Genomic DNA, 1,153,433 nt, shown 5'->3' with positions numbered 1-1,153,433 from the left:
AGAAGGTTCCAGAGCATGTCCAGCCCGTCTCGCCCAGTGCTGATCAGCTGGACCCCAGCAGCAAGCTAACCTATCGGTTGGAGTGTCTGCCCTCTGGTGGTCAGTGCGTGTCATAGTGACTGGTCAAAGGAATGGTTAGACACTTAGCATATTAGGCTTTTATTATATAGGATTAGAGGTAAGAAATAGGATCCTAGTTTTATCTTGATAATCAGATGCACTCTGGGACATCTATTAGAATTAGTTTTCAATGGCTGATTATGATAATATTGAGGCAGGAAATTTTAATATGCTATAATTAGAATTGGGTCCTGAGAAAGAAGGAAGTATATTTCTCCATTGAGGGAAACAAAAGAACCTTAATTAAGAGTTGTTTTCCTTGCTCCTCCCTAAATAGAAACTTGAGAACTCCAACAGCAATTAACTCTACTTGATACTTAAAAAAAGAAATTTTGTATATACATTGCAAACTTAACTCTGAAAATCTATGTGAAAACTACTGTTATGGAAAAACAATTTAACTAAATCATATAAATAGTGATAGGGGAGACCAAGCACAAAAACAGAAAGTTGGTATATTATCTAGAATCTTCCTTTTCCACTGTCTGCCTGGGAAGATAGTTGGTAGCAACTGTTAAAGCAGTGCTGAGACATTATTTGTTTCCTTTATCCCTGCTAGTTCTGTTCCTCATTGTTACAGATATAGTAGTGAAAGGGCAGAGCAGGACAGCACAAAATGTACTGTACCCTCCATCCTGTGTAACTATGTATATGACTCCTTTTTCTGAGAAAACCGCGAGAATGTAACAGTTGCATAAACCTGCCAATAGGAATGTAGAGAGGTGGACTCAGTCCAAATTAGGCAAGCTGCACAGTACCCCCGTGTAACCAGACCCCTGACCCTGCCCCCTGACCAATCAACGGGGCCACGAACGTTCCCCCCGCCCACTGCTTTGGACCCCCTTTAAGGCCTTTGTTCTCCCAAAGCACGCTCTCTCTTCCCCGGTGATTGCTGGAGACCGGAGCTCGTGCTAGCACGAATAAAGGTTCTTATGCTTTTACATCGGGCTTGGCTCCTTCCTGGTGGGTTTTTGGGGATCCTGAACACTGGGCATAACAGTAGATCCTTTGATTAGTCTTATTAAAACATTTGGGTACTCCAGATGCATGATGCACTTCTATGATATGTAATAGTTTGTGAAAGTCATGAGAAACTTCATCTCATCCACTGTGGGCTGGCTTGTGAGAATGAATGGGTGTGAGTAATCTTAGCTCATGGTCTCACATCTCTTGCTCAGCATGGTTTCATTTTACTTGATCTGCATACAGTCATATATGTAGTAATAACATCTTGTGGTTTTAAGAGAAAATGAACACCCAAACAAAACCAATCACTTTTTCTGTGTTTAAAAGTGAAGAAATCTGAGGAAAACAAGGTTAGTTTTAATTTAGATAAGTTTAAAAAATAAAAAATAGAATAATGAATTTGTTGTTGTTCTGATGTGGAAATGAAAAATACTTCATAAATTTTATATGCAAGTGGAAGGGGGGAGAGAAAAAAGAATAAGGAAAACTACTATTTACTTCCAAACACATTTATTTCTCAGTCTGGTGAAAGTAACTGTATTAAATTTTGAAAAGAAGGAAGAAAAGTTGCATAAGATTTATGCTTAATTTTAGTTCTACCCTATTCAATAGTTGCCTATTAGAAGCAACTTAAGATGAGCCAGTAGAACATGATTTTAAACCAAATATTTTAGGTTATCCAGGCTATCAACAAGTTTCATACATATTTATAAAGGAAGATATTGACAGACAATGACTACATTTTTGTTCCTTTGACTCATTGCTCCAGCTAGACATAAAAGTTAACATCAGAATTTAAAGAGCATGCTAGTCCTCTGTGAATTAGTCCCTAACATTTCTAGATCTTTCTCTCCAACGCAGCTCCTATTTCAAGACTTTACCATTCACCACCTTCACTCTTGAAAATTTTCATTCTTTAGGATTTTTATTTTGAGAAAACACTCTATTTAGCAATATACAAAAATCCCAACAACCTTACACAAGAATAGTCCTCTGTGAATAAGTTCCAGAAATGCCTTTACTCTCATCTTTCTCCTTGTTACTTTTGTCCCATCCACTTACCTAGCTAGCTCTCACTTCCACAATGCAGTTGATAATGAAATTGTGAGCACTTCTAGTCACACAATTAGTGCCGTCACTAAGACATCACTAAGAAGTCCTGGCCACGAATTAGGAAGCAAGCCTGTAATGAGCATGCATTATCAATGCCTGTGTGCTCCTGACCTTCACTATGGAGTTCAAGTCACTACACAGTAGAAAAGCTCAGTTCTGGGCTTCACATCACATAAAGAGGCCCTGGATCATATCCCACTACAAGCTCTTTCCTGGCTCAATAAATACTGTTCCGGTACATGTATTAGCAAAGGCATTACCAGACTTTTCGTTTGGAGCAATCATCTATACAACCAGTCAAAAGGCCCAGGGTAAATCAGTATGATCAAACACACACACACACACACACACACACACACACACACACACACACACACGTTTCTACCCTGATTTTGTTGACATTCAATTTCCTTAGCCTAAGGTTAAACTAGCCACAGGACTGAGGAGATTTAGCTTAGAAGAGTAGACCTATAGGTCTAGAGTCAAAAATGTTCAAAATTAATCCTATATAATAAAAGGGTAATATGCAAATAGTCCCCTTGACAGGGAGTTCCACCAGAGTTTGACCAGGGGACGGGGCCAGCCCGCAGCCTGGGGCCCCTCCCCCTGGCCTGCCCAGCCAGATCTGCCCCTATCAGGGCTGGCCAGCCAGACCCCACCCGTGCACAAATTTGTGCACTGGGCCTCTAGTCTAACAATAATAAATAATTAACCATAAATGTCTTGTTTTTGTCAGGATGTGAAAATCATGTTGGATATGATGTAGATTGCCCTCTTCAATTGTATTTAATTTTCATGTTGACTCTCAGGGCTTCTTCTTCACAATGGAGCTTTGAAACAAAAAGGCCAGCATATTTGCCCAGCTGTGCTGCAATTGTCTTAAATATGAGCTGATGGAAGAAAAACAAACAATAAGACTTTGCCTCAACCTAGGCATTAGAACTGAGACCAACCAAAACAAAAAATGACATTGAGAGTAAAACATGACCCATTCTAAACTGAACGAGTGGGCCGTTTGTGTTTGAAATGAGATATGCCATCACAAAGGTCCCAATGCTGACTCTGCTGGCTCCAGGTTAAGGCCTAAAATAAAATTTAGGCAGAATTTAAAATTATCACAACTTTCATTCCTTGTATGGTCTAAGTTATATTCATGCTTACTAGATTTTTATTATTTAAATGGAAAAATAGGGTTATTCTTTATCTTTAGATGTAAAAATGATTACAAAGTTTGTATCAAATATGGTGAGAACACTCTCTCATGACATGGGAGTTCATACCTTCAGTTTCAAAGGACCTTATAAAATGCGGCTAACATGCTATTGAAATGGCTCTTGGGAGCTTGAAAAAATGGAAGGGGCTAAATTAAGTGAAATAGAAATGCCAGTATTATTGTGGCAGATAAAGATGAGGCCAGAAGGCTCAGAATAGCGGGCAGAGTGGATATACTGCTAAAAAAAGGAAAATTCATCATTTGTGTCTGGTCTCTGGGAGGATCCAGAGGACACTTCATTTACCAATGTGATAAGGAAACCAGCATTGTTAAGATGCTCATGAGCAACTCTTCTCTATAAGCCAGGTTTGACTGTAGGAGATATTGTCACCAAATTGGGCTTTCTAACAGCAATGGAGGTGATCAGATTTAGAATTAATAGAGACCATATTGTGCTACTTAACCATCAGAAGCAAGGTAGTCAAAATTATAGTAATGGGTAACAGAGTGGCACTGAGTAGAGGAATGGTGATTTTTCAGAAAGCTATAGATATAGATATAATTAATAGGGCATGGTGCTCTTAAGAACAAAAAGATGGGCAGCCAATAAGGATATTAAAAGATCAGAATTCTGAGGACAGCCACTCCAATAGAAATTTATAAGAACTTTTCTAGTTTCTCAGACTAATATGGTTCTGTGGCCTAGAAACTGCTGTCTGAAGAAGAGGCAGAGTCCTAATGAGTAAGGAATTTATAATACCACAACAGGGTGTTTAGTAATAATACCCCTAGGCCTTTTGCCAAGGGATCTATGACCATTTACACAGGTAACAGTGCAATAGGAGTCAAGAACAGGTTTGTAAAGGGTCTAAGTGACATTAATACCTTAACTTGAGGCATCAGTATGATCTCCTACCCCTATTAGAGTGTAGGTGAATGGGGTTCAGGTAATAATCAGAGTCCTGACCCTGACCTAGTTCTCAGTGAATTCACATTGTAGACTTTTTTCCTGGTCTTCAAATGTACTGTTCAGTGGATATAAATGTATAGTTCAGTGGTAGTTGACAGAACTCCCACGATGGTTTTCTAGCCTTTAAGAGCTGTTTTAGTATAATGAGCCAAGAAAAAGGATCTGAAACTGTTCATCCCCCTGGCCAAGATTGTACAAAGCACTGTCAACTTCCAGGGAAAATAGCAGAGATTTGTTCCATTCTTAAATATCTAAAGGTTGCAAGGGGCTAGTTCCCATGATATCCCCATTTAATTCATAATAGAGAACCTACAAAAAAAGATGGTTCCTGGCAAATGACAGTTGACTTTCACAAACTCAACCAGACAGTAGCCCCTATTGTAGCTGCTATGCCAACTAGAACTTCTTTATGAGAGCAGATTAACTCAGCCTCAGGCATGAAGCCATGATCAGGTGAAAACCTTATTTTTATGTTCATTCCTTTATTTGGTTTATTTTTTATTTATCTTTATGGTTGAGAGAATTATTGATGCCCTCCTTCATTGTCCTCTCCACTCAGTTCCTGCCCTGCGCCAGGTGTTCACCATACACAAGAATAAACTCAAAATGGATAAAAAACTTAAATGTAAGTTGTGAAACCATAAAAATCCTAGAAGAGAATATAGACAGGAAAATCTCACACATCTCAAGTAGCAGAATTTTCACCGATACATTGCCTAGGGCAAGAGAAACAAAGGAAGAAATAAACAAATGGGACTATACCAAACTGAAAAGCTTCTGCACAGAAAAAGAAACCAGCATCAAAATGAAAAGGGAACCCATTGTATGGGAGAACATATTTGCCAGTGATACATATGAAAGGGGGTTAATTTTATCTCTTTCAAGATAATTGATAGAAAGCATTTCACATTTATGTGGGACAAATAAGAGAATGCATTTAACATTATGCTCCAAGACATCTTAATTGTTCCCCTTAATAAACTCAGAAGGGGCCTGGACCATCTGGACATTTCATAAAAGATAAAATTGGTCCACTATAATGACATTAAGTTAATTAAACCAGATGAGCAAGGCATGGCAAGTACATTGGAAGTCTCTATAAGACACATATGCTCCAGAAGTTAGAGATAAACCCTATAATGTTTCAGGGGCCTGCAGTGTTCAGAGGTCTAGTGATCAGAGGCATGCCAGGGAAACCTCTCCAAAATAAAAAACAACATTATGGCACCTCACACTTTTCACACCTAAGAAGGAAGCAAAACATTTGGGAGGCCTCTTCAGGTTCTGGAAGCAGAACTCTCAATATTTCAGACTAGATAATTATTTATTGTGGGACTGTTCTCTGCATTGTAGAATGTTTAGCAGTATCATTGATCTTCATCTGCCATATGTCAGTAGCTCCTAGCTCCCCCCTCCCATCCCTAGTCATAACAATCAAGCATGTGTCCAGACATGGCCAAATGTCTCCCAAGGGACAACATTTTCTGTGATTGAAAACCATAGCTTTAGAGTTATCTATAGTGGGGAAAAATACTATGTAGGTTTAGGGCAAACAACACAACCAAATTGCAACATAGATTTATGGAGTCCTGGGACAAAGATATGTCATCTGCAGAAAAGATATACACCATTAAAAAATGTTCCAGTATGGTATTGACCCTGCTAAAGATTAAGAATCTAACCATAAAACCACCATGTAGCCACCATGTAGCCAAAGCTTCCTTTTATGTTCTGGGGCCACCAGATACACAAAATCATAAGATACATCTGTGATCAGGTGCATGCAGGGTCAAAGGGCATAAATACACTGCATGAACTTATATTCCAAACCATATATCATTCACCACTGTTCTTTTGAACTTCTCTCTCAGTTCATCCTTATGGTCACAAGGGAAATTTCTTATGACCAGCTAAAGGAGAAGGAAAAAGCTGAACTTGACTCATGGACTAACTAGTTTAGTAAGTGAATATAAGCTGAAAGTGAACTACAGCCCTACTTAGGGGTATAGCTAAATAGGGCTATGATGGTCAATTCATAATTGACATAGTTGCTAAGGCAATTTAATTAGAAAAAAAGTTGTTTTTTCAATAGATACTTTGGTAAAAATAGCTATTGGGATAAAAAGGAATCTAAACCATTTGTTCACATCATACTCAAAACTTGTATCAAAATTTATCATAAACATAAAAGCTAAAATTATGAAATGTCTAAACAAAAATGTCTGGAGATAAGCATAGATTTTTATATAACACATAAAAAGCACAATCATAAAATATTGATTACTTGAACATAAAAATTAAGAACACATGCTTCTTAAATACTTTATTAATACAATGGAAAAACAAGCTACAGATTGACTCATATATTTGTAATAGTTATATTTAACAAAGAATCTGGTATCTGAATATATAAAGAACATTTGCAATTTGATAATAAACAACAATGCAATAAAAATGGGTAAAACAATTAAATCTTTCAGTAAATAAAATGTCCAATAAACATATCAAATATATTCAGTATCATTTTTGTAAAAAATGCAAATTAAAATAGTTACCACAACCTCTATGAGAATAGCTCAAATTAAAAGTCTGAGGAAATCAAGTGTTAATAAGAATATGGAGCATTTGGAGCTATGCTATATTGTTGAGGGGTGTAAAATGGTAAAAGTGCTTTGAAGAACACTGGAATTGAGTTATATATACTTACAATAGACTCACTAATTCTCTTCTACTTAAACAAGAGAAGTAAAAACATGTATCACACAAATACTTGTGTATCAATGTCCATGGCATCTTTAATCCCAACATTTAAAAACGAGAAAATTTAAATGTTAATCAGAAACTGTATGTATGAAGAAATTGTACCGTATTACATTAATAAATATATTTATAAATTTCACAAATATTTGGAAATTATGGAACCTATAAATAGCTGATCAAAGAGTAAATCTCAAGGGGGAATTTTAAAAAATACATAGACATTTTTAACATATTAAAATTTGTAGGATTCAACTAAAGAGGTGCTTAGAGAAAATGTATAAATATAAATCCTATATTTAAAAAAATGAAAAAAAAAAACATGGAAGTAGGAATCTAAGCTTCAAAATTAAGAAACAAAAAGTAACTAAAATCAAAACAAGTAGTAAGTATAGAACAATATTAGCAAAAGAATAAATCAATAAAATTTTTAAAAAATAGAGAGATAAAATCAATCCAATCAAAAGCTATTTTTAAAAATTAACAAAAATTGATAAATATTTCACCAGATTGATATGAAAAGAGAGATCTATACTTGATCTATACTTGATTGATATGAAAAGAGAGATTTATAGAGATCTATAAAAGGGTAATATGCTAATTAGACTAAACATCCTCCAGAAGTCCTTCCTGACAAAGCTGGGCCTGGGAGAAACTGCCTGCCTGCAGTCCCAGGCACCTGTGGCTGCAGCTTGGGTGAAGCTGGCCTGGGTCCTGGGTGCCTGCAGTCGGCCATGGGAGGGAAGCCTGGGTCCCAGGTGCAGGGCCAAGGCAGAGGCAGTTAGGGGTGATCAGGCAGGCAGGGGTGGTTAGGGAAGATTAGGCAGGCCAGCTGGGGAGTTAAGGGTGATTAGGCAGGCAGGCAGGCGAGTGGTTAGGAGCCAGCGGTCCCAGATTGAAAGAGGCATGTCTGACTGCTGGTTTAAACCAGCAGTTGGACATCCCCCGAGTTTTCCCGTTTTGTAGAGACGGTGCAGGCTGGGCTGAGGGACCCCCCCACCCCTGTGCACGATTTTCATGCACCAGGCCTCTAGTATAATTTATAAATACCAGAAACAAAAGGAGGGACATCACTGAAGACTCCACAGACATTTAGAAAGATCCTAAGATAATACTATGAAAAACACCATGGCCCCAAATTCAGCATCTTTGAAGAAATGGACCAATTCCTTGAAAGACACAAATTAACAAAACATACTTATTAACAGATACCATGAATAATACACATTTAAAAAAAATTGAATTCATAGTAAATTATCTTAAAACAAAACAAAACAAAACAAAACACTTCAGGCCCAGATTGTCTCAATAGTGATTTCTACCAAACATTTAAGGAAGAAATACTACTAATTCTACACTAATTCTTAAGAAAATAGAACAGAATAAAGCGCTTCTTAATGCATATTCTGAAGCTGGCATTACTTTCATATCCAAACCAGGCAAATACATTATAAATAACAAAACTACAAACCATACATAAGAATAGACAAAGTAAATAAAATCTATAATAAAATATTAGTAAATAGAATCTTTAAAAAAGATAATATATTATGCTTACTTGTTGCTTATACCAGTAATGTAAGACAGATTCAACATTTGAAGACCAATAAATGTAATTCACCATAATAATAGAGTTAAAAAGGAAAACCACTAAAAATTGAAGAAAAATTATCTAACCTTACAAATTTCATCTACCAAAAAGTCTACATCTAATATCATATTTAATGGTAAATGACTGAATACTTTTTAACTAAAATTAGGAACAAAGCAAGGATTTCCTTTCAACACTTCTATGCAAAATCATATTGGAAGTCCTAGCGAGTGCAATCTATATAACAGTCAAGTGATGGCAATCCTATCTAATAAAGACAGAATATGCAAATTTACCATCACTTTGCGACAAAGATGGTGGTGCCCACAGCCAATAAGGAGGGAATATGCAAATTAATGCAACAAAGATTGTGGCGGCTGGGCCAGGCTGCTTGCGTCGTTGCCATGACGATGATGCAAGTGTTCTGTAACACCCTGCCCTGGCCGCTCTAGGCCGAAGGTGGAAGGTGGCTCCGGGATGGAGCGAAGGCAGAAAGGCGGCTCCGGCCGGAGCGAAGGCGGTGCTGGCAGCCAGGAGAAGGAAAGCCTATTCTTGCATGAATCTTCATGCATCGGGCCTCTAGTTTATATATATAAAAGCCAAGCTACCAGAATGATGGAACGACCAGAATGACCAGTTGCTATGATGTGCATTGAAGTGGCCAACCGGCCGATCTGGGCCTCTATTGCCCCCTCCCCAACTTCCCATGGGCCCTCCTTGGCCAGCCCTGCCCCCAATTTGCATGCCCTCCATCAGGGAGGGGCCGGCGGCCAACCTCCCATGCCCCCTCTCTCCCCACTGGCCCAGTCCCAATTGGCCCCCATTGGGGTGGGCTGGCCAAACCCCACCCATGCATGAATTTGTGCACCAGGCCTCTAATAAAACAAGAAAAAGAAATAAAGGGTATTCAGATTGGAAAGAAAAACAAATCTGTCTTTAGTTAGAGAAAACATAATTGTCTCTATAGATAATAAAATCTCCTAGTATCAGTAGATGAATTTTGCAAAGTCAAAATTTTATAAAGGTAATGTTCAATTGTTTAATATAAACTAGTAATAAAATATTTAACCTTAAAATCTTATAAAGAACCACTTCTGAGTACTAAAAAAATTAAATATGTATGAGAACTATGAAACATTGATGAAAAATTAAATTAAATAGAATAGGCTTTGTTTATTTTTTAGTTTTAATGGAGAGATAAATTCATTCATAATATGAAAGAATCAATATTGTGATGATATCAATTTTTCCAAGATTGATCTATAGATTAAACACAATCCCACTGAAATTCCAGCAGACATGTCTTTTGAGACCTCAGGAAACTGATTCTAAAGAAAATGGGTAGGCCAAGGAGTTAGGATAACTAAAACTGTTTTGAAAAAGATGAACCAGGTTGTAGTTATACTACCTGATTTCAAAATGTCTCACAATTATGGAAATAAGATACATTGTCATTGGTGAAAGGATTGGATAGGCGCATAGATCAATGGAGAATAGAGTTCAGACATATCACCTTTACCATGGTCAACTGACTTTGACAAAATTGCAAAGGTAAAGGAGAAAAAATGGCCTTTTAAGCAAAGATTAGTAAAACAATGAATGGTCTAAATGCAAAACAAAACAAAAACAACAAAAAAAATCACTTCACATTCTCACTTACTTTACACCTAGTACAAAAATTAACTCAAAATGGATAATCCATCTAAAGGTAAAAATAAAAATATAAAATTTCAACAACAAAATATACATGCAATAGTTACACAAATCTTATTTCCTTACTTTTCCTTCCATGAGTGTTACAATATATGTTTTTAACATCAGTTTTATAAATTGTCAGTTTCTTATGAATACAAAAACAATGTATATTTTGCTCATCTTCCACTGGCCTGCCTCAATAATCCCATACTGATATTAATGATCAATAAATACTTGTCAGTTGACATAGTAATTTGCCTTACATACTATTCTTCTCCCCCAAGTATCTCATACTTCTTTTTACAAATGTTTTTTTTTAAAAAAATTTAGAAACATTATTAAGTTCAAAGAATAAGAATTTAGCTGTTACATTAGCGACCATTTAGCAAGAGAACAGAAGGTAGAAGTTAGGTGTTAGTGAAGTATAATTTTAGCTGACAGTATGAGAGTTAATTGAATGTTAGTGCTAGTACTGCAACTATAACAGTATACTCACTTGTTAAGTATAGAAACAAAGTGATTATAAAAGTCAAAACAGCAAATTAAAACAGGCAAATAGTAGAGGTTCTTATTATCACACCATCATATTTTCAAAGAAATAGAATTGAAAGCAGTGAGCCCAAAACAGTGAGGCAAAAAAATTACTGGTGTTCAAGTTAACTATTTTGAACATTATATTCAGAGAGAATTTTGGAATCAAAGAGAAAATATAAGATTCAATACTGGACACATTTGCCTCTTGAAGGCAATTTACCACTCATGTCTGTTTATTGAAGTATTCTAGTACTTAATTAATTTTGATATTTTGGATCCATCTTTTTAATGTTTCTGCTGATGGAACATCTTTTAATAGAATAAGTTGCATGTTTAGAATGTAGTTTTAATTTTATTAATCTCATGCTATTGAGATAAATTTAAAAGATAATGCACAATTTGAAATAATAATTTCCTCCCTAAAATAGAAAGTGAGATAGATGAGAATCATGGAATAATATTCAGAATCATGTATTATTTGTGTTAGCAGGTACATTTGAAACCATGATTATTAGGTATGTTATTCATGATTTCCATTTTGTTCACCTTGTTGCTGTCTACATACAATGTTTCCAGTGTCTTCATATATCAGATAGAAGTTAGAATTAGCCATGTTTTGGGACATGTGGGAGCCAGATGTATGATCAAGCTTGCAAAATTTGCCTGTCCCGGTCCATTAAAAATCTAGTAGCCGCTCTTAAAAGTACAAGTGTGCCAGTATGTAAAGCTCATTTTTACTTAATACCAAAAGTGAGGGTCTCTGTACTTAAAAGTCAGAATCAAAATACCACTAGTGAAGAGCAAGTCTCTTAGTGGATGTGGAGGGGATTAAAACTAATCTCTTTTATGCTCAATCACTTTCTCTCTTTTGTTCATTCTTGCTTTTTCTTCATCTTGCTTTTTCTTGCATTATTAGAACATGAATTTGAGATGGCTATAAAAATGATTAGAATACAAAATTAATAAAATAAATTGTTGATAAACTACAATGAAGGAAAAATAATAATATATCTTTTATATAGATGGTAGAGGACTAACAAACTTTAATGGGTGTCACAGTAACCAGAAATACTAATAAGATTCCTTTACACTTAGGACATGTATATTTTCCACAAATTAACCCAAAGTGATGCTGGCTGACAGTTGTGTTGGAATGCTGCATTTACATAACACAATTCACTCTGTGAAGAGGGAAGGCATATGTGAAAGTAGAATCAAATATGTGGAAATTTATAATTTTTTACATTTCAGACCCTTATTTTCCACAAAACAAAATTGGTATATTATTTTTGCGGCAGTAATATGAAATCCTGTTAGAGCTATAACCACCTATTTACATTTTGAAAGCTTTATTAAAAACCTTCCTTAAGATAATAAATAAAACTAAATTCAGAAATCACTATTTTATAAATTAGAATTCTATAAAGATGACAAATGGAACAAATGCTTTGAGCCTGATCCCATCTCTAATTTATGAGCCACTAAGGGGCATGAATCTGAATACCTTAATTCCTAATGAACACTAGCATGTTGTTTTACCTGTAATAATGCCAAATGCTGGTTTGATGAAAATGAAACAGATTTTTTGTTTAGTTTAATTTATTCTCTCATTAATGCAAACTGAGTACTATATACAGATATTTAAATGTTAGATTATTCTTGGGAGTGAAGTACTTTTTTATGACTCTAAGGGTGGGTCTATCATGAGAAGAAAAAGAAAAAATAAGAAATTAAATAGTTACATATGTGTGTAGTTGTTATGTGTGTGTGTGTGTGTGTGTGTGTGTGTGTGTGTATCTGTACATATGCAAATGCATTTGTTTGATATACCTATTATAGCAGACTTGATTAGCTGTCATCCAATATCCATTCTTTCCATCTCTTACAACTAACTAAGTAATAAAATCTCACTCACCTCCCAAGCAACAGATTATAGGCTCAGGTGGTTTATATAAAGCTACCTCTAAATGAAATAATTAAACACAGTTATATATTGTGGTGAGGATACAACTTCACCTGGGATAGTATTGCCCCTCTATACATATGACTTTGATAGTACCAAGTATTTCTTTGAGTCCTAAATAATTTTTAAACTTTTGAAGAATAATAAACCCACAAAATTGATCTAGCTGGTAGTGAAGAACAGTGGGAGTCTTTGAGGTAATGCTTATCCTATTTTAGGAAAATTTAATAACAGTGACTTGATAAAAATCAGGTCAGAAACTTATGAGTAGATGGGAATGTTTGTTGTTGTTCTGGAATCCTTCTACCCTTGAAGCAAACAGCAGGGCAGATCTGGTTCTAGTGAAACTGAATATACTCTGTGGCCTAGGATTAGGGTGTGACTTATAGTTTATGTACGTGAAGGAGTGAAGGGAAAAACACATATGGTTCTCAACTTTACCTTATCAGTCCTTGAATAGTGGACAGATGTATCAATGAGAAAAGGACATGCTTTTGTAGGAGTCCCTGAATGATAGTAAGAATAGATAGAAAGAATCCTTTGGTACATTAGATTTGAGTATTAGCTGTTGCTATTCCTCTAATATTTTTCTTAGGAAGTCCTAGTTTTAGAGCCCTATACAATTGCTTTAAGACTTTGAAATATTTATATTTTTCTCGCCTTTTGATCATGTTCCTATATGCAGAAGTTATTATTCTAAGTGGGCCATGGTTCCCTTCCCTTCCCTTTTCTCCCTCTTTTTCTTTTCATCTATTCCATTTTCTTCCCTTTCATTTATTTTCATTTCCTTCTCTTTTATTTATATATCCCCCATTTATTTCTAGATAGTGCCTGAAAATTCCCTAGATTGTGTAAATAGTGATGGTTTCTTAATCAAGTTCTCCTGTACCCATTAATATCTCATGGTTATGAGTAAGTGGTCCATCCCTCTTAACCATTTTGTTGATCAGAGAGCTATTGTTGTCAAAAGATTTGTTGGCAGGAAATGATATGAGACAGGAAAACACATTTGAAAGAAAAGTTGGGTGGCTCCTTTACCGGCAATTTCACATATAGATAGATTTCCAGGTTACTGGAGAAAAGTCAAAGATTCCCATTGTTCTTGCATTTCAGTGTAGGGCTTTATAGATAGACTTACTTGTATGATTAAATTAAGAAAAATACTTTTTATTCATTCCCTACCCCTATCCCACAGTTTTTCTCCTTTTTACAATTTATCATGATGCATTGAACTAATTAAACTCACCTCAGGTCTGGTAGCTTGTCAAGATGAAACCTGTATGAAAATATTTGTAAAGCTATTTACATTAGATATAGCTTTTCTTGCTTCTGAATTCACAGTATTTGAATAATAATTAAGACAAGCTACTTCCTTTTTTCTCTCTGCCTTAATGAGTGCTCTACACTATATGTAGTACACAGGATTATACTGTTATCCAATTAGGAAAGTATACAGGCTTATCTTTATTTTGCACAAAATTGAGCCATGCATCTTCTACCATCATCATTGTTTTATCTCCCTCAGAGATGCTCATTAGCATGCATAGCTTTTGCTTTTTGGCAGAATTGAGACTGTCCTTTGGGGGGATGAAACTCAAAGTAACTTGACACCCTCATTAACTTTTATGGCAATTACCGTATTGAGCACCCTCATGATGAAGAGTTGTCTCAAATTCTTATCATTTCCTTCTCCCTTCATTTCTTACTGCAATCTTATACTATTATTAGGGGCTCAGTGCACGAATTCATGCACCTCGAAAGGAACTGTGGGCCGCGAGGCTGCAGTGGGCATAGGGGCGGGTCTTGGCCCATCCTGCCACAGTCCTCAGTCCCCTGTTTGCCAGCAGCCCCACTCCCACTGCTGCCACTCCCACACGCTGACAGTGCCGCCCTGCTCACACCCGCTGATGGCACAGAGTGATTGGGGCCAGTGCCAGCAGCAGATGTGAATAGGGCCGGTGCTGTCAGCGGGTGTGAGCAATGGCTGCTGCCCCAATTGCCCCTCAGGAGCAGGGGGAGGTGGAGAAGCCCTCAGGGGCGATCAGGGCTGGCAGCTGCCACTCACACCCACTGACAGCACTGAGAGATCGGACCGGCGCTGGGTGCCAGCAGCGGTTGCAAGTGGCAGCTCTGGTGACGACAGCAGGTGCAAGCACCAGGTGGGGCTGAGGTAAACGAGAGCAAAGAATTTTCAGTAACCATCAGAGGCTTGCCCCGATGACAACAACCAGTGCCCTGCCTTGGTCTGGCGCCCCTGCTCACCTGCTCCACCATCCCGCCACCATGTTCCATGCGCGCCCCCTGGTGGTCAGCATACATCATAGTGACTGGTTGTTCAGTTGTTCCATCGTTTGGCCAATTTGCATATTAGCCTTTTATTATATAGGATAGATCAGAAAAATGGGAAGAAAACCAAAATAAATCATCTGGATTTCTGAATATATTTTTAGTGTATGTCTAAGTATAAATGGCAAGTTTTTTCTCATAAACCAAGAGGCAGATGTCCTATGAAAACAAACCTTTAATAGTTCACGTTAACCATTTAGTGCTGTTATCTCAGTGAATTTGAAATTTAAAAGGGATATTAGAGATTACTGAGATTATCCACCTTATTCTGTAGATGATATCACAAAGACCAAAAGAGAGGAAAAGACTCACCAAATTTGGCAGGAGAAAAATTACAATCACAGAGTATTTTCCTAGGCCAACTGTGTTTAATGCATTTTAAAGTATGTTTACGTATTTTAAAATGAGAATATAACAAGGTTGGGGAGAGAGATTTGTCCAAATTTTTCCTTTCTGCACTATCCTCCAGATTACCATAATATGCATATTTGAACATGACATTCTTCTGTTCAAAATTTTTTGCTAGTTCTTCATCATCATCTACCATCTTCACAAACTTGATCATCAGAATCCCACAGTACCTACCATATGATGCCTGCTGTTCAGTAATTAAGCACATATTGTCCTATAATTACTTACTAAAGATGTAGTTTCATGGGAAGATCATTGTGGATGGACACTTTTTTCTTCACCCTGGATGTGTATTGAACAATCTATTATTATTCTTTTCCTACCAAAGTATATCACCCTTCCTTTGGACTAGAAGCGCATTCTTATAAGCCTTTCACACTTGGAATGTGGGGTGGTGCATTAAGAAATGTCTGTAGCTTTCAGACATGCCAGAGGTGATATTGAAATGCAGCAGTTGCTAGACTGCTTGACTTCATCAATGTCTTTATAAGATATATTCCCTAACCACACAGTTACAAATACTTTTTATAATTGTGGAATAGAATGATACACAAGTAAGTATCTATGTCCGTATCTTCAATATGTCTATGAACCTTGGAGATCCATGTGTACCAGTTCAGAGCAGGCTACATGTATAAAATCATAGGTCAGTCTCTAAAAGTAATATTAAAATAACTCAAGTCCTTTGCTTTCATCTTTGAAGCACATTAAAAGAGGATCAACAGACATAATCCACATAATTAAATTTTTTTCATTTCTATTATCCTTCATTCTTTAGTTCTAAAACCCTCTGAAGATTCTCACTCCACAAACCACAACATTGCTTCATGTTTATGCCTTTGCTTGTTTTTCTTGGATAATTTTATTTTCTTGACAACTGTTGTCCCCACCAGAATCCCTAATCATACCCATAACACATCTTCATAGTCCCCGTAATGATAATCCATGAAGTTCTTGGCTGCTCATTTCTGGGATGAGTGGACTCTATCATGCTTGCTGCCTCTCTTACTAGAATTATCCCTATCTAATTAAGTAGGAATCAGGAGCATATGATTGTAGATACTCATGTGTTAATAATTTTATAAATTATTAAATTCTTAGTATTTCTAATTTTAAATGTCAAGTGTATAAAATACACAAAGATGAAACAGATAAATAAAATCCACCTGCATTTATACCACCCAATGATAAACACAATTAATAGATCATGTGTATTTTTCCACTTATATAGAGGCATATTTTTTTAACATATACCACCCAATACCAGGATTTAGATTATATTGTATATATAATTTTCTATTCATGCTGATATTTTCTAAGGAAATATTAGGTAGTTCTATAAAAATGTAATTTTAAACATAATTGTATTTTGTGATATGAATATACCATAATTTCTTTAACCATCCTCAGATATGTGGACATATATGTGAAGAATCCATATTGAAATGAACTTTAGAAGTTTCCATTTTATAGAAAATAAGCTGACTTCAATAACTGAAGGATTCACAACTACTTTTAAAACTCTTCAGAATTTTCAAAGACCCACAGATACTTTCAACCATAAAAGAAAATATTTGGTATAAAATGAAACTGGCTTAGATCCAGTTAAACATTCTTTTTAAGTTACCTAGAAAGTAAGTCAAGGTGTCACCCTCTCTATTCCAGTAGAGAAAATAAATATTTTTATTTCTATTTTTTAAATTAGATTTTAAATTTAGCTTGCAAAGTTCTTTTTCAAGTTTTGTTTTTATAATGACCATTACTATACACTCATCAGAACATATTTTAAGTTCACTGCAATCATTCAATTACTTCATCAATCTAATGCAGAGAGTACTTATTTTTCATGGTAATTTTATTCAGTATTTTTGTAACCCAGCACACTAAAAAAAATGCATTTTTTAAGTAAATGAAATTGGAACCATCAGTGAAAAGAGGCTGAATCTGATTTAATTTTTAAGTAAATGCCAACTACAGTATTCAATTTATTTGTTAAATAAAAGGACAATTGATGGGTAAAGAAAAAAATGACATGTTTTAATAAGATGCTAATTTCAGGCAGGGGAATGGTTAGGGGTGATTAGGCAGGCAGGCGAGTAGTTAGGGGCAATGAGGCAGGCAGGCAGGCAGAGTGGTTAGGGGCAATCAGGCAGGTGAGTGTTTAGGAGTCAGCAGTCCCGGATTGCTAGAGGGATGTCCGACTGCTGATTTTGGCCCGATCCCATGGCCTAAACCAGCAGTTGGACATCCCCTGAGGGGTCCCGGATTGTGAGAAGGTGCTGGCCAGGCTGTGGGACCCCTCCCATGCACGAATTTCATGCACCGGGCCTCTAGTAAATAAATAACCATGAGTCCTTCTTGATATAAATAAATGATTGAATAACTAAATAAATGAGGAAAAAGAGTCAAATAATTGATGTAGATACTTCAGCCTCAAAGAGGTAGAGCAATACTTCCATTTAATTATGGGCTTTGCATAATGACCTCCTTCCAAGGAATATAGCACAAAAAGGAAAAGGTCTAGCTTTACAATGGAGAAACCTGTCAGACAACAGCCAGGTGGTGGAGGTCAACATTGATAAATCATGTTGATAGAATGTACCCTTGTTACAATGCTATGAAAATTGCACTTTACTCTCAAAAACACTCAAACCCAGTTAAACCATAAGAGAAACACCAGACAAATTGCAATAGGAGAACTTCCTACAAAATGTCTGACATGTGCTTCTCAAAATTGTCAAGGTCATTAAAACAAGGAAAGTCTGAGCAATGGTGAAAGCAAGGAGTAGCCTAAGAATATATGACAACATGTAATGCTATGTCCCGGATAGAATCCTGGAACAGAAGAAAAACATTGCAGATTAGTGTTTGTGTAGAGGTGGGCAGTGGGGAGAATGGTGATTGCCTGCTAATGGGTACCCAGTTTGTTTGGGGGTGACTTAAATGCTCTAATGTTAGATTGCTGTGATCATTGCACAGCTCTGTGAATATACAAAAAGCCACTTAGTTATATACTTTGAATGGATGAAACGTGTAGTGAATTATATCTCAGTAAAGCTATTTTTAAAAAAATATTGATTTAAGGTAAAAGTAGATTTTAATGACTTTTCTCCTTTTCTATTAAGAGAAAGCAAGCCTTGAAAAATAGCTAACACTCTCATGGGTGTCAGGGAGCCAGTAATCATTTGGAGGAACAGCCACATAGAGAAAGGATGGATTCTATAAACACCTAAGTCCTATAAGGTTCCCAGCTTGAAAAAATAGTGATTACTTTTAGTAATTCATTCCACACCAGCTTCATGTTATATGACAGAACAGCAAAGCCAGATCCCTGAATTCCTTCAACTCTTCAGGATCCATTTCTGGCCATGGCTACACTCCAATGTACATGGCTGGTTTAATAAATTCCACTCTGCCGTAGTTATGTCAATTAGGCTGTACTGTACTCCTGACTCAAGCTTCTAGGCCCTACTCTTTATTTTTCTGTCTTTGCATGACATTACAAATGTCAGAGAGCCTCAGATTTGCCTCTCTGCTTGCTTTATTATATTAACATGATTTGCTAAGCCTTTTTGCTGCTTAAGTCCATAGAGATGGAAATAATAATCCTTTTTCCATTTTATGGTTTTGTTAAGTCTGTAACTAAGTAAGTTTAGAAATGCATCAATTCAGTTTAAAATGTAGTCAAACCAGCTGTTTCATCCATCAAAACGGCTCGTTTTAGTGATTATATAAACAGAGCCTAAGTGTGTTGAAACACTACATGTAAATGTTACAAGTCAGAATCATATTCCTTCCCCAAATGGTATGTTAGCCTTTTCTAACTCATAATTTTGCTGGCCACTAAATTTATTCTTTGTATAATGTTGTTTAATGTTTATGTAGTTGTGCTATTTGGATCTGCAGTGAGCTCCACAGCCTTTAAATGTGGCAGATTTCTAAGCTATCGTTACAAAGTACTAATGTTTGCAAATGATTGCACATAATGTGGCTTTTTCACAAATAATCATTTGTTTCTATTTCTATGCATCTTTAGGAATTGCATGCTGATTTTGGTCACTAAAATTTAGTTGAGACCATTGCAATTTTAAGCAATTTAATTATAATTACAAAAATATTTATTTAAGGAAGCTTAATTTCAAATGCATCTTCTCTCATTAGGTTTTTCTGTTGTGACTCTTTTTGAACTGTAGAAAATCTTGAATTTCATAGACCTTGCTGTCTATTGTTTTCAATTGTAATAATTACTGTTATTTATACTAATTATTGTTATTCATTAAATACTTGGGAAATGAACGAAAAGAGAGAGACCAAGATAAACAATTTGATTACAATACAGTTCTTGCCATCCTAATATATATAAAGAGCTAGGTGGCGTCACGACTGAATGGGCAACCGGTCACCATGAAGTGCATGGAGCACCTCTCAGTCCCCCTGACCCCAGCCCCCGAGCTGCTCACCATGAGGGGGTGCTGGAGGCAGGGCGGGACTGGGGACTGTTGAGTGGTGGTGGCCGGCTGCTTCGCGGGGTGGCCGTGAGCTTAGCGGAGCAGTCACCCAGGGGCAGCAAGTTTCGCAAAGCAGTTGCAGGGCAGGGGAGCCTCACGGAGCAGTGGCAGGGCAGGGGGAGTTTCGCGGAGTGTCCAGTGGTGAGCTTCGTGGGGTGGCAGCAAGCTTTGTGGAGCAGTCGAGGGGCCACAAGCATCGTGGAGCGTTCTGGGGTGGGGAGCTTCACGCAGCGTTGCACGGCGGCAGAGGCCATGCAACAGAGGCCAGGCTAGGCCTAGGGACCCTAACTGCACACGATTTCGTGTGCGCTGGGCCTCTAGTCAGTCTATGATTGTAAGTCCTTTTTATTGTGATCATCTACAAAACCCCCCATTACTGCTTCTAATTTCTTGAATAATTTAGCACCTTTTTTTTTTCTTTTTACTGTTATTTTCTCCAATACCACTGTTTTTATAATTCTTGGTAATTTCAATATTCATGTAAATCATCTCTCAGAAGCTTTTGACTTGATTTCTTCTTGATCTCTTCTTCACCTGATTTTATATGCCACATTTCATCAATCCTCCATGCTGTGGACAGACCACAGATACTATCAATCAAAGCTTGATTTTCTCCAACATGCTTGAGTTCCAATGCAAGCTTTGCACTTTACATAATGTAACTCATGCAGATTAACCTCTTGTGTCTTTGATTTCCTCATCTGAATTTCATCATTCCACCATCATTTCACCCTTTTCTTGTACCTCTAACATTCCTCCTTTCTCCTCACTATGACCTTGCTATCTAGTTCACTAAGAAAGTAAAATCCCACATGATGATCAAATGGAATTTATTCCAGGGATTCAAGGACAGTTCAACATCCAAAAACCAACAAATATAATACATTGTATCACCACAATCAAAGGTTAAAAATCATGTGATCATCTCAAAAATGCATAAAAAGCATTTGACAAAATTCATTGTCCTTTCAAGATGAACTATTTTTTACAAACTATGTATAGAGGGCATGTACCTAAATATAATAAAGGCCATATATGACACCAAAAGCAAAGGTGACATCAATATTTGCCTTCTTATTGGGTCAGTACAATCAACATACAAATATGATATAAATTCTCTGATTTCTCTTCAGATCGCATAAAACTTTCGCCTTTTACAAATATGATATAACATCACCTAACTTTAAAAATTGCATTTGGCTTCCCACACTCATTCCTGTTTCACTGATGTCCTTTTTCTACGCTCAGTGTAAGGTGCAGTGAAAGTATGGAATCAGAAAGACCTGGTTTCAGTGTTTGTTTGCTACATATTAGCTATGTGATCTTAAATAAGGCTCTTAAATCTTTAATCCTCTGTTTCTTAATCTATTTAATGGAAATTCACAATACCTAAAAGGATATAAAAGTGATTTTGAGGCATTGTCTCAAAATATTCAAAGTGCTTCAAATGTGGTAATGTTTAATGTTTACCAGAAACCTATGAGGTGGGTTGTGCTATTTTCCCTAGTTTATGGATGAGGAAATCAAAGACACAAGAGGTTAATTTGCATGTGTTACATTATGTAAAGTGCAAAGCTTGCATTGGAACTCAGGCATGTTGGAGAAAATCAAGCTTTCATCAGGTGGCAGAGGCTAACAGATCTCCAGCAAATTTCCTTCTACACTTTTTTTATATTGATAGTGTTAGAGCAGTCACAAATCTGCCCAACATGACATCATTTTCTAGCTTTCATTACAGGAAGATTTGACTAATTTTCACCTGCAGTGATGTGTGCCACTTCTAGTATGGTCCCTAAGACAGTAGACATTATCCCCTTTCTCATATCCTATCCCTCTTTCATTGGCCATACCCAAAAGTGGCAGCAAGCCAGCTTCAGCTCTGTGACCATTATGCCCTAGGACACAGGTTGGTAATATGGCTTTTGGACCAAATATGTTCCATCTCCTGTTTTTGTAAATAAAGTTTTATTGGAACACAGGTACATACATTTGTTTACATATTGTCTATGTTTGCTTTTACACAAAGAGAGCAGAACTGTCAAGTGCCACAATATTATTATTTTTATTATTTTTTCTTAAAGTGCTAAAGTTAGATTTTTTTTACAGCTACTTCTTTATAAAATTTAATATTGTCCTTAATTATTTAGGTCAGTGTAGACTATAAGAAAATGATTAAATCTTACCTACCACTGTGAGTTATACTTCCTAACATAGTCATTTATTTCTTTATTAAAAACTTCTTTCCTTTACATATTCTTACATTACACATGGATTTTCAGGAATTTATTCATGTCATATTGCAAGTGCTTGTAAAAACACTGCTTACATTGCTTAATTATGAGCAAAAATAAATAGCTATACAACTTTTCAATACTTTATTTTAAAAACCAAGTTATATAAAATGATAAACATTGCAAGAAGCAACAGAACTAAATAATATTCTAGTTGTCGTGTGTGTGTGGCGGGGGGGAGAAGGGGGGTCCAAAGTCTATGACAAAATAATTTATATTGTGGTTAAGTAGGCAAATAAGTAAAATAAATTAATATATTCTTATTTATATGGTTTTTCCTTATCATCTATGGACTTGAAGTAGCCAAAATTTACTGATAAAGAACATTTTCTTTTGATATTGTGGTCCAATAAAATAAACACTGTCCTTTTATTCCCTTAGTTCTTTAAACTATCTGCTCCTTGACTTCATTTGCATATACTTATCCTTCCACATGAACTTTAATTTGTGTATATTAAGGTATCTCTAATGTATGTATTTTATGCTATCATATTTTGAGCACATAATAGTGTGGCAAGCACTCTAAACTAACCATCCTTACATCATCTCTATTCCTTAGCAAGGTTTTCTCAGGCAGATATTATTATCCCTATTTCATTAATGTCTAAATGGTTCCTTGCTTAAAATGATACAGCTAATAAGATTTGGAATTAGGATTCCTTCCTAGGAATGTTTAAGTCTCAGGCTATGACCTTCCGTGAAGTTATTGTACCTCTTTATTGCCTATCAAACTAAAGACAAGTCAAAAGAAGATTGTTTCTTCACAAGAGTTGGTTTGCCTTCATCATTATGAGTAATCCAATATTTTTAACATCTCCCCTAAATAAATGTTTTTACTATTTCCCCTGAAATACCATTTTGCTATTTAATTGTTGTTGCAGAAAATATTTGCTTTTTTCCATTTTATTTTATTCTATATTAATGTTTTCGTGATGTATAAATTGCATGCAGAGAAGTATATAAATCATAAGCTCAATAACTTTTCACAAAGTGAGCACATTAATGCAACCAGCCCCAAATCAAGAAATAGAATTTTATCAGCACACATAGAATACATTCTCTTTTGCGCCTAGCTTCTTTTACTAAATGCTGTTTGTAAAATTGATCCATGTTTCCTGTATAGCAATAGCGTTGTTCATGCTTATAACTGTATAATATGTCATTGATGGAATGAAGTCCAATTTATTTATCTATTTTAATCTTGATTGAGATTTGTTTTGAGTTGCTAGTGTGAGTGGAAATTGACACAATAGATTCATTTATGTTAAGGTTTGCCTTATGTTCATGCCACCTATGAACTTAGGGCTGCATAAGACCATACCTTAATCTTTACTTTCTCCTCACTATGGCAAGCAGACCATCCGTACTCTCCATCTTGAAAGGAGCCAATCCACTTCACCAGCCAGTACGCTACACTGGGACAAAGGACCTATAAGTTTTGAACTCTTGGACTTTCATGCTTGCTACAAAAGCACATCCTGGAACTTGCTTACTTCAGAGTCTCACCACCTGGAACTAACTAATCCTTTTTGAACTAGTCATCAACTCATGTTAGATATCCAATAGGAAAAAAAAGTGTTGTAATTTGTGGTTTTGCTTCTGTAAGCACTGGCTTTCTTTGTCTTCCTTGGAGCACATTTCAGGTATTCCTCTGACTCTGTGTCACTCAGATTCGGATCTTTTGGGACCCAAATAATCTTTTGATTTGATTTATAGCTTCAACCTTAGTCATTTTGAACTATCATGAACTGTACACATTCTTGAACACAATTTGTACACATGTAAATGGATTTCTTTTAGTTATTTGAGTGGAACTCCTGAATCATTTAGTATGACTTAGTAGAAAGTGACAATCACTTCTCTAAAGTGTTGTACTAATATATACTCCCACCAGCAGTGTATGTCTTCCAATTACTCACAACATGGAATTGTCTCTTCCTGCTGAATATGTATTATTCTGTGGTTTTAATTATAATTTCCCTGATAGCTTATAAGCATCATTTTTATGGTTATTGACCATTTGGATATCCTCTTTTATGAAGTGCCTGTTCACATCTCCTGTCTTTTTTTAAAATTTTTATTGTATCATCTATCTTTTTTCTTCTTGACTTGAAGGAACACTTTCCATGTTCATGGATAAGTTCTTTGCATGGTATTCACATTACACACATCTTACCATACAACTCTCATAAATCTTCTGCTCTGTGGCTTCATTTTTCACATATTACTAGTATGGTGTCCTTTGATAAGCAGATATCTTTAATTTTAATGTAGTCTAATTAATTTTATCCTTTTTGTACTATTTAAGAAATCTTTCTTTCGTTTTCCTTGATTTTTATTTTTTGCTGAGTATTAAAAATGGTGCTTTCTTTTAAAATATCTAGAAGACAACATATCATACATTTTAATTTTATTACTATATGCAGTTTTGAAAGAACCCCTGCAAATATCTAATTAAATATTTATTCATAAAAGCTTTATCTATAAAAAGGTTTAAAAATCAAAGTATATTCTACCATAAACTTATTATTAATAATTAACACTTTCAAGATCTTTAGTTAATTGTAAAGTATTGCTTCTCATTATTGAAATTAAGAACAAAGAAAATTTGAATATTGGTCTACTTTATGGAAAGGGTATGCTTTTTACTTGAGAACACAGCACTATTTAAACTTCTAATTAGCAAAGCTGGCTACATTTTCTTGATTTAACACTTACTTACTTTGGGGCTAATTATTAAGCCTCATAATAAGTGATGCAGCAGAAATTATAGTATATGCTCTCTGAAAATGCAAATAAACAATAAACATTTTTCTTTTCATTTACTTCAAATTTTAATATTCAAATGATAGTTTGATTATCTGATCTTTGTCCAATATGCTTATTTATATAACTAAACTTAAAGTAAAAATGAAATCTCTCTGATGTTCTGATTAACTGTAGAGCTGCTTTAAAATAAAAAGGGTAATTATCATAAACTTCCTAGAGACTGCTTGACTTGGATCCAACCATAATGAAAAGGCACAGCTCTGCTTCCAGAGTGTTCAGTTGTTGTTGTTTTTCCAAAATGTAAATTGGTTTTACTTATGCATGGAAAATTTGAAATTATTTCTAAAATACACATTCAGAGATAGTAGTGGCTACTGTGAGTGAAAATCAGTATCTCATCAAACCCTTTAAGCTTAAGAAATGTATAATATATCAAAAACTATTTTGCTAGAGTAAGTAAGGTTGAATACAATCCCCTTTTTAAAATGGCTACATACTTTTGTATTCCTCTTTTGGGCTCATAAACTGTGCTGTTATCCTCTCAAATAATTTATGTTATTCCAATGTGGCTTTAGTGTGAATATAGTTGTCAAAATCATTTTCCCCAAGGCAATAAGGTTAATATATATTTTAAGTGTCATCAAAAGCATAATATAGTATTAACATAATTTAAAAATAAGTTTTTAATTTAAATTTGCCATTTAATAATAAATATGTTTGTAAGGTAAGATAGATAAATTTGTTGTAGAATTCAGAAAGAGAACTACATATAAAAAGAAAGATCTTCTAGGATTTACCTTTGTTAAAAATTTCTTTGCAAATAAAACTCTTGAAAGGTGAAAACCATCGAGTCTAATTTTTTTACTTTCTTTGATATTGTTGCTTAGCTGGTACTATTGCTATTGTTCTAACACTGGTATCCCTGTTAATTCCAAGTATCAGAATTGAAAGAAAATGGGATGTTGGGTCTACAGACATTATTGACTCAGTAAATAGTCAAATCCCTTTTCATGCTCAGTGCCAATGAGGAGGACCATGTCCTGCTAGCAGTGAGGATGAGAAACAAATGAGTCAAGAAATTCAGAACAAAGTTTTACAGTGAAAATGTAAGCAGGCATGAGAGGACCAAAGGAGACCAAAGCCAAGAGACCTGTAAGAGATCAATAGAAACAAATGATGGAGACCTTCTTAGGACCGCATTAGGAGATATAATAGAACTAGAGGCCCAGTGTATGAAATTCGTGCATGGGTGGGGTCCCTAGGCCTGGCCAGCGATCAGGGCCTTTCCGTCTTGCCCAGTCCCAATCGGGGCTGGCTGACTGGGGCCTGCCAGCTGCTGGCCGGGGCCTGCTGGGCAGGGGCAGAGGGACCGCGGAAGGTTGGCTGGCCGTGGGAGGTTGGCTGTGGGAGCACACTGACCACCAGAAGGCAGCTCCTGCATTGAGCATCTGCCCCTTGGTGGTCAGTGCGTGTCATAGTGACTGGTCAACTGGTTGTTCTGGTCGTTTGGTCGTAATGCTCTCTTAGCTTTTTATATATATACTGGAAGCCCGGTGCATGAAAATTCATGCACTGGAGGGGGGGGGTCCCTCAGCTCGGGTTGCCCCCTCTTACAGTCCGGGAGCCCTCAGGGGTGGGAGGTGACCCGGCAATCAGGGGAAGGTGATGCCCCCATCACACCTCTGCTGCTGTCACTGCCAGCAGCACAAGCCTCGGCCGGCCCTGGTTACCTGAGCTTCGGGCAGCCCTGAGCAGCTGAGCAGCTGTCATCTGAGGCTTGCCTACACCTCGGGCCAGCCCTGGGCAGCTGGGCAGCCACCATGGGTGGCTTGTCTGTGCCTTGGGCATTGACTTGGCAGCTGTCATCCAAGGCTTGCCTGCACCTCGGGCCAGCCTGGGCGACTGGGTAGCCACCATCCAAGGCTTGCCTATGCCTCAGGCCGGCCCTGGGTGGCCGGGGGGCTGAGGGTACTAAGAGACTCTGGAGGCAGGCACGCAGAGTGGCTGGACCCACCTGGGGGTGGGCTCAGCCGTGCTGTGCACCTGCCACCCCAGCGTGGCTGAGGGGACTGGGTGCTGCCATCTTGTGGCTGTGGGCACCACCATCTTTGAGGGCATGGCAATCAATTAGCATATTCCCTCCTTATTGGCTGTGGGCACTGCCATCTTTGTGAGGGTGTGATGGTCAATTAGCATATTCCCTATTTATTAGATAGGATAGATTGCAAAAAAAAAATGTGTCTGTGAATTACAGCCATCTTAGGTTTAAATCCTGATCTTGTCATTTCCTCCATTTGCGATTTTATGCACAAATTAACATGTTCTATGTATAGTACAGCTATTGCTGCTTCAGGAGTTTGTTATAAGCTTTAATAATTCATGGCTAGTACTTAAGAACAGTGCCTTCACATGATGAGTAGTCAATAATATTTACTCATGTTAATATATAATTTAATATCTGTAACAACTTCTAATTTTTATTATAGTTTATTACTATTGAGAAGTGGTTCTCATAATTCTCAAGTCAAATAGTGCCAACATCAATGTTTTCAATCATGAAATTTTTCCTTTCTTCTTTTCTTTACTCTCGTATCCCTCTCCTGCTTATTTTACTTCCATTCTTTACTCTCATATCTCCTCTAATTTTTCTTTCAACATGTATAGATTGGCTTTGGATATATGCAGAGTAGTGTAATTTCTATCAAGGAGATAGTATAGTTTTTTTTTTTTCTTTTTCCATATGATTTTTTTTTAAATTTCTTTATTGATTAAGGTGTCACATATTTCTCCTCATCCCCCCATTCCCATCCCACACCCCTCCCCACGGATGCCCCAACCCCCTGTTGAACTTAACCGTTGGATAGGCTCATATGCATGCACACAAGTCCTTTGGTTGATCTCTCCCCCCTCCCCCCAAACTCCCCTATCCTCCCTTTGAGGCCCGATAGTCCGATTGATGCCTCCTTGTTTCTGGTTCTGTTCTTGTTCCTCAGTCTATGTTGTTCATCATTTCCCCTAGATGAGCGAGATCATATGTCACTAGATATATACTTATAAGAACTGAATGTGAGACGAGCAATAATAGTTATGCTGACAGGCAAATGAATCAGTCTGTAGTGAGTTTCTTTCTGGAACAACAGTTCTTTAGAGACCCAATTTCAATGTCCACCAGTTCCTTATGTGTACATGTCAGCACTGACCCCTCAGCTCTGGATGGTGGACAAATGGTGGTAACGGAGGTCCAACTCCCTCTGGTTTGGTCTCGGCCAGACCCAGGGGCACAGCTTCACCCAGACTCAGGGGCACGTGGCCTCACCCAGACCCAGGGGCGTGTGGCCTCACCCGGACCTAGGTGCGCGAGACCTCACCCGGATCCAGGGACACATGGCCTCACCTGGACCCGGGGGCGCGTGGCCTCTCCCAGACCCAGGGGCACGTGGCCTCACCCGGACCTAGGTGCGTGAGGCCTCACCCGGATCCAGGGACACATGGCCTCACCCAGACCCAGGGGCGCGTGGCCTCACCCGGACCCGGGACCCAGCCTCACCCGGATCCAGGGACACATGGCCTCACCTGGACCCGGGGGCGCGTGGCCTCTCCCAGACCCAGGGGCGCGTGGCCTCACCCAGACCTAGGTGCGTGAGGCCTCACCCGGATCCAGGGACACATGGCCTCACCCGGACCCGGGGGCGCGTGGCCTCTCCCAGACCCAGGGGCGCTTGGCCTCACCCGGAGCTAGGTGTGCGAGGCCTCACCCGGACCCGGGACCCAGCCTCACCCGGATCCAGGGACACATGGCCTCACCTGGACCCAGGGGCGCGTGGCCTCTCCCAGACCCAGGGGCGCGTGGCCTCACCCGGACCTAGGTGCGTGAGGCCTCACCCGGATCCAGGGACACATGGCCTCACCTGGACCCGGGGGCGCGTGGCCTCTCCCAGACCCAGGGGCGCGTGGCCTCACCCGGAGCCAGGTGCACGAGGCCTCACCTGGACCCGGGACCCAGCCTCACCCGGATCCAGGGACACATGGCCTCACCTAGATCCGGGGGCGCGTGGCCTCTCCCAGACCCAGGGAAGCGTGGCCTCACCCGGAGCTAGGTGCGCGAGGCCTCACCCGGACCCGGGGACACATGGCCTCACCTGGACCTGGGGGCGCATGGCCTCTCCCAGACCCAGGGCGCGTGGCCTCACCCGGAGCTAGGTGCGCGAGGCCTCACCCGGATCCAGGGACACATGGCCTCACCCGGACCTGGGGGCGCATGGCCTCTCCCCGACCCAGGGGCGCATGGCCTCACCCGGAGCTAGGTGCGCGAGGCCTTACCCGGACCCGGGACCCAGCATCAAGGAGATAGTATAGTTTAATTGGCAGAAACAATTTGAAAAAATATTTATAGCACTGGAAATTTTTGAACAGCTTAAACTTACACATTACATGTTATTTATATCTCAATAAAGCTAGAAATAAAAGGGAGCCAGATATACAAGAGAGATAGTAAGATGGAGAAATAGAGAAAGAACTCTTTTTCCCTGAAACATCCACAGTAACTTCTTCCCTACTCAATAAAACCTGACCATCTAACTACACTTCTCTTACAAACCTCAGTATCCTAGAGAATATAGATGCTGATAGGATAGCTAGTTTCAACACTTCGGATAAATGGGACGACTGGATTTTGCCCAAGCTATTTGTTTAATAGCAGCTTCTGTTTCTCTAAGAACCTCTTTACTGCATGCTGAGTATCTCTAGGTCAGTTCTGAAGAGTTGGTTCCGGACAGCTGAAATTTATTCTGCCATAGTTGCATTTGCCTCTGCTGTTTTTCGCAAAGAAAAGTAAGAAATTCCAAGTAAAACATTTGGAAAATTCCCCTCGACATGAATTGGAATTTCAGACGGTGTATTTTCCTACCTCTTTGGGTAAGTAAGAATGATGTTTTACAATCAGTAACATGTATGCTCTTCTTTACCAACATGAAGAATCATACTGTGGTATTAATTACTTAAATCATCATCATTTAGTGAAATATTGCAATACTTATTGACCCTTACTTAATGGCAGATATTTCAAATATACCACTTCTTCTTTCAACCTGAAAATGACATATAACAGCACACATACTAGAAAAATGAATGCACCATCTGCATTCATGCTTCTCTGGTTTAACAAGGAATTATAGAATTCAATAGGATATTTCATAGATCTTAAGGGAGAGGTATAAAACAATACTGTCTGTTTCACTAAAAATTAATGTAATCTTTAGAGCAAGATATTTTAGTACCACCTCTGCATTGCAAAATAGGGCATTTACACACAGATGCAGACTCTCAAAACAATTGACCTCAAGGTTAAACAATATGCTGATGTTAAAGAAATAGCAGAAATAGTTATGGACTACTGCTTGAAAAAAACAGGTTTTACTTCACAGGGAGTAAACTGTTGACCCATGTTCTCATTAATTGCCAACTGCTAATTATACTTCTCTGGATATTTTCCCAAGAAAGGATAAGTGATCATTAAGTGAGTTAAGTTCAGAAGAACAAAATACCTTTGGTATTGGCAACTCACACATTAAAAAATATTTGGAATTAGAGTATATGTTAGAGCTTGGAAGTTTGAATGCTTGTGTAAATGTTACTATATCCATATGTTTACAATATCTTAGATGCCACCCCCTCACTGCTACATAATGTCAAAGTAGTAATGAAGGTTTTCCAATGTACTAATGTAGTATTGCTATATATTAGTCACTAAAGTCTAAGGAAACACCTTTGTGATAAATCAACTGTATTTCATTTTGACATCAAATCCTATAATTAATAATACATATAGATTATAAAGGACTGCTGAGCTGGACATTATCAATTTCTTTAGTGTCCTCTATCAGTCCTCCCTGGCCTTGTGTTCTCTGACCCAGCACTTTGAGCTATACTGACCCTGTAGCTAGGTTAGGAGGTGAGGTGGTTCTGCTATTTGTTTCCTTAGCATGTAGATTTCCAATAGCAGGACATTTATTTCATTTTACAACCATTGTTTCTTTATTTTCTTCTCTAAATAAGCACAGTCTCTAGTAGCCAAAGGTTAGTCTTGGTACTACTTTAATTCTAAGTCAAGGACAGTGTCTTTACATAGTAACTGGCTAATAAATGTATACTAGATGATTAAATATACTAGTAAATAAGAGTATTACCAAAGAGTCTCTAACATTGTGCATTGAGCCATTTTTCTTCACAGATCTAATTATTTAAAACTGTTACCCAGCCCTGACCGGTTTGGTTCAGTGGATAGACCATTGGCCTGCAGACTGAAAGGTCCCAGGTTCGATTCCGGTCAAGGGCATGTACCTTGGTTGGGGGCACATCCCCATTAGGGGGTGTGCAGGAGGCAGCTGATTGATGTTTCTCTCTCATCGATGTTTCTAACTCTCTATCCTTCTCCTTTCCTCTCTCTGTAAAAAAAAAAAATCAATAAAATATATTTTAAAAAATAAAATTGTTACCCAGATTTGCCTCAAGTCATATTTTACTTATTTTTTAAATGCTTTTTGAAAAAACACCACTATAAAGTTCTTGCAATATCATTAACAGAAGACATATAAATTGATAATGTATATTATCAATAATGGGTTCTTAGATAAACAATAAAATTGCCTTGGGTTTTTATCACCATATTGTCTCATTAAAATTTAAGGGCTTTCAAGAAGAGAGCTGGTAACTCTTGAGTAGTAACATAAGATTTTCTTTTCTAGCACAACATTTTGGTATTTGAATGCAATATGATGTCAGATTTTCTATACCAGATAAAATAACTAAGATGAATTTCTAATTTAAACACTTCCTTGTAAAGCAAAACTCTTTGAAGAAGTCTATTCCTCTGTTGTAAGTGCTCTGATTCATTTGTTCTTGAAGCCAGTTCAATCTGGCAAAGTTTTTCTTGTCAATGTTGCCCATCTTTTCTCCCTAACCCCTGCTTCTTTCTCAGATCAATTGATAACAACTGTATTTTTCTTGATGTGTACACCAAAGTACTTAAAACCATTCTTGACAGCTTTATTTTGTACACATTCATGTCCAATCCATCAGTAGATCACATTGTCTATCTCTAAAATATATCCAAATTTCAATAATTTTGACATTGCTTCCCAAGTTGCTACTTCAGTCCAATTATCTTTATCTATTGCTTGATTTCCCAATTGGTATTCTTGACTGCAGTGTCTCCTACTATTTTCAATTCAGCTGCCAGATTAACCTTGTTGAAAAGTAAATCAGTTCCATGTTATATCTCTGCTCAAAAACCCTCAATGTCTTCTTATAGTATTCACAGTGAAGCTCTAAGTCCACAGTGGTCTGTAACACTCTATTTAGTAGACACTTTTGCACCTACCTTATTTTATCTTCTGCTTCTCTCTCTCTTTCTTTTTTCTATTTTAACTATACTGACCTCATCTCTGTATCTCTGTTCCAAAAACACACCAGGGACCTCCTGCCTCAGGGCCCCTGTATTTTTTATTCTCTCTTTTTTATAATGTTCTTTCCTAATAGCTACATGATTTATTCCTTCACTAATTTTACTTCTTTATGTAAATAAGTTCTTTTCAGTGAAACATGCTTTTCTACATTATCTAAAGTTGAATCTCCATTCCTACATCAATAATTTCTATTCCTCTTCTCAACTTTGTTCTTCTCCTTAGCACTTATTATCTAAATTCTTAAATAGATTTTTTTACTTATTTTATTCAATATCTGTCTCCAAAAGTAGAATGTAGGCCCACAAGTGCAGAGATCTTATATGTTTTTATTGTTATATTTTAATCTCCTATAAAATTGCTTATTTATTACATTATTTAATGAAGGACTTGGCTTTTAACTTCAAGTTATGGACAAGTTACATATTTACAGGGATGATGATGCATGCTTCTCTCAGGAAGTTATTGTTTTGCTTGGTTTTGCCCCATTTCCCTTGAAAAATAATGGAGATAGCTTTCTAAAGCATCTGTTAATGAACTTAAAGAAAATAATTAGCATTTAGTGCCCAATCAAGGATCAATCCTATTCTTCTATTCCTATCATTGGTTACTTGTAATTCAAAGAGCCCATGACAAATAAAAACAGACGCTCAATATAAAGTCTTATCATTATAAAACTGAAACTCAAGTTTTCAAATTAATAAATTACAATAGTTTGGATTCAAATCTGTGATAATTAATGATTACATTCATTTAATTTTCAAAATGTAATTACCAATATTGAAATGGTCAATATATTAAGCAGAGCCTTCAGTTTCTCTCCTATGTTTCCTTTTCCTTCTATTCAAGAAACCAATAGGAAGCACTAGAACTGAAGAGATGTAATTTGGCCCAATTGAAACTCTGCCATCAATTTAATATTAAAGTATGAATGAAAAGTCAATGACAGGAAAGGAAAACTATGTGGGACAACTTTGATCAATTTTGGTTAATTTCAACCCAAGGTCTTTTTCTGAGTCTCTTTATATTATAATATGCAGCCTGAATCTCTTAAAACACAATTATGTGTTTATTATCTTTTCAAAGTTTCTTCTAATTTTATAACCAATGAAAGCAATCTAGTTACTGTGCCACTCTTTCCCTATTTCCTTAGTTATGCCTTATCAGTTTTCTTCTCATAACTTGCTATCAACTGGCCTGTCATAAACTGTAAATTTTAAAGCAATAATAATGTTATTATTACCAAAAATATAATGTTGGAACTTACCAAGGTGCTATTTGATAAATTATGATGCCTTTTCATTTACATTCTCTCTTTCCCTTATTAGATTCATTACACTGAGTTTTATACGGACTCCAAGCAAACAATCAAATAACTATTCTCCAATGACTTCCAACTTAGTTTTTCTTTTACTCTTAATAATGTTTATTGAATGGCTTATGTTTCTCTTCTCCATAAACCTATAGCACAATAAATTTGTTATCAGTAAACTAAATCAGGCATTAGTGGTAAAATCTTTTTGATGCAGATTATAATTCTCACCTCTGTTTTGCTATCATAAAATGCATTTATGGGGGTTATAAAAGTGGCTCTCATCATGAGTTATGTATACTCTACTCATTAGTCAAGAAAAAACATGCTATTTATGTTCATTTTATTTGTTCTCTTCAACTGAAATTATTTTTCTTTACATTGTTATTGAATCTCATAAAATGCTTGCTAAAACCCATATTTGGCATATAAAACATGTATATTTTATAATTCTCATTATGTTGTTCAGCATCTCATGATTCGACCTTAGCTGCATATCTTCTAAAAGTTCCCTTCTTTCCTTTATTTTTATTTTGCCCCAAATTAAAAACTTTTAAAAGATATCCACAATCTCTCTCACAATCCACTATTGCTGTGTTTTTTTCACTGCTATTTTATGTCCCCACTTCTGCTAGGAAGAGTGAATGCATGACATGGAGACATTCTGGGTGGCTGCACTAATAACTCAGTGGGAATATCCCCTGAGCATCCTCTATGTGGAGTTATTTTATTGAGTAAATTTTACTGGAGTCTTGCTAAGACACCTCAAATGGTTTCAACATGAAATTTCTGTTTTCTCAGCCAGAATTGCAGACTGGTTTCATATCAACCTATCCTTAGCAAGATTAAACCAATTTGAACCCTCCTGGATAGAAAGAAGCCTCTCAATAGGTGACAAAATAAGCTGAACGTATGGATCTGTGTCTGTCGATGCACAGAAACAGTATCTGATGTAGAGGTTTTAGCAGAAGACTATGGGAAACTGTTTTGGCAGTTGTGTGGCAATTAATATAAGGTCAAAAAAACCATCACGATTCTTCTTCCACATATTGAGGAGTGTTTGTTTCTGGAGAGTAGAAATGAAAAACAAAATAATTTCATGAAAAGAAAACTATTGCTAATATAGACTATGAGTTTAGATCATTTTGAAGAATCAGCTAAACAATGATTAACATTAATATCCTTAATAAATTGTAGTGATTCGGGATTAAATAAACAATTCTGATTTATTTGTGATGACTTGGTAAATATATATATATTACCAAGAATAGAACTTAAAAGGAGGAGAATAATCACGAAATTGATTGAGAATTGACACAGATATTAGAATTAGCCAAGGACAGCATAGCTGGTGTTACTCTGTGTTTGAGTATATATATATATATATATATATATATATATATATATATATATATATCACTTAACACACATCCTGTATCATATTAAGTTCTAAGATCTATGTTAAACAAACAAAAAGAAAAATCAGGGGAGATGGAGGTGTCTAGATTTTGCAGGACAAAGTACCAAAGAGGCAATCTGCAGAGGGGCTCCTTCAAGTATTCAGTATAGTAATAACTACTAAGTATGTGTGAAGAAATTGCCCAAGGCTAGAAAGACCAATTTGAACATATTAGAAAAATAGTGCCTAGGCTCTTGCATTGCCAAGAACAGTGCCAGTTCCAACTAGCCAGACTGGAAAAACACATACTGTAATATGGAGCATTGAGTAGAGTACTTAGGATGCCTTGCCTCAGTAGTGAAATACAATTAGCTCTACGTAGACTGAACACTACTTCTAATCAACCAAGGGAAAAATAAAAGCAAGATCCAAAATTATCAGACCTTATCCAAGTAACTTAACCACATGCCAGAACAAAGCTAAAGAATAATAGAAATACAGAAAGCTCCAGAACCCAACAGGGTAAAATTCACAATGTTGTGCATTCAATTAAATATTACCAGGCATTCAAAGAAGCAATAATAAAATAGAACTTAAAAGGAGGAGAATAATCACAAAATTGATTGAGAATTGACACAGATATTAGAATTAGCCAAGGACAGCATAGCTGGTGTTACTCTGTGTTTGAGTATCAACCTATGAACTAGGAGATGCGATTCGATTCCAGGTCAGGGCACATGCCTGGGTTGTGGGCTTGATCCCCAGTTGGGGTCATGCAGGAGGCAACTGATCAATGATTCTCTCTCATCAGTAATGTTTCTATCTCTTTCTCCCTCTTCCTTCCTCTCTGAAATCAATAAAAATATATTTAAAAAATAATTAGCCAAGAACATTAAAAATTATTATAACTGCATCTCATATGTGAAAAAAGTTAAGTAAATAAATGGAAGTAAATGACATGATTATCTATGTAAAAATATGATAAAATCTACAAAGGTGCAACCTGAATTAAAGTGAGTTAAGCAACTTGGTAGAACACAAGATCAATATATAAAAATAAATTGTATTTCTGAGTAGTAGCAATGAATAATAGAAAATTGAAATTTTTAAAAATACATTTTTAATAATATGCAAAATAAAAAATATTTAAGTATAAATCTGAACAAAGACTTGTAAGACCTATTCATTGAATACTACCAAAATATTTTTGAATTGAAGAAGACCAAAAGAAATGGAAACTATAGTGTGTTTTTAGGATCCAAAAATTCAATTTTATTAATAAGTATGTTGTCTATAAATTTATATATAAATTCAATACAATATTATTAAAATCCCAAGCATAGATTTTTTTGGTTAAATTCACAAGATAACTCTAAAATTAATATGAATCTTTAAAAAATATTTTAAAAAATAAAGTCAAAGGACCACCACTACTAAACATAAATCTTATTATAGAGGTACAGTAATGAATTCAGTATACTAATGGTATAGAGATAGATAAAAAATCCAATAGAACAGAACAGAAAATGTACAACTAGATCCCCACTAATGTGGTCAATTAATTTTTGTGAAAAAGTAATTTAGTGGAGAAAGAACTGTTGAAACAATTAGATACACATATGCAAAAATAATTACTTTTATATTACTCACAATATACACAAAAATTAACTCAAAATGAATAATTGATCTGAACAGAAAGCCTAAAATTATAAAAGTTCTAGAAAAAAATATGGAAGAAAAATTGCTGCGACCTTGACTTAGGCAAATAATTCTTAGATAACAATACAAAAACACAATCTATAAAAGAAAAAAATAAACAGATTACTTGAACTCCATCAATAGTAAGAATTTCTATTTAGTCTTCATTTTACTCAACATCTTTGATTGTAAAAGTTTTGGCAAACAAAAGTGTTCAGTTTTCCTTTTCTCTTCTCTGAGTTCCTCTCAAACATTTGTTGTCTGTATTTGATGACAGTGTCTGACAGTAAGGAAATTGCTGACAAAAGCTCCTGTTTGCATTGTGCTCTGGAATCTGCCTGTGTCTGGACCACTCTCATGTACTTGACGGGCTGGCATTTTTGCCCTGAGCACAGCACTAACACAGCAGATTAGTTTCTATGCCTGAAATATTGCCCATGTTAAGTATCTCTTCAGTCTTCCTGCAACTCTGGTACCAAGGAAAGGAGAATTTAATGTTTTCATGTGTTTTATTTTAATAAAATCAGCCTTAAGAAGAAAGTATTTTTTTTTTTTCCTTTTTAGATTAAGGGAGAATCCGTGCCTTGATTTCAAGGCACTGCTTAGTAACCAAGTAACTCTTCTTGGCCCAGAGGTATTAATATTTCTACCTCCATGTAGAAAAAAAATTGTTGTCAGTGTTGTTTGGGACATTAGCTGCTAATCTCTTTCACTGACACTTTCCTCATTAGGCCACTGAGAAAATTAAATAGATTCTATTAGTCTCTTTCCTAACCGACTGGTGAGACTTTATGTGCTATAGGCTGAGAGCAGGCAAATGTAACTGTGATTTCTACGAACTAACTTCCCACTAGGGTAACGGCATATTTTATGTTTCCTGTCAGGGTGAATGTGGTGGAATGACTGAAAAGCATATCTTGTCATTTTCTCACCACCTATGAGCCAGATTAAGTAACTAAACGTGCCCCTAGAGATGTTGCTAGCACAATATCCACCACTTTCTAAAACAAATATAAAAGAGCCAAATATTTCCTAATCAGTGTTTTTATGTGCCTGGGGCTTTAGTCAGCAGTCATTTTGAGACCAGCCTTTACAATTACATTTAAAACTTTGTGCACTTGGGTCAGAGTTTCCCTGGGTAGGAATAAAGTGTATATTGCACAGGCTTTGGAGTTAGAAATACCACTCTTTCCACATCACTTGGCCAATTTCTATCTGTGTGATCATGGACAATGTCCTTAATTTCTCTGAGTATCAATGTACTCTTCTGTGATACATAGTGTTAATTATTTTAGTTAGAAAACAAGTTAAACTTAGCCTGCTCCCACAAAGCACTGCAAAAATACAATGACTTAAAGAAGCAAGAAGTTTATTTCTTTCTCATGAAAACAGTGTGGAGTCGAGCAGCCCAGGACTGGCAAGTTGGCTTTGTAATCCTCAACACATGGCTTCTGTTTCTGTGGTCAAAGCTGGTGATCACTTTCAGCCAGAGGAAGATGGAAGAAGGACAATGAGGGCAAGCAGTTTCCATGTTAAGGATGATGTACAGAATATATAGTTAGCATCCCTACTTCCTCCCTGTTGGCCAGGCCTTGGTCTCAAGGCCAACATGGCTGCATGGGAGTCTGAGAGAATATGCCTCCAGCTGGTGGGCCATGTGCCCAGCAAAAACGTGGAGGGACCATTTTCTAAATGGAAGAAGTAGACTGCCCTGGAGGTGTGGCGCAGTTGATTGGAGCATACACCAAAAGGTTGTGGGTTTGATTCCTGATCCCCAGTTGGGGCACATGTGGGAGGCAGCTTGTCAATGTTTCTCTCTCATATTGATGTCTCTCTTTTTGCCTCTCTCTAATGTCAATTAAAAGCGTATCCTTCGGTAAAGATTAAAAAAATAAAAAGAAAAGAAAAAAGTAGAGAATGTATATTGGGAAGCAATGAACAAACTCCACTAAAAAAAAAAAAGTAAACTTTTTAAAAAAAATGTCCAAGTGCCCATTTATATATATAAAAGCCTAAGTGACCATTTGACCGGTAGCTATGATGCACACTGACCACCAGGGGACAGATGCTCTGACTGGTAGGTTAGCTTGCTGCTGGGGTCTGGCCGATCGGGACTGGGTGAGATGGGCTGGACATGCCCTGGATGAATCCGTGCATGGGGCGGTTTCAGCCCGATCCCTGCAGGCCAGGGACTGAGAGAGGACTCCAGGGTGTGTCTGGCCTGTCTTGCCCAGTCCCAATAAGGGCCGGCCAGCCTGGGAGGGACCCCACCGGTGCATGAATCCATGCACCGGGCCTCCAGTTAGTAGATAAAAAAGCTGTGATACATTTACTCAATGGAATACTATGTGGCCATAAAAAAGAAGGAAATGTTACCTTTTGTGACAGCATGGATGGACCTGGAGATTATGCTAAGTGAAATAAACCAGTAAGAGAAAGACAAATACCATATAATCTCACTTATATGTGAAATCTAATAAACAAAATCAACTGGCGAACAAAATAGAAAGAGTCACAGGGAGTGGAAACGGGGACTAGATGAAAGAAGGTGAAGGGATTAGTCAAAAAACATATATGCATAACCCATAGACACAGACAACAGTGTAGTGATGGCCAGAGGGAAGGGGGGACAGGGGCTGGGTGGAGGTGGGAAAAGGAGGGGGAAATGAGAACATCTGTAATAGTGTCAACAATAAAAAATAAAGTTAAAAAAAAAGAAAAGAAAAATATACTAAGATCAAGAATTGAAAACTTTTAGTAATTCATTAAAATCACATGAGAAAAAGAAATCAGTTACTGAGATTGCAGGAAGCAGTGTTCAAAACCAAAGCACACTGACATGACTCCACAAATGCCCAGGCATTTTAATTAATTCAATAATTATTTAATATATTTCTTATAAATGAAAGCTCTTGGAATTGGCCTCAGCTTCTTTATAGAAGTTTTCCAAAAGTATGTGTTTGTTTCTGTCTGCTAAAACAGATGCACAAATTGAAGCATTAAGACAATGTCAACTTTCACAGTTCATAAAGAGAGAGGTAAACATAAAATAGCAAAGGAATCAGAGATACTTGCATGAACATGTTAAAGTAGTTTAGGTTGCAAAGTGTCAAATAATCTATTTTGAGACAGAACTGTATTACTGAAACCCGGAGTGTGGGGAGCAGATTTCCCCTTGTGGGTTCTTGCCTCACAAAGTTTGAAGAATAAAATTTGCAGAGTAAAAGGACTTGTTAGTAAAAGGGTGGAAATTTATTGTAAGCAAATACAGACTCCCACGTGGGGAGGGGTCCCCAAAGGGGTAACCAAACAAGCCCCTTTTATTAAAGTTTATAAATGCTGCAGTTCTTTGTCTCTTCACGCTCCCTTCTAATTGGACCCCTTCCCCATTTTATGATCCTGTGTTTTTCTAATTGGTCAGTCTTTTGAAGTATATCAGCTTCAAAGTCTAAAACCCATGTGATGCCTCCCTCTTTCTCCCCCTTATCTTGTAACATGCCTCTATCACCTGTGAACACATTGTTCTCCTTCCAGCTTCTGTCGACATTTCTCTATCCTCTGTGAAAGTATGATTCCTTTTTCCCTTACTCTGGGACTTGTCTTTATCCTCTGAGAATGTATGCCTTTCCTCTCCTCTTATCCTGTGCCACTTTTCTGTTCTCTGTGAATGTATGCCTTCTGGTGGCTCCAAGCCTTCACCTATACATTCCTCCCCCATGGACTCTTTTAATTCCCAAGACTCCCTAAACCTGCCTATTTTGTCCCTAGAATTCTTTCATTACCATCATGAGTTTCAAAATCAGAAAAATCTTGAGATTCCAGCTTAACCATTTTTACTGGCCGTGTAGTCTTGGGACAAGTATGTTTTCTTTTCAAGACAGCCTTAGTTTTTTTTTTTTTTTTTTTAATATGTTGGTAGACCTACACAGTGAGTGAAATTTCCGTTTTCTCAGCCAGAATTGCAGACTGGTTTCACATCAACCTGTCCTTAGCAAGATTAAACCAATTTGAACCCTCCTGGATAGAAAGAAGCCTCTCAGTGGGTGACAAAATAGGCTGAACATATGGCTCTGTTTCTGTTGATGCACAGAAACAGTATCGGATGCAGTGCTTTTAGCAGAAGACCATGGGAAACTGTTTTGGCAATTAATATCCTACATAATAAAAGGCTAATATGCAAATTGACCGAAGAGTGGAACCACAGGTTGCTATGACACACACTGACTGCCGGGGGGCAGATGTTCAATGCAGGAGCTTCCCCCTGATGGTTAGTGCACTCCCACAGGGGGAGCGCTGCTCAGCCAGAAGCCAGGCTCATTACTGGTGAGTGCAGCGGTGGTGGGGGGAGCCTCTCCCACCTCCACGGCAGCGCTAGGGATGTCCTAAGCTGTGGGGAGTGGGCCTAAACCATCAGTCGGACATCCTCTGGGGGCTCCCAGACTGTGATAGGGTGCAGGCCAGGCTGAGGAACCTCCCACTCCCACCCTCGAGTGCATGAATTTTGTGCACCGGGCCTCTAGTTTTTCATAAGGTCAAAAAAAAAATCATCACATTTTTTCTTCCATATATTAAGGAGTATTTGTTTCTGGAGAGTAGGAATGAAAAAAAAATTACATGAAAAGAAAACTATTGCTAACATAGACTATGAGTTCAAGTAATATTGAAGAATCAGCTAAACAATTATTGAGATTAATATCCTTAATAAAGATTGATGGGCAAAAATAAAAATAAGTTTTAATCAAGTTTCCTCATTCATACGACTGACATTTTAAGCAAATATGAACAAAATCAACCAATCATCATTATCAAAACCTGATAGAATTTTGTACAATAGAATTACTATTGCAAAAGATATAATTTGGATGTTATTGGTCTAGAGATTCATGGTTTGCAATGGTATTAGTATTATCGCAAGAAGGTATTTGTAAAATGTGTATATTTTTATTTATCAAAATAGTTAGAAGCATATTATTGGCCTTCTGTGGGTGGTAGTCAGAGCTACTGGACAACCTACTGAGTTTACCGTAAATCCATCTACACAACAGAGAATTATCTCTCAGAGGCATACCATTTTAATGCTTATCAGATTTTCATGCAAATAAAAAGCCTCTTTAAAACCATTTTGCCAAGAATTGTACTCCACATTAAAAATAAATATAACTTATTTTTATATCATTTAATGTCTATGGAATTTCCAGGAATGCTGCTAACTTGCAAATAGAGAGAGGGTTGTATTTTCTTGGTTCAAAAATGTACAAGAATAATTGACCACTTTGTAAAATTACATCAATAAACACAGCACTGTCTAAGATTTGGAAACTGCCTATATAACCTAGCTGTGTCAGTCTGCAGTTGTAGCTATTGTTTTCTCAGTAATCCTATGTATATTTCAGTATATAGCTCATTTGCTATATCTTCTGGAAGTGTTATATCCTAAATTTACATGATAAAATATATACTATTTAATTATAAATTATTTTAATGTAGTCTTTATAACTATAGTTTGGTGACTAAAGTGTTAGTTTTAAAAATTATGTATTTAGGTAAGTTATTTGCTTCAGGAATTTCATTAAGGCTAGCAAAGACTTTAGAAAATGTTTGAAAATTAGAACTTACCATAGGCTAAGTGTAATAATGTGTGTGAAGCTTTAAAATTATTAGTCTCTTTCACCCATATTTTATCATTCAATCTACATACTACTGTGTAAGGTAGATAGAGCAACAGTTATTTTTAATTTCCATTATCAAGATGTGGAAACTGAGGCTGAAAGAGATCTCACAACTTGTTAATCATACATGCTTAATAGGTTCCAAATCCAGAATTAGAATCCACGTCCCTTGCTTCAACTTTGAACATTTACCAGAACATCATGTGTTGCCGTATAATGTAGTAAACACAACTCTTTTGTACTATTTTTCTTTTTCTTTAATATCAGAGTGTTTTTACATAGAGAATGTTGTTCACTGTTTTGTCATTTAAAGCTTTTTATTTCTTATTGTATTCTACAAATGTACATATTCATTAATAAATTGGACTTGTATATTGAGGCAATACTCTGAATATTTCAGAGCAAAAGCAAAACAAACAAAAACCCACCTACAATTTTAGCCTTGATTGTTAAAATATTTCATTTCAAGACTATGTTTTTCTTTTCAGTCTGTCACTATTGTTTTGTAATTCTGCCTTGTTATAATAATTGCAACCAACACTTCATTTCATTTGCTCGCTTTCTATTTTTTAAAATTTATTTCAGAGAGGGAGGGAGAGGGAAAGAGAGATAGAAACATCAATAATGAGAGAGAATCATTGATCGCCTGCCTCCTGCACACCCCCTACTGGGGACTGAGCCCTCAAACAGAGCATGTGCCCTGACCGAGAATCGGACCTTGACCTCTTGGTTCATAGGTCAATGCTCAACCACTAAGCCACTGCAGCTGGGCTCTCCCTCTCTATTTAAGTCTGGGTAGCTTTCTATCTACCACACTCAGCCAATTTTTTGACTGAACAGAAGATGCATAGTGGCAGCAAAGGGCACAATAATTGCCTGTAATAAATGGACTTTGTGATTGTGGGTTTCCAACTGAACCTTTAAGAGTAAGCCTGTTCAGGACCTGCCTCAATAACAACAGAGTAGTGGTGAGAATTTTCCTGCTGTTTACTAAAAGCTTGATAGATAAATTAAATACTCATTGAAAAAAAAAAAGTAAGTTTTTTAGGGGGCTAATAGAAGAAAGCATGTTATAAAACTCAAAATCTCAACCAGAGCTACAAATTTAGTTCATTGACTTGTGCACTTAGATTCATAAAGTTTATTATTGAAAAATGCCAAGCAATTCAAATACATAGTTACACATTGTAGAAATGCATTCAATCCAATTATTGGATGTTGGCAAGAATTGGATTGGTCTTGGGTATATTAAAAAAATAGCATTAAAAAACATAGTTGGGTAGTTTGTCTTTGAGTAGCAGAATAAGAAATATAGTTAGTATACTTCATATCAATATTTCAGAAAAAAAGTCATAATAATAAACACTATTCTTACCAAAACTAAACATCAAAATTCAAATTTCTTTTCAAATTTTCTTCTCTTCTCTTAGTCCCCTCTTTTTGTCCCTCTATCCCTTTCTTCTTTCCTCCTTTTTTAGATTTATACTCCACCATTTTCAATAAAATTTGGAGTCATGAATTAATAAGTGCCATGTTTTAAAAGGGATGAATAAGAAAAATTCCCATGTTTCACTACTATCATGGTCAAAGAACTTGAAATAAAGACATAGTGGAAGAGCCTTGTTAATCTCTAAGTATCATTGGTGCTGGAATATATTCTCATCATTAAAACTAATGAAGTACTTTCAGAAAACAAGAGTGACATATTAGTGTATCTCATATGTATCTATATATATAAAGAGCCAGGGTCCGTAACATCCAAAACGACCGAATGGGATGACCGAACACCAGAAGTCAGTCCTGTAGTCAGTGTTGGGTTGCCACAGCAACCCAGCACTGATTATTGTGCTGCAGGCGCTGCAGCAATCCAGCACTGACTGCCCAGGGGGTTGCAGATCAGGCCCAGAGAGAGAGGCAGGGTCTGATCTGCAGCCTCTATGGCAGCTGTTGATCAGCCCTGCCTCTCTGATCAGGCCTGGAGATAGGCCCAGAGATGCTGACTGGCATAGAAACTGACCAATCAGAACCTAATGTGGGTGAACTGCAAAGGCAGAACCTAAGGTGGGGGCTGAGGAGGGTTTTTAAGGGCAACAGCTGTTTGGTGTAAGGTGTAAGAAAGTGGTTCAAATTTTTAATGACCGGTTTGGCAGTATAGTGCATATGGCTGGCTATCAGTCCAGATATAGGGATTATGTATTTTTTGTCTGCCAAGAGCATCTCTTCCTGCTGAAAAAGGCTTTCCTCCCCATTTAAGCAATCCTATCCTATATAATCTATCTATACTAATAAAAGGGTAATATGCTAATTAGACTGGGTCGACCGGCCATCTTCCAGACGTCCGACTTCATTCCGGACAAAGCTATGGTGGTGGGGGCCTAGGCAGAGGCAATTAGGGGTTATTGGGCTGGCAGGGGAAGGCAGTTGGGGGCGAGATCAGGCTGGCAGGGGAGGGCAGTTGGGGGCGAGATCAGGCTGGCAGGGGAGGGCAGTTAGGAGTGATCAGGCAGGCAGGCAGAGGGGTTAGGGACAATCAGGCAGGCAGACAGAGGCATTTAGGGGCAATCAGGCAGGCAGGCAGGTGAGCAGTTAGGAGCCAGAGGGATCAGGCCTAAACCAGCAGTCAGACATCCCCCGAGGGGTCCCGGATTGGAGACAGTGCAGGCCAGACTGAGGGGACTCCCTGCCCCGTGCATGAATTCCATGCACTGGGCCACCAGTATATATGTAAATGCCAAGCGACCGAATGGTAGAACGACCAGAATAACCAGAGAAACCAGTGGCTATGACACACACTGCAACGGCCAACCAGCCCAATGGGGGGTGGGGCTGGCCAGCCAACCACCCATGGCCCCTCCCACCCACCAGCCTCACTCCGGATTAGCTCCCCAATTGGGAGCAGGCCAGCTAGACCTCACCTGTGCACAAATTTGTGCACCAGGCCTCTAGTAAGCTGATAAGTTTATAAACTAATATAAAACTACCACATGTTTTTCTTCCTTCCTTCCTTCCTTTCCTTCCTTCCTTCCTTCCTTCCTTCCTTCCTTCCTTCCTTCCTTCTCTCCTTCTTCCCAGCCTCCCTCTTATTTCTCCATTTCTTCCTTCCCAATTAGTTAAAAAAAGTAATTGACTGTACAATTCTTTTAGCTTTACAGTTAACACACACACATCCTTGTCACTTATGTTCTACTATTGTTAACAGTTTTGCTATATTGATTTTAGCACATATCTATCCATCTGTCCATCTTAATTTTTATGCATTTCAAAGTAAGTTGTGGAACCAGTTCATATTATCCCTAAATGCTTTAGCATGCTTAACATTAACTAGAGTTCAATATTTAGTTTGTGGATTATCCCCATTTTACAGATGAGGAAATTATAGCTTACAAGGTTAAGAACAATGACTCAGACCTGGGTCAATGCTGGACAAACCTTGAGCCTCAGTTTCTGTATCTAAAGGTGGGAATTAAAAATAACTACATTTAGGGAGATTACAAATAAAAGAAAAAAGTCATTGAACAGGCTTGATGCAGACAGTAATCGCTTTAGAACAGAGCTAAGGGGTATCCCTGTGACAGCAGTGCTATCAGTTATGTGAGGATGGCTTCAGAGGGCAAGCATGGTGTTACAGTGGAAGCCAGCAATGGCAGCCTCCTGAGAATGGCTTCATAGCAGTATGCAAGGGCAGCTTGATGTTTATGGGAGATTGGCTGAATGCAGATGATTTAGCAATAATTATATATATTGAGGATAAGAGATTCAGATTTTTTATTAATGGAGGAGGGAGGACAGATATAAAAAGGGGAGAAGCCAGAATGTACTTTGGAATGAATATTGGGTTAGATTTGGAAATAACAACATGAACTTATGATTCACACATATAGATATAGGGATAAATATAGATACAAATAAGGATGCATATAATATATGCACACTATACGCAGAGCTCAAATAGTATAATTCTGTATTCTGTTCCCTTTATAAAATCATACTCTTCATCCTGGCTGATATGGCTCAGTTGGTTGGGCATCGTCCTATGCACTGAAGGGTTGCTGGTTCAATTCCAGGTCAGGGCACATGCCTGGGTTTCAGGCTTAATCCCTGGAAGGGGGCATGTAAGAGGCTGCCCATCTATGTTTTGCTTTCACATCGAAGTTTCTCTCCCTCTCCCTCTCCCTACTTCTCCCTCTAAAAAATCAATTTTAAAAACAATCTTTAAAATCATGCTTTTTAAATTTTATCTTTTGCACAATATATTCTCACACCAGCTGCTAGAGTTTTTCTTTTTAAAATGGAGATATATAACAGTCCTCTCTGGCATGCACTCTCCAGTGGCGTCCCAGATCACAGAGAAGCCAACTCATTTTTAGCCTGGAGGCCCTGAAAGATCTCGTTCTCATTTCCTCCCTAAACTCAACTTGAACTCACCTCCTTCTGCTCTTGGTCTTGTTCATGTTGGCCCCCCAAGCAGACCCCATTGCTAGGCTGGCCTTTGCTTACCCTGCCCCATTTGCCTCTTCTCCTGTGTGCAGCATGGCTAACCCCTTCCTGACCAACTTTCTTATCCTCATCAAAAATATTCAGGCGTCCTAACATTTATCTTAACTAGAATATATCACATTGCTCTGCTTTCTAGGAATACAGGGCCTATTCTATCTTTTAACCCCCTTTTTTGTATGACCTCCTGTTTGATATCCTTTATTCCAAGCTGAGAGTAAGCTCCACCTCCATTATTAGCCATGTTCTTTTATTTTACTTCATTTTATTATATACATAATTGATTTCAAAGAGGAAAGGAGAGAGAGTTAGAAACATCAATGATGAGAGCTAATCATTGATCTCCTACTGGGGATGGAGCCAACCACCCAGGCATGTGCCCTGACCTGGAATAGAACCATGACCTCCTGGTTCATAGGTTAATGCTTAACCACTGAGCCACTCTGGTCGGGCCATGTTCATTATATTTACTCCTCTTATTCAAGGAAGCTTGAAGATGTGCAAACAAATAAAGCCTTATGAAATCCAGAGCAAAGAGACTGGGAACTGATAACAGATTAGAGATTCCATTAGGTTATTAAGATCCTGGAGTATTCAGAGTTCATCCATACCAGGCTGTACCATCATGTTTTTCCAGTTAATTAAAAGCTGAGATAATATATTTTAAACTTTTATCTTATTTATTGATGGTTTATAATATAATTCCCATTCAATGTAAACTGTATTCTTTTTAAAGAATTTTTAAAACAAAATTTATTGGGGTGACATTGCTTAATAAGGTCATAAAGGTTTCAAATGTATATTTCTATGAAACATGAGGAATGTTTCAAAGGGTATATGTGAGAGAGTCAACGAAAGAATATCAGGGGTATATATTTAGATAAGAGGGTAAAAGCATATGTGAAACCTTAAAATGAGAAAGAGCTTGACACATTTCAGAAAACAGAAGAATGAGTTTTTTGTTTTTGTTTTGATTCTTCCTTATTCCAGATTCCCAATGCTTTCTTCATACTCTGCCCTGTGTATAACCTCAGACTTAAGTTTCAATAATTAGGTTTCTATATGACTTAGTATGTTTGTCTAATAAACAAAAACTCCAGATTCTCTATCATTGGGTCTCTTATTTTTACCATGCTGTCTTCAAAGGGCTACAGTATTTCCCTGACCTTGAGCTTGCTATCTGCTTTTATTTTGTCAGCAGGACCCTGCTATCTGCTGATAAACTTTCCTGTTGCCCACTTTTTTGTCCTCACTTTGAGAATTCCATTTCTAGATTCCCTGCTTTACTGTTTTTTATACCACACATTGCAGAAGCTTGCATGGGAAGGGCAAATGTGAAAATGGTCACACGGATAGGTAAATATATAAATAGATGATAGATAGATAGATGATAGATAGATAGATGATAGATAGATACATACATACATAGGTAAATAGGTTGTAGTTAGTTATGGGATATTAAATGGGGAAAAAGCAAGTTAGAGTGCACCATCCTATATAATAAAGAGCTAATATGCTAATTGGACCAAACAGCAGAACAACTGTCCAGAAGACCTGGATGATCTTCTGGATGAAGCTGGGATTGCGAGGGCCAGCAAAGGCAGGTGGGGCTGCACGGGCAGAGCCCCTTGCACGAATTTCGTGCATTGGGCCTCTAGTCTATAATATAATCCCATTAAATATATATTTTTATTGATTTCAGAGAGAAAAGGAGAGGGAGAAAGAGATAGAAACATTAATGATGAGAGAGAATCATTGATTGGTTGTCTCCTGCACACCCCCTACTGGGGATCGACCCCATAACCCTGACATGTGTCCTGACCAGGAATTGAACAGTGACCTCCTGGTTCATAGGACAATGCTCAACCACTGAGAAACACTGACGGGTCTACAATCCCATTTTTATAATGTATTATTATTATCTTTATTATATATGTCATCCACATACACACATATGCACACCTATACACATCAAACTCTAGAGAATTTTCTTCCTATACAGTCCCAGGATTATAATTATCTTTATTTTATACACTCCTATATTGTTTTAATACATTGATTTAAGTGATCTAAACAAGACTCACTTAAGAAATATATGTTAGTTAAATTGATGCTGATATATATGTAACAAAAAGTTACATTTACTTTGGTCAGTTAATAAAAATCCATGCCTGGTACTTTTATTTATGGCTAAAGGTAGCAGAGTTGACAGGGCTTGAAGATGCCAATTTATATGAATAAATCTCAAGAGCAATGAACTAGTTAAAATCTGAATATACTACATACACAGTTTGCCTCATACCACCAATGATACCATAATAATCTCTGGGTTATAAAATATATTTATTATATAAATCCATGTCTACAAATGAACTATTTTTTTTTCTAAAACTACACTAAATTAAGGCTAATTCATATTGTGTTTCTTTATTAAATGTTGCTTTCATTGAATTTTCACCTCTGCAAACAGGGAGAAAGCAAGGGAGGTATATGGCTGGACATTTTGCTTGTCCTAAAACAATCAAAGTCAAAACATTTCAAAAAGTGAGAATCATAGTGTTTAAGGATTCTTCCTTACATGTAAACATGCAGGAAATATGTTCAATAAATTCTCACATATCTAACACAATACAGTTACTTTGTGAGACAGGTGTTATTGTCCTTGCTTTTATAATTGTAGAAGCTGAGACTCAGAGTTAAAGAACTTGTGTAGGGTCACACACTGGGTCAATGACTGAGCATTTTCAAAAATCAATAAAATAATTCTCTACAGAAGTTTAAATTATTCTCCTAGGGACAATATTTCAACTGATACTTATATTTCTTTTCATGAGTAGTTTCTTCAGAGGAGAATTTAGTTTATGAGACAGTTTTATTACAAAGTATTTGGCCCAATTGAATTTGATTTTCTAAATGACTAAGTAGCCATTTATCGTAGGCAAAGATTTTAGAGAATGAGAAAAGGTCAGGTAAGAGCTGAAATATGTAAATTTCATGTCACCATTCATTTTATGTCAACTATTTCTTCATTATGTATGAAGAATTTGGATTTTATTTCTTTCTCATAACACTCAAGTAATATGAGTTTCATTTCATACTGATGAAATGAATAGAAATTCAGACTTTCTTTACAGAAGATAGCCATCTTCAAGTATTTATGTAGCACTTTATATTTCTAAACTGCTTTACAATTTTATGTTATTCATACCTTTCAACAACCTTGTGAATATGTCAATAGTATTAACGTTAAAAGTAAATAGGAAAAGAAATCTTAGGCATGACAAGTTAAATGACTTCCCAGATATATATGATTTTATATTACTCACAGTCTCATGAATTAGTAGATAAATATGATGCTGCTAACCTTCTTCTATATCCTCTGTTTATTATTAAATTTTATATGAATTTAATAATAATTACATTTCTGGAAAAAATTGAAGTGTAAAAATTTTATATCAGATTATAGCATGAATTACCTACATCAGGTATTTCAATCCTATCTAATAAAATAGTAATATGCAAATTGACTGTACCTCCGTTACACCCACCAGCCATGACCACCAGCCAATCAGGAGCGAGTATGCAAATTAACCCAACCAAGATGGCTGCAGCCACAGAGAGAGCAAGAGGGAGGCTTGGGTTTCCTTGGCGATGGAGGAAGCCAAGCTTCCTGCACACCCTGGCCGGCCCAGGCCTCCACTCCAGGCTACAAAGTTTCAATCATAGAAGATAAATAAATCCCAACAAAAATGGCGGCAGCCACAAAGCTGGAGAGAGCAGGAGGCTCAGGTTGCCCCCGGCGATGGAGGAAGCCAAGCTTTCCACACACCCTGGCCTGGCTTAGCCTCCAATTAAGGCTACAAAGCTTCAATTATAGAAGATAAATAAATTCCAACAGAAATGGCTGCTGCCATGGAGGGAGCAGAATTCTTGGCTCTGCTCCAGGCTACAAAGTTTCAATTGTAGAAGATAAATAAATCCCAGATACCAGGGCCTCTGCTTGGGTCACCAGGGGGTGTGGCTGGCCTGCAAACCACCACAGGCCCCTGGCCCAGGCCACCCCATGCCCCAAGGGAACCCCCACCCTGATCCAGGACACCCTTCAGGGCAAACCAGCTGGCCCCCACCTGTGCACCAGGCCTCTATCCTATCTAATAAAAGAGTAATATGCAGATTGACCATCATTCCAACACCCAAAATGGCTGCCCCCATATGGTCAAAGATCCTGCCCCCATATGGACACAAGATGGCCACCACAAGATGGCCAGCAGGGGAGGGCAGCTGGGAAGGACCAGGCCTGCAAGGGAGGGAAGTTGGGGGCGATCAAGCCTGCAGAGGAGGGAAGTTAGGGGTGACCGGGCCTGCAGGGAAGGGCAGTTGCGGGAGACCCAGGCCTGCAGGGGAGAGCAGTTGGGGGGGGGTACAAGGCCTGCAGGGGAGGACAGTTAGGGGTGACCAGGCCTTCAGGGGAGGGCAGTTCAGGGTTACCAGGCCCTCAGGGGAGGGCAGTTAGGGGCAAACAGGCTGGCAGGGGAACAGTTAGGCATCAATCAGGCTGGCAGGGGAGTGGTTAGGGGGTGATCAGGCTGGTAGGCAGAAGTGGTTAGGGGCAATCAGGAAGGCAGGCAGGTGAGCAGTTGGGAGCCAGCAGTCCTGGACTGTGAGAGGGCACATGGACATCCCTCGAGGGGTCACAGATTGGAGAGGGTGCAGGCTGGGCTGAGGGACACCCCCTCCTACCGTGCATGAATTTCATGCACCGGGCCTCTAGTTTTTTAATAAAAGTCTACATGTGTAATATAATAAAAATATTTTATTGATACCTGAGGATTAGTCTTTGTCAGATACTATTTTATTTAATTGAAAAATGATGTTCATTTATGTGACTTGTTACATACATATCTTACTTGTATGAATTACTTAGTAATTGAAATAAATTACTAAAGAGTTAAAAATTTCCACCACATCAGAGCTATCTAGATCTGGGTATTAAGAAATATATTTGTTTTCTTTGGGCCCATTTACTAATCCTTTTTTCTCATCAACCCCTATTAGTCGGCATCCCTATAAGAATTGCAAAATATGGTAACTTTGGGGAACATAGTTGATATATTCCAAATCATAATAAAACTTTTGCTATGTAGTTGGCTAAGGAATAATATATAAAAATACGCTCTTTTAGGCTAACATTGTGTACAATAAATTAGGAGAAAGATTAGACAAATAGATTTTTAAGGCAACTTGATCAAATAAGTCTCTTGGTAAGTTTTATTGACTCAGAAAAGAGATGTGTTGGGAAAGTGACTTCCAAATATATATATTTGCATGATTTGATATTTAAGGTAAGGATGCTACTAGAGAGAGAGGTTGCTGAGAGTGAGAGCAGGCAAGAAAGAGAGATGGAAGAGAGTGAGAAAAATGGCTAAGCATATAGTGTCCATATGTCTCTCGATAATCAGGTGGTGTATAGAAAAACGTTACAACATTCAGGTTGATGAATGACCTTGAGAAACCAAGGGAAGTACGACCCTCCTAGGCAGGAGACTTAAAGAGAAAGTCATTCTCTCCATTCCTTCATAGAACTCAGGGACAGGGCTGCAGAGCCAAATCAGTGATGGTGGCAGCCTGGTCAACAGGGTGGCCCCTGGGCAGTGTTGGCAGAGGGCATCAGAAGCAGAGCTGGGCAAAATGCCTCCCTCAAATGGTTTAGAGTTGGCCAATTTCAAGTAGAGGGCTGAAGGAGAAGAGCGCATATAAATGTCACTCCTTCAACAAATATTTAGAACATTACTCTCTGCCAATATTGTACTAGTAACTGAACCTACATGACACTTTGCTGGAGCATCCTAGACATTATTGCTAGGCCTTATGGACAAGAAAAGGGGTTTGATGGAAAGTAACCTCAGAGGGTGATGTGATCATAAATTCCTTACTGCACTGGTCATGACAGGCATATAACTTCTTTACTAAAAGGCTTATCTTTGCCTTAAGCAAGTCCTGTCCTCTGTTTCTGTGCAACTAGGTTAACACACCTTTGTAATGCCTCTTTCACACTCCTCCTAATTTGTGAAAAATCCTTTCAGACACCTCTTTGTAAAGCTTGACAGCCCTCAAGAGAGCACATACATTTAAGTATCTTGTAATCCAATCCCTGCCTTGCTTTCTCCCACCTTCATGTACTCTTCATGTTCCCTCCTTAATCTCAAATGCATAAAGGAAACCGAAGACTGTTATTTTCCAAAACATTTTTTCTCCGTCTGTGAGATCTTGCTTCCAGGCATATCCTCTGTTTGGCTCAAATCAACTCTTATAAAAATTCTCTACAGGTTTGGATGTCTCTTACGTTGACAGTCTATTGAATATTCTGTCTGGGACAGCACACACACAAAAAAAAGCCAGCAAAATGAGTTTCTGATGTTCAGGTTAGCTCATTTATTCTCAAGAGTTTGGTGTAAATTGTCTGTGACCCCTTACTTTCAACTTAAATTGGTGACTCAGCTTTCCCCAAGAGACTGTCAGGATTAATCCCTCATGCCTTACATTCCTGATTACTTCACTTAGCGCCAATGACCTAGGGTGAAGACTCCTCCTCCCAGTGTCATACCGCTTTGTGCATCTTTCCTGACTCATTTTCTGCCCCCTGCTCCTCCTGGGCTTTCCTTTTGATGGCTGATGATCATTGCATACAGCAAAGACCTCCATATCCTAAACCTTATCTCAGAAGCGTCCCTGCTTCACCCCCTATGAAATCTGCTCAGCCCCCATGAAGCCATCTGCAAAACAAGGCTGTTTCTTTGTTTTCTCTCACAGTCTACATACGTTAGGTCTGGGACACACATTTCCCTTGCTCTCTATTGCTTCTTTCAAATAATTTCTCCCCTTTTCTTTTCCAAAGCCCAGGGCTTTTGACAGCCATTTATTTTCTTTTAATTTTTAAAAATATGTTTTTATTGATTTTTTTTAGAGAGAGAGGAAGTGAGAGGGATAGAAGATAGAAACATCGATGATGAGAAACACTGATTGGCTGCCTTCTGACGTCCCCTACTGGGGTTCAAGCCTGCAACCTGGACATATGCCCTAACCAGGATCAAACTAGCAACCTCTTGGTGCATGGAACAATGCTCAATCCACTGAGCCACATTGGCCAGGCATGACAGCTATTTCTTTTAATTTCCTCATCCCCTGCCTCCCCTGCTCCCCACTGGCCTTTCTACCACCATATTATTGGCAACTGCATCATCACAGGGATGCTCCTTTCAGGACTTGGTGTCTCAGCTTTTTCTTTTCTCCATGCCACTTCAGCCACACTATCATTGATACCTTTATTAACTATCCTCTCTTCTTGCTGCCTCCTACTCTTTTCTAGCCCACTTACTTTAATAAACCCTTCGTTACACTCCCCCCTTATAGAGAGCTCTAGTGTATTGCCATCACTTTCTTATGCTCAGTAACCAAGTTTATGTCTTCACATCCCTCTGTATAAGCTTAGAATCTATGGTTTATTTAATTCTCTCTACAAAACTATTTACTTTCATTGCTCCTCCCATTGTTGAACGTGAATTGTAAAGACCCAGCTAAGAATAAACATCACTTTCTATTGTCCTTGTGCCTGAGTTTACAACGATGAATGTTTCTTAGAGAGGAACACACGAACTTGCTTGAAATGTGCCTGTGTAATTGGGCTTGCTTTCTTGTTCTAGCATTGCCAATATAGGAGCATATCCTGGGTAGAAATATATGCACATAGTTTTACACCCTGTTTTTTTCTGACTGATACTTACATAGCTGATTAATAGATCAGGATTTCCAAATATAGAGGAGGCCTCTATCCTTTTAGTTCTCTGAGTTATTCTGTGTTCATCAATTTCTAAACAGAAAGTACACCCCAAAACGGTGAATCAGGATAATATCAGGTGACCAATACTCAGGGGTCCAGAGCGTAAAGCTTTTAGGATTAAAATCTGGATGCAGTTCTTGAGTCCTTTCTCTTTCAATCCATATTTAAAGAGTCATGAATTCCTGCTTATTTGTCTTTTGCACTACTTAAAATCACCATAAAAGTTTAAAAGATCTGTTAAGAGCTCTAGATGGTTTGGCACAATGGATAGAGCATCGGCCTACAGACTGAAGGGTCCCAGGTTTGATTTCGGTCAAGAGCACATGCCCAGGTTGTGGGCTAGATCCCCAAAAGGAGGTGTGTAGGAGGTAGCTGATCAATGATCTCTCTCCCTCTCCCTTCCTCTCTGAAATCAATAAAAATATATTTTAAAAAAATATAATATTTTTAAAGAGTTTTCCTTGTATCCTGTGACTTGGTTTTTTTTAAACTATATGCCCAGGTTTTGTTTTCTCAAAGCAATCTGAATGCATGCCTGGTACACTAGATTGTAGCTCTTACTTCTAATTTTCTTTCCATTCCTCAACCATTTAAACATTTTCTTCACCTTCTTTTATCATTAAAGCTCAGTTCTTTCAAAAAAACATCCATATTGCTTTAATTATTTCTGTATCTCAGGCAATAAATTAATAACCACTTAGTCTATGCCTGCTATGTGTAGTGAATGGTTTATGCTAGTTTTAGGAGTACCGAGATATATGAGTCATAATCCTTGACCTCATACATTTACACTTACATAGACAGTCACAGTTAAAAACTATAGAACAAGATAGTATAAGTTAGGTGCCTCATGAATGGAATTGCTAAGTGATCCTATTTTTATGACATGTGGTGGTCTTTATGGATTATGTTCCATCCAATTTTCAAGATTATCTCTCTAGTAATGTTGATGTTTAGTGTTTACTAGAGAACAAGAAATAATTGAAATTTAGAATGCTGTACTCCTAAGAAGTTTTGACAAAAAGGAAGTTAGAAAATGCTGAAATATAAAGGCATATTTGTTTATGTAGCTCTAATCTATTAAACACAAATTGACTAAAAAAAATAAAGGAATCTGTCTTTCAACCACATATGAGTAACTGGTATTGTAGGAACTTGAAAATTTTAATATGTAGTCTCTATTAAATAAAATGGAGATAACAGAATTTACTATCGGCATAGACTGGGTTTTAAAATCAATGTAATATTTGTAAAGTAATTTAATAAAAATATTAGTCCACTAGTGCTATAAAAATTACTAGTTAAGCTTCATATATATATATATTGATTTCTGAGAGAGAGGGAGAGAGAAACATCAATGATGAGAGAGAATCATTGATCATCTGCCTCCTGCATGCCCTCTATTGGGGATTGAGCCCTCAACCCTGGCATGTGCCCTGACCCAAAAATCAAACCACAATCTCCTGGTTCATAGGTAGACACTTAGCCACTGAGCCACACCGGGCAGGCACTAGTTCAATGTTTCGATCATGGATTTTTATTAAACCATTTTTTAAAACCAAAGTAATCACTCTTTTAGTGAGCCTTGTAATGAAAGAATGGCTCTTTCACTTAGGAATACTATACTCTCTGCTGAGAGGGCAGACTTTTATATTATATCCTATCACTCATTTTTTCTCTTGTTGTTTTACACAGTCATTTAACTTACTCCAACATTTGTGTGTCTAACTAAGAAGTCCAATGAGCCAGAACAGATTTTAAGATTTTGCTGACCTTTCATCTGAGAAGTCAATGTTTGACAACATCTCCTTAAGGAAATAATCAACAGATTTGCAAAACAACAGAAGGCATTAAGTTTTACTGCTGGTCCCTGAATTACAATATTAAATTATGTGTTAAAAAGGTATTAGGCACACAGTCTTCTGGAATAACTATCATTGTTACATCATATTGCTTTCCATTTGAATTAGCATATAAATGAGCAAAGATGGCCAACCCCATAGCTGAGGTGACATGTGCCTTCTTAGGCATTTAGTTGCCTTGGAAGCAAATTGTGTAAAATGCAAACTGGTATGCTTAGAAGCTGATAACTTGCTTGTTTGAGAATTTAGAATTTTGGAGTTATTCTTATAATAATATCAGGGAAATACAGAACAATTACATATTTTTCCCAATAGGTTTTTGAAATGTTAAAAAGATGCCAGAGAACTAAGCAAGTAGAAAGTGTGGGTATTCTTAGTTCGGTGGAGAAATACACAAAGGTATAAAACAACATGGTACATTAAATAGCTGTAATTAGCTAGGCTAACCACTAGTTGTTAGCTCATGAAGAGAAAGGCATGACAAAATATAGAGCAGGAGTTGTGGGATTGTCTATGGACAATGAGAACCATTGTAGGTATTTAATCCTGGCAGCCAAGGGATCTGTTCTGCATTATCAGGAAGATAAGACCTACTGGAAGCTGTGTGGTATGGAGGGTAAAGGTGATTTGGGAAGTCAGAGCAATGGGCTCAGTGAGAAATGATACAAATTCCAACCAACATAGCAATAGTGGAGATGCAGAGGGAAAATCCTTGCACACATCATGATTAGAATCTGTAGGACTTGCCAATGGATAAAGTGTGAGGGTAGAATGAGTAAGAGAATAAATTCAAGACAAGTACCTATTTTCCTAGCTTAGAAATATGATGAACCTGTGGTAGTAACTGAGTTGAGGTGTAGAGAGAAGCAGACTAACCCAAGAAATGTGCTTTCTTACCTCCTTAGGGGACATCCAGAGGGCAACATAAGTGACTAGTTCTTCACAGATGCCCTGCATTCCAGGCCTAAACTCATTGACTTGGGTACCATCAGCATATAGTAATCCTAATATATAAAAAGCCAGGGGCCATCACGACAGAAACAACCAGAAGGATGATTGAACAGCAGGCTGTGTGGGGCGACCAGGCCGGCAGGGGGGTTAGTAAGGGATGACCAAACAACCGAACAGCAGGCTGCGTGGGGCAACCAGGCCAGCAGGGGGATTAGTGAGTGATGACCAAACAACTGAACAGCAGGCTGCATGGGGTGACCAGGCTGACAGGGGGGCAATCAGGCTGGCAGGCAGGTGAGCAGTTAGGATCCAGTGGTCCTGGATTGTGAAAGGGATGTCCGACTGCCGGCAGTTGGACATCCCCCGAGGGGTCCTGGATTGGAGAGGGTGCAGGCTGGGCTGAGGGGACCCCCACCCATGCACAAATTTCATGCACCAGGCCTCTAGTTGAATTTACAAGTGTTGTTTCCATTGTCTAAGATTATACAAAGTGAGATTAAAATAAACCATGAACAGGATCCTTAGATTCACCAACATGTAAGATGGGGCTGGAACAAGAGAGTCCACAGATGTGACTTAGAATAAATCATTTGAGAAATAGGAGAATGATGAGGGGAGACTGCTAACTCAAAAGCTGAGGGAGAGGTTGCAGAGTAAGAAAGAGATATTAATGCCAAAGGTCACCAAATACATATACATGAAGATAGATTAATTAATTAAGAAATCATTGATGAACTTTGTCAGAAATGTTTTGATGAATAGTCAGAAACAGGAGCCTGATTTCAGTGGGTTAAAGAATAAGAAGAAAGAGAGGATGGAGAGTATTATTTGTTTTAACCTGATTATAAAAAAAAAATTTAAAAAGATGCTAGATGTTTTGTTAAAAGGTGATTTGGAAGTGATGCATTTTTTTTTTTCTTTCTTCCATTTGGGAGAAAACTTAAATGCATTTTTTAAACTGAGGAAAATAAGTAAGGAGGAAACAAAAGTAAAAATTTGAGGGTAGCAGGATAGATTATTTAAAAAATACCTCTTTAAAAGAGTAAGAGATTATCCCTTTCTCCCCCCTCCCCACTCTCCCACCCCTGGTAACCACTCTTCTACCTCTATTGCTAATGAATTCGATTTTTTTTTTTTTTTAGGTTCTATGTCTAAATGATAATGCAGTATTTGTCTTTCTGTATCTGGTTTATTTCACTTAGCATAATGTCCTCCAGGTTCATCCATGTTGTCACAAATGGCAAATTTTCTTCTTATTTTTTTAAGTCTAAATAATATCCAGATATCTTTTTGCATATGAAATTGAGACTGTGTTGAGGAAAAAGATAGTTTACTGGTCTGAGAGAGGGTTAATTTCAAATAAAATACCTATTAACTGAGGTAAGTTATGGAGACACACTTTTTTCTTTGCCAGCACACTGTGGCTTTTAAAAGAATGTTTTATTGATATACACCATGTATACATGAGAATGAAAAAATTGATTAATTTTATAAAATTGAATATGCCTTGTAACCAGCCTCCAGAGCAAGAGGTTGCATATTAGCAGAACCCCAGAATCACCCATGTATTCCTTTCCAGCTTCACTTACTCTAAAGGTAACTGCTATTCTCATTTCTATCACTGTAGATGATTTCATCTGTTCTTGAATTCATATACATAAAATAGAGGCATACAGGATGTAGTGTTTGGTGTCTGGTTTCTGCTCAGCATTTTGATGGTGATATTCATTCATATTGTTGTGTAGAGGTATGGTTCATGCATGCCTATCTATATATATAAAAGCCTAAGTGACCGAACAACCAAACGACTAGTCAACTGGTAGCTATGATGCACACTGACCACCAGGGGTCAGACACTCTATGCAGGAGTTACCCACTGGTGGTCAGTGCACTACTAAGTGGCAGTGGCAGTGGCAGGTGCAGCAGGGCCTGGATGAGCAAGAGCAGCACCCAGCCCTGGCTCGGGGTCCCCCCCAGCTGCCTGCCGCTTCCCACACTGCTACATCTCCCGAGGGGTCCCAGATTACAAGAGGGCACAGGCCAGGCTGAGGGACCCCACCAGTGCACGAATCTGTGCACCAGGCCTCTAGTCATCGTATAACATTTCATTGTGTAAATACACCACGACTTTCTGGTCCATTGTATAGCTGATGAAAATTTGAGTAATTTTCTACTTTTTGTTGGAACAGTACTGCTGTGAACATGCTCATACATATTTTTGGTGCACTTAAGTTTGCATTTCTCTTTAGTAGGTACATAGGAATGACATTGCTGTGTTCATTGTGTTTTTAAGTCATTTTTGTGTTAGTGTACAAATCATTTAGGCTGAGAAGATCTGTGATGGCTGGTGTGCATAAATCAAGTGCTTTATGCAAGAGACAATACAGAGCTTGAAGAGAGGTGACATGGTAGGCCAATTAAACTCTTAAACTCTGAAGTCAGATTGTTTAGTTTCAAGCTCTCTCTCTGATAGTTTGCAATTGTATATAGAGACTAGAGGCCCAATGCACGAAATTTGTACAAGGGGCTCGGCCCTCACAGCTGCGGAAGTTTGCCTCAGCCCTTGCAGCCCTGGCTTCGTCCAGAAGGTCATCTGGAAGAATGTCCAGAAGGACGTATGGAAGGTCGTTCAGCTGTCCAGTCTAATTAGCATATTATGCTTTTATTATTATAGATTAGTTAGAACCACCCCTCATCCTAAGATTTATCATCTATAGAATGGAGATAACAAATGCATTGCTTATTTATAAGAAATGTCTGATATCTGCAAAGTACCTTATTTATGTAAACTATATATCATATATATATATATATATATATATATATATATATATATACATATATATATATATGCAAAGTGCCTGAAAGTTAATGATAAATAAATGCTAGTTATTATAATTACAGTTATTTTTACTAATGTAATTCTAATCTGGTTTCAATATTTCTTTGCTATCTAATTATTCCTCTATTTTTCTGCAGGCCATCTTTGTTTTAACAATTAATACGTCACATAAAGGTCAGGTATTAAAAAGATTTGAGAAATATAGTCCTGTGCTACTTGATACCCAAAGACCAAATTGTCAAGAAAATTAGAGAATTCAAAGTGTAGGCAACAACATCAATGTGCAATCTTCCTTCAGACTCAGTTGATTTGAGCTGCCTGTATCTTCTCAGTGCTGAGAAGGACCAATTTATTTTACCAGTTATTTCCTTCTAATTCCATTGTTTCTTTTTCCTTTTTCAGTTCTGTTCAACTTCCCCTTTTTGTTCAGCATGCAACTCGAATAGTTGATCTTAAAACATTACCAAAAGCCACATTTAATGCTATCCATGGAGAATTTCTTCCACATGGCTTAAAAAAAGAAATTCTAAATGAAGGTTTTTACTTTTGTAAATAATAAACACAAATTTTAATTGCATGTTACAATCGCAGTTCTCCTATGTTGTTCTGGATTATAGGGTAGCAGAGCATCTTCTTTTGCCTCTGGAATTCTCCCTATTGAGTTCAGGTGCAAGGATAATACACACATCACATCAGTGCAGAGACTCTGTGCACCTTGCAAGAGGCCACAGCAGCGACTGCATCCTGCAGACTTCTTCCTGAGTCTCTTTCTCCTATTCCCAAGGCCTTTGTGAGCCAGGGTGCAACCTGTCTCTCTGCTCAAGTGTAGGCACTGGAGGATATTTCTTTTTTGTTGTTGTTGTTTTCTTTGCCTTGGCTTTGCCCACATGCATTTATTCAAGCTCACCTACTCCTTTTCTTCCAAGGGAGAATTTTCAGTAATTTGCATTTTCAAGACACAATTTCTTATGCAGCATTTACAAAGTGTTCTCTCTAGTGACGTGGTATTTGGAGAGCCCCTATAGAAAGAATCAAACTGTTTCTACTGCTTTTGTTTTCCATTTACTTAATCTTATGTTTAAGCAATCGGCCAAATTCTCTTAGGCAACTGTGTTACCGAGTTCCAGTGAGTAAGATGATGATAGAATTCCAAGTACAGTAATTTTTAAAATATTTTATTTAATGAGAACTTTTTATATAGAAAATTATTACCTAGGAAGAAAATGACACAGTTTAATGATTTCAAAGGTATCAAAAGAAAGCATAAATCTCTAAGTATAATGTTTAAGTATTATATATTATCAGCAAAATCTTTTCAGATATCAATATAATTAATAAAAATCTTAATGCTAAAAAGAAAGATAATTTTATTCTTCCACTAATGGCTGAATATTAATACTAATAATATACATCTTCATGATATTTTCCTACCTAACGATATTAATCTTTAAACCCTGTATACAGTGTTGATTGCTTTGTGAATTTTTTTTTTTAGAAATTAACAATGTCCTTGGTCCCCTTCCCATGGCTCAGACATTTCAATTTCAGGAAATAATGAAATAATTACAAGAAATATATTGTGAAGTAAAGGAATGAACATTTAACTGAGTCAAAGCATTTGAATTACTTTCTCTTCTCCAAAAATTAAGACATAGGCCATTGATAAATGAAAAATAGAGACAAAGAAATTATTGAGAATTAAATTGGGAGGAAGGTTCTTTTTACTCACTTTCAATTTTAGGCAGTGCTTTACTTTCATTTTGATTTATTTTTAATTATGTAAAACATTAAAATAAAGGTAAATTCATAGAAGTCTCACCTGTTTTCTCACTCCTCATATTGCTATACATTTATTAACTTTTTGCTTATTCTACCATCATTTTTAAAGAAAATATAAGCAAAACAAAATATATACACACATACCAAATACATATACATATAAACACAAACACATATTTCTCTTTCAAACAAAAAAAGATCTTTTATATGTTATGAACAATGTTTTACATTTTGTTTTTTCTTTCAACTTAAAAAAAGTATTCTAGCAATTATTCTATGGCAGTATATAAAGACCTTCCTCAATCCTTTTTATATATTCAAAATTTTCATTTACAGATAAGCCATATTTTATTTTCCCCATCCATATTGATAAAATGTGAATAGTTTTATTCATTGGTTATTATAAGTAAAGCCACAATTCATATTCTGTGCATGTGTCATTATGCATTTTTTGCCAGTATATCTCAGATAGATTGCTAGAGCTAGATATGGAATGAGTTAAAGATACATGCTTAAACAATTTTGATAAATGTTGCCAAACTCATCTCCATGAGGGTTTAACATTTACATTCCAATTAGGAATAGTCACTTAGAGTGGTTTTGTGTTGTTGTGTGTCTGGCATTTTTCAGAATTATGAGCTTTATTTTGTGGTAATCCAGAGGATCTTAATCTTGCCTTCTTCCAGCAAGGATTTTGTTTTTTCCCTGAACTGCTATTGGCTACTTTCCATCTTCTAAGTTCAAGCATAAAGGAATCTAGGATTAGACCCCAACTTCTTCCCAAGATCACAAAGCATAGAATTCCATTTTAGTTCAAATATAGACATGTGTGTAATAAACAAATACATCTTTCAAGTTGTTTTAGCCTTTGGTACTTCTTGCTTCATTTACAGCTTTATATCCTTTTTTATTTTGGTGGGGAGGGGCGGCTCATTACTTTCTAGCAAGTCTAAAAGAATGTTGAAAGGTATATTTGCTGTAATTTATCCAGAATCTAGATGTATTTTGCAGAAGAACATTTGTGGGGAGGGGTAACTGCTCTTCCATATTACCCAAAGGAGAAATTAAATGTTTAAAATATTTTGATTGCTTCTCTATTGGAAGTTTGAAGCTTTCTCTTTCTCAATGTTTTGCTCCCCCCACACCCGATTTATTGATTAATCTTGACAGAGATTTGTGTGTGTATGTTTTATATTGCCCACTTAAATGTTTCTAGATATATTTATTAAGTCTTTATAGTTCATCATATTCCTGATTTATTCATTAATTCAATCCTTTATAATCTAGTCATATTTATAATATTTGTAAACTTTTAATTCAATACTTATTTCTTTCATGTTTGATAAGTAGACTTTTTAGAACTGATTATTTATTCTATTTTTAGGTTTGGCTGTCTGCCATACATAGTTATATGTAATACTTTCATCGAATTAAATTACCTAAATAAGTTATTATTTATAAAAAAGTTTTAAGGTGAATTTTTTATATGTGTGGGTTGCAATGTTTCATATCTTTATGTTATTAATATCCCTTATTTTTATATTTTGGCCCAAATATGTAACTTTTAGGGCTGATTATTCAAAGGTATAGTGTTTGGTTATGTGAAAGTAATGTAACAAAAATTTGGTAGTGTTCTAGGGGTAATAAAAAATAATTGTTTTTTGTACTTGTTTATATAACTCAGAATTCACTGTGGATATATTAGACCAAACTTTCTCAGTGTATCGGTGACCTTCATCCCTTGTTTTTTGTGGCCTTTTGTCCTAGACCTGAATGTATAACTGGTTGATTAGTTACTGTCATAGCCATTTCCCGGCCCAGGATCCAGGCACCAGTGAGGCTTAGAACACGGACTGCACCATCCCAGGAGTGGGATTTTTCTACTTAATCTCTTTTTGAGGTGCTGCTCTAAGGAAAGTGGCCTTTATCTTTCACCTGTCTTTAGGATCAGCATCCAAGCACAGCCTCCCAAAAAGAAAATGCTAGTCATGGAGCACGTTAGCGAGATTGTGCTCTGTGATATCCGCTGGCTAAAGCAGCATCTGCTCAGGGAGTTGAGAATAGATGCCTGCTGTTTGTTTCAATATGGTCCTATCTGTACTATATACGGAAGAAATTCCCAAGGTCTGCCTTTTCTAGATAATATTCTCCCTTATATAAGTTTTCCTCTACACTCATAGTTTGTTGATCATTTAGGTCAGGATTTCAAAATCATTAGTTGTCACTGCTGTTTTGTTTTTGTCTTTTTTTTTTTAATCATTGAAAATTAGCTTTTTATTTGTAAGACTAGTTGATATTTTAAAATATGCCTCTTACATATCACAAATAATAATTTATCTATCAGCCTAGAAGTATGATTTGTTTAACTTTAAAAAGATTACAGTAGTAAGAGTAAGTGTTGAGGACTGGGAGGTATGGACAATAGAAATAATGAGATCTGCCTTATGATGATTTAGAATGAGAAGATAAAGATATTTGTCCCTAGTTTGTCTTTAATTACCCATACCTGCAGAGATAAATTGGGAATCTTCAAATAAATCACTGTCAAATACCTACTACCCCACAGCTACTGTAGGTTTTTGTGTGTTTTTTCTTTGTTGGGATGTTTAGTTTTTTGCTAGTTGAGATTTTTAATAGATTCTCTAAACCAATTAGCATTTTTAAATCAATGTCTTCTACTTTATTCCTGTTTCATAATCTCAGAAACAATTGCTAATGAGAAAGCAGGGCTATAGTGCAGTGATTTTCCTGTTTTAGAAATCAGAGGACACAAAGGGACATGCCAAAGGTCATAAGGTATTTACGACATAGAGAGTTATAAAGATGCACAAATGTTTTATGATTATTTTAATCACCAATTATGTACAAAATTTGTATGCCATATCACACTGGTATGACAAAAGAATTTTTAAAAGATGCAATCCCTGACTACTTAGTCAGGGGCACTGACCTCTTTTCCCCTGAGTTGTCAAATGAAAAAATAACAACAACCAATATAACAATAGCTGTCTAGTGTGAATGAATCAAAACGATATCTATATGTTTGGTCAGATTGGCAAAAATATAATATTTTTGATGTGCTGCAGAATTTTAGTGGTTAGATTATGTGTGCTATGATATGAAAAAGGTTGAAAATTGCTGAGGTAGATGATAGACAAATAGATGATGCAAGATAGATGATAGATAGATAGATAGATAAACAAACTTAACCAGGACTAAGATCAATGTGTAAAATATAAGCTGTAATAAATGTCTTCAATTCTTTAATACATTGATTAATTTCAAAGCACTAATCTGAGGTAACATGTTTCCTTGTATAATTTTCTGTCATATATATGTATATATTGTATAACAATATAAAGATATATATTGTCTTTCCATCTCCATAAAATATAATTGTTTGGTGCAATAATCATATACTCAACTTGTTCACCTACAGGTGTGGTTGTAGTATTTTGACTAAAGAACATTGGCAAATGCTCTACCTTAATTGTTCTTTTGCTTAAAATCATTCTCATAATGTTATAGTTAGTTCTGATATCCTTTTTGTTTCCCCTTAGGGGAAACAAAACCTTTCTTATAAGTTAATAACCATTTAAGCAGAAGGTGAATGATTATAGGGTCTTAAGCTAAAGGAGCCAAATTTCAGAATCCCCCCTAGCTTCCACGTGCCAAAAGGGAAACCCAATGCATTATAACTGGGGAAAAGAGAATGCTTTTGCTAGATGACATGGATTGGAGTGAATCACAGTTCCATTGTTTCCTTGCTGTAAGCCCATGGGCATGCAGTGAATCTCCCATTCACTGTCCTCATATGGACATTACAGGGATAACAAGATCTCCTTCCAATATCTGTTAGAATAGTATTACTGAGATTGGCAGGTAAGTACCAATTTCCAGAAATGTTCTTTATTCTTAACAGCATGGTCTCTCTGTTTAATCAATCTCATCCTGAGAATCGACTTTATGCAAAGCCTTAGTGTTAGAAAGGCATAGGCAAGTACTCAAAATCATCAATTTTACGTGTATTTCAGAGATTCAAACATGAAATATTTGATAGGCATTCTATTGGAGAACAATGATCTTTATATCATATAAGTCAAAGGACACAATTCATATAGATAGGATATACTTGACATAAGACTATGAGGAAACTGTTGCAAAATACAACTGCCAGAAAATATGTAGTTATTGAAGACATCGATAAGGTTGGGAGAATATTAGATTCTGGGCCATAGCTGATAAAAGTTAAAAGGCTTTTGACAAAGCAAAGATGCCATGTGGGTAACATAAGTACAGGGCAATGTCTGCAGCATCCCTCCCTAAGGATGCCTGCGATCTCAATATGGTAATAACAGAATTGATTACATTTACAATTGATTTTTTTTAAAGTATATATATTTTTCATTCTGAAATGTTTTATTTTATTTTTAAAATTTAATTTAGTGGGTGACATTGGTTCACAAAAGCATACCAGTTTTAAGTGTACAACTCAATAAAACATCACCTGCATACTATATCGTGTGCCCATTGCCCCCCAAAAGTCTCTATTTGTTCTCATTCCCCACCCCTTTTGTTCACCTCCACATACTCCCCAACCCCCCTTTCCCTCTGGCTAATGTCACACTGTTGTCTGTATTATTTTGTTCATTAGATTCCACATATAAGTGAGATCATATTGCATTTGTCTTTCTCTGGCTTATTTCACTTCGCATAATAATTTTCAAGTTCATTCAGGCTGTTGCAAAAGTTAAGATTTCCTTTTTTTTTCAGCAGAGTAGTACTCCATTGTTCTGATTGCTTTAAACTCTGCTTAATTATTGTGACAAACTGTCTGTATCTATCACATTTTATTTGGCTGTTGGAAGAATATATGAAACAATATTTTTCCTTTCTTTAAAATATATAATTATTGATTTCAGAGAAAGGAAGGGAGAGGGAGAGATAGAAACATTAATAATGAGAGAGAATCATTGGTTGGCTGCCTCCTGCATGCCCCCTACTGTGGATAGAGCCCACAACCTCTGGCATGTGCCCTGACTGGGTATCAAACTGTGACCTCCTGGTTCACCTGGTTCATAGGTCAACACTCATTCACTGAGCTACACCAGCCAGGCTGGAATAATATTTTTTCAATGTTTCCCAAGCATACTTAGTAATTAATTAAATAGATTTTAAGAATATCACACTAATAAATGAAAATAATTTGGTCAATAAGATAGAAAAAAAAAACTATGCAAGAGGCAATTAAAAACATTTTTAAAAAGTTCCTACATCAAATAGGCTCATGAATTTTATCTACATAAAAATGTATACTCTAAAGAAAACATATTAAGATGTTACTAACTTTTAAAAATTTCTTGAATTTGTCTCAGGAAAATCAGAGGTGGGATCACCAAAATACAGTGTATTCTTTGGAGTAACAGATGCATCTCGGCATTTCTAAATTATGCATATCATTAATTTTAATACTGAAGAGATGGTATAGATAATAAATTATGATGCTCTCATAAATTTAAAATACAGTTGACCCTTGAACCATGTAGGCGTTGAGAGTGCCTACCCCCCTGCTCAGTTGAATCTCCATATATAACAGTAGATTCCTTCAAAACTTAGCTATCCTTGGTACCTACAGTGGATTGGTTCCAGGACGCTGCCAGATATAGAAATCCATGGATGCTCAAGTCCAGTATATAATATGGTGTGAATCATTGCATGCAGTTGATCCTCTGCATCTGCGGATTCTAAACTGTGGATAAAAAGAAGTACAGTTATTTATTGAAAAATATCCCTGTATAAATCAACACATGCAGTTCAAACCTATGTTGTTCAAGGGTCAACTGTACTATATTATTTCATTAATTTCCTTCCTGCCCTCCACCAATGATGTGTCAAGAATCAATGGTAGAAAAACTATTGTAATGTCTGGGTCATACATGTTTGTTTCTTCTCTAAGCCACTTGATAGATTGACAGATGGATATACATCAAAATGCTGTGTCTCTCACATTTTGGCAATGTAATGTGGGCAGGAATGTGAACATTTCTTCATGTTACCATGACAATAAATATGCCAGACTCAAACCTCATTCACTGTAACACTATGAAGAATTTCCTTCTGTGTACATAGGCTGATGTTCAGGTCTGCTATTTTTTATCACATCGGTTACAGTGGTCAGCAAGAAGAAACACACACAATAACCCCATATTCTCTGAATGCTAAACAAGTGAATAAACCCATTTATGTAATGTTGCAAGAGCTCCTTGTTTCATGGCTATAGACATAATGACTATATAAGTCCTTGGAAGCTTAAAAATCTGGTCTAATTCTCAAAAACATTTTAAATTAAGAATAAAAAGTAATCTGTTTAACATGTAAATTCATCTATTCTTTACTGATATAGCCAATATATTTGGAAGTACAGCTTCCTCGTTATAAAAGAGAAACTCAGCATGACTCCAACATTTGCAAGGTATAAGTGCCAGAAATGTAATACAAGAGTGGTTTTAAAAAAATGAATTTTATAAGTTGAAACAAGTCTAGTTTTTTTTTTTCAAAGTTAAAGATGATTTAAATAATAAGTTTGCAAGTTCTCAGAGTTAGATATTTAGTCATTTTCCAGACCATTGTCTGGATACAAATATAAAGATAAAAATATATGCAGAATATAAACATAATATGGCAATCACCTTTCACCAATATGGAAAGTAAAAAAAAAAATGAAATTATACAAAAATTAAACCTGCAAAAATATATTTTACAGTATTTGTGTACTTCTTTCTACTTTTAAATTTATGATTAAACTAAACTGATATAGTTCCTATTTTGGTAGAGTTGTCAACTTAAAATTGACATTCTGAGATCAGAAGAAGAAAACTCTAATATGTGTGAAAATAAACCAAGGAAAGTTAAAAATACCCTAAAACCTTGTACAATCAAATTAACAAGGTAAGGGTGCAGTTGCCATAACCTGAGCAACAGGATGAGCTAATCTACCAAGAAAGTTTTTGCCACTTGCTAATACTCAACTCTGGACAACTATGTGCAGACCTCAGGCAATGATGATACAGATGTCTGTAAGCTTTGAAAAGTAAGTTTAGATGACTTGAAAGTTCTCTTATAACTTTTACGTTCCATGGCAGACTTTAAAATGTCAAAAAGATTTAGGCTTGTTTACATAGAATATGTATTAAAATACTGAATGCTTAATCAGCCTTCTCATATTTTATATTTCATTTCTAATTGCACAATACCCAATGCATTCACCAATAGGACCAAACTGACATGTAGTACAGACTCAGGTATTGTTGTTCAAATGATTAATTTTATTTCCAATTTTGACCATTCTGTTATACAAAATGAAAATATGTTTTTAACATCAAGATGATTTCCAAATTATACTAACCCACTGAGCATAGGGAAAATATACTTAGAATATTTGGGTGATGTGGCAATCCCATTAATGTAGACAAATAAAGACATATCTTGTACTTCCACTCACAAATGATTTAAAAACTATACCAATGGAGAATACTCTGTAAGTTCCAAATATATTTTAATTAAAAATTAATAGGACAACCGTAGCGGTTTGGCTCAGTGGATAGAGCATCAGCCTGTGTTATGAAGGGCCCCAGCTTCAATTCTGGTCAAGGGCACATGCCTGGGTTGCAGGCTCCATCCCCAGTAGGGGGCGTGCAGGAGGCAGCCAATCAATGATTCTCTGTCATCACTGATATTTCTATCTCTCTCCCCCTCTCCCTTCCTCTCTGAAATCAATAAAAATATATTAACAAATTAATAGGTTAGGTAAAATTAATATTTTATTTAATTTTCTCCTACCCAGACAATTTGAACATATAAGTGACTGAAAAAAACAACAACACATCAACGTAAATTTTAAAATACACTTACTAGACCAAATCTATTTGGTATGTCTAAATTAGATAATTCTCTAAACAATTCACCTAAACAATTGGATATGCTATCTTATCTTCCTCTATATCATCTCAAATAACAATTTTCTCAATCAATAAAAAATTTAAAATTAAATTAGAATATATTACTGACATTTATTTTACTTATTTTGCCTTACATCAAAATAAATGAATCAATCAGCAATGAATGGACTTTCAAATTTCTGCAAATGCTTTTTGCTTCAGAAATAATGTTTTCTAGGAAAGGATTTAAAATATAAAATAATATAAAATAAAAACTTGGAATTCTTAATATCCTGCTTCAAAATGTGCAAAACCCCACTGCCCAATTAAAAGCCAATGATACTGTGAATTTTTGTAAAATCACATATATGGCAAGATTACTGTCTCAAATTTTCACATAAACAATCACTAAGTAAGTTAAAGAACACTATTACAGTTTTATTTTATATTTTTATTTCTTATTTAAAAATTACTGAGTGGGAAATAAACAAATAACCAATGTTATCAAATGTTTTCTCCACTTTGTGGTTATAATCAATTTCTCAGCTTTCTCTAAAGCCTTTTTTTTTTCTCAGTGACTTTTTGTTTTATTGTCTAAAGTTTTACATATGTCTTCTTTTTCCCCGATTGACACTCCTCACCCCACCCCAGCCATTCCCACTCCGGGCAAGCCCCCACTGCCCCAGTGTCTGTGTCCATTGGTTATGCTAATATGCATGCATACAAATCCTTTGGTTGCTCTCTAACTCCCCACCTCTCCTGCCATTTGTCTCTGGATCTATTCTTTTTTTTTTTTTTTTTTCCAAGAATATTTATTTATTTATTTTTCTTTTTTTTTTGGATCTATTCTTGTTCATCAAATTATATTGATCATTATATCCCACATATGAGTGAGATTATGTGATATTTATCTTTTTCCGATTGGCTTATTTCACTTAGCATAATGCTCTCCAGTTCCATCCATGCTGTTGCAAATGGTAAAAGTTCCTTCTTTTTTATAGCAGCATAGTATTCCATTGCGTAGATGTACCACAGCTTTTTAATCCACTCAACTGCTGATGGGCACGTAGGTTGTTTCCAAATATTAGCTATTGTAAATTGTGCTGCTATGAACATAGGGGTGCATATATCCTTTCTGATTGGTGTTTCTGGTTTCTTGGGATACAGTCCTAGGAGTGGGATTAGTGGGTCAAATGGCAGTTCCATTTTTAACTTTTTGAGGAAACACCATACTGTCTTCCACAGTGGGTGCACCAGTCTGCATTCCCACCAGCAAGACTCCATAGGCAGCAAAATAGCAGACATATGTCCTAGCAATGTCCTTACTGACACAGCTCCTAGGGCAATGGAGACTAAGGAGAAAATAAATAAATAGGACTACATGAAAATAAAAAAAACTTCTGCACAGCAAAAGAAACCATCAACAAAACAACAAGAAAGCCCACTACATGGGAGAACATATTTGCCAATGCTATTTCAGATAAGGGTTTAAATTCCAAATTTTACAAAGAACTCATACAACTTAACAAAAGGAAGATAAACAATCCGATCAAAAAATGGGCAAAGGACCTAAATAAATACTTTTCGAAAGAGGACATACAGAAGGCCTAGAGACATATGAAAACATGCTCAAAGTCACTAATCATCCGAGATATGCAAATCAAAACAACAATGAGGTACCATCTCACACCTGTCAGAATGGCTATCATCAACAAATCAACAAAGGACAAGTGCTGGGGAGGATGTGGAGAAAAAGGAACTCTCAGTGACTTTTTCATTTATCCTTCTGCTTTTCAGGTTAAATCCTGGGACTCATGGTTAAACACTTATGCACTGATGATTCAACTGTCTATTTTTCCAACCTTGAAATTTTTAAAAAAATAAATTTTACTGACTTCTTTAGAGAGAGGAAGGGAGAGAGAGGGAGAAACATCTATGTGAGGGAGAAACATAGATTGGTTGGCTCCCACATGTGCCCTGGGATTGAACCAGAAACCAGGTCATATGCCTTGATCAGGAATTGAACCCACCACCTTTTGGTGCATGGGACAATGCTCCAACTAACTGAACCACACCGGCCAGGGCTCCAATATTGAATTCTTGAAGAGCTCCATACTCACTGATATAATCTATCTTACCTTATAATAGACAAATATGCAAATTGACCATACCTCCAACACACCCACAAGCCATGCCCACCATCCAATCAGAGCGAGTATGCAAATTAACCCAAACCAAGATGGCTACAGCCACAGAGAGCAAGGTTTCCTAGGTAACAGAGGAGGCCAAGCTTTCCGCCTGCCATTTCCAGGCCTAAGCCTCCACTCAAGCTACAAAGTTTCAATTATAGAAGGTAAACAAATTCAAACAAATGGCGGCAGAATGGAGCTTGAGAGAGCAGGCCAGGGTTGCCGCCGGCAACAGGGGAAGCAAAGCTTTCCACACACCCTGGCCGGGCCCACCTGCTTAAGGCAACATAGTTTCAATTATAATCCCAACACAATGGCTGCGGCCTCGGAGGGAGCCCCAGGCTTGGCTTGGCTCCGCTCCAGGCTACAAAGTTTCAATTGAAGAAGGAAAATAAATTACAGATACCAGGGCCTCCGCTTGGGTTACCAGGGGGCATGGCCAGCCTGCAAACCACCACAGGCCCCTCTCTCAGGCCGCCCCACACCCCAAGGGAAACCCCACCTGATCTGGGACGCCCTTCAGGGCAAACCTGCTGGCCCCCACCCCTATACCAGGCCTCTATCCTATCTAATAAAAGAATAATATGCAGATTGATCATCACTGCAACACACAATATAGCTGCCCCCATGTGGTCAAAGATCCTGCCCCCATGTGAACACAAGATGGCCACCACAAGATGGCCAGCAGGAGAGGGCAGTTGTGAGGGATCAGGCCTGCAAGGGAGGGCAGTTGTGAGGGATCAGCCCTGCAAGGGAGGGCAGTTGAGAGGGACCAGGCCTGCAAGGGAGGGCAGTTGGAGGTGATCAACCCTCCAGGAGAGGGCAGTTAGGAGTGACCAGGCCGGCAGAGGAGGGAAGTTGGGGGCAAACAGGCTGGCAGGGGAGCTGTTAGGCATCAATCAGGCTGGCAGCGGAGTGGTTAGGGGGTGATCAGGCTGGCAGGCAGAAGCGGTTAGGGCCAATCAGGAAGGCAGGTAGGCAAGCAGTTGGGAGCCAGCAGTCCTGGATTGTTAGAGGGATGTCCGACTGCCCATTTAGGCCCGATCCCAGTGGGATCGGGCCTAAATGGGCAGTCGGACATCCCTCAAGGGGTCTCATATTGGAGAGGGTACAGGCTGGGCTGAGGGAGAACCCCCCTCCGTGCATGAATTTCGTGCACCGGGCCTCTAGTATATATATAAAAGGCTAAGGGACCATCTGACCATCCGACTGTCCGACTGGTAGCTATGATGCGCACTGACCACCAGGGTGCAGGTGCTCAATACAGGAGCTGCCGAGCTGTGGTGACTTGGCAGCTGTGGTTCTCAGGTGATGCACCCCAGAACCAGAGAGGAGGGAGCCCGATTCCGTAGTGCGTCACCCGAGAACAACCCTCTCGCAATCTGGGACCCCTCGGGGGATGTCAGAGACCTGGTTCTGGCCTGATCCCTGCAGGCCAGGTGGAGGGACCCCCACCTGCCAGAGGGACCCTGCTCACTCCACAGATGCCCTTTGAGCCACAGCGCCACCCCAGGTGCGGCTGGCCAGGAAGGGAATGCAGGAGGTTGGCTCCAGGGTGTGTCTGGCCCCTCTTGTCCAGTCCCACCTGCCAGTCACCTTCTAATTAATTTCCTTTCAATGTGCATGAATACATGCACTGGGGCATATTTCATATTACTCTTTTATATATATATATAATCCTATATAATAAAAGAGTAATATGAAAATTGACCCTAACAGTGGAATGACCAGGAATGACTGGTCACTATGATGCACACTGACCACCAGGAAGCAGATGCTCAATGCAGGAGCTCCCCCCTGGTGGTTAGTGCACTTCCATAGGGGTGGGCACTGCTCAGCCAGAAGCTGGCTCATGGCTGGCCAGTGCAGCAGCAGTGGCGGGAGCCTGTCCCGCCTCCATGGCAGTGCTACGGATGTCCAACTAATAGTCAGACACCCCCTGAGGGCTCCCAGGCTTCCAGAGGGATGTCTGACTGCCAGTTTAGGCCATTCCCCTGGGGAGTGGGCCTAAGCCGGCAGTCAGACATCCCCCTGGGCTGAGGGACCTCCCCACCCCATTCATGAATTTTGTGCACCAGGCCTCTAGTTTTATATAATTCATTTTCTTAAATTCCTCCAGTTGCTTGATGAACATCACCCCACCAATCTCCTTTCTTAAAAAGTCCCCAAATATCTGAATCTGGCCATCCTCTCTGCCCTTTAATAAATTATCCCTCTGACTTCTAGCTACATTTGCCTACTTTCTGCTCAGTGTGGTAATGACACATATCAAACACACTGTAACTTTATGGCTTTTTCACTAACTTTTCTTTGCCTGTTATGATATTCTCCCAATTATTGGCAGGCTCTTTTCTCCCAATCATTCTGATTCCAGCTTAAATATCACCACCTCAAACATATCAACCTATTCTGTAAGACATGATCTTGGTTTAATGTTTTGCTTAGCTTTTATGCCTTTCTGATATCATCTCATGCATTTCTATCTTTTTATTTTTTTATTGGGGAGGGCACATTTTCTGTTTTAATATGTCCTTTTCAAAGTATCTCCAAGAATAATGGAACAATAATCTTGGTATTCATTGATTGATTAGTAACTGTTATTAACAATTGTATTTCAAGTTCTAACTCTAAAAAACCCCACTAGACATTGTTTTGTTCAGTTGGTTTAGTGCATACTTAGCTTTTAGCATATTCATTCTTGAGCCATTCAATTGTTCAACAGATGCTTGTTTAGGCAGGTTACTCTACATTTTCAAGTTGCTAGTTGAACCTGAGGTTTGTAAATTAAAACCCAAATACTAAGAAATGAAATTACTTTTGCTACTAGTGTGTTCATCTCTTTAAATTCTATCTAATTTTTTTCTTTTAATCTCGCTAATCACTCACACTTTAGCTAAGGTCCTAAAAGTTAAAATTGCCCTCAAGGACAATTCATTTTAAGGTCATGCCCAACCAGCTCCATTCACATAGGAGATATCGATTATGTTCTTTACAACTTTCTTTTAAAGATTTGACTAGCACCACTAATATGCAAGTTATGTGTTTAGTTGTAGAATCAAAATGATATTAGTGAGAATGTTTGCTTTTTGAGCAATTATGCATTTTTTTTCAACTAGTATTGCTATATTTTATGACCAGCAACTTTTTCAATGTGTACATTTCTGTTAAAGCTCCTATTTACTTAATTTGGTTCTATTTTAGTTCATTTCTTCATTTTATTGATATTTAGATGTTTAAAATATTTCAGAATGTATTGCCACTATCTGACAAATAGTTTCAGTAGGTTTGTTCTAGAATCTCTGTACTTAAGACAAATAAATACTACACCAAGTGCCAATCAGTGTGTTGAAGGATTTGTCCTACCATTTGTAATATCATAAAAGAGCTTAGACATACAAAATTGAAAATATATTCTTGGGTAAAATTAAATGTGGAAACAGTTAACATTAACATTATATATACCACAAAAAATAAAAGTTATGCTGAGATAGATATTTATTTACCATAGCAACTAACTCATAGGAGCCTACCTAGTTAGAATTACAGACTATATCTCAAATAGCATTTACCTCTTTGTGGAAATTTACTCACTTCTCAGATGTAATACTTTGAAGAAAGCAATAAACTTATGATAGTGAACATTGCATAAAACACAATGGAACACAAGTAGTAATATACTCGTGATTGCAGCTAAAGCAAATTCTAAATGAAAAAAAACAACAACAACATTGTTACTAGGCATTCGGGCTGTGCCTACACTACACTCAAACAAATCAACCAATGTATTATAAAATAATAAGACAATTTGATTTCCATTTGTCTATGTTGTTATTTTATTAACTGAATTGACTGCTTTTGGTCTGAATCAATTTATTCTTTTGCTGTTGGGTAGAAACATTCCTAATGTTGGGTATGGGCATTAAATGGCAAAACAAACAACAAAACTGAGAAGAAAAATTACTGCCGCACAGATTTTAAGAAACATATTTTCCTGTTCACTGATCTCCTTTTATCTTCTGCCCATATGTTTCTGTGTTGCAGTTTTATCTCTTCCACACTTATGGAATACTTTGGCAGGGGAAATGAATTCTGATGAGACAGTCTTGGTGATATTCCAGAAAGTTTTTAAGAAGTTCAGATACCAAACATGGAACCTGTATTGCTATGTGTTGCAAGGATTTAACCTCCACCTGTCAACAGACTCTGGCTTGTTTGTTTGATAGATAAGTGTGATTTTATGGTGCATGTTTGTAATGCTTAGTGATTCAATTGTCTTATTACTTTCTGACAGACTTGACCAAACCATAAGCTCATTTTTCAAAATTCACTGTGTTTGGCTAAGTGAAGTATTTTTCATGTATGAGGAAGATAAGAAAGCTACGAATCATAGTAATATGAGCAAAGAGTACATTTCAAGTACCTATAGGGCCATGCAGAGCAGCCAAGCAAGTCCAGTCATGTAATACCAGCAGCAGTGATAATACCATTAGCACATTCACCCCTGGATGGCCACAACAAAGAATCCTGTTCTTTTATTCTCCCAGCAAAATGCCTTATGCAAATGATTTGTATATATTACTGTGTCAGGGAGCTGAAACTTTTCATACAGAATACAAAATTTGTTACCTCCCATGTCAGAAAGCATATATGATTCTGTGTATATAAAATTCTAAAATATGAAACTAACCTGTGATGACAAAAACCAAATCATCGGATGCCAAAAAGGCAGGAAATAGGAGATAGTGAAAAGGAGAGATTTCAAAGGGAAAGAAGAAACATTTGGCATGATTATAGTGATTGCTTTGTGGGTGTCTACATATGTTAAAACATCATATTGTGTACTTTAAATATGTGAAGTTTATTATTGACTATTATACATCAAAATAATTCATTTTCTATTTCTTTTTATTTTTTAAATATTTAAAAAAATTAAATTATAGTTGACATACAATATTCCATTAGTTTAGGTATATAACATTATGGTTATAACTTTATATAACATATGAAGTGACCACCCTGAGAAATCTAGTACACATCTGACACCATAAATAATTATTACATTACTAGAGGCCCGGTGCACGAAATTCATGCACGGAGGGGGGTTGTCCCTCAGCCCAGCCTGTACCCTCTCCAATATGGGACCCCTCAAGGGATGTCCGACTGCCTGTTTAGGCCCGATCCTGGTGGGATCGAGCCTAAACGGGCAGTCGGACATCCCTCTCACAATCCAGGACTGCTGGCTCCCAACTGCTTGCCTGCCTGCCTTCCTGATTGCCCCTAACCACTTCTGCCTGCCAGCCTGATCACCCCCTAACCACTCTGCTGCCAGCCTGTTTGCCCCCAACTTCCCTCTGCTGCCGGCCTGGTCACCCCTAACTGCCCTCTCCTGCAGGGTTGATCACCTCCAACTGCCCTCCCTTGCAGGCCTGGTCCTTCTCAACTTCCCTCCCTTGCAGGCTGGGTGCCTCCCAACTGCCCTCTCCTACTGGCCATCTTGTGGTGGCCATCTTGTGTCCACATGGGGGCAGGATCTTTGACCACATGGGGGCATCTATATTGTGTGTTGCAGTGATGATCAATCTATATACTACTCTTTTATTAGATAGGATAGAGGCCTGGTACAGGGGTTGGGGCCAGCTGGTTTGCTCTGAAGGGTGTCCCGGATCAGGTGGGGGTTCCCTTGGGGTGTGGGGCGGCCTGAGCGAGGGGCCTGTGGTGGTTTGCATGCCGGCCACGCCCCCTGGCAACCCAAGCAGAGGCCTGATATCTGGAATTTATTTTCCTTCTACAATTGAAACTTTGTAGCCTGGAGCGGAGCCAAGCCTGGGGCTCCCTCTGTGGCCGGCAGCCATTTCTGTTGGGGATATAATTGAAACTTTGTTGCCTTAAGTGGGTGGGCCCGGCCAGGGTATGCGGAAAGCTTTGCTTCCCCTGTTGCTGGTGGCAACCCTGGCCTGCTCTCTCAAGCTCTATTCTGCCACCATTTGTTTGAATTTGTTTACCTTCTATAATTGAAACTTGTAGCTTGAGTGGAGGCTTAGGCCTGGCAAGGGCAGGCGGAAAGCTTGGCTTCCTCTGTTACCTAGGAAACCTTGCTCTCTGTGGCTGTAGCCATCTTGGTTTGGGTTAATTTGCATGCTCGCTCTGATTGAATGTGGGCGTGGCTTGTGGGCATGGCTTGTGGGTGTGTCGGAGGTATGGTCAATTTGCATATTTGTCTATTATTAGGTAGGATTTCTCTGTCTGACTTATTTAACTCAGTACAATACCTTCTACATTTACCTACATTGTTGTAGATGGCAAGATTTCATTCTTTTTCATAGCTTAGTAAAATTCCATTATATACTGCCTCTTCTTTATCCTTTTGTCTATTGCTGGACATGTAAGTTGCTTCCATATCTTGGCTATCCTATCTAATAAAGAGGGAATATGCTAATTGACCACCACACCCTCACAAAGATGGCGGCACCCACAGCCACAAGATGGCAGCGCCCAGGCCCTTAAGCCCTGCCAGGGCAGCAGGCACACAGCACGGACGGGCCCACCCCCAGGTGGGTTCAGCCCTCCATGCGCCTGCCTCCGGAGTCCCACAGTCCCCTCAGCCCCCCAGCTGCCCAGGGCCAGCCCAAGGTGCAGGCAAGCCTCGGACGTCAGGTGCCCAGCTGCCCAGGGCTGCCCGAGGCTCAAGTAACCAGGGCTGGCCGAGGCTTGTGCCGCTGGCAGTGGCAGTAACAGAGGTGTGATAGGGGCGTCGCCTTCCTCTGATTGCCAAGTCGCCTCCCACTCCTAAGGGCTCCCAGACAGTGAGTAAAGGCAGGCTGGGCTGAGGGACACCCCCTCTCCAGTGCATGAATTTTAATGCACCGGGCCTCTAGTTGTAAATAATGTTGCAATTAATTTGGGGATGCATATATCTTTTTGAGTTAGTGTTTTGAATTTCTTTGGATAAATACTCAGAAGTTGAATTGCTGGGTCCTTCTGTGTCTCTTTTAAAAGCTCTGTTTTAAAGTTTATTTTGTTTGATATAAGTATTGATACCTGAGGGTTTTTTGTTTGTTTGTTTCCACTTTTAGGAAATATATTTTTCCATCCCTTTACTTTTAGTCTGTGTGAGAAGGAGTAAGAGAGAGACAGGGATAAAGAGAGAGAGAGAGAGAGAGAGAATCAATCAAACCCACAACCTAGGTATGTGCCCTGACCAGGAATCAGACCTGTGACCTTCTGGTGCACACAACAACACTCCAGTTGGCCAGGGCTGTGTATGTTTTTGATTTGAAGCGGGTCTCTTGTAGGCAGTATATGTGTCAGTGTTGTTTTCTTATCCATTGAGCCATCATATGTTTTCTGATTGAAGCATTTAATCCATTTACATTTAAAGTAATTAGTGGTAGGTATGTAGTTATTGCTATTTTATTATTCATATTTTTATTTTTTAGTTTTAAAGAAATTTCTTTAATAACATTCCTTGTAATACAGGTTTGTTGATGATTATTGCCTTTAGCTTTTTCTTGTCTGAGAGAAAATTCTTAAAATTATTTAAAAATGGTGATTTTTTTTTCATTTTCTGATCAATGATGGCAACAGCCACAAATGTGTTTTATTTTTTTCTGTTTTCACTTGTGTTTTATTTGTATGTCAGGTGTATTCTTTTTGTATTGGCTTAATGTGGTCAAAGGCTATTTAAAAATAATTTTTAACATGAAAAAGAAGACAGGAGGAGTATTCTAAAAGCATACTCTGCTTTTCCAGTGTTTTTTTTTTTTTTTTTTTTTAATGCTTGAGTTTACTGCTATCCATCTTGAAATTTCCTGATAAAGGGCAAGCCCATAAAAAGAGTCACCCATGATTTATGGGCGCAACACAGACCAAGCCTAAGACCTCTGCTGAAAATTGAGCTTGTCCATGTGTGGTGACCCAATAAATGGTTGTCAAAGAGGAGGAGTAAGGATGAGAGAATTATTGGCTAACTCCCTTACAGAATATTTTAAAGTTCTGACATTTTATTTATAATTGTTTCCTTATGATAGTTTAACAAGGCCAATAGAAAAATTATAGCCTTAGAAAATTAAATGCTATCCACCATGGCTACTTTAGGCACTGTAAAATGTTATCTGTCACTCAATTTATTAAATATGCTTATTGGTTAAGATTATACAATATAGAAACAGAAAAACAGAGGTTGTCCTTATTGACTATAATTATCTGTCAGATATTAATAAAAATCATGATAGCTTTATGGGTGTCAAATTTGAACAAAACACAATTGATATATTTGAACATCAGAAGTTATGTTCATGACCCCAAAATGATCACATAAGTCCTAAGATCAAATTTCTCAGATGTTGTTACCAAACATTCACATACTAATTCTTATCCACATATTGAATTTTTAGTTCCTTATCACAAATAAATCACACTATACTAATAGACTTGACCATATTGCCTTATTTACATAGATAGTGATACACCTACTGGTGCCAATGAGCTTGTGGTGGAAAATGTCAAAGTAGTGATTTTTAAATTTCAATCAGTAAGTAGTAAGAAGACCATACAGATTAATAAAAAGATTATTAGAGAAATATAAATAAATGGATAACTTCAAAAAATACAAAGCTCAAAAAAGCACAGGGACGCTATGTGAGCACACTGGAAGAGCATGCAATCTATACTTAGGAAATCAATAAATAGCACTCCTAAGATGATAAGAGAGAGATAAACAGGATTTAGTGAGAAGAAAAATAATAACACATAAGATAAGAGGAAACAACCTGTGCATTCAGAGAAGAAAGAATGTCATACTCAACATTTAAATTAAAAAACAAATTCAGTCTCACTGGAGTATACTGAGAATTGGCCAAAGATGAAGTTGGCAAAATAAGTAAGAACAGGTCATAAAGGACATTTTAAGCTATTTGATGATTTTCAAATTTAGGTAAAAATATTGGGAGTCTTTGAAATATTTTCAGAAGCAGTGAAATTTAACAGATAACTGAAATTACTTAATTACTTAATTGTCTACTTCACTAGTTTATCAAAAAGGAATTATTTAAATATGAGTATCATGAAGTTCCAAACTTTTATGAGAAAAACTAAGGGGCACATAATGAGACAGGTTTAATACCACCTGTCTTTACTGTGCTTTTGGTAATATTCTTGAAAAGGTCTAAGCTATACTTTTCAAAATAAATATATATTTTTTCTATGCATATTTATGTTTGCATTTATGAATATGTATATTCATATAATAAATCACAAGACCTGGCACACTAGCAAAATATCAAAGAGAAGGAAAGCAGAAAGTCAACATGCCTACCTTGATTTCCCTTTCAAGAAACACCTTGAAATACAATTGACAATAATTATTTTTGATTTTATTAATCTATCTCCAAATCAAAATTTAGCTCTGACCTCATTTTATTCTCCATTCCTTAAAGAAGTCATCTCATGTCCTTTGATCTTGGGATACTTATTAAACTATGTGTATATTTCTTAAACATTTATCACAGATATGAAAGTGCTCTAAATATGATCATATGAAATTAAAATCACACTTCACAAGAAAGTTATACAAATGCAGAGACACAAATATTCTGTTTTTGTATTGTTTCATATTTCTTGTTTTTCTCTTTCCAGAATAGATCTCTAAGAAATATATAAATACTAGAGGAAGAGCCCTGTCAGCCACTTTATGTCGTTATATGAGCTTTCTGTTTTCCACCATGTGGCTTGGGGTATATCACTTAGTATGCTAATGTGAGCGAAAAATAAGGCTATGGGTTGCCATAAGGTGAAATTAGGCATTATGTTGGATTGAGCTGGTCTCCACTGGTTTAAAGTCATATGGGGGCTGATCTTTCTATATCCTTGATAGTTCCTATAGCCCTCATCGGTTACAGCCATTTCATTACATACTCTAGTTCAAAATGGTCACTTAAAAACTACTGGTCCTGCCTACAGCTGACACCAGTCATGGAGCTGCACTGCCGTGGCACCTAAAATCCTGAGGAAAATACATCATTCTGGATAGAAGAGTTAAAATAAAGAGACCCGGTGATCTCTATGTATGAAACTCCCATTATTTTTTTCTTGGTGCTAACCCAGATGGTGCCCCCAGTCATATGTGACATTTTAGAACACATTTTTAGTTTAGAATTTTCTTTTGACCTAAAATTTTGGGAAAATTTATTTTATAGAATAAATTTTGTAAAGCAATCCTATCTAATAAGAGTAATATGCAAATTGATCATCACACCAAGACACAAGATAGCTGCCCCCATGTGGTCAAAGATGACTGCCCTCATGTGGACACAAGATGGCCACCACAAGATGGCCTGCAGAGGAGGGCAGTTGTGGGAAGTTAGGGGTGACCAGGCCAGCAGAGGAGGGCCATTGGGGGAGACCAGGCCAGCAAGGGAGGGCAGTTGGGGGGGACCCAGGCCTGCAGGGGAGGGCAGTTGGGGGGGACCAGGCATTCAGGGAAGGGCAGTCGTGGGGGACCAGACCTGCAAGGGAGGACAGTTGTGGGGGACCAGGCCTGCAGGGGAGAGCAGTTGTAGAAGGACAAGCCTGCAGGGGAGGGCAGTTGTGGGCAATCAGGCCTGCAGGGGAGGGCAGTTGTGGGGCGATCAGGCCTGCAGTGGAGGACAGTTGGGGGGCCAGGCCTTCAGGGGAGTGCAGTTAGGGGGGACCAGGCCTGCAGAGGAGAACAGTTGCAGGGGACTCAGGCCTGCAGGGGAGGACAGTTGGGGTGGACCAGGCCTTCAGAGGAAGGCAGTTGGGGGAGACCAGGCCAGCAGGGGAGGGCAGTTGGGGAGAACCAGGCCTACAGGGGAGGGCAGTTGGGGGGGACCAAGCCTACAGGGGAGGGCAGTTGGAGGGGACCAGGCCAGCAGAGGAGGGCAGTTGTGGGGGACCAGGCCTGCAGGGGAGGGCAGTTGTGAGGCAGCAGTCCTGGATTGTGAGAGGGATGTCCGACCGCCCAGTGGGATCGGGCCTAAACGGGCGGTCGGACATCCCTCAAGGGGTCCCATGTTGGAGAGGGTGCAGGCTGGGCTGAGGGACACCCCCCACCCCGTGCATGAATTTTATGCACTGGGCCTCTAGTATATAATATAAGAACATAAGAAACTTATTTTTACCTATGACATTTTAAAAAATCTTTATTTTGAAAGTATTACATATGTCCCCTTTTTATGACTTTTGTTCTTTTTTAAAAATATATTTTATTGATTTTTTACAGAGAGGAAGGGAGAGAGATAGAAAGTTAGAAACATCGCTGAGAGAGAAACATCAATCAGCTGCCTCCTGCACACCTCCTACTGGGGATGTGCCTGCAACCCAGGTACATGCCCTTGACAGGAATCGAACCTGGGACCTTTCAGTCCACAGACCAACGCTCTATCCACTAAGCCAAACTGGTTAGGGCTTACTTTTGTTCTTAAAATACACATTAACTATTATACGTCTACTATTTCCTACAGTGTTGAACACTTAAAAATATGAGATAAAAGTATCAATGTTTTCAAGTAAAATATGAGGTCATTAAAAACTTCATTCAAAACTTTAATATCCTACAAGTTAAATATTCTCTTGCTATCTTACATAGTTTCTTTGCTTCACTAGTTTAGCTTTTCTTTTTAAGCAAAGTTGTCATATGGACAATTTCTAATAGACCTTCCAGATACACAGCATCTTGTTAAAAATTCATGCCAACCAGCATACAAGAAGGTCAGAAAATGCCTTTGAATTTATGCCATAGTCTTTTCGATAATTCATTCAGGTTTTAAAAGGGAAATTCCTCATTAAGTAAAGGACCCAATGCTTATTAATTTATATGCTTAAGCAAGGGACACCACTAATTCATTTATTAAATATCAAAGATCATATGTTTTCACCCCTTGTCCTGGCTTATTGGTTAACTAGAGGCCCAGTGCACAAAATTCGTGCACAGGGAGGGGGCCTTCAGCTCAGCCTGCACCCTCTCCAATCTGAGACCCCTCAGGGGATGTCCGACTGCCAGTTTAGGCCCCATCCTGGGGATTTGGCCTAAACCGGCAGTAGGGCATCCCTCTCACAATCCGGGATGGCTAGCTCCTAACTGCTCACCTGCCTGCCAGCCTGATCACCCCTAACTTGCCTCTGCCTGCTGGCCTGGTCACCCCCAAATGCCCCCCTGCCAGCCAGGTCACCCCTAACTTCCCCCCCCCCGACCTGCCTGGTCACCCCTTACTGACCCCCTGCTGGCCTGGTCACCCCTAACTGCCCCCCTGCCATCCTGGTTGCCCCCAGCTGCCCCCCCCACTGGCCTGGTCGCCCCTCACTGTTCCCACCCACTGCCCTGGTTGCCCCCAACTGCCTCCTCTGCTGGCCTGATCTTGCCCCTAACTGCCCTCCCCTGCCAGCCTGGTCCCCCCCAACTGCTCCCCTTGCCAGCCTGGTTGCCTCCCAACTGCCCCCCCTGCCAGCCTGGCCAACCCTCAACTGCCCCCCTGCCAGGTTGGTCGCCCAATTCAGCCTGCTGTTCAGTCATTTGGTTGCCCCTCACTAACCCCCCTACCAGCCTGGTCGCCCCACACAGCCTGCTGTTCAGTCATTTGGTCGTTTCTCACTAACCCCCTGCTGGCCTGGCCACCCCCCAACTGCCTCCCTGCCAGCCTGCTTGCCCCCAACTTTGCCCCCTCCCCCTTGTTGGCCTACTTGCCCCTAACCACCTCTGCCTTGGCCCTGCCACCATGGCTTTGTCCAGAGGACATCCAGTCTCCTGGTCTAATTAGCATATTACCCTTTTATTAGTATAGATGGCCTCAAGCAAATATAGGTGAAAGTGAGGTATAGGGGTGGAGTGGGAGGGAGTCCAATGACTGAGGTAGGTTTCTCATCTCATTTTTTAGCTTAATGAACTATGGCACTTCTTTACATTCCTAAGCAAAAGTACAGATGACACATTTTAAAGTGACTTTTTTGTATAACTGTGGATTTGTCAATACTTGACAAATGTGTGGTCATCACTTAGCTGTGATGATTTACACAAGTGGAGAAAATGAATCTAAGAGAAGCAGTAATGGACTATGGAATTCCACACGCAGTGCTCCAGATTTAATACGTGGATACAGATGGTACATCACAATTTTTTGCTCAAAACGTAGTAACTGGAGCTAATAGGTGTACAGGGGACAAGAACATAAGGCAGAGGAGGAAGAGGTTTTTGGTCAAATCAGGTTGAAAAATACTCAGTAAAACATAAAGAGATAGATAGATGATAGATGATAGATAGATGATAGATCGATAGACAGATAGATAGATATGAACAGGTATATACATATGCATACACATATTTCCTTTCTCGCTAGTTGGCAGGTTGTGTGTGTATTTGTTGTGTGTTTGTTTATTTTGTCTGTGCTTATCAGTTAGGCTACTTTCATTGCAAACAAGAGAGAGAAATTGCCTAAATTAAGCGGAGCTGGAATATAATTGAAGTATATCCTATAGCCCAGAGAATTGACAAGACTTGGAAAATATAGAAGTCAGGATCTGGTAATAAGAATTTATCAAAAATTCTGTCAGAGAACCACCATGAAATTCATGAACTCCGACTGCCTTTTGCTTAATTGTTTCAGCCTGTGGTTTATTCAGGTTAAAATTTAAACCTATTGGATATAAATTTTATTTGGCTAATTTGAGCTACATATCCACCCCTTTTATATATTAGAGCTCCTTTTATTTGCAATTCCACTAGGACTTCATATTATAGAGAAATAACTGCAGAAAACAGATTAATGTACTAATAATGTAGAAAACCACAAAAGGATTTTATATTTGTGAATATATAAAAAATATTTTATTTCAGTGTTTATGCTTTCTCATTCATTTACTTAAGTCATATATAGTGAAAATCTACTGAAAGGTACAAATAAATGTTAAATATTACTATTCTGTTTAGGGTGTTTGCATAAGTATAGAGTTTCACTGGCAAAAACTTTGGCTAAATGAGTATATATTAAAGTAACAGGAAAAAACATCTCATATAACTGAATATAAAAATTGTTATGGCTTTTCCATATATTTCTGTTCACCTGATTTATTAGCCTTTTAAAATATGCAGAATTAAATATGTGCAACTGACATCTCTGTAAAGATTATGGTTAATTCTTTTTATAATCACATCTCAGACATTTTATGAGCACCGGATGACTTAAAGTCTGATGTGGGATATAGATCTTTCACTCATGCAATTTGATTATGGTCAGGAGGTCCTGAGCCATGGAAAGAACATCTATTTCCTGCTTAGTTTACTAAGGCAATATTTATATATAGTTATCTACAATTCAAAAGATTTTAAAAGGGAAATGCCAAAGCTTATTTCTCTTTCACAGCATGTTTACAGACTTCAAAGATAAATGGAAGTCATTAAGAAGTTATATTCAACAATCTTATATTTCATTCATTCAAAGAAAGAAGAATTTGCGTAAGGTCATAATTTCTAAAGCTAGTCATGTGACAGACTAATATATTCTGATAGAATTTAAAGCACTCTCTCATCTGTTAAATACAAACTTATAAGATTGCATAAGGTGTACTTCTTACCTTTTATATACACATATACATTACTCCTAGTTGAAGTTCAGTAGTTCAGACTTAATTGCTTATAATTTTAAATTTGAAAATATATATTAAATTTTTATTGCAACCCAGAAAATACACTTCTACAATTTTAAACTCTCTATGATCATTTGAAATAAAATATAGAAGGAGAATGGTGATAAACATATAAGTTGGCTACTGTTTTCTTAAAGAATAAAACACAAAACAACTGCCATATTAGAAGATTAGAAGTCCTTACTTATAATTTCATTTATCATATTGAAAAGTTTCATAATCCTGAACAAATTGCTTACTCCTTGGAATAGTGTGTTAAATAAATGTTAGAGTCATAAGAAAGCTAGAAGGAAAGATCGTCCAAATGGTCAGCACACTGCCAGCAACCAACCTGAACTATTTCTCAAAGGAAGTCATTCTATATTTTTGGTTGAAAACTTCCAGCTATAAGAGAGGTCCTGCCTTAAGGATGGGATACTCATTGCATGTGAAATGTGAAACTTGATTTGAGGTTAGATATTAGCCTCACACATTTTTTCTTCTAGTTGTGTTCATTGCATTCACATAAAAAGCCTTCAAACATGCTCTGGCATGACAGCCCTTTAAATATTTGAGGATGATTGTCATTGGTGACTGTCATGGAATTCTCACACTATTTTCCAAGTTAAAAATTTCTGGCTCATTGAATTATTGTTTTTTATATCACCACACTTCAAAATCTTTCCTTGTCCTCTTCATTCTTTGATAAGCTCTTTTTTAACAATACCTTAAGAAATTGACATCCAGAATACCAAGTCCAATATGATTTGAGCAGAGTGAGAGCAACACATATCCTGATATAGTGATTACTCTTTTAATGCAGCTAAACTTACTTTAGGGAAGGTTGTTTTGTTTTAATAGCCACAACATTCCAATGTTCACATTGAACATTCAAACTGCTAAATTCCCGCATCTTTTAACACATAAATTGCTAAACCACAAGACCATTATTCTATACATTCATAGACAATTTTTTAACTTAAAATCCAGGACTTTGTTATTTTCCTCTACTACATGTCATCATCATAATTCTAGTATAAGGTTATTTTAAAAGTAGACTTTTTGCAAACTAAATATTACACATTGTTCCTAATATCATGTCACCATCATTTTATGTCAGCCTCCTAGTAACATCATTAAGAATCTTCAACTGTCAAAATAGGGGGTTAGACAGAATAGAACACCTCTCTCTCTCTCTCTCTCTCTCTCTCTCTCTCTCTCTCTCTCTCTCTCACACACACACACACACACACACACACACACACACACTTTAGATATACTTTGGTTATTAGTTATTAGTTTAACCAGGTAGAAATCAAACTGCTCTTATTATCATGTAGTACTCTTCTTTTTCACTTTTTAAAATCTTCCTGCAATATAATCAAGACTTGTTAAATGCCTTGTTAAAATCAGCATTCAACCTTTCTTGTCTTGATTATTAGTCTGCAAATTGTATTAGAAAATAAAGTAAAATAGAATCTTAGTATTAAATAACTAGAGGCCTGGTGCTTGAGATTCGTGCACTCAGGGGGGGGGGTCCCTCAGCCTGGTCTGTGCCCTCTCCCAGTCCAGGAGCCCTCGGGGGATGTACAACTGCCTTAGTGCTGCCACGGAGGCGGGGGAGGCTCCCGCCACCGCCACTGTACTTGCCAGCCATCAGCCTGGCTTCTGGCTGAGCAGCGCTCCCCCTGTGGGAGCACACTGACCACCAGGGGGCAGCTCCTGCATTGAACGTCTGCCCCCTGGTGGTCAGTGTGCGTCATAGTAGCTGGTCATTCTGTGGTTCAGTGGATTTGCATATTAGCCTTTTATTATATAGGATTATGCCCTCAGAAAATATGTTAAATAATCTTCTCTATTAAGTGTGTTCTTCCTGGAGCAGGTTCTCACCTAGGAGTTTGGAAAATATACTTATGCCCAGGCCCCACCCAGATAAACTGAATCTGAGACTATGCCAGGGGGCCCTGAGCATAGTATATATTAAAAACTCCCCAAGTGATTCTAGTGATTTCTAGGACCTATTTGCTCAAAGGAAGGCATAATACTTTGGTTGTACAAGTTGATTTTAGCTGAATTTCAAATTATGTGGTACACTGACTTTAATAATTATTAATTGAATAATTAAATGTTATTAATTAAATGATATTGAATCATTATCTTTTCAATTATAAAATTATATTCCACTAAATATAATTTATAAATAGGGTGTCTCAGTTTGGCATTAGCATTTATTTAACACTTTTTAGTAACACTAATAGCCCTATTTAAAAACAAAATAAATTCAAATACAGAGTTCTGGCAGACAGAAGAATGTAAAAATAATTTTTTTGACTTTTTTTGTTTGTTTAAAGTTTTACATATGTCTCCTTTTTCCCCTATTGACCCCCTTGCCACAACTCCCACCCCTGAGGCCAAGCCCCCACCAGCCCAGTGTCTGTGTCCATTGGTTATGCTAACATGCATGCATGCAAGTCCTTTGGTTGATCTCTAATCCCCTCTCCCCTGCCATTTGTATATCACATGATCTCACTCATATGTGGGATATAATGGTCAACATAAACTGATGTAGAAAGAATTTTAAAACACAGTTTTGTGTTTATTATATTCATAATAATATTTCTACCAGCAGTATGTGATGCTTGGTTTCTATTTATAGAAAATCAACACTTTATTTTTAAAATACAATCTTTATTGATTTCAGAGAGGAAGGGAGAGGGAGAGAGAGATAGAAACATCAATAATGAGAGAATCACTGATGGGCTGTCCCCTGCACTCCCCACACCTGGGATAGTACCCCCAACCCAGGCATGTGTCCTTATGGGGAACAGAACCATGACCTCCTGGTTCATAGATTGATGTTCAACCACTGAGTCATGCGCCAGGGCAACACTTCCTTTTTAAAACAAATACTGACAACTGCAGAAATAGCTGAAGTCCTGATAGTTATGCAATGGACTGACATTTGGGAAATAGTCTTTGTTTCTAAAACTCTATCTCTTCTTTTAGAGATATCAGGAGGATATTTTTCAGGTCTTCTATTTTAGGTTTCTTCAAAATTGCACTGTGAGTATTTCTGGAGTAGTACTTAGTGAACTTGAAAGTCATTTATCATCTAGGCTGGACACAAGGCTTTTGAAAAGAGCCTAGTTCTTGCTTAGTGTCTCATCTCCTGTGTTGGGTTCCAATAACCATGGTCATCAGATTTTAGCTCAACAAATCAAACATTGATTCTAGTCTTGTCCCATTTTAATTAATTTCTTAGTTGTTTCATTTCTTTAAAAGAGTTAATTCAGGGTGGAAATTGCATAATTCGACTGTCCCTTCATTATCTTTCCCAAATTGCAGGTTTGTGTCTTCTTATATTCACACCCAGCATTTTATGTGAAAGCTCTTTTGGTCTTTTTTGTATTATTTTAAAATTTTACTGTATTTTAGAATTTAGTGTATTATAGTTTTATGTCGCTATTTTAAATAGGATCTTTTAAATAAATCACTTCTGTATATATTTTCTTTTTCTTCAGTCTTAATTATTAATTTTTGATAGCATTTAAGAGCTGGAAAAAAGTTTCAGATCTTAACTCTTATCTTGGAGATCATCTTATCAATATTCTTAATTTACAGGTAAAGCACATGAGAGCTAAGAAAATAGTTGTAAATAAAAGCTATTTGTCCCACACTTAATATTAAGGAAATATTAAGCATTTCCTTAAGTGCTTTAATTTTATTATCACACCATGAAAATAATACAAAGTAGCTATTATTTTTATCCCTGTTTTACGAATAAAAACACAAAATGCGGCTCAGGTCAACCGCTAGTAGTTGCCAGGTTTAGGATTTGAATCCTACTCTGTTATTCTGTAACTTCAACTCAAAACTACTGGAGTTGCTTCCACCTTGTGGGAACCACACCAGAGTCCCTGGATAGTCAAGGCTAATTAGAGTGTGGAGGCCTTGTTGATAGTAAGCCGGATGGCCAAGGCCATTCTGAACTTGGGAATCTCAATCAGAAATGTCCAAGGACTACACAGCTGCAAGGCCACAGCAATCTCATGGTACGCTGTGCCCTTCTATAGCCCAATGATTGATGTCATTGTTGGCAACTAGCCTCCTTTGTCTAAGTAAGTATATAATACATGTAATTAACCAGCCAGGGTGCTGGGCAGAAGAGGGTGCTGGAGAGGAGAGGGTGCTGCTATGATGTAAGACTAAGAGTTCCTGGAGATCTCAGAGATAGCTACCAGGTGAAGGCAGAATGGGCAGGCGAGACAGGAGAAGCTGCTGAGGCAGAGAGCTCAGGTGCCGCTACTATGTGAGGCGGTGAGTCTAGGGGGCAGCGTGTGGCTGCACAGAGACTGCTTCTACTGTGTGGGAAAGATATGTATTTACCAGCCAGTGTGCAGCTATCTATATGGGATTGCTGTGAAGGACTGTTTTGTCTAATGGCTCCTACAATAAAGACTCATTCTTATATATTCACAACTTCTCATGGCTTCTCTAAGACCCAGCGTCCAAGTAAGTCCAGCCCTGGCATAGAAGCTTGGACCCAATAGTTAGTCTAATGGGCAGGGTTTGAGAAGGAATCTGACCTGGTATTTGGCATAGTCAAGGAGAATTCAGAAGAATATATGGACTCAGAATAACTCAAAGCAACTCAGAGCAGCAGAGCTCTGGCAGAGCTTTTGCTCTTTCTGACACACCTCAATAGTATAAAACAAACAAACAAACAAAATACAGGAGGTAGCTGAAATAGAACTAGCTAGCACACCTGCTGTATCCAAGTACGGCATTATTTATACTATAAACATTACTTTCATATACAGTGTGTGTGTGTGTGTGTGTGTATATGTGTGTATATATATCTATATATATATATATATATCTATATATATCTATATATATCTATATATATCTATATATATCTATATATATCTATATATATCTATATATATCTATATATATCTATATATATCTATATATATCTATATATATATATATATGGCAGTATGTTATGCATTAATAGTAGCAACAGGTTTTCCAGGTTTTGCAGTCATCTGAACAAAATTATAGACATCCAGCACACTCCATTAAAAATTAAATCCCCCAAAACAGTCAAGTTCTGTTATTGTTGTGATGCCTGGCACCATACTTCTTATATTAGCTTCTCTATCATCACCTATAAAGAAAGCATTCTAGAATAACATCATTAAAACCAGCTATAATAAAGCACAGTCACTACTGCGTATCATAAAACAGGTACAAGACATTTCATAGTCACAGATGTATGATACAGATGTATAAACATTACTTCCTAAATTCAACAGGGAGCTTTACCTACAGCCATGATCTTTTTTCTCATTGTAGTAATTTCTGATTGTGTGTGTGTGTGTGTGTGTGTGTGTGTGTGTGTGATCTCACATGGTCATGAAGCTGTTGTTACCTAAAGCAGAATTTCTCAACTTCAATTCTATAGACATTTTGTGCTGGATAATTGTTTGTTGAGACTGTCCTGTGCTTTGCAGGATGTTTAGCAATATTCCAGGCCTCTACTCACTAGAAGCCACTAGTGTCCCAAAGTTGTGACAACCATAAGTGTCTTCAGACATTGCAAAATGTCATGAGGGAAGGTGGAGGGGCACAATAGCTCTTGGATGAGTACTACTGCTCTAAAGTACCACAGCTTTTTCTGTTTCCCTAAAGCTATTTTCTCTGCTTCTAAATCCTTGATTATAGTGTCAACAGCATTCTGTTCTTTGGAGATCACAAAGTTTAAGAAGGCATAGAAAACCTTTTTTAATGTTATCATTTATCATATCATTTCCTCTAAATTTTCCCCCATACAAGAAAACTAGATCCTCCAGTTTCTTTCTAATATATTTAAAAGAGAATTACTATCAAGTCAAAATAATTCAAGAATTTATCATATATTGAGCTTTCTTAAAATGGAATTCCTAGATAAACACTATTACTAAGACACCTTGTCACTTTGCTTATTTGTAATCTTTGCTTAAGAAATCATTGTGGTTGGTCAGGCAGATGTAGTATATTTCCCAAGTAGAATGCCTTTGATATCTTTTTCTCCCCCTAACCAAGTGTTTTTTCCCTTTAAGTGAATTTAAAAATTATTATACATTATCTTCATGTAAAAATCTACTTTTCTCTTCTTAGTAGGATTGCTATTCCTAAGCATTGTCTAGCTATCATTATAACAATTTAGATCAATATCCCACACTATGTTTGTCTTCTTCACTTTAAGATTTAATATTTATCTCATTATAGAAATATAAAAGCATTTAGAAATATAAAGGCATTAAGTTGCATTCTAAATACACAGTGCTTTTTTTTCCTTAAAAAAGTAGGTATCCACACTACTGTTTTTCTTCTCCTTATTTTACTTGATATACATCATGTTATTTATTATTGAGATTTCTTCATGATGTTCACTTTTCCTCCTGAGATTTAAAAATCTTCTTGATTATGTCAGTAATGTCCTGAAAAATATGTTCTCTCCAGACCCATGAGATAGACTTTGTTGTTCAAGAGCTGGTGATTTTGTTAGAATAATCATGGTCCAAAAAAACCAAATCTTGTTCTTTGATGCCATTTATGCAACCAGCTGTTCATTTCTCGTGTCTTCTTTTCTCGTCCAAAGATATGACCTTCAAATGGATAAAAGATGAAAACACCACCTGGATTCCATGCCTTTCAGTTTCCTACATAATACTTGAAAACCAGTAGTGACAGACTCTAGGTTTTTTAAGCGCCAATATTAGCCTCAGGTGTTTTAAATCAGCTGGGTAAAAGGTTAATGACTCTAATCCTGGAGGAAATCTCTTGCATATATCTTAATTGTACTTTCCATCCCCTGATCAACATATTAGCCAAGAGTCCCTTGCCCCTGAAGAGAAAATACCAATCTCTATATTTGATCTCTTCTCACAAGTATTTCTCAAACCTGGATAAAATTTTATATTGTCATGTGAAATATGGAATGTTATGTATTCAGAAAAGCCAAATTTACTTTTGGTAGAAATATCTTCAGGCACTATAGAGTTTCATTCATATATATTTTTACTTTACCAATATTCTGACACTCTTTGGTCTCCTTCCACCTACTGAGTAGCCTTTTTATCAAAGTGTGACTTCTTGGATTACTTCCCTGTCCTCTCAGAATAAACTGACCCTAAATTTAACACTGTTAACTTTTATAGTTTCCAGCTTACATTTATAATACTTTATATTGGAGAGTTTCTCACATAGTAAGAAAAAGTTAACATATAGCTAACAGGTGTTTGGAGATTATTTTGTTACCAAATTAAGGGGTTTGTTTGCCTGCATGCATCAAAGCCCAATCAAATGCAAACAGGAAGTAAAGGTTTATTAATAAAGATAATGGCATCATGCCCAGAGTCACAGGTGAGCTTGTGCTCAAAGTCCTGGCTCTCCGATGGCCCCCATAGAGACAGGTTATATATGGGGGGAAAAATTACTCATGGTGATTAAGGGACTTCCAGTCTTGGGCTCTGCTGATTGTTTGGACCCGGGTGGGAATTAGTTAATCATTGTATCAGGTCCAGATGTCCACTAGCATCAGTCTGTCTAGTTTCCTGAGGGTGTGGTAATAGGATTCTTCCCCTTTGATGAGCCTGGGGCTGAAATACAACTGAAGTCAAGATGTTATCTTTAGTTTGATGACACTGTTTCCGTAGTCAATAGTCTTGAAGCTTTGTTCTTAAGACAGATGCTGACCAGAATCTGATATCCTAAGTGGCTTAATGTTTAAGGAAGGAAGTGGAAGGATGGAAAGGAGAAAGGGTCATGTTAATGAAATGGAGTTTTTACATAGTTACAAATTCCTTACTGCTCTTTACTTCCATTCTTCTTCTTCTTAAAAAAAAATGTTTTTATTGGTTTTTAGAGAGAAAGGAAGGGAGAGGGATAGAGTGAGAGAAACATCATTGATGTGCTGCCTCCTGCACTCCCCCTCCTGGGGATCAATCCAGAAACCCAGGCATGTGCCCTGACTTGGAGTTGAACCAGTGATCTCTTAGTTCATGGGTCAACACTCAACCACTGAGCAACACTAGCTGGGCTCACTTCCATTCTTTACAGCTCCTCCAAGAAGTATCTCTTACTTTCACTCATTCTTTCCTTTATTCATTCTTTCCACAGATAATTGTGGAGTGGTTACTATGTTTCCATCACTGTTCTAAATTCTGAGGATTTTGCTGAGAACTGTATGACAAGGAATCTGTTCTCTGGATGCTAAGTGTAAGAGGAGGTAGACAGAGGGTAAGATAAAATTAAATACAGTCAATAGTTTTACACCCTGATGAATGCCATGTAGGAAATGAAATAGGGTGATGTAAGGTAGAAAGTGGGAGGGTCCCTGGATGCTTGGGAATGCTGCCTTGAAAAAAACTTAGCCAGTTCTGTCTTTCTGATGACCACTACACATGTACTAACATGTTAGCCAATAGTGTGCCTTATTCAGGAATAGCCACATCTCCTTAAATAGCAGCAAATAACTTCAGAACTTCAAATTGGAGCTGAATCTTATATATGTTTATTTGCTTACTATTCCTGAAAGCTATTTTAGATTTTGGAATAGATATAAAATTCATACAAATCTAGATATACAGGTAAATATCCCAAAACAAACTTAGGCATCAGAAAAAAACACAAAACGTTATGCTCTCAAGTGGCTACATGCTAATTGTGGGTTTAGGCCAATTTCCCTAATTCTTGAAGCCTTAATTTCCTCAGTGATAAATTACAGCAATTCTCAGTATGTCATACATTTAGAATGAGGATAAAATGTACATCTAACCTACAACACATAGCTTAGTACTTAGCATATGACAGATAAAATATAATAATGAATACTAATATAAGAATAAACTCTGTTTCATGTACTCACTACTGTAAGCCTATTTTACCAACTCCTGTATGGGTTATTTCTTATTTTTATAAGTTTGTATTGTTACTACTTTGGTCTAGAAAATTTTTAGAGCTTGATTTTTCTAGCACATTCCCAGATTCTGGTAACAATAGGATCTTGATTTTTCTAGCACAGTCCCAGATTCATAAATTTAATTTCATTTTTAAACTATCAAGTCTGGCTTAGATTCTCTTGTTTGTTTTTCGTTTTTAAAAAATATGACTAAATTATAGATACCTCAGACATATTGTACTCTGTATATTGATAAATAGGCCTTGCTTTTGCTGCTTTTTTGGCTGGCAGTACCATCTTCTGTACAGATGATTTAGAGGCCAGATGCATAGCAATTTGAGATGTAGATGCCCCCTACTGTGAAGCAATTATTGCCCTAGAGGCTCTTATCCTGCCTGGTTATAATTTTGTTATAAAGCAAACAAACTTTTTACTGTGGAATATAAATCAACCTGGAGCAACAGAATCATTAAGGATGCAAATTTACATAACCATATTGGTAGACATGTTGTAATGGTCTGCATCATAGCATTAATGGCAACAAATAAAGTCTAGGATTTTCTCCAACCACATTCATTATTGATGGAAGCTTATTTGCCAATCCCCATTCTATGTTCTTGTTATTCAAAATGCAGAAAATATTCCAGGAAAATATTTTAAGAAATGAACCTAGATAAATCAAGTAAAATATTTTAAATGCTAATAAGAAGTCTTAGAAATTATGTGCTAATAAAAAAAGAAGACATATGTAGAGTTTTAGGTAAAAAAAAAATTGTATTGAAAGAAGAAGATGGGTTTGAGGTAAAATTGAGTTTGTGGTTTGGCCATCTAATATCTGTTCAAGTCCTATCTCTGAAATTAGAAATATGGGCTAAGGAGATTTTGATTATCTTTTCCCCTAATGATCACCTAAAAACAAGAAAGCGTGTACAAAATTGGTAGCACCTTTAAATATGTAATCAACTTTAATTACTGTTTTAGGAAAATATTGCATATTTTAAAGGGGGTGAGGAAGTCTGGATTTCCCTTTAACATATGGATAAACAGAGAGACCACTAAAGAAAAAATGCAATTAAATTTTAATTTTTAAAAAAGTCCATATTTGTAGAACTTCAAGTCAGAGTAAAGGTGAAAGAGGACTTTGGAAATATAGGTTAGACTGGTTAACACAGAAATTTATTTTGTAACACAGCATATAATTATGTTTTTATTTCCTGTTTCTTATGAGAGAATCAAAGCTTTTAGTGAAAGAAGAGGTTTTCTTCCAAAAGATTCATTTTGTAATAGATGCTATAAATTCAGATTTCTAAACTTATTTTATCTAAAGGGCAAGGCATTATTTTCATGAGTGATATATACTAGTACAAAACTCCTAAAATAAAAAGTTTATAGTTTTGGATAAAAATATTAGAATAATTATGAAATAAAAGAGCCAACATCAGCAAAGTCACTTTTTTTTTTTTAATATCAGCAAGACATCTGATTTTTTTAATATCAGCAAGTAGTATTCTTAAGCATAAGTTAACAACTTGTTTCTCTGGTAATCATTCATCATGAGGAAAAGCAAAGGGGGTGGGATCAGTAAGGAAATAATGAAGAAAATATTTCTAAGCATTTTCATTTGTCAGCTACATTTCCTGCTGATCAAGCTGGCTGTTATGAATGGCTAATGAGAAAAAAATGAAGCTTGAAGTGCAAGAAAACATTTTTTAAAGGTTTTTCTTCTTTTCATTAGACTGTACCATGGGAGTATAAAAATAGAGGAGAAAAAAGACTGAACATCCTTTTAGCTTCAAATGGCTTGTTTACTTCAAAAAGAAATAGTACGGGGTCTGGCATGTCATCAGCTTAGAAGCTGCCACTATTTTCTAACCAATACAAGCTGTGTAAACTAAAACATCAACAACTTTTGTTAGATCTGTAAGAAAGTTGGGTCTGAGGGCAAACTGTTGCCACCAAAACTGGAGAGACAGACAGGCAAGTATCAAGAATCACCATTTTGAGGAGAAGAAACGCTTGAGCTGAAATCTCTATGGGAACCAGTGCTGGGGTAAGGAAAACTGAGCTGTAGTTGACTGACAATTGCTGGAGGGTCTTTGTGGATAAACTGAAGCATTAAAAGCTTCAAAGAGACCTAGCCATTGGGGACACCACACACTTTTGTGAGTTTTACCTCCAGGAGATTATCAGGCCCTCATAGTAAATATAAAATAAAGATCCCCTTGTAATTCCAGCATGGGGATGAACTATTTTTAAATACTCCAGAACCTCCTTTTTCTTAGCAAGGTCTGCTCTTAGGGAAAACAAGTATAACCTGCTGGTGTTTTACCAGAGCCTCAATGTCCTAGGACCGTGGTCGGCAAACTGCGGCTCGCGAGCCACATGCGGCTCTTTGGCCTCTTGAGTGTGGCTCTTCCACAAAATACCACGGCCTGGGCGAGTCTATTTTGAAGAAATTTAAGTTTAAAAAATTTGGCTCTCAAAAGAAATTTCAATCGTTGTACTGTTGATATTTGCCTCTGTTGACTAATGAGTTTGCCGACCACTGGGCTAGGAAAACTGAAATAACCAAACCCAGCCAGCTGTAGCTTTTCACATGGAGGAAGGACAAGACACAATTCCAGCTCACTCTAACCATCCTGTCCCGACTAGGAGGGGAGGAGGAAGAAGAGGGTGAGAAGTACTTCTGAAGTTCACAGTCTAGAGATATAGGCTCACCAACAGACTGAGACCTGATCATAGGACCACAGAACGCCTCCCCTTCCTCACATATTACCGAAACATTACAAAAAGCCTATTTACATTTCCTTTTACTCAGTAAATCATGGCTAGTTATCGAGAAAAACAATTCCAAGGCATACTAAAAGATTTAAAGAGAAAACATCAGCACCAGACTCAAATAACAAGGACTTGGAATCTTAAAAAAAAAAAATAAAAAAAATTAATGAGCTAACGACCTTTAGAGAGAGTAGACAGCTAACGACCTTTAGAGAGAGTAGACAGCATGTAAGACCAAATGGACAACATAAGCATAAAGATGGAAATTCTAAGAAAGAACCAAAAAGTAAATGCTAGAGATCAAAAGCACTTTAATTGATATGAAGGATAACTTTAATAATGACCTCAGAGGGAAGGTAGGGGAGGGTGCGGGTAAGGGAGAGAGATCAACCAAAGAACTTGTATGCATGAATATAAGCCTAATCAATGGACACAGCCACCAGGGGTTGAGAGCATGAGTGGGAGTGGGGGCAATGGGGAGATAAGGACACATATGTAATGCCTTAATCAGTAAAGAAAAAAAAATTAAAAGAAATAAAAACAAACAAATAAAAATAACGACCTTATTAGCAAGTAGACTGACACAACTGAGAAAAAAAAAATTTCTGAGCTTGAGAATATATCAATAGAAACCTCCAAAAGAGAGAAGCAAACAGAAAAGAAAAAAAAAAAAAGATTAAAAACACAGAAGAGAATATCCAATAAATGTGGGACAACTACAAAAAGTACAACATTCATGTAATGGAAATACTAGAAAGACATAAAAGAGAGAAAGGTACAGAAAATGCATTTAAAATAAAAATGACTAAGAATTTTCCCAAATTAATGACACTATTCCACAGACTAAGGAAACTCCGAGAATGCAAAGCATGATAAATGCCAAACACATTTATGACTAAAAATATAATTTTCATGCTACAGAAAATCAAAGATTAAAAAAAAATTCTATTGTATGGGGGAAGGAGAAACCCCTTAATTATAGAAGGACATAGATAAGAATTATATTCAACTTCTCAGAAACTATGCAAGCAAGAAGAGAGTGGAGTAAAGTATAGTGCTGAGAGAGAAAAACCCAACAACCTAGAATTCTGTATCCTGCAAAATTATCCTGGAAAAGTCAAGAAAAAATACTTTCTCAGACAAACAAAAATTGAAGAATTTTGTTGTTCATAGGCCTGCCTTCAAGAAAGGCTAAAAGGAGTTATTTAGAGAAATAGAAAATGATAAAGGTTGAAACCTTGGTTCTATATAAAGAAAGAAAGAATACTGGAAAATAAATAAGTGAAGTTGAAATAAAAAATACTTTTTAAAATTCTTAATTGATTTAACAGATAACTGTTCAAAATAATATCAACTATATATAAGTATGTGTGCATATATATATGTGTGTATATATATGTACATATATATATGTGTGTGTGTGTGTGTGTGTGTATATATATATATAGTATGTATATATTATGTACATACCAGTACATATATGCTCAGGCATCCTAATACATAAAAACCCTGGGTTGTAACGACCAGTAACAACTGAAGCTGACCAACTGGAAGTCAGTCCTGCAGTCAGCGCTGGATTGCCAGGGTAACCCAGCGCTGACTGCTTCCGCTGCAGGCTCAGTGCCCCAGCACTGACTGCTGAGGGGGCTGTGAATCAGGGCCAGAGAGACGCCTGAAGAGAGAAGCAGGACTGTACGATAGCCTCTGAGGCAGCTCTTGGTCAGCACTTGCCTTTGTCTTTCTCTCCCAGTCTGGCCAGCAGCCATACCTCCATTTCTCTCCAGGCCTCCACCAGGGCTGCTGATCAGCAGTGCCTTTCTGATCAGGGCCCATTCATAGGCCCAGAGATGCTGACTGGCATAGCAACCGACCAATCAGAACCAAATGTGGGTGCTGTGAAGAACCAATGGCTGCCTAGGAGGTGGAGCTTCTGATGCTGACTGGCATAGACACCAACCAATCAGAGCCAAATCTGGGTGCTGTGGGGCACCAATGGCTGCCTAGGAGGCAGAGCTTTTGACTCTGACTGGCATAGAAACGACCAATCAGAACCAAATTGGCCATCAGAGGAGGGCAGTTGGGGACAAGATTAGGCCAGCAGGGGAGGGCCATTGGGAGCAAGATCAGGCCAGCAGGGGAGGGCAGTTAGGGGGATCAGGCAGGCAGACAGGTGAGCAGTTAGGAGCCAGTGGTTCCAGATTCTGAGAGGGATGTCCAACTGCTGGTTTAGGACCGATCCCACAGGGCCTAAACCAGCAGTCGGGCATCCTCCAAGGGGTCCCCAATTTGAGAGTGTGCAGGCTGGGCTGAGGGAACCCCCCCTCCATGCACGAATTTCATGCACTGGGCCTCTAGTATTTATATATAAGTGAAATAAATGATCACAAAAACACAAAGGATGGAAGAAAGAAATTAGGACTATTTTGTTATTATAAGGTATTTATACTGCCTGTGAAGTGGTATAGTGTTACAAATTATGAAGAAAAAAATTTGCAGAGGACATGATGGTCTAAATAAAAAAATCTGAAAGAATTAACAAAAACCCTCCTGGAACAACTAAGTTATTATTGCAATTTTACAGAATACATAGTTAATATACAGAAATCAATTGCTTTCTTATATAACAAGAATGAATAAGTGAATTTTGAAATTAAAAGTAAAATTTGCATTAGCAGCCCCCAAATGAAATACTTAGTTATAAATCTATCAATAGTAGATCTACATGAGGGAACCTACAAAACTATGAGAAACAAAATCAAAGAAGAAATACATAAGTGGAAAGATAGTCCACACTCATAGATAAGATGTCAATTGTCAATTGTCAAAATATCAGTTCTTCCCAACTTGATTGCTAGTTTCAGTGCAATCACAATCTAAATCACAGCCAATTACATTGTGGGTATTGACTTACCTATTCTAAAGTTTATATGGAGAGACAAAATAGGCAGGATAGCCAACAAGATATTAAAACTAAGTTCAAGGACTGGCACTAGTTGACATCAAGACTAACTATAGAGCTATAGCAACCAAGACAGTGTGGTATTGACAAAACAAAGACAAATAGATCAATGGAACAGAATAGACCAAAAATAGATCCCTATGAGTATAATTGATTAATCTTTGAAAAAAGAAGAAATGCGATGCAATGGAGCAAAAACAGTTTTTTTCTAACAATAGTACTGGAAGAACTGGACAGTCACAGGCAAAAGAAGTTAGTCACAGACCTTAAATCCTGCACAAAAATAAACTCAAAATGGATTACAAACTTGCATGTAAAACTATAACATTCTTAGAACATCCTATATAATAAAAGCCTAATATGCAAATTGTCCCCTTGACTGGAGTTCCCCTGGGAGTTCAACTGCTCAACCAGTCGCTATGATGCGCACTAACCACCAGGGGGCAGACACTCCAACCGATAGGTTAGCTTGCTGTGGGCACTGGTAGGCTGGACTGGAAGGTGAGGTGTGAGGTGAAAGCAATCAGATAGCTCCCAGGGTTTGGCCTGAGCCCCAGGCAGAGGCAGGTAGGGGTGGGAGCCAGGGGAGTCTGGGTGGTGCAGGAGGCTGCTACACATGATCCAACAGCCATGGACTGCATAGCCCTCCCCAGCCTGTGGCATTCTCAGTGCACAATTTACAATCTTCAGAGCTGCTGCTTTTTATTTAAGTTTCACTAACTACTCCAGAGAGTGGGTAGCACCATTACAGGGGATGGGCTAGTTGTGCCTGCCTGAGGCCAAGGGTTGGTCTTGGGCTCCTGGGGGACACAGCAGAGAGAGGGGTGGAGCTGAGTCAGAGAAATCAAGTCCAAAACTTGATAGGAAGTGAGAGGCAGTGAGGGACAGAGGGTGACAGCTGCACAGGGGCCTAGAAAAGCTGCTGAGTGGGAGCAGCCAAGGAGCCTAGAGCCTCTCCCATGGGACATGGAGCCTGCCCTCCTCCCCATGACCCGTCACCCTAGCTCTCCTCCAAGGCCCTGCCTGGGCTCAACCTGAAAAGCTCAGCACTGCTGCATGGCCTACACAGCCTTGCCTGCACTGCCTCATACACACCACCTTCCCTGCCCTGCACAGCCCTGCTCTGTCCTGCAGACACAATCTTTGGGGAGCTCTACCCCTGAGAAGAAAGGGGAAGACTGCAGACAGGAGGTTGCAGGAGGAGGGGGCAGAGCAGGGCCCACCAAGTTAGATGGAGGAGAGGGAGGGAGAGACCCCACAGGACTGGGGACAGAGATGGGTGGAGAAGGTGGGCCTTGCAGAAGAGTTGCCCTTGGTTGAAGTAGAAATCCCGACCCCCCATTTTACAGACCCCAGCAGAATGTGTGTGTGTGGATGAGAAGACAAAAGAGGGTGTGAGGGGACTGGATGGATGGAGAGTAGCAACATTTGATTCATGGCCTTTTTATTTTTATTTTTGTTAGTATATTTTTATTGATTTCAGAGAGGAAAGCAGAGGGAGAGAGAGATAGAAACATCAATGATGAGAGAGAATCTATCTGCTGCCTCTCACATGCCCCCTATTAGGAATTGAGCCCACAACCCAGGAATGTGCCCTTGACTGGAACTGAACCCAGGACCCTTTAGTCTGCAGGCCGTGGCTCTATCCACTGAGCCAAACATCTAGAGTGACCCATGGCATACTCAAAACTGAGCATGGGTCTTACCACGATGGTGTTACCTGATAATGAGGGTGTCTCTCCTTATGTTGGGGTAATTGGAACTGCAGAGAAGTAAAGGCACACCCATGGAGCCTGCCAAGGGTTTCCATGCACACGTTGCAATTTACTTCGTGTAGTAGCTGAAGAGGGTGAGCAGAGCCTTGGAAGGACATGAGGTCTCCAATACCAGGTGCTGGAGGGAAAGTGCGTGGCGAGCATTCCACATCCTGAGTTACAATTTATCTCTCTATATAAAAAGGCAGTGACCGTGACGACCGAAATGACTGTTCGACCAGTCACCATGCGGTGCTAGCATAGATGCATAGACACAGGTAGAGTCTATGAGTGAACTAAGAATGAACAAGAACAAGGTCTTATGGAGCTCACACTGTAAGAAGGTTAGGTCAGGGATGAGAATTCAAAATTGCCACCAGCACAGACCTGAGGTGTCGCTTCTCAGAGCGGCCAGAGATATACCTGATAGTGGACTGGGGGTGTGACTGAAGGGCTGGCGCCAATGTGAAGGTGGTGCCATTCTGGATTTCCCAGAGGAGCCAATGGCTGCCTAGGAGGCAGAGCTTTTTATGCTGACTGGCATAGAAACCGACCAATTAGAACCAAATCTGGGTGAACTGTGAAGGCAGAACCTAAGGTGGGGGCTGAGGAGGGGTTTTAAGGGCAACAGCTGTTTGGTGTAAGGTGTAAAAAAGAGGTTCAATCCTATCTAATAAAGAGGTAATATGCAAATTGACCATCATTCCAACACACAAGATGGTCACCACAAGATGACTGGCAGGGGAGGGCAGTTGTGGGCAATCAGACCAGCAGGGGAGGGCAGTTGGTGGTGACCAGGCCTGCAGGGGAGGGCAGTTGCGGGGGACCCAGGCTTGCAGGGGAGGACAGTTGTGGGGGACCCAGGCTGGCAGGGGAGGGCAGTTTGGGGTGACCAGGCCTGCAAGGGAGGACAGTTGGGGGGGGGAATCAGGCCTGCAGGGTAGGGCCATTGGGGGGGAACAGACCAGCAGGGAGGGCAGTTGTGGGTGACCAGGCCTTCAGGGGAGGAAGTTGGGGGTCACCAGGCCTCCAGGGGAGGGCAGTATGGGGGGAACAGGCCTGTAGGGGAGGGCAGTTGAGGATGATCAGGCCAGCAGGGGAGGGCAGTTAGGGGCAATTGGGCTGGCAGGGGAACAGTTAGGCGTCGATCTGGCTGGCAGGGGAGTGGTTAGGGGCAATCAGGCAGGCAGGCAGGCGAGAGGTTGGGAGCCAGCAGTCCTGAATTGTGAGAGGGATGTCCAACTGCCCGTTTAGGCCCGAACCCACTGGGATTGGGCCTAAACGGGCATTCGGACATCCCTCAAGGGGTCCCAGATTGGAGAGGGTGCAGGCTGGGCTGAGGGACACACACCCCTCATGCACAAATTTCGTGCACCGGGCCTCTAGTTTTTTAATAACCGTTTTGGCAGTATAGTGCATATGGCTGGCTATCAGTCGAGATATAGGGGTTATGTATTTTTGTCTGCCAAGAGCATCTCCTCCTGCTGAAAAATCCTCCACCCCATTTTAGCAATCCTATCCTATATAATCTATCTATACTAATAAAAGGGTAATATGCTAATTAGACCAGGTTGACCAGGCATCTTCTGGATGTCTGACTTCCTTCTGGACAAAGCCATTGTGGTGGGGGCCAAGGCAGAGGCAGTTAGGGGCAATCAGTCTGGCAGGGGAGAGCAGGTAGAGACGAGATCATGCTGGCAGGGGGTTAGGGGTGACCAGGCTGGCAGAGGAGGGCAGTTGGGGGCAACCAGGCTGGCAGGGGAGGGCAGCTGGGGCAACCAGGCCAGCAGGTGAGGGCAGTTGGGAGTGAGATCAGGCCGGCTGGGGAGGGCAGTTGTGGGCAAGATCAGGCCAGCAGGCGAGGGTATTTGGGGATGAAGATCAGGCTGGCAAGGGAGGGCAGTTGGGGGTGACCAGGCCAGCAGGGGAGGGCAGTTGGAAGCATTAGGCAGGCAGGCAGATGAGTGGTTAGGAGCCAGTGGTTCTGGATTGCAAGAGGGATGTCTGAGGGATCAGACCTTAACTGGCAGTTGGACATCCCCTGAGGGGTCCCGGATTGTAGAGGGTGCAGGCCGGGCTGAGGGATACCCCCCCCCCCCCGTACACAAATTTCATGCACTGGGCCTCTAGTATATATATAAAAGCCTAATATGCTAATGTCCGACCAAGCAGTCAACCAACTGGTCGCTATGACTTGCACTAACCACCAGGGTGCAGATGCTCCAACTGATAGATTAGCTTGCTGCTGGGGTCCTGCTGATCGGGACTGGGTGAGACAGGGCTGGACATGTCTTGGAGCCCTCCTGCGGTCCCTCCCACAGTCCCTTCCTGGTCACTGCCCCGGACCCAATCAGTACTGGGAAAGATGGCCCTAATTGGCATGGATTTTGGGCACCAGTCCTCTAGTAATGATATAAGAGAAAATCTACATCATTATGAATTTTTCAAAACCTATAGAACACACAACAGCAAGAGTAAGACCAAATGTACATTATGGTCTCTGGGTAATAGTGATATATTCATGTAGGTTTATCAGTTGTAACAAATATATTACTCTGGTGGGGAGCTATCATGTGTAGGAGCAGGGAGTATATCTGTACCCTTAGTTCAATACTGCAGTGAACTTTAGGTTGTTCAAAAAAATGAAGTCTATTAAAATTTGGCGGGCTTGTAGTAATCATTTCACAATATATGTAAGACATATTATTATGCTGTACATCTTAAACTTATAAAGTGATATATGTCAATTATATCTGAATAAAACTGGAAAAAATTACACCAGACCTCCTCTACATAATAATAGATACTAATCCACACATTTTAGGTTGAGTTTATCACAAAGGTCAGCCACAAATTCTCCAGAGATGCCGGTGAGATTGCTTAAACTATTTTAGTGGTTTTATTGTTGCTATTTATAGAATCAGATTTGAAATGAATGAATGACTAGCCTCTAAGAAAAGTCATACATGGTCCATTTTCTGGTTCAATTAGAACCACATACATACATTTTTTTCTCTCCTTTCTTTCTTTCTTTCTTTCTTTCTTTCTTCCTTTCTTTCTTTCTTTCTTTCTTTCTTTCTTCTTTCTTTCTTTCCTTTCTTTCTTTCTTTCTTTCTTTCTTTCTTTCTTCTCTCTTCTCTCTCTCTCTTCTTTCTCTCTCTCTCTCTCTCTCTCTCTCTCTCTCTCTCTCTCTCTCTCTCTTCTTTCTTTTATTTCTTTCTAAAATGAATTATAACCTCTAAGAATCCCACTTAAACTGAAGAAAAGTAACTATTCAGGACTTCCATCTACAAATAGATCTTTTCAAAGTCAATGTTACAACATGCCAGGAAAACTGCCATTCACTACACTGTAAAGAAGTTGTGAAATTGTTGTTATATTTTTATATGTGCTGTTGAAAGAATTGTGACTGATCAGAAATTTTATCCTACTTGCAGATTCTCAATTGAGTGAATACTGGCAGAAGACATTAAATCCCTGGGTCAGAAATAAAAGATAGCATTCGTCACAACAAAGCAGGGACAAGGTTGTCACGTGAGGTTCTTGCCACTTCAATTTCCACAGGATAATATGATGAGGGCCAAGTGATACCAGCACATCAGGCAGGTGGGATCTGTTAGACCTGTGTGAAAGTCTTTGGATAAGCTACAAAGATTTCTAAAAGAAGGTTGACATTTGAGTTTGAGCAGCAGTTCTTAAAGTGTGGTCCCTGAAAGGCAGTAAGTTCCCAGGTGTCCCCTAGGAAACTTTGGGGTTGGAACCAAGCAATCTGTGTTTTAACAAACCTCCGAATAATTCTGATATGCAGTAAACATTGAGAATCATCAAAATAAAGGAAGAACATAAAAAGCAAAATAAACATCTCATGAAGCAATGGTTCTATTAATGGTTTTATGAAATGTCATTTACTAGAATAATTACTATAGCTATAGCTTGAGTATACTGTGATTCATTCATTCATCCTTTGTTTCTTTGTTTGTTCATTCAGTTATTCATATACTTTAAAACTCAATAACTATTAATTAAGCACTTGTAGTTTATGAGATACGTGCTTTGGAGATAGCAATGAACAAAAGCACTAATTGTTAGAAAATGCCACAATGTTTAAATTCAAAGTTTTTCATAAAATATCAAATAATTTTAAGTTATGCAGAATAACAAAAATTTGAATATTTTTGTCCACCCTTAGCTGTACATTAAAATTACCTGGGAAATTTACTAAGTTTCACTGGAAACCAATTATATCAGAAACAGAGTTGTGACTCTAAGTTCTGCCGGGTGGTTCTAATTCAAGCCAAAGTGAAAAACCACTGACTGATATTGTTTGTGCTATTTTAATTGCATAAAAACCATAATTATTGAATTTTATTATTGACATCATCTGTAGTGCAACATTAGCCAATGTTCAGCCTTAGTCATAATATTATCATGTTGCTAAACATTAGTGCCTATGGCTTACCCATTGATTTCTTTTTTAATTTTTAATTCTCACATGAGGATATGTTTTTATTGATTTTAGAGAGAGAGGAAGGGAGTACCTCATACTCCTTAACCTACCATATTTTTACACAACTGCCCAGTCTTCATCACAATAGCATAAAAATACACAGATCTAAGTGGTCTTCGTTTCTTTAGTAAGTATCCCATTACCATGTAAACCTTATATTAAATAAATTCACATGTTTTTCTACTATTAATTTGTTTTTGTCAGTTAAATTTTCAGACCCAGACAGGTACCTTACACATGGAAGAAACATGTATTATGGGGAAGAATAGGATATGTGCAAAATAATTCAAAATTAACCAAGTGGTTTTGAAAGTAATATTACATTTAATTCTATTAATAAGTTATGACTGCATCCTATAAATGTACTTCTTTATGGTAGAATATTTAATTACCTGATAAACTGTAATGGCTACTCTGCTTCAATAATCAAGTCAATAATCTGCAATTTTTAAATTCCCTAAATGTACATTAAAAGGATACAGTATAACAGCTCCAAGACTTTTTGGTCTATTGCACCATTGACCTGAAATTTACAAAGTTGTTAAATATGTATTTACTTGATAGGCTGGAAAAGCTTTTGCACTAAGTCACTGATCTGTTTCTTCAAAATGCTTGAGCATATTCACATGAAAGATCATGTTTTTTCTTTATCACTATATATTTTTTTTTAGAGCAGAAGGATCATGTCCTATTTTTTTCAGTGATGTGTGCAACAAATATTAATATGTTTTAATGGGCCCAGTGGAAATACTATCATACTAGTAGGGAAATATTCCCATCTATATATATATAAAAGGATAATATGCAAAGTGTCCCCATGGGAGTTCAACCGGAATACCAGGAGTTCTATCACTCACTATGACGTGTGCTGATCACCAGGGGACGGCGCAGAATAAAGGGAGGCCCCAGCCGGCAGCCGGTAGCCAGGGAAGGGAGGCCCTGATCAGCCCTGAAAACCGGCCAGGCCTATGCATCCTACCCATGCACGAATTTCGTGCACTGGGCCTCTACTGTTTAAATAAACAAATGTATATTTATGCTATTTGACAAACCATAAATCTTATATTTGGGTCCACCTTTTTGTCTCATAGTATATTTCTTAAAATATACTATTCCTTCACCCATGTGTTAAAACTATTCTGCTAATCAATAGTCACAAAACTGCTTAAACAATTGTATACACCCCTGTTCAGGTCCATGAAATTATTTCTGAAATCCTTTTTAGGACATTATTTGTATCTTTATTTATCTCCTATTTAATCATGACTTGTATTACATAGATTTTTGATCTGTCACCTTTGTACTGTTTCTTCACCCAGAACCTTTCTTATTTACTGGCCAGGCCTCATCTTCATATACAAAGTGCTAAATAACTATTTGCTATATAGTATTTTGCTATATTAAAAACTTTTGATAAATTAGTTATTGACAGACTTTGCAGCATTTTTGTTCCTATAAAATCAATTTAATTTTCTTGTGTTAAATTATTCAAAATGCCATATCCACATGACACTTAAAATATTATTAATGATATTATTAAAATAATTATCAATTAATTTAATGATTTAATAATTATGACCATATTCATCTCATCCTTTTATACATTTGTAAAATAAAATATGTAGAACTACTTAAAATTTTTATTGCAGGTACAAATAGGTGTGCAAAGGTAAATTATACTAGTTTTACTTTCTTTAATTTTTTTAAAGAGAATGTTCAATTAGTTAAACTGGATAAAAATTTTGAACTATTCCTAACTTCAATTCGAACTCTGGTGTCTCCATTTTCCCCATACTCTAAAACACTTTAGAAAATGACCAAATGATAAAAATAATCCATAACACCATGTATTTTGTTGATTTATTTTTCTTGTTAAAATCACAGTTCACCAATATTTGTTTTGTTTTTAACATTTGTTGAATATTTTTTAAATATGTCTGTAGTTCTTTTTATTGCTTTATTAATTGAATCCATAGTGAGACATAAAAAAAAGAGAAGTGAGAAAAAAGATTTTAAAGCTATTTTATTAAATATTTGCATTTGAGCCCTAACTGGTTTGGCTCAGTGGATAGAGCGTCGACCTTCGGACTGAAAGGTCCTGGGTTTGATTTCGGTCAAGGGCATTTACCTTGGTTGCGGGCACATCCCCAGTAGGAGGTGTGCAGGAGGCAGCTGATCTATGTTTCTTTCTCATTGATGTTTCTAACTCTCTATCCTTCTCCCTTCTTCTCTGTAAAAATCAATGAAATATATTTTTTAAAAATTTGCATTTGAATGTCTATTATCATTATGCTGTGTATGTAGGAGATTTTGTTTATACTATTTTACACTAAAACTTTGTTCTTGTATTATTATTCAATACCAGTTAATGGAATTATTATTATTATTATTATTATTATTATTTTGGTTAATCCTTACCCAAGGATATTTTTTCCATTTATTTTTAGAGTGAGTGGAAGGGAGGGATGGAGGGAGAGAAAGAGACAGGGAGAACATAGATATGAGAGAGAGAGACATCGTTTGGTTGCCTTCCTCACACACCAGGGATAGAATCTGTAACTCAGGTACTTGCCCTTGACCGGAATCGAACACGTGACCCTTCAGTGCCCAGGCTGACACTCTAACCACTGAGATACACTGGCCAGGGCACTAATGGAATTATTTCGACATGCAAACATTTAATGGAGAAAATAATCCAGGTCAATTGAAGATTTTATGGTCCCCCCCACCCCTCGGGTTATGGCAGTTTAACATCTGTCACAATTAGGAAGACTTAGGAATCAAATGCATGAGCCAGTTTTTAATAGTGCTTTAAAAATAACAGTGATTTTCAGAATATATAAATAAGTTTAATTAGGCCTCTAGATTTCTAGAGGCAGAATTGCTGATCTTTTGAACCCTCTGTTGATAAGCATCTTGAAGCAGGTCAAAATTTGCCACATAATTATTTGGCAGTATTCCAGTACATGCATTTTGGAAAAGTGTAATATTGACTTTTATTTCTCCTCCTCTGGGTAGTAATAGAACTTGGAATACTTGAGAAACGTGTTACATTTTTGTCAACCAGGACCTTTGTGTCTTCTATTTTATTTAAACTCTACTAAGGAAAGTAAAAATGGGCATTCTGTTTCCAGTTGCAAAAATATTTCTACCGGGCATCACATTTATGCAGATTATTTTTCCATTCTTACTGCATACTTCCATTTTGATTTTTCAGTTTTTTTCTTTCTTATTCTAGTAGTCATGCTAGAACCCCAGTAATAGAATAAAACAAGGCAGCGTCATCCAAATGATAATCTTAAAAATCAAAATTGCATTTCTATCTATTTGTTTTGTGGTGAATTTAATGGGGATTAAATTCAATAGGTGGTAGGTCTATCCTCAGATCTGCCCAATATCAGTAGCTGGCCTGCCATACATAAGCAGTTCCCAAAGCTTTAGTGGATTCAGCATAAAAGTAAACTCTTAACTCCAGCCAGAAAAGGATTTTTTTTAAGTACTTTGCTATATGCTGATAAAGGAATTCTAAGACTTTAAATCTTGCATTATTTATGTACTACACAGCCCATAAAGAAAATGATCTGCCATAGTAATAAAGATGAGATAATAAATTCTTTAACTTTAAGGTAACAAAATAAAAAGGCAATGACCTTTAGCTAATAATCTCTTGCAAGAAAGGTCAATAACTGACAGGGAAAAAAGAAAGGTAAGTTTTAAGTCTATTACAAAAAAAAATCTAACTTTGAAAAGGTTTTTATTTTGTCAAATAGAAAATGGGTCTAAATTTATAGCATTAATAATGTATGTAGTGTTGCTTGCTTAAGTGATCAGATATAAAAATTAATATAGTAAACTAGGATATTGGGTATTAAAGACAATTAGGAGCAATAAAAAGTTAACAAATTACAAGATAAAAGGAAAGAATCTTAAATATCATCTAAAACCATCTGATTTTTCAGAAAAGAAAAAAACTATTCAGAACACAACAAAATTAGGTAACAATTTAGGAACTTATGGACCTATGTTGAGAAATAAAAGCACTCATGTTAAATTAGATTTTTTTCCATATCTCTAGAAACTTTCTGTTTCTAAAATAGTGTAAATATCACAATAAATATGAGCCAACTTGTTTTTGTTTTAAATAGTTAAAGCCACTTAGAATTTTTGATTGTTTTAAAATCTATGCCCTTAATTAAAGAAAAACTAAACAAAAACACTTTATATGGTCATTTAAATGGCAAGCCATAGCACATGAGTTCCTAAATGACCTTTAAAAAAAGACAAACTTAGCTTTCAGTGGCCATATACATTTTTTTCCTGCAAGAAGAATCAACGTTTTTAGTCAGATTCATACATCTTACTTTGTAATTTACATTAAGGTCATGTGTATTCACAAAAAAAGGCAGTTCTTTTGGCTTGTAATTTCAGTCAAAATTACAATCAGCTAGTAATAAACAAAAAAGTATATTTATATCCTTATTTAAGCTGTATTTAAAAGCCTTATTTAGAAATACACTTATAAGAACAGAAAATGAGACAAGCAATAGTGGTTATGGTGACAGGCAAATGAATCAGTCTGTAGTGAGTTTCTTTCTGGGCCAACAGTTCTTTTGAGACCCAATTTCAATGTCCAACAGTTCCTTATGTATACATGTCAGCACTGACATTACAGGTCTGGATGGTGGAGAAATGGTGGTAATGCAGGTCCGACTCTCTCTGGGTTGGTCCTGGGCAACCTGCAGTGATGCAGAGCTGCTAACTGCTAGTATGGGAAGGCCACATCAGCATCTTCCATCTCTGGACTGCTTCTCTTCTGTCTTCATGATCTCACTCATCTAGGGGAAATAATGAACAACATAGATGGATGAACAAGAACAGACCCAGAAACAAGGAGGCATGGATCAGACTGTCGGGCCTCAGAGGGAGGGGAGGGGATGGTGGGAGTAAAGGGGAGAGATCAACCAAAGGACTTGTGTGCAAGCATATAAGCCTAACCAGCGGTTAAGGACAACAAGGGGGTAGGGGCATGTGTGGGGAGGGGTGTGGGATGGGAATGGGGGGATGAGGACAAATATGTGATACCTTAATCAATAAAGAAATTAAAAAAAATAAAAGCCTTATTTAAGTTCTTTCTACTCCACATTATAATATATACTAGAGGAAAATTCGTGAAATTCGTGCATGGCAGGGGGGTGGTCCCTCAGCCAGGCTTGCACCCTCTCGCAATCTGGGATACCTCAGGGATATCCGGCAGTTGGACATCCCTCTCATAATCCAGGACTGCTGGCTCCTAACCGCTCACTTGCCTGCCTGCCTGATAGCCCCTAACCACTCTGCCTGCCTACTTCATCACCCCTAACCACTTACCTTCCTGCCTGATCACCCCTGACCACTCTGCATGCCTGCCTGATCACCCTGAACCCCTCTGCCTGTCTGCCTGATCATCCCTAACCACTCTCCTGCCTGCCTGATTACCCCTAACTACTCAATTGTCTGCCTAATCACCCCTAACCACTTGCCTGATTACCCCTAACTGCCTCTACCTCGGCCCCTGCTGCCACAGCTTCATCCAGAAGGTTGTTCGGCTGTCTGGTCTAATTAGCATATTACACTTTTATTATTATAGACTAGAGGCCCAATGCACAAAATTCATGCAAGAGTAGGCCTTCCTTCCCCCGGCTACCAGCACTGGCTTCCCTCTAGCACATGGGACCTGGGCTTGCCTCCAGCCCTGGCTTTATCCAGAAGGACGTCTGGAATGATGTCTGGTCTAATTAGCATATTACCCCTTTATTATTATAGATATTATACAAATGTAAGTTATAAGGTAATCCCATATATTAAATACATTACCAACAACAATATGTATAATAACACAATATGCAAATACTTAAAAAAACATAGAGAAATAAATATTACCAAGCACCCAAAAGGATTTTTTGAGGATAGATGAACAATAAATTTAGCACAGACTATCATGACAGCTGCCATGGAAAGGGAAAATATTTAAGGTTAATATATTTCTCATTGTTTGGTACAGGAAAGCAATATGTCTGCTCAGGAACTGAATTTAAGTGGGAAATTACTAAATGAGTACAAGCTTTAGAATCATTGAAGGACATAATATATGATATCGTTAACATGTTTTTGAGAAGATAGCAATATTTTCAAAATGCTGGGTTGCATGTCTCTTTGAACCTCTGCCTCATAGCATATCGGGATCCCTACCAGTTGTCAGCATTGATTCAGGTATCAGTGTTTAAAGTGAAAGAAGAAAAGATCACATTAAGTCAGTGACTCCTGAGTTTATTTGCCAGGTATGGAAATGTATACCAGTGAAAAAGTTCACTCAGCAATTCTTTGAGGGGGAAAAACATCAAGATTTTTACTTGATAAGAAAGAAGAAATTTGTTGTGCTTTGCTAGGTTATGCAACGTATACCTTGCACCTTGGATTGGGAAGAATGAATATTTGTGAGCCAGTGGGAAAGGGGGTGGGGAGAGATAAAGAAGGACGCATGGGGATAAATGGGGATAGAAGGAGACTTTAGGCAATGAGCGCTGGATGTTATTGACTAAATAGTACCCCTCCGAAATGTATATGTTGAAGCCTTAACCTCACAATGTGACTTTAGTTGGAGATAGAACCTTTAGGGAAGTAATAAGGTTAAATGAGGTCATAGGGTAATGGCCTAACCCCGTGGTCGGCAAACTGCAGCTCGCTAGCCACATGCGGCTCTTTGGCCCCTTGAGTGTGGCTCTTCCACAAAATACCACGGCCTGGGCGAGTCTATTTTGAAGAAGTGGCTTTAGAAGAAGTTTAAGCTTAAAAAATTAGGCTCTCAAAAGAAATTTCAATCATTGTACTGTTGATATTTGGCTCTGTTGACTAATGAGTTTGCCGACCACTGGTCTAACCCAATAGAACTAGTGTACTGGTATTTATAAGAAGAGGAAGGTATACCAGGTTCTCTCTCTCTCTCTCTCCTCACATGCATAAAGGAAAAGCCGTGAGAGGATACAACAAAAAGGTGGCTGTTTGCAGGCCAAGAAAAGAGTTTTCACCAGAAACCCACCCTGTTGGCAACTTGATCTTGTACTTCAGCCTCTAGACTGTGAGAAGTAAGTTTCTGTTGTGTAAGCTATCCAGATTATGTATTTTGTTATAACAGACTGAGCAGATTAATACAAAGGCATGGATTCTATTTATTGCTTTAACATATATATGGTGTGTTACCTAGTTACTTCAGAAGGGTTAGGAAAAGTTATGTTACAGCAGCATAAGATCCCACAATTTCAGTGGCATATACGTAGCCACAACGGTTTGTTTCTTGATCACATTTCAAAACCACTGTGTCTTGGCTGTAGCTTTACTGCACACTGTCTTTATCCCAGAATCCAGAATGACAAAGCAAAGCCTATTAAGTACCTTGCTCATCGTGTAGCAAAAAATATAAAAGATTATGGTGAGTTATGAGCTGGCTCCCAAAACTTCTATCTAGAAATTACACATTTTAATTCTGTATATATGTCATTGGCCAAAGTAAGCCACAAGATCACTCCTTATATCAAAAGGCCAGGGAAGTATAGTTCTCTTATTAGAAAAGGGAAAAAAAAGGTAACCTGCCCCAGTGCAGTGAGTCAATAACCATCTCGCCAAGCAAAATTATAATGCTTCTCTGAGTGTCCAAACATAGGAGATGGTCAATAAACTACCATGCCTCCACAAAATGGAGTAGGATAGAGCTGCAAACAAATCTGAGGAGTATGCTTATAAACTGATAGGAAATGATTTCAGATACGTTATTGTGAAGCAAAAAAACAAAAAAAAACCCACAAAAAAAAACAACCCTGCATGCTGTGAAAACAAAGTGCAAAAGTGTATCTACTGTACAATATCCTTCATATAAGAGAAGAGGAATATAAGAAAGTGTTCATGCTTCACTTGTTTGTGCAAAAAAAAAAATACATGATGGATAAACCAGAAACTAATGAGGTTGCTTCTGTATCTATACTTAGATACCTATCATAAAGTATAATTTATGAATTAGGCAATTTTGTTGATAGAAAATTTGTTCTTACTTTGATCTTAGCAATGTCAACATACAATTTATCTTCTTTCATCATTCAGTGGAAAACTTTCCCTTTGTCAAGAAAGGAAGCACTTTATAGTTACTCTTTGGCATATCTGAATTGCCAGCCTCACTACTCTTGCTCTATGGTGACTATTACGAAGTGAAACGAGGGTTACCTGAACACAAGCCCTGTGATACTGTGACCGTCTATCTGGTGACTGAGGTGGTTGCTAAGTGACTAATGGGCAGGGAGCTTCTACAGCATGGACTAAGGAATGATTCATGTCCCAGGCAGCTTAGAGGGGGACATTACAAGATTTCATTATGCTACTTAAAATAGCATGCAATTTAAGGTACTGCTTATTTCTGAAAATTTCCACTTAATATCCTCAGACCTAAGTTGACTGTATGTAACTGCAGATAAGGAGGGACTGCTATACAACTTTCCAATTTTATTTCTATATCATCAAGTGTTGTCTCTCTGCTGCATCATTTCTATGAGAAATTATCCTGCTAATTTGCCAATCTTAAAAAAAAATCATTTTGACAGAATGACTTCCATTTTTCTGCTTCCCTTTATAGCTAAATCCTGTGAAAGAGTTGTCAATATTTTCTCTGAGATTCTTCTCTGTCCATTGAATTCAATCCAACGTTAATTTTACTTCTATCACTCCATCGAACTCATTTTTGTTAAGTCTGCAATAACCTTTACATTGTTACATCCAATACTCAATTGATAGCTATTATAATATTTGACCCATTAGCAGTCAAGTTGATCTCTTTTCTTCCTTAGGAAACTTTTTATTTTTAATCTTCAATTGGTTTCCTGGGATCAAATTTATGGTGTGTTTTTTCCTATATCACCCAGACCAAACTTGTAGTGCCTCATACTCAGCCCTTGGACTTCTTATTTTCTCTGCTTTCTTAACTTCATTGGAGATCTCATTCAATTGCATGCCTTTAAGTATCACCTGTATGCTAATGGTCACTAAATATACAACTCAGGCCTGGAACTCTCCCTTGAATTTCATTCAGTTCTGTATATCTCTGACTACCTACTCAATGTTTCAGATATAAAATAGATATCTGAAGCTAGCATGTTTATCATCTTACCCCTCAAAATCCACTTTATCTGTTGTCTTCCTGATTTCAGTTCATGACAGCTTCATCTCTTCAGTTAGGTTAAAAATCTTTGAATCCTCCCTTTTTGAAATCATCTTTGAATCCTCTCCTTTTCCTACACCCAAATCCAATCCAGCAGCAAATCATGTTTAGTTTAACCACCTCTCACCACCTATATTGCTCCTGTTGGTACAAATAACACGGACCTACATTATGCCAAAAGCCTTCTAATTTTCCTGATCCTAACGTTTCATATGTACCATCTATTTCTGCACAGTGTAGAGAATATTCCTTTTAAATCCTTTTACTTTTATTTTAACCTTCCAATATTTATGCATTTCAATCAGAAAAAAAAGCTAAAATCCTCAAATAGCATAAAGACCTCATGTATCTTCCCCTTGTTATCTCTTTGACTTCATCTGCTACTAGCTTCCACATTGCTAAACGCATGTTAGTTTTGCTAGCAATAGCTTCAGTTATTTTCCTGCTGTTTCTTACACACACCAGGAATAGGTCTTAGGACTGACTGTTCACTATGTTTGGAAATTATTTCCTGAATGTATTTTTATGACTCATTTTCTCACCTTCCTCAAGTATTTATCAGAGATTTGACCCTTAAATTTGCAACCCTTCCAACACAACACTTTTTTCCTTTTTACCTGACCATATATATTATAACGTAATATATAATTTATTATTTTTCATGCTTATTGAATGTTCCTCCTCTTCCTGCAATAGAATATAAGATTCATGAGGATAGCGATGCTTGTTTATGTATTTCTGGTTGTACCTCTACCATATAGAATGATACAGAGTAGGTGCTCAATAAATATTTATTTGATCAATGAATGAATGAAAATGTCTCAGCTGCATGATCAATAATTAGAGACAATTTATGCTTCAGCTTTCTTTCCAGATTAAATAAATGCCCTTTTTAAAAGATACAGTGTTGTACAAATGAAATGATAGTAGTGCCCTAGCCAGTTTTGCTCAGTGGATATAGCATCAGCCTGTGGACTGAAGGGTCCCAGGTTTGATTCCAACCAAGGGCACATGCCTGGGTCATGGGCTGGATCCCCAGTAGCGGGCATGCAGGAGACAGCTGATCAATGATTCTCTCTCATCATTGATGTTTCTATCTCTCTCTATTCCTCTCTCTTCCTCTCTAAAATCAATAAAAAATAATTAAAAAAAGAAATAGAGTAGTATATTTCTCCATAACTATTAATTTAATCTTCTAGAATAACTTATTGCTTTTCATTAGAGCAAAAATATATCGTGAATGTGGATGATAAAGTGCAAAAGACTAAATTAGTAACTTATTCTTCAAAGATTTTTTTCCAAACACTCTATTTTCAAATGTTGAAAATCATATTTTTAATGAGCTTACACAGAATAAAAAAAAAGTTATCCCCCAAGAGAGAAATATACCCAGGAATAATACCATTCCAAACAAGGTCCCATTCACAGTTCTGGGGGTTACATGCGGACATACTATTTGGGAGCTACAATTCAACCCTTCTAATAATAATTAAATTATAAATTCTTTTCTCAAAATCATTTTATTTACTTGTACTTTCTCCTTCAACTTCTCCTTTTATATATATGTCAAGACCAAACAGATTTTCTCACTATGATATCTGCCTCCAAAATTACCTGAGAATAGATAAATATCCTAAGCCATGTAGTTTTCTGAGGGAAAAAAAAAGAGAGAAAGCTTTTAAGCCTGGAAGCAAAGATTTATATTTTCAATAGTGTTAAAATGCACTTTAGTATTTCTAGTAATTGCTTCAATTATTTTCTTAAATCTTTAAAGATTTCTCAAAGCACTTAGGTTTAAAACACATCTAAAAATATAAAAGAGACAGTTGAAGAATACAGGCAAACCTCAATTTAGTATGTGAAGATGAGCATTTGGCCAAAAAAAGGGTTGTGACAATGTATGCACTGAAGAAGATGAAAGAGTAGTCACTGAGTAGCACAGTTTTAATGAACTGACCCAGAGTATAAAAACATAATTAGAGTCATAATTAGAGAACAGTAACTCATACCTGAAATTATATATGAATACCCTACAGTAAAATGCTGGAGTTATTGGTAGAATTAATGCAGTACTTCAAATGTAATCTAATGTTCACTGTTTTTCTGAGCAAGTCAAGTACTTATGCACCTTATCTCCTCTCAAAGGCAGCATTGAGTATGAAATGCCCTGTGTCAGGGCACATTTTTAAAAACAAAGAATTTTAGCTCCTACATATGAGCAATTGAGCTACAGTAGAAAAAAAAATGGTCTCTTCCTTCCACCCTTTAAATACAACACTTTCTACTGCAGAATATCTTAAACATGCAATGAGACAGCTTTATAATTAGTCACAGTTTAAAAATATTCATCTTCATAGGGCAAACTCATTTAGGAGATATCATAAATAGTATCATGAATTAGAGAAATCCTGATATCCCTTAAGTCTAACATAAAGTTTACTACAACAACAACTCATTCCTAGGAACTCAGAGAAGAATCCCAAGAAACAGGCAGCTTGTGAGGTGCAGCAACATCTACTACAAGCAATTAATGGATAAACTATCTCACTTTCCTATCTGCCATAAAAAATATTGAAGAAATAGATTTAGCTTTTAATTTGTCTTTCACAACCAGGTAGTTTTTTGTTTCTTCTGTTCTATGTGTACTCTCTAATCCAATCTGCTAAATACATTCTTTATTGCACTAACATTCACTGCATGCCTACTATATGCCAGGCAAACAGACAAGTAAGTTGGATCACATCTGATCTCAAAGGTATTCTTCATTAACTCCATATAGCTACTGCTTATTGAGCACTTCACACCATATCAGTGGATTTATGATGGTGAACACAGTTAATGCTCATAACCTGTGGGTATGGCTGTTGGCATGACCCTAATTTTATCAATGAGAAAACCAAAGCTTGTGGAAGTGGAATAACATATCCAACGTCACAAAGTGAGAAACTGCAGAGCTGGCGTTAAGCCCAGGCTTGCCTGATTCCAAAGGCAAGCCTTCAAAGACTGCACTTTAATACTCTTTCAACACGTTGCTCACACTGACTCTTCTACACTTTCCCCACCTTTGTATTTCCCCTGTGTATCTACTCTGTAGAACTTAGCCTTTTTTTATTCTTGGTGAGCTGGTGGTGATCATCCAACCAAGAGCTTACCTCTTCTCTACAATATTTTCAATTTGCTTCAACTATCCCATTCTCTTTCAACTGCTTGAGGAATCTTCAGTCAGTGAATACAATAATCACTAGTAGGGCAGCTGGTTAGAATTTGCTCAGGGAGGCAGGAAGAGCAAGGGGGAAGAATGGTGTTTCAGTCAGAAGGGAACTAATTGGATAAGGGTCAAGAAATACAATTCAAAGTTCGTGGCAGGATCTAAAAAGATAAGTAATTCAAGGCTTTAATATTAGTCATGATTTTAAAGTATTCCATCGGATCTTAAACATATTTGCCTTATAAAGGTGAAGGAGATGAAGTGGCTTTCATTTCTTTAAGACAATTGCAACATTGTGTTTGTATTAGGGTCTTCAAAGTGTACCTCAGAGTGCACACGGAATGATAATATATCCAAGAAATAGACCAGATATCAGTTATCCATTTCAGGGGTTGCTGTTGGAGAACCCAATTTCCCAAAGCAGTGTCCTTGAGAGGACACTGACACAGTCTCTGAAAGCAGTACTGAGATACGTGTGCCTGATGGTCTCGGTCTTCTCTGAACACCTCTGTGAGGCAGGGACCATGTGGACTGCTTAGATTACGCAGGTGTTTCTGCCAGGCAAAGAGAATCAGAAGAGGAAAGAGTTCCCCTTTATGTCTTAATGAAGTATAATTTGGTATACAATGAGAATAACAGTATGTAGTAGGTGTTAGAGTTTAAGGGCCATGCACTTTTTGAGCAGAACTAAGTGTTCTGAATTTATATTTTAAGAATAAGGTGAAAATCTGATTAAGGATACATACTTCAGAGACAGACACTTGGGTGCTCCTTGCTAGCTGAATGATCTCAAGTGCATTGCTTGACCTCCAAAAGCCTCTCCTTACACCATTCATAAAATGAGCATAACAATATGTCCTCCTGGAATAAACAGAATAATGTATACAAAGCATCAAAAAAGAGTCCCAAACTCAAAGCAGACACTTCATCAATAGCAGTTCAATGACAGGTGTTAAAATCACCTTTTTAAAAGCTCTAAATAAAAGAAGAGAAACATAAAATATCTCAATTTAGAATTCCAAAGCTTTTCAAATTTCTTTTTCTTTTAGCTGAAGACTGGATTTATTTTCCTGGAAGTCTGGGTAGCTATGTGAGACCAGCAGTGAAGTAGAACCTAGAAACACATTGTCAGGATGGATTAAGTCCATGACACCCATCGGATCAATGCTGGCTCTCTCAGGGAAGGCCTTCACCTCAGGCATATTCATAAGGCTTCTGAAATTTTTGATGTCACCAAGCTGAACTAGACACACACACACACACACACACACACACACACACACACACACACACACAAACATACAGCACTCTATGGAGAAAAAAAAAGTAAAAGTTTGCTTCTGGACAAGAAAAGAGGAATGATGTTGAATCTTCACTAGTTTCACTTAAATGAAGACACAGCCTTTGCAGTCCCAAGTTCTCTCAGCTATAAAACCCACAGGCCTCTGCCAGGAATGCTTGTAAATCGTGACTCATCTTGCAGCACCCAGTAACAATCTTCAGGGCTAAATTGGTACTTTTCAATATGATTAGTGCCTTTCCAGCCCATGAAAGAGCACCTACTTTCCCTTCCACTTAGAAGTGAGCTGGAGGAATTTTTTTGTTGTTGAGTTTTGCTGTTGCTTGAGCTACTGAAGAATCCTCCGCAGAGACTCTACCAAAGACTGCTGAGCATCGTACGGTGAAACAAAGTGTTAACACTTTAATCTTCATCTCTGGAGTCGGTGCAAATTATAATTATTTCAATTCATATTTCAGCTTCATCCAAAGAATATAAAGCTTGACAGGCTTCCATTTACTATATATATTGCACCTGATAGACTATCATTTTCGAATTGAGAAATAGGGCTATAGGGGACTAAAAAATTCTTGGCACTGATTCACACAATAAAATAGAGTAGCCTTTTTGGTGAGCATAGACATTTTCTGTTAGTACTTCCAGTATAATATCAGAACTCTTCCATAACGAAATTATAGGGTATTTTTGGTTATTTTTTTAAAGGACCTATACTATCATTGTGCATGCTTTTGATGATAATTTCCTGAAACTTTTTATAGTACAAGTGCAGTGGCAGCTAAGATTTTAAGGGACACTTTTTTTTTTTTTATTATCAGTATTGAAATAAGAGATAAAGAACGTGATGTGCAAGAGGTTTAGTAAAACAGATACATGTGAAAGTTGTATGCTTCCAGGAATGCGGCCAATAGAGACAGGAAGTCATTTGTATGCTTAAGAGTGTCATTAAATCTATAAAGGAAAGAATATGCAGTTTATGAAAAATAAATAAAAAAGAAGTAATTTGTGAAAGAAAATAAGAATAGATAGCAAATATACTTCATAACCATAATTGGCCAAGAAAAATTATGGTCTCACACAGTGATTTTTAGCCAGTGTGCCACAAAACACTTTGAAACATGCAATACTTGACTATTTAGTCAGGGGTACTGACCTCTTTTCCCTTAGATTGTCAAATTTAAAAAAAATACAACATCCAACACAACCATAGCCATAAGTATGAATGATCAAAATTATACCTATATTTTTTGTCAGATTGGCAAAAACATAATCTACTTTTTTTTGGTGTGCCACAGAATTTCAGTAATTACTTTATGTGCACCATGAATTAAAAAGGGTTGACAGTTGCTAATCTAGCATATACACAGTCAAAAATAAATAAAAGAGAAATGAGGACTAAAAATGAGACATTAAAAATGCGATTATTGCCAGTGGACATCGTGTTCTTCCATGAGATTATGAGGAAAGCATTCCAAGGACCCATGCATGGGAAACTATGGTGTGGCAAGATTTATTTGAGTTCTAAATGCAAACATTAAAAGAATGCCCTCTTGGGTCCTCAATGTCCCATTACTATCTATCCTGCAATGGAAAAAGGTCAACTGTATCTTCAACAAGGCCAGTGTCCACAGTTTCTGCTTCATATTAATATTAAAGCTTAATCCTTTTGAGCTCACACAGTCTGACCCAGGCATCAGTTGCAGCTAGACAGTGCATTGAGGAGGAGTGTGGGTGGGGAATGCTTCTTTGTTCTCCTGGCTCCTGGATTTTTATCATCTTGGCTTTGGAATAAACTAGGAGCTTTTTCAAAATAACCAATCAATTTACCAAGCTTTCTGGGGCTTATGTTGGGTCTACCCCTGACCAATGATTCCCTTTCCCAGGTTAGACTGACAGGCCTCTATGTCAAACAGCTTTCCCTGTACCATATTGACTTCTATTGCACATGTGTTTACCTCCCCTCGCCCCCACTCCCTCCCCGCTACAATCCTGTACCAGGAGAGAATAGAGGGGTGTTCATCTTTTTTAAAGTGGATCAATAATGCTGTGATTCCTTATGGCATATGTGAAGCTGTAGCTTCCTACTGAAGCAAATAGGCTCATATTACTCAGACCACTAGGCTCAACAGTGTCAGATTCCCTTTGCTTCCTTCTTATTTAGCTAACTACAGTAACAGGATGAAGAAAATTAATAAGAAAAAAGTAATCCATCTATGAGAATTTAAGTTACTATTGAAGGTGAATAAAGTCCATAAATAAGTGTACTGGTATTATTTTCAGAACATTTTTATTTTTAATCTTACGAATCAAATACAAGTAAAAAAAACCCTGAAAATCTGTTAATGAGAAAGCAATTTGGTATTACTTTTTGAATATACTATCAAAATCAGATACTATAGAATATTCTCAATAATGTTCTGACTGCTCACTGATACACTTTTTTTTTAATACTCAAGATCCAAAATTAACAAATATAAATACATTTTCCTTGCTGAAATTACTGTATAAATATCAGTGGTTGTTTATTGAACACATATTACTTACTTTAGCACCTTCATCTATTTATTTTATTCCTTAAAACAACCACACAGTATGGCCAGTGTGGCTAAGTGGTTGAGCCTCAACCTATGAAAGAGGAGGTCAAGGTTCAATTCCAAGTCAGAGCACATGCCTGGGTGGCAGACTCAATTCCCAGTAAGGGGGGATGCAGGAGGCAGCCAATCAATGATTTTCTCTCATCACTGATGTTTCTATCTCTCTCTCCCTTCCTCTCTGAAATCAATAATATATAATATATATATATACACTGATAAAAGAGAAAAATGCAAATTGATCGTACCTCCACTATGCCCACAAGCCACACCCACCAGCTAATCAGGAGTGAGTATGCAAATTAACCCAACCAAGATGGCTGCGGCCACGGAGCGAGCAGGAGGCTTGGGTTTCCCTGGCAATGGAGGAAGCCAAGCTTCCCGCCCACCTGGCCGGCCCTGGTCTCTGTTCAAGGTTACAAAGTTTCAATTATAGAAGATAAATAAATCCCAACAAAAATGGCAGCAGCCATGGAGCTGGAAAGAACAGGAGGCTTGGGTTGCCCCTGGCGATGGAGGAAGCCAAGCTTCCTGCATGCCATGGCCTGCCCTGGCCTCCGATCAAGAATACAAAGTTTCAATTATAGAAGATAAATTAATCCCAGATACCAGGGCCTCCGCTTGAGTGGCCTGGGGGCATGGCCAGCCTGCAAACCACCACAGGCCCCTCGCGCAGGCCACCCTACGCCCCAAGGGAACCCCCACCCTGATCTGGGACACCCTTCAGGGCAAACCAGCCGGTCCCCACCCATGCACCAGGCCTCTATCCTATCTAATAAAAGAGTAATATGCAAATTGACCATCACTACAACACACAAGATGGCTACCCCCATGTGGTCAAAGATGGCTGCCCCCATGTGGACACAAGATGGCCACCACAAGATGGCCATCAGGGGAGGGTAGTTGGGAGGGACCAGGCCTGCAAGGGAGGGTGGTTGTGGGTGATCAAGTCTGCAGGGGAGGGCAGTTAGGGGTGACCAGGCCAGCAGAGGAGGGAAGTTGGGGGCGACTGGGCCTGCAGGGAAAGGCAGTTGGGAGGGACCCAGGCCTGCAGGAGAGAGCAGTTAGGGGTGACCAGGCCTTCAGGGGAGGGCAGTTAGGGGCAATCAGGCTGGCATGGGAGCAGGTAGGCATCAATCAGGCTGGCAGGGGAGTGGTTAAGGGATGATCAGGCTGGCAGGCAGAAGTGGTTAGGGGCAATCAGGAAGGCAAGCAGTTGGGAGCCAACAGTCCTGGATTGTGAGAGGGATGTCCGACTGCCCATTTAGGCCTGATACTATTGGGCCTAAACGGACAGTCGGATGTCCTTTGAAGGGTCCCAGATTGGAGAGGGTGCAGGCTGGGCTGAAGGACACACACCCCCGTGCATGAATTTCGTGCACCCAGCCTCTAGTATATATATATATATATATATATATATATATATATATATATATATACACACACACACACACACACATACATACAAATCTACCACACATTTATCTTTATCTATAGCTAAGATACACAGAAACAGAGAAGTTAAGAAAACTGCTAAAAGCACACAGCTTACATGGGTTAGAAATTATATCTATATCTGCATCCCGTCAAATCACTCAGTCATTAAACATGATTGACTGGAAGTATTACTGATGAAAGTGTAATATTCCCTTCCCCATTAAGTGCTGGAGGTCAGTTCCTTAGGACATCTCCAGAGAAAGAACTTTCTGAGACTTGCACAGGAGGATGAGTGATTTTTATTTGCATGGAATTGCATCCTTGGGTAGACAAAGTCCCTTCATCCAGTCTTAGAAGATGTGCAGCTGGGGATTCAGTAGAACCAGAAGCAAAGCCAGCATCCACAGTTTCCTTTCCATGTTGGAATTGCCCCGTGAGACAGGTGCCTTCTCTGGGGTGTGTTAAACTTCAGCTTCCTGGCAAAGCTGCACAAATGAATGCCTATACTATTTGGCCTTTCTTTTGTTCCTTTCCAGTTATTCATAACTAGGTTAAATTACAAAGGTATCAGAGGGAGCTGGTATGTGTAATTGGGAGAGTTATTTACATGATAGATGCCTCATTATTACTTTCCTATCTTTCTATTTATTAGCTACTTAACTCATATATTAATTACCTTAGCTCCATTTTGGAGGAGGACGGAGTAACAACAAAATGTTTATAATAGTATGGATGAAAAGGGGACACATACTAAACCTGACAAGCTCAAGGGAGGCCTGCCTGGAGGCCTTACACACTTAGAGACCTCCAGCAAACACATAGGATGGTCTGAAATTAAAACTTTTTAACTAAAAGTGGTTCATGGCAGGGAGTCAGGGCCTAGGGAAGTATTTTTCCCTAACAAAGATCAATCTTCACCTTAAAGGAGCCTGTCATCTTTTTGCATCTGGGATAACAAACCTGATAACATGCCTTTGGAATAACAAAGTAATTTCCCTTTTTTTCAGACCCCTCAAAGCATAAGCATTGTACCAGAGCAGAGACCAAAATCCCCTCATTGTTATTGTTATTATGTAAATTATTGACTGTTAACTATCTTTTAACCACCTATGCAAAAAAGATATGTGTCCATCATTTTACTTTTTATCCAATCCCAGAGGATCTCCCCTTACCCTGCTTTACTTTCTCCTGCCTCCCTAATCTATCACCAATACATTTCATGTAACCCACTTATGCCTCTTCTTTTGACTGTAATGTATAAAATAAGGTGCAAAACTGCCATTTTCCAGAACATTTTCTCAATCTGTTGCAGTTTTGCTTTCTGGCAATTGTCATCAGTTTGGCTCATATAAACTCTATAGGTTTGAACATTTCTTAGGGTGACAGTAGATAATAGCAAGATAATGGATAAATACACACAAAAAATAAATCTCTCTAGATAAGCTTTAAGTTCCTTGAAAACATTTTTTATTCCTTTGTGTATTCTTTTTCTATAATAGACAGATTAGTATAAACACAGAAAATATCCTCCATAAGTATTTATTGAATAAATCATTCTGGTCATTCTTGTTAAATGTCCAAAGCCTGCCAAAGAAGGACTAATAAAATTTATCTTCAGAATTACAAAAATAAATAAGACTCAGGTGGAGACAAGGGAATTGGAGAATAGTGAAAATCTGATAAAATAAACATATATGACTAGAGGCCTGGTGCACAAATTCATACACTGGTGGGGTCCCTTGGCCTGGCCTGTGGGGATTGGGCCAAAACTGGCTCTCCAACATCCCCCAAGGGGTCACTGATTGTGAGAGGGCACAGGCCAGGCCAAGGGACCCCACTGGTGCATGATCATGGCCAGGGAGGGACCATAGGAGGGCTCCAGGGCATGCCTGGCCCCTCTCATCCAGTCCCGATCAGCCAGACCCCAGCAGCAAGCTAACCTACCTGTCAGAGCATCAGCCCCCTGGTGGTCAGTGTGCATCATAGCAACTGGTCGAATGGTCAAATGAACGGCCGGACACGTAGCATATTAGGCTTTTATTATGTAGCATTTATTGACATTTATATGTAGCATTTATTGACATTTATTTTGTGCTAGGCATTGTTCTAAGAACTTTACACAGATTAACATCTTTTAATCTGCATTACAATCCTGTGAAGAATTAAACCAACCATTATAAAATTACCAATATTAAAACATTTTTTAAAAGTTTATTTTAGAATAGTCTTAGCTTTATAGGAAAATAGCAAAAATAGGATAAACTTCTCATATTCTACACCAAGTTTGTCTTATTATTTATATCTTAGGGTTCTGCAGATCAGAGCAATAGACCAACAGAAGATGGAGACAGAAATATCTATATAAAAAGGTTAATTATAAATAATTGGTTTCTGTGATTATGGAGGCTAAGCAGGTCCATTGTCTGCCTTCTGCAAGCTGATGGTGTAAATTCCAGTTTGAGTGCAGGAGAAGAGCCAGTTTCATTTCAAAAACAGTCATACAGAGAAAGTAAATTCTCTCTTACCCTGCCTTTTGGATTGGATGGGGCCTTCTGGGCCTTGGGAAGGGCCTTTTGCTTAATTCAGTCTGCTGATTGATGTGTTAACCTCATCCAGAAATACCGTCACAGACACACCTAGAATAATGTTTAAACAGATATTTGGGCACCCAGTGTTCAATCAAGTTGACATATAAAAATAACCATAACAGCCTGACTGGTGTTGCTCAGTGGTTAAACATTGACCTATGAACCAGGAAGTCATGGTTCAATTCCCAGTCAGGGCACATGCCCAGGTTGGGTTGAAGGCTCAGTCCCTAATAGGGGACATGCAGGTGGCAGCCAATCAATGATTCTCTCTTATCTTTGGTGTTTCTATCTCTCTCTCCCTCTCTCTTCCTCTCTGAAATCAATAAAAATATATTTAAAATAAGCATCAAAGAATGGCACATTTTTCACTTTCTTCAAAAATACCATCTTCTGCATGGGAGATTAGTCTATTCTCTAACATTTATTTATTTATTCAATCACTTAATTATATTATTTATGGACTCAGTGTATTTATTCTATACTTGGGGTTATAATACAATACTGCTTTATATTATTGCTAACCTTGCTTCAGCTCTGGGGATTTGCAGCTCTTAAAGTTGACTTCTTTGTTCTTTACCTGGGGGTAAAGCCTATAAAAAATGGGTTTCCCCCTATGATTGGTGACCTTAAGGAGTTTCTCATTCTCATAGTAGTCCACACTCAGCCTCTCACAATTTACCCAAAGGACCGTTTTAAGTGCTCCCAACAGTTTATTGCTTATGTGACTTCTGATCTGGCCCAGGTAAAGGGCTCTGGTTTCTAACTGTGGATGGGGCTGTCTCTCCAGATTTTAGGATAGCAGTTTGCCCAGCAACTTCAGTTCTCTGATGGTTCCAAGAAAATAATCAACTTCCAATTTGTTTAACTTGTTCTTGTTGGGAGGACAGGAATGTAGCCTTCTAGTTCTTTACATGTCAAAGCTGAAATAGGAAATATTCAACCACTTTTGACATACTGTTATTACCCTTTTTTAAAAAAAAATATTTTATTGATTTTTTTTTACAGAGAAGAAGGGAGAGGGATAGAGAGTTAGAAACATCGATGAGAGAGAAACATCGATTAGCTGCCTCCTGCATGTCCCCCACTGGGGATGTGCCCACAACCAAGGTACATGCCCTTGACCGGAATCCAACCCGGGACCCCTCAGTCCACAGGCCAATGCTCTATCCACTGAGCCAACCTGGTCAGGGCTATTACCCCTTCTTTTTACAGATGGTGAAATTGAAAGCCAAAGAGGTCACATAAATTGCATGATGTTATGCTCTGTGAATTGCTGATTCAGTCTGATTCTGGTAGTCACTGTCTTAATCACTATGGTATACTTCCTTAATATTGTATAACATAACACAAATATATGATAGAGTTATGATGGACTAACAAAAGGGAGAGGTTAACTTCAGTAACTACCTAAGGGAAAGCCTAATGAAAGGGGTCACAAGTGAACTGGTGCAGAGAATGAGGGGTTTACCAGGCAATGGAGGGTGAGTACTTGTGGACAAAGAAACACTAGGCATAAAGGCATAGAGCCATTAAAAAGAAGGTCATCTGTTGAGATTTAGTTGTTGAAGTAGAGCTGATGAGTCTGAAGACAGGCCCTGTGCCTTGTGAAGGGCTGTCCTAAGAACTGTGCCTGGAATTTATAATTGACAAAAATGAATATATCTTTTAAAGTGAGGAAAGATGCATTAGAAAGATGGCCCATAGTAGGTGAGTAATTGGTAACAATACTTTTTTAAGAGACTTTAACTGTTATTTACATGTAACAAGTCCTGTTCCTAAAACTACACTTTTAATTAAAAAAATAACAAGTACCATAACCTCACATTAATTTTATGAAAAATTATTGAACATAGTCATAATTTCAGGAAAAGCAATTTAAGCAAACAATAGGCAATACACTTATAACACAAATTCTCTCACCCAGCACACCTGTTTTCAATGTGACTTAGGATAATCACTGTGATGATGTATGTACAGTGAAATCTATTCTTACCTTTTTCTCTAAATCCTTTAAGTTTTGGCACTGTTTATGCACACCTCAGCAATGTTCTTTCAGACTACATTTCTGCAGAACAATATATGGCAAATGAAATTTTATGTTCAATTCTTTATCAGCTTACTTCTATACTGACACTCATTTTTCTCCACGATTTTCATACTTTCATTGCTATTGGCGCTATAGAATTTATCTACATATCCATGCTGACCTCATCTAAACATTGAAACTCAGAAGGCAGACAAAGACAATTGCTTGTCATTTCTGGGTCTTATATCTTTTTTCTTTCACCCTTCAATAGGAAGCTAAATATTTAAAAATACAGTCAAGCATTGCTTAAGGACAGAATGCTACATTCTGAAAAATGAGTCATTAGGTGATTTCATCATTGTGCATACATAATGAAGTGTACTTAGACAAACCTAAATGGTATAGCCTACTACAACTTAGGTTATATTGTATAGGCTAATGTTCCTAGGCTATATTGTACAGCATGTTACTGCAGGTAATTGTAACCCATGGTATTTGTGTATCTACCATATCTAAACATAGAAAAGGTACAGAAAAAATACAATATAAAAGATTAAAAAATGGTATACCTCTATTGGGCACTTACTATGAATGGAGCTTGCAGGACTGGAAGTTTCTCTGAGTGAGTGATTGGTGAGTGAATGTGAAGGCCTAGGACAATACTTGACACTATTGTAGACTTTATAAACACGGTCCCACAAGCCCTCCCCCTGGTTCCTTCTGTCAGCGTCAGAAATAGGACATTTAAGCTGTCAATGCTGCTCCATAAGGGATGTGGGCTGCATACATTGTTGGAAATAATGAGTAGAATCTGGGTGAGTAAGGCATGGATCACCAAAACAATAACTGTCAGGAGGGAGGGAGAGGTGGCCCAGGAATGTAGGAATAAGAAATCAAGATGGAGAGTTCAAAGAACATAACAGATTGTCATTGCAATGTGGTTTTAACTATTGGATGTTGGTGCAGAAGTCAGCAGTGGAATTCTGTGGCATCCTTTAGAAAAAAGGTATTTCACATGAAGAAGGTGTAGGACTGAAACCTTAATATTTTGACTTTGAAATTTTGTTTTTGGTTCCATTGACCCCATCTGGGACAAAAGGCTCTCTCTGGCATTGAATTGATGGGAGAAATAAAATTTATCTATGGTTTACATCATTACAATCTGAAAATATTTCCAAGTACAGGACAGGCTGGCTCCAGACTACCACAAAAAGTATTTACTAAAGTAGCAGTGGCACTTAATTCTTGTTATCTCCTGTGAATCTATGTTCATGATCTTAAGTCCTCAACAAATAATTTACAGTATTGTTCTCTGAAGATTATTAAGCAAGATTTGGGGGGCTGTAGCACCCTCTGAATAGGTAGGCTGGGGAGCCAGGCTCCTCGTGCTAAACAGGTCAGTGGCTGGCTGACTAGGATGTAATCTGTGCACTCAATTCCTCCTGAACCACATATTGTTTCATTGCTTATGGGAAATCAGCTTCATTACAATTTTTTTGGGAGCACCATTATGCATGCAGTCTGTCATTGGTCAAAATATTATGTGGCACATGACTATACTAAAAGGAAGTTTAATACTGAAATAATTAAATAGGAGACTTCGGTGTTCCTATTTTCTAGTGTTCAAAATCTAGGTTAGTGTAAGGGATGCTCGCTAACTCATTTACTCTCAGTAGTCACTAATTTAAAGTAGGAAAAAATTCCATACAGTGATTTCAAGCAGGTTTTATTACATGATTCTTTAAATTGTAACAGGAGGATTTTTGAGAGAAAAAGTTATCCTGGACTGGAAATAAACTACCTGCTCATTATTCTGCAGGACTACAACTGAGGAAAGGACTCTGACCCCAGGTATTGAGAGACAATGAAACTAAGGAAAGGTGAAAAAAAAAAAGTAAGTAAAAAGACAAAATCACTAATTCACAAAATGAAGCCAAAATGAATAATCAAACAAAATTAGGGTAAAGAAGGTGAGAAGAAATAGATATAAAAATACAAGCATAGGAATGATAAGCCTGGGAAAGGGTGTAAAATAAGACAATGGAGTATCTATTAAGTGACTACCTTAAAAAAACTGAACATCGAATACAAAATATAAAAAGTTAAGAAAATTTGCTCCATTCTCTGTGTGTCTCTGTCTTTGTCTCTGTCTCGGCGCTTCTAAATGTAGGAAAATACTTATTTTAAGAAAAGGAAGGTCATAATGGCCTACCCAAAGCTCATAGAAAAGTAAGATTTTAGGCTCCATGGGACTAGCAAGAGTAGATACACAATCATCATTAACAAACAATAATAATGACAGTTCTAGCAATCTAAAATGTAATTAATTTAAGGTTTTATAAATACATTAATTTTAGTGAAATGAAAATAAACAAAAATTATCATGAAGCAGATAAATCTCAAATGACCATGGACAGTATTAGTGATATATGAATAGTTTTAAACAAATGAAAACCCTGAAATTATTATATTATCCAGTGTGAAATAACTTGTTTGACTGTTAAATTGTAAATTTTCCTCAATGCCTACTATATAAAATCTACAACATATATAATATATTCATTGCATTAATAAGTATTTAGTATGTCAAATATTAAACAGGTTACTAAGGCAATTCAAAGAAAGAATCTAAATTAAGAAAGAAGTAGAGAGAAAAAAAGTTGTAAAAAATTTAAAGAGATGTGAATGTAATGGGTCAAGCAGCCTTTATCTGCTCAGAGAATTTTGCAAGAATAAACCTATTAAAAGAATCAATTTCCTGCAAATCTTGCTCAGTTGATCCTATACTTATAATGAAACTCATTTAAATCAATATTTGATAAATGCCTAAATGAATAAAAATGAAATGAATAAATGAATGGAAAGGGAACATAAATACTAAGTGGTGGAAATTAAATGAATAATTCTCTTGAAATCAGCTTCACTCAAGTTTGCCAGCATTTTATACAGAGTAATGCCATCTAAAATGGTAATTTTGAAGGATCTTGTTAACAAATTTATCTACACAAGAAGTATATAAATTTGTGGCTGTAATCAGTATACGCTAAATATACTTTGTTAAGTACTCCGTCCTTTAAGTTGAATGATTTTTTCCCTACTGAGTTAGATTATCCCACATTTCTATCAGTAATTTTCTAACATTGATACCACTTATATTCCTGGGAACAGGAGAAATCCTTCTCCATGTGTTTTCTTCTCAGAACATTAAACATATTAGCCTAATTACTCTCTTCTTTACTATCCCTCTTATTCTTCTGGAACATTTCCAATGTCTTTTCTGTGGCTATTTTTGGATTAGATCAATACACACCATATCGAATACCAGTCATGCTGGTTTGTAGAATTTTAGATAAGGGAATGTTTCATGCTTGTCTTCTGAGTAACCAAGATTTTTTTAAATTCCTAAGTTAATATTTTAAAAGAGAAATGGCACATAAAGTGCACCCATTTTCCAACGATGAAGAAAGGTAACTAGAATTATTAAAAATAAGGTTTGTGATTATTTTATAACAATTAGGGTTTCACACATTTAAATTTCTTGAAGAACAAGTTCTCAGGTACAGCTCAAACAAATAGATATACCTCATGTGTGCTTAGAAGAGTGATTATTTAGTTAAGTCAGTATTTTTTTATATCCATGAAAAATTTGAACAATTAAAAAGATACTTTTTTTAAACTTTCAATCTTAACACAATTAATTTGCTTAAAGTACAGATTCATTTTAAACAGTGCAAAGGTAAACGTTAGCTTAATTCTCTCTGAATTACTGCCAAATCCAAATTTGTGGGCTCTAAATTCTTAAAGTACTTAATTCTAGTTCAAAAAATAATAAATCTACAAAGTTCTAATTATTAATCTAGCAAATTGGAAGGTATATACTTTTTGAAAATGTATCAAATTAGCTAGTGGGAAACTTTGCCACTGAGCCAGATCTATATTTGGCTGGTTATAAAATTTCAAACACATGTTATAGGTTTTAGCTAAATGTTCCAAGTGCAGAATTATCTAAATACTAGAGGCCTGGTGCACAAAATTCGTGCATGAAGGGGGGGGGGGCTCTCTCAGCCTGGCCTGCATCCGCTTGCAATACGGGACCCCTCAGGGGATGCTGGGCCTAAACCAGCAGTCGGACATCCTCTCACAATCTGGGATGCTGCATGCACCAGTGACCATACTTTTCATACAGGTGAAAGGCATCTTGCTGTTGTATGGGCAGCTACATTTTTTTGCCCTGATTATAAAAAGTAGTACATAACATGATCCTTCTGAGGCGGTAGTACTATTTTCCCCATCTTATGGGTGGAAAAAACTGAAGCAGAGACAAGTTAAATAATTGGCTTGGTCACACAGTTATAAGTGCCAGAATCAGAGCTGACCACAAAATGTGCAAGCCAGAGTCCATGAATGACACCGCTGCATCATCCTGTTTTTTCAGTGTTAAAGTAGCCTTGCCAGGTTTTAATTTTTAAATCTAAGAGACTGTTCCCAATATATAGGGTAGGGTCCCTAGGCCTAGCCAGTGATTAGGGCCATCTGTGGGGTGACCGGCTGGCGGGGCGATCAGGGTACCCCCGCTGGCACCCACCTTGGCTGGTGGCCTGGCGCCATCCGCTAGCCAGCCCCGCCCCCGATTGCCACCGCTGGTCACCTCCCTGTCGGGGGGGGGGGAGGAAGGGGGGCAGATGCTCAATGCAGGAGCTGGAGCATCTGCCCCCTGGTGGTCAGTGAGCATAATAGTGACCGGTCGTTCCGCTGGTCATTCCACAATTTGGTTGATTTGCATATTAAGATTGTATTATATAGGATTTTAAAGTGTTTTTTTAATTTGCTTTTTACAATTGTATTGATAGTTATAATGTTATAATTAATATGTACAGAGGAATATGTAACATGTAAAAATAAAAATGCATAAAAATAATATTAATTACTTTGAATACCCCCAACTTAATAACTAGACCTATTCTAGAGCTTGTGCAGTTGCTTATGTATTCCTCTTCATTGCTTTGCCCTGCCTCCTTCATGTTTATCATTCCGGTGAGGTTTTAAAATAGTTTTATTATATACTAGAGGCCCGGCGCACAAAATTCATGTGTAGGTATGGTCCCTAGGCCTGGCCTGCAATCAGGGCCATCTTCCCCAGCTGCCTACAGCCAGCCCTGCCCCTTGCTGCCCCCCACCCCCAGTTCCCTGTTTGCCATTAGGTGATTGGTGCCTGACGGCCGAGGGAAGGGACCGAGAGGTTGGCTGTTCCCGCCTGCTCACTGGTCTCACCTCTGCAGGGGGTGGCCATCAGGCAATCAGAGTCTGCTGGCCAGGAAAAGGGACCAAGAGGTGGTCAGTGCACCTTATAGTGACTGGTCCGGCGGTCATTCTGGTCATTCTGCCATTAGGGTCAATTTGCATATTACCCTTTTATTATATAGGATGTTTATATCCGTAGAAGATAAGTTATTACTTCTTGTTTTTTTATTCCACAAAAGTAACATACTATTTGTAATTTTCTGGAACCTATTTTCACTCAAAATATTTTTTTGAACACAACACTGTCTAGCTATAATTTATTAATTTTTATTTTGATAATTATTCCAATTTTGAACACATGGCATTTTATTCTGAGAAGTTATACTACGGTGTTTTCTCTCATTCTTTCATTTGCTAGATGTTTATTATTTTATATTGTACATGTTATTATATCATTTAATATTATAACATTAAACACCTACTAACTCCTCATCACTATTTTAATAGAAAGAAAACACATACACACAATTTTTCAGTCTTCATGGAGCTTGGGTGAGCATTCTAGTGAGAGTGAACATTCTTATATGTCATACATATGGAACCATTTCTCATACAATATCCAGATATACCAATTTATAGGATAATATAAGATGTTAGCACTTTATTAATATTAAGTATTTTCTACATGTGGTTAAATGAGTTTTCACTCTAGTCACTAGTAGATAAGTGTCAATCAACATTCTCTTCAAATGTTTGTATTGTCATTCTGTAAACATCTGTCAATTGAGTAGGTGAAAATGATGTCTTATTTCATTTCAATTTTTATTTTGTGAGGTTGAACATTATTTTTATATTTACCTGCCTGTTTTCTTTTGTCAAAAATGTATGTTTGTGTCTTATCCCTCTTTTCATATTGTCTTATTCATGTTAATTTGTAAAAATCCTCTCTCCATACTGGATAATAATTCTTTATTAAATATATAACCCCATTTTCTTTATGTAGTGTTTCAGTAGTAAATAAATAGAAGTTCCTAATTTTTAGGCCCTGCCAAAAAAACAACAAAAGCACATAAAAAACAAACAAACACTGAGCGTAAGGATAAATCTTGTCTCTCCTATAGCAATAGGAGATATAAGCAGAAATAAAAATTATAAGGGGTCCTGAGAGCCTTAAGAAAACCAACAAACTAGTCTGAACACTGTGTGTGCCTGTATATGTGTCACTGCAGATGTGATCAGGGCTCATATTACTGAACCTCCTCTGTTCACCCAGGAAAATCTACTAGTATATGTATTCAGCCGTCTTAGTTGACAATTCTGCATTTGTATTATTTCCAATTGCCTAATATAAACTTTTAAAAATAAAACCTGGCTTTCTTTGAGATGCAGACTCTTCACTGAAGCCCATGTACTGGCCTGACGCTCCTCTCCAGGAGTGGTTCTGATATGCTTGAAATTAACTTAGTCTTTTTTGACTGTACTTGTTACAGAAATGGGCATGTGAGGCAACTCAAATAGAGGTTTCCTGAAGCTTCTAGAAAGGCCTTTTCTGTTCTGGAGGTACCTAAGGTGGGGGTGGCAGAGAGCTTTGTTCTTCTGGGTACTGTTTTAACCAGATGTAAGATCTAGCACTACTACAGCTATCATAACTGTAACTGTCTCAGGACAAAAGGGCATGAAGAGAAGCAGAGAGGAGAGAATTATATACAGAATGGAACAGGATTCAAGCCAACTCCATCCCTGGACCTTCACTCATGGGTGTTTAGGAATTTATAATTTTTAAAGTCAATTTGAGTTCTACTTTCTGTCGAGTGACTATTCATCACAATTTGTCTAAGATTAGGATGGTTTGTGCCTCTTGTCTCAGTGAGGTTACAATTGTGCCCCTTTATTATCAAAATTGCCCTGGTTTGGATGATAAATTATGTAGTCACCAGGGCCTGTTTTATGGGTGTTCAGTGTGAGAGCACAGGTCCTTGCACTCAGAAGGGTTCTCCTCTTGAGGTTTAATGCTTGGAGTTTGTATCTTAACATTCTTCATAATTTTATCTTTCAATTTGTGGGTTTCAAGTGAAGCCGGGTTGATATAATGGAGCATGACTCAGAGACTCGGAGCTCACATGCACTTACATCTCTCACCACCTCCCCAGGGTGGGCTCTTGGGTGCTTCTCTTTGCCAGCACCCGGCAGCCTCTGCCATTTTCCACTCCTGCCAGGAGATTGGATGCAGAGACAGGGTAAGTTCATGGCTGGTGCAACAAGTGTCCTGGTTGGGCCCTACGGACCTATGTGTATCTGCACTCCTGTGAGTTTCTCTGTGCCTGAGGGGAGAGTGACATTCAATAGAGAATTTTAAAAACATCATGACAGGTAAATAGAGAAACCATGAAACTACGAAAAAACTTTTTTTCTTATTCTTTGAACAAGAAGCACTACATTTTCATTTTTCAGTGGGCTTTAAAAATTATGTAGCTCCTCCTGGCTGTCATTCTAATAAACACAAAAGATCATCCTATGTGACACAGCAGATTCTCTGTCCATTAACTTCACAATAAGCAGACCAGGACCAGGCATACACAACAGGGCCTCCATGATGTTCAACTACAAGATTATAATTCACATAATACTTTGTGTGAATGGTACATGAATGGTAACCCCTGGGATCATATAATGAACAGTACTAAGATCTATTTACAGAACAGTATCCTTACCAAGAGAAACAACTGAGGAATAATAATTCTAAATCTAAAAAAAAAAATTTTGTCCTCATATATGTCCTGTTTAAGACTCTTTTAATGATTTAGTAATGCCTTTGGTTTTATTTGATTAACCAAGTTCTTTGGGGTAATTAAGTTTTAAGTTATAAATAGAAATTCTCTTGGATTTTTTGCAACTTGAAATGAGTATGATTTATTAAAACATACATGACTAATACAAGTATGCCTCATTTTATTACACCTTGCTTTATTGTGCTTCGTAGATACTGTGTTTTTTTTAAAAAAATTGAAGGTTTGTGGCAGCTATGCATTAAGCAAGTCTGTTAGTGCCATTTTTTCCAACATTTGCTTACTTTACATCTCTGTATCCCATTATAGTAATTCTTGTAATATTACAAACTCTTTTATTATTATGTTTGTTATGGTGATCTGTAATTAGTGAACCTTGATGTTTGGGTCATCACAAACAATTCCTGTGAGTCAGCAAACTTAATCCATAGATGTTGTGTGTGTTCTTACTGTTCCACCAGTGATTCCCCCAACTTCCTCACTTTCTTTGTATCTTCCTATTTTTTGAGACACAACAATACTGAAATTATACCAATTAATAACCCCACAATGACCTCTAAGTACTCAAATAAAAGGAAGAGTCTCATGTCTCTCACTTTAAATCAAAAGCTAAAAATGAATATACTTAGTAAAAAAGACATGTTCAAAAGCTAGGCCTGTTGTGTCAGTTAGCCAAGTTGTGAAAACAAAGGAAAAGTTCTTGAGAAAAATTAAAAGTACTACTCCAGTAAACACACAAAGAATAATAAAGTTAAACAGCCTTATTATTGATATAGAGGAAGTCTTTATAATCTAGGTAGGAAATCAAACCAATTTCCTTAAGCCAAAGCCTAATCCAGAGCAAAGCCCTAACTCTCTTCAATTCTATGAAGGCTGAGAGAGGTGAGAAAGCTGAAGAAGTAACTTTTGAAGCCAGCAGAGTTGAATTTATGAGTTTCAAGGAAAGAAGCTGTCTCTAGAACATAAAAAGTACTACTTGCAGCAGCAAGTGCTGATGTAGAAGCTGCAGCAAGTTATCCAAAGATCTAGCTGAGATCATTAATGGAGGTGGCTACACTGACCAACCAACTTGTCAATGTAGATGAAATGGCCTTATATTGGAAGATGCCATTTATCACTCTCATAACTAGAAAGGAAAAGTCAATGCCTGCCTTCAAATTTTAAAAGACAGGCTGACTCTCTTGTGAGTGACTAATGCAGCTACTGACTTTAAATTGAAGCCAGTGCTCATTTATTTACCATTTCAAAAATGTCAGTACTCTTAAGCATTATGCTAACTCTACTCTGCCTGTTCTCTATAAATGAAACAGCAAAGCCTGGATGAGAGCACATCTGTACATCTGTTAACAACATGAGCCTGGCCAGCGTAGCTCAGTAGTTGAGTGTCGACCTATGAACCAGAAGGTCATGGTTGGATTCCCAATCAGAGCACATGCAAGTGTTGTGGGCTCAATTCCCAGTGTGGGTTGTGCAGGAGGCAGCTGATCAATGAGACTCTCAACATTGATGTTTCTATCTCTCTCCCTCTCCCTTCCACTCTGAAATCAATAAAAATATATTTAAAAAACATAATTTACTGAATATATTTTAAGCCCATTATTGAGACCTACTATTCAAAAAAAAAAGATTACTTTCAAAATATTGCTGCTTATTGACAATACACCTGGCCATCCCGGAGATTTGATAAAGTTGTACAAAAAGATTAATGTTATTTTTATGCCTACTAACACAACACTCATTCTATAGACCATTAGCCAAGCAGTAATTTTAGATTCAAAGTCTTATTATTTAATAAATACATTTTGTAAGGCTATAGCTGCTACAGATTTGATTCCTCTGGTGCCGTGGTCAGCAAACTGTGGCTCGCGAGCCACATGTGGCTCTTTGGCCCCTTGAATGTGGCTCTTCCACAAAGTACCACGGCCTGGGTGAGTCTATTTTGAAGAAGTGGCGTTAGAAGAAATTTAAGTTTAAAAAATTTGGCTTTCAAAAGAAATTTCAATTGTTGTACTGTTGATATTTGGTTCTGTTGACTAATGAGTTTGCCGACCACTGTGGTGGATCTGGGAAAAGTGCATTGAAAATTTTCTGGAAAGGATTAACCATTCTATATGAGATTAAGAATATTCTTGATTCATGGAACAATGTCAAGATATTGACGTAAACAGGATTTTGGAAGAAGTTGATTTCAAACCTCATGGGTGACTTTGAGCGGTTCAATACTTCAGTGGAGGAAGTAATTGCAGATGTGGTGTAAATGACAAGAGAATTAGAATTAAAAGTGGAACCTGGAGATGTGAATGAATTCTGCAATCCTATATAATAAAGAGAAAATATGCTAATTAGACAGAACAGCAGAATGACCATCCGGATGACATTCCGGACGACCATCTGGATGACCTTCCACACTAAGCCTGGGCTGCGAGGGCTGAGCCCCTTGCACGAATTTCGTGCATCGGGCCTCTAGTAATATGATAAAAGTCTTATGGATGTGGAGTTGCTTCTTATGGATGAACAAAACACCTGGTGTCTTGAGATGAAATTGACTCCTGGTGAAGATGCTGTAAAGATTGTTGAAATGCCAACAAAAGATTTAGAACATTACATAAACTATGTGATAAGGCAGCATCAGAGTTTGAGAAGATTGACTCCAATTTTGAAAGAAGTTATGCTGTGGGTAAACTGCTATTAAACAGCATCACATTCTATAAAGAAATCATTCATGAAAGAGTCAATGGATGTGCAGAACTTCCATGTTGTCTTTTTTTGAAATATCTTCTCCAACCTTCAGCAACCACCATCCTGGTCAGTCAACAGTCATCACACTGAGGCAAGACTCTCCATCAGCAAAAAAACTACAAATTGCTGAAGTTTCAGAGGATGGTTAGCATCTTTAGCAGTAAAGTATAATTTAATTATGTATTTGCATTGTTTCTTAGACATAATGTTATTGAGCACTTGGTAGACTACAGTATAGTGTAAACATGACTTTTATATGCACATGGAAGCCAAAACACTTGTGTGATTCACCTGATTGTGACAATCACTTTATTGTGGTGGCCTGAATTTAAACCCAAAATATCTCTGAGGTGTACCTGTCCTGTAGTACATTTAATTTTTTTGTATGAGATTACAGAACATAAACCTTTTGACAAGGATGACTTGCCATCATGATTATCTAATGACTGAGGAATCCAATGTTACTGGAATTTGGTTTTTGTTTCTATTTTTAAAATTTATTTTATTTTTTTAATTTTAATTTTAATTTTTTCTTTATTGATTAAGGTATTACATATGTGTCCTTATCTCCCCATTGTCCACCCCCCACACTCATGCCCTCACCCCCCTGGTGTCTGTGTCCATTGGTTAGGCTTATATGAACGCATACAAGTCCTTTGGTTGATCTCTCCCCCTTACCCTCCCCCCCCCCAACGGCCCACACACACACCTTCCCTCTGAGGTTTGACGGTCTGATCGATGCTTCTCTGTCTCTGGATCTGTTTTTGTTTATCAGTTTATGTTGTTCATTATATTCCACAAATGAATGAAATCATGTGATATTTATCTTTCTTAAGATTTGGAAACAGCCTAAGTGCCTATCAACAGAGGAGTGGATTAAAAAACTGTGGTACATCTACACAATGAAATACTATGCTGCAGTAAAAAAGAAGAAATTCTTACCATTTGCAACAGCATGGATGGAACTGGAGAGCATTATGCTATATTTTTATCTGTTTTATTAAGTGGTATGCTTAGTATTTATTTTGTTTTAGTTTTACTTTATAACTCACTTGAGGATATTTAAAATTCAATATTTTGACTTACATGTTTACTTGTTTTAGTAATTGAAAATAATTATGACCAGGTGAAGGGGAAATTTTATTAAATTCTTGAAAAATCTACACATCTTACCCAAATTCAGAAAGACTAAATAATAACCAATAAACCCCTGTTACAACATGCTAGTTTTATAGTTTTGAGTAGGTGAGTGAAAAAAAAAAAGTAGCATTTTTGATAAAAAGAGAGAAAAAGGTAGATCTCAGGAGAATAGTTTTTATGACTGGCTGACTGCTCTGCTATGAATCAACTTGGAACAGAAGAGTGTTAGAAGTGTTTGAGATACATGAAGTGCTCTCCACATGATATATGTTAATTGAGTTAGAGTCTCACCTCACATAACTTAATTGGAGAATGATAAAGGTCATTAAATTTCAGGATGGCTATATGATAACAGAGTGCTAGAAAGACAGGGCAACAAGAAAATGTGAGACAGTAATTTGCTTGAGACAAGGACAGCAGGATGAATCTTGTTTGGTGCTCTTGCCAGTACTGTATAAGCAATCAAGGGGGCCCAAGGCATGTATTTTCTGTCCCCACTTTAGAAGCCTTCTCTGCACTTGGTGTGTATGTCTTGATAAGCATCAACTATCTTCTCTTTTCTGCAGATAACAAACAAATCAATCATTTTTTCTTCTATGAATAAAGTAAATCCTCTGAAACAGTAACTGGAAAAGAAAATAGAATATTTTTTGAAATACCAAACATCTGGATTAAATTTAAATTTTAAAAGTGGTTATTTTAAAGAAAGGCACATAGAGTTCAGAATAGAACTTAGAATTATTGAAATTTACCCACAGCTAAAGTGTAGTTTTCTATGTTTCTCCATTTTTTGGATAATGTAAATAAAAGCATATCTCTAAGCAGTAAAGCACATGATTGACATCTTTTGTGTGTGCTAAAGACTTTTTTGAGCTCTTACCCATGGTTATGAGAATTCAGCATTCATATGTACATTTCATAAATTTCAATAAGACTAAATTACTTTGGAGTAAATGCAAATATAGTCTCCTTTAAACATATCTATCTTTCTAGGCACATTTGTATTCAGGTATTTTATATAAAAGGAAATCACAGGAGGAGATTAAAAACCCAAATTCTCTGACCCAATAACTAAAAAATAATTAAGTATAAGAAAATAGAAATCCTAATCATAGTTTCCTATTAAACCTTATAAAGTGTAGATATAGAAAATGTAGATATAAAACTAACTTAGGAAAATTTCTGTTAAGGTCTTTTAAAATACATCATTCTGGAATATTCAGTTTTTTAATTACTGATTTTTAAAATTACTATTGTTAAAAGAAGCCTTCACAGTAGATTGGAAGCTTCATTTCAGGGAGGAAAATCATAGCTATCTAGTTCAGTTCTATGGCCTAGAGCCTAACCAATTCCTGAATGAACATATCCCTTTCTATTGAAAATACAAGTGTATTTTGTTAGACTGTTATAAATCTTTTTTAAAAAATATATTTTATTGATTTTTTACAGAGAGGAAAGGAGAGGGACAGGAGCTATAAACATCGATGAGAGAGAAACATCAACCAGCTGCCTCTTGCACACCCCCTACCGGGGATGTGCCCGCAACCAATGTACATGCCCTTGACCGGAATCGAACCTGGGACCTTTCAGTCCGCAGACCGACGCTCTATCCACTGAGCCAAACTGGTTTCGGCAGACTGTTATAAATCTTTATTGTTGCAAGTATTACATATGTCCCTTCCCCCCCCCCCATTTCCTTCTCCCACTCCCCCCAAGCCTTCACCATCCTCTGTCTGTACCTGTGGGTTATGCATATATGCACATGAGTTCATTGGTTGATCTCTCCACCCCTCCTACTCTCCCCTGCACTCCAATGTTCACAGCAGTACAATTTACAATAGCAAAGATTTGAAAACAGCCTAAGAGCTCATTAGCAGATGAATGGATTAAAAAACCGTGGTACATCTACACAGTGAATACTATGCAATTGTAAAAAAGAAGGAACTTTTACTATTTGCAACAGCATGGATGGCCCTAGAGAGCATTATACTAAGCAAAATAAGCCAGTCAGAGAAAGATATGTATAGCAAATGTGGAAGCTAATGAACAACATAAACTGATGAACAAAAATACAGGTGTATTTTAAATAATATAATGACACAAGACTTGCATGATGATTTAAATGCAATACCAAGAGTAAGGGTAAACTAAAGATATTTCGTTCATTTAAATCATGAGAAACTGAGGAATGTTGATGTCTCAGCTTGAGAGTGATGAAAACCAAGTCAGAAAGAATATGAACAACTGGCCAGGTGGCTCAGTTGGTTGGAGCATCATCAAAAGATTGCAGGTTTGATTCCTGGTCAGGGTACATACCTGGGTTGCAGGTTTGATTCCCAGCTGGGGTGTGCAGGGGAGGCAATGGATTGATGTTTCTCTCTCACATTGATGTTTTGCCCTCTCTCTTGATCTCACCCTTCCTCTCTCTTTAAAAATCAATAATAAAATACATATCTTCAGGTGAGTATTAAAAAAAAGAATATGAACATTGTTAGTTTAGACATTTTCAATATTTTGTTATTTTGACAGAGGTTTGCTAACACATATGTTCTTCTCTTAAAGTATGATTGAGTAATCTGGTTTGTGTTTCTAAAATAAAGGAAGACTTTCATCATACAATATAACTCAAATTATTTTTTAAATGACTATATTTTAATCTAGTTACCAAGCACCTTTTTACATTTTTCCACTAAAGAGACTCAATTTTGAGAAAACTTTTAAACAAGATAAAATTTTTTAATTATTAATGTAGCATATAAAAGACCTAAAGAGACATAAACCCCTTTCAGTTGGTGTTATTTCTTTTTTAAAAAAACCCTTATTGTTGAAAGTATTACATATGTCCTCTTAGAATTGCCACAGCTCAACTGTCATTTGGTCAGCTTTTTAAAGAACAGTGTTGATGTTTAAATGTTTTTATGGGTGCCAAGAATCACTCTTTAAATATTCAGCTGTAAAACTATTGCCAAAAAAAAAAAAAAATGATACAGTTGCTATTTTCCTTCTCTTGGGGGTGTGCTTGATTTATAAAATTAACTTGAGTTAAAAGTAAGGCGTTTTTTTTGGCCTGGATTTCACTGTACAAGCAGCTATCAAACTTGTGTAATATATTTTGTGCTTATCAATTCTTCAAATAAAATTCTTGCATTATCCAGTTTATGATATTCATGAAAAAAAATTCTTTAAAAATATGTTTTATTGATTTCAGAGAGGAAAGGAGAAGGAGAGAGAGATAGAAGCATCAATAATGAGAGAGAATCATTGATTGGCTGCCTCCTGCATGCCCCACACTGGGGATTGAGCCCATAACCCGGATATGTGCCCTAACTGGGAATCAATGGTGACCTAGTTCATAGGCCGACGATCAACCACTGAGCCATGCCAGGCAAGCATGAAGAAATCTTCTTTTAATATGAGCTGAAAAGAGGGAAATATCTTAATTAATGTAATTTTCAGTAAAAGTGTGGAAAGTTTCCTTATCAGTTTTGTGGCCTGATACTTTACATATTCAGAAAGTCTCAGAACTCTGAAGAGAGTACTGCATTTTCCTTAATATCAGGTTCACCAAAGATTAGACTTAAATTAATGATCACATAAACTAATTAACAACACTGGTTTGATTACAATAAAAATTTAAGGCTGCTCTAAAACTACATTTCTTTACATTGAAATACCATTTTCTGTTTTTAAATTCACAAAATTTAATAAGTAGATACCTGTAATTATTTCAGCCACTACTTCAATAAGATTTATTTCCTCTCCGATTAAGACATAAGTCATACTCAAATTCTTCTTTCTTGACTTTATTTTTCTTCCTACTTGAAATGACATGGCCTTTTCATTCATTAATGTATGCTTTCTAAGAACTCAGTGTCAAGTGGTGCTTTGGTGATCTGACCCTGGTTTCAGTTTGCCAATTACAATATAGCTTCCATCATGTTCTACCTGTAACTTTGGGCAAGTTACTTGAGTTCTTATCTCTCAATTTACTAATCTACAAAATAGTAGTAAAAAAGTATGTATTCTTAAGATTATTGTGAGGATTAAGTAATTCAAGTGGCTAAAGCACTTAGAATAATATTCAACACATAGTAAGCATCAAGCCTTTAGTTTCTCTAGCATGGGCTTTCAATTTGTTTTGTTTTGTTTGTTTTGTTTTGTTTTCTTCACGAATTTTATACTATTTCACTCTGTCCCCACATTCTTTAGAATACTTACTGGATTTCTATGAAGCAGCACATAATCTATTACTTAATCATCAACTAATTTTCTGTATTTAAGTCTTGTTTTATCAAGGCATTGGCAAACTCCTTGAAGATAGCTTGCTTTACCTGGTATTTGAATTCTGCAATATTTGGGTACAAAATGTACTTGAAATTTTATAATATTTCTATTATGGAAAATAATAATCTTTATTATCATAAATAAAAATACTTAGCATTTATTAAGCTCTTACTATTGCCAGGCACATTAATGCTTTACATATACTGTGCCTTACAATATACTCTGAGGTGAATTCTATTTTCACACCCATTTTACCAATGAGAGAATGGAGAATTGGAAATGTGGAGTAATTTGCTCAAAGTCACAGAATTACCAGTAAGTGTCATCATTGGTGTACTACTACTTGTATGGGTTGTTTCGCCTGAAAGTATAAGTCACATCACTTCTGATCCACTTATATCTTCGTAACTGTCTCAAGGTATCTTAAATTACTGCATAAACTCTTCCCTCTTAGTACTGTACCTCTCTCCAATCAGTCCTTACAGAACCACATGCTCCATTTCTTACAGCACTAAGGAGAAGTTTGGTTATTAGTACTAATTTGAAGCTTATCTCTATGCGGAATCACCATAGGATTGTTTGTGTTCCAGTAAAGAAATGTAAATGGACTAGAAACTGTCAACAACATATAAAGGTTTATCTACATTGGCTTTGTAAAATGTGTAATTGCTTCCCATTGTAGTATATAGTAATTGCTTCATTAATATGAATATTTTCCATGTTTTATTTTCTAACTTAACACTTTATCCTAGACTAGTCAATTTCATAGAACATTAGATTTAGATGAAACTTGAGAGACATCTGGTCTAGTCCACTTATTTTGTCAATGAGGAAATCAGGGCTTAAAGAGGGATCTTTTCCAGGTATCTTAGTTAGGGTGACAGATAAGCTGCTGCCATAGAGACCCAAAAGGTTGGAAACTATTAAAAAGCTACGTTCCCCGTCTTTTCTGTGGAAGCCCTATATCAGTGGTCGGCAAACAGCGGCTCGCGAACCACATGCAGCTCTTTGGCCCCTTGAGTGTGGCTCTTCCAAAAAATACCATGGCCTGGGCGAGTCTATTTTGAAGAAGTGGCATTAGAAGAAGTTTAAGTTTAAAGAATTTGGCTCTCAAAAGAAATTTCAATCGTTGTACTGTTGATATTTGGCTCTGTTGACTAATGAGTTTGCCGACCACTGCCCTATATGAATAGCCTAGGTCGTCAGAAATTGCTCTACTTTTTCAGAGAGCCAGGTTCCTGTCCTTGTTGCCCCAATTTCTCCTACAGTATTTTCATTTTCTGCATGGGTGGAGGCTGATACTGCCTCAGATACTTCTACCAACTCGCATGTGACTGAATGCATATGACTAAAATGCCCTGTATCTAAAGGCCCAGAACCAGTGAGGCACGTGGCATATCTACTCATATTCTGTAAGTGCAGTTTATTTACACAGTCACACCTATCATCAAGTGAGAATAGAGGATGTCTTCCAGGTGAACAGCTATGTATTTAGAGATGATTTGTGCAATCTGCACCCAGGGAGGGTAGGCTTTGATGAGCACCTTTAAGTCCCTCTGGGCACTTAAAGGGGAAAGACCTATACAGCCCAAATCATAATTTATACTATTATATGTTAAATAACCATGTAATGCTAATGTTTTATAGTGTATTGGTTCAGTATTATTATTTTCTTACTTATATTACATATAGTTGTTGTGTTGGTACCTATTGTTTCCTACTGAAGTATTTGGGAATAAAAACATTGTCAGTCAAAGCTGCTCTACTTCTCAGGACAGTTGCTTTTGTAGGGGATCATTTTGTGGTTGATACATGTTTAATGTAATAAAGATGCACGTATGGAAACAATGAACATGTGCTTCACACAAACTCAAAACTTTTGGAGATGAAGAAGGTAATAGAGTGATTGAAGGGATTATATCTATCAGTGTTTGAGATATCTAAGTCTTTGAGTCATTGATTACAAGTAGAGTCATTCTTTTATGTGTGTATTGCATGAATAATTTTATTGGTAACTATGGTAAATTATCCATACTTGGAGTAAGACCATTATGAATCAAAATTAGAAGGCTTGCCTTATGTATGCTGTCATTCATTTATAGCAGTGATTCTTTCTAATGCCTTAATTTTATGATTCAATCTAATCAGAATTAAACTTAACATGCTCAAAGTCAGATTGTTGTTTGCATTTGGCTTCTATAACTGTAATTAATTGATCTAAAACTGCTAGCATAACAGCTGTAGACAGTTACGCGTGGCAGAGGATAAGATGTGGCTAGATCCATTTGGACTACTCCTTCATATGTATTCATTAGTTAGGCAAAACATTTTTGTACATAACTCAGATGGGAGTTTCCAGAATTTGTCATTTGGCACATTTAGTAAATTCTCTAGAATTTATTTAACTGAAAAAACAGATTTCATTTGTACAGGGTTTAGTGTCCATATGGCATGTAAATGAAATGGGAATGCAGACAAAATGTGTACCATGGTCAGGGAATTACATGTAACTCTGGGATTGTACTTTACTTGTATAAGAAATGTATTATTGAAATATAAATAACAATATGATCATAAAATAATTGTATACTACCCACATTGTTTATAAGTTTTATAATTTGGAGAGCTGGCATGATGAATTCTATTTGAAATCTATCCAATGGTTGTTCACTCTTAAAGAAGCATCCACATTCAATTCAACTTGTCCACCAACGCATATTAACTCTCCAATGCCAGTTCTGGAATCTGGGTGATGTGAATTTTAATTTAAGCTTAGTCAGTTATAAGATATGGAAGTTTCTTAGCTCAGTTACATAGATTCTCTGGTTCTCAGATTTATTCACTAAATAATAGGAAAAATAATACTAAAAGACTTTTAGGATGTGATAAAATTTGGTTTAAGATGATAAAAAGGTAGCTGATGCAGTTAAAGATATATAGTATGTGCCCCCAAAATTTCCACTCCATCCTTGTTCCAATATTTTCCTGGGCAAGGGTAGAATCTCATTTATCTCCACATCTCAAAAATATTTAGTTAACTGCTGTGTTTACAAGACAGATATTTGTTAAATTGATCTGAACTTGAAATAGAGGATGGAAGACAATACCAGGATAATTCCAGAGAAAATATTTCCCTTGGTTTATAGTATTTAAATATCTCAGGTGAAAAATCTATTTTATTTTGTCTCTGGTCTGAAAGATCAGGTAATGATCTAAATCTTCTAATTTAGTTTGTATGCAAAGACTCAACTCTAGGATGAATATTTATGTTTTTTTCCTTAGGAACTAAAGTGTTCTCACAGCAGTTAAATTTGCTAGATGTACTATTAAACAGTATAACTGATTCAGCAATATCACTCTAGTATAGGTTAGCCTAATGCTGCAGACCTCCTGCAATAGCCTGAAAAACTGAATAGGAAATTCAGAGGTTGCACCAGTTATATAGTCATTAGGAATAGGCTCCATGGTGACTTGAAGTGGTTTTCTTAATTGTAAGTTCTCCCTTTCTCATTATGCTTGAATATTACATTAAAACTGACTACCCTCGAGTTCTTCATGACAGGCCTCATGCAGTCCTTTAAATATAAAGAAGGAAACAAATGTAAAATCTCTTCCTCATCTAGAACACAGATAAGGACAATACACAATTAACACAAGAAAACAGTCCCTTGTGTCCACAAAAAACAAACAAACATTTCCCTTACACTTTTTTTGTAGATTTTAATTTCCTGACATGCCATATTACCTGACAAGCTAGTAAAATGTAATACTATATATAACTATACACTTTATCAATTTATTTATAAATATGCTCACATTTCTTATATTTTTGATGTTTGAGAATCCACTGGCATTAGTTATAGATGGCCAGCATCTCTCTTCAGCCATTTGTCCCACATCATTGTTTAAGAATCTGGGGTTTAAGCATTCAAAGGTGAAGGCAGAATCCTGCTTCTAAAAGCCAGCCAGAGAGTCCACTACTTATATTGTCTCTTGTGATCACATGGTGAGACGATGAAAACTTTAAACTGCCTGGTTCCATGAGCATTTTTATAATCTACAATGAGCCCTTGATCAGTGTCAATGCCTAAATTCAAGGGTTCCCCAAATTTTAGATTAAATTCTCAATTATTTTAGTTTGCTTTTCTCTGTTCCCAGTGTGGCACACAAAACTTAGTAGCTTGAGCTCTAGAAAACTAAGCCTCTTCCATCAATCTGTTAGGGTAATGCATTAGCCTGAATGGCTAGTTTAGAGTCTTTGTCATGGGATTAATTTTAAGGGTACTGGTAAAGCTAGGCTAGTTATCTAAAAGAATTTCCTACCTTTGAAACTCAGGAATTGGGGATTGGAAATGTTAGGTAAATTAATAAAATTCTTCTTTAGATAGGCCCTCCAGAGGTTTCACTGAGTAAACAGCATCTTTTGCCTCAAAATAGTTGTTATACATTTTATTCTGATAATGGGTACATTTCATCACATTTTATGTGACTTTAATTTAGGGAATATTAAAATAATATTACTATCTTTGAAGAAATACACACTTCTCAAATTTTAAAGTAATCAAGAATTGGATGATTTAAAAACTTGTAGACAATTGTAGGCTACATTTCTGCTATTGAAGTATGGTAGTATCATGGGAGCTGCAAATAGATATAGACCATCTTTTATCAATAGTAGTAAGAAATATCTCCACCCCTCCTTTGAAAATGAGTTAGACTTAGTAACTCAATTCTAATAAATCTAATATGGCAGAAATGACTATGTGTAACTTCTGAGACTAAGTCATAAACAACATTATGGCTTCCTCTTGGCTCTCTCTCAGATTGAGTTTTCTATGAGAATCTAAGTGCCATGTCATAAGGATACTCAATCAGGCCATGTAAAGAACTAACACCTGCTGTTTCAGCCTGCAAGGCCATGAGGCCTCTTGATAACAAACATGAGTAGGCTATTCTGGAAGTGGATGGATGGTCCAGCCCCAGTCAAGCCTGCAGATGACGATAGCCCATCTGACATCTTGACTGCAACTTCATGAGAGAACTCTCACTAAGAACCAACTAAGCTATGTACAAAATCTTTAACCACACAAACTGTGAGATAATAAATATTAATTGCCTTAAAATGCTAAATTCATTAGTACTGTATTTTCCGGCATATAAGATGACTTTTTAACCCAGGAAAATCTTCTATACACTCAGTTGTCTTATACGCTGGAAAATACAGTAACTTTTTTATGTAGCGATAGGTTACTAGTGTCATCTTCACTAAATCATCCCTTTCACTAATTTCTATCACTCTTAAACTACTTAACCTGAATTTCGATAAATACATCAGCTGACCAATTGCTTCTTCAAAATAATTTTGTTTTTCAGAATTATTTTTCTATAATCTGAATTGTAAGAAAAATCTCTCACAGGAGATTTAGCTTGTATATACATACAGCATCAGGAACTTTGCTTGTCCTGCCCTCAAACTCATCTGCCCTGTTGATAAACTGGAGAATTCAATAAGTTGTCATAATTTTTTTGTATCAGAATAACCTTTAAAAGCAATCTACTCCACACTACCATTAACCAGCCAATGTATAAACTAGAGCATCCATTGCAACACCAATCTGTGTTGAACTCACTCACAATATCTAAGGAACTTGGGTATATGCCCTAACTGATTCGGTGCTCAACCACTGAGCCATGCTGGTTGGGCAAGTTTTTTGTTGTTGTTGACAGTATTACAGATGTCTCCCATCATCCCTTCCATTTCCAGTCCCTAACCCCCACATCTTTACCACCCTGTTGTCCACCTCATATTTTAAGCAAAAAACTTCCCCCCAAAACCAAAAAGTTCACACCCATCTAAGTTCCTTTGATTAGAAGACAATAATCAAGCATTCTCAAGCAAAGGGGGATTGGAGGTTGGCAATAACTTGGCCAGAATGGTGGCAAAACTGAGGAGAAAGACCTGTGATCAAGACCTTGGTTATACAGGGGATGGAACACAGAAGATACACTATGGAAAGGGAAATACTAGAATGAATCCAGTAGTGTTGGATTGGAATTGGGGGTATAGATGTGAGGTTTTTTGTGTTTTTTTTTTCATTTACTTCATTTTTAGAATTGTATATATTAAATTACATATTATATAAATTATATTGTATATATAATATATATTAGATATTATTCCTATCTAATAAAAAAGTAATATGAAAATTGACCATCACTCTAACACACAAGATGGCTGCCCCCATGTGGTCAAAGGTGGCTGCCCCCATGTGGACACAAGATGGCTGCCACAAGATGGCCAGCAGGGGAGGGCAGTTGGGAGGGACCAGGCCTGCAAGGGAGGGCAGTTGTGGGCAATCAGGCCAGCAGGGGAGGGCAGTTGGGAGGGACCAGACCTGCAAGGGAGGGTAGATGGGGGCGATCAAGCCTGCAGGGGAGGGCAGTAAGGGGTGACCAGGCTGGCAGAGGAGGGAAGTTGGGGGGGACCCAGGCCTGCAGGGGAGAGCAGTTGGGGGGGACCAGGCCTGCTGGGGAGGGCAGTTGGTGGGGACCAGGCCTGCTGGGGAGGGCAGTTAGGGGTAACCAGGCCTGCAGGGGAGGGCAGTTAGGGGCAATTAGGCTGGCAGAGGAGTGTTTAGGGGGTGATCAGGCTGGCAGGCAGAAGCGGTTAGGGGCAATCAGGAAGGCAGGCAGGCGAGCAGTTGGGAGCCAACAGTCCTGGATTGTGAGAGGGATCCCAGTTTGGAGAGTGTGCAGGCTGGGCTGAGGGACACACACCCCCATGCACAATTTCATGCACCAGGACTCTAGTATATATATATATAAAACTCCAAATGGAACAATAAAATTATCTCTATGCTTGGCTTCATTAATTCTTTTTCAATATTTATCTACTATTTTTCAACATACAGTTTATTTTTTATAACAGACAAGAAAAAGCAAAAAGGGCTACGAATAATTCTTTTTTTGATGCCCACATTTTGTGAGTATAAATTCATCAAGCAATGAGAGTACCCTCATTACTCCTTAAATGGGATGGTTTTAGGAAAATATACAGAGAATGTAGCAACATTATCCAACAGAAAAGCCTTTTCAAGTCAAATCCAAATAGGAACTCATCTTTTCCAATCAAATAAGTGAAATATGACTTTCTTCTTCTTTTCTTTTTTTCTTATTTTTTCTTTATTGATTAAAGTAATACATATGTGTCCTTATCCCCCATTGTCCCCCGCCAGCCCCCAACTCATGCGCTCACCCCCCTGGTGTCTGTGTCCATTGGTTAGGCTTATATGCATGCATGCAAGTCCTTTGGTTGATCTCTCCCCCTTACTCCCACCCTCCCCTACATTTCTTCTGAGGTTTGATGGTCTGATCCATGCTTCTCTGTCTCTGGGTCTGTTTTTGTTCATCAGTTTATGTTGTTCATTATATTCCATAAATGAGATCATGTGATATTTATTTTTCTCTGACTGACTTATTTTGCTTAGCATAATGCTCTCCAGTTCTATCCATGCTGTTGCAAATGGTAAGAATTTCTTCTTTTTTACAGCAGCATAGTATTCCATTGTGTAGATGTACCACAGTTTTTTAATCCACTCATCTGCTGATGGGCATTTAGGTTGTTTCCAAATCTTAGCTATTGTAAACTGTGCTGCTATGAACATAGGGGTTCATATATCCTTTCTGATTGGTGTTTCTAGTTTCTTGGGATATATTCCTAGAAGTGGGATCACTGGGTCAAATGGGAGTTTAATTTTTAGTTTTTGAGGAAACTCTATAATATTCTCCACAGTGGCTGCACTAGTCTGCATTCCCACCAGCAGTGCATGAGGGTTACTTTTTCTCAGCATCCTTGCCAGCACTTGTCATTTGTTGATTTGTTGATGATAGTCATTCTGAGGGGTGTGAGATAGTTAGTACCATATTGTCATTTTGATTTGCATCTCTGGGGTGATTAGTGACTTTGAGCATGTTTTCAAATGTCTCTTGACCTTCTGTAAGTCCTCTTTCAAAAAGTATCTATTTAGGTCCATTGCCCATTTTTTGATTGGGTTGATTATCTTCCTTTTGTTAAGTTGTATGAGTTTCCTGTAAATGTTGGAGATTAAACACTTATCAGTGATAAAATTGGCAAATATGTTCTCCCATGCAGTGGGCTTTGTTGTTGTTTTGTTGATGGTTTCTTTTGCTCTACAGAAGCTTTTTATTTTGATGTAGTTCCATTTGTTTATTTTCTTTTTAGTTTCCATTGCCCTAGGAGCTGTATCAGTGAAGAAATTGCTTCGGCATATGTCTGAGATTCTGCTGCCTGTGGATTCCTCTAATATTTTTATGGTTTCCTGTCTCATGTTTAAGTCCTTTATCCATTTTGAGTTTATTTTTGCGTATGGTGTAAGTTGGTGGTCTAGTTTCATAGCTTTGGATAAAAAGCACAAATATAGGACTGTACCTGCTCAATTCCTAAAATTTTCTGGTAGCTTAAAAAATAAAGAAATAACAAAACAAAAATATAAAATGCATGAACTATGTTAAGTGTTTACATTTAATGTCACCACGCAAGACAAAGAGTAATGGAATTTTGTTATCCACTGGATAATTAGGTTTGTATTAAAGATAAAACTGAATGTTTAATTTGGAGGCCTAGTGAATGTGAGACCTGGGCCAAATGGCTCACCTGTCCTGGAAACACAGAGATGCAAATTGCTGCAATTAAGCCTAGATTCTCAGTTAGAAATTTGCATTATTGGAAGATGCTAACCTTTGTAGAAATCAATTAATTTTAGGCAAGTAATTAAAGCAAACTTCAAGCAATTAGGTTGTTAAAGGGGGAGAGTAGTATGCATAAAAATAAGAGCCTGGAAACTACCACTGCTGATCTTATGGAACAGAAAAATGCACTTCACATAGTAAAGGATCAATCAAACATGAAAGAAGGAGAATCCAAATCAAACAGAACAGAACACCAACTAAGTGTCCTCAATAATTCCAGGTTGTAGCAAACCAGAATGTTCGTATCAGAACCCAAAGAAGAGTATCTGTTACTTGTCTTACACTTTTATGTTAAAGTTATGTCATGTGGGCTCAATAACTATTTTTATTTTTTTTCCTTTTTTAAAAATATCTTCCCACCCCAGTTTAAAACTCCTTTTAAGCATTGTAGAATATGAAGAAATATGAACTGGATACAAACTAGACTCAAGAATTTGATGTGCCCTAGTTGGTTTGTATCAGTGGATAGAGAATTAAAGGAGGACTGAAGGGTCTCAGGTTCAAATTCCGTTCAAAGGCACATACCTTGATTGAAGGCTGGATCCCTGGCCTCTGAAGGCAAGAGCAAGAGGCAAGCAATCAATGTGTCTCTCACATTGTTGTTTGTTTCTGTCTCTCCCTCTACCTTCAACTCTGTCTAAAAATCAATGGAAAAATATCATCCGGTGAGGATTAACAAAACAAACAAAAAAAGAATCCATCACTACCAAATACTAGTCCAGCCCTTTCCTTATGCATTTACTCACTAAGCCCTTATTTAGAACCTTCTAAATCCAATGAATTTGCTAATTAACATAATTGCAGAAATGTAGAAGGCACATAGTGCCCTCAGATGACCGAAAACAGTTTCCTGCCCTTGGATATAAATATATATGATATCAGGGGCTATGGAAGTAGGGGAAGAACATCTAACTTAAACCAGCATGATTACAGAAGCCTTCTCAGGGTAGATGAGATTTTAAATGAATGTTAAACTATGAGAAGTAGTCAAAGGGCAGAGGAGATGGAGGAGTGAGAGTGGGTGACACTTTGGAAACTGAATATTGTATTAAAAACATAACAGTTTGGAATTATAAACAGAGGTCAAATCATGGCAGACTCAGCATATTTGCTAAATATTCTTTTTGCTTCTCATATATTGAAGAAAGACTTTCATAGGTTTTTGAAGTCTTGATTGTTAGCCCCTTTTGAAGGAAAGCACAGTGAGAACATTCATGCACTTAGCTCAGACAAAGCTCCTACACAACCTGGAAGAATTCACCAAATCAGTGTGACAAAGGTTTGGCTTCTATCTATTTCAGTTGTATTCCCAGATATGAAACATGAGCTCTTACTGTCAGCTACGACTTCTGGCATCTCTGTCTCCGGACTCCCAGCTCTCCTTGTGACCTCAGAACTCTAAAATCTTCACTGCTTTATTTTTTTCTGACACCCACTGTGCTGATGAGGATTCTTATGCCACTATGGATGCTTGTATCTTTGTAGATAGATGCCTACTTTTCCCCACCAGACCTTTTAACAAGCTCTTTTTCCTTGTTGTCTGAAATTTCAGAAGGACTTTCCTTAGGTTAGGGTCTATTTTGTGTTTGGATAATATCCTCAGATCCTATAAAAACTTGACATAGTTGACATAATATAAATTTTGTTGAATAAGTGCATAAATAAATCTTGCTTAGAATTTGAGGGCCCACGTAATTTGAATACTAGTCTTAAGGCATAGCTGTCAGAAATTTTTCTTATGGTAAATCTTTGATTTTTGCCAAACCTCTATTATCTCTATGGTCTTTGTTTTATATTCTTTTCAAAGATGTTAGACCTTCTGAACTTATCTTCTATGCCTCTAAACTTACACTTCTCATATTTTCAATTTCTTTTCTTATTAATTTATAATCTGGAAACTGTCAATTTTATTTTCAGAACTTATTTTTGATTTTTAATTAATCAATGTTTTCATTTTTTAAAAGGATTATCTTGCTGACAGCATGCATTTAAATATCTTATTTTAAATTTTCTTCTATCTTTTTTGTTGTTGTTCTTTCCTGTGTCTGTTTCTTTGGTCATTACAGTAACTCTCATTTGCGCTGTGTTTTTTTTTTCAAACAGCAAATCTTTCTTTGCACATTTATTTTAAAAAAAAGAAAGGTCTGAACTAATTGTTGTTGAGGGCTGCAGTGTATTTTCTCTCCTGAGTTGTGGGTAAATGTTTTTGTTGGTTTGCTTTTTCTAGCACCACCTCTTCCTTTTGGAAGGTCTGACTGAAAACTCTGCTTCAAGAGGGAACTTTCTGCATTACCTTTGGAATTTATTCTGAGTAAAGAAACAGACCAGATGACTTGGTCATACTTCCTGAGTGAGACACCAAATACCCATGTCTCCTCAAAATCTTAGAAAATGGTCTTTCAGCTTTTGCTTGATGCTAAATATAGGCTAACAGTTAAATTGGAACTGGAAGCTATTCCAGAACTTTTCAAAATTAAGCCTTGCAAGACTAGTTTTGATCTTTCCATACTCTTCAACATTTTGAATATAACAGCAGCCTTGAAATCTTTGCTATCTTTCTGTTATACTTTCTGATGTCCACCTTCTTAAAATTTAAGAAAATGCTTGGTTTATTTTCTCACTAGCTGTTTTTTAAAAACAGAGTCAAATAGCAACAACATGTGATTTCAGTGCATATGAGTAGAAATCATTTCTCCCATCTTCCTCAAGGACAGAAGAAAAATTAGTCTCTCTTTTCTATCTCTGCACACATTTGGCATTTATGTTTATTCATATTTATGCATAAATTGCATTTTTGGAATTTATATATTTTTTAAATAGCACAATTTTACTTTTAAAAGTACCCTAACTTAGAATACTGTCTTAGATTTAACAATTCTGTTTAAGTAAATATATCCAATAAATTTTGCAAAAGTTTAGTAGATGCATTAAAAGATGAAATATTGGTAATTGGTTCATTTAGCAAGCTTTTTTGAAACTCTCATAATCTACACTAATAAAAGAGTAAGATACAAATTGACTGTACCTTCACAACACCCACCAGCCAATCAGGAGTGAGTATGCAAATTAACCCAACAAAGATGGTGGGTTAACTTGCATACGCAGTCGCTGAGCTGCTGGGGGCGGGGTGGGATGCTTGCACCGTCACCATGGCGACGACACAGTTGTTCTGCACTGCACCAGCTGCTCCGGGCCTCTGGGCAGCGTGGGAAGGCAGAAAGGCAGCACTGGCAGGAGCGAAGGTGGTGCTGGCAGCCAGAGTAAGGAAGGCCCATTCTTGCACAAATCTTTGTGCATCGGGCCTCTAATTTATTATAGTAGTATGCATTTGATATTGGTATTATAGATTTGAACCAAACTACATTAATTCCTTAGTCATACCAGTTTTATATCTGATGCCAATAACCATAAAGCATTAAAAATATCAATTTTTCTCTCAAAAAATTGTTATTAGTTCAACTTATTTCTTTTATCCTTAGATTTTCCTATTGTTCTCCTTAAGAATTTATGGATTCCTGCTTTCACATAGAAGCCATTTGATGGGCCTATTTTCAACTCATCTTTTGTTTTCTTTTCATCAGCAATAGAATTATTATTATTCACATCACTAAGATCTAGTTCATTATCTGGTAAAAACAAATATTCCTCTCACATGCAATTTTTGTGTGTGATTTTTCTTATTTATGTTCTCAGTAGGCATATTCTCCTCACTTGCTGGAAATGAAAATTCATTCTTTTCCATAAGATAATTTTCATTCATCCCATTAATCTATCTTGATTACCATTTTCCCTCTTCATCACTGCAACCTAAGATATGTATTTGTCTGTTACTTTTACTATTTTAGTTAGTTACATGCATCCTCAGTTTTACTGGCATTTTTCTAATGTTTTATATGCATGTAGCAAAGAAAACATATTACCAATGAACTGATGTGTAAATAAATGTCAGCCCTAAGAGCTCCTGAACTTTAAAAAGATAACAACTTGATTGGATTTATCCTCTACTATTTAAATTGTTTCAAGGATGCCAAAGCTAAAACATTTAAAGCTTTATTTACTCACAACAGTATAATATAACAATTTGTTCAACACATGATATTTTATGAACAATGCACTTTTAAAGACTGAAACCAAAATTGTATTAAGATCTAAAATGGGGGTGGGGATGGGAGGACAGTAATTTTATGGATGTCTAAAATATCAACTTTGAAAACAGACCATTCAAATAGGCAAAGAGATTCAATCCGTATCTTCCCCTCTGGCATAGGCTATGGGCTTGCAGATTGGTTTGTTGGTTTTGTAACCAAATGAAAGATGTAATTAACTACCCTAGAAAATATATTTGATAATATAATAAAGATTAATTGAACTTGCTAAATTTCATAATAGAATGCTTCTTCCAGAGATCCTCTGGAAAAAGTCAGCCATTTGCTCTTGACTATAGAAAGAGAGGCATAAAAAACACACACCATGATTCCAAGCATAAGGTTGCAGAAGAGTATGAGGTCAATGGGTTGGAAAACTTAAAAAAAAAAAAAAGAGGAAAGTAGAAGAAGAAGCAGCAATTTTGACTACACTACACAAAGGAAAAAGAAGAGGGAAAAATTAGAGAATTAGAGAGAGATCAAATATACACACATTTCAGTTGTTGGAGCTCTCAAATGGAGAAATAAATTTTTATATGACAAGATCACAAGGATTATTCAGACCACACTTTTTAAATGTGTAAAAAAAGTATAGTTCTGTGCATTGATCAAAGACAGGTTCTTTTTATTTAAAATATTTTATTCAATAATATAGATGGGGATTAATGAGAAAAAAATGATTGTTTAATAAAATATGTACAGGAGGTGCTCTGCAGATATAAGAAGAAAATATTTATTATACTATGGAGATTTTAGGTTGAAGGTGATTAATGCTTTAAATAAACACTATTCTATACACAGTTACTGATTTGATGTGATTATACAGATGATGCTCTTCAAACCATCATCATCAGTCGTTTTTCTAGTTATTTGTCTAAAATTTTAACAATCTAATCAGGCTGGATTCTCCTACTTAAATTTGGTAACTAGTCTTTAAACTTCTGAATCTGAAATCTACATTTATAGTTAAATCACCTCCTGAAATGCTCATGAATAATAAGAATAAATATGAAATGCTCATGAATAATAAGAATAAATATGAAATGCTCATGAATAATAAGAATAAATATGCCTGTAGGTAAATTTGTAATTGCCTAATGGCTATATTCAAGTAGTACTAAATAATGGAAAGATGGCCAACTGGAAAAACATTTACTGCACAGCATGGAAACTTCTCTCAATTCTATATTGTTCAACACTTATTTTCAACTGGGATAATAACTTGATAGTCGGTATTTCAGATATAACACAGCTGTGAAAGATAGTTTATATTTTTGATAATGTTATAAAATTGTGAATCAGCAAAATTTTATAACATTAAATATATAATGACTACTATTATTATTATTTGTTTGAAAAGTACATTGGGATCTAAACAGAAAATATGACAACAGTTTATAAGAAGGAAAAAATTAATTTTGATTTTCTGCAAGTTCAAGTTACCATTATCATTGTATTATAAAAATATCTGTACTATTGTATTAAACACTTGGAATTAACAAATTCAAGGAATATTGACAGTAGAAGGCATTACTACATAATACTAAGTAATTAATGTACTCATTCAACAAAGATTTTGTAAGTCCCTATTATGTACTATATCAATAAGATTATAAATAAGATAGTTTTCAATTATTTAAACTTACTATACAACTGTCAAAACAACGGCAGTCTATCATATCAGTATATTATAGAAAGTTGTAAATTAATTTACCTGAAAAGATTATCTGTTGTTTCCTTCAGTCTGTAAAAAGATTCATGTAGAAAATACTGTTTCATACTAAGTCTATCTTTATATGTTGTAAACTTTCCACTATTTTGGAAACCTTCTAATATTACCATTTTCAGTGATAGGCAATGTTGTTGGTTCAGATCATGGAAGTGTTGACATGCACAGAAGCCAGTAGTTTGACACACTGCATATAACAAAGGCTGTCATCCAAGGTGGAACCTCACTTTAGGAAAACTGTGATGGAAGTGGAAGGAAATGTGGAATAGTGAGTGAGATCAAAGCATGAAAACACAGAGAGCTTTTTCATCAAGCATCCAAGGTATTTGTAGAACATTTTGGGTGAGGGGTTAATGAGGTAGGTATTCGTTGGCACCTTATAGTAGTCTTCCAGCAAGCTGGCATATTATTTACTCATTAAGTCTGATAAATAATCCTATCTAATAAAGAGGGAATGTGCTAATTGACCCTCAGGCTGTCTCAAAGATAGCGGCGCCCACATTCAATAAGGAGGGAATATGCTAATTGACTGCCACGCCCTCAAAGATGGCGGCGCCCACAGCCACAAGATGGTGATGCCCAGTCCCCTCAGCCCCGCCAGGGCGCCTGCCTCCGGATTCCCCCAGTCCCCTCACCCCCGCCCCCCCAGCTGCCCAGGGCTGGTGCGAGGTGCAAGCAAGCCTCAGATGGTAGCTGCCCAGCTGCCCAGGGCAGGCCGAGGCTCAGGTAATCAGGGCCGGCCAAGGCTTGTGCTGCGGCAGTGGCAGCAGCAGAGGTGTGATGGGGCATAGCCTTCCCCTGATCCCCGGGTCACCTCCTGCCCCTAAGGGCTCCCAGACTGTGAGAGGGGGCAGGCCAGGCTGAGGGACCCCCCCCTCCAGTGCATGAATTTTCATGCACCAGGCCTCTAGTGATACATATTTTATGAAAATAGGGGTTTTACAATCTAAATGTAAATATTTAATATTTTCCCCCAGATTAGTAAGATACGTTCCATAATCATTTGTAATGTTCAAGATGGGTGCAATCTAAAAGGCAGTGAGATTTAATCTAGACATTTAAGTTATAGTTATATAATATAATCTATAAGTTTATGTAAACAGCCATCACACCTGTAAAGATGTGCCATTTCATTGTTTGGTGAAAGTGGCTAATGTTTAAATGCACTATGTCAGCTCTGTCAAAGTAGGGACCATATACAATTCCCTCAGAATATCATCATATGTGACCATATGGAATATGCTAACCTGAGGATGTTGCTGATAATTCTTATCCTATATATTAATAAAAGTTAACATTTATCTAAATTTAGATTATTTAATTCTCTATATAAAAATAATATTCTCCTGTGTTTAATTACCCAGTGTATAACCAATGCCCTACACAATGCCCAGAGAAAGTAAACCACCCCCTGTTTCTGTATCACAACCATAGGCACTGAAATCTGTCTGTTAGGAATATTCATGAACCTGAGAATCACCCTTATGCCCTTTCCTCTATAGAAAAGCACAAAATATTTGATTATCTATCACATTAGTGTTCTGACTATAATATGTTCTGAGCATATTATTTTTTCTCTATTTAAAAAATTGGAACAAGTTATGCTTCCCCAGAATAAGGTTGTTTCTATTTTATGAATATTGGTTGCATTTCCCTGTTGGCCTTTGCAACATGTAAGCCAAAGTACAAACTTATGGTCAAATTCCAGAAAATGTATTAAACATCATGCAAACATTTCTGCACATTCAGTTTTCCATTGGCTTTCCTATGCTCCATCCCTTACTCAGATCCCTTTTTATTTAGCTTACCCATCAGTTTTGTACATAATATTATAAGCAATCACAAATATTTTATGAAAGGTAAAGGACAAAGAATGAGAGAGGTGATAATCATAAGTTGATAACCACTTTAATAATTGAGGTGAGATACCAGCTCATTGGATTTGTGTACATACCTTATTTATGTCATATTACAGTTCTTTTATCTACTTTTTAAATCCTTACCCAAGTGTATGTTTCTCATGGATTTTTTTTTTAGAGAGAAAGGAAGGGAGAGAGAGAGAGAAATAGAGTGAGAGACATTGATGTGAGAAACATCAATTGGTTGCATCCATTATGCCCCCCAACCAGAGACCTAACTTACAAAGTAAGTATGTGCCCTGACCAGGAATTGAAACTGCAACTTTTAGATGCACTGGACCAATCTCCAACCAACTGTACCACCATGGCATGGCATGAAAGCTCTTATTAAAACCTTATTTATCTAAAAAATGTCTAGAAAAAATATATAACATATGATACATAATAAATATACACAATATAGAACACAGAACATGCAACATATAAATACTTATATGCACATATACCTATATATGTATGTATTTAATATATTATGTGTTATGTGTATATATACATATGTAAAATATTATGTGTTATGTAATTTGTAATATATAATCATATAATATCTCTATATTTAAAAGCCTAAGTGACCGAATGACCAATTGACCGATTGCTATGATACGCACTGACCACCAGGGGCCAGACGCTCAATGCAGGAGCTGCTCCAGTGGTCAGTGCACTCCCACAGCCAACCTCCTGTGGCCAGCCAACCTCCCATGGTCCCTCCCCCCGGCCAGCCAACTGGGCCGAGGGTCCCCACCCACGCACAAATTCGTGCACCAGGCTTCTAGTTCATCTATAAGAATGCATGCATGCATTTTTTTTATGGCTACTTAAAGTATGTTGAGAAAATGCTAGAGAAGACAGAGGGTACAGAGCACTGCAGCCTGGAAGAATTGGCTATTGTAGAAAATGAATCTGGAAGAAACAATGGCTAAAATGACAAATCAGGACCTTTCAGTGTAACAATTTCCTTATGATCTTTACAACCTTGCTTATCCACTGAAACTGAGTTTCAAGGTCATCCAATTTTAGAGGCCAATAAACACAAAGCCATATATGGTTCCATCTTGTTTCTTTTTCATTTTATAGCTCCAGAGGACTCATTTTTGAGGATTTAGAATTGTTTTGTTGTTTTAAAAAAAATCAGCTTTGGTGGTTATTTTTAATAAGATAGTTGTTAAAGATATCAAGTTTTCATATTTGTAGAAAGGAAGTCAGTAAGGGGTCTTTGAGAAATAAAAGAATAATTGCCAGTACAAACTGCAAAGGATAGCATTACAATAATACATGTAAAACATTCATTTCTTTGTGCTCCATTTCTAGAGTTCCAGGGGTGAATATTTTTACTTTGAAAGCTTTTAGTATTACTTTGATAAGATTTGTATACATTCTAATTAACTGTGTTTTGAAGTATTTTTCTTACTTCCTTTAAAATAGTATGTATCCTTTATATCTCTAAGGTTTTTATTACTGTGTCTCATCCTGATTCCGTTTCTAGCTCAAACATTACCTAGTAATATGATTTAAAAAACACCTGAGCTGAGTCTTCCAAGTGGTTTTTAAAAATTCAATTAGTTTTCTTTAATCTATTTCATGCATTTATAGCATCAAAGAGCCATATTACTTGCAGAAATGAAATGAATCATATGAAAAACTGGGTTAAACTCAGAGGAAAGAGGAGTAGAAATTTGTGAAAAATGTCAATAATTAAGATTTGCAGATGACATCATCTTACTAACAGAAATAACAATGCTTTGAAATCACTTCTGATGAAAGTGAAGGAAGTGCCAAAGCAGGACTACATCGGAACATAAAAAAAAAAAGAAAAAGATGCTTACAGAATAAATACACAACTTTAACATAGACACTAAACTCATTAACATTGTTAAAGATTTTGCACACCTTGGTTCATTTATAAATTCAAAATGGTACTGAAACCAAGATATCAAGAGAAGGCTGGGGTTTGTAATAGCAGCAATTAAAGACTTAGGAAAGATCACCAAAAGCAGAGATGTTTCATTTGAGGCCAAGGCTAATACATCCACATTTTTGTAATCAAAATTACTATGTACTGAAGCAAAAGTTGGACAGTGAAAAGGGTTGATAAGAACCTAATTCATTCATTTGAGATACGGTATTGGAGGAGATCTCTACAGGTACCCTGAATCACCAGAAAGAAAATCAAGTGGGTCTTATAGCAAATAGAGCCTGAAACATTGCTGGAGGCACAAATGACAAAATTGGAGCTGTGTCTACAATAACGCTTAGAAAAGTAGAAGACTGCAGAGCATGACATAAATTTACTCCATTAAAGAAGCCATAGGCACAAATCTACAGGAGATGAGCAGGGATATTGAGGACAGGACATTGTGGATACCATTCATTCACCAGGTCTACAGGAGTTAAAGCCAAGTCAATATTACATAGCACACATGTGAGGACAGATGTTATTTTTAGGAAAGAATAAAAAGTCAATTTCTACAGGAGTTAAAGCCAAGTCAATATCACATAGCACACATGTGAGGACAGATGTTATTTTTAGGAAAGAATAAAAAGTCAATTTCAATTAAATTTAATTTTTGTGTGTTTCAGAGAATGCTATTTACAAATCTAAAAAATAAATATTGCATATTGTGTTCATACTAAGTAAAGTTATACAAGTAAAATGGGTTTAGGACTGTGTACAAATGTTTTGCTATGATTTAACAATGCAAACATAATACTTCCATTTCATTTAGCATTAAACAATAGAGAATGATATAAAATTTGTGAATGATAATAACATACATTGTCAATATTTTATAAACAAGTGATCATAAATATTTACATTATAGTTGAAAATGGATGTAGAGCTTCAATCTTTAATAACAATACTATGCTACAATAATCAAAATAGGAAAGACCCAGGTCTTTGTGGTCCCATGTCCTGGATTTCAAGAAATGCATATGTCCAGTACTGATTGTCAAAGTCCACTGGATTTGGAGCAGGCATCTCTCACTCAGATATTGCTGGTGCTAGAACAGAAATAAATGTTTGCCTTGGAGGAATTCAAGGGAATATGGCAGAATGGGCAGAATAAAATTTGGGGAGAGTTATGAAATACACAGTTGGTTTGTTATTCCAATTACCTAGCACACATCATTTTGGGATAGTTAGTCCTGAAGGAATGGTGGGCTTACTCGCTGGAGAGCCAAGGCTGCCTGCAGTCTTGAGGGCAATGAGCTAGCAGCTAGTACAAGACATTGTGGATTTTTTCTAATTTTCTTCAAAAAACAGAAATAAAAGCAATCAAACTATTATAATAGAGAGGAATTTTCATGACTTTCATAAATCTAAACAAATATAAAACATTATTTTACACTTTTAGTAGACATTCATAGAATGACGTTAATAAAATCCAATCTATAGACCACTTGACTTGTTTTGTTTTCACTGTACCAGGTAAATTGGAATTAATTTATGCCCTTCTTCTCCACTTATTCTCTGCCCAATCATCCTGCTTAAAACAGAGTTGGTTTCAGTCAGTTACTATCCCTTAAAATACATGAATAGATGTTTGTATGGTATATCTGCACGCATCTCACATCAACAAAGCTTTCCATGGTCTCTCAACTCCTGCTCAATAAGGAGTGGTAAATAAATGTGCAAAACTAGAGAAGAAGGAAGGCTAGGCAGTGGGATATAAATAAGGTAGACGAATGAGTGAGAAAAAGAAACCATAACCAGTTTGATTTCATAACTAAATGAAAGTAAAGATCCCTGAAAAAAGGAATGACCTCCATCTAAAAGCAAACATAAAATGATTTTTAAAATATCAGGCTGCTTTTTTTTTTACATATATATATATTTTTATTGAGTTCAGAGAGGAAGGGGGAGAGAGAGAGAAATAGAAACACCAATGATGAGAGAGAATCACTGATCGGCTGCCTCCTGCACACCCCACACTGGGGATGGAGCCCGCAACCCAGGATGTGCCCTCGACCGGAATCAAACCAGACTGGGACGCTTCAGTCGGCAGGCTGATGCTCTATCCACTGAGCCAAATTGGCTGAGGCCAGGCTGCTTTTAAATTACCTGCATCTTTTACCTTCTTGCAAAGAGTAATTAAAGACTACTATATAATTAAATACATTTGTATTTCAGAATCTCTTTTTTTTGTAGATAAAAAATATGTGATATCATTAGTATTAGCTTACCTGGCTGAACCTGTCTTAATATAATTAGGTAGAATATATTTATTTATTCTAAAATACTTTATACTTAAGGCTCTGTATGGCATTCTCTAGGACCTTGATTAAAAAACAGCACGTCTGCATTTTAAAGAAATGCTTAGCAATGGAGCACATTCCAATGGAACATACTGCCAGCAGTTAAAACAAGGAACTAGGTTTTCAACCACACTGTGCTGCTGCTGCCAGGAACATGCCCACTGTTGGATAACCTCCTCCAATTCTGCCTCCTGGCACATGGGCAGACATTATTGAAATTAGCATTTCTCATTAGAGAAAAGGATGGATATAGAAGACATCTAGTTAATTATTAATTTTATTTTTTTTCTTTTCACTCTTTCTTTTTAACTCTGTTCAATTAGTCCTTAATGAGGTGAAAAAACACAACAGGAAGAAAGATAAGAAGTAAAGCTCCATTTTTCTCATAGCGGCTGCACCCCTGCCAGGCTTATTTTTTATGTGTCGAGGTACGTGATAAAAAATCTTGCTATGGATTAGAAAAAAACAATACTTCTGCTGAACATTAAATATTTGAGAAAAATTAGTAAATAAGTAAATTAAAATTTTCTATTGAAATGCAAATGCTAGGTGGGAAGGACGAAATGTCCTATTAAGCACCACTTATGAACTCTTAATAGAAAGCATTTGAGCATATTGGATACCATCAGCTATTAAAGGCCTGTACTAGACTGTCAATTTTTATGTCATGGAAAGAAATTAAAAGCTTTTGACTCACTCTGTTTTTAAAAGGGTGGGTATTGCCTAGGATTTATAAGCAACCAGGAAATAAAATAGAGAAAAGAAGCAAGCAAGCAAACAAACAAAAAAAAAGATAAAAATTTCAGTCCAGCAGCATTATACACAAGACCAGGTATATTCATTTCCTAGCACTGCCAGAACAAAGTCCCATAAATGGGGTTGCTAGACACAACAGACATTTATTTTCTTACAATTTTGGAGGCTAGAAGTCTGAATCAAGATGTCAGCAAGGCCATGCTCCCTCTGACAACTCTAGAGGAATCTTTTCTTGACTTTTCCTACCTTTGGGTGGTTTCCTAGCAATCTCAGGCATTTCTTGGTTTTCAACTGTACAACTTCAAACGCTGCCTTTATCATTACTTGGTGTTCTCTCATGTCTCTCTGTACATGGCTGTCTTCTGGTAAGAACACCAGTCTTATTGAATTAGGAACCCACCCTATTCCAGTATGATCTCATTTTAACTAATTGCACCTGTAACTACTCTATGTCCAAAAAGGTCATATTCTGAGTTACCAAATGGGGTTGGTAGGACTTCATGGAAAGGAATACAATGAATGCTTTCATACTACAAAAGTAGAGATGAAGTCACAAAGAATTTCAGTCTCTTTCAAATATGAAATATTTTCTATCTAAACATTTTTATAAAAAAGTTGGCTAACCCCTGCATTAGACTAAATTCTGCATTCTTTATGTATTAATATGCAAATGGAAGTAAAAAAAAAAGAGATTGACAAAAAGAGATAGAGTGACTGTGGATTGGATTAAAACACATTGCCACAATATTGTGTAACTTCTTTCATAAAAAAGATAGAATCTACTTATCCACCCCTTGAATCTGGCTCAACTTGCAACTTGTTTGGACTAATAGGATGTGGCAGGTGGTATTGTATGTAAACTAAATTCTATGCCTCAAGAGATTCTCCAGCTCCCTCCTTTGCCCTACTAGCATGCTTCCTTCACAGTGGGTAGACCAGATGTCTAAATGATGAGAGACCGTGTGGAAAGAATAAAAGGCCAACTAATCGCCAGCAGCAATGTTCTGGATATTGAATAGGGCTGTCTGAGATCTTGCAGGCCCTGCCAAGCCTACAGATGTCTACAGGTGAAGAGCTACCTCAGGAGAGATCATCAGAGGAACCACCTAGCTAGCAGCCATTCAACACACAGACTTCTGAGAAGTAATAAATCATCCTGGCTTTAAGCCATTATTTTGGGTTGAATGGTTGCACAGCAATAGATAACAACACTCTATGAATACCTTATTTGGGGGGAGGGGACTTTTCTGAATTTGAAAAACATTCGCTAGCTGTTTTGTGGTTATGAGATAAAAAAAAAAGTGTATTTCTAGGTCTCCACCAGAGGAAGATGGATGTTTCAGTTTTCATGTATTTATATATATATATATATACTAGGGGCCCAGTGCACAAATACATGCACCTTGAAAGGAACTGTGGGCCACAAGGCTGAGGTTGGGCACAGGGGTGGGTCTTGGCCCATCCTCTGCACCCCTGCCCGGCTCCTCACGCCACAGCCCCCAGTCCCCTGTCTGCTGGCAGCCCCACTCCCGCCACCACTCTTATACACTGATGATGCCAGCCTCACTCACACCTGCTGATGGCATGGAGTGATTGGGGCCAGCACCAGCAGCGGGTGCGAGCGAGACCATCACATCAGCAGGTGCGAGCAGCAGCTGCTGTCCTGATCACCCTTTAGGAGCAGGGGGAGGTGGAGAAGCCCTCAGGGGTGATCGAGGCTGGCAGCCACTGCCGGAAGCCAATTCTAGCATGTCATAATTACAAGAGTTTCATCAAAAGGTTGATGGAACTTGGGGACTCAACAAGGGCTGAGTCACATTCCCTGTTGGGAATGGCTAAAGGCATTTCCCCAAACCTGAAAAGAATGCATTAAATGATTGTTTACTGCCAGACAGCTCAGGGCATCTCAATCTACATGTTATTGCCTCCTGTTGGCCAAACACCTGAACAGCCGAAGGCAATTCCCCATTCTGACATGGATTCTGTATGAAACCCTACCCTTTGAAGTGTATATCTCCAGGACAATTTGTGTTAATAAAAAGCAAGGGGTCCTGAGATAAAGAGAATTTAGCTCCTTTAGCTAGGCTCCTCTGACCCCCAATGCCTTTTAAAATTATCTTTCATCTCTGGACTTTTACTTAAGTTACACACAGACTTTCTCCAGATTGCTGAACCCTTCTTAATGCTGGAACAAGAACCCCAGCAAGCCACCACTCGCACCTGCTGACGATGCCACGCAATCGGGGCCAGCACCAGGCATGCACAGTGGGTATAAGTTGAGCTGGCGCTGGCAGCAAGTGCAAGCGCCCAGCGGGACCACGGTGTGTGGGAGCAAAGGATTTTCAGTAACCACCAGAGGCCCACCCTGATGACAGCGATCGGTGCCCCGCCTTGGTCTGGCACCCCAGCTCACCTACTCTACCATTCCGCCATGACCGATGCCCGCCATGTTCCGTACACACCCCCTGGTGGTCAGTGCACATCATAGCAACTGGTTGTTCGGTTGTTCTGCCATTCAGTCTATTTGCATATTAGTCTTTTATTATATAAGATATGTTTGTTTATTTATGTATGTATTTATTTTTAAGAGGCCAGTCCCGTAATCACCAAGTATTTCTGGGAGCCCACATCACACTAAGGCTATGTGCAGTCTCGCAGTCATGTAGACTTGCAAAGGATGCTCACCACCCCACCGGCCTCATCTTTTCTGCTTGGATGAAGGATATGCTTTTCTCCTTTATTTTAGACATTTCCTTTAGTTGAGGAGCTCACCAAATCCTTTAATATGGCATTACATAACCCCAATGTTGCCAATTTACTACATAAGAACTATGGTTTATTAAAATTAATTTATGGATAGTGTGATCAGTATAAAAGAATAAAGCTATTTATTATTATGCTAAGTGACTTGTGCTATAACCCAATGATTATTGTGGTTTTAATAATCTCAGAAAAACAGTGTGGGGACCATGGCACTGCATACCTTTCTGTATCCAGAATTGAAAAAGTCCACTTACATGCTCTCACAATACAGTAAAGAACAGATGAAATATGCTTTACTCCATGTGGAGTGAATCAGCTATGGAAAATGTCACATTTAAAAGAATATTTAATTGGAAAGAGTTGAAGCTGCAGTAATTTTCCAATATAATAAATCACATCACCTAATATTATCCCCCAAGATACATATTCAACTTTAATAATTACAAAGATTCCAGCTTTTTAATTGTTATTATTATTTTTGCCTCCATGTGAAAAAAATTTATAGAAGGAACTTGTACAAATAAATGGTCTTTTGTCTGTATGTGTTTTCTCTTCTTTTCTTTTTCTTTTTTAAGTAGATAGTTGCTTGGCTTGTTTTATTGAATAAACTATAGGGAACACTAACTACAAACGTAAAATACTTATTCTTAAATTAGACCTAGAAGACTTTTCCTGCTTTTATTGAAGCTATATCATGGCAAAAAAAAAAAAAATCCTTGTTTGAGACAACTGGAAAGTTATAGTCACCTAAGGAAGGCAAAAAATATGGGAAACTTTCTAATACAGAAATAAGTCAGAGCTATCTATTTTAGATGCATGAAAGTATCTTAAGTATTCACAGAGGGCAGGGTGGGAGTGAAATGAATAATATCTATTCTATCCAAGTCCTCATAGCACTTTTAAAGTCAATGCTTGTTAAGACTCACAAATCATGACTGTTAATATTGAGAATAAAAGGAGAGTTGTAATTCCAATTTGCAAGTGCCCATCTCTGTAACATGTTTGGTAGCATCCTCTTAACAATTTTTATGCCTGGCTTTGTATTTTTATGTCTCATTTTATGTATACATTGCATAATTTTTTACTTGATTCGAAACGTATTCTATTAGATAATAGTAAAGAGAAATGGGGGGAGGCCAATCTTTTATGGGAATAAAACTATCCAAGTTAATTCCACTCTAAATCTTAGCAACACTCAGCAATAGAATATTGAAAAGAATATTCACTATCTAATAAAATGCTAATGAATTACTAATGAATTAAGGAGGAATATAGTACTAATAATAAACTATAGAGCTCCCTTGTGTATATATCCACTCTACAGCTTATCAATTAGCATAATCTTTTAACTAGTCAAATGGGTAAGCACTGCATGGCACAGTTAGATTAAGGGATTTCATATTACCCACTGTTTTGTCAGGGAAAATTGATGAATCTGTAGAAGTTGTAGTTGGAATATAGTCAATGCCTACGCGACATATGATGTTTTTGCTATTCCATTTTATCATTTTATCAAATACCATTGAAAGTAGCACATCTACTTTGGATCAAGTAGCTAACCCCAACAATCCAGCTGTTGTCTGAATGTAATCTAACACAAATTCTGAGATTTTTGGTCTAAGTTATTATTAATTTTTTTTGCATTTTGTATCAATAATTACTTATTTTAACTATTTTCTTTCCTTGGAACTATTTCAGTTATCTTATATTCATTTCATTGTGCAGAAGAGCATCCTGGTATAATTATTTCTGAGCAGAATAATAAGGTGGTGTTTTTCTCAGTCCTTGCATATCCAAGGACATCTTTATATTGCACACTTGAATTTTAGTTTGGTTGTGTGTTTAAAATTCTGAGAACTTTAAAGATTGTCTTCCATTGGGTTCTAACATTCAATATAGTTGTTTGCATTTCTGATGACAGCTTAATTATTATCGCCATGTAGGCACTTTGTTTTCCCTCTGTAGAAAATTTAAATGTTTTATTTCTATTCTTGGAGCCACAACTTTCATCAAGATGTATACATATATGCTTTGTTTGCTTTGCATTGATCTTGCATGGTTCTAAATTAATCCTTTGAATATGAAGACTATGTCTCATTGGCACTAAAAACTTTTCTTTAGTTAGTGTAATAAGCTCAGTATCACTTCTCCCACGCTCTCAGCAAATTGGAACAAGCACAATTCACATGGGCAAATAGAACTGTCTGAAAAAGCATACTAGTAGTCCTTAAGCTTGGATAAGATGGACTTCATCAACAGCTTCAGCAGCAGGTCTGATTGCCCTAAGCCAAACATAATATATTATCCCACTAGACACAGTGACTCATTCAGACATAGACTTGCAAACCAATCACACAGTTTTCTTGTGTTTTTTTTGAGGGAAATCAGCGCTCTCTTTTTTCACAGAAGTGTAAGAGATGAGCTTAAAGTTGTTAAAATATACAAAAGGAGTCAACAAAAGCCCAGCTAGAGGAAATGAAGAAAAGCATCATAAATGCTTTGTTTGAGCCCTGAACCAAGTATGCTGGATTGTGCTATGTTGATGTCATTTGGCAAGGCAGTTCATTTCCCAGAACGTTATTCTTTTACAGCTCTGGTTTGGAGTTGGTCAAAGAGTAACTTTCATGACATTTTGAAGGCAAAGATGAAGCAGGAATATTTTCTCAGAAGTTGGTTAAGTATGCTGCTGCATAGAGGTGCCTGATCAGTCCCAGTTTGTACTCCATCTTCACTTTGTGTTCAGCTTCTCTGCCTGACTTGTAGCCCTGATGACTGACAGCAGCCCCAAACATACTACAGATGCTTGGACATAGACCCACAGCCAGTGATGGTGGTTATCCAGGGACAGCAGGATCTCATAGCCCTCTTCAGCGCTCCTCTTTCATGATTCCATGCTGGTTGCTTACCATGCTTGCCTAATCAACATTTCTGTCATTGCAAGACATTTGGGTTGAATGAATATTAAATATGATAATTGCAGAATGAAACTTGATGTAATTCTATTAACTTGCTTAAATAATTGGCAGACCATATTCAAGAATTCATTTGAAGTAAGAGTTTTAAAATTATTTTTTAAAAAGCAGTAAAAAGCAAGATATCTCTTTTATGAATGTGCTATGTACCTTGCTTAGATAATTCTGATTGTTTTATGGAAAGCCTACTCCAGTGGAGCCTACAGTTTGAAAGTTTATGTTGGATCTTCACTAGCTACTAGTACAACCCTTCTAAAATTTTGGGTTAAATTAAGAGTCTTCCCTGGACATCTTTATTATGAAAGGTGCATGCATATAAGACTATTTTACAAGCTCTCCAGGAACAATGAAGAAACACTAATTGCTGTGGTATGGAAGCATAAATGCTTTCAGTGGGCTGTAGATCCCAAAGTGAAGTTTGGGTCTATGAATACATTTCCTAATGCCCGATTTTAGACAGTATAGGGGCTGCAGAAAACATTTTGAGTCTTTCATGGGCACTCTTGAACACATCACACTTCTATTAAGACCATACTTTTTTACAACTTCAGGATTTATTGTCATTTTTCAAGACTTGAAGCCAGAAGATTGATATCAGCTTTTCAAAATGCCTAGAAGCACTGACCTAAACAGAAAGATCGATCACTGGTTAAGAAACATTCTGCATTGAATTGTTTTGTTCTACTTAGCCAACTTCCCATTTCTGTGGGTTTTAATCTTTGTTAGCTTCAGTTTTCTAAACTCTATAAAGGGATTTTAAATAGGACTTATCTCCTGTAATTGTTGTATTTTTGACATAATGCATGTAAGCTAATTAATTAGATAGTGCATATAAAGCCAAGAACACATTATCTAGCTCATGATAAATGCTTAATCAATATTGTTTTTTAGTTATTGGCAGCTTTTAACGATACTTTGTGCCAAGCATTGGTTGAATAGCTCTGTAGTTTATCCATACTATCTCATTATCTCATGCTTTTAACATCTGTGTTTTTTAAAGTGAATTTGGCCCTAGCCAGTTTGTCTCAGTGGATAGAGCATCAGCCTGTGGACTGAAGGGTTCCGGTTTGATTCCAGTCAAAGGCACATACCAGAGTTGTGGACTCAATTCCCAGTAGGGGGCATGCAGGAGGCAACCATTCAATGATTCTCTCTAATCATTCATGTTTCTATCTCTCCCTCTCCCTTCCTCTCAGAAATCAATAAAAAATATATTTTAAAAAATAAAGGACCTTTATTTAAAAAAATAAAATAAAAGTGAATTTGGTGCCTGAAATATGGTGGGATGAAAAGCATGTGTTGCAGACACAATGGTGAAAGTGACATCTAATTTTCCTTAATACCTCATGATTCTGTAAAAATTTAATTTATAATTCATTATTGTCAACTGCTATTTTTAATTTGCCAAATAAGAAAGGACAGGGTTAGAAATGTAGATATTAGCTGTATGTAAAGTACACGAAATAAATGGGACATTCTCAAGTATAGGTTGTCTAATCCTATATAATAAAAGCCCAGGGACCATAAGCATAATGACCTGAATGACCACTCATCCAGTCACTATGAGGTGCATTGACCACCTCTTGGTCCCTCCCCACCCCCAGCCCACAGGCTCTGATTGCAGCATGGTGAACGGGGAACCATGGTGAACCGGGGTGGGTGGTGGCAGAGTGGGACTGGGGACTGGTGAGAGGGCAGAAGATGGCCCTGATTGCAGACTAGGCCTCGGGATCCTACCTGCATGTGATTTCATGCGCTAGGCCTCTAGTCTACAATATTTGGAGGCTGTGTCCATATATACAAAATGGTAAGATTTTAAAAAGATAAGAAAATTAAAAAAGGAAAGATTTGGTCAGCTTTATTCTATTATTCAAACAGTGTTTTAAATTATATACATTCAATTTGGTGTGTATGAGAAAGAATGAGTAAGAAAAGAAGTTAGAGATAAAAAGAAAGAAAACACATGTAGTTATAGCCCTGGCCATATTTCTTATTACAAGTATGTAGCATCCCAACAAAGTGTCTTCTGTCCATAAAAATAGGCTCCTGTTGTTAAATTGGTGGAAACAAGGCATCCAAACTCATCTTTGAAAACTATCAACCCTGCAAATTATGATTTCCATCTTACTGCAAAGTACATTAAGGCTCAATAAGGAAACTTTCTAATGATGCATAGGTTATATAAGGAGTAACTAGGATTCAAACAAATCTATTTGATTCCAAATTGAAGTTCTTTCCATAGCATTATGCCACCTTTCATGAAAAGTGAGCACCAACTGGGCAAATATCACTCCTCTATTTGTGTTTTTTCTTTGTTTTCTGTCTAGCATCTAAGACAGAATTTTAACAAATTACAGATACTCATTTAGAATTTCTTTAAGATAACAAAATGAATAAAACCATGAAGAATTTCAGTGGCAAAAAGCTCATTGCTTGCCCTAACCAGTTTGGGTTAGTGAATAGAATGTCAGCCTGTGGACTGAAGGGTCCTGGGTTTGATTCCTGTCAAAGGCACGTGCCCTGGTTGCAGGCCCAGTCTCCACTGTGGGGCATGTAAGAGGCAGCTGATCAATGATTCTCTCTCATCATTGATGTTTCTATCTCTCTCTCCCTTTCTCTTCCTCTCTAAAATCAGTGAAAATATGCTAAAAAAATCAATAAGAACACAAATAAACAAAAATAAAACTCACTGCCTAAAAGGCATTTAAACAGTTTTAGAAGTTCAAAATTTTCTGTCATTGGACAATGCACTAAAGTAAATCCGCATTGTGAAATTTCTTTTTAACTCCCTGAGGATGGGAATCATGACTATTTTGCTTTATTTCTACAACTATAGTGACCAGAATTTCAATGAATGTTTCCTGAGTTGATGAATAGGTTTATATGTGGGTCAAACAAAGAGCCAAGTTTGCATGGTGATATATTTTCCACTGGGGACCTTGTATAAATATTTTTAGATGCAAATGTGCTGAATATGTTTCTACTTATAATGCAGAAAGTCTTTAACATAATTGTATATTAACAACCACTAATAAACACAGACAAAAGTTATGGACTGCTTAATGTCCATTTGTAAAAATAAAATGTATCAATTATTTATTCAGATAACATGAGTCTCACCTAAGGTAGTTGCCACATGAAAGAAGCTTTTAAATTATTAAAAAATATAAACTAAATAAGAAATATAGAAATACAGGAAACATTTATCTCTTTATCAAGATCATTAAAATCATTATTTTCATGGGATACATGGCCTAAATAAGGCTAGTAGCCAGCAGTTAAATAATGATGCAATTAGGTTACAAGCAAAAATACAAGTACAGGGAAAATCCATAAATGTATGTGTTGCTGATAGTATCACTTTATAATTGAAGTTGAACCAGATGAGATTTTTATATTTGGTCATTTTTTTACCTACAAAAACAGCAAGTTTATATGAATTTGTATGAGAAGAATGAAGGGCATTTTGTTATTGTTCTGTTGTTACTCTAAGCATGATGTTACTTGGGTTCAGAGCTGTAAAAATAGGATCTCAATGTTGTTGTGGGGATTAAACACTGTTGAAGAATAATGAAACTTCAATAGGTGGTAGCTATAATTTTTTATTATTTAATTTTCTTTATTGATTAAGGTATTGCATATGTGTCCTTATCCCCCTTTCCCTCCTCACCCCACCCCCAACTCATGCCCTAACCCTCCTGTTGTCTGTGTCCATAGGCTAGGCTTATATGTATGCATACAAGTCCTTTGGTTGATCTCTCCCCCTTACCCTCTCCCTCCCCTACCTTCCCTCTGAGGTTTGATGGTCTGATCAATGCTTCTCTGTCTCTGGATCTGTTTTTGTTTATCATTTATGTTGTTCATTATATTCCAAAAATGAGTGAGAATGAGTGAGATATTATGATATTTATCTTTCTCCAAATGACTTATTTCACTTAGCATAATGCTCTCCAGGCTATTATTTTTATTAATAATAAATTTGAATTTCAGCTACCACGTTGTCAAAAGAATACTTTCATTATGTTAAGGAACTAGCCTCCCAGTATTGATCTTTTTCTAAAATGTACATTATGACCATATTGTTCTTCAGATGCTCTGAATGTCTCTCTCTCTCTCTCTCTCTCTCTCTCTCTCTCTCACTCTCTCTCTCTCTCTCTCTCTCTCTCTCTCTCTTTCACACACACACACACACACACACACACACACACACACACACACACACACACAAAGGTTTCCTTCAGGAAATTCCTGAGAAGAAGCCCAAGAAACTTCTTTCTCAATTCTTTGGCAAACTAAACCTCCAGACCTTTCAAAATTCATTTCAGATGTACTCCCAAGGAGTACAATTGTCTGATCTGCACCATGAGTGGGTTATAAGCCAGGCTGACCTATATTGTGTATGCTGAGTGTGGATCTTTTGGGGATGTCAACAGAAGTTTTGTGCATAACACAGGTTCAGAATGTACCAGAGAAATCTGCATAATAGAGAAGTGAAATATATTTTTAATTTAAAGTGATGCCAGAGCCTCTAATTTTTCAAGTGTCAGGAAAATAAAATAATGAAGGCAGTATGAAGTACATTTTTTTGCAAATTCATTAAATTGAAAATCAGTTATGAAGTCCAATCATAAAAGAAAAATTTTCAAGACTGAAATAAGCAAAAATGCCCTTGACCTAATTAAACCATCATTGGTATAATCATTTAGAGTTAGTTTGCTACTTGTTCCTCTGTTTTTCTCTCTGTGTTTGCCAAGAATATCACTCAGGAACATATTCTGGGTTTATTTTCCAAGCAGTGATTTACATATGTCGTGTTTCATGCCTTTTTTTTCCCTTTTCCTTTTAAGACATCTGTTTTTTCCTCAGTACTGGGTCCTGTGAGGCATGTGGAAGAATACCAAACCCCAAATCCTCTCTTGGCCTCTGGCTCTATTCTGCCAAAGAAAGTTGTGCTGGGAATTATTTTTAAGTTCTTTCTTTCATGGCTCTTCACTTGGTTACTTCCAAAATGTCAGCCTTTCCTTCTGAACCATTTCCTTAACAGCTGTCAGCTTCTGGAAGGAATGTGGGAAGGGGCACTTAATACCACAGTTACCTGCACGATCCCCGAGGAGAGACAGGATCAGGCTTCGATTCCTCAAGCTTTCAGTACAGAATGGCAGCTCTGTTGCCTGTGTCAATTGCTAAGGACAGAAAAGAAAAAAGTACTTGAATTGTTCCACGGCACAAGGAAGCTAAGCTGTCAAGTACAAACAGAACTGAAGACAGCATTTTGCAGAACTAGAAATCACTGCTTGAAAATAAGACATGTGGCTGTAGGCAGGTGACACAACTCTGTGGTGAGCTGTCTTCACCCACAGACTGGAATTAGCTGCACATCAGATAAGCCAAGACTGTGCCATGCTTGGTCAAGGGATCCATGGCATGGCCAGGCCTGGATGGAGCACACGGGTGGCATCTTAGATTTGTTAAGAGTCATAAAATGCCTTAAGCATAAAAGCAATTATAATTTTTCCAGAGAAATCTACATTTTAACCATGTTTGTATGTATTATCTAATCCTTACTGAAGGAATTTTATTGGGTTAATCCATTATCACACATCATCGCTAAGTAAGAATCTGAACAAGGATTCTTAGGACTCTTATGTTAACTGAAAACCAGATGTCAGTTCTGTGAAGTACAAGCTTCATTTACTTGATGTATGAGAATGATTAAATGTTTGAACATTTAATCCTGAGGGACTCTGGACTCCAGCTCTAGCCTCCTTTTTTTTTAATGAAGAAATTGAGAACTGGACTTTCAGTGACAGGGCAGGAAACAAGGAAACAAACTGAAATTCTTCACCCTAAGAATAGTGCCCACTACACTTTTGATGCCTGCAGTTAAATTCTAAACTTCAGCATTTCAAAACAGTTCATGTTTGCTGTTCTATTTATTATTTTAAAAACCACATGTCTCATCCTATATAATAAAGAGGTAATAGGCAAATTGACCATCACTCCAACACACAAGATGGCTGCCCCCATGTGGACACAAGGTGGCCACTACAAGATGGCCAACAGTTGGGAGGGACCAGGCCTGCAAGGGAGGGCAGTTGGGGAGGATCAGGCCTGCAGGGGAAGACAGTTGGGGGTGACCGGGCCAGCAGGGGAGGGCAGTTGGTGACGACCAGGCTTGCAGGGGAGCAGTTAGGCATCGATCAGGCTGGCAGGGAGTGGTTAGGGGGTGATCAGGCTGGCAGGCAGAAGCGGATAGGGGCAATCAGGCAGGAAGGCAGGCTAATGGTTGCGATCCAGCAGTCCTGGATTGTGAGAGGGATGTCCAACTGCCCGTTTAGGCCTGATTGCTAAACGGGCAGTCGGACATCCCTCGAGGGGTCCCAGATTGGAGAGGGTGCAGGCTGGGCTGAGGGACACACACCTCCAAGCACAAATTTCATGAACCGAGCCTCTAGTGTCTTATAATCACTGTAAACAGCAAAAAATCATCACAGTGAAGTGGTTGAAAAGTAAAGCTTCAGTTACATGTGGTAACCAGACCAACTACTAGATTTATTTTTCCTTTCTTTCTTTCTTTCTTTCTTTCTTTCTTTCTTTCTTTCTTTCTTTCTTTCTTCTTCTTTCTTTCTTTCCTCATCTACCACTAGATTTAAAGTTAAATCTTCTTCTCAATCACCTGCTTCCCAATTTGAGACCTTCTTGGGACCAGTTTCTGGCAATAGAAGAAGCACGTGGTCTCTCTCTTTATTGGCCTTGCCTAGCTTCTTCTTACCTAGCATGGAAATGCTTATTTCTTATCTCTCCATTCTTGCACGGTTACCAATGCCAAGGGATTTTTATTTTCTATGGACCTGGCAGAATTTAAAGCTGACTCACAAGGGGGCATTTTTGTGGATTTGCTGGAGATTGTCTGGCTGCATTTGTCTGACTGTGACTCTATCCATGTAGATAAAGACATTTCCTTAAGTGGGCCATGCCCATTACCTTCTGCCACCACTGCTCCCAGGGCTCCACTCCATAGCCACTGGGTCCCTTTAGGATTTGTAAACACCACTCCAGACTGAAATTTCTCCCAAGGTTTCATGTTTATTCTCCTGGATGATTTATTTTGGACCTGTCTTCAAAGAGCAGGAATACCCTGGTATTACAAAGGCTTCAGATATATTATGTGCCTGTGTGTGGGCTGGGGAGGCTGAAATGCCAATAGCTCTTCCCAAAGAAATTGTCTCTACTCTTTGACCTGTATGTACTGCTGCTAATAGTGACAGGCTTCAAAGCCAAATGACTAGTTTTTTGTTATCTAATCCAAAACTTTGGTTTTGATGAGCACCTCCTCTGGAATGAAGCATGATGCCTTCGTGGAAACTTTCTAATTTAAGGCCCTGTTGCACATCCCGATAATGAGCTTTCTTTAATTGAAGAAATCTGCTTTCCCTTGCAACATGAAAGAGCCTTCTAACATTAAATGTCTTATGGCATTAAATATAAGAAATAATACTGAACATTATGACCCAGTACCCAAATATACATAATTATGTATGGATGTATACATGCACACACCAAAAGTTTCTCAAAATCTTCTACTTCTCTCAAAGTTTATTCATAGCACAACTTTTCTGAACCCTCGATTGCGATTATCCATTTTCCCAATTTTTTCTCTCAAAATAAATCTTCTTCTTTTAGTTCCTTCTCTACTGAGCCATTGTTTTTGGCTTCAAGCCACAGGAAAAAAATTAAATGAGGAAAAATGTCCCCATCTTAGACCAAATCATAGTTACCAATATAATAGAGGATATATTTGGGGGAATTAATCTTCCCTTTTAGAGTTATGAGAGACTTGTAGCCAGGAGCCAGGCTGAAAGAGCATCTTAAAAAGTGGTTACTGGAAGGCATTGTTTTTAAGCCTGTAAGAACCGTTAAAATGATAAAAATCTCCATGTCTTTTTCAGAGTAGGTAGTGGAATTTAAGTCATTAAACTTTGTTAGCTAGCCTTAAACAACAGCTGTTGTTTACTTAAACATATAACTTTGAAATAATTATTCTGTCTCCTATATAAACCATCTTAATTCTGCTTAAGTATTTTAATAATATGTGATGATATGCTTTCTCGGGAGAAGGTGTGTGTGTGTGTGTGTGTGTGTGTGTGTGTGTGTGTGTGTATCCTATATAAGAAAAGCCTAATATGCAAATCGACCCAATGGCTGAACAAATGGTGGAATTACCGGTCTCTATGATGTGCACTGACCACAAGGGGGCAGATGCTCAATGCAGGAGCTGCCCCCAGCCTGCAGGCCCCAGGTCAGCCAAGGCAGGTGCCAGCTGTATAAAGACAAAGTTCGCCTGTAAAGGAAAAATTAATAAGGGAGTAAAGTGGAATCACCAAAGCTGATATTCTTACTTTGTGATTGTCCCTATAACTTATTCTGTTTATGTGCAAGTGTGGACAAACAAAAATTGATATATTTACCCAGGGCCTACTCAAGGTCAAAGGTTGTAGTATAATATTTTGCCCCATCAATGGGTATCTCTTATGTCATGTATTAATTTTCAAAGACCACCATTATTCCTACCACAGGTTTGGTGGTTTAAACCACAGAACACCCCCCCCCTCTCGACACACACAATTCTGGAGACTGTAAGTCCCCGATTAAAGAACTGGCAGGTTGGTTTCTTTGAAGTCCTTCTCCTTGGTTTGTAGATGGCTGTGTCTTTCCCTTGTGTCTTCACATGGACTTACCATGTGTTTTAATCTCTTTTAATAAGGACACTAGTTATATTGGATTAAGACCACCCTAAACATCTCATTTTAGCATAATTACCTCAATAAAAACCTTATCTCCAAATACAATCATATTCAGAAGTACTGGGCATTAGAATTTTAATATATGAATTGAGAAGGGGGCTCTAATTCAGCCCATAACACTCTCAGTTCATCTATAGACTTCTTCAAACCTTTTGCTCATACGGCCAAAAGATGTTGGTACCTGGATCATAATCTTTATTTCTTCCTCATCATGAATGACTTCAAAACTCATGAAACAATGGATCTATCCCAATGATCATCATATGTATCTCACTTTAGCAGTTGACTTCTATTGTCAACCCCCAGTGGTAGCATTTATATCCAGTCACCACTGCACTCATGCATTCCAGAACCTACTGTCCAACTAGAGCTTCCCACTCTTCTAATTTTCCTAAACAGTTTATACTTATTACACCCTTTCTTCACTTTCATTTTATTATACCTTTCTTAACTCTTTATTTTACTTTCAATATAAATTCCTTGCTTTTAATTTCTTCTCTCCTGAGCTATTATTTTGTCTTCAAACCACAAGTAAAAGTAAATTAGACTAAAATTTCCCATCTCTTCTCCCACATACTGGCTGTTAGGTAGGTGTATTTGTATTCAGTTGCTGTATAACAAGTTATCACAAATTCAATGCTAAAAAACAAAAATTATGAGTTCACAACATCCATGGTTCAAAAGTCCAGGGGAGTGTTAGCTGTAATCTTTTTAGGATCTCAGATCTCACTGGACTGAGATTAAAATGTTGACCAGGACTGCAATCTCATCTGAGGCTGAGGATTCTCTTCCAACCGTATCATTGGCAGATTTTATTTCCTTGTTGTTTTCTAATGGAAATCCCTCTTCTCTTCATAGGTACCAGCTAGGGACTGCTCTCTGAACTGAAGGCCATCCTCAAGTCCCTGCTATGCGGCCCTGTCCTCTCAAAACAGGAAATTTACTTCATCTTTGATACCATGATAAGTTTTTTGTTGTTGTTTAAATCAAACCCAAGTGATTAGTACCTTAATGATGGGGATAACATTTCATTATATTCACTCTTCTGCTCACAATAAAGGAATTTTATAACATGTGTATATGAGAGAAGAAGAATCTCAGGGGCTATTTTAGAATGCTGCCTACCCCAATATTGCTTGAGAACATCACAGAACTATATGACTAGAGGCATTTCAAATGCATATCTAGAAATTTATTATATTCTACCTTATTCAAGATAAATTTGGTGTGGCTAGAGACTGAATAAATATTTGTTTAATGAACTAATGAAGAGATGAATATTATATTATGATTCAGAAAAATGAGGCCTCACCCCTTTGGGCTTTGGTTTTTCTTCAAATCCACTCCAATTCTAATATTAAATGATGATATAATTGTACATATTTAATTAAAAGAAAAAAATATTGCCTATTGAAATAATAACCCTATATAATAAAGAGCTAATATGCAAATGGTCATCATGCCCTCATGCTGTCATGCAGTAATGGCTCAGACACTCAACACTGGGGAGAGAGGAATGGAGACCAGCCAGGCAAAAATGAGCTCATGAGAGAGAAATGGGGACCAGCCAGGCTGCAGCCTGGGAGAGGGACAAGCCGCCCACCACGTGGTCCCAGGCACCAGTGGCTGCTCCTGTGCCTGCAGCCCTGGAGAGGGACAAGCCACCCACCCTGTGGTCCCAGGCACCAGTGGCTGCGCCTGCAGCCCAGGAGAGGGACAAGCCGCACGCCCTATGGTCCCAGGTGCCAGCGGCTGCGGCTGAGACTGTGGCCTGGGAGAGGGACAAGCACCCGCTCCGAGGTCCTGGGTGCCTGCGACTGCGGCCTAGGTGAAGCCGCCCGCCCATGGTCCCCTGCAGCTGTGGCTGGCCGGGCGAAGCCAACCTGGGTCCTGGGTGCCTGAGGCTGGCCAGAGGGAGGGAAGTCTGGGTCCCGGGTGCCTGCGACTGGCCAGAGGAGGAAATCCTGGGTTCCGAGTGCGGGGTGATGAAGAGGTGGTTAGGGGTGATCATGCCTGTAGGGGAGCAGTTAGGGGCAATCAGGCAGGCAGGCAGAGGTGGTTAGGGGTGATCAGGCAGGCAGAGGTGGTTAGGTGCGATCAGGCAGGCAGGCGAGCAGTTAGGAGCCAGTGGTCCTGGATTGCAAGAAGCAGTCGGACATCCCCCGAAGGGTCCCAGATTGGATCGGGTGCAGGCTGGGCTGAGGGACCTCCCCCATGCACAAATTTCGTGCACTGGGCCTCTAGTATATAAATAATACCTTTAAAATTAGTTTCTAGCTTATATAAGTTTGTATTTATAGCAAATAGTATAAATATGAAAAACTTACATCTCATTGTAAAATTATCATTGGAGAACAAAAGTTAGTATTTATAATTTATTTATGAGCTTGTTATGTTACAGTAAGAGAGAAGCAGTATAAAGATTTCATCCAATCTAAGAATTAACCCCTTCACACTATTTTATAATTTATATTTTGATTAACTTTCTCAGACTGTTTTTAACTTATATTTTGGTATCTGCATATGTATATATACATATTCCTTGATAGTATTATTATTGAAGGCAAGATCTATGTTATATTAATTTTTGTCTTTTTAGCACTGAAAATAATCTAGGACATAGAAATTACTAGTTTTTTAAAAAAGATAAAATAATGAATTAACTAATGAGTGAGTAATTTATGTACAGAACATTAAAATAATTGCAAAGGTAATATACATTCTTAAGTCACAATTTTTAACAGAATTTTGAAATGTAAAAAAGAGTTACAGAAAGAGGTTATGGCTAAAGTTACAGAATTGAGATGCATCCACAAAAATAGTTTTGTTTTAGTTTTATAAATGAATTCTAGTATTATGATAGGTGTTGACCCAAGACCTCTGCAGGGATTACAAAGCATCCTATATGTTTCTGTGTTGAAAGTTTCTGCATTATCTTAGCTCCCTGTATTAATCTTTTACCCTTCTAATATATAATACACATCCATCTAGAGATGAAACATCATAAGTCATTAGGATACTGCCATATACTGTAAAAGTTATAAAATATTGGCTTAGCTGGTTTGGCTGAGTGGATAGTGCATAGACCTGAAGACTGAAGGGTTCCAGGTTCGATTCCAGTCAAGGGCACATGCCTGGGTTGCAGGCTTGATCCCCAGTAGGGGGTGCCCAGGAGTCAGCAGATCAATGATTCTCTCTAATCATTGATGTTTCTATCTCTCTCTCCTTCCCCCTTCCTCCTTGAAATCAATAAAAATATATTTTAAAATAAATAAATAAAAGTTATAAAATGTTTCTCCTGACTATCAAATAAAGGGTACAATTACCTTTTTTTTTTTTTTTAATCCTCACTGAGGGATATATTTTTACTAATTTTAGAGAGAGGGGAAATGGGGAAGAGGTGAAGAGGGTGAAGAGAGAGAGAAAGACATCCATATATGAGAGAAACATCAATCAGTTGCCTTTAGAGGGACCAAACCAGCAAGGTATGTGCCCTAAACTGGGAATCAAACTGACAACCTTTTGGCAAGGGGATGAAGCTCCAACCAACTGAGCTACATTGGCCAGGGTGTTTTTCACCTTTATAGGTAAGCATGCCAATCCACGTTTCTTCTGTTCTAATTAAGTCAATGCAACCACTGTTTGCTGAACAAACCCTAAAAAATATTTGTGCACATAACTTCTTATTTGGTTTCATCAAATAAAAACAGCTTTGCTCACCACTGTATTTTGAAATTTTAACATTTTTAAGACCTTGCTCATATGTCACCTCTTTTCTGAAGTCTGTTTAAACATAAAAATAAGTGTTTTCTCTTTTCTTATTTTTTAATGCATATTTTTTTCAACTTTTTTATTGTACTTATTATTTGCAGTCATGTGCCATAGTCCTTTACACATTTTATAACTTTCTTATTGAATAGAAAACTTTTTTTTTTCTTTTTTAGAATCAGGGATTCTGTGTTTTGGAACCCACATTTCCATGAGGTGTCACAAAATAGATTCAATAAATACCCCAGCATCCTCACTGAGATGGTTCCAGAGAAGGTAGAGTAGGGAATTGGTAATTAATCTGGTGGTAATGATCCTTCCTTCACTTAAAGTGTCTGAAGAGACCACATGGAGAGCCTGGGCTTTTATCCCAACCTGTTAGTAATGAGGAATCCTTGGAGTTCTCCACTTGGGTGATGTGAGAAGAAACCTAGAAAATTAGAACTTTTATCACTGTCTAATAGTGATAAAGCCACTCTACCTCCACTCACAGAAGCACCACTAGAGGCTCCAGAGGGAACAGTGACAAGGAAATTCTATTCCTCTCAGTCAGGGAAATATCAGTGGAGACTGAGAAGTAGGAAGGCAGAACTTTCACTGCTGCTCAGCTGAAATAAGGAGCCTCCTTTATCAAGTGTAAATGGAGGTCTAGTGGGGAACGTGGACTTTTCCCTCCACTGGTGGTTGTAAGGCTCTACTCCATTGTCCCTTGCAGAGCAATGTCAGAGAAAGCCAATTAAAACAGAAGGTTTAATTAACATTCAGCTTTGTAACAAAAAATGCACAGATTTCAATGAAAAACACCCATTATACCAAGAATTAAGATCCTTAACTGAATTAAAAATAGTCAATAAACACCAGTGTGCTGACAAAATGTTGGAATTATAATGATAAAGCAGCCATCATAAAAATATTTCCATAAGCAATTATGAACACAATAAAAACAAATAAGAATATAGAATATCTCAGGAAAGAAATAGAACATATTAGCCAATAAATAAAATATGTAGAAGGCCAAATGCAAATTTAAAAACTGTTAAATATAATAATGGCTATTCAAGAATAATGCAAGAAATAGCCAAAAACGGTTTGGCTCAGTGGATAGAGCATCGGTCTGCGGACTGAAAGGTCCCAGGTTCGATTCCGGTCAAGGGCATGTACATTGGTACATTGGTTGCGGGCGCATCCCCGGTAGGGTGTGTGCAAGAGGCAGCTGGTCGATGTTTCTCTCTCATCAATGTTTCTAGCTCTCTGTCCCTCTCCTTTCCTCTCTGTAAAAAGTCAATAAAATATACTTAAAAAAAAGAATAATGCAAGGAATAAACATATTAATAAATACAATAACTTTTTCTCCTTGTCTTGAGTTCTTAAATCATGTTTAATGAAAAATTCTAATTTATAATAGTCTAATATGATTCTAAATGCTTATTTTAAGATTATTGTGTTATAAATGGAGGATAAAGGTATATAAACAGAGGTTAGGGTTCTACTCTTCCCTTGAACTGGCACCATCAGCAAGGTGCAATAATTTTGTATATATAATGAATAACACTACCAGCATTAAGAAAATTATATAAAAAATACAGTAGAAATGACTGTGGATTTACTGTAAATATATTAAAGTTGGATTATGAAAACATTCAGATAACCCAAGAAAGTTAGAAAAAATACAGAAAAATTAAAAACAGAAAAATATAAAACAGATTAAGCACTAATCTATTCTAATAAAAGAGTAATATGCTAATTAGACTAGGAGACCTTCTGGACGTCCTTCTTGACAAAGCCGTGGTGGTGGGGCTGAGGCAGAGGCGGTTAGGGGCAATCAGGCAGGTGTAGCGGGGGGGGGGGGGCAGTTGGGGACAAGCAGGCTGGCAGGGGGGGCAGTTGGGGTTGATCAGGCCAGAAGCGGGGGAGTTGGGGGTGATCAAGCCGGCAGGCAGAGTGGTTAGGGGTGATCAGGCAGGAAGGCAGTTGAGCAGTTAGGAGTCAGCGGTCCTGGATTGCAAGAGGGATGTCCGACTGCCAGTTTAGGCCCGATCTCACACACAAGGATCTGGCCTAAACTGGCAGTTGGACATCCCCAAAGGGGTCCCAGATTGGAGAGGGTACAGGCTGGGCTGAGGAACACCCCCCCCCCACATCCCATGCACGAATTTCATGCACTGGGCCACTAGTATATCAATAACTACATTAAATATAAATGGTCTATATATACCAAGAGATGGGTAAAGTAGATTAAAAAGCATAACCCAATTCTATGCTATCCACTCACTTCAAATATGAAAGAGATAAGTTGAAATTAAAAGAATGGGAAAATATATAATGCAAACATCAAACAAAAGAAAGCAAACATTAATATTAAAGTAGGCATCTCTCACCAATGGTAGAACAACTAGACTGAAAAAACTAAGCAAAAAGGATTTAGAAGAATTTAGCAATAGTATCAATCACTAGAGTTTAATTTATATTTTAAGAACAACCAACAGGAGCAGAATGCACCCTTTTCTCAAGTGCCTATGGAACATATACTAAAATAGCCCATATGATGGGCCTCAAACAAACCTCAACAAATTGAAAAGAAGTAAAATCATACAGACTGTGTCTCTAACTATCCTGGGATCAAACCAGAAATCAATAATAGAATGATAACAGAAAAATCTTTATAAACATTTGGAAACTAAACAACACATTTCCATATAAACAAAACCAAACTAAGTAAAAACAAAATAAAACATAAATACGTGTGGAAATACAGATAAAGCAGTGCAGGCATATATTAAATAAGACAAAAGGGCCTCAAATCAATAATCTAAGTTCCCCTCCCCTCAACTACTAAAAGAAAGAGGCAAAATAAGCTCAAAGCAAGAATATGGAGAAACTCTAACATTCATACAATTCTGTTGGGAATATAAAAATGTTACAGCCACTCCGGAAAACAATTTGGTAGTTTCTTAATAAATTAAGCATTCATCTATTGTACAACCCAGAAATTTCACTCCTCTGCATTTACTCCAGATACATGAACACTTCTGTTCACACAAAAATCTGTACATGAAAATTTATAGCAGCTTTATTTCTACTAGACCAAAATTAGAAAAACACAACTGTGCTTCAATTGGTTAAACAAACTGTAGTGTAATACTGCTCAGCAATAAAAAGCAGTGAACTATCAATACATTTAACAACTTGGATAAAACTGCACAAAAATACACTGGGTAAAAAAATGAAAACTCAGCCCTGGCCCGTGTTACTCAGTGGTTAGTGTGTCAGCCCTGTGCACCAAAGGGTCACGGGTTTGATTCCTGGTCAAGGGAACTTACCTTGGCTGCAGGCTGATCCCAGCCTGGTAGGGGCATAGGTGGGAGGCAACCAATCAATGTGTCTCTCTCCATCTCTCTCTCCCCCCATCTCCCTTCTGCTCTGTCTAAAAGCAATTGAAAATTATCCTCAGGTGAGGATTAAAAAAAATCAATCCCTATAAGTTAAATACTACATAATTCAATATATATAATACTTTTTAAATGGCAAAGTTATAGAAATGAACATACTTCTGGTCGACAAAGTTTAAGATTAGAAGAGAAGCTATAAGAGAGGAAGCGAGAGGGAGAGAGATAGGAACATCAATGATGAGAGAGAATCATTGATAGGCTGCCTCCTGCATGCCCCAGATGAGGGATCTGGCCTACAACCCAGGCATGTGCCCTAACCATGAATTCAACAGTGACCTTTCTAGTTCATGGGTTGATGTTCAACCATTGACCCACACTGGGCCAGGCCAGAAGAGTTCTTATGGTGATGGAAATTCTTCATCAGTTCAATTTCTTGGTTGTGATATTGTTTTATAGATTTAAAATGTTACTATTTGGAGAAACAAAATAAATGGTACATGAAATCTCTTTGTATCATTTCTTACAACTGCATGTGAATCTATAATTATCTAAAAATATCATTTTTTCTTCATGAAAAGCCATACTAAGTTAGGTCTTTTAGACACTGACAGACAATAAAGGGGTCAAAAGAGTAATTCATCCAAGTAGGGGAAGGCTTTCTCTTCATTATGCCAGAATTCCAGAAGAAAGTCCTTGGTTAATTTAGTAAAGCAGGTTTTCATTGCTGTGAGTGATGTTTTGATGATATTGATTTTGGTTAGAGGAACAAGGAATACTCAAATTGTGTTTAAACTCCTTTTTCTGACATAGTTCCTAAAGAAACTACCCACACATAGGTAAAAAGGAATAAAGTTACCATTTTACCCAGAAGCAAAATGCTTGATACTCCCAATTCAGAGTTTAGGTAATTGTGGGAGAGTTAGCAAGTGGTAGTCATGCCAGAGGCATAATCTCTGTTGTGCTTGTCTCCTTTTGTCCCTGACCTTTCTGAAATGTGGTTCTCCATTTATATTTTCACCAGTTCATAGTTGCTAAATGGATTTACTCTGTGTGTAGATTAATCAGAGACATTTCTCTTGTTCATAATCAAGAACTTTGTCGCAGTAAATATCAGTCAGGCAATGGACACTCAAAAAATCTGGAATTATTTGGGTCTTGTTGTGGGGTAGAACCCTGGAGTCAAAAATAAGACCACCAGAGGCTGCTGATTGATTTAAAAAGCAGGCAAGGATTTATTGAACTGGCCAGGATGGCCGTGAGGGCACCACACGCAGGTGGCCACACTCACGACCACCCTGTCCCAGGTGTAGGCAGCCCTTTTAAAGGTCCAAACCACAAAAATTTTCCTTTGTTCTAAATTCTAAATTCTAAAGTCTGGGAACAGCCTGCAGGGGGGTTCCCAGCCCCTGCTGGACATTATTAGAATGTGGCCCTATCTTGGGAAAGCAGGTTTTTACAGAAGCAGAACCAAGTGGACTCAGTAATCTCTAAAGGTTATCTACAGTTTCTACTCCTGGAGCTACTGAGTCAATGGGAATCAATCTCCTGTGATTCTGGTCCACAGGCACAGGGAAATTACCTCTGTGTCTCCAGGTCTCAGTCTGGAAGCTGAGGTAACCACCCTATTGTCCAAGCAAGCAAGTGCGTGCAGAAGCCAGAATAGCAGGGTTAAAATTCAAACAGCAGTTTTTACCTAAGTATGGTTGCTACCATACTTCAGGTCTGAAACTAAACAAAATTCTACTCATTTTTATGAATATGATTATGGCAGAAAAGGACTTACAAAGATGACTTTTCTAGTTAAATGATTAACTGTGTACTCCTGGAATAAAGTGTCCTTTGAAAGCAAGTTTTTATAAAACTTAGTGTCCTGTGCTTTAGAGCAGTAATAAAGGAAAGAGTAATTACAGAACAATGGAGTCAGTTCACTAATTTTTTAAGACAACAGACAGCTGAAGAAAGAAAGGAAGAAAGGAAGAAAGAAAGGAAGGAAGGAAGGAAGGAAGGAAGGAAGGAAGGAAGGAAGGAAGGAAGGAAGGAAGAGACTGTCAAACCCAAAAACCTAAATTCTCAATTCACAACCTAAAATCCCCAAATTTTCTATGATCATGTTACATCTATAGATGTAGGCCTGCAGGAGCCAAGAATCAAATGCAAAATTTGAACCTACAATCTGCCAGATTAAAACACCAGTTGAATTCAACTGACTCACCAGATCTCATCTGGGAAAGTTAGATCTTTGATTAAAGTAAAGCATGAATCCAAGAGCTGGTGTTGGCCTATGTGGAAAAATTTAGAGAACATTGTATATTCTGAATCCTAAACAGCACAGACTTCCCTTGTTATTTGAAACATTCCTTCTTCCCTCAGTTGTGACTGTAAATGCTGCACCCCCTAAGCTGAAGAAATGATTTCTTAAAAACCAAACAACAGCCCTAGCTGGTTTGGTTCAGTGGAATAGAGTGTTGTCCTGCAGACTGAAGGGTCCTGGGTTTGATTCCGGTCAAGGGCATGTACCTTGGTTGCGGGCAGGCACATCACTAGTAGGGGTGTGTGCAGGAGGCAGCTGATCGATGTTTCTCTCATCGATGTTTCTAACTCTCTATCCCTCTCCCTTCCTCTCTGTAAAAAAAATAAATAAATAAAATACATTAAAAAAAAAACACACAACAAAAACATCATCTTGATTCCCTAGCTCTTACATTTCATTATCTTTATATTTTTCAATTTCATCTACTGAATTCATAGACATGATAGGACATAACATATCCAGGAGTAATTGTGCTAGTTCTAACAGTTAGAAATATACTATATAATAAACAGGTAATATGCAAATTGACCATCACGCTACTGCACAAGATGGCCACCCCCATGTGGTCACAAGATGGCCACCCTTTGTGGTCACAAGATGGCCACCACAAGATGGCCAGCAGGGAAAGGCAGTTGTGGGTGATAAGGCCAGCAAGAGAGGGCAGTTAGGGGTGATCAGACCAGCAGGGGAAGGCAGTTGGGGACAACCAGGCCTGCAGGGGAGGATAGTTTGGGGGGACCAGGCCTACAGGGGAGGGCAGTTGGGAGAAACCAGACCAGCAGGGGAGGGCAGTTGAGGGCAATCAGGCAAGCAAGAAAGCAGTTAGGCGTCGATCAGGCTGGCAGGGGAGTGGTTAGTGGGCAATCAGGCAGGCAGGCAGGCAGGCGAGCGGTTGGGAGCCAGCAGTCCCGGATTATGAGAGGGATGTCCGACTGCCCTTTTAGGCCCGATCCCTGTGGCAGTCGGATATCCCCTGAGGGGTCCCAGATTGGAGAGAGTGCAGGTGGGGCTAAAGGCATCTCCCAGTGCATGAATTTTGTGCACCAGGTCTCTAGTTTTAATTATAAGAGCTGACCAAAACCTTTACTTGATGATAATGCACACTAAATGAAGTTAAAATAAGGTATTTTTCTTGGTATAATGGAAAGAAATGATTTAGTAGTTAGAATAGCTAGAGAACATTTTAGTAGTTAGAATAGCTAGAGAACATTTTGTGACCTACTTTTTACTCTGTTCCTTAAGATGGCACACAAAAGATAATGATGTACATGAAAAAATATTTGCAAAGTGCTTTCATAGCTTTTTAAAAAATATGTTTTTATTAATTTTAGAAAGAGTGGAAAGAGAGGAAGAGGGAGAAACAAAATGGGAGAAATATTGATTGGCTGCCTCCTGTATGCCCCGTACTGGGATTAAGCCAGAAACCTGGGTATGTTTCCTGACCAGGAATCAAACCTGCAACCTTTTGGTACATGAGATGATGCTCAACCAAATAAGCCACACAGCCAGGGCTTCATAGCCTTTTTTCCTTCTCTTTCATTATTTTGTTTTGTTTTAAAGCACTATACATTAGTGGGAGAAGATGCCATTGAAATAGACTTCCTGATAGAAATCAGAGATGAAGAAAGTAATTGTGATCATTAGAATGATCTTAGAGCTTTGATAGTAGCTATTTGGTCATGAAGTTTCATAGGACGATAGCACATGGACAGTACACTGAAGCTTGCATTACTTAGAGTAGATCAAACTGTGAAAAAATTATCAAATGCATTTATACACCTCAAATATATACACTCTATATAATAAAAGCCTAAAATGCTAAGTGCCTAACCATTTGTTCAACCTTTGGACCAGTTGCTATGGTGCACACTAACCCCCAGGGAGCAGATGCTCCGACTGGTAGGTTAGCTTGCTGCTGGGGTCTGGCCGATTGGGATTGGATGAGAGGGGCCAGACACACCCTGGAGCCCTCACATGGTCCCTCCCCAGCCCCTATAATGCACTATTTGGATTCTGTACCGAAGTCTGTGTTCTGCTGGTTATTGGCTAAGGATGATTGGTATTCAGCTGCTAAGATGGCCCCTATGACCAATGCCTCTGGATCTTAATCCATTCCCTTGAGTATTTTCTAGACCTAATGCCTTGCTTATAATAGACTACAGAAAAACAAATGATGGGATGTCACTCTCCAGCTTAAATTATAAAAAAAGACTCTGGCTTAAATGTTGCTAACTTTTCTTGCTGCCTCCCTTGTATCTGATAAAAGGTGGACATCAAGTTGTGAGGAACTGAGGCCCTCAGTCTAGCAGCCCATGACAAATTGAATTCTGCCAACAACCACATGAATTAACTTAAAAGTGGATCTTCCTCCACTAAAGATTTCAGACTACCCACAACCCAACCCAAACCTTGATTGTAGCCTTCTGAGCTACGCCGAGACAAAGGACCTAACTCAGTTGTACCTGAATTTTTATGAAAGATGAGATAATGAATGTTACTGTTTTAAGTTGCTGAATTCTGGTATAAATTTTTATGTAACAACAATTAACTAATGTAGTATCTTAAAGAGAAAAGCTTTCACTAAGACATATAAAAGTGGATATTAAACACCAGTTTGAGTTTAGAAAACAGACAAAAAGGTTAGTTAGATTTTGCTGGAATTATATGAATATGAAATTGGTAATGGAGAAACAAAACCATAAATACTAATTATGATTTGCAATCAATTGTATTATGATTTATAGTCAATTCTTTAGAATAAAACTATAGCATCTAATATTTTTTCTTCCTAAAATATGCATATGTACATATTTTATATAATTTTACTTTTCTTCCTCTCTACCAACATAGAAAGTTGGCAATGGTGACCTTTACAGTTTTTTCCTCCCCAGGTTTTGGAATATTCAATGGAATCATGACAGACATAGGGAAAAAGAAAAGGATTTTAGTCAGAGGTGAACTATTGTGTACCTCTCTGTGGGAAGAATGTGAGTATATATAAGACATAGTTGCCTTATGCTAGGGTCTAGAATTATTTTATGGAATACAATGTGAGAAGAATGATATTGTAGATATCAAGCAACAAACATAGTATATTATAGTGGTCATGAATTTTAGTCTGTCCCACATCCAAACATCCTTCTCAACTGACAGGACACTAAGAAAGTTTCATGGCATGGCTCTGCTTTCCACAATGGAAGACAGAAGGCACAGACACTCTCTTCATTCTCTAGGCATTGTGGTGGGGCTAGGTGACCTAGGCTCAGATGATCAGAAGTTCTAGTAAAGGACTTTGAATCTTGGGAGTTTGAAATAAGGGGATTTGAGCACACATGGTATTGTGAGTTTTGCTAGAATTATTAGAGACTATTTCTGACATGATTTTGCTGTGCATTTCTGCCCTTATTTTCTGACTTTGGTTTGCCCACACTTTCAAATCTGTGTTTTGATATTCCTTAAATACATTTATATTTTTGTTTAAATTAGCCAGATATAGTTTCTGTGTGTGTTTTCGTTAGATTGTTTTATTTGTTAATTATTATTATTATTACAAATTCAAAGCCCCATTTATTTAAAAAGAAAAAAGAAAGATGCTTATTCATTAGTTAGAATGAGAGGAACAATTGGATAACTTATATTTGAGAAGGGTGATGGTTGCTAAAGAAGATTACTAAATGACTTTACTATCTTTTTTAAAAAAATGGTATAATGATGATATATGGAGCATACTAAAGAAAAATAAATTTGAGATGCTAGTTAATAAGGATTATGAAAAAAGCCAATGGAAACAATTCATTATTTTCACTTAGCTCAAAACATGTATATGGTTACCTTTTTTCATGCACACTGCTACACACTTACTGATATGATATCTATCTATATATATAAAGATCCAAGGTCCGTAATGTCCAAAACAACTGAACAGATGACCAAACACCAGGCTAGGGACCTGGCCAACACAGCCGAAGTCAGTCCTGCAGTCAGTGCTGGGTCGCTGCAGTGACCCAGGACTGACTGACATTGCCGGGGGTGCCGTAGCAACCCAGCACTGACTGTCGAGGGGGCTGCGGATCAGGCCCAGAGAGAGAGAGAGAAGCGGGGTCTGATTCACAGCCTCCATGGCAGCTGCTGATCAGCCCTTGCCTCTCTTTCTCTCTGGGCCTCAGCAGCAGCCACACCTCTCTCTCTCTGGCTATCAGTTCAGATATAGGGATTATGTATTTTTGTCTGCCAAGAGCATCTCCTCCTGCTGAAAAAGACTCCCCACTCCCATTTAAGAAATCCAATCCTATATAATATATCTATACTAATAAAAGGGTAATATGCTAGTGAGACCAGGTTGACCAGCCATCTTCGGGATGTCCAATTTCCTTCTGGACACAGCCATGGTGGTGGGGGCCGAGGCAGAGGTAGTTAGGGGTGATCAGATCGGCAGGGAAGGGCAGTAGGGGGTAAGATCAGGCCAGCAGGGTAGGGCAGTTAGGGGTGATATCAGGTTGGCAGGGGAGGGCAGTTGGGGACAACCAGGACAGCAGGGGAGGGCATTTGGGTGCGAGATCAGGCAGGCAGGGGAGGGCCTTTGGTGGTGTGATCAGGCCTGCAGGGGAGGGCAGTTGGGGGCGAGATCAGGCCAGCAGGGGAAGGCAGTTAGGGGCAATCAGGCAGTCAGGCAGGCAGAGAGGTTAGGGGCTATCATGCAGGCAGGTAGAGGCAGTTAGGGATGATCAGGCAGGCAGGCAGGTGATCACTCAGGAGCTAGCAGTCCCAGATTGCTAGAGGGATGTCCGACTGCCGGTTTAGGCAGTCGGACATCCCCCAAAAGGTCCCCAATTGAAAAGGGTGCAGCCTGAACTGAGGGAGCCCCCTGTGCACAAATTTTGTGCACTGGGCCACTAGTATATATATAAAAGCCTAAGTGACTATTACGATGGAATGACCAGAACAACCAGTTGCTATGATTTGCACTGACCATCAGGGGTCAGATGCTCAACACAGGAGCTTCCCCTGGCCTTGAGCCCCAATCGCTAGATGGGGCTTGCCAGCCAACCTCCTGGTCCCTCCCCACATCAGCAGGCCCCCATTGCCTGATTGGGGCTGGGCCCAAGGCTGAGACAGGGAACTGGGGGTGGTTGGCAGCGGGCGCAGCTCCTTTCCCAGGGGGCCGAGGGCTAGCTCCCTCCTCGGGGCCAGCGGCCAACCTCACAGGTCCTTCCTCCATGCTGGCAGGCCCCAATTAGCCCACTACCCACCCAAAGTGGCAGTTGGCCCTTTTCCCCTGGTCAGCAGGCCCTGATCACCTGATGGGTGCTAGGCCCTGGGCTGGGATGGAGAGCTGGGGATGGGTGACAGTGACCAACCTCCCACAATGCATGGGCAGGGGCTGAGACCTCTCGCTGGCTACCTAGAGGTGGGGATGATGAGGATGGAGGTGTGGTGAGAATGTGGGGTGTCTGCCAAGCTTGTTCTCACTCACTCTGCTACCCTTCCCTGGGGCTCCAGGGCTTGTGTGCCAGGGAAGTCCCCATGATCAAGTGCCGGGCGCCCATGAGGAGCCCACCCCACACCCACATTGCCTCTTCTGGGTGAGCCGGGCCACAGCCACCAGGAACATAGGAGCCTGTTGGGCTCCCTGTATGGTGGCACAGGATCTGGTATGTGAGGCTGGCCAGGAGAGAGCATGCTGCCCACCTGGCTTTTGTGTGGCACTGCTGGGTGGCCCCAAGGCACACACTGTGATCTGGCCTGCAGCATCCGGCCATGTTCACCGCATCTCCATATGGGGATTCGGGTGTTGGGAATCAGGTGGAGGGGGTGCATGGGGGCCCGGTGGCCCAGGTGCTGCCCAAGGCCCAGAGATCAGCTGGGACCTGTCCTTACACATCAGGCACTTGGGCTTCGATCACCGGCCAGGCCTAGGGACCATACTTGTGCACAAATTTCATGCACCGGGACTCTAGTCTTATATAATATATACTAATAAAAGAGAAAGATGGAAATTGACCGTACCCCCATGACGCCCACCAGCCAATCAAGAATGAGTATGTAAATTAACCTGACAAAGATGGTGGGTTAATTTGCATACACAGGCGCCCAGCGGCCTGGGTCCTGGGAACATCCTCGGGACCCAGGCCGCTCTGAGGCTGTAGGCCCGTGCTTAGGATCTGAGCTGCCAGTGTGCCAGAAGGCCCCAGTCACTCCTAGCCTACGTACCTTGACGCCTAGCAGACGGGGGTGGGGCAGCAGAGGCTTGATCTGAGCCAGGGGTGCTCTGCCCAAGCCACGGCAGAGGCTTGATCAGAGACGGGGGGCCCTGCCCAAGCCATGGCAGAGGCTTGAGCAGGGCATGAGTGGAGCCAGGGGTGCTCTGCCCAAGCAACGGCGGAGGTTTGATCGGAGCTGGGGGGCCCTGCCCAAGCCACATTAATAGTTAACTATTATAAGCATTCATATTAGTTATCATAAAAGTGTTCTTTAAACAGTTTTGAAACATCAAAACAAGTTCATGGCTTCTGCAACCTGAATGTTGTTAACTAAACATTGAGTTTTGGCATTCTATGAAAAATATCTACACTTCCATAATATTGTGATTAATGAAAACTAATCTAAATAATCTAACTAGTTTAGACAACATATTTTCAAGAATTAGGTTAACAATTATTGCAGTGTAGATTTCCCTGGGTTGGGATTCAAGGAAGAAGAATATATGTAGTTCACCTAAGAGCAGAAATAATAACTGGCAGTATTTATTGAGTGCTTACTCTGCACTAGTCTCTATGTTTGGTATTTAGTCTTCATTCTTCTTCTTAACCCTGGGTGACACCCAATCTGTACTTTCTATAGGGAATCCATACATTCTCAGGTCTAGTCTGATTAAGGATAAACCCACAGAACATAAGCTGTCACATCTCATCAGAGTCAGTTTGCAGACTGCCAATACCCATAGCTATTCTAAGATTTGACAGAAACAGCTGTAGCAGCACCTGGGAAACAGAAATCCAGAGAACATCTAAGCATAGATTCAACAGGATCAAGTTTCTGCAGTGACTTGGGCATGGAAAAAATGGAGATGTCTGAGGTCCATTGCAGGGGTTTCCAATTACCCTAAGAGTCTAAGGAACCAGATTCAGGAAAGAAATTCAAGTGTGAGTCTTCTTTCTACGTCTAAAGAAGCTGAACTATAGCTTAATGAAGTCCCAAGCTAAGGCAGGTGGCCACTGGAGGAAGCCATTGATCCAAAACAGGTGGAACTGGCTGATTTTACCCTCTGTTACTGGTGTTCTTATATACATTCTTCATAATTATCTGGGACGATGTTTAAATATAGAGATTACTAAGGCCATTATTTATAGTTTTATATTCAGTATAAACATATTTATATTCAGGGCTCAATAATTTTATTTTAGAAAACATTATTATTGAAAGTATTATATATGTTCTCTATTTTCTCCCATTGATTCTTTCTGGCCTTCCCCCACCCCTTGCCCCATGCCATCACCACCCTATTGTCTGTGTCCCTAGGTTATGCATATATTCATACAAGTTCTTTGGTTGATCTCTAAGCATCCTCATTGAACTTTAGGAAAGAAAATTTGGAAAAAACTGCTTAGGTGACAAAGGAATTAGAGCACCAAGATCTCTTGCAGGGCCAGCAAGGGAAGATGGAACTATGTAGCACATTTGTAAGGCTGAAGCAGTACAACCACAAGCAAAACTGAACAGAGAGGGCATTGTGTGAAACAAGGGGCATGTATTTCCAGATCAACAATTACTGAAAAACAACAGGTCTCATACTGCTCTGTGTGGCCTACATTAATGATTCATTCATTCATTTTTTTCATTGTTCATATACTGAATTTTACTGTGGATCAAGAACAGATCTGGGTTTGTCTAGTTAAAAGGTTGTATAAAATGCCCCCAGTCCTCAAGGGTGTCACAGTCTAATAGGAGAGAGAGAAACATAACCAAGTTGTTGATAAACTCACAGCTTTGGTGTTATAATCAAAGTACAAACAAAATGAGATAAAAGTAGAAAAAAGGAGTAATTAACTCTATTAGGAGAAAGGACAGGTCAGAAATAAATCAGTGGGACTGATCTTGTGGAAGAACTAGAGGCCCAGTGCATGAATTTGTGCACCAGTGGGGTCCTTTGGCCTAGCCTGCAGGATCGGGTTGAAACTGGCTATCTGACATCCCCTGAGGAGTCCTGGATTGCAAGAGCGTGCAGGCCAGGCCAAGGGACCCCACCAGTGCACAATCAGAATAAGGGAGGGATGCGGGAGGTTGGCCAGCTGGGGAGGGGCCATGGGAGAGCTCCAGGGCATTTCTGGCCTATCTCGCTCAGTTACAATCAGCCGGACCCCAGCAGCAACCTAACCTACTGGTCAGAGTGTCTGCCCCCTCGTGGTCAGTGCATGTCATAGCCAGCGGTTGAGTGGTCTTACCATATCATTAGTATATTACACTTTGATTGGTTGAATGGCTGACTGGAGGACAGAACACTTAGCATATTAGGCTTTTATTATATATGATCATGGTTTATTATAATGCAAAGGGGATGAAGGACATATCAAGTAATGGGACAGTATGTGGAGAGGCATTGAAAGAATCACCTATTTTGAGGGAAGGGTAAAAAACACATTGTATCTAGAGGGTAGAATGCCAGAGAGGAGGGGTCTATAGACACCAAGTAAATCAGGTGATAAAAGTATTTTGTGATCTTATGCTAAGAAACTTGAAAACTATCGAGAACTCTATGAAAAATTGATTCAGACAGCTAGGCATATTTTAAAAGAAAAATAATTGTCAGTTTTATATTCAGAAATATTTTTTACTTTTAATGCAATATATTCAGCATATGTATGACTTGAGTATATGCTGTGGATTGAAGTGTGCCCTCCAAATTCATATGTTGAAGCTCTAACCCCAATGGGATGGTATTTGAAAGTGGAGCCTTTGAGAGGTAATTAGGTTTAGATGAGGGTGTGCCCCTATGACAGGAGTAGGAAGAGGAAGAGAGACCAGCCCCCTGCCTCACCACCATGTGAGGACACAGCAAGAAGATAGCCACCTACCTGTCAGGAAGAGAATGTTCACCGGGAACCAAATCTGCTGGCACCTTGATCTTGGACTTCCAGCCTCCAGAACTGTGAGAAATATCTATTGTTTAAGCCACCCAGTCTTATGGTTTTGTTATAGCATCTGGAGCTGAATAAGACAATGTACAAGTTTGTTCTGCTTATATTTCTGTGCAAAAGGTCAGTGGGGAACCAGAGGAAGAATTAAGAAAGCCAGAGAATGCCCCAACTCTGTAAGACATAATTTAAAGCCTATCATTGCATCCTTTCTATTTATAGATTGCTGTGGTAGCATATTGGGAGATCTGAAGATGCTATCATTCCCCCGCCCTTCACCTTGCCTAATTCACAGTTTAACACCATTAACGGTACATGAATGAGATAAAGAAATGTGTGAAATATTAGGGTCACATTGTAAGGAATTGGTGAGAAGTAAAACTAAAAAAAAAAAATACTTAAAGTAGAATATTGATCAGAATAGATTATTGCATGTTAGGTGAATCATATTGTTTCATAGTGAGGACTAAGATAGCTAGTGGCACACCTATCATATTTTCATTGTTAATCTTTTCATTATTTTCACACTTATATAGACATTTCCATTTGAATGGCCATCTTCCATTAAGGGCTATTTCTATTCTTACAGAACTCTCAGTGTCAAGATTCATGAGGTCAGATGTGAAGATGAATTTGTTGGTTAAGCTGTTCTCTCCTGAGGGCAAGAAGCTTAATCATTTTTTTTTTTCTTTTTTACTGACCTTGTCTTGTCTGAAGATGAATCAATGAATCAAGTTAGGAATGGTAAATCACGAATAAATGATTTATACTTCTCTTGATCAAAGATGATAGATTGCCTGGGTTCCTGACTATTAGTGTATATAAAATTTTTTATAATATACAAGTGACTGTGGCTTGGGAAAAAACAACAACTGAGTTTTCTTTAAGGAAGTAGTCCTATGTAACACTGTAAATGTTATTTTTAGTGACCTAGTCCTTGATAGAACAATGGTTATATAATCAATTCAATACAAATTTTAAAAAATAATTAATTCATTCATATATTCTTTCACTTTTTTTCCATTCCTTTTCCATCTTTTTCTTTTTTTCTTTTTAAGCAGTCACACCCAAATTCTATACATAATCAGCAATTCAAAGTCCATTTAGTGACGGTTTTTCTTACTGTTCAAGTTACTGAAATTCCTGGAAAATTCTCCATAGTTTTTGACCAGTAATGGACTAAGAGGAAATTCACTGTAGTAAGAGATGCCATTAGAGATGAACTAAAAGCTAAATGAAATTTTCTCTGGATAAACTCTCATATGCCATAGGTTTCTGGGATAGAGGAGGGAGGACTAAAAAGAATATGGCAGCCTATGAAAGCAAAACTAATTCAAATTTTCAGACTATCACCTCCTGGAGCTATTTCAACAAATTCACTAACTTGTTTTGCCTAGTTTTCACATGAGCCTTATAAAAGAATAAATTGAGAGATAATTGACAAATGATTACTCTGGAATTTGGGAAGGTATGTCACACATGCTATTTTGGAAGCAGAGGTTAAGATGGAAAATACTGTGCTTACTTTAACAATTGAAATAATTACAGTTCCTCATAAACATTATCTATAATAATAAAAGTGTAACATGCTAATTAGACCAGACGTCCTTTCAGATGTCCTTCAGTCCTTCTGGACAAAGATGGGGCTGTGAGAGAAGCCCGGGTCCTGGGTGCCAGAGGGAAGCCGGTGCCGGCAGCCGGGGGAAGGAAGGCCCACTTTTGCATGAATTTCATGCATCAGGCCTCTAGTTATATAATGAAAAGCATATGGCATATGTTATAAAAGTTGCTATCATCAACAAAGTAGAAATCATGGCAACAGTTTGAATTACATCCTTGGTAATCTGAGGACCCTATTTAAAATAATTTTTCTTGTTCATAAAAAATATATGACAATGTTCAGCATGAGATAAAAATCTACATACTACACAATTTTTGTTCATTAAATATTATAAAAAACAAAAGAATAAATATGCTTTTAATGTCTTGACCACACCTTTAATTTTAAGGGGTTGAATTAATTTGACATAGTATGTAAAATGTGTTTTGTACTGTACATCCTAAAGTGTTGAAAACAGCCAGGAAAAGGAAGGCACAGAGGGACTTGGAGAAAAGCATGTGTTAATACTGCTGCAGAGACAAGATCCAGCAATACATTAGAAAGATCATACACCATGACCAAGTCGGTTTTATTCCAGGGATACAAGGCTGGTACAATATCCACAAATCAATAAATGTGAGACATCACATAAACAAACTGAAAAGTAAAAACCACATGATCATATCAATAGGTGCAGAAAAAACATTTGACAAAATCCAACATCCTTTTTTGATAAAAACTCTCAACAAAGTGGAAATAGAGGGATCATACCTCAACATAATAAAAGCCTCATATGACAAAACTACAGCCAACATCATACTCAATGGACAAAAGCTAATGCCATTCCCCATAATAACAGGAACAAGACAGGGATGCCCACTTTCACCACTCTTATTTGACACTAGTAACCCTGTGCACGAATCTGTGCACCAATAGCTCTCTGCAGGGCCTGGCCACTCCGCATCCGCTGCCTAGAGGCTCTCCCCGGCCCAGAGGACCATCCATGGCCAAGTGCAGAATGCTTGCATCGTCGCCCCAGTGACAATGCAAGCATTCCACCAGGCTGCTTATGCTGCCCGCTCAAGCAGCCACCCGCCCCCACCAGGACTGGGGACTCTGGAGGGGCTGAGAGGACTGCGCACCGCCATCTGTGGCTATGGGCGCTGCCATCTTTGTGATGGAGTAATGGTTAATTTGCATATTACCCTTTTATTAGATAGGATTATTAGATAGGATAGTACTAGAAGTGCTAGCCATTGTGATCAGACAAGAAGAAATAAAAGGCATCCAAATTGGAAAGGAGGAAGTAAAACTGTCACTATTCGCAGATGACATGATACTGTACATAGAAAACCCTAAAGACTCCATCAGAAAACTACTAGAACTAATAAATGAATTTGGCAGCATAGCATGATATAAAATTAATACACAGAAATCTATGGCATTTTTATACACCAATAATAAATTCTCAGAAAGGGAAACCAAACAAATAACCTCATTTACCATTGCAACAAAAAACATTTGGATACTTAGGAATAAACTTAACCAAAGAGGTAAAAGACCTGTATTTGGAAAACTACAAAGCATTGAAAAAATAGATAGAGAAATATATATGCAAGTGGAAGAATATACTGTGTTCATGGATTGGTAGAATCAACATCATTAAAATACCTGTACTACCCAAGGCAATCTACGGATTCATTGCAATCCCTTTTAAAATACCAACAGCATATTTCACAGAGCTAGAAAAAAATTATCCAAAAATTTGTGTGGAATTCAAAAAAGAACTCAAATAGCTGCAGAAATCTTGAGAAAGAAAAACAAAGTAGGAGGAATCACAATACCAGATTTCAAGTTATATGACAAAGCCACTGTACTCAAAACAGCCTGGTACTGGCACAAGAACAGGCATATAGTGCAATGGAATAGAACAGAGAACCTAGAAATCGACCCAAGTCATTATGCTCATTTAATATTTGACAAAGGAGGCAAGAGCATACAATGGAGTCAAGACAGTCTCTTCAATATATGGTGTTGGGAAAATTGGACAGATACATGCAAAAAAAATGAAACCAGACCACCAACTTACACCATACACAAAAATAAAATGGATAAAGGACTTAAATGTAAGATGTGAAATCATAAAATTCTTAGAAGAAACCATTGGCAGCAAAATCTCAGACATCTCTCATAGCAACAAGTTTATGGCTACATCTCCTCTCCTAAGATAATGGCAATTAAGAAGAAAATAAATAATAAAGAAAATAAATAATAAAGAAAATAAATAATGGGACTACATCAAAATAGAGAGCTTTTGCACAGCAAAATAAACCATCAATAAAGTAACTAGAGCATCCACTCCATGGGAGATCATATTTGCCAATGATACATCCCATAAGGGGTTAACCTCCAAAATCTACAGGAAACTCATACAACTTAACAAAAGGAAGATAAAAAATCAAATAAAAGAATGGGCAAAGGACTTAAATAGACACTTTTTGAAAGAGGACATACAGAAAGCCAAGAGACATATGAAAACATGCTTAAAGTCACTGATCATCCAGAGAGACAAATCAAAACAACAATGAGGTAAGGATGTGGAGAAAAGGGAACTCTTGTGCACTGATGGTGGGAATGCAGACTGGTGTGGCCTCTGTGGAAAACAGTTGGAGTTTCCTTAAAACATAAAAATTGGAACTCCCATTTGACCCAGTGATCCCACTTCTAGAAATATATCCCAAGAACTCAGAAAGAATATATTCACCCCTATGTTCATAGCAGCACAATTTACAATAGCTAAGATTTGGAAACAGCCTAAATGTCCATCAGCCGATGAGTGGATTAAAAAACTGTGGTAGATATATACAATTGAATACTACACAGCTATAAAAAAGAAAGAATACTTACTATTTGCAATAACATGGATGGACCTAGAGAGCAATATGCTAAGCGAAATAAGCCAGTCAGAAGAAGATAAGTATCACATGATCTCACTCATATGTGGAATCTAATGACCAACATAAACTGATGAACAAAAATAGACCCAGAGACATAGAAACATTGAACAGTCTGTCGAACCTCAGAGGGAAGGCAGGAGAGGGTGGAAGGGGAGAATTGATCAACCAATGAACTCACATATGCATATGTGCATAACCCAAGGATACAGACAGTGGGTGGTGAGGGTTTGGATGTGGGGGGTGGGAGAGGGAAATGGGGGAAAAAGGGATATATGTAATACTTTCAACAATAAAGATTTATTAAAAAAAAAAAAAGACTGCTGCAGAAAGTCAAGCCAAGGGACAATAGAACCAATTACCCAATTATCATCCCAACGTTCAGTCTGATCATTTGCTAATCACTCATGGAACATTGTTTATGAGCAATGACTCTTGGATTTAAATGTGTAGACTATACTTGTAGATATGTGATATTTATGTCAGTGTAATTACTATAGTATTTTTGACAACATTGGCCTATTTGCTGAAATTTCTTTAAAATAATAGTGAATTAATATTAAAAAAATGAACTGTTAATGTAATTATAAGCAAATCTGGGTTAAAAGCATTTTAAAATTAACAGGGTGCTGCCTGGCTGGTATGGTTCAGTGGTTGAGTATTGACCTATGAACCAGGAGGTCAGGGTTCCATTCCAGGTCAGGTCACATGCCCATGTTGAGGATCCCCATTAGGGGGTGTGCAGGAGGCAGCTGATCAATGATTCTCTCCCACCTTTGATGTTTCTATCTCTTTCTCTCCCTGTCCCTTCCTCTCTAAAATCAGTGAAAATATTAAAAAAAAATGAATTAACAGGGTGTTGCTTTTCACATATGACATGCTAACCAGAAATTTTTTTCCATTAAATCCCCAGTCTCTTAAACTGAGATCTGAAAAATTGAGGGTTTACTGTATCAACTAGTTTATTTATGATCAAGCTTAACTTTTCTGAGCCCAGGAGTTTTGACCAGAAAATGGGGATAATAGTAAAGCCTGTATACATGCTATGAAAATCAAATGAGATCATGTGACTGGTTTGATTACACCCCTTCACAATTCCTTTTTCCTCATGGTATCATTTCAACTTCCTGTATAGATTTCCTGCTAAACGCTGACTTTGTTCATTTATGTGCAATTTGGAGCTTGTAAGTTTTCTTCACATTTAAATAAACATATAATCTGTGTGTGCTTTCTCCTTTTCTTTTTTTCAGAAAATGTGGAAGTATTGTAATTGAAGCTCCTGCCATGTTCCTATGGGAAACACATTCTAAATTGAATTTTATGAATGCAGCATCCAAATGTTCCTCTCAAGTTTTTAAATATACTTCCATAACACTCCAATCTGCTTTCTTTTGGTAGTTGAACTTTTCTGTTAGACCCTACGGCCTCCAATTTGTACAGACTGGGGTCACAGGGGTAGACAGGAAGGTGAGTTTGGAGAATGAAAAATGCCTTGGTTTCAGGTTGACCACATTAATCTTTTGAGCACAGATACTCTCCACGTGTCCCAGGTATGGGCGATCCTCCAGGATGCTCTTCTGTCTCTCTGACCCAAGTTCCTGCACTCATTGCTTAAACATGGAGGCAGATACCCCAGTGGGGCTATATGTGGAAGAGGAATGATTGTTCTTGGACAAGTGTTTTTCACACTTCTTAAAGTAGAAAATGTAGTGATTTCTAAGGAAAAGGTACAGATGCTTCCACCGCTAAGGATGGAGGTGTATACAAGAATGTGTCCTTGAAAGCAGCTTATCTTGTCTTGCAGTTTGAACAGAGGTGCTGTTTGAATCAGAGGAGCTAACAACCTTGGGGTTTAATTCCTGGGTGCTTCTCATAAATTATGGAAGGCTACAGCAAGGAAAAAGAGGCATTTTTGTTGTCCTCCCATTTTGGGGTTTGATGGTTGTTTCTGCTTCTTGTATGGGAAGCAGAGCGGGTGCAGGCTCCCAGACTTCTGATCAACCTTGTCCTCATTCTTTAAGCCTCGTGATCAGTGCTTCCACCAGCATCAGCAACAGCAACAAAGTTCTAGGAGTGTCCGTAGAATGTTGGCTCCTGGGGTTATCACAGCTTTCCTCCTTTGTGCTTCTCCAGCCCTAAGGATAGTAGCCGCTTCCTGCAGTGACTGATCTCTGAGAAACAGTACCTTCACTTTTTTGTTATACTAGCCCTTTCAATACTTGTGCACTCATTTTCCTGTTTTTAAAATGGCCTTTGATTGAAGTAGTTATAATGTCTCATGCAATGCAGGGATGAGAAGAGGTGGGCATTGAGTAGGATGGTACCAGTGGAGATGGAGAAATGTGCAGCAGAGCCAACACAACTTGCTGATATATTAGAGGTGGGAGTGAAGAAAACAAAAGGATCAAAGATGATTCTTGTTTTTTGGCTAGAGAATCTGGTGTATCTAACTGAGATAGGGAAGAAATCAAGAGGAGTAAATTGGGCAAGAAATAAAACTGCCCTGAATTGTATCTGTGGGCATTAGGATGTCAGAGAATGCCCTGTGCCTTGTAAGAATGTCTCTACCTCTATAAGATTAGTTTAGTTGAAGTAGGAGAGAAGAAAGAGACTATGCTTACACAATTATGTCATTTAAAAGTCAGATTAGATTAGTGGTTATAAATGGGCTGCAGGATCAGACCAGCTTATTAGGATTTTATGGCATTTTGAAGATTTTGTGGTACTTTGAGGATTTTATTTTTAATCCAGAAAACTAGTAAGAATTGCACAATGAACACACAGGTATCCACCACCGAAAAGGCAAGGGAGGACATAAAGAAATGAGAATAATCGAAGAAAGAAATACAAAGTGCATGTTTGAGAGAAAAATGGAAGGCAAAAAAGAAAAATATGATAAACCTCATAGAATATTTCCTGAACAAGGCTTATTCCTGTTTGGGTGTAATACATGTTACATAAAAATAATTCAGTAATAATACATACTATAACTAATTAATTTTGCATATTTAAAATACTATATATCTTATAATAAAACACAGCATAGCAGTGGTTTTCATCTGCATTTAATATTTTAAATGAGTGTTTTAAATATTAGCATTTCATTGTACATACTCATTGCATTTATGAATTAGAACATACTTCTTAAAAGATGCCTTCATTTCAGAGTACTATGTTTTTAATTATGTGCAAATATTTAAGCAAGTGAAATATAAAATATTCACTCATTCTTAAAGTATGTGGTATCCCAATCCAATTTTTGTCACTCCAAATCATAATACTTTCCTAAATCAGCTGCAATTTTAGTCATTTGAGTAATATATAAAAAGTTGTAAAATAAATTGAGATCACATTTGGGCTAAATATAGAGCACACTAAATTCCTGACGGACATCACACATTATGGAGATTAGACATTCACCTCTATATAATAATTTCAGAACTGCAGACACATGCATCTAAATCAATGCCATTAACAATGGATCACAACAAAGACAATGACCATGAACATTTCTTTACAATGGAAATATTTCTGAATCACAGAAAATAATCAAATTGCCTTGAACAATATTCAACAAAGTGCAATTTAGCCATTGAGACACCTTTCCGAGATATATGTTTTCAATCTGAGAAAATTTAATTGGAGAGATTGCCCTCCAAATTTTATCCCAAGTTCATTTATAAATCTTCTCCTAAATATCACATTATTTATTTTATGGCTGCCTTTTTTATTGTTATACAACTGAGAAATTTTATTTATTATATAATTTTATAGAACTACATATTGCTACACTGTAGACATGATTGAAAAAAATGCATGGTACATATTAACATCCCAAACACATATATGAAACTATTATTTAAATGATGTTGTTTTTCTACATGTCTATAAAAACAAATTAGCCCTTCAAAATGTTCTAGAGAATTTTTTTTTTCAGAATACAAATTCTATTCATATTTTTCAAGTAACATGTTAGAATGTGTGAGATATATTTGCCATTAAACCTTTCTGTGTGAAATCTAAATACCAAATCACCTAATAGAGTCCTATCTCAGCTTCTGAATAGAATTATTTATAACATCTTTGGAATATGATCAGGTGAACTACACATAACCATCTGGACATTTTGTTTCCTATGAATAATTTCAATGGTGGAGTAAATAATTTTGTTTGTTTCTTGTTAAAAAGACATGATAAAATTGTCTTTATAGAGGAATAGTCTTTTTCTGACTTTCAAAACAAGGTAGTCCATCTGCAGCAGCTTGATATAAAGGAAAACAAATAATTACCATTAATATTAATAAAACACTACCACATCTACTGAAAGCATGATTCAACAATGGTTAAGAATTTAAAATGATAAAACACATTCCAAGAAATATTCATCTGCTTTTAACATATGAATAAAGATTCTTGAAGGAGTTGGAGAATTTTACTTACAGAGCAGTCTAGATAATTAAATAATTACACATTTTGATTGAAAAATATATGTAATTTATTAAAATAGAGACTCTAACTGCACTTCTCTAGCTAAACTTCTTTCAGGTGCCAAGTTTATACTTTAATTAGAACAAAAGACTGACATTAACTTCAATGCAACATAATAATTCATGATAATGATTGTATATTAATCTCTTGAGCTTGCTGGAATACTGCACATGACATATGCTATAGTACAGGCACCTGTATGGTCCTTTGGGGACTGAGGTTGTGCGTATTAATTAGCCTCTGGAAAACAAAATCTGTCTCCCTCTGAGAAAAGCTACCTCAATGCTTACTGGCTTAAGACATCAAAGGAACTGGAATACTGTTAGGCTCTGTCTACACTCATCAAATCTTTGTCTAGATGAATCAGTTGATCCTGAGTTAATTCTTGACAGCATCCTGCTTAAGAAATTAGAGTAGTCATACATTTCTTTGGCTTCAATGATTGGAGTTTGGCTGAAAACATCAAAATTACTAGTTTGGTTACAGAAAACTATATAACTATATGCTTCAAACCAAAAGTAGTCTAACCAGAAACATTCAAATTTGAAGCAGCTTCTTTTTATTGAGTGCTACTTGAAAGTGCCTCAGTTTAATCCTTCGCTTTATAAATTCAGATACAATCTGAATATGAGATTATAAATGTCTTTAAGAAATATGTCATCTTACAACAAGCAAGGCCTCAAGATCCTCGGCAGCCCCAGGTGTGCTAAAGGCTCTTCAGTGCACATCTTCGGAGGATAATGAAAAGGTGTTATGGAGAAAAGACTCTGGCTGATTTACAGATAAATGCATATTGAGTCCAGTAGATCTTAAAATTACTCTCACAGGGGAAAAAGAGCCTAATCTCATTGCTGAAGTATATGTAGAAAGAGGAAACACAAAATTGAGTGGGCATGGTGATGATCACGAAATAACAGATGTTTAAAAATTGTTTGCAACTCCTCTTTTAAATTCTTATCACTTGAAATTTCGAATTTCATAAAACAAACCCACTTAACTAAAAAATATTTGCACTCAATGAAGTGCTTAGAACTCTAAGGTTTCTTAAGATCTTTCAGAACAGTATTTTTTTAAGCTCAAAATTTAAGCATATGGAAGAAATAAAGACTCACTACTGCAGTTAGGCAGAATATTTTTCATAATTATCACATTCTTTGTTTCCTCCCCTGGGTTTCCTCTGTGCTCCTATGATGAAACTATTATGTTGTTATGTTTATTTGAATATGTGGACCATTTCACTTCTGTTCAACACATGAATTGGCAGTTTAAAAATAATTCCTTTCTATTAAGAAAATATGACTAAGACACAGTTAAATAGCCTATTACATCAAAGGGATGACAATGTGCTACCCTCAGAGAAAGCTTACTTTTTGCAGTAATTAATCACTTGTACCACACAGTGCCTCTGAGAACATTTTTGGCGAGGTCTACCAATTTGTTGTGTAAATAATTACAATTTTTCATTTGAGGCAAATATGCTGATTCATCATTAGGCAGTTGGCAATGTATCATCATTTATTTTAGTTTTATAACATTTATCTTTGCAATGGGGAAACCTACCTTATGCTTATATTTATTCAAGTTAAAATGTCAATTAGTTATTCTAAGCTTTTAAGGATAATATAAAACTTTGGTTGTGAATTCAAGCACTTGCTTTATTTCCCCCCAATGAAATTATATAGGCAGTTTGATGACAAAATTGCATAATGTGAGGCTTCTGTTTTTTTTATTATTATTTTACATCTAGTTGTCATGATTGTCTACAATGGTGTATTACTTTTTAATAGATATCTTCTAACCTACCCACATATCATTGGGTTGGTGGACCATCATCATAAGGAACGTTTGACCAGTCACTCAGCTAAGTTTCCTCATTTAAAAAAAAAAAATAGGTTGTTGTGAGGAATCAATGGACAAAAGTAGCAGGCACAGATGTTAGCTGTGTCTGCATCCTTTTCTGAGAAATACAATAGTTACTTTTACTCTCTCTCTCTTTAATAGCAAAGCTTCAGGTACCTCCTGTTATTGTGACTCTCAGTTTTGTTTTGCTTTTGTTTGTTTGATTTTGATATGCTGCCAAGTAATGCTTTCTCAGGAGCCAGGATTGATGTGGATTGGAATTCTTAACCTTCAGAGTTCATAATGATCATCTGGGGAAACCTGCTGAAGATGACGATGGCTAGGCCTCATACCCTAAAATCCACATTTTGAGAAAGAGCGATTTAGCTTCCTGATTTAATACAGAGCTAAAATATGTTCTCATAAAAGCATTTCACTCAATGCCCTCCTTCCAACTTCTGTTGTCCTGTGCAAACTCTCCCCACTTCCTCCTGAGTACCCACTCCTTTGCCTAGGAAGGTTTTGTTTTGTCAGGTATAGTCAGAGAATAAGCTAGTCCTTAATTAAAGCAGTAACTCCAGTATATGCAGCATTTGGAAGAATGGCTGCTTTCTTAGCATGCACTGGAATGATCGTTCATAACCCTAGCATCTCAAGGAGGGGGCTGGATTTACTGCATGACAAAGCAGAGAAGCATAAATCCCAGTGGTGCTTTTGCTTCTAGCTAGGTATGTGACTCTATCCAAGTTTCTTAATCGCTTTGGCTACAGGTATTGCAGCCAATGGGGTGATAATGCTTTTCCTGGCTGAAGATAACATCTTAGGGCTTAGACCAAAATGTCTCTTAGGCTTCCTTTTGACTCCAGAATACGAGCTCTTCCACAAAGGGCAGTGTGTACCCTTCTTGAACCCAAGTTCCAGTGATGCAGATTTGGCACATTTTCTTAGCAGAATAACCATTTATGGTTCATTATATCTAGACACAATTCTATGTATGAGGGAGTGTACGAATTAGCTAGCACCCAGGTATCTCAGTAAGAACTGAAGCCTATTACCAAATCACCAAAAACACTTTCTATTAACTTGCATAGGACTTTATTTACTTGGATCTATTGGGAAAATTAGAATAATATAAATTTGGAGGAACCTTGAGGTAATCAGACCTTAGCAATAATGTTCTTGGTTAAGAAGTTTGTTGCAGGCAAATATATAGAGCAGCATGTATAAAATTGGTGGAGGTATACTTTAATTATGATTTAGTTTCTTCATATAATCTCTTAAATAGGCTAATAAAAAGGTGATATCCCACAGTTAACTTCAGTTCTCTATATATTATATGATATGTCAAATATCATATAACTTCAAAATGAAGACTATATAATATTGAGATTTTTACCTGTGCAATGTGGTTTACCCAAGTACACAATCATTAAACAAAATTGTACACACAAAAATATTTTGTGCTTTCAATGCTCTTATAGACTAAGGGAGTGAATTTACTCAGGATTTTGTTCTAAAATGATAAACAATAAAACTGATCATTATTTGCCTTTGCTTTAAATTCAACCCCAAATTAAGAACTGGAATGAATGCATTAAAGCTTGATTAAATATTTAAGATCCTTGGGTATAAGGCATTCTATTATTTGGCCCCACCCTGTCCATATGTATATTCTCATCTCTTCTTTGCTGTTGATTTCGGTGGAGCAAGGCGTGGAGGGGCATTGATGTTGAGGTGTGCAGCAGCCTGGTCCTTCAGTCCTTTCCTCAACATGGCAAATATTTTCAAACAAACAAGTATATTGGTTTAAAGAAATCAAGCAGTTTCATTTCTCATGTAAAACTAATGTGCACACAGGCAATTTGGATGAAAGTGGATTTCTGCTTGAATTATCTAGCTAATTGCCTCAATTCTCTTTGCCTTGAGCGTATAAACATTACTTAGGGTAGGAACAGCCGAGCCTTATAAATCAATTAATCAATACTGATTAATTCTTTCCCCTCAACTTTAGAGTTCCTTTAAACTAAGATTAGGTTTATGCTCATCCATAAAAAGCAAAGATTTAGACACACAGGCACTGTCTGCAATGTTGCTTTGGCCATGTATAATGGGGAAGTGTGTTTATTGTGCCGGGATAGAGAAAAAAGTCACATGAAATATTCTGAAAATATGTTTCCTCAGGGGATTTCCTTTATCCAATATCAGAAGAAAAACACTTAAATCAATTCTCAAGGGCAAACTAAAAGTTTAAACTGTCACCTAACAGAATCCTAAGGTGTTGGGGAATTATGGATGTCAGGGCCAGTCAATGACAATGTCACTATGCAGAGTTTCATTTTCCACAAGAGAAAATAATTGAAATGTGGGAAAGACATATTCATACAGCAACACTGTTTTTTATGCATAAAATTAGGATTATGACTATTATATCTATGTTCACTTTTAGTCACAACTAAGGATAAAAAAGAAAAACACATTGAACGTTTCCTCATAGATTTCAGGAGCCTTTTCCATTGATCAAAACAACTATTTCTTTCATAGTAAGTCCTTTATGTCAGTGGCAAAAATAGCAATTTAATGTTTTTTAAGATACTTGGGGTTTTCAAAGAATGTGAGATGCTTTCATTTTAGAATAGCTCTGTTTCAGTGCTTCCAACAGAAACAACACAAGAAGAAATTAGAAATATTGTCTCCCTCATAAGACATATATCACCCCTGGATTTTTACAAAATCAACTGAGGCAAATTAAGGGTTTCAAAGCTTGTCACCTTATAAGTTGTTAGAAAAATTTGCATTTAAATTGTTCTGTGCAGCTACCTGGAGATTTTTTCCCTGGAATGTTTATGGCTCCTTTTTTACATTAATACTTACAAAAATACAATTTCATAACCAGTGTATTACTACATCTAGTTGTGTTATGAACAGGCACTTCATTTCATAAAATAGAAACATTCAAAGTGGGTTTGGTCAACCAATCACTCAGTCAGAATACTTGAATTCTTCATAATGAATACTTAATAGTGAATTTATCTGCAACCATATCAACCCTCCATTTCTATTGCAGAAAGTAGGTCATTAAATGCTCTAACATAAGGAACAACTTCTGTTCCTATGTGCTTTATCCATAGGAGCGAAGATTGTCCAAAACTTCTTGTAACGCTTCCCCCCAAATATTTTATATATACATATACATATATATATATAAAAATACAGTAGATTTCTTTTTAATAGATAAATCTTAAGTATTATTTCAATAACTTGCTTTTGCATATTCAGAAATGCAGAAATAAGAAAAATATTAATTGTGCAAAATGCTCTTTTTATATATGTCTATTAAAAATACAATCTAATAATAGCGTTAGATTTGTATAAAAAGCCATGGGGCGGGGGGAAGTCTTCAATATCAGAAAGTCTGACCAGATTAGAGCTTTTGTTTGAGGAATTGTAAACAAACTTTTTAAAATGCTGAGAGTTTTCTCAGTTCTTTCCAACCAAGACACTGTCGAACACATCAAGTCCTGCTTTGAAGTAAACCTGAGCTGAATTAATGCTGTGCAACACCTTTGACAGGGCTTCTTGAAAGGTCTCATTGGATGCAAGAGACTTGCAGCGCTCCCAAGCCTCCAGGAGGATTGAAAACTGGCTTGTCTTCCCATCAAGGTGGTACAGGATGTTTCTAAAAAAAAAAAAAAAAAAAAAAACGTGTAGGTGATTCATCTGCAGTACTATTTGTATAACAAACATTGTAATGGATATCTAAAAAATAGTGATATTTGCAATAGGTAAAGAAATGATAAAATTATCAAATACCATTTTCAACCTCTAATGAATTAAGGGATATAAATACTGATCATCAAAAGTTTCCCATAGTGATGAGAGAGAGTGTGACCCAGGCATTATGTACCTCCTGATGAAAGTACACCACACTATTTATAGGACAAAATGAAGTATTTTGCTAAAAAAACTTCCTCTGAATCTGATGAAGCTTCTGAATCTAATCTAATGCAAGGGACACAGAACTATGTTAAAGTGATATCATGGTGTCTCATTATCAAAATACAGACTGTGAGAAACTCTATAGGACAAATGATCCAGTTTATGAACAAATACATTATAATAAAAAAAATAGGTGAGGAAGGAACCTTTAGACCATGGTTTTGTGATCTTGTGCTATGGACATCTGATGCTGGATAATTCTATTTATTTATTTATTTTATTGTTTAAACTATTACAAATAGTAGTGCATACATCTCCTTTTTTTTTTTTTTTCAATTGACCTTCCCCCAGCTTCCCCTAACCCCGGCACATGCCCTCATCCCCTCCCAGTGTCTTGCATTCATTGGTTATGCTTATATGCATGCATACAAATCCTTCGGTTGATCTCTGACCTCCCCTGCAACCCTCCCCAGCCTTCCCGCTGTAGTTTGACAGTCTGTTCGATGCTTCTCTGCCTCTGTATCTATTTTTGTTCATCAGTTTATGTGTTTTTTTTTATTATCCATAAATGAGTGAGATCATGTGGTATTTTTCTTTCACTGACTGGCTTAATTCCCTTAGCATAATGCTCTCCAGTTCCATCCATGCTATTGTAAATGGTAAGAATTCCTTCTTTTTTATAGCAGTGTAGTATTCCATTGTGTAGATGTACCACAGTTTTCTAATCCACTCATCTGGTGATGGACATTTAGGCTGTTTCCAAATCTTAACTATTGTAAATTGTGCTGCTATGAACATAGGGTTGCATATATCCTTTCTGATTGGTGTTTCTGTTTTCTTGGGATATATTCCTAAAAGTGGTATTACTGGGTCAAATGGTAGTTCCATTTTTAATTTTTTGAGGAAACGCCATACTGTTTTCCATCATGGCTGCACCAGTCTGCATTCCCATCAGCAGTGAAGCAGAATGGCTATCATCAACAAATCAACAGACGACAATGCTGGATAATTCTTTATTGTGGCAGCTGTCCACGCCTCCACTCACTGCATACCACTAATTGTCTCAGTCAGTTTGGGCTACTATAACAGAATATCATAGATGTCTCAGAGTTCTGAATGCTAGAAGCCTGAGATCAGAATGCCAGCATAGTTCAGACCACCAGGGTTCATGGTAAGAGGCCTCTTCCTGATTATAGTCTCACATAACCTCCTTGGTGGTACACACAAAGAAAGATCTGTCTTCTCTTTTTATAAGGGCATTCGTCCCATCATGAGGGCCACACAAGTATAACCTAACCTAACCTAATTACCACCCAAAGGTCCCACCTTCAAACATCATCACATTTTGGGAAAACACAAAAATTTAATCCACAGCAATTGTTAAAATCATAAATATTTTTAGACGGCTAAAAGTATCCCTTACAGGCTAAACTTCCCCCCTGATTGAGAACTACTGATTTAGACTAAAATAAACATGTCAACCAGTGACAAAGTAGGTCTTTATTCAAAAAAACTAAAAAATGAATAGTAATGTGAAATTGAATACTGAGGATTTGTTAATACTAAGGAATTGTTTGTATTTTTGTTGTGATGATGGTATCAATATGTTTATTAAAAGTGCCCTTATCTTTTAGAAATACACACAGTGATGTTTGTAAGTGAAAGGTTATCATGTTTTGGATTTGCTTCAAAATATTTTAAATGAAAAGGAGGATGGAGTTATGGACAGTATAGGCAGAACAAGATTGACCACTAGGTAATTGTTGAAATTGGGTAATAGAATTCAATATGCTATTCTAAAGACTTTAATGTAAGACTAAAAACTATAAAAATCTTAGAAGAAAACATAGGCAGTCAAATCTCAGACATTTCTCTTTTTTTTTTTTTTCTGATACATCTCCTCAGGCAAGGGAAACAAAAGAAAAAATAAACAAATTGGACTACATCAAACTAAAAAGTTTGTGCACAGCAAAGTAAATCATCCACCAAATGAAAAGACAATCCACTGAATGGGTGAATGTATTTGTCAATGATATACCTTGTAATTAATTATTTATTAATATCCAAAATTTATAAAGAATTTATGCAACTCAACACCACAAAGAACCAAACAATCCGATTTTAAAAAAATGGGCAAAGGACCTGAATAGACACCTCTCCAAAGAGGCCATATAGATGGCCAGTAAAGATATGAAAGATGCTCAATGTCACTAATCATCAGAGAAATGCAAATTAAAACCATAATAAGGTATCACCTCACAGCTGTCCGAATGGTTATCATCAATAAATCAACAAACAACAAGTGTTGGCCAGTATGTGGAGAAAAGGAAACCCTTGTTCACTGTTGGTGGGAATGTTAGAGTGACTGGTATAGCCACTGTGAAAAACAGTGTGGAGTTTCCTCAAAAAATTAAAAATGGAACTGCCTTATGATGATAGTGATTCCACTTCTTGGAATATATGTGAAAATACCTAAAACATGAATTCTAAAGAATATATCTACCCCTATTTTCATTGCAGAACTATTTATAATAGCTAAGATTTGGAAGCAGTCCAAGTGCCCTTCAGTAGATGAGTGGATAGAAAAACTGTGGAACATTTATACAATGGGATACTATTCAGCCATAAAAAGGAAGAAAAAACTTACCTTTTGAGACAGCATGGATGAACCTAGAAGGTATTATGCTAACTGAAAAAAGTCAGTCAGAGAAAGACAAATACCATATGATTTCATTTATATGTGGGATCTAATGAACATAACAAAATAGAAACTGACTCATAGATACAGAGAACAGACTGAGAGCTATTAGATGGGAGAGGGGTTGGAAGGCTGGGTGAAATAAGTGAAGGGATTAAATAAAACAAAACAAAACGCTACAACTCAGACACAGATATCAGCATTTGATTATCAGAGGGAAGGGGAATGGGGGCAGGCACAAGAGTGTAAAGGGGGTATAAATAGTGATGGAAGGAGCCAAGACTATGGGTGATGAACAAATAATATAATATACAGATGATGTATTATAGAATTATACACTTGAAACCAATTTTTTTTAACCAATGTAACCCTAATAAATTCAATAAAAAATTAAACATATATAGAAACACAAATGATTTAATAGTTAAGGTATTTTAAGGATAAAAAGTTTAAAATGTATTTTAATTATTTAATCTTTTAACAAGGACTCAGCACAGTTATTATACTAATTTATTTTTATACTGATTTAATAATAAAAATAAATTAGTATAATAACTATATTTAATCAGTTTTCATAATATTTTTATTTAGAATTCTCTCCTCTTTATCCATGTTCAATTATAAATCATTTCATGGAAAATATGTTTCCAGAACTTATGAATGTAATATATATTTTCAAAAACTCTACCAAATACTTCCATTCCTTGAGGGCTCAGCATGCTGACAGTCAAAAATATTATCACATTTGTTATCCAGAAATGCCCCTAAATGAATTGTACTAGTGCAATTAATATATTATGTAGAGCATGTTTAATGATTATCATGCTGTTACAGTGACTTTTGTACATTTTCAGAACCCACTGGCATGAAACACATTTCTACCTAACATTTTATGGTTATTTAATGTTAAATATCATTAATATTCTATTTAAGGATAAGGTGATATTAATAAAATATGATTATAAAGGTTGCAGGATTAATCCTTCCATGACAATTCATTTAAGCCTGAGCACAGACTCTAATATAGTATGAAAACGTTCAACCATATTACTGTAAAATATCTAGAAGAGAGATAATGTGGAGGAATAAAAATACTCCTAAAGAGAATGTTTAGGTTGAAAGCACAAGAAGTGTGATTATTGTTGATTTTTGTATTAACTGGAAGGCAATACATATATTTCCTAAAGACCAATGTAATGGAGTCTGTAATGTGCCAACATTTGCTTTTTCTAACTAGGAAGCAGCACAGTAACATATTTTTAAAATGACTGTAAACAGACCATGTAAATAGAAATGGATCCTTTTTTTGGCTTGTGAAATTCTACAAGGAGCTAAACACATTTTCCATATGCTACATGCATCAAGTAGTAGGCTGTGCAAGCTATTATGTAAGATAAATACTCATATCCATTTCTACCCAAACTGGATACAAATCAGCATAAAACTACAGACACTGATATTTTAGTAGAAAAAACAACAACAACAGAGTTTTTCATCATAAGAAAAGACTTTCATTTTGGGTAGCTGCTGATATAACTGGAGTTAGTTGATCTTTATTATAATAGAAGCTTTTCACCTTTATAGATTGCTTCCCTTAAAATAAATTGAAGATACCAAAGATATCTTCTTTAAATTTTTATGAGAAAGATAATTTCTCCTACTGATTTTCAGAAGTAGCTCATCTTTTCCTATTTCTCTTTTTGTACTAAAACCCACTCAGCTTACTGCTTATATAAAATAAATCTCTGCATTGAAGCCCTTTTCCAAAAAAGTACCTTCATATTACTTTAATTTTAATATTTGAATCGGAGAAGAAAAAACAAAACCCAGCCATGTTTTTATATTTAATCACATATATTCCTATATATTTCTTAGTTCTGAGAACTTTCTTACAGGTTCAATGATTAACCCTAAATACTAAAGAATATTCCTGAGAAGCAAAACTACCATTGTGCAATTTTTTGATATGCAAAGACTTCCTGCCTTTGAAAATATTTTAGTTAGATCAATGTTTCCAGTGAAAGTTTCTAAGCCAAAATTCTTTGTATTTCTATGTAATGTCACCAAAATTAAACTCACTTAAATGGAGGTAATATTTCAACAATATACAGTATACTATATCAGAGTATCACACATGTCTCTGTTTCTCATTTATGGACCCATATGTTTCAGATTAGATAGTCAAAAGGCACATATCTGGAAGGAAAAAAAAAAGAGTGACAAGAGAAAAAATACATTTGAAGAATTTCCATGTCAAGTGTCTGTCCTTTCCAACCACAAGAATTATATTCCTTAGTGAACCACTCCTGGTCTTATACATACCTGCTTTAGTCTAATTCAGAAAAGTTTCCTTGAAGAAAGAATGGGCTGTGTTATTTAGTCAATAAATCACCATCCTATTTGCATACACACAACATGTATCTCAGTATGGTGTGTAGAGACATCAGACCTAATTAAAATATTATTTAATTGAAATCATTTTAGTAGTTATCCTGTTTAAAATAACATTAATTCCATCCTCATGCCTATCTTCCCTCATCTGTAACAATTTGAATCTTATAAATGTAATTCATATAAATGTAAGTCATACTGACCCACACACAACACAAAGAGACTACTAAAAGGAAAGTGTAATACATTATTGATGACACTAATGAAATTACAACACACATCACTCATTTTAATGGGCCTGTTTCAATGACACATCACGGTGACCAGGAAAGAGCAGCACCAAATTCAGAAACCTAATTAATAACTCCCAGCAGCATCAGCGAAGGAGATGAAGCATCTTTACTCAACTGACAAATCTTTTCCACTCAGCAATGCAAAGGGAAACTGAAGAAAGTGAGTTTTGAAATAAAGGTATCTAAAGTCTTCATGAGTCATTTCCTTGAATGTAAATTTGCAAATTAATGATGGAAATGATAGCCTCTTTCAAATGTCTCTTCTCATATTCATATATGGGCACAGGATGCAACCCAACCTAAACTTGAGTTAACATTCATTATATCCCATCTTGAGAAACTCCTAAATAAAATCACACTAAATAATAAGTCATGTCTTCCAAACTGGATATACATGCTGAATGCAGAGAGAAAAGGCCAACTCAATTTCTTGCAATTGTTGCTAACTCTTTTCAGGGATTATACTAACTGTACCTCATAGGTAATAGTGGATTGCTATATTTATATCAACATTAGAAAATATTATTTGATACTATGTCCATGAGAATTCACAAAAGACATGACTATACTCTGTATAGCACAAATTTGCTTTTGGTCTATACTAGCAAATGCAAAATGAGGATTAAGACTATTGTTGATATGGTCAAGCCACAAACTCACTACGCAGACAACCTAGGCCAGTGGTCGGCAAACTCATTGGTCAACAGAGCCAAATATCAACAGTACAATGATTAAAATTTATTTTGAGAGCCGAAAACTGACTTCTGCACATGGGCCACGAAGTTTCAATCGCACTGTACGTGTGCGCCCGCATGTGGTATTTTGTGGAAGAGCCACACTCAAGGGGCCAAAGAGCCACATGTGGCTCGCGAGCCGCGGTTTGCAGACCACTGGCCTAGGCAGAAATACACCTGTGGTAGATTGTTTACAATAATGGCTGTAATAATCTCTCCTCCCTGTATGCGGGCCACTTCAAAATGTGACTTTGCAGATCTTTTTGTCAAGAGGTGGGGTGTATTTCCCTACCTCTTGAATCTGGTTTGACCTTAATATTTGCTTTGACCAATAGAATGTGGCATATGTGGTGAGTCTATGCCACAAAAGGTCTTTCATATTTCCTCTCTTTCTCTGGGATTCTGCCAAGGCACTATGTAAACAATCCTGGGTTAGCGTGCTAGAAAAAGAGAGAACCCAAGGAGCAGAGAGGAGCTGTGCTGATGAGGCCTTCCTGTCCTAGCAAGAGGCACTGGTTACAGACATAAAGTCAGCTTAGAGCTATCCATCGGACCAGAAGAATTGCCCAACTGAATCCAGCCTGCATGGCCATATCAAAGAATTATGGACAAAATATAGAGTTGTTTTAAACCACTACATTTTGGGATGTTTTTCAATGGAACTATAGATAATTGATATAATTTGGTAGTTGTTTTTCTTCCCTGTGAGAGAGGAAGAACTTATGTTGCTGTAGGCATCTGTTTTCTATTCTTTATTGATATCATTGTTAGAGCACAATATATGATGTGCATTTAACAGTTCTTTAAATGACTGGCTAAATTCAGAAGACACTCATGGAAAATTGTGCCAAACAGTCTACATGAGGTATGCATTACAGAGTTAGGATATCTGTGTCAATTCATTAGAAGTTTTAAAATCTGCTTTTTGGGGATTTTTTTTTTTTTCACTAAACAAAAATATAAGTTAACCATCACAGAATCATACTTTTTTTTTTAAACAAAACATAGATAAATTGTTGAAGTACAGTTCAAGAAATGAACAAAAATGATTCTGTCTGTTTCTATTAAGATTACATATAAAATATAGCAGAGAACAGTAAACAACTATATTCTATAGTCAATATCTCAAAACTACAATTGTTTCTCAAGAGAAAGTTTTTGAGAAAGAGAATATCTCTTCAGACAACATTTAAAGCATAGACTTCTTGAATGGTACAGTGCTGAATGATTTATCAACAAAGAAAATTTCTATTTCTGCACTCAAAACTGTCAATTATATCAAAAGAGGACATAGAAATCAGACAAAGATTAACTCAATCTTTAGCACCTTCCAGAATTTGGAGAATATGGTGATACATTTGACCACTTCTTATTCACCCTCATGTAATTGTTTCCTTGTTTTTATTTTCATTTCATCACTGCTGTTTTTTTATTTTTATCTCTAATTACCTGTGTGACCTAAATCTCATTATCTAGATAACCTTTCTTCTTAACTTATTAGGAACTCCTTTTCTTTAGTATTTCAGATTATACTCATCAGCAAGTAAGATCTGTCTCCCTCCAAGGACAACTTCATTTGAATGCACTAGTCACTTGGCAATTAACATAATATCCTTTAATCTATGTACCAAATATTTGCATTTGACCTTTCTTCTTTATTCTTTCCTTATCTTCATTACCTTTAGTAAACAGCAGTGCTGAGGGCACAAAATGAAACAAAATAGGTAATTCAGCTTTTTTTTTTCTTCATTTATTTTCTGATTCCACTGATGAAAAGGATGTGAGCTATTTGTTTTGAAAAGTTCACTCCAAAGCCAAAAGTTTATAATTTAGGCTGTGTCTATTTAAACTAAGTGAGTAATTGAACCAATATTGATTTTTTTTCTTTATTATAACAGCCCTTATTAATAATCTAATATAAGTAAGTCACTGTGTTAGATACTCAGGGACAGAAAATAAAAGTTTAGTTTATGTTGAAAGCCAAACACATAATGAATAAATTAAAATGTTATTTTAATGTAATGCCTATATAATACATTTAGAATACTACCTAGTATGCAATGATTTATTTTTATATTTTAAAAGAGTTTTCACTTTATCCTATGTCTATATTAGACTATATACCTATTATTCTATGTATATATTAGTTAGAAACACTGCTTTGTAATAAATGTCTTTGTGTATCTTGTCCCTCTATTTCATACACTCGTTGTGGGCATATAGTGCAAACCCTATAAATATTCCATGCAGTATTTACCATATGTGGGATGGTTTGTGGGTAAAGTTCCAGGGGTAGATCCTAATGGGATAACCTGGTTCCTCTGATTCCAATTGCCATAATATTGATTCAGATAACACAGTCTTAATTAAGTCAGCATAGATAATTCTTTAACCAAATGGATTATTTCAGCAATGGGTATAAGACCAAATCTCAAAAATGAAGTTTGGAGAGAGACTTTCTGTAGGATTCTAAAAGCAGTAGTTTCTTGTTCTTCTGAGACAGCCAAAAAGGTAATCCATTTTCTCCTTTATAATACTAAGGGTTTGGATATAAAATCTTTAAATTCCAACAGAAGAAAAATCAGCCTTCATAGAAGGCAGAGCAGAGAAACAAAAAAATAAATAAACTTATTGTTTAGTCATTTCATAGAGATGCTGAATCAAACAATTGAAAATCTGTTCTTCCTGACTCAATTATGTGTTAAACTATTTCACTCTTTAAGCTAATTTGAGTAGGGTTTTATGCTATTTTAAATAAAATGTATCTACATATACATTACTTGTTGAATGTATAGTTATTAACAACATATAGTTTTCTTAATAACTATAGGTATTTTTTTCACCAGAAGAATTTAGGTAATACATATAATTGACATTTTAAAATGATTGCATTGAGGTAAAAACTGCATGATTTCTCTTGAATAGCAAGTGTATTATTCAGGATAATTTGAAAACTTCAAGAGCAACAGAACATTATAATGTTTGTTTAATTTTAGCTAGAAGAAAACATCAGTACAAAGTAGAGTGATTGACCTATTGAAGCTATGAACATTGATCTTAAAGGTTAAAGTTATTTAATAGAGTAATGTTTTAATGTTAAATTACTCTCAAAACTAAAAAAAAATTACCTTTTACATTTTATAGAATTGTTTCACATGTTAACTTACTAAATATTTACTTTGAAAATGAGACAAGAATAATATTTTAAGGGAACACTCTCATGCTGTTCTCTCAGCTGAGTAAATACTCTCAGAACTCGTTGGAGCATTTCTATCTATAACTGCCTTTGCCAGCACAAAGAAATAAAATGCTGTGGTTTATACCTGTAAACAATGGATCCATATACAATTTACTGTGCAAATTAAAAAACTAAAATCATCTCATTTTGAAGTCCTATTAATTTTTTCCAAATATAAGTACTATGTAGGCAAATTTCTATTGATTATGTTGAAGTTGATTGTAAACAAAATGCGGAACAAGCATTTGACAAAATTCAATATCCGTTTATGATAAAAACTCTCAAAAAAGTGTGTAGAGAGTGAATGTACCTCAACATAGTACAGGCAACATGAAAAGGCCACAGCTAACATACTTAATGGTGGAAGACTGAAGTATTTTCTTTAAGTTTATGAGCATGACAAGGTGTTGACTCTGGACATTTTTATGCAACCTATTATTGGAAACCTAACCAGACAATTGGGTAAAAGGAAAAAAAAAAAAAAGGCATTCAAATTGGGAAGGAAGAAATAAAGCTGACACTATTTGCAGATTATATAACATTACATTTACAAAACATTAAAGACTACATTAAAAAAATTGTTAGAACTAACAAATTAAGTTGTGAAATATATATCACACATATGTGGAATATTGTATATTATTTATGAAATATGTTATGTTATTTATATTACATTTATCTTATATATTGTTAAAGTCCATAAATATAATCAAATATTTAGCCATAAGAATGAAATATTGCCTTTTGAAACAACATGGATGAACCTCAAGGGCATTAAGCTACATGAAATAAGTCTGCCAGAAAAAAGACAAATACTGTGTTATTTTTTCTTATATGTGGAATGTAAAAAAACACACAAAAATTACAATGTCTTAGACACAGAGAACAGATAGATGGTTGCAAGAGTCAAGGGATAGGGCGTGAGAGAAAGAGGCTAATATATTTTTTTTAGTTTAAATAAATGGAATATTTTTGAAGTCCATATTGCAAGCAAATAGTGGAAATGTCAATTCTTTGCTTTGGTAATTCTAAACAAAAATACATTAATTCTCCCCCTAAGCCATGGGTGACAGAGGGTTGAACAGAATCCTGAGTTACCCAATTCAAAGAAGGTATGATTTGGTTAAACTAATCATGTCTCACTTAAGAATAAATACATTTATTGAAAGTGCGTACACTAAATGATCTCACTATAAGTGGAATATTTTTAAAAAAAACTTACAGAAACAGAAAACAGGTTGGTGGTTGGGTATAAATAGAAGAAAGCACATGGTAATGACTACATTAATTTAATTATATCCAGAAAAGGTAGGAATAAATTGAAAAAAGTTGATAGAAATCAAGAAAATGCAATTATCATGTGAGCTCCTTCCTAAAGTACTTATTAAAAGTACATATGGGATACAAAAGAATTAAAAAAGCAGTCTCAGTTCAAAAGAGAAGTTTGAGTTTCACATTAATTGAAGAGTCGTTTCAGAGCTCTTGTTTTCTGTGTATGTGGCTAACATCTCAAAAATAAAACAAAACCCTGAAGTTAAAGAGTTATAGCTTTTTTTTTTTCTTAAAGGACTCCAAGATGGGGAATACATTTCAAATAATTTTGTTTTATCTCCCTTTCCTCAGAAGATGGTGAAGATCATTTGTCTAAAATGTGAAGAAACTCAAAAGTGATAGACTGATAAAGATTTGAAGGGACATCATAGAAAATTATGTAATTTTATATTATTTTATTTTCCTTTATTACATTAGACAATTCTTCACCTTTATATATTGATGTGAGATATAAATATTTTTCCAAAAATACCTTTATGATTTATTTGCAATAGTTATTAATACTAATGACTACAAGATTAAAATTAAGCTACAATAGAGATTTACATTTTTCCAATAAAATAAAAAAAATCAAATTGAAATAATTTATATATTAAAATATATGTATATATTTGTGCTAATTTGATTTCTACTAATTTGAGAATAACTGGAAGGTAGGAGGCTATAGAATCAAATAACAAAATATTCAATTTATTTAGGTTTTCATTTTTAAATGAATTTTCAGATATTTCATCCTTTAAAAATTGGTATTGACTATAAAATTCAAATAACATATTTCCAATAAAAGAATCAGAAAAAGCATGCTGGGAACTTGCAGTTAGTGATTAGCTTCAACACTAAACTCAGGTATCTAAAAAACAATGAAGATAATTGAACATGTGAACCCAAAGGCCAGCAAATACATGAAAAGGAAAGAGAAAAAATAATGATAATTTAATCACTAAAATAAATCAAATAACTGTGATACAGATATAATCATCATGAAACATTTTTAATGCTGTTTAGTCTTTTTTTTTTTAAATCTTTATTGTAAAAAATATTACATAGGTCCTCCTTTTTCCTGTCCCCTGCCTGCCTAGGCCCTTACCACCCAATTATCTGTGTCCTTGGGTTATGCATATATGCATACAAGTTCATTGGTTGATCTCCTCCCAACCCCCCTTGCTTTCCCTCTGAGTTTCAATAGTCTGTTCATGTTCCTATGTATCTGGGTCTATGCTGTCTAGTCTTAATTTTGTAAATATTTGACATGATACATTATTTACAAAGACTTCATTGAACCTCTGCCAACCCTTATATAGCCAGGCAAACTTTGCTTCTTATTTCCAATGAATTTGAAAATTGCTATTTATTTTCCCAATGGAGATGAGGAACAGTGATAACAATTGTTATTTTACTATTGAACAGCTGTGAATAAATGAAGACTTTGAAAATAAAAATACCAGCTTTGCCCTCCTGTGGTTTTACTAACACATAAAACATCAGCTCAGAGAAAATTACCTCTGATGGTATTTTGGAACCATTTGTTTTTCATTCTTGCTATTTACATATGTATCACTTGTGTGTATGAATAAATGTTATGTACATAATCATATATATATATATATATATATATATATATATATATATATATATATAAACTAATAAAACTGAGAGAGAGAGAGAGACTCTGTCCCCACACTGGACTATGAAAGAAAATGTCTAATGTTCTCCTTCTAAATCATGTAACTGAGCAGTAAGCTGCTTATTATGGTATAAAATACTACATTCATTAGTAATACAAATTGATAAGAATAAAATACAGTGCAAACTACACAAAAATATTGTGTTCTAAGAAATAAGGGCTAATTATTTTATTTTGTAGTCAAGATAGAAAACCCTTCATTAAGTACCACACCCCCCCCCTTTATTGGCAGTTTCATTGTCTGCACTTTCACTTGCCTGTGGTTAACTAGGTCCAAGAATATTAAGTGGAAAATTCCAGAAAAATAAACAACTTATGTTTCAAACTGTGTGCCATTCTGTGTAGCATAATAAAATCTCCTACTATCCTGCTGTCCTGCCCAGAACATGAATCACCCCTTTGGCCAGAGTACCCACACTGTGTACACTACCCTCCTATTAGTCACTTAGTAGCCATCCATTTATCAGATAAACAGTTATGGTATCACAGTACTAGTGTTCAAGTAACATTCATTTTACTTAATAATGGGCCCAGGGCCATTCACATAGTTTTTATTACAGCATTGTGTTATAAATATCCTATTTGATCAATAGTTATTGTTAGCAATCTTACTGAGCTTACATTACGAATTAAACTTTATCATAACTATGCATGTATAGGAAAAAACATCATATATGTGGAGTTCCGTACTATTTATGGTTTTAGGTATCCACTGGGTCTTGAAACATATTGCGGACACTGAGGTAGAAGATACCTCATAAAAAGGGCTCCTGGTGGCTAACCGGGCTCAGATTTTTAAAAACCAGAGCCTAGCAGCCATTGCTACACAGGGACTTCTTCTGCCAACTGCACTTCTTGGAGAAGCCTGCGCTGAACTACCTGCCTCTGCAGTAACCTGCCTGCCTGCACTCTTCCTGCCATCTTGGAAGCTTATTTCAACTAATAAAACGGAGGCTTTCCCCACCCAATTAGAGCTGTGCAACTCTAGCACCACCACCATCATCATCCACCCATCAGAGTGGCTCCGTTCTGACCAATCAGGAAAGTGCCCTTTGGAACAATCACACTGCAAGAATTTGGAGTCCTCATTTGTTTGAAGGCAGACCAATCAAAGACCAGGAATGGGGACTTGAATCTTTATAAGCCAGCTCCCCTCTGGCTCTGAGAGTGCACTGTCCCTTTCCAGGGAAGACCAAAGACTGCCTTTCCCCAGCTCAGCTAAAACGTCAAAGCCGTTTCGCTAGAGCAGAGTGGAGCAGACCAGAGCTGACTGGCACAGAACAGAACCGACTAGAAGAGAGTAGAGACAGCGCAGCGCAAAGCAGACCATCAAGGAGCAGAGAGGGGTCTGGTCCCAGGGTTACCTGGTGCCTGGGCTGCCTCACAGTTGTGCTATTTTTACAGCCACAGTATATATATCACGATTGAGTTGTTTGGAACTGAATAAAGTTTCCTTCTTCACTGCACTCCAAATTGGGAATTCCTGTTGATGCTGAATTGATGCCAACAGAATGTCCCATGGATAAGGGAGACTGCCGAACGTACAGGCTGTGGAACATATATACCCACAGAAGCCTGTGGTGGTATCTATTCTCAAATAACCACACACTTCTTTCCATTTTAAAAGTAATCCCCAAATTTAATTCTTATTGTACTAGCTTTATCAAAATATGATTTTCTTTACAGAAATTTTAATTATACCTTCAATCATCCTACTTGATTGTATTGTGTGAGGTTCATCTGGATACCTAAGTTTATATGCTTAAAGCTGTACAGGACCCACTGTGACCTTTGCTCTACTGAGGGGGAAAATAATTTAAAGATGGGAAAAGTTTAAAAAATATATAAATTACACTTATAAATGAATTACAACAATAAGAGAAGTGGAATGATATGAAGGAAATATTAAATGGCCAGTATCAAAATAATTTCAATCTCAGCCTACAATCTATGCTCTGTCCCACAATGTTAAGCTTCTTGACCTATCAATACCTCTTCCTAGCTCTATGATCTAGAGCATAATAACATTAACCTCTCTGAAACTCTTATTTCTCACTGGTGAAACAAGAAATATTAGACATGGGTCACTTAATGACAAGGATATGGTCTGAGAAATGTGTCTTTAGGCAATTTTGCCATTATGTGAATGTGATAGAGAACACTGACACAAACTTAGATGGTGTAGCCTATTGCACACCTAGGCTATATGGTATATCCTATTGTTCCTGGGCTACAAACCTATATAGCATGTTACTGCACCAAATACCATAGACAACTGCAACAATGGTATGTAGTTATATATCTAAACATAGGAAAGACAGAGTAAAAATACAATGTAAAAGGTTTTTAAAAAATGGCATACCTGTATAAGGCACTGATCATGAATGGAGTTATAGGACTGGAGGTTGTTTTGAGTGAGTAGGAAAGTGAGTGATGAGGGAATGTGAAGGCTTAGGACAGTACTGTACACTCTTGTAGACTTTATAAACACTGTCCCTCAAGCCCTCCCCTTGTTTCCTTTCAACAGGTTCAGAAAAAGAACATGGAAATTGTCAGTGCTGCTCTGTGAACAGGGTTAGGGGCTGAATAAACAGGAAATATTGAGGAGAAACTGGCTGGATAAGGCATAGATCACCAAAAAAATGACTTTTAGAAGGGAGTGAAAGATGGTCTGAGGATCAAGATGGAGAAATAAAGGAACTTAGGGAATTATCATGGCAATGTGGTTTTGACTGTTACATTTTGGAGCAGTGGTCAGATTAAGGAATTTTGTGGTATTCATTAAAAAAAAAAAGAGGGTATTTAACATAAGATGCAGAACTGAGGACTCAATTGTTTTAAACTTGAAAATGTGTGTTTGGTTCCATTGATTCTATCTGGCACAAAGAACTCTCGCTGGCATTGAAATGCTAGAAGAAATAAAACTTATGATGTTTTATCATTACAACTTGAAAATATTTCCGAAGTGCAGAAAAGCTAGCTCCATACTACCACATCACACATTTACTAAAGTGACAGTGGGCACTTAATATTTGTTAAGGTAGCTCTTGTGAATCTGTGTCCTTTTACAGGATCTTAGGTCTTCAACAAGGAATTACAGCAATGTTCTCTGATGACCATTGGGTAATATCTGGGAGGCCATAGTGCCCTCAGAGGCTGGCTGACTGGATATCCTCTGTGCACTTAAAACTGAGGTGCTCTGAGTGAGAGGCACTCTAGTTCCAAGCCTCACAGATATTGTCATTATAATCTTATGGGACCACTGTTGTACATGTGGTCCATCATTGACCAAAATGTCATTATGCAGTACAGGACTGTACTTACAATTTAGAGTTTTTATAGTCATTGAATTAGCTAAAACTTGTAAATGCTTAGTCAGTGGTTGTCAAATGCGTGGAGGAGGGCATGGTAGTGAAGAAGAGTTGAGGGAGGTGTTTTTAAATTTGTTTTAAGATATGTCTTGGGAGTATTTTTTCAAAGCAGAAGGTAGAAGTCAGTGCCACAGCCAAGACTAATTAGAATTGTGTAAAATATGAGACTGAGAAGATTTGTAAAAGTTTATGGAGCAAGGATAGGAGTTAGAAAAGAAAATCAGAGCAAAAATAGAGGCGAGCAGGTTAGTTTTAGAAAGGCTTGAAAAGGTCATGTCTTTATCTTAGACAGGAGACAGGGTGAAAAAGATACATGCAGTAAGACATAAGGGATGAACAAAAGCATTGGAAACAGCTGTGCTAGTTCGGTTAAAATACCGAAGCATTCAATTTTAGCACTTACGTTTGTTGGGGCCCAAGGAAGTTTGCCTCAAAATATCCCACAATGGCATATTAATTAGTTTGAATAAAAGTTACTTGACAAACAGCCAATGCAAGAAGGACACATTGAGCCTTCCCTTGTCTCCTTCCACATGGATAACAAATCTCTCCTTTGAAAGGTGCCTTCTTGCTCCAAGGGGCTAAGCCAGGCACCTTATCACTAGAGTCAAGGAATCCAGGGCCAAGCATCCTGTATAAACAAACCTCTGTATTTCTTCAGTATCACTAGTCCACCTTCTGTTTAGATTCTTCACAAATAAGCACCTAAACCTGTGTCTTTGTCCTGTCAATTCTTCACAAATGCATTGCTTTTTTTTTGTGTGTGTGTGTGTCTAAAAAGTATAAAAAGCTGGCTGGTTCATCATTTCTGGGAGCATTGTTTATGATTGCCATTAAATCGGTATTTCGGCTGCTCATCTGTTTTTGTCTCTGTTTTAATATTAGTTTAGCTATAGGAACTTAAGAGGAGCAAAATGTGGAATTTCTTCCTCCTTCAGGTTTGCAATAGTTCGCTAAAACTTCATGTGTGGTCGTGTCCTGCCCCATGCACTGCGTAACTCTTGTAGCCCACATGGCCTCCCATGATGCTGACTCTTTGTTCTTTTTCATTTGACCATTGTGACATTATTGTATGAAAACACATGGGCGTTAAATGCGTGTGATTTTTTTGATGGGATGTCCAAAACAATTTCATTCATGATTACAGAGTTGAATGAATTCAGGCTAAGAAATATTGCCGATTACCAGAAGAATATGAAAGAGTCTTCCAAAAAGAAGTGAAAGAAAAATGACTCTGAGTTCCAAGAATAATGTCTAGAACAGAATCAGCACATAACTGAATTAATGAATAAAATAATGAAGCAAATAGCCAGTGAAACTCCAGAAACACCAGATTACTGTTTCCAAAGTTAAGTATCTAGAAGGTGAATTTTGACTAATATTCTACATATTATTATTACTATGAGTAATTTCACCTGAAAACATATTTATGTTACTCAAGGACAAATAAAATATTCTTCCATTCTATCTTATTAAGCATCATAGATGAGTACATTTACATTCAACTAAAATTTTTGAGATTTTTCTGAGTTTTGTTTTGCTTAATACCTCATATACTCCTATGGTATGCAGAGTTTAACTTTTCTTTTAAACTTTTCCTGGTTTACTCGTCATCCACTATTGTAAACAACAACAACAACATCACCACCATGGTTTGGGAAGGGAAATTTTTTTTAAGGGATTTATTACGATCTTGTCCTATTTTGAAAATGTGGTAAGACTATCCTGCAGTGAGTCAATTCAAATCAATTGGTTATTTCATTTACAGGAAAATAGGATGAATTGGTTATTTCATCTACAATAAAATAGGATCCTTGGATACATCTAGAGTGACACTGTTCAACAGAATTATAAAAGTCACGTATGTAATTTAGCTACACTACACTAAGTAAAAAAAAACACAGGTGAATGAATTATACTATATTTAACTTAATACTGTAATTGTTGTAAATATGAATGTAACAATCAATAAAATTATTCATGTAATAATTTTCACTTTATTTTTTGTAGTAAGTCTTAAAATCTAATGTATATTTTATACTTTCAATAACTCAAATTGAACTAACTACATTTTAGATTATCAATAGCCACATGTTGCTGGCAGCTACAATAGTAAACAACATCAATCTAGAAGTTCAGGTCACATAATAACAAACTATTTCTAAATTAAAGAGCTAATTAAATTTTTAAAAACTTTATTTAGACTATTTTTGTTTTCCTATGAAAAACACCAATGAGTCAAACTTATTTATGTTTGGCTGTATTGTTAGGCACCTGAAAAGAGAGTAGAAAGAAGCCAGACAGTTTTTAAAAAATATTTCTAAGCTTTTCTTTTAATATAAATATAAGTTAACATAAAACAGTTTATTTTTTAACATTCACATGAGTTAAACATTTGGGGCTAAAAAACATATGGCCTACATAGTGGTGTTATTTTTTAGTTATAAGACTGCTGAAAGCTAGCTTACACTAACTTTGATTGTTTAGCACTTCAGTAGCTAAAAGAAGAAAGAAAGAAAAAACAAATAAATCTCTTATAATCATGTTGAAAGAACTTAAAGATGTCCTCCCACAGCTGAGGCCTTGCATCACATAACTCAAGAAAGAGTAAGGATAAATGACTACATTACCAAACCCTGAAATAGTGGTGTAAGTTAGAAATGTTGACAGATTTTTAATTGTAGCAGCACATTTTGTGCTGCTGTATGTACTGCACATCATCAATAAACAGAAATTTAGGATGCAGTTTTCTGCCTTGACCTTCAAGCTCCAACTGGGTTTTCATCATCAAGACTCCATCAACAATATAATTTATAACTCTGAAAAGAGACTATGTGGACACAATAAACCACATATGTTACAAGAAGGAAAGGGAGATAGATAGCTGGCCTCATAGCCTCAAATTCAGTCAACCTTACTGATAAAATTCACTTGTGTGTTAACACATCACTTTTCAGTCAGTGTCAAAAAGCTAATGTTAGTCCTCAATCCTTTTATTTATGAACGTATAAAGCAGGTTCCTTTTAGAGAACCACATATATTGGCCTAGTGAGTTAACTATATTTAGGTCACAAAAGTCTCTCAGCACACTTTCCCCCCCCCCCCCCCCCCCTGATTATCATTGTAAGATGAATACCACTGAACTATACAAAAGTAAAACTTGTACTCTTCTGTTCCAGAAAGGGGCAACTGAGATGAGATAGGCATGAGCTTACTTATGTGTAGTAACATTCCTACTTACGCTGAGGTAATGCTTCTAAAACATAACCATTGAATTGAAATAATTTGAAATAGCATCTGGATGGGCAAAAAACAACCACAACAAACTGTCACAAAACCCAAGAGACTGTTTATGATGGGAAGTAGAGAAAGACTGAAAAACTGGGGCAGACACCAGCAGATTCTAGCTGCTAGATGAAATGACACCAATGAGAAGTAACCAGCAAAAACAGGAATAAAGCAGAGAAAGAACTCAGTTTCCTAGTTTTCAGTAGCATATTATGTATAGTTATTAATCATAGTCGCAATGACTCATTACTCTTTGAGGGCTTTGTTGTATGACAACAGAATGTACAAATTTGATGACTTTCAATCAACAAGAGAATGTTAAATATTATTAAGTATATTTTGAGAAATATAAGTGACACCTTTTAGAAAACTTTTCTTGAGAAATGCTCTTCCACTCTCCCATTCCTGTCTCTTATAGACCAACATCTACTGATTTAGAAAACCCTACTGAAGTACCACTTCCCTCATGAAGCCTGTTTGCATCCTGCCCCACTGAAGAAGACAAACTAAAAAACAAACAACAAAAAAACCCTCTCACTTCTCTGAATAACTGTAACTCTGCTTCTTTCTTAGACTATGTTACATTTAACCTTATCCCACAGTTACGTTTGAAGATATTACTATTCCTAGGGCTGGGAAATGGAAAGGTTGGAATATTAAAATTTAGAAGTTTGAAGAAGGTGTCCTCTGAAAGTAAAACTCAGATCTGAATAGGAGTCGCTGCCCTCCTATGATGAATGCCTTGGGGTCAGAGTTGAAAACGTGTGAAAGTGGGACCCAGACTCCGAGGGACGAGCTCTAGCCAGCTGATGCTGATGTCCCTCGTGAGCATTGTGAGGTTGGTTTAGCTAATGTTGGAAAAAGTATAAATCAGAATTAAGTGCTGCTACCAAAGTGAACTGTCACTACCTGGGTGAAAAAGCATTCATCGCTAGAGTGACAACAACAACAATAAAAGGAAGCAAAATAGGAACAAAGTGCAAACAGGAAAAAGAGTATCTCCTCCTCCTCCAGGCCTCCAGATTTCCTTTAGTGCCTCCTCTGAGAGAGTCCAATGAGGAGCCAGCGGGCCAAGCAGAAAGTAGTTTGTAGGGTCCCAGCCCAGGTTCACAGCATTACATACAGAATAGGATTGATATTAAAAGAATAAAGCTTAATAACTGGCCCATATATGGAAATAATGCTGCTGTCTAATCCATATTCATATTCCTCACATTATCTGGTTTAGTAGGCTGAATGGGGCCTCCAAAATATGCCCATGTCCTAATCGCTGGGACCTATAAAAATTACCTAACTTGGACAAAACATCTTTGCAGGTATGATTAAGGATCTGGATATGAGGAAATCATCCTGTATTTTCGATGGACCATAAATCCAAATACAAGTGTCCTGAGTGCGAGACGGCACTCTGCAAAATTGCTGTCACTAGGCAGCTCTTGTGTTGAGCATCTGCCCCCTGGTGATCATTGAGCATCATAGCTACCAGCCAGACGGATGATCAGCTGGTTGCTTAGGCTTTTATACATATAGATATTAATAAAATAGAAAAACAATCATTGCCTGAAATAAAATGAAACAAAGGTGTTCATCAACCTCCAGAAACTAATCTAGAAAACTGTTTTTCTATATTTTAATTCTTATTTTTCAATGTCCAGAATTATTTTCTCTTCATCCATTTGATATTCTATTTTAGAAAGAAAACTGACACAATGAATCAGCTTTGAGAAATGTCTACTCTTAATTTTTTTAAAGCTGTCCATTTAACTTCATAGTTAAGAAAATGGCAGAATTGGGAACAAGAGGAATTTGCAACAACTTGCAGAGAGAATACTTAATATTTGGTCCATATGTTCTTTCTTTCTAAACTTTATATCAGACAAGGATATATTTTATTGGCTTTTGAATGATATTCTGTAAAATTTGATTGAGTTAGCATATCTTTTCAAGTTCCTAGTGGAGCATATGTAAGTTTTGATTAGAAAACCAAACCTACTATGATTAGTAGTAAATATATATAATATATATATATATATATATATATATATATATATATTACTACTAAATAAATATATATAGTAGTAAAAATATATATATAGTAGTAAAAAAAATATATATATATATATATATATAAATATATATACATACACACACACATATATATATCAGAGACACTTTAATTGGCACATTTGAGAGCTATTTCTTCCAAAAATATTTGGCTATATTTCCTCCTGTTTCCCATTACTGTATAAAGAGCTGATTACTATTTGCATGTAATTATTTCTGTATGAGAAGGAGAAGGCAAAGTGAATTTTTAGTCTACAGTTGGATTAGCCAAATATAACCAGACAGATACAAACAAAATTTCTTCCCAAGCCTACTTAACTGTTTAAAATGCTTATGAAAAGTAATCTTATTATGTTAGTCATATTACTTAAGCAGAAATCAACAGAACCCCTGTTAGAAAAAAGAGAAACTAATTTGGTTCACATCACGGCTGTTAAAATTCATTGCTCAGGAGATAAATCTGTAATTCTTGATGTCTCCCCTTTTTTTCATTCTCACATCTACCTACCACCAAGTTCTGTAGATTCTACTTCAAAATTTTACAAATTCATCTTATCTCCCTTTTTACTTACAGCAACATTATCTATGGTGATGGTTAATTTTATGTGTCAACTTGGTTAGACTATGCTACCCAGTTGTTTGGTCAAACACTAATCTGTGAAGGTACTTTATAGATGTAATTAACATTTAAAATTAGTTGACTTTAAGTAAAGGAGGTTAGCTTTGATAATGTGTGTGGATCTCATTCAATCAAGTGGAAGTTTGTAAGAGTAAAAACTGAGGTTTCCTAGAGAAAAGGAATTCTGCCTCAGTACTGCAATACAGAAATCCTTCCTAATTTTCAGCCTGCACCACAAATTTCATATTTAAAACTAAAACCTCAACTCTTGCCTGAAGTTGCTTGCCATATACATTTCAGACTTGGCAGTCTCCACAAGTGCATAAACCAATTCCTTAAAATCTACCTGACTAGCCCAGGGAAGCATCCTTCCATGCCCCAGGAGGTTGTACATGCCTGGGTTGCAGGCTCAATTCCCATGCAGGAGGCAGCTGACTGATGTTTCTATTTCTCTTTCCCTCACCTATACTCTCTCTGAAATTAGTAAAAACATATTAAAAGTCTATCTGTCTATCATCTATCCTATTGGTTCTGTTTCTCTGGAGAATTCTGACTGATACACTTAGATCATTAAAATATCACATTAGCCCCTGCTGGTTTGGCTCAGTGGTTGAGCATTGACCTATGAACCATGAGGTCACAGTTTGATTCCTGGACAGGGCACATGCCCAGGTTGTGGACTTGATGTTTCTATCTCTCTCTACCTCTCCTTCCCTCTCTGAAATCAATAAAAATATATTTTAAGATATCACATCATTTTTAATCTCTCCATTTTTTTCATTATCTTTATAATGCCTTCTCTACATAGCAGACAGACAGGAAATATAGATAGATAATAGATAAATTAGGTTATCTTCTGCTTAAAACAAGGTATTAAATGCACTGAAAATAACATCTAAGCCCCTCTTTATGGCCTCTAGTCCCTTGTCTAATTCTCCAATCTCCACCCAAGTTGCTCTCCTTCAATCAATTTGGCAACCTTAGAAGAAGAAAATCCCGTTTCTTTACATCTAGTCAATTTTAATGTTTATAATTGCACATTTGTTTCATTATTTGCCTTATTCTCTTTCTTCCCACTAAAGATAAAATCTACAGGGTAGGGTTGATATTTATATTTTTGACCACTGTATTCTCAGTTTCTGGCATAATCTGCCATTTATTGGACACTGAGTATTTGATAAATTGATAAATAGAATCAATAGTGATGGAATCAGTAGTAATCCCAGACAAGTACTTTGAAGAAGCGGCACTGAATTCTAACTCACAGATAAGACAACAAGATTAACACAAGAATCAGAGCAAATACAGAGACGAAGTGTCACTAACCCATGGGCATTCCTCCTGCAGCCCAGGACTGAGTAATGGCAAAGGATTAAATGTCCATGTTTTGTGTGAGATAAGATATATTCTATTTCTGCTGCTTTTTCTAGCTCAAAATAGAATCATTGTATTTACCTCAACTTTTAAAAAAAATCTTTTGGTTTTATTCTATGCCTGTCTGGGAAGCTACTAAAAAAAAGTGGTTTTGGATTTGTTTAAAAATAGACTCAGAATGGCTGAAAGTAGGTTTCATTGCTTACTAATTTATGCCATTTAATATCTCTGATAACTTGTGGGAGGGTGAATTTTTTTCTGAATTTCAGAGTTATCTGCAAAAGTGGGGAAAATATCGACTGGAATGAGTGGTTGACAGGTTAGAAAATGTATGTATAAATCATCAAGGGGAAAAAAAAAAGAAATCTTCCATAAATGCTCTTGAAGATTATAGTCGAATAAAAGAGAGAAAACTACTTTGAAGCAAGAAAGCCCTGGGTGCAACTACTGGCTCCAACAATTACTGTGCATGTTGTCGTGAAGATCGGATATAAGCACCAAGAATAATAAATGCCTGGCATGTGACTAGTATTTCATTTCTTAAAATTTTTATAGGTAGTACTCTTGAGTCCCTAATCTCTGCTTGACATAGAAATGTACTATAGAAATTGAACATTCCTAATAAAACCTGGCATGGGATATACATCCTCCTCCTCCATACCACCACCACCACCACCACCACCACCAACTACAGCACAAGGCAGACCCCCAATTCCTTAAAGATCCAGGGATAAAAGACTGAGTTGTTATTTCTGAGTAAAGTAGTCAACAACTGTTATCAAAGCACAGAAAAGGATACACAACTTAATAATCATTTAGGCTTTGGAAGGCAGAAGAGAAAGCGAAAGTGGACTCTTCAGCAATAATTCCAAGCAGACAGATAGGGAGATGGCAGAAATGGGACTCCGAGTTTCTTAGAGCTCCTTGAAATTGCCTGCTTGAGAGGAGCAGGCACCTGATTCTGTCACTTAAAGGAATGTCTTTTCTTTCAGTTCTGTTAGCTCTCGATTCCATCAATCTTCACGGGAGCTTCTTTGACCTTCACATCTCCAACACTTCCAATGAACACATGAACTTCTCATTTTCTCTATGAAAACTACTACTTTGAATAAACTAAATTGCTTCTTAGTTTTCTCATTGAAACGTGTCTCATAAAGATAGAGTGAAAGGAAATACTTGAATCCCACCATATGCAATTTGCGGGTTTATTCTATTTTTATTAGGATTATATCAACTACATTAAATTGTATATTACATTTAGTTCTAATGATGGACTATGGGGTGAGCAATTCCCATTTCATCCATTGTTCTTCTAAATCTCCAAGTTGATGTCATCTCTGTATGGTTAATAGCTTCCTTTTCCTTTTTCTCATCAGTTGAAAATGGTATTCTTAGGACCTTAGAGAGCAAACTAGATAAGAGCACAACCAAAATTAGTGGTTGGCAAACCCTTGAGGTGACCAGGTAAAGGGGGGACATTTATGTCCCTTTTTCTCCTCAATGAGAGTAACTTATGTAAGCTTTCATTTGAACAAAATGCTTCACTGGGATAGAGTGCAGGGATAAATATGTGCTTTACAGAATCATGTCTATCAGTTTTCAGTCCTTTTCATGTGTATCTTCTAAATATATTCTACCTGTTGCATATTTTGAGTATGTGTGCATGTTTAATATAAAGATCTACTTTCTTATTATAAGAAGAAATTGTTCCCACTAGTAATATGGTTATTGGCAAATATAAATTGATATCTGAGCATATGAACTACTAAACATATGATCTATATAGCAACCAAGTACTTTACTTTCATTATGTAACAAATTAAAATGTCAGTTGCTTCAGTGGGTACAAAAAAAATAGAGCATGATTCTGTATTTTAATTCTCTTTAGCAAGATATTTATACACATGGAAATTCTGTTGTACTGATGATAGATAAAATAGGTAATTAGATAAAGGAGAAAGAAACAAGTGCTAATATGTTTAACAGGGTATAATGGAGAACCTAGATTTTTATTATTTTTCTTCTCATTGAAATAATTATTTTTCAAAGAAATCAGAAGTAATTTCACATTAGCTACATATATTTCCTCAACTAATATGTCCATTATCTTAGGGATCTGTTAGTTTATTTTAATTAAAAGAATGGATGTCATGAAAGTTAATTGATTTATAGGATTACCTGATTGGTGTTCCTTTTAGGTCTTAAGCACACATCTCTAAATTCCCAGTTTAATAATGCCTTCTCTACATCACTCTGTTATTTATGGGGAAATATTTCTAACTATGATATATGGGATTTATGAGATAAATGTCCCTTGCATTTTAATTGCATCTAATATTTATAGAAACATTAAAGGGTAGGCAATATTTTGGGAGAATTTTATTGAGTCAGCATAATAGGACATATATATTTTTTCCAGAAGTATAGATACATTTGATGTCTCACAGATGTATTTTTGTAAAAATTAGGGTTAGGAGATATAATCATTCAACTGTAAGACAAATAAAATTTAACCAAGCTTTGTGAAAATTTACCTATTTCATATTTGTCTCAAAATCTAACTAAATTTATTAGTGACTTCTAAGCAAACTAGCATAAACTGGATCAAATGTACATAGCACTGTCTAGTAGAAAGAGCAGTGGTTTTAGAGAAAACAGGACGGTTTCAAATCCCATTTGAGCCATCTATAAACCTTTCTTAAGCCTCAGTTTTCTTATCTATATAAAAGGAATAATAAAAGAAACCTTGCATTAGTGTTAGAAGAGTCACAGATAGTATATGAAAGTGTAAAACATAGTGCCTGAAACAAAGTAAATATTTAGCTGTGACAGTATTGTTATTACTCGCCTTATGATTCACCTCAGACTGGCAATGTGTCTTGACTTGAAATATAACAACAGTATTTTTTTTTCTCACTTTATTTTTTTTGAGGAAAGAAACCTCAAACCCAAAAGATATGCAGTGTCCCCTCGGGAGTTCAACCGGGAGACCAGGAGTTCGATTGTTCTCTATGATGTGCGCTGACCACCAGGGAGTGGTGCGGAACAAAGGAAGGCCCCAGCCAGCAGCTGGCAGCTGGCAGCCGGAGAAGGAAGGCTCTGGCCGGCAGCCAGAAGGCCCCGATCAGCCCTGATAGCTAGCCAGGCCTAGGAACCCTACCTGTGCACAAATTTCATGCACCAGGCCTCTAATATTTTTATAAAATCCCAAAAGTATGCACACATGGATTGCTATTTTGATGCTAGCAGACTGGATCTCAGACTAATTACCTGGAGAAAGAGTTGCTTTCAACTAAAATTTCTTAAACAAGTTTTTCAATGTCTAATCAAATTGCAGTGATCATTATCTGTCACAATGAGATACACTCTTTGTTTTAATATTAAGAAAATGAGCTAAAAAAAGAGCTTGGATTTCAGTATATTAATTTGGTTTCTTTTTAAATTTGGTCGTTTTTTTTTTTTTTTGCTCCTTTTAGAAGTAGAAGCTTTAAAAATATGAAAGGGATTTGTAATTATAAAGCTAATATATATGTTTATTCATAAAATATAAAAGGAAGTGTATATAATGATCAGCATTATAAAGATTTTGTATGGGATCCAGGTTCTCAACCCTCCTTTGGACATTTTATATTGTGTAGATTATTAAACTCTGTATTCATACACAGATTCTTTTGTGCAAATGGCCTCTATTAAAATATTTTTAAAGCATTATGGTAATTCTTAATCACAAGTTACTTTTTCATACTAAAGAAATCAGAGGCATTGCTGATAGAATTAATGACAAGAGAGACAATGGTGGGATTTTAGCTCCATTCAGACCACCCACACCTCACAAAAAGATAAAGGACAACCCGAACAAAGTAGTTATTATCCCAGTCAAATACTGAACATGAGATTCTGTTAGTATTTATATAACTAAGTCTAATTAAAACACCATGAAAACTATATAATGAGATTGCTGTTCATCTGAAATGATTTGTGGGGGGTGGGTTTTAGTTCCTTACAATTCTTAATATCAAATTTATGTAACGTAGTCAAATGTATGATCAGTGGGAAACCGGACCATGAGTACTGAGACATGTGTTTTTTAATAGTTCTGTCTAATGTCATTGCTCTCCTAAGTGTAAACTAGTTCTAACATCTTTCAAAAGCAAAGTTTTGGGAGCTTATGTGTTTGAAAAGTTCTTTTAATGGATTGTTTGCTTTGTTTATTCTTGGCTCAAGGCAGAAGCATCCTGACATTTACATTGCTATTTCCCTGCTTTCAAGAATGCTAAAAAAAATTTTTCAAAAAATTGTTTTGGCTTTGCCTTGGACTGGCATGAAATTGTCCTCTAAAATTCCTCAAGGCCATTCCAGCTATGTTGGAAAGGACTTCCTTCATTATAAACCCTCTCCCGCAGCGCAGCTTTGATAAGAACACGAAGGCCGAGATGCACACATTGGTACAGCCACATACACACATTCCCACCCAGCTTTCAAATGAATTGTGCCCCTAAAGTCCTGATTAAAGTGTTGTTTGGAACTCAGAAGAATCTTCCCAAAGAAAGCTTACCTAATAATCTTACATAATAATAGACAAACATGCTAATTGACCATACCGTCGCGAAGCCCACGACCAATCAGGAGTGAGTAACAAACAAAGATGGCGGTTAATTTGCATAGGTGGTTGCCAAGCAGGCGGGGTCGGGGGGCGGGCAGGGCAGGACATCCTGCCCCAGCCCTGGCTGCTCTGGGCCTCTGAGCAGCTAAGAAGGTGGAAAGGCGGCTCTGGACCAGAGCGAAAGCTGTGCTGGCAGCAAGGCAAAGGAAGGCCCATTCTGGCACAAATCTTCATGCATCGGGCTTCTAGTAATATTATAAATGTATTTGCTTAATCTCTAACAGATTACTTAACCACTATGTAGATGAAATATCATATTAGAAAGAACAATAGGATAATATTGCAGCACAACCAATAGTTTTGTTTTAAAGAAAATAAATAGCCTCTAATTTATTCTGAATGGTGGTGCTTGAGGATGTTCACTTTCATAGAGTCCATATCTACCCTAGCAGCACAAGACACTAGCTATTTGCTTCCTTCTCAATTCCCCACATCCTCAAATCAAAACCATTGGCATATACAGGTAATGGGTAGATCTCTGATTCTCCTCCCCAAGCAACACTATCCTTTGGTAAAATTGCCCCACAATCCCAGCTAATCATAGTTAACAATGCAACAGTAACATAGGAAAATTTTCTTAGTTTTCATTGTTTAACTGCTGTCTCTTTAAATGTGTAGAAAGACTAAATAGAAGATTTTGTGCAGGTATTCATTCCCAATGTATGAATGTGAGGTCATATTGACACATTTTGTACTCATATATTAGAGTTGTCTATTAAGAGGAAACCTTTGCCTATCATATTTTTGCTGAAAGCAGTTTTGTTTTCTATTTGTACACTAAGTGTTTAACATCAAAGATCTTTCTACGTCTGTAAGTTTAGTTGAGTCACTTAAATAAAGGAGATGGCAATTGTTAGTATGCACCCGTTTTTAAGACTATTTAGGCTGCGGTATGGGAGTCAAGTGGAGAGGAGATATTAAGAAACAACAGTAGCATCAAGAACTCATGTCCTTAACCACTGCAACGATTTTTGACAAGGCTAGGAATTTTGCTGAAATTTGCTAAAATAAACTAGGGAGAATGCATATTCATAAGATATTAAATTCTAAGCATGAAATGGTTGGTACCAAAATTTAAAAAGTGGTTCAAACTTTAAAATTTAAAACTTGGGAGACTCTGCCCCAGAAGACTATGATGCTTTCTTTTTTTTTAATTAAATTAAATTTATTTTTTAAAATTCTTTGTTGTTGAAAGTGTTACATATTTCCCCTTTTCCTCCCATTAACCTCTCCCAGCCTGCCCCTTGCCCCTGCCCCACAGCCCAGGCCTTCACCCCATCCCATTATCTGTGTCCATTGGTTATGCTTATATGCATACAAGCTCTTTGGTTGATCTCCTACCACTCCCCCATCCCCTCCTATGAGGCATTTTTTGATAGTATTTCCTGGACACCTAAAGAAAGCGGTGTGGGAGAAGGCCTCCCTAATGGATAAGGTTTGTTATTTTGAAAGCCTATATTTATTTTGGGAGCTAATGCTATTTAAATATTATATTTACTCTTTTCAAAAACTGCACAACACTTTTTATTTTCCATGGGATGTTACAGCCTGTCAATATACAAGCTTCTAGCAAGTGTTTAAGAGACAGGACGCAGTGACCCTGGGGTAAGAGAAATTATGTCAATATTTTCAGTACTTCTTTTTAGAAAAAAATTTTAATCCTCACTGGAGGATATATTTTTTTCATAGCTTTTTCTTTTTTTTTTTTTTTTTTTTTTTGAGAGCGTGGAAGGGAGGGATGAGGGGGTAGGAAGAGAGGGAGACAGGGGGAGACAGAGAGAGGGAGAGAGAGAGAGAGAGGGAGAGAGAGAGACATCGATGTGAGAGAGACACATCAATTGGTTGCCTCCCACATGCACCTCAACTGGAGCTAGGGATCGAATCTGCAACCGAGGTACATGACCTTGAGCAGAAATTGAACCAATGACACTTCTGTGCTCAGGCTGATGCTCTAACCACTAAGCAATGCTGGCCACGGTAAGTATTTCTTCATTGGTAAGAGAAATATGGGGAAGAAGTTTGGAATCCAGAATACTCTCAGATTCTGAAGTAACAAATAACAGATTGATATAAAAAATTACTTTTAGTTTATAATATTTGTATAAGATTCTCTAGTTTATAAATTATCTTATCATATTTTATCCTAATTTTTCCTAACTTTAGCCTCATATTTTATCTAAATTTATCCTCATATTAATAGCCCTTTGAGATTTTCATTTTTAGAGATGAGAAGCTGAGTAGCTAATTAGCTTGTCTAAGTCATGCAAGTGGTAAAAGAGAAATTTTTCTATTCAGATCCCTTCCTACTTTTGTAAATGCCAAATTCAGTACTCTACCTACAACACCATTGTTCCATGGTGTTCTTAATCCTAAAAGCTATTCCACTATGGACAGGTGAGCTATTGATTATAGAAGGCAATATTAAAAGTATGTTTTATGGCAAAAGAGGAAAGGCAATACAATGGAAAAGATAGACTTTTCAACAGCTAAACATCCAAATGCAACAATAGTGAATCTAGACAAAGACCTTTCACAAAATTAGCTCAAAATGGATCAGCAATCTAAATGTAAAACACAAACCTATAAAACACCTAGAAGACAACATAGTAGAAAATCTAAGTGCTCCTGCAGTGATGGTGAATCTTCAGATACAAAATCAAAAGCGCGATTCATGAAAGAAAACTTGTTAAATTAGATTTCATTACAATTAAAAACTTCTGCTCTGCGAAATACCCTGTTAAGTGAGTGAAAAGATAAGACAGCCTGGGAGAAAATATTGGCATTGCATGAATATGATAAAGAACACCTCACCAAATAAGATATATGTATAAACAGATGGAAAATAAGCATACAAAAAAAGGTGCTCAACATTATGTCATTAGGGAATTGAAAGTTAAAACAATAAGATACCAATACACATCTATTAGAATGCTAAAAACCAGAATAACTGACACCATAAAATTCAGTGTGAATGTGGAACAACTGAAAGTAATGGTATAGCCACTTTGGAAGATAGTTGGACAGTTTCTTACAAAGCTAAATATAGGCTTACTATATGACCCAGTCATCATGCTCCTTGGTATTTCCCCAGATGAGTTGAAAATATATATCCACACAAATATCTGCACAAGGATATATATATATGTAAACATCTGAATGTTTCAATGGGTGAATGGATAAAGAAACTGTGATACAGCTATACAATGGATTATTACTCAATGATTAAAAAAATGAGTGTGGAGGAAACTTGAATTCATATTGCTAAGTTGAGAAGCCAACCGGGAAACGGTTACATATTGTATGATTCTAAATATATGACAATCCGGAAAAGGCAGAACTGTGGAGACAGTAAGAGCCGTGGTTGCCAGTGGCTCAGGGAGTGGGGAGGGAGCGTTGAATAGGTGTAGCAGGCAGTGAAACTATTTTGTGTGATACTATAATGGTGGATACACATCATTATACATTTGTCATAACCCATAGAATGTACACCACCAAGCATAAACCCTAATATTAACTATGAATATCTATAATAATAAAAGCATAATATGCATATCGGCCAAAGGGCCCAACAGCTGAACGACCATCCAGACGACCTTTTGGATGACCTTCTGGACAAAGCTGGGGCTATGAGGGCCAAGGCAGCTGGGGCTGTGAAGGCCTGCTCTTGCATGAATTTCGTGCATCAGGCCTCTAGTTAGTTAATAATAATATATCAGTGTTGGCTCATCAATTGTAACAAATGTACCACACATTGCAGAATGTTAATAATGGAGCGGGAAGACTGTGCACTGGATGGGCAAAACTGTGTGTGTGTGTGTGTGTGTGTGTGTGTGTGTGTGTGTGTGAAAGGATTATAGGTTTTATGGAAACTCTGTGCTTTCTGTTCAATTTTCCTCTAAACCTAAAACTGTTCCAAAAATTGTCTATATTTTTAAGGAAAATATAGTGGAGACTGAATAGGTTCGCTGGGTCAGACTGCTTAATCTGCTTTTGCAGAATAATAACTACGGGGATTTAAAAAGAATTCAATAACAAAACAAAGGTGCCACAAGATCTCATTTCCAGGCACCCCTAGTCCCTATGAGTACAAGAGCAGTAACGACTGGAATTATAGTAAAGAGAGGAGGGAGAAAGACGACTCAAAATGACTAAGAAAATACACAATCCCCTTCCTACTCAGGGGCAATGAGTCAGATTTCACATTGCTGGATATTTTTGCAATATATTTGTAGTTTTCAACACACTGTCACTTACATGATTCTTGATCATATATAGCATTCCAAGTGCTCCCCACTGCCTATCAAGCTCAGTACCTCTGGGGCACTTTGCAGCTTTCTATTATGCCCTTATAATCTATCATCGTGATCTTTCCTGCTCCCCTTACAAAGGGTTAGAAAATTTCCCTCAGTTAATACAGTGAGTGTCCACTGGATCAGATTCTTAGAGCTTGAGGAACTTTAGAGATTATCTTTAACAATAGGTTACCATATAACTACATAGAGACCCAGATACCAAGTGCCTTAACTAACTGGCTGGAGAAATGGAGAGAGAGGAGATTCTTTCCACTACCAACCCTGTTTCACCTGCCTAGCCCCAGGGGCATCCTAACAACAACCTGAAATAAGACTTCCATAGCCACTCAGCCACTAATTCATCAATTCCTCTTAACTTCATCTCCCATGTCAGCCCTTTGCTCTTCATTGACACCAGTATTCCAAATCATGTTCTCAACTCCCCATATCTTTTTTACACCATACTCTTCCTGAAGGGTTCTGATGTCTCTCTACTGCAATGCCACTTATCAGGAGCTTCAGTTAACTCTTCCTCATAACACAGATATTTTCATGGCTCTTTTGGATAAAAAAATAAAACCCAAATCTCTCAACAGAGTATTTAAGGGACTGCACAATTTGATTCATTCCTGACTTCCATAATCATGAGCCTAATAACCATTTTGACTATTTTCATTTCTTGTTTTTCCCTCCTTCACGTAACACAGGCAACCTCTCCTTTGTATCTCTTTCACACTGTCATCTCCTGGAAATGTTCCCTGTCTTAGTAATTTTGGGGCTGCTATAAGAAAATACTATTGCCCTGGCCAGGTGGCTCAATTGGTTGGAGCATCATCTTGTACACCAAAAGGTTACGGGTTTGATCACTGGTCGGGTGCATATAAGAGGCAACCGATCAAATGTTTTTCTCTTACATCCATGTTTCTCTCTGTCTCTACCCTCCTCTCTCTAAAAATCAATCAAAACATATCCTCAGGTGAGGATTTAAAAAATAAAATAAAATATTATAGACTGGGTGACTTATAAACTACACAAATTTGTTTCTACAGTTTTGGAGGCTGGAAGTCCAAGAGCAAGTCACCAGTAGATTCGGGTTTGGTGAAGACTATTTCCTGGCCCATAGGTGGCTGTGTCCTCACAGGGCAGGAGGAAGAGGGAGTTCTTTAGAATCTCCTTATTAAGGTGACTAGGCTACTAATTCCATTCATGAGGGATTATACCTCTACACTCATGACCTAATCATCTCTTAATGGCCACACTTCCAAATATCATCATGTGGATGATTAATTCTCAACATATAAATTTTGGGAGGACACAAACATGTAGTCTAGAGCACTCCCTAATTTGAGCACCTTACCATTCCCTCAAGACTAGATAAATTTCTCCTTTTTCTTATAAAATCTTTCTTGACTGCCACAAGATAATACTTGCCCTTTGAATAAGTATTCTGTAAATTTATTTAAATTATAATTAATATTATTTACCTCCAATTAAATTAAGTTCCTTGAAGACAGAAATCTTATATTGCCTGTTTCCATCAGTATGCTTGCACAGAGCAACCTTCAATGAAAGTTTATGTATAGGAATGACCATCATTTTTAGACCAACATCATAGGAATCAAAAATCTTTGAGTTGTCTGATGCCAAATTATGAAGAAAATTATTTTGCTTATTCCAACATGAATATATTTCAGTGTTTAGTGACACTTTTGTTAAGGCAATATCTTTTGGGACAAAATCAAAATTCCAAATGTAATATTTATCTCTACATAGTGAACTTCTGTCAACAACTTTCTTAAGAAGCAAATCACTTTTGACTTCCTCTTTGTATATTTGATGAGAATTGCCACAACACCATTGGATTGAAGAGTGAGATTCTTACATGAATAACATCTCTAAAAGTTGTTTAACTTTTTAAAAAATTAAGCTCATTTACCAAATGTTATTTGGTTCAGTGTAATTAACAATTTTATCTTTTCTCTGCACAGTTCATACTATAAATAATCAATTTTTCATTTTCCTAAACTGCATGTCATTCTGTCACACCCACCACTTTGAACATTTTCTCTCCCATAACAAAAGAGCTGCCCTAGCCAATTTGGCTCAGTGGATAGAGCATCGGCCTACAAACTGAAGGGTCCCAGGTTTGATTCCAGTCAAGGGCACATGCCTGGGTTGCGGGCTCAATCCCCAGTGGGGGGACTTGCAGGAGGCAGCCAATCCATGATGCTCTCTCATCATGGATGTTTCTATTTCTCTCTCCCTCTTCCCTCCTCTCTGAAATCAATAAAAATATATCAAACAAAAGAAGCTTATTAAGATTGAGAGTATAAAGTCTTATAATTTTGATTTTTTTTTGCATCCAGAATACTTAAAAATGTGAATTATTTACCAAAGAAAAAAAGTAGGATGATTTATTATATATTTCATAAATGAGGTAAAATTCATGGCAATCTTGGGATAAAGCTCAATCTAATTAATCAAAATAAAGCTATTTAAACTATTTGCAATGTTGGCATATATACGAATTAACAGAGCCAAGGAGAAGAATAGCATGCATATTTTCCTTCAATAACTATAGTAATAACAATATCAAAATATCCTATATAATAATTCTATATAATAAAACCTAATATGCTTAGTGTCTGGTTGTCCAGTCAGTCATTCAATCAAACAAAGTGTAATATGCTAATGATATGCTAAGGCCGCTCAATCACTCACTATGAGGTGCACTGACCACCAGGGGCAGATGCTCCAACCAGTAAGTTAGCTTGCTGCTGGGGTCCAGCCAATTGTGACTGAGCTAGATGGGCCAGACATACCCTGGAGCCCTCCTGTGGTCCCTCCCCTGCTGAACAACCTCCCGCGTCCCTCCCTGGCCCCGATCATGCACCCGTGGGGTCCCTCGGCCTGGCCTGCACCCTCTAGCAATTTGGGACCTCTTGGGTGATGTAGGAGAGCAGGTTTCAGCCTGATTCCACAGGCCAGGCCGAGGGACCCCAATGGTGCACAGATTCATACACTGGGTTTCTAGTAGAACTATAAACTGTCAATCCTTAAGTTTGCTATATAAGTTAAAAGATTATCATAATCAACATTTTCAAGCTTATACACTGGAATACAAGGTACCCCATAATGATATTACTAACAGGAAAAAAAAAATCACTTGCTTAATAATTGTTAATTCAAAGGAAGACAAATATTTACTTTTCTATTCAAAATGAATAATCAAGTAAATTGAGTCCATAAATATTATTGAAGGGATAATAAAATGTTTATCAGACACATAAGTCATACCATAGGGGGTATTCTGTATCTACTCCAAGTGCCATAAAAGGCAAATGGGGAAAGAGTTTACTATATAATAACATATAACATTAGGTATTAATGTATAGTTTTTATTAATTTCTGAATTTTCATAAGTTAAAGGAGAAGGAAATGTAATTATCCTACATAATATATCCTAAAAATATAATTTACCTATTTTGATAATTTTTTTTAAAATTCTGGATTTAATAATCTGGTTTAATTTTTCTCATTAGCACTTATTATATTTACCATACTATATTTTACTTAATTACCTTGTTCATCCTGTTTCCCCATTCCTGCCCCTGGAATACAAACTCATGAGGGCAGGTGTTTTTAAAACACCTGTGACTTCAGTGGCTCTGATGCTTACAAGAGTATATGAAGCAGACAAAATGCCTTAAACATATCTACTTTATTAAATGAACGTTTCCCAAGGAGTTATGACACGCAGTCATAGTATTAGAAGAAATTATATAAAATAAGGATCTTAAATGTAAATTTGGGTTTAAAATCATAAAGAAAAATCACCAAATACCAGAAGTAGAAAAGGTTTCTAATTAGAAAAGGATCTCATTACATTGTCTCATTTTATAGATATAAAACTTAAGGCGTGAAGAGATTAAGCGATGTGTCAGATCACAGAATTTTTGTACTAAAAGACACCTTAAACCTCATGGAGTCCAAATATTCAAGTGCTTAGGGCCACTCAGCTTATGTTTTAATACCTGAAGTGATAGAATGAGTTCACCACTCTATAAAAGCATCATATGTAGTTTCTTAAGAACACTACTTGTTAGAAACTTCTTTCTCATTTATAATTAAGAATTGTACTTCTGCCGAAACCGGTTTGGCTCAGTGGGTAGAGCGTCGGCCTGCGGACTGAAAGGTCTCAGGTTCGATTCCGGTCAAGGGCATGTACCTTGGTTGCGGGCACATCCCCAGTAGGGGTTGTGCAAGAGGCAGCTGATCGATGTTTCTCTATCATCGATGTTTCTAAATCTCTATCCCTCTCTCTTCCTCTCTATGAAAAATCAATAAAATATATTAAGAAAAAAAAAAAAAAAGAATTGTACTTCTGTGCTTGAATCCTTTAGTCCTAGTTATATCCTTTGGATATACACAGCATATCCAGTCCAGGGTATTATTTTATAGAAAGATAGATAGTTAGATGAATATAATGTTAATGCTAAATTTGAGGATTTTTATGTATGAGAATTTTGGGCCAAATAGTCTTCTTGCCTCACTCTTCTCTAACACCTGTTTGTCCCCTGCCTTTGTCTCCTGTCACATACATATATATATATATATATATATAAATACCTACTCACATATACATACACATAGAGAATATATATACATATACACTAGAGGCCTAGTGCACAAAATCTGTGCACTCAAGGGGGTCCCTCAGTCTGGCCTGTGCCCTCTCACAGTCTGGGAGTCCTTGGGGGATGTCTGATGTCTGACTGCCACAGAGGCAGGAGAGGTTCCCGCCACCACTGCTGCGTTCAACAGCCGTGGGCCCAACTGGACAGCTGTGAACCCAGCTTCTCGCTGAGTGGCGCACCCCCTGTGGGAGCGCACTGACCACCAGGGGGCAGCTCCTGCATTAAGCATATGCCCCCTGGTGGTCAGTGTGCATCATAGTGACTGGTTGTTCTGCCATTGGGCCGAAACTGACATCCTCGAGGAATCCCAGATTGCGAGAGGGCTCAGGCCAGGCCGAGGGACCCCACCAGTGCACAATCAGGGCCAGGGAGGGATGTGGGAGGTTGGCTAGCGTCGGAGAGACCACAGGACGGCTCCAGTGTGTGTCCAGTTCATCTCGCTCAGTCCCAATTGGACGGACCCCAGCAGCAAGCTAACCTACCGGCCAGAGCATCTGCCCCACGGTGTTCAGTGGACATCATAGACTGGTCAATGGGTCTACTGTCTGCCTCCTGGTGGTCAGTGTCATAGTGAGCAATTGAGCGGCCTTAGCATATCATTAGCATATTAAGCTTTGATTGGTTCAATGGACGACTGGATGATTAGACACTTAACATATTAAGCTTTTATTATATAGAGTGCCCTATCTAATAAAGAGGGAATATGCTAATTGACCCTCACACCATTGCAAAGATGGTGGTGCCCACAGCCAATAAGGAGGGAATATGCTAATTGACTGCCCTGCCCTCAAAGAGGGCGGCACCCTCAGCCACAAGATGGTGGTGCCAAGTACCCTCAGCCCCACCTGGGCGGCAGGCATGCAGAGTGGCCAACCCTGGGCAGCCAGAGGGCTGACGGGCCTGGGGGCAGGCCTGGCCTTGCTGTGCGCCTGCCTCCGGAGTCCTCTCGTCCCCTAAGCCTCCCAGCAGCCCAGGGTTAGCCTGAGGTGCAGGCAATCCTTGGATGGCAGCTGCCCAGACACCCAGGGCCAGCTTGAGGTGCAGGCAAGCCTTGGATGGCGGCTGCCCAGACACCCAGGGCCACCTGAGGCTCAGGTAACCAGGGCCAGCCGAGGCTTGTGCTAACAGCAGTGGCAGCAGCAGAGGTGTGATGGATTACCGCCTTCCCCTGATTGCCAGGTTGCCTCCTGCCCCTGAGGGTTCCTGGAATGTGAAAGGGGGCAGGCCAGGCTGAGGGACCCCCCTCTCCAGTGAATGAATTTTCATGTACCAGTCTTATAGTATATATATATATATATATATATATATATATATATATATATATATTAGAATAATCACACAGAAAGGTATATATATATATATATATATATATATATATATATATATATAGTGTCATAGAAAAATCAAACACTTAATATTTTAAAATATGTAATATTCTTTTAAACTATATTTCCCCTCTTAGTTTAATTTCTACTGTATCAGGAACTCAAAAACCAAAACAGGTTGTACTCACATCATCCTCTAAGAGCATAAATTGAGTTGCTTTCCTTATAAAAGTTATTTTATTAAAATATTTGTTAAAATTGTTTAAATGTTTTCAGAAATCACTCTATTGTGACCCTCCAACCAAATATCTCTATTTCCCTACTTATTTCTAAATCTCACACTCCCCTGAATATTAAACTTCTTTTACTCCCTCTTAAAAATAGACTATGCAGCTATAAACAAAAAGGAACTCTTATCCTTTTGCGACAGCATGGATGGACCTAGAGAGTATTATGCTAAGTGAAATAAGTCAGTCAGCGAAAGACAAATATCACATGATCTCACTTATATGTGGAATCTAATGAACAAAATAAACTGACAAACAAAATAGAACCAGATGCATGAATACATAGAAAAGACTGACAAATGTCATATGGGAGGCTGTTGGGTGACTGGGTAAAGGAAGGTGAAGGGATTAGCTAAAGAACATATATGCATAGTCCATGGACACAGATAATAGTATGGGGAAGGACAAGGGAGAGGGGGCAGAGGCTGGATGGAGGTAGGCAACCAGGGTGTGTGTGGGGGGAGGGGAGAAGGGGACATCCGCAATAGTGTCAACAATAAAAAAAAAATAAATTAAAAACATAGTTTCTAGAATTAAACACAGTACACTAGATTTGATCATATGAGGGCAGAATAACATATGTTCCTCTCCTGATTCTTTCACGAAAGTTTATTTCTCCCAATACAACCTATAATTCCACCTGTATTTTTTTCTATATCCATATCATGTTTAACTCAGACTGACCTAATGTCAAAAAATTTCTTAATCATTTTCTATATAGTACTGCTAAACCAAGTTTCCTTTCTTCTATATTTATGCAGCTGAACTGTTCTTTGGGAGAGGAGAATGGTCCTCAAATTGGAGATATAATACATTTTACAGTTTTAAAAAATTGTTTTGTTCACAGAATATACATATTCTGAAAAAATTAAACATAGACATTTTATTGAGGGATATAAAATGTAAATTTTGAAACACATATCCTACCTGTAAAAACCTGGTGGCACTTGCTGAGCCAGGAAGTTCTTCTCCATGTCTTGGAGAATGTCATTCAGCATTCGGACACGCACTGGAACTCTCTCCCTGGGATCATTAGCAGGACGCATCTCATCTGACTGAAAGAGTTCAGCACTGTCCCGCAGGCGTGAGGCTAGGGCTAGCAGTTGGTGAGTGTTGGGTTGATCACCTGGTGAAGAAAAATGAGCTCATCTCAGAAGAGACATTCTCAAGGGAGCAAATAATAATTATGATGTATTATCTAAATGCATTGTACTCTACTAAGCTTATTAAATTTACCACTACTACTACTAATCATAATTGCCACTAATAATAATAATGCCATCAATAAATAGGTACTGATAGGTGAGAGACTATGTTCCAGGTACTGGGTTGAGCATATTATGTAATTATCTCATTAAATATTTACCAAACCTTGTATTGTCATGTCTATCTCATAGAGGGTGAGAATTAATTAAAATAAGCAAATTGCCATAGGTCAGTGATCAGCAAACTGCGGCTCGTGAGCCACATGTGGCTCTTTGGCCCCTTGAGTGTGGCTCTTCCACAAAATACCACGTGCGGGCGCGCACGTATAGTGCGATTGAAACTTCGTGGCCCATGTGCAGAAGTCGGTTTTCGGCTCTCAAAAGAAATTTCAATGGTTGTACTGTTGATATTTGGCTCTATTGACTAATGAGTTTGCCGACCACTGCCATAGGTCATCAAGCAAATAAATGACAGGCTACAATCAGAAGATGGATCTTTCTGACACAAATATTCAGAATAGTTCACACATTTTCAAGTTTAAGAAGCACTGTGGAGAGGTGATATGCTAAGAAAAAGCAAACTAGGTTAGAATTAAGGTTAAAATATGTTTGTTGTAGAATAACCAACCACTAATACAATGATCTTTTTGTCTCTCACCTTTATTGGATGGGGATCATTTTACATGTTAGTTTCTCTAGAGTCCAACATAGTGCTGACACTGAACAGTTATTTACTGCATAAACAAAATCAATTTAATAAATTGTTTTTAAAAAATACAATAAGAAAAAAATATAACATGTAGAGATAAAAAGTGATTTTCATAAGAGATATAAAAAGATAACACTCTGTAACTCTTTAGTCACTGAAATTAAAAACATAAATAAAATACAATGTTCACAGGTTTTGGCATTTTGATGTTTTGTCTTTTTTTTTTTTAACCTTTTTATAGTATATTTCACATTCATTAATTATCTTGTTTGATTTCACAACAAAACTTGATATTGTGAGAAGACATATTTTTGCTCATTTAGAAAATCTACCCCTCTAGGTAACAATAATATCACATGTTATTTTTTCCTTATTTTATATTTTTTTATCACTCTTTATGCTCCCCTCCACCTCCATCCATCACACTCCCTGCAATCACTACATTGTTGTTCATGTCCATGAGTTCTTTTTTGTTTTTATTTCTTTTGCTTAATCCCCCCAACCCCCCCACAAGACCTACTAATGTTATTTGATAAAGATATGATTTATCTTGAATTATTATGATTTGCCAAAGTTAATATATGGAGAACTTACAGAGAACATCTTGGCACAAGGGATGAACAAAATGGATGGGAAGCATTTAGTTTATGCTGGAATTGAAAGACTGAGCAACAGTAAAAACAAGTTCGACATCCTTGAGAGTCTTCCATTTAGGAAAGAAAAATCTGTTCTGATGTAACATACACTACAAAATTGAAGACATTACTACTGAATCAAGTGAGACAAATTGTACCATTCTACCTTATTTAGCTTTAAATGAATTGATCTTTCATGGTGGTGTTGACATAGAGATTTGACGGCTTTAGGAACTAGCTAGATCCAGAAAGATTCCTGATAGTGGAAACCTGCCATCCATGGCACACGCCTATGCATTACCTCAAGGGAATGAGGCTACAAATGGAAAAGTAGCTTCACTTTCAATGCTCACGAATCATCTTGCTGTATAACTGATGTTCCAAAGACTCCTAATGGCCATTTCTGTCCTAATTAGAGCTTATCTGTCCCTTTAAATAAGACTGAAAAGGTAATGCCACCTTTTAAAGTAGGTTTTTGTTACTCCAAATGTTTGCTCTTTTATGATCCTTAGGATCCATACTAAAATGTCAGTTCTGTGAGGAAAAAAGATTTTGGTCCTTTTTGTTCACTACCATTTGGCAGCACCTAAAACTGTGCCTGTGTTTTGTTGAATGAATGAACATGCGAATTGTGGACTTTGATCATAGCATCACTACATCTGTAATATTTTAATATTTATTTTTCTTGTCTCTCTCCTTTCCCTGGCTGAAAAGAACCCCACAAGATCCACACATATGTTTTATCTCTCTTCGCATCTCCAAATTCTAGCATAATACCCTACACATGATTGTCACTTAATAAAAATTTTGTTGGGTGAATGTTGAATTATAAGTAAATGTCTTATTTGAAATATATTATTTATTAAATGATGTCTAAAAAGTTACCCAGGGAGATGTTTAGAACATACTAAAAAAGTCTTATTTTCTTCACTTTCTTGCTAAAATCAATAACAGTTGCAAATAAAATAATTTAAAAATAGAAGAGGCTATCTAAGGGTAATAATAAGTTAAACTGAATTGAATTAAAATCAGGGGTTTAGGGTATTTTTTGGTAATATTTTTACAAAATGTATTCTTATTGATTTCAGAGAGAGAGGAAAGGGGAAGGAGAGAAAGAAACATAGATTGCTGCCTTCTGCATGCCCCTTACTGGAGATCGAGTCCACAACCCCAGCAAATGCTCTGAACAGGAATCACACCAGTGATATTTTGGTGCATGGGTAAACACTCAACCAACTGAGCCACACTGGCCAGGGCAACAGTTCAGGTTTAATAAGTACACCAAGAACATGAAGTAGGAGCTAGAGATTTCTCTCAAAGAAAATTAATGTAATTATCCTAAAATAATTATGTATATGGGCTGGAAAACCAAGGACTTGATATAAAAAACAGAGAAGAGGCTGTTCTACTTAATTATCATCAATTTGGTCCTGAGCAGATTACTTAATATTAGTGTCCTTAAATTTCCTTGTTGAAAATGGAGAACATGTTTATTTCACTCTCTAAGCATAAAGATCACTATGTTAAGGCAAGTTATTGTTAACAGAGTACACAAACTAAACACAAATTACTATCAACTCATTTTATTAAAGGCATCCAAAAAATACTGTAACACCTTTACTATTGCTTTTATTCTCAGAAATGTTATTGCTCATTACTTTCTTCAGTCCATGGCCCCCTTCCAGCAAACGTATTGTGCCCCTTCCCTACAAATTTTAATCAGCATTCTCTATGAATCTAGCACCATCTTTCTTCTCATGGGCTAGCATATCAAATCTCTGAAGAATAAGGGAAAAAATAATACAAAGGGTAAAGGAATTAAACATCCAATCTCTAAAAATGATCCTTCTATATCTTTGCTCCCAGTGAAAAGCCAACCATTAATAAGATTTTATAGCATGGCAGAACAAACTGATTTGTAAAATATATTAAAAATAAACATTAAAAAATACAAAATAATCAAGATTCTCTTGATGTTATTGAAGAGACAACTAAAATGTACTTCTAGGTTTCAAACAAAAAGTTTGTGCCCTAGCTGGTTTGGCTCAGTGGATACAGCATCAGCCTGTGGACTGGAGGATCCCAAGTTCCATTCTGGTCAAGGGCACATGCCTGGGCTGTGTGCTCAGTCCCCAGTAGGGGGCATGCAGGAGGCAGCCGATCAATGGTTCTCTCTCATCATTGATGTTTCTATCTCTCTTTCCCTCTCTGTTCCTCTCTGAAATCAATATATATATATCTACATTAATAAAAGAGAAATATGTAAAATGACTATACATCCGTGACACTCATCAACCAATCAGGAGAAAACATGCAAATTAGCAGGACAAAGATGGCAGCGGCCCTGCCCCCTAGCCGCTCCAGGCATGGAGCAGCTGGGCAGGGCAGAACACCTGCTATGAGGGGGAGTGCAGGGGACAGAGGGAGCTACAGGAGTGGCACTCTGGGCTGAGCAAAGCAAAGACTTCAGACTTGGGCCAGCGTCAGCAAAGACTCCAGCCAGAGTGAAGACTCTGGCCAGAGCAAAGGTGGAAGGCAGCAGCCAGAGCGAATGCCTGGGTCCCAGGTGCCAGAGGAAAACTGGTGCCGGCAGCCAGGTTAAGGAAGACCTATTGCAGGAATCTTCGAGCAATGGGACTCTAGTATATATATAGTTTGTGTTTTTTTCCTCTTTCATCTCCAAGAAAAATAACAAATGTATTCTCAGTAAGTACTTACTGAGTCCTATTCTGGAAGTATTGGGAGAGAGACAGACATAAGATTAACCTTAATAGGTTTCTAATCTATTTATAAATAATCCACAAATTGAGAATAAATAGTGTCAGATGAAATTAATGCTCATGAGGATGACTGAAGAGTTCATTGTGTATAGAATATGCTTAGCAGATCCCAGGGGAGAAATAAAACTTGAGAGAGAAAACATAAAATTGGCCAGAAATTAAGGGCATCTCAAATGGAACTCTAGAAAGTTCTGGGACTTGAGGTTAAAATGGTTGGGGCAAGTGTTCCATCTGTAAACAATACGATTAGTGTTCCCTAAGTTCTCACCTTTTTAGAGTTTTAATCTACCTCTAACTTAAACCCTTTTATCTTTCTAGCTTTTTCTGGATAAGACAGAGCTGGACATTATAAGCAGTATCAATATTAATTAAAGAGCAGGGAGGGAGAAAGGGAAGACAGAAGGGAGGGAGAGAGGGATGGATGGGAGGAAGAATGACTAGTCAACAGATGTTGAGATGCACCTTGAGATCTAAGCAAGCCAATTCAGGAGAGGCTTTAAAATCTACTGGAGGAAATATTCCTATTACTCAGGGAATCTCCTGCCTTCTAGCCAACCAGCAACACATAGCATCCTCCCCTGAAGGCAGTTTGAGGGCAGCATGCTGTAGTGGAAAGGGCAGGGGCTTTTGAATCTCACAGACCTATACTCAAGCCCTAAACCTACCACTTAAATGTATACACTTGAGTAAGACAAACACACACACACACACACACACACACACACACACACCACACGACACCCCCCCCCCCACCCTGCCCCAGGCCCAGTTTCTTGTAATCTTTAAAGTCAGTTTTAATGATACCCAGCTAAACTCATAATGTTAGAGTAAGATTAAATGTCACAAGGAATGTGAGGCACTTAGCACAATGCCTGGGTCTTTATGGAGACTTCTAAAGTGCCAAGGGCTTCCCTGAAAACTTATTCCTCCTAAGGACCCTTGATACAGGATCCCAAAGCACATTCCAACAGATCAGAAGCTCAAAGGTACTTCAGGCAAGTCCTATCCACAAGGCCTCTAAGAGTGCTGGGTAAGACTAGTAACTACAGTGCTAACTGCACCCAGTAGATCTACTCATGTCCTAATCTGCCAGAACCTGGGACCTCCACAAACTATCTCTTTTCCTTAGGCGCTTCATAAACTGACAAGTTTCCGCTTAGTATAAACCTTTGTGTGTTAAGTCCATGCTACAACCTTGTGGGTAAATTTTAGGTAACTGTCCTATTTCAAAGAATGATTTTAGTACCTTCAGAGTTTCAGGTTCCAAAAAGTTTTAAATTTTAGTTTATTTCCAGTTTTCTATCTTTAGTTTCTATTTTCTGGCTGTATTGTTAAAGACTCACTCAATTTCATTTTAAATTAAGACTGAAATATACTGGTGATAGTCTAAAACTACATTTTTCTATCAAACAATATAGCCTTTTTACTTTAACAATATTTCACAGAACTTATTCTTCTATAGATAAGCTTATCACAGTTTTAAAGGTGCTAACAATTGCACGATCACAGCTTAGTCTTCACAGATTTATAGTGACAACAAAAAGTATAATTTATGTTCCGCAGAACACACTAGTTAAAAGCAGAATAGAAGATTATTCAGGGAGAAAATATATGTTACTTAATGTCATCTTTAAAATATCTTGTGGTATCACTACAGAGAAGAAAAGAAATTGCCAACATGATTTCAACCAGGGAAAACATTTTCTATTGGTCATGCTCCCTTCTTTAGTATGAATCACAATGAGTCACCTCAGCTGGTTATTTAAAAAAAAATTAAATCAACAAAGACCCAGGTAGAGAAAGAAATGTGGAAACTAATGCTCTATTGATAATCTAATAATGCAACTTGATTTTAAATGCACAATAAAAGGATATTATTTAAAAATAAAATATGCTAGAGGACAGTGGATAATTATGTCTAAATTGAATACAACAGGAAAATATTTTTTCAAGGATGTTAAAGTGGCATATTTAGAAGAATTAGGTTTGCCACATTTTTTTAAAAATAGGCAACATATTCTAAAGATTATCCTGTGTTCTAAAGGTTATCCAATTAACCAGGTAGCCAAGGCAGATAAAAATCTAGCAAGACTTTTAACATGTTGTGTGGAATGGTTTAATCTGAGTGTTGCAGAAATTAAACTAGGGGCTCTTTTTTATGGCCCACAGATGCTCCCCCTGAGTTATATTTGCAACTACATCATCGGGTTATTGGCTGCTTTGTAAAGGTGAGAAAAAGCTTTCTTAAATACATTAAATTCATGCGTGGTTCATTTTTTATTACCCTCCTGGTAAGGCAGAAAGTTGGAGTTGTGATTTTAATAACACATGTGAGTTTAATTATGCTTTGGCTAAATCAAAACATGAAAAATAAAATAAAATGTTTAGATAAAAATGAATTAACATGAGGACAAGGATACTCTGTCTATTACAAGCAAAGATTAGAAGTATCTTTAAAAAACATGCAAAAACTTTAAAAGTCTTGACAGTGAGGCAACACTCAGAATAATGGATTGTAGTACTATCCTGTCATGGACACAGGGTTTTATCCTAAAAATAACATAGCGGGGGAAAAATCACAATATAATAGACCATTCCTCTTATGTGAAAGAGGATAAATGTTGCATTTCAATTAATGTAGTGACACATATGACATGTAAGTACTGAAAAGAAAACTTTAAAAGAATTTGGGTGAAGCACTCAGAATAAGGAAGGAAATAATGATCACAAAGGGAAGCTGTATGAATAACAACAAAGTGTGAAGACAGAGAATAAATGAAACTAAAGAAAGAATAATTCTGAGGAATACAAAAGGGACAATGTGCTCAAGATAATAGTTAAGGGACATTATGCAATACACATATGAGTTAAGGAAGAAATGGGGGAAAAGGAAAATTACTTTGGGGAGAGAAACACTGAGGACATGGGACAATTAGATTTTGTTACAGACCCAGTTGTCTCAGAACTTTTTTTGAAACCAGGGATAGAATATCAATAAATAACATACAACTCGTTTTTTATCCTCATCCAAGGATATGCTTATTGATTTTAGAGAGCAGGGAAGGGAGAGAGAGAAACATTGAGAACCCCAACCCACAACTTAGGTATGTGCTTTAACTGGGAATTGAACCTGAAAAATTTCGGTGTATGGGATGATGCTGCAACCAACTGAGCCACATCAGCCAGTTCAAAATACAGTCTTTAATATGGTTATATATAATCAGAATCCTTACAAAAATATACTGAGGATTGCTATTAAACATATTTTTAGGAAACTGTACCCAATGGGGGTCAATCTCATGAATTTTCTCTGAGCAAGCACAGTAAGATCCTTCTCAGAGAATGCATTTGGGTTGAAGTCCTTGTCACACAAAAAGGTCAGTTCATGTCAAACCATTACAAATCTAGCAAGTTCAGAACTGTTTGGATTTTAGGTGGATTGCATTGAATTTCTCATGTTGGATGTAGGGCCAGGTACCTAGTATGCCCATCCTTAACTATCTATAGGCCAGTTCAGAGTTAAACTTGGTGGTAAGTAACACCAAGACTGGAAACAGATGGGCTGAGGTCTAGAATCCTGCAATTTATACAGCATATATTTAATTTTACCAATCAGTAAATTCATTTTATATTTCTCAGAAAGAAATAAAAAGAATGTTAGGTGAGTCTTAATCACTTGTGATTATAGGAAAGACACAAAGTGACACTTGAAAATATGAAGCTACAACTCTAACAACATTGAGTGCCTGCCTCCTTGGCATCATCACCTTGAAATAATATCCCCCCTTCTAGAATGAAGTGCTTGACACTAATGAATTTCCAGAGCTAATAAAAAATGTCATATCAAATAAGTATTGTTAGTTTTTCAAAGAACAGGAAGAAATGCTGCCAAGAACCATTTCACATTTAGTGAGACAATTTGGAGGTGGCAACAGGCCACAGTGTTTGAAATAATTTCCTCCCGAATCTGGCTTGCACTAAATAAATGTATACATTGTCAGACCAAATGAAAGTGACTTTTTTGTGTGGGTTTCTTTTGGTTAATCCTCAGCCAAGGATATTTTCCCGTTGATTTTTAGAGAGAGTGGAAGGGAGGGGGAGAGACAGAGAGAGAAACATCAATGCGAGAGAGACACATCCATTGGTTGCCTTCGAGTTGTGCTGCAATCAGGGCTGGGAATGAACCTGCAACTGAGGTACATGCCTTTGACCAGAATTAAACCTGGGACCCTTCAATCCATGGGCTGACATTCTATCCACTGAGCCAAACAGGCTAGGGCAATCAAAGTGACTTTTACTTTAGTTGTTCATTTGTAGTTTTCACAATAATCTATCTATCTATCTATCTATCTATCTATCTATCTATCTATCTATCTATCTAAAAGCCAATTGACCAGAATGACTGGAACAACTGGAATGACTGGAACAACCGTCATGCACTGTGACATGCACTGTGGCAGCCAACTGGCCCAATTGGGATCAGCCCCCACAACCTCCTGCAACCCCTCCCCCCAGCCAGCCCAGCCCCCTATCACCCCCCCACATTGTGGTGGGCCGGCCAGACCCCACCCATGTACAAATTTTTGCACTCTGCCTCTAGTGCTAAATATTGAACAACCAGAAGCCTGACAAAAATAGCAGATATCAAATAAAAAGGTATCAAAAATATATAGTCATTAATAATTTTGAAGTTCTTTTACATTAAAAAAATGGTTAAAATGAGAAACAATAAATTTAATAGGGTTATTAATTGCTCATTCCTTAGTCTCATTCCAGGTTCAGTTGGTGGTACTTTATTCTTCACACCTTCTGCCCATGCAAACTAGTACTAATGCCTTATATGTAATTTTTTTTTTGGATATAGCTTTTTTTCACAAATACATCTGAAGCTCCTAAGTTATTTTATCAGTCACCATTTATACTACATCTCCATGCACTACATATACATATTCATTCTCTAACTATTATGCATTTGGTATTAACTAAACATTAAGAGCCAAGGTCACTCAGTCAAAAGAAGCTTCAAAGTACCATCCAATAAATCAACTCACACAATTATTCACTGGGAAATTACACTTATTTCTGGAGGTTGTGAGAACGAAAGAGAATGGTCGGCTGCTGCTGCCATAAGCTAGTGTAATAAATAAACAAGATGGCTGGTTGTCAAGGGGTAAAAATTACACCGTTGAAAATGCAATTGGGTTTCAGAGACCTTCATACTTAAACTCTTTGCAGAAAGGAGACACAGCCTTTTATAGCTCAGACCTAAAGGTCACTTTAAAAAAAAACCACCACACTATAATTGAGAACTGAAGACTAATCACTGTTAACTGTCATAACAAAAAATACATATATATCAACAATTTAAGCTTGTATTAGCAGTAAAATGATATGTTTCATTTGGCTACAGGAATTCTGTTTATCTAATGAAATCATCTAGCATCACAACTAAAATTAAAACTGAAATATTTACTTAGCTGTTGTTAAGTGGTGTCCATTATTCACCCATTATTATATTTAATTGTTCTCTTTTAGAAATAAGGTTATAACCAAAGTAGTCAAAATAAACCAGGCACATCAAATTGCGTACAATTTAGCAAACATTTGAATAACATTTTGACTATATTACAGAGCAAATAAGTTTGAATCATGATTACTAAAATACAAAAATGCATGGCTTACATGTGAAATATCATATCCCTGTGATCAAATATTTGTAACCAGGTCATGTTAAAAAAATGTTTTTCCTATTTTTTGTTGTTGTTGTTGTTACATTTTGTTTTGCTTTGCCTTGTTTTTCTTTCTAATTTCAGGTACATTTCAAGTCTGGCTGCATGTTTCTGAGTGAAAGTGACAGGGTGACCCAAGGAGTTTCACATGAAAAGAAAACAAAACTCAAAAATAACCTACAATCAAACAAAAAATTCTTCACCAAAGCTGAAGCAGTCCGATACAACAGAAAGGAGCCAAAATGCTCCTGGCTCATCCACTGACAACCCTGGGTTTGAGGGAGAGGTTCACATATACTTAGTGGTATCTGGCCTGCAGTGAAAATCTTTGTAGCAAACTTTTTGCATATGTGAAAATTTTGGGGGAGAGAGAACATATTTTTTTATAGATTTTGAAAGGGATTGCTAACTACTTAAAAAAACAAGAGTAATAATATAATTCTAACAATGAGCCATTAGGATATTATTTGACTTTCAGAAGTAGCTTATGTTATTTGAAATGCTCATATATTAATTATAGTGCTAAAATATTGTGTTTCCTTATGGATTTTTAAAAATAAACTCAATTGTTCAAAATATAATAGAGCTTACAATTTAAAATTACAATAATGCTAATACTTTTAGGATTTTACTGAATTTATTTATTTAAATTAAAATAAAACTATTCATGTCTTTATTACAAATGCAATATATGTTTATCATCAAATATTTTACTTAGAAAAGCAATTTGTAAATCATTTATAACTCTATCATGTGATGTCAGTATTGCACAGTATACTTTTTAATTTTTAAAAAAATATATCTTTATAAAGTATTATAGATGTAGCCCTTTTTTCCTCATTGACCCCCTCTCCAACTTGCACTTATCCCCCCCTCCCCAGACCTTCACCACAGTATTGTCTATGTCTATGAGTTATGGATATCTATATATTAAAGGCTAATATACTAGGTGTCCCTCCAACCATCTGTCCAGATACTATGATGTGCACTGAACACCAGGGGGCAGACACTCAACAACAGGAGCTGCCATGATGGGTACTGGCCATTTAAAAAGAAATGGCAAAGTGGACTTGGCGCCGACAAAGCAACACTCGGCTTCCCCCAAGTGGGACACAGGCCCCACCACCACTCTGGAGTGACAGCCCACCAAATTGGAGCCAACGCTGCTGAGACCCCATGGTGTTAAATGTGGCCCACAGCCCAGCCCAGCCAGGAAATGATCGCTGTGGGCACCAGGTAATGACATAATGTAGCAACGCCTGACTTGCTCTCCCTAGCAAATAGTCTCCTTGCAGGTTCTTCAGCCTAGGAACACACTTGCTTTATAGCCAGGTGGAAACATTTTACACTTCAACCAAATGTCTGTGAAGTGTTTTCCTATGCCTCATCTCAATTGATCCTCACAGAAGTCCTGGAGTAGTTAGATAGGTGACTTGGTAGAATCCTATTTTCTTTTCATTAGCCATAAAACAGATATTTAGAACATATAGAAACTTGACCCAACTGAAAAGAAGTAAGAAATGGTGGACCTTGAAAATGACTTCAGACTTTCTCACTGTGTAGAATATAGTCAAACACTGCTGCAGTTAAATATTTTACCCTTTGTTCTCCCTGCATTATCTACAATAATAATCTGTTTCATGTTGGTATTTACTGCTGTGTTGCTGACAATTACCTGACAGAGAAGTTGGGATGCTTCACTGGGCTGGAAAAAGTTTAGGTACATCAGAAAGCAGGTCTAATTAAGCAAGTTTATTCTATATCTATAAAAGGCTAAGTTGACTTGTGCGTGCGTGATACACATAAAGCTCTTGCTGGTACCAATTGCATGCGTGTGTTTTGATCTGTCACTGTCGATTGTGAATTTGGTTGACACTTCTATTGTAGAGAAAGGGCAAATAGCGATATTAAAATATTTATTCTAATTAATTTTCTTTCAATGTGCACGAATTTGTGCACTGGGCCACCATTATGCATATAATTTCTTTGGTTCACAGTACACCTTTTGCAGTTCCTTCTATGAATGACAGTTATTCCTTTATAGATGAACAAATCTTTATGTTACACAAATAATCTCCTTTTGTTCTCTAAAAGTTTTAATTATTATACATAGTACCAACCACATTTTCTTAAGTCTAAAGATTAGTACAGTCTACAGAACAAGTAAAATGCTTAAAATAAATTGTTGCAGAAATGGTACTACTAATATTCACAGAACATTCTGTCCTTTATTTATACAAGTTCTGTTATTATTTTGCAAAATGCCATATACTTAGTAAGTCAGTGTATAAGCCAAAATTACTCTTAAAATAGTGAATTAGAAGTGGAAGGCAGACTGACTGTTACAGGAGTCAAACTGACAGCAGTGTGATAGAAGCTTGACAAAAGAAAAATAAAGACAATTATATAGAGACTGAGAAATAATACAAAGCAGAGCAGTGAGGCCATTTAGTATGGAAGCAAACCACTCTACACAACTGCTCAGTTGTTCCTGAGGTCATAGTTTTGCAGCCACTGTAATAAAAGTCATAAGAATAATGGGGAAGGGGGTAAGATTGCAGTATTCTCTCAGTTATGAAACAAGCCAGGTTATCAAAAGAAAAGGTGTTAAATTTTCAGATACTGAAAATATTTGGCTTTTTAGAATGATCTACTTTCCAAGGATTCCTAGAGTTAGAATATCAGTTTGGGTATTGAGAAGCGCATGTCTGCAAATGACTTATTAAAGATCTGATAATAAAATGTATGACTCAAAGAGAAGGAGGGTTCCTTCTTTAATGATAATACTAACCTCAGTATTTGGTTAATAAAGATAATAATAACCCTGATTTAAAGGTTTATCTATATCCTATCTAATAAAAGAGCAATATGCAAATTAACCATCACTCCACTACACCCACAAGCCACGCCCACCAGCCAATCAGGAGTGAGTATGCAAATTAACCCAACCAAAATGGCTGCAGCCACTGAGCAAACAGGAGGCTTGGGTTTTCCCTGGCAATGGAGGAAGCCAACCTTTCCGCACACTCTGGTGGGCCCAGGCCTCCACTCAAGGTTACAAAGTTTCAATTATAGAAGATAAATAAATCCCCGATACTAGGGCCTCAACTAGGGTCACTGGGGGGCGTGGCCAGCCTACAAACCACCACAGGCCCCTTGCCCAGGCCACCCCATGCCCCAAGGGAACCCCGACCCTGATCTGGGACAACCTTCAGGGCAAACCAGCTGGCCCCCACCCGTGCACCAGGCCTCTATCTTATCTAATAAAAGGGTAATATGCAAGTTGACCATCACTCCAACACACAAGATGGCTGACCCTATGTGGTCAAAGATCCTTCCCCCATGTGGACACAAGATGGCCGCCACAAGATGACCAGCAGGGGAGGGCAGTTGGGAGGGACCAGGCCTGCATGGGAGGGCAGTTGGGGGTGACCAGGCCTGCAGGGAAGGGCAGTTGTGGGTGACCAGGCCTGCAGGGGAGGGCAGTTAGGGGCAAACAGGCTGGCAGGGGAGCAGTTAGGCATCAATCAGGCTGGCAGGGGAGTGGTTAGGGGGTGATCAGGCTGGGAGGCAGAAGCAGTTAGGGGCAATCAGGAAAGCAGGCAGGCGAGCAGTTGGGAGCCAGCAGTCCTGGATTGTGAGAGGGATGTCCGACTAGGTCCATTGGGATCGGGCCTAAACGTGCAGTCCGACATCCCTCAAGGGGTCCCATATTGGAGAGGGTGCAGGCTGGGCTGAGGGACAACCCCCCTCTGTGCACGAATTTTGTGCACTGGGCCTCTAGTATATATATAAAGCCAGCAACCAGAATGCTGTAATGACCAGAACAAATGGTCACTATACCTCCTACTGTGGCCAGCAACCAGCACAATTGGAGGGTTGGGGCTGCCGGCCAACCTCCTGTGGCCCTTCCCTCTGGCCAGCCCTACCCCACCCCGATTGGCCCACAGCCCTTCCCCCCAGCTGTCCCTGTCCCTGATCGCCACCTTTACCCCAATAGGGGGTAGGTCCAGCTGGCCAACCTCCTAAAGCCCCTCCCCTAGCCAGCCCCACTTTTAATGGGCCCCCACAACCCTGATCCACCTGCAGCCCCTTCTCCTGGCCAACCCCACTCCTGATTTTCCCCCACCCCAATAGGGGGTGGGGCCAGCCAGCCAACCTCATGCAGATTCTCCCCACGGCCAGCCCCACCCCTTATGGGCCCCCACCACTCCCATCAGCCTGCACCCCCTTTCCCTGGCTGGCCCTGCTCCTGATTGCCCCCCCAACCCAATAGGGAGTAGGGCCAGCCAGTTAACATCCTGCAGCCCCTCCTCCCACCAGGACTCCACCTGTGCATAAATTCATGCACTGGGCCTCTAGCATGTAGATAAAGTGGAATGAAGGTAATTATTAGGGTAGTGTCAGATTTTGCAGAAAGAACTATATTCGAATGTGAAGGAATTGAAGTGGAGACTATGGAAATTATCTTCTCATTATCCTTAATCTAGGATGAGCCAAATGGGATGGAGCCCATATCTTATAGAAACCAATCCCCAAGGAGAAACTTCTGGGCCAGTCTTATTTGAACGAACTAAATGTAAGGTACAACATTAAAAAAAATCCCGAAACTATATTTTTCCATATGAAACCTATGCATATTAATTAGAGCTTGAAACTATAAGTCATTTGAATAAAAGATGGTAATAGAAAATCCTTTAAAACTTACATGTTGCCTTATGCTAATTCATAAGTATACCTCATTCCTATTGACATGAGCCAAAATTCTTCATCCTTTCTCATGATAATCCTCTATAGGAAGGGAGGATCTGCATGACTATAGTTAGTATACTACATAATTTTATCCATTTCTAGTTGAAAATTAGTTGAATTTTTTTTTCATTTTCTAAAATTACTATAATTTAAAGAAAAATTACCTTTAAGGCTATTTTGAACTTCCAAAGCTATGTCAAGAGCATTAAAGGGCAGAACTGGTTCGTTGGCAATCTGTAAAATCACTTCTCCTGAGAGCTGAAAGAGAAAAAGAAATGGTAGTATTCATATTAAGGGGTTTTGTTTGTTTGTTTTTCATTATTCTATACACTCTTATACATTCATAGTAGCAGAAACACAGGAGATAAAATATACTTTTATACACTCTTTTTTTCCTTTTAAACCTTTATTTTGTTTTATTTTTCTATAAAGAAAATGATATCGGTATCTATTTCATGTCTTGGGCTTGTATAAAGAAATATAAATATGTTTCTGTTTTTTTGGAGCTAAATATTAAAAAAAAAAAGCGTTTCCGTACTTGGAGTTGTGATATTTAAACTTTTAAACAGTCCCTTATAAGACATTTCAGAATGTCACATAATAAACTAGAGAGAAACTGAAAATCAATATCTGGTCATTGAACTAAGTAAAACTTCAGATAAAATTAATGATTAATTGATTTCATTTAAAATATAATTCAATCTAAAAAATGCCTTTAAAATCTTAGGTATTCTTTTCCTTTATGCTTTACTATGTTCCTAATTAGTTTTCTAAAATTTATAAAAACTAATAATGTTTATACCACTTCAAGATCAATTTTTAAATTAAATTTTAAAATATAAAATTCTAAATGGCATCCCCAAAACTCATACTTGGAGTTTTCATACATGTGTATCCCCCACCACTAGACTCCAAAACTGTGTTTGAAAGCCAATATATTCACTACAGCTGAACTAGCATCTCTTAGTAGACTGAAGAAGTCATATGCATTCATATACATCTCAAAGAAACTTCAGATGGGTGGCAAATGGTATTGTTACTCTCCCTCTTTCTCTCAACTGATATTGAGTATTTACTGGGTCTATATAAATGTCCTACATTTCTTATAGACCTAAAGCTGGCATACAGTAAAATGTGGCTGAGTTAATGTTATTAATAAACTATGAAATGTTGGTAGTCAGTGAAAATACTGTTTTGTAAAACCACAGAAGGGAAATTAGTACACTAAATTGAAACAGTACAGAACACATAAGAGATATAACTTATAAGAAAAATATGGGCCGAAACCGGTTTGGCTCAGTGGATAGAGCGTCGGCCTGCGGACTCAAGGGTCCGAGGTTCGATTCCGGTCAAGGGCATGTGCCTTGGTTGCGGGCACATCCCCAGTGGGGGGTGTGCAGGAGGCAGCTGATCGATGTTTCTCTCTCATCGATGTTTCTAACTCTCTATCCCTCTCTCTTCCTCTCTGTGAAATATCAATAAAATATATTTAAATTAAAAAAAAAAAAAAAAAAAAAAAAAAAAGAAAAATATGGTGTTTAATATTAAAATCCACATATTCAACAAGGGTCAAATTCCATTTAACATTTCAAAGTTATATTTCTCAATTGTTTACACAACTTATATTATGATAAAAATACAATTCAATTTGATATTCTATATGCTTGGAGAAACACATTTCTTAGAAATAAAGAAGGAAAAAGAAACTTTGACATCCCTTTATTTCTTTGAGATATTTTTCTTCCAAATGTAGCAACCACTTCTTCCCCAATGCCTAAGGTCTTTTCAGAGTTTTATCAACAGCTTAGTGATCACAAAAATCCTGGGAAAGTGCCTATTCTGATTATGCCGTCTGCAATAGATTGATATGAATCCTGCTTCTATTCCATCACACCCCATCCAACTCATGCAAAGACACTGATATTTGGAAATAAATTATTTGCAAAAAGAAATTTTTAAAGAAGATTAAGAAGCACTATAGTTTCTTTTTCCAATTTGCACTGGATAATAGAAACTACAGAACAGACATATTTTATTTACACTTTTGGAATCTGGAAAGCACACAAAAGATTAAAATGAAAGAATGGGGAGGGAGGAGAAAGACGACTTCTCTGTGTGCTGCTGGAGTTGTTTTGTTTTGCTTTCTTAAGAGTCATTTGGCAGCTCCAACAACTGGAATATAAGCCAGTCACCTTGTTTTTTCCTTTCAGAAAGAACCTGGCAACAAATTTTGGGATTTCTAAGTCACCTGGCCCATGATAGACTGCTTAGACTAAATCGGCTTTATTTGCAGCTGCGTAAACAAGAGGGAGATTTGCGTATGCCTTGCCATGAAGTGAGAGGAGATGAGACACATGCATACACTTCTCACCCACTATAGAATTTAACCTTCTTCAGTCATGCCAGACAACCTTCTTTTATATTTATGCAAGGCCCCATTCTTTTTTTCAGTGCTTTATACCCAAATATCTCATTTCATTATCTTGACAAGCCAAGAGACAGGTAGTGGGGGCATTAAGCCTGTGTTAAAAACATTGAGTACAAGCCTTACTGGGTTCCAGTCTAAGATGATGACATAGGAGACTCTTAATTCATCTCCTCTCATGAACATTCCAAGTCTTCTGCTACACACAAAATAATTCCCTCTGAAAAACTCCAGAAATTACCTGAGTGATTCCTAGGCTAAGGAAAACAAAACAAAACAAAACAAAACCCACACACATAAAAATGATAAGAAAGTCTGAGACATACTCTGGCCCTAAAGCCCACTGCACCACAGGGACCTACAATGTGTCAGGAGCTCACAACTCTTAGCTTTTCTCTGAGGAGAGAAGTGTTTGGATCCACCATCTAGTGTCCTAACCTTTAAGATTTATATTTGAGGGATAGAAGCCCAAAATACCTAGCACTGAAAGCCATTGGGGCTTGTGTCCCCAAGACCCACAACACTATAGCAAACAGAAAAACAGTTCTTGAACATCTTGGTGGCTAAGGTTCAGTGCAGAGGCTGCAGGCAAAAAATAAATAAATTAATTAAATAAAAGACCATATCCTAGTCTTTCCTTGAAAAACGTTCTAGCTGCATATCTAAAAATCTACAGCCTGAGGGTCAGGTTTCTAATTTAACACACATCTACGGGCCAAATGAAATTCTCTTTGGAGACTGGAGAGAATGGCAAGCGCCATCTTTGTGTACTCCCTCTGCTCGGCTGCAAGTCACTGGTGGTGTTCTGAAAGGAGGTTGTGTACATGCGTGGTACCTATATGTGTAGCTACCACTCAGGAAATGCATCCCTTGATCTTCTGACTATGATGGTCAGTTGGGGCTCGCATTCATGGTCACACAGAATGTAGCAAAAAACACTTCTCGTTTGTTAATGTATTTTTAATTGATTCCAGAGAGGAAGGGCGAGGGAGAGAGAGAGATAGACATATCAATCATGAGAGAAAATCATTGATCATTTGCCTCCGGCACATCCCCCACTGCAACCCTGGCATCTGCCCTGAGTGGGAATTGAACCATGACTTCCTGGTTCATAGGTCAATGTTCAACCACTGAGCCTTGGCAGCCAAAAAACACTTCTTAACTGGCTAATGCTCCAGGGCTCAGTATACAGGTGAGGTAGCAGAGTGAAATATGCATCTCCTAACTTTTCCCTGAAAGAAGTTTATTACATGCTTCAAAAGTTGGTGCCTGAGCACTTGGCTTTCAATCAGCCTGCATCTAGGTGCTAAGATCCTCCCTTTGGGACACTGACAGATCTTGGCACATCCTCAACTACTGGGAGCCACTAAAAACAAAGAATTCAGCTTGGACAATCACAAAGATTTGATAGACAACCAAGAGCTAGAGCAGGCTGAATGATAAGGTTCATCTCCTATAAGAGACCATTTCATCAAGAATAGGAGAGGTAACTAGTTTATCAGATGAATAGAAGCAAACACAGAGTCAAGGAAAATGAAGAAACAAAGAAATATGCTTCAAACAAATAACAAAATAAAATTCCAGAAACAGAATTCAATAAAATGAAGATGTTATTTACTTGATAAAGAGTTCAAAATAATTGCCATAAATTTGCTCACCAAGATTAGGAGAACAATGCATGAGCAAAGAAATAATTTTAATAAAGAGATAGAAAAATACAAGAAAGTACCAAACAGAAACCATAAAGGTGATAATACAATATTTGAAATTAAAAATTAAATACAAGGTTTTAACATCAGATTAGATCAAATGGAAGAAAGAACTGGCAAACTCAAACACAGAACAGTGGAATTCATCTAGTCAGAAAAGAAAAAATAATGAATAAGAGTAAAGATAGCTTAAGGAGCATATGGGACACCATCAAATGGATCACTATAAATAAGCATTATACAGTATGTGACCCAGATAGAGAAAAGAAAGAGACAGAAACCTTATTTAAAGACATAATGATTGAACACTTCTAAATTTGGGGAAAGAAACAGACATCTAGATACAGGAATCCCAGACAGTTTTAAATAAGATAAATCCAAAGACACCCAGGGCAAGACACATTATAATTTAATTGGCAAAAGTTAAAGTCAGGGGGAGCATCTTTTTTTTTTTTCTTCTTTATATGTGTCCTTATTCCCCCAAAAGAGCCCTAGCTGATGAGGCTCATTGGTTTGGTCATCGTCCCATGCACCAAAAGGTTGCAGGTTTGAATCCCAGTCAGGGCACATGCCTGGGTTGCAGGCTCCATCCCCTGTGGAGGGCGTCAGGAGGCAGTGATTGCTTTTTTGTTCACATAAATGTTCTCTCTCTCTCTTTCTCTACAAATCAATAAACAATCTTAAAAAAATAAACAGCAAAATAAAACAACTTGTTACTTAAAGGAAATTTTTATAAGACTATCAGCAAAGTTATCAACAGAAAGTGTGTAAATTGGGAGAGATTGGAATTATATATTTAACTAGAGGCCCAGTGCACAAAATTCGTGCATGGTAGGGTCCCCTCAGCCCAGCCTGCACCCTCTCCAATCTGGGACCCCTTGGGAGATGTCCGACTGCCTGTTTAGGCCCTATCCCAGGGATCGGGCCTAAACTGGCAGTCGGACATCCCTCTCACAATCCTGGACTGCTGACTCCTATTCGCTCACCTGCCTGCCAGCCTAATCACTCCTCACTGCCTCTGCATGCTGGCCTGGTCCCCCACAACTGCACCCCCCCCCCCGCTGGCCTGGTCACCCCTCACTGGCCCTCCGTCGGCCTGGTCGCCGCTTACTGCCCCCCCTGCCAGCCTGGTCACCCCTAACTGCCCCCACTGCTGGCCTGGTTGCACCACACAGCCTGCTTGTTCAGTTGTTTGGTCATTCCTCACTAACACCCCTGCCAGCCTAGTCATAGGCAGCCATCTTGTGAGGACGTGAGGATTAATTTGCATATTACCTCTTTATTATACATGAAGTGCTGAAAGAAAAAAATATGCCAATCAACCAATCAATAATACTTTTTCCCAGCAGAATTTCCCTTTAGAATTGAAAGAGAGATCGAGTTTTTCAAACAAGTAAAAGCTAAAAAAGCTTATTACCACTAGTCCAGCCTTATAAAAAATGTTAGAGGGAATTCTTCAAGCTGAAACAAAAGGATGGTAATTAGTAAGAGCAAAAACATATTAAAGTATAATTTTTACTGGAAAAGGCAAATATATAGTTAAATTCAGAATACTCTAATATTTTTTAAATAACTGGTTTTGCTTTATTCTGCAGTTCACATATGACAGCTCCAAACCCAACACTTAGATTTTTTTCTTCTGAATTTATTGTTTCTTCAGATGTATCTCAACAGAGACCATTTCTTCCAGTAGCATATGCTGTCTGATCCTCATGCGGTGGGGACATGCAGGCTTTCAAAGACTCTGGCTCTTCAGCACCGGAACCTGGGCCCTCCCCTTGGACGGCACTCCTGTCTGTGATGGGGTCTGCCCTGGTCCCATTTCCCTGAGGTGCCCTTAGGCCTGGAATGCCAAACAGGTTCCATGTATGTGCCAACTCTGAACAAACATTGGGAGCTGCCTGGAGCCCAGTGGTGAAGGTAGTGAGGCAGGCGGTGTCTGGGTTCCATTACAAAGAACATGGTATTTGACGGGCAATATCTGCCATGGCAATACCCACTTGACATGAATGGAATGGGGATGTTGGGGAAACAGGCTGCCACCAGCTCGATTCAGAAAGGGGCAAGGTGTTCATTCCATCCTTGCCTTGGGTGGTTATTCTCCCTGACCAGGTGGGCTGAGAAGGCAGTCTGATGGCCACAAAGCTGCAAGTGGCTTCCCCAGCCCCAGCTTGACGGGCTTGGAAGGGCAGCACGTGCAGGGCCCCAGGGGGGTCTGCATGTAGCAGCTTCCCCTCTGGAGGCAGTTTATTTAGGCAGAGACAGCTGGCTGGCTGTCAACTTGAGTCAGATGCAACATGGGTGTAAAATCATTTCCATGGCACTTACACAGAAATCACCTTAATCTATAGTTAAACTCTCAATAATTTCCAGTCTAAACTAAAAAGCTTCATCTTCAATGTGCTACTGAGAAACTAAAATAGAGTAAAAGGATAGTCTTACTTTAGTCAAGTTCCAGAATGAGGGCACACTGCATTGAAAAGTACTGTCTTAGAAGAAGACGCAAGGGTGTGTGTAAAGAATGTTTCTAGAAAATACCATAGGCACCAAACATAACCCCAACCTGGCCTTCTGTTTCCCCTTGGAGCCAATTCATACTCTGGATGGGAAGACGACTTCATCCAGCTGACTTTGGGAATGTCATAGTGTTCAGTGAGTATATCCAAGTGTCTGTTGAAGTCCTCCACTTTTTGCTTGTGGGTTTTGGGGCTTGCTTCAAGATCCTTTCCATTTGCCACTTTTCCTGAATCTTCTCGAAGGCCACCTGGGCCAGGGTCAGCTTGTCCTGGCCTTGCCACTTTTTCTCCTTGTTCTTTTTGCTTGTTCTGATGGCTTCCAGGAGTTTCACGCATCCTTCTTTATCTTCTTCCACTTGGTCATACCAACCTCTGCAAGCCTTTCAGCTTCAAGGGCCCCTTTTGGACCTGCTTGTAGGCTTCCATGCAGCCCACCCACAGCTCAGTAGTAAACTCCAGAATATTCTAATCTTTGATAGTGATAAATTTCTCATAAATATAGTATAAGGTTATATAATAAAAAGTATTAACATAACTATAACCACAATAATATTTTACTGACTATTCAATATTAAAGAGGCACATTGGGACATCAAAACATAAGATGTAGAAGATGTAGGAGAGTTAAAATGGAGAGAGCTTTAGTATGCATTTGAACTCAAGTTGCCTTCAGTTTAAAATAGACAATTATAAATATAAGGTATTTTATAAAGCCCTCATGGTAATCACAAAATTACACACCTACAAAATATATACAAAAATTAAAAAAAAAACTTGAAATATACCACTACAGAAAATTATCAAATCACAAAAGAAGAGAGCAAGAGACATATAAAGACACAGAGGAATTACAACAGCCAGAAAACAATTAACCAAATGGCAATAGTAGGTCCATAACTATCAATAATTACCTTAAATGTAAATGGACTAAATTTTCCATTAAAAAAAGATATAGAGTGGCTGAATGAATAAAAATACAAGACCTAACTATATCCTGCATACCAGATACTTCATCTTTAAGAATAAATCCAGACTGAATGCAAAGGGATGAAAGAAGATTTCATACAAATGAAAACCCAAAGATAGGAGAGGCTGCTATCCTATATAATAAAGAGGTAATATGCAAATTGACTATAACTCCAACACACAAGATGGCCGCCCCTATGTGTTCAAAGATGGCTGCCCCCATGTGGACACAAGATGGCCACCACAAGATGGCCAGCAGGGGAGGGCAGTTGTGGGCAATCAGGACAGCAGAGGAAGGTAGTTGGGAGGGACCAGGCCTGAAAGGGAGGGCAGTTGGGGGTGATCAAGCCTGCAGGGGAGGGCAGTTGGGGGAGACCAGCCCTGCAGGGGAGGGCAGTGGGGGGAACCAAGCCTACAGGGCAGGGCAGTTGGGGGGGACCAAACCTGTAGGGGCGGGCAGTTGGGGGGGGAACTAGGCCTGCAGTGGAGGGCAGTTAGGGGTGACCAGGCTGGCAAGGGAGGGAAGTTAGGGGTGACCGGACCAGCAGGGGACGGAAGTTAGGGGCGACCAGGCCATCAGGGGAGGGCAGTTAGGGGTAATCGGGCTGGCAGGGGAGGCAGTTAGGGGCAACCAGGCTGGCAAGGGAGGGAAGTTAGGGGTGATTGGGCCAGCAGGGGAGGGCAATTAGGGGTGACCAGGCTGGCAAGGGAGGGCAGTTAGGGGCAATCGGGCCAGCAAGGGAGCAGTTAGGCATCGATCAGGCTGGCAGGGGAGTGGTTAGGGGGTGATCAGGCTGGCAGGCAGAAGCAGTTAAGGGCAATCAGGCAGGCAGGCAGGCGAGCGGTTGGGAGCCTGCAGTCCTGGATTATGAGAGCGATGTCTGACTGTCCTCAAGGTGTCCCAGATTGGAGAGGGTGCAGGCTGGGCTGAGGGACACACACACACACCCAGTGCATGAATTTTGTGCACCGGGCCTCTGGTATTTATATAAGATGACAATTGTACTAATAGACAAAGAAGAGCACAATATAATGATAAAGGGAGCAATCCAACAAGAGGATATAGCATTTACAAATGTTTATGACCAAACATAGGAGCATCTATACAGCAAATATTAATAGCCCTGGAAGGAGAAAATAGACAGCAATACAATAATATCCCTCTTTCAAAAATGGATAGATCATCCAGACTGGAAATCCATAGGAAAACTTTGAACTTAAATCAGACAGACAATTTGGACTTAGACATGTACAGAACATTCCATCCAACAGAGAACAATAAATATTTTTTTTCTCAAATACACATGGAGCATCCTCCAGGATAGATCATATGTTAGGTCACATGATCTATCCTACGTTAGGCCACAGAATAAAAGTGTTAAATTAAGAAGGTTCCAATCATATCAGCATCTTTTATGACCACAATGGTATAAATCTAGAAATTGATAACAAGAATTGAAAAATTCACAAATATTTTGAGATTTGGAGTGATGAAGGTCTCATTGGCTCAGGCAGCTCAAATGTATATCATTGACAATGGTGTTATCCTTGACAACAAGAGCTGTGTGGGGTTCCATATGGCAGTAAGAGCTATTGGGGTCCTCAGAGGCAAGGGACCAGGGAGGTGGTAGTGTTGGTGGCCAGAGCTGATAGTATGCTCATGACTGTGAAGCTGGCTGCAGGTGCCTGCATAGTGGCAGGGTTTTGGCTGCAGGTACACACACATTGGCAAGGGCCTCAGCCAGTGGCAAGGGCTAGGGCCAACTGTGGGTGTATGAGCAGCTATGGGGTCTAAACTCTCAGTGTGCACTTGTCCTTTTGCAAGGACTAGTTGCACACCCACACACTTTGCTGAGGTCCAATGAGAGGAGTCAGTGCCAGCAGCATGCAGGTGTGCACCACAGGGCCAATCTGCAGGTGCATGCAGCAGTACAGGCCTATGACAACAGTCAGGACTGGATCCAAGTACACAAACAGCGGTGGGTGCCCTGGCTGTCAGCTTGTACTCATGTGGTTACAGGGGCTAGCCATGGGCACACACACACAATAGTAGAGGCTAGAGACAGAAGTCAAGGCCAGCAGTGTGATAGGCACCTGTCCCCAGCCTCTACTGTTGTGTGTTGTATTTAAATGTTTAAAGAGTTTTTTTAGGAATGTAATAAAGGAAAATATATACACAAATACATTTTTCTTGAACTTTATGGATCATATTCTGTTGCCTTGTTGCTTTATATGGAGGTATTTTTATATTTTCTGACTTTGTCACAATCTTTCCCTTACTAGCCCAGAGAGAAAAGTATGTATATGTATTAATTAAACTGTGAGTATCTAGAGGATAGTTATTGTCCCCCTCAATTACTCTGTTTCATTGACCAGTATGGTGACAGTATCTGCCTAAGGCTTTGAATGAATTTACTAGATAATGCATGAACAATGTGGTTAGACATAAATAGGTTCATTAAAGCAATAGCACTACCATGGTTCTACAATGTAATTTCTTTTTTAGTTACAGACAGAAACACCCAGTAAACTTGTGATTTCTTCCATTTTATAATTCAAAATTAAAGTAACCATAGTTTATACCTCAAACCTAAGCTGTAAGTCATACTATCACAGTGGGATTGTTTTTATGTCATCAGTCAGACTTAAAATGCAATATATCCTACTCTAGAAAGTAGTGCTGTGAGATAATCATACACCTGTTGATGGGTTAGTGTGAGAAAGAAATTGAGAGAGACTGGGTTGCTATGGCTTGGTGTAACATAATCTGACAGGTAGTATATGAATCAGGAACCATCCCACCAGTGTCTATTGAGCCTTTATTATGTTATCATCACTGTGATATGGGAGAAAAGAGAAATATAAGACAGTTTCTTTCCTTAGGAGTTATTTTCCTGATAGAGACAAGTCCTATCACTTTCACACAATTAAAGAAAGAAGTCAACAGTAGAAAATCAGTAAGCACCAATTTTTTAGTCCACATTAAACACATTATGCAACTATACCACATGTATATATTTTGGGCTTGAGAATCTAAAATGTAAAAAGGGGGAAATATTCCAGATGAGGTGAATAAAATGTGCTAAAACCTTGGGGCAGAAATAAGTATAAACTTTCTAGAGAAACAAGAATAAACCAGTATAACTAAAGTGGAGTTCTTGACATGGGAAGTAAGTTTGTATGTGGTATGTGGGGCAGGGAGTCAGAAAACCCTAAAACTCAACCAAGGCGTATGGGCAAGATTCAGTGATCTGTAGGGAGTCCTTCTCACTTCCCTTATCTTTCAGAACTGAGGCATCATCGATATATTGTGGTCTGGTGAGAGCCTTCATAACATGGTTTTGTGGTGCCTGGTGCCCTTCAGGCTATTATGTTCATCCTGACGTGACCTGACTCTGATTTATGTCACTTTATAGTAGAAAACTCCCAATTTAGCAATAAATGCCCTGTGGATAACAAACCTCAGGGCAGCCAGCCATGGGCTAGGGGAATCAGGGATCTCAGAAATGAGCAGACCTCAGGATTGCTTTCCAAAGCTGTGACATCAACAGAGGACAGGAAGCAAGGACATACTCCTGACATACCCAGCCCATTTTCCCAGCAAAAACAGAAATTAAATGGTGCAGAGCAAAATTAATATACCCCTAAATACATAAAATGTATGTACCCCTAACATGGCTAAAATCCAGAATTAAGATTCTCGTTATCTTTCATCTGGAATATTCCCTAAATTCCCTGATTGATCTAAATGTCTGCCTCTAACCCATTATCCACTTTATAGCCAAACTATAACACATTTACTTATTTCAAGTAAATTTCTTGTGCACCCCCCAAAAACAGACCTGCCCATGTATGGCTCTTCTCATGAGTAGAGCCAGATATTGACTATAATTATTAAGTAGTTACATGCTATAGGATGCTATGAGGAGGTGTACGGGTATCCTAATAAATCTGAGGGATCAGGAAAGGCTTCTGGGAGAAAATTCCCTCTGTAAGGAAGGCACTGGGTAGGCTGTATATCATCCAGGTAAGAATCAGAAGAAGCAGCATATTTCATGCCAAGCACATGCTCTTACATCAGTTGACTCAAGGTTGCTTAGTTGGATTTTGCATATTTTTATACAATAATAAATTTAAAATATTGAAAATGCATTTTATTATCTTACATCTATTTCATTAAAGTCTCTCCCAAAAAAAGTTTGTGTTTTTGGGTGGGAAGAGCTGGCTGTCCGCCTACTCCACCCACTACCACAACAGAAACTGAGTTTTCTGTCATTGCAGATACCACTGTAGGTGTAGCAAAGAGGGGAGGTGCTGTTTATTTTTAATAAAAGGTAATTGTACATTAAATTGTGCACTTGGTCAATTACCAAAGTAATTAATCAGAGAAAGTTAGAGAATGGATTTAGCAAAGTTTATAATAATGCTACAGACACATCAAATATGCAAAATGCGGGAAGACAGAAGAGTTCAATGATTTTCTACTTATAGCTTATTTTTAGAGATTGCATTTTCAGAGCATAACACTGAATATTGGTACACACAAAATAATGTGGTTTTAGTTTACTCTTCAGAAATTTAATAAAACAGTGCTTCAGTAAAGAATAAAGATTGCATTTCTTTCTAACACCTACTCCTTAAGCAAAGGATATATTGATAACAATGAATTCAATTGTATAAGTCAATTATTTATTTAATAATACTATCATTTTTATGTTAATTGTTAATGTAATTATTTCCTTCTGTGTATACTAATTGAAAAACAAACAAAAATAAAATAATCATCTATAGATTTGGCTACCTGGTAAAATTTTATGTACATATGGAGTTGCACAACCAAAGCACACTGTCACGCTTTGGAATTTTCATGGTTTCTCTGTTCTTCACACGCTGCTTAGCGATAGACAGGATTCTTATAGCTCCTTTCTTCTCAAACATCTTAGCATATCCCACAGAACAACACTGACCAACAAATAAAAAAGTTCTTAATATTATTATCAAACACCTGTTACCCAGTGTTACATGAGTCTTAATTTCATATTTAATTAATTTTTACCTTAGAAGTATTAATTTTGACGAAGTGCTTATAAAGCACCTACAATTCAGGAGTCCTTGGATAATTGCTATAGAGTAGTTCTTGTTGTTAAGGAGGTTATAGGTTGGAAGCTAAGATATCAGCAAGAAAAAACAAATGAGCATATAAAATGGTGCTTCCAAGTGTTCAATAAGAACACTGTGGTCATTGTGAACAGCAATGGCCCAAACACAATTCCTGGAGATTTCACTTCTGTTGGACCTTAAATAAAGAATACAGTGTAGAGAGGCGGGTAGAGTTTAGGGGAGTAGTCTCAGCAAGATCAACAGGCAACCAAGTGTTCTGACTAACCACTGGGAAGTCCGTTTTGATGGAACGATGATTCTTTTAAAGGAACAAATGAAAATGAAGTTTAGAAAAAGTACATATTTTGAGAGATTTCTTTCCTTGTCAATAAGTTCCTCATAAAGGGAAAAGCCATGCCATTTACGTTGAGATGTCTTATCAAATTTAAAAAAAAATAACAATACCGATTATTAATAAATTAACCTAGAAAAAGGCTTATGCCATTCCACATAACAGGTCAAAGCAAAACCTGCTCTGGAAAGGTAAAGATAACGTTTTGATTTCTGCATTTTATTTGGTAATTAATGACTTGTGTTCCCATGTTACCACCATCACCAAAGTTCATATCTGTACTCATGTTGTTAAAAACACAATATCTTCCGATTTAGAATATAGAGACTTAGTCCTTGCACCTTTGTGGCCCTGAGTTTCCTTGTCTGTGAGACCTTACTGTCTAAAACTCAATAACACTATTCTCTTGAATTGTTAACCTGTGGTTGGTCATTGAGGCGTCCTGAGATTATTGAGGAAGTCAGTCTAATAACAGAGGTTTGGGACTATCTAAAGAGCTTAATGTGACTATTTTCTAGAATGTGAAGTGGATCTTAACCAACTTCCATGTTTTCCCTAAAAAAACGCCATGTTTTCTTTATAAAGATGCACTGAAGTGAGCAGTCGCCTCTACACAGGAGATCTGTGTAAAGGCCAGGGCTCCACAGAGCACGCCTCTGAGAGGAGGAAGGTAAATTCTTTCCACAAACTTCAGGAGCCCGTCTTCCTTTACTTCCTGAAGTTTGAGTGATCATTGTATTTTTAGTTCCTCAGAGTATATAAGAACATTATTTTATGGTGTATGTACCATGGTGTATGTATGCTCACTCTTTGTAAAGGAACTAGGCAAATAAAGAGGTGATATGATAAATGTGGGGCTTTTGCATATTCCAAAGAAGGGTAGAAGATAGAAGCAAGTGTTAACTGAAAGTCTTCTATGTGCCATACATTTCAATAGAACTGTGAACACATGATTTCATTTAGTTCTACCAACAAACCTGCCAGATCACATTAAGCAATTATGGTAATAGTTGGAGCAAGGCTGTGAAGGGGTTCGTATGTTATAGTAAAGTATATAGACTTTGTACTACAGACCAGAATATCTGTGTCTGATCTCTGATCTATCTACATCAGAAGCACCTATGAAACTTTTTAAAAAATAAACATTTTTAAACATAACCCCACCCCAGCATACACAGATACAAGATTCTAAATCAGTTGACCTGCATAGAAAAGCTAGAATTCATCATCCTACCTAATAAAATAGTAATATGCAAATTGATGACACCTTCGCTATGCCCAAGCCACGCCCACCAGCCAAAGCCATGCCCGCCAGCCAATCAGGGTGAGTATGCAAATTACCAAAAAAAGATGGCGGTTAATTTGCATATACTGAGGGAGGGAGGAGTGAAGACTGAAGACAACTTAAAAGGAAGAGGGAGGAAAAGCGGAAAGCAAGGTGGCTGCCAGATGGAAAGCCTGGGCGGGGCGGAGCAGGTGCAGGCACAGTGGACACAATGGTGGCGGCAGTGGCAGTGCATGCGGCCGCAGCTGCCGCTTGCAGGATTCTTCCTGCAAATGGGCTACTAGTTTTAAAATAAGCATCCCTCATTATTCTGACACAAGTGGTTGAGGGATTAGACTTTGAGAGCTAGCATTATAGACAGCAGAATCTAATAAAAGATATTTGGGTGGGTAATTGACATTATCAAATGTATATATTTATCTAAGTATATATTTTATGGTGATATCAAACTTTTATATAGAAAATGTAAAACCTAAGTATGAATGTGATGGCAAACTACATATATAATATTAATAAGAGGAGGCATAAGAATACATTTAGCAAACTTAAAAACAAAGTGATAACAGCAATTCTGAAAATCTTATCAAAGCATTCAGGTAAACTTTAACTTTGGAAAAATGTATCATTTAATATAAATGTATGTTTCTTCATTTAAAATATATATTTAATGGGAAACAGCATACAAAGTGGCTATATTTAGTAATGTGACTGTTTCATATTTCATTTCATATATAATACGTTGCTAACAATGTACCATTTTTAAAGGGGACATTAAAACCAGTGCCCCTTCATTTAACTTATTTAGAAGATTGAGGACACAAACTGGCATGGATCTATTGCATTGAATTAGGCAGATTAAGAAGTGCCAGGGTTTTATTGTCTCAGATCTGTACGATGCCTTTCAGGTACTTTATTTTTCTCATTTTTTAATGAACAAAATTAATTGCTAAATTATTATATATCTGAAATATATAATTTAAATATACATTTATAAGTAACAAAAATAATCCCCCAAAGTTCAAACCATTTACATTAATTTATGGTGCAGTAAGTAATGAAAGAAATATTGGCTGTCTGATATCACCTCAATTTGCAGAAAAGGGTTAAAAATGGAAATAACTTGCTTAACATTACACACCTGTTTAGAGGCAACACTGGAAATGGTACTAAGATGTTAGAACTCTCAATGCTTACTTTTTACACAACAAAATGATAGAAGTAAAACTCAAATTATTTGTTTGTGTGTATGATAAAAATATGGAAGAAGAATGGAAAATTTGGTAAACACACCATATACACCAAAAGTATACTAGTGACTGTAGGCTATGAAATTTGTTCATTGCATCATCATGGCACATCTGTTATGACATATTAAAAATAATTTATTGAGTCCATTATCCTGTCTCTAATGCCTCTAGAAGAAAACTCACCATCTCCACTAATAAAAGATAAAGATGCAAATTGACCATACCTTAGCGATGCCCACCAGCCAATCAGGAGTGAGTATGCAAATTAACCCCAAAAAATGATGGGTTAATTTGCACACACAGGCGGCAGTGGCCAGGGGCGGGACGCTTGATTCATCGCCATGTCGATGACACAGGTGTTTCACTCCACCCCAGCCGCTCCGGGCCTCTGGGCAGCGTGGGAAGACAGAAAGGTGGCTTCGGGCCGGAGCAAAGACTGTGCTGTTAGCCAGGGTAAGGAAGGCCCATTCTGCACAAATCTTTGTGCATCGGGCATTTAGTTTATCATAAAGCACCAAAATGTCTCTTCTAGGTACACTCCCTTACCTAGTAACCCTAACTTCTGTCCTCATTCTAGGGATAGCAAAGTATCCGAGGATACCAATGTATCCTTAGTTTCCCTGTACCCTTCAGGTAATTTTTGATCTATCACTTTCTGAGAACAGTGCATTAAAACTCTTACATTGTGATTCTGAATGTATTAAATCCTTCTTATAATTTGATGAGTTTTCATTCTGTAAAAATGAAATGGAGCCTACATATTCAGAATTGCTATACCTTCTTGGATATTTATTCTCTTTATCCTAATGAGATAATATTCTAATTGAATTTGTAATCTAAGTTTGTGCTTTAAAACCTATTTTGTGTGATGTTAATAATCCTATATCAGTTTTCTTTGTTTAGTATTTGCTTGGCATATAATTTTTAAAATCCATTTACTTTTAGGTTTTCTGTCTCATAATATTTTTTATAAATTGAAATTAGAACACAACTGCAGTTCTTAAAATTAAAAAAAAAAACACCGTCTGAAAAAAATTCTTTTTTTAAAATATATTTTATTGATTTCAGAGAGGAAGGGAGAGGGAGAGAGAGAGATAGAAACAGCAATGATGAGAGAGAATCATTGATCGGCTGCCTCCTGCACACCCCACACTGGGGATCAAGCCAACAACCCAGGCATATGCCCTTGGCCAGAATCAAACCTGGGACCCCTCAGTCCACAGGCCGATGTTCTATCAACTGAGCCAAACCAACTAGAGCTGAAAAAAATTTCTTTCAACTGATTAAACCTACTTATAGTTACTAAAATTACAACTATGTTTGCATTTATTTTATTATTTTATTTTGTATTTTCTGGATAATAATCTCTCTATTCGCTTCCTTTTTATCTTTTTGAAGCCCAGTGGTTTGACTGAGTTTTCCTTTTTCCTTTACTAACTCTAAATCACAGCAACTATTATAGCATTGAGATTAAGCACAGAGATTTAGAGATTTTATTAATTACCTCCTGTGCTATGATACAATAATAAATTAACCTTCAAATCTAAGTGACTTAATACAACAATATTGTCAATGGGTGTTTTACACCATATGCTCATTTGGGGCCTTAGGATACTTTAGAATTCACCATGGGGAATGTTGCTGACTGTCATAGCAGGTGAAGTGAAAGAATTGACAGATCATTTACTGACAATTATTTCTTAACTAGAGGCTCAATGCATGAAAGTCGTGCAAGGGTAGGCCCTTGCAGCCCCGGCTGCCTTGGCCCTCGCAGTCCCAGCTCCTTTGGCGCTCGCCTTGCAGCCCTGTGGCCCCACCATTCCGCTGTCTGGTCTAATTAGCATATTAGCTCAATAAAAATGAATAAATAAATAAATGATTGGGGCAATATCCTATATAATAAAAGGCTAATATGCAAGTAGACCGAACAGCAGAACAACCAAACAACTGAACAACCGGTCTCTATGACATGCGCTGTCCACCAGGGGCCATGTGCAGAACATGATGGGTGTGGACAGCAGGCAGCAGAGCATGGGACATGGTGGGCATTGGCCATGGCAGGATGGTGGAGTAAGTGAGCGGGGGTGCCAGGCCAAGATAGGGTGTTGGTCACTGTCATTGGGAGAGCCTCTGGTGGTTACTGAAAATTCTTTGCTCCTGTGCGCCATGGTCCTGCCCAGCACTTGCACCTGCTGCTGGTGCTGGAGCCGCTGCTCACACCGTTGCTGGTGCCCAGCACCAGCCCCAATTGCTTGGCACCATCAGTGGGTGTGAGCAGTGGCTGCCAGCCCCGGTCACCCCTCAGGAGCAGGGGGAGGTGGAGAAGCCCTGAGGTGTGATCGAGCTGGCAGTCACCTCTCGCACCTGTTGCCAGCAACAGCCCCGCTTGCACCCACAGTGGGTACCTGGGCCATAACTCACATCCACAGCCAGTGCTGGAGCCGCCACTCACACCCACTGCCAGCACTGGGTGCCAATCCCGATTGGCCACAGACAGGGGACCGGGAGCCACAGCAGGAGGGGCCAGTAAGGGGTGTGGAGGATGGGCCGAGACCTGCCCCTGTGTCCACCGCAGCCTGGCGGCCCACAATTTTTTTCAAGGTGCTCATATTCGTGCACTGGGCTCCCAGTTCTATAATAATAAAAGCATAATATGCTAATAAGACTGGACATCCTTCCGGATGACCTTCCAGACGAAGCTGGGTCTGCAAGGGAAGCCTGGGTCCCGGTGCCAGATGGAAGTCAGTGCCGGCAGCCAGGGTAAGGAAGGCCTACTCTTGCAGGAATTTTGTGCATTGGGCCTCTAGTTGGTTAATAAAATCATATAATTTTCAGGTATACAGGATTATAATTTTATATCTGTATACTTCACTGGGTGCATACCACCCAAAGTCTGGTTTTCTTCTGTTAGCATATATTTAACCCCATTTACCCACTTCATCCTCCCCTTACCCACCTCTCTCTGGTAACCATAATTCTATTGTCTACATCTGAGAGTTTGTTTTTGTTTTGTTAGTTTGCTACTTTTTGTTTTATATTTCACATATGAGTAAAATCATAATAAATTTTTTCCCTTTTCAATCAGACTTCGTTCACTTACCATAATACTATCAAGAGTATTATATGTTATTGCAAATAGCTATATTTCATCTTTTTTTATGACTGAGTTGTGAAGAGCTGTGACTTAGAATTATCATAAGTGTCTTATACTCATAGCACATTAGTTAGATCTAGTTATATTACACAAATTAACTGCAAAAGTCCTGTGAAATATGGAGGGACACATAAATATATGTTCAGCAGTAAATGTTTCTACCAGAAAGTCCTGTGTTTATACACCAGCTATGCTAATTATCAGCAATGTCCAAGTTAAGTAACTTTTATCAAATCACATTACTTCATCATTCCCACGTTGTCAGTAATGACTAGAATATATGTCTTTAAAAAAATTTAAATTAGATAATATATGCAAACTCTTTAGTTTAGTACCTGGTATTATGTTAATATTTTGGGAAAATGCAATATATACTTTGACTAAAATATTAAAAAGTAGAATAAATAGATACATCTGTTATACATCTATTATACATGTATATTAATATACATTTTATCAATATTTATACTATTTAAAAGCTATGGTAAGGAATGAACTTTTTTTCTTTCATACAGGTGACTCAAGCGTCAATATTGATTTTGAACTGTGTAGTAATTTTAAAAAAGTAGCATATATACATGGTCCCATATTTTATATAAACATTAAGTTGTTTCTACGTTGTCGTCTCTGAAGTCAGCACAATACTTAACATATGACTTTTTAGCTCATGTTTCTTGAACTTAAAGCTTTGTACCTTATGATAGACAAGTGTCAGTTATGCAAAGTAAACATAGATGGCACTTATATACATACCTATAAAACTATATTAGAAAAATAATAATTACATCTTTGGCCAGACTTTTTCCTACTGTGCCCAGAATCCAACTGTACTTTTTTCTTTATTAAAGCAACTAGACTCACATATTTCAAAACTCATATTGACTTTTGTGTCATCTGTATAGAAGCAAAATAGGGGTCCTTTGTTTACCATCTCTTTTAACTTTATCTCCTTGCCTCATTTTGAGATTTCCTTCTTTTAAACTTTGACTTCATCACAGCAAGAGAAAGACAGGAATTGCAGCTTAATGTTTTATGTATCCTTTTTACATAGATTACGTGAGAAGCAGAAAATGTATTTCAATACTGCCTTGCAGACTGATGACACAAATGCAGCTTATTGATCTTAATGAACTGTCAATCAACATGGAAGGAAGGAAACCATTTAAGCTAAACCTTTAAAATAGCTTTTGCATATTTATAATAGAAACAATTTGATAACATCTATAAATATGTTTTTATGTTTAACTATAACTTTTGATCTAAGCATAATATATTTTTATATTTATTCTAGTAAAATCAGAATTTACTTATAAAATAAAATAATGTCTCAATATAATATTCTGTGTACCGTGCAATCATAAAAAATATATCATAGCATATGCTTCTCTTGAAAAATATATAGTATACCTTTTTACAAAGTAAACTTTCTGTGAATGCATATTTCTTTATAATAAAAGATACCTGGATAAAGTTGAATACTAGATCTAAAGATAAATGCATATTGAAATTACATTTGAAATAGAATTTACTGAGAGACTTGTGTTCTTGATGATAAATATGGATATATCATTTTATCCTGCAATTCTGTTTCTCTTCTTAAAATCTAATTTTCCTGGTTTTGTCTGGAGCAGAACACAGGAGCAACAATAATCTCATTAAAAATTATCCAGTCAAATACCTTAAGCCAAAAATAAATTTTATGAGAAAGAAAAAAATTGAGATCAATGGGTTATGGATGATATAGATAAGTTCTCTGCATATGACATGCATACAAAATCATAGCCTGATTAACACATATAATTTAATCATTCTTAAACTTCTTCCATTAATTTTAAACCCTGTAGTCATTATCTAGTAAACCAAATTGCAGAACTTTAAAAAACAAAATAGATTCTTTGAATGATGACTCAAAGTATGATTTTCTAATCACTCACCATTATTGAAATGAAGTTGATTTAATTGGACCTGTAAAAGAGATTGCAATTTCTAATCATACCTCTTCTGTAAATGCTTATTATTCAAAGGAAGCCATATGTAGTTTCAAGCACCCTTAATTAAAATGATGGATATGATCTTAGATATCTTTTTCCCTTGGTAGTTATTCTAGAGTGATTCTGGTTTTTCTATCATTTTTATGTCTTCCTTATTCTGTGCAATGCATAGTCAATATTTTCTTTTTAGTATCAAACCAAATGAAATTGGAAATTATTCACTAAAACCTACCCTGGTAATAACTTCACTGACATTTCTATATATTAAAGGAAATCTCCAGTATTGTATTAGGTGCATAAATTTATAGAAATATCAAGAATAATTCTGAGCTGTGTTCATTTTTCAACAATGAGAACAAGAGAATCATGAGAAAAATTTCCCTGATCACCATAATGTAAATCAAGTATTTTTTAAAGAGAGTTTAACTATAAAAAGAACACAACAAAAATATACTATAAAAGAATGGTGAAAGTACAAAAATATATATGTTCACATATATTTGTGCATCTACCTAGATGCAAATATATAGACACTGGCACATATATAGAAACCACTTACTCATCCCATAGAATTATTTACATTAAACATATTATTTTCCTGACCCCATGTGCTAGGGACTTGTTATCTTAATAAATTATCGCTCTTAATTCATGGTTAGCGATGTCTGTCTAGACTTTTCTACTATTCAACATCATACTATCTTTTTCTATGAAAATTATTTAAATATTAAAACTTTGATTATCTTATTTTATTCCTCCTACTTTTACCTGCTTTATAATAAAATCTTCAGAGGAAAATATCTTAACTGCTTGACACCTAACCTACAAGGGTATCTACCATACCACATCTTTTCTTCTTTCATGCTATTTCAATATAAGCAAAGGGTATCATTCTGAAAATATACCTATTATCTCTTTCCTAGATTCCTTCCCTCCCTGCTTTACCAGCGATCTATAGCAGAATCTTCCAACTCTTCCTACACACTATTTTTTAAAATATGTTTTTATTGATTTCAGAGAGGAAGCGAGAGGGAGAGAGAGAGATGAGAGAGAATCATTGATTGGCTGTCTCCTGCACACCCCCTACTGGGGATCAAGCCCACAAGCCATGCATGTGCCCTTGACTGGGATTGAACAGGGACCCTTCAGTCTGCAGGCAGAAGCTCTATCCTCTGAGCCAAACCAGCCTGGGCCAGACTATTTTTAAAAAATCCTTACTAGAATATGTTCAGATCTCTCTCAACTTAAAAAATAATACAGAAAAATAAGCAATAATTCATGTTCCCTTCCTTATTCCCTAGTGGGCTCAACTATTTAAAATATTTATTATACTTACATCCTTGATTTTCTCATTTCACAATCATTCCTTCCCTCACTGCATCAGACTTCCTAGCATTCTATTGGCACCATCTTGATCAAAGTTACTATAATCTCAGTTTTGATAAATCTAATGACCCTTTGTGGAGCCTTTGGCACCATATACCTTCTTGAAACACTTTCTTTTTAATTCTGGGACTGCTGTTGTTCTTCCTTAATTCCTCTCTTATTTTATGTTTAAATCTCTTAAATGCTACTTTTCCATACATTTGCACTAGGTATTTTTATTTGCTGCCATTGTTTCTAATATTATACACAAAGAGAATAATCGCCAAATCTATTATCTCCAGCCTAAAGTTTAGTCTGGAGGTTCAGATAAAATTAAACTCCCCTAGTGAACATATCTATTTCTGACTTCAGAGGCACTTTCAATAATATATCAAGAAATAATCTTATCATGTTACTTTTTTTTAAAGGATGATCTCCATTTGCTAAGTTTCTGTGTTCATCTAACTAGGATACTTTATAATGACTCCAGCTCTGGAGTATTTGGAAAATACTATTTATGAATATGGTTTTATTGTATGTAAAAATAATAAAAATAGTTATTTGTGTTAGTCCAACTACACACACACACACACACACACACACACACACACACACACACAGAATATTAGGTAACAAATATTCTGATATTCTGAAGTAGAACTAAATTTATGGGTAAAATATCATAGTGAGGAAATTATCTGTAATACTAACTATTTTTAAGGAATCCCAGAGTATAGGAAAAAAAGATAGGTTGGTCCTTTGTGCAGCTGTTAGAGATCTTGGTAGAAACCACCTCAGATATGTCACCTGAAAAACCCAAGCTTCTGTCAAGAATGTACTCATTTAGTGTATAAAAGCTCCAGATAAGTCATTTTAAAGTAGAGCAGATGCTACCTTTAAAAAAAGTCTATTTTGAGGGGTTGGGGAAGGAGGCATACACATAAGTTTTCTCTGACATCTGTTTATATCAGACATGTCTGCTCTTGTTCTGCAACTCCAGTCATATTTTTCTTCCTCTCCGATTTTTTTTTATTTTCTGGTTATAAAAGGTAGGAAAAAGCTAAATTAAAAAAACTGTTTAAAGAGTCATAAACCTACTATGTCTTTATTTTTGGTTCTGGTCCTACTTAGCTTCAGAAGGAAACATGTGCTCAGGAAGAACTATAAAGAATTTTAGTCAGGTTTTTAAATCACTACACACCAAACCTGTTTCTCCTATTTTTCCTTATCTCAGTTTACATTACCACCATCTATCCAGCTTCTACAAGTAAAATCCTAGAAATAACTTTTCACTCTACATTGTCCATTATTCTTAGAATATGACAGAGTTGTCAGCCTATTTTGTTTATTGTTTTATCCATACCACCTCAAACAATGGATGGGATAAGTAGATATGCAATAAATATTTTTAAATGTATAAAATTATTTAACATTTCTTGAATCTGATTCTTTCTCTTAATTTATTCTACCATTACTCTAATTCAACCCACCATCATCATTCATCTGGACCATAGCATCTCCTTTTGAACTGGTCTCCCTGGACCTATTCTTAACAATTTCTAGTTCATTTCTCATATTGCAGTAGAATAAACTTTTTAAAATACAAGTCTAATACTATATTTTCATTGTTTAAAACTCTCCAGGACTTTACTTTGCTCTTAGGGTAATGTGTAAACTTATTAACATGCCTTTATATGTCTTACTTCTCTAGCATAAGGTCTTGAACTCTGTTTTGTTTATGTCTTGATCTATATGTTCTAGTCATATTGAACTTCTTTCATTTTCTTAATCCTCACCCCAGGATATATTTAATTATTCTAGAGGGAGGAAGGAAGAGAAGGAGAGAGACAAAGAAAAACATCTGTTTCTAACATTGATCAATTCCTCTTGTAAGCGCCCCAACCAGATCTGAACCCACAATCTATGTATGTGCCCCATTGAGAATTAAACCCTCAACCTTTCTGTGTATGGGATGATGCTCCCACCAGCAAAGCCACAATGGCCAGGGCTTATTTTCTTAAAGGATTAATTCTCTCTCATCTTCGCATTGTCCTTGCCTGAAATATTTTTTTTTCATTTCAGTAAATAATTTTACAGCTCCATTTGACACCATTGTTTTCCAATAGGCTTTTTCTGAAAATTGGAATAGGTATCTCTGCTATATTTTCCCTTAAGCCTTCATTTTTTTTTCTATCAAAGCATCAATCACATGTGTTCTAATTTTTAATTTATATATATTTTATAAATGTAATTATAAGCTTCATATGGGCAAGGCCAAGGTCTGCGGTACACACTTATATCTTCTGAATTTTAGTATTTCAGGGAAGAGTCTACAACTAAAAAGAATTAAATAGTGTTTAAATAAATAAAGCATTTAATCTCTGTTATACTACTATAAATATGAGCAATTCCTCCAAGTTTACATATAAAGAAACTAAGACTTAGGTCAAGAAAATTATTAAAGTTTTGCTAAACTCAATTGCTATGTGATGTTCAAGTCTTTTAAGTACTTCTTAATACTTAGTTTCATCATCTGTGCAATAGAGATAATAAATCTTATCTTGAGATGGATGACAGTGACTGGGGTGACAGGGTAAATGTCTAGAACTGTGATGGGCAAACAATGACCCACAGGTGAATCCAGCCCTTTTTTGTATGGATCATGAGCTCAGAATGGTTTTTAAAATTTTAATAGTTGAAAAAATCAAAAGAAGAATATTTCATGAAATATAAAAACTATATGACATTTAAATGTCACTATCCATAAAGTTTCATTGGAACAAATCACACCTATTCACTTACATATTGTCTGTTTGCTGTTTTGTCAGCAGAGTTGAGTAATTGCAACAGATACTCTATAGTTCACATAGCCAAAATATTTACTTTCAGCCCTTGGTCTAGAAAAAATGCTTGTAGGCACTCAGTGGATTATACTTATAATTTTTAGAATTGTTTTTAATAATAAAAACAATCACCAGGGTCTCCCTAGTCTATGTGGCTTATAGCTCGTGTATTAGAAAAAAATTTTGGTCAATATAAAACTATGACAAGTGCCTTTGTTCTTATTTTAAGTAATACATTATATGCAGATGGTTAAGTAATCAATATTTTTGCCTTCAACAAGATAAACTACATAGAAATATAGATAATTTTATATAATACTTATGAGTGTTCTGGAGATGTTACTCTTTTTTTTTTTTAATTTACTTTCCATGTCTGAACAATGCATACATTATTACTCAAAGATATTCCTGGAAGATCAGGATCCTGAGAAAGGGAGCCAATAACTGAAACACTAACTTGAGAATCAAGATTTGTGGAAAACCCTGGACTGGGCTCAAACAGGGATTGAAGCCACTCTTACTTGGATGGTCAGTAGTTTCTCAGACACTAATGGATTCCAGCCTAGAGCTTGAATTAATAGCCTCCTCTGATGAGGTATCATTGTGTTATAAAACTTAGCTTGGCCAAAATCCGATCATACAGAAAACTGATTCTTTAGGAAATATGGAATAATGGATATTGAATACCTTCACAAATGACGTATATAAATGAGTTGACAAATGAAGCCCCTGAGAACCCCTTTAATATCCCATTTTCACTCACTGTTTCTTCATGCTGTCTCATGATCTATTGCCATTCATATGTTCCACTGACCTCATCATTCTTTCTATAAATTTGAAATCCAAAAGCTATATAAAATGCTAGATTATTTATGTAATTAGGTTTAAAATGCCCTGATAATTTCTTTGCATAAGTCTGTCCTTTCTTAAAGACATTATCCTAAAACCTTTTCTCAATTCATTTTTTTAGATTGCCTAGTAGTATTGTTTTGAGCTTATTGTTAAACTCAATTGTTAAACTCTGAAGAACAGAGTTGATTTTGAGATGATTTTGTCCTGGCTCAAGCCGACCCAGATTCTAGCTTTAGTTTCCACTTAATTGGCTGCATGACCTTGGACAAATTTTTTATATCTTGATCTCAGAGTCTTCATTTGTAAGAAGTTAATAATATATAACTTAGCCGAGACCGGTTTGGCTCAGTGGATAGAGCGTCGGCCTTCGGACTGAAGGGTCCAGGTTCGATTCCGGTCAAGGGCATGTACCGTGGTTGCGGGCACATCCCCAGTAGGGGGTGCGCAAGAGGCAGCTGATCGATGTTTCTCTATCATCGATGTTTCTAACTCTCTATCCCTCTCTCTTCCTCTCTGTAATAAAATCAATAAAATATATATATATAAAAAAAATATATATATATATAACTTAAACAACTGTTGTGAGTACTCAAATAACATACTATATATAATATCAAGCATAGTCCCTGGTTCACAGTAGGCAATCAAGCAGCATTAATTTCTTTCCACTTTTCCTTCTCTTCTTATTTCCAGTTGCCTAAAGCACGGATCCATTCAGGAAAACATTTATTTCTAAGTAAGTAAAAAATTGGGTCATTTGTAAAAGAAGCTCTGTCCAAAATATTGTTTCAGTATATGTCAGGCCAGAGTATCTAAACTGTGTATATAAATAAGGGAAATGATATTTGATTAAGGACATTCTAACTAGGCATATAGTTCAGCTGAAAGAGTGCGAGATAAGAGTTGGAATATGACCTGGTCTTGAATTTGTGTTCTGTTGTTTATTTCCTATGTTATTTTTGCTCAAAAGGCCTCACTCATTTTCCTCTTCTGCAAAATGAAGATAAAATCAACCATACAGGCCTGTTAGGTTGATAAGACAACCTTCCATAATCCCCTCTCTTTCTTCCTTCCCACTCTTTGTTCCACTGCTTCTCTCCAGCTATGCTAGACACAATTATCCAGATTAGTAAGGTCCCTGAGCCAATGCCTCTCAAACTTTTGTTTCCTCCGCTGGATGGCCATCCACCCTAGCCTCCGATTCATCTTTCAAATATTCCTCATCTAGAAGATGGTTATAGCTCTCACTCTCACTCTTTGCGGCAGAGGTGCTCCTCCTTTCTTTGTTCCCATAGCTAATACTCTTGTGTGTTTCCTCATAGTCAGAAGAATGTATTAGTTACCAGTGGAGCTCAGACTTTGATGAATTGTAGAGCTCATTGAACTTGGATACCTCCATATCTATGAATGTTAGCAAATAAATATCCTTTTCAAATAAAATGGGGAAATATGAGCATGCTTAGTATTATTTAAAGTTATCAAACTATCCCAATTTTAAAGATTTAAGGGAACAAAAGTATAGATCAGTGCAGAGCAAATGGTTGTATGAGGAAATATTTTGTATCGAGAGTCTGTGGGTAGTTAGGACAAATATGGGTTTTAGATAAAGAACAGAACTAGGAGGAAGTAAAATAATATAGAGTGAAAAATAAACAAACGAAAACAAAAAAATAAAAATAAATAAAAAATTTTTTACAAAGTTGTCTGGTTCATATTTTTTATTGTATTCACAAAAAACTCTGAAAAATTATTTTAAGCCTATTTGTATATCATGAAGATAAGTTAAATGGCTCTAATAAACAGGTTTGGTCAGAAGAACTCTTATAAGCATGGCCTAGAAGTTGCTGTTACTAAAAATCATAGAATAGAAATAAACTTTAACAGATTTTACCTTCTAGGGTCTTTCAAATGTTTTCACCTGATGATCTAGGACAGAGGAAACCCTTCCTCCCACAGCATAGATACTCATTTTCTATAAGAATAGGCTAATAATTGTGGAGTATTTAGTTTACTGTATACATTGTACTAAACATCCTATTTAATAAAAGAGTAATATGCAAATTGACCCTAATGGCACAACGACCAGAACGACTGCTGGACCAGTCACTATGAGGCACACTGACCACCTCTCGGTCCCTTTCCCTGGCCGGCAGGGAACCAGGGTTGGGTGGTGGGGGATGTGGTCAGTGCCAGGCCAAGGACCCCACCCCGCTGGTCGCTCCACACACAGAGGGCAACCTATGGTAGGGATGGGGCCAGTGAGCAGGTGGGAACAACCGACCTCTCGGTCCCTTCCCCTGGCCATCAGGCACTGATCACCCGATGGCGAATGGGAAACCAGGGGTGGGTGGTGGTAGCGGGTGGGGCTGGCTGCAGGCAGCTGGGGAAGATGGCCCTGATTGCAGGCCAGACCTAGGAACCATACCTGTGCACGAATTTCGTGTACCGGGCCTCTAGTAATACACACACACACACACACACACACACACACACACACACACACACACAATCTGAGTGGCCAGATTATTATGATCACCTGATGTTTGTAGGCAAATTAGCCATACAATGCATTGGATGGGATATGGAAGCCGAAGGTCTGTTCAAACACCTTTGCTGTCTGCAGTTACCAAGATAAAACGTCTCCAATTCACACAGGAACACAAGGATTGGACAGTCGAGCATTGGAAAAAAGTCATGTGGTCCGATGAATCATGTTTCCAGTTGCATCATGCAGATGGCAGAGTGAGAATTTTGCGGAAACAGCATGCACCCCACATGCATGAGTATAACCCTTCAAGCTGGTGGGGGTAGTGTTATGGTTTGGGGCATGTTTTCCTGGCATGATTTGGGCCCTTTAATTTGTGTGGAACAACATCTGAATAGCACAACATACCTAAGTATTGTCGCTGATCAAGTTCATCCTATCATGTTGATGGCATATCCCAATGGAGATGGCTTCTTCCAACAAGACACTGTACCATGTCACGGTGTTCATATTGTGCAGGAGTGGTTTCAAGAACATGAGGGAGACTTTACCTTGCTTAGGTGGCCCCCACAATCACCAGATCTCAATCCAATTGAGCATTTGTGGGACGAAGTTAAAAGAGCCATCAGGCAGCTGGTTCCACAACCATCAAATCTCACAGAACTGGACAGTGCTATTCATCAGGCATGGTGTCAGATTCCCCGCATCACCTTTCAACATCTCGTGGAGTCAATGCCAAGAAGAATCACCAAAGTATTGAAGTCAAAAGGTGGCCCAACGAAGTACTGATGGGGTGGTCATAATAATCTGGCCACTCATTGTGTATATATATATATATATGTATATCTTTATATATATACACTTCAAAGACTAATTGTGAAGATGAAAATAGTATATATATACATTTATATATATATATATATATATATATATATATATATACATTCATATATATACATAATATATATATATATAAATATATATATACATATATTTATAATCTGGCCACTCAGTATATATCTATATATATATATATCTATCTATATATATATATAGATAGATATAGATATATATATAGATATATATGTATGTATATATATACTATTTTCATCTCCACAATTAGTCTTTGAGGCAAATATAAATCTATTCCCATTTTAGGGAGAAATAAATGCAGAAAGATAATATATCTTACCTAATTTGCATAGTTAAGACAGGTTCAAGGCATGATTCAAGCAAAGACAATTTGGGTGAAGTCAGTACTTTTAAACTCCATACCAGTGGAATTCCCTAGAGGTCTTGTTAAAGCAAACACTGCTGGTCCCACACCCAGAGTTTTAAATGCAGTCAGATAATTTGCATTTCTAAGATAGTCCTTGGTGATGCTGATTCTGCTGGTTCTCTGGCCATACTTTGAGACCCTTGAGACCACTGCTCCATTCTAGCTCACCTTTATGAACCCTGGTTTGTTTGTGAATCTCATACATTCTGAATTTCGTATCTTAGATATGAGGAAAAAGAGGTCACAGAGCATACTGTAAGAAAATGGGCTTTGGAGACACTTCCCCAATCTGTAACTCACTAATGCTGTGACCTAAGCCTCAGTTTCTACATCTATCAAATGGCTAATACAGCACTCACTTCATACGTTTACTGTGTTGAATAAGTTAAACAATATGTGTGTATAGTAAGCACATAGTACATGGAAAATATTCAAAAACACATACTCTGTTATGATGTAACATTCTCAGCACATATTGTATAATCCAGAGTGAGCCCTCCATAAAATTTTTCCTGGGCCCCTTGAAGATGAAATATTTGCTTGAACGCAATCACATGATTAGGAGCTAAAACTGGAGCAGGGCACTATTTCATAAAAAAAACAGAAGTCATTCTAGAAAGTTTTAGGGAGAAAAGATTAGGAAAATGAATAAAATAAAAGCAATTTGTTCCTCATAGAGCCACTAGTCATCAAAATTATTTTCTTCCTTAAGCCAAGAGTCCAAATCTATTATTTTGTTTTATTTTTCAGTGCTAACAGAATCAGAACCTCATTCAATCCTAGGCCTGAACTTCCAAAAGAAACTCAAGAGTCAATTAAATATTTTGATCAACTAATGTCATAATACTTGATATGAATGGATACATTTTAAGAAAATGGATATAAAAGTTAAATGTATTCATCATGTCAAGGGAGAGATGTAAAAGAAATAAGGGGAAAATACATGTCAGTTGATTTATTTTACTCTCAGTTAGCAATGTAAGTTAAATAATAAGGAAAATAAAAGGTGCTTAGAGAAAACATTAATTACTAGTAGTCCTGTGAGCGAGCGTCAGTAGGTCGCTGCCGTCCTCCTGTAGCTCTCTGTCCACTGCCCCGCCCTCCTGTAGCTCCCCCAGTTTGCCCCTCATATCTTGCTGCCCTGCCCCCTCCTGTAGCTCTCCACCACCCGCTTGTAGTTCGCTGCCCCACCCTCCTACAGATCCGTGATCTGGTCGTTACATAGTTGGTCATTATGTCTCATGGAGTAATGGATAATTAGCACATTCCTCTTATTATATAGCATAGTACATGTATTGGGACTGTCCAGTTTCTCCTTAGACCAGGAAAAAATTCCAAAGCTGTCAGATTTATCTCACCTTGGAGGCTTTCTAGACAGCTTGATAGAACTCCTGAAGTATTTTGTAATTACTCTGCTTGTTCTCAAGTTTTAATGATTCACTCACACAAATTTATCTACATTAAAAAAACAAGCTGTTCATAAGCTGAGAAAATAAGATTCCAAGAATGCTTCTTATTTAGGGTTATTTACAAAATTAATGCTTTGAGTGCTAGATCATTTTGATTATTATTCTAACCCTAGATTAGATAGATCTCCAATGGAACATTTTCTAAGCTTTCATAAGACAGGTCAATGATGAAGCTAAATTTAATTAAAATGATGTATATGCCATAAAAAACATAGTAAGCATATTTGTGGCAATTGTTGGAAATCTCATCTTATTCTAATTATGTGAAACATTTCTAATCCATTTCTATTTTATTTTATTTTCTTCAACGTGTTCTTTTCATATTTATATACACAATCTATTATTCTGGTCCATGCCAATATTTGTTAATATATATATATATATATATATATATATATATATATATATATACATTTTTTTGCTGATAATTTAATCACAATACATAGTTAGCAGATTGTGGAGGTTAAGTACACAAGATAGGAAAGAAATTGCTGCTTTCCTGTTTTAAAATCTTTTAAAATTATGTTCTTATTGATTTTAGAGAGAGGAAGGAAGAGGGAGAGAGATAGAAACATCAATGATGAAAGAGAACTCCTGCAGGCCCCCTACTGGGGATGGAGCTCACAACCAGGCATGTGCCCTGACCAGGAATTGAACCATGACCTCCTGGTTCATAGGTCGATGCTCTACCACTGAGCAATACCGGCTGGACAATTGCTGCTTTTCTTTACTTAAATTTATTTTTTTAGTCATGAGAAAAGTTTTGTTGTTATCAGCTTTGGGTTTTAAAATTAGGAAGATTCGATAACTTCTATTAAAATCCTGCATGCACTGGAAGATAAATACAATTTATTTATTTGATATTTTTAATACACAGCAACTTTTCTTTTTATTCAAATAGTCTTTTTTACTCTGTATTTTTGCAGGCAGTAATTATGTTTTAGGTATTTTATTTGAGAGGGTATTTTTCCATTGACTTTTAGGGAGAGAGGAAGAGAAGAGGAGAGACAAAAAGCGAGAAACATCAATGTGAGAGAGACACATCAATTGGTTGCCTCCCACGCTCACCCTGACCATGATGCAGTGAGCTTGCAACTAAAGTACATACCCTTGACCAGAATCAAACCTAGAACCCTTCAATCTGAGCTCTATCTCCTGAGCCAAACCGGCTAGGTATTTTCTTATCTTCAGTAAAGCCTAGTAAACCTTAGACACAGTAGGTCCTTTGTAAAGGTATTTTGATTGAGTGTTTTGGTAACAAAAGTAAAATGAACACATGTAATCTAAGATATTTGGAAGGAACCCCTAACATTGACCTCATCTTCCAGATTCTTCAGTGAGGATTCCTTTTAAAGATATATGGACAGATTGTCATCTTTGAATAACAGTGTCCTTTGTGCTTTGTAACCTGCAGAGAGAAATACAAACTTTGACTCCAGACCTCTATAAACTACTGTTAGAACAGAAGTAGATTAGCTTTTTTATTTTTTTCTTAGTGCAGTTTTATAAGACAATTTATTATCTTGTTAAATGTTAGAACTAGCATGTTTGACATATTCATAATTTATTTTCTCAAGGGAAAGAACCTCGGAGGAAACTCTAAATAAATATTGGAGATTTGGAAGGTCTAATAAATTTAGCTGAATATATTAGCTTTGATGACAGCCAAAGTCCATTATTCAGGAAATTGAAATTTAGACAAATTAGTGTGGTATTCATCTAGTTTTTAATAAGCATAAGATGAAATTGAAAAACATGCAATTTGACAAAAAAAGATAGAAAAATTGAATGTGTAATTAATATTACGTAAATGTAGAGGTTGACACAATTACAATAATCCCATCATGGTAAGTACATTTTTTTTGGAATATAAAATGCAAATGGAAACACTATAAGAAAAATTAGGCTTCAGAAATAATTTTTCTTTTTTTTCTTTTTATGCAAACAAATACAATAATTATATTAATATAGTCATTTTTACTTATAGAGTTACATGGTGTTGGATTCTGCAGCTAATCAATGCACCATTATACATCTAATATGGTAGAATCAGTCAATTAGCCAGCTGGTGCAGTTTTTTCTCCTATTTCTACAAGTGCAGTTCCTCAATGGAAGATTTCAGATAAACACATGTGTGAAATCAGCAGCTAATTACATGTACACATGGGATATCAGAGATACATGTCTGTAGTGAGAAACTGAATATACAGACAATGTCCAGACCATATCTATAATAATAAAAGGGTAATATGCTAATTAGACCAGATGTCATTCCGGAAGTCTTTCCTGATAAAGCCAGGGCCAGGGGGGAAGCCAACTTGGGTTCCGGGTGCCTGCCAGAGGACGGAGGAGGGAAGCCTGAGTCCTGGGTGCCAGAGGGAAGCCAGTGCCGGCAGCTGGGGGAAGGTAGGCCTACTCTTGCATGAATTTTCGTGCATTGGGCCTCTAGTATAAAAATAAACCACAGACACACCAACTAGTCCAGGAAGCCAAATTACAACTTCTGTAGCAATCAACCCCAAAACAGCCATATCTATAATAATAAAAGTGTAATATGCTAATTAGACCGGGAAGCCTAAAGACCTTCCAGATGTCATTCCGGATGACCTACCAGACAAAGCTGGGGTTGCGAGGGCCTAGGCAAGCCACTGCAGCTGCGAGGGCCGAGCCTCTGGCATGAATTTTGTACATCAGGCCTCTAGTTTAATCAATAACTGGCAACTTGTCTAATTTTCACCCACTTCCAATGTAAGACCTACCAGAAAAAGTCAACTATGCTCTGCTAACCTAACCTACATGGAATGTCATGCTTCTAGTTGGCCCCCCTCCATGCCTGCAGCCTTCAATCAGGACAGACCTGTAGCCTTCCCTTTTCTCTAATGTAAATCTTTCCCATTTGTCTGCTGGCCTTTGAGCCTCTGTCAAAGGCAAGTGATGGTGGGTGGCTCCCTTGCTATTGTGAGCCCAGAATAAATAACCTTTGCTTATTCTCATTTGGGTGGTCTTAATTTATTTCCACTGTGGTAACCTTTCATGACCAAAATTGCTTAGCCTGGAGCACCCTAAAACCTTCAAGATGGCTCCTCCCTCACACTCCTTTTTGCCATTCCCTTGCCGCCAAGCAAAACAATATTGCTTGTTAGACTGATAGAGTCAACACCACAATTTAAGATTCAAACACTGCTCTTATATATATATTTTACAACAAATATGCATTTCATTTAATTTTTTTTTAAAAAAAATATTAGTCAATCTGAACTGAGTTTAATGTAAAAATACAAACAAGGGTGAGTTTAGAAAGGATGATGAAATACTGATTGGAGGTTATTTTCTATCATTTATAATAATTTTTTCATCCAGGAAGTCAGGAAAGTTGACTAGAATTTTAAGATCACTCTAAATGCTCTGGCTGGTGTGGTTCAATTGGCTGGAGCATCCTCCTATACACTGAAAGGTGGTGGGGTTGATCCCCAGTTGGAGCACACACAGGAGACAACTTTTCTCTCCTCTCCTCTCCTCTCTATAAAATCAATAAAAATACTTAAAAAAAAAAGATTGCTCTTAAAACTATACTTTCTTTTTATATAGCATCCTGTAAGCAATTCTCGGTAGTAAGAGTTCTGACTTTTAAACTGCCCTGTACATTGCAAATTTCATATTCATTGCAAAGAGCAACAGAATCTTTAATACTTATCTGACTCTTCCATAAGTTTCAGAAGAGTCAGTTACTTTTGCCAGAACAGCTTTCTGTAACTCTTTTCCTAAAGCAAAACCTCTGCCTTTCAGTTACATTTTCTATGATAGCCATTTCCTCTGAACACACAAAATTTTATTAAATCTCATTCATGGAAGTTTTCTGAGCTTTCTGAACTAATATTCTATTGGCCTTATGACACTGTTGATCTTTTTAAATTTAGTTCAAAATATGTATTTCTTAAAAATCTTTGTTGTTGAACGTATTACATATGTCCCCTTTTTCCCCATTGACCCCTTCTAGCCTACCCCCAACCCCCACCCTAAGCCTTCACCACACTAAAATATGTTTGAATAGACATAATCCAAAATAAAATATTATATTTATAATTTAAAAAGGTCTTCACTGATACTATTATGTCTCTCAAAAGAGCTCTGTGGACATAACTGATTATAAATATAAGGGACATAAATTATTTTAGATGTGAAAAATCAATATGACAAATTTTATATTTAAAGCAAAATCCTTCCCTGCAAGCATGGCTCAGTGGTTGAACGTTCACATATGAACTAGAAGGTCACGGTTCTATTCCCAGTCAAGGCACATGCCTGGGTTTCAGGCTCAATTCCCAGTGTGGGGTGTTTAGGAGGCAGCCGATCAATGATTTTCTCTCATTATTGATGTTTCTATTTCTCTCTCCCTCACCCTTCCTCTATGAAATCAATAAAAATATATTTAAAAAAAAAAGAAAATCCCAAAACATAACTTGAAAATTACAAAAGTTTTATATCTCCATTATTCTGACTATAGAAAATTTTTTAGATATTGTCATCTTTGAATCTCCTATCCTTTGACATAACAAGTACAACGTTGTTTAAAATGTCTTGAAACTAAGTATTAAAGGACTTGCCATTTATCAATTATTTAAAAGGACCTATTACAATAATAACTAGGCTAAGAAAAATCCTATGATCTGCATTATCACATGTAAAATACATTTTTGTCACTCAGTGGCACTCAGTGAAAACACTGATTTGCTTGTGTGTGTGTGTGTGTGTATTCTATCATAATCATATTTAATTTGTCTAGTTCCAGAAAGGGCAAAAAGTGTATTTATAATATACTTAAATAGAATTTACTTCTGACAGATCACAGTTTAGGAATATTAGAAGGTTCGTGGAGCAAGAATGTTTTATGGAATCTCAGTGGGAGACTACAGACATATTCTTAAAAGTAGAGCTAACATCCTACACTGCTCCTGAAAAGAGTTCAAGATAAAAGCTAGTGAGTGAGCTTCATGAATCTTAGCAACCAAGGCAGAGAATTTCTTGAGAAAACAACCTTTTTATTCTAACACCTTGTTGCCTGTCATCTACATAGATATAAGGAAAACACACACACAAAGACTCAATTAAGAACAATTGTATGTATTGCTTTATGTTAGCATTTATTATCCTCATTGTTGTTTTTGTGGATCCTCTAATTTCCTGAATTTGTAACTACCGGATTGAAGACAGATATTTCTTGCAAAAATTTAGCAAAGCTGAAGTCTGGACATGTTGTCACATTCCTCCCTTAAAATGACCCTTCTTATTCATCACATAACTAAATGATATAACATAAACCAAATTTAAAAGTGTAAAGAAAAAATATGTTTTCAGGAGTCTTTATGGAGTGGTTCTCTACAGAACAGTATTGAGCTTTACAAGTCATAGACTTTAGAGCCTAACAAAAGTTGGTGCTTCTAGTACTGTCATTATTTGAATGCTGTCAGATAATTTTCTGTGCTTCATATTCTTTTTAGCATTTTGATTTCTATCTTGCTGCAGGATTATAAGTATACTAGAGGCCCGGTGCATGAAATTTGTGCACAGAGGGGGGGGGTCCCTCAGCCCAGCCTGCACCCTCTCCAATCTGGGACCCTTCGGAGGGGGGGGGGTCCGACTGCTGGTTTAGGCCAGATCCCACAGGACCTAAACTGGCAGCCGGACATTCCTCTCACAATCCAGGACTGCTGTCTCCTAAACACTTGCCTGCCAGCCTGATAGCCCCCTAACCGTTCACCTGCTGGCATGATTGACACCTAACTGCTTCTCTACAGGCCTAGTCCCCCCCCCCCAACTGCCCTCCCCTGCTGGCCATCATGTGACAATGTGGGGGTGGCCATCTTGTGATGATGTGGGGGCAGCCATCTTGTAATGACATGGGGGTGGCCATCTTGTAGTAGCCATCTTGTGATGATGTGGGGGTGGCTATCTTGTGACAATGTGGGGGAGGCCATCTTGTGAGGACGTGGTGGTGGCCATCTTGTGATGACGTGGGGGCAGCCATCTTATGATGTGAGGGTCAATTTGCATAGGATATTCAAAGTAATATTTGAATTAATGGGAGTCTAGTGCTTCATGGTGTTTGAGACCAAATATTATTTGACTTAATTTTCTGTTCTCATGAAGGTTATGAAACTAGAGCTTCTCATATTCACTTGGATAAGTGATTATAGCGTATCTTCAATAACTGTAAATCATGAAACATGCCACAAAATACTCAAATGTCCATGTATTTTTATTTTTAATGAATTTGTCTATTCCATATGTAATATTGAAAAGGCTGGCTATCTTTAATTCTTAAAGGATATGAGAATCTTAATACTCTTTCTAGGTACTCGTCATCGGAATCAATCTCCCTGCAATCTGTCTTCATAGAATTTTGCTTGGGCTACATATCTACCTTTCTGTATACCTCGCTTTATTCCATCAGTGATATTTGCAATCATTTTTTAAATTCAGTTGAGAACTTGGCCTTGGGACAGTTACGATTTACAGTATTATGAATGAGAACGGTGGACCGGTGAGTTTGGGAGCCAAATCTTACTTTCAATTCCAGACTTATTCCACAAGTCTAACTCCATTTCTACATCTGAGAAATAACAACATGCTTTCACAGTCGGTGTTTTGTACAATTTTAATACTAACACATTGTCAGTAGTTGTTCAACAGAAAGTGGCTAGTAAACCCTATCCATGAAACACACATTGTATGAAAATAAGATTCTCAATATCCTCCTCTAAGGCTTGGGAGATATTACATCTATTGGCATTCTATTGCTTCTGCATTCCAGCTGTACAAGCCAACAGGGCAGGCAGAGCTACACACCCCAGAGATCTAGCCAGAACCTCACTGAGATCCACATTCTGAAGCTTTCCTGTCTGGCGTTGGCTTCAGATTGACTGACACATTTGAAATGCTCCCAGGCAGGGTGGAACCCATTAGTGAGTGACAAGTAGGTCACCTCCTTAAGAAAATATCTCAAGCCCATAATCTGACCCAAGCCAACACATCTTTTCAATATTATCCCCTAGTTTTCCCCTTTATGTCCCTTAAATTACAATTAAACAATTTGTGTGTGAGCTCCCAAAATACATCCTGTGTATTCATGTCTCTGTTTTCTCAGTGTGGAGTGCCAATTACCTCAATTGTTCCCTAAATCTTTTCTCTCAAGCCCTAACTAAATGGTACCACTAAATGATCCCCTAAGCTGAGAGGAAAAAGAAAAGACTTCCTCTCTTGAAGTCTCATTTATTTATATTTCCTTATAATACTGAATCATTTTTCACATATTACAACTGTGTGTATGCCTCAGCTCCCTTTGAGAATACAAACCTCGTCGAGGAAGACCTATATCTTGCTCATTTTTACCTTCACAGCATCTAGCAAAATACTTTGTAAAGATGCTCTGTAAAACCTATTAAATAAATATTTTGGGATAAGAATTGTTCCTTGAGAACACTGTGGACCAGACAAGTTTCCTGTTGGAATTAATTTAAATATCTGTTACTCTTGCTGTAAAACTATGGCCAATCTAGAAAATGTTCCAACATACTCTTCTTTCAGAGGCAGATTTGCAAATATCAAGATCAGACAAAAAAAAAAAAAAGATCAGACAATACTAAGAGTAGTGTCATTTATTTTCTATTTTGCATAACTATTGGGATGGCCCATTATTAGCTTCACCCTTTTTGATTTTTTTTAAAACCAGGACATTGTATTATCATTTTAATTTCAACAGGAACCACTGGGCTAATTATTACTAATAAAATGTATCAGCATCTATGGTGTCTTGAGTACTAGATAGTATTATGTGTAATAATTACAAATAGAGACATATGTAATTATTTATTCTTCAAAGGATACTCTAATAATATCTCCTGCACATTTAAATCTATTTTAGAAGTATCATGCCAGTCTAAGGAAACATTTTTTAAAATATATTTTATCCTTTTTATTTTTCAGTATTGGTGCTGAAAAGGATGGTGCCTGCTCACTATAGCAGCTTTGATACAAAAAAAACAACAAATAGCACTAATTGCACCTGCACAGATCAAAGAGGGTGATAACTGTGCCTACTAAAGCTCAGGGTGTGCTACTAGACTAAGAATGCAATGCACTTTTTCAACAAGTATCCATTTAAACACCATTATGATAATCACAACAGATGTTCGAAAGTAAACTTCAACAACAAAATTATAACATGGAGTCTCCAATTTGAGAGTATATTGAAGGAAGGAGTGGAAAACAGAAAAGTCCCTATTCAAAACCTGAAGGGATCTTGTTGGAAACCATGGTTTATGTATAATTGAAAAAAAGTCACTCTAGATCAAATTGCCTGTGTGTATTGTACAGATTGGATTAGATTATTTTTGCAGGCATCTATACGGATTCACCACAAGCACACCAGATTAGGCAATGCAGACACACATGGCAAGCTCCAGAGAGTCTAACATCATTGAAGTCAAACATTTCATTAACAATAGAACACCAAATCTAATTTTGTTTACCAATTACACTGGTGAAAATCCAGTAAAAGCTTTACTGACCCACTACTGGGAAAGACCTATCACTGATTAATTATTTATCTGGGAAAGACCTATCATTAAATAAATTATTTACTTGAAGAATTTGTTTCTATTTCCTTCAAAATATGATAGATGAAATAAAATATTGAAGAGTACTAATTCTTTTACTAAATACTGACAAAGAACTCAAAGGTGATACCAAAAGAGAACCCCTAATGTCAGAATTGTACTTTTCTTTTTTACTATAGACGTTTCACAGAGGTGTCTTAAGAGTTCTTTCCCCTTCATCTTCAATGTTAATTTCATTCTAACTTCCAGGAAACCACTATGGCATACAAAACAGACACATAGAGGCAAGTAGGGAGTTCCTCCACAACTCATTGACTATGAATGCCCATTAACATTCATTTCCCCTCCCAGTCAATATGTTCACACCAGTTTCACTACTGCTCTCAAGAACATGTGTCGTATATACTATTTTATTTTATTTATTTTATGTTTTATGTTTTGACTTCTTAGGCATGTCTTTATTGATAGAAGTAAAATAATTTCCCTATTGAAAAAATGAACTGATATTTTTAAAATAAAGAAGTAGATAAACTGAAAGCGAATTAATTTGTAACTTTACATTGGGTCATATTTGCTATGTCTGTTGAAACAAGTGAAAGCTCATTAAATATGATCTAAAGAGATTATAAATAAATCATGGAAGATTTATTTGAATTAATTCATTTAAATTTATTTTCTCTAACTCAGCAAGAGAACTTCCAGACATATATCTCTTATAGGTTTTTGTTTTATTTTTTTTTTAATTCCTACAAACCCCTATATAAAACATTTCTCCATAGCAATGTTTTTGCCCTGCATTTATTCTTATGGCATCAGAAATTTTTCCTAAAAGCAAAATACCTGATTAAAGTACCTGCTGTTACCACACACATATCAAATCATTGATACTATTAGTCCTTCCCAGAACAGTTGAAATTTTTGAAATATCTTATGTCATGGACAGAAAACTACTTTATAAAAAGAAACAGATGGGGAAAAAAAGGTAATATATGTAATATCCTTATGTTTCAAGAACCAGAACCCCACCTCTGGCTACCATGTAGTAAAGAATTAGACTTTGCCTAAAGAGAGGTATGGCTTTTGCCTTGGGTCCTGACAGGTAATTACCAAGTCCCTGAAAATCCATGCCTTTTAGGAATATCTTCATTTGCCTGAGCACCTTCGGTTTGCCATATAATCTAACAATGTGAGTTAGGGTGGGGGTGGGCATAACAAATAGTCTAACAATGTGATACAGCATGGGGGTTTTAGTCTGTGGTATCAGGTTGTGGGAGTACTCACTCCTCAAACCCGCACATACTTCGGAATCCTGGTCATAGCGCCAGTTGTTAGGAACTCTGTTCCTTTATCCTGCTCCACTACACCAGCTGTTGGGTCTGAGCCTCTCTGCCAGGGGCTGGACCTTCTTGGATGCTGGGTGGTAGACAGAGAAGTTGTGGGTATATAAGAGAGTCTTTATTGTAGGAGCCAGTGGCCATGTAGCCATTGCTAACAAGGAGCCACTAAACAAAACAGTTCTCTAAAGCAAAGTCCTATACATCAGGTAGCCACACACCAGTTAGGTAACAATACATCTTTCCTACAAAATAGTAGACTCCTACAATAGGAGTTAGTTATACAGGAGCCATCCCTAGAGCTACAGCCTCACCAAGCAGCCGCACCTGCTGGTCAGTGATGCATCTTCCCCATAGTGCAGTCTCACATAACAGCAGCCTGCCTTATATAGGAACAGCCCCACCAAGCAGCCACACCTGAGCTGGTTAGGAACAACTTTATCCTACTTAGACTAAAGAGGCCTCTTTCCAAATAGTGACATTAATCATTTGGGTTTAAAAGGGCATGCTTGCACAGTGCATAGACTGTTGTGTCCTTGCACCTGCGCATAGTCTTTGGACACCCTGAGTAAGATTCCAATGCTCAGAGTGGCCTTGGACATCCGGCATACTCTGAACAAGGCCTCTATCCTCTAATTGGCCTTGAGCATTCGGTGTACCCTAGACAGGGCCCCACACAGCTTAACCTCTGGAGAAGCTGGAGATAGATATAAACCACATGGGTAGTCAACCATGTCTACATAATGGAGCCTCAATAAAATTCCTGGACACCGAGGCTCAGGGGAGCCTCCCTGACTGGCAATATTTCATGCATGTCCTCACACATTATTGATGGGGAAAGTAGCACTTTTCATGATTCCTGTGGAAGAGAACAACAGGAAGATTCCTACTTAGAAGTTTCCTGGATTCTGCTCCATGCCTTTGTTAGAATAGGCAGCTAGAAAGATATGAGTTGGGAAAGGCAGCTAGGTCTTGGAGGGATTATATGTAAGATGTGACAAATTAAAAATAGACAGCAGAGATGGCCGGCCCCTATGTGAGCAGGAAAGATTCAGAGCCCTCCAGGATGTGGTCTAACTGGTGGCATAGCACCTAAGTGAAGGAGCCTCATAGCTTAAAGATGCATTTTTTTTTTGAGACATGATAGAGAGGGTGACTTGTTCCTTGACTGGGAACATTCCAGCCTAGTGGTATAAATCCTCTAAACTCCCAAATATCGGGGCATTTGGTTCAGTCTTGGCCAGATGAGTTGCCTGCTCAGGTCCTATCTGAGTGTATTTCTTTCCTACAAATAAATTCTTGTCTGCTTTTGCTGTCATTCTTTGTCTCTTGTTTTAATTTATTCCTACAAGCAAGACAAGAACTGGGAGCATAGGGTGCTGTCTCTGGCCAGAGGTTATCTCCAGTCAGAGACCCACTTGACACCTGCTGATCCCTCTGTTCCTTTGGCTGACTCTAATCTGTAACCTTTCACTGTAATAAAATATATTTCAGTAAAGCCACTTTGGAAGTTCCAGGAGTCTTTTAATAAATTATTTATCCTGAGATTGGTCTTGGGGACCCCCAAACCCGTAATTAATACTAGAGGTAAAGGGAATCTTGAGACTCCTAATTTGTAACTGATGTTAGAAATGAGTCTTTTGGACTGCTCAGTAATTTTGTACTCCCCCCAAAATAACTAATTTAAACAATAGTTATTAGCAAATACTAATGAAAAACTCAAGAGTAAAGGGAATTTAAGTTTATTTTTTCCCATAGTTCAATGATAGCACCAAAGACTTTTTCCCCCCATATTTCTACTTTTTCTCCAATTTCTCAGCTTCCTCCTGACCTTGTGAATGTGAGGTGGCTAAATAATAGAAATCCAGCAGAGGAAGCGTCTTCTCTTCCTACCACAGGTTTCTTAACCAAAAATAAAAATCTGATTATACCTACTTGGAACACGTATCTTTTATTGAAAAGAAAAACCACTATGGACCCAATACCTTCACTAGTTGAGATCAATTAGATCTGTAGCAAAAATAAATTGTGAGATAAATCCTATGGAATCTTTAGGATTGCCACACAATAGGTTAGGAATGCAATGAATATTGTAAAGATGACCACAATGTCCACTATAGTATTCTATAGTTTATCAAAAGTTCATTTATGAACAAAGATAGTCAGGTTTTACTTCAGTAAACATCCATTTCTAGGCCCTATTTCTATGTTACTCAAGATGCAATTCAGAACGATTTATAGTTTTAAGAGAGTTAATAAGTATGCAAACAAGGGAAATCCCATATGAACATGGCTAACTGTCACAATAAGTAAGTTCTGCATATCACAGAAATATAACAATAAGAACAAAAAAACCTACAAACATTCTTTTCAGAGAATCCTAGAGACAGATAGAATTGCAGATTTTAAAAATTCATAGACCGGCTACCTAACCTGAGATCAGACAGAAGAGACACAGAAATAAATGGGAAGAGAATGAAGAGGAGCAGTGAAAGATCCAAGAGTACCAGGTCTCAGAAAGAAGCAGCAAAATATAATTCCTAGAGGTGAAGGCCTTGAAACGCACAAGCTATATTCTTTAAATAACAGAAAATTCCAGTATTGATAAACTGTTTTAGAGCATATATGAAAAGGAAAACTTCTCAATTATTTTTATAATACATGTTTAACATTGACTTAAACCTTAAAAAGATGACACTATAAAAATTCAAGCCATTCTAATTTATGAATGTTATTGCAAAAATCCCAACTAACATATGGGCAAACAGTAAAATATATAATAAGGATGCAATAAAGCATTCAGTCTGAAAACAGAAATAGGTCATCATGTTTAGTATCAGCACTATTATTTTTATATTTCCTATAGGAATTAGCCTATACAATTAGGAAAGGGATACACATTAGTGATATAAAAAATGACTAGCAAGATGGAAATAGAAAGATTGTAAACTTAAAAAACCCAATATCAATTGAAAAACAAACAAATCTACAACAACATAAAAATGGGAATTTTGGTAATACCTTTAATTACCAAATTAATAACTTCGTAAAATAAGAAACTCTACAGAGACAGAAATTATATATACTCTAGACAACTGAGAGTTTCTAAATCTGGTAGCATTTTAAAATAATCTGGAAATTAAGAAAGAAAGAGAAATACTTCCAACACGTTGGAGTAGGTTTGACATGTGACCTGAGAAGCTAAATTGAAATCTCTCCATAGAAGCTGCATTTTTTGTGGAGCTGATGAAAGGGATACAGATACTAAACTGTACCAGTATATCTAAATAATTCTGCTAAATAATTCTGATAGAAATGATGCTCCTTTGTTGAATTCTGTATCTCTGACCCAATTCATACTGTAGGTTAGGATACATAAAGTTATGCAACTGTAAAGTCTTAACCATCTGAGGCCCTCATGTGGTATTTTCCATTTCACATTGTTAACAAGTAAAAATATTCAGCTCCTCTATATAGTGCTTGCCTCAAACATATTAGATCATTTTCTCCCACCACTTGTCATTCTTACTGAAACAATTGGGAAGAAGAAAGGCAACATTAAAATCCCAATGCTATGAAAGAGAACAGAGAAACACATTGAGAGCAAATACATTCTTGGGATTTATTCATTGCACACTTTTCATGAGGTAGAGATTTTCCAAGTAAACTATGTAATTTGAGTCCAGAATATGTATTTTTATCCCTTTCATATTTATATATATTTTATGGATTGTAGTCAAGAGAAGGAATTAGTAATATAAGTAAGTTTTGGAGTCAAGTTAGCTGAAGTACCAATCCTATAAAGTACTTCAGGTGCCAAATACCTTAATTTTTCTGATCCTTAATTTCCTCACTTGATAATAACATTTATTACAGATTGTTTTAAAGATTAAATAAATGTGTATAAAATGCATAACTTATTGCCATAACTCAATAAATGTAATTATTACAAAGATATTCAAGCATAAGTATAAAGGCATATTTCAGCATAACAGTTAAGATCTTGAAAAATTACTAATGTAAGTGAACTGACAGAGCAGGTATTTAAGATCTTGTAGAGAAAATAGAGTTTGAGGGCTATGATAATGGAAAATCCACCAAAAAATCACTATTTTTACACTGAAGTAAAATAAAGGAAGCTTGTTAAATAAAATGCTATGAATGATACTTTTATATACACTAAATTATTGATGTAAGTAATTTCCATTTCTCATCCCTCAATTACTAGAAACTTTTCTTAATCACCTCTTTTTGTAATTCCAAAGAGATTTTTAAACATCTATTTTCTGAAGTTTCAGAAAGTGTGCATATTAAGAGATTTATCCCACCCATATTTGGCTCTTTATCTAAATGTTCACTACCTTTCTGATTTTATGATTTAGGGCTCTAGGTCCATCACACCCCAGAAAGTAATGTGCTTTGAATGGTTGAAATAAAGTAAAATACAAAAACCACAACAATTTGGAGTGATTTTTATTTAGTATGTTTGGTATAACCAATAAATTTTCCTCAAGTTTGTTACAGTTATAGAGACATAGTACATGTCTTTTGACCCTCTTGCAACTTAATTTATACATCTCAACTATTTTTTAAAACTATATTTTATTCATAGAGGAAGGGAGAGAGAGAGATAGAAACATCAATGATGATAGAGAATTAATGATTGGCTGCCTCCTGCACTCCTCACATTGAGGAGCTAGCCCACAACCTGGGCATGTGCCCTGACCTGGAAATCAAACCATGACCTTCTGGTTCATAAGCACAGAGGCTCAACTATTGAGCAACACCAACTGGGCTCCAGGTCAACTCTTAATAGATGTGGGTCTATGGTTTGAATGCCCTGGATATTTTTTTTCCACTTCCTCTATTCCTCTAAAGTCACAGTACTCCAGCTCTGTCTGTGATTTACCTTTTATAGTCACAGTCACATTTTTCATTTGTCCCGATATAAGTGACCCACAAGTCATAGGAAGGGTTCTGGGATAAAAATTCTCCCAGGTAACATGAAGGACTACAGAATCAATCCTTCTGTGTGTATTTATATAGTCACTATGTCTATATGCTCTACTTATATATTTTGTGTATAAACTAAAATTCCTTCTAAACCTAATCTCAGTACAGGAATATTACTAAAGCCCCAAAGGTGTTTTGAAGGGCATTTCAATATATTTATTTAGTAATGCTATTAAATTTAGTTGGCAATAATTCCAAAAGTGGAATTGAGAATTGGAAAGAAAAAGAGAGCTAAAGGTGATAGGAAAAGATGTAAATACTCTTGGAATGTAGCTAATAATGCCCATTGGGTAAAGGAGCATTTCAAAGTAACAGCCTGAAGCTCGTGGAGATTTTGAAAAAGGCCAAAGTAAGGAATATGAATGTCAGAATGGCAATTCTCTAAACAACTTTCCTCATCAAAAGGAAAGGAAACATTTAAATCAATTCATCCTGCTAAATGCATTAAGTTGCAAGGGTTTCCTGGTGAAGGTTTGAAGTGGCTGAGAAGAATAATTCTGCATTTAACAGATAACCATGTGATAGGTATGGTTTGACCACTATATGCTTAAAGTTGCATGTGAGGAGTCTGGTTACTGGTATAAAACTTTGCGTACTTCTGTCCTGACTGGGTTGCTCAGTTGGTGGGAGCGTTGTCCCATACACCAAAAGGTTGGGGGTTCAATTTCCAATCAGAGCACATACCTAGGTTGTGGGTTCAATCCCCAGTTAGGGCCAATTGCTCATAATAAACCTCTCTCTATATAGATATATAAATATACCTATACTAGTGGCCCGGTGTATGAAATTCATGCACATTAAAAGGGGATTAATTAGAGGAAATAATTTAATATTGCTATTTGCCCTTTCTCTATAATAGAAGTGTCAGAGATGAAAAGAAAATTAGTAAAATGTATATGCGCCTCAAAATCGCTTGAGACCCAGACTCAGCTGCCCCCCCCCCACCACATTGGGCTAGATCCAGGCCCGGCCAGTCCCACCCTTGTCAAGCCCTGCCGGGCAGGGGATGTAGCCTCAGTTCCTCCATCAAGCCCCACTGGGCGGGGGGCACGGCCTGAGATCCCCTGTCAAGCCCCACCAGGCAGGGGGTGCAGCCTCAGGTCCCCCGACCAAGACCAGGGCAGCGGGGGCAGCCTGAGGTCCCCCAGCCTGGTGCCAGGGTGGGGGGCACAGCCTGAGGTCCCCTAGCCCAGCACCAGGATGGGAAGCACACCTTGAGGTCCCCTGTCAAGCCCTGCTGGGTGTGGGACATGGCCTGAGGTCCCCTGTCAAGGTCCCCTGTCAAGCCCCATGGGGGCAGGGGAGGGTGCAGCCTCAGGTTTCTGCTGATTGCTTGTTAAGGCTCCTTATGGGAACTTGGCTTCAGCAGTGGGTGCAGCCACCTTTGTGACAGAGTGATGATCAATTTGCATATTCCCTCTTTATTATATAGGACTAGAGGCCCGGTGCACGAAATTCGTGCACTGGGGAGGGTGTCCCTCAGCCCAGCTTGCACCCTCTCTAATATGGGACCCCTCGGGGGATGTCCAACTGCAGGATTAGGCCCGATTCCTATGGAATCGGGCCTAATCCTGCAGTTGGACATCCTTCTCACAATCCGGGACTGCTGGCTCCTCACCGCTCACCTACCTGCCTGATTGCCCCCTAACTGCTTCCTTGATGGCCTGATTGACCCCTAACTGCTCCTCTGCGGGCCTGATTGCCCCCAAATACCCTCCCCTGCGGGCCTGATCACCCCCAAGGCTTTTATTAGTATAGATATGACCCTGCACAGAAAATTTTACTAACCCTGCTTTACAATAAGGGCTTGACAATTGAATCATTAGGACCACACACCAAGATTTCCTTTCTTTGAATAGTGGAGGGAATACTTATCTTGTATTTAAGTTGCCCGGAAATTAAAATGAGATAATGACTTAGAAAAGCATAAAAGCACCACATAAAGACAACTGTCTTTTTAATGAAGTGGCAAAATGAAAAACACTTTTTATTCTCCCCTTCCTTCCTTTACAGCTTTTATTTAATCTTTGAAATTCATAAAAATTTCACTCCAATTTTCATTTCTTTACATTCAACATTATTTTGTACTGGTTTCAGGTTTTATATTAGTTACAGAATAGTGGTTAGACAATCATATACTTTACAAAGTGTTACCCGATATTTCTAGTACCCACCTGGCATCATACCATCATTACAACACTACTGACTATATTCCCTATTTAAGTGACAATGGGTTTACAGGTTCCTTTCAATCTTTCTTTTGTGTTTTTTGTCCTTCCTTTTCTTTGTCACTTCTTCCCTCATTTTCTTTATATAGTATCTCAATTGGCCATCAAAGATCAGTGAAGGCACTGGGACATGCTTCATCCATTTTACAGACCAGGAAACTGAGGCCAATTCCAGTTGGCTGTGGAACTTGACTCAGGAAGCCCTCAGAGCACACAGGAAGCCCTCAGAGCCATGCTCTTTTCGCTTCCTAAGGGGCAGCGGCCCAGCAAACAGAACAAACGTTCCAGTCAGACTTCCCAGCCTCTTTCTCAAGCACCTCTTCATTGCGGATGCTCCACATTCTTTCCTCTCCCCCCATTCTTTACTGCACCCCCCCTCTCCGAAGCAGGTGGAAGGCTTCCCACTCACTGTCTAGGCATGCTCTGCTATGGGGCAGGGTGTAGCTAGCTTGCTTTTGGGTGAAGGCAGGAGCAGTAGTCACTGCCTCTGAAGTGTGAAGGCCGCCTGAGCGAGGCTCATTAGCACTGGGAGCTTCTCTGAATCACATCAGTCAGTCCAGTACCCTGCAGTGCAGCACCCCTTCACTGAGGTGGCCCCACCCTTCAACCCCCGCCTCAGGGGTGAGGGTCCTTGCCCCTCTGCCAAGAGTCCTTCCATGCCCCTTGATCCCTGGCTGGGCCCACCCACGTCTTGGGGGCACTGCAGAACCTCTGTCTCTCTGAAGATGAAGCAGATCCCTGCCCTAGGTCTCCGCAAAGCTATGAATCTGTGGCCAGAAGCCTGGTCTGGGTCTCAGCAACCACATGCCTACAATGTTCCCAGGGACCCTGGGAGCAGCTGGGCAAGTCGCCGCGATCGCCCCCTGGATCACCCCTGGAGCGCCCTGCAGGGCCCGGGCACGCCACCCGGTGGCGATCACCGCCTTGATCACCGGGGAGCGCCCGGCTGGTCCCGGCCACGCCCCCCCGGGTGGCAATCGCCGCCTGGATCACCCCGGGAGCGCCCGGCTGGGCCCGGCCATGCCCCCCCCCGTGGCGATCGCCGCCTTGATCTCCCCGGGAGCGCCCGCTGGGCCCGGCCACGCCCCCCCGGGTGGCAATCGCCGCCTTGATCACCCCGGGAGCGCCCGCTGGGCCCGGCCATGCCCCACCGGGTGGCGATCGTCGCCTTGATCACCCGGGAGCGCCCTGCTGGACCCGGGCACGCCCCCAGGGTGGCGATCACCGCCTTGATCACCCGGGAGCACCCGGCTGGGCCCGGCCACGCCCCCCTGGGTGGCGATCTCCGCCTTGATCACCCGGAAGCGCCCGGCTGGACCCGGGCACGCCCCATGGGTGGCGATCGCCGCCTTGATCACCCGGGAGCACCCGGCTGGGCCCGTCCACGCCCCCACGGGTGGCGATCGCCTCCTTGATCACCCCGGGAGCGCCCACTGGGCCCGGCCACGCCCCCCCGGTGGCGATCGCGCCTTGATCACCCGGGAGCACCCTGCTGGACCCGGGCACGCCCCCAGGGTGGCGATCACCGCCTTGATCACCCGGGAGCACCCGGCTGGGCCCGGCCACGCCCCCCCGGGTGGCGATCGCCGCCTTGATCACCTGGGAGCGCCCGGCTGGACCCGGGCACGCCCCCCGGGTGGCGATCACCGCCTTGATCACCCGGGAGCACCCGGCTGGGCCCCGGCACGCCCCCCCGGGTGGCGATCTCCGCTTTGATCACCCCGGGAGCGCCCGGCTGGGGCCGGCCACGCCCCCCGGGTGGCGATCGCCGCCTTGATCACCCCGGGAGCGCCCGTTGGGCCCGGCCAGGCCCCCAGGGTGGCGATCGCGGCCTTGATCACCCCGGGAGCGCCCGCTGAGCCCGGCCACGCCCCCCCGGGTGGCGATCGCCGCCTTGATCACCCGGGAGCACCCGGCTGGACCCGCCAGGCCCCCCCGGGTGGCGATCTCTGCTTTGATCACCCCGGGAGCGCCCGGCTGGGGCCGGCCACGCCCCCCGGGTGGCGATCGCCGCCTTGATCACCCCCGGAGCGCCCGCTGGGCCCGGCCATGCCCCACCGGGTGGCGATCGCCCGGGAGCGCCCTGCTGGACCCGGGCACGCCCCCAGGGTGGCGATCACCACCTTGATCACCCCGGGAGCGCCAGGCTGGGGCCGGCCATGCCCCCCCGGGTGGCGATCGCCGCCTTGATCTCCCCGGGAGCGCCCGCTTGGCCCGGCCACGCCCCCCCGGGTGGCAATCGCCGCCTTGATCACCCCGGGAGCGCCCGCTGGGCCCGGCCATGCCCCACCTGGTGGCGATCGCCCGGGAGCGCCCTGCTGGACCCGGGCACGCCCCCAGGGTGGCGATCACCGCCTTGATCACCCGGGAGCACCCGGCTGGGCCCCGCCACGCCCCCCCGGGTGGCGATCTCCGCTTTGATCTCCCCGGGAGCGCCCACTGGGCCCGGCCACGCCCCCCCGGGTGGCAATCGCCGCCTTGATCACCCCGGGAGCGCCCGCTGGGCCCGGCCAGGCCTCCAGGGTGGCGATCGCGGCCTTGATCACCCCGGGAGCGCCCGCTGAGCCCGGCCACGCCCCCCCGGGTGGCGATCGCCGCCTTGATCTCCCCGGGAGCGCCCGCTTGGCCCGGCCACGCCCCCCCGGGTGGCAATCGCCGCCTTGATCACCCGGGAGCACCCGGCTGGGCCCCGCCACGCCCCCCCGGGTGGCGATCTCCGCGTTGATCACCCCGGGAGCGCCCGGCTGGGGCCGGCCACGCCCCCCGGGTGGCGATCGCCGCCTTGATCACCCCGGGAGCGCCTGGCTGGGGCCGGCCACGCCCCCCGGGTGGCGATCGCCTCCTTGATCACCCCGGGAGCGCCCGCTGAGCCCGGCCACGCCCCCCCGGGTGGCGATCGCCGCCTTGATCACCCGGGAGCACCCGGCTGGACCCGGGCACGCCCCCCGGGTGGCGATCACCGCCTTGATCACCCGGGAGCACCCGGCTGGGCCCCGCCACGCCCCCCCGGGTGGCGATCTCCGCTTTGATCACCCCGGGAGCGCCCGGCTGGGGCCGGCCACGCCCCCCAGGTGGCGATCGCCGCCTTGATCACCCCGGGAGCGCCCGCTGGGCCCGGCCATGCCCCACCGGGTGGCGATCGCCCAGGAGCGCCCTGCTGGACCCGGGCACGCCCCCAGGGTGGCGATCACCGCCTTGATCACCCGGGAGCGCCTGGCTGGGGCCGGCCACGCCCCCCGGGTGGCGATCGCCTCCTTGATCACCCCGGGAGCGCCCGCTGGGCCCGGCCAGGCCCCCAGGGTGGCGATCGCCGCCTTGATCACCCCGGGAGCGCCCGCTGAGCCCGGCCACGCCCCCCCGGGTGGCGATCGCCGCCTTGATCACCCGGAAGCGCCCGGCTGGACCCGGGCACGCCCCATGGGTGGCGATCACCGCCTTGATCACCCGGGAGCACCCGGCTGGGCCCGGCCACGCCCCTCGGGTGGCGATCGCCACCTTGATCACCCCGGGAGCGCCCGGCTGGGCCCGGCCATGCCCCCCGGTGGCGATCGCCTCCTTGATCACCCCGGGAGCGCCAGCTGGGCCCGGCCATGCACCCCCGGGTGGCGATTGCCTCCTTGATCACCCCGGGAGCGCCCGCTGGGCCCGGCCAGGCCCCCAGGGTGGCGATCGCCGCCTTGATCACCCCGGGAGCGCCCGCTGAGCCCGGCCACGCCCCCAGGGTGGCGATCGCGGCCTTGATCACCCGGGAGCACCCGGCTGGGCTCGGCCACGCCCCCCGGGTGGCGATTGCCACCCGGGACCCCTGGAACTGAGAGGTTTTGGAGCCGCCATCTTGGTCTTCTCAACAGCCGGAAAGGCCACCTGGAGTCCCGCCCCCAGCCTCTGGCAGGCCCAATCATGGGCATAGCGGAGGTGCGGTCAATTTGCATGTTTCCCTATTATAAGGTAGGATGCTCTTCTTATTGTCCCGTGAATAATCTTTCTTTCCCTTGAAGCCCCAAGTTGCCTTAGGTCATCCATCCTTATCTCAGAATGTCATATATACCTCATTTCTCTTTCTGTCTCTGGACCTCTCATGTATGTGAGGGGTGTCTCTGACTCTTTCATATATGTGGAGTTCCCATACATGTTCATGTAATTTAATTTGGGTTATATTCTCTTGTTAATGTGTCTCTTGTAGACTTAATTATTGGAGCAGCTTAAAGAAACTTGAAGGGTAGATGAAATTTTCTTCCTCCCTCAAGAGATAAATAAATAAATAGAAAGCCCTGGCACATTCTTTTTTAGAGAGCTTTCAAATAGAAAACAAAATCTACTTACTGAAACATTAGATATTTCCTATGCAGTACAAATCACCACAGTATATTTTTGCTGTAACAATGAAAGCCATTTTAAAGATACCAAACTATCAAAAGAACAAGGCTTTCCTGAAATGTGATGTTAAGGTTAAAATATCTCTGAACTTATAACATCTCAAAGCAATTGCTGTAAACCTCAGGGCACTTCTGAGGTCTTCAAAGCTCTCCAAGATTTGCTACCAGTGATTATAATTTCATCCAAAGGTAAGGAGAATCTTTTTTCCTCACCATTTTTTTTTTCTTTACTTTTTCAGGCAGGTGAAAATGTGTGTGAAGTCATCCCTATTTTTCTCACCTTTTCCCTCTTATCAACTTGATTCTGTACTGTACTATCTGGAGTTGTCTGAGTTCAAGTTCCAAATTCTGTTTCTGCCTATTTATTATATTCTTCACTGAGAAATCTTTGCTCAAATTGAGTTTCTGAAATGCATGACATAGGCAATTTTCATGGTAAGAAAATCACTAGCAAATACAGCCTTCCCTTACTTCTCTGGCACAGCACTTGCTGATGTTAATGGAGCTAGTCATTTGCTTATCATGGGTGAAATAGATTTCATATTGATTGGTTTGACTCAGGACTATGGTATTCCAATTAAGATTGCTAAAAAGAACTATAGAAGTGTAAAAAAAAAAATAATGTAAACGGAGCCACTTCAAAATGGAGTCTGGGCTGCCATCCAAAATAACTGCCTTGCACTGTTTTACTCCTCAAACCTTTGGATATTAAAATTGGGCAAAATGACCTTTGAACTGAGCCTATAGCAGCACTGTATTACAAACAATTGTTTGCAAAGCTAACAGGAAAGCAGACATTACAGCAACCAGATTGAAAATTAAGGACATTCTTTAGAATTAACATCACCATGTTAGCTTGTCTGTACCCACAGAAATTTCTCCCCTCTATTTATGTAAGTATTCTCCTTCCCTTTCTCATAAATACCCTTTGCTTAACCTCCAAATCAGAACACTATTTGGCTTTCTCTCTGAATCAGTGCTTCCTGATAAGCTATCCTTTTGGATCTCAAATAAATACTTGTTTTCTCTCACTTTGGCCTTTTATTTTGAGGTTAACAACTAAACCCTCAACTTAAAAGATGCAGTGATACAATGGCTTAGAGATACTTACACTCTGCTACAATTCACAAGCAATTCCACATTATAGATGATGTTCAAGTTCAATCCGCAAAAAGACTATACAGAGGAGTGAAAGTGCAATTTAGAGTAGGAAAAACTACATTTGACTGCTATAATATTCTTTCTTATTTTAGCATCATCCATATATCAGCCATTAGCCTGTACCTCAAATGTCTTTTTTAAAAGAAACTATGTTTTATGAAGTATTGTTTTTCAAAAACAACAACTAATATCCATAGTAGCAAACCTTCAAGCATAAACTCTCTTAGAGCTGATTCTGAAGTTCTGCCTCTGAGCTCCTGGTGTCTTTTCCGCTGCTAAATGATATCACAACATTGAAAGTACACAGACCGGAGTCAGGGCCACCACTCTCTTCACTTTACTCATTTACATTTTGTCAAATATCAAGTTTTAGCAGAATATTGTGTTCCCTGCTAAAAAATACTCTTTTTTTTATACTTCTAATGATAAAATAATACATCTTAAGAGACTGAAAAATGCAAAACAAACAAACAGAAAATCTAGATGGGAGTGGTAGTGTAGGCAGCTAGGAGTTAACAAGAGAAGGGAGCTAGCTACCCTGGCTGGGCTTGATTGAGTCTGGAAGTTACACTTAATCAGGCTTTAGTCTGGTGTACAGCTTCAGACACCCCAGCGGATAGTTGAATCTTTGCCAAAGGGACTAGTCTATCCCCTCATGTAGGGAGGAAGGACTGGCTTTCCAATCTCCCTGAGGTGCAATCAGACTATAGTGGGGACATTCCTCTGCTGGGTGCATGTACGGTAGAAACCAGATGAGGAGGCAAAACTTTGAGGCATGTGCAAATGGCACCAAAATGATGACATAAAAAGGTGGAATCTATCCTGGGAAACCCGGGAGCAAGACTGGATTGGATAGGCAGAGGACCCAACACAAGCCTGGGAAGGATCAAGAAAGAGGTTGGTTAGTTTGAAAGAAAGCTTACTCCTTCTCAAGCACAAGCTAATATAATCAAAGCTTAACAAAGGCCCATCTGGGAAGCTCACCTTTGCCCATTCATTAGCCTATTGAGACATATTCTCTCTCCACAGTAGCCATGTGGCTTCAAGCATGGACTACTTGCAGCTCAGTGGGCTGGCAGCCATGTGGGCCCAAGTTTCCATGGATTGCAGCCCGGGAACAGAGACTAAGTGAGGAGCAAGACAGGGACAGAGACTAAGGTTTGGCATGGACTAAACTGAACTAGGGCAGCTTTGGATGCCCTGCCAATGCCAGGCCAATAGAGTAGACTCTCTGGACCCTGGTCCTCCTGAGCTAGGTGAAGACAAGTGTGGGCTTCTGACCCCAGAGACTGGACTTATTCCAAAGCAGAGCTGAGCTGAGCCATCTGGTAGTAGACACCAGGTACCTGGGGGCAATAAGTTTAGTTACTGTAAATATATTTATTTTTCAATAAATCTTACCACCACACCTTCACTTCTATGCCTGGGTCCCAGAAATGCTTTTCTTGTAACTCTGGAAGAACTTACTTTCACCAGCAACAGGAGCACATACCTTAGTTAAAACTACAATGTTGTCATTTTATCATTTAACTAGTAGCCCTGCACAGGAATCCCTGTTCCAATAGGTCGCTCCAGCCCTCCTGTAGCTCTCTGCCTGCTGCTCTGACCTCCTGTAGCTCCACCCCCCCCCCCCCCCCCCCCCCCGCTCTCCCCCTCCTGTAGCTCTCCGCCACCCACTTGTAGTTCGAGGCCCCACCCTCCTGCAGATCCGTGATCTGGTTATTACATGGTCAGTCATTACACCAATTAGCATATTCCTCTCTTATTATATAGGATGGCCAAGCAACAAGGCTCTATCTAACCCTTTGAACCTTCCAAATTCCTCATGAAATCCTTGAGAGGCTGAGTCTTTCAGTCAGGTCTAATTTAACTATGAATATATGGAGACAGCTGAAGACCGCCTACTCAGGTAAAGTAAAGCTCTGAGGCAATTACCAGAGTAATTCAAGCAGAAACATTTTCTACTGAAGAAGAGATAATGTTTGCTTGAACTATTCATATTGGCCATCTGTAACAATTAAATTCATTCTCCCTCACTTCACTTCACTTTGCAAAGGAAGACACAGCCTTGTTGCTATTAAAAATACACACACAAGGCATCTCAAATATTCATTTGTGAGTTAATACTCTATTGATTACTTGTAAAATAAGTTCACAGGTTTAACAAACTGTAGTTTCCAAACAATTAGAAGATGGCTTCCCTGTGGGGGGAAGGGGTTATAAAGATGTAAAAGAAGGATAAACCATAACAATAAGATATCTCTGATGCTCTAAGATCTATTATAATCCAAATGACCCTACTCTGGATGAATCTTGTACACACACACACACACACACACACACACACACACACACACACCATTATGCCATTTATCAGCCACCAGAAATCCATATTAAAATTTTAATAAATTTAATGATTTGATAGTAATTATGATAATAAGAAAGCCTTCAACATTAAAGGCAATAGGCACACTTTTTCAAGTATACAATAATTCAAAGACCAACAAAGTACTTACAAATCCTTTTAAAGAAAAATACAATAACCACCCTGGCTGGTGTGGCTCAGTTGGGTGAGTGTTGGCCGTGTACCAAAAGGTTGCCAGGTTCAAATCCTGTTCAGGGTACATGCCCAGGTTGTAGGTTTGATCTCCAGTTGGGGTGTGGGTGGTAGGCAGCCAATTGATGTTTTTCTCTCTCTTTCTGTCTCTCTCCCTTCCTCTCTCTCTCTAAAATCAATAAAAAAATATTTTTAAAATCTCATGTATTTCTCTAGTTTGTGGCTCCAATTCTTTACACTGCTGTTCAGCAATCACCACCTCCCCCCGCCCCCACTCAAGGCTTCAGTCTTACTAAAGCCACCTCCAGGGATTCATCATACTAGACTTTCCCAAATTTTTCCGCACCAACCACAACCATTAACATAACATTTGCTTACTTGGATAACCATGATTGAACCAAAGAAAAAAAGATTTGATGCAACTTTCAGGAAGTCAGAAAGAACCCCAATCTGGAAATAAGTATGGACCCACTGGGGAGAAACTAGTTAAAAAGAAGAGGAGTTTTGGTGAGACTCCCAAATTTCAGAAGAATTTCTATCAAGATCACACTAGATTGGCTAGAAATAGCATAAGAGGTGAAAGCACACCAAAGAAGCATGGACGTTTCAGTTAGAGGCCATAAATGCCCAAAGCCAATTCTGCATTTCTATGAAGCAAAGTAAATGATAAATGTCATGGATGTATCTGCAATATATAACTTTTCTGAACTCATTGTCACTCAAGCTCAGGGCTCTCCAATTACTCCAAACCTGTGGATATAATTGGAGTACCTCAGATGGATTCGATCACTAGCCATTGAGAGAGAGAGAGGGAGGGAGGGAGAGAGAGAGAGAGAGAGTGGTCCTGGTTTCTTGGTGCTGGTGCCAACTGAGGAACTGACCAACAGGTAAAGCAAGTAGTTGCTGAATACTATAAAACACTCAGCGTGCAGTCTACTGGCGTCTATGGTGATGCTGCTTCCAAGGGGCCACAGTGTAATTTGGAGAGAGGTTAGGAAATTTGTATTGCAACACCAGGAAGACTGACTTGTAGTGGGGGAGAAAATCAATCTGAGGAAAACGACCTACGTTTCCTTTGATGAGTTATATGAAATGCCTGATATGGAGTATACTCCATACAAGACCATGCATTAGTTAAGACCTGATAGGCAAATATAATGTAGAGTGCAACTTGACCAAAAAAAGTAAGGCAGCTTGCTGAGGCTCCCTGAGACATTGTATTTGTATAAACTGTAGTGCACTAAAGCAAAAAAAAAAAAACCACAAAAAAACCACACAATATTTTTCAGATTGTGGGTGCATATAATGATATAAACAAGAAGGATAAAATTATGGAGACTAATGAAATAGATCTGAGTAAAAGGAAAATAAAATCATCGCTTTATGAAACCAAAAAAATGTGATGAGCTGATCAGACAAATGAGAAGAGAGTGGCCTTTCATGGTTATCCATGGTGACAGGAGTTAAGGCAAATATGACTGAGTTCTAAATTATTTCCAACATGGAAAAGTTCCTATTATAAGTGCACAGGTATGATTTCAGATAGCTACATCTGGAAGAAGTAAATTTTTTCACCAATTATGACTACTCAGAAAGTTGTATTCATCTAATTGGAAGAACTGCTCACAGTACTAAAATACTTTCTTCACACCTATTAACATAAAGCAAGTAAGTGACTTTATTTCTGCTTTCTGAAGCCAATCAAGCAATTAATCCCAAATTGCTTTAGTTGGTCAAAGACAGAGGTTCTGGTCATTCTAGTAGTAGAGGAGGCATGAAGGATGACCACAGCATTATTCACATAAAAAGGTGGTGGATTTAGTACCTTTGTATACAGGGATAATTATAAGAGAGGTTACTTTAGTCTGCTTCAGAGAAATTTGAGGGCAAAAATGCAAAAATGGTGTTTACAGTAGTGTAAATTACATTAGTGCTTTGAAAGTCATTTTGTGTCTGTTGGCATACAGACTGGTTTTAGGACTAGTAATTCAACAGAGACTTACAAGAATGGTTATGGTAGCACTCAGCAATATGAAATTAATGTTCAAAGTATGTACCTAGTATGAACCAACAAGCATATGCTAACTAACTGTGGCTGCACCTGTGATTAATGTCCAGGGCCAATGGGATATTCTCAGTAAGGTTTAGGAAGTAACAATATTTTTGTGTTTTTTAATAGCAGAAATAATTGCAGTGTAGCAGTATTATAAACACACCAAGAAATTTAAAAGCCAAAGTCATTAATATTTAAAACCAGTTAAATTTGAGATCCAACTCTACTCCCCAAACTCTATAGTTGTATTGTTATATGGGTATGTCAACATAAAGTTCTTGGCAGAGTTTTTTATAAAATAAATTCTCGTTACTGATGAAAGTGCACAAACACTGTTTTTCCATAAGTAATATATCATTATCCGTTTTAATTTAGTTTGAATATACTGCTCTGAGATCAGCAGGCAAAACAATATCTAGTTCAAAATAAGATGGTTTTGAAACATGAAGATGGAATTGTTTAAAGAACCGTGTAAAAGTCTTATTTTTGGAAGAGAGAATATAAATGAATCTTCCTCCTAAAGGGGTGCTTAGTATGGGTAAGATAAACTAATATTTTATGACAGTAAAGAGTCAATTGGACACAGAGTAGACAATTCAGGGGTATCAAAAGGAAAACAATCTGACAAGACCAGATTCATTCTCAGAAAAAAAAATATATATATATACAGTCCCACAAAATTCATTAACATTCCTCATGAAATATCTATGGGTTGAAATAGCAAATACAATTGAGATCTAAGGAAGATGACTCACCAGTTTGAATCTCAGCATTTTAAGAAATTTTTTGAAAAATAAAGTAGCTTATATACCTCCAAGTAGCTTTATAAAATACACTTTAAATAAATTTTCAAAATTTTGCCATATTTGCAAGACCATCAGCAGATTTATAAAATCTAGGAGAGTCACATATCATGCCAATATAATCTAAATTAAAAGTATTCTTGATTTTAAAATATTTCCTCTGCAGCTTTAGGATAAAAATGACAGATGTATAGGCCAGTGTTTCTGGACACATGCCCTTTTGATTGAGTTTTAAGTCCTGCTCTTTCGTTTCAGTTCAAAGTTCTGATTTATAAATCCTAACTGGCTTTTTCTTCTATTGCCAGTTCAGTCTTTTGAAGTTCACATTTTGTAATGAGCTCCATAAGAGGTTATACAATACTTTTCATGTCTTTTTCTGAAGCTAAAAAAAACACACACAAATCCACCATATTTTCTTTGCCTAGGTGCCAAATGGAAGCAATCATGTTCAGCAGGATTGCAGTTTAAAGGCACTAACATATTCTTTTCTCCATAGAACCCACAGAATAAGAGGATCAGCTTCCCATTATTAGAAATTTCTCTGTAAAAAAGAGAAGCAAAATAAAGCCAGAGTTGGTATTTATGCATACTACCCACTACCCGGCTCTTATGATTTAGTAATAAAGCAATGTTCCTAGATGGAGGTAACATGAAAATGTGTTCCTGGCAGTTTCATCCAAGCACTATTAAGAAGCCAGCACAATTTCTAAAAATGATTAACTCTTGACTCTAGTTCAAGTTCTAATTCAGCAACATTTTCTGCTCTCAGCAACGCCTGTTCCACCAGGCTTTGGTAATTAAATGTTTGTTTAAATACTGAAATAGCAGAGTTTCAAAGGTGGAACAAATGATCTCCTTTGGTAACATTTTAATAAAAGAAATCATATATTAAGAGCTCAGCATCTTAGAAATTTTTTTAAAAGTAATTTCATGAGAAATTATCTAAGAACAATTTTTTGTGCATTATAAGAATATTGTAACATAAAATTGAAATAACTTAAGCTAATTAAACAATCATTAGTTTTCAATACTTTATTCAAAAAAAGGAGGGAAAAAACATTTTCTAAAATGTTGTCATCACCCCATTTTAGATAAGAGCTTAAATTAATTTGAATTTTGGAGGCACAAAATAGAAAATAGTAATTTACTATTTTTAAAAATAGAAAATAGTAATTTACTGTACATAACTTGATTTCTTCCAATTAGGGATTCATTTTATATCCAAGTAATTTTAAAGAAGGTAACTGTTATTTTTTCCAAGCTGCCAATCTTTTAGAGTCTTCTCCAAATGATTTGTATAATTGAGACACATATCTCCAGGCAAAGTCTCATGTAAAAGATATCTAGTGATTAACCTTTTGGGACAAATAAGAAACCAAGTCAAAACAGCTAAAGACTCACTTATAAGGAAATCTATATATGTTTTATTAATTTTATCATCTCAACACATAATAATAGCTAACTAACTGTGGCTGCACCTTATATGAAATGTTATAGCTAAATGACATTTCATGTTAACATTAATAACACATTTCAGAAATTATCATTAAGAGGGAAGATAAAAGCACTGTGTTAGATTCATACAAACAAATACTACTGCTGGACAAGCATAACCTTTTTCTTCAAATAATTTAGTTTTCCAAATTTTATATATATATAATCAAAATAGTTCAGAGGTTCTTTTAATTCTTCCCCCTTTTCCTGACAAAATGGAATCAACATTTTGTAGAAACTTATTGAAGACACAAAGGGAGAAATGCTAAAATTTTTATTTTAACTTCCTCAGTAAAAACTTTCAAATTTGTAAGTCCTAAATCATGGGTGAACATTATAAATTAACTAGAAGCCCGGTGCATAAAAATTCATGCACTGGAGGGGGGTCCCTAAGCCTGGCCTGCCCCCTCTCACAGTCCGGGAGCCCTCAGGGGCAGGAGGTGATCTGGAGATCAGGGGAAGGTGATGCCCCATCATACCTCTGCTGCTGCCACTACCGGCAGCGCAAGCCTTGGCCAGACCTGGTTACCTGAGCCTTAGCAGCCCTTGGCGACTGGGCAACTGCCATCTGAGGCTTGCCAGCACTTTGGGCTGGCCCTGGGAAGTTGGCCAGCCAATATCTGAAGCTTGCCTGTGCCTCGGGCATCAGCTGGGAAGCTGTCATCATAGGCTGCCTGCACCTAAGGCCAGCCCTGGGTGGCTGGGCAGCCACCATCCGAGGCTTGCCTACGCATCAGGCTGGCCCTGGGCACTGGCATCTTTGAGGGCGTGGCAGTCAATTAGCGTATTCCTTCCTTATTGGCTATGGGTGCTGTCATCTTTGAGGGTGGGGCAGTCAATTAGCATATTCCCTCCTTATTGGGTGTGGGTGCCACCATCTTTGTGACGGTGTGAGGGTCAATTCGCATATTCCCTCTTTATTAGATAGGATTTATTTCTTTAAGACAAAAGTAAGATAATGTTTTCTTGGCAGACACATTTAAAAAATCTATCATTTAGGATTCAAATTTTATTTTTATTCAGTTTTTGTTTTTCATTTTTTACAGCTAAACACCATTCATTACTCACAAGATGAAATCAAAGTAAGTTTTTATATACATTAGGCAATATTCAAAATTGTTCTTGCATTCCATTAAATTCCTCCAGTGACCTGAAAATGAATGTATTTCAAGTGTAATTTTTGAAAATTGGACAAATAACCTTTTTTTATTTATAATATTCTTCATGTATGTTGCACTTTAAAATAACAATGTTTGGCCCTAACTGGTTTGGCTCAGTGGGAAGAGACTGGACAAAAATCGTACACCTATGGATGAGGACAGTGTGGGGGAGGGGAGGGCAGAGGGTGGGGTGGGAAATGGGTGGAGGGAAGCTATGAGGGGAAAAAAGAGGAACAATTGTAATAATCTGAACAATAAAGATTTATTTAAAAAATTATCATTATAATCTCATTTGATTAATTTTAACCAGTTTGAAAAATGTCTTCATCTTCAGTGAGTAAAGATGGACATTGTTGAGGACATTCTAAAAAAAAATCATGAAAGCTTAGGAGGTGATTTCAACATAAGTGTCTATAAACACTTTGGCATTATGATACAACTTATGTCATAAGTGATACTGGGGCTAAGACACAATTCTTAGGATGTTGCATATTATTGTATTTTGGTTAAAATAGATTGTCTTATGATGTCAAAGTAATAAGTTTATTAATTACCTTTAATTCACATGAAATTCGAACTAACAATGAATAAAAAACTAAAATAGGCCCTAGATGGTTTGGCTCAGTGGATAGAGCGTCGGCCTGCGGCCTGAAGGGTCCCGGGTTTTATTCCAGTCAAGGGCACATGCCCGGGTTGCGGGCTCTATCCCTAGTGGGGGACGTGCAAGAGGCAGCCAATCAATGATTCCCTGTCATCATTGATGTTTCTATCTCTCTCTCCCTCTCCCTTCCTCTCTGAAATCGATAAAAATGTAAAAAAAAAAAACAACAACCAAAAAACAAACAAACAAGTCCTACCTGGTTTGGCTCAATGGATAGAGCGTCAGCCTGCAGACTGAAGGGTCCCAGGTTTGATTCCAGCCAAGGGCACATGCATGGGTTGCGGGCTCGATCCCAAGTAGGGAGCGTGCAGGAGGCAGCCAATCAATGATTCTCTCTCATCATTGACCTTTCTATCTCTCTCTCCCTCTCCCTTCCTCTCTAAAATCAATAAAATATATTTAAAAAACAAACAAACAAACCAACAAAAACAACTAAAATATCCCATGCTTAGTTTAGGCTATCATTTACTTACTTCATGAAGGTAGAAGTCCATGACAATAAGGATATATGACAATAAGATATGCTTTGGTCTTAATTACTCTTAATGAACTATAATGGAATAATCTGTTCTCCAAAAGTTTGGTTAAGTCCCCTAAAAATTTCTTTAAACCTGTTTTCCATTGGTTATATGGGGATGATACCCACCAAAAATAATGAACATAAAACATCTAATACAGTGCTTGGCACTTAGTAAATACTTAATAGATAATAGCTCTTATTAAAAAATGTTGGTTATTAACAGTCATAAGGTTTGCTTCTGAAAAAGAATATCACAACACAGAGATGTAAGACTGCTTTGTTTTGTTTTACTGCTTTCAAGTCCTTCTTGGTCTTTAGCTATCTATTATATTAAATGAAAAACTAAAGCAATACGGTCATTTTGTCAAAAAAAAATTATGTACAAACAATACAGACATTGCTATCAAGGCAAAACCTGATGAGGAGAAATCTGTTTTTATAAAGGAGACAGCTATGGCGAGAGAGGATCAGAAACCTTATTAAGATTTGCACACAGAAAAAAAGTTAATATAAAGCTACAAAAATGGCTTGAAATATCATTTTCTTACCTCTCCTTAATGTTTCCTTGTATTGCGTGATTGCTGTTATTTATTCTGTGGTCACTTAAATGAGACCAAAACTAATTTATATGTAGTACAACCACAGTTTTGAGACAGTCTCATTTTTACACTTGAAAAATGAAAATATCTGAAAATGCAGTAAAAACAGTCTGTAATACTAAAGTAAAATTACAATGTTATTTTTAAGGTTATCATAATAGAGCAAACAATACCTCATAAAAAAGATTTGTGGTGATGGCATAAAACTTATCAAATGCCACAATGGTTCTCTGACAGATGCATAGGCCAAATTTAAGGGATACTATGGCATTTTAGTAACTTGAGCAGCAACAAAAGTTCTTTGTAAAAGAAGGAAGGTGCTAAAAAGACTAAGGTAATCAGTTTTCTCTATCTCTCTGCGTAATTATTAGAATAATAAGCTCCAACCAGAGGTCACCTATTGCCTAATGAAATAGTTCATCTGAAGAGAGGGTACTGTAATTCTTACCAGTGGAAAGAGAGTGTGGTATTAAACCAGTGTAATTACTGAAACCTCATAGTGTGCTATATGATGGGGGTGCACTTGCCACAGTGCAGGCCTGACAGTCCAGTATCCAGTGAACGCCCAACAATTAATCAAAGGATACATGAGCTCTATTAACACAAATCATCTTTGAATAGAAACCATGGTAGATTTCAAGGGTATCAAAACCAATAAATCTAATACTTCAGGCATTCTGAGTGTCCCTCCACAATAGAATCACAGGTAGAAGAAGAAACACATCCTTAAGTCTAACTTCATCATTTTGTAACTGAAAAAAAAAAAAAAAAACAAAAACAACAACAACAACCAAAAACAGACATTGGAAGTTATGTGAACTCCCAAAGACACCTAAGACTCTTAAAGACAGGTGAAACTAAGCTGTACATTTCCTAATTTCCAGTTCAGTGTTCTTCGGGCTGTTAAATCTAGTATTATTTAGCCTAAAGTTATGCTATTAGATCTTTGTGACCTACTCTTTCTGTGTGAGCATCAGTAAAATAGTACTCTAAGAAACAAAGAGAACAACACCTCAGCAATAGAACACAACCCTGTCATGGAATGTCAGCCATCCTTTCCATTTGCTCATCTCCAAATCCAGGCAGCTAATAAACTGTTTTATAGCTCACAGACAAGGAGATATATTGAACTGTTAAAATGCATGACAATTTGAATCTTTGTTCATCTTTTCATTCTTTGAAATATTACAGTTTGAAGTATCTGACTCAGAGAAATTAGTCAATTTAATCCCTTTAGATTTCCCACATTTTTAAGCACAAACTTCAGTTCTTCAAATTTTTGCATAAATGGGAACATTTAAAAACTGAGGGTAGGGCCCTAACTGCTTTGGCTTAGTGGATAGAGTGTCAGCCTGCAGAATGAAAGGTCCCAGGTTCGATTCTGGTCAAGGGCATGTACCTTGGTTGCGGGCACATCCCCAGGAGGCAGCTGATCAATGTTTCTCTCTCATCAATGTTTCTAACTCTCTATCCCTCTCTCTTACTCTCTATAAAAAAAATCAATAAAATATTTATATATATATTTAGAAAAACTAAGGTTAGGTACACCATGTAATTCATTTGTCAAATATTATATTATATGTGTATGGAATCTTAAAGACAACTATAGTAAGAATAAATATATGGATTGACTAGAGTTCTATTATTTGAATTAAATGCTAATATACTTAAGATTATATCATTAATACTAGAGGCCCAGTGCACAAAATTGTTCACGGGTGGGGGAATCCCTCAGCCCGGCCTGCACCCTCTTGCAATCCAGGACTGCTGGCTACTAACCACTTGCCTGCCTGCCTGAATACCCCTAACCACTCTGCTTGCACACCTGATTGCCCCTAACCACTCACCTGCCTGCCTGATTGCCCCTAACCGCTCACCTGCCTGCCTAATCACCCCTAACCACTCACCTGCCTTCCTGATCACCCCTAACCACTTTGCCTGCCTGCCTGACCACCCCTAACCACTGGCCTGCCTGCCTGATCTCCCCTAACTGCCTCTGCCTCAGCCCCCACCACGGCAGCTTCATCAGGAAGGACGTCCGGAAGGTTGTTCGGCTGTCCAGACTAATTAGCATATTATGCTTTAATTATTATAGATTATTTAAACTTTAATTTCCTAAACATACCTAAAAATAAGATTTGGTTTTATATCCACTTACTTATTTATATGAAAATGTAATCTACACTACCAAGGTGCTAAAACTTCCAACTATAAGCTGAAACCAATATTTAAGGATTTTATGTTCCCTGGAGTAATATTTCTATGGCTGTATACTTATGCTCCATGGACTAGCTCTGCTATCTACAAAACTAAGATAAAGTGTAAAAGAAAATCTGAACTCGTTCAGTGGGCTCATGGTACCTAAGAGTGATGTTTTTCATTTAAATTTCAAATCAGAAGTTTTTCTTGTTAAATTGGTGCCTGCGTATGCACAAATTTTGAGAATAGGCATTTAAAAAGCCCTATATCATTTGCTGGTTAGAATAGTTTATTTGGAAAATGTTGCCTCTATATTACCAGTGCTAAAATAGAGATAAGAATTCATATAGCAACTACCATACCAAATATTTGGAGAAGCTTGTTCTAGAAAGAGTATCTTGTGGATGAATTGAGGAATCTCAGTTCTCTTTTTAGTTCTATCCCCTCACTCCAGACTTATTTTTTTACTTACTATCAGGTAGGGTAGATCAGATGGTCTCTAAGGTCAATTTCAGCTTTTTCTAAAACACTTAAGTAGCATCAAAAACAGTCTTGCATTGTCAAAAAAAAAAAAAAAAGTCCTGGTTTAAGAAAATTTAGGTTCTATTCTTGGTACTATCAGTAGTCAGTTTTGTGACTTTGCCTAAGATTTTCTTAACCTATCCAAATTTCAGTTTTTCTCATCTGTAAAATAGGGATACCATCATTCTGGGGAACAAATATTTGTAAAGAAGATAATGTATTAAAACATTTTTAAAAATATTTTATTGAGTTTTTTACAGAGAGGAAGGGGAAGGGATAGAGAGTTAGAAACATAGATGAGAGAGAAACATCCATCAGCTGCCTCCTGCACACCCCCCACTGGGGATGTGCCCGCAACCAAGGTACATGCCCTTGACCAGAATCGAACCTGGGACCCTTTAGTCCGCAGGCCGACGCTCTATCCACTGAGCCAAACCAGTTAGGGCAATGTATTAAAACATATTTAAAATTCTAAGATGCTACCATAATGAACAGTAAAGATATTAATGATTAAATAATGTTAGAATTTATTCTAGCATTAAGATACTAGTACATTGAGAATAAGAAAATGTGAGGGAAACACAGAAACAAAACAAAGATTTATATTTACAATCTGACTTCCCATGTATTTAGGATTTAACAGCCTAGCTTATAATTCAAAGCTGAATGTTTGCAAAGATTTTTAAGTGTTTCTAAAAATTCATGTTTTTATGTTGGGAAATTATTATATCTGAAGTCCATAAAAATTGTTTTGAAGTCATAACATGAAAAAATATATTTACAAGGCTATCCATATTCAAATTAACTTGTTTATATGTTGACACAACTGGTTTAAAATATAGCCTCATAACTATGTACCCTCTATCAACTTGCATATAATCTTGATTACACCAATTTCATTTTCTTATTGTAAGTTTTGAAATCCACTGAGCTTACATCATGAACTTTGATGGATGAGCTAGACTGTTGTGTCTGTCTAGGCAGGTGTTAGATAAATTGCTGGGCAGACTATGATCTTTGGGCAAATTACTCTCCTTGACTACAATATATACCGATGAAATGTGTCAGTGTTCATATACACACTTGTCAGTTGCATTACCCAGGTGATGAAAATACAAGTTAAGGGACCATCAAAATGAAGAGGGAGAAATTCACAGTGTCATAGGAAATTAGTACAGGAACCGTCACCTTAAGCTGGAAATATATGAGGTAAAACCTTTGGTAGGTGTTGATGGGGAAAAAATTCAAAACACTTAGTGAAATTTAAGTAATTATATCTTTTCATCTCCATTCCAAATTAGTTTTACTTAATACAAATAAAAGTAAACATGACAATAATTTAGAATATTTTAAGTGGGAGGGAAATGGTAAAAAGGCTTATCATTTCAATTTAACAAATTTTGACAACTCATCTGAATTAAGAACTGCTTTGTTATTGTATTTGGTCTACAGAAAAAAAAAAGGAAACATTGATTCATTAACTCTATTAAGAGGTCTTTAAAATATATGAACATTTTGTCATATCCCTTTCAGCATATCCTAATAATAGACAAATATTCAAATTGACCATACCTCCGACACACCCACAAGCCACGCCCACCATCCAATCAGAGCAAGCATGCAAATTAACCCAAACCAAGATGGCTACAGCCACAGAGAGCAAGGTTTCCTAGGTAACAGAGGAAGCCAAGCTTTCTGCCAGCCATTGCAGGCCTAAGCCTCCACTCAAGCTACAAAGTTTCAATTATAGAAGGTAAACAAATTCAAACAAATGGCGGCAGAATGGAGCTTGAGAGAGCAGGCCAGGGTTGCCGGCGGCAACAGGGGAAGCAAAGCTTTCTGCACACCCTGGCCGGGCCTACCCGTTTAAGGCAACAAAGTTTCAATTATAACCCCAACACAAATGGCTGTGGGCCTTGTCCTCAGAGGGAGCCCCAGGCTTGGCTCTGCTCCAGGCTACAAAGTTTCAATTGTAGAAGTAAAATAAATTCCAGATACCAGGGCCTCCACTTGCGTTGCCAGGGGGCGTGGCTGGCCTGCAAACCACCACAGGCCCCTCGCTCAGGCCACCCCACACCCCAAGGGAACCCCACCCTGATCAGGGACACCCTTCAGGGCAAACCAGCTGGCCCCCACCCCTGTACCAGGCCTCTATCCTATCTAATAAAATAGTACTATGCAGATTGATCATCACTGCAACACACAATATAGCTGCCCCCATGTGGTCAAAGATCCTGCCCCTATGTAGACACAAGATGGCCACCACAAGATGGCCAGCAGGAGAGGGCAGTTGGGAGGCACCCGGCCTGGTCACCCCTAACTGCCCTCTCCTGCAGGGTTGATCACCTCCAACTGCCTGTGGCAACCCTGGCCTGCTCTCTCAAGCTCCATTCTGCCGCCATTTGTTTGAATTTGTTTACCTTCTATAATTGAAACTTTGTAGCTTGAGTGGAGGCTTAGGCCTGCAATGGCTGGCAGAAAGCTTGGCTTCCTCTGTTACCTAGGAAATCTTGCTCTCTGTGGCTGTAGCCATCTTGGTTTGGGTTAATTTGCATGCTCGCTCTGATTGGATGGTGGGCGTGGCTAGTGGGCGTGGCTTGTGGGTGTGTCAGAGGTATGGTCAATTTGCATATTTGTATATTATTATATAGGATGTAAATCAATTATGAAACCATAAAAAGCATTTCTGAGTTCAGATAAAAGACTGTGTCTTATTCCTGCTTTGCAAGAAGCAAAGCTGTCATATTCATGTTCTACCCTGTTGCATGCTTTACCTGTCCACCTATTAAGTCTTTATATATTCCTCTATACCACCTAACCACAATCTCTACTTAAACAGGAGAGAGCAAGGCAAGTGAACATCACGATTTCAATATAAAAAAATAACTTATCACTCTTAATAACCATTAAATAAGTTTATCAGATTATTTTTTCTAAAGTCAGATAGTTATCTGAAGAGTAATAAGCAACAGTTGAAGAAGCCCTGTGACCATCTGAAGAGAGTATATTGTGGGCCCTGTAATTTGGGTTGCATAAGCAACAGCAGCAAGTGTAGAATGCATACATGAGAAACATCTCTGAGTTTATGGACCCATGCTCAAAGGTGATTACATTCCATCTAGCAGTCCAACTGCAGAGAGTAATCTCAGAATCCAGAATGCTTATGCAATGTTTATAATCAGTCTATTACCTCCAAAGCATCACAGCTTTTGCCTTCAAGGCATGAATAAAAATATATCTGTCCTCCTCAGATACCTATTAGATTGAGTTCTTTGGCAGAGATTGTAACCTTGCAACAGTGGTAAAGACAGTTCTAAAGCACTAATTGAAACCAGTAAATGTGCATTCCTTTGTGATTTGTTCATCAGGTTCTCTTCTTAACCAAACCTCAGTCAGTTACCATTTAGAAAACTTTATTCTGTTTACAGGATATCATGACAATTCATTTTACTATCTTCATTTTACTATCTTCATTCTGAAAACTAGGTAAATATTATAACAAACAATAGTAAAATTATTTTACAAAAATGAAATGCTATATTTACCTTTTATTTTCCTGATGTGTATCTTATATTTGGAGAACTACAGTTGATTTTAGTAAACAATTTACAGTGATTAAATCTCAAATTAGTTGTTTTAGAAATTCATTATTTTTAATTCACTTATGAATAATGTGTTCATAAAGACATCATTCTTTAACAATTACTCAGAATCCTAGAATTCTAGTGAGACTAAGAATGAGGAAACAAAAGAGGGCCTGATTCCCACCAGGAAAAAAGAAAACAAAGAACAAAAACCTGCCATTCTGAAATAGATGTCTCTGAACTTCCACTCTTATGCCTTTGAAAAGTGGGACAATGCCTGTCTTTGACTCACAATTTTGGAAGAAACAAAAGAGATGGTGGTCAAACACTCAGGTGGTTATTTCCTCTAAAGCAGTGGTCAGCAAACTCATTAGTCAACAGAGCCAAATATCAACAGTACAACGATTGAAATTTCTTTTGAGAACCAAATTTTTTAAACTTAAACTTCTTAACACCACTTCTTCAAAATAGACTCGCCCAGGCCGTGGTATTTTGTGGAAGAGCCACACTCAAGGGGCCAAAGAGCCGCATGTGGCTCGCGAGCCGCAGTTTGCTGACCACGGCTCTAAAGAAAACTATCTAATATTTAGGCTGAGAAGGTGAAGCATATGAGTAATTAATAGCTACACTAAAAAAAAAAAATGGGAGTTGACACAGCTATAGTATTAACTAGCTTTGCGACTTTAGCCAAATGACTTTAGCCAAGCCATTGCAAACTATGTCTCAGCCTCCTTATAATGTAAAATTAGGGGATTGGAATGAACAATTTCTAAAGCCTCTTTCAAAGGACATAAGTATGCCAGTAGCAAGCCATTTAAGATACACAAAGAAACATATTATTTGCTTTCTTTTTCACATTAATTTTCCTTCCACAGGAAACCAACTGCAAATTCCAGCATCTATAGCAGTCATCAGAGAAACCTTGAAAATAGAAAATAGGAAAATAATGGCAGTCTAAAGCAACATGGCCACCTGACCTGACACTCTGAAGTATTTTAAAAGGGCTTATTGTTATTTTTTAATACAACTCCAGTGCCATTTGTTTTATAATACTCAACTCTGAAGTGTTGGTGGGATAAGAGAAAATGTCTCTTGCTAATGAAAGGTTCTGTGATTTTCAAAGTTAATTTTCAAAACACCCCTTTTACAGCAATCATAAAGAACATACCATGTCATCCAAGATAAGAAGAGCATATGTGTTCTTCCTTATTTAGTAAGAAATACACGCATAAACATTATAATAATTTTGCATTGTTTGGCTAACTTGGGATAACAGAGAAATACATTTTCCAGGTAACAAAGACATTTAGAAATTTATATGTATTATTTACATATGTGATATCCAAATATTAAATATATTATATATCTATATATGTATATATATACATAAAGAGTCAATTAAATACTGAAAAGTAGCATCATACATTAAAGTGATGACCTATCTTTCAATTAAATGGTTTTTCTTCTTTTTTTTCCTTTCATTTCCCAGTAGTAAGAATGGTATGAGTATTACTATACATTTCCACACCAGTTTTGATACTGATGTTAATGCACTTGATGCAAGACTATAATTCTCCATGTCCTCTAGAGCTAAGATTACAAGTCTTAAAGTTTGTGGCAAAAATATTTTTCACATATCTACTACTGACAGATATTCCTGGAATAAAGATTATTCACAATTTAAAGCATATAACACCATAAAAATCATATATATGTATAGCATATATATCACACTTTTACAATCACCTATAAAGTCATAGTCTAGATATGATTTTTTTTTTCATTTCAAAGATGAAAAAAATGTGAGCAATGACATATTATTACTATGGTACATTTTAACAGTTCATTTCAACTGTGAAGTTCAAAACTCCCATATGGAATATGTGTTTCTGTGGGGTTGGCAGGGGAGGTTGTAGCCAACAAATTTTAAAAATACTCCTTAATTTAAGCTCATATGCAAAATAAAGAACACTGTCTTAAACATTTCACCCACCCTGGCATCTGCTTTGTTCTTCACTGTTTCCCTCATATACATAATTAAAGGCCGTAATTAAAGGTCTGAAAAAGCGTTAGGACAGAAACCAGGCTCTACTCTTCACTACTGTGAGAACTCCTTGAAGATTGTTTAGTCCTTCAAAAGCTACTAGGATTTAATATCCAAAATATATAGGGAACTCATACAACTTAACAAAAGGAAAGATAATCCAATAAAAATGGGCAAAGGACCTAAATAGACACTTTTCAAAAGTATACATACAGAAGGTCAAGACACATATGAAAACATGCTCAAAGTCACTAATCATCCAAGAGATGCAAATCAAAATGACAATTAGGTATCATCTCACACCTGTCAGAATGGCTATCATCATCAGATCAACAAATGACAAGTGCTGGTGAGGATGTGGAGAAAAAGGAATCCTCGTGCACTGCTGGTGGGAATGCAGACTGGTGCAGCCACTGTGGATAACAGTGTGGAGCTTTCTCAAAAAATTAAAAATGGAACTCCCATTTCACCCATTAATCCCACTTCTAGGAATATATCCCAAGAAATCATAAACACCAATCAGAAAGGATATATGCACCCCTATGTTCATAGTAGCACGATTTACAATAGCTAAGATTTGGAAACGGCCTAAATGCCCATCAGCATATGAGTGAATTAAAAAACAGTGGTGCATCTACATAATGGAATACTACACTGCTGTAAAAAAACAAAGAACTCTTACCATTCCCAACAGCATGGATGGATCTGGAGAGCATTATGCTAAGCTGAATAAGCCAATCAGAGAAAGATAAATATTACATGATCTCATCCATTTTTGTAATATAATGAACAACATAAATTGATGAACAAAACTAGATCCAAAAAGATAGAAACATCAAACAGACTGTCAAACCTCAGAGGGAAGGCAGGGGAAGTTGACATGAGCTACCTACTTATATTGCCCCTGAAAAGTTTTCATATGTTCATTATATTCAATGTGAAAGTTTTGTTATTGATTTTGTCACTATACTTTGTCACTAATTCAACAATTTTCTTTAAAAATTATCAAGTGAAATACTACTTAGCTAAAAGCAGTGCAATTTTTAATTAGTAAAATATATGAATTACACAGTATATTAAAGAAATATTTTCCAGGAATGAAAGAAGAAAGCACATTTACTATTCAAAGGCTACTTAAACAATGCTACAGACATTGTAATAAAAACTTCTACCAATAATTTTTAAATCCTGCTGATGTCATCCATAGTTTAGAGATGAGGGGATGAATTCAGAGAAGTTAGATAATTTAGATAACATCACTCAGCTAGCATGGAGTGGAATCAGAATTTGCATCCAGGATTTTATGTTTCCAATAGACCAGACATTATGATCTATCCCATGTTGCAACCTCCAGGCTCTCATTAATGTTCCCTTTCATGGGGCATCTGTCAGGTGATCTGAATGTCAAGGATCTTTCATAAGAGAAGTGAAAAATATTTCACATAAAAAAAAAAAAAACCAACACTGAGACATTTAAGTCCTTTATGGTAAGGTACTATTTTAAGTGGCTCTCAGCAGACATCAATCACTGACTCTTTGATTTGGAACTTCCCAGTCACCAAAACTACGAGAAAATAAATTTCTGGTTTTTAAGCCATCCAATCCCTAGTATTTTGTTATGGCAACTAGAGCAGACTAACACACACAACAGTGCATTCAGGGCCACTAAGGGGGCAACTGAGAGCTTGGCAGGTGTCAGAGTGTCAGGAAAAAAATATTTCTTCACTGAGGTTCTCAGCACAGGTTTGGAGTCCGGAACTTTTTCTGAGTAACTAGACTATTTCATATGTTTTCTTTTTCATATTTCTTTCACAGGAATTCTTAACTGTAAAGAAGAATAAGAAGCAGTCTTGGATATAAGAGATGATAGTACAGGGGTCATAGAACAGTATACAGCAAGTGAGACTATGAAATACTAATAAATTGCTGATGTCTTATCTGTAGTTGTGGTCCATTTGTATATACTTTTAAAGAAATTATCTTGTTCTTACATGCATCCAACTAACTAATTATAGGCAAACAATAAGAATCAAGCTTCTGCCAAAATAATTAGTTCCATAGCCCATAGCAACTTACTTCAGCAGGACAAATGTATTCACTAGCATTCAAAACACTTAAGTGTATTTTTTTCCTGAATTACATATGTATAACTAGTTTTCCAAAGGGACAACTGAAGATATAAAGAGAGAAGACTAGTGACCCTAGGCAAATGACTTGATTCTTCTCAGTGGAAAAGTAAAAAGTCTTATTTTAGGAGTTGAAATTTAAAAAAAAAAAAAAAAGTAGTTTTTTAAAGCTGCAATAAGTCTTAGTAATGATGTTTTTACAATAGAAAGTGTTCAGATATAAGGAATTTCTCTGGAGTACACATGGGTTGGACTAGACATCCAAGAGTAAAATGGAAAGAGTCAGCTGAAATGAATAATACTGTTTGGAATCATTTTCTGGCAAACTGTGGAAGTTTAAAATGTATATAACATTAGCACACATTCGAAAGTAAAGTGTTCTTTATAATTCAACGATGATTAAAGTATGGAAGGAAATAGAGACAAGAAAATTATCTAAATTTTAGAATGCTTCTTTGGAATCATTGCCAACAGGAGTACTATATTTCAAAACTCTCATTCAGCTGTGTATTTTAAATAATATCTAGTTTTTTAAAATAGCTTTTACAGATCAGACATGTTCATGTTGCAAATGTCTATGTAAATGTATTTATCTAATAAAGCACTTTGCTGTGTCTGCCTTTTATAGCCATTTTTCCAGATGAGAAAGCCAAGGGAAATAGTGAAAAGGGAGCGACTGTCCCAATCTCTATATGAAAACAATGGAAGTGGAATAAATATAAGATGAGGCGTATTACAAACTTCTGTACTCCTTCTGTCTTCCGTCCACATGCTTTAATTGTTCTATCTCCCAGAAAAGTACCTAAAGCAAATATGCTAAGTCTACAGTGTGTTTTATGCTTACAACTATATTTATGTCTTTTTTAAGAAAATATGTCTTTAATAAGAGAATAGAATCACACAATATTGCCAATACAGTAAACAAAATTATTTCATATAAAAATTAATCCATAGCTATGGCTTAGAAGTTTATTGCATTGTAAGAGTTTTTCTACAGAAAAATATTACAAATTATATGCTTTCAGCTATCTTAAAAAAATCTGATCAAAGACACAGAAAACAACATTAATGTCTATTTATAGTATCCTTTGACTGCAGAGTTCAAAAAGCCTTATTTTATATTAGTTCAGTCAATCTAATAGAATTTTTATTGCATTTTTCCTCTGGAATAAAAAAAAGTCCTGAAAATCATTAAGGTGGAGTGGTTTCTGTTTATGTGTTTATAAGTCATCTGAAATTATGTATAATGATAGAAGGTCTTAACTTCAGTGTTTAGACTAAATTTCAAAGGAGAACCTTTTCTTTAAAACTTACTTTACACTAGTATTTCCAAAATATGTTCCATGAAAAACTAGTGTCATTTTGTACATAGTGGTCTTGACAAAGTTAGACAGGCATCCTACGTCACAGATTTTCAATGTGTCTGACTTAATAATATGCTTTGTGAATATCCAATAGTGTGGTTTATGATATGCAACCTTGTAAAAAATTAATTGACTCCTGATTTTCTTTCTTTTTTGCCCCAAAGAATCTGAAGTGATTACTGTGCAAGAAACCACTTTGTGAATATAACTAGTCTTTCATGATTGAGAGTTTAGAAGTGATTATAATAACATTGCCATAACAGTGTAAAAAAATAAAAAAGGAATGTTATTAAAAAAGTAAAACACTGTGATGTTTAAATCAAGGTGGTTATATGAATTTTCCAAGTGCATATTTTCTCATTCTGCCCATTTAAATTCTAAAAGTAATGTCACCCCATCAACAATGAGCCCCTTAGTGGCCAGGTATTACTCTCTTCTACCATTCTTCACTAGAAGAAACCAGATCCTTGGAGAAATGGCTCATTCCAGATTTTGGGGAGGGAAAGTAAGTCTGGAAAATGGTGCCAAAAAGCAAAGAAGTTGTCAAAGACCAATGAAGTCATGTCCAAAAAATCTTAGGACAAAGCTTGAAAGAGTTTGTATTGTCAAAGTTGTGACAATTTGAGCCTCTAATACAAATTGTTTTAATTTATGAAGATACATTGATTCTATAAAATTGATTAATATATGAAAAACACTTAAAAGGGAGAAAACTGAAGACATCTATTATTATCATTGAAGGCAGCTATCACATCAACTTCTTCAAAATTTGTGTCAGTAAAAAATAATCACAGTGGCTTAAAATGAGAAAAAGTATGTCTTATCAATTTAAAGCCTTCATTTTCCCAATGTATGCTGACTCAGCATTACATCTCTATATAAGTGCACCCTTTACAATCACCAAAGTGGGGAAAGAGTGAAATGGGCAAATATGCAGTGGCTCCTAGATCTTTGTGCCTGGAAGTGACACATCTTGCTTTTTATTCATATATCGTTGGATAAAGCAGGTCACAAAGCTATGCCTAACTGCAAGGAGACAGGGAAAAGCATTTCTGCTATTTAAGCAGAGCAAAAACTAGTCAGCTCTACTGTCTGATGCTGTTTACTGCCAAATGAAAATCAATATGATCACCCATCATTATTGCAAATAGTGTAAGCATTGATTTTGAAATTTCCCATTTCATTGGTTTTGGAATGCTTCTCATACTGCCTTGGGTACTTCCTTTCTTTTACAAACAATATGATGCATCATGAGGTCCTATTTAATCAACTAACGCTACCCTTCAGTATGATTTATACCATCATTAGTCTTGCTTTCTGATTTTCAATGACATAACCTCCTTTCTTTTTCTAGAACAAGTTGTGCTCCCACTTTCCTCAGAGATTTTAGTTAAATCTTCTCCCTATTTAACTAGATAATTCTTACACATTAGATAAGAAACTCAAACATCACTTTTCCAGGAAAAATTTCCTATATACCCCCAACTAGGTCAGTACTCCTCACACCTATAGTTGCATTCTAATAATACTCTACATTTTCTTTAAGAGAATTAGCCTAGTTTGTATTTACAACTATATTTTTATGATATCTACCTCCCATAGGCTCTCTGTTCCATGAGGATCATTATTCTTTTGTTTACTGCTGCATTTTTTCAACTAAAACAGTGCCCGACACCTAGAATGTTGCTTAGTAAGATTTGCCTAATGGGTATTTTGAGGTTTGCCATGTAAGGCAGTATGATAAAGTAAAACAATGGGCAAGTACAGGTTCTTATTTTGTTCACTTCTATATTTCTGGATATATATAGATACTGAGTAAATATTTTGATAAAAATGAATGGGGTTGGAATTTTGTCTGAGTCCTATTTCAACTACATAACTGCTGTAATCTTGATCTTCACTTCTGTGGACAGCAAGTAATTATCTATAAAATCAGTTGTTTAAATTATGAATTTTAAAAATACTTTCAGCAAAAAACAATAACAACACCTTAAAACAAGCATATTCAATTATTTACCTTGCTATTGCCATTACACTTGATGCTAATAATAGAATATCCTTCTGAGAACAAATTAACAGTATTAGATGAAGCAAATATTTATTAGACAAATATATATTGCTTTTAATTCCAATCAATATCTCAACAAAGCTTTTGTGGAATTTGGCTAGCTAATTTTTTTAATTTATATGAAAGAACTAAGGGCAAAGAGAACAGTCAAGATTGACTTACAGGGGAATTGAGTAGGGACCATGAACTACCAAATAGGAGGTCTTATTTTAAATACATATATTAAAACAGTATTCTGTTTGTATACTGATATATAAACAGACTGAAGAATAAAATTGAAAACCTAGAAACAAACCCATACATATAAAGATATATGACAGAGTTTTATTGTATGTCATTGGGGAAGACTGGATTTCTCAATAAATTAGGTAGAAAACTAGAAACTGCAGCTCTAACTAAATCATCATCATAATCATGATCATAATCATCATGGTATATTAAAGATTTAAATGTTAAGGGAAAATGTAAATATTTATAAAGTATTACAATAATATCTTCTCAGGGTATGAAATAATTTCTTAAAACATTAAAATCACTAAACATAAAGGAAGGGATTACTAGCCTTCATTGCACTGAAATGAAGAACAGTTCATAAAAAAACAAAACACAATAAAAATGAAAAAAAAAATTTGCCCTGGCTGGTTTTGCTCAGTGGATAGAGTGTAGGCCTGCGGACTGAAAGGTCCCAGGTTTGATTCCGGCCAAGGTCATGTACCTTGGTTTCAGGCACATCCCCAGCAGAGGGTGTGTAGGAGGCAGCTGATCAATGCTTCTCTCTCATCGATGTTTCCAACTCTCTATCCCTCTCCCTTCCTCTCTGTAAAATACCAATAAAATTTATTTAAAAAAAATAAAAAACATCAAAATCTGGAAGAAGGTATTTGCAACACATATAACTCACAAGTTCATAGCCAGGATAAATAAATATCTTCCACTGATATTTTTTAGAGAGAGTAGAGGGGAGGGATAGGGAAGAGAGAGAGAGAAAAACATCAATATGAGAGAGACACATCTATTGGTTGCCTCCCGCACACCCCAATTGGGGTCAAGGTATCTGCCCTTGACCTGAATCATGACTGATGCTCTAACCACTGAGCAAACAGGCCAAGGCTGTCTTGTTTCACTTTTAATGATATGTATTGGTAACAAGTAATCTGACATTTGAATCATGAGAAATAAGTGTTCTTTTCATACTTAAACTTGTATTTATTTGTCACAAAGCTATCTAAATGTTGGAGACTGACAGTGAATATTTTATCATATTTTTAGTTCGGGTATATGTTTCGATTAACTAAATAATTAAATGCCATAAATCTGCCTATATTCTTACTCTTGTTCAGTTTCTCCAAATGATATATCTTTAATCTACTTAAGTTCCTTAAAAATAGTCACATAATTTATTTTGAAAGTAAAATACTTTGATTTATATGTAAAACCAACTATATAAAAAGCTTGGATTCTAATAACCAGTATCTAGAGGAGTTGAACATATTGCCAGTTGAGAGAATATAGCCATCTTGTGGCAGCTCTTAAAACTTCAGACACATGGTCCCTAGGCATTGTGACTACATTTGCCAAACAAACTTGGATCCAAAACATGTTGATTTCATAACTAACTCACTGAAATCAGGATAATTTCCTGACAGTGACAGTTTGATTGTCCCGAGGTGACTCTGAATGCTATGAATGAACTGGATGATGAACCATCTCAGTAAGAGTACCCGAGTCTTTTATCTGGCTCTTTGCTGTAGAAGTAAATGGTAAGAAAATGTACAAAGGAATCACAGACTGTATCTTTCCTTTCCATTACCCTGAAATTCATTACTTGAATCAGATACATGTCCTTATGCAATATAAATTGGTTGACATTTAGGAGTTTTAACTAATATTTTTTAAATAGATTTCCTATATTTAGATAAAATTTCTTACGATTTAAGGTAATAATTAATCATACACTAATTGTACAAATGCTTTGTTCATTTATGTATTTTACAAACTTTTTTCATGTCTGCCATGTGTTCTTAAGTTGTTTGATACATACCACTGTTTTCTCAATGTCACATATAATTCCAATGTGACACATTTCTTTTAAACAAATAAAAATGTAATGTGTTTATAGGTTCCTAAATATCCATGTCTAATATTTCAATCCCTGAGTCCATGATGTATTATTACTATTTGAAGCATTTAAATGAAAATGTATTTTTAATCACTAAATTGAATTTTGATATTTTTGCTTTGGCCTACATATGACAAGAAGAAATTTTAGGCTTTATAGAAGCTCTTATAAACTATTGCAGAAACAAGATTTCTAGAGTTATACTTGATAGACTGATCACTGACGGCCATGTATCAATACAAACAACTGTTAGACTTAGAGATGAAAAATTAAATTGGGGCATGAATAAATGCTGATAGCCAAAATAAAAGCTATTTAGAGTACACAATGTCTCAATATCTGTATGCTTATTTTATTTCAAGGGCAAGCATGCAGTATTGGTTAAAATACTATAGATCAAAGTTTGAAATAGAGAAATAGTGATAAGTCTAAATTATATAATTACCACTTGTTCAGTAAACAAAATCATTTAAGCATCAAGTCCTTGGGTAAGTGATGAAATAAAACATTTAAATATCCTGCTACACAGAGAGGCATGCATTTAGATGTTTCTCACATTGACAAGAATATCATCCCTTTAAGGGTGGGAAGGACATATGTATGTTTTAAAATAGTTTGTATTTTTACCAGTGTCTCATATTTTGAATGTAAGTTATCATCCAAAATATTAGATTTTTTTTAGTGACTTCAGTTGAGCTTACAGAGCTCCTCACAGTGGGCTTTCTTAAATTGGTGATTCCTTGAAGTTGTAAGGGTCAACAACCTCCTTAAAAGTAGAGGCTTATAACTGATGAGCATTTTAGACCCAGGTTGGGCAACAGGTGTATCGCATGTCAAATCCAATCAATTCTTTGTGGCTGTCTAAGGTGACAGATGGAAAATGAGCCTGGTTCTCAGTGTGCATGTGGTGATTACCTCTGGATACCTACGTAAGGGGGAGGAAAAAGATTTGATTCCTGAATACAGTGAGTTGTCTAATCTTCAATCCATTTAATGCTTATAGGATGAAGTGAAATTGGGAGTAAATGCAGTAGTCAAACTCATGTTATAAATACTTCCCATCTGTATTTCACTCTTTTTTTCCCCATCTCCTGTTCCCTTTCAGGTGGGTATAATGACTGGACATAGCAGGGTGCATAGCAACATATGAACAGAAATTCCTCCATTGTTTAGCACTGGTTTTGCCTTTTCCAAAATACTGGTTCTTGTTTGTGGACAAAAACATTGTTATAAATGCTAGCAGATGTGGTGGTTGTCTCTGAAACACCACTGCTACTCTACAATTTATACTATTTTGCACCAGCCACATATTATGAATGGGATTGACTCCAGTTCCAAGGGAAAGAGAGATCGAACTAAGTTAATTAGGCTAACTTTAACTCCTTTTCCACAGTGATCAGCTCAGGTAAACCAGGTGTAATCCAATCACAAGAATGATACCAATTAAGCTTGAGACCAATTCAGAATAATAAGAAGGGGTGCTCATTTTGCTGGGGATTTTTAAGATCTCAGCATCAAATCTCTTTGCTTTGACAGAATTATACACAGATGTCCTTCCAGGATCCCCTGGCAGCATGTTTCCATTGTGGAGGCATTCCACTGGTTACAAGTCCAACTGGGAGGAGGGCAGAACTGAGGGGATGACAGGTAAGGAGCCCTGGGCTGTGCTTGAGCCACTCCTGAAGAATGCCTCTTCTAGAGTTTTCAGTTACATGAGTGACATAGAATTCCTTATTTTTTATTAAACAAGTTTGCATGTTGGTCTTTAATAAATAGCAAACAAAAACATTGCAACTAATTTGCACTTATTTCATGTTTGAAGGCAATATCTTTAAAACAGTTTATCCCCTTCCTTGCTTTCTAAAAAATCATATATTTTTATTGATTCCAGAGAGGAAGGGAGAAGGAGAAAGAGAGAGAGAGAATCATTGATCAGCTCCCTCTTACACACCCCACATTGGAGATTGAGCCCACAACCCTGACAGGGAATAGAACTGCAAACTCCTGGTTCCTAGGTCAATGCTCTGCCACTGAGACACACTGGCCAAGCACAATTCTCTCTCTTGATGGATTGGGTAACATAATTAAAAGGAGGGGAGACCCAATAGAAATAGGTCCATATTTGTTAATGATTATTCACCTTACTAACTATAGGTAAGAGTTTTTCTTACAAACCCTGAGAAACTGGAGGATGTGCTGAAAGAAGAAAAACAGAGCTGTAAAAAGATAAGAGACTGCGGGCAGATGAGTCCATTGCTCAGAAAAGAAAATATATTTTGAGATGAGACAAAGGGCATTATGTACTTTGATTTGGTTGCTGTGCCTGGACCCCGAACCCTTCTGAGAATTTGTCTCAGGAATGCTGCCCATTGAACTGGCCAGAGCTAGGTTTTAACATCATTGAAAATTAACTAACTTGTTACTGGACTTCAAGATTTTGGAGGAGACAGACAGACCATGGACCCTGCAACCATTTTCCTGGCCCGCCTTCCCCCTGCAGGCACCCTTTCTTCCTTATCTCCCTATAATCTGCAGGCTAGTAGGAGGTGGGAGATCATATTTTCAGGGTGACCTAGTGCTCTCCCTATACAGCCCGCATTATCTAAATAAACACTCATACATGGCTTAACCCTATCTCTGCTTAATTTGGCTCAAGAAATGACAGGTGACCTCAGACCCATTTTGTCCAGTTTCATAGTTACGATTGTTCATTACTGTTTTATTTCAAGATGCAAAAATGTTACTATTTGAACCTTCAATAAATGGTTTTGGGACACTTTAATTTCAAATGTATTGAGGTTAAGTAGACATTAATAAATAAACCTTAATTTAGTGCAAATAAATATTGCTTTTCTTGTACATTTCAAGCAAATTTTTGTTTGATTTATTAAAATCTAATTCTTGATCAGTTCCTAAAATTCAATTTAATATCATAAAACTATTCACATTTTTGGAATACATTTACACTATCCTAAAATGCCATTTTTTTCTGTGAACTTTTCAAGAGAGACATTGCATAATTCAAATGTTGACTATACCAGATGTTTTTAAAAATATGCAATTTTGAATAGTTTTTATGTCACTCCAACAGCAGCAAAATATATAGGTCCAAATATTTTTTTTAAAGTTTTGACATTCAGGTTTTTCTGGAAAAAAATACACACACACACACACACACACACACACACACACACACACACATCTATATCTATATATCTATATCTATATCTATATCTATATATATATCTATATCTATATCTATATCTGTATCTGTATCTATATCTATCTACATCTACATCTACATCTATATCTATATCTATATCTATATCTATATCTATATCTAATCTATATCTACCTATTATTTAGGGCTTTCCAAGGAATAAATAATTCTGAGAGTGATTAATGATGAAATTTTGTATCATGGATTAGTTTATGCCACATGACATGTGTGTGTCCGTGTGTGTGTGTGTCTGTGTGTGTGTGTATGTGTGTGTGTTTAAGGGGATCTTTTTTTTATATTAATTTATATTCACCCATGAGGGCAGTGCATACGGTCCCCAGAGCATTCAAGCAGCATGATCAAAGTCCATTACAACAGTCTCCAAAAGACTGATTGGATTTTTCTGGTTTGTTGTGTTACAGTAGATATTTTTAAATAACTGGTCATTGCCTGGGGGCTTTTAAATCTTTTTTTTTTTTATTATTCAGAGGCTTTGTTTGAAGAGCATGTTTTGGAAAAACATTTGACCTGCCTACCTGGAGCTAATCTGTTGTCCATTAACTATTCTGCTCTTTGACTCCAAGCTTCTATAGCACCTGAGAATATTATCTGAGAATGGTCTGAAAAGACAAAGAATCTCTTGTTTGAAATGAGAAAAACATTTAGGGATTAACATTTAAATTAACTTTCAAAATATTGAAAGATCCCTGAAATAAGAAAAATGACTTATATTTAGAGCACAAAAATTTCACTTAACACCAAAAATGTTTTTTATGGGATGAGGCTACTGCTTTGTGAATTAGATGTGAATGCCTCCTGAAGCAGGTTGACTGTTTGTAAAAGATTGTCATATTATATTCAGGTGATCATAGAGCTTCCTATTCTGATATATAATATTCTGTAACACACACATGTTAAAATGCCTTTATCAAATATAAAAGAAAACTGTATGCTCAGAGAATAACAACCTTTCTACTTATTCCTATCTTAATATGCAGTAATAACTGTTTTAGCATGTTGTAGCAAACTGGCTACTGTGATGATTAACCTCTCTAAAACTGGAGTGTCAAATTTGGACAATCTTATATTGTGTAATAATCCACTTTTGAGTAATAAAAACTGGTAGTGTAAGGCATGCCTTTAGAAACTATATTTGTGCAGTATAATGAAAAACAATAAACCAAATCTCTCCAGGCAACAGAAAATATAGTCAGCACTATCTCCAATTTTAGCAAATGAAGATATTGAGTTTAATTACACATTTATGAAGAAAATACACACCTATACTATTTTCTTTTTAAAGTTTAGAGGTTGGTTTTAATATCCCATCATCTCCCCTGAGTAGTTTTAACCAACATTCTTTATTACAAAGTACAACCTTTGCATTGCAAATACATGTTTGGGATATTTTCTGATTTAACTCATGTCATGAACACATAGAGTGTAGATCTCTAGGGAGACATTTTGCATTGAGTAATAATAATTTGATATAGCAAAAGAAAATTCAGGAGTGTTTTTAACAATAAAAAGTTTTAAATCCAGAGCTTAAGAATAACCTCAAATGTACACTTACATAAGATTAAAGAATATCATTACAATTGCTTTGCTAAATAGAGATACTCGGAAGAAACTTAGATTTGCTCACTCAGAATAGAAATTATAGCCAGTTTTCTAAGCATGTAAAGACTGCACAAGAAATTCTATTAGCTCATGAATACAACATGCCTTTGAAATTCAGAAAACTCAATAAAATACATTTGTTCTTTTCTCTTTTGTTCTTTATTTATTTAAGGCTTCTGAGCTGTATTTCTAAGATATAGCTGAGAATGATATCTTAAGAGAAATAAAATTATGGTATTCTATATTTTAGTTGCCTCTTTATTCTGTAGTTGTAGAATGAGTACAATGATTCATTTTCAGTTACTATGCTCTAGGAATCTTAATATTACAACAACTAGTACAAACATATTTTAATAATTATATTTAAAATAATTTCAGATTTATATTTCACAAGTCATGTGTTTAAAATAATATTGTAGCAGAATATGACTCTACTAATCAAAGTGATCCTGGTTAATCATCTCTAAAGAATGACTGAGAGGTAAATGCTATTAATATTAACTGAAATGGTTAAAATCAGAATTATTTAAATTTTTTCATCTTTGAAGACACTACCATTAGTCTTTATTTAAACCACTCCATAATTGAGTTAACATTTATAGCTACAAGTAAGAGGAGTTATAACTACATTACTAAGTACAAACTATATAAGAATTACTAATCTTGATTTCTAGGTTTACACAAACACTGTTTTCTGCAATTTGATCTCATTGTGACACTTTCTCCACATATATAATGGGAATAAATACCATGTTATTCTTACTATTTTTTTCTATGGGATAATGTAATATCAAAATAATGTTAGTAAAGAACCTCTATTATGACATTATATAAGAAAAGAAAGAAATTTATATCCTTTTAAGAATAATGTTCTCCAAAAATCCTATACTAAATAAAAACACACTGCCTGACCAGTGTTGCTCAGCGGTTGAGCATTGACCCATGAAACAGGAAGTCACCATTTGATTCCCAGTCAGGGCACATGCCCAGACTGGGGACTCTATCCCCATCTCTCATCATTGATGTTTCTATTCCTCTCTCCATCTCCCTTCCTCTCTGTGAAATAAACAAAAACATATTTTAAGAAACATATTAATATGCCATATTTTCCAGCGTATAAGACGACTGGGCGTATAGAAGATTTTCCTGGGTTAAAAAGTCATCTTATACGCCGGAAAATACGGTAACATAAAATTCACAACCAGAGGTCCTATATTGGGCTGAGACTTTCTTTATTTGCTTTTACTGATATCTTCCTAGAACAGGTACACTCGGTCTTGGGAATTGTGTATCCATAGAAGTTAGTTTCACAGGGACAAGGCACCATGAACAATGCCTAACAGTCACATTTTTTCCCAAAAGGTTAGGAAAAAATGGTAGGTTTCTGACAGACTCAATTGCATTGTTGTGTTAATAATAATTTAACTGCCACTCAGTGTTTTAATATTACTAGAAAGAAAAATGTTCCTCAGATTGCTTCAATGGCACAAGTGTCTCAGTGAAGATCAGAAATGCAATATATAGAACTGTGCAGGAATAATAGAATATTGGATTAAATAATTCATCAATTACAATATGATCTGTTGTTATGAATCTTTTGCATTCTAAGCATTTCAGAGATTGGATGTAAGAAGAATATTTTTTGAGTCATTAAACACAAGTGACTAATGTTAACCCTGTAGAAAATTCATGCTTTAGCATTTAGTGCTGACTCAAAAACTGACAGACTCTAATGCCTTTTTTTTTTTCTTATAGAAAACAGTCAGAAGAAAGTTTTCTATGGATAGTAAAGATACTATGTTAGAGCTACAAGTAATTGGAACAATCATTTTAATGTAAGTTTTTTTTTGCTTTTTGAAATTTTATGTTGTAAAATATTTAATATTGTTTCTGAAGTACATAAAAGTTTGAAAAATCAATTTGCAAGAAATCATGTCATCCAATGATTACTGAAGATTTCCTCTTTCCGGTACAGCAGGAAAGGAGCTTAGAAGTCACAGAGAGTAAAAAGAAGCACAATCTAAAAGAAAATCGACCATTCTCCTTAGGTCCATCAGAGAAGTGAGGTCACAGGACAAACTACTACCCCCAAAATTGGATAGATAGGTAGACAGAGTGCATCACAATTTACCAGGGTAACCTCTGCAGGAACCAATGCCAGGGTAAGAGAAGCTGAACTGCAACTGATGAATTACTGGAGGTTGACTGGGACAACTCTGAGAGTTAAAATCTCCAGGGGACCCAATCATCTGAGGACCCCCACACTTTTGTGAGCTTTATCACCAGGAGCTCCACCAGGTTCTCACAGTGAATATCAGAGAAAAAGCCTCTGGTGCTCCCCGCACAGAGGAGAGGAAAATGAGCCATTTTAAATATGCCAGAGCATTCTGTTCTTAACAAAGCCTGGAGACACTATTTAATAGAGCCCAAACAGCTGGGGTTTTATCAGAGTCTACTTGACCTAATTAAAGGGAAGTACCCAACTCTAACATGGGAGAGGAAAGAGAAATGCACAACTTCCAGCTCCCTCCAGCTATCCTATACCCAAGAGAGAATAAAAACAAAAAACACAAGAACTGAGAAGCATTAGTGAAATTCACAGCATAGGGCACAGGTTCACCAAAAGGCTGAGACCTAATCATAGAACTATAAAATACTTCCCCACCCCCACACCTTACCACAACATTACTAAAGACCAATTTACAGCAGATTATTTTACCCATCTATATATATAAGAGCCTGATATGCAAATTGTCCCCACAGGAGTGTGCCTGGAGACCCATTGCTCACTATGATGTGTGCTGACCACCAGGGGGTGGCATGGAACGAAGGAAGGCCCCAGCCAGTGTAAGGGCCCGATCGGCACTGATTGCTGTCCAGGCCTAGGGACCACACTCATGCATGAATTTCGTGCACTGGGCCTCTAGTATAATATATCTGGCTATCAAAAAAACAAAAAACAAACAAACAAACAAAAAAACAAAAACCACAAGGCATACCTAGATGGCAAAAAACACAAATTCAATACACTGAACAAGCATCACAAGCATCAGACCAGACATGACAGGGATGTTGGAATTACCAGACCGGGAATTTAAAACAGCTATGATTAATAGGCTATGGGCTCTAATGGATAAAGCAGATAAGCATGCAAGAACAGATGGGCATTGTAAGAAAAACTACATGTATGAAAATTTAGATGACCTTGGGTTAGGTGATGTTTTAGTACGACACCAAAGACACAATCAATGAAAGAAAAAATTAATAAACTGACCTTCGTTAAAATTTAAATTTATTCTTCTTTACAAAAGACATTGTTAAAGAAATAAAGAGGCAAGACATAAAATAAGAAAATATCTGAAAAATATACATCTGATAAAGAATTGTTATTCAAAATACACAAAGAACTTCTGAAACGCAATGTAAGACAACACACAACCCAATTTTAAAAAATGGACAAAAGACACCTCGCCAAAAAGATATACAGATGACAAGACTGAAAAGTAGCTCCACATCATATGTCATTAGGGAACTGCAAACTAAAACAACAATGATACCACTATATACCCATTAAAATCACCAATACCCAGAGCACTGACATAAAATAAACATATTAATATTGCATATCTTATACTAATTACATTAAAAAACATTTTCTTAAGGTGGGGAAAACAATGAAATAATTAATAAACTGATATTTCTTGAGCAAGCTCACAAGCAGAATTAAGTAATTTTCTGGTTTCCAAGGTACCACACGGATAAGGAACTTTTTGTTTTACTGAATGCACCACTCATACTCAGATTTAAAATATAATATAGAGCAGTTGGGCTTCCAGAAGAAAAGTACTAGTTACCCAATCCTATAAAATAAAAGACTAATACGCTGTGTCTGTCTGTCTGTTTGACCATTCAACCAGTTGCTATGATGCACACTGACCACCAGGGGACAGACGCTCTGACCAGTAGGTTAGCTTGTTGTTGTAGTCCGGCTGATCAGAACTGGGCAAGATGGGCTGGATACACCCTGGAGCCTTCCCGCGGTCCCTCTCGTGGCCTCTCCCCGGCCCCGATCGTGCACCGGTGGGGTCCCTCAGCCTGGCCTCTGCCCTCTCACAATGTGGGACCCCTCAGGGAATGGAGAATCAGTTTCGGCCGGATCCCTGCAGGCCAGGCCAAGGGACCCCTCCAGTGCATGAATCCATGCACCAGGCCTCTAGTTATTTGATAGTTTCTTTCCTCTGCCACCCAAGCCTTTCATATTCACTTTTAATTTTAAAGTCTTTTCCTTCTAAACATAGCTTTAGTGTTTTGTTTTGTTTTAAATACAGTTTATCAGTACTCATTTATTGAATGTCTATTATGGCAAAATTTTAGCAAGAAAATGCTAATAACATATATTAAATTCAAAAACATATAAAATAAACACAGGACAATATATCTATCAAAAATGGAACAAAGAACTGGGTAGCAAGCCATGTGAAACCACTTATATAGAACAGCAAAAAACTGAGGATCAAGGATAAAGATAAAAATAATTTTAAAATTCAAAATAATTGGTTCAAAAGTTATAGTAAAAGAGCTGCTGATTGGGTTAATATACTTTCCCCCCCCAATATTTTATTTTCATTAAATGTACATAATGTAAAATTTACCATCTTAACCATTTTTATGTATACAGTTCAATGGTACTAAATACATTCATAATGTTAACCATCATTACCATCATTGATCTTCATAACATTTTTCACATTTTAAAACAGAATGCCTATGTCCATTGAACAATAAATCCCCAGTTTACCTACCCCATAGCCCCTGACAGCCACAATTCTATTTTCTGTCTGCATGATTTTGATTACTCTAAGTACTACAGCATTTTTCTTTTTATAGTTGACTTATTTCACTTAGCATTGTGTCTTCAAGTTTCATCCATGTTGTAGATTAGTCAGAATTCCCGTTTTAAGGCTGAATAATATTTCATTGTTTGGATATACCATATTTGGCTATTCCATTAACCCATCTTTGAACATTTGGGTTGCTGCCACATTTTAGCTGTTATGAATAATGCTGCTATCAACATATGTATACCAATATATCTTTGAAACCCCATTTTCAATTTTTTTTGGGTATATACTCAGAAACAGAGTTGTTCTATTATATGGTAACTAGAGGCCCAGTGCACGAAATTCGTACATGGGGGAGGGGGTGTCTCTCAGCCCAGGTTGCACCCTCTCCAATCTGGGACCCCTTGAGGGATGTCCAACCACCCATTTAGGCCAGATCGGGGCTAAACGGGTGGTTGGACATCCCTCTCACAATCCAGGACTGCTGGCTTCCAACCGCTCATCTGCCTCTGCCTGATTGCCCCTAACTGCTTCTGCCTGCCAGCCTGATCACCCCCTAACCACTCCCCTGGTCAACGCCGAACTGCTCCCTGGCCTGCCCAATTGCTCCTAACTGCCCTCCCCTGCCGGGCTGGTCACCCCTAACTGCCCTCCTCTGTTGGCCCGGTCACCCCTAACTTCCCTCCCCTGCAGACCTGATCTCCCCCAACTGCCCTCCTCTGCTAGCCTGGTCACTGCTAACTGCCCTCCCTGCTGGCTTGATTGCCCACAACTGCCCTCCCCTGCAGGCCTGGTCCCCCCCAACTGCCCTCCCCTGCAGGCCTGGGTCCCCCCAAACTGTCCTCCACTGCAGGCCTGGTCACCCCTAACTGCCCACAACTCCCCTCCCCTGCAGACCATCTTGTGGCGGCCATCTTGTGTCCACATGGGGGCAGCCATCTTTGACCACTGGGTAGCGAGAGGGATGTCTGCCCTTGGGGATCGTGCCTAAGCCGGCAGTTGGACATTCCCTGAGGGGTTCCAGACTATGAGAGGGAACAGGCTGGGCTGAGGGGACCACCCCCCCCACCCAGTGCATGAGTTTCATGCACTAGGCCTCTAGTAATAATATATTTTAAAATAATATAAACTCTGCTAAAGATAGAATTATTGAAACTATCCTTTATTCTTCAGTCTGCTTTATAACCTGTACCAAGTAAATCCCATATTCTGTCATTCAATCTTAAAAACGTCTCTGAAACCTGTCTTCTATTTTCCAAGACACACATCATCATTTTTCATACACTACTACCAACAAGCTCTTTAAAGATTTCTCCAAGAAAACTCATTGACATTAAAATAAAGTTGAAATTGCTTATATTTCTCAAATGTCACCTCTCTTATAAATTCTTCAATTCCCCTAGGCATAGGCAAAAGCTCCATCTTCTTTCCTCCCACACTTTGTCCACATTACTATGACATTTTTAGCACATTATAGTGAAATGATTTGCTCACCTGTTTACTGGCATGAACCTACTCCTGTGTATTAATTGTTTTTGTATTTCAAGTGTTTTGAATTATCCTTGGCTTATGGTAGGCTATCAGAATGATTAGATAACTAATAACAATTTATGATCTAAATGTTGAAGATTTTAAAACATAACTAGAAAATTCCTCAGTATAGAAGGAGAAATAAGCCTATTTCAAAACATAAATCCATGGTGATTCTTACTCACTTATTAAAGGATTAAGCATCTAAGATTTATATTGGTATTTTATTCATGTTTAACCTTTAGAGGAATTAGGTTGGCTTCTATGATAATTAAAAAAACAAATGCTATTTCTTAAGGTAATTATAGAGGATAAGGAGGCACTTCAACATCAATGCTGCATGTGGCACCCTCTGGCAACTTCATATTGTACCATCTGACTGTCATTGAAGCCATGATAAATTGCCTTTTGAAATCAATATTGAGTCTCATTCATTACTTTCTTAGGTTCCATGCTTTATATCAAAAAGACAAATGCCAAGATAAATTTACACTTTGTAAAAAAATATTTTTTAAAGAACTCCAGGACAACATTGGAAAACCACTTTCAAGGACAAGAACTCACAGCTCACATTCCATCTATGAGTATTATGTATCTCTTTATATTTTAATTCAGAAAGGTACTAATGACAAATTATTAACTTTCTAATACTTTGAAATTATAATTTAATTTTGCATTAATCATATTTGTGAACTATAACAAAAGGTCTAGAATGTAAAGTTACATGGAAAAGATAATGGATTGTATTATATAAATAAATATTTATATTACATGTATGTATTTATTGTATTTATTTAATTAGATTATATAAAATATGTAATAGTTTTTTGGTGTTGTGTATCCAATTATAATATCTACTGAAAGAATTATAAAAGTATTTAAAATATTTCTTGTTTATTGAAATGTTTTAATATTGGTATAATTCTAATTTATTAACAATATTACCATATTGGTATAATATCAATAATATTTGTGCTTTATCATTTTACAAAGTGTTTTTCATGTTCCAAAACATTTTAAAATAGTTGACAGTGGCAAAAGTTATACTAGGTGGGACTTGTTATTCAAAGTTCAATATTATTTGCATAATATCAGAATACTAGGTGGTGCAGAAGTGTACTTAACAGGTGATATACTGTGATAATAACCACTATTATCCTTATTGAAAGAAATATTCTAAAAACCTTAACTCTTCACAAATTAAATTTTATGCTCCACTTGTACACATTAATTTATCAGTATATTCTCAGCCTTTAATTAGCTTAATGATTTCTTATATAAATTATTCTGCTATTCTTTTTTTTTCTCTTTAAAGTAAAACCAACATTCTGAAAATGTAGGTAAGGGCCTAATTTAAAGACTTTAGAACTAGCATTTTTTTTTTTCTGGAGGTAAGTTTTAGAGTATTTTCCTTTTTTAAATTAAATTTATTGGGGTATCATTGGTTAATAAGATTACACAGGTTTCAAGTACACATTTCTTTGATACATGATCTCTATAAAACTAGCATTTTTACTATTTTTTATTTATATTTTTTAATTTCTTTATTGATTAAGGTGTTACATATGTGTCCTTATTCCCCCATTACCCCCCTTTTCCCTTATCCCCCCACTCATGCCCTTACCACCCTGTTGTCTGTGTCCATTGGTTAGGCTTATATACCTGCATACAAGTCCTTTGGTTGATTTTACTATTTTTATTGATTTTCTTTTTAAAGATAGAGAAAAGGAGAGGGAGAGAGAAATATAGATGTGAGAAAGAAACATCGATTGGCTGCCTCCTGCCTGCCACCTACTGGGGAATTGAACCTGTAACTGGGCATGTGCCCTAATTGAGAATCAACCTGGCAACCTTTTGATGCATAGCATCATGCTCAACCAACTGAAACACACCGGCCAGGGCCTAGCATTTTTAAATATTTTAATAATTATACTCAATTAATACATATTGCATTTCTAGAGAAAATCTATACATCATATTTCCAACCTCACAGAATCCTAGTAAGGAAAACCATTATGACTATACTCCTTTTTTATGTAAAAAAATAAAATAAATTTCTACTAAATAATATAGCAAATTGGTAGTTAAGATAGAACTGAAATCCATGTTCCATATTACCTAATACATGCTCTATTCAACCCATCTATGTTTATACTTTTATTTTGTTCATGTTCAAAGAAAATTTTACTTTAAAATGAAGTATCTATTAAATAGACCTTTTTATGGTTCCACATGTTTTCCTATTGGTGAAGGAAATAAGCCTATTTCAAAACATAAATCCATGGTGATTCTTACTCACTTATTAAAGGATTAAAATTCTGAAGGACAATATTTTCTCAGCCTGTGTCTGCAACATGAGTTGCCAAAGGAAAACTTGATGATTGGGGATACAGAATCAACTTTGGAAAATTATAAATGGTCATAAAATATGTCCATGAACTCTTACTTCTGCACCTAAGCAGGTTTTATTTTTTCATAGACATAGAATTTTTCCAACATCTATTTAATAGATTGTTTTAGTATAGATAAAATTACCATTTAATGTGTATATATAAATATATAGAGATATGCTTATCTAAATAAATGTAGATATGTATTATCTATCTATCTATCATCTATCTATCTACCTTTCTATCTATCTATCATCTTTCCAGACTTTTTTCTTGCTGTAATCCAATCAATAATGAACTACCAAAGGATGAAGATGTTAAAAACTAAATAAAAAACTAGAATTGATTGGGAAATAAAGTGTTAATAAATGTAGTTAAGATGCAATTATTTTGAATTTAGGAAAATTTTAAGTAAAATGTGATCCAAAGATCTCTTATTACAAAAGTTGAGAAAAAAATTAATTTGCACAGCTTTTAAATGTTAGGAATAGATCTAGAATGCTAGCCTTTGAATTTTGAATTTTGAACTCATTCTGTTGCCACTCTGAATTCAGTTCATTATATCTATTTTTTCTAAAGAAGAAAGACAGTCTTGAAAAATCTTACTAAGGAGATTTAAGAATGAGTCATTGATCTTTCAAGTGAGCATATATAAATATAGATTATTTTAAATGTTCTAAATGCCAATATTCTCTACAAACTTTATCCTCAAAAGACAGATTATGACAGGTTAAACAGCTGGTAAATGAAAGATTAAACAAATAATTGATGTAAAAATTATTATGATGTTATATGATGTCAGGCATTAAATTTATTTTCTCCATGTAGGTAGTGGCTCTAGAGTTAAGTCTTGGATTGACCTGTGGCAGAGCCACAAAAAAGTCCCAGCTTAGAGGGCAGAGCCCTCTTAATATAATTAAGCTTGACTTTATGGCCAGTCCCTAGATCCTTCCTGGGTAGCTAATGGGCTGTGGGAGGTGCAGCAAGTGCTGCCAAAACAAGTGAAACTCACAAGAACATTGTAACCATTGTAACTATGTTGACCACTACCTTGTTTTTCTCTGACTATAAAATAAAAGCCTCAGCTTGCTGGCTGGATCCTTCTCTGTGGCCTCATCCAGGCACAGGAGATACACCGAACCCCAGCTATATTCTCTTTGTCTATCTTTTCTTTAATCCTTCACCACCATCCCTCAGGCTCACTGAACACTTGGCTATGCTGGCACAGCACAGCTCCATACTGTAGAATTTAAGGGAATGCAGGAAGGGGGGTAAGAGATCAACCGAAGGACTTGTATGCATGCATATAAGCATTACTAATGGCCACAGACACTAGGGGGGTGAGGGCATGTGCTGGAAGATGGGAGTGGCAAGTGAGAGGTCAATGGGGGAAAAAATAATATTGTAATAGCTATATATGGGCCGGGGGGCAGGGGGGAAGGTACTTGAAATAGCAGGAGGACCACTCTGCAAACATATGATTGTCTAACCACTCTGTTGTGCTTCTGAAATGAATACAGAATAATATTGAATGTGAACTATAATTGAAAAATATGGAAAATTATATGTTATATGTTTTTCATCACAATAAAAAATTATTTGCTCCATACTGTAGAATTTAATTTTCTCCATATTACATACTTTCTCCTACCTATAAACTATTATGCAGGAAAAACTGGTAATGATAACCTTACAGTAATTAAATTCATCATAAACACAATCTATCTTTATTATTAAAGAAAGGAGGCTTTTTTTAAAATTCTTACTGCATCTAAAAATTACCTCAAACAACCAATTTCCTTAAATATTGAAACAAAACTTTGAAGATAGAGAAATTCAAAGATTAATTTTGTATTTTCCTTAATCTAAAATGCAGGGGTATACTTGAGAATATACCACAAATCTACTATCAGATTAAGTATAAAACCTAATTATTATATTAAAGATTGATTTTTAAAAACAAATCTTCAGTTATTGGTCATATGATCTTGATCGATTTGCTTATCATCTTAGTAAAATAATAGGAGACACTTAAAATCCTTTCTAGTACATACTACAAATAAAAAAATATATAGCTTTCCCTGGATTGGTTATTTTCCCTTCCTCCATTTACCAAAAAAAAGAACAAAGCTTTCCCAACCTGCTCATGAATGCATTCCTCCCCTACCTTGGTAATGGTTTCATGAAGTTTGAAAAAAGGATCCATTTCTTCAATTTTTGTTGCACCTTTAAGGAAAAGGGCCTCGGAGAGAAAACTTGGATCCTGTGAAAAGCAGAATAAAACATTTAAAACTCTTCATTGATTTTGTTTTTCAAGTGCTTATTGGATTTTCTTTAAAGATTCAAAAGGACTCTAAATTGCTTTAAGGTTTCTGTTGATTGTTGGACTTCATTCTACTTATCTGATTAATCAATCACAGAATTTTTTAAAATTAAAATGAGTAGAACCCTATGACCTTTGACATTATTTGTATCTATAAAATAATGCTTAATTTTACTCAAAAGAGATAATTCTTTGCAATTCTTCCTGTTTTGTTTTTTTAAAATACAGACATATATAGAACACAATACCTTGACTATAAGACCCATATCTGAAATCATTTTTTCTATTTAATATATTAAATTTTGTTTTAAGTCTGGTAGAATGGGATGTTTTTAATCAACATTATTACCAAAAAGAAAGGCCACAAAAATATACATGGTATTTTAAACATTGCAAACTCACTTCAAAAGAGTTAGGAAGATACATTTTTGGTAGAACAGTCTTATGGCTTTATAGGCTATCAGTAAAGTGGTAATGTGATATCAGAACCTTAGTGTTATATGGTTTAAATGAATCAGAGAAACAGTAACTAGTCATTTTATACTTGCAGATGTAGACAAATTTCAGGATGCAAAAAGATCTACATGGCATGAATATTTATGCCCCCCCCAAAAAAAGAAATTCATATGCTGAAATCCTAATTTTCAAAGTAATGATGTTAAGAGATGGGGGCCTTTGTGAGGTGATTGGGACATGAGTATTTTATCCTCACTATCGGGATTAGTGTCCTTCTAAAAGAGGCCCCACAGCGCTCCCTAGCCCCTTGCTCCTTGTAAAGATATAATAAGAAATCTGTAACCTGAAACAGGGCCCTCATCTGACCATGCGGGCATCATGATCTTGGACTTCCAGTCTCTGGGACTGTGAGAAATAAACTTATGTTGTTTATAAACCACTCAGTCTGTGATATTTTGTTATAGCAGGTCAAATAGATTAAGACATAAATATAGCTCTTACTTGAAAACCTGAAGTAACTAGGGTTATTTATCTAAAAAATAGAAAACTTGAGAAAGGATATATGTATGCATGTATGTATGTATATGATCTGATTAATAGATAGATAAATAGATAGATGATAGATGATAGGTTGATAGATAAATAGATAGATAGATAGATAGATAGATAGATAATTGATAGATAGATAATCTTTCTGAGTGCTAACATGGAGAAAAAACATTCAATACAGTCAACACCAACAATAACCACAACAGTGTAACAAATTAAGCTGATTTGGAGCTATTTATTAGAGCAACCCTACAGCAGAACAGACTGCTTTGGGGTATAAAAAAGGAGGAAAAGAAAGTTAGGATGATATAGTTGATAAGCTCTGAAGTCATACAGTTGAGAACATAACTGCAATTCCCTATTATTAATAATTCTGTGATCAGGCATACTCTTCACCCCCTATTTTGAGCAATCCTATCTAATAAAAGAGTAATATGCAAATTGACTGTCACTCCAATACACAAGATGGCCACCCCATGTGGTCAAAGATGGCTGCCCCCATGTGGACACAAGATGGCTGCCACAAGATGGCCTGCAAGGGGAGGGCAGTTGTGGGCAATCAGGCCAACAGGGGAGGGCAGTTAGGGGTGACCAGGCCTGCAGGGGAGGGAAGTTGGGGGAGACCAGGCCAGCAGGGGAGGACAGTTGGGTGGGACCAGGCCTGCAGGGGAGGGCAGTTGGGGGGGACCCAGGCCTGCAGGGGAGGGCAGTTGGGGGGGAACAGGCCTGCAGGGGAGGGCAGTTAGGGGCAATCGAGCTGGCAAGGGAGCAGTTAGGCATCAATCAGGCTGGCAGGGGAGTGGGTAGGGGGTGATCAGGCTGGCAGGCAGAAGCGGTTAGGGGCAATCAGGCAGGCAGGCAGGCGGGCGAGTGGTTGGGAGCCAGCTGTCCTGGATTGTGAGAGGCATGTCTGACTGCCCACCGGTATCGGGCCTAAACAGGCAGTCAGCTGTACTCAAGGTGTCCCAGATTGGAGAATGTGCAGGCTTGGCTGAGGGACACACCCTCCCCCGTGCACGAATTTCATGCATCGGGCTTCTAGTACTGAAATAAAACAAAAGTAATTCAGCTGTGTGCTCCAGCATGTATTCACTTTGGGATGATAAGACCATAAATCAACCAAACAGCTTACTTATCATAACTAACATCTTATTTATCAAAAATTTTTTATGTTTCTTTCCTCATTTTACCTGGCAATCTAAAACTAATTTTTCAAAAAATCTATCCAGTTCCAACTAGTATTTCACTTTTTAAGACTTACCATAAAAGCTAGGCAAGAAGCTTGGAACAGATTCCCTGTCTTAATCCTCAAAAGGAACCAACCCTGATAACACTTTGAAATATTAAAATGATACATTTCTGTGCAAGAGTCATTCAATCTATGGTGACTTTTTATGGCAACCCTTGTAAACCAATGCACTCAATCCAGGTGGTATTCTTCCTTACTGCAATAGGTCTAATAAACTTCATTTTGTTTAGCAACTGGGTTTTTGGAAGTATTTTGGCCAATCAACATAAACATAGGTTAAATTTTTTGTTTTGCCACTTAATAATTGTCACCTTAATCTTCAAATGATTAGTGATTGAATCTAAGAAATTTGAATGATAATATATATTTCACAGAGATGTTGTCAACTCCCAATGCCTGGGGGATATTATGTTACTGGCACTCATGATGTTACTAAAAACAATAAATTTTGTAATGATGATGGTGAGGGTGGTGATTATGGTAGGTAGGATGCTGAAATAAAGGAAATTCAAAAACCTTATTTATTATCCTTATGAGAAATAGTGTACAGTTTGTATTTAGATACGTTTATTTTTCAGAATAGTGATATCTTTAACCTTAGTGAAAATATGACATGAATAATTTGTGGCATTCATTTCTATTTAATAATTAAGTTTGAAGTACTTAAAAAGTTTGCTTCACAAATAGTTTTAAACAAACTTCTTGAAATAATTTTATTAGTTTACTTAGCAAAACAAAACTTGATAATTAGTGCAAAGGTAAAATATCAGCCAGCCTCAAATTAAATGATCCCATAAAAACATAAATTGGAAGTTATAATTAGTGAGGTTTTTATTGAAATTTCAATTATTCAGTAGCAAACTAATATTAAATTATCCATATGTGCCTTATTCTCTAGTGTAATCCCCAATCTTTCTCTTATTTCTTCAGCTATCTCTTGCCATATCATTCTTTCATTTTTAGTGCCTTGTTTGTTTAAAACAGGGGTCCTCAAACTTTTTAAACAGGGGGCCAGTTCACTGTCCCTCAGACCATTGGAGGGCCGGACTATAGTTTAAAAAAAAAACTATGAACAAATTCCTATGCACACTGCTAAGTCGGCTGCTAAGCAGTACAGGCAGCGGCGCCAAAAACACCCGGCAGGCCGGATAAATGTCCTCGGCGGGCCGCATGTGGCCGCATGTGGCCCGCGGGCCGTAGATTGAGGACCCCTGGTTTAAAACATTTAAAAATCCCAATTTAACATCTACCACATGCTAGGTGCTGCATTAATGCAACAGGGTCCTTAATCTCATGGAGTTTAATCTAATGGAATTAAAAGTTAAAAAGTTTTTGCTGCTATTACATTAACTATGAGTGATAGCTGCTTAATAACAGCTCTTATCTGTAGATGAAGAGAGTGAAGTTAAGCAACATTAACCATATCACAAGTGCTTTTGTTTAAAATAATTCATTGATAGATTGAAACAAAGCATTTTTGAATAATTTAATATATTGAAAACAATACTGTTATGTCCGCCAATTGATAACAGTAAGGATATTACAGAAGAAGAAACACTGATAAGAAAAGTCTACCAAGGTTATAGTGTAAAATTTGTTTCCCTAGTCCCTAATTTATGTCATTTCTTTAATATTTAGCAATATTTAGCATACCTTCCTTCTTTCAACTCTTTAGCTCAAGTTCATTATTTGACTCACCTGATTTTCCATTTGTATATTATTTTCCACCTATAAATGGATTTATTTTCTGTTTTAAAGCTTTTTATTGTTTCTGGACTTACCCTTAGTCTTCTTTTCACAAGTTACCTATGTGGTTTTATCTACTTCTTTGGCTTTAATTATAAATTTCAGATTTGATTGTTTCCAGATCTTTAATTCTAGGCTTAATTCTGTTTTTAGTTCATCATTTCTATTTGTCTACCAGATCCTTCAAACATATCAACTTACATTCCAAATCTTAATCATTTGTTCTCCATTGACAAGTTCATTTCTTAACTTGGATGATAATCTAATATCTATATTTTGCCCAAATATGAAATTTATGTAACTCTTGACTCCAATTTCTCTGACCATGTGTGCCAACAAACTGTACTAGCCAATTTCCATCAAATATATATATTTACACAATCCTATACAAGTTCTATCAATTGCCATAGTTCAGTTACTTATTAGTTTTGTCCAAGCTATGTTCCCTATTATCTATACTCCAAAGTCCAAACTCAGTATGTCATTGCCAAACAAGTCCCAACCTACCTGTTACCTTTATACAATTCTTTCTTTCCTGTAAAGTAATGTAAACAATTTCCACATAGTGTCTGCTTCTTTTACAGCAGGCTTTTCACAAAATCTTGAATCCACCCTTACTTTTACTAACTCTGCATCTTTATTTTTGCCATTTCTTCTATCTGGAATGTTATTCCTGATTTGTTTTCCAGGCTACTTTCTAAAATTGCTTTTCTTGATCCTCACCAACCCATTAGAGTTTAGTGTTCCCTTATCAGAGTTTCTGTATCACTTTATATTTACTTTTAGTCATCATTTACAACAATGCATTTTTGTTATATTTCTGTTTTTTCTAACTATACTATTAGCCTTTTAAGACTTGGTATTTTTCTTATTAAAATAGTCTAATATTGTCAGACAACCTTGAGTGAGTCATTAATCTCTCATTAGTATCACTACCCATAAAGTTGAAATGTAAATATACTTGTCCTTCTCACTTCAGAGAGTTTATGTCAGGATCAAGCAAAGAAGCGAAGAATATAAAAGTTCTCAGTAAAGAGGGAAGAACTACTGGATGGTGTTTGATTTTTATCACACTTGTCAGGAATTGTTTTTCTATGTAAACCAAGAGTTATAGTTTTAAATTTTAAATTACTAGAAATATGTGTTTGTATATTGAACACTATATGATATTTCTCTTTTAAAATCTACAACTATTCAAGCAAAATATGAAAATCATTGCTGTAGGTGACAGGAAATCTTTGGAGGGTTTTGAATAGAGTGAGTGATATTTTCAAGTATGTATTGAGTAGAGCACACACTGACACATTTGTGGAAATAAATTTAAAAGATATGTAATGGAAAACAGAATGTTTAGACAGAAGGCTATTGTGATATTACCGTGAAAAAGAGTGAGAGATTAAACCAGTACTGTGGTAGGAGAAATAGATAGGAGGAGATAAGTTTGATAAATGCTTAAGAGATAGCATTAGAAGACATTGGTGATTAATTGGATGTGAAGTCTTAAAGAGGAGTCAAGATTGAAAGGATTTCTAGATTGGATAAACTGAGTGGATACAAATTTCATTAATTTAAAAAATGTAGAAGCCCCATGAAGGTTTAGGGGAAAAAAAATAAATTTTAAACATTTGAGGTGAGGTGTTTTTGGCACATCTGCATGAAGTTTTCCCTGAAGGTGAGTGCTTATATTGTTCAAGACCAAATTCGGGGCTGGAGATATAACAATGATCTCAGAACTATATACATGGTAGTTAAAATGCAAAGTGAACTTAGGTATTTGTAGACTTAGAAATTTTTTTGTGCAGTACAGATATCTGAATGACAAGATCTCTTAATGGCACTGATATTTAAGGTTGAAGAATATAAACATTGTATTAGCCTTGCATCCCCAGAATAAATCCTATTTGGTCACTGGTGTATGATCTTTTGAACATATTGCTGGATCTCATTTGCTAATATTTTGTTGAAGATTTTAGCATCTATGTTCATTAGGGATATTGGCCTGTAATTTTCTCTCTTTTTAGTGTCTTTATCTAGTTTTGGAATTTGGATAATGCTGGCCTCATAAAAAAGAGCTTGGAAGTGTTCCTTCCTCTTGGATTTTTTTGAATAGTTTAAGAGGATAGGTGTTAATTCTCCTTTGAATGTTTGGTAAAACTCCCTGTGAAGTCTTTTGGACCCAGGCTTTTGTTAAGATCATAAAGCATGATGAAGTGGGATTCATTCCAGGGATGCAAGGCTGGTACAATATTCATCCTATCTAATAATAGGCAAATATGCAAATTGACCATACCTCCGACATACCCACAAGCCACGCCCACAAGCCATACCCACCATCCAATCAGAGCGAGTATGCAAATTAACCCAAACCAAGATGGCTACAGCAACAGAGAGCAAGGTTTCCTAGGTAACAGAGGAAGCCAAGCTTTCTGCCAGCCATTGCAGGCCTAAGCCTCCACTCAAGCTACAAAGTTTCAATTATAGAAGGTAAACAAATTCAAACAAATGGCGGCAGAATGTAGCTTGAGAGAGCAGGCCAGGGTTGCCGCCGGCAACAGGGGAAGCAAAGCTTTCTGCACACCCTGGCCGGGTCCACCCGCTTAAGGCAACAACGTTTCTTAAGCGGGTGGACCCGCAGCCCAACACAAATGGCTGCGGGCCTCAGAGGGAGCCCCAGGCTTGGCTCTGCTCCAGGCTACAAAGTTTCAATTGTAGAAGGAAAATAAATTCCAGATACCAGGGCCTCCGCTTGCGTTGCCAGGGGGTGTGGCCTGCCTGCAAACCACCACAGGCCCCTCACTCAGGCTGCCCCACGCCCCAAGGGAACCCCACCCTGATCAGGGACACCCTTCAGGGCAAACCAGCTGGCCCCCACCCCTGTACCAGGACTCTATCCTATCTAATAAAATTGTACTATGCAGATTGATCATCACTGCAACACACAATATAGCTGCCCCCATATGGTCAAAGATCCTGCCCCTATGTGGACACAAGATGGCCACCACAAGATGGCCAGCAGGAGAGGGCAGTTGGGAGGCACCTGGCCTGCAAGGGAGGGCAGTTGAGAAGGACCAGGCCTGCAAGGGAGGGCATTTGGAGGTGATCAACACTGCAGGAGAGGGCAGTTAGGGGTAACCAGGCAGGCAGAGGAGAAAAGTTGGGGGCAAACAGGCTGGCAGCAGAGTGGTTAGGGGGTGATCAGGCTGGCAGGCAGAAGCGGTTAGGGACAATCAGGAAGGCAGGCAGGCAAGCAGTTGGGAGCCAGCAGTCCTGGATTGTGAGAGGGATGTCCGACTGCTGGACTGTGAGAGGGATGTCCCAGGGATCGGGCCTAAATGGGCAGTCGGACATCCCTTGAGGGGTCCCAGATTGGAGAGGGTACAGGCTGGGCTGAGGGACACACCCCCCTCCATGCACGAATTTCATGCACCGGGCCTCTAGTAAATAAATGTGATACATCACATAAACAAGTTGAAAGACAAAAAAATCACATGATCATATCAATAGACACAGAAAAAGCATTTGACAAAAATCCAACATCCATTTTTGATACAAACAATCAGCAAAGTTGAATAGAGGGATCATACCTCTACATAATAAAGGCCATATATAACAAACCTTCACAAACATCATACTCAATGGGGGAAAAAATAAAACAATTTCCCCTACGAAGAGGAACAAGATTACATAAAAAACCTTAAAGACTCCACCAAAAAACTACTAAAGTTAATAAATGAATTCAGCAATGTAGCAGGATACAAATTTAACACTCAGAAATCAATGGCATTTTTTTACTCCAATAATGAATTCTCAGAAAAGGAAACTAAAAAAACAAACAAAAACAACCCCATTTACCACTGCAACAAAAAATTAAGATAGTTAGGAATAGACTTAACCAAGGAGGTAAGAATAAAAACAAAACCCATGAAGCACTTACAGATGAGATCATCTGAGAAAAAGAAATAGAATCATAACTGTGTGAGTATGATTTCATGGGAGTCAAAAAGATAGAGAATATCTGGGAATGAATAATCAATGCTTCAAAGCAAGTGAAGAAAGAAAAAAAATAAAAATTATTCATTGGAAATAGCATTTCAGAGATTCCTGGTGTCTTTCATCAGGGAGTGTCTATGGATTCATGAGCACAGTAGACAAAATGCAGTCAGTTGAGGAGTAAATGTGAGGAGAAGTGAAGCATCAACTGTGAACTGTATTATTCTCTCTAGAAATTAAGACTAGGTTGAGGAGTTAGAAAAGGTGAACACAAGCTTAAAAAAGTTAAAGAATCAAGGAACAGTTTATTTGTTTTGTATTAGACAGGATTGATGCAGATATAGTTTTAAAGTGAGAGAAAGCATCCAGAAGATAAATAATTAAAACAGCACACAATAAAATTTGGGGAAAATAAATGGACCATAGCTCAGTTAACTTACCAAAGAAACAGAATTATAAGTAAGTAAGTTATTAAAAAAAAGGGTGCTGAAACGAGGGTAGGATATGACTGAAGAAAGTACTAGTACATATATAGAGGTGAAGAAAAGAATAAAAACACCTCAAAGGTCATATTTAATTCAGTTCTAGACTACATCGAGTTGACTAAACTTCAACCCATTACCCTATCAAAATATACCCTTTACCTTTTTTTTTCAGAAATAATTATTTATAATATTTAGTTCATGTAGGCTTAGTGGGCATTGAAGTATCAAAAACATTCTACACATACCTTCTCTTTATAGTTGGCACTCAATGTATGTGGATAACCTGGAATAAATAGAACAGTGCTTTCCATATACCAGCACTTGGCTATGTGTTCTGCATGTATCACCTAACTGAATCCTCATACCTTTATGGTAGGAACTATTTTTACCTTCTCTACAAATAGGAGAATGGAGAAACAATGAGTTCCAGACACTAGCTCAAGAACATGCCATGAATAAGTGGTAGAACCTGGATTAAAACCTAGGTTTATTTGACTCCATAGACTATACTTGTATTCTTATGCCATCCCTCCTCCTTACTGCCCAAGTTTCTCACAGCTTTTAAATTTAAGAAAGAAAGGATTATTTCCCCCGCCTCTAGTTCCAATTCCCTCCAAGCCTTGGTTTACCCTACATAAGCAGCATAAACACTATGTACAATTTAAAAGATATAATCAAAGACTCCCTGCTTAGACTAAATAAAATTGAATCTGAAAAGCCCCATGTGCACTTCCCTCATTGCAATATTCACCTATATGCAATCAGAGAATACACACATCAATACTTAAATCTAATATATAAAATTAAAACTCTTTCAGGCTTTGAATAGCACTGACATTCATAATGTGCTGGACTAAGGAAAAAAGTAATTACAGCCATAATATTTGAAACATAGCATTCTCATCACTATTCCAAGTGAGAAGGACCTGGGATAATGTGGTGTTTGAATGAAGTCAAATAATCCAAGGGTCAAAAGTGAGACAGTATTATGACATTATTTTCTAAATTCACTCATTCTTGTCATTTAAATTATTTTTTCAAGTTCTAGGAAAGTCCACAAGCATTGGCTTTATTAAAAATATTCACAGCCCCTTCATAGTTCTACTCATATTGATCTACTATCCTGAATAATACATTAGAAATCTAATTCAACCCAAATATGCAAAATAAAACATGATCAAGTCAAATGATTAAATGATTTTAACAATATCACAAAATAGTTATTGAAAAGCCAATACTGAAAAGAAGTTCTGTATATGTATACATTTCTTTAAAAATTGTCTTTTTAGACAAGTATTTTTGAGATGAAGATAACTCTAATACAAGACTTAAAATGTGAATCATTCCAATAATTATGATATATTTTGGTCTTGACATACACTTACATGCCAACAAAACACCTCCATTGCACATAGGATCCAGTCTTCATACTTTAGACTTTATTCAAATTAATCTCCTTCACATCTTTCCTTCTTTCACCTCGTAATCATTGAATGAGTGTCTGTCTTACCTATTAATGCACAGCATGCATCACTTGTTAACTAGTTTGCATTTATGTGTGTGTGTGTTTATCTCTCTCCTTCAGAACTCATGGTTTTATTTAGTTAGTTTTACATTAACGTGCTCAGCAGCAGCTTTTGGTAACGTATTCATATTCCCAACACAAAACATAAATCATACAGATTGAAAAAACGCATTTAAGAATATAGGCTTATTTCTACCTCAATACAAAAATCCCTCTTATGATGCTCATTTGCAGGAGTTCCTCACCAGCTGATGCCTCTGGTTTTCATCCTGTGTTTTGGGATTTGAGGGGTGCCTCACCTACCAACGCCAAATTATAACTCAGCCTGTCCAGCAGTGGTTGCTTCAGAGAGCTTTTGTTATGGTTGGTTCAGAGCATCATTCCCATGTCCTCTGGAGCCCAGTGGGCTCCTTATCTTGGGCTCTTTCTTGGGGTGAGTTCACTGGGCCAAGGTTTGTTATACCTAAAGTAAGGAAGCTGAACTAGGGGCTATTTAAGCTTAATACAAGTCTTAAAATGTGAATCATTTTACAAATCATTTTACAAATATAAATCCTACAGTCACACTGGGATTATAGAGGCAGCTTTTTACTTATTTTCCTAGCACTTAGGGATAGTTCGCATAATAAAAGTTTTATAGTGCTTTTTTGTTTGTTTGCTTGTGTTTGTTTTTGCTTAATATCTTCACCTTTTTCACCCAGTCCCCTAATCCTCTTCCCCTCTGATTTTTTGTTTTCAACACACTTTCCAGGCAGATCAGGAGGCAAGAGAAGCTAATGTATAGCAACAAAGAAACAAACAATAAAAGATGATAGACTATTAAGCTTTCTTACTAAAGATTAATTCTTCCATCCAGTAAAATGAATGAGAAGTGTTTGTCTATATACCTACATCTTTGCCACCATTATGAATAGAAGAATAACACTAGTAGCATAAAGAACAGGCTCATGTGGAGGAACCACACAAAGGTTGGTTGTATTAATAGGTTGACTTAATAAATTACTGGATCCAAAGTCCCATTTATCGGCCTCATAACTTCTTCGATCTCATAGCAATTACTCTATAAAGTATTGTTATTAAGTCCACAAATCAGTTATAAAGAGGTAACTGGTACTCTTGTCCTCTGTGTTTCCTCTTCTTCTGTAGTGATATATTTACTGGATTTAGGGACCACCCAGGTAACCCAGAATGATCTATTTAAGTCCCATAATTTAATTACACCTGAAAAGATCCTTTTTTCCATAAAAGGTTACATTTATGTTTCATGGGGCATATCCTTTGAGGGACCAGCCCTCAACACAGCACAATCAGCATGTCTTCAATGGGCTTTCTATACTAAAGCCTGAGAAGGTTGTTTCTATCCACAGACATCAAGATTTCAATTATAATTCAGAGTTTATTCTTATTTCTCTTATTTTCAAGAATAACTATAAAACAGAGGGATTTTACATTTGTAAAGTAATCTTTAGTTGAAACAAATAAAAGCTGTTCTTCATTAAGTAATTGTGGATTAGCTATGAATTAAAAGTATTTTCTGGTTTTGGAAGGTGCTTACACAGGTATACATTTTCAAAACCTATCTACCTTAACATTTATGCATTTTATTGTACATAAAATTATATCTTAAAGGAAAAACTAACCTTTGTAGATAAGGGACATTCTCATTTGTCTTAAAGAGATTCCTCTTGCCCTTCTTTCAATGTAAGGTTTGGTAAGTTCTGTTGCAAATTTATTCAATGTTTTTAAATTTTCTGTGTTGCTTTACATACACTATTTTAAGATATCCATGGCTGTTTAAGATCAGTAAAGTGGTATTATTATCCTCATTTTATGGATGAATAGACTAAGATTCAGAGACATTATCTGACTAGATTCTGCTAGTAAGTAGTATAGCCGGGGTTAGAATTCAGATCTTCATCTCCAACCTGCTGTTCCTTACACTCCATTACCCTGCATCTCAAATGCCCAGATTGGCAGCCAGACCCAGATACCATAGAGGACACTGCAAAAATAGCAGGACAAAACTAAGAAGTGTTCAAGCTTGTGAAACTAAGCTGGATACAATCAAGATTGTTTTAAGGTTTAGAGAAACCATGATAACGTTCTACACATAAGTCACTGACTGATGAGCTGTTTTGTGATAATTGTTGAATAAATGGAGCCATAGATAAATTATTTAACTTCCCTTTCTGGTATCTACACTTTCCAAGGCTCAGCTATGTGTGCATTATATATAAACTAGAAGCCTAATGCACGAAGATTCATGCTAAAGTGGGCTTTCCTTTCCCTGGCTGCCCGCACCACCTTTCCACTCCGGCCCAGCCCCGTTCCACTCAGGCCCAGGAGCCACCTCTTTTCGCTCTGAGAGCTGCCTCTTTCCACTCTGGCCCCGCCTTCCCATGCTGCCCAGAGGCCCTTGAGAGACTGGGGGTGGGGCAGAATGACTCAAGCATCCGACCCCCATCACTCAGTGCCTGTGTATTCACATTAACTGCCATCTTTGTTGGGTTAATTTGCATATCACTCCTGATTGGCTGGTGGTGTAGCCAATTTACATGTTTGTTTATTTTTAGGTAAGATGATATTTATTAATTAACTCAATGAAGTTGTTCTTGGTAAGCACAGGAAAGGGAGATAAAGGATATAAGTAATCTCCAATAATAACATTTATCAATTCAACTAGTGTTAATTACTAAATAATATCAGAAAATATCAAGTACTTATAAATTGTATGCATTATATATAATCATCCCATCCTTTAATTCTCCTGAGACTACAAATTAAAATAAAACCTGAAAGTTTTGGGCTGTGGGAGAGATATTAAAAACTAAAACAAAGTTTACCTAAAGAACTAGGAGTTCAATAATAATGACTTCTGTAGCTGTCATTTACAGAATGACTGCCATGTGCTGTGCTGTCAGGAAGGAATATTTATGTACTTAAGCATGGTTAGGCATTTCTGAGCAAATTTTAGTGGAACTTGCATAAAATATCACCTTGGAAATTAAATGATGACTGAATAGTCATAGAAACCTGGAGAGATTTACCTCTCTAAAGGTATTTTTACTTAAAAAGGACACAAAACCCAGAACACTAGAAACATACCATTACATTACATTCAGAACATTATACAACATACTAGAGGCCCGGTGCATGAAATTCGTGCACTCAGCAGGGGGAGTGGTCCCCCAGTCCCGCCTGCACTCTCTTGCAGTCTGGGAACCCTTGGGGAGCGGGCCTAAGCCATCAGTCAGACATCCTTAGCACTGCCACAGAGGCAGGAGAGGCTCCTGCCACCGCCACTGTGCTCACCAGCCATGAGCCTGGCTTCTGGCTGAGTGGCACTCCCCCTGTGGGAGCGCACTGACCACCAGGGGGCAGCTCCTGCGTTGAGTGTCTGCCCCGTGGTGGTCAGTGTGTGTCATACTGACTGGTCATTCTGCTGTCGGGCTGTAGCCAGCTCTCGACATCCCCCAAGGGGTCCAGGATTGTGAGAGGGTGCAGGCCAGGCTGAGGGACCCCACCAGTGCACAGTTGGGGCCGGGGAGGGACCCAGGAGGTTGGTCAGCTGGGGAAGGACTGCGGGAAGGCTCCAGGGCATGTCTGGCCCTTCTCACTCAGTCCCGATTGGCTGGACCCCAGAAGCAAGCTAACCTACTGATCGGAGCTTCTGTCCCCTGATGGTCAGTGCATGTCAGTGAGCGGTTGAGTGGCCTTAGCATATCATTAGCATATTAAGTTTTGATTGGTTGAACGGCCAACTGGATGACCGGTTACTTAGCATATTAGGTTTTTATCATATAGGATAAAACTATATTCCAGAGGATAAGAATCCCAGATCTCCCCTTCTTTTTCCAAGAATAATTTGTTTACCTTAGGGAAATTAAGTTTCTCTTCCTTTCTTAGGAGAAGAGGAGAGCACTGTGTATATACAATCCCAGATTCATATTTTCAGGGTTCCTGTACTTTGTTAGAAGCCTGTCTATCTGTGTCTTATTAGAATATAGGAAACCAATGAATTTGTCGCTGTAAATAATAACTTTGATCTCTGCTCAAGAAACCTCGTTTGCATTTAGGGTAATGTAAATGAATATAGATAATAAAAACATGTCAGTATTAGGAGCTTTAATAACAGTAGTAATAATAATAACAATGTTTGATTAATTAGCATAAGTAAATATGATAAATGTAAAATTATTAAATAAATTCAATTAATTATAAAATGCTAATATATTGAATGTTTATATATTTTGAATATGTAATATTTCTTATACTAAAATACATAAATACATCTATATTATATAGAAATATATACTATTTATGCAATAAATATAGACTATAAGATATTTGTTTATGACAAATGGTCAATAAGCCTTCAATTACATATAAATAAATACATAATATTATTGAGTGTTTAACAATATCTATTGAATACTTGATATCTGGCACGTTACCTAAATTTCTGAACCTCAGGTTTCTCATCTGTAAAATGAGTACAATAATTTTACCTCTCATAAAATCATCTAAGAATTTAAAGAATTCATATATGTAAAATTCTTAGAATAATGTATAAAACTATTCTTATATATAGAAAGTCTGTCAGAAAGGTGTTATTGCCCCAAATTTGCAGATGGAAACAGCCTCAGAAGGATGAAGAACTTTGTTTAAGGAAACACATTTACTCACTGGCAGGGTTTTAATCAAAGCATGTGGCTCACTCTCATTTAAGCCCTTGTTCACTAAAAGTCAGTCCACAGTGGTGTTGTAGTCTAGCCCATTACAAAATGAGACAAATAATGTTGCAGAAAGTTATTTTTTTAACGTAAAATTAACTGCATTCTAAAATTGTGTTATTTCCCTGTCTTTTAATGTTAAAACATGTTTTCTTTTCTAAAATCAGTTGAAAGCACACAGCAGGTTTTATTTTTTATTTGTTTTATCTTAAGTGGTAAATTTATTAAACATGACTCTCTATGTCAGTCTTAGCAGTTTTATTTTATGATTTATTTCATTTGTCTTCAAATAACTTTAACATATGAGAAATACTCACTAAATTATTTAGGCTCTTTCATTATATATCACCAGTTTTAGAAATAAAAATATTGATTTTCAGTGCATTTATTCAAGTTTTCCATGGTTGCATACTTTGTGTCAGAAAAAAAAAAATTTGGTCAGCTGAATCTTACAAGTACATTCACACAACACTGTATCCAACCATATAATTTGACTATAATCATGTGCCACATAAATATGTTTTGGTGAAGGATAGACTGCATATGTGATGATGGTCCCATAGCTCTTAATGGAGCTGAAAAATTCCTATCTTCTTGTGACCAAATAGCTCTTAATGTCATAGCTCAATACATTGCTCACATGTTTGTGGTGATGCTGGTACAAATAAACCTACTGCACTGCCAGTCTAGCACATATGATTATGTATAGTATGTAATATTTGATAATGATAATAAACAACTATGTTGCTAGTTTATGTATCTACTATGCTATAATTTTTATCATTATTTTAGAGTGTGCTCTTTCTACATATAAAACAAAAGGTTTGACTCTAGCCATTTTGGCTCAGTGGATAGAGCATTGGCCTTTAGACTGAAGGGTCCCTGGTTTGATTTCGCTCAAGGGCACATGCTGGGTTGCTGGCTCCATCCCCAGTAGGGGGCATGCAGGAGTCAGCTGATCAATGATTCCCTCTCATCATTGATGTTTCCATCCCTCCCTTTCTCTCTGAAATGAATAATATATATATATATATATATATATATATATATATATATATTTTTTTTTTTAAAGGTTTGCTGTAAAGCAAAATTTATAACGTTAAGCTGGTAGCAAGCAGCCTTATACATCTCCTGTTTACCTCATCTCTTGATTGTATCATTTCCTCTTGTGCTTGGTTTAACCTCCCGTTGTTTTGTAAAGTAACATGCTGTATAGGCTTGCAGCCTAGGAGCAATAGGCTATACCATACAGCCTAGGTGTGTAGTAGGCTAGACCACCTAAGAGCGTGCAAAGGCACTGTATGAGGTTCATAGGGTGAATGAATATGCCTAAAGATGCATTTCTCAGAACATGACCCCATCCTTAAGCTGCGCATGACTGCACTTCAACACTACATCCTAAGAAGGTTAGTAGGCACTTTCACGACTTCAAAACAATAAAAAATAATTAAACTACTTACCTGAAACACTTTTCTACTGAAGTAATACCTACACAGCAAAATGTCAAGATAATGTCTGGTTGGTAGGAGGTGAAGCAGAATTTTCAATCTATTCACTAAATATTCCTTAGTAGAAGAACATAACACTCCCAACACTTAAATATAATCTGATCATAAAAGATGTCTTGTAATTTAAGCCAGAGTTCCAAATATTGCTAACCCAAGTACAATTTAAAATAAGTATTAATTATCTAGAGATTCTCTCATGCCTACTCTGTGTAGGTAAATTATTAGGGAGGGAGGGAGGGATGCAGGGATATTATACTCCTCTTAAGAATTACTCACGAGCAAGGAACATATATTTATGTATAGATTTTCCCCAAAGTAAAGAAAATATCTATAGTTATACCCTAGTATAGGAGATAAAGTCAATCCTTGTGTTCTGTAATATACATTGGAAAACATAATTTATGTATTATGAAAAATAACATCAAATGTTAATAAAAGCACACTGAAAACCTTAGCTCAAATAATATTTATAAGAACCATATGCAGTGGATACTATTATTATCCTACTTTATAGTATAGACTAAGAAACTAAGGCATAGAGAGCTTAAGTTTCTTGCCCAAGAAGTAAAGCCGGAAATGAACCCTGGCTGTATCAGTATTCTTCACTATTATAAAATACACTGTCTATAACATACTGCCAAATATTATAAGGTAGTATAGTATTGACTTATACAGTTTTGAGATTCTTTTCAGGTGAGAAAAATAATGAAATCCATGTTTGCCTCATATACAGTTCAGGTATGAATCTAATATACAACTGTGTTTAATGTTATATTTTAAAATCTTTGCTTGCCTGAACTTCTTAGCCTGAAAATTCATCCCTTCTTTAATAGTTTAAATCTACATGCTATTCTATCATATTTTAGTTTTTAAAACAGAATATATGAAACTAAAATTCCCCCAAATATTTGGATCCTTGTATTAGTTGAGTTAGGCAATAGAAAGGTTATCACCAGTTTCATATGAAGTTTAAATAACCATGATCTTCACCCATGAGCATGCTTAGAGAGAGGAAGAGAGAAGGGAGAGAGGAGAGAGGAGAGAGGAGATAGAGGAGAGAGAGAGAGAGAGAGAGAGAGAGAGAGAGAGAGAGAGAGAGATAAAGAGATGAGCCACTCTGGCTGGGCTTGTCTCCTTTCTTCTGAGAGATAGATTTCTCTTAAATATCAGATGCTACATAAGTTATTATAAATTACTAGTGGCCTGGTGCACAAAATTCATGCACATTATAAGGGAATTAATTAGAGGAAATATTTTAATATTGCTATTTCCCCTTTCTCTATAATAGAAGTGTCCGGCTGGCCCCACCCCCATTGGGCAACACCAAGACCTGGTCGGCCCCACCCCCATCAAGCCCCGTTGGGTGGGGACACAGCCTCACATCCTGGCACCGGGGCAGGGGGTGCCACCTCAGGTCCTCCAGCCCAGTACCACGGCAGGGGGGTTCAGCCTCAGGTCTCCCGCCCCGGCCCGGGGCCAAGCAGCCTCAGGTCCCTGCTGTGATGATGTGATGGCATGATGGCATGACGACCATTTACATATTAGCCTTTTATTATGATGATGTTACAGTCAGTTAGCTGGAGTCCTGTAAGTGGTTCAGGGAGGAGGCACAATGGATGAGGGAAGGCACACATGGGTTCAAGCAGCAGCTATTTACTAACTGGACTAACACATTTCAGTTGTAAACAGTTCAGCTCTAGTGGTGCATAGTGGCTACACATGGTAGGGAGGGAGCAGCAGCACCCGATGGAATTCTAACACAGTTGACATTCTACTATATAACACTGAAAATGCAGGATTTACACAAATAAGTGTGTCAGGTAGGGGGAAAAAAAGGTATTCTCAGATCTTGGAAGGAAAGAAGTTTTCTCAAAAAATGAGGAAATTCAAACTTTGATATGGTCTTTAGTAAAACATGGTCTCTCCTGTTAGGCATCCAGTCAATTTAGCAACAGCATTTCCTTGAGGTCAGAGCCTGTTAGCCTCATAAAAGCTTTCTGTGGCACAGTCAGCCAGTGCTTTTCTCAGGGCCGTATTTAATCAACTGTGAAAGAAATGAGGGATTCGGAGGTCTTGAAGTTAAGGGCAAAAGAATCTAAACATCAGGTTAAGAAGAAACAAACACATTATTCAAATCCTGAGAGAGATGTAGTCCTTCAAAGTCCTTCTGCTGGAAATAAGAAGAGATTACCTTAATAGCCCTGACCTCATGCTTCATAATCTGGGCGAAAACACATAGGGAAATTAAACCTGGGACATCAGCCTTTCTGAAAATTTACCATTCATTGTGTTACTTTTACTATTATTTTAAAATCTTTTATTGGTCAAATGCTAAGCCCAATGTAGATTAAATTGTGGAGAAATCAGAGGAGCATAGTTTTGTAAATGGTTCATTTAAATCCTTCCCAACCCTCCTCCCCATTTCCTTTTCTATAGCCCACCCCATTGACATTTCATTTAACAACATATGAATGACTTCACACAAACACAGTCAGATATCCCAAAGCAAATTTTGCATTCTTATTCCTGTTATTACTTACTAAAAGCTAAATGAAAATATTTATTTCTCTTTGTATCCCAGGAAACACAGGTACATTTCAAGCACTAAAAATAATTTCTGGAATATTTTAAATTAGGGTCAATGTTTTCCTTTAGATTAAGTGTATTCATTTTAATCATTCATTCTATTTATTCATTCGGAAATCAATAAAGAAACCAAATTAATTCTGCAATTCACTAAAGCAAAATTTCCATTTAATTGAATAAATAGGTGTTAAAGGAAAGAGCCCCAGTGAATAAAACATGTATGGCTACATTTGCCTCCTGATGGAAGTCTCTAGAGAGGATACTAAGCTCAACTTCATAAAATTATCCAGTCTCTGATACAGAATAGACTATTTCCTTTGTGCATTACACATATAAAAATGATGCCTTTAGTTGATTTCTGAGGGTGTCTTAATTTTCATTTGAGAATAATCAGTTACCACCATTTTCCCAAGTCCTCATTTAAAGACAATGAAATTAAAGAGACATTGATGCTCTACTTTTCAAACAATGGGTCACTTCTGATTAAACGTCGATTGAACACTAACTTTCAGACTTAAAACAAATTGCCTCCTTTTTCTTTTTAATCTGGAGCCAATTTCCTGCTGCTCTCAGGTCACTAGATGGTAATCAATTGATTTATGAATCAGCTGAAAGAAGATGCAAATTGAAAAAAAAACAGAGGGGACTGATGTGTTTTTTTTAAGTTATGATGAACATTTTAGAAATGACTCAATCTCTCTCAAAAAAAATATATATATTGCTAATTTAGCAAACTTCACATTTATATGGTATTTTTGGAATGCTGAATGCTCAAATTTAATTTTATTTTAGGTTATTTATCATTTGCCTCTGGGTAAGAGTTCTAAATCAAAGTTACCACACCACAGTCTACAATTATTTTTATTCCATTTTGATTTGCTAGACTATCCAAATCTGAAGAGCGGCAGTAATTATCACCAATCTTCAATACAGGCAGCATGGTATACTCAGTAAAATAGGATTTTTGAAGCTGAGTTTGAATTCTGACTCTATTTACTATAGTGACCTTGAATATGTACTTTAGCTCTCTGATATCTTCCTTATGTGTGTTACTGGAATCTTGATATCATGCACTAAGAGTATTATTGTATATCATTACTATATTTATGCATTAATGACATATATTAATAATACATATAGAAATAATAGTTATGCCAAGACTGGTTTGGCTCAGTGGATAGAGCATCGGTCTGCGGACTGGAAGGTCCCGGGTTCGATTCCGGTCAAAGGGCATGTACATTGGTTGCGGGCATGTCCCCCGGTGGGGGGTGTGCAGGAGGCAGCTGGTCGATGTCTCTCTCTCATCGATGTTTCTAGCTCTCTATCCCTCTCCCTTCCTCTCTGTGAAAAATCAATAAAATATATTAAAAAAAAGAAATAATAGTTATGTTATTATTCAGTACAATTAAATGAGATAATGCACTAAGCAAAACAGAATGGCAGCTGGTACATAGCAGTGTTAGCAGTAACTGCTAACACTTATTATTTTTATATTAATGGGTTTTATAAAACTCTATTTCCAGTGTTTAGTATGATTTCAAATATATTAATAAATACAGTACATGTTTGATTGAAAACTAGAGGCCCAGTGCATGAAATTTGTGCACTGGGGGGGTGTCCCTCTGCCCAGTCTGCACCCTCTCCAATCTGGGACCCCTAAGGGGATGTCTGACTGCCGGTTTAGGCCCGATCCCTCTCACAATCCAGGATTGCTGGCTCCTAACTGCTCATCTGCCTGCCTGCCTGCCTGCCTGATTGCCCCTAACTGCTTCTGCCTGCCAGCCTGATTGATGCCTAACTGCTCCCCTGCCAGCCTGATGGCCCACAACTGCCCTCTCCTGCTGGCCTGATCGCCCACTAACTGCCCTCCCCTGCTGGCCTGATCGCCCACTAACTGCCCTCCCCTGCCGGCCATCTTGTGGTGGCCATCTTGTGGCGGCATCACCCGTGAGGACCACATAGGCTTTTATTAGTATAGATAGTCATTGACACTGAGGAGCAGATTAACAAGAGAAGAAAAACATGAAGCTATAAATACATGAAAATGTGTATAAATATATGTGCATGTTTGTGTGTAGAGACAGAAATAAAGACATAAAATTTACTTAAATGCATATTCTAAAAAGATATATGCACACATATATTATATGCAGTAACAGTATATTTGCATGTAAATGTACATATGTTGTATAAATATGTACATATTTGTTATACATTTATGAAGAAATAAGCTTTACTTAAAGTAAATGATAAAATAGAGGCAATCACAGGATTTTAATCTCAAATAATGGATTGGGGATTCAGGGAAGAATCCTGAAAATTTTCATCCTGTAAAGAATATTTTCTGAGCTTACTGGTAGTCTTGAAAGATAAGATGTTGTCAGGAAGAAAAGGGGTTAGCATATTTCAAGTGAAAGAAAAAGCATTCTAAGAAGCACACAGATGGCCCAGGCCAGCTTTGCTCAGTGGTTAGAATATTGGCCTGCACACGGAAGGATCACCGGTTCGATTCCTAGTCAAGGGGATGTATTTCGGATGTGGGTTCGCTCCTAGGTTGTGTGTTCCCATTGAGGTCCAGTCAGGGCTTGTCCTGGAGGCAACCAGTAGATGAGTCTCTCTCATATTGATGTTTCTCTCTCTCTCTCTCTCTCTCTCTCTCTCTCTCTCTCTCTCTCTCTCCCATTCCTACCTCCTTTCTACTGTCTGAAAAGCATTGGGAAAAATATCCTCAGGTGAGGATTAACAGCAACAACAAAAGCACACAGATGAAGAACTTGCTCTGTAGCTGAGCTGGATACTCTCAGAGTTTGGTGTCAATAAGCTAAAATGTTGAACCATGGCAAGGAAATAAAGTAATGAAAGGGGATTTATCATTTTAACACACCATCAAGAGATTTGGACTTTACTTGGAAGATAATCAGAAGATATCTTTAGGGTTTTAAACAGTGAGTGAGGAAGTTTGATAAGATTACTTCAGTGGCATCTAAATTCTAACATTCTATGATTTTATCATGGATATAGTACTTGAAAGATTTTTTTTTTCCAAAATAGTTTGTGTATATAAACTCACTCTAAAATATATAACAGAATCTTATAGCCATATATATTTATTACTTTTATAAACTCTGTGTTGGCCACAGTGTGGTTATAAAGTAGAAACTAAGTATTGTTTTTATAGTTTTTATGAGTGTATGCTGGAAAAGATACTTGCTAAACAAAGCAGTTACAACTATGAAAGAGGCCATGCTTGATTTTGAAATTGTCAAAATGTTTCTATGATTGCAGTTCAATAATGCAAATTATTACCAACAGGATGTGAAGATAAAATCTATTTGCAGCAAGTCATCATAGATTGTTTTGAACAAAATAAAGCTCTTTTCCCACATTGGCCTAACTGCAGTAACAGTATTTTCTTCCAGTGATGGCGAACCTATGACACGCGTGTCAGCACTGACACGCGTAGCCATTTCTGATGACATGCGGCCGCATGCCAAGGATGAAACATTTGCTGCTCCTGAGGATGAAACATTTGCGACTAGAGTCTTGGAGTTAGTTTTCTCCTCAAAGTGACACACTACCCGAGTTATGCTCAGTGTTTTGGCGAAGTTTGACACACCAAGCTCAAAAGGTTGCCCATCACTGCTACAGTTGCCCTCACTAAAGTCCAAAGTATGGAATCCAGTTCAACAATGATTATTGTAGTCTTTATCCACGTAATTACCCTCTTCTGCAATGACATGCCATCGCATTCTATGTTGCTTGCAGAGCTGCTCTCACTTTCTAATTTACTAAGTATGAGATAATGTGTGGTTATGTGCTTACATTAATAAATGAATAATAGTAAAATCTCAACAAATATAAATTTAGTAACAATACTTATAAATTATTTTTCAGCTCCCCACCTTACACTTAGAATTTATGTTTCAGAACTGGCAATGAGGAATGATGTGAATGCCTCTTTTTACCTGGGAAGAAAGTGTAGCATCAGGAAGATGACCGACTGCCCATGAAGGAACTAGTTAGTGGGGCATCTAGGGACAGGCTGGAAGGCCCTTGTTTGGAGAACACCGCTTGTCCCAATCCCCCTGGTGCCCTTCCGCAGCTTTGGGTCACTTTTCTAAACTGCCCATCAAAACGAGTCTTTCATAACACGAAATGCCTAAGAACTTGCATGCGGTAGAAAGGGAGGTGGGAGAGGGAAAGGATTTGTAAGTAAATTTCCTCTCAGCTGTGCTTCCTAGTGTCTACATTTCTGTCCATTGCTAAATTCACACACTGTAATGAGATTTTAAAAAGGCTGAGAACAGCACAAACTTCAGCAATGTATTCATTGTTAACAGCAAGCCTTCAAGTGGAAGAAGTATATACACAGTAACAAATCCCTCTACTCACATGTGTGTAAAGTACAAAGATTTTAAAAAAGGAAAGCATATAATTGCACTCCCTTTCTTTAATAAAGTTAATGTATCTACAGATTTTAACTTTCTTCAGTGAAAATCTTTCCAATGAACCCTTTGGAATCACCTAATTTTTAAATAGAGGTGTTTACCTATATGAAAATCCTTGAAACTTTTTTTTTTTTTCACTTTTCACTTCTTACTTCTCACAATGTATTTCCTTTCTGGGTCTTCCTTTTCAGCCTAGTTAGTGGTCTTGAAAGTATGCACTGGTGTCCAGGGGTGAACTAGCTCAACAAAGAAAATTAGCTTAGTACAAACAGCGGTCACTCGTAAGAAGAACCAAGTCACCAGGGGGCCAACTGGATCATCTTTGTGTGCATATGCATCATGGTGATGTCAGAGGATAGTGGTGCATGCCAGCATTTATTTTGATTTGTAAGTATTTTAGAAATAATAAGAGTCAATGACATAAATTAAACCTAAGTTAGGCAAAGGGGCAAAGTGTTAATATTTACTATTTTTACAACGATACCTCCCTAGAAGTAATTTATAACTTGCGTAAAATAGACATTCATTAAATTTTGATGGAAAAATACAAGATAATTATAATTCCCATCAATTCAATCCATTATAAAACTTACATTATTATTATATCAACCTGTCTTCAAAATATTTTTTTTTAAAAGACAAATTTCACACCCCTACACAACTGTTATCAAAATGCTGAAAGAATTGTCTGATTTTGCATTCAAGGGGCGTGCCAAAGTCTGTGGAAGCATGAAGGAGAAAGAAACACGGGGAGTGAAGATAAAAAGAAAAGCAGAACAAAAACACTTTTTGTGCCTGCACCGCAGGCTCCCTGTCTCTTTATAGAATGGATTTTCTTTTCAATAAATAAAGCACTGGCCAAGGGAACTCATGTTGCAAATAAAATGCTTGTTATAAATTATAAAATCTGGCATTTAGAAAATATATAGGTAACATAGATTTGGGAAAATAAAACTCACTTTTTATTTAAGAGATTAAGAAGGAAATATTTTAATCAAAAAGGTATTTTAAATTAATTAGCTCATAGCCCTCAATCTGAAATTGCAAAGTAGCATCTCCCATTAAAGGAAAAACAACAACAAAAATAACCCCTGACAGAACATGACATACAAGAGACTGTAAGTTCTGGCAGCAATGGGAATCAAGAGATAGGATTCTAATCCAGGCTTTACCACTGACACGGTGACCTTAGTAAAATTATTAGCATCATTGCACTTTAGTTTTCAATTAAAGTAGGGCACCTATCTTCCTTTACCTTCTAAAGTTCTCAGATTTTGGATTTTGGATTTGGTATCCCGCCCCCCCCCCCCGCCCCCAACCCCTACACACACCCATGTCACCTGCGCCTCTGATTCTAATAGCTGTTTTTCAATCCTGGTTGCACATCAGAATCACCCAGGTGGCTGTTTTGAAAATGGCTGACCCTGGGCCCCATCCAGGGACAATTAAATTAGAACCATAAGATTGACCTTAACAGATTCCTTTTAACAAAATCCCTGTTATTGGCAGTTAACATCTTCCCTCTTTTAGGGATGTGATAGAGTAGAAAGGCACAAGCACAGGCTTTTAATAGACGCTTGGAACACATTTGAACAACATGGTAGCTGTTACCTGATTTTATAGCATTTCAAACTACTTTCACTTACCCTTGGAAACAGTGGTAAGTGAACACATAATACAAACTAGTAAATGCATTGAACCCCTAATCCTGCTTTTATTTCTATAGACTCTCTTGCTTTTACCAACAAAATAGAGATGAGGTTATATTTGGTGTATATATGTGAATCTGTCAAGAAGTACACAAATAGGATTCCATCTTAAAATTGAGTGGAAGGCAATTTTCAATGACCACCAAAATGCTTTCATTTAGCAGAGTGGAGGGAAAAGTATAATTATAAATGAAATACATACAAGTATCATCCACGTAAAATACTGAGAAAAATGCTGTAACATTCAATAATGGATAAGGGATTATATATGTCTTTTTCACATTATATTATTATTGCGTTCCATTTTCTCAACAATGTGCATGTATTATTTTTATGAATAAAAACACTTGACTTGAGAAAATATATAGCCTATGTTTTTGTGGAACTCTCATCTGAAAAACATTTGGCTTTGAGTCAGAATTCTTCATGCTCACAAAAGAAGCCAAACTTCACAATACACCTGCTTCCTCTCCTCTGTGTAATTTCCTTTTATATTCATTGAGTGAGCTGCAATTCAATAGCTTTTGTGGTCTTCTTCTCTTTTCTCCTCATTTGGTGCGGCATGAAAGACATTTCAAAAAAAAACAACATAAACAACTCAATTGCTTGTTAAATTTATGTTAAGGATATGCACTGACCCAGCAAAATCACCACAGACAGCCAGACACGCTGCTGAAATTTAAGCATCCCTGCCCACCTACTTGTTGTTTACAGAGAAAGCAAGTAGTGACCTGCAATTGCTTTGCTCTTCTCTGACATTTCAGCAAGAAAAATCAAACCAAGAAAAAGGAATTGGATGTTAGGTTTTCCCGGCACTATTCTCTTTGTCTTAAGTAGAGGCGATTTGTAATAAAGATTAAGAACAAATTCAACACAGTCCATTCATGTATCTGAAAGCAGAGCTGGGATTCAAAGACAGTAGAAGCCAGACCTGCTGTGTCACAATGCCTTGCCCTACTAAAGAGCCTTTAGTAAACAGGCAGTGATTTCAGCAGTCAGGCTTTTTGCTGTGTTACTTCTCAAATGAGAATATGTTAGCTGAATTTACATTAAAAAGGAAATTATCTTTGTCCTGAATGTGACAAACAATATCTCCATCACTTACTATCCCCTGTCTCCCTCAGTTCTTTTCTGACATCCCAGCAGCAAATATGTGTATTGTTTGTTTGTTTGTTTTGTTTTTGTTTTGTTTTTGCGTGTGCAAGAACAAAGGCATTTTCCAGTTATTCTGACCTTGCTTGCTTGGCCCATTAGAAAAGGGAAGCCAGTATTCCCTTGTCCTCCACACATTAGGATTTCTCCTTCAGTTGTCTTGCTTTTCTATCAAGCAACCCTCACCAAATTCCTAGATCTAGTACCTGCTTCTAACCAATGTGCTGGCGTATGAAATATTCATTGGTATTTGGGGGAGTTCTTCATCAGACTTAAATCCTTTGTACATCCTTTGGCTCTTTAAAAAAGAAGTAGCTCCATTCCTTCTGGAGCTGAAAGGTTTTTTTTGTGTTTTTTTTTTTTTTTTTCTTTTCTGTTCCTCTTCAGCCCTTTCCCTCTGCTCCTTCAGGAGACATAAAATACAGTGGCAATATAAAAACCATGGCTAAAACTTGCTGAGAGGATCAGATGGCTACATTCCTGGCTTAAAGAGTGTAGTCCTGGGTTTAAGCTCTCTTCTTTGCCAGCCTTGGGAGGAAACATGTTTCCTTTGGGTCCTCTCCCACCAAGAGATGCTGAGTTACAGGGCATCACTGTGAACAGAGCAATGCTTTTATTCACCCTGAGGATACATACTATTGAAAAAAATTTGTAGTTCAATACTTTATTATATCAAACACAGAGACAATCTGCAATCCATTGTTCCCGAACCTCAAAATGGGATGCTATGTTGTACAAGTATAACCTAACGTTGGTTAAAGTGGGTGAAAATCAAGCAATATTTATCTTAGGTGTTTTCAGGCTGAAGAGCAAATACAGGTTATAGAAAGCAGGGTGAGTAAAGAAGTGATCAGATCTATGATTAATTTAAAAAGAAGGCAAATAAGCCTGTCTTTTGCTTTCCCACAAATCTGAGTTATCTTTTTTTCTGACCAACCAATTTACAGTAGCAAAGTCTTAATAGGTTTTATACATACACTAGAGGCCCGGTGCACGAAATTCGTGCACGGAGGGGGGTTGTCCCTCAGCCCAGCCTGTACCCTCTCCAATATGGGACCCCTTGAGGGATGTCCGACCGCCCGTTTAGGCCCGATCCCACCAGTGGGATCGGGCCTAAACGGGCGGTCGGACATCCCTCTCACAATCCAGGACTGCTGGCTCCCAACTGCTTGCCTGCCTGCCTTCCTGATTGCCCCTAACCGCTTCTGCCTGCCAGCCTGATCACCCCCTAAACCACTCTGCTTCCAGCCTGTTTGCCCCCAACTTCCCTCCTCTGCCGGACTGGTCACCCCTAACTGCCCTCTCCTGCAGGGTTGATCACCTACAACTGCCCTCCCTTGCAGGCTTGGACCCTCTCAACTGCCCTCCCTTGCAGGCTTGGACCCTCTCAACTGCCCTCCCTTGCAGGCCAGGTGCCTCCCAACTGCCCTCTCCTGCTGGCCATCTTATGGTGGCCATCTTGTGTCCACATGGAGGCAGGATCTTTGACCACATGGGGGCAGCTATATTGTGTGTTGCGATGATGATCAATCTGCATATTACTTTTTTATTAGATAGGATAGAGGCCTGGTACAGGGGTGGGGGCCAGCTGGTTTGCCCTGAAGGGTGTCCCTGATCAGGGTGAGGTACCCTGGGGGCGTGGGGCGGCCTGAGAGAGGGGCCTGTGGTGGTTTGCAGGCCGGCCACGCCCCTTGGAGACCCAAGCGGAGGCCCTGGTATCTGGAATTTATTTTCCTTCTACAATTGAAACTTTGTAGCCTGGAGCGGAGCCAAGCCTGGGGCTCCCTCCGAGGCCCCAAGCCATTTGTGTTGGGGTTATAATTGAAACTTTGTTGCCTTAAGCGGGTGGACCCGGCCAGGGTGTGCGAAAAGTTTTGCTTCCCCTGTTGCCTGTGGCAACCCTGGCCTGCTCTCTCAAGCTCCATTCTGCTGCCATTTGTTTGAATTTGTTTACCTTCTATAATTGAAACTTTGTAGCTTGAGTGGAGGCTTAGGCCTGGCTAGGGCAGGCGGAAAGCTTGGCTTCCTCTGTTACCTAGGAAACCTTGCTCTCTGTGGCTGTAGCCATCTTGGTTTGGGTTAATTTGCATACTGGCTCTGATTGGATGGTGGGTGTGGCTTGTGGGTGTGTCAGAGGTATGGTCAATTTGCATATTTGTCTATTATTAGAGAGGATAAAATGATTTCTTCAAAAAAAAGTTTCCTACTTCCTATAGATGTATCCAATTTCTTTTTAATGGAGGACAAAAAAAATCTTCCCTATCCATACCTAGAAGTAAAGGCTTAACCTTTTGCACTAGGATGTCGAGTGTGACTTGACACGGTTAGCATCGGTAGCAGAAATCGAAAAAAGCAAGCGAGTGCAAAGGGTTAAAACTAAAAAATTCCTATAGAATAGCACAAATGACTTACCTGATGATACCTGAACCAGAACTCAGAATGTAAGACACTCAAGTATCTAAATTGAGGGAGGGAGAAGCAAAGAGCAAAGGATCTAGTGGCACTAAAGTCACAAGGAGATGACTGACATCATATCTCTGGGGGTTCTGATAAAGGTTTGGAGACTAGATAGCATAAAAGGGAAGTGCTATCTCTTTAAAAGAGTAGCTAGAAAAAGAAACCATTTCATGATTTGGAGATATTTTACTTAGCTCCAGTTCAGCACACAGAAGCAGTACCTGTAAGCTTGACTTGTGCTAACCAATGTTGGCACCATGTTCCCATTATTATTTTAGGTCTACCTTAATTTTCTTTGTCTGGATCATTATAGTAGCCCTCAATGATTCTTATCTATCTTCTATTTCACCACTGAAGTCATCTTTCGAAAATGCAGATCTGATGAAGAGGTTTTCAAGCTTAAAATCTTTTAACTTTATCTTACTATATAAAGAATCAAACTCCAAGGATACTGTATATAAAGGGTGAGCCAGGAATATGTAACTTAAACTTATTCTTAAAGAAATGTTAGACAAACTCAGAATGAGAACATTTTCTTTAAAACAGTGGTGTGGAGAGAAAGGAAGACTGAATTATTTCAAAAATTTCAATCTCATAAAAGTTAGAAAGATAAATTGTAATTAACTACCACCTTCTACCTAATAGGATGGATACTATTTTCTTAAGTGTTGGTGAAAATATGGAGAAAATAAACCCTGTTGACTGTAGGAATGTGAGATGGTACAGGTACAGTGGAAAACAGTATGGAGGTTCCCCCCAAATAATTAAAAATAGAATTACCCTATGATCCAACAATTCCATTTCCAGGTATAGATAAAAAAAAAAATTGAAATGAGGGTCTCAAAGAGATATACTTATATTCCTAGCAGCATTATTTACAGCTAGAGGCCCGGTGCATGAATTCATGCATGGGTGGGGTACCTCAACCTGGCTGGCAATTGGGGACAATCAGGCTGACCAGCTGGAGAGAGGGACTGCAGGAGGTTGGCTGTGGGAGTGCACTGACCACCAGGGGGCAGCTCCTGTATTGAGCATCTGCCCCCTGTTGGTCAGTGTGCATCATAGCTACCAACTGGTGATCCAATAATCCGGTCGTACGGTCATAACGGTTTCTTAGGCCTTTATATATATAGATAGCAAAAACATGTCCATAGATAGGTGAATAGAAAAGCAATATGTAATATATTCATATAATAAAATGTTATTCAGTCTAAAATGGCAAGAAATTCTGACATATGCTACAACATGAATAGCCTTTGAGGGCATCATGTTAAGTGAAACAAGCCAATCACACACACACACACACACACACACACACACACACACACACAAAACAGAACCAAAAATAACAACTGCAGGATTCCACTTACATGAAGTTCCTAGAGAGTGTCAAAATCATAGAGACAGAAAGTTGAATGGTGGTTTTAGGTGGGGGGGGAGGGGGAGAAAGCAGAATAGCAAGTTATTGTTTAATGGGCATAAAGTTTTAATTTTAAATGGTAAAGAGTTATGGAAGTGAATGATAATAATGGTTGCACAATAATATAAATGTATTTAATATCACTGAACTATATAACCTTAAAAGTAGTTAAGTGTGAACACCTCATCCATTTGTGGCTAGGGTTCAAGGTCTAGAGAAGGGGCTGATGCACAAATGAATACACTAGACAAGAAATATAAATTTAGAAGGCATGGGGAGCCAGGCAGAGACCTTTCTCTCTAGCAGAGAGGCTCTCTGAAACCCCAAACCCATCAGCTTTTATTTACCTGAATACACATTTGCCCTTTAGGAATGCAAACAGGCATATCAATGGTAAAGATTGGTAAACAATAAAAGGATTATCAGGTTAGGGGATTGCCTTCAGCTATTCAGCCAATAGCAAGGCAACATTATGCTGATTTTCAGCCTTGCTGAATATCAAAATCCATTAGCCTTCCAGGGGACTTCTCACATAATTATGCTAACTACTGTTGGTCTTTGCCTCAGGCAGTTAAGGTGGTAAATTCCATGTTATGTGTGTCTTACCACAATAAATATTTTAATGCAAAAAAAAAATGAAAAGTAAGTAACAAGGAAGGGCTTAGTAATTGACCCAGATTGAGACTAAAAGGCATAATGAAATACAACCCCTGATTTGTTACTAATTCTTGTAATAAGAGTTGAGATCAGGAGAGAGAGAGAGAGAGAGAGCAAATGATTGATAAATGGGGAAAAGTCTTAGCAATTCATGATTCTGAGTAAAGGATATACAAGATTTTGTATTGATATTTCCACTCTTCAGTTCTTATTCTTTTAACTTTATTTTTGAAATTATTTCCTAACAAACGTTAAAAACAAAATTAAGACCCAAATCCTGAGTATGGAATTTGAGGCCCTTCAGAATTTGGCTTAGTTTATCTTTTCAGACTCTTTAAGTTCCCCAATAATTGTACTGAAACAGATATTTCCTCAATCACAACATAGGTGTTTTTTCAAGCCTTGTAACATTGCTATTATTTTTCCTAATTTTTATTTACTGATTCTGTACAGCCCAGCTCAATGATCATATCCAGCTTTTCCAGTCAGAATTAAATGTCCCTATTTAGATATAAAGATAAATATAGATACTTGTCACCATGTTTATAAATTCAGAACATAGCACTTTGCCTATATTATGTCTATATTATATATTCGATGAAGGTTTGCAATCACTCATAATTAGTAGTTCATCATCAATTAAGCATAACAAATTGTTAATCATTAATTAATGCTGAGTATGGTTCCATAAGGAATTCATATAGAAACAGATCTACACTAATAAAATAGTAACATGCTAATTGTACCTTCACAATACCCACCAGCCAATCAGGAGTGACTATGCAAATGAACCCAACAAAGATGGTGGGTTAATTTGCATACACAGGGGCTGAGCAGCCAGGGGCGGGCAGGATGCTTGTGTCATCACCATGGTGATGACACAGGCATTCCACACCACCCCAGCAGCTCTGGGCCTCTGGGCAGCGTGGGAAGGTGGAAAGGCGGCTCTGGCCAGAGTGAAGGCAGTGCCAGCAGCCAGGGGAAGGCAGCCCCATTCTTGCACGAATCTTCATGTATCAGGCCTCTAGTATAAATATATATGCCTGTTTGTTAAACCAAATGAAATGGTTACCAGGCTGGCAGATTAACGTATGAGTTTGGAGTTAAAAGGGAAATCATGAATATCTAATCTTGAGAGTCATCAATATATATAGGAAATATAAATCCTCAGGACTGAATGACATGCCTTAGGGAAAAGTAGAGCAAGAGAGGAAAAGAAATCCTAGAGCCAAGCTCGGGCACTCCAACTGTTAAAGGTTAGATAGAAGAGGCCATGTCAGTAAAGGAGAATGAGAGAGTAGTCTGTGAGAAAAGAAAACAAAGGTCTGGAGGACAATAGACCTCCAGTTTAAATTAGACAGGAGGAAAGTCGTGTTATTGTTCTTCATCCTCCCCTGTCCTAATGCCTCTCCACCTCTTCGCCCTTTGCTCCTAGATGTCTGTGTTTGAAGGTCACAACTCTCTTCTGCATTTTAACTTGTGTCTGTATTTGGAGTTTCATATAACAAGATTTACTTCAAGTGAGTATTTCCCCATTTGAGCCTTAAAACCAATGTAGACTAAAGAAAAATCGGAGCATAATTAAGGAGAAAAAATAACATGGAATTGAGAAAAATCCTTATGTACATATTAATAAAGTTCAGGTCTACTTGAGTACACATTAACACACACACACACACACACACACATACACACACAACATCACTTACAAAATTACACGTTCATTATGTTTACAATTGAAAGAAATTCAAATAAATGCTGATAAGTTCTAAGGATCACAGAGTTTAATTTTGTTAAAGTGAAAATGCTATTTCTGTAATTATTTTGATAAATACTCTACAATATAAGTATGGCTATATATAGGGCTATATATCTTCACTAAATGCATGTTTTATAGCTAAAAACATTATAAAGTCACAATCGAAGTCAATGATCTGATTTTTAGTTCTGTTAAAATGCATGTTTTATAGCTAAAAACATTATAAAGTCACAATCGAAGTCAATGATCTGATTTTTAGTTCTGGTGTTTGCTATTTCTGGAAAGTATTGAATTTTTGTGTTAAAGAATTAAATCCTTTGTCTATCCATGGATCAGCTACTGTGTGGGTGTATACCTAGCCATGTAAACAATTAACTTAAATTTTTACCTGGAACAATAAATATCTCTATGGATGATAGCATGATTTATTCACTATGTTCAATCTATTCAAAGTATTTTAATAATAAACAAGTCTAAAGTGCCAGATTCTAACAGTCTTCATGTCCATATATTGCTGTGAACCTATCACTTGCCCCAAATTACTAGATATTCTGTGCTCCTGACACATGCATCATATTCATCACTCTATCAAAATAAAGTGGGACTTTTCATATTGTGTCCAACATCACAGAGCTAAAAATAATAAAAACCAATTTACTGTTTGGTATAAGAAAGCAATGAAGGAAAACATTCATTTTTCCAAGTAAATAAATAACACTTTAGAAATACTTTTGGGTATATACACATACATTTTATATTTTTGCTATTAAGGAATATGTTGCTGTTAATTCTTTCCAATTTAATTATTTTAAAACATTTTAAATACATGGTTATGTAAACTTTCATAAGAATGTTAACATGTGTTTTAAAAGTAAACTTCAGGTACCTAAAAATATTAAGGCACATTTATTAGAAGGCATTTTTAAGGTGTGAAATGAAAATGCTGTCCCTCATTTAGCCATATGCCTGAATCTGTTCTTTCCAAGAGGAAAATAAATGAGTAAATAAATAAATAGCAACTCTGTTTAACAGAGATTTCTCTGTATCATAGTTTGATATGCAGATGGGAGGTTTAAATTAGACAGGAGGAAAATCATTTGCTTTAAAACAATTGGAAGTTATTTCAAGTTCAAATCCTCTAAAATGAAACAAGGTCCATTTGTCATAGAATATAATCCAATGGCAAAGGTCTGATTAGTTGGCTCAAGTTTGGTTAAAACTAAAATACATTCACAGGACAAAAGCAACTAAAGAACAGACACTGGGTAAAGGATGCTCAAAAAAAGGAATTGATTTTAAGTTTCCATAACTAACATATTAAGCCTTTCAACATCTCTCCAAGAGCTCATCTAATATTTCTCTGTGATAGTTTTCACCTTAAAAATGGAAACATCTGTTATGCAATAAGATGAAATATGATACTTCACAGCGTTTCTCAATTCCTGATTTTGCTCAGTGACAAGATAAGCATACAGGAACCAGACGAATCTAGAGTACTAGGTTTGCTCAAAATGTGGCCTTGAGTTAATTATTCTATGGTTTCTAATTCCTACTTTGTGACTTAACTAATAATTTCTCCTCTCTCAGTTATTAAATAACTTTCTTCTCTCCTCCCCTTCCTTCCTTCCCTCCTTCCTTCCCTCCCTCCCTCTTCCTTCCTTCCTTCCTTCCTTCCTTCCCTCCCTTCTTCCTTCTTTCCTTTCTTCCTTCCCTCCCTCCCTCCCTCCCTCCCTCCCTCCCTCCCTCCCTCCCCGTCTTCCTTCCTTCCTTCCTTCCTTCCTTCCTTCCTTCCTTCCTTCCTTCCTTCCTTCCTTCCTCTCCTTCCTTCCTTCCCTTCTTCCTCTTTCCCTTCCTTCCTTACAATTCTAATATTTTATTTACTTATATACCATCAGAATAGTAATTAGCTTTATTTATTACCCACATCCGAATGACCGTCTGTTTTTAGTTATCCTGATGGTTTTATCCATTTTTCTGAATCACATGCTAATACTACTCTTTATTAAATTATAAATTAAAAATAATCTACTAACCTTTTGTTATATATATAGATTCGGTTCATGAACAGCCATCAACTTCCTACTCCTTTACCCCATAGTTTAGACACTATTCTTAGTTCCTGCATATCTTATGTTCATCTTTAAAAGTTTTATTTTTTTATATTTAATTTTTTTATTGTTGAAAGTATTATATATGTCTCCTTTTACTCCCATTGACCTCTCCCCATCCCCTCTTGCTCCCCCTAGCACAGACCCTCACTCCCCTACTGTTTGTGTCCATTGTTTATGCTACTATGCATGTTTACAAGTCTTTCTGTTAATCTCTTACACCCCCCTCCACCTCCCCTGCCTTCCCTCTGAGGTTTGATGGTCTATTTGATACCTCTCTGTCTCTGGATCTATTTTTCTTCATCAGTTTATGGTGTTCATTGTAGGGAGCAGTTATAGGGTTAAGCCTCGGACTGACCTGCTGGCAAAGCCTCAAACAAGTCCCAGCTTAGAGGGCACAGCCCTCTTAGCATAATTAAGCTTGATCTTGTGACTGCTCCCTAGATCTTTCCTGGGTAGCCAATGGGCTGTGGGAGGTGCAGCAAGTGCTGCCAAAACAAGTGAAACTTACAAGAACATTGTAAATTACCTTGTTTACCTCTGACTATAAAATAAAGCATCAGCTTTGCAGTCTGGATCTGTTCTGTGGTCTCAGTCATGCACAGAAGATCCACCTAGACCCAGCTTATTCTCTTTGTCTGTCTTTTCTTCATCCTTCACCAGCCCTCCCTCAGGCTCGCCGAACCCTTGGCTGTGCTGGCGCAGCACAGTTCATTATATTCCACAAATGAGTGAGATCATGTGATATTTATCTTTCTCTGACTGGCTTATTTTGCTTAGCATAATGCTCTCAAGTCCATCCATGCTGTTGCAAATAGTAAGAGTTCTTTCTTTTTTACAGCAGCTTGGTATTTCATTGTAGATAAACCACTGTTTTTTTAATCCACTCATCTGCTGATGGGAACTGGGGCTGTTTCCAAACCTTAGCTATTATAAATTGTGCTGCTATGAACATAGGGGTGCATATATTCTTCCTGACTGATGTTTCTGATTTGTTGGGATATATTTCCAGAAGTGGGGTAATGGGGTCAAATGGGAGTTCCATTTTAAATTTTTTGAGGAAACCCCATAATGTTTTCCACAGTGGCTACACCAGTCTGCATTCCCACCAGCAGTGCACGAGGATTCCTTTTTCTCCACATCCTTGTCAGCACTTGTCATTTGTTGACAAATGAAAATGAAAATGCAACAATCCAAAATCTATGGGACACAATGAAAGCAGTCCTGAGAGGGAAGTTCATAGCATTACAAGCCTATCTCAAAAAACAAACAAACAAAAAACAAAAAAACAGAAAAACTGGTAATAAATTATTTAACCCTACAACTTAAAGAATTGGAAAGAGAGAGACAAGAAAAGCCCAGAGAAAATAGAAGGAAGGAAATAATAAAGATCTGAGCAGAAATGAATGACATAGTGACCAAAAACAATACAAAAGATCAACAGAACCAACAGCTGGTTCTTTGAAAGGATAAAAAAGATTGATGAACCTCTAGCCAGGCTCCTCAAGATACAAAGAGAGAGGACCCAAATAAATAAAATCAGAAATGAAAGAGGAGAAATAAAAACAGACCCCACAGAAATATAAAGGGTTGTAAAAAAATACTATGAACAACTATGTTCCAACAAACTGGACAAACTAGATGAAATGGGCTGTTTCCAAACCTTAGCTATTGTAAATTGTGCTGCTATGAACATAGGGGTGCATATATTCCTAGAAAAATACAATCTTCTAAAACTCAATCAGGAAGAATCAAAAAACCTAAATAGGCCAATAACTACCGATTATATTGAAACAGTAATATTTTTTTTTTCCAGAAAACAAAAGCTCTGTTTTGAATGGCTTCATGGGGAAGTTTTACCGAATATTCAAAGAAGGACTAATACTGATCCTTAGACTATTAAAAAAAAAAAATCAAGAGGAAGGAACACTTCCAAGCTCTTTCTCTGAAGCCAGTATTACCCTAATCCCAATACCAGACAAAGAAAGAGAATTACAGGCCAATATTCCTAATGTACATGAATACCAAAATCCTCAAAAAAAATTAGTAAAGCACATCTAGCAATACATTAAAAATATCATACACCATGACCAAGTGAGATGCAATGCTGGTAAATTTTTTAAATACTTAAATATCTTTTTTAGTTCTATCAACTATTAATTATATTATTTTCTCTACATGTAAAATTAATATACAAATGCATCTATGTTCTCTTCATGTCTGAATTTGTCACATATGTTACTTTTACATTGACAAGAATCAACTTACATTCTAGTGTATGACCATAATCCAATTATTTATACAGTTAAATTATATGCCTATTTTGAATCAGAGTCACTGTTTTCCTGGATTTCATATCACCCTTTTTCATGTTTTCCCCCTCCTTATTTTGTTTAGTAACAGAATAGTATTGTAAGAAAACATACATGACAGGTAAGCTTTGTGAGCTCAAGCAACACTGTTTGCACAATTCACTGATAGATGAGGTTAGAATTCCAGGTTAAAAAATTTTTTCTCTGAAAATGTTAAAGGTACTTTCCCATTTTCTGCTACTATCCCGAGTTCCTGATAAGAATTCTGAGATCAGTCTTAGTATCATCTTTTTGTAGCTATTATGCTTTTAATTACTTTGTTAGTTTGTTGATTTTTAATCTTTGGAAGCTCTTGGATTCTTTGTTTCTTGTGATAATAACATGACATGTTGGGAATAATTTATTAGAATAGGATTACTAAAAAAGGACCAGACTTACATGTTTTTAAAATTAAAAACAAAACAAAAAACTACCTATATTGTGAAATTTTAGGTGTGCCTAACATCTGCGTGCTCCTCCACTTTTACAAAATCTCCAGTACTGAAATATCTTGGTATGAAAATGCCCATAAATAAGCTTTAGTTATTTGAAATAAGACACCGATATTTTCAATTTCCTGCTAATATAAAAATGAGAACTAGTAGTTTAATGCATCAACATCTGTCAAGTGCCTTAGCCAATGCATTGAGCACTGAAGATACACAGATAAATAAAAATAAATATTTTTTTTTCCCAGTGGGAAGTAACCTAGAACATTTATATTTATTAGTTTTTACCCATCACAGTCCTGTGAAACTATTTCAGACAAGTGAACAACCTGGACACAGAGGAAATGGAGGACTTGACTTGAAGTATAGGATGGAAGTTAAGGGGGTAAACTCTGGAATCAGACTGCCTGGTTTTTATGCCCATGTAAGTATTTACAAGGACATAAAAATGTTTAACATAATGCCTAGTACATAGTAGCCACTCTATAAATATTAGCTATTATTATTATTATCTTTATTGTTGTTTACTCGAGGCGCGATGCATTAAAATTCATGCAAGAGTAGGCCTTGCTTCCCCCAGCTGCCAGCACTGGCTTCTCTCTGGCACCCAGGACCCGGGCTTCCCTCCTCCGGCTGCCAGCAGGCATCCGGGACCAAGGCTGGCTTCCCTCCTGCCCCAGCTTCACCAGGAAGGACGTCTGGAATGATGTCTGGTCTAATTAGCATATTACCCCTTTATTATTATAGATTACCAGTTAGTAATATACTACCTTGGCTTGAAGAGACTGAACCTCCCTCCTGCACTCTTGCCCCTTGATCTCCCCAAAGTCTGCTCACTTTCTCACCCTGCTCTTCCTCCTGCTCTGCTGGCCAGGCTTCCCACACCTCCAGGCTCCTGACCCCATGACCCCACTCTCTCCCCCTACAGCTCCTAATAAGATATATTCTGGCAATGCTGATTAGGTATGAGACTTGATAGATGCCCATTGGGATAATTAAATTAACAATGATTTCTCTGTGACAGGATTTCAAGTGAGAATACCATGTAATACATAAAATTCTTTATAAATGTTTGTTATAGAGAACTGATATGCCAGCGTAAATTCATGAGCAGTAACTTTTATAGCCCACATTTGAGTAGTGCTAGGCTCTCCAATACATTTTTGCTATTAATACCACACCATTAAGGGTATAACAAAGATATTCCTTCAAGGCATTAAGTAACACCTGCACTCAAGGCCTTCACATTGTTGAATAAAATGATCCAAGCAATCAATTGAACCTCAAATGTGTTTCAACTTGTAAAACATTGAGTCATTAACCTTAACAATGTCATTGTGCTCTTACTACAAAAATCTACTAAATGAGTGTTCAGGGAAATATTTAAGAGTACAATTCATGTAGAGTAATGTACTAAAAGCATCACCAAAGCCTATTAGGTGGCATAACCCTTGAGTGCACTGTGAAGAATCCTTAACTTGAAACAGTGAGGAAGATATTTACATACATGAAGAAGGCGCCACCAGTGAGAACATCATGTGTGTTTCTCAGAACAGCAATTGGCTATTGTAGTAGAAATTGTGATTAAACATTTGAATACATGTGGGGTAATGGGGAGACTTTTACACTTTGAGTCATATTATTTGTCCTATATCTGTCACTTCACAGGAGTATGACTTTTGTCTCAGCCTCCTCATCTAAATAACAAGGTAAAACTAATCCCTATCTAAATCACACAGCTGAGATAATCATATGACAAGAAAAAAAAGAGCTTGAAATATATACAAAACAAAACAAATCCAAATATTATTATTGACATTAAGAAAATGGAATTACCTAATCCAGTTTTAATATTTTCATATACTGCTTCTTATTTTAGGCTTTCAGTGGTTCCCATTTTAGGCTTTTAGGAATCAAATAGCATTTAAAATTTTATCTTAGGATATTTTATATACCCATCTGTGGTGTTTAAAAAAAAATCCTACTGGTCACAATCTTTATAATGTGTAACACATAACAGTCTTTTCACTCTACTGTAGGCCATTTCTTATGCATGTATTTTATTCTAATAGGATCAAATAGAATAAAAATAAATTTAACTCCATCTCTTCTGCAAAGTTTTAGTCATTTATAAAATATTGAGTGTCAAAAATGATAAACGAATGAGTCTTAATGTTTATGCATAGATAATAGCTATTTTGCTATGCCCATCATTACTTTGAATAGTTAGAAAATTGATAATATACATGTACACATATATGTACATATACACATATGCATATGTACAGAAAGAATGAACATAATGCTCAAGTCCTTTAAGAGTATGACTCTTCAGAAAAAAAGTGTTTTAAATGTCCACTTGTTATATAATAATTATAGCTAGAGTCTACTGAGTACTTATTACATGACAAGAACTGTGCAAAGCTTTCTCTCTGTAAATGTAGGTATTGATTATCATATAATTTAGTGATTTTCAACTGGAGGTGCTTTGCCCTCTAGGTGGCATTTAGCACTATCTGGAGATACTTTTGGTTGTCACAACTGAGGGAAAGGAGAACTATATTGGCATCTAGTAAACAGAGGCCAGAGATGTGGGTCAATATCCCTCAAAGCACAGGACAGCCCTTCACAAGAAAGAATTATCTCTAACATAAAATGTCATAGTGCTGAGGTTGAAAACCTTGATAAAAGCGTAATTATGAGGCAAGTGTCATTATCGCTCTCACTTTATATATGAGAAGAATGTAACTTAAAAAAATGTTACAAGCCAAGAAGAAACCAAGCTAGGATTCAAATCCAGAGAGCCTGAATCCAAAAGCTCCACTGTTATTGACAAACTCATCCCCACTAACAGGTCCCACCAGCATTCCATTGTTTAGCTAGAATAAGATATATTCTGGCAATGCTGATTAGGTATGAGACTTGATAGATTCCCATACTAGGGTTTTTCCCTCACTAATTAATAGAGCAAAAGTCACAAGCAAGAGGGGAAATGAATGAGTTGTTGATAAGTAAAGAGTCAATCTATTTGAAGTTCAGGCTTGCAGTACCCTTTGCTTTCATATAGATGGGAAACATGCTTTGAAAAATGTTAATGAGAGTTGAAAGTTACCTTCAAGAAGTTATGCATATTTCAAATGAAATAAAAGTCATTATGCATTCCCTCTAAAAAAGATACACTCTCAAACTGTCAAAACCCTAAAATTTTCTACATATATTACATATAAATGCCATCTTTTAAAAACTTCCATTCATTTTTTTCTTCTAAATTAGCTTAGTGGGCCATGGTATTTACAGTATCTTGGTCTGGCTTGTGAATAATGTGACAGGTTATTTTTCCACTTCTTTTTGCCTGTAGTTAAGTTTGACTGAAGAAATGGAAAACAACTTTTATTACTTAGATGGTAAAAATAAATGTTCTGTAAGCCACACAGAGCTAGATTCTGACAGCTAGCATAAAATATTGGATATTGAATTTACATTGGCCAATAAATAATTTTTTAAAACTAGGGACATTTTATACTAATGTACACTAAAATATTTTCTCAAAACTAATTGATGATGTTAATAATAATCTCAACATACTTGTCATGTTACTGGAAAGCAGGCTTCTCAACATTTGAAAAAGTATCCTACTTGCATGTATTAAAAAATTAGTAGGAAAAATAATAGCATCCAAAATTGAAAAGCACTAATATTAAGGATTCGTTTTTATGGTTAAAAGAAAGGCAACATTCAAAAAAATTGTCATTGTGATAATAATATATTTCTGCCTCAACAATGGATAAGGATATGTTTTCTGCAAGAGCCTATTGTTACAAACAATGTGAAAATTCTAAGATAGTATAATTTAACTTCATTGGGTTTATAATGATCATGATTAAATCTAAACTATTATAAGCAAACCACCATCTGGAACCACAGCAAATCAAGATTCTATTTTCTATGATGACCAATCATGGAAAGCTTACACAGACTTCTACTTTGCAATATTGTATAGTAATGTGATTAGATAATCATGCAGACCAATGAACTCAGCTAACTCAAACATAAACAAATATAAAGGGTGTCACTTGGAAACACTTCAGTATTGTATAGGATCTCTTGACCCAATTTTAAAGGAACAAAATTGAAATTTACTAACAAGTGTTCTGAATCTATACAAAAGGATATTAAAGTGGGAAATTGAAGGAACCAAGAAGTTATATATTTTATATGCAGTTTATAGGATGCAATGAACACTTTGCGGTATATAAGAATATTGATATAATCAAGTAAGAACCTACAAACCAATTTTCTAAAAAAATCCTCCACAGTCCAGATTAAGGCGATATATTAGTATTTGTTATGGGTTGAATTGTATCTCCTAAAAAAAGGTTGAGTCTTTATCTCCATACCTTTGAATGTGACCTTATGGGGGAATAGGGTTTTTGCAGATGATCAAGTTATGAGGACATCCTTAGGGTGAGCCCTAATCCAATATGACTATGTGCTTATAAAAAAAGGGGGAATTTGGACACAAATACAGAGATAGGGAGAATGCATGTGAAGACTGGAATTATGCTGAAACAAGATAGAATTGCCAAAAATTGCTGGGCAAATCACCAGAAGCTAAGAAACAGACATAGAACAGATTCTTCTTCACAGCTCTCAGAAGGAACCAAGCCTGCCTACCCACACCATGATCTTGAATGTCTAGCCTGCAGAACTGTGAAACAGAAATTTTCTAATGTTTAAGCCACCCAGTTGGGGTGACTTTGTTATGGCAGCCCCAAGAAACGAATGCGCGATGTAAGTATGGGTTAATCTATTTCAGTGTGCTGTACTGTTTTGTGGTTCTACATCCTAAGTAAAAATAAAATACGCAAAAATGACGAAACCAGTAGCCTCAACTAGCAATTACACTATTAGGAGAAAAAGTGAATACAAATGTCTTCAAATCCCCGCTCTGTTCGATGTCATGAGAATGATAAAAACAACACTTTGTTGGAAGGAAAAATTACATTATTTATGGGACCATTAAAAATTGATCACTCAAAAATGTAGGAGGTTGTTAAGCCAGAAAAAGAAAGGGAATGAGGGACATAATTAAAGCAGTTTTTTAAGAGATTAGTTTCAAGCATTTTGCTAAATAAAGTGGTGGGCAAAAGGCTACCAAATTAAAAGACCAAAGTCTGGATGTGAGGGAATAATGAATGGTCTGAATTAAACAACAATTGTTAAAGATTAAGTGATAGCAATGAGATCCACTATAAGATAAAATAAACTGAATCTAGCAATAAAGTGATTGACAAAAAATAGGGGTTAGAAGTATTGATTAGGTTGTGAAGAAGAAAATAGTCTGCAATAATTTCAAGAATTAGAGCTTGGACTTTGGCCTGCGGAGCACAGGATCCCTGGTTCAATTTCCCTCAAGGGCACACACTTGGGTTGAGGTCCGATCCCCAGGAGGGGGCGTGCAGAAGGCAGCCTATCAATGATTCTCTCTCATCATTAATGTTTCTAACTCTTTCTCCCTCTCCCTTCCTCTCTGAAATCAATAAAAATATGTTTTTTAAAAAAGAATTAGAGCTCCGATAGACGGGTTTATGGCAATGTTCTAGGTTGGTGGTGTTAGCGGAAGTCTGGGTTCTGAATTGAAAGGACATTATTGTATATAAATAAACTCTACTAGTAGCCAATCCCTGCATGATTCCAGGAACTGACCCTACATATTACTATAGAAGAATAGCAGTCATGGTGCTTTCTGTTACTTTGACCCCCAGAGGGGAACACGGGTTTGTAAATTTGTAAGACCTACACTCTGCTAAAATTTCTCTCTCTGATTTATACTCTGGTAAGTACAGTCTCAGATTTTATTTTTCCTTTATAGTACCCTAGAGATTTATTTTATCTATGGCATGTGCATCTATATTTCCTAAAGCATCCAATAATCTATTGCAACATTAAATTTTTTAAATATATATGTAAATTCTAGGAAAATAAAAATAATTAATTTTTTAATGAATCACTCTGTTGGCTCTGGGACAGATATTCTATTTGTCTATAGAAATCACTTGGCACTGAGCCTTGGCTTTCTTTTATTGCCATTTATTTATTTATAGTCATGCCTGGATGCTCTAAAGATATTATAAATTCCTTGAGCACCATGGATTGTATCATTGCTTTATCTGTTCTTAATGCAGAGCAAAGTGTTCTGCATAGGGTTTATGCTCAATTAAACTTAATTGATGGTGATTATTAATATTTTGAGGAAGAAAAATATTAAATTCCTTTCCTGTTACTACAATATGTTTGTTCCTTTCCATTATTTCCCCTCTCTGGAATATTTTTCACAAACATAAAATGTCTAACAAATGGTTTTAGAACAACTATAGGCTTATGAGTCTGGTATTTCTTTTAGCACCAGAGTTAAATCTTCTGTTTAAAATAAGCTAAATTCCATTCTTCATTTTTGAAAAAAAAGCTTTACATTATATAAAAAATCATATATATAATCCAATAATAAATAATACAGATAAAATAGTGATATACTGAATAGCAATGATATTTAGGAATCTATACCTTCCACCTCTACACTAACCCCCATCCACCCACCCACCCATGACAAACTGTCATTTTTCCTATGGCACCTGCTGAAAAATGACATCAGGGAATGATAGAGTGCAATGAGGTACAAGTCTATTTTCTGTAGCCTTACAGGTTAATCATAGTGTGGTAACAGCACCAGCTATTTTGAAAAGGTGGCATGCCCACTAGACAGAGACATTAATCATGACCTGGGTCTCTTAACAACCTGCACCCCCTCCCCATCCCTGAGCACACACATATACCTTTTATTCAATACTAAAAGTCAATACCTATAATTTCAAAAGTATGACCTCAGAATCATTAAATGCTGATTTATATACATGTTTACCTCCACTTTTTTTTTTTTTTTTTAGTTTCCCCTCTCTTCCATCTTCTTAGAAACTACTATGACCTTGTTGAAGCAATCCTATATACTGCCTACTTACAGTAGTTTGGAAAAAAATATATATTGGGACTTTCATAAGGCAATCTCTGACACCTGTCAACCTGGTTGTCACACATTTTCTATTTTCCAGCTTCAAATGCTTTAAAGTTTCTTGAAGTTCAGCCTTTAAAATATGAGTATGTTGATTTGCAGAAAGATTCGTGCCTTGGTAAAATTGAACATAGACTCATTTAAGAATATAACCCTGGAACTGAGTATTAATTATCCTATATAATAAAAGGCTACTATGCAAATCGACTGAACAGCAGAATGACTGGTCACTATGACATGCACTGACCATCAGAAGGCAGAAGCTCAATGCAGGAGCTGCCCCCTGCTGGTCAGTGTGCTCCCACAGGGGAAGCGCCACTCATCCAGAAGCCAGGCTCAGGGCTGGCGAGCACAGCGGCGGTGGCTGGAGCCTCTCCTGACTCCGCAGCAGCGCCAAGGATATCCAACTTCTGGTTTAGGCACGCTCCCCACAGGAAGCGGGCCTAAGCCAGCAGTCAGACATCCCCTGAGGGCTCCTGGACTGTGAGAGGGTGCAGGAGAGGCTGAGGGGACCCCCCCCCCCACCAAGTGATTGGATTTTGTGCACTGGGCCTCAAGTAAACTTATAATTTCCTAGGGTGGGTCCTCCAGTTAACATCTTTTTCATATAATTTCTATTTTTATATCTGAAAAGTTATTAAATTATCTTGATCCATGTCAACATATTCAGTTCCAAATATAGACTCTACCTGAATATCCTTTCAAACTATTTTATAAAGTCTATAAGTTAGCACTAAATAGTTAATATAAGATAAAATAAATTAAAAAAAACAGGCTGTGAATTTTACTTATTAGTAGTAAAAAATAATGCATACCATTAGGAAGTGTGAGGTTAAAGAACACTCTAATTCTCTACCATTAGGTTTTAAAATGTACCACCATTCAGGAAGGTCTTTTTTAATATGTTGAAGTGCTTAAAATATTCATACTTTGACACAACTTTATTCCAGAAGAACTAGAGAGAGGAACAAACATGAAGTCTAAGAAAATTCCATACAACATTACCTATAATAAAAAAAAAAAGGCAGGTAAATCTAAAATTTAATAATAGGTAAATAGTTACATCAATATGATACAATTATGATATGAGTTATTTTATTTGACACAATCCAAAAACTATGTTAATATTATCTTAAATAAGAGAATGATATAGCATATTCACAACATGATAAAATTTAATTAAAAATAGAAGGAAGGAAGGAAAGGAGAGAATTAACATTTTAAGAGTACAGTAACTATGATAAAAAAGTAATTTAAAAATGTATCCATCTACTCAACAAATATAAAATAACCATTAACTATGTTCAACAAAAAAGTAAACTTATTTTTATTTCCAAAAAAATATTTTATCTATATTATGCTTATAGTCTGGTTCTTTTTACAATATATAACTGCAAGTACTATGGCTGCCAATAGCATATAAGAAAACAAAATTAATTATGACTAAATTCTAAACCAGCACTCCCTACTTTCTTTTTAGATTTCTGACTTGTATTTTAGATAAATATTATCATATTAACATTCTAACAAAGAAATTTGAATGATCCTCTGGTAACAAAAAATCCAAAGATGTTTCTTTGCTCAAAATTTTTAGTATAAATACAAACACCATTTGTGACTCATCACATACACACTCACATACACACAAAGTTTTAAAAATGGAATAGACTAACACTTGAAGCTTGCCCAGGGTTTGTCCAAGGTTCCATGACCCATTCCTTTGCTTAGAAAGTACACTAAAAGTAACTCATGCTTTAAAATACACCTCCCAAGACTGTATCCTTAACTGAAGATTTTTCCTTTTGACAACTTTTTATTTATTTTTATGCCTCTTTAAGCTTAAAATTTTGGAACATGTTTTCAACCACATCCTAGAAGTGACATGCTATACTGAGTGCCTCCTAGCTTCAAGGTGACAACCATTAAATAGCCACACTTTTTAGAACTCATTGAATAGGACAACCATTGAAGAGAACCACGCCTTTTAGGTTAGGCCAACTACCAGCTGATATTCCCAAAGATCTATGAACATTTATTCAGTCTCAAGTTTTAGGTAATAAACTCAAGGCATTTGAGCAGGTTTACTCAAGAATATTTGTATGTTCTATAACAGGACTTTCTAGTTTATCATAGCTAAAGTTCAGGTTCTAGAATTCAGTCTTTTATTTTTCTTCTTCACTTCCAATGTCTTTAGATGTTAAATCAACACAGACAGATATAATAAAAGGCTACTATGCAAATCGACCGAACGGCAGAATGACTGGTCTCTATGACACCCACTGAGCACCAGGGGCCAGAGGCTCAACACAGGAGCTGCCCCCTGGTGGTCAGTGCGCTCCCACAGGGGAAGCGCCACTCATCCAGAAGCCAGGCTCAGGGTTGGCGAGCACAGCGGTGGTGTCAGGAGCCTCTCCCGTCTCTGCAGCAGTGTTAAGGATATCCAACTTATGGCTTAAGCCAGCACTCGGTCATCCCCTGAGGGCTCCTGGACTGTGAGAGGGTGAAGGCCAGGCTGAGGGACTTCCCTCCCCCACCCACCAAGTGCACGGACTTTGTGCACTGGGCCTCTAGTTTATCATAGCTAAATTCAGTCTTTTGTGTTTTTTATTCTTCACTTCCAATGTCTTTAGATGTTAAATCAACACAGACAAATGTGTTTGGAGTTCATAATTCCTTTAATAGATAAAGTTCTAGTTAGCTGAGTTCTAGAATCTCAGCATTATCTGCTTAAATAGCCCCATATCTGCTTCCAGTGATTGAGCAGCCTTCTTCTCCTGGCCCATCATCTCCAGCAAAGACTGTGTCTCCAATGTGCAACCCAAGGTCTAGTTAGTGAGCTATGAGTAGCTGTATAAGGGTGCTATTGACTGTACTTAAAAGTGCAAACCATGTACTTGTCCACATACATGTACACAAGGCCCTTCATAGTATGGGACTAGAATAGGGATAAAGAGGAAGGTAGATCAAGGAGCAAAGGTCAGGGACTACGGGTTCGGTTCTTCCATTGTCACCATATTTTGACATAAGATTCTCAGGAGCCTGAGAACATTAAGTTCAAATCTTCCTTCCTGATAATTTTCAACATGTATTTGTCAAATCAGGGGAGAAGAACATTTTTTTTAATTTAACACTTTCTTTAAGTTTGATTTATAACATTTAAATATTTAGAATTTAGCCATATATGACATAATGACCTCCATTTGTATTATCTATAGCATGTACCTTGAAATATTAGGGAGAAGCCAGGCTATGGCTTCATCTGTGAGCAAATTAAATACATTAAGTCAGTTGAAATAGACTAAATTCCTAAGTCAACTGAAATATTAAAAATAGAGAGAATGCTGTGGAAACAGATATGGAGTAGAAATTTATATAGAAAAAGAAGGGGGTGATAAAAAAGGAAATAATATAAAAAACAAGACCAAATGTACAGAAAAAGGTGAAGTATGCCATACTAAAGAGGAGAGAGAGAAGAAAGTTGAGAAAAGAAGCAAGAGAATGAATAAAACATATAGAATTGTAGTTTAGAAGATAGCAGCTATAGATAGAAGCACTGAGCTGAGAGTAGGGAGAATTAAGTCTATACTTAATCTTCTTAACTCCTCAGTCAAGTTTCTGAATCTCTCTAAAGCTACTATTTCCTTTTACTATAGAGGAATGGATTAAAGTACCTGGGTTCAATGATCAATGTTGCTGTAAAGGTCCATGAGTCTATGAATGCTTCTTTTCCATCAGCCCATCAGAGAGTCCATCCAGGCATATCCATGGACCCATCATTCTTAGGACCCTCTTACCACAAAAGCCTCTGATCTTACTTTGACCACTTGGATGGTCCAAAATCTGAACTGGTAGGAGTTTGCAAACCAATGATAGCCAATGAGCTATCATTCCTAACTTGGGCCATGTGACCAGTACAGAGAGGAAAAAATGTCCTGAATTTAACCTCAAATATTTTTCCATGAGCAATGTACCGATGTGATTTTATTATGTCAAAGAATAGTTCCCAGCAATCTTCATACAAAATTTTTTAATTCAAATTCCATGTATATATTCCTGAATTGTAAATTAGAAATCATCTTTAAACATGGAGTATGTATAAAATGTCTAATGCTCTGATAAAAATTATAGATAAATAAAACTCAAATTACAAAATGTTAATTTAGAAAACTGAAAATGACCTGTGCATAAAGCTACAGGTTATTTTTTCCTGCTTTTACATACTTATCAGTACTGCATAAACACTACACTATTTTGCCCTAAATGTTTTCACTGATAAGAGAAAACTGGGTCAGAATAATTTCAATGCTAAAGCTATTGACAAGCCACAGAAATCAAAATACTTTGTGTGTGTGTTTGTTGTTGTTTTTTTTGTTGTTTTTTTTTTTTTTTTTCAGAATTCTCTCCAATCATTTAAAATCACAGGGACAGGACATCATGAAAGGTAACTGAAGACAACTGCAGTTCTCTTGAGACTAATAAAAAAAGCCAGATATTTCACAAGGAAGCAATAGCAATCTGTATAAGCCAAGTGGCCATGGCTTCAATTATTTTTGTTTGTTTGTTTGTTTGTTACATTTATGAAACTTCAAGGCCACTGTTGTGTCTTTATCTACAGTTTTAAAGAAACATTGGCTTATTTTATAAAAGCAAAACTATAAGCTTCTGTGTGAAACACTATACGTGTGAAACAGATGCTGAAGACCTGTAACTCCAGACGCAAATAAAATAGTATGAAGAAGTTGTGGAGATTAGAGAACGGACAAGAAATTTATTCATAGTCATCATCCACAGCTGTATTATCTCCAGATATGCAATTTCCTTTTGGAGTTCATAATTAGAGCATATGGGCACCAAAACTGCTCTTAACATTTGAATTGACCATTTGAAAATGTCATCGAAATTTGTTCCCAAAATGGTTTTAGATGTAAAGAAATTCTATTTTAAAAAATGTGCCATTGTCATTATAATTAGAAGAAACAAACTTGTCTATCCCCTCATCTTTCAAAGTTAATCTGGAAATAAAATTATGTATTCTATTTGCTTTAAAAATAATATAAATTACTATAAAATATTGATATCAGTTTTACCATATACATAAATTATGTGCTTATATTAAATTCAATTAAGAAGTATTATTCTCTTCCAACTGTTGCTTAACTTTGAGAATGGTCAAAGCTGAAATGTTTAGAACCTTGGTATGGGAAACTAGAAAAAATAAAAGTTAAGTACCATAGCATTATAGTGACTACGCAAGTAGTGGGAGATGGAAAGAATTTTAGAACCAGTTCATTTCATGTAGAAAGCTTTGAGAAACAACGTAAGACAAGGGCAAAGAGCCCAGGGACCAGGGACCGGTGCTAGAGTGCTAGGTTTTAAGGGATTCTACCACTTAGAGGATGTGTGATGATGGCCAAGTTATTTGACTGCTTGTACTTCAGGTTCATCTTTAACACAGTGGCAATACCAGTACCTCCCACAGAAGTATTAATTACACGTTCAAAAATAAATTGAATGAATTAATATGATTAAAGGACTTAGAACAAAAATACCCACCAAAAATATCATGAGTATTTGCTAAATATAATTTCCATTGGTACTACCCTGCCTCTATCACTTTGTACTAGAGCTGTCTTAGCCAATATAATTTGTCCCACAAGTTGGTTGGTTAATTATGGAGAAGCTGGTTCAATGAAATAATCATGAAGATGGACTAATACATATGTTAATATTATATGTTCACTTAAAACCTGTGAGTGCATGTGTGTGTGCTGGCCAATATTTTGATGTAAACCCCAAAGCCTTTTCCCTGAACATTGGCCTGTTGAATAAAGTTCTATTATTTCTTTCTTATCTTAGTCAGCATCTACGTTTCAAGTTGCCTTTTATTTGAAGTGGAATTATTATAGATATTTGTGAAGCAAACTGAGTGCAGAATTCTTTTAGGTTACTACAATTTCTCCCAGTCTTTAAGGGTAGCCTGGCCCACTACACATCAATTCTTTATTAGCAACACACCTTTTAGAGTGTTACCACTATAGATTTCTTAGAAGTAATTTTATTTTATTCTCATGATTCATAAGTTTATGAAGCAATTAAATTACCTAGTTACTAATAACAAATGCAAAGGGCGCCATACATAGATCATGGGGCAAAAGTAGGTTTACAGTTGTTCGTTTGGAAAATAATACAATAAAGAATACTGTTTCACATACTTACAACTGTAATCTACGTTTGCCCTACCCTGTATAGCTGACTCTGAGAGAGCATACCACTGAACCTGCGAGAACACAAGTATGTAAAAATTCAATAAAGATCTTACTGTGATGAATTTCAAAGTGTCTTGATCATGGATCATTGTGTTTTAAAGAAACGAAAACTGTCAATGAACCCCACAGGTCAGTTAAGTGGAAGTCAGTTAAGAGAACTTCAACTATACTTTCTTCATTTGATTGTCTACATGTCTGAGTCCCAATCTGGACTGTGACCACTTTGAGAGAAGGGGGGCATGTTTTACTCAGCTTCGCACTTCTAATATGTGCTGGTTTATAGCATGTACTTAATAAATGCTGGCTAAACAAATGCATGCATTTGTAACAAATATCTGAATAAATCACATCAGATTCACCCTTTTTCCCTAACTTAAATGCTGCCAAATTTACAACATGGTCTACCACTAAAACCACCTGTAAATTATTGCTGAAATTATCCAAAATGTCATTATAAAAAATGTTGCCTGATAAAGGGGATGATCACAAGATAATCCTTGAAAGCAGCACTAGAGTTAAGTATAATGCATGTGCTATATATTTTGACCCAACAATGACATGCATTTGGAATAAATGTTCTTCTTTAGAATTCTAAGTGAGGGCAACGGCTAGGGGAATTATGTCCTCCTTGCAGCCATTTCAAAATATTAGGCAATTTGAAGTATGATCTTTTGAATTATCCATTTGAGTCTTAAGAGTTTCTCCATTCTTTGTTTTTTCAATATCTGTCTCATATTCAATTTCCTGTGTTTACTCCTCAGGCTCTTGGAAGCACACAGCAACTTTAATAGCACTCCCTCTGTGACAGGCATTTCCTATACCATGCAATCAAAGCTTTTCAAGGCTGCTCTGTAACTGTTGATTTGTTGATTGGGGTTTAACCTTCTTCTCTAAAGGAAGGCTTCTAAGAAGTGGAATTCTTTGTAGAATCACAGTTTTGAGAGTGTTATAGTCCCTACTTCATGCTGTTTGTCAGGTGAATGGGTTGGCCATACACAGTGGTGACCAGAAAAGACACACATAGGTGAATAGGCAATAACAGTTCAAATCTTTGAAAAAGAGCAAAGTTGAACACCTTGTCAGATGTTATGAAGAATAAAGTGGACTATTTTAACCAAGGTCATTCATTTCTCCAAATCAGCATTTCAGCAAGTATGGTCCAGAAAACTTCAAAGGTCCCTGAGAGAAAAATTATTTTTATAAAAGGATAATAGTGACATTATATGCCTTCACACTCTCATTTTCACTCTGCATTCGCAAGTGCAGAGGGTACAAAAAGCTCATGAATATTGTTTCAGATTCCACATTGAAACCAACCTTTAAGAAATGAATACTTGTCAAGTTTCAGGGTAGGATCAGAGAAAAATATTTTTCATTATATGAAAAGGCTGTAAGACATAGTGTTTTATATGTTTCATTCAAAACAACATGTAACAACAGATTATACCTATAATGATGCCACTCTTCTAATTTACATATTCTTGTCTTGGGAAATATAATTTACTGTCATAAAAATAAATTATACTAATTTATAACAACTTTACTATTGACATTTTAAATGAATTAATAAATAAATATATTTTCTCAGTTTTAATTCATAATAAACATTTGTACATATTAGCCACATAAACAAAGCTCTTTTATTTAGAATCTTTGATAATTTTAGAGGATAAATTGGTTTTTAGAACAAAATGTTCAAGAACCTCTGGCTTAAATGGAGTTGGAAAATAATAGTACAATTTTTGATTGATATTAAAAGTCCTTTTCCTAAAATAAGTTTTAGGAAACCAAAGGAGGGAACTAGAGAAAAGACAAAGAATCCCTTTCTGACCTGGTTCTCATTGGCACATTTTTCTTATTTCTAATTGACATTACTTTTCATAGTTATCAGTATGAAGCAGATTCTATAAGATACTACAAAATATCAGTGCAATTAAGCAAAGTTATATATAACTATTTGGTTCCTTAAGTCAAGAGCTTTTAACTGACTTTTGAATTGTTATTACCTATTAGCAATGACAATGATCAAGTTCCAAACAGAAAAGTAATAAAAGAATAATCTCTAATTCAAGTATGCTAACTTTTTATTTTATGCAGTGGAATAAAACATGAAGAATCAACATGTAAACTATGTTATTTTTCTCTAAAATTTGTACATATACATTACTGTATTGTATCTGAAAATTATTTTTAAATTACACACATACATTTTTTGATGTAGTCCCATTTGTTTATTTTCTCTTTAGTTTCCATTGCTCTAGGAACTGTATCAGTGAAGATATTGCTTCAGCATATGTCTGAGATTTTGCTGCCTGTGGATTCCTCTAATATTTTTATGGTTTCCCATCTTATGTTTAAGTCCTTTATCCATTTTGAGTTTATTTTTGTGTATGGTGTAAGTTGGTGGTCTAGATCTCACACCTGTCAGAATGGCTATCATCAACAAATCAACAAATGACAAGTGCTGGCGAGGATGCAGAGAAAAAGGAACCCTCGTGCACTGCTGGTGGGAATGCCAACTGGTGCAGCCACTGTGGAGAAAAGTATGGAGTTTCCTCAAAAAACAAAAAATTGAACTCCCATTTGACCCAGTGATCCCACTTCTAGGAATATATGCCAAGAAACTAGAAATACCAATCAGAAAGGATATATGCACCCCTATGTTCATAGCAGCACAATTTACCATAGCTAAGATTTGGAAACAGCCTAAGTGCCCATCAGCAGATGACTGGATTAAAAAACTGTGGTACATCTACACAATGGAATACTACGCTGCAGTAAAAAAGAAGGAATTCTTACCATTTGCAATAGCATGGATGGAACTGAAGAGCATTATGCTAAGCGAAATAAGCCAGTCAGAGAAAGATACTAGTAAATGTCACATGATCTCACTCATTTGTGGAATATAATGAACAACATAAACTGATGAACAAAAACAGATCCAGAGACAGAGAAACATCGATCAGAACGTCAAACCTCAGAGGGAAGGTAGGGGAGGGTGGGGGTAATGGGGAGAGATCAACCAAAGGACTTGTATGCATGCATATAAGCCTAACCAATGGACATAGACAACAGGGGGGTGAGGGCATGAGTGAGGGTGGGGGGACAATGGGGGGATAAGGACACATATGTAATACCTTAATCAATAAAGAAGAAAAATTACACGCATATAAACATTCATACACACTCATGCTGCTGCATAAGAATCAAAATTGAGTCAACATTATCTAACTTAGGCATTCAGAAGAGTTTTAAAGCACCTATGCTACTTGGTTCTCAATTGCTGGGTTACTAAGTGATGTTGAAACAATCATGCAAGAAATCATGCCATATAAAAGTTATAATACTCCTTTGTCTCGTTATCATTTAAATGTTAAATCCTCCATTATAGAGGTAAATTGGGTTTAAAATAGAATGTTTCAAGCAGAAGAGCAAAAAATGTAAGGTTAAACAGAGTGAAGAACCAGAGCTTGAATTTATGGTATACAGCTTGCTGGTACATGGACTGATATTTTGATAAACTGAAAAAGGCAGAACCTCTGACATGCCCTATAGAGTAAATATACTGATCTGGAACAAAAATTATGTGAAACAGCTGTTAAGTGACAGAAGAAATGTGCATTGGACCACCAGCCTGTCATAAATTGCACTTTTAATCAGACAGCATCTGTCTTTTCCTTTTCAGCAGTCTCTGCATTGTATTTAGTCTGCACAGAATGCCTCTCCTAACAGGTGCAACAATGTTTACAAATTGAAAACTATATTTAAATGAAGCTTACAACTAGAGACTTTTCAATTAACAGGACCATATTTTATGAGAAGGAATAATTTTAATATTTGGAAAATCCATAGATTGCTTTGCATTTGTGAAATTCAATTATTGGAAAATTAAAGGAAAGGCACCAAGAAAAGCTATAGGTGAAAGGGGCTTCAAGCAATCTTATGCAACATATTAGCATCCAGAGAAGCTATAGGGAAAACGCACAGATGAGAATATGGACAACATGAGATATTTGGGATAGAGATTTTAAAATGTCATGTTTAATCAAAATATAATTATAGAACTAATAATGGCTCTTACTTCCATAATAAAAGCGGGAGTAATGGCACTAGTTTATTTTCCTACAGTTAAATTTTTTTTCTGTAATTATTATTCACTTTTTTAAATTGAATATAAGAGATTCATAATTAATTTTGCTGAATTAAAAAATGGCAGATATATGAAGGTTTATTATAATCACCCAAATAATTTTAAATACTTTCTCAAAAATATAAGCAAAATCATAAAACTAGCTTCACTTAGACTACATATACAATTTTTGAACTGAAAGGAACTATATAATTATCCACTTCAATTATTTTACACGAGATGAATGTAGACATAATGAACTCAGTTGTTACAGGGTGCAGGTAGGTGATATGGTTTACACAAGTCTGGTAAACCATGTGGCCCTTTAGGTTGATCATTCATGTCCCAATTTTTTATAGAAACAGGTGTTGAAGCAATATTATTCTTAACTGCATTCTAGAACAAACAATATGGCAGATTCTTTAATAAAGAAAATGGCAAGCCAGTGAGTATTGCACAATTTAGCCGATTGTGTCCATGGGAAAAAGAACCAATGTTTCCAGAAATCCAATTTTTCAATAAAGTACAGAGCAAATAAAATATATCTGCAGACTGGATCTTGCCCTTGGGCTTCTAACGTGTGATCTTTAGTGTAATCTTTGAGAACATGAGCTTACTGTTAAACAGATCTGAGGTCAACTTCTGTCTTGGCCATTTATTAGTTTTATGACCTTGAAAAGCAATTAGATTTTAAACTTAATTTCATCTACAATAGCACTAAAAAAGTGTTAATAATAATAGCTGACTGATAGGGATACTGTATTAAATGAGCTTACATAAAAGACACAGCACAGTAAGTACTCAATAGGTGGAAGATATTATTTTAGATATTACAGTATGTCTATAACATATAGTGTATAATACATATAGTATACATTATATTTTTGAATCTACTTTCAAACTCATGAAAAACCGCTAAATTTTTATCTACTTTACTAATTGACATAGGATAAATCTTTATATCATGGATAAAGCCTCTCAGTGTTCATAACTCCTCTTAACACATAGAAATAATTATTATAGGTTAACACTGAAAGCAAAGGGTTATGTGTTCTTTGGAGAGTTCACCACACAAAATTATCTCATCTTGAGCATTCATATTTTTTAAGGGACAAATCCATTTTTTAAAATGCCCCATGCTAAAGCAATAGAAACAATGTCATCTGTTATAATATAAAGCATAGGGGATTCTCTTTTAATTACTTATTGGAGAAATATAATAAAAACTAGAGGCCCGGTGCACAAAATTTGTGCACGGGTAGGATCCATAGGCCTGTCCAGCAATCAGGGCCAATTAAATTTGTGCAGGTGGGGGGGGGGGATAGGGTGTGTCCCTCAGCCTGGCCTGCACCCTCTCCAATCTGGGACCTCTCGGGGGATGTCCAACTACCAGTTTAGGCCCGATCTCTGTGGGATAGGGCCTAAACCGGCAGTTGGACATCCTTCTCACAATCCAGGACCGCTGGCTCCTAACCACTTACTTGCCTCCCTGCCCCTAACCACTCTGCCTGCCAGCCTGCTCGCCCCCAACTGGCCCCCCTGATGGCCTGATTGCCCCCAACTGCCCCCCCACCTGCCGGCCTGCTCACCCCCAACTGCCCCCCCCCCTGCTAGCCTGATTGCCCCAACTGCCCTCCCTGCTGGCCTGCTCACCCCCAATTGCCTCCCCCACCAGCTTGCTTGCCCCCAACTGACCCCCTACCAGACTGCTTGCCCCCAACTGCCCCCCCCGCCAGCCTGCTTGCCCCCAACTGGCCCCCCCTGCTGGCCTGCTTGCCTCCAATTGCCCCCCCCCCCCTCGCTGGCCTGATCACCCCCAACTTCTCTCCCCTCCTGGCCTGATTGCTCCTAACCGCCTCTGCCTCGGCCCCTCCACCATGGCTTTGTCCAGAAGGTCTCCTGGAAGGTCTCTTGGTCTAATTAGTATATTACCCTTTTATTAGTATAGATAGGATTATTTTGTTGATGGAAGTTAGACAGCCCAGGTGTAATGTGAAAAATGAATTGACTTGTTTAGACTAAGCCAGTAGGTATACTTTAGCCAAAGGAGTTTCAGTGATAATAGTAACTTCTGAGAACTTCACTGATACTGGTTTCCAAATCTTTCTATTGACACCTCAGATCCTCCAGCTGATCCTAATCAAATGCCACCTCTTCTGCCTCAGAAGCTTGTTTTCCTTAACAGTTTATAAGCTTTCTCTTCCCTTCTACTAATATGTTCTTACCTAATTGTTTTAGAAATTCTCCCACTAATATTTTGGAACTACAATTGGACAATAATAATTGTGATGATAGCTATGATTGATAGAGGCTTTATTGCATGTTCAATATTAGCTATGTTTTTTACATGCATGGTGTCATTTATCCTATGCATAACTATGCTATGGTTCCTCATTTCTAAAATAATGCTGAAAGAAGTTAAATCATGTATCTAATAAGTATCAAGTAAGTATCAGAGTCGGGATTCAACTATTAGTCCCATTCTTAAGGTTATACTATATTGCTTCTCTAAATTCTTGGCTTAAAACTCAACCAAGATGAATCAGACCTATATTGAATAAAAGGTACCATTCAATGTGTTGACATGACAGGAGTTGGATGGGCTGAGATGGGGAAGTGATAAAGAGATATTGTAAAATACCAAGCAGAAAAATAAAAAATGAGTTATTTCTTAAGACATAGATTTTATTAAAGTATAGACTGTGGACTTGCCTAAAAGAAAAGATACCACTACACATGTACCTCATGTTCAAACAACGATATCATATGAAAACCCAAAATTATAAAAGCAGATAAATCATAAAGATTATTTTTGTATTGCCTAAGAATTTATCTCATCACAATAGAATTCCCCCAGAATTTCTCCCTCGATTAATTTAAGATGTTAGATATATCAGCTGTTTACAGAGGAGCTAAAGTATGTGCAGAGAAACACAGAACTAAGTATTGCTAAAAGCTAATAGATATTAAGACATTAAATACCAAAAGTTTAGTCTATAAATATAATTTAAATACAAATTTTTCAACGACATCTATGATTGTGGAACAAAGCAGGTTTTACTCTATTTCTAGCCACCATTTAGTTAATGTAAAAATTACCTAAACCAGGCTAACCCGGAGACTTTTAAAGAACTCCCCAAAAGTCAAGCACAATTTGTTAAAAGAAAAGAAAATATCTCAACTGGTTTATATCTACACAGAAACAATTTCCTGTGACACAATTCTGAGACAGATGAAAATGCTTACAGTCCAATAGATGGATGAACACAGACTTAATCTTGGTGAATCATGCCTATGTGATTTGGCAGGAGGGACCTATCGTCACAAAAAAAGTTGTATCTTTTTAGGAAGGCAAACTATTGACAAACTTTGGGCAGCTAATCCACAAGACACATTAATATACAGCACATGAAATGCATTTTCCCCTTGGGCAAGGATAAGAGATTCTATTGCACATGTCATCTGTTTCTGAAAATACTGAAGATTATAATTATGTTTTGATGTTAATCCAACTACTGCAAATTTCTTGTTGCAAAGCACACTGTGAAAATGTGAGTGACAATATAAACCTTTTTATAAATTGAATTCAACACTATTGAAAAGAGTTGATGTCTTCAAATACTGTTACAAAGCCTCTGAACAACAAGAATAACCCTCTAAATGAAGCAGCTTCCTATAGTGACCTAGTTGATAAGAAAGACAAATAGCCAGGATAAAATCAAATTCTGCATGTCTGCTGTATTGTGTGTGGGGGGATGTGTGTGTGTGCATATTTTAGAAATAATTACCTGTAATGACTTGATGTCCTCATAAGCAAATTGCACACTGGGAACTCCAAGGTGGTTGATGAAATAATCCGCATCACCTTGTATCTGTACGGAACTGACATTGGTTTCTGGGCACTGCGCTCTTCTGAAACAGTTGAGATTATTTTTCTGAAAAACATAATTTACATGGTTAGCATGAACTCAGCTTCTCGGGGCATCTCCAAATCAATGCCACTCCAAGTGTGGTCCATAGGTCAGCAGCATGGATGTCGCCCAGGAACTTACTCAAAATACAGATGCTCAGGCTCTGCCCATGCCCTCCTGAATGGGAAACTCCAGGATGGAGCCAGGAATCTGTGTTGTAACACTCTTCTATGATTCTGGATTCTGATGCTCACCAAGTGTGACTAGTGCTGGCCTAAATCTAACTGCTTGTTTACGTTGCTTCAAAAGCATTTTTTATCATGGAATTATTATAAACTGTCATAACTTTAATTTGAAATATTTTTAAAGAATGTGAGTCCCTTAAAAAGGTTTAGTTTTATTGTTCTTTATTGTTTTCCCATGAATTTAAATCTAAAGGATGGTTTGATAGGATACAATTCCACTCTTCTAAATATGTTTTTTGGAAAACACAGGAGGAATTTTCTCCATTTCTTCTTAAAAGCATATTCCCACACATTTGAGGAATATATGACATTAACTTTGTGGGACATCAAGAACCTCTGGGGAAATATATAAGGAGATAGGATATTATTTCTTACACTAAGAGTTGTCTAGCATGCAAAAAAATGGAAGTGAGCAATAACATGAGAACACCATGTCTAATAGGCAGATAGTACAGTTGTTTGTATGGAAAATAATACAATCTATAATAATAAAAACATAATATGCTAATTAGACCGGACATCCTATGGAAGCCGGGGCTGTGAGGGAAGCCAGTGCCAGCAGCCGGAGGAAGGAAGGCCTACTCTTGCATGAATTTCGTGCATTGGGCCTCTAGTAATTAATAATTAGTAATACAAGAATAAACTGTTTCACGTGGTCACAAGTGTAACTTTTGCCCCAACCTGTATGTCTTCCATACACATTTGCCATTGAATAAAAAATCAATGGATGCTTCAACCTCCCTCCCCATGCTTCTTTGGCATGATACAATTTCAAAAATACTTTTAAATATAATACATGCAAATATTTGTAATATGCAGTTGAATATTCATAGAGCAAATATTTTCAACTTTTCAAGTACAATGCTAGATTTTTCAAACCCATAATAATGTTTCAAGATCTATCCAATATTCTTTGAGAGTCTAATAGAAAGATCTTCGTAACAAATTAAAATCAATTAAGATGGAGACCTTGAATATTTATAAACAAGGCAAGGTATCAGCTTAAGTTATTTACAAATAACTTGGATAATTAAGCACTTTTCAAATAAAAAGTAAAAAGAGAGTTCTACCATATAGTCTAATCAGTAGCAACCTAATGCTTTTTATGGTTACTGTCACCAACTTGCTTCTTTTGAAAGCCCGCTTTTCTGAAAATAGAGTTAATCCTTTTTCACTTCCTGATAGTCTCCTGGGGTGAAGACTCCTAGAGGTTTTATACCTGGAAACATTTGGGTAAGATATTAAATATTTCCAAAGAAGAGCTACCCTTAGTACTAGATAATGAAAAGCAAAAAAACTATTTTACTAGTATATCATTTAAAAAATACCAAGTAGTACTGAGAGATCCAGGTGTTAAAAAAACTGGCTCCTGGGAAGGTATTTCTTTAGCCAGAATGAATATTTTTAAATTTAACTTAAATGTCTTGGTCAGGCAAGTTATTGACCAATGTCCCATCACTAGTGTCACACTCAGCCTACTTTACTCATTCAAATGGTGGCCAGAGGCATTTGAGTTTGTGAAACCTAAACAGTTGTACTCCTTTATATTATGAATAAAGATTTCATAGAATCTAGTCTTTTATTTCCCCAGATGTCTAGCCAATGAAATTAATAATCTTTTAAGTGATCTACTTTGCCTTTACTGATGCCACATCTATATCTTTTTGAGACATCATATATATTCTACTCAACCTCAATAAAAATATAGGTTTGTTTTTAATGTCATTTTGCTTACATAATTCTTAATATCCACTGCAAATATCAACCACATTTCTTACAAATAATTGTTTTTCTCACAGAAGAATTACATGGCTCAAAAATTGACAATTTTAATTCTACAATATGTTTCTGTGAAAGAATTAAAAATTTAAAAATAACATAAATATTATTTGTATAAATATAATTCTATATAATAAAGAGGTAACATGCAAATTGACCCTCACAACCTCACATCACAAGATGGCCGCCCCACGTCATCACAAGATGGCTGCCACAAGATGGCCACCCCCACATTGTCACAAGATGGCCAGCAGGGGAGGGCAGTTGGGGGCGACCAGGCCTGAAGGGGAGGGCATTTGTGGGTAATCAGGCCAGCAGGGGAGCAGTTAGGTGTCAATCATGCCAGTAGGGGAATAGTTAGGGGGCTGGCAGGCAGAGTGGTTAGAGGTAATCAGGCAGCCAGGCAGGCAAGTAGTTAGGAGCCAGCAGTCCTGGATTGTGAGAGGGATGTCTGACTGCCAGTTTAAGCCCGATTCCACAGGGCCTAAACCAGCAGTTGGACATCCCCCAAGGGGTCCCGATTGGAGAGGGTGCAGACTGGGCTGAGGGACACTTCCCCCAGTGCACGAATTTCATGCACCAGGCCTCTAGTATTTATATTATTTTTATTCAGTCATAACTATTATAGCTTCCCTCTGACAAAAAGAATTAGCTTTCCATATATGTGAGTTCCTAAGATGGCACAGTGACCCCATTCCAATCAATCCTTGTGTTCTTTGTTTGATGTAATAGTTACACAAAGATCAGTTCTTATTCACCCACATCTTGGAATTGGTTCAGGGCATTCTATATGAAGCCAGTACAAATTATCTTCTATTCTCTCTGCTTGCCATGGCTACTCCCATTATATAGCTTTAATATTTTCATTGCATTCCATGTTCTATGACACCTTGATGTAATGATTAGTGCATCATTTCTTCCATGTTTTATGATTTTTAGACAAGCCAAATAGGCAATATCCAACCTTTAAGATGATATACACTAAAATACTTCTCCATTCTTTTCTCTAATCTGGCTTGCTTTTATGGACTCATTTATTGAAAAGTTTTGTCTCTGAAGGTTCATACTGCCACCTTGTTCTTATATAAGCTCCTTTGATAAACCAACTAAGACAGCAACAGAGTGGGCATTATCTAGAATTGTTTTCAAATTATATTTTGAAGGTTAGGTCTGTTAAACCACATCTGTGGTGCTACATGTGTACTATTTATGGAGAGAGGATACAGCATGAAAAACAGGGTTGTGTGGCCCAAGGGATAACTGAGCCAATGGCTGGATACAGTTGGATATTGAGCCTCATGTTAGAGTTAAGCCCACATGAAAGGTATAAGCTTCAAGAAAATCAATTCAACATTAGAACCTTCAGGAACAGCACAGGGTTCCCTGAAATGCCTTCCTAGGCCCTGTTCCCTATCAACTGAGACCAGAGTGTCTGTAAAATCCTACAGAGAGAGGACTTACCGCATTAGCCTCTCTCTCTCTCTCTCTCTCTCTCTCTCTCTCTCTCTCTCTCTCTCTGTCTCTTTCTCCTTTTCCTACCTCATTTTTGAATGCCTACTCTCCTGTTTTAACCAGTGATGAGGAGAGGAGACATGTGACCCTCAACCCTGTGTTTATTTTATTATGTTGTGCTTTTGTTTCTATCTAGCTTCAGAGTAAAATAGTCAGGATAAAAAGAACCCATTTTGTAGACTGGAATTGCCCCCTAGCCCCCCAACCATCATTATATCTAGGGATTTCCCTTAAGAGAGGAACATTCCTGACACAGAAACCCTGTCCTCTACATCTTTTTATTATCCCTTACTTTAAAATTTAGGCCAAATTCACAAGCTTCAAGTGATCCTATATCTATATTCTATCCTAATGTGAATTGTTTTCCCACATAGCACTTCAGTGAATTATAATAGATCTATATCAGTTAATAGACAGTGATCTAGTCAACCCCTGTAAGCACTAATGTCTGAGATGGAAGTAGAAATAAATATCAATTTCCTCCATTTTACTAGAAGTTAGTCACCATGGGAGATTGAAGGTTAGTAACAAATTTGTACGGGTCAATTAATTTTTAAAATCTATTTACAAGGCTGGGTACATTCAAATTAAGTATTCCATCCAAGGAGTTCAAAATGCTCCATACTTAACGTTTGATAATAAGCATTTTATTTCAGTTCATAAAATAAGCAAGTTCAGAAAAAGATTATAGTTATGTTCCTTGTTTAATTTTCTATCACAAGTCTTTTGAAGACCTGAAATGAAATCACCATTTCAATCCTAAGGCTGCCTTTTAGGCTAAAAGGAAAACCTGATAGTAAATGATCATATGAGTGAATATAAAGAAATTAAATAAAATTTGTACTGATTGAGGAGCATTACCAAGACACATTGACAAGTTTCTAAAGTATTTAAAAATCATACTTCAGTTGTTGTGAATAACTCACCCCTAATTTGAAAAGATGACAGTTATGAGACACTTTGCTGAATTTTGTTGTTTAATGTGTTAGTTTTAGAAAGCTTACATACTACTAAAACAAAAATGTGTGTGCTTTAATACTTAAATAACTGAAATTTGATATAATTGGTTTCTCTTGTAATCCTGTGTGTTTTAAGTTAAGCATTTTATGACATTATTTCTGTGTTTATATGGGATTTATCAGCTAACCAAAGTGGTCCAGAAGGGGTTCTCTCCCAGCAAACTAGCTACTTTTTACAAATTAGGAAACTGAGGCTGAAAATCAATAGAATTAGGATTTCCTTCTGGATCCTTTCACCTAGAATGCAATGTTCTTTCCTTTCTACTATGCTGACATATCCAGCACACTGATCATGTTAATGCAGTTGAACAAACTAATCTTAACAGTTATCCTTTCTGCAATTCTATGGGTCTTTTTTTTTTTTTTAATCACATTCGATCACTGGATATGGTTGTAATAAACTATCTGTGGCATTTCTTCAATTTACTTAGTCACTGTCATGTTTTCTTCACTTAGCTTATACTTTTATGGCAGTATGTCAGGTTGCCATCTTATACCCAACTCTTAATAGTACATTGCAGATCTCCTCTAATAATGTTTAAGAATAAGAAATTACATTTACAGTAGTCCCCCTTATCTGTGGTTTGCTTTCTGTGGTTTCAGTTACCTGTGATCAACTGTGGTCTGAAAATATTAACTAAAAATTTCCAGAAATAAGCAATTCACAAGTTTTAAATTGCACACCATTCTGAGAAGCATGATGAAATCTTATGCTGTCCGCTTTGTCCTGCCCAGGACTTGAGTCATCCTTTTGTTCAGCATATCCACTCTGTTTATGATACCGACCCAATAGTCATGAGTCGCTCAGTGCCCATTTCATTACCAGATTGCCTGTGGAGGTATCACAGTGCTGGTTTATTTTACTTAACAATGGCCCCAAAGAACAAGAATAGTGATGCTGGCAATTCAGATATGCCAAAGATAAGCCCTAAAGTGCTTTTTTTAAGTGGAAAAGTATGTCTGCATAGGAATATATATATATGGTTAGGTACTTCTCTGTGGTTTCAGGCATCCACTGGGGATCTTGAAATATATATCCTACATACGGTATAATGGGAGAACTCCTATACTGACTTTCTTTAATATTCCAAAGTAGAAACGTATTTAAGTTATCCTTTATGCCAGCATTGATAATGAGTTTCTAATACCTAAAATATACTTTCAAAATAGTAAAAATTTAAAGAAAAAATTAATAAATATATTGCAATGACTTTATTAAAGATAAACTTGAGTAGGGGAAGAACACCAGCTTTTATCTTATTTTAAAATGGAAAATTTTCCACCCATGAAATGGGATTTTCAAAATCTCCAGTATCTCAAGGTTTAAGTAAAGGTTTAATAACTTACTTATTGAGTGTTTACAAAGTATTTTAAGGTTTAAATAGTGAAAGGTTATTAATCCTCTAATATGTACAAGTAGGATTACCAAACTGAAAAACACACTCTAATTTTCTTCTCATTCTATTATTTTTTAAAACGTTAATCTTGTTCTGGAATGTGGAGAAATGTTACTTTATATTTGAAACACTTCAAATTAGATTGTAACTAATGAATGCTTTAAAGGTCACTCTATAGAGGTAAAAATGGAGAAGAATGAAAACATTTGCCCTTGTTTTTATTCTAACACCTAGATGATGTCTCCTCCCCCTCAGTTCTACTTAGTTTCCCCTTCCTCTTCCTTGACCAACTTAAGGCCAAGACCAAGAGGCACATGATGGCAGATGGCCCATTCTTTTTTATTTCTATTCACTTAAGTCTTGAGTGACATTAGAAACAGGTGTGGTATTTTAAAACTAAAAATATTCACATTTCAACCAAACTGTTGTGTTTAAATGAAAATCTCCACTAATTAAGACAACATAGGGTATCTTACAACATAACTAGCAGCCTGTTTGCACGAAGATTCGTGCAATAGACCTTCATTCACCTGGCTGCCTGCACCAGTTTTCTGCCGGCACCAGGGACCCAGGCCTTGGCTGTGGCCACCGCCTTCTGCCTTCTTTCAGGGTCGGGGCTTGGCCCCGGGCGGTGGCCTTGGGCTCAGCCGCACCCAGCGTCCCTGCTAAGGATCGTAGGAGCCGACCCCCAGTGGTTGCCTGCAATCCATGCAGGCTCCCCACTGGTGCCCAAGGCTGGGAAAGCCTCCGCTGGCCACACCCAGCGTCCCTGCTATGGATCTTAGGAGCCCACCCCTAGTGGTTTCCTGTGATTCGTGCAGGCTCCCCGCTGGTGCCCAAGGCCGGGAAAGCCTCCGCCCGAGGCTTTGGGCATGGCTGATGGGCATGGCTTGTGGGTGTAGCAAAGGTATGGTCAATTTGCATATTACTCTATTATTAGGTAGGATACATTCCAGAAGAATGTATCTTTTAGGTATAAAATATAGATAAACTAAAAGTGAAAAATTCATTTTTTTATCACAACAAACCCCCAAATGGAAAGATTAATTAATACAAATACCTAATATTACAATTTTTCTGCATGACAAAAATTACCATATACATTGATAATTAAACCTGGGGAAAAAGTTACAATTCATTTCACAGACAAATGGCTAATTTTTGTAATATATAAATAAAAAAGATTGACAAGTCAATATAAATTAGTCAAAGAATATGACATATGACCAGACATTTCACACACACACACACACACACACACACACACAAATTTTGACAAATAGAAAGTGTCTTTTATATTTACTTTACAAAAAAACTTAGGCAAGTTTGATATACTACACTGTGGATGTATGATTCTGAGGCCTCATATGTAGCTGAAGAAAAAAATGGCACAAATTCTGTGAAGATCATATGAAATTTATTACATTCATAAACTGGAATAATATGCAGCTTTAGAAAAAGCAATGATACCATATATGCAGTAATAATAAAAACTTCCAAGATACAGTCTACACACAAAAATATGTGTAGAAATATTCTATGTTATTTGTGTTTAAAAAGGTAAAAAAATAAAAGGAAAGAAAGAAAAATGAAAAGGATATATACTCTACAGTAGGATGGGCAAAAGTAGGTTTATAGTTGTGAGTTTATTTTTATATTATTATTTTTCAATTATTATATTATTTTCCAAAGGAACTAGAAGCCTATTTTGCCAACCCATATGCAAATGTTATTTGCCTCTGGCAGGGGTCCCTCAAACTTTTTAAACAGGGGGCCAGTTCACTGTCCCTCAGACCATTGGAGGGCCAGACTATAGTTTAAAAAAAAACTATGAACAAATTCCTATGCACACTGCACATATCTTATTTTGAAGTAAAAAAAACAAAACAGCAAAAAACACCCGCATGTGGCCTGCGGGCCTGTAGTTTGAGGACGCCTGGCCTCTGGGGAGAGGTACCAGTGGGAGGAATAGGTTGAGAAGAAAGATATTTCATTTTCTACTTGTTTATTACTTTATATGTAAATATGTGATTATATCACCTGCCAAAAATAAATTCTATACTTTTCAAATTCTTTTTTAACTATATGTACTGTGTTTCCAATTCCAAGACTCCCTTGATTTTAAGGAATAGTATCAATTTTAAAACAAGCTTTTGTTGAATGGTAGGAAAGAAACAAACTATTTAACAGATATCTCTCCATTTCAGAAATGTTAACATTTTACAAAACATCTTAAAAGTAGAGAAACAGGGTAGTTAGAGTTGTATTGCGACAACCATTTAATCTAAGGTTGACCTGGGACCACCAAAAATATGTATGCATTAGGTAGGGGAAGGATGAAAGTAATTGCCTCTTGAGTTTATCACGGAAGAGCAGTTCCTCTTATACAGAATTTGGGAATGGATACAGCAGCATGAGGTCCTGCTAGGGTAGGGCTCACTGAAGTAGGCATTTCACATAACCAGGAGGACAACAGCAGAGAAGAGAGCGCCAAAAGGTGGTGGAGAAAACTGAAAAGAAAACTCCATTTTATAATCATGAAATCCTTGAGGCCCATTCCTGTTTACACAGTTTGTGTGTGTTTGTATTTTCTAGGTACATATCAAATTATTAAAAAACTAGAGGCCCAGTGCACAAAATTCGTGCATGGGTGGGGGGGTCCCTCAGCCCAGCCTGCACCCTCTTGCAATCTGGGACTCCTCGGGGGATGTCCTACTGCCAGTTTAGGCCCGATCCCACAGGGGATCGGGCCTAAACTGACAGTTGGACATTCCTCTTGCAATCCGGGACCACTGGCTCCTAACCACTGGCCTGCCTGCCTGCCTGATTGCCCCTAACCACTCACCTGACTGTCTGATCTCTCCTAACTGCCTCAGCCCCTGCCACCACGGCTTTGTCTGGAAGGACATCCAGAATGACAACTAGAAGGTCGTTCAGCTGTCTGGTCTAATTAGCATATTATGCTTTTATTATTATTATTATTATAGACTAGAGGCCCAGTACATGAAATTCATGCACTGCAGGGGGGGGGGGGTGTCCCTCAGCCTGGCCTGCACCCTCTCGCAGTCCAGGACCCCTCACTCCTTACCGCTCGCCTACAGCAGAGGAGGGAGAGGCTCTCACCAGCCGTGAGCCCAGCTTCTGGCTGAGCAGTGTTCCCCCTGTGGAAGTGCACTGACCACCAGGGTGCAGCTCTTGCATTGAGCATCTGCCCCCTGGTGGTCAGTGCATATCATAGGGTTCTGCTATTCGGTCAATTTGCATATTAGGGTTTTATTATATAGGATATGATAAATATGGGTCACCTCACTTGCTACAAAGGAGACACTTACAGACATTTTATTGGATCATAATGCAATTCTGTGAGATGGGTAAAACAAGTATTATTATTCCATTTTAAAGATTCAGAGCTTTGCTATCCTCAGGAGACATGGAATGGCAGGCGGGAATTTCTAACTTAATTGTTACATTGTTGTCCCCCACACTCCAACCACCTTCACACATGTTCTAATGATTCCCCCACATCCCAACATGTAACTAAAGAAATGAGGAAGGAGTCCCTCCATTTGTGCAGAAAGAGCTGGTAGGTTGCTGAATAATTACCTAAATGAAAGTTACCTTTCATTTTAAGACAAATGACTTACAGATAATTTACCAGATAAAAAGACTCTATAGATCCCTTTGCCACTTTGACACTTCTTTAATAGGTTTGCTGTTGGTCACTCTAATAACTAAACCTATCTCTTCGTGATGTTTAAACTATATATAGAAGGACGACCCCAGAGCCCTTTCAAAAACTGGACTCTGATTATATCGAAATGAAACTGTGAGCATATTGAAAAGGTAAAGCAGAACCATCCAAACCGACCTCAGGTCAACACACTGGATGAAAGCACACTGCCCGTGGGTACAATTCCTGTACCATGGGATCAAGATATAGATTTTATGTCTCAATGAAGGATAACAACTCTGGCTTCACCATGCTGTTCCATGCTGAGGAATTGGCTGACATAACATAACTTCAGCTATTATTTCACTGGCTTTTTTGAGGTTTGTCTTAAATAGCTTCCCCTAGCCTCACAGGCAATGCTATTTTAAATAATACAGTGTCAGCGTTCCAGCGTTGTATTCCAGCTGCCAGGCATTAAAAAAAAAAAAATTAACTGAAAACCAAACTGGTTTTCAATTCAACATCCACTCTCTCAGGCTGCAAATATGTTTAATGAAATATTTAAACAAAATCTTCTGTAGATGAAACAGTTTAGTAAGTTCCCTGCAAAAATAAAAAATTAAAAATAAATCAGACATTAAAAAAAAAAAAGTCAACCCAGAAGCAAGGGAACAATTGGAATTACTTTGTACGTATTAAGCATCATTGGGTAGATAGCGGGCAAAAGTTTGCTGTCCTCTCTATGATCAGGGTTACAGGGCAGTTGTAAATCAGGTGGAGGTTTTCAGGTTTTTTTTTTAGAGGTAATTCATTTAATTTTAGGAGGGCATGGGGAGAAAAAACTGGAAAATGCAGACTTGGCAAGCAGGAGGGCAAAAGGATGTGGATGGCATACGATCACACATTACCATTTCAAGCAAGTTAAGTGCTGAGAGTGAGAAACCAGGCAGAGGAAATAACACCATCAGCAGTACTGTGTCTAACTCTGACAAATGACAGCGTTGTCGCATAGCCTGAAAGTCCTGGGCCAAAATACCTGCTAGCCCAGGGACAGCTTTACTGGAATGAGTCCATCAGAGCTCGGTAGACCACTGTTGCATCTCAGGAGCACAGTGCAGAGAGACATGGCACCCCATGACTAGCACCCTAATGACAAGCCCCGCATGTTAGGATTTTTTGTACCAGAACTAGGGCTGTTCTTTTGGTCAGAATAAGTCTTACATCACTTGCTTTAACTTAAGTCTCCTTTGTTTTTTGAGGGCAGATAATATGTCTTATTCATCCTTCTATGCACCCCATATTGATCAGCACCGTAAAATGGGTACCTAAAAAGTTTTTGAAAATGAGGTCAACTCAACCACATGAATTCTTTTCCCAATAAGAGGACATGGTAGGGAGAGAAGGTAAGAACTACACAAACACCATCTGGTTTAGTCTAGGTTTACAACGGAAAATTACTGGATCCAGAGTGCCTAATATGCCACAGAAAGTTTGAGGTCAGCTTCAGGTAATTCCCTAAGTCATAACTATTCTGGAAAGCATTTTCCTCCTTATTTTCTTGCTGAGCAACATCTGTTTTCATGTAAACGAAGTATCTCATTAGTCACCTCTAGGAAGTCAATAAGTAAGTACTGGCATCACAAAGTGCATTGTGATAAGTAGGTGCTTGAGATAAATATTAAAGAACAATCAAAGCATGACCCACAAATAGACTGAAAATGAGATAGATGATTTTTCATTCTCCCTACAAAACCATTGATGTTTCTCTTCAGCAGTTTGGATGTGGAGCAATCACTTAACTTCCTGAAGTCTTGAATTTCTTAAAAGGTGAATGTGTGTACAATATGAGGAGGTTGAAAGGAATAAATTAAATAATGCATGCAAAGCACTCAGCACAAGTCCATCAAAAGTGCTTTACACAAAAGTGTTATTATTATGAATCATCATTCTTGTAAAATAACCAACACACACACACACACACACACACACACACACCCCTCTGATATTTTTTTGCAATGTCTTCCTTACCAATTCTAGTTAAAATTGTATATTTTTCCTGCCTTCTAAGATGTCAAATGTTCATCTTTAGAAAACTAAGGTTTATTTTTGGTTAATTTATGTAGTTTTTCCTAATGAACTTTGGTTTTAAAGGAGGTTTTTAATATACTTTTTTGTTTTTTCCCTTATTAATCTACTCTCTTTGGATTCATGCAACATAATACTATTTTTTGTTTTGCTAAATACTCTTGCTAAATGCATTAAAATATTTTTAAATGTTATACAAATTTAAACATTGTAAAATGTATCCCCTTTCTATTTCTCATAAAATAGGCTTTTTTCAACATTGGGGTAAGGCTATATAAAAGATGATTATATACATGTGAGAAATGATAGGATATTATTACATATTTTTCATTTGTTATCAAAATTTTATTAAGCAATTTTTAATTTTTCTTAAATTAAATTTTCCTTAATAAAATTATTTTCTTAAAAATAAATCTTAACAATATGTGATTACAAAATTGTTATTATAGATCCAACCTATATAAACTTACAACATTTTTATTAAAATATAGATTGATCAAAATAAATCTGTGATGGGAAAACACAAGAAAAATACTTTTAAAATACTATAATAATAAAAAAGTAAAATAGACCAAAACAGTAGTAGTATTCTAACATTTTAAAAAATACATAGTACCTAATTCATATTTAACTATCTACTATGTGCCAGTTCCTTTCAGATATCCTATTTTTTCTTCATTACAACACTTTGGGGAGGAAATAATTACTCCTAAGCTGCCATTGCTAAGAGAAATTAAACAAATCATCCGCAGTCACTCAGTTAGTGATAAGCCCAAAATTTGGACCATGGTTTCTGTTCCCAAGTCCAGTAGTCCCAATTATTTAATCCCAATGCTGGTATTAAAAAAAAAAAATCAACTTTCAAAATTCACTGTAAAAATTCCCTCTTCCATACCTCTGGAACTAAGAGCACTTGGAAATGGAGACTACTTTGATATAAGACTGAGTGTTAGGTTTGACACTTTGCACAGGCGCAAAAAGCACACCAGGGACCATTGTCCTCCTGCCTTCTGCCACCTTGACACCTTATTCGGATGTGACATGTATACTTGGGACTTAACTTCATCAAAGGTTAAATTCTATAATATGCTAAATGAAATAAGCCAGTCACAAAACTGCCAGTACTGTATGTTTCCACCTATACGAGTGCTATGGATTGGAATGTGCTCCCCTAAAATTCATAAGTTGAAACGTTAACCCTCCCAATGTGACTGCATTAGAAGACAGGGCTAGTGAAGAGTGATAAAGTTGAAATAAGGTCACAAGGGTGGAGCCCTTCTGGTAGGGCTGGTGCCCTTAGGAGAAGAGAGAGAGATACCGGAGTTCTTTCTCCTCAGCAGGTAATGACACCACAGGAAGCCTGCTGTCTACATACAGAAGAGAGCTCTCACCAGGGACCAGCACTTTGATTCTGGACTTCCCAGCCTGCGGGACTGTGAGAGGTAAATGCATGTTGCTTAAGCAGCCCAACTAGTTTAATACAATGAAGTATCTAGACCAGTCAAATTCACAGAGTTGAAAAGGAATAATGTGGTTGCCAGGGATTAGGGGGAGGAAGGATTGGGCAGTTGTTCAATGGGTTTCAGTTTTGCATAATGAAAAAGTTGTGGAAATTGGGTGCACAATAGTGTGAATATAGTCAGCAGTACTGAGCTATACACCTAAAATAGTTAAGGTGGTAAATGTTAAGTATATGTAACCACAATTAAAACTTCAAATATATAAATAAATACATAAATAAATTCTTGATTTTTTGTTCTCCATTCAGCCCTATCCCCAGTGTTCATTACCTACAAATATGGTCCCAACATTCACCCAGTTGCTCACATCAGATTTTTAATGGTCACCCTTTACATTTTACTTTCTTTTGGCCCTTACATGTATCTAGTGTCTCCCAAACTTCAGCTTTCAAGAGATCACCTAGAGGGCTTGTTACAACACAGATTGCTGAGCCCTATCTCCAGACTTCTGACTGAGTGGGCCTGGGTCAAGACACATGTGTACTAGTATACATAAAAAGTATACAGTAAGAAATTAAGAATTAAAAGGAACTACTACTATTACAAAGTAGATCTTTAAAAGTATAGGCTAAGTTCATAAGATAGTTTGTAAAGTTCAGAGAAATAAGATATTTTTCATAAATAATAACTTTATTCCCCAGAGTCCAGAGTCTGTCTACCTACATTTTTTATGTTTGGCATTCATTGAAATAATGACAATTTTAAATGAACTAAATGAAATAATTTCATAAATTGAAAATAGCATTCAATTTCTGTCATTTGAAATCAAAAGTATATCTTTTATTTATTTATTTTTTTGGGGGGGGAGACATGAGCCTGGTTTATGGCAATACTTTGAGCAAAATTCCTGCCCCCTACAACAGAGTACAGTCCCAACCAGTCATGAGTTTACTGGAGCTGCCAAGGAATCCAGCAGTCCTGCCAGCCCCCAGCTCCCAGCACTGCTGCTGGCAGGATAAGGCCAGTGAAGGTGGTCCCACTGCCACTCCTGAGTCCATGTTGGATGAGCCTGGCCACCCTGGTAGGATGGGGCGGGAGTGCAGGAAGAGTGATGGCCAGGATCTCAGGAAGACTTCTGCTCAAAGATACAGCACTAAAGGTCTTGAGCAGGAGAAATTGCCTTTCTGGAAGTTTGATCCTGAGGCCATGCCCACCTTATTCCAGGTGTGGTCTTTACTGTAGATAGGCCTGATGGAGAGGAGGAACCAGCTGGTCAGGTACAAATTCTTCAGGAAGTCAAGGCCTGTGATTTGGCAACAGACCTTTTCGGTGGGCCACGTTTTCACACTCCTCAATCTGGTATTGCTCTTCCTGCACAGGTCTGCGACCCTTAGGGCAGCATGCCTCTGTGAGGCCAGATAAACTGACTGAGCAGCAGGACATCCTCAGAGCCATATTTGTGTCTCAGGTTCCACTGGCCAGAGGGGTTAGGGGGATCTGGACTTTCCTGAGGAGAGGTAGGCCTTCGATTATAGTTGTCTTCTCTTCTTGGACTCCACCACTTCCCTGAACCTGTGATCTGCAGGCTGAGCCTACCTGCTCAGGGCCAGGCTTACGAGGATCCCTCAGAACAGAGGCCATAGTCGGTCATGAGCACACTGAAGGCCGCATCTTGAAGCTCTTTTCCTTTCTTTCTTTTTTTATTTTTTAAAATATATATTTTTATTGATTTCAGAGAGAAAGGGAGAGAGAGATAGAAAGACTAATGATGAGAGAGAATCATTGATCTTCTGCTTCTTGCAAGTCTCACGCTGGGGATCAAGCCCACAACCTGGGCATGTGCCTTGACCAGGAATCGAACCGTGACCTCCTGGTTCATAGGTCAAACACAGAGCCATGCCAGTTGGGCAGCCCTTTTACTTTTTTAAAAAAATGATTGGCTCTGATAGCTAGGTTTCAAAAAGTATGTTACCTATTCTTTAAAGTGCTTTGTACTTCATACAGGATTTTGACCTATATATTCTTTTGATATATTCATAGCACTTTGAGATAATTAAGCTATTACAGATACCTGATAGATGAGAAAATTGAGACCCAGATAACTAAGCAATTGTCCACAATCATATAAACAATGAATAACAGAGACTCCAGTAGACTTGATTCCTACTCAAGGGTTTTCTTTTCCCCTTATATATGCCTGGTCAAAAGATTTTTATCCTCAGTTGTTGCTTCAAAATCTCCCCTTATTGGAATGTATTTTTTTGGTAAATGTGTATCAAGAAGAAAGCAGGAGATGAACTGCTATCACTACCTACCCTAAAGCTATTCTGTGTTGGTCACATTAATAAAAGCCAAGGAGACTGGTTAACCTGAGCCCGTGTTCTGAGCTCTGGAGTTTACTACCCTCTACCTTGGTTGCATCAAGAAAACAATCCTTAAAATATGACTGCTCAGAAGTTAAAGGTAGAAAAAAATTAAGAGGATTTTTTAAGTCACTTCAGTTCAGATCTCAAACATTCAAGAACATTTCCATTAAGCATCATGGATCTCAGAAACAATAAACCTAGCATGACAATAATAATAAGGCTAGGACGTGCTCCTCTCTCGAATAATAAGAATGCATGGCTTTAATCTCTCAGGGTTGTCTACAATATGAATGCCGTTAAGTAATCACAGAAGTTAGTAATATGTATCCTTATCATATTTTATAAATATTGAACAATCAACAACTATTTTCTGAATACCTATTTAGTATCACATCTGCCAGAAAACAAAAAATATGAAGAAAATACATAGTTTATATCTTTATGGTTGGTAGGAAATGTTTCCCTGTACAAATGCTTAGATGACACCAAGAAAATATTGTTTCTAAAGGGTACTTTAAAGGCTATAGTACACTGATTTAAAAATTACTTTTCGAAGTTACTATACTAGAGTTGAATAGACTCTATTGTAAGAAATCTTTGGCATCAGCATAGAGGTTAGCAAATAATGCAATAATATGTGCCTCCTGCTACTTGAAAGAGAGGTCAGAGTATTGCAAAAACATTTGGGAGAAACTTTTTTCAGGGAACTTTAAAATATTCTCATCCCTTATGACTTACTCTTTAGAACATCCTAATCCTAATTTCAATCGTTTGGTTTAGAGCCAAGACAATAGAGGACCACTGGAAATTCCCAGCTCTTGAATTCTCAGGTAATATATAATGTGTTATTTATTTTAGAAGTCCAAAGAGCTCAGGAGATAACTAGAATTTATAGACTGCTCTTAGCTTTTAAACATATTTATTCAGCATCTACAGCATTAAATAACTTGACACATTACTTTGTTTACTTTCTGGGGCCTTTATATGCTTAGCAGATATACACTGAGCTATCAGTATAAACAAAGGATAATTATTCAGATATAACATATATATTTAAAAGGCTGCCTTGACTTCTGTTTCATTGAATTTATTGAGGTGACATTGGTTAATAAAATTATATAGATATTAGGGGTACAATTCTATAATGCATCATCTGTATATTGTATTGTGTGTTCACTAGCTAGAGGCAAGTCTCCTTCCATCACCATTTATCCCTTGACCCTCTTCTACCTCCCCAACACCCTTTCCCTCAGATAATCACCATACTCTGGTCTGTGTCTATGAGTTGTTATTGTTTTTAGTTAATCCTTTTGTACATTAGTGGTTTGAAAGGCAAGAAAGTAAAATAAAAGCTTAAATCTTTAAGAGTTGATATAATTTTTCTAGCATTTTATTCAGACCATAAAATTGAAAAGTATTGATAAATGTACAATAACCAATTTGCCATCAGCAGTATCTTTTAAAATGCATTTTTAAAATTAAATGAGATTACATTGAATTTTATTTTCCCCACTGAATTAAGCAATTAATTCAGAAATTTTGGACATCCATAAGTATATACTTGAGTTCTCACCTGTAAAAAATGTTGCAAGTCATTGTGTTCATCAGTGTATGTTTCACCAATACAATGGTATAAAATGCAACATAAGCAAAGAGGAAATTTTAATACATTCTGTAATGCATGCTTCACATCTTGTTATGCTTTTATTAAATATTCAGTTGCTAACGTAGCTATAACACTGTGCAGCAAGAGCACACATATTATTAGAACATTTCTGTAACAACTTATAAAAAGGAAACATGAAGATTTTGACAAGCACATAATATGGTAAATCTCAGTAATATGAAAGTAGAGCTGTAAATTTCAACATAAATGGAATGTTCAAGATTTTAAAATACTGGTAGTGGAAATAAAGTAATTCAATAGGCAGAATTGCCCTAGTCATTTGCAAACTACTGAAAATTCACATGTAAAATTTAATACTCTATTTTCTTTTTTAAACAAGAGGTCTTATTGAAGACAGGGAAAAAGAGCAAATATGAAGTAATCATGTACTGGTGAATAGAATATTCTTCCAGAAACTTCAAATAAAGGAATATCAACACTTTATCCCATTGAATTTCCAGCAGACTTCATTTTTCTATGTAATCTTTTCTTAACAATCATACTGATACTTGCTTTGTGTCTTACACCTACAAAAAGTTTGCTTATAAGCAGTTCTTTATATACAAAATATAACCCATTTTACATGGTTTTGCAAATTTACACAGTTTACATAAACACATAGTTTTAAGCCAATGATACAATATAAATCACTAGTGCAATGATATATGGTCATACATTTCCACATTTACCACACAAAAGAACTATACCAGGAGATAAATAGAAAAGGAATTTGCTCCTGTATAGATTTCGTCATATACAAAGTGGTACAGCAGAGAGTAATTCACACTTTAAGAAGGATGATGACACTTTCCACTTTAATGAGCCTTAGTTTAATGGTATAAGGTAAGATTTAAAGGCTATAAATTGTTAATGAAATATGTGAAGCCAGAAAATTTTGTCACTCAGTAGCTCTTTTCTATTTCCAAATGACCTAAAATAAGGGACCTGACCAGGAGATGACAGAGAGTGTATTTCTGTGGTTGCTGTCATTGTTCTCGACACTAACAAGGCTGACACTCCTGTAAGAGCCTGTGTTGCTAAGGAGTCCTTGACCTCTGTTTCAAGCACAATCACTCCTGAAGTGTCTGTCTCTTCCCCCAATGAAGGGTCTCATCATTATTACCTTTTGGCTGGTTTGCCCATTCAGATCATTAAACTTTCAAGTAAGTATCGCCAGCAGCTAAGCCCATTTGCCATCACCTCACTAAATGTACCATAATTCAGAACAAGGACACACACACACACACACACACACACACACACACAAACACACACAATCTCCAAATGGATTCCATATCAAAAGTGTTTTTTCAGAACCAATTCCTAATTATTGTAACTGTAACCTCCACTGAAAAACCTATTTTAGGACAGCCTGGAATGCTTTAATATCATCTCCACTGAGACATGCTATTGCCATTCAGCCAATGTGGTGGCTGTGTTTCTTCCAAATAAGATGGCACCAAATATTTTAGAAATGTGTGAGCTTCCCCTAGAATCACATATATGGAGAGATTCCTGCTTTACAGAAAGTTTCTTTATTTGTTGCTATATTCTGAAGTTCCCACTCCAGAAACACTTAATTAATAATCACTGTACAACTAGAGATTCTTACTTCTTTGGCTCTCCTTTTTTATTCTAAATATGTTATTGAAGTCAGAGCAATTTATCCTGCCCTGGCAAATTAAGAACATTATTAAAATCCTTTCTATACTGTCCCAATAAAGGGCCAACAATCAACATATTTCTTGTAATTAGCAATACCAATCAATAGCCTTAAAAATATATTTTTCTTATCAGTAAGGGAACTTAACGATATATATATGTTTATTTGTCTCTTATAGGCCCTATAAGCAATAAATGTATAGTGTGTAACATATGGTTCAGTCTCTAAAATCCAAAATGAACAGGTGTTACAGTAGGCAGCTAGTTAGTCACAGAAAAGAAGGGAGCCAGACATCAAATTAAGTTGGATGGCTAGGAAGGGTAAGCTTCACAAACACTGAAGAGAACAGCCACCTCTTCCACCAAACAGGCTAATTCCAGAGCAGACAGGAAATACCATCTTTCCAGTCTTCCCAGGGGACAACTGGTGCACTCTCACTCCCCCAGATTAACAAGGGGAGGAATAAACAGTGAGGGAGAAATTCCTCTGATGAGGCATGTGCAGTAGAAGCCACGATGGCACAGGGTTAGTTTCTTTTACTAATGTGCAGTTGGGACTAAAATGACAACCATAAAGGGGAGGAGAAAAACCTGGGGAAAGGGGATTGGATATAGGAGGGTACCTGCACAGCCCTGGAAAGATCCAGTAAAGAGATTGGATAGTTTGAAAGAAAGTTTACCCCTTCCAAAATCTAAAGAATACAGGGAAACTTAACAAAGGCCTCAGGTGCCAACTATGGCTCTCTTCAGCAGCTGCACAGGCTGAAGCACAGCACTAAATGAGGGCCATATATGAACAGAGATGGTACGGGACTACCAGAGCCTGGGCATGCAGGCTAATGGCATGGCAGCCCTGGGTCCTGGCCCTCCTCCTGGGCTTGGCGGGGACAAGTGCTGGCCTGCCACCCCAGAGCTGGACTTCTTCCACATGGAGCTGGAGTTGAGTGAGTCACCTGGTCCTGAATGAGATACCACCTAAGGCCTTCCTTTGTTTTTACTCCAATAAATGTGCCACTGTACCTCAAATCCTCCTGTGCGTGTATCCCTGAATTGCATTTCCTATGATACCATGGAAGAATCCGATTTTCTCCAGCAACACAGAGAGACCAGGCCCAATCTGGGCCTAGATTTATGAGGAAGAGAAATCTCCAGAATACCTTCAATGACTTGGAGCTACACTGTCAGAGTAGGAAACTACTCTTACAGAAACAATTTAGAGCAGTGTGGCTGGATTTTCTGGGGTCACAAGTGCCAGAGTGCCTTGGGTTTAGACCAGTGGTCTTCAATTAATTTTCAGACCCCGATATACTTATTAGCAACAAAGACTTACTATGCAAGTAGAATCAGCAGAGGGAATAAACAGAAACAGTATAGATAGACTTGAAAATTTCCATTCGGTTATACTTTTAATTAAACCCTTCAAAGCCAGTATATCACTCCCAGTTGAAAATTACTAGTCTATACCCCAGAACTGTGGAAAATATAGTTAGAAACAGAGTTCTGTAGCTAATGGGAAAACTCAATTTAATGATTTCTACCTTTAACTATGGCTGATCAATCCAACTGGAATAATAATAATAAGCCCCAAATAATAATTATGGAGGAATAGTGAAGACAAAGAGTATTCAAATGAGAAATCCAGCCCTAGCCAGTTTGGCTTAGTGGATAGTGCGTCAGCCTGTGGACTGAAGGGTCCTGGGTTTGATTCTGGTCAAGGGCACATGCACAGGTTGTTGGCTCAATCCCTGGTGGGAGGCATATAGGAAGCAGCTGATCAATGATTCTCTCTCATCATTGATGTTTCTATCTCTCTCTCCCTCTCCCTTTCTCTCTGAAATAAATAAAAATATTTTTAAAAAAGAGAAATCCACACTATAATGGAAGTGTGAGGTTAAGAAATGATGGAATATATTTAGATGATATAGAGAGCTGTATTAATCACTTGTCAAAACTTAATAAAAACCAAGTGTGTTCAACCAGAAAATCTTCACATTAGACATTTAGTTATGTAAAATAAATATTATCTAAAATGGGAATAAAATATAGCTGTACTCTATCAAGAAGAAAGTTATACTCTAATTTCTGTCATTCTTTTTCCTATAGAAGTTAATATCATTTAGCTTAGAAAACCCCAAAGTGTAAAAATAATTTTTATTACAGGTGACATTTCTAAAATTTCAATAGCTATTAGAAACATAATTATTTTTATTTCATTTACCAAAGAACTGTATGTAATGTCATGTTTCATTGAAAGAGAATTACATATTTAATTTTGGCAGCAGGGTTGTGTTTAGATCATTTGGGAGTGTTCTTAAATGACTTTTCCAATTAAAGGTGCCTTTATTGTTTGCCAGCTCTGCAACTTTGGGTGGAATACTAAAACTCTCTATATGTTACCTAATAACCAAATTAGATAATAATTGTACTTACTAAGGTTAATTTTAGGATTAAAATGCCTAATAATAAAATATCTTATAATTTATAACAATAAAAATTTTTCTCCCCAAATGTTACCTATTGTAATTATTCTTATGAACAAAAGTAAAATTAAATAGCTGATACAGAATTCTTTTTATGAAAAAAAATTCTACATTTCTGCCACACAGACAAAAACCATGACTCAGAACTTCAAATAAGTCATTGTAGTTCATTCACAAAGCTCTGTATAAACATCCCATTGCATTCAACAACTTGTCCTAGAGAAATTATTTACATATTAAAAGGTGCTGGGCAAGAAAAGGATGATTCATGGAGTAATAGCAATGAATGGATTTCTTTAAACTACATTTTAATTATTCAAGTGTTGAGAAATATTAGAGAGCCAGTTATTTTTCCTAAAATAAAGACAATAGCTTACTTAGGACCTCCCATTTTTTGTTTGTTATCTCCATTGAGTGTTATGATAACATACAAACTATGTTTTGAAGACTTAAGTTCTTTGACGACTGTCTTTGTGCAACCTACATTTCACATTTAATAGGTATTCAAAACACATGTGGAAAATAATTAGCTCTAATTATGAACATTAGTTTACAATTAGAAAAGTTAGAAATTGGGTACTCTCTGTCTTATGGCTAATGATAGATCAGGGATTTCAAATTCATATTCTCTTATTCTCTCCAAAAAACTTTACGGTCACACAAGACAGGATAAAATTCACTACTATGATGACAAATCAGATGGATTGTCATAGTGAACACAAATTATATAAGCACATATTTATAATTAGATTATAGAAATAGCATATACATAGTATATTTACAATGCTAAAATAATTTTAAGGGCAGATTTCACACTGAGTAGTGCACAAATCAAATATGAGTGAATTGTAATGTCAGTAAAGAGAAATAACACAATGGTTAGATGTATAAATAAAATAACCACATTCAACTTTACTTATGGTTTTGACTTTGGCATTTCAAATCTTGACAGAAAAGGAGGAATGACTATATTTATAGAGTAATGAAAATGGGTTTAAGAATCACAGCATAGAAATATATGACAAAAAAATTAATGTGTAAAGAAAAATGAATGATTATCTCCAAAGAAATTTCATGTATAGAGGATCAAAAAGCCATTTTAAACTATCCTACCTAATAAAAGGGTAATATGCAAATAACCATCACTCCACTACACCCACAATTGGGCTGGCAGGAGGCTGGGGGGCGGGACTCGGGGTGGCTTATCCAGCCATTGAGAGGCGCCCCTGACGGGGGACCGAAGGGGCCGGCAGAAGACGATGTGGGAGCAGTGGCGGCGCCTAGTCCCACCCCTCAGCATTTGTGGGTCGGAGTGGCGGGGGAGCTCGGGTCCCTCCTATCACTGAGGGACCTGGGTGGTGGTGGCGCCCCAATCGCAGATGGTGGCGTGGGGCCCAGCAGCTCCCACCCCACACTGCCGCCTCTGCTGCTGGGGTCCAAGCCCCCACCCTGAAAGAAGGCGGAAGGAAAACTGGTGCCAGTAGCCAGGTGAAGGAAGGTCTATTGCACAATTCTTCGTGCAAAGGGCCTCTAGTACTATGAATAAAATAGGAAAAAAAACTTAAAAACAAAATGACACATTAATTCAGAAGGAGAGCTCAATTTTCCTACACCGCAAGATTATCCAGGTAGCTAGAACTCTTTGGGAATACAATGCAGACATTCCCTTGTCTGGGTGTTTTGGGAGCAATAAGCAGTAGAGACATTAGAATCATCCTATGGGGCCTTTGATTCTGTTAATTCCCATCTATGAGTCACCCATTCACCCTTTAAAACTCTAATAAAATATCATTCCCTCAGTCAGCATTTGGGATAACTTCCTCTGCCCATTCAATCTTCAATTAGACTTATCTCAGTGTACCATATACCAAATCACTATGGAGTTTGGATCTTGAAAGCAATAACAAGCACTATTTTTATATGCATCTCCAGGGTCTAGCACTGTGCACTCTCTTTAGTAGGGCCTTAAAACCATCACTTACACTTACCATGCTGTTCAAATAGTCCAATGACATTTGTGAAACCTCCTCTTATCCATCTGGAGGGAAGCAACGCTCATCAGATCTCAGTGCCATAGGACTTAGTCTACCAGCCACCACTCAGCTGCTTCCCCTCTCATTGAATCTCCTATGCTGTATTACAGTACTACATGGATGCTTTATCTGCCTTACCAAAGCAGCGGCCACTTGAGAGCAGAGGCCTGCAATATTTCTATTTGTATCCTATGCAGTATCCTTACAGACAGGAGGTGCATAGCACAGATTTTGTAAAATTCACCATTTAATATGTGGTGATATATAATAGTTAACACATAAATTAAGGGATAGAAATACAAAACCTACACTACAGTACTTAAATATCAAAGAAATAACTGTTTTTATGTCCACATCTTTCAGAACTTTGGTGTATTCAGAGCACTAATATTCTTATTTGAGTAAGTTGGCTTTGAACAGTTTGGTTTAACTTTTATTGAACTAACAAGCACTATGGACAGAGGTTTTCTGGCATCTGGACAGTATGGCAATTAATATCTGACATTACAGTAATGCAGGATGCTTCACATTTCAGATACTAGCTTTTCATCACTTTATCTCTTATTAAACCACCAGAGAACCGGCAATATTAGAATAGCTGGAAAGTGCCTGCAAATACTACCAACAATTTTCAATGCTAAAGATTTTCTCATATGGATATAAACTTAAGAATTTTGGCAGAAGGAATAAGCATTAGATTTTCTATTACTATGTATCAGAAGTACTACTTAAGATATAACCTCTTCCTGGCATACATTTTTTCTAATTCACTCAATTCTGAATTCTATGATAAAGCAATAGTACATGTAAGTTTATTAATTCCACTGACAATTTTGATAAGTACCTATATCTATATATACACATACGTGTATAAATATACATATGTGCATAAAAATAAAGTTGTTTTTATAGTACTTAGTTTGGAAGAGAGGTTAACTTCTGCTTGGTTCTTATTATCCCCAAATGTGTATCAGAAAAACATATTTGACTGAAAAATCCCCAGATATTTTCTTTATTGCTAGAATGAGTGCTAGATCAGAGGCAGGGGATAAAGAAGTATAAACACTAGAGGAGAAATTGAAGAAACAAAACAAAACACTGGAAGATGAGATGGAGAAAGGATTAAAAATAAAAGATAAGAGAAAAACAGTTTACAAGAAATATAATTACTTTCTCATAACAAGAATTTCAGTCTATACCTTTTTGATAAAAACAAAAACAAAGGCATTATGGATGACAGAGAAAATCAATATAATCAACCCTAAAAATAACCATCTGTTTTGTGCAGATCTTCACTTTGATGCAGAAAATCCACATGTTGAGTCATCTGCTTGAATGTCCTCATACCAGGCATCTTGTCATCAACTTAAAACTTGTCTGAATTGCTAGTGTGTCCCTTATGTGGGAATTCTAAAAAAAGGTTATGTTCTCCCCCGATAAATATAGCTTTATTTATTGGATTGTTATGTTTTTATTTTTACTATAAGCTCCACTTGGAGTTCTAGTTATGTGATCCAGGTCTTTGGGAAAATAATTAAATCTCAAAGCTTCAATGTTCTCATTAGTAAAAAGAGGGCATTAGACCAATAATTCTTATTTAAGGAGGCCCTGCCCTTTGAAAATCAGAACCTCTAGAGATAAATAGATGGGTGCGGTTTTTTGAGAAATCCATACATAATATAATTATATTTTGGAAAAGAAAAACACTGTCACTTTCATATTACAATCTATAGAATCCATAGCTCAGCAAATTTATTTTTGAAAACATCATATGTTTTGCAATTAGTGACTATCAGATGGAGAAGGGATGTGTGGGAGCAATATGATTCCAAGGGGAATCAGAATCTCTTCCCGGTTTGATTCTAGAGGTGGTTTTCAGTCCATACATTTTCCTGTTTGCACATCTTCCTGTCATCTGAATTCTGATGCAGTTTTTTTTTTTTTTTTTTTCATTTAGCACATGCACCACTGCCTCCCTACAATCGTATCTACTTCTAAGATCTCTCGACTGTACCGCTGCATCTCTTGTTTATTCTCCTAGGTCTCAACACTCTCCTTTCTGAAGAACTTACTCTGCATCTTTTCTCACTCTCTCTCTCCCATACTCTCACCAATCAAAAATGCTTTGTTATGAAAATGTGGGTATACTATTTCAAACTACACACCCATCCTTGTACAAAAGGCCATTTCCTATGTCTTTTTATCATCAACCAGATTCTGAACCTGTGGGTCTTCAACTCCTAAGGGAGTTGATGATTATAACTAGTCCTAGATTATGAGCACAAAGATTTGTCTGTAGAATTAGTCATGTGTATTACTATTTTTCAAATGTGTCATGTGTATGTAATATGATATGCAGTATGTATACTGCATGTATTAAGTAACAGACACATAATATGTTTCATGCAGGATATTATAAAATGCTGGTGGGATTTACAAATTTATATTTATTTTCAAAATGTCATTGTATTTAGTATATATCATGTACCATGGCAAGGAGATATTAAAATACCTCTTCTAACTCAATGATTTGGAACTAATTGACTAAGTCACCCATTGGAGTATTATTTATATACTATCTTAGAACATATTTTTTTATTGGTGAAATCAGAATTTTATTTTATTTTATTTTATTTTACTTTATTTTATTTTAAATATATTTTATTGATTTTTTACAGAGAGGAAGAGAGAGGGATAGAGAGTTAGAAACATCGATGAGAGAGAAACATCGATCAGCTGCCTCTTGCACACCCCCTACTGGGGATGTGCCCGCAACCAAGGTACATGCCCTTGACCGGAATCGAACCAGGGACCCTTAAGTCTGCAGGCCAATGCTCTATCCACTGAGCCAAACCGGTTTTGGCGGTGAAATCAGAATTTTAGAGGAAGGTGGAAGGAGATTAGAGATCAGCCAAACTAATATTTCTGATCTACTGTTTAATTTCTCAATTGTATTTTGGCTAGCTATGTAACTAATAGAATCCTATCTAATAAAGAGGGAATATGCAAATTGACCATCATTCCACGACAAAAGATGACAGCACCCACAGCCAATAAGGAGGGAATATGAAAATTGACATGGCAAAGATGGCAGCGGCAGGGCCAGGAAGCAGGCATTCTGCCTTGCCCCAGCTGCTCTGGGCCTCTGGGCAGCGCACGCACGTGCAGTCACCGAGCTGCTGGGGCAGGGTGGGACACTTGCTAATGGGGGTCAGGGGGTGGAAGGAGCTACAGGAGGGCGGCAGGGCCAGAGCGAAGGCCCGGGTCCCAGGTGCCGGAGGGAAGCCAGTGCCGGCATCCAGGGGAAAGAAGGCCTATTCTTACACAAATATTTGTGCATCGAGCCTCTAGTTTTATTATAAGAAAATTTTGGTGGAATATCTAGCTTCCAAGATGGTTTTTCCTACCCATCAGTAACGTAGATCAGTGGTCGGCACACTCATCAGTCAACAGAGCGGCAAACCGCGGCTCGTGAGCCGCATGTGGCTTGCGAGCTGCAGTTTGCCGACCACTGACCTAGATTATAATCAGGTAATTAACTACCCATCTGTATTTACAATACTGGTTGGTGGACTTTATCAGCTGAAAAGACAGGAAAATACGCTCCAGTAAAACCAGGCCTATGCAGTCTTCAAGAGAAAGTAACAGCAAAGTCCTAACCACAATTTCACTCCCAGGTCCTCATGAACACCAAGCTAAGCCCAGAGCTCCTCTCACCTAGGTTAGTTGTCTGCCTGTCTTTTCTTTCTTGCAGCATGTTCCTTGGGGTCCTATATCTTGGGCAGCTCAGATAACAAGTCCCATAAGCTCTTTTCATTTTAAAGATTTTACTACTATCATTAAAAAAAAGAGAGAGGAATAACAGCCCAAGAAAAGTAACAAATGGGGAAAAGTAATCATAAACCTTTAGAAATGGGCCAAGTCTAGAAAATGTGACTCCCTATTTGCTATCATAATAGAAAAACCAAATGGTCTTGGCTAAATGCATCAGTTTTTTAAAGTAAAAGTCACAGTACTTATGCTTTCTCTGGAAAAATGGTTCCTGATGTCTGCTGGTGGGCCTCCAAAAACAATTAAGACAAAAGAATACTAATGTTATTGTTTTTAGCTAATTTCCTAACTCCAAAGCCCTCTATTTGAAGTTCTCATTTCATTAGGACTCTGTCTAGGCAAGGAATGATGTCCTCTCTGGCCGGTACTGAATCAAATCTCGCATTTTCATACATTTTATATTTTAAGCACCCATTTGCTCACTTGGATGATCTGAACAAAAACATTAAACATATAAACACACTTTGGCTTACAGATGCTAAGAAAATAAAAACATTTCTTAACAGTATAATTCATATTTCACTTTAATTTTAGCTCTAATTTTAAGCAAAAACCTACATGATTTAATCTGTAAAAATTTGTCAACTATTTTTAGAATGCCAAACACATTGAAAGAACAAGCAGAGAGAATAATGACTGCCAATTTTTCCTTCTAATTATTTGACTGTAAAATAAGGGTAAATTATAGCCATTTATATACATATCCACAGATACTTTAAAATATGGCTATCCCAATTGCAAATGAATAAGGGTACTTTCTTTTTATATGCAAAGATAAAATGAAGTTTACTAAAAATTGCATGAAGCACTTTTATGTTTTTTTCCCCTCTGTACTAACACTAGTTGCTGCAAAAAAATAGCATTTAAGTAGTTCCAAAATTAGCATTTAACAAGAGTGTCCTCATTTTTAAAAAGATTGAAACTTTACATTTTAAAGATTCTGGCTGTGAATTGTAGATTATTCTTTTTAAAGGCTCTTGGTTGTTATCACACCATAGTCCTTATCAATATTAATACCTACTAGGTTTATTGGTATAGTTTCTCCACTCTTAACAGAAACTGGATCAGGGTTAGCTTTGATATCCCTATAGAGAAATACTAATATTAAATGAATTTTTAAGGAATGATGATTAATAATGACCATGTTATTGCCTTAAGAGTAATTATAATAAGTTTTAAAACCAACAAATATAAGTAGCAAGTTTTTTTTCTTTATTAATTAAGGTATTACATATATATCCTTATCCTCCCATTGCTCCACCACATACCCACTCATGCCCTCACCCTCCTGGTGACTGTGTCCATTGGTTAGGCTTATATATATGCATATAAGTCCTTTGGTTGCAATTCCTTAAGTAGCAAGTTTTTAATGGGTAAAAACATTTCTATTCAGTGTCCTATACAGTAGGTCCTTGGGTTACATCGGTGATCCGTTCCTACGGTGCGAGGTAATGCGATTTTCACTGTAACTCAGAACCCACCTACATAAGCACCTACGTCACTCACATAGAGCACATACACAGCAATAATGAAGTGAAACAGTAAAAAAAATTTAAAGAAAGATAACAATTTCTGACCTTTACTTGCAGTAAATAAATAAAAATAAACATAAAGCACATATGTACATTCGTTGAAATGATGGAACTTTTTTTTTTTTATAAACAAATGGGAAATGGCGACGTAACCACGAAATGACATACTTCAAGTCTGCCGAAACCCAAGGACTGCCTGTAATTATATGTTAAAGGAAAAATCTCTGAGGACTGTTCATTAGCACAATGAAGGTGCTGGGAAGTCCATCATCAATGAAAAACAAAACTCAATTTTGATTGATGAATCTATTCTCAAATGGATTTGATCAATATTATCCTTTTGTTGTAATCGTCTATCTATATAAGACCCTGATATGCAAATTGACCAAAAGGCGGAATGACTAGTCACTACGATGTGCACTGACCACCAGGGGACAGATGCTCAATGCAGGAGCTGCCCCTAGCCCGCAGGCCCCAACCAGCGGTGGCGGCGGCAGCAGCGGAGAGGGCAGTGGGGGATGGGGTCAGTGAATGGGCGGTGTTAGGCCAGCCAAGGTGGGTGTGAGCAGGGCAGGGCTGGTGAGCAGGTGGTACCAGGCCAGCCAAGGCGGGTGCGAGCAGGGGCCCCCAGATCACCGGCCAGGCCTAGGGACCCTACCCATACACGAATTTCATGCACCAGGGCCTCTAGTCCTATATAATAAAAGCCTAATAGGCTAAGTATTCAGTCGTCCAGTTGGCTGTTCAACCAATCAAAGTGCAATATGCTAATGATATGCTAAGGTTGCTCAACCACTCGCTATGACCTGCACTGACCACCAGGGGGCAGACACTCCAACCGGTAGGTTAGCTTGCTGCTAGGGTCCAACAGATTGGGACTAAGCAAGATGGGCCAGACACGCCCTGGATCCCTCCTACAGTCCCTCCCTGGCTGGCCAACCTCCAGCATCCCTCCCTGGCCCCGATCGTGCACCAGTGGGATTCCTCAGCCTGGCCTGCACCCTCTCACAATCCAGGACCCCTTGGGTGATATCGGAGAGCTGCTTTTGGCCTGATGGCGGAACGACTAGTAGATATGGCATGCACTTACCATCAGGGGCAGACACTCAATGCAGAATCTGCCCCCTGGTGGTCAGTGCGCTCCCACAGGTGGAGTGCTGCTCAGTCAGAAGCTAGGCTCACAGCTGACAACCACAGTGGTGGTGGTGGGAGCCTCTCCCTCCTCCACAGCAGAGCTAAGAATGTCCGACTGCCAGCTTAGACCCTCTCCCTACAGGGAGTGGGCCTAAGCCGTCAGTCAGACACACCCTGAGGGCTCCCGGACTGCGAGAAGGCACAGGCCAGGCTTACGGGACCCCCTGAGTGCACGAATTTTGTGCACAGGGCCTCTAGTTAAGGAATAAAGTTTGAAAAACATTAAAGAAAGTCTAACAAACTTTTGTTTGTTTATTAATCCTCACCAGAAGATATTTTTCTATTGATTTTTAGAGAGAGTGGAAGGGAGATGGATAGACAGAGAGAGAGAAACATCAATTGGTTGCCAGATTATGGGCTGTACTGTGATTTAATATGGAGTGAAGGCTCTGGACAGTGGCCTTAATCCTAGCCCTGTTGAAGACAATATTGGACTTTTTCAATGGCTAGAGGGAGGAAGAGGGCACCTTTGGAGGGAACCACCTTAATTTTACAACATCATTAAAGCATCCCACAAAATTCAATCCTCTTGTGGGAGTCTCAGGAAATTCTTTTCTCAGTGGTACCCCAAGAACTCCACTTCCAATGGTAACAGGTGGGGACACAGAGAGCACCCCACCGATAACAATATGAGCCATTACAAATCTTATTAAGATTATGGATTGAGAGTGGAAACTTTAGAAGAAACATGAAGGACATGAGATTGCTTTCAATACAGTATCATGAAAAAGAATATTGATATAAATAAACTTGAATAACTGTTCCATTGTGCTTAAAAAGAGTTGTTCTTAAATACTGTTTAAAAAAGAGAAATAGCTGCAGGCTATTATATGCATATAACAGTTAGCTAAACATTTGTATTATCTCCAAAAGTGTCTTATACAGAGTGAGAAAGACTAGTATTTGCATGATAAAGTCACAGACTTGATGAAAAGTTACTTAAAAAAACTTAGAGTCAACAGAAGTGATAATAGCAAGCAGATGTCCAGATTTGGGAAAGAGGGCCAGTAAAGAACACCTTGAGTCCAATTGTCATCATATTTGAAAATATCAAAATTGAATAGAATCTCACAATACAGAGGAAGAAATAAACAAAGTGATCATAACTTAGAGCCACCCAGTGTTCAGGGCTTTGTGCATTTTAAGATATAAAGGTCATCCTCAAGGTCTTTTTTTCTTTCTCCTTATTGCTCTTCAAAACAATAATTGGCAAAAAATTGCTCAAATAATAGTTTTCCTTTATTGTTTGAGAATTTCAGGCTCATGGCCACAATCTCAGGAAGAGGATTTGATCATCCACTCCCAGATCTTTAAGCTAGAAGTTCTCAACAAAGACTGCATATTTGAATTATGTTGGCACCATGCAGTGGTTTGCATAGCTTATCATAAACACTTATCTCATATGCACCCATACATTTACACAAAAGATTGATGTTAGTGCTTCTGTACTCCTAAGGCACCGCCTCTTCCTTATCTATGTAACCAAGGAAACAGCCTTGTTTATTAGCCTGAAGAAATGTGGGCCAACATCTAAACAAAAGATTTGCTATAGGAATGTCTTGTTGCCCTAGAGACCTTTCTGTTTGCTGGTATTTACTTTCTTTACTCTCAACTCTAATGCATGTCAGTGACAAAGATCAATGTTATAATCAGTCTCAACAAATACCAGACACTCCATGGTGCTCTAAGACTTCCTTTCCTAACTATCAAAAAAGCAAATGTGTCCCATACTCAATTTAGCCCCTAAATTAATAGCCGGGGTGGCTTATGAGTGGTCTGTCATAAACATTTTTCACTTTAGGCTATATTTCACCTAAACAATTGTTTTATTTTAAAATAATTTTGAGATGGAAGATGTTCAGATTTTCACCTTCCCCCATGAGTTGCAGTGACTAAAGGTATTTCCATTTGCTTTTGTACCCAGGGCATAGGCATATATATGACTGAGGCTCAGTGAACAGAGGGTTTCACCCATAACTATGTATCTTAAGGGATAATACTAATATGCAGGGTCATTTGGGAAATCATTCACAGCAGTGATGGGAAGATGTTGGTGAGATCCAGGAGTACCATTATCAGTGACAGAAGATCAGCAGGGGATGTTTCAGCCTGCTTTATCCAGCCTGCTTATGTGATGCTCAATTTTCTTTGATTTCTGGATCTGCCAGCTTTCAAATACATTCTTTGAGCAGTTGTGTTGCTGGAGGTTTGAATTGGTGGGATTCCTCCATTGCTAGTGGGAGTGAGTTGGCTCTTGCAGTATCATCAGAAAATGAATTTTCTAAGACTCACACTGAAGACTTACACCCCTCAGTTTGTAAAGTGCCATTGTTCTTAAACCAGTCCCGGGACTCCAGCAGAGCCAAAAGCAGAGCCAGTGTCCAGAGCTTCCCCTTCCATGGTGGAACTGAGTCTGATGTAGCATTAGGCTGCATTTCGTCCATGGGTCCTTGTGTAGAGTCCACATGGCTGTGTCCATGGGGGTGAATGCAGGGGAGCATGCTCCCTGCAACAGGAGTCTGAGAGAACAAGAGGGCCAAGAGCCCAAGAGAGGAAGAGAGAGAGCTCCCTTTGTTCAGGAGTTTAAATATCAAATCTTCCTGTGTTTGCAGTGACCACACCTATTCTGGCCACTGACTTGTCCCCAGGTGTGACTGACAGGTGAGCATTTTCCTGACATCACCCACACCTTACTTGGCATGTGTATATTGTCCAGTCCCTTCCCCCAGCGATCTGCAGAGAATGTTAACTGCAGCTTCCTGGAAAAGCTGTACAGATGGCATGCCTATATTATCTAGTCTTCCCTTTACTTCTTTCCTGTTAATAATAACCAGGTTATTAATGATATCAGTTGTATATTATTCTGTATGTTCAATTTTGCTTAAATTAGCCAGAATTGTCTTTTGTTGTTTGCAACTAAAACCATGTGTAGTAGAGCACTCTTCCAGTTTCACAAATAATAATAATGATCTAATTCAATTACATAATTGCTAGGATCGAGAACCATAGCATTTATTAGCAAAGCACCAACCTCTGAACTGTCTTTCTAGGATGCATTCCACAGGCAGGATACTGGCCTCTCAAAAGTTGTGGAGAAATGGCAAAAAGCAGAGTATTCATTAGCAAAACTCTCTTTTTTATCTTTATTGTTGAAAGTATTACATATGTCCCCTTCTATTCCCGATTGGCTGTCTTATTGGGACCCTCACAAGCAGAGATACCAACTCTGTTTGATATTAGCTATTCCTGCTGTGCTAGAGCTCTTTTACATAATTTATAGGCTATATTTTTTATGCAAAAAGTTGTTGGCAATGCTCCTCATGCTTTCTGTAAACCCACAAAGAGAAAAGTGAACTCATGTGATCTGAAGAAGAGAAAATAGTTCAAATACTACGGCAAGAATAGAATCCCTTGATAGTTATGCAAGAGACAGATAAAGAAACCCATGCTTTTCAACAGAGATAGCTCTATAGGCCTAAACAGGATACAAGATGCCATATCAGAATATCTTAGAGGTGGGGCATAGGCCTGTATAGACTATGTATGTTTTATATCTTCTAATAGTTCCATAGGCAATCCTGATATTTATCCCCACAGAAGAACCACTGTTTTATAGATACTACATATTTAGGGAAAACATGCTTATAAAATGTCAAAATCCCAGCCTTCAATATCTATGGATAGGAAAAGAACTAATACTTATAATCTTTTTCATTCCTTTCAGTATTAACTCTACTCTCATTTTTGTCTAAATTTCTTTTCCATTTCACTGATTTGTATCTTGCTTCACAGTAATTGCCACTGTCTCTGGTTGCTTTTATGGCCGATTTTTCATTCATTTTCTCATTTATCAACATCAGTTCTTTCACACAGAAAACACAACCCTAATTGTTTTCAACAAAAATCCACCGTGAACTCTGCTCCATTTACAACTTCTTCCCCTGTACCTATACTCTGCACACATTCCCACCCGAACACAGGCTTCCTCAGAACCAACCAGGTAAAGGAGCAAGATTGAAAATCAAAATTTGATAACTTCAAGAGACTTGCCAAAATACCACTTCAGTGTTTAATAATGAAATATTCATATATAGTGTCCCCTAAATTGCCTTTATACTCATACAGATGAGAAAAATGATTTTGAAAATATGATAAAAAGACTTACATGTTTAGAATGAAATAACATTTTTTCTTTCATTATATTATAGTTAATAGCTTATGAATGCTAATAAATTTGCACATCTCCCAAAAATAGTGATACTGTTCTGTCATTTTCTGAACAACATAACTTACCATTTAAATCCTCAAGAAATGAATTCATAATTGTACAGTCAGAAAATTATGGGAAGCTAATTTTGACTACAACAGTATTATAAAAGCTTTCAATGATCATGTTGCAATTACCACATTAATCTTAAACTATGACCCCACACAACCCAAAGTCACCTGAATTATTTCTGAAAAAGAATAGCATGGAACTCACTTCTACATTTCATAATCGATATATTTAGAGGAGGCAGCAAGGTATCCATTCAATGAACTTCAACTGGACTGCCCTGTGGTTGATACATTGGTCTCATCTTGTTCTTCATCTTAGCTTTGTTTCCTAAATCTGGCTTACTGTTCCTTTCACACTTTGGAATGATGAACCTCCATGTGAATTTTGTAAATTTCTCTGCTAACCCGGACAGGACTCCTTGACCTTGGAAAAAACACTTTGTGTAATTCTGTAACTGAGTTCATCACTGATGTTCATCTCTCTGAAGCCTTGGGGATCTAGGATGCTACAATCTGCTGTCTATTATAATACAACATTGACATCTTTAGATGCCAACTGTAAATCAGATTTTCCTTGTTGAAAAAAATGAGTAATAAAAGATGCTTGTTTTTCATATATGTTCATCAATTATTCTCTGCACCACCCCCCAATGTCTAAAATGGGTTAGATTACTTTGTAGTATTTATTGCCCACCCTGAACAGAATTAAATGATGCTTTATCAGAATATGTAAATTATTGGAGTATGTTAATGTGTAGACCAGAGCAGAACTTTTAGCAATGATGAAAATGTTCTTCAGCATTGTCCAGTAGGGTACCCATTGTCACATATAACTATTAAGCACCCAAAAAATGGCTAGTATGGCTGAGGAACTGATCCCTCATTTTATTTAATTTTAATTAATTAAAATCTAAACTTAAAAATTCACATGTAGCTAGTGGCTACACTATTAAACAGTTCAGCTCTAGATTGTGGTTTCTTTCAGGGCTTTTGTCTTTGTCTTTTTTGTATCTAAGATTGTGCCTGGAACATATAATAAACAGGTTTCATTAATAATGTTTATTGAATTAATAAGTGAGTGAATTGTGTACTATGAGATTAGCTTCTGACTTTCAGAAAAACTGAAATAATAAGCATGCAGAAACTAGGACAGAGCATTGAGCTCAGAATAGTTTGTTCAATAAGTAATAGCTCCATGTATATTTTAGAGTAGCTTCTTGTAAAGTCGCTTCTGAATATGTTCCTTCACTCTGCAAAGCAAACAGAGAAGTCTGAACAATAGATGAACTCGGTAAACTAGACAATCGCACTTCAACTTTGAATGTGAAAGAATGTGAGTTCAGGGGCTGCTGATCCAAGGAAACAAAGGCAAATAGTTTGCCTCTGTTAGCCAACCTTTTGGGTCTCACCCAGGAAAACCGTTCAAAGTAGAAGAAAGATGCAGAGGCAGGTGCTTTATTTTTCACAGAAGTGACAACAGATAATATCTCATTTGGATGACGACTGGTCCTTTCAAGAAAACAGTACAGTAGTTCGGCCCATCTCAAGAGCATTTTTTTTTTTTTTTTTACCATATTGACACTGCCATCAATTCTTGCTTTATCTTTGTCTTCTGTGATTCATATGATAAAAATATTTGCAGAAAAGCAGATTTGTTATCTGGAATTTTTGTTTCTCTCTCTTTTTAAAATATATTTTTATTGATTTCAGAGAGGGAGAGGGAGAGAGAGAAACATTAATGATGAGAGAGAATCATTGATCAGCTGCCTTCTGCACAGCCCCTACTGGGGATTGCACCTGCAGCCAGGGTATGTGCCCTGACAGGGAATCGAACCTAGACCTCCTGGTTCATAGGTTGATGCTCAGTTACTGAGCCATGCCAGCCAGGCTCTTTCTCTCTCTTGAAAGTACTACAAAGAATTGAATTGTATCTTTCTTTCTTTCTTTCTTTCTTTCTTTCTTTTCTTTCTTTCTTTCTTTCTTTCTTTCTTTCTTTCTTTCTTTCTTTCTTTCTTTCTTTCTTTCTTTCTTTCTTTCTTTCTTTCTTTCTTTCTTTCTTTCTTTCTTTCTTTCTTTCTTTCTTTCTTTCTTTCTTTCTTTCTTCCTTCCTTCCTTCCTTCCTTCCTTCCTTCCTTCCTTCCTTCCTTCCTTCCTTCTTTCTTTCTTTCTTTCTTTCTTTCTTTCTTTCTTTCTTTCTTTCTTTCTTTCTTTCTTTCTTTCTTTCTTTCTTTTCTTTCTCTTTCTTTCAGCTCCTTACTGGAAGACATGCATTGATTTAGAGAGAGAGGAAGGGAAATACAAAAACATTGATGTGAGAGAGAAACATCTACAGGTTGTCTTGTTTATATGAACCCAGACTGGGGATCAAACCAGCAACCTAAGTATGTGCCTTGAGCAGGAATCAAACTCGCAACCTTCTGGTATACTGGGCAAAGCTCCAATCACCTGAGCCACACCAGCCAGGCTTCTGTCCTAGTTTTCATAGGATTAGGTTTTATTTTTCCCCATAAAATTTGAACTAGAATAAATTAAAGGGCTTTGTGGAAGTTAACAATGCCACATTGATGCACTATATTAATAATTATAACTATTTAAAAGTTCAGCTATCCTTTTATAAGTTGTTATCATTGACCCTGTCATAGCTTCCATAGTCTTGACCCAGAATCATTAACATTTATTAAAGGACTCATAAAATGTCCCCGAAATTTAAGGAAACTTTTTCTTTAGCCAATTAGTAGACAGAAACCCATTGATCGAAGCTTAATCCAGAAAAAAATTGGACATATCCCGAGTTGGAACATGCTTGCAACATGAACTAGCTCTTTGCACAGTAAGTTCCTGACATTTTAATTTCCTACTGTATTTGAATTAATTTAATGCAACTCAAACTCAGTCTTTGGGATAACATTAACCACATTTATAGTTTTGGCAGAATCTACCTGCTTAACCTGTGGGTTGATAATGAGCAACAGACCTTATATTAGTTTGCTAGGGCTGCAATAACAAAACCACAGACTAGGTACTCTAAACAAAATAATTTATTTTCTTATAGTTCTGGACACTAGAAGTATAAAATCAAGGTGTCAGCAGGTTTGGTTTCTTCTGAGGTCTCTCTTCTAGGCTTCTACCTGTGTCCTCACCTGGGCTTTCCTCTGTTATGAACATCCCTGGAGTTTCTTTGTGTGTTCAAATTTCCTTTTATAAAGACCCCAGTTAGACTGGATTAGGGCCCACTCTAATGCTTTCATTGTAACTGAATCACTTTTTTAAAGGCCCTATTTTCAAATACAACTATATTTCTAGTTACTTGGGGCTAGGCTTCAAAACATTAATTTTTGGGGTGAGGCACCATTCAGCCCATTACTACCCCTAATAGTCTATCCTGAGAATTTCATGAGACTAGATTATGCTTAGCTTGGGTCAGGTCACCAGAAACCACCAATGTAGGAGTGATTGATCTTCTAAGCATATGTCCATATGACTTACATTGTTTTATTATCTTCTGTGGTATTGCTCAACTCTCATGCTCTTTTGAATTTAGGGTCTTTAATTGTTGAGAAGTGGATGTGGAGAGAGAGAGAGAGAGAGAGAGAGAGAGAGAGAGAGAGAGAGAGAGAGAGAGAGAGAGAGATTCTAGCCATGATATCAGTTTAGTCCCTCTTTACCAGGGAGGATCTCTAGAACAATAATATCTAACATTTGTAGAATACTAACTAAGTGGCAGACACTGTGCTAAGAGTTGCACACAAAAATAGTTCATTTACCTGTCACAAGGACCATATTATGTAGGTAATGATACCATCATGATTTTGGGGATGAAGAAAGGGAGCACAGGGCTACTAAGTGGGGAAACTGAGTTTTAAACCTAAGTAGTCTGAATCCATTGTGGAAATAGTAGGATTTAGTGTGAAAATCAGGGTGATTTCTTAGTCCTGTTACTTTCTGGCCCTTGGTCAATTTCCTTTAATTTTCTGAATGCCTCCCCAGTGCTATTTTACAGAATTGTTGCAAAAGTGAATTAATATTTAAGGAAGCACTTTAAAAACTGCAAAGCACATTACAAATATCAGTTATCTTTCTTTGGTTATTTCCAAATAATTGATACAACTGAGCCAGCAGGTGGTGGCATTCTTATTGTGAGACTGGCAGATTTATTCTGTGTTATCACTGTGAGACTAGTCATGAATGAGATACCTATCTTAAGTCTAGTGAAGTGTGACTGAGATGAATTAAAATCTGTTAAGAAAAAATAACATAGAAGAATTTACATTGTCAACCCATATTTGAATATGAGTTTTCACAGCAAGGGTGTATACTTTCAAAAACTGAATAACCATATTTTATCCTTAAAATTATTGGACCAAACATTTAGAGAATAAAAGTTGATAGTTCCTAAATGTTGTACAATATTACCTATAATGAACATAAATTGCATGAACCTTCAAGTTTTCACCCATTGTAAGATGACCTTCGGAAATTACTTCTGCAGCAATAAAACTAAACATTCAAGGATGATGCATGTGCAGTACATTAAGTTAGAAGTGTTTACATGTCACATACTGCAAAAGATAAATTGGCAGATCTGAAAAAGCACCACTCCATATCTACTGTGTTTTTTTTTTTTTCCATTTCACCTAAGCAAAAGCAATGAAATATCTGATTTAGAGGAATCGTTAAGCATTATAGCTTATAATTGTTTGTGCCTGGAGGTAAAAGAAGGCAATGATAAAAGTAACCAGAATTATTGGGTCAAAGGAAGCCTGGTAGTAAATGACCTAAATCCTGCTGTGGCCTATTTAAGACTTTCGTTTTCCATGTTCCCTGATTGGCCTTGGAGACATCCCAATCACCAGCACCCAGAAGGAGGAGGCAGCAGTCTTCAGGAGGCCCCACAACATTAAAAATTTCATGATGCAAGTTTTTGGGAGTAAAGTCTAAGATGAATGAAGCAAATTTGCTACTTACATAGACATCTTTCCTATTTCTTACTCTATATATCTTATCTCTTCTCATTTACTCTTTCTCAGAGGAAGAGGTTTTTATCCTGCTGGGAAAGATAAACTCCTCTCCCTAAGATTTTGAATATATTTTCTAATGTCTCTTCAAGTCCCTACTACATTCTTTCCTGAAGCTTCACGTTCTTTCTTTTCTGAATATAAATCCACAGCCCACACAAATCTCAATTCTAATTCCTAAGTCAGGGGCGGGGAACCTTTTTTCTGCCATCGGCCATTGGATATTTATAACATCATTCTCGGGCCATACAAAATTATCACCTTAAGAATTAGCCTGCTATAGTTGGTGAAACATTTAATTGACTCATCCTTAATGCCTTGGCAGGGCCAGACCAAATGATTTTGTGGCCTTAAAAGGCCTGTGGGCTTGACATTCTCCACCCCTGTTTTAAAGAAAATAAACCAAAATACAACAACAAAAATAAGTCAACATCTTAGACTTTGTCATTTGCACAAGTGATGTCTGTTCTCTTTATCTTTTGCTATGAAACAAACCATAGTGTTCTTAAACAATTATCTATGGTTATCACTCATGGTTCTGTGGGTTGACTGATTTCTAGTGGGCAACTTTCACTCAGGCTCTCTCCTATAGTTATGGGGAGTCATCTTCAGATACATTGCGAGTCTGGCATCTCTCTCTCTCTCTCTGTGCAGGTTCTTGTCATGGCTAGCTAGGGTTTCCTCACAGATGGCAGTCTTGGGATAAATTGACTTTTTACATGGTGACCTGCTTTCTTCTGGGCAAACATTCTGAGAGCTAAGAAGTGGTCACCATCAGGATCCATCTCTTAATGGGGGGGGGGGATTTCAAAGAATTTGTGGTCACATGAAATCTGTCACATATATCTCTTTACTTACCTTCACTGCAAAAAGTCATGTAATTATCCTACACTTTTGCTTCTGTCATGTCCTCCCTACTCATTATGTCAACCACACACTTATAGCTATTATTGAGAGCTTATAATTTGCCAGGCATTGCGTCAGTACTTTTTTTAATATAACCTCAAGTAAAACCTATAAACAAGATACACTATTGTAATCTGTGTTTCAATACATTTTTATTTATTTTAGAGAGAGGAAGGGAGAGGTAGAGATAGAGATAGAAACATCAATGATGAGAGATAATTATTAATCATCCTGCACGCCCCCTACTGGGGATGGAGCCCACAACCCTGGCATGCCCCCTGACTGGGAATCGAAACGTAACCTCCTGGTTCATGGGTTGATGCTCAACCATTGAGCAACAGGGGTCAGGAGTATAATCTGTATTTTAAATATGAGCAAACAGAGCCATAGAGATTTTAAAGTTTCTTGCCCAGGGTCACATAGCTAGCTACTTAGCTGGCTAGAAATTTAAGGCCACTTTGTTCTATCTCATTTATTCTTTAATTCCACACAATGTGCTTTTTATGTACTTGAACTTTTCTTCAAGAGCACTATTGATTTTCTTTTTATCTAGACCAAATGGCTTTCTATCAGATATTCCTTGATCTAGCTGTGACTTTTGATCCTGGGGACTAATCTATCTTCTTGGGATGATTATCTCTTGATTTCAATGATAGCATTTGACTTCAGACCTCCTTTTACATCTATGAAAATCATTTTTCTTAATCTCATTAAAGTTTACAGATTCAACAACCATTTCACTACTCACCTGACTCCAAATATTTTATATTTAGTATTCATCCTGCTCCTAAATTCAAGTTTTATAGTTTTTAAATCTTAGCTAGTCATTTCTACCCAATTGTTCTGCCATTATTTAAACTCAACATGTCTCTTTTCATTCTCAAACTTGTTATTGACCTTTTCTCATATACCTTATTTCTGATAAAGAAAACCATCACACTCTTGGTCATTAAGGGTCAAAATGTTGCTGAAGTGAATACTTAATTTTTGTCTATCTTATGTCTCTTCCTTTTGGAAAACCCTTCTCTGTCTCTCACTTCTTGGTATTGACAAAAGGTTGATCCAATTTCAGCTCCTGGTTTGAACATTTGACTTAAACTGAGCCTTTGAGAGTCATATCCTGCTTTGTGGCTGAAAGACATGGGAAAATGAAGATTTTCTAGCATCTAGGATACTGTCATTCTGGAAACCAGGAACCATCTTCACAACCACATGTATGGAACTTGCCTGAAGATGAAGCCAGCAACGGAAAGCAGATCTGAGAAACAGTAAAAGGCAGAATGTCTTGATTCAAATATATGAACCAAGAAATTCTCACTTTTGTTAAAGCAAGTTTGAGATGGCTTCCTGTCAGTTGTAATCTACAAAATCCTGACTGATGCCACTGCCACTGTATTTGTCTCTGGGTCTCTTATCCAGTTCCAGTTAATTCTACTCCAATACAGTCTCTTCTGTGTATTATCACAGCTACCGCCCTTACTCAAAACGTCATCATCTGTCACTTAGGGTAAAGCAATAGCCACCCACCTGTTGTAGAACTTCACTGTTCCAATAAATCTTTTTCACTGCAGTCAGAATGATCTTTTAAATCACAGTTTTTATTTTATCAAACTTGTCATTCAAGGCCATTCACAATCTGTTTGTATTTATCCATAGAAACTTATCTTCCAATTCACTAAATCATGTAGAAGAATGCAGTGCTTAAGAGCACAAACTCTGGAGTCAGATTCCTGAGTTTAAATCCTGGATCTGCCACTTATAGCTATGTAAATTGATTAAGTTTCTTCTAAATGCATCAGTCTCGCCCTGGCTGGTTTGGCTCAGTGGATAGAGTGCTGGCCTTCGGACTGAAGGGTCCCATATTTGATTCTGGTCAAGGGCATATGCCTGGTTGCTGGCTCGATCCCCAGTAGGGGTGTGCAGAAGGCAGCCAATCAATGATTCTCTCTCATCATTGATGTTTCTATCTCTCTCTCCCTCTCCCTTCCTCTCTAAAATCAATAAAAATATATTTTTAAAAAGTTAAAAAAATAAATGCATAAGTCTGTCCATTTATGAAATGGAAATAATAATACCTACCTAATGCTGTTATGAGAAATAAATTAATTAATATTAGTAAAGCACTTTGAAAATATCTGGCACATAATAATTGCTAATTAAAGAAATTAAAATGCTGGAGAGCAGGAGTTTTATTTTCTTTCGTTTTTATTGTGGTCCTTGTGCCTAACACATTCTGATTTATGGGACACCCCAATTAGGAGATGAATGAATGAATGAGAACAGTCTCTGCTCTCTCCAAACAAAGCTCCTTACTCCCCAAGAAAGTCGACCTTTATGTTTCTACTATTGTTGTTGTTGTTGTTAATACTCACTTGAGAATAATTTTACATTGATTTTTAGGGAGAGTAGAAGAGAGAGGGTAAGACAGAGAGAAACATCAATGTGAGAGAAACACAAGTATTGGTTGCCTCCTGCATGAGTCCTGACCTGCTAGCGCCCAGGGGAGGAGCCTGCAATCAAGGTATGTGCCCTTGACCGGAATCAAATCTGGGACTCTTTGGTCTACAGGCTGATGCTCTATCCCCTGAGCCAAATCTGCTGGGGAACATTTCTACTTTCATGCCTTTATATATACCTTGAGTTTGGCCTGGAAAATTATTTTTCTCTAATATATATATGGAATGCTACCTCTACTTCAATACCTTACTCTAATGCTGCCTTCTTGAATAATTGCTTTAGATCCCTCTAGCTAGATTTAAATGAAACCTCTCCAAAAAAAACTCATTCTGATTTATCCAGACTTCTCTAATGGCATATATTTTCCCTGCCTTGCATTAGAATGATTTATGTATGTGCATTACCTTCTTTCTAAAGAATAATGATTATAGAAGGTGGAAGAAGAATTATCTTTGTAGTATCTCATGACACCCAGCACAGGGTTTTGCATGTTGTAGACATTCAATATTATTTTGTGTTACTGAGTATGATTATAATGCATATACAAACAAGTGATTTATTGCTAGTAGAAATAAAGTAAGGATATGTCAATATGGAGGCTCTAATTAGACTATGAAAAAGAAATGTTGCAATAGTAGTGAGCCAAATAAGGCTGAAGACTTCAAATTTAACTAAACCAGATCAGACCACACACAGACTGAAGCTGCAAAATTGGCTTTATCTGTTTATAATAAAGAAAATAACATAGTAGACTTACTGCAAGTATAATAAAATATAATAAAATTAAATTAAACATCATTTTGAGAAAATGAATAATGTTACAATAAAAATAGCAGATATATGAAAGGAAATAATCTGAATGCTTAACTGATGAAATGGGCAAATTTAAATAATAAATGGGATCAGATCATCTGGAGATAGACTCAAGAATCATCTTGGAATGTGCACTTAAGGCTCCTGTCTCAGTTTCTCAGTAATTAATTTATTATATCAATTGCTAAATCCAGGTTTATAACCCTAACTATCTAGTTAGGTGCAAAAAATTACCAAGTATATCTAAAGAACTAAGAAATTAAATAAGTCAAATTCATACAGACAGAGTAGAATGATGGTTGCTAGGGGCTAGGAGGTGGGGGAAATAAGGAAAAAGTTGAAAAGAGAAACAGTTTGTTATAAGGTAAATAAGATTTGAAGCCATAATATATACTATTGTGACTATAGTTGTTAATACTATAATTGAAATTTACTATAACAAGTGTGTTAGGTGATGAATGTGTTATCTTGGAACTCCTTTCACAATATATACATACTAGAGGCCCAGTGCATGAATTCATGCATGGGTTGGGTCCAGCTGGCCTGCCCCAATCGGGGCTGATTAGGCCTGGCCGCCTGGGGCGGAGGGGCCAGGGGCGGTTGGCCAGCCAGCCCTGCCCCCTGGTCGAACTCTCTGTTGAACTTCCCTTCGAGGGGGAAATTTGCATATTAGCCTTTTATTATATAGGATATCAATCATCACATTGTACACTTTAAAATCTTGCAGTTTTATCTGTCAACTAAACCTAAGTCAAGCTGAAAAAAAAGGGTAGTTAAAATAGATATAGGGATCGAATTTAGAAACAAATTTAAGTCCATAGATTTAGCATTCTGTATCCAACTTTGACAAAAGAGTAATGACCAGATTGCGATGATTAGAATCTTATTTGCTTAATTTTTAGGGTGAATTAAAGTATTAAGTGACTTATGAAACTCATGTTAGAATTGTTAAGACATTTCATTGTTTAAGATTGTAATTAAAGTTTAAATGTTTGGTGAACTCTTATTAGCTATATGCACATTTTATTAGTAGTATTAGAAGCATATTAATAATTAGAAAATTATAAACTACATTGTAAATTAGACAAAGTATAAATAGAAATAAACACATTTGTCTTCTCACTAAGTCTGCTTGATTATTAATGAATCTACTACAAACTGAAGTGTACATTTGCCAATAATAAATCAAGCTCAAATACTTAATGCTGATATGAATAAATCCTATAGTGAAATGTGAAGAACATATATCATAACTATTTAGAGTAGTCCTCTAAATGGGAAGCTTTTGTCAAGAAGAGCAAGTGACCTAAACTTCTTAGGACTGTGAATTTAAGTTGCATGATGAATGAAAAGAAAGTCCTTAAGGAAATCCAATAAGAAAATAATTCACAGAACACCTCTAAGATATACTTTGCTATGACTGTATTAGTTTGCTAGGGCTGCCATCCTAATAACCTCATATTAACCTGACTACCTCTTTATAGACCCTCTCTCCAAATACAGTCACATTCTGATGCACTGTGAGTTAGAACTTCAATATATGAATGGGGAAGGGGGGGCGGTTTCAGCCCATGAGTAATGACTTATTTTACCTTATTGGTGTAACTTCACTTTTTATAATGTTAATAAAATCTAAACAAGTTGTAAAGATAATTTTATATATATTTTAGAAGAGAGAGTCCAAACCTCATGCATATCTGTTCATAGTAGTCATATAAAGATGGGAGAGCAAAATCCTATGTAAATACGAAGAGCCTAACTTAAGATAGGCCTCAGACTTTATATCCCAAACTGCACTGCAAATGAATCCCAAGATTGTTTCATATATCATCAAGCAAAACAGTGTTCTTAGAAGAATGATAACCTGCATCAGTCACAGGCAAATTTATGAAATATCAAAATGTACTTTTATTACCTTTCATTTTCCATTTAAAAAGCCATCTTGGACAGGGAATTAAGCCCTTATTACTAGTAAAACTTACACAGTTTACTCTCACATTTTTAGCAACAGAAATCGGCACTGCATCTCTGGAAGTATTTGGCCATATTTATCAACATTAAGTTGACTCAGATATCTTACTTCTGAGAACCTGTTATTGATATACTTATCATTCAATGAAATGATGCCATTGCAGAGAGAGTTTTTGCAGCATTTTTATAGTAGCAAAAGACTGAGATGACCTAATAGTCTACCAATAGGGGAAGAATGAAGTAACCATGTTATAGCCACACTGGGATACTATACAGCTGAGAAAAAAACTGAAGAATTCATTTTTAATCAATAGAGAAAGTTGCCCAAGGTATATTGCTAAGAATACACTGATAAAAGAAGGATAAGGAGAAGGAATGGGAACAACATTTTTTATCCCAAATTTTTATACTGTTTGATTTTGAATTATGTGCATAATTTTTTCCAAAAGTAAGGAGATATTTTAAAAAGGCTTTATTTGTTATTAGGTTAGAAAAAATATGGTAATATTCATGTGGGATATGAAAATGTCATTTAATATCTTGAATCCTTGTGTTCTATACAGTTAAACATTTGTCTTAGAAGAAAGACTGTGTTAGACACTAAATTATATGGCAATCTTATTTTTTGAGCATTTTACTGTGTGCCAGGCAACAAAGCCCATTTTGATTGGCTGATTTTCTTTTTACTGTGGTGAAGTTCACACATTAAATTCCCAATTTGAACTATTTTAAAATGTACAATTTTGTAGTATTTAATACATTTACAATGTTGTACACTCATCAACACTACCTAGTTCCAGAATATTTTCATCACCTCAATTATTTTTTTAAATATAGGAACTTTCTTGCTGTAGTATATATCTAGAAAGAGAAAAAGAGAAATAGCAGGATTTCTAAGAGCCCATATTCGTGAAGATAATAACAAAGGGATTAGAAATGCCTTGGCATAAGCAGATAAAATTGATAAAGTATAGTATTGTGTTGTCTATTTCACTGAATTTCATTATGGCCCTTTAGTCCATGACAATGACATAATAATTTAAGAATTAAAACCAATACTTTTGTAAGGGAAATAAGTAATGCCCTTGTAAGTAGAATATGATCCAATTTAATAAATAACAGTTTTCATTATTGACAAGAGGCCTGGTGCACGAAATTCATGCATGGGGGAGGGGGCATCTCTCAGCTTGGCCTGCACTCTCTCCAATCTGGGACCCCTTGGGAGATGTCCAACTGCCCTGCAAAATGGGGCCTAAACCAGCAGTTGGACATCCCTCTCATAGTCCAGGACATCTGGCTCCTAACCGTTCACCTGCCTATCTGGTTGCCCCTAACTGCCTCTGCTTGCTGGCCTGATTGCCCCCTAACTGCCCCCCTGCCAGCCTGGTTGCCCCTAACTGCCCCCCTGCTGGCCTGGTCATCCCCTAACTGGTCCCCTGCTGGCCTGGTCATCCCCTAACTGGTCCCCTGCCAGCTTGGTCTCCCCCTAACTGCCCCCCTGCTGGTCTGGTGGCCCCCTAACGGTCCGGAAGGAAGTCGGATGCCCAGAAGATGTCCAGTCAACCTGGCCTAATTAGCACATTACCCTTTTATTAGTATAGATATTCAAATTGAACAGGGGAAAGGGAAAGGAAATTGAAATATTCGAGGGCCTACTATGTACCAATCATTTGTGGCAGGTTTTCCTCATATACTGTCTAGCCATATTTTTACAATAAACATGAGACTAAGTGATGTGTCAGAGTCAATATGATGGAGTCAATATGATGGAGCTGGAGGTTAAGCCTCATTCTTTTATTACATGTCCACAACTCTTTTTACTTTACCGGACATGAAGCATAATAGCAACCTAAGACTCAGGTTATTTCAGATGAAAAAGTCACACATACATACTACATCCTACGCCAAAACCATCAAAAGGTATTTATATAAAGTAGATGTAGTCAACATCTGAGAAGAAAACTATTATTAAAATCAAACCAGGGAAATTACATTAGTCATTTCTCAATTACTTTATAAAGTGTTCTTTGAGGAGTGATGGTTAATTTTCTTTTATATGATATTCATGACATAGGAAAAATGTTTTGAAAATTTATATTTATATATTGGTATCTTTATTCCTAAGAGAAGGGAAATGCTTCATATGAATTGTATCTCAATTTTTTCCTTTATCTTATAATGACACTATAAATTTAGTATTTTTACTTAAAAAGGCAGTAAAATTAAGATGCTTAGTATGTTTCTGCATATAATTGAGTAAAGTTTCACAATTGCCATCACACAAAGCCTAGTATATTTTTATATTTATTTTAATTCATCTACATACACTGAAAAAATATATTAGAACCCTCATGAACAGTTAATCCTGATAAATTCCTTAGTAGTTAATTTAGAATGACTTAATATGGAATTCTCCAATTTTTTGGTATTTATTAGAGAAAAACCCCCAATGACTCTTCTATTTAAATTAATCTGAGATATCTTTCCTTTCATATAATCAATTAAGATGTAGTACATTATTAAAGACTAGAGGCCCAGTGCATGAAACTCGTGCACGGGGGGTGGGGGTGGTTCCCTCATCCCGGCCTGCACCCTCTCCAATCCAGGACCCCTCGGGGGATGTCCAACTGCTGGTTTAGGCCCCATCCATCGGGGCCTAAACAGGCAGTCCTACATCCCTCTCACAATCTGGGATTCCTGGCTCCTAACCACTCACGTGCCTACCTAGCTGATCACCCCTAACCACCTCTGCTTGCTGGCCTGGTCGCCCCCTAACTGGTCCCCTGCCAGCCTGGTCACCCCCTAACTGTCCCCCTGCCAGCCTGATCACCCCAACTGCCTCTGCCTTGGCCCCCACCACTTTGACTTTGTCTGGAAGATGTCCAAACAACCCAGTCTAATTAGCATATTACCCTTTTATTAGTATAGTTTATACATTAGAATGGAATATTACTCAGTCATAAAAAATTAACGAAATCTTTCTATTTGTGATAGCATGGATGAACCTAGAGGATATTATGCTAAGTAAAATAAGTCAGCCAGAGAAAGACAAACATCATATGATTTCACTTATATGTGAAATCTAATGAACAAATAAAATAGAAACAGACTCATAGACACAGAGAATAGACTGATGGTTGCCAAAGAAGAAAGGATTTTGGGGGCTGGGAGAAAAAGGTGAAGGGATTAAGAAATAAAAATTGGTAGTTACAAAATAGTTATGGGGATGTGAAGTACAACATATGAAATATAGTCAATAATATTGTAAGAATTATGTATGGTGTCAGGTGCGTACTTCAAATTTGGAGTGATCATTTTGTACATTATATTGTCTAACCACTATGCTGTACATCTGAAACTAATACAAAATAATAATGAATATAAACTGTAATTGAAAATGCAATAAATTAAGATTAAATGTTAGAAAATTATATTTCATAGAGTACTTCAAGTGCAAACCTCAAATATATAGCAAAACCACACATGTATGTGACAGGCTAAGACAACTGAGATGGAAAATTATGTTTCTTATTAAATAAAATAAATGTTTATAAAACTGAGATAAGAAGTTATTTAGTAAAAATACAAATCTGCTTTGTAGGTTTGACTGTAAGAGAAATTACTAAGAAAAGTGAATAAGGTAAAATACCATTTCTTAACTACTATGTTATTTGGAATTTCTAAGTATCATTTCCATTGGGATAATGCACTTCTAATATTCAAAATTCTGGGTTTAGAACTAAAATTTTTGCCACTAATGACATACTAGGCTAGTCATTAAACATTGATTTTAGAATTATGTATATTCAACTATGTCAGGGAAGAAATGTCATTTTTAAAGTGTTGAAAGTGGATTCCTGCAGTCTAAAATCTCTGCTATTCTAATTAACAAGTCAAGAAATTCACATTGTCAATATACCATAAGATCCACAGGATATTCAAGTGAGTAAAAAATAATTTACTGCATTCAAATAATCTCAAATTTCTCAGATTAGAAGCTTCATCTTTTTAAAAATAAAATTTTGTAGTCCTGAATATCTGGATAAACCTCAAAGTTATTAAAATTAAACTAAAACCAAAGTAAGCTTGCATTTGTACTGGTAAAGCAAACCATCAGTTTTGTTATATTTTATAGAATTAATGAAAGCTGTTTTCACATATACAATAATGTTCTGGGAAATCCATTTTATTTTTTTAAACCACAACTCTCATGAAATTTAGATTTGAAGAAAAAGTAGCAGGTTAGTTTTCTTTCTTTCTTTTAATGACATCTAATTTCAGTTACACTCTAACTTGATATGAATGATAAAATATTTATGTAAAAAACAAATGAAAGTTTTAGCTTTTTTATCTCTATAATATAAATGTTCTTCTGGGGATCTAAAATAATGTTTGAGGCTACTAGGGGAGAATATTTGGAGATGTCAGTTGTTAGTGAGTAGAACTTTAAGTGAGAGTGTATGAACATGGTTTGGAATAAACAAAAACAATAAAGCAGAAATAGTTCCACTAGCCCTAGCTGGTTTGGCTCAGTGGATAAAACGTTGGCCTGTGTACTGAAGGGTCCTGGATTCTATTTCAGTTAAGGGCACATGCCCAGGTTGCAGGCTCAATCCCCAGTAGGGGTTGTGCAGGAGACAGCCGATCAATGATTCTCTATGATCATTGATGTTTCTATCTCTCTTTCCTTCTCCTTCCTCTCTGAAATCAATAAAAAAATATTTTTTAAAAAAGAAATAGTTCCACTAGAGGTTATTCTTATGAACTGTTTAATTTAAATCAGGAAATATTGTTAGAAACCATTGCACACAAACTTTCTTATTTTAAACTAGAGGCCTGGTGTACAAAATTTGTACACTGGAGAGGGGTCCCTCAGCCTGGCCTGCACCCTCTCATTGTCTGGGACCCCTCACTCCTGCTCACTGCTCCTTTCCGCTTGGCTCGTTGCTCCTCAGTGCTGCCATGGAGGCAGGAAAGGCTCCCATCACCGCTGCTGCGCTCACCAGCCATAAGCCTGGCTTCTGGCTGAGCAACGCTCCCCCTGTGAGAATGCACTGACCACCAGGGGGCAGCTCCTGTGTTGAGCATCAGCCCGCTGGTGGTCAGTGCACATCATAGCGACTGGTAGTTCTGGGTTCTGGTTGTTCTGCTGTAATGGTCACTTAGGCTTTTATTTTATAGATGTTAAGAAACTAAATGCAAAAAAAAAAAAAAAAAAAAAAAAAAGCACTCATATTAATATAGCCAATTAGTAGCAATAATTAGAAATTGATCCCAAATCACTGAATCCTCAGTCCATATTTTCTCTGTAAGAATGGAGAATTCCAGAAGCTAGAGATTCCATGTAAACAGAGTCATGATAAAGACTAACTTTGTTTTTTTCCCCCATCTATAATAATAAAAGTGTAATGTGATAACTAGATTGGACAGCTGAATGACCTTCCAGACGACCTTCCAGACAAAGCCGGGGCTGTGAGGGCCAAGGCAAGTTGCTGCGGCTGCGAGGGTTGAGGCAAGTCGCCACGGCTGTGAAGGCTGAGCCCCTTGCACAAATTTTGTGCATCAGGCCTCTAGTACTTTATCATGCTTTTCAGCCTGCATTGGTCACTATAATTTTACCAGACTTGAGATAGAAAGATTTTCACTTTCTTGATACTTCAGAATCCCTAGCATCTAGTAAATGATTTGTACACAATATATAAAGAATTTCAGAGTACAAATAAGTAAATTTGCAAAGGAATATATGTGTATAACTAATGTAAAATGTGCAGAGGAGGATAGATTGTCAGCTTATGACAGACTTCCTGTTTGAGCAGCAGTTTCAAATAAATCCTAAGAAAGACCAATCTGCTCTTTGAAAAATAAAGCCCCTCCTCACATCTTTCTCAGTATCATATGCACATTAACCTGAATTGAATGCATCAGAGGCACTCTACCAATGCTTTCCAAATATTTGCAATATTGTGTTTGAAAACAAAATGAATTATGTGGCTCCAACTTACATAGGAGTAAACTCAAGCTTCAATGTGGTTTGTATTCAGGATGACTGACTCCAGGGCCTATGGTTGTAAGTAACACTCATCTATACTGCATTAACATTTTAAAATATAAGACTACACTTTCTAATTAAAATAATATTTTTAGCATCATCCTTATAATATGTAAAAGAAAAAAGAAAATAGTACTGGTCTTAGCAATTTAGATTAAGCATTTGGCTAAACTATTCATTATCAGCCACTTGTTCTAACCATAAATGACTATTGTCTATCATGAAACTATTTCATAAGCATTTACTATTTGTCAAAAAAAAAATAAAACCTTCAAAGGTAATAAGATAATATAAAATGGAATTTTATATGAATGACCACTATCTAAGGATACTGTTGTTGTTTGTTTTTTTTAGTGGATTGCAGGTATATAATTTTCTTTTTTAAAAAAATATATTTTTTTATTGATTTCAGAGAGGAAGGGACAGGGAGAGAGAGACAGAAACATGAATGATGATAGAGAATCATTGATTGGCTATCTCCTGCATGCCTCCTACTAGGGACTGAGCCCACATCCTGGGCATGTGCCCTGACCAGGAATCAAGCTGTGACTTCCTGATTCATAGGTCAATGCACAACCACTGAGCCATGTGGCCAGGCCTGATTTCTTTTTTTTTTTTTTTTTATGGTTTATAAAAATGTGTTAAAATTCAGTTGTTTGATCTTCTATACCATGAATATCCACCTAGCTGCCTTTCAACTGGTCAGTCAGCTGCATGACTGTTATCATAAATGACTAGAAATGTTCAGGGTAACTTTGCTTAAAACTCTTTCTCCAGGCCTTGTGGGTATGGCTGAGTGCACTTCTCTGCTCTCAGTAATATCAATGTGGAATATGCTTCCTGTGTTTTTTTCCATAATGAAAAACAAGCTTAGTTTCTTTGAGTTGGAATATACTGGGCCTATGCTGTACTCTGAGGCAACACTGGTACCTGGAAATGAAGAAAATGACCTTCCATTCATCTCTGGCCTCTGACTAACCACAGAGCTGTTGGAATTCAGTATGTCTCACTGAGAACCTGAGTCATAGGAGGAATTTACAATCGCCTTGATCTTCTTAAGCCACAGGCTTATTTTAAAAGCTCACAATGTATTAAATGCTTAAAAATGAACAGGCAGAGTTACTCTGCCATTCTAATGGCAAGATATCAGCTGATGCATGCACAAAAACACATATAAAAATGTTTACCTCATAGCAATAAAATGAAAATAGTTTAAATGCTTTCAAATCTAAATATAGTAAAACATGTTACTAATAACTGAGAATAGATTAATAACATGGAAAATATGTACTATATTAAGTGAAAAATCATATTATTAAACAATATGCATAGTGTATAAACTATTTATAAAAAGCAAAATATTCATATAAGTGTACATTTGCTTAAACACTAAGATAATTTCCAAAATAGTGGAATTATAAATAATTTTTATTTTTGTGAGTTTCTATATATCTTTAAATTTTGTTTATAAGAAATATATAATGCTTTTAACTTAAGACTTTTAAAATTATTTTTATGTTATGTAAAAATTAATAGAGACAGAAAGAAATTACACCAAGAAAGTCATGCTAGTCATACTTATTCCAAAATTTTATATCTGAGCTTCCTATTCCTAGAAACTGAGGAAAATTCAATAGACTGTACATCTTTCACTGTGTCTGTTTATCTATCCATGTATCATCTATCTATCTATCTATCTATCTATCTATCTATCTATCATCTATCATCATCATCTATATCATCTTTTTATCTGTCAGTATCACAAATAATTTGAAAGCTTTGAAATTAACTTGTTATGGAGCTTTCAAGAAAAGATGCGAAGCAACATACTGAAAATATTTATACTAGTAGATTGAAAAACAATTGCATTGTTAATACTGGTGATTATTATATATACTAGAGGCCCGATGCACGAAGATTCGTGCAAGAATGGGCCTTCCTTCCCCTGGCTGCCGGCACCACCTTTGCTCTGGCCAGAGCAACCTTTCTGCTGGGGCCCAGAGCCGCTTTTCTGTCTTCCCACGCTGCCTAGAGGCCCAGAGGGCTGAATTGGTGTGGAACACCTGTGTCATCACCATGGCAAAGATGCAAGTCCCACCCCGACCCACCCTGCCCTGCCCCCACTGCTTGGTGCCTGCTTATGCAAATTATCACACCATTTTTTGTTGGTTAATTTGCATACTTACTCCTGATTGGCTGGTGGGCATCACAAAGGTATGGTCAATTAGCATGTTACTCTTATATTAGTGTAGATTGGTCTTTGGAAAAGACACAGATATGTTTTGTAAGGAAAATGCTAGAGAGGCCAAAGTGCCCTGTGCTGTCTCTTGGTTAAGCTATGCAGCTTTCCTGGATTAATCTAGGCATAGTGTTAAATTGAAATTTTGTAAAAAAAAAAAAAAAATATACACATATATATATATATATATATATATATATATATATATATATATTGCAGAGGGCAAAGTTAAATGGCTAAGTTGCTTTGTTGTTTCTTGGTGAGGTGGCATAATGTGGGAACTGAGCTTGATGACCTTGAGCAGTAAATGGTCAACATGTCCTATAGATGAATGTTTCACACAGTATGTTTCTTAAGGATGGACTACATTCTGATAGCATTGGATGATTCCTGGTTTATTACAATCCTGACTATTTTCCTCTTGTTTTCAAGGGAAGCTGAATTAAAATATTACAAATGTGAGGTTGATAGAAAGAACAGCTCTTCTTGCTATAAAATAGAAATATCTTTAATATGTTTTCTGATCATAAAATTAATGTCTTTCATACTGAAATTCAGAGTAGAAGAAAGTGTGAAGTAGAAAGTAAACTATCAATAATTCCATGGCCCTAGTGTTATCATTTGAGGGCACATGACACTTAACATTTATGTCTATACACCTATAAATATTCATATGAATATAAATATATATAAAATATGCATGTGTATAAGTTATATGTATTAATCTAGACTTAACACAAAATCATAATATAATATGTCATAGAAATAATTAGTAATTTAAAAATACGTAATAAATTTCTGGTTTTCCATACAAATAAAAGGTATATACAGGGTGTAGCAAAAGTTGGTTTACAGTTTTGAAACAGAATTTATTCTTGGATTATTTATTAATTGTTGTGTTATTTTCCATACAAACAACTGTAAATCTACTTTTGCCCTACCCTATATATAACATATTTAATGGTAAGAAGAGCTAGAATATGTTTTCAGTTAAAGAAAGATCCATAGGTTCCACATTTTAATCCTAAAAAAATGATGAAAATAAGAGTGACTAAATCGTCTTCCTATCATACTATAATTATCTTTAAAGGAATTATTTAGAAACTAGAGGCCTGGTGCACAAAATTTGTGCATGGAGGGGGGTTGTCCCTGCCTGTACCCTCTCCAATGGGACCCCTCAAGGGATTTCCAACTGCCCATTTAGGCCCAATCCCAGTGGGCAGTCGGATCCCTAAACGGGCAGTCAGACATCCCTCTCACAATCAGGACTGCTGGCTCCCAACTGCTTGCCTGCCTGCCTTCCTGATTGCCCCTAACCGCTACTGCCTGCCAGCCTGATCACCACCTAACCACTCTGCTGCCAGCCTGTTTGCCCCCAACTTCCCTCTGCCAGCCTGGTCACCCCTAACTGCCCTCTCCTGCAGGGTTGATCACCTCCAACTGCCCTCCCTTGCAAGCTTGGTCCCTCTCAATTGCCCTCCCTTGCAGGCCGGGTGCCTCTCAACTGCCCTCTCCTGCTGGCCATCTTGTGATGGCCATCTTGTGTCCACATAGGGGCAGGATCTTTGACCACATCGGGGCAGCTATATTGTGTGTTGCAGTGATGATCAATCTGCATATTACTCTTTTATTAGATAGGATAGAGGCGTGGTACAGGGGTGGGGGCCAGCTGGTTTGCCCTGAAGGGCGTCCCGGATCAGGTGGGGGTTCCCTTGGGGTGTGGGGCGGCCTGAGTGAGGGGCCTGTGGTGGTTTGCAGGCCAGCGATGCCCCCTGGCAACCCAAGCAGAGGCCTTGGTATCTGGAATTTATTTTCCTTCTACAATTGAAACTTTGTAGCCTGGAGCAGAGCCAAGCCTGGGGCTCCCTCCACGGCAGCAGCCATTTGTGTTGGGGTTATAATTGAAACTTTGTAGCTTTAAGCGGGTGGGCCTGGCCAGGGTGTGTAGAAAGCTTTGCTTCCCATTGCCGGCAGCAACCCTAGCCTGCTCTCTCAAGCTCCATTCTGCCGCCATTTGTTTGAATTTGTTTACCTTCTATAATTGAAACTTTGTAGCTTAAGTGGAGGCTTAGGCCTGGCAAGGGCAGGCGGAAAGCTTGGCTTCCTCTGTTACCTAGGAAACCTTGCTCTCTGTGGCTGTAGCCATCTTGGTTTGGGTTAATTTGCATACTCACTCTGATTGGATGGTGGGCGTGGCTTGTGGGTGTGACGGAGGTATGGTCAATTTGCATATTTGTGTATTATTAGATAGGATAGTGTCATAACATTTTATGCATCAATATATTTATAGGAATATATCTGTACAGATAATTAGGTATTAATGGACATATTTAATTTATATCTGTATGAATATGTGTGCATATTCATATATGTATTTTTCAGTTGACATTTATGCTTAAATTCATGTGACCATTATTTTAATGCTTGGAAAAATTGGTATACAAGTTTCCCTCAGAATATTCCTTCCTGACAAGGGCACTGATGTGTTGGCACAACTATTAAACATTCACAATCATCAGCTATTATGTGGGTATCATCTCTCCCTTTGAATGGCATTTACCACCTTACCTGTTTAGCATTTTATACTCCATATGTATTAATGTCTTTTCTTTCTAAGACACTTTAAGGACAATGATAAAAAGTAGGAATGCAGATGAAAAGTATTCTGTCTCTCAAAGCTACAAATTCAACTGCAAGAGCTTTATTTTAGCACATTTCAGAGCTGCCTGATTGACTATGCCATACACTGAAGAATGAATGGCAATTGAGACCAATCATGCTGAACTGAAAAGAATGTGGAAGGAAACATTTTTTAAGTAGAGTTCAACTATAAGAGATAAACAGTATTATTCTACATTAAGAAACAGCATTTTTTTTCATTGAAAAGATCAAAATAAAATTTTACCCTGGAATATCCTTTGAAAAATTCTTGTTATACTATCTGCATTAAACAAGTTATGTAAGTCTAACACTTGGTACTTTTTTAGCCAGTCATAGCCTTATTCATAGGTGGAAATATGAGCTGAATGGTGGACCTGTTCTGGGCAATGGATAACCTCCTAAGTTCAGAAAACATCAAAGCTATCATTTCTGAGTTTTCTGATAAAAGTCTTACTTAGACATTATTCTGATTATAGTTTTGTCAAGGTGATTCCTAACAATTTTTATATTATAGAACATATTTGAAAATGATAATATCTTGATATGAGCCGTAAGTATTGTTGGTTATGCACAGTTGGAGAGCAGACTATAGGTACTGGCAGCTGCAGGCTCTCCCTGGCCATGCAGGTAAGATGTGTGAAGCATGGCAAATGGCATGGCCCAACAGACAGGGGATTTTGCTCTACTGGATCTTTATGTTGCAGTGAGCAATATACTGCAGTGCCTCTGCACAGCTAATCAGCATACCAGCAATGTGGATAGGAATTACATTATTCAACATAACAAATTTCATATAAAGAAAAGCATTAAATAAACAGAAGTATGCGTTTGCAATAATTTCTAAACTTCAGGCTGTGAAAAAGTTTTACAAAGCTTAACTCTAAAGCTAGAATCTTATAATGGCAAAAGTTAAAAAGCTCAACTACATAAAAATTTAAAATTTATGTAATTCAAATGGAGAAAAAAGTACCATACAAAATAAATGTTAAAAATCAAAAAACTTTCTATATAAGCTTGTAATACAAATACACTAATAAAAAGAAGGGAAAATCAAGTGTACCAGAGATGAAATACAAATCTATATAAATAAAAGCCAAGTGACCTGAACTCCGGAATGACCATAATGGAACAGAATGACTGGTTACTATGATGCACACTGTGGTGGCCAACCAGCCCGCTTGGGGCCCCAATTGGCTCCCCCAACCTCCTGCGGCTCCTCCCCCCAGCAAGCTCCACTCCCAATCAGCCCCCCATGCCAATCGGAGGCAGAGCCAGCCAACTTCCTGTGGCCCCCCCCCCCGCCGGCCCTGCCCCTAATAGGCTCCCATTGGGGTGGGCCGGCCAGAACCGACCCATGCACAAATTTGTGCACTGGGCCTCTAGTAATATATAAAAGAAATGAAAACAAGTTCAAATTAATTAATGATCCAAGAGGAACACATAGAAAAATGTGCTACTTTCTACCAGCAATTGATCAAATGGGATAATATTCAATATAATCAAGCATTCAGTAAACATAAGCATTCATTTTTATTGATAAAATTATAAATTATTATGTCTTCAGATGACAACAAAAATCTTCAATAGCAGCATACTCTTTGACTAGCCACTTTACTTATAAGAATTTTACTCTATATAGGGGAATATGTATATATACACTGAGTGGCCAGATTATTATGACCACCACCATCAGTACTTCGTTGGGCCACCTATTGCCTTCAATACTGCAGCGCTTCTTCTTGGCATTGACTCCACGAGATGTTGAAAGGTGATGCGAGGAATCTGACACCATGCCTGATGAATAGCACTGTCCAGTTCTGTGAGATTTGATGATTGTGGAACCAGCTGCCTGAAGGCTCTTTTAACTTCTTCCCACAAATGCTCAATTGGATTGAGATCTGGTGATTGTGGGGGCCACCTAAGCAAGGTAAAGTCTCCCTCATGTTCTTGAAACCACTCCTGCACAATACGAGCACCGTGGCATGGCACATTGTCTTGTTGGAAGAAGCCATCTCCATTGTGATACGCCATCAACATGATAGGATGAACTTGATCAGCAATGATACTTAGGTATGTTGTGCTATTCAGACGTTGTTCCACACGAATTAAAGGGCCCAAATCATGCCAGGAAAACATGCCCCAAACCATAACACTGCCCCCACCAGCTTAAAGGGTTGTACTCATGCACGTGGGGTGCATGCTTTCATGCTGTTTCCGCGAAATTCTCACTCTGCCATCTGCATGATACAACTGGAAACGTGATTCATCGGACCACATGACTTTTTTCCAATGCTCGACTGTCCAATCCTCGTGTTCCTGTGCGAATTGGAGACATTTTATCTTGGTAACTGCAGACAGCAAAGGTGTTCGAACAGGCCTTCGGCTTCGATAGCCCATACAATGCAGGGTATGGCTAATTTGCCTACAAACATCAGGTGGTCATAATAATCTGGCCACTCAGTGTGTGTGTGTGTGTGTGTGTGTGTGTGTGTATATGATCAATGTATAATATATATAGTCATTTACAAATGAGGATGTTTATGAAAATGAAAAACTGAAACAATTAAGATATAAAAAATAGAAAATTTGTTAAACAATATATACTATAGCTATACATTGGAATATATTTCAGTTATTGAAAATAATTATATAAAATTGTATTTGTACATATTGAAAACCATTTTATGTATTTAAAGTTAAAAAGCTATCTTTTGTATGATAATGTATTATATAATTATAGAAAGATAAATGTAAATACAAAGAGATATAAATATGCTAATACATAATCTAAAAGTTTATATACCAATATTTTAATAGCTCTGGTGGTAAAATTATTTTCTCCATTATGTTATATGAGTTCCTAATGCATATTTGGAACAGATACATCTTGTGTAAAATACACAAATAAAAGCTGTTTCTTTCTTCTTGAGTAGTTCCTGATGGCAGAGTAGCAGATGATTTTTTATAGGCTCCTGGATATTGCCCATGTTATTTTTTTAGTTGCTTCCAAGCTCACCTTTTGCCCATGACTTAATCAAGCAGATCCAAAAATCAGATTTTGATTAGATAGAATCTATGTTAACCATCATTACTTATGACATGTTCTTATAAGCAAGAAATAATTTCTTAGTATACAATATTGCAAAGTCATAATTGAAATTCATAAGTATACCATTCAATATTGATTGAGCATGTATTACATATGAGGTACTGTATCATCCATTACAGGACAAAATGAAGATATAGACATGGTCCTTAGCCTCAAGACATTTATGGAGTGGCAGAAGAAATACTATGCATGTCACAAGGCAAACTGTGATAAGTGCCCTGAATAAGATCAGAAAAAAATGAGATCACAGGAGGGAGAGAGAATTTTCTGAAGTGACCTTCAAGAATCATAAAATTTAATCATTTTCACTATTTACTAAGGCAAGAGATAATACTTAGTCATGTTAGGAGCTCTAAAACAAAATGGATATATAAAGATTTTTTTTTTTTGTTTACCTTCCATCATTCATAAAATTAAATTATCAGAACACTTCATTCTCCAGAATTTCAGTAATTAAGGCTTTATTCCTGGGGACATAGAAAAATATTTTCTGCTTCACTAGGTTTCATTTTATTATTCATAAGTTCATCTCATTATCTAGACCAAGATGAATTAATAGTGTACTTTATGATTAATTCTATATACAGACTAAATAAAATGTTTTTGAATTCTTTGATTTTATCATATTATCCTATCTAATAAAAGAGTAACATGCAAATTAACCATCACTCTGCTACGCTCACAAGCCATGCCCACAAGCCATGCCCACAAGCCAGTCAGGAGTGAATATGCAAATAAACCCAACCAAGATGGCTACAGCTACAGAGAGCAGGAGGGAGGCTTGGGTTTCCCCGGCAATGGAGGAAGCCAAGCTTTCCGCCTGCCCTTGCCAGCCTAGGCTTCCACTCAAGGCTACAAAGTTTCAATGATAGAAGATACATAAATCCAAACACAAATGGCGGCAGCCACGGAGCTGGAAAGAGCAGGAGGCTAGGATTGCCCCTGGCAATGGAGGAAGCCAAGCTTTACACACACCCTGGCCGGCCCAGGCCTCCACTTAAGGCTACAAAGTTTCAATTATAGAAGGTACATAAGTCCCAACAGAAATAGCTGCCACCACAGAGCAAGCAGAAGGCTTAGCTCCACTCCAAGCTACAAAGTTTCAATTGTAGAAGATAAATAAATCCCAGATACCAGGGCCTCCTCTTGGGTCACCAGGGGTCATGGCTGGCCTGCAAACCACCACAGGACCCTTGCCCAGGCCGCCCCACGCCCCAAGGGAACACCCACCCTGATCTGGGACATCCTTCAGGCAAACCAGCCGGCCCCCACCCATGCACCAGGCCTCTATCCTATCTAAAAAAAAGAGTAATATGCAGATTGACCATCACTCCAACACACAAGATGGCTGCCTCCATGTGGTCAAAGATCCTGCCCCAATGTGGACACAAAATGGCCACCACAAGATGGCCAGGAGGGGAGGGCTGTTGGGAGTGACCAGGCCTGCAAGGGAGGGCAGTTGTGAGTGATTAAGCAGCAGGGGAGGGCAGTTGGGAGGGACCAGGCTGGCAAGGGAGGGCAGTGGGGGGGGGGGGGCGATCAAGCCTGCAGGGGAGGACAGTTAGGGGTGACCAAGCCAGCAGAGGAGGGAAGCTGGGGGCGACCAGGCCTGCAGGGAAGGGAAGTTGGGAGGGACCCAGGCCTGCAGGGGAGAGCAGTTAAGGGGGACCAGGACTGCAGGAGAGGGCAGTTTGGGGCAAACAGGCTGGCAGGGGAGCAGTTAGACATCAATCAGGCTGGCAGGGGAGTGGTTAGGGGGTGATCAGGTTGGTAGGCAGAAGTGGTTAGGGGCAATCAGGAAGGTGGGCAGGCAAGCAGTTGGGAGCCAGCAGTCCTGGATTGTGAGAGGGATGTCGGATAGCCTGTTTAGGCTAAATGGGCAGTGGGACATCCCTCAAGGGATCCCAGATTGGAGAGGGTACAGGCTAGGCTGAGGGACAGCCCCCCTCCGTGCACGAATTTCATGCACCGGGCCTCTAGTTTCTATATAAAAAATAAAACTATAAACTGTTAATGTCACATAAAGAGATTGTTAATACCTTTTCCCAATATTTCTTTGTATAAACATATCATCCAAGTTAGATTAGAAATCTTTCACAAGTCAATGTAATAAAAATAGAATAATATAACTAAAGAAAAACTCAAGCATCATCTTTCCAATTAAAAATATATTTTATTCTGTGAGAGACAGAGAGAGAGAGAGAGAGGGAGAATGTGTTAGTTCTGTGAACTACTTCTTTTGAGCAGGTAAATTTTCTCCTTTAAAACAGAAAAATAAATTTGTAACATGGTAATGGATATAATAGCTAAAACACTAATAGAAACAACAAAACAAACTAACATTTTGACAAAGAGTGCACCAACTTGTTTTTTTTCAGTTACCGGATGGTAAAATCTCACATTATTCTAATACAGTTTGTTTTAAATGTGAATCTCTTACTATTGTACCCCCATGAAAATTAAGAGCCAAAGATATACCAGTGGTAATATTTCCTTAGTGAATGAGGAAGCTATTAGCAAGATTTTTTTCAAGTCTGAATCTTAGAAATAGAAGAGAGTTCAGAAATTACCAGCTTCTCATTCAGTAGAGAAATGTCTCCGACCACCATTTTGTTGGATGATAAACACTCTGATAAATTCTGAATCAGGCACTAGAAAGTAACTTAATAGATTCAAAGCATATAAAGAAATTCATTTTTTTTAAAAAGAGTGCTGTTATTCACCAAGATGAATTCCAGGTTCTAAGTGAATTATTTTCTTTTCTAGGTATTCTCATTATGTAAGAGGTAATATTTGTTCTATTTCCAGTGTAAAGCTCTTTCTACTTTATGTAGGTGATATAAACAAAAAGACTATGGGATAGCTTTGATTTATTTTTTTTCTGCCATCATCTTCCTAGATCATTACATGCATACTATACAGGGATTATGTTTCTTCCTTAATGAGCCATATGGTACAATTGTTTCTTCTAAACTTTTCTACTGCATTCTTTAGTAGGTAGACATTGGTAGGATGTATCATCACTATTATCTCAGACAGAGATTGGTGTCCAGCACTGGCAGGCGGCAGTTTCTTTAGACACTCATAAATCCTGGTAGGAAAGGTCCTTACTTTATCGAATGTACAACCTAGACTGAATACCTACATTTAAAGATTGGCTTCTGTTCCAGGAATTTTAAAATAATACTTGCAACCTTGTGTTCACTTTTTGGTTATTATTTCTACTCTAGCGTGAATTTATAACTTTCAGGAAAAGTTCTTTATATTCTGAAGCAGGATTTAACAAACTACAGCCAGTAAGCCAAATAGCCCACCATCTATTTTTGTAGCACAGTATATTTTGAACACAGTCATTCCCATTCCTTTATTGTTGTCTATGGCTGGTTTTCAGAGTAGTAGCACCAGAGACCATGTGGCTCACAAAGCCTAAAATATTTACTATCTGTTTCTTTACAGAAAGTGTTCTGATGCCTACTCCACAGTCAGACCACTATTTTAAGATCCATGTAGAAAACTTATACAAACTCTTTATTTTTTTCTCAGGATGGATAAAATTAATAGATGCATAATAGCAATATACGATTATATATATATTTAAGTAGGATCAATACAAAAGAAGTGACTAACTAAGTTAAAATGAGTAGAGTTTATCCAATAGTGTCATATAGTATTATCAGTTAGGGATTATTTTGTTAAATTGATTACTGAGAATCTCTAAAAAGCAATGGGGGATTACATACTTTTTTATTTTGCTTTAAATATTTTTGGAATATCTTTTTATTAAATACTAGAGGACCAGTTCATGCAATTCGTGCACTGGGGGCGTCCTTCAGCCCAGCCTGCCCCCTATCACACTCTGGGAACCCTCAGGGGATGTCCTACTGACAGCTTAGGCCTGCTCCCCACCGAGATAAGAGATAATATTTGTTCCACAGGGAGCGGGCCTAAGCTGCAGTCTGGCCTACCTCTGCGGGAGGCAACCAGGCTGGTCAGGGGGAAAGCGCCACCCCCATCACCCTGCTGCTTCTGCCACTGCCAGCCGCCGCAGCCGCCAATGTGTTTTCATCAACACGGAGCCCAGTCCCTTCACCACGAAAAAATGACAACTTTCTTTAGGCATTTTCAAGATGTGTCTTTCATAGGATATGACATTTCTTTCTTTCTTTTTTATCCTTACCTGAGGATATTTTTCCATTGATTTTTAGAGAGCGTGGGAGAGGGAAAGACAGAGAAACATCAATGTGAGAGGGCCACTTCGATAGGTTGTCTCCTGCATGAGCCCTGACCTGGGCCCCGGCCAGGGAGAAGCCTGCAACCTAGGTACATGCCCTTGATCAAAATCGAACCCAGACCCTGCGGTCAGCAGGCTGAGGCTCTATCCACTAGCCAAACTGGCTAGGGCAGGATATGACATTTCTTAGCCCCTCCAGCAGCAGACCTTCATTTTTTCCTCCATGAGTGTGGTGGAAAAACCCTATATCACCTTCTTGGATTCTTATTATGCAAGTTACCAAGAATACTGAGCATGGCATACAGGGAGCTTAGCCAATGAGTGGTCAGAAAAGGTGCTTCCTCTGCAGCTCATGTGCAGAGGCGGGCTGCTAGCACACGGTGGCTGGCAGGACCCCCATGTCTCCCCACTCTGGGCCTGCTCAAAGCCACTGTGGCCAGCGCTGGCAGAACCCCCATGTCTCCCCACTCTGGGCCTGCTCAAGCCACCGCAGCATCCGTGGCTTGCCTCACCTCGCACGCAGTCCCCTCCCACCCACCTGCGCATGCAGCCTCCTCCTGAGCAGTTGTGATGTTATGGCATCCCGGACAATTTGCATATTACCTCTTTATATATAGATATGAGGAAATAAAGAAATGATGAGATACAGCCCACTCTGAGTATTATTTCACAGAAATATTTTTCCTGTATGTTTATTTAGATATATTAAAAGGATAATAGCATACCTTATAGATTTCTCCATACAGGTTATTAGAAAGAGAAAAAAACACTTAAAATTAAGATGATTAATTTTTCATGTAAGTCATCAACATTACATGAATCACATGAATCATTAAAGAGCATGGAGCAGGACCTTCTACAAAGAAGCAATAAGGCTGAAGTTACAATAAGAGAGCTAAAATATTGAGTAATTTTTTTTTCCTTTTAAATCTTCTCAAAGTTTCACTGAATGGCATTCACTTGGTGAATGTTAACTTTTTTTTTTTTTTTTTACATGGAAGAGGACCAATTTGATATTGGAAGGAGAAATTGTTATTATTCCAATACCATGTTCTCTTATTTTATTCAGAAAGAATATGCAGATTTGAGTTAAAGGACTTTTTTTTTTGTTCTTTCTGGAATTTCCATTTCTATTAAATAAAATCAACTCATTTTCCCCACTTTGGAACAGAAACGGCAACTTATTTACTTGGCACATGGTGAGTGTTTGACTTGCTCATTGATTTTTTTATATAGGCTTAGTCTTTTAAAGAAACATTTACAGAGACAAATGTAACTTTTTTTCCTTGGAATGTACTAGCATTTAATAAATGTGTGGTTTCAACATATCTAACAATATGCTACTGAACTGAACTAGAAATTTGCTTCTCTGTTCAATATTTCTTCCTTTGTTAAGAAAATAATTGAGCTCAGGGAGATGATTATTCCTCCAAAGAATGTGGGCAAGTAGAAATACCATGGGTTTTGAGCGTAAAAGTCCATGATAGTCACTAACTGTGAGAACTTTGGCCTCAAACGCCTCTAATTTCCTCACTGAATGGGAATGGAAATGGATGGACTATCAGGTTCTTTCTGATTGCAATGGAGGTCATTTGGAGACTCTGCAAGTAAACTGAGAAGGAAATGAATTTAGATGTAAAAATAATCATCACAGTAATAAGATGAAAATGGGTTGGGGAAAATAATCTATTAAAATCAGAGAAACGTAATTTTTAAAATAAATAATTTAAAAATAAGAACTTATTTGATTGTGTATATGTAAGGGGATTTTGAAAGATAATTTCAAAATAATTAACAAAGACATATAAAGTTATTGTGTGAAATGTGTTTATTCCATTAGGTTTCTCAGCTCACAAGTAAAAGAACTTACTCTGGTTAATTTCACCAAAAGGAAACTGATTGGAAGACTACCTGGAGCTTCCAGAATAAATGGGAAGGACTGAGAACAAAGTTTGGACAGAAAAAAAATAACTAATGTGCATCTGGAGTGTCAGGACTGGCTGCTACAGAATGTCCTCAAAGTTGGACAGATTGTTCTAAATGCTGCTGCTTTTGCAGCAAAATTATTCAGTTGTTTCCAAAAGTATCTGTTCCTTTTTAGGTTCAATTGTACTTTCAAAGTAACTTTATGTCATGTAAATGTTGTGAAGGCTATAAAATATAGCCATCATCTACTAACATATTGAAAATATTTTCTACCCAGTACATTAACTCTGTAGTCTAGGTTTGAATTCCTAAACACAAGATGATAATTCAGCCAGCTATTCAGCTATGATGCAACAGGGATTGCCTACCTCCCTGATTGGTGGGGAAGGGAAGGTCTTCACTCTCCTCCTTCACACCTTTCCAGTTGCACATTCAGTGTCTATTTTAGTTATGGCCCTGATTCTTTTTTTAAGATATGTTTTTATTGATTTCAGAGGAAGGAGGAGAGAGAGATAGAGACATCAATGATGAGAATCATTGACCGGCTGTCTCCTGCATGCCCCGCACTGGGCATCTAGCCTGCAACCCAGGCATGTGCCCTGACCAGGAATTGAACCATGACCTCCTGGTTCATAAGTTGATGCTCAACCACCAAGCCACACTGGCTGGGCTATGGTTCTGCTTCTGACAGCACTTTTCATATAAAGCATTATTTATGTTTCCAATGAGCAAAAAGATCCAACTAAAACAATAAGACGAATGTATCACTTTCTACACTGAAAGCCTAAAATAAGGCAGTAATTACTTCAGCAGCTTAAATATCATCACCAAGGACCCGATTCCCCTCTGTCTCCCTGATCTCTCTTCCATGCTCTGGTCTTACCCTCGGACTCCTCACTGTTGCCTTTAACAACTACTGGCTTCCCTGCTGCATTAGTAAAATTACTGTCACAGTTTTAACCATCAACAGAAAGAAAGGTGATTTTTTTCCCAGCAACTTACAAAGGAAAGTAAAAAAGCTTGTTTCCTTAAAGACAGTCAACATCTCACTCACTGCCCACTGCATCTGTTTGTGTAATGTGCCCTTCCATAAACTGACCGCTGTTGATATAGAGATGGGTTGGGATGACTGGTTAAGTCACCCAGGGCCCACCTCTACAGGTAACCATCAGGGCAAGCCTATCCATACCATGTGACTGAGAATGGAGGAAGATGTTATTTCCCTAAAAGAGAGGAGATGGATGGAAAGCAAAATGACAACTGTCTATTACATATGAATTTGAAGACTATCATATCTTCTTAGACCAGTTTCATAAAGAATAATATTCCATATCTGAAATGAGAATTATATTTGATTTTGTAAAGGAATAGGAGATTGGTTTATAGCGTCTCACTTCATTATTTTGCCTCAATGAAGTTCCATACCTAGCTTACTTCTAATAATTTATAATATGCATAACCATTTCTACTCTTGGAAAAGAACTGTGATAATTACCCTATTTCACATAAGACACTATGGTAATGGCTCTTAGTCCCTGATGACATGACATCTGCTGGATTCAGATCAGTGATCCAGAAATGAAAAGTTCTATCTCAGATTGTCCAGCTTTTAAAATTTCATATGCCAACAAATAATTTAGGTCTTTCTCTTTTAAATTAGAATTATTTAAGATAAGTTCTGTCTTTGTTCCTCTTTGATTCCCCACCCCCTTTCTAATCTTTTAGAAAGTGGGAAATAAAAGGCAGGTTCCATATCTATACATGTGTGTGACCACTCTGTGCCAATTTATTTTCACTTCATCAATCTATATACACAAATATAAAATATGTGACTTTATTTCCATTATTCTGTTCTAACTGTTCTCAATCTTCATTGAGATAAGAGGGCTAGCATTATTTTTGTAATACCACTAATTGATTAATTTGTCAAAATATTCCCTTAAAGTATTTTTTCTAAGCTTTTTGTCTTATATATATTTTATGTCATCCCTAGGTTTATTAGAATTTTTTAAGTTAATTTAAAAATTTATCTACAACATTCAAACATTTTAATAAATATAATTTTTCATTCTTCCTTAATGATGATTCAAAGATAAAAGTTTTTACTTTACTTTTAGATGTGATGATGAGTATCGTGGTTTGTAAATCCCCATCCACTGTGGCCATAGAGATATCTACAGAGAAACCCTTGTCATTTTATTCCTACACCAATAGCCATTGTAACCAGCAATTCAGATTGGCCCTTTATTATATATCTGCTCATAGCCACTGCAGTGTTATTCCACAGTGATTAAGTCCTCCAGCTCTCTCCATTCAAGCAAGAGATGTCTTGGCAGGGAATATGGTCAAGCAGTTACAAAATGTATGCTTTTTGCAACTTTTTCCAGTGCCTTAGTAATAGGAAAAATGTAATTCAATAAAGCCAACATGGCAAATGTGGCCTTAAGCACAATTGCTTAGGTAAATATTCAATTTTATAATGTGTCCAGATTCTCTGACCTAATAGATATTTGAAAGTGAAAATTAGAACATGTGAGAGAAAGAAAAAAAACTTTACTAGTTATTAGTTTGATGGTTTGTGAGAGACTTTCTCGGTTCACACTCAAGAAAAAAATATTTTTAATAAATGGTTCATTTACACAAAGATAAATGTGCATGTAATACACACAAACATACGAACAAATACATATACACCAATAAAATGACAAATCTGGCAAGAAAATGATTTCTAAGTAGTATTTAACATAGTCTACAAAGACTGGTCAAATACTAAAATGCTAGTTTTTTCCTATATTGTCTGTACCAGTATAGTCTAGATCATAGCCTGACTAAACCCCAGTGCAAGAAAGGCCTAGGACTTCAAACTAATTCGTCTTATTCTCTAATTAATATTATGCCTGCCCACAATCTTTGTTCAAGTCATTGGAAAGAATAACAAAAAAAATCACTAATCATGTTAAATGTTCAAAGAAACATCTTTGATGTAGAATTAAACAAAAATGGAAGTATTTTAGAGAAGAGCAATGTTTCTCTGACAAGTGAATAGCTCGGCTATTCATGCTATTGAACATTGTGTCATTTTTCATTTCCATAGCATCAGTTTTATCGTGTCACTTTTGTCTTGGCATTTTCATTTCAGTACTGTTTGCTTTGCTTTGTCCTATTAACACTTACACTTACATTGGTGCCGATCTTTCCCAGACTGCAATGGTATTTAATGGAATATCACGATAAAGGGTAAAATAAATAAAGGGTATAATTTTAAAATATACAGGTGTGGGTAAAAGTAGTTTTGCAGATGTTCCTATGGAAAATAATACAAACACAAATAAATAATAATACAAGAATAAATTGTTTTGCATGCTCTCAACTATAAACCCACTTTCCCCCACTCCTGTATATCTCTAACAATCCTGGGAATGCCAGCCATTCTACAACAAGCCAAAAAATATTTACTGTATCTGGATCAGACACGTTTTCTGCTACATGCATACAAACTCCCAAGCAAACGTTTCTATTAAAATGCACCTTTTGATTAACTAAATTGCATATAAATTGTTTAATTTAGGATGTTGTACAACTAACTCTGAAAAGTAGTGATGAGATGTAGTGTAGACTCCAGAGAGGGGCTTAATCTTTATGGTCTTCATGGACTACTTGGTATCTCAGAGAAGGCAGCTGCCATTCACTCTCTTGATATAAAAGCTTGTCAATCTCCCGAGGTCTAATCAGCAAACCTGGTGGTGAGGCACTTGGAGGAGCAAGGACAAAAATCTGCCCTTAATTCCCTAGGCAGTACCCTGGATGGGCAAACATTTTTGCTTTATTCATTCATAGGGCACCTAATGGAGAACCTGCAATGCATCAGGCACTGATTTAGATTCCAGGAAATCATCAGTGAACAAAACAAACAAGGACCCCTCCAAGTCCTCATGTGCCTTACCTTCTAGAGGGAGAGACTGACAGTACAGATGGTCAATAAATCGATGATATAGAATGCTGTAAGTGCTTTGGTGGTGCAGGGTAAGGGCTGGGTGGTGGTACATGGGAGGGCTGCGGGTTAGAAGTTTAAATAAGCTACATGAAGAAGTTCTCTCTGTGAATGACCTTGACTGCAGCAGAGGGAGCAAAGGAAAGAGTAGTAGGAGATGGGGTCAGTTAGTTAGAAGATTAGATTCTGTAGGGCTTTTTAGGCCATTCTAAGGTCTTTGGCTTTTACACAGAGTAAAATAAGAAGCAGAGCATGGTATTTCTGAGTTGGGATTTAAGGAAAACTGTGGTTGATATCCTGAGAATAGACTGTGGGGTGAGGGGGCAGTGGTGGAGCAGTTAGGAGGCTATTGAAACATCTTTGGTGGGGCAAGAGTGGAGACAGAAAAGGCAGTGATATAGGGTTGGAATCTGACTATCTCTTGGCAGTAGAGCCAAGAGGATTTCCTAATGAAGTGTATGAGCAGTATGAGACAAAGAGGAATAAAGGATGACTCACACGTTTTTGGCCTAAACAACTGGGTGAGAAGTAAGATGCCCAAGGTCAAAGAAGAGATACCTTGCAACTATTGACAAGTAAAATGAGTTTGGTGAAGTAACCGTGTATTAAGACACTCACATTATTTGTAATCTAGCCCCTAAGAGAACTCTGTCATATCTAAACATTTCCATTATATAGAGAGCTCCAGTGACACCTCTTTGTTAGAAAACTACGAATCGTAGCTCCAGAGATGGAAGGTATCATTGCACATATAGCCCAAAGTTGCCAAAGGCAGAGATCGGAAGGATGAATGTGGACTTTGAAAACCACAGCAACCTTATTATCCAGTAGCCAATAATGGTGAAGAATTAAGGAGAGATGCCATCTGAGCAGCACAGGTCCTGTGAGTCCCTGATATGTGAGCCTGAGTGAGGAAGAGTAGAACTGGAGTGTGCATGGGAGGACTTTAGGTTCCATGAGCCTCAAAGAGGAATCTTCTCCTTAGCTTTGCTCTCCAAGAAGAGAGACTTGTGAAGGCTAATGATAAGGGTAGATAGCCAGCTCAATCAGCAGATTAAGGGAGGGGATCCAGGCAGGATAGAGGCATCTTGGCCTGAACAATTAAAACAGCCATAAACCAAGGACAGAGGTATCTCTGGCCTGAGCAGCGGGGAGAGCCATAGGGGTAATAAAACATCTCTGGCCAGGAAAATAAAAAGAGGCCATTTTACTCTTTGAGCTGAGAAGCCAGTGGTTTCAGTCTCAAGGCTTGGCAGGATACGGTTGCTAGGTACCATGACATAGATTAAAAGTAATTCCAACTTGAACAGATACGATGGATATCTGAAGGACAAAGAAAAGACACAGGATATTGGGGAAAAGGAAACATTCTCACAGAGGATAGAGGAATGTTGCAAAATAAGGAAAAAGAAAGAGGGGGCACTGCCTGGGCTTTGGCCTTTGAACCTGGCACTATGTAGCAGAGTGACCGATGAGGAAAACACGGGGAGCTAAGATTCAGGGAAAGAATCTCCAGGGTATATAATGCCCCAAACAGAGAGCAGTGGCCACCCTGTTTAGGGGACCCTTCTGTCTCTCAGTGCCAGGAGAGGCAGAGTCTTAGAAGCTTAAATTTAGACTTAGAGGTAGAATCTGCTTGCAATAAAGTTTCTGTACTTCTCACCTACCACCTTTGGTCCATGGTTTCATTCTTGGAATCCACCTAGACAAGAACCCGGAAAATAAATCATCCTTGCACCCTGCTCAAAGGAGGAAAAAAACCTGAATCGCTAAGATTCTGGCACCTTGTTCTGGGGAGCAGAGTAAAGGTAATATATTACCTTTGATTGAACAATAATCTAATCTAAGGTGGTTTTGTTTCAGGAAAATAGGTAGGTTTATATGTTTTGTGGTTTTTTAAAATATATTTTAATTGATTTCAGAGAGGGAGGGAGAGGGGGAGAGAGAGAGAGAGAAAGAGAGAGAGAGAGAGAGAGAGAGAGAGAGAGAGAGAGAGAGACATCAATGATGAGAGAATCATTGACCAGCTGCCTCCTGCACACCACCCTACGGGGGATCGAGCCAGCAACCCAGGCATGTGTCCTTGACTGAAATTGAACCTAGGACCCTTCAGTTCATAGGCCAATGCTCTATTCACTGAGCCAAACAAGATAGGGCTATTTTTTGATTTTTCAAAGGTGTTTTTCACATATTAATTAAACGAGGAGGCCATTGGACTGAGATGGCTTTAGTCCTCTACAGAAGCAACCCCAAATCTAAGCCTGTAATGCCTCAATGTTAAGAAATCAAATGTAAGGAAAACCAAGCACAGACAGCCAAATAGACTTTCCCAAAGAATGCAACCACTGAAGCCATAGATGATCAAATAATGTCCTTGTTTTGCTTCTGCCTCTCTTCTATGAAAGTCTTGCCCCTAGCTCCTCTTGGTGGAATGCTCCTAACCAATTCCGGTTTGATGCTGCTTGATTCCAGTCAATTTTTGCTAAAAAAATCTTGTTAAAATTTTCATATGCCACAGTTATTCTTTTAACAGACACACTATCTTTTGATTCCCACAATAACTTTTTGAAGCAGAAAAAAGAGTATTATTATTATTGTACCTGTTTTACAGATAAGACAAAACAAACTAAACTGAGGCTGAGAGAAGTTAAGCCGTTGAGCAAACATCACAGAGCCAATAAATTGTCAAGCAGAAATCATTCTTTCTAAACATGCATTTATACATCAGTCTTGTGATTTCTATATTGCTAATTGCTCTCCATTCTTAACTAATACACTTGGTAAAACCAAGAATCATTAAGGCAACTGGTATTTGTTACAAACATGTTACAAATTTGTTTAGAGGACACAATGAAATAATTAATAAAATATAAGCATATACTTAGTTCAATTTAGAACTAGTCTATACAGGCAAAGAGCAAACACTGATAAGAACAGAAATTAGCAGTTCTGTTATCTTAACAACCAATCTTTCTACCTCCTCTTTACATATGAGCCCTCAAAAAAAGAAGAAAAAAATTTAACATTTTATGCTGCTGGTTAATTTAAACAATGTAATTTGGTTTTCATAATTTAGTTCTTAACTACAGTTCTTACCAATCCTTGGCCTCATTAGCTTTGGTTGTTATCAACACCTAATACAAACACACACACACACACACACACACACACACACATACAATGCTTGTGAAAAATAACCTAAATCACTACATATTTTTGTTTTTATTAGATGCATGATATTATGAATTAGTATATATTTTAAGAATAATATTTATATTAAAATATACACTGAGTGGCCAGATTATTATGATCTCTGAATTCATAATAATCTGGCCACTCAGTGTATATCCTATATAATAAAAGGCTAATATGCATATTGTCCCCTCCACCAGGAGTTCGACCAGCAGGCAGGCCAGCCAGCTGCCCATGTCCCCTGTCCCCTCCCAGTGAATATATATATATATATATATATATATATATATATATATATATACACATACACACACTGAGTGGCCAGATTATTATGCATTCAGAGATCATAATAATCTGGCCACTCAGTGTAATTTTTGTTCTTTACTGAATTGAGTTTAATTATGTTCCCACTTTCCTTAGAATTAATAGCCATAGTAATAGAGTAAATAAGATCCTTAATTTTGAACATACAAATGTCTATATAGTGGCATTTTAGCTGTGATGACAACAATTTTGTAACATGCATAAATTATATCTTGTAATGCAATTTATGTTATTCGCATAGGATGTGCAAATAATATTGTCTATTAAGAGACACTTTGTGATTTGAAAATATTGAGTATCATCATGTTGCTCAAATAAACTGTAAACTCCTTTCATAAATATGTATATTTCATGAATATAATGATTAATTTTTTATAACTGGATTTTCCCAGCAGATGAACTTTTAAAATAACAAGAAACATTTTACTCTTTGTGCATCTGTGTATACTATTCTCAATTAAAGGACATTTATCTATATTGTATTTTCTTTTTAATTGCACACTTGCAAAAATAAAGCATTTGGCTGGGAAGTGGTCCTTCTGTTAAACTTTCTCACTCTTAAATACATTGTTTGACTGAGAAACACATTTGTCCATCATTTTACATTGCTTCCAGGACTAGCTGCTCCAAAAGTATGAAATAAGTCTGACCACAATTTATGCCTGTCAGTCTAATCTCACTAACAGCAACTCTTTGCTGAACAACTAAACAAATTGTATCTCCTCTATGTGAAATTCCAAGCTTGTAGGATTGTTTAGAGGTCACAATGAAATAATAAACTATAAACATACACTTAGTACAAAACCTAGCACATACATGCTCAAAAAATATTTATTTTTATTTCTATTCCTCTTAGCAAAAGTCTGCACTGCTTTCAGTTCTCAACGCTAAGACTTCCAGTCACCCAAACACACATTCAATTACAATTATGCCTTCCTATGTCCACTAGCCTGTTCCTCTCAACATAGGACATCAGTATTTGAATTAATGATCAACAGCAACCTAATCTTGAAAGACTTAATGCATCCCTTTGAGGTGATTTTAAAGGTAAACAGCACTGCAATGCTAACCTTGAAGATAACTGAGTTGAGATTAATTGCAGTTATAAAGTAAAAGTGATATAAGTAAGGAAATTAGGCATTTGATTATTGAATTCCTTGAAAGCAACAGATAGAAAAAATGAGGAAAGAGAATTAATGAAGAAGCCTGGAAAGAAGAGATTTAAAAGAGACTAGAAGAAAATAAAGTAAGTGAAAGGGAAAGAGCCAAAAAGAGAAATTAATTCCGATTACATTTGTTTTATGCCTGACACATAGCTTACTATGCTAATGCTCTTAGAAGAATGATGGACTATCTTCAGCATGTCTCCAAAGATTGCCTATATGTATTTTCAATAGAATAAGTTATAATTATTATGATACTGAAGTTAAGAGTACATATTCTAAATAGCACAGCAACTTGATCTATAAATGTTTTTCTCAGCTAGTATCTCTTCCTAAGAAGGTTTATTTCTCAAGGAATTATGTTGTGTACTTATAAAAATCTGATTTCTCGCTCAGGTATGCTTGTTTTAAGGAATAATGCCTGAATGCAGTGAACTCATGCAACCTGTGGGTCCATATCCAAAAGATGTCACTGGAATGAACAGAGAAGTTTATAAATAAAATTCAGTCCCTTACACGTGGTAAAATGCTTTTTAAAATTAAAAAAGGTTCAGAAAATAACTAAAAGTATCACGTGTCAATCTTAAAAAGTAATGTTCAATCTCTACTTAGGCTTTCCTCATGAAATTCTCTAAGACCCATACTAGAATCTCATCCAGATAAATTATGAGTCTGATCTACATATTCTGTTTAATTTTTAGGCTGAAAGGAATCAGTAATCTCCAAAATTCTAATAAGGTAGTAAAATGTAGATATGAATAGCTTATTTTTAGGAAGTAGTGAATCTATAAAGAACAACTATCTTTTTGAATATGATGAAAAGATCTTTTGAGAATTTTCCAACACATCACATGACAACTTACATAGCACTCTAAGAGATTTCCTCAAATGGAGCTGAAAGTATTGCTATAATTAGGACTCTTCAAGACACTGACAGGTTAGAAGACCATACCAGACCATGGCCTTCTTTGCCAGCTGCACAGATTTCCCGAGTTACTTTAAAAAGTTTTTGGCTACATAAACTCTATATCTGAAGACTATGGTTACATATTTGAAGGTAAAAATTTTTATGATTTCATCTTTTGAGATACACTTGGTGACTGGAAATTTAATACTGAACAGCAGCCTCTTGAAAACTTCAGATTTAAGGAGCCTCCTGAGCAAACTGAAGAATTCACTGAATATAAAATTATTGCAATTTTAACAGACTAAGAATCTAATGGTTGCTTTAACATTCATGCTGAGACTTTATAGATATGGGATAATATGTGTCTTTAGGTAAGTCTACTTTAGTTTCTGAAATTCTTCCTCATTGAAAAGCTAATAACTTTAAAACATTTTCCCCAACCGTAGTAGCCTCAGAACTATAATAGAAATTGTACATCTCTAAGACATGAGAAGGAAACTTTTAAGGGTGATTTTTTTTTTTTTTTTTTTTTTTTTTTAGGATTTACCCTGGAAAGCTAATGATGACTTTACAACTTGCTGAGTGAGCTCTAGCTGCCACCAACTGCCCGCACCTGTGTGAGATCGGTAAGGTGAAGGCAAGGCGGGTCCTGCTGCTTGTGCTCTGCGAGGACAGTCACAGGGGTGTTGGCTGGCACTGCCTCCTGGGAGAGGAGTCATGCTCGTGGCTTTGTGGCCTTCACGATGCAGGTCGTGAGGCACAACATTTCCCTGGATATTATCACTGAGGCAGTGTTGTCTTACAGGCAGTAACCGAGGGGACAACTTTGCGCTCACTGAGAGGGTTTCAGAGTCAGCAGTCAGGGCAGAAGCTGCTTGATTCCCAAGCTTTCTGATCTCAAGAAAGCAATACCCTTGGAAGGCCTCTGTGTTAATGCTCTTCTATGAGTCATGCCTGGAAGACCTAACAGTGGCTCTTGTAGCCCTTTCTAAGACTTTGCAACAACTAATTCCATAGCAAAAACTCATTTTTTATAAAATATATTTTTATTGATTTCTGAGAGGAAGGGAGAGGGAGAGAGAGATAGAAACATCAATGATGAGAGAGAATCATTGATTGGCTGCCACCTGCATGTCCCCCTACTGGGGATCGAGGCCGCAACCCGGGCATGTGCCCTTGACCAGAATCGAAACCAGGACCCCTCAGTCCGCAGGCCAATGCTCTATCCACTGAGCAAAACTGTCTAGGGCAGAAAAAACTCACTTCTTAAAGAGAGTGCCTTCTGTTACCTGCAGTTCTCTAATGACGGGAAATGACCTAGTTGGAAAAGGCAAAGAGGTATGTACAAATATGTATACTATGTATATGTACAAATATGCATATGCACTGTTAGAAGTAAGGTAAACACTTTAAACAATATATAAATGTTCAAAAAAGAGAACTGGTTAAAAAATGGTAATATAGCTAAATAATAAAATCATATACGTTATTTATTTAGAAAAAAATTCAAACCTACAGAAACGTCCTAAGTATATTACAATGAATCCTATCTAATAAAAGAGAAACCTGCATATTGACCGTACCTCTGCTATGCCCACAAGCCATCAGGAGCGAGTATGCAAATTAACCAAACAAATATGGCGGTGGCCACAGAGCTGGAGCAAGCAGGAGGCTTGGGTTGCCCCCAGCAATGAAGGAAGCCAAGCTTCCCGCCCGCCCTGGCTGGCCCTGCCCTCTGCTCAAGGCTACAAAGTTTCAATTAGAGAAGATAAATAAATCCCAACAAAAATGGCAGCGGCCATGGAGCTGGAGAGAGCAGGAGGCTAGGGTTGCCCTTGGTGATGGAGGAAGCCAAGCTTCCCGCCCGTCCTGGCTGGCCCTGGCCTCTGCTCAAGGCTACAAAGTTTCAATTATAGAAGATAAATAAATCCCAGATACCAGGGCCTCCTCTTGGGCCGCCAGGGGGCATGGCCAGCCTGCAAACCACCAAAGGCCCCTTGCCCAGGCTGCCCCATGCCCCAAGGGAACCCCACCCTGATCCGGGACACCCTTCAGGGCAAACCAGCAGGCCCCCACCCATGCACCGGCCTCTAGCCTATCTAATAAAAGAGTAATATGCAAATTGACCATCACTCCAACACACAAGATGGATGCCCCCATATGGACACAAGATGGCCACCACAAGATGGCCAGCAGGGTAGGGCAGTTAGGAGGGACCAGGCCTGCAGGGGAGGCTATCAAGTATGCAGGGGAGGGCAGTTAGGGGTGACCAGGCCTGCAGGGGAGAGCACTTAGGTGTGACTAGGCCTTCAGGGAAGGGCAGTTAGGGGTGACCAGGCCTGCAGGGGAAGGCAGTTAGGGGTGACCAGGCCTGCAGGGGAGAGCACTTAGGTGTGACTAGGCCTTCAGGGAAGGGCAGTTAGGGGTGACCAGGCCTGCAGGGGAGGGCAGTTAGGGGCAAACAGGCTGGCAGGGGAGCAGTTAGGCATCAATCATGCTGGCAGGGGAGTGGTTAGGGGGTGATCAGGCTGGCAGGCAGAAGTGGTTAGGGGCAATCAGGAAGGCAGGCAGGCGAGCAGTTGGGAGCCAGCAGTCCTGGATTGTGAGAGGGATGTCCGATTGCCCATTTAGACCTGATCCTACTGGGATCAGGCCTAAACGGGCAGTAGGACATCTGCGAGGGGTCCCAGATTGGAGAGGGTGCAGGCTGGGCTAAGGGACACACCCCTCCATGCACGAATTTCGTGCACCGGGCCTCTAGTTATATTATATTTTGTCTAGATTTACTCATGAGCCAATAATATTGTAATATATATTTTAAAAATGTACACTATAACATAAGGGGGAAATGCAGATCACTATTTCCTTTTAGTAACAATATATTTACATGCATCATACAAAAAAATCATGTATTTTTTATAGTAAAATTACAGATGATTAATTGTATTTTTATTTTTGCCCATGTATAGTTTATAACTGTTCTACAAATAGAACAATATAATAATAAACAATGCTAGATTAGTTCTCAGGGAGCCAACAGTAATGCACACAATTCTTTTATCTAAATTACTATATATAGGATAAAGTGAAAATGTCAGTTATCCTTATGGATCTTTTTCGAGCTGGAATATGACACCTCATTTTGGGATTCTGCAATATCTTACTATTTCCTGAACCTCTGATCTAGTTTCATGTCTATTTTAGTTTTACATCCAGGCTGCTGCCACCTTTTCTATAGTTAGCATTGATTGTCACAGATAAATAGCTGGATTCAGTGTGAGATGGTTATCCTATCTGAATGTCTATAACTACCACTATGTTTATGTAGTTACACTGTCTTGGAAAAACAATTTAGTAACATCAACACTGAACCTAAAATTGTCAAGGTCTCATTTTCACCAACTGTTATTATAATGGCTTATAGATTCAGAGCCAAGAATTGTAAAGCACAACACAGATAAACAACAAATATGAAAGCTAATAACCTAGAAATCAGAAAAGCTTGGAAAACCAATTGCAAACTCTCTTATACATTATGAAGCTAAACAAACAAAAACAATGAATAAACATACAAATATATAAAGGATGAATTCAGGAGTAAATTGTTATATAAATAAAGATAGTCTGAAGCAACCATCCATAAAAAAAGTTTGATCCCAATTCACAACATCTGTACAGAATTTAAGCTCCTTCAGATAATCCTTCCTAATTAAGAATTCTTCTTTAGGCTGAATTGAAATTATTTCTCTATTCCTTGCAGACATACAGAAAATTGCCTCATGGCCTTCAGGAAGATTGTTGTTTCAGGGTTAACATAGCTTAATTTCTTCTGCTGTTCAATTTTTTTATATCACCCTGGTCTTAAAATTATAATTTCACAACTAGAAATATAGTTAACAGTAGTAACTGTGGAGAGATTAGTGTCAAATTGTAGGGCACTGAAGGCTATACATTTTCAGGTGAAATTCCAAATCAAAGGGAAGGGATAATCAGTGCCTTAAAGTTTTATCAGTACTACATATATAGAGAGAGGTATGTTTCTGACAAAGTATGCAAATTGGAGATCTTGCCATTTAAAGAAATCCATTTTCTAAATGAAGAGATTCAACACTTATTTTTGTTTCTATAAAATTTCCAACTTTTACATTACAGCAGCATTTCTGTGGCCATTCAATTAAGATAGCTATAGGAAAAGGTTCCAGAATACAACAGGTTTGGGAAAGACTGCATGTTCTATTTACCTCTGGGCGTTTGCCACACATGGTAACATTCTGGAGGTTCTACTTAGTATAGATACATTTCACATCACACATTTTAAAATATCAAATCAAAGCAAGATTCATTTACACATACATATGTTTAACCATTTATTTAGCAGTGTTATACCAATTCTTTTTGATTCAGAGAACCAGGTTTTGTATTGCTGTTTAGTTAAAGCATTTATTTTTACTTTTTCCATTTAAAGAAATCCATTTTCTAAGTGATTTCTAGATATTTCAAGTCTTTTAGATATTTCAATTTATATTTAATTGTTTATTTTTATTGCATATATTTAAAATGTACAAAATGATGATTTGATATACATATGCACTGTGGAATGTTTACCAAAATTAAGAGTAATATATCCATAATCACATAATTAACATGTCACTTTGAGTGCGTGTGTGTATGTGTGTGCATTTGTGTGGTGAGAATGCTTAAGATCTATTCACAACAACTTTCCAGTATACAATACTATATTATTAACTACTAGAGGCCCAGTGCACGAAATTCGTGCATGGGGGGGTGTCCCTCAGCCCAGCCTGCACCATCTCCAATCTGGGACCCCTTGGGATCAGGCCTAAACTGGCAGTTGGACATGCCTCACACAATCCAGGACTGCTGGCTCCCAACTGCTCGCCTGCCTGCCTTCCTGATTGCCCCTAACCACTTCTGCCTGCCAGCCTGATCACCCCCTAATCACTCCCCTGCCAGCCTGATTGATGCCTAACTGCTCCCCTGCCAGCCTGTTTGCCTCTAACTGCCCTGCCGTGCAGGCCTGGTCACCCTCAACTGCTCTCCCCTGCAGGCCTGGGTCCCCCCCAACTGCCCTTTCCTGCAGGCCTGGTCACCCCCAACTTCCCTCCTCTGCTGGCCTGGTCACCCCCAACTGCCCTCCCTTGCAGGCCCGGTCCCTCCCAATTGCCCTCCCCTGCTGGCCATCTTATGGCGGACATCTTGTGTCCACATGGGGGCAGCCATCTTTGACCACATAGGGGCAGCCATCTTGTGCGTTGGAGTGATGGTCAATTTGCATATTACTCTTTTATTAGATAAGACTAGAGGCCTGGTGCACGAATTCATGCATGGTTGGTTCCCGACAGCTGCTCCAATGGGGGCTGATCAGGCTTGGCCATCGGGAGAGGGGGGAGAGGGGACACAGGAAGTTGGCCGTCCCCGTCAGGGACGGGGAGGCCGATCGGGGGCAGGCTGGCTGCGGGGAGGGGCAATAGGAGATTGGGGGGTATGATCAGAGCCCCAATTGGTAGGAAAAAAAATGACAACTCATCAGAGTAGATTTAACTTTTTTTTTAATAATCCTAACCCAAGGATATTTTTCCATTGATTTTTAGAGAGAGTGAAAGAGAGAGAGAAGGACAGAGAGAAATATTGATGTGAGAGAAACATTTCCATTGCTTGCCTCCTGCATGTGCCCTGACCAGGACCCGGGCTGGAGAGGAGCTTGCAATTGAGGTACCTGTCCTTGAATGGAATTGAACCTGGGATCTTTGGGTCCACAGGCCAATACTCTATCCACTGAGCCAAACCAGCTAGGTTTAATTTTTTTAATGGCAAAATATATTGTACTACATTAATAATGCTGAGTAGGTGAAACAATTTTATCTAACCTGCCAACAATGATGATTTACTAGTATTAGTCCTGAGTAAATGGTCATTTTTTGAGTCCTATAGAAGACTGGTGTCTGATATACTAGTCAAAATGCCACAGACAAGCCCAATTGTTTGCTCAGTGGTTGAGCATCCACCTATGAACCAGGAGGTCACAATTTTGATTATTCTCTCTCATCATTGATGTTTCTATCTCTCTCTCCCTCTCAACTTCCTCTCTGAAATCAATAAAATTATGTTTTTTAAAAATGTCACAGACAAAAACTAAATTAGATAAAGCCATTTTAAGAATGTAACATTGATTTTGATTGTGTGTATTAGTCCAACTAAATTAATATCTCCAATTGTTTAAATTGCTCTTTGACTATATAGTTCAAATATTTAAGTCAGCTGCCTTCTGAAATTTGGGATTTTAGCCAGATTCTCACAAAAACTTCCCTTAATATCTAGATTTAAATAAAAAGAAATTTACAAATTCTCAGTGTATACTGAACAGGAAACTTTGTAAAACAGTAATAAACTAGAGGGATTGCTTAGTTTTAAGACAAAGCAAAGCCTTGTAAACCTAAGAGATAGATAAACCTGCCAATAGAATCACAATTTTAAATGTGGACTTTATCGAAGTGGTAAATTAGTGGAAGAAGGGGCTTTAAATCAGTGTATTAGTCTTTATGTTCACTTCAGTTGACTACTAGCAATTGATGCAGCAGAAAGGAAGATCAAGTAAAATGCCCTGAAAATAATGCACTATGAAAAAAATCATAGTGAACAGAAAACTACAGAGAACTTCTCATCTTAAAAAAATTAAACAAAGTAAAATATCAAAACAAAAACTATATCATATATCATGGAAGACAAATGAGTAGAATGTTTCAAAGCCAACTTTACTTTTATATTTTATAGCAAGCAGAATAGAATTTAAACTTTGTTTTGGTTCTCTGTAATTAAAAATAATCAACTATAGCAAGAAAGAAAAGAGAACTATTTTCTTTCTATAACCCTATCTTCTATATTCTATCAATGTGCATTTTGAATAATACTATGTACTAAATGTCCTCCCAAAATTCATAGGTTGAAGCCTAACCACCAAAGTGACTATATTTGCAAATAGGGCCTTTAAAAAGGTAAAATTGGTTGCCCTAGCTCAGTGGTCAGCAAACTCATTAGTCAACAGAGCCAAATATCAACAGTACAACGATTGAAATTTCTTTTGAGAGCCAAATTTTTTAAACTTAAACTTCTTCTAATGCCACTTCTTCAAAATAGACTCACCCAGGCCGTAGTATTTTGTGGAAGAGCCACACTTAAGGGGCCAAAGAGCCACATGTGGCTCGCAAGCTGCAGTTTGCCGACCACGGCCCTAGCTGGTTTGGCTCAGTGGATAGAGAATGGCCTGTGGACTGAAGGGTCCTGGGTTCAATTCCAGTCAAGGGCACATGTCAGGTTGTGGGCTTGATCCCCAGTAGGGTGTGTGTAGGAGGCAGTTGTTCAATGATTCTCTCTCATCATTGATATTTCTATCTCTCTGTCCCTCTCCCTTCCTCTCTGAAATAAATAAAAATATATTTTAAAATAAAGTAAAATATATTTAAATGAGATCATAAGGTTAGGACCCTATGTAATACAACTTATTTCTTTACAAGAGGAGGAGATACCAGGAGTGAGTGTGCACAGAGAAAAAGGCCATGTGAGGACACAATAAGAAGGTGGCCATCTGCCAGTCAGGCCTCAAGAGAAATCCACGCTAACCTGCATCTTATCTTCACCTTCTAGTTTCCAGAATTGTGAGAAAATAAAGTTTTGTTCTTTAAGTCACCCAGTCAGTGGTATTTTGTTATGGATGTCTTAGATGACCAGCAATATCTTTTTTTAATTCCATAGTGTATAAATATAAGATCAAGAAAAAATGTTAACATGTTAATTAATAACTCTGTTATTTGAAATCCAGGCTTCTGGTAACTCAAGAATTTGAACTAATGAGCTTCTGGGGCTAAAATATCTCACATGTTTTCTGTATACCTCCTATAAAATAAAGGCATGGTCCGGCAGAATAAAAACCAGCACTGTAGCAGGCAGTCAGTAGCAGTTGTACAAGTACCGTGACAGATATAACTGTGGGAGTTTGGAAGCGAGTAGAAGCATACATTGCTGTCCTTGATTTGAATTAGAAAATGGAGATCAGTTTATGTGATTTAAAAAGATGGTTTGGTATATCACTATAAATAAGAGGAGCTGGTTTACATGACTGAAGAATTCCGTTTTGAAAAGACTGGTGGTTACATTTCTTCAAGATCATCAGTACATTCAAGCTTTTTGTCAATGTTCTACAATGCAGAATTCTAAATTAAACCAATCACACTGTCTCTTTTCTATAAATTCCTGTATAGCACATATCATACTTGCCCCTATATTTGAGCTCTTTATGCATATCTTATGTTCATGGTAAAATATAAGTCCCAAGGCATTTCACATGCTTATTGTGTGCTTACATACTTAAAGTAATGTTATACAGAGTTGGATTGTCTATAAAAATTTATTACACGATAGAGCTCTGCAACAGTTGGGATATTCACAATGAAGTGATACTGTAGTAGGATTATGGGCTTAATACTCTAACTCATGTAGTAGAAATGAGATATATGTACTATATTTTCTGGTGAACAGTTCCTGGTATATGGAAAAATAAAACATGTTGTTTTTTTTAAACACCCTATAAAACAAATATATCTTTGCTAACATTTTAGAGTTTAAAAAGAAAACTGTTTATCCTGTAGACAGTTTTACAATATTGATGCAACTGTTCAGTTTTGATCAGGTTTGCCAGCTTCTGGCAGGTGATGCAAAAGCAACATTTAAGGAGACTATAGTTAGATTGACTACTTTCATATGTACGAATGCTTCAGGCTTCCCTAAAATAACCTCTTAGAAATTTCATCACTATTTATTTGAGATGTACAGAGCACTGACTAATATATGGATGATCAAATTCTGTATTTCTAAGGGCAAAATCAATACATTCTGTGATGTATGAAAGATGATTTTAAAAAATAAGGGTGGAATGGCAATAAATATATAGAGAGAGATGTATGTGTTTGTATTGCATCCTAATGTTAAAAAATATTTTGGGGGATAAATATTATTTTATCTTTCATTTCACAACTTATTTTGCTCAAAGGCAGTTGCATTTTATTAACTAAGAGGCCACTGATCAGTCTATCCTTTATTCTACAGTTAAGAAGCAAATGAAAATTATTTTTTAGGAAAGAGTGTTTTGTTTTGTTTTTCCAGCTACAAAGAATCTTTATTCACTACTCATTTAGGCAACCTGCACACACCATTCATTTCTATTGAACATCCCATAGTCCCCAATAGAATGCAAAGCATATATATAGTAACCACTCAAATGTGCATGAATTAGAATGAATAACAAAGGTTTATAACGCTCCTTAAATATAAGTACTAGATAAATTAAGTTCAACATGTTCTTTGTAATAAGATACTAGAACCAAAAATGCTGTTTAGAAGACTTCCATAAGAAAGGTTAATAATTAAAGGTTGTGTTGCTACCAATGAGAGAGTGAAAAGTCAAGCCACAGACTAGAAGAGTAATTCACAATATTTAACAAAAAGTCTTGTATAGAGAATATATAAAGAACTCTGACATACAGATAAGAAAAATATGAACAACTCTCTTTTAAGAATAGGCAAAAGGTTTAAATAAGCCTTCACAGAAGAAGATACCCAAATGGCCAATGAGTATATGCATATGAAAGTGGGTACTTAATATTATTAATCAATAGAGAAATTAAAATTAATCCCCCAAATGATACCACCATATACCTATATAAGAAGAGTCATACTAAATGTCGGTGATGACAGGAAACATACATTGATGGTGACAGTGTAATTGGTACAAGCACTTTGGAGAATCTTTGCCTGTATCTACAAAAGTTAAACATGTGCTAACACTATGATCTAACAATTCTACAACTAGATAAATAAATACCCAAGAAAAATTAGTACACCTACCCTACCAGTGCACAAGAATAAGGGAGAGGGTGAGGCTGGGTGGAGGTAGGCACAACGGGGAGAATAGGAGACATCTGCAATAGTGTCAACAATGAAAATTTTAAATTAAAAATATCAAGAAATGTCAAATTATAGAGAAAACAGCAGTTTTGCCTAATCATTTCATAACAAGCGGTTCATCTTACCTCTTTTACCAGTTGCTGAAGAGATGGTGAAGCTACAGAGTGTAGACTTGAGTTACCCCTTATGGGACTATGGAGACTAACATAAGCCACAACATTTTTCTGCAGAACCTTCCTGAAATCCTGAAATGAAAAAGAAAAAAAAAATTCTGTCTCTAACATAAATAAAAATAACAGATTTTATTTAATCAGTTACTTATTAAATACTAAACACTTTCTACTTAAAATCATAACATTGTACAAGTTCTTTGTTGGCAATTTCATACTATTTATTAAGAGCACACAAAGTCATAAAATGATTTTGAATAAATGCGATGGATTAATAACAATTTGATAAAATATTTTAAATATGTTCTTGAGTAAAATTTTAAGATAGTATGTTTTTAAATGGTTAACATATTATGAGATTCACCTCCAAAATACAGAATGAAATTTTTGGTCAAGTGAGGGCACTTACTTTTATAGTCTTTGAATTAGAGAATAGACAAGGAAAAACTACTTCAGTGATTAATAAACCAACCTTTCAGTGAACCAATGAGTTACTTTTTGCACAAAGTGGTTCTTTATTCTGAGCAAATTGGAGCATAATACAATTGTACCCCTGCACATATTAACTGAAATAAAACCTGATATATTTCACGCATATTAGTAGCATAAAATGATTCAAATAGAATAGCTTTTTCATTTCTCTGCTAAATCCCAAAATTTGATGACCAATGATTCTCTTTTACTAGGTAGGTAAAAAGTCCCTCTGATATTTATCTCCTCTTCTTGAACAAATATTTAATGGATAATTACAGTGGTGGCAGTTCTATAGAAACATCCTAAAAAACATCGTAAAAATTATATTATTTCATGTCTTAGAAACATATATTTCTTCTTCCAACACTATCAGATAAAAGACTGCAAGGACTTGTAATCTCTATGGAATCAATGTTACTCTTATTTTATGTTTAAAATTCAGCTATACCTCTGTAAGAGAGGTGAAAAGACAATTAATTTAAAATTAGTAAGTATTTTAAAGAAAGATAAATGCTGCCCTAACCGGTTTGGCTCAGTGGATAGAACATTGGCCTTCAGACTAAGGGGTCCCAGGTTCGATTCTGATCAAGGGCATGTACCTTGATTGCGGGCACATCCCCAGTAGGGGGTGTGAAGGAGGCAGCTGATCGATGTTTCTCTCTGATCTATGTTCCTAACTCTATCCCTCTCCCTTCCTCTCTGTAAAAATAAAATATATTTAAAAAGAAAAAGAATTGCTAAATTTTAACTCAGGTATTCAGCTTTATACATAACATTTTTTAAAAGCCCAGTGTTGCAAAGTACTACAGAAAAATAGCTGTTTTCACACTAGCCCATAGACACTGTCTATATGTTAGTCCATTTAATTCTCAGGAGACACTCATAATACAGGCATCCGTATACTCATTTGATAAGCTATATACATAGCTTAGAAATATACATCAAGTCTTGGGGAGGGTAATCTTGTAAAAGTCCACGTGTTTTGTGGCAGCGAAGATTTGAACTCAGACTTTTTTGACTGTAAAATTTGTAGTATTTCCACAGTAGCCTGTAAAGAATAAAGATTCTTCACAAAATAAATGGTAGTTTTTGAAGAACATACCTAATAAAATGTTATCAGCTTTCCCAAGGATCAAGATCAGTATTGAGTCAATCCTCGAATAACTAGGATATGGGTTCTTAATCTTTTTGAAGAAGAGCCTTTTCTAACATAAACATGTTTTCCTATGGACTCTCATCCTATATAATAAAAGCCTAATATGCTAAGTGTCCGGTCGTCTGGTCAGCTGTTCAACCAACCAAAGCGTAATATGTTAATGATATGCTAAGGCTGCTCAACTGCTCACTATGACAAGCACTGACCACCAGGGGGCAGATGCTCCAACTGGAAGCTTAGCTTGCTGCTGGTGTCTGGCCTATTGGGACTGAGCGAGATGGGCCAGACATGCCCTGGAGCCTTCCCATGGTCCCTCCCAAGCTTGCCAACCTCTAGTGTCCCTCCCCAGCCCTATCATGCACCATTGGGGTCCCTCGGCCTGCCCTGCACCCTCTCACAATCAGGGACCCCTCAGGAGATGTCGGAGAGCTGGTTTTTGCCTGATCCCACAGGCCAGGCTGAAGGACCCCACTGGTGCACAAATTCGTGCACCAGGCCTCTAGTATTATTATAATTGTAATTTTAGTATCTATTTATTGAAAAAGTGTAAAATCACTAAAAGGTACAACAAATTGAGTAAAACTTAAAAATCAATTTGTATTTTATTAACCACAAAAATATCTACTGATTTTGAAAATATAATTGCTCACATTCAACAAAGGCAACATTATTTATTCAACTTAAAGGCTATGATACATGATGTTCAAATAAATTCAAGTATTTTTTGCAATTCACTTTCCAATGCACAAGGGTTCAAAATATTTAAGTTAGGAACTACTAATTTTAGATAGATAAACCTGCTTTGAGAACATATACATAGCTTAGAAATATACATATTACTTTAGGATTAACATATATTTATTGTGAAAGTTACTAGATAGATATCAAGAAGGCTGTATAATATAGTAGAGTAAATATTTAGAATTTAAAAGAATCTTCAAGACATCTTAAAATGTGCCTTATTATTATAATAAAAATTAAACATTATTTTATATCTGATAAATATAGTCTGAATTATTAAAGTTAGCTCAGATCACAAATACATTCCCCAGATTGTTTTTCCCCACTTATTTATAGTCATAAGTAACATGAAATAGAAGTTTGGGAAGTTGTTTTAGCTATTACATTTTCCATTTTACTAAAAATTTGTCAATTTAATAAGGTTCTTTCAGCAATGGAGTTTATTCATTCAAACTAGATTTTTTGAAGATGGAACAAGCATTCACTCCATTAAATTACATATGGAAAAAAATTGTAATTTATAAATCCTGGTAAATTTTACATAGTACACTTTTTTCCTCAATTTTAAAAGTTTTCTGTCCTTCAAATTAAAAAAACACACACTTGCTATTTTCTTTTATATACCTTTTAAATATTTTCTTTGGTATCCAATAGACATTTGATATATATATCTCTCTCTCCCTCTCTCTCTCTCTTTTGAGTGCTTAAATTAAAAAAAAAAATCAACAATAGAATTTCCCATTAGATATTTAGAATTTTTTTCTAAAAATGAGGTAGTGAATAAACTAAAGAGGTTTTATTTTTCCTAGCTACAACTGTATAGGTTTTTTAAATGTTTCCATTGCACCACTTTAAAAAAATCCTAAAAGTAAATAGAATGTCTAAGTTTTACAATGTTCTCATTATTGCAAATATGGCATCAATCCAAGTATCAGCTGTCATATTCTATTAAATACAGCACATCTGTGAGACACAGACATAGAAGCATTTGATATTAAATATTCCAGTTGTTTTCTAACCATGACCCATTCATTTGGACAAAGGCTTTTTAAGGTAGATAGGTAAGTATTTATATAGGTAGGCAAGAAGCAGGGAGATAGGTTTGGAAGAATAGAGAGAGGAAGGAGTAGAGGGAGGGAGGAGAAGAGGAAAAGAAGGAAAAACCACACACTATTTCGAGTCTATTCTCCATATTGCATCTCTAAATTACAAACTAAGGTTATAAATATTTAACATAGGAAAGGGTCTCCTTATTCTAGATAATGGCTAGAAAGTTTTAAAAGAAAGGTTAATGGGATGTATCATTTAATTCTTTCTTGTCCTATTCCTGTCAACCTGTCTATGGAGATATGCAATAACCAGGTAAACACTATTGTGGGCATATTAGAGTCTGTAGATCTGGAATCAATAAGAATAGATAGTAGCAGATCATATACAATTCACTGTGGTTCAACTGTAATCACCCTTCATTCTTCTGAGTGATTTCAGCAACCTAGCAGGTATGACATCCTGGTTGAAATGCACATTCTTGTCCTTGGCTTTGACAATTTTACTTTGTCTACTTTACTGAGAAAGAGAGAGAGAGAGAGAGAGAGAGAGAGAGAGAGAGAGAGAGAGAGAGAGAGAATACTAAAGAATGTACATTTACCTCTCCCCATTCATATGAGCCAATATTGCCAAACTCTGTTCCTCCCCAGGAAGAGAAAACAATACTGCGGTCTGGTCTCCACCCTCTCTTCACTCTTAACATCACGGCCTGGATGAAAGCTGTGATTATGGCAGTGCTGCTGGCCCATTCCTGACCCCGGTAACTGGATGCCGTATGATGGTGGCTGCCAACTATGACATACCGGTCTGGAAGTAGAAAGAAAGAAGAGCCATTAAAACAAAATATAAACCTTTAACAATAAACTTAATGACATTTACATAATCCTATTGCACAACTGAGCAACAATTATGCAAAATTGTTCTAATAATTAAGACTACTTTACATTTTTCACCCCTGTCTTGATTCGCACATCTGTGTATATCAAAGCAGAGGCAGCTGCTGAACCCAATTATGAACCCAAAGCTTAGATTCATATTACTGTCCTCTGTGACATGCATATTAATTAGTGAGGTATACAAATATGCCACAATGAAACCTTTATCTAACATTTTTTCCAGAATCATAGTGGGAAGTGCCCTGTAAACAATGTCTGTATGCTCAGTAAATATTCATGAACTATTAATACATTGAGGGAGCAGTTATTTAGTAGCTTTAAATATTAAAAATGTGGTAGTTATATATGGATTTTGCAATAAGTATTTAGGGAATTAATTATAGTTTTAGCCTCACTTCTTTCTCTGAAGAATAAAATATCAACAACAGCAAAAGGCATCCAATTACTGTACAAGTTTCCATTTCACATATTTTATTTTATATAATCATACAAAATCTATTAGGTATGCTATTAGAAAGGTCTCAATGACACGTGGAATGCCTACTCAATGTACGTTACTGACTATTGTCATCAATAAGTAGGCTAAAGACATGCTTCCAGAGTTTCCTCAGATTTTCGTGTCAGTGACTGTTATTGATACAGAGCTAAAGGTATTTGCTTAGTGGGTCTATGCATTTGTGTACCATGATTTCTTCATTGAGTATCATCGCATTAGGAGATGTCTTATAGCTTGATGCTTAAGTGTGCAGACTCTGAGGCCTGCCTGCATCGGTTTGAAGCCAGGCTATTCAACTTACTAGTTGTGTGACTATAGAAAGCTTACTTAATCATTCTATGTATTAATTTCTTCAACTATAAAATGGGAATAAAAATAGGACATACATCATTCAGTTGTTTTGAGGTTTAAGTGAACTACTATTTGTAAATCACTTTGAACAGTGACTGATACATAATAAGTAGTACATATATGTAGAATAAATTAATCACCAGCTGATCCATGGTATCAAAAGGCTACCACATGGGAAACATCACTGTGTGAAGCTATTTTAGATTTCCACACTGATATTGGACCCAGCAATGTCTTTGATCTGCCAACATTTCATCAAAATTTAATTAATAGTATACATAGTGTGTCTGCAAGTGTTAGAACCCTGAGAATTTATTCGCTCATTTCCCAGATATGTGTGAAAGTTCTGTTTGAATTGTATATTGTAAACAAGAATCTAAAAATCTTAATAATGACTGATGATTGTTTCTAATTTTCAGTCATTAAAATTGTGTGATGTTTTGTTTAAGATTTAAAGAAGATCTTAGAAGCTTTGCTTATATGCATGGAAGTATACTACTGGTAAATTGATTAAATATTTTTTCTATATTGAATCTTTATAAGGAAAGTTTTTACCCTAAAGCTAATATAATACTGAACAATTTGGTTTTTCGATAATAACTTGCAAATGCAGCGATATTGATAAATACAGAGGTGGGCAAAATAGGTTTACAGTTGTTTGTATGGAAAAAAGACATGCAGGTTATGATTATTACAATTGCTTTATTAACCCTCTGTTTTGCATACTCACAACTGTAAACCAATTTTTGCCAACCCTTGTATTTCTAGTGCTTCAATTAGATAGCCTTATGATGGGAATTTGTTAAAATTCAGTGGTAAGAATTTTCAAATGTATGCATATCTTGTGTTATTGAGCAGAAATTGTTCAACATTTATACTATAAGTAAATCAGAGGAAATATATACCTCCCATTAATTTTGTAAGAGTTGGCTGGCAAGAATCTAAGGGGATATAAAACTTGATCTCAGAAATCTCTGGGTTAGCAAATATAGGGTCAAGTTGACTAAAGTCATAGAGAATACTTGTCCAAGGAGAACTAGAGTAAATGTCCCAAACAAATTAATAGAAGTGGCACAAGTGTACTAAAAAGATGGTTGCATTCTACACTGTATACCGAGCACACCAGACAGTAATAGGTGATCTAAACACTCAATGTATTTGAAAGTGTTGCTATTAATCTCTTACTATATGTGTCAGTTATTTTTACTTTTTTGGCCTGTATAACATTAGCCCAAGATTCAATCAGCATCCTGTAATAAAGGTTAAATTATTTAAAATGTAACCAGGTGATCATTTTCATAAGCATCTTTGAAACCTAAAGCCATGCAAACCGTAGGCAGAATTGTCAGTGGACCAAGGGTCAGAGACAGGACATAGATAAATGGATTAGATTTGAAGAAAAAGCAAACAAACAAAACACAAACAAAAAAAGCCCCACATGCCATTAAAACTTAAACATTTTATTTTTAAAGTATTTTTTAAAATAAAAATACCTTTGACACTGCTACAGTGAATAAAAGAAAAACAGAGAGAATACATTGGCTTGTACAGCTTATCTACACCAGGCACATGCCAGTTTAATTTTGTTTTGATTTCTTCTCTATTATGATTTACTTTTGAAGAGATATTGTAAGAAAGAAAATAAAGATCCACTTCAAGGTTTCATATTGTCCCCCTCTTAGAGTGCTATAAACTTCTGGTTACATGTAATATAGGATATTTAACTAGGCTATTGAATTATTATAGAGCAATTCTTTGTGATGTTTTGTGTAAAATGTAGATTACAAATTCTTTAACATACTTACCTGGAGAAGTCAAGCCCTTTAAATATCCAACAACATTAGTAATTGTTTTGAATGCTGTGACTGTTTGAACTTGCATGTTGACAATTATTTTTTCTGAAAAAAAATTAAAGGTGATTGTTCTCTATATTTTATGTCTTTTCTTAAAATATTCAAATTTATTTACCCAATATCATCAGCAAAATAATTCTGAATAATTAAATTTTAAAGATAACTAAAGTTACACTTTTTTGACAAATATTTATTCAACACTTTGTATAGACTCTATTTTAGGTACCTGCTATGCAATGATGACTAATACACAATTGCTAGCTTCATAGAACTACAGAGCCAAACATAGGCAATTCTAACGTTCACATTCAGAGAGCATATAATGGAGTTCAACATGAGAGCACACAGAAGACGACCTTGGGGAGAGGTGGAAACTCATATTTTTAAAGAAAGAAAAATATATATCAAGATAAAACATTTCCAAATAATTTTAGGTACTTTCCTAACATCAGAAAAAGAACATGTGGAATATAATTTAAATGTTCCTGTATAATGCATTGTTACACTATCACTTAGAAAACTGTAAATCATTACACACATTAAAAGAATTAACACCTTAGCTATACATATTTTCAAATATTGGATTCCTCATTTCTACCTGTGTTTGTGGGTCTTTCTCCTGTAGTCTAAATCTCCACCAATTGCCCTGTCTCTTTGAGTTCTATTCATGCTTGACATTAATTTATTTTTATAACAAATAAGGCAAAGACACCCATCAGGAGGGCCTCCAGTCACAGTTCTAAAGTGATCTCTGAAGGCTCAAGGTGTTAACGTGTTAATCCTGTATTTGATGGAATCGGTAAATCAGGGGGTTTCTAGGGGAGGTTCAAGGGCAGCCAGATGGTAGTGTTGGGATGAGGTGGGGTGGGGTGGGAGGCAATAACCAAGCAGCTAATTCAAAATAGACATGCTCTAGTTCTGACAGGCCTTTCAAAGGCACTTCTGACTGCTAGCTGAAAATTGTTAGGATAAATAAGTTGCTTCTTCCTTGACCGTACCATTCTAACAAGTTAAATGGAAAATCCATACACTGAATCTGTTAAAATTATAACTAAAACAAGAGTAAAGAGATCCTGAGAGAATACCTGAGGGCCCCATGCATGAAGAAAGGAAATCTGCTTAGAGCCTGAGGTTTTAATTTGAATGCTATGCATCTTTGTTTGCTTTACATTAATACAGCTTAGTTGTTTAGAATAGCTTCAGATCTACAGAAAACTTAACAGAAAGTACAGTTCTAAATATCCTTTCCCTTTCCCCCAAATTATGAACATCTTTCATTAGTGTGATACATTTATTGCCTTGATAAGGCAATATTAATATGTTTTTACTGAAGACCACACTTCGTTTTGTGTACTTCTATGGGTTTTGACAAATGCATAATGACATGCATCCAACATTACAGAATAGTAATCATATACATCATACAGAATGGTTTCATTGCCCAAAATGTACTTTACCTATTCATCTTTACCCTCCTCCCTCCCTCCTGAACTCCTGGCAACCACTGATCTTTTAAATGTCTCCAAATTTTTGACTTTTCAAAAATGTCATATAGTTGTACTCATATGTTTGTTTTTAATATGGGTTTAATTCCCTTTTCTAAGTCTGTTCCAAATAGTCCAGGTAATTGAACATTTGATAAAAGAATCATTACCATATAGTTTGTTAAAAATATTTCCAGCTTAGCCCTGACCAGCTTGGCTCAGTGGATAGAGCATCGGCCTGTGGACTGAAGGGTCCCAGGTTTGATTCTGGTCAAGGGCATGTACTTTGGTTGCAGGCATATCCCCAGTTGGGGGTGTGCAGGAGGCAGCTGATCAATCTTTCAATGATGTTTCTAACTCTCTGCCCCTCTCCCTTCCTCTCTGTAAAAGAAATCAATACAATATATTTTAAAAAATATTTCCAGCTTATTCTTTAGTTAGATATGGATGAAGAATTTTGTCTGTTTTAAGACTGAATATGATTTTTTTGGGTAATTCAGCAGCAAGAAAACCTTACAATACATACAAATGTGCATGTACAATTAATATAAATGTGCAATATACTGCTTGCAAATTTTCCTTATATTAAAGAGTGCTTCAAAATTTATAATAGCCACTTTCACCATATACACTAATTTTCATTGGATCTCAATAATTTTTGAAATCAACAAGTTAAATATCTTCTATTATCCTCATTTACTGAATGAAGCACATAAGAGCAAAACTGGGACTCAAACCCAGGTCTTCATATAAACAACATTTTTATCTGAAAAATAAAGCATCTCACTGTAAGACTCCAGTTTTTTATTATGAGAAATGTATCATATATAAATGAATATAAATAATATAATATATAATGACGATCCACATCAACTTTTAACATTTTATTTTACTATAGTTCCTTCATCATATCCTTTCCCAATGGACAAATAACTACAGTCTTATAGATTTAGTTCTTTAAGGTTGTTAATCATTTCCAGTTTTTTGTTATATAGATATAGATAGGTGGATAGATTTATAAGCAGATGTAGGTATATATAGGCATAGGCAAAAACAGACATAAAGATTCAATTATTTTAAAGGATATTCCATTTTATACAAATTATGTGGGGTTTTTTTTTCACTTAGCATTATCCTATATAATAAGAGAGGAATATGCTAATTATCCATTACTCCCTGAAGTGTAATGACCAACAGCTTAATGACCTGATCACAGATCTGCAGGAGGGTGGGGCAGTGAACTACAAGCTGGCTGCAGAGAACTACAGGAGGGACAGGGCAGCAAGCAAGCAGGAGGCAGAGAGCTACAGGAGGGGGGCAGGGCATCAAGCTATGGGGGAGGGTGGAGCTACAGGAGGGGTACAGGGACCTACGGGCACACGGATTCGTGCGCAGGGCTACTAGTATCTAATCTAATAATAGACAATTATGCAAATTGACCGCACCTTCGCTACACCTAAGCCACGCCCACCAGCCAAGCCACGCCCATCAACCAATCAGGGAGATTATGCAAATTGCCCAACAAAGATGGCGGCTAATTTGCATGTCAAGACAGCGTCGAAAGAAGCCAAGAGCTGCAGAAGGGAGTAAAGCTTCGAAGAAGCAAGCAAGCCGGGAGCGGGGCGGGGTGGGGAGGAGAAGGGAGGAGCGAAGTCAGGGCCAGGGAGAAGGGGAAAGCAGGCAGGCTGGCGGAGAAGGCGGGGTGGGTGACAAGGGCAGAGTGGAGGCGGGGTAGAGTGCAGCAGGAAATCCTATTGCAGGATTTTTCCTGCAACGGGAACGCTAGTTTTTTCATAAAAGTAAATGGAGATCTATAGCATTAATTCTAACTGCTAAGAAGTATTTGGTTGTAGAATTAACGCAGTTTATTCTACAATTCTATTACTGAGGATTAGTGAGGTCATTTACAAATTTTCAGCATTACATTGTGGCAAAGAATATTTTTACATTTTATTACATGTGTGCCACACATTCTCAAATAGATAACTAGAAGTAGAATTTCTGAATTATTATATAGTGTGGGTAACTTCAACTTTATTAGCTATGTAGAAATTGCTCCACAGACTTTTAAATTTTGACATTTTGATGTGTACAAAAATTTCATTATTCTCTTATTTTGCATTGCCTTGATTATTAGTGAGGTTCAGCAATTTTTTGTATGTATATTCATAATTCCAGTTTATTCTTCAGCCATTTTTCCTTAACTTGTTTATCATTTAGTTATTTTTTACAGTTTTTAATTGGAATATTATTGACTTGTTCATTATATGTTTTACTAATATTTTTCAACCTGTGATTTTCATTTTCTTGCTAATTATCATATTTTAAAATATTAATATATTCAAATTTGTCAATACTGAGTACTGGGGGGGTTGTTTGATTTGTTTCATGTTATGCAGGAAACTTTCTTATTCTGATGTCAGGAAAATGTTCCTCAAATATTTTAAAGATGAATTTTCAAATTTGTGTGTTTAATCCAGACAGAATCTGTTATGAAGTAGAAACTCAACTTTACCTCTACTCTATGGATAGCCAACTATTCTCACTTATTTTACTGAAGTATTAATTAAGCTGCTGTCATATAATGAGATCTAATTCATATATAGATTTGTTTATAGCCTTGCTATTACATTTATTTTAACCAGTGCCATCCTTTTTAAATTAATATAACTTTATAATGAATGAAATGATGGGTCTTCTTTAACCATCATCTTTATACTCATGTAATTATTATTACTCAATTTTGGGGATTCTTATGGACCATTATTTTCATATGAACTTATATATTAGTTTGGCATGTATCATGAAAAGACATTTCAGAATTTTATTAGGATTGCATTAAAGTAATATACCCATTTGAGAAAATTATACTGAGTCTTCCAGCAATTAACATGTTATGTCTCTCAATTTATTTCAGTTGCAATTAATAAGGTTTGGTTTTTATCTTCATAAAAGTTTTATACAACTGTTATTACGTTTATTTTTAGTTTCTCTGTTAATAACTTATCTACACTAATAAAAGAGAAACATGCAAATTGACCATATCTCTGCTATGTCCACAAGCCATGCCCACCAGACAATTAGGAGTGAGTATGCAAATTAACCTAACCAAGATGGCGGCAGCCATGGAGCTGTAGCAAGCAAGAGGCTTGGGTTGTCATGGGGATGGAGGAAGCCAAGCTTCCCGCCCACCCTGGCTGGCCCTCCATTCAAGGCTACAAAGTTTCAATTATAGGAGATAAATAAATCCCAACAAAAATGACAGCGGCCACAGAGCTGGAGTGAGCAGGAGGCTTGGGTTGCCCCCGACGATGGAGGAAACCAAGCTTCCCACCCACCCTGGCTGGCCCTGGCCTCTGCTCAAGGCTACAAAGTTTCAATTATAGAAGATAGATAAATCCCAGATACTTGCTTCCAGCTGGCCCTGGCCTCTGCTCAAGGAATCACTGAAGAAAAAAAGGATGGGCTGGGAGCTTGCGTCACTAGGGGGGTGATCAGGCCATTATGGGACGGCAGTTGTGGGTGATCAGGCTGGTGGGGAGTGGGGCCGATAGGGGTAAGCAGACTAGCAGGGGGGCCAGTTGGGGGTGAGCAGGCCATTGGTGGGGGTCAATTGGAGGTAATCATGACAGCAGGGGTGGGGCAGTTTGGAGTGATCAGGCCAGTAGGAGGGCAGTTGGGGATGAGCAGGCAAGTGGGGAGGGAAAGTGGGGGTGAGCAGACCAGCAGGGGAGGTCACTTTGGGGTGAGCAGGCCAGCAGGCAGAGTGGTTAGGGGCAATCAGGCAGGCAGGTGAGCGGCTGGAGTCAGCAGTCCCGGATTGTGAGAGGGATATCCGACTGCTGGTTTAGGCCCGATCCCTGTAAACCAGCAGTAGGACATCCTTTGAGGGGTCCCAGATTGGAGAGGGTGCAGGCTGGGCTGAGGAAAACCCCCCCATGCACGAATTTTGTGCACTGGGCCACTAGAAATATTGTATAATGTATTTGATTGTGTAAAAGCATGCTATTTCATTTTGCATCTTGGTTTTACAATGAGCCTTCTTATTAATCTCCTATTATTCTAATACTTGATTATAGGGTTTTTATTTTCCTAGTTTCAATGTAAACAATTACTTTTTGAAAAGGATACTTTTGTTTATTCCTTTCACATTTCCCTAGCTTTGACTGACTGTTCATATCATCTTGCCTAGGACTGCCAGTGCAGTGTGGAATGGGGCAGTGACAATAGCATTTTTTGGTCCTTGCTTTGTGTTTTTCACTTTAAAAATGTTTCCAAGATTTTATTATTTTAAAAAAGATGTTTTCTATATTTTTCTGGAAATTTCCTTTATCAGATTAGAAAGATCATTGCTATTCTTACTTTGCTAAGAGGTTTTCTTATAAAGAGTTGTTGAATAATGTTTTGAAATAATTGTAAGATTTTTCAATTTATATTGTGAAATAAAATGCATATATTCCTGGAATAAGCTCTGTTTGGTCATTTGTATTCTATATTCTGTTATTACTATTTTTGGATATTTGCATATATATTTATGTGACTGATTGATCATTTCACTTCTCATTTGTTCTTTGCTTATTTTGATATCTTTATTATACAATTTCACAAATTTTTGTTGTTAATACTCACTTGAGGATATTTTCCCATTGATTTTTAGGGAAAGTGGAAGAGAGAGGGAAAGACAGAGAGAAACATTGATGTGAGAGAAACACATCAATTGGTTGTCTCCTGCATGAGTCTTGACCAGGGCCCTTGCCGGGGAAGAGACTGCAACCAAGGTAAGTACCCTTGACCTGAATTGAACCCGGGACCCTTTGGTCTGCAGGCCAAGGATCTATCCACTGAGCCAAACTGGCTAAGACAATCTCACAAATATTTAGAAATCTTTGCTCCTTTTCATAGATTCTGTAAAAGTTTATATAGCATGAGCAATCATCCATTTTACAAAGGAGTGCTAGGATTCATGCATAAAACTATTTGACCCTGATTACCTTCTGTGAAAAGAGGCAAGGAGGATTGCTGTATATTTTTTATAATTTTATTTCATTTCATTAATATTGGCAAACAAATATTATTAAAATTGTTATTATAAGTATATTCAGATTTTAAGATTTTGTATTCCAAATTTATTTGCATTCAGTTGTTCATTCTATTATGCAAAAAAAAAATCACTGCCATTTAATGCTATTTTGTCTTCTTTTCTATTTCTAACATTAACTTACTTATGCCTTTTTTCCTTCATCACTTTTGCTAGAAGTAAATTAATTTATCAATATTCCCAAAGAACACATTTTGGAGTTAGTAAGTAATCATTATTATTATTTCATCACATCTATTTTGTTTTATATTTATTGGCTTTGGTAAATTTTACTTAAATATATTCTCTTATTTTTACTTAACTTCTTAAGTTAAATGATTAGCTCATTTACCTTTCATCTCTCTCTCTCTCTCTCTCTCTCTCTCTCTCTCTCTCTCTATATATATATATATATATATATATATATATATATATCTTACCTTATAATAGACAAATATGCAAATTGACCGCACCTTTGCTACGCCCAAGCCACGCCCACCAACCAAGCCACGCCCATCAACCACGCCAACCAGGAAACCATTGCAGGGAAGAGCCTGCTCTGATCACAGGAGCGAGCCGACCTGGGGAGTCGGCTCGCTCCTGCCATCGGGTCGCAGGGAAGCTGGGGTGCGGCGGAGCCCAAGGCCCGGAAAGCTGCCCGAGGCTTTCCGGGCCTTGGGCGCCAGCGGGGTGCCTGCTCCGATCGCAGGAGCGAGCCGACCTGGGGGGTCGGCTTGCTCCTGCGATCGGGTCGCAGGGACACTGGGTGCAGCCGAACCCAAGGCCACTGCCCAGGGCCAAGCCGGGACCCTGAAAGAAGGTAGAAGGCGGTGGCCACAGCCAAGGCCTGGGTCCCCGGTGCCGGCAGAAAACTGGTGCAGGCAGCCAGGTGTATGAAGGTCTAGTGCACGAATCTTCGTGCAAACGGGCTACTAGTGGCCAGATTATTATGCGTTCAGAGATCATAATAATCTGGCCACTCAGTGTATATACTAGTATGTGTATATATATATGTGTGTGTGTGTATATATATATATATATATATATATATATACATATATATATATATATACACACACACACACATATATATATATTTACATACATATGCATTTAAGGCTACAAATTTTCTACGTATGTATTAAGGTAATTTTTAAAATATTCAAATATAAGATGTATGTTATTGTTTTGATATTGATGTCTAACTTAATTATGTATAAAAAACAAGGTCTGTATGCTACTGATAGTTTGATATTAGGTTATAAGGTGAAATTTGTTTTGTGACTCTACAGGCAATTACATCTGATAAATAGAAAATAAACATTTTTATAAATGGTCCCATATCATTAATGTGTGTTCCTTGTGATATGGCTGCAGCATTCCATATATGTGTCCAGTAGATCAAGCTTGAAAAATGTGTGGCTATAACTTTATTAATTGTTCTATGTATTTTCCCTGTTAGATTATTGATACATGTTAAAATTTCCCATGTAATGTTGTCAATTTATCTTAGCCATACTATATTTTTTTTACATATTTTAGAATAGTTTCTTGTATACAATTTGAAATTGCTATGGTTTTCTTATTTCTATAAAAATACATAAAATTTTTTTCTTCATATTTTCTCTATTCCAAACTATACAGTCCTCCCCCACCCTTTGATATTAATATAATTACTCAGCCTTTCTTTGGCTTAGTGTTTCTCTGATACATATTTTCCCAGCATTACATTTATTTTTGCCAGGCATCCCAGGAACATATCTGGATCAGAGACAATTTTTATGAGAATTTCTTGGCTTGGATTTTCTATACTACAGTGGTAATACAAATTGTGAGCCAGGAGCTTGATTTCTAAATGCAGATTTAATTTTTTTTCACCCAGAATTCAGACAGAAGAAAGCATTTCTCCAACAGTGGGTTGATTTCTTTCTAGCCTTCCCACTTTCACCACATGGTCTTGATTTTATATAGGAATGTTAGTTACAACTTTCTTATAGAAACATAATCATGCTTTTTGTCCCGATGTGATTGCTATATCCCCACCCTAATTAATCAGGATCTATAACCTCCCAACACCAGGCAACTACAGGGTCAGCTCTTTTGATTATTTCTTTGATTCTTTGTTCTGTCTTCATTTTTGCTTCTGGGTATTTGAAAATCTCTTTTGTATTTGGTTTTGAAAACATTTTCCCTTCCATATTATACAGAGTTCCTAAACATTTATATGGATTATTTCATATTATCCTGCCCTCTTCTACATTCTGAAGTCTTGAGAAAGAGAAGACAACATGTTGTTCTGAGAAGGATGCTGTATTTACATGGGATCTTTCTTACTGATAGGACTTCCTTATGTATCACTGGGCAAAGCCCAGATCCACATAATGACTTAAAACATAGCAAAACACAGATTTTATCCAAATTTTATTTATATCTAAATATATTATGTTGTTTCTAATAAGTATTGTTTTCTATTATTCCATATTCATAATTGTAAACAAAATTGCAGAGTCCTTTTTCTTTCAATAGAAGCAGCACCGTGATCACATTTTCAATTTTAATAATGTAAATTCTTGAATAAACTTTCACTCTCATGATGCATCTACTGCTACTGGCATTGCTAATTTGAACAAACTATTGGCAAAGCAATATTACTTTTTATAAAAATAACAGTAGCAATCCTGTGCCTTGGAACTTATCCTATAAGAATAATTAAACTCATTACAGAAAACAACCTAATCATCCCAAACATGGAAATTACTTAGAAAAGTGTAATAAAATGTGTGGCTGTTAAAATGTAAAATAATATTTAAGAACATGGTATGTTATAAATGACAAGAACAATATACAAAGAAGAACACATGGTAATCGAACTTGGTAAAATGTGCGTATTTATGGGCAAAATATCTAAAGGGAAAGAGTAATAAGTGAAATCAAAATTGGTTTAGAAAAGCCTCCTCACATCTGCTGGGATGAAATGCTGTTGTAAAGAGGCTTGAGCAAACCTGAACTCTTGGGTATTTCCTTCTCTCTTCCACCTTCCCAAGGCTGGTGAAATTAAAACCTAAGGAGACTGTCATTTCATCAGATAACATTGAACCCCTGAAAATTAAGGATGCCCAGTGAACTGGCAAAAACTGAGGGTAGTTCAGAATACTTGCATAATACCTGAGAACACATGGACTCTCTCTCACTATACACATCAAGGAAGACATAAATAGGGGCCTAACTTCACTCTGTCCCCCTATTAGCCACAGGAGGTGTAGCTGATATGTCCAGGGAAACATGATCTCCCACCAAAATGCCAACTTACCTGACGTCCACAACCCACATGAAAGAAAATTAGTACAAAGAACACATAAACTACCCAAAGTAAAGACATTGACACACACACAGTATGTTCATTTAAAAATAAGCATTGTAATTAAACTCAACATGGGAAGGAAATGTATTAGCAATAAACAAATAACCAGATGACATTTTTAAAAAGAGAAAATAAATAATAGGTATGGAAAATAGAATATGAAAATAAATATACCAATAAATGGAATGAGTAGAGAGAGGTGGTAATGTTAGCATAGTTAATGTAGGATGGGAACAAAGGGAATCAGATAGTAAGCTGGAGTAAATAGGAAGGGGAAACTTCATAGTCACTTCCTGAGAGGGTAATTAAAACTCAATCTGGAGATTACTTATGAGAGCCCAGCAAAACAGAATGAAAAGAACCGATATAATCAATTGCTATTCTTGTTGTGTTTCTGCAAATAATCTGACTGAATTGAAACTGGACTTAGTGCAGTACATAAATTGATCTTAATTTAGCTCTTTAATAAAAAGAGGGTAATTTTAAGGGGAGAAATTGTGTTTAAATCACAATGCCCAGTTGTGGATACTAGACTCAAGTTCAGTTAATTGTCTTCGAATTTTTGTCTTTCAACTAGAAATTGAACTGGATCCTGAATTCCTCTAGTATTCTTCAAGCATCCAAACTAATGTTTCATTTTTATTCCTTCTTTGATTTTGAGTTACTGAGAACTAAAACTTTTTCTTAACCCTGTGTATGCCATACAGAATTTACCTGATGATATCACTAGAGATATTCAAACTAAGGACAAGAATGATATTTCAGGTTGGCAATGCTTGCTTTCTTTTCACCCCAGCAAAATAAACTTTTGAGCCTTACATCTAAACACGTTTTCACCTTATTAATGGAGAAAATGAGACTTTTGGTGTTATTTTTTTTTTGGGGGGGGGGATGAGGCTAGCAATCTGAATCTGTGCCAGTAACCTAATGCACATTCTTGTTAGCCTATAGTCTAGTCACTGCCCCTTCTTTAATTATCTGGTCCTGCAAGACCTATTTACCTAAGTACTACTCCCATTTTAAAGAGGCCGTAAACCATAAACAATACACAACCACCAGATGGAGTTATCAGCACTGGTGTCAGGCCAGGCCTTTAGATGTGGTCTCACAGCCCCCACCCCAACACATGGGGCTTTTTGCAAAGCCCGTGGAAGGTCCGGAAGTATGATCCATATTTGGGGGACAAAGAAACCAGAGGGTATAAAGGGAAAGCTTCCTCCACATTGGCTTGCTCAGGATTTGGAAACAGCCTCCCCTGAGTCCTATACTAGTACATGAGAAACATCTGAAAATAAACATTTTTTTTCCTGTACTCCTGTACTCATATTTTTCAGTCGCCTGGTAAATTCTGTAACATTACAACCTCCAAAACTGGTTTATAATTTGCTCTGATCATTAACTTTTGTTTTTTTTCCCTTTTGTTTTCATAGGCATAAACCTTCTTAAATACCTGATTACTTGTTTACACAATATAAACTTCACTTTGGAAGCCCAGCCTACATTGCTGCCTCCTGAAATGACACTCAGCAGCTTAGCTGAACTGACTTGTCATCGGGTGAAACAAGGTGGCTGAGCAGGTGAAGTGTGAAGTGGTGTATGGGCTTCGCTTCTGGAATGCAAAACTTTGCTATTTGAAAGGTGGGGCTGAAGGGACCAAAATTCTGCTACCAAAAGCTGCTTTGCCTTTCAGACAGACGCAACCTGCTGCAGGAAGGGGGTCTTAGGCCGTTCCCCTTGGCCCAATTTGAATTGAGTATGGAAAACAAGAAGGCTTCCGATAGGTGTGACGCACCTTTGTCCAGGGAAGCCCCCTCTCCAATTGAATCTTGGACACTATAAAGTCAGTCCCTCTCTCTATCATCTGGTTCTTACTTCTCATCAGACCTTTAGTTGCTATAATTCTCTTCATTTGGGACCATGCTTTTTCAACCTTCTCGTCGAATCTGTCACCTCGAAGATGTCCAACAGTGCCATCCTCTTCTAGACAGTGTGCATGCTGTCTTCCAAGGAGAGTAATAGATTGACCTGGAACTTACAAAACCCTTTTTTCCCATGAATATGCCCCCCCTCCTCTTTAGACTTCTTTCTTCTTTTTGGCAGATAGCAAGCACCTCTGGGCCCATGGATAGGCAGGACTACACCTCTCTTGACAGCTGGAAGAAGCTACAGAAAATGAGCTCTCCATTCATCTCTCCTTGTAAAATGCAAGGGCCCAGGATTCTTGAGGGGGGAATGTTAGCATAGGCAACTAGTTAGTTATTAACAAAGGAAGGAATCAAATGTAATCAGACATTAAGCCCGATTAACTAGGAAGGGTCAGTTTCACAGTCACTCCAGACAGCCCAATAGGCAGGAAAGTCTGGCTTTCCAGTCTCCCCAGGGAACAACCTGACTGTTCCTGCAGATTAATGGGCAGGAGGTGGGGGTGGGGGGGTAGGGGTCCAGTGAGGGGGAAATTCCTCTGTGGAGGCTTGTGTAGTAGAAGCCAAAATGACCATAAAGTGGAGGAATCTAGCTTGGGAAAATCTGAGAAAGAGGCCAGATAGGATAAGGGCACAAAACCCCTGAAGAAATTTAGATCAAAAGTATGAGCATAAATGCATCAGTAATCACATTAAATGTAGGACTTGATGTTCCAGTTAAGAGATGATCAGATTGTATTTTAAATACAAATTGATAGTTATTCATAACTCATGTTAACAGGTAAAGATACAGACAGGTTAAAAGTTTAAAAGATACAGCATAAAGTTACTAATCAAAAAAGTAAGTGTAGTTAAGTTAAATCAGACAAATCAAATTTAAGACAAGCCTTACGATCTAAAAAAAAAGATCATTTCATTTGATAAGTATTGCAATCAGCCAGGTAGATACAATATACAGTATTTAAATTTACAAATATCAAAGAATGACCTAAAATATAAATATATCAAAAATTGGCAGAACTACACGGTAAAATCTATACTCACAGTAAGAGATTTTAAAATTAATAATACAATATAGAATATCTGAACGACTGGATTTAGGAATTTAGTCTAAATGAATACATATAGAATGCTACACCTGACAACCACACAGTACGTATTTATTTTCTCCTGGGTCAAAAAGAAGATATCAAATAATTGAAATAAAATAAAAATAAAGTGGAAACAATTCATTCTAATGAAAATCTAAGTTGCTTGTACTCTACCTCAGAATCAGACCACAATGCCAAGGAGCACGTAAGTGCCTAAAGCATGGTAGACAGAGTCGGGAGAGGTTGTCCCAACAGAACACTGAAGGGCTTTTCTGTGGAGAGGATAGCATTTGCACTGAGCTTTAGGGAATACTTGGGTTTTGTTAAGTGGAAACACAAACGTGCAAGACCTATCTCGATAATACTGAATAGAATAATAGTGAGAAAAATTGGACACCTGGAGGGAAGAGCAGAATATAGAACCAGAAAGTCATTGAGGAATCTCTGGCAGTTTCTAGGTTAGTAAATGACAATGCTAACCCATTGTGAAAAAAAAGGGACCATCAAAATATAAAGATAGGGTTGTACTCTAAGGGATTTTTGTCACATTTATATACTATAAAGTTTATTCGGAGCTACTATAATTTGAAAGGAGTGACAGGTGTTTGAGAAATAATGAGAGAAGAATGTAAGAACCTGTAAAAATTGCTGAGAAACATTGAAAATTGGATAACTCTTGTTAAAATAATTTTTCTTCAGAGTATACATCTCAGGTTGTCTTTAGGTCTTTTAGCAAACACACAAACAAAACTCTAGACTGAATCAAAGCTGAATCATTTCCTAAAATCAAAACTGTCGAGACAGGAAGCTGGAAGCTTGAAAAGTTCTGGGTGAGTGACAGCTCTATGTCCCCTCAGTAAACCCAGCCTGCACTCCCCAGGATACAGAGAATTGACTGTACTTTCTGTTGACTTTGGACAATAGGTTCCCCACCTATGCTCACTCTGTTTAAGAGCCTTGATGAATAGTCCTTCAAAGTGATTTCTGAAGCTTTTTTTAGCTTTTGTCCAAGGACTTCAGGCTGGCAGCTCATGAAGGCTGATCTTTAGTTCCACGAACACTCTGTTATCAGTTTCCAGCTCAGACTCCTAGGTTCACTGTGCAGCTGACTGCTTGAAGAGCCATACAATTGGGGTGTCACCATCGCACAGTCCAGTGACTCCTAACACCTAGCTTGTATTTGTCACAACACCCCTCATTCACTGAAATTGTTTATATAAAGAATGGTCACCTTATCTAAATGCATGCTATATGCAAGCTGTCTGAACAAATTAAATTTTTATACCATGTTCTGGATATTTTCTTACATGTTGATGGCTGAAACATATTAAAGCCCACCCTTCTCTAAAACAAGCTTTCTATTTTTTAGCTTATTTTTTTTTTAATGTCTCCTGAGGACTTCTCTTTTTGAGCTACTCTGGACAGGTCGATTGGTCTCATATGTAACCAAAAAACAAACAAACAAAAAATAACAACAATGCTGGATTCAACTGTACTAACATTTAATATAAATATAAATATAAATAATGGATATTTCCTGAAAAGCTAAAATGTACTACTTGCCAATAAATTTTAGTATAGCAACAATTTGTCGATAATATTTTCAATACATACTTTAAAATCTCTGCTCAAGAAATGATAATATGTATATTCAAGTAGCTTTTCAGAAGTTAGAAATATAAATCTTTGAAATATACAAAAATTATAAATAATATTATCTGTAGACATTATATTCTAATAAATGTAATTTTCAGTTATATATATATATATATATATAATTTTGAATAGGAAAATAGTAACTACATATATATGTAGGCATATATGTAGGTATATATGTATATACATTACATGTACATCCTTATGAGGAGAAATGACCCAAATTTACTTATGTAAAACTTATCACATCATCACTGATGACATTACATTTTATGCAACTTAGAAACAGTCCTTATTATAGTCACCAAAAGTGATTTATAAAATATTTTCCCAGTTGGGGCACATGCCCAAGTTTTGGCTAGATCCCCCGTAAGGGGTATGCAGGAGGCAGCCGATGGATGTTTAACTCTCACATCTATGTTTCTCTCTCACATCAGTATTTCTTCCCTCTCTCTTCTTCTCTCTCTAAAAGTCAATTTAAAAACCTTAAAAGAAAACAACAACAAAGAAAGAAAAGCTTATGTAGTGTAGACAGAAATCTCTGAAAGTCAGAAGGGTCACAGATGCCTGGTTGGGATCTATAAAATGTCAAGGAATGAAATGTCAAGTTAATCGGTAGACTACTTAAGCCCAGGTGCCCTTAATATTTCTAGTTACAGAGAATCTGCATTCTGATTCAAAAGAGATTTATAAAATGCTCCTATAATTTAATTTTCATTATTGCTTACAACCTAAAATGGCACTGTGAAGGGGGGCATTATGTACTACTGTGGCTGAAATAAAATGTCAAGACAATCAATATTTGGCCTAACAGGTCCAGAGGATAAATAGATAATTGTAAATATGCTTGCTGTTTCCTAGGTAATGACAGGTTGTTTTAAAAAAAGAATATGCTAATAAAGTATTCTGATTTTTGCTCTTTGGAGATTTTGCTTTTCCTTCTGAGAAGGATCTGAAGAGGATGTGTTTTCCTTCCTTTATTAACTGGCTATAGTAAACTGTTCTCTACCTTAATAAAGAAGGATTGTGTAGTGGTTTCAGCCACGGGCTTTAACTGGTAAACTTCTCAATGACCCAAACAAGTTATACTAGTAGCTCTAAAGCAGGCCTATCTTGCTGCTTCTTTAACACTAGAGTTATAAGCAGGTTTCAGTATATATCTCACTATGTCTTCTAAGCTTCATATATGTGGCTAAATTATTGCAGAGATAAAACTGGAGATTGCTATTTTGCTTAGCTATGCCATCATTATGCAGACATTTGCCATATTGTGGAGCACATTGATACGGTTATTTGATGAGGAAGACAGCTGCTAACATAACATTTTACAGTATACAGAAGTACTCAAATGTCCGTCATGATTTAATTCTCAGAACCACTTGAGAAACTAGAACCTTAGATATCCTTCTGTAGGTGCAGACACAGAGGCTCTTGGCAGAGAGGTGGTGCAGGGTACTGGCAAGGGGGATATCACTTTACCGAAGACAGAGCATGGCAGGAACATATAGGGGGTCTGAATATTTGTTGACTTAATCAATTAATTAAATCTGGGCTTCAATCTAGTCTTTTATGAAGCCCAGTGCTTTCCTTCCAACTAAACTATTATTACACTAGAGGCCCGATGCATGAAGATTCATGCAAGAATGGGCCTTCCTTCCCCTGGCTGCCGGCACCACCTTTGCTCCAGCCAGAGCCACCTTTCCGCCTTCCCACACTGCCCAGAGGCCCAGAGCAGCTGGGGCGGTGCGGAATGCCTGCATTGTTGCCATGGTGACAACACAAGCATCCTACCCCTGGCCACACAGCGCCTGTGTATGCAAATTAACCCGGCACCTTTGTTGGGTTAATTTGCATACTCACTCCTGATTGGCTGGTTGCGTCGCAAAGATACAGTCAATTTGCATATTTCTCTTTTATTAGTGTAGATTGTTGTTTATATATTTTAACAAATTGAGTCCATAATGAATTTGTGGGCTCAGAATAGAAGACAGAAAACAGACACACACACAAAAACTCCTGAAGGGCTTCTTCATTCCACTTTGAGGACATAGGCTTATCATTGTTATCATTGTTGTCTATATTTCCCACTTTGCTCAATCAAGAATCAGTTTAGGAGGCTCTCAATCTATAGGCCTTTGAAAAGCTGTATCTCTACCAGAGGGCAATTCTGAATGTATTCAGATTTTTTTTAGGCTTCTTCAAAACATCTTTTTAATGCTTCTGTTGCCAAGAGATAAACAGATGAAATAAAACAAGGGTAGTCAAGCCCCCAGGTCTGGACACAAAAACAGAGCCCCAGAAGTTGAATTTCACAGCGACTAGATACAAATTTAACAATATGTAAAGAGAATCTCCTCTCTAGAATTCTAATGCTGAGGCTGGAGGCAGAGACAAGAGGCAGCAGCGCTTTCCCCACTACAGGTAGTTTAATTTCTTCAGTTTTATCCTATGTGGTCCAACAAGGCCTGACAAACTGCACTGCAGTACAAGAAGCATCTCTCGGGCAATGATGTGTAAAGACAGAGGGATTTTTTAGTCAATTGCAGGAATTAGGCTTTAATGCTTTCTACTAAAGGACTTCATACCCCAGATAGCTGACTGCTATCCTCTGAATCTTGGCAGGCAACAAGCCTGCTGAAGCTGAAACCGGGAAGCTACGTTAAGCAGATTTTCATGAAACTTACAAAATGCTTTATGTGCAAAGCTGCTTTTCTTTATTGCAGTCCAAAATGTGTTCCCTCTTTTTTTTTTTTTTTTTTTTTTTTTTCAGTCTCTGAGTTTGGTCAACTCTCAGTCTTTATCAAAATCACCTTCCAAAAATATCCCTTAAAGAGCCAGAGAAGATAAAGTCTGCACCTCATAAAAAAATAAATGTGTTTTTTTTAAAGCACAATCCTAATCATGTCAATTTAAGAGATTAAAAATGATCACTATCCTTATAAAAAATGTAAGACACACAGACAGGCATTAAATACATTACCAGTAGGTGGAAGTTCTAGAGGGCGACAGACACCGTTTTTGGTTCCATCTTTGGACGAAGAGATCAGTTTTGCCACGAGTGCCGCTGAAATGGGCTGCACTAGTAGAGAGGTGAGGTTCCATCGGTTTTGTCTAAAGCTTCCAACTGTGTTCAAAAGAGAAAGGTACAGAGTCCTTTGTTAAGATAAATGGGAAGAGATCAACCAATGAACTATATGTATATATGCATAACCCATGGACACAGACAATGGGGTGGCGAGGGCCTTGGGTGGGCGGGAAAGTGCTGGAAGAAGTTAATGGGGCAAAAAGGAGGACCTATGTCTAAAGGTTAAAAAATAAATAAAAAATCAGGGGAAAAAAACACTGGAAGAACAAGTTTTCTGTAGTATTTAAACTATGAGTGGCAAGTTTATTTTGTTCATTTGTTTATTCCTTAGTTACACTCTACTAATTAAAAATGATTTAAAGTACTTAATAAAAATTCAGTCCGAATACTACTATTATGCATGTTAGTAAATGATAGAAGATTGTACACACACACACACACACACACACACACACACACACACACACACACACACACACACTTACTTCCATTTGGAAAAACAACAATAAAGGAATTTAAAAAGCACTAATCCACACAGTCCAAGAGAATAAAAAAGACAATAACAATAAGATTCTACAAGCTGTAAAGCACATGAATAGTTGGTAACAGACCAAGGATACCAAAACCTAAGCCAGCAGCGGGGGGATGCTGAATAACAATTCAGTTTGTACCACAGAACCCAGAAAGGTGTGGGGATTGACGATACTGCTACCTAGTGAAGTAGGGGCAAAGGAGGACTTGATGGAATTCTGATTGTGGGGTGGGGGTCTCTCCTCCTGCCCCCTCAGTCACCCTGTGGATGTGAACAGTGCCTGTTCCTCCCTCCTTCACTCCAGCAGAAAACTGAGGCAGGATGCCAAGCAGAGAGACACCAGATATAGAGAACGGAGAGTTGAATACTTTAATGCGATGAGGTTACTATTGCTGAGGCTCTGCAGCTGTTTTACTCTCTTAACACCCAGAACCCTTCCTTCCAGTTAGGAAACAGAAAATTCACTTCTAGTAAATATGACTAGGTCAACAGAGAATATATAAAAATACTTAAAATCTGAAGTCTACCAATAAAACCACTCACCCAAGACACCCTATGTTAAAACCCGTCTGCCAATAAATCCCACCCATACAAAGAACTTCAATCCAACTTAATTAGTTCTGCCACTCTTAAGGGCACTCTCCTCCAAGGACATTGCTAAAATGGCACACGGGCAGCAGACCTAGTGAGGAGAGGAGTAGGAGTTCAGAGGCTCAGGAGGGTGGTCACCAGGAAGATAAAAATAATGGAAATACTAGGTATGTGTTACTGCATTGGGAGAACACATACAGTAAGATCAGAGTTAGCATGTGAAGAGATTCTAAATACAAAGAAAAATTAAAAGTCTATGAAATGAGGCAACTATTAGCTGTAAAGGGAGTAAAAAGATTTCCAAGAAAGAAATATAATCATCATACGATGTGAATAATATTGACATAGTCATAATAATATAAATTATGACCTTGTAACACAAAAGCAATATTCTATAGGAAAAACAGATGAAAAAAGTCAAGGGTGAGGGTACTTGTGAAAGAAAATTAAAATATTTGCCTTCCATAGTGGTAAGTCAATATAATAGATAAAATTGAACCATGAATTCAACTCTTTAAAATGGTCTTGAGACAGAGAGGCAAATATAAAAAAAAAATTAACTAAAAATGTTGAAAGCAATTGAGTGTTTACCTTTGGGAGATAGGAAAGGACACAATGAAGTATGGGAGAAGGTGACATATTTTTATGAATTAAGCTCTGCGGGAATATTTTACTATATTCATCTCTAAGTTTGAGAAAATAAAAATTAAACACAAATAAAAAAGGAAAAACAGCCATGGTAACATAATAAGGGAAAAATACACGATTACTCAGGGTAAAGAGAATGGAGAGAATAAACTAAACTGTGCATAAGGATAGAACTAAAAGATACCTTATTCAGTTTATATAGTACCTTGACTCAGAAAACACACACACACACACACACACACACACACACACACACACACCAGAATGACTTTACCAGGCAGCCAATAATGTTTGCAAACAGAGAGCTCCATTTTTCAGAACTTTTATTAGGGAAAATAATTGCTAAAGTTTTTCTCAGAATTTAATTTGAAAGGACTGCAGGGGGTGCAGAACTCAACCATACTGGTATCTAGGCTCCAGGAGGCAGATTATAAATGAGAAAATATGTTACAGAAGTTTTTCCTTAATTTATCAACTGCAAAACCACAAGGCTAAGAAATGATATTTAGCTCAGCCCTGTGGCAACCATAGAAGCCATGGCTTTGAAGAAGAAAAATAATGAAGATTCAAGCTTCGAATCGGTTTTGTTATATAAGCGCTCTGCTGCTCTCATAATTCAGTAACCCCTTTTATATGGATGTGTGGCAGTGCATTTTGATCAGAGTGCAGCTCCCTGATTCCTAACCATGTACTTGTTCAAAAAGTATGAAGAGTTTCAATACGGCAATAGCAGAGCATTAAATTAGGTGTGGGTCCTTCTAAGTCGGGGTCCTGGAGACTGTACAGGTTGCATGGCCATGAGCCAGGTCCTGGTTCACATAGAAGATGCTGGTAGCAATATAGCTTGCTGAGATAAACTAAAGGGGATTTTCAGACCACAAGGATATTGCTCTCAGCCACAAATGAGCAGCCCTGTGTCTGCCGCTCTAGGCCCTACCTGGAGTCACAGTGATAAAAATCTCAAGGCATCAACAGTGTGCACAGAGCGGAAAGCCTTTGTATAGCCACCTCCTCTGCTTCGCCCAGCATGTATTTTTTTCCCTCGGCCATTGCCTTTGAAACTTTTAGTGTACACCAGACAATGAAATACTGTAGTCCCTCCTTATCTGCAGTTTTACTTTTCAGGGTTTCAGTTCCCCACAGTTAACTGAGGTCTGAAAATATTAAATGGAAAAATCCATGCCTGGCTGGCGTGGCTTGGTAGTTAAGCATCAACCTGTGAACAAGGAGGTCACAGTTGAATTCCCGGTCAGGGAACATGCCAGGGTTGCAGTCTCTGATCCCAATGATTTTCTCTCTCGTTCCCTCTCCCTTCCTCTCTGAAATCAATAACGTTTTTTAAAAAGAAAATTCCAGAAATAAAAAATGTATAATTTTTAAATTGAGCATCATTCTGAGTAGCATAATGAAATCTCTCTCCAACCTGCTCCATTTGGCCTGAGAAGTAAATCATCACTTTGTCCATCATCTCCACACTTGTATGCTACCCGCCTTTTAGTAACCTCCCAGCTATCTCAGACATCACAGAAAGACCACGTTCACACAACTTTTCTTACAGTATATTGTTATAATGGTTCTATTACATAATTGTTATTGTTATTAATATCTTACTATTCTGAAGTTATAAATTAAACTTTATCACAGGCATGTATCTATAGGAAAAAACACAGTCATATATAGGTTTTGGTAGTATCTGCATTTTGGGGAATCCACTAGGGAGCTTAGAACATTGACCCTGGGAATGGGGTGACTACTGTAGTATTTATGAGAAATGAACAATCTGTTATTTTGAAGTTTTTATGGATGTTAGGTGCTGACACATTACCAACACAAAATGAAACTTCTTGAAAAGCTGCATGATGTTACCTCTCCCCAGTTCAAATACAGAACTCTACCTTGCCACTCAAGGCCCTTCACAATCTCCGACCTATATTTCCAACATTATTTCCCATTATTCCTCTTCATGCATCTTATCCTAAAACTAGCTGTCCCCCTACATATTCTGTGATTTACATCTTCCATTTCTTGCGTAACCCCATCCATTCATTTCACTTTCTTTTCTCCTGCATCACACATGTCAGACTCTAACTTCAAGTCACTTTCTATAAGCTTTCTCTGACACCCTCCTGTTTATGTGATATAGCTGTACCTTTTTTGTAGTGCTCACCATTTCTAATTAACAATAACACTTCATAATAAACACTTTGGTTTTCCTTCTAAAGGCTAAATTTATTGAAGGCAAAGAGCCAAGTCTTCTTCCTCATTGTATGATACTCAAATCCAAGCAGATTGTGAGGAACATAAGAGGAGCTCAATAATTACTGGGAAAACAAAAGAAGGAATCAATAATACTTTGAAAGGTAGTTTCAATGCCTTTATTTTACTGAATGCCTAGAAAATGGATCACAGGTACAACCAAAGAATAAATTATAATTTTATTAAGCTCATGCTTGCTATATGTGGATGCTTTCTTCCCAGCTAATTGCTCTCCCACAGCAGACATATTACATAGGTTTTCAAAACCCAGGTGTCTCCAGCAACTCTCACTGATTACCCTTGCTCTGAAATTATGTTTTGTGGGTAAAAACATATTTCGATTACTAAAACCATCTTTGAGATATATTTATCTGTTAGGAAAAATCAATAGCTGCATTCTTTTTTCCCTCTAAAATGCTTCATTAAACATAAGAAATAATGCATTCAAAAGTTAAATATCAGTGAACCTTAGACCATACTTGAACATAGACAAATCTTGATTTGTTGTGCTGCATAACTAACAGACTTGCATTCATTTTGAAATATCTGAAATGGCTCATTAATTTTTCACCTTTAGCTTAAAAGAAATTTGACAAACAATTCACTTCTGAGATCTGATACTAAAAGCAGGACTTTACAGAACACTAAGATTAAATTATAGACAGAGGGTGTTGTTCTTCCTTAAAAACTTGTTTATTGAAGAAAAGCTTAGAGAATAATTACATTTTCTTACATTATTAAGAGGCTCTGAATAATATCAAACACATGTGCAATTTTTATTAAGTTATATTTTAAGACACATTAATTAACTATAGGAATCCATTGGCTATGAGATGAAAATCAGGAAGATTATATGCCTTGATGAAAAGTGTACATACAGAAAAGATTTTGATCTTACATTCCAGCACTCTAACTTGTAGGTTGCAGCAATTATAGCATACCTTGAATGTTGTGTATGCTCAATAAAGACTGATTGACACTAACTTTTATTTCAGCAGATAAGTAGTTCTCTCTTCACCTTATGCACTCTTTGTAACTCAGATAAAGATCCAAATTGATCCATCTCCTCAATAATCCTGTCCCTGATACAATGTCACATGCATCTATAGAAAGATGCAATTGACCAAGCCAGTATGGCTCAGTTGTTGAGTGTCACGGTTTGATTTTTGGTCAGGGCACATGCCCCCGGGTTGCAGGCTTGAACTCTAGTGGGGGATATGCAGGAGACAGTTGATCAATGATTCTCTCTCACCATTGATGCATCTATCTTTCTCTCCCTCTCACTTCCTCTCTGAAATCAATAAAAATATATTAAAAAAAGAAAGACAAAATTGGCTAAAGATTCCCAAGTTTGACTCCATTGCTGTCTCACTGTTTGAAATGTAACATATAAATGATTTCATTATAATAATGTTGTCATTTCCATCTACAACACTGGAACAACCAAGGTGACATGGAAGGTTCTCCATTTTGCTAATTTACTGAAATAAAGAGTACATTAGCTCAAGAGGCCCAGAGCCTGAACCCCCGTTGGTGAAACTTAGAAGTAATGAGGTTAAAAATAAGTAAAATGCGTTATAATTGGACATTTTTAACAGCTTTTGCATTATGCTTTTCAAACTGTTGATGCCCACTTCAATCACATCTGGTTATGTGTGTAAAGAAAGCATTCACTCTTAGCTGCAAGCACTTTTTGTGTGTGGCAAGATGGGAATTATTATTATTTTTTAAAAATATATTTTATTGATTTTTTACAGAGAGGAAGGGAGAAGGATAGAGAGTTAGAAACATCAATGAGAGAGAAACATCGATCAGCTGCCACCTGCACACCCCCCACTGGGGATGTGCCCACAACCAAGGTACGTGCCCTGGACCGGAATCGAACTTGGGACCTTTCAGTCCGCAGGCCGACGCTCTGTCTGCTGAGCCAAACCGGTGTTGGCTATTATTTTAAACTCAACTGAAAAATTAGTGTATACAGCAAATGCTATTTACCTTCAGACACTAGATATCTTAGACACTGGGATCCATAGAATTAAGGCACCATTAAGATGAGATAATGTAAAAAAAAAATGTTCTGGTAAATAAAAGTCTTTTGTGGACCACTGATGAGAATATGTCTCCATTGACAAGGATAGCACAATTTCTGTATAACTCAACCCTCAGCAACTGACTGTGTGTGTGTGTGTGTGTGTGTGTGTGTGTGTGTGTGTGCGTGTGTGTTTGTTATCATGAGATCCATGAGACATAATAGTGTAAGCATAAGTCCTATAGATCCTTTCTCTTCAATGTGTAGTCCCTGGACAAATAGCATCAGCATGACCTGGGAACTCATTACAAATGCAGAATCTAAAGCCCCAGTCCAGACCTTCTGAATCAGTATCTGTAGTCTAAGACCCCAAGGTGACTCATTTGAATATTACATAAGCAACTGGTCTAAATCATTATATCTTTTACGTAATTTTTGTAGCAAAGAAGATGTAGAAAGCATTTTTTTCCCAGAATTAAAGGTGACAGAACCTTTGACTATATCAATAAATCCAAAATCAATAGTTTTCTCAGAGTTTTCTTCAAAAAGGGTAACCAGTCTGTGCATATGAAGACACTGTATAGCAAGTTTTTAAATTGGATTGAGAGAATTTCTTTTTGTTTTTGTCTTTTCCTCAAAAATAAATCTGGTGATTTAAAGATCAAAATTATATTGACAACACTTTATTTTAACCACAGATAGGTACTTTAATAACTAACTGATTTGACTTCTTTTTTTCTAGGTTTTAACTATTATAAATAACTAAAGGCTCAGTGCACAGATTCGTGCACCGGTGGGGTCCCTTGGCCTGGTCTGGGGGGATCGGGATGAAACTGGCTCTCCAGATAGCAAGAGGGTGCAGGCCAGGCTGAGGAACCCCACAGATGAATGATTGAGGCTGGGGAGGGACCACAGGAGGGCTCCAGGGTGTGTCCAGCCTGTCTCACCCAGTCCTTTTCTGCTGGATCCCAGCAGCAAGCTAACCTACTAATCGGAGCATCAGCCCCCTGGTGGTCAGTGCACATCATACAGACTGGTCAAACGGTCAAATGGTCGGACGGACACTTAGCATATTAGGCATATATATATATATATATATATATATATATATATATATATATTAGAGGCCCAATGCATGAAAATTTGTGCAAGAATAGGCCTTCCTTCCCCCAGCTGCCAACACCGGCTTCCCTCTGGCACCCGGGACCTGGGCTTCGGCAGCTGGCAGACACCCAGGATCTGGTTGGCTTCCCTCTGGCCGCAGGCACCCAGGACCCAGGATTCCCTCCTCCAGCAGCTGGCAGACACCCTGGACCTGGGATGGCTTCCCCGAGGCCGCCTGCAGGCACCCAGGACCTGGGCTAGCTTCCCCCAGGCTGCCTGCAGGCTCCCAGGACCCACCTGGCTTCCCTCCATCCCCAGCTTCATCAGGAAGGACATCCTGAATGATGTCAGGAAGACATCTGGTCTAATTAGCATATTACCCTTTTACTATTATAGACTAGAGGCCCGAAGCACAAAATTTGTGCAAGAGTAGGCCTTCTTTCCCCCAGCTGCTGGCACTGGTTTCCCTCTGACACCCAGGACCTGGGACCCGGGCTTCCCTCCGGCTGCCGGCAGACACCTGGGATCTGGGCTTCCCTCGCAGCCCAGAAGGTCGTCTGGAAGGATGTTCGTAAGGATGCCAGGTCTAATTAGCATATTATGCTTTTATTATTATAGATATATAGATTATAGCAAATGATTGACAAATCTAAAGTATAAATACATCCATTTTCTAAAGAACGAAGCAATCAGAAACCTTAAAAAGCAGAGATTTTAAAAACATGTTTTGTGTTGCACTTTTATGAAAAAGACCTGAATACCTAATGAACAAGTTGCTATCAGTGATGTTATCCCAGATTATGTATTTTGTTTGACTTTCTCCAGAGGACTGCCAGTTTGACAGAAATCAGACCATTAAATAACTAGCAAAGATGTTTCACTTTTATTTTAGCTCACTGAATTTATAGTTATTTCCCCTAACTGACCAGTGCACTAAATTGGCTATCGTTATTTTGTTGTCCTTGTAAATATAGCTAACTGATCCTTTATTATTTCAGTATCTCATAGACTGCTGGTTACAAATACCACTATCTACCCTCAAATTAGTCAAGTTCAGTGCTGCGTTGTTTAGGTTGTTATTAAAAAGGAAATACTTAACACTTACATGTGCTTTGTGCTATACAATCTTCTCAGAGCTCCTTAGCACTCTATCTCTGTGTATATACATTTACACACACATATATAAATGCATATACACAAATAGAATTTTTATTAGTGATAGTTATTCTTATAATTAAAATGAAAATTACTATTTTTTGAAATTATATCATATTTCTTACCTCCTCTTAAACCAATATAAATTGCGGTGTAAAAACTGACTGATGCCATTTTCCTCAATTCTTAGATGTCAGGTACTCTGGAAAGCTTAGTCCTTGTATGTGGCCCCAACATAAACCCTTGTTTACACATTTAGTAGACACTGCTCTGTTCTAATTTATTTTTTTATTTTCAGCTCACTGGCCAAAATGTAAACTTCTGACGGCCAATTCACTTTTGTGTCCCCAGCGTTTAGCACACATTGCATAGTAAAAAAGAAGGGGCTCAGTGACTGTCTTGGGATGAATGGTCATCCCGATGTTTAAGTGAATAATTTTGTTTTCTCTAATCATAAGCCTAAAACTCATGATCTGAAACTTGTAATCACAAACATCGTAAGAATGAAAACACAGATGGTCTCATTTTATTTCATTGGTCCTCTCTTCAGCTAAAGCAACCTGCCATGTTCCCTAGTAATTGTTATTTTAATTATTAGTTAAGGCATTGTACAAGTAGTCATATTTACCTTCACATGAGCATAATATTTAATTGTATTATTCACTAAAATCTGGTAAGTCCTATAATTGAATTGATTGCTATTTACTGAATTATGAGGATATATTTCCATAAATATTTTAAATGTTTCTTTATGTTTTTAAAACACATTGATATAATTACTTTCAAAGACAAAGCCCATTCCTCTGTTTCAGGTAGATGATGGTCATCATTACAACACCTTCTCTAAAGACATTTTTGTAGTCTGATTCTTTCTTCTCAAGAAACAGGACTTCCTTTGGCATAGGTTTATCTCACTGAATTTATATTTAGAAATTTGTCATTTTAAGTAAAAAATGAAATGTACAACAGCAGTGGTAATATTCAGATACTGACAAATATTTTCTTAATTCTATTTCAGAAGAATAATTGGTTATATGAGAACTGATTTCCTATTTCACATAATTTTAAATATTTCTATTCTTTTGTATTCATCATTTATCTATACTGAGACTATTTAATTTCCAAAGCATTTCAAGAAACATGGGCATTTGGAAATAAACCATAAGCTTTATGATAAGAGGAACAAACTAAGAGACAGATAAAATATCCAGTTTGTGCTTTACTTCCAGGAGACTAGTATAGATTCATAACTGGAATAATTGGCCATCTGCACATCACATAGCAACAACACAATCCTCTTGAGAGGCATTCCCCCGAGAAGTTTTCCATCTTATACTTGAAGGGAATGAACATTGAAATGATTTGCAGTTTCGAGTTTTAGAGAAAAAGTCGTGTTTGTGTGTGTATGTGTGTGTATGTGTGTGTGTGTGTGTGTGTGTGTGTGTGTGTTTAAGATAGCAAATAAACTGTGTGGATGTGTCTTATCCGTTTGATGGTAGTTGTGAAAATATGCAACATTAATTTACAATACTAAAATTCTTCATATCAGATTACAATGAGATCATGTTATTTTATGAGGCTAATTAGACGGATAGGCAGAAAACCAATGCTTTATTTCTGGATTTACTTATTTTTCAGTTGTTTTCTAATAATAAAATTGGGAAATCGTTAACACTTGCTCTCTTGACCTAGATGTTAGGTCACATGAGCTATCACATATGGAATGCTTCCCACCTTTTCATGGTTTCTTGTGTATTTTCTGTTTCTGACATGGAAATGAGGAGATAGAACCTAGGTAGTTAAGGACTGGACCAAAGAGTGGAAGCTAAATAAAGAAGTCTGGCAGCAACATGATACAGTTTGCTGGCTATTGCTGGCTATGCCTCATTCCAGAAAACAAACAAACAAACAAACATACAAATAACAAACAAACAAAAAATCGCTGGAACAAACAGAGTGACCTAGGGTTGAACCTGTTGGGGTGGAGAGGACTGAGTCTGGCTGGGAAGGGACAGTAACATCAGACATGAAGTGACAGTACCAAATCAGGTCCCACCCGCCAGCCAGAACTCACATTCTGAAATGATTGGATGTTACATGGAATACCTTGAAAAGACCAATCAAAAGCTATCAAGGTATACATATATCCATAGACAAAGAGCTTCAGCCTTCCAGCTTCCTCTTGCTGCAGCGAGTCTGTCAGTCTCTCAATAAACTTTGCTTCTGCATGATGTCTTTGTCCCTGAATTCATTCTTTGATTTTTTCGAGACAAAGAACTCAGACAGAATACTGCATTTTGGTTTCAGAAACACTGACCCAAGGAAGGGACACTAGCCTGGAGTCCAGAGACCAATATCTGGTCACTCAGGGAAAGTTTTCACCTATTTTATAGCCTTAAAGTGATCATATATGCAATATCTAAGGATTTCCATTTCCAAGATTTTGTTTCTAAATTTGTCCATGAGTAATTCTATCTAATAAAGAGAGAATATGCTAATTGACCATCACACCCTCACAAAGATGGTGGTCACCACAGTCAATAAAGAGGGAATATGCTAATTGACTGCAATGCCCTCAAAGATGGCGGCACCCACAGCCACAAGATGATGGCACCCAGTCCCCTCAGCCCCCCAGCTGCCCAGGGCTGGTCTGAGGTGCAGGCAAGCCTTGGATGTCTGCTGCCCAGCTACCCAGGGCCTCCTGAGGCTCAGGTAACCAAGGCCAGCTGAGGCTTGTGCTGCCGGCAGTGGCACCAGCAGAGGTGTGATGGGGGCATTGCCTTCCCCTGATTGCTGGGTTGCCTCCTGCCCTTGATTGCTCCCAGACTGTGAGAGGGGGCAGGCTGGGCTGAGGGACTCTCCCTCAAGTACATGAATTTTCATATACCAGGACTCTAGTCATTTAAATACACTCCTAGTTTCCTCTATAAAATGTGTTTCCAAATATCACACAAGGATTTAATAGAAATCTGTCTCATCTTGATATTGAAAAAGGCTGTTTGTATTTACATGGTTATATCTAAATTTGAGGTGACTATCCTACTGTAATTCTATAAAAATCCTTCGTATTAAGAGTGGGTAATATGAACACTTTCAATAAATTCCCCTTATGGATTATAACTTTTCTTACAATATCATGAAATTATTTTTTATGATCAAGCACACATAGAATTCTGACTTGGAAGAAAGGAGGTAAAGATCCATGTGAAAGCCTGGAAAAGGAGAATTGTTAAGACTTAACAGCCCACTGAACCAAGTAGTGGCAATGAGGTAGTAGAGTAAGCAAGGTGATTTAAATCCAGGATATGTAGAAAATGAAAGTCTTATTAATAACACAGATTTGATAGGAAAACTATTTTGGAGATAAAGAGGAGTCAGAATATTTTAAATAATTACATTTAGCAATTGGCTATACTGGACTATTATTACTATAAAGCTTTTATAAATAAAGCAAAAAAAAATGTTTCTCTCCTCTTTAAACTACAGTTAAACCCACTGGTTGGTTTATGAACATTGCCAATGCCTGCACAAGTGACTTCCTTTAAACTGCAGTCTCCCAGGCCATAAAGTGAGGACAAAAGCTGCTAAATACCTAGCTGATAGCAAGGCTTTAGGATTAATGAGAGCACCCATAAAGCGGTTTGAGCTCCACAGAATACGTCCAATATAAATGAGCCACATTATTTCACTGACAAATCCCATCTATATACTGTCCAACAGAACTGAAACAAATGCAGTTTCCTGTTGCTCCTTCTGATAGTGCATATTGTCTTGTTGTCACCTCTTTTCATTCTTGTGAGGTTCCCATGAGGAAAAATAAGCATTTCTGTTTCATGTCCCAGTTATAGAGTGTACTGAAATACACAAATCAAACAGATAATAGGACAATCTATGTCCACTTTCTCATAAAGGCTTTTGTATAAATGAACTAAAAAGAGCAACACACTTGCAAGGTTGCTTCAAAGAAAATATAAATCATATGAAAGCAAGATGGCTATTTTTAGAATGTGTTATGTTAAAGTCGAATTCATTTTTCAATACAAAAGAAGACATTAACTACTTTCTGCAGGTGCTCGGAATTTATTTGAACTATTCAAAATTTCAACATTATTTCAAGCTTCAATGGCAATATGAATAACCAGTTAGATTTATAAGATTCCATGTTACAGTTATACAGCCTATTGTGATTCAATGTCAATATTAACATTGAATATTTCTCCAAAAGCAATAAGAAAGTCTAAAAGCATTAACTAATGTGACACTAATGTCATATCATAATATATAGATTAAAACAGTCTACATCTGTGTTTTAGTTATCAACAGGAAATTCATAGAATTTTAAAATATAGTTACAACAAACTTTCATGAATCTACTTCCATGCTAATCTTACATGTTTAGCGATTTATATAATTTTAAGATGAGAAAAATGCAGTAGAGAAATTATAGTGTATAGAGACATAAAATATAAGTGAGATTCATCATATGGATTTTAGCCAAAATACAAACTACAGTTATATGTTATCAAGTTTAAAATATGAGTAGGGATTATAATAGAAATATTAAAGATTCCCTTTAGTAGTGAGATTGAACTACCTAATTTCTATATGGAATACTTTCATTAGCCCATGTTTCAAAATAATACCATAGAGAGAGTATGGTGATTACCAGAGGGAAGGAGGAGTGAGTGGGGGGTAGAATAGGGTAAAGGGAGGGGCAGATAAATAGTGATGGAAAGAGACTTGACTTTAAATGGTGAATGCACAATATAATATTCAGATGATGTATTATAGAAATCTATAAAATATAAAATTTTATTAACCAATGTTATCCCAGTAAATTCAATTAAAAAAAAAAACCCAAAACATGTTAATTAGGGAAATGGCCAGATGGAAAATACAATTATATATATACTGAGAGGCCAGATTATTATGATCTCTGAATGCATAGTAATCTGGCCACTCAATGTATATCCTATATAATAAAAGGTTAATATGCAAATTATCCCCTCAATCAAGAGTTCGACCAGCAGGCAGGCCGGTCAACCACCCATGTCCCCCCCCCCTGGCCAGGCTGGCGGACCCCACCCATGCACGAATTCATGCACCGGGCCTCTAATATATAACACACACACACACACACACACACACACACACACACACACACAGAGTGGCCAGATTATTATGCGTTCAGAGATCATAATAATCTGGCCACTCATTGTATATACACTAGAGGCCCAGTGCAGGAAAATTCATGCACTGGAGGGGGTGGTCCCTCAGCCTGGCCTTCCCCCTCTCACAGTCCGGGAGCCCTCAGGGGCAGGAAGCAACCTGGTGATCAGGAGAAGGCTATGCACCCATCACACCTCTGCTGCTGCCACTGCCAGCAGCGCAAGCCTTGGCCGGCCCTGATTACCTGAGCCTTGAGCAGCCCTGGGTGGCTGGGCAGCCACCATCCAAGGCTTGCCTGCACCTCAGGCCAGCCCTGGTCGGCTGGAGGGCTGAGGGCAGGTCAGGCCACACCACATGCCTGCCACTGCCCCCACTGGCAGGGCTGAATGAACTGGGGACTCCAGCGGGAATAAGGGGACTGGGCTCTGCCATCTTGTGGCTATGGGTGCTTCCATCTTTGTGTTGGTGTGATGTTCAATTTGCATATTCCCTCTTTATTAGATAGGATATATATAGTATTATAATTAATGTAAAATTTAAAAAAACAAAATTGTTTACAGGAGAGTGTGGTATGAGAAGTATCGGGGCTCTGAAAGCTCATTCATATTACATTAGATAAATGGATTGGAAGTTATAAGAGGAAGCACTGAAATCAGTTAGGTAGCTGCTGCAATTTTTAGGTGATAATTACTATTGGATTTGACCAGAATAGAGGCAGTGTAAATAGAGAAAAACAGGATTTAGGAGTTTTTTTTAGGAGGTAGAATCCACAATACTGATATAAAAGATGTCAGAGTTGAGTGAGTGGTAGCAATCTAGGAAATTTCTGGCTTGAGGGTGCTGGTGAATTCTTTCCACCCTTCACATGATTAGCTAACTCTGGGCTGAACTCCTCAATCCCACCCTGCACTGTCCACTCAGGTATCTCTTTGTTTCCCTGTCCCAGTCTAAAATGTCTGAACTGAGAAAAGGTATTTTGTGCTGGATGACAAGCTGTATGAGATGATCTATAGACTGGGTATTTTGCCCTTCTGAAATGGAATGGAGTCTGAGATCTTTGAGAAAATGCATACTTAATACTATATTGATTAATTGTTTCATTTCAGTATTACACAACAGATGGTTTTTCTTTCTTATTTTTCCAAGAACCTTTATTGAACATCTTTCATATTCTAGCTATATGCTAAAGGTACAATAGTGACACTGAAGTCAAACTACTTGCCATCATTGAGCCTATGGTAAGCAGGTAGTTTCTAGAAGTATGAGATGCTTTTAGGAGTTGGAAATTTGGGGGATGCTAGAAATGTTCTACACTTAAACCTGGGCGATGAATACATAGCCATAAACATGAAGCATTTAGTGATACCTGCACTTCAGATTAGTGCCCTTTATGATCTTCATTGTATATATGGTGTCCAAAAAAAGTGAAAAAGATTGAGTCAGAAAAGAAATGATCCATATAAACACAGAGGAGCAGTTAACATGTGAATGAGAAAGAGATTACATGCCCATGTTTCTACACCCTCCACCCAACAACTCTAGGTATTTCTAAAATCTATATATATAAAACCTTAATATGCAAATAGACCAAACAGCAGAACAACCAAACAACCAAACAACTGGTCGCTATGATGTACACTGACTACCAGGGGTCATGTGCAGAACATGCAGGCGGCAGAGAGTGGAACATGGTGGGCATTGGCTATAGCGGGATGGTGAAGCAGGTGAGTGGGGGAACCAGACCAAGGCAGGGTGCCGATTGCTGTCATCGGGGAGAGGCTCTGGTGGTTACTGAACATTTTTTGTTCCCTCACACCGCAGTCCTGCCAGGTGCTCATACCTGCTGCCAGCACCCAGTGCTGGTCCTGATCACTTGGTTCCATTAGCAGGTGTGAGCAGCAGCGGGCTATAGGCCCTGATCACCCCTGAGGGCTTCTCCACCTCCCCCTGCTCCTGAGGGGCAATCAGGGCAGCAACTGCCACTCACACCCACTGCTGGCACTGGGCCCAATCACACCGCACTGTCAGCGGGTGTGAGCAGGGCCAGCACTGTCAGCACATGGGAACAGCAGTGGAAGGAACAGGGCTGCCAGCAGACAGGGGGCTGGGGGCTGTGGCAGGAGAGAATGGGCGGGGGTGCGGCGGATGGGCCGAGACCCACCCCTGTGCCCACCATGGCCCACAGTTCCTTTCAAGGTGCATGAATTCGTGCACTGAGCCGCTAGTGTTACATAAGAGTATGAATCTAATAGCATGAAGAACACCAAGCAATACTCGGGTAAAGATGGAAGTAAACTGAATTACTTGAAAGCTTTCCTTCCTGAGAACAAGATGTAAATAAAGAACAAAAGTAAATAAAGTTAGAAAAAATATGTCTAATGAAAAAGGCTAAAGAAGTTTTGTTTACTTAGTCTGGAAAGAATAATCTAACATTTTTTGTTAAATATATTTTATTGATTTTTCACAGAGAGGAAGGGAGAAGAATAGAGAGTTAGAAACATCGATGAGAGAGAAACATCAATCAGCTGCCTCCTGCATACCCCCTACTGGGGAAGTGCCTGCAACCAAGGTACATGTCCTTGACCAGAATCAAACCTGGGACCCTTCAGTCTGCAGGCCAACGCTCTGTCCACCGAGCAAAACTGGTTAGGGCAAAAAATCTAATATTTTTAAGGCCATGAAATGTACACCAATAGAATGAAGAGCTATTCAAAGACAGATACCAAAGACAGATATAAAACTATTTCAAGTTATTAATATATTTTTTAATATTTTATTGATTTTTTTTTTACAGAGAGTAAGGGAGAGGGATAGAGAGTTAGAAACATCGATAAGAGAGAAACATTGATCAGCTGCCTCTTGCACACCCCCTACTGGAAATGTGCCCGCAACCAAGGTACATGCCCTTGACTGGAATTGATCCTGAGACCCTTCAGTCCACAGGCCAATGCTCTATCCACTGATCCAAACTGGTTAGGGCATCAAGTTATTGATATTAGGTAAAGCCTTAGCTATGTTAAACGAAATACTTTCACAACCACACCTTTTCTGAAAGAAAGGGTATATTCAGCCAAATGCTAGCCAGAAAAGGACCAGGTCCAGAGGCATGCAGTCTGAACCCCAGGTAGCTGCAGGGCTGGATGGAAAACACATACATATCTGCTGTCTTGGAGTTGACTGGCTCTTTCATGTATGGAAACAGTTGAGAAGAAATATGTAAGTTGCTTTGAAAGAATTTGCACTGGCTACAGACAAAGGGGGCGGGAGAAGGTGAAGTGGGACTAGTTCTGAGATAGGTGCATTAAGCCATAAAGAAGTGTTTGCTGCTTTGGACCGGTCATGGGCAACAGTCTGTAAAGTTTATGTGTAAGCAAGAAGCAGAGGGACCTGATGGTCAATGATGCCTAGCTATTTTTTTTTTTTTTAGGTAATCAAGGAAATTAATTCAAAGTTTTGACATACATTTGGGAACATAAGCAGTCCTTTGTTGGTTTTGCCCTGCTATTGTTAACTGATTAACCTCTCTTGTCTCTTCTTTCCACCCTCCAGCCTGCTGTAATTAATTTAGGGCATCTTAGCATGTTCTCCTTGTCAACAGGCAGTGTTGTGAAATTGTATTGGTGTTGCCCTGAAAGCTTGACAACACGTTTTATAATTTTCTTGTCTGAGGATAATTTTTTAAATATGTACATAGTACAGGAGTGTATCTGCCTTAGATCAGCAATTACAACAATATATGAAGGAAGGGTAGCGAATCATTTAATAAGTGTATCCTTGTTTCAGAAAGAGTGTAAGAAAAGAAACTCATTAATGTTTAGAATTTTTTTCACTTTTTATTTCCATATCTGTAGGGTATTCAGCGTACTTAAGTATTAGAAGCACAAATAACTTAGCAATATGTTATGTGAGAAACAATCCCAGAAAATGGCTTTAGCAAGTTGATTTTTTCTGGAGAGCAGGATATATTCAAGAAATAACCTAATCAGTCACACTTTTCCTTCTGTCATTAAGCCCCAGACTACCAGAAGTGAAGTGTTGGGGCCTTAAATGTCTGATAGAGTTCAAAACCAATCTTTCAAAATTAATTGCCTACTAAAACTCATCACAAGTCTGAACAAGACATCATGTCATCATGAGGTTGCTCAGGTCACTTAGTCAGCACATTTTGTTTCTACTCAACATAAAACCAAGGACAGACTTATGTCTCCTATAGGCACTTTCTTTGACACCCTGTCAGTGGCTCAGGTGCTATTAGAAAGATTCAGCTGCTGATCAGCTAATCCTTTATTTCTAAAGGAGCAAATGTGTATATATGAAGGTGAGTGGAAAAATGATATTTGTCAGTAGAAATGATAACTATGTGTTCATTATATCAGAAATTTTATATACTGAGCTCTGTGTGTAGAGAGGTAGGCATATAGTTTTATCGTAGCAAAAGTTGGCTTACTTTGTCATTGCAACTGTAGATTCAAATGTTAACTATCCTAAGACCAATTGCCATAAATATTATAACATTAAATACCTGTGTGCACTCTTGCAGACATTTGCATGCATATTCATTTATAGTTTATGTGTGTGTGTATGAATCTATATTTAAAGAAAAAGAACATGAGAAGAAGAAATCAATTAACAACTCTGTCTTTAAGTGGGTCTAATTTTATAGATGAAAAAAAAAGATGAAATATAAGTCACTGCCTATCCACAATATTTGTCACCTGGCTGTTGAATATCAGAAGTAGCATTTTAGTTCTTTACCGCAGACTCTAGGCTCTCTTACATTCCATAAAACAAAATGTGAAGTTGCCAACCCCCAATACTTTTTGGTCAATTGAATCTGTCTCAGAATTCATCCCCACCAGGACTCTTCTCTCCTCAGCAGCAAATCAAGGATTTGGGTCAGAGAGTGACTTCAATGCATTTCTATTCTAACAAACATAGAATCGTGAGTCTCTCTAAATATTTAGCCACTATACAGATGATCCTAGGTCTACTCTTGTTTTCAATGTAGAGTGAGATTATCTAAAAAACACTGAAAAATATTATTACTCTTAACAAAACACAAGCCATGCTATGTTGCATGATGCAATTTTACAAGATTTTATCTGAATTCTTGTAACCAGTAATCCTAAAATCATAGCTACAAACAGAGGGATCAGAAGCCATAGATTTAAAGGCCTATAAGGCCAAATGGTGTTGTTGTTTTTTTGTTTGTTTTGTGTGTGTATTTTTTTTTTAAAGTTTAGCCCTGCCTGTGTAGCTTGGTGGTTGAGTCTTGACCTATGAACCAGGAGGTCAGGGTTTGATTCCTGGTCAGGGCATGTGCTCTGGTTGCAGTCTCAATCCCCAGTAGGGGGCGTGTAGGAGTCAGCCAATCAATTATTCTCTCTCATCATTGCTGTTTCTATCTCTCCCTCTCCCTTCCTCTCTGAAATCAATAAAAATGTATTTTAAAAAACGTGTAAATTGGGGCCTCTATAGGACTATGAACTAAGGTGGCGCCTGTGGCAACTCAAGTCCAAAGACCCCACTAAAGCATTCAAGTTCAATTTCAAAACAACAACAACAGCAAACATCTATAGATTACATTTGCATTTAACATATCTTTCTGATAAATGTGTTGTTTGCAGTTTTCTTATGAAAACTAAACACTCAAATCACAATAAAAAAGAAAAGCTCTGAGGAACGGGTCATTTACAATGCTCGGTAGCAGTCATGACTGTGGGCCAGTTCTTTTATCACACAAGTGATCAGATATTGTTTCTGGGCTTGCAATTTCTTTACCTGAGTTGATGGTATTTACCAATAAGAATTTCTAGCCAAGCTGTTACAATCACTGTCATCACTCTCAGGCAACGGATCGTGAAGAAAAGGTGCCACAAAGCAGATTGTTGGATAAGTGCAGTTTCCAAGTCTTATTAACTTTCTCATTATTCAAAATTTCACTGCACATTCAACCATGGGGGTCACCATCCCTGAATACCAATGGGATTTATTTTCACGTTTATCTCAGCTGTACTTTGAGAGGGAAAAACACGCTGGCAGATGTTTGTTCTAGGTAAACTTATTCTTTTTCTTAAATAGGAATATATTGTATTGTCATGATGAATAAACTGTTTCATTTACAATTGTACTTCAATAATGTAACTCCAGAAAACAGTACTACTTGCTGTAGCAGGATAAGGGAGGGGCCAGGAGGGAAGTGATAAAGACACAGGTTAAGAAAATAGCCTGTTTAAGGTATAGACCATCTTGGGCAGATAGAAGTCATAGTAGACTATTTTCACACCTGCACATTTATTTGTGTGTCCTATCCTATAGAAACTCTTATCATCAATTTTAAGCTCATCTTATTTCATTGCTTAAACCCTCCTCATATTAAAGCTGCCCCTCTTTCTCTATCAGGGAATGGCTTCCATATCAGTGAATGGCTCCACAGTGCTCTTAGCATCTAAACCAGAAACTTCTATATCATCATTTGATCAATGGGTTTTTCTCACCCTACACATCCAATTAATTCTCAAGTCTAATAGATTCCACCTTCTAAATATCTTTTAAAACGATTTACTCTTCTCCATCCATACCTCTCTACAGTGGTTAGTCCACCACCATGTATCAACCTCTAAACTTTAGGTTGCAAAGCAATCTCCTCTGTCTATTCAAAATCGCAAGCATTCTCCTAAATCCATAAGTGAAGGAAGATTATTTTGTAAACACCCAGATTTTTAAGTGGCAGGGCCAGACCTTTCAACATATTCTGCAATTAAGAGTGTAAGCACAAATACAAATTAAACAAGAAAAAGTAATTTTCTCTAGTGCAAAAAGGAAAAGAGACCCCCCCCCTCCCTTTTCTCAGAGTATTTACCTTATAAAACTTGTAATTTGAATTCTTTCTCTGTACCTTGATATTATGTAAATCTTTTAAAAAAACTAAATATGCCCTGGTGGGGTTGCTCAGTGGGCTGCAGCATTGTCCTGTACACCAAAGGTTGTGGGTTTGATTCCAGGTCAGGACACATACTTAGGCTGTAGTTTCGAGCGCCGGTCAGGGTGTGTATGTGAGGCAACCAACCAATGTTTCTCTCAAATCGATATTTCTCTCCCTCTCTAATAAATAAAATTAATAAAAATAAATAAATAACATAAATAAATAAAATAAATAAAAATACATACATACATACAAATACATACATACATACATACATACATATCCTCGGGTGAGAGTTTTTTTTTGTTTTGTTTTTTTTTTTAAAAAGCTAAATACTCCTCTTGCCAGTCTCACAAATCTGGAATATATATTTTTTTTTCCACAGATCTGGGAGCCATCTCTTTGAAATGCCTTGATCAAGGAAGATGGCACCCTCTCCCAGTTTATATTAGGGGATAGAAGACTAACTTCAATGGGCAGCTGGCTCCAAGCTGCAAACCTCCCCCCTGTCACAAAGATCTGAAACATTTATGACATTTATTTTTCCTTTGGATCAAGACAATTAGCAAACACAGGTGGCCACCCCAATTACCAGGTAAATTTAGGGTAACTATGCCTGAAAAATGGTGCTGTCAAGTCCTCTTACTTGGGTAGTTATTATTTATCTTGTGCAAATGTCTGCAATTGGGTTGTACCTGTTCAACTATATAAAAGATTAAAATGTCTTTCTGTCTTTGTAATCTCTTTAGCAGATTGCCTGTGATGCACATCACATTCTGCCTTACTGCTTGTTCAATAATACAATTGTTTTCTTTCTATTCTACCTTTGTGGAGAGGATTTCTAAGCTGGCAAAGGACTCTGTTTTCAACTATATTTCCCCTAGAAGAGACAATCTTATGTAGAGTTGTTTTGCCACTTCAATTAGTTATATTAACTAAAGGGTAGAGGTATTACTTAGAGCAGAAGGACACCATAGTTTAATGTAGGAATATTGAATCTGTTTTAAGATTATTCATTCCATGCATAGTATGTGCCTGGAAGAAGAAAAAGTTTTAAGGTTTGGAACTCAATTAATAACCCTTTCCATCCCCAATTTTGCCCACCCTTAGTGTATCTTAGTATAGACTTACATAATTTTATTACAAAACTAGAGGCCCGATGCATGAAAATTCATGCACTCGGGGAGGTCCCTCAGCCCACCCTGCACCCTCTCGCAGTCCACAACCCCTCGGGGGATGTCCACCTGCCAGCTTAGGCCCTCTCCCTGCTCCCCAGGGGATCAAGTCTAAGCTGGCCGTCAGACATCCTTCTGGCAGCCTTGGAGCCCACAGTTGGACATCCTTAGCGCTGCCTAGGAGGTGGGAGAGGCTCCCGCCACCACCGCTGCGCTCGCAGTGGTCAGCTCGGCTTGTGGCTGACCGGAGCTCCACCTGTGGGAGCACATTGACCACCAGGGGGAAGCTCCTGCATTGAGCATCTGTCCCCTGGTGGTCAGTGTGTGTCATAGCAACCGATCATTCCCAGTTGTTCCACCATTAGGGTCAATTTGCATATTACCCTTTTATTATATAGGATACTTTGAAAGTTTTTTGTTCTCATTACTCCATAAAGTCAATAACATGATTTGTTCCCTTTTTTATTAATTCCTAGCTTGTTGGCATATTCAACTAAGCTTCAAATATTTATCTGAGGGTTAGAGAAATGTTAAAATTCACCTATAGAAGCCCTTCATTTTAAGGAGGTTAAATGACATACAGTAAAATCCAATGTCTTCACTAAGGCCCATGATGAGGTATATCCTCCCATCTTTGACCTTATTTCCCACCGCTTTTTCACTTTCCTCAAGCCTTGCTTGATTTTTTGCTATTCCTCCATTCCTGAGACAAGCTCCTGCCCCAGAGTGTTTGCATTTCCATCCTCAAGCCTAAAAATGCTTTTGTTCAAATATCTATTATTAATTTCCTTCAATTTCCCCCCTGATATTATCATTTCCATCAAAAGCCTCCTCAACAATGCACCCAAAACACATAAACAATACCACCCACAAACACATTCTGTCACCTATGAGACTTTATTTATTTTTTCACATTGTACTTATCCTGATCCTAACTTGTACGTTTTTTGCAAATGAATAAGATTAATTGTTGGGTGTGACTATATCAGTTACTTTCAAAGTTTTCTTTCATTCTGTATTTTCATTGGTTTGCACTTTAGCACATATCTTCTTAACATAAATTATTTCAAATAAAATCAAGAATAAAAAAGTTAATCTAAGAGACAATAAAAGTCACAGCCTCACATTAAAATTAAGGATATGAAAGATAATCAATGCTTTCCACTAAAACCATTCAAATATCATTGGCTTCAAATAAATTCTAATGGATATCGGATACCAGGAAAGAGACTCAGTTCATTATTTTTCCCTGATAATCTACCCAAGTAGGTGTCAGACTTATTGTGCATAATAACTATCTTGAGGGTATATTAAAATACAGATATCTAGTCCCTATCACTATAGATCTCATAGAGTAAAACTAAAAATTTACATTTTTAGTAAGTTCCCAGATGATGTTGATGTGGCTGCTTTATGAACTATAAATTGAGAACCATTTTAAAGATAAAGCACCTGTAACTTGGTGTTTAGTATTTATGATCACTTTATTCACCCTAGGAGGTGAGTCTCATGTGTAATTAATGTCTGTGTCTAAATTGTATATGGATTCAATCAATGATAATATTTATAATGATTTAAGTATACATTATTGATATTTTCAAAATGTGCTTGTTTTATTATACAAAGAATATTAAAACAATAAATAAATGCTGAAATGAAGCAATGAGGCAAAACATATTCCATATTTGTTCCTAAATATCTATATATGTAAAAGCCTAATATGCAAAGTGTCCCCTCAGGAGTTTGACTGAGAGAACAGAAGTTTGATCACTTGCTATGATGTGAGCTGACCACCAGGGGGTGGCATGGAATGAAGGAAGGCCCCAGCTGGCAGCCAGCAGCTGGGGAAGGGAGGCCCCAGGTGGCAGCCAGCAGCCTGGTAAGGAAGGCCCCGGCCAGCAGCCAGAATGCCCTGATCAGTCCTGATCCCTGTCCAGGCCTAGGGACCCTACCTGTGCATGAATTTGTGTACCGGGCTTCTAGTACTATAGATATTTTCTTATTAAATACTTCCAACCTTTTAATACAATTAGAAAATTTATGCTCTTAAAATTTGTGTGAAGGAAAAAAATGAATCACCTTTTTATATGGGATGCAGGTAAGCAAATATATTAGAAATGAAAAGTAGTAATTGGTGTCTTAAAAAAGGTCATTCATTTTTTTTTTTTTTTTTTGAAACTGAGGTATAATTGATACACAAAAACTTGAGTTTGGATATATGTATACGCTTGTGATTCTATCACCCCAATCAAGGTATTAAACATGTCCATCATCTCCACATGTCCACCACCTCCAGGTTGCTTATTAATTATATTGCCAGTCAGAGACAACCCGTGATTCTTGCTTTTTAATTCCTTCCTCAAAGAGATAATTGTGGGAATAATAAAACTTAAAGGAATTTTAAGATATCATATTGTCCAACCACTTAATGTTCAACTTGAGAAAAAAAGAGGTGTCTTTGAGTTTTAACACAAGCTACATAACAATTTAATTTTAGTGTCTGAAGCTGAACTAGTGAAGTATTTCCTTTTTCAAAGTAGTATCAAACTAAGTGGAAAAAACAAACTACTCTGAACTACTTTTCTCTTTAATTCCATTTACACGCCCACTCCTCTATGAACATGTAATTGATCCCACTGTTGTGTTGTTGTTTTACCTACTAATACAAATTATATTATTATGTATCAATCTCTAAATTAAAAATAAAGGCTGGCACACTATCTTCCATGAGTAATGGGACAGTAAACAACCTAAGCAACATTCATATTTTATACATTTTTCTTTTATATGCAGCATTGCTCAGAGGGAGCAAAATAATGCTAGCCATTCAGTTTCATAAAGTTTCTGCTTCTAAGAACATTAGTGAAGAATACAAACCCTCAACACACTGTAGAAATCCAATCCAATCACATATTACTTACACAAGAATTTAAATTTAATGCAAAAACAATTCACTGCAATCTAAAAACAGTGAAACCTAAGAAAACTTTACTCTGAATAATTCAGCCTTTTCCACAACTTACAAAATGTGCATTATCCAGTAAATGATTCTTGCTCCTGCTTTGATACTTGAAGTTGGTGTTCAATAAATAATACAAAACACACACAAATTAATCTTTACTAAGGTCTTTCTAAAATTCAAAATGATATAATTCATAATCTCAAAAATGCCTCTGAATACATTTTCTTTACTTCTGCTTTCTTGTCTCATAAACTTCAGCTCTCCACCTCTCCTGATTTCCCCCAATTCTTCCCAAACACAATCAATGCAGAACTCCAATTACCCTTCCTCACATTGTACTTATCCTGATCCTAAATAGGAATATATTGTATTGTCTTACCCTTCCCATCCATTTTACTTCCTTTTAGCATAATTCCCCACTATTTCCGACGTAAATCAGGCAAGATCCCGAGGTTTTCCAAGTACTCAGGTTCATCTACTAATCAGATCTGCATAAAAATGCTACCCTAAATTATGCCATTTCCACATAATAATTATGTTGAACTCAATGTAACTGAGAAGAGAGAAATATAAGAAAAGCTCTCTGCCCTCCCTCTACTTGCCTAAAAGTAGAACATATATTTATAAAGGTGTCCTCCCTTCTCTCTTTACCAGAAAAGACAGAAGTTAATAACCTCAGACAACTATAAGTTCTTCATTAGATGTGTGTGTGTTAATAAATTTGTTTTTCTTCTGATAATCTGCAGGACCCCAAGCAAATCTAAGAGGATAGAATAAAAAAGTGTTTCCTTTCCTACACTAGCTTTGAATACTCCTATGCTGTGTATAGTCACAATGTTTATAGATTCTTATTACTAAACATCAGGATTTTTCATAACAGATAAAACTAGCATTACACACTAAACATTTAATTTTTCCAGTCAAACAGCTCTAAAGTACCTTTATAAATAACTGATATTATAACCTAATTTTATATATATGTTTCCTCTTCCTTATTTCAATATTCTATTTAGAATTTTTTAAATTAGTTCCAATAAGTTAGAGTTTCTTGAGGGATGTGGAAAGCTAATGAGTTTATATCTAATAGAAATTCTAGAACTGAAATAATTACTGAGTTGGCTTCCTTAAACTCCTTATCTTATTCAGTGAAAGTTAACGTAACCTCACAATATTAATTGAACCAAAACAATTAAAATATTTGAAGACATTATATATTTCAGTTGAAAGCAATCTGATGATAAATTTTAAATATAAAAGTGACTATAATACTAATTTTTCTTCTAGGATTTATTATTGAATTAAATAATTTATGGCTGATGATTAATGGTGCTAATTATATCCACTTTCAGAATTACTTCAATAATTATTTATTATCTTCTGCCTCTGAGTAATTAATTGGTGTAGATGCATCTTAGTTTACATTGCCTTGTCTCATAAAAAGAAGATAGTATGGTCTATTGAACATAAGAAATCATTATTTTTTGGACAGTTACAACTAATTTTCTTTTTTCCTCTACAGGTTGGCTGCTAGATTTCTAACTCAAATTCTTAACTACATCCATTGTTCATCTAGATTCCAATTGTAACAAAATTTATGAAGGGTTTCATTACTTAATGTATCCTGAAAAAATTGCTTAGCACTCTGTAAAGTCCAACTTAACATTGATTTACCCCTCGGTTTTATATTTTATATCTTCTTATATTTCCAAGATAATATTATACAGTCATTTAATGCAGCAATTTAAGTGACTCAGCCTCATATCCTTATTTGTTTTCACACATTATCGTCCACATGAATTTATGTATCAAGACACAACCACCGTTTTCACACTTTTTTTGCAGTCATCTCATTTAATACATCTTCTGCTGCATAAATAACATTAAAAATCATGTAATAAGAACTGCTTGAATAAGGAAAAGAGACTTAGCAGCTAGTTTTCAAGATAGCAATAATTTTGTAGGTTTTTTTATGAGATTAAAAGCTATCTAGTTTTATAAAGTCTGCATGTCATTGTGAAAATACAGCATTTTATTATACCTATTTTTTTTAAATATAAAAGGCCATCTTCCCTCTTAATGCCAAGGATCTTGTCCCTAGCACAATACTTTTTACATAACCTTTATCATTTATTGTCATGATAAAGTCCAAAGCTAAAGATGTTTCTAGTAACTGAACTGCTGATTCAATTACAAGTAAATACAGTCTTCAGATGCAAGCTATGCATCCAAATTAATTTTACTATATTAATTGTGAAAACAAGTGCTTAGAAAAGAGTTCATATAGATATACTTTTTAAAAAGTGGATCCTCACCATTTTATTTTTATCACAACGCTCCATTGTATGTAATACTCCATTGCTAAAGCACTAAACATTTTTATTCCAATTTATTGCTAATTTAGAAACTTATTGACAGAATACATTTATACAATTTCTCTGCATTTATTGATGAGTTGATTTGAAATATATTTCTGATTGGAATTGTTTTGCTAAGGGTAAAAATATCTTTATGTCTCTGCCTATGTATTGCCTTACCTCTAGTCCTCTAGCCTTCTAGAAGAATGTTGCATTTATTTAAAATACCAACAATGATTTGCATGCACATTTTAATACAACTTTACCAGAATTTGGTATACAGGTATTTTCTTGAGTTTTGTTTGGTATTGTGTTTGGTGTTTTGGTAGTTTTAAGATGAGATTTCAAGGCTGGATAAAATTATGAGTTAATGCTTTATGAGAGTGCTTATTTAGTCTACTTTGCTTAGGTCTTAGTATTTCTCATTATGTTAATTTTTCAAATTCTATATGTTCTGCATAAATTGTGGTTGGACTTTTTTATTCCGTTAGCCATGTTATATGTTATTCTATTTTATCTTATTAAAATTATATGTATGGGTAAACATGGGTACATAGGCCTACATTTATAAAGGTTCCTAGAGAGGAAAGTAAAAAAGGAAAGTCAAAAAGGAAAAGTTTTTTATTTCTTTCTGCAGTTATAATCCCATAAGAAAACTTTTCTACTTATAACTGCTTCCTTTTGATCCATAGTGATGTTGATCATTATTCTAAGTTTACTCTGCTGGGTGTCCCCAAAGGAGAACACATCAATATTCAAATCTGAAACTTTCCCCACACTTTTTTTCTTTTAAGTGAGCTGTAAGCATTTTCCTGCATAACTTCACAACATTTTTTTTTTATCTTGTAACTCTACAGATACCTCACCTTAACCAATTTTGAACTTGGATCAAAACTAAAATCTTTAGTTTAGACTGCTTTAATGTTTACTCTTTTGATATGTCTGCATCTATCGACCCCCTCATTACCAGAATTGAAGAATCATTACTTCAGTACATTTCCAAGTCACTTTTGGGATAATGTACTTTTAACTGAAACCTGCATTGAAATTTTAACCTTTTTTACTGACATGTTATAATAAAGGAAAAAAAAAAAACTTTTGGCTTTAAATTTTTGAAAAGTCTTGGCTTTATAGAATGTTCAATTTTATTTAAAATAATGTAAGAGCTTGTGGTTCAGAAACATATGCAACATGTTTCAAGGCATGTTAAGTCTGTAGAGATAAGCAGTTAATAAGCAGACCATGCATGTTAAACATAAATAAAAAATATGGAGGCACCAAAAGATACTAAAATTTAAAGAAGTATTAAAGATATATAGGCACCTGTACACTACACACTCATATAAAAAATATATATAGCCCTAACTGGATTGGCTCAGTAGATAGAGTGTCGGCCTGTGGACTGAAAGGTCACACGTTCGATTCCGGTCAAGAGCATTACCTCGGTTGCGGGCACATCCCCAGTAGGAGGTGTGCAGGAGGCGGCTGATCGATGTTTCTCTCTCATCGATGTTTCTAACTCTCTGTCCCTCTCCCTTCCTCTCTGTAAAAAATCAATAAGATATATTAATATATATATATATATATATATATATATACACACACACACATACACACACACACACATATGTACTAAGGCCTAGTTCTGCTAGCCATTGCTGATAAGGATTCTGTCTCTAGACGTCTTCTCCTAAGAGACACAAATAAAACCTATGGCTGTTCAGCAGGTTAGTTGGCAAACTACTGCTATTGGCCAGTCATGCTTGTCCCCATGTGGTCTACACAGCCAAATGTATACTATTGGGCCAGCATATTTACCCCTCTATGAGTCCCTTCCCAAAATTATAACTTTGGACCTCATAACTACACAATAATTGGGGAAAATAATGTGGCAATGGGATAGAACATATAAACACTGCACACCTCAGCATTCAGGTATTATGGTCTTTCCAACCTGCCCCTGCACCTTATCCTAAGTATACTAACATCTCCCATCTCTCTCCTTGCTTCTCCCTATGTGTTTTAAGTTGATTTAATAAACCATGTGATTGAACAATTTAATTTTGTTTGTGAGGTCCTCTGTTTTATGACATCTGGGATAATTTGCCTGGTAGTGTAATTGGAGGCTACCTTTGCATCAAGGTAATTTTCCTATTTCATTTCAATTATTGAGCATACCCTAAAATGAGCATAAACAATATATTTTGAATTTTTAATTCAAAATAAATTATTTGATTACTATATGTATCAGGAATTCATTTGTGATCCAAAATGCCCCACTGCTTATAGTGATCAGACGGGAAATTGCAGGAATGGCTATAGTTTATAAAGAATTTGACAAAAGAAAAATAAAGATTGCATCTGATTTTCATGAAATAATTTTGTTCCTTTCTTCTATTCTTGAGATAAGCGTTTATTTGAGTTTTAAATGGTGAATAAATAGATTCATCAATGGGAGTATTCATGAAACTATCTGGGGATATTTTTTTTTCACATTTTGATATTTAATAATGATAATGCCAACCAATGAGGTGTTTGAAAGAAAAAGAATAATTAATGTCTAAAAGATTAGCCTCCCATACTAAAAATAACAAGCAAAACTACGACTCTGCTAGGCTGAATTGCTCTTTAGTGAATAGCTATCCGAAAATTAAAGGTTTATTTTTGCCAGCTTTATCATAGGACATACGCTAAAATATCTATGATAATGAAAGCATTATATACTAATTAGACCTGATGGCCGAATGACCATCCAGACCTTCTAGACAAAGCTCAGGCTGCGAAGGCTGAGCCCCTTGAAGAATTTCATTCATCGGGCCTCTAGTATCCTCATAATAGCCCAATTATTAAAAATTGTGCAACATTCATTTACTCATTGGATGTTTTGCTTATTTAGAACACTGTAAATTCCAACATAAAATTACATGAACTACACACACACACACACACACACACACACACACACACACACACAGAGTATCCTTTGTGTCATCCTTAGCATGAAAAGGGGGTAAAAATGACTAAAGACTAGTCAAGTGTGTTCTAACACTTGTTCAGACATCAACTTAGAGCACAAGTTGAATCTGGTTTAAATCCAAGTAAATATTGGATTCAGATAGTGCAATGCCTTTTACTGGTATCAGGACTCAGATAGATGTTAGGCAGCCTTTGGCATTTAGAAGAAGCTATCACAAACCACTGTTTACAGAATGTATCTGGGCTTCTAGAAAATGGCCATTATCTGACTGCCATCTCTCCTGCACGTGGGGTTTGCAGATCAAGCTCTGGCTGCTTGCCCACAGTCTTCTCAGAGCCTCTGAGCTGTCAATCTCCCAGTGACCCTGACAACTTACTCTCTTACTCTTGAACAAAAACACTAACCAATTAGTGATTTTACATAGCTGTTTTAAAAATAACACACTAACAAAGAAAATGTAACCGCGTTTGTTCCTAATATTTGGGCATCTTAGGTTGTCAGAGCTTTTCAAATGGATAAAGCCATTTCCCGCACAAATCCCTTTTTCTGATCAAATGAAACTGCTTTCCACAAATTATTCCCTGGTCCTGAGCATTTCTCCTTCTGGTTTGCTTTATTGAGCTTCTACCTTCTACGTTTTTCTGACATGTTGGAGATTCCCCAATTCCCTGTCAAAGTCCATGTTACATTTGACTTCAATTTTCCCCTTAAGAAATATAGTCCATACCCAGTCCTTTAATTTGAGTATAGATGGAGTTGACTCAAAATTTTACCTTTAATGCATATGTTTATTTGGGACTTTATTTGAGTGGCAATCTCTTTCTATGGACTGGAAGCTCCATGAAGCAGGGGTGTTATATATTTTTCCCATAATATTTATGCCTGACATGAAAAGGTGCTCCATAAATATTTGTTGATTAACCAATAAATGAGTGCAGCAAAAGACTTCCTGCTGAAAGTTTCCTGAATTTCTTTTGAAGAAATCCACAACATGAAGTTGTGGATATATAGTGTTTCTCTGTGTTTTGTTCCTGGTCACATCTAGGACCTTTGAAATAAAACTTAATAGATGATTTTTAAAGATACCTAATTAAAAAAGTATATTATCATCATAATCATGCATGTTCATGGCAGCAAATAGAAAGTACAGTTGAGCTTAAAATGAAACGTAACTGACTCTAATCTCTCTCCTTTGCACCCTAGATCCATGTCCCAAAGATAAGCATCCCTCCCTTTAATGAATCTAGCACTTACCTTCATAGCACTGTCTCTAGATTTATGAAATGTTTTGATAATATAAATTGATTCTGGATATAAGAAAATGAGAACATAACTTATGCAACTCTTCTCTATCTTTCCAAAGCTTAACACTTATACAATTATGTTTAATTTTTTAGTTGGTCATTTCTCTACTTTATAATAAAATCTGGGCATTCACATTTCAGCACTATCCTCAGAATTTTCCCTTTGAAAGATGAGTTTTATTTTTAAAAGTTTGCAATTTATCATTTTACTCTTGTATCTTTCATTTTCCTCAAAAAGGGCATGTTAACAAATTAATAATCTGATTAAGTCATGGTATTCCTTCTGCAAATTTACACATTAAAATATGCCTAGAAACAAGAAGAAGTATTGCTCCCAAAATAAATTGGTTAAAATGTATTCAATGTCTCATGCATATTTACTTCTTTTTTCTATGGAAAATGTTTAACTATGTAAATTAATGAATTTACAAGTCATCTGAAATGATTTAGTAGTGTCTCAGGGCAGGGAGGTTGAAATTTAAAAAAAGGAAAAACTTCTATCTTGATCAAATAAAGCTAAATTGCACTTTGGTTTGTTATAGTTTTATATTAATACATTATACTCCAAATAATTAATTATTAAGAAATCCTACTTGAATGTAAATTTAACATAGACATAGGATTTTTCACGGGCAAAAAGAGTCAACAATATTTAGGTGACATTAACTCAACCTATGAATTTATTGAAGCAAAATACTCAAAATAATTGTTACAAATAATTTTAGAAGTAAAGATAGATGATATTTATAAATAAATGGAATTTATATAACTTTACAAGAAGTAGGTACTTAGCTCAGTTCACATGCTCTCTTTCTCCCTTTCTCTCTTTTCTTTTTTTTTTTTTTCTGTAAAGTAACAGAATGGAAAAGAAAATCCGTAATAACTTTTGAAAACTTCCCCAACAATACCTCCACAACTATAAAGTTTAGGGTTCAAAAATATTCTGCATTTAAAATTAATCATCTTAAGTTGATATTGGAATATACAGTAAGTAAAACAATGTAGAATTCATGTGGAAAAATATCTCTATGTGTATCAAAATTATTTAAGAAAATAAAATATTAGATATATGCATTTTAAAATAAGAAATCTAATGTAAACTAGATGGAAAACTAAGTTTTGATTGACAAAAATATACAAGTATGCTGAAATATTTATAAAGGACATCTGAGAAAACAAATAAAGCTTGACTTTAATTTAAGAACAAATGTATTAAGCTTGTATAAAAATTCAATAATCTATTACCTCAAATTGCCCAATTCTTTTAATCTGTTTTACTATTCATTCTATTGTATAATTACTTGCTTCCAAATATAAAGTCTCTATTGATAGTTATTTACTCAAGTAAGAACAACAACAAAACAGAAGCACATTTTAAAACTTTTATAAATATAATACAAGGTAACTGGGAACATGATGAAATCTTTTATACTAAAATACATAAGCCAGGCCATCCATTCACCACAAGGCAGCCTCTAAGATTATTTAAATACTATCATTGTCCTATTCATTCTGGAATATTCTGCAAGTTTTCAGTTTCCTTAATCTTTTGAAATATATTAGAATGGGTTTCAAGTAGCATCTGGATTCTTTATTATTTCAAATTAGAGGCCTGGTGCATGGATTCATGCACCAGTGGGTGGGGTCCCTCAGCCTGGCCTGTGCCCTCTCATAATCTGGGGCCCTTCGGGGGATGTCAGACTGCCGGTTTTGGCAAGGCCAGGGGACTCCACCAGTGCACGAAGTCTGTCCCATGTTTCCCTATCTGTGCATTGAGTGTCTGCCCCCTGATGGTCAGTGTGCATTATAGCTACCAGTTGAATGGTGGAATGGTCGAAAGGTCTAATGGTCGATAAGGCTTTATAGATATGTCAAAGAAAGTGGTGACCCTGTAGCAGTAAGAATGCTATCCTGGTTGTGAGATTTCAAATCTTTTTTTTAAAATATATTTTTATTGATTTCAGAGAGGAAGGGGGAGAGAGAGAGAGAGAGAGAGAGAGAGAGAGAGAGAGAGAGAGAGAGAGAGAGATATCAATGATGAGAGAGAATCATTGATTGGCTGCCTCCTGCATGCCCCACACTGGGGATCAAGCCTGCAACCCGGCATGTGCCCTTGACCAGAATCAAACCCAGGACCCTTCAATTCACAGGCTAACACTCTATCCACTGAGCCAAACCAGCTAGGGATCAAATCTTTATGTTAGTTTTTATACCTCTTATGATTTTATGTTTGACTGTACAATGCTGAGGCAAAAAGTCATACATTAGATATTATTAAAATAATGTTCAAGAATCAAATCACTCTGAAGTAAATGAAAATTCTTGGCAATCCACTGCAAAAGCACCATGTTATGACAAGTTCCAGATACACCTCTTTTAGATTCCCATTATAATACTAAAACTAGGACTGGCAGACAACCGATTACTAGGCTCTAAAGATAAGACCAATGGAACAATCATGAAATCAATCAGAGTCTTCACTAGGATTTATTGGCAGAAAATAAGATAAACAATATTGCTCAATTTTATGCATTGGAGGTTAGAAATAAACTCTATAACTCCCAGAAACCATGCTTCAGTTGCATGCCTCTTCTACTATGTATCTCTTCCTCTATATTTATTTAGAGAACATAATTTCTAGAAAATGAGTAGATTAAAAGGAAGGGGGAGTCATAGTGCCTTATGGAAATATATTTTTACAAGGCACATAGGAAATATAAGAAAGCCTCGCAGCAGCATTACATATTGAAGTTTGTAATTTAGAGACCCATATATAAAACATAAAGAGTGCTTTTCTTGGCATCATTTTATGTAAAAGCCAAGTAAATAGAATGTAAAAAGATTATTCTTCAAAATAAATGGAGCTATACTATATGAATATTGATGCTAAGAATATGGATAGGGACTGGGCATCAGTTACCAATCACATAATCCAGCTTTTTTTTTTTTTTTTTCAGTGTAAGTGAACATGAGGAAAAGGATTTAATGTAGAAATCAGGAAAAAATTCATAGAATTAGTTTCCATCTTAAATAGAATGTAAATAAAACAGCCACATGATTTTTTTAAAAAACAGACCCATAAAAAAACAAGTAAGCCATAATAAAAGAATATAAAAAGGACACAATATGTGAAGAAGGTGGATAGGGGGAAAAAAGAGTGGGAAATATTTCCAAAAACCAATAGGTAATTAACTTTTAAAAGAAAAGACAATGAGTCAGGTTAGATTGTATATATAATAGAGGACAGAGAACAGAAGCCAAATCTCTATATATAAAAGCCTAAGCAAACTTTATGACCCGTTGACTGAATGACTGGTCACTTTGATGCGCACTGACCACCAGGGGCCAGATGCTCAATGCAGGAGCTGCTCCCTGGTGGTCAGTGTGAACCCACAGCCAACCTCCTGTGGCCAGCCAACCTCCCGTGGTTACTCCCCCCAGCCAGCAGGCCCTGATTGGCCCCGATTGGGGCCGGCCTGCCAACCTCCCAGCCCCAATTAGCCCAATCGGGCCTGGGTGGGACAGGCCCTAATCAACCCCGATTGCCAGCCAGGCCGAGGGACACAACCTGTGCACGAATTTGTGCACCATGTCTCTAGTATTTATATAAGTGTTTAAGATGTAGAGCCAGATCATTTTCAAAAGGAGCAATAATCTATATCTATACTTATAATAGGGTAATATGCAAATTGGTCAGGACACCGTCTCATAACAACCAATCAGCAGGCTGCACGTGCTTCAAGAGTGGGTGGGTGGGGACTTGCAGCAGCTTGGATGGGGGTGAGGACTTGTGCTGCCTGGGACATGAGGCTGCCTCATTGGCTCCTCATGTGAAAGGTGAGCTCGGATCCTCATTCTTATTCAGTGCAGTGGAGCATGGGAATTGGTTTATAGGATCCAGTCCCACTTGGGGAAATGTTACTACAGTCTGAGGGTAGATGTAAAATGGGGATCATATTTATTCGCTCACAGGCTTGCTGTAGAACAGACAGAGTCACCATCCTCACAGAATTCAGGATGCCCCACGTGCAAACCTAGAATGAAAAGTCAGCAACACCCCACATGGCCAAGAATTAGAAACTGCCCTTTGAAAGGAGCATATGCAACAGAACTGAGTCCCGGGAGGGCAAAGAAGAAAGCTGTTCTTGTGGTTAATTTAAGAGTTTAAGGTGCAAAACTGGCATCAGAAAGTAGTGGCATAACACCGAGGCCATGCAGTCATGTGGCAACACTGAGACCATGGGACCCTTGGGACGAGCGGTTTCTGACAACGTGGGAAACTCTTGCCCCCACCCCAGCCTGTGGGTGCTGGTTACAGATGACCACGTGCGCAGGGATGAGGGCTCCAGGCCTGTGGTGGCAGGGATAGGGGACAGAGGACCTCCTCCCATAAAGTCTCCCCCAGCCTGTGCAGCATCAGGCTGTGTGGCGCATGCCTACAGATAGTGTCACCAGGTGACATCACCTAGAGGGGCCGCTCAGGCGGTTTCCCTGAGGAGGAGGCATGCCCAGCTCATATGTGAGGAGGTAAAGGCTTGGGGGCCACACAATTCCCCACAGCCCCTGCAGCATGGCAGGAGCTGAAGCTACATGTCCATCTGGCTGTCGCAGGGCCTGAACAGTGCGGTGGGCCCAGCGCTGGCAGTGAGTGCTGGGCGACTGAATCCGGGGAGCTGCCCAGACCCACATCCCTTCACAACTAGACTGCTCCCCTCCTGCATCCCTCACCAAACCCATGTCCGACCCTCATCCTCCCCCACCAGACCCCAGGGGCCCAACCTCCCAAATGGTGACCTTTGACTATGCGCCCTCAACCCTAACATTTCAGTCTCAGAACCTAACACCTCACTTATCCCCCTCAACTCCGATCTAACCTTTAACAGGAGCCATTGCCAACCACATCTGGTCCAGCACCACTCTCCCCTATCTAGCCCCCCACCTTCCTCCATGGAAGCTGCTATTGCTTCCCATGAACTCAAATGAAATAGGATTAATCAAAGAAGAATATGTCTGAGCAAAGACCTTGAACTAAAGAATAAATAAACTAATATACATGAGAAAAGTTATCTTCAAAGGTAATCAAGTAACTGCAAAGGAAAGATACCTGGAACATTTGAAAAATCACAATATTCAGTACAGGAGAGGGTGTGATGAGACAGACACCTGATAGCACTGCTCCGGAGTGTAGGGGGCAGCATTTCTGGAGACAGTTTGACAGAATGTAGCAAATATTCAGGCTCCTGGGCTGGATGATTACATTTCCAGGAACTTATCACCCATAATAATCAAAATGTTGGGCCACATAGCATAATAGTAATAAAAGGCTAATATGCAAATGGTCATCACGCCATGACACCATAACGACCGAATAGCAGGAGGCTGCATGCGAGGCAGGTGCGGTTGGGTGGGGACTCGCAGCATCGGTGGGCAGGGACTTGCGCCGGCCCCGGACATGAGGCTGCTTCCCTGCCCAGTGCTTGGCTGGGGACGTGAGGCTGCCACCCTGCCCAACACCTGGCCAGAGGACGTGAATAGCAATATTAAAATATTTCCTCTAATTAATTCCCTTTTAATGTGTACGAATTTCGTGCACCAGCCCACTAGTAAGACATCATGAATAATAATGATACTAGTACTAATGAACTGTGCCAAAACAAAAAGTAATGGAGGTTAGCACACATGCTTTCAGTAGATGAATAGGTTAAAATAAATTCCTGTGATACATTTACACAATAGAATACTATGCATCTATAAAAAACAAGGATCTCTTACCCTTGAGACAGCATTGGGGGACCTGGAGAGTATTATGCTAAGCAAAATAAGCCAATCAGAGAAAGATAAGTATCACATGATCTAACTCATATGTGGAATCTGATGAACAAAATAGATCCAGAGATATGGAAGCATGAAACAGACTAAGGGATCTCAGAGGGAGGGGGACAAGAAGAGATTAACCAAAGACCTTATATGCATATATGCATAACCCATGCAGTAGGCCTGGGAGAGGGGTGTAAGGAGAAGGGTGTTAAAGGGGGTAAAAGGGTTATATGTAATACTTTGAATAATAAAAAATTGGAGACTTTCACCCTTTTAAGATCTGCAAGACAGAACTAGCTAAATTAGCTACCTAAGTAGTCTCATCTTTTTATTAGACAGCATAGAAAATACTCTCATTGTATCACTTTTGTCTAAGTTAACTTCTCACTTTACAGAGTTATTAAATATTGTGCTTCAGTCAGGAATAAAAATAGTCAAACAAGGATACTCTATCCTAGAAGTCACAGTCGTTTAATATTTAAATTCAAGTTTTAGATAATTGTCCTTAACAAATTAAATCCAAACTTTAAAGCTAAAATTTATAAGTTGCTGACTGATTCGCTTCCGGCCGAACTCTCTGACCTCATTTCATATAATTCTCTCATTCACTGAGTTTAAGTCACAGTGCCAATGTTTTGGTTTGTTTGTTGTTGACAACAGGCAGTTCATTCCTACTCAGGTTCTTTTCTAATGCTCGGCCCTTGGGCACCCTTGCTGTGTGTGCCTTAATGCTACTTCTTCAGGATATCTACCCCTCATCACGCATCCAAGTAACTCCCCCCGCACCCTGGTACTTTTCTATGTTATTCTCCAACTATTACTTGGCTTGATTTTCTTCATGGTAGTTATACTACCTGAAATTATCATATTATATTTTTATGTATTTGGTGCCTGACTTTCAATACTAATATATAAACTCAGTGACAGTAGGCAACTGGTGTCTGTCCTATTCATTAATATTCCTCAGCACATGCTATATTTGCAGCACTTATAATACCGTCTGGCCCTTCACAGGTATTTACTAAAAAAGAATACATGTCAATAAATAAAGAAATGAGTAAATAATCTCTAGCATCAGTAACAACCTATAAGGTAATATACCCCAAGTACTCAGGTTTTAAAATCACTAAAATATTAAAATAATGTTAATTACAGTATAGTACTTTTGTCAGAAGATTATTGGCAGATTCAATGTGACAAAGATCACAAGTGATTTAGTATAGAATCTGATAGACCAGCATGTGGAATGTGCTCCATGAAGGTTTATTATTGTCAGTTATTTTTCCAACAAACTGTGTGTAAAGAAATTACTAAAATATTAGGATTGAAAAAATTTAATGTATGCAAAATAAATTAGAAAAAAAATATTAGCACATTTAATTATGTATAAGAAATTATCATGTTGAAAGTCTACAGTTTTTAAATAACATTAATAATTTATGGCAAAGTTCCATATTTGCAAATCTTTATGTTATGTAAAACTTCAATTCATCTCAGTAACTTTACACTCTGGCATTCTTACTGGTGATGAGGAGAGTTAGAGTATTGTTATATATCTTACTCAAAATGAGCTCAATAAAGTATGTATGGTCCCCATCTTTTTTTTTCAGTTTAAAATTATGCATGTCCTTTAGCATCACCTAATAATTATTTATTACATTAAATAATAAAAGGATTTTATAACAATAACTTCTTACAGAAATAACATTATAAATCAAAGCACAGGAAATTATCACACAAAACACTGATCTCTAAATGGATTTTATTTTTAAAAGGTGCTTAAACTTGCATTTTAAATCTTGAAGATTACTACTTTATATTGCTAATTCAGACATGTTGTATGAGCTTAAAATGAATCAAAATGTGTGTAGCTATATATGCATGAGTTACAGTAAATTTAAGCCTCAAAGGAGAAAGCTGGATTTAGGTGATTGTGCAGATTGCAATCTTATTTAATAACTTTTTTGAATATCCATTTTCTAGTGCAAGTCACCTAATTTGCCTAGTGGAATTATAAAAGGCACAATAAAATTAAAATATTTTCCTGGAAACACATTTTATTCAAATATAAATTTAAGTGATTAATTGCTATTCTCAGTAAATATGATATTCCCAGAAATGTGTGTTGTCAGAGTAATTTATCCCACCACATGGATAGTAGTGAAATGCTGATGGTCGTTGATATATAAGGCCATTTCTACTTATTTGAGATGTAGCTTGGAAGGAAATTCCATCTAGAAGTATAAACTTAGATTTCCTCACCCTTTTACAGAAGCAGGGACCAAGGGTTGTGTATTACACATTTCTTCAATGCACCATTACTTATTGTTCTTGTTTCTATATTAAAGTTTCATGCCACCTGTTAAGTATTTAAATCTAGTTACTATTTTACATACACAACCACTAAAATATTATATGACTCAGTCAACATATACACTTTTTGACTCTTTATATTACTTTGACTTAGCTGTGCTCTTTTATGGAGGATGGCTTAGGGTCACATGTCTTTTTCAAGAGATCTTCTTTGGTAAATTGTGGCCCATTAAATGTTTGGAAATAAAGATGAAATGGCAGTTACTTACCAATTAAGGGGTAGTTTTCATGATCAAATTACTAGATTCTATAAGCAGAGTTCTATGGGAGCACATTTAGAGAAAAACTAATTTTATTCCCTGAAGAGGTCCAGACACCAATCCAGAATCTCACAACCAGTTCCTGGCAGAATTGACGAGGATCGGAGCACAGGCATCTGCTCCAAAGCCAATGCTTACTGTTTCCACTACTATGTGTTACTTCCAGTATTGCCAGAAAATGGCTCACAGATGCCTATTTGCGGAATTGTGATGGTATGTAATTCAGACTAGATCCAGAAATCAAATTAAGATATTTTGATGTACATCATCAATTCCCCCAAATGGTTTGAGAATACATAAATAATTAAATGCATGACCCTACAGAACATATAATTAAATGCATGACCACCAAGGCTGAGGGAGCCTGTACTTAGTAAAACAATAGGCTCTTCTGTTACTGCTATTCCCAGGCCTAAACGAATATATGGCACAAGGTTGACACTTTACAAGTATTTGTTGAAGTTAAGAATTAATGAATTCATAGGATGGCATTCAATTCTGTTTCAGTTCTAATATTGAATGAGTTTAGGATTTTTGGAAAACTAAGTCTTTGTGGCAGCCAATTTTTTTGTTTTTAGTAAGTCGGTGTCTGATGAGTTCTTTAAAACTTACTCTTCACCGAATTTTGTAGAACGTCAAACAAAATAATATATTCCTCATCATTAGTTATTTGAGTAGACATTTATTATTCTTTTGTAAAAAATAACCCATATATTTCCTATTCTTTTATTTAATTAATACTAATGACTCTCTGAATTCTTAAAGTCCATTGACCAATAAAATAAAATTTAAAATATAAAACCTTATATTTTCTCATCAATACAATGTTCATTTACTAATGAGGCATCTACTTTAGTTCCAAAAGTTTTAATGTTGTTATTTTTTATTTGTTGGCATATCAACCTGGTACCTACTCAGAGGATTAAATGTATGCTCACAAGTTGGGCTGACCTGACATTTTGTGGCAACAAAATGAAAGCATCTTCTGGTCTTCTACAAAAACAAACAGTTCATCTAGCTCCAAGGGGCAATTCATCAGGATGCCTCTACTGCACATCTTCAAAAGAAAGACTGAGACTGTAAAAGACCTAGCATAGGTCTGGCAGGATGGAGGGAGGTGAGGAGCATGCACAAAAAACTGAGTGAGAACAAGACAAGTATATTAACAAACTAACAAACTAACAAAAGCAAAGAAAACCTCACAGAAACCAGCTGAGGAGAATAACTCATTTACACCAAACCACTTTTCATCCTGCTTTCCCATTGAGTGTCATGAGGACACCACACAGCACATATGAGTGCAAACATAGCTAAACTAAAATTAAAGCTCAAACCAGAAAATAGCACATAAGGTAAGTTTATATGAACCTGAGCTCATTCATTTGTTAATTTCAAAAAAAATGAGGAAGGATTTACAAGCATCAGGCTCTTGACGAGGTGCTATGGATATAAATATGATGTTGTCCTTCTCTCAAAGAGTTTATAGACAAACTAGAGGCCAGGCGCACAAAATTCATGCACGGCTGGGGTCCCTAGGCCTGGAGGGCAATCAGGGCCGATCAGGGCCAGGCCAATCTCCCAGTGGGGTCGGGAGAGTAGGTGATGGTGGCAAAGGCGGGTGCAAAAGGAATAGACACCAGACACCAACGCTGCCCTTGGCGCCCCACCACCCCACAGTTCCCCGCTTCCCTCGCCCCTCCTTCCCTGGGTTTCATGCCACCAACAGGGGCCTGTTGGCTGGGGGAGGGATGGGGGGAAGGGCCAGAGGAGGTTTCAATCCCCAGTTTGGAGCATGCAGGAGGCTGCCAATCAATGAAGCTCTGTCATCATTGTTGTTTCTATCTCTATTCCCCTCCCTGAAATCAATCAAATATATATTTTTAAAATGCAAGGTTTTTAGAGGAAGAAAGGTAGGGCAAGGGAGCTATTGACAGGGGGGGGGGGCGCGCATTTGAGATCTTGCTCACATTTCAGATAGGATAACATAAGGTGGTCCCCAGGGGGTGACAGGTGAAGAATGGCAGTGGGTGGAACAGGGCACTGGGGACTGTGGAACAGGCTGTAATGACTGGGAATGTCTGTGACAGTGACACCAAGCATGTGTTGGGGCCATCGCTGGGATCATTCATCCCCAAGAGGTTTTGATTCCAGATGGGAGGAGAAACATGGAGATCAGCAGGCCTTTCTTAGCCTAGAAGGTGATGCTAGTGTCAGGAGCAGGCTGCCCTGCTTCCCTACAAATGTAAATATACAGTGTAACTGCACATGTACGTCAGTCACACAGCCAAATTAATGCCCAGCCAGCGCTGTGTCCTGCCACTCTCTGGCTGTGCTGCGGCACTATTGGCTGGGGGGGGTGTAAGGGGGGCACAAAGCCACACCCCCGAGTGCAGGTAGTATGCGAAGGGGCTGGAAGAAAGCCAGTAGCTGGAAGCCAGAGCTGAGGCAGCTGGGCAGCTCTACATCTGGATGGGGAGCATATCCCTACAAGCACATGTCGGTCTGATCGGCTTTGGAGTTGGAGGGGCTGCACTTCCAGCATGTCACCAGTGAGTCCCTGTGAGCCTGCAGCGCCAGCCGGGCCAGGAGAGGCCTGGGGAGGCCTTTCCCTCCTGAAGATGTTCTTCCCAGGGTGGCAGCTTTTATTTTTACAATTTACTTTTTTTTTTTATTGGAAAGTAAGCTCTGGGCTTGGGGTTCCTGGGATCCCTGGGTCATAGCATGCACCTCCATGCCTTTCTGTACCTCCCCCCTCCTTTTGCATTGAGCATCTGGCCCCTGGTGGTCAGTGCGCATCATAGTGACTGGTTGACTGGTCATCCTGGTCATTCCACATTATGGTTGCTGGGCTTTTATTATATAGAATAGAGTAAACCAACCATTTATATCACAAAGTGGTAAGTCCCATCAAAGAGGACCGAACAGGATTCTGAAGGAGCCCATTTATTCAGAGCTGGAGAATGAGGGGGAGCAGCATATTATAAAAGGTTTCTCAGATGTTCTAATTGGATACCATAGAAGTGGCCATTAGCTGGTATAAACTCAAGTGATGGCGAGAACTGTATGTTGGAAAGGCACTAAAGAGAGAGAAAGAGGATGACATTTTTGAGGACTATAAGTACCAAGCATGGTATGGCTGGATCAAATACTATAGACTTGCCTGTATAATTATAAACTATTATCATATAGATGAAGATTTAGGTAAGCAGGACGCAACTAAAAAAGACCTTGTTTACTAACCTAAGGCATCTGAGTCATTCTAGTAAGCAGTGGGAAACATTCAAAGATTGAAAGCAGATCATTTGCAATGATCACTCACTCCAAGACAGTTTCCCACAAAGAATTGATGGAGACACGACAGGAGGCAGGAAGAAATATTGGTTTGCTTGACTAAAGAATAAGCTCATTTTTATGATGTAAGCATGATTTGCCTTCTTAAAAAATAATCATCTGTCACATTAAATTAATTTTGTCAATTTGTTTTTTATGGCTTTATAGTTTTGTTGCATTTAATATGTAAATTACATTGTTTTATGTTTCCCAACTGGCTTTCATTCAGTGCCTTACACACACACACACACACACACACACACAGACACAAACACACACATACCCCTATAGGTTAAAAATTGTTACCTGAAAATTTTACATGTATTAAAAAGATACAATACCAGTCAGAGGAAGACAAGTATCACATGATCTCACTCATATGTGGAATCTAACAAACAAAATACGTCCCAAAGCATAGAAGCATGAAATAGACAAGCGAATCCTCAGAGGGAAGGCAAGGGTGGGTGTGTGGGTGGGAAGAGGTCAGCCAAAGAACTTGTATGCATATATGCACAACCCATGGACACAGACAATAGGATGGTGAAGGCCTGAGGCTTGGGGTGTGGGAGGGCTATAAGAGGTCAATGGGGAGAGGGGAGAAGGGTTCTTATGTAATACTTCCAACAATAAAGATTAAAAAATAAAAAAATATATTTTCTATCAACATATTAATTCAAATAAATGTAGCAGTATGATTACACATGTTCAGAAATCATAGGATACATATTCGGCACGTTTAGGTAAGAAAGAGAAGTCATTCTATGAGAAGCATATTTGAATTAGGTTTTATAATATCTGCCACCAAACAAGCTACATTATCAAGTGATATGCCTTAAATACTCATAATTTTCTACTGGACCTTTAAACTTAGAATGCCATAAACTATACCAAGAAATAGCTAAAATAGCTATGCCCTAAAAAAGTGTTACACACAATGTATTTCTACTCCAAGTCAAACCAGTTCAATCTCAGAATGAGATATGTATGAGATATAGTTCTTTACTTATGTATTTGTAAACGTGCATATTCTATTTTTAAATATAAATCTTCTATAAAATTGATCGTTTTATTATGACAACTTCAAAAAAATAACTAGCATAGTGAGGAAATATTTTTAAGAAAAGAAACCAAAAATGCATCTGACTAGGACAGGATTCATTAGTCCACAATTTAAAGCAAAATTTTTCATCTTTTTCATAGAATATATAGAAAATTTTAACACTGGTACACAGAGGTGGCTACTTAGAGCAATGGAGAATTTCTGACATTTTAGGTTCCAAGTAACTCCCTAGTGTTGAGACATCAGTAACTTTTACATATATGTTTCCATTTTGGCCTCATCAAATTCCATGATTACTTTTCCTTCTTTCTAGGCACTTACAAATGTATATGAACACTTCAAAGTTCAGGGAGTTAAGCCAGGCAGGACTGCAAGTCAGAAGTGGCTCAAATACAATACAAATGCTGAACTGGTCTAAATAAACAATTGAGGTTTCTCCAGAAAGTAGAGGCCACTCATTAATAACAGGGTGATATGAAAATGACACTGGATGGCAAGATATTATATTTTTCTTTTTCTTTTTTTTTTAAATGCAAGGCAGATCTCAAATGCAGTCAATAAATGTAATCACGGGCCTGGATTTCTGGCTCCTCTGGTGCATGACAACAGTTGCTTTGGGATTTAGTGCAAGAAAAAAATCTATTTGGTGGTGCTTGCTTCATTCAACCTAGTCTAATAACTGTAGGTCCCAGTGGAAATTCCTACTGAAGAAGTATTATCCAGAAGAAAAGAAGGTAATAAAAGGTTAGTGATGCATCTCTCAATAAAAAAAAGATATAGCATTTACACATTGTCTTTTTTTAATGAACTAAACATCACTTATCAAATGTTGTATTTTTTTAATCAAGATTGCAATACCTAAGATATGTGAATCTATTAAGAGAGTAAGAATCAGACACTGAAATACTTCTTAAATCAAAGTTCTTCAAGTGGTATTATGAGGTATAACTTGGTATGCAGAAGGCAATTGCTTCAACGCAATACTTTAAAATAAATAAATTTATTATAAATATTTATTTCAGGTGTTCCTTTCTTGATATGCACTTACAAACTTATATGAACACTTCAAAGTTCAGGGACTTAACACCGTCAGTAACCCAAAGGAGTTAACTTCCAAAATGAAAGTCTTCCTATGTGGAGGTAAAAAATAAATTCGATTTATCCAATTTTGGGTAGGCTAAGAATTTAATGGCTGCTCCTCCTTTCAGAAGGGGATATTCCTGTAGATGACAGAGAGAATAGCATACATCAAAAAAGCATTATTAAATGCATGGCTTAATGTTCCTTAACTTGAAAATATTGACCTTCACATTAAATCAAGTCAAGTCCATTTGAAAAGTATGTATTAACCTCCTACTGTGTATCAGGTGATGAGCTGGGCTTCAGTCTAAAATGGTCAAAGGTTCAATAGTTAAATATTATTAAACTCTCAAAATAAGTAGACCTCTTCATCTACCTGAGCTTTATCTAAGCCTCTTTAAGATAGGAAGGTTTTCATAAGAAAGAAAAGAAAAAAAAAATGTTACATAGATTTGAAAAAAACATACTTAGAATAGACTTGAAAAATATCCAGAACCACTAAAGATGCAGTTGTCACTGAAATGCAGTAATAATGATTATATTGCCAATATTTATTAAGAGTTTATGTCTGCTGTATACAATTTATCTCATTTAGTCACCACAGTAACCCTTTGAGTAAGGTGATATCAAAAATACAACATTGCAACTAAAACATTATGTAGTACAGATATATATTTTTTTCATTTGATAATGAGTGGATAAATTGTCCTCATTTTAAAAAGAGAAAAATGACTCAGTGGTCTCTCTCTGTCAAAATCACCTGACTAGCAAGTTTTCAAGCTTTAATGCAGTGTGGTAAGCACCATGATGCAAACAAACACCTAATCATATGGGCATGCAGGGAAAGACCCTCCAACCTAGACTGGGAGGAGGAGAAAGTTATAAAGAGGATATTACTTCCCAAATCGGGGAATCTGTGCATTTATCACACTGTGTTCTGCTAGTCTGCTGATATGTCATCCTTCCTAATTAAACTGTCACTCCCCTGAAGGCACCAATATGTCTTAATCCATCTTTATTTTTCTGGTGTCTTGGATCACATCTTGTACAGTACAGTATAGGTAATAAATAAGCGTTTGTTGACTGAATAAATGACCAAAGAGAGTGTGGCTTGGATTAACTAATAGACCACATCTGTCCTGGAAAGCAGCCTATTCTAAGGAGTGTTTTCTAACACTTTACTGAAGATAAACTACTTTGGATCACCATTGTGTCTTACTCTGTACACGTAAGGTCATAAGAAATATTCATCTTCATGTTATATGCAATTGCCTAGGAAGATGGTCATGAAAGAAAAGATATTTGTCAGATATATGGGTTTTATGTTATGATTTAACTGCAAGATTCCAGTGCTATTCATCAACAAACAAAATTTGCCCCATCCATGCAGAGTTGTTTACTTAATACAGCAAGATTGATTTTAACCATTTTGGCAGGTGAAAATTAAAACCATGCCTGCTTTGTTCCAATACTTGGTAATATACAAAGTAAAAAAAAAAAGAACTAGAAAGGAAACTGTTCATATATTTCTTAGGAGTCAGGGGTCAAGGATTGATTCAAACTGCCATTTAATTGCCCATAAAATATAGTATAACACAGAAAAGTTTAGTATGAGGCTGGCAGGTATTATTATTGTGCAACTTACAATATATAGAAACAGTGGCCTGTTTTTTTAGAGATGGGTTTGGGAGTGATTATCATGATGGTCAACCAAAAGTTATGCAGAAATCAGTAATTTATACCAAACAAGATTAAATGGAGGAGGCATCTGTGGTTCTTTCTTGATCTTTGCAGAATTTCATCCCAGGCATATAGTCATATTAAATTTTTAACTCACAGAAATGAAAGTTTCCTATAGATTCAGGGCTATTGTTTGGATCTGGGACTCCCTGAGGAAACACACCCTTAATATATTACCCTCTCTTTCAATTACTCTATTTCAATTTGCCAAAGGAAAGCTACTGAGAAACCTTGCTGAATTTATGTACAGTATGGCACTTTGTGAGAATGAACATCTCTCCAGTGCTTGATGAAGAAGAGGAATGAGTGCCTTACAATATGGTCTCAAGGCTATGAAAGCATTAGATAATACAACTAACGGTTTATAGATGTGTTCACAAGTCCAGTCTCTGTTTCTTAACACATTGAGTAAAACACAATGGATCTCAAATAGTTATCATAGTTTATTGTTTATTTGTTTGTTTTTGTAAAATGTCTAACAACTTTTAATAAGAACCAAAGTAAAATGGAGTTGTTAATAACTCCAAATATACACTATTTTTTTTTTCTTTTCATCAGGAATAGCAAAGAACATACTGCCTGTCTACTTCTTGGATATCTTAAAACATAGCTTTAGAATTCTATCCCAATAACTTCCCTGCATATATATAAATGAAGACACTGTACAGAAAGGCAAATTGAGGGATATTTTACAGAAGAATCAGCTTGTACTCTTACAAAATGTCAAGATCTTGAAAAAACAAAAACATTTTTAAAAGGCTGACATTCCCCTCAAAAGTTTATTTGCAATGGAGAGTTAGCTACAAAAGACGTTTTTAGGACAATTGTCAAAATTTGAATAGGGTCAGTGGGTTGGAACAAGAGTATTATATTAACATGAAACTTACTGATTTTAATCACTGAACTGTAGTTATATAAAATAACGTCCTTGATTTTAGTAAATACACACGGAAATACGTAGGATAAAATGCTGAAGTCTTTAACTTACTGTCAGATTAAGGCAATTAGCTCTCAAATAATTCACAGAAAATGTATGCCTGAAATAGTACATAGAGTGTTTTTGTGATATTCTCGCCAACTCTGGTGAATTGAAAATTATATTTTAAAACTTTAAGAGACAAATTTAAAGTTTTAAAATATAAAACTCTGTAAGCAGCTCTATTATTTAGAATCAGTCTTCTAAGCTGTCGTATCTCTATTTTCATAGCATGCTATTGGTTTTTATTCCAAAGCTGAGCTAGCTCTTCTAGACATGATCGATGATGCAAGTGCACAGTTTCAGCAACAATAGGAAACCCTATTGGTTGATGTTGTGTCAGGAATAGAGGGGAGGAATCAATATTAGACAAGTAGAATTCAGAAAATCATTAGGTAAATAAATTATATATTCATGCTTTTGAGAATTACATCAAAGAGTACATATTTTATTTGAAAATGTGTAGGTGTTCTGTGGGGAGAGAAAGCAAGAGCAAAGGAGTGTTTAGAAATTCATTATTTTCAAAATTCTTATTTCATGAGAATATAGGCCTTATCTTCTGAATATAGAATAATTTTCTTTATTTAAAATTACCTAATTTGTCTCTGACTTTGTGTGTGTGGGGAGAGATGATATGAGAGAATAAAGTTATCTAGGTTAACACCCTTTTGAAAGGTTATTACATTCTATTAAGTAGTCTCCAAAGTTGAATACAACTCAGTGGTTATTTAAGATGCTCCACTAGATTCTGGCTAAAAAATAAAATAAAAAATGAATAAATAAACTGGGAGAGTTTGTGTTTACATAATAGGTTAATACAATAGTAAAATAGCAATCTTATAGGAATAACACTTTAATGTAATAGAATATAATATATTTATTTCTTTATTTATTTATTTATTTAGGTTAATAAATATACATATATTGAGGATACTTGGTCAAACATTTTTAAACAAATGGTATAATCACAAAAGTAGTTTGGAGATCACAGTTTTAGTGTTCCTAAGTAGTGTTAACTATACATATTAAGTGGAAATAAAAGACACTACAATTATATATTAAATACGTAAGTCTAAATGTTATATATGATGAGGTGATGGATTCTTTCATTGAGCAAGTGTGCATTGACTCATATAGAAGTAACAAATTGCGGTAGCTAAAAGCACTATGTTCTGGGTTTGGAATACATGGGTTCAATGACAGATCTGTCACTTAGAAACTGTCTTCTTGGACAAGTTCATTAAAAACTCTGCAGACCTCACTTTCCTCATTTGTAAGTAAATGCCATTCATTTAAACATATGCAAAAGGCAAGACTGTGAGGAATGAACCTGACTGATTTCTTCTCCTACCCTTAAAAATGAATTTCATAATCATTGTAGACACACAAAAATGACAGTATGTTTTTTTCAGATAATTTTATACATTATTCATAGCGATTTGATTTTGTGTTATCACTATTATTGTGGCAGCATGAACTGTTTATTAATGGATTGGTCATTTTTTATGTTTATTAATGGATTGGTCATTTTTTATGTTTATTAATAGATTGGTCATTTTTTAGGATAATTGTATGTCCTTTATCATAGACTCTACCTCTAAATCACAAGATCAGATATTTGCTGTTGATAGAATTTCAAAGATATACTCCTTAACTTATTGATAGTTTTAATACTATATTCTAATCACAGATCATTCTTTTACTAAAAAGAAAACATAACCTTTCTTCCCTAATGGTTATTCTATTTTACTACTGCTTAATAATATTTTTCATCACTGTGTTCATTAGGAAAATTATCCTAGAACCATAAACACACTGAATGAAATGCTGCAAGAAACAGATTATCAATATTTTAATGAAAGATACTGTTGACCACAAGCTAATTAGAGTAAGAGCATTTTAAGCATAATACAGGAACTATGAAATATAAATTACTGAAATAAAGATAGTGTGCTAGTTGAAATTTTGCTAGGCTATATTAGGTATTTTTACACTCACTTCAAGATAATATGGGTTGCATTTGTGTCAATGGCATTTTATTTTATTTTTTAAATCCTCTAATTACTGGCAAAGATCACACTTGGTAGTCAATATTTAGGTCCAAGAAGATATAGATAGTAGGTCCTTTCTAACATCCAGAGTGAAGGGTAACCTGAGGAAATGAATAAATTTTTATCTATTTATATTCGTGTAAATAAGATAACTGTGACTAAAACTTTGTATTGTATCTTGAGAATGTGACTCTAGAATGTACTAAGTCTTAGGCTGGAAACTGAACTTTAACTCTTTGAAAAATAGGAGGCTAGGAGAAGGGCTCGGGAGGGTCCAGAGGTCATGTCAAAGAGCAGGCTTTGCTTGTCAGGATCATACTTTGTGACATCAAAACACTGGCTCTAGGGAAGAAAAAAAAATGTTTCCTACAAAACAAAAGGGAGAATATATCTGTCTGAAGCTAAAGTCTAAAGGCTTTAACTGAATTCTAAAAAAGAATGAAACCTTTGATATTTAATGGTAAACTCAGACCTATATAGAAAGCAGAACAGAAGGGGTTACTAGTCATCCTTAAGTAATTCTCAAGTTAGCAGGGTATTGAGGAACTAGACATTGGGTTCAGGGTTTTTTATGCCAAAATATAGAATATGAAACACACAAAAATCAGAATTTTTACATAAGACATGGGGATATGTAAGTAATGGGTGATAAAACAAATAGTCACTTACGGAAAATTACTTGGCCATAAAAAGGAATGAAGCACTGATACATGCCACCACAAGAAATCTTGAAAATATTATATTAAGTGAAATAAACTAGTTATACAAGACAACATATTATATTATTTATATATTCATTATATCATTATATTATTTTATTTATGTACCATCTCAGAAATAGAGAAATCAATAGAATTAGAAAGTAAGTTAGTGTTTGCAAGGTAGCCTTGCCTGCCTTTGCTCCTAAAATGTTGGTTTTCATCCTAACTGATCTTATAGCCTTTATATTTACCTCGATTGTGAGTTTTCTATACAGTGCTACAAAAGTCTTTACTCTCTAAGCAGTGAGAACACTGAGGCTGTTTCATGTTATGCTGATGAATCTCTAGTGTTTTAGAACCAATTATTGATTTAATGTATAGTTTTGGATAGCTACTCTATGCCAGGGAATAGGGACACAAAGCAAAATCTTTGGCCCTGTGGAATTTATATTCTAAAAGAATACATCGTAAATTATCAATAAAAATTTGTTTATTGAATGAATTAATTTGAAAAAAAATGTTTTAAATAACTGGCAATCCATAAAAGAGTGGCTACATTTAAAATAAAATGCTAAACGTAAGTAAATGCCTTGTCTTTTTTAATGTACGCTCATCATGGATTATCAAATTAAATAATAATTTTGACCAATACATGGATGCCAACTCTCTTACTAAATGTATTCCATCACACAGTATTAAAAGCATCATTCTAGATTCAATTAATTATATACACAAATAGCGATAAGAAGCATTAAAACCATTGAAATGAAAGTGATATCCCAGAGGAAAAATAAAAATCTACTTGGATTATCTGCATAATTAAATTTATATTACTTCTAAAATAACAAATCATACAGAGAATGCATTCAATGCTTAGTCCTAAAGTAATCTGGAGGTAGTTAGGGAACGGTACATATTCTATTAAAATTAATTATAGCACTAACTGATTTAATGCAATGTGAAGAATCAAATTATTTCATTATTTATCATGGTATAATGCTTCCTCTCACCTACAGTGAGTGAAGCCAGTACACATACACAGTCTACTAAAAGCATTTTGTTAAACTTTGAGGTACTCATAATTAGCCATCATCTGTACAGTAAAATAGAATAGCACGCTTGATTTATTGAGTTTATTATTTTGCAAACTTCTGCTAAGATTAGCAGTTGTATTAAATAAACTATATGGATCATTAAAATCTACAATATATTATTATATTAATTCATTTAGGCTCCTTTAACTTTTATGTCTTCACATTTTAAAATTACATATTTTTTATTTTTATTGAATTTATTTCGGTGACATTGGTTAATAAAATTATATAGGTTTCAGGTGTACATTTCTATAATATATCACCTGTATATTTTATTGTGTGTTCACCATCCCAAGTCAAACTTCCTTCCACTACCATTTACATCCCTTTCCCCTCACCCGCTTTCCCACTGGTAATCATTATACTATTATCTATGAGGTTTTGTTTCTGTTATGTTTTTTGTTGTTGTTGTTTTGCTTAATCCCTTTAGTTTTTTGTTGTTGTTTTGGGTGTTGTTGTTGTATTACCCAGCCCCACAACCCTCTCCCCTCTGATAGCTGTCGGTCTATTCTCTGTAGTATTACATATTTTTTAGAATAGAATTTTTATCACTTTCTTCTGGAGAACATTAATAACCTACAAAATATTTTAAAAGTGGTTTTGGTGGGAGGAGAGATCACAAAAATTTAGTAAATATTAGATTAAAAAAAGTAAAGTGGTCAGTTTATTGAATAAATATTCAGATTGGAAATATTCTGAAATATTACTAATTCTTAAGAGGAGGAGACAGGAATATTTAATTCCTATTCAACTGTAGTATCATTTTTTCCCCCCAAACATACCACAGGTTTTTTACAAAACTCAGGTACACTATTTATCTACAATATTGAACATAAATCTTGTATAATACTCATTCTCTGTAGACTATAATAAATTTGAGCTTCAAGAGATATGGTTTTAAGATTTAGACCAGAAGTTATCTAAATTGTTCTGTACAGGCAGATAGTAACTATTCTTATGGGGACATGTGGTCTCTAATACAACTACTCAACTCAGTTGTTGCATCATGAAAGCAGTCAGAGACGATAAGTAAATAAGGGCATGGTTATGTTCGAATAAAACATTTCCAAAAGCAAGCAATGGGCGTAGTGTGCCAATTTCTGTTTTAGAGAGTGGAAATTGATTTCACAGTAAAAGAGAAGTTTAGAGCTGTTATGAGAACCTACATTAAACTATATGCTGATGGCTAAGTATACATTAATTTTGGTTGTATGCAATTCAGATTTCTGGCCTTAAAATATATTTTTAAATCTGTCAATCTTAATTTTGTAGTGTTTTGTTCAAATACTAATACTTTCTTATAGACATGGATCACTGTGTTGCTGGACTATTATCCATTTCTGAATCTAGCAAAGAACAGTTGGCAAAGTTCTATATTAAATGTTAATATACTCTAAGTTTGATGTACACTAGCTATACAAATTCCCTTTATGTTCGCAAAACATTGTGTTTATAAACAAGATACTTGTCTACAAGTGTTCCTTTCACAAGCATGAGGACTTTTGCCCTAGATAGCCTGGCACGTGTTTACCCTTCAAAATGTTCCATTTTTGCCGAAACCGGTTTGGCTCAGTGGATAGAGCGTCGGCCTGTGGACTCAAGGGTCCCAGGTTCGATTCCGGTCAAGGGCATGTACCTTGGTTGCGGGCACATCCCCAGTAGGGGGTGTGCAAGAGGCAGCTGATCGATGATTCTCTCTCATCGATGTTTCTAACTCTCTATCCCTCTCTCTTCCTCTCTGTAAAAAATCAATAAAATATGTTTTTAAAAAAATGTTCCATTTTTAAAGTATAAAATAATGTCATATGGTTTTATGAACCATTTGAAAAGGTTTCTTCAGGTTGACTTCATGTATTTGTCTATTTTTATCTAGGACTATTTCCTTGAAACATTTTCAGCTTTTATCCAAACAGCATGTTTTATCCGGGAAGGTGAGAAAACATAACAGTACTTCAGTTTTCTAAGGCGCTCCCCTCCTAAGGTACCGATATCCTAAATGAAGAGCTTCCATTGAAAGCCTGTAAGATTCTATATGAAAGAGGACAAGACACAGCAGTTAGCCCAAATATGGACAAGTGAGCAGTGTGGCACTAAGTGGGTTAATAGGAAAACCAGGGCACTGAGGATCATCCTTCAAAATAGGGCAATGGCATCACACTGAGAATGGGCTGACAATGGGCTGTGGTGCCAATCTCACTGTTCCAAATCAGCTGTCAGCTGTTGCTCCACAAATAAGATGTCTCAAACAGAAACTTACACTCTGCTATTCTTTGAATGTTATTTACACTAAATTTCACAAATCAATTACCTTCTATGTTAAAAAATTCTAATAATTTAAATTAGACCTTTTATATTTGGGGGAGCTCTTATTTAAGTGTACTAAAACACTATCTATACTACTAAAAGCTCTAGAATTATCCTTATAGACATTCCACAGATACCAAGAAATTAAAATGTATTTTGTATTTTAAAAAACACTCATACATACTGATTAAACTAGTTATTAAAAATTAGTACCTTTTGTTATTTTAGAAGATACTTAAGTATAAAGATTCACATACTTGAGAAATTATCAAATGTAGAAAATACAAACATTTGAAATCTATTTGTTACTAAATCTATTTATAAGGGAGAACTGTATCTTGCATCTCTCTGCATTTCTATATCCAAATAAATGTGCATTGTCAAATAGAACTAAAATCATTGTTTTGCATAGAAAACAACTATAAACATATTACGTTTTAAATCACTACCTGGGGAAAAAACTTCATCACCACAATGATGGGGTGGAGAGGGTCAATATGGAAAAACAAACAAACAAAGGGGACATCTGTAATTCTTTCAGCAATAAAGAAAAAAAGAATGCATTAGAAAAAAATACTTTACCTTTTTAAAAATAGTAAGCAAATAATAATAGATACTAAATTATATTGACCTAAAGTATAAGATGTAAAGTACTTCAATTCTGCAATAAAACATGTTTTTAAGTTGTTTAGTATAAAATCTATTTGGTTATGTTAACATTATATGTAATGTTATAAATGAGATATGTTATCATAATTAATGCCTTACACGGTGAAGTGTGCCAATTTACTGATTCTCCAAATTGTTTCCTCTCATAAATAAGAAATATCTGCATAGAAAAATGTTGAAGATTTAGAAATCAACACTGCTTAAAATTTCATAATTTTACAATATTAATATGTTAGTTTCCTGATACAGAGTTGCTATACTCTGTAAAAGAGAAAGCATGGTAAGCAAAGAACATAACTAAATCAGATCTGAATAAGCAGAGACAATATGCATTCAGCAGTTTTATAAACAGGTAAAACCTTACACAAAAATCTTAGTATATTGTTAAAATATAGTATGATTTCTGAATACTAGAAAGAAGGGGCTGATGTCCAAAATACAGGATGAACTCATTATCAAAGAATCTAAATGTCCTATTATTCTCCATGTCATAATTTTAGTTAGTTGGTAGACAGAAATGATGCTACAGATATTGTATACTGGGGTATCAGCAAGAAATTTAACATTTTTTTGTCATGTGATATTTTTGCAGACAAAAATAGAAATAAAATGAGATCTAAGTGAAAAAAACAGTAAGGTAAATAAACATATTGAGTCCTAGTACTGAAAAAATGTCAAGCTGGAGAAAGACCTCTGCTGCTATAGTTCTTACACTGTGGAGAATGGGGAATGCATATCAGAAACACATAAGCATACTTTCCAAAATCACACACCCTATGGCCACTTTGTGGGGTGGATGAGGAGTATGAAGATGAAAGAATAAGAAAGGATATGGACAGAGTTATTTTGAAAAACCTTTCCAAGTAAATACATAAAATCTTCCAATGACCAATGTGCTAGCTTATTGTGGCATTCCACAAAGTTAAATTCCTGATCCTCTTTGATTACATATGCTAATAAATAATTTGGAAGAGAAATATAAAGCCCTCTGGACTACAGCCTTGATGAGGTCATGCATCAGATACACTTGTGAGGAAGATTCACAAAAATAGGGGTTTAGACCTAAGTCGTAAAGAACTGTTTCTGTAAAACATATAGGATATGCAGAAAAACAAACTAAGTCAAAATTAGACAGGTAGATAAGAGGTCAAAATATGGCTAGCTTATAGTTTGGGTTAGAATTAACAATAGTAATAAAGTGTGTATAGCAGACACTCTTCTATGCACTTTATCATATGTAGTGTGTATATATAGCATATATATCAACTATTTTATTCCTCACATGTGCTGGGTGTTAAATTATTCCCTTTTTACAGAGAAAAAAAAGTTAGGTTAAAAAATCCAAGGTCATAAGCTATTAGGTGGGGTCCAAAATTTAGACTTAGGCAATTGGCCCACAAAATCCACACAATCAAAAGAAGTTGTAGCATTTATTTTAGTATTTAGCTTTGCCACTGTTCATGGGCCTGTTTTTAACTGGAAGAAATAAGGTGGACACTTGGAAATATGTAGCCAATAAAGAGCTTAGAGTTAACTAATGATATCATCAACAGTCAACTAATGTGGACTTGTTGAAAAGAAGTATTTCAAAGTATAAGGTTGAAAATTACTAGGATTAAATGTGAAGTCCTGCATTTAGCTGCCTAGATGATATACACTTTCAGCCATGATGGAATTACATGTACAGGATTAGCTCTCCAACTATTTTTTGAGGAGGTGTAATATTGTGAAACCTGAAGTAAGTAAACAAAAAAGATGAGTCTTAAGATTGACCAAATTTTCTGCCTAGAAACACTTTCCAGGAGATAAAGGAGCATCCTAGGGTGTTCAGCTGAAAAGCCAGATATCAGAGCTTGAGGAGACTGTGGCTGCTGGTGTTCGCAGGGCAGAGTACAGGAAAGGAGGGACTTCACACAGAAAGAGCTCCAGGTATCTACACAAAAGTCCCATTGAGATTTCAGATGTGTACTAAGCTGTGCATGCACAGGGTAAAACTCAATAAGGCCAGGTAAAGAAACATTATTAGGAAATAACAAAATGAAGGACTGCTTGGTATTCATGAATAAATTCACTTCCAAATGAGAAAGATGGTAAAATTAATGGTGATGGAAGAAGACTCTACTTGGGGTGGTATACACAATATAAAGATGATGTATTATAGAACTGTACACCTGAAAACTATATACTTATATTAACCAATGTCACCCCAAGAAATTCAATAAACAAAAAAAGAAAAAAAAAAGATGATACTAGTTGACAAATACTTTTAAAATATTATAAATAAATTTAAGGGTTTTAAGTTAAAGATAGACAAAATCAGTAGAAATATATATATATAAATATATACATATATATATATAAATGGCTAATATGCAAAGTGTCCCGTTGGGAGTTTGACCCAGAGAATGGGAGTTCCTTTGCTTCTATGACATGCACTTACCACCAGGGGGCTGTGTGGAATGAAGGAAGGCCCTGACCTGAAGCCTGCAGCCCGGGAAAGAAGGCCCTGGTCAGCAACCGGAAGGCCCCAATTGGGATCGCCAGCCAGGCTTAGGGACCCTACCTATGCACTAATTTCGTGCACCAGGCCTCTAGTGTGTGTTGCATCTCTTTAATGGTGCAATTCTATAGACTTTCTCAATTGGAGTGTTTCTTATTTATCTCCTGGCTATGTGTTAGATTTTATGCTTCTTCACACTTTAAGTATTTTTGATTAGGGGCCAAACCTTGTGACTGTTATATGGCTGCACATTTGGATTTTTTGGGGGGGTATTTCTTTAAAGTATACACACACTCTAGAGGCCTGGTGCACGAAATTCATGCAAGAGTAGGCCTTCCTTCCCCCGGCTGCTGGCACTGGCTTCCCTCTGGCACCTGGGACCCAGGCTTCCCTCACAACCCCAGCTTTGTCCAGAAGGTCGTCCGGAAGGATGTCTGGAAGAACATCTGGTCTAATTAGCATATTGTGCTTTTATTATTATAAATATATTCAAATACATTTTTTTAAATGCAATACCCACCATGGAACACTTACTGGGAGGGCTTAATAATAGATTAGAAACTGCAGAAGAAAAGATCAGTAAATTTAAAATCAAATTGTTAGGACCAACACAAATGACAGCAAGTTTAAAAAAAGACAGACTAAATCAAAAGACTAAAGATTCAGTGACTTGTGAAATAATATCAAGCTATCTAACATATGTAAATTGAAGTCCCAGTTTTTGTTTTGGATTATTCTTTTTTTGAGGTAGGGAAGGAGGAAAATATTTAATTTTTTTAAATGGTAAAAAAATGTCAAGATTTAATCAGAAATAACTGTCTACAAATCCAAAAAACTTAAGCAACACAAGTAAGATAAACACAAATATAATTCTACTTAAGCATGTCATAATCAAATTGCTTAAAACCAATGGTAAAGTAAAAACTCTTACAAGCTCTCTCTGAGGGAAAAAAGAAATTACCCATACAGGAAAATAAATATAAGAACGACTTACCAGAAACAATGTGAGCCACAAGTCTATAGAATTGTACCATTAAAGAGATGTAAGACAAGTAAGAGGGGGGGGGGAAGGCACTGTGTAGTAAAAACATTCTTCAAAATGAAGGAAAAATAAAGCAAGAACAAAAAAATGGGAAAATAGTTACCAACAGACTTATGCTTGTAAGAATTGTTAAAACACATCCTTAGTCTAAAGGGAAAAGTGACCAGGTTCAAATTCAGATCCATACACACACACACACACACACACACACACACACACACACACACACACTAAGGTCTGAGTGCACGAAATTTGTGCACTGGGTCAGGGGGCAGTCCCTAAGCCCAGCCTGCCCCCTCTCACATACTGGGAGTCCTCAGGGGTGTCCTACTGACGGCTTAGGCCTGCTCCCCATTGTGGAGCGGGACTAAGCTGCAGTCAGGCCTCCCTTTGTGGGAGGTGACCGGGCTGAGCAGGGGAAGGCACCAGCCCCATCATCCCGCTGCTGCAGCCACTACCAGCCACCACAGCCACCAAGGTGTTTTCATCAACATGGACTCCAGTCCCTTCACCATGAAAAAATTTCAAATTTCTTTATGCATTTTCAAGATGTGTCTTTCACAGGATATGACATTTCTTTCTTTCTTTCTTTTTTTTTATCCTCACCTGAGGTTATGTTTCCATTGATTTTTAGAGTGTGGAAGAGAGAGGGAGAGGCAGAGAGAAACATCAATGTGAGAGGGACACTTAGATTGGTTGCTTCCTGCATGAGCCCTGACCTGGGCCCCAGCCAGGGAGGAGCCTACAACCTAGGTATATGCCCTTGATCAGAATTGAACTCAGACCCTGTTGTCAGCAGGCCGAGGCATTATCCACTGAGCCAAACCAGCTAGGGCAGGATATGACATTTCTTAGCCCTCCAGCAGCAGACCTTTGTTTTTTTCTCCAGGAGTGTGGTGGAAATACCCTAGATCACCTTTTTGGATTCTTATACCCAAGTTACTAAGAATATTTCCAGTAGCATACAGGGAGCTTAGCCAATGAGTGGTCAGAAAAGGTGTTTCCTCTGTAGTTCACACCAATTGCCGCTCGCCTCCGATCACCAGCTCTGCCTCTGCAAAGGCCTAAAGCCTTGGGGCCTGGGCAGGGGCCCCCCAGCTCCTTCCAATTGCTGGCTCCGCCCCTGCCCAGGAGCCCCCTGGCACAGGCCCTTCCCAGGTTGCTCAGGGCCCACTTGGGGCCTACCTTGGAGTGACCTGGGTGCTAAGAAAGTTCCTGGGACCCAGTCCGCCGGGCACCTATGTATGCAAATTAACAGCATTCTTTGTTGGGTTAATTTGCATACTCACTCTGATTAGCTGTGGGTGTAGCAGAGGTACAGTCAATTTAAATGTTTGTTTATTATTAGGTAAGATATCCTATATAATAAAAGGGTAATATGCAAATTGATCAAACAGCTGAATGACCAGTCAGCGGCGGGGGACGGGTCTAGGGAGTGGGCAGCACCAAGCCAGCCTAGGCAGCTGCCAGCAGGCAGAGGGAGGGGACAGTGATTGAGGCGATGGGACCAGCAAGCAGGCGGTGCACGGCCAGCCAAGGCAGGTGCCAACAGAAAGAGGGAGGGATCGGCGATTGGGGTGGGCGGCACCAGGCCAGCCAAGGCAGGTGCGAGCAGGCAGAGGGAGGGGACAGAGTTCGGGGGGTGGGGCAAATAGCAATATTAAAACATTTCTTCTAATGAATTCATTTTCAATGTGCACAAATTCGTGCACCTGGCCATTAGTATTATATATAATTCTTTTCGATATTTTTAAAGAGAGATGGATATATAAAATAAGAATCCTATCTAATAAAATAGTAATATGCAAATTAACCATCACTCCGCTACACCCACAAGCCACGCCCACCAGCCATGCCCACCAGCCAATCAGATCAAGCATGCAAATTAACCCCAACCAAGATGGCTGCGGCTTCAGAGAGCAGGAGGGAGGCTTGGGTTTCCCTGGCAATGGAGGAAGCCAAGCTTTCCATACACCCTGCCTGGACCAGGCCTCCACTCAAGGGTACAAAGTTTCAATTATAGAAGGTAAATAATTTCCAACAGAAATGGTGTCAGCCACGGAGCTAGAGAGAGCAGGAGGCTAGGGTTGCCCCGGGCGATGGAGGAAGCCAAGCTTCTGCAGCCCTGGCCAGCTCAGGTCTTCACTCCAGGCTACAAAGTTTCAATTATAGGAGATACATAAATTCCAACAGAAATGGCTGCCACCACAGAGCGAGCAGTAGGCTTGGCTCCGCTCCAGGCTACAAAGTTTCAATTGCAGAAGGTAAATAAATTCCAGATACCAGGGCCTCAGCTTGGGTCGCCAGGGGGCATGGCCAGCCTGCAAACCACCACAGGCCCCTCACCCAGGCCACCCCATGCCCCAAGGGAACACCCACCCTGATCCGGGACACCTTTCAGGGCAAACCAGCTGGCCCCCACTCATGCACCAGGCCTCTATCCTATTTAATAAAAGAATAATATGCAGATTGACCATCACTCCAACACACAAGATGGCTGCCCCCATGTGGTCAAAGATTCTGCCCCCATATGGACACAAGATGGCCACCACAAGATGGCCAGCAGAGGAGGGCAGTTGGGAGGCACCAGGCCTGCAAGGGAGGGCAGTTAGAGGGACCAGGCCTTCAAGGGAGGGCAGTTGGGAGCGATCAACCCTGCAGGGGAGGGCAGTTAGGGGTGACCAGGCCTGCAGAAGAGGGAAGTTGGGGGCAAACAGGATGGCAAGGGAGCAGTTAGACATCAATCAGGCTGGCATGGGAGTGGTTAGGGGGTGATCAGGCTGGTAGGCAGAAGCAGTTAGGGGCAATCAGGAAGGCAGGTAGGCGAGCAGTTGGGTGCCAGCAGTCCTGGATTGGAATCGGGCCTAAACAGGATTCGGACATCCTTCGAGGGGTCCCAGATGGAGAGGGTGCAGGCTGGGCTGAGGGCACCACCCCCCTGTGCATGAATTTTGTGCACTGGGCCTCTAGTAATAACATATTGCCTGGTCTATAGCAATTGCAGAATTAAGTATTTTATAGCAACTCCAAGGATGGGAGGGGGAAATTAAAGTATATTGTTGTAAAGTTCTTACACTTTGTATGAAGTGGCTCAATTTTACTTGAATGCAGCCTGAAATAAGTAAAAAAAAAAAAAAAAAAATGTATGGTGTAAACTGGAGAGTAACCACTGGTGTGGGGAGAGGGTCACATAATAATGTATAGCCAGTAAGTTAAAAGAGAACATAAAATAAACACTAAAAGAGGGGAAAGAGAACAGAAAACAAATGGGAAAAAATAGGAATATGGCAACTTGTATACCAAACATCAATATTTAGGTTAAGTATAAATTAAAAACAACATATAAATAAAAAGTTAGAGGAGATAAAGAAGCAGAACCCACTATTTATGATCTAAAACACACTTTAAATATAATGACAGAGTGGTTAAAGGTAAAAGCATGGAAAAGCTGGGGTGACTATACTGATATTAGACAAAAAAGCTTCAAGACAAGAAATATTAACCGGGATATAAAAAAGAAAATTTTTTCATGATAAAGGGGGTAATTTATCAAGAAGCTATAACAGTCAAGAAGCTAAAACAGAAATATTTTAAATGTGTGCACACTTAATAACAGAGCATTAAATTTATGATGCTGAAAAAATTAAAGAAGATATAACTAAATGAAGAGATTTACCAGGTTGATGAATTGGCAAACACAACATTGTTAAGATTTAACTTCTTCCCAAATTACTTTATACATTTTAAACAATCCCAATCAAAATTATAATTGGCTCTGATGTAGAAATTGGCAAGTTTATGCTAGAATTTATATTGAATTTTCAAAGGCATTAAAAAATCCAACATGCTTTTGAAAGAGGAATAAAGATTTGGAGTATTAACATTTCTTGATTTCAAGACTTACTACAAAGCCAGTGTAATCACAATAGTTATATTGCAGTAAGAAAAGACAAATAGATCACTAACAGAATGACTTTCAGTTAACAGATTCAACTTTATATAATCAATTGATTTTTAACAATGTTGCCAAGGGGAATAAAGAAAATAAAATCTTTCACCAACTCCTGTTAGGCAACTTAATGTCCACAAGGAGAAAACAACAACAACCAAAAAAAAAAAAAATTTTTTTAACTTATACTTATTGTGCCAAAAAGCCCATAAAAATATTCTAAAAATAATTGATTATTAGGGAATTGAAAATCAAAACTACAATGAGATACATATACTAGAATATTAAAATAAATCAAGATTGGCAATATAAATTTTAATGATGTGGGGCAAGGGTGCTCTCATAAATTACTAGTGGGAGTATATTATTATACAATCACTTTGAAAAGTAGATTGACATCTATATATATACTAGGGGCCCGTTTTGCAGGAAGATTCCTGCAAGACTTCCAGCGGGCTTCCCTCCTGCCACCGCCACCTCTCCTGCCACCCCACCTCTCCTGCTGCGGCGGGTAGGGTGGGCAGGGCATGCCCCGCCCCACCCGCCCGCCCCGCCTCGCCCTCGGCCACTGCTGCTGCCCCTGATACCTCCTTGGCCGCACACGCCGCTGCCACCGCTGCACGCCCTGCCCTGCTGCGCCTGCCACCGCCGCCCGCGCTTTCCCTCCAGCAGCCGCCTTGCTTTCCACTTTCCCTCCCTCTTCCTTTTATGCTGTCTTCAGTCTTCACTCCTCCCTCCCTCAGCGTATGCAAATTAACCGCCATCTTGGTTGTGTTAATTTGCATACTTGCCCTGATTGACTGGTGGGCGTGGCTTGGGCATAGCGAAGGTACGGTCAATTTGCATATTACTCTTTTATTAGGTAGAATATATATATAAAAGCTTTAGCGACCAGATGCCTGGACAGTAGCTCTCATGTGCACTGACCACCAGGGGGCAGATGCTCAACACAGGAGCTGCCCCCTGGTGGTCAGTGCATTCCCACAGTGGGAGTGCCACTCAGGTGACAGCCGCCAGATGCAGGGCTGATGGCTGATGAGCACAGCTGTGGCAGCGGGAGCCTCTCCCGTGGACACTCCCCCTGCGTGCCCTAGCTGCGCTGGCGGCAGGCACAGTGGGGCTGGCATGAGCAGGAGCGGTGCAGCGCTCAGCCAGGGCTTGGGCTCCTCCCTGGCCACCTGCCATTTTGCGCACTACTTCGTGCTGTGTGGGATCTAAGTGGACAATGGCGTGGAGCTGGTGCATAAGGCTGGGCTGCGGTGGTGCGGAGGTCCACTGATCCCCGCAGGCCAGGCCAAGGGACCCCACCAGTGCACGAATCCATGCACCAGTGCCTCTAGTTTTCTTATAAAGTTAAGCATGCATGTATATAACCCAGCAATCTCACACCCTAATATTTCCTAAGATAAATGAAAACCTGTGATTATAAAATGATTCATACATGAACATTCACATCAGGTTGATGCAGAATAGCTCCAAATAGGAATAATAAAAATGTTAATCATCAAGAGAATGAATAAGCAAACTGTGGTATGTTGCATATACTCAGCAATGATAAAAAAAAAAACAATTTAATGCTATACATGTCAACACAAGTGGATTTTAAAAACACACTATGCAAAAGAGGCCAGGCACAAAAGGAATATAATATGATTCCATGTACATGAAGTTCTAGACTGGATAAAATAAATCTGTAGTCTTGTAATTTTGAACAGCAGTTTCCTGGGACAGTTAGTGGTGGGATGTATAAGAAAGGAACATGAGAGAACTGTTGGAGTGATGAAAATGTTTTATGTTTTGTTTTGTTTTGTTTGTTTTGTTTTGTTACACAATTGTTTACATTTGTCAAAGCTCAACAAATTTTACATTTAAAATGGGTGCATGTTATCATACATAAATTATACACCAATAAAGTTGATTAGAAAATAAATATGAGATAGGATAATCCTAGCTTTGGTTTATTCCATGTGAAAAATTTCAGATGGCATTGTTTGGCTGCATATTCCATTTGAGCCATGCAGTTACCAAAAATATTTCTCAGTATGAGGCAGCCTGAATAGAAATTCAGTAACTGCAGAACAAAAGTTAGTTTGCCACTGTCTGCATGCAAGTATAATATTATGTCCAATCCTATGTGCCATATTTTAAGAAGGCACTTCACTTTGTGAAGATGATGATGCTCTTAATGAGGGAAGTCAAAATAATGCTCAAGGTTGCTCAAATTGCTTTCAGCTTGGAAAAGAGAAAACTTGAGATCTTGCAGTTGTCCTAAAATACTTGAAGGTTACAATGGCAAAGACTGTTTGATGCTACAACTATTGTCCCCTACTGCTTTCTTAACAGAATCTCAATTGCACTGGGTATGGCAATGTGCCCAGGTGCAAAAATTATTTTTCTCAAATAATATGTTAGCTAAGGTCAATGAGATATAAGCAAACATTGTTGGGCAGGACTTCACAGAAAAACACTTAGAAGATCATGCCAACATTGTAGATAGAAGTCTTTTTTTTTTTTCTTCCCTGCAATGGAATAATGAGGTAAAAGCTGCAGCTTGAGGCTCCATCAGTAACTATGCAGAAAAGGCAGAGACATCAGGGCTAATGTCTTTGAGACACTGCGTTAATATCATGCCTTATATTAGACTTATTTTGTGAGAACCATTCGCTATTTGAACAATACACTGTTGATGTTTTTTTGTTATATGCCCGAAAACACAAAACCCATGATATTATAGGTAGAAATGACGAATGCACAGATATATTTACTTTGACTTCAGAGGCATGGTGTGAATGAGTGAGTTACAGATAAATAGATATTTGGGCAATATAAAGAAAAACTTAATAATGGAGCTCTACAGCAACTGAATGGACTTGCTGGCAATATAGTGACTTCTGTTCAACAGAATTTGTAGGGTAACATGTGAGCCATATTAAATGAGGCCTGCCTATAAAGCAGTGGATACAAAATTATGTGAGTGAATTCCTAAGGGTCATTCCTTTAAACTCTAAGATACCACAGCTGAGATTTTTTAGACTAATTGCATTTGCCTATTTCATTTTGTAACAGGAATTTGACCTAAAGAAGTAAAACTATTTTATCTCAGTATGGTAATATTTCCTCTAAATATTATTAGGAAACTAGAAGTAACATTTTTTTTTGTGTGTGTGGATGTTGTTTTTCTAAAGGTCACATAGAACTCGCAGCTATTACAAATTTTGAAAGATGAATGATAGCCATTTTAGTGGTTATCAAATCCTTTTCAAAGGACTTACGCAGTACACAGAATGGTTTCTAAATAATGTTATCCATAATATCAGTTGATAGTCCCTTCAGAAATCCAAATTTAACATAGTATGAAGCTTCATTACAAATGAAGGGGAATTTTTTTAAATGAAGCTAAATCCAGAAAAAAAGTAAGAAGTGAATTACCCCAAATGGCTTCACCTATCATCATTTGAAATTGTGTTAATATTGTCTAAGCCAAAATCATCCTTTGGAATACTTCATGCCACACTTTTAAAACTACCCTTCACCTTGTAACAGCAAATATGGCTCAATGATTCTCATTATTTAATTGACAGTCATGTCAGACATGTCAATGACTCTATACATAACAGTATTAGGACATTCAGGGCAGAGAGCAGGGGTTCTTTTCTTGATTTCAGTTAAGAGTAAAGAGGTTCACAAAAGCTGTCAGCCTTTCCCTTTATTTCTGAAAGCTGCCTGAACTTGTCAGTTTGCTTGCACTGGATTTTTATTGAAATAGTACAATAAAAATGTTATTACATCATTCACACATTTAAATTGTATTTCTTCTGTAATAAGGTAGAAAATGTCACAAGACCACAGAATGTTGAGGTAGAAAGAGTGTTTTGACATCATAAAGTCCAGTACCCCCATTCTACTTATGAGGCAAGCTGGAGAGGACCTCTCAGAGCCACAAGGGCAGTCAGTGGCAGGGCCAATCTAAAAATAGCATCTGACAATACCCCAGCCACCCTGGCTCAGTTGGTAAGTGTCAACCAATGAACCAGGAGTTAACCTTTGGATTCCTGGTCAGGGCACTTGCCCAAGTTGCTGGCTAGATCCTCAGTAGGGGGCATGCAGCAGGCAGCCAATCAGTGATTCTCTCTCATCATTGATGTTTCTTTCTCTCTCTTCCTTCCTCTCTGAGATTAATAAAAATATAGGTATTTAAAAAAATAGCATGTGACTCTCAGAGCCACTGGTCATCTTGTTCTTCACATGCAAATAGATAAAGCTATCTTACATAATAAAAGCATAATATGCAAATCGGCCAAACAGCAGAACAACCGGTCAGCGGGGGACAGGGCTGGTGAGTAGGCAGCACCAGGCCAGCCAAGGCGCGTGCCAGCGGGCAGAGTGAGGGGATGGCGATTGGCATGGGGGGAGGTGGCAGCAACCAGCGGCAGTGGAGGGGCAATTGGGGGGAGGGTAGTGTCAGCTGCTCACTGTCTGGCACCATCCCCTGATCAGCCCACTGGTCGCCTCCCACAGAGGGAGGCCAGACTGCAGCTTAGGCCCACTCCCATGCCTAAGCAGTCAGTCAGTTGGACATCCCCTGAAGGCTCCTGAACTGTGAGAGGGCACAGGCCAGGCTGAGGAACCACCCCCCACCCTCACAGAGTGCACGAATTTTCGTGCACCGGGCCTCTAGTGTTTTATATATAATCCCCTCTTATTTGCTGGAAATAATTATAAATTCTCATCTTTTTTGGATCCTTCAGAGCATAAGATTAGAAGCAGCAGTAATTAATAATGACAATTCCAATTTTATGCAGTTTATGGCTCACAAATATGATTATAAAATAAGTTTCTAATATTTCATTTTCTTATGTTGGATGTTTTAAAAAGAAATAAAAACTAAAAATCACTTTATTGAAATTTTATATTCAAAATTGTAGGTAAGAATAATGGAAGATTTCTTCCATTATCTTTGCTCTCCTACTAACAGAGTACCCAGGTAAATGATTTTTCCATTTTTTTCAGGATTCACAATGAACTATTTTGGAATAGTCATTATTTTGTCCTTTTTAGTCAGGCTTACTTTGTCAGTGGCAACATGATCGGAAAAGTTGCTTTCAGATGACATGTGACATTAAATTCAACCTTAGGAACGAGCTCTGCAGTTTCACACTTGTGATAGCTGGGTTAACCCAGTTATATTTTAGAGGTTAAGGGAGACTTTACATTTACAGAACACCATCCTTCAGAGACCAAGAGAGAGGATTTTTTGTTATCTCTTATGGAGGCTAAAGGATCAGTTAGTTAGTTATTAAATTTTAGCACATAATCAGATAAAAGGTTTTGAAGGCAGTAGGTAGGATTTCCTAATAATGCGCTCTAAATTCTTCACTTTGATCCTCAGAAATGTCTGAAACTTGGAACTTTCATTTAACACACCTGTCAGGTAAAATATTTCCAGTATACCAGTTGCAGGCTCTTGGTGCTAGCAAAGAAAAGATGTGTGTAGCTACTATTGTCCTTGATAAGTGTACAAAGAACTAAACCAAAACATAATAAATTCTATTGAAAGTACATTACAGCCTTATGACTGATGTTAAACATAGCTTTATCTTTTATATCTCAGAAATGTTTAGACCTTACAATTTCCTTTTTTTTTTTATCTCATCCACTCAGAAGTACACACTCTCAGACATGGTGTTGTGATTTTTTGTCTAAGGAAAATAACCATAAAACATCTTATTTTAACTTGATAAAATAAGGAAAATTCTCAAAGTCTAACTTTACATAAATGTATCAGGGGTAAGAGATGGTTTAGGTTGTGGATGATTTAATCTTTATAAAAACAGAATTGTGGAGCACATTACTTCTATTCTGACTCTGCCATTGACTACTGGAGTAACCTAAGGCAATTTACTAAGTCTCTGTGAATCGGGTTGTTTCCTGTTCTATAAAATTGGGATAATAACACTTTTTAAATGGAATTTTTGCAATTTTTTAAAAAAGTATAATCATGTAATCTGTAAGAATGCCATTTCAATACTTATTTTATATTACAACAAGTCCTCAAACACAATTTCTTGGAATCTGTGACTTTAAGCAAAATGACATAAGAAAACCAATTTTACCATAGGCTAATCAATATACCAGTAAACAAGAGAAGTTATTATGGAATATTTCTGGTCACAAAAAAATCACTAAACTTCTAAATAGAGACCCGAAGCACTTCTAATATTAAACATTGAAATAAATGTGACTTATGCATGCAGTTAAGAAAGGTTAATAAAAATAAGTAAGATAGCCCTAGTAGGTGTGGCTCAATTGGTTGAGCATCATCCCATGCACCAAAAGATGATTCCTGGTAAGGGCACATGCGGGGGTTATAGGCTCAATCCCCAGTAGGAGGCATGCAGGAGACAGTTGATCTATGTTCTGTTCTCACATCAATGTCTCTCTCTCTCTCTCTCTCTCTCTCTCCCTTCCTCCTCTCTTCAAATCAACTTTAAAAATCATTTTAAAAAAGTAAGATAATGATTTTCCAATTTACTTACTTCAACCTACCCTGGCAGCTCAAGTCACAAGGTGGGAACCAGCCCCGGGCAGGATGCCCTACTATCCCAGTACACATCACACACTCAGTCACTCACAGGGGACAATTGAGACACACCAATTCACCTAACATGTACATATTTGGGATGTGGGAGGAAATCAGAATACCCAGAGAAAAACCATGCAGACCTTATGAGAACTTGAAAACAGCACTCAGTGGCCCTAGTTGGGAATCAATATTTTTTCTTCTCATTAACTTTATAATGAAACTAGAGGCCCAGTGCATGGATTCTTGCACTGGATGGGTCCCTTGGCCTGGCCGGCACCCTCTCGCAATTCAGGACCCCTCGGAGGATGTCAGAGAGCCGGTTTGGCCTGATTCCCACAGGCCCGATCCAGATAGGAGAGAGCCTGACCCTGTGCGTTGAGCTTCTGCCCCCTGGTAGTCAGTGCACGTCATAGCGACTGGTTGACCAGTCGCTTAGGTTTTTATATATATAGATGATGTTGAATAAAGTGACATTACTCAAAGACCTACTGTAATATTAAAAATCAAATCCACACAGTAATTCATCACTGAAATTAGCTCACAAATGCACCTTTCCCCATGTGTTCTAGATAAAATCTAGAGTAATTTTTGCAAACATTCACTGCATAATTTTCAGACATACTTTCCTTGCTTTTCTTCTTTAAAACAGTGCTAATGATATTCAATCAATTATATCATCCATCCAATTATCCCAGAATGAATTTCTAGTAGTGAATTGACTAGATCATATGAAAGGTGGTGTTATATGACACATATTTCTCCTGTGGCAGTTTAAGAGAGATATTTCATTGCACTGAAAATATCAGATTTTCATGGAAAAATACATATCTGAAAATGCATGTCAGGTATGCATTTCTCCATGTTATCAGATGGAATCATAAAGAACATATGTCAAAAATAGTTGGTAAAAAGTGTCAGTTTGATTTTTCTCCCCTCTAAGATTTCTCTTTTTTTTTTTCCAAGCTAATGTGTGACATGCCCTTTGTATCTTTACACTCATTTTATTGTCATAAATATTTTATTTATAATGATGTGCATATAAATTAACAATTTTCCCCAAAATGTAGGATACTAGACTCATCTACCATCTTACAATTGGCTCAAAAGAATAGCCTCTTTGGTTTCACAAGTGGAGATTAGGACTACATTATGTAGGGTAAGAAGTAACTGGAAGGGGTACATATGCTTTGGGTACATCAAGCATGGATTTCAGCTGCTGCATTCCAAAATAATTTCCTTCCCTAAGGATGTATGTAATTTGACTAAGAGAAATATAAAAAAAAGTTTGAATAATATAAACAAAAATTTAAAGGGCAGTGGATAATTGGAAATATAACCCTCAAATCTACAACCCAAGGGAATTATACTATTACTAGAGGCCCGGTGCATGAAATTCGAGCACGGAGAGGGGTTGTCCCTCAGCCCAGTCTGCACCCTCTCCAATCTGGGACCCCTCGAGGGATGTCCGACTGCCTGTTTAGGCCTGATCCCATGGGCAGTTGGACATCCCTCTCACAATCCAGGACTGCTGGCTCCCAACTGCTCGCCTGCCTGCCTTCCTGATTGCCCCTAACCGCTTCTGCCTGCTAACCTGATCACCCCCTAACCACTCCCCTACCAGCCTGATTGATGCCTAACTGCTCCCCTGCCAGCCTTTTGGCCCCTAACTTCCCTCCCCTGAAGGCCTGGTCTCCCCAACTGCTCTCCCCTGCAGGCCTGGGTCTCTCCCAACTGCCCTTCCCTGCAGGCCTGTTCGCCCCCAACTTCCCTCCTCTGCCAGCTTGATCACCCCCAACTGCCCTCCCTTGCAGGCCTGGTCCCTCCTAACTCCCCTCACCACTGGCCATCTTGTGGTGGCCATCTTGTATCCACGTGGGGGCAGCCATCTTGTGTGTTGGAGTGATAGTCAATCTGCATATTACTCTTTTATTAGATAGGATAGAGGCCTGGTGCATGTGTGGGGGCCAGCTGGTTTGCCCTGAAGGATGTCCCAGATCGGGATGGGGGTTCCCTTGGGGCATGGGGTGACCTGGGTGAGAGGCCTGTGGTGGTTTGCAGGCCAGCCACGCCCCCTGGCGACCCAAGCAGAGGTCCTGGTATCTGGGGTTTATTTATCTTCTACAATTGAAACTTTGTAGCCTGGAGCGGAGCCAAGCCTTCTGCTTGCTCCGTGGCAGCAGCCATTTCTGTTGGGATTTATGTATCTTCTATAATTGAAACTTTGTAGCCTTAAGTGGAGGCTTGGGCCAGCCAGGGTATGCAGAAAGCTTGGCTTCCTCCTTTGCTGGGGGCAACCCTAGTCTCCTGCTCTTTCCAGCTCCATGGCTGCTGCCATTTCTGTTTGGATTTATGTATCTTCTATCACTGAAACTTTGTAGCCTTAAGCAGAGGCCTGGGCCAGCAAGGGCAGGCGGAAAGCTTGGCTTCCTCCATTGCTGGGGAAACCCAAGCCTCCCTCCTGCTCTCTGTGGCCGTAGCCATCTTGGTTGGGTTTATTTTCATATTTGCTCCTGATTGGCTTGTGGGCGTGGCTTGTGGGTATGCAGAGTGATGGTTAATTTGCATATTACTCTTTTATTAGATAGGATGAGACTTCTAATCAATTTCTCAGATCCTAGATCTGCTCCATTTCTCTTGTTTCCTTTTGTCTTCTCTTCCCTTCACCCACTGTCACATTTCCATCTTTTGATTTTCAATCTTCACCTTCAGTAGTGTTAAAATGAAACACCTGTTTTGTTTTTTTCTTATTCTTGGGAATTAAGATGCATATTCCTTTATCTTAACAAAAAAGAGATTAGTAAGGCTTTTATAGTTTTCTAAGAAGAAAAGCAGGAGAAACAGAGAGAGAGAGAGAGAGAGAGAGAGAGAGAGAGAGAGAGATAGCCCATTGATTTTTCTTTCCCTTTCTCTGTTTGAATCAGTAAAACTAATTACATAGAGTGGCAAGGAAGAAGCTTATTACTGCTTATCTAACACTCAGCCACTTTCCCCTGAAATACAGTGAGCAAAACAAGACACTTATAACTACTTAGAATTACAAGGAAGTGATGAAAATGATTAATGCCCCAAAGACTCAAGTCAAATGTTAAATCAGTCCTCAAAGTAGCTTCCTAACTGAGGAACTGATTTTTAATAGACAGGACATTTCTTTATGCATTATTTTCCATAGCTAGGGTTTTATTTTCTGAAGATATTTGAAGGATTAGACAGCTTAAGAAAGTACTTGGAGTTTAAATTACACCAATATTCTAGTTACTGCCTGAAAAACTTGTGATAGATTCTCTAGTTTATGCTCTAGCTTCTCTAGTGCTCTTACTACATAGATATCTTACGAATAGCAGCAAATGATACGTTAATTACATGAGAAAATAAGTTATATTTTTCCGGACAAAAATAAGAACTACATATAGGTAATAAATGAGAAGAAGGACAGAGAGAGACTATCCTATCTTTAAAAAAACAAATAAAATAGAACAAACAAACAAACAAACAAAAACACTTAATAAATACTACTTCCCCTATGGCTGTGCACAGATTCTAATTATATTTTTGGTAATTTTTTTTTAAATATACAGGTTACCATAAAGTCAGCACTTATTTGAAGATAAACCACAATATACATGAAACAAAGCCAACAGACATAAAATATGAATAAAAACAGAAATTGTGTTAAAATAACTGGAAAAAAACACACAGTTATAACTAATATTATAGAAAAACTTCTATACCCATTAAAATACATAGTATATTTAAGAAAGGACACATCATCATTTTTACAAAAGGAAAGTTCCTGGAAATTAAAGCTATGGCAGCAGAAACAAAAATTAAAAAGTTGAGAGGCAAAGTTGAGGTATATTTTAGAAGTAGAAGCAAACAAACAGAAATGGAACAGAGGAGAGAAAAGAAAAGAAATTTAGAGGTCAGTACAGGAAATCAAATACCCAAAGGAAATGGGAGCAAAGGGAATAAGGGGAAGAATTTAATCAAATAAATATTTAATAACATGTCCACAAACTAAAGGTCATGTGTATTCAAATTGAAAATACCCACTGAGGGGTACAGGAAAGTTAATGGAAAGAAGCTTTATATCAATGCACATCATCATATATAGAAAAAAGATCCTAAAAAGTCTTCTGGGATAAGAAGTGGCAAAATAGGTTATTCCATTAAAAAGGATGGGTAATTATACTAGTACTGAACCTTTTAATAGTAACACTGTAAATAAAAAATATTATAAAATTCTGAAGGAAAATTATTTCTAACCTAAATTTTATACTTAGGCAAATATCACCACGTATATGGCTGAATAAAGACGTTTTAAAATATACAATGCCTCAACACGTTTGCTTCTTACCCACCATTTCTCTGAATTTACTGGAGAATATTTTCCTCTAAAATGAAGAAGTAAATAAGAAAGAACAATACATAGAATAATAAAAAAAATAAAAGAAGTAAAGGGAGAGAAGCAAAAGAAATTAATAGACTGTCTGTTAAAAAATAATAATAATAAAGATAAAGAGGAAAAACAGGTGTCATATGCCAAAACCATGTCTCCATGAGAAAATAATGGACTTGAGAGATCATCTACTATATCTGTACATATTTAGAGATTTCACAGTTGGGTGGAAGAGTTTAGGAAAGAATTTATGACAGCCACCTTGAAAACTAAGCAAATTAAGAAACAAAGCACCTGAAAAGTCACACAAGAAATTAACATAAATAGATTATACCAAGTGGCTGATCTGTGAACAATGTTTTCATCGTCATAAAACAAAAACTAAATACTAATTCATTTAAAAATTGAAGTAATAAAATGGGAAGATAAGATGTGAAAGATGCAGTGTATTGTTAGTCATGTAAAGAAGCCAACTCATCTTTTTTTACTTATATTTTGTTAATCCTCACCCAAAAATATTTTATTTTCCCCTTTGATTTTCAGAGAGAATGGAAGAGAGGGAAAAACGTCATTGTGAGGGAGACACATCAATCGGTTGTCTCCTACACGTGCCCTGACCGGAACTAGGGATCAAACCCACGACTGAGGTACGTGCCCTTGATCAGAATTGAACCCTCAACCTTTCAGTCCATAGGCTTATGCTCTAACCACTGAACAAAACCAGCTGGGACCATCTTCTTTCTTAAGACATCACTTCAAATTTCACAACATAGAAGTATAAATATAGTGTTTGCAAACAGAGCTCAATGACAAATGATACAACCAAACTCTAGGGCAGGCGTCCTCAAACTACGGCCCGTGGGCCACATGCGGGTGTTTTTGCCATTTTGTTTTTTTACTTCAAAATAAGATATGTGCAGTGTGCATAGGAATTTGTTCATAGTTTTTTTTTTTTTAAACTATACTCCGGCCCTCCAACTGTCTGAGGGACAGTGAACTGGCCCCCTGTTTAAAAAGTTTGAGGACCCCTGCTCTAGGGAGTAGGTTGTGGGGTTCAAAAGAAGTGAGGATGACAAATTTATCCTTTTCTTCCTCTCCCTCACTTCTTCCTTCCTCCTCCTTCATCACCCCCTTCCTTTCTCTTCCTAGGTTTTATAATTCCAACCCAGTTTTAACTATGTACACCTATTCCTTGAATTAAAAATATAAATGAAAGATAAACTCATATAACATATAATTTAATGATATATCTCTATTTCATATAATTTACTGTTAATTTTTTAAGGATCTAGCTCAGTACTATTGCATAGTAATTATGCAAAGGAAACAGAAAATTGTTATTATATAATAGGCCTTGAATGCTTTCACTGTTAGGATATTAATTAAAAGTTACATAGTGTGTGCAAATAAATATTTATTGATCTGATCAAATTGAATTAATAGTTTCATATGTTTCTCCATTTTGATTAGGTAGTTAACACATGGAAGACATACATTGCATTTTAGTTATTATCACTCAGTATTTTTTACCCAATTACACATAGCATAATGAAGTGGTTTGTTGTTGTCCTTTAAATTAAGCTGGATAATCATGGCATATTTTTCTAAGATGGTCTTGGAAAAAATCATTAATTCAAGTGGCTAATTTGCCCTTGGCAAAAAATCAAGCAATGTAAGCATGTAGTTTTTTAGAAGATAATTTTAGTAAGCAAGATGATCATTGACTAATTATTTTAAATGATGATTGTATACTGGTAAGAATTGAATATTTAAAGGTAATAAGTTTAACTAATACTATGAGATTGCTACTTTGGAGGTTATGCAATAACTTCTGGTGCACATTTACTGCTTGCAGTAAGCACTGGTGGACAGGAATTAATCTTGCATTTTCCATATGTTAAAGAGTGGTTGCTTCCTCCAGTGGGAAGTGTTGAGACAGCATTTGGAACCCTACAGGAGACCCCGTGTTTGGCTGTTGTAGAGTCCCATGGATTGTCACTTCAAGTGACCATTGGTTTCCTCATAGTATTTGATAGATGCTGAGTCTCTTTCTCTCCCACAACTGGTTATCCCAAAGGCATAGTCCGCTACATTTTTAAACCATTGTGCCCCAAATTTAGGAGAAAAAATGTGTTTGGGGTTTTGCTCAAATTTTCTACTTATCTCTTGAAAGTGTGGGAATTAGGGTAGTCGCTATCAGCAATTTAAAGTATGTTTGCTGGACTATTTCTTTGTCTTATCTGTGAACTATTTCACTGTGTTAGCAGCACACAAGAGTAGGGTAGCAGAATACAGTAAAACATAGGGAAAAATTTATATCACCTCCCACCTTTGGAAAAATTCTAAAATATTGTTATACCTAAATTCTTGTCAAAGAAAATAATATTCGGTAGACTGTAGCTCAAGCTCTGAATCTCATTAATCTGGTGTGGGGGAGATTTTCTTGAGCTTTATTAAGACATTTTATCTTGTTGATTTACAAAATAAAATAAAAATAAACTGACTTTCTAATCCAGTGACTTAATCATATTCCATAAGGCAGTAATTATTTCTATAAAGATGAATAGGAAATCCAAAATGCTATCAGAATTATATAAAAAAGATAAATTGGATATTCTGAGTCAAGGTAATAAGGTTAGAGAGGTAAAGAGAATATGATTGCAAACTAAAAACTAGAAAGAAAATTAAAAAAAACAAAACACAAAAAACAATGTACATATGTATATGGATCCAGAAAGGGAGACAGAGAGTGAACACACAACTAAGAATCTTATAATAAACAAAATCAATGATCCTTTGCTTCTATGGCTTAGTCCTAAAACTTTAGGAAAATCAATCAATTTTCAAGTTACTTCACTTGGGGATATTGTGGTCTTCACATCAATGCCATGCATTTCAATACTGAAGTTCTTCTTCCCTTGAAAATTCCATAAGCTAAGCCCCTCTGCTGGTGCCGGGACAGTTTTGCCCTTAGAGGAACTCCCATTTTTACAGGTTCTGTGCAGTGTTGTTGGAGGTCCCAGCCTCTCTGTAGCATTTCCCAGGCTTCAGTGTCAGCTGGTTACTGGCATTAATGGCTTCCTGCTGTTGCTAACCGCTGGATTTCCTCACCATTGCCCATTTGGCTTTTCACCAGTGCTGCCCTCTGTAAAACCAGCATTATAGTCTCTTTGTAGAACCTCCCCACCCACCACCATTAGACCTTGACTGATTGAGCCACTAAGTTACCAATTTTTCTTTTTTATGTGACTAGGACAGAAAATGCATCATTATTTATATTGCTGTACTTCTGCCAGAATCTAAAGTTAGGCTCAGAACTATGAACCCCTCAATATCTAGGTGCTCATTACAAATGTTATGTAATGAACTTGTTAGCGGGGTGGGGGATGTTTGTAAGGTGGCTGCTGACCATGAGGAAAAGAGTTCACGTCAAAATATGATATCCAACAGGGGAAAGGGGGAATTTTGTGGGAAATTCGTTCTTACATGAAAGAAATCATTTTCTTTTTAATTCTAATTTCTAATATATCTGAATTTATAGATTTCAACATAAAGATAGGGATGACCCTTATGTTTAGTAGAGAACTAAGAAAGAAACATAATGAAGTAAAAATGTTGACAGCAGTTTAAGTTTGATTTCCATATGAAAAATCCATTTCCCCAATACATTCTTAGTTGCCCATGATAAATGTAACCAAGTTAAGATGAGTCAAGCCTAAATAATGCAGCAGCATAGCCTGTCACTTTCCCTCAATTGATCTTCATGACCTATTCTTTAGTGTAGGTTACTTTTCTCATTTTTCAAAGAATAAAGAGAAAATAGATTCCATGTGGATGGAATGTGTCTGTTAAAGCAAGCTGTAGGGAATAAAAAATAAGTAAGAGGAGGATATAAAAAAATTAAAGGATTGTTTTTCACTTTAAAAAGAGAAGAATCTATCACTCACTAAGAGTAGTGAGAAATGATTGACTGGGAAAGCAGCATAGTTTGAAAACACTGTAAGCAGAATACTCCACAGGGAACTTGAGGGGTCTGAGGTGTTGGGACCATCCAGTTCCCCTAGGGGGATCTGATAGGAAGAATAACAACAGGAAGAATACTAATAGGAACATGCTCACTGCTCTTGCAGAATTCAATAGAGCATTTCAGCAGCAGGGGCCATGCTAGAAATGAAGTTAGTGGTTCCACCATCATGCCTAACCAATATCTTATACTTGTCACAGGCTTTTACCTTGATCACCACATGTCACTTTTTCCTTGTGGCTTCAAATTCTTCTTCATGACTCTACCCTCTTCTCCCCTTCCCTCCATCATGCACTCTGCTGCCCAGTGTATCTTACTGTAACACCAATTATAGCTGCTTCAGGGGTCCTGATGTTTCCAACCTTAATGTGAATGAGGTAATATTTTCTTCCTGTGGGGCAGAAGGTTATACATGCCATTGATAATCCTTACAATTCTATTAGCCATTATTCTAAGGATTTCTGTCTCATCAAGGGTCCTAAACACTGTTCTTTTCTCTGTGTTTTACAACCCACTCCTCCTATCACCAACTTAGTGTGGAGGTAGAAGTCACTTGGTAAATACTATTTAGTTTCTTTGTTAGTTTTCAAGGTCCCTATTAGAACTATTTTTGCTTTCCAAAATATAGAGTTTTCACTCTACTCCAGCCAGTCTGTTCTATGATCAAAAATGTCATGCTTTCCCTACTTCTACTTATTATTTCCATCATGTGAATGAACTTTTCATGAAATCCCCAGCCATTTGTCATGCTCTTGTTCAAATTTCACTTGTCACATTAGGTAACGCATCTAGTAATTACTGTTCTCATCAAAATTAAACTCCTAATTGTTCTCTATTCCATTTCTGGTAATAACAACAACAAGACCTACTATTTACTGAACCTGCACTGAGATTCAACAAGGTTAAACAAGGCATTGTTAAAGTTGTGTTTACATTGTATCCTCCTGAGTACCTTCTGGAGTAGAAGTTGCTGTTGTTATTACCGCCACTTTACAGGTGCAAAACCCAGGATTGTTGTGTTAAAAAGATTCCTAATGTCATTGTAAGTAGCATAAAATAGACTATAACCCTAGCTTTTTTGTTTAAACTGTGGCTCTTAAGAATTTCAAAACAGCCCAGTATTGGCATAAAAACAGACATCTAGATCAATGGAACATAATAGAGAGCCCACAAATAAACCCACACATTTATGGTCAATTAATGTTTGACAAAAGAGGCAAGAACATACAATGGAGTAAATATAGTCTATTCGGTGAATGGTATTGGGATAATTGGACAGATACGTGCAAAAAATGAAACTAGACCACTTTATTATACCATATACATGAATAAACTCAAAATGGATTAAAGACTTAAATGTAAGACATGAAACTATAAAAATCCTAGAGAAAAACATAGGCTGTAAAATAGCAGACATCTCTCATAGCACTATCATACCAATATTTTTCTCATATACCTCATTGGGCAAAGGGGAAAGAAAACAAATGGGACTACATCAAACTAAAAAGCTTTTGCACAACAAAGGAAACCATCAACAAAATGAAAAGACAACCCATTTAATAGGAGAACAAATTTGCCAATGATACATCTGATAAGGGGTTAATATACAAAATTTATAAAGAAGTTATGCAACTCAATACCAAAAAAGCAAGCAATCCAATTTAAAAAATGGGCAAAGGACCTAAATAGACACTTCTTCAAAAATGACCTGAAGATGGTCAATAGACATATACAAAGATGCTCAAGGTCACTAATACATCAGAGATATGCAAATTTAAACCACAGTGAGATATCATCTTATACATGTCAGAATGGGTCTCATCAATAAATCAACAAAACAAGTGTTGGTGAGGAGTGGTGAAAAGAGAAACCTCATGCACTGGTGGTGGGAATGCAGATTGGTACAGCTGCTGAGGAAAACAGTGTCGAGTTTGCTCAAAAAATTAAAAATGAAACTGCTTTATGATTCAGAGATTTCACTTCTGGAAATATATCCAAAGAAACACAAAAGACTAACTCAAAAGATATAAGTACCCCTATGTTCACTGCAGCACTATTTATAACACCCATGATTTGGAAACAGCCAATATATAAATATGATAGAATTAGTATTTTTTAGAAGGTGTCAATAACTAATAAAACTAGGCTCTGAAAATAAATATTTTCTTCATCTTATTCCCTGATTATTTCTAATATTATTAATGTGCAATCATTTTCTAATATCAGTCTTAATTTATAAGTTAATTCTGTTTTGTGCATTTAATTTTTCACCTGCATTTTGGAAAATCTACAATAAATTTCAAAATATACATTAGTTTGTTAAGCATTAATGATTTCTACCTACCCCTTAAGCATGGAAGCATGGAGCAGACTGACATACCTCGATGTGGGATGGGGGATGAGAAGAGGTAAACCAAAGAACTTATATATTTTATGCATAGTCCATGGACACAGGCAAAAGGGTTGTGAAAACCTAGTGAGGGGGTGTGGGGAGGGGCTAGGTGGAGGGAGGTAAAAGGGGGGAAAATGAGAGATATCTGTAATACTATCAACTATATATATAGTTGATATATATATATGTGTGTGTGTGTGTGTGTGTGTGTGTGTGTGTGTATATATATATCACACACTGAGTGGCCAGATTATTATGACCACCTGACATTTGTCGGCAAATTAGCCATACACTGCATCGTATGGGATATGGAAGCCAAAGGCCTGTTCGAACACATTTGTTGTCTGCAGTTACCAAGATAAAACGTCTCAAATTCGCACAGGAACACAAGGATTGGACAATCGAGCATTGGAAAAAAGTCATATGTGGTCCGATGAATCACATTTCCAGTTGCATCATGCAGATGGCAGAGTGAGAATTTTGCGGAAACAGCATGAAAGCATGCACCTCACATGCATGAGTACAACCCTTCAAGCTGGTGGGGGCAATGTTATGGTTTGAGGCATGTTTTCCTGGCATGATCTGGGCCCTTTAATTCGTGTGGAACAACGTCTGAATAGCACAACATACCTAAGTATCATTGCTGATCAAGTTCATCCTATCATGTTGATGGCGTATCCTAATGGAGATGGCTTCTTCCAACAAGACAATGCGCCATGCCACGGTGCTCTTATTGTGCAGGAGTGGTTTCAAGAACATGAGGGAGACTTTACCTTGCTTAGGTGGCCCCCACAATCACCAGATCTCAATCCAATTGAGCATTTGTGGGATGAAGTTAAAAGAGCCATCAGGCAGCTGGTTCCACAACCATCAAATCTCACAGAACTGGACAGTGCTATTCATCAGGCATAGTGTCAGATTCCTCGCATCACCTTTCAACGTCCCGTGGAGTCAATGCCAAGAAGAATCACCGCAGTATTGAAGGCAAAAGGTGGCCCAACGAAGTACTGATGGGGTGGTCATAATAATCTGGCCACTCAGTGTACATATATACATATATATGTATATACACATACATATTCATGCATATATATATATAAACATATATATGTATATATACATACATATATATATAAATATGTATATATTGATTTCTTTATACTTTAAATTTAAAATTGGGTTATATTCCATAACCAGTCCTTTCCAGTCTCAAAGTATCATTCATCATCAAGGTGTCATTGACAAGATACATGGTTGTTGTTTCCTTTGTTGGACAGTTTCCTTCAAAAATGATTTATTAGACTTTTAATGAACCAATGGAATGGAAGACTGAACAATGAAGATGGGCATGGGTATAGAAAGAACTATAACATTGTACAAAGTTATGAGCATGAAATCCCCCCCTAATTGTAATTCTGGCAACAATGTACAGGTATGCACACAACTAATATTTTATATGTACAATGCCAACCTCCCAGCTGTTGAGCAGTTCTAAGTGATGGAATTTCCATGATTCTTGGTTATCATGAAGGCGCATCTTTGGTAGTTTTGTTTTCATTCAGCTGTTTCACAGACACAGAAGTTATTTTTATATGCTAACCAGTTTGAGAAAATATGTTGAGTGAAAAACCTGCTCTATTTGAAAACTAGGTTGGAGGGAATTAGATGTTTCAAAATAAGTGGTTGTTAGATTTCAATTCCTTTTCTTTCAACACAGCTTCCAAATCAACAAAGCCTAAATTTGCTTGGATATATTTTAAGTTTCTATGACTCTGAAAGCAAAATTAAATAACAACTGATTGAAAAGCAAGAAACCAGCTTTATTGCTGTGTTGCCTGGTGACCTTGGGTAAATCACTTTAAGTAATAGCAATCTATAAGTCATTTATATAGAAAACTATGCCGTTTTACATTTAGGTTTTTGAGGGATTTTTAATAATTAGGGGATCAAGGAATACCCAAAACCTGAAGTGAATCTATACTGAATATTTACATTCTTATTTAAACTTTTTGATAGTAAAAGCAAAAAAACATAATTAGATTAATTTGGAAATGGAATACATCAGGATTGCAAATGAATAAGAGCACAAAATCAAACACACACCCACACACACACACACACACACACACACACACACACACACACAAAGAATGTCTTAAAATAATAAAACCCCATACCATTATGAATGAGTGTGTATGCCCTACCTTTCTGAGTTTATTTATTTCAAGAAAACAATAGCTGGAGAAGTTATGAATATCTCCTTGAGTCCAGGCATGCCAAGAGTAAGTGGTGGACTGAGTTATCTGTGAGACCTTACATTGGACTAAAACGTCTCCTTGCGTTTTTGTTTTCCAACATATACATGCACACACAAATGTAATTCAGCAAAATGCTGACAAAGATCAAATATTTCCTTTTCTTTTGACTCTTCTTATTGTGTCCTTGTGCCCCTTCTTTAAAGGCTGCTATTCAGTTATCTGAGATCCATCTTAGTGCAAAAACAAAGCTAAAGCTTCATTCCTTTGTTAAAATAGTCCCTATTGAGGTATTATTTACTGAGAATTGTGCTTATTTCTTTCTCTCAAGAGTCTAAAGGCACTAGGGATAGATCTTGAATAGAAGCACTTTATATCCTACCACTGGCAGAAAGGACAATATTTGAAGATTTGGTACACCTCACTTAACAAGATGAGAACCTTGAAGGAATGCTTTATACCTACCTCAACTCTGGACTGAATTTCCCGCAATCAGAATTTTGCAGTAGTGAATTTGTACGATGAGGTCTCGTCTCAGCAGACTGTACATGAAGGATCCCTTTATGCAATAAAGAATCTGATTCTAGTTTTTGGTGTTTGCTGATGGCTTTTAAACCTTACCTCTTCTTCTTCCCTTCAGCTCTTATATATATAGGCAAACTAATAATAATAATAATAATAATAATAATAATAATAATAACAATAAAAGCTGGTGCTTTCTCCTTTGGTGCCTGCAGTTCAGACCATGTGCAGGAAACCTCAGCCTGGCTTCATTTCTGAAAATATCAACAAATAAATTCCCCAAGCCAGTTTCCTTTCCCTGCTTATTAAGCCAATTCAGACCTGCTTGGGAGCTCCGTACTTTCTGCAGAAAGCCTCATTCCCTGAGGAAGAACCTCGTGGTGCATGCATGACATAATGAGTCTCTGGGCCAAACTTAAAAGGGGGTGGGGGACTTCATTCCTTTACTGCAGTGTCCACCACACCTTCTAGTTCTGATAAAATTGGTGCAAGTTTAGCCTGGACGGTGTTGCTCAGGGGTTGAGTGTAGACCTATGAACCAGGAGATCATGGTTCAATTCCTGATCATGGCACATGCCTGGTTTGTGGGCTCGATTCCCCAGTGTGGGGCATGCAGGAGGCAGCCAATCAATGATTCTCTCTCATCATTGATGTTTCTATCACTCTTCCATCTCCCTTCCTCTCTGAAATCGATTAAAAAAATGTATTTTTTTAAATTGGTGGAGATTTAGTGGAATATCTTGTTTATTTCTATACTGTAGTATCCTTAAGATTAGGTAAACACATTCACCAGCTGAAGTTGGTGACTGTGAATTTCTATTTAAAAAACAAATTGTTATTTCCTGTCCACTTTCCTCTCCCTTCCTCACCATTTAGCACATTGTCATCATTCCCCAAATTTGAATGTTTCTTTAAATAAGTTGTCCCAGAATCATTAACACTCTGAAGACATGTCAACTCCTATTGTGACCTTCCTGATGTCTCTGCATATTTGTGAAGTCATCAGCATTTCGGCCAGTCCAACACGTGGAAAAACTATTGCTGCCAATGATTTCTATGTCCTTCTTTCTCAGACCTTATATTCTTCTATTGTCCAAAAATAGATAATTTTGATTTATTTATAATTTTTAATCTTTAGTACTAGTTAATATATATGAGAAAAATGCTTAAGTATGGAAAATACCTGTTTTGATGTTGAGTATGTATGTACATGTATACAATTACACATACATATATGTATTTCTGATTCTACACTATGCACAGGAGCTTATACATACCTTGTTTGCTAATTTATATGGTTATGAATATTTACCATCTAATTGAGAAAAATGTACTGCTATTTTTAAAGAGAAAGATATCATAGATAACATTAATAAAATAAATGGAGTTTTGCCAAATAGAATCTAACACTTATTACATTTCACCTACATGGCCTTGAAAAGTAAGGTTCACTGAAGTCATTACATGAGGCAAGCTATACAATTTATAGGTTTATAGCACATTTACTGAACATATTAAATAACACTGAAAGCTATATGTAATTCACATTTTATTGTTTCTAAGCTACTTTTCCTCTCCTCAGGATAACTATTTACATGCTAACTTAGTTATTCTAAGGTTATCTCTTTCTATTTTTAATAAAGAAAAGAGTAGCAAGGCCATTTGTACTTGTGTGAAATTACTCATGATAAGAAAAAGAAGATTTAATTTATAGAAAATATAATTTATTTAAGTTAGCTTTATTTTAGGAGTTTAGAGTTTCAATAACAGACATGTTATTTTTGAAAATAGGTAATTTTTTTTTCAGTTGCCATTGAGTTAACAAGAGGAATAAAGGGTAGAGGACACAGTCTAAGCTAATCCTCCGCTCTTCCTCACAGATGCCTTAAATTGAGAGACTCTCCCCTCTAGAAGAAACTCCTGATATCATCTTCCCACCCCTCTTCTTTACCAGTTATCATCCACAACCCTCACCAGAAACCTAGGCAGGAGAAAAAGGGATTCATGATGTGTGTACAATGCAGAGGATGACGTGGTAACATCAATGTCCTGATTCTAGACTCTCCCACCCTAATGCCTGGCAAGATCCCTGTGGAATGACTGCTTTGACTGCATATGAGCCTTTTATTTATTTATTTTTATTTTTTTAAATATATTTTTTATTGATTTCAGAGATGGAAAGAGAGGGAGAGATAGAAAATCAATGATGAGAGAAAAATCATTGATTGGCTGTCCCCTGCACACCCCACACTGTGGATTGAGCCCACAACCCAGGCATGTGCCCGGACTGGGAATGAAACCGTGACCCTCTGATTCCTAGGGTGATGCTCAACCACTGAGCCACACCAGCTTGGCGATATGAACCCTTTAAAGAACTTTGCTCATTGGGGTTTCAAAGTTTCAAGTGAATTCTCAATACATCATGCAAACAAGCAGAACTACAGTAGGAAAAATGACCCTGCTCAATCTCCATTTGGCATTTCCCCCTTAGCTGCTCTCCCTGCACCCTCCCCACAAGGGAAGGGCTTAATTGGGTGGAGACTTAATCTTCATTGGGTTATAAGAATGATTTATTAAAAACATGAATATATTTTTTCTTGAATTTACTGGTTTATCTTTCTAAAATTTTAATAAATGATGAAGCAAAATAAATAGAGGGCAGGGAGTAGCAAAGCAAAATAAAAACAAATAAGAAAAGCAAGTAAGCCAACCTATTAAAATAAGGGGGAAAGGTATTATCAAGACTATTCTTTCCTGAATGAAAGATTTTGTTAAGAACTAATAATGTGTTGTTTTTTTTTTTTCTTTTTATTCAACCAAGCCCTGGATTTGTAAGTAGAAATTATGAGAAACTATAAGGATGACTTAAATGCTTCTTAGGAAGTAAAAAATATGGAAAATGGCCAAATGATTAATGATAGTGATCAGTCTTTCTGAGAGAAGAATATGGGTGATCCATCTTTTCATCCATCCAGTCATTGTCAGATACTGCACCATGCACAAGGAACACAAAGATAGAAAACAAAATTCAATCCATGCCCTCAAGTGCCTGGGAAGTTCAGCCAGAAGCTTTCTCTTCCACTTGGTCCCATGCTAACCAGTCCCTAATCTGAAAGGAAAGCAAATAAGTAGAAAGAAGTCCCCAATTACTAATCTTGATTTAAGGACTCTTCAGATTCTTGACATAGTTTAAAATAAAGGAGTACATGGCTGCTATAATAGGAGTACAAACAGAGTAGGGTTTGGGCTCTCCAGCCGTCTTGCTCCAAGCAAGGAAATCATAAACCTTGCCCTGGCTGGTTTGGCTCAGTGGATAGAGCACTGGCCTGCGGACTGAAGGGTCCCAGGTTCGATTCCGGCCAAGGGCACATGACTGGGTTGCAGGCTTGATCCCCCAGTAGGGGGCGTGCAAGAGGCAGCCAATCAATGGTTCTCTCTCATCATTGATGTTTCTATCACTCTCTCCCTCTTCCTTCCTGTCTAAAATCAATAAATATATTTTAAAAAATCATAAACCTCTGTCTCCCCCAATATTTTTTAATTCACATTCATAAACAATGTAGAGGGAAAGAACAAGAGAAAAGAAGTTAGGGCAGGTGGTGTTTATTTTCTCAAAGAAAGAGCCATCCTAATATATAAAAACCCAGGGTCCATAAGATCCAAAATGACCAAAGGCTTGACTGACCAGAAGTCAGTGCTGGGTTGCTTTGGTGATCTAGCACTGACTACCCCGGCTGCGGGAGCCCAGACCCAGCACTGACTGACGAGGGGGCTGTGGATCAGGCCCCAAGAGAGGCCTAGAAGGAGAAGCAGGGTCTGATCTGTATCCTCCATGGCAGCTGTTGATCAGCACTTGCCTCTTTCTTTCGCTCTGGGCCTGGCCAGCAGCTGAACCTCTCTTTCTCTTGGGCCTCTGCTGGGGCTGCTGATCAGTTCCGCCTCTTTAACCAGGCCTGTTGATAGGCCCGGAGACACTGACTGGCATAGAAACCGACCAATCAGAATCAAATCTGGGTGAAGTGTGAGGACCCAATGGCTGCCTAGGAGGCGAAGCTTTTGATGCTGACTGGCATAGAAACTGACCAATCAGAATTAAATCTGGGTGAACGGTGAGGAGCCAATGGTTGCTTAGGAGGTGGAGCTTTTAATGCTGACTGGCATAGAAACCAACCAATCAGAAGCAAATCTGGGTGAAGTGCCAGGAGCCAATGACTGCCTAGAAGGCAGAGCTTTTGACTCTGACTGGCATAGAAACTGACCAATCAGAACCTAATCTGGGTAAACTGCGAAGGCAGAACCTAAGGTGGGGGCTGAGGAGGGGTTTTAAGGGCAATAGCTGTTTGAAGTAAGGTGTAAGAAAGCGGTTCAATTTTTTAATGACTAGTTTGGCAGTATAGTGCATATGGCTGGCTATCAGTTCAGATATAGGGATTATGTATTTTTGTCTGCCAAGAGCATCTCTTACTGTTGAAAAAGGCTCCCTCCTCCCATTTAAGCAATCCTATCCTATATAATATATCTATACTACTAAAAGGGTAATATGCTAATTAGATCAGGTCGACCAGCCATCTTCCAGATGCCTGTTTCCTTTCAGACAAAGCCACAGTGGTGGGGGCTGAGGCAGAGGCCATTAGGGGTGATCAGGCCAGCAGGGGAGGTCTGTTAGGGGCAATCAGGCAGGCAGGCAGAGGGGTTAGGGGGAATCAGGCAGGCAGGCAGAGGCAGTTAGGGGCAATCAGGAAGGCAGGCAGGTGAGTAGAGCCAGCGGTCCCAGATTGTGAGAGGGCTGTCCAACCTCCAGTTTAAAATGGCAGTTGAACATCCCCCAAGGGGTACCAGATTGGAGAGGGTGCAGGCTGGCCTGAGGGAACACTCCCCCATGCACGAATTTCATTCACCAGGCCACTAGTATTTTATAAAAGCAAACTCTGCATAGATGCCTTCAGTGACTTGCCATAGCTCTTGGGATGAAGACAACACTCATACCAAGATGCACCTCATTGCCATCTCAGCAAACTGCGTCTCAGTGGCCCCTTCTGATTTGGTTACTTTGTCATACTACCTCCTTACTCAGGGCCTTGGCACATGTTCTTCTCCTACTTGACAGGACTCATTCTTTCTTATTCACACAGTCACCCCTAAAAGTACTTTACATCCAGCATCAACTCCTACCCTGGATCTCCCATTATAGACTCTGATGTACTGGGCATTTTTTTTGCTGCCCTTGCCCAGTAGATTGATTGATTAATTTGTGTGATTAAGATTATCTCTCTCATTCTTTCTCTCTAAGGATGAGACCATGTTTGTTTTTTATTATTCCTATGTTATCAAAGCACAACATATCTGTAACAAAAGATTCTTTTTTTATAATCCTCACCCAAGGATATGTTTTATTGATTTTTTTAGAAATAGAGTAAGGAAGAGAGATATCTTTGTGAGGGAGAAATAGATATCAGTTGCCTCCTGTAAGCACCCTCACCTGGATCAAACGCATAATATTTCAGTGTAAAGGACAATGCCCAAGCAACTGAGAGGGAAGGACTCACTTTTTTAAACTATGTATGTATGTCCTTCTAAATATATGCATAAAAAATATAAGTATTGCCCTGGCCAGTGTGGCTCAGTTGGTTGGGCATCATCTGGTGCACAAAGAGGTTACCAGTTTGATTCCTGGTCAGGGCACATGCCTCGCTGCAGGCTCGGTCCCAGGTAGGGGGCATGCAGGAGGCAGCCAATTGAGATTTCACTCTCACATTGATGTTTCTTTCTTTCTCTCTCACTCCCTTCATGTCTCTCTAAAAATCAATAAAAAATCAATATATATATATATATACATATATATATATATATTCAAGATCACATATATATAATTAAGAGAAATTATATATTTGGTAATATTAAACTGTGCCTCTGTTTTTGCTTTTGTGTTCTCTAAATATTATAAACAACTAGAGGCCTGGTGCACAAAATTTGTGCATTGAGGGGGGGTGTCCCTCAGCCCAGCCTGCACCCTCTCCAATCTGGGACCCCTCAGCGGATGGTCAATTTGCATAAACGGGCAGTTGGAAATCCCTCTCACAATCCGGGACTGCTGGCTCCCAACTGCTTGCCTGCCTGTCAGCTTCATCACCCCCTAACCACACCCCTGCCAGCCTGATTGACGCCTAACTGCTCCCCTGTCAGCCTGATTGCTTCCACTGCCCTCCCCTGCTGGCCTGGTAACCCCCAACTGCCCTCCCCTGCAGGCCTGGTCACCCCTAACTGCATCCCCTGCCAGCCTGGTCCCCCCTAACTGCCCTCCCATGTAGGCTTGGTCATCCCTAACTACCCTCCCCTGCTGGCCTGGTCACCCACAACTTCCTTCCTCTGCCAGCAAGGTCACCTCTAACTGCCCTCCCCTGCAGGCCTGATTGCTCCCAACTGCCCTCCTTTGCAGGCCTGGTCCCTCCCAACTACCCTCCCCTTCTGGCCATCTTGTGGTGGCCATCTTGTGTCCACGTGTGGGCGGCCATCTTTGACCATATAGGGGCAGCCATCTTGTGTGTTGGAGTGATGGTCAATTTGCATATTACCTCTTTATTATATAGGATATCTATACATACATACATATACATGTAAGTATTACTTTACGGAATGGGTTCATATATATTCAGTATTCTGTCTATTCTGCTCATCTACCCCAAAACTCTTTACTCTCACCTCCTTATAGATAATGGGATTTTTTTTTATTTCAATAAAAATGCATATTCACCTCACAAAAGATGCATAGTGAAAATTAAAGGTTTATTCTCACCGTTTTAGTGAAGTAAACATTAAATATATTTTATATGTGAGTGGTTAAAAAATTGTGTCAAGATGGTCCAATGAATTTAAGACAGAGTGATGGAAGGAAAAGTGGTATTTTTTTCAGTTCCTGTGCCCTCTGGTTAAAATCATAGACTGTGAGGGCTGTCAGGAACCTACTTCCACTTTCTCAATCCACAGATGAAGAAACTGAGGTTGACAGGCAAATTTAAATAGCTTGTTAGAAGGAGGAAGCATGCTACCCATTTGAATCTACACAGAAACTAAGCATGTTTTATGAGTTGCACAACCACCTTGCAAATCACAATAAAAACAATAGCAATAGTCACCATTTATTAAACATCTATTAAGTGTTAGATACTGTGTTGGGTCTTTAGACAAATTTAGCCCTGCTAAATTTTAACACATGACTCATTAATAAGTAACAAGAAATAATTACTTGTAAGTAATATTAACACAAGCATTATGTTTAAAATTTTATAGAAGAGGAAAATAAGGAGCATAGAGGGCATGCCTTTTGCTCAATGTCAAGCAGCTCCTGACTCCAAAGTCTGCTTCTGTTGTTATACTGGGCTGCCTTCCAACAGCAGCAGCAGCCCGGAACCGGAGCTGGTGACTCAGGGCTTGTTAAGCTACCCTCAGCATTCATTTTCAGCTTTCAACTGATACCGCTGACATCTCTCCCCTTTGTCAAGTGATGAATTCAGCCAAATAGGCCTTGGATTGTCTAACCACTTTCCAGTTGGCTTGCCTAGGATCCACTAACTGGTAAAACAAGTTTATGTTTTGCATTTTATAAGCAGAATTGATGCAATGTAAATTGATTATTGACTATGCACTTAAGTGGAGTATTTACAACTAAATATACTATGTCTACCCCTAAGGCACAGAGAAACAGTGATAGAATTAGCTACTCTTAGTTTTTATAAGGGTATATACCACACAACTACACAGTTTTATGTAGGGGAGGGCAGTTAGGGGCAATTGAGCCAGCAGGGGAGCAGTTAGGGGCCAATTAGGCTGGCAGGGGAGTGGTTAAAGGGTGATCAGGCTGGCAGGCAGAAGCAGTTAGGAGCAATCAGGCAGGCAGGTAAGCAGTGGGGAGCCAGCAGTCCTGGATTGTGAGAGGGATGTCCAATCCCACTGGGATCAGGCCTAAACGGGCAGTCGGATATTCCTTGGGGGGCGGCCAGATTGGAGAAGGTGCAGGCTGGGCTGAGGGACATACACCTCTTCCCCCCGACCCCCATGCATGAATTTCATGCACCGGGCCTCTAGTATATTTATATGCATCATAAGTATAGTATAAAGATGCATAAAAGTGACCATTAAATATCAGTAGAGATGATCTCAGGGTGGCAGAATTGCAGAAGACTAGAACTTTATTCTTCATATTTTTACATACTGTTTGAATTTCTATAATTAATATACTTGATTTATATATTCAGTAAAATACAACACAATTTTATCCTTGACATAAGAAAAAGATTTACATACTACACTGAGATATGAAAAAATGGGAGGCTTGATTTTTAATTTTATTGTAGCTGATATACACTTTTTAATGAATCTCCCTTTGTCCCTGGATAATTGGAAGAACAATTTTGTCAATTAAAGAAACATCAGTCTGTCTCCTTCATGCTATTTTAGGGAGGGCACATTTCTAAAGATGGTATTTGATTCAATCAGGGAAGCTTTTTATTGCCCTTGTGGGAAAGCAGATTTGGTATACATACCAGATTATGTTGGGGTTTTCTAGCATTTTTCAAAACTCAGTGGCAATTCTGCTTGTGTCATCTGGTTATTAAATGTCCTTTTGACAACTGCCCTGAGAGTCAGGGGATGTAATAAATATATATAAACTCTTTTCCAACTCTCCTGCGAAATCTCTTATTTCTCCCAAGAATTGAACTCACCTCTGCTCTACTACTGTGAACTTTATAGCCTTCTGTCATATGGCTTGGGTTGCCCATTCAAGGTTCTCTACTGTGGTGCTTTTGGTTTGCTCAGTGTCCCACACCAGCTCAATAGGTTCTCTCATTTCCAAGCTCTCACATGCCATGTTTCACACGGCTTCCATCCCAGGCTGCACAAATGCTGAGAAAGACTTCCCAATGCCACAGTAGGAACTTCACTTTGCTAAACACAGCACAGAACTATTTCTCTTCGACTCTGATCACCATGGGGGATCAAGATAGAGTGGTATCTGCCACATGATTTCATTCTAGAACCCAGGAGACCAGAAACACCATTCTAGAACTTTCTCTCACTTTCTCCCTCTCTCTTTTTTCTCCCTAACTTTGAAAGGCAATTGTTGTTGGAAGGAAACTTTCTTTATATCATATGCTTGTTCTCTAAGAAGTGACATTTGACATCCTCATTTCCTGGGTCTAATATGATAGGGAGGTTAGTGGGAGAGAAATGGATCTCAAAAGGAAGATATCTCAGAAGGTATTTTTAAAATATTGTCCTGTTAATGTGTCTCATTAATATTATTTGATTAAACACACATTCACTGAGTACTTTCTAATGGTCAGCTGTAGTATTAAGCAACTAATATTAATCATGATTTAGTGTAATACTGATTAATCTATAATAATAAAAGTGTAATATGCTAATTAGACCGCATGTCCTTCCGAACGTCCTTCCGGATGACCTTCTGGATGAAGCCAGGGCTGCAAGTGAAGCCCAGGTCCCGAGTGCCTGCCGGCTGCCGGAGGGAAGCCCAGGTCCTGGGTGCCAGAGGAAAGCCGGTGCCGTCAGCTGGGGAAGGAAGGCCTACTCTTGCTTGAATTTCGTGCATCGTGCCTCTAGTAGAATATTTTCAGTAACTTTAGAAAAGTTACTCAATGTACTGAAGCATCAATACCATTATTATTTTTGCAAAACTGTGACAATACTATCTGGCTAACTAGTTTACTTTGGCTGAACAATATGGTGAATCAGGGCATAGATTTTAGAATCCAAATATTAGAAGCCAATCTCAGTTGTTCCACTTATTACCTATGTAATTTTAGGGAAGCCTACTTAATCTCTTTTGTCTTCAGTTTTCTCTTCTGTCAAGTGAGGATTAATACTAGAAATAGCAATGAAAATACCTAACTCATATATTGCTGTGACATTCAGAAAGTAAATACTTGCACAATGTTTACTAAAGTGATTGATATCTAAGTGTCCAAGTATTAAATGACAAAAGTGAACATGAAAGAATGTAGTAATCACTATATTTTCTAAATCTAGTTTATCATGCTGCTAGTATTAATAATAAACTATCCACATCTACTTCTCCAATAATTCTCATTAAGCCAGGAAAGACATTGAAAATTTATTTTCACAATAGATTTATGTGGCAATAATCCATAATCATCAAGGAATTCATGAAACACAAACACATAAGCATTACCAAAAATTTAAAGTCATATCCAAATTAGTTGCAATAACTCATTAAAGTAGACAAGGAGGAAAAATATGTGTTTTTTTTTGCAGACGACATCTTTCTCAGAACCCCAACTAAAGAGTCCTTTTGGGCAGAATAAGCATATGTGACCATCTGAACATCCCATTTTGTGGGATATATTGAGATTGGCTTCCTGCCCTTTCCGCTACTGAATTCCAGGCATGCTGTGAAGTTGAAGCAGATAAGGTCAATGAAGGAAGTGTTGTGGAAGAGAAGTTGTTGGGGAAGGTCATCAAGAATCTGCCTTTTTGATTCCTGAGCTTGACCTGGCCAACTGAAGGCTCCTCACTCTTCCCTGTTTTTTTGAATGTGCATTTTCTTGCGTTATCCACTCAAAAAAGCTATCCCAGGGTTACACTCTTGAGAGAGTAAGGTGATATTGAGACTATCCGGACTGGATTCATAACTAAACTGATTTAAAATCCCTGTATATTAACTATGAAGATTTAGCAGGCAGGTGCAGAGATCTACTTGTTTTCGGCTGCCCAAGACAAGTCTCAAAAGTCCCCTTTGCTTATTATACCTGCCAACTTCCAATCTGAAATGGTCTGCTTTTTTTTTTTTTTCTTTCTCTTCCTACCCTCCCTCAGCTCATTTTAGATTGAACCTGGAAAGCTCCCAAGGAGGTTGTGGCCCAACAGAACTGCTGAGTTTTATGCACCTGCTAAAGAGACCACCAAATGTAATGGGATCTACCTGGATGCCAACACGAACACACTCTGACCTTTCTTCAGCACTAGTAGAACTTTTCTGGCTTTTATAAAATCGGTTCATGATTATGCATGACCTTGGCTGAGAAAATGACAGATAGTTTGTCACTCTTAAACCACTGTTTTTTGCAGAACTGGGTTTATAAGACAGAAATGACGTTATTTCAGAATTGAGATGAACTCTGGAATCTTGCAGAAAGGAAGGAGGAAGGTTTTCTTTTTTCTTAACCAAAAATGGTTCAATTGCCTTCGATTTCTCTTTCACAGATTAAAATGTAGGTCGCTCTAATATTGTTTCCATTCGTTATGCCTTCTCATTCAATTTGTTATTCCATCTCTTTCTTTTCCTTTTACTGCCCTCTTTCACATTTTATACTTTCTAACCAAAATTTTATTTTTTTAAATATTGCCCTGCATACCCTGAGTATTTTCACTGTTAGTTCTTCCTTATCAAACTCCTCCCACACTAACTTTTCTAGTTTGACCACTGGACACACAAAAGAACATAACCAACACACTTAGCCTTCTGGCAGGTATGTATAGTAAAAGATGCACACGGGTTGCATGAAAGACCAGGTGACTCAGTGAACTAAACAGCACCAAAGAAACATAGGTTGCAAAGGGTCTATCTTGGTTTCCTTGCTCAACTTCCATAATTTAATATTTTATTGGTTTCTTGGCTATCAAATTGGATCATCAACATTTCAGAAAGTTACTTATGCTATTATAATTTATAGCAAAGCCATTTTTTAAATAACTGTAGAATTTGTTACAAAAAATAAAATGGGAATGGATGAAAATGGCTTGTAGGTGGAGAGAAGCAGTGCTCTAATTCAGTCAACCTCAATTTTTTCATCTGTACAATGGAGAAACTCTATACACCTCAGGGCATTTATTGCTCTGAATGTTATTTGGCATGAGAAAACTTAGAGAATGAATACTGGTTGCTATTTATTATTAACACAATTCTACCACTCAGAGATATTCATGCATTTTATAGGAAATATATACTTAAAATTAAGAAGTTGTACAATCTGGGACATTTAAAAAATATTGTGCTGTATTTTCTTGCACTAAAAACACACATGTAACTGATTGACACCATATTGTATTAGACTTTTCTGTAGGGAAAAAATACAAGGCCAGCTTTACTCATCCTGGGTGATTAAATTTCAGGCATGATGAAAAGCTGTATCTAATGACAATACCAGTTGTGAAATTAGGATTAAGCACCAAAACAAAACAAAAAAGAGCAAACAAAATAAAGGGATGTATGAAGATAGAAAGAAAAATAATGGGGGATTTTTTTTTTTATACAGCACTATGTTTTTGTCTTCTGCCAGTGTGCAAAATGTATATGTCAGGCTCAATATTTGTTTTGAATGTCTATCTTTAGGAATTAACTATAAAGTATCCACACTACCTCCTGAGACTTGCTTTGTATAAGCAGAACTTTGTATTATTTGGGAAAGTGATGTTAGTTAAAAAAAAAAAAAAAAAAATATATATATATATATATACATATATATATAAATAGATGATATAGATATAGATATAGATATAGATATAGATATAGATATAGATATAGATATAGATGATATAGATATAGATATAGATGATATAGATATAGATATATAGATATATAGATATATAGATATATAGATATATAGATATATAGATATATAGATATATAGATATATAGATATATAGATATATAGATATATAGATATATAGATATATAGATATATAGATATATAGATATATAGATATGTAGATATATAGACATAGACATAGACATAGATATGTAGGTGGATAGATAGGTATATCTCCAAGAAAAATGCCAATGTTTTACAAATAAAAGAAGGGAGTATTTACTTTCACCACTGGAATGACAAAGAAGGCTTGCCATCAACGTTAGTGACTCGACACTGTCTTCAAGATAAAAGACTGCCTATAAAATCAAATGCTTTGCCTGGCCAGTGTAGCTCAGTGGTCGAGCATCAACCCATGCACCAAGAGGTCACCAGTTCGAGTCCCTTGATCCCCTGTCAGGGCACATGCCTAAGTTGTAGGTTCAGTAGGGGGAGTGCAGGAGGCAGCTGATCAAATTTTCTCTCTCATCTATGTTTCTATCTCTCCCTCTCCCTTCCCCTCTCTCTAAAAACCAATAAAAGTATATTTTTAAAAAATCAAATGTTTTTTAAATTTAATGCTTTATGGTCTGACCCCACCTAATGTTCCATCCTCAACTCACATAACACCCTATCCTCTGCTTCAGCCACACACAATCTCAAAGTACCTATTTCTCTCTTTCTTGGTGCTTGTGGTTGTTAGCTCTTTTCCTGGAACCCATCTCATACTTAGACTTTAGGTATAAATTTCTTTTTGCTTTCCCCTCAGATGCTTCTGTTTCCAAAAGCATTTCATCCAAGAAATTTTATATCCCGTCTGGTTGGCCATCTGCCACTCACCTTTCAAAATTTAGTCCAAGCTTCATGTGGAAATACAAGGTACCCAAAATAATTGACATAAGAAGAGCAAAATTTAAGGACTGACAACTTCCAGCAAGTACAAAACTTACTACAAAGTTACAGTAATCAATATAGTGTGGTATTAGCATAAGAACAGACACGTAAATCAATATGAATAAAATTGAGAATAAAGAAATACTTGTATACAGCTATGCGTAATTGATTTTTGAAAAGGATTCCAAGACACTCTATGGAAAAACAATAATATTTTCAACAAATTGTATTAAAACAACTTGATATCCACAAGCAAAAAACTGAAGTTGGACTCCTAAATCACACTATTTCTATAAATTAAATCCAAATTAAGCAAAGCACTTACTAACAGGCAATATACATTTTTGAATTATATTTATCAAAGTGATTCCTATACTATGTGTTATTCCTGGTTTAAAGAAGAGAAAATAAAATGATTAGAGATTTAGTAATAATTGTAAATATCATGCTACACATTTAAAACTCTTAAAAGACTAAAATCAATTCTCTTTGTTAATTATAGACTGTTCAATAGTGATGTATTGAGGTTACCTCTCTTTCAGAAAACCTCAGTGTTTACATTTTAGTATATTTCCTTATTAGTTTTAATCATTTTTCTTCCAAGAAAATATTATCCTGCCCTAGCTGGTTTGGCTCAGTGGATAGAGCATCGGCCTGCAGACTGAAGGGTCCCAGGTTCGATTCCGGACAAGGGCACATGCCTGGGTTTTGGGCTCGATCCCCAGAAGGGGGCGTGCAAGAGGCAGCTTATCAATGATTCTCATCATTGATGTTTCTATCTCTCTATCCCTCTCCCTTCCTCTCTAAAATCAATAAAAATATTTTTAACAATGACATTCTCCTTCTTTTACCTCTCAATATAGGGTCTATCCAGATGGGCAATGGACACACAAGGAAAGGAATTCTATTTTTTTTTCTTTTAATATATTTTTATTGATTTCAGAGAGGAAGGGAGAGTGGGAGAGAGCTAGATATATAAATGATAAGAGTGAATCATTGACTGGCTGCCTCCTGCACGTCCCTATTGGGGATTGAACCTGCAACCCGGGAATGTGCCCTTGACTGGAATTGAACCTGGGACCCTTCAGTCCACAGGCCAACGCTCTATTCACTGAGCCAAGCCGGCTAGGGCAGGATTTCTTACTCTAGTTTCCATAGGCCCACAGGGGAGTTTATTTAAAGACATTTCTTCTACGGGATCCATGAAGCCTCTGAAATTACAGGCAATTTTTTAAAGATTTTTTTGTCCAGTTCTTTGGAAAGAAGATACATTTCTCAAAGCTGTCAGCACCTCAGGTAATGATTGCCACTTATTTTTTCTGCCCATCATCATTAATAACAGCCACGCTTTTGTGCAGGAATAGTGTGGCCGTAGTACCAAGCTAGACACCATAACAAATTAAAGACAAATAGAAGGCATCATTCATAGACTCGGGTCTTTAATTGTCAATTGAGTAGATAAGTCTTCTACTTCTTCATTTTTATACACAACAGAGTAGAGTGCAGTCATGACCTCCAGGATCCCTTCTAGTGCCAGAATTCTAAACCCATAAATCATTAGTCACATACAGCAGGGAAGTTAAAGAGAGAGAAAAAATAAACAACATAGGGCCTTTGGGAACCTTTCACACTGCATTCAGCCAACAGAACCTCACAATTCCAAGCTGAAAGATACTTAAAGCAGGATCATCGGTCCAACCCCCTCATTTCGCTATACCTTTTGATTAGTGATTGCAGTCAATGTGTCATGTGACTGCCTTATCCTCCTAACGTCTGCTGGAAAATGGCTTTGGACTACACGCCAGTGCATCATACCAGTACAGTTGTTGTTTCCACTACACATGTACCTCCAGAGGGTGTTTCAGGGACTGTTTCAAACACCTCCTGCCCTATTTCTAATTGCCACTCTTGAACTCTGTAAAACACCAAGGTGGTTACCTGGCGTCCTTCCCTCCTTTCTCTGGAGCATCTCATCTAACCCAACCAGGGTAATGACTCACTAACTTCCCTGAGCTTGCCTCTCTCTTCACCTCAGTTGACTTGGCAGTGCGGAGGCTCATTCCCAGAACAGGTATAGGACCAATCCAAACTTTGTTTGAGGGGAACACAAGGAAGTTTTGTACTTGAAGGGGGTCAATGTTTTGCCTTTTGGGATATTTATTTTAATCTGTTTATTAAGAAACAAAAAACTCAAAAAAGAATGTTTTACCCTCCCCCTTTCTTGCCAACAGATTCAGATGAAAAGATCTGTCCCAGGAAAGAAATCTTAGGTTATTCAGCTTAGCCTGATTTGAATTACATATGGCAGCTAAGAAGGCACCAACTAGGGACCTGTTAGCTAGGTCATCCCGTGTCCCATTGAGGCAAAAACTGACCTACCATGTTTGTTCTGCTCTTCTTCAACTATCTCTAAGTTGCCTACTTTCTTTGAAATCTCAGATCCTGTTTTCCCATTTTTTTTCCCTCTGCCCAAAATCATCTATATGCACAATTTACTTCACTGTCTTTGGAATTTTCATCTTATATGAATTACATGTGCACATGTATTAAAATGCCATTTTCTCCTGTTAATCTATTGTATGTCATTTGAATTATGGGAGTAAAGGTATTATTTCAGCCCACACACACTTCTGCCCACATGACAGTGACAGGGACTTGCCTGGTACCTAGAACCCTTTGTACCAGTTCCAGGGACTCAATTGCTGTGTTTTTTTATCCCCCCTTGATTCCTCTGTCTCTCCTAAACTGATGACCTGCCCAGCACCTCTGTTGCTATAAAACCAGAGCCCTGTTATAGTTTTTATAATGTCCTTATGGGAACTGGGCCCTGCTGCAGAACCCCAATCCTAGGTTTGCCCCAAACTCCCGGCTTCTTTCCATCTGCAGCTGCTGTCCTTTCCTGTTCTATCCCACAACAGCTAAACATAAAGCTGATGCCTTTAGTAGGTGTTCACAGAAGATGTAGAATCACAGACCAAAAAAAAAAAAAAAAGGCAACAATTTAAAGTTAAATATTAATCATCACTATCCTTAAAAATAGATCATATCTTTCCCTGGAACTTTTTAAAAGTCATGTCCTCGCTTAACCTGCTCTAACCATTCTGTAATTTTGAGAAGCTTTCTTCCTTCTCTAGCTTCTGCCACAGAATCACACTCCTCACATAGCTTTGTGTATTCCAGAATCCATCTACATGCTTTACTATGCAGACATTGTGAACACCTAGTTTCTGCTATGAAGTGCCAGGTTGAATTTATTAGGCAAGATTCTATACCTTTCTCTCACAGAGCTGATACCAGGGCTAGGTTGTCAGATTCTTCCCAATTATACCTACGTGGGCAAGTGATAACATTATCAAGCCATATGCCAAAAAAATTAGTTAAACCTGATCAGGAACAGAGACTAGTGAGCTACCATAATAGTTTCTGTACTTAGCATTTTATGTTTTCCTTCTTGATAATGGTGAAAATAGAGGCATGCTGTAGTTGATCCCTTTTTGCTATATATATATACTAGAGGCCAGGTACACAAAATTTGTGCACAGGGGGGGTGTATCCCTCAGCCCAGCTTTCACCCTTTCCAATCTGGGACTCCTCAAGGGATGTCCACAGGGATCAGGCCTAAACCAGCAGTCAGACATCCCTCTCACAATCTGGGACTGCTGGCTCCTAACCGCTCGCCTGCCTGACTGACTGATTGCCCCTAACCGTTTCTTCCTGCCAGCCTGATCATCCCCTAACCACTCCCCTGCTGGCCTGATTAACACCTAACTGCTCTCCTGCCAGCCCAATCACCCCCAACTGCCCTCCTCTGCTGGCCTAATCTCGCCCCCAACTACCCTCCCCTGCTGGCCTGATCTCACCCCCTATTGCCCTCCCCTGCCAGCCTGATCACCCCTAATTGCCTCTGCCTGCCTGATAACCCCTAACTGCTCTCCCCTGCTGGCCTGATCTTGCCCCAAACTGCCCTCCTCTGCTGGCCAATTTGGTTCTGATTGGTCAATTTCTATGCCAGTCAGCATCAAATGCTTCACTTCATAGGCAGCCATTGGCTCCTCACAGTTGACCCAGATTTGGTTCTGATTGGTTGGTTTCTATGCCAGTCAGTATCTCTGGGCCTATCAACGGGGCCTGATCAGAAAGGCAGGGCTGATCAGCAACCCTGGTGGAGGCCTGGATAGAAATTGAGGTGCGGCTGCTGGCCAAGACCAGAGCGAAAGAGAGAGGCAAGTGCTGATCGACAGCTGCCATGGAGGCTATGGATCAGACCCTGCTTCTCTCTTCAGGCCTCTCTCTGGGCCTGATTCGCAGCCCCTTAGCAGTCAGTGCTGGGTCACCGCGCCTGCACTGGGTGGCCATGGCAACCCAGTGCTGACTGTAGGACTGACTTCCGGTTGGTCAAGCCTCCAGTTGTTGTGGATGTGACAGACCCAGGGTTTTTATATATTAGGATATTTATTTATTTATTTATGACAATAATGTCAAAGAAGCTGTTTTTTTTAATTTCCTCTTGTATGAACTTGCTAGGGCTGCTATAACAGAATCCTATAGACTGGGTGGGTGGATTAAACAAAATAAATTTATGACCTCATAATTCTGGAGACTAGGAGTACAAGATAAAGATGGCTGTAGAGTTGGTTTCTTCTGAGGACTCTCTCCTTGGCTTGTAGATGTGCGTCTTCCCCCTATGTCTTCCCCTTTGTCCTAATTTCTTCTTCTTAGAAGGATATGCATTATATTGATTGGGGTCTAGACCAAAGCACTCATTTTAATTTACTGGTAAAGACCCTATCTCCAAATATGGCCTGGGGCTTAATACTTAAACATATGAATTAGAGGCAGGGGATATAATGCAGCCCATTATACCTCCTGTCAAAATATAAACTAGATTCCATGGTCAAATCTATTGGGAAAGCTTAGTTTTGCCATATCAACCAAATGCCTGTTATTTTACATAGTTATTCATATGTACCCTATTTACTCTCACAAGTGTTCTGGTTGGTCTGTGAATTATATAGATACTTGAAGCCTAAATAAATATTCTTAGTTTTGTACAGTTTTTCCTAGTGTAGCAAAAGCCAACCCAGGAACATCAAACATCACTCTGAGTCAGGTTACTAAATTGTAAACTGGCCTGTGCTTAAAAGTTATTTTAATATTAAGTTTAATATTTACTGAACTTATTAAATAATATTTATTAGTTTAATATTCATCATGGATTCCAAGTTTACTTGGAATATTAAAATGACGGGGACTTTTAAAGAGATATCATAGTAACAACTTAAGTGTGCTGTGGAGCAGATGAAAATTTCAGTGATCTGTACTCTAGAAATAATTGCCTAAAGCACATTATCTTTTTAACCTACTGCTTGAAGATGTAAATATCTGTATTATCTTAAAAACTGTCACTTTATCATTTTTCACAGGTTACAATTGCATTTTTATTCTGTCACTAAAATGGGGAAAATCACCTGAGGGACTAGTTAAAGAAGCCTGTTTAAGAGTTCTGTTCAAATTTGAGTAAAAAAACAAACAAACAAACAGATTTTGAAGATGGTTAGCATTGAACTGGAACAAATCATGCTGAGGAAAAGATTAGTTGGAATACACTGATTTTCTAGACTGTAGATGACACCAAAAATTCAATTATAAATCTAATTACAACTTTAATTGTTAAACAATCAACCAGACTGCTTTTTAGTTGCTGGGTGTTTTGCTTCCTGCTGACTCACAAGCAGGTGGGTCTGCAGGTGTTAACTTTGCCATCACCATGTGACCTAAAAGCCCTGCTCTTTTCTACTTTCTGTATGAGTGCTTTTTACATCAGAAACAGCTAAAAATGTTCAAGAGCCGAGGTACAAACCATACATCTCTATGTAGGGGCATAAACCTAAGAAAGGATTAGAGGGTAGAAGGGAAAGGGGCAGGTGTGGCAGGCCAGCAATCCTACAGTATACTTGACTGAATAACAGTCCTTTAGCTCCTCTAAAAATGAGCTCATGGTAAATGCATTTGGGGAATTTTCCCAACTACAGTGCTTTTGGAATTTTGAAAACACATCACAATAATAATAGGTTGAAAAATTCTATAATAAAGAAATCTTTTTAGCTTAGTTTAACCCTCCATTTCTTTAATAAATTTGCTGGATATAATTTTGCAAGTGTTACTCAAAAGTCTGAGGAATTAATCAGAAAGTTAAGGAGAAAAATAAAACAGAAAGAAAGAAGGTTTTTAGGAGTCCTCTGACCAATTCAAAGCCATAGGGTATTCAATAATCATATGCGGTATATACATGTAAGTCACAATCTATGTGAATATATAAGTGGCATCATTTTATGTTGAGGTGTCATGGAAAGAGTTTATTACCTTGCCTATTTCCACGAGACAGAGCTAATTTTACATGCAAAAGAGATACTAAAGCCTGGAGTTCGGCTTATTACAAAAGCAGTCCACGTTTACACTTCTTAAATGCCTAACACTGAGATGGTAATATAAAAAAAAAAAACCAAACACATAATATTACAAAGATTTAATTTTTCAATTCTCACGGAAAAATTTAGGACTGAGTGACTGTGGATAAGCAAAACAAAAGAACACATTTTTTTTTCATCCAGATGCGTCTCTCAAATGAAATTCTATGAGACTGAAATTTACAATGCCAGCAGCTTGAAGCAAATGCAATAACACTTTAAAGTAGCATTACAAGATTTATTTTACATACTTAAAATTCAAAAACTCTTCAGAGGATACTGGAAATGGAAAATGTTTACTTTAGAAGCACTCAACTATGTTTTGGTTCAACACTAAACCATAAAAGAATTCATGAAGCATACCCAACATGTGGTTCTTAGTCTGCTTTTAAATAGATTTTAAATAATTCAAGTGGTAAAAAAGAAAAACAATCTTTAATTATCCAAGATTAAATACGAAAAGGGTCTCATGGATGATCTAAAACAGTAGATACCCACCAAATTTGTATAAAATCACTTTGTTTTAGGCACTTACTCTGCAGCTCTCATCCAATAGAACTTTCTTTAATAATGAAAATGCACTAAAGTAACCACGAGTGGCTACTGAACACTTTAAACGTGGCTAGTATAAATGAATTTTTAATTTTTAATTTTACTTAATTTTATTTAAAATTAAATAGTCACATCTGGCCAGTGACTAGGTATAGTACAATTCTAGCCCTTCTAATTTACAACCAAGAATGTAGTTAAAGCCAATTTTTAGTAGTACACATACTGATGTCCTGTCCAGATTTTCCATTCTCTCAATGGAGAGCTGAAAAATATATATCCATATCTTGAGTTACTTAGCTATTTTTCCAATTAAAGTTTAGATCTATTTTATGGTAAATTTGAAGTAAAAGTATAAAGAAACAAAACATTATTACTATAATAGGTTTTGCAAACGGAAAAACAAAATACCTAAAGATCAAATGCTATATTTCAAATATATATGACTATATAATTGTTTATATTAAAATTGACAGTAAACTTCTATATAGGTGATGAGCACACCTTAGTTGACATTGGATAACACATTTTAGAATTTTTATAGTTACCTAAAATAAATTAGTTATAAGTGAATGATTGAAAACTATTTAGGAAGCAAATGATTGTTAATAAAATTTAATATTATATTATTGGATACTATTAATTTTAGGGAACCAAATCAGGATTGTTGAAGGGACCAAGAGACTAATATAAGCAATTTTATGCCAACAAAATGGACAATCTAAAAGAAATGGATACATTCCTAGACACGTGCAACCTACTAGGACTGAGTCATGAAGAAACGGGAACTCTGAACTGACAAATTACTAGTAAGGAGATTAAATCAGTAATCAAAAACCCCCCAACAATGAAAGTGAAGGATCAGGTGGCTTCATTCTAACAAACCTTTAAAGAAGAATTAGTAACAATCCTTCTCAAACTTTTTCAAAACCAAAAGGAGGATGGAACACTTCCAAACTCATTTTATAATGTCAATATTACACTGGGGGGAAAAATGAAGGAAAGAAAGAAAGGAAAGGAAATCACAGGCCAATATCCTTGATTGACATAGATGCAAAAATCCTCAACAAAATAATAGTAAACAGAATTCAGAATTACATTAAGGATAACACACCATGACCAAGTTAGATTAATTCTTAGATTCAAGGATGGTTCAACATACGCAAAGCAATGTGATTCACTACATTAACAGAATGAAGGATTAAAACTACATGATTACCTCAACAGACACCAAAAAGACATCCTATTACTGTTAAAAATAATAATAATAACTCTCAAAATTAAACATCCTTTTATGATAAAATAAATTCCCAAAAAATTGAGTATAGAGGAAACATGACTCAATGTAACATGATATATTAAATATGAACATATATGTTTGACAAGCCCTAGCCAACATTACAATCACTATTGGAAAGCTAAAAGCCTTTCCTTCAAGATCAGGAAAAATATAAGAATGTCCACTCTGACCACTTTTATTCAACATAACACTGAACATCCTGGCCTAAGCAATGAGGCAAGAAAGAAAAGTAAAAGGCATCCAAATCAATATTAAAGAAAAAAAAAATTGTCTCTGTTGCAGATGACGTATATGTATTTCCAAAAAACACTTCCCCGAAAATATTAGAAATGATAAACAAATTCAGTAGAGTTGTGAAATACAAAATGAATATACAAAAATATGTTGTGTTTCTATACAATAACAACAAACTATTGGAAAGAGAAATTAAGAAAACAATCCCATTTACAATAGCATTGATAATAATAAAATATTTGGGAATTAATTTATCCAATGAGGTGAAATGTCTGTACATTGAAAACTATCAGATGTTGGTAAAAAATAAACTGAAAAAGACACAACTAAATGTATAAATGCCCCATGTGTTTGGATTAGAATAATTAATATTGTTAAAATGTCCATCATACCCATACCAATCTACAGATTCAATGAAATCCCTATCAAAATTCTAATGGCATTAGAATTTCTAATGAAATAGAAAATACAACATTAAAATTAATAAAGAATGAAAAATGAACCACAGATATCCCAAAGAGCCAAAGCAACCTTGACAGAAAAAAAAAAAAGATAAAGGCATTACATTTCCTGATTACAAATTACATTATAAAAAAATCCAAATAGTATATCTATATATATAAAAGCCTAAGTGACCATTATGACCGGCTGACTGGCCGGTAGCTATGACGCGCACTGACCACCAGGGGGCAGACACTCAACACAGGAGCTGCCCCCTGGTGGTCAGTGTGCTCCCACAGACAACCTCCAGCAGCTGGCCAACCTCCTGCGGTCCCGCCCCCTAGCTATCCCCGATTGGCCCTGATTGCCGGCCAGGTCAAGGGACTTCACCTATGCATGAATTCGTGCACTGGGCCTCTAGTTATTAGATAAAAACAGACACATAAATCAATAACACACAAAGAGAGCCCAGAAATAAACCCATGCATATTTGTTAAATTAAGTTTAGGACAAAGATGCATGGACTATGAAATGGAGAAAGGTTAGTCTCTTCAATAATGAACAAGATAATTGCCAAATTTTACTTTATTATCAGCTCATGTACAAACAGTCTAATTTGACCCTATAATGAAATGTTTAAATATATCCATATATTTTACACAAAATGGAACCCTACCCCAATCCTCCTCCTAGAACTTGTTCACTAGGGTATTTAAAGGTGCACAACTTCAGCTGACATGGAAGTTCTTTTCCAGATGTTCAATTTGACCTGGGGCAGTTCAATCAAAACTTATTCTTAGTGGGAATTCTCAGAAAATGACAGATATGGATTTTTCTGGCAAATGGATATGCAGACTCCAGAACTTGAAATCTCCCTGAGAGCAAGTCAAATAATAACAATATTTGTAACAAATATAAAAATAAATAAATAAATGGTTTTGGGAAAGTCAATATTCACATGCAAAAGAATAAAACTGGATGACTACTTAATCCAACCAACAAAAAATCAAATCAAAATGGCTTAAAGATGTGAAAATAACACATGAAACCATACAACTACTAGCAGAAAACATAGGGAATAAGCCCTTTTACATTGGTCTTAATAATATTTTGGGGGGATTTGATACACCAAAAACAAAGGAAACAAAAGCAAAAATAAACAATGAGATTACATCAAACTAAAACTCTACTGCATACCAAAGGAAACAATCAACAAAATGAAAAGGTAGCATGTGGAATGGGAAAAAAAAGTTCAAAACCCCTATCAGATAAGGGGTTAATATCCAAAATATGCAAATTCTAACACTTGTTAAAATGTCTACTATCAAATATTCAAAAGAAGTACATGCTGATGAGAATGTGGAGCAAAAGGAATTATTTACACTGTTGGTGGGTATGTAAATTGGTACAGCCCCTATGGAAAACATTATGAAGATTCCTTAACAAATTAAAAATAAAACTACCATATGATCCAGCAATTCCACTTCTGTGTGTATATCAAAAGGCAATGAAGTCATTATTTCAAATAGATATCTGTATTCCTATATTCATGGCAGCATTATTCCCAATAGCCAAAGTATGAAAAGCTCCTATGTGCCAGTCAACAGATGAGTGGATAAAGAAAATATTGTATACAAAAAGTATTCAGCTTAAAAATATAACATAAAAAAATAATAAAAAACACGGAAAAAAAATCTGCTATTTGCAACACTGTGGATAAAACTGGAGGGCATTATGCTAAGTGAAGCTAAATGAAATAAGCCAGGCAGAGAAGAAAAATACTGCAGGGTATCATATATATGTGGATTCTAAAAAAAATTGAACTTACAGAAACAGAGTGTAATGGTGGTTGCCATAGTAGAGTTGGGGGAAAAGGGATAAGGAGAATCTGGCAAAAGGGAACAAACTTAGTTATAATAAGAGTAAGATCTGAGGATCTAATGTATAACATGGTGACTGTAGTTGACAATATTGTAAGGTATAGTAGAAATTTTCTATGAGAGTAGAACTTAAGTGTTCTCATGCATACAAAAAATATTGTGAGATGATGTATTTCTTAAGTCAATGGTGGGAAGTGTTCACAATTTATACATATATCAAAACATAATATTGTAAACTTAAAATATGTTACACTTATATTTGTCAAGTATCACTCAATAAAGCTGAAAAATAATTAAAAATAAAAAGGAGTTAATGAAACTCTTAATTACCTTGACTTATTTAGGGAGAGTTAAACAAGAAATAGAGCATGGCATTTCCACATGTATGTGGAAAATTTCATATATTTGCTATATAACTAAGTACTAATTTTTTAGAATGGCTTGGTATAATACAGATTATTTTCTGTCACTAACTAGAAAATAAAAATTTACGTTAGAAAATTACATCGTAGTTTCTGAAATACAATCAACAAAGGATACTTTAGTTCACTATGCTTTGGAAATGAACTTATTAAGGCATTGAAACTTAATAGACAAGATTATGAAAATTATATGTGACACTTCTACAATATAATACTGAAAATGTATTCTTCATAATAAATAGTTAAGAAATTTTTTAAAAATTGCTATTTTTATGTTGCCTTTATCATTTGACAGTGAATATAAAAACAGACTGTATTGACTTTTATTCGGAAAACTACAGGACACTGAATAAAGAGATCGAGGAAGACATAAACAGATGGAAGAATATACCATGTTCATGGATTGGTAGAATCAACATCATTAAAATGTCCATACTACCCACAGCAATCTATAGATTCAGTGCACTCCCCATTAAAATACCAATGGCATATTTCACAGACCTAGAACGAACTGTTCAAAAATTCATCTGGAATAAAAAAAAAGACCCCGAATAGCGCAGCAATCCTGAGAAAGAAGAACAAAAGTAGGAGGGACCTCAATACCAGATATCAAGCTGTATTACAAAGCCACTGTTCTCAAAACTGCCTGGTACTGGCACAAGAACAGACATATAGATCAATGGAATAGAATAGAGAACCCAGAAATTGACCTGAACCATTATGCTCAATTAATATTTGACAAAGGAGACAAGAGCATACAATGGAGTCAAGACAGTCTCTTTAATAAATGGTGTTGGGAAAATTGGACAGATATATGCAAAACAATGAAACTAGACCACCAACTTACACCATACACAAAAACAGACTTTTATTAAGTTTGCATGTGACAATAGTTGTACTAATGATATTTTCTCTAAGAAAAGTTTGTGAACGGTAATATCTGATACTGTAGCTATTTATGGTTCCTGACCTTAGCAGACAAGAAAGCATGAAAACTGGCTGGGAAAAGTAAAATTAGTTATATTCATCAGCATGATTTATTATTTCTCAGGTTCATTCCTGTTCTTTTATGCTATTTTAGCTGGTATTTTCTGCTCAGCTACTGTCAGTTCCTTGAAAAGATGGTTGTACTAGTGATTGCAATAATAATTTGAATCTTTGAAAAAGACAATTAGATGATTATATTTTCCACAGTTTAAAGCTATTAAATAAAAAGTTATAAAGTTTGGAAAATGACACAGTTTTGAATCTTTTTCACTAAAATAATCTTCATAATTTTGTGATTGAAAAAATAGAAGTCTTTTTGTCCTTGTTCTTTTCCCTTACATTTTTATTTAGTTAAATAATTGTTCAATTAATTTATTTTGTTTATGCAATTTTCATTTCTATAGGTAAATGTACAAAGCAGTACTTTGAAAGAATATTGAAAATTGCATGTGATTCAATCTAAATTTGTTCTGATTTCATACTGATACAGTCTAAACCTGTAGGCAAGTTTTATAATTTTACCATTATATCTCACCTTCAATGTGACCCTCAAGCATGTATTGAAAGAAGGAGAAAAACAAATAAAACTGAAGCTAAACTTTGTTCAGCATTAGATTTGGATCATTTGTCTGTTGATATCACAGCAAAAACAACTTATTTTCATAAATCTCAATGACCTCAGTTATGTATAGTAGATGCAAAATAAGTTGTATAAATGTCTAATCACCATGCTGTATACCTGAAACTAATATGATATTGAATGTCAACTGAAGTTGAAAAATAAAAATTAAAGTAAAAAGAAACTGCAGCTCCAAGGTGGAGTCACTTGCACCCAGGAGAGCAAACCAAGACTTAATTGCACTCTCATCCCCTCCCAGGAATGTGATCCTAAACTAGTCAGTCTAGAATTCCTGGATGGAGACAAATGAGGTATCTACCTGATAAGAACCCTACCTCCCTTCTGCCCAAAAAAGGTACCTTGCCTGAAAAACAAACAAAAAACAAACAAACAAAAAAAACACCTTTCTTTTCTTCTACTAACAACTAGCTTGTCCTGCCCAAGTTCTGCCCATAAAAACCTTCCATTTTTGAATTCTCAGAGCACCTCTCTTTTTACTGTGGACACTGCCCAATTCATGAATCATTCAATAAAGCCAATTCAATTTTTAAATTGACTAACTGATTTTGTTCATTAACATTTTATTCATTGCAATGGAAATGCATTGAAGAATCATTTCATTTTTAAGCAGTAGATGTTAGCATCCTCTTAGAATCAACATGGACCTCTGTGGAAACTTGATTCCTGAACAGATAAAGTATGTGTTTAATTTAAAGAACATTCTGAGTGACTAATGTACTAAGTGACACACATTTCATATGAACAGTAGTCATTCAAAAAATGTTCTTTAAAAGGAGACATTGATACAATCAATTGGAAATTTCCCTGTTTGAGATTTTAAAAAAAAGCACATATGGAACAGAGTAGAGGGGGGGTTACTGGGGAAAAATATTTTCAACAATAAAGATACATTTTTTAAAAATTCGAATTTTGAAAGGAACCCTATGATTTTAAATAGCCCTCTTAATAGGTTGTGAATTAAACTTTCTGGGGAAAAATGTAAACAGCTTAACAATGAGCATCTCTTTAAATGGTTCCAAGAAAGAAGTTGAACAATATTGCCTATAAATCAAAAGCCTTTAGGAAATGTACAAGAACCACCAGTTACCTTAAAATAGTAAAAATATGGATACTTTATTGTTTCCTCACCAATTGATGAAGCATTTCATGCTGTGAATATCTAGCATTTGCTTTGACAAGTAGGCATATATTTACATTTTCTGCTGTTCTAGTCGGGGAATAGTTTAACATTGTCTCAGTTGATTTAGTATCAACTCCAGTCAGCCTTTAGACATTTGTCAAGGTAACTGGACCAAGAACACCTAGTGAAGACTTGTCACAAATTACACTGATATTCTTTAAAGGTCTTGGTTGGCAGAGAGGATGTTGAACAGACAGTACATAAACAACACAGATCCATTGAACTATAACACTGGGAATATTAAATAAACTGTGCTGTTTGATACCCTCCACTAGAGTAAAACCACTGAAATTTCTGACTTTCCTCTCTAGAATTTAAAGCAAAGAAAAACAACAACAACAAGTACAAACAAACAGGATTATAACAAAAACAGACAGAGAGATGAAGCATTAAATTGGGATGGGTTTAAGGAAATAGTGGATCTGGAGAATTAAGTCTAAGTCAAGATAAAATAAGTATCTTGGATTTCAATGAACTAGCAGTCCATAGATTAGCCAGGCAATTGTCTGGAGATAGTACTAACATTAAAATCAACTCTGTAGGCAACAGAATTTCAGAAGGTAAATTATTAAAGGAAGCACATGGAAAGGATTTATAACTCCGATTACTACTTTTAGTCCTTCTGATATAAGACAATCTTAGGGCTAGAAATTGGAAAAATAATTTTCTTTTCCACTTTCAATATAGATCAAGTAGAATACTCCTTTTTAAGATATCCTTATCTTCCCATTGTTATGCTCCCCCCATATCTTTCTGATTACCTCTTTGTTTTGAGCCTCACCCTATGTACCTGTTTGATTAATAATTTTAGCCAAGTACATTTGGATTAGAACTGATCACTGGTATTACAATTATGATCAGTTACTGTAAATATCACTTTTTAGGACTTATTTACGTGCATCCCTAGGTAACATTTTCAAATTACTTGTGCATCAAGCTGAAAATAGAATTGTGCTACATGTCAGTTAGTATTCAAAAATTACAATTTTGTAGATGAGATTTGCTTGGGATATAATTTAAGGTAGCTGAAAACTTGTAGCAAATTGGTAAAAGCAGTTATGATCATTTTTTATTTTAGACATGTAATCCTTGACATACTTGATAACATATCATGGAAATTAAGATAATAGATTTGACTTTTGATATCCTAACACCTTAATTAGAATTTCAAAACTTTTTGAGTCAATGGATTTTCTGCTATTTTGAGTGGCAAGAGAGATGAGAGAGACTTGAGAGAAGCCTTTACAGAGGAAAAAAAAAATCATATATTTTGTAAACAAACCTATCATGGGTAAGTGCTTATACAAACTTTTAAAAAATGAATATTAATGAGGTTCATTAAAGTCAAGGAATAGCCCAGGATAAAAATCATCGAAGAAAGTTAGCCATGTCAACAGAATGAGTAATTCACTCAACAAATATTTACTGAGAGCCCACTGAGCACAAAAATTGGTTTGAGGATCCAAAACACACACATTTCTCAATACTAATTGAGGTGGAGACAACAAAATTAAAGGCAGCAATATAAGATGAGATCCCAAAGTTTAGGTCAGTAGCCCCAGTGGTAGATAAAGAATATATTTCTGTAGTTTAGTGGTTCTCAAAATTCAGTTGAAGCAGAATTTCCTAGAGGTTCTGTCAGGACACAGAAGGTGGGCCCCTCCCTCAAAGTTCCTATATCAATCTAGGGTGGAGCTTGAGGTTTTGCATTTCCTTACTAACAAACTGTGGGCTACAGATATAGATACAGGCATAGATATTCCTCTTTCTTAATTTTGAATAAAATAAGGCTCAGAAAAGATAATTAATAGGCTACCTGAAGTTAAAGGCTTGCTTTTGTTAAAAGAATAAGACATTATTTTTTTGTGTGTAATATGAGCAAAAGTTATTTAAACACTTTTACTCTTTGCTCTAATTCTATAATAATCAAGAACTAGTTGGATATGCAATGAGACTTACTGAGCAGAACTACCATATAGGAAGTCCCTGTGTCTTGTCTGGATAGTCCATTTGGATCATGCGTTATAGAAGAGTGCATCAGCATTCCTGTTTAAAAAACGCCTACTTGAATCAACACAAAAATTGTGGTGTACTTGTCAGCAATCAAAGGGAATGAACTACCAAACACCCATAATGAGCAAAAGAACCCACACAAAAATACTTACATATTGCCTGTTTCCATTTTTATGATGATAAATTTTTGTAGCCTGAGAAAATTGAGAGGCTGGTTAGCTTGGGCTAGTGATGTGGAGTGACTCTGAAAGCACTAAGAACTTTCAAAGGTGATGAAAGTGTTTTTTTAACCTAAAAACACATGGGTGTATGGATAGTACATGGATGAGTACATGGGTGTATTCTTTGGTCAATTAAGAGGCATAGATATTACATGGGTGTATTCTTTTGTCAATTAAGATGTGTGCATTTCAAGATATGTAAAGTTTATCTGGAAAAATAGCAAGGGGTGATGTGGGATATAAGGGGATGTACAAAACATATCCTGGTAGAATGTGTGTAGGTAATGACGCCAAAGGAGGCATACAGAGAGTTCATTATACTATTTTGTTTACTTTGTTTATATTAAAAACAAACAAACAAACACAAACACCTCTTTGGATTTTAGTCAATCTCTACTACTTCTTTGGAACTTAATCATCCTTAGGTTAGTTAATAAAACAAAGTTTATAAAACTGGAAAAAGATATTTTTGTTTCTATTAAATTTATAGGGGTGACACTGGTCAACATGAACATATAGGTTTCAAGTGTGGGTTTCTATGTTATAAGATCTGTATATTGCACCAAAGTCAAATCTTCTCCCGTCACCATATATTAGGACCGCCTTCTCCCTCCAAAATACTGTAGTTTTGCATTAATTCCTCTAATAATTATTCAGATACTTTTGTTCACTTTGAACAAATTATTATTTGTAGTTTTCATTTACAATTCACAACCTGGCTTCTCCTTCTTTCTCCCCCAAAATTTTTTGAGGAGGGTAGCGTTATTTTTTTTAATGTGAGTAAAACCATAAGACAAAAGCAATTAAGAAAATTTCAACAAACAGGGATAAATAAATCCAAAACAGGGGTATAAATCATTGCAGTTAATCAGAGATTCTTAGCATGCAGGGCAAAAAGAGAAATACAATGGACTGTATATGTGCTTTTTCTGTGTGTTGTAAGTACAAAAGAGATCCTCTCCCTTCCTCACTCTGGCATTATATTTATAAAAGAATTATTTATGTGAATCATCTATAAGTACATGAGTAATATAGTAGATAATATCATGTATTAAACTGTTGTTTTGCCATTAAATTTAAAAATTCTGATATATATTTTGCAGAAAATGATTAGTCATTTAATCTTTGTTTAAGAATGTAGGTGGCAAGCAAGACTACTGATATTGTAAAAGTATATCTTTAAAAAGTATTCTAAAGGAATGATGGAAATGGAAAATCATCACTGGGCAAATACCAAATAAAAAATTTAATAAAACAAGAACCATTGATGGATGCTAACATTTACAGGAAAAGTATGATAAGAAAAAATATGTTTACATACTCTCATAATATCTCTCCAGAAGACATTAATTAATTATAAAAGGAAAAAATAGTAACTATAAAGTGGAGGAAACTGTTAGACATCACCATGAACAAGGGTTTAAAGTTAGCATCATGAGACATGAGACACATGCACAGTATGCACTGCCTTATGTGATGCCCTGAGAAAGGGACATCATCCCTTCCTCAGTATCCCTGCCAAAAATGCAGAACCACAATATGATCACCAGAAAACACTGGGCAAGCTCAATTGAGGTACATTCTACAAAATCAACTGCCAACATTCTTGAAAGGGTCAAAGCAATGAAAGAAAGCCTTTCAGATTGGGGAGGATTAAGTAAACTAGGAAACTAAATACAGTATGGAATTCTGGATTGGATGTGGCAGCAGAAAAAAAAAAAAAACAGTATGAGAATTGAGGAAATCTGAAAATAAAAGTCTATAATTAGTTAACAGCACTGTATCAATGCTAATTTTATGACTTTGATAGTTTTATTGTATAGATTCTAGGATAAATGTATACATAGTAACTATATTTGCAACTTTTTGTAAGTAGAAATTACTTGAAAAGAAAATAAAGCATTCTGAGATTGCCCAAGACTAGCCAACATTTTACTAGACTTGACTGAATTCTACATTTATGAAATGACCTGCGTCAGAATAATGTTAAGAGTAAATGTTGGCAGCTGGGCAACTTGCCAACTTAAGCAGAGTATTCATAAAGTGCCTACTTTTCAATAGCATTGCAGCCCATTGACTTGTCACAAACACTTAGCTGCCAGGTGCAACCTCCCTAAACTAAAGCATTGAAACCAAGGAATTCTAGAGCATCTGCAAATGAGAGAGCTGGATGGATATTTCTGATGCACAGAGATTACAGATGAACACCTCCTAATTTTAATTTAAAAATTGAACTAATGAGACAGTAGACCATATAAAATACAGATCAATGAGGTCCCAAAGGAAATTCTTACCTGGGTTAAAGGAGTATTTTAGAAAACAGAGCAGTAATCAGTAGACACCCCCCCACACACAAATCATAAATTATAACTCATACCTCAATTTCTTTCTTTCTTGGAGAAATTTATTGATTGATTGGTGAAGTCACACCAGCTGGACTTGAGTAAGATAATTAGTAAAATCTTTTGAGATATTTTGTGGAGAACAAGGAAAATATTGGCAGAACACATAAATAATTGCATAAAAGTTTTGGTAGTTTAATTACTGGCTGAAATGTCATGGTTAATGGGTTAGTATCACCCTGGAAGAAGGCCCAAGGAGCTTTTTCCTCAGCCAAGTCTGTATAAATATAATACCTATCAATGGCACATGGGACAAAAATTCAGTGATGAATGAGCACCTGCCCAAATCACAGTTATCTTTTCTCTGCCACATGACCTCTCTTTCGTGAACACAGCTTCCAGGGAAAGAGAAGGATGTTTGATGCAAAAAAGGCCACCTCTGTACTGCCAGAGACTGGCCAAACCAATAAGATCCTTTCTCTTAGGGAACCACAAAAATTGATCATATTAACTCCACTCTTTTCTAGCATCATTTCTCACTACTTTATTCATCTAATTTAATTAAATATACCCCCAGACTCTGGACTTAAAGTTATTATAGCTATCCCAAAGCAGCAGACATTTTGTGTATATGTTTGCCACCGATACGGATTGCCCATCATGCATGGTGTTAATTTTTCTTCTCAGTCAATCAATAGTAACATATAAAATATGTTTTTCTTTGTTCATGGTACTGTAATTTATGAAGACAGATAATCTATTAAAGACTTTTAAAAAATATTTATTCCAGCCCTAGCTGGTTTGGCTCAGCGAATAGAGCATTGGCCTGCAGGCTGAAGGGTCTCAGGTTCAATTCCTGTCAAGGGCACATGCCCAGGCTGCAGGCTTGATCCCCAGTGTAGGGCATGCAGGAGGTACCCGATCAATGATTCTCTCTCATCATTGATGTTTCTATTTCTCCCTCTCCCTTCCTCTCTGAAATCAATCCGTGCACCGGGCTTCATATATACTAGTATATATAAACAAATTAGTAGTCTATAGTCTGAGAAAATACAAAATTCATTTTTTAAAATACGGAGTTGTAAGAATTCTTTGACTTTACTATCCCTTGCTTAGTTTAGGTAGCATGTGTTTATACATTGCAGCCTTGTAATGCGTACAAGAATAATGAAGATTACCAGGGAACTTACCGACACTTGGATAACCAGGCGTAGAAGGGTCTCCTCCTGGATTCAGTGACACCATGAAGGTGTCATCGTCAATATTTGCGGTCTTTGGTAAATCACAAGGATCAACATATAGAAGGACACCTCCAAATCCAGCCTTTTCCAGTAGGGAAAGCTAAAAGAGGAGAATAAACTATTAAAAATATTACTGTATGCATTAAAAGCTTATATACTGCCATTTTATGAATGTGACTGAGATGACACCCTTTTCTGAATTTTTTGCTCTTTTAAAATAAACAGATGCTTCAGACTTCCCAATTATCAAGCCCAGCCAGAGAGTTGTTCTACCAGCCTCTCCCCTTTTTTCTCTATCTCAATAATATTTAATCAGCATTCCTATAATGTCGATATATGGGTGGACTCTAATCCAGTATGACAAGTGTCCTTATAAGAAGAGGGAGAGATAGTAGGGATATGTGTACACAGAAAGAAAGCATGTGAGGACATAACAAGAAGGTGGCAATCAGCAAGCCAAAAAGAAAGGCCTCAGGAGGAATCAAACCTGTCGACACCTTGATCTCAAATTTTCAGGCTCCAGAAACTGCGAGAAAATAAATTTCCCTTTAAGCCACCCAGTGTGTGGTATATTGTAATGGCAGCCCTAGCAAACTAATACTTTCACATGAAGTACATATCAGCCAAACTTTATACGAAGATTCAGGATAATAATTGTGATTATATTTGAGGTCTTCTGAATCATCTTAAAGCCAAATCATAAAGTAATGACTGCATATCTACTATGAGTGAGATACTGTCTCAGAAGTTATTTGTTGATTTTTTTCCTCAGAACACTTAATCTATTATTTCAATTCCTATTATATAGTTGCCAAAACTGTGATCCAGGAAGTTTAAGAGCTTGAGCCAAGGTCAGAAATAATAACGGATAATGCCAGGGATCAAAGTAAAGTTTTCGGAACTCAAGTTTGGTGATATTTCCACTAAAGCACACCTTTTCTTTCAATTATACAGCCATCCTTTACAAAGACAAATAGACTGGTGAAAGGGTGAATTTTTTTTTTTTTTATAAAGCACATCAGATGCTTCTTGCTGTGATCTGTTTCCTGAGAAGACATTGAGATCAATACTGTGTGAATTATGTGCCTGTATTAAAACAACAAGAATGTGTACATTTTAGAATCGAGATGCATGGTTATAATAACAGGAAAAATAGAAATAAATTTTAAAATTTTGAATCTAGCATTTCATAGCACATTCAAACTCATTTAAATAGCTATGTTGTATATGAAAAATAAAAAATGAAAGTCAGACAAATACTATGTGTTAATTTCTTAAGCAAATTATTTTGACCTGCGAGTTCAAATTTTATGTTATTCTTTCTTCTTGAGATTGTTTTTGCCTATTAATAGTTTTGTTGTTTGGCTGTATTATGAGGCATTGTATTGTTAGGATGCCATTAAAGAGGTCTATAAGATTCCAGTTTTCTTTGTTATGTCTCATAAATAAACTCACCTTCCTTTGTTAGTGAAATGAAAAGACTACTTTTGTGAAGAATATTCACTGTAATCAGAATGAGTATATTCAAGGCATAATTAAAGCATTCTTTTTTATTTCATGGAACATCTTTACTTGGATTTCAAATTGTTTAACTTCATGTATTCAAAGTTATTTAAATAACTCTACTGAAATTAATAAGAAGCAATGGTCTCCTGCTTTTGTAAAGTAAAAACTTATTCAAAATTTAAACTTGTTGTCAGAGTTCTAGAAATTATCCTCAACTTTTATCATTACAATTCAGGGAGGATAGAGGCAGGGAAAGAAGGAAGGGAGTAAGGGAGGGAAGGAGAAAGAGAGGAAGGAAGGGAAGGAGGAAGGAATGAGGAGGAAAGATCTCTTTTTTTATTAAGTATCCTTATTATAGATATACTAGAGGCCTGGTGCATGAAATACATGCATGGGGATTCCGTTAGCCCAGCCTGCACCCTCTCCAATCTGGTACACCTCGAGGAATGTCTGACTGCCCATTTAGGCCCGATCCCAGTAGGCAGTCGGACATCCCTCTCACAATCCAGGACTGCTGACTCTCAACTGCTTGCTTGCCTGCCTTCCTGATTGTCCCTAACCGCTTCTGCCTGCCAGCCTGATCACCCCCTAACCACTACCCTGCCAACCTGATTGATGCCTAACAGCTCCCCTGCCAGCCTGTTTGCCCATAACTGCCCTCCCCTGCAGGCCTGGTCACCCCCCCCCCCGAACTGTTCTCCCCTGCAGGCCTGGGTCTCCCCCAACTGCCCTTCCCTGCAGGCCTGGGTCTCCCCCAACTGCCCTTCCCTGCAGGCTTGGTCACCCCCAACTGCCCTCCCTTGTAAGCCTGGTCCCTCCCAAATGCCCTCCCCTGTTGGCCATCTAGTTATGGCCATTTTGTGTCCACATGGGGGCAGCCATCTTTGACCACATGGGGGAAGCCATCTTGTATGTTGGAGTGATGGTCAATTTGCATATTACTATCTTATTAGATAGGATAGAGGCCTGGTGCAAAGGTGGAGGCCAGCTGGTGCCCTGAAGGGTGTCCCAGACCAGGGTGGGGGTTCCCTTGGGGCATGGGGTGGCCTGGGCGAGGGGCCTATGGTGGTTTGCAGGCCGGCCACGTCCCCTGGCGACCCAAGCAGAGGCCCTGGTATCTGGGATTTATTTATCTTCTATAATTGAAACTTTGTAGCCTTGAGTGGAGGCCTGGGCCTGCCAGGTTGTGCGGAAAGCTTGGCTTTCTCCATTGCTGGGGAAACCCAAGCCTCCTGCTCACTCTGTGACCGCAGCCATCTTGGTTGGGTTAATTTGCATACTCGCTCCTGATTGGCTGTGGCTTGTGGGTGTAGCAGAGTGATGGTTAATTTGCATATTACTCTTCTATTAGATATGATTTTTATTGTACTTTAAACCAATTTATCATTGTGGCCTGTGGAGTTATTCTGTTTTCACAAATGAAGTCATGGCATAAGATGACTAAAGACCACATCATTAGTTAATAGAATATTTTATTTACTGACGGATTTATTTTTGTAAGTGATTCTGTCCACCCTTCTTTATTTAAAAACAATAGGTTTTTATTGGTTTATTTTATATTAGAGATAAAGGAAGGAAGACAGACAGAGAGAAAGAGAAACATTAATGTGAGAGAAAAACATGGATTGGTTGACTCCCATAGGCACCCCAATCAGGGACTGAACTGGAAACTTAGGTATGTGCCCTGATCTGAAATCAAACCTGCTACCTTTTGGTGTATGGGATGATCCTCCAACCAACTTAACCACACCAGCCAGGGCTTCATAGCAGATTTTAGACAGAAAAATATATCCTCATAATTTATTGTTTTGTGCTTTTCCCATTCAATCATGCTGCTTTGAAATAATAAAATACTGTGATTTTGCATATTTTTTTAATTTTTTAATTTATATTATTCAACAACCTTTGCAATGTTTGGCGCATGAAAGAAACCTAACCTTTAAGAATAATATTTAAAAATATGATGCTATTTTTTGCAACTGTAGCTTCAAAATATGGAGAGCACTGTATTTTATATCTCTGCTCCTTATCTTTTCTATGCATGGAGGATCCACTTATGTAGTATGGATCCATTATTTTATGCTCTAGGTTGAGAACATAATGATAGAGTGGGAACAGAAAGTATAAACCTAAATCCTCTTATTTTCAAATAGAAGGCTTTGAGATTGGGATAAAAAACAGAAAAAACTACACACACAGTGGTCTGGGTTCTGTTCCTCTATCAAGATGTTTCATGAATTATAAACAATAAAGGTTATTCATTTTTAACAATTTCTCTAACATGATTTCATCACTTTATAGTCAATATTAGGAGGAGTATATATAATTTCTATTAGTAAATATATTGCTAATATTATCAAGCACTTGCATTTGTCTTTCAATCTGTAGATGTTCTGTTGTTTTTAAACCAAACAAATCATGCTTGAAAGGAACAGAAAACAATATGACTACCATATATACTTAGAAATTATATACAACTTATTATTTTGTGCACTTATATTTGAGTGTATGTGAGAGGAAGAGACAGGGGGTGGAGAAAGAGAACACAGCTTCACATAAGCACATATGTGTATCCCTGAGATTATGTAATTTTCTAATTGCATAAACAAAATTAAAGAAAAAGCAGAGAGTTTTTCACATTCCTTAGTCTTTGACAATTTACTATTTTAAAAATTTAAATGCTACCAATATTTTAAACTAAGAATGTATTTAATTGAAGCCATAGAGAATGGAGAGAGACTCATGGATAATAAAAAATAGAACAAAATATCTCTAAAGGTATCTCACAAATTATCTTTTGTTTAGGTATTTTTCCATTTTATGATTTTTCTATGTGTTGATTCCACTTTTGGGAATATATCTTAAGAATTCCAAAACACCAATCAGAAAGAATACATGCACCCTATGTTCATAGCAGTGTTATTTACAATAGCTAAGATCTAGAAATAGCCCAAGTGGCCATCAGTAGATGAGTGGATAGAAAAATCTGTAGTACATTTATTCAATGGAATACCATGCAGCAGTAAAAAAAAAAAGAAGAAGGATCTCCTACCCTTTGAGACAGCAATGGATGGACCTGGAGATTATTATGCTAAGCTAAATAAGCCAGTCAGAGAAAGACAAATATCATGTGATCTCACTTATATGTGGAATCTAATGAGCAAAAAGAACTGATGAACAAAATAGAACCAGAGACATGGATGCATGGAACAGACTAACTAATGTCAGAGGGGAGGGGTGTAGGAGAGACTGGATAAAACAAGGTGAACGTATATACACTAGAGGTCTAGTGTACGAAATTTGTGCATGGGGGGGGGGGTGGCGGAGGAGTCCCTCAGCCTGGCCTGCACCCTTTGGGGATGTCCGACTGCTGGTTTAGGTCCGATCCTTTCACTCTCGCAATCCAGGATATCACATGAACCAGTGACCATACAGGTGAAAGGCATCTTGCTGTTGTATGGGCAGCTACATTTTTTGCCCTGATTATAAAAAATAGTACATAACATGATCCTTCTGAGGCAGTAGTACCATTTTCCCCATGTTATAGGTGGAAAAACTGAAGCAGAGAGAAGTTAAGTAATTGGCTTTGTCACACAGTTATAAGTGTCAGAATAAAGGCTGACCACAAAATGTGCAAGACAGAGTCCATGCATGACATCGCTGCATCATCCTGTTTTTTCAGTGTTAGTGTAGCCTTGCCAGGTTTTAATTTTTAAATCTAAGAGACTGTTCCCAACATATAGGGTAGGGTCCCTAGGCCTGGCAGGCAATCAGGGCTGATCTGTGGAGTGACAGGTGGGAGGGGCGATCTGGGGACTCCAGCTGGCACCCGCCTTGGCTGGCGGCCTGGCACCGCCTGCTGGCTGGCCTTGGCCCCTGATCACCACCACTGGTAGCTTCCCTTTCAGGGTGCAGGTGCTCAACGCAGGAGCTGTGCCCTCCTGTGTTGAGCATCTGCCCCCTGGTGGTCAGTGTGTATTATAGTGACCAGTCGTTCTCCTGGGTGTTCCACAGTTCAGTTGATTTGCATATTAGGGTTTTATTATATAGGATAGCCAATGAACACAGACAACAGTGTTGTGAAGGCCAGGGGAGGGACTATAAGGACTTGGTGGAGGTGGGCAAAGAGGGGAGAAATGGGGGTCATTTGCAATAATGTCAAAAACAAAAAAATTAATATTTCTAATTCTGCTGCCTACAAAAATTGTTTCTATATCAGAAATAATAAACAGAGTCCCAATTTTCTTACACATAAAGACAAAAAAGACCTTGGTGACTAGATGTATATTTGATGTTCAGTGTTTTCTTAATTTATACCATTGTGAATCCTGATATAAACATTAAAAAAAAAGTCAAGTTTTGACAGTATTTCTTTGTAACTGAAATTTTTATACATAACTCTTCCCCAAGATGGGTGGCGATGAAGGGGAGATATGAGAAAAATTAAGTGGATATTAACATAAGAAAGAATATGTCAATTTACCTTTAAAATTTCATCTTAGAAAAACTTGAAATCCTGCATCAATTACATGTGTTATATGATGTTTAAAGCTGCTAGGAATACATGCAAACTTATGTAATTGTTTTTATGTAGCTTGGCTTATAACCAACATGGATTAAGCGTAAGAGGTCTTGAACTGAATCAGCTATTAGCCAAGGGGTTCTGGGCATGCCCCTGAAGAGCTATACAGTTCAACTTTCTCATCCATAAAAAGAGATGGCATTTGCCCTGCCAGTCACACAAAATGACTAGAGGATTTTGAGAAGAGTAAAATACTACACAGTGTGTGAAGTGTTTTGTTTTGTTTTTCCTGTGGTGATGATGATAAAAAAAGGAAGAGGAGGAGAAGCAAGTTAATAATTAAGGGGATATATATATATGTTTTTTTTTTTTTTTTACATTTATCTGTGGTGGAGAGTGGTATCAGGAAAGAAAAACAAAACAAATTATCCTAAAAATAATTTTTCTTGACATCAACATGAAACTTCCTGGGTTTACTTCCAAAAAGTAAACATTCACGTAACCTAAGGTACTCTTCCTGTTTTGTTCACAAATTGCCAGGCTCTGTTTCCTTTTGTTAAATTAGAGGAAGCATAATTAAAAGAAAAATCCTAAAATCCAACAAATCATATTTTTTCTAAAACTTCATTAGGGTTTTTAAATGTTTACAATTCTATTACTTAAAATATTAGTTTTAACTAGGATAGTTATTACATTTAACTTACCAGTCAAGGAAACACAAATTTTTGTTACCTTATGATTGATTTTTCTTCATTAAATAAACCAGTCAACTTTACTGAGATATAATTTCTCAACTCCTCTTACAATTAATTTATTCAATAATATAAAACCTGAGACATAGGATAACTAAACCGATATGAATAGGAAAGGGATGTTTTCATTCCAGGCATGCTAAAGGATTACACACTCATACATGCACATGAAGTATTCATAGTTTTGTGTTTTAAGGAAACTAATGCAAACATCTGGCAGAAAATTCCATCAGAATAGAAATAGCTTCCATATTATCCTTTCTAATGTCACTAATTAGCAAGATTTATAGTTGCCAAACAAGAGTCAGAGTGCACGTATCTTGTCCCCGTGTGGTTTACAGATCATTTTTGCATTTCTGCCTGGTAGAATTTGACAAAGGCTTTTTACAGCACAAAGACATCTGATTTCACACTCAGAGTTTCCACTTCCCTGGTCCAGAAAGGCTTTTGATTTTCTTGAGAATCAAGAACAAAAATTGAAGAACTAAAATATCTATATGTACATTTTTATTCAGTATATTTTAGATAATTTTAAAAGAGATAAGATAGCAGAGGTCCATTCTGACTCTGAGTTAACCTTTTGAACACTATATTAACTGTTAAATCACCCTGCTACATGTTCTCATTACAGATGTCTAGGAGTATAGTTAAAGTATTATTTCAGTGCATTGTATCCAGGGTGACTGAAAAAACTTCCTTCATTCCTTTCTCTCCTTTCCACTACTGTATTAAGAGAATATGCTGGGCAGAGAACACATCCAGTTTAATGCTTGAATGCACAGAAATGAAGGGAAAGATACCTTGGATGTATAGTTCTCAACTAGCCTCAATGTGATGAACAGCAATAGAGTACCAATGAACAAACACACACAAATAGAAACAGATGTGAAAGATTGAAAGAGGAAAGAACTTTACCACAACTGATCTTATTTTTCATGGCTTATTCCCACGTGGGTTTATCACAATGGAAAATAAGTGTCTTTTCTCTCATAAGAGAATGGTTTCCCATATAGAAATGTCTTTCCATGGGAATACACCTATATGTTATTAAATAAATGACATTTAAGCAAAAATGATGTTAAGCCAATATATCTACTTCTTCTAAGCATTTCTAAAAACATTTTATAAGGTATGTGCACATCAAAGAGGAGTAAATAATTACTTTGTTTTCTTGTTTAATTGAATAAGTTTTGCTCATGTTGTGATAACAGGTTTATTTGAAAGTGAAAGTAATTTGTTATAGAACGGCAGCTTTTGTAAATGGAAATTTCTACAATGGAACATTGTGAGATGCTTAAATATTAACCAGACATATTGCTCACTCTCTGCACTAAATTTTAGAAACTTAATACAAATTAAGTACATACTTTATTGCTGGATCTTGCTTACCAGAGCTAAGAAATCCACAATGTTCAATTCTAATTAAAAATGAAATTGAACTACAATTCCCTTGAAAACAAGGGCTGATCAGACTCAATAAGCTTTACTTAATTTATTTCAGAAGCAAATAATTGAGTTGCTCATAGACAAAAAAAAAAAAAGCTTACATTGGTAAAGAAATACATACTTCCAAATCTTTTGCAATTCTATTATATTTCACAGCTATTATAATGTTCACATTTGATTACATATATATATATATATATATATATATATATATATATATATATACACACATATATTTAAAGACATTTAAAGAACATACCAAATACTTTGACCTTTCTCATTCATAACTTCTATATGCATGCTTATTAGGGATGCATCATAAATTACATATGTGAACATGTTTTAAATTTTAAAAGAGAGATAAAAACATTATTCTTTATTATAACTTTTTCAATTAGATTAGTTATTTTAAAAGGGACTTGCCCAAATGCTTAATTAATATCTAACATTAGTGTAACAACCACCCCAGGAGATTTTTAAGGTTAATTTTACTTATTTTCTTTTTTATATTTGGTTTTAACGTAAGAAAACTGTGGCTCAATGAAGTATTGTGATGTTTTCCATGGTTATGTAGCTTGCAATACTGAAAACATGAACACTGATTTTAAAACAATAGAAAAATGGAAAAATAAACAGGAGTAAAGAGCATAGCAAGTGATTCTTTTGTGTTTCTAATTGTTTTATATAACTATTCAATTTGAGATCACAACGGTTCTAACATGACCAACCCTAGAAGTTTCAAAATAAAATGACTTCATCTTCAGAAAATGTAGATATGAAATTGAGTTAAGGAGCACTATCTCCAGAATAGTCCTGAACAGTATCTCAGGACTTTTATATAAGAAGAGACATTGTAAAAATTGGAGTTTCCCAGCAATAAAATAAATATGAATACTTCTTCAGAAGATAGAGTTCATGCATGAGATATGCCCATCTGTCAAGGAATTCATAGAGATCACCTTAGCACTGAACAGAAGTTTTATCTAAATCCACTTCTCTACTAGTACCTGTTTTATACAGGTCCAATAAATAAAGTAAATTGAATAATATATAATACTTTGAAACATGGATAAGTAAAATATTATCATTGTAATTATTAGTCTTGCAATATAATTTTTATAAGAAGATCTAAAAATGTTTAAGAGAGTAAAAAAGTGTGCAGGTAATAAAGATGGATGAACACATCAAATCAGAACATGTGTTGGGTTACAAAAAAGTAAGATAAATAATAAACATCAAATAAAGTACTAGAAAAAATAAAGCATATACATTTTTACACTGGAAAAAAACACACACACAAATTATCCTATTAAAGTCCGAAATGTTTTAATCGAATCAAATAGAATGAAACCCTAACAATATGTTTTTTAGAAGAATCCTTCTAGAAACAAAATAATAGTCTATAAAATGATAAACAGATAGATAACTGATTGATAAAAATAAAGAGAAGAAGTAAATGCATAAAACTATCTGAAATTAAAAGAAACAAAGATGGCCCTCACTGGTTTGGCTCAGTGGATAGAGTGTTAGCCTGGGGACTGAAGATTTCCAGGTTTGGTTCTGATCAAGGGCACATGCCCAGTTGCTGGCTTGGTCCCCAGTGGGGGGCATGCAGGAGGCAGCCAATCAATGATTCTCTCTCATCATTGATGTTTCTATCTCTCTTTCTCTCCCTCCCCCTTCCTCTCTGAAATCAATAAAAAAATATACATATTTTTAAAAAGCAACAAAGATGAAAAATATATGCTATAGGATGATGGAAGCATCAAAGAAGTAAAGGATGTGCCATAAATCTGAATGCATTAAATAATCAAATGACAAAGTAAGAATATATTCATAATATAGGATAGAAGTCTAAAAATAAAACTACGTGGGAGATCTTCTTTCAGAATTGGACACATTCTAAAAGGCAAAAAATATATAAGGATATACAGGAATTTAGAAAAATTAAAAATGAACTTAAGATAAAGAGTTACATTTCTCACAGAGCACACATATACCCATGAAAAATCATTTGACATAAATTCGCTGCAAAGAAAATCTTTAAAAATTTCTAAAAACTATAAAACTTTTTGAGCATATTATTTACCTTAATTAAATCAATTAGAAATTAATAATAGGGCCAAATTAATCTATTTCCAAATAACTTTGAATCACAGAGTATGAAGTAGAATCTGGAATGCATTGAATAGTAGAACTCAAAACAGTGAAACTTTTGGAATACAGTGGAACTTATGTTCAGCTACAAAACTTAAAACAGTTATAGTTCACATATAGTTTACATAGAAATGTAGTTCTCCTTTTAATAAATTAAAAACATAAACATTAAATATGAAGAGGAAATTATCTACACTAATAAAAGAGAAATATGTAAATTGACCATACCTCCATGATACCCACCAGCCAATCAGGAGGGAGTATGCAAATTAGCAGGACAAAGATGGTAGCAGCCCTGCCCCCCAGCCACTCCAGTCATGGAGCAGCCAGGCAGGGCAAGACACCTGCTATGAGGGAGAGGGCAGGGGGTGTAGGAGCTACAGGAGCAGCGCTCCACCTGGAGCAAAGTGAAGACTCCGGCCAGAGTCAGCAAGAAACCTGCAGACTCCAGCCGAAGTCAGGGAAGACTCTGGCCAGAGCAAAGACTCCGGCCGGAGTGAAGGTGGTGGCCGGAGCGAAGGCCTGGGTCCCGGCAGCCAGGTGAAGGAAGGCCTGTTGCACAAATCTTTGTGCAATGGGCCTCTAGTTTAATATAAAAGAAAAAAATAATTAAATAGAGAACATAAAAGAGGAAAACATAAATTTTTGATGTATGCATCTGAAAAACTATTTTCACATTATCATATCTGCAAATATTAATTATGAAACAAATTCATCACAACTGACAGCAAGTTGAAATTTGTGACATCTGGATAAATTAAATATTTCGAAAGCAGCCTGATCATGTCCCTAGACTCAGATCAGACAAAGTATCCAGCCGTGGAGCATCTGGCCAGGCAGCTGCCGAGCACGCCTGTGAGTGGGAATGAGCACCAGCTTCACTCAGAAATGAAAGGGCAGGCTGCCAAAGGGAAGGGCCTTTGATAAAGCCGACAGTGGACAGGAACAATACCAAATTAATATAGAGATTAGCACAGGCACGTGTCATTTTGTCTTAATTACAAAAGTCAAATCTGCAAAGAGGGAAGTCATATCAGACTTTAATAGAGGGCTGCGATTGTTTAGTTGAGAAACATTTGGACATACTTGCATATTTGTAACCTCTCTGGACAGGAGATAATGGGAAATAAAGGAGGGCTAGTTTCTTCTATATCTGCAATTACGGAGAAGAGACCGCCCACTAACAAGTTCATTTCTGCAAATCAAACAGCTAACAACTCCTGATTTTATGACTGACACGGACGGGAAAGGAACCGGCCAGGTGGTGAAAACTCACATGGAGCAGCGTTTTTCTTGCACTTCCCCTCCGCTCCCTTCTTGGAAAAAGAGGAACTTTTTTTCTTTTCCTTATTGAACTCACAATTCATCAAACTCAACATTATTCTTAAATTATTAAAAGTAAAATAAGACTGAGAAAATCACCATCGTTAATATTTCAGGAAGAGAATGAAGAGCCCCATACTAAACCACAGTCTGCTGTCCACTGTGGCCCTTCGGCTTCATAACGAACATCTAGAAAGGAGTATAGTAAAGCAATGCAATAGACACTTCATAGAACCAGATGGATGAGAAACCACACCATTTTAGATATGAAAATATTTTTCATTTCTAATTGGGAACAAATGCCTATAAGAATCATTGAGTTCACCTCCCTTCTCCAGTATTGTGATCCCCAGGGAAAACTTAAACATGGAAAAGGGAGCCAAATCACTGTGGTAGAAACACTGCTCTGTGTGGAGTAATTTAAGAGGAATTATGATAACCTGATTGCTACACAAAATCTTAACAGGAAATGAATAATATGTAATCATGAGATGATCAGATAAAGATACTCATGTCAGATTTCAGCATACATTTTAGGGGTTTGGGAAGCAGAAAAAAAAAATGGCTAGGATCTGAAATATGGGACTTTTTTTTCTTGATGGTATTCCTTGCTTACACTTTACAAATCTCAAAAGCTTCTTAAAGGGTGGAACCAGTTCCAGCAGCCTCAAAAATTACGTAATTGTTTTATAACCTACATAGTAAGTTGATGACTAAGTTTTACCCTCAGAAAGTAAAAACCACTATTTATTATTTTCCCATATCCCAACATATATTTTGTAGGTTGAGCTACACATTAATGCAGAAAGATGGGTGTTACCATTTCCTTTTAAAAATGAGGAAACTGGGGCCAAAGATTAAGTAACTTGTCTAATCTCTTAGCACAAAGTAGTTAAACTTAGAAAATAACTATCTTTCTGTCTTGAAAATCCATGTTTCCATCATGCCTATGACATAGGGCCTTTGACAAAGGATTCTAAAAAATATGATTTCTACCTAAAGCTATGTTTATAGATTATTCAAGGAACCTATCAATGTATTTTCATTAATTTCCCTATTGCTTTTAATACTTCCTCTCAATTAATCTTTGAAATAGTATTCTTTTCTTCTGCATCCTTTAATTTCCTTAAAGGTTATTTAGTTTCTTAACTTTACTCACAAACTTTTATGAAAGTTTTTGAGAGAGAGAAAGAGAGAAAGATAGAGAGAGAGAAAGAGAGAGAGAGAGAGAGAGAGAGAGAGAGATTATGGCTAAATCTGAGTAAGTATTAGACCTACTGCCCAGTATTTACAAAACATCTCTCTGCCATATATTTTCTAATATATTATGTTTAAAAAAATCTCATGTTAAAGTGCAGGTATATTTTTATAATACAATATATTCAATACATTAAAAATATTTTTTGTCTTTCTACAATATATGTTCTATTAACTCAGCCTATATATGGGGATTAATTTACATACTATTTTCATTTTCTTAAAGCAAGTATATATTTGATATTATATATTTTAAATAGTAAAAAATAAATTCTGAAAAAGTTTACTACCTTAAAGAATGAGTACTGAATCATTATCATGATTCTAAAACCCTTTAAGCCCCAGTTGGGCTATTATTAATTAAGGTGGACAAATAAAATTGGTCTAAAAGTTAATCCACTGAAATACATATGTCAGTAAAACAAACATTTGCCTTTGATTCATTCTGGCCCATTATTTACCTAAGGAAATCATTAACTTATTCTTTCTTCTTTAAGTATTACTTAATTCTTATAATATTATACTTTCTTGAATACAATGAAAATTGTAGTAGTTGACTTAGATTCCACAGGAAAAAAAATTAAAGGAGAATTATAAATTAGATAACTCATGGTGCTTAAATAATTACCCACATTAGAAAATGAGAATTCATTTCTTGTTCCTCTTACCTTAAGATTGATTACTGCTTTCTGCATCCTCGTGATCAAATTCATTCTACAGTTTATCTTCTTAAAGTAAATTAAACTATTCCTCATGCCTCCAGCTAACAGCTATCCAGTCACATGAGCAGATTTAATCAATTAACAGTGTCCCCACCTGAGGGGCAAGTGGATTTACAGGATCTGCACATCTTTCTTGTATTTTGTCTCAATTCGGATTCAAAGCAAAAAGCCTTGTATCCTGACTGTGAAAGCATCAACATCATTGAGTAATCCACAATGAATATCCACTGCAACTGGTGTTCTGATTTAGAGCTAGATGCCATTCTTCATTTAACAATAGGGGAGGGTTATTTTGATCCAGTTGAATTTCATCATTCACTTCCTGATATATGTTAGTCATGATCAATCATGCCCAAATTCTATAGTTCAGCAATTATTTTCTTCCTATTTTCTCTTTTATTTGTCCATCCTTATTACATCAATAGACTAAATCACAGCTAATTGAATGTGCTTCAGTACGAGCTTTCATATTCAGTGGATCAGAAATGTGTAATAGAGAAAGTGGAATTAACTGCTTTAAGAATGCAAAGCAGAAAGGCAGCTGCAAGCATTTTTGTAGAGATATGTAAGCTGTTTCACATACTTTGCAGATGCTTACGTTGCTGTCACTACTTTGATAGGATCGACTTAAAACAATCTCAATAAATAAATATATAACAATGTGCTGCATTGAACTTGCACTTAGAAATATTCTAATATGCAGCCCAAAGAGAGCTGAAGGGCAACACAAAGATTTAACAAAGGAACAAGAATAAATCGCAGTTTGCATCTCCTTAAGATACACTAGTAAGGTATTCAGCAAAGGTGCATTTTCCACATATTTGAAAGTTAATCTTTCAAGTGCTAAAACTCTTTTTCTAGTTAAAATTATTTAGCTTTATCCTGATTTAAAGGATAGAAATGCACAACACGTAAGAGAAAGGATTCAACTTTACCGAAGTTCAGGTCTTTGGAAAGAAAACAGAAATGCTAGGCTGAGGAACAGTGTGTCCCAATAGAATTTGGGGGGTAAGGGTGGGAATGAGGGTAGGAAGCTGAGCTAACAAAGAGATTTTAAAATTCAATGTCTTCTAATCTTAAGATGGGACACTGTGAACCTAAGAAATATGGAGTTCAAAGGAACTATGAGAATTTCTCTTATTCTTTTTGTTTGTGAGATTCTTGTGTTAAGCTTAAAGAAAATTAATTTTGAGAAATCTATTTATTAGGTTTCATCAGGGTCATAAAGAGTGATCTGCATTATCCATACAGCCACAACTAATATGCAATAATCTGAGCTTAAAAGCAGTAAAATGAATGAAAGTGTTTTCTTAGGAATATCAAGTCTAAGAATTTATATTAAACAAATAAGCTGCTAAATCCGTCCAGTCCATTTCATTGCTTATTAAGATGAACACACAGAGGTGCTATACCACATGTTGATTTAGAATGGGTAAGAATATCTTTAACAATCTATGTAGAACCAAACTAAAATGGAGTCACTTATGTCAGGCACAAAATGGAAACTGATAATGTTGACTCATAAAAGGAAACTTAACCTAAAATTACAGGAATTTACAGCTTTCCTCAGAAATCAGGAGAGGACACCAGACAATCCCCAAACATCAAATCTGTTCACGGCTTCTATGGACTTCCTTATTTCCCTGACTCAGGTGCCCTGATCCAAATAGGTAAGATTACCAGGCAACCAGTCATCTACAAAGCCAAATAACTTCAGCATTTATCCATACAAGTCCCTTAGTCTGTGAGCAATTCAGAGCTCATTGCTTTCATAACCTTGAGTTTCCTGGCTTGCAGGTTGAAAGCCTTGCAATAAATGCATCTTTCTGCTTTGTTTTATTTAGTGTGCAGAGTTTGGTTTTTGACATTTACCTAAAGCCCAACAAGGCAATGAGGAAAACTAATGGGTGCATCTAAGTATTTTGCTGTTTTGTTCTCCCAAGTCTTATTTGTAAAAATTTTAAAAAATAAAAATGAAGTATTAATTTAACTACATTTCAACATGCACTCATGGGGGATCCCTATAGAGATATGTAGGATATGTAAGCTGTTTCACATACTTTGCAGTATTTATTCTTGTTCCTTTGTTAAATCACTGTGTTCTCTTGAGATTTTATTCTGCTGATATGCTAGGCACTGTTCTAGGCTGGGATATAATTAGAAAATATTAATTTACACCTATTTCCAACTACTTTTTCAAGAGAACACAATGTGTTCATAGGCCTTAAATTTTAAGAATTCATCATATGTGTCAATACTACATTTTTAATAATAAATTAAAATAACATGTATTATAGAAAATGTACACATTACTTCTCTGCAAGGTAAGTTACCCAACCTACATCGCTGAGTATGTATCACTGACAAAAATACAAATTCAAATCTACAAGTGGATATGTTAACATCAAGTAGCAGAACTCAATAATTAGACTGAATATGATATTCCATGAGCAATACAAGGCAATTTTAAAATGTGAATCACCCACAGTGAGTGAGTAATAGGTTATATCTAAAAATGTAATGACCAAATGACTAAAACTTGGAGAGAATGTGACCCAATAGCTGATTCATATATGCTGTGCTATAAAGTAGCTTATGAGCAATATAAAGAAGTTTTTAGAAGTTCATGATAAAAATTGTAACTTAAGATACAACATTCTTGGAGAGAAATTCTTTTTTATCTGGAGATTTTATTCTGCTGATTTAAGCTAATGACTTTTTGATGTACTAACATCCTATATAATCCTATATAATAAAAGGGTAATATGCAAATTGTCCCCTAGACCAGGAGTTGGACCAGAGTTCGGCCAGGTGGCAGGGCTGGCCCACCAACCACCAGGGCCCCTCCCCCTGGCCATCCCCCCCCCCATAGACCCCCCAACCCTGATCGGGGGTGGGGCTGGACAGCCAACCACCCACAGCCCCTCCCCCTGACCAGCCTGGCCTGATCGGCCCCGATTGGGGCCAGCCAGACCCCACCCGTGCACAAATTCGTGAACTGGGCCTCTAGTGGTTAAATAAAAAGTTAGCAGTACTCTTTTGAACCCTTCATTTTGTTTCATTTTACTGAAAACCATTACTTTACAGCAGGAGTCTGCAGACATTTCCTGGAAAGGGCCAGGTAGTAAATATTTTAGGCTTTGCAGACCATATGGTCTTCATTGCAATTACTCTGTTCAGTTGTAGTTTCACAAAAGGTGCCATAGACAATACCTATGGGCTAGTGACTGTATCTTAGTAAAACTTTATTTGAAAAATAGGTTGTGAGCTGGATGTGGCCCAGGGCCAAATTTTTCAACTTTTGCTTTAGAGCCCTTTGGTGGCCTTTTGTATAAGCTTGGCTGGGTGATTATTCAAGAGCTTTGATGATCATTCTGAGTCATCTGCTCCTGCTTCTCCCACTGCATCAGCCTCCCTGCCCATCATCAGAAAAGGAAGAAGATTTTTCCTGAAGTGTAGAGAATGAAGTCACTTCATTCCTCTTGGTAAACCTCTGAGAAGCAGTAGTGGTTCCAGTGTACATCCTCACTCAAATTCTTAATAAAATACATTAATTTACTTTTATTATTTAGCATTTATACTGGGATCACATTCAAAATATATTGTGGAAACTTACAGAAGAAACCCTAATGCACATGAGGAATAAATAAATCTCCCCAAATAGGGTGGATATATTAGTCTTCTTGGACTTTAGATCTGAGCTTCCTGTCCACCATATTAAAAAAAAAGCACTATATTAGTGATTTAAACAGGAGGGTAAGTCAGAGTTTCTCAGGAAACTTTAGACATATATATGCCTAGGACAAACTTATCTGAAATTGTGTGCAGCAAGCTGGTAGGGAGCCCCAATTGTGTCTTGAGTCCTTGAGATAACCTGTCTTCATGGTGTGTGGAGTCTAATGTAGAACTTCTTACAAGAGGTATTACTGCCATTTTAGGCAGGACAGCGCCCTCTCTTCAGAATTGTCCCATCCAATGAGGACTATAGGATCTTTGTCCCTGGGCATTTTATACCTATAGTGCCTCCTCATCATTATTACATTAAAAAGGCTTCTACATATTTCTAATGAGATACCAGGTGTGGACTATTAATCTAATGAATACAAAGAGAGCTAAGTTATGGACTGTGTCCCCACAGAGCTTGTGGTAGACTTAATATCATAGTTAGGGCAATGATATAGATATGATCAGGCTTTTTATGAGGGAATAGAGAGACAGACAGTTTAAGAAAAGCTTCCTATGATAGTGGAGACAAAAATACTCTTAAAACTTTTGGCCACCGAGAAAGCACATTCCAAGCAGAGGATACAACATTAGCAAGACCCAAAGGTGAGACCAACATGGATTTGTCTGAAGATTATAATCAGTTATGTTTTTATTGATGAAAAAGTATGAAATAGGGAAAAATGAGTGCTAGGGCTAACTAGGTCAAAAGGGTCAGATTATGGAAGTCTTTGTATGACTGTTTTTGGACTCCAGGTATTTGACCTTTGACCTGATGGTATTTGAGAATCATAGGAGACAGGAAGAGAGAGAGAGAGAGAGTTTGGAACTGACAACTTGTAAGAATTGTAAGCAGGGAAGCATCATCATCAAACTATTTCTACATAATACTCTGACAGAAGCATGCCGGATATGTGCAAATGAGAGACTCGGGTCAGGGAGAGCTGCTCTGGTGAAGCAGCACAGATGGAGAGGACAGGAGGGATTCAAGACTTAAGGTTCAAAGTTGTAAGCCTTGGTTCTGGGGCATGAAGGAATTTTGAAGAATCAAGGGTGGCTTCTTGATTTCTAAAACTTGTTCAAGGAGTATACCAATGTACCACTCACTGAGGAAAACAGAGAAGTGGAAAGGGCATGGGGAAAGAAATGAGTTTAGGCTTTTTGAAACCACAGATAGTGGTTATCAAAATGAGTTTTAGAGTTAGACTTGGGTTTGAATTATGGCTCTCCAGCCCACAAGCTATCTGATCTTAGACAAATTGCCACAGTCCTTCAAAGTCATAATGACTGAAAAGAATATGTAGTGAGCAACATATTCACCACATTTTTCTTTTTGTCTGAACTAACTCAGTGCCTTTAACAGCTTCTATGTTCTTTCAGAGAATGTTTCCAGAATCCTACTCTCACACATCCAAATGATTTCATTTCCCTGGGATATTTTCTACCTTCCTAGTACCTGTTGTAGCCTCCTTGCTCAATGCATTGGTCTGAGCTGCTGGAGCACCTCCACCTGGCATGGTCTGGCTTTACAGTAGGGGGCCTTCTTTTTTACCTCCTTATGATTCATAACCCAAAGACCAAAAGCCAAGCAAGTCTAGCTCTGTGTACTGCTTAAACTATCAGACCTGAGGCTGCATGTTGTGTTATTCAAGAAACATTTTTTCTATACTGAAAAAATGTTTATATACTCAGGATAAAAAAGTTAATTGGCTATTTTTTTCTATATTAATTGCAATAACAATAGCTACTATTTATGAACTGCTTTCTATGTGACATGCAGTGGATTAGGTCCTTTAAATATGTTATTTAAACTTCAAAATAAAATTGTGGAAATACTTGTTATACACTCCATTCAGAAGTAGTTTAGAGCCATGTCTAGAGAGATATCACTAGCTTATGTCTGCTGTGCAGCTCTTCCTCTGCAATGCTCACCTACTTTCCAAACAAACTCCAGTCCAAGAAAACTGAAAGGATTATACCTTCCCTTACTGGGCTGAACACAGCCGCAATTAGACTAACTTCTTTCACAGCAGTAACCAAATTCTCTTCATTTTTATATCTCTGGACTCCTGCACACAGCCTAACACACTGATGATCAATGAACATTTGTTGAATGGATGGCTGAATTATCATAAATAACTCCAGAATACATCTGCCTAGAATCCCCTCAGGTGTCAAAAAAGATTACTTAAGTCCCAACTCAAAATCAGGTGACTGACCATGCATTTGTAGAAGCTCAATTTATTGCATGCCACTGACAGAGAGTGACAATTAGTGAAAATAACTATCCATGAGCCAAACAAAGAGTTAAGCATTTTGTAACTAAAATTTACCAAGATAAAAAATAACAGGCCATGAAATCACTACCTCTACACACACCCACATCCACACACACACACACACACACACACACACACACACACCAATTTTCTATAATTTAACATGTAGGTATGTTTTAAAGATGCCAGAAAGATAAATACTAGCTTATACTCCCATAACCTGAAACTATAAATCAGGGTAGTCCTAGGCAAGAAGCCTAGGGTAGGATTCTTCATAATGCCTAAAAGTCATTTGCTGGGTTTTTCATTTTTGTTCATTTTTATTTAAATAGGTGCAGGGATTTGTGTCTGGTGGCACACTCAGTAATATAGCCAATAGACAAAAGCCTAGTGCTTTTATTCAAATGATAAAGGCATTTAAAAAAGGATATCTAATGGGGAATATGTGTGAATGACATTAAGACTAATTCTGTTGAACAAATAGGATTATTTGAATAACTTTGTAAAACTATCACAAGCCTAATATATAAATAATACTGTACTGGAGATTAATAAGAGACTAGAAAGAATTTAGAAACTTTTTGTGAATAAAGCAGAATTCCTTCCCCACTGTGGTTGTGCTCATCAGTAGTTGAAGTCCTGATAGAACTAAAAGGCTGACCTTCCTCCTAGTAAAAGAGAACAGCTCCTGGCTGAACTAAGATTTTTTTCTGCCTTCAAACTCCAATGGAGACATTGACTCTTCCTGGGTCTCAAACCTGCTGGTGTTTGGACAAGAATTACACAATCTGTACTCCTGAGTCTCCAGCTTTTCAACCCACCTTACAGGTCTTTGGACCTTGACACTTTTCATCCTCAAATATCATGTGAGCTAGTCCCTTTTAATACATTTATATATATATTAGAGGCCCAGTGCACGAATTTGTGCACCAGTGGGGTACCTTGGCCTGGCCTGTGGGATGGGGCTGAAACCGGCTCTCCGACATGGCCCAAGGGGGTCCCAGATTGCAAGAGGGCACAAGGCAGGCTGAGGGACCCCACTGGTGCATGACCAGGGCTGGGGAGGGACACTGGAGGTTGGCCAGCCAGGGAGGGACCGCAGGAGGGCTCAAGGGTGTGTCTGGCCCACCTCAGTCCTGATCGGCCAGACCCCAGCAGCAAGCTCACCTACTGGTCGGAGAGTCTGCTCCCTGGTGGTCAGTGCATGTCATAGCAAATGGTTTAAGCAGCCTTAGCATATCATTAGCATATTACACTTTGATTGGTTGAATGGATGACTGGAACTTAGCATATTAGGCTTTTATTATATAGGGTATAGTAAATATATATATATATATATATATATATATATATATATATATATATAATATTTTCCAGCGTAACAGATGACTTTTTAACCCAGGAAAATCTTATATGCCCAGTTGTCTTATATGCTGGAAAATACGGTATATGGTTTCAATCAGCTGTGGTCAGGTGAGGCCTGAGAAATTGTATAGAAAGTCTCTCTGCCAGCCTCCTACTACTACTTTTCCTACTATTAGTCCCCATGGTTTGAATAAATTTACCCTACTTTTATAGAATTTTCCACCATTTAAGACAAAAGTTTATATCATTTAACACAGCAAACTGCAACAACTAAAATGCTTATAATTAAGTAATTTCTCCCTTTTAATCTCAACAGATAGTCTGCATTAGTTTCCATAAACCCAGTTGTTTTAACAAAACCTATACTTGGGTTATCTTTCTGAATAAAGAAACTCAAAACTCTTCTGAACAATTATAAAGCATATTTGGAAAAAAGTAAAATTATAAATAAAACATTCAGTTTTAACCTTTAGTTCTCTTTGACAAAGTATATTTTGTATAATGGCTGCTCTGAATATACAGATCTTATTTCTCAATAAATTTTAACATCTTCAAGGTTAGAAATAATTGGCATGATGATTATATATTAGGGATTTAATAAAGAAATATATTTCATAATATATTGACATGCTATAGCCAACATGTTAATATTTTGCATTTTAAACACATAAATAACAAATCATTACTAAAAATATAGATACAAGGAGCATTAGTTTGTAAATGATGACAGATAACTGATTTAAATGTAAAACTTATTGTAAAGTAAAATATGCAAATGCCAACCTTAAGAAAAAAGCTAAGTTGAAGACAAAATACAGAAAATAAAAATATAAATTATATCAATTATTGGCTTTTCTTAAGTCAATTTCCTCCCCTCACACTGACACATGAGTGAATCACACTTTCAGACTGAATATGAAATCGGTCACAAAGCTTCCCCCTAGAAATAAGAAGCTAATTCCTTAAGAAGCTGAAATACTTTCTATTTTAAAACAAGAAAGTAAACAATATGAGCTTTTGGTCTTTATTTTTTTTAACAATTCAAAAATTTGATAATGCCATTTTAAATTTGACAAGGAATAAGATTTCCCTATTGCAACATTCCTAAGCATTATGTACAATGTACCTATTGTAACATATGGTAAGGACATACTATACTGTTGTGTTTTTTTTAATCAATAACCAATCTCTCTAGGAAAAAATGCCCTTGTTTATTAGACTTGACTATACAATTGAAATGTTTTGTAAGTTTTAAAATATGACCCATGACCTCTTGTAGAACTGATGTTTTTATTATTTTAATTTAGGATATTTATCCTCCTTTTCTGTTAACAAACATCATTTATTCTATCAGGTGAAAGAATTGGATTCTTAAAATCTTCCAAGAACAGGCATTGCAAAATGGTTGTGAATTCTAAGTCATTACAGAAATTTTAAGAGAAAAAGAAAGCACTTTGTTGAGTTGATAAGCTAACCAATTAAGGAGTCAGCTTCTCTTATCGGGTCCCCACATAAATAACTTTGGGTTCTTTTAAGTGATACATTAATTAATGCATGTAATAAGTATAAGAATATTTTCCTTTTCAAGTGGAAAACAGAATGTAATAGTATAAAAAATATATTGAAAGGGATGGTACCCTTTCCATCCCTGGAAGTATTTAGCTTTCAGTTGCTGCATATTTCATGACTACAGTCTCCATCTCTATTCAAATTCTAGAAGCAGGACCTCAAGAGTCGGTGAACGTTATCCTTACACACATATCCTCTAACACACATATGCACAGCAGAACAAAAGCAAATTAAACAAGCAAAAGTCATAGTAAAAAGAGGAGGAAATCCTTTACTATTTTCTTTCCCATTTTCAAGGCATTCTACTTGTGTTTACTTATGTTTATTCTACAAATGAAACTAATTTTGGGGGAAGAAATCCATTTTGTTTCAGGATGTTCATGAGCTGTTTGAGTGAAAAGATAAATTAAAATGAGCTTTTTCTGTTTTTAAAGGATATTTATAGACTATTTTGTTAGTCTCTCTTTCTTAAGTGTGTTTCCTTGAGAACATAGTGAATTTGAGTCCCTCCTTAAGAAAGATTAGAACCTTTGAGATAGAGATAAATCTCTCCAGAGATTAATCCTAGACTCTAGCGAACAATGTAGAAACATGTCCAATGTGACAACAAATAAACAACAGATGTGTTAAACATACTCTCAGAATTAGCTCAGGGGTCTCTAATGAGATGTCCAGAAGCTAACAAGGTGCAGACCCATCTCCCTCAAGCAAATATGAGAGGTTTCTGCTTTTTTCTTCTGCTCTGCTGTATCAAATGTGTGAGACTTTGTCCTATAGAGTAAATTTTGTGCTAATTTACATATATTGCAATTGGCATCTCCCATACTTTTCACTGAAATGCCACAACCTGCCTAATCTTAGTCTCTCATTATTTTCTAGCCTTTTTCCAAATCCAGCTTACCACTAATGTGTAATGCAGAGGAGTTAAGATATTAATCATTCAGCCTTTTTTCCTGAGTATATAAATTTCTTCATAACATTTTTAAGGGTTTTATGTATTCCAGTTAGGTGAGGGGGATGGGGGAAGGCACTGCCCTTCACCTTGTTCTTTTCAAAGTAGATATTAAAAAGTAGAAAATATTTGCAAGGTTGTAAATGGAGGTAACAGTTAAGGGAGAAAATGAAAAATCGAGATAAAATTGAGGAATTAGAAAGGAGTAATAAAGTGGAGTGCTAGTGAAAGACTAAGAAGAAACAAAGATTCTTCTATTTTCCAGTTCCAGGAAGATCAGAGCCTGCCAAGAAATGAATGGATGACTGTAAGTGCTGTTTCCCAGGACCCTCTCTAAAGATAACATTTGCAAATATCTAAAATGAAGACGTGAAAACAAAGATAACCTTCTAGTTTATTCTAGCAAGAAAAAAGCATGAAAAAATTTTATTTCCCACAATTTCTTAATAAATTTGCATGGCTTTTTTTATTCTAAAATTCTAGGAAAGTGCTTATTTATTCAGAGATTAATTCCCATAAGCATTGGTTTTGATATTTGAGTACAGCCTGTGGTGTACACATTTATTTATAAAACTAAAATATAGAGGATCTGATTTAGAGATTGTAAATTTCAGGAACATTTTTTATCAGGTTGACCTTCCTGACAATATCACTCCAGATCACTTTTCTACCTCCAAATTTCATGAAGTAATAAAATATTATGCAATATCTTCTGCCATAAAAAAAAAAGCCCAGATGGTTTGAACTAGGAATTAAAGTATGCGGGTTTTGAGGAGACATAATATATGGTTTTATGCATAGAATATATTCAAGCAACAGATTTACTATGTGTTTTAACCCAAATGAGAAGGTTTAAATTAAAAAAAAAACTCTTATGCTTTTAATTAAAGGTACATTTTCAATCAAAAACATCAGTACTTTATATATTAATCTAAAATAAAAACTGACATTAAAATCCACATCAAGGAGGTTTAGCTTTCAGGCAGAATTATAAGCAGTACATTTTTTTAGATGGTAAGATGGGTGTTCTTTTCCTAGAGCTTTTGCTGGAATATTATAGTAATTTTGGTGAGTACATTGGCAATGATAAGGATAAATTTCTGCAGTTAGCTAAAATAAAATATCCACTTGCCCTAGGGTGTCGTATAAAATGAATCCAAGTTTGAGAGTTCCTTTTGTGTATGACTTGTCACTGTCAATGTGAATTACTCGGAGGGACTATGTCTGGTGATCTATCTACTTGTATGAGCAAAATAAAGCTCTAGTTGCAACTGGTGGATTTATTCCTTATTGAAGAGTTGAACTCTTCTGAGATGAAGGACACACAGTGTGAACTTCTGTAAGAGGAAGAAAATGCACCTTCATTTGATCTGTCATGTAGAACTGATGCATCAAATAGCACAACAAAAAACAGGATCTTACCGTTGGAGAAGTGACATTGTAAGATGACAGCTCCTACCTCACAGATAACTATTATATGAGTTTTCCTGGATATGGTCATGGAATTGTTGCAACTTAGAATAGAAAGAAAGCATTAGTTTTTCAGAACTGGATTCCAATCCTCCAGTCACAGTTCTGCCAACTATTAAAGTGTATAATTGCAAAATAATTAATCACAGAGGGCCTTAGTTTGCCTATGTGTACAGTGAATATAATACATTAAAAAGTAGGTTGTGAAAAATGATTGAATTTAAATGCAGTCAAATAAGTATATCATTTGGTAGACCACAGAGTCACTTTCTCATCAGAACAGGTACTTAAATTAGACTTTTAAAAACAACACTTGCCTGACTCCCATGGTTCAGTGGTTGAGCATTGACCTATGAAACAGGAGGTCACAATTTGACCCCAGGTCAGGGCACATGCCTGGGATACGGGCTAGCTACCCAGTGTGGGGCATGCAGGAGGCAGTTGATCAATGATTTTCTCTCATCATTGATGTTTCTCTCTCTCTCCCTCTCCCTTCCTATCTGAAATCAATTTAAAACATTTTTTTAAAAAAGCAACACTATTAAGCAAAAAAAGGTTAGCAGGCTGCAAATTTTTAAAAAAATGGCATACTATGGACAAGTTTCTATTTTCAAAATGATTCTGGTCAGGGTTTAGCTAGTTATACACTAGCTAAGATTCCTCTTGTTTCTTGAACTTTAGCAAAATACGTAAGATAGTTAGATCCAGCTACTCAGTCAGTCAATATGACACAGTTTTAGAGCTAAGAATAGAGGCAGGTTTGAAATTTCTCTCTAGTATATTAAACAGATGCATTAATTGGTTATTAAGTTATTCAAGAGATAATTTTTGAGGAACACCTAGCATGCATCAAGGACAAAAAATTGTATCTTCAGCTTTTCAGTATTAAAAGTTGAAGATATAATAGCAGAAAAAATAAACATATTTCTCTTATAAATTTTTCATTTACTAGGTCACGTTCTAAATAAATCATACAAATACATAAAATTATAAACAGTTATATTTTTAAAACAAAGTGGTTTTAAAAGGCCTAACATATTACAGTATTTGGAATCGGAGAAGCATTATCTAAAAAAGTAATATTATGTGATCTGAAGGTTAAATAGATTTGTATAGAAAAAAAGAGTAGGAGGAAGAAGACTCAGGTAGAAAAAGCTCAAATGAATGAATGTTCTGAGGTATAAAAATAAATGGCATTATTTTAGAAACTAAAAAAAAAAGTGATAGCTAAGAAAGTAGTACAAGATAAGTTATGCAAATGTCAGATTACTAAGGGATTTGTAATACTTAGCATTTTGGTCTTTATGCCAGTGGAGAATGTCTTTATGTAAATGAGAATCCATTGGAGAGTTTTAAGCATGGATTTATATGATCTAATTTGAGTAAGAAAAAGATCACTATATTGAATGAAAGGTAGACTGAGAAGGAAGAAGACTGGATAAAGATACTTCGTATCTGGAAATATGGACATCTTACTAAATTAATATATTGGATTCCAATTCTTTATTTCTTTATAGGATGAACTGTATGGTAACATAGTGCTTGTATATGCTACATTACCATGTCTATGTCTTTCATCCCTCTTCATCTTATCACAGCAGCATTTTGTCATCTCACATCATCTCAAATGTTGTGCTTTTTTACCAATTGAAGGCAAGACCCTCCACTGGCAAAAGGTGACAACTCAATTGATTGCAATACTGACTTTATTGAAGTGCCCTGGAACTGAACCCACAATATCTCTGAGGCATACCTTCATGCATAGGGTTGTTTGATATCATAAGGAGGTATAACATTTTTAAAAGTTATCAACTCCTACACTTCAGATTGCTATTTTCACAATGATACAAACACGTACATGTAGAAATGAAGAAGAGTGATCATTTGGTAGTCACAGAGATGAGGACTTTTTACTTCCAAATCTCCCCTCACTCCCACCCCAAACATATTACTGATGACCAATCAGGTTGGCCCAGGCTGGCGTGGTTACAGGTGGAATATTGGGGTGTTACTGGGTCTGTCATGGCCCGAGGCTCCATGGAGACCAGGCAGTCCCTGTGCAGATGATCCATGGAGGAGTCCTCTGTGGAAGTGAACTTTGAACCCCTCCTTGGGAAGCTGAGTGAGGTGGTGGTGGAGCTGCTGACCAATGGCCTGGGTTCATGCCTTCCTGATCTCCTTCTCCAGGGGAGAAATTTGCCTGTCAACCTATCATCAGCTTCTTGGTGGGACTTACCTTTATAGTCAGACTTGATCAGAGTGGACTTTATGAAAGTTGTGAAGCACACCTGGCTGAAACAATGGCCACACAGATTAAGAAGAAATGCCAACTCACTGACAAGTTGAGTGCAACCAGAGAAGGGTTTGTGGGGAACAAGTCATCCTTAGACCATGCCCGGTGTGAGAAAGGGTCATTAAATATATCCAGCCTTAGCAATGCTTACAGAAAGGTCACCGTGACCTACTAGATGCTGAGGTAGGAAATTACTTGCCTTCTTCAAGCTAAAGAGAGATCTAAGCACTCACGTGGCAAGAGGTGGAGATGGCGGAGATGCTAAAGATGCTCAAGTCCCTGGAAGAGGTTGTGAAATTCTCCACTTCACAACTGATTTTCCAAACCTGCCAGGAGGCCAAAGGCCAAGCCCTGATGGTTCCCTCTTCAGGAGAAGACTAGGTATTAAAACAGCCCTGTTCCCTGCTCTCCATTCAGGCCTCTCCTGATTGGGCACTTTCACCCCCACCTCCACCTGAAAACCCCTGAGACCAGTGGATGCAGTAGAGCCCTCTCCCTGGGTGGGGGTTCCTCCTCTTCTACATGCCATACACAGAAGTCAGCTCCTACATGGAAGATCCCTCCAAGTGTAAAGAACATGAGACTTGTTGCAACCCACCACAAAAGGGGGCCCTCTCTGTAGTCACAGAATATTTAGATTCTCAGCAGCAATGAAAGAGATGCATCTTGTCTCAAACTGAAACAATCATCAGACTACATGTTGCAGATCTTTGTGAGCATTATATTAATCTTCTAAGTGAACATTTATATATTATTCTCTCCTTAAATTATTCTATTTTAATTTTAAAATATATGTGGCTTTGAAATAAAGAATTTTAATTGTCAAAAAATATTCTTCAATTTTACCCTGCATTGGTTTGCAAATCCAGTCTTCTTGTCATAATCTTATGGATCTCAAAAGAGAGAGAATAAATGAGGAACTTCATCTGGGATGATCATCTCATAATAAAATTTATTATCTGTGTCAGATATTTTATTCAAAATATAGGTACTTTTTGACACAGCAGAGTTAAAATATTATTTGATATGATCAAATTAAGCAGAAATTTGAATGTGTAGTAAAATATGTGGCAAATATATGAGAATATATTGCCTTTAGTAGTTGTATAGCCTTATCTTGAAGTGAGCATCCTGGAAGACTTATTTTGCACAGTCATAAATATATTTTTTTTTTTTTTTTGCGGAAGTGCCCAGGTATGCAAACATCTGTTGGTTAGAATTAGGCCTAGCCATTAGCAGTTAGAGTACCTTAGCACCTCCAGAACTGAGGGTGAGAATGGGATGGGAAGGAGAGGTGAGTCCACTGGAAGTGGTAACAACAAAAAATACCTCCAGATATTTCTGTTATCCTGTTGGGAACCACTGGTCCAGGATAACAGGAAATGCTGCCCCATCACCCTATATTCTCCAAATTCCCCTTGGAGGTGGTGCTCCTTCCATTAAAAATACACTTGTCCCACCCTCACTGGTGTGGCTCACTTGGTTGGGCATCAACCCCCAGTAAATAAGAGGCTTAGTCAACTTTGTTTGAATGCACTACTGAGGTTGAAAGATGAAATAAGTCAATTTTATGTTAATGTAAACTTAATTTCTTCATTACTCTTAATATGTAATCTTTATTTTTAGAGTTCTATTTTTATTTACTCCAATTATACTAGTGCTATTTGAAATTTTTCCACATTTGCTTAGTCATTTTTACCTGATTTGCCCCAAATGCCTTTTTGCTCAAAGCTGCTGAAAGCTATAGGGCTAAAGTATGCCTCTGCAAAGGGAACCTCAGAAACCTTGCTAGGGAAATAATTTTTTAAATTATACCACAAAGAGAAATGGAGACCCTGTTAGTTAAATAAACTCAATGATGAGTTAATTCATTTTTTTCAAATGATAGATATAAAATACTTCATGATAAATCTGTTTTTATGTTGTTCCTTGTTTACTTGTTTTATAAAAATAGCTAATGAATACTAATATTTGTAATATATGATGCCCATAAAAAAGTAAATTTTTCATGTGCATGCATTTTTATAGAAATTCATTACTTTTGACAACAGAAACAGAAGCACCACACACACACACACACACACACACACACACACACACACACACTGGAATGTTTTACATCATGTAAGTGGCATACTAACTTCCTCCACTGGACATCCGAGTTGTATAAATTCTAGAAAATAATGGCTGAGTTTTCATATTATCATTATTATACTCTTAAATTTCCTTATAATAATTATGATTAATAATGATAAGTAAAAGAGTGAGAATATGTTTTCTTGAAAATCTAGAGATAGTACTTAGAATTTTCATGTGTTATCCTATTTGATCTTTGTATTTTAGGAACAAAATATGATTTTACATTGGTTAAATTTTGAGCTTATACTAATATGCATAAAGATGCCATATGGGTAGAGGTTCATATATAAGGTGAGTGTCCTCTAGACACTTGACTTCCATCTGGCTAAAATTTGTCATAATATACTGATTTTGTTAAAAGTATACATTCTACTTCTGTCAGCCAGAAAGTGGTTGTAAAAACTGCACAACTTTCTCATGTCTATGTAGTAAATGTTGACACCTGAGATATAAATCACATGACTGGCACAGCTGTACACAGTGGCTCAGGGAAATGAACTCTACAATTGTGTATAAATGTAAAGGTCATGTGAGATTCTAGTATTTTGGAAATATACAAGAAAAATATATATTTAATTTTTTAGAATTTTAAGATCTTCCTAATAAAGATGAAAAAAAGTAAACTAGTTCTTCTATATGAAAATAAATTCTTTATCAAGCTATTTGGAATGACATTCTCAGAAAATTGCCTGAGTTTTCTCTTTATACAGCTTCAATCAGTAAATACATGTTTGCACATAATGAGATTGGAATCTGACCTTTAATTTTCACATTTTATTTCTACCACCATGACACTCCGGCTGCTTTCTCATACCAGATTAACTTCCAGTGCTAACATATCTTTACTGCCACCATTTCAGAAGGTAATCTATAGCCAGTAAAAAGTACATGAGCAGCAATCAGACAAGAAGAAAAAATAAAAGTCATCCAAATTGGAAAAGAAGAAGTAAAACTGTCATTATTCACAGATGACATGATATTGTACATAGAAAATCCTGAGGACTCTATAAAAAAACTACTAGACTTAATAAATGAATTCTGCAATGTAACAGGATACAAAATTAACACCCAGAGATCTATGGCTTTTTAATACACCAACTGGAGACCCAGGGCACGAATTCATGCACAGATGGGGTCCCTAGGTCTGGCCTATGATCACTGGGCTGGGCGCGGAAGGAATGGACATTGGATGCAGACGTGGTTCCCCGCCTCCCTCCCTCTTCTTTCCCTCACTGCCGCACTGCCACCGCAGTGGGTAGGTGGCGGGCCAATTGGGGCCTGCTGGCCAGGGGGAGGGATGGGGCGCGGGAGGTTGGCCGCCAGCCCAGAGGAGGAAACCAGCCCTTGTCCCTCTTGGGAAAGGGGCTGTGTCCGCTGCCACCCACCCCTGGTTCCCCATCCCAGCCCAGGGCCCTAAGGCCTCAGCGGGGTCGGGAGACGAGGCGAAGGTCGCTGCGTGGGGTACAAAAGAAACGGAGGCCGGACGCCAATGCCGCCTTTGGTGCCCCACCACTGTGCGGTTCCCTGTCTCCCCCCCTCCTCCTTCCCTCGCTTCACCTCCACTGTGGTGGGTGGGCAGTAGGCCAGTTGGGGCCTGCTGGCAGGAGGGAGGGATGGGGGAGGGACCACAGGAGGTTGGCCAGCCAGGGGGAGGGACCAGGGGTTGTTGGCCAGCCATGGGAAGTTGACTATAGGAGCACACTGACCACCAGGGGGCAGCTCCCGCATTGAGTTGCCCCCTGGTGGTCAGTGCACATCATAGCAACTGGTCAACTGGTTGTTCCAGTCATTCCGGTCATAATGGTGGCTTAGGCTTTTATATATAGATACTTAAAAGCAAAATATCCGTTTCTTACCTTAAATCAGATAAATAACCTTAAATCAGATAAAGAGAACTGATGAAGTAATTTATAGCATTAGGTTTGTATGGACCTAGAATTACAGATGAAATAATCCCATTTGATATGAGAAATGGAATGCACGTTAATATGATTTTTGAGTTTTTCCAGATACATTCTCTACATTTAAAAATTAATACTTTAAACTGTTTTGTGGAATAGAGAGAGTAATACCTGGGATGATATAACAGAAGTAAACCTCTCAACCCTCAATAAGTATCTGATGTCAAATGCAGCAGGTTCAATGCATCATACATTTATGTGATCAAGTAAATTGCTAGAAGCAAATTTGACATTAAGATGATAAACATGGTTATTAACAGAAATCATGGTCTATGATAATCAGATTCAATAAGCTAATTAATCTTAGCTCTGTCACAAAGATTCTTTGAAACTGGAGTAACATAAAGCTTAAGTAGCTCATTTCAAATGACTTGGACACCCATAACCTGTAATAAACATAAGATGGACAAGGCCATGGTATCTGGCCTTCAATCCTCTCTCCCTTTTAGAGTCTATTCAGTGAATCTGCATAGGAGTGCATTCTTAAACCACATCCTTTTCAGGCAATCAGAATCATGAAATTATCAAAAACACTGATTATTATTATAGAATGAAATATAACCAATTTTGACTCTACTAAAGTTGCAAATGACTTCACATAAACAAGAAAAAATCCAAGTCTGTGCCTCATTAAAATAGTCTTTGCAGACCTTGCTAAGATTATAGCAGTGAGCTGTGGCAGCATTCTCTCCATAATACCAACAGAGTCCAAACACGTCAGGATTTTATTAGCCAGATTAGCATAGACACTGGTCAACTTTGCAAATGGAAAGAATTCATCCACTCTCAAAATCCTCTATTTATACTAAACATTCATACTTTACACAATTCGATTGAAATATGTTAACTAATTTTCTTAATAAAGTACACAAAAATGGCCTTTGATTTTTCTTTTTAATAAAGACACATGTGAAACTGATACATTCCTGGAACAGACTTTTTTAAAGAGTATAGAATTTGCCATAAATTGAATGAAAAGGTCCAACAATGTACCATCTCTTACTAGAACGAATTAAATGAGCTCATAAATGCCAAGTTCTCTGTTTTCAGAAAGAACACATTTCTTAGTCTTTAAAATGAAAAAAAAAAAAAAAAAAAAAGCAGGCCACATTACTAATGTATAATGACATTGGGCCTTCTTATGTTTTGTTTGCAAGTTTTTTTGTTTGTTTTTTTAATGGTGTCTAAAGAGAAAGGTAGATAGCTAGTGTAACAACATATATTAAACATAGCTCCATACCTTGAGTGAAATGTCAAAGATTAAGATATATTTTTAATTATTAAAATGTATATATATAGACATCATAAATATTATATAAAACATTAAGTATTCTAAAAGTTCTAGAAGCTGACTGGGACAACCATCTTTGGAAGCCTTTCCTAGTATTTAATGAGCTTTATTTTAAAAAATGATTTATGTGTAACATAAATATATTTTGCTACAATTGAAGCCCATGTTTTAGATCTTTAACCTCTGAAAGACTGAAATAGATCCTAATTTTATGACACATGAAAACTCTTTCATGTGCTTAAAGACTGTTTTAAACTTTTTCCTCTTGAGCCTTCTTTTGTTCAGATTAAATAACTCCCAATTAAATAAATCACCACATTTTCCTGATCCACCAAACACTGCTAATTATATTCCTTGATTTCGTCTACCCATTTTAAATTAACATAAATCAAACTGAACCTGATATTCCACTAACAATGCTACTTTTCCACGTTTGCATATCTTTCTCTTGCAAAGATCAACCCAGTGAATTTTTGCTTGTTTGTTTTTAATGATATTGTCCTGCTATCTCCTGGTTTTGCTGCACTTAGGCCTAACTATTCATATTCCCCTGTAACTGTGAAATTTCTCTGGGATTCTGAGACATCAAAGCAGCAAGGGAATATAATTAAATAGGATCCCCACATGGAAAAAAAAAAATGTGTGCTCCTACTCATTAAGATCTACTTCTCTCAGATGTGTATTTTTACAGTGTTTTATTTTTTTAAAAAATCACGGATGCTTCCTCCAGATACATTTCTAATAGACCTAGTTAGTGCAATAAAATAAATGGGTCATTTTCAACCCATTAATTAGAAACTATCATTTCTGTGAGGATTTTGTTAACAGCCAACAAAAATCTTTTAAACACAGGAAAATGTTCACAGCAGCCCAGCGGGCCCTTCTCACTTTTCCATTAGACATTCCATATGCATCCATCAACTCATTACAGTATTCCACATATCTGTCAACCTTTGCCAGGCTATCACATACAAGCATGCACCCTAAGATGATGCTTATGAAATATTCATAAACATTTTCAAGTTACAAATTCTTCTCATTCAAGATCAGATTTAATGGCAACACTCTCCTGAAGAAGTTAATGAGAAAGCTTCTCTCATAACAAATGAGCTCAGACATGCAAGTGCCCTAAGATTTCACCAAGTATTCTGGTCCGAAACAAATTGAACACCAATTCAGGTTTACCTTTCTTTCTTTTCTTCGGTGCCTAAGGCTATGTCTTCCTGACTGTCAATAATCTGATAAAAATATAAAAATTTAGTCAACGTGCATGAAGAAGAATTTAACCCTAATGACTGTATCGAACCCACTGGTTGATTTTTAACCATACTTTGCATGGAAAATACTATGTGATATATATCTTAAATCAAGTCAGATTTAAACAGCTAAGTTTGTAAATCTGAATCCTCTGATTAGTATGCTCAATTGAGTAAGGGCAGAAGCTTACTGAAAGACACCACCATAAATGGAAAATCTTGTTCAAATGGAAAGCATGTCTTGTAACCACTCAAACAGTTCCCATGGGAGGGAGGACAGATTATATTATATTGAGAAGAATTTTCGGGCACCTGTTGAGAATCCTGGTAAGTCCACCCTCACTCTCCTGCCCCCCAACTCCACCACACACACTTTTTTATTTTGAAAGTTTTTATTTTATTTATTTTTTAAAATACTTTTTTATTGCCCTAGCTGGTTTGGCTCAGTGGATAGAGCATTGGCCTGCAGACTGAAGGGTCCCAGGTTCGATTTCGGCCAAGGGCACATGCCTGGGTTATAGGCTCAATCCCCAGTAGGGGATGTGCAGGAGACAGCTGATCAATGGTTCTCTCTCATCATTGATGTTTCTATCTCTCACTCTCTCTCCCTTCTTCTCTGAAATCAATAAAGAAATATATATATTTTTAAAAAATACGTTTTTATTGATTTTAGAGAGGAAGGGAGAGGGGAAGAGAGATAGAAACATCAATGAGGAGAGGATATCATTGATTGCCTACCTCCTACACACTCCCACCCGGGACTGAGCCCCCAACCCTGGCATGTGCCCTGTCCAGGAATTGAACCGTGACCTCCTGGTTCTCAGGTTGACACTCAATCACTGAGCCACACCAGCCAGGCTGAAAATTTTTGTTTTTAAGATGTCAATAGAATTGAAATTATAGTATGATTAACACTCATATGCTAATCACCTGGCTTCTACAGATGTCATTTTTCTTCCACACTTGCTTTATCTTCCATGGGTAGGTTTTTCATTCTAAATCATTGGAGAGTAATCTGAAAAAACTATTTGTACAGTTGTTAAGAACCATGATCAAAGCCACAGTGCTGCTAATGTTTAAGAGAAGGCAACTGAAAGTAAAAGTTTCTTCATAAACACAGATAAATTAAGGATCTGTAGGGATCAGAAAGGGTTTAGAATAACAGTGTTATCTCTCCTATGTAATACATGTATGACCTTGAGTAAGACAAACTCTCAGAGACTTAGCTACTCACTGTAGATCAGTGACCATCCCTACATCACAGTGATTTTTGGAAGGTTATGAGTGTTTACATGGAATAATGTATCAGATATTATTCAGATAACTATGTTTTAAAAACTCTCCAGTGAAAATAAAAAAGGTTCCTTTATCATCATAACACAACAGTAATAATGAACATTTATTGAGCATTTATGGAAAGTGAGGTGATATAAAAACAACACTATCATAGTGGTTTTACAAGGAAGAAAATTAAGTCTTATAGAGGTTAAAAGGCTGGATGACTGACTCCTAGTGATTTCATGGTTGAGCTGGGATTCAAACCCTATATAACTGATCAGATTCTATACTTGAGCCATGGGATGTGAGGTAAAGAGTAAATGTTGTCAGCTGGGCAACTTGCCAACTTAAGCAGAGTATTCATAAAGTATCTGCTTTTCAGTAGCATTGCAGCCCATTGATTTCCCTATTCTAAAGATACTAAATTGTTATTATCTTATCAATGACCTTTCAATAAAATATTTATAAATTGTAGTATGTATAGTACCCGAGTTCTTGCTCCATAGCCGTGTGGGCCATCGCTGTGCAGACTTCACATGTAGGAAGCTGGACTGGACTGGACTTTAATATGGAGCAAAAACTATGGACAGTGGCCTTTAGTCTGGCCCTGCTGAAGACAAGACTGGCCTTTTTTCCATGGCAGCATGGACAGAAATGGAACCTTGGAGGGGAACCCCCTTAATTTTACACCATCAAAAAAGCTTTCCATGAAACTCCTTTTTCTCGTGGGGGCCTCAGGATAGTCATTCCTTCGACATACAACAATAACTCCACTTCCACCAATAACATAGTGACATTTTACCAATTTCCCACTGAATACAAAAAAGTAGTAAATTTTTAATTTCCAGCATTTAATAAATACAATTTAAGCCAGAGAGACTACTCCCAACACCTCTCAAATCACCAAACATGGTCTCACACACAACTTGTGAAGTGTCATTTGCATGCGTGCATTTCCCAGTTTTAGGGCAATAGACTTTAGAACTGTACTTTCTAATCAATCCGAATTTTAAAGAAGCTCAAATTAATTGCAGAACAAAAATCCTTTTCTGGTTTATCAGTTGCCTGATCTGTATGCTAACTTATTTTGAAAATAGATTGTACCTACCTGTTTTGTAACCAAAGCACACAGATTATGAAACCAGGCAAAAAGAAAGAAAAAAATACATATTTACTAAATCATACTAGGAATTTTTTTAATCCCAAGGAAAACATTCTTATATATGTTTTGCAAATCGTCATATGAAATATGCCATGTGTAGTCATGTTTCACCACAGGTTGCTCTGCCATTATTTTCAGACTTATTTGATTCTGATTGCACAGTAAAACACTTCGTCATTTAGCTTTGTTGTCTACAACTGAAAAACAATAAAAAATCCAGAATATTGCAGACAATTTTGAAAATATTAGAAATTAAATTATTTCATTAGTGATCCTATCAATAAATCATTTGGTCCACTCAGAATCATACCCTGAAGTTACCAATATCTCTGTTTTACTTCAAAATAGACTGTTGTTTTCAAAACATGCTGAAAGCAATTACTACAAATATTGAAGCAGACTATTTCAGCACATATACCACAGAAATCCAATGTAAGCTGATTTGCTTCATGGTATTTAATACACAGTGGGAGGGAAATAGGATTACAGTAGTTCGTATGGAAAATAATAGAATATTTAATAAATAATAATATAATAATAAACTGTGTTTCTTGTACTCACAACTATAGACCTCCTGCTGCCCCACCCTGAATTATAAATTTAATAAAACAAAAATTTAAATGAGGAATTCCACACATGTGTGAAAGGTGCAGATAGCCCCCTATGGCAGTCACATAACACTTCTCAGAAGAAAGGCTCTGAAGTGGGTAGAACAACACTTGACTATCTGTAATATAACAGTAATTTGGGGGACAGGTCAATTTCATTTACTCTGCTAAATATCACAATTTCTTTTTATTTGCCACTTCTAATAAAATGTTAAAATTGTCCTTTTCTTAACAGAATCAAAAATGAATTTTATATTATATAACAGATGTTTCAATAGCCATAATACTATCACCAAGTTACACTATTGTTTAATTACAGATATGTTGTTATTTAAAGGCCAATAAGTGTATTAGAACAGGCATGAATTGGAACAATGGCAAGTAAGCAAGGCATACTAGAACTATAAGGGCTCCTACTGAATTGTATTCAATAACTCATTTTATATATGACTAGAAGCCTGGTGCACAAAATCATGCACAGGTTAGGTCCCTAGGCCTGGCCAGCAATCAGGGCGGATTGGGATTTTTTGGCAGCCAGCAGGGGCCTTCCTTCCACAGCTGCCCGCCCCCCAATTGCTAGCTGCCAGCCAGGGCCTTCCTTCCCTGGCTTCTGGCTGCCTGCTGGGGCCTTTCTTCATTCCATGCCGCCCCCAGGTCGTCAGTGAACATCATAGTGAGCGATTGAACTCCTGGTCTCCCGTTCGAACTCCTAAAGGGCCACTTTGCATATTAGCCTTATATATTTGGTTAGATAACATTTATCCTGAGATTGTTTGAAATTGTCTTTGTATGAGAATTACAAAAGAAGTTTCATATAGGTAATCAAAGTACTTATGAAAAACAATCATGTCCTTTACTAATAGGTAGGGTCAGCAATTTTAACAACCTAATAGATTTAGATTCAAATAAAAAGAAAATTATAACTGAAAATTAAAGAATAAACATGATTTTCTTTGAATAATCTGCTGATAGTTTTTCCTTGATTGTGAATAATAGTTAAAATTAAGTCTCCTATTATACTATGTATATTTCTGGAATTATATAGACTCTTTAATCTTTCTAAATTTTCCAATAGAAAACTTATTTAAAATATGGAATTACTCTAATAATGATTGCAGTTATTCTTGTTGTAAGAGTTGTAAAATTTAGAGATTAGATGACTGTAATGTTCAAATTATATATTTATTATTAAAGAAATATATTATATTAAATGAAATTTTTAGGTGTAACCTAAAATTCAGTGCAAGAGAAAATATACAAAATTGAGGTAAAGATTTAATAAAATTTGGAAATGTAAATCTAGTAAATAAAAGTAACTTTTTTTTTACCTGTAATAGAAAGCCTTTTTTCAAGTGACATATTACTAAAAATATGAAACCTTTATTCTGAACTATATAATGGGTTATAAAACCTTTCTAATTTCTTTCGCATAAAACAGTAAATATATATTTTCAGTTAAAAAAATTTAATGACTATTTATGAGAATAGATTAACTTGTATGTTAATTATTAGTAAAACTAGGGGCCCAGCACGTGAAATCACGTGAGACACAGGACCCAGAGTCCCTCAGCTTGGCGGGATGCAGAAAGAGTCCTATGTACGTCACTGCCACTGTCCCAGGAGGCAGAACCCAGAAAATGTCCCACCACTGCCACCGCCCGCCTGGGAGGCGGGACCCATAAACCCACCTGTGCCTCCGATCAAGTCCTCCTGAGTCAAGTCCCCACCCACCCAAGTGCACAGCCTCTTGCTGATCGGTCATTACAGTGTGATGGCGTGACGACCACAAGCTTTTTATATAATAGATACTTTGATGAGTGTATATTATTTTCAAATTTCAAGTGAGAATATTTTAAGCTTACTTAGCTATATTATGTTTATATAGCTTATCAAAGGTTAATTTGTTATAAAAAATTAAAATTTTATTGAATTTTAAATCAGATACAATATATTGTGTAGCTGCAATTTTAATTACCGTATTTTCCAGCGTATAAGATGACTTTTTTTTTTTTCCAAAATATTTTATTGATTTTTTTACAGAGAGGAAAGAGAGAGGGATAGAGAGTTAGAAACATTGATGAGAGAGAAACATCGATCAGCTGCCTTCAGCACACCCCCTACTGGGGATGTGCCCGCAACCAAGGTACATGCCCTTGACCAGAATCGAACCTGGGACCCTTCAGTCCAGAGGTCAATGCTCTACCCACTGAGCCAAACCAGCTAGGGCATAAGACGACTTTTTAACCCAGGAAAATCTTCTATACACCCAGTCATCTTATACACTGGAAAATACAGTACATAAATTGTAGGGAGAGTTATTTTCTTCAGTTATTAACTGTTTAATGATGTTTCTTTCCAGAAGTAATTTAATTTGTCTCCCCGTATTTTATAGCAACAACAGATTGATAAAAATAAAGTACAAGCTGCTGCTTAGGACTCCTTGTCAATGTGCTCCTGAACAAGATAATAATTAATCTATTTTTATCATAAGACACTGAATGGAAAAAAGGAAAGAGAACTTAGAGTCATATAGCTAGTGATTAATAATTAGACATCAAGTGAATTTGTTTTAAAATGTGTTACTATAGAGCCAATACTTATTTATTTTAATTTATTTTTCTTTTTTTAACATTCATCACTCTATATAATATTAGTGCAGATGTGAAAGGAATTATGCAAAATTTCACAGTTAGCTTTAGGAAAGGATATTCTAAATTCAAATGTAAGAAAATTTTAAACTAAAATTTCAACATCATAATCATTCCTGAAATTCTCCAAATCCTTGACTGAAGTACTCCTTTCCTTCCCTCTATCCCTCCTTTTCTCTCACGTTCTATCTTCTGTTTCTCTTTCTTCTTTGTTTTTCTTAACTTATACTATAAACTTTAGTTAGGAGAAACAAAACACTTGGCACCATTTTTTTGTGGTGCCAGAATTGCATGAATACATGGGGATTATTTATGCTGACTATGTATATGTAAAAATCAACCTTTCTAATAGGTGATGACACTTGTTATGACTTTATAACTTTCGAATGATCAGTAAATGTTATTAAATTATGTTATTATATAGGCATACTCAAAGTGTGTGGTATTTATTTTTCTTTAAGTAGTACCATTTATTCCTAATTTGTGAGAAACAATTTATTCAGAAAGATAAAAGCCTAACAGTTGTTTCCTACCTTTCATTTTCCTCCAAGCTCTTCCCAAAATGCTTACCTATATAAGCATGCTATGGATTTAAGTGGTGGTTAGGTAACTCATACACTATCCAAATAATATACAATATATATGTAATATAAATAATATCTAATGAATGTATGCAAAACTGTTTCATTAGTAGAAAACTATATTTGGGTTCCTGGATCATTAAAATTGTAATTATAAGGATAAAATATATGTAAGGAAAATACAAAAATCTGCTAATATTTACTAATGTCTTACTATATAACAGTGAGTACTGGGGAGATGTTTATGTTATTTCATTTATCAAAATGGCAATAGCATTTGTGAATTTTTATGTGTAATTTCACCATGCCCAAAGGCATAGACATGTATTCATTGTAACTTCAATACATACAAATTCCACTCCTATGAGACAGGGGACTGATAAGTAGTATGGACACAGACAATGGCCTAATCTTCACATTTCACTGGGATTTACTTGATGTCTAGCTGTCATGGAGTACACAGTGATTTTTTTGTTATTATTGATTTTTTTTGTGTGTGAAAATGGCTTTAAGAAGAAAGTCAAATGCTTTTATTGCATTTTATAAAATAAATTCCATACTAGAGTGCTATTCAGCAATTTGGGAATGTGTGAGGATTGTAGAAATCTATTTTACTGTGTCTCAGGCTGTCACTGAGAAAAACCTACCTGAATCCATTATGACATGTAAGAGAATATTCTGTCTTAAAGCTTACAGAATTAAAGCACTTTCCCATAAAATAAACTGCTATAAATACAAAGTTAAAATAAAGCCTTCCCTCTAAGGTTGAAGCGTAAGGGGACTAGTCCAAGCTAGTCTGGAGTCTTGGTTGGCTCTTCCCTGCAGCATGTATCTAAAAGCCATGTGCCTTTCACAGTCCCGGCTACACAATGTGGAGACTTCCTCATGAACCCCCTTCCTGGAGACTAAGTTAACGTGTACACAGTAGTTACAAGGGATCTAATGAGATCTTGGGTGTAAACTATTTTTTTCTACTTATTTAAGAGAGAATTTAATATCCCATTATGCTTCCCCTTTGCCCTTCCTGCCTCAGATTCAGGGATTCCCTACCAAATTCATTTTTGAACAATGACTTAGAAACAAACTACTGTACAGCTAAAATAACATTAACTGTTCTCTTTTCTCATTTTGCTGCATGTTCCCAGTTCAGATGCTCATTTAGAATCACGATTCATAGTTGTGATTCACATAGAAGTCAATCCGTCCTCTGCCTTTTCAACTAACTATATTACTGAACTCCCTGACTTTCAAATTTCAGCCCCAGAATATATTTGATGTACAGGTGAAGTAAGCTTGGCTGTAATCATGCTCCATAAGCTTGTCTCATCCATGTTTTATTTCTCTTTACTTTGTGAATATGTATTAATAGCTACAGTATCAGTGATTCTCCCAAATCTCTGGGAGAATCCACAGAAAACAGAATGAAAGGTTAAAGAAAGGATGCCTTGATTCCTCTGCCTAGAAAATAATGCCAAGTTTGTGACAAGGCTCTCTGTCTGGAGGGGGGATTTGCATAGAACTCTTTGTTAAATCTATTCATAGGCCTATAAGGAAGATAATCGGGGAAAATATACCAGGTTCTTAATAACTGTGTCCTAGTCTAGATAAATCACTAATTCACTACATTATAGATATGGCCAAGGTTTTCACAAAATATTCTTTGGAGCAGTCTCATACAAATAAAAAGAAATTTGCATTTGCTTAACCCATTAGCTACTGGTAAGAATTTTGACTATTTAGCCCATAAGTGTCATTAGAACAAAATTTTAAATGCCTTATGTTTACTTTATTTTTGAAGGCTTTTATTTATTTATTTTTTTTACAAAATAGTATTTGCACAACTATTGTAGACCATTTAGAAATTCAGGAAAATAAAAGCAGTAGAAATTATTCATATTTCATGGACCCAATTTATATAATTGGCCCCTGACCATTGACACCATATTAGCCATTATCACTGGTAGGTTGAACAGACAAACTTCATGGAATGTACCCAGGACAATGTTACTTTGTTCCCCACATCCTTTTAATCTATGTCTAGAGAGGAACATTCTTTCCTAAATACTTAGAGGAAAACATCTGATTATCCAATATAATAAAAGGGTAATATGCAAAATGACCAAACGGTGGAACAACTGGTCGCTATGATGCGCACTGACCACCAGAAGGCAGATGCTCAACTCAGGAGCTTCCCCCTGGTGGTCAGTGCGCTCCCACAGGGGGAGTGCCACTCAACCAGAAGCCAGAAGCCTGGCGAGCACAGTAGCGGTGGCGGGAGCCTCTCCCACCACCGAGGCAGCACTAAGGAACAGCAAGCTGAGCAGTATGGAGTAGCGAGCAAGTGGGCAGTAATGAGCAAAGGCTCCCAGACTGCCCCCGAGGGGTCCCGGACTGCAAGAGGGCAGAGGCTGGGCTGAGGGACCCTCCCCAAGTGCACAAATTTTCATGCACTGGGCCACTAGTCTACACTAATAAAAGAGAAACATGCAAATTAACCGTACCACTGCTACGCCACAAGCCATGCCCACCAGCCAATCAGGAGCGAATATGAAAATTAACCCAACCAAGATGGTTGCAGCCATGGAGCGAGCAGGAGGCTTGGGTTTCCCTGGCAATGGAGGAAGCCAAGCTTCCCGCCCGCCCTGGCTAGCCCTGGCCTCCGCTCTAGGCTACAAAGTTTCAATCATAGGAGATAAATAAATCCCAACAAAGATGGTGGCAGCCACAGAGCTGGAGAGAGCAGGAGGCTTGGCTTGCCCCCAGCAATGGAGGAAGCCAAGCTTCCCATCCGCCTGGCTGGCCCTGGCCTCCGCTCAAGGCTACAAAATTTCAATTATAGAAGATAGATAAATCCCAGATTCCAGGGCCTCTGCTTGGGTTGCCGGAGGACATGGCTGGCCTGCAAACCACCACAGGTCCCTCACTCAGGCTGCCCCACACCCCAAGGGAACCCCCACCCTGATCCAGGATACCCTTCAGGGCAAACCAGGCAGACCCCACCTGTGCACCAGGCTTCTATCCTATCTAATAAAAGAGTAATATGCAAATTGACCATCACTCCAACACACAAGATGGCTGCCCCCAAGTGGTCAAAGATAGCTGCCCCCATGTGGTCAAAGATGGCTGCCCCCATGTGGACACAAGATGGCCACCACAAGATGGCCAGCAAGGGAGGGCAGTTGGGAGGGACCAGGCCTGCAAGGGAGGGCAGTTGGGGGTGATCAAGCCTGCAGAGGAGGGAAGTTAGGGGTGACCGGGCCTGCAGGGAAGGGCAGTTAGGGGGTACCCAGGCCTGCAGGGGAGAGCAGTTGGGGGGATCAGGCCTGCAGGGGAGGGCAGTTAGGGGCAAACAGGCTGGCAGGGGAGCAGTTAGGCATCAATCAGGCTGGCATGGGAGTGGTTAGGGGGTGATCAGACTGGCAGGCAGAAGGGGTTAGGGGCAATCAGGAAGGCAGGCAGGCGAGCTGTTGGGAGGCAGCAGTTCTGGATTGTGAGAGGGATGTCCGACTGCCCGTTTAGGCCTGATCCTACCAGGCAGTCGGACATACCTCGAGGGGTCCCAGATTGGAGAGGGTGCAGGCTGGGTTGAGGAACACACACCCCGTGCATGAATTTCGTGCATCGGGCCTCTAGTTGGTAATAAAAAGTCTAATTTAAGCCAATTGTCATAACTAACTACCATATTTTCCGGCGTATAAGACGACTTTTTAACCCAGGAAAATCTTCTCAAAAGTCGGGGGTTGTCTTATATGCTGGGTGTCATCTTATAGGGTGGGTATATCCCAAACTCTATATTTTAACTGGAAAAGTTGGGGGTCGTCTTATACACCCAGTCGTCTTATACACCGGAAAATACGGTAATTAGAATGCCTAGTTCTGATAACATGATCAAAATTCTACCCTTGGTTTGAAGTTCATCTTCTTATCCCTCCACCAGATCAGGTCTTTTATTGGAGAAGGAGTGAACTCTGTTTTATTTTCTTCACCACTGACTAATGATACTCACCTAAAAATTAAAAATAACCCTAGTCCCTACATCAATAATACTGTTATTGTAAGGATTAATGTGATAATACATAAAAAGTACTTAGCAAAATATCTAGCTCATATTACTAACAATGTTACCATGGGAAACAAATGTAGAAAGCTCCTGGGAAGGCACATGGGCATTCTTTAATTATTGTCAGCTGAACCCAAGGTGACAGGCAAAGCCACATCTTGGTTACACATCTTACCAAAAAGGCAGATGTGTTCTCAGCACTGACTCTTATCTTTGCCTAGGTGTTGGGAAGTGGTTTTTGATATGTAAATCCAGTCAAGCACCAGGAATGCTCAGGCCTACTCAAGAATGCAAATAATTTCCTTTGTCTTGACTTTTGGTGAAACTTCCTGGTATTTGGGGGTATAAAATAAACACGCTGCATTGGCTTTGGGTCACTGTCTCTACATCAGAAGAAGGTAGCGGTCCACTCAGTCCCAGCGTTTTCCTTCCATTTTGTGTCTTGTCTCTTTCTTTCATATTTCTCAATCCCCAGCCCCTCTACTCGAAGAACCAGATCATCTCTCTTTCCGTGCTGGATGCGGCAAAGAGAGACCCTGCCATAAACAAACATGCATTTTCTGCTCTCAGCTCTGGCTCGCAGACCAATCCCAACACATACACCATTTGTTAGATGCTAAGCAAATGTATCTCTTACCTTTAGGATTCTCAGGTGAGTCAGACACCAGTCTACTATGCCTCTCATACTGCAGAGTATATTCATTAAACCCTCCATGTGGTTCCACTGAAGCCTCAAGTCACTAGGTTTGCAGTGGAACTTATATTTCTCCAAAATTACTATTCAAAAAATCCTTTCGCCCAAATCTTCAAACCTTTCCTACCCCATATAAAAGTAACGGGTTTAATAATTTTCTAACATATTTTCAACTGTTTTGTTTGAAATATTGGTGTTGGATAGCTCATTTTGAAAGATCTATTATTTTATATATTAAAAGCTCAGTTAAAAACTCCAATTTAACATCTTTCCTTCCTTCCTTTCTTCCTTCCTTCCTTCCTTCCTTCCTTCCTCTATCTATCTATCTATCTATCTATCTATCTATCTATCTATCTATCTATCTATCTATCTATCTATCAATCATCTATCTACTTACCTGTCTAACTACACCATACACACACCTATACATACACATTAAAGACTCAGGATATGAAATGACACTGAATGGATGTAAATCTTGGTTGATTCATGTAAGTAGCTGTTCACCTTTGAGCTAGTCACTTATTCTTTTTCTGCCTTAGTTACCACTCTACCTCAAAAACAGAGTTACTGTGAAGATTAATGTGATAACACATAAAAGGTCCTTAGAAAAATATGCAGCTCATATTACTAAGAATATTACACTAACAATAAGAATAACATAATCATTATTATAAATGTCCTCTTTATAACTTATTTGTTCAATTTATGAGAATTTCCACATCATTATTCTTCTTTGCATTGTAATTATTGTACAGTATTTAGCTGTACTAATGTAACATAAATTTCAATACTTAGCTGGACATATATATTATTTCTAATATTCTGTCACATCACTGGTCATCATTGTGTTTATCAACTCTGTTTTATTCCCCTTTAGAATATATTGATTGAACTGGAATTACTGGATAAAAATGTGATTATTTTAAAGCATTTAGTACATGTTGACAAATTATCCTGCAAAAATTTATAGCACTGTACACTATATTTTCATGACCATCTTAAAATTCTGGACAGTTATATACTATCACACACTGATTTAGGTGTAAGGGAATCCTTGGAAGATAATGAAAAACAGGCACAGTATGTTCTCTTGTCTCCTTACAAAGTATGCCAACAGATTTCTGAAACTTTTTCAGACCTGGCAATTAACACAGCTCATCTAGGTTAGATGAGGATAAATCCAATATATCTTCAGAACCTGAGAGTTCCAGTGATATAACTATACTGACCATTCTTTTTAATAGTAAAAGGAAATTAAGTACAAATGAGCAGTAGTGGCTGTCTATGATGGTGGCTCATTATGTGATACTTAGATCAAACTGCTTTAATTATGTAAATGCATCTAGTGGATAAGTGTTAATAAACTTCTATTTAAATAAATAAATCAAGAATCTGCTTCCCTTATGCATCTTACTGTTCAATTAAATTCCTGAGCACAGTCAGTAACTGTGAAGTTATACAGTTGACAAAATCAATCACTAAGGAGTATAAATCAGCCAGATACTAGTCTAACATAAAGAATATAGCAATTAGTCAGTTTTGTCAATAGATTAAAAGTTTCACTATGTCTAAGAGGAGGATGCCATTGTTCTCATTTTTAGTATTCCACATAGGTATTATTATGAAATTTATGCCAATTTTATCAAGGTCTCACAAACTCACTAATGTTTGGCTTACAGTATCTTCTGTTAATAAAGATAACAACCTCTTTTTCTTAAAAATTAAAATTTTAAATGTTCTTAAAAATTTTAATTTAAAATGTTCTGTTTTGGAAAAGCCATCTTGCTGTGACACTCTCTGCCTTTTTGTGCCCCCCTCTCTTTCACACACACACACACACACACACACACACACACACACACACACACGAAACATACTCACTTCACAACCACAGAGGCATATAACTGCAATAAAGCAAAAGAAAATATCCATCCCACCACCAAAAAATAACCATTAGACCAACCTTATAAAGTAGTGGCAATTTTCCTAATTTCAGGAGTGCAATCTGGTTTGTTATATTTCTCATGTTTTTTATCCTTTTTAAATCATCTGCATTTCCATAACTCACATCAATGATTTCAGCCTGAAAGAGAAGGAAAAAAAAAAAAAACACACAAAGAAAAATAAAGCCTTGTTGGAGGAATGATAGCAAATCCATTTGGTATGACAAAATCATTCCTGGAATGTGAAATGGTCAAGGAGAATCAATTCATTCTCTTCCCCTGTCCTAATAACCACAAACCTGCCCTTTCTACTTCTGTCAGGTACAATGACTCTTGTGGTCACTTGAGAAGATGTTTGAGGGTCATGTTTGCTTGGTCATCTCCTTCTCACAAAGTTACAGACCACCAAGTTTATTATATTCTAGATTTCTATTTCTGGAATTTGAATCATTTTATAAAACAATGCAATTAATTCCCTTAAGGTTCAACTACAGTCCTACCATTCTCAGGCTTAAAAACAATTCAAAGACCCTGTACTGTTATCCAAATTGAGTACAAAGTCCATCATGCACAGCTGTTCAGGTTGAGCATGTATCCAGGTGTGAATAATAACCCCTTGAGTTGTGAAGAACAAAACTTATACTACCGTCTGTGTCAATCTGGCATTCAAGGACTTTAGAATATGGTTCCAAACTACTACTATTTCTGTCATAGTCCCCACTACCCCAGACAGCTATAATCTACATCAATATTTCTCATTTTTAAAAGTCCCCTGTTATTAACATAAAATGACATGACTTTCTGGAGATCCTAATGGGTATCCTCTGACACAGTTGCCCTTTCTTACTCCTTGAAAAGTACTGCACTGAGGTTTTCTCAAACACATATTCCTATGAGCCAATATGATATATTTCATCTCTACTTTCTGTAATTTCCTTTATAAAAATAGTTGTTATGCTTTACACTTGAAAAATGATGTTACAACACAAAATGTGCTGTTTCAATCTCCAGCATATCTACGTGGAAGTGTTGATAAGGACTTAGCGGTGCCAAGCAGTGAAAGTATGAAGAAGGAAGATCCAGATCTTGAAATGCCCACCGTTATCTATTGGAGCTAATGTACTTCAACCAGTTTATGAAAAGGGCTTCCATAGAAGTATCACTTCAGGAAATAATTCTGTCTTTAGAAGGACATATGGATACCACCAAGAGACTGGTAAGTATGTTAGAAGAAATATTTCTAGCATAGAGTATTTCCTTAGCAATTAATTCATATTCATTTGTAAGAACTTTACTAAATACATTAAAACTCATTTCAAATGTTATCTGCCTGCTGAATTGTATTTCTCTGATGCTCAATTCTAATTTGAATCCAAGTTTCTGTCTGTCTTAACAACCCCTCAGGACCCATAAACTTAGCTATGTTTCATTTTCTAGTACAGTGAAATTTTCTTAGTGATGGGTCCATCATGTGCCCATTCTCACCCAGGTACCCTGCATACACTGTTGACTTATCTGTCTTAACTTAAAATGATTGCACTATATAACATATCTCTGAAAAGTAAAGCTGTACTTTCAAATAGATTTGTCAAGAAAAACTAATTGTTAAACAAACTTGTCAGAATATTTTTATTATAATTTTGTTCCAATAAAAATGTGATTAAATCAGTGCTTTAAAAATACCACTTTTGAGTTTGCTGATGCCATTATGATATGCATAACTGTTGATTTAGAAATTTAAAACTTGATTAAATAAATGATCACATAATATTAATACTCACATGGAAAAATGAGATAATTCATAGTTTCCATTTCAAATTTCTAAGCTACCTATTAATTATTTGTGATTCACTGAGAGCATCTTAAAACATGGCTATTACTCAATTGGTTACATTAAAGAACATATTTTTCTTATTTAAGAGAGTTTGAGGGGAAATCATACTGGTCTGAGAAGGATTCATTGGTAGACCAGTCTGTGACTTTTTTGTGTACATATCAGAAAGGTATGGCAGCTACAAAAATACAAATTCTGTAAAAGATATTTAATTATTGGAAAATAGCAATAATGTGCATCAACAATGGCAGTTTTAATTAAATAATTTTTCAACTCACCTTCAACAAATAGCACATGTCAACAGATTAAAGCATTTTAATATAATAGGGTTGTTATTTTTCACAAAAATATTCCTCAATACAAGCATTATTATATTAGTTGATTTTGGCTTATGCACTTTGAGGCTATTCATTAAAAATCAGTAATTACAGAAGTCTCAATGTTCTGAAGGTGTGACAGGTGATAATAAAAATGTATTTATTGCTTTCAAAGGAACCAGGTCCTTTCTAAATGTCTTTCCTATTTACCTTCAAGCAAGCTGAAAATCACAGCTGTAAGAAAGCACATTGAATTTTTCTTAGGCACAAATCAATATATAATGATATGATAAAATGTCAAGCCATTGCTTTCCACACATTCAAGTTGCAGCAATGCACCTCTTCTTACTGTATGTATTCTGTCTCTCTAGAAAATTGTTCACTCAACTGGCTGGACTATGATGATTAATTTACATGCAAATATTAAGAATGAGGTCACATCCAACTAGTCTCTTTGGGGAATATCAAATGAGCAGGAACCTAATGACCTGTTTAAGTATTTACTCCATGCGCACCCATTGTTCTATTGTGGACTTCATTGACACACAGTCAGAGAGTACTGAGAGATACAGAGTAAAATGGAATTAATTCTGTTTTGTTTTAAATGGTGTGTGTTTTTTTTACCAAAGAAAAATATGAAAAACTCCCCACATTAAATTTGTTTAAATAGTATGTTAAATTTCAAACTGAGAACAAATAAAACAACAGCAACAATTCAGACAGAAAATCAAATATTTTATACTTGCCCAAAAAAAGAAAAAATTAAAAAAAAAGAAAAAAGTATTGAGATGACAACAGACAGGAAGATTTGCACACTTTAGAAAGAAACATTAAACATTAAAATACAATTATCTTCTACCTATGGTAAAATATATGATTAGAAGGAATCATAAACTAGACAATTAAACATGACTAAAAATAAAAATATTAAAAAGTGATTCTACTATGTTGGTGGTTCTGTTACCATTGTAACTGGCAAGTTAATATATATTTTTTAAATATATTTTATTGATTTTTTTTTACAGAGAGGAAGGGAGAGGGATAGAGAGTTAGAAACATTGATCAGCTGCCTCCTGCACACTCCCTACTGGGTATGTGCCCGCAACCAAGGTACATGCCCTTGACCGGAATCAAACCTGGGACCTTTGAGTCCACAGGCCGATGCTCTATCCACTGAGCAAAACTGGTTAGGGCCTGACTAGTTAATATTAAAATAGGAAGAGAGCAAAGGGGAGGCCAGACATTATAAGCATAGTCCTCTGGGCAGCTTCACCAGGAAGCTGCAGTTTCACACTCCCCACAGAGAAGCACAGACCCATTCCCTGCAGATGACTGGGGGAAGGGGCCCAACAAGGGAGAAGATGGACACATGTGCAGTAAAGTTGGGTGATGTAGTCTAGCCTGGGAAACAAAGATAATTGGCGAGGGCGTGGAGCCACTGCAAGCACAGGAAATCCAGAAGGATTCATTGGGTAAGCTCCCAGTTAATATTCCCAGACAAAGGAGCTCTCTCTCTCTCTTGTTCCTCTTGTGCTCCTGTTTCTCCCTTGTTCCTTGACCCACACTAGCCTGCCAAGTGGCCCTAGAAGCTGCATGGTCCTTGGCTATGCAGATGCTACATGCAATGGGCTGCTGCTGGGAACACAAGCTCACCTGGCCAGACACTGGACTGGACTAGACTTCAATATAGAGCAGAAACTCTTGGGAGTGGTTTTAATCCTAGCTCTGCTGAAGACAAAAGCACCCTTAATATTACATCATCAATAAAATTTTCCACAATATTTCATCCTCCTGGAGGCGCGGGCGGGGGGCGGGGGGGGGGCGGCTTAGGAAAATCTTATTCCTGTGGCATCCCAAGAACCCCACTTCTACCAGGAACAGGTGGGGGCACAGGGAATACCACACCTGTAACAGTTCTATGGTTCTATATAAAAATGAAGAAGTACCCCAAGCAGAAGCAATAGAAGACAGAAATGAATAAATTATTTCCTGTAATCAGCTAAGAACAATCATAGAAAATAACCAGATCAGAGAAGTGTCTCTGGGGACATCCACCTGTGGGTGGCCTGGGCTCCACACTGAGGAATAATCCAGTGCCATGTTTCTCTTATACCTTCAAGTAGCAAAATTTATTCATGCTTAGGAAATGATATATGCTTTGAAAATTTTAAGACTTGACATTTTCAACCAAATCAATCACTCTGAATCCTTCTTTTTCCTCTCTAAGAGAATTTCTGAATGTACAGAATGTTTGAAAAGCCTGCTTTGACTAAAACAGTAATTTTCTCCTCAAAATTAGAAATGGTAAACTCAAGCAGTTCTCCTACTGACAAAATACATTATCAGAAGTACCATTCATCTCAATATAAGTTTTACTTTAGAAATTTACTACTATCTTATATAATTTAGCTTTTGAAACGTCTTTAAATTAAAGTGCTTATGCTTATTAAAAATGTGAAAATTCAAAATGATCTCTGATGTTTATCTTTATCCTTTCTAAATAGCATGAGTATATTAGTACTTATGAAGAGTTCAATATTCAGAGATTGTTAGAATTTTATTAGTACTTCATTTTCAAGTTCATGCAGGGGCTTTTCATCATGGACATTATTAGGAAAACCACAATGCATTGAATCACAAAAATCATTGCTGCTTCCTTCTCTGCCCCCATGGCAGACATCACTAATCAATCATAGTTCCTCCATGAATCAAACTGCTTCTCTAAACATTATTCTAGCTAATCAAGGTCAATTAAATAGAGATTGGCATAAGGAGTGTACTATATAAAATATTTAATAGTTTAATATTAAATAATTATTCATTTGAATAACTAATATTTAAACTAATATTTAATTATTTAAATTATTTAATAACTGAAGCAGCACAAGTACTATCAGTTAAAATGGACTCTTAAGCAATCAGAAGGGACATTAGCTAGTATGGGAAACTAGTATATGACAACTGAATTCAGCAATAAAATGAGAAACACAATAAAGTTTGCTATGTTTGGTTTAAGCAATCATAATTATCACTTTTTTTGGTTTAAGCAATCATACTTATCAAGGTACATGCCCTTGACTAGAATCGAACCTGGGACCCTTCAGTCCGCAGGCTGACGCTGTTCTCTTTCCCAGGTAAAAAATGTAACCTTTCTCACAAATATTTAACTATGAATAATATGTTGTGATAGATCACTTCTTTATTTGTAAATGCTTCTGTCCAAATTTTAAATACTGGAAAAAATGTGTATGTAAATATATGAAATATGTGGCAAATAGTCCCAGGGTTATTATCCTCAAATTAGCAGAAGTTATGAATGTGTATGTGTATGTCTATGTACATGTGCAAGTGTGTATTATGAGAATGATTAAATTAGACAGGATTTATGACACGATATAAAAGAAAAAGACAATCAATACTAAATTGTGCATGTCCTCTGTGGTACACATTTTACTATGGAGATTGTATAATGGAGTCAATAATTTCAGTTTATCTTTAGAACATTCATAATTCAGTAGACATACCTGTTTATTTTTTAGAAGAGGAAACTAAAGTTTAGGATGTTTAAATAACTTGCTCATGTTTTAAGTTAGCAGTATTGAGCCATAGAGTTTTGTAATTGTTTACCTGACTGCCAGTTTCTTCCATTAGACTTCCAACTACATATGGGCAATGTCCAAAGCTTTCTTTTAACCACTTTGTCCCCTGTGATTGGCATCCAAAAGGCACTCAGCGTGTATTTGCTGAATGTTGATGGCTTCCTGCTATATTAGGGAGACCCAGCTGGCTAAGTTCTATATTAGTCAGTTAATCTTTCTATATCAAATTAAAATATATAGGAAAACATTAATAATCACAGGACACTTTATTTCATAAATGATATTCAACTTATTAAGGAAAGGATATTGGAGGAGTTGGTAATTCATTCAAGAGAATTCTTCCCAGAGACAGTGAAAGTAATGTGACAGAATCCTGCCTTTTAAAATAATTTATCTTAGTGTATCAAAGTAGTGCATAAACCTAAGGATCAACTTTTGCACAGATCTCTCTAGTTATGGAGGGAGGTAAATATTACATGCAAACTACATATTTAAATGCTGGCATTTTATGGAAATTAAAATATAAATTAAATCTGCTAGAAAAGTTACATTACCAACTTAGTTTTATAAGTGGTATGCTTTAAATCATATCAAAAGTAAAAATAAAAAGGCTGACCTAGACTTTTCTGTCAAATTACACTTAATTATGGAGATTCAGAAACTTTACAGGTAACTTTAGTCAAATTAGAAGTCTCTAGTCAAACACTTTCTCACTAAAATGTCCATATTTGTTTTAATTCAGCTATCTTTGCTTTAAAACTTTTATTTTATATGCTTTTGTCCTCTTGCCCACATAAAAGATGTAACCTTTCTCACAAATATTTAACTATGACAATATGTTATGATAGATCACTTGTTTGTTTGTAAATGCTTCTGTCTAAATTTTAAATACTGGAAAAAATATATATGTACATATATATGTAATACTAGAGGCCCGGTGCACGAAATTCGTGCACGGAGGGGGGTTGTCCCTCAGCCCAGCCTGTACCCTCTCCAATCTGGGACCTCTCCCAGGGATCAGGCCTAAACGGGCAGTCGGACATCCCTCTCACAATCCAGGACTGCTGGCTCCCAACTGCTTGCCTGCCTGCCTTCCTGATTGCCCCTAACTGCTTCTACCTGCCAGCCTGATCACCCCCTAACCACTCTGCTGCCAGCCTGTTTGCCCCAACTTCCCTCCTCTGCCAGCCTGGTCACCCCTAACTGCCCTCTCCTGCAGGGTTGATCACCTCCAACTGCCCTCCCTTGCAGACCTGGTCCTTCTCAACTGCCCTCCCTTGTAGGCTGGGTGCCTCCCAAATGCCCTCTCCTGCTGGCCATCTTGTGGTGGCCATCTTGTGTCCACATGGGGGCAGGATCTTTGACCACATGGGGGCAGCTATATTGTGTGTTGCAGTGATGATCAATCTGCATAGTACTCTTTTATTAGATAGAACAGAGGCCTGGTACAGGGGTGGGGGCCAGCTGGTTTGCCCTGAAGGGTGTCCCTGATCAGGGTAGGGTTCCCTTGGGGCATGGGGCGGCCTGAGTGAGGGACCTGTGGTGGTTTGCAGGCAGGCCACGCCCCCTGGCAACCCAAGAGGAGGCCCTGGTATCTGGAATTTATTTTCCTTCTACAATTGAAACTTTGTAGCCTGGAGCAGAGCCAAGCCTGGGGCTCCCTCGGAGGCCCAAAGCCATTTGTGTTGGGGTTATAATTGAAACTTTGTTGCCTTAAGCGGGTGGGCCCGGCCAGGGTGTGCAGAAAGCTTTGCTTCCCCTGTTGCAGGTGGCAACCCTGGCCTGCTCTCTCAAGCTCCATTCTGCCGCCATTTGTTTGAATTTGTTTACCTTCTATAATTGAAACTTTGTAGCTTGAGTGGAGGCTTAGGCCTGCAATGGCTGGCAGAAAGCTTGGCTTCCTCTGTTACCTAGGAAACCTTGCTCTCTGTGGCTGTAGCCATCTTGGTTTGGGTTAATTTGCATGCTCGCTCTGATTGGATGGTGGGCGTGGCTTGTGGGCATGGCTTGTGTGTGTCGGGGGTATGGTCAATTTGCATATTTGTCTATTATTAGATAGGATATATATGTACATTCATATATAGTATGTGGCAATTAGTCCCATGGTTATTATCCTCACATTAGCAGAAGTTATGAAATTTTTTTGTTAATTCAGTGCACAAAGCTCATGATATCAGGAATAGATGGGATTTGGGCAAATGTATTATATGTAATTAAAAAATTTAATAACTTTTATACAATTGTGTTCACAGCTATTTATCTCACAATTTTTCATTGTTGATCAAAAGATAGATCCCAAGAGAAGAAAAGAGAGACAAAAAAAAGCAAAATCATTTCAACAATAAAAAGCAGCTCCAAGCTTACATTTTCTGTTGGTGAGACAGTAGCTTAATCTTCATACTCATACAATTCTATTCCACTCCTTTAGCTTCTGATAATTTTTATCTATAACAGGAATCCTTCAGAGCCAAATGCATGTAGCTTTGCCTTTTGCCACACACTGATAAGTTTGTTTTTGTTTAAGAATATTAAAAATAAAACAGGAAGACAAAGTTTTCCTAGCCATGAGAAAATAGACATCTGACTGCAGGTTATTAAAAGATTCCATGCAGTGGTTATATTTTTATACTTTAAGACATTTTAACAAATTATTTGATGATGTTCAGATTTCATATGTTAAACTATGTCTTGATATTTTACACAACAAAGATAACACTGCTCCTCAGGACCAACTTGACAGATTTGTAATTCTGCATTCAAAAATAAAATACTCTGCTCTGGATGGATGGATCAGTGGTTAGAGTGTCAGCCCACAGACCAAAGGGTCTTGGGTTTGGCTCCAAGTCAGGGGCATGTATCTCAGTTGCAGGCTCCATTCCCAGCCCTGGTCCATGCTGGAGGCAACCAGTCAATGTGTCATGTGTCTCTCTTACATGGATGTTCCTCTCTCTCTCTCTCTCTACCTATCTCTCTATCTCTATCTCTATCTCTATCTCTATCTCTATCTCTATCTCTATCTCTATCTCTATCTCTCCACTCCCCTTCCTCCTCTCTACTCTCTCTAAAAATAATCAATGGAAAAATATCCTCAGGTGAAGATTTAAAAATAAAAATTTTAAAATTAAAAACTAAAATATTTTATTTCTAGTTTCTTTGATTTTTAGTTTTTAATTAAAAATATGATCAGGGATTTATATATAGTCTATTATTTATTCACATTCGTGCACATTGAAAGGAAATTAATTAGAAGTTGCTGGTGGGGCAGTACTGGGGGAGATGGGCCTGACAGGCCTTGGAGCCAACCTCCCACTGTCCCTTTCCAGCCGGCTGCACTTGGGGTAGATCCATGGCTCAAAGGTCATCCGTGAAGTGAGCAGGGTCCCTCCAGCAGGTGGGGTCCCTCATCCTGGCTTGTGTGTATCGGGCTGAAATCAGCTCTCCAACATCCCCTGAGGGGTCCCGGATTGCGAGAGAGCGGTTCTCAGGTGACACACCCAGAATTGGGCTCACTACTCTCTGGTTCCAGGTGCATCACCCAAGAACTGCCTCTGCCAAGTCACCACAGCTCAGCAGCTCCTGAGTTGAGCGTCTGTGCCCTGGTGGTCAGTGCACATCATACCTACCGGCTGGTTGGCCAGCCAGAAGTCACTTAGCCTTTTATATATATAGACACTATAAAAGTATTTTTGGCCCTGATGATTGATATTTGTCATGTTAAACAGAATACAGGACCATTATAATCAGACAACAGGGTAAAAGTTTGTGCTTCCAAATATTATGATAGATAGTTCTGATATTTTCCTAATTTATCCCATTTGAATGTGTCTACTTAATACCACATAATAATAGTAACATTTATAGAGTGCTTTCCAAGTGCCAGGCACTTTATGTGATTTTTAAAATTTCTTTCCCACAACAACCACTTGGGATACTAGTATGTTTTCTCATAAAAATAAGAACATGAACGCTTACAGAATTGAAGTGACCAACCCACAGTTGTGCACCTGATAAAGAAGGGTGCTGCCCTAACCGGTTTGGCTCAGTGGATAGAGCGTCGGCCTGCAGACTGAAGGGTCCCAGGTTCGATTCTGGTCTAGGACATGTACCTTGGCTGCGGGCACATCCCAGTGGGAGGTGTGCAGGAGGCAGTTGATTGGTGTTTCTCTCTCATCGATGTTTCTAACTCTCTATCCCTATCCCTTCCTCTCTGTAAATAATCAATAAAATATATTAAAAAAAAAAGAAGGGTGCTAGCTTGGGTTCTCTGAGGAATGGGGTAGTGGTAAATGTGTTGATAACAATATTTTAAACACAGTTAATGAGTTGGTGAAAATAAAATTCTACACAAAATTAAATTATTGGGTTTGTCTTTCAGACACAAAAAAATACTTAATAGAAAGAACACTCTAAAACCCATAAAATGTATTGGAATAAAAACAAATCCCCTGTTCAAAACTAAAAACATGGCTGACCCAACCTGACCAAGCCATATTAAATATTAATTGTTCCCTTTGCTTTCTGCATCTGTGTGGGTTTCACAAAGGACACAAGAAATAATTGCACAGGGATTACATGAAGTCATATATTCTATTTGTAAAACTGACTAGACATTGTCAACATCACTACCATGTCTTTAACAATATGATGATATTATAGTGGATGTTTACCTTTTAATAAAAATATAAATTACTGTTTATTCCCCGAAGCTAACCTGACTCATGCTAAATTATTTATGTATCCATTTTAATATGTATTTTGCATCTGACAGGACAACTCTCCTTAGGACCCTTTCACTGGCCCACCTGTCATTATGATGGGGTAAACAATGTCACCTTTCCCGTGCACAATGAATTACAAAGAAGTTGCAAAGTACACCATCCATCATGCTGGCACGGTGCCGGTTTTCCCAGTACATCTCAGATATCACAAATGCTGTTTAGACTCTTACCAAAAAGCAAAACTTGGAAGCTTATCCAAAACAGTCACATGATGAATGGACATGACAGCTCTTCAAAGAAAAGGGGCACTCCTCTTCTACAAATAACCTTGTCAAAAGCAAAGTAGTGGGGAGCTTTGCTGGCAGTCAAACTAGAATAATTTAGGAACTTGTTAATGGCTCTGCCTGATAGAAATTCATGCAAACACAATGTACTCAAAATAAAAAAATTAGGTATGCCTGAATCAGCAGCAGCAACCTCTCAAGCTTGATTTGAATTAGGAAATGATCTGAAGGGATGCAGAAAAATTACTCGTGTTCTATTAATTAGAATATGTGAGTATCAATAATGCATCTGTCTAAAACATGTACATAAAATATGCAAGTATTCCATATGCATGTAAAACAGTCACCTATAAATTGCTTTGCTTTTGAAAATCATACTACAACTAGAGCTTTAAAAATCCATATAAATACCTTATTAGATCCTTTATTGAATAGCTATTTAAATGTGTTTTTAATTGATATCAGAAAGAGGAAGGGAGAGGGAAGAGAGATAGAAACATTAATGATGAGAAATAATTATTGATCAGCTGCCTCCTGCATGCCCCCTACTGGGGATCAAGCCTGCAACTCAGACACCTGCCCTGTCGGGAATCGGACAGAGACCTCCTGATTCCTAGGTCGATGCTCAACCACTGAGCAACACCATCCAGGCTAAATATTTCATATATTAATCAGAGTTAATCAGAAGTTAGATTCTTAAAAATCTGTGGCAATAATTATCAACAATCAGAAACATAACATTATTTCATTTGTATTAAATGAAGCAATCTACAGTTTTATAAAAGACTGAATGTGCTCATTAAATTGATATTTTTACATGGAAACAGACCACTTGCTATTTAAGAAAACTTGTGACCAGTTATATATTGTATCTAACTGGCAAACTGTCTTTACTATGGCCTAGGCTCTGTCCTCCAAGATTTATTTATATATTAGTCCATTTGATTCTCAAAGCAACCTTATGATATTGGAAATATGATTAGCCACATTACAGAGTTGAGGAAATAGCCCTAGAGCTGAGATTGAAACCAGTCCATGTGGCTCTAGAAGCCGTGCACTTAACCTCAATGCCAAAAATGCCACAGCACCAAAAAACAACAACAAAAACTAACCCAGAAAATAACAAAGCAATAATCCCCAGCTGGCCTTCTAGCTCAGGTGTTTTCCATTAAGAAAGTGAAAGTACTGTATATTTCAAATCTTAAAAGTGTGAACAATCACATCAATTTTCCATTGCCTCCATCTCTATTCTTTCCATCCATAGCAATCTATTAAAATCTGCCTTTCAAAAACAAAGAATGAAATGAACATGTACTCTGTGTACTCCGGGAAATGTGAATGACTCAGTCACATGTTCAACACTTCTGAATTAAATTCTTCTAACGTGTTTTCACTTTCCAAATATGACAAGTCAAGAGCCAGGCAATCCAAATCTTCCTTTTTCTTCCCTGGCATCTCCACACTGGGGACATTTAACGGTTACTTTTGTATGTTGCATCTCGCCAGTTAGTTCAATTTAGATGAAAGCTGCCGTTTTCTAATTCTATTTCACTATAAATGACAGAGACAAATGGTCATATTACCTCGAGAGTTCCGTTGGCAGAATAGGCTGCGTATGAGGAGAGCAGATCTTGGCTGCTGTGTGTTCTGGCTTCTCCACTGCAAGGCTGGCTGTTGGGATGAAAGCATTGGCCACTGCTGCTCAGCGTCACAGAGCTGGGAGAAGGGCCTGGCAGGCTCAGCAGCACAGAGTAATTTACAAACTGCACATCTTCTAGGCCCAGAGAAGTCCACTGAGCCTTAATCGTCTTTGAAATTTCTGTGTCATCTTCGCTTTTGTACAGTTGCATCAAATTTCTGAAAGAAATTTAAAAAGCACATTATAAAAAATAAGAAAATCTTTATTCTTTTTAGTTGTGACTGTTTCATATATGGACAATTATTAATAGCTGTGGATATGAAAGATGGATGAGGTGGGTCACTACACAAGAAACTCCCGGTTAGGTAGAGGTGATGACCTTGCACAGAAATCGTACTAAATCAAAACAGAATGAATTAAGTTCTTAAGAATTAATAAAGCACTGTGGGACTGAAGAGAAAAGAGTGATTAATTCCAACTAATTCTTTTATTTATTCTGATCCTTCAATGGACATCAACACAATCCATTTAAAACTCAGTTCAAAAACTAGGAGTCATACTAGTTGAGACAGGTCTGTATTACTGTTACTATTATTTCATACTAGAGGCCCAGTGCAAGAAATTCATGCATGGGTAGGGTCCCTATGCTTGGCTGGCGATAGGGCCCATCGGGGCCTTCTGGCTGCCAGCCAGGGCCTTCCTTCCGGTTGCCGGCTGAGGCCTTCCTTCGTTCCGCACCGCCCCATGTTGGTCAGCACACATCATAGTGAGCAATCGGGCTCCCGGTCGAATTCCCATGGGGACAATTTGCATATTAGGCTTTTTTATATATAGTTAAAGCTATGTGATTAATATATAGCTGTTGCTATTGCAAATGATAGAGACAGAACTATTTTGATACAAATTACATGACAAATTGCATGATGCTATGACAACAATGATATGCAATAAAATCAGTATATCATTGTAAAACCAACCACAGCTTCTCAAACCAATATGAAATTAATTTTGTGTGTGCATGCTGAAGTCTATATATTAATTTCTATACCTATCCCATAATCCATAGTGATACTATATATTTTTGCTTATGATATCCTAGAAAAGAATCTGTTAAAAATATGTGTAGAACCTAGAACAGAATCAGACAGGGAAATTAAAAGATAATAATCCAATAAAGTTTTATTTTGTTTTATGATGGAATTTACAAGATCACCCTTTTGCCCCCTCAAAAAATATATGTATATATATATATATTTTTTTTAATATATTTATATATATATATATGTGTGTGTGTGTGTGTGTGTATGTATATATTTATATATTTATATGTATATATATACACACATATATGTCCTCTTATGATAATTTTGTTGCTATCCAAACTATTACCTAAGTGAATATTTGATAATCATTGCTATTTTTGCCCATACATATTTTTTTCTCATCCATACTTGTTACTCTTTGGACCCTGTTTATTCAAGAAAACCAAAATAAAATACTTCCAAAAATGGAATAAAAGTACACACAGTGCAAAAAACAACAACATACAATAGTAAAGGAAGTCATCGCTGGTGACAAAAAGTAGGTCTATTGACACAGCTTAAAAGGAAGATGTAATGATGTACAATGTCCCAGCTGTTTTCTATCTTTTTAAATGCTATTTCTATTCTTTTTTTTTAAATATCTAGTTTGATCAATCATCAGTACCATGTAAATTTTATGGAAGAGGTGATAAAGAATTCTATTGTTTTTATTTTTATTCTGAATAAGACTAGCAGTCTGTATCTTATTCTGTTTTTGTTTTTTGGGGGGAGGGGAGGAGGGGGAGGATTTTGGAGGTGTAATAGACAAATGAAATTGTATATATTTAAACTATACAACACAGTGACCTGATATACATGAATATTATAAAATGATTATCACAATCAAATTAACACATCCATCAGCTCACATAGTTGCCTTTGTGTGTATGTTTGTGTGTGTATTGTGTGTGTTGAGGACACATAATATCTAATCCCTCAGCAAAATTTAAGTATACAGCACAGTATATTAACTATAGTCACCAGGCTGTACATCAGATCTTCAGAAAATATTCATCTTAAACCTGAAGATTTGTACCCTCTGACCAACATCACTCCATTTCCTACAGCCCCCAATCCCTGGCAACTAGGATTTTACTCTGTTTCTATGAGTTTAACTTACTTATTTTTTTATTTTTTTAGGTTCTACATATAGTGATATTGCAGTATCTGTGTTTATTGGTCTAGCTTAATGAATCAATGCACTTATCATAGTGCCCTCAAAATTCAATTTATATTGTTGCAAATGGCATGCTCTTCACTAAAACTGAATAATATTCCATTTTTATACCCCACTTTTCTTTATCCATTCACCCTATATAATAAAAGGCTAATAAGCAAATCGACTGAACAGCGAAACGACTGGTCTCTATGATGGGCACTGACCACCAGCGGGCAGACACTCAACACAGGGGCTTCCCCCTGGTGGTCAGTGCACTCCCACAGGGGAAGCACCACTCAGCCAGAAGCTAGGCTCATGGTTGGCGAGCACAGGGGCGGTGGTGGGAGCCTCTCCCGCCTCTGCAGTAGCACTAAGGATGTCCAACTGCCAGCTTAGGCCCACTCCCAGTGCAGGGATTCCACCCCACAAGTGCATGAATTCCATGCACTGGGCCTCTACTTAGACTATAAACATTTAGCTTGATTTCATACTTTGGCTAGTAATTCCCAGTATAAAGATAACACTGTGTATCATTAATACTAGAGGCCCAATGCATGGAATTCATGAAAGGGACTTGGCCCTTGCAGCCGTGGAGGCTTTCCTCAGCCCTTGTAGCCCCAGCTTTGTCTGGAAGGTCGTCTGGAAGGTCGTTAGGCTGTCCAGTCTAATTAGCATATTACAGATATTATGTATATAACTATATGATATCTTATATACAACTATATGATATCTCTTCTATGTATCAATTTCATTCGTTTCGGATATATACCCAAAAGTGGTATTGCTGAATCATATGGTAGTTCTGTGTGTTTTTTTTTAATTGTTTGAGGAAACTCCATACTGTTTTCCATAAAGGCTATACCAGTTTACATCCCCACCAACAGTTTAAAAAAAGTTGCCTTTCCTTCACATCTTTGCTGGCTTTTGCTATATCTTGCTTAATTGGTAATCCATGTGAGGTGATAGCTCATAGTTTTGCTTTGTATTCCCTGATGATTCGTGAGACTGAGCATCTTTCATGTATCTGTTGGTCATTTGTACAAGTTCATTGGAGAAATGTCTATTCAGGTCTTTGTCCATTTTTAAATTGGGCTATTTGTGGACTTTTTGCTATTGAATTGTATGAGTTCCTTATGTATTTTAGATATTGAAGCCCTTATCAACCATATGGTGTGTAAATATCTTCTCCCATTGCATAGGTTGCCTCTTTGTTGATTGTTTCCTTTGCTGTACAAAAGTGTTTTACTTCGATATAGTCCCACTTGTCAATTTTTGTTTTGTTCCATATGCTTTGGTTGTCATATCCAAAAAACTATTGTAAGACCAATGTCAAAAAGTATTCCCTTTTGTTTTGTTTTCTTCTAGAAGTATTTCAGTTTCAGGTCTTACATTTAGGTCTATAATTCATCTTGAGGTTTTTTGTGAACAGTGTAAAATAGGAGTCTAATTCCATTCTTTTGCATGTAGATATCCAGTTTTTCCCACAATTATGTGTTCTTGGCACCTTTGTCAAAAGGAATAGACCATATATGCATGGGCTTATTTCTGGGCTTTCTATTATGTTTCATTGATTCTGTTTCACTGCTCATTGGATTGGTTTCACTGACAACTTTATATCAAACAGATCATTATTCTGTTTTTATGTCAATACCACAATGTTTTATTACTATAGCCTTATAATATAGTTTAAAATCAAAACATGTGATGCTCCCAGTTTTGTTCTTTTATTTCAAGATGGCACTGGGTATTCAGGATCTTTGTGGTTTCTTACAAAGTTTAAGATTGTTTATTCTATATCTGTAAAAACAAATGTGTTTGGAAGTATTATAACCATTCTGTTAAATCTGTAGATTACTTTGTATAACATGAATATTTTAACAATATTAATTATTCTAAGTCAAAACAGGATATATTATTTATTTATATATATTTCAATTATTTCCATCAATACTTACAGTTTTCAGTGTACAAGTCTTTCACTTCCTTGGTTAAACTTATGTCTAAGTATTTTATTATTTTTAATGTCATTGTAAATAGGATTCTATTTTTTAAAAAATCAATATAGTAAGCTGTACTTAGAAACTCAACTAATTTTTATATTGGTTTTATATCTTGCAACTTTACTAAATTCATTTATAAGTTCTAATATTTTTTTAAATTGAAGCTTTATGGTATTCTGTATATAAGATCATGTCATGTGCAAACTGAAAAATTTTTTTTCATCCTGTCCTATATGGATCACTTTTATTTCTTTTTCTTGACTAATTCCTTTGGCTAGAACTTGTGCAGAGAGAGTGGGCATCCTGTGTCTTGTTCTTGATCTTAGAGGAAAAGCTTTTAGCTCTTTGCTGTTAAGTATGATGTGAGCTGTTAGCTTTTAAGATATATCATTTATTATTAACTAGTAGCCCATTTGCAGGAAAAATCCTGCAAGCGGCCGTTGCGGCCACTGCGCCTGCACTCGCAGGCCGCTGCTGCCCGCCCCGCCCTGCTCCGCTCCCCCCGCCCCGCCCCACCCCTCCCGGGCTTTCCCTCTGGCAGCCACCTTCCTTTCCGCTTTTCCTCCTTCTTCCTTCTAAGTTGTCTTCAGTCTTCACTCCTCCCTCCCTCAGCATATGCAAATTAACCGCCATCTTTCTTGGGTAATTTGCATACTCGCCCTGATTGGCTGGTGGGCGTGGCTTTGGATGGTGGGCGTGGTTTGGGCATAGCGAAGGTGCGGTCAATTTGCATATTACTGTTTTATTAGGTAGATACTTATTCTATATTATTTATATTTCTTCATCTACTGAGATGATGTTTACACTTTATTGTGTTCATGTGTTGTATGACATTTATTGATTTGCATATTTTAACCATCTTTGTATACCAGGGATAAATAATAATTGATCCTTTTTAACATGATGTTGAATTCTGTTTAATATTTCATTGATGAGGATTATATCTTAGGTTCATCAGAGATATTGGACTCTAATTTTCCTTTCTTGTAGTATTCTTTTTTTTTTTTTTTTTAATCTTCACCCAAGGATATTTTCCCATGGATTTTAGAGAGAGTGGAAGAGAGAGGGAAAGACAGAGAGAAATATCGATGTGAGAGAAACACATTGATGGGTTGCCTCCAGCACATGCTCTGACCAGCGCCTGGGTCCAGGAGGAGCCTGCAAGCGAGGTATGTGCCCTTGACTGGAATTGAACCAGGACCCTTCAGTCTGCAGGCCGACTGTCTATCCTCTGAGCCAAAACCGGCTAGGGCCCTTTCTTGTAGTATTCTTATCTGGCTTTTATATCAGGGTGATGCAGGTCTCATAAACTATTTTCTTTTTTTTTTTTCTTTTTTGAAAAGTTTGAGCATAAATGTTTGGTAGAATTCACCGGTAAAAATAATCTGACCCTGGGTTTTCTTTGTTGGCAATATTTTTATTATTGATTCAGTCTCCTTTCTAGCTGTAGGTCTCTTCAGATTTTCTATTTCCTCATGATTCACACATGGTAGGTTGCATGTTTTTCAAAATGTATCCATTTCTTCTAGGTTGTCCAATTTGTAGGCATAATTGTACATAACAGTCTCTTACATTCTTTTATGTTTGTATGGTGTTTGTTGTAATGTCTTGCTTTATTTCTGATGTTGAGTCTTCCTTTTTAAAAATTTTCTTCATCTATCTAAAGGTTTGCCAATTTTATCTTTTTTTAAAAAAAGCTCTTGGTTTCATTGATTTTTCTATTGTTTTTCTAGTTTATTTTATTTATTTCTGCTCTGATACTTATTTCCTCACTTTTGTTAACTTTGGCCTTACTTTATTCGTCTTTTTCTAGTTTCTTGAAGTGTAAAGTTAGGTTTCTTATTTGAGTTATTTTTTCCTATATTTTTTATAAACTTCCCCTTCAAACTATTTTTGCAGCATGCATTTTGATATGTTCTGTTTACATTTTTTGTTTTGTTTTTCTCAAGGTATTTTTCATTTTCCTTATGATTTTTTTCATGACATACTGGATGTTCAGCAGTTTAATTTCTACATATTGTTTAATTTTCTAGCTCTCTTTTGGCTATCATTTTCTAGTTTCAAAACACTACAGTCAGAAAAGATGTTTGATATAATCTAAAAATTCTTAAATTTGTAAAGACTGACTTTGTGACCTAACATCTGCTCTATCGCAGAGGTGTTCTATGTACGCCAGAGAAAAATGTGCTCGCTGCTCTTAGGCAGAATGTCCTGTATGTGTCTGTTAGGTCCATTTGGCCAAAGTGTAGTTCACATCCAATATTCCCTCATTGATTTTCTGTCTGGATGATAGATCCATTGTTTAAAGCGGGGTACTGAAGTCACATACTGTTACTACATTGATATCTGTTTCTGCCTTCAGATCTGTTAATATTTGTTTAATACAGAGACTTCAATGCTGGGTGTACTACTATATATATTTACAATCATTATAATCTCTTGATGAATTGACCCCTTGATAAGTATATAATGACCTTTTCTGTCTCTTGACAGTTTTGGACATGCATCTATTTTGTCTGTTATAAGATTGCTAGGTTCCTCAATGGCAAAGGCTGTGGGTATACACAGTACTGCTGGTCAGGATTGCTGGGACTGTTGGTAGCAAAGTCTCCTGGAGAAATCCTGCCTTTTTTTCTTCAAAGGGTATGTTGTAGCCTAGGGGATCCCTCTTGGTGCCTGGTCTCATTTCCCCTTTTTTTAAAAATAGACTTACTATATATGTATGTATATGTTCTTAACAATTCATTACTTCACTTTGTGAGTTTGAACCTTAATATAATTGGTATATTATACTAGAGGCCCGATGCATGAAATTCATGCAGGAGTGGGCCTTCCTTCCCCCGGCTGCAGGAACGGGCTTCCCTTGGGCACCCGGGACCCAGGCCTCTGCCTCGGCCCCCACCCGCCATGGTGGCCCAGGGGCCTCTGCCTCTGCTTCCACCTGCTGTGGAGGCCTGGGGGGCCTGGGCCTCTGCCTCTGCCTCTGCCCCGACCCGCCACGGCTTAGTCTGGTCTAATTAGCATATTATGCTTTTACTATTATAGAAGTGAAGGTCTCAGTCTATGATAGTAATGCCATCTGTTAGAATGCCTGGGGGCACTCACCTGAGCCCCGAGAGTTTCCCACTGACATCTCTCCTTTCCAAACCAATGTTAGGGCTGGACCAGCTCTTTTGGTACTTACTGTGATTGCAAGACAGCCTTCAGCCATAACAATTAGGAAGCTTTGAAGAAAACATGTTTATCACTTATAGGCCCTAAAGTGTATAAGACGTAATAGGGGGCACACAGTGAAGTCATGGGGAGAAGAGATAGAGAGAAGATGAGAGAGAGAGAGAGAGAGAGAGAGAGAGAGAGAGAGAGAGAGAGAGAGAGCACACACATGAACAGGCTTGAGTTTCTGCTTTTATTGGGGTTGAGGGTGGGCACCTAAGGTTTTACTGGCTCACTCTTTATTGTTGAATTTAAAACTTCACAGCAGGAATGGAAAGTAAGGAAGAGAAAAAACAAGTAGCCCAAGTGGTCAATTATCAAAGTTAACCAAGATCTCTACAATGAAGGAGCCCCAGTGGGGGAGGCTGCCTGGCTCTTTATCTAGTGTGTGGCTGGTGATGTGTTTTTATTAGAGATTGCCTTCTTTAAAGTAGATGCCTCTTTGAAATGGATGACTCAGCAATCAAAGCTTAAATCAGGTACTTGGGTCCCAAAAAGAAAAGCTACTTTCAGGGTTTATACTGTATTTTTTTCATCTTTATTGATATATATTTGACATGTAACATCACGCACTTTTAAGGTGTACAGCATGTTGACTTGATACACTTATACGCTGCAAAATGATTACCACCATAGTGTTAGTGAACATCTGCCACACATCACATAACTATCATTTCTTTTTTGTGGTGAAAACTTTAAGGTCTACTTTCTTAGCAACTTATAGCATGGTGGTTATAATTAATCTATGTATTCTTTTGTGACCCATTTTCGTGTGTTTTTATTTTTTCTCCCAGTATTGGGTTCCTGAGAGTCTTCAGGTTTCAGGTTATTTAATGAGGTATGATAGAAGGCAACTGCATTGTATTCTAAATATCAGGTTAAAGATGTTCCTCTCATTCTTAGTTTGATAAGAAGTTTTATGATGAGTGAGTATTGAATGTTATCAGAAATTCTGATGCATTTAATCAGATAATCACATTATCCTTTTCTTTAATTTGATGGGTTACATTAATCAATTTATTTCACATTCACTCAGACTTGTGTTCCTAAGATTATTTCTGGTTAGTAGAATGCATTATGATTTTAGCTATTATGTAATTTATGTTGCCAACATTTTGTTTGCTGTTTTCATGTCTATTTTTATAAGTGAAATTGGTATGCAATGCTTTTCAGGCATCATTTCCGTCTAATTTGGTCTGAAGTTATACAAACCTCATAAAATGAAATAGAGTGTTCCATCTCTTGATCTGTTCTCTGAGGGAACTTGAATAGGATTACAATTTTTGAAAGATAGAAATTATTCTTAAACTAAAAGTTGTTTATACTTCATGTTCTGTTTTATAGAACTATGAATGCTGATCCAATGTTTCAATGCCAGAACTGCATTATTTCTTCTTTGAATCACAGCTCTTTGACTGCTCCCAGTGCCACCTGCTATTAATCCTCAAAATCGTAGGACTCTGATTCCATCACTTGCCACAGCACTTTCCTAAGTTTTGGTTCCCTTGCTGATTTCTTTACTAATTTGTCAGCCCAGGATAGTGGTGTTTTCAAGGAGATTTATTATCATGCATGTAGCATCTTTTGGTTTTTTTCAGAATATTTATTTAAAAATAATACCAGGTAAATCAATAATAATAATAATACCAGAAAATAAATACACTAACTTGACTACCTAACTCATGTGTAAGACATGATTTCTTTGTAAGTACTGATTTCAATTCCACTAAAATCCAAGAAGGGAAACTCTGAAAAAGCAACTAAGAATAACGAACCTAGTGCCTGCATCTCCATAGACTTGTAATACAAAAATTTGTTCAAAATGTATTGATCTGATATCATTTTTCACATTATCTCTACCTGATAGAGATAATATAAATCATGTATATTATGGTGGTTGACTAATTTTAAGGGAAAATGCAAATACCATTTTAGTAATTTAAACAGATTAATTTAACAATATAAAATGTACTCTAAAAGATGTTCAAGTTTGATATACAAATGGTCATAAAAATACTAGACTCTCAAAATGATAGAGGAAACATTTATTCTTAATAAATATTGCCTAACATTCCAAATAATAAATAAATACCTGTTCAAGTCCAATCTTCCTAAGATTACCTTTTAATGTTGCTGCCTTTAAAACAGTATTTTAAATTATCAAATTGTTTATACCAATTTTGATGCTCCACCACACGCCAGCAAAAAATAAAAATTAAAGAGGCCATGTGAGTTCTATGTTCTGAAATTATGCAACCTTTGAATTTAAATTGTTTTAAATAAATCAAGAGTTATTTTTTAAAAGGCTCATTGATACAAAGGGTTTGGTCAAGAGATTCTATTCATTAGTTATCCTATCTAATAAAAGAGTAATATGCAGATTGACCATCATGCCAACACACAATATGGCTGCCCCCATGTGGACACAAGATGGCCACCACAAGATGGCTAGCAGGGGAGGGCAATTGGGAGGCACCAGGCCTGCAAGGGAGGGCAGTTGAGAGGGACCAGGACTGTAAGGGAGGGCAGCTGGAGGCAATCAACCCTGCAGGGGAGGGCAGTTAGGGGTGACCAGGCCAGCAGAGGAGGGAAGTTGGGGGCAAACAGGCTGGCAGGGGAGCAGTTAGACATCAATGAGGCTGGCATGGGAGTGGTTAGGGGGTGATCAGGCTGGCAGGCAGAAGAAGTTAGGGGCAATCAGGAAGGCAGGAAGGCAAGAAGTTGGGAGTCAGCAGTCCTGGATTGTGAGAGGGATGTCCCAGATTGGAGAGGGTGCAGGCTGGCCTGAGGGACACCCCCCGCCCCCGTGCACGAATTTCGTGCACCAAGCCTCTAGTTTAAAATAACTTAGAATGTTAAAATGCCTAGATTTTATTAAGAATTTCCAGTTTTCTGAAAAATTTTCTCCACAGTAAATACTTTGGTATTTTATGGTGAACAACAGTTCTGTTCTAATTAGACAGTTTTGGTATATTCAGAAAGAAATGTTATTAAGTAATCAAATGCAATGTAATCTCAAATTACTAACCTCAGAGAAAGCTACCAAATTAAAAGTGTATCACCTAAATCACAAGGTATTCATTTGACAAAAATTTTACTCTGCCTTAATTTTTAAAACCAGAGTGTCCATGAGCCAGGATTTTGGCAGGCAGCATAATGAAGTCACGCCTGAGAATTGAATTTGGAAGGAAGTTTGGTATTAGTGTTCTGTTGGCCAGGAGATACTGGCAATGGGAGGATTTGGGCTTTGGTAGACAGGAGAGAAAATTCTGTCTATATCAATGTTCAACACCTGCTCCTGGATGAGCCACAGTGCAACACTGATGTTAGAATTGAAGGAAGTGATGCATGTTGTATTCCTAGTACCATGAGAATGCCAAGATTATTCCATAAATAATTAGAAAAACAACACATCTGAAGAAACATAATAGCACTACACAGATAAATCAAAGCACATTCACTGATCTCCACTGAGATTTTCTTATGTGCGTGTGCAATAATACACACACACACACACACACACACACACACACACACACAGTGTGGGTTGATATTTCTCATATATTAAAAAGGCAAAAGTTTCCTTAAGGTTGCTATATGAGTTGGTATTCAAAGTAGTAAAATTGTGAGCAAAGTACTATGTGTATGTAGTGACTTTAAAGCCTCTATAGCATGAGCTATATTTTTATCTCTTAATTATGCTTTGGAAAGATTAAGACTAAAATGCATGGTGCAATAGTATCAAAGAATAGCAAGAAATCAAAAGATTAGGAGGGAAAGGCAGCATTCTCTCACCTTCCCTGTCAGCCAACCACAAATGCCCATTGCCAAGTTAAAGCATGATCCACTATTTCTTAACTTCTAACATAATTCTAACTGTATGTTGTATATTGATGTTGTACTACAGGGACTGAAAATATTGTGCATAGTCATCACATTAAAAAAAAACACCTCTCATCTAACTATTACAACTTTAAAGATAATGAAAATGAAGGTTAGATAATGTAATAAAGATGTAAAATGTCCCAGATTAAATAGGTCAGATTTCTACTATACTACACTGCTGTTCAGTGATGGGCAACCTTTTGAGCTTGGTGTGTCAAACTTTGCCAAAAAGCTGAGCATAACTCGGGTAGTGTGTCACTTTGAGGAAAAAACATTATTTCGCAAATGTTTCATCCTCAGGAGCAGCAAATGTTTCATCCTTGGCATGCGGCCGCCTCAGCGGCCGCGTGTCATCAGAAATGGCTATGCGTGTCAGTGCTGACACGCATGTCATAGGTTCGCCATCACTGGTAGAAGAAGTAGATAGGCTCCCAAACTTAGATGCTTCCCAAAAAGCAATATAACTGTTGAATGTTAGAAAGCACAGTATCTGGGTAAAATAATTAAGTCAAGTGGTATTAGATTGCAGGAAAGATATCTGCATCTGCATTGCTCATGAAAAAAATAAAATAGAGGGAAATCAAAGTAACTATTTCAAAAATATCATCACCCAAATTTTAACATTTGGGAGCCATCTGAACAAGAAAAAGAAAAAAAAAACCTGCTTATTGTATATTTCATTAAAAAAAAAACTAGCACAGAATAGATTATCTGAAAGAGATCTTAATACCCTCTCTCTGTGATTAATGACAACATGGTACATCGCTGTGTGCTTTGCAAGTTATGGAAGGCATGCTGATGGGCTTGGTGACCTCCAGCTAAGTCCCAAGCATAAAACTCAATAAATACTTTAATTTATTTGATATTTCTTTCAACTTATTTTATATAAGTAGCAAAATAAGCTTGACTAAAATCAGGACACAAAGAAATAACATAAATTGTCAACATATCTGTTACTACGTGAACCATTAAAAAGAAGTGTCCAGTGGTACCTCTGTATGTTTCACCCTTATACATATTTGTATAGGACATAATTTCATCTCTGGTTAATACTGAGTGAATTGCAAGGAAAAAACAGTAGTATCTCATGATAAAATATTTAAAATATATATTTTAAAAAGAAGAAATATGACTGAATAAAATACAGGTTACCCAGGCATGGATTTACAGAATGTGCCAGTCCTACACAAGATACTACACTTACTGTTAATAGGATCTGGCTTTTGAGACTCTCCTTATCTCTGTTTTTCAAGAATAGTTGTAAAAGGTCAATTTTTGGGTTAAGTCACTTTAACTTATCTAAACTAAATCTAAAAACAGACTTACAAAAAAGACATTTAGTCTGATCAGTGAGACATGACAAGTTTTCTATTTCATCTGCTTGGCTGTCTAATGCAATGACATAAATTTGGATGGTACCAAAATATATAGGGAGTTGGGACTTAAAGAATGTGGACCAAAAAGGGGCCAGATACTAAACCTGACAAGCTCAGGGGAGGCCTGCATGGTCTGAAATTAAAACTTCCTAACTAAAAGCAAGTCATGGCGATAGTCCTTTCCCTGGCCAGTGTCTTCCTCAACCAAGATCAACCTTTAACTTAACTGAGCCCATCTATGGCCTTTTTGCATCTACCATAACATACACTTGGGATGTCAGAACAATCCGCTTTTTTCTAAACCCCTCAGGGCACAATCTCCCACCACAACACAAGACCACAGAACCCCTCATTGTTATCTTGTTCTCTCACATACCACCTATATATGCTGTAAATGTTAATTGTTAACTATTTTACTAGTATGTCCACCAATGTAAAAAGTATGCTTATTCATTTTACGTTTTATCCAGTCTCAGAGATTTCTCCACTTCACTTTCTCCTACCACCCTAATCAATCACTAATGATTTAATATAATCCCCCATATCTTTTCCTTTGATTCTGATGTGCAAAATAAGTAGTAATCCTGCCATTTTCTGGAGCATTATCGAAATCCCTTGAGATTTTACATCCTGCCAATTGTCATCATTTTGGCTCAAATAAACTCATAAAAATTCTCTACAGGTTTGGATGTTTCTGACGTCAGTAAGAGTCACTACTCCATGAACCAATGTTCCTTCAGGTAACTGAAAGATTACTAGGTAAATATTGGGAGGAACATTTTCTATTTCAATAAAATTATCACAAAAATGACAGATCTCCGTCATACTTCAGCACAGTTTACTAATCTTAAAAAATAAACTTTTAAAGGACAAGTAATAAGTCTTACCGCTTTTAACACATCCTAAACTCTGATTACAGTCTTGTGCCTAGTAAATGGTAATCATAATAAACATTCAGCAAATACTGTTTATTAAATAAATATACCATTGAAATTATATTAAAATATAATTTTAACAGGATATATAGTTATTTTAGCTTATTTTTCAATATAGCAAATTAAATGAGTACTATTATAAGATTGACTAAAACAATGAAGGTAATTATATAGAATTGGGAGAATTAGTATATTTAAACATACATATAGCATCCTTCTGTGACACTGAAAATAGGTTAAGGCTATTTTCAGAACAATGGAGATAATATCTGTCAGGACAATAACCAACACCAGTAAGAATGTGACCTTCCTCACACTATTGTCCCTGTCCATTCTCATCATTGTTCATCAACTCTACTTTCCTTCATGGGTAGACTCATTTCAGCACCCAAGAGTGAAATCTCTACTAAATCATATTCATTCAAGTTGCCTAACTCATGGAAAAACCAACTGTGAATATACCCAATTTTATGAAATGCATTGAAATCAATCGGTAGAGATGTCTGGGCATTGAAGACATGACAGTATGGAAACCAAAATGCAAACGCTAAATGCTATAAAGATAGCAAACAGAATTTTGACAAGGAAAACACATTTCACATTGTGATGTTTGAATAAGCTGTCATTTACGTGCTTTGTCACTATTGTATACATCAAGAAAATAAAAGAGGCTTGTTACTAGACAAGAAATGAGCAGCTTTGATGTTGGTATATTTCTGAAATATACTATTCCTAGTGGGCCAGGAAATAATCTACTGAACCTAATAAATAATCCAGGATACTTGGACAGCTAAGTGTCAGCAAAAGATTGGCAAGGGATAAGGGGTAGAGGTGGGTGGGTGGGTGGGAGTGAAATTGGATCTTTGGGAGGAATAGGAAAGAGAGTGAAAAGATTCTGGATTTTGGATTCAGCAAAAGAGAGGCTTAAATTCTGGTTCTACAATACAAACTAGATGACATTGTGCATATCACTATCTTTTGAGCCTCAGTTACAACACTGTATATGTTAAATAATAAGATTTTATGTTTTGTTTTGTTCTTAAATTTTTTTAGTAAATATGTTTAATATTGACACTATTGCATATGTCCCCCAATTTCTCCCTTTCACCACCTCCATCTATCCTCTGCCTCTCCCTCCCTTGACCTTCATCACACTATTGTCCCTGTCCATATGAATTTTGAAAGCATTAAATGAGATAACATGTATAATGTTTAGAACAGTTTCTAGCACCACCTAAATAATTTGTCTTGAGTAAACACTGCATCAGAATATACAAATGAACTTAACCTTGATTCATGATTAGAAATATAAAGCCCTATTTGCCATCTTTTCCCACTTTCTTTTGAAAGCATTCATGATATTTGAATATATTGACAGATGATGTTTCAATTTGAAACATCAAATCAGTTTCATGAGACACTCTTTTTACTTGAAATTATTATGGACTAGAGGCCTGGTGCATGAAATTCGTGCAAGGAGGGGGAGGGTGTCCCTCAGCCCAGCCTGTACCCTCTCCAATCTGGGACATCCCTCTCACAATCCAGGACTGATGGCTCCCAACTGCTCACCTGCCTGCTTTCCTGATTGCCCCTAACCGTTTCTGCCGGCCAGCCTGATCACCCCCTAAACACTCCGCTGCCAGCCTGATTGATGCCTAACTGCTCCCCTGCCAGCCTGTTTGCCCCCAACTTCCCTCCTCTGCTGGCCTGGTCACCCCTAACTGCCCTCCCCTGCAGGGTTGATCACCTCCAACTGCCCTTCCTTGAAGGCCTGATCCCTCTCAACTGCCCTCCCTTGCAGGCCTGGGCCTCCCAACTGTCCTCCCTTGCTGGCCATCTTGTGGTGGCCATCTTGTGTCCACATGGAGGCAGGATCTTTGACCACATGGGGGCATCCATATTGTGTGTTGGAATGATGGTCAATCTGCATATTACTCTTTTATTAGATAGGATAGAGGCCTGGTGCAGGGGTGGGGGCCAGCTGGTTTGCCCTGAAGGGTGTCCCAGATCAGGATGGGGGTTCCCTTGGGGCGTGGGGCAGCCTGAGCAAGGAGCCTGTGGTGGTTTGCAGGCCAGCTACGCCCCCTGGCGACCCAAGCGGAGGCCCTGGTATCTGGAATTTATTTACCTTCTGCAATTGAAACTTTGTAGCCTGGAGCGGAGCCAAGCCTCCTGCTCGCTCTGTGGCTGGCAGCCATTTCTGTTGGGGTTAATTCACCTTCTATAATTGAAACTTTGTAGCCTGGAGTGGAGGCCTACACCAGCCCGGGCAGGTGGAAAGCTTGGCTTCCTCTGTTGCCGGGGGCAACCCTGGCCTGCTCTCTCCAGCTCTGTGGCTGCCGCCATTTCTGATTGGATTTGTTTACCTTCTATAATTGAAACTTTGTAGCTTGAGTGGAGGCTTAGGCCTGCAAGGGTAGGCGGAAAGCTTGGCTTCCTCCGTTGCCTGGGAAACCTTGCTCTCTGTGGCTGTAGCCATCTTGGTTGGGTTTATTTGCATATCTGCTCCTGATTGGCTTGTGGGCATGGCTTATGGGCGTGGCTTGTGGTGTAGCGGAGTTAGGGTCAATTTGCATATTACTCTTTTATTAGGTAGGATATATAAATTATGATAGATCAGATTTTAGTATTTAGGAGACATTTCTCAAAAATAAGCAAAGTAGGACTTCAAGAAAATAATGTGACATGTTTATGATAATGACATATTTAAGCTTTTGAGTAAAAATTTGGATTTTGAAAAATTTACATTTGTTATAATGAGCTATATAGGCTTCTAATTCATAAAATAATGTTTCTAATGAGATCAGTAGTAATATGAATAAATGTGATTTTTAGAAACATTATATAATTTAATATGTCAACATTGGGAAGATATGCATTAGTGAAGCAGCATTTTCCAAACGAGCAATGTGTGGTACAAAATTATACACAGAAAAGAGACCCAATTAAAATGTAAGATTGGTGCCCTGGTCAATGTTGCCCAGTTGGTTGGAGGGTACACTTGTGCACTATAGGGTCACAGATTTGATTCTCAGTCAAGGCACATACTCAGATTGAGGTTTGATCCCTGGTCTTGTGTGTACAGGAGGTAGCTGACCAATGTTTGTCTTTCACATCCATGTTTCTCACTCTCTCTTTCTCTCTCCTTTCCTCTCTCTCTAAAATCATTTTTTTTTAATGTAGGATTGCCATTTTATTTTAATACTAGGGGCCCAGTGCACGAATTCGTACACATTGAAAGAAACTGTGGGTCGTGAGGCTGTGGTGGGCACAGGGGCTGGTCTAGGCCCATCCTCCATGCCCCGCCTGGCCCCTTCCACTGTGGCCCTGGTCCCCTGTCTGCTGGCAGCCCCACTCCCTCCGCTGCTGCTCCCACATGCTGACAGCCCCGACCCCGCTCACACCCACTGGCTGCGCAGAGCAATTGGGGCTGGCACCAGTACCGGGTGTGAGCGGGGCCAGTATCGTCAGCTGGTGCAAGCGGTGGCTGCTGCCCCAATTGGCCCTCAGGAGCAGGGGGAGGTGGAGAAGCCCTCAAGGGTGATGGGGAATGGCAGCTACCGCTCGCACCCGATGATGGTGCTGAGCAATCGGGGCCAGCGCTGGCACCAACAGTGGGTACGAGCTGTGGCTCTGGCACAGGCTGTGGGTGTGAGTGGGGCCGACGCCAGCAGCAGATGTGAGCACCTGGCAGGACCATAGCACATGGGAGAAAGAATTTTCAGTAAGCACCAGAGGTTCGCCCCTATGACAGCGACTGGCGACCGCCTTGGTCTGGCGACCCCGTTCACCTGCTCTGCCATCCCACCGCAGCCAATGCCCTCCATGTTCCATGCTCTGCCACCTGCTGCCAACACCCACCATGTTTCACATGCCCCCTGGTGGTATGCGCATGTCATAGAAACCAGTTGTTTGGTTGTTCAGTTGTTCCGCCATTCGATCTATTTGCATATTAGGGTTTTATATATATAGACTAGAGGCCCGGTGCATGAGATTCTGTTAAGCTAACTGTGAGAAATAAATACCAACCAGGCAACTTCTATTAATACCACCTTTAGTGTTACTTTCCATGATGGCCAGCTGACTGTTTATAGAGATTTTAAAATATATGTACATATTTCCAAATTAAGTCTTGCTGTTTGGGAATACTTGAACTAATTTTCAGTCTGTGTGAAATTTACAGAATAAAACATTTAATGTGAGTCTGAAGCAAGAAAGTGGTACAAAGCAGAGTTTCTTTTTTTGCCTGTTATTTCTGGGGAAAAACAACAAACTGCCATGAGGACTGCATTGGGAATGAGCACATGCCATTGCTGGGAGAGACTTTCCTCAACATTTCATTCAAAGAACTGGTAAGTCTTTATTTTTATATTCTTCTACACCTGCCTCTGTAGGGTTTGGGTATATATGACTAACTGGGCTGTACTTAGCATGAGTCTACCCAGAGATAAAGCCAACGAAATTGTTCTGATTTTTAAAATTCAATTATGTTGTCAATATAATCTGAAAACAATAGTATACAAAATACTTAGAGTATATGTAAATCAACATTTTTTATAAATTCCAGAGGTTGAAAACATGTTACCTTTCACCTGAATTTGGTATTCCCATATCCTGTGTTTTGCTAACATTTATAATTAGGAGTTTTAAAAAATCTGTAATTTCTGCTTCTTTCTCCTACAAGTTCTCTTCTGGTCTCATGTTTAAATTAAAGGTCTGACAATCACTGGTCTGGAATTCTTGCCTCTCAACACTGCTGGAATGAAAGAATGCTTGTCCATTTCAGGCAGAGCATGTGCTCTGCACTTCATTACGTACCTCAATGCCCAGTAGTCTAGCACTTAACTCCCTTGAATTATTTTACATTATCTGGCTGGCCAAGTATGCTTTTTAGTTATTTGACCACTATTCTTCCAATATATACTCTAGAAAGGTAGAAAGTTTAATCCACCTTCCCATGAATCTGTTGGAACTATTTGCATCTATCTTTAAATGAAGAGTATGTTTATACCCCCTTGAGGTCTCATTAAGCCTGAGGTATTCAACTTATTTCCTAAAAGCTAATGGAACCAGCAATTATGCTAAAGAAAACAACCACAGCAAAATTTAATTTTGTTTTAATATTAATGACAGTGGTATATGTTAAGAGATGATGAAATTGGAAACCAGGGTATAATTGGTCATCTTTTTTTTTTTGTATGACTGCATTTATGCTATTACTTGTCATATGAAAAGTAAAAAAATAATTTTACAAACCAAATCAGAATCCAGGCAGTACAATTGTGACAGATTATTGGCAGGCTAGAAAAGGCATTTAAGTTATCTTTGGAAAGGATGATTATAAATTGACACTAAAATTATTCATCCATTAAGGATCTACTGACATGTCATCATGTCATATAATTTAATAGAAAAGAAATAATTCTATTTAGAGATAATTCCATTTAGTCCTACATTTTTCTCCAGGAATATGTTTATTGCCACCCAACCTGTCTGCCTGACTAAACTAATCCTTACAATATAACTTCTTCCACATCTAAAAGGGTTATTTTAATCATAAAAAGAGTCAAGCCCTGAATTGATAGGTTGTTTTAAAATTTTTCAGTGGAATGAGTGTTGGCTGGCCTCTATGGAAAGAAATCAAGAGCTAAATTATTGAATTAGGTAGATAGAGACAACAATATTACCTCCAAGAATGAGGGAGGTAACTGACTGAGATGACTTTTGACCCAGTGGTTAAGGGGAAATATTTGTAGAATTCCTAAAGCCAGGATTCTCAAAGGGACATTAAGAAAGCCATAGAAATGGCCTTGGGGGTGGCAGTACTCTGGCGATGAGAACCCTAAGACTGGACAATGTGCAAACTCCAGGTAGGCAGTCAATTGTCAGATACTTAGATAACAGGTAAATAAGACACCTGCAAAAGTTTATAATTCTGGTGCAGATCTATATTCCCTGGGCAAAGAATAAGAAATGCAAGGCAAAGTCCCATGAGAAGGGCTGAGAGATGCATCAAAGAATCTGTATTTATTAGGGGAAAAGAGACCTAATATTAACATGGAAACACAGCAAAATTTTCTTAGAGACACTTCCCTGATAATTGATGACCCGGCACTAATAACAATGATGATTTATCAATATGCATATGAACCCTGAAAAGTATTTGTACTGAAACATCAGAGATGAGGGAAAATGTTCAGAAAAACTAAACTAGAGACTCTCCTCTCTCATCTTAATAATAAGTAATTTCAGAGGCTGTGATGGTGATTTGACTACATGTAGATGCCAAGGAACTTCAGCTGGGAAAGAAGGGAGCCGTGGTCACTGGGAGCCATTAAATGAGCTCGTATACAGGAAAGCAACTTGTGTTATCTAAAGTAGCAATAAGCATGTAAACAATGACCAAACCTCATTAATTGGCAGCAATGCATTGTCCTATTCGTGCAATGTAAAGTAGTCACCACAAAAAAACCACGTGTTTATGTTTAAGGATCCATATTAAGGCACAAGAAAGTCTATATTACTGAATTGCAGGTCCTAATAGTTAGTGCTTAAATTATCAAGCATTGTGCACAAATGAAATCATATAGGGTATTGCAAAAGTGGATTTATAGTTGTTCATACAGAAAATAATGCAATAATTAATATACAAAAATACAAGAATAAACTTCATGTTTCACGTGCTTACCCCTCTAAACCTGCTGTTGCTCTACCCTACATCCTTAATTACATTTAATTTTTATATCTACATAGTTTAAAGTTGATAGATTAATAAGAATAAACAAAAGTGCCTCAATTTTTATTCTTAATAGTCTACTACCTCCCTATCAAACAAGAATATGTTTGTTACCTCTTGAAGACTGAGTAAGAGAAAAATGGTTTCCCTATGACATCTGATGTTTACTCGTCAGGGGTCAGCCAAAGAAGACTGATGATGAGCAATACCTGCACCCACCCAAAGCTCCCACAGGACAGAAATCGATTTATCAAAACTAAATTTGTAACTGACATTTATACAAAACATGCAATTAATCTGAAGGTTTATAGCCTCTCAAGATAAATAACTGTCAGAAACCATCGTCTACTAAAAGAATGTTTTGTCTGAAAGGCACAGAATATTCCCAGCTCTGCTGTGATAGCACAATGGCAGTGACTAGTTTCCAAAAGTGTGTCTACTTTCTATGATTTTTATGAAAATTATAAATTCAATACATCATTTGTTAGACAAAAATGCTGTCAGATACATGACACGAATAAATATAACCTCTATACATAAGAGTAATGTCAATATTTCTTCCCAAAATGTCTTGTAGTTTTAAAAAGTAATTTTAAAATTATAGTTTTAAAAAGTAATTTTAGTTACTTATATAAAATAGACATGCTGGCTCATATTGAGTATGTATGTCTTGTAAAGTACAATAATAAAGTTCTATATTGGCATTCTTCCCATTACTTTTTAAAAACCATTACTTTTTAACTTTTTTATTTAATCTTAAGAGTTCCTCTTATGGTCCTTATGTATAGAGTTGTAAAGTAGATGGGATATTCCACTTCATATGAGACAGGGCGTGCAGGGGGCAATGCTTGATGGGAATTAACAATGTGGCTCTAGAGACAAAATGTGTTCAAATCTCTATTATTCCACTTCCTAATTAAATGACCTTGGGCAGGTTATTAAAGCTCTTTAAGCCTCAGTTGTCTCACTGAAAAATAGAGATAACAGTACATACATTATTAAAAGTTGCTATAATTAAATACAATAATCCCTATAAAGAATTTAGATCAGTGACTATCCATCACTCCCTGTCTTCTGTACATACTAAACTACATAAATGCATAGTACCTGTTTAGATTGTTCTTGCTCAGGTAATGAGTAGATATATAACATGCATAGGTCCCCATGCCTTAGATAGCTGTGAATATCCACTTGATTATAAAGTATCAATTAGCCAGTTTCCTGTGATTATCTAATCAGTGACTAGCAGCCATCACTAGCTTTTTTTGTGACCTGACCCCTATAAACCTTGGGAGCTGAGGAAAAATTCCATACATGAGAAGCAGGTATTTTGTTTTGATAACGTGACAATCCCTACAATGACATAACATATTATTGTCCTTATTATCTAAGACAAAGCCCCAAACCTATTCTTCAGTCTTTAGATTCATTCACAGCCATGCTACTTTCATTTCTAATTGGATCTACTGTACTACTCACACCTGTGAGATGATTCAGAGGCAGCAACCACAATGTTTAAGAACTAGCAGCCCGATGCACGAATCAGTGCACATTGAAAGGAAAGCAATTAGAAGAAATATTTTAATATCGCTATTTGCCCTTTCTCTATAATAGAAGTGTCAACCAAATTCATGATCAACAATGACAGATGGAAACACATGCGTGAGATTGTCACCAGTGAGAGCTTTATATGTGCCGAGCATGTGTGAGTCAATTTAGCCTTTTATACATATTGAATAAACTTGCTTAATTAGACCTGCTTTCTGATTTAGCTAAACATTTTTCAACTCAGTGAAGCACCCCAAATTCTCTTTCAGGTAATTGTCAGCAACATAGAAGTAAATATTAACACAAAGCAGATTATTATTGTAGATCATGCAGAGAGAACAAAGGGTAAAATATTTAACTGCAGCAGTGTTTGACTATATTCTGTGCAGTGAGAAAACCTGAAGTCATTTTCAAGGTTTACCATTTCTGACTTCTTTTCAGTCGGGTCAAATTTCTAAGCTTTCTAAATCTCCGTTTTCCAGCTAATGAAGAGAAAATAGGATTCCACCAAGTTTCCTATCTACCTATTCTAGGACTTCTGTGAGGATCAAATGAGATGAGGCATGGGAAAACGCTTCACAGACATTTGGTTACAGTGTGAAGTGTTTCTACCTGGTTATAAAGCAAGTCGTGTTCCTCGGCTGAAGAAACTGCAAGGAGGCTAGTCGCTAGGGAGAGGAAGCTGGGAGTTGCTAAGTGATGTCATTACCCGGATGGTTGGACACTTAGCATATTAGCCTTTTATTTCTATAGATAGGGATTGGACCCAGACAGCATGGCTCAGTGGTTGAGCATCAACCTATGAATCAGGAGGTCACAGTTCGATTCCAGGTCAGGGCATATGCCCAGGTTGAGTGCTTGATCTCCAGTGTGGGGCATGCAAGAAATAGGCCATCAATAATTCTCTTTCATCATTGATGTTTCTATAGCTCAGGCGTCCTCATACTACGGCCCACGGGCCACATGCGGGTGTTTTTGCCGTTTTGTTTTTTTACTTCAAAATAAGGTATGTGCAGTGTGCATAGGAATTTGTTCATAGGTTTTTTTAAACTATAGTCCGGCCCTCCAACAGTCTGAGGGACAGTGAACTGGCCCCCTGTTTAAAACGTTTGAGGACCCCTGCTATAGCTCTTTCCCTCTCCCTTCCTTTCTGAAATCAATATATATAAATATATATATATTTTTTAAAAATAATAGGGATTGGAATTGGGAATCAGCCTGACATAATTTCTCCTACTGTCCAGATTTGAGATCTTGGGAAAGTTATTTTAGCCTCCTTGAACCTCAGGTGTCTCATAGTGATTCTGCTTCACGTTGAGCTGCTGTTAAAATCCAAAGTACTGTTTTGTAAACTGCTTACACAGTGCAGGCATACCATGAGCACTGGATACGCAGTTTCTGAGTTAAGCTTGCACTTACTTCTCCCAGGCCTGCCCATCATCTGAGGCTGCCACATTCACTGCCACTACCACTGCCTGCTCCCCACCCCTCACTGGCTCCAGGAAGCCATGGCTTCACAGGCCAGCCAACTCTAGGCAATCTGTCTTTCAAATGCTTGGCATCTGCTTTGTAAAGCATTCCATGGACCTCTATGGTTATTTAAATATTCCACATAACTCTTAAGATCAGCAGCTCCTTTGCTATTTTCCTAAGTGTAGAAATAAACAGGCTTTGAAATTTCTTCTATGGCAGCTCATGCTTGGAAAACTGACTTAAAATTACCCACATAGCTGGTGATCAATAAATCAATGCTGAGTTAAGGGAGAGAGTAACCTGAAGGAGGGAAAGAAGAAAAATAAAGAGGAAGAAGGAAGAAGGAAACAAGGGAGGAGGAAAAGGAAAGAAAGGAAGAAATTAATTTACAATAGATAGTTTTTCCTGATTACTGATGTGTGCCATTACTTATACCTGGGAATATATACTGTTTTTCCCTTTGATTTATCCAAGAAGACCTTGTATATTTTCAGAAGATTTGACTTTATTCTAGAATTAAACTGCAACACCTTTTAAACATAATACTTTAGTTTTGTTTTCTTTTATATGTTACACATTAATAGAATATAACTCTTTTTTTAATCTTACTATGGCATGGTTAATTAACTCTTGTAGACAATGTGATTTTCAGTTAGTACTTCCCTAGTGTGTACATAGATATTATACAAAAAATATTAGCTATTGACTAATATTAATGGGCATAGACACCAGATAGGAATCTTACTATTGGAAGTACTAGGTACAATTATAGATTCATGCGTTTTATCTGGTATCCAATTACTATTATTTTTCAAGGGAGTGTAATAATAAAATATCCCTTAAATTACTATGTTAAAAAAAAAAAGAACTTTGAAACAGTTATCCCACAGATGTGTCTGAATAATGTAAAACACTCTAATTAAAAAAATAAAAGTCAACATGTGGCTATTTCATTATTTAAGCAAAAGGTTTTGGTGCGTGATTTTCCCTTTGCATCAGTATGTCTGGCATAAAAAAAAATTAGACGTCTGGCTATTCTTCAATAGACATATATTTATTTTTGTTAATGGACACACTATTTTCAGAACAAAACTTGAAAACTCAGAGTGCTTCCTTATGCATAAGTTTTCTATTAAGAAATATAATTGCACATCCAAAAGTGTTAATTTTACATTTAATTGTTGTTTGTTAGTAAAGAAACTCCCATAGCTGTAACCAGTTTGGCTCAGTGGATAGAGCATCGGCCTGTGGACTGAAGGGTCCCAGGTTTGATTCAAGTCAAGGGCATGTACCTTGGTTGTGGGCACATCCCCAGTAGGGGATGTATAGGAGGCAGCTGATCAATATTTCTCTCTCATTGATATTTCTAACTCTCTATCCCTCTCCCTTCCTTTCTGTAAAAAATGAATAATATATATATATATATATATATATATATATATATATTTATTTATTTTAAAGAAACTACCATAGATTCAAACACAATGGGTTCACTCCAGAAAGCATGAGGCAATGTATCCTAGGATTTACTTTAATGAGGCAATGTATCCTAGGATTTACTATCATTTCAGGGAAAGTATGGCACACCAATTATTTTGTAACTAGAGGCCTGATGCATGAAAATTCGTGTAAGAGTAGGCCTTCCTTCCCCCGGCTGCCAGCACCAGCTTCCCTGTGGCACCTGGGACATGGGCTGCTTCCCTCCCCTGGCCACAGGCAGGCACCCGGGACCCGGTCTTCCCTCGGGCCCTGGCTTTCTCAGGAAGGACATCTGGAATGATGTCTGGTCTAATGAGTATGGTACCCTTTTATTAATATAGATAAAGGTAATATGTGAATGTTTTCAACTCAGGATTAAGTTGGTATTAAACAGAGACTATTTTCTAAAAGTAAGGTAAATAAAATATCTCTAAATAGAATATGCTAGATTCAATAGGCAATGCCAGCCTGAGATAAAAAAGATGATCACTGAGCTACTTCTTCTAGGATTTATTACTTATTTCCATCTGGAATGCCTTTTCCCCACAGTTGCACTATTGAAATTCTGCCCGTCATTCAAGTTCCTGTTCCCCAAGAGCATCTTTGAGCATGTGCATCAAACATAATAAAGACTCTAGAGAATCGAGTTTATTTGGTGTTTTTCCAAGACAGTTTTAATAGATTAAATTAAAATGTGTATCACTTTAGATTGAAGCATTCTCTCCCACCCCCAGCTTTACTAAAATAAATTGCTCTATTTTAAACATTTAATCCTAGGGCCTAATTAAGGGATTTCTATTCTGGTTTGAAAATAAAGGATGCTCAGAGCTAATGGGTCTTTTTGTTTAAAATGTTAGATTTAATTTACTGTGAATAAAATTTTACAAATGGAAAACATTAGGCCTTATTATTTAAACACTAGTAAAATAAATTATTGAAAATGCCAATAAATAAATAAATCCAGCTCAGTCTCTGTAATTAGAGTCATATTAAAGGTAGGTAGGTTGCAAAATAAATATTTCAATATTTCAACATTTGGAAATTTAAGGTATTTTAAAAGATATAGGCAGTACAGCAAAATAGAACACTGGATAGTAAACCCAATAGTAACCATGGACATAGGAGCTGATATTTTATTAACTTTATTACTTAATTTTAGATATGTACATAAAATAATATACAATTGGTCATAATTTATTGGGATTTATTATTTACTTTTCTCTTTTTCATATTTTATTCTTTCTATTTTACTTGTTTTAGCTTCTTTTTATTTACTCACATCACAGTATCTCATATTCCATGTTAACAACTTATGTAATCCTTACACATAATATGAATTATAATTATACAAATAGGTATTTGCAGTATATTTTCCTAGAACATATAAATATGTATATACTAGAGGCCCAGTGCACGCAATTCGTGCATGGAGGGGGGTTCCCTCAGCCCAGCCTGCACCCTCTCCAATTGGGCACCCTTTGGGGGATGTCCGATTGTCAGTTTAGGCCCAATCCTGGGATTGGGCCTAAACCGGCAGCTGGACATCCCTCTTGCAATCTGGGACTGCTGACTCCTAACTGCTCACCTGCCTGCCTGCCTGATTGCCCTTAATTGTCTCTGCCTGCCTGCCTGATTGCCCACAACTGCCCTCCCCTGCTGTCCTGATCTCACCCCCAATTACCCTCCTCTTCTGGCCAATTTGGTTCTGATTAGTTGGTTTCCATGCCAGTCAGTGTCAAAAGCTCCACCTCCTAGGCAGCCACTGGCTCCCCACAGCACCCACGTTTGGTTCTGATTGGTTGATTTCAATGCCTGTCAGCGTCAAAAGCTCTGCCTGCTAGGCAGCCATTGGCTTCCCACAGCACCCAGATTTGGTTCTAATTGGTCAGTTTCTATGCCAGTCAGTGTCCAAAGTTCTGCCTCATAGGCAGCCATTGGTCCTTCACAGCACCCACATTTGGTTCTTATTGGTCAATCCCTATGCCAATCAACATCAAAAGCTCTGCCTCCTAGGTAGCCATTGGTTCTTCACAGCACCCACATTTGGTTCTGATTGGTCAATTCCTATGCCAGTCAGCATTTCTGGGCCTATCAACGGGGCCTGATCAGAAAGGCAGGCTGATCAGCAGCCCCAGTGGAGGTCTGGAGAGAAACGAGGCATGGCTTCTGGCCAGACTGGGAGAGAAAGAGAGAGGCAAGTGTAGATCAAAAGTTGCCACAGAGGCAACAGATCAGTCCCTGCTTCTCTCTTCAGGCCTTTCCTGGCCCTGATGTGCAGCCTCCTCAGCAGTCAGTGCTGGGGCACTGCACCTGCAGAGGAAGCAGCCATGGCAACCGAGCGCTGACTGCAAGATTCACTTCCAGTTGGTCAAGCCTTGGTCTTACTGGTCATTACGACCCAGGGTTTTTATATATTAGGATATACAAGCCTATGTGTAAACTGTTTTACAACAAATAAAATAAAATCAAAATATACACACTTTTCTATATCCTAATTATAATTAATTTATTCTGGAAATTCTTCCCTCATCTGAAATGTTTCTACTTACTATTTTTTTTTATGATTTCAAACTAATATTTTATACTTTGAGGTATATTATAGATGTTTAATTATTCTTTTATTGATGCTGATTAACTTTATTTTTAGCTTCTACTAATATGAAATTAATATCCTTGTGTACATGTTTTTATATAATAATTTTATTTAACACACATTTCCTGAAGTGAAATTGCTGACTATAAATTTATCTCTGAATTTTCCTGAAAACTACAGAATTTAAGAAATATCTTCTCCCATTTGTCAGCCATTAAGACTTGCTCTTTTGGAAATGCCCTATTCAATTTTTGGCCAATTTTCCTGTTTGGCTTTTTCTTGAAAATTTGATACAGCTCTCTATACATTATAAAAATCCACCCTATCTCTATCATTAGCATTGCAATTTTAAATATATTTTGTTATATTGTATAAAATTAAATATATTTTACTACATTTATAGAACTAAGTATGTTACCATTTCTTTAATTGTTTCCATTTCCCTCATAGGTTAAGACTTATTTTTTAACTACTATACTAAAAATAAAGAATGCTAGATTTTTTAAAAATTTTTTCTGATTTTTTTTTTTTTTTTGTATTTCCACAAAATATTTTATTGGGATCTACAGAAACATTCTCAGATGCTCCTCTACCCCCTCCTTCAAACCTTCCCTCCCATAATGTCTACTTCTTGGTCCTTAAAACTTTCAGGAAATAGTCACTTCTCCACAAAAGAAACTCTGGGGTTTTACTCAACTGAGTTTACATTTAAAATAGTCCATCTGGTCATACCAAGTAGTCCACAGCCACAAAATAGAAAACCTTGCCATTTTCAGATATTGGGACATATACATGTGTTAATCACTTATAAAAGTACATTTTTATATGCTTTCTGTTAAAATTCCAAATTATTTCATGATAACTTGCCTGTTTTATAGTCATGTGTTAACAAATTTTTCCATTCACCAGCAATTTTACATATTACATTTATTTTAGAAAAAATACTTACTTTTATAATCATCATTTACTAGATTGTCTATTCTATTCATAATGTTTCTTTTATTATTATTTTTTATCATTAATGTGCTATTTTTATCTGGGTTCCATTTGAGTGCTTTTTATGTGCATCTGTAAGTAAAACTCCAAAATTATTATCCTGCTTAATAATTTCCTTGGTTTGTTCATATATTTATTCTTCCATATAAAGTTTAGAATTTTTAAAATTAATTTAAAAAAAACCTGTTAGGATTCTAACTAAAGCTGCATTAAATTACAACTTTGATTTAGTAACATTGATCTGTTTGATATTAAATCTTCCCACAAATGAAGACAAAAAGTCTTTCCATTTGACCAAATCTTAATGTATATTCTTCAAAATATTTTACACTTAAAAAATAAATAAGCCACTATCATATTAAAATCATTAAGTATTCCATTTGGTTTTGTTCCTCTTGATAATTAAATATTATTCCAAGTATTGGTTTTAATTGTTTGTGTGGAGAAATGTAACTAGTTTTTCTTTATTATATATTCAGCTATTTTATCAAGCTCATTGTATTTTTAAATGGTGATTATTTCTCCTGTCATTAGATTTTGTAGTTTTTAGTTTTAATTCATTTTTAAAATTTTGTTTTAAAATAATTTTTGTTTCTTATTTATATATTGAATAGTTTTATTATATTTAAGTAGTTTCTTTTGGTTCTCATTTACCTTGAAATTGTATGAAGCTTGTTAAAACTAGCACTTATCTGTATTAGTGTCCCTGTACTGTATATTTTCCACAATTTTCAGTCCCTAGAAACTCAAAACACTTTCCCTTTATCATGCTACTGTGCTACAAAAATATTGTTCTTTTGTTAAGATGCTATATAAACCCAAATTATAAGCACTCCTTTCACTTACTCATCACTGAATACTCCCACTTTTATTCATTATGCAAGTGCTAATAAACTTCTGTTAGTTTTCTCTTATGGGTCTGTCTTTTGTCATTCCAATTTGCATGGCCCAACTGATGAACCTAAAATAGATAGAGGAAAAAATTGTTTTTCCTCCCCTGAACCTGGCAGATCCAATGGCAGTGGAGCCAGCAAAACAAGAGATGTTTGCCCTGGCTGGTTTGGCTCAGTGGATAGAGCGTCGGCCTGCGAACTGAAGAGTCCAGGGGTCCAGGGTTCAGGGGCATGTACCTTGGTTGCGGGCACATCCCCAGTAGGGGGTGTGCAGGAGGCAGCTGATTGATGTTTTTCTTTCATCAATGTTTCTAATTCTCTATCCCTCTCCCTTCCTCTCTGTAAAAATTCAATAAAACATTTTTTAAAAAAATTAAAGAAAGAGATGTTTGAACAGAAGCAATGAACCTTCACCTAAACTTTCAAAGAATTAACATACCCATATTGGTGGAACATGGGGGAGAAATGCCGCCAGTTAATAGCAGTAATACTAGCAGGTTGAGATAGAAAGAAATAAGAATTGTTACGATAGGGAGATTAGTTTTACTGCACCTGAGGACAGGTTCAATACTTGTAATTCCGCCTAAAGAACTGTCAGATCAAAGACAATGACCAGACAAAAGAAACAGTAGTTATTTTGTTTCTCAAGAAATATGTTGTCTGTTTTTGCTTCCTTTCCCTTCCTTTAGCTTCTGGAGCACTTTATATTTCTTTCCAATAAGAGTTTTTGTGTTTTTATTCAGTTATATCCCCTTAAGTAAATCTTTTGTTCAAGTAATTGATTCTGTGGTTTCTAATATATATCTGTGGCACCATCAGTTTCCTTTTCCTTTGAAGTCAAGTCCATCCTTTTATCAAATGAGACACAAAATATCACTGCTGTGCCAGCATTTGATTCTGGATCCCCCTAGAGCAGCCCCATTTTTATTTTTCTCTGTGGTTTTTCTCCTTTTCAGATATATTTAAGAACTTAAATCTAAACATTGGGTAACAGGAAGATTGAATACGTCTCATCCAGCTTAATTTGCCTCCAAATCCCATTATTAAAGCATTAAATGAAGAAATACTCTAAGGAAAGCAGAAGGGAGAAAATGTGTGGATAAGCAACTAGGAGATACAGATGTTGAGGAATTACAATTAAGCAGAATGATGCCCCCAAGTTGCAATGTGTTCTAATGTGCTATCACCTGAATTGCCAACCAAAATATACAAATGGGATGTTTTGCTTTATGAATGTTTAATCCTCAAAACCAGATGTGGGGAGCTGTTGTTGGGTAGCAAGAAGAAATTAAGACTCTCTGAAAATCCAGAGTTATATCTTTGGAAACTAAAGCCAAATTGTAATATGACGTTTGGTATTTCCCTCCACCTGTTTTTATATTTGTTTGTTTATTTTTAATAAAAATCATTTATGGTAAAAATTCAAATTATCTATTTTATATCTTTATCCACATGTATAATTAACCTGCTGTCAATTCCAAACCTTAAGTTTCCAGTATTAGTTTCTAAAAACAAGGCTAATATTAAGGCTCAGCTTAATATAAAGACCTTGAATTAATCAGACGTAGGATTGACTTGCTCCACTAATTTAGCTATTCAACAATTCACTCATCATATTAATTGAGCTCTTCAGTATTATTCATTGTGTTGTGGTTGCAGATGCAGCACTATTTTAAAATACATTTTTATTGATTTCAGAGAGGAAGAGAGAGATAGACACATCAAAGATGATAAAGAATCATTGATCAGCTGCTTCCTGCATGGCCCCTACTAGGGATGGATCCTGAAACCCTGGCAATGGCCTTTGACCATAATCAAATCCAGGACCCTCAGTCTGCAGGCCCACGCTCCATCCACTAAGCCAAACCAGCTAAGGCGATGCAACACTTTTAATAATAGTGTCCATCCCAATAATTGTTTTATTCTACTCCTTTGAATTTTTCCTTATTTTTCATCTTATTCTTTTTTTTTATCACTGCATTATTGTTTTTTATTTCTATGGAGATTTTCCTATGTTGTTTTCCTCATTTCATCTATATTTCCCCAGTCTTCTCATCATACATTATTCATTGTTTTCTTTCCTATATATCAGAAGTTTCCCTTTCTTCTCTCACATTCTTATTCATTTATTCTTTGTACATGTTTTGCTACCCCTCCCTGCATATGTCAAGGAAAACCACCCATTACTAGTTTATCCACATACTCATTTATTGTCTAATATTTCTTTTCTGTTTCTATGTATATTTTCCATCATATATATATATATATACATATATATATGTGTGAGAAATATATATATATATATGTGTGTGTGTGTGTGTGTGTGTGTGTGTGTGTGCTTAAGTGCTCTGTAACTTCTATATTTTCGCATCTTTCCTCTTTTTAAACATGAACTAAGTATTTAAAATCTGTGTAGGTTTACTGGGTGTTAAAAGGGAGTTGATTGAGCTGGGGATAATTACTAAACACCTATGAAAATATTTTTAATATATAATTTTGGAATATGCATTTTTAGGCAGTAGGTTTTCTTTTATTCTCCTCTTACAATTCACTAGAGGCCCGGTGCATGAAAATTCATGCACTGGAGGGGGGGGGGGGTCCCTCAGCCAGGCCTGCCCCCTCCCACAGCCCTCAGGGGTGGGAGGTGACCTGTCGATCAGGGGAAGGTGCTGCCCCAATCACACCTCTGCTGCTGCCACTGCTGGCAGTGCAAGCCTCGGCCAGCCCTGGTTACCTGAGCCTCAGGCTGGCCCTGGGTGGCTGTGGGGCTAAGGGGACTGGGGGACTCTGGAGGCAGGCGCGGGGAGTGGCTGGGCCAACCTGGGGGTGGACCCGGCTGTGCCGTGAACCTGCCACCCCGGCGGGGCTGAGGGAACTGGGTGCCACCATCTTGTGGCTGTGGGTACCACCATCTTTGAAGGTGGGGCAGTCAATTAGCATATTCCTTCCTTATTGGCTGTGGGTGCCACCATCTTTGTGAGGGTGTGATGGTCAATTAACATATTCCCTCTTTATTAGATAGGATGGTAGAAAAAGCCCTCCTCTTATAAATTAGAGGAAAATTACCTCTTTGTTATTCTATATTTTATTGCTGGTATACCAATTATATTATGCTCTTCATTTTTCACTAGAAGAGAGAATGGAGTTGTTTAAAAGAAAAAGAGAAACTGGTTCACTAAATGAGAAAGGATCGCATTCTATTGGACTCCTGCTTTGTCAATCATTAATAGTTCTGAAATTAGAAACTTGCAGCATTCCTCAGGCTAAAATCAGGTTCATGGTTGGATGCATTTGGAGCAGAACATTTCCAAACTTTCCAAGCCCACTGAGTCATTAAACATAATAAATGAAAAAGCTAAACTTAAGCAAAATTAGAAACAGCTTAAAGTATATAGTTTCAAGCAGGTTGATGGTGATATGGTTTGGGAAAGGTGGGAGGGAATGGAGAGCCTTCAAGAAGATAAAAGCCACACCCTCTAAGCCAAAATTCTCTGGACTTTGGAAAGCTGTGGTACAAAATCTTATCTACTTCTATGCGTACAGGTTTGTTTTTGGCGTACCTGTGTTATTTTCCCCATGGTCTCTGGGGGACAGCAACTTTCCTTCAAATGAGCTAAGAAGAAAAGTGATTTATTTTTTCACGCACAGAATGAGATCTAGAGCAGTGAGTCAAACTACCTTGGTCAGAGAACTAGGACATTTTTTTTTTTTTTGGAGAAATTGAGAGGAAAGCTAAAGCCTAGTAGAGAGGCCCATAGGTGGTTAATGATCCATGCATGTATGGGGTAGCCTTTACCAACCATGTATTCATTAATTAATCCATTCACTTAAGCTATACCCACTGAAGGCTTACATTGTGCTTGCAACTGTACAAGGGTATTACAATAGAAAATGAGGCACATATTCTTGACCTGGGGAGGTTCCAATCATCATTTATGTGTTATATGTAAAGAGGACAATGCAACCTAGCTCAGTATGAAAAATTTTGGTAGGAGAAAATGTGTTATCAAGATGTACTGACAGCATACTTTCTACATCACTTCAAGATTTGTGAAATTAAAAGTGTGAGAAAAATGGAAAAGATAAAGGGTACTATACAAATATTCCAAAAATAAAAATCATTGTGTGAAATTTTCTTCCTAATACCTAAAATAACTACCTCACCCAAGAGAGCAGAGAGCAAAAAAAAGTACAAGATGGTAATTAGGAAGGACAAAAATCATGGGAAGATACAGTATAAATACACATTATTTTTGGAAATATACAGTTAAGATAAAATATAAAGAAACAATATCAACCTTGTAAGAATACTGTAAGAATAAACTGCATGACAATTGAAAGTAGTCAAACCCAGGTGGGAGGATGTTGCATAAAATTATTTAAAAAGAATTTGTGGAACTGCGAACCTCATACACCACAAGTGACAGTATAAATTAATGTAACATATCTTGATAGCAATTTTGCATTATTCATAAGGTGAGTAGAAATATGTATATCCTTTGACCCAGCTATTGTATTTGTACTCCAAAATGTGGACAAAGATGTTCACTGTAATATTATAATTAGCATATCCAATAATAAGGAAGTAATTAAGTAATGGAATCTTATGCCATGGATTTTTGATGCCTATAAATTTTGCAACATCATAGAAAACACTGAAAACACAGAAAATCAGTAAAATGTTAAGCAGAAATTATTTAACTTAATTCTCTCTGTCTCCTTCATGTATGAGTCTACGTATGTATATAAGCACATTTATAGAGCAAGAATAAATGGAAAGGCTTCAGATGTTAATTTGGGGTTGGCTGATCCTAGCTGAAGGATCACAAGTTATTGTTGTTTCTTTTCTTTTGTAACTTCCAAATTTTTGGCAATGAGCATATGCTAAATTTATATTAGAAAATTTGATAATATATTACAATTTGATTTTAAAATACATTTTAATTAAATATATCAGACATTAAATATCATAAGAGAAAGTCTTTGGGGCAAAAATAGAAAAATAGCGACTAAATATACAAGCTTATGGTATTTTATAGGTATTGACATAGCAATAGCCTTTCCACTGGGGGAGGGGAGTGGAGAGGTGAATAGGGATTCTACAAGAAAAGACTACTGAACAATTTTATCACCAAGAAACAGAAATTTTATGCAAACTTTGGCCCAGCTGGTGTGGCTCAGGGGTTGAACACTGACCTATGAACTAGGAGGTCACACTTCGATTCCAGGTCAGGGCACATGCCGGGGTTGCAGGCTTGATACCCTGGTGGGGGGTGTGCAGGAGGCAGCCAATCAATAGTTCTCTCTCATCATTGATGTTTCTATTTCTCTCTTTCTACCTTCCTCTCTGAAATCAATAAAAATATACTTAAAAAATAACAAACAAAAACACAAAATGCAAACTTTGAATACGTTAGCCAATTAAAAGGTTTTGTTCCGCTTAACAATTACTCACTCTACTACAAGAGCAATTTCTTTTACTTCGCTGTCAAGCCCCACAAAGAATATACTTCACTCATTTTTATATTAAATACAAGACTGAGATCAGAATGACCAACAAGAGGCACATGTGACTCCTAAAGACAGAAAAGAAACACGATGTTGAGAATATAACCTGCTTTCTACCTTTAGACACGTCTAACCACAGTTCAACCTGTCTCCTGTTAGATGAAGCATAAACCCATAGAGAAAAGCCACACTTGGAACTATTCCACCTTCAATGTCATTCAAAGAGGTCTACCAGAAAGCTCTGTGCTCTTTTGGCAGCAGGCCTCTCCACTTTTATCTCCAGACTTACCAAAACACATATTAGGCTGAACTGCTGGCCAGCACAATCTCCTTTCAAAGGCAAAATGATTGCAAAGCCTCTAACCGAATGCTTTACCTAAAAGTGTTGAAACAGTCCTTAAAATATAAGTCTGGAATGTCCAGATTTAAACAGGCACTGAATAACAATTAATCTCAGTTCTGAGCTTCCACTGATTCAATAAATAGATCTAATTTTGAGAGAATTTCAAATCAAAGTTTTACTTAGCTCAATCTTTAAGGAAATAATGCTACAAACTCTGTTATTATACAATAGTAGCTGTTTAAATTTGAAATCTATTGCCCATATTAATATGGTTAAGAGAAAAAAAAAGTCATTAATGGATGATTTGATGCTCTTGGTATTATGACTATTTCAGAGTTGCAAGGATGTGGTCCCCTAAATAGAAAAGTCTCTTAACATCTTAAACTCAATATTTTTAATGCATATACAATGATAATATTGTTCCTACACATAGATTGAACCATACTTCTTAATACCCTGGCTTTTAAAATATCTCATCTCATCTGCATAATAAATCCCTGATTAATAATGAGCCCATTTTTATAAAAGTTAACCCAATTACAACTCAGTATTTACATGGGAAAATATGTTTTAAAATATTCAAAGAGAGGTGTTCACTTGGGTTTTCTCTTTCCACATCATTTCTGAGTTGCTATAGCTTACCTTTCATTAAAAGTTGATTTGACAGATTGCTGTAATTTTCAAATTGCTAAATACTTCTGTCAAGCCCCTTAAGGCATTTTCAGAATTTAGTTCTTGGGTTTGTTGGGATGATTTCCAGGCTCTCCTTTTGGTGGTGATGAGGTAAGCAAGAGCTTGAAACTATGATTCATTTCTGTTTGAGTTTCTGTCAGATACTTGCAGGAAAAAGAAAATGACTAATCACCTACTAAAAATGGCAACAGATGCCATAAGCAAAATTTCATTCAACCTGTTAACTTTGTTCCAATGCAAGAATCATTTAATTGAAAGACTTAGTTTTAAAATACCGTCTTTTAAAAATAACATCTGCTTCTAAAACTAGGTAATGACATTTATGCTCAATATTTTAACAAGTTCTTTACACTGACCTTCCTGTGCACTTCAGTTTACACACACCAACACCCATGGATGTACAGGATATATTTTGCAGCCACATGAGGATAGCCATTCAACATACATGCATCAAGAAAGGGCTATTAGCATTCACATGCCAATTAACCACTTTTGTCTTTTAAAAGGTCCTAATGATATCATGTTTACCACATTCAGTTCATATAAAATAGTAATTAATGTTTTAGTTAACATTTTTATATCTTTTCTATTCTAAGTAAATTCTTGTTCAATGTCCCTGTGACTTGATACTTATAAAACCAGGACCGAGAGAGAGCAGATCAATTTGTGATTCAAAGCAACACACACACACAATAGCAGAAAAATTGAAAACTCTTCCCAAACCAAGCAGTGACCAATGCAGGTACTTTTGGAGATTTTGCCCCCAATACTTGACATATTTGGTGTGGAGTGCAAGGAAGTAAAGACAGGGGAGAGCTAGCTACTGAAAGGGAAGAGGGGGACAATGGTGAGATTGTTTCTTATCTACCCCCTGTGTGGGAGGACAGAGACTACCAATATAGAATGAGTCCATGCATCTGTGGGATATTCATAGAGACCATCATCCTTTTTGGGTGGCTTCTTTTCCCCCCTATTGTGACCATTATGCAAGTATAAAGATTTATATAGAGGAACAGCTGTGTTGTCATTGAAAAATAAAAAGCACCTCTAAAGTTACTACTGTCACCCCTATCATTACATCTGCACTTGAAATTGTTCTGTGAGCTACACGCCCCATTTTACAACAAGAAAACCAAGGCTCAGAGAGGATATATAAATTGATAAGGGACACATTAATAAGAGTTTCTGACATTTAATCCATTGTTGTTCTATTACATATGTATAAACATGTATCCCTGACATTTTGTAGATGGAAAATAAAAAGTTCACAAAAGTCAAGTGACTTTCAAAACATCAAAAATCTAAATAGGTAGTATTCTCTTATTATTTTAAATCCAGTGATATCTCCATGACTTTGAAAAAGACTCTGGTTCTTCAGTTTATCTGAAAGGTAAAATATATAAACCGTGTAATCTCCAAGGTCTCTTCTAGCTCTAAAGGATACAGATTTTTTATTCTATATTTGTTATACCCAAAATCTTAAACTGACTGATATCATCAGGAAGAATTCCTTATTGCCTTAGATAACATTAAATAAATACGTTGATTATTTCAGTAAACAAAAAACTACTTACTTGGGGAATATACACTGGTTAGGAGCCAGCAGAAATGGTGCCAAGAATGTCTGACTAATATCAATGTTAACCATGATTCAGAAAAAAAACAAAAAAACCCACACAAAAATAATCACTTTTGTTATAACTAAAATGCATTCAATTATTTTTTTTTAACTTGGAAAAATAATTAATAATTATTTGTCATCTAACTTTGATGGCCAATTCATTTGAAACACAGGAAGCAAATTAGTGAATGTTCTATACTTATTATGAACCTAATTTTAGCAGCTAATCTAGGAACTGATGGCAAAGTATATTAAGCAGTCTCACAGCAAGTTATTCAAATGTGGCCAGGTAAAAACCAACCTTCTGTTCTACTGACATAATCAAATGAATTTATGAAAGAAACTATAATACTTCTCAGCACACAGAAATCATGACTTTAATTATTTTTAAAAAATTACTCCTTTGAAGCTTGAAAATCTAAGAGCTGCAGAATTAATTTAGTGATGGTGAAGCTGTAGTTGTGTTCATTTAACCACTATTTTGGAAAATAGTTTTATGTGAATTTATAAATACACATTATGTTAGTTCTGAGATTTTTTTATTATTATTTTTTATTGAAACACATCTTGCCACAAGATGGAGTCCACCCCTTGAAGCAATTCTAGGAACACCATACAGTAAAGCCTGATGTATTTGAAATATTTGTTTTACCTATTTTAGGGATACTAAAAGAGACGATAAAATATGACAAAGTGAAGTGAGATTTATTACTAAATAAGTTAACTAATTATATAATTAATTGCCAATTTCAGTTTTTGTATTTTTGTTTTGTTTATCTTTTAAAGATATTTTAATTAATTTTCTAACAGAGTGAGGAAGGGAGAGGAAGAGAGAGAGAAACATCAATGTGAGAATGGAATATTGATTGGCTGCCTCCTACTTGCCCCGTACCTGGAAAGAGGCTGACCAGAAATCGAACTGGCAACCTTTCACTGAGCAGGGCAAACAACATCCAACCAACTAAGCCACACTAGCCAGGGCTCAGTCTTTATTTAAAAAAAAACACACAAAAAAAACCCATATTTTTTAAAATTATTTTATCTTGTGGAAACATGTATTTATTTGGGACACCACTGATTATATAATGCCTCAATTACACTATTACAGAAGAAGCTGCCCACTGGGGTGCACAAAGGCCCGTCCCTTCCCTGGAAATGGATAAGAACTGTTACTTACTTCAAGCAGATTCTAATAAGTAGGGATTAAAATAGCCTTAGGTTTTCCACCCACTACTTCAACAAATCAATGAGACTATTTGTTACATAAAAGGTTTAACTTTACCTAGCATCTCCTCAAAATAATGCTGACTGTAAAATAAAATAACAAAACAAAAAACAAACAAACAAACAAAACACACACAGAGAGTACAGCTATCTTTTAGGACTCATCCCAAACTTATTCCTTAGTGCAGCCTTTCCTTCCTTCCCCACTTAGGCCTCTCTTCTCTCTGTACCTGGAGAGCACTTTACCCACACACACTTGATTCAGGGCATGCTTGCTGAGGTTATTATGGAGATGGCACCCTGACATCGTTTTTTTACAATTGCCCCTTGGTTCTTTCAAAACCCTGAAAATCAGAACACTCTTATGCCCGGCATGTCCTAGATTACCGCTCAGATAATTATTGATTATACTCCCAGCTACACTGAATTTATGATGCCCTTTCATAAAGGCAAAAGGTTTTCACCATTTCCAAATTACTTGACTATATCCTCTCTTTGATTCCTTAACCATTCTAATGTGCTTGGAACTGATATAAAATTTGCATTTTAACATCATGCCTAATATTTTCCCTTTGTTTCTTTGTGTTAGGTCCAACATCAGCATTATTGTAGTCAGGTATCATGGATCAAAACTGCCTACCCAAGTACAAAATTACTGACAGAGAGAGAGTTCATCACAGAGTCAACAACCTGTATTGCAGAATAAAGAGAGCGTTTTTATATGCAGAGCATTAATCCCTGCTGGCCTAGAATCGGCAGTTCAGTTTGATGCATTAACCCATGTTGTGTAAGAGCATATGAATACACTCAGCCAGAGGAAAAATAAATATTAACTAAGAAAAACATTTAAAAGACAAATGGATTAGCCCTGTAAGTGGCCGTGAACAATTAAAGCACTTACACTTCACATTAATATTGTGTTTATGTATTTATCTTCTACTTGAGGGCAAAGACTATGTATATACTTTCTCTATAGTCTCCTCAACTTCACTCAGGGGCAGAATGGTACGAATTATGAAAGGCAATCACTGCTTACTGAGTGTGTGCATACTCTACTGATCAGATCCTTCTCATGTATCCTCATGGGATAGTCATACCATGAATAAAACTCACAGATAAAAATGTTAAATTAGCCTAACTGGCATGGCTCAGTGGTTGAGCATCGACCTGTGAACCAGGAGGTCACAGTTCAATTCCTCATCAGGGAACAGGCTCAGGTTGCGGGCTCAATCCCCAGTGTGGGTCATGTAGGAGGCAGCTGATCAATGATTCTATCTCATCATTGATGTTTCTATATCTCTCTCCCTCTCTCTGAAATCAATAAAAATATTTTAAAAATAAAATAAATACAAATTTTTAAATTAAAGTAGTAAAAAATTTTAGATTTTATATCATTGTGGTGATATAAACATCCTATCTAATAAAGAGGGAATATGTTAATTGACCCTCACATTGTCACAAAGATGGCAGAGCCCACAGCCAATAAGGAGGGAATATGCTAATTGAGTGCCCCATCCTCAAAGATGGCAGTGCCCACAGCCACAAGAAGGCGGTGCCCAGTCCCCTCAGCCCTGCCAGGGCAGCAGGCATGCGGCAAGGCCAGGTCCACCCCACGTGCCTGCCTCAGGAGTCCCCCAGTCCCCTCAGCCCCCCAGCCGCCCAGGGCCAGCCTGAGGTGCAGTCAAGCCTCAGATGGTAGCTTCCCAGCTGCCCAGGGCCACCCAAAGCTCAGGTATCCAGGACTGGCTGAGGCTTGTGCTGCTGGCAGTGGCAGCAGCAGAGGTGTGATGGGGCGTTGCCTTTCCCTGATGGCTGGGTCGCCTCTTGCACCTGAGGGCTCCTGGACTGTGAGAGGGGGCAGGCCAGGCTGAGGGACACCCCTCCAGTGCATGAATTTTCATGCACCAGGCCTCTAGTATAGAATAAAATAATAATTTATTATAATTTCATTCTACAATCTATAGTGTTCTGGGCCAAATCAAAGACTCATCAAAAACATTTTTAAAAAGTAGAAGAGATTCAAAACTAAAGCATATGATATTTGGGGAGTAAAATAAAAGTTAAAAGACATCATACAATTAAAAGCTACATAAAAAATGTAAATTCTAGGATCCATAAACAAAGACAGGCAGTAATCAACTTTGAGTCTTCACATCACTATATCAATTAAGGCACTTGCTGTTGTTATGAAGTTGTTTGTCTCTATATTTATTTCCATTCCTGCTAGCTTCTACTGGAAAATAATTACAGGATACAGAGTAGATGTATAAAAATGTTAATGAAATGAATGACCAAATGCATGAATGCATAAATGAATGAATGTGTGAATGGATGAATATCTGCCAGTGAAATGTAGAAAGATATCTTCTGGATGAGTGTAATCCAGCCATCAGGGCCTTACCAAATGCAGCAGCCAGGGTGACATATCAGAAATAGCAGCTCTTAGATGCTAGCAAGGAGTGTGAATTTAAATTTTATATATTATTTAATGAAAACTCAGAAAACAAAACAATGGCTTAAAGAACTGTTGAAATGATCTTTTTTATCAATGTATCATTTTTGCTTCCTTCCCCCCACACTCCACCTTGGAGAATTTTCCCTCTTTGTTCTTCCATTGCATGAGGTGATTCATAGTAGGCCTATCACTCTTAGAAAGAGGCTGTTTTTTTAATTACTTTGAACAGAATCTGTGATATACAAAACCTACTTGTGCTAGTAGAGAGATCTAAAAGACAACCAACTCTTCAGAGATAAGCAGTTGAAGGAATTTGACCTGAAATGACCAAAAGGTTAGCATATTTTGCCATATTGTTTCCATACATAGCGCTAAAACTCAGTATTTTGAAATACAGAAAAAAATAAGTATGTGTAATAAAGAAATAGTTTAATATTTTATATGTTAATTTCTTTATCTCTTTCTGCAAGGTAAACTTTTAAAATAATAAGCCTTCAATATTTTATAGTCTTGGTTATTTTCTAACAGATTTAAAGAAAGGGGCCAATTGGATTTTTTTTTATGTTTGAATTAGCCAAACAATCATTTTTAAGTCAAAGGAAAAGTAGTAGGAAGGGGTAAGGTCATATAATGAAGGTCTTGACTGCTACCTGGGAGCCCTGTGTAACAATGAGAAGGTCAAAGTTGCAGCTGGAATGCCACACCAGGAAGAGGATTTGTTCAGTATATAAAATGATCATATGCAAGAGTCCTATATAATGAAGACTGACACTAAAATTAAAATAATTTTCCTCATTTTAGTTCTCTAAGTTCAGCTCTTCAACATTTACCATATGTCAGACATCACTCAAATGGCCAAATATTTAAACTCCTGCCTTAGTAAGTTATGCCATTCAATATCGCAGGCTGACACCTCCGACTGTTTAATAATTAGGTTGAAAGAAGTACAGAGATAGGTTACTAGAAGTGAAAATTGGATGACTTCTAAAATTTGATACTAAAATGTCACCCAATAACTATAAAATAGAATTTAAAAAATTTTAGAATAAAAATAATATGATTCTCAAAGTATAAATTCTAAGAAAATGACAGTAAAATAAAGAAAATTAAATAAACAATGAGTAAGTTACAAAGGCTTATTTTTGACTGTGTATTTATAATTGACATGTACTATATTATTTCATTAAATATTTTAGATATAGAAAAGACTTCAAATAATTATATAATAGTAGCTTAAGAGATAAGACATTTCTAGTTCTATAATCACACTCCTGCCTCCACAAAGAAAATTACTATCCTGAGTTTCATATTAATTATTCCCATGCATAAATTTATGCTTTTACTGGAGACCCAGTGCACGAAATTCGAGCACAGGGGGTTGTGTCCTTCAGCCCAGCCTGCACCCTATCCAATCAGATATCCCTCTCACAATCCAGGATTGCTGGCTCCTAACTGCTCACCTGCCTGCCTGCCTTATTGCCCCTAACTGCTTCTGCCTGCCAGCCTGATCACCCCCTAACCATTCCCCTGCCAACCTGATCGACACCTAAATGTTCTCCTGCCAACCCGATTGCTCCTAACTGCCCTCCCCTGCCAGCTTGGTCACCCCTAACTGTCCACCCCTGCAGGCCTGGTCACCCCCAACTGCCCTCCTCTGCCGGCCTGGTCACTCCTAACTTCCCTCCCTTGCCAGCCTGATCACCCCCAACTGCCCTCCCCTGTAGGCCTGTTCCCCCCCAACTGTCCTCCCCTGCAGGCCTGGTCACCCCCAACTGCCTTCTTCTGCCGGCCTGGTCACCCCTAACTGCCCTCCCCTGCAGGCCTGATTGCCCCCAACTGCCCTCCCTTGCAGGTCTGGTCCCTCCCAACTGCCCTCCCCTGCTGGCCATCTTGTGGTGGCCATCTTGTGCCCACATGGGGGTGGCCATCATTGACCACATGGGGGCAGCCATCTTGTGTGTTGTAGTGATGGTCAATTTGCATATTACCTCTTTATTATATAGGATATATGTGTAATACACATGTATAATGTGTACTTATATAATACTGTTTTGACATATTAAAACTTAAATATATCCTGCTGCATGCATCCATCTACATATAGTTTTTTTGTATTCTGTCTTATGTTTGTGAAATTTATCAATGCTAACACCAAAAAATTGACTTCATACATTTTCCCTGTTATGTATGAATATACTACAATGTGTTTACATAGCTAGAGAGGGACACACTGTTTTATTTTTTTTCCTATTATAAACTACACTGTTAAGAACATTCTTGCACACATCTCTTTGTGCATATGTGCACAAGTCTCCCTAGGGTACACAACGAGTAGAACTGCTGGGTTATAGAATATGCACATCTTGAGCTTTATAGCTATCATCTATAGCATTGTCCCAATTTTCCAGAAAGCATTAGAGTTTCTGTGGTATCCTCAGCATTCCATTTAGTAGGTCTTTATGTATTTCAATTGTTTTATAGGTTTTCATTCTTCTTTGCCTCAGAGCCTCTCCCAAACATTACACATGACAGGTAATAACATTATGCTTCAAAAACTGAACATCACTCCCCAGAGTCAAGAAATACCAAATAATTTTCCTATCCCTCACCCATAAAATGCTCAGAGGCACAAGGAACAAAATTCCTAAACAATGACTAAAATATATAAGCTATCATACAATAGTTAAAATGGCAAAATAGCTATTGGATAATTATTTGTCAAGTGCAGTATAGGTACCTAGTGTGGATTATCTTGGCCAGTCCACAGAGTAAGGCTGGCAATGTAGGTATTATTTTCCTTATTTTGTCTGAGAAAACAATCAGAAGTCAAATTAGAAGTTCAGTTACTTGCCTAAAGTAACATACCTAGTAAATGACAGTCAACATTCAACTAAATTAGTCATGTTCCAAAGACAGGGCATTTTCTACTCTACCCTAACAGCAGGCTGCAGGACAGAACCCAAAGCATGCAGTACAACAATCTATTAAGCACTGTGAAGAGCCAATAGCTTTAATTCACTTCACTTATTTAGGAACTATTGTTCACACACATATGGAATTTTTCCAACTGCCTGTTGTTGCTTTATTTTTGGTAGTAAAATTTGTACTCCTCAGGACTTTCAGAAGAGGAAGAGAAGGGAATAATGAAATGAAATAACTTAGTAAAATAAAACCCTCAGTCATAATAAATAGTCACAGCATTGCTAAAAGCTGTAGCACTGAGTTCATGATTACTTAAAATAAATTTGGGTCATGATCTGTGGATTTAACTTACTTAAAACATTACTCTCTCACATTTACTTAGATGACTCAACTGCTCATTCAGCACCTTAAGCCTTACTTCATATTAAAGGGAAAAATAATTCTGAGGCTCTAAAGGAGAAGTAATCTAACAGGATGAAAGTCCATTCTCACACAAATTCTATTCAGCCAGATGGCATCAGTCTGACAATAATAATTTTAAGAAATGGGTGGACAAATGACTATGGGCAAAGAGGGTGAAAAGAACTTCTTAAGAACATGTAGAGGCAACGCCAAGTACAGTACAGGAGATGCTACCCTCTGAGAAGTGACAGTGATAGGAGATTAGATAATCAGAGAATTTTTGAATATAAATTTTAATTTCTATTAATTTTAATAGAAAATTAACAGCAAGACAGTATAAAGGTAAAAACCTGAATAGTTTGAAAAAAGTATGAAAAAGATGTTTATACTCATTTTGAGGGTGAAAAAGAGATGAGAGGTGACAGGAGCAACACTCTTAAAATTAACTTTTTCAATATAATGGATAAAATATAATTGTTTGACGTATGTTTAGCTCCCTACTCTATTAACAAAGTAAGAATCAATAGGGCTCAGAACTGTATTAATGTAAAATAACTTTTAGTGTGAAAAACAGAAAATTGAGAAGATGTGAAATTATATTTATTTTTTTTAAATATATATTTTTATTGATTTCAGAGAGGAAGGGAAAGGGAGAGAGAGATAGAAACATCAATGATGAAAGAAAATCATTGATTGGCTGCCTCTTGCACACCCCATACTGGGGATAGAGCCCGCAACCCAGGCATGTGTCCCAACCAGAATCAAACTGCGACCTCCTGGTTCATAGATCAATGCTCAACCACTGAGCCATACCAGCCAGCAGCATTTTTAAATATATACTTTTTTTAAAAAAATGTTTGTTTATTTGTGATTTATTTTGGTACTATATCATGTGGAAACCTAGGATCAATGGATCTAGCTTACTAGTACAGGGGGAGATATTTTGGTCCAGTGCCATACCCTCAACAAAATGATAATAGACAAAGGTCTTAAAGATCATGGATACTTCCAAATATCATGGGGAGGGGGGCGTGAAACACAGCAGAAACATTCACTTGGTCAGGTACCTCACTCACAGGCAACTATACACCATGGTACTTCAAAGAGCTTTAGAGTTCAATGGCCTGGGCTATGTTCAGCTCAATCTCCTTCTGTCTATGTGACTTTGGGCAAATTATTTAACCTTTTTATACTTCATATTTCTCATCTGCAAAATGAGGATAATAAAAGCATCTACCTAATAGATTCACGGTAAGGACTAAAGCTTTTATAAAACTGCCTGCCACATAAGAAATAATACGTTTTTGGAACAATGATAATATTGATAATTATTATATTACAAATCATAATTAAAGTAATAATATTCATAATGATGATGACTAAATAGTAGTTGGGGAAAATGGCATAAGTCCTCTTTCTCATTCCATGGATTAATGATGCAAACTAAATTTTTAATCACTTTTCTACTCCTTACCAAACATTTACCAATAGATATACTGCATGGGCACTGAACTGAGAAGTTTCCCTGAAGGATCCCTTGTGGGCTGAATTTTACTATCTCATTAGTAACCATTACACCTGAAAATTCTCTTATAATGTTTATGCTCATTTTTATTGGGTTTCTATAATGGTAACAGATTTACAAATAATACCTAGAACAATGAAAAGGTAGGGTTGGAGGTATAACTATAAGGATGGCTCTGCTACAATATCTTGATGTGTAATTGCCTTAGACATTTTTACATGTCAAGAAAAAGAATGCTCGATGTTCTTTTCACTCTTTCTTCATCTTAATAAATCTAAATAATAAATTATCAACACATACTGTTATGGACTGAATATTTGTTTTCCTCCACAAAATTCCTATGTTGAAGACCTAACCACCAAACATGATGGCTTAGGGAAGAAATTCCTTTTAGATGAGGTTATTAGTGTGAAGCCCCCTCACCCTCGCCCCCATGGAATTAGTGCCCTTAAGAAAAGGAAAAGGAAAATGCCACCTATTCTGTGGCATTTTGTTACAGAGCCAAAGCTGACAAAGATACATTTCAGAGTATAACTATAATTCAGTAAAATTCAGTTATCAATGTATAGGTGACTCTTGAACAGCTCAGGTTTCAAATGCACCGGTCCACTTGTAAGTAGATTTTTTTCACTAAATAGACAGTCGGTATTCCATATCCCCAGGTTTTGCATCTGGGGTTCAGCCAACTGTAGATCGAAAATAATCCTTTGATCCATAGTTCAGAATAAGTGGATGTGGAGAGCTGACTTAGTTCATTGTTCTATACCATCTTTCCTATATAATGAAAGGCTAATATGCAAATAGGCCAAACAGTGGAACAACTGGAACAAACAACAGGTCGCTGTGATATGTGAGGACCACCAGGGGGTATATGTGGAACACGGCAGAGGCAGGATCGTGGAGAAGCTGAGCAGAGGTACCAGACCAAGGCGGGGCACCAGTTGCTGTCATTGGTGCGAGCCTTTGGTGGTTACTGAAAGTTCTTTGCTCCCGCACACCGCGGTCCCGCCCGGCGTTTGCACCTGCTGCCAGGCGCCAGTCCCGCTCGCACCTGCAGCTGGTGCTGGAGCTGCCACTCACACCCACTGCCGGTGTCCAGGACCGGTTCCGATCACTCAGCACCATCAGCAGGTGGGAGTGGCGGCTGCCGGCCCTGATTGCCTCTGAGGGCTTCTCCATTTCCCTTTGCTTCTGTGGGGCGATCAGAGCAGCAACTGCCACTCACACCCACTGGCAGCGCCAGTCCCATTTGCACCTGCTGCTGGAGCTGGCACCAATCACTCCACACCGTCAGCAGATGTAAGTGGGGCTGGCGACATGAGCGCATCAGAGCAGTGGCAGTGGGAGCAGGGCTGCCGGCAGACTGGGAACCAAGGGCCTCAGTGGGAGGGGCTGGGCAAGGGCCCAGAGGATGGGCCAAGACCCTTCCCTGTGCTTATTGTAGCCTCACGGCCCACAGTTCCTTTCAAGGTGCACGAATTCATGCACTGGGGCCCTAGTATATATCCACACTAATAAAAGAGAAAAATGCTAATTGACTGTACCTTCACTACGTCCTCAGCCAATCAGAGCGAGTATGCAAATTAACCCAACAAAGATGGCGGTTAATTTGTATACACAGGCGCTGAGCAGCCTGGGTCCCAGGAACATCCTCCGGACCCAGGCTGCTCCTAGCCTGTTGGCCCGCATTTAGGCCCTGAGCGGCTGGGGTCCCAGAACGCCCCCTGGCTACTCCGAGCCTATGGGTGCAGGTGCCAAGCAGCTGGGAGAGGGGCGGGAACATCCCCAGGTCACCATAGCGACGCGGGGATGTTTCCGCCCCACCCGCAGCCACTTGCAAATGCTCCAGCACCAAGCGGCTGTTTTGGTCCACACCCCAGCCCGGCACCCATGACGGAGGGCTGGCTGCTGGCCTCTGGGGTATGCGGAGATCCTGGCGGCCACCGCTGCGTGCAGCCCAGGGGTCCCTGCATGCCCCCCAGCCTGGCGCCCATGGTGGGGCTGGCTGCTGGCCTCAGGGGCATTGGGCGACCAGGATGTTCCCGCCCCGCCCCCAGCGGCTTGAAGAAGCTCCTGTACCAAGCATCAGTTCACATCCACGCCCCCAGCCCAGCGCCCTCGATGGGGGGATGGCTGCCAGCCTCTGGGGTGTGCGGAGATCCTGGTGGCCACCGCTGCGTGCGGCCCAGGGATCCCTGCATGCCCCCCAGCCTGGCGCCCATGGTGGGGCTGGCTGCTGGCCTCGGGGGCGTTGGGCGACGGGGATGTTCATGCCCCACCCCCAGCCACTTGCAGAAGCTCCGGCACCAAGTGGTGGTTCGCATCCATGCCCCCACCCAGCGCCCTCGAAGGGGGGATGGCAGCCACCACCGGGTGGCCAGGACCTGCCCCTAGCCCAGTGGACACAATGCAGGGGCTGCATGAGCTGCAGAGGACACACATTTTTTAAAAAATATATATATTTTATTGATGTTTTTTACAGAGAAGAGGGGAGAGGGATAGACAGTCGGAAATATCAATGAGAAACATCGATTAGCTGCCTCCTGCATGCTCCCCATTGGGGTTGTGCCTCCAACCAAGGTACATGCCCTAAACAGGAATCAAACCTGGGACCCTTCAGTCTGCAGGCCCACGTTCTATCCACTGAGCCAAACAAGTTTGACAGTAAATACCTTTTCTGACAGCTCATTGGCTAAGCTCCCTGTAGACCGCCACTTGCAGTGTTCTTGGTAACTTGGGTTATCAGAATCTAAGCAGGTGATCTAGATTTTTTCCACCTCACTCCTGGAGGGAAAAACGAAGGTCTGCTACTGGAGGGGCTAAGAAATGTCATACCCTGCCCTAGCTTGTTTGGCTCAGTGGATAGAGCCTCAGCCTGCTAAACGCAGGGTCCGGGTTTGATTCTGATCAAGGGCATGTACCTAGGTTACAGGCTCCTCCCTGGCCAGGGCCCAGGTCAGGGCTCATGCAGAAGGCAACCAATCAAAGTGTCCCTCTCACATTGATGTTTTTCTCTGTCTCTCCCTCTCTCTTCCACACTCTGCATATAACATTATCCTCAGGTGAGGATAAAAAAAAAAAACAATGTCATATCCTATGAAAGATACATCTTGAAAATGCCTACAGAATGTTGTCAATTTTTCAAAGTGAAGGGACTAGAGTCCATGTTGATGAAAACATCTTGGCAGCTGCAGTGGCTGGCAGTGGCTGCAGCAGAGGGGTAATGGGGCTGGTGCCTTCCCTTGATCAGCCAGGTCGTCTGAAATCCCTTGAGGGGTCCCAGATTGGAGAGGGTGCAGGCTGGGCTGAGGGACACCCTCCTCCCCCATGCATGAATTTTGGGCACCAGGCCTCTAGTATATATATAAAATCCTAAGCGACCATTAAGATGGAACAACCAGAGACCAGAATGAATGCTTGCTATGTTGCACACTGACCACAGACGGTCAATGCAGGAGCTGCCCTCTGGTGGTTAGTGTACTCCCACAGCCAACCTACTGTGGCCCCTCCCCCCAGCTGGCTGACTCCCCTCCTGTGGTCCCTCCCTCCTGCCAGCCAGCCTCCCTCATAGGCCCCAATCAAGGGGCCGGCTGGCCAACCTCCCGGGGTCACTTCCCCCGGCCTGCCAAACCCCGATAGGCCTTGATCGCCAGCCAGGCCAAGGGACCTCACCTGTGCATGAATTTGTGCACAAGGCCTCTAGTTTTATATAAGGAACTGGAGCATCCATAGATTTGAGTTTCTGGGAGGGTGGAAGGGGAATCCTAGAACCAATCACTTGTGGGTACTGAGTGACAACTGTACTTACATCAAATGTTATATGCGGAGATTTTACTATAGGGTAAGGGTTGGCATCCCAAGGCCCCCACATTGTTCAAGAGTCAACTGTATTCTAATATATTCAGTACATGTTAACTATAGGCTGGGCACTTACATTTTGTGGGTTACAGATACTTTTTCCTAGTTATTCCATCAGTACCACAAACAAACGCTTATGGCCTACTAAATGAGCCTCAAGGGACTGTTCTAAACAATCTACACAATTGTATAAATCAAAATGTGCTTATAATCTGAGTTATTGCTGTCAGTGACTGTGTTTGAATGCAAACAAAAATCTATGCATATCCATGCTGTGTCAATCTACTGATTGTCAAAAATAGTTCTTCAAGGCTCAGCCTCTATCAAGCTAAAATACTTGATAAAGTATTCTAAATGCAACAAAACAAACCACAATATATGTAAAAATTTTAAAAAAATGTAATGCCAGCAATTCACTCAAAATCTTATAACAGGCAGTAGCTGAGATTGTTCTCCCTCAAAGTACACAATGCCTATATATAGAACATACAAACAGCTACAACGTTTTACAAGAATCTAAGGGTTTCCAGGAGCACTACACAGTTATTCATGATACAAAAGAAGGTAATAAGCAAGTATTTTGAATTCCTAAGAAGAACCTGTGAACTACTTTGGGATATTGGTTTCATCATGGAAATCCCATTAATGTGAGATGATGTTTCTTGAATAAGTAATATTGAATAGTGGCCTTAGCGTTGATAAGGAGCACTCTAATAGCCATCATACCTACCTAACTACCTCTCCCTCACTCTCTCTTTATAGATAGTTATAGATATATAGATCTCTCTTTCTCTTTATATCTATATCTATATGCATAAATGTATATATATATATATAATCTATATATATAAATATATTTTATATATGTATTCATATATAATCTTTATTTATCCTAATATAAAAAACCCTGGGTCTGTCACATCCACAACGACCAGAGGCTCGACCTAATGCCCAGGCTGCGTGAGCAGCAGGCTCTGGTGGGTGGGGACTTGTGGCAGTGGAGACGGGGATGGGGGAGGCGGAGCCAGCACTCACACTCACTCACAACCGCACACACGCACAGACACACACAGTGCCCACCAACACACAGCCTTTTCTCTCTTTCTTTCTCTCCCTTCCAGCTCGCTCTCGGAGCCTCTCTCAGAATGAGGAAACAAAACAGACTGGGCTTGAAGAGGCCTGGATGGAAGGGAGAGTGGGTAGAGGGTGGAGCGGCCCCACTGGCCTCACTTGATCCCAGCCAGGAAAGAGGAAGAGGGAGATAGGGAAGCAGGGAGGCCTGGAGGACTGCTGAGAAAAACAAAGAAAGACAGAGACTGGGCGAGATCATGCAGGCAGGCAGAGGCAGTTAGGGGTGACCAGGCAGGCAGGTAGAGGGGTTAGGGGCAATCAGGCAGGCAAGCAGAGGCAGTTAGGGGTGATCAGGCAGGCAGGCAGGCAGTTGAGCGGTCCCAAATTGCTAGAGGGATTCTGACTGCCAGTTTAGGCCTGAAACTGGCAGTTGGACATCCCCCAAAGGGTCCCCGATTGGAGAGGGTACAGGCTCAAATTTCGTGCACCAGGCCACTAGTATATATTATAGGATACCAGGATCCATAACAATGTAACAACCATACTGTGGCCAGTGAAACGGCCTCCCCTACCTTGATTGAGGGAGGAGCCGGCCAACCACTCCTACAGCCCCTCCCCCTGGCCAGCCTGCCCCTGATAGACTCCTCCACCCCAATAGTGGGCAGGGCCAGCTGACCAACCACCTACAGCTCCTCCCCCCAGCCAACCCACCCCCGATCAGCCCCCCCACACCATTGGGGACAGGGCCAGCTGGCCATTCACCCACAGCCCTCCCCCTTGCTGGCCCAGCCCTGATCGGACCCCAATTGGGGCAGGCCGGCTGGCCAACCTCCTGCCGTCTTCTCCTCCTGACAGGCCCGGCCCCAATCTACCCCGATTGGGGACAAGCTGCCTAAACCTCACCCGTGCACGAATTTGTGCACTGGGCCTCTAGTTTATATATAATCTTCATATATAATCTCCATTTATGTAATCTATCATTTTATATACATAATCTCTAATTTATATGCATTATCTCTATATAAAATTTCTATAGAGATTATATACATATATTTTTGATCTAACAGAGGTCAGAAGTTATCACAACACACTAAGTATCAGTTATTTACTTAATCATTCATCTAACATATATTTAGTGTCTGCCATTTCCAGCACTTAGCTTGTTGCTGGAATTATAAAGACAAATAAAGGGGAATAAATGTAGAAATAGTAAATTAAACTATAAGTTGGCCATTGTATACATGGAAATATATTTTGTATGTTAGAAGTCATAAAAGCAGAAAAACTCCTATGTATCAGAGAAGGCACCCCAGAGAGAAATAATATTAAAAGTAATTATTAAAGAGTGAGTTTAGCCTGAAGATCAAGGAGGCTAGATATTTCTGAACAAAGGAGTAGTATAGTGTTAAGGAGTACCTAATAAAAATTCTTAACCCCTTTTGTTTTCAATCAACCACTTAACCAAGTGACATTTAAAAGCAACTCTTAATGTCTCACAATAGGAAAATAAAATCTACTATTAAATATATATTCTTCATATTCAGATAGGTATTAATGTGTCCAAATCTTCTAAGCTAAGACAACATTAGCTATTCTTATTCAAAATGGTCATTTAAGATGGAAGCCAAGAAAACAAATTTTAAAACATGTATTTTAAAGAATTGGTTCTGATATGGCTTATAGATTTAAAGCAGTGTTTCTCAAAGTATAACCCCTGGGCTAGCAGCATCAGTGGCTGGAACTTTTAGAAATGCAGATTATGAGGCCTCTCCCTAGACCTGCTGAATCAAATGCTATGGGGATGCAGACTAGCACTCTATGTTTAACAAGCCCTCAGACCATTCTGATATACTTTAGTTTAAGAATCATTGATTTATCGTTCATTTCAGCATTAACATGTTCATTTCTTTTTTTAAAATATATTTTATTGATTTTTTACAGAGAGAAAGGGAGAGAGATAGAGAGTTAGAAACATCGATGAGAGAGAAACATTGATCAGCTGCCTCCTACACGCCCCCCACTGGGGATATGCCCGCAGCCAAGGTACATGCCCTTGACCAGAATCAAACCTGGGACCTTTCAGTCCGCAGACTGATGCTCTATCCACTGAGCCAAACCAGTTTCGGCACATGTTCATTTCTTGTAGTAGTCTCCTGGCTATCTTCAAAGAGAAAGAAAACTCAACTTTATAATAACCTTACTTGATCATTTATACTTTGAATCAGTCTGAATTTTGTTGCACATATATACATAATTGACCAGATTAGTTTATTTTAGGTTATTTTCTCTGACATTGACTGGTGATAATGGGGACCAAAAGGTACATATTTTTATGATTTTTTAGAAGTATGTGTATTAGAAGTATGTGTATAAGTATTTTTTCCTATTAAGATGCACATGTACATTAGATAAATTTAATTAAAATAACATAATACCTAATACTGTTACAGAACTTATGTCAAACAATATTCCAAAATCCTTTGCATAGATTAAGTCACCCAATCCTCCTTTGAAACAGGAGTTTATTGTCTCAAGCAATGGAAGCAGGGTATCGTCAAATGACTTGTCTGTGGCAGCAATGAGAGCTGGGAACTGATATAACTAGGGCCGTGGTTGGCAAACTGCGGCTCGTGAGCCACATGCGGCTCTTTGGCCCCTTGAATAGGGCTCTTCCACAAAATACCATGGCCTGGGCGAATCTATTTTGAAGAAGTGGTGTTAGAAGAAGTTTAAGTTTAAAAAATTTGGCTCTCAAAAGAAATTTCAATTGTTGTACTGTTGATATTTGGCTCTGTTGACTAATGAGTTTGCCGACCACTGAACTAGGGTATAAAGGCCTACTTACTCTAAAGATCCTTTCTATAGGTAGGATTTCATTAGAGTCCTCTCTATATGTAGGTTTGAATTACAATCTTCTCCATGAGTAGGTTTAAACTCTCTTATTAGTAGGCTAGAGAAGAGGTCTGAAGAGATTGATAGCAACCGAGACATCCTCATGAAAAATTAGAGATGAGAAAGCTACTTTAATGTGTTGCAGGCGAAGAGATCAAACACAACCTTATGGGGGTGGGTGAGGGATAATGTACAATGGAGATGTCAGGAAAAGTAAGGTATTAAAGAAAAGCAAACAAGAAAAGTGTTGCAGAAAGGGAGATGTGATTTGAATAAGATCCTGAGGCATGGAGGAAAGGTCCAAAGAAACAGTTCATTTATCGTTAGAGAATACCCAAGAGAGGAAGGGAGATACTTGGGAATGAACTTTGTCTACTTTATAATTAAACTTTGGCCGTCCTTTCTTTCCTACGTTTTTTCTCCTACATATGAATGATTGTTGTATTAATTTCCTATTGCTGCTGTAAGAAGGGACCACAAACTTAGCACAGAAGGCCCTGGCATGTGTTCCTCAGTGATTAGAGTGTCAGCCTGTGCACCTAAGGGTCAGAGGGTTCAATTGCAGTCAAGGGCAAGTACCTGGGTTGCAGGTTCGATCCCAGGCCCTGGTCAAGGAGGAGTAGGGAGGCAATCAATTGATATGTCTCTTTCACATAGAGGTTTCTTTCTCTCCCCCACCCCACCACTCCTTTCCAATCTCTCTGAAGATCAATGGAGGAAATATCCTCAGGTGAGGATTAGAAAAAAACAGCAACATACAAATACAAAAGCAGCACAAATGTATCATCTCACAGTTCTAGAGGTCAGAGTAAAAAATGGGGTTTTACTGGGCTAAAAAAAAAAAAAAAATTAAGGTGTCCACAAGGCTGAGTGTCTTCTGCAGGGTAATGAAAAAATGCAGTTCCTTGATTTTTCTAGATTCTACAAGCTGCCTACATTTCTTGGGTCATGGCCTCCCACTGAATTTTCAAAATCAGCAATGTGGCATCTTCAAGTTCATTCTCTCTTTCTCTCTTCCTCCCACCCTCCTCTCTCTCTCCCCTCTGTTTCTATCATCACATTTCATTTTCTGGCTCTTTGCCTTCCTCCTTCTCTTGTAAGAACCCTGTGATTATATATTAGGCCCACCCAAAATATATATTAATCCAGAATAATCTCCTCAACTCAAAATCTTTAACTTAATCACATCTACAAAGTCCTGTTTGCCATGTAAGTTAACATACTCAAAGAGTACAGGGATTAGAATGTGGCCACCTTTGGGAGGCAGTATTCCTTTATAGAATCATGCTCTTATAGCTTCTCAAACAATCCTGATTTAAGCACAAAACTACCAGAGGGTAAAGGCTTAAAATATGTCATATTGTAAGACTGCACCACGGTTTAGGAACTATTAGTCAAGCTTATGCAAAATATTTCTATTTTATTTACTAATCCCACATGTTGCTCTTATGATAACTGATGACCATGTCTGACAAATTATTTATTAAAATGAAGAGAAATCTAAGTGTTTTATGGGGGTAGGGGGTGGTGGTTAAAAGTATTTTCCAAGGCAGCAGGACAGAAAGAGTTATAGCTCTAAGGACACAGAAAAATATATTTACAATTATTTTAAACATGCAGACATAAAAATCATTCAGTATGAAATGCACATATTCAAGTAAGCCAGTTGTTGATGAAAATGGGCTTTATAAAAATTGTCTTTTATAACATCAAAACAGAATGTTGTCTTTTCAAAACAGTTTCCAGATGAATAGCATATCATAATGTATATTTGCTAGCACATAAATAACTGCCAGAAGACAAAAAGATGGCATGCATAGATATTTTAAGATATGTGATACAAACAAAGTAGATATTTTATTATTCACTGCTACATCTAATTTTGTGCATATATATATATATATATATATATAATATAGGTATATATATATATGTATATATATCTTCCCAATACAACATCTGAATATTAAAATGGTAATTCCTGTATATTTGGAACCTGATATTAGATCACCAGTACAGATTGAGTGAGCATATGAACAACTTATATCATTGGCTAAAAATCAAAAAATATAATTAATCTATTGAAACTAAAGTAGAATACAAATGCCAACTCAACCATTATATATCATTTGATTAACTGTTAAAACAAGTAGGGAGGGTAGTAAGTACTTTGGGTGAAAACTAAACAAATTTAAAAAACTTACATGCATGTAGCGCAATATGGTGTGATGTGAAGAACAAAAAAAGTACATGACATTAACAAAGAAAGCAGAAAATTTAAAAATTCGATGGTTAAGGTGTTTGAAACTAAAGAACAAAGCAGTTAAACTGTCAGGTATTAATGGACAGTGTTAAGAAATGCAAAGAATGAAATCGTTAAGAAAAAAGCTATCTTCAAAAGTTGAAACAGTTGCCAAAACCGGTTTGGCTCAGTGGATAGAGCATGAGCCTGCGGACTGAAAGGTCCCAGGTTCAATTCCGGTCAAGGGTATATACTTTGGTTGCTGGCACATCCCCAATAGGGGGTGTGCAGGAGGCAGCTGATGGATGTTTCTCTCTCATCAATGTTTTTAACTCTCTATCCCTCTCCCTTCCTCTCTGTAAAAAATCAATAAAAAATATTTTAAAAATACCAAAAGTTGAAACAGTAGATTGTAATCATTGACTAGACTGCATGGACAGTGATGAAGTTGATTACATATTAAAAATATGTATTAAATTGTCAATGACCTGAAGTTCAATATGGTGAACTAAAAAAACGAAACACTGCTGTTTAGAAAACAAGGCTCAAAATGAAAGGCAAAATTATGTGGATGGGTTTTCTCTGCTAGACACTGTATCCTATCAAAGTACTAATTAAGCATGGTTATTTCTTGCAGAAAAGGTCATTATTTTAGCTCTGCACGTTTACATGGCACTGTATCTTATTTACCTCCTAGTCAAAAGCCAAGGACTTTCTATAAATTTCATAAACCTAATTTCTAGCCCTAACTGGTCTGGCTCAGTGGATAGAGCATCAGCCTGCGGACTGAAGGGTCCCAGGTTCAATTCTGGTCAAAGGCACGTACCTAGGTTGCGGGCTTGATCCCCAGTAGGGGGATGTGCAGGAGGCAGCCAATCAATGATTCTCTCTCATCATTGATGTTTCTCTCTTTCCCTCACCCTTCCTCTCTGAAATCAATAAAGATATATAAAAAAACTAATGTATATACTGTTGGGTCATAAAATTTGCACTAATACAATAAAAAAACAAATTAGTAAGAAAATATGTACATTTAAAAAATAGAATTCATCCCTGCTTTAAAATTACCTTCATTAATTTTCAGTTGCTTAATGCCACAGTTATCTTCCTAATATTGTACAAAAAAGCAAGTGGGCAAAATTTGAACATGAATTTAGAACTCTATTTGGTGTTCTATTTCCAAATTTATATATATTTCCATATATATAATTGTATATGTAAACTCCCAGGTTATATTTCAATTCTTAAATATAACATCTATAAATATACTATAGGCCCAATGCACAAAATTTGTGCAAGGGGCTCAGCCCTCGCAGCCCCAGCTTCATCCAGAAGGTCGTTCGGCTGAACACTCTAATTAGCATATTATGCTTTTAATATTACAGGAAGGGGGACCCCTCAGCTCAGCCTTCACTCTCTCTAATCTGGGACCCCTCAGGATCTCTGGCTCCTAACCGCTCACCTGCCTGCCGGCCTGATCCCCTAACTGCTCTTCCCTGCTGGCCTGATCCCCCTAACTGCTCTCCCCTGCCTGCCTTATCACCTCTAACCTTCTCTGACTTGACCCCGGCAACATGGCTTTGTCTGAAAGGACGTCCGGAAGATGTTCAGTCTAATTAGCATATTACCTTTATATTAGTATAGTTTATCAGATTTTTATGAATGATCTTTAATTTTTTATAGTTAAAAATTCCTGCCCTAACCAGTTTGGCTCAGTGGATAGAGCGTCAGCCTGCAGACTGAAAAGTCCCAGGTTCGATTCCTGTCAAGGGCATGTACATTGGTTGCGGGCACATCCCCAGTAGGAGGTGTGCAGGAGGCAGCTGATCAATGTTTCTCTCTCATCAATGTTTCTGACTCTCTATCCCTCTCCCTTCCTCTCTGTAAAAAATCAATAAAATAAAAAAAGAAACACTTTAAAAAGTTATTTAGATGGCAGCATATATGGTAGTGAGTACCTGTACTTCTTGAATGAAGCGGAGGCCTATTAAACACTGGTTAACTTATAAGAAATATTTTAAAAACATTTGTTATATAGATTGGTCAATCATTTGAATCACAAAATAAATTAGTGCATTTTAATGTGCCCACACTTATGGTACTTTAAAATGTAATATATGTATGTGGGATGATAGCTATATTATTGCAACTTGTAAATCTAAAATTTATATTCTAAATCATGTTTTAAGTTGACTAAGTACAATGATTTAATAATTTCATTTAGAAAATAATAACTACATGCAACTGGAGGTTTAGAGGTAAAAAATAAATGAAATGAGGAATCATTTTTAAAATATAATATATTTGACAAGTCTGTTATTAAGGTATTGAAAATTATTATTTCGTGGGTCAAAATCAAACTTTAAAAAAATCCATAGACTACAGTTACAGTTGTACAATTCAACACATTTGCTGATACCACTTAGGAACTGATACCACATACAACATAGTCTGCTGAGAAAACAGAAAGATGGATACAACTTTCATTGATCAGTGTGGTTGCACCTAGGAAGCCTGAATGCACTGAAGATGAAGAAAGCTAAACATAACACTAGAGAACATAAAAATGAAGATGTGTTACTTGTGTCACTTTTTTTTTTGCTAATCTATACTTATAATAGGGAAATATGCAAATTGGTTGGGATGCCATCACGTAACAACCGATCAGCAGGCTGCACATGCTTCAGGTGCGGGTGGGCGGGGATTTGCAGCCTCGGGGACGGGGGCAGGGACTTGCACCGCCCAGGACATGAGACTGCCCCTGAGCCCAGCACCCAGTCAGGGACATGAGGCTGCCTCATTGGCTCCTCATGTGAAAGGTGAGCTCAGATCCTCATTCTTATTCAGTGTAGTGGAGCGTGGGAATTGGTTTATAGGATCCAGTCCCACTTGGGGAAATGTTACTACAGTCTGAGGGTAGATGTAAAATGGGGATCATATTTATTCGCTCACAGGCTTGCTGTAGAACAGACAGAGTCACCATCCTCACAGAATTCAGGATGCCCCATGTGCAAACCTAGAATGAAAAGTCAGCAACACCCCACATGGCCAAGAACTAGAAACTGCCCTTTGAAAGGAGCATATGCAACAGAACTGAGTCCCAGGAGGGCGAAGAGGAAAGCTGTCCTTGTGGTTAATTTAAAAGTTTAAGGTGCAAAACTGGCATCAGAAAGTAGTGGCATAACACCGAGGCCATGCAGTCATGTGGCAACACTGAGACCGTGGGACCCTTGGGACGAGCGCTTTCCCCTGCCCCCACCCCGGCCTCTGGGTGCTGGTTACAGATGACCACGTGCGCAGGGATGAGGGCTCCAGGCCTCTGGTGGCAGGGATAGGGGACAGAGGACCTCCTCCCATAAAGTCTCTCCCAGGCCACGCAGCATCAGGCTGTGTGGTGCACATCTGCTGATGGCGTCACCAGGTGACGTCACCTAGAGGGGCCGCTCAGGCGGTTTCCCTGAAGAGGGTGCGTGCCCAGCTCAGAGGCAAGGAGATACAGACTTGGGGGCCACGCAACTCCCCGCAGCCCCAGCAGTGTGGCCTGAGCTGAAGCTGTAGGTCTGTCTGACTGTCGTGGGGCCTGGACAGTGCAGTGACCCCAGCACTGGTGGCGAGTGCTGGGTGCCTGAATCCGGGGAGCTGCCCAGACCCACATCCCTTCCCCACTAGACTGCTCCCCTCCTGCATCCCTCACCAAACCCATGTCTGACCCTCATCCTCCCCACCAGACCCCAGGGGCCCAACCTCCCAAATGGTGACCTTTGACTATGTGCCCTCAACCCTAACATTTCAGTCTCAGAACCTAACACCTCACTTATCCCCCTCACCTCTGATCTAACCTTTAACAGGAGCCATTGCCAACCACATCTGGTCCAGCACCACTCTCCCCCCTCCAACCCCCCCACCTTCCTCCATGGAAGCTGCTATTGTTTCCCGTGAACTCAAACAAAATAGGATTAATCAAAGAAGAATATTTCTGAGCAAAGACCTTGAACTAAAGAGGAAATATACATGAGAAAAGTTAACTTCAAAGGTAATCAAGTCATTGCAAAGGAAAGATACCTGGAACATTTAAAAAATCACAATATTCAGTACAGGAGAGGGTGTGATGAGACAGACACCTGATAGCACTGCTCCGGAGTGTAGGGGGCAGCATTTCTGGAGACAGTTTGACAGGATGTAGCAAATATTCAGGCTCCTGGGCTGGATGATTACATTTCCAGAAACTTATCACACATACTAATCAAAAAGATGGGCCAGATATCATCATCGTAATAAAAGGCTAAAATGCAAATTGTCATCACACCATGACACCATAACGACTGAACTGCAGTGGGTGGGTGGGGACTTGTCGCATCGGTGGGCGGAGACTTGCGTCATCCCGGGATGTGAGGCTGCCTCCCCTCCCAGCGCTGGGCCAGGGGATGGAATAGCCTTATTAAAATATTTTCTCTAATTAATTCCCTTTTAATGTGCACAAATTTCATGCAAAGGGCCACTAGCATATACTACAGATTAATAAATGGCCCAGAAATTGAAAATATGTGTACCAAACATAATATGGTGAATAAATAAAGATTAAGATAGAAATAAAATCTGTTTTTTCTCAAACTACTAAAAAATCTTATTGAAATATTATTAAAGGATGCCAGTGTGGAATGGCTATATTTGATAAAGGAATGAAAAAAATAGTAGAGTACTTAAAAGCAATTTTGGCTCCTTTGCTTAAAATTTTCTAATTAGCACCACATACAACATCAAAAACCAAATCTGAATCTAGAGCAACAAGGTTCCTAAGTGAAAACAATTGGTATCAAGTCCTTGAAAATTCAGAAAATGGTTTCCTGCCTCCTTTACAAACATCCATGTCCTAAATGTCAGTTAAAACTCACTGCCTTAGTCCTTCAACTAAATTCCTTTACTCTTCTGAATTTTTCATTTCCTACAGACAATTCCAATTACTATGTTATCATACAGTATTTACAAGTCATAAGAAACTTTGAGTCTTATTCATGTATGCTTTCCTTATTTCTACTGAAATATTGAATGTTTCTGAAGGGTTAGGACTTTTTAATTTCTCAAACGTTGATAGTTCTTTACAAAATGCTGAGAAATAGTAAAAGTGTGTAATTATTATATTATTAAATTCAAAAATGTATACTGTTTTTGAGCACTGATATGGGACATTAAGCATTGAAGAACTATAGTGTTATCACTTGGAGAATGACTGAGGGTTAACAAAATGATTACTTAACAAAGTTGTATGTACATTTTGTCTATACCTGAAATTAATTTTTTAGGATCACTGACTGCAAAGATAATTCAATCCTCAAAACAGTTCTTGGATCTGGACTAAACTTACTAATTATTTGAATAGTAAAGTTAGTGGTCCAAATGATAAAACATATATATTTGTTTTCATCAAAAATGAACTGTGGGACATCCTTACATTGTCAATATATCTTATCTTCCTATTTCTTAATCAAATCAGAGACTTGAAGTTCTTAAAAGGAAAGCCACAAATAAGGAAATATGCATGTTTGCTTATTTATTATTTCTGAAATTCACAATATTGAATTCTTTGCCGAACTTGGCAAGGGTATACATTTTTGCTGAACTAGGACTAAATATAAAGAATCTATGTATAAATATGCAATAAATGGAGCCCTGGCTGGTGTGGCTCAGTTGGTTGAAGCATTGTCCCATGTACCAAAGGGTTGTGGATTACATTTGATTCCTGGTCAGGGTGAGTGCAGGAGGCAACTAATCCATGTTTCTCTTTCACAACAATGTTTTCCTCTCTCCCTCTTTCTTCCTCTCCTCTAAAACCAATAAAAACGTATCATTAGGTGAGGACTAAAAATAATAAATAAATAAATAAATAAATAAAGCAAACAAACAAAAACAATTGAGTTTTGTGGGTGTTTTGATTTTTTTTTCAAAAAAGATACATTTGAGAGGCTTTATTAATCTCTCATTTCCCCAGCTGTATTGCTATATGACATATAATTAATTAATCCCTCAATTAGTTATATAGGACTAAAGAGTGGATAAATTAAGTTAGTTTTACTCTTCTAAAGTCATTCAAATCACTTGGTTCTCTCAGAGTAGCTATCAAAATATTAGAGTCAGCTAACTGGATATGCCCTTTGCCCACCAAATACAAATAATTTTTATCAGGCAATGTTTAGTGGTACCTCTCAGCATCTTGAAATACCACATATATGCTACCTTTGACCCAACATATTCACAATAGTGGAAAAGAGTGGAAATTATGGCTTCTTTATAGTGTTTACTCATGTGTTTAAAATGATGAATTTCATGTGTCTATTTACTTAGGACCCACATAAAGAACTTTCGTATTTCATTTACCATATACTGTCTTAAAATATACATTGGTCATACAAAAAGACAAATGAGGTCATAAGAATCCCTTTCTAGACATGTAGAATCATCCTATGTTGTTGTGTTTTTCCTTTTGGCCCAGAAAATGATAACAGTTTTGATCTAAAATGAATGGAAAATCTCTTTAAATGTAATTATCCAAAGGGAAATGAACATGGCACTATAAATTTCATTAACAGATTTATCTCCATTATAAAGACCCTTGAGCAGAGAAATAACTTTTATTTTCCATACATTCAGCATCTATGATAGTGCCAGACACATAATAACTTCTCAATAAATAAGATGAAAAAATAAAAATGCAGTAATGTAGGTTACTGTCTATGAATAACATTTTTTCAAGATCAGATGGCGACCTGTTTAGAATATCTCTAACAAAAAAAAAAAAACAATAAAAAATTCAAATTAAATAAATGTAGTTACCCATTTTATCTCACTTGCTTTAAAAATGAAACTATGATAATAACATCCATATTAAATATGTTTCATATGAATATGAGAAAAAACCACCAGGTAATATTTTGATATATTAGTAAAACTAGAGGCCAAATGTATGAAATTTGTGCAAGAGTAGGCCTTCCTTCCCCCAGCTGCCAGCACCGGCTTCCCTCTGGCACCCAGGACCCAGGCTTCCCTCCAACTGCTGGCAGGCACCTGGGACCCGGGCTTCCCTTGCAGCCTAGGCTTCACCCAGTAAGGACAGAAGGACATCTGGAAGGATGCCCGGTCTAATTAGCATAGTATGCTTTTATTATTATAGATAAGGGTAGTCAGAAGAAATAAGCCCTAGCTGGTTTGGCTCAGTGGACAGAGTGTAGGCACGTGGACTAAAGGGTCCTACTTCGATTCCAGACAAGGGCATGTAACTGGGTTGCAGGCTCAATACCTGGCCCCAGTCGGGGTGTGTGCAAGAGGCAAGCAATCAATGTGTTTATCTCACATCAATGTTTCTATTCCTCTGTCTCTTCCCCTCTCTTCTACTCTCTCTACAAAAAAGTAATAGAAAAGTATCCTCGGGGGAGGATTAACAACAACAACAACAACAACAAAAGAAATAGAGACTCCAGTTCCAGTCAACAACGAAGTAGCTGGAGCAGAGGATTATGAATATGTTTCTGAGAAAAGTGAAAGACTAAGTGAACAAATACACAACTTACCATACCTCCAATGCCTCCTACTGCTACTGTAGCATTTCCAAGTGTACATTTTGTCTAATATGACAAAGTACAATTGATGTATTATATACACAACTGCATTTGGAAGGTCATGCAAAACCACTTCTAGTTGAGTATTTAGAGGCTTTACTCTACTACTCACTAGTTATATGTCATGAGAAACCTCAACCTCTTTGGATAGCAATGTGGAACTCTACAATGAATTTCATCATGATTTCCTTAATGATCTATATTATAGCCTCAAATTGCCTAGTCTTTTGGTTTTAGTACACACTGCTTCTCTGCAATATATGTTTATGAGATAATAAGGGAGTATAAAAATTCATATTAATAACACTTAACTCAATTATAATTTTTGTCTTTGAAAAAAAGTATCAGAACATACAAGAGAAAAATTATTCTTGTATTTTTGTAGGAATTTTTGTCTTTGAAAAAAGTATCGTAACATATGAGAGAAGAAAAAAAATAATCTTACTATGGTTTGGATTTTAACTAATGATAATTGTCCTGTTTTAAACTCTCATGCATTCATTATAGAAATTGAGAATATAGGGGAAAATATAAATAAGAAAGTATGTAAAATAATCTGTATTGTCACTCTCTGATGGTATCTATAACTAGAATTTTTTAATTTCCATCCAGTCTCTCATATATATTATATTTTACATACTTGAATCATACTGAATATATAATTTTATACCTTTATAGCCTTTATAATATATTCTAAACATGTACCAATGAATATGTTTTAATGGAAATATTACATTAAGTTATATGATCAATCCATAATAAATTAATCATTTTCCCAATATGGACTATTAGCTTTGTTTCCAATTTACCCCTATTATAAAAATATTCCAATGGACATACTTATACATGAATCTACATGTGAATCCTTGCTAACTTTCCCAGAATAAATTTATAGAATAGCAGTTACATAGTCAAAGTGTATAGGTTTACCATTGAAGTGACATTGAAGTGAAAAGGGTACCTTTTATCTCTTTTCTAGGCAACACTTTGTGTGAATGACATAATTTTTTATATTTAAAGACTGCAACAGAAAATCCTCTTGCAAATCACTAATTTATTTTCATGTGCTAATGAAGAAACATAGAATATTAATCAAAACTAGTATAATTTTCCAGTTATTATTCTATTGTTTATTTATTTATTTTTTGTTTAAGAGGAGAAGAGAAATACAGTTTGAGAAAGGGACTTAATTTCAAGTTACATTATATAACAAAATTACCTAGTAGTTACTTAGGGAAAACAGAGCAATACAGTATGAAACCTAAATGGAGTTAAGTGAAATCCAACCAGGTTGTAAAAAGTTAAACATAAGGGAATAAAATGTGTAGAACTCACTCATATCAAGGAAATGCTTTGAAATATTCCCAACCAGAGAGTTGAAAATGATGTTCCACTGTGTAAACCACCACCTGCAAGTAAAGCTCTATCCAGTAAGTTAACAAATATGTGTCTCCAGGTATCTATCCCTATGCAACATGTAACAAATCAATGGAATAGCCCTCATCCAACAAAATAGCTATCATCAAAGTCTGGTTGAACCTATAGAATGATATACTCTGGGATATTTCCAAACTGGCAGTACAGAAAATGACAGGGAATACATCACGGACAGGATGCAAAAAGCAATAAAGAACAAATAAAAAGAAATAAAAACCCAGAATTGGAAGAAAATACTTACAAAATGAGAATATCACTTTGAACTGAAAGCAATAAACCTTTTCAGCCATGTTCCCAGAGTCTTACAAAATCATTAAGCATGATACTGCCATCAACAATAGCAATAACATATATAAATGACAAGAGATTATAGGTGTATTAGCTTATCTGGTTCTTACCATCACCCTCTCAGCTATGCAGCCATGAACTTCTAGGGCTGTTCCACTTAAAATACTGAAATTTACAGAAACTGAATTACCTGGCCATGGTGATAGCTAGCAAAAAGCAGAACTAGAATTCGAACCCAGCTGTTTTAAAAACAAAAATAATGCCCTCATATGCCAATTTCCAAAAACAACAAAAATATAGATACAAATACTTTAAAAGTAATAAGAAAATTGGCAAAATCACTAAAATCTAAGTTGAGCTAAGACTTCAATAAAACTGGAGATTTCTGGCAAAATGCCAAGAGGAGACCCTGTTTCAGATTCAAATTTCTGTAATTGAGAGTAAAATCTTTACACTGTTCTTGAGAACAAACACAATCTTTGCTCTTTCCTGTGGACGTTCATGAATCATTGACTTTCCTTCCCCAGTGTGTGAGCAGCTGCTACTCTGGTACTCACACAAGGCTTGAACAAACCAAAAGATGCAAAAAAGGAATGAAAACAAACATACAAACATGAGCCCGAATAGGTGGACTGAAAAAATTACAATACAATAGGAAGTGAAAAAAAGTATCAGTCCCATGGACCCAAGGGTCTTTATATTCCAGTCAAGTGCTGATAGCTGTTATGGTAATAAGCAAATTAAAAACGCACACTCATGCATCTCCCCTGCTCTCACTACATGGGTTGAACATTGTTATGCACTCAGCCTTACCTTGGCTCTCCTCCATCCTCACATTTATTTGTTATTGTTTGGCTATACCAATTTCAGTTCATGCAAATTTGCCTAATTAAGCTAACTAAAAGTCTTAACATACCCACTCCCTCTTCCAATGAAAGAGACTATCACACAGAAAGAAGCCACTAAGAAAAATAACCAGCAACTACATTTGCCAACAAGTACAGAAAGTCCTCAAGGTCGTAGATACATTCTGCGACTTGAAGCAAAAAGATCTTTAACAAAACTAATTTTATAATTGGCTAATTGATATAAATTAGAGTTAAGTCCCTAAGGCCTCTGGTCATGTTATAATAAAATCAGAGGCCTGGTGCACAAAAATTCATGCACTGGGGGAAGTCCCTCAGCCCGGCCTTCCCCCTCTCACAGTCTGGGAGTCCTCAGGGATGTCCTACTGATGGCTTAAGCCCGCTCCCCCCAGGGAGTGGGCCTAAGCTGCAGTCTGGCCTCCCTCTGTGGGAGGCAACCATGCCCATTAGGGGAAGGCACCGCCCCCATCACCCTGCCACTGCTGCTGCCTCTGGCCTCCCTCTGTGGGAGGCAACTGGGCTGATCAGGGGAAGGCGCTGCCCCCTACACCTTGCTGCTGCTGCCACTGCTGGCCACCACAGCTACCGGCCCTCCTTGGCCTTTGCAGCCGCTGCAGCTTTGTCCAGAAGAATGTCCAGAAGGACATCCAGGAAACATTCATTCTATTTGGCCTAATTAGCATATTGCCCTTTTATTAGTATACTAGAGGCCCTGTGCATGAAATTCATGCATGGGGTGGAGGGCGTTGTCTCTCAGCCCAGCCTGCACCTTCTCCAATCCAAAACCCCTCGGAGGGTATCCCACCATCCCACAGAGATTGGGCCAAAACTGGCAGTCAGACATCCCTCTCACAATCCGGGACTGCTGCCTCCTAACTGCTCACCTGCCTGCCTTTCTGATTGCCCCTAACCACTCTGCCTGCCTGCCTGCCTGATGCCCCAAACTGCCTCTGCCTGCCTGCCTGATCGCCCCTAACTGCCTCTGCCTGCCTGCCTCATGCCCCTAACTGCTCCCCTGCAGGCCTGATCGCCCCTAACCACTCTCCTCTGCCACCCTGATCGACCATAACCACTCTGCCTCTGCCCCCTCCACCATGGCTTTGTCTGGAAGGACATCCAGAAGATGCTCAGTTTATCTGGTCTAATTAGCATATCACCCTTTTATTAGTATAGAAGATAACCTTGAATGAAATGATGTTATTTGAGAAACTATTCTACTTTGTGACTTTATACCTAAGTGTCTCAAAATAATGTGCCATTCTTCATTTTAAAAGAGTATAGAATTTTTTTTCAATAGGTTAATGTAATCTGGAGCTAAAAGATCACATATTCTGAACTTCTTTCTCCACATGATTAGATAACCTTTAAAGTAGAAAACTAGTCAATGTTTTTCAATCATTCAAACCTGTCCTGCTATATCCTCTAGTCATAATATCAGTTTCATTTCTTATGCACCTTAACCATAACACAAAATTTGCCAACCTCTTTGAACTAAGCCAACCGAGTAGTTCATTTCAGATACTTTTCAGAAACAATATATGTCATGATGATTACATTATAGAGGTTACTTGCAATAGATATCCAGTCTCAAGCCCTGAGAATAGAAAGATATGGTCAATTCCCAGCTATATAATTTCATCTAGGCTTTCTTCAAATGTAAATACCATTTGCATCCTTGAAGAGTGAGACCTTATATATTTATATGGTCAGAAACTATTTATAAAAAATAAAAGTTTTTAAAATTTAAAATATTTAAATTTTGTACAGTTATCTCAGCTTGCCTAATGAAAGACAGCAAAAGCAAATATACAGATGAATATGAACAAATAATTTCAAGATATGCCTCTCTTATACCTTTAACTTGACAAAACTTTCTTTAAAAAATGAAATCAAATCAAGCTATTTGAATATCATGGAATATTCACTTTCCTCTTGAGTGCTGGATCCTGGCAAGAACCACTTAGAGAGTTTGCAAACAGCATGAGGATGTAGTGCAACTTTTGGCTCATATTATGTACTCAAGAGGCACAGATAATTTGAATTAGCTGTGTAAGAGAAAGAGATGCAGTCAATCAAAGCCGAAGGAAATAGAAACCTGGTTATTCCATCATAAACATGGTAAAATGTGCTCTCCACACTTCTGCCGCCCATTTACATTATGATGTGATTTCAATCTGCAGTTTACTAGTACATTCTTTTGGGCATCTGTGCAGACCCCACAGCTCAGTGCAGTGTAAATTTTCAATTTGCTGGGGTGGAAGGAGGGAACACAATACATTTTGGATAAATAAAATGTGGTTTCATAAGATAAAGAAAGGTCAGGTCATTTAATTTAGGGAACATAAAATATGATGCCAATCCTTGGTGAAGCAACAGAGAAAAAGGGAAATTGATAGCTTTTTGCTGAAACCTCAGTTTACACTTTTTGCCAAATCTGTTTGATTATTAGGACCTTATAATCAATATTAAAATTAAATGATCATACATAATATTAACCTTTTGATGGTTAATATTTATAATTGATTTTCTATGCTCTATTTGTTTCTTTTTGTGTGTGAAATATTGCATATATTTTACTCTTGGTTAATTAATTAATTTAAAAAAAAACTTGCTTGATTTATTTGGATTTTGTATATTTATGAACACTTAAGAAAATGGAGGGATAATATTGTCATGGGTTAATGAAATTCTTTATAAACAATTGAATTTTCAAATGCATGCATATATTAATTGCCACTGCAATTGCTAGTTAAGCCTTCCACATATAAAATGTTTAACTAAACTACTTTAACACCAAGGATAAGGGAAAACATCAAATATTCCATAACAGAGAAACATGGGATGGCACTACTCAAAAATAATTTTTATATTCCTTTGTTTTTTAATGCACTGAAAAAGAACTAAAAATAGCAAATATAAAAAGGACAAACATATATGTGAATTGAACAATGCAAAGCCGAACAACAAGAGGTAACAGTAAAAGTTTTGCTCAGTGCATAGAGCATTGGCCTGAAGATTGAAGGGTCCCAGGTTCTATTGCAGTCAAGGGCACATGCCCAGGTGGTGGGCTTGATCCCCAGTAGAGGGCGTGCAGGAAGCAGCCAATCAATGATTCCCTCTCATCACTAATGTTTCTATCTCTCTCCCTCTCCCTTCCTCTCTGAAATCAATAGAAATATATGTTTTTTAAAAAGTTTATATATGCCAAGAATTAAGTATTTTATATATAAAAGAATAAAATCATTGATAATTGAATAACAACATAAAACATGCTTTTCTTCTTTTAGATGAAAAATACACAGTTTTTATATTGCCACAGAAAAATTAGAATCATGACTGGTGTTTAAGAGTTTCTAAAGAAAACACTTAACATTTAAATAATATTATTTTAAAATTGAGTTCAGTGTATATCACCTCATCCCTAACCCTCTCCCAGTACTAACTTCATGCCAATACTAATTCAGTTCTTAAATAAGGAACTTTAAGATCTAATCCAGCCCTGGCTGGGTAGCTCAGTTGGTTAGAGCGCGGTCCCAATACACCAAGGTTGTGGGTTCGATCCCCTGTTTAGGGCACATGCAAGAATCAACCAATGAATACATAAATAAGTAGAACAACAAATTAATGTTTCTCTCTCTGCCAATATCTGATCCAGCAGTTCTGAAGCCTGGCTGCCGTATAGAATCACTTGGAGATCAAGTTAAATGCTGATGCTTAGTCCCCAGATCAGCCGATTACATCAGAATCTCTGGTGATGGGCTCAGAATCAGTATTTTTAAATAGTTCCCCAGGTGAAGATAATGGGTTGAGAACAGTGATGTAGTAACAAACATTCATTTTTTAGAAGAGAAAACACACCTAAAGAAATGTACAGTTCCGTGAAGTACTAGTAAGTGATTAAGAAGCTGTATCAGGTTGCTCACGCAGGGTCTTCTGATTTCCAGACACACTGTTAGTGTGGAACCTGCCTTTACTCCTTCTCACTGCGCTTTGACACTCTCTCTCAATTCTAATTATTGACTTTAATAAAGCCAAATATAACATCTCCATTTCTACTTCACTTATTATTCCTCTGATATGTTTTGAAAATAAAACAGCTCTCTCCAGATTTTGGAATAAACCTGACATATTTGTCAGAGTTCCCTGGAGCAACAGAAGCAATAAGGTGTGAATGTGTGTGTGTGTGTATGTGTGTGTATGATACATGCATACATATGTGTCATATTTCTTAAAGAGACTTAAATGAGGAAGAAAAAAAAACAACCTTTTATACACTAAGTACCATGAAATAATTCCCAATATAAATACTATCATTAATTTTACTCTCCTCCTCCTTTATTATCAGAAGCTTCCTAAACTATATTTGCTGTAGTACAGACTCAGTAGCTTCCATCTATAACTAGCCAATTTGTTTCTATCACTTTGAGCCATAGAGCATCAGATGCTGAACTTCAGAGAAGCAGGTTGATACCCAATAAAGCGGCAAGTGTCAAAGGGGCAATAGCCATGGCTGTTGCAAGACCCAGGCACCCACTAGCCAAGGAACATGTAGGACATTTCAGTGGTTTTCTTACAGGTTTCTCCGTATTCTTCTGGGGAACTTTGAAAACCTCCTGATACCCAACCCCACTGCCGAGAGATGTAAGGTGGGGCTCAGTACTCTTACGTTTTAAAACCTCTCCAAGGGTCCGTTAGAGGTAGCCAGAGTGGAGAACCCCTGACACAGATGGGTTTGAAAAATCCGAAGGTCATGAAGGTGGCCAAATTTCCCCATAATAACAAAATCTAAAGAACTCCTCTCACTTCCTCATACACTTCCAACTCCCCTTTCTGACATCCCATCCCTTTAGAGTTACTCAAAGGTTGCTCCTATTAATTTTAAACTTATTTTAACTCTGTAAATAAATAACAAGCAAACATAGAGATTTGAAGTTAGATTAATACTCTAATTTGCTATGAATTCTCTAACTCACAGAGTGGCTTTCGTCAGAGGTAAAGTGATATTTGGGACTTAGATCCTTCTCTCATATTTTAATTTATCTTTATACTAAATTCTTCACAGTTTAGGTGCCAAATATATCATACATTGTTCCTCAGAAGTGAGAAAAATATAAGAAACATGATAACAAATTGAAAATCTCCTTCCTTTTTCTCTCAACTACCCAAATACAAAATGGCTTTTTTTTTTCAGTCTATGATATTAATAATAATGAAAGCAAAAGCACACACACATGTTCGGTTTGATGGAGCAATTGAGTTGATACCCTTCCCCTGGGAACTGGCTTTTCAGGTCACTTCACTATGGACATTCCCTTTGCTGATGACCACATTTCACTTGTGGTAACCACATTCCATTCTCTCCCCTCTAGGTGTGCATAAAGAAGTCTCCGCCAAGAAAAATCCCACCAAAAGTCCTTTAAAAGCTGCTGACTGCTGACTCCCCTCACTGGGTGCTGGAGCCATCCAGGCTCAGCCACCTGGTGTGCAGATCATCGAATAAGTTTGTAATCCCTCACCATTCTGGCCTCGTGCATTCCTCCTTCGGCAACCTAACAACACACACACATACTGTTATTATATAGCACCTTGTACAAGACTCTTGCAAATACTATGCATATATTAACTCATTTAATACTAATAAAAACCCAATAATAATAAAGGCAATATTTTACATCTATTTTACAGATGAGAAAAGAAAGGCATGGAGAAGCTAAGTAAGCTTCTTAAAGAGGACATTACTTTTAAGCTGTTAAATAATGAAAAAAATGGTAGTAATATAGTAGACATTACAATTCTATTTTATACTAAAATAAGGTAAAAATATACTTGGTAATTACTCCATTTCTCTGATGTTAAACTATGCCTAGAAGGTAATAAACACCCAATAAATGTTAGTATGTGTTATTTTATTGTTGTTCATATTATTTATAATTATTTAATTTTTTGCATTCAATGTGTGGCATATGGATGACAATCTTTTAAAGTGTGCAAATAAAATATTAAGACATTTCATCCCTTTATTTTTGTGCATCCCTTATATTTGAGCATAGATTTTGTTATTCATATGATATATGGTAGAGTGATATGAGTATATATAGGATGTATAGTCAAATCATTTCTATTTGTGTCATTGTGTGTTTTTTGTTTTGTATTTTGCTATAATGTGCAATCAAAGAAATATGGTAATTTCTGGTCTTAAGGTAGTCTAACCTATATTCACATTAAAGTAATCTCATGATAGTTCACCCTTTAGAAAACAAACTATTTGCTATAAATGAAAATGTTATTATCAGTTTATCAATCTAATAATAGAGGAATATGCAAATTGTCTGGGATGCCATCACAGTAACAGTAATGACCAGTAGGCTGCGTGGGCCAACCAGGCCGGCAAGGGGTTAGTGAGAGACAACCAATGACTGAACAACAGGCTGCATGGGGCAACCAGGCTGGCAGGGGGGTTAGTGAGGGATGACCAAACAACTGAAAAGCAGGCTGTGTGGGGTGACCAGGCCAGCAGGGGGGTTAGTGAGGGATGACCAAATGACTGAACAGCAGGTTGTGTGGGGCAACCAGGCCGGCAGGGGGGCAAGTTATGGGTAATCAGGCAGGCAGGCAGGTGAGCAGTTAGCAGCCAGCAGTCCCAGATTGTGAGAGGGATGTCTGACTGCTGGTTTAGGCCCGATCCTGGGGATCGGGCCTAAACCGGCAATCAGATATCCCCCGAGGGGTCCTGGAGTGGAGAGGGTGCAGGCTGGGCAGAGGGGACACCCCCCCATGCATGAATTTCATGCACCGGGCCTCTAGTAGAATGATAAAAAAAGATGCTGACAGAAGAAAAAAACACTGCCAGTAAAGCAACCCAGCATATTGGCCAGAACTGATGACTCTCACCTGAGCAAACAGCAATCTGGCCTGACCACAATGGGCACCAATCAGTGGGAGGCCGGAAATGCCTAATGAAGCTGCCTACTGGGCGAGGCAAAATGCAGTTGCTCTGTGAACAGTATACTTGATCATTCATCCTGGCCCCTGTTGCCGATTTCTCCCAGGTCCTTGACTGCAGATAGTTGAATAATTGATAAATGGTAAATGGGAGACACAAAAGCAAACACAATTCTCATGATAGTTGAACCATCCCTACTTTGATTCACTATTAGAAGCTCAAATTCATAAGCAGAGAGCCACATAAAGTGCTCAGGACTCCAGGTTGCCTCTTACCACCCTCCCCAAGGGATGACTCATTACTTAAGTAAATTTTGAATTTGAATTCTGTCCAGTAGACTAGTCACTCTTCTTTAGCCAGAGCCTCCACCACTAATTATAGGCTTATATTCAAAGCTTTACTCACTTTTTCTGCTTGTTCCTAAAGGCATTTGCATTTGTTAACTTCTGTGACTAACCTGTAAACTACAGGAGGGCATGGATTATGTCAGTTTCATTCACTAATGTGTATTTGGTACATGCCAAAATGCCTTACACACTGTAGACTATCATTAATATTTGATGAAGCAAAGAATATATAAATTGATAAATGACAGCCATGTATTCAGATGTTCAGAATGGGCATCAGAGAAATAAAATCTGTACATGCCTACCTTGATCATCTTTATATTCCTTCAAAAATGACCATTACTTGGTCCCATTAACTCTGGCAAACAAATGCAAATTAAATCAAACTATTTAAATGCTATGCTACCAAATTACAGATCTCAATGTCTCAGTCCTGGAGGTGAAGGTTATGAAGAGATTCCAGACCATTATTTTTGTGGGTGCACTCAGGAGATAAGATATCACTTCCAAAAACAAACAACATACAGTTGCACTGGCACCTGTCATATCCTTTTTAATGATAATCTGTCTGAGAGAGGGAGAGAGAAATGGGAAAAGGGAATCCTTAACAGCTGAGCTAAACAAAGCTCAGACAAACTCCTTTCATTCATATAAAATCTGACAGCCTTATTTATGAGTGGCTCCAGAATTGAGTGTGAAAACAAGAGAGGTTACTGTCATCAACTTTTCTCTGAATAGGCTAGCCTACGAATTTTTGGCACCTAGCTCAATGGCCTTTGAACAGGCACTTAAAGACAACAACACATTTTCATCACATCCTTTATGCTCTTTTGAAACCTTTGTATTGCTTAAAAACACATCATGCTTCTTAATTTCAATAGTGTATGTGATCTAGAACCTTCATCTCTAAAACTGAGAAAATGTACGCTGCTGGGTGAGTACAAAATGACTGCTTCTTTCTAATACCTGTGGTAGGAGTGTGATGATACTAGTAACTGTGCAAGACAACTTCTCCCTTCTCTCAACATAATTATGGCTCTCTAGAATTCAGCATCTGTGCTACCAGATGTTACTGTCAGAGATGTAAGCAATGGGTTTGAGCAGTGCACAAACCTGGCCAGCTTCCAAGAGCCTTTGTCTGAATACCTCAGCAGAAGCAGGTGCCTTTCTGGAGTCCAATATTTAAAGTACCATAACACACTAATCCAGTTCCATGAGGAAGACATGGTTTTCTCTAATGATGGATTGAATCTGGTCAACTTCAAGCCACTACTTTGGTGCTACTGATGGATAGTTTTATGATTATTTTTTTAATGGAGGAAATAAAAACTCAAATATTTAATTTCACTAATAGAAAAAAGGACCATAATTATAAGCCAAAACATGCAACCATTTTCCCTCAAATAAATGACATCCTGCTGTCATGGCAACTAACCATATGGCTTTCTAAGAATAGGAAAAATATTTTTTTAGAAAAAAATGCAAAGTTGATGTTAATTTAGGTAGTCTAACTGTGGAAGGTTAGTTCCTTATTGCAATAAGATGTTGATTGGGAGATATAGTGAGTTTTAATAAAGTATTTCATAAAATTAAATGTAGTTCTTAAATTTTGAGACTACCTTTTCTTTTTTATTTAAAATAGGCTTCAGTTTATGAAATAGTGATGGTAGATAATTTCATTGTTTTTGTCTTTACATAAATTAAAAGTTGATAACCATAACAATTTTTTGAAGAAATCATTTGTAAAATATGTTTCATTAAGATTTAAAGACAAGTTTGCTTTTCTTAACTCTAAATTTACTTTAGAAAATATTAGTTGACATTTTCCTAAACAATGTCACACTGAAAATCAGTGCTTCTACCTAATAAGATCTGCTCAAATACAGATAATTTGGGAACTATATTAAAATGAAGCCACTTGCTTTATGTGCCTTTTGTGTGTGTGTGTGTGTGTGTGTGTGTGTGTGTGTGTGTGTGAGTGATTCACTTCAGATCTTGGAAGAAGAATATGTATCTATATGATGCCAGTAAATCATGATTTAATTTAGTAAAGAGATAGAAAAATGTTCTTTTTGTAAAAGGAAAAAAATCAAACTATCACTTTGCATACAAAAGGCAAAATAGTTAAGTAATTGGTTTTCTTACTACTATTTTCTTATCAAGTCCTTACAAAGAAACATACACATATAATGAAGGAAAATAGTAGCTTTGAATCTTTTTCATTATTTTTCTATTCAGTTCATGTGATTGAAGTCATTCATTCTTCAGAATCTACTGCATTCAGCATGCTGTTAGGAGTACATGTAGTATGCCCTATTTTGTAAAGAAAGATAAGTAAAACTCTGAATCTCACTTCATCTCTGATTTATGCATAGTTTTCTTCTGAGTTCTCTCACAACTAATTATTTTAGCTTGTCAGTTACTGTATTAGTAGTCCCACCAGAGGGCAGACAGGGGAAAGCACAGACAAAAAGCTCCAATAGGCACAATACTGATATGTATTCAGAAAATGAATGTTTTCCTATCAAAGTTGTGGGAGGCATATCTGAGACCATTTTTACATTGTTTTTCATAGTCTTTCATCTCTGGTTAAACCACAGGCTCTCTTCATTATCTAATAATTATCTAAAATAAATTTTAATGGAACTGAGTTTCTTTTGCATGAAGATGATTATTTAACATGCCTCGATCCCTTGAATAAAAAGGCAAAACCCCCTGCTAGACAATAAACACTCTGGAAGCAGAGCATAACAAACCATTAAATGCTTAGCTCAAACTTAGTTCCAGCGTGGCTAGGCTCTGACAAATATGAGTGGAGGGAAACAGGATAAAAATTCTCAGTATTGTAGTATCAGATCAGTATTTATCATCACATCTGTTACTCACCCTGAGCACCCACGTCTTTAAATACCATAGCAGCTCTGTCTATACTTTCTTATCAAATGTATACATTTCTACATTACAATAAATGTGTAATATTTCTTAGAATAGTTCATGTTGGATATCTTTGTTACTCCTACTGCTACTTCTAGTTCATGAATCATCTAAAATCTGGACCACCTATCTTATCTATCTATCTATCTATCTATCTATCTATCTATCTATCTATCAATCATCTATCTATCTATCTATCTATCTATCTATCTATCTATCTATCTAATCTCTACCTCTTTCTACCTCTATCTATCTCTATCCCCTGTCCTCACATTCTTCTCTATGACCAAGTGGACTACTCATCACTTGAATCTATCACTCACCTATATCCTCGGTTTTTCCTCTGCCTCACCCGCTTGATAGGTCCCTGACCCTAGACCGCACCAGTGGTCCACCTAATTTGTATCTGCATGTGGCTAGTTGAGAACTGCTGGGGAAAAAAGTGTCACTCAAATTCTCAGGTTGATATCACCATTTGCAGCGGGGGTTCTTCAGAAGCAAGGAGAAACAAGATGGTTTTTTGGGAGGTAGCCCTCTGCACTCTGACAGAGATGACAACTGGAGGCCATGTGCTAAACACACTCCCTGTAGTTGGGCGGTAATCCTTCCTTGAAGGGGAATCCAGGTGAGTACCCCTCCATAACCACCAGACCGCATATTTATGGGCTCTGCTTTCAACTTTACCCTCCATGGTTACCTGAAATTTTTCTACAATCTCATAGTCATTTCTAACCCATTGCAGCTATTTAGAAAAATTCTCCACTCCTCTGAAACCTACCTGCCCCATGACTCCTTGCCCCCCTTCCTTCTGCCCCATTCTCATCAAATGATTTACTGCAATGAGAAAAATGTAAAAGATCAGCCAGTAACTTTCTCAACTGCGCCAGCACACCCCTATGCTTATCTGACCCCACTTCTGTTTGGTGGTGGTGGTGGCCTTGGCGCTATTTTATGCTAAAACACTTCAATAACTATTCATTAACTTTCACAAAAAGGCAATCTTTTTCCCATGGCTGACCCTCCACCTTCTTTAACATCACTCGTGTAAAATAAAAAAATTAGCTTCATGCTCCAATCAGACTTATGCTTTAATGCTCAGAAATTGTTGTGCTTTTGAACATCTCCCTTTGGCATATGTGTGTTTTTTTTGTTGTTTCCCCTTTGTGCTAAACACTATTCATCTGCTTTCACTGCTTCATTAATTCCCAATTATTTTATGGATTTCAATTTGTCAGACAGCTAAGCCTGTCCCCTCCAGATGGTGTTAGGAATCCCTTTCATCTGCACCTATACCACTCTGTCTTGCCTCTGTCATACACTTATTATGATAAGAAGTAGTTACCTGTTGCATAATTGATGTTCCCCAAAGACTATAAGCTCTCTGAGGACAGGGTATGAATTTATGCATAGTTCATCCTCCAGGCTCACATGAACTCCTGATACATAATAGATGCTTTAATATTTCTTTCAAGAAGTGAATAGTTACTTTTATAACTTGTGTTTGATACTGAGGGCCAGAGCTGAGTTAGGTACCTGTAATGCATTATTTTATTTAATCTTCACAAGGACCCTACTGGATTTTTATTATTATCCATCAGAAAAGAGTCACTGAGGGATTCAGTCCTGTGCCAGAAAAACCTAACGCAGATAGACAAGAGATGGAGCTAAGATTAAAACCCAAGATTGTCTGATTTTAAATCCCTTTTATTATCCATATTATCTCCTCTACTAGACTGTAAGCCACTAGGGGACAGGTTCATGTCTGATCAGTTCATGCTATGTAATTTATTCATTTGTTTATTCATCACCACACTACGCTTTATCACCCAAATAGCCCTAGGTAAATACTAGTTGACTGAAAGGTAAATTTCTACCATTTCTATCATTGTTATTTCTTTATTAGATTTTTGTGTTTTACTTTTGACCCAACTACAAAGGACATAGAAGTAATTGTCAATGCATAATGTTTTACAGAGATATGTGTTTTGTTTTTACAGTGGAGAAAGGAAAGTTGAAGACTAATACAATCTTCAAACGTGAGAACAGATATAATTTGGTGATATGTCCCACACTTTGTTTCAAATGAAAATAAGGTTAGAGGTAATGAATTTAAATTATATAAAGAATAAGTTAGAAGTTGAACAAAGTTCTCTGACTATGAATAATAAAATAAGAATCTGATACCAAGAGAAGATGTATGAATTATAACTATGTAGTATTTGAAATAATACAGACAGCAAACTACCTATTTGAACAGCAGAGATATAAGAAATAAATTACCTCTTCTAGGCTTATGGTTGTATGTTCCCATCCTTCTTGTCTGATAATGATGACTACTGTATTTCTAAGAAAGACCTAGTTGTGTGTATAAAGAAGGAAAAAAGAACACTTCCACAACATAAATCACAAAGTAGAAAAGAATCCAAACTTTTTCCTCTCATTGAGTCACTTTTCAGGTATTACACATATATCCAATGCCACCTTGTTATATTTAATGATTATCAAAATATGATATATTTTTAAACAGGAGAAAAGCAGTAATTGTCAAGGAAATGAATAAATCCAAAGGTAACTCTATCTTTTTCCTGAGTATGATAATTTATATTATTCATATATTTAGTCAAAATATGTGCTTGGAAAATTTAATTTCCACCAGAAGACAGTCTAGAGAAAATATCTCTGATTGTCAAAGGATAAGGTTGGTATTATTTTGTCAATATCTCATTGAATAGAAAAACTCAGAGCAAAAAAATATTTCAATTCTTACAAAACACACTTAAATATTTAATTTTTATGACCTTTGAAAATATATTTATAAAAAAATAAAACCTCCATTATTTCTTTAAAAAATAAGCTTAAAATATTATATACACCTTATAGTATAATTTACCTACTTAGTTAGGCATCAGAGCTGGAAAAGCAAACCACCAATGGTAACACAATTTTTATGTTTCCTAAATCTAAAATGCTCTGAAAAACAAAGCATTTTTTTTAACTTTGAAGCAAACACATCTGGTGGAAAACTTCATCTTTACTCACATTAGGTTACTTAGAATCTTAAGTTATCCCACCCCAGATTAAATGTTTGGCTGAAAAAAAAATTACTATGTTTTCATTACTTGTGTAAGCTAAAACCCTGTAAGAGTGTAATGCACAATATTATTATAATATATAAATCTAAATCATACAGTCATATGAACAGACACTATGACAATCTGCTGGAGTGTCCTTTGGCTTGAACCTCAGTGCCTCAGGCTCCTCTCAGATTTACTTTCTCTTCTGACATTGGCTTCTTACTCCATCCTCAGCTTTGAGACTACTTTCACTATCTCCAGCCAACTTAATCCTCTAGGCATGGTCCCTTACCCCCTTGAGCAGGCATTTGGAGAAAGAAGAAAAAAATATTTTCTAACTGAGCAAAATTAATAAAGTGGTCTTTTGGAAAGATGATATTTGACATTACTTTTATCAAGAGATTTTAAAATTGGGTCAACCTTTTATTATGTTAATTCCATGGTGGGAATTCAGTCTATAGAAAAAATTCTAAATATGGAATATATTTTATGTACAAGGTCCTTTACAGATCTATTATTTATAGGGTTAAAAACTGAGATAATTTGCATATAGTACAATCAAAAGGAGTAGTTAAATAAATTTTGACATGTACTTTATAATAGATTGTGCAGTTATTATAAATAATAATTACCAATAAAACATCATTGGAAAGAATGCGTTAGGAAAATATACTGATATAAAGTTAGGTTAAATAAAATGGATAAAATAATATATAATTTGAATGGAACTTTTTTCTTTAAATATGCATGATTGTGCAATGGAAACATCAATATGCTAACTGTGGTGGGACTAATGAAGACACCTTTTATTTCTATATTTGTGAATTCCCAATTTTTTAATAATGGGATAATATTATATGTAATAAAATATTTTTCTTTAGTATAAGAAAAGAGATATGCTTAGGATGAATCAATTTTATAATGCCCATCTGTGCCTATCACCTTGTAAGGCATCAAATTTGTGAATAATATCGTTATGTTGCTAGAACAAAAGCTTATTGGGGATTTATAAATGCTTATCTTTGCCTACCAATGATGCAGCTACCTTTAAAAAAAACATTAGCTTACCAGAGTTATTTTTAAAACCAAAGCCTACTTGATGAATCATTTCAAGTAAGCATCATACCTTTTATTGACTTCTGCAAACACAAGGTCACTATGACCTCTTAACTGCCAAATCGAGTGTTCACACCAAACTCTTCAGAAAGCAGAAATCTGCTAAATAGTGTTGCCCTACATCAATCAAGCCTTTAATTGGTAGCAGATTTTAAAGTATGAGGTCACTTTTGAAGAACAGCTTCATTACTGTGAAAATCTCATTTAGCATCTCCAGACCAAAGAAAAGGCTGGATTTTGATTTTCCTCTTCAGCCATGCTTATACAAATATGCATCACAATGTCTGTAATAGATGGCTGAAAGAGGAGCAAACAGATATAGAAGTCAAGTTCTCTCTTACCCTCTCTCACCAGACTGCCTGGCCTTAGGTGCCCTAATCAGTCCTTCAATCTATACCCAGGGCCATTTACCTGCCACCTACAGCCTCAATGTCACTCTAACCCAATCTTCTTGGGGGGAGTTTAAAGCACTGGGATGGTGGAGCTTTATCCATATTATTGAAGAATGTCCAATGGCCATTTGAGCTAGAAACACACACACACACACACACACACACACACACACACACCAAGTACCCTCAAGATTTTAATAGGTGCTTCAGAGCTGCCTGCCTCCCCACAGGTGAAATCTAAACTCTTGGCTCCCACCCTGCCTCAGCTTTGTGTTTGAATTTCCTCAGCCTTCCCTTCTTTGTTAACTTAATTGGCCTTACTTTGGCTCCTTCAAAACCCTCAAGCTCTGGCCCCTCAGGTACTCTGACTCTCCACTTCCGTATCCTCCCTGTCCTCACCAAGAGGAGTTGGTTCACATTGTTACCCAAACTAAAAGATGAGCTCTCCATACACCTTGCTTTTGCTGAGTACCCCATTCCTTCTTCCCATAACACCAGAACTTAGGGGCTGCAGGTATGTTTCAGCATCTTCTCCGATGTCAGTGCTCTGGTTCCTATCTTTAATACACTGCTACAGTGGGTTTCTCAGGACTTATTATTGATATTTTCTCTAAGTCTGACTGGTTCATAAAATTGTATCCTCAGACCAATTGCCAATTGTTTTCTGCTTTTAATTGCTAAATATGTGTTTACTTTCTTAACCCATTTTTTAAAAATTAAGACATCTACCTTTCCTGGGCGTTTGCTTTCTCTGTCTTCCAGTTGCTGTTGGTGGTGCGAGGTGGGAAGTTAGACCTGAGCAGCTGGGATGAGGCTTGACCTGGGTCCTAAACAGGGTGGGACCAATAGTACATTCATACCGCCTCTTGCCTCTCTATGGGCCACCCAATAGACTCCAGCAGGCAGGTGCGGAGCCAGCCAGTTCTTGGAGCAAGATCAGAGCAAAATGATAGAATCTCAATGCAACCTTACTATGGCCCTGGACTAATTATAATAAAATTAGCATTTTGGTTTTGACCCTGCCCTCATGGGTTTTTCTGTATACATTATGAGTAAGGGCATGCCAGAAGAAAGATAGTTGCTGTCAATCATCCCTGAATACGAATAAAAGGCTCCACCCAGAAAATCCCTCTTTTACCCTCACACTCTCTCAACTGGCAGGTGTGCTTCACTTGGAATGTATCTTCAATAAACCCATTTTGCTTTACTTTTATGTTCATTGACCTTAAAAATATTTTCTGCACCAAAGAAAAGAACTGAGGTCCCAGCAGATAACTCCAATTGGTAACAGAGGGAACTTCCAAGACTTGCCTGCTCTGCTCTGAGAGATATTATCATCTCAAGGTTCTGGACTTTATTGCTATAGACCTCTTGTTACCAGTTGAATTTGGGTTTTGAGATATATATATATATATTTATATATATTATTATTTTTTTTTTTTTATTTTTTTTTGCAAATTTCTTTCACCAACAATCTTTATTTAGCTAAAATGGTGGCTGTTAACTTTGTTATCATATGTCTACAAACATCATTTTATAAGGTTTATAGTGTTGTATTTACTATACTGATTTGTGTTTGTATGTGTTAGTGTTCATATTTTTTTTGAGAGGAACCTAGGGGTATTAGCAAAGGAAATTCAAGGATTTTCCCTATTCTGTAAAAAGAAATATTTACTTTTATTCATCTTCCCAACACAATAAATTATCAACTTTCTTGGCAAGTGTGTGAAATGATTTTGAAACAAACCTCTCACAGGTAATGGAGATGCTCTATTAGAATTCTTCTCATTAACTGAAAATTAACTCATTCCTCCCAATGGGGAAATCTGCTTTCTAGAACATTTATGGGGATTGTAATCATAGGAGCTTAAACAGATGAGATATATTATTTGTTGAACAAAACTGATTATTTGCATTAGTAGTTGGACAGGGACTACTTATTTCTTAACTAAAGAGCCACAGGCAACATACAGAAACAATTACTCTCTTTCTCAATGATATGAAAATAAAACAAAAAGAGAAAAGGACAAAATAATCATGGGTTAAAGTAGAATATCATATTTTTACTTCATGCACCTATATTTTATGTTTTAGAATTTGAACTCTAATAGGTTCAAACCTATACAATCATTACTTTTGTTAAATTGATCTCTGCTTTATTATTGGGATGAAATTTATAGGGTATTTGTTTGTTTGTCAATTACCCTGGGATCAGCCTAGCAGGAAGAAAGTAAAGCATGCATGCCAGATTAGAAAAGAGATATGGGTCTGTGACTAAAAGCTTATTAAAAGAGTTCAGTTTTTGCTTCTTTTTAAGGCTATGTCCTGACTGGAATATCTATAAGCCACCTCGAGGAATTAGCACTTAGTTAAGACAGCCTTTCCTGTACACATATGTTGAACTTAATATTTTTTTCTTTTAGTTAAATGTATTGGGTTACATTGGTTAATAACATTTTATAGATCTCAAGTATACATTTCTATAATACAAGATCTGTATACTGCATCATGTGCCCAACATCTAAAGTCAAATCACCTTCCATCATTATATATTTGATCCCCCACTCCCTTTCCTCTGATAACCACCCAGACTGTAATCTTTGTCTATTAGTTTTCGGTTTTCTTGTTTATTCATTTCTTGTTTTCAGTTTTATGTCCTACATGTGAGTGAAATTATATGGTTCTTAACTTTTTCTGTCTGACTTATTTCACTTAGGATGATATTCCCAAGGTTCATCCATGTTGTTGCAAATGGTTGTATTTCATCTTTCTATGGCTGAGTATCATTCCATTGTATACATATATACACTATTGAACTTAAATTTAACCAATGTTTAAAAAAAGCAAGGAGTATGGCAACAGGAAAAGACCAAGAAGATAGATAGGTATTTATGTTCTCACTTAGGAGAGAGGTGGTTAGGTATTTAAGAACAGTTATGTATACTATCAAATTTCAGTTATTCCTCACTCAGAATTTCAGTATTATACTTTACCTTCCATATTTAACATCCCACCCCAAGTATTAGGGATAGTTTTATTAATGACTGAAATAAATACTGCATTTGTACTCCATTATACTTTTTTACTCAACAGGTCTTCTAATGCTATAAATTGAGGAAAATAATATCTAGGTGTGAGGGTTGTTTAAGGATTATAGATAATGTACTCAAAATGCCAGATATATAGGATCAATGAGTGAGAGCTGTAAATCTCAAGCTACAAAACAGGCATGAAAGGGAACAACAAAGGAGCTGGAAGTCAATGGCATGCAGTCAATTAAATGAATGCATGGCTTCTGTAGAATAGTATAATTACCTTCAGGAGATACAATGGAAATGCATGCACAAGAAACTCTGCTGGAAAAAAGGTGGCAAGTAGAGTTTAAATTTTGGCCAAAAGTGACTCTGAAGCTATTTGTCTAAGATAATTCTCCAAGGGAACCCAATTTTCTTTAATGATATGTCACATAGCGCTTGACCAAATTTTAAAAAAGGAAGAGAGAAACAACTGTAATTGTATACAAACCATGCCCACACACAAGAAATAGTCATTCCAAATATATATGGACACACAACAAAACTTTACTGCATATAACTCTATAAACACCCAGAAAACCACTAGGCAGATGCCAGAAAGGTCATTATCTGAGGAATTAACAACTTGCATTTTGCACCTAAAAATGATGTCAACTAGCTGTTTGATCTTAAGCAAATTTAATCTTTCTGACTGTTGATTCCATCATGTGAAACACTGGATTAGATGACATTTTAGTCTTTTCTAGTTCTGACTTCCTATGAGCCTATGAACCTATAGAAATCATAAAGAATCCAAAGTGAAAAGAATGTGCTGGGGCTTTATAGCTAGTGGTCTTCTGAAAATAAAAGACACTCTTCACAATGACATTTAATGGATTTTCATAGCACTAATTGGACAAATGAAAGAAAGACTCCCCAGGAGTATCAAAAGGAAACTAACCAGTCAGAACAATAAGCAAAGAAAAAAATGTCAATCTTGTCATACTTCTTTTTGTGAGATTCATCCATATCTAAATCTTGATATTGAAACTGCATTTCTCCTTGTATTTCTCTATATCGGCTGTTCAATATCCAAATAAACCAAAACAATATAATAGGACATTTTTCCAATCGTTTGTGCAATGAAGAGAATACATTTAAAAAATCTAAGAGACAAAATCTTGGCAGGCTTTAGAATTACCTACTAAAAACACAAGAGAGGGAGAAAAAGGGTAAATTGGGGAAATTATACTAATCAAATGACCCTAGGATTCTTTAAAGTAGCCAATCTCTAATATTGACCATTATTTCACTTGTTCCAAAGTTTTAAAAATTAAACAACTATTCTCTTAATATATTTAAGAACCTGGGAACCTTTAAGTTAACCCTACACATTTCCTTCTAAAGAAAGATTGAAATTAATTTTACTAGCGAACACTTCCTTTCCAATTAAAATATATTTTACATATAATATAGTTACTATAGTAACTTTATAACTATTTTCTAAGACAGTCCTGTGTTTATCTTTTGTTCTCCAATAGTAATATGAGATCATCATCCAGAAAAGTAATCCTGATAACCATCTATATTTCCTAGCAGAAGGATTCTTTTAATCATAGATGCATACATCCCACAAAACATCTATTCTTATTAATGTGTTTTTAAATTATAAATGCAAACTCACTGCATAAAAAGAAAAAGCACATAAAAATATAAAAAATTAAACTGATTACCCATAACTATGCCATACCATTTTCATAATTAATATTGTGATTTTATCCATCTTTTTATGTAGCATATCTTTCATAATATTTATTTTATAGTGTAAACATAGTTTGAAAAGTTTATACAAGAATAACTCAAATTATTGAATTTAAGTGACTGTCATCAGCATAAATGTAACAATGTAAATGGAGCTTAATAGTAGCATTTCCAGATTAAGAATCACTGAAAATTCCAATTAAGGATACAGTCTACCTGAAAGAAATGCAAATTACATTTCTTCCTCTTCAGAGTCTATTAATACTATGGTGAACAACGTACTAGAAACAGGCCTGTCCTTGGCAAATCTGCAGGAGATCTTCTGTGGACCAAGAAAACAGTATATAATGTTCAAAAGTTTCGCATGTCAGCCCTGAATGGAAATCTTTCTATTCATGAACTTACTATGTATATAAACATGAATATTTGGAAATCACCACAGTGGCACTTTATATAAGAAGAACAAGTTCCCAAAGCAGTTCTAAGTCATTTGAGATAACACTGCCTGGGATGAAATCTGTGACCTCAACCAAAGTGCTTTTCGGGGGTGTAGGAGGGTGATAGAGTGAAAAAAAATGTATTTATCATATTTACCTTTCCTGAATGACATTCCATGAGGTCCAGGAATGTGTTCACAAGGTAAGAACACCTATGAATACAATGTGTCCCTTAGCAATGGCTAACACACCAACATTTCTGGAGATTTACTTCAAAACAGGCCAAGATCAAAGTAATGGCCATAGGATTCCTCTGGTTGCTTTTAGCAGTTTCACCTAAATATGTTCTTTCTTCTTCTTTTTGATCAATATTAACAGAAGGATATTCTAACTTAAATGTTTACATTATCCATGATATTTTAACAAGACCAGTAAAGTTGAATGTCCTTGTGCAAAGTATTTAATATTTTTGAGTTTTGGTAAACTAGATTATCTATGAGGTTTTGTTTGCAACCATATATGTTTTTATCTGTAAAATTTAGGAAACTTTATGAATTTACGTATTAAATACATTTTTCTTAATGACTTACTCTGTTTAAAACCTAAGGGGAAAATAGTTTTTGCTTAATTGCAATAAAGCTCTCCATTATGACATATAATTATTTACATTTTCTCAGAAAATAAGCAATAATTCTTAATTTGAAATGAAAATATTTCCTTTAATATGCCTTTGAATTAATGCAGAATATAAAAAATTGAATTATTTAGTTACTCTGGAAATGCCAGTTTGATAGGTTGATAACAAGACAGCTCCAAATCAGTGAAATTGTCAATATTGTGTGTACTGAGACAGCTCAGCTAATTAAAGGACTTATATTTGCTTCAAAATGTACCTTTTTCCTTTTACCTGTATCAAATTAAGCCTATATCCTGTACAATCAGTATTTATTAGAACTTATCATTTCTTTCTAAATCAATTATCATTTTTATTTATCCTATCACTAATTCCTTTATTCCAGTTTCTCATGAATCCATTTCCATCAGGCTTTTGCTTGCCTACCCCTCAGAAACTATGCTTGTTGCAATCACCAATAACCCCTCCACAAACCATACACATATCCACATTGCTAAATCCAACAGTCAGTAATCAAACTTCATTTATTATGGATAGTGAAGACATTTTGACATAGTTGAACACGCCATTCTCCTTGACTTCTAACACTATCATTATGTTGGAAGCCGCCCATTGTCCTCACTAGCTGAGAGGTGTGGATAAGGAACCCAGAAGGCTGGTCAACCTTGAAGGCTCTGAAAGGTCAGAGTGAAGCACCCTCTGTCTAGTTGAGACAATGGTAGCTAAAGCAACTTCCACCTTCTAGTTTTATGTAAATCCTTGCAGATTGGCTATTATTGGAATTGCCTGCCTAAAGGCTATGGGTGTATCCCATAGTCTTAATAAAAGGGATAGCAAGGCAAGAGCGGGGTGGAGTCCTTCCCCTTGAGTTGGGCTCCTGCCTGGCCCCCAATATTTCCAAATTAATATTTTCTAGTCTCTTTCATTTGTGTGCTGCCTCCTCCAGAGCCCGAACCCTGAACCTGAACCCTGAACCACGCGGGATGTGGAAGGGGTTCACTCGCAACTGGCGCCCAACGTGGGACACCCGCAACTGGCAGCCCTATGTGGGGCACTCGCATCATTGTACTGGTTTTCCTCCTCACTAGCATTTTCTTCCAAGTCTCCTTTGCAAGTTCTGATAGAATGTGATGGACTGCCTCAAGACTTAGTATGACCACATCATCTCTCTTCAATCTACACTCACTCCTGTAGTGATCTCAACTAGTCTCATGACTTTAAATGCTGTTAATGTGCAGACAACTAAAAAATTTATCTCCAAACTAGACTCTACTGAATTATGCATTCAACATGTGTTCTTGAATATCCTGTAAGCATCTCAAATTAGCCAGGTTCCAGATTCAAGCTTCTAATCTTCTACAAAAGCTGAGCCTTCTTTGTTTTTTCTCATCTCAGTTAATGCAATTGTTATTCAACTAGTCACTTAGACCAAAAAAAAAAAAAAATGTAGATTTATCTTCTATTACTTTTTATTTTCACAACCCACATCTAACCCAGTAAAGAATTCCATTTATTGACTTTGCAGAATCCAACCTCTTTAAACCACTTCCACTTATGCCATACTAGGGCACACCACTACCATCTACCACTTGGGTTAATGCAATAGCCTCTATTCTCCCCAAATTCATGCTATTTTCAACAAAGTAGTAAAGTGATCCTATCAAAACAGAGTTTGAATTATGTTTACTCCTTCCCTCAATTCTCTCCAATGTCTTCTCCAACTTTCTCAGAGTAAAACCCAAATTCAACTTAGAATGGCCACAATGCTCTCATCTGTACTCTACAGAATTGTAACTACCAGCCACTTAAATTTAGTTCTTCAGTCACAATAGCCCATTTCAAGTGGTCAACAGCACATGTGGCTAGTGGCTACCATATTAAACAGCACAGTCACAGAACATTTCTATCACCACAGAGAGTTCTATTGGACAGTGCAGTTTATATAATCTACTACCCCCCATTATCTCATTAACTCACTAACCTCAGCTCTGCAAGCTGAAGATAGATCTCTAAACTGATTGATCTCTAAATACAAAGCTTTGCCACTTCTCCCTCAACTTCAATATATTACCTGTTACAATTGCTGCCTGTTAAAACTGTATTACCTTTAAGTCTGCAATAGACAATACCATTTCATAAAGCTGCTCCTGAATACAACCTTCTCCCCAATCAGTTATGATCTCTTCATTCTCAGAACATCCATATTGCCCTGTTTGAATGTATCACATGACACATTCTTATTCTACACGTGTCTTAATCACCTGCTAATACATAGAACACACACTTGGTTAACTAACACAACACTCTTTCTCACCTCTTTTTTTTTTCTTGTCTAATTCTAGAAAGAGGCTGGGAAATTATCTCTTAAAGCTGGGGGATGGGGGTAAGGCAAGTGACAGAAATATGGCAAACATGAAGACTTACTGAGGGATTCTGGGAAAATATTCCTCTCTCTGATAAAAGTGATTGATGAGGCTAGTGCTGCCTTCCCTCCCTTATTTCTGCATAGATACGCAGCAGCTTTTTCTGTGACCACATGGTGAAAAGCATGGGAGGACAAAAGCCAAGACAATGAGGTTGAAACACAGAACGTGAAAATGCACTTGGGCCCCAGATGTCATCACAGAGCAGCTGAACCAACAACAGCAACCACCTGGCTCCAAACATCTTGCTTTGTTTGCTTAAGCCACTGCTAACTGAATTTTCTGTTACTTAAAGCTAAAAACAAAACTAACATATAGAGTATAAGACTGAATTATGCCCTAATCATTTCTGTATTTTTATTGAAGATGGCAGACACCCCTGCATAGAGAAGAAAGTCAAATATTTAAAGTAAGTGAGACTGAGTTGGACAGTCCACTTAAACACACGAAAGACAAGAGACAGGCAAAAACAATACTGGCACCTGCAATCGGATCTAGAGAATACCTTAGATGGTTACTCTCATGTTCTTTTTACTTTCCTTGAGAGGAAAAATTATCCTTACATAAGAAAGAATATTGCACTGTTACACACACAGACACACACACACACACACACACACACAAACACACACAAAGAAAATTGGATAATACATAGCTCTTACTCTGAAGAAACTTACAATCTGGTAGAACAAAACAAAACCAATAATCAAGAATGTGTAAGTGCCCAGTACTATTATACTGTAAGAACACAAAATTCAATACATTCAATCTTGTTTACCAGTAATAGAAGATTGGTAAGGGCTGAAAAGGGTTCCCAGAGGAGGAAATGCTTGAGCTGACTCTTGAAAGCTGAGTAAGTATTCACTAGACAAAGACAAGGGCATTTGAGGCACAAGCAGCATCTTGAGCCAAGGACACCGGGACAGGTCTGGACAGCCAAAGATCTGAACAACTGCAGGTAGCCCAACAGAGAGGCACAGGAGAAAGAGAAAGTCAGATTCAGAAAACAAAAAATTAAACAAACAAAAAACAGACCATGCTCTCAAGCTGTGATAAAAAAAAAAAAATTGGACATTTCTCTGTGATATTACCAAGAACGTGTCAAGAAATGTAATTATTTGGGCAGATCACCAAAGTACTAGTGTGGATAGGCACTGGGCCAAAACGTGAAAACCTGAAAAGGTTTCATGACAGAAATCAAGACTTGGGATCACTGCCTTAATATCTACTAGCACCATCACCTATAAGGTTTAATACTAGAACTGCATTAGTCATTGGCACAACTCAAAAGTCTGAGCATCTCATAATAAACAAACATCTCCATATTCTAGATTCTCCTTAGTTGAAGGGCTTTTCCAAATGACTTCTAAACATTTAAAATGCAATTTTTAAGAATGTTCATACAAATGTATCTTTAACTGGATAATGTAAAAAGTGTGTGTGGATTGTGTTGGGCTCAGGATCACAGAGGAGGAGAATAATAAAGAGAAATCTGCCATGTGCCAACCACAGATCCTATAAGGAAAAAAGCCAAATTAAACAGAAAATGTAAAATTTACAACCTATGTTATTACCAGATTACAATTTCTAACAGTTCTCAGGTAGTGATGCTCAAGGCTCCATCTTTTTGTCTAATGATATGCCAACCAGTTTTCTTCTTGAATCCAACCTTTAAAGGCATTTAATATTTGATGTCTCACCACACATATTTGTAAGCATTTAGAAAGATATACTTAATATTTTGATGTCCCACCACACCTTCCAAAATCACTTAAAGAAAAATAAGGCCTAGGCAAAAAATTCAATGCTTGGTTCACAGTCAAGTGGTATCCAGGAGTCTCATCTGGTACCCATGCAATCAAATTTTCCCACTGCATGAATCACTCATCACATACCCTTATCATTGTTGATTGCAGTGGCCAAGTAGCAATCAACTAGGGTGCAGAATGGGCATAAGTTTCTGTCCTGAGGCAATCATGAATACAAGCTTATATCAGTATAGATGATTTTAAAAATCCTTTGTAAATGTGGATTTACAAGGTGTGTTTCACCTCTTCTCTAACTCCTCTAACAATACAAAGCTGAGTTTAATCAACTACCAATTCAGGACAGCATAATTATTTTTATTCTTATATCTTTTCAATAATTGCAATGTGTCACCATTGTGATGGTAAGGAAAGGATAGGAAAAAAAAAGAAAAAGAAATCCAGAGATCACAGACAAGGGCATGAAACCAGTGAAAAGTAGCAGGGGCTTATCCTGTCTGCCTTTTATGTAATTAAGAGCCTCTCTCAAATATTGGCTCTACACCGGAGAAGAGTAAGGAAAAGAGTGAATTCTACTTCAGCTGAAGACTCAAACCAACCTGTGGCCAGAGGAAAGCTTATATATACCTATCCTGAGCCTAAGCTCCTCCTAACTTAACACTGTGTGGTATGAGGCTCTGCATCAAGAGGGTATTCAGGTCATTAATTAAAATAGTAAAAGCCCCTCAACTATAAATAAAATTGTAATAGTGATGGATATGTAGGTTTGATTTTTTAACTGGATGTTGGAACCACCCAGACCCAGCCCATAGAGCAACAACTTCGTCCAGGGCAGTCTCATAAAAGATGGTGTCCCTCAGCCAAAAGGGACGGTCTGTAGGTACAGCTGCAGCCCCTGGAGCCCACTCATGAAAGTGTCCCCTCTTCCCTGTCCTGAAGAGATAACCAAGGTAAGTTCCTGCCTTTCTCCCTACTCTACCCAGGCTTCGGTTATGAACCTTCCTACCACTCACCTTGCAGGCCACAAGAAAACCAGGGACAACAGTAAAGTCACCTTGATATTCAATCAGAAAGTTGCATTTTTTTGTTAACATCCAGGGTCAAAAAATCTAAGACAAGTTAGGTGCCAAGTATGTAACTATAGTGATGACCCAATATCCACTAACACACTCGCATATTTTTAGGAGCATTTAGCCTGATCCTTAAAGATCAGCCTTAGCAAATATCTCTTCCTTGTGCTATGGGAACAGGTTCAACCTTATTGCTTGTCTTCAGTTGGAATTAGAGAAAATATTAACCTAAATTGGAAGAAATTAGTTCTTAATAAGTATTCACAAGAATGTTGGATACCACATACAAAGCTGACTCTAAAAAAAAAGGAAACTCTTAGAGAAACCAGAAGGGCTGCCCGCAATGCCATCAATATTTTTAAAATAATTAATTTATAGCTTCATGAGAGATTAATGAATCAAGACACCATTTGTTGGACTATTGATTTTTTTATTAGCCCAGATCAGTCTTGCTCTATTTGAAGACTATCTTTTTAAAGTTATATCTAGATGACAACAAAACAAGTGTTGATTTGAACAGTTTTATCAACTAATTAGCTACTTCAGTTTTTGTTTGGAATTTGCAAACAACAACAAAGTCAATGATCAGATTATAGCACAGGTGTTTAAAATGGCTGCACTTTTCCACCAGTTGTGTTACAATCATGCAGACATAGCTTAAATGAACTGGATTGAAAATAACAGCCTTTTTATTGCAAGATCATTGTAACACACAATTATTAAAATTGATTAATACTTGGGCCAATGCAATTTCATTATCTCTGATCGATTTCAAGCATTACTTTTTAATGGCCTTCACTCTTGTCATTTCAGTTAGAACTGCATGAACACTGGCTTATTGGAACAACACGTAGTCCTTTTTCATGAGATTAAGCTCTCTGCTTTATTAACAGGCCACAAATAAATAAACTTGTAAATACAAAAGACCAAATGCTTCTACAAACACTGTTTAGAAACCCTTATATTTTAGAGGATTATATTTATGTTTTGATTATATTTTATGCTTCCAATGTCACAAAAAAATTGCATACTAAACAGGGGTTGTGATTGCATTTTAGCCCATAGCATTGGGCTTTGTTTAAAGTAGGCTCCCAGGAAATGGTTGTTAAATGATTGCATGGAAAAGTTAGAAAACAAAGATTATCTACCCTTAAATCATATTTTCCTCAGAGTCAAGAAAGTACAATCCTGGAGAACCAAGCTTCTCACTTCTTTGTCAAATACTAAAGCAGCAAACCCTTTTGATGCTACCTCTATAATATAATATTACCTATTAAATCTACTTCCATGCACATTGCTTTTTTAAAAAAATCCTTACCTGAGGACATGCTGAGAAAGAGAGAGAGAGAAAGAGAGAGAGAGAGAGAGAGAGAGAGAGAGAGAGAGAGAGAGAAACATTGATGTGAGAAACAGTGATCAATTGCCTTCTGTACATGCCCCATCTGGAGATTAAATCTGCAACCCAGGCATGTACCCTGATGGGGAATCCAACCCTTTGGTGTACATGAGGATGCTCAGCCAACTGAGACACTCTGGCCAGGCAATTTCCATGTACTTTGTTTGATTCAACCTTCAAAAGCAGTGCAAGCAAAACTTTTAATTATTGCAACAGCCTCCTTACTTCTTCACCCTGGTTTAATGTTTTCTTCATATAATCTATATCCTCAACATTGTTTCCTATATTGTTTTAAAATATGTGTTTCATTAACTGACTCCTCAAGTTGTCAGGTTAAAAATAAAGCAAAACAAACCAAAATCATTTTAAGAAGGCTTACAAGGTCCTTCACAATCTGACTGCAACCTCTATCTACGTATGTATGTATCTATTCCTCTTTTTCCTCTGCTTCCTCCTCTCCCTCTCTCTTCCTCTCCCCCTCTTTGAAAAATCACCTTATCTTTACAAGTCCTACATTCCAACCACATAGACTAACTAAAGGCTATTTCCGAAGATCCATATAACTGCAACTTTGTCTTATACCTGGAATACACTCTGTCTGGAAAACTCCTTTAAAATCTCATTCCAATTTATATCACCCCTCTGTGAAGCTATCCATATTATTTAAAACCTAGTTATTATTATATAAATATTTCCATACTGCTTGGTTATATCACATTTTAGTGAAATTTTATCATTTTATCAAACATTTCCATCTCCTAGATCCTAATAATCTCTGAGCTTTTTAAAATCAGAAATAGTAATTTATATCCATATTTTAAATTGTGCCCCCATATCTTCTGCACTATAAAAATATGTTTACTAATATCCGGTGAATAGAGGTGTGAATACACTTTAAGAATTTGGGTTTATTATTTCATTGACACAAAATAAATATATTTTTACTTATTAAAATCCTCAAATGTTATAATAAGCAATGATTTAATTCTTGATAGCTACTGCCCAGCACATCTTAGCCAAGGAGGGGAAAATTGGGCCACATTAACACCACACTTTAAAAAACTGATTATATCTCTGTACCTGAGCTATAATCTTCAGTCTGAAAAGCCACAGGAAGAATCAATAGCATCAAAGCAGTAATCTTCTGAGATAAATGGGCAACTGGTGTCACTCTTCATTCATCATGATATTGTTACAGCAGAGAGAGGGCAGGGCGGTAATCTATTCTGACAGTGCTTGCTGATCCAGAACCCTATTGCAGATTTTTGTAACTTGCATTTTTTAAAGTGCATTAGAAACTTTGATTTAGACATTATAGAGTATTGAATAAAGCAGACAACCAAGTAAGTCATGGTCCTCTTGTGTGTGGCACCACTATGCCCTGTGCTGACTGGTCTATTCACAACTCCATGGTTTGTTTGCCACTTCCTGCCTGCTGTTGTCATTAAAGGGTATCATTTGGTGATTACCAAGTGATGATTCATTGTGGTTCCTAAGGCTACTTTTGTTTTATCAATGTTTATGTTTTATGAAATTATGCTTTTGATGATCCAAGCTCCACTGATATACTCATCATTAATACACCGAACAGTCAGGCAATTCATTCTGGTTCTATAATTTCTTTATAGCCACTGCTGAAATTTGGGAGGACATTTTTAGCTACCCAGAATGTTGAAATTCTTAACTATGACTTAAGAGAAGCAAAATAAGCAGATATCTTGTGGAAGCAATAATATCATCATCATCTCTTCCTCACTTAAAGACCTAGAGATTCTCACAACACATGTGCCAGGAAAGTACTTTCTAAGTGGATCATTTTTAAATCCATTTGCTACTAAAAGCATTCTCTTCTATCCTAACATTATACTTGCAGATTCAGTGTGAGAGTATTGCTAGGACAAGCATGTTATCTGTTATTTGCAATTGTAACTTATAAAAATGTTTTTATTAGTATTTTGTTTTAGAAAAAAAAAATAATGCCAAGTATATATCCTCATCACCCCATGCGTTGAAGAGATTTGATGTGAATATGTAGAGAAACTACACCTAACCATTATAACCTTCATTTATAATGAAACGTGACTAAAAAAATAAATAAATAAAAAACAAGCATAACAAATGAGATACAAATGCTAAATAAACAAATTTGTGTTGTTTTTCTGGAGCTGTGAGAGATCAGGCAAGTGTTTCTGTGAAGAATTTAAGCTCTGTATCCAGAAATCAGAGTTCATATATAATTCTAATATGGACGATATGATGACAGGCTAAGTAAATTGACAGAAATAGAAGTATTTTGCTATTTCGTGAATGGCATTTTAACATCTTTATTTTTTCATTTAAAAACAAGTTAATAGATGCTTTAGTTTCAAAAAATTCATTTTAGTTTAAAATAAACAGTTAGGAAGGACCACCGATCAGTTAATCCTATATAAAATAATTGTTTTAAAAAAAGCAGAGCTATAAAAAGTTTTTTTCTGGTTTGAATAAGCTGAAATTAATAACCATAGCTATTCATCATATTTTGCCTTAGAAATTTTCTCATTGCTAATATATGTCATAATTGGTGTAAGCCTCCCACACCACAAAAAGAAACACTACATAGTGATTAACATCTCAATCTTTTCAAAATTTAGGCATATTTTTTTCACAGTAAGATTTTTTAAATCCCAAAGTATTATTGAGATTTTTTCAACCATGGCTAAAAGGTTTAGGTTTCAGAACATATCCCAGAATTTCTATTTAGTACTAACACTCTGCCTTCCTGTTCTTAATTGCGATTCAGTGATTAGTAATGGCTCACTGGAGTATAATAAAGCATAGCTAGTTAGTTTTTCAATGCCCATAGTAACTCTAAGAAAAGTAAGAGCATGATACTAATATGTTTAGTATACATTTAGAAAATAAATATGTATATAAATTAGGTTCACTTTGGCCTAATAATATTATTGTAGCCTAAAAACTAAAAAGGGTGCTCTGTGTCAAAAACCTAGTTCCTGGCCAGCATGTCTCAGTGGTTAGAGCATAGGCCTGGTTTGATTCCTGGTCAAGGGCAAGTACCTGGGTTGCAGGTCATTCAGGATGCCTGTGGGAAACAACCAATTGATGTGGCTCTCTCACATCGATGTTTCTCTCTCTCTCTCTACCTCCCAACCCCCATCCTTCCACTCTGTCTAAAATCAATGGAAAAAATACCCTCAGGTGAGGACTAAAAATACCAAAAAATATCCTACTTCCAAGTATTAGTACGTATTCCCATCACTTCAGACTGTCCCAGGTGTTTTCTATGCTGAGGTTTTACTTATAAGAGCTTATTTGCTGTGGGGCTAACTCCAGGTGTTAAAAGCACTACTGCCACATCCATGGGATTTGCTAAGACCTGACAAGTATGAGCCAACGATGAAGCTTGATTCTTCATCAGACTTCCTCTCACATTTTTGGTGGCATTTTGTCAATGTCTGCATTACTACAAATATGACATCAACTTCTATTAGGACGTATATTTCTCTCTGTCTTTCAAAAAACTGTATGCTCTTCCCTATACTCCTCTGAGAACTGCACTCCTACTACTTACCTACTTCATGAAACAGGCGTTTCATATATTTAAATGATTTGTTAAGACCTGACAATTCTGAACCAAGGATGAAGCTTGATTCTTCATGAGACTCCCTCTTACATTTGCGCACATCTTGTGAGCAGGGGCACAGACTTCCATAAAATTATCCTAACTGACTTCTCAAGCCTGACCTTGACAAAGTAATCTTTGTCAACAGTACTCACTCACTAGCCATACTCATTTACCTCTGTGTTTACCTACCTCCACGCATTTGTTTACCTACCTCCAGCTTTCTGGAAGTGATGCTTCATATCCATATATTAACTTATCTAAGCCCTCCCCAGCCTTCAATGCCTTTTTCCTCTTTTCCCACAGCATTTGTACCCTCAACACTTATTTTATCATATCACATAGTAACATATGCATGTGTACATATCTATACTAATAAAAGGATAATATGCTAATTAGACAGGACATCTTCCAGAAAAAGCCATGGTGGCAGGGGCCAAGGCAGAGGTGGTTAGGGGTGATCAGGCTTGCAGGGGAGAGCAGTCAGGGGATCAGGTTGGCAGGGGAGAGCAGTTAGGGGCAATCAGGCCTGCAGGGAAGAGCAATTAGAAATGATCAGGCTGGCAAAGGAGCAGTTATGGGCATCAGGCAGTCAGGGGAGCAGTTTGGGGTGATCAGGCCAGCAGGGGAGAGGTTAGGGGTAATCAAGCAGGCATGCAGAGGCAGTTAGGGGACATTAGACAGACAGGGGAGCAGTTAGGGGCATCAGGCAGGCAGAATGGCTAGGGTCAATCAGGCAGGCAAGCAGGTGAGCAGTTAGGGGCGAGCTGTCCTGGATTGCAAGAGGGATCGGGCCTAAACCATCAGTCAGACATCCCCTGAGGGGTCCAGGATTGGAGAGGGTGCAGGCCAGGCTGAGGGACACCTCACCATACACGAATTTCATGCACCAGGCCTCTAGTGTATGTGTGCGTGTGTGTGTGTGTGTGTATGTGTGTGTGTGTGTGTGTGTGTGTGTGTGTGTGTATTAGAGGCCCGGTGCATGAATTCATGCATGGGTGGGGTCCGGCCAGCCTGCCCAAGGGTAGGGGACATGGATGGTTGGCTGGCCTGCCTGCTGGTCGAACTCTTGGTCGAGGGGACAATTTGCATATTAGCATTTTATTATATAGGATATACACTGAGTGGGCCAGATTATTATGTGTTCAGAGATCATAATAATCTGGCCACTCAGTATGTGTGTATATATATATATATATATATATATATATATATATCCCCTATAAGAGTGTATAGGCCTAGAGTATATATTCATCTTTGTACCACTTTACATTTAACTTAATGCCATGCATGGAGTAAGTACTCAACCTATTTTTAATTAAACTAAATTGTTTATAATTCCTTAACCAGAACTTACCAACTCTAGGCAACTTATAGACATTAATGTGACTTTATGTTATGACTTTAGAAAAATGGACTCCTGATTCTCATCTGCCTACTGCTATAAAATGTCATGAACAAGGACTGTGACTTTCAGTAGGGAAGTTGAATTTTGCCTCAACATATGTTGAGAGCTAAGGTATTTTATGTTATTTTTAAAGTGGAATAAAGTTTATTTTACAAATATGACCATGCATTTGGTACCAAAAAAAAGTATTCTCAGAGAAGTAATTCTGTTTTAGGAAAGTACTTGGAATATGGAAAGTGAGACTGAAATAGAATGACTTAAAAGAAAACAAGAGAAAATATATCATAAATTTGGGAAGAGAAGAGAAAAGTTGAAAGGAGAGAGAAGAGATAAAGAAGAGATATGAGCCAGGGTACATTGTAAGAGGCCAGCCTATGAGGGATGGTGGCCAGTGAGAAATTGCTAATGGAGAATGGCTAAAGACTTTACTAACAAAACAACAACAAAAACACAAATAAAAATAAATAGTGCCTTGGCTAGTGTGGCTCAGTTGGTTGAGCATTGTTCCTGTGCACTAAGAGGTCACCAGTTCAATTCCTGCTCAGGGCATATGCCTGGAGTAGCAGGCTCGATCCCCGGTAACAGATGTGCAAGGGCAGCCAATGGTTGTTCTGCTCTCATATCGATGTTTCGCTCTCCATCTCCTTTTCTCTCTCAAACAAATCAATAAAAAATATTTTTTTAAAATAGCAGATAATATTGTTTCCTACATGCAACGCCCTTGTCTAAGTACTTTTTTTAAAAACATATATTTTATTGATTTTTTACAGAGGGGAAGGGAGAGGGAGAGAGTGTTAGAAACATTGATGAGAGAGAAACATCGATCAGCTGCCTCCTGCACACCCCCTACTGGGGATGTGCCCGCAACCAAGGTGCATGCCCTTGACCAGAATCGAACCTGGGACCCTTGAGTCTGCAGGCCGATGCTCTATCCACTGAGCCAAACCAGTTAGGGCTCTAAGTACTTTTTTTTATGTATCTGTGCATTTATATGAAGGTAGTAATGTTTTATAATGAGGAAACTGTGCCATCTTAAGTTTAAGAAATTGCTCAAGACCATACAGCTGAATACAGTGGAGCTGGGATTTGATTCCAGGCAGACCAATTTTAAGTTTATATCTAGAATGTTTGTGTTGCTATGATATAAATTCCCTCTGACTTCACATCTTCAAAAGAGCATGATATGCCTAGACAGAAATGTAGAATTGGCACTGCAGGCAATAATGATATGTGTGGAAAGAACCTAATTTACCCTTTCCCGGGTGCTTGGCGAGATGGCGGTAGCACAGAATCATGATAAACATGAGTCTAAATGCTCCAGGAAGTGACCTGTTGGAGTTATCTGTGTGCCACAGCTGAGAAGTGAGCAATAGCATCCAAATGGAACTAACTCAGGAGCAAATGGAAATTCTTCATTTAAATTCTTTTTCCAAACATACTATTAGCAGCTACTTGCAAATGACCAGATTGATACTTGGATTACTGCTGTAGCACCTGAGTTGGTATTTAACTTCAATAATAACTCTAGGTATACACTGTATATTCCTATTTCCCAGAAGTCTGGGGGATATCAGAAATACTAGGCCTAAGTACTCCTATGACCATTATATTAAGCAGTTGAAACCACAGAAAAATGCCGTGTGACCTCTATCAAACATTGAGTGTGCAATTTCAATATAGATTCTGGAAAGTCCTGGGCAACTTTCCAAGGTCAAATAAGACTTAGACATGTGTTTGGTTTTCTGCTAAGTATTGCAGCTTTCTCTGAATTCTACTTCACATGCTTATTTCACTTCCCAGACTCAGACTGGATAAATATCCCCCAGGGCAAATCATCACCTTCTTCCCAGCCAAGACACTTGAGGGGGACCTTTCAGATCAGAACAGCTGTGGTGCTTTCTCTATTGTTGACTCTCTCTGCCATGAGCTTATGCTGTAGCCTCTTTTCTTCCCTTTTAAGAATTTCCTAGACCATAGGTGCAGTCTCACAGTAGCACTGCCTTTCTGGATGACCTTCTAACCCAGGTGTCTAAGCCAGAAACTCTTTCTTGAGTCATCAGGCAGAAGGAAAACTTCATTCATTTTGTTGATGCTTGTCATCTTGTTTCTTTCACTCAAAATTATTATCTAGTTTCCCTAATTTTTTTTGTCACCCTGTGTCATTTTCACAGCTTTCTCCTCCTACCAATCAGCAAATTACTTTTCCAAGTGGCATTTCCCACAATGCTCAAATTTCTTTTTCCTGCTTAAAATTATTACACTGATACTTCATATAAATACTGTCTTATCACTCAGTTTGCCCCTATTTCCAGGACAGGAAGAGAATGAAAATTGCTAGCAGCAATCACTATTGTCTCTACCTTCATGATTCCCACAGAAATGCTACTTTCTGTGCTGAGAACACACTCATAGAGCCTTATCCAATCCTCTGGTCCCAACTTCTTCCCGCTCTTCATACATTTCTTTTCAAAAGGTAATTGAAATAGGCTACAGCAAGAACCCCTCCCAATGCCTGTCCCTATCTATTTCAAGGAATAACATTGCAGTATAAGAAGATGTTAAGAAAATCTATGTGAAATTTTTGTATAAATTTCATGTCTGTAAAGCAACTCACCTCACTGATATTGCCTGCAATCTTAAAAAGTTAACATAGACCACTGGCTGTCAGACCATAATTGCTTATAATTAGCAAACTATAACTCTTTCAAAAGATTGCAACTGATTACATAACAAATATGAATCCAGGAATCCAGGATTAACGTATCATTCTTAGAATGGTTATTTGAGAATAAGACTGAGCTATAAGAAATATTTCTTTTTCTCTTATTACTTGTGCCATACCAGTTCTGCATGTAATGTGAAATTTATGAAAACAACAACAATAACAACAAAAACAACTGGGGGTGATGAGGCAATTCTTAGGAATGAAGCTATTTTCAGAAGAAACTGTAACCTTTCAATTACAGTATCTTCAATGATTTTAAAGAGTGTTATCAATGGAGCATAGTGCTTCTTATTTGGGAGAGTTAAATTCCATGTTGAATATTGCAAATGAATAGAAATTGGAGTGATCAGGTCTCTCTCTCTTTCAGCCTGTCACTTCCTGTTGAACTCACTCTTTAAAAATGGGTTTGCTTTTTATTTGTTTGTTTGCAAAGGTGGTAGTAAAAAGCAAATAAATTAGTAGGAAAATATCTCTCTGGCAGTCCCCAGAGCAAGGAGAAGGCACAGGCTCTGGCAAACAGCTGCTGAGTTCCTCAGGCAGCCTGGGTTAGAGATATAGAGGGGCTGGTCCATCCTCCTGGAAAACAGAATGTGTCCATTTGAAATCAAACTGACTGCCTCATCCATAATTAACCCCTGGAGAGTTTTGAAGTTTTTAGTTAATCTCTGTGTCTCCCTCTCTCCTCTGTCTCTCCACAATGTATAATTTTTTGTTATTATACTTCGTTTAAATAAATGGGCATGTTCCCATTGCCTCTGGCCAGTGGGAACATAAGCACCATAAGTACAAGTATGTAATATGTATTGTTCACTGCATTTCTCCACCCCAGTACTCAATAGGTCCACAATAAATATTCATTAAATAAATACATGCATGAATCAGTGCACAGGTTTTAAAAAGCACCTTGTATATGTTTTGTGATGGTAGGCTATTAGCATTATTTTTAAATTGGAATATCAATTTGATTAAAAACAATACAAACCCTTATATATGGGAAAGTTGAGGTGTCTCCTTTCCTCATAACAGTATATAGCTTTGGCACAGCCTCTAATTTGCATATATATATATGAGTTATGTATCCTATATAATGAAGAGGTAATATGCAAATTGACTATCACACCCTCATAAGATGGCTGCCTACAACCAGGCCGGCAGGGGGGTTAGTGAGGGACGACCAAACAACTGAACAAGCAGGCTTCGTGGGGCAACCAGGCCAGCAGGGGGGGCAGTTAGGGGTGACCAGGCTGGCGGGGGGAAGGGGAAGTTAGGGGCAACCAGGGGCAGTTAGGAGCAACCAGGCTGGCAGGGAGGAGGCAGTTGGTGGTGACCTGGACGGCAGCAGGGGGCAGTTAGGGGTGACCAGGCTGGCAGGGGGGGGCAGTTAGAGGCAATTAGGCCAGCACGCAGAGGCAATGAGGGGCAATCACACCAGCAGGGGGGGCAGTTAGGGGTGACCAGGGAGGCAGGCAGGTGAGCCATTAGGAGCCAGTGGTCCAGGATTATGAGAGGGATGTCCGAGGGGTCCCGGATTGGAGAGGGTGCAGGCTGGGCTGAGGGGACCTCCCCCCTCCCGGTGCATGAATTCTGTGCACCTGGCCTCTAGTGTGTGTGTGTGTGTGTGTGTGTGTGTGTGTATAAAAGCTTATATTGTATTTGATTATAATATAATTAAAATTTTTAAACCAGGATAAACAGATCTTATAGAAATTAGGTTCTCTCCTTAAAATAAGATAAGGTCGATGAAGGCTTGGATCTGGATCATGTGGTATTCCAAGCAGCAACTGATGCAGATCCAGCTGCAGTATGCAAGAGAGAGATGCAGAAAAAACCTGCAAAGGCCTGGGCCAAGAGGAGAATACAAAAGAAGCCACGGGTAGCAGCAGCCCATGAATACCTGGCACATTTATCTTGGCTGCCCCACTGACTAAAATAAACATTTTCTCCCTTTGCTCTTTGCCCACATAAAATAACAAGGTGTATTTTTTTTAAAACTCAGTTAAACTACATTATGCCACCTAGACAAGACGAAGGCAGCTACAATAAGGGAATATCTGATGTGTTTTGTCAAATTCCTAAATTATAAGGCTAATAAATTAGAGTTTTTAAACCTGTGTAGAAGCTGGAACTTCAATATTGGTACAGGCTGATCTTACAAGTTGTTCCCTACAGAATAGAGTTAATACGATGAAACCAAGTGAGGAAATAGAGAGCAAACGCCCACACTTATTTTATTTTTATTGAAAGTAAAAACCACCTGCACACATTTCTGCTCAAAGAAAAATATTCAGTTTCATTTTTCTCTTCCAGATAGAAATGTACTCCACAGAAATGAAACTGCTTCTTTTGTTTCCTCTTCTAGCAGAATTTGATTTGCATATTGTGGGACATGTTAAGGTGCTCTCTGTGATTTAGCGAGTTTCTAAAAAGGTAATTTGATCTCAACTCATAGTTTTCTTTTTTTTTTATTTCTAAAATTGAAGGTTGCATACCCTTCTGAGAAGTGAGCCATGAGAGGAAGACATTAGCTTGCCTTGTATTAGATAATAAAAAAGTTCCACAGGGGACGAGTTACATATTATGACATTGTGAATATAAGGCTCATTTGGATTTAATTCATTACTACATCATGTTGCACAGGAAAGCAATTTTTAAGCAATAGAAGTGCACTTCATTTGTAAAGGACCCAGCTATAACACACAATCAGTTATTGAAGACAGAAACTGATTTCCCAAATCAGGCATATAAAATTTAATATATTTGCTCCAGTTATAATGAAAGAAAAGGGAACTTCAATGCCATTTTTTTTTTCCCATGAGAATAACACTTTGAAAAATTTGGAAAGTGCATTTTTGCTTGGGGAGTTGACTACATTTTGATGCCACAATCCAATAAGTTGAAGAAATTGATTAAGCAACTTTAAAAAATTACTTGAAATACTTGTTGGATAAATAGAATATAATTTCAAATTATATCCTTCTATAAATGTAATGTTATTATATTAAAGTAAGAACTAAAATACATTAATTATTAAAATAAAGTTAAAGTAACTTGACAATCAACTTACATCATACACAAAAATAAACTCAAAATGGATAAAGGACTTGAATGTAAGATGGGAAACCATAAAAATCTTAGATGAAACCATAGGCACCAAAATAGCAGACATTTGTCGTAGCAATGGAAATTAAGGAGAAAATAAACAAATGGGACTATCCTATCTAATAAAGAGGGAATATCCTAATTGACAGCCACGCCCTCACAAAGATGGTGGCACCCACAGCAAATAAGGAGGGAATATGCTAATTGACTGTCACACCCTCAAAGATGGCGGCACCCACAGCCACAGGATGGCGGCGCCCAGTCCCCTCAGCCCTGCTGCACACCTGCCTTCGGAGTTCTGCAGTCACCTCAGCCCTCCAGCCACCCAGGGCCAGCCTAAGACACAGGCAAGCCTCTGATGGCAGCTTCCCAGTGACCCAGGGCGGCCTGAGGCACAGGCAAGCCTCGAATGGCGGCTGCCTAGCTGACTCTCAGGGCGCAGACAAGCCTAAGATGGCGGCTTCCCAGCCAATGCCCAAGGAGCAGGCAAGCCTCAGATGGTGGCTTCCCAGCCACCCAGGGCCAGCAGAGGCTTGTGCTGCTGGCAGTGGCAGCAGCGGAGGGGTGATGGGGGCATTGCCTTCCCCTAATCACCGGGTTGCCTCCCACCCCTGAGGGCTCCTGGACTGTGAGAGGGGGCAGGCCAGACTGAGGGACCTCCCCTCCAGTGCATGAATTTTCATGCACCAGGCCTCTAGTATCAAAATAAAAGGCTTCTGCACAGCAAAAGAAGCCATCAACTAAACAACAAGCCTACTGCATGGGAAAACATAGTTGCCTATGTTATCTCTGATAAGGGTTTAAGCTCCAAAATTTACAGGAAACTCATACAACTTAACAAAAGGAAGATAAACAATCCGATCAAAAAATGGGCACAGGGCCTAACAGGTTTGGCTCAGTAGATAGAGCGTCAACCTGCTGACTGAAAGGTCCCAGGTCCGATTCTGGTCAAGGGCATGTACCCTGGTTGTGGGCACATTCCCAGTAGGGGATGTTCAGGAGGCAGATAATTAATGTTTCTCTCTCATTGATGTTTCTAACTCTCTATCCCTCTCCCTTCCTCTCTGTAAAAAAATCAATAAAATATATATTTTTAAAATAATATTAATTCAATCATTTAAAAAATAATGGGCAAAGGACCTAAATAGACACTTTTCGAAAGAGGACATACAGAAAGACAAGTGCATATGAAAACATGCTCAAAGTCACTAATTATCTGAGAGATGCAAATCAAAACAACAATAAGGTACCATCTCACACCTGTCAGAATGACTATCATCAACAAACAACAAGTGCTGGAGAGGATGTGGAGAAAAAGGAACCCTCCTTCACTGCTGGTGGGAATGAAGACTGGTGCAGCCACTGTGGAAAATGGTATGGCATTTCCTCACAAAATTGAAAATGGAACTGCCAGCCCTAGCTGATTTGTCTCAGTGGATGGAGCATCAGCCTGTGGACTGAAGGGTCCCAGGTTCAACTCCAGTCAAGGGCATGTACCTTGGTTGTGGGCACATCCCCAGTTGGGGGCATGCAGGAGGCAGCTGATAGATGTTTCTCTCTCATCAATGTTTCTAACTCTCTATGCCTCTCCCTTCCTCTCTTTAAAAAATCAATAAATATATATATATTTTTTTAAAATGGAACTGCCATATGACCCAGTAATCCCACTTCTAGGAATATATCCCAAGAAACCAGAAACACTAATCAGAAAGGATATATGCACCCCTATGTTTATAGCAGCACAATTTACTATAACTAAGATTTGAAAACAACCGAAGTGCCCATCAGCAGATGAGTGGATTAGAAAAATGTGGTATATATACTATGCTGCTGTAAAAAAGAAGGAATTCTTACCATTTGCAACAGCATGGATGGAACTGGAGAGCATTATGCTAAATGAAATAAGCCAGTTAATGAAAGGTAAATACCACATGATCTCACTCATTTGTGGAATATAAAGAACATTATAAACTGATATAAACAAAAATAGATACAAAGGCAAAGAAGCATCGAACAGACTGCCAAACTACAGTGGGAAGGCAGGGGAGGGTTGGGAGGGGTAAGAGATCAACCGAAGGACTTGTAAGCATGCATATAAGCATAACCAAGGGATGCAAAACATTGAGGAGGGGGCGGTGAGGGCATGTGCCGGGAGGGTAAGGGAGGCCGGGGGGAGGTCAATGGGGGAAAAAAGGAGACATATGTACTACTATTTGATACCTTTTTACTTTCAGTTTTTTCTTTATAGAAAGAGAATGACATATAGATTACACAGAATATTATTAAAAACTGGAATATAGTAGATATTCAGCCCATGTTTACACAGGGAAAAGACAATCCTTTATCTTAAAAACAACTTTTTAGTATGCACTACGAGAATGTAGATAAAATATGTTCAAAAATCAAAGGTCTGATATATATATGACTTTAATTTCAAATTTCAATAATATAGATTAACAACTAGAGTATACTGATGCTCCTAGATTAACAATGGGGTTACATCCAGATAAACCCACTGTATAGTTAAAATATTTTAAATAGAAAATGCATTTAATACACCTAACCTGCTGAGCATCATAGGTTAGTTTAGCCTACATTAAACACACTAAGACACTTACATTAGCTTATAGTTGAGCAAAATCATCTCACTGTCACTGCCCAGGACCATGGGAGAGTACTGTGCCATATATAGCTAGCCTGGGAAAAGGCTAGCTATATATTCAAAATTTGAAGTATGCTTTCTACTGTATGAATGTTGTTTTTGCACCATCACAAAGACAAAAAATTCTAAGTCAGACCGTTGTAAATTGGGACCATGTGAACATTCTTTTAAAATAAATTATAGGGGAATCTTTCCCCTTCCCCATGTGGGAGTCTGTGCTGTGGGACTCTTCTTCCCCTCCCCACGTGAGAGTCTGTCCTTGTTTCTCAATAAACTTCCACCTTTGCTAAAAAAATAAATAAATAAATCAACAAACAAACAAATAGATAAATGATAATGTGTATGGACGTGAAGGTTTTATCGATAAGGTCTGTATTCTGGGTTTGTTCTATCCTGCAGCAAAGATTTACTTGGTGTCTGCATACCATCACTCAAGTACTACTAGTATGTCAGACTCATAGTCTTCTTTCTCTATTGCAAAGTAGACAGTGATACGTGCCAACAAAAAGAGAGAAAACAAAATACTGAGAGTTGCAAGCTAAGAGTGAGAGAACTCAACTGGTAAGAAATCAGAGAGCATCATGAGGAAGTTAGCACCTGAACCAGGCTTCAAAGGATGCATAGTATCTGAACATGTCAGGATTGAGAAGGTCATTATATTCAAAGATCCTTCTATAATCAATCATCATTCATCCTATTAGTGGGTGCGACTATGGCTCTGACCAAATGCCCAAGGATTGAAAGGGTCTAACTTCTCATCAGTGAGTTGATCCAGTTAGTTGAGAGAATTAATGTCATTCTGCATAACACTGAGAAATCCTAAGTGAAGGAATTGCTGTATCTAAAATCAAAATTAAAAAAATACTATGCATAATTAAATAAATCATATTCTATGTATTTCTTTTGTTATTAAATTTATGATAATATTCACTTGTTATCTGGATAGATCAATAATAGAATAGATAAAACTTCCTTTAGGAACCATCACACCATTACTGTTAAATTCATTCTGTTATCATTTGCATATATCAAATTATGTGCAGTTTTGCTATATATTTACATCTTTCTCTCCTATTAAAATGCCAGTTGCTTCCTTGCCCTCTTCATTCATCCCAACCTTCCTGCTCTTAATCCCTTTATTACTGAAATCGAAGAGGAATAAAAAACATGAAGGGTAGAGAAGACAGAGATAAAAAATTATATATATAATGCAGAAGAGAAACAGAGAGATGGTGACAAAGTATAGCTGGAGACTGGAGAACAGTTGCCAATGGCATCACCATCATCAACACTTGCAGATACAAAAAGATAACAGCAAAAATATATTGCTGTGGTATGTTAGGAAAGAAAAACCACTTATTTAAAGGAGTCTTTCTAGTGTTCTCATGACTATAAAACAGTCCATGGGTCTCCCATGAACTCCACAGCTAGCTTTTCTTTAGGCTGGCCTTTCTCTCATTAAGACCAGAGAGAACATGCAGTTGTCAGCTTTCTTAAACAGGAACTTTTACTCCTTAGGAAAAGGAGTATCATGGTTCTTGAGTGAAGTAAACTTGAGTGATAGATGAGGAAAGGGAGGGGTGAAAAGAATAAAGATGCTGTGAGCACAGGATAGACAATGATTCTATAACAAGTGAACAAATCTAGTGTCTGAGTTCAAAGAACAGGGCAGAGAATCAACAGGACTGTTTTCTTTCTTATGCCAAGGGATGTTAAAGTAGGGCAGGTGAGCAGAGATTTAATTAAATTTAGATAAAATTATTGTTTTATTTCTAGATAGCTGAAACAGAGAGTTCCTCATTTCAGGTGAGCAACTCAGTTTAAGAAGGATCATAAGAATACAGTAGATGCTAACAAGTAAGGTTCTAAGATTTTGGATTCTTTGGCAGGATAGGGTAGCCATTAATCCAGGGTTCTTGCTGCCATTAGTTGGCGTGATGGAAATAGGGGTTTCTCCCTTACAGAGGGGAGAAATCCATTTCCACAATTTAAATAAAACAAATTCCTATGATGGGATCCAGTATGGAGATAACATATCCATAATCAACACATTATGGCAAGACAAGTCGAATGGCAACTTACCTTAAAGAGAAAGATGAGTTTTTGGAATTGCCTGATATATAGAACCCAATGTGTTTCAATAAAAATGTGCTCATTGGAAAACTCAGGAATGTAGAAGACCAAATACTACCAATGCTTGTCTTAGCTCCTGATCATAAGAGGCAGTTACGTCTGCCCAAAAAGCAGGTTTATTTTTTCTAGGGTCATTAAAATTCAATCATATGGCTAATGCCTTAGTTTTAATTACATGTACATCCAGCAGTCTTTGCATCTCAATTTGGCATACCTGGATTTCTGAAGATGGAGAAAATGCACTTCCTCAAGTCTGTTAGTCTTCCTAGTACTCACGGTTCTTATTATAAATTAATAAAGCAGTATCATTAATTTGCAATACAATATCATAAATCTGAAAATGTAGACCCACCCCCCCTCTGTGAAGAATGTGCCAGTAAGTTATATATCATAGCTTACAAGGTTAATCTTACATCATGGCAAAATCACCTGTTTAGTACTCCCTGAAACATCTTTCCAGAAAATGCCTCCCCACCAACATCCATTTCTTATTTCCTACCTGAAAGTCTTCTTAATATATTCTGCTTGGATTGTCTTGAGAATCTCTTGATATAACTGATGATCAAGTGTTCCTGAAGATGTAGCATTCGAAGGGCAATTTTTATGTGCATAATAGCCTATCAAAATTCCAAAAATAAACAAAATGATCGCTGTACAAAGTATTTTTAAAAGGCAGCAAAAGGTGCAGCGGTTGCTCTTTGGTGCAGATCTAGTATAGCGGGTAGAATAGTCAGACTCTTCTTGAAGTCTCTGAAACCTGCCTTTGGGTGAAGTTGCTGGTTGAATGGAATCAAGATTGAGGTCTGCAGTCTCTGAATTCTCCAGGTTCTGATTCTCTGCACTATCTAGGTGAAACTGGTCAAAACCAGGCTCCTCCAGTTCCTTTTCCATGTCCCACTCTAGGTCAAGGGCAGTGGCTTGAAGGTCATCATTGTCTAAGTACTGTGAATGTCCTGGAGCTCTTTGATCTGCATTGACCTTTTGATAGGCCATCTTCTTACCTGTGAAAACAAGAGAGGTATTGCTTCTTAAAATAAACAATAAAGAAAAACCCCTGTGGTAAAAATAAAACAATCAACTGTATTATGTGTCCATAAAATTTTAGTGATTATAATCCACAGAAATGCATTGTCCCCATCGAAAAATCACATATAAGTTAATTATGTTTTGTTATTGATGGTACTGTAGGAAAAGAAGATTAAAAATAAAAGGATATTGTACTTGGTAGAAAAACTTATGAGAATACAAAATACACACACACACACACACACACACACACATACAAATTAACCTTTGAAGCGAATAAGTCACAATGCACAGTGACTTATTCAAGAGAATAAGTCACAATGCACAGTTGCATTGAGGGTAATGTATTCAATGAAGGAAAAATTTATGCTTACTCATTTTCAAAATCACTATTAAGAAAAAACAAGGGCAGAAGCAATAAAACTGCTATTTGGTAGGTGAAGGGGAAAGAAAAAGAAAGACCCCTGAATGATTTACATTGACAAAGCTAATATTAAACGAAATTGTTCTGCCTATATAGCAACTCTATAGACATACAAGAAGCAAGATACAGTATATCACATAGTCATGAGTAATCAAAAGGATTAGAGAAATTTAAGGCTACCACAGAAGACCATGATATTCCTTGGAGTTATGCAGTTAGTGACATGAATTGGCCTCACAGATTGAAATTTAAATAAAAGTCTGGGATGGCACCTATCCCCCCCAAAAACAAACAAACAAACAAAAACACCCTTTGCTAGCCTAGGAGAGTTTGGTTTCATAACCTTGCTACAGAAATGGCAGATGGAGGTTGTCCTCCCTACACAGTCTTGGATGACAGTTTGTAGTATCCTGCAGAGTGGTATTAGGATAACTAGGCTAATTAACTTCAAGTGGTCTTCAGTCTGCATTCAGTAACCCACCTGTGTGTTATGGTCGCAGAGTAAGAGAATTTATAACAAAATTTTCTGTGTATTAGGTATGTCATACCAGCTGGAATCTAGGATCCCTCACTATGTTTTATGATTTTTCTATGTGCTCCACTGTGGATCAAGAACAGAGCTCACCTGACAACTGATTATCCAATTGCCTAATAGCCAGTGGTTGACAAATAAACTCTAATGAAAAAGATACAAACAAGGTCTTTATAAAAGAGAGTGGCATGATGAACAGAATTATGTGTATACACAGCTCCAATCCTGGCTGGCAGGCGCTCATGAATTAAAATATCCTGAATGTTTAAAAAAGTCCAAATATAATTAAATATTAAACTTGACAAAATAAACATTGTAATCCTGACTAGATTCTCATCTACTACCCTATAAACCAGGATGTCTGCTTATCTAGAGGTGAGAGAATAAAGATGAAAATCTAAGGCATGTCAGGTCATGGGACAGGTCCCTATTGCTCCAGAAAGGAACACTACACCCAGAAAAACAAATGCATAAACAAATAAGTCAAAATATGCAAAATGGAAGGGAGAATCAGGGGTAATTGATTCTACAGAGAATATGAGAAAGGATTTCCCAAGTGGCCTCTAAGGTACTTTTGACAAAAGAGAGGAAGGCATCCTGGCAGAAGGAAATCTATGCGTATGCAGAATAATGATAATGCATAGTATGTGGACCACCTGAAAAAAACAGAGTAGTATGCTGTGGCTAAAGATGCAGCACACGATCCAGACATTTAGAGAAAAGCTAGGGAAGGTGATCTTGGACAAAAGGTTTTACGTCTTTGCAACACAGGGTATTCCTTTGTGAAATGTGTGTGATAATAATATAAATCTCATAGAGTTGTCATTAGAATTAATGAGACAGTGAACCTAACACATCCATTGAATGCTGCATGGGTCAGAAGGGACATTTCTAGTATTAGAGAAGGGAGGACTGTCAAGAATTGCTGGAAAGAAATAAAATTAGTTCAATAATGCAGGAGAAATTATATAATTCTGTAAGACATTGTGGAGAAAAGGAGGAGTTTGCATAATATTCATGCACACACACACATACACACATACATATATAATCCTTACTAATAAAAGCCTAAATGGTCGTCATGCCGTGATGCCCTCACGCTGTCACAAGATGGCTGCGTGCACAACGGGTGTGCAGGTAGGCAGGGCTGGGCTTGATGCTGCGTGCGCTGCACGTAGCCTGCCTGGGAGTCCTGCCTCCTTCCCATTCCACACGCAAATCCGGGAGAAGGTGGGTCCCCCAGCTGGGCCTGCCTGGGAGTCCCGGATCCCCCTGGCTCCACAAGACGAGACCTGCCTAGGGGTCTGGCGAGGCCTGCCTGGGGTTCTCCTGACTCTGCACAGTGAGGCCTGCCTGGGGGTCCTGGCTCTGTGCAGTGGGGCTCCCACACTGTGACAGGGCACAGGCCAGGCTGGCGAACCCCCCCATCCCCCCGCTGAGTGCACAAATTTCATGCACTGGGCCTCTAGTAGTATATATTAATCTTAAGGTTACTGCAATTTTATAAAAATGTGAGATAGAAAAGTTGGTGGTAAATTTTTGAATACTCTTCAATTCAACTTATTTAAACATACATTACAAAATACTGCAATTTCCTAGCACTAGTCATTTTTTTTTTCCTATTTGGCTTAAACATCAATAAATTCCTGTTATCTTGACATGATATTATGATATTTACTTCTTTAATATCTCAGTTCAGGTATCATTGATTAATTTACTTAAACACAGTCCCACTGTGGCTTTCTAGATTTTTCTCTAATTTTAATGACTCAAATCTCTTTCTCTTAAAGCATTTTCAAAAATTGAATTACAGAACAGTTTATGTTGAAGGAAGACATGACGCATAGGAGTTACTACTAAAATGTGAGATCTCTAATTCTGACCTCTAATATGACCATTCAAAGTCATTTCTCTACAAATCACTCAGACAACAATTGCAGTGATGAGGCAGAGTTTTCATTTCTAGTCTGACAATAGGCATTCCATCACATGTACATCAGCAATTTAACGCTTTTCAAATATCAGACAGAGCCATCAATTAGAATGTAATGCAGATACAGATATTAACTTCTCATTATGATGGATATCACCTGACATCCTTACTACCACTTTAAACTCATTATGCATTTATAAATTTTCACTAAATTCTATCTTCCAGAAGAGCAGCATCTGGGTCAAAGGTGAACAGAGCCACTTGATGTAACAAAATCCAAGTATTTCAGGAAAATTACCAAGGAAATAAGTATGTGATAATATGTACAATAAACTATTTTAACTACTTATTAGTTTAAAAATACATATCCACATTTGTTTCCAATTGTCTTGCTTTTAAGGAAAATAGAATAGCTTTTGCAAAAACATAACATAAATCTCTGCTCTCACAGTTTTGTCTCATTAAATCAATCAATCCATCTAAAAATAAAACTGAGTGATAAACTACTAAGCAAATAAAACTTTGATAACATATTCCATTTTGAGTGAGAACAAATTATTCCATAGATCTCACAAAGAATGTAGCTTTCTTTAAAATACCTCTGTCCTGTGAGAATAGTAAAGTACATATCACATTTCTTTTACCAGAACATTTCCATTCCCAACTGCAATGAAATTATTGTAAAAAGAAATCTTCAGCAAAATCAGCATGTCTTAAATATATATTATGCCATTTGACCATATATTTTCTATTACTGATGCACAAGATTCATTTAATTTATGCTGTCATAGTACTTTACAGCTACTCCACATGAGTTATTTAAAAAAAGATTTTAGAATCTACCCCATGAATCTTTCTCTAAAAGACGAGTACTTTGGCATAGGGCAGGTCATAGAAACTTGTGGCATTTCTTTAAATAGGAATATAACATCCTTATAGTCTATATTGTGCCACTGGTCTTTTCTATAAAGAGCAATTTTTAGGAAAAGTTTAATATATTCTCCATGTTTTCAACACATCTTATTCATTTAGGTTGGATTCCTTCCCACCCAGACCCATGCCAAGAGCTGAATTGTTTTTGAAATTCAATATACTAAACGTTTATTTTTTATAGAGAATAGTTCCCCCTTATTTACAGAGGGTAGTTCCAAGACACCCAATGGATACCTGCAAACTCAGAGAGTATAATACCATATATATACTGTCTTCCTGACTATGATAAAGTTTGATTTATAAATTAGGCACAGTAAGAGGTTAACAACAATAACTAATAATAACAGAATAATTATATATATATATATGATACTAGTGGCCTGGTGCACAAAATTCGTGCACAATAAAAGGGGATTAATTAGAGGAAATATTTTAATATTGCTATTTTCCCTTTCTCTATGATAAAAATGTGAGAGATGAAAGAAAATTATTAAAATGTATGTGAAAATCTTCCTCCTGTCAGAGACTGGGGCATACCACATGACCCAGAGTCAAGTCCCTGCCCACCCACATGCGCCTCAAAATCACATGAGACCCAGACCCAGACCCAGCTGGTCCCAGTCCTGTCAAGCCCTGCTGGCCGGGGGGGCACAGCCTGAAGTACCCCAGCCTGGCGCCAGGGCAGGGGGCATGGCCTGAGGTCCCCTGTCAAGCCCCACGGGGGCAGGGGGTTGCAGCCTCAGGTCCCGGCTGATTGCTTGTTAAGGCTCGTTACAGAAACTTGGCATCTGCTGTGGGTGCAGCCATCTTGTATTATGGAAACCCTGCCTCCGCTGTGGGCGTAGCCATCTTTGTGCAGAGTGACAGTCAATTTGCATATTCTCTCTTTATTACATAGGATGTGAATGTCATCTGTCTCTCAAAAATTTAATTTCTGACAAATTTTCCAAAACATTTCTACCCACAAATTTAGTGCCTTTTCCATCTTAACTAAGTACTTATCATGCACTGTGGTCATTACTTTTGCAGTTTTGAGGTGCAACAGAAAAACTAGCACAGATTTCTTTTTCCTTCTTCACAATGTCACGAATAGAAAATACATTCTCAATGTAGATTTTAGCAACTTCAGCAGTTACAATTCTCTTTCTTTCCTTAAGTCAAGAACTTCCATAATTTCACTTAAAGGAAGCCCTTGACACCTTCTCTTTGGTATATGCAACTTGCCTGCATCACTACTCTTGCACTTTGGAGCCGTTGTTATGTAAAATAAAGGTTACTCGAACACAAGCACTGCAATGCCAGGATAGTCCATCTGATTACTGAGACAGCTACAAAGTGACTAACAGGAGAGGGGGAACCTACAGCTTGGGGAGACTGGACAAAAGCAAGATGCACTCTCAGGAAACAGAACAGGTAGCATCAGATTTCACCACTCCACTCAGAAAGCCACAGAGTTTAAAACTCATGAATTGTTTATTTCTGAAATTTTTAATTTAATATTTTCAGACCACAGTTGATGACAGTTAACTGAAACCATGGGAAGCAAAACCTACTTTACACTTACCCCTTTATAAGGAAACTAGAGGTCCAGTGCATGATTGAATCATGCACGTGTAGGGTCCCCTACACGCTTTCGCTTTTCAAGGTGGAGCTGGGTGCCTGTCCGCTGGTGCACCAGGCTCGGCGGAGGCTTCTGAAAGGCCTGGTGCCGGAGCAGACAGGCACCCAGCTCCCCCACTTTTGATGGTCCGCAGCCGCTGAGGGGGGCTACCTTGCTGTTGAGAGGCGCAGGGGGCGGTCCCACCCCCTGCGCCTCTCAACGGCCGCTGAGGGGGGCTGCTGCAGACACCTGGATACCCTGCCGTTGAGAGGCGCAGCTGGCTGTCCGCGGCAGGCCGCCTCAGCGGCCGCGGATCTGGCCTTTGAGAGGCACAGGGGGTGGGAGTCCCGCCCCCTGTGCCTCTCAACAGCAGGGTAGCCCCCCTCAGTTGCAGCGGATCCGTGCCTCTCAATGGCCGGATAGGTCACCGTGAGTCCCACCCCCCAGCCTCCCGCTGCCCAATCGTGGGCGTAGTGGAGTGGTGGTAATTTACATGTTACTCTATTATTAGATAGGATAAGGGGGAAAAAAATAGATACTAATTGAACTAAAAGGCATTTTTCTAGGCTATTACAGGCTTAAATCAATAAAAAATAACTTTGTATTCTTACTGAGCATATGATTCATTTAAAAATAAATTGATACTTTTTTCACTATTTTTACTGGGTGAAACAATATAAATTATACAAAAATAAAAGATGAATACTGGAAAACGCTAACATTTTAATTTGTAAAGTACAATCTCTAGCTCCTGCAGAACAGCCTAACACAATAGATAGCAAATATTTTAAATGATAAATACATGTTACACAAAAATTTTGTTTAATATGTTATATATTACTAATGCTATTTAAAATATATAATCATAGCACTATTACTTTCTTGCTCAGCAATTATAATAAGGGAGTTTGTTACATAATGACCTGGCCTTCTCAATCTCTAAATTAGTGGACTCCATAGTCAGATTACCAAGTTGGAATTCTTGCTCTGCTATATAGTATATACCAGTTATTTAATACATTTATGCTTAGATTCCACATTTGTAAAATGGAAATAATGACATAAATTATTGAAGGTGCTTATAACAGCATCTAACACATTTAAGTGATTCACTAATAAAGGATCAGTCCAGAATTCTATAGAGTTTAAGAAATTAGAAATATATGGAGCTTACAATTTTATTTCATTTTTTAAAATATGTTTTTGTTTATTTCAGAGAGGAAGGGAGAGGGAGAGATAGAAACATTCATGATTAAGATAGAATCATTGATTGGCTGCCTCCTGCACGCCATACCCTGAGGATCAAGACTGCAACCCAGGCATATGCCCTGACAGGAATCGAACCATGATCAATGAGCCACACCAGCCAGTCTGGAGCTTACAGTTTTGAAGTATAGCCTTGAATAAATCAAATTATGACTAGGAGACTTAAGTTTCAATAACAAGACTTGGAAATAATGGGAAATGCAGTGGTGTACTCAAGCACTTTTGAGAGTGGGAAATATCTGTTAATTATTAGCTATGGTTCATATAGATGAAAGGAATGTCTGGCTAATCTATAATAATAAAAGTGTAAGATGCTAATTAGACCGTACAGCTGAACGACCTTCCGGATGTCATTCCAGACGAAGCCGCGGCAGCGGGGGCCAAGGCAGAGGTGGTTAGGGGTGATCAGGCAGGCAGGTGAGTGGTTAGAGGTGATCAGGTAGGCAGGCAGAGAGGTTAGGGGCAATGAGGCAGGCAGGCAGGAAAGTGGTTAGGAGCCAGTGTTGCTGGATTGCGAGAGGGTGTGGGCCGGGCTAAGGGACCCCCTCTGTGCATGAATTTTGTGCACCGGGCCTCTAGTCTTATATACAACTAATGGCCTGGTGCACAAAATTTGTGCACATTAAAAGGGGATTGATTAGAGGAAATATTTTAATATTGCTATTTGCCCTTTCTCTATAATAAGAAGTTCAAAGATGAAAGAAAATTAGTAAAATGTATATGAAAATTAGTAAAATGTACATGAAAATCTTCCTCCTGTCAGAGTCTGGGGCATGCCACAGGACCCAGAGTCAAGTCCCCACCCACCTGCGGTGCCTCAAAATCACGTGAGACCCAGACCCAGCTGGCCCCACCCCCATTGGGCGAGATCCAGACCTGGCCGGCCCCACCCCCATCAAGCCCCACTGGGCAGGGGCATAGCCTCAGGTCCCCTGGCCTGGCACTGGGTGGGGGGCACAGCCTCAGGTCCCCCATTAAGCCCCGCAGGGTGGAGGATGCGGCCTCAGGTCCCCCAGCACACTCTCAGGTCAGGTCCCCCAGCCTGGTGCCAGGGCAGGTGGCACAGCCAGAGGTCCCCTGTCCCAGCACCAGGGTGGGGGGCACACCTTGAGGTCCCCCATCAAGCCCCGCTGAGTGGGGGGCGCGGCCTGAGGTCCCCCAGCCTGGCATCAGGGGTGGGGGACATGGCCTGAGGTTCCCTGTCAAGCCCCCCGGGTGGGGGGCACAGGCTCAGTTCCCCTGCCCAGTGCCACGTAGCCTGAGGTCCTTTCTGATTGCTCCTTAAGGCTTGTTATAGGAACTTGGCCTCCACTGTGGGTTCAGCCATCTTGTGTTACAGAAACCCCACCTTTGCTGTGGGCACGGCCATCTTGTGTTACGGAAACCCCTCCTCAACTGTGGGCACCACCACCTTTGTGATGGTGTGATGGTCAATTTGCATATTCCCTCTTTATTAGATAGGATGTTATTATTGCATTTGACTTACTACCACCAATTCTATATGTTTTCGTTGCAGAGTTCAATTTCTTATTAGTCTAATTCCAGAAAACAAAACAACAACAACAACAAAAACCCAAAGCTTTTCCATAATGCTGAAGTTTAATAGTTCCAGGAATTAGTGATAATTATGAGTTATAAATGTTTGTTGTAGAAATACATGTTTGTCATAAGTGGTTGACTTGATTCATTGACTATGATGATACTAATAGTATTTAACTCAAACAGTATAGACCTTACTAGAATTAGGAATACATCTAAAGACTTTCCTACTAGAACAATTCATTTTATAAGTAAAATAAATAAATGGGTCTGGTAGATTAACTTTAAAACATAAGGCAGGTTCTCAATTTCCTATGACACTTCTATGACTGAATCTTTATTGTACTATGGGAAAAATATTCATATAGCATTTCCTAAATCTTTGAATGTCAACTCATTTGCTGGTTTGAGCAGACTGATTTGAGGCAAATGCTTTCTTAGAAATGTCAGTGCATCATCGAAAAGTATTCATTATGCACCTTCGTGCACTGTACTTTAGATGCTGTACCAGTGAGCTATATAAATGCCCAGAGGAATTTTTAAATCTAAATTTGACTATTCCTTATAGCCTAAAAAGGGTTGACATACATTTTTCAGTATGAACCTAGTTTGTACAAATAAAGCCCATATTTGTGGAGTCCATTTCTGTTGTTGAAAGCTTTAATGGCCTCAATTTGAAAGCAGGGCAAAAGATAAAACTATAAAAACAGTAATTCAGAAGACTCTATTCCCTGACTTAATTTTCCAGTATAATGAGATTTTTTTTCCATCTGGTTTTGTGAAATGGCCCTGGCAATTGCTATAGTGTCTGTAAATGCATTAAGAATTTCTTATTTAATTGCAATGCTGTGTGTCAACTGCATACAAGAAATGACAATAATTATTTGTTGTTCATGCTTCACTAATTGAAATTAGAGTGTATATGAAGTAAGGGGAACCTATTATTTGTGCTTCATTTTTAGAAAAAAAAAATAGACAAATCCTACTCTTAAATTCAATAGTACATTAAATTTAGCAGATAACAAAGCTGGAGAGTATGAATTCACTCTACTCTGGGGCCGGAGTTACCTAGATTCTAAATGATATGTAAAAGGGTACCCTTATAGCATGCCAGATTAATGAGCTATAAATTGCAAAATGCAGTCAAAAACCATTTGAGGGAAAATTATTTGATGAAATCCAGCAGGTTTGTGTAAATTTGTTTTATATTGCTTGCATATGTATGACCACCTGGCCAGTTCCCTGAGTGGGCCGCCTTTCTTTAGGTACCTGTGTGCAATTGCAATTACTGTGTGTAACGTGCTCTAACTGAATCGTTAATTGGGCCCACCTGGGTTCCTGTATTTATGGTAATGTTTTTCAATATTAGAATGATATATTTTAATTTATGATTTGGCAAACAGAAGAATCAATTTAAATGAACTAAAACAATAGAGTATACTCTGTGTTTCCTGATCAGGTAGTTTGAACATTCAGAGTATGTATCATTCAAGTTGAAGTCTCACCAACATCTACTTTGGGATGTGCAAACAGATCCGGTTCCTGCATGGACTCATTTCCTGGTCATTTTGATGTTTTGATTCTACCTAGATCCTAGAATATATCTTTATTGGGGGGGAGGGGATGGGTGTCTGGTCATCATTTCCATTTATAGTAAAATCTGTAGAAGTACTATATTTATTTACTTTTACAATATTTACATCCTTCCCACCTTCAGAGTATTTGAAGTGATTTATGTTTGAAATGCACACACACGAGATAAATGAAACCACCAAAAAAATAAATAAATAAAATAAAGAAGAGCGGAGTAGAGAAAAATTCTGATAGTCCAGCTAAAGGAAGCCACTATAACCAAGATTTCATGCAGTTCTGGGCTTCCCTGCAGTCAGGGCAAAGACGGGCATCTGCAGGGTCTTCTCACATTCCATCAGCCTTCGCCTGACCTCACTTGCTAATATATAAGGCTGTTAGTCTCAGCTGAAGAGTTTGTCTTTAATTCTGTTTTTTTTTCTAAGTTATCTCTCTTTGTAGTCACAGATTTCCATGTTGGGAAGAAACTTTTCTCTATCCAGTTAGAGAAATCTATGAGTCTCCCTTATCATTTCTTACACTTAGCTTTGGATACAAAAAAGTAACAGCATTCCCATGTTATGTTATCCAGAATTATATGCTAATAGATAATTTATTGAACCCTTAACATGAGGCAGGATCCACTATAAGGCTTGGGCTTTACTTACATTATGTCACATAATCAAATAACCTTACGTGTTAGGTACTAGTATTATTCCCATTTTACAGGTTAAGTCATTTCCCCAAGTTCTCACAGCTAGTAAGTGCAAGCCACTGTAGTATCACAACTGACCTGTCAAATTCCCAAACCTTTTAAAAATTATAACCCTCAGACTCTTAAAAAGTCCCCAAGCTGGCAGGATGTTAACAAATTCAGAGATCTTATTGGCTTATTTATCCCCAGTTATGTCACAAATGTGACCACAAGCACTGGGAGTCTCTGCCTCTCAATCTGAAAGTTCCTATCTTGATGCTTAGATGTCTAAGGGCTGCCCTGACTCCAGGACCTCGGGGATCCTGTTGTTTGCTCTCCACAGAGCCCCAGCAGGCACCACTGCTTCCCAGCACTGTGGTGTTGAAAAAGGGCGAATTGCTTCCAAGTACATTGCTGTGAGGAAAAGACCACAGCCTCTTCTTTAGATCTCTTCTTAGCAACACCGGCAACATTTCTCTTTTCTCCCACTGCTAAGGGGACAAACAACAAAACAACTCTGCTTAGGACTTGAAAGCTTCTGTTCACATTCGACCTACTTCTGACCTGTTTTCAGCTATTAAAACCCTTTGGTCCATCCTGTTCTACTCCCTACTATGTGTGCTTTACTCTGGCCTGAGAGGGCTTTGAGGATGTCAAGAGTTAACACATCAATACAAACACCACTTGGCTCTTTGAGAGCCGTCTGCCAGGATAAACCTCTTAGCTTGGTAGAGACACTGCAATTTTCGATCCTTTCAGCCCGCATGAATGATCTTAAATTGCTGCTTTTTGACTACAGCGTTTGGATTTCCAGGAATAGATGAAGCTTTTATCTACTAAGCACTCCATTTTTCACATTTTTTTCAAAGGTGCTTTATTAGTTACTTTTTAAATATCTTTGTGCTTTGTAGCATCAACAGGTTTCTACAAACTGGAGGGGCTTTATTCTAGAATTCACATTGCTGCTGCAGAAAGACTATTGCAGGCCCAGAGTGGTAACCCAATGAATGCACCAGATCTCTGCTTTTCATTTTATGAAATCCCCATTTTCATAAATCCCCATTTGACTTTAGGGTGTTATTACAGAGAAGTGTTGATATATCACAATACCGAGATTAACTGGTGCGAAGGAAAGCAGCCCAGAAATACATGTTGGTACAATATGTTTATGTCCATTCAAAATTTAGTTAGGAAGAAGATATGTATCATATGAACCACCTCAATTTTATACTGGGTAAAAGGTCCAAAGGTAAGATACAAATGTAAAAAAATTACGATTCAAACTGTTAGGCCATGAGCTGAAGAAAATTAAAATTGGTAATTTAACTCAAAAGCCAATTAAAGAAATTCATTAGAGTTAACAACATGATATGCTCCTTATAAGACAAAAATTATATACATATATATATATATATATGTATAGTTTCAAATTCATGTATATATATATATATATATATATATATATGTTTAGTTTCTTTTCTCAATATATATATATATATATATTCACTTAATTTGGGGGCTAAAATTAGTTTAAGTGAATTATTATGTTTTCCTAAATAATAGGAATATATTAATGGTAAGAAAACTAAGAATTGTGCAGTTTTATATTGACAACTGATGACAAAATCAAGATTGAAATACTATCAAGAATTATCTCAAGCAACAACAAAAAAGAGAAACAAATTGCCCAATATTTTGCTATTTTTTCTTACTTTTAAATGCCATAATAAAAAGTATACACATATTTGAAGGTAAACAAAAATTTTCTTCTAGGCTCCCTGCTTATACAAAAATGAAATGATGTCTAAAAATAAAGGTGATAGAACATTCTTTTAAAATAGGAAATTCAAATTATTTCTATAAGTGACCTTTCCTTATGTATGATAGTGCTAGAAACTGTTAACATTTTCAATAAAAGAGAATGTATTAAATAAGAAAACAGGATGAAAAATACTATAGCAATATATTACATTTGTAAGACAGTTTGACATTAAGACATTACATTTACATACATGCATATTAATAGTTTTGGGTAAATTAAAGCATCTAAACAATTTACCAAAAGCTAGACTGGGTACTGCTTATGTCATTTATATTTTATTTATGACCAGGAATATTATAAAAAATGAAAGACCTCCAATGGCACATAAAAGTAGTGCTGATATGAAATTAAATGTCAGGCAAAAGGCAAGAAAATGCAATATTCACAAAGACATTAAATGTAAAACAGAACTTTTATATAATTGACACCATTGAAAGGTAGTTTATAATAATGCATACAAAATGTTTAAGTTCACTTATCATTTCAATTTTTAATGTCAAATATTATTACTTTACCAACATGAATTTTAGTTTCTTTTCTCATTTATTTTTTTTTCTTCCCATAATACATCCTTTATCTTCTCTTTATATTTTTGGTGTCACTTAAGGCTTTCCCATTATTTCATCTTTACTTTTCTACTCTTACTTATTTCATTATTGATGTCTCATAAATTCATTGAAAAATAATATAAAAAAAAACTGGCTAAAAGCATTCATTTTATTTTTCTATATATATTGTGAATGCTATATCTTAAACTGTAAGGAGTCAGTGGATTTTTAAACTTTGAAATGACCTAATGACCAAACCAAGGATTATGTTTTGCCCATTCCAAATACGACAAATCTTGAGTCTTCAAAATAATAGTAAAATTCAACTTATCCTTAACCTGCTGCTGTGAGTTCTCTTCTCTGACACGCTGTATGAAGAACTAAAGACCATTCTCCCTAACATTTCTTCAAAGGCTCCCTTCAGCTATTGTGATTGGTGAGATGTTTCATTCCGATCATCTTCTACAACTATCACCTGTATCTAGTCCCCAAACAAAACCTCTACATCTCAGTCATACCTTAGGAACCAAAGCACTCTCTTTCTTTCCTTTCTTTATTATTATTTCCAATCCTGTGATGTGTGGAATTCTCTCACCGTTTCCTGGGTAATTTAAAGCACTTGAGAGCCCAACATAATAGAAATATTATAGTTTCCACCTCAAAAGGAGCATGTCTTTAATGATATAGAAAACCAAAATTAAGTTAAGGAAATAGGAACATACGTTGCCACACAAGTTGTAAATAATAGATAACCTTGACTCATTTAATTTAGCTAAAGCGTATAGTATTAGGGGAAAACAGCACATTTATGTACCACTATGTGCCCTCTGCTTATATTAATTCATTTACTCACCGGAAAGACACCACCAAGTTACCATTTTGTCCTCCTGGTTTTACAGAGAAGGACAAAGAAGTGGAAGCCCCTTGCTCTAGATCACACAGGATTTAAATCCAGGCAGTGTGGATCCAGAGTTTGCATTGCTATCCAGTTTGCTGTGTTGAGAGAAAATATGATTTTCCCACAATAAAGGCATTTTTCTGTAATCTCCATCCCTATGTAGCTTCCTTAGAGTCTTTTAGAGGAAAAGGGAGCAGAAGTGAATACCTCACACATTCACACATAGATATAACCCGCCACTTTCTGCCCTCAATGAACTGCCTTGTGACTTCCTCAAATATACTTTACATCCAGCTTGATAGCTACTGGCTGCCTAGGCTTGTAATTTTAATCAATTTTTAATTTTTAATTTTCAATAGACTTTTTTTCTTTGGTCTGCTCCCAAGAAATATTATTCATATTTTTATTACCCACGATTTTTAAAATATTTCTTTGCCCATGCAAATGTTTGTTGGACTAAATTCATAATTTTGACAACCTTTGAATAATTAACAATGTCTTCACATTTATATCTATGGTTTGACAGGTCTACATACATATCCTAAGAGCAATCATTTAACTTAAATATGCTAACTCTTAAAGTAACAGATTGAATAATAGTGCGACATTCATTTCCTAAAGTGTCTTATGAGAACTGTAGTTAGGATGAACAAATTTCACAAAGAAAGAATCCTTGGAGCTCTGAGCACAAAGAAGTCCAACTACCCTGTTGGAGGAACCATGTGGAGAGGCACTGAGACCATATGGAGAAGAAGCTGAGCCCAGTCATCTAAACCCAAATGCCAATCATGTGAGACCAGACCAGCCACCAACTGATTTCCACTGAGCGACAAGCATGTGCAACAAAAGAATTGGCCCACTGACACCTGCCCGTTTTCCTGATTAGATAATGAAACATAGTAAAATGGTGCTGTTTAAAACCACAAAAGTTGGTAGTAAATATCCAGAATACCATTTTTTCAAAAATACTGTCACTTGATGGATTAAAAGCCTATGAGATGTTTTATTCTGCAGTAACATGGCCCTTCCCATTCTCATCTCCAAGGCTATGAATGGGACCTTGGTGCTCTGGCCTGAACTTCCATTCTGACCCTTCGCTGTGCTCCCTGCTGCCAAGCACACATGGCACATGCTCTTCCTCTGCCTGGTATGTCCTCAGGTTCAGACTCCTGATTGTACTTAATTTGTCTCCTTATCTTTCATCTTCGTAGCCTAGCACAGTATCTGGAACCTTGTAACTGCTCAAAAAAATAATAGCTCCAGCCCAGCCAGCGTGCTCAGTGGTTGAGTGTCCACCTATGAATCAGGAAGTCAAGGTTCAATTCCCAGTCAGGTCAGGGCACATGCCCAGGTTGCGAGCTTGATCCCCAGTGGGGGGCATGTAGGAGGCAGCTGCTGCTGATGGTTCTACCACAACCATTTATTTAGACTGAAAATGAAATTAACACTTCTGTGTCTCAGTAACTACTTCATCTTTTTCTATTTTTCCTTCCTTCTATAGCTAGAGATAATGCAGTGGCTCCAGGCTAGCTTTTAATATTAAATTAGACCTAACCAGTCCATCCTTAGATCAGAACCCCTACAGAGACCCCTATTTATCCCTAAATGGAGAGACCTGGCAATTTTTTTCTAAGATGGAAACAAACCGATAGTGTCATGTCATTATCCACAAAGAGGCTTCTTGCAAATAGATCAGAGGTTCCCAATTACTTCTAAAGTCCAAGTTATAATGTTTCTCTCTCTCTCTCTCTCTCTCTCTCTCTCTCTCTCTCTCTCTCTCTCTCTCTCTCTTCTCTTTCTCTCTCTCTCCTCTCCCTTCCTCTCTGAAATAAATAAAACATGTATTAAAAATAATAATAGGCTCCAAATAAGTATGGCATATTGAAGAGTATAGAATTTAGGGTAAAATAATTGCAATTTTATCAGCAACATGTATTATAGCAATTACTTCAGCCTGTTCAGACTTTAAAAGAGGATGTAATGTCTATCCTATGTTCTTTCAAGAGTTAGTTGATTAATGGAGTTAAGCATTGTAACTAAAGGCAGTTGATAAACTATAAAACCCCATATAACTGCGACTGTTTTTAAAATTATAAACTACTAGGAATAGAGAGAAGTAGATCTGAAGTTTGAATGCCCAATTACTAGCTATGAACCCAGGGCAAATCACTTTTTTCTTCATAGGTAAAACCAAATTTGTGTATGTGAAAACCAAATGAAATCATTCATGAATGTATGTTTTAAGTTCTAATGATTCATTTTATATAATTAATGAAAGATAAATGACAAATAAAGTGATTAATACTAATTAAATTAATTTCTCACATGTATACCCAGCCACCTCAAATCCTGAATATTCTTGATCTGGAAAGGGAAAACCACAAGTGGATTCACACCCCCAAGAGGTTGGAATGAAAAGGTGAAATGGGAGACTTCTGAGCTGTGTGTGAAATGTGAAGACTGTGTCCAGGGGAAGAGGGCACACAGGAGCAGGAGAAGGAAGGAAGCAGCCTCTGGATCGTTGACCTCTGGAAAATCCATCCCAGAATCACCCACTCCGAATCCCTTGGACACATTATAAAGTTATTTGCATATAGTGTTCAGAACCAAAGTGTTTTATGTGGACATATGAAGAGTTAAAAACAAAATCAGGCTCTGCATCTTGAGGGTGAGAATGGGAAGAGATCTTTGGGAGATCAATACAACTCCCCTCTTGCACATAATGCATTTGGAAAGGAACCTATCCAGAAAAATCCATTTAGCTATGCCCAGAATGGTCAAGACTGACTGTGAAGAGATTGAAGTGCCTCAGTCCATCTGCTGATGATATTTATTGCTTCTTGGCACCTTCTCGAAGCCTCTGTAAAAGAAAGCCATCCTTCTTATTTATAGGGCAAAAACAGATGGTGCTCCAGCAGGTAATTATTTAATTAAGTGGCTCCTAAAGCATGAACAAATTGTTCCAAAGAAAAAAGGAAAAAAACAATTTAATCCTCACCCAAGGAGTGAGGATACTTTTCCATTGATTTTTAGAGAGAATGGAAGGAAGGGAGGAGTGGGGGGGGGGGGAGAGAGGGAGAGAGAGAGAGAGAGAGAGAGAGAGAGAGAGAGAGAGAGAGAGGAGAGAGAGAAAACATTGACAGAGACACATTGATTGGTTGCCTCCCATTCCATCCCCAATGGGGCAGGGATTGAACCTGCAACCAAGGGAGGTACAGACTCTTGACTGGGAATCAAACATGAGATGCTTCGGTCCACATGGACACTCTAACCACTGAGAAAAAACAGTTGGGGAAAATATTTTTATTTATTCTTTAAAAATAGGGAGGTAAGAAAAAACTATATCAAGTTTGACTTTTTTAATGCAACAAAATTAGGGTTTACTAAATCATCTGTTCTTAAAACAAAGCACCTCTTTCTTTCCCCCTCCCTCCTAAATTACAATCAAAATTGCCAGAAATAACATTGATGTTCATCAGGTTTCATTTTTCATCTCTGAGACATAAGTTCAAGCTAAAAATGAAACATCCTACCTAATAATCCTACCTAATAATAGACAAATATGCAAATTGACCGCACCTTCGCTGTGCCCAAGCCACGCCCACCAGCCAAGCCATGCCCACCAACCAATCAGGACGAGTATGCAAATTAACCCAACAAAGATGGTGGCTAATTTGCATATAAAGACAGCTTCGAAAGAAGCCAAGAGCTGCAGAAGGGAGCAAAGCTGCGGAGAAGCAAGCAAGCCGGGGGAAGGAGAAGGGAAGAGTGGAGGCGGGGCTGGGGGAGAAGGGAAAAGCAGGTGGGCTGGTGGAGAAGGCGGGGCGAGGGAGAAGGGAGGAGCAGAGGCGGGGTGGGGTAGAGTGCAGCAGGAAACCCTATTGCAGGATTTTTCCTGCAATGGGAACACTAGTGTTCTTATAAAGGTGCAATCAGATATTCTTGGAATCGGACTAATTTTATGATATTCAAATTAAGTTGCATAATGCACATTATCGACTCAACAGGAAAAAAATAGTAAACTACATATCTAACATGCAGATGCTAATAATTAAAAACAAAGTCTTCCATTCCTGTTAAAGCCAAGAGGCCCTTTATAAAAACCTTGTTGACACATGAATTAAACATATCATAACAGTAAAAACAATAACAATTTTGCAATACAATACAGTAAAAAACATCATTCACTTGGGTTTAAAAGAGAAGTAGGCATGAATCCCAATGCTGCCACTTACTGATTTTAGGACAGGATATTAATTTTTCTAAGATTCTGCTTCCTATACTATAGATATTGACATACACACATCACAGTTATGGGGGGTCACTGTGAGACTTCGATGAATAAATTGTAAGCACTTAGTGCAGTTCCTAAGACAGAGCAAACATCTATAAGTGGCTGTCAATCATCATCTCTAAGATGAATTAGGTAAGAAGAATATAAGTATTGGAACTATCCTATATAATAAAAGACCAGCAACTGAACTGCGGAACGACCAGAATGACAAGAACTACCCGTCGATCAGTCTCTATGACACACACTGACCACCAGGGGGCAGGTGCTCAACACAGGAGCTGCGCCTTGGTAGTCAGTGCACTCCCACAGTGGGAGCAACCACTTAGAAGGCAGGTCCACAGCCACTCGGCTGACCGAGATGAGCAGCTGCTCCCGAAGCAGGAACAGTCACTTGGCTGACCAGCTGACTGGCTAACCAAGATGAGTGGCACTCCCACAGCGGGCCAATACCCGCAGGCCACACCCCCACCAGTGCACAAACCCCATGCACCAGGCCTCTAGTGAAAATATAAACCAAAATACTATATTAGAAAGTGCTTTAAGTAAATTACAATCTATCAGCAAAGATAAAACTAATTTATATATACACTTGAAGCTTAATTAAAAAGTAAAGTGTAAGATCTAAGATAAGAATTTAGGAAAGGTGAATTAAGCAGGGTTTCAGTGAGAACTCAAGCTGTGCCTTGAAAAAATGGATAGGGCTTAAGAATGAAGAAGTCACTTGAAGAAATAATGAAGATGAACTCAAGCAGGAAGTTGGGAATTAGTATCTGCATGTAGGAGTCAAAGCAAGGCTACTCTCTTAATTGAGACAAAGGTACATACTGGGGCCTGGTAAAAAAATATGTTTAGATTGATGGAATTGGAAGGGATATATATATATATATATATATATATATATATATATATAGCCTGTTATATATATATATATATATATATATATATATATATATATGTGTGTGTGTGTGTATATATATATATATATATATATATATATATGTATGTATATATATACTGCTGAGTGGCCAGATTATTATGATCTCTGAATGCATAATAATCTGGCCACTCAGTGTATATCCTATATAATAAAAGACTAATATGCAAATTGTCCCCTTGACCAGGAGTTTGACCAGCTGGCAGGCCGGCCAACCACCTATGCCCCTCCCCCTGGCCAGGCTGGCCGGACCCCACCCATGCACAAATTCATGCACTGGGCCTATAAATATATATATATATGTGTATGTGTATGTGTGTGTATGTGTATGTATATACATATGTGTGTGTGTGTGTGTATATATATATATATATATACATATATATATATATATATATATATATATATATATATATATGATTATTGCAGGTTCTTCTAGTATAAATACACCATGAGAAAAAATAAAATGTTACTACCCCTAACCCCAGCCAAAATACCTTCATGTTATAAAATTGTTCCCAGTAAGGGTGCAGGTGTTCTATACAGGCCTGAGGCAAAAAGATGCCAAAATGTATACAGAAGTAAAACTATATGTTCCATACTTGAAACAGGGAAAGTTTCAGGGAAAGAAATGTTTTGCCTTCAAGATTTGTTGTCCATTGGTAAGGTTCAGGATTCCACCCTTTCCTATCCACATACCCATGTTTGCTCATAAAAGAAACATGCACATCTATACTGTTATTTGTTTATTTGTTGTGAAAACTAAAGCCTCTTCCTAGCTATAATATGTTAGCATCAGAAACATTTTTTTGAAAGAACAAATATTAGTAAATATTCCTGTGCCAGAGAATTGGAACACTTAAATTGCATTTATAATAATATTACTAAATTAAGGACAATCCTTATCCACATGCTTAATAATGCTATTAGAGTGGTAAATATATAGGAAAGCTCAAATTTATTACATTTTTTAATGTTTTAAATGCCTTCTTGACATCTTTAGGAATAAGAATCAGTTAAAAATATCCCATTGTCTGTGATTCTTTTCTGTAACTACCCATTCAAATTAGAAAGGACAATTCTTATTTTAGAAATGTAAATTCTGGATCATCTAAATGAGAAAATGCTGGGTGCTGCAGATGTTTTGTCTACCTCCACAGCATACATTATTGTTTTCCTTTCTGCTTTGCTTTTCCTTGCAGACACAGAACATTAAACAAACAAACAAAACAAAAAACACACCAAAAGTCACTTTGATATAGAAACAACCACATTTCCAATATTTTACACATCTAAAGCTCAAATGTTAAATAAACTGTGAAAATTAATGTTCTTTTTAATTTCTTAAAACACTTCAAAGAGTTGAGTCTGGACTTGGCACTTGAGAAAACACTAAAGAGCAGATCTTAATAATTCCATTTAACTCCACAGTACATCTGTCATTTGAAAACATTTTTTTTCTTCTGAACACAGCTTAATGAACCTTTAATTTACCTCCATTCAGTATCCACTGAGGGTAGTTAAAAGACAAAGTCTTAAGTCAATGCACTTAATTACAGTCATCATATGTTATTATGTACTGTTATATAACACCATATGCCAATTATCATGGGACTTTAATAGATACTGAATAATTACCACGTACATATCCCTTGTGCTATTGAGATACATTGGAACAATATCTTTGAAAATAAAGAGTACTTTTAAAAGTTATTTGTGCCGAAACCAGTTTGGCTCAGTGGATAGAGCGTCGGCCTGCGGACTGAAGGGTCCCAGGTTCGATTCCGGTCAAGGGCATGTACCTTGGTTGTGGGCACATCCCCAGTAGGGGGTGTGCAAGAGGCAGCTGATTGATGTTTCTCTCTCATCGATGTTTCTAACTCTCTATCCCTCTCTCTTCCTCTCTGTAAAAAATCAATAAAATATATTTAAAAAAAAAAAAAAAGTTATTTGCATTTGAGACATTGACTTTATAGGTATCAAAGCTAAATATTATATTAAGTAGTACAGTGACAATTGTTCCCTAAATATGTCTAGATATTACACTACTAGTGACCTGGTACATGAAATTTGTGCATGGGGGGAGAGTGGTCCCTTCAGCACAGCCTGGACCCTCTCCAATCCAGAACCTCTCGGGGGATGTCTGACTGCCGGTTTAGGCCCTAAACCGGCAGTCGGACATCCCTCTCACAATCCAGGACCACTGGCTCCTAATTGCTCACCTGCCTGCCTGCCTGCCTGATCGCCCCTAACTGCCCACCCCCCTTCACCCCGCCACCAGACTGGTCACACCTAACCGCCTCTGCATGCTAGCCTGATTTCCCCTAACTGCCCCCCCACCAGCCCAGTCGCCCCTTAGTGCCCCCCCTGCCGACCTGGTTGCCCCCAACTTCCCCCATCTGCTGGCCTGGTCGCCCCACCCAGTCTGCTGTTTGGTTGTTACTGTGAGGACGTCATGACCAATTTGCATATACCCTTTTATTAGTATAGATGTTCCAACTTATAACCAGAACCTCTAAATAAAACAAACACTGCATTTAGACATCTAAACACATCCAGAGTCTAAAGTACTAGTAAATTATTTTAATATTTTATTTAATGTATTTAATATTTATTTTAACATTTTACTGTCATGAAGATTAGGCAAAAAATTCAGGATATCCCTGATATTTACTTGCAGAATTTCAGAGGACTTTTGTCATTCACCCAGTTCCCTGTCCCACTTTTGACACTAACCCAGATTCACTGTGCTCTCTCCCCTGTGTTTCTTAGTCCCCTTAATGCTGCTTACAGCCATAATTAGTTTATATTTTACATTTCTATCAGAGTTGTCTTTTGAAATTAAGCATATTTGTGTGTGTGTTTTTTCACTGCCCTTCTGGAGAACTTTCCTTAGTAAAACTTACTTTTTCATGAAATACAACATTCAACATGTGTAGGTCCCAACCTAACTCATGTCTCATCTAATCATTTGTTATAACATTGGTGGCTTGTAAACTGGTCCCAGTGTGTGGAGGGCAAGAAAGATGGAAAAAAGGGGCTGACCACTCCATATTGGTAAATGTCAGGTTTAATAAGCAAGGAAACTTACATATGAAGCTTCTCGTGGGTGAATGCAAGATGAGTAGATCTCCCCATCCAACTGCCAGACCTTGTATTTATTTAGAGGCCTTAAATGGGTTCAGTCACTTATGCCATCCAGATGGTCTCAGGTCTCAACAACATACGGCTCTCTCAAGGCTGCATCCTTGAAAACGAGTCCCACTGTGGGACCAGTGGGCAGAACATGCGTTCCAAGGATTGGGGAAGGAATAAGCTTTCAATTGCCTGGGGCCCATTTTTCTCTCAAAGACCTCCTTGAATAGACAATTTACAGATACATAATGAGCACTTGTGCACCCATTACGCAGCTAAGAAATTTAATTGATTTTATTTATTCTGAAACATTTACTCAACACACACACACACATTTCAATATCTTTAAATTCATAGTAAGTGTTTATGATCACCCTAGGCTAGGTGGCACTTGTTACATATTTGTACTTGTTCGTAAAGTCCTAACTTGATTATTATTCCAGACCTGACTAGACAAGTGCAGACCCTCTATGTTTCAACTTATTAAGCCTTTTAAGGATCGTTTTAGAAAAAAACTGAAGTCCTGGCCATTGTTGAAAACCCTCCATTAATACCTCTGCATGTGTTCTAGGATATGCCAGCATCAAAAGTTGCAGAATGGGTGTCAATGGCTTGGAATAAAGTCCCACAGACATCAATGGGGCATTCATTTAATGAATATAGTATTACCACTTCCCTTAATGTCACAGAGAGTCAAAAGAGATTTGATGAGTCAACTTCTGATTGTAAAATGTTTTAGAAAGAGCTTATTTATTTTGTTTGTATTTTCTTTTTGAGGTAGGAATATATCCCAAGAAACTAGAAACACTAATCAGAAAGGATATATGCACCCCTATGTTCATAGCAGCACAATTCACCATAGCTAAGATTTGGAAACAGCCTAAGTGCCCATCAGCAGATGAGTGGATTAAAAAACTGTGGTACATCTACACAATGGAATACTATGCTGAGGTAAAAAGAAGGAATTCTTACCATTTGCAACAGCATAAATGGAACTGGAGAGCATTATGCTAAGCGAAATAAGCCAGTCAGTGAAAGATAAATATCACATGATCTCACTCATTTGTGGAATATAATGAGCAACATAAATTAATAAACAAAAAACAGATCTAGAGACAGAGAAGCATCGAACAGACTGTCAAACCTCAGAGGGAAGGTAGGGGAGGGTGGGGGTAAGGGGGAGAGATCAACCAAAGGATGCATGCATATAAGCCTAACCAATGGACACAAACACCAAGGGGGTGAGGGCATGAGTGGGGGAGTGGGGAGGCAATGGAGGGATAAGGACACATATGTAATACCTTAATCAATAAAGAAAACAATGAAAATAATGATATATAAAATTAATGTAAAGAGGCCTAAATGTCTTCTTTTAATATGTTAAAATTATAATTCTATTTTTTCTTTTTTATAAATATATGAAATAATAATGCACCTTGCAATGTTTCAGTGACATAAACACTTTGATAACTTCACCATTTATGTTTTGGATGAGTTTCCTAATCACTTTGAAGTTCAATTTCCTCATCTGAAAATTGGTAATTGTAATAGAACTCAGCTAATATGGTTATTATGAGGATAATAATAATAATAGATTCAGAACAATGCTTGACATATAATAAATGTTCAATAATGTTATTTACCTGTGTCTTATCAATTGTTTTATAAATATTTGCTTGTATATCTCTATTCATTCATATCCTAAATACTTCTGTCTTCTCACACTCTCCCTTCCTTTCCCTCCACTTCTTTGTCTCCCTCTTGTTTTTCTTCAATTATGGAATAAATATATAAAGAAGTCAAAAGAATAATCATAAAAACATTTTCAGCATCAAAGACTGAATTTATTGAGTGAAAAGAGAAAAAGATGACAGCATTATCCCAAATGCCAGATTTCACCAACTTCAATGGGTATAAATGGATGGTATTTAACAGATACTGCAATTCTGGCTCTGGAAATATTTATATTCAATAAATAATATACCTCCCTAAATATACCTTACATATCACCAGATATGTGCTTGCATTTTAAAAGCTTTGATTAGCATTATGCTACATTGCTTTATCTTTGAGAGATGTGAGCTAAAAGTTAAACACAATCTAGCATTAATTATAAAAAAAAACTAGTCATATCTATTTCATCTTGTTTTTCATTGCATTTTCTAAAAAATTAATCTTTGTAAGTTTATTAAATAACTTCATAAATGGTTATTAACCATCTACCATGGGTTTCCAGGTAATCTTCTAGACACAGGGGATGGAGCAGTGAAAAAAAAAACACAGCCCAAATCCCTGCCTTCATGAAACATACTTCTAGTGGAATGAGAAAACCAATAACCAAAATAAAAATAAATAAATGTATCAGGTATGTGAGATGGTGCATACTGGGGGAAAAACCCTAAACAGAGGTAGGAAGTGGGCATATAGAGGAAAGGGAGAGGACTTACAGATTTAAGATGGCTTAACTTAGGTTTGTTTTTCATAACTATCATTCCATCCCAATCGCCATCTTATATGAGAAAGATGTCTATTAATAATAAGCATTCAATGGCATAATAACCACTGCTTTCCATTCGATTTTCCCCTTGAGGAACAGTGAACATAAACACTGAAACTTAGCTGTAGGTCAAGCAGGCCATCCAGGATGTATTTGAAATCAAATCATAGAACTGACTTCAAATACATTCTTCAAGATGCTTTGGAATAAATAAGAATAAAATTCATGCCACTAACAAAGTTAAAAAAAAAAAAAAAAAGCACTCGGACATTTTCACTTTCATTCAGACAAGTAATTGGTTAGTACAATGAGCCTGGGAAGAAGTCTCCTGTCTGATGCTCCAGGTAACCATGGTCGCCTCTCTTTAGAGCTATTGAATTACACTGTTGACATGACTACCTTGGACATGACTTAGGATGATGATTTTGAAGGGAAATATAGAACTGCTCTGTAATCCCATGACTGGTCTGAAAGCTGTAAGATCACCACTCCTGCAATCACTTCTTTGTTACAGGACCAAAGTAAGTCTTTTCCAAGGCAACTCTACAAATAAGTATGATAAACTTTGATCCTGTTTAACCCTTTCTAATATAAAACATACAGAACTAATTTAGGCTAGGGAGACATTACTGATCAAATAGTGTCTCTTCAATAACTGAGGATTAGAGGCAACTGTGCTATTCACTTTACAAGTTTGGCCTCAAAAAGTCTTCAATGGTATTTAAAAAAAAATTACTGAGTGCCAACAAGGATGTGAAGAAGCTGGCAGTCTCAAAACACTGGTGCTAGGAATACGAATGAGCACAGCACTTTTAGAAAACAATTTAAATAGCTTTATCAAAGGTATTAAAATGTTTATATCCACAGTCTACCTCTTATAATCTAGCCTGAGGAATTAAAGGGAAATGGAACAAAAATACAGGAGGTGGGCAAAAGTAGATCTATAGTTGTGAGTACGTGGAATATAGAGTTTATTTGGTAATATTATTTCTTAATTGTTGTATTATTTTCCACTGGAGGCCCAGTGCACAAATTCCTGCACAGGTGGGGTCCCTCCACCTGGTCGATGATTGGGGCCCATCAGAGCCGTCTGGCCCAGTCCTGATCGGAGTCAATCAGGGCTGGTGGCGGGGGAGGGGAAGCAGGAGGGACTGTGGGAGGGCTCCAGGGCATGTCCAGCCCCGTCTTGCCCAGTCCAGATCGGCCAGACTCCAGCAGCAAGCTAACTTACCGGTCAGAGCATCTGCCCCCTGGTGGTCATGGAAATTTAGCTGTAGGTCAAGCAGGCAATCCAGGATGTATTTGAAATCAAATCATAGAACTGACTTCAAATACATTCTTCATGATGCAGACTCCATGGGTGTCTTTACTTTGCTGCAGTTCGGATTACCCCAACATAAGGAGAGACAACCTCATTATCAGGTAACACCATCGTGGTAAGACTCCTGCTCAGCCTACTGCAGCAGTTTTAAATAGGCCATAGGTTTCCCTATATGGTTTGGCTCAGTGGATGGAGCCACAGCCTGTGGACTGAAGGGTCCTGGGTTCTATTCCAGTCAAGGGCACTTTCCTGGGTTGTGGGCTCAATCCCCAGGAGGGGGCGAGCGGGAGGCAGCATATAGATTCTCTCTCATCATTGATATTTCTTTCTCTCTCTCTCTCTCCCCCTTCCTCTTTGAAATCAATAAAAATATTTTAACAAAAATAAATAGGCCATGAATCAAACGTCGCCGCTCTCCATCCATACAGTCCCCTCACACCCTCTTTTGTCTTCGCTACCCTTCTCCCCCCCCACACACACACACACTCTGCCGGGGTCTGTAAAATGGGGAGTTGGGATTTCTACTTCAACCAAGGGAAACTCCTCTGCAAGGGCCCTCCTTCCCCGCCCATCTCTGTCCCCAGTCCTGTGGGGTCTCTCCCTCCCTCCCCTCCATCTAACTTGGCTCTGCCCCCTCATCCTGCCACCTCCTGTCTGCAGTCTCCCCCTTTCTCCTCCAGGGGCAGAGGTCCCCAAAGGCTGGGGGGGGGGGGGTGGCGAGGCAGTATGGTGGTGCTAAGGTGTGTGGGTCGAGCCCAGGCGGGGCTCCAGAGGAGAGCTGGGGTGATGGGTCATGGGGAGGAGTCACCAGGCTCCTCAGCTGCCCCCACCCAGCAGTTTTTCTAGGCCACTGCACAGCTGTCACCCTCTGCCCCCTCACTGCCTCCCACTTCCTTGCAAGTTTTGGACTTGTTTTCTCTGACTCACCCCCCGCCTCCCTCTCTGTTGCAGCGAGTCCAGGGAGCCCAAGGCCCCTTGGCCTCGGGCAGGTAGACCCGTCCCCTCATAATGGTGCTACCACTCTCCTGGAGTAGTTAGTGAAACTTAACAAATAAAAAGAAGCAGCTCTGAAGATTATAAATTGTGCACTGAGAATGCCACAGGCTGTGGAGGACTGAACAGTCCATGGCTCTTGGATCACCTAGCAGGCTTGGTCCCTCCTGACTCCTGCCCCCACCCGCCTCTGCCTGGGGCATGGGCCAAACCCTGGCAGCTTCCTGATGGCTCTCACCTCACACCTCACTTTCCAGTCCAGCCCACCAGCGCCCACAGCAAGCTAACCTACTGGTTGGAGTGTCTGCCCCCTGGTGGCCAGAGCATGTCATAGCAATCGGTCGAGCAGTCAAATTCCCAGTGGAACTCCGGTCAAGGGGACAACTTGCATATTAGGCATTTATTATATAGGATAGGAACAACTGTAAATCTACTTTTTGCCCACCCCTTACACACATAAAACTGTCATTGCCTTATTTATAAAGAAATAGAATGACTTGTTTTGTTGCTTCTTTAAACCTCTATTTACCTTTTCAATTTTCAATAACTAACATACTAGTACATGCTATAATTGTAATCAGTACCAAGAAAGGCCATTGGGAATTTTCCCATGATACACGTGACAATGAGCATTGAAGTAGTGATATTTGTCCAAGATAGATAGACCATCCACCTTTTTAAGTTGCAAAGTTAACTCAGACAATAATAGAGAACCAAAAAAAGGGATAAGATTCTTTCCAAAGATTTTTAGCATGACCATTTTGTTTTAGACATGCCTAGATAAACTGATATGGCCTCAAATGTTGATATCCAATTATTGCCACTTAATAAAGTTAACTATTATTGAATGTTTATACCATGCCTTTAATCTCATTTAAACCCTTTGAAATAGGCTCTTCACTGATCTTCATTTTCAAATGAGAAAACCAAGACTTTGGAAGGTTAGGTCACTAGCCCAGTGATGGGTAACCTTTTGAGCTTGGTGTGTCAAACTTCGCATAACTTGGGTAGTGTGTCACTTTGAGGAAAAAAGATTATTTCACAAATGTTTCATCCTCAGGAGCAGCAAATGTTTCATCCTCGGCATGCGGCCGCCTCAGCGGTCGCGTGTCATCAGAAATGGCTACGCGTGTCAGTGCTGACACGCGTATCATAGGTTCGCCATCACTGCACTAGCCTGTGGTCACAGTTGTTAATGGCAGAATAAGAACACAGATTCACATAATTTCCCAGTTCCTAACCACAATGTTATGCTGTCATCATTGGTGTAAAGGTTCTAGAACACTCTTCTTGACTGGCAGTTGAAGTAAATTCTCCATGGCAAACCTGACAGCCTATATTGATGTTGTAGCTTTTACACTGTGACCATATTTTTTGGAATCTATGTGCCTACATGGTCTGATGAGTTCAAGTATTCTTATTGGGACACAAATATAGAATACATGAAGAAGAAATAGTCCTGGAAAAGACAGAATTTACAACTGTTAATACCACACAGTTGAAAACATAACACTGATATGAAAAATATCAGAAAGTTTTTGCTGAAACTGTGAGAACCAGACTCAAGAAATTACTTTGGACTTGAGTAACTAGTTATTTCATCTCTTTTCATATTTTGCAGTGCTCAAATTTTTCTATCCTTTTAATGTTTGTTTGTTTCTGTTTCTCTTCTTTTTCTCCCAACTGTTTTACTAATCTCATTTATTCAAATATATGCCTTTGCCAAAATGTTGCTATCAGGAATTGGTAGCTGTGCACAGTTGGCCTGATGACACACTGTAGTCACCAGACACAACCAATTAATTAGTGAATGTGTAAACACACATAGCAAACCTGACAAGCCTGTTTGGCATGAGACAAAGCTAAAATATTTTAATCCTTATATGCAGGAGTGTGATAAATGTGTTAATATTCCCTAGAGATATTAAGTATAATATATGTAAATATTTACAAATATGTAATATATACACATGTCTATGTAATATATGTAAATATGAACATTGATTTTATAAGAAAAATTATATTGCATAAATGACAGATACAAAAAGAGAAAAGTTTACTTTATTATTAATTCATAGTTAGACAGACATAGATTGAGACAGTATTACTAAAGTGGCCTTTAAAAAGCAAATTATGCCTTGACTGGTTTGCCTCAGTGGATAGAGTGTCGGCCTGCAGACTCAAGGGTCCTAGGTTCGATTCTGGTCAAGGGCATGTACCTTGGTTGAGGGCACATCCCCAGTGAGGAGTGTGCAGGATGCAGCTGATAGATGTTTCTATCTCATCAGTGTTTCTGACTCTCTATCCCTCTCCCTTCCTCTCTGTAAAAAATCAATAAAATATATTTTTTAAAAAAGCAAACTATCTAATTTTATTTCTGAAAATAAATGTAGAAATTATGATACATAATGCCAGTGTTTGTAAGGGTTTAGCCAATTTGCAGAATTTAAAATGGAGTTGGGAGCATTATTAACACTAATAACACGAATACATGTCAGACTCGCTCTATGGCATTAATTAGTCTGTGGCAGTGTTTTCAACCTTTTTCATCTCATGGCGCACATAAACTCATTACTAAAATCCTGCAGCACACCAAACAATAGATTATATTTTTGCTGATCTGACAAAAATAATAGTATAATTTTGATTCACTTATACCAGATGGCTATCGTTGTGTTGGCTGTTGTCATTTTTTATTTGACCATCTGAAAGAAAAGATGTATCCTAAGTAGTCAGGATATCATGTTTTAAAAATTCTTGCAACACACCAGTTGAAAATCACCATGGTACTAAGGAGGAACTTTAAAAGGCACTTACACTTACTTAGAACATGAGAGATTGTAAATTTGTGTATTGGTCCCTGTGATGCATAAATAGCACCACAGTGACCCAAGACGTGTTTCCATCCTAAAATTGTTGTGACATCAAAAGAAGCCAGCTAAGTTCTCAGCCTAGGCATGTTTCAGACTTTAGACACATGTTTTTATCCACTGATACAGCAATCTTCTTCGATGACCTTTGTTTCATGACACTGACATTGTATACCTTCTTAAACAAAGTCTAGAACAATGGTTTAGCATGGATCACACATTCCTAATAGGGTAGTAAGGCTATAGGAATAACTATTTAATCCTGCGTATAATACATATTATACTATTAGTATGTATAGTATATATTTACATTTCAAATAAGTATAAATGACATTTGGGTTACTAAATGCATCTTTACTTTAAACCAATACTTAATTCATAGTAGCTCTGTATCATACACCTTCTCAATCAGCAAATATTAAAAGGCCACCTTTAACAATATGGACCTATAACCAATATTTTATATTAAAAAGAGTCTTCATTATTGAAATATTTGAGATTTACTGTACTAAAGCATATTTTTTTTGGGGGGGGGACTCAATTTAAACACCTTAGGCAAAATGAACGTACTACACTTTAAAAATTATAAAAAGATCATCAATTTTAAAAATCCAGCTACTTGGCTTCATCAATGAACTGAAGCAACAGTAGAAAATTATGAAGGCTTATCAGTTCAAGACACTTTAAGACAAGCCCAGTGGCTATAAAATTAATTTTTAATGATTTCTACACCATCTGGGAGATTCTCATTATGTGTAATAAAAGCTAACCTAATAGTGTTTTAAAATTCCTCATTTCACCTAATCATCACAGAGGTCTAATAATTTTGTGTTCAGGTCCTAATGTTAAATTATTCATTTGGGTAGGATTATATAAAATATTTAAGATAATATTTTGAAAACATGTAGATTTAAGTCTTGTAATCAAGTTTTAGATAGCTCTTCTCCCCTCCAAATAATTAAAGCATATGTGGCATATGGACAATTTAGCCAACAAAATTTGCTGGCAATTTTCTTAATGGCAGATATATTATAGAGGGACCCATGCTTGCAGTTTTACATGGGTGATACCAAGTGCACTCTTTTCTAATGACATTCTAATTGTTATTTTTCTGTATCCAGTGAATGGTTATTGATTGTACTAAAATATAATTAGGACAATATTTATAAACCAACACATCATAACTCTACCTTCAAGACTATTTTCTTCATGAGTTTTCCCTTTCAGTTCAATCACTAGAGCTGCCTCTCTTTGATGCTACATTTTCACTTCATTCCCAAGTAGACTTGATAACAAGTGGATTACACATCGAGTCTGTCCTCAGTCACAGAGAACTCCTGAGAACCCTCCTTCCAAGTTTGACAGAAGTAAGACGTGCAGGAAGACCTTAGTCTCTCACAACCTTCCCAAATGTCTGCATTGTGCGATGTCCTACCACTACCTTCAGTGTTTTGTTTTTACTTCCATTATGGTTTTGAATATTACTTATTTAAGAGTAAGTTCTAAAGTTTCTTTTAATATGAAACTCTTCTATTTCTGTAATTGTTTACATATTTCAAGCTTTTTAAAAAAATCAATCCTTGAGAGTTAGGAGTGAAAGTATGCATTTTACAAGGTGAAAATATCAGCACATTTTTATCAAGATCTGTCAGCACGCTTCTATCAAGATTTTACTTTTTTCCCATAACAGCAGTCAGCAAGACAACAGTCCTATAAGACTGTGCCCTAACTTCAGACATTAACAACTGAGGATTAAGTTAATGTTGCTTAGGTTACCAGAGTTTAAAATGAAAGATAACTATATCAGATGGGCCAAAATATCCACAAAAATGTACAGGATACTAGCCAAATTGTTTTTGATTCTTTGTTAAATGGCAATGTAGGTTTCATTCAGGAGGATTTGTGGTTGTGTTTTGGGCTGACACTAGATTGCCTAGAGACATGTGCCCATGAGATATCTTACTTGTTCTTTTTAAAAATATATTTCTACTAGAGGCCCGGTGCATGAAATTCTTGTACAAGTGCGGTCTCTAGGCCTGGCCAGCGATCGAAGCGCTAGCATCTGGCATGGAAGGACAGGTCCCAGCTGACCTCTGGGCCCTGGGCAACACCTGGGCACCTGGGCCCCTGTGCGCCCACCTCTGCCTGAGTCATCGGGCCCCCACCGGGCTCCCTTAGCACGTGGGAGCTGGGTGGCAGCCCCGCCTCCCGCCACCGCCACTGGTCACCATCTGTGGGATAATCCACAGGGTGATTGGGCCCCACTCTCACCTGCCTTGTCCTGGCACCGCCCATTCACCTCCTCCACCATCCCACTGTGGTGCCGCTCTCATCAGGACTCATCAGGGCCAGCAGCACCTCCACTGCCGCCTGCTGCCAGTGCCGCATCGCTGATGCCTGCCATGTTCTGCGCTGCCCCCTAGTGGTCAGCACACATCATAGTGAGTGGTCGAATTCTTGGTTGAACTCCCAGTCGAGGGAACAATTTAAATATTAGACTTTTATTATATAGGACTAGAGGCCCGGTGCACTAAAATTCATACACTAGTGGGGGTCCTTCAGTCTGGCCTACGCCCTCTCGCAGTCCAGGAGCCCTCAGGGGATGTTCGACTGATGTCTTAGGCCTGCTTGAGGGAGCAGGCCTAAGCTGCAGTCTGGCCTCCCTTTGCAGGAGGAGACCAGCAGGCCAATCAGGGGACGGTGCAGGCCAGTGAGCGGCCGGCCCCACCCCCCACTGCCTCTCTGCCACCACCGGTTGCCACTGCCCCCCCTCATTGCGATCCCCTCCCTCTGCCTGCTGGCACCCACATTGGCTGGCCTGGCACTGCCCGCTTGCTGGTCCCCGCCCCCCACCAGCCCGGCGTTCCACCTTCGGTCAATTTGCATATTAGGCTTTTATTATATAGGATTGCTTTCAGAGAGGAAGAGAAAAGGGGAGAGACAGAAACATTAATGATGAGAAAGAATCATTGATCAGCTACCTCCTGCAAACCACCCATTAGGGATCAAGCCAACAACACAAGCATGTTCCCTGATCAGGAATTGAACCATGACCTCCTGGTTCATAGGTCGCTGTTCAACCACTGAACCACACCAGCTGAGCAAGATCTCTTACTTGTTCTTAAAAGATGGTAGTAGCCAGGTACTGAAAAGCCTGACTAGGTCTTTACCAGGGTCACGCATTAAGAATAAACTAGAATGGATACACTTCCTTCCTGTCAGAATAAACTATAAACTCAAGGGTCTGTTCTCTAAACAAGCATTTATTAACAATATCTTCCAGGATATGTCCAAACTAACCAAGGAACAATTCTGCCTCACAGAAAACCAGTCAGAGTAAAAAGGATAGTCTTACATCAGCCTACAACTCTGGCTATCAATTCCAGTGTGTGAATTTTTTCCCTGCATCACCAAGCAATTCTCAGAAACCAGCTGGGTGCCCTACAATTCAACTCAATTCTGACACTATGTACCCGGAGATAGTGTCAGATCCCACAGGTAAGGGCTCAGTACTCTAGAACTGCCCCTCACTTCAGACTGATCACCTTGAATCAGACTGACTATAGACTGAGGTTCCAAGGACCCCTTCCTTGAGCTCTTTAATTTGGTAGAGCAGCTCACAGAACTCAGAGAAACATTTTACTCACTATATTACTTAAAAGGATATATCTCAGGGAACAGCGGGATGGAGGAGACATATTGGGCAAAGTATGGGGAAAAACGTGGAGTTTCCATACCCTCTCCAGAGAGTGCAGCTCTCCCAAATCTCGTGTTCACTTACCTAGAAGCTCTCCAAACCCCATCCTCATCTGTTTTTAAGGAGGCCTCACTACATAGGCAGGATTGATTAACTCATTGGCTATTGGTGGATTGAACTCAACTTCCAGCCCTTCTCCGCTCCCAGAGCTCAGGGCCCTGGGACTGAAAGTTGCCACCTTCTAAACACACCTCTGGGTCTCCTAGCAACCAGCCCCCCCACCTTCCCTAGGTGAGATCTAAAGGTCATCTCATTAACATAACAAAAGACACCTTTATAACTTAGGAAATTCAAAGAATTCAGAAGCACTGTGCCAGGAAAAATGAATAAAGACTGAGTATATATCCCTCATTATAAATCACACAACTGCCTCAAATGGTTTTCTCTTTTTTTCAGTTATTACTACTATTGGTTGTTCCTACTGTTCTACATACATGTACTGACAATTTACTTTGTTCCCTGTAAGCCACTAAATATAACACAGAAGAGACAGACAATTCTACCCTCATGGGACTTCCAAACTAGTGGGAAATTTAGAGGAATAACTACGTACAGCACAGCATGATGGTGATATGGTAGTGCAGGGAGGTGTGAGAGAACTCAGGAGAGCAGTGTAACCCACATTTAAAGGATCAGGAAAGACTCCTCAGAGAAGATAAAAGTTAAATCAAACCGCTTCTCTCCTCATGGTGGCTGCCAAGTCACTCTTTATGAAAACTGTGTTTACTTGTACTGTAAATACCCTCTTATTAACCTCTCCTCCCATAAGCCCAATGCTAGACAGTGGTAGAATAGCCGTCCTGTTTCGGCCATTAACAGGTAGCTACATTTCAGAATCTCCACTTGCTCTCTGGAGTGCAGTAAATATAGAGGCTCAAGGAGCTAACTGGTTGAATCTCCAAGCACATTCTATTACACTGTTACCTTTGTATATGCCTTTCTGACTTTCTTCATTCATCTCCCTATTTCTCTGTTGTTCTCCGATACATAGAAACTTACATAACTATATTTATATTTAGCTTTCAAATCACTTTACATTATTGATAAATAGGAGGAGTTTTTCTCTGGTTCAGGGAATATGGTTTATAACTGCATTTCCTGAATGTGCTTTTGAAGCACTAGCCACTTCTGACTTTATGTCTTTTTGTCTCTATGACCTTTGACAAGGATTGCGGCCAGCTGCATTGGAAGAGCTTGCCATATGTTTAAATCTGTATTCTGACACCTGCTCTTGCATTCCTTGTGTCAAACATGCACATGTGTCTAAAATGATTTGAATTGCACAGCCTCGGTTCTCATCTCTAGTGACGGGGATGGATTTGGTAGGCAAGCATCCTTTTGAACTGGGATTACCCATACCTCATGTGTCATTTTGGAATGTTTTAATGAATATCATTGAATTTGATCACAAAAATGTAACAGAAATATATCCACTTGTAAATTCTATGTAGATTCACTCAGATTTTTTTTTTTTACTCTAATGACAGGCATTAACATTTTTAAAGCAAGATTACAAGGCTCGGTGGAATATTGAAATTGATATTATTAGCATTCTGGGGGATTTATAGTAAGACTTTAGCAAGGGAATCCTCACAACAATAGCTCTAGGTAGTTCAGAACTTCCCGCATGTGAATCCCTAGGGCAGTACAGTGCCCTATGAGTAAGTAAATTACATAAGATCTCCATAGTAATACCCCAGTCAGGATTCAAACTCAGCTCTAACATCAAAATCACTTGATTTTTCAAGTCTCCTAGCTGCTTTCCTAATGCTCTCCCTTCATGTTAAGTGCTGGTTAGGTGATTTATAATTTTATTGTCACTTCTTACTCCAATATGTAATGTTAATATATATTACTAGGGGCCCAGCTCACGAAATTGTGTGAGACCCAGAACCCAGAGTCCCACGGCTCGGCGGGATCCAGAAAGAGTCCCATGGCCACCACCACCACCCTGGCAGGACCTAGAAACCCACCCATACCTCCAGTCAAATCCTCCATAGTCAAGTCCCGGCCCACCCTCGTGCGTGCCTCGCCATGCACGCAGCCCTGCCCACCCCATGCATGCAGCATCCTGCTGATCTGTTGTTATGGCATGATGGCATGATGACCACAGGCTTTTTATATAATAGATAATTGTTGAACTGTGTATTATAAATTATATTCATAAATTAACAAAGGCCTTTTTGTATACTTAAAGCTGAGCCAATTTAGTTTGAATTTCACAAACACAAGTACATACCATGAAAGATTAATATGCAAAATTTTAATTAGCCCTCCATTCTTGTCCTTCTTACTCTATGCCCAGAGAAACTACCTGAGTGAGCTACAAGTCCCCTTGACCTTTGGCTTTTAGTTGTATTTGGCTGATGCAAGGCAACAGTGGGAGATCACTGGGCAGGAAGAGAGTGGTGATATCAGAATGTTTCTCCCTCAGCTTCCTTCCTTCTAGGTCACAGGGAGTTGGCTCTGTCCTTTGACAGCTCCTTCCACAACGTCTTCCATACAAGTCTCTCCTTTCTGACTACTGTTCCACTTTCCCCTTGCCCTCCAGGCAAAAGGCAGTGAAGGCTCTCTTATCCCTAGCCTTGGGACATTTTCCCTAGACCAGCTGACCTCTTTACCCCTGTTTCTTGATTGATATAATTGAAAATAAAGAACATATTCTGGACTTGGCACTTAGAGAAGTGAAAATGAACAACATAATTTAATTTCTTTATTTTGTGGAACAGAAACTACGTTGTTTGAACTTGGTTTTAATTTTAATTTATATTATTTTTATTTTCCCCAAGTTTAACTATTTCCCTCATGACATATCTTTACCCCAAACCCAACAACAATGCCATCTTCCCAACACAACTCCATAACCTGATTTGTTATGTGTTCCTGTCTCTCTACAGCAGCGGTTCTCAACATGTGGGTCATGACTCCCTAGCAGGGTTGCATAAGACCATTGGAAAACACAGATATTTACATTACGAATAACAGTAGCAAAATTACAGTTATGAAGTAGCAATGGAAATAATTTTATGGCTGGGTGTCACCACCACATGAGGAACTGTATTAAAGGGTCGCAGCATTAGAAAGGTTGAGAACCAAGCTCTAGAGAAAGTCCATGTGAGATTCAGACAACTTCAGGGTGAAGATGCCCAAGACAAATTTCTCAGGTGATCCTAGTTCCTGGGCATACAGGATTTCTGAACTTCATGCTGCTTTAGCATCCAAGAAACTTTCACTATTATATGATAACTGAGCTATCCCACAGTAACTCAGAAGATTATGAAAACATTTGGATTGCTCCTAAGTCAAAGTTTTCTAAAGTGGTGTCATTATAAAATTTACCAATTTTGATAAATTTGATTATAGTTGTGTAATATAGATGGTCTTATTTTGGAGTTGTTTGTTTTATAATGCAGAGGAGCTGGAGGAACACATTCTTCAAACAGTTTGACTTTATTACTCCACTCATTACCTCCTTTCCCTGAATTCTTACCTAATAGCTTGACTTTTTTAATGCAGAATATTCACACTGCTTCAACAAACAAAAACCATAGCCTGCCCCATTTCACAAATATATATAGAGCAAAAACATTTAAAATATATATGTACTTTTAATCACCAAGCAAAAAGTTATTTAGAAAATAAAGTGAGTTTCCTAGATTTTTTTTTTTTAAAATGACAACTACATACATTTTGCCAAATAATTGGTTAAGATTAGGCCAATAAAAATTTTAAAACTAGCAACATTATAGTTGGTTTGATAGCATTCTCTTAACCTAAAAAATGCCTATATAGTCCTATAATGGTAGTAATTCACAGCCACCAGTTCGGGAGAAATAGCTAGGCATTTCAAATGTCATTTACAGTTAGAAACACACACACACACACACACAAACACACACACACACACACACACACACACAGCCAAATATCCTGCCCTCCAAACAGGATGGAGAGACACTGATAACAATCATTATTACAAGTTAAGTGGTGTCACAAGCTCAAGTTCACATTTATCTTCCCAGCATCTAGCTAAGAACTAGCTGAGCCAACAATCTCTCGAAATAAGATTACCATAGAATGAACAAAACATCAAGGCCTATGACCTTGAGTTTCTTTCTCTATCAATAATCCTTTCAGGATGGCAAAGCACATTTTGTAACCAAAACAAGCTCCTGCCCTTTTCCTTGAGAAGAAGTTGCTATTTCTATTACCTCATCCAAAAGTTAGAATAGACTCCAAGCACTAGACTTCGATTCTCTTTTCGTTCGAAGTTAACGCAACACCATCTCTTTCTACTGCCCTAACAATAATTAAAATTTTAACATGTTAAATAAAATAAAGATTACTTTTCTGCTTTTTTTTTTTGTCTTCTTAAACTTACCAAGAAACTTCTGTGCCTCCCTCACACCTGTGCTGGAGCTCATCCGCTATTGGGATGTAGGAGGGCAAGTTGTGGGGAAACCCATCTGTTTGAATGCAGCTGGAGATTTCTATATTTACCCAAGTGCATCTATATATCTCCCTTAATGCAAGGCTTTCATTAGAACAACTTAGGATGGCCGAAACAGACCAATTACATGGGCACTAGTGCACGGATTTGCTACAATATATAATTTTGTGGTTGCAAAATATATATATATTTTTTACTATTGGTCAGATTAAACTGCATTACTGATATATTTCATACCTATGGGCAATTAATAGAAGACAAGAGAAATCATTTAAATTTCCTGAGGATGAAAAAAGTTTTAACATTTACGTAGATGTCTCTGCTAATATCCTTTTTCTTATATATTCTTTCCCCATATATGGAACAGTCTAGAATATCTAACTAATTTCTTTTGAAAAAGAATATAAGGCTGTGCATCTGAGGTGTTTATAAATGAAGACTTTAAATAGGAAAACATATATAACAGCAATAAACATCTGTAGTAGACAGAGTAATTCTGTTTAAAATTCATTCCAGTTTAGATTTGCTTTCTCATACTTTTTTTCAATGAATAATAAAACCAGCTGATCACAATCCTGCTCATAAAAAACTTTCCCTGCTGTTAAAAATTATTACTTATATAAAGACCATTAGCTTTTTCATCTTCACATGAACTAATTCCCATTCACTTAAGCTTTTCCCATTGGTAATATTTTCTGACATTTTAATGAGTGCTATTGCCCTGTGCTGCTCTTTTCTTAAATATCTCATACTCCTAATTTAAAAAATACAAGAAAGAAAAATAGATGGTGACTGCATAACTATTTATAAAATTTAGAAATATTATGCTTTTTAAAAGTATTTCTTTATAAACTCACAGATAGCTTGTGGTCCACTTTGGCTCCCAGATCTTATATCTTATTCTACTACATATATCTTTTAATATATATATCATATATATATAATATATATATGATATATATATTATATATAATGGCTAGTGTAATAAAACTGTTAACTGTAATTTCCATATTTTAAAGATAATTTTGAGCTACATATGCATCATTTTTCAATTATATTACCTATATCAATATTAACAATGTTAAATATTGTTAAACAAAGAACATTATAAAATACAATTGACTCATTTTTAAGAAATATCTATAGAAAAAACATTGATTGAAAACCTTCAAACAATGCCATATGTCAGATCTAGCATCTTCCAGTTGTGGGGTTTTGACAGATTGCTCACACTTCTCCCTTTTTGATAAGTGAAGCCTACAAAACAGAGATTAATATAGCAGCATTTTGAGAACAAATATGTGAAATTTTATTTGTACTTTAAAAGTTTTCTTACTTTCCCCCCCGCCCACATATATCTTTATAACTAAAATAATAACAGAAAAGGGGGTTTAATATAATGAACCCCAAGTATTTCTCTTGGGGACTTGAGGTTCATTATATTATATAGCTTCTCTCTCTCTCTCTCCTGAAAAGAGAGCCTATGAGTATCTGATTAATGCTATGGTGGGGGAGGAGGGGTGCGTTTTCTGTTTAAACAAACCAAAGCATTAAACACAGTTCAGAGTCTACTATTGACATATGCAATCACCAAAAAATAATAATCATACACAGAAAAAAATATTTCATTTTCTCTGTAGATGTGGAAAAAAAGAAAGCTTACTAAAATATGTTTGAAGGAAAAAAATAAGTAAATGCAGAAGCAGGTAAAATAGCTTTGAAAAGTTTTGTCATTACATAAGGTATTGTTTATTTACATAAAGTTTAATACTAAAAATTATTTCTTGGCCCAAGCATTTTGATACACTACCAGAAAAGACCCATTTTATTTATTTTTTTTAAAATATATTTTATTGATTTTTTACAGAGAGGAAGAGAGAGGGATAGAGAGTTAGAAACATCGATCAGCTGCCTCTTGCACACCTCCCACTGGGGATGTGCCTGCAACCAAGGTACATGCCCTTGACCGGAATCGAACCTGGGACCCTTGAGTCCGCAGGCCGATGCTCTATCCACTGAGCCAAACCGGTTTTGGCAGAAAAGACCCATTTTAGAGTAATGCCATTGACAACGCTAAGTTCACCTTGAGGTTTATGAAAATTCATCATATTGTTTATTCATCAAGACTGGGAAGGGAAAATAAAACTGAGCCCACAAATTTAGTCACTTATTTTTTGTTGTTGTTAGTGAGAGTTAGGATTAGGCTAAGACAACCTGAGGAAAATAGCACAGGTCTTAATGTTAAGGATACTCACTCATGGAAAGTGTTTCTCTAGCTGTAATAGATAAAACAGTTTAAAATGAACAATCTAGGTAGACTAAGGAAGCCTCATACATTGCAATTCCCGCTCCTCTCTGAAAACCAGTTCTACCAGCCTTCTTTCCGATGTGTCTACTCCCCTACTACAGGGCTTGTGCATGTGCCTTTTCTCTATTCAGTGGTTCTTTTCATCTCCTTCCCCAAAATGTTACCTTGCTAGTCCCAATTTATCATCCCCATCTCGTCAGTTCAAATATCAGTTCAAAATACTTCTCTGTTCACTACATTAAGTCAACACTTTGAATTATGAGATCTCATGGAAGTAGTATATATGTTTACTTACCATTGTGATTGTACTTTTAATGATTATTTGATAAATAACTGCTTCCTCTGCTAGAATAGAGACTTGTTCTTTGTCTATTCTGAGTCACCATTATGTTCATAGCACCTAACCAAGTTCCCAGCCAAAGGTGAACAATCGATCAGTTTTTGATAAATGATATGAATCAGTAGATTGAAGAATACTTAACTCAGCCAAAAAGTACTGGAGTTGGTTGACATATACTTGTGATGGTTCCATCCGTAAATTTGGAAAAGCATGACTTGACACATTTTGCACAAAAACCGTTTTCACTTTTCTTCAAACTAGTGATGGTTAGAAAATGTTTATTCAACATTAACCAAACCATTCAATTGAGAGGTATTTTTCTTAAAACAGAATTTCACCAATTTGGCATTTGAAAAGGATACCATTTGTTCCATTTAAACCAAGTATGTCTGGTATGCTAACGCTTTCAACAATCTGTCCTCAGAGAATTCAGTTAATTGGATGTATTTAATTATGGCACATATAGTAACCTCAGTATTGGGTTTGGATAGTAGTCTACAAATACTATTGACTAGTTTTGACAAGAAGGTTGGCCTGAAGGCCAGACCTAGTGACCTAAGTAAGGGTTAGAACTTTGTCCAACAACATGGTAGTGACGGCTATGAATGTAGTGGGGGATAACTTTAGTGCACCAATTAACTATGAAAAGTTCTCTTTAAGATAAACTCATTGATAATTTGGATTTGGCAACCAACAATCTGGATTCCCTTTTTTTTATTGCACATAAGTAGAAATCTTAGTGACCTTGACATCTGAAACGCATGGGCTCATGGATTTGTTACATAGCCACCTAAGGCTCTCACTGCCTGAATCCAGCAGACAGCCTAATTAAACAGCAAGAGCTCCTGGAGGGGAATGTTAATGAGTCTCCTTGGCAGCCAACAGTCTGTTCCCCAGATGGTGCAGGGGTTATAAATTGTCAATAGGGTAAGAGTAGAGAAGGAAGTCAGGGGAAATACTGAAAGACTCTTACATTACTGGAAATTTCTGAGATACTGGCTACACCATTAAAAAAAAATTTTTTAAAGGGAAAAAAGAAAAAGAACTTGGAGATTTGGCATCCAGGGCATGGATACAAAAAGTTCTAGCAGATTTTCTTTACTTTGAGCTGTAGGCATATATCTAGAGTCACTTTGTCTTTTCAAAGGGACACCACTTTATTTATGTACATTGAATGACAGAATGGTTATTTCAGGAACTTTTGTCAGGTTGGTAATGATTATTAAATTGACACCATTAAAGCCCTACTATGTTTGTAGTTTGTATTTACTATTATCTGCCTTTTAATTTTTTTCCTAGTGGATGGAATCTGAAGCATGAGAGAGCTCTTGCCTTATTAGTTCATTTTTTAATGAATAATGTTCTGATGAGAAACAATTTCCAAAGCAGTCAGTGCCAAAGCTACCTCTATTAACTATAATTAGGAATGAAAACACCCTTTCTGCTTCTGTCAAGTGTCCTCTTCAATTGATTCTTAAGCTTTGAAAGCCACAGTCAAGTTTGATCTTCAGTGTGCTTCAAAATTCAATTCTAAGAACCATCTATGGTTGACAGAATCTAGGGTGACCCCAATAATTTTCATCTCCTAGTTTCCATACCTTAGTGCAATCTTGTTTCCATTGGTGTGACGAGTTTCTAAATAATGGCATACCACAAAGGATATCACTCTTGAGATCAGGTTATGTTTTATAAGACTCTGTCTTAGTGACTGAGGTGAGTCCCTCCTGCTGACCATAAAGAAGCAAGCTGCTATGATATTAACTGTCTATGGAAAGGGCACAAGGCAGGAACCTACAATGACCTCTAGGTCTACTGAAGACCTGAGGACTTCAGTTCTGTAACCACAAGGAAATGGATTTCTCCAATAAGCACCTCTAGAGGACCACAGATCCAGAAAGAAGTGCAGTCTGGCTAAACTTGATGGTAGCCTTGTGAAACAGAGTGGTAGAATTTGCTAAGCTATGCCTGAAGTCCTGACTATAGAAACAGATGCATTTGTATTGTTTTAAGCCACTAAGTTTGTGGTAACTTGTTTTGCAGCAATGTGAAACTCATACACCATTAAAAAAGTATCCATTTTGGGCCATGTGAAGGTTAATTTTATGTGTCAACTTGACTGAGCCACAGGGTGCCCCGATATTTGATTAAACTTTATTCTGGGTGTTTGTATGTGGAGGATTCTGGATGAGATTAATATTAGGTAGGTAGATTGAGTAAAGCAGATTGCCCTTCCTAGTATGAGTGAGACTCATACAATCAGTTGAAGGCCTAAATAGAATGAAAAGGCTAATCTTCCCTCAAGTAACAGAGGATTCTTCCTGCCTGATGGTCTTCAAAGTGGGGCATTGGCTTTTTTTCTGCCTTTGGACTTGAACTAAAGCTACATGGATTGTCATGGATCTCAAGTCTGCTGGCCTTTGAACAGAAACTACATCATTGGTCCTCGTACTTAAGTCTTTTGGTTGCCAACTCACCCTGCATATCTTGGGACTTGTGGTGTCCATAATCATGTAAGGCAATTATTTTCTGTTTCTCTGGAGAATCCTGACCAATACAGGCCACAGTCATAAATGGAAACAAAATCATCAAATGTTATGGTTGGAGGGGACTGTAAACATCATTTATTAAGACTTTCCCATGCTCAATCTGTGGGATTCAATAGATGGTTATGTCATTTCTAATTCAACAGGAGCTTAAGTTTACAGCCCTACTCAAAATAAATTGTTTTATACTGACGCAGATATTGGTCTTCCTCACTGGTGCTAGTTTATTAACCCATAGTGAATACATATACGGTATTTCCCTTTTGAATACTTGAATAGCTCTTAGGCCTCTACTTAATGTTATCTTCTCTAAATAAAGCAACACTACTGCCTTCCCCTCTTCCTTAGAAGACATAATTTCAACACAATTGACATACTCCCCTGATATTTTTGCAGGTACATTAACTCTTATATGGATTTAGAACTGAATATAACATTTTCAACTAGATGTGGCCATAATAAATATACTGGCAATATTAATTCTTTTCAACTGAATTAATATTATTTCTAGAGCCTCAGTATGTTAAATATACTTTACATAGTATTTAATTGTAGCACATTTTATAAATTAGCTTAGTCAATACTTCTTTTCAATACCTTTTCCCTCTACTATAGCCCAGAAGGGTAAATGTTTGATTTATCAGCCTCTCTTGCAGCTAGGAGACACTAAATAACACAATTCTGGCCAATGGGATATAAGGAAGAAGTCTGCTAAGGATGAATCTTACATATATATATATATAAAAAAGCCTAAACAACCATTGCGACCAAAAGACCATAATGACGGAAACAACTGGTCAACCAGTCATTGTGATGTGCACTGACCACCGGAAGCCGACTCTCAACACTGGAGCAGCCCCCTGATGGTCAATGCGCTCCCACAGCCAACCTCTCATAGCTTGCCAACCTCCTGCGGCCTCTTCCCCCAGCTGGCTGCCCCCCCCCCCCAATCCGCCCCAATCGGGAGGGCCAGCTGACCAAACTCCCATGACCACTCCCCCTGGCCAGCTGGCCCCCCTGACTAGCCAGCCAATGTCCCGAAGTCCCTCCCCCCTGCTGGCTGGACCCCCCGATAGGTCCCAATCGGGGGCCAGCTGGCCAACCTCCCAGGTTCCCTCCCCCCCTCCGGCCAGCCCCCAAATAGGCCTCAATTGCCAGCCAGGCTGAGGGACCCCACCCATGCACAAATTTGTGCACTGGGCCTCTAATTTCTCAATAAAAAAGTAAAGCTCATTAGAAGAAAACAGTTGTCTTTTCTTCTGTCTGCCTGGGAAAGGCAGACAGAAAAAATGAAAGTTTGGCAGCTATGTTGTAACAATAGGGCCACAACCACAAACAACAAAACATATAGAAATAAGGGAATCCCTCATGACATCATCAAGCAGCTAAAATCAGCCCTGGACTACCTACTTCCTATCTTCTGGTTATTGAGAAAAATCAACCTTTATTTATTTATTTATTTTTAACTAGAGGCCCAGTGCACAAAATTCATGCACAGGGGTCCCCTCAGCCCAGCCTGCACCCTCTCCAATCCGGGACCCCTTGGGGGATGTCTGACTGCCAGCTTAGGCCCAATCCCAGGAATCGGGCCTAAACCAGCAGTCGGACATCCCTCTCACAATCCAGGACCACTTGCTCCTAACTGCTCACCTGCCTGCCTGCCTGATTGCCCCTAACTGCCCCCCTGCCAGCCTGATCACCCCTACCCTCCTCTGCCTGCTGGCCTGATTGCCCCTAACTGACCCCCTGCCAACCTGGTCACCCCTAACTGCCCCCCCCACCAACTTGGTCACTGCTTACTGCCCCCTCTGCTGGCCTGGTCACCCCCAACTGCCCCCCCGCCAGCCTGGTCCCCCTTATTGATCCCTGCTGGCCTGGTCACCCCCAACTGCCCCCCCTACTGGCTTGGTCACCCCAAATTCCCCCCTGCTGACCTGGTCGCCCCCAACTATCCCCACCCACCAGCTTTGTTGCCCCCCATTGCCCCCCCCCACTGGCCTGGTTGCCCCCAAGTCCCCTGCCAGCCTGGTCGCCCCATGCAGCCTGCTGTTCAGTCATTTGGTCATCCCTCACTACCCCCCCTGCCAGCCGGGTCGCCTCACGCAGCCTGCTTTTTCAGTCATTTGGTTATCCCTCACTAACCCTCCTGCCAGTCTGGTCACCCCACACAGCCTGCTGTTCAGTTGTTTGGTAGTCCCTCACTAACCGCCTCCCCCTTGCCAGCCTTGTCACCCCATGTAGCCTGCTGTTTAGTCCTCTGTCCATTTGTTTTGGTCGTGATGGCACCTGGCTTTTTATATATTAGGATATATTTCTTTATTGATTTCAGAGAGGAAGGGAAAGGGAGAGAGAGATAGAAACATCAATGATGAGAGAGAATCATTGATCAGCTGCCTCCTGCATGCCCCCTACTCGGGATTGAGCCCACAACCCAGGCATGTGCCCCTGGCCGGAATCAAATCTGGAACCCTTCAGTCCACAGGCTGACACTCTATCCACTGAGCCAAACCGGCTAGGGGCAACATTTATTTTTAAAACCACTAAAGCTAGGTTTTCTGTTACTTTGCAACTGAATGCATTCCTACTTTACACTTTTATTTTTCTAATACAGAAACTAAAACTTTGAAAGCTAAATGGTTTGTCAAAGGCCACATATCTAGTAGAAAAAACAAAAACTCCCTGTTCATCTTTCTTGCCACCATATGATTTTGACACTGCATAATCCTGCCACTGTCAGAGTGTAATCTGAATATTCCTTTTTAAATATATCACAAAGATAATGTCAATGTTAAATTGTCAAAGATATGATTAAAAAATACATGCTCTGGCACCTAAGTGTCTATAAGTTAAAATAAAAACAATACTTGGCCATAGATACATTAATAAATACTCAAAAATCAAGTGAAAGATTTAAATATGATCATAAAGGTCAAATAAATCAAGTGACACATAAATGATTTCTAAGAAATGGCACTTCTGGTCTACTGAGAACTGTCATACTCTTTCCTCTTTTCATTAAATTGTCTGCTTTGACTCCTCCATCCAAGTGGTTTTATAAATTAATTTTTTTACTTTTGATGACGGCTTGGAACGAACGAAAAATTTTAATTTACTGCAGCAAGCACACTGAAAAAATATTATTTCACTGTCATCACAAAACAAGGAAAAGGCTTTGGGTTCCCTTCTCAACTTTTTTTAAAAATGCAGTAGCAAAAAGAACAATTTTGCTTTCTTCTACATAGCCATTTTCTCCCTTTCTCCCTTTCCAAAATAGATATAAGCTCATCAATTCAATTTTAACTCTAAAAGACATTTTCCTGGCAGATAATCTCCAACAAATATCCTTTACCTGACATTTTTTGCCATTTTAGAAAACACACGCGCGCACACGCGTGCGCACACAGACACCCACACACACACATATAACTGAAGGGAAATAAAGAATATAGCCTTCAATTACATTTTATTTCCAATTTATCAAAAAGTCACAGAAATTAAAGAACAAATCCCACCACATAAAGACACACTAAAAGGTTGGAAGGATATTCTAAAGGTCACATTATCTTAATGAAGTGCCACTTCTTGACAATGTGGCCATGATTCTGGAGTACTATACTCCATTTAGTGAGAAATGCTCTGTGAAATCCATGCCCTCTGCACTCTAAACAAAGACATCGGTAATTTTCTTAAAAGGTCACACACAAATGTGTTATTTAAAACTAGGCATTTGCCAGTTGTGAATATATGAAAGGTGAATATCAGATACAGGAATTGGAATAGACTGCAAAATGCCAGAGCTTTTCATCTATGCTTTTATCATATAAAATGGTGTGTTATTCTTTGATCTATATCATTGTATTAAAATATTAAACAAAAAATTATGCTGAAGATTCCAATAAAATTTTATCTAAAACCTCTGATGCACTCAAATTTGGTTAAATTGACCCAGTTTATTTAATTTTTTGTTTTAGTTTAGACTTTTTCAGGGTAGAAGTATATATCTCACAACTTTTAAAAAATCCTTACCTGAGGATATGTTTTTATTATTGATTTGAGAGAGAGAAGGTAAGGAGAGAGAGAGAGAGACAGACAGACAGACAGACAGACATCAATCAGTTGCCACCCTGCACCCTGACCAGAAATCAAACCCTCAACCTTTTAGTGTACAGGATGACATTCCAACCAATTGAGCCACCTGGCCAGAGCTATATATCAGAATTTTAAAAGACATATTGTTTATATAAAGTGAGTTCTCAATATAAAAAAACAACAACCATGTGATATTATTCATTTAAGTATGCTCTCAATAAATATTTACAGAATGAAATTATTATAGACTATAAACAACCAGAGAAGGAAAAAACAAAAACTGTACTCATCAAAGCCCCTAACTAAACAACAACCATTGTCACATAGCTAAAGGAAATACAAACTTCTTTTTCATTTTCATAAAGTTCATTTAGCATAGGTAAACTGACAAAACCAGAATCTGCATTTAAACACATTCCCTATGTGACATATGCACAAGAAAGTTTAAGAAGCACTGACCTAGGGAACTGAAGATAACTCTTAAAATTTTCCTTAAAGTATTTTAAAATAATATTATATTCCTCCTCCCCTCAAAAGAGCAAGATTATACAAGTGAATCAGGCAAAAACTAAACTACAGATTTTGAAAACTATAAAAATATATTTTTCAAACTGAAATAAAAAAGAATATAAAAAAAATAATGGATGGGAGCGATGTGAATTTGTCATGTTTCTGCACATTTTGTGAAGCATGGCATTGAATGCCTTTTGTATTTTACTGTCTTCAAGGACATTTAAATAATAAGAAGCCTTGGAAAATAGTTACAGTGCTTCTCTCCGGAGCAAAGGGCAGGTGTGCATAAGGTCTGCTTATAGCTTTGAAAGAGAGAGATAGTGTTTACCTCTGGAACAGAAAGAAGGCATACGTTAAAAGATTTCAGTTCTCTAAGCTCAAAATCTCTCTTACAATGTTTAAGCAGTCACCCCATGGGATTTAAAAGCAAAGGAACTGACACAAACATAGCGATGCCCATGCTACCTGCTATGCTATGAGTAATGCATTTCTTTGTTGCTAATGCAAAAGTCTCATGTATTCCATAGTACCCATGAACTGTGGCAGGCTAATGTGTCTGCAAGGAGGTTAAAATCAGACCTTCCTTAGTTTTTGACAATAATAAAATAGTAATCCAAAGAAAAATCATTAAAGCGATCTCTCCCTGTGTTAGGAAAAATCATTATTGAAAGACTACATAAAATAAAGTTATAATATTCCAAAGATCGGATAGGAATACTAGGTGATCACAAGGACAATGGAGAAGAAAACATATGAACTAATAGAAAGAAAATTTCTTGGAAAGGGCATTTTTGTGTTCAGATGGAGTATGCCTGTAGAGTGCTATGCAGTATGAAAATAAGACTCACGAGTTTTATAAGATCAAAGGAAAAGAGGAAATTCTAAAGGCTTTTATAGAAAAACAGACTTTTTTTTTACAAAGGAACAAGAAGCAAACAACTTTTAGAAGTCTTATCTGCAAAGTTTTATATTAGAAAGTAATGTCTTCAGGATTGGTGTTCAATGGAGGAATCTATACATGTAAAACCCTAATATGCAAATAGACTGAAGAGCGGAACAACCGAACAACTGAACAATCGGTCGCTATGACATGCGCTGACCACAATGGGTGCGCATGGAACATGGCGGGCATCAGCAGCAAGTGGCAGATAGTGGAACATGCAGGTGTCGGCCACGGCAGGATGGTGGAGCAGATGAGCAGGGGCGCCAATCCAAGGTGGGGCGCCGGTCGCTGTCATTGGGGCAAGCTTCTGGTGGTTACTGAAAATTCTTTGCTCCCACGCACCGCGGTCCACCGGGTACTTGCCCCACTCAGCACCTGAGCTCCACTCACAACTGCTGCCAGCACCAGCCCTGATCACTCAGCACCATCAGCAGGTGCGAGTGGTGGCTGCCGGTCCCGATCGCCCCTCAGGGCTTCTCCACCTCCCCCTGTTCCTGAGGGGCGATCGGGGCTGGTAGCCACCGCTCACACCCTCTGCCAGCAACGGCCCCGCTCACACCCACTGCTGGTGCCCAGCACCGGTCCTGATTGCTCAGCGCCATCAGTGGGTGTGAGCGGTGGCTGCTGGCCCCAATCGTCCCTGAGGGCTTCTCCACATGCTCCTGAGGGGTGATTGAGGCAGCAGCCGCCATTTGCACCTGCTGACAGCACTGCCCTTACTCACACCCATTACTGGCGCCAGTCCCAATCGCTCTGTGCCATCAGCAGATGTGAGCAGGGTCGGCACCATCGGCACATGGGAGTGGTGACATCGGGAGCGGGGCTGCAGGTAGACAGGGGACTAGGGGCTGCAGCAGAAAGGGCCAAGCAGGGGCGTGGAGGATGGGCCGAGACCCACCCCTGTGCCCACCACAGCCTCGCAGCCCACAGTTCCTTTCAAGGTGCACAAATTTGTGTACTGGGCCCCTAGTTAAAATATACTAGTAAACTGAGGATTCTATAAAAATGTAAAACATCACCCTGTTATGAAGGAAAAATAATTTTCAAATATTAAACAACAATTAGAACTTTCTCCCCTTGACCTTATGTGATTAGAATCACTCAATAAAAAAAGTCCACCAAAATAAAAATAACTATAAAAAAGAACACAATTTAGACCAGTGATTTTCAACCAGAGTGCAGCAAGAATTCTTAAACATGTAATACTGACTATTTAGTCAGAGTCACTGACCTCTTTTCCTTTAGATTGTCAAACAAAAACATGACAACAATCAACAACAATAGCCATCCGGTGTAAATGAATCAAAATCATACCTATTTTTTATCAAATAGGCAAAAAATATATTTTTGGTGTGTCACAGAATTTTAGTATTTAGTTTATGTGTGCCATGTGATTAAAAAAAAAAAAGGTTGAAAATTGCTGATTTAGACTATAAGCAGTCAGTAGTTGAGCAAAACTTGGAAGTGAAAGAAGCTGGAAAGAAATTGAAATGGCTCAACTTTGATTCATTTAAGATTCTCTTTCTATCAATATTTTTAATAGATCTAATCAACCTACCTGGTTTTACATTTAGATCTAAGCAACATGGTCCTATAATTATACTAGAGGCCCGGTGCATGAAATTCATGCACAGGGGGGGGGGGATCTCCTCAGCCCAGCCTGCACCCTCTCCAATCTGGGACCACCACTAACCACCACTGCCTGCCGACCTGATTGCCCCTAACTGCCCCCCCCCCCCGCCAGCCTAGTCACCCACAACTGCCCCCCCCTGCCAACCTGGTCGCCCCCAACTGCCCCCCCCCACTAGCCTGGTTGCCCCTCATTGCCCCCCTCTGCCAGCCTGGTCATCCCTAACTGCACCCCCCCCCTCCGCTGAACGGGTCATAGGCTTAGTCACCCCTCACTGCCCCCCTGCCGGCCTGGTCACCCCATGCAGCCTGCTGCTCAGTTGTTTGGTTGTCCCTCACTAACACCCATGCCAGCCTGGTCACCCCATGCAGCCTGCTGCTCAGTCATTTGGTCATCCCTCACTAGAACTTGTCGCCCCACTCAGCCTGTTTGGTCATCCATTCAGTTATTTTGGATGTGATGGCCCCTGGCTCTTGATATATATATATATATAGTACTATAAATCTCTTAATTATTTGTTTTCAATAGTTGAACACCCAGCCTATTCATTTTACCTATTAAAAACATCTAATATTACAGAGGAATGACAATTAACTTTACATTAGGGCATTCCTAGAAACCCAAACTATCTAAAGCTATAAGACAGCAGATGAATGCCTTTAAAAATGTCAAGAAACTATTTGTTTGTCACTTGAAACACCATCAAGTAAAACCAGAGTTTCATCCCTTCATAAATGCCTAATGATGCCAACTTTTATGTTCTAAAAGACACCAGTGACAAACTCACACAGCTCATTTTCTAGACTTAAGTATTATATGGATGTCAATGGCTGGAGATTTTTTGTGTCAGCTCAAAACTCTCATGATTAATATCTACCATGAAAATAACAATTGCATGTCTCCTCACAAAACACAAGATATGCAATAAGATAGATAAGGAGTGCATTTATGGTCTAAATATTTGAACAAATAGGAGGTGACAACAGAGGCGCTACACACATGCCAAGATGGTCTCACACTGAAGATGAGAGAAAGACAAATTGCATTCTACTCATTTTTCTCATCTCTAAGCATTTGATTCCTGTTGAAGATTTCATGTTACACCTAAAATGAATAATAATTTAAAAAAAAAACCACCTCTTTTTGAAGCAACTATAAAAAGAGAGTGCATTCCTTACCACTAGATCATATGTTCGTTTATAGCCTACATGTGTACACAAGCTGAGAAGAAATGAAGGGAGCACATAACGGAAGCCACACGGTCTCTGGGTAAACATTTTAAGAAAATGCATAGAAACCATATGTCTTGGGATACACATCTCTTTGCATTTTAAAGGGATGCTTGCCTGAGTGTCACACGATTATTAAAACTCACTATTAAATAAAGAGTTACAATTCTGACCCTGATATTGCCTTCCAAGGATCTTAAAATTCCAAAGATCTCGAACTTTGTGAAATCAATGACTATTTAGAGAAGGTTTAGAGAAGAATAGAAAAAATGTTTTGATGAAAACTTTGTCATTTTAAAAAACACTAACTCCTGTAAACAGCAAATGTTGAACATGGTTTCCTCAACCTCTACATATAAAATGTAAATTTTCTTATACACCAACATCTTAGAGGTGCCAAAATTATTAATTATGTTGTATATATTGAAGAATCTTGAGGATAAGAAATATCAAGTGAAAAACAATTGGCTGCAAAATGTTGTTGATCATAATGTATTCCTGACATTAGACCTAGGAAGCATAACATCAGCATGAAAAGTGAATTTTCACATTGAAAGTGCTATATCCACAATATGCAAAATATCAATAATAATGTATTCCAAGAGGCAGTTGCAGAAAATAAGGCCATGACATGAATAAAAAGCAACTTTTCAGGCTGACAGAAAAATTAAGGCAGGAAAGGAGAGAATGAATAAAAATTTATTGTAAATATGCAGCAGCATGCAGACACTGTATCTACAGTTACTTGGTGTGTGCCCAGGCATGAACATTTTCTGGGCCCTGAGTTGATGCATGTTTTTTTCACAAGGGGTTCTGCATATCTTAGTGCAGAATTAATACTGTATATCTTGAATAAAAAAACAGGAGAACGAACACCCTTCACAGAGACTGAATATTATGTTGTTGACTTGTCTATAAATGTACAGTAAAGGATGCTATATAACAAAGAGCTAATATGCTAATTAGACCAGATGGCATAACGACCTTCCGGAACTTCTACAATGAACAGTGGGAGGGGCCGCGAGGCCACCGGGGTTGCGAGGGCCCAGCCCCTTGCATGAATTTCATGCATTGGGCCTCTAGTTTTATAAATAAACTAGGGTCCCAGTACATGAACTTGTGCACCTTGAAAGGAACTGTGGGCCGCAAAGCTGTGATGGGCACAGGGGCGGGTCTCGGCCCATCCTCCACGCCCCTGCCAGGTCCCTCCCACCATGGCCCCTGGTCCCCTGGCTGCCAGCAGCCCCGCTCCCGCCACCACTGCTCCCACATGCTGATGGCACTGGCCCCGCTCGTACCCACTGACGGCATGGAGCAACTGAGGCCAGCGCCAGCAGCAGGTGCGAGCAGGGCCAGCGGGCACAAGTGGCGGCTGCTGCCCTGATTGCTCCTCAGGAGCAGCGGGAGGTGGAGAAGCCCTCAGGGGAAATCGGGGCTGGCAGCCACCGCTCCGACCCACCTATAGCACCGAGTGATCGGGACTGGTGCTGGGAGCCGGCAGCGGGTGTGAGTGGTGGCTCTGGTGCCAGTAGTGGGTGTGAAAGCCAGGCGGGACCGTGGTGCACAGGAGCAAAGAATTTTCAGTAACTACCAGAGGCTCACCCCAATGACAGCAACTGGTGCCTTGCCTTGGTCTGGCGCCCCCACTCACCTGCTCCACCATCCCACCATGGCCAACGCCCACCATGTTTCTTGCGTGCCCTCTGGTGGTCAGCACACATCATAGCAACTGGTTGTTCGGCTGTTCCACCGTTCGGTCTATTTGCATATTAGGGTTTTATATATATAGATGACTTCATATATATATATATAACTTTTATATATATATATATATATAAACTTAACAGTTCCAGATTTTTTATGACAATTGATCCTTGAAATAATATACTGTGGAAGATGCAAAGCAGATTATTATTGTTTTAGAGGTGTAAAAGGATAGATAAAATGCTACTACGTTAAGAGGTGGGGGTTGAGATTAAGCATAGAGAAGAACAAATCAGGTCTTCTGACTTACAATCCGTAGCATTTTTCTTGACAGCATGCTCACACCCTGAGAAAATGGCACCCTGTCAGTGTACTGCCATAAGGCTGGAGGTATTTTAGGATAGGTGCAATTGCATGTCTAGTCCTTTATTCCACAAATGTTGAGTGCCTATTTTACATTAAGTACTCTGCTAAATGCTGGAAATATAATGAGGAAAAAACACAAAAAATCATGGTCTTGTTCTCATGAAGGTAACTGATTAGTTGAGAGAGAAATAGTAACATTATTCTGCTAATTAATGGGTTTCTGAGGTTGGGTGTTTGGATGGACAATGGGGCCAATTTATCAAAAAAATGGTACACTGTAAGAGGAGTAGCTTGATAATAAATGAGTATAAATTGAGGCTTGCACATGTTGATTTAGGATTCTTTGAAACAACCAAATAAAGATGTTAAATGAGCAGATGCCCATTGATCTAGAATCATAAAGAGGGATTTAGGCTGGTATTGAATGTGTGTATTCACAAGTGTGCATATTTTCATAAGTGTAAAATCTCTACAGCTTTGCAAAGCAAAACGAAAATGTCTGTACTGTTTGTTAGTTGGAAGTGCTGGGTATAATCTTGCACACATTTATGAAACTATAAAACTAAAGGAATGAAAGAAATGCATGAATAAATGAACAAGAAGGTATGTATATATACCAAAGCCAGGTTTATTTAAATGCAAGTGGTATGGGAAAAGGGAATAAATTTTCCTGCTCTGCACTAAACTCTCGGTACTCAGTAGGCACTTCATGGATAGACCTTCGTATAGTTTAGTGCACCATAAGCTGTTTTCTTCTGCTTCACCTCTCCAGTACATTGAAAACTAGCAAAACAAGGGTAAATTGTGAAACTACTCCAGCACAAAGACTACAAAGTAGAACAGCATGTTACCTATTTTTTTTATGATTCATTACATTCAACTATAAAAAAGTCCACATGAAAAATATGCCACATTTAAAATGAAAAAACCTAAGAACTCTATGTAATTCCTTTCAAAATTTATAATGATATACTACTCTAAGATATCTGTGTGAAGGAAAGCAGATATATATTTTCCCTTCTTTAAAAAGAATGTTCAGTATTTTCCCTGGGCCGGGAAAGAACTATTCCTAACCCATAAGTGCGTGTGATCTCACAATGAGAACAATTCCACTCAGAGAGACTTGTTTGGTTCGTTGGTTGGTTAGTTGGTTGGATGAGATAGCACAGTGCAATCTCCTGTGTGTAGAAGGCCCATGTTCTGGTTTGTACAATCTCAATTTTCACCTCTGGTCCCCAAAGAATTATTAATAGCACACTTTCCCTTTCAAAGTGCCCAAGTCTGCCTGGCAAATTGTTTGGTCACCATATAGGGAAAACTTGAAGGAAAAGAAAAGTCCTCAGTTCCTAAATCCAGATATTCTGAGTCATCAGTCATTCAATCTGAGACCAATAATACTGGTATGTCCTCAAGTGCTTTTGAGGTGTGGCCCTTGTTAAGAGTGACTTATTTAAAGTTCATCAAGAGTTACTATAAATAACAATTTAAAAAATCACTTAGTGGCAGATATTCAAATGCTGAATTTGCAGGAATTACAAGGATAACTAGATGGCTAGTATAAAAGTATACTTTTACCCTAGCCAGTTTGGCACAGTGGCTAGAGCACCAGCCTGTGGACCAAAGGGTCCTGGGTTCCATTCTGGTCCAGGGCACATACCTTGGTTTCAAGCTCCTCCCCCGCCCAGGCCCTGGTCGGGGCTCATGCAGAAGGCAACCAATCGATGTGTTTCTCTCACATTGATGTTTCTCTCTGTCTTTCCCTCTCTTTTCTACTCTCCCTAGAAATCAAAGGAAAAGTATTTTAAGAAAGTTGAGTCTTATCTAAATGTTAATAAATTTACTTTTTCTTATTTTATTTATTTTCTCATTATAGAGGTGATTATTAAAATAATTCCATGCCAACATTATTAATATTTTCACTTTAAAGTGTTCTTTTATGTTTTCCAAGAATATAAATATGCAAGTTTTATTTAATATCCTTCTCAATAAATCTTTTAAAAAGTTAAGTATTTCACTTTATATTTTTATTTAAAGATGCTATTGAAATGAGTTTTTAGGGGTAAAACAGGCAGGTTTAGGGAGTTTTAGGAATTAGGGGGGTCATGGGGAAGGAAGGCATCCATTCACAGAAGATAAGGAAAAGCCACAGGGTATGGGGAGAAGGAGGAAACAAGCTTTCACAGAGGACAGAGAAATGCCGACAAATGGGAGAAAGAGGAACACAGATTTTCACAGGAGATAGAGAAATTTTACAACCTAAGGGAGAGAGCAAGAGGTGGGCAACAGGTGGGGTTTGGGCTTTGAAGCTGATATTCTGCGAAAAGAGTCACCAATTAGAAGGCAGTATGAGGAAACAAAGAACTACAGCCTTTATAAACCTTAGCAGAAAAGAGCTTAGTGGGAACCCCCTTGGGATCTCCTCCCTACCTGGGAGTCTGTATTTGCTTCCAATAAATTTCCACCCTTTTCATCTACCACCTTTTGTCTGTGGCTTCATTCTTGGAATCCATCTGGACAAGGACCCAGGAAAGAAATCACCCTTGTATCCTGCCCAGAAAACAACCAGAATCACAGCTGGACCCAATTATAGAGGAATCACTTGTCCATGGCACCCAGGTAACCTTGCACATCTTTAGGCTTAATCTCACCCAGCTGATCTAAGTCTTGTCCGGACACCCTGTGAGTCTCTGACAACTTAAAAGCATAGGAAGCTTCTGAGGAGATGCTGCAAAGGCCATTCCCTGCCCATCTCCCTGTCTTCCAGCGAGGCTGTCATGAGACAATTCTCATCACTTGCTGGGTTCTGCTGAGATGGGAAGCTTTCTCTGCCCCGACCCCTCCACTTATTAGACAGCTGCAGGCTGTAAACTGCTTCATTGCAGTAAGGAAGCAGCATATTAGCAACAAGGTGCCCACCTCTCCCATTGAGTCAGTGTCTTCCTGGGGACAAGTGAGTGGCTTGCACCAGGGTTCATCTTGCTTTTGTTCTCTAGGTAAGTACTAAACTGTATGAATCTAAGAAGAGCTTGTTGCTTCTTTACTGGCTGAGTCTTTCAACCTTGTTGAGTCCATGATAGAAGATGTGGCTAGAGGAGGCCAGATAAGAGTTCTGGGGCAGGAGGGCCCTGGTCAGATCTCAGAACTGCCTGCAGCTGCACTTGGAAATGGCAGCTCTGCATGAATGACAGAGCTGGGTATAGAGGGAGTGACCGGGAGTGGATCTCATTCAGAAAGAGACATGAGAAGACCATGACTTAAGGCCAGGGGAAAACAGAAGTTATTGGAGGGTATTTATGTTGTTATTGTTAAGTCACAAACAAAGAAAAACTGACAAAGAATGAACTATGAAATATGATGTTTGCCAGCAGGAAAAAATACAGTAAAAAATATTTACTATAACCACAAGAAAATATTTTAAAATATAATAAATGAAAATAATGCAGGTTACAAAATAGTAAATCCTGTGTGACCCAAGATTTACAAAACAAAGCAAGCAAACAGCACAGATGAGAAGTTATTATTCTCTTTACCTTAAAAAAAAAAAACCCTCTGTGTTGTCCAAAATAACTATAATTACCTTTATAATTAGAAAGGGGATAAATATACAATGGATAAGTATGAAAGGGATGATATAAATATAAAAAATGGTCAGAAGACACTGGAATAGAGAAAGATAAATTTCAGATAAACAATGTTAAAAAAGCTAATTTTTAAGTGGCATCTTGATTCTAATTAAGATCTTTACCATTTACTTATAATGTAATTGGTGCATTTTAACATAAATAAAGTAAAAAATAAATTAAAAGAATTTATATGCTTTCCAAATGACTGACCTTGTGAAATTATTGAATTTCCTTTCATCTCTAAATTAGCTTCTCCTTTATAGATGCCTACCTGCTTCAGATGCCCTATCTCAACAAGATAAAGGCATCCATTCTTGGATTTTAGAAGCAAAGCATGATGGAGCTCAAGAATAGACACTTGAACTGTATGTCAGAAATTCAGATTTGGTCAGTCTGTGGTTAGACCTAGGGATCGGCATTCCAAACGATTCTGATACCAGAGGTCTGGGGAACATACACTTGGCCCTCCATACACACGGGTTCTGCATCCCTGGATATGGAGGGCTTGCTAAAGGACCTGGATATCCATCCACAGATTTTAGTATCCATAGAGGCTCCCAGAATGAATCCCCTGTAGCTACCAAGAGACAATTGACTTTGAAAGATTTGAATGAACAGAAAAACCCTAATTAAGCATAAATATACATAATTCTCTACCATTTATTTAGCCAAATGTCTGAATTGTTCAAAGTCATATACTTCTAACCATGTCTTTTTCAGTTTCTTCACACTTTGATAAATTCATTGCTATATTCATCTAAGAACACCCCCTTTTATAATTTTTTTTTTTCTTGCCAAAGGAAAATAAAGGCTTGGGGGAATTTGTAAACCAGGCATGCCTCCTCTTTTAATGTCTTCATGCTCATCAAGCTACACTTACAAACAGGAGGGCGCTGTACCCTTCTGGAATATCAAGACAGGAAAAAAGAACCCCTTTTCTGACAAAATCAGACCCCCTTGTCCTCTGTCCACAACTGGTTTTATCCTGAATCACTGTCCCACTGCAGGCGCCCTGCCTGACCTGCTGACTGACCTTGGAGTGGCCTTGCACATGACCACTGTTTCTTCACTTTGAAATTTGCTTTATCCTTCTTTTTCCTACACATATCTCATAGCTTACTCCCACCCCCCATTTAAAGCTATTTTAAGGTCTATTTTGTTTCTGAAAACTTATCTATCTACCAACTCAACCCTATTTCTCCTGTATCTGAACTTCACTATGTATAATGGCAACTTTTGATATATGCATCCCTTATACTGTTTATTCATTTATTGTAACTTTTATTATTTATTCATTCAACTACTTAACAATTCTCTCTTAAGCATCTACAACTTTCCAGGAATACAACAATAAAACATCCAAGGAGATTATATTCTAATGGGAGCAATAGATATTAGACAAAGAAATATATAAAAATCAGTAATAATAATGCATATTATTATAGCCAACACTTATTGAATGCTTACTGATGCCAGGTAATATTATTGTATGTGCTTTGTGTTAACTCATGATAATTTATGAGGTAAATATTATTATCACCCACATTTTACAGATAAGGAACCCAAGCACAGAAAGTTTCAGAAACTTGCCCAAGGTTATGAAGCAAGAAGTGGAAGCCAAAGTTTTAATTCTAGGCAGTCTGGCTCTAACATTACCCTCTTATGACCACACTATGCCTTGACATCAAAAATGAAAATATGTGCTATGAAAGACGAGAGAGAGAGAGAGAGAGAGGAAGGAAGGAAGGAAGGAAGGAAGGAAGGAAGGAAGGAAGGAAGGAAGGAAGGAAGGAAGGAAGGAAGGGAAAGAAAGAGAGAGAGAAAGAGAGAAAAAAAAGAAAGAAAGAAAGAAAGAAAGAAAGAAAGAAAGAAAGAAGGAAGGAAGGAAGGAAGGAAGGAAGGAAGGAAGGAAGGAAGGAAGAAAGGAAGAAAGAAAGAAAGAAAGAAAGAAAGAAAGAAAGAAAGAGAGAAAGAGAGAGAGAAAGAAGAGAGAACAGTAGTGGGATAGAGAGTAATGGAGAAAGAGTGGTCAGGAAAGGCCTCTCTGGTGAGAGAACATTTGAACAGAGACCTGAAATTAAGTTAGGTCTTGGCCATGGGGACCAATGATTCTAATTAGAGAGAATAGTAAGTGCAAAGCTTCTGAAGTGGGGTTGTGTTTGGCCTCATGACCAGTTTCCTAAATATATCTTATTTCAATTCTAACAAAAAATAATTGAGCTGCATTTGACTTAACTGTAGTAATTTGTACCTGTATCTGGCTATAACAGTGAATATGTACGTGTGCTGTACATTAAAAGGCTGTGTGGCTAGAGCACAAAGTGTGAAGGGGTTAGGCTGGCAGAAGATCAAGTCCAGGTCTGAGAAGTAGCAGAGAAAAAATGTGATCTGACTTCAGTTTTGAAGAGAACATTCCAACCAAAGGGGAGCGAGGGTAAAAGCAGAAGACAAATTAGGTCATTACTTCAATAATAGAGGAGAGCTTATTAAGAGTGGTAAAAGCAGATATGGTAAGATGGAATTAGATCCTAAATATATTTGAAAAAGAAAATCAACTTGCTCATGGATTGGATATTAAGGATAATTAACAGTTTACACCTGAGAAGCATTATATACACTTATACATACACACATTACCAATTCCACTAACTATTCACATACAACCACATAATTATTTGGCATAATAAATATAGCAACTTGCTAACAGTAAATTCTGCAATTTTATGCTTTTTTAATATTAAATATTTTTACTAGAGCAGTTAAAATTTCCCTTTAAGTTTCTTAAACCTGATTAACAAAGAGCTATTCTGAATTTACAAACTGCCCAGTTGGCATGGTTCAGTGGTTGAGCATTGATCTATGAACCAGAAGGTCATGGTTCGATTCACAGTCAGGGCATATGCCTGGATTTCGGGTTCAACGCAATGGGAGGCAGCCAATCAATGATTCTCTCTCCCTCCCCTTTCCTCTCTGTAATCAATCATAATATATTGAAGAAAAAAAAAGAATTTACAAACTAAGTTTGCAAATTCTACACAGTGCTAATTGTAAATCAATAATTCTTATCTTAAAGGAAATAGAAGCAGGTTTTTTTTTAACTCTTTGCCCTTGGGAATGTCGAAGCTACAATCCCATCAAATCTGCCCTGAAGCCTTTTAAACTTGCTTTTATTTTTGGCTCCTGTTTTATTATTTGCTAGTCTACATGATACATAACTGTCAAGGTTAGTGCCTACATTTCAGATCAGTTGTTTGCCTCATTGTGAAATACATTTATAGGAATCAAATTTTTAAGATTAAAATCCAGTATTAGGATACATTTTAATTTTCAGGAAAGCAACAAAATTTGTATGTAAGCAACTTGTACCCAAAGGTCATACCTCTCACAGAAACTTAATGGACTGAAGTACCATTCTCCTTAAAGATGTATTTTTAAATCAGAGGAAAGCACAGCTAGCAGCAAACATCTTATTAAACAACAAGTGTGCAAATGCAAAAGGCAGAAGCCTCTAGGGCCATGTTAATTATCTCAGGGTCAGAGGCATTAAGAAGACTGTCTGGCAGTTTCTAAGGCAGTCAGATGGCGGTGTCAACACACAAGCATCCCCAAGGCCTTGCAGTTACAGCACTGTCATATTTCAAATGACAGGTAATACTTATGAACACGGCGACACTACCCTCCTCAATTATAGTCAATGTCAAGGTTTTACAACTGGAGGAACTGCTAATTTCTAACATATAGGTTGCCTGACAAAAAGCACTTTATAAAAGTAAGTTTCTAAAGCACCTATTGCAAGATGCTAAAGCAATCTCTGGAATGCTCGCACAAAGATTTTTTGGGTGTTGCTCCTCTCGAGGGAAAACAAAATAAAAACAACAAACATGCATTTTCTTTTATAATGATGAACATTTTTGTGGCATTTGTACCATAAGGAAGCCTCAGAGCAGTTTAATGGGTATGAATTTCTCCTTCTCTACAGTCATCTTATTATAAGGTATTTCAAGTTATATTTATTTCATTTTTCAATCAGATCATCATATTAATCATCTTAAATTACAAACTTATACGCATATAAGTTGGTACCATTTCATCAAATTACATTTTTTCCTACTTTTCACTAAGATGAGATTTTTCTTTCAGTTTGCATACATTTGTAACTCAGGTTCTGGCTCTGTCAACACCTACCTTCTGGTTTTTCTTTTATTTGTAAGCCCCCTAAAAAACTACACAGACCCACTCACATGTCAGTTGTGTTTTAGTGAACCTTGCATGGTTCAACCTTTGACAAGAAACCAGAAGTCTCTCTCAGGATCAAGCTTAGATCCCACATTTAAAATGAAATCATATGTCTAAGAGATTAAGTTCTAGTAGGAATTTCAGCTTTGCCTGAATGGAGATTGTTAAAGGAACAATTGGCCAAAGCAGAGAGACATGGGAGAATGGGCCACTCATGACCTCTGCTGCAGAAAGGCTGAACTATCAAAAGAAGAGTTTTAAAGCTTTGGATTAGCAGCTTTTCCACATGACACCTGTCATCCTTCATACAAAGTTCTCAATCATGGCTTTGTGGACCATTGGTAGGCTTCACAAAATGACAGCAGTTTGTAACTGCATGTAAATTTTGATTTTATGTACATGTGTCTATTTTTCAGGGAAGAGTGTATAATGTTCATCTACTTCTTAAAGGAATCTATAACTCTACAATTTAAGCCATGAAAATATACAATCTATTGGACATCTTTTTTTCATTTTTTCTTTATTGATAAGGTATTTCATATGTGTCCTTACCCCCCCCATTCCCCCCCTTCCCCTACTCATGTCCTCACCCCCATGGTGTCTGTGTCCATTGGTTAGGCTTATATGCATGCATACAAGTCCTTTGGTTGATCTCTTACCCACCCACCCTCCCCTACCTTCCCTCTGAGGTTTGATGGTCTGATCAATGCTTCTCTGTCTCTGGATCTGTTTTTATTCATCAGTTTATGTTGTTCATTATATTCCACAAATGAGTGAGATCATGTGATATTTATCTTTCTCTGACTGGCTTATTTCACTTAGCATAATGCTCTCCAGTTCCATACATGCTGTTGCAAATGGTAAGAATTCCTTCTTTTTTACCGCAGCATAGTATTCCATTGTGTAGATGTACCACAGTTTTTTAATCCACTTATCTGCTGATGGGCACTTAGGCTGTTTCCAAATCTTAGCTATTGAAAATTTATTTCCTAAAAATATCCATTTATAAATGAAGAACAGAGTACATTGAAGTAAGAGACTCATTTAAAACTAAACTAAACCTTTTAATTTAATTTTCAAATAACAGAATTAAATATTTTTTCTTACTTTCAAAATTTTGTTTTCTGACAAAAAAATGTTGAAATAGCTAAGTAGGTAATAGTCAATCCTACCTAATAAAAGAGTAATATGCAAATTGACCATACATCCTCTACACCCACAAGACACGCCCACCAGCCAATCAGGAGTGAGTATGCAAATTAACCCAACCAAGATGGCTGCAGCCACAGAGCAAGTAGGAGGCTTGGGTTTCCCTGGCTATGGAGGAAGCCAAACTTCTTGGCCAGCCCAGGCCTCCGCTCAAGGCTACAAAGTTTCAATGATAGAAGATAAATAAATCCCAACAAAAATGGCTGCGGCCATGGAGTGAGCAGGAGGCTTGAGTATCCCCGGCAATGGAGGAAGCCAAACTTCCTGGCTGGCTCTGGCCTCTGCTCAAGGCTACAAAGTTTCAATTACAGAAGATAAATAAATCCCAGATCCCAGGGCCTCCACTTGGGTCCTCGGGGGGCGTGGTCAGCCTGCAAATCACCACAGGACCCTCGCCCAGGTCGCCCCACCCCCCAAGGGAAGCCCCACCCTGATCCGGGACACCCTTCAGGGCTAACCAACTGGCCCCCACCCATGCACCAGGCCTCTATTTTGTCTAATAAAAGAGTAATATGCAAACTGACCGTCACTTGAACACACAAGATAGCTGCCCCCATGTGGTCAAATATGGCTGCCCCCATGTGGACATAAGATGGCCACCACAAGATGGCCAGCAGGGGAGAGCAGTTGTGGGTGATCAGGCCAGCAGGGGAGGGCAGTTAGGGGTGACCAGGCCGGCAGAGGAGGGAAGTTGGGGGCAACCGGGCCTGCAGGGAAGGGCAGTTAGGGGTGACCAGACCTACAGGGAAGGACAGTTAGGGGCAATCAGGCTGGCAGGGGAGCAGTTAGGCATAAATCAGGCTGGCAGGGGAGTGGTTAGGAGGTGATCTGGCTGGAAGGAAGAAGTAGTTAGGGGCAGTCAGGAAGGCAGGCAGGTGAGCCGTTGGGAGCCAGCAGTCCTGGATTGTGAGAGGGATGTCTGGCTGCCCATTTAAACAGGCAGCTAGACATCCCTCGAGGGGTCCAAGATTGGAGAGGGTGCAGGCTGGGTTGAGGGACACCACCCCTCCCCGTGCACAAATTTCATGCACCAGGCCTCTAGTAATATATAATAGTTTAGTATAATACTTAATTATATTTATATTCTAAATATAGGGATTCCTTAACATTCCCCTAGTCATATAGACAACATGCTAACTGTTTTAAATGCATCAATTTTTCAGATCTTATGGGAAACATTGAATTTCTGAGGTAGAATTTTCCTGAAGATCTTTAATAATATTTACTTACTCTTTTAAAATGTCTTAAACATAGGCTTGAATTAATGTATCTCATATAATTACTTCTGGCAATGAGAAAATAATGCAAAATTAGCTTCCAAACCCAATTCTGTCAAGCACATGTTATAAATCTCTTATTTTGTTTCTACGTCGAAAGTGTAACAATTATCCTTATGCATGTATTTAGAGATTTTCATATTTCATATGTGTTTTTTTTAATTGATTTCAGAGTGGAAGGGAGAGGTATAGAAACATCAATGTTGAGAATCATTGATGGGCTGCCTCCTGCACACCCCAAATTGGGGATCGAGTCCCAACCCAGGCATGTGCCCAACTGGGTATCAAACTATGACCTCCTGGTTCATGGGTCAATGCTCAACCACTAAGCTACACTGGTTGGGCAGAGAGACTTTTATATTTTAAAGTGAGTAAAAATATAACCAAAGGCAAAAAAGAGAGGGAAATTATTAAATCATAGCAGTATATCTGCTATTTGGGGTATAAGTGTTTCTACCGTGTGATACATGTTTCAGACCAACTTCCTCTCAGAGTAAAACATGCTTTTAACAGTGATTTGGTTTGTTGAAGCAGAAAGAATCAGTGACTCAAACACATCAAGTAAGAAGGTGAGGACCACCTCACCCTGTTTACTTTTGATTGGCAGAAGAAAACTTTTACTCTATGTGATAGCTGCTCTATTTGGTGGTAGGGAGCAGCTCACACCTGGGTTTCACAGTTTCTTAAGATTAATTTTAGCTTCCAACTAAAATGACCTTGTTAGTATTGACTTGTGTTGCCTTCTTACAGGTGAATAATTCCAGATAAAGTTTTAGGCCAGTTCCATCTAGATACAAGATAAAGGGTTTAAAAACAAGCAAGTAGAATCCACTTTTCTTTAGCTGGGTGTTCAAAATAAATGCCTGCTTTGACCTGAAAACTTAAAAAGCAACCTTTTTCCATTTCAAAATATTGTGCAATAACCTGGGTCATGGCCAAAAATATGAAATTTTAGGTAAGGGCAAGCAAATTACTCTCCACCATGATTTAAACCTGTCTCATATTCTTTTTTTTTTTTTAACCTAGAAAACATACTATATTAAGACTGGCTGGAGTTGCTCAGTGGTTGAGCATCGACTTATGAGCCAGGAGATTACCATTTGATTCCCAGTCAGGGCACGTGCCAGGGGTTGAAGGCTTGATCCCTAGTGTGGGGCATGCGGGAGGCTGCCAATCAATGGTTCTCTCATCATTGATGTTTCTATCTCTCTCTCCCTCTTCCTTCCTCTCTGAAATCAATGAAAAAAAAAAAAAATCTATATATATAGGCCCAGTGCACAAAATTTGTGCATTGGGGGAGGGTGTCCCTCAGCCCAGCCTGCACCCTCTCCAATCTGGGACCCCTTGGGGGATCCCCTGCAGGGATCAGGCCTAAACCGGCAGTTGGACATCCCTCTCACAATCCAGGACTGCTGGCTCTTAACCACTCACCTGCCTGGCTGCCTAATTGCCCCTAACCACTCTGCCTGCCAGCCTGATAACCCCCTAACTGCTCCCCTGCCGGCCTGATTGACACCTAACCATTCCCCTGCCGGCATGATTGACACCTAACTGTTCCCCTGCAGGCCCAATTACCCCCAACTGCCCACCCCTGCAGGTCTGGTCCCCCCCCAACTGCCCTCCCCTGCAGGCCTGGTCACCCCCAACTTACTTCCCCTGCTGTCCTGGTGGCCCCCAACTGCCCTCCCCTGCTGGGCATCTTGTGACAATGTGGGGGCGGTCATCTTGTGATGATGTGGGGGCGGCCATCTTGTGGTCGCCCTCTTGTGATGATGTGGGGGTGGCCATCTTGTGATGATGTGGTGGTGGCCATCTTGTGACAACATGGGGCAGCCATCTTGTGATGACATGGATGTGGCCATCTTGTGACAACGTGGGGGCGGCCATCTTGTGATGTGAGGGTGTGAGTGTCAATTTGCATATTACCTCTTTATTATATAGGATGATCTTATTGAATGCTCAAGTTATTCTAAGTTGGAAATAACATATTTTCTGTATTATCAGAGCTAAGTTTTTTTATTTATATTTAAGCCTCTGGTCACATAGGCCTTTTTACTTGACCTGATTGGATTATACTAGTATACAACCATATATTATTTTTTCCTTATGGGTTTTGATTTGGTATAAAGAATAATTGTGGGAGATGGATTTGTAGCTGTAACTGGGATGCAATTTCACATTTCATACAGTGTGTCTTCACCTGTGTTGCTTTGGATCTGGGAACATTTAAAAAGGTACTGGTATGTAACTTCAGTTTTCATCCATTGGCACAATTTTATTTTTTTATTAAATATATTGGCATCTGCCATGTTCAATGGCAGCACACAATAAATGAACAAGTGAAGATTTTGTTTCATGGAGGAGTAGGATGTGTGTGTGCACCTGTGCATGCACTCATGTGTATATTTATGAGGGAGTGGCAAGATGTTAACATTTTTTCCAAGGGTAGGTAGCACTTGAAGAAATAAAGAATACACAAATCCAAACCATTCACATCCATCCATTCATCATTCACTGAAATCGATGGCAGAGATAATGCTAAAGAGTGCAGGTTCCTATTGGATTGTTGCGGAATGCAGAGGATCCCCTGAGCCAGTGACAGGGAGGGAGGACTGAAGGCCAAATTCAGCCTTCAGAAACACTTGTTAGGCTGGCTCCTAAGTTTTCTAAATAACCCACTGAGATCTCTTTAGATGTGTGCCCCAGTGCACCATAGCTGCCCTTACTCTCTATTGCCATAAACCCAGCCCCATTCCTTACTTGAGCTGCCTTGTGAGTGAAGACATTGAAGTTTGGTACCCCTGCGAGGCACTCTGCCCTCCTCACTTTAAACCAGTGGTCGCCAACCTTTTGGACCTCACAGACCACCAGTGAGTTTAAACTATTGATGCTTTTTCATCTTTAATAGGAAAATACTGCTTCCCATGGGGTCAGCAATTTGAACTTTTTGGATATACACACTCCTTCCCACTTGTATCCAAATATTTACCTCTTGCTTATTTTTCAAAAGATTCACTGGACTCCAAAAGTACTTGAGAATATAATAGAATATACCCAGAAGTGTGTATTTTCTCATCAATATTGTCTGGAACTTTATGAGTCCACTCTGTCTGCAGAATCAAGTCTTTCTTCAGTAGAAAAAAATGATTTTCTTCTATTTTTAATTTAATAATTCGCTTTTTAGAATGGCTAAAGGGAGATGAAATAAAGATGGGTAAGGGGTAAACACAGATTTGAATTTTCCCAAACTTTTCAGATTCTACATTTTTCCTATTAAAAAATACTTCTAGTATTTTATATGAAAATGTTTTTGAAATCTTATGGACTGTGCATTCATGGTTCCTTTCTTTATGTATTTGAAGATGTTACATGAAAAGGTTTGGAAATATATAGTTAAAATCTTTCTGAAAATGTCCACAATAACAGCAGTTGCCAAAATTGTACATTTTAAACAATTTATTTAACACACACTATGATGCTACGGGGTACATGTCATTATCTCTTTCTGATTGATGAGGAAATAGAACCAGAGAGGTCACAAAACGTGGTGAAGATCACATGGTTAAGATATGGCAGAGTTAGGATCTGTACTTGTTTGTTCAACCACCCATTATCCTGTTTCATTTAATTATAATTTTAAGTTGATTTCAGAGAAGAAGGGAGAGGTAGAGAGATAGAAACATCAATGATGAGAGGGGACCATTGGTTATCTGCCTCCTGCACACCACCTACTGGGGTTCAAGCCTGCAACCCAGGCATGTGCACTTGACTGGAATTGAATCTGGGACCCTTCAATCCGCAGGCTGACGCTCTATCCACTGAGCCAAACCAGCTAGGGCTCCTGTTTCATTTAATAGGTTTTCAGTGGGTACTACTGGTCAATCTTACCTATCACCAACAAGATAAAATGCATACACATGAAAACATTTCCATTTGCCTGCTCAACTGTAGACATTAAAACCCTCATCACAACCTAGATTCTGGTGCACACATTTTGCTACTCTCCATTGGAGATATGCTAACATAATTCTAAAAAGGTGAACCACCCAATTATATATTGAATATCTAGAATCAAAAGCAATAAGTACTACCAACCAAAGTGAAAAAGTGACAATTTGATCCAAATTCAGTCTTTGAAATGCAGCGTTTTAGTTATACAACTTAAATCATCTCAAACGTTAACAGATGCTTTTAGACACTTTCTCTCATTTTTTATACCTAATAAACATTTTTATGCATAAAATTCTATTTGTATGGCTGGCATGGGTGGCAATAACACCCTTAGACTCATATCCCTTAGTGTGTATCACTTGATCCTCCGTGATTTACTTATGTCACTTGGTCCTCTAAAATGTATACATTGCTCTGATGACTTAAAGCTGCTTTCCTCTGAAAGAGTATATGTAATTGTGTCAATTTCTTTAGCTGATTAAAAAGTAAAACTGCAAAAAATGTTTACTGCCCTTTTTCACTCTAACATCTTGTTCTCTTAAATTACTAGAGAAAATGTCTTAGATTTTTTTAAAAAAATTTAATCCTTTTCCAATATAATCCTACTAGATCAAATGTCCTCAAACTATGGCCCATGGGCCATATGCGGGTGTTTTTGCCATTTTGTTTTTTTACTTCAAAATAAGATATGTGCAATGTGCATAGGAATTTGTTCATAGTTTTTTTTTTTAAACTATAGTCTGGCCCTCCAACGGTCTGAGGGACAGTGAACTGGCCCCCTGTTTAAAAAGTTTGAGGACCCCTGTACTAGATGCTCTGTGCATGAAAATTCATGCACTGGAAGGGGAGTTCCTCAGCCTGGCTTGCCCACTCTCACAGTCCGGGAGACCTCAGGGGTGGGAGGTGACCCAGTGATCAGGGGAAGGAGACGCCCCCAACAGACCTCTGCTGCTGCCACTGCCGGCAGCACAAGCCTTGGCCAGCCCTGGTTACCTGAGCCTCAGGCGGCCCTGGGCGGCTGGACAGCTGACACCTGAGGTTTGCCTGTGCCTCAGGCATTGGCTGGGCAGCTGACATCCAAGGCTTGCCTGTATCTCGGGCCAGCCCTGGGCAGCTGGGGGGCTGAGGGCATAGGAGGACTCTGGAGGCAGGTGCGTGGAGCGGCCGGACATGCCTGGGGGTGGGCTCAGCCATTCCATGCCCCTGCTGCCCCGGTGGGGCTGAGGGGACTGGGAGCCACCATCTTGTGGCTGTGGGAGCCGCCATCTTTGACAGCATTGCAGTCAATTAGCATATTCCCTCCTTATTGACTGTGGGTGCCACCATCTTTGTGAGGGTGTGACAGTCAATTAGCATATCACCTCTTTATTAGATAGGATATAATAAAGAGGTAATATGCAAATTGACCCTCACACCATCATAAGATGGCAGCACCCACAGAAGAAGTGGGGTTCCCATAACACAAGATGGCTGCACCCACAGTGGAGGCAGGGGTTCCTGTAATTAGCAATCAGCAGGGACCTGAGGCTATGTGGCACCGGGCCAGGGCGGGGGACCTGAGACTGCAACCCCACCCAATGGGGCATGATGGGGGACCTCAGGCCGAAACGCCCGCCCTGGTGCCAAGACAGGGGACCTCAGGCCACACCCCTTGCCTGGTGGGGCTTGATGGGCATGGAGCCGGCCAAGTCTGGATCTCACCAATGGGGGTGGGGCCGGCCGGGGTCTGGGTCTTGCATGATTTCAAGACACACGCAGGTGGGTGGAGACTTGACTCTGGGTCCTGCAGCATGCCCCAGACTCTGACAGGAGGAAGATTTTCATATACATTTTACTAATTTTCTTACATCTCTGACACTTGTATTATAGAGAAAGGGCAAATAGCAATATTAAAATGTTTCCTCTAATTAATTCCCTTTTAATGTGCACAAATTTTGTGCACCGGGTCACTAGTACTTGCAATAATATTCATAGAAATATGAAATATTTTACCTAAAGCCATTTACTGTTTCTCATCCCCTCTTACCTATGAATTCTAATAAAATTTATCCCTTATCAAGAAAAACAACAATTTTTCATTTTTGCTTTAAGACATCACTCATCTATTAGACATTTACTATTTTATGTTAATATGCAAAAAGTATCCACTTTGGCCCAGCCAGTGTTGCTCAGTGGTTGAGCATCGACCTATGAACCAGGAGGTCACAGGTTCAATTCCCTGTCAGGACATATGCCTGGGTTATTGGCTCAGTCCCCAGTGTGAGGCACACAGGAGCCAGCTGATCAATGATTTCTCTCTCATCATTGATGTTTTCTATCTCTCTCTCCCTCTTGCTTCCTCTCTGAAATCAATAAAAAAAATTTTTTTAAAGTATCTACTTTGGAATTTTAGTAGTCCACTCCTCAATGCTATTTAGTTATTGTCTTATTTCTTTCCTTTTTATTTTTTCCTACTTTCTTTTCTATTACTTGAGCTTTTGACTTTCTACAAAGCACACCCAGATTTTTATAATTATATGTAGATCCCCATCATAGAGTTATTTTGGCAATTTGAATTTTAACACAGATTGGTCCAGTTTAACAATATTTACTCTATACATATATGTCTATATTTTTATAATATAAATTATATGTGTTATAAGTAAATGTATATGTGTTATAAATAAATTATATGTGTTATAAATAAATATATACATATATGTATATATTTATATTTAATTTTTATAATATAAATTATATGTGTTATAAATAAATAGACATTTTAAAGTAGGGTGTGGTTTAGAGAACACATACATATCTATTAGTTATTTGCAACTTCATAAACTTCATATGACAGAGAAAGCTTTTATTATCATCCTCATGTTTGTAAAGGGGGAAAACTGAAGAAGAGAAGAATATGGTACTTTATATGAGTCTGACCAAACATGGTGGAAGCAAGTGTTTTCTTCCATTACAGAATCTTTCCACTGCTATCACATAGTCCCACAGAACTGTATAACCTCCAAGCTCTTTGTTGCCTTTACAAGATAAGCCTTATATACCTAACATTTTATTACCGATCCCTATCAATAAACTGACTGAGATAAATTATATTTAGAAAAAACAGAAAGGGGTATGGAACCCAAACACACATCTAAGAAATCTGAGTTGCATTTCTCAAGAAAAGTGCAATACCAGAAAGTGCCATATTCTGTCCACAGTGGCTTGGTCTGTTGTAGAATCACATTTGTTATCTTGCATTCCAATATGAAACTTCATTTTTATGAATGATGTCAAGAAACAGACACATTTGTTATAAACTTATTTTACTTCACAATGACTATTAAGTCATTCAGCATTTGTGCATGATAAGGTCTAAAGGATTTTCTAGGATTTTGTGCCAGAAATGACTAAGAAATTGATAAATAATTTACTCTTTGATAAGGAAAGTTCTGTGGCCAATGATGGTTCTTATTTTCTCATGGCTAACAGAAGGTCCAATTAGATTAGTTTCTCAATCACAGAAATGGTATGAAGTTTGAGAGATATAAACTTCATATCATTCTCAACTAGTTTCTTTTCTTCCTTTTACACTATTTTCTGTGGTATTGGATGAATGCTATTTATAAGATACCCCAAATAATTTTTAGAAACAGGCATTAATGTAAATATTATCCTATAATCAAGGAAAGACTAATATGTTTGAAGTTTTAAAAATCTCTTGTATTTTGTGCATACATATAGGGTGGGGCAAAATATGTTTACAGTTGTTCCTATGGAAAATAATACAATAATAAATGATAATACAAGAATAAACTCTGTGTTTCATATACTTACAACTGTAAACCTACTTTTGCCCCACCCTATATAATTTAGTCCAAGTGGATATAACAGTATGATTTGTGATCTGCATGCTTCTCAAAGCTGGGAAACTATATTTGCAGTCTATATTTTGCTAGCACCCAGACTGATGTCTTATAAACAGACAGAATTCAAAACAAGACTGCTGTTGATTATTTTATTGCTCTTTTTTGAATATCTACTTTTGAGCATGCAGTAAAATATTCTACTTGTTTCTAGATAGTAGCAAAGTTGCCTTATTATGTCAGCCTTCTTAAATGCTTCAGTAAATTTATAAAGATGATACAGAACATTTATCTGAAAATAAATGTGTATTTGATATTTATGTATGTCTAGAAAACATTTTGACAGGGCAAGATATTGTACTGGAAGACGTTCATGATAAAAATTGTGGCTTAAGTTTAAATATCTTTTAATCAACCAACCAAAGGGGGAAAATTAACAATCCTCCTCTAGAAACAACCAACTCTAGAAAATCTGAAGTCTTCTATGATCTGAAAGTTTGTGTCCCCCCCCACCACCACCACCAATTCACATATAGTACTGTGATGCCAAATGGGCTAGCAATGGCATGTGGGGATTTTGAAGGGTGATTAGGTCACAAAGTGAAGGCCTCATGAATGGGATTAGTGCTCTCACAAGGGACCCCCATAGAGATCCATGGCCCCTTACATTTTGCGAGATTACAACCAGAGGCCTGCGACCTGGAGAAGGCTCTTTCTCAGCCCTGCGGTACCCTGATCTCAGACTCCTAGCATCCAGGACCATGGGAAATAAATTTCTGCTGTTTATAAGCTACCCAGACTGTGGTACTCTGTCATAAAAGCCTGAACGGACTAAGACAAGGTCCTTAAAATAAATCTGAGAGCCCTTCCAAAGCAGATATATTGTCACACTCCTTGTTACATCCCCAGAGTCTAGTAGAGAGCTGGATCCAAGGCAGGCACTCCACAGATTTTGAATGAATGCATAAATGGATCATTTAAGATGACGCCAGTGGAATATGTATGGTGAGCTGCTTTTCCCTAGTAAATTTTATTTCTGCTGAACCCCCAATACATTCCCAGCCAATCTCCTTTAGCCAAAGTATGCCTTTGAGGGTTGGCAGGCTAGAATTTGGTGTTTAGTTTATGGCCAGAAACAGAATAAAAGGTAACTGGACTGCAAAGGGAGTTAACCTCTTGAACTTAGCCTTATTAACTCTATGCTTCAATGGAGTTAAATGGCAATGGCTATAGGAAAGCAACAATATGTGTAACTTTTAATTGCACCATTCTCTTTAACTGTCCAAATATTATGGACTTGCAGGAGAGGCACATTAGGGAAAACACAAGTGGTATAGCGTATGCTGCACTATAGGTTTGTAACCTGAGCCAAAATCAGAACCCACTTTTATGTAATTATCCTATGCTCTATTCTCTGAAATCAAGTAGACTATTAAGGTTCTTGAAATTTCTCTATTAGAACTTGTGTCCCCTAATACAGGGTAATTCCATTAATAGTTACAAAGTATTTATTAGTACCCTTATAATAGCTACAGTCTTTAATTGCAATGCTTACTATTTTGTAACCCATGGCTTTTACAACATTTAATCGGTCAATTAGAAAGCAATGATCAAACACTTTTTATGAGCAAGTTTCTCTTCACCAAAGATACAAAAAATCACGGCAAATAATTTACAACTTAAGCTAAAAAAGGAGATGTACATACAGAAATATAAACATTCCCCTCCCACCTAACCCCATTAAAGATCAATGCAACATGCAAGAAGCCACTCAAGGCAGACCGTGGCCTCTGAATTCCAAATACCAGCCATGCCCCAACAGAACTTGTGGATTTCCAAAATGTATTCATTGATTCATTAATTCATCCATCTATCCACTGATCTATGTTAATTAAGTGCTAATTATGTGTAATGCGCTAAGATGGGGTCTGGGATTCAGTGGAGATCGAGGAGAGCTCTGGTCTCTTTTCTCATGGAGGTCACATATCTCCTGGCCTGGAAAACAAGCTTCTGATTTCCAATGGTTCTGTTTCTTCCTCCCTCCCTTCCTTCCTCCCTTCCTCCCTCCCTTCATCCCTTCCTCCCTTCTTTCCTCCCTCCCTCCCTTCCTTCCTTCTTTCCTCCCTCCCTCCCTCCCTCCCTCCCTCCCTCCCTCCCTCCCTCCCTCCCTCCCTTCCTTCCTTCCTTCCTTCCTTCCTTCCTTCCTTCCTTCCTTCCTTCCTTCCTTCCTTCCTCCCTCCCTTCCTTCCTCCCTCCCTCCCTCCCTCCCTTTCTATTTATTATTATTATTTTTTTAAATCATCACCTGAGGATATTTTAGAGAGAGCTGAAGGAAGGGGTAGAAACAGAGAGAGAAACATCAATGTGAGAGAGACACATTGTTTGGTTGCCTCCCACACATGCCCGGATGGGGGCTGGTGATTGAGCCTGCAACTGAGGTGTGTGCACTTCAGTCTGAGGGCCCATGCTCTGACCATTGAGCAACCATCTAGAGCCCAGTGGCTCAGTTTAAAGCTTATACCCATGGTCTCAGGCTGACACTAAAGATGTTTGTCAGGTATGTAAATTTTGGAGGCATCTAATTAAAGCCACATTAAAAAAAACAGTTATAAATATACTGAGTAATACTATTTGATGCAGTAGAACAGGCTCTTAAGTATTTCCAATCATAGATTTAGGGAACTTAGATTAACCTTTTGCACTCGGATGTTGAGATTAAAATTACTCTTTGAATGTATCAATAATTTGAAATTTAAAAAAATCCAAATAAATAAGTTTGTATGAAAAGAAACTCCAGTTTTTTATTCTACTGCTACGCTTTGTAAAATCTGGGGTATTTAAAAAATTAAATCCCGAGTAGAATAAAGGAATTGAGAAAAAAGCAAGCGAGTGCAAAGGGTTAATGCATTCTTAAGTAAGATGTAGTTGTGTTCTGCCACTGCTTCAGAGTTCCACAGGGCAAAGGGAAGGAGGAAAGAAGCCAAAAATGCTCAGTGAATTAAAATTAGATCATTGGTAAGCTCATAACTTAGGTCTATACCATTTGGTCAGTTTTCTAATGGCTATAACTTAATGATTCAATTAGTTTCCTGGGAACAAGGATAAGTACATGTTCAATGTTCTATATCATATTACTGATTAAAATCTGCCAAAGCCATGTCTAGTTGAAGCTTATGAGCAATGAAACAAACAAAAATACTTTATATATTTGTAGTTTCACTATGAGTACTTAGATGAACACACAGTTGTTGACAACCAAAAAAAAAAAAATCATTCATATATTGAACATCTACCACATGCAAAGCAGATGTCATGCTAAGCTCTGTAAACGAAACAAGGTGACCTGTAGGGTTCTTTACATGAACACCCTTGACAGGCCATGTGGTGCCGTTCAATAAATAGCAGTGTAGGCCACCTAATTTATGTAAACATTTTTTTAAAGATATAAATCATGTTAGCAGGAGTTATGTAATATTCTGTCACACAGCAATAGTGATCATCAGCAATGACTGCGAGTATGATGGTACATTAATTAAACTAAGCTAGTTCACAAAGTTCAGAGGAAATCACGAAACTATCTCCTTCAGCATGATGAATTGGCCCCCAAAATGTTAAATACTTCAATCTGAACACTTTTCAAAAGAGATAAACCTCTATGAAGATTCTAAAGTTTCAGGGGCCAGCCTTTATGTTATTACTGGTGTGTAACGCTAACTGTACCAACTGGTCAACAGGTGTGAAACACTGATACATTATCTAGAATGGGGCACTGGTTAAATTTATTATGTTCTTTTGGAGTGTCACGGCTCTTAAATGTTTTTTTTTTCTTTTTTTCTTTTTCAAGAGAAACATCACAGTGCTTTATTCAAAGTAATGTCCATCACTAGGTCCACATTTCCCTCATCTTTCAGGTAATTAGTGGATATTGTCCCAATAGAACTTTTCTTGTTTTGAGGCAAACCATTCAGAGACCCAATTTTCCACTTCTTCGTAGGTTTTGAAGTGCTGCTCAGAAAGTGTGTGCCATCGATAAGAACAAGTGGTAATCTGAAGGAGCAAATATCACATGATCTCACTCATTTATGGAATATAATGAACAACATAAACTGATGAACAAAAACAGATCCAGAGACAGAGAAACATCAATCAGACCGTTAAATGTTTTCTTATACATAAAAAGGACCACACAGCAATGGGGCACCCGACACACTGAATAAGTTGAATGCCTTGCAATCTATGGTAGTGAAAATATACCCCATTGATAAATTACTTTTACAATCATTAATTTATTTGTTTACTTAATGGGCTTGGGGCAACCACAATTCAGCTTCTTTAACTCCCCATTTTCAACACGTCATCAGCCAATAAGTATTTCACATCTGTTTATGAACAGTTTGTTATGTTTACCATGACTGAAAAACAAAATAAAAGTATTTCTGCTATTGATACATGTCTAGTGTTTATTCAAAAATTATGAACTCAAACCTATGGACAGATATACTAGTAGAATTCTTAGGCCACATCCTGTTACTTTGTCTATTTTGTTTATGAAAAGTGGCCTGACACTTGTCAATTTGCCTGTTTCCAAGGTTGTGTGAAAAAGCCCAGTAAAATCCCAAATATATGAGACTTTGTAAAAGACATGCCCAGCTAACCTTGTGTGTATATTTGATGGATGCTTTATATACTAATTCTGACATTGATATAAGAGCTGTGAACGTGCAAGAGTCCTCCCCGTATATCTTTACTGCAAATGGAAATATTGCTATGAAAAGACAAGCTGGAGTCGGTATTTAGAATGATTGATATTTTTGAATATAAACGTGGAGACGTCTTATCCAAAAGGTGGCATGACTGCCCTGGATGCTGCTATCATTTCTGACAGGTTTTATGAGACCCTCGCCGAGTGAGGGATGGCGTTGCGGGACCACCTTTCATAGACTTGCCACTCTGATTTCTTGCAGTAATGAACTTCAGGAACTCTGCTTAGCAGCAGAAGCTAGAAAACCTAAGCAATGCACACTTGTCTCAAAAACGGCCCGGAGAAGACAGAAGGGGATGGCAAATGCTCTGAACTGATCTTGTTTACATTCTGAAGCAGAGAATTAAGTAGAAAACTGCCTTAGTACCAAAAATGAGTAGCCATTAGAAATATTATTTAGTGATTCTTGGATATAACCCAAGGTGGGGAAATAAAAACATTAAAAAATAAAATTATTCTGGGAAGAGACTGATGCATTGTTAATCTTCGTTTGAGTCTTCATTCAGGGCTTTAAAATCATTTTATTTAGGTGAGGGTATGTTCAGAAAAACATAGATTGCCAATCAAATGACAATAGGCCTGCTGACTGCAGAGAACTTGGGAGGATAAACTAGGACACACTGCCAAGGCAATAAGATTCCAGAAAGGAGGACTTCTTGTATGTATAGAATTTCCTGACCTTCCCCTGTTCCCACTGACATCCACGCTATGCCTGAATAGGTTGGACAGATTCAAATCCCTCGTCTGCCACTTAGTGAGTAACCCTGGGCAACATACCTGCATCTACCTTGCAGGATGGCTGTGAGAATTAGCAACAGAATACATTCGTATTTAGTTTGACGCTTACAGGCATTCAGAAAACAGAGGCTAGCGATTTTACTTAGTTAAATCCCACGGTGTCACAAATCCGTTCCATAGGATACAGGGTATAAATTATGTGTTTATATAAATTAATGTGACTAAACTATTAAAAGTCATTCAATTAAGTTATTATTTCTGCCACGTCCATTCAATGAGGAATGTAGTTATACTACCTCTTCAATTAACATACTCTATATACAATATATAACTTCATTATGACTCATAGCCCTTTATATAAAATAGATATTTGACTTTTCCAGGAGATCAAATGTAGAATTTAGAAAAATGTATGAATAGTTTTCTTACAGAATTAAAGAATATTTTTGCCGAGGCCAGGTGGCTCGGTTGGAAAGTGGTTCCGTACACCCAAAGGTTACGCATTCAGTTCCTGGTCACAGCACCTACTCAGGTTGTAGGTTCAATCCCAGGTTGGGATGCGTACAGAGGCAACTACATCACTCTCTCACATCTTGCACTCTTTCTCTCCCTTCCTCTCTCTCTAAAAAGCAGTAAAAACAGATCCTCGGGTGAGGGTTAAAGGAATATTTTTAATCCAGTATATTTTATTTTAACTTGATTACATCTGCAAAGACTCCATTTCCAAATAAGGTCACATTCACAGGTACTGGGGTTAGGATTTCAATGTGTCTTTTTGAAGGACACAATTCAACTTATTGCCCTTGCTACATTTTAAAAATACGTATTTTATAATCTTCTAATATTTTGTATTTTTTAAAATATATTTATTTTCAAATGCATGTGATATATAGCCAAAATTGGATTGTCTGAAAAACATATAACTAAACTTTTCTTTCTATAGTTTCTATGGAAAATATATTACAAAATGAATATTTAAAAAATTCTGGCATCTGTTAATTATTTCAATTAATGTTAGTAGAAATTACTATACCTTTATCAAGTCTTCTTGATAATATTTTGGGGGGAAATTCAAAGAAGAAACAAATTTATGATTTTTTTTCCTAAAAATTTCTGGGAATATCACACAGATATATTTCTAAACTAAACTTTTTCTAAACTAAACTTACATATAAAAGGTACCTAATATAACTTTAGTAAATAAAAAAAATAAATGGAAAATAGAAAATTTGGTCTTTTTATTAAAATGTATACTTGTAATTCTTTGCTCTGCTTAATTGAGAAATATTTAAGTAATTTCAACTGAATATTATACTATTCATAGTAGCAGCCTCACCCCCACCAAGTGTAGATAAATTCTTGATAAGGAGGAATTTATAATGTAAAGAAAAAACACTTTCTCTAAAAAGAGGGAGAGAAAGAAATTAGAAGACTAATTTTCAATGGAAATGCTAACAAAACTAAAAAACTAAAAATGAATACATGATTTATGATATATCCTTTAAATGTTATCATTGCTATATGGTATTGAAATAATTTGAAAAGACTTTAACCCTTATAAAAGTTGTTTTTATAATTTTTTTTTTGCAAGCAAAACACTTGGTAAGGTATCAATTTTATTCTAGTAATACAAATGAGGTTTTCTTAAAAAATAAATTGACTACTCTATTTAATTACTAAAATTATAACTAAGCATATTTTAACAGAGATTTGGAAATTTAGGTCTAATTGACTTTTAACTGCCACTGTGCAACTAAGTGATTTATTATTTTCCTTCTCCTGTTTACTGAAACACATCCCACTTTATGATTTCGGTAAGGCAGGAAAAGACACACGCATTTCTTAGTGCCTGAGCTGTCATGAATAGACATCACCATACGTGCTTCCTAAGATGAAGCATCTTGATGCTTTACCAGGTCTCAGACAAAGAAGATAACAAAATCGGCACTAAGTGGGCCAGGAGAGCGAGCACTCAGCAGCTGCTGTTTAATGCACTGCTCTAATGGCAGGAGAGGCTTTCCCCTAATGCTCCAGTGTTTTACTGAGAATATGCTTCTCAAGTTCTTTCAAGAGCTTTTCAAAAATGCATGCACACATATACATTGACTAATAGGAAAGTCGGGAAAATGCCTTTAAATGTTGTTGTCATGGTTGCATTTCACAAAGTAAACAGTGAAGTTCAACATGATACTGAAGTGTTAAGTTCAACAAATGGTGTGTTTTTAAGCCTCGTCTCAGAATGTAATGATAGGATTTCTTAATTCGGTTTTCTTTGGGTCAAATTATGACCTTTCCTACATCTGTACTTCTCTAAGATAATATACAATCACTGTATTTATAATTATACTTAGTGTTTCTTTATTCATGTTTCTTAGTATGCACATAACTAATAGTGTATGAATAAACACAGAAGCCTTTGAAATCTGAAGGTAGCATTCGTAAGCTATATGAAGAATATAAGAAATCCAGGAATCTATGAAAGTGAAGAGGGTAGGAGGGAAGCAAGTTGATTGTTGGAGGGAGGGAGGAAGAGAAAATAAATGTGCAAAATGAGTTTTATATGCCCATTACTATGAGTATTATGCATTTTAAAACTAATTAAATAAGATTTCAGTGCCCTAAAAATATGCATGGTTGGAGTCAAGATTTAAACTCTAAATCCAAGGACTAAGAGATGTTTGCTACTTTTATTCCAGTGAGCTACTCTAATAGTTGAAAAAATGTTTCTAATCCTAGAACAAGCAGTAACTCTAAAATATTTTCAATAAAATGGAATAGAAATATGTTATTTTATGATTTACATACATTTAATGTATACTATATATCGCCTTTCCAAATGAATGAATGACACATACTATTGCCAAATGGTCCATATCATTTATTCATTTGTTCAACCTATATTTTATGAGAACCTTTCATTCTAAGTACTAGAAATACATCATGAAGCAAAGCTGTCAACATTTTAAATCAAAGATGCTAACTTCTAGTAGACAATAAAATGGAACAGTCATATATATTTTGTGTTTGATGATGATACATGCTAAAGAAAAATAAAGAGGAACATTGAATAGGGAGGGTGTGTATTATGGGAGCTTGTACAGTTTTCAATATAGTTGTCAGGGAAGTCATCAAGAATATGAAAATAAACTACATAGATATCTTATAGAATGCATCCCATATAGAAAGGACATCATAGAGGAAAAAAAACAAGGTGAGAGCACACTTGTCATATGTGAGCAGCAGTGAGACCACTATTACACACCTGTGCATGTGTGCATTCCTGATCATACAGAGCCTAGTGGTTTGTTGTAAAATGTTAAGTAGCATACCTAACAGCACTCAGCAAAATGACAGAGGTGAGAGTCTAACTTAGTCAGTTTCTGATGCAATTTTCTTAGTGTGTGCCACCCAGAGCTGAGTGAACCTTCAATATCATGGGATTAAGGCCGAAACCCTGTTAGCATCAAACTGTGGGAAATTCTTAATCTCAGGTTGACTCTCAAGACTGATCAAAACAAGGAGTTGAAATCAGCACAGGCAAAAGGAAGGAATTTAGGAAAACCTCTACTAGTCCTGGAGAGCCATATGCAACTGGGAGGGTTGTACATAAGAAGGACCATTGCTGAAGTTAAAAAAAAAAAAATCATGAATGTGGTTCTGATTCTAAGATTTGTTTTTTTCCAAATGGAAGACTTCATCAACAGAACTTGTGTCATAAGAAGTAGGCAATTTATTCATTGATCCATCAAATAAATTTGTATACACAGGATGTACTGGACAAAAGGAATACAAATATATGCACTCTTTTTTTTGTTGTTGTTGACACAGTGGTTTTGTTCCGGAAAAATTTAATATATTTCAAAACTATATTTGCATCAAAATCAGTTTTCTTACATGAAGCAGGAAAAGAGATTTTAGAATAGGGGTTGGAAAATGTGTTCTGGAAATAGCCAGGTAGTATATTTGAGGCTTGGCAGGGCACTTGTCCTCGGCCACAACTATTCACCTCTGCCACCAAGCGTGTGAAAGCAGCCATGGACAGTACCGAATGAATGGGCATGGCTTTGTTCCAGGGGGCCAGATCTGGCTCGAAGCTGAGGTTTTCGAAGCTTTTTCTTTTTTTTTTTTAAATATATTTTTATTGATTTCATAGAGGAAGGGACAGGGAGAGAAAGATAGAAACATCAAGGAGGAGAGGGAATAATTGATCAGCTGCCTTCTGCATGGCTCTATTGGGGATCGAGCCTGAAGCCCAGGCATGTGCCCTGACCGGGAATCGAACCCTGACCTCCTGGTTCATAGGTTAATGCTCAAACACTGAGCCACACTGGCTGGGCCAATCTTTTACTAGAGGGATAAAAAGATAAGAGCCATGATACATTACTATGAATAAAAAAAGTAGTTTATGGAAGATAGTAACTATGTAAAATATTTATTCAGGAATAAATCTGAATTAACTCATGATGCCTCAAAGAATATTAGCCCCACCCTTTCCATTGTCTCCTATATAAGGATTCATGCTTGAACACACTCAGTATATTCCAGACATATTACATTCATTAATCTTACTGACATTACTGTATATTCTTGTTTTATAGCAGTTTTTATAAAGGAGTAGTCTTTTATAATGTAGCTAATAAAGTTCATATTGACTGTAATAGTGATAATTTTTTTTACTATTTTCTATGATTTTAACTTATTATTTCTTGCTATAATATTACATAATTTTATTAAAATAATCCTTAATAAAGCAATTGATTCACAAAGCATGGTCTTAGAATATCCAGATAGAATAGTCTTCTGGTAGAATGCTGGAGGAACACAATTTGGCATTGTGCTCCAAGTGGGGTAGTTCGCTTTCTCTTGGCACATATTTCACAGGACCTCTGCTGTCCTCCTGTACTAGTTAGGACTTTCTTGTCTATAACTAGCAGCAACCCAATTCCAATTTGATACAACAAAATAGTAAAGCTTTTAAAAGAATACTGGAGTATCTCTATGAGCAACCAAACTGAACTATAGGCCAAAATGCACCAAGGTTTCAGGTACAGTTAGAACTGCAAACTAGAACACCATCAAGATTCTCCAACTCCTCCTCAGCTTACCTTAATGTTGACTTTATTCTTCTCTTTATCTACATATGAAATTTCTCTATAGTCAGTGAAAAACAGACTTGTTCAGAGCACCCAAGGTTTTATATGTGAAGTTGTCCACTGACCAGTAACCTGGGTCAGTGAGACAATTTCTCAGACTATGTAACTTGGACTAATCAGAATTAGGTTCTCTGTCGTGGCTGATTCTGTGGAGCTATGTTAGAAGTCCACCTTTGGGTCCATCAACTATCACCAAGAGAATAGGGCCATGTATAAATATGGCGCTCATTAAGGGGCCTCTATTAATCAAAGGGGAAATGTTAGTTCCAGGAAGAATAGAGTGTTACGTAGTAAATCAAGAAATAGTGCAAACCTCAAGATCCAAGATATTTTAGTAGGAAGTTAAATCTGGAAATTCTATATACTTTCTATATGTTTTTTAAAATATGGCAATCTCTTTATTGCTTTATATTAAACATTATATAATCTAATCGTGCACATACGGTTTTTAGAGTGTGTGAACTTGTATGTTATATGAGAGATACCAGTGGAAGATGCACAGTCTACTGACATCGGAGAGCCATCCTGCACTGAAAGAACAGCCTTGCCTTATGATACAAGACTATCAGTAGACAAGGTTGTGCTCAGAGTAGAATAAACAGTTAGGATAAAGCCTGATAAGAAAGCACCAAATAATTCCACTAAAGGCCACTGGGTAGCAAGATCTCAACAGCAAAACTTGTTTCACCTTTCCCATCAGTTGGCCAATCAATGCTTTCAAACAGACAAAGCTTCTCCATTTTTATCCTTTGAGATAAGGATTATTTAAGTTCAGATAGAAAAATGGCACGACTTTAAAAAGCTATCTATATTAAGAAAAATGTGCTGCCAAAGCAAACGTTTTGAAGCAATAACAGAAACAATGTGGTGATGATGCCAGAACAAATTATGGGAACAGACAGGAGATGCCAAGAAAAGGTCAAGTGCTTTAAGGCTCTTAGAAAGTAATGTTATTTCCGCAAAATATTCCCCAATGTTCAACGGTATGCCTCCCTCAGTCCCTTAGTTACATTTAGGGAATACAGTTTAAAAGCAGCATTATTGGTAAGCTTAAAACCATGTGTTACATAAGATTAGTTTACAATAATATTCAGTACAGGGTTCATCAAGATCTATCCCTTAACTGTAAATGCACCAATTCTAATCATCACCCTTTACCTGTGGAGGGTTTAAACTCCTATTCATTAAATATGTTCACCTGTGATTAAACTCAAAGGCAGCCAAGAAACATTTTAGCCAATAAATTGATTTCTTAAGCACTATTTTATCAATATTTTATTGATAAAATATTTATTTTGCTTCTTTCTAATATATACTTTATAAATACATTATTTGAATATGAAACCAATTAAAAAACTTGAAATAAAGATAAAAAATAAAAATCAATTTTTTAAAAAAATCTATATTTTGCACTTAAAAGAAAAGATTAGCTAATTAATATTGCTGTTGAATTCTCAGTATCAATAAATCAATGAGAAAGTATTTTGAAACTACCCAGTGATAATCCAGTCCATTTGTTTATCATTATGAAAATTTTATCAAAACAATATAAATATAGCCTATGTTTATAGCAGATAAAATAGAACTAAAATACAGACTCTAATAAGAGAAAAATCAGGGCACTGCATGATAGTAAAGGGGTCAATCAAAAAAGAGGATATAACATTTATAAATATTTATGCACTGCAAATGTATAAAGCAACTATTTGGAGCACCTAAATATATAGGCAAATATTACCAAACCTCAAGGGAGAAATAGACAGCAATACAATAATGGTAGGGAAGTCTAATACCCTACTTACATCAATGACTAGGTCATCCAGACAGAAAATCAATAAGAAAACATTACCTTCAATGACACATTAGAACAGATGAATTTAAAAGACATATAAAACATTGCATCCAAAAGCACAGTACAGTCTTCTCAAGTACACATGAAACATTCTCCAGGATAGATTATATCTTAAGCCAAACCAAGTCTTAATAAATTTAAGAAGATTAAAATCATATCAAGCATATTTTCTAACCACAATAGTATAAAACTAGACATCAATCACAAAAAGAAATGTGGAAGATTCACAAATATGTGGACATTAAACATCATGCCAGTACACAGACAATGGGTCAATGAAGAAACCAAAGGACAAATCAAAAAATACCTCAAGAAAATGGAAATACATATAGCAAAAGTTATAGGTTGCAGTGACAGCAGGTCTAGGAGGGAAGTTCATATAAATATCTACCTCAAGAAACAAGAAAATTCTCAAATAAACAGTCTAACGTTACACATCAAGGAATCAGTATTTCTCAGACAAGCTAAATCAGTAGCCCCAGGAACCTTCTTTATGATGAGCACCTGGATAATGTTTCTTGGTTCCATCAATAAATACACTGGGATATTCACCCCAACCCTCTTTCTCCATCTCCTAACTCTAATCAGTGGCAGCTTGTGTGGTTGTCCTTCCTCCAGATTTTTCCAGAGTTCTCCTCCCAGCCTAGTAGGTAAATCCATTTTTAGCACCTGACTTCTCCCAACATTTCTGGTCTAAGACAGCCTACTTTTAACTCTCAATCTGACACTTGTTAACTTGTAAGTTGATCCAAATTTAACTATCAGTGCAAATGGTTACTTACACAGCACTTTATTTTTCTTGCCCCTCGATAACGTGTGTTTTTTTTTCCCCCATAAAAGAAATTAATTGGGGACATATATGACTCCAAGGAGTGAAGAGAGGTCACAGTATACTAATTTGTATTCTTTGTTTATTGATTTATCTTTGGAATCTAATTTTCTATCTAAGATAATGGGTTGTGTATAAAATTTAACATCTTTTCAGTAATTCTGATTAAATTGAAATACAACTTTGACACTGATGAAACAAATTGTGCCAAAAATAAAAAAACAAATACCTATAAGGTGTACTGATATACCTCTTAAAGGAATACACACATAAGAATGCATAAGTCATATGCTCACAGCATCCAAAAAATAAAGGCTTAATAAAAATATGCCAAAATATATTTTATTGGTTGTAAAATGCGAACAGTGAGAACAGCTTGACAAAGGAACTTTTCCATTTTTCAGAAACTACATCCCATCTTTTGATGAACATATCTGTTCAATTGATGTAGAGGTGGCTGTTAAAAGCCCCAAGTGCCCTATACACTTAGCAAGAAGATAAAATGGTGTTGCTCTCTGCTTTCCTTCTACCTCAGACTCACAATCACAAAGAACTATGTTCTATGAGGAAAAAATAAAAACAGAGAAACAAAACTGCCTTCCACCAGCTATATTTGGATTTAGAAGCAGATTTAAATAACTTTAAAAAGCCCTGCAATAAACAACATTCCACATAATGGCAATAGAAATGACATATGTGACTTGAAATAATGCACAAGTCAAATGAATCATTCAACAAGTATTTATTGCACATCTAATGTGTGTCCAGTTCTTGGTTTTGGTAAGACTCAGAGATACAAAAGATAACGTCCATGCGATCAGAAAAGTCTGATTCATTTATGGAGACAATAATTACTCAAGACAAACAATAAGGAAGTAAGGAAAGACCACTCACCCAATGCTGTTGGAACATCTCATAAATTAACTTAGGAAGCAAAATGAGCCTCAAGGTTGTGGTAGAGGAGAAAGTACCAGAGGACAGAGGAGGCAATTGTCAGGATGGCTGGCATTCTCTTGGAAAGCTCCATAGCACTGGGGAATTTTGGGTAGGCCCTACAGAGCCTAAAAATCTCACACAGGCCTACCTAATCAAGGGACAAGGCATTCCATTTTATCTGCATCTCAATGACACCTGTTGTTTATTGACTGAATGATGATAGCCATTCTAGCAGGTGTGAGGTGATACCTCATTGTGGCTTTGATTTGCATTTCTCTAATGATTAGTGATGTTGAGCTGCTTTTCATATGTCTATTGCCCAACTGTATGTCCTCTTTGGAGAAATGTCTATTCAGGTCTTCTGCCCACTTTTTAATTCCTTTTTTTTTTTTGTTTTGCTGGTGTTGACTTGTTGGAGTTCTTTATAAATTTTGGATATTAAGCCCTTATCCAATGTGATGCACTGTTGGTAGGAATGCAGATTGGTGCAACTACTATGAAAAAGAATGTGGGGGTTCCTCAAAAAATTAAAAATGGAACTTTATGATCCAGTGAGTCCCCATCTGGGAATATATCCAAAGAAACACAAAACACTAATTTGAAAGAATATATGCACCCCCATGTTCACTGCAACATTATTTACAATTGCCAAGATATGGAAGCAACAGTGCCTGTCAGTGGGCAAGTGGGTAAAAAAATGCATATACACAATGGAATATTACTTGGACATAAAAAAGAATGAAATATTACCTTTTGTGAGAGCATGGATAGACCTAGAGGGTATTTTGCTAAGTGAAATAAGTCAGAAAAGACAAATACCATATGATTTCACTTACATGTGGAATCAAGAGAACAGAATAAACAACAACAACAAAAACAGATTCATAGATACAGAGCATAGCCTGATGGTGGATAGAGGGGAGGGGGTTGGGGGGCTGTGAGAAAAAGGTGAAGGGATTAAGAAATACAAATTGGTAATTGCAGAATAGCTATATATATACACACACACACACACACACACACACACACACACACACACATATATTACAGCACAGGGCATATAGTCAACAATACTGTAGTGACTATGTATGGGGCCAAGTTGGTACTTGAAATATTGGGGCAGGGGGACCACTCTGTAAAGTATATGATTGTCTAACCAGTATGCTATACATTGGAAACTAATACAGAATAATATTGAATGTAAACGGTAATTAATAAAAAATTACAAAGGGCAAGGCATTTCAGGTGGGAACAATAATGTACAAACATCAGAGGTGATAATGAGCAAGGAGCTAAGCAAGCTAGAAGCACAAGCTATATTTTCAAAGCAATAGAAAGTATTTAAGGCTATCACCTTGACCATTTTAACCACAGTAGACATTTCTAACTGTATTGCAAACTCAGTTTCCTGCTCTTAGCCAAATGCTATTGGAACATCTCATAAATTAACTTAGGAAGCATGATTTTTAAATGCTCTGAAGGTGCCTTATAGCAGCAATATTAATACAAAATAAGCCTCAAGACTTCTTTAAAACCGAAGCAAATATGACTACCTTGATTTCTTAAACTTAAAATAAAACAAAATATATACACCAAATAATTTTTTAAATATATGGCTTTATAAAAAGCCCTTTCCAATTTACTATTAACATGGTGACATCATTTTCTCAGATAGAAGTTTGACCAATACATGCTGTGAAGGTGTCAACAGTATTTCTCAGTAGGGGTGTTTTAGAATTTCCCATCTCCCCCAGGCTGACACATTCTTTCTCTCTTCTATGGTCACAATTTATGTAATATATTCTGATGGACATTTTTTACAGTTGAAAGTAAATAACTTTAAGACCTCCTTTAAAGTTGAACATTTGATTTTTTTTCAAATGGAATAATTATATTTTGTAGAATAATAGCCACATAAATGAATACTCAACATTAAGCTTAAATAAGTGGGTTCAAGAAAGTTGCAAGGTTTTAGGAAAAAGAAGGAATGGGCCAATAGGTAAATGTGTAACAAAAGAGTTATCTGGACTCCCAGAAAGGTAAAATAAAGCATATTGGTGAAAGGAGTTGTATAACCTTGGCTATATTCAGGAAGGCTCAGGTACACCAGGAAAAAAAAAAAAAAAAGTACAGGTAAAGATTATCTTACTCTAATGAGATGTGGACCAGAAAAGAGCTCTTTAAACTTGAATGTGTGAACCCCCTGGGGAATCTTGTTCAAACACAGATTTTGATCCATGAGTTCTGGGTGAGCAGTGAGGTTGGACAAGTGTAAAGAGCGCCTGGGAAGGCACATGAGCATTTCTTTAATTATTGTCAGCTGAATCCAGTGGCATTGGCAGAGCCAGGTCCTAGAAACATACCTTGCCAGATGCAGAAGTGTTGTCAGTCTGACCTTCAGCTCAGGCGCCAGGGGGTGGGTTTCATTATCTAAATCCAGCCAAGCACCAGGAACAAACATGATTATCTGGACCCACCCAGAAGTGATGATTACAAAGAAGCCACAAGAATGCACATAATCTCCTGTCGGGAGTGACCTCAGTTGACAAAGTCCTGAGATGGCAGGTTTTACAAAGTGGCCTGCCTATTCCCAAGGTTAGTCATGCATCCTGCCCCCCTTAGGCTTAGAGACCTGTAAGCACAATAGTTTAGTAATCACACATTCTGCCCCCTAGAGCTTAGTTAACCTTTAAGCACAGTTAATGTATAAGCATAATTATCCTTCAGCAAGAAGCATGGCTAGATTATCTGATGGAAAGGAACTAGGTGGCATCAGAGGTGTATGTATAGGTATAGCCATTGGGATCTTAGCCAAGATAAGGAGCTTTGTGTAAATTTCAGTAGGAAACCTGAAACAAAAAGGTATAATTATGTTTACCACATTATAGGAATGATGTATTGTATGGAATGTAACTAACCCTGTATAAAAGTGTGGAGAAAAATAAACTCGGGACAGTAAGCGGGAAGTGCTACTGTCCTCCGGATCCCATCCTGTTTTCTGTCTGTTTTTCCTCATCCTCACCCTCGCCTTGCAGGTACTGTTTGACTGATGCCGGCAGGCTCCGGCAATCTCCTTTGTCTTGGGCTTTAGTAAAACTTCCTGTTTTTTGCTGTATAAAATAAACATGCTGTATTGTCTCTGGGTCCCTGTCTCTCCATCAGAGGACAGTGGTCCCACCCAGTCCAAGCTTTCCCTACTATATTTGTGTCTGTCTCTTTCATTTTCTCAATCCCCCATCACCCCTACTCAGAAGCCGGACCACTCTCTAGCCACGCTGGACACAGAAAAGAAATATTAATCGACAAGGGCACTTTGTGGTTCACAGTGGAAACTTAGATGTGCAGCATCAGCATCACCAGAGGGCTTGTTGGAAATGCAGATTCTCAGGCATATCCAGCTCTACTCAGAATCCATATCAGAATATGATTAACAAGATTTCCAAGTGATTCCAAGTTTAAGAAGCACTAAAATCAGAGCTGGGGCTGCTGGTAGTGACAAAATTGTCCTGGTTGGCCCAGGTTTAGCACTGAAAGTCTCCTATCTGGGGAAATCCCTCTGTTCCAGTTGGTAGGTCACCCAGCTATGAATCCCATGAATGAGATGGAGTTTTCTGTGCATGATGCTGTGTTTTAAAGGTCATGGCTGTGATATAGTACAATTAGCATAACTGCTTCATGTCTTCGGCCAATTGCATAATCTCCATCAAATCACTGTCCCTTTCAAAGCCCTACTTTCCTTACATGTGAAATGAAAATGACAGCTACCTCACAGGGTAGTTTTAAGAATTTAATACGTTGTAATTGAGCATGCTCTGCATGCAAAAAGAGTTTTAAAATGTTAGCTATCGTTATGGATAGTTCTATCATGAAACAAGAAACTAAAATCTCTTGGTTGACTGTGCTATCAGGGTTACCGACTATAATTAGGATTCTGGCTTTTGACTCATCACAGTAAAGAGAAAGAATGAGAAGAAAATAGAGAAGAGGAAAATGAATAAAGAAAGTGTGATGGGAAGGATAAATAGGTTAAAGGTAATACCTATGGATTATTTAAACCAAAGGTTTAGAGGTAGTTCATCCTCATTCCATTTGTATTTTGCACATCTGTTCTTGAGCTGCAGTGGGAGAGTTGAGTAGTTGTGATGGAGACTGTATGTCCTACACACTTGAAAATATCTACTATCTGGCCCTCCACAGAAAAAGTTTGCCAACTCCTGAACTACATCATCTTAACAAGACTTTCCAAAAGATCACATGACATTTCCAGGCTGAGCACAGGCTTGCATACATTTCTATTGTAGCACCACCTGGTCCTGACATTATGTGCTTATGGGTGCCTTCCCCTGATGAACTGAATGGCCCTCAAGGGCAGGAATCATATCTTATTTATCTTTTTGTCTCCAGAGCCTACCAAGAAAACTGGTTCATAAAAGGTGGTCAACATATGCATGCTGAACTGAACTGAGCTATTTAGGATGTAGGGAGGTCAGTGAACTGGAAGATTATTTTTCTTTTATTAGGTACTAGATCATATGGTGAGAGCTGACTTCTGAGCTAACAGCTAATTTGTTATTTTTTTTATTTTTCAAATATACCTATCTGGCATACCAGTCAGTGAAAGGTAATGAAGTCTAACAAGAAGTTCTCCATTTGAAGTGAGAAAGCATTTTTTCATCCTTCTGAAAACTCTGACAAAGCCCATGAAGCAAAACGTTATGTATAGGAATAATAGTTTGATAACTTTAAAATTGAAAAATGTCGTGTCCAAAGCTTGAGCTTTCTTAGTTAACATTCGGCATGCACTTTCTGTAGCTAATTAGCCAATACTACTCTAAGTATTTATCAGGTGCAATTCAGAAGGCTGACTTCCAAATGTAAAACTGCCATTCTGCCTTTATCAGGGAATGTTATGGTCAGTGACACTAATTAATGCCTCATTCTATGAATAACTGATGAATTTATGAGTAAGCATTTTAAGAAATATGCCTTCTTCAGTAAATTGGAGTACACAAAACCTAAAACATTTCAAATAAATATAATGAATGTCAAGGCCAAGACTCCTTAAGTAAAGCATTTACAATAAAATAAGACAGTTCTACAAATAAATCATTGTAGAAGGAATTGGAAAATATTTACATTTTAACATAACTTTCTCCCTTTTAGCTACTGCCATTGGTCTGCTTTTTAATGTTAATAAAGTAAACTTATTTTGGGAAAACTTTTATAGTATCAGACAAGTGGAGTGAAGAAAAATATATTACATTTATGTGAAATTCCTAGATACAAAATAGAGTAAATACATTAATAGCCATATTGTTTTGCTCCAATTCAAACATAGAGACCAATCTCCTAAAACACTGGAAAACTAGTAGTATATTTATCAACAGCAATTGTGTTTACATTTTAAAAAATGAGTAAAATCTTTGCCTATTTACAGTCATAAAGTTATAATCTTTAACTTGATATTTTTCAGGAAGGATTTTCAGTATTTCTACAGGATGATGAATGGTTTTACTTCTAATAGATTATTATTTTTTCATCACTGCTAGCATCAGCAGATACAATTTGATGATAGTTTTGCAGACAGCGTTCTAGTCATAGCATAGATTCAAATAAAGGTTTTGCCTGAAATGGGGATGTGATTATATGGGTATATATTTGTGTGTTCTGGCCAAATATGAGTCTCCCTGTGTTGAAATGTTGTTTCACTTTTAGGTATTTTAGCAGATTCTGTTCCAATCATAAAGATTATTTCAAGGGTTAATATAAAACTGTGTAAGCTAAAATGCACAATAGTTACATTGATTTGGATATGAAGTTAAAATGTATGAAGGTTTTGTTTAGGGTTCTGTTGACCTGCCCCCAGATTCAGTGATAGAGGGCACTGAACTGGAGTTCAGGGAAACCTATACTAAACCTTAGATTTAGTGAATCTGGAAGCCTACCTTTGTGGGCCTTAGAGGAAGTCTTTTTTCCTTCTTTGAAGTGAGTTTCCTCAGGTATAACATGAGGTGTTTGACCCAGAAAACAAAATCTAAAACAACATGTTGTCTGCAATTTGAAGAATCCAAACAATCTGAATTCTGTGAGTAGTTGGTGGGATGGGGATACAGGTTTCCAATGAATATGCCTCTGTGTTTGGCTGCCTCACTTTCCTCACCTGTGTAATGGGATAATATTAGAGCATCCTCAACCAGTATACCACAAGAATTCTTAGAATATGCAATACCTGTCTGTTTAGTCGGATGCACTGACCTCTTTTCCCTTAGATTGTCAAATTTAAAAATGACAACAAGCCAACACAATAGCCATCCAGTGTGAATGAATGAAAATTATACTTATATTTGTCAGATCAGCAAAAAATATAATATCTCTTTTGGTGTGCCACAGAATTTTAGTAATTAGTTTATGAGTGTCATGAGATGAAAAAGATTGAAAATCGCTGTTCTATTCTAGTGGGATGGACAACCGCACCTTCTGTGCTTTTTCTTCCTTCCCAATTCTCTTGACTTCTCTTGTCCCAGAACACTTAGTAAGTGTCTCTAGTTCTATATAATGTTTTACACGTTACTAATAATCATGTAATACTGCCTCTTTTCAGGATTACACAAGCCATCCAGATAGGGTTTATTATTAGATTTTGAAATAAATCACTACATCTCTCTATTTTCACTTTTTTTACTCATAGCATATGAACAAAATAAAGGTTAAGATTTAAAGCAGGAATTTAAAAAATTCCACTTGATGTGCAACCTTGCTGAATACAAGTTGTTCCTGTAGAAAATTCTGTAATATGACTTTATCTCATTCTTTAAGAGCAACTTTTTTAAAAGCCCTATGAACAATTCCATTAATCATTACCTGTTATATTCTGAGAAATATAATTGAGGTCAGAAAATTATGTGATGAAAGCATGGGGTCTGAGAAACCTGCAATTCATCAACATAAAAGAACAGAAAAGCCAACACAAACAAGTCTCTCTAAGTGAATGATGTATTTGTTTGTTAGGGAAAAAAGGGTTAGAGGAAGTTTTTCTATTTTGAGAGACAAAAGCTGAATCATCTAAAGTAATAGGCTTGGTTTTCATGCCATAAGTTTTTAACTTTCTAAACTAATAAAATAAAAAATGCATTTATGAAATTAAAGTGATTATTTCCATTACAACATTGGGTAGAAAAATGATAATCTGATTGTTTTTACTTTTAACCAACTTGTTTATCTGTGTAAATTCATCTGGAAGACTTATCTGAGAAATATTCATCACAAAAAATTATGCAGTCTCAACTATTATACCATCATGCTTTTTTGCCATTCGTTTTCGTGTGTGTGTGTGTGTGTGTGTGTGTGTGTGTGTGTGTGTGTGTGTGTTTTCCCCTCTCCTCTGCCTTTTCACTTTGTCCCTAAACTGTCAGAATCAGTAAATGTTATAGGATAGTGCAAACCCTGAAGCAGAAATAAGCAAAGAAACATAATTCTGGCTCTTCACTTCTGATAGGTTTGGCACAAAAGCAACTTTTAAATAGTGCTTGCCATTGACAAGTAATGCATGTTATAAAGAAACCAGGAAAAGAGTAGTTCGGTAGCTTAAGCAGTTAATTAAACACACACATTGTATACTATGTACTTAAAATAATGTACATAGTAATAAAATAAGATAAATTAAAAATAATATCTATCTTTAAATCAAATTAAATTTTTGACATTGTCTAAACTGAAATTGACTCAGGTTAATGAAATCACAAGCTGGTGAAGGAAATTCATATTGCATTCTTTTGTATTAACCATAGAACAGCTGGGTAATTTCTGTAAAGATGAAATCCTGTAATTTCAAATGAGCATATCTACATCTTATGGTTTTTCCCATCAGCTTAACTAGTGTCTATTACCATCCATTCTTGCTATACTCTTATACATTTAAATTTTATTATACTGTGCTTTGAGATCCCTAAAACAATGGGAAAGTATAATTGGTAGAAGAAGTGAAACATACAATGTTGCCCTGGCTGGGTGGCTCAGTTAGTTGGTGTCCTACACACCAAAAGGTTGCAGTTTTGATTCTGATCATGGCACATACCTAGCTTGCAGATTTGATCCTTCATCAAGGCCTATATGGGAGGCAACTGATCGATGTTTCTCTCTCACATCTATGTTTTTGTCTCTTATTGATGTTTCTCTCTCTCTCTTTCTCTCTTCCTCTCTTTCTAACATCAATAAAAACATATCCTTGGGTGAGGATTAAAAACAACAACATAATGTTAATAAAATTCATAAAGGTGTCAAGAAAATTTGATATATGTGTACATGTGTATGAGGTGATTATTTTAAAAGTTATCATTGCTACCTATAAAAATAGTTTTGTGGTTTTTTTTTTCCATTATTGCATTTTAAAGTGTTAAGGACATTTAAAGTGATGGAATGCCATGGAGAGGTGAACTGTTGCTTATGATTTTATGCCCATGGTATTTTCCCCCTCTTCTTCTAAGGGCCTTCATAGCACCGGGCCAACCATTAATACATACATGGTTGGGATCAAGTGTTCACAAATACCAAGCCAAATACTATTTCCAGTTACAAGAACACTTAAAAAAAGATTTGAACATGGACCTGCTATTTTTAGCCATTTTCTGGGATTCCCATTGTTCTGAATAGACACACACATACAAACACACATACTAATTTGTGTCCATTCAGCCTGTGAATGTGACCTTATTTAGAAACTAGAGGCCTGGTGCACGAAATTCATGAATGGGTAGGGTCCCTAGGCCTGGCCAGTGATCAGGGCCCATCAGGGCCTTCCAGCTGCCAGCCAGGGCCTTCCTTCATTCCGCACTGCCCCCTGGTGGTCAGCACACATCATAGTGAGCTATTGGTCTAATACTTCCTGGCTTGTAGTAGTGGGAAAAAATGGTGAACAATGAACGAATGTTAACATCTTCTGATAACTCCAATCACAAGACCTCATTTTTCCCTTTGAATCCTCATAACTTTTTTTTTTTTTTTTTAGAACTTCTCTTGGTTTACTTACATTCTTTCCACAGCTTATTGCTTTTCATCATAGTGGTTCTTAACAAGAATGGTTAGGGAGGGTTTGTTGGTTTTTGACAAAATAAATAGGTCTGATCTCCTCCTCCCCCAACCCAGTTAGATTCTCCTAAGGGAAGAGAATACAGATGTGTGGGATTTTGTTTTTGCTTGTTTTCAAAGCTGCTTCTTCATGTCCTTTTGATGCCCTATTCTCTTCCTCTCTGGCAGAGGAGACTGGGCAAGAAAAAACACAAGGCCTAATAAAGAGCCCAGAGCTTCAATGCTTTTTAGTCAAATAAACAAGTCAGAACATGTTGTTTACGACTTCTCTTCATGTCCATCTAAAAAGCATTCTAATGCCCACAATTTTATCTTCAAAGCAATATTTCTCTGTTAGGTGATACTTAGAGGCATGCATGACTAGATTTTGATATAATCTTTACTGTCATTCCAAAGTGAACTAATATTCTTCCCAATCAGTATCTTTTATTCAGTTTCTAAAAGCAAGTTATCATAAATTTCCATACTTTGAATATCATTTCTCCTAAGAAGAAAAAAAGTGAAAGAAGTTGATTATTATATCAGAGCCATTAGAAAATTGAAGCACCTATTTACAAATTTAAGGAATAACCTGAAAGAAATAAGGCAGAAATGATAAAATTAGGTCTTTAAAATAAATTCATTTTTTGTTAATATAAGGGTAAAGTGCATTGAGTTAGTATGAATAGAGATATAGTAAATAAAAATGCACAAGAAGAACATCTTACCCAATACTAGATTTTATCTGCACCAAAGGAAAAAAAATGCATTACCTTGTGAGTTTAAAATATTTATTGGATTTGGAAACAGACAAGAAAACTCTCCTGAGCAGTTCATTGTTAGTAAACCCAAGAAATTACATTTCTTCAAATCAACAATGATCTTATCACAACTGATCCTCACTTTTTTTGCAGCTCTTATTCTACAGTAACAGAAAATTCAATCTTCAAGTTTGTCTATTAGGGTTATAGGCCAAACTCAGCAAGTTTAAAGGTGATTATCGGAGCACAAAATATATAAATGATAAAATCATAAATCCTAATTGTCCTTAATTTGCATCATATTCATTGCCATATCTTCAGGTTTATTTTGTTAAACCTTGAACTAAATTGTAATAGGTTACTAGATATCAAAATTAATTGTTGTATGAGATCATTCTAGGAAAGTAACTATGGCATTTAAGCAATGGTATTGCTTAGTAAACTATCATTTCTTTTATAATTAGCATTACTAGTCATTGCTTTTCTATTAACTTAGATCTACTATCAGGGAAAAATACAGAAAGACAAGACTAGAAGCACTGCATTCATACAGACGTTCCCTTTCCTGGAGGTTTTATTTAGTCATGTGCAAACACACACAGTAATCTTACACATGGCACTTAATTTGAATGCTAATGTTTCCAAACATAATACTAACTCATAGTAAAGATCATTATGTGTCTATTCTCTCAAGTGAACAATAAGGCCCGTGCTCCACTGTTTTAAATCAATGTATTCTCAAGGACAGCCTTTATCACTGCTATCTCCATATAGAAGCGTATTTTAATTGCTTATTCACTTCTGGCTTCTTTCTCCTTCATCTGTCTTCCAGCTTTTTGTAATTTTGCATATAGGGTGATGAGTTTTAGAATAGGATTCAGGGCATATCTGATTATACTAAATGGCAGCTAATGTTCTTATACAAAGTTTAAATAAAACATATGCTGAATGAATAAAATTGAAATGACTCAAAAGAATATACTTCCATAAATATCAGTAAAGCTTCCTACTCTATTTTTTTCCTACACTGTTGAGCAAGTAAGTGATTTCAGGGTTCACATATGGATGCCAGTAATGTGGTAAAGTAACTGTCATCCATAGCATATTTTCTTAATTTTGACATATCAAGGTGCCACCTGGATCATTAATAAATTTAAATATCTCATGAGACTCAATTTTAAAATGTAAATATTTATTTGTAAAAGTGTGTGGTACTTTGCATTACAAAATATAAATGTGTAGATAACCTAAAAAGAAATACAAAAGAAGATGAAACAATAATATTGAATTTCAAATGAATTTTAAATCCCAACAGATAGAATATAAGCTCCATGAAGGCAAGAATTTTTCTTTTTAACTCATGCTCTACCCTCAAGCATTTACAATAGTACTTTCTACATAGTTGTTACCCAATAAAAATTTTGTTAAATAAGTAAAAAATACATATGCTGGAAGGTTAACTGAAAATATTAATTAGTTTTGTCCTTTCTGTTTCATTAAACTAATTCCCTAAATATCAAGGTTTTATGTTTCTCCCCAACAAAGTTTTTGTTCATCTCAAGGCAAAGGAAGCTCTTGTAACATCTGATAGAAACTAGTACTTGTATATAGTCATGTACATAAATGCTCTTATTTTTATTCATGATAATTTGTTAATTGTTGATAGTGAACAGGATTCTGTAAAGTTATTGTTTAATGTCTCATTTTTATAATATTACTAGAGGCCCGGTGCATGAAATTCAAGCACTTGTGGGGGGTCCCCTCAGCCTGGCCTGTGACCTCTCACAGTCTGAGAGCCCTCAGGGGATGTCTAACTGATGGTGCAGGGAGCGGGCCTAAGCCGTCAGTTGGACATCCTTAGTGCTGCTGCAGAGGTGGGAGAGGCTCCTGCCACCACTGCACTTGCCAGCTGTGAGCCTGGCTTCTGGCTGAGCAGCACTCCCCCTGTGGGAGCTCACTGACCACCAGGGGGCAGCTCCTGCATTGAGTCAGTGCGCATCATAGCCACGGAATGTTCAGCCTTTGGTCGATTTGCATATTAGCCTTTTATTATATAGGATTCTTGAATAAAGTGCAACAATGCAATTTCCAAGTTGACAAAAGCTCTAGGACAGTGCCTCCTGATTGCAAACAGTATCACTTGAAGAGATTTACACAACATGGATGCCTGAGTCCCACATACCTGGTCCAATAAAATCAGAATCTACTGGGACCCAGTCATCAGCATTGCTTTTAAAAGCTCCCCAAATGATTCAAATGTGAAGGCAGTGCTAAGAGCCATGATAGAATAGGACAATAGGGGAAAACCATTTGTCTATGAGGAAGATGATCCCCATATCAGTCTCGAGCGTTTACATTTTATCCTATCTTTACACAACCCAGCTTTCTCCTACTTTATCAACATTGAAAAGTTTCTCTTAGCTTTCCATATATATATATATTTTAAAATGCTATCCTTATTTAAAACCATCTTCCAAAAATCAATCCCTCACTTTGTTTTATAGAACTTCTATAAAAACCCTCCAACTATATCTCGTATTTTTGGAACTGAAATCTTCTGAATTGATTTAGAAAATGGTATTTATTTCCTTAGAGACACAAAGCTTCATTTTCCTCATCCCTTCTCTCCAATTCAGGACTGGTAGTGAGTACCATGTGAACTGAGCACTGCATAACATAACCTGCTAGTTCAGACATGATGGTGTGAGGGCAGAGTAGCTCACCATTGTGCCAACAGGATCAGACAACAGTGAAAATATTCTAGGTTGCCCACAAATTAAGAATATAATTTTATCTTGAAATACAACTAAAGTTTATTTTATATTAAAAGGACTATAATTACAGCCTTGTATTGACTTTTATTTTTAAAAATATATTTTTATTGATTTCTGAGAGGAAGGGAGAGAGTGAGAGATAGCAACATCAATGATGAGAGAATCATTAATTGGCTGCCTCTTGCACACCTTCTACTGGGGATCTAGCCCACAAGCCGGGCATGTGCCCTGACCAGGAATCGAATCATGACCTCCTGGTTTATAGGTCCATGCTCAACCACTGAACCATATCAGCCGGGCCATGTATTGATTTTTACAATGAACAAATAATAAATCAAGTCATTATAGAGTTGAAATTCCATAGTTTGTCCAAAGTCTAACTTATATCCAAACCAGGAAGAGAACTACTCCTAGAGATAATTCTTATCACCTGAAAGACTCACAAGCATAACAAGACAACCCTTGTTTAGCAAATATTTCCTCCCCTCCCCTCCCCTTCCCATAACTTGCCTCAGAAGCCCCAAACTGCTTTTCCTTTGTTTAACATAAGATGGTATATAAATCTCAATCCTATGGCTACCTCCTGGAGTCTCATTTCATTGTGAAACTTCCACATATATGTCACTAAATTGTTTTTGTTTGTTTTTTCTTGTTAACCTGTATTTTATTGTTTTGAGTTGAGGGCCCCAGCCAGTAAACCTAGAAGAGTAAAGGGAAAGGTCTTTCCTCCTGTTCAGTAGTCTCTATGAGTATGGGGAAAATCAAGCTAACATTCTATTACTATTTACCACTTTGAAATTTTAAAGAGAAAAATAAGTTTTTTGTTGTCGTAAGACTTGTTTTACAAAATCTAGAATTTATCCTAGGGCTTTATTTTTATCTATTATGAACTAATGGATACAAGTTGCAAGTAAATATTCAGTTTTAAATACAATTTAATATCATTGTATTTTGCACTAACTTTTGAGAGCTTTAGCTTTAAAAATGCAATTTTGAAGATATAATAGATGTAATTAAAATTTCAATTAATTAACTTGAAAACATAGGACACATAGCACATATTAAACCCATAACCAAGTGAGGAGAAATTATTTATACCATAAAGAATAAGGAAATATGCATAAAAAATGTATCCATGTAAACTTATTTTTGTTAATCCTAAGTACCATAATTAGAACATTTCCTTTCCTTAATCAAATATTCTAATTGAATAATTTTAAAAGTCATTATTAGTTTGGAAAATATTTCAATATCTCTAAGGTTACCATTATAATCATCACTTTAACTCACACATCTAATCAACAAATGCCTCTTATATGGCACGTTATACTAGGTTCTGGGACTACAACCACAAATAAAACAGTCACTGCCCTCAAGATCCGATGAAGAGACAGATAACCAAACAGAAATTATAATGTGCAGAGATATGTGTTGTGATAGAATATGCTAGGTTAGCCTGAGGAGATCAGAGGTTCCCAAAAGAAGACGACAACTGAACTAGAGTCGAAAAGCCATTCTAGTCTGTGCACTCTGAGGTGAGAGAGTGAACCTGGCCCCAAGAAGTTGGGTAGTGACCATACATAAAGTCTAATTGGTCACAAGAAGTCAAATCATAGAGGGTTTCTTGGGCTAAAAAGAGTTGAGACATTATCCTGAAGGTAATAGGAAGACATTTAAAGATTGTTAGAGGCAGAGCATTGCTTAATTAATATTTACAGAATCCCAAACCTTGCAAATGTATCAGTTCAATAGTAATGTATTTTTTTCAATGACATGATATATATAATACTGTGTATCATTCCTATCCATTAAGTTTGCAACATTTTTCCTTGTTTTCTTTTTAGGTAAGACAAATATATTTAAATTAGCTTAAATATATTGCTATATCATTATGTATTTTATATACTACTTATATAATATTTTAAATGCTTGCATGAGACAAAAAAACAAAATTTCAATCACAGTAGGTCCTGGTAAGACTTTTACTGCAGAAGTGTGATCAGTTGAAGAATATACAGATCTGAACAAATAAGAAAAATGTAGAGGAGAGCATAAAAATTCTTGAAAGAAAATAAGAGTTACAAGAAAAGGTCAAGAGAGTCAAAACCAATTTACTGAGAAATTCTGAAGAATGTCTTAGAAACGGTCTTAAGACATACTTTTTCTTTTATGTATTAAATAGGTAAGATTTCTTCTGAGAGATTACAGACCTCCCCCCTCCCTCTCTGTCTCCTCCACACAAAAAGAAAAAATATATTCCAATCATCCATATGAATTATTTCCTGACTTGCAGAGATATCAAGAAAGTAAAACTATTTACCATCAGGTAGTTTCGGGTTAATATATTTTTAAATAAATTAAACATTTATCCACACAAAATATATTAAATACAGGAACCTCCAAGGAAACCATTGCATCATTTCTTGGGGTCTTCACAAGCCATTTGTGTTCTAAAATGTAATTGTTTCCTTTTGTGAATTATTGGTATAATGGGGTTTCACAATATACTAGGACACTATATAATTAAATGTTTAATTATATTTAAATATCAATGTCAATTTTTAAGGCTTTTATCCTGGCCATATTAGGAAAAATAAATTCACCTTCCAAAGTTATTCATGACAGTGAAATTTTTGTTATTATTGTAAAATGTGTATTATAATAAATATTAACAGATTTTCCCTGCCCATTGCCACATGTACCAATAAACTGGTAATTAGCAAATGACTTCCTATACTTTGCAATAGACATTCTCTTGGCTATGAATTTCTAACATTAAACATTCTTTTTTAAAAATTATATTATAAAAGAAGAAATGAATAATTTGTTTTCAACCAAGAATAATAATTAAAAACCAATATTAAAGTTGATTCAATAATTTTAAATTATACATAACAGCAAAGACAGCAGAGAAATTTTCAACTCCCTCATATTTGCTAAACAGACTGCTATGTTTGATGCTAAAACATTGCATAAGGTAGTGGGAAGAGCCCAAATTCTAAAGCAAAAATCCTGATGTGAATTCTGACTACGCCACTTTCTTATAAGTCTTTGTGTGAGTTTTCAGCTTTCCCTTTGCCTCAGTTACCTCATCTGTAAAATGGGCATAACAATAGTACCTACATAGGATTTTTGCAAAGATTATGTCAATTAATACCTGCAAAGCACTTAAAACAGGGCTTGGCACATATTAAAACTGTGTAAATGTTTAATAAGTTTTGTTTGGACTCAATATTTCACAGAAATCTGACATTCTGACCATATGTAATGAAATCATTGTAATATATTCCAAGAGTAAAATATTTGATTATAGGCAGGGCTCAGTTTCAGCCCCGATGTACCAGGAAGGCCTCACAGCATGTTTAGAGCCATATTAGTGGTTAAATATTTTGACTATCATCCCTGGTTATAAGTGGTAAATATCTTCCAAGTAAAACTGGATTATCCTGAGTCAGTACTTCTCACCCAAGTTCTATAGACATCTTTATAAAGGATGGGAGTGGGAAGGAAAGAAAATTGGGGCAGGTCAGAGGACTTTATTTTATATATTGGAGTTAAGTAAATGATTTCACCTGAAAAAAAAAAAAAAAAAGAGGGTCTCACACCCTTAAATCAAGCTAAAATTTCCTTCAATAAAGATTGTTTTGGAGAACCATCTATAACAATAAAAGCGTAATATGCTAATTAGACTGGACATCCTTCAGGACGACTTTCCGGATGAGGCGGGGCTGCGAGGGAAGCTGGGATCCCGGATGCCAGAGGGAAGCCGGTGCAGGCAGCTGAGAGAAGGAAGGCCTACTCTTGCATGAATTTTGTGCATCGGGCCTCTAGTTTTGTATAAAGTTTGTCTACCACTCTGTAGCTGTTTCCTTACAATACCACCATTGGCTTCCTGTTCTGTTAACTTCAAATTCTTATTCCTTGACCTCAGATCTCAGATTGTTCTTTTATAAGCATATATATTTCAAACCTCTGCATAAAAGACCACTTCATATATGAAAAAAAAAATATTGTCAGCTGGACAGTGATTTAGAACAAGTATCCATGCATGCTTGGGATGTCCAGAAAATTGGTAGCTAAGTGCTCCATAATTGATAGCTATATTATTTTTACTACATTGTTTCATTTACTTTTCCTAATAATTCTTTAGGGCATTATAATTTCTATTTTACAGAGGTAACTAAGGCTCTAGCTAAGTTGAATAAGTATCCCAAGATCATACCAATAGGATTTGAAGCCAGCAATCTTATCACTGTGTTCTTCCTGTGCTACTTTGTCTTCATGAAAAGGGATGGAAAAAATCCCAAAGATATTAATGAAGCAAATGAAAAGGCTATAGTGGTCACTTTAATGGGATACCTAGTCAATATGAGCTGCAGATTCATAACTTATCTCTCCTTCACTGAGGAAAAAATTTACCAAAGCCCCAAGCTTATATCTTGAAAAGTAATCTTTTTTAAAAATAATTTTACAGATTATTTTTGCCTTCATATCTCTTTTTTCATGTGTAAGCAGGCATAGTGACAAAAGACGTTTCTGTTGAATCATCTCATTTAAAGTAGTCTCTAATGCAAAGTTTTTGCATCTGGTTTCTTCTTCAAAGAGAATCATTTGAATGTAATATTTATCATACATTGCAATCAATAAAAGTGATAGGTAGCATTAAGTGATTGGGTAAGATGCTCCAGTCATTGAGCTGTGTCCTTAAACTTACCATTTCATTTAATCTCAATAACCACACCAGTTTACAGATTAAGAAATTGCAGCAGCAAGAGGTTAAGTAAATTGATGAAGATAACAGATTCACCTGGGGATACAAACCCTACTGTGCCCTTAATTGCCAACTGTTTTTCTCAATGAGGCCTGTTCCCAACTCCTCCCCTCACATAAATCGTTCTCAAAAGTATGACCAGACACACACACAGATGCAGTGTGTAAATCGTGTGATAAGTAATATACATGAATGTAAAAATAAATGAATATAAATAACTTAAAGAGACAGTTGGACAGCTATACCAAGAAACTTTAAGAATATATAAATGAAAATATACAAATAGCAATATTGGTGTAAAACTGGTGATGATATTATTTCTTCCTTATATGTTAGCCATTTTCAATTTTTCTTTAATGAGCATATATTACTTTTATAATTAGAGAAAAAGTTACAGTTTGTGTGATTACATTTCATTCTATTCTTTTTATCTTTTAGGAATTCTCCCCAATACTATATATAACATTTTTTATGGAACCTAAATTTTATATTAAATAAGATACCATTCTCTCTCAATACAGTGATGTTATTAACTCATTATCCTAATTAGAGCATTAAGAACAGAACCATTTATTTAGACTTGGTAGGTGCATAAGTGTTCACATATTTTAATAAATTCTATATAAATAAATAAATCCTACACATATAATTTGAAGGGATCTAAAATTTGACCATATAAAAACGCAACCAAGTTATGCCTAAGGAAAGTGCTCTATCTATATGCATATTCAGGTTTTAGAATTTGTAGAGCTAATTGTTAAATTCATCATGGCCCACCCTCAAGGATCCATGCTCTGTCACACTTTGGCCTGCCCACCGCCACACTTGGAACTCAGCCACTCTGTCTTAGGAATGCCTTTCTCATGCTCCCTGCAGATGTCCCCCCATCTTTCTCATTCGCTTCCCTTTGTGTCTCCTCTTCACCAAAATACCAGCTTGCCTACAGCCCACTGGATATTTACAAAACCAAACAGAGAGAAAGAGAAGCAACGAGAATATATGCAATGAAGAGGAAAGTAATTCTCATTTTGTTCACCTCAATATTACTGATTAATATTTCTCCAAGTCCATATATTACAGAGAATAAACCAAAGGAGGAAACAGAGGAGCAGGAGGAAAGGAAGAAAAACAAGGGAAATAAGAAAGAGGAAAATATTTTAAACCTTTTTTGTCCTTCAGATTAGCTTAATATTTCCAACCTTGAAATAAAAAAAAAGGAGGTGGAAGTTTCATACTTAAGCTCAGGAGTCTTCAAAATGTTTATCACTCTCCTTAAGAATATGTAATTACCAGCTAATAATAATGTAATTGTAGTAATAACCTGTTAGTTTAAAATGTGATAAAAAGTAAAAAAAAAAAAATGTGATTCAGAGTTGCTATTGAGGCAGTGGCTGACATCTTAAATCACAGCTGTTTCTCTATTATAAACACAGGGCAAAGCAACCCTTTGGAAAACAAAGAGAAGTGTAAATTAAAGTAATGGGAGAGGGAGAGAGGAGAAAGGGAGAGAGTGAGGGAGAAATAGGTCAGTGGAGGGGAAACAAGAGAGAGAGAGAGAGAGAGAGAGAGAGAGAGAGAGAGAGAAATGGGATGTAAAATCTCATGCCTAAATAATGCTGTGTGCAAATCACTGTATAAATTAGACTTTATAACTTAGTTGCATATTTTATTAGGTAACAGCTATAGTTGTATATCGATTCTATCCTCCTTAGATTTTAATGCTACCAACAATTGTCAATGAATGTGAGTTAAATAATTTAAAAAAAATTACAATTGGATTTTAAAGAAACTGAATCTGTGTCATCATGTATGTTAATGCAATTAGTTTTGTTCTGGTTAGTATAAATATTCATCTAGTTGTTGACTTAGGTTTAAAAATGACAGGTCTAACTAAATACCAGAGGGAAAAATCAACCATTTCTTTAAAAATAAAGATAATTTATTTATTTTAATTAAGTTTTTTATTCTGTAATTAAAAGCAACAGATTATTATTATTATTTTAACAATTTAGTGTATTTGACAGGAATCAAAGATACATGCACAAATCTCTCTTCAAGAGTCTAGAACTTCTATTGGCAAAGTGTATGTTTTTTAATGCTCAACCTTATTCTATGTACTTCACAATACAAAATAAGGGAGTAGATAGGGCTCAGTGAAGGAGAATAAACATCCAGCAAGGAAAAATAGAAAGAATTAACTGGGAAAAGGACAATATCTTCATTTACATCATCTGTCATCCCTCTTCAAATCTACCAGAATGTTTTTAATAGAACATATGTAAACATATCTATATATTAGAGGCCCAGTGCACGATATTCATGCACTGGGGGGCAGTAGGGAGGTCGTCCCTCAACCCGGCCTGTACCCTCTCACAGTCTGGGACCCCTCAGGGGATGTCCAACTGCCAGCTTAGGCCCACATCTCCCAAGGGGTCCTTAGTGCTGCCACGGAGGTGAGACAGGAGAGGCTCCCGCCACCACCACTGGGCTTGCCAGCCATGAGCCCAGCTTCTGGCTGAGCAGTGCTCCCCCTGTGGGAGCGCACTGACCACCAGGGGGAAGCTTCCGAATTTAGCATCTGCCCCCTAGTGGTCAGTGTGCATCATAGCGACTGGTCATTCTGCCATTTGGTCGATTTGCATATTAGCCTTTTATTATCCTACCTAATAATAGAGTAATATGCAAATTGACCACACCTTCGCTACGCCCAAGCCACACCCACCAGCCAAGTCACGCCCACCAGCCAATCAGGAGCAAATATGCAAATAAACCCAACCAAGATGGCTACAGCCACTGAGAGCGGGAGGGAGGCTTGGGTTTCCGTGGTAACAAAAGAAGCCATCCTGTTGCCAGCCTAAGCCTCCACTCAAGGCTACAGAGTTTCAATTATAGAAGGTTAATCAACTCCAACAGAAATCACTGCTGGCCACGGAGCAAGCAGGAAGGAGGCTTGGGTTTCCACAGTAACAAAAGAAGCCAAGCTTTCTGCGCCTCCTGTTGCTGGCCTAAGCCTCCACTCAAGGCTACAAAGTTTCAATTATAGAAGGTGAATTAACTCCAACAGAAATCGCTGCTGGCCATGGAGCGAGCAGCAGGCTTGGCTTTGCTCCAGGCTATAAAGTTTCAATTGTAGAAGGTAAATAAATTCCAGATACCAGGGCTTCCTCTTGGGTTGCCAGGGGGCATGGCCGGCCTGCAAACCACCACAGGCCCCTTGTTCAGGCCGCCCCACATCCCAAGGGAACCCCCAACCTTCAGGGCAAACCAGTCAGCCCCTACCCATGCACCAGGCCTCTATCCTCTCTAATAAAAGAGTAATATGCAGATTTACCATCACTGCAACACACAATATAGCTGCCCCCATGTGGTCAAAGATCCTGCCCCCATGTGGACACAAGATGGCACCACAAGATGGCCAGCAGGAGAGGGCAGTTGGGAAGCACCAGGCCTGCAAGGGAGGGCAGTTGGAGGTGATCAACCCTGCAGGAGAGGGCAGTTAGGGGTGACCAGGACAGCAGAGGAGGGAAGTTGGGGGCAAACAGGCTTGCTGGGGAGCAGTTAGGCATCAATCAGGCTGGCAGCGGAGTGGTTAGGGGGTGATCAGGATGGCAGGCAGAAGCGGTTAGGGGCAATCAGGAAGGCAGGCAGGTGGTCAGTTGGGAGCCAGCAGTCCTGGATTGTGAGAGGGATGTCCGACTGCCCGTTTAGGCCCGATCCGGGATTGGGCCTAAACGGGCAGTCGGACATCCCTCGAGGGGTCCCAGATTGGAGAGGGTGCAGGCTGGGCTGAGGGACACGCCCCCCTCTGTGCACGAATTTCATGCACTGGGCCTCTAGTATAGGCTATAAAAGCCGAGCAACCTTTATGGCAGAATGACTGAATGACCAGAACAACTGGTCACTATGACGCACACTGACCACCAGGGGGCAGATGCTCAACACAGGAGCTCCCCCTGGTGGTCAGTGTGCTCCCACAGCAGGAGCGCCGCTCAGCCAGAAGCCAGGCTCACTGCTGGCGAACACAGTGGCAATGGCGGGAGCCTCTCCCACCTCCGCAGTAGCACTGAGGAGAGGCAAGCCAAGCAGTAAGGAGTGATCAGGTGGGCCGTAAGGAACAAGCAAATGGGCAGTAAGGAGCAAGCAGGCAGACGGTAAGGAACAAGCAGGTGGGTGCTTAGGAGTGAGCAGGCAGGCAGTTAGGAGTGAGGGGTCCTGGATTGGGAGAGGGCACTGGCCGGGCTGAGGGGTCCCTCCCCCCCATACACTAATTTTGTGCATCAGGCCTCTAGTTTCTTATATAAAATCAAGCCACAATACAGAAGAATAGTCACAATGCAACCATTTGGCTATGACCTTTACATTGTGTTCTACCAGCTAAGTCATTTGAAGAAGAGCCAGTATTATAATTCAGTTATTTTGTTCAACAAGTTTTTATTGACCACCTACATATCACTGAGCTGTCCTGAGTGAGCCCGGGGAATACAAAAATGGAAACAACTGACATGGTCCTAACCACTTGGAAGTCAGTCTCTACTTTTGTCTTTTTGGCCACAATTTGGTAAAAGCATAAAGATTCTGAGCAAAAGGAACTGCTTGTCTACTCAGAAGTTTGTACACAGCTGATAAAAATTATAGTTTCTTGACATCCAATTCGTCCTGATACTCCAATGTGCAGTCTACAAAAATGCCTCCCATCTCATGCATTGCCTTATGCTTTCTGAATCGCTGCCTCAGGATTTTGGCAATTTTCACAGCCTGGTACTGGAATAAATCCAAGGAATGGAAGCAATATCTAATAGACGGAAGGAACCTTTGCCACATCCTGGAGTTCAACTGAAGTGAGAAATGTAAAAGTTGGGTTTTAATATCTACTCGTTTTTACATCTTCATTGGGACCAAAAGAGAATGAAAACATTTCGGTTTCACACAGTGAATGTCTGTGGGCCTCTAACAGTAACGTGCTACACTTCGCTTACGACTATTCCACTGACCTGCCTGCCATTTGGTAAGTGCACACCTTTGGTGATATCTCTGAGACCAAGAGTGGGGTTTGAGTGTAGTTATCCACAAGTTTGTATTCAATCGAATAAAGCAAATCTAATTGGCACATACATACAAGCTTGGTCTTATTAGTATCACATTCTAATAAGTTAAGATAAACAGTCATTGACAGCTTAAGCAGCTGCTTTTATATTCAGCAGTAGGTCAGTTACTGAATCAAGGCAAACATATTGGAAATGCCACTTGCTCATAGCTCTTTACCAGAAATAGAAGACAGTGCATACAAAAAGACATCCTAAATAAACTGGATTTGTACTAAAACAAATAATTGTGAATATGAGTAAAATACAATGTATAGGTTCAACTGTCTCCTGTACTTCATAAAATACAAGAATATCCTGCTATAAATTATTATCAAAAGCTATAAGATAGTTTTAAGAAATTATGACTAAACATCACTAATTAATCATTTTGCAAAACCCCTTTCATATCTTTCAAAATAAAAGTTTGTTTTATACATTATAGATACTAATTGCAAAAAATACCAAACCTACTAATCAAAATATAAAAATATAGAATTACTTATGTCTATCATGTTTATACTACACAATTGGATTAGTTTTCTATTGTTGTACATTATCATAAACTTAGCATCTTAAAACAACACATATTTAGTATCTAACTTTCCTTGGGTCAAAAATATGGAGAGTATTATGCTAAGAGAAATAAGCCAGTCAGAAAAAGACAATTATCACATGATCTCACTCATATGTGGAATCTAAAGAACAAAATGAACTGATGAACAAAATAGATCCAGAGACATAGAAACATGAAATAGACTGTTGAATCTCAGAGGAAAGATAGGGTTGGTTGGAAAGAGATCAACCAAAGAACTTATATTCATACCAATGTCCTTGTGTACAGATTCATGCACATGGAAAGGAAATTAATTAGAATAAATATTTTAATATTGCTATTTGCCCTTTCTCTATAATAGAAGTGTCAACCAAATTCACAATTGACAATGACAGATTGAAACACACATGTGCGATTGGCACCAGTAAGAGCTTTATATGTATCACCCATGTGTGAGTCAACTTAGCCTTTTATATATATAGAATAAACTTGTTTAATTAAACCTGCTTTCTGATTTAGCTAAACTTTTTCCAGCCCAGTGAAGCACCCCAACTTCTCTTTCACATAATTGTCAGCAGCATAGCAGTAAATATCAACATGGAGCAGATTATTATTATAGATCACATAGGAAGAACAAAGGGTAAAATATTTAACTGCAGCAGTGTGTGACTATATTCTGTGCAGTGAGAAAACCTGAAGTCATTTTCAAGGTCCACCATTTCTTCCTTCTTTCCAGTCGGGTTAAGTTTCTAAGTGTTCTAAATCTCCATTTTCCGGCTAACGAAGAGAAAATAGGATTCCATCAAGTTTCCTATCTACCTACTCCAGGACTTCTGTGAGGATCCAATGAGATGAGGCATGGGAAAACGCTTCACAGACATTTGGTTACAGTGTGAAGTGTTCCACCTGGCTATAAAGCAAGTCGTGTTCCTGGGCTGAAGAAACTGCAAGGAGTCTAGTCGCTAGGGAGAGGAAGCCGAGAGTTGCTACGTGACGTCATTACCCAGTGCCCACAGTGACCATTTCCAGGCTGGGCTGGGTTGTGGGCCACATTTTGCACCATGGGGTTGGCAGCATTGGCTGCGATTTGGTGGGCTGTCGCTCTGGGGTGTTGACGGGGCCTGTGTCCCACCTGAGGGAAGCCGAGTGTTGGTTTGTTGGTGCCAAGTCCCTGGTGCCGTTTATTTTTAAATGGCCAGTGAGCATCATGGCAGCTCCTGCATTGAGCATCTGCCCCCTGGTGGTCAGTGCTACTGGTCGGATGGACGGATACTTAGTCTTTTATATGTGTAGATATGCATAACCCATGGACACAGACAATAGTGTGGTAAAGGCCTGGGACAGAGCACGGGTGCAGGCCAGAAGGGTTCAATGGGTTAAAAGGGAGACATCTGTAATACTTTAACAATAAAGAGAAATTAAAAACAAAACAAGAAATAAAAACAACAACAACAGTATTTCCATGTCAGCAGAGGAAAAAAAAAATCTGAGCTTGCTTACTAGTAGCTTGATCCTCCCCCTCAGAGTCTTACAAACGTGCAATCAAGGTGTTTAGACACACTGAGGTTCTCATGTAGAGCTAGGGGTTCTCTTTCAAGTTCATTCACCTTGTGACAGAATTTAGTTCCTTGTGGTTGTAGGACTGAGGTTCCTAATTTCTTGTTAGCTGCTGGCCAGGGATTGGAATCAGCGACTAGAAATTGCCCCATTTCCTTACTACATGGTTTGCATGGGCAACTCACAGCACAATGCCTGCTTCCTTCCAGGGTAGCAGGAACGCCTCTGTCTGACTCTAATTCCCCTTCTAGATAACATAATATAATCATTATAGTGACTATCTCATCACAATTTGTTATACAAGGTAACCTAATCAAGGGAATAACTATCCCAGCATATTTGAAAGTGCTGCCCACTCAAGTGAAGAAGCTTATAGCAGGTACATACATCAGGAAGCAGGAATCTGGTGGGCCATCTTAGAATTCCGCCTACCACAACAAGGCTGTCTTATTTACAAAATGATTGACAATAATGTGGGCCATAATACGGAGGCCTTTTAGAACTTTTTTCCGTGAACACTTTATAGAAATTATTAGTACTCCTAATAACATTACTGTCACAGTCAACTATCATTATTTACCCCATCTAGCAAAGGCAGTGACAGAAGCAGAAAGACTGATATCAAGTCAGCTTCAGAAAGCTGTTAAGTCCCTCAGGGAAGGCAGTGGAAGCGGACGCAGCATGCTGGTATGTGCACTGCTTCCTTAGCTGTGTTCTATGGCACATTTCCGATATTAAGGACAGGCAGATGGCAACCTGATGCTAGGGCACCGGTTCTGATGAAAACTGGCAAATACTTTTCTTATAAAGGGCAATGAATTAATTAAAACCAAATGGACTGGAAAGCAAGTTTTCATAATTTCCCAAATTAGCAAAATATTAAAAATAAAGCCTATTTTGAAAATTAAAATGTCTTTTTTAAGAGAGAAAGGGAGCCTGAAACATGAATAATTAGTTAGACATTTGCCACACAACAATGGTCACAAATGCCAATATACTAGTATTTCCAACATTTTGCCTATTTTTTCTTTTTATTTCTCTTTCTCTCCATCCTATTGCTGTAATGATCACGAAAAATGCACAGATGAAATTAAATAAATGTTCTCCAAATAAACAACTATATCTCCTGAGTGGGTCAGTTCCACTTTCAGATTCTCTAAAAAAGAGAAAGAAGAACAAAAATATTGCTAAAATATCCTCCAAAGTTCTATAATTCTATTGCTATCGTTCAAATTTCAGACACTCGCAAATAAAAAAAAAAAAAGTTGATTCAGGGAGCCAGATTGGAAGGAAAGAAAAATAACATTGTGGTGATCCCTACTATGTGCCTGGCCCTGTTCCAGGAGTTTTCACAGCACTAACTCATTTAATGCCCTCAGTAGCTCTGGCAAACATCCCTTTTTACCAGGTGACAAATCCAAGGCAGATTAAGGGTTCAGTGATTTACTCAGGTCACACAACTAATAAGGGCATTGCTTGTACCTGGAAGACTCTTGATAAAGGTTTGTGGAACAACAGACTAAATTAACAAATGAATAAACAAGTAAGCAATGGAAAGTCAAAGGCTGAAAGTTTCAAAATAGTCATCCTTCAAGTGCTGGAAATTAACTGGACAGTCAAAAGCCAATATTTTCAGCTACTGCAATGAAGTTATTTGGTAAACAAATGGGCAAAATATCAAAGAGGAGTAGTATGGACTTGGGTGACCTGACATTCAATAGTCATTGCTGTGCTCTTAAAGCAATGCTTCAGCAAATAGACAACAAACAAAAATAAGCCAAGCTTCCGCACATTTTAGCTTCTTTTTGTGATTAATTCAATTTGACAAGCTCTGTGAAAACTTCTATGACAAAGTTAGGTCAATGACAAATTTAATATATCATAATACATACATATTTTAATACTTTTTTCCTATGTGTCACTATAGAGAAATCCACAGGGTGTTCCAATTTATTAGGATACAGGTGAGACGTTTTCCTCTTTAGGTTACTATAATGCAAAATTAAACCTGAAATAAGTTATTTAACTAGGTAAAAGAGATACATATTAGCATGTTTTTTCCTACAAAAACAATTAAATGAAATAAAACTTTTAAAATTTAGATATCTTAGTAACAATAGCCATTAAAACTATAATGTAAATCTTACATAAACATAAAAATAAATTTGCTATAAACACATGCAATTCATTGGAACCAGACATTATCCTCAATTTTAATGACTAAACCATTTTGTCAGTTTCTATCTCAATACTTTAAACTAATCATAATTCTTTCTTCTAAAATAACTGTTTAATTCATTCTTCTTCCATTTTGAAACAAGTAAAATTGACCAGAAAGTTTAAATCTAGATAGAAAGTATTGCTTTTATATATATATTGATTTCAGAGAAGAAGGGAGAGGGAGAGAGAGATAGAAATATCAACAATGAGAAAGAATCATTGAGTGGCTGCCTCCTGCGTGCCCCCTACTGGGGATGGAGCCCCCAACCCAGGCCTGTGGCCTGACCAGGAATCGAACCATGACCTCCCGGTTCATAGGTCCATGCTCAACCATTGAGCAACACTGGCCAGGCAAAAGTATTTCTTTTTTAAGTCAAATAATTACTTATTAAACATTTATTCGGTAATGGACATAGAGCTATGACTTTTGCACTTGAGTTATTTACAACCTTACAATGATGATAAAACAAGTATGTAAATTACCATCATAGAAGACAGTGCTCTAATGGAGGTTAAAAGAATACAACTGTTACTGTAGGTAGCTAGACAGTAATAAAGGAAGGAAGCAAAGGGAACCAGGCATTATTAAGCATAATCAACTGGGGAGCATAAGCCTGTTTGCTTCACCAGGAAATTAGGGCTTCACACATTCCCCAGGGAACCGCTGGCTTGTTCCCCTCAGATCACTCCAGGAAGGGATAGAACAAAAATGGGGGGTGGGGGGGAGGTAAGCACATGTGCAATAGGAGCCAAAATGGCAGCCAAAGAAGCCTGCCCATCTAACCTGAGAAAGGGATCCTTGGTTAGGGGTGGACCCATCAGAAGCCCCTAAAATCTTGGGAACTTGATTGGTTATTTTTGAAATTTTAGCCTGGATTTTATTAGCATTGCAAACCACTGGTTAATCTACGGTTTAAGAAATTACTTTCTAGAAATTCATTAATATTGAATGGCGTGTAAGTATTAGGAGCTGTTTAATAACAATGTTCCACACTTGATAGCATACCTTAGTTTCACACTTTCAGATGTATTTAGGCTGATGGTATCCACACATCGCAAATTAGCAGACCTGGATGTCTCACAGGTGCTTCAAACAGACCTGGATGTCTCACAGGTTTGAAATTGAGTAGATGGAATGCACCGAAAAGAGGATGGGCACTGAAGTCAGGTTGAATCCCCAACCTGATATTCATTAGTTTCATGACATTTAGTCATGTCATTTAGCAATAATTAACCTCACCGAGTCTTAGTTTACACAGCATAAAACAAAGATGAACATTTATCTCATAGGTTTGTTGTAAGGACTGCAAAAAAAAAAAAAAAATTCACAAAGAGTAACCTATCTCAGCACATAGCTCAGAAGAAACATTCAGAACACATTCAGCAACAGCAGTAGTCACTGTAGCGGCAGCAAACTATAGTAACTACAATAGGCAGAGACATGCCTATCACATATCAGGAAATACTCGGGGTCCCTTTCAATCTGCTCCACACTATTGAACAAAAATCTGAATTTTGTGGGTTTCCTCAATGTGCCTTTCAGCATATATTCATTGTTTCAGTGAACAGGAACATCATCTACCCAGGTACTCATGCCACAAAACGATCTTATGTAACACCACTCTTTCCTCACCCACATTTTTCCTCACTCCCACATGTGTCTCTCCTCACTCCTACATCTATCCATCACCAAGACCTATTGCATTTCTCCCTTTCAACATCTCTGGAATCCAATCTTTCCCTTCTCCCTTCATTTCTACTGTAACTGCTTTATTATCTTTTGCCAAGGTAAGCAATGGCTTCCTAGTTGGTTTTTCATTCTCTCTCTCTCTCTCTCCTACTCCTCCCAATTAAAACCCCGTTTTCTGGCCACATTAATAAACAAAAACCAAAAACACTGAATGTATGACATCTTTTAAACTTCAATAGATTCATAATGCTATTGCTATTGTTCTTTTTAATGAAGTACAAATTCTTCTGAAATGGCTGTGTGTTTTGGTGGACAAAGCACAGACCTTAGTCCTTTGCAATAAGTTCCAATCCCAATTATTTTGTTAGCTAGTTGCATGAGTATCCCATATCACCCTTTCCCCAACTAGACTACATTCTTATGAAAAAGGGACTTTGTCATGGGTGACATCCTCAGAGTTATTCTTAGTACCCAGCACAAAGAAGGCAGTGGAAGCTTACTCAGGGGATAAATGAGAAGATGAGTCACTGCAAGGCCATAGGTCTAATAAGTTGGAGTCAAGAAGTCCCCTGGTGCCCTAACTGGTTTGGCTCAGTGGATAGAGCGTTGGCCTGTGGACTGAAAGGTCCCAGGTTTGATTCTGGTCAAGGGCATCTACCTTGGTTGTGGGCACATCCCCAGTAGGAGGTGTGCAGGAGGCAGCTGATCAATGTTTCTCTCTCATCGATGTTTCTAATTCTCTATCCCTCTCCCTTCCTCTCTGTAAAAAATCAATAAAATAAAATAAAAATAAAAAACACTTAAAAAAAAAGAAGTCCCCTGGTCCAGATATATGTATTTACAATTAGGTGAGATTTCCTCTCCAATAAACATATTTGAAAAAATAAAACCTGCTAATGAGGATGATTACATTTCTCAACTAAATGAATAACGTTCTAAGGTCCAACCCAAGACTTTATTTTATACAAAAGAACAATGTAGTCATATCCTGTCTTCTAAGATCAAGTAAATATTGTCATAATTTATTCTTTGATAGGTACAATAACTACATTCACCTATTCAGCAGTAAATATTAATTGGGCATCACAATGTACCAAACAATATGATAGTTATGGTTACTGCCCTCAATTTGTTGACAATCTAGAAGAGATGTAAAGAATTAATCACACACACACACACACACACACACACAAAAATATGAACTCAAAAATTTAAGTGCTATGAGGGAAAAAATTAAGAGCTGAGATAAAGGCTATTAAAGGGAAACCTAATTTAGACAGTGTTTTTAGGAAAGACCTCTCTGGGAATGTCAAATATGAGAGATGAAGAAGGAAATCTATTTTGACATCTTTCAGATATAAATTAAAATTTTAAGGACACCATGAAGAGAGAAATGTTCACTTTAAAATTGCTTTTATATTTTTAATAATAATGTCAAGTCAATCCACAGTGACTTCTGACTTCTGAACTATGAACTCCTGGAAGATGGGATGCCTCAATTCTGTGTATTGTGCTGATATATCAAAATTCAAATTGCTTGAGTGATTACTCCATAAAGGCTTGTTGACTGAACACGTGAGAAAGAGTTAAAGGTAATGAGACAAGATAAGTATGTATGATTTAGACCACACCATAGCAGTCACTTAAATAAAGAGATTAGTATGCTTATTAACCAATCTGAAGAACCATTAGCAACGGAAAACAAAGAGAGTGAAAATAAGTATTGAGGAACAACATATTACAATTAAATTAATGGGGTTTAGGGAGGATCCAGGAAAGTTCCTGCAGCTTCTGCCTCTTCTTTATAATGTCATGGTTCTAATTTACCTCATTTATATTAATGAATGGAGGGCTGCATAACTATTAGCATGATTGAAAATTACACTAATGCTCAGTATCTCTACCCCTAATTATTATGATTAATGAGAAGTTGATCATCTTGGACCAGATTAACATCCTAAAGTAACTGAAATAGAGCAAAAGAGCGTTCTCTTGATAACCCAGCTCTTTAGTCTTTCTATTTAATGAAACCCTGAGCACTCCACTCTATAATGTTATATACTAATTCACTATAATGATCCATTTACATAGATTTGCATAGATTATGTTTTTCACATTTATGGATTTATTTGAAATAATTACTTCTAAGTGTATTAGAATGTCTTATAATTGGCTTTATGCAGTATTAATGTTGTAGTATGAAGCTGAATAATAAAACCACTACATTTTTTTCTCTACCTGGTTTTGAGTCATCTGTTTGTGGGTTATCCCCTCCGAAAGAGAAACTATGCATCTTAGTAATCATCAGGATTAATTATTAGGACATGAACAGACATAAATCTTACCTATTTGTGTATTTAAATATTGTTATTTCACAAAAAGAATTTAAAGGGATAAAAAGAAATGATAAAATAACTTATGTTTATTTTAATGATCTCAGTATCAGACTTCTTTTTCTTAACTGAAACAGGTGAGCTATTTTTGTGCCCTTTGTCTTAATGCTGCCTTTATTAAGACTACAATATGATAGCAATGCCTTATGTCTTTTTTATACTTTATTTTCTATCTTCTGCAATTGCTGCGTGTCCATGGAAACAAACCTGCAATCAATGCTAGATTCCTTGAGAACAACAGCCTAAGATGTGCACATTGATAGCACAACAAACAAAAAAATTATCAAAGATAATATTTCTGTGGATTCCTTGACAGGCTCTCAATGAAACAGAATTTCACAGTAACATGACTTTTATGTTCTAAAAGTGTTGTTCCATCTCAAATCGTTATTTATTCTGCTCTTATTATCAAGATTTTCTTACTGTCCTATGAGATCGTCAATTATATTCCATTTAAAGGCACCAATGGCATTTGACCAGGCCTGCCCATAGTCTAAAAGTTCATAAATTAATTCACAAAATATGTATTAGGTGACTATTCTGCACCGGGCTCTCTCTAAGACCGAGGTTTTCATAGTGCACAAGCCAAAATGCCCCATCTCCATGGAGAAGCTAGCTGAGTGGGAGAGATGGAAACAGAGAGTTTTAAGCATGAGGAGGGCTACATCAAGGAAAGGGCAAGTGCCTTGGTAGCATGTAACAGGGGAAACCAAGCTAATACGGAGATCTGGAAAGGCCTCCCCGAAGAAATGACATTTACAACAGTTGCTAGCAGTTTATACTGTGAGGAAGAACTAGGACTCTGGAAAATAAAGTGGAGTTACTAAGATTAAAAAAAAAAAAAAGGCAAAGTAGCATAATAGAAAAATTTTGAGGTTTAGGGCCCCACAGACCTGTGTTAGTGTTGTACAGCCTTACCAATTCCTAGGTTATATAACCTTTTGGAAATTATTTGTCTTCCTGCTTTATATGCCATAAAAATAGAAATGAAGCATACCATGGAGGATGACTGTGAGGTTTATGTGAATATCCTATTAATAAAAGGCTAATATGCCAATCGACTGAACAGAGGAACAACCGGTCGCTATGATGTACACTGACCAACAGGGGGAAGACGCTCAATGCAGGAGCTGACCCCTGGTGGTCAGTGCACTCCCACATGGGGAGCGCAGCTCAGCCAGAAGCCAGGCTCATGGCTGGTGAGGGCAACAGCATGGCAGAGCCTCTCCCACCTCCACATCAGTTGGATATCCCCCGAGGGCTCCCGGACTATGAGAGGGAGCAGATGGGGCTGAGGGACTGACCCCCCTCCCCCCCGCCACCCGCAAGTGCACGAATGCCGGGAACCAATTCCAGCATGTAATAATTACAAGAGTTCCATCAAAAGGTTGATGGGACTTGGGCGGCTCAACCAGGGTGAGCCACATATGTAGTTTACCTGTTGGAAATGGCTAAACGGCACTTCCCCCAAACCTGAATAGGATTGTCTGCTGCCAGACAGCTCAGGGCATTTTATTGCCTCCTTTTGGCCAAACACCTGAACAGCTGTAGGCTATTCCCCAAACTGACAATGCTTCTATAACCTTACCCTTTGAAGTGTATTATTTCCACCTTGCCTTAGGACAAATTGTGTTGAATAAAAGCACTGGTCTTTGGTCAAGGTAAGAGTCTTTAGCTCCCTTCAGCTGAAGATCCCCTGACCCCCAAAGCCTTTCAAAATTATCTTTCGTCTTTGGACTTCTTCTTGAATCTACACATCAGCCCCTTTCTCCAGAATGCTGAACCCTTTGTAAGGCTGGGAAAAGAACCCCGGCATTATGACGCCCAAACGAGGGACACCAATACACGAATTTCATGCACTGGGCCTCTAATATATATATGCCTGACACAATAGCAGGTCCTTGAAGAATATCAACTTTATTTTCATATATATATATATATATATATATATATATATATATATATGACCAAAATTCTCTATCTTTTAGCAAACTCACAAAAGGAAATCTGGGGAGCATGTAATGAAAGTGCTTTTGATGTAGAACTAAATGACTTCTAAGACCAGTTAGAAAAATAGGGCATGGAGTTGATCAAATCTCCTTCCAGTCCCTTTTCAGCCACCTACTAGAGTGTGGCCTTAAGCAAATTAATTTGTCCACTCTGAACCTCAGTTTCCTCTTCTGTAAGACACGATATTATAATGCTCAGGTCACAGCGTTGTAGAACAAAATGAGATGCTGAAAACCAAGCTCAGGGAAGGGCTCTGACGAACGGTAAAAGTTCAATAAAGTTATGTTTATGTTACTGTAGCAGCAGTGGCAATGACAGTAGCAGCAGGAGTAACTATCTCTGGCTACCTTCTTTTATTCATATATAAAAAGTAACAGTTGGACCCGGCTGGTGTGGCTGAATGGTTGAACACTGACCCATAAACCAGGAGGTCAAGGTTTGATTCCTGGTGGGGACACATGCCTGTGTTGCGGGCTCATCCCCAGTGTGGGGTGTGTAGGAGGCAGCCTATCCATGATTCTCTCTCTTTATTGATGTTTCTATCCTCTCTCCCTCTCTCTTCCTCTCTCTGAAATTAATAAAAACTTTTTTTTTAAAGTAACAGGTGGGAGTAAAGTTGGTGGGATAATTATGAGAAAATGCATCCAAATCCCCAGCACCTTCCTTCTTACCCTCCCTGTTGCACCGCTATACACACCTTCTACTTCCCAGGAAAAACATAGTACATCAGAAAAAATTACCCCATCTCCCCTCCTTAAAATACCCCACTCCATCTGTCCCCGCGCCCACCACGTTCTACCTTCCCTCTGATCTCTGAGAAAGCAGCATCCCCACTCTCTCCTTTGTGTGTGGATCCCTTTCCATACCAAACCTACTCAAGACCTCCCCCCAGGTACCCTCTTTCTCTCCTTTATGCTGATTTCCCATTCCTACAAACACAAAGTATGTCTTAATATTGTCCTTAAAATAAAATAAAAACCTCCTTTCATACTACATCTCATTTACTGTCATCTCTCTGCTACCCTTCTCAAAAGGAAATTCTCAAAATAACTGCATACAACTGTCCTCTTCACTCCTCCACCACTGAAGTAGTGGTTCAAACTATGCCCACAAATTCTTGACATTTGCTTCAAAAAGAAGGAACTTAAATTTCCTTAGGAATTCCCTTTTGGACACACTCTCAACGAACGGAAGCCAGAAGTGAGACTGTGCAACCTCTGAAAATGAAAAGCATCAGCGCTCTCTCCTCATTCCATCTCTCGCTCTGTGGGAAGCCTGCTGCCATGTTGGGACCACCCCTGGGGAAAGTCTTGAGTGCAAGGAACCTCGCCCTCCTGCCAACAGCCTTGCGACTGAGCTATCTCACAAGAACGTCTTTCAGGCCCACAGCAGCCCATCCAGCCTCGTCACTGCTACTTCAGGTAGCAGTTCTCCCTGAGGAAGAACCAGCCAGCTACATGCTTCTGAATTCCTGATCTATAGGAACGATGGGATAACACATGTTTGCTGTTTTTAAGCCACTAAGTTTGGGGGTACTTTTTTTTTCCATTTAATATAGCAATAGATAATTAATACAATGACCTCCTAGTTTGTTTGTTTGTTTGTTTTGTTTTGTTTTTTGTTACTTAGTATAGTTAAACTGAGGATTTTTGTTTGTTTCCTACTTTCTTTTTTAAAAATTTTCTTTATTGATTAAGGTATTACATTATGTGTCCTTATCCCCCCATTGCCCCCCCCCCCCACACACACACACACTCATGCCCTCACCCTCCTGTTGTCTGTGTCCATTGGTTAGGCTTATATGCATGCATACAAGTCCTTTGGTTGATCTGTCCCCCTTACCCCCACGCTCCCCTGTCTTCTCCTGTTTTCTTTTCAATGCCATCCAATTAGATATCTGCAATCCTCACTCCAATAAAACGGTTCTTATTACGAAATGAAAGTGCTTAATACCTGCTAAGCAGTTAGAACAGTGTCTGAGCCTAAGTGCTCTCTTTGTTATTAAGAGTGGTATTGCCCGGGTCCATGGATTCCCAGCCCTGGTGGAGGGGCATGTTTGGAAAACAACCAATCAATGTGTCTCTTTCATATCAATGTGTCTCTCTCATCTCTCCCTCTCTCTCTCTCTCTCTCTCTCTCTCTCTCTCTCTCTCTCTCTCTCTCCCTCCCTCCCTCCTAACCACCTCCTCTAAAAATCAATGGAAAAAATGTCCTCCGGTGAGGATTAATAAAACAATTTTTCAAAAATTTAAAAAAGAGTGGTATTACTACTGTTATTACAAACATCAGGAAGAATGCATAGGTCACTGACAACCATTTTCTTGTAAAACCCTATGGTTAATTCTCTGTCCTTGTGCTCTCTACCTCTCACAGAACAAGCTACTCTTCTTACTGAAATATTTTTACCTCCTACGCTTTCTTGGTATCGTCCTACCTCCTGGTCTTTTGCATGAACTATTCTGCTTCTGCTCTGTCAGACCTTTAAGTATTGAAGTTTCCATGGATTGGTCCTGTTCTTTCTTCTTCTTTTTCTTCTTCCTCTTCTTCTTCTTCTTCTTCTTCTTCTTCTTCTTCTTCTTCTTCTTCTTCATTCACACAGTTTATGGGCAATTTATCCAGCACCAGGGCTTTAAGTACCATTGTTTTTCTACATACCAATTCTTTTTCTCCATCCCTGATCTCTCCCTGAGGCTCTCAATATATGTATTGTCTTCCCAACATTCTCATGTAAATCTATTAGACTTCTTAAATATAGTATGTCCAAACAAGAACTCTTGGTTTTCTGCTCACTTTAATTTTATACCTCCCACCACTAAACTGTAAGCTCCATGAATACAGAAAGTATTCCACAGTAGGCACTAGGTTCTGAAGATTATGTGCTTACAATAGTGCCAAGCACATAATAGGTATGCTAGAAATGTGTATAAATGTATAAATGTTTCAATATATATGAAGAAAGAATGGGTTGAATAATTGAAAACATCCTGAAAAATATAAATCAATATTTTTAAATTCTATTTCAAAATATAAATATAGTGCTGTTGTTTTTACCAAAAGATTTAAATAGCTTATAAAATAATATGTAGAATCAAATTATTCTGGTATATTCCATATTCAAATTTCTTATGGTAATTTTTGACCTTTAAAATTATTTGTATTGTTAGAAAATGCAATAAATGATCCTCTTCTTTCTTCATTTAAACATGAAAAAATTATTATCAAGCATTTATTTCCCTGCCATTGTAGATTTCTAACAAACATTACATTCTCAAACAGCAGTGATGCATATTTGAAATAAAAATTAATTAATCACTATTTTTTCAAAATAACATCTCTTTTTATTCCTTTCAATTGTATAATATTTTGTTGGTATCCTAATATGTACCAAGCAATGCAAGAAAAAGCCAAAAGCTTTTGCCTAGTGAAGGAAAGCATAAACAGACAAAAAGGCAACCTACTGAATGGGAGGAAGTATTTGCAAGTGATATATCTTATAAATGGTTAATATCAAAAAATATAAAGAACTCCTAAAACTCAACATCAAAAACAAACAATTCAATTAAAAATTGGGAAGACATGAATGGACACTTCTCCAAAGAAGATGTACAGATGTCCAAAAGACATATGCAAAGATGATTAACATCACTAATCATCAGGCAAATCAAAATCATAATGACTTCACATTTGTCAGAATGGCTATTGTCAATAAATCAAGAAACAATAAGTATTGGCAAGTATTTGGAGAAAAGGCAAACCTCCTGCACTTTTGGGGGATTGTAAGATAATACCGCCACTATGGAAAATATGGAGGTCCCTCAAAAAATTAAAAATAGATGTACAATACAACCCAGCAATTCAACTTCTAGGAAACAAAAACCATAATTCAAAAAGATATATGTTTACTGCAGCATTATTTACAATAACCAAGATATAGAAACAACCTAGGTATCTATCGATAGATAAATGGATGAAGAAAATGTGGCATATAATATGTACAATAGAATATTACTCAGCCATGAAAAGAATGAAATTTTACCATTTGCAGAAACATGGAGAGACATAGAGGGTATTATGCTAAGTGAAATAAGTCAGATGAAGATAAACAAATCTTACCTAATAATAGACAAACATGTAAATTGACCATACCTCTGCTATGCCCACAGCCAATCAGAGTGAGTATGCAAATTAGAAGGCCAAAGATGGTGGTCGCCCAGCTGCTCCAGGCACGGAGTGGCCAGGTGGGGCAGGACACCTGCTATGAGAGGGAGGGTGGGGGGTGAAAGGATCTACAGGAGCGGAGTGCCTCAGCGAAGACAAGACTGCAGACTCAGGAGTCTGCAGCGAAGATGAAGATGGCAGACTCCAGCCGGAGTCTGCAGCAAAGATGAAGAAGGCAGACTCTGGCCAGAGCGAAGGCCTGGGTCCCAGGTGCTGGAGGAAAACCGGTGCTGGAAGCCAAGGGAAGGAAGGCCTATTGCACGAATCTCTTCATGCAATGGTCCTCTAGTACCATATAATTTCACTGACATATATAATCTAAAAAACAAACAAAAGAGAAACAGACTCATAGATACAGAGAACCAACTGATGGTAGCCAGAGGGGACGGAATAGAAAATAGTTGAAAACAATGACAGGGGTAAGAAGTTAAAACTTACAGATATGAAATAAATGTCACAGGATGTTAGGTATATCATAGGAAATATAGTCAATTATATTGTGATAACTTTGCACTCTGACAGATTGTTACTGGACTTATGTGGTGACCACTTAATAAGTGATATAAATTTTTAATCATACCTAAAACTAATATAATATTGCATATGTCCACTATACCTTTTAAAAAATACAAATAATGCTTAGTTTTTGCTAGCTAATAATACCATGACAGACAAGCAAGCTCAGAGATAGATACAAAATCACAATGCCACAAAAAAGTCTAAGGGTATGTAGATGGAAATAAAGGTGACAGGTCAACTAATTGTGTCAAAGGAGTCTGGGAAGACTTCCTAGATATATAGAATGTCTCACAGGAAATAGTTACTGTAAAATCTGCCACAACAAAAAATAATGCATCTATCTTAATTTTGTAATTTTTTTTTTCTAATTTCTCTACTTAGGTTAAAAAACTGAATTCAGCTATAAATTTCTCATTTGTCTCATGCCAATATCCTTGATGTAAATTTTAAATATGTTTTATAAAGCACCATAGGTAAATGTGATTGAAGTGTTTGTATTAATCCTATAAATGTTCCCCATGAGTTAGTCCCCAGTCATTCATTTTGAATTTTTAGATCTAGGGCACATGAAACACACCACCTTTTCCAATATCTTCAGTTGTTGAATATCAGTGATTCAAGCCAGACAATATGCTAAGCTTGACATCACCAGAGTCATATAAAGAGAATATATTAGGACAAGGAAAGCTGGTATTTTCTCTTAGCCCACTCAGCTATGAAACAAACACACTTGAAATCATTTTACTTTTGACTGTTGAGCACCAAGTCCCCTGTAACCAAGGAAACAGGTTTCAGCTCCCAGTTTAACAGACAGAAGGCAATTATCTGTCTGAGGTAAGAGTCCATCCTCAGCACCTTCTCAGCTAATGCATCCCACCCTCCACCTCCCTTTAACTTCTGTGCATCAGTGACTTATCTCAACCCTCTTCTGCCTCGTGTTCTCTCTGGTCTGTTTGTGAGACTTCTCTATTTAGAAATGACAGGCAATAGAAAACCTTTTCCCACAGTGAAGGCAGACTCTAAACTGCAGCCCCTAAAAACCATGTTTACTAGTAACTAGAAACAGTGAATGCCATTACAAACAAAAACAATTTGGTGTTAATACACCTGAGAAGAGTGGCCCAGATACAATGCAGGGATCTCTGAGCTGATCAGCCAGGTGGCTCTGGCTCATAATGGCTGGTGAAGTGTCAGTCAAGCTACTGGCTGAGGCTGCAGTCATCAGAAGGCTCAACTGGGGCCTGAGTATCCTCTTCTAAACTCACTCACACAGCTGCTAGCAGGAGGCCTTCTCCTCACTCCATGGTCCTCTCCAAAGTGCTTTGCTGCTCATGATGTGGCAGCTGGCTTTCCCCAGAGTGAATGATCCAAGAGAGACAGAGACAGAGGGAGAGTATGCACCTGTGGACAAAAAGGGGGCTGCACACTAAACCTGACAAGCTCAGGGGAGGCCTATGTGGCAGTCTTACAAACTCAGAGACCTAAAGTAACCACATAGGATGGGCTGAAATAACTAAAAGTGAGTTAGGGCCAGTAGACATGTCCAAGGCTGGTATCTTCCTTGACCACGATTGACTTTTACTGAGCCTGTCTATTGTCTTTTTCCATCTACGATTACATCCCTTGAGATGAAAGAGTAATCCCCCTTTCTTCCAGACTCCTAGGGCACAATATTCCCACTAGAGCAAGAAATCACTGAACCTGTTAAAGAACATATCCACACTGTATGTTGGTATCTTTGCTGGGGACCAAATGGATCATTCAGCAGAGGAACTCTCCAATGTATCATGCCCAGCAATCTTGTTAAAGTTTGGGGAACCACCACTGTAATGCGCCTCTGTGATGTAATTTCTTAGAATAATTGTCAACTGTTCAGTCCTAGGAGCTGTGTGTAGCAGGCAGTACAATCCTCAAACAGATTCTGCTTTACCTATCCTATATAATAAAAGCCAAATATGCTAAGTGTCCGGTCATCCATTCAACCAATCAAAACATAGTATGATGATACCAGAGGCCCGGTGCACAAAATTTGTGCACGGAAGGGGGGGTTTCCTCAGCCTGGCCTGCACCCTCTCCAATCTGGGACCCCTTGGGGGATGTCCAACTGCCAGTTTAGGCCCAATCTCACAGGGAATGACTGGCTCCTAACCACTCGCCTGCCTGCCTGCCTGCCTGATCGCCCCTAACCTCTCTGCCTGCCTGCCTGCCTGATCGCCCCTAACCTCTCTGCCTGCCTGCCTGCCTGATTGCCCCTAATCCCTCTGCCTGCCAGCCTGATTGCCCCTTCCTTGCCCCCCTGCCTGCCTGATTGCCCCTAACTGCTCTCCCCTGCCAGCCTGATCGCCCCTAACTGCCTCTGCCTGCCTGCCTGATCATCCCTAACTTCCCTTCCCTGCCAGCCTGATCTCACCCCCAACTGCCTTCCTCTGCTGGCCTGATCGCCCCTAACTGCCTCTGCCTTGGTCCCCACCACCATGGCTTTGTCTGGAAGGAAGTCGGACATCTGGAGGATGGCCAGTCAACCCAGTCTAATTAGCATATTACACTTTTATTAGTATAAATAGATTATATAGGATAGGATTGCTTAAATGGGGTGGAGGGAGCCTTTTTTAGCAGGAGGAGATGCTCTTGGCAGATAAAAACACATAATCCCTATATCTGGACTGATAGCCAGCCATATGCACTATATTGCCAAACCAGTCATTAAAAAATTGAATTGCTTTCTTACACCTTACACCAAACAGCTGTTGCCCTTAAAACCCCTCCTCAGCCCCCACCTTAGGTTCTGCCTTCCAACTTCACCCAGATTTGGTTCTGACTGGTCAATTTCTATGCCAGTCAGTGTCAAAAGCTCCGCCTCCTAGGCAGCCATTGACTCTTTGCAATTCACCCAGATTTGGTTCTGAATGGTCAGTTTCTATGCCAGTCAGTGTCAAAAGCTCCGCCTCCTAGGCAGCCATTGGCTCCTCACAATTCACCCAGATTTGGTTCTCATTGGTCAGTTTCTATGCCAGTCAGCATCGCTGGGCCTACCTCTGGGCCCGGTCATAAAGGTGGGGCTGATCAGCAGCCCCCAGGGAGGCCCAAAGAGAAACAGAGGCCCGGCTGCTGGTGAAACTCAGAGAAAAAGAGAGAGGCAACAGCTGATCAACAGCTGCTACAGAGGCTGTGGATCAGACTCTGCTTCTCTTCTCGGGCCTCTCTCTGGGCGTGATCTGCAGCCCCCTTGGCAGTCAGTGCTGGATCAGCACCCCCGCACCGGCTGCAGTCAATGCTGGGTTGCCACAGCAACCCAGCACTGTCTGCAGGACTGACTTCCAGTGTGTGGTTGAGCCTTCAGTCGTTTTGGACGTGACGGACCCAGGCTCTTTATATATATAGACTAGAGGCCCGGTGCACGAAATTCGTGCACTGGGGGAGGGGGTGTCCTTCAGCCCAACCTGCACCCTCTCCAATCTGGGATCTCTCTGGGATCCCTCTGGGATCCCTTTCACAATCTGGAACTGCTGGCTCCCAACTGCTTACCTGCCTGCCTAATTGCCCCTAATCACTTCTGCCTGCAAACCTGATCACCCCCTAACCACTCCCCTGCAAGCCTGATCGATGCCTAACTGTTCCCCTGCCAGCCCGATCAATCCCAACTGCCGCCACTGGGAGGGGGATCGTGCCATGGGGGTGTGCGCCCCTCGCAGGCTTAGACTCAGCCCAGGCTATGGCCGCTAGGAGGGGGATCGGGCCGTGGGGGTGCATGCCCCTCACATGCTGAGATCCCAGCCCATGCTAAGGCTGTTGGGGGTGCACACCCATCACAGGCTTAGACTCAGTCCAGGCTACGGCCCCTGAAAGGGGGATCATGCCTTGGGGTTGCACGTCCCTCGCACTCTGAGACCCCAGATAAGTCTATGGCTGCTGGGAGGGGGATCACGCTGTGGGGGTGCGTGCCCCTCGCACTCTGAGACCCCAGCCCAGGCTATGGCTGTTGGGAGGGGGATCGCGCTGTGGGGGTGCGTGCCCCTCGCACGCTGAGACCCCAGCCCAGGCTGACGCCGCTGGGCGGGAATCGTGGTGTGGGGGCACAGGCGCCTCCGAGCTGGACAACCTGCGCTGCCAAGGCTGGGCGGACTGGGGGACTCCGGCAGGGATGAGAGGACTGGGCGCCGCCATCTTGTGGCCATGGGCACCACCATTTTTGTCGCGGAGTGATAGTTAATTTGCATATTACTGTTTTATTAGATAGGATGCTAAGGCCGCTCAACTGATCGCTATGACATGCACTGACCTCCAGGGGGCAGACAGTTGACTGGTCGCTATGACATACACTGACCACAGGCCTCTATTTAAATAATAAGCTTTAATATTAGAATCTGTTTTCATTTGATTTCAAGGCATTTACAATGTCTATTTCCAGGTAGTCTAGCCTCCTAATGGCCCTGTGAACAGCTCTCAAGTAGTTCACCAATAACATCATGCCAGCTGAGTCTTTAAAAGACACAAACAAACACATATGCTACTGCAAAAGCAGCTGAAAATTGGCATGGCTTCCACAAACTAAAACTCGCTGTATTCCAATATCACCAACTACCCTACCATGAAACAATTTTAAGGAGCTGTTGTCACAGTTATTCTCAAGGCAGATGTCCACCAAATTCATTTCCCATTTTCCTGAATTAAGAGTTTTTCCCCCTACCATCAAACCATTGATAGAAGGATATTGTGTGTTATATTTTAAGAGAACACACCAACACTGTGGAAATAATTACTTTTTGAAAGATAGTTACTACATAAACAATTGATTGCACCGCTAAGTGGTTATAAATGCCTCATATAACAAACTGAATATAAGCAATCACATTATCTACAAGCAACAACGAATATAATTAAATTTACTATGATTGTATAAGATAGCCTTTACCAACATCACACTGATTGAACGTAAGTAGTCTAAATATTGAAGGAACTCATCAAGAATTAAAATGTATCCCTGTTTCAACAAACACATTACACTCTTTGTAATGCAAGAAAAAAGAAACAAAGAACAAAATAAATATAGAAATGTAGCAAATTTTTTAATTTCAACTACGTAACTATTTTGCTGGGATTTGTTTCACATAAAAGGTTCACTGAGGAAAAAACAAATTAAAGATAAATCAATTTAACTGCACATGTAATTAGTAACTGAATCACTATTTAAATTTCAATAACCAATGAAGTAATATAATCTTTAACTCTAGGGGACTGAAAAAGGTAATTATGTAACAAATGTTGGCATCCTTGGGCAATAATATCTGAATTCTATCTTTGCTTGGTATCTTGACACTCTGGACCACCTATCTGGTCTCTACTCAATTTGGGAACAAAGTTGGTCTTTGAATGTATTCTTTCATTTATTCTATAAATAGTGATTGAGCATTTAGTGTATTCTAAGCATGATACTAAATTTTAGGAATACATGCTATTATTTTAGGAATACCAGGTCCCTGCCCTCAAGGAAGTCACACATTAATTAGAAAAAGACAGATGTGCAAATAAATAGTTGCAATAAAGCAATAAAATGACTTTGAAAGAAGTCTGGATATTGTTCAATGTTGAAATAAAAACCAGGCAGTCAGTTCCATCTGGAGGCGAAGGCTGACTATGGTGTGGCGAAAGGCTACATGGAAGATGTGATACACAGGGAGAGAAGGTGCTTTTCATGTCAGGGACAAAGATGTCCCACAGAATATAATCATTATTAGCAAACATTGACAATGGAGAACAAATTCGTTTGTCAAGGTTCATTCAGACAAAGCAGGTTGGGGCATGCATTAATTAGACACAAGCAGAATTCTGGTCCTCCGACCTTACTCATTCTCCCCCATTGATCTAATTTAGACACACGGATCCTCAAAGCCTCCTTTATTCAATTCATTGAACTTCCTTAGTCTTCTTTCCACCTTGAAAACAGCCAGTAGATGAGACTATTAACCTGTCCCATCTCAAAGTTAATAAGCTAGTCATTTACAGATTCCAAAGTGATCCTAAAAATAAAAGTTAAAAAGCATATTATGCTTGCCAATGGCCTATTTTTTAGGACATGCTCAACAATTATAACCAAGTGGTAACTATTTTTTTTTCCCCCATCACAGTTTAAAACTTTTCTCCTCAGCCTCTAGGAGCTATCTTGGACATAACTCATAGCTTTAGAACTGTGTAACCATCTCTTTTTAATCATTAAAATGCAGTTTAATTAAAACCAGGACATGTGTCTTGAAAACAATAACAAGCTTCTTGCCTTTCCCTAGCTCAGGCCTGGCCTTGTCTTCTTAGGTGCCAGCAGGGAGAAAGAGGGGTTTGATCTCTTCTTACTCTCTCTGGCCTCCTTCCTCACCTCCTTCAGACTCACTGTGCTGTGTCTGGATCTCAGAGCATGGAGGAGGGAAAGAAAGGAAAAGGCCGGTGTCTTTCTCTCCTGGCTGCAAGGTACTCCACCTGCTGGACTAGCCCTCTCATAGTAGGACATGACGTTAGAATGAGGAAATGATGCTTGTCACCTCTGTTGTTATCAGTTCTTTGGCCTAAAGTGATGCTATGAGAAAGAAAAAAATTACTAAACATCCTTTATATGTCAAGTAACAGAGCAGAGAGAGCCATAGCAGAGAGTGACCAAAGCTACAGAACAAAGAAAGAAAGAGCAAAAGCGATGAGGACTGACAGAGAGAGCTCAATCCTAAAAAAGGAGAAATGACTTGTGTCCAGAAAAGGAGTAAATTCCCCTTCATCCTTTTCTTGGATTCCAGAGAATCGTTACCAAATATTACTCTGTTTCACTTTAGTATCTTCATTTGAATCATTCTCTGCTGTGAACCTGTGTGTGGAGATGCTCCTCTCATCCCACACTGTGTCAGAATCTCCAGTGGAAAAGGACCTCAGTGAGGGTCCTCACTAAACTTAGAGCAACACTAAACAAAACCAATGAACTATTACCTCATGGGCAACCTGCCTCAGAACCCGGTTACCACTGTCTCTGACTTCTCTATTTTTCTTTATTCAACTTTAACACTCTTTTTTTTTTAAATATATTTTATTGATTCTTTACAGAGAGGAAGAGAGAGGGATAGAGAGTTAGAAACATCGATGAGAGAGAAACACCGATCAGCTGCCTCTTGCACACCCCCTACTGGGGATGTGCCCACAACCAAGGTACATGCCCTTGACCCGAATCGAACCTGGGACCCTTGAGTCCGCAGGCTGACGCTCTATCCACTGAGCCAAACCGGTTTTGGCAACTTTAACACTCTTGTCCACACACACCACCCTCTCCTGAGAAGGTATGCATGAGTCAACCAGACAAGCTTTGTTCAGTCACTGTCTGTGTTTGAAGGGTGTCATCATTCATTCTCTGTAGGAACTTAAGACAAAGAATCAGACTTGTTGGCTGATCTCTAAGTATATTCCTACTATTAAATTCTCAAACCCTTCACTGTTTTCCAAATTTTAAGGGAAAACTTGAAGAGAATATCCAAGTAGGCATCTGCTGTTTTAGAATGATGAGAAGCCCATAGGAACCTCAGGGTCCTCAATGAGAAAAATTCGTCTGGGGACCTTCTCTGAACTTGTTTTATTTGGCATTGATTGTGAAAGGGATTGTTTTTAAAGTAATTGGAAATTGGTGGAATCTCCTGATATGGTGCACTTGACAACTTTTAAAATCTGTAGGGAATTGTATTTGAGGTTGTGGGGGAGGAAAAATAATTTTCCTTCTACCCTTCTAAGTTCTTCTGGTTGGACCAAGAATCAAATTAAGATGAGACATTAACAGGAGAAAATGACCAAGTTATTATGTATGTACAGATGAGGTTTCCATGAGAATGTGAGACAGAGGACAGAGGGGCCAATTAAAGTTTGTGTGCCCTCTGAGCTAAAGAGAAGGTGGGGTAGGAGGATGATTTGGGACTTTAGGGAGGAAGGCAATGCACATGGAGATGGGAAACAAATGTTTGATAAGCAAGTAAGTGTTTGCTGGGTCATCTTTAACAACGTGACACAGCGAAAACTAAAGGGCCTTTCTAGGTTCCTCCCAATCAGATACTAGTTTATATCAAACTATAATTATCTCTGTTGATATCTCCCTTCCCAGAGCAGGTCCTCTGTCTAAATACTTTTAGGCAATTAGAGGGAAGGTTCAAGGTTTTCCCTGAATCTTTCTTTTCTTAAAAATTATCCAGTTTAAAATAATCAGTATCCTAAAAGGCATACTTTGGGGTGGCCAACTCTGCTTCCCCTCAGAGTTTTATTCGAAGAAAAAGGTTATGTATAAATAGAAGACAATGGCATAACTGATGGTCTGAGGAGGCCATAATTTTTCACTGTGCCATTTTCATTACTTGAATAACCATTTAAATCCATTCTAGGACTAAGAAAAAGCGTTTCCAATTACATTTTGTAAAGGCAATGAATTTTACCCCTTGAATTACATTTAGATTCTCGAAGCATTTTTATAAGGAACCTTTAAAAAAAAGTATGTTATTATTAATGGATGTGGAAATTTCAGAAATCTACACTAACCACAATTAAATCTGCAAATTCAATGAATTATCTAGAAGATGCATACCCCAGCTCTTAACTTAGAGAGCCTTTAATTACATGTATAAATGTTTTATGAACATCTCTTACAATGTCTTTTAAGTCAGCAGTTCTTGTGACAGAAGAGTCACAGCAAACCACTCAGGTCATCAAATTTTCCCATTCACATTTCATTAGGCTAGTCTCCATGTTCATATCATTGTTTTTAAAAATGATTTTTATTGAGTTTTAGAGAGAGAGGGGAAAGGAGAGAGAGAGAAACATTGATGTGAGAGCACAACATTGATGGGCTTCCTCCTATGTACTCACCACAGCGGTTCTGGACCACAACCTGGGCAGGTGCCCTTGACTGGGAATCCAACTGGCAACCTTTTGGTGCACAGGACGATGCTCCAACAAACTATCATTTTAACATTCTCTACTGTGTTCTTGGAGCTTTCACTTTCATGGTTCTTAGTTCAAATCAGAGGCTTATTTACTGAGTACACTGAATTATATCTCATGGGACTAAAAGAAAAAATATACCAGTAAATATGCTTCACTATAGACACATGCGATATTTTGTCTCAGCTGAACTTAACCAACAAGTTAGTATCTAGATGGCTTAGCCTCCTCAACTTATTTATTTTTTTTAATAGGATCTCCTGGTACTTATTTACCAGCATTATCTAAATGCAACTAAATCTCAATGTCAATCTAGGAAATGGAGTTTTAGTCAATCACAATATGATGTACCCTCAACATAGTACAGTTTTCATTAAATGAATTAATTTTATGCAAATTTAACCTTTAATGGAGCTACAAACAGTTGCATTCAAGTTACATCTGCTTAACATTTCCCAAATGCTTTAACAGTAGTGGGAGTGAAAAACAACTAATTTTTTTTGGTAATTAAAATGCCCCAAATATTGCGTGTTAGGCTTAGTGATATTCTCCATTGTCCTCATATGTTTTGTCAGTATTCAAACTGCTTGATCCCCTTCAGTGGAGGTGGGATGCTGCAAATAAGAATTCTGCTAAAGAGATCACATTTAATCGGGTCAAAACCCCTGGTGGAATATGCCAAGGCCATATCTAAATAGACTTCAAGGAACAGTGACATTAAAATCTACCTGAGAGCTTTTCTCTAAACACCATTATCTAGAGAGTAAAATACTTGTTAATAATTTAGCTTTAAGTATCTTAATTTCCCTGAAACCTAACCACTGGGGACAGAGGATGTGTTTCTGTATGCATTTGGTGTTTATCAAGAAAAAAAGGTAATTAAAAAGTGATTAATTTCACTTATAAATAATAGAAACACAAAGTAGAGGTGGCCCACTCCTCTTGCTGTTCTGAGAGTCATGGGGCAGCTGCTCTAAAGAAAGCGCACAGGGAGCCTGGCGCCTGGTGGACACGTGACTGATGTTTCCTGAGTTAAATGACTATCCGGTGGCAAGGTCCAGGGACACGGACTCTGCATCAGCTCTGTGCAGTATATTCATGGCTGCATCCTCCCTTCCTGCTCACTCAGCCAAACTTGTTTTCCTGTTGTTTTATGTTGTACACAAGTGGTAACCTTGACTTTCATTAAAAAAAAATATATATATATATATATATATATATGCAAGGTGGTACCATGAAAACACATCCAAATCCGGAAACTTGTGCAAATTCCATCAGAGTAGAGATTTTGCTTTGTTTTCTGATGTCTTCCCAGTGGCTAGGGCAGTGCCTGACACAGAGCAGTCAGTCAACATTTATGAAATAAATGAAAGACAGAACAAATGAAAGTATGATGAATGCGTTCTAATAAGCCCATCCTCCAAATACTTGTGGTTCTTGAACAAAATCGTTTTAATCAGAAGGCAGTGTGGTATGACAGTTGAGGTCATAAATTCTGAAAATAGACTTAATTTGAATCTTGTCTCCTATACTAATTAGCCATATGACTTGGGAACATTTCTGAACTTTTATATGCCTCAGTTTCTTACCCATAAAACTGGTATTATTATAATAATGGTAACTCCCCATAGGGTTGCTGTGAGGATTAAGCATGAAAATATATTCAGCAGCCCCAAATGAATAATATCTCCTAGCATTATGAGCTCTTGTTATTAATATCCCGTAAGGAGATGGCTGGGCTCTATTTGATGTATTATTTATCATTCTCACTGAGACATTTCTGAAAGTAAAATGGGAAGGCACTAAGATGATTAAAAATCATCAGTTGACCTATGACAAGTGTAAACTTGGACAGGACCAAGCAATCAGTGACATATGGTTCCCCTTTTTACTGGCCAAACCTGGTATCTGGTAGGCTTCCTTATACCCAAACCTAAATAGAAATAGTAAGCTCAGGCTATGTTGTTATCACTTTAACAAGTAACACCATAGGCTCTAATTTCTAATGTTAAGTTATGTGGGTTACAAATATAACCCATTCAGCAACCTCCTTAAGTATCTTCCCATTATTGTGTTTCAACCAAATATTTCCCTCTGTTACCTGTGTGTGCATGTCTGCCTTCTTAACTCATCATTTCTAGTAATGTGTGGCTCACAGTAAAAGTAGTCACAATGGATGGGCATACTGAAGTCGGCATTTAGGCACTAACACACCTAGCTTAATTCTTTATTCCATTACTGGAGGCCTGGTGCACGAATTTGTGCACAGGCGGGGTCCCTCTGGGTGGCCTGCGGGGATCGGGCCAAAACCCCATAGTCCAACGCTGCCTGCAGCTCCTACCTGCCGCTCCCGCTCGTCTGCCTGCTGTAGGCTCATGCCCTATCAGTCCTGATTGGGAGAGGCTTGTGCCACCGCAGCAGTGCTCACTAGCCTTGAGCCCTGTTTCTGGTGCCCTCCCGAGGGGCATGGCCTGCAGGATTGGGCTGAAACTGGCTCTGCAACATTCCCTGAGGGATTCCAGATTGCGAGAGGGCACAGGCCAGGCTGAGGGACCACACCAGTGCACGATCAGTGCTGGGGAGGGATTGTGGGAGGGCTCCAGGGTATGTCTGGCCCCATCTCGCCCAGTCCCAATTAGGGCCAATCGGGGCTGGCTGGGGAGGGATGTGGGAAGTTGGCCAACCAGGGAGGGACCGTGGGAGGGCTCCAGGGCATGTCTGGCCCATCTCCCTTAGTTCTGATCAGCTGGACCCCAGCAGGAAGTGTCTGCCCCTGGTGGTCAGTGCACATCATAGCAGCGGTTGAGCAGCCTTAGCATTTCATTAGCATATTACACTTTGATTGGTTGAATAGTCGACCAGTCACCGAATGACTGGACACTTAGCATATTAGGCTTTTATTATATAGGATCCCTGAGATGATAGGGAAAGGGCTGTCACATGCGATTTCTGTGTAAAATGTGGGGATCAAGTAATTGGCTTTGTAGTCTGGGAATTGTGTAACCAGGTCAGAATATTTAATGTTAAATGAGTTATGAAGGAGAATATTGATTCATTCCTGAGACAAACATTTATTGGGTGCTTACTAGGTGCTAAATGCTGAAGATTCAAATTTTAAAAAGATAAGAGCCTTTTGCAAATGTTATAGAGAGAATTAGTGCAATGTAATGTGATAAGGACCATGTTAGAGAGAGGAATAGATTACAATAACATTATTACAAGGTAGGATATGGAGGACTAGAAAAAAAGGTAATTCTTTTTTTTTCAAAAGAATTAGGTAGGAGAGGGCATTTAAGATAAGAGTAAAAGCAAGGTGAAAGGTACCAAGTTGTGAAAAATTATCTTAGATTAAAAAAACTAAAAATAGTTTGGTATGCCTAGGACAAAGGATTTATAGCAGAGAATAATGACAGACTAGGCTATGAATCAATCTTGAATGATATTGGACTAGTGGTTTTAAGAAAGAAAAAAACTATGGCAGTAAGAATGGAAATGGAATAACAGAAAGATAACAATTAACCAACAGGTATTTATAAAAATGCTTTGTTCTCATCTCATTTGAATTGGGCCTGCTAGCATTTTGGTTCATGAGTTTGGAGGTTTATTCTTACCATATTCTTTAGAAAGATGTCCCTAGTTTGCTATTTTAATTGAAAAATATAATTATTACTACTTTAATGTAGTCATTATAGTCTTGTCTTGCCTCCTGAAAATCACATTCGCAACACAACTGAGTGTGATGCATGAAGATAACTTTTACTCATTTTGAATACTTTCTACCAAAAGTAGAGGTTTATGGGTCTTCAATTTAGGAAATTATATAATTTGAGATTTTAAGCATTATATTCATTTTCATGTAATATTATTTTCCTTTACTACAGTAGTAGAAGTTGGCAGATTTGCTATTAATGCTTTGGTATATCCTTCTATCCTTTCTCTTAATATCCTTTCCTCTATCCTTCTAGCCTTTAACTAAACATATAGGTGGAAAGAAAAGTAGATACATAGGTAGATGGGTAGATATATAGATAGAGAGAGAGATATTGACATATAGACTTATATAGCTATTTGACACAAATGGAATTGTTATAGCTTGTTTATATAATCTACTTAAATTTTACTTTCAATATGACCATCCTTCTATTTCATTAATGATTTTTCTATAGCATCACTTAATGACTGGTAAATATACCATGTTATGAAAACAGTATAATTTAATCTTTTATAGTTGCTAAAATTATTTCAAATTGTTGACAATAACAAAGTTGTTCACAATCTTAATATTTTAGGGGACTACCTTCTAGAATTTACTATTAACTTAAAAAGGGGCTTTGTAATCTTTAAAAACACAACAAATACCTCATGAAAACGTCAGCCCTGGCCAGTGTTGCTCAGTGGAAAAGCATCGGTATGTGCAATGAAGGGTTTTGGGTTTGATTCCTAGGTCAAGGGCACATAACTGGGTTGCAGGTTCATTCCCAGGGCCTGGGCCTAGTCAAGGCTTGTGAGGGAGGCAACCAATCGATGTGTTTCTCTCACATCAATGTTTTTTTTCTCTCTCTCTTCCCCCCCCCTCCTTCCCTTCCACTCTTTAAAAATCAATGAAAAAAATATCCCTGGGTGAGAATTAACAAAGCAAAACAAACAATCAAACAAACCAAAACAAAAAAGAAAGAAAATGTAAAAAATGTATTAAGGTCCAAATTTAAGAAGGATCTTTGCTCTCAGGAAAAGAAAGCTCACTTTCAACTCAGTGTTTCTTGGCTATGATAGAACAGCATCCACTGTGATAAACAGAATTGTGCCTGTGTTTCACACAGCAATAGATAATAGTGAAAATCAGTTAAACCAAGCATGGTTCCAGGTATTTCTAAGCAACCAAAAGGAGTAGGTCTAAAAATTCAGCAGACATTAAAAAATCTCTGGGAATTTCTCAGAGATACAGGTTCCCCAAATCTACTCCCCACCTTGCCCCTAACCCACCCACTGCCACTCTGCCACACAATTCACATTTAGTAAGTCAGTGATGAAATAGGAATCTGCATTTTTATCAAGTATGCTAGGCCAGCCAACCTTCTCTATAAAGGAACCAGATAGTAAATACTTTAAGCTTTGGTGGTCTCTGTCACATTATTTTTGTTTGTTTGCTATTGTTTTTGTTATTATTATTTGTGTGTTATTTCGTTTTATGCAAGTCTTTAAAAATCATTCTTAGTAAACTAAGCCATATAGACTCCAGGTCAGATTTAGTCTACTGTCTGTAGTTTACTGACCCTGCTTTCAATGATTTAGATGCAAGTGGTCAATGGGTAATAATTTGAGAATTGCTGCTCAAAACCAGTGTACAAGGAGGAGCCCAGGAATCCTGTGATTAGGGTGACTACTGTGATCTGCTATTATTTGGTAAATTAGCACTGCTGTTGTTCCACACTTCTCCTTCTAGATAACAATGAAGATATATTCTTCAGTTGGATGTTTAGCTGCTATAACTAAGGATGGGTTTGTTTGCTTTCTTTGGCCAAATCCTAAAAGACATAACAATGATCATTTGTCTATGATATAAGATCACACTAACCTCCATTGTAAAAGCCACAGTGCAACGGCATTATATGTTGATACTATGGTTCATTTAAAACGTTGGTTCTGGTGAAATTTTGAGATTATTGATGGAATTAAAGTCAATGTGGTGCAAAATACATGAGGAAAGGCCAAACATGGCTGATTATGGATTTTGTTATTTTTTTATAGCAATATAGAAGATTCTATTCTCCAACGATGGTTGCAACAGTATCTTCCTTTGCACATGGTCTTCTTACAATGAGGCTTTTGTCATTCCTCCCATTGGTAACCAGGCAGACTTATAATAATGGCAGAAGTGACATAATGTAACTTCTGAGGCTGGGTTATAAAAGGCAATAAAGCTTCCAACCGGCTCTCTGAAAACACTTGCTTCTGCAACCCCGCTAGCCCACTTTGAAGAGGCCATGGGTAAAATTTCCAACTGACAGCCCAGGTCAGGACGCAGCTTACAGCCAGCCACACCAAACATGCCAGGGAAGATGCCTCTCGACAATCCCAGCCTCCAGAGGTTGAGTCTCCCTGGCCATCAAACCTTCCCACCTGAAACCTCTGGCATCATGGAGGAAATAAAAGCCATTTTCATAGTTCCCTGTTCAAACTCCTCGCCCACACAGTCAAGATAAATTGCCTCTGAATCTTGAGATGATTTGTTAAGCAGTAATAGTAAGTGGAACAGCAAAGGAAACAATTGTTATCCAATATGATTCCCAGTGACTTTAATAAGTTTAATGGTCATTCAAAAATTAGAATTCTACAAAGCACATCCATGGAAAAAATAGTATCTCCCATGGAATTTTTAAAAATTCAAATCACAACGTCAATTCTTTACCATGAACAGCATTTAAGAAAGGAACTGTTATCCAGCCAGCATGGCTCGTTGGTTGAAGATCGACCTATGAACCAGGAGGTCACAGTTTGATTCTCAGTCAGGGCACATGCCTGGGTTTCGGGCTCAATCCCTAGTGTGGGGCATGCAGGAGGCAGCCAATCAACGATTCTCTCTCATCATTGGTGTCTCTCTCTCTCTCTCTCTCTCTCTCTCTCTCTCTCTCTCTCTCTCTCCCCCCCTCCTCTCTGAAATCAATAAAAATATATTTTTTTTAAATAAAGGAACTGTTAATCTTAGAAAAAGTTCCTATTCAGATTATGCCTATAAATTTGATCCAAGTGAAACCATAAAATAGAAATCTTTAACTCTGCTTTTCCAGGAAGCCTTATAAATTTTCTTTTGCAAGAGTTTTGCTACCTTAACATGTAATCATGTGCAAAGAAAGCATTCATGCTGCATTTGAAAGAAGAAAATGTTCTGAGTTTCTTTTAACCTACAACCTACCCCAAATAACTATAATATAGAAAAACCAGCATCATGTGGTAGAGAAATTATACATTTGACCTTATGGAGATAATTGTACTACAGGTAAGTTATAATGCTCTAACTGTACACAAGGCAATTAACCCATTTAAGCACAGTTATATATTATGGTTGTAAGTAGTAGATTCCTTTATGAAATATGTAAGTTTCAGTAGCAAATCAAACTGCCTTATAAATACATATATATATATTCAATATCCATGAATATAAAATTGCAGGAGCATATAGTTTTCATTGCCTGTCAAATCATGTTAGAACTAGAAGAAAAGTGTACTCCTAACTGACCCTCTTATTTCATATCTATCTCCTTCCCATCTTCCTTCTTTCTTCCTTCTCCCTTCTTATCTCTCTCTTCCTCTCTTTCTCCTTTCCTGATATACTTTCTCCTTCACTCACTATTTATTCTTTTGTTCAACAAAGGTGAAAAAAAAACACACACAGAATCACAAAAATGTTTCAAATCCATACAAATCAAACTGATTAATAAAAGTAAATACATTCAGAACTTACTATATACTAAACTATGCGTTGTTCAAAGTGCTGAAAAAAATAGTGCCTCAATTAAACCTCAAAATGATCCTGTCAGGCAGGTGCCATTATTATTCTGTTCAACATATAAGAAAACTTATATGCACACAAAGGTTTGCTCAAAATTACACAGCTAGGAATCAGGGAAAGAGGATTCAAATGTGGGCAGTGTGACTCCAAAACCTGCCCTCTTTACCACTGGTTCTACCATGGAATGTTTGTCAAGGATTTTGTTTACACAGGCCAAACATACAGTATTTAACTAATTTTTATAATATTTTAAATAATTTTAATGACATTTAATTGATAAACAATAACATGAAAAAGGAAGTTCCAAGGGGCTCAAATTCTTGCAATTTGAGCTTTGGGAATCTGGAAAAAAATTTCAAGAAATTCATGTAGGATGGATTCAGAGAATATTTGTGGAATTGCTACTCTTTTTTTTCCTATCTTATTCTTGGAATAAGGAGGAAGTCCTCAAGGGGCTATTCCAATTCCATTTTAATAACTAATAAAATATTCTCACTGACCATAAATTTCAGGAATTTTATGGATAGATCTCCCAATCATTCGTAGATCCAAGCCATGTGTGAATCCCATTTTTGCAGCCTTGGACGTCTAGGGATAGGAGGGCTCAAAAAGTCTGAGAATTCTATTCAAGGATATATTTGGAAAACTTCAGTGAATTTGGGGAATTGGGGCAACTCAGACGTTTGCTTTACAAAGGTGTTTGAACTCATTCTGCTGCCAGGTTTTTGTCCCAGAGATTCAGGATTAGAATTTTAAAAATGGGAACAACCTCTGAAAATAGGCAGTTCTGTGTAGAAGAAAAGTCAGAAGATGTGGCATCAAGCAGATCGGGGTGTTTCTCCATTTACCATCCCTCATGAAAAATGGCCTTTGCAAGCCTATTTCTTTTTCTGTAAAGCGATAATTCCAGTATTAACCTTGAAGGTTAATTGTGCAGATTAAATGAGATTATGAGGGAAAAAGTGCTTGGTCCAGGTCCTAGTATATGTAAGATTCTCATTAATCCTGTTTTATAAATGGAAAAACAGAGACATCTACACCTAACATTGGTAAGTGTTATGTGATCTTTTCAGATCCCTGTTTTATAGAAATACAAAACTTCCCAAAACTATAGGATATGTTTTTACTTTACACAATATATTACCCAGAAAATTACATTTAATACATACTCTGTGAACTTAATATAGCAATTAATTCCTAAATATATATATATATACTTTTTAGAAGTATTTTCTATTCCACAAAAGGTAGGATATGTCTATAAAACAAATGTTTGTCTCTGACATACATGTAACCTAAAAATTAAAATTAAAATACTCATATGAAGATAAATTGCCTCTGAATCTTACAAATACCACCTATAATATTAGCATAGCATTTTCTAATTAAATGACTCATATTTTTAAAATGTTAGAAATCCATCAGATGGGAATCATAAACCAGCAGGAGATTAGCAATAGCCAGAAACTACTATATTCTGGCAAGTTGCTTAGCAACCCCGGAATTGACATTTTTAGGCTCTTTATTTAGCTAACAAGTATTTATTGAATACCTACTGCATGCATGTTGCCAAGGAGAGATACAAACAGTTTCATTTTCTCCTATGAAAAAACTGACTCAAAGCAGTTTCATAACTTTCCTAAAGTATAAAAGGAGGAAAATGAACAAATATAGTTTAAATCCCAGAGTGATGGCTTCCAAAAACATTGCTGATTTTCATTCTATTTTTTATTGATAAATCCTAAATCACTGTATTTGGAACCACAATATCCCCTGTTTTACAGTTATGGAACTATTTCATTTTTTTTTTTTTTAATCCTCACTCGAGGATAATTTCCCATTGCTTTTTAGGGAGAGTGGAAGAGAGAGGGAAAGACAGAGAGAAACATCAATGTGAGCACATTGATTGGTTGCCCCCTGCATAAGCCCTGACCAGGGAAGAGCCTGCTAGCAAGGTATGCCCTTGACCAGAATAGAATCCGGGACCCTTTGGTCTGCAGACCAACACTCTATTCCCTGAGCCAAAACGGCTAGGGCACTATTTCATTTTTTAAAAATATATTTTATTGATTTTTTTTACAGTTAGGAAGGGAGAGGGATAGAGAGTTAGAAATATCAATTTGAGAGAAACATGGATGAGCTGCCTCCTGCACAACCCCTTACTGGGGATGTGCCTGCAACCAACGTACATGCCCTTGACCGAAATCAAACCTGGAACCTTCAGTCCGCAGGCCGATGCTCTATCCACCGAGCCAAACCGGTTAGGGCTCATTTTTATACAAATTGTTATATCTATGAGGAATAGGGACCCTAACTCAGCTTTCTTTTGTATTTCCTAGAGCAGTGTGCTACTCAAAGGATGTTTGGTGGGATGGTAATTATTGGTGAAAAGTTTGTTACTAGTCCCTAGTGAAATAGGTACAGATATTAAGAGAAAATTTTTGTGGAAATTTGATCGAATAATTTATTTGTTGAACTTAATGATAATTTTTTGGATGTGCATTCTATATGTTTTATTATTAAGCTGAATTCCTATCTCTATACCTCTTTTTGTTTACTTCAATTATTGGGAGTATAAGTGAAGGACACCAAATAGGCTGAAATTGAGAACAGTGAATACTCACCCTTAAGTTTAAAGGAAATCTAAGTTAGCTAGGTATTAATTAGATTTTCAACCACCAAAATATAATCCATTTATCATAACAACATGAGGTTATGTGGCATTGCTGTTCTATATATTGTTTTTGCAGAATGAGTAATCACTGTCCTGCCATCATTATAAGAATAGAAATATAGGAAACAAAAAGCAGCAATAACATGGCAATGATCCAAAGTATTCTACCTCTGTTTTTGAAAGTTTGCTTGAGTTATCACACTTTCTGGATCCCATTATTTTTATACTTTAGAAAAAAAAAATGTTAGAAGTGATTATAAAACGAGATTCGCATAGGAAACCATCCCCTAAGTTACACTGCAGTATTCTTTAGCATATACCTCAGAAGAAATATATTATATAACATAGTCATTAGAGAAGAAAGCTTATTTGTCAGACACAATGCTAAGTGGTTTACAATTTTAGTTAAGATGATGTCTTAATCTCTATTTCATCTGTAATATGTATTTATCACAATATCAAGGACAAGGAAGATGAAATTCAGAGTGGTTAAGAAACTTGCCTAAGTTCACATATCATTTACACTAATAAAAGAGAAAGATGCAAATTGACCGTACCTTCGCAACACCCACCAGCCAATCAGGAGTGAGTATGCAAATTAACCCAACAAAATGGGTTAATTTGCATATGCAGGCGCCGAGCAGCTGGGGGCGGGGCAAGATGCAGGCATTCTGCCCCGCCCCAGCAGCTCCAGGTCTCTGGGCAGTGTGGGAAGGCAGAAAGGTGGCTCCTGACTGGAGGGAAGGCAGTTCTGGCAGCCAGGGGAAGGAAGGCCCATTCTTGCACAAATCTTCGTGCATGGGGCCTCTAGTCTATAATAATAAAAGGGTAATATGCTAATTAGACTGGACGTTCTTCTGGACATCCTTCCTGATGAAGCTGGGGCCTGAGGGAAGCCAGCCTGGGTCCTGGGTGCCTGCGGGCAGCCCGAGGGAAGCCAGCCCAGGTCCCGGGTGCTGGAAGGCAGCCAGAGGGAAGCCGGTGCCGGCAGCTGGGAGAAGGAAGGCCTACTCTTGCATGGATTTTTGTGCATCAGGCCTCTAGTTGAAGTATAAAGAGGTTAACATTATGGCTAAAGCTATAAAACCTTTCAAATGGTAGAATCCAATTATTTCTAGTTCCCAAGCCCAAATATGGTTCAATAAAGTCTAGATCAGAATAGGGACACTATATCAATTCACTGGATTTATCATTAAAAGAAAACCTATTCATAGAATCTACGAGTTCATCTCCCATTAAAAATTAAAGACATCTATATATATATAAAAGGCTAATATGCAAAGTGTCCCCTCAGGAGTTCAACTGAGAGACCGGGAGTTCAATCACTCGCTATGAGGTGCGCTGGCCACCAAGGGGCAGTGCAGAATGAAGGAAGGCCTCAGATAGCAGGTGCAGCCTGGGAAGGAAGGCCCCAGCTGGCAGCCTGAAGTTCTGGATCAGCCCTGATCACCCACCAGGCCTAGGGACCCTACCCATGCATGAAATTCATGCACCGGGCCTCTAGTTGTGGTATAAATGTCTAGATACCCTACAGCAGATATCTTTGAATAACATCAGTTATTCTAAGTCAGAGGGCAAAATGGTTGCTTACTTAGAGGAGATATGCAACAAACAATCAATATTTTAACTGAACTATTCTAATGGATAATTTATTATTATTATTATTTTGCTACGGCTTCATTATATAGATTATTTTACCTGAAGAGAGAAACTCTGTGATGAAATTTGAAAAATAACACCATAGTTGGTTGAAAACCTATAAAAATTAACTGTGCAAGGATGTATAATTTGGAGACATAATCCATCTTTTCAAAAACCTGATGCAGTTTAAATAATTGAATGCTCATATGACCATGAAGAGATTTCCAGAAGAAACTGTAAGACCTATTTGTAACAGGAGCTCATGAAAGAAAGAATAGTTCAAAATAGAGAAAAATTATCCTCAGTTATCAAGGATTTGAAAGAAAAAGTGTATTCACACCATAGGAGAAAAAGGCCAGTTTTAGAAAACTAAAGTTCCAAATAATTTCTTTTTCAAAGAAAAACTACTTTGTTATTCAATAGAAGTGCCCTTAATTAAAAGAGCAAAAAGGCATCAAGGTTCAGCAATGCCAACAGATAATCTTTTCTATTACAAATCTCGAAGTAATGCTTTCTAAATAACACAGTGCTAACGGTGATCTTGAATACATTGCTGTAAGTCATAGTCATCAAATTAAGTCTTGGGAATTTTAAGCAGTGTTACAGCTCATGAAATATTTATCAAAAACAGAGAATACTACAGTTTTTGTTGCTTACAAACCATGCCAATGGAGCATGGAAGGCACTCCAGTATCCAGCAGGATTAAGTAAGTGGGAAGCTAAGGAGAGCCCAGCAGTCTTCCAATCAGTACTGAAGTAATAACTCATGGCCAATGATTATGCTTTTTAATATCATTAAATTTCAGTAGACTTAATTTCTCTTTCAATTACCTCTGCTCATATGTGTCTTAGCCAATATTTCCCAGACCTGGAAAAACACAGAAAAGTAAGCCAGGATGAGCAAATAAAGGTAATAATCTAATGTTTGGAAATACAGAAAATTAGCCTGGGCTTTCTCTGTCGTTGCTACTATCTTGATTTTATATAGTGTCACTATGCTCATTAGTAGAGTGAGAACATCTAATTCAGCTTCAGCAGTTTCTTTGTTTTGATGATCTGATGGTGCCTGGTTAATGATATGCTGTTAGATATATCCTAACTGGTAATGCAGCAACTCCTGGGGAGAGAGCAATGAAACGTTCTACCCTGCATTTCTAGTGAAAGAGACACTTTAAGCTGCACTGCCTGCCTCCATCAGGGGTTGAAATTACAAAAATAATTTTACAGTTTCCAATATATTTTGTGAAACTTTGACATTGGCACATGTCTAAAACACCACCAGAAACACACACACACACACACACACACACACACACACACATATACAACTTGTCTCAACACAAATCTCTGTCAACATTGGATCGATCTCACCTATTAAAAACACATCAAGTTATTTGAGGTTAGTCAATCATCTCTCCATGACAACATAAGTCTAAACTTTTTAGTTACAAAATTCAAAGTGAAAGCAGATATCATTATGCAGTAGAGGTCATCTTATCTCACAGGCAAGGCATTGGTTCAGCCCTCTTTCCAATTGAAGCAGAAATTTTAGGGGAATATAGGCAGGCTTAGGGATTTTTTAGAATTGGGGTACATGGAAAAACACAGGGCTACAGACTGGGAGAAGGTACATTTCCATAACACAAGGAATCTCCATAAGGCAAGGGAGCAGCAACAGGTATCTACACTAATAAAAGAGAAACATGCAAATTACCGTCACTCTGCTATGCCCAACAGCCAATCAGAGTGAGTATGCAAATTAACCTGAAAAGATGGTAGCATCCCCGCCCCCAGCCGTTCCAGGCCTGTGGGAGACGGAGAAACCGGGCTCCAGTGCCTGAGGCGGGCTGCAGCACGGGAGACAAAGAAGCTGCAGCCAGCAGCAGAAGCCTCACATCCCAGACTGCAGCCAGCAGCAGAAGCCTCACATCCGCCTGCCCCATGTCCTGGGGGAGTGGAGAAACCAGGCCCCAGCGCCTGAGGCTGGCTGCAGCCCAGGAGATGAAGAAGCTGCCTGCCCCGTGATCGCAGGCCACAGATAGCCAGTGAAGTCACCCACACTGCATCCCAGGGAAGATGGAGAAGCCGCCCTCCTGTGGTCCAGGTGCCAGCACCTGTGGCTGGCTACAGCCTGGTAGATGGAGAAGCCGCCCACCCCGCTGTCCCGGGCACCAGTACCTGTGGCTGGCTGTGGACTGGGCACCAGTACCTGCAGCTGACTTGTGGCTGCAGCCCAGTCGAAGCCACCTGCCCACCATCTCCTGAAGCTGCAGCCGGCTTGGGCGCCTATGGCTGACCAGAGAGAGGGAAGCCCGGATCCCGGGTGCCTGTGGTCGGCTGGAGGAGGGAATCCTGGGTCCCAGATGCAGGGCCAAGGCAGAGGTGGTTAGGGGCAATCAAGCCAGCAGGGGAGCAGTTAGGGACAATCAGTCTGGCAGACAGAAGCAGTTAGGGGCAATCAGGCAGGCAGGCGAGAGGTTAGGAGCCAGCAGTTCTGGATTGTGAGAGGGCTGTCTGACTGCCGGTTATCCCCTGAGGGGTCCCAGATTGGAGAGGGTGCAGGCCAGGCTGAGGAACACCCTTCTGCGCATGTCCCCCTCCATCCCCCCGTGCACGAATTTCGTGCACTGGGCCACTAGTATTTCCATAAGACAAGGGAACTGGAAGTAGCCAAGAAATGTTTATATTTACAAAATAAAGAGAAGGAAGCCCTTCATTCAGATGAAAAAGAAGAAAGCCCAGAGGAATAGGACTATGAGGGAGAGGGAGGAGGGCCTCAGGAATCACTATAGTAACCAATTCATAGGGGAATATTGACCAATCAGAGGGAATATCAGGCACCAGGATCTGCAGCCTTTATAAGCCATAAGAAAGGAATTCAGTGGGATCCTTTTCCCCCTCCCTATGTGGAAGTCCATTCTGTGGGACTCTTTCCCTCTCCCCATGTGGGAGTCTGTACTTGTTCTTCAATAAATCTCCACCTTTGCTGCACCACTTTCTGTCTGTGGATTTGTTCTTCAATTCTGGCAGACAAAGGATCCGGGTTCCAGTCCAAAAATTCGGTATCACAATCATAGTGCCTCAGTACAAGCAGCCGCCCTCCTTGGATTGTTCTGATTCTAGCTTCCCATGATGTATTCCTTTATTTTTTTAGTCAACTTAAATGTCATCTCCTAAGACATGTATTTTTTTCCCATCTAACAGCTTTTAAACATAAAAACGCCTAAATATTTAATGATCAGTTTCTTATTAATTTTCCTCCTTTTGACTAAAAGTTCTTCATGGACAGGGACTTTATGATTTTCATTTTCCACTGTACCTTTGAACTAATTAATGAATCATCCATAAATAAAGGAATATCCAAGACAATGATATTTAAATTAAAGCATTATTATTCCAAACTATTAGACTCAGCAATTAAATACATAGCTCCCCCACAGCTTGCTATCTTTAAGCCTTTTTATTATAATTATAATTTTATAGGAAGCTATGAATATTTTAACTATGCTTTATAATCTGATGAGTTAAATATTAAAATTGGCTATTTGAAAATTATCATTAGTTTGCTTGTTAATTTCTGTTTGTTAATGACTTATTCTGGAAATAAAATTGTGCATCTCTTCTAAATAAGTCAAATTTCTTTAATCATGAACAAATCACTACAAAGTTAATGAAATGGTGAGACCATAGCAAATCTTACAAGTTCCTTAAACTCTAACTCCCATGTCTGTTAAATGAACATATCAAACTAAGTGACTTCTAGCTACCTCCAAGCTCTTACATTTTGTGATTCAGAGTTTTGACTTACATATCTGATTTTTCCCTCTATAATTGCATTTACATTCAGTTTATCATATAAAAACAAATAAAGGAAAAATGCATGGATAATTATGATGATGTCTAGCCTCTTTTAATTTTTAGGATATGCCACCTCCTCTAGACAAAAAAATATGCAACAAAGCATGGAATATTCTAAAACAAGTAAGTTATAGGTATGTGTTTTTCTCCATTTTATACAGCTTTTAAATCTAGTCCATGCTTCAATCCCACGTGCAGCTGGTTAGATTTATGAACATCTTTACAGCACCTGGTTTTCTAATAATCACTCCACTAGAGGACAAGACATGGGCCTTTTTGAACTGGGGAACTTCCAAAAGATAACACAAATTGAGGTTTTGTATTTTTCACCTGCTGTGCCAAGCTAATAAAACTATAGAAGCACCAAGGAACCTGATTTTTTTGTTCTGTAACTTGGTGCCTAGCCAGAGACTACAATTTTAAAAAATTGAATGATTTTCTCTAGGTATTAAAAAATGATGCATCTGGATATGTGGTAAAAAAAAAAAAACAAAAAACACCAAACAAACAAAAAAACACACAAACAAACAAACAAAAAATGCATAGGTAGAGAAGGCAACACTGGTATGTTTTTTTAAATCATTATTTTTTTTAAATGAAAGATAGTATGCAAATCCTATTTTTCCTCAAATTTTTGCTTACTAGTTTTAAGATCCAAAAGTGGACAAACATCATTATTATGTATATTATTTGCTTATTTTCCCCTATCTTTGTAGTTTTATTCATCGGAATTCTCCTTTAAGAAATACTTATATCTTATAATGTTATAAATTAAATATTTGTGTCCCCCAAAACCTATCTGGAAGTCCTAACCCACCATATGATGGTATGTGGAGGTAGGGACTTGGGAAGGTAATTGGATTTAGATGAGATGATCAGAGTGGTTCTCTCATGGGAGGATTAGTGACCTTACGAAGAAGAAGAGGTGCTAGAGCTTGCTCTCCCTGTCCTTGATGTGAGAAGATGGCAAGCTGAAAGCACACCAAGAGGAAGGCTCTCATCAGCACTCAGCCATGCTGGCACCCTGATCTTGGACTTCCCAGACTCTAGAATTGTAAGAAACATGTTCCTTATTTAAGCCACCGAGTCTGTGGCATTTTGTTAGAGTAGTCCCAGCTAAGACATCCACCCTGAATAATATTTATGTATTTAATTAAATATTTATATCAATATGGGCTCCAAGATGTGCATTGTTCTGTGGGTGAAAATCCAAAATTCGTTATGTTTCCATTCAAATTGTTTTAGCTTCAGCCATCAGGAGTTTCTTCTGTTTGTCTCATGTGTGTTGCTGTTTTTGATCAACTCCCATCTTTTTTTAGCACTTTCTTTAACTTTCTCACTGCGAGATGTTTCAGGTTCATCTTGAATGTATCCTGCCCCATCTGGAATCAACCAATTTTCCAAGGTGTCCTTGTTCCTTATATTGCAGAATGATGTTTAGACACTAGGATGTTGGGGTTGCATATCTCAAAATATTTCCCTGAAGGTATTTATTAATTAAAAAGGGAAAGTTATTAACTTTACAGTGAAGAATCCTCACACACATCTGCTTTAACAAGTGAGCAGGTTAACATCACCATATAAAGAAGATTAACCCCTTTATATGGTGCATGGAGAACATAGCATCCTCTCTGGGTATTGGGGTTTAAAAAAAATGCACCACTTCATTCCAATCATGAGAAAAATCAAACAAATCCAAACTGAGGGGCTTTCTACAAAATAACTGATAAGCACTTCTCAAAAATTTTTAGGTTCATGAAGGACAAGGAAAGACTGAGGAAGTTTCATACACTAGAGAGGCTAAGGAGAAATAACCAAATGCATTGTTAGATCCTAGATAGGATCTTGGAACAGAAAAACAGAAAGCATTAGGGAAAAGTAAATAAGATCTATACCTTAGATAATAGTGTTATTAATGTTAATTTTAAGTTTTTAAAAGTTGTACTGTGGTCGTGTATACTGTTAATATTAGACAAAATGGGTTTGGAGATACCTGAAAACTTTGTCTTATTTTTGCCACTTTTCATCAAGTTTATAATTATTTCAAAATATTTTTAAATACACCAAGATAATTTATCTCATTAATAAAATAAAACTTTATTTTATGATATACTCTCTTCCACCACAATGAAAAGAACAAAACATACACTAATAAATGAATAAAAAAATAGAAAGCACTATCCCACGTCCAAGCATTGTGAAGGAAAGTATTTTTTCCACCAAAGATATGTTTTGAGCCCAAACATTCTGAGAACATAATTTCTAAAAGCAATATTATTTTCCATGAATTCTTAAAGTAAAATTTTGCCTTATTTCAATTTTTTAACATTTGAAACAAATTATTTTAAGCAGTTTTAGAACTTGCAAGCAGTTAAGTTATTAATTATATGTGAGCCTTGTAAAAAAGACACACACAAAAGAACATAAGAAATTAAATGTTTTAGTTCTAAACATTAACTTAAATCAATTACTTTTATTAAGCATATATTTTCTGCCAAATACTCTTATAGGGACTACCATATATTACAAAAATGACCAGAATTCTGTACTCTGATCTGTCCTTTATCCACACACTTTGCTATTCCAAAGGTATTTCCATCAAGAAGTGGAACCTACCCTCTTCTCTCTTGGCTGTGGACCCAGATCTAGAATCCCCTGCCACCAGCAGCCCTGCGGACCTACTTTTCACAGTCAGACACTACTCCTGTCCCAAGGGATGCGGCCTCGGTGCCTTGCGGTTTCCCTCTGACCCTCTGGGCTGGAGGTCTCACAGTTCTCTCCAGCCCAGATCCCTGATTTTACTGTTCTCCAGGTATCCTCTGCCCTTCCTGGCTGTGAATTGTCTCACCAGCTGTGTCTACTAATGAACAAAAATAGATCCAGAGACAGAGAAGCATGATCAGACCATTAAACCTCAGAGGGAAGGTAGGGGAGGGCAGGGGTAAGGGGGAGTGATCAACCAAAGGACTTGTATGCATGCATATAAGCCTAACTAATGGACACAGACACCAGGGGGGTGAGGACATGAGTGGGGGGGGGCAATGGGGGGATAAGGACAAATATGTAATCAATAAAGAAAAAGAAGTGGAACCTGTTCAATATTCCTTGAGTCTGACCTAGTTTTCTGACTTGCTTTGATCAAAGAATTGACAGTATGCCAATCCCAAAATACCTGTGTGCTTTTCACTCTTTTGGATCTCCATCTCTGCCATGAGAACAAGCTGGAGCTAGCCTGTTGGAGGAGGTGTCACCACATGAAAGACAGCCCAATTGTCTCAGGGTGAGGCCACCTTCAGGCAGTCAACCACCAGACCCAAGATCAGTAGAACCACCTACTTGATCCACACAACTAACTATAGAAGCACAGGGAACCTGGTTGAGCCGTAGGCTAGTGAGCCATTGGCTAGTGAGGCGTAATAAGTACTTACTAGTTCAAGTCACTAAGTTTGGGAATGGTTATTTATACAGCAATAGCTAACTGATATAAGTATCTTTTCTCCATTATGCACAGAAAAGTTAAATTGTTCAAGTGTACACCAAAATTAAGTACAGACTTACAATCCCACATCTCTCTGACTTCAAAATATATGTTTTCTATTTTGCAGTATATCTCCCCAAATCTGTTGTGTGTTCTTATTTTAATTATTTCTGTAAGCATATTAAGCACCTTCCATTGATTCAACTTATAAAATTATTATATCCAATTACAAGTGAATAATCTATTCTAAAGAACCACATGCAAAATATTGTTCTGATTAAAGAGATAATTATTATATTTGATATGCTTTCATAATCATCCCACATTCATTTTTAACATGAAATCAAGTATGCTACATACTAATAATTATTAAGTGTCAAAATGGATGCTTTCAAAATATGCCTCTTTCTATTTGATTAAATAGCATATTTTATTTTTATATTAAGTATTTAATATATATTTTACAGTATAATTATAATTATATACACATTCTTAAAAACATTTGACACAATTTTATTTTCAATTTTAAAATATACAAAGTAAATATCAGTTGATCTGAGAAAAATTTGATAAGATTTCTGTAGGATCTTTATTTGAAGCATCTGTTATGCACAAATATATTTTGAGCCAGGTGGCGATTGATGTTTTTTCTTATTTTTAATTTCTTAAAGTTATGGTTATATATAGCCACACACACACACACACACACACACACACACACACACACACACATGCAAAACAAGATCAATAAAACCCCAGTAATAAATAGATCTAAAAGCAATGAAAGTGAGACTGGTGTAACTTTCTTTTAATTAAACTATCCTACCTAATAAAATGGTAATATGTAAATTACCATCACTCTGCTACGCCCACGATTGGGCCAGCGGGAGGTGCAGGGGGTGGGACTCGGGGTGGCCGGGGTAGCCAATTGGCTCAGCGTCTGTGCCATGGCTGTGCTGTGGCACAGAAGGGGCCTCTGGGGCAGTGAGCCCACATCCTGCTGCAGACCATCAAAAGCGGGGAGCGAAAGCTGGGGAGCTGGCTGTCTGTCCGCTGGTGCACCAGGCCTTTCGAAAGCCTCCGGCGCGATCGAAAGCGGGGAGCTGTGTGTTCGCTCCAGCACCAGCGGACCCCCTGCCATCAAAAGCGGGGAGCAGGCTGCTAGCAGTGTCCGCGGAGCATGCTAGGCTTTGCGGGGCAGTGGATATGGCCTGGATGGCAGGTTAGGCCTAGGGGACCCTACATGTGCATGATTTAATCATGCACTGGGCCTCTAGTAAAGTATAAGTTCCAAAGAGTTAATCTCAACTGATTTAGAAAAGACTTTCAAATATTTATTAAACAACTTGCAATGGACAAGATGGTTACACACACTGTTTCTAACCAAGGTTCTGTTGTGCTAGACTTACTATAATGAATTAAATAATAGCATTTTGGAGTGACTGAAATGAAAATCGAGGTATATTTTCTGTGTCATATGTTTCCACAATTAAAGAACTTCTTAAACAACCAAAGCTATGGTTAGCACTATATTTACATTAAGGTTCAGGTCATTTTTCAATGCCATTGAATTAAAGTTGTTAGTAAGCATTGCTAAAATACATTTTGCCTTGAAATGTATAATGTAAGTTTAACGCAAATATGCTGACATTGATATTATGTATCTTTTTCGTCAACGGGTACTGGGTTCTTGATTAAATTCATGACCAGTTAAGAACTGGGAATGAGGAAACATTTGAAGAATATTTAAGTGGTTTTTAAAATAAAATAGGCCATACATAAATGCAACCTTCTTTGCTCCTCGTATGGATTAATAATAATACACATTTGGAAAATTGGAAGTAATTGCTGAAACAAAATTAAATCATATTCTTAATTTTAAAAGAACTCCCAGCATGGAACAAGTAAAGTTTCAAATGAGAAAGATATCCTGAAACACTTGACCACTACAAGTGGACCAGGGATGGCAAGAAGGCAGAAATCATACTAAAAATAGCACATATAATAAATGGCATAGGTAAATATATGAATGTGAGACTGAAGTGCAACTTCCTTTTAATTAACTAATATGATTTTAAGACAATAAAATATAAAACTATAAAAAGTGTACCATACATATGAAATATGCAATCTCTAGCTTATAGAGATTATTCAATTATTTTTAAAACTTGTACTAACACTAGTGGCCCGATGCATGAAATGCATGCAAGAGTAGGCCTTCCTTCCCCCGGCTGCCAGCACCAGCTTCCCTCCGGCACCTGGGACCTGGGCTTCCCTGGCAGCCCCGGCTTCATCCGGAAGGAAGTCTGATCTAATTAGCATATTATGCTTTTATTATTATAGATTTTACTTTCCTCAGTTTGGGCTTTATGAGTCAATTGCTTTAGTTCTTTAAATCTCCCAACTCAGGTAACACTAACATTTCCTAGTTATAACTTTTTATGATATTAGAAATATTAACTTCACAATGGTGACACATAAAAGTTGGTGTTTTCCATTAATTTGGTACAAAAGAGAAAGTAATTCAGTTGTAGGTGTAGAGAAAAAAAAAGGAAAAAGGAAAAGGCCATTTATTGAGTACCGGTTATGGTGCAATATATTATTTCATTTGTTTTGCTCTTTAATAATAACCAAATCAGAAATACAATTATGCCCTTTTAGATGCGAATCTAAGTTTGAGAGAGATTAACTGACTTGCCAGGCGACACAACTAGTGAGTGACTTGACTCAGAGTCAGTTGCCTCCAAAGCTCACCACAAGCCAGAGCTGCTATCCCAGGGCAGGTGTCCTATGAATGTGTGTGACTTGTGAATCACATGCCCAGGCATGCGATGGAGACAATATCAATGAACCTCGACTAACTAGCAAACAAAGCTCTTCCTTCGCAGGATCTTCAGAATGAATCCACTTTGTTTACTAGTTTGTTTTGAAGCATTGTTTGCACAGGAAGACAAAGATGATCCCGAGATACCCGAATCGTCCACCAAACACTTGCAGATGAAAGCAGTGATATCCACAGCGCTGCTACATGCTGTGACAGCTGGTTTCACTCAAGGCGGGTCTAGAAATTCACGGTGTTTTGTTGGGAAAGTGCTAGTTAGTAAGACAAGTTGAAAATAGTTTACGGGGAAAGTTTTACCAAAAGTCCTTGAAACCAGTAAGTCAATACTATATTTTACCTAGTCTCTGACATCATTGATTATCATGCATCACAAATACTTAAAAAGTAAAGCAGTGGCCAATGACAATTTTAAGGTACCATTCTAATTTCAGGAATATTAAAATACAGAAAAATATGCTTCTTAGAAACCATGAACTAGCATAGATATTATTAATGTGTTTTAGTATCAAAATACATGGAGATCCTTTGAAAGCAAACACAACGACTTGATTTTCTTGTACAAACTATACGTCTCTAATTCCAAATATTTTCATAAGTAATCCTTCCAACAGAGTGACAAGAGATTAATGATGCCACATCACAAGGAAGCCCCAGGGAATAACAGTCACAGGGAAATAGCAACACGTAATGCTAAATTTGTGCTGATTATTAAATATTCATACATTGCCAACAATCAACCTTACCGTATTTTATTGTATCTAAATTTTTTTCTCTCCTGGGCCTCATTCTTAGGAACATTGACAGCCATTAAGTTGCATAAAATTAACAAGGGGAAGAAAGGCTGTGAAAACTAGAAAAGGAGTGCTGACTATGATTTTACCCATTTGCATTACATTGCTGAAGCAACAAGTCAGATCAACATCAAATACATCTTTTAGGTGACTTGCCCCTATAGGGTTACCTAGGATTCCAATGAACCATTTAGCTATTGCAGCCTGAGGCCATCCATGTATCGACAATTTACAGAAGTTTTCTTCACCTAATTTGTTCTGCTATTCCTAAGGAGGAGAAAAAAGCCAGTTACCTTAGCAACTGCAAGGTTACATTTTATCTGGAAGCTGCAGAGCTTTTTTGAAATAAGAAAGAAAAAAAAAAAGCGTATCAGAACTGACATTCTGTCCTCCCTGGTTGGGTAGCAGGTTTAGTAGTCAGGTTGAGAATACCATGCAAATACCTTTGTCTTCACACTGCCCCACCCTCACGGACAGCATTTTGCATTGTCTTCCTTTTTCTTTTATGGGAATGAGGGAATGACCAATGTCAAATATGGATGTAAAGAAACTGTCAGCGAGAGAGGCTACAGAGAGTGTAGTTCATCACACCTGACCTTTGTTATTTCCCTGAGAAGAGAAATTGGTGGACAATTGGCAATTGTTATAAGGGGAAAATAAACATCCTGTCAAGTGCCGGTGGCAAGAAAGTCAATTTCCAGTCCTAATGGAAGATAGCTGCAAGCCTGTCCACAGAAGAATAGATTTTTTCCAGAAAGTACTAAGTTAAAAAACACATTTTAACAATTTAATTCGAAAATCACTCTAAAGGCTGTCGTTCTTGCCGCTTATAGACTTGAGGCTACATCATAAGGGGCACTTGTCAGCCAGGCTCGCGGTGCCACTGACTTCAAACAGAACTCAGGAATAAGAAAATGGACAGGAAAATGACATATGAGAAGGTGCAATAGGTATCTTTTCCTTAAAATGACTGAAATCCAAATTGAAGTGGCTTAACAGTAAGATGGAATAGAGACGCTCGTGACCTTGGCTTCCCCCAAACTCCCTGCTCCATCTCCTCCATCCAGGCTGGGAGACAGCCCTGCCCTGCCGGGGTTCCCTTCCCCAGCACCAAGTCTAGAGTCTTTATCTAGGCAGTGAGCCGGGCAACCTGTGAGTCACCTCTTCTGTTTCCCACTCTCATGGATAACTTCCCTCCGTGCCTGACTCCCAATGTCTTGAGGCTGTTGCTTCATATGCTGTGTACAATATTGATTTATTTCAAGCAGGAGGGTAGTTCTAGCCCCTGCGATTCTGTCTTAACCAGAAATAAAAGTCTTTTCTCTCCCCGAACATTTCCTCCTACGGAAAGCTCTGACGGATTGCCCCTGCCTGTGCTCTATTCTCTCATGGACAGTCACAAGGTCCCACCAGAGGGGACAATATGATTAGAGAGAACGGAGTCACACATCCAAACCCTCGACACATTTGTTCTATTTGTTCCATTGCCAGTTTCAGGAAAACAGTAAAGCTATTTGCCAGACGACCAAAACTAATAGCTACCAGAATTCATTTCAGAAAACATGTCATTATCTTTTAAAAAAAAAATGACTTTGGGGAGTGCTAATTATATTCCCATCTAATTCACAGTTTATTGTCTCGTGCATTTCTGGGGCATCTTCCGTGTGTATGGGGATGTGGCTGCCATGGGAACAGTAAGATGAACAAGATGTGAGGATGGCCCAGACAGCTCATATTCCAGAGTGTTTCTTTGCCCACAGCTTCCCAGGTTGTAAAAGCGCTCCAGGCCCTGCTTCCTCTGCTCTACACAGTGGCTCTGGGACAGATTCAGCTTAGAATGGAACGCCATTGACTTTTGGACTTACCTTTCCGATAGCTCATTTTAAACATGAAACAGCAAGGCAAGGGGAGGGTCAAGCCACAAGGGAAAGGTGAAGGGGCTACTCAGTGCAAACCTGATGTTGCTGAGGTGGTGAAGAGTTACTGGGGTAGGAACTGAGGCCCCTCAGACATTCTCCTCTACACCAGTGTCATGCTGCCAGGACTAGAGCCAGATATGAACTCTCCCTGTCAAATGTGGAATTTTATTTCCTGCTATTTTTCAACCAAATATATTACTCCATCTTTCACTGAATAAAACTAATTTGCTCTTTTCTTATCTTTACTGCCTACCCTTCTGTCCCCACCCCAAAGCCAAGGAATGCGCTTTTTCTCGTTAGTTCACTCATAAGAATCACATTTAATAAACTGTCAAAAAATTTAAAAAATGATCTTGAGTGGGGGAAATAATAAATTTCTACATAAGAAATGATCAAATATTTTTTAAAAAATATATGTTGCACACACATGGAAAGACCATAATATAATATGCCAAAATATTAATATATTTTTTTAAAAAATCTGGGTTACCAATTTATGGGTAATTTTTACTTTAGTTTTCTTTTTTTTTTTTTTTTTTGTATTAAATAAATGTGTGACAATTAGCATGTTTTAGATATAAAGTTTTCCTTAAAACCAGGCTCTAAAAATATCTCTTGATGAAAATCTTTCCTGATTAATCTTATTAAATAAAATGTTATTACTTTATTTACATTACGGTATTGTAATACATTGACAATATTAAGATACATTCTATATGTGATTATTATTTCTAACAAATTATATATTTAAAGGCAGAAAATGTGTTTTTGTGTTTTTAATCTTGTATTACTTAACTTGCTAAGTTAAAGTAATTAACAAAATGGCTTTAAAAATTGTTCATTTCTTGCCCTAGCTGGTTTGGCTCAGTAGATAGAGCATCAGCCTGTGGAGAACTGAAGGGTCACAGATTCCATACCTCAGTTGCAGGCTATATCCCTGGCCCAGGTCAGGGCACTTGTGGGAGGCAACTTATCGATCTGTCTTTCTCACATAGATGTTTCTCTCTCTCTGTCTCTTCCCCTTCTTCCACTATCTCTAAAAATTAGTGTAAAAATATCCTCAGGTGAAGATTGCCAAAAGAATAATAATTAAAAAATAAACATTGTTCTGCCCTGGTTTGTTTGGCTCCGTGGAAAAGCGAAGGCCTGCAGACTGAAGGGCCCTGGGTTCCATTCCAGTCAAGGGCACATGTGGTTATAGGCTTGGTCCCCAGTGGGGGGCGTGCAGGAGGCAGCCGATCAGTGATTCTCTCTCATCATTGATGTTTCTTTCTCTCTCTCCCTCTCCTTTCCTCTCTGAAACCAATAAAAATATATTTAAAAAATAAGAAAAAGAAAAATATTCATTTATTGCTTGTAAATCTTGAAAAAGATTCAAATAATAAATACAGCTATTATCTATTGAGTTAACACTGTGTTAGGTTCTATTCTAGATAGTCCTATATGTTCTATTTTTTTAATGTATCTTTATTGTTGAAAGTATTACAGATGTCCCCCTTTTTTCCCCCATTGACCCCTTCGACCTCCTCCATCCCACTCCACTACCAGGCCTACAGCACTATTGTCTGTGTTCATGGATTATACATATATGCTCCTAAATTCTTTGTTTAATCTCTTCCTACCCCCTCTTCCCTCTTAAATTCATCAGTCTGTTCCTGCTTCTATGTCTCTGTATCTATGTTGTTCATCAGTTTATTTTGTTCATTCAATTCCACATATAAGTGAATTCATGTGATAAACTCGTCTTTCTCTGACTGGCTCATTTCGCTTAGCATCATACTCTCCAGGTCCCTCCATGTGGTCTCAAAGGGTAAGAGATCCTTCTTTTTATTTATTTATTTATATATTTTTTAAAAATATATTTTATTGATTTTTCACAGAGAGGAAGGGAGAGGGATAGAGAGTTAGAAACATAGATGAGAGAGAGAAACATCGATCAGCTGCCTCCTGCACACCCCCTACTGGGGATGTGCCCCCAACCAAGGTACATGCCCTTGACCAGAATCGAAGCTGGGACCCTTCAGTCTGCAGGCCGATGCTCTATCCACTGAGCCAAACCAGCTAGAGCTGGAGATCCTTCTTTTTAATACTGCATAGTATTCCATTGTGTCAATAAACCACTTTTTTTTTTTTTATCCACTCCTCTACTGATGGGTACTTAGTCATCAGAATTATCTTTTTTCATTTTTCATGTATATACCAAGAAACTCGAATGTCAGGATAGATAAATTATCTAATGCTTCACAGTTAAGAAGTAAAAGAACCAGTATTTGAAACCCTCTAGGTGACCCCATAACGCTGTGCTCCGAGCTACCATTTAATCAACAGTTTTCATACGTCAACAGTATTAAAAATCTCTGTGGGGCAGGAATGAAGGAGGGAATTTTACAGGCTGTGTAATACCCATTTCCTCCCAGGAATAATGAGTATCTGCCTCAAAGCACTGTTTTAAAAATTAAATAAATATATAATCATGATTAACACGAGTGTCTGGTGAATAGAACATTTTTTATAAATGCTAAGTAATACTAATATCATTATGTGTATGTGCTAGCTAGTGTTAATCTAGTTAGGCTGGAGCAGCTAAAGGTTAAGCAGACTTTTTTTTAAGGGTGAGTGTGAACTAAGAACATGCCTTCACTCTAAGGAAACTGGCTTTTCTACAGAGCTTTCCTGCTTTCCTATACCATGAAGGCTGCTCTAGCCATTTCTTTTTGTGATTCCTCTATTCTTGACAACCAGAGGCTTTTGCTTTACATTTTTATTTAGAAATATATGAATACTGCCATAAAATTATGAATTGGTTGTCAAGATCAAAACAGAAACATACCCGTTTTTAATCTTGTTCCACAAATAAAAAAAAGAAAAGAAAAGTAGGTTAAAATCTTGCCAGTTTTACTAAATAGGTATACATTAAATATTTTAGTCATTTGGTTATCTGCTACTTTTTACATTCTCAGAATTCAAAATTTATTTGTAGTCTGTTTTTCTTTTGCTAATGACTTCTTATATTATTTCTGACTTTAGAAGGTATTTCTTCAGTCACCCTACCCGCTCCATAAATTCAAATTGCATTTTACTTTTTCTATAGTTTTAGTAAAATTTCCCCTGACAAAATTTATACACACACAAAAATGTTATGCTATTAAAAAAATTGCCAAGAATTCCAACACAGATGTAATCCCTTGTTAAAAATTAATCATATAACTTTCAGCTTAATTTCTAAGATTTTTAACTTTTTCAAAGCATTTAGCATACAATATTTAGATTATATTACATATAATTATATGGTATGAAAATAATACTACCCTATATATAAAAGTTTATTTTTAAATCAGGATTTTTTGTTAGATTATCAAAAATTTATGGTGAACATCAACATATAACTTTAAGGTTTTTTATGTACATTGTAAAACTGCCTTCTAAAACATATATATAAATTTACATTCCTTCTAGAAATATGTGCTGGTTTATTTATCCTAACTACGACTGGTGTATTTTATGCCATTAAATTGGTAATTTGATAAGTAAATATGCTATTTTACTTATATTTTAGTTTCTATTTAGTTCTGTTTCTTGTAGATTAAAAATATACTTAATTACTTAATAAAACTGAAATTATTTTGATAAACTATGAATTAAAATTGTAATTACAAAATAGCTAACCAATTTTGTAATTCTCCTTTTGTACATTTGATCTATAATAGCATCTGATTCTGGCTAGTTTATTAAATTCTACTTATGGTTTCACTGTTTTTGTGCCAGTTGCATAATATTTAAATTGTTGGTGCTTTGTCAATTCTTTAATATCTGGTAGAACTAGCTCTGTCCTCAACATTATTCTTTTTCCTTTAGTATTTTCTTTAATAGTCCTGTGTGTTGTTATTGCTTTATTTTTTGTTCCTTTTTCAAACTTCTAAATAACTATTGACATTTTGATTGAATTTAAATATACAAAATTGGTTTCTAAAATCTTAAAGGACCTATACATATCTTGCTAAGTTTATTTCTAAATTATTAGTTTTTCTGTTGTTTTTTTAAATAGAGCTTTTAACACAAAGATTGCAGAAACAAAAATGTCTTTTAATTTATATCTTGTGGATATTGTTCTTTTCTGGCCAATTAAACATATAGATCTGGACTTCTTAGGGAAAAAATGTTACATGCACATTATACTTTTATGTCTTCTATTTCAATATATAGTATTCATTTTTCTTTCATATCCTATTTTCTTAATAAAACCTATAAAACTATATTTATTATTAATAGTGATAATGGTCATCCTAGTTTAGTTCTCATCCTTTCAATGTATATCTTTATAGATTTAATATTGGCAGAGGCTTTAATGTTCATCTTAATATATCAAAAAGTTACTTTACTATTCTCAATTTTATTAGGAATGGCTATTAACGTTAGTGATTTTTTTTAAATGAACTATTACATTAGAACAGTTATTTATATTGACGATGCCCTTGCATTTCTGGGCAAAATTATAATTGGTTGTATGATGGAATTCATTTACAGTATTTCTAGTTTATATTTACGAGTATTTCCCCAGCAGTTTAATATTTATGTTTAAAAATCCATTCTCTTATGGTAGTAGAAAAATATACATATATATTTTAATTTTATGTCTTAGTTTTTCCAAGAAAGAGTGTAAGTTAAATAGTGGTAAGAAAACACCTTTTGAATATCTGAATTACCCAGGTGGTTGACTTTTACATATAAAGATATTCATCTTTGTATGATTCTCTTATCTTATATTTACTTAGTAATTATTATTCACCGAATCAAGATGAAGCAGGAGCTAGTGAATATATAACCACATGTTACCTGCTGAATGATATGTAAACAAACATTATGTACATTCTAGCAATGATATTGTAGCATATAAAGGTTTTCACAACTTTGTTTTCCTTTTCTTTGCCACTCCCTCGCAGGCAAATTAGTTTCAGCTACACTGGGAAATTCATCACTCCCTTAGTCACTGTACTCTTTCACATTCCTCTGTTTTTATTCACATCATGTCTACCTTCTGATATGTTCTTTCTATATTTTCTACATGTCCCTCATATTTTTAAATGGATTACAATTTCAACTAAAAAAAGTCTAACACAGAAGAAAAACATTGCGCCTCTATATGTTCTGTTTCACTGGTATACTACAATAGAATATTAGTGTCATTGTCTTAGTTTTTATAGACAATGTTCCATAGAGTAATGATATAGATAAAATCTTAAAGGACATTCATGACTTCAAGCTCACCTGAAATATGAAACCATGGCCTGGACTAAAAGGGAGAATGCTACAGTGAATTTCTCTCATTCACTTCTTTTCAGAAACATCAAGGGGAAAATTGCACACACCTACACCTGAGCTGCCAGTCCCCAGAGAAGCTTGCTTTCAAATTTGCAATTCACAGTTGCTTTAGCATTAAGAAGAATGTCCTTTTACCCTTTTGACAGAGAACTGTCCTATCATCCCCTGAAATTGTTCTTAATTAAATGAAGGTATGCAAGAGGAAAAGAATTGTAATATCAAAAAAACAAACAAACAAAAAAAAAACAATGAAAAGAATCAATTGAATTTCTAGGAGCTTTCTTTTCTTCGTTCATAGAAATGCATGGTGATTCAGTCATGTCTTATCGACTATTAATACAATGTTCTTTTTTAATACATAAATTATAAAATAAACATTGTGTGTCTTCTGGCTCTGAATGTTGGAAATCTGATTTTAAATTTGTCCTTTAGATTCAAAAGAGGTTGAATGACTGGGATAGAGAATGAGAAAAATAAAAGGCACACACAGGGCAAACAAAGGCAGCCAGCAGGGGAGGAGGCAGGAAATCAAAGGCAGGTGGTAGAATCAGATGGCTAGAAGAAGCTAGATGTAAATCCAACATCCTTTTGTTTGTCTGTATTTAAAACCTCGAAGAAGAAGAAAAGAGGAGCAGTTAAAGAGAATATAAAAACAGCAAGGTTTATAAACAATTTTATTGCCTAATAGACTAACAGTACTTTAAAGTATAATTAGATTGCCTACTGAAAATTCATAGTAAAGAAACATGTTGGATGGTAGCTTCTTAATAAAAATACCAGAAATTTTCTTAAAGAAAAATTGTTTTGCTGAACCCTGGAAGAGTCTAAGGTTTAGGCAAAGGGAAAAAAATACTTTGGAATTTAATAAAAGTTATCAATGACAACTAAGCCACAAGCTGCTATGAGAATTATAAAGCACGTTTAAATAGTTATGTGGTGCCCTTGCATGGTCTATAGGATATATACTGCTGCTCCAAAAACTGTACTTAGTATACTATAGGTAATAATTTCAGTTTTTGAGGTTCAAGCCTGAACAAAGGAAATCAAATGGTTTTATTGTCACGCAGCATTTTGAAACTGACAACACTGTAATAACTTGTGGTTTGCAGTTAACCAAGTAAATAATTTGACTCAATTTACATATTTGTGATGATATAGTAAACACAATTCAAACAGCAGCATAATAATAGAGTGTTTTGAAATCTATTACAATAAAACAAACCATATAATTACACAGTTATGCCAGTTACCGCTAGACAATAGAACAGAGGCACAGAATACAAATGTTAGTAAGCTCAATAAAATAAACACCCCAAGTGGTAGGGGTCACTAATTCAGATTCTTCAAATGCCAGGTTTTCTCTTAGGATCTGACCCTAAGAGAAGGAAGCCCATCCTTTTCTCTATGTAAATTGACAACATTGGCTACCATAAAAAAAACAACCATGAGATAAGCAACTTTGGAAGAAGCAAAGAGGGAAGGTATTTGATCAACTTTGAAGTGAAAGTCTGCCCTTTGAACGGAAGACGAATGCACTCACTGGTAACAGGCGCCATTTTGCTGTAATAATTTGAGCAATTTCCTGTTTTATCATTCTACTCTTTTTGACTCCATCATTTTTCTCAGTCCAGCTTCAACTAGACCTTCAAATATCAGCATTACATCATAATATCATGCTTCTGGATTTAAATCCAGTGAGTTGATTTAATAATAAAATATCAATGAAAACAAACTTTGTTTCTATGCAATATGAGCTGAAATATACTTTATAATCATCATAAACCTCAAAAGGAAAAATAACTCCTACACAATTTTAATAATTCAGCCTATAGTACAGAGTCCTGATAGACTAAATGCAATCATCCAGGTACCTAAACGATTCAAGTTTGATGCATTATCCTCATCCACACTCACTGTGCCTGCAACATCAGTTACTCTTGCCTGAAATTAAAGAAATTCATCTTTAAAGAATAGATGTTCACAGGTGATCAATGCATTCTTAAACAACATCATTTTCTTTACATTTGGTATCATTTAAATATTACCAAACTGACAACTCAGAAGACAAAGAATGTGTGATACAGCTAGGTTTTATGAAACTATTTCTGAACATAAAGAAACAAAATTTCCTAGAATTAATCCATATTAATTCAATATTTCAGTTGGACTCTATGCTAATTTTAATGCAAACATTACTATTGTTCCTCTTGCCAGATTTTTAATTTGAAAATGAGCGCTTACATTGCTAAAATTAATTCAACTGGAGACTTCCAGATGTTGTATTTGTGCACAGGTGCCTACTCTCCTCTGCCCCATATGTCTATTAAAAATGAATGGTGTATAGAAATGAAAGAAACCTTTTTATATGAGCTGAAAACCAAGAAATGGTACTATTCCCAAGCCAGAAATATCAAAGCTTTTCAAAAGTATAGGAACTAGGCTAAACAAGATATTGAGAGTAAATCTTCTGAGCCCTTTCTGAATAAAGTCAGTCTGCTTGAAAAATAAGTGGCGTACCCTCTGGTTGATTCCCTCAAAAATCCCTTTACTCAAAGAGCTAGCAGGTGAGAACAGCCAGTGCCTGAATCAACCAGACCGCACGCACATGGGTTATTTTTCACTGGTGCTGATTGGCTCTGTTTGGAAGCAGCTATTCAGGAAAGTACCGAAGAGCTTTTCAAATGCCAGTGTCTATAGCAAACAAATCTGTCACAGTGCTGGCAACATGTCACAGTACAGTGAAAAGTCACTGGCAGTATGATAGACACACCAGACACCACAGCATGGTGTCTCTAACCTGGTGAACTCATTATAATATGAAGGGAGGAACATCACAGGAAATGGGTCAGAGTTAAAAGAAACAATTGAAAAAATAAACTGATATTTCTGAGTTTGGCCATAGTTTTACCTCTGTACCCATTTTCTGCACTAATGGAACTAATAACATGCAAAGTGGGGCCAGTAACATGCCAACCTCTGACCAAACTTACTGACAAAAGTTAGATGTTTGAGAAGATGATGCAATGTAAGAGATTACAAAGTCTGCTGAGTCAGGGCTACTGGATGCATCTGAAGCATTTATATCAAGAAATATGAGAAAAACTAAAATGTTTATTCACATTTAAAATAACATTTAAGAGAATATTGCACCAAAAAATTAAAACAAGGAGTAATAAAAATGATCAGAATAATATGTGGTCATAAATAATGAATTGCTTGGCATAAAAGTATGCTTTTTAAAAAAATATATATTTTTGTATCTATTTTAGAGAGAGAGGCAGGGAGAGGAAGAGGGAAAGGGAGATGGTAGATTAGATAGATAGATAGATAGATAGATAGATAGATAGATAGATAGATAGAGATAGATGATAGATAGAGAAACATCTGTATGAGAGAGAAACATTGATCAGTTGTTTTCTGTACATGCACCAACCAGGGACCAAGCCTGCAACCCAGGTATGTGCCCTGACTGGGAATAGAACTGGCAACCTTTTAGAGTACAGGATGACACTCTCTCAACCAACTGAGACACTCCAGCTGGGAAAAATATGCTCTTCAAATACAAAATTGGAAAGCAGACAGTGAATAGCAGATTGGATACTACAGAAAATCATGTAAGTGAACCAGAAGACAAACTCAAGAAATTCTTGCAGAGCTCACAGAAAAAATAGTAAAGAACAATGATGTAAGAAATTACTTAGATGCCCAAAAGGCATCCAAGAAGATCAAATCTACTTATTTCAGGAAAACAATAAAAAAGCAAAAATCAGTGAAATCAACCCTCTCTAAATTTAAGAAAGACCTGAATGTACAGATTTCAATGGCCAAGTCTTCCCTCCAAAAATATAACAATTAAGGGCAATACCTAGACATAGCATAGTGGATTTTTAAAATTTCAAGATGGAAGAAAAATTCCTCCAATTATCTATTCATAAAACAAAAATCAGAGTTACCTCCAATTTTGTTCCCATGTTAGTAAATACCACAAAGCTAATGAGCATTGTCTTTAACAATTTTTGGAGGAAAAAGATTGTTACCCAGGCAAAGTATATGTGTATGAAGCCAATGGGAATATATTTGTAATATATGCAGAATATGTTAAACACATTTCTATTCGGTATAATTAATTAAAACCACTCTCTATTTGGAAGCTAAAAGAATAAAGCCAAGAAAATTACCATTATGATATAAAAGTGTGAATTGCTTGATACTGAAATGACATAAAACAAAATGCAAATGACTATTGTTAGTTATAAATCCTATGCAAATCTCAAACATGACCTTGAAAGAATAAATGTGAATATTAAAAATAATAATTCAAGAAATAAAATGGATTTAGCAATCAAGAGTACATAAATAAAAGGAAAAGTAATACAAGAAATGAAGGGACAGGAAACTAAATATTTTTACATAGGTAAGAGATAACTAACTCATTCAGTATAGAAAATGACAATGAACCTAACAGAGAAATTGCAGCTGAGAGCATCCTTTTAAGTCTTTTGTAATTCAAAAATAAACAGTACATAGAAAAATAACCACAAAGAACTGAAATATAGAAAGTGGGGAAAAAATCACATTCTGTTACAAAATAAAATGAAGGAGATTAAATAAATTAAGGGAAAGATAGTAGAAATGGCCTGGGTTCTCCCTTGGATATGAACCTGCCAAAGAATTACCAATGAAAATATGAGACAAAGAAGTACCGTGGAAACATAAAATGCCTCATGTCTTAAAATGTAATTCAAAGCAAAATTTTTGTGACTAATTAACTGTTAATATTGATAAAATATTTTTTTCAGTCATAAAACATGTAGACTTTTTTTTTTTTTTGAGCCTTAGGTTTTAATACAAGCCTCTCAAAAAAAAAAATGCTCATATTTGATTTATTTTTGCAACTTGCCAGAAAGTCTGTAGCACATGCTAAGCTACTCAAGTATTTGAAGGATTGAATTAAAATCCATTATAATGACCATTTAAATTTATTCCCATGCGCTTCTTTGCAAAAGTGAGTCTATAATCTGAGAAGCATCACGTGTAAACTCATTTAAAAACTATTTGGTCAGGCATTTGTTCAGGCACATATTCTACTTTTTAAAAGTCAATTCTGTGTTGTATTCATAGACCATTAGTTACATTTATTAATGTTGACCAAGTGATAGGCCAAGTGTGAAGGGCTGACTCCTAATGAGCGAGCCCAGTGAAAGCAGGTCATTGTGCTTCCCAACATACCACACTTCAAACTACAACCATGGCAAATGTTTTGGGGAAAAGAAACTGCCCTTTTCATTCCATTCTTCACACGAAGTCAGAGAGATCTTTTCAAAACATAAATCAGCTCATGTCACTGCCTCACTTTTTAAACCTTCTAATGACTTCCCATTATACTTAGGATCTGGTCCAAACTTCCAAGGCTACAGAGCCCTCTATTACCTGGCCACTGCCTACTCTTTCACCGCATTGTCTCACAGCTCTTTGTCCTTGTTCACAACCTTCCAGACTCCCTGACATGCTTTTTCCTCCTCAAAAAGCTTGAGCGTCTTAAGTCTTGCAATTTTCTCTGCTAGGGACATTTTTTCCCCATGATCCTCCCATTGCTCCATTACTTTTGTCATTTACAGTTCAGGCCAAATATTACATCCTTTAAGAGATCCATGCTGGCAATTGTTTCTAAAGAGGTCAGACCTTCACCCCCTTCCTTTGTGTCCTGGACTCTATTATCTATTTTTTCTGATAGATACTGATCACCAGCTGATATAACTTAATACTGATCACAAGCTGATATAACCTCATGCTTGTGTAGTTTCATTTGTTAAGTGTCTGTCTCCCTTCCATTACATTGGATTAAAACGCAAACCCCAGGAAAGGAGAGGCATTCTTTGTATTGCCCCCTCCCCTCCCCTCCATATCCACACCTAGAACAATGCAAGGTGCTCAAAAGTATTTGAGTAGATGAGTGTGGAAGTCATTCTGCTCTTTTAACTTAAGCCCAGAAAACAAATGGCAAAGGTACATTTGAGAAATGTATACAATAGCCTACTAGTAAAGATATCAATCACTTCAATTTATATAACAACTAGAGGCCCGGTGCACGAAATCCGGTGGGATCGGGCCTAAACGGGCAGTCGGACATCCCTATCACAATCCAGGACTGCTGGCTCCCAACTGCTTGCCTGCCTGCCTTCCTGATTGCCCCTAACCTGCTTCTGCCTGCCAGCCTGATCACCCCCTAACCACTCTGCTGCCAGCCTGTTTGCCCTCAACTTCCCTCCTAACTGCCCTCTCCTGCAGGGTTGATCACCTCCAACTGCCCTCCCTTGCAGTCCTGGTCCTTCTCAACTGCCCTCTCTTGCAGGCTGGGTGCCTCCCAACTGCCCTCTCCTGCTGGCCATCTTGTGGTGGCCATCTTGTGTCCACATGGGGGCAGGATTTTTGACCACATGGGGGCAGCTATATTGTGTGTTGCAGTGATGATCAATCTGTATATTATTCTTTTATTAGATAGGAGAGAGGCCTGGTACAGGGTAGGGGGCCAGCTGGTTTGCCCTGAAGGGTGTCCCGGATCAGGTGGGGGTTCCCTTGGGGTGCGGGGCGGCCTGAGCGAGGGGCCTGTGGGGGTTTGCAGGCCGGCCACGCCCCATGGCAACCCAAGCAGAGGCCCTGGTATCTGGAATTTTTTTTCCTTCTACAATTGAAACTTTGTAGCCTGGAGCGGAGCCAAGCCTGGGGCTCCCTCCGAGGCCAGCAGCCATTTCTGTTGGGGTTATAATTGAAACTTTGTTGCCTTAAGCGGGTGGGCCTGGCCAGGGTGTACAGAAAGCTTTGCTTCCCCTATTGCCGGCGGCAACCCTGGCCTGCTCTCTCAAGCTCCATCCTGCCGCCATTTGTTTGAATTTGTTTACCTTCTATAATTGAAACTTTGTAGATTGAGTGGAGGCTTAGGCCTGGCAAGGGCAGGCGGAAAGCTTGGCTTCATCTGTTACCTAGGAAACCTTGCTCTCTGTGGCTGTAGCCATCTTGGTTTGGGTTAATTTGCATGCTTGCTTGCTTGGATGGTGGGCATGGCTTGTGGGCGTGGCTTGTGGGTGTGTTGGAGGTATGGTCAATTTGCATATTTGTATATAATTAGGTAGGATACTTATATATGCTTAGGCAGCATCCTTTTAGTATTTAGCTAAGTGATGATGGCACTGATCAGTAGATTAACAAATATCATCTATATCATTTTAATGACTTCGACATTTATAGTGTTCAGTGCTGGTGAGCAGCCAAACAGATGCTTGAAACAAACATCTAGTTTTAAATTAGTAACATTTCCCAGGGCCGAATCAAAATACCAATAGTAAGAAAGCAGACTACAGAGGGTTCAGAAAAAGAGCAGATCTGGACAGAAGTATAGAATCAGGGCTTTGGTTGTAATTGGAGGCAAAGTTATAGTTTGATAATTAGAGTGGAAGTCTAGTTAAAAATGTGTGTTTGCTGTTCATTTGGTTGGTGAATTTATTTGTTTGCTTACCTGTGAAGGCAAAGAAGAGGAAGTGCAGGACTTTTTAAAGACACTGACAATGATATGTCTGAAATTCAGGATTAGATCTGTACCACTCAATTTGACTAGTATCAACACCATTTAGAAGCATTCATCTTTCCAAACAGCCTTCCAGTTTCATGGGAAAAAACATAATACTGTTTTCAAGTGAACATTTGTATTTCAAATCATGAAGGTAGACTCTGCTATTCCACTAAAAATATTGAAAAAACTAGAGGCCCATTGCATGAAATTCGTGCACTGGAGGGGTGGTGTCCGTAAGCCCAGCCTGCCCCCTCTCACAGTCTGGGAGCCCTCAGGGGATATCCTACTGATGGCTTAGGCCCACTCCCTCTGCAGGCTGATCAGGGGAAGGCGCCACCCCCATCACCCCACTGCTGCTGCCACTGCTGGCCACCAAGGTGTTTTCATCAACACAGACTCCAGTCCCTTCACCACGAAAAATGACAACTTTCTTTAGGCATTTTAAAGATGTCTCTTTCACAGGATATAACATTTCTTTCTTTCTTTCTTTCTTTCTTTCTTTCTTTCTTTCTTTCTTTCTTTCTTTCTTTCTTTCTTTCTTTTTTACATCCTCACCTGAGGATATTTTTCCATTGATTTTTAGAGGGCGTAGAAGAGAGAGGGAAAGACAGAGAGAAACATCAATGTGAGAGGGACACTTCGATTGGTTGCCTCCTGCATGAGCCCTGAGCTAGGCCCCAGCCAGAGAGGAGCCTGCAAACTAGGTATATGCCCTTGATCAGAATCGAACCCGGACCCTACAGTCAGCAGGCCAAAGCTCTATCCATGGAGCCAAACTGGTCAGGGCAGGATATGAGATTTCTTAGCCCCTCTAGCAGCAGACCTTCATTTTTTTCCTCCAGGAGTGAGGTGGATAAACCCTAGATCACCTTCTTGGATTCTTATTACCCAAGTTATCAAGAAAGCTGCGAGTGGCTTACTGGGAGCTTAGCCAATGAGCAATCAGAAAAGGTGTTTCCTCTGCAGCTCACGCACAGAGGTGGGCCTGCTGGAGCCGGATGGTGGTGGCCGTCTGGGCACACACCCCTGTCTCTCCGCTTTGGGGCTGCACCATTCATGGCTTGCCTCACAGTGCAAGCAGTCCCCTCCTGCCCATCTGCGAGCGCAGCCTTCTCCTAAATCGGTTGTGACTATTATGGTGTCCTGGCTAATTTGCATATTACCTCTTTATATATATAGATTAGTTATCCTAAATTAGTCTCCTAGATCATTATCAAATATTTATAAAATGTAAAGACATCCATAGCAAGTTAATTATTTTGTGTGGTTTTATTTTTAATAATTGTCTCATGAAAATACTGTTACTCAAAAAAAATTTTCTAACCTCCATATAGTCAGTGACTAAAACCTATTTTTTAAGTTCTCTACAGCATTTTGATAGTTTTCCATTTTTACTAAGAACCCTCCACAAAGACACAAAGAAAGGAATTGTTTTCATTACAAAAGTCAGTGGCAAATTATTAGGTTTGAAAATGCAATAATTATTCTAGGGGCTTAGGATACACTGGCACATTGAGTTTTCTTTTTTGTGTTCTTTAATAACAACAACGAATAGACACATGGCTCCTCTTTCATCTAACTGGCTGTTTTTATTTTGTGTGTCTTCTGAGACACACTAATTATGAGAGAGTCGGATATCAGATATGTGATCTTCAATAAATAGCAGGAGAGTGGAGAGGAACAAGGGAAGTGAGGAAAAATCAGAATTAACCTTATTATGCCGTAGTGTGCAGGGGCAGAGAAGACTATCACAGCAGTTATTGGGTTTTCTGCCAGAAAGAAAAATTTATAGGAGACTACAGTCATTTCCTTTTCATGTATGGATAAACAATTATCACAGACCCTAGATGTAGAATAACAGGAGACAATCCCAAAAAGCAAAACCTATAAAGTAAGGTGCTTTAAAAGTCCTAATCCAGAACATGTAGTTTTCTGCAATGTTCTAGTTTCTTTTTTTCACAGGAACACTTTATCTCATACAATATTAAGCAGTTTTAACTGGTTAGGCCATAAATGTCCTTAAAAGATTAGAGCATAATAATTGAAGAGATTGGCTAAATTCCATAAAGGTGTAAAAAAAAAAAAAGAGACTAACTTGGAAAAATATTTGCATTAACTAATATATATACCTAATATATAGAAATATTTCATCTTAGTTCTCAATTTGCCAATCAGTAATTCACTATATGCTCAGTTCAAGTGTTATTTAGTCATTTAAACAGTTTTTCCTCAAAGTACCTTATGAAATTTGTTTATTTTTGAAGATCTTATGAAATTGTGCCTACATAGTTACCACTTTATATATCCAGTGTTAACTGCAAAGATGTTTTAAAATCAGATGCTGAGTGACCAAATGTGAGGGGTCCAGTATATCACTCTGTATTCTTTTTTAAGTTCATTTTATGGCAAATGTATACATAAAAGCTGGCATTTGAATAGAACACTGTAGGTTTAGAAATGCCTTAAAATATCATCTATAATGATAAAAGTGTAATATGCTAATTAGACCAGATGTCCTTCTGGACATCCTTCCGGACGTCCTTCCGGATGACCTTCTGGACAAAGCTGGGGCTGCAAGGGAAGCCCGGGTCCCGGGTGCCAGGGGGAAGCCAGTGCAGGCAGCTGGGGGAAGGAACGCCTACTCTTGCATGAATTTTGTTCATCAGGCCTCTAGTCATATATAACCCCATAAGTCTCCTTCATATTATCCCTAACTAGGGGCAATTTGACTAAATCTGTTCATAAGGAATTCACTATCATATAATACTAATTTTTTTTTCTTTTAAGGAAAAAAAATCACACCATTTTTAAAGTCTGTTCTTATATTCAGCTAAAATCTCTTGCCTTGCAGCTGCTATTTATTGGTCTTAGTAGTTCCTCCTTGCAATTCTACATAACAATTTTAATGTATATTCTACATTACATATATCTATACACTTATGATAGCTGCAAACATTAATATTTATGGTTCTTTGGCCTACAGAAAATGTATTTATGATAAAATGAACCCTAAAACACAAAGTTGAAAGGTAATAAATAGTCCTGGAACAAAATGGTTGTATTAAAAATGATATTTACTTCTGTTGTTGCATTTGGGGGTGTTTGTGTACGTGTGTGTGTCGGGGGGAGCTTTTTCTGGGATCCTAATACTGGCAGAGACTGAGGAAATCTCAATTTATCCCACATGCCAATTTGTGAAAGGAGGCCTCACTGTAATTTAGCTCTAAGAGTAAATTGATCAACTTCATAAGTAAAGCTATTACATTCAATTACCAAGACACAAAGTGTGTAGAAGATACATAAGTGGAGAAAGAAGTGTCTACATAGATGGAAAATAAATAAAAATGGACCTGATAGGTAAGAGTCTAAGTCATTTGTTGGCATGGCACGTGTTATGGGCTGAATAGTTAGTTGCATCCCCTCAGATTTCCCAATTTGAAGCCTGAATCATCACTATGATGGTATGAGGAGGTGGGGGTCTTTGGAAGGTAATTAAGTTTAGGTGAGGGCATGAGGGTAGGGCCCCAGGAAGAGATTAGTGTCCTTATAAGAAGACTTTAGTCCAAAATACCTCTCCTTCAGGCCATCCTACAAATGATGGCTGCTAAAATGCAATTAAACAGAGGAAGACACTAAATCATTAACACAGTCAATAGGATCCTTTAGCTATATAGGTTTTTCAGGATATGGAATTTTAGGTATAACTAAGCCAATAAGGAAAAATTAAGGAAGAGGGTGGAATAAGACCTCATCAACCTTAAAAATCTCAACAGATGTTGCCTATGTGATATTTTTGAAGGTCATAAAAGGTGCTATCACTCAAAAATGTATCTCTCACTTATGCTTGAAATCCCACTATTACAAATATAACAATTTACTGTGAAGAATTTTATTGGATCCTTATAGGCCCAAGTATCATAAGAAGGGGAAAGGAACTAGAGGGTGGTTACCCATGTTACTAAGAAAAGGCAGCTAACAAGTTGAAGAGTAAAACCAAAAGCAAACTTCACAATTGTTTTCAATGAACCCTACACTAATCACTATTCTTCCCTACCTTTGCACATATAGTAATAAAATATATTTTTATAAGTGTAAAATGTATCATTCTGCTAAAGTCCAAGATTATTTGTTCTATTGATTGATATCTGATTACAGTAAAATGTATAGAATGCATAATAACATATAAAATAAAAACATATTCAGTTGAAATATTAGGTTTTTGTACAAGTCTCACAATATACATATTATTTTTTCCAAAAGACCACAGGATTTCACTTTGATCTATTTTTAAAATAGATTAGTAACAGGGAACTTTAAAAAATCAAAGTATTAATATAAGGACTAGAGAACTATTTTAATTTCTCCTAGTATTTATCTCTATATTAGTAATATATACTAGTATAGCACTTTCATATTTAGTTTTAATGATCTAAGCAAAATGAAAAATAGGCAAATAACACTCCACCTTAATCCTCACTGGCAATATATTACTTTAATTTGAGATTGCTTTTAAATACTGATCAAAAGCATAGAAAATTCTTTGCTATTCCAATTTTCATACTGCAAATTATAGTTACTCTAGTCATAAATTAAGGGACCTTTTAGAAAATAAAACATATTTCTGTTTCTCTAGAGAAAAATTAAGAAGTCCTAACAGGGATATATTAGGACATCAAATGAATTCTATAATATTTGATTAGAAAAAAAAATTTAGAAAGCATCTTAATGCTATTGCATTATGAATTCCTTTTTAAAGCTGATTAAATCAATTTATCCTATCTCTCAAAAATTCTACCTAAAAACAAAACTCCTTAATCTGGGATCTGTCAATTGGTGGTCCATGACAAGGTGGTCCGCCCATGTCAAGGTTCATATCGCTCTTGAACTTGTACATAAAAGTTTGCATGTGTGTACATGGTGAACAATTATTTTATGTATCATTAAAAAATCTACTTTTTCACTCTTGGTTTTGATTATTTCTAAACATCAGTGATCAAGGCAATGACACTCGTGCTAAGTTTATGTTGTTGCATCTGAAAGAAGTCAGGCATCCTAGAAGTGGAGAGGGTGCTACCAGGATTCGGATGAGCACTTGGGCCAATTTCAGAGATGTTAACCACAGTTTAGGGGAGCTGCTTTTGTGGAAAGGACCAGGTTTTCTTCAAGAATTCTCTCTTACTTGAGAAAAGAATATCACTGCCTCTTAACTCCAGTGTATCCTACTAATACTTATTGTGCCCAATTCTTCCATGGTGGCCAAGAAGGTAGCGTGGGGAATTCCTGGCCAAATTGGCAGGTTGCATGGCAGCAGGTGCACCACAAAGCGATTTAGAATGTACAGGTTGACGAAACATGTGTGATATAACTGCAAGCATTTTAGGTGAATGGTATGTCATGGCAAGTATTGGCCTCCGGAGGTTTTCTCCTAAGGTTCCTAAGGGTGTGAGGATAATATATATGCATATAAAAGCATCATTGAGAAGGTGAGTGCTCTGGGAAAAAATAACTTTGACTGGAGTCTACATAAATGAAGTACATTGCAATGCAAAGTATATTTTTGCTATTTAAATATTTTACAAATGTCCTATTGCTATGGGTAGAAGCAATAAGCATCTATCTTGGGTGATGTGAGATTTAGAGTGATGTACAAGTTCATTCAGTTGCCAGCAGGACAGAGAGCCTGGTTTGTTAAAATTCACGATTGAAAAAAAAAAATCTAACAAAATCAAATTCATTTTAAGAACACATTTAGCCCTCTGTACGAACCGCTCCACTTCTAGGATGCCTTGACAGCACAGTGCTGAGATGAAGTAAAAACAGGATACTCTCATCCACTAGGTTTAAAATGTAACTAGCCTTAAACCTCAACTGTAGTCAGTGCGCTTGAAATATGTTTTATATTAGCCCTGATAAACAAAGTTAAAACTCCAACAACATGTTTATTTGGCTCTTAGTATAAACGTGTTTGAAATTCCACAACACACTAGTCATGTTTTTGCACAGCTGTGTGTGTGTGTGTGTGTGTGTGTGTGTGTGTGTGTGTGTGTTTAAATCTCAAATAATCTTTCCATTTATTGAATTGGAGAACTTTTCATTCTATAAGGAGGAATTGAAAATCACCTCTCTGCTTAAATTCCCCTCTTTCCATTAATTTGCTTCCTGGCAACATGACTCGAACACATAAGGTCACTTGAAAGCTGGTAATAGCTTTAAATATTGTTGTGAGAATAAAATGAGGTGAGGAATAAAATTCTCAGGATCAGTGCCTTCCTATACCTCCTTTTAAAAACATAAACTTTTATAAAATGCCTAACTCCCATGGTTAATGTTTGCTCATAGGCACTAAACTGACTAAGGCACCTTATTTTACACAATTCACAATATATATCCTTGGAGAAAGTTATAATGTGGATCAAAGACAACCTGCACCTATCAATAGCTTCTCTTTCAATGTTTAATATTAAAACAACATTAAACCAGGTTTAAAAATTGTGTTTATACCTAACACGTCTAAAAATTGACTGCCTAGAACCTATCTTTATCAGATTATATCCAGGATAATCCAAAAGTTTTGAAGAAAAGTAGATGGCAGCCCAAAATTAAAGCATAATTGGAGAGTGTTGCATTTTTCTTTATAAATAAATACTACAGATGTGCATATTATGATTCAAAAATCATATTTTGAGTTTTGTTTTTTTTCATAAAATTAAATTAAGTTGATTAGTGCAAGCTACTGCATCTTAATATAAAACCACTATTAAGGGCTTTATATACATGGACTGCTTACCAGACTCTTCAGCCAGTAGATTCATAGTAACTATATTGGGGGTTAAGAAGAAAGGGGTTGGGAAGAGATGGGTGAGGATTACTATTCACTAGTTCCCACTGTGAGCAGGTAGGAGGTGTCATGTGGCAAGAAAAGGCAATACTGACTCCTTGCTGATGTTCTCAAAATAGCATCTTTGATGGCTGGGTTCATAAAGATATTGAGGCCTCCAAACTGGCCAGACAAGGCAACACAGTATCAAAGTTAAATGACCATGCCTTTAATTAGATTCTGGAATTCAAGAGGGAATGATTTTAGAATGTTTAACCAGAGAATTGTGAAGCTCTATATATTGTGAACCTGGAGGGGGTAGGGGGGTGGAAGACACCTAATAAGAAGGGCTCCTGGTGGCTCACATTTTTGCACAGGGGCCTCTCACACAAACTGCACTTCAGGGAGAAGCCAGTTCTGGGCTGCCTGTCCTATGCCGAATTGCCTGCCTGCACTGTACTTCTGCCATCTCAGCCAGCCCTTAAAAATGAATTCCTGGGTCCTTTTCCAACCAATAAGACTAAAGCTTAAAGCCCCATCCAACTGGAGCTATGCAGTTATATCCCCAATGGCTTCTTAACCAACTAATCAGAGCAGCTCCATTCTGACCAATCAGGACAGTGTCTTTGTGATAATCATACTGTGAATATTTATGGCCCTTATTTGCATGAGGATGGACCAATCAGAGACCAGGGGCCGGGACTTCTGTCTATATAAGTCAGCTTCCCTCTGGCTCTAAGGGTCTACTTTTCCTTTCCACCTAGGTCTGTGTTTCCCTGGCCGGAGCTGAATACTGAAGTCTTGCAGGAGCCTAGAGGAGCAGACCAGCAGAGGCCAGAGAAATCCGGTAGAGAACAGAGCAGACCAGAGCAGCCTGGAGCTGATCAACAAAGGGCAAAGCAGACCTGCTGGGAGCACAGCGGTGTACCAGGACAGGGGCCCTGGAGCATCTGGCCCCAGGGCCACCTCACAGCCCAGGTATTTTCCCAGCTGTGCTGTATCACAATTGAGGTGATTTGCACTGAACAGTTTCATTCTTCACCTCTCCCCAAATTGGGGATTTCTGTTGGCATTGAACTGGCACCAGTAACTATTCTCTTCTTAATCTCCACCACCACCATCATCATCATCATCATAGATGTTAGATGTGTTTAATTTTAACAGAATGGAGGTTTTTACCTATTTTACTGATTAAAGATTAAAAAAATTGTGAGATTATTATTTCTAAAATAATCACAATATTCACCACTATATATAAACTTTGGAGAACTTAAATATGTAAGTTTAAAAAGGTTTCTAATTAGGCCCTCCTATTTTTGTATTAAAATACTAAAGATAAGTAACAGTATCATTAAATAATAGCTTTTCCTTAAAACAAAGTAGTATATTTTTTAACTTATATGAGGGTTCCTTTTTTCCAGCAGAAAGTTGCATCTAGGAAATGATCTTTAAGTTCCTAAGTTTTAACTTTCTCAACTTTAACAACAACAACAAAAATGTTCTCTGCTGTACATATACTACCTTTGTTTCCTCTGAAATTCCTCATTTTTAGTCTGTATGGCAAACTTTCACTGCCTACAAAGCAAGAAAGCAAAAACTTTCTGATGCCAGATGCTGATCAATAGCTATTTCCCAAAGTTTATAGTATAATTAAAATGTGTAACAGGAATAATTTTCTCTCCAAACCCTAAGGCTAAGCCCAGAATTACTAAGTCAAACTTATGTGGTATAACATTTTTTATTTTGTTTATGGATGATATAAATGAGTTTATGGCTTTTACATGTAATTTGTTAAGTTAGAAACACTGAAGAAGAAATATCCTCTGCATCAGCAAAACATCTATTGTTTAAAAAACTCTTTAAGATATATTTTGGAGCGGTAAATCTATATTTCTATATATCAGTTTGTCACCTAAAACTTCACACTGAAGGTTAATTGTCAAAACAGTCTTGAATTTAGTAGAACCCATTTACTTCAAACTATTCCTTGAGAGCTTTACCACCTTCAATAAAAGTGCCAGGAATGTAGGTATGATGAAAATATCATAAGAATGTGAGATAGGACAAGAGAATTCATTATGTACCCAAACAGAAAACATTATGTGCATACATGAAGTTATATCAGTTTTTTTAAGCACAGTATCCATAGAAAAGCAGATATAGCAGCTATGTAACGGATTATGAATATTACTCTTTATAGTAATAAAAATTAATAGTCACTAATTTATTTTTTGCATATAGATGGTAACTATTTGAAACTCTCTTTGAAGAATATTTTTTTTTCTTTTTTTGTAGCTTAGTACACCTGGGAAATGCAAAGGTTAATAAACAATAAAGTCAGATCTGTCCTACATTGAAATCCTAGCTTTGCTCCTTACTGGTATTTACTAAAATGCCCAATTGTATTAGTTGTTCTTTTCACTAGTAATAATAAAAATATAATCACATACTCACCCAAATTCTAATGTGAATCACTAATTATCCAAAGGTCTTGACATTTTTGAATGAATAAATATTTAACCCAACATTATTTTGCTTTCTTCAAACAAAGTCAAATTGAAGTGCAATCCTACTCCCAAAGTCTCAAAGGTCTGTTTCATGCATGATGTATGGCCATGTGGTATACATGTGCATTATTCTAATACTAGTGTCCTGGTGCACAGATTCGTGCATCTTGAAAGGAAATTAATTAGAAGAAATATTAATATTGTTATTTGCCCTTTCTCTATAATAGAAGTGTCAACCAAATTCACGATTGACAATGACAAATCAAAACACACGCATGCAATTGGCGCCAGTGAGAGCTTTATATGTGTTGCGCATGCACGAGTCAACTTAGCCTTTTATATATATATATAGATAAACTTGCTTAATTAGAACAGTTTTCTGATTTAACTAAACTTTTTCCAGCCCAGTGAAGCACCCCAACTTCTCTTTTAGGTAATTGTCAGTAACACAGCAGTAAATATCAACATGAAGCAGATTATTATTGTAGACCACGCAGTGAGAACAAAGGGTAAAATATTTAACTGCAGCAGTGTGTGACTATATTCTGCACAGTGAGAAAAACTGAAGTCATTTTCAAGGTCCACCATTTCTTACTTCTTTTCAGTAGGATCAAGTTTCTAAACTTTCTAAATTTCAGTTTTCTGGCTAATGAAAAGAAAATAGGATTCTACCGAGTCTCCTATCTACCTACTCCAGGACTTCTGTGAAGATCAAATGAGATGAGGCATGGAAAAATGCTTCACAAACATTTGGTTAAACTTAAAAATGTTTGCATCTGGCTATAAAGCAAGCCGGGTTCCTGGGCTGAAGAAACTGCAAGGAGGCTAGTTGCTAGGGAGAGGAAGCCGGGAGTTGCTACGTGACATCATTATTTGGCGCCCACAGTGACTTTCCAGGCTGAGCTGGGCTGTGGGCCACATTTTGTGCATGGGGTCGTGGCAGTGTTGGCTGCAACTTGGTGGGGTGTCGCTCTAGGTTGGTGGTGGGGCCTGTGTCCCACTTGGGGGAAGCCGAGTGTTAGTTTGTTGGCTCCAGGTCCGTGGTGCTGTTTATTTTAAATGGCCAGTGGGCATCATGGCAGCTCCTGTGTTGAGCATCTGTCCCTGGTGGTCAGTGCATGACATCGTAGCTACTGGTCAGAGGGAAGGATGGACACTTAGCCTTTTATATATATAGATTAGATAGATCAGGAGGGACCACTATAAAAGCTTAGTGGCAGTGAAGAAGCCTGCGTATTTCATGGTTTTTTAAGATCTGGATGAATTTGGTTATAGTCCAGTGGCATGAGTTCTGAAGATCACTAGCTGGAATAGGCTTATTGGGTGGCACTACATGCTAAAGCCTAAATATTCCAGAAGAACAGTCTCTAGCTAAATCAGCAGACAAGCCAACCACACACACACACACACACACACACACACACACACACACACACACACACACACACACACAAACTTACTCATGTATCTAAGAAAGCTGCCTTAGTAATCAGCCTACAATTTTTTTCCTGTTGGTTTTCTCACATTCACTGACACTATCTCCTAACTTCACGGAGGCTGCTTCTGGACAATCCTTTTATTTATCTTCCTGGATTCAACACCCCACACACAGCCCCACCCTGACTCTTGGCTGGATGAAATCACCCTTTAGTGCAAAGATGCAGTATATTTGGCATGTACCCTGTCACCCACTCTTTCCTGGATCTGAGTGAATCTGTCATTATACTCACTCTTCTTATTCTTCCTTATAGAAAAGGAGTTGTCCTCATGCTCTTGAAAATCACTCATATGACCCAAGTCCTCATCTTCATCAGACTCTCCTTTCCTTTTAGCATCTTCATTCTCTCCCTCACTAACACCGTTTCTTCATTTGTGAAAACTGGAAATTATACAGACCTCGTGGTACTGCTGTGTTGTAACTACCTCCTTTGTTCACTCTTCTTTCTTCCACTGCCTGACTGTGGTCATTGCCCATGCACAATGATGGAACTTTTATGACTTTAGACTTCCTAAGGTTTGATTTTATAATTTCGTCTTCTCCTTTCATTCATTCCTGATGATTCTCAAATTGTTTCTTTCTCATGTTTTGCCTTTATTCCCAGTTTGAGTCACCAAATCCTAGTTACTGCATTATTCTGTCACTTAGAAATCCTCAGCATGCATTTCCCCACAAACTCTGTCATCTGTATCCTCTCTCTCCCCTGTGACCCCATCTCAGTTTCTTTCATTTCTGTTCAGACTTTAGATGTTAGTGTTTTCTAGACTTTGCCATCAGTCTTCTCCTCTTCTGATTCTACAATCTATCTTTGTATAATCTCTCCTATCTACGTGTCATCTATGATGTAACTTTTAATAGTATCAAATGTTTTCATTTTGTTCTAGTTCTTTCTCCCAAGGTCTAGTGTCATTTTTGCAACTTAAGTCCTGGGCATTGTTATATGTAAATATAAACACTTATAGTTTAAAATAATCTTGTTTATATTTCTTGTCTAGAACCTGTTGCCCATCCCACATTTCTTAAATCAGTTAAAAATACGATTCTCTCAGTTACATGAGCCAGAAATCTAGTTTTCATAATCCCTTTCCCCGGCCCCACTAATACAAACAAACACAAATTTAATCTCAAGTATCTCTCAGATTTATTTCTTTATTATTATTTTTTTTTTTACAAATAAGCTCAGCTCTCCATCACTATGTGATAATGAATGAGGATGAGGATATATTTCAAGTAGAAGGACAGCTTTCTTCCTATAAGGAAGATATAGTCATATAATTATTTGTATTTATATTTCTTGAGCATATATTCCTCTTAGGTGGCTGCGAATATTAAATAAAATAATATATGTTGAACACTTAGAACAGTTCCTGGGACCTGGTATACACTTAATAAATGTTTCCCCTTATCACTACCACCACCATCAGCATCATCATTTCATATTTAGACTCTTTGAGAGGTCACCTAGGTAACCACAACCTAAGCCACTGCAACACAGGACTAGAAAAATGAGGAGGAACACATTCTCTAATTGTGAATGGTGATGCATTGTTCCCCATCCCCTGCCATATGCCACGCCAATGATTCTTCTTCTAGAAAAAGGTCTCCTTCAATTTTAAGACATTTGTACTTACCAATTTTTAAAACTTTTTTAGTTAAGGCATCTTGTTTCATTTTGTTTTGTACTTACCAGGTTAATTGACTGCTACTTCATGCTCAACTAATTTTCATGTTGGAATAAAAGTAAATTGCATTTTATGTGGGTTTTTCTGAATATATTATAATTATACTTGAAAATATACAGTGCCTATGGTTCTAGGCACTGGAAATACAGCAATAAACAAGTCAGCTATGGTCTTTCATCTCAGAGAGAAATTTGTACTGCAGGGATATAAGCAATAAACAGATATACAAAAAATGACTTGGTGAGATATTGAAAGAAATAAAATCAGGCATCAAGATAGAGACTGGCTGCTTTAGTTTGAGAGACTAGAGAAGGTCTCCATGAGATGATATTTGATCTGATGACTGAATGACAGAAAGGAACAAACCATAGGAAGCTCAGCAGAAACTACCAGTACTTAGAGGACTTAGAAGGGGATCAGTTGGTGTGTTTGTTGGAGGAAGAGAGAAGGCCAAGATAGTTGTGAGATCCATATAAGCTCAGTAAGTTTCTATCTTAAATTAGTAGCAAGTAAATACTAGTTATTTCCCCTTTCTACTTATGTGACTATGAAGATAAATTATTTACTAACTAATCAGTGTAGGTAAATGCAAATTTCATGTGAAGACTACTTTTCCAGAAGATTCTATTATCTAAATAACAATGTCGCTGTGAATTATATTATTCAGTCACAAAAGAGTGTTTTGATGAATACAACTTAGTAATTATTAATTCCTAGAAATATAAGTAATATTATAAGTTTTCTAATATAGAAAAAAAAGATGATGCCTGAAAGAAATCCATAGAAGTCCAATGCTAAACTAAAAAGAATATAAAATATAAACCTAAAACTGATGAGAACTCAAACTCAAGAATAAAAACATAAATAGTTTCTGATTAAATTTTTCTTTTTTTCCCCCCAAACTCCTCTTTACCTTTGTCCAAATTAAAAACTTAAGGAACGTCATTACCTCACTGCACCTGAAGTTTGTGAAGTCTCTAAAGTACGTTTATAATGCAATATGGATATTATCAATACCAATGTGATTTTCTTTATTCTTACTCTTTGTCCCTACCCTACCTACTTCCCCTTCCATAGGCAAATCTGCCACAGTGACTATACTGAACCCTTCAGTGACCAAAATGAATATAAAACACCTATATGAAATCCAGTAGGAACTCCAGAGGAGAGAAGAGCCTGGAGCAGTACCATATGATTATAAAATATACATAGCTGCCTAATTTTCAAATGACCTATTTTATATACTGAAATAGAAATAGTGTGAATATTTCGGTTATGTATTTTATTGCCTATATTTCTTAATTATTCTTGTTGCTGTTGCTATTGGAGAGAGAGAGAGAGAGAGACAGAAACATCGATGTGAGCGAGAAACACCTGTTGGTTTCCTCCTGTATGGGCCCAGACCAGGGATCGAACTGCAAACTGGCTATGTGCCCTGACCAGGAATCAAACCCACCACCTTCTAGTGTATGGAATGATACTCCAACCAACTGAGCCCCCCAACCCCACCCCCTGCCCTTGGCCAGGGCTCTTATTACTTTATTTTTCTTTCTTTTATTTTCAAATTATCTTTAACAGTTTTCTGTATAAAGGTTTTTCTTTTTGTTTGTTTGCTCATTTTTATAAATGTCTGGTAAAATGGTACAGTGACTTATGGAGTTCAAAAGAAAACTGTCCATGTCAAAATTCTGCTATGAGTTAAATACTAGTACTTTCTTTACCTCTATATCTTTTCAAACTTTATTTCCCAGTGTTGCCTAATAAAAACCCCCTCTCTTAGTTAGGCCTGCTTCTTGGGACCTAGAGAAATTATGCTGATTTCTAGCACCATGTCTAATGGAGAAATCTATGCATCTATTTAATAACTGATGCATTTTTATATCATTAGAACACCATCAATTTTAAAATCAATTTCTTACTTTCCTTTGGCTGCTATGAAGCTTGAAAGCAAATATGTGATCCATTTGGTACCTGTTTACAATGTTCTGGCATATATTTTGTACACAAATTTTAACTGTTATGTTACTTTAACTTTATCTTCTTTTATGCTTACTAATGTGTAGTCTATTTCAAAGTAGGGATTCTTGGAAACTCTTTTCCTTTTCAATAAAAGAGGAGAATAAAGCAAGTAAATACTTAGATGGACTCAGTTTCTAGACCTTTTCTCTACTGTTACTTTTGTCAAGAAAGATTTTCTTCATTCTGGCCACTTACTCTGTATACCAAACCTGCCAGAGTCAGTTTACGTCATATCTCGTCTATGAAACTATAAATTTCTAGGTTTTTCTATAAACTCTATAAATTTCTAGGTTTCTTTATAAACGGTTTGTATTTATGACAATAGCCAAGGTCAACACAACAATATACATAACCAAGAATTGGCAAGAGTGGAAGCAACTTCCCCTTTTGTACCTGAGCACATTTCTCCACCTCTGAAATGTGTCACCAAGAAATGTGGATGCGATGCAGAATTTTGCAAGATTTATTAATAGTTGATGGGAAGATGGGACTTGTCTGGATTGCATTAAAAGTCCATAAACAAAGAGGAAAATAAAGCAAGGTGACCCTTCAATTCTCTCTTTCTCATGCCCTGTTTTCACAGGAACTCACTTTGGAGAAAACAAAAGAATCACAGAGATGAAAAGGTTACATGAATTTAATCAGTTCTCAAAATGAGAACTGTCTGAAGCCACACAGCAAATTGATTTTGATGTTTAGCAGGTGTACATGCACATCTTTTCCATGTTCATATCAATTACATTACATTCAGTAGTTGACTTTGCTAAAATATTTATCTTTAGGATTTTATTTTAGTAGGTAGGATTTTATACCTACCCTCTAAGTCATACTCAGTTTTTTAGTACACAATACACAACTTGCAATACAGTGGTTAGAGGTTTAAAGAGGACTGGTGGATTGCATTTCAATATATATTATCAAACCATTTATGAATGCACATTCTTAAGTGTTCAACTGTGGAGATGGTTAAACATCTATCAACAGAGCAACAAAATAACCCTGTCAAATAAAACTATTTACATATACTTTTCCTGAAGAGAGACTAGAAGCTCAAGGGATCAACTGAAGCTCAATGCCCTTTTAAGTTTTTCATCCTAATCACATTTTCTTTCCAATCTTCTCAGTCGCTCACTTTTCCTTCACTTTCATGTATCAAGTGCAATACCTTCCAATAATAAGTTAAGTACATGTTTGGTTAATAATCCTCCCCCCAAAAAACCTGCAATACAAAGGTTGGCTTACAGTCTTACTGCATTAGCTAAACTTGTTTAAACTCTTTCCAAAATCTAGATAGTAGGCATGCAATGTAACAATTATATGGTGTTTATACATGTATAATCATCAACTTATTACTGCTCCCTTTGTTTCTTTTCTTTAAAAAAAGAAAGCAGATTCAAAGACAGATCCAGCCTTTTAAATATATGAAAAAATAATTGCATTATTAATAATAATGTTTAAATAATCAAGTCATCCTGTAGGTATACATCACCTTTTCTTCAAGAAGATTTTATAGTGACTTTAATTGATACTTAAAACGTTTCCCTTTAAAACAATTTCAGTGCCATAAAATATCATTTAAACCAAAGGGAGATTAAACTGTGCCTTTCAGATCATTTAGAAGCATAGGAACAAACACTAAATTTCAAAGTGTTTGAGAAGTGGCTTTTCCCTAAGCAGCAGGTTTCAACTAAGGACCAAGTTTCTAACCTCGTGTATCTCATGTCCCATTCAGATATATTGCTTGCTATTTTATTTCTAATAATGTGAAAGTCCTATTTCTATTACGATGAGAAAAAGAGACCGCTTCAGCTCAGTTGTGTTGTTTTCATTAACTATTTCTTATATATCACGTTAGAGTTCATCTCTGACTTTCATTTGCTTGCTCCAAGGATTCTGTCTTACACCTGGGGAAGGTCCCCACGCTATCCTCACCTGCACCTTTACCATGTAGGTCACACTCACCTTGGGTTTCATGCCTTAACATTCTCTGCAATCTTATCTGCTCCAAATGTGCTCGATTATGTCCTTAGATAAAAACTCTCCAGCAGAGCTTCGACTCCAAAATGCCCTGCTACCTCAATATGCAAATATCAATTCCAAAATGTCTTGAGTTCTTCGTGTTCCCACTATCGCTATGAGCTAGTGAAAGTCTTCCTCCCGAAAGAGGAACCCTTGCAAGTCTCTTCATTGAAAATGCTGTTAAAGGGTGATAGCTGGGAAGGGAGACTCACAAACTGGTTAGTCCTCTTTGGAGTTTTAGAAAGATTTCAAGGCACTCACAGGCATGGTTTAGGACAATGAATGCAGAAATATTTTTCCACCACAGAAAGTAAGCATGCACACCAAACCAGTATAACAGGTTGGGTGTACAGTACTGCTGCCCTCCGGCTGCAACTTAGAAGCACAGACACTAAGGCACCTTCTGCCCAGCCTTTGTTTCTCTTACTAGCCCAATAAAATGAGTATCACTTCTAACAAATGGCTGTAGCATGAGCAACACTCAATGCATGTGCCTATGGCCTTTCAAGCCGACTTCTCCTGGTTGCGGTGAAAGTTAAGTAAATGTCTTAAAGATCAATGAAACTTTTATGGAGTCAAGAGAAAACCCAAATCTGCATGGACCAGGTTTCAATAGTCCGAGTGAATACTGGACAATTTTTCCCAGGCCATAACTATTGAAACTAAAAGATGGCAATGTGGAAAGCATTTGCGAGCCTGATCTCCTTTTGAAAAAGGAAAGTAAATGAGTCCTGAAAATAACGTGCCAAATTCCTCTATAAAATTATAGGCTCTGGACAGCTAAGGTGGAGACCTGGCAACTGCTTCTGAGAAATCAAGGACAATTTTCTTCATAGGATCTCTGTTTGATACCGTAAAAACAAAGCGGAAATATTGGACTGGAGGCCCTCTAAGCTCCCTCTTAACTTGCAAATTTTAACAATCTACAGATCCCCACCTCCCTAACTCTGACAACCAAATTCTCCTTCTGTGTGTTAGCTGAATTCTCTTTTCTCTGCTGATTGCTGTCTAAAGCTGGCCTTGAATTCCATGGGATGTAGCCAACTCTTCTGTAATATTTTCCTCTGAGTTCTAGTTTTTGAAGACTTGAGTGGTTTTCCTAGATCTAGAGAACTAAGGAGAACTGAGGTAGGAAGGAGGGCTATAATTAGAAATGCTCAAACACATCCAAGCAGCTGATAGTAGGCGGCCTAAGTAACAAGACTATTGAGTAGCCCAGGGCCGACACTACCCAAAGAAATCTCTCACAAGGTTGTTCCAGTATTAAATTCAGAGATACCTTTTATTCAAATAATTCCAAGGATGAATTTGCATATTATATCCTTTATAAAGAGTCAAGTGACCTTGGGCATGCTTTGATCAAGGAAGAGGGAAGAAATAAAATGCAAAAAGCTCCTGAGGACTGACTTGCTGAGGTAGGAGGGGCTCAGGGGATGAGAAACACAGCTGGATAATAGTAGATTCTATCCTTTTTTTATAATTCTGACTAGAGTCTGCCCTACCAGTTAATACACATTCTGAGAGAAGTAGAAAAACGGTAAGTGGCCCTTCCTTGTCAAGGGGGTAGCCTCTGGAGAAACCTTAGCCTAAGGAATTTTCCAGGAAGTTGCTTGCCAAGAAGGAAACTGCCACCCTCTCTCATCCCAGCCATGGCCTTTCACTACTGTCAGGGATGGACCAAGTATCACTTGATGGTACATGTGAGTTTGCAGATATTATGTAAGGAAATGATACTTCCTTTTCTCAGCAAATGACAATGCTCAAAAAGCATTTACCCCTACTCTTTTTTGGTCATATTATGTATATGTTTTAATTATATTTTTAAAAAACAGAAAGAAAATTCTTGCATTCTATCCTACTCTATATAATTCTATTTTGTGAATCTTGAGAATATCGTAAACCTTCATGTATGTAATCTTTACATAATTGTCTGCAGGGTTACATTTCATTGGGACTGAAAGGGTGAGCTTGCTTTTCACGTCTGAAAAGATAACTGAGATGTGTTTACAGTAAGCTGAAGACAACCTTCATTTTCTTTTAGGAAAAAGAATAGGTTCCCAATACCATTGGGAAATATTAAATGTTGATAGTTTATGGGCTCCACTAACCAGGGCTCATTCAACCAGCTTCGGGGAATAAAAATAGGACAGAGACCTACAGGAAAATAGTCCTAAAATGAATAATCATTGATAATGTCTATGGCCAGCCCCACAATTTCTGACTAGAGATGGTGCAATGAATCTAGAAATCTAGATATGATGCATGGCCTTGGAAAACCATTATTCAAAGTACATGATGGACGTCAAATAATAATCTACTGTCATTTATTATCTTCATAGCAAAAACACTTAAACCATCCACTTGTTTACTGTACAGAACAGCATTTGAATACAGTCATTTCTACTAGAGAACACTTATTCATAAGGGGAGCTCATAATAACTAGTATTATTTCAGAGAACTTCAGAATATTTTGGTAAATGCTCTCAAGTCAAGGCAAAATTAAACAACATTTCAAAATGCCTTTTTATGCACTTTGATACTTTCTAAACTCAAGCTCCGTACAGGACAGGGTGTTGCACAGAAAACAGAATGTTAGAGCATAACATAAATGAAGATTCCAGGATAAATCTTGATTTCTTTTATAAAATATTAAACATACTTATCAAAACCTCTTACCTTCACATGTACGAATAAAGCTGCAAATAACCCCCATAGTGCTTTAATTTGTAATTAAAAATGCATCCAGAAATAATTTAAAACCAACAACCCAAGTACCTTTGTTCCTAATTAACTCTCACCTGACTAGTAGGTTCACTATTAATAATCTTAATATAAATACAACTGGAATGGAAGCATTTCAATATTCCAAAAAGATATATCTGAGCTCTCTGTAGATCTACCAAGGATACATTGACTCAGATAAGATCAGAAGAGAACACATTCCCTATTGAAAAGTTTTCACAGAATGCACACAGGAAAATGCCCTGGGAAAGAACTGATCTCACACGCATTCCGCAACTACACAAGATTTATGGATCTCAGCACATCATTTTCTAACTGAGGCCATGACATTCAAATTATTTACTGTATCTTTTGTTATAAACTTTGTGCATTTTCATATATATATATATATATATATATATATATATATATATATATACCAATTATTAATTCTAAAAACTGACAGTGGGACATGGTACCAGAAATGTAACATACATAGAAGTGTCAGAAAAAAAAAAACACACAGAAAAGCTATACATATTTTAAGACTCTAAAATAAGAAATAAATATTACCCATGATTCTGACACAAAAAGGGATGATGAGGGGAAAGAGGAGAGGCCCAGTTATTCCTTAGTTTATTTTGGTCCCTTGAATGCAGACACAGGTGATATGCCCACACAGTTCTAGGACAGGTTGTGCAGATGGCTGCCTAGCAGTCGTATATATTTCACACAAAATCATTATTATATGAACAGCATATACTTTGTCAAGAAAACATATTACAGACACAATTTAGTACGATACAAGTAAGAATCATATGCATAATATTTTGTCCATAAAACACATAAAAATAAAATATTTCATAGGATTATGCTAAAGGAGCCTTTTACCTCATAGTTTTTCTTCAGTGGAATGTACTAAATGACTTTTTTGCAATCTTTAAATTAAAAATGCTTTACAGTAGCATTTTATGCAGTGTTTAAAAAACGTTTTTAGGAAACATACAGAACTAAAAGTAAGCTTCTGAGATTCTTAAGCAGGTTAAGTGGAGAAATCATTAAAGAGAATAAAGAAGATAATTTAAATCTATTAATTGGATTCTCTACTTTTATAACCTGGCATGTCAATGATCATCTCATTACTATTCTTGCATGTGTTATACTTCACAGAAGTGGTTTTATATCTTTGATTATGTGTACTTTATGAAAAACTGGGTGGTTTGGGAATTTTCTTGGTAACTTCACAAGAACACAATAAAATTTAAAAACGGCATTATAAGTAGATTTTTTAAAAATTTTTGAGTAAAGTGTTACTTGTAAAGGTGGTAAATAATTCATAAGAGAGTAGACTACTAAAAATCATAGTAACAAATGAGCATTCAGCCCACTTTCTATTTTTTTCTTTTTAAGAAAAGATTTTTCTCACTCGGAAAAGTGAAACGTGTGAGGAACCTTGTACTTGTTTCTATCAACAAGCCTAACCATAGCAGCCCGGCCAAGCCAATGTCAACAAAGCCAGTGCCTTCAAAGGACAAAGGTATCTGATTAGGTAAGGCACCTAAAACAAACCGCGCTCCCGACCGACGTGCTCTCTGCTGAGATCCTGGTTCCCACCTTCTACCAATAGCTACATTAGTATAAGGACACTTCGCTGATAAAACCCAGAGGTGGAAAAACTTGATTACAAATAAAAACTGTACAGGTAGAGACAAAAATCAATACTCCATCTCTGTTGGAAAAGGCCTAAAATGAATAATGAGCCAGGGGTTGGTAGCACCATTTCTCCACCACTACGTTGGGGAGGAGTGAGCATAAGCATCTCCCTGTGCTCCATAAATGCGTCTGTCTGTGTCAGTCAAGCTGCTGAGCAGAACAGAGACAGCCAGCTTCCTCAGCTTCTTCTGAAACAATTCCCACATTTTCTCCCCACCCTCAAAACACACAGCCCAGTACACAGACAGACACACACACATACACACACACACACACACACACTGTAATGGACACTGCTTAAATTTCTGACTGCAGAAATTCCCGAGGCTCTTGGCACTTACCTTGCAAGGATGTGTTAGGTAAACTTGCTTCATTCTCTCCCATTTTTTATCTCTTTTTAAAGGGGGCCAAACAGTTCCAAGTTGTTTCAGTTACCCTGCTAGCTCTGTGACCTTCTGACTTTCTGCTGTAGTATTGTAACAGTACACTACCTGCTTTCTTCTGTGAATAATTACCATTCTGCTTCCTGAGTTACCTGGGCTTGCAGGACCTGTTTTACTATGAAGTGAGATCACATCCTTTGATCCAATGTACTGGTATGAATGTGAGCTTCACAAAACGTGGCTTTGTTTCCGTTTTAATATTAACTTTTAATTCCTTACTTTCACTTTAGTCCCGAAATGGATTTTCATGTTTCCCCTGAAAGTGTGTGGATACTACCAACACACTGTGGTGCACAGACAGATTCCTGTTTGTTATTTAGAGTTTCTGATTTGTTGCTCTTACAGAAATCAAATAAAATTAACATGAATTTTGCAATGTCCATTTTTAAAAATACAGAGAGATAAGGAAGAGCCTGGGAATGAATGTTGTGCAGTGGTAGAAAAACAACCACTATTAGTTGCGCAGCTAGTTGAGGAATGCAACGTCTTTGAAACTAGACTTCCTCAACTATAAAACAGAGGTAATATCTATTTCAGAGGATTATCACAAAAATTGAGAGAATAATGTATGACTGCTAAACATTGTCAATGGCAGCTAATAAACAAACAAGCAACATTTTCTCCTCTTCCTCCTTGTCTCTCCTTCTCTTCTTCCTATTCCTCTATCATCTTATTTCTTATCTCCCTCCTCTTGTCCTTCTCCTCCTTCTGTCCAGTGGAAATAAGGCTGAAATAGAGCATTGGTGTCTGATGTCGCTATGTTCTGACAGCAGTTGTGTTACTTATTAATGGAGAGACTTAACAAAGTGATTCGGTGTGTCACAAGTCCTCATTTATATGTGGATATCAATATTTGCATTGCTTTTTTCATAGGCACACAAGTGAGCATGATGCAAACTATTGTGGCTGGAAAAAAAAAATCTCTAGCAAAAATTAGGGGCAAATTAGAGATTTATCTTTACTCATTTGTAAGTGAGGGAGAAAGTAGACCACAAAAATTAGGCAATATATTTAAGCTCTATCTCCCATTAGACATCTAAAATTAAAACAAACAAACAAACAAAACAAAACAAAAACACATCTCTACTTTCTCCCTCTAGAATTCCTTAACTTTTAGCTTTCATCAGACTAGTTAATATAAAAAATAAAAAATCCAAGGCTTGCCGAAACCGGTTTGGCTCAGTGGATTGAGCGTCAGCCTGCAGACTGAAGGGTCCCGGGTTCGATTCCGGTCAAGGGCATGTACCTTGGTTGCGGGCACATCCCCAGTAGGGGGTGTGCAGAAGGCGGCTGATCGATGTTTCTCTCTCATCGATGTTTCTGGCTCTCTATCCCTCTCCCTTCTTCTCTGTGGAAAATCAATAAAATATTAAAAAAAAAATCCAAGGCTCAAATATGTCCTCTTTTAATAGTTCTTTTATTTTCAATTTGAAAAAAAAATCTGCATACCACATTTGCTAGCTTATTGACTACATAAGTTATGTCAACAATAAAAAGGGCAAACACCTAGACACGTTTTCTCAAAAGTATAAGAAATGAAGACAAACATAACATTAGCAGATTCTCATCAGAGTTAATTTAGAGTTCTCCCTTTCATTACCTCTCTGTGTCTCAGTTTCCCCATCTGTTCAATAAGGGAGCTGGACCATTTATTATCTAAGGTTCATTCAATCATTTTAGTACCACAAATCTCTGATTTAAAATGATGGTTGTGGTTCATTTCAGAATAGCTTACTCCTTTGCCTAGTACAATTGCATGATGTTAACATATATACCGTGCTACATAGGTCACCAAAAGTAGCCTGAAATTGAATGTTTGCCAATAAAACATTATAATCAACACATTTTGACTTCCCCATAAGAGAAGAAATACACGTATCATTCCTCACTCATTATGACAAACTTGCTAATGCATTTACATATCTGCCCTAGGCACCTATAAAGTAACACCTATAAAGCCCTCATTATCTAACAACTGAATTACTGCATGTAGGAAGTCATTATGAAAGTAGAATAGAGTTCTATATCTGAGCCAGAGAAAAATGTAAAAATATAAACATCAGAAACCTCTAATGTTTGTGTTGCTGAACATATACATTCAGCTATACTGAAACAGTTTCAATACCAATAAAGTACCTTCTCTCTCTCTCTTCCTCCCCACAGCTTTCCCCTCCAGTTCCCTTGTGTCGTTGCCCCCACACCCCATCTATCTCTCTCTGGCCTTTAATGCCTGGAAAACGTGTTCCTTCATCACTTGCCCTTTGCCTAATTCATATGCAAGGAATCTTCTTGATCCTACTCTTGGTTGAGGTTTCGTGGGGCCCAGAATGAGTCACCCCGAGATGTGCTTCTGTGGTAGGTAGATTGTTTTGAGCTAAAGGCAACTTGAGCTGCAGGATCAAGGGACATTTATATCCCCCGACCCTTAACTGCCTAGAAGAATTTGAATTAGAGGCCTTGGCCATCAGAGATTATCACTGATAACCTTTCTGACCTACCTCCATGGCAGGGCAAACTTTTATTTACTAAACATCTGTACTTCTTTCCATCCTGCAATGACCCTTTGAGCCCCGAAGGTGCATTACCTCATTCCTGGCTCAGAATATCTTATATACCTGATACCCCTTTCTATCTCTAAATCTCTCCTGCATGTGGGGTCTTTGACTGTCTCATGTATGTGGGTTTGCCATACATATGTATGCATTAAATTTGGTTATTTTCTCTTGCTAATCTGTCTCATGTCTCTTTGAGTATTAAACCAGCCAGAAGAACCTTAAGGGTAGGGGAAAGTTTGCTCCTCCCATAGTCTCTTCTTGTACTTTCCAGATGTCCCTTAAAAACACAGAACTTCTCCTCTCACCATCACACTGCATTGTATGCACTACTTAATTACTTCTGCCCTTGCAATCTGTATGTCAGAGACCATTTCTCTGTCGATCACTATGTCTCTAGCACCTAGCACAGTTACTACTACATACTATGACTTCAACAGATTTTGTAAAGATGAATAAAATTACCATCATCAGAAAGGGTGAATTAAAGAATCTATTCCAGGAAAAAAAAAAAAGATAGAATTTAGAAGTTCATCTGCAAGAGCAAATTATTAAGAGCTACAAAAATAAAGGAATGAAGATAATTAAGAAATTTTTCAGAAAAGATTCAAAGATACAAGTAAATGAAAGAAAAAAAAAATACACTGATAGAGAAAACCACTGGCTGAGATGGAGTCACTTGGGCTCAAGTCCATTTACCAAAAGTAAATTTTTAATATTTAGCCTTAGCTGATCTTTCACTCCTTCCCAGAAATGTAATCCTAATCCATCAGTCTGGAAATTTCTGGTCAATACCAATGAGGTAATCTGTCCCATGGGCTCTCTCTATCCCCCATAGAAAGAAGCAATCTGTATGACAAAACTCTTGCTTTTCCTCTGGAACCACACCTAAAACAAGATGTCCTGAACTAAAAATAATAATTTATCTTCTTTTGTTAATAGTTCCCTTGCTCCACCCTTCTTCCTACAAAAACCTTTCATTTTGTACAACACTTCAGAGAGCCCTTCTAGTTGCTAGCTGGGATCCTGCCCCATTCATGAATTGCTTAATATTGCCAATTAGATCATTAGATTTACTTGGTTGATTTTGTTTTTAGCAACACACTCACACACACACACACACACACACACACACACACACACACAAATGGCATGGGTGGCATTAGGCAGTGTAGCTTCACTGAATGGTGAAAAGGAAACTAACATAAGTATTAATATAACATAATAAGTCAATATTAATTATTTAAATTATCAACATTTTCTGAATCATGGAAAGGAAGTCTATGAGACTGAATATGTCTTTGAATGCATTTTGAGGCTGCTATAACATTACTGAGCACATTTTTAAAAATATATTTTTATTGATTTCAGAGAGGAATGGACAGATAGAGAGAGATAGAAACATCAACAATGAGAGAGAATCATTGATCAGCTGCCTCCTGCACACTCCATACTGGGGATTGAGCCTGCAACCCAGGCATGTGCCCTGACCAGGAATCAAACCGTGAACTCCTGATTCATAGGTCGATGCTCAACCACTGAGCCACACCGGCTGTGTCTGAGCACATTCTATAAAAATAACTTAGATGACAAAATCATAATTAAAGACACATCATAATTAAAATGCCAAGAGCGAAAGAGAGAGAGAGAATATTAAAAGCAGCAAGAGAAAAACAGTTAGTTACCTACAAGGGAGCACCCATACGATTATCAGCTGATTTCTCAACAGAAACTATGCAGGCCAGATGGGAGTGGCAAGAAATATTCAAAGTGATGAATATCAAGAACCTACAACCAAGATTACTCTACCCAGCAAAGCTGTCATTCAGAATTGAAGGTCAGATAAAGAGCTTCACAGATAAGAAAAAGTTAAAGGAGTTCATCACCACCAAACCAGTATTATATGAAATGCTGAAAGGTATTCTTTAAGAAGAGGAAGAAGAAGAAAAAGGTAAAGATAAAAATTATGAACAACAATTACATATCTATCAACAAGTGAATCTAAAAATCAAGTGAATAAAAAATCTGATGAACAGAATAAACTGGTGAATATAATAGAATCAGGGGCATAGAAAGGGAGTGGACTGACAATTCTCGGGGGGAAGGGGGTGTGGAGGGTGCTGGAAGAGACTGGACAAAAATCGTACACCTATGGATGAGGACAGTGGCGGTGGCGGGGGGGGCAGTAAGGGCAGAGGGTAGGGTGGGAACCAGGTGGAGGGAAGCTATGGGGGGAAAAAAGAGGAACAATTGTAATAATCTGAACAATAAAGATTTATCAATAAAAAATAATTTAAAAATTTTTAAAAAGCTGTGGTACATTTACACCATGGAATACTATGCAGCTGTGAAATAGAAGGATCTCTTGCCCTTTGAGACAGCATGGATGGACCTGGAGAGTATTATGCTAAGTGAAATAAGCCAGTCAGAGAAAGACAAGTATCACATGATCTCATTAATATGTGGTATCTAATCAACAAAATAAACTGACAAAAAAATAGATTCAGAGACATGGAAGCACGGAACAGACGAGGAGTTTAAGAGTCAAGGCAGGGGTTGGGGTATGGGAAGAAATTAACCAAAGAACTTAGATGTATATATGCATAACCCATGGACAGAAAATATTGTGGTGAAGTCCTAGGGAAGGTGTGGGATCTTGGTGGAGGGGGTCAATGGGGGGAAAAGGAGGACATCTGTAATACTTTTAACAATAAAGATGATTTAAATAAATAAATAAATAAAATGGGGGGGAGTGTCCTCTTACAAGGAAGATAATTATTCCTGAAGGCACCTCTTATCACCTGAGAAACTCAACTGGTGAAAGACAACCTTTAATTATCATTCATTGTTGGTTGGCTGTAGACAGAATTCCTAGGCTGGGATTTTCTGATTCCCATAGCTGCTAAACAAGATAGCTAGGTTAGCTAGGAAAGAAGGGGAAATGCACTGTACAAGAAGAATGGTTAGGGATAAATTAAAGAAGATTATCTCATGCTTGGAAATGCTGGTCCAAAATATCTCACCTCCTCTCTTTTGGATCTGAGTATTATTATCCGCCCAGTTGCCCTAAACAGAAACTTATTCTTGAATATGCCTTCCCACATTCCCCAAATAGACGCTAGGTCCTATCAATGTCATTGAAATCCACCTCCTTAACTTTCCATTTCCTGTGGGTGAGACAATTATCATCTGTTGCCAAGACAGTAACTCCGTAAATGAATTATTCCTTTCCTCTAATCCATCCTCTCTATATCTTCCAGAATGATCTTTGTAAAACATAGTCATATTATTTCTATGCTAACCTGTGTTCATTGTTCCACAATCTACTCAATAATGTCACTACTTTACCACCACAAATTTTCCATCCCACTGACTATTAATCCTCCAATAACATCTAGTTCAATTACTCAAGCTTCTCTGACATCCCCAAACACACTTGATATTATAATTCTAAATAGTTGAATCCAATATGCACATAATCATATTTATTCTTCTGTACATGTAAATATAATAACAAAACTTGGATGAAAAAATTAAGGCCTACTCAGTGCTTTGTATTAGGATTGACTGACTGATAGGCAAAAGTATCCTTCCAATACCACTAAATAAACTTTTTTTTTTAAATATATTTTATTGACTTTTTACAGAGAGGAAAGGAGAGGGACAGAGAGCTAGAAACATCGATGAGAGAGAAACATCGACCAGCTGCCTCTTGCACACCCCCTACCGGGGATGTGCCCGCAACCAATGTACATGCCCTTGACCGGAATTGAACCCAGGACCCTTCAGTCTGCAGACCGACGCTCTATCCACTGAGCCAAACCGGTTTCGGCACCACTAACTAAACTTTTAATTCCCTCTCTTTCCCCCCCTCATAAAATTGCATACAGAATCTTATGAAAGTCAATATTGATGGAGAAAGTAACTTTCAGTAGTAACAAGCATCCATTAACAAGGAAAAAAAGATAAGTCATAATTAATGGCAGGAAGAGTATTATCATTTTAATGATCTTTCCACTACAGTTTTATTAAATAAAGAAGCCAAGAAACTATTTAATTATATGTTAACATACACACACACCAGAGTTGCTTAACAATTACTGATGCTTTGTGGGTTATTCTTTCACATAATAAAGATAGACAATGACTCATCTAAAAATAACAGACACAGAGGTGCCAAATTGGAAGTCAGGTAGGAGTGATACTACTGATAGGGTTCAGAACAGGCTATTCCAAACTGTGCCACTTGGGCATGAGGATTATTTTGAGCTAAATGCAACCAAAACCCAGGAGATTCAGAAAAAGCTCTTCACCTCTCCCCGCCCCTCAGCTGCTGAAATTCATATTGAAAAGAGGGCTTGTACCACAAAAAGAGCTATTACCAGAGATAACTTTTAACCAAAGAAACTTATCTGTATTACGGGGCAACCTTTGTTTCCCACACACCTCCTTAGCCCTCCTATAAACGACCTTCTTCCCCTTTGTATTCTCTTACATCCTGTTATAGCTCAGGATGCCATATAAACCTCACTTACCTGTCTGCCCTTCAGGCCTCATATTCTTATGGGGCTCTTGTAATTAAGTTCATCTCTTCCTGTTAATCTGTCTTATGTCAATTTATATTAGGAGAGGCAAAGAACCTAGAAGGAAACAAGGAAAAATGTTTCCTCCCCTCTTACTACCAAAGCACTCTAATTTGCTGCTGGGAACAATACCGTTTAAGATTGTGTCAGGACTGAGTATCAAAACATTAAATCCAAGCTTGTAATCATGGTGTTCAGTGACTTTTCCACTTTTATGAGGATCCCATGAAATCTTGGCTTAAATGCCAAAACGTTTTAAATTGATAAACTTTTGTTAGCAAACTCAGCCTCATCAACGTGAGTCTACTGACAGTGGAAAGACTCATTGTGATAGCTAAGTATAATTTAAAAAAGAAAAAGTAGTTAAAATTTAAATGTATATTTAATAGTATTATTGTAGGCAGAGGCAGCTAGTTAGATATTAACGAAAGAGAGCAGACATCTCATTAAGCCAAGTTAACTAGGAAGGTAAGAGCTTCCAGACATCCCAGAGGAAAGCCCCTCCTTCGCCTAAGGGACTCTAATCCCCAGGAGCCTGGAAGAACTGGCTTTCCAATCTCCCAAGGGAGCAACTGGCCCTTTCCCCAGATTACAGGGGGAGGAAGAACGAATAAAAGGGCAAGTCCTTTGCTGGGCACATACACAGTAGAAGCCAAGCTGGTTTCTACTTGGGGGACCAGCACAAGCCCACAAAGAGCCAGGAAAGAGATTAGATCGTTTGAAAGAAAGCCTGTTCTTTCACAAATCCAACATAATTTTGACACCATTGTAATGAACCCAGTTATTAAGAACTGGAAAGGAGCAAAGGGAAGGCCACATTTATAGGCATGACATCTGTGCAGCTTTGCCAGGAAGCTGCGATTGAACACTCCCCAGGGTACCACCAGTCTCTCCCCGGCTCAGGGAAGGGACTGGACAGAGGAAGAAACGGTGCATGCCCAGGGAAGTCTGGGTAACATAGAGAAGGAACCTGTCTGTCAATCATACCTAGGAAGAGGTCATTGGCCAAAGTAGGCATGGTCACTGCGAGCAGCGGAAGATTTGAGATACATAAACTCCTAAACAACGGAGTTGCTTCTCTTGGTTTGTGAGACTCTTGGGACTGTGGTTGCAGGGGGCATCCTCTCCTGGTTCCTCTGCATTTGCCCATATGGCCCATAGCCAGGTGGGTCCCACACAATGAACTAAGGGACCACGACTGGCCTGATGCTACTTAGGACTCACCTCCACCATGGAACGGAAACTTTACAAGCTGGCTTTGCTCTTGGCCCTGCTGGAACCTCAAGTGCACCTCTTCCAGAACGAGATCAAGAGAAATGGGACTTGACACATCAAGGGATGCAATTCCACACCAATAAAGACCACTCTCTCCCGCGTGAGCCTTTCAAAATTCTTTTTCTCAAGATATCGTAAGGACCCGACCCTCCGAACTCAGTGGGAAAAAGGATCCCCCACTTTCACTGGTAACAATGTGATCAAAGCTTAGCAAAAAGCTCCAGGTTTGTTCGTTCATTTGCCCGTTTGTTCATAGTCACTCTCTCTGCAGCAGCCCTGGGGGTCAAGTATGGGCCTGGGTTTGGCAGCTCATCACGGGCCAGAGCATAGCCAGGAACAGAGACTAAGCTAGCTGGCAGTGGGCAGAGAGTGGGCTAAACTTTGGCATGGACTGAACTAAACTGTAGAAACTTCCGATGTCCAGCATCTCTGGGGCCTGGCCCTTCTTCTGGGATTGGTGAGAACAAGTGCCGGTCTGAGGCCCCAGGAGCTGGAATTCTACCACAGAGAGATGGACCTGAGCCACCTGGTCCTGGATGAGACAGCAGGCACCTGGGGGTGGTCCTTTGTTTTCGCTCCAATAAATCTTGCGATTATACCTCATCCTTCAATGCGTGGGACCACAAAATGCTTTTCTTGAGACTCAGTGGAAGAACCCTATTTCCACAGGCATCATCATGAAACTATAAAATGAAGAGCCTGTGCATGCACGCGCGCGCGCGCACACACACACACACACACACACACACATACACTTGACTAATTTATATATAGCAATCCATTGTTCAACAAACTCTGGCAAAACTCCCTCAAGAGAAACCCTAAGGACATCATTAAAGGAAAGGAATATAAGGAATGTGCATGCTAGCATCCTGATATAGAATAGAATGCTGAACTCATCCATTTGAGAATTTTAAGACAGTTTGAAAGTGTACAATAAAGCTGGGGGGAAAAATCTACAGTTAAAACTCTAGAACACCAATGTTTAATAGAAAGAAGGCAATCCTACCTAATAAAAAGATAATATGCAAATAACCATCACTCCACTACGCCCACAATTGGGCGGCGGGAGGCTGGGGGGCGGGACTCGGGGTGGCAAATCTGGCCATTGAGAGGCGTGGAGTGCCCCCCCCCCCCCCCCCCCCCGCGCCTCTCAAAGGCCAGATTGGCAGCCGCTGAGGGGGGCTGCCTTGGACACCCTGGACACCTGGCTCCCCTGCCATCAGAGGCGGGGAGCCGGTTGTCCACGCTGGCTCCAGGCCAAAAGCCTCTGCCAGAGGCTTTTGGCCTGGTGCACGCGCGTGCACCTGGATCCCCTGCCGTGCTCCCCTTCATCAGCGCCTCAAGCCCCAGCAGCAGAGGCAGCGGCTGGGGATGAGTTGGTGATCCCAACAGCCTGGCAGCTCAGTGGCGGCGGCGGAGGCAGCATTGGGCCTGGGGACTGGCGAACCGGCAGAAGATGGCCCTGATCACAGGAGGCTAGGCCTAGGGACCCTACCTGCACGATTTAATCGTGCGCTGGGCCTCTAGTAGAATAATAATAGAATGTTATCTTTTTAAAATGCAGTGAAAATGCTTACATGGTATTATTAGCCTGGAGATACATGTTTTCCCTCCAAACACCCTGAAATGACCAATTCAGGATACAGAAGTTTCATCTCCATGACAAAGAATGATCTAAAACAGAAACAGATTTGATAATATTTTGCTAGTACAACCCAGTCATTCAGCCTCTTCACTATAGACTCAAATAAATAAATAAGTAAATAAATAAATAAATAACACCAAATGTGCTGCAGGAACTTGTTGAACACTAAACAGAAACCATCAGCAGCTACTCAGGGGGTAACAGCTTTCTCTTCTAAGGTGAAGCTGAGATAAAAGAGCAGGCTTCTCATTGTCTTTAGAAACATTCAATTCCTCTCACTCATCTTAAAACAATAATAATTGATGAATGTGTCCAAAATAAACACAGTAATTATAATGATCACTTATTAAAATTAACAGAATGCCTTGGTCAACTTAGGAAGTATATCACATTGTTATCTTTAATTTTGTAGTTCTTTTTTATTTTTCTTCCATTTCTTCTATCCACTTTATTCCTTAACTTTCCTTATTTTCCTTATTTCCCTCCTTATTCTTCTCCTTCCTCTTCCTCCTCCTTCTCTTTCTCCTCCTCTTCTTCCTCTTTGTCCTCCTTCTTCGTCTTTAAAAAAGTCAAAATATGGCATAACAAGGTTTCCTAGAAAAATGATTCCAGGAAAACTACTTTTGTTCAACATCATAATGGGCCACTACTTTCTACTGGGAATGTTTTTTTCTGCTTCCACAGCTGACCACCTGGCTAGGCTAGCATTGTTGTAGAGAAGGAGATAAAGGATTAAAGTCTCCAACCTTCCCCCACAAGTAGCTAGTACCTAAAATAGACTTTCTCTAAAACGAACAGCTGCTCTCTTTCTATAGTTACAAAAATGAGGGGAAAAAGAGAACAAGTGAAGTGAGATAAACATAACTTTTCTGGATGGATTTTACAAAATCATAAGTTTAATGGGGAGAAATGTAGAAAATAAGGAAAGAAAGAAAAAAAAAAAAAAAACAGGAAGGCAGGCCTATGTGGCTCAGTGGTTGAGCATCAACCCATGAACCAAGAGGTCACTGGTTTGGTTCCTGGTCAGGGCACATGCCTGGGTTGCAGGCTCAATCCCCTGTAGGGGGAGTGTAGGAGGCAGCAGGTTGATATTCCTCTCTCATCAATGTTTCTATCTCTCTCTTCCTTGCTCTCTAAAATAGTAAATAATACATATTACAAATAATTTTTTAAACTCCCAGGGTAACACTGGAAAATATGGTATCTGATCATCTTAAGCAATGAAGGGCTCATAATATGTGAGAAATTTTAAGATTGAATAAACATAAAAATTGAAATAGATATGCCATTTTTAAAATTATCTTTGAGTACTTATTTCATTTTGTCCCTCATCTCTCTTCTTTTAAAAAAATATATATTTTTATTGATTTTTTACAGAGAGGAAGGGAGAGGGATAGAGAGTTAGAAACATTGATGAGAGAGAAACATCGATCAGCTACCTCCTGCACACCTCCTACTGGGGATGTGCCCAAAACCAAGGTACATGCCCTTGACCGGAATTGAACCTGGGACCTTTCAGTCCACAGGTCAACTCTCTATCCCCTGAGCCTAACCAGTTAGGGCCCTCACCTCTCTTCTAAAACCTTTACTCTTCTTAAATACTAACATACAATTAATATTTCCTTAATATTTTAAGAAATATGCTGGGCAAACATGGCTCTGTCTTCCAACTCTCAAGGCACACATTTAGAGCATGTGTTGCTTTCAGGTTTGCCAGATTCATAAGCATCCTATATAATAAAAGGGTAATATGCAATTGACCCTAACAGCGGAACAACCAGGAACAACTGGTCACTATGATGCACACTGACCACCAGGGGGGCAGACGCTTAACACAGGAGCTGCCCCCGGGGTGGTCAGTGCACTCCCACAGGGGGAGCTCTGCTCAGCCACAAGCAGGGCTGACAGCTACAAGCACAGCGGTGGTAGCGGGAGCCTCTCCCGCCTCCTCAGCAGCACTAAGGATGTCCAATTGGAGGCTTAGGCTAAGCCATCAGTCGGACATCCCCTGAGGGCTCCCAGGCTGCCAGAGGGATGTCTGACTGCCAGCTTAGGCCCGATCCCCCAGGGAGCAGACCTAAACCAGCAGGTGAACATCCCTGAGGGGTTCCGGACTGCGAGAGGGTGCAAGCTGGGCTGAGGGACCCCCCAAGTGCATGAATTTTTGTGCACCGGGCCTCTAGTTTAATAAATATTTGATGCTGATTAATTAAAAACATAACATAACATAATTTTATCTTTCTCCTAAAATCTTTAAAATAAAATTAATAAAGAGCATACAGGACATTATTAATTTAGAATGTTTCTAGTATCCCTGCTTTCCCCTCTGAAGAGGCCAGAATAATAAGCTGAATGGGGAGAAATCTATAAAAGGATTGTTTTGAGTGGAAGGCAATTAGTTCTCTGCCTTTCCGCTTTCTGCTTAAAAGCAGGACATGTTAACATTTGTACTAGTGTCTACTTCTTCCTTAGTAGGGAAAAAAATTCTTTAAAGACAACTCTTAGCACCTGACATGACATATCTGAATAAAGAACATGCTAAGCAACCCTTAATTTATAATACAACTAGAGGCCTGATGCTCATTGATGTTTCTATCTCTCTCTCCCTCTCCCTTTCTGAAATTTTAAAAATATATATATTTTTAAAGAAAACACATCATCTTCACTTTGGGCTTTGTCATCTTACAATATCCTTTGTGCAGTGTTTTAACTTCCCTCAACTTTCCTTTACCCACCTTTAAAGTGCAATCTATTTTGGGGAAGATGATCAGGAAAGTGATTCCAATGGGTAGAAGTTTTTTTTGGAGGGGATGGGTCATGAAGATATTTAAAAATTGAGCATGGTGATGGTTGTACCACTCTGAATTTACTTTAAAAAACCAGTTCATTGTACACTTTAGGTGACATGTACAGTATATGGGTTATATCTCAACAAAGCTGTTCTTTTATTTCTTTTTAAATAAAGACCAGTCTTATAATCAGTTGCAGATGTTTTCAGAGGCCCCTCAAGATTTGCTCACCATGTCCCAAATCACGGCTGTGATTCCCAGTTGCCTCCACTCCTGGTGGATCTGGATGGTGTGGTTTGCAAAGGAGAAGGTGGCAAGAGGCTTATGGAATTTCGGCAACCCCATTCCCCCGGTCTCTTCATAGGGCACCAGGGCCATTTCCACTGTGCCAGCTCTCTGCTCCCTTTAACCTGTTGGGCAAAAGAATCCTGCGTGCTCTGGCCAGAAAGTGCATTCTTTCTTAGGTGGCCCGGATGCTTTTTTTAAGGTCATTTTATGGATTCAAAAGAATAAACAGAGATGTGGAAAACTTTTGTCAAAATCCTTTCACATGGTTCTTCCAGTCTCATGGGAAATGAGATGTGGCTCTGAATTCATCCCAAAGTGTGTCTTTGGGCAAAAGCACCCAGAACGGCACAACTCCTGCAGAATGCCCCACACACTTTGCTGTTAGGACTCAGGGGGGCTTGAGGGTGAGCGAGGCAGCAGTGCCAGCACAGGACCTGGGAGAAGGTAGCGCTTTCTACACTGCCCAGGCCACGTGGACTGCAGCAGTACCCGCCTAGGTGGGCAGGGTGTTTCTGCTGTTTTGTTTTGGTCTGGCCTCCACCCCGTCAGCCACGGACCTGTGCCTGCACTGAGACTGAATGGATTGATGGCCCTACTTTTTGGTGGACAGTGGATGCACTCCCAGAGACTGGCAGTTAGACTCTGGCGGCTTCTGAGTCCCTTGCGGGGAGAGCCCGGCCCGAGGTCAAGAACAGACTCAGGCGTCCTCAGCCAGGAGGCCTTCTTGGGCTAGGGGCCGCCACAGTTTGAAGGGTCCTGGGACCCCAGGGAGGCTGCTGGCCGTGCCCGGCCACGCCCCCCCCGGGTCGCGATGGGTCCCGGGACCCCCGGGAGGTTGCTGGCCGTGCCCGGCCATGCCCCCCCGGGTCGCGATGCAGCCCTGGACCCCAGCGAGGCCTGCCACGCCCCCCCCGGGTCGCGATGCAGCCCTGGACCCCGGGGAGGCTGCTGGCGTGCCCGGCCACGCCCCCCCCCCGGGGCTGTGCTAGGGGCTCAGCCCCTGGAGCCCCAGCTTTGTCCGGAAGGTCATCCAGAAGGACATCTGGAAGGGTGTTTGGCTGTCTGATCTAATTAGCATATTACTCTTTTATTATTATAGATTCCTCCTCTCATCTTAGCATAATTTACCTCCATCCTCCAAGAAATCTCAAACCCCTTTTCCTTTGTCCAGCCCAAGATGGTATATAAGCCTCAAATTCTAATTTCCTCCTGGAATCACAGTCCTTTGTAAGGACATATGTATGTAGGGATATACATCCAAATCTATTTTTTCCTCTTGTTATACTATCTTTTGTCAGTTTAACCCTCAGGACCCTCAGCTACTGCACCCAGGAGAGTAAAGAAAAAAAGTTTCTTTATCCCTTTACTTTCAAATATAGAATTTCACATATAAGAAAATTATAACAGCATACTACCTTTCCTCCTTCCTGTCCTTTGTAATGCTGATACCATTCATGTATTACTACACACTAGAGGCCCGGTGCACAGAATTTGTGCACTCGGGGGTGGCGGGAGTCCCTCAGTCTGGATTGCGAGAGGGTGCAGGCCAGGCCAAGGGACCCCACTGGAGCACAGTTGGGTCTGGGGATGTATGCGGGAGGTTGGCCAGCCAAAGTGGGACTGCAGAAGGGCTCCAGGGTGTGTCCAGCCCATCTCACTCAGTCCCAATCATCTGGACCCCAGCAGCAAGCTAACCTACCAGTCAGAGTGTCTGCCCCCTGGTGGTCAGTGCACATCATAATGAGTGGTTGAGTGGCCTTAACATATCATTAGCATATTATGCTTTGATTGGTTGAATGGCCGACCGGACAATGGACACTTAGCATCTTACACTTTTATTATGTAGGATGTTATAAATCACAATACAGTGCTATTGTTTTTGCTTTGAGCAGTGAATCATTTTCAATTATATTAAACATGAAAAATACTTTTTTATATTAACCTACACATTTACCGTTTTATGCTCTTTGTTCCTTTGTGTAGATTCAAGTTTAACTTTTCTAGTGCCTAAAAAGTGCCCTGGAATATTTCATTGTGGTTCTTGTCTCCTAACAATAAATTCCCTCATTTTATGTTTGAAAAAGTCTTTATTTAGTTTTTATTCTTGAAAGATATTTTCTATACATAGAATATTAGGTCAATGTGTTTCTTTCTCTTTCATCATTTTAAGTATATTTCCCCTTGTCACCTCTCAAGAAAACTATATTTTTTCAGATCCATTATCTTCTATATGCCATGTGTCTTCTGTCTTTTGCTGTTTTTATTTATTCTATTGGTAACTCATATTTAATCAATTTGATTATTATGTGACATTGCTTGTGTTTATTATGCTTGGAGTTTATAATGTTTACCAAATTCTAAAAAAAAAAATACACACAACCAATTTGCCATTAATTGTTATCTTCAAATATTTTGCATTTTCTTCCTTCACTTTTCTTTCCTTCTGGCACTCAATATATGTCATAAATATTCATAGAGATAGATGATAGATAGATATAGATGATTAGATATAGATATAGATATAGATATAGATATAGATGATATAGATATAGATATAGATATAGATATAGATATAGATATAGATATAGATATAGATATAGATATAGATATAGATATATTCAGGTCACCAAAACTGTTTTTCAATCCATTTTATATTTATGTTTGTATATTTTCTCTTTCTATGGCTTTCAGTTGGCCAATGATTTGTTCTGCAGTATCTGTTTTAACGTAAATCTCACCCAGTAAAATTTTCATTTCTAACTTTTTATTTTTCATTCCTAGAAGTTCTATTTGGAACTTGTAATATATTTAACATTCTAAATATTTGTTATTAATTTAAATTCTTTATTGTTTAAAGTATTACATGAGTCTCCTATGTCCATTGGTTATGCTCATATGCATGCATACAAGTCCTTTGGTTGATCTCTTACCCCGTCACCTCCCACCTTCCCTCATAGGTTGGACACTTCTATGTCTCTGGTTCTACTTTTGTTCATCAGTTTATGTTGTTCATTATATTCCACAAATGAGTGAGATCATATGATGTTTATCTTTCTCTGGCTAGCTTATTTCCCTTCGCATAATGCTCTCCATGTCCATCCATGCTGTTGTTTATGGTAAGAGTTCTTTCTTTTTACAGCAGCTTAGTATTCCAATGTGTAGATATACCACAGTTTTCTAATCCACTCTGCTGATGGGCACTTAGGCTGTTTCCAAATCTTAGCTATTGTAAATTGTGCTGCTATGAACATAGGATGCATATATCCTTTCTGATTGGTGTTTCTGGTTTCTTGGGATATATTCCTAGAAGTGGGATTACTGGGTCAAATGGAAGTTCCATTTTTGAGGAAACTCCATATTCTTTTCCACAGTGGCTGCACCAGTCTGCATTCCTACCAGCAGTGCACAAGGGTTCCTTTTTCTCTGCATCCTCACCAGCACTTGTCCTTTGTTGATTTGTTGATGATAGCCATTCTGACAGGTGTAAGATGGTACCTCATTGTTGTTTTGATTTGTATCTCTCAGATGATTAGTGACTTTGAGCATGTTTTCATATGTCTCTTGCCTTCTGTATGTCCTCTTTCCAAAAGTGTCTATTTAGGTCCTTGGCCCATTTTTTTATTGCTTTGTTTATTTTCCTTTTGTTAAGTTGTATGAGTTCCCTATAAATTGTGAAGCTTAAACCCTTATCAGATAACATTGGCAAATATGTTCTCCCATGCAATGGGCTTTCTTGTTGTTTTGTTGATGGTTTCTTTCGCTGTGCAGAAGCTTTTTATTTTGATGTAGTCCCATTTGTTTATTTTCTCCTTAGTTTCCATTGTCCTAGGAGCTGTATTGGTAAAGATATTGCTACGGCATATGTCTGCTATTTTGGTGCCTATGGATTCTTCTAAGATTTTTATGGTTTCCCATCTTACATTTAACTCATCCATTTTGAGTTTATTTTTATGTATGGTGTAAGTTGGTGGTCTAGTTTCATTTTTTTGCATGTATCTGTCCAGTTTTCCCAGCACCATTTATTGAAGAGACTGTCTTGACTCCATTGTATGCTCTTGCCTCCTTCGTCAAATATTAATTGAGCATAATGGCTTGGGTCAATTTCTGGGTTCTCTGTTCTCTTCCATTGTTCTATATGTCTGTTCTTGTCCCAGTACCAGGCAGTTTTGAGTACAGTGGCTTTATATCTTCTAATTTCTCCTCATTAGGTCTTTGTTTGCCGTTACATCATTGCACATATTTATAATATTTTTAAAATTGTGGGCTAATTTAATCATGATGGGTCTATTCCTGTTAATTAATTTTCTCCTGATTCTGAGTTTCAATTTTCTGCTTCATTGCATGTCTGGTAATTTTTTTTATTGGACACAGGACATTTTAACACCGCGACTTGTGGTGTTGAGTGATGAATTTTGTTGTATTCTTTTAAAGATGATAGACTTTGTTTGGGCAGGATGTTATTTGTAGAGCAGCCTGATCATTTTGAGAATTGTTTTACAATCTTTTAGGGAAGGCCTAGAGTAGCCTTAATGGTAAAGCCTTTACCACTGAGGGGTGTGATACTTTTGGAGCACTACTGGATGCTCTGTCCAGTCAAGGGTCTCTCCACCCTTGTTGGTGGAAACATGAATACTTTCTGGCCAGTGTGAGTTCTGGAACTGTTCAATTTCGAGCTCTCTGGTCATTCTCCTTTCTTAACAGTTGTTCTTTGTTCAACATCATGAAGTTTCATACTTTCCACTAATTAAGTTAAAGAGTTTGAAGTTCTTTGCAGGTGTTTGAAGCTCTTACTTTGTGCAGTTCTCTTTTTTTCTAAAATCATATCCACATACATAGTACAGGTGGATCATTCTCCCCAAAGTTTAATCTATATCTCTTCAACTCAGGTTATTTTCCCATCGACATAATTTGTAAATTGCCTCTGAGTAGAAGCCAGGGTTATTATAAGGCTCACCTTATTTAATTCCCTTTTCTCAGGAATTACAGAGCTGAGATCCCAATTACCAATGTCTGAAAACAATTGTTTAGATATGCTGTCCTATACACTAGCTTTATGTCAGAAGGCAAGTCAAATAGAATTTATTTCTCCATAGGCAGAGCAGAAATGATGTAACATTTCTGGAGGACAATTTCGCAAATATATCTAAAATACTAAGTAAAGTCATACCATTTGAAATTGCACTCTTAGAAGATTTTCCAAGACAATAATCAGAAGTCTGAAAATGAGGTTATGCAACATTCATCAGTATTGTTTACAACATAAAAAATAGGCAATTAAAAGCTAACAAAACGAGATTTTTAAAATCAACTATTATATAACTAGAGGTCCAGTACATGAAATCTGTGCATGGGTATGGTCCCTAGGCCTGGCCAGCGATCAGGGCTGATCGGGGCCTTCCGACTGCTGGCCAGGACCTTCCTTTGTTCCACATCACCCCCTAGTGGTCAGCACACATCATAGTGAGCGATCAAAATCCTGGTCTCTGGTCGAACTCCCATGGGGACACTTTGTAGATTAGCCTTTTATATATATATACTAGAGGTCCACTGCACAAAGAGATTTGTATAATAGGCCTTCCTTCCCTTGGCTTCCAGCACCAGTTTTCCTCCAGCACCTGGGACCCAGGCCTTCACTCTGGCCAGAGTCTGCCTTCTTTGTCTTTGCTGCAGGCTCCGGCCAGAGTCTGCCGCCTTCATCTTCACTGCTGACTCTGGCTGGAATCTGCCATCTTTATCTTTGCTGCATACTCTGCTCATAGTCTGCTGTCTTCGTCTTTGCTGCAGACTCCGGCTGGAGTCTGCCATCTTCGTCTTTGCTGCTTCACTGCAGACCCCGGCTGGAGTCTGCCATCTTGGTCTTCACTGCAGACTCCGGAGTCTGCAGTCTTCCTCTTTGTTGTGCTGGAGTGCCGCTCCTGTAGATCCCTTCGTCCCCCGCCCTCCCTCTCATAGCAGGCATCCTGCCCTGCCTGGCCACTCCACACCTGGAGCAGCTGGGTGGCCACCATCTTTGTCCTTCTAATTTGCATATTCCCTCCTGATTGGCTGGTGGGCATAGCAGAGTGATGGTCAATTTGCATGTTTCTTTTTTATTAGTGTAGATAGATAGTATAAAAGAATAACCTGCAACTATTAATGCAGAACTATTTATTGACCAGCACAATGTTCAACATGTTGTATGTTATGTTTCATCAAGATATATGACATATGATAAAAACATAAAAACAATTATTTTTACATTATAGGATTATTGGTTGTTGTCTAATTTTTACTTGCATTGTTCCTGAGTTTTGACAATTTAAAGCAAGTTATGTATTGCTTTGGAATCAAAATAAAGATTTGTTTACTATTTTGTGAAACAAATTAAGCCTTATTTATGATTCTTGACTGTTATTTCTGTTAGTTAGCAAGGTAAAAAACAAGAGGATCTAAACCATGCTTTCAAAAAAATGCCAAGGATATTCACACGATTTATCTATAATTTATATCTCTGATGTTTCTATATGGAATCTTAAGCTTATTAGTGTTATTAAATAGCTAATCTAAAGAAATAATTGTATGTGTATAAATAGGTATTCAGTTAGTGTTTAATGAATTTAGTTGATAAGGAAATATATTTTTGTAAACTTTAACAGGAAATCCTAGGAGGAAAACCTATAGTATAATTTAAAACCTATAACACTATTTGGGGATGGAGAGAAGATAAATGTCACTCAGCAAATACTTCACAGCTTGTTTCTTACAAACCCATACTTTTACAGAGAATAATGCAAGTGAGTTAGCAACCATGTTGTTTGGGAAGATTTATGTTAGAAAAAGGAAACAGCAGGACAATTCTGTTTGAGCTCTAGAAGAAAGCAGACAAGAAGCCACCTAAGGGAACACTTTCACTCTCCAGGAACATAGCAAAATAAAATAAAAAAATAAGCTCAACATTTCTTGTTCTTTATAAAACAAACAAAATTGTCTTCATAGAATTATTGACACTATATGATCATTAACCAAAATGTAAAATTTAATAACAAATGATTCCATTCTCAGTGGTAGCCAGTATTAACTTTTAAATATATATCTTAGGGACAAAGAGAGGGAAGGGGGAGCATAAGGGTAGATGGGTATAGATATGATGTAGATATAGAGACAGAGCCACAGTTATAGACATGCATAGATATATAAATTCTAATGTGCATAACATTTTGAAACAGGTTTTTTTGGTTAAAATTATACAGTAGATATCATTCTGTTGACATAGTTTTGTTGGACCTTGGAATCAGAGAAATGTGGATTTAGGTCATGGCCACTACTTACTCCCATTGTGATCTTGAACAGATTATTTCACTTCTCTGAGCCTCAATTTTATTTTATTAAAATAAATAAAACATCTGAACTTCTACAAGGGGTGGAGGTGATAGTTCCACATAATAATTTAGGGCCTCATCATAATAAGCTCTTAACAAAATTTTTGCATAATGATTATTATTTCTGTTTTATTGTTATTATAAGATTTACACATTAATATGATACATAGTTTTGGAATTTTTGCCAAGTCATAATGATTCTCTCTTATGTATTTCCCTAACCCACAGGTATGGAACATTTTGTTCTATGTACTATAGCTCATTCCATAGGTTAATGTTGATTAAATCAGTATGTACATAAAATTCCAAGTAGGGAGATCAGAGATTTTTGCCCCTGGAATTTTAATTTGGGACTGAAAGAGAATTAAAATTAGGTTTGTTACATGCAAAATCAGGAGATAAATGCATAGCCATGTTTACCCATGTGAGACAAGGGACCATAGAACAGCTATTCACAGAAGGGAGATTAATACAGCTCATTGGTATTGAAAAAACAGAGATAAGAAATAAGGAGAGAAATTAGTTTGAATTACTCATGGCTTTTTCATTAGTTTCTGTCTTTCCTAAGACCTGGCCTTTGGATTCATGGCATAGTGGTTCAACTTTAGGTACCATTCTCATCTTAATGAATGTGAGAAAAATACCTCTTTGACCCTACACCAACTGAATTAATAAGAAAATTACTTCAAGAACCTGTTCTGTTACCCCAAGACCCCTTTGCCTGACTAATGATATTATATTGACCTGAGAAAGTATAAGAGAAAGTTTGATGAAGGAATTGATGAACAACTTACTTTGTAGATATCAATTGCTGTGTCATGAAACTAATTCATTTTTTAGGGGTGGGAGGAAGGAACTGGGAGAATGGTAACTTTGAGTCATTAGCCAGAGTAGAGGGACTTCAGGGGAACCACATAAAAAGTTTTGGAATGTAAAATGTGTTTGCTACTACCAGAAAGTAAAAAGAAAGTGTCTTGGCTCATGCCTTATAAAGCTGAATCTATAGAAAAGCCCAATCTACAAGTCAGGACTTAGACAGTATAATGGTCCTCAAAGATGTCCATGTCCTAATCTCTTAAACCTGTATATCTATTATGTTACATGACAAAGGGAATTAAAGTTGCAATCATGGAGAGATGACCCGGAATTATTTTAGTGATATAATATCATGAGTTCTTAAAAGTAGAAGAGGAATAGACAGAAAGAAGTGTCAGAAAGATGTGATGTGAAAAAGACTTGATCTGCTACTGTTTGTTTTAAGATGGACGAAGGGCACAACCCAATGACTGCAAGTAGGTTCCTGAGGCTGGAAAAAGTAGATTCTTCCCCAGGCTTCTAGAAAGGGACACAGTTTTGTAGATCCCTTGATCTTACCCATGTTAGACTGTTGATCTATAGAACTATAAAGCAATGACTTTGTTTTGTTTTAAGCCATCGTGTGTTAATTTGTTATAGCAACAATAGAAAAGTAATAAACTACTATGTTCTAAATACTGAATTGAAATTATGTTTGTAATTTAAAATGACTGTAAGACTGTTTTATTCCACAGGAATTAACATAAAAGTAATGACATTGCCAGGGAAAGGGGAAGACTGAATCCATAAAGTTTAAAAGGGCAATGGAAAACAATAAAGTTAGGGTGTGAACATGTTATGGATGAATCTTGTTCAATCTGTTATAATAAACGTGATTTCATTAATTTATTAATTCATTTAGGCTAAAGCTAGCTTGAATTGTTTTTGTTCTTTATAACCAAACAATTTTAACTACTAGAACTGTTAGAGATAATCATTCCAATGACGGGTAAATACGGTGTCAGGCAGGGCTGTTGGACACTCCCTAGTTCCAGAGTGGGAAAAATATCTAGAGCTTCAAATTTTTTTCAAACAAAAGTAAGTCATAAAACATGCTATAAAGACCACTTCATTTCAAGCCTACAAAAACCTCAAGAATGTCAACACAATATTATATACTGAGAAACTAAGGTTCAAAAAGTTAAATAACTTTGCCAAGGTCATAATGGAACTTGCATCAGATCCTGATCTTTCTGACAACAAAGCTCTATTACAACATTCATTCATGCATGCAGGCATTCATCTATTCATTCAGGAAATGTTTATTGATTACTTACTATGTAAAATAAGGCCTCATTATATGCCACATAATTTACATATGTTAATTCATGTAAACTTTGTATTATTATCCATTTTACAGATGACACACAAAAGGATAAGAAACTTGCCTGTGGTCTTGTCAATGACAGAGCCAAGATTCAAACCAGATAGTGTGGTTCTTGGTGACCACTTAGCTCTATTGCTGTCTTTCCTCGGTGCTGATAGACAAATATAGGATTGTTCCCAAAATGTATACATACGCAGTGTTTATTAAAATACATTTCATTTTCAAAATTGAGCTATCAGCTGTCACAGTGTGTATACATTTTTGCGGGACACCTGTATAGTCTCTGTTCTCATTGTAGTTGGAGAACCAGATGATAACAAAGCAAATAAATAAAATGAATACTAATTGTAAGTGGGCTATGTAAAATAGAGCAGGATGTGATATAAGAGGATTACAAGATGTCAAAATAATTCTACGGAAGATACATTTAAAGCATAGAGATAAAATTCGAATAGCCAACCATAAGAAATAAAATATTCAAGGGGTATTGAGAGGTGCATACTGGGAAGCATGAGCAAAAGCCTAGAAGTAAATAACAACTTGTTACTTTCTTTCAATTGAAAAGAAAACAGTATGCCTGAAGCAAAGATTTAGTTAAATTGGATTAAACTATGAGAATTGCAGCAATAAATGGACAGATTTAATATTGGTTTTATAATGTTTTTATCACTTGAAACAACATTTTCTCAAAATGTTAATAAGAATTAATTTAAAATCCCATTTTCAAAATGAATGATATATTTCTAATAAAATAAATCATTTTTGGTCCCTCACCTTTATCTACAGTATATTGGAAGCATTGCCATTTGCTTCCCATCAGGGACCGAAGCACAGCACTACTGAACGGCAGCTGTTCCAGGTGCAGGACCAAAGGCTTCTGTATACATTCAGGCGGTTCATTCGGCCAATTCACTCCTTATTTACTGATTATCAGGTCAGTTTTAGCTCATGATAAATAAACTAAATTAACTTTATATTTTCATTTTTAGTTATAAATAAAATCAATTATGAGATATACTGCATACTTCAGAAACTTGCTTTATTTAGTTATATTTAAACCTAGTACTTAAATTCATAGTCAAAATCAGAATGTTGCTCAGAAATTTTGTGAAAAAGAATGAATCAACATTAATATTCTTTTGTTAACAAGGGTACACGTTCAGAATGTCTTCTTGCTTGAATTATTTACAAATGAAATAAAATAATTATTAATGATTAATAAATTAAAATATTGAACAATATATACAAACTAACTTTATGGTTTAGTTATAATTTAAATGTGGAAGATATTATAAATAAATTAAATTATTAAACAAAATTATATGCAATTATAATAATAAAAAGGAGTAATGAATAATTAGTCTATGACTCGTACTCCATGAAGAGTATTCCCCTCTAACTCTGTTTCCCAAGAATAATAGGAAGTGTTAAACTTGGAAAAATTAATGACTTACAGAAGATGTTAAAAATTGATATATTTTTAAAAGACTTTAAGTTTATTTTATAAATAATCACTGAAATTTGTTTGCATCCTCTGAGATTAAAAATATAAAAACACTAAAAAGGCAGATCTTAAAATAATATTGCAAAACAACATAATTAGTGTTGAAGAGAAAATCTCTTACATTTTCTTTCCCTTATGATAAAGAAGAGTAGATGCATGTGAGACTGGGATTGTTTTTATATCTACTACATGGGAATACTCTTTGTTAAAGATGATGTTCAAGTATCATTTCTCTTTTCCAAAATGGTAAGTATAAAATCTTTTTATAAATACATTCCTATTAAAAATGTCTGGTACAGTCTGTTTTAAGATATTGGAATAATATATGTTGCTATATATTTGGGTTGCTGCAAATTTGCCCTCTAGGAATACTACAGCCTTATACTCCAGCAAGGGATAGAAAGCACTTGCTTAATGAGAATTTGTGTTGGCAGAAAAATCCTTCGAATGGAACATTTTAATTAGGGTCTCTCAATGAGAAAAATTACAAAGATGTTTTTTAAAAGGAAAGAAGTTGTATTTTCTCTGTCTTTATAAAAAATAAAAAGAGACAAAACAAAACAAAACAAAAAGAGACGCGGGAAGAAGAGCAAACCTGATTTTATATTATATCTACTTTGATGGCAATAAATTTTTCCAAAAGCATGCATGTATAAAGATATAAACTACTTACATCTTTTATATCCTCTTCATAGCATTAGCATAAAATACTTTCATAAAGTATATCTAAATGTTATAGTTATGTGGAAAAAACGGGACATAGGAATTGTTTGTTTTTCACTTTTTTTTGTCCTATTTATTTGGAAAAAAGTCTATAAATATACCAAGAAGAAAAAGTTAACTCCTTTGATATAGAGACAGAGACCAAAATGAAATTGCCAGGATAAGGCAAAACAAAATAAGGGTGCATGTGGTATATTCTCCAACAAAGCAGGCCCTAGACCCTCAAAAATGCCCACAGTGACATCTTGGTTGAGCATATGCGAACAAGACACACCATTCACATGTCCCTGCCTTTGCACATACATTTTCCTGTGCCAAAGATGCATCTATACACCACAGATGAATATATCCTCAAATATATAATACTAGAGGCCCAGTGCATGATTGAATCATGTACGTGTAGGGTCCCCTACACGCTTTCGCTTTCGATCACGGGGGAGCTGGGTGCCTGACTGCTGGTGCACCAGGCCTTTCAGAAGCCTCTGGTGCAGTGGAGGCTTCTGAAAGGCCTGGTGCCTGAGCGGACAGGCACCCAGCTCCCCCGTTTTTGATGGTCCACGGTAGGACGTGAGCTCGCTGCCCCAGAGGCCCCTTCTGAGCCGCAGCACAGCCATGGTGCAGACACTGAGCTCGTGCCGCCACTGGCAATGCGAGCTCAGCGTCCCGCCGGCCCAATCGGCCACCCTGACCACCCCGAGTCCCGCCCTCCCATGCCTCCTGGCCAATCGCGGGCATAGCGAAGGTACGGTCAATTTGCATATTTGTCTATTATTAGGTAGGATACCACATATCATTCAAGACCTATTTCAGGCCATATGTCACCCCTCTAAGCTGACTTTCTCTAGCATCCACCCTTGTCCCTGATCCCAGCCCCGTGTGGGGCTATGTGTTCCTGTAACCATTCTGCAGTTCTCTTGTGGGCAGAGGTTACAAATATCTATGCAGGAGTCAGATCAGCCATGAGTAACTTTATATTTGGTCCAGAAGGTATTGTTTTCATTTTAAACTAGTCCGATATTTTCATATTATATAATTTGCCATAAAATTCCAGATTCCCAACTTTGCTGGGGGAGAACAAAAAATCTGCCACATTTTCACAGGGCAAAAATTTTTGGATCAGTGCAGCTCCCATGCACAGGCAGGAGCCATCATTCTCAAAACCCTGCCTCTTGTCTCCCCAATCCAGGTCTGTCAGCTGTTATGTAGTTTACTATTTGTAGTGAGCGTGCGTGTGTGTGTGTGTGTGTGTGTGTGTGTGTGTGTGTGTGTGTATGTGCATGCATGCACATTTTTATCATATGAACTACTTATTTCTACTTAGCTCTATCATCTCAATTATTTGTGTCATTCTAGCCTGTATGTTATGTGACTCTGAGACCCCTAGGTGGTGGAAACGTGAATATCACAGATAATTTAAATACACACATCATTTATTACTACCGTTATCTTGTTTATTTCAGCTAGTTTTAACCACAGCTTCATTCCCTCACTTCAAATTCATTTTCAGTGCTACTAAAAATACCTACTTATCGTACCAACCCTCTACTCAAATGTTATTTTAAAAAATTTAATGGGTTGAACATGTAATGACCCATAAGGGAGGCTGTCAGAAAGTAAAGCTATTGATGATTCGCAATCTGGATAACTGATCAGTATAGAGAGAAATTAGTTTAAACAATGCCCCACGTTATTACTTCCCTTCCAGATGATTGGCTTCCTGCCCAGCACTGAGCACAGACGGCCCAGAGAAGCACCAGAAGTTCTACCATAAGCTTCCAGAATCAGCTGACAACCACAGGTCCTCAGGGAAGTCAGAACTCTGCGCAATTGCCTGAAACTCCTCCAGGCCTAGCTAGGCTTGATTGCAGTGACTAGTGGTTCATTTGCTCAATCTGTCTGATAGCTCACCAGGAGAAAACAGGCTTTTCATTACTTGTAAAATGAGAAACATTATGTGGTTGTTTTTTTTTTAAACATAATCAAACTTTTCCCAGTCTCTGTGAAAGGTACAGAAAAGAGTATGGGTTTCTGTTTAAACACGAACAAAAATAATAGCAAATATTATCTGATCATCTACTATATGCCAAGTAATGAATGAAGTAGGTGACTTACACATATTTTTTTCATTCTACTGCTCAAACTGGAGCTAGGTACTGTCATCCATTTTTATAGATGAGGGATCTGTATCATAAAATAAAGGTGAGAGGTATTTCCTAATGTAATAGAATTAATAACTTGAAATTCTAGGCTGCAAACATAAAAGTTTCATGCCAAGCATGTACTTATTTTTTTTTTATTTTTTTAATATATTTTATTGATTTTTTTTACAGAGAGGAAGAGAGAGGGATAGAGAGCTAGAAACATCGATGAGAGAGAAACATCGATCAGCTGCCTCTTGTACACCCCCTACTGGGGATGTGCCCGCAACCAAGGTACATGCCCTTGACCGGAATCGAACCTGGGACCCTTGAGTCCGCAGGCCGACGCTCTATCCACTGAGCCAAACCGGTTTCGGCTCAAGCATGTACTTATTTTATACTAAGCTATGCTGTGCCTTCTCCCAAGCTTTCAAGTCGACTCATTCCCAGTCTTCTTAGAGGAGTGGGGTCTTAGCTAATGAGCAAATGGGTCATGAATCAGTGGTTGATGACAAGTCCGGAAAGCATAATCATCCTGGAAAGCACCTGAGGATGTTTACCTGGGAAATAGGAGACAAAAGACCTAACTGCTGTTTTTGAATATTTGGAGGATGAATCAGTTGTTCGATGGCTTAAGGTTCATTCAAGAGGTGCTTTTAATAAAAAGATAGACAATTACAAGTGAAAAATTAGTTACTAAAGTGAATATATTTAGAATAAAAATAATTTCATTTATTTAAAGTGTGGTTTTATTGATATTAAAGAGAGAGAGAGGGAGATGGGAGAGAACCATCAATGAGATGCCTCTTGCATGCCCCCTACTGCAGGTTCGATTTCTGATCAAGGCACAAACAAAAAGCAACCAATGACTGCATAGATACATGGAACAACAAAATTGAAGATTTTCTCTCTCTCTCTTCCATCCTTTCTCTCTCTTTCTAATCAATAAAATAAAGATTATCTTTTTTACAAAAGAACTTACTAACAAAAAGAGGTGTCCAACAATATAATGGGCTGCATAAAAAGTTGCAAACTCCCATTACTGAAAGTAGTTGAAAAGAAAAACTCTATGACATCTGGAAATGATAGGGTTGTGAATATTAGGCGTAAAACACATGCATGACACTTAGTAATACCTCTAAGTCATTGTGATGCTTAGTTTTGACATATTTATTCCTTTTTGCTGGTTGTTTATAAGAATACTGGTTGAAAATGAGAAAGTCAATATAAAAATAAATGTATAATAGAATAAAGAAATTAAGTTATTCAAAGACATTCAAATTTCTATGTTGAATTGCATTATTTCATTTAATTTAGTGTCTCTTTTTAAAGAATAGAAAAAGAAAACTTTTTACAAAATAAAATCTTAAAAGTAAACCAGATGAGAATGGAGCTGCTCAGTGTGAAGCAGAGGGTAGAAGACCAGAAGCCTGGCTTTGCTCTGCTCCTTCCCCCTCTCCCTGCAGTAACCCTCTTACACTTCCACAGAATTCAGGGTCCCATGAAAATAAATGTTCTAAGTTCCATCCCATAGAACAAGAACCTCCTCATGAATCTGTACTATCCACGTGAATTTCTGCATCTGAAACATTTTTATAGTCAACCTTAAAGCAAAAAGACTTTTGTGAAATACCTCATGAGGGGTGTGACAATTACAGGAAGGAACTGATAAGACCTGCAAGATAAAGGCAACATAGCTTCCTGGTACACCTGCTTTACTTTAAGTATATGCAACATTTTTATATTCAAATAAATTCAATAACAAATGCAATAAATTTTTTAAAGATCAAATACATAATTTCAAAGAAAATTCTAACTAGCTATAGACAGTGGCTGTTAGGACCCAGGCCCTGAACACAGGTATGTTCTTCATTGATGTCTGCAGTTAGGAGTATTTCAAAGAGAAGCCCTGCATCAGGCTAATATGTTCAGAATTGGCTTGGAAGTTGGAGATATGACTCCTAATCTCTGCTCCAAGAGTGTTTGACCATCTTAAAGTCAGAGGAAATGGCACCTGTCTCCCCTACTTGGCTGCAAAGATAAAAATCAATCCAAGTGATTTTTATTAAACGACTTCAGAGTTCTTGGCATTTCAAAGACTGCTACGGGGTAAAGATGTATAACAGAGTGCACAGTCTGTGTCCTTTAAGAGCCTGCAACCTGATACCGACAACAGAGACAAATCAATGACTAATCTGAAATGGTTATCAGATGAAGGAAGCCCAGGGAGTTGGGTTTTGAAGAGCAAAATGCAATCACGAATTTTCTGTGGAATAAAGTTATTATAGAAATATTCAGAACTGTTTTTATTATTGACAGTGAGCATGTAGCTATCCACAATCTGAAGAGCACAAGTTTCCTGATAAATCAATTTTTAAAAGATAAACTGAATGAAAGCTAGAAAATAATTCTAAAATGCTGATGGATAAGGGAGGCAAAGGGAGGGTTTATAAGATGCTAATAGCTATGTTTATAAAATTAAAATCCTAAGTGCATTACTCTAAGGAGGGTGATAAAATATTTCTAATCTTCGCTGGAAAGTATTTGTGTGTTTTTTTTGTTACTATGCATTTTTATCACTTTTTACTTTAAAGAACTTCTGATAAGAATCACATTCTCATATTTTCATATAAGGTGTTTGCCAGGATATTTTGCCAAGTACTTTATAACAAAATAAACAACTTGCTATGTAATCCTAAGACTTATTATTAAGATTGCAGGTGATTTTGTCATTTTATTTGATTCCTGTGGATTATCTAATCACTCAACTTGTTTCCTCTTTTCTGTATATCTATTTGCTATCTGTAACCCTGTCCCAAAAATAAATAAAAAAAGAACTAAAGTTACATCTTCAGCTTTAAGTATGGTTTTCTCCTCAAGTTCATGCAAGGCTTTGGGATATTCCAGATATTCCACTGTATGGTTTGCTACCAGGCCATTTAATACCACAAGGACTGTGGCTTAGGCACGCCAATGACTCCTAGTCACTGAGCTGGCTTCAGAAATTCTGGTACTGGCCTACAAAAACAAATACTATAAAATATAAGCAAAAAACTGTCAGGGATAGGAGAAAAGCAGCTGGAATAAGAAAATAATCAAGAAGGTTCCAATAAATAGTGGTTAAAAGCAAGAGTTTGGTGAATAAACATACATGGATTAGAAATCAAATTCTTCTGCTTGGGTTACCACAAGGGTAATCTTAGACTAATTCCTCAACCCAAGTATCAGTGTCCAAGTATCTGTCCATATTTCAGATCACCAAAAGAATGATTGAGAGTGTATGCTTGTGTGTGTGGAGGGGAGAGGATAACAATATAATTATCTCTACAATTTATCTCTCTATATATCACTGAGGTACATATAATATGATATACAATCTAAAGGCATATATAATAATAATCTATGGGCAAATATTTTGACAATGGATGAGGTAAATAATAGGCCCACTGTTTGTTTAGATTTCTAAAATAATGTAGGGGTCTAATTTCTGTAAAGGGTTGAAGCTCAATTATATCTCCCCCCAAATTCATATATTAAATGTCTAACACTCATTATCTCAGAAGGCGAACACACTTGGAGATGGAGTCTTTATGAGGTAATTAAGTTAAAATAAGGTCATTAATGTGGGCCCTAATCTAATATAATTGATGTCCTTATAAGAAGAGTAAATTTGGACACAGACTCCCCTTTTTAGATGAAGAATTGCTCATATTATTTAAATACTGTGCCCAGGGCATATTCAATGGTTAATGTCTGAGCCAGGATGAAATCAATCACTTATTCCTTTTCCAGCTCCAGTGCTGACTTTGATGAAGCGATTGGGTTTCAAAACCACTTTTAGAGACCTTAGGGACTTCTATACAGTGTTTTAAAGGTAATAGAAAAATAGTCTGAAAAATATTTTTTTGTTATTTAGAAAGGTTCTGAAAAGACTGAAAAATATAACCATACCACAACTTTTCAGATGAGTGATCATGGGTGTTGTGGTCTGAATCCCAAACAATTCATGTTGAAGCCCCAACTCCCAGTATCTCAGAATGTGACCTTATTTGGAAACAGGGTATTTTCAGAGATGACTAGGTTAATTATTAGGGTGGACTTTAATCCGATATGACTGGTATTCATATGAAAAGAGGAAAAACAGACAAGACTAATGTGAAGACACAATTTGATGAAGGCAGACTACAAGCCAGAGTCTGGAACAGGCCTCAGCAGGAACCAACCCTACAACAGGTTAGTCTTGGACTTCCCAGTCTACAGAACATGAGAAAACAATGTTCCATTGTTTAAGCCATGAGATCTGTGGTATTCTGTTATAGCAACCCCAACAAATTAATACATTGTGTAAACTGACATCTTTGCTGCATGGATGGCCACCTCTATAAAGAGGTGAACCCAACAATGTTGTAAAACTAGGGCCAGGACTCTTAAAATAACTTGGTTCCCCTACAGCACAAGCAAAGAAAAACTCAATTCTATATTTTTATCTATTAATGAAAAATTATATGAAGCATATCCGACATGTGATGGAAATACATGTTATGAAATGGCATAGGGTAAGTGTGACATTGTTTTGGCCCAGACATTAATCAAGCTGGATTTACCAGACATTTATCTAAGGCTTAAAAATGTTTGAAAAATGTGCCCGAAGTCCATCTCTTTCTGAGAAGCAGTCAAAGTTCCTGGATAAATTAATTGCAAAATATACTTCTAAGTAATGAACAGAGTTGGCCGGCTACATTGTAGAAGATGTCTGCCAAACATAATGTTTGTTTCCAAGTAGTAAATCTTAAAAAGATTATTTCTGGACAAAATTAAACTGGACATTATTATTAGGGTAACTCCTACATACACACACACACATACACACACACACACACACACACACACACACACACACAAACACAAATGATATCATCAGAGTAAAGGAGGACACATATCTTTTCACTGATTTATGGCAGGAGAAAATAGTGTTATCTTAATAGCATTCATATTATACCCCAAATGAAGCTGGAATTGCCACCCAATCTAAATCAAGGCTCCAAGGGGAACGCAAGATAGATCAAGGTTCCAACTGAAGTGTCCGTCATGCGCTCGCAGGGAACTTTACATTAACTGTACAGTCCTGGGAGTTCTGGAATCAATATAAACGTCTAGCATCTCTTGATGTCACTTCAGGAAATGGCCTTTGATTGTTCCATTAAGTAGATTATTAAAGCTTTCTCTAAAGCAAATCCTGTTTTTCCATTATCTTCCATTAAATAATCAGAGGAGCTTCCTCTGCAGGAGAAAATAATTCACCAAGCATAAATGTGTAATGATAAAGATATTAAAGTGATGGCCAGGTTCCTGGAAGGATGGGAATTTCAGCAAGCTCAACTATTCATTATGCCTGTTTAATAAGGGTACTTCTTCTACTGAGTCTTTTGCAGCATTTTCTCTAATCTGTGATGCACTATATGTTAAATACAATATGTAGCTTGCATAGTTCCATAAGTGGGGGTATTCTAGAGTTCTTTAAATTCCACTAGAAAGTAGACTCCCCATTTTTGCCTTATTTTTCGGTTTTGTTTCATTTGACCATTTGCATCTGGGCATATTGCATTAATAGAATTGAATTTTATATGACACTATGTGAGGCAGCATTAATCAGATATAGACAGGCCTTGATTAGTGATCATTTTACCTTTATTATACGTGTTGTAAGAAATAAATTCATAATAGATGTTATGTCATAAGTATTAACTCTTCATAATTAGTTTGTTATATCAAATTATATCTGTATGTTTGTCATTAAGAGAGTCAGAATACCAAATTACTCATTTGTCATTAATGATGTTTCTATAATTTTATAAATACCTGGCAAGTTTCAAGTAAATCTTATTTTTTAAAAGGATAATACAACAATATAAAAATCCAAAGGCCAGGTATCTTTAGTGAACAAAATATAAAACTATGCCTTAAAGAAGACCACATAGTAACTTAATTTGGAATATATATAAAACAATGAAAATAAAAGTGATAACAAAGTTTATTTTTTACTTTAAGGCTATATAGAAATATAACTCTCCTTTCTTTTTAGATTTATTTTAAGTTGATAGTATCTTTATGTGAATGTTTCAAATCTTAGCAATTACCTATAATCCAGTTAAAAGGGAAACAAAAGGCCCAATATTTAAAATAATATACAAAAAGAATGAGAGAAAGAAATAAAAATTTATATTGTTAAAGTCTTTTCTGCTCATTCCTACTCCTAGTACTTGGACTACTTAAATATACTTTAAAATCACAAATTCATGCGCCCCCCACCCCCCCAAAAAAAAGACTTAGTGAAGCTAGCAGCATGGCCACATGTCAAATGAGCCAATTACAAAAGAAAAATATATTCAGGGAAAAAGCAAAACAGAAAAGAATATTGTGGCACAAATGAAATCTTCATCCAGTGAATTCCATAACTAATAACATGGGGTGGTTATTGCCCTTATGCTCCAATTGAGACACAGTTGAGTGTGTTGTATGGCAAGAACCAGAACCTATTCATAACAAATAGAAGTACTATCCAATAGAGTTACTGCCGTGTTGTTTTTTTTCACTGCATTGTGAAATTTCTGTATACATTTTTGTTAACTAGAAGCAGAAGTTAAATATGACAAAGGATGACTATTATGGTATTTTTGAGAAAAAAAAGTAAGGTAGTAAAAATGCTGATGTGAGATATATATTCTTAATCAATTAAAGTAGGACTTCATAAAGACTTGGTCTGTGAGCTAATAAAATTTCAAATACTCAAGGCTGAAGCACTAACGTACACAAGTACATTCCCAATGAGTGAATTCTTAATGAAGAGTACTATATCCATACTCTGGACTTAGAACACTCAGGTTCAATTTCAAGTTTTCTTATATACCTTCTGACTGAGTAAAATTACATAATCACTTTTGTGTCTACTCCCTAATCTATAATTGGAAATAATGATGCTTATCTTGTCTTGTTTACCAAATGGCTGTAAGAACCTTATCTGATCATATTATATCAGAGAAAATGTACTATAAAATGTAATGCAGAATAAAAGGGCTATGTACATTAGCTACAGTCAAATAAGTAGGAAGACATTTAGGCATTCATGAGCATGAGAAAAACAAAACAAAACTGGTGTCTTTATGAAAATATTATCACCACACAAAAATCTAAGAAAGCAATGAATTACATTATAAAAGTATAGGGCTCTGTAGTTAGGCAATCCTAGTTTTGAATCCCATTTCAGGTAATTATTATCTATGCAGTTGGACAAGTCTCAGTTTTTCTCTATATAAAATGGGGATAATCATATTTTCTATTCAGAATTGGCAGATTGTTAAATCTCTGATCCCTTCTCAAAAGAGGACTCATTGCCCCCGTTCCTAGGAGAGCTGTTAGAAGTCAGCATTTAGCTTTCAGTCCCTTCAAATGTTAGACTCAGGTACAGAACAACCTAGGCAGAGTGTTCCACCTGGAATGACTAACTTACATGGAAATAAAAAGTTGTGTTCTTCTAGGCCAAACTTAGGATAACTCTAAAGGTCCATTCTAGCTTCATATCTTACTAGTGTAGGCTAAGGTTTCACTGGGACTAGGGAGAAGTGTGACTTCTCGTTTGGCCCACTACCTTTTCCTTTCCTTCCTTCCACAGATGTTGATCCTAAGGGCACTTGTATAAAAAAACATCCTGTATGCTAGCTCCAACTATGAGAGAAGGCTAACCTATGACAAGAGATTAGTGATAGTATATAGAAAGAATTTAATAACAAATTCACCATTCAATAAGTAAAGTATGGTTAGCCTAAAATAATTATTTTAAACTATAAAACAAATGGTTAATAATTATCAATGCTACAGAAGCAAAGAAGTCCAGGTATATAATCAGAAACAAAGTTAAGTGCTTTGATGATTCATAGAATAATTATAGAGAACTAGGGCTTTCACATGGATACTTTAGGTCAAAAGATATTTTCACATAAAATGCCTACATAACTGAAGCAGAATTTTTTTCTTTGATAGTTATGAAATGTCTCACATTTTCATCTATTTTCAATTGTGAATATAATCTAAGATGTCAAACTTTGGTGAAATCATTATTTGGATTATCCAATGGTCTTCTTTAGACAGTGGTCTCTATTTCAGTGAGTTGATTATGCTTTTGTAAGAAAATGCCTAAGCCAGATTAGTGAGTAAAGATTTAACAAATGACACAATGGAGACTTGACAAAATAGACTCAAGCTGAGACATAATAACTCCTGACATATTAACATGACGTCTTACTACCAAAACAAGAACAGACTTGATAGGTATCATTTATTAATAAGATAGCATAGATAGCACTAAAAGTTTATGGTTTTGTGCTAAGTTGTTTCAGGCAATGCTGGACAGCAACAAACAAGTAATATTTAGAAGTACTGCACCAAAGCAAATAAGCAAACAAAAAACAGTTCATCGCTGTAATTTTAGAGCAATAAGTGATCCTTTGAGATATATCAATTTTCTTACCAATATCCAAGATACTAAACACAGAAAGAATGCTAATCTATAAAATACATGACATTCCTTAGATCTCATTTTTCCAATCCTAGATTCATTAATGGGGTAGGAAGCAATCACTCTTGCTTTTACCTTTCTAAATTTTCCCATTTTGATGGCCAAAAGATTTCACAAACTAATTAGTGGTAGAAGTAACTAATATTTATTGAGTCTTAATATGTGTCAGATGCTACACTAAATATCTGTTTGGATTAACTCACTTTTAATCCTAACAAATAAATTACTGGGAAGGAACTCTGATTATTGCCTTTTTATGGAAAGAAAAAAAATAGAAAGATTTATTAATTTCACAAATGAACCTCTCTTTATATGATTAGATACTTTAAAACCTAAACCAAATTAGATGAGCATAGCATCTTGATTTTTTCTTCCCAATACATAAATCAATTAAATATATATTCATGATTTAGTAATAAAATCAAATGAAAAAAGAATAAATCTTTCAGGAAGACAGGATATTTTAGAATTCTCTATCTATTCTCATCTTATCCTATGAATTGTAGTTATTTCTTTAACTATCATCATATAAATATCCAATTTATTCCTTTCTTTACTATAATTCAGAGTCCATGTCATAAATTTTCTGTAGGGCCTTATATAAGGAAGTTTATGTATATCATAATTTATAGACCACCAAGAGATTTTCAAGGGTAGTCATGGATATAAGCAATTTCCATTCCCTCTCTCATATTCAATAATATTTAATTTCAGTTTCATATCTTATGTTTTATTTATAGCACATATCACAATCAGTAATTGCACATTCAGTTTTGTGCCATCTGTTTAATGTTTGTCTCTGCTCTATACTGGAAACTTTATAAAAGCACAAATACTGCTAATTTTGTTTATAGTGTATCCTCAACATTTGGTATGGGATTGTACCAAGTAGAGAAATAATACTTATTGTTGAATGTATGAGTAAAAATCAGAAAGGAATGTGTTTACATCATAAGCCAGTTAAAATCTACTCCTGAATAATAGAGAATTCACTTTACACATGATAAAGATCAATATAATGATGATATAATTTAAAAGAATATATACTATATAGATTTTGATATTGAAAACTCACAAGAGAAAATTTTAACAAAAGTATGATCCCATCTTTGAAAATGACAATTGAACTAATTATAAATAGGGTTAAAATTTTTCAGACTAAATTATTAATTGGTAGCAAAGATAGGAATTTATAAAATTAATTTCAGCATTAATTTCTGTAACACCAATCACAATTCATTAACCAAAATAAAGATGCCATAGCATAGGTGAATTCTTTGAATAGCCCCTTAAAGTCACCTTCATAAAAAACTCATTAAAATATACTTCAAAAATAATAACAATTCTAAAAATTAATTAATGTAATAGTCTATGTAAACAAAATTTAAGAAAACAAAATTATATGATTATTTAAAGAGACATAAGAAAAGTATTTAACAGAATCCAGCACATTTTCATAGAAAACTGTTCAAAATACTAGGAATGAATGCAAAGGAATTTCCTAATGTGGTATAGGACATTTATGAATAGAACACAGCTGATATAATAATTAATGGTAAATAAACTTAATGCCTCCCCCCTAAAATCTGGAACAAGACAAGATGTCTACTCTTTCTACTTGCACTCAACATTCTAGTAGAGGTTCTAGCCACAGCAATTAGACAAGAAAAAAAAATGTATCCATCTAGGGAAGGTAGCAGTAAAATTAATTCTGTTTGAAAAAAAAATGCTAAGGAATACACTAAAGAACTGTTAGAACTACTAAACAAGCTCAGCAAGATGGCAGGATACAGGATCAAATGTACAGAAATTAATTATATCTTTATGCATTAACAAGAAACTGTGAAAATAAAATTTAAAAAATTGTTCCATTTAAAATAGTATCAAAAAGTATAAAGCCTTAGGGATATTTTTTAAAAAAAGAAATAAAGGTCTTATACATTGAAAACTACAAAACATTATTGAAATAACTCTAAAGAACTATAAATAAATATAAATACATCCCATGTTCTTTGATTGGAAATCTTAATATTGTTAAGAAGACAATGCTCTCCAAATTTATCTAAAGGTGCAAAGCAACCCCTATCAAAATATCTACTGTCATTTTTTCAGAAATCCACTATATGATCCTAAAATTTATATGGAAATTAAACAAACTCAGAATAGACAAAACAATTCTGAATGGTAGGAAAAATTTGGTAAGACTCACACTTCCCAATTTCAAAACTTACTACAAAGCTACAATAATCAAGACTGACTGGCACTGACATAAGGGCATATGGATCAATGGAAAGGAATTGAAAGTCCAGAAATAATCCTATACATTTATGGTTAACTGCTTTTTAAAAAAATTTCAATTCCAGTTTATATTCAGTATTATTCTATACTAGTTTTAAGTGAACAGAAGAACAGTGGCTAGACAAGCATACGCCTTACGAAGTGTTATCTCTGATATCTCAAGTACCCACCTGCACCAAACATAGCCATTAAACCACTACTGACTAAATTCCCTATGCTGCACCCACATACTCCTGACTATTTAAGGATGCCAGGATAACTCAATAAGGGAAAAACAGTCATTTCAACAAATTGTGCTGGAACAACTGAATATCCTAATGCAAAAGAATGAAGTTGGTCCTCTACCTCACACAATACACAAAATTTAGCTCATTATGGATTACAGACCTGTCAGAGATAAACTATAAAACTCTTAGAAGAAAATATGAGAATAAGTCTCTATGATCTTGGATTAGGCAATGTGGTTTTATTTTTGTCTGTTGGTTTGTTTTTGTTTGTTTGTTTTAGATATAACAAAAAAAGGACAAGGGGCAAAAAATCAAAACAAAAATTTTATTATTTCAAAAGTAAAACCTTTATGTGCTGTAAACAATAACATAATGGGGCAAATGAAAAGACAACTTACAAAATGGGGAGAAAAATTGCAAAGTATATATCTGATAGCAGATGTATTAGTCTGCTAGGTTTGCTATAACAAAATACCACAGACTGGTGGCTTAAAAACAGAAAGTTATTTCTCACAGTTCTGGAGGCTAGAAGGCCAAGGAAGGTGCTAATGTGGTTGTTTTTCCCTAGGTCTCTTTCCAGGGCCTTTCTACCCTCTCTCTGTGTCCTCATATGGCCTTTCCTTGGTGCATGACAGTGGAGAGACAGAGAGTAAAAAGAAGCAAGCATTTTTTTTACAAAGACATTAGTCATAGGATTAGGGCTCACCCATCTGACTTCAAGAAAGACCCTATTTGAGAAATATTGTGGGTTACAAGATCAACATATACATTTTAGAGGGGACACAATTCAGTCCCCCTCAAAGAACATGCATGCGGAATACATAAAAAACTCTTACAACTCAATAAAAATGCAACCCAATTATAAAAATAGGCAAAATATTTTAATAAGAATATATCCAAAGAAGATATACAAGTGATTAATAAACATACAGAAAATGAAGTTCAACACCCTTAGTTATTGAAAAAATGCAAATCAAAATCACTAGGATACTATACTAAACAAGATATACAATACAATAAGTGTCAGTGAGGATGTTGAGAAATTGAAACTCTCATATATTGCTAATAGGAATATAAAATAGTACAACCACTTCTAAGAATAATTTGGTAGTTCCTTGAAACATTAAACTTAGAAATTATTATAGGACCCAATAAGTCCACTCCTAGATATATGCTTAAAGGAAATAAATTACATGTCTGCTAAAAAATCTGTACACAAATGTTCATATGTCCATGCAAAATTCTGCACCTGGATGTTCATAATAGCCAAAGAGAGGAAACCTTCCAAATATCTGTCTTCTGATGAATAGGTAAATAAAATGTGGTACAATCATAATATTTACCAATAATACAAATAATGAAATACTGATATAAGCTACAACATGAATGAAATTTGAAAACACAATGCTAAGTTAAAAAAAAAACAGACACAAAAAATAACATATTTGGTAGCTTTTAAATGAAATGCATAGAATTGGCACATATATAGAAAAAGAAAGTAGATTAATGGTTTTCTAGGACTAGGTCTGGATGGTGGACATGCAGAGAGAGGTAGAATGGGAAGCAATTAGTAAGAGTTGTGGGATTTCTTTTGGGGAGGGTTAATAGGCTAAAGTACTAGGTGTACAGGTTAATAAAGCAGATTTTGTCATCAAAGAAAACACGATAATTTCAAGAGAAACATCAAAAGTGCTTTATTCAAAGTAATGTCCATCGATAGCTATACATTTCCCCATCTTTCAGGTAATTTTTGGATACCGTCCCATTAGAACTTTTCTTGTTTTGAGGCAAACCATTCAGAGACCCAATGTTCTACTTCATCGTACATTTTGAAGTGCTGCTCAGAAAGTGCGTGTGCCATCCCTCAGAACAAGTGGTAATCTGAAGGAGCAAGGTCTGGTGAATACGGCGGTTGGGTTAATACTCCCCAGGCAAGATCTTTTAACGTGTCTTTAACAGGTTTTTAAGTGTGTGATGGTGCATCATCATGAAGCAAAATTACTTTGCTATGTCTACTGGAACATTTTGGTCATTTCACAATCAAAGTGTGGTTCAAATTGATTATTTATTGTCAGTATCGATCAGTATTAAGGGTTTCATCTGGTTTTAAAAGCTCATAATACCCCACACCTTCCTGATCTCACCAAACAAACAGAGCATTGTTTTTTTTCCAAAGTGATTTGGCCTTGCAGTCAATGTTGATGGTCAACCTAGATCAACCCATGATTTTGTGCATTTGAGATTCTCAAAATAAATCCACTTTTCATCGCCAGTCACAATTCAATGCAAAAAAGACTTTCTTTCGTGCCATTGAAGCAGCGTTTTACTGATGACTTTTCGGTTTTCCATTTGTCTTTCGTTCAGTTGATGTGGCACCCATTTTCCTTCCTTTAAAATCTTTTCCATTGCTTGTAAATAATCAGAAATTGTTTGCTGAGCAATGTTTAATCTTTCTGCAAGTTGTTTCTGAGTTTGACACACATCTTCAGCCAATAATACCTGTAATTGTTAGTCTTCAAACTTTTTCGGTTGACCTGGACGTTCTTCGTCTTTCACATTGAAATCATCACTTTTAAAGCATTTAAACCAGCGTTCACAAGTAACTTGAGATGCAGCATGTTCACCATAAGCTTTCCAAAGTGTTCAGCAGCACTTTTATTCAAAATAAAGTAATAAATTATAACTTCCCACAAGTGCTCTTTTTTTGGCACGAAATTTGACATTTTTAAGTGTAAAAATATCTATGATGTTAACACCTTCAGCAAATTTGACATGAAGTTTTTAAGCTTGTTGTCAATACAACAAAATAGCATACATATCAAATTGCATATATATCAACATATGTGTAACTCCATCTATTGAAAAGAATCCACATTATTAACCGATACACCTAGTAGATTGTGGAGATAGTTGAACAATTCAGTGAAATTACTAAAAACCATTAATGCCCTAACCGGTTTGGCTCAGTGGATAGAGCATTGGCCTGTGGACTGAAGGATTCTAGGTTCGATTCCGGGCAAGGGCATGTACCTTGGTTGCGAGCACATCCCCAGTAGGGGGTGTGCAGGAGGCAGCTGATCGATGTTTCTCTCTCATCGATGTTTCTAACTCTCTATCCCTCACCCATCCTCTCTTTAGAAAATTAATAAAATATATTAAAAAAACATTAAATTATACACATTGCATGACAAATGTATAATATGTGAACTATCTATATATATAAAAGGCTAAGTGCCCATCCATACGACCAGTGATTACCAGGGGGCAGATGCTCAATGCAGGAGCTGCATTGATGCACACTGGCCATTTAAAAACAAATGGCATCATGGACCTGGCACCAACAAACCAACACTCGATTTCCCCCAAGTGGGACACAGGCCCCGCCACCACCCTGGAATGACACCCCACCAAATCGCAGCCAAAGCTGCCAAGACCCCATGGTGCAAAATGCAGCCCACAGCCCAGCCCAGCCCAGCCCGGAAATGGTCGCTGTGGGTGCTGGGTAATAGGAACATAGCAACACCTGGCTTCCTCTCTCTAGCAACTAGCCTCCTTGGAGTTTCTTCAGCCCAGGAACATGACTTGCTTTATAGCCAGGTGCAAACATTTTACACTTTAACCAAAGTAGGTTAATGGTCTGTGAAGCATTTTCCCATGCCTCATCTCATTTGATCCTCATAGAAGTCCTGGAGTAGGTAGGTAGGAGACTCATTTTTATCCTATTTTCTTTTCATTAGTAAGACACAAACAGCGGTATTAAAATATTTCTTCTAATTAATTTCCTTTCAATGTGCATGTACCCATGCACTGAGACACTAGTACCTTAATAAAGCTAGATGATATATTTTTTATTTATATTAAATCATTTTCTACATATTTATGTGGCTTCTCAATCATAATTATTACTCTACTTATAAAGAAATACCAAATATTTTTTAAAATCTGTGTGAAACAAGTGAGGAAAAAATATTTCTTCAGCTAAGGTAATTTAGTTGTTTTTCAAATGCTAAGTAGATATCTCTTACTTAATGCTATTTCTTAGCTATTTACATTTTATTTGAAGGATTAATCACTTAATAATGCAATTATTTTCAGACTGTCAATCCATTTTTATATTAGCATTACAGAACATCTGGAGAGCCACTGGTCTTTATTTTGTTCTCAAATTTTGACTTAAAGGACTCTCCTATTTCCTAAAGCAAATTCTATTCCTTATTTTCTAAATATTAAGTAACTACAAATGATATCAATAGCAAAAATTAATACAATTAAGTCTTGGTCTCTTTTCTACAAACAATTTTAGTTCAAAGACACCACAAAATCTCATAATTGAGTGGATCTCTACAAGTCATTACCTGCTTCCCACACTGAACACATAATATTTAATTAATAGAATAATTGCTTAAAGAACTATGTCTAGACAAGAATTGAGATCTCAAAATGCAAGCTTCTCCATAACTGTCCAAAACTTTCACTTAGCCCCATATTTTATAATCATTCTACCATTACTTTTATGAGATAACACACCCAAAACCTAAAAGAGAGAATGACAGAGAGCAGTAAAATCAACTCACAGATTACCCTTGAATGGTTGTTTTTCCTCCATTAGAAATTGGGAAAATGCCAATTTTAGCATTAGACTATTTGCAGCATATAAAAATACTTAAGGAAATTATACACATATACTCAAACAATTAGCCTCACTATTAGAGCACATTGGAATAGTCATATTAACAAATGCTGGGCTAGTAATTTCAACTTTTAAATTAAATGATAAGATCAAGTTCCTTCCCCAATGTTGTGAAAAATCGGTTATTCACTCTTTTGTAAATCCATTGTTTAGATTTTTCATGATGCAGATTTTCTCATGAGAACAGTAGTTTTTTATAAATCATAATTTGGGTTTTAAAAAAGTAAAAATCCCCATATCAAGAGTGAAAAAAATATTAAAGGATCAGCAATATCTTAATTATAATTCTATCAAACATTCACAGTAACTTATTTCTCAGCAACTGAAATATGCATTAAATGTGTTAAAAAAATTGATGAAAAATAAGTGTCTTTTAAAATAAAACTTTTAAATTGGATGGTAAGCTCCACATGGAAAGGACCATACTGTCTAACATTCGCTAGCCTCTCTGCAAAGGATATTTTTCTGTGATGGTTAAACTTAAGCACTACAAACAAATAATAATAATACCATGGGTTGGCAACCAATCAATGACTGTGGAAGAGAAGAGTTACCAGCCTCCAGCAATTAAATACAATGGATGTAGAAAACTAGTCATTTTTTAAATTTCATTATTATATTTTCCCTATTATGTTCCATCCCTTATTCTTCTTTAATGGGACCACAATATAGAAGATAAATATGGTAGAAGATTATAGTCATATATTGGTTGTACATAATCAACTAATCTGCTTTGTGAAGACAAAAGTTTGTCTAGTGCTTCTAAAACAAAAGAAAAAAATAAAGTGAAATAGTTAATGTCATTGACATGACTTATTGAGTAAATATTAGAGCAATCACATATGGTAGAGGGTTTTTACTCTCTGTTTCTAACCTGTTTTTCATTAAATATATTTAAAAGTCTCACAAAATCAACTCTTCCCATATACTTCACTTTGAAAATGATGAAAATGAATGTGCAACTATAGTAAAAATAAATGGGGCTTTTTGTTATTCTGAAACTTGGACTTCTCCCATTCTCTCTAGTTGCTCAGCAACTACAATTGTATTAGATCACTTATATTAGACATTAGATGCTTCCAAGCTTTATTATTCTTTTTTATATAAAAAGTTATTGTTAAACCAAATAATTTCTTTGAGGATAAAGGCAGCAGCATTTTGAATCTGAATGGGCTCAAGTGTATCTTTGAACTAGCACAATTCAAATCACGTCTATGCAGATATAAAAGCACCCAGTTATATTATGTATTTTTGTGTCTTGTGTGTTAAGATCTGAAAAAAAAAAAAAAAAACACCAAAAAAAAACACACAAAAAAAACAAACAACTCGGGACTAATATAAATCCTTTTCAAAACAACTAAAGTCTTAGTTTAAATAATTATTTAAATCATGCTCTCTTTATGAGAGAACTAGCCATAAAAATAAGTTCTTTATAAAACAAATCAATTTTCAACAATACTTAGATTTTATGTATTTTGTTTTGTTTTGTAATTAGGAGAAAGAACTATCTCCACATATTGGTAAAATATTTTACAAAACAGCCAATGACTCTCGATGACTTTGCCCAGAAACACCCTGAACTACCAGTGGGCAAATAATTTGACCATAGTTTTGGTGGTAATTTGCGTCTTATTTACAGAGTTTCTCAAGCTCTTATCAAGATGTATATACCCTAACCTGCCGGTATGGTTCAGTGGTTGAGTGTTGACCTATAAACCAGGTTATGGGCTCTGCCCCTAGTAGTGGGCATGCAGGAGGCAGCTGATAAATGATTCTCTCTCCTCATTAATGTTTCCAGCTCTCTCTCCCGCTCCTTTCCTCTCTGAACTCAATACAATTATATTTTAAAAAGTGTATACCCTGTATGATTGCCCAGTAAATAACTGTTTTCTGAATCAAAATGAATATAGTAATCAATAATAGAATATACTGTAAACACATGTTAAATAATCTGAAGTAACCTAATTTTGCCTAGCCATTATTTACCGTGACTATTATCTAACTGGCTTCTATTGTTGAAAATTAAAAGCCATTTTAGCCCTGACTGGGTGGCTCAGTTGTTTGGAGTGCTGCCTCAAGCACCAAAAGGTTGTGGGTCTGTTCCCGGTCAGGGCATATACCTGGGTTATGGCTTTGATCCCCAATGAGAGTTAAAGGTGTAGTTAGGATGTTTCACAACTTTTTTAAGTAATTGCATTTTTAAAATACATTTCTTACAATCATTCTCAAGTCACAGTTGGGCTGACAGACTCAGTAATACTTTGCAGGGTCTGTTGACCTTCCCTTCCCTCTCTGTTCAACCCGTCTGGTGATTTAACATTCTTTGGTGGCAGCTGAGTGCAGACCAAGTAAAGGAAACAATACAATCTGCCACAACAGGTAGCAATTCCAGCCATCCCTAGAAGCTACCACACAGTTCCTGCAATCTGTGTTCTCTTCCAGACTCGGGGCTCTGTTCATGTATTCACTGACCACCAGGCAGAAGAAATGAAGCAATATGGGTTAATGATACAGTATTCTTACAATGACGGTGATCTCGGTGGCTTAGGATACAGTCATTCTCCAGTACCCAAGAAGATCCAAATCTGACAAGGCTCATTACAATCTCTCTATTTAAGACCTAGTTTGTCCTTTTATGATCCTTTCTGTTCCTTATAACACAAAACTCTTTAACTCCTCCCCAAGGCTTGCTTAATAAAAGCCTGGTTACTTTTTATCTAATTACTGTGGTTTTTGTTTGTTTGTTTGTTTGTTTTTTGCATTAGAATACCCTGAGCTTGAGGTGGGGAACCTATAATCTAGGTAACCAGGAGTGATGCCTGTGCAGGTGTGTCTTCTTTGGGCCTTCTGTTCAGCTTCATAGTGCAGGGAGCGGCTATAGGGTTAGGCCTCCAACAGCCCTCTTAGCATAATTAGGCTTGACCTTATGACGCCCCCTAGATCCTATCTGGGTAGCTAATGGGCTGTGGGAGGTGCAGCAAGTGCTGCTAAAACAAGTGAAACTCACAAGAACATTGTAACTATGGTGACCACTACCTTGTTTACCTTTGGCTATAAAATAAAGCATCAGCTTGCCCTCTGGATCTCTCTCTGTGGCCTTAGCCAGGCACAGGAGATCCACCTAGACCCAGTTTATTCTCTTTGTCTGTCTCTTCTTCAATCCTTTGCTGTCCCTGCTTAGGCTCACAGAACCCTTGGCTGTGTTGGCCTGGAACATCATAGAACTCTGTATTTGGTTCACCTCCATGTGTTAGTGTTGAAAATATAAGCACCCTCCAGCCTGCTTTTCCTTATTCCCTTGCCTTTTTCTTTTCTCTGCTAAAAGAGATTTGGGTCATCAATATCACGATCATGGTCTCTGTTGCTGTGTGAGTATTTTGCTGGATCTAAAATTCCAATGAGACTCCTCTGGCTAAAGTCAAGGTTTTAGGATCTCTAATTGCTTTCTCTCCCTCAGGAAGAAAAGAGCCTATCAGTTTTTCATGATAGGGCCTGAACTCATATCTAAGAACTTAGCAAAAGATACAAGTCCCTCAATTTTCAGTTGACCCTAGAGTAAGGTGACCAGATCGTCTCGCTTTTGGCGGGACAGTCCCGATTTTTAACAATTTGTCCCGTGTCCCACGGCGTTTTAAAAAAGTCCCTATTTTTGGAAAGATTGACAAATTTAAAAATCGGTTTTGTCCCGCCAAAAGCGGGACGATCTGGTCACCTTACTAGAGCAGTGGTCGGCAAACTCATTAGTCAACAGAGCCAAATATCAACAGTAAAACGACTGAAATTTCTTTTGAGAGCCAAATTTTTTATACTTAAACTTCTTCTAATGCCAATTCTTCAAGATAGACTCACCCAGGCCGTGGTATTTTGTGGAAGAGCCACACTCAAGGGGCCAAAGAGCCGCATGTGGCTCGCGAGCCACGGTTTGCGGAAAACTGCCCTAGTGAGCAGCAGGAATGTTCATCTATATGTACCTATCTATTTACCTATTATCTAATCTTCATATCACAATAACTCTAAAACTGATTTTGAACTATTTTTGAACTTCTTTTCAAATTCTTCAGAAAAATATGTAAAAGCTATTAGAAAGCACATGAAATTTCAGCTTATATAGGAAAAATAGACACTGAAACTGATCACTGATTTTGTAAAAAACAAAAACAAAAATATTAATTCCCTATTTATTATTAATTAATCTCTGACCAGGTCATATTTAAAAAGCAGATTTAAGCCCTATTTAAAAAATAAATGAACATTAACAACTACACTTGTCCAACAATTCTTAGTCTTTAATTTTGTTCAGTGAGCTACTTCTGAATTACCTGAGCTGAGAAGGGGCAAATTCTTAAATTATTTAGTCTTTGCTGATTTTCTAATATGACTTCTCAATTCATTCATAATGATAATCTTTTAATGCACAGTATGAGTTTGTCTCTAATGCTACAGACCTGTTACTATAGCAACCCTTTTCTCCCATTAATGTGTACATTTACTTTCTTTGTTTTTTAGGCTTCACAGACATTTTTGCTCATGGAAATCTATGATAAGTCACCCCTCTCCCATTCCTGGTCAATATTCACTGACTCTCGGTTATATCCAAGTCCATGGGTTCCCTTCATGTTTTCAGTTCCTTTTTTGGGGGAGGTAAGGGGTGGAGATCAACTCTTATCTGCTATGTCCTTTCTTATAATTATATAATAGTCACTCTTTTATTGGATACTAGAGACCAGATGCACGAAACTTGTGCAAGAATAGGCCTTCCTTCCCCTGGCTTCCAGCACCAGCTTCCTTCTGGCACCTGAGACCCTGGCTTACCTCACCGCCCCGGCTTCATCTGGAAGGTCATCTGGTCTAATTAGCATGTTATGCTTTTATTATTATATATTATATAGTCCTACCTTATTTCATAATACTCGGTCTTCTGGAATTCTTCAAAATTCTATCAAACCAGTAATATTTCTTAATGCTTACTGAGTTGAGAGTACACCATCTCTCTCTCTCTCTCTCTCTCTCTCTCTCTCTCTCTCTCTCTCTCTCTCACACACACACACACACACACACACACACACAGGAATGCCTTGTGTCCTGCCTCAGTAATGTACTTGTAGATATGCTATACTTGAGGCCATAAACAATAGAAGAGTTAAGTACTACATGAGGCAACAACCCAAGAAGAAACATTGCAAGGTAGTGCATGATTAATTGCTTGAACAAGGGGTATAGACAAAAAGGTTCATGGTAAACAAGAGACTAATCATTTAGCAATTCTGAGTCAAAGGATTATTCTCCAAGTTGAATAGAGAAATGTCTGCCTTGGCACAAAGAATTCATCACATTTTGTCCAATTAATAAAGAGTTTTCAATGAAATTTATGATTCTATATTATGAAATCTTCAATACACTGAACCCATGAACATTTGCTAAAATTGCTCAATGACATTAATGTTCATGGTTTCTTCCCAGCAAACTTTCAACATTTACTATCACATCTTTAATTAATTTATTAAAAAATATTTACCTTATTTCATCTAGTACTATGCTAACTACTAGGGTGCACAGGCTATAATAATCAGATTAGAGGTGACTCTAAGTTGATATGGTTTGTGACACAAAAAGTAAAAGCTGAAATAGGCTATTCAACCAAAGGTTGATCTGTATTGCAAAGACTCATCTTCACATATTGAAGATGACGGGAGCTGTTTAGAGAAATATACTAGTACCTCTGATAGCATCATCAAAGCTCATACTCATTGGCACACCTTTTTCTATCTTACACTTTTAAAAAGTCACCATCGGATTTAAGGCAGAGGACCTTTTATTACAGAACAACAATAGAAGTGGGCAATATTATTTTACATGCATGCCAGCTAACCAAGCAAATAATATGCCACACAACAAGACAATAGCCTCATAGTGATTTAAATATTGGATCCAAATCTATATCGTATATTTTCATCTCATGTCGAACTATTTTAAAGGTGAAAAATAACAAATTAACTAATATTTAGTAAATCTTGAGGTCAAGAGAGCAAAGCACAGTCCTGGCCAACCCCGTGTTAAATGAGGCACATTTCTAGTTCTCTAGTCTTTGCAGCACCTTAAAAGAATCATTAAGTTAATTTAGCATGGATCTGTCAAAACAACAATGAAATTCAATAATTTAGCTTTGCAAAACCCAGAAATATAAATAAAACAAGATGCATTTATGCAGTCTTGGGCATGGTGTTTTCATTACACTTGTGAAATATTTTGTCAGTTTGGAGAGAGGAATGAAAAAAACTAAAAGAATCATCACCTATAAAGAATTCAAATTCCAACTCTAAACCCAAAGACATCATCTCATCTCTTCATTGGTCTTTAAAGCAAAATAAAGACAACTATATTAACCAGTTAATTAAAGTTTAACTGTGTTATTTTTCTGATTTGTAAAATCATTTTTATATGATGTGTAACTATCACAGTGTGATGGTTAGCCAGATTTTCTAACTTCATATCAGAATATCTATGTTTATTGGATAATGCACTAGAGAAGAAACAAGAAGCATGTTAGCTTTTGTGCCTTCAGGGTAGAAGAGAAGCTCAGTTACAGTCCCTCGGTATGTATTACTATAGCAGGGCATAACCTTTATCTAACCTTCAAACAAACCTTGTTTACCTCAAGCCACCAAGGACCTATGCCATTTATATAACTTTACAACTAAGTTTTATACCTGATCTTTCTTTCCTCATCAACATGGCTTATCTTTCCCTAAATTTCCTATGCAATATTAGCAACAAAATTTCCCTAAACAAAAGAGAAAAACAGCAACAACAAAAAATCTTAGGGCCCTGGCAAGTATGGCTCAGTAGGTTGAGCATTATCCACTGCATTGAAAGATCGCAAGTTTGATTTCTGGTCAGATCTCACGCCCTGGTTGTGGGCTGGATCCCAGGTTGGAGTGTTTGTGGGAGGCGGCCCATTGATGTTTCTCTCTCACATCAATGTTTCTTTTTCTCTCTTTCTCTCTCCCTCTCCCCTCCTCTCTCTCTAAAATCAATAAAAACATATGTTTAAAAAAATTCTTAGGGCTACTTGTCATAGAAGGAGAACTACGTGAGGGTGTAGGAGGGAAATATACAATAGACTCATCATTCTTCTATACAAGAATAACAAGCATAATTTTACTTTGTACTATAAAGTTTTTTACCCAACCAAGGGATCATGCAAAAATAATCAGATGGCAGCTTGATGCTAATTTCACTAGAGCTCCTGGCTGTGTCCTGGCCTTTTGGTACCAGTTAACTAACTAGACATTGGTATAAATACACCACAGCTAATCGTGTAATCCCTGTGCCTTCACACAATCGCTGGAGAAAAGGATCAATATCAGCTGAGAAGAGCCCGCCATAACCCACTGGAAACATGGTGGTAAAGGAGGTAATGAGGAGGCAAACTTAATAGGGAAGCAGAGGACTCTGCCAAGTTTTAGAGCCAAAATTCACACATGGAACCCATTTCAAAAATCATGAACACTTAGTTTTAATTTCAAAAAGTTCAAACAGCATAGGACATAAATAAATAAATAATAAATAAGATAGCAGGAATAGAACATGACGGTCATCTGTTTCTTATTCTCTAGAGCCAACATATTAATATCCACTTAGTTGAAATGCAGCAATAGGAAGTCATGGGTAACAGGCACAGCAGAGGACCTGAACAATAGCATCAAATCCATATCTGTCTGGGTAGGAAATGTCAAGAATCAGTAGACTGGCATAAAGTCATATTCAAAGGACCAAATAAAGTCTACCATGTTGACAAAGGAAAAATAAAACAAGACTAAAATAACCTTTATGTCTTTCAGAATGAGCTAGCTTTGGAAAGGAGAAATAATACATTGTGCATTGACCATTTACTTTTACATTATAGAGATAAAAATTAAAGGGCTATAGGATCTGCCCAAGGACAGAAGTGAAAAGGGTGCTAGGATCTGATGTGAGATTGAAGAAGACATGTGCAAAATCAGCAATTTATCTGAACATTCAAGATAAATAAGTAAATAACTCTAAAGTGCAAACACAATGTGTCTCTTCACCTTTAAAATGCACTTTAAATAACAAAGAAAATGCATTTTCCCCTATATCCTGACTACTTTGTAAACATTAGTTAATTAATTCCAATAATACCCTTGTGAATGTGAATATGTATTTTCTTTCTGTGGTCCACAAATGAGAAAAGTATAATACTAATTATGTACATTTATAAAACAATTTCCCCCTTAGGGATTTAGGGTGCCTTACTATTTTGAAATCACTATACAGACATTAATTATAACAATACCTCTGTGAGGTATTTAAAGCTACCGTTAGGTAAGTGTGCTTGAAAGTTTAAAAACAAAGAACAAATTTTATCGTGCATTTTACTCTTCCTAAAAATCAATCTATACAGCAGGATAATCCAGGTTGGGTGATAAGAACTACAGTAATAAGATGTGTACAGGTGTTTTTATTTTTTTAAAACACACACACACACACACACACACACACACACAAATCTGGTTTCAATATAATCTCCAAATTTTCTAATCAAAAGGAAAGGAAACAGAGGAGACACAAAGAAGACAGGAAGTTAAAGAGAACAATAACTATGTAGACATTCATTAATATAGAAATATCTAGTTCTGACGATGAAGTAGCCACTATTCTCGGTTCATGGAATATAGAAATGAGCAAAATAAAGACCTGCCTTCAAGGATCTTACATTCCAGAAGAGGAGAAAGGCAACAACAACAAAAAAAGAAACAAGTAAAATAATTTCAGCTGAAAAACAAACTACTATGAAGTAAATAGACCAGGTAAGGAGGCAAAGAGGGAGGGTCCTGGCCTGTGCAGATTTGGGAGAGGGATATAACAGAGATCAAGATGGAGAAACCAAGAAGGGGAGAACAAGGAAAGGCTGCATTAGCATGAAGACTCAATAGCCAAACATCCATGGAATGCTCAGCACACAGTAATCATTCCATAGAGGTGTTGTGGTTTTGTTGATCTTTAAAGGTTGTTGTTTTTTCCTTGATAACTATTGCAGCTGTCCAAGCCTCGAATTACTGTAGGTTTGTCTAGTTAATATATCTAGGGAGGCAAACTCTTTTTATCCAGGGAAGTACTCTTACAATGGTTTTCACCCCTGCCTGTACATCAGAATCACCAGGAAGTATTTTTGAAAAGACAGATACCCTGAAAACCCTCTGAAATGTCCAATATAAAAATTTGAGGTTAGGACTGAGGATCTGTTGTCACTTCCACAGCCTTCTTTAGCCACTGCAGAAAACTCACACACCAATGATTTCTGAGCCAGAAAGATCAAGCTGATGCCCCCAATTAAGGCAGCCTGGGGCAGGGGGCAGGTATGGGTTGGAAAGGGTCAGTGGGGAAAAGAGGAAAACTGTAAAGATTTTTTAAAAATGGAAACAAACACTGGAGTTGTGTCACTCATTAAGGTATTCAAAACAAAAAATATTAAAGCCCCGGGAAATGTAAAATAACAGATCTGAGGGCTGGATTTGGCCTAGAGAATGGCAGTTTGCCATGGCTGCAAAATGCACACCATTTGATGGCACCAAGTGCAGAGGACTTTGATCCTAGTGAGGAGCTCTGCAAAGGGTCAGCATTGGCTGGGATTTAGCCCTAGCTCTCAGTGCAGAGAGAATACCCCTGGACAGCATCATTGGGCTGTTCATGCTAAGAAGCAATTATCATGTTTATCAGGTATATCATTGTAGCAGAAATTCAGAGAAGACTAAAGGGGACAAGACAGGAAAGGAAAGGAGACTACAGCCAGTTGATAACTGCTGGCAAATACCTCTACCCAGGCGACACCCTCAAATCAGAAAGTACAAAAACGATATTTTCCATTTTACTAGTACACTTAAATATGGAAGTTTCAAAAGGCATATGTGTTTAAAATAATGCAAACTGTTTTTAGAATATGAATGCAAAATAAAATGCTGGCTCCATTACAAAAGGCTTTGGCCGTCTATATGTTCAGCTCATCATTACATGGGAACACAACATGATGGAATCTACGAAATAGAGGAAAACCAGCCAAGAGACCCCAGCACCTTCACCTGCAATGTGATAGAAAGCATTCATGTCATGGCTTAATGTAGCTTCATTATTGCTCAATTGGGTGAGTAGTTTACAAAAACTAACCACATATGCATTTAACACACGTACATTATAGACACAGAGATTTCTAAATTATCTTCTTTTGTCATTGCAAATATCGGAATTATGTTTGCATATTAGACAACTGTGCAAAAGCCAGCCGAGCAGTACAAGTACCACTGAAAATCAAGAGAAGGAATCTATTAAACATATGCACTAGAGAGAGACTCACTACCTCTGTACTAATTCTTTCTCTATCTTCTATTTGAAATGTGATTCACTTAGAGAATACCCTTGGTTGTGGTGTAACTTGGTACTCAGAAGCAATGCTATTCTCTGGATCATCAATTTGCTACTTAAACCTTGTTGTTGTTTTTTAATCTAGTATTTAAAAGCTTGAACAATAGAAAATAACTTATCTCAGCAGAGAACCAAAAACAGCAGCTGAGAGTAAAAACAATGGGTATCTATTCTTACACTTCCCTACAAGGAGAAAAGACTCAGGGATATATCTAAAGACTCAGGTATATATCTAAAGTGTCAATGATATTTGTAAAAGGAAATAGTGGCCCTGATCTGTCTCCTAGGGCATTAATACCTTGCATTAAGTAACAAATTAAATCATGGAGTATTCTTCTGTTAGGAAAGAAGAGGAGCAGCGTTCACTCTCCACCACGAAAAGACCCCTCTCGCCCTATTTCTCTAGCTTAAATCCCAGTAATTCCTCTACAAAATTCATGACTGTGGCCTGGACGCTCAACACTATTCCTCCTGAGCAGTGTGAATACTTGTCTCCAACTCTTCACTCATTTTGTTCCCCTTTGTAGACCATTTATTTCCTTTTGCACAAAGTCTTATTCACCCATTAAGACTCACTTCATGCCCTACCCAGTTTGGCTCAGTGCATAGAGCATCGGCCTGTGGACTGAAGGGTCCCAGGTTTGATTCCTGGTCAGGGCACATGCCTGGGCTACAGGCTCAATCCCCAGTGTGGGGTGTGCAGGAGGCAGCCAATCAATGAATCTCTCTCATCATTGATGTTTCTAGCTCTCTCTCCCTTTCTCTTCCATTCTGAAATCAATTAAAATAAATAAATAAATAAATAAATAAATAAATAAACAAACAAACAAACAAATAAATAATAATTAAAATTAAAAAAATATATTCACTTCATATCTCCTGTTTACTGCTACAGAGCCTTCTAAGACTAGAGAGGAAGTATTCTCCTCTATGTTAACTCCTATAGAACTTATTTTTATACCTCACCTATGGGCACTTACCACATACCGCCTTGCTAACTGGTGTCTATATAACAGGGGGTCATTGAAACTTAGCACTCGAAGGGACTACAGGGGAGATCTGTTCCAAAGGCTAACCAGTGCAGGACAATCTCCACACCACTGGCAGACGCTCATCCGGTTTACTTAGCTCCCACTTCCCTCCTGCTTCCAAGGATGGGAAGTGCACATTTTCTTTAATAAATATAAATATACTGAACATAACTTGGTGCAGAGCAGCCCCAGTAAATGTCTGTTGAGTGAATAAAAATACTTTATTTTGAAATTGAACAACCCTAACTTTGTACTAGTCTATCCTCGCACTTAGCTGAAATGTGGCTCTCTGTCATTTTCCCTCAGGACAATCACCTTAAGGTTCTGCCTGCTTCTATACATGTAGAGGGACCCCTGGGAAGGCACATGGGCATTTCTTTAATTATTGTCAGCTGAACTCAGGGCGACAGGCAGAGCCGCGCCCTGGGAACATGCTTCCCCCAAAAGCGGACATGTTATTGGTACTGACTCTTAACTTTGCCCAGGTGTCCTGGAGTGTGACTTTGATATGTAAATACAGTCAAGCAGGAGGAACGCTCGGGCCTACTCAAGAATGCAAATAAGCTCCTTTAATCCTAAATTTTGGTGATACTTCCTGGTATTTGGGGATATATAAATAAACACGCTGCTTGGGCTCGGGGTCCCTGTCCCTCCATCAGAGAGGACAGCATCGCACCCGGCTCCCAGCTTTTTTTCTATCTTCCTGTCTGGTCTTTTTCTTTCTTTTCTTTCTTAACCCCCAGCTCCTCTACTCAGGAACCGGACCTGCTCCATTTCTGTGCTGGACACAGAAAAGAGAGAAACACCTACATATACACAATAGAAATCACATACTTCAAGCTAGATTATATAATGAGGAGTTTTATCTTGGCCACATTGGATTTTCTCATTCATCACCTAAGATCATTTCCAGGTTCTCTCTTCTTAGGGCCAAAAGACAAACAAACAAACAAACAAACAAAAAAACCCTTGGTCTATGGTGTTGAGAATAGGGTTCAATATTCCTCTGAATGCCTAGAGAGTATGGAATGTCTCCCCACCTGGGACACAGTATAATACCCAGCACTGTGCCAATATGCAGATAGTAAGTATTCACTCAATACAGGTTGAAAATCTGTTGATGTGAATGGCACAGCCTTGGACAGCCAGTACCATAGCATCCCTGAAAGATACGTGTATTCATTCCTAGCAATACTGTAGTCCATGTGCATTTTTTGAGATCACTTTCTGGCATTCAGATGGCCACCTTGATTTCCCTATAGCTGTTGCCAACATTTCACAAGAAAATTGAAGATAAAAACTGTGGAACCACGAAGAGAAGAAGAAGAATGGTGTGCATATGCCTGCGTGTGTGGAAGGGAGAGGTTCAAATCGCAGGAACAGTAGATGGACCAAGCTCCCCAATGGAGCATGTTTAGAGTTGAGATACTGTGCTCTATTTTTCATTCCTGTAACCTTCCATCTTTCAGGAAATCAAATCTCTCATCAAGACAGAAAGAGTAACACAATGTAACAGCTAAGTTATTGTTTTCTCCCAGGAGAACATAGTGTTGCTCAGGTCGACATTAGATATTATTGGGTACATTTCCCTTTCATCATCTCCAGGAAATGTACTTTTGTTTTCAGACCTCTAACATGGGCAATTTTTTCAGTATAAAATATATTTTTTCAATATTTTCAAACTCTTTAATCACTTGAGGGACTTGAATTTGTTTTATTTATTTCCACCACATCCTTGTGTCACAACAAAAGAAGGAAGACAGTTGATGGTAAAGGGTTTAGTTGTGATTTTTTATATACTACCTATATATTAGCTAAAATAAACTATGAAATGCATGCATGTTGAGATCAAAATATTCCTTTAATTTAATGTATATTTGAGAGAGAGAGAGAGAGAGAGAGAGAGAGAGAGAGAGAGAGAGAGAGAGATCCCTTACAAAGAGATAAGACAGTGGTTTCTGGCCTCATGTCCAAGGTATCAAAGAGGAGACTGCAGTATTCTGTCCCTTGAAAAGATTATGATAGTTGACAAAGGCACATAATCACTTTACTTATTATAACTGTAATTGAAATTAAAGTGGATGAAGCAATAAATTTTAGTTAATTAATTCACCATGATGCATGGCTTTTCACTATTTTCCAAAGCTGTTCCCATTGCTTTTGCAGCAAAGAAATGGAAGGAAATTTTTTTAAAGGTTTTTTCTATGATCACACAGTGTGCTGTGCACTCTAAAATGAATTATGTCCCTAAATATGTATATTGTGTGCAAACAATAATGCAGGTTTATCATGCGTGGTAAGCAATGAAGCCCTTTATAACTGAATCAATGGAATTTCTTAATTTTATGACACTGCCACCATGATTCATAAGAAGTATATAATGATCCATCATAGAAATGGGAAAAATCTCTCCCATCTTCAATAAGTAAAATCAAAAGCAATATGCACCTAGAGATTAGATCATCTGTCAGTTCCAGTGCATCATTACAGGTTCTCAAATTATGAATATGTAGTTTTCTGAGTGGCAAATTTCATAGCTCAGAGTGCACAGATTAGTTTCCCAGTTCACAATGAGGTCTGAGGATTCAGGAAGATTTCAGGCACCTCGGGACTGGATGGAACATATGGTTCAATGTTATTCATAAGAAGGTTTCAGTAAGAAGGGGCTCCCGAGCTGTGGAGTTGCAGTGTTAACAAAAAAGAGACTTTGTCTTACTTGTCCAGGTCTGTCAGTCAACAGCATTTATTGAGCTGCCACAGTGTGTAAATATTCTTACTTGAAGAAAGCTGACTTGAAGAAAGAGGAAGAAGGTGAGAGTTTCTGCCTTCCAACTGCTGGGAGTAGAAAATAAATGACTATGCATTGGATGTTTATTTTTTTTAAATATATTTTTATTGATTTCAGAGAGGAAGGGAGAGGGAGGGAGAAACATTAATGATGAGAATCATTGATTGGCTGCCTCCTGCACACCCCCTGCTGGAGATCCAGCCTAAACTAGGGCATGTGCCCTGACAGGGTTCAATTGGAATTGTGACCTCCTCGTTCACAGATTGACACTCAACCACTGAGCCACGCTGGCCAGACAAGAGGCTTATTTTTAATTCATCACTTTCAGAGTGCACATCTAGATAATGGAAGCACTTCTTGTCAGCAGATGTTTGTTTTAGCCACAATAGCTACAGAGATGTGACACTCAGAATGCTCTTTAAGAAAAGACTTGCTGACCTAACCAGGTGGCTAAGTTGGTTGGAGTGTCCTTCTCTGCACCAACAAGTTTCTGGTTATATCCCTGATTTGGGGCTCATGCTGGAGGTAGCCAATAGATATTTCTCTATGTTTCTCTCTCTCTCTCTCTCTCTCTCTCTCTCTCTCTCTCTCTCTCTCTCAATTCAGTTAAAATGTATTTCTGGGTGAGGATAAAAAAAGGAAGGACTCGCAGCCCAGTTGCAAGGAGTGTGGTTAGCCAACAGCTGGAGGCTCTGGCTTTACCTCAGCATCCCCACTTATTCTCAGGATAGCTCCTGGCCAATCACCAAACAAGGCAGTGGTACAAAAACCTGGCCATTTCCTCTCATGCAGACCCTGTCGGGAAACGTGCCTCATGGTCTGACAGCCCCCCAAACAATCTTGCTCCTGCTCATGCCTTTTCACAGGTGTTATTCACCAACAAGCCTTTTGCAGGCCTAATTCCATCTCTAAGGTTCTCCCTGGAGAACCTGACTTGCAACAGAGAGTTTTTACAATGTGTTTATCATTTTACTAGAAGCCCGGTGCACGAAATTCATGCATGGAGAGGGGGTTGTCCCTCAGCCCAGCCTGTACCCTCTCCAATCTGGGACCCCTGGAGGGATGTCCGACTGCCTGTTTAGGCCTGATCCCACGTGATCGGGCCTAAACGGGCAAGTCGGACATCCCTCTCACAATCCAGGACTGCTGACTCCCAACTGCTCACCTGCCTGCCTTCCTGATTGCCCCTAACCTCTTCTGCCTGCCAGCCTGATCACCCCCTAACCACTCCGCTACCAGCCTGGTTGATGCTTAACTGCTCCCCTGCCAGCCTGTTTGCCTCCAACTTCCCTCTTCTGCCGGCCTGGTCACCCCTAACTGCCCTCTCCTGCAGGGTTGATCACCTCCAACTGCCCTCCCTTGTAAGCCTGGTCACTCTCAACTGCCCTCCCTTGCAGGCCTAGTCCCTCTCAACTGCCCTCCCTTGCAGGCCGGGTGCCTCTCAACTGCCCTCTCCTGCTGGCCATCTTGTGGGGGCCATCTTGTGTACACATGGGGGCAGGATCTTTGACCACATAGGGGCAGACATATTGTGTGTTGGAGTGATGGTCAATCTGCAAATTACTCTTTTATTAGAAAAGATAGAGGCCTGGTACAGGGGTGGGGGCCAGCTGGTTTGCCCTGAAGGGTGTCCCAGATCAGGGTGGGGGTTCCCTTGGGGCGTGGGGCGGCCTGAGCGAGGGGCATGTGGTGGTTTGCAGGCCTTGCAGGCCAGACATGCCCCCTGGCAACCCAAGCAGAGGCCCTGGTATCTGGAATTTATTTTCCTTCTACAATTGAAACTTTGTAGCCTGGAGTGGAGCCAAGCCTGGGGCTCCCTCCATGGCTGGCAGCCATTTCTGTGGCAGTTAATTCACCTTCTATAATTGAAACTTTGTAGCCTTAAGCGGAGGCTGGGCCCAGACAGGGTGTTCGGAAAGCTTTGCTTCCCCTGTTGCCGCCAGCAATCCTGGCTTGCTCTCTCAAGTTCCATTCTGCCGCCATTTCTGTTTGAATTTGTTTACCTTCTATAATTGAAACTTTGTAGCTTGAGTGGAGGCTTAGGCCTGCAACAACTCGCGGAAAGCTTGGCTTGCTCTGTTACCTGGGAAACCTTGCTTTCTGTGGCTGTAGCCATCTTGGTTGAGTTAATTTGCATACTTGCTCTGATTGGCGTGTGGGCATGGCTTGTGGGCGTGGCTTGTGGGTGTGTCCATGATGTGGTCAATTTGCATATTACCTTTTTATTAGGTAGGATTCTGCGTTAAAAAAGTGAATGAGATACTGATGCATGCTACACATGCATGAAGCTTGGAAACATGATGTTAAATGAAAGAAGCCAGTCACAAAAGACCCACATACTATATAATTTTATTTTTATTTAATGTCCAAAATAGACAAATCTGTAGAAGTAGATAGTCAGTTAGTAATGCCAGGGGCTGGGAAGATGAGGAGATGGAAGGTGACTGCGAATGGGTATGGGATTATTTTGGGTGGTTGAGAAAAATGTCCTAAAATTGAGTGTGGTAATGGTTGTACAACTATATGACTACAGTAAACGCTATTGAACTGTATACTTTAATTATGTGAATTTTATGTTTATGAATGATCTCAATAATGCTATTAAAATATTATTATATGCTTTCCTGTGTATTTTTTAAGAATATGCTATTAGGAATTCTGTTATTATTAGTAATTAAGTAAGGGGGAGAGAGAGAGAGAAAGAGACAGAGAGAAATATCTATGTGAGAAAGAAACATCTATCAGTTGCCTCCAGCACATGCCTCAAGAGGGGATCAAACCTGCAACCTGGGTATGTGCCTTGACTGGGAATCGAACCTGCCACCCTTTGGTGTAGGGGACTAAGCTCCAACCAACTGAGCCACACCAGCCAGGGCCTGTTTTCTTGAAAAGCCCATAGTCATAACAGTGGCACCAGGGGACTGTGCGGGGGCGTGTGTCCATTTTTTACTAACATTTGTCACTTCCCGATGTATGAACATAGAGTGGCCTAACTCTTCCATTTGGAAGAACTGAAATGAAAAGCAAACAACAAAATTTGTAAAATCATCAAACTAAAGATGCACATAATTTAAAAGTTTTAACCTACGGTTGGGCAAAGTGAAACTCAAGGCTCTCTGAGAGAGTGTTCTCTCATTTAGAAGTTTACTTTGCTATCACTTTTGTGGTTAGGATAGCAAAGTGTATCCAGAATCCACCTGTATGTAAATATGTAATAAATATGTACCTGCAACAAGATGCTATGTGAGAACTTTTCAAATATGCTAAATACTACAATTTTAAAAGAGGACAGTCTATGAGCCATCTAAAGTAGGGGCAAGACATGAGCTTACTCTAAGGAGGCGAAACTGTCCCAATTAACATTGACCATCACGTCATCTCCTCTGTAGAAACTGTGAAAGAACAGGGCTATCATCAACGCTCTCTGTCTTGTGAGGAATCCATGCTCATAATGAGAGGTTGCTGTCTCCTCTTGAAGCCAAGAGTAGAACGTGGAGGCAGTGCTGAGGGACTGTAATGGGTGCCTTCAAAAATCGGGATTCAGGCATTACATGTCCTGATTGGGTGTCTGTTTGGGCAACTAACAAGTAGACCTATCTCGAAGCCTGCCTAAGCAGTGGGAAAAGGACACTGGAGAGAGATGGTAGAGCTAAGAAAGGTCCTACCTGTGGGTCAACCTAAATTTCCACCATTTAGCATGACAGATATGTGCATTTCTGGTGGACCACATGGGTGCCACAGAAGGTAGCTAGAGTTGAACCTATTTGTTGCATTCCCTAAAAGAGGGCCACACGCAGGGCAAAGGGATTCCACCTGAAAGCAGCTGTGGTTTTAGATGAACAGTGTTGGGAACAGGGAGGTGGGACAGCGGGCAGGGTGCAGTGGATAGAGGACCAAGGGGCAGAATGCATCATTCAGGCATGTAAGTTAATGAGTTAATCTTTATAAAAGTACACCCAGAGTTAGGTCAGAGTTATTATGTACTAAGTTTTGAAATTATTACCAACCTTTCATTCTGTGTGTGTGTGTTTTATTTCTCAGAATGAAATCTGCAGCTAAATAATAAAAACTGTTTATTTCACTCAATCAATAGTCTCTACTACTTGGATCAGTGTGACTAACAACACTACATGTTTAAAATCACATTTCCTTAAATTCATTCTTTAAGGAAAACACCAATTAGCTACCTATTATAGACAATTAAAAAATCTGCACACTAATTAGCATCCTCTCTACTCATTTTGAATCTGCAAATATCCAAAAGCAAACTGCAATGAAAATCTGGGGGGTAATACATTTCTATTTGTCTCTAATGCAGTAATAAATTATTTTTTGAAAAGCCTTGCACACATATTTTCATTTTTATTATCTAAGTCATTTAGGAAGAAACACAATAGTATACCAGCCCAGGGACAATAAAATATTGAAGACAAAAGATTGAAGATTTCAAGAAAGTAATCAGACCTCACCCATTGATCAATTTTTATATTTTTGGAAAGTTTACTCTTATTCTATGTCAAAAAGAATTCATAAATTATTATCATGATCATCAAAACTAAAATCTCACTAGGAGAAATGCCAAGCAATGAGCTTTATAAAGGCAAAAATTGTATGCAATACATGCCTGCATCCCCCATACCTAAACCAATGTCTAATCATGCAGAGTTAATGGGAGTGTACATGGAAGGTTGGTTATGTTCATGGATTGACTAATCTTTTCCTTATTTCTCCGTCACTCTCTAAACTCAGTCAGTCATGAAATGTCAGTTTTACTCTAGAAATTGCTCTGGAATTTTCCACTTCTATTAAAACTCCCTCCAAAATTCTGATAACTATTCTCTCTTATGTACTTACAATAATCTCTCCAGCAGTTTGTTTGTTTGTTTGTTTATCTTGTACTATCATTGCAGGAACCTGTCTAAGTAACAGGCATAGATATCACTCTCCTACTGCTGACTCTCACTGTGTGTAAGATACAATGTAAACATCTTAGTAAAACATATACAGCCCTTAGGATCAGTCTCCAAGTTACTTCTTCATGTTTATTTCTGGTCATTCTGTCAACAAATCACATGCATCTATGCAATACCCAGAGTCTCCCTAAACCCTAAACAGCCATGCTAGCTACTGTATCCATGCTATTGTGCATCAGCATAGTATCCTCCCCATCTTTTCTTCATTCAGTGACAACTATGTTCCTAGTACTTCACTGGGTGTTGGGTAGAACCTTACATTGTAACTTGTTATTTTATATCAATACACATCTCTGATGTTACCTTTGTCTTAAGCCTTACACAGCTTCCTCAGACAGAGGTGGAGGTGTTCTTATTATACTTCGGTTTACTTTAATTTTTGCCTTTCAATTCTTTGTGTATATTTATAGATCTCCCACTAGAAATCAGAGGCTTTGCCTCTCACCTACATCCCTAACACCCAACGGACTTCTGGGCTTGCAAAATGCATTTAATTAAAAACAAAACAAAACAAAACAATGAATAAATCATCAAAGTGATACAAATAGCCACACAGATATTTAAGTAACAAAATAAATTTAATAATTCAGAGTATATAAGTTCTAAACTCATGCTGGTTCAGACAAGGCCCAGACAGAAAGCCATTACGCTCAATTAATTTTTGACAAAGGAGGCAAGAGCATACAATGGAGTAAAGACAGGCTCTTCAATAAATGGTGCTGGGAAAACTGGGCAGGTACATGCAAAAAAAAAAAAAAAAGAAAGAAACTAGACCACCAATTTACACCATAGACAAGATTAAACTCAAAATGGACAAAAGACTTAAATGTAAAATGTGAGACCATAAAAATCCTAGAAGAAACCATAGGCAGCAAAGTCTCAGGGATGTTTATTTCCTATTATAATTTATATATTCCTTAATACAAATAGCCTACCGAATTATATTAACTAGTATTTTGAATTGATTCTTCACTAATACATGTAATCCATTAATTTATAAAATATAAACAACCTTTCCTATTCACAGGTGAGAAATAATGGAATCATTCAAGTTCACACAGAATTCAATTCCAGGCTTTCAGACCTCCAGTGTAGTGCTGTTTTACCAGCTCAATATCTTAACATTTGTTAACTCTGATCACAACTAATGATTGCACATCATTCTTTCATCACATATTGGATCCTATTCCAAACTGGCAGGCACTGTGAGTACAGATAAAATCCAAGTTTCGTTTCCCTTCCTTGAACTCAGTGATATCATTTATCAGAGGCAAGTTTGTGAATTAGTTGCATGCATAAGTGTGTGCTACACATTCATTGTGATTTTGCTGAGTGTCCATATAGCTATAGCATAACAGATTACTTCCTGTCCTATATGTGAATTGATACAAAATGTTTTCGCTGACATGCAGTTTCTAAAGATGGGCATCTAATATTTTTATTGCAATTTTTTATTTAAAAATATAGATAATTTTTGTCTTACGGAAAAAATGTAGAGGCGTCTACTCCTGAAAAATTGGTTATTGGAAAAGCAAAATATGTTTTATCTCAATTGTAAGAGAAGATAGACAATAGGGTCAAATCTGGAATAAATATTTTAGGATTTTTAAAATAAATTTTCAAGGAAATCAATAAAATAAAATTGAAGAAAATATATCAGAGGGAAATTATACTTGTTTTTAAAAGGGTAAAATGAAGCCTTCCATAGACTGAAAAAATGAAGCCTTCCATAGACTGAAAAAAATATGTTAATTAGAGAAACTAATAATATAGAATCATCCAATTTGCACACATCCTGTGCTTTTTCTTGCTGAATCTTCATGGTTGAATCAAAGTCTTGCAAAATATAAAAATAAAGATATAACTACAAGGAAAGAAAAATAATTTGGAATATGCTAATAGTCCACCTTTGATCCCACTTCAAAATATTTGGAATATACTTAAGTACATATGCTATAAAAAAGAAGCTTATATATGTAGTTGGACTCATGGCAGGAAATTATTTCACCAGTATGTTAAAACATTTATAAAATTTAGCCTTTATCACACCAAGGAAATGAAACATATACATATATGAATAATGTTATAAATAACATTTTCTAAAAGCAGTATAATACAGATACAATTTATAATTTATTTAAATAACAAAATATCAATGAGAATAACAATAAAACCATGGGGCTCACGCCCCCCCCCCAAAAAAAAAAGCACAACAAAAAGCCACTGAAGAAATAATATAGAATACTTAGGGAAAAAAATGATTATTAAAACAATATCTTCCAAACACTTATCCAAGGAGCCAAAATAGTAGTCAGATGCTATTTCCTAGCTTTGGTTGCATATATTTTAAAATAAACATAAAATAAACCCATTTTAGTTAATCAACCCCAAATTTCAATAAATAAAACCAAACAACCTGTAGGATAAATTATTGAAATTAAAGGCATAGTATATTAATGCATTCAAAAATTGGTATAATTACATTGAAAGTAGTAAAAATATTTTAGAAAAATATGACAGCAAAATTAAAAATGAAAATGGGATTTAATAACCAAAACATTTTGAAGTTTAATTATCTGACAAAAAGTCAAACAACTTCAATCAAATGTATAATTTTGGACCATAGCATAATGTAATAATTAAGATGATATTAATTCTTTCCACCATAGAAACCAATACTTTTTGGACTGATCAACAGACTTTAAAAAGTTTTAACCATAGTTTATAATTTGTTTATGTCATAGACAAAAAATGTAGTAATCCCCCTAATTTATTCTATGAGATGATTAGGATTCTTAAAACAACAACAACACAAACTACTAAATATATCTCCAAGTATTTAAATAATGGTAACAGGAACATTTGGTTAAGTACTTTGTTTGAATCAAGCACCAGAGAAGGTTTTTTTATATTATCTGATTTAATCCACACAACATCCCAATGTTAGTGTTATGATTTCCATTTTCAAATGAAGAGGCTGGGCTCAGAGTTAATGTTACATGCCAAGGTCAGCATCAGTAACTAGTAGAGCTAAAACATAATCCTAGCTCCAGCTCACTCAAAAGTTCATTTTCTTAACCACTAAATGATACTACCTCCCAGCTAACACATGATTATTTCCTTATTATATCACCTAATTATGGGTACTTATAAAAGAATCCATGATTTCCTCACGGAATGAATTGCCAGGAAAAACACAGCCTCTCCAAATAAATGTATCATCTTCTGACTCAAGGAAAGCAAAATAAAATTGCTAAATAAACAGTAACTTGCCAGAAAGGTTTTCTGTACACTCTGAGACTTCTCTTTCCTCCACTTCCACCAGCTTGTTTAGGTGACTCGCTTCTCCTGGGACCATTACAAAACCTATAGCAAAAATATTCCAGACTAGAGTCCAGGTAATGGTTCCTAATATGTCTCTGTATTTTTATATTGCTGTTCTATTGGCAGCTATTTTATTTGTTGGCCCAGATTAAAACCACAAACTCTGCAATTTGATCAAAGCCAAAACCTTTGCACTTCACTGCCAATGCATCCTTTGCTCGTTCACTCAGCTCTACATCAGGAACTTCACAGGGGAAAAAAAACGTGTGTGCAAAAGAGAATAAGGAAGTGACCCTTAGTTTAGATATCCTTGATAATCTATTTTTGGAGGATTCAGAAAATAAAAGCTCCAAGAGAAAGTCAACCTCTGGACACTTATATAAGCCTGTTCTAGAGTCAGGAGCTGTCTCTTCAGGTTAAATGGGGTAAGAGCTGGCAATGGCAGCCAGGCTTGGCCCTTCCGGTGTACATAAACCAGAGCACAGTCTGCCTCGGAGCATTACACCAGCAGTGGACAGGGCCTGGCATGGTGTGTAGTTGACACCATGTAACTTCGGGCTAATGTATCATGATGGTACGTGATAGGCAATGAAAAACTGTACTCAGGCCTTGAACATTGTGACATCCACATGGCATGGTCTGTAAAAGGCACTGTTTGCAGTTTAAGATAATTATGCTAATCTTTCAAGTGACGTGTTTAATGGGTAACTAGAAAGATCTCACACTAGACAGGAAGATTAGCCTGGACACAACTGGACCAAGTCTCTCTCTGGGGGTTGGGAAGACTTGAAAAGTCTGATATCCTCTGATTTCCTTTGCTACTGCATCAATTACTTCTGTTTAATCGCAGTCGATTCTAATTTCTATAAATTACAGCCATTAAATGCTAATTTGTGCTTACTTTCACCAAGCTTTAAAACCACTCCTTCAAAAAACACAGCCCTATCTTCTCTCAAGAGGCCAGGTGGGACTAAACCAAAAGCGGTTGCCTCTAACTAGACCTGGCCCAACAGCAGGGCTGCCAACCAGGATGCGGAGGATGTGTGCTACGCAATTCCAGGGAACATCTTTCACATCCACAGTTAGGGAGTGGCCCTCGCAGGAGTTGCCTGTTGAACAAAATTCAAAGCTGTGGGTGCTGGCTCTCTTAGGGTCCATAGACACTGAAGTAATTTCAGCCCATTCTGTCCTTAATAGAGGACTTTATGTTCTCTAATCCCTGCTAGATGTAAGCTCCCAGAGGGCAGGGATTTTTTTTTTTTTTTTTTTTTGTCCCTTTTCCATTCCTGATACATGCCAAGTACCTGGGACATTGCCTATGCCAAAGTAGACACTCAATATCTTTTTAGTGAATAAGTTAAAGGAGGAGTCTAAATATAGAACAAGTAAAAAAGATTCAGCTAGTGTCTAAATAATGATAATGCTAGAAAGAAATCATAATGATAAAGGAACTATGATAATGGCTGAAGTGGTGTAAACATTTGTTGAGGCTCTTTGAAGAGGGTGCCTTTTAATTTTATTGAAAAAGAAACTACTGGCCCTAACCGGTTTGGCTCAGTGGATAGAGCGTCGGCCTGAAGACTGAAGGGTCCCAGGTTCGATTCTGGTCAAGGGCATGTACCTTGGTTGTGGGCACATCCCCAGTAAGGGGTGTGCAGGAGGCAGCTGATCGATGTTTCTCTCTCATCGATGTTTCTAACTCTCTATCCTTCTCCCTTCCTCTCTGTAAAAAAAATCAATAAAATATATTTTTAAAAAGAAAAAAAAATATGTTATTAAAAAAAAGGAAATTACTGAAGTTCATAGCTTTGCTTATTGACCTGTGCACACCAAACACCCTTACCCATCCCTTACCTTTCTGACTCACATCTTAGGAGAGCCTGAATAAACTGGAGAGATTTAAAAAAGCATCGGCCCTCGGGGATTCAGTGAGAGATTAGGTGAAACCAACAATACCAGTGCCTTTGAGGACGAATTAAAACCATAGCTTCAGAATGGCTCCTCAAAATTCCAGGCCTCGTGGGCCAATAGCCACATCTAAGGAGTGAATAGTGATTAACTTCTAGAAAACAAAACTGACCCAAGTAAGGTACCATGATATCAAAGCTGAATGTAAGCATTGCACAGGAACAGCCCAAGAGGGTAAGAAAAAAGAGGGTGGTATAAAGAGGCATTCCCCAGAGAAATCAGAAGTCTCTCTCCTTTCAAGCTGCCTCTGAAATAACATTAGCACTATAACAAACTGAGGACAAAAGGCCTACACCATTAAAACTACTGAAGGATGCTTATCGGAAATGATCCTGAAGGAGACCCTGCAGTGGAAGTAAGGTTGCGGTCCTCAAGGGTCTTGTGTGAGTATCATTCAAAGTGGCAACAGTAATTTGCTCATTTAGATGGGCGCACAGTACCAGGAAGGCTTTCCCTCTCCTCTGATCTCTCCTGTCACTGTCACACTGATAGGTGAGGATATCACATTCATTTTGGCAGGCAGGTCTTGTGTGGTGTGAAAACTCAAGTGACAGAAAATAATAGAAACAATTTTTCTTGTTATTTTGTCAAAAATGGCATTCTTCTGAATAATATAAAAACCTATGTCATCTGCAAAACTGTCCGATATCCTACATTCAAAAATAAATAAGAATTCACCCACAAGAATATTCACCTCAAACAAACATTGTTGTCAATTTACTTAAAAAAATACACACATATGACTGGTATTCATTGCTTACCCACCCCTTTCAGTCCTATAATAAAACAAACAAACTCTAAGTTTATGAAATTTTTAAAGCCACAGGAAACTGTCCACCTTTTAATAGAACGCAAAGTACAGGGAGGTGAGAACAGTGAGGGAGAAGAGTGTGATATTAAGAAAAAACACACTATTATTTAATGGCAAAAGATAATGGGAAACCATAAGAATATTAGAGGAATCCACAGGCAGCAAAATCTCAGACATATGCCAAGGCAATATCTTCACTGATACAGCTCCTAGGGCAATGGAAACTAAAGAAAAAAATAAACAAATGGGACTACATCAAAATAAAAAGCTTCTGCACAGCAAAGAAACCATCCACAAAACAACAAGAAAGCCCACTGCATGGGAGAACATATTTGCCAATGTTATCTCTGATAATGGTTTAATCTCCAACATTTACAGGTAACTCATACAACTTAACAAAAGAAGATAAACAAACCAATCAAAAAATGGGCAATGGATCTAAATAGATACTTTCAAAAGAGGACATAAGGAAGGCCAAGAAACATATGAAAACATGCTCAAAGTCCCTAATCATCCAAGAGATGCAAATCAAAACAATGAGGTACCATCTCACACCTGTCAGAATGGCTATCAACAAATCAACAAAGGGCAAGTGCTGGTGAGGATGCTGAGAAAAAGAAACCCTCTTGCACAACTGGTGGGAATGTAGACTGGTGCAGCCACTGTGGAGAACAGTATGGAGTTTCCTCAAAAAACTAAAAATGAAACTCCCATTTGACCCAGTGATCCCACTTCTAGGAATATATCCCAATAAACTAGAAACACCAATTAGAAAGGATATATGCACCCCTATGTTCATAGCAGCACAATTTACAATAGCTAAGATTTGGAAACAGCCTAAGTGCCCATCAGCAGATGAGTGGATTAAAAACCTGTGGTACATCTACACAATGGAATACTAAGCTACGGTAAAAAAGAAGGCATTCTTACCATTTTCAACAGAATGGATGGACCTGGAGAGCATTATGCTAAGCGAAATAAGCCCGTCAGAGAAAGATAAATATCACATGATCTCACTCATTTGTGGAATATAATGAACATCACAAACTGATAAACAAAAACAGATCCAGAGACAGAGAAGCATCGATTAGACAGTCAAACCCAGAGGGAAGGTAGGGGAGGGTGGGAGTAAGGGGGAGAGATCAACCAAAGGACTTGTATACATGCATATAAGCATAACCAATGGACACAGACACCAGGGGTTTGAGGGCAAGAGTCGGGGTGTGATAATAGGGGGAATAAGGACATATATGTAACACCTTAATCAATAAAGAAAAAAAAAAGATAAACCTCCATACTCTCCATGCTGGTAATAAAACCTGTTCTTTAGATAATACTGTAAGTCTAAGTATTCACAAAAATATGTGCATACTATTAAAATAATATTTCTATTTAGTATAGTACATAATATATTTAATATATGAAATTAGAATAGACAAACTGTGTGTGTGTGTGTGTGTGTGTGTGTGTGTGTGTGTGTGTGTTCACATGTGCACACTTGGGTTTATGTGTATCCGGTTTAAGTTAAATCACTTGATTTACTTTTATTTTCCTGTCCATTTAATGCCTCTTTGTGTTATTTTAATGTTGTCACAGTAACAGAAAAGAAACAAAAGCAGGTAGAAAGTAATTTTACAAGTATAACTTCCAAAATCTCCATAACAATTTTGGTCTACATTTGCTTCAGGTTATCCTTTAGCATACAAATAAGTTTCCCTTGATTGCTCTTAGTTACAAGACTCACACTGTGGAAAGATTACCACAGCTACTTCTAGCTCTTTAATCACTGGTCTTATTTTTCTCCGTCTCTCCATTCCCCGGACCACTGCCAGAGTACATAGCCTTTACCCTTATCTATCCCAAAAGTTACTGGTGACTAATTTTATTAATGACCAAAGTTTCTGCAAATTTGTCCTTAGAACTAACCATACACCTTGACCTAATAGCATTATTATATGTGTTTTTATTTGTTTTCTATTTCTAAGTCTCAAGAAATGGAATTGCACATATGGTACACAAAAGTTGCCTAGATTAAATCTGTGGATTAAAGCAAAAGATTATGAACTATGGTACATATAATCACAATAATTAATATTTAGGAATTCTACTTATAACTCAGCCAGTAAGTGAATAATGATGTTTAATGAAAACCTTGTTAAAAATAGTAGATAATAGAAAGAAGGGGGTCAGTGGATAACCCTGGCTCTGGTGGTCATTACCTTTGTGTTCCTGGGAAATTTTCAATCTCTCTGGATCACAAAGAGCAGGTAAGATTTTATGGTTTTCTTCTTTAAAAACTCTATTATTCTATTTTCTATTTCTAAGACTCTAATTTAAGATCAGGAGAGAGGACAAGTTGATTGATTAACTTTAGTCACAGTCATCTCTGAAATGATATGGCTCTAAAACAGTTCAGGACTTTAATATTTGTGTGTGTGTGTGTGTGTGTGTGTGTGTGTGTGTGTGTGTGTGTGTGTGTTCCAACCAAAAGGGAAAATAAGAAAACTGATGTATAGGCCTTCAAATTTCAGGCTGGCCAGCATGGCTCAGTGGTTGAGCGTAGACCTATGAACCAGGAGGTCACAGTTTAATTCCCAGTTAGGGCATATGCCCCAGTTGCAGGCTCAATCTCCAGCACAGGAGGCAGCCGATCAATGATTCTCTCTTATTATTGATGATTCTATCTCTCTCTCTCTCTCCATCCCTCTCTGAAATCAATAAAAATATATTTTTTAAAAATCCAATTTCAAATTATTTTTCACCTTACAATTTTCATCAACTTAACCATTTTCATAGGTAGATTTCATTTTTTACCCCATTAACACTTAATACTCTGCAAATTCATTGAACTTTCTCTGCTACAGTCAAAGAATGAGCTTGTGATAAATGTCACTTAATTTTTTTTCTAATAATCTGCTTTAGTGCACAAAATCCTAAGGTTTCATTATATTAATTATTATATTCACATATTCCTCCAAACAGAATTGGAAGTTTAAATTCATAGTATATTTTCAAGTTAAAGTCCAATTTATAAATTAATGTAGAACATTTAAGATAATAAAATGAGGTCAAGCCAATGTTTTACTGCACTATTGATAATAGAATCAAATATTGTACTTTAAAAATTGGAAACACATTTAGGTACAGAGTAACTGTTTATTGTGTAATTTCTCCTGAAATTGTGCCTATATCTCTTTATTCACAGCCATTAGTTGGAATCTCCCTCTTACATGACGGAATCTCAACTCTTACACTGTAAATGATACATATTTATTATAAATTCTATATTATAATAATACAGCTCAATAATTAAGAAATGATGTTTTAAAGTTACTAATGTTTTTTAAAGCTATAACATTCAGCAGATATTTTTCTATTAATGGAATTATTATTGCAAATTTGAAAGTTACTACATTTGGTCTCTAATGAGCAGCATATGTCAATCTGATTTTTTAAATAAGCTTTAGTATGTTACAGAATGATGCTGCAAGAATGATACTGCAAGACTGCCACAGGATGGCTTTCATGGCAACGTCTAGCAATTGGATGGACCTAATTCTAACTGAGAACAATTTGAAATTCAAAAATTTCTATAAGTTTCTTTTGTTCCTCCTTTTACTCACTTAATATTTAATGAAGTCAGCTCTTTAGTGTTAAGTTCTAGTTTAGAAGGTCATATAGTAGAGGGTATCTGTTAAAAATGCTGAGTTCAGGAGTTAGCTAACCTTAAGTTAAATCTGATTTCTACCACTGCTTGATCTTAGGCAAATTAGGTAAACTATAAGCTTATAACCTATAAAATGGAAACAAAGCAGTATATTTTCAAAGGGTTGTAGAGATAATGATAATGAGATAACACATCCTAATTACTTAGTGAAGTATCTAGGACTCAGTAATCAGGTCAGTAAATGACAGTTACCATTATGATAACTATATGCTTTAGTTGGCCTGTTAGTTTTTAATAATTTCTTTGTGAGTTTTTCTTTTAAAGATAAGGAATAAGATACAAAATTTTATGTAATTTTTATTAACACTTAAGAGGCAGCATAAAAGCACAGTTGGGTCACAGGGGCTTGTTAGAACGTGTAGTTTCATATTTTATGAAGCTTCATAGTTAGAAACTGGCTATAAACTATTGAGAATTTCTGAGGCAAAGTATACAATTCTGACTCAAGTGGGCAACATAGAAGGCTCCTGAATTCATCTCCTCCCATTGACACACCTAATCTACAGCTACACATGAAGCAATTCCATCTGGAAAAAGTCCAGAAACACACTAGACAAATAAGAAAATGCCCATATCAAAATATATCTTGACAAACCCCCACCTACTGGGAACCACTAAGAATAAAGAAGGTGGTTTGGACAATCACAAAGGTTTGAGATACAATCAAGAGCTAGGGCTGGGATGAACAATAATATTCACCTTCTAGATGAAACTACTCCATTGAGACTATGAGAGGTGGCTGCTTTATCTAATGCACAGAAATCACAGACAGTCAAGAAAAATGAATAAATAAGTAACATGTTTCAAACAAAATAAAATAAAAGAACAAAATAAAAATACAAAAACAGAAGTGAAAAGAACTGAAGATAGTGATTTACCTGCTAAAGAGTTCAAAATAATGGTCATAAAAAATGCTCACTTAGATCAGGAAAACAATACATGAACCAAGTGAAAATTTCAATGAATAACAAAGAGAAAGAAAATATAAGAAAGTACCAAACAGAAATCACAGAGCTGAAGAATATAATAACTGAACTAAAAAATACACTAGATGGTTTTATCAAAAGACTAGATCAAATAGAAGAAAGAGTCAAAGGACTTAAAGACAGGGCAGTGGAATTCATCCATTCAAAGGGGGAAAAAAAGAAAGAAAAATAGTAAAGATAGCTTAAGGGATACCATCAGGTGGATCAATAATGGCATTATAAAGGTTCCAAAAAAGAGAAGAGAGGAAGTAAAGGGTAGAAAGTTTATTCAAAGAAATAATGATTAAAAAACTTCCCTAACTTGAGAGAATAAACAGGCATCTAGATTCAGGAAGCTCAGAGAGTTCCAAATAAAAAGAATTCAAGAAGATACTCACCAAGACACGTTATGAATTATCAGTAGTTAAAGGTAATAAGAGACTCTGAAACACAGCAAATAAAAAAAACAACTTGTTCCTTACAAGGGAACCCCCACAAGGCTATAAGCAGCCATTTCAGCACACTTCAGAAGAGTGTGGCATTATATATTCAAAGTGCTTAAAGGAAAAAAATGCCAAACAAGCATACTCTACTAGCAAAACTACCCATAATTGAAGGAAATATAAAGCACTTTCCAGACAAGCAAAAGCTAAAAGAATCTGTCACCACTACAATGTCCTTACCAGAAATGTTACAGGGATAAGTTTAAAATAGACTGTGATATAAGATGTTTTATATAAACCTCATGATAACTACAACCAAAAACAAATGGTAGATATACAAAAGAAAAGAGAAAGGAATCTAAGCATACCACTACAGAAAATCATCAAATCACTAAAGTAGAAAGTAAGAGAAGAAGAAACAAAGGAATTATAAAAGTCAAAATCATTTACTAAAATGGCAATAGTAAGTCAATACCTAACAATGATTACTTTGTAAATAGACTACATTCTCCAATTAAAAGACACTATGGCTAAATGGGTAAGAAAATATCCAACTATATGCTATCTACAAGACACTCATTATAGATGTAAGGACCCATATATACTGAAAGTGAAGGAATGGGAAAATATATCCCAGGGAAATGGAAACCAAAAGAAAGCTAGAACAGCTGTATTTATTTCAGACAGAAGAGACATTAAGCCAAGGACTGTAATACAAAATAAAGAAGGTAGAAAGTAAGAGAAGGGGTCAATCTAACAAATGTTATAATATTTTAAAATATTTATGTATCTAATATAGGAACACCTATGTAGAACAAATATTAATAGATCTGGAGGGAGAAATAGACAACAAAATAGAAATAGTAAGACATTTTAGTGCCCCATTTTCAACACTGGATAGATAATCCAAACAGAATATCAATAAAGAAACTTTGGACTTAAATGACATATTAGACCAGATGCACTTAACAGATATATTCAGAGCATCCCATACAAAAGTGGGAGAATTCATATTCTTCTCAAGTGTACATGGAACATTTTCTAGGATATATCATATGTAAGGCCACAAATCAAGCCTTGATAAATTTAAGAAGATCGAAATAATATCAAGCAGTTTCGCTAACCATAGTGACATGAAACTAGAAATCAATGATGAGAAAATTCAGAAAATGTACTGTTTAAATGGCATGCCACTGAACAACCAATGGCTCAAAGAGGAACCCAAAAGAGAAAGAAAACTATCTGAAGACAATGAAAGTGGAAATACAACATAAAAAACTTACGGAATGCAGCAGAAGCAGTTCCCAGAGGGAAGGTCATAGCAATAAACAGCTACATTAAGAACAAAGAAATAACTCAAATAAGCAATCTAACTTCACAGTAATAAAAAAAACCTCCCAACAAAGAAGTCCAAAACCAAATGTTTTCACTGGTAAATTCTACCAAACATTTAAAGAATTTTTAACACGAATCTACATAAAACCCATGACCCCTAGAAGAAAACATAGGAGGTCAGCTTCTTGACATGGGTCTTGGCAATATTTTTTTTTATTTGAAACAAAAAAAGCAAAGGGAATATAAATAAATAAATAAACAAATGGGGTTATATCAAAACTAAGAAGCTTTTGCACAGCAAAAGAAATAATCAGCAAAATAAAAAAGCAAGTTACAGAATGGGATAAAATAATTGCAAGTCATATATCTGACAAGGGGTTAATATACAATACATAAAAAGAAGTCATACAACTCCATACCAAAAAACAAACAATGCATTTAAAAACTGTTCAGAGAAACTGACTAGGCATTTTACTAAGGAGATGTTCAAATGGCCGACAGGAACATGAAAAGGTGTTCAATATCACTAATCATCAGGGAAATGTGAATGAGTATCACAATGAGTTATTAGGTTCCACCTGTTAATATTGCTATCATAAAAAAGACAACAAATAACAAGTGTTGGTGAGGATGTGGAGAAAAGGGAACCTTTGTGTACTGTTCATGGGAGTAATTGGTGCAGCCACTGTGGAAAGCACTATGATCCAGCAATTCCACTTCTGGGTATACCGTACATCCAAAGGAATATATTGAAGAGTATTTGCACTTCCATGTTTCTTGCAGCCTTACATAAAAAGTCAAGATATGGAAACAACCTTAAATTCAACAGGTGAACGGATAAAGAAGATGTGAGAGATATATATTTTCACAATGAAACACTAGGCAGCTATGAGAAGGAAGGAAATCCTGCCATTTTAGACAACACGGATGAAACTTGAGGGCATAATTCCAAACACAGCAAGACATATATCGCATGGTATTCATTACAAGTGGAATCTAAAAAATGACAGAGTTCAACTCAGAAACAGAGAGTAGAAAAGTGGTTGCCAGGGGCTGGGTATTAAGAGAATAGTGAGGTTGATAAAAGGGTACAAACTTTCAGCTATGAGATGAATAAGTTCTGAGGATCTAATTAAAACATGGTTGATAACACTGTATTATATAATTGAATTTTGCTAAGAGAACAGAACATTAATGTTCTCACCAGAATGAATGAATGAATGAATGAATGAATGAATGAACGGATATATTAATTAACTAATGTGGGAATTTCACAATGTAAATCAAATCATCAATGTACACTTTCAACATCTTACTATTTTATGTATAACCCCCTATCAATAGAGGTAAGTAACAACAAATAAACACAAATAAATAAATTAAATGGGGGAGGGAGAGACAGCATAAAAATGACCCATATTTCCTCAAAGCAATCATTCCTTCCAAGATCTGGGGCATGAATACTGCTATGTGCAGCCAGAACAAATGACTATATTTTTGTGTATGACCCTCAATGCCTAAAATTATGCTCAAACTCCAATATTTGCCGAAGAATAAGAATTTCTTATCCTAAGTAGAACTAACCACTAAGCAAGATTGCAGGCTGTCCTCACTTTGAACTGACATATTTTTTTCCTTACCCCAAATTAGTGGTAATCTAACTAATTGCATTAATAAGAGACTAATTGGTAGGTAGCTGTGTGAGCAATTACCCGATTTGCACATGTAAGTGATGTTTATTTCAAGTGTACTTCATACCACACTTTAGAAATTTGGCTGAAAAGGTCAGGAAGACAAACTGATTCTCAGCCATATCATGCCTTGTTTACAACCATAAATAAATAGAGCATAAATAAATTAGTGACTGTGATATGCTATTTGAAGTAATGTAAAGATCTCAAAATATCTTTCAATTGTGCTCTCCAGGTGTTTATTTAAAAAAAAGAACAAAAGCCAAATGTCTTATTTTGCCAAATATCAAAAGCTTAAACTGTACTATGTCAGGTCATCTAGACAAGACAAATGGCAACAATCTGTCCATGAAATTACAGAAGACAGAATAGTCATTTTAAGATTTGAATGAAAAAAAAATGACTATCTCAGTAATATTACTACAAACACATAATAATGACCTCTGTCAGCACCTAAATACTGGGCAAATTTTTTCTTTTTTAAAAGAGAGAGAAATATGACTTAACTCCTAATGTCTTTTAGCAGGGCAGTTTATATTCAAGTGGTGAATTTAAGAATTGTTTCAACTTGTCACTCTTATCCTCTGTCTTCCCAATTTATGACCCTCTCCTTCATCCCATCTCCCACAAAATAGGGTGGGGGGGAGGCACAAGGATACATTTTCACAATATACAGAAACACAAAACTTTTTCTTTAGAAAATGTGTACCACTAGATTATCTTTCTCAATACCATTGCAGATCATTTATTTCCAAACTACTACATGTTAAATCTCAAACTTTTAAATAAAAGATGCTTTCTATGTAACAAAATAACATCAAAGTCATTTTAAATTACTCAACAAGTATCTTTGAAGAGGTCCCAAATTAATTAAAAGATGTGTTGATAGAAAGACTATTTCCCCAGATAGATTATTTTCTTTCATTTGAAAAACAGAAAAATTCAATAGGGGTTTAAAAGCACATATATATGTGTCTATACATTTGGAATGTGTATCATTGAATACACAGACGCAGTGATGTGAAACTTTCCAAAATAGGAAACATAATGTTTACCTGCAAAGAGTAACATAGAACAGAGAATTCAAATACAATTGAATTTTTAAATGATTTATATTCTCTCTGTTAGATAAATCATAATAAATATAACCATTCACACACAATCTATTTTTCCATTGAATTGCTGTTTCTAGAACATTATGAATAACCCATTTTACATATCATGTAGTAAGTTTTTATTTGCTATTTTTCTACTATAAGACATTAAAAATATATTTTACTGAACATTTAGGAAGATTTATTTTTAAATAGAAGCCTACTGGCTTTTGGTTGCAATTAAAACTTGAAGGTGTGTTAGTTTTTCCAACTATCATCAAAGTAAAAATATCAAAGAGCTTTAATAAAATAATCATAAACAGGGACCCCATTAAATTTTTCCAATCAGAATAATCGAGTCCAATTATCATTATTAGGTAGATATGGAAAACCTCTTGAAAATGAATTCTGGTATAGCACCATTCTCTTGGAACAATTATTTCCTTTAGACCAGGGGTCCTCAAACTTTTTAAACAGGGGGCCAGTTCACTGTCCCTCAGACCGTTGGAGGGCCGGACTATAGTTTTAAAAAAAACTATGAACAAATTCCTATGCACACTGCACATATCTTATTTTGAAGTAAAAAAACAAAACGGCAAAAACACCCGCATGTGGCCCGCAGGCCGTAGTTTGAGGACGCCTGCTTTAGACAGAAGGGATATAAGACATTCTGACATGTGAGACTAGGTGTCAGACTGCAGTGTGCACTATTGTGGAAAGAATTCCGGACCTGAGATTACAAAGGGCAGATTATATTTAAAGGGCCCATGAAGGACCCTTGGGTACTGTATCAGCTTTAAGGGAGTCGTTAAGAAATAAGAGATTACACGCAACGTTTGCCCCGAAAGAAATAATTTCTTTTCTCTTTGACCTCTGTTTATTAGACTTAAACAATCATTAAAAAACACACAAATTAAAATACATTTAAAAAATAAAACTGAACAGAATTCAAATCAACTAGCTATGACAAGAGAGAATTTCTTCTCAAACAGGAATGAAAGCCAATTTTGAGTTGTAGCCAAAAATCCACTCTAAATGGCTGCATTATGAAGTTAACCTGCATACCCAGGAAGCTGCAACAAGAACACCAAGCACCTGGCAGAGACCATCCAGGGCCTGTCCGCATGTTAAACATGTAGCTGTCTCCTGACAGTGCCCCGAAGACTCTCTTGGTGATGCTATATACAATTGAGTAATTAAATTCTCCACTAATAATGAATAAATACATAAAAAGAATCAAGGATCACACTAAAACTGGAGATCACTTATCTGTGTCGCCCACAATCCCTATCCTGAATGAGTGAATGATTTCTCTGTGAGAGTGAAGCTAGCCAATGTATTTCCCAGTAGGTTAGAAAGTGCAACCGCCTCTTTATATTTCACGGCAGAATCCCTAGTGCAGCGCCTGAGTGGGAAGGCCTCTTTGGGAACGCACTGGCCATACGGTGCAGGCAATAGGCTTCACCAACATGGGGGTGTCCTGAGACACCAGGATGAGAAGGACCAATTGCAGCCCTTCCACTTTTCCCTGCAGCTTCACTCTTCAGAGAATCAAATTCTTTGAGTGTAAAATGGGCAGGAAATTATTGCCTACTTTCTCTACTGTATAGGGGATTGGAGATCTGAATAAGATGCACTTGAAATGTTTTGGAGACCATAAAGCATTAGTCAAATAAAAGTTATTATTAGTGTATAGAAGCAGAAATGTTACCAGATTTAGTCTGGCCCTATTTCTAAACTTCTACTAGCAGATCTGTTCATTGATGATAAAAATGTACTTTAATTGAAAAGTAATCCTCAGTGAACCTTTAAGCTAACAAAGTGTGCAATACATACAACTCCTGCTTCTACCTTTTATATACTCTTCTTTTTCAAAGGTTAACAAAAACCATTAAACAGGAAACACCAGCATCTTTATAATTATATCTTTACCAATTAATAAGGCAACACACCATGTTCAAATTAATCTGGGTGGAAAATGAGAATTTCATCTCCTAAAAAGCATGGCAAGACTTGCACAGGCAAATACATTTGCATCTGGATCTTCCATGTAAATTGTTAAAAGGAAAAAATGATCTTTTTATTCCTTATCTAAAAACAGATACATTTTAAACATCTGAATCATTCCCGATAAACTGACTGAATACAAATTAAAACCAGAGCCTTGAATTGTAGCCATTATAAAATAATACAAATAGATTAATGCCAGCTGCCAAATACACAAATAATTTTGGTAGTATAAATGAAAAACAGATTTTCTAGTTAATTCTGAATATCTTGAGAAACAAATCTCCTGTTTTCTACTGACAAAAGAAAAAAATATGGATGAAACTACTTCCAACGTAACTAGATAGAACGTTTGCTGGGCATAATTATTTTCACGCACATGTTTTTCTAAAATCTGTTATGAATTACAGGAATAAGCATTTTATAGATAAAGAAAACAGTTTATTCAGGGCCTAGTAAGAAACAAATAATTAATCTCATTGCAGAATGTTCACATTTTTTCTTTAAACTATGTGATCCAGCAGTATGAAAAAGTATCTGCTTTTTCATGATCTAAATGAGAATAAGTTGTTAGGCTCTTCCTAGACGGACTGTATGATCATCTATATTTCAAGGCCATTAAGCCATTCCACACTCTGGAAACATCTCTGCCTTAGTCCGTTCAGGTTGTTATAATAAAATACCACAGATTGGGTGGCAACAGAAGTTTCTCACAGTTCTAGAGGCTGGGAACGACAAGATCAAGGCACTGGCAGATTCAGTGTCTGGTTTCTTTCTGGTTCCTAGACAGAACTTTTCTCTGTTCTTTCATGTGGCAGAAACAGTGACCTAGCTCTCCGGAATTTTGCATTTAAGGGCACTAATCCAAGTCCTGTGGGTTCCACCCTCTTGATGTAGTCAACACCCATGGGCCCCACCTCCTAAAACCATCACCTTGGGGGTTAGAATAGCTACACATTAATTGTAGGAGGACACAGACATTAAAACCATATAGCCATCTCCATAGTTTAGGCAGGGACTAGGTGAGCATGAAGCTGTTTCTGGATAGGTTCCTTCTACTACAAGCAACTGATTACAAGGCAAAAGGCTACCCCAAAGGCAAGCCTCAGGCAAAATTCAAAAAGGGGGGATTTTTGTCTTCTGAGCCTGAGGCTCCCCTTTTGGGATACTCATTTTATGTCCTAGGATGCTACCCCTCAGGTGCTCCTTCTACATGCACTTCACCCATATTGCCAATATTTACCTTGGATATTGCTGATGACTTCTTATTTCAAGGGTGTGGATGAAAGATGGGGGAGGAGAGAGGAATATCATTGAGCACCTACTATATGCCTAGCTCTGTTTCAGATTTATATGTTATTCTATTAGTTACTCTGAAGGCAATTAGTAAAGGTGAAAAAGTGTTAGCACAAAGATTCAAACATATGACCTCCATCGTCTTTCATTAAACCGTGCTGCCTCCATATATATATATATAAAAGCCTAACCAACCATCGCAACGGAACGGATGACCGAACAGGCTGCGTGGGGCGACTAGGCTGGCAGGGGGGTTAGTGAAGGGCGACCAAATGACTGAGCAGCAGGCTGCGTGGGGCAACCAGGTCGGCAGGGGGTCAGTGAGGGGCGACCAAACGACCGACCAGCAGGCTGTGTGGGGTGGCCAGGCCCACAGGGGGGGCAGTGAGGGGTGACCAGGCCAGCAGAAGGGGGCAGTGAGGGGTGATGAGGCCAGTGTGGGGGGGAGTTGGGGGTGACCAGGCTGGCATAGGGGGCAGTTTGGGGTGACCAGGCCAACAGGGATCAGTTAGGGGCCACCAGGCCGGCAGAGGGGTGCAGTTGGGGGCAACCAGTCTGGCAGGGGGGGCAGTAAGGGGCGACCAGGCCAGTGGGTGGACAGTTAGGGGTGACCAGGCCGGCAGGGGGGCAATTTGGGGTGACCAGGCCAGCAGGGGGGGCAGTAAGGGACGACCAGGCCAGTGGGTGGGCAGTTAGGGGTGAATAGGCCGGCAGGGGGGCAGTTGGGGGTGACCAGGCCAGCAGGGGGGGAGCATAATGGGTGACCAGGGCAGAAGAGTTGGCAGTTAGGGGTGATCAGGCAGTCAGGCAGATGAGCAGTTAGGAGCCAGTGGTCCTGGATTGTGAGAGGGATGTCCCAGATTGGAGAGGGTGCAGGCTGGGCTGAGGGGAGCCCCCCCCCCCCCGCCGTGCACGAATTTCATGCACCAGGCCTCTAGTGAAAAGATAAAATACATTATATATATACCCTAGGGAGATTTGTATTCAACAAAAAGGAAAGAAAATATTCTGAAATGTGGAACTGAGGCAATGTGGTTTTCCCTTATTTTTTAAATATATTTTTATTGATTTCAGAGAGTTAGGGGGAGAGAGAGATAGAGAGATAGAGAGATAGAGATAGAGAGAGAGAGAAAGAGAGAGAGAGAGAAAACATCAGTGATGAGAGAGAATCATTGATTGGCTGCCTCCTGCATGTCCCCCACTGGGAATCGAGCCTGCAACCTGGACATGTGCCCTGACCGGGAATCGAACTGTGACCTCCTAGTTCATAGGTTGATGCTCAACCACTGAACCACGCCAGGTTGGGCAGGTTTTCTTTTTTGAGAACTGAAAGGAGCCAGGACAGGAGGCCCCTGCTGGTCCTACTGTGAGTTGTTGAGATCTTAAGGCAAGTGGCTGGCACCCTCAGTTCCAACCTGTAGACCTCTGCTTTCTGCAGCTGCAAAGAGTAATGGTAGTAACTCTTCAGGCTACTATGTGCCTTTGCCCTCCTTTGATAATTTTTAAAAAGTTTCAATTTCTGAAAAGAAAAAGTTAGAATCAATTACTTTACTGGCTCATCCTGCATTTTGCCAAGAATTCATCATTCATCCTTTTATTAATTCTTCCACTGAGGATCATCAGGTGTTCCTACTGCTACAACCGAGGCTTTCACTAGAAGCAGACTAACATGTCTATGCCCAGGTGAGTTCCCTGCTTTCACCGCAGGCCAACCTTGAGAGAAAATGATAGCATCAACTTTTTGTTTCCTCAAAATATCCTCTAGCAGCAAAACCACTGGTGAACAACAGAGAGTAAATATTTTGTAGAAAAGTCAGAGAAGAATGTAAACATCTCACATGCCATAGACTCCCACTTCCAAAATGCTCGAAAGGCATGTCTACGTGCCAAAGCCTCTCTGCCTAAGCATCCAGCCAGAGTGCTCTTCACCATGACCCGCCCATCCATTCAGTCCAGGCCTTGCTCATCAGCTGTCCCAGCAATGACGTCCCTGCATGTGGTCTCCCTGCCACCACCTACCCCAAACCTTGCAGGTATTTTTATGCAGAACAAAGGTGCTTTGCCATAACTTCCTGGACTTGAGTGCTTAAATCTAAGCACTTTGCAAGCAAAATGGTCTCCAAGTATTCAGATTTCCCCTCCTTAGCAAAAGCAGTTGATCTTAATTTTAATAATAATAAAAATAGCATTCTGTTATCTTAAAGGAGTCCAGAGTTTAATGAAGAAAGACGGGTATGTACAGAGACAATTATTTTGTGGGGAAAAAAAAATGTTAAAACAGAAATTCATTGGAGGTACCATAGGGACACAGATGAGAGCTTTTTTTCTTCTTCTTTTAGCTAGGAGTATCAGGAAACACATAACATGAATTGTCAGGGTACTTGAAAAATAGGAGCTAGGAATTTCTAAGTAAGCAAGGTTGGAAAGGGGCTCTAAGAAGAAAGAAGAGCAAGGACAAAGGCAAAGAGAGATGAGAGGTCAGGGCATGTCTGAGAACAAATAACTCCCTGTGTCTGTGAGCTCAGCAATCAGAGCAAATCGAACAACGGTGGCTTCATTTCAAAATCCACCTGCCCTCTTGCCCCTTCTCCTCCCTCAGTGCAAAGCTGTGCTCTGTCTCCCCATGACAGAGACCGTGCTGGCTGCATGTATGCGAGCACCGCTGAAAGGGTTCATTTAATGGTTTTCTCTTAATTCTGCTCAGAGGTTTCTCAATTTAACTAAGTAACTTTAATGCTCTCTGGCACCATGCTTAGGACAAACTTTCTTTAAAAGCCATTATAGAAATAGTGATTTTGCTAAAGAGGGTACATCGTCATCAAAATCATTACTCCAGGAGATGGAGCAGAGGTGACATCAGAAGAGCTGCACGTTGTCTGGCCCAGAACACACAGCAGAAGCCCAGACACTAAGCAGAGCTGTGAAATGGAAAAAAGCGTATTTGAGAGCAACGACTGAACAGTACTGTGTGCTGCTTGGCTAATCACCTAATTTGGACTTAGACAATTTCACATCGTATTCAAAATGAAGGGGAAAACAACCTTAGGCAAATATCAAAATGATTCTTTAAAGAAACATTCATACTTTAGAATGAGGAAGCTGTAATGTTTGTTTAAAAGTCTCACTGGGGTGCTTGTCCATCATTCTGTGTAACACAGACGAGGCTGAAATTCTTAGTGGAGCCTCTACATGCCTGGCTACTTCAATCTCCCACTGATGCAATACGTGTCTTTTCCCTCCTAGACCATTCATGATTGCCAGATATGGAATTAAGAAATAGATCAATAAACACAACAGGCTACAGGCTTAAAATCTCTGCCTACACAATGGAGCTATGAAAAAGTTACTGCCTGGAAACTGCGACAATAGAGAGTGGGCCATGCAGATTCATATTTGGGAACATATCAGTAAGTGGAATTATATGCATTAAAAATAATGATGGAAAAGCAGATACTTTGATTAGACATTCTAACTATTATATGTCAGGTAAAATGTCTTATATCTGATGAAATTCCTTAAGAATTATTGAATTTGTGGATGAACTATTCAATTTATGGTTTTATAAAATAAGTTTGATAAGGAAATAATTTCTGGTAGTCATTAGAAATAAGAAATGTGTCCTGTTTCTCTCAAGAGCCTACCATGTGTCTTGTTCTGTTAAACTTTTTGGTAGAATTGGATGAATCAAAGGTAGACTATAAGTGCATTAAGGACACAAGCGAAGTAGAAACACTAAATTTTTTTTATTTAAGATAATACTTGGTATTTCACTGGAAGAATGGTCATCAGTAGAAAAAATAACTTTTTTAGATTTTAACTTGAGCAGATTTTTTATCTAATAGAGGCACTCCTTAGCTACATTCTAAAAAAATTTTAATTCTGCCCAGCCAGGGTGGCTCAGTGCATTGACCCATAAACTGGGAGGCCACAGTTCAATTCCCAGTCAGGGCACATGCCCAGGTTGCGGACGCAGCCAATCAATAATTCTCTCTCATCATTGATGTTCCTATTTCTCTCTCCCTATCTCTTCCTCTCCGAAATAAATAAAAATATATTTAAAAGAAAGAAAATAATTCAATGGTTAAGGGCATGACTTAATTTAAACCTTAGACTTGCCACAATCTAGTTATATAATCTTTTATTCTCTTTTTTTAATTTTTTTCTTTATTGATTAAGGTATTAAATATGTGTCCTTATGGCCCCATCTCTTTATTGTACAATGAAAATAATAAAACCTTTCACAAAGAGTGGTAGTGAGAACTAATGTATAAAAAGCTTCCTTAACTCCCATTATTAATGAAAATGTTAGATCCATTGAGTGGGCCAGGGCTGAAAGAAAGATTAAAAATCACACTTGTAAGTGAATCCCAAAGCAAGCACTTCAATAAAATGATATTCATATTCTAACCCACCTCATTTTAAAGCACATCGTAATTTCTAATCTTAAAACAATAGGGAGTGAGTGAGTGTGGGTTGGAGGGGATCAATGGGGGCAAAAGGAGACATCTGTAATACTTTCAATGATAAAGATACATTTAAAAAATAGCGCTGTGCCCTAGCGAGTTTGGCTCTGTGATTAGAGCATCAGCCTGTGGACTGAAGGGGCACGGGTTCAGTTCTGGTCAAGGGCATGCACCTCTGTTACAGGCTCAATCTCTGGCCCAGTTGGGGTGAGTGCAGGAGACAACCAATCTATGTGTTTCTCACATCAACGTTTCTCTACCTCTCTTTCTCCCTTCCTTACATTCTCTCTAAAAACCAATGGAAAAAATATCCTCTGGTAACGATTAACAAAAAAGTAGCTCTGTAATTTTGCGTATGTGGAAATATACTGTCCTCATTTCATACTTTGTCAATCTTCATTCACACAGGAATCATGAATTTCTAAGAATTTACTTAAGCATAGTAATACTTTCAGAATTAGAAATTTAAAATACTTTCATTATACATTATAAAATCACATTTTATTATACCTCTGTATATTCTGCTTCACATGCATTTAAAAAACATACATGTATCTTTAAAGAAAAAATTTTAAAAACCTTCCCTTTCCAAATATTTCCAATTCCTCATTATAATATCTACTATGGTAAAAAAGAAAATGTTTACTACTTTGAAAAACCCATAATATAAAATATTTTTAAAAGGAAAAAGACACAATAGTTAGCTGAGGCTTCCACAAAAGAAATGGAGTGACATTGCCTAAGTCAGCTCAGGCTGCCACACAAAATACCACAGACTACGTGGCTTAAACAAGAACTTCTCCCTCACAGAGCTGGAAATCAGGTCTGTGTTTGGTTAGAGCTCTCTCCTTGGTTTGCAGATGACCATATCCTTGCTGTGTCCTCATATAGCATTCCCTTAGTGCATGTGGTATAGACAGAAAAAGAGAGAGAAAAAGGAAGCAAGTTTCTAGTGTCTCTTCTTATGAGGACACTAATTCCATCATGAGGGTCCCACCCTCATGGCCTCATCTAAACCTAATTATCTTCCCAAAGCCCCATCTCCAAATACCCTTAAATTGAGAGTAAAAGCTTCAATGTACGCATTTTAGGGGAACATAATTCAGTCCATAGTGGTCACTTTGCTGGAACAGAAAAAAATATAACCAATGGCTAGGAGATACAAACAGCTCTAAGCATTCACACACACACACACACACACACACACACACACACACACACACACACCTTTCAATCCTGCCATACCTTCCTTCTTAGGGTTCTTAATTGCCAGGAGTTGCATAGCTATTCATTCCCTCAGAGAACTACTACTTATAAAAAAAGTATTCTCTTAGCCCTAGCCGGTTTGGCTCACTGGATAGAGCGTCGGCCTTCAGACTCAAGGGTCGCAGGTTCGATTCCAGGTCAAGGGCATGTACCTTGGTTGCGGGCACATTCTCAGTGGGGGGTGTGCAAGAGGCAGCTGATTGATGTTTCTCTCCCATCAATGTTTCTAACTCTCTATCCCTCTCCTTTCCTCTCTGTAAAAAATCAATAAAATATATATTTTTTTAAAAAGTATTCTCTTAGGATACAATATTTGTCTTTCCCCCCCCCATAAATCAAAAGAATTAAAACTATAAGTCTAAAATTTGAAAATAAATGTAAAGGTTATAAAGAGAGGGGAATTACAAACTTATGTAGTCATTTAACTCTCCCCAGTAATTTTATAATAAAATCCCAAGGAGAAAAAGAAATCAACAAGAAAGTTAATTTGTAGACAAATTAGAGGTTAATATATACACAGAACATAGATAAGTTAATTCCACACATAAGTTAATTACATACATAAGTTAATTACACATCACCACAAACCGTATATGCCTGGAAAAGTCAGTATCAAGATACACATTATTAAATCTGTAATATTTAACTGATCTGGCTCAATTTAGTACCCTACTCAAATGCTTTGCTTCAGCAAAATATGCATGCTGTTTTCTGCCTCTCTGTATAAATACTTTTTGTGTGTATAAACTATTTAACTCCCACTCTTCCTGAAAAATGTAGTTCTTAAAAGTTAAACACATTACTCAGGAGGTAATTATTATTCTTAAGTAGTTTATCTATTAAAAATCAACAAAAATAAATTAAGAATCTACTTCCAGAGTTAGAAAAGGAGTGGCAACTGATACTGAAGCAAAAAAGAACAAATTAATAAAGAAAAAGAAAGATAAAAAAACTGAAAACACGGTAGAATTAACAAATTCAAAAAGAAAAAAATCTCTGGTAAACTTAATTAATATTGATTAAAAAGGATTAAAATAGAAATCACAAAGATAATTATAAATGAGAAAAGAAAAATAACTGGTTATAATAAATTTAAAATAACCATAATAGACTATATAGCTAAATAGTATGCAAATAAATTTGAAAATCTAGATAGAATTGGAAATTTTCTAAGAAAATATAATTTACAAAACTGACGTCAGAGGAGATAGAAAACCTAAAAGCAGATTTACATTGAAGAAATAGAGAAATTTATCACTAAATACTTTCAAAAGTATCAGTCCCATATGGTTTCACAGGGAAATTTTTTGTTAATCTTTAAAAAATGGACAATTTCAATGTTCTAAAATGTCTCTAGAGTTATAGATTAAAGAAGAAAACTTCCTGGTCCACAAAGATTGTACACACACACTCAAGTAAATATTATTTATAACTATCAAAGCAAAAATACTAAATAATCCAGGTGTACACAAAAGTAATCGTACATCAGAACCAAGTGAGGTTTATTTTAAGAATTTAAGAATTTTCAATATTAGAATATCTATTAATATGTTTTTTATAATAATATTAATATATCTTTAAAAATATTTTATTCTCTTTGTAGATGCTAAAAAGCCATTGTCAAAATTCATTAACATTTTGGATTAAAATATTCAGTAAAATAAAACTAGATGGCAATTTCCTATATGCTATATCGATTTTAGACCTAAAGCTACCATTGTGCTTAATGGGGCAACACTAGAAGCATTATCAACTAACTAAGAAGCAAGACAAAAGCATTATTTAACACTATACTAGAGATACCAGCCAAAATAATTAAACAAGGAAATTGAATTATAATTTCATTTAAAGACACTATTAACTGCAGTCAACATAAAAATATAACGGTATGCATAAAATATCCAAGAAAGTCAAGTGGCTTTTGACTAGAATCAGACATACTGAGGGAAAATGGTTTTGTGAGAGATGTGTTTACAAAGAGACTGTAACTATATGAGACACCTAAAAGACCTTTAAGCTTCCAAATTCTAAATGCTTTCATTATAACTAAGGAGGATAAAAGAAACAAAAGATTCTTCCAGGGATACAGCCTACATCCATGGAGCACAAAGACTGGGGAACTTTATCCTAAGAGCAAAACCAAGATCTAATTCAAGATTATTATTTTACCCTCAGGTAGTAGGCTATAATATATACCCTGATGCATTTCAGAACTGCTAAGGACCTCTGACTGCCATATGTAACTCATTCTTCTTTTTTTCAAATTGTAGTGATTGTTGCAGAAAGAGACAATAAAAAATGGTATCTGTGTTTGCATTTACATTCATAAAGATGCATATGAATATAAATGAGTACTGCTTTAGCCTAGGTGAAAACTGTAAAGACTGGGGATAAGTTAGAAAGGAGATAGATTTTTCTATGTGCATTTTTGTACTTATAATTTTTGTAAGCATGGGAAGACATTCTATATTCAGCATATGAAATGAAAAAAATGTCAGGACTTATTGAATTACTAGAAAAGGGATTAAGAAAAGGATATTAAATATGATGATTCCTTTCTTTCTGGTTTGATAAATTTAGTGCAATACACCAAGTTAGAAAATGTAAGCCTGTATGGGAAATAAGACTATGTTTTAGGTATGTGAGTACCAATTATATCAAAAGCTATATTTGGTCTTAAGGTAATAAATAATTCAGGTCTGCCTGGCACTATTCAAGTTTAAGCATTAAAATTCCTACATCCCAGAAACCCTTCCTCAGGATGCAAAACATCTCAATTTTCATCAATGGGTACAGAAGGTTATGGGAAAAATACAAAACCCATATGGCCCAAAAAACTGAAACTAAAACACTCAATTTATTTTCGTACTAGAGGCCTGGTGCACGAATTTGTGCACCAGTGGGGTACCTCAGCCTGGCCTGCGGGATCGGGCTGAAACCGGCTCTCCGACATCCCCTGAGGGGTCCTGAATTGCGCAAGGGTGCAGGCCTAGCAGAGGGACCCCACCAGTGCACAATCAGGGCCCGGGAGGGACACAGAAGGTTGGCCAGTCCAGGAGGGACAACAGGAGGGCTCCAGGGCGTGTCAGGCCCATTTCACTCAGTCCCAATTGGCTGGACCCCAGCAGCAAGCAAACCTACTGGTTGGAGTGTCTGCCCCCTGGTGGTCAGTGCACATCATAGCAAGCAGTTGAATGACCTTAGCATATCATTAGCATATTATGCTTTGATTGGTTGAATGACCGGATGACCAGACACTAAGCATGTTAGGCATTTATTGTATCGGATTGATGTGGCATAGATTATCTACTTTTGGAAGTTACTATCACTGTGTTTTCTTCAATCACTGACATTGGCAAGCATGATTTGCAGTTCCTAATAATGGAACATCCATTGTTGCATTAATCTGAGTGATGTGACTTATGTGTGCAACCAAAGTTCATTGTAATCAGGAGCATTAATAATTGTCTTTGATTTTGCCTGTGGCTTAACTATGTGCTTTATATTGAAGTAATACTCATTTAATTTTAACACTGAATTCAGATAATGAAATGAGAATGATTATAATACCAATGTCAGCATAAACCAGACAGCTGTATTATTTTAATGACAGATAGCAAGACACATACAATTGGATTAGGGAGGTAACTAACCAAAACAGAACACTCTACTCAATAGGCAGAAAGGAATTTTGGATTGGGCATAGTAGAAAAGGGAATATGAAAGTACATAAGAAGTCAAAACTTTACAAGTCCTAGATGAAACAGGCAAGTATTTCTAAATCAGTCAAATGCTTTTTCATCTCCTCAAAAGACAGCAATGCTTAGTCAAAATAGTCACTGTATTAGTTTGTGGACGCACCACAAGAATTATCATGTTTCCTACCTCTACTTGATTATTCTATAAAAATGAATACAGTTATATTTCCTGACTCAAAGGTTGCAACCATATAGGCAAACAAAAAATAAAAAATTTGATAATAGATATGTCATTCTATTACAGCGAAGACCTGATTTAGTCAGACCTTAATCAACAATCATGTTTTTACCTTAACTCAAGTGATGCATGGAATCGAGCCAACAATGTAAAAAATGTTTCTTCTAGTTCTTAGTCATTTTGATGTAAAAAAGTGGAGTTTCAAATCATCTTATAGATTTTATTTTATTTTTTAAAACCTTTATTACTGAGAATATTACAGATGACCCTCTTTGCCCCCATTGTCCCCTCCACCCAGTCCCTGCCCCACCCCAGGAGATTTCAATGAGGATATTATGAAACTGCAGAAAACATAAACAAAGAACACAGATTTCTTGTCCAAATAAACACTAGACTTTGACAACTGTAGTAATTTCCTATTGCTGCTGTAACAGATTACCACAAAAAGTGGCTTAAAATAACACAAATCTATTACCTTATGGTTCCGGAAGTCAAAATTCTGAAAAGGGTCTGAATGGTTAAAAATTAAGTTGCAAAAGCTAAAAATCAGAGTACTGGCAAGACTGACTTCCTTTTCGGAGGCTCTAGGGAAAATGTTTTGATTTTCCCCTTCTGGGGAGCCACCTCCATTTCTTCCCTGGAGGCCCACTCTCATCTTCAAAGCAACAAATGGCTGGTTGAGTCTCATACAACACATCACACTAACACTGACTCCTCTGCCTCTGTCTTCCACACTTAAGGGCTTTTGTCATCACAAGGACATTTTTCCAATCTTATAGTCAGTTGATTAGCAACTTTGATTTTATCTGCTGCCTTAACCCCCCTTTGTCATGTAACATAGCATATTCACACATTTTAGGGATGAGGTCTTGAACATTTAATGAGGCGATTTGTCTGCCTACCATACTCATTTACCTGCATATTTAGCAGACAATGCGAATATAAATTTTGACAAAGCCCCTTCAGCCTATGAACTTGTGACCAAAGAAAATGCAAAGGTATTATCCACTACCGTAAATGCCCAGCACACCTTGTATATAATACTGCTAAAGAGAGCACTCTTTTCCCAACAGTGATATTGAGAATTTCATAATAAAAGCTATTGATCATTTTTATTTTTTTTCTCAAAAAGCGCAGAAGGACTTAATGAGAGTTGGGACTTGAGAGACATGGAAAAATATATCCTTGTTAGACAAGTGCTTTTTTTTTTCCAATATGGGGCAAGAATAATGTTCTTCTCTAATTTGGAAATACATTGAAGAGAAGGGAAAAAAAATAAAATAGACATTTATGTGCTATTTCTCCAAGTCTGTTTGATGAACTCTGAGTGGCCTTAAGGAATCTAGAAAAAAATGAAGTTACTGCACCAGAGATGTTTGATGTTTAGGTTGAGAAAAACTCACACTACTTCAAAACTCTAAGAAATATCAGCAGAAAAGGGGAGCCAAGTTAAAAGGACTTTCTCTTTACTTTACTAAGACCACAATGTATTTGGAATCCAATTTGTTTTTATAAGTTCAAATCCCTGTATTTTAAAACCATTATCCCTAGGAAGTAGAGGTTTAACTATAACGTCATGCAATGTACCCTGAAGTTTCCAAAAAATGATAGACATATTAGACAGGAATGGCCTACATGTTAAACGTATAAATGTAAAAGAGCTGAGTGACAAACAGCTCTGAGAGCTCATCTGTGCTTCATAAGCCAGATGTATAGGTTTGCTTGCTTTGATTTTTCAGTAAAGGTGCATGCTTTAATAAATTGGCTTTTCACAATGCAGTCAAGGTCTCTCGTATAAATTAATTTATATGAAAAGATAAGGATCAAGGTTGGGGACAGCCCACTCCACTGACTCAGGGGGCTGTCCTGTCCAGTCACACCTCTCTGGTGTTGGTGAGAAGGGCCTATCACATTAGCTGGTCTACCAAAACAAGGCTATAGCTACAAAATGGATAGACAGATCTAGAATCTAATTCTCAGATATTTAAACACCTGTGGCTCCTAGGAAGTAAAGTCATAAGTAATCAGATAATTTTGTTGAGAGGTTAATTAGCTTGATGTTATCATATTGGACTACCAGGAATGAGTGTAATTGGAGCTTGATAAGAGCAGAACTTGAAATTTTACATGTGACTATATTCATTTTTACTATTAAAAGGAAAGGAAGATGACCTAAAGGCTGCATGCAGTTCAAAGAAGTGTTGTTAAAAAGGATAAAGAATAAAAATAGCTTACTGTATCATGGGACAGGAAGAAATATGCCATCATCATTTGTATTAAATATAGTTTAGTTTGTCTGCTCATATTTAAATTCTTCATTTATAATCTCAAATTTATTTATCTTAAAAGTTCATAATAATGTGCATAGTTTACAAAATTTAAATGTGCAATAAAAGTTAAAAAAATTGGTGAAATAAGGTATGTATCAGAGGAGATAGAACAAAAAAGCATTATAAAAATATTATAGTTTTACACATATTAGTTATTTAATTAGTCTTGTTAATTATTACTAATGGCTACCTTTAACTATTCTACTGCTATTTTATTTAAAGGATAACAATTATGTAATAGAAAAATAAATAAGAAATATAGAACTTCAAATAAATTTGACCTATTTCCATACTTTAATGTAAAGTAATAACACACATGCATATATAATTATATACTACTAGAGGCCCAGTGCACAAAATTCAAGCACTCGTGGGGGTCCCTCAGCCCAGCCTGTGCCCTGTCGCAGTCCAGGAGCCCTCAGGGGATGTCCGACTGCAGGCTTAGCCCAGCTCTGCCTGCAGTCGGACATCCTTAGCTCTGCCACAGAGGCAAGAGAGGCTCCCACCACCGCTGCACTTTCCAGTCATGAACCTGGCTCAGGGCTTCTGGCTGAGCGGCGCTCCCCCTGTGGGAGTGCACTGACTACCACAAGGCAACACCTGCATTGAGCACCTGCCCCCTGGTGGTCAGTGCGCATCATAGTGCCTGGTCATTCCACCATTCGGTTGATTTGCATATTAGCCTTCTATTATATAGGACTAGAGGCCCGGTGCATGAAATTTATGGAAGCCCTGTGATAGATTCCACCAAAAAGGTAGGCCCTGCCCACCCAGTTGGGGCTCTACAATAGATGGCCCCCACAGGGGGAGGCCTCGCCCACCCACCAAAGTGCTGCTGGGTAGCCTGGGCTTCCCTCTTTGGGATGATTGTGGAGCCCCCTGATTGATTGACCGCCCTACCAGCCAGTGGCCTGGCCTCACTCTACAGGGCCATCATGCAATTAATCGCCCCTGCAGAGGGAGGCCCTGCCCATCCACCACAGCCTGCCAGTTGGTGGCCTGGGCCTCCCTCTTTGGGGCAATCGTGGAAACCCCCCCCCCCAATTGATTGATCGCCCCACCGACCGGTAGCCTGGGCCTCCCTCTGTAGGGCGATCATGGGGCAATGGCTGGGCCCCCCGACCAATTGCACTGACCACCTTGGCTGACCTGGTGCCAATGGGTGTCATAGCATGGTCATCCAGAAGGTCATCTGGATGGTCATTCTGCTGTTCAGCCATTTGGTTGATTTGTATATTATGCTTTTATTATTATAGATGTTATGTTTTATTGATTTCTATGGACTGGTGTGATCTATATTTTAGGTTAGCTCTCACAAAGCTGGTCACCCTAGTATTTGGATGTGAAGTAAAAGAGATTGAACTGGGATGAAGATAAGTATTTGGGAGTTTAAAAAATTCATATCTATCTTTGTGCTACTTTTGAAATTCTCACACTACAACATCATACTGTATTGTAATCATTTGTATCCCCACTACACAGTGAGTATCCTGAGGAAAGAAACTCTAACATAATTACTTTTGTTTCTCCAGTACTTAACATAGTATCTGGCATATAATATGCTCACCATAAATATATGCATGAAATTGTCTTTATAAAATTTTAAAGAGCATTTAAAAGTACTGACATGCTGCATATGGTGGAAATATTGTATATATGAAAGAGAAAGGAAAATAAGAGAATGAGTTTTGCAGAGGCACAACCTCTGATTTAAAAGGTGAATATTCAGCTAGAAAAAGATCAATTTTAGAAATAGTTCTCTTGAAAAGACAGCTATAAAAAGATGTTTCAAGGACAAGAAAGTACTTCATAAATACACAAGCATGAAATTCATAGCATGTTAGGTTAACAAAAGACCATATGTCAAATTTTCAAGGAAATGTTACAGATTTATATCAGTTATATAAGGAAATAAAGCCACTTGTGTAAAGATAATTTTCAGCATGAAGTCCTGAATGAATTCTTGCCAAACTGATTAATATGGTTGAAAGTTGGTATATTTGAAATTTATATAAAAAACTATGGTTAAAAAAATCTTAAAAAACTTATAAAATTAGGCAGGAGATGTCTAATAATTGCCATTTATACAAACTAAAAATTGATGACTCAAAGTTCTTTCCCTTTAAAATATTACTTAGCTCTTGATTACTGACTTAATTCCCTACATAATTTTCTTTTATTTCTTAAAAGGAAAACTATTTCAAATATTCTTAAAAATAGATAAAAAGTAATTTAAATAATTTCAGTTTCAAGGATGGATCCTAATGATACAAAAATCACCACTTCTACCAGAAATAGTACAATTTAAATATGTATTCTATTTAAATTCTTTTTATGGATTTTCTATTAGTTAATTGCATGATATAGTACAAACCAAAAAATAAGGCAATGATTTAATTAAAATTTATTTTAAGAAAAATACAGAAATACCCTGGAGATATTGTGGGTTCAGTTCCAGACCACTGCAACAGAGCCAATATCACAGAAAAGCAAGTTGCAAATGTTTCCCAGTGCATATAAAATTATGTTGTTTTACATATGTACTAGTATGTCTACTAGTTATGTCTACTATAGTCTTTAAAATGCAATATCATTTATAGTTCAAAAGTTATGTCTACTATAGTATTTAAAATGCAATATCATTATGTCAACATAATGTACAAACTTTATTGTTAAAAGGTACTAATCATGCTCTTAGCCTTCAGGGAGGTGTAATATGTTTGCTGGTAGAGGGTCTTGCCCTACTATCATCAAAGATCACTATAACAGATATACTAGTATATATATAAAAGCCTAGGCAAACGACCAAATGAGTGGTCAACCAGTCGCTATGATGCATACTGACCACCAGGGGGCAAATGCTCAATGCAGATGCTGGCCCCTGGTGGTCAGGATGATCCCACAGCCAACTTCCTGAGGCCCCTCCCCCCGGCCGGCTGGCCCAGATCAGCCCCAATCACTGGCCAGGCCTAGGGACTCCATCCATGCATAAATCCATGCACCAGGCCTCTAGTATAATAATGGAAAAGTTGGAAATATTGAGAGAATCACCAAAATGTGACACAGAGATCTGAAGTGAGCAAATGCTATTGGAAAATGACTCCAATAGACTTGATTGACTCAGGGTTGCTACAAAACTTGAATTTGTAAAAAGCACAATATCTTAAAGGCACATTGAAACAAGGTATGTTTGTAGATTGAGTTAACAAAGCTAATGTCTTAAGTAGATTAACTAGACAAATCATTGTTTAGACGAAATTACATTGGGGGAGGGGGTATGTAAGGACAGATAAAAAGTACTTCAATGATTTTGCCATCAGTATTCTTCCTTATTTTTCTCTTGTATGGGATTTACAATATCAGCAAGACTCTACTGTAATCCAGTGGATTAGAAATGCACTGCTCCTGAGTGCTATAAGGATGTTTATGATAGTAGGTTTTACTTTTCCATTGAATTGCTGCTGTTAGCTCATTCAACTGCCTTTTAAAAAAATCAGTCATGTACTCTAAGCAAAGCCTTAGGAAAAATAAAATTGTGAAGAGTAAATTCTGAGACAAATCACATTTGTTAAACAGTTTAGTGAGAACTTCATCCAGAAAAATAAAAATTGTAATAATTGCATTTACTTTGATTTAAAGAGACCCAGGAAGGGGTAGCAAATCTTAGACACCACAAAATGCCTTTAACAGGCCCCAGCATCGAACCATTCACTGATACGTGATTTCTAATTACTTTTGCAGTTTGTCTCTGTTTAACACAGTCACATCTAATTGACCAGAAAATTTTGGTTAGAATGTACTAAGCTGTGGCTAAATTTTTACTGTTATTATTCTGGTTTCTTTGTGAACATCTCAACTTTACTGCATCATTAAACCTTAAATTAGATTTTGATAATAAGGATATTTTATAGAATTGTTCAAACAACTGCAGTATTCAAGTAGAAGCTACAGTATTCTTAACTCCACTGTCATATCTTCTTAAAAATATTCATACACATTCTTTCTGGGTTATTAAAAACAATGGCACTTTGATTTCAATTAAACACTTCATTTGAAAGCCATAACTAATAAATGTCAAATGCTAAAGGTGATTTTTATGTTAAGTGGATATCAGAGCATCTTTTGTAGAATAAAAGGAATTTAAGTCTGAGGGTTTTCAGTTTCAGAACTGCTTATGAGGTGTATTTACAAGCAAGGTGGCAATTAACTGCCTCAATTTAGAAACTTGCATTACTTATTTTCATGTTGGGAATGTGAGCTAAGCAATGGATTAGACATTCCTGTCATTAATTCTCTAAGCCTAGAAAAATAACAAATAATTGAGTTTATTGTATAAATGTCTACTGTATCCATATATTGTGTGTTACCAAAGCATTGAAGGTAAACATATATGACTAGAGAATTAAAAAATGCTTAGTGACACTGGTAAAACAAGGCAAAGAAACATAAAAAGTATCATTACAAAGCCTCCATGTCTGGCTTAACTGAAATTATATCTGCTAACATTATCACTTTTTTTGTTTGTTTGAAAAAAAGAGCTGAGACACGTTGTTAATGTCAGATATTGTGGTAAATTAAAAAAACAAAATACAACAGATCTAACCAGGTCTAGTCAGTTTGAGCATTAACATCCAAGTATTTTTTCTAACTTGGCTATCAAAGAAGTAGCCAGCAAGTACTTAATCATTACACAACGCTGGACTATAAAGTCTAATGCAAAAGCCTCTTAAAACATTTTTTTCTGATTATATATCTTAAGGCAGTAACAGTTTGCACTAACACATGGAAAACTTACCTGAAAGATATAAATAAAGCATGCATCATACAATACACCCATTCTCAAAATTTATCATACCTGAAGTAACTTTAACTTGTCTACAATTGCATATAATCATGAAGTGAAAACCTATAGAAGTGATAAAGAAAGAAGCTAATGGAAGGGCCTAACTAAAGTCATGCAAATTCTGGGTCCTTCTAATTTTCCATTTACCACTGGATAACACACACACATGGCTTTCTACAGTCATGAGTTCAATTTTCTAGTAGTCATAAATTCTGATTTAAATTGAGCCAAAGAGAATAGATAAGACCCCTAGAGTATATTGACTTGGCCCACTTCCCATCTTCCACTAGGCTTGTTGCCTAATTGCCATTAGCCTCTGATAAAATGCATTTATTTTCTCAGCTAAAATATCTCTTTGAAAGTCAGTAAAAGGTGATAAAAAAGAGATATGTATATGTCATCACTATAAATTAAAAATAAAGAAAGAGCAAAAGTGGATAGAGCTAAAAATTGTTAGAGAATATACTTAAACTACCACTTTCACTTTTGTCTATATAAAATAATATTTGTATTAAACTGTTAGTTAAAATATTAATTAAAAAAAAACAACTAAGAAACTGCTAACCAGTAATTTACAGGGTAGGTTTTATTCTTGGAATACAGTTCTAGATGCAAAATTTTCATTCTAGGTGAATTAATAAAAAAAATAAAATTAAATTTTAAAAAACTCACAAAAATATTAAACTGATGAATTGATTGTATTATGTTAAAAAAATAACTTTTCCCTTAATTATATTGTATAATTCCAAGGGAAATCCAAAGCAAACAGTTTACTTTTATTTTACTTATTTTTAATTACATAAGCGTGATAAACACAGGAGCTCAACAGATGCTAAGCAATATTGTATTTTACATAGTTACAACATTTTATAACCATTTACTGAATTGGAAATGACCTTAGGACTTATTCAATCCAATGGCCAAGTTCAATCCCCCACTGCACACGATTTACTTTTTTTGTCCAGGTTTAAAATGCTTGAATCTGAATGGTTTTGGAAGGAGCACAGTCTCTTTCCCACAGGCCCACCATTCACGCCCAGCCACTTCATAGATTTGAATTATAAGCCTGATCTTCAAAGCACATGCATTTGTCACCCTTCCCTGATTAATCTAACTCCTTCAATTCAAAATCAAGGAAAAACTCAGAAGGTTAAATGATACATCAAAGTTCCCAAAGTGTGTTGCTGGCTCTGCTCAGATCTCCTAGATCTTGGTTCCATGATGCATTGGGGCCTTTGCATCATCCATGCCATGTAAAGTGTTATACATAGTAAGCCTGAACCAGCATTTGAATATTGACAGCAGCTAGTGCTCCACAGAATAAAATACTCTAATCACATATTGGCATTAACCCCCCTCCCTCCAAGCTGGGTGCTTCAAGGAGTTATAAACTCCTTTCAGAACACGTCTTCAAAATCCAATGCCTACAGGGAAGTTCACAGTCTATGTGTGGGCATAGAGAAACAGATACTACAAAAGGTTAACAAATCCGTATTAACTTGGAATAAATAAGCAATGCAAAATCATGGTATATCACAGCACAAACAGCAACGGTGTTGTCATTTTTAAGTAAAACCACTGGCACAACTTCAACTAAAAAGTGAGAATAATTTGATCATGTTTAATACAATTTACAATTGTATAAAAATAAATTGATACCACAAAGGCAAGGAAATTGTAACAACTGCAACAGCCACACAAAATTTAAATATTTAGATTATATTCTACAAAGAAAATGGGCTCAAATCCATGAAGTAAAAGCTGAATATAATTTGCCCTATATAAGCCTTTCCAACAGAAAAATGCTTTCATTTTCCTTTTTATTTTTTTCAAAATTAGTAGCTATTGGCACAATATAGAGTTATGCTAACTTACCTTATTAAAAGTTCATTCAAGAGTAAAAGTCTAACATTCTAATTAAAGTAATTAGGTCTCACCTCAATTGAAAGATCCGAGGGCAACCAGAGGGGCTTTGCAGGTTACAGGACTCTGACAAGCTGAACCCAAGGCTCTTCATCCAGGTGCCTAACAGTCAAAGCCCATTTCCTGTTCATAAAAACAAAACAAACAAACAAACAAAAATACAGAGATGATCAATTTACATTGGAAGCTATATTAGATAATTTAAAGTTGGCTCCTGAATTTATTCTTTAGTTAATGCTTTTCAGAGTTACTTTATCAGTTATTTTCTATTGTTAGCATCTCTATTTCATCCTTCTTTTTTATTAGAGCTTGGCAATTCTGTTGAACACTGTGTGACCTCGGGTAATTTCTGTAACTTTTTAAATATAAATTTCTTCAGTTTAAAAGATAAAAACTAGGTTAAACTATCGTGGTTAGAAACATTGCATACAATGTGCCTAGCACATTGCCCAACATGTACTAAGCACTCAATAAATGATTGTTATTATTACACTAGAGGCCCAGTGCACGAAATTCATGCACGGGGGTGTGTGTCCCTCAGCCCAACCTGCACCCTCTCCAATCTGGGACCCCCCAAAAAAACTACCCATACTCTATTGATTGGGTTAGAGAGCTGAAAAGTCATATGTCAGTTTGTCTAACAAAGTGCTTTTGGTTAATCCTTACCTATTCTAACCCCTAATTCAAGATTCTATTTATGAAATGAAACAAACTCCAGTTTCAAGTATTGAGATACATTGTTCAGGATGTGATTGTTTTCTGGTTCTTAGAAAAAGTTGCTTGAATGAGTTCCTTACGGACCTTTCAAGTATTACCTAGTCAGAATACTAGAGCTATAATGAAGCTTAGAGATTATCTCCTACAAATACACAATTCTCTACATGATAACCCACTAAATGTTTTATTTGATGATAGATTTCACCCAGGCTCTATATCCAATGCTCTAGGGATAAAATATCAGAAATGAAAAGCCCTACTTGTCTAGAGAATTCTTCTCCATACGGTGTTTTAAATGGTATACACTTGTATCAGAAAGGCAAAATGGTACATACAACTCTTTAGAAATTGTCTTTAGTTCTGATGATGGCTTGACCCTATATAATAATCCTATCTAATAATAGGCAAATATGCAAATTGACCGCACCTTCGCCACACCCAAGCCACGCCCACTGGCCAAGCCACGCCCACCAACCAATCATGACAAGTATGCAAATTACCCCAACAAAGATGGTGGCTAATTTGCATATCAAGACAGCATCCAAAGAAGCCAAGAGCTGCAAAAGGGAGTAAAGCTTCGAAGAAGCAAGCAAGCCAGGGGGGAGGAGAAGGGCGGGGCGGAGGCGGGGCCGGGGGCAAAGGGAAACGCGGGCGGGCTGGAGGAGAAGGCGGGGCGGGTGGCAAGGGTGGAGTGGAGGCAGGGTAGAGTGCAGCAGGAAATCCTATTGCAGGATTTTTCCTGCAACGGGAAAGCTAGTCTAATAATAGGCAAATATGCAAACTGACCATACCTCCAACACACCCACAAGCCACACCCACCATCCAATCAGAGCGAGCATGCAAATTAACCCAAACCAAGATGGCTACAGCCACAGAGAGCAAGGTTTCCTAGGTAACAGAGGAAGCCAAGCTTTCTGCCTGCCCTTGCCAGGCCTAAGCCTCCACTCAAGCTACAAAGTTTCAATTACAGAAGGTAAACAAATTCAAACAAATGGTGACAGAATGGAGCTTGAGAGAGCAGGCCAGGGTTGCCGCCGGCAACAGGGGAAGCAAAGCTTTCTGCACACCCTGGTCGGGCCCACCCACTTAAGGCAACAAAGTTTCAATTATAACCCCAACACAAATGGCTACCGGCCTCGAGGGAGCCCCAGGCTTGGCTCTGCTCCAGGCTACAAAGTTTCAATTGTAGAAGGAAAATAAATTCCAGATACCAGGGCCTCCGCTTGCGTTGCCAGGGGGCGTGGCCAGCCTGCAAACCACCACAGGCCCCTCACTCAGGCCGTCCCACACCTCAAGAGAATCCCCACGTGATCCGGGATGCCCTTCAGGGCAAACCAGCTGGCCCCCACCCCTGTACCAGGCCTCTATCCTATCTAATAAAAGAGTAATATGCAGATTGATCATCACTGCAACACACAATATAGCTGCCCCCATGTGGTCAAAGATCGTGCCCCCATGTGGACACAAGATGGCCACCACAAGATGGCCAGCAGGAAAGGGCAGTTGGGACGCACCCGGCCTGCAAGGGAGGGCAGTTGAGAGGGACCAGGCCTGCAAGGGAGGGCAGTTGGAGGTGATCAACCCTGCAGGAGAGGGCAGTTAGGGGTGACCAGGCCGGCAGAGGAGGGAAGTTGGGGGCAAACAGGCTGGCAGGGGAACAGTTAGGCATCGATCAGGCTGGCAGGGGAGTGGTTAGGGGGTGATCAGGCTGGCAGGCAGAAGCGGTTAGGGGCAATCAGGCAGGCAGGCAGGTGAGTGGTTGGGAGCCAGCAGTCCTGGATTGTGAGAGGGATGTCTGACTGCCCGTTTAGGCCCGATCCACCGAGATCGGGCCTAAATGGGCAGTCAGACATCCCTCGAGGGGTCCCAGATTGGAGAGGGTGCAGGCTGGGCTGAAGGACACACCCTTCAGTGAACGAATTTCGTGCACCAGGCCTCCAGTACAAACATATTAAAACAAAAATTTTGAATTTTCTTTTATTTTATTATGGTGACATTAGTCAACATGAACATATGAGTTTCATGTGTGGATTACTAATTTACAAAATCTGTATATAGGATCATGTGCCTACCACCTAAAGTCAAATCTTCTCCTGTCACCTCATATTAGGACCCCTTTCTTCCCCACCCCCCTCCCTCTGGCAACCACCACAATGCTTTTTGTGTTTATAAGATACAGTTTTATATTCCACATATAAGTGAAATCATGTAGTTCTTAGCTTTTTCTGTTTGACTTATTTCACTTGAATAATGTTCTCAAGGTCCATCCATGTTATTGTAAATGATGCTATTTCAACATTTCTTATGGCCATGTAGTTCTCTATTATGTATATATACCACATCTTTTTTTATCAAATCCTCTATCATAGGGCACTTTGGCTGTTTCCAACTCTTGGCCACCATGAATAATGCTGCAAGGAACATAGAGGTGCATATATCTTTGCATATAAAGAATTTTGAGTTTTTCAGGTATATACCCAGGAGTGGGGTTGTTGGGTCGTATGGTAGCTCTATTTTTAATTTTTTTGAGAAATCGCCAGACTGCTTTCCATAGTGGTTGTACCAGCCTACATTCCCACCAGCAGTGAATGAGGTTCCCTTTTTGCCACAACCTCTCCAACACTTGTTGTTGCTTGTCTTGTTGATAATGGCTACTTTAACTGGTATAAGGTGGTATCTCATTGTAGTTTTAATTTGCATTTCCCTGATTGCCAGTGAGGTTGAACATCTTTTCATATATCTATTGATTGTTTGTATGTCTTCTTGGGAGGGGTGTATTCTCAAGTCCTCTGCTCACTTTTTGATTGGATTATTTATTTGTTTGGTGTTGCATTTTACAAGTTCTTTATATATTTTGGATATTAAAGCTTTGTCAGAGCTACTGTTTGCAAATATCATTTCCCATCTGGTTGACTGCCTGATTGTTTTGTTGTCCGTTTCTTTTGCTGTGCAGAAGCTCTTCAGTTTGATGTAGTCCCATTCATTTATTTTTGCCTTTACCTCCCTTACCTTTGTAGTCAAGTCCATAAAACGTTCTCTACCACCCAGGTCCTTAAGTTTGGTAGCTATGTTTTTTTCCTATGTGACTTACAGTTTTGGGTCTTATGTTTAGGTCTTTCATTCATTTTGAAATAATTTTTGTACATGGGGACAAACTGCAATCCAGTTTCATTCATTTGCATGTGGCTTTCCAGTTTTCCCAGCATCATTTATTGAAGAGAGTATGTTTACTCCAATGTGCATGTCTGGCTCCTTTGTCGAGAATTATCTGTCCATATACGTGTGGTTTTATAATTGGGCTCTCTGTTCTGTCCCATTGATTTGTGTACCTGTTTCTCTGCCAATACCATGCTGTTTTGAGTATCTAGCTCTGTCGTATATTTTAAAATCAGGTAGTGTGATACCTCCAGCATTATTCTTTTTTTTTTTTTTCTTTTTTTTTTTTCCAGAATTGCTTTGGCTACTCTGGGTCTTTTGTGGTTCCATACAAATCTGATGATTTCTCATTCTATTTCTTTAAAAAATTACATTGGGGTTTTGATGGGGATTGCATTTAATCTGTATATTGCTTTGGGTAAAATGGCCATTTTAACTATGTTGATTCTTCCCAACTCATGAACACAGGATATTTTTCCATTTTTGTGTGTGTCTTTTTCAATCTCTTTTAATAATGTTTTGTAATTTTCAGTATATATGTCTTTCACATTCTTTGTTAAGTTTATTCCTAGGTATTTTATTCTTTTGGTTGCAATTGCAAAAGGAACTGTTTTCTCCATTTCTTTTTCTGAAGTTTTGTTGTTGGCATACAGGAAGGCAATGGATTTTTGCACATGGATTTTGTATCCTGCGACTTAACTGTGTTTGTTTATTGTTTCCAGTAATTTTTTGTTAGAGTCTTTTTGGTTTTCTATATACAGCATTATGTCATCCACAAAAAGTGACAGTTTGACTTCTTACATATTTGGATGCCTTTTATTTTTTTCTCATGCCTTATTGTTCTGGCTAGGACTTCCAGGACTATGTTGAATAAGAGTGGTGAGAGTGGACATCCTTGTCTTGTTCCTAATCCTAGAGGAAAAGCCTTCAGTTTTTCACCATTGAGTATGATATTTGCTGAGGGTTTATCATATATGGCCTTTCTTATGTTGAGGTACTTTCCTTCTATTACTATTTTATTGAGTGTTTTAATCATAAATGGATGTTGTATTTTATTAAATGTTTTTTCTGCATCTATTGACAAGATCATATTATTTTTATCCTTTCTTTTGTTAATATGGTGTTTTATGTTGATTGATTTGCAAATGTTGAACCATCCTTGTGCCCCAGGAATGAATCCTACTTGATTGTAAACAGAAGTCTAGGACCAGATGGCTTCACCAGTGAATTCTACCAAGCGTTGAAGGAAGAATTAAAGCCCATTCTTTTCAAACTCTTCCAAAAAAAAATTGAAGAAGAGGCAATACTTCCTAGCACATTCTATAACGTCAATATAACCCTGATACCAAAACCTGTCAAAGATAACATGAATAAAAGAAAACTACAGACCAATATCCCTGATGAATACAGATGCAAAAATCCTAAACAAAATACTAGCTAACCCAATACAACAGTACATCCAAAAAATAATACATCAGGATCAAGTGGGATAAAATTTTCTTAAGCAGAGTATATTAAAACAAACAAAAAAATGACAAACAAGCAAAAGAATAACCCAACACATAACATATTTCAATTTAGCAAAGTTTCTATGGGGTTAATGTAATATTATTAACAACCATTCTTTTGTATGGCTGCCATTTTACTACCATATAGAGAATGATTTCTCCTAAAACAGTTTTTCTTGAAGCCACTCTACTGATCAAGAACTAACAAAATGTTCCTGTTGTCAATCACAGAAGTGTCATTTTCAGTTTAACATCAATTTGAAAGCCCACCATGAGCTAAGCATATCAACTCCAAATAACTATATATGGCTTTGGGGTTCTTTAATATCTTGATCTACCTCTAGGATTTTTTGAAAGCAATGACTGTGTCTTGGTTTGTGATGTCCTCATATCACTGTGCCTAAATTTAGAGTATGCTCAATAAATGTGAGCTAAAGGGCATCTGTGACGCAGCATTTCCAATCCTTTGCCTATCACAGATCTCATTGCCCATTGAAATCATACTGAATGTTTCCTCCATGCCTTTTCTCTAGTTGGTCTTCACTGATAATTCATTTATTCTGCTCTTTTGTCTAGTTTCTACTTATTTTCCAAGATTCACTTATATCATGAAATCTATTCGACCCTAGCCATTTACTAAATTCTAATCTCAGGACAAAGAGTAGAAATATCGTATTCATACTTCTTACATACCCCCCACAGCTCCTAACTCAAAATCAGACACATTGTTGCTGGCTACTATAGAGGATACAGGTGATTGGTGAGCTAGGGAAAGATACACATCCCTTTTTGATGATTTAGATCAGGGATTGGCAAACTATGGGCCATGGGTCAAATTCAGCCTGCTGTCTGTTTTGATAAATAAAATTTTACTGGAACACAGCCATGTCCATTTGTTTATGTATTGTCTGTGGCTGCTTTCCTGCTATAACAGCAGAGGTGAATAGTTGTGACAGAGACTGTTTGGCCCAGAAGTCTATACTATTTATTATCAGGTCCATTACATAATAAGTTTGTGTATCACTATATTAGATCAGTGGTTCTCCAGTGTGGGCCTCAGATGAGATTTGGCCCATTCACATCCTTAAACACTGTGGTTGGACAATACTCCATAATCAAGTTGTTCTTAAAATGTGGATCCTGGATGGACAGTACCAGCATCATCTGGGAAGTTGTTAGAAATGCAAAATATCAGCCCTCCCATCCCAGATTACAGATCAGAAACTCTGTAGATAGGAATCAGTAATCTGTTGTTGTTTTTCTCTTGAGTTTTTGTTGTTGTTGTTATTTTGTGTGTGGTTTTGTTGTGTGTGGTTTTTTTTTTGTTTGTGTGTGTTTTTTACCAGCTCTCCAAGCGATTCTCATTTACACTAAAATATAAGAACTACTGAATTAGACTATAATGACTTAGCCTGGGTGTGGCAGATCCAGTTTTTTCAACTGCTACTAGCATATATAGAGATTTTAAATGATTCAAATATATCAATTATATTTCACCTGCCCTGAAATGTAATACCTTGGGTGTACACTAAGAAACAGAATTACTATGATGTGAGAATTTCTGTAACACTCTTAGTAAATGCTAATACAGCCACCAGCTGTCTATCCCAAAGAAAGACAACATACCAAGTACCAAAGTGTAAAATCTATCCAAAAATAGATTGAAATATCAAAGCCATCTCTGCTATAGGACTGCCTGTCAAGACAAATCTTTGCACAATGGTTCTCAGCAGGGACCAGGACTGAAGTGAACTGCCACTCAGTATGGGACTCTGCTAATCAAGGATTTGTTCCAACATGCATATTCCATCCCCAAGTCTCAAATGTGGCCAAGTAGCACTTTCTATGATAGTGTGTGGGTAGAAATAAGGAATAATCACCACCAAGCTTTGTGAGGGGGAAAAAAAAAATATATATATATATAATTACATTATATAATATAGGTAACTTTCACAAAATGACATGTTTAAAATTTACAATAAATCTAGCTTCTTCATTGTTTCTCTCTAAAATATAGACTACCACCAGAAGCTCTGGCTATGATATGAAAGAGTTAGAATATAGTCCAGTGATGGGCAACCTTTTGAGCTTGGTGTGTCAAACTTCGCCAAAAAACTGAGCATAACTCAGGTAGTGTGTCACTTTGAGGAAAGAACATTATTTCGCAAATGTTTCATCCTCAGGAGCAGCAAATGTTTCATCCTCGGCATGCGGCCGCCTCAGTGGCTGCGTGTCATCAGAAATGGCTACGCGTGTCAGTGCTGACATGCGTGTCATAGGTTCGCCATCACTGGAATATACAAAACAATATGGCAAGGTATTGATAAAAGACAAACGTGATAAAGTTCTTCTGGAAAGACCCTTGCCTCAATGTCTTATATTTAATTATATTTAATGCTGAAAGCTAGGCAGCTATATCAGGAAAGAACAGTAAAATTATTTAACCTATTGAAGAGTCTCTATGTAAAGGTTAAAAGAAACATATGTCAATCAATAAGCATAAACTATTGACTGGCAACCTCTAGAAAGTTCACATTATTTCCTACTCATAAAAAATCATTATGTTTCCACCCAACAGTATGACCATTATTTCCCTTTTGAAAATGGCACATGGATTCAATATGCCTGAAAGGTACATAAACATTTTATTCAATATCCATTTATGAGTGCTTTCATATTAACATATCTCTCTGGAAAATAGAAGAAGTATTTATATATGCTGAGTGATAGAAAACTGGGAAATATGGGCCTGGGTTTCACACCTATGAATTTAGTCAATGATTGACCACTGTTCAGATGATCTGTTTGAATTCTGAATCAGACTTAAATTTTTAAACTTTAAATCAAAGGTTAATGAATATATAATTTGATACACTTATTCATAACATAGCCCACATTCATAGAGGAAGTAGCTCAGTGGTTGAGCACTGACCTAAGGACCAGAGGTCACTGTTTAATTCCTGGTCAGGGCACATGCCTGGGTTGCGGGCTGGGGCATACAGGAGGCAGCCAATCAATCAATGATTCTCTTTCATCATTGATGTTTCTATCTCTCTATCCTCTTCCTTCCTCTCTGAAATAAATTATGCCCTCCCAAGGGAAAAAATATACAATGAACTCTCTTTATAGGAACTACCATCCCATGGAAAGATAAAAACTATGCTGCATTCAGAAATCATTCACAGGAGATATGATACTTATCTAGAAGGACCGTGAGTCACAAATGAAATAAAACAGGAAGAAACAGAAGCTGAGGTTGTTAGAGAAAGTAATTAGGAGTAATTCTCTACAATTTTAAGAAGTAGAAAATCGGGGCAAATGTTAAAAACCTCTCACAGCAAGGCCATTCACCTCTAGAATCAACCCCAGCTGAAGCTTCTTCAATTGAGTCATTTAAAATTAGACAAGAATCTGACTTTGCCAAAATAGCGTAGGGAATTATTCAAGGGAAGGACTAGTGAGATGTACAAAATGAATGATTTTTTAAATCATCTTTTACATATCCAACTGCCAAGATTTCACACACATTAAATAAGTAGTGAGAAATGGAAATGCTCTGGAGGTTATTCATACTATTAGTATGCCACATCAATTCATATATACATATATATTTTTTTAGAAAACAAGAGGAAGATGAATGAGATAAAAATAATTGAGATAAAAACTACTCTTGAATAGTCCACTCATTATTAAATTCAAGGAAAAAATATATTAGAAGATAGCAAGTTAATTTATAAATTTTGCCTAGTTAGCACCATGCTTAATTACCAGCAATGTCCCAGTATGATGCATAACATGGAGTTGGTAATCAATAAACACTAAATGAATGAATAAGTGGACACCTTCCCTCTGGGGTTGACATCCTTGAGATGAAAGTTTATTGTAGCTATTAATCACTGAGATCCAAGACAGACAGCCTGGTCTCAAATTCTGGCTTTACTACTTAGTAGCTGTGTGTCCTTGAGCAAGTTACTCAGCCGCCCTATGCTTGGGTTCTCTCATCTGAAAAATAAGGAGGGATTATAATATACTAGCTGCCTCCTAGGGTTTTTCTAAGTACTAATGAGTCAGAAGCAGTAGAGCAGAAAACCTGTTAGATAATAATCACGCAGTAATAGTGAGCTATCATTAATAACTACTACTAGTATGTACAGTGGTCAATAAGGTAGGAGATTTTAGGAAATTAGAAAATGGTCAGAAAGGTAAGTTGGAGTGACAAGCCACAGATTCTTAGTACATGACCTATTTACTAATGCACTTCTAAAAAATCAGTCAGTTCCTTCATAAGATTGATTATGGAAATAAGTGGTGATTCTCAGCCAAGTCAAAAGAAGCCTGCTATTTCCATCCCAGACCACCTGTCAGTTCATGGACAGTTACTTAGCCTTAGCCTCCTAGGCTTTGTGCTGAATGTCAAGTTCTGGATCTCAGCAAGGCAAGTTATTAATAAAACTCTAGGCTACTTGGTTGTCTGGATTTCACACTTACAAGGCCAACATCTCTGGCAGCTGTTCATAAATAAAAACTTGCATCTGTGGCTTTAGGGATAGCTGTGGCTTGGTCAAGCAACTAAAAATGATAATAGATGTAAGGTATAAGTCAATCTCTCTGGGTTTCAATTTTAGCTAAGCCATGACTTTAAGTTACTTAATCTTTAGGCTTATGTCCTCATCTGTAAAATGAGAGAATTATACAAATTATAACATGTCATAGTGTTATATAAAGGATCAAATTTCAGTTAATTCATGAAAAAAATGCTTACAATTGCCCTGTAGGGAGACTATTGGGTTCAAATTCTAGTCCTGATATTTATTAGCTGTGTGTTCTAGGTAACTTATTTAGCCTCACTGTGCCTTACCAGTACATAGAAAAAGGCTAGCGATTGCTATTTTTAATAGCTATATATGGATATAATTTATACAATACATCCATTGTATATAACACAAGTTTTAGTAAATGTATACTACAATAATGCAACCATCACCATAATCCAGTTTTGGAATATGTTTTCATCCAAAAAGCTACCTATGCCCTTTTGTAGTCAATCCCCACCCCTAATCCCAGCCTCAGGCAGCTGTTGATTGGCTTTCTGTATCTCTAGACTAGTCATTTCTGGATATGTGATATTGTAATCATATAATATATGGACTTTGTTTCTGATACCCGTTACTTAGCCTAATATTTTTGAGGTTTATCACATCATAGTATGTATCCTTACTCTATTTTTAATTGACAATAATATTCCACTCATTGGCTAAACTTGTTATTTTAAAATTTATATATCGTTATCTTTCAGCAATGAAAGACCTTAAGGTTATTTCCTTTCCAGGCCGGTCTCTAAGATTATGTTTGATTTTAGAACAGTCTTTAGCTGTTAAATAAATAGGGGACTTTGGTGCTTCATCTGTTCATCTGTCAATTAAAATTTTCACTATACTAGTGAGAATAAACTGAACACATTTTCAGACAATCAATATGTTTCATGATGCAGATCTTTGTTCACCCATTCCCTCTAACTATCACTGACATTTCAAATCTGTGGCTCACTCTTCCCTTTGAAGGCCTGTCACAAATCATTGTTCCCTTGATGTTTTCCACGGCTTCTTGGTACACTTGGCACAATTCATATTCCCCATAACTATTGAATAATATTAATGTAAGCCAGTAGTATGGGCAGAGAGGAATATCATGGATTCTAAGACCTGAAAAACACTGAGAGTGGATGATCACCTATGCTGAGTGGGCAGAGAAAAAAATAGCAGGATTCTAAGGAACTTCAGCTTTTAAAAATATGATCATTGAAGGAGGCAGGTAAAAGAAGCGGGAAGAATATTAGAAGAAAATAGGGTCACAGTGCAAAGGGGTCAATCGTCTCAACAATGTACATAAGTTTATATAACAGAGAGGTCAAATAATGACAGTGCTTAGAGAATGTCCGCTGGCTCCAAGGCAGAAATAGGCTTGAGACATTTGAGGCAGGCAATGCAAATGAACAAAGCAACTACACATACTAGTAAACTAAAGAGCTGCAAGGACTGTGGCGAAGTGGGTTATAACAACAGCTATCAGCTCCAGCAGAATGTTGCCATGAGAGATGATAAGCTCAGGGCGTCAGTTCTTTAAAGAAGCTCAAATTAAATTTAGAAAATGTCTAAAATTTTAAATGTTGTTAACATGTTTTTAAAGAAACCCACAATGTGTATAAGGGGGATTTATCCCAGACACATATAGCTGGTTCAACATTCAAAAACCAATTAATGCAATCAACAGTCTACAGAAGAAAAATCATGTGGTCATATCAATAGATGCCAAAAAATATTTATCAATGCCCAATATATATCAACTTGATATATATTTTAAAAACCCTACAATTAACATCATATTAATGTTGAGAAACTATGTGCTTTCCCTCTATAATCAGGAACAAGGCAAAGACATCCATTCTCATCACTCCTTTTCAACATTGCACTACCAGAGCTAGCTAATGCAATATGGCAGGAAAAGCAAATAACAGGTATTCAGAGAAGTGTCATGTTGAAATTAAATTTTAGAAGAAAGAATGTAAGTTTAAGGTATAGGTTGTTATAATACAGAATATCTTCTAGTTTCTTCAGAAGAGCTAAAAAGATCAATTTATGATTTTCTGTAGAAAGAGATATTTGTAGGTCATTTACCTGGACAGTTTCCAACTCTTTCCTAGATGATTTAATATATTTCTATAATTAAGCTGCCTACTTCAAATAGTAGCTGCTTCTGAAACTGTGCATAAGAAATCAGGATGAAAAACTGATGAACAAAAATAGATCCAGAGACAGAGAAGCATTGAACAGACCGTCAAACCTCAGAGGGAAGGCAGGGGAAGGTGGTGGTGGGGTAACAGATCAAACAAAGGACTTGTATGCATGCATATGAGCATAACCAATGGACACAGACACTGGGGAGGTGAGGGCATATGCTGGGGGGTGGAAGTGCCAGGGAGAAGTCAATGCGGGAAAAAGGAGACATATGTAATACATTAAATAAAGAATTAAAAGAGAAAAAAAAGAAATCAGAACTTATTTTAGATTCACTGGGGGAAGGAAATCCATGGTGAGTCCATTCTATAAAATGAAAAAATCATTTTTCAATATGCACTATACCACATATCTGGATTTTTGTGTACCAGGCTTGTTTGAAATACATTTTATTTTCATTTGAATGAATGATGACCTGAAGATTTTTTTTTCTGGATGTGAATTTCCCTTAGATTTTTCTGTGACTGGAAAAATGAGATGTTAGTTGTTCGTTGATATAATGTTTTAGGAAACTAAATAATTTTGATACTGTTATTTTGACAGAGTTCCTCCGAGGTAATATTCCTATCACCTGAATCTATCATGCAAAGATATATTTAGATAAAGATTATATACAACTTCTAGAATAAGACCTTAGCAATATTCAAATAAAATTAAGATGTAAGTTTCAGGAGAGTATGTACTTTATATTTTATTTACTGATTTATTCCTATAACCTAAAACAGTACATGGGTACAAAAAGTACTAAATAAATATTTGGTTAACAAATAAATGAATTAGGTATTCACTTTGGATAAAATCATTCTGTCTGCATTGTGGATCAGAAAGAGGCCAGCAAGGAGATTAGAGGAACTTGTTAGCAGCCTGTAGAACTGTTCAACTGTGAAATAATGAGAATGTGGAAGAAAGCAAAGGCAGTGGAAATGACAGTGCAGCGAGGAAGAGTGTAAACGACAGCATGCTCAGCAATGAGGATGAGCCTCTGAGAGCACCAAAATCCAAGGCCTGGAAGAGAAGGGCCCAGGAGAGATACTAAGAAGCAATATTTGGTGATAAAGGAAAGACATCACAAGACAGCAATGTCACAGAAGTTCAGAGGGGACAGGTTTGAGAGACAGAAAAAAATAGTATCCAGTTCACAGAGTGGTCAAGTAATGTGAGCAGGGCCGGGATTCAGGGTGAGGTCAACTAATGTGAGCAGGGTGAGTTGAATAACACACTCATCTTGTGCAAAAAAAATTAAGGGACGTAAAAAAATCAGGAATCAAGATAATATGTAAATGCATTATTTTAAAAAATTAAAGTAAAAATTAATGTAATGTAAAATTAATCCATGGTGAGCAAAATATAAAAATTTTAATTGAGATAGGTTGTTGTTTGTTTTATTTATTGTTCATCTTGGCAAACTAACGCTCCTGGACTTGCAAAGCCTTCACTTTCCCACTGGGCAGGTTTATGGGATTGAGAATGGTGTGCAAGAATTTGGACAGCATGGGGCTTTCTACATAGTCATGTTTTATTTTTTATTTGTTTTTATTGTAGAGTCTTCATTAGCTTTTTTCACTTAGTTCAAAATATGGAAGGATATATTAATAAGTGCATATAGGGGCACATCTTTTGCCTTTATCAAGGTTTCAATATGGCTTGGCACAACACTGATTAAGACTTGGAAAGCTTCCTTTGGATTTAGTAACCTGAAAATCTTTGGTGACTTGGCAGGCATAGTTTCAGTGTGGTAGTGAAGGGAGAGGCCAGATTGTAGCTGATCAAAGAGAGAACAGGCTGAAGGTAAAGGGCCAGAAATGGAGATGTTTGAGGACACAGAGTGCATATAATCCTTGAGACAATACAACTGCTATACTGCTCTTTTATTCAAAGGGATCCACTCAAATCTGGTTTCAGGGAGGTAAAAATATAGTTTAAAAAAAGAGAGAAATTAGCAAAAGACCAGTCATTTCCACTATGCTGCTTTAGAGACAACCATCTTCATTATGGCATTATATTGATTACTTCTGCCTGAGGCTCTGTGTGAACCAACTCAAATCACCATGGTTTGAAACAGAATATTTCTGAAGTACTTTTTTCCCCATTTTTATTGAATATCTTGGGGTGACACTGGTTAACAAAATTATATAGGTTTCAGGTGTACAATTCTATAATACATCAGCTGTATATTATACTAGCATTCCCATTGCAGGAAAAATCCTGCAATAGGATTTCCTGCTGCACTCTACCCCGCCTCCGCTCCGCCCTTGTCGCCCACCCCACCTTCTCTGCCAGCCCGCCTGCTTTTCCCTTCGCCCCCGGCCCTGACTTCACTCCTCCCTTCTCCTCCCCCCCGCCCAAAGCTTTACTCCCTTCTGCAGCTCTTGGCTTCTTTTGACGCTGTCTTGATATGCAAATTAGCCGCCATCTTTGTTGGGGTGATTTGCATACTCGTCCTGATTGTTTGGTGGGCGTGGCTTGGCTGGTGGGCATGGCTTAGGTGTAGTGAAGGTGTGGTCAATTTGCATATTTGTCTATTATTAGATTAGATTGTGTGTTCACCACCCATCCTATCTAATAAAGAGGGACTATGCAAATTGACCATCATACCATCACAAAGATGGCGGCACCATAGCCACAAGATGGTGGTGCCTAGTCCCCTCAGCCCCACCGGTGTCCCCTAGTCCTTTCAGCCCCACCGGGGGTGGGGGTGGCAGGCGTATGCTGCAGCCGGACCCGCCCTCAGCCCCTCAGCTGCACAGGGCTGGCCCGAGGTGCAGGCAAGACTTGGATGGCAGCTGCCCAGCCAATGCCCAATGTACAGGTAAGCCTCGGATGGTGGCTGCCCAGCTGCCCAGGGCTGCCCGAGGCTCAGGTAACCAGGCAGGCTGAGGCTTGCGCTGCCAGCTGTGGCAGCAGCAGAGGTGTGATGGGGCCGTCACCTTCACCTGATCGCCAGGTCGCCTCCTGCCCCTGAGGGCTCCCAGACTGTGAGAGGGGGCAGGCCAGGCTGAGGGACCCCTCTCCAGTGCATGATTTTCATGCACTGGGCTTCTAGTAGTCTGATAATATGGATGTTAATATACCTTTCTTCTAAACATACCATACCCCAGGAATAATTTCTATATAGAATTGTTTCCTTGAAACCTGGTTATTGTTACTTAAAAAAATGCAATTTTGCAATAATATTTAGATTTAGTATGAAGCATGTAATAAATCTCCACTTTTAACCTTTTAGACTCACAGATATTTCATGGGGGAAATTCCAAATTGGTTTATAAATGTGACCTCAGGTATAGAACTATCCTTGAAGCTTAATGATGTCTTTACCCTTAGAATTTTCCAGAATAAATATACAAACGCAGACATATTTATAAGGACCCACTGAAAACTGTATCAATGTGAATGCAGGTGAAGGAGGACTAAGTAAATAAAAGTGGAAGGTTGCTAATTAAAACAGAATTAAACACTTCAAGAAGAGATCTTTATTTTTAATTGTTTTGTGGTAGTATTCTTAAGACTAAAGTCTGATTAATTAGATTACAGTTTTGCCAAACCAAAAGCTTCCCTCCTAAGACACATTTGCACCAATAGTTAAATGAGAAAAAATACAGAAAACACTTGCAGAAATGGAAAATAGTTTATAAAGGAAATGTCTAAAAAGATAAAATGAACACAATTTGTGTTCCTTAGAAGAAAAAAATTGTTAAAACTTTAGTAAATGACTATTTTCAATTATTGGAAAGTAGCACTTCTCAATGTATGCTGAAACTACTCCCTGAATCAACTCAGGGTTTGTGAAAAGTCAGATTTCTGGTCCCATCAGAATGAGAATCTAAATGGGAGGTGCCCAGAATCTGCATTTTTAATCAACTTTTGCAAGTGATTCTCATGGGTGGCTAGTTTTAAGAAGCACTGAATATGATATATACTCTATCATTTACTGGTATAGTATATACTCTACCATTTATGCATGAATGATTTAATAGTGGAAATATATTGCAAAATAGGTCTACCATTCCATTAAAATAGCACATAAATTTTGTAGAAGTTTCTTATAACAAAGTACATTACATCCATAAATATTTTAAGTAAAATAGCATCATAGGTATTTGTTCAATGTTTACAATAAATGCAATAAATAAATCTAATGTATTTTGTAAAACCTCCCTATCTCTAGGGAGCATTAAATATGACTTTTCTCAATCCCTTTTTAATACTTCAGAACTCAAATATTTTCCAATCTCTTATTTGCCTATTCCAGAAATAGCAATACGCTCCTTAAAAAGTAAAATACGTTTAAATGTGAATATGGGATTACCATATCAGCATATCAATATTTATTTACTAAAATATTCAAAGGGATTACAGTGTTTTTAAAGATTTTTCTCAGAATTACCAATTGCTTGTTATAGTCTATTTTAAAACACATGTAAGCCATAGTCTGCATATAGCTTATCATTAGAAATAGTCATCGCTGAGCACACTGAAAAATACAATCTTGCCTTGCAACTATGAGAAAGCTGGATTTCTGAAAGGTTATTTGACAATTAATAGCTATTAATTAAAACTTTACATCAAGTTTCTTTTATTTGAAGCAGACTGCTTCCCTACACTTTCTCTCTTCTTTTGTTATCCAGCGTTCCTTCCCATTTCTTATCTATAACAATATCTGCTTCAAACCTCATTCCAATCACATCCTCCGGAACAAGCTTCCTGTTGTCTTACAGTTTTGCTGAGGCCGTGGCCTTGACTGCTCTTTCCTGCAGGCCTCCTTTGCGGATCGTTTATGAACCTGGAATTCTGAGAAGTGAGATGACATCACAGGAACTCATCAGGTAGTTCTGAGATGCACCTGGTCTCCTTCTCATCAAAAAGCAGTCTCACTCACTGATTGCTACAAAAGTGGTGGGTCCTGTACTCTCAGGTTTCTTTACTGCTGCTACGGGCTCCAGCTGGTGCTCTGAATGATTCTGTAAAACTCTGAGCAAAACTATGTTGTCTTCTGCTTTTCTTGTGACCCAGGAGTCTTGTGACTTTTTTCAGCATCTGAAGAACTGTGGTATGCTCATTTGTTAGCTATATAGTTATTTCAGTCAGATTTCTATTGCTTCTAGCTCTGCTCCACAAAATCAAACTTCTTTTAGCCAGGCACAAAAATTATTATATTACTAGAGGCCCATTGTATGAAGATTCATGCAAAAATAGGTCTTCCTTCCCCTGGCTTCACTCCCAGCCACCCGAGAGCCTGCAAAGTCCTCACTCCCAGCTGGAGCACCACTCCTATAGCTCCCTTCCCCCCCTGCCCTCCCCCTCATAGCAGGCATCCCACCCCACCTGGCCGCTCCACACCAGCGTATGCAAATTAACCTGCCATCTTTGTTGGGTTAATTTTCATACTCACTCCTGATTGGCTGATGGGCATTGCAGAGGTACAGTCAACTTGCATATTTCTCTTTTATTAGTGTAGAAGATGGAAAAATGCCAATAAGAAGCCACATGTTCCTTATAGGTCAGTTCCCATGCAAAATTACAGAATTCAGAACCTTTTCCCACTGTAGTCTTGCCTCACTGCCTCATAATGTTCACCTCACTAGCAGTAAACACTGAATTTTCAGTAGGAGACCTGTTCCTTTACATAGATTTTAAATATTCTCTCTTATCTATTTATTAGAAGAAGGAAAACATTTAGTAGAATTGTGCTAAATGTAGAAATACTCAATGTCATATTACAAATGCTTTGGTTTAAAAAATAAGTATATTTTTAATCATAACTTAAAAATCCTTTAATAGCATATTCCACATATCTAACTCCACTAACTATGCTTTATTTCCATTCATATCTAAAGTTACATTGTTTCACATAAATATCACTGGTTTCATAATTACTAGCACAACATGTTAGTGTAGGGCACACATTTTTTAATTTAGAAACTACCAAGAAATTGAAAAAAAATTTACTAAGAAATGATACGCTACACACCCATATCTTCCCCCCACCAGTCCCCTACACATACACCTTCTTCATTCTCCATGGTTCTCTTTTTTTCTCACTCTGGTTAAATATTTAATAATCATTTAAATTCAACAACAGTCTGCTTAAGTTGAAAATATTGAAATTAGTGATGTAAAAAATCATTTTAAAGTCAATCACTGGAAACACACATTTTGTGCACTTCATTGCATTTTATAGTCTCTAAGAACCATTACAATTTTTAATAAACTTGTATCTGGGATTTGAAGCCAAATACTTACACTCAAAAGGCAAAAATTTATTAAGCAAAAGATACCCAAATTGGTACTAAAATGTATTCCCCAGTGATGTTTAAAATGGCTTGTAAAACTGCATTTTATTAATCTAGTCATAGTTACAGAACAACAGCTGTCCCATCTGTATTCCCAACACCCACTTTTATAATGACGATTTTTTTTCATTTATCACACTTCTGATAAACAGCTCATGGTTGAATCCAACACCTTAGTTCCATCTCTTTAATTAAAAAATACTTTATTTTGCCTCAAGCTTTAAAAAAAATGGTGTTTCATAAATTTAAATTAATAATAATCTAGATTATAAGCTTTATATTTTAAATATATTTTTATTGATTTCAGAGAGGAAGGGAGAGGGAAAGAGATAGAAACATCAATGATGAGAGCAAATCATTGATCAGCTGCCTCCTGCACCCGCCCCCCTACTGGGAATTGAGCCTAAAACCCAGGGATGTGCCCTGACCAGGATACGAACTATGACCTCCTGGTTCATAGGTTGATGCTCAGCCACTGAACCACACTGGCTGGGATGAAACCTACTTTTCAAAAAAGATAATAAACAAATGCTATTCCTTTAAAAATTTGAAATTATACTTCAAAAGTTACTTTAATAAAAGTTTATGTAGAAATGAATCCTCTGGAATCTTTTGTTTAAAGTAATGTAAAAATTACACTGTCTTTCAAAAAGCAAATTATTTCTGGGTACTTTTAATAAGATCACTGTCAAATTCAGTCAGCTTTAGTGACAGAATTTAATACCACACCACTCCATTGTCTAAATGTAATATTTTTCAAACATATCAAATTAAGAAGGATATTGTTGCTTCTCTCTCACTTTATCTCTCAAGATAGCAGCAAGATAATATTAAGAGTAATACCTGAGTTATATTTTGTTATGAATGTTTAAATTAGTTTCTTTCCTCCTTGATTGCTAAGTCCTTCACTTAGAAAACAAGGAAAACAAAAGAACTCATGAATATGTAGCACATAGACATTAAAGTTATATACATTTTTTTATATCAAGAAAATCAACCACTTTTAAAAATCACAGTGCTAATAAACTTATAACGTCAGGAAAAACAAAAAACTGCATAGTACCATTTATGTATATTTTGACCTCTTTATTTCCAACATAAAAGTGTAAAGAGATTGGGGATTTTTCAAGAGAAGTTTGATGTACATCATGGCCTATTAATATTATTTAATGTCAGTGGTATAAGAAATAGCACAAATAGTACTTTCTAAAATAACCTGAAGATTTAATATATGTCTTATACAAAATAATGGAACATAATTGAGTTACCACATGTATATGGGCAAAAAAATCTTTGACAAAGAAGCCAAATATATGCAATGGAGAAAATAAAGCTTCTTCAATAAACAGTCCTGGTAAAATTAGAAAGCCACATGCAAAATAAGAAAAGTAGATGCTATTTGTCATCATATACAAACTTTAACTCAAAATTGATCAAAGACCTAAATATAAGGTATGAAAGAATAAATTACATAAAAGAAAACATAGATACTAAACTTGTGGTCTTAGAAAAAATTTTATGAATTTGACCTCAAAGACAAAGAAAGCAAAAGAAAAAATAAATGAATGGGACTATCTCAAACTAAAAAGCTTCTGAATAGCAAAAGAAATTGTCAAGAAAACAAAAAGACAATCAACTTAATAGGAGAAGATATTTGCAAACAACACCCCCAATGAGGGGTTAATATCCAAATTATATAAAGAACTCATACAACTCAACAACAACAACAAACGGACAATCCAATTTAAAAAATGGACAGAGGACCTGAACAAACACTTCTCTCAAGAAGACACACAAATGGCCAACAGATATATAAAAATATGCTCAACTTCACTAGCTATTAGAAAAATGCAAATCAAAACTACAATGAGATACCACTTCACACCTGCTAGAATAGCTGTCACCAATCAGACAAGTAACAAGTTGTTGGCGAGTAAAAGGAACCCTCACTCCCTGCTGGTGAGAATGTAAATCAGTACAGCCACCATTGAAAACAGTATGAAGGTTTCTCAATAAATTAAGAATAGAATTATCATTTGACCCAGCAACCCCTCCTCTGGGTAGCTAGTTGAAAAATTAAAACATTTATTCACAAAGATATACATACCCCTATATTTATTGTTGCATTATTCGTGGTGGCCAAGAAATGGAAACAACTGATTGTCCTTCCATAGATAATTGGATAAAGAAGATGTGGTACATATATGCAATGGGATACTACTCAGCCATAAGAAAAGCTGAAATACTGCTACTGCAACAAGATGGATGGACCTTGAGAATATCATGCTAAGCAAACTAAGTCAGATTGAAAAAGTCAAGAACCATATGATTTCACTCACATGTGGGATATAAAATGAAAAACAATGAATAAGACAAACAAATAAACAAAAACTCATTGACACAGACAACTATATGGTGATTACCAGAGGAAGAAGGTGAGGTTTGTGTTAGTAAAGGGTAAAGGGAATCAAATAGTGATGGAAGGAGACTTGACTTTGTATGGTAAACACAAAATGCAATATATAGATAGATGATGTATCATAGAATTGTACATTTTAAACCTATATAATTTTATTAACCAATGGCACCTGAATAAATTTAAGCCCAGCACAAGAAATCATGTGACCCAGCCCACCGCCCCGCCGCACTCACAGCACAGCCCACCCACCTGCCGCCCCGCCATGCTCACAACCCCTCCTCGCCTGCCTCGACCACGCCACCTGCCCGCCGCACTGCCTGTCCTCTGGCCCCCTGCCTTGCTGCAATCAGAGCCTGTGGGCCATGCTGCATGAGCCGCGAGCCCTGCCCCACCGCCACAAGTGGCTCACAGGCCAGGGGAGGGACCAAGAGGTGCTCCATGCACCTCCTGGTGACCTGGGCTGCTTCGCTCTGGCCACCGCCGCCACCCACCTGGTTCCCCGTGGTTCCCCATCCAGACTTTGGTCGTTTCAGCATTACGGTGTTACAGCATTACAGCCACAATCCTTTTATTATATATATATATATATATATATATATATATATATATATATATATAAAATATACTCTAATAAAAGGGTGATATGCAAATTGACCATACCTATGCTACACCCACAAGCCACGCCCATCAGCCAATCGGGAGTGAGTATGCAAATTAACCCAACCAAGCTGGCTGCAGCCACGGAGAGAACACAAGGCTTGGGTTTCCCTGGCAATGGAGGAAGCCAAGCTTTCTGCACACCCTGGCCGGCCCTGGACTTCATTCAAGGCTACAAAGTTTCAATTATAGAAGATAAATAAATCCCAACAAAAATGGCAGCAGCCATGGAGCTAGAGAGAGCAGGAGGCTTGGGTTGCCCCTAGTGATGGAGGAAGCCAAGCTTTCTGCCCACCCTGGCTTGCCCTAGCCTCCGCTCAAGCCTACAAAGTTTCAATTATAGAAGATAAATAAATCCCAGATACCAGGGCCTCTGCTTGGGTCACCGGGGGGCGTGGCCAGCCTGAAAATCACCACAGGCCCCTCACCCAGGCCATCCCATGCCCCAAGGGAACCCCCACCTTGATCCAGGATACACTTCAGGGCAAACCAGCTGGCCTCCACCCATGCACCAGGCCTCTATCCTATCTAATAAAATAGTAATATGCAAGTTGAACATCTTTCCAACATACAAGATGGCTGCCCCCATGTGGTCAAATATGGCCACCACAAGATGGCCAGCAGGAGAGGGTAGTTGGGAGGGACCAGGCCTGCAAGGGAGGGCAGTTAGTGGTGATCAAGCCTTCAGGGGAGGGCAGTTAGGGGTGACCAGGCCAGCAGAGGAGGCAAGTTGGGGGCAACCAGGCAAGCAGGGGAGAGCAGTTGGGTGGGACCAGGCCTGTAGGGGAGGGCTGTTAGGAGTGACTAGGCCTGCAGGGGAGGGCAGTTAGAGGTGACCAGGCCTACAGGTGAGGGCAGTTAGGGACAATCAGGCTGACAGGGGAGCCGTTAGGCATCAATCAGGCTGGCAGGCAGAAGCGGTTAGGGGCAATCAGGAAGGCAGGCAGGTGAGCGGTTGGGAGCCAGCAGTCCTGGATTGTGAGAGGGATGGTCTGACTGCCCATTTAGGCCTGATCCTCAGGATAGTTGGGAGGGACCAGGCCTGCAAGGGAGGGCAGTTAGTGGTGATCAAGCCTTCAGGGGAGGGCAGTTAGGGGTGACCAGGCCAGCAGAGGAGGCAAGTTGGGGGCAACCAGGCAAGCAGGGGAGAGCAGTTGGGTGGGACCAGGCCTGTAGGGGAGGGCTGTTAGGAGTGACTAGGCCTGCAGGGGAGGGCAGGCCTAGTGATGATCCTCAGGCCTAAATGGGCAGTCGGACATCCCTAGAGGGGTTCCAGATTGGAGAGGGTGCAGGCTGGGCTGAGGGACACACACACACACACACCCCCGTGCACAAATTTCGTGCACCAGGCCTCTAATGTGTGTGTGTGTGTGTGTGTGTGTGTGTGTGTGTGTGTGTGTGTGTGTTTATATACATATATATATATATGTGTATGTGTGTGTGTGTGTATATACGTATGTATGTATATATATGTTAACATTTTATAGAGATATTTTAAATGAATTTCATTCTGTTACATTAAATGAAGCATGCTGAAAATAAACTACCTTTCTTGATGACTCATCATCTTAAGTAGGACACTACAAAGTGATACTGTGGGAGACTTCTCAAGTGCACAGGGTTATTTTTCTAATCACAGAATGGCTTTAAGTATAACCAGAAGAAGAAAATTGTAATAATTTAAGAGAAAGACAGAGAGAGAGAGAGAAAGAAAAGAAAAAGAAAACTCCATTTTAAAACGTCTTTCCCTCCTATCACTTCTTCCAGCTCTCACAGACCTTACTACCATCTTCTGCTGTCTAATTAAATACTATAGCCTAAATAAATATCCTTATTTTCTTCTACTCATACTAGAGTTGATTGCAGGGATCCTGCCATTGAAAGATAACTGCTATTTCACAGGATTTGGGAAGAGAGACACCTGGATTTAGACAGAGGATCTAATCTGAATTCTGAAATCCATCATCCTGGGAACTTTGTAAAGTTGCTTAACCCTTCTAGACCTCAATTTCTTTATCTTGTTAAGTAGGAATTATAGTACATGTCTTCCAGAGCAAAAATTGGACAACAAAAGTCAGGTCCTTTTCTTCTATTTTTGGAAGATGGTTTTTCATCCTTGTTGTGTTATTAACTACTCTACTGGCATCATTTAATCACTCTTATTATCAGGTTCTATATCAACTAAATAATGAGGGAATTGACTCCTTGGGTTTCAATTTCTATGATTTCAGTTTGAATTGCACAAAGTAGGGATTTAACTTCTTATTTCAGTTAATAAATAACTCCAAAGAAGCTAGTGGCAGAATACCCTTAAATCAGGATTAATGACAAAAGTTACTAAAATTTTAATAATATAAATTACTAAAATGACAGAATTGTCAACATTTAAACAATATGTGATCTCAAATCCAGTTAGGCGATGAGAAAGATAAACTCCAAAAATAGAATGCTAACTTGCAGAATTTTTTAATAGCATATCTTATAGCTAAAGAAGAAGTGTTCTTCTCTGGGATCTAATCCTGATGCTGGGCTCCCCATCAGAGAGCACCAAAACTGAGGAGGGTACCCATATAAGATCTAGCTGTGAAAAGCAGTAGGGTGCTGCCTGCCAGGGAGTGACAGCTGAAAATTTGGGCAACCTCTTAAAGGGCCAATGCACAAAAATTCCGTGTGGAGCCACCCACCTTTTGCTCTGGCAGAAGGAGGGTGAAGTGGACTGGAGCTGTGAGAGCAGAACTCAGGACTGGGGACTCGGGGGATAGAGCTCAGAAGATAGATAACCTACATTTCCTGGGCTGAGTCATTCCCTCACACAGTGGAGGACATCTTTCCTACATAGACATCTGCCTTGCCTAGGGGGAAGACAGTCCACACATCCTATTGGAAAACACCTTGCCCTGAGGCCATTTAAGGGACTAAAAGTAACAATTAACCTCCAGGCAAAAGCAACTGCCCCACAATGTTGAAAAAACTCTCACCACACCTGAGAATGATTGCCTGGGGGCAACTCAAGTTGGAATCCTATTAGGCTATAGACAGAGGCCTTCTCTGGAGGCTTTGAGTCTTTGCCTGATCCAATTAGTCAGAAACAGCCTTTAACACTGTCCTGCACTAGAGATTGAGAGGTATAGAGGATCTACCTCAAACATAGTCACAAACCCAACCACCCAAAATGAGGAAACAAAGAAACAACCCCCAAATGAAAGAACTAGTGAATTCTCCAGAAGAAGAGATAAATGAAGCAGAGATAAGAAATTTATCTGAAACAGATTTCAGAGTAATGATGTTAAAAATGCTCAACAGTATGAAAACAGATACAGTAACTATGAAAAAAAGAACAGTCTGAGATAAAGAATGACATAACACAAATAAAGAACACATTGGAAGGAATACACAGCAGAATAGGGGAAGCTGAGGATCGAATCAGTGAATTAGAAGACAGAGTTGAAAATATCACTCAATTAGAGAACCAAAAAGAAAAAACAATTAAAAAACAGGAGGGCAGCTTAAGGGAGCTGTGGGACAATGTGAAACATAACAACATTAGAATAGTAGGTGTGTCAGAAGAGGCAGAAAGGGAGAAAGAAATAGAGAAGGTGTTTGAAGAAATAATGGTAGAAAACTTCCCTGGGCTGGTAAAGGAAAAAGTCACACAATTTCAGGAGGCACAGAGGACCCCAAACAAGAAGAACCCAAACAGACCCACACCCAGACACATCATAATTAAAAAGCAAAAAATTAAAGACAAAGAGAGAACCTTAAAGGCAGCAAGAGAAAAGAAAACTGTTACCTAAAAGGAGTTCCCCTAAGGCTGACACCTGATTTTTCATCAGAAACTCTACAGGCCAGAAGGGAATGGAATGAAGTACTCAAGGTAATGGAAAGCAAGGATCTGAGACCAAGATTACTATATCCAGCAAGGCTATCATTCAAAATAGACAGTCAAATAAAGATCTTCTTATACAACAAAAAGTCTAAAGTAGTTCATCACCACCAAGTCAGCATTACAAGAAATGCTAAAGGGATTGCTGTAAGGGATTGTTGAGAAGAAGAAACTGAGAGAGAAACTTAGCCATACAGCATTAGAATGACTATAAATAAATAAGTACCTCTCAATAATAACCCTAAATGTAAATTGATTAAATGCTCCAATCAAAAGGTGTAGGGTAGCTGAATGGATACAAAAACATGACCCAACTATATGCTGTCTACAAGAGATCCACCTCAAAACAAAAGACACACACAGGATAAAAGTGAGGGGATGGGGGGAAAAAAAATCCATGCAAATGGAAAAGAAAAAAAAGCTGGAGTAGCAATATTCATATCTGACAAAATAGACTTTAGTAGCATCATGCTAAGCAAAATAAGCAAGTTGGAGAAAGATAAATATCATTTGATCTCACTCATTTGTGGAATATAATGAATAACATAAACTGATGAACAAAAATAGAGCCAGAGGGGGGGAAAATATTCCAGAATAAAATATAAGTAATTCTGTTATTTGCAGATTTTTAATATTTCCTACAACTTTTTTGATATACTATGTTAGTACAATTTTGGTAATCTATACTAATAAAATGGTAATATGCTAGTTAGACCAGGAGATCCTCTGGATGTCCTTCCAGACAAAGCCATGGTGGTGGGGCCGAGGCAGAGACAGTTAGGGGCCATCAGGCCAGGAGGGGAGGGCAGTTGGGGGTGAGCAGGCTGGCAGGGGGGACCATTTAGAGGCGAGCAGGCCAGCAGGGGGAGCAATTGGGGGTGAGCAGGCTGGCAGTGGGGGGCAGTGTGGGTGATCAGACCTGCGTGGGGGGGACAGTTGGGGGTGAGCAGATCCTGTTGGATCGGGCCTAAACCAGCAGTCGAACATTCCCTGAGGGGTCCCAGATTGGAAAGGGTGCAGGCCAGGCTGAGGGACACCTCCTGCCTGTGCATGATTTTCGTGCACTAGGCCACTAGTATTATTATACTTAAGAGCCTTTTATTTTTGAAGCATTAATGTTTATTGCATGTAATATCATTATATGTAAGATCATTTTTCTAGAATAATTGGTGTTTATTGCATGTAACATCATCATATTTAAAATAATTTTTCTTGAGATATTAATGTTTAACCCTTTGCACTCGCTTGCTTTTTTCTCGATTCTTTTATTCTACTCGGGATTTAATTTTTTAAATACCCCAGATTTTACAAAGTGCGGCAGTAGAATAAAAAACTGGAGTTTCTTTTCATACAAACTTATTTATTTCGATTTTTTTATATTTCAAATTATTGCTATATTCAAAGAGTAATTTGCACTCGACATCCGAGGTCAAAAGGTTAATGCATGTAACATTATATTTAAAACTAGCAGCCCATTTGCACGAAGATTCGTGCAATAGACCTTCATTCACCTGGCTGTCTGCACCAGTTTTCTGCCAGGACCTGGGACCCAGGCCTTGGCTGTGGCCAACACCTTCTGCCTTCTTTCAGGTTCGGGGCTTGGCCCCAGGCAGCGGCCTTGGGCTCAGCCGCACCCAGCATCCCTGCTACGGATCACAGGAGCCGACCCCCAGTGGTTGCCTGCGATCTGTGCAGGCTCCCCGCTAGTGCCCAAGGCCAGGAAAGCCTCCACCCGAGGCTTTCCCGGCCTTGGGCTTGGCTGTACCCCAGCATCCCTGCGACGGTTTCCTGGTGGGCGTGGCTTGTGGGCGTGGCTGGTGGGTGTAGCGAGGGTATGGTCAATTTGCATATTACTCTATTATTAGGTAGGATATAATATATATATATATATATATATATTTTTACTTACTAAAGTATATGCTTTTTTTAAATTTCTTTATTGATTAAGGTGTTACATATGTGTCCTTATTCTCCCTAGCTAAAGTCTGTGCTTTATTTTATTTTATTTTTTTAATTTCTTTATTGATTAAGGTGTTATATATGTGTCCTTATTCCCCTAGCTAAGATGTGGAAACACCCTAAGTGCCCATCAGTAGATGAGTGGATTTAAAAATTGTGGTACATCTACACAATGGAATACTACGCTGCAGTAAAAAAGAAGGAGTTCTTACCATTTGCAACAGCATGGATGGAACTGGAGAATATTATGCTAAGTGAAATAAGCCAGTCAGAGAAAAATATCACATGATCTCGCTCATTTATGGACTATAATGAACAACATAAACTGATGAACAAAAACAGATCCAGAGACAGAGAAACATCAATCAGACCATCAAATCTCAGAGGGAAGGTAGGGGAGGGTGAGGGTAAGGGGGAGAGATCAACTAAATATATATTTTTATTTATTTCAGATAGGAAGGGAGGAGAGATAGAAACATCAATGATGAGAGAGAATCACGAATCAGCTGCCTCCTGCACGCCCCCTATTGGGGATCGAGCCCGCAACCCAGGCATGTGCCCCTGGCTGTAATTGAACCTGGGACCCTTCAGTCTGCAGGCTGATGCTCTATCCATTGAGTCAAGCAGGCTAGGGCTAAAATCATTTTTCTTGAAATAAAAAATGCTGAAAAAATAGTATATTAAAAAAAGTGTTCTTGTAAATATCCTACATACTAAAAGGCTAATATGCAAATTGACTGAACGGTGGAATGACTGATTGCTATGATGCGCACTGACCACCAGGAGGTAGACACTCAATGTTGGAGCTGCTCCCTGGTGATCAGTGCACTCCCACAGGAGAAGCGCTGCTCAGCCAGAAGCCCTGCCAAGCTCATGGCTGGTGAGTGCAGCAGCAGGGCAGGAACGTCTCCCACTGCCATGGAAGCGCTAAGGATGTCCGACTGTGAGAGGGTGCAGGCCAGGCTGAGGGACCCTCCTGAGTGCATGAATTTTGTGCATGAATTTTGTGCACCAGGCATCATATATATATAATGAATTGCATGTGTATCAATGGACCCTGAAGAAAAAGTGCTCTAATATTTCCAAATTTCAAAAGAAATGTTTTAAAGCATCATTTATTACATCTTTAATAATCCATGAGGAAGTATAAGCATTTGAACTAGTTGAAAGAGTCAGTAACTAATAATACATGAAATATAGATCCTTAAGTAATTACTACACTGAGAATATATCTTAGAATTGTGGAAAAAATAACCTAAGGCAGCTTTTTTAAAATTATATATATATAATTTCAGAGAGGAAGGGAGAGGGAAAGAGATATAGAAACACCAATGATAAGAGGGAATCATTGATTGGCTGTCTCCTGCACGCCCCATACTGGGGATTGAGCCCGCAACCCAGGCATGTGCCCTTGACCAGAATCGAACCTGGGACCCTCCAGTCTGCAGGCCGACGTTCCATCCACTGAGCCAAACTGGCTAGGCTAGGGCCTAAGGCAACTTTTATCATAGGTCTCTGAAAATGCTATATTTGGCCTACTAATCAGAAAGATTAAATGGTTGAACTTTTCCCAGCTTTCTTCTAATTAAGATGTTTCCTTCCAAATGGAAGGTATCTTAAGATCTGTATATTGGTAGATGTGTACAAAAGGACTGGCATGTCACTTTTGGCCCCTCTATCTGCAGTCCACAGCATTATTTTCACACTTCAGCAGACAAACTGAGAGTCTCTGGTGCATCAAACCCAATATCAACCTTCCAGAATTAATTACTTCCTTCAATCTCAGCTTTATAATGAGTCTCTCTGGTAATTGGAACAATTAAAAAAAAAATGGGAGTCACCAGCAAGATGGGGAAAATGCTGCTTTAAGGCTTGTACTCTTTCCTCCCTTTTTACTATTAAACGCTCATATTAGTATTCAGGAAGTAAAACCTCACTTCTAAGGATGGTCTCTATTTTAAACAGCCTAGATTTTCAGACCACTGGGGAAGAAAAGTCATTTTCAACTCCTATATTGCAAAACCAAACGTACGGTCTTTTCTGTTTCTATACAAAATGAGGTCTTTTGAAAAAACAAATCCAAAATTTCACTCTTTTTATTTGTGTCTTAGGGAATAGTAATTTGTCTCAAATATCGATATCTGTATCCATATCTATACCTTCTACCAGCATATCTTTTTTTTCTTCTTCAACAATTCAGAGGTGGAGTTGTTTTCTAGAGCTAGATTTTTAATAACATTTACATTATTAACATAGTTATTCTCAAACCTACCTGCACAGAAGAATCATCTTTGGAGATTGAAATATACTATAAAAATATACTATATAATATACTATAAAATTATATATATATATATATATATATATACATATAATATAATATATATATACATATATATATGTACTATAATATACTATAAAATTATATATATATAATCAGGCTAAATCATAGAGATTCTGATTAGTTGGTCTTGGGACAAGCATCTATTTTTCTTGTTAGATTAATATTTCCCTGACATATTTTTCTTTATCTCCAAGGTGAAGAATCACATTAACATAATCTGCATTACTTTGATGCAATGGGAAGTAAATGCATTTATATGGTGGTTTAATTACTAAAGTTTCTATTATATTTATCTAGAAATTATAACACAAATGTGGAGTTCACTTTTACTGATATAGACTGTATTCATTTAGAGCATCTGTCTCTCACTATACCATCACTAGAGGCCTGGTACATGAAATTTGTGCATGGGGAGGCCCCCTCAGCCCAGCCTGCACCCTCTCCAATCCAGGACCCTTTGGAGGATGTCTAACTGCCAGTCGGACATCCCTCTCACAATCCTGGACAGCTGGCTCCTAATCGCTCACCTGCCTGCCTGCCTGGTCACCCCTCACTGCCCCCCTGCCAGCCTGGTTGCCACCAACTGCCCCCCCTGCCTGCCTGGTCGCCCCACGCAGCCTGTTGTTCAGTTGTTTGGTCGTCCCTCACTAACCTCCCTGCCGGCCTGGTAGTAGGCAGCCATCTTTGTAAGGGCGTAAGGGTCAATTTGCATATTACCTCTATATTATATAGGAGGATATTGGGAACTCTGTGTAAAGGTCTCAATACTTAAAAGGTATGAGGTCATCCCCCTTTGGGAGAACAAAAAAAAAAAAAACAGCAAGCAAACATATACAATAAATAATAGATGTGATAGTCTGCCTTAGAGATCTGCTCAGTTATTCACCACCAGGGTTAGCTGGCTGATCTGGGTGGCTAAAAAGAGATCCCTTTCTAGCTCACATGTCTCTGTTGTCCTCATAGAGCTATACCTTCCATCAGAGAGAATGGCCTTTCCAAATATGAGGCTATTTATTGATTAAGAATATTCTAGGTGATGAGAAAAAATGTTAATGAGGAAACAAGATCAAATAGAGAATAAAGATAGAAAAAGTCAAATGCTAGGACTTAAACTGGTGAACAAAATATTTGGAGTGAGGTACATGTCAGTGATTGGAAAATTAAGTGAATCTGAGCATTTTAGCAATCAAAGGAAAAAATAAACATATGAATTATGCCACTTATATTCCCCTCAAAAATAAATTAAACCAGTTGCTTAGGAAAGTTTCAGATCTCCGTGGAACTGAAACATAGGATAAATACCTTCAATAGGTCCTCATAGAGTGGACAGTGCAATGTGGTAAGCCTTACCCATAATACTCTACCCTCCCCCCAAACCACAGTAAGTAAGGTCTGTAACATGTTTTATTAGTCTCCTTTAGAATACCTTGTAACACAGATATCAGAAAAGAATTGGGGAGTCAAAACAATACAATGCAAAAATGTTTTCTGTAACCATCTAGTTTAATCATAAATTATACAAAGTATTTATTTAAAGTAGGCTTTTGCTGATCCTTGTATGTGAATAATAGACAGATCTAATATGTTCTACTATCAGTCAGACTGACAGTAAGAAATCTATTCCCTTGTGACATTTGAGAATGCCTCCTCATACTTACACATCAAGTTTCCCAACACAAGGATAAGTTAATAAAATATGTGAGAATATTACCAGTATATCCTTAAAGAATTCTGGGCTTTTTACAACAATCTATATATATATCTATATATATATATATATATATATATATATATATATATATATATATATATAGGAGAGAGAGAGAGAGAGAGAGAGAGAGAGAGAGAGAGAGAGAGCCAGGGTCCATAACGTCCTAAAGGACCTAAGGGATGACCGAACGCCAGGCTGCGCACAGCAGGCTAGGGTGGGCAGGGACTGGTGAACAGGCTGAACTGCTGACCTCTTGGAGAGAGAGAGTTGGGGCTTATCAGCCCTTGCCTCTCTCTCTGGTCCTCACCAACAGCCGAGCCTCTCTCTTTCTCTGAGAGTTCAGCAGTTCAGCCTGCTTGCCAGCAGCCTGGGACAGCTGCTGATCAGCCCCGCCTCTCTCATTAGGCCCAGAGATAGGCTCAGAGATGCTGACTGGCATAGAAACCGACCAATCAGAACCAAATCTGGGTGAACCGCGAGGAGCCAATGGCTGCCTAGGAGGTGGAGCTTTAGAGGCTGACTGGCATAGAAACCGACCAGTCAGAACCAAATCTGGGTGAATGTGAAGTTAGAACCGAAGGTGGGGGCTGAGGAGGGGTTTTAAGGGCAACAGCTGTTTGGTGTAAGGTTTATTTAAGAAAGCAGTTCAATTTTTTAATGACTGGTTTGGCAGTATAGTGCATATGACTGGCTATCAGTCCAGATATAGGGATGATGTATTTTTGTCTGCCAAGAGTATCTCCTCCTGCTGAAAAAGGCTCCCCCCACCCCCATTTAAGCAATCCTATCCTATATAATCTATCTATACTACTAAAAGGGTAATATGATAATTAGACCCGGTCAACCGGCCATCTTCTGGATGTCCAACTTTCTTCCAGACAAAGCCATAGTGGTGGGGGTGGAGGCAGAGGCTGTTAGGGGCAATCAGGCTGGCAGGGGAGGGCAGTTCAGGGTGAGATCAGGCCAGCAGGGGAAGGCAGTTAGGGGCGATAGGGAAGGCAGAGGCAGTTAGGGGTGATCAGGCAGGCCCCTACTGGTGACATGGATTACAGATGAGTAGGGGTAAGAGTGTACATATGATTAGAGTTTTTCCTTCTTCCCATTCTCCTTTTAAGCTCTACCAGCTCTCCTTTAAAACTTTTCCTCCCTCCCTCTTTCGTTCTCATCCTACCTTTCTCATACATTCTTCTCTACTTACTTCCACTCTTTTAATATCTATCTACCTGCCTAATTATTCACTAACATTTATCTCTTTTCCTTTTCTGACTCCTACTTTTAAAATCTGCCCCCGGTTCACAACTATACTTGATTTTCATTATAGCCCCTACAGTTCACTCATATATCCTCTTTCCTTCTTTAACTATGCTCTCTACTGACTCCTTTATAAAGTTATTCCTTCCCTCCCTTCTTAAAGCTTTCCTTAGGGGGGCGTGTTAACCCCCAGATCAGAGCTCAGCCCCAGCCAGGCGTTTGCCACTCCCCCTGCCCCGGCCTCCCCCCCCCCCCCCCGCGCCCCGCCATCCTGCTCTCATTCCCTGCCCAGGACACCTGGCCCAGTGAGGGTGGCTGAGGCCCACACGGTCCGGGCACTGCTGCTGCCATGAAGCAGGAGCACCTCCACCCAGAAGGCCGAGGACCGTCCACTACTCTGTCCCAAAACCAGGGCCACCTCCCCGCCAAAGGCCCGCGCGAGGGGCCACCACCCTCCTCCCATGTCTGGGCGGGGCTCCTGCCCCACCCCTCTCCAGGTGCACCTGCTCCCCCCTACCCCCCGCAGTTGCCACCCCCTCCCGTGTGCAGCCCCAGGTTTCCTTCCCTTTTCCATTCCTGCGTCTTTTTCTTGTTCCCTTTCTGTATTTCTGTTTCTCCTCTCAGCCTGTCTGCATGCAGGCCTGCCTTCCTCTCTCTCTCCTTTCTTATCCCCTCCTATCATATCTTATCCTACCCTGGGCCTTGCGGCTTCCTGAGCAGAGGGCGGGGATGCAGCCTGCTGATCTGGTCATGATGTGAAGCTGTAATGGATAATTTGTATATTTCTCTATTATTAGTATAGATGATAATCTGTTTGAAAACATTTAAAGCCCATACAATTAGCAAATATATAAAATAATCTCAACATTGCACCCAGGGCAATTTCTGACTTTATTCAACATAACTTCTGATGAAGCCCTTAAAATAAACATATTGCAAAATGCATGTCTAAGTGTCTAGAATAAATGGCTTGCTGCAGAAGCTTTGTGGGTTTAATTATGTAAAACATTGAAGAACAGCTTCTGAAACTGACTTGGATTTGACATATATTTATCTTTTAATCATTCTTTCTGGACAGATTAATAATAGCCATTTCGAGCTTTTGACCTTAAAAAGTTGTCACCAGTAGGAAGACAAATGCATATCTTTCTCTTTGACATGGATTGCAGATGAGTTGGGGTAAGAGTGTACATATAATTAGAGTTCATTTGAAAGTTTTATTGTAATATTATGATGTTAAGAAGAATATGAACTTGTTTATCCCATTAGAAATTATTAAGCACTTCATCAAGAGACCATTCTGATCAATCCAGTTTTTCAAAGTGGTTTAAAGATTATCTGAGAATCAATAACTCTTACTACCTAGCTAATAATTAATTTATGTCTGGGGATAAAGGTAAGAAAAAAGTCAATCAGATCTGTAAAATATTTTCGTGTTTACCCTGAAACATTCTACACACTGTGATAGAATAGACTGATAAAACATCCTCGTGCAAAATTTTGACCTAAGAAGACCAGATTTCTGATTTACCAAGCAAGAAACAAATGTTTGTAGAATCTAGGTAGAATAGCTAGTAAGCTAAGTGGTCTATAATTTGGAAAAAAAAAAGTTTGTCATTTAAATTGGAAGGGACTACATGGAAATTTGGGGACAGTGGCACCTGGAGAGGACATGGAAGCTCCGTGTCCTTTTCCCAAACCTTGCCCTATGCATCTCTTCCATCTGATGTTCCTCAGTTATATTCTTTTATGATAAACCGTGATCTGGGGAGGGAAAAAAAGGACTGCAGTTTGATTTTAAACAGAAATAAGTGTATTTGGAAGTTTACAATTACTGGGTAAACAAGATGGAAGAGACAAGAAACAGATATTAGAAATATACTTGCCCCTACCTGAAAGAGAAAAACTGGGTATTTTACTTAATGAGCCATAATATATAAGAAGGTATAAATGGGAAGCATAGTTCTATTGGTGTCATGGAGTTAGTGGAAAAAAATCAGGCTCCTCTCATAAGAACTACATTTATCGGCATGGAAGGGATGGAGGAATGAGAAATTTTGTATAAAATTTTACATGATCTCAATCAAGTGGCCTTGTTGAAATTTGGCTTCCAGTACTGCCTCGTCAACCCAATTCCAGATTCCCACTGATTGAAAAAAACTGAATCCTCAAGGTGGATTGGGGAATGCTGTCTGCTGAAGTGTGTGAAGAGGTTATCTCTTTGTTTCTGGGAGGTGCAGTATATGGATTTGAAACTCCAGCTCCTGCAGTCAGTTTTCCCCTAAGAGGAAAACATGGGGACAAAGCCATGAGAATTTCAGGGGAATGGAGCCAGAACTCTTATAAATCTTATCTGAAGACCTCACTACTCTACCACTGGAAATTTCAGTGATGTAGCTGCACTAGTCTTTATTGCTGCATAACCAATTGCCACAAACAGCAGCTTAAAACAACACCCATTTATTAGCTCACTGTGCTGTTTTTCAGACATTCATCATAGACATCATGCTCAGGATTTAGAAAGGCTAAAAACAATTTTCTGGTGTCTGGCCAGACTGAGTTATTCCCCAGAAACTTGACCAGGAAATCCATTTAATCAACAATAAGTTCATTCTTGTTGTCAGTAGGATTCAGCTCATTGAGGTTGTAGGACTAAGGTCCCTGTTTCCTTGCTGACTATTAAGGAGGAATTTCTATCAGCTTCTAGAGGCAGCCTGAATTTTGTGCAAAATGGCCTCTTTCATCTTCAAGCAAGCAGGCAATGGTGCTCAAATCTGTTTTGTGCCTCAAATCTCCAATTTCCTCATCCAGCCAGGAAAGAATTTTCTAATTTTAAAAGGCTCATATGATTAGTTCAGAACCACCCAGATAATCTCTCAATCAAAACGTCAACTTATTTTAGACCTTAGTTGAGACCTTTAGTTATATTTGCAAAAATCCCTTCACAGTGGTACCTAGATTCATGTTTAACTAAATTACAGAGAGAGTGTATGCCAGGAACTGTGAATCTTGGGATAACTTCATAGAATTCTGCCTACCACAGAATTCTGCTTACAAATAAATTCACTTTAATATTATTCCAGTCCAAATCATATGTTTTGTTTCTGATAAGCAAAAGCATTGTGCCTAATACTAGTATACTCCTTGAAAGAAGGGACAAGCAAACTGTGGTTAATCACATTCAATTTGTGAGAACACTGATTTATCATAGAAAGGAACAATTCCCCATATACAGGCCTCATGAGTATGAGAAACAACAGTGGCCACTTCATCTAAAATCTCCATATCTTCACATTGTTCTTCCACAGATGACTACCGAAAAGTTTCAGGAAGTAAGTATGGTAGCTTAATATAGAGGACCCTTCAGAAATAAGCCTATCTAATAAAGGGGGAATATGATAATTGACCCTCATGCTATCGCAAAGATGGTGGCACCCACAACCAATAATGAGGGAATATGCTAATTGACTGCTGCCCACCCTCAAAGATGGTGGTGCCCACAGCCACAAGATGGCACTCAGTCCCCTCAGCCCCATCGGGGCGGCAAGCGTGCGGCAAGGCCGGGCCTGACCCTGGAGTCCCCCAGTCCCCTCAGCCCCCCAGCAACCCAGGGCCGGCCCGAGGTTCAGGCAAGCCTCAGATGGCAGCTGCCCAGCTGCCCAGGGCCACCTGAGGCTCAGATAACCAGGGCTGGCCAAGGCTTGCACTGCCAGCAGTGGCAGCAGCAGAGGTGTAATGAGGCATCGCCTTCCCCTGATCGCTGGGTCGCCTCCTGCCCCTGAGGGCTTCCAGACTGTGAGAGGAGGCAGGCTGGGCTGAGGGACTCCCCCTCCAGTGCATGAATTTTCATGCACGGGGTCTCTCGTCTATAATAATCTATAATAATAAAAGTGTAATATGCTAATTAGACCAGGTGTCCTTCCGGAGGAAGCCAGGGCTGGGAGGAAAGCCCGGGTCTTGAGTGCCTGCAGGCGGGTGGAGGGAAGCCCGGATCCCGGGTGCCAGAGGGAAGCCAGTGCTGGCAGCCAGGGGAAGGAAGTCCTATTCTTGCATGAATTTTGTGCATTGGGCTGCTAGTCCTATCTAATAAAAGAGTAATGTGCAAATTGACCATCACTCCAACACACAAGATGGCCTCCCCCATGCGGTCAAAGATGGTTTCCCCCATGTGGACACAAGATGGTCGCCACAAGATGGCCTGCAGGGGAGGGCAGTTGTGGGCAATCAGGCTTGCAGCGGAGGGCATTTGGGGGTGACCAGGACAGCAGGAGAGGGCATTTGGGGGGACCAGGCTTGCAGGGGAGGGCAGAGGGGGACCAGGCCTGCAGGGGAGGACAGTTGGGGGGCACCAGGACTGCAGGGGATCACAGTTGGGGGCAACCAGGCCTGCAGGGGAGGGCAGTTGGGGGGGACCAGGCCTGCAGGGGAGGGCAGTTGGGGGGGACCAGGCCTACAGGGGAGGACAGTTAGGGGCAACCAGGCTGGCACGGGAGGGCAGTTAGGGGTGACCAGGCTGGCAGGGGAGGGCATTTAGCGGCAATCGGGCCAGCAGGGGAGCAGTTAGACGTTGATCGGGCTGGCAGGGGAGTGGTTAGGGGGTGATCAGGCTGGCTGGCAGGCAAGCAGTTGGGAGCCAACAGTTCTGGATTGTGAGAGGGATGTCCAACTGCCCTCAAGGGGTCCCAGATTGGAGAGGGTGCAGGCTGGGCTGAGGGACCACACACCCCCATGCATGAATTTCGTGCACAGGGCCTCTAGTAAATAATAATAAAGCTTACCAGAATAGCCAACACATCAAGATTTTTACCTATAGTACCTTGTCTGGCTCGACTCTAGAAGGAGAATCTTGACCTCTCTAAAAATGTTGGTTTATGAAAGACAATTTGTAGAAACTAAAATCTAGCCACACTTCTACATATGCTGCATTCTTGCCTTGGATCAAACCAAACCACCAGAAGACTAGAAATTCAGATTACATTACCTTTAGAAACCCAGAATCGTCTTCCAGGAGTTATGATTCAGTGTCAGCCCCTCTTTAATCAAAGAAATTGGTCACTACAAAAACTCCATTACCATACCATTTGTGATTCCCTATAAAAGGTCCTCTATGAAAAATTTCTTTGAGAATTAAGTGTCAGGAAAGGATATACTTTTAAAGATTATAACAGTGAATATGATGGAAGAGATCAGGTCTCCTTTCTTACTTTGAGTGCCAAAAAATTTACAGCCAAATTTGACTATCAACTTCAATGAATATGCATGAATTGAGATAGGAAGTTTGTGGGGTTTTCTGTGTGTATTTTTTAATCTTGCTTTATTTTATACTCTGCTAATGTTCCTTGTTCTTCATATTCTGTCCAGAGCATATTAAAACTTGTAGCAAATGAGGCTGAATTTAAAAAAATAAATTTGAAGAAATAAATGACATATACCAAGCACTTATAACCATGTACCAGTAGTTGTATTACAAATGCCTGAATTATGTTTGCAGAATATTTTGGATTAAAAGGTCAGATTAAAGACTAGGTCTTCCCACTATAATGATAAAAATATCCAAAAAGATCTGATTCAAATAATATACTTCCTTATTTTAAAAAAATGAAATAATTCCTATTCAAAGCAAAACAGAAAAAAACACACACACACAACTTTTGATTGAAAAATAAAACATGCAAAATTCCTTTTCCACCTTAGTATTTCTAAGATACCTTGTTTAAATTTCAAATTCTGAATTCTTTAAAATCATAGTCCTAAACATAATAAACTGTATATGATGCTATTAATTCATGCAAACCTGAAAAGTCATTTAAAAAATGGATTCATATATGAGGTAAGTCAAACCCTGTTTTTCTTGAGAAACAGATACATTTGAAAAACAAATCTACAAACATAAAATATATTTTCAGCATTTGACACACAAAATTTATAAACGTGTCTTACCATTTGCAAAATGGCATACTTTAGGGATGACCAATAGGAGTTGTTGCCAAAGTTGTGGAGAGATAGTTAGAAGGATTGAAATATCTCAGATCAGATTTACAGGTTTAAATTTAGCACATATTACATAAAATTTTGGTTTAAAATATGGGATATGATTTGTTACTTAAGTGGATTAAGAATGTAAACTTCAGCCTGGCCAGAATGGCTCAGTAGTGGAGCATGGACCTATAAACCAAGAGGTCAGGGTTCCATCCCAGTTAGGGCACATGCCCGGGGTTGCAGACTCAATCCTCAGTAGGGGGCATGCAGGAGGCAGCCAATCAATGATTCTCTCTCATCATTTCTATGTCTCTCGTTCTCTCTCTGTCTCCCCTCCTCTCTGAAATCAATAAAAATGTAAGTATTAAAAAATGTAAACTTCAAAGAAATAAACATATTGGCAAGTGATAAACTGTGTAGATGGCAATAGCTTAAATAATATTCTGTTTGGGCTATGGAAGTTTTCCAAAAGAAAAATACATTTACTTCGCTAATGAACCAAATTTCCGTTTTGTCTCTTTTATTTATTATATTCATAGCTTTTCAGAAAGAGAAAAGGAAAGGTGGGGATGTGGGTAAAAGAGACAGAAAATAAAATTAGTCAAACCATACATATTACTTATAATCTCTAACTTACCTATATCCTCCCCAACAGCAGTTGTTGGTAAATTGCCTATGGGGTCTCATATTTGAATGATTTTAAATTCTTAGAAGGTTAAGCTAGAATTTTTTTTTATATTGAGTAAAAGGGAGTGATGCAATGGAATGCAGTTAAGTGTATTAAGTTTTTAGGAATTCCATTACAGAATACAGCTATCCTGCCTTTAAATATACATTTACTTTTCTTTTATTTGTATTCTCTTATCAGATATATGATTTGCAAATAGTTTCTCCCATTCGGTAGACTGTTTTCTCACTTTCATGACAGTGTCCTTTATAGGACAAAAGTTTTAATTTTGATGTTGTCCAATTTATTCCCTTTTGTTGCTTGTGTTTTTGGTGTCATAATTAAGAAACAATTGCAGAACTCAAAGACATAAAAAGTTACTCTTATATTTTCCTCTAAATGTTTTATAGTTTTCATTCTTAAATCTAGGCCTATGATGCATTTGTGTGTGTGTATGGTATGCATTAAGAATCAAACTTTACTCTTCTGCATGTGGCTATCCAGTTGTCCTAGTACCACTGTTGAAAATACTATTCTTTCCCTATTGAATTATTTTAGCATCCTTGTCAAAAAAAAACTGATCATAAATGTAAAGGTATATAACAAAATATTTATTGCTATTTCATGTATGTTTACATTAACTGGCATTTTACCATTACCAATTAGTTTCAGATAACAACCACTTCCTTTGGCTAAATTTTACACTGTGAATTTATTGAATTTATTTGTACAAGTGTGGGAACCCTGTCAGAGTATGCCGGATGCTCAAGGCCAATTAGAGTATGAAGGCCCTCCTTGTTCAGAGTACACCTATATTTAAGGCCACTCTGAGCGTGGGAATCCTAACCAAAGTGTTCAAGGCTAAGATGTTGTAAGTGGGTGCAAGAAGCAAGGACACAGCTATCTTACTGTATGTACACTGCGCAAGTCTGCCCTTCTATAACCCAAAATAGTGAGGTCACTATTTGGAAAGAAGCCTGTTTTGTCTGCGTTGGTTTTAAAGTATGTTACGGACTAGCAGGCTGCTGCTATGAGCTAGGAGGCGACTACTTAGTGAGGCTGTAGCTTTAAGGATGGCTCCTGTATAGCTCCTATGTTAGAAGCTACTGCTACTTTGTAGGAAAGATGTATTGTTACTTAGCCAGTGTATGGCTAATGTATGGGACTTCGCTTTGAAAACCTGTTTTGTCTAGTAGCTCCTTGTTAGCAATGGCTGCATGGCCACTGGCTTCTACAATAAAGACTGTCATATACCAGCAACTTTTCATGGCTTCTCCATCGAACACCCGCTGTCCCAGGAGGTCCAGTCCCTGGCAGAGGATAGTGGAGCAGGATAAAGGAACTGAGTTCCAACAAGAAGTTACTGAATTTATTTGTTGAACAAGTAGAGAGGAATTATAAAAGTAAAAGTGGGGGTTAAATAGGTGTTAGGGAGAAGAGAACTGTAATGGAAAGTATGCCAACTTGGGAACTTTGAGACCTAAATGACAGTTTTGTTTTTGCCAGTAGCTATATGCAAAAATTAACTGGGAGACATACTTCACTTGTCTGAAGTGTGAAAGAAAATGGCCTTTTGCTGAAACTGGTTTGACTCAGTGGATAGAGCGTCGGCCTGCGGACTGAAGGGTCCCAGGTTCGATTCCGGTCAAGGACATGTACCTTGGTTGCGGGCACATCCCCAGTAAGGGGTGTGCAAGAGGCAGCTGATCGATGTTTCTCTCTCATCGATGTTTCTAACTCTCTATCCCTCTCTCTTCCTATCTGTAAAAACCAATAAAATAAGAAAAGAAAAAAAAAAAAAGAAGAAAATGGCCTTTCAAGTTAGGTCACATACATACCTCTCATCTTAACCAACGTTGTGTTAATTTAATGGACCCAGAACTGAAATTTTAAAAGGAGTTCTTCTTTCATGAGAAGTTTGTCCTGAAATATATTAACAAGCTATAACAATCAGTTATTGTCTTAGTTGGTTTAGGCTGCTCTAACAAAATACCATAGACCAGGTGGCATATAAATAACGTGAGTTTATTTCTCATGGTACTTGAGACCTACTGAGAAGTCCAAGATCAAGGTGCCAGCAGATTCTGTGTCTGGTTAGAGCCTGCCTCCTGGTTTATAGACGGCAATCCTTTCTATGAGTTCTCACAGAGCAGAAGGGAGAGAGGGGGTTCTCTGGGCCTCCTTTATAAGTGCACTTGCTAATCTTATTCATGAGGGCTCAGCCCTCATGACCTGATCACCTTCCGAAGGCCACACCTCCAAGTACCATCACATTGGGAATCAGGTTTGCCATAGGAAGTTGGGGATTGACACACCATCCTGTTTATGGAAATATATGTAGATTCCTTATGTCACAAAATAAATTACGCTCTTTAGAACATAACTATGATAAAATAAATGGGCCTGATATCATCCAGTTAATCTATAGGGTGGGCGTGAATTGATTATATCCCCCCTATCTCCTGAAGCCTGCATTTGCTTTTCATTACACTGTGTATGTGTTTGTATATGTGTGTGTATGTGTTTGTGTGTGTGTGTGCATTGTGTGTCTGTGTCTTTAGCATTCTCTCATTTATTCTCTGGCATGGTTGGCTTTGGTATTATAAACAAATCTATTTTGTATGGATTTACAATTAATAATTTAAAAAATGTCTATAATAATCAAAAACATTAAAAATAACTTCTAGTAATTATTTCTCTTTTGCTTCAAGTGGATATTCTTTAATTATAACAGAATACCCTTGTCATATTAATACTGTAGAATAATCTCTGATTATAATTTTTAAGGCTCTATA

At 37.5% G+C, this 1,153,433-nt stretch overlaps 1 protein-coding gene and 1 pseudogene across 1 annotated transcript; both read right to left on the bottom strand.

The window, feature by feature from the left end:
* Positions 1-215,728: 215,728 nt before the first annotated feature.
* NAALADL2 (N-acetylated alpha-linked acidic dipeptidase like 2) lies at positions 215,729-846,209 on the bottom strand. Its single transcript, XM_054713015.1, has 14 exons — positions 846,148-846,209; positions 819,633-820,160; positions 709,797-710,070; positions 697,482-697,601; positions 650,451-650,601; positions 534,685-534,828; positions 517,066-517,158; positions 514,119-514,324; positions 510,055-510,174; positions 424,666-424,812; positions 365,924-366,019; positions 270,682-270,775; positions 255,635-255,833; positions 215,729-216,097 (listed from the first exon to the last, which is right to left on the bottom strand). Exons 1-14 carry the CDS (start codon positions 846,207-846,209, stop codon positions 215,899-215,901), a joined length of 2,433 nt encoding a protein of 810 aa, XP_054568990.1. The 3' UTR covers positions 215,729-215,898.
* Positions 277,099-277,593, bottom strand: LOC114231812 (protein FAM32A-like; annotated as a pseudogene).
* Positions 846,210-1,153,433: the final 307,224 nt, after the last annotated feature.

The sequence above is a fragment of the Eptesicus fuscus genome, chromosome 3 (genome assembly GCF_027574615.1).
Source record: "Eptesicus fuscus isolate TK198812 chromosome 3, DD_ASM_mEF_20220401, whole genome shotgun sequence".
NCBI lineage: Eukaryota > Metazoa > Chordata > Mammalia > Chiroptera > Vespertilionidae > Eptesicus > Eptesicus fuscus.
The sequence above is the reverse complement of the archived record's forward strand: the minus strand, read 5'-3'. Positions and strand labels throughout refer to the sequence as shown.

What these genes read in the sequence shown, in the direction of transcription:
- NAALADL2 (XM_054713015.1), bottom strand. Translation starts at nt 846,209, where the DNA reads ATGGTGTTACCTGATAATGAGGTTGTCTCTCCTTATGTTGGGGTAATC. An exon ending in GCCTGGTTATCCAAGTGTCG is followed by an intron (nt 534,829 to 650,450) that starts GTAAGTTCCCTG and finishes TTTTGAACACAG; the next exon opens with TTGGAAGCTTTAGACAAAAC. An exon ending in AGGACATCAAGTCATTACAG is followed by an intron (nt 366,020 to 424,665) that starts GTAATTATTTCT and finishes TGCTTTTCACAG; the next exon opens with GATCCAAGTTTTCTCTCCGA.